This window comes from Heterodontus francisci, chromosome 7, assembly GCF_036365525.1.
Source record: "Heterodontus francisci isolate sHetFra1 chromosome 7, sHetFra1.hap1, whole genome shotgun sequence".
Lineage (NCBI taxonomy): Eukaryota > Metazoa > Chordata > Chondrichthyes > Heterodontiformes > Heterodontidae > Heterodontus > Heterodontus francisci.
The window spans coordinates 56,260,119-57,364,761 of record NC_090377.1 but is presented as its reverse complement, the minus strand read 5'-3'; the positions used below and the strand labels follow the sequence as shown (position 1 = coordinate 57,364,761).

The 1,104,643-nt window shown below is 43.3% G+C and overlaps 3 protein-coding genes across 4 annotated transcripts; 1 reads left to right on the top strand and 2 right to left on the bottom strand.

Annotated features, from left to right (window-relative positions):
• Window positions 1-54,662: 54,662 nt before the first annotated feature.
• ifih1 (interferon induced with helicase C domain 1) lies at window positions 54,663-203,664 on the bottom strand. Of its 2 annotated transcripts, XM_068035237.1 has the most exons (16): window positions 203,066-203,664; window positions 181,377-181,554; window positions 171,960-172,190; window positions 151,431-151,532; window positions 99,860-100,089; window positions 95,984-96,194; window positions 85,554-85,759; window positions 80,461-80,577; window positions 79,629-79,752; window positions 77,357-77,578; window positions 68,503-68,759; window positions 66,221-66,370; window positions 63,864-64,025; window positions 57,369-57,559; window positions 56,492-56,585; window positions 54,663-56,394 (listed from the first exon to the last, which is right to left on the bottom strand). In XM_068035237.1, the coding sequence occupies exons 1-16, from the start codon at window positions 203,525-203,527 to the stop codon at window positions 56,218-56,220; spliced, it is 3,114 nt and encodes a 1,037-aa protein (XP_067891338.1). In that variant the 5' UTR covers window positions 203,528-203,664; the 3' UTR covers window positions 54,663-56,217. The 2 variants fall into 2 exon arrangements, with proteins under 2 accessions (XP_067891338.1, XP_067891339.1); XM_068035238.1 differs by lacking the exons at window positions 54,663-56,394; window positions 56,492-56,585; window positions 57,369-57,559 and adding exons at window positions 62,328-62,410; window positions 62,454-62,510.
• A 76,472-nt stretch (window positions 203,665-280,136) lies between these two features.
• LOC137371999 (grancalcin-like) lies at window positions 280,137-335,010 on the top strand. Its single transcript, XM_068035235.1, has 8 exons — window positions 280,137-280,330; window positions 297,369-297,530; window positions 305,631-305,700; window positions 306,733-306,776; window positions 320,300-320,447; window positions 326,326-326,439; window positions 333,279-333,337; window positions 333,781-335,010. Exons 1-8 carry the CDS (start codon window positions 280,307-280,309, stop codon window positions 333,805-333,807), a joined length of 648 nt encoding a protein of 215 aa, XP_067891336.1. The 5' UTR covers window positions 280,137-280,306; the 3' UTR covers window positions 333,808-335,010.
• A 25,984-nt stretch (window positions 335,011-360,994) lies between these two features.
• LOC137371712 (potassium voltage-gated channel subfamily H member 7-like) lies at window positions 360,995-886,917 on the bottom strand. The gene is made up of 17 exons (XM_068034535.1): window positions 886,842-886,917; window positions 873,917-874,147; window positions 620,685-620,837; window positions 571,104-571,136; window positions 554,008-554,442; window positions 542,003-542,023; window positions 498,286-498,500; window positions 466,521-466,946; window positions 452,122-452,521; window positions 449,722-449,921; window positions 434,737-434,989; window positions 399,368-399,573; window positions 392,550-392,649; window positions 391,763-392,023; window positions 382,923-383,094; window positions 369,945-370,137; window positions 360,995-361,255 (listed from the first exon to the last, which is right to left on the bottom strand). Exons 1-17 carry the CDS (start codon window positions 886,915-886,917, stop codon window positions 360,995-360,997), a joined length of 3,636 nt encoding a protein of 1,211 aa, XP_067890636.1.
• Window positions 886,918-1,104,643: the final 217,726 nt, after the last annotated feature.

Below are 1,104,643 nucleotides of genomic sequence, written 5' to 3'. Positions count from 1 at the left end.
AACCAAAGATAGAGCCATCTCTGTTCACTTCTTTGTATTGCTCACCAACCACATCCCCCTTTCCCCTCCCAACCCTTCTTTATGCACTTCTCAAGGTAGAGTCTTGAGAGTCTCTGGAGTCTCAAGTTTAGAGAATCTACCTCTACCTCTAGAGTTTGCCTCTAGACTTGACTATTCCAGTGCACTCCTGGCTGGCCTTCCATCTTCCACCATCCTTAAATTTGAGGTCATCCAAAAATCTGCTGCCTCTGTCCACACTTGGACTAAGCCCAGTTCACCCATCACCCCTGTACATGCTGACCTACATTGGCTCCTGATTAAACAATGCCTTGATTTTAAAATTCTCATCTTTGTTTTCGAATCCCTCCATGGCCTCACCCCCTCCCCATGTCTCTAATCTCCTCCAACCTTACAGCCATCTGAGATATCTGTGTTACTCCAATTCTGACCTCTTGAGCATCCCCGATTTTAATCGCTCCACCATTGGTGGCCGTGACTTCAGCTGCCAAGGCCCTAAGCTCTGGAATACTCTCCCTAAAATTTTCTTCTTCTCTTGCCTCCCTAATATCTCTTATGTGGCTCAATGTCAAATGCTGTTTGATAGTGCTCATGTGATGGACCTTGGGATGTTTTATTAACTTAGAGATGCTATATACATAAAAGCTGTTGCTGTTGTAGTATTGTTTATGCTTTCAGATCCCTTATTTTTGCTGTTGTAATCTAAGGGTTGTGATCTACTTTATCAGCACCGGATAGGGGAAATGTAGAAAGGAGAGTTTTGGCAGGAGGGTGATGCTATTCTGTTAAGAAGATCTCCCTGATGATCTGCCTCAGTATTTCTCTGAGAGTCATGACTGCAACCTCCTTTGATTTCAACTCTTCTTGCTGAATGGCTCTATATCCTTCTTTCAGACCCGACTGGCCTTCTTCTCCCAGGACCTTTTTCAAGCATGAAATTATGGAATATGCCACCACATTGTGCAAGACCCTACCTGGAGTGTATTGCATGCTGCTTCAGGTACCTGAAATGATCTTTTAATATGCCAATAATCTGCTTGGTGACTGGCTATGCCTCGTTGAACTGAGGTTCTGTTGCAGAAGTGGGCAGTCATACTATTGTTATCAGCCATAGAAGTAAAACCATTCAGACATGTGCATTTCTTGTGCAAAAATTGTTGGTACACTGGACCACTGTAATTTAGAATTATTAGAATGGCAGCAACCGACATTTTGAGTGCTTACATGGAGGATGGTTGCATGCTAGTGAGGAATTTGTAACAAAGGAGAAAGATGTAAAATCCAGTTGCTCAAGGACAAAAAGTTAATGAAGGTCTGTGAGCGCATGTGATATGAATGGATGACAGGTGAAATTGTGAGACTAGCTAAGAGGAAAAAGGAAGCATACATAAGGTCTAGGCGGCTGATGAAAGACGAAGCTTTGAAAGAATATCGGGAATGTAGGACCAATCTGAAACGAAGAATTAAGAGGGCTAAAAGGGGTCATGAAATATCTTTAGCAAACAGGGTTAAGGAAAATCCCAAAGCCTTTTATTCATATATAAGGAGAAAGAGGGTAACTAGAGAAAGGATTGGCCCACTAAAGGACAAAGGAGGAATGTTATGCTTGGACTCAGAGAAAATGGGGTGAGATTCTAAACGAGTACTTTGCATCGGTATTCACCGAGGAGAGGGACATGACGGATGTTGAGGTTAGGAACAGATGTTTGATTACTCTAGGTCAAGTCGGCATAAGGAGGGAGGAAGTGTTGGGTATTCTAAAGGGCATTAAGGTGGACAAGTCCCCAGGTCCGGATGGGATCTATCCCAGGTTACTGAGGGAAGCGAGAGAGGAAATAGCTGGGGCCTTAACAGATATCTTTGCAGCATCCTTAAACACGGGTGAGGTCCCGGAGGACTGGAGAATTGCTAATGTTGTCCCCTTGTTTAAGAAGGGTAGCAGGGATAATCCAGGTAATTATAGACCGGTGAGCCTGACGTCAGTGGTAGGGAAGCTGCTGGAGAAGCTACTGAGGGATAGGATCTATTCCCATTTGGAAGAAAATGGGCTCATCAGTGATAGGCAACATGGTTTTGTTCAGGGAAGGTCATGTCTTACCAACTTAATAGAATTCTTTGAGGAAGTAACAAAGTTGATTGATGAGGGAAGGGCTGTAGATGTCATATACATGGACTTCAGTAAGGCGTTTGATAAGGTTCCCCATGGCAGGCTGATGGAGAAAGTGAAGGCGCTTGGGGTCCAAGGTGTACTGGCTAGATGGATAAAGAACTGGCTGGGCAACAGGAGACAGAGAGTAGCAGTAGAAGGGAGTTTCTCAAAATGGAGACGTGTGACCAGTGGTGTTCCACAGGGATCCGTGCTGGGACCACTGTTGTTTGTGATATACATTAATGATTTGGAGGAAAGTATAGGTGGATTGATTAGCAAGTTTGCAGACGACACTAAGATTGGTGGAGTAGCAGATAGTGAAGGGGACTGTCAGAGAATACAGCAGAATATAGATAGATTAGAGAGTTGGGCAGAGAAATGGCAGATGGAGTTCAATCAGGGCAAATGCGAGGTGATGCATTTTGGAAGATCCAATTCAAGAGTGAACTATACAGTAAATGGAAAAGTCCTGGGGAAAATTGATGTCCAGAGAGATTTGGGTGTTCAGGTCCACTGTTCCCTGAAGGTGGCAACGCAGGTAAATAGAGTGGTCAAGAAGGCATACGGCATGCTTTCCTTCATCGGACGGGGCATTGAGTACAAGAGTTGGCAGGTCATGTTACAGTTGTATAGGACTTTGGTTCGGCTACATTTGGAATACTGCGTGCAGTTCTGGTCGCCACATTATCAAAAGGATGTGGATGCTTTGGAGAGGGTGCAGAGGAGGTTCACCAGGATGTTGCCTGGTATGGAGGGCGCTAGCTATGAAGAGAGGTTGAGTAGATTAGGATTATTTTCATTAGAAAGACGGAGGTTGAGGGGGGACCTGATTGAGGTGTACAAAATCATGAGAGGTATAGACAGGGTGGATAGCAAGAGGCTTTTTCCCAGAGTGGGGGTTTCAATTACTAGAGGACACGAGTTCAAAGTGAAAGGGGAAATGTTTAGGGGGGATATGCGTGGAAAGTTCTTTACGCAGAGGGTGGTGGGCAAATGGAACGCATTGCCAGCGGAGGTGGTAGATGCGGGCACGATGGAGTCTTTTAAGATGTATCTAGACAGATACATGAATGGGCAGGAAGAAAAGAGATACAGAACCTTAGAAAATAGGCGACATGTTTAGAGAGAGGATCTGGATCGGCGCAGGCTTGGAGGGCCGAAGGGCCTGTTCCTGTGCTGTAATTATCTTTGTTCTTTGTATAGCCAACAAAATCGGAACTCAGTGATGCCATTGATTCTCTAGCCAGCGGAAATGTCCCTGGGAAGGACGGCATTACCCCTGAAATAATTAAGAGTGCCAAGCCTGCCATACTTTCAGCACTCTACGAACTGCTTTGCCTGTGCTGGGACATGGGAGCAATACCACAGGATATGTGCGATGCCAATATCATCACCCTCTATAAAAACAAAGGTGACCGCAGTGACTGCAACAACTACCGTGGAATCTCCCTGCTCAGCATAGTGGGGAAAGTCTTCGCTCGAGTCGCTTTAAACAGGCTCCAGAAGCTGGCCAAGTGTGTCTACTCTGAGGCACAGTGTGGCTTTCGAGCAGAGAGATTGACCATTGACATGCTGTTCTCCCTTCGTCAGCTACAGGAGAAATGCTGCGAACAACAGATGCCCCTCTACGTTGCTTTCATTGATCTCACCAAAGCCTTTGACCTTGTTAGCAGACGTGGTCTCTTTAGACGACTATAAAAGACTCTTGGATAGGTACATGGATGATAGTAGAATGAAGGGTAGGTAGTTAGTTTGATCTTAGAGTAGGTTAAAGGTGCGGCACAACATCGTGGGCCGAAGGGCCTGTACTGTGCTGTACTGTTCTATGTTCTATGTTCTATGTTCTATCGGATGTCCACCAAAGCTACTAAGTATCATCACCTCATTCCATGACAATATGAAAGGCACAATTCAGCATAGCGGCGCCTCATCAGATCCCTTTCCTACCCTGAGTGACGTGAAACAGTGCTGTGTTCTCGCACCCACACTCTTTGGGATTTTCTTCTCCCTGCTGCTCTCACATGCGTTCAAGTCTTCAGAAGAAGGAATTTTCCTCCACACAAATCAGGTGGCAGGTTGTTCAACCTTGCCCGCCTAAGAGCGAAGACCAAAGTATGGAAAGTCCTCATCAGGGAACTCCTCTTTGCTGACGATGCTGCATTAACATTTCACACTGAAGAGTGTCTGCAGAGACTCATCGACAGGTTTGTGGCTGCCTGCAACGAATTTGGCCTGACCATCAGCCTCAAGAAAATGAACATCATGGGACAGGACGTCAGAAATGCTCCATCCATCAATTTCGGCGACCATGCTCTGGAAGTGGTTCAAGAGTTCACCTACCTAGGCTCAACTATCACCAGTAACCTGTCGCTCGATGCAGAAATCAACAAGCGCATGGGAAAGGCTTCCACTGCTATGTCCAGACTGGCCAAGAGAGTGTGGGAAAATGGCGCACTGACATGGATCACAAAAGTCCGTGTGTATCAATCCTGTGTCCTCAGTACCTTGCTGTATGGCAGCGAGGCCTGGACAATGTATGTCAGCCAAGAGCGACGTCTCAATTCATTCCATCTTCGCTGCCTCCGGCGAATCCTTGGCATCAGGTGGCATGACCGTATCTCCAACACAGAAGTCCTCGAGGCAGCCAGTATCCGCAGCTTATACACACTACTGAGTCAGCGGTGCTTGAGATGGCTTGGCCATGTGAGCCTCATGGAAGATGGCAGGATCCCCAAGGACACATTGTACAGCGAGCTCGCCACTGGTATCAGACCTACCGGCTGTCCATGTCTCCGCTTTAAAGACGTCTGCAAATGTGACATGAAGTCCTGTGACATTGATCACAAGTCGTGGGAGTCCGTTGCCAGCGATCGCCAGAGCTGGCGGGCAGGCATAAAGGCGGGGCTAAAGTGTGGCGAGTCGAAGAGACTTAGCAGTTGGCAGGAAAAAAGACAGAAGCGCAAGGGGAGAGCCAACTGTGTAACAGCCCAACAACCAATTTTTTCTGCAGCACCAGTGAAAGAGTCTGTCACTCTAGTATTGGCCTTTATAGCCACTCCAGGCGCCGCTCCACAAACCACTGACCACCTCCAGGCGCTTACCCATTGTCTCTCGAGACAAGGAGAACAAAGAAGAAGACATGGAGCAGTGCAATCCTCCACTGCCCCAATGAAAATCCTGAGACAAGCATCAAACTGGCTCAAGGATAAAATTCACAGTTTTCTATCTGCTCTGTGTCCAGCAATAGCTTAGACTAGCAGCTCTTGGGAACAGAATTTTAGCCTCTTCATCACCACAGAATCTTAAGTGCAAATGATAAATCACAATGCAAGTTTTTTTAAAATGTTTTGCCCCCAATAACTTTAACTGCAAGTGTTTGGTCTGATATATAAAGAAAGGGTTAAGACTTAAGCTCCAACATGTGAAATGTAGCAAAAGGAGACTGATCTATGTCTGTAGCATGAGGATGTCCAGAGGACAGCAGGAACATGCTTATGATCTCTGAAGATAGCACATGCTGTCAGTTCTGGCAATAGCGCAACACTCTCCAAGGGCTGTGATAAATACTGGGAGCATACTGAATGAAAAAAAAGTTATTTCAGGTTTAGTTTATTTCTCATATACCAGACATGTATCAATCACTTTATGTATTTGTCCTTAATTCTGACTTCTACTTTCAATCCAGTAGGAGTTCCCAATAAAACAAAAAAACACACAGCTCAGATATTCTGAGAAATCCAACAGCAAGATTGTCTTTATGCTTGTTGAATTAGAATCCTTAAGCTTTCTATAGTAAAGGTGCATTGTTAATGCATTCTCCCATCACTGTACAGAGAGTTTTATATATAGATCGAGAAGATGATTTGTCTGTATTCAAAAGAACTAGTGGATGTAATGGGCTAAAAGGGCACCATAGTAAATATTAGAGGACTTTGTTGTTATCTGGTAAAGTGGCTATCAAGAGGCTATCAGGTTTGGAAAGTCAGTATTCCATAACTCACTTCTTATGCACTTATGTATCATGCAATTTATTTGCCACAATATTTACATAGAATTTATAGCAGAGAAGCAGTCCATTCAGCGCAGCTGGTCCATACCAGCATTTCTGCTCCACATGAGCCTCCTCCTACCTTACTTTATCTCAGCCTATCAACATATTTTTCTTCTTCCTTCATGTAATTTTATTTCTCCTTTCTCTCTGAAGTTTGATCCAGCCAAGAATATTTTAAAACAGCTGCTAAGAGGTATGCAACTGCAGCTGGCATTTTCATTTACTTTGCTCCCTGTGCATATAAATTCCATTTGGCACCACCATGTTACCATTGTTGAGATTGAAAACTATATTTGGAAAGGCAAACACAAACCTTTTCCTATTATAATGTGCATATTGAACCTCCAAAATGCTGTTGGACATCTTACAAGTTGAATTCCTCTAAAAGTTGCAGCAACAAAGCAATAAATGTATAAATTAAAAATGACGTACTTTAATTATGGGGCCATGGTAGCACAAGAAAGAATTTATAGTTATTCAACAGCTCGTCAGCTTCCAAAACAAATGAATCACCTTTGAAATGAAGTAGATACAGCAGCCTATTAGTGCACAGTAAAATCCAGCTCAATAGCAGATGGGCCTCAATTTCATGTTCCCTTCTCCAACAGAACAACCCAAAGGCGGCATAAAAGTTAATGAAGATGAAGAGGGAAAATGCAGTCACAGTCGCAGAGAATGTTCTTTGTGACCTTGATTTGCACCTTTTTGTACTCCGGCAATGGTGGAAAGCTGATTGGACAGATTCAAATATGGAGTTTCTGGAAAAATGGGTGGCAATAACTCATTCAAGGATTTTGGAGAAGAAAATAAAGTTGGAGATGAGGTGATTGTTGTAAGTATAGAGGGACCAAAGGTGTGTTTTCTGAGGATGGTGACGATGATGTTTGTTTTGAAAATGAGGGGAACAGGGAACCTTTAACAATGTCATCTGGCATGGGGACTAAGTTAGAAAGTTGGGCAGTTAGTGGATTAGTGGTGGGCTTTATGGGCAAGATGAAACCATGGGATTAAAAGGGCAGTGTGAATATGAAATTGGCTAAGAAATAGAAAGCAGAGAGTGGTGGTGAACTGTTGTTTCTCAGACTGTAGGTATGTACACAGCAGTGTCCCCCAGGGGTTACTATTAGGACCACTGCTTTTGAGACCTGGACTTGGGAATCGGGGAAATAATTTCAAAGTTTGCAGATTACATAAAGCTTGAAAATGTAGTAAATAGAGGGAAGGATAGTAGCAGACTTCAAGAGCACATAGGCAGGCTGGTGAAATGGGCAGACACACAGCAGATGAAACTTCAATGCAGAGAAGTGTAAAGTGGTGCGTTTTGGAAGGTAAAATGAGGAAAGGCAATATAAATTAAATGGTACAGTTTTAAAGGAAAAGAGAGACTTGAGGGTTCACATATACAATTCTTAGAAGGTGGCGAGAAAATTTGATAAGGCTATTAAAAAAGTGTACAGAAATCCTTGGCTTTATAAATAGAGGCATAGAGTACAAAAGCAATGAAGTTATAGTAAACGTTTACAAATCACTAGTTATTCCTCAGCTGTACAATTCTGAGTACCACACATTAGGAAGGATGCCAAGATTTTGGGGACGGTGGAGAGGATATTTACCAGAATGGTACCAAGAATAAGGTTCTTCAGTTATGTGGAGAAACCAGAGAAGCTGGGATTGTTCTACTTAGTACAGAGAAGGTTAAGGGTGGTTTAATAAAGTTATTCAATATTAAGAGGGATTTTGATAGAGTAGATAGGGAGAAATTGTCAGGAGGGTCAGTAACCAGAGGACACGGTTGTAAAATAATTGGCTAAAAAGCCAGAGTGGAAATAAAGAGCATTTTTTTTTACAGAGTGTGTTACTACGGGCTGGATTTTGTGATGAGGCCGCCAGTCCTGCTGTTGGGCCCAGAAGCAGGTATGGCTTACGCAGGTCCAGCAGCAGCAGTCTGCACGTGATCCAGCAGTGGCGGTACGGGGGCGACTAATTACGTGATTGTTGGTGGAAGTGAATGCTGGTGCCATTTTTAAAGGGCTGCCAGACTTGCATTCAGTGTTACGTTCTGTAGTGTTTGGATTTGCAAAGTGCTGAACGTTTGCAGAGTAATGATGGACAGTAAACCCCTGGTGGCCCCACACTTTAGTAATGTTTCCCTCCAGGTGCTCTTACAAACTGCCAGGGAAAGGTGGGAGATTTTCTTTCCTAGGGACGGGAGGAGGAGAGCTTGGAGCCTGACCAAGCAAGCCTGGCTGCAGATTGTGGAGGAGGTCAGCAGCCTTGGAGTCATCCCCAGGACAGTGCAGCAAATAGCTCAACAACCTCCTCCAGGCAGCAAAAGTGAGTACCCTTAATGCCTTCAGCTCTTGGGTCTTGCATCTGTCAGAAGAGGAGGGTGCATTGCGTGGAGAGGCCGTGCCCACCCAGGTGTGAGCAAAGGGTCTGGGGATGCAGGCAAACTGCCTGAGGCATGGCAAAATGGTCCCGAAAGGAAGCTGTTTGTTGTTGGAGACCCTCACAAGGTCCCTGGAAAAGGGCTGGATCTTAATCGTATATCAATTCCATTCCATTCTCCCAGTTTCTCCGTCTCCGACGCATCTGCTCTGATGATGCAACCTTCCATGACAGTGCTTCTGATATGTCTTCCTTCTTCCTCAACCAAGGATTCCCCCTCACTGTAGTTGACAGGGCCCTCAACCGTGTCCAGCCCATTTCCTGCACCTCTACCCTCACCCCTTCCCCTCCCTCCAAGAACCTTGAAAGGGTTCCCCTTGTCCTCACTTTTCACCCACCAGCCTCCACATCCAAAGGATCATCCTCCGCCATTTCTGCCACCTCCAACGTGATGCCACTACCAAACGCATCTTCTCCTCCCCTCCCCTGTCAACATTCCAAAGGGATCATTCCCTCCGCGACACCCTGGTCCACTCCTCCATTACCCCCACCACCTTGTCCCATTACCACGGTACCTTTCCCTGCAATAGCAGGAGGTGTAATACCTGCCCATTTACCTCCTCTCTCCTCAATATCCAAGGCCCCAAACACTCCTTTCAGCTGAAGCAGCGATTTACTTGTACTTCTTTCAATTTAGTAAACTGTATTCACTGCTCACAATGTGGTCTCCTCTACATTGGGGAGACCAAACGCAGACTGGGTGACCGCTTTGCGGAACACCTCCGCTCAGTCCGAAAGCATGACCCCGAGCTTCCGGTTGCTGGCCATTTCAACACTACCCCCTGCTCTCATGTCCACATCTCTGTCCTGAGATTGCTGCAATGTTCCAGTGAACATCAACGCAAGCTCAAGGAACAGCATCTCATTTACCGATTAGGCAGGCTACAGCCTGCTGGATTGAACATGTAGTTCAATAATTTCAGAGCATGACAGGCCCCACTTTGTATTTTTATTTTTAGTTCTTTTTCCTTTTTTATGTGTTTATTTTATTTTAGTTTGCTTCTACTGTGCCTACCCATTGTTTTTTTCATGTTTGTGCTTGGGGCCAGGCTGTTCAGTTTTCTGTCAATTAACACCCTCTCTGTACTAACGCTTTGTCTTTCATCACACTATTTACATACCGTTTGCCTTTGCTCCATGACTTTCTAATCAGTTATTCTCTGTGACCTTGTCCTATCAACACCTCTTTTGTTATCTCTTGTCCCAACCCCGCTTTACTTGCTTAAAACCAGGTTTCTGGCTGGTGTGCAGGAGCCTTGAAGGCCACATGTGTGCAGTCGATGACACTCTGCACCTGGGGGAATTCAGCAATGGACCCGAACCTGATGGACCTCTCAGCTTGAGAGTTGGGATCCATGCAGAAGCGCACATAGTCGCTGGCCCTCCTGAAAGGGGCATTGATAACCGCCTTGATGCACTGATGGACCACTGACTGTGAGATGCCACACATGTCCCCAATGGATCCCTGGAATGATCCGGAGGTGTAGAAGTTCAGTCCCACAGTAACCTTCAGTGCCATTAGCATTGGATTTCCACCAAGTCCCTTGGGGCACAGCTCATCCTGCATCATAGCATATAGGTCAGTGACAGCCTCACTGGAGAGGCGGATTCTTTGTTGGTACTGCCTCATGGATATCTGAAGGTAGTTGATCCTTGACTGGTCGATCCTTTCTAGAGGGTACCTCCTTCTGCGTGGGTGAGCCACTTGTCTTTCCCCTCTGCCACCGTCTGGAGGCCACAGCTGGCCCTCCTGTGGCCTCACAGGTTGTTGCGGTGCCACTGCAGATGCCTGGACCTCCCTCCCGCTCTGCTGCACCTCGTCCTCAACAGGGTCCCCGTAGCCTAGATGAATGAGGCCCATGATAGGTGGCTTCCCTTTGCAGCCTGCAATGTAGTCCCGTCTCCATGTCACCTCCTTCAACCAGGTGAGGCTCTGAAGACCCATAATTCCTGTATGCCCATTAATAAAATTTAAAACTACAAATAAAATCGCTGTCAATAGCCCTCTTAAGTACCTTACACTGTGTTGATGTCTGATCTCCACCCTCCAGGTTTTCGGCCCTGGACAAAATCAGGATGGGACATCATGACTTCCTGTTCAACGTTTCCCATCCAGATTTTATGCTCCCCTGCTTCTGTTCCTGTCCTCGAGGTCGGCACAAAATTCAGCCATATGATTTTGAATATAACTGCTTGAAAGCAGATTCAATAGATGTTTTCAAAAGGGAATTACATCTGTACTTGAAAAGGAGAAATTTCCAGGGCTATGGGGAAACAGCTGATAACTGGAACTAATTTGATAGCTGTTCAAAGAGCCGGCACAGAAACAAAGGACCCAGTTACCTCCTTCTGTGCTCTCTGATTCTATATTTCTTTGATTCTATGAGCTCAGAGAGGGTTTGAGGGGAAATGGGAAAGAAACTAGAGAAAGAGGCAGGATGAGGGCTAGGACAGGAGGCGCCTGGAGGAAGGTTTGGCTTATTGGGCAAGGAGAAAGCGGAAGTGGCAGCAGAGGCAAGTGACTGAATGGCACTTGTGTTGGAGGTGAAGATGGAGCGGCCTGGGAGAAGGGTTCAAGGAGATGGTTTGGTAGTGGAGTAAAGTAGCTGGGTGTTATCTTTGCTTTCGTGATAAGTGACAGAGCAGAACTTTTGCAGTTGCTGCATTAAATGTAGGCCAGCAAAGCAGTAGAGTGCTGATGGCAGAAGAGTTCAGGAGTCCAGGAAATGAAATGTGAGCAGAGTCCCACCCAGCCTTTGTTGTGCAAATTAAACTTTTTACTAATGCAACAAAATGTGACTGTATGTAGTAAATATTGATTAGCCAATATTCATGGAGGAAAATTAATAAATATTAACTCAGCAAGGAGGGAGATGGTATAGGATTGGCACAGTATCAGGAGGGAGACAGTCTAGTTGGTCCAGTGCATCAACCTGAACAACAGTGAGATTGACCAGCTGAAGGATTTATCACCACCATTTTATATTCTTACTGTAACTGTTATGATTGTCAAATACTGAAGTAGAGACAAGAATTGCAAATAAATGAAGTTGTCAAAAGGAACATGAACGATGAAATTGAAACAAAAGCAAAATACTGCAGACGCTGGAAATCTGAAATAAAAACAGAAAGTGTCAGAAATACTCAGCAGGTCTGGCAACATCTGTGGAGAGAAAAACAGAGTTAACGGCCAGAATGTTACACCCCACCCCCCATCCCAGGAGCAGGCTGGTGGGGGGGTTGGGAGGGGGGGGTGGGAGGAGGTCTTTGTAAATTTGAATGGGAGCTGGGGTGCTGTTACTGATACCTTCCCGCCCACACTGCAATATTACGAGTGGCAGCGGTGGCGAGAAACAGCCCGTCCACCTCAGGCCAATCAAGGCCCTTAAGTGGCCAATTAACTGCCACTCGGGTACAAGGATTGTGCGTGTTCACTATCAGATGCTGGGCTTTCTGAATGGGTGTGCTCACTATTGGATACAAGGGTCGGATGGGCTCACTCTTGGGTGCTGGGCTGTCTGAACGGGTGGGGATTGAGGGGCATGAGTGCATATTCAGAGGGGAGTAGCAACAGGAAGCTCCCAAGGCAAATTCGTTTCTGAGAGGACAACATTCGTATAAAAATCAGCTGGCATCGGTCTGATACACCCCATCTTTGTGGACCCCGTGCCACACAGCAGCAACTCAAAGGGAGGGAGGGCCAGGATCCAGCTGGACCCGCCCGTGAAGCTCCAATAGGAGAGCGGTGGCAGCCTATCACACCAAGAAGGGCCTATCCATGCCAGGGAGTGTATTAGACTCGCCTCAGTTACCTCCAAATGTTCGAGTGACAGTATCAGTGAAGACTGTGGCTCTCCAGGGAAGCCATCATTGACTTATGTGCCAGGCTACAGGACGAACTGTGACCGATGGGCTTCGATGGGCACCCAATACCCATGGCTTTGAAGTTCACCATGGCACTCAGCTTCTACATGTCTGCCCCTTTCCAGGAATCCACTGGGGACATGTCTGACGTCTCCCAGGCAGCAGCCCACTGCTGCATCAAGGAGGTGACCAATGCCTTGTTCAACAGGTCTGGCGACTATGTGTGGTATTGGAGCGACTCTGACTGTCAGGCAGAGAGGACTTCGGAGTCATTGCTGGATTCCCCCAGGTGCAAGGTGTCTTCGTCTGCATACATGTGGACATCAGGGCTCCCAAGGAGCAGCCAGCAGCTGTTCTGCTCTGCTCTGTGACCACCGAAAGCATTTCCTGCAGGTGTTTTCCCATTTCCCGGAAGCAGCCGCAATGCCTACATACTTCAACAATCCCAGGTACCACAGGTTTTGTAGGCCCCCCAATTGCCTGCAGGGATGGTTTCTCAGGGACAAGGACTACCTGTTGATGACATGGCTACTTACATCTGTGAGGAACCCTCGTACTGCAGCAGAGGTACAATGCTGGCCACGGACCCACCTGAGCAACCATCAAGCAGGCCATTGAGCTGCTGAAGATGAGATTCTAGTGCCTAGATCAATCCGGTGGAGCCCTACAGTATGCCCCAGCGAGGATCTCACGTATTGTGGTGGTCTGTTGCTCTCTGGTCACTAATGGGAGTAGTTTATAGGCCCCCCAACAGTAGTTACACTGTAGGACAGAATATGAATCAAGAAATAATGGAGGCTTGTAGGAAAGTTACTGCAATAATTGTGGGAATTTTTAATCTTCATGTAGATTGAACTAATCAAATTGGCAAAGGTAGCTTGGAGGATGAATTCATACAGTGTATACAGTTTGTTAAAACAATACATTCTGAAACCAACCCCCAGGAGCAGCCTGTTTTAGACCAGGTAATCTATAATGAAAGAGGATTAATAAATTACCTCATAGCACAGGATCCTGTAGGCAAGAGTGATCATAACATGATAGAATGCCACATTCAGTTTGAGTGTGAAACTAGTTTCTTAAACTTAAATAAAAACAATTACAAGGGTATGAGGACAGGGTTGGCTAAAGTGGACTAGGAAAATAAGTTAAAAGGTAATCCAGTAGTGAAGCAGTGGCAGGCATTTATGAAGATATTTCATAGCTCTCAACAAAGATACATTGCATTGAGAAAGAAAGACTATGAGAAGGATGCACCATCTGTGGCTAACTAAGGAAGTTAAGGATGGTATCAAGTTGAAAGAAAATACGTACAATGCTGCAAAGATTAGTGGCAGGCCAGAAGAGTGGTAAAATTTTGGAAACCAACAGAGGATGACTAAAAAAATGGGAGAAATTAGAGTATGAGAGTAAACTAGCAAGAAATATAAAAACAGATGTTAAAAGCTTCTACAAATATATAAAAAGGAAAAGTGTAGTACGTGTTGGTCCTATAGAGGATGAGACTGGGAAATTAATAATGGGATACAAAGAAATGGCAGAGAGTTCGAACAATTATTTTGTATCTGCCTTCACAGTAGAAGACACAAAAACATCCCAAGAATAGCAGAAGATGAAGAGGCAAAAGGGAGTGAGGAAATTTAAACAATCACTATCACCAGAGAAAAGGTACGAGGAAAACTAATGGAACTAAAGGCTGACAAGTCCCCTGGATCTGATGGCCTGCATCCTAGGGTCTTAAAAGAAGTGGCTGCAGAGTTAGTGGGTGCATTGGTTGTAATCTTCCAAAATTCCCTAGATTCTGGAAAGGTCTGTTAAGATTGGAAAACCACAAATATAACACATCTATTCAAGAAAAGTGAGGGGAGGTGGCGACAGAAAGCAGGAAACTATAGGCCAGTTAGCCTAACATCTGTCATTGGGAAAATGCTAGAATCCATTATTAAGGAAGTAGTAGCAGTACATTTAGAAAATCATAATGTAATCAGGCAGAGTCAACTTGGCTTTATGAAAGGGAAATTGTGTTTGACAAATGTATTAGAGTTCTGTGAGGATGTAACAAGCATGGTGGATAAAGGGGAACCAGCAGATGTAGTGTATTTGGATTTTCAAAAGGCATTCGATAAAGTGCCACATAAAAGGTTACTACACAAGTTAAGAGCTCATGGTGTTGGGGGTAATATATTAGTATGGATAGAGGATTAACTAACTAACAGGAAACAGACAGTTGGGATAAATGGGGCATTTTCAGTTTGGCAAACTGTAACTAATGGAGTGCCACAGGGATCAGTGCTGGAGCCTCAACTATTTACGATCCATACTGATGACTTGGATGAAAGGACTGAGTGTAAAATAGCCAAATTTGAGGATGATACAAAGATAGGAAGGAACGCAAGTTGTGAGGAGGACACAAAGTGATATTATAGATAGGTTAAGTGAATGGGCAAGTATTTGGTAGATGGAGTATAATGTGGGAAAATGCAAGGTTGTCCACATTGGTGGGAAGAATAGAAAAGCGGAATATTATTTAAATGGAGAGAGACTGTAGAATGCTGAGGTGCAGAGGGTGTACTTGTACATGAATCATAAAAAGTTAGCATGCAGGTATAGCAAATAACTAGGAAAGCAAATGGAATGTTGGCCTTTATAGCAAAGGGGGTGGAATATAAAAATAGGGAAATCTTGCTATAACTGTACTGGGCATTGGTGAGACTGCATCTAGAGTACTGTATACAGTTTTGGTCTCCTTACTTAAGGAAGGATATATTTGCATTGGAAGCAGTTCAGCGAAGATTCACTAGGCTGATTCATGGGATTAAGGGGTTGTCTTATGAGGAAAGGTTGAGCAAGTTGGGTCTATACTCATTGGAGTTTAGAAGAATAAGGTGATCTTATTAAAATATATAAAATTCTGAGGGGGCTTGACAGGGTAGATGCTGAGACAATGTTTCCCTCGTGGGGGAGTCTAGAACTTGGGGGCACGATTTCAAAATAAGGGATCTCCCTTTTAAGACAGAGATGAGGAGAAATTTCTTCTCTCAGAGGGTCTTTAATCTTTGGAATTCTCTTCCCCAGAGAGTAGTGGAGACTGGGTCATTGAATATACTTGAGGATGAGTTACACAGATTTTTGATTTACAAGGGAGTCAAGGGTTATGCGGGGCAGGCAGGAAAGTAGACTTAAGGCCACAATCAGATCAGCCATGATCTTATTAAATGGGAGAGCAGGTTGCAGGTTTGAGGGGCTGAATGACCTACTCCTGCTCTTATTCCTTATGTTCTTATGTTAGCAGAAGTTGGAGGTCTTGCATGAAGAAGACACGATTGATCGCCAGTCCTCATCCGACAAGGAGGAGGTGAATGAGCAGGCAGCGCTGGATCTTGCTTCCCTTTCACTGAAGGCCAGAGCCATTGAGAGATGTGCAAGGAAAGCAAGAGACAATCTCATACATACCCAGTTCCTGCCACAATGATGACCTTTCAAAGTGAACTCAATAAGGACTGAACTCATTGTATTCTGCCTGTCACCTCCTTCCTATAACACTCCAGTGCCTAGCACCCAGCTTTTCCACATGCTCTGGCACATCTGAGATACTTAACAATCTTGGCCTGTGCCTACACTGGCAACCCATTGAGGGAGCAAGGCTAAAGGTTGCATTTCACAATTAAGCTATGAAAGGATGAGCCATTTACAGCAAAGAATCTGAAATCTATTTATTACATCAATTGCAGAAACTAATGCAAAGGCCACAATTAATACACCCGTGAAGCTCCAAGTGTGTCTCGTTGCTCTTCTTTTTACGTTTTTGTGTGATTTTATGCTGTATGACCCACGTGCTGGCAGTTGAGGTGGAGGCAGCCTGTTGATCAAACTGTCCCTTGGCCTGGGATGACTTTGATGGATGGCCTCTGGCAGCCTAAGGCCTGGACGGCCCTGGCTGGCTGAAGGGTTGCTGCACATATGCAGGAACCTCCTCATTCATCACAGCTACTGGAGCTGCGGTCATTGGTGGAGGGGCTGAGGAGTCACTGTACACACTCAGAGCACCGTGAGGCGAGCCCGAAAAAGTGGAGGTCAGCCTCTCCTCCTCCCTTTCAAGGCTCACGTAAACCTCCCTTCTGATCAAAGAAGGACGAGAACCTGGAGAAGAGTCCTCGTGCCTCGTCCTTCTCTTGACGTGCCACAGCTGCATTGAGCTCATGGTCAAGGTGATGGTGTGCAGGTCTTTGAGCATCTGTGAGATCTAGCTCTCTCTGATGGTCGCCAACTTCTTCATGGAGGAAGCCATGCACTCACATGCCTGAGACAGGTCTGCACTCATGGCATGAATTGACTTCTCCATCATCCTCTCATGCCCATGCATTGCCTCTGGCATCTCCGTCAGATGTTCCCTTATCTCTCTCTGCAACTTCAGCATGTTCTGTGCTGCCGACATCAGAGGCTCGTCATCAGCCTGGGACTCAACATGGGTTCCAGTCCTCTGACTGTCAGCTGCCTTGGCTGTCACAGCGTCTGTCAGCTGCTCTGGCACGTGTGTGGTGCTCTCATTTGTTTGTGACCCTGAATCTAAGCCCGAGCACAAACCCACTGACATGAGAGTATCTGTGCTGGTGGAGGGTGCTGGGAATGATGTGACAATGCAGCCTCTGACTGTTCCTCCTCTTACAACGGAGGTTGGAGGAGTGCACTGTCTTCCTATAATCCCACTACTCCACTGGTCACAACACATATTTAAAAATATTTTAACCAGTTATGGATATGGCCAATTATATACTTTTATCTATCCATTTCATAATACAAATCCACCGACCAGGTTTCTTTAATGAACAACAAAATTATTAATTTATTATAATACAAGACTTATTCAATAAAGCTTATTACGAGGTGCTCCCCTTGTGGCTGAGGATGAGGTGGAGACAGACTACTCACTAATGCCTGTCTAGGTCTGAGATGCCCGTGGCAGTCGATCATGGTGTAGAGGTGCCAGGGGCACCTGCGAAGGCTACTGCACTGGCAGTGCTGCAGGGGCAGCTTCTGTCACAGGGCATGACTCCACAGAGGTTTCACCCCTCGGAGGGGCCATAGAGACGGATGATGATGAAGAAGGCCCATGAGGGGCAATCCCCCTCTTCACCTTCTGTCCCTTCCTCAGCCCTTCCATGGTGGCCTTGATAGCAGCCTGTGTCTGTGAGGCAGATTCAAAATATCTCCCGGTAGCTTCCAGAAATCTTCCACAATTCCACTTCTGCTCTCTAACTCTACTCGGAAGTTTAAGCAATCAAAACTAATCAGTTAAACACCATAACCACGGCATGCATTTCATGCATGTCAGCGAGCTTTTCCTGCATCCACTCTGAGTGATGGTGCATATGGCTCTCCATGAGAATGGCCACACTCTCAATGGAGCAGCTCATGTACCCAAAGCACTGAGACATTGTGGGGCACATGAGATGAATGGACTCCTCCATTCTCAGCCCATAACTCCACAGTGCCTCAGGTAAATCCAACATGTGGGCACACATCTCATGCTAGTTCTCCAAGTACAGCCAACTGTTTTGTGACTTCCTACGCTCTGCATCTCTGCCTTGCTGAGCAGGGCTGCCCCTGTCCTCCAATCTCTGAGGAGGACTGTCCACAGCCGACTCTACCTGCCCCGATTCCTCCAGCTCTGATATGTGTGCTTCACCCTGTACCACCGTTTCTAATAATGTGTGGGGACTCACCAAGGTGCAAGTGTCTGTGCTGGTGGAGGGTGCGCTAGTAAAATGTGATAGTGCAGGCTCCAATGTGTCTTCCTCTTCTGACTCCTTGGGAACTTGTGTGGACTCCTATCCCTCTGCAGCTGGCCTGTGGGAGATATGAGAAGATGGTGAAGAGAGATTGGGACAGTTAACAGATGCTTCTGCTGCTTAAAATGATGAGATGACTGCTCATGCATTGACAGCCCATTGCATGGAGAGCATTGCCATCCATCCCTGAACCTGCAGATATTGATATGTCTTCACCCTGTCTATGGTGGATTCCTGTTTCTCCATCCCCAGCATCCACGTGGCTTGACATTCTGGCCACATCAAGGACCTGGTCCTCAAAGAGCATCAGCACAGTGAGTTGGGGCATCCTGCCTTCCAGGGGTGACCTCCCGTTCTACCTGCCATTCAACTCACATTTGGCCTGCAAGGTAAAGAAAGATGCCGTTAGCACAATGCCGCTCTTCCTTACCATTTGCAGCTTTTCGCTCGCATATGCTGCTGCTGTTTGCAAAACAGCTTCCTGTGCAAAAGCACTAGGGTTTTGACCTATGTTTTTGGATTGTCAAGGCTGCTGATCACACATCTCTACCATAGTCAGGAGAGCTCTATCTACCCTCAAAATGCCCCTCTCTTTTGTAGTCTGGTCATATAGGTCTTAATTTGGAGTCACCTTTCCAGACCTGAGTAGTTAATTGAAGCATTTCCAGCACGGCACGCAGTTCCTCCTCACTGCTCCTCTGCTGTTGACCTTGTGAGCCACCTCCAGCCATGCCCTCTTATTTGGTTTTTCAGGCTTTCTGTTGCCACTGGCAAGGAACAGGATGTTTCTGCGCTCAGTCACTGCCTCCAGCAGGACTTCCATTGAGGTATCAGAAAAACCCTGGAATGGGGGGGCCCTTCCTACCCACTGCCCTCTACTCAGCTCCTCCTTCCATTTTTTGGACATTAGCAACCTCAGAAATGGCTGCCGCCTTCCCTTTAAATTGGGTCCCCTACTACCCGAGTCCCACCTCCCTCCATGTCTGCTGCCGTTAATTGGGTGGCGAACATGTCTCTGGACCAACTAAATCTATTGCAAATTAAAAGGCCAACACGTACACATTGCTGCAGCAGCGTGCAGTCAGGACCTGGAACTGGTTCTGACGTTGGGGACCCGACCCCAGGATGGAAAACCTGTCTCGTAAGTGGTGCCTTCATGCATTTGCTTTGTATTACTGATTACTGCATGGTGACAATTTAGTTATTTTCTCATCCACATCAGAGGTTCTTAATCAAAACCAGTGTGTATGCATGTTTCATCGTATGATGCAACTCATTAATTCCAATCCATATGTATTCAACCAGAAATGTTCTTAACTAATTCCCATATGGATCTTCACTCCATATAACTACAATAGGATTCTGTAGACACTGGTTCTAATTATTTGGTGCTTTGCAGAGAATGGCATTAATTAAGCTTAATGTGTGCGACTGTTTGTGATGCGTTCTGATAATGCCTTAATGCCATTTTGTGTGACCATGTCCCCACAGAGTGTGACAGTAGCATATACTGTGCCAGGTAATGCACCAGAGAGCATATTAACATAACATAAATATCATTGAATATATGACTACTTATAGATATTTTGCCAATATAAAATATCTCATTAATAAATGGCATACTACAAAGATTTAAATCTGTAAAATAATATATGTGCCATATAGTTAGCTAAAAAAGGTGGAAGCAAGGGAAATCAAGCAGAGAGTAGTGGTGAGAACATATGGAACAATTTATCGACACAATTAATTTCTCGCTTTAGACCTCTTGAAAGCTTACCTTGTTTGAACCAACTAATCGAACATTGCCACTGATTGTAGTCAGATGATGATGTCCATCTTACAGACCATCAGTGGCTATAGTGTCAGAAAAGTAATGGAAGGTCACAGACCTGAAATGTTAACTCTGTTTTCCTGTCCACAGATGCTGCCTGATCTGCTGATTTCCAGCATTTTCTGTTTTTGTTTCAGACTTCCAGCATCCGCAGTATTTTGCTTTTGCTATAGTGTCACTGTTCGACTTCTTAACGAGCGGCACAGTGGCGCAGTGGTTAGCACTGCAGTCTCACAGCTCTAGCGACCCGGGTTCAATTCTGGGTACTGCCTATGTGGAGTTTGCAAGTTCTACCTGTGTCTGCATGGGTTTTCGCCGGGTGCTCTGGTTTCCTCCCACCACCAAAAGACTTGCAGGTCGATAGGTAAATTGGCCATTGTAAATTGCCCCTAGTATAGGTAGGTGGTAGGAGAATATAGGGACAGGTGGGGATGTGGTAGGAATATGGGATTAGTGTAGGGTTAGTATAAATGATGGTCGGCACAGACTCGGTGGGCCGAAGGGCCTGTTTCAGTGCTGTATCTCTAAATAAAAAATAAATAAATAAAAAATACACACAGAAGACAAGTTTGTCTGAAAATAATAATGAAATAAAATCTGTGAATAATTCAATTTTATGGTTGTTTTTGTAGGGTTGTTTAAGAGAAACTCTGAATGATGGTGATAACCTGGGAATTTTCTAGTGTGAAGCAAGAGATTTACAATGCCAGCAGCAGGAGATAAATTATTAATTAATTATTAAATTATTAATCACCACTGACATTTCTGAGAAACATGGCAGCGTTGGTTAATGGAGGACAAATGACTGCTCTTCAAGTAATTCCACAGGATCATTATCATCCAACAAATAGGCTGTTGAGACCTCAGCTTAACATCTCATCTGAAGGACAGCACTTCCCTTTTGTTACACCAGCCTAGATTAAATCCTATAGTGACCTTTGCCTGGTGGATACTGGATAGGGTGGTGTGGCGGGGGAGGGGACAGTTAATATGGAGTGTGACACTTACTGACTGGCCTGCTGCTCTGATTGGTCTGACTGTAATTTTAAATTACAGGTGCTATAGACACCTGCTTGATGCTTATTTTAATAAACAGATCAGGGCCTGATGATGTTATTGGAGCATGACTACAAGCTTCAGCCAGGCCTGTATTCCCCACTAGGACAAACCTGTCAGCAAGTGGATCCAGGGCCAAAAGAGGATATTTTTGTTAAAGTTTTTTGGATTTCCTTGCAGGCCAGGAGGAGACTGAGCGCTCCACTGGTCTCCAGAAGGAGGTTCTGGGCTTCCCCTGGGCCAAGCTTTCTTCTTCCTCCTTTGATTGCTATATCCACTGGACCTTCCAGACCATTTACCTGACTGTTGGGGACTTTTAATTGGACCTGTGGCAGCAACTTCCTTCCATCCAAATTCCCATCCTGCCCACTGGCCAGGTACTGATTCCTTTTGGGTCGGGTGGGTGTCTGGCCTCTGATATGGAAATGAGGCCCAGGAACCAAAATCTCCCAGCATATCACACGCTGCTGGTCCACATGCACTGAGCTCACTCAGCAGTAAAACTGCCTCATGAGATTTGAATTTACAGCTTTCTGGTTGGGTCAAGTTGATACATATGTACCAATAAGAATGAGAGACAATGGCTGAGATGATTCAACAGTTTTACTATAAAATATGAACAGTCTTCAGAAGAAGGAATATTCCTCCACACAAGACCATATGGCAGGTTGTTCAACCTTGCCCATCTAAGAGCAATGACCAAAGTACGGAAAGTCCTCATCAGGGAACTCCTCTTTGCTGATGATGCTGCATTAACATCCTATACAGAAGAGTGTCTGCAGAGACTCATCGACAGGATTGTGGCTGCCTGCAATGAATTTGACCTAACCATCAGCCTCAAGAAAACGAACATCATGGGACAGGACATCAGAAATGCTCCATTCATCAATATTGGCGACCACGCTCTGGAAGTGGTTCAAGAGTTCACGTACCTAGGCTCAACTATCACCAATAACCTGTATCTAGATGCAGATATCAACAAGCGCATGGGAAAGGCTTCCACTGCTATGTCCAGACTGGCCAAGAGAGTGTGGGAAAATGGCGCACTGACACGGAACACAAAAGTCCGTGTGTATCAATCCTGTGTCATCAGTACCTTGCTCTATGGCAGCGAGGCCTGGACAACGTATGTCAGCCAAGAGCAACGTCTCAATTCATTCCATCTTCGCTGCCTCCGGAGAATACTTGGCATCAGGTGGCAGGACCGTATCTCCAACACAGAAGTCCTCGAGGCGGCCAACATCCCCAGCTTATACACACTACTGAGTCAGCGGCGCTTGAGATGGCTTGGCCATGTGAGCCGCATGGAAGATGGCAGGATCCCCAAAGACAGCGAGCTCGCCACTGGTATCAGACTCACCGGCCGTCCATGTCTCCGCTTTAAAGACGTCTGCAAACGCGACATGAAGTCCTGTGACATTGATCACAAGTCGTGGGAGTCAGTTGCCAGCGTTCGCCAGAGCTGGCGGGCAGCCATAAAGGCGGGGCTAAAGTGTGGCGAGTCGAAGAGACTTAGCAGTTGGCAGGAAAAAAGACAGAAGCGCAAGGGGAGAGCCAACTGTGTAACAGCCCCGACAAACAAATTTTTCTGCAGCACCTGTGGAAGAGCCTGTCACTCTAGAATTGGCCTTTATAGCCACTCCAGGCGCTGCTCCACACACCACTGACCACCTCCAGGCGCTTACCCATTGTCTCTCGAGATAAGGAGGCCAAAGAAGATCTCTTCTTGTGTATGTGTGTGTGGGTAAATGTGTGTGTGGGTGAGGTTGTGACCATTTCAGGAACTGTGTAAAAATAAATAGTTATCTTTCTTAACACCTACTGGAAAACCTGTCATTTGTCTGTGTATTTGTCCCGAAAGACACACATGAGCTAACGCATCATTTTTAACAAAACACGATTGCGGTCAGTTGGGAGGTGAATAGTGGGAACTACCCGCACCCCTTTCCACTCATCCATAACAAATTGAGGACTGGAAGCTGTGATATTTTTTGAAACAGCAGATTAAATGAGAGATTTGGAAAAGGGAGGAAAATTGACCTCCAAAACTGAGGAAAATTGAACAAACAAGTTTTCTTGTATCATTCGATTTTCTCTACAGTGCTAGAAACAAAAGACATGGCCACATTTAATGCTGAAGAGTTTGTAGAGCAGGGAGGTGTATCCCATGAGCAATGATACAATCAATTAAGCAATGAAGATTTAAAAGCTGTAGCTGTCCAGGTGGGAGTCACGTTCAAATGAAAAACAGAATCTAGCTAGCCATCTTAATCTTGCCCCCTGAACCAGATGAAACAAGCATGGAACTTGAAATGGATAAAATTATATAGCTAAGATTCAAGTGGAAAGGGACCTTGCTGTGTAAAAATTGGAATTAGAGTTTGAGTAAAAAATAAAACAACAGGCAGTGGAAACAGAGATGCAAAGAAAGGAAGCAGCAAGAAAGTTTGAGTTAGAAAGGCTGCAAGCACAAATTGAGAATGAAACCAGCCACTCAGACCTTATCCCCAATTCAGAGCAAAACTTTGATGTTTTGAGACACTCACGATTAGTGCCAAAATTCAATGAGGAAGGGTCGCGTCCTATTTTATCTCCTTTGGGAAAATAGCTAACAGTCTAAAATGGCCAGAAGAATATTGGACCCTCTTCTTACAAAGTGAAATGGTGAGTAGAACTTGTCAAACTCAGTCCATGTTATCAGAAGAAAGCTCCTTTGATTATGAACAGACTAAAACTGCAATATTAAATGAATACAAATTAGTCCCTGAAGCCTGTCAGCAACAGTTTTGAAATGCTTGGAAAAGACCTGGGCAACAGGAGACAGACAGTAGCAGTGGAAGGGAGTTTCTCAAAATGGAGACGTGTGACCAGTGGTGTTCCACAGGGATCCGTGCTGGGACCACTGTTGTTTGTGATATACATAAATGATTTGGAGGAAAGTATAGGTGGTCTGATTAGCAAGTTTGCAGACGACACTAAGATTGGTGGAGTAGCAGATACTGAAGGGGACTGTCAGAGAATACAGCAGAATATAGATAGACTGGAGAGTTGGGTAGAAAAATGGCAGATGGAGTTCAATCCGGGCAAATGCGAGGTGATGCATTTTGGAAGATCCAATTCAAGAGTGAACTACACAGTAAATGGAAAAGTCCTGGGGGAAATTGATGTACAGAGAGATTTGGGTGTTCATGTCCATTGTTCCCTGAAGGTGGCAACGCAGGTCAATAGAGTGGTCAAGAAGGCATACGGCATGCTTTCCTTCATCGGACGGGGTATTGAGTACAAGAGTTGGCAGGTCATGTTACAGTTGTATAGGACTTTGGTTCAGCCACATTTGGAATACTGCGTGCAGTTCTGGTCGCCACATTACCAAAAGGATGTGGATGCTTTGGAGAGGGTGCAGAGGAGGTTCACCAGGATGTTGCCTGGTATGGAGGGAGCTAGCTATGAAGAGAGGTTGAGTAGATTAGGATTATTTTCATTAGAAAGACGGAGGTTGAGGGGGGACCTGATTGAGGTGTACAAAATCATGAGAGGTATAGACAGAGTGGATAGCAAGAAGCTTTTTCCTAGAGTGGGGGATTCAATTACAATGGGACACGAGTTCAAAGTGAAAGGGGAAAAGTTTAGGGGGGATATGCGTGGAAATTTCTTTACGCAGAGGGTGGTGGGTGCATGGAACGCTTTGCCAGCGGAGGTGGTAGACGCGGGCACGATAGCGTCTTTTAAGATGTATCTAGACAGATACATGAATGGGCAGGAAGTAAAGAGATACAGACCCTTAGAAAATAGGCGACAGGTTTAGATAGAGGATTTGGATCGGCGTAGGCTTGGAGGGCCGAAGGGCCTGTTCCTGTGCTGTAATTTTCTTTGTTCTTTGTTCTTTGTAAAGCTTTAGTGAATTTGAAAGAATCAAACATGTGGCTTTCAATTGCTGGGTCCGATCACTTAAGTTAGATCTCTCATGTGAAAATTTGAGAGAAGTGATTTTACCAGAAGAATTTTAAAATAGCATCCCCCTTAACATAAAGACTTACCTTGAAGAGCAAAGAATTACAAGGATAAGAGAAGCAGCTATGATGGCAGACGATTATGAGCTTACTCATAAATCCTTTTTTCAAGAAATACCCTTCCATAATAATCCCCACAGGTCCGGGAAGGACATAAAGTGGGATAATAATAAAAGATGGGGTGCTAGTGAAAAGGGAACCAAAAGTGAGAATGTAAGAAGTCCTCCACCAGAAAAGGAAGAAAGTGCAAAGGGCAGGAATGTTTTCGACAGACTTGTGTGTTCCCATTGCAGTAAAGCAGGGCATGGGAAAGCTGACTACTGGAAGTTAAAAGGAACCCATAAATTTTGTAGAAGTTCACAAGGCTAGCCTAGAAAAGGACTAACTCTGAAGAGTTATGAAAAACAAACCCTGTCTTTAAAAAAAATAACCTTTCTTTTACAAAGTGAACAATGGTCCAAAATGACCACCGGAGAAAAGGGGATTGGCTTTTTGTGTATTCAAACTGGAAGACAAAATGAAGGGCAAATCTTTAAAGCCAAAAGGTGTTAATGCAACCTATCTAACACCTATCCTAAAAACATTCCAGAATTGAATGTCTTCTGAAACAAAGGAGGTGTGAAGTAGCCATGTCCTGGGTGATTGTGCAATCACCATGGGGAAGCGAGGAGAATGTCTCCTGGCAGGAGGTGAGAGGTTACACAGTTCTATTTTAAAAAGAGAGAGAGAGTGACTGACCCAGAAGGTGAAGCTACTTGTAACAGCTTGAATTCTAACCAAGCTAGGAAGCACAGTGCCCTGCCGAAAAAATCCAACATCTACATTATACAGCTGTGACAGCTAGAAGTAACCCACCATCTTCAACAGAACCTTCAATCAAGAGAGAAATCTACAATCATCTTTGGCCTACATCCATCTAGAACTTGATTCTCAAGAGAATTCAATAGGTTTATTGTAACCTTTCCTCCCACTAAAAACAGCTTCCCTTCTCTATCTGTTTCTTCATGTGTATGTGTTTATGTTTGTGGGCATGTGTGCGAGTGAATGCATGAGTGGATGCATTTGTGAAAATTTTGAGATAAGGCGTATTGTTCAATAAACCATTGACTTTCTGTTTTTAAAACCTACAAAAAAACCTGTCACAGTCTGTTTATTTGAAAAATAAAACACTAAGGGGCTAAACTCTAATACAAATACACTTGCTGCGGTCAGTTGGGAGGTTGAACAGTGGGAACCAGCCATGTCACACCACATGGCTGTAACAAATTGGGGGCTCCTCCGGGATCTAAACTATGAAACAAATGAGAGATTTGGAAAACGGGAGATAAACTGACCTCTAAAATTATAGAAAAATAAACAAACAGATTTTCTTTATACTTTTTTTTCCCTACAGTGCTAGAAACAAAAGAGATGGCCACATTTAATGCTAAGGAGTTTGTAGAGCGGAGCGAGATGTCCCATGATAAGTTAAACAAATTAATTGCTGAAAATTTAAAAAGACTTAACTTCAGAGGTGGGAATGACTTTCAGACAAAACACAAAGAAATCTGAACTGGTGAAAAGTCTAGCCGACCATTTCAAACTTACCCCTGAACTAGAAGAAGAAAGCCTAGAATCAGAGTCTGAGAAATTAATTATAAATAAAATCCAGTTACAGATGAAAAGGGATGAGAGAGAGTTTCAGCTTCAAAAGGAAAAGGAATGAGAGAGAGTTTAAAAAGGAAAACGTGGAAAGGGTGATGCAGTTAAAAGGGAAGAGATGCAATTTCAGAAGGAAAAATAGGAAAGAGAGATGCAAAGAAAGGAAGTGGCAAGAAGATTAGAGTTGCAGAGACTTTAAACCCAAAATGAAAATGCTGCTAGTCACTCAAATCTTACCCCCAATTCAGAGAAAAACTTTGATGTACTGAGACACTCAAGACTAGTGCCAAAATTTAATGAGGAGGGGGTTGAGTCATATTTTATCCCATTTGAGAAACTAGCTACCAGTCTAAAATGGCCGAAAGAATTCTGGAGTCTCCTCTTACAAGGTGAGTTCTTGGGTAGGACTCATGAAGCTTTCTCCTTGTTATCAGAAGGAAGTTCCCCCGATTATGAACAAACTAAAACTGCAATTCTAAATGCATATGAGCTGGTACTGGAAATATATAGACAGAAATTCCAACACACCCAGAAAAGAGTCACACAGATTGGGCTGAATTTTACCGGCCCCTCGACATCGCAGGAGCATGTAAAATTCAGTGGGGAGAGGCCCACCTCAACCTGCGATGTTGAGAAGGGCCCACTGCATATTACCGGCAGCAGGGGGGCCTTGGTGCGTTGGTGCGACCCCCCCCACCCCCGCTGCTCAGTGGTGGCACCCCAATTTGAATATGTAAAACGCTACTTCCCTCTGCAGATGATGCATCCCGCTGCATACTTCTTCATTTTATGTAAAATGGGTGGCCGTCACATGCCGTCCCGTTCACGAACAGAAAACCAGATTGGACAGCAGTAGCAGGAGTCTGAACAATGAAGGTAAGTGCATATTTACAGGGGTCTCACTCTGTGTTCTGTCAGGGAGGATGGAGGGGGGGATTACAGGGGTCTCACTCTGCATACGAGAAGGGAGGAGGGAGAGGGGATTACAGCTGTTTCAGCTCTGCATTCTTAAAGGGAGGAGAGAGGGGGTCTGGGATTACTGAAGGGGAAGCTGTGCAGGCATGAACGGAGGTACTGTGTACCCTCCCTCCGTAAACAGTGTACGCTCTGCGTTTGTTTGTGTGTGTGAAGGAGCAATAGCACTCTAGTCACCCTGTTTGTGGGGAGGGTGCCAGAAAGGGTGGGAGTGTTAAGGTTATATGGATGGTGGGAGCAATTAATGCAGCTGGTAGGATCTTGATGTGGTCATGATGTGCCACTCTGAGTGTTGACCAAGATGGGCACATCGTCGATCCATGAAAGCACCTGATGTACCGTTACACCAATCACTGACCTGTTAGGAACTTTCAAATAAATGAAGGGTTCAACTTTATTTATCACATGGAAATAGGTATGGCTTATCCTACATTGTGTGATCCTCTGCTTCTGAGGATCCGTATGCGCCAGAGCCAAAATCAACAGGCAGGTGCGGTTCACATAGATGCCCCTGTTCATGAGCAGCAGCCCCCAAGGGGAGCCCACCATTACGGTCGACGTGCATCTACAGGCCCCACATGACATGTCATCGGATGTCAGAGAACAAGTGTCAGAGGTGATTGCGCACGTAGAGAGGGTGGTGACATGTCTCTGTGCCCTGCTCAAAGATGATCTGCAGCCCATGGACTCCGGTGGACATCCCATGCCTTTGGTCCTCATAGTGACAGTGGTTCTAAAGCTTGATGCCTATGCAGCTTTTCAGGGGCCCACGGAGAGCTTTGTGGGGTCACACAGTCAGCAGTGCATCGCTGCATCAGAGAAGTCACCGATGCTCTGCATCGGAAGGCCAGTGAGTATGTCCACTTCAGGATGGACTCTCACAGCCAGGCCCAGATGGCCATCGGTTTCGGCACCATTGCCGGAGAACCATAGGTTTTAACATTCATAGACTGCACTCATGTGGCCATCAGGCCTCCTGCCAGGCTACCACCTGCAGATGTCACCATTAAAAGAATTCTCTCAATCCAGGTGAAGTTGGTATGTGATCACCAGAGATGCATCATGCAACTCTGTGCCCGCTTCTCAGGCAGCTGCCATGACACTTGGGTCCTGCGCCAGTCCTTGCTGCCACCACTGTTCACTGAATTGGCTCAGATGGAGGGGTGGATTCTTGGAGACAAGGGCTATCCCTTGCAGTCATGGCTCCCGACACCAGTGAGAGACCCCGCCCCTGCTGCAAAGGAAATATACAACGCCAGCCTCTGAGCTACAAGAGCCACCATTGAGCAGGTGATCAGCATGCTGAAAAAGCACTTCCAATGCCTGGATGGATAGGGTGATGCCCTGTACTATGGGCCAAAAAGGCCAGCTCCTTTCTTTGCTGCTCACTGTGCTCTGCACAACTACATATCGAATAGGGGCCAGACCTGGTACGATGAGGAGAGACGTCAACAGGATTCCTCCTCGGATTATGAGGTTGCTGAGGACCTACAACAGGAAAGGCACATGGGAGGGCAGATGGTACCCAGGCTCTGCATGCAGGGCTAGCAGTGAGCTAGGGATGTATGGCAGTGGCTTATCAGACAAAGGCTTTCTGCTCCATAGGAACCGACATGAGCTCTGCAAGCCACACATCACCCTCGCTCACCTGCTGTGCAGCAGTCAACATCTGCAGCATCCCTGTGTAAACCATTAGAGGCAGCGGCTGACTGAACCAATGTCCATGTCACTGCATCCGTGGAGATGCTCATGAGTAATGGTGGCATGGCAATGTTGTTATTGCATACTTTGGCTCTCCTGCAAGGCCATCAGTGCAAAGGGCTATGGCATTGGCACTACATGCTGGCACACATCATTCACACAGAGGAAAGGACACACGTGTTGGTGAGGAACATTTAGTGAAAGACGTATTTACATTGCTGTGACACCGGTGCATTCCCATTTGTGTCAGTGTGTTCTTTGTAAACATCTCAAGTGCCCCTTCTAGATGCAATCTCTGCGCTAGTAGCCTGACTGGAGGAAGGCTGCTGATCTGATTGCCCTTTGGCTGTGGATGACTTTTGCACTCGTACCCTGTACACATGAGGCCCAGAGGGCCCCGGCTGGCTGGGGAAGTGCTCATTCATTCCCTTCCGGCATTGGATCCTTTGGGACCGGATGGCCCCATGGCTACTAACCTTCTCTGCCATCTCCAGTCAGACTGCCATGTTCAGGTGGGAGGGCCTCTTCTTGCTGTCGTTGGTGAAAAGGACCTTCTATCTTGCCTGCACAGCTTGAAGGAGAGTGAGCAGGGAGGATTCGCTGCACTGTGGAGCCACCCTAGAGCACCCCTCTGCCATCCTCAGCTTTTGGTGTGGTCCTTTAAATGCAAAGGTGACTCCATCCATGTAACTGCTCTAACTTCTGGCTGCAAGGTTTGTCTCGCTATGTTTGAAAACCAATGCAGGACTAGAGGAAATCTGTGCTGTTGTCATGGTTTTTCAACTATTACACATCAACGCATTTTCACAAACAGTGAACTTGGTCACAAACCTGAAAGTTAACTCTGCTTCTCTCTCCACAGATGCTGCCTGACCTGTTGAGTTTCTCCAGCACTTGCTGCTTTGCTGCCAGATTGACAGCATCCCCACTCTTCAACAGTGAGGTCAATATTTCTTTGACTGCTGTCAGGAAGCAGGTGCTGGGGCACTTAAAGTAAGGTCCCAGCACCTGCTACACAGCTGTCAAAAGGTTCCTCATTGCGCCGTATGTCAAGCCTCTCCCCACATAATATGAGGGGGGGGGGGTGGTGCTTGTCGTAATGCTGATGAGAGTCCGCACAAAATATCGGGGAACCCTGCCGAGTTCAAAGGGCGCCGCGAATAAAATTCAGGCCATTACATTGAATTCGAAAGAATCAAACATATGGCTTTTGATCATTCGATACGATCTCTCAAGCTAGAACCCTCATGTGAAAATTTGAGAGAAGTGATGTTGCAGGAAGAGTTTAAAAATAGCATCCCAATTAGTATAACAACCCAAATCGAAGAACAAAGAGTCACAAGAGTAAGGGTAGCAACTATGAATTAATACACAAATCTCTAACTCCGGGTAATTGGATCTGGTAGCACAAACAAGCTAGGGAGAGATAGCAGGGATGCAGAGGAAGCAGAAATGGGCTTGAGAGAAAAGGAGAGCAGGGAAGGAAAACCCGACCCATCTCCAACCTTTAAAAGAAGGAACCCAGGGAATAAACCAGTAGGGGTCCGCCCAACATGTTTCCAGTGTGGCAAATTTGGGTATGTCCAGGCCAATTGTTGGTAAGCCAAAAAAACAACAGGAGGTACTGCAATCAAGATTGTGTCTGTGGCTTTGAAAGCTATAAGCCTGTGTTCTGTTATAACGCAAGAACAGAGCACATATCGGAACTTTTTGTACAAAGGAAAAATGACTCCTTTTGTGTCCCAGGCACTAGACAAGGAGATAACCATCCTCAAAGATACCAGTTGTTTTCAAACCCTACTGGGCAGCCAAACTGACAGAAATACCACCAGAAAGCAGAACAAATACCACAGTATTAATAAAAGGGTTTACTGACAAATGCTTGAAGGTTCCCTTAGTTAATAGTTACCTACAGAGTAAGTTGGTAATGGGGTATTAACAGTTGGAATCATTCTGAGCTTACCCATGCAGGGGGTAGACCTATTGCTGGGCAATGACTTGACAGGAAGCACAGTATTGTACCCAGAGGGTGCAGAGCAGTTCACGGAGACTGGAGAAACTGAGGGAATAAACAAAACAGCTGCAAAGGATTGGAGAAGTCCCAAGAATTCCACAGGGGACGATAGAGCCAGAAGATTCTAAAAGGGCCCAGATAGAGCCAAAAATTTTTTTAAAAGATAAGATAAAAGCCGCAAAAGCTGAAGGAAAAGCAATAAAGATATGGTTAGCTGAAACCTTTTTTAAAGATTTAAATAGGGACGAGGAATGTTCCCAAACAGGAAATCCAAGAGTGAGGCAGATGCCTCACCTAATTGAAGTGCCACAGGGGAGTACAGTGGAAGCTGGACAACTGCCCGCAAGCAGTAGTGTCCCAGAGGTCTTGGGGCAAATTAGGGAAACAGCTATCTCTGAAGGAAAAAGAAAGGTGAAGGTAACATACCCTAAAGTGAACCACGCTTGTGAAAATCACAAGAAAACTAAAAGTGGTCATCATGGATCTACCCACTGAAGAATCACACAATCAGGTTCCAAATCCAAAATTAATCAAATCCAACAATTTAGAGTCAGAACTCAACAAAAAACAAGGGGCAGGAAGGAATCCCAGTCACCTCAGAGGCACTAAAATCAATGTATCACCCATTATCACCTGAGAAATAAGAGCTATCAATGTGCCAGAACCTGAATGGTTAATGTCATGTATTGTGGAAGCAATAGTTAAGGCGTTAAAGCTTGTACAAACAGAGAACCTTGCTTCAAGCAGGAACAGAAATCTGCACACTAAAAGCTTCAGCAACAATCACATGGTCCTGGGGATTAATGTTCCTAAAGTAGTACAAATGGGGTTGAGAGAAACTACAACCTCATTTGACAACACATAACCCGAAGAAATAAAATTATTTGATTGTATCTCATCCAAAGGAAAGACAATAAAAAATATAAACTTGAACCCCAAATGCCTGCTACAAACAATGCCAACTGTAGCAGTTGTAATGGAGTGAATGAAACAAATGTGTACAGTAGTGTAACCTTAACGTTCCTACTGTTTCCTTTTTCCCTCTACTAAACACAAAAAAGAACCAACATCGGCCGGAATCTTTCATTGGGCAGGAGGCCCTGTCCACCAGTCGAAAAGTTGGTGGCGAGCCCACTTCCGCTGGGCCTGAGAAGCCAGACAGGGATTTTTTGCTCCCCAAGCTTTTAATTGGCTTTGGACAGGATTTCCACCTCTTTGAGGCAGGAAGTTCTGCCTTAAGGAGCTGCCAGCCAATCAGCAGGCCGGCAGCTTTTAGTCCTAGCAGCGCCACCGGGAGTGGTGGCTACTGCTGGGACTACACCCAGCCATCGCAAGCAAGATGAAGGATGGCCCCGGAACTAAGGTAAGTTTTTAGGGCCCCGCCGGGGACAATTGGTCAGAGCCGGGAGAGGCAAGGGGTTTGGTTAGGGGGGGTGGGGGGAATGTTGTGCATTGGGGGCGGTTGGGGCTTCAGGGCCACATACAAGGGGCACAGGGTGCCCGATCAGGACGGCCTCCCACCAGCCCGCAAGAGGGCTGCCTGTTTTTTTGAGACTTCTGCTGTCCGGTTGCCAAGGGTAATCTACCTGCTTAAGGACCTTGATTGGACTGAGGCAGGCGGGCCGTTTCTTGTGGAGGGGGTCGAGAATGGCCCACCCCCCCGTCTCTCACTCAATTTTATGCCCCACCCACCACAAGCCTGCTTGTTTGGGGAGGGGTGTAAAATTCTGGTCATAAAAAAAAAATCCAAGGAATTTCATTTTTCCCTTTTGTGTTCCTCCCCAGTGTCTGGATTAACTTGTTGCACATGTCTTTGTATTCTTATAACCTTTGTTACTAGGGTATATATGATTTGCCGGATTGTCCAAGCATACATAGTGTTTTCTTCTTACCGATCTTTTAAACTAAGCTGCCTTGTGATATTGTTACATTGGTGACTTCAGCTGTATTTTTGGTGAATGGTATAGCTGTATTTTGGTGCTAGCCAAGAAGTAAGAAAGAATCCCTGATTTATCCTGAATTATCCAGATGAAGTCACTATGAAAGTTTAACAAATGTCCTATTCGAGAAGGCGAATAATACTCCTATTGGTAATTACTTTTGAAAAACAGACAGCAAGTTGATGAACCAAATGCTTCACACATTGGTCCGTGCTGTCCAGAGGCCTGAGCCAAATTCAGCGCATTTGAATGAAACCAGTGAGCTGTTGGTGCCAACGGGCATCTTAATGCATCTTACCAGTCAGGAACCTGCCGAATTCTGTCCAGCTCTGAACCGACATGCAGCTAATTCCTGGGGAGGAAAAGGGGATGGGGTGAATTCAGGCTGGCAGTGGCGTCCGTCTCTGCAGAAATGCAATTTACAGAAATATTTGTGGCCAATTCTTGAGTGGCCTCCAGTGGTACACTTAAGGATCACTGGTTAGGACGCTGAAGACCTGGTACAACTAGATGGAGATTTAACAGGGTTAGCTCTGCCAATTTGTGCCCAGATTTTGCATTGGGGGTCCTAGATTCTGGAATTAGGACCCTGATTTGCATATGCAAGACACCTAGCCCACTGAACACTAAAAAGAATTTTGCTCCTAGTACTCACTTGTAGATCAGATTGGGCATGGGAAATTGCGAAAATGGATGAAGTTGAATTTCTCACAATGTTTGCCTTGCAGACAAGTAGGGAAGAATGAGAAAAGAAATTCATTGCCAGAGTGCCAATTCTTAGATCAACACCACAGAAAAGCAGATAGAACAGATCTCTGGCCAGAAGTGACTGAACAAAAGCCACAGAGGATAGTAATCAGATCCCAAACAGTGAATTGCTTGAAAGGAAAAAAAATATTCTTTGAATAGAAGCTGCAATGCATGGATTATAAGGAAGAAAGTTCCTAGGATAATGAAGGAAAGTTGTGCCATGTTTGATAAAAATGTTAACCTCAAACAGCATACAATGGCTGGAATCTTACTGGCCTGTTGGAGGCATCTTTGGAGGCACGGGGCCATGAAAGTAACGGAAATTTGCGTAGGCCCAGCTCCCCGACGCTGTCCGTCTCTGGGCAAGTTTCCTAGTGGCGGGCTGTCAAGGGAATTGGCAACCCACTCCCTGGACCCGGTCAGGCAATCTAGGCAATCCAGCGATGGCCCCGAAGTTGATGGCCTTCTCCACCTGACTGTCTGGGTCGGTTTGGTAACGCACATACTTGCTGGCCCTCTTGAAAAGGGCATTAATTACCTCCTTGATGCAGCAATGAGCCCCAGCCTGGGAGATCCCACACATCCCAAATGGATCCCTGAAAAGATCCGAATGTGTAAAAGTTGAATGCCATGGTATTCTTCAGGGCCACAGGCATTGGGTGTCCACCAAAACCCATGGGTCTCAACTCAACCTGTAGCATGGCACATAAGTCAATGATGGCCTCCCGTGAGAGCTGTAGTCTTTGCTGACACTGGCGCTCGGACATATGCAGATAGTTGAGGCGTGTCCGGTCGACACTCTCTCAAGGTTAGGCCCTTTTTCAAGCAGCAGCCTGCTGTCGCTCTGCTATATACATCTCCAGTGTGATCATCCGGAGGCTGACCTTCTCACTGCTCCTGCTGTTGCTGCTGTAGAGCTGCTGGTGCCTGATCCTCCCTCCCTTTGCACTGATCCTCCTCCTCATGGCTGCCATGAAGATGAGGTGGATCAGTCCCCTCTCATGCGCTGTCCTTGCAGTTGATCTCCCCCTGGAACCTTCCCCTTACTACTCCCTTTTGAACAAGTGCCCCTTGCAGATTGCCACATCCCTCCCCACTAGTGACGTCACCCTTGCATGACAACCACCCGCTCCAGCATTCACCCTAGCACGACCATCATCTGATGCAACTTCCACCTTTAGAGGCCTCCCCTCTGGCTGGAAATGGTCTCCACTCCCCACTCTTCCCCTTCAATCAATGGAGACTTTCAAAAAGGCTGGCTGCCAGAGGCAGCACCAAGGTCTTGCCTCGCTGCTACCACCTTTAACCAGTGGGGGTTCTAAAGGCCTGTGATTCCTGTACACCATTCATGAAATACAAAACACTCTGTAAAATTTCTTTCAATTGCATGTAAATTCAGGTTAATTACTTTGTAAATCAGCTAAATTGATATCCTGCCACATTATAGTGGCAAGTCCGCTTTCCGTCTTTTGCTCCGCTGGTAAAATTCAGAACAAAAGTCATAACATCAGCGTTCCAGACAAGCATGGCCACTCCCGATTTTTCGGACCCCCCACTCTTTCAGGCCCAGTAAAATTCCAGCCAACCTCTGCATAGAAAAGGCCCACCAAGAGGAATGAAATAAATAACCAGATATTCTGTTTTTGTTTGTGGTGATTGAGAGAAGAATGTTCGCTAGAACATTAAATGCAAAATTGAAAAAGAAGATGGAAAATAATGTTTAAAAAATGTTTGAAGTGACTAACTTTATAACTCAGATGCTGCTGTTTTAATGTTGGAGTTGTAGAAACTCGGTAACAACATTCTGATCTCGGCATGAATTTTAGTAACAAAGAAATTTGTATAATTAATGCAATGGCAAATATTGCGAAAATATATTAATTTAAAAACTGATTGTGTCATCCTTAAAGCCCCTATCCAACATGACACAGATGTTGAAGCCCAGAGATGGAATTGCAACATTTAACCTTCCAACAAAGCTCCAAAAAGCCAGTGACACAGTCTCCTGGTTTAAGGGCCCAGCCACAGCAGTCGTGGATGTGGCCATGTGCTCCATGGCAGACTGCAGAATGCTAATGCCTTGTAACAGAATGTCACATAAACTGGAAGTGGACTTCTCCAAACTTTCAGACATGGTATTGCAACTCTTTTGTGGACTTTCGTGTTTTGTTTTGAAGGCTGGCTCCTTGAAATCAGCATCTCCATCCTCCTCAGCAGAGCTTGGTGATGAGCTTATCCTCCAGCAATCTGTCTCCTCAGCTGTGCTTTCCACCAGTCCCTGCTCCTACTTGTGTTATTGCTTTTATGTAACAATAAGGAACCAAACAATCTTAAGTTGAGTGGTTCTTTATTTGTAGAGTAACACTTACAAGAGAGCTATGTCTTAACATGTGACTAGGTGTCTTGCTCAACTCCAACTAACTGATCACATGCTGAATAACATCACTTCCTTTGCTGCTGTGTGGAGTACTTACATTATTAAAGCAATATCACAACGTCCCCCTTTCCTAAAATAGAAATACACAAAAGATAAACTATGTACATAATGGTATGAAACGACTTTGAAAAATATTTACACATGCATTGACTCTAATGTTCTTTAGTCAAGTGTCTGAACCATACAGGAAGTCTGTTGACCCAACCTAATCTTGTCACAGTGTAGCTTGATGGAGAAATAGACTTATTAGCTTTCTTGTCTTGACTTTTGTGATTATTCTGACAGTCATCCTGTGCTCAATTGTTACGCTGATCATTTTCTCTTGCTATGTTCTACAGATCTGAGTGTGACCGTGTTCTCAACTCAGTTGGATTGTCAGGCACAGTGTTGTTCACTAGATTGCTTAGCTGTCTGATTTTTTCATAGCACTGCTCTGTTGGAGGTGGTTACTTCATAAGATCTTGGTTCGTTGCAGACTTTGGACACTTCTGCAGGGAACCACACTTTTTTCTTGTGGATGAATTCCCCTGACTGTCTGCCTTATCTGTAATGGTGGTAATTCCACACCCACGTGCTTATTGTGCATTGCCTTAATCTTACCTTGTCTTGCTGGGGGACTTTCTTGTATTGAGGAGGATTTCATGAGATGGTGACTTGGAAATGTTGTCTTAACCTGTTTTCCAAATATGATGTCTTCAGGTGATGACAGCCCTGTGTCGATTGGTGTCGCCCTCACATGTAACATGACTATATCTAAATCCTGTTTTGTTTCATGACACTTTACAATCAATGATGGTATTGTATGTACCATTCTCTCTGCTAGGCCATTCGACCTAAGGTAATGCAGTGAAGAAGTGATATGGTTTACACCCCATCTCCTGCACAAGTTTTGAGATAGGTTGGCAACTTATTGCGAATCATTGTTCGATACAATCTCTTCCAGGGTACCAAACAAGCTGAAAATTGCACTGATGGTATTGGCAACTGATGCGCTCGAAGCGTCCCTTAATTGATGTTTCATCGGAAATTTAGAACAGTAATCAGTGACCAACAAGTAATCATCGCATTTGATTGTGAAGAGATTGGAGGCTATCCTTGACCAAGGATGCAACAGGATGTCCTGAGGGAGAAGTGGCTCTTTATGCTGGCATGGTTGGTGCTGCTGGCAAGCATCACACGACTTTACCACTAACTTAATGTCACTGTTCAAATCTGGCCAGTAGATGGTCTAGCGCGCAGGTCTTCTAGACTTCTCAAACATTTATGCAACTGTGAGAGTATATCAGGGTGAAGCGTCTGCGGAATTATTACCTGCCTGCCTTTGAAGATAACAATGCTAGAAATACCCAACTCATCCTGGCATGGCCCGAAAGTTCTGAGCTCCGCAGGAACCTCTCGTATGCTGTCAGGCCATCTTTTAATAATGAGTTGCCATAGTGTCTTCAAGACTGAGTCTTTTGAGGTTTCTTCCTGTAATTCTTCATGCTTCTTCTGCCTGAAATTCATTAGATCAATCTAGTATGCATCGTCTAGCTTGATCTCAACCTCGTCAACCTGGACGTCTAGTGGAGCATCTTCGCACTTTCTGGGATTAGGTAATCTGCTTAAAGCATCAGCGGTCACCACGAGATTCCCTGGCTTGTATTTGACTTCACAGTCATATCCTTGCACTTCTATCAACAGCCTTTGCAGCTGGGTGGCAGGCACGTTCATGAGTGGCTTCTGCCAGATCATCGCTAATGGCTTATGATCTGTTTCGACTACTAAATGTTTCCCGAAGAGATATGTAGGAAACCTTGTGATTCCAAACACCAGTGCTAGTGTTTCCCTCTCTATGTTGGAATAGCTGGCCTGTGTTAGTTTAGTTTAGTTTAGTTTAGAGATACAGCACTGAAACAGGCCCTTCGGCCCACCGAGTCTGTGCTGACCATCAACCACCCATTTATACTAATCCTACACTAATCCCATATTCCTACCACATTCCCACCTGTCCCTATATTTTCCTACCACCTACCTATACTAGGGGGAATTGCTAATGGCCAATTTACCTATCAACCTGCAAGTCTTTGGCATGTGGGAGGAAACCAGAGCACCCGGAGGAAACCCACGCAAACACAGGGAGAACTTGCAAACTCCACACAGGCAGTACCCAGAATTGAACCCGGGTCGCTGGAGCTGTGAGGCTGCGGTGCTAACCACTGCGCCACTGTGCCGCCCATAAATAAGCTTTGTGAACTGAAAGCTATTGGATGTCCATCCTGCAACAAGCATGCTCCCAGGCCTTTTTGCGAGGCATCTACTTTGAGAATGGTACTGCAAACATGCATCCGTTGATAATGACTGCTTCAGTAAATCGAGTGCATGCTGGTGGTCCTCATGCCACAGAAATGGCGTTTCCTTTCTGAGGAGTTTCTGCAGAAATGAAGATTTCTTGGAGAAATTTAATATGTAAGGAGCTAAGAAATTGAAGGGACCGAGATACCTTTGCAAGTCTTCTTTGTCTTGTGGACCTGGCATGGACTAGATATCCTCCATCTTGCTGGGATGCTAATGCCTGTGTCTGAATAGATAGAGCTAATGAAGTTAACGTATCTCATGTATATGGCACATTTGTTACTATTAAAAATGAGGCCCTCTTTCCCAGCTTTTTCCATCAGGATATGTAAATTCCTGTCATATTCTTCTTTTGTGATGCCCACAACTGCAATATCAACAGTGATACATACACACCCTGGCACATCTTCTGTAATGTGATCCATGTGTTGTTGAAATAAGTCCTGGCTTACTGATGAGTCAAATGGTAGACACAAGAAGCAATATCACCCAAACGAAGTCCTGAAAGTTATTAATTCTTGCTGGCTTTCGGAGAGATGGAACGACCAGTACCGTGCTTTGCATCTAGTTTCAAAAAAACTTGGCCCTTGCGAATTTTGGATTTCGCTCTTCTAATGTGGGGATTTTGTGAGGACAGCATTTTAATGCCTTATTTAGCCTTCTGGGGTCCAAATAAAGTTGGATGGTGCCATCCTTCTTAACTACAGCTGTTATTGAACTGCACCAATCTGCGTGCAACAGTTCTGATGGTGCTAATCCACATAACAGTGAAGTCGTTCTGTAGTTTAGGAGTGCAGTTTGAAAATCTTGATTTTTTTTTTAAACAGTGCTTTGATAGTTCTGACTCATCTCTCAATTAGATTGTGGATATCTAGGGGAACTTGTAAGATGTACAAATCCACAAAATGCATGAGGTAGTCATTTGCAAATTGTTGTCCATTATCAGTCACTATCTGGTCAGGTTTTCCATTTGTTGCAAAGATTTCTTGTAGCACTCGAATGACTGTCTCAGTTGTTGTGTACAAATGTTTGACTCTAATTTAAAAGTAGCCATAGAGAGATACAGCACTGAAACAGGCCCTTCAGCCCACCAAGTCTGTGCCAACCAACAACCACCTATTTATACTAATCCTACTAATCCCATCTTCCCTACCACATCCCCACCATTCTCCTACCACCTACACTAGGGGCAATTTACAATGGCCAATTTACCTATCAACCTAGGGCGGCACAGCGGCACAGTGGTTAGCACTGCAGCCTCACAGCTCCAGCGACCCGGGTTTGATTCTGGGTACTGCCTGTGCTGAGTTTGCAAGTTCTCCCTGTGACCAAGTGGGTTTTCGCCGGGTGCTCCGGTTTCCTCCCACAGCCAAAGACTTGCAGGTTGATAGGTAAATTGGCCATTATAAATTGCCCCTAGTATAGGTAGGTGGTAGGGGAATTGAGGGAAGGTAGGAATATGGGATTAATGTAGGATGAGTATAAATGGGTGGTTGATGGTCGGCACAGACCCGGTGGGCCGAAAGGCCTGTTTCAGTGCTGTATCTCTAAATAAATAAAAATAAAAAAATAAAATAAACCTGCAAGTCTTTGGCTGTGGGAGGAAACTGGAGCAAATGGCAGAAACCCACACCGTCACAGGGAGAGCTTGCAAACTCTGCACAGGCAGTACCCAGAACTGAACCCAAGTCACTGGAGCTGTGAGGCTGTGGTGCTAACCACAGTGCTGATGGCAATTAGGCAGGATTTTCCATTAAATATGAATTGATCCCATCGCCAGACGTCCTCATGGTCTGGTTGGGAATTGGGTCAAGTTAAGGAGTTCCCTCTGATTCTGTCTGTGCACGGCATATACCTGGTAATTTGAAATTATTTCTTCTATATCTTTCAATATTCCTGACCGCCACACGGCATCTGAGCCCATGTTCGACATTTCGTTATACCCACACGACTGGGTGTATTTTCTCTAAGATGTCCACCCAGAGTGACTCTGGAATCACCGGTCTCTCGTCATATACCAGCAAATCATCCACAATAGTAAAGTGCCTGCTGTGTTCGAAGAAGATTTTCATCCTCTTACCACTGGGATGCTGCTGTGGCCAGCCTTGCTTGCAATATTAGCAAATATAGATGCATTCTTCATCTTACATCTGAGCATGACGAATTTCTTGGAGCTGTTTTGGACTTGCCGACCATTGTGATGCAGTGAACTGAGAATATGACACAATTTCATTAATAAAGTTAACATCCTGTTGTGTAGGATGGTTGACAGTAGCTCTGGTCAATGCATCTGCTGTTATTTGTTGCTTGCCCTATACGTATACTGTTTCGTACGTGAACCTCATTAGCTTCAACTGGAATCTCTGGATTTGTGGAGGCATCCTAGCAAGTTCCTTTTCATCAAGTACGGAAACTAGGGGTTTGTGGTCTGTCTCTATGACAACCTTTAAGCCGGTAATATAATCTGAGAACTTCTCACAAGCCCACATGACTGCAAGAGCTTCTTTCTCTCTGACAGCATACCTTGTCTCAGTATCAGACAATTGTTACGACCAGGTGGGAAAGGTGTCTAGGGATCCCTTTTAGTCTTCACCTGGTCTTCTTGTAACAGGGTTTACTTTTTTAAAACTCTGTGTTTTGAGATCCCCCTTGGTGAATCCTTGATCGCCGCTTTCCAATTATAAGGCAAAGAAATGAGCACACCAGGTTTTCTTAGGTTTAAAGAAGAAAACTGAAATTTATTAAAACTTAAACCTGATCTCTAATTCGGTTAATGCCTACGGATACATGCTGCGTCCCACGCTAGCATGCATATGTGATACGCACATGTATATGGAGACAGAAAAGAGCAGAAGAAAAATAAAGTAAAAAATGTTTGGGGCAATCTCTGAAGAGGAGTTTTTTTACTGTGCTTCGAGCTCTCTGTAGTCCTTTGTTGTAGGTATTCTTGCTTTTCATTGGGGCCCCGTATTCTTCTTAAACCTTGTTCACTATAGGAGACTTTTCTCTCTTGGGGTTCATGTATCTTCAATGGGTCTTGAGTTCCATGAGAAAGAGATGAGAGCAGACAGGAGAGAGGTGTTTTCAGTCCAGGAGAAAAGAACTTTCTGAGTTTCAAACACTCTGTGGAAGTTCAAATTCAAACAGCCAGTTAGTCATGTGACTAAACTGGTCTGACCAGGTCTTCTGTGTATTGGGGAAGCAAGGACTGGGTCCCTTGTTCCAACACTGTCTGCCAGTATGCAAAAAAGGTATTTCTGGCAAAGGGCATGGCAATTCCTTGTGATAGGCCCTCTTTTCTTCCCAGCACCAATTTTAAGTTTTACTATTCATGTGGCGAAATATGTATCTCATTCTTGGCAGGTGGGGGGCTTGCCTGACACAATGCTCGTGACACAAAATAAACCGGTCTTTGACTTCCATCTGGCTGTTCTTGGAAGAGGACTGCCGCTATCCCTGTAGATGAGGTGTCTGCTGCAATTGTGGTTGGTAGTGAGAGGTTATAATGCACTAAGATATCTGGTGGAATCAGCATCTCCTCGATCCTTTGAAATGCTTGTTCCTGATGTGCATCCCAGCACCATGCTTGAGCTTTCCTTAATAGTTGTTGTAAAGGTTCAGAGACTTACACTAGATTGGGTAAAAATTTTGCCAACTGATTGTCCATGCCAAGGAATCGTTGAAGATCTTAGACAGAAGAGGAAGTGGGAATTGACTAAAGGCTCTTGTCTTTTAGTGGTTCTGCCATTATACCCTTGCCACTAATAATGTGTCCTCAAAAAGCAAATAGACGTTTTCAAAAACTCACACTTCTCATTGTTAGGCCTTTTTAGTTTAGTTTAGTGATACAGCACTGAAACAGGCCCTTCGGCCCACCGAGTCTGTGCCGACCATCAACCACCCATTTTTATACTAATCCTACACTATTCCCATATTCCTATCACATCCCCACCTGTCCCTATATATTTCCCTACCACCTACCTATACTAGGGGCAATTTATAATGGCCAATTAACCTATCAACCTGCAAGTCTTTGGCATGTGGGAGGAAACCGGAGCACCCGGAGGAAACCCACGCAGACACAGGGAGAACTTGCAAACTCCGCACAGGCAGTACCCAGAATCGAACCCGGGTCCCTGGAGCTGTGAGGCTGCAGTGCTAACCACTGCGCCACTGTGTCTTGTAAACAATTCAAAACTGCTCTGACCCTCAGGTCATGTTCTTCAATGGATTCACTGTAGACTAAGATGTTGTCCATATGGCATATTAATCCTTTAAGGCCCTCTAGAATGTTCGACATAGTTCTTTGGAATATTTCTGGTGCTGATGTTATACCATATGGTAAATGATTAAAACAAAATCTTACAGAGTATTGAAGGACGTCAATAACCTTGATTTCTTATCCAATCGAATTTTCCAAAAGCCACTATTCGCATCAAGCTGCATGAAGACAGTACTTCTGGATAACTTTGCCCAACTTCCCTCCACTGAGGAAACAGATAAACTTCTCTTGCCACAGCCTTATTAAGTTGAGTTAAGTCTACACAAATGCAAAGATTACCATTACGTTTAGGAACTGGAACCATTCACGAACATCACTCTGTAGGTTCAGTGACATGAGCAATGACTCCCATCCTGGTCATTTCTTCTAACTGATGTTGGACTTGTTTCGTTAGTGGGTGTGTGGTATCTTCCTAGGCATGAAAAGACATACTGGTTTAGCATCTTTTCGCAAAGTAATACTATATACGGTCTTCAGTCTATCTAGACCAGTAAATAACTTCAGGAAGTCTTTTTGGAAGTGACTCCTGGATTCTTGTTGCTTAACTTCTTCCAATTTCCTTATGAGATAAAGGTCAATACAAGCTCTTCTACTTAAGAGAGAGAATTCCCGATTCCTTAGAAAATACAGTGTTTCCAATACCTGCTTTACCTTGTACTGGAGTGTAGCCTGTAGCTTCCCCTTGAATTCTAGTTCAACCCTTCCTGGACCATGTAACTGAGTTGCTGTTGGTTGCAGGTAATGCATTGATAACCTTGATAGCTTTGTCTGATAAGACCGTTACACTTGCTCCAGTGTCCAGTTTAAAATTAATGATACATTCGTTGACATATATATATATATATATCTGCAGACCAAAATGCCTGATTAGGATCATTGATCTCACCAAAGAAGTTTTTTGATTTCCCTCTTGATGAAGATTGTTCAACGTCATTAACAACTCTATGGTTGAAGACTTTTTCTTTCTAACTCGTGGAAGTAGAGATTTTACTTTGGCACATTTTCCCAAAATTCCGTTTTCTTCCAGTGGAAGCATTCTGCTTTGTTTGCAGGACACGGCTCTCACCTATGGGTCTTTTTTTGGCGCCACAGTGCTGGCAGTGTTTCATGGCATCTTGCACTCCTCCCGCCCCCCTCATCCCACCCCAAACCGCCCCCCACCCCCATGCATCTTCTTTTTTGGTGCTTCGTTTACAGCCCCCTGATTAAGGAACTGTACAGTGGCCGGTGGTTTCCTGAACCAAGGTCTTTCTTCACTTCTCAGGATTGCTATGTTGTTCTTCCGGACCTCTGCGTGTCTCACCAGCGGAATTACTTTGTCCAGGGTGAAGTGTTCTTTAGAATGCAATAAATCTGATAGGGATTCATCAGTAATACCTACTACAATGCAGTCTCTTATTAATTCTACTTTCAGGTCTCCATGTTCATATCCTTCAGCTAGTCTGTAAAGGTCATTAATAAAAGAATCAACTGTTTTACCTGGTTGCTGGACCCTCCCATTAAATCATCCCTTTCCAGAATCTGAATGCTCCGCAGGTTGAAATAGCTATCAAAGGCTTTTAAAACTTCATCAGGTTTACCTGATGTCTCATTAATGCCGTGTCTTGCAATGACATCATCTGCTATTGCACCAATGGAATACAACAATGTGTTAACTTGCTCTGCTTCAGGCTGGCTGTCTAATTTGGAAGCAATTCTATATCTCAAAAAATGTTTTTGCCAGAGTGACCAATTTTGAGTTTGATTTGGTCCTTCCATGTGTCCAAACCTCTCTGGTATTGTGAATTTAAGATCCATGGCTTTCTATTTGGTGTACTTTCTCTTTTGAACTTTTCCCTCCAGTATCGGAGGTTTCCCGCACTTTTCAGCCCCGCACTGACTGCCGCTATAGTCACCAATTCTCTCTATGAAATCTCGCACTAATGTTTGGATTTGTTTCCTCCTTGTTTTACACGCAAATTTGTACCGTTTCTGCTATACTCTGTTTACTCCCTTCACTGAGAGTATCAAGTATTTGCAGCCTCTTTGTTTTTTTTTTCACTCGCTCCAGTTGCCACATGTTCTGGCACCGACCTCAGATCTACCCTTACCCTCACTAAGCACTTTTGATTTTCCCGGTGCTGCCTGCCTAATGCCGTTAGGAACAAATTTTTATCCTCTTTCAGGGTTGCTCACCAGATCCCTGATTGTTTCTTGGTTCTCCGACTTGAAGTCTGAATTGCTGGACCGGATCTTTACAAGCCAGTTCCCCAGCTCTCCATGTCTTCTTCATCCATGGAGCAGCTCTGGAGCTTTTTCACAGCCTCGTCTCAAGTTCTGCAGATTTGGCACATTTTTCAGGTCAGCCATCTTCGAAGTATTTCTTCAAGTTCTTCTTCTGGGTGTTGCATGGTAATAACCACGATCCTGCCGCTGTTCATCATATTGTATGTTTGATTTGTATGCTGCCACTTTAATATTCTTGTTTAGTCTAGCTTAGAGAGATTCCTTAGTCTTTAGTACTTTTTGAACATTAACTCTTTATTACATTATAACTATGTACAGCTTCACACCAGTCTGTGTGACTCCTCTGAAGGTCACGCTGCATCTCCCTCCAAGTCTCTTTCACATATGATCTCTTACATCATCATGATGGGAGGTATTCCTTACACTTTCTCAACATTAACCCTTTCAGACCCTTATACTACAGCTGCCTGTATGTCATCAGCTCTATGTGGTAAATTCTGAAATTAGTCCTGACCTTGAGCTGGTCCTCTAACATAGACTATAGTCTTGCTGGGTCCTTCTGATCCTCTTCAGACAGTCCCGAGGTGTTAATCCAGTGTAGCTCATCATTACCAATCGCTATTTTTATCTTGACCACTTGTTTTTCCAACTCTGTGACGTCCAGATCCAAAAAACACAACTTGATATGTTGTTTAAAAAGTTGAAACTTGTGGAGGAGGCCTGGGCTTTCCAGTTCATGGAAGGATATTTAATGTGCATGGTGCTAAATTCCCATTGTCAAGATGCAGCTGGAGCTTGCCCCTTTAAATTGCAGCCTCTCTTTCACAATTTTTTTGGGGATCTTCCCCTGGAGGGAAAAAAAAACTTGCAGATCTACTGTGTCGGCAGCATCAAGCTTCAGCCACACCCAGAACCTGTACCTGCAGTGCAGACTTTCTGTCTGCGGTTGCGGAGGCCCTGCCCACGATACACTAATGGTGGTAAAACACACGGCACGTAATGACAATCTGCAGACTCAACGAGAATTGACCTTACTCACTGTCTCCGAGCATGGATCCACCAGATTTCTGCTGTTTCTTTCTGGCCACCGTCAATCTGAACAACCTACTTTGCATACTCATTGTGTCTTGAGCACCCACTTTATGGAAGGTCGTCAAACTTGCCAATGCCAAATCGCCACTGCACCAGATGATGAGTTGCGCTGCCCTGTCTGTGTTGGACTACAACAGGAGAGATCACTGGTGCTGAGAAGGAGAAAAGAATAGAACAAGAGTTAACATTAAAATTGACAGGCTATTTAGAAGCAGATGACAGACTTCAGTATGCAGAATGTTGTTGTTTCAAGTTGATTATATGTGTGCTTCCTTGACATATAGGAAATCACCTAGGAGATTACATGGCTCTGAGTAGATAGAGTAAGTCCGTATCATGGTGCATAAGGCATCACGACTGTAAGGAACACGTTAGATGGTCCAGATGGTCTTTTTCTCTCCAATATTTTTGTACGTTTGCATGGTACAACTAATAGGCAGGCACTCTGCTCAAAAAAGCTTTCAGGTGAAATTCTCACTGCCCTGATCTATCCCTCTTAGGGGCTGGATGTTGGGTAATCCTCCTCTCTCTCATGTTGTGAGGTATTCTTTTCAGAAACAGAAGAGGCAATGAGTGGCTATTGAGAAGGAATTTGCATGTGTGTGAGGCTACTTCATGTTTTGCGTTTGCCAAGAATGAGAAGCATCAGATTACAAGGAGGCTTGGGGAAAATGGCTGGAGTGTGAAGTGAAAAAGGGCTCATCAGCAGAATTCCCTGTTTTGCAATTGCTACTATGTTGAAAACAGAATGTTGTTTGTGGTTGCAGTGAAGACAGCAAGAAAGAGATGAGTATATGTTTGGAATATGAAGGAGAAGTATACAGTTATTAGTGGATAAGGTTGTAATGCAGGGGAGGGAAGTCTTCAGAGTGCTGAGGGGGGAGTGGAGTGCTGTTGCCAGGTATTATGTAAAGCTATAGAGAAATGAAGAACTGTATTCATCTATGATATGTTGGCCAGGTCATTGGATGTTTTCCTGCATTGGATCTAGAACCTGCGAGTGATGGCCTTTAAACTCTCAAGTTCAGCAACCCTTCTTCTCAACAGGGTTGTGGCTTCCGTATCTTCTTCCCATCCATTAGAAAAAGAACACTGCTCAGTGTTCTCAACTTTTCAACAAGGACATCAGAGACTAGAGGCTAGGTTCTAACTCATTCCTTCTAATATGCTCCTTGCAGCACAATAACACAGCATTCCCAAAGAAGTCAATGAACCTCCCTTTAAGATGTGCATTCACAGTTTAAATAAGCCTCTCGAGATCCACTGAAAATTTCATCTTGAAAATGGGTGGGCTACCCATCCCTCATGCAATTGGGTGGCCAGCCTGCCAATCAAATGCTAATGCCTGCCAATTAGAATTTCCTCTGATGTGGGTGATTTTAGTCCTCACCCACAAGTTGAAAACCAGGTGACTGGGCAGATAAAATAGCCCCACATACTTAATTGTCAGTCTCCACCATTCCAAATTTTAATCTGGTGTACTGAGCGAGCAGAAAGGGCACCCACCCAAAGTCCTTCCTTATGTGTGCATGTTAGCCCAATGACAAAATCCAGACTCAACTGTAAATTTAACTGGTGACCTGAGTGGGCTAGCTGATGTGCATTGTCTGCCAGGTACAAATAGCAGGAAGAGGAGCTGCAGCCAGAATAGGTCCAAACATTTACTTTCCTTGAGTTGGTCGGGGGAGAGTGCTCCTTTGGGCCACTCTATTGTCACGGAACCACCTCCCCTGCTGAACACAAGACCTTTCCAGGATAGTCCCAAAGACGATCCTGCCATCTACGTTGTGTCAGTGGGTGGTCTTGGAGTTGTGTAACTTGGAGTTGTGTAACTTTCCACTGTTACCCACCAACAGGGCGGCACAGTGGCGCAGTGGTTAGCACCACAGCCTCACAGCTCCAGCGACCCGGGTTCAATTCTGGGTACTGCCTGTGTGGCGTTTGCAAGTTCTCCCTGTGTCTGCGTGGGTTTTCTCCGGGTGCTCCGGTTTCCTCCCACAGCCAAAAGACTTGCAAGTTAATAGGTAAATTAGCCATTATAAATTGCCCCTAGTATAGGTAGGGGAATATAGGGACAGGTGAGGATGTGGTAGGAATATGGGATTAGTGTAGGATTAGTATAAATGGGTGGTTAATGGTCAGCACAGACTCGGTGGGCCGAAGGGCCTGTTTCCGTGCTGTATCTCTAAATAATAAAAACAAAAATTTTACCCATTGGGTTTAGATGAGGTCTGGGTGTTAAAATAGCCATTTCTTCAATTCTGGAGCAGCGGGTAAGTCTACAACTCCCCCCGCACCCCCCCACCTGCACTCCACCCCCGCCATCCACGTGCCCAAAACCAACTGGAGTTAAAATTGAAGCCTATGACTGGAATTTTCCAGGCACCTTAGGGACAGGTTGGAAGGTGGGAAGGCTGGCAAAATGACACAGGGATGTGTCAGGGGGTGGGAGATGCCCAACATCTTCCCTGCCTCATGCCATTTTGCCAGTGGCAGGTAAGTTAGTAGATTGGCCGCTTGCCAGGAGGCCAATTGAGCCACTTAAGAGGGCAATTAAAGGACACCTCACCTCTGCGGGCATTTGCCCACATCGGGGGACCTGCCACCATATGCCGCGGCCTCCCAGTGGGTTCCACAGGGGATCCTCCATTTTGGGCACACCATGGCCCCCGTGGCCATGGTGCCAAAGGTACTTAATGAACCCTCCCCCAATCGCTGGCATCTGCCTGCCTGCCTCTGACATTCTCCAACACCGCCTATCCTTCTTCAAGGGCACCTGGTCATTGAGGCACGCTCTCCCTGCAGCTGCAGCCTCAGCAGTCGCCACCACTAGCCTCTGATTAGGCCAACGGTTCTTGGAAGTGGGCCACCGTCTTTAATTAGACGCCGGGCCATGCAGCAAATTAAGTTGCCGCTGCCGAGGTCCCATCGCCAGTTGAAGCTGGATTGCCTCCTATTTTCATCTCCAGCAGTGGAATTATTGTTGTCGCAGTAAAATTCAGCTCTATGTTTCAGTGAATTTGAGTTATTTGTTTTAGTGAAGTTATGTATCAAACTCAAATTTTCTTAGTTGGTAAGAAAATAGCATTGCCTAAACAGATGCTGTTCATGGTCTTTTAGAAATCAGGTCCAAATTTCTTGTTATTTTTCCAGTCTCTTGTGGAAGCTGAGTGCCATTTACTGTAATTGACATACTTTCCATAAAGCTTTCATGTTTGTAGTGGATGCAGTTTCAGCATGACTTTTCTCCTGGCCTCGCTGTGCTGACTTCTTAAATGGAGACTGTTACTTTCTTTAAACGGTTCTGTGTGGGAGAATCTGGTACTATGGGGGGAGAACCGGAAAGGATCTTTTGGAAGAAAAAGTGAGCTATTTTATAATAGTCACATGTGTCTCATAACCCACTGATTATGTTTTTTCTCTGTAAACATGGCTCTCTAATGATAGATGATGTGGTCTGGATTTGACAATAAGCCAACAAGCCTTGTGATTCTAGCATGACATGGTGGGGAGCAGTTGCATATGTCTTCTGATCAGGGGATAAAACCTGCCTTCTATTTAATTACAAATGGATTTCTAAAACAAAAGTCATATCAACCCAAAACAAAATTCACCTAATGGAATTAGGCCCATCATTTGCTATTAGACAGCAAGAATAACTGTTGATGATGGAATGGAAGTACCAACACAAGCAACTTTTTTCTCAGCCCCTGATATTCCTACTCAGCTAAAAAGGGTCCTGGTTTTTCCAGCATCTGGTCTTCAGAAGCCTTGTAGGATGACTTTGACATTCCGCAGCATTCCTTAATAACCTGCAGCATCTCCTAAATTTTCATTTAAAAGGGGTGAATAATGTTTGCTTGTAGGTCATTAGGAAGACTAGCAATTCTTAATCAGGCACATTTACAGACCAATGTACCATGCTCCCATAAAGGTATTAGTTGCAGATTACAGCATTGCAGTATACTGCTTAATCTTATATACATCAGGGGAGCTCTCCAGTTTTCTTCGACTATATTTATCCCACAGCCAACATTATTAAAACAGATTATCTGGTAATTTATCTCAATTCCTTTTGTCAGACATTGCTGTGCACAAGGTGGCTACCACATTTCCCTGCATTACAACAGTGACTGCACTTCAAAAGTAATTGATTGGCTGTGAAACATTTTGGGACACCGAGGTTGTGAAAGGTTCTACAAAAATGAGAGTTCTGTCTTTTCTTAATTGAAACAGCAAAAAAAGTTGTATACATTCATAGAATTTCTATATGTTAGGACCAGGTGAGAAAGGGGTCTAGGGTACCCTCTCAGCCTTCACCTAGTCTTACTGCAACAGGGTTTAATTTTAAACACACCATTTTTTTTAGCTCCCCCTTAGTGAATCCTAGTTCACTGCTTTCCAATTGTAAGGCAAAGAAACCAGCCAAACAGGTTTTCTTAGGTTTAAAGAAAAAATGTTGAACTTTATTAAACTTAAACTCTAATTCAGTTAACACCTACGGATTCGTGACACGCTTGTGCTAGCATGCATACGCGACACACACATGCAGATAGAGACAGAAAAGAGCAGAAGAAATAAAGTGGAAAAGTTGAGGCAATATCTGAAGATGATTTTTGTCACGGTTCTTCGAGCTCGCTGTAGGTTCCTTGATTGTAGGTAGGTCTTGCTTTTCATTGGGTCCGAGTATTCTTCTTAAACCTTGTTCAATGTAGGAGACTTTTCTTTCTTGTGGTTCACATCTTTAGTGGATTTGGAGTTCCATGAGAAAGAGATAGGAGCAGACAGGAGAGGTCTTCTCAGTCCCAAAGCAAACAGTCTTTTTTTGAGTTCAAACTCTGTGGCTTGTTCAAAAAACCCTGTACCAGCCTGTTAGTCATGTGACCAGCTGGTTTAACCAGTCCTGGCTTTTGTGGATTGTATCACCTTAGCAGCTTCTGCAATGCTCTTCCTTACACATTCAATGTCTGGTGGTCAAAAGCCATTGTGAGTTAAGTGGACCAGGGAATAGTCTCTTTGTCTCCACAAGCACTGTCTGTTAGTATGCAAATATTTTTCAGCTATGTGTCTGGCAGCCCTTGTAACAGGCCTTTTCTTCTTCCCAGCAACAGTTAAAAATCAATGTTCATATGACAAAATTAATATGCCTCATTCTTGGCAGGTGGGGGCCTGCATGACATATGTTTTTAGATTAGATTAGATTAGATTAGAGATACAGCACTGAAACAGGCCCTTCGGCCCACCGAGTCTGTGCCGAACATCAACCACCCATTTACACTAATCCTACACTAATCCCATATTCCTACCAAACATCCCCACCTGTCCCTATATTTCCCTACCTATACTAGTGACAATTTATAATGGCCAATTTACCTATCAACCTGCAAGTCTTTTGGTCTTGTGGGAGGAAACCGGAGCACCCGGAGAAAACCCACGCAGACACAGGGAGAACTTGCAAACTCCACACAGGCAGTACCCGGAATCGAACCCGGGTCACTGGAGCTGTGAGGCTGCGGTGCTAACCACTGCGCCACTGTGCGCTGCCGCCGAACGTAAGTTCCCTGATGAGTTTTAATAAGGTTCTGTACAATTGAACCATAGGTCACAACACACTAGGATGCCATTTGGTGAATCATGTCCAGTCTGGCTATTGTCTACCATAATCTAAAACCAATCCTAGTTTCTCTATTATCTGGTCATCAGAAGCCTTGCCTAGGATGACTTTGAGGTTGTGTGGTGTTCCTTAACAACCTATAGCCCCTCCTAAGGTACTGTAGCACTCCAAAGTACTGTGATTCGGCTTTCTCCTCAAATATTTCCTTCTGTTTTGAGTACTATCAATTGTTTCTCTTAAAAGATGCAGTGGTCTCTCACTCCCAGTAGAAATGCATTCTCAGCTCCAGCAATTTCTAACCTCTCTTAAGCTTTTAAGTGACAATTTTATATTGATGACTTCTTGCTACAGACTCTTCAACCAGAGAAAATACTCTTTCATACCCATGGTTGGCTTTTTCCAATAAAATACCTGCTGTATCATTGATGTTTTTCAGGGAATTTCTTTTTAAACTTTAACCACCAACTGACTTTTTGCTTCGTTTTGGTCCCTATGTCTGCTCAAGCTGAACATGTCCATAAGGAAATATTTCTCTGCTCGGCTAGGAAATGTGCTTTGGACCCCCCAGGAATGTAAACACGGGAGAAATGTGCTGCATTCGAAAAGAGTGTCTACAGTGCTAAATTTGCTGTCTGCATGCCTCCACAGATCGACCTTATGCTCTATGAAGTGGTTGTGGTGACTCATGCTAGACCTTCCCTGTGCTGAGCAGAATTTATCTGGAGGTTTCTGTTGTGATAGTGTGTTTGTCAGTATGTTAAACATAATCATTGAGTTCCGAAGAAGGGTCACTGACCCGAAACGTTAACTCTGCTTCTCTTTCCACAGATGCTGCCAGACCTGCTGAGTGATTCCAGCATTTCTTGTTTTTGTTTCAGATTTCCAGCATCCGCAGTATTTTGCTTTTATTATCATTTAAATATATGTTTATGCTAATATGTATGTCATCACAGGAAGAGATGCAATATCACATGATTTAGTTCTCTTGCAGTCAGTTATCATACATAAACTGAAGCAACAAAAGTCTTCATTAAAGCTCTGCATTCAAACCCTTGATGCTTTGTTTGTATTAGTCAGAAAGAGATAATACAACAGTTTCCTACATCATTTTGATGAGAGTGTCTTAGGCGATATCACCCCAGTTCCCAAAATAAATGATTAATAATTTGGAAATGATTGCCAAAATGTGAATCATGAAACCTGTCCATCTGAGTCACAGTGAGAGGCTAGAAAACAAATAAAAGATTGGTACTGATAGTATTGCAGAGATCCCCATTTAATTATGTTACAATTTGCACCTTGGAAAGCTGTCAGAAAGCACCCATTGTAATTTAACTAAAGAATTTTGATTGGGAAATGGTGGGCTGGCTAGGCTCACTATGCAGTAACAGCAGGAACAGCAGAAATGTTGTTCATGTCCTTACTTCACTGAATAGTTTTTCATACTACTTTTTGTTGAAAGGTTGGTCCTGTTGTAGATTTGTGGCATTAGCAGATTATTACTGCACTACTGGTAGCCTTTACTGTTTTTGAGAGCGAGCAAAGCTTCTTTATTAGATATGTGACTGATACTTGGGGCTGACAGCTACATCTGTTATGAGTAAATTCTCCTTTTTAATATAATGAACCATACACTGGTGCTGGCAGAGAGGAAGTCATGGTGTGTGGCTACTCTGGAATTTAGAAGTAGTGTTGCTTGGAGCCTGGGGTAACTTGGTGATGACGAACACTGTTACTTTGCTGCATATTTATTTTGGGATTTATTACTACTTTTTAGGCAGCTTTGTAGAAAGTAAAGTTTTTGACTGGAGTTGCAGATTTTGTGGTGGGCAATAACAGCAGTGCCCATACCTTGTGAATGAATTAAAAAATAGTTTAGCAATAAGAATCCTTCATACTGAAGAGAAGGAGGATGAAGATACAGGAGAGGTCATAATGGACACACGTAGACAGAAGTATCACCGAAAACGTTTCTTCCCAACTTGCAGATACGCTCCTCAGAAGGGACTTTTCTGTGTGTCAGTGCCTCAGAAGGCTGCATTTGCCCATCCCCACCTCTGGAAGCAATTGTGGAGATATGTTAACTGGAACCCAGTTCCACCAGGAGAACAGTACTGTCTATGCCAGTCAAGGTTGCCACTGCCTTGAATCTTATTGTAGCTGAATCATCACTGATTTATTCATTGCTTTAGGGAAAATGGTTTTGTGTGACTGTATCAATAATTTACACCATATTAATTCAAATCCAGATTACTGGCTACTTCTACTATGTTTTATCAGATGACCACTATCACGTTTAAGGGTCTGCAACAAAGTTGGGTACAAGAGACAATGAGGATTTTGATGTAATGTAATTTGATGTAAGATTGAGAACACCAACATAAGCTTTCATGACATTTTCAAACAAAGGTAGAAGAACAAACATCTGTGTAAAAGATATTTTTTATTGAGCATAAAATATTGTATTTTCATCTCCATAAAAGATCCATTTATACCTCTGAAGGAGCAATAAGTTGAAACCAATGTCGATTAATGTCTTTCTGTCTCAACCACTTATTCCATTAGAAACTGCACTAATCCTTAGTAATCAAAATCCAGCTCAGGCAGAGGAACACTTCTTGTTCTCGAGGAAAGTACAGTTATATTTCACTGGAGTGAGACAGAAGATTGAGTGGTGATCTGCTGCAGCCACCAAGACATAGAAGTTGCTCTGCACTGTGTCCGTTTCTTTGGCATTACTCGAAGTACTAAGGTACCAATATGTCAGGCAAGAAGTGTGTGCATATTTCTGCCCGCAAGTGTGCCAGCCGCTATAGAGAGTAAAGAACAAGAGGTTTCCTTTGCCCATGCCTAAAGGAGGTTTTAGGTTCACTGCATATGCAAATAAGGAGCCTAACATCTGTTTAAGGTCCCCTCTCCAAGAATGGTTTGCCCTAAGGAAGCCAGTGCCATCATCGTGGACCCTAGGATTGCTACCAACGAAGAAGGTAAGTAACTTTTCTGAAATTAGAGTTGGGAGGAGCAGTAACACTCCTCCAGACCCCATATTAAAGGAACTGATTGGCTGACCCCTGTTTAATCCTGACCCTGACCCCTGTTTAATCCTGATAGTGAACCCTGATCTTTCCTCTTCCACCCCCAATCCACAGCTCTGCAACCCCTGATCCAGAGCCCCATGGTCAACTAACCCTAGCCTCTCAATCCCTGTACCCTGTCCAATGGATCCCCAGCAAACCCCGTGACCCCCACACCCATTTACCATACACTTAAGTTAGCAGCAAGCAGATTTTCCACAACTCTTCACTAGGCGGCTCTGAGGTCATTGCAGCACCATTACAATGAAGCTTGAGGCCTAATATCTGGGGAGCCTCAATACCTGGGGAGCCGAATGCCTCAACTTTCAGTCACGGGAAACGTACACTATGCCCTCTGCACGCCCAAAAATGGGCCAAATTTCTGGGCCTAGTTAGTAGTACAGGATACGATCATAATTTATTTTTAATCTTTAATTATCTCCAGCTCACATTTTCAGCTTTGAACTACTTAATGCTAACGTAAATCAAAAAGCAAACATACAGGGGATTGATCACCAATGTTCTCTCTGAGCTGTGCGGCCACATCCGAATGTTCCCGTGCAGGCTGCATACAAGTTGGGCCTTTAAAATTACTGTGTGCGTGCAGCCGCACAAAAAATTTAATGGGCCTGCGCATTTAAATCACCCACACACTACAAAAAAAAATAGAGGATACGTTGCTGATCAGCTCATCATCTTACAAAATGTAATGACAAGTGTTATCTGAAACATTTGTTAATAAGCTCGTAATAAAATAAAATTACTCCAAGACGGCTTTTAGTCCAACCACACACAGGATTCATATACATTCTTCTTGTCTGATTATAAGTTACGCAATGGTTAATCAATATTCAGCATAATGCAGGTACAAGATAAATGTGCCCACCACAAAATGTAACATGGAGAATGCCATCACAAACATTATCTATGACTTTCAAAATATTTGACATAGTCGAATTTAGGCAGCTGGAAGGGGACATCACTCCACTTTTTATAAGTATCTTTATCAAAGTTCTTCTCGTTGATAAACACAACAAAGTTTCTGATTGACAAACATGGTAAATTCACTCCACGATGGACCATCATTGTACCCCATGGCTTTAAAACAAGATAAGCAGAATGAAGTTAGCCTTTGCATAACAACTAATTATGTAACAATTGAGTCAGTTACAAATTAAATAAAATCTCAATTTACCTGGCCACAGTTCTTGCAGTAGATCTCTTGATTTGTTTGATAATCAAGACATTTCTCTTGCAAGGCTTTGTTTTCTCGTTCACCATATAAATCTCTATAATGAAATACGGGAATTAAAATTCATATTTAAGGCCAGTTGAATTAGAAATCCATCCTACAAATTATCAGTTTAAACATTGGACATAACAGTGCCAAAGCACAGCCACTATAATTGGCTGCAAAGTATTATTTAGCAATAAGAGCAGTTTTGTCTTTTACAAAATATTTTAAATAAATGGCACGAGAAAAATGTTTTTATTTTGCAAGTCAACTTCAGGTGCAGCATCTGTATATTTTCTTTAATCTTTTGAAAATAGTGCACAAAAATCTACTTGCATTAATCTTTTAGTAAAAATGTTCCCTTTGTTAAGTTGATGAGGGGCTAAGATTTAAGGTTTGCATTGCTTATTAATGCTGCAAGGTATAAAAATGATAGCCTGATTGGCTTTGGTGCCTAACAAGTTCACGGATATTTAACCAATTTCAAAAGTTGCATACAATCTCTGTAGTATCATGATTCTCAAACATCCATGGAAGTCTGAAATAAGGACCAAAAATCCTAGAAATACAAAGCAGGCAAGTCAATGTATGTAAAGCGAAAAAGACTGGTTGCCTTCTAGCTGTACCCTTCAGCAGAAATAACTTCTAATGAGGGGTATAATCACAAAACATCATAACCTATTATTTTTTTCTTCCATAGGCTGACTGGCCTTCGTATTTCTAGGATTTTGATTTTATTTCAGATTTTTCCACAGAGTTGAAAACATAATGACAATAATTAAAATTCAAGATTCTATACGTTTCATGATAAATTCACAAAAGTTTTAAGAAATCATACTTGAACTCATCTGTGACGTTGACATGGTGCATGTTTTCAATTACTTGAATATCTTTTCCTGAACAGGCAAGTTTGCTGCAGGTATTACAGCGAAAAGTCACTTTAGAGGGATCACTTTTTATTCTTTTGGCCAAATTTTTCCTCTTCTTCATTCTGTGTTCCATTATGTTCTGCAACTGCCTTTCTTCTATCTGACCATTGGAAAAGAAAGTAGGAGTTATATAACTATCAAACAGCTCTATTTTACACTGTTTATGTATAAATGTAGTTTGCAGTTTACTCCTCTTAAATTGCAGTGGCTTTATTTGAATTATTGATTAATTCAAATTTGAATTCCAACAGAGTCTTTTTTTTAGAACATTAGAACATTACAGCGCAGTACAGGCCCTTCGGCCCTCGATGTTGCGCCGACCATCTGACCTACACTATTCCATTTTCATCCATATGTCTATCCAATGACCACTTAAATGCCCTTAAAGTTGGCGAGTCTACTACTGTTGCAGGCAGGGCGTTCCACGCCCCTACTACTCTCTGCGTAAAGAAACTACCTCTGACATCTGTCCTATATCTTTCACCCCTCAACTTAAAGCTATGTCCCCTCGTGTTTGCCATCATCATCCGAGGAAAAAGACTCTCACTATCCACCCTATCTAACCCTCTGATTATCTTGTATGTCTCTATTAAGTCACCTCTCCTCCTCCTTCTCTCTAACGAAAACAACCCCAAGTCCCTCAGCCTTTCCTCGTAAGACCTTCCTTCCATACCAGGCAACATCCCAGTAAATCTCCTCTGCACCCTTTCCAAAGCTTCCACATCCTTCCTATAATGCGGTGACCAGAACTGCACGCAATACTCAAGGTGCGGCCTCACCAGAGTTTTGTACAGCTGCATCATGACCTCGTGGCTCCGAAACTCGATCCCCCTACTAATAAAAGCTAACACACCATATGCCTTCTTAACAGCCCTATTAACCTGGGTAGCAACTTTCAGGGATTTATGTACCTGGACACCAAGATCTCTCTGTTCATCTACACTACCAAGAATCTTCCCATTAGCCCAGTACTCTGCATTGCTGTTACTCCTTCCAAAGTGAATCACCTCACACTTCTCCGCATTAAACTCCATTTGCCAAGTCTCAGCCCAGCTCTGCAGCCCATCTATGTCCCTCTGTACCCTACAACACCCTTCGACACTATCCATAACTCCACCGACCTTCGTGTCATCCGCAAATTTACTAACCCACCCTTCTACACCCTCATCCAGGTCATTTATAAAAATGACAAACAGCAGTGGCCCCAAAACAGAACCTTGCGGTACACCACTAGTAACTAAACTCCAGGATGAACATTTGCCATCAACCACCACCCTCTGTCTTCTTTCAGCTAGCCAATTTCTGATCCAAAGCTCTAAATCACCTTCAACCCCATACTTCCGTATTTTCTGCAATCGCCTACCGTGGGGAACCTTATCAAATGCCTTACTGAAATCCATATACACCACATCCACGGCTTTACCCTCATCCACCTGTTTGGTCACCTTCTCGAAAAACTCAATAAGGTTTGTGAGGCACGACCTACCTTTCACAAAACCGTGCTGACTATCGCAAATGAACTTATTCTTTTCAAGATGATTATAAATCCTATCTCTTATAACCTTTTCCAACATTTTACCCACAACCGAAGTAAGGCTCACAGGTCTATAATTACCAGAGCTGTCTCTACTCCCCTTCTTGAACAAGGGGACAACATTTGCTATCCTCCAGTCCTCCGGCACTACTCCTGTCGACAATGACGACATAACGATCAACAACAACGGCTCTGCAATCTCCTCCCTGGCTTCCCAGAGAATCCTAGGATAAATCCCATCTGGCCCAGGGGACTTATCTATTTTCACTCTTTCCAAAATTGCTAACACCTCCTCCTTGTGAATCTCAATCCCATCTAGCCTAGTAGGCTGTATCTCAGTAATCTCCTCGGCAACATTTTCTTTCTCTACTGTAAATACTGACGAAAAATATTCATTTAACGCTTCCCCTATCTCCTCTGATTCCGCACACAACTTCCCACTACTATCCTTGATTGGCCCTGTTCTAACTCTTATCATTCTTTTATTCCTGATATACCTATAGAAAGCCTTAGGGTTTTCTTTGATCCTATCCGCCAATGACTTCTCGTGTCCTCTCCTTGCTCTTCTTAGCCCTCCCTTTAGATCCTTCCTGGCTAGCTTGTAACTCTCAAGCACCCTAACTGAGCCTTCACGTCTCATCCTAACATAAGCCGCCCTCTTCCTCTTGACAAGCGCTTCAACTTCTTGAGTAAACCACGGCTCCCTCGCTCGACAACTTCCTCCCTGCCTGACAGGTACATACTTATCAAGGACACGCATTAGCTGCTCCTTGAATAAGCTCCACATTTCGTTTGTGCCCATCCCCTGCAGTTTCCTTTCCCATCCTACACATCCTAAATCTTGCCTAATCGCGTCATAATTTCCTTTCCCCCAGCTATAATTCTTGCCCTGCGGTATATACCTGTCCCTGCCCATCGCTAAGGTAAACCTAACCGAATTGTGATCACTATCGCCAAAGTGCTCACCTACATCTAAATCGAACACCTGGCCGGGTTCATTACCCAGTACCAAATCCAATGTGGCATTGCCCCTGGTTGGCCTGTGTCAGAAAACCCTCCTGCACACACTGGACAAAAACAGACCCATCTAAAGTACTCGAACTATAGTATTTCCAGTCAATATTTGGAAAGTTAAAGTCCCCCATAACCACTACCCTGTTACTCTCGCTCCTGTCGAGAATCATCTTCGCTATCCTTTCCTCTACATCTCTGGAACTATTCGGAGGTCTATAGAAAACTCCCAACAGGGTGACCTCTCCTCTCCTGTTTCTAACCTCGGCCCATACTACCTCAGTAGACGAGTCCTCAAACGTCCTTTCTGCCGCTGTAATACTTTCCTTGATTAACAATGCCACACCCCCTTGAACAGTCAAATTTCCTGCTTAATTTGAATTCCGGGGGATTCGAGCACACTAGAGCAGTTAATCCTCCTGGGCAGTGTGGCTTCATCTTGATGGAAATGGATAATTTGGAATTGACCCTATTTTTGCATTACGGATTAGCCACTTCAGAACTATCATGTAATCAACTTCAGATCCACACATGAAGAGGAATACAATGTTCCCACAAAAAGCACCAACAATTCAGTGCATGCTAAAATTCTTAAAATATTATCTCCTTTTTAAGCCAAATTACTCATTTAATGTTGATGAAATGAGCCTTTTTTTAAAGAACAAATAACACCCAAGCAGAATGTCAAGTATCATCATTGAAAAGTGTCCAGGTGGAAAAACAAGGCTAAGTAGCAAATAACCAAACAAGATGCAAAATACTGCAGACGCTGGAAATCTGAAATAAAAACTGAAAATACTGGTAATACTCAGCAGGTCTGGCAGCATCTGTGAATAGAGAAACAGATGTGCCTAGAGAGGAGGCAAAATAATGAACAGCTGCCATCTGAAAATAGGTTGATGACCCTTCATCAGAACTGGTAAAGTTAGATATGCTATAGATTTTAAGCACACGTCCGGTCAGTCCGCAAGCATGGCCCCAAGCTTCCGGTGGCCTGGCATTTTAATTCTCCACCTGGCTCTCACGCTGACCTTTCTGTTCTCAGTCTACTGCAGTATTCCAAAGAAGCTCAATGCAAGATTGAGGAATAGCACTGATCTTTCGATTAGGCACTTTGCAGCCTTTTCGGCTCAACATCGAGTTCAACAATTTCAGACTGTAATCTCTGCCGCCATTTTGTTTCCTTTCCTTTGCATGTTTCAGCCTTAATCTTGTTTTTCTCTTTTTTGCTCTTGACTTTGTTTTCAGACGGTAGCTGTTCATTATTTTGCCACTGAACCTCCTCTAGACACATCTTTTATTTCTTTACTTGTTCCATTACTACTCCCTTTGGCTCTGCACCACCAACTCTTTTGTCATTTATTATCTCCTGTCTTCTACCCAATCACAGACCTTCCCTTTTGTTCTTTTCCCCCCCTCCCCCATTTGACCTACCTGGAACCTATTACATTTCTAACTTTAGCAGTTCTGATGAAGACTCATCGACCTGAAATGTTAACTACATTTCTCTCTCCACAGATGCTTCTAGATCTGCTGAGTATTTCCAGTATTTTCAAAAATTATTATCATGTTTTGTGCTGGAAGACTGGGAAAAAATGAAAGCTGTTGGAGATTGGGAATTCCCTGATGTTTTGGTTGTTTTGCTACTTTGCTTGTAACCTACAGAAGCTACAAAAGATGGGGATAAATGGTACTATTTTTGAGTAATGCCTGTCATTTTGGCCAAAGCACAGAACTGCAAAGCAGAAAAGTCATCTTGATAGTTGGCAACTGTGCAGCTCATGTGAAGTGCCTGGTCTAAAAGCAACTGCGTTTGGAATATATAATCATCCTACCAGGTGAAGCAGCTGGATCAGATGGAGTAAAGGATTCTACACAGGGCACTAATGGCCAAATCCATGCAGTGAACATCTTTCAGTGCATGCATTCTCTCTTGTGACATCCAGAATATATGAAAGAAAATAAATAACTTGCATTTATAAGGTACTTTTCATGACCATAGCTTGTCCTAAACCACTGTGTAGACTATTACAACTTTTGAAGTATAGGTATTGTTGTAATGTAGGGAAACGTGACAGCCGATTTGCTGACTGTAAGGTCCCAGACTCAACAATGAGATAAATGACCAGAAAATCTGTTTCAGTGCCATTGGTTGAAGGATAAATATTGGCCAGGACTTCCCTGCTCTTCATGGAATACTGCCATTTTACATCCACCTGAGAATGCAGAAGCAGCCTCAATTTAATTTCTCATCAGAAAGATAGCATCTTTGACAGTTGCATTGGGATCTGAACTCCAACCTTCTGACTCAGAGGTGAGAGTGCTATCACTGAGGTTTGAATCCATTGAGGATGTTGATTGCTGATGCCGTGGTAGTTGAAGATGCTGGTGCTAGTGGGAATAAAGGTGAGGAAGAAACCTATGTAAGTGGATCAGATGTAGGTGGAAGAAGCAGATCTTCCAATGGCCTTAGTACCCAATTCTATTTGACTGTTTGAGGAAGTGGCTAAGAGGAAACAAACAACAAACCACAATCACTGAATATTTTACAAAATAACTAATGTCAGTCACCTGCTTTTTTACAGATAGCTTGATGTTTTACACTTTATGTCATTCCTGTAGTGTTATGTTGTGCTGTTTTCATTAAATGTGGTTAAAATTGATAATTTAGTATTTCAGGCAAAAGAAAGAACTTTGAATTAGCAGGAATAACATGTAATAGCAAGCATTCTGACAAAATGATTAAAATACACAGTTTAAAACATTGTGGTTGAACTTCCGTGGAAACTGCAGAGAAATGGCGTAAAAGCTGTTATTTGGGGCTCCCAGAGATCTTCCACCGCAGTTACAGTGGACAATTGGTGAACCCATTGCTCTTATTGGAGCATAACTTACTTCACATCATTTGGTTACTGCTAATGGCCAGCTTTTCAAAAATACATTTTCTGAATTAGGAAGCAGATTTCACTGATCAAGGCAAATTTGGGGAGGAAATTCAAATCTCAAAAAAGATCATTTACATTTATAAAAGATGATATGAAGAACTTGGGCTGAATTTTACCCGCGTCTCGACGCCGCGGGTTGCGCCGTGGGAGCCGGTAAAATGTTGTGGGGAGAGGCCCACCTCGACCCGCAATGTCGAGAAGGGCCTGCTGCATATTACTGGCAGCGGCGGGACCTTGGTGTGGCCCTCCCGTCGCCAGGTGGTGGGCCCTTGATCTGCATATTCAAATGAACTTAAATGAGATGCTAATAAACTTACCTGCAGGCGGCGGATGTCTCAAGCCGATTTAATGGCCTCCATTCGGCCTTCGCGCACCTTCAGAACTCTGCAAGTGGTTCCAAGGTGAGAACCTGGTGGGGACGGGGGAGGAATAAAATTTTTAGGGCGGGAGGGGTGGAGGAATGGGGAAAACATTTATTATTGACTGTGGGGATGGTCAAAGGGAACAAATGTCGGTGGCGAGGTTCGTGATACTAATTAAATTTTATTATGGCAGTATAGGGCAATTAATGTATGATTTATCCATTGAGGGGTGGGAGATGAGATATAGAGTTGAAATAAAATTTATTTTTATATCCCGGAGACCGGGACCTTTAAATATTAAAATGTTACTGAAGGGCTTGAAGTCCTTTAAAAATGGTGCTGATGCCTGCATGGTGGCGCCGGACATCATTGCCGGGGACGCGGCGGCCGTCTCTACATGCCAGCGGGGGCGGCCACTCTGCCCCCACTATTTAAATGAGTCCCCGCGCGAAATATTGCTGGGACTCCTCGGCGGCCCTTCCATGTCGGAAGGCTGCTAAGTTAAAAGCGTGCTGCTCAGCCCCTTGTCTGTGAAATATCTCTTCTGTGTACCTGCTTTTTGTATTCCTCTTCTGGCATTTCCTGAACTTTTTGAATTGCTGCGTGCATCATTGACTCACGGAAAACATTCACATTCTCCCGTTCAAGAACTCCTGATCCCTCGTTTGCTACTAAAGCATAAGTGCTATCGTCCGATCGAGCCCTGCCACGAGCCTGCAATTGAGCAATGGTCAGGGAAGAATGAACATATGCTTTTGAATACTCTCAGTAAAACATCCTAAAACTTCTATGAGCAGAGAAGTTGCACTGAAATTACTCTGGCACAAACCTTGGTACTTCCATTCTCCAATGATTCTATATGAATAACAAGAGTAACTGTATAGTATCAAAATGACATTTTAGTGAGGAACGAAGCCTACTGGGTACAACCTTGACTGCACAGGCCTGGCATTAATGGGGTGGTACCCCTTCAAAATGGGGTCAGTAGCCTTACTGCCCTGTTAACATTGGCAACTCAGCCAGTTCAATATTGAAAGGTGTGCCCAAAGCACCTACCTGTTTTGTGCAATAGACCCCTGTTAATATTGAAATCAGGCTTCTAGGCAAATAGGACCCCGATTGTCATTTTAGATAGGAGTTGATCGGCACCTTCAAAAATAATCTGGGCCACAACCGCACCAGGAACATCATCCCACCCCCTGCCACCGCCCCTGCACTGCACCCTGCCCCACAGCTTACCTTGCTGTGGCAGCATGGCCCAATTTGCAGTGTTCAAATTGACGAGTTTCAACGAGATGGGTGTTTAGGGCCCTGCCACTTGCCTGCCAAATTTAAATTACAGGGGCTACTTGCTCTGCTGATTAACTGCTCAAAAGTCAACATCTACCCTACCGTTTCTTATCTTAAAATAAATCTCAAGGTATGAGAGAAAATATCCACAACAAAAACAACGAAATAAACTCATATTAAAAAAAGTTTGGTGGAAACTGGAAGGATTTCAATGTTGTAAACCACAAGTATATTTGGTTCTGTAAACAGTAAGGAGTAAAAATCCATTTGGCCCCAAAGAAAAGTTGCACACTGAGACACACCTAATATTGTGCTTTGGCCTCATTATCCTCAAACCTGTATGCTCTGTATGCTGTAGACAGCTGCTGGGCATCCCCAGGAAACTGACCGGAGAAGAGGCCTCAAACACCTCGAGTGTTCTGAAGGAGTTTCCCACTGTTTTTCAAGTGTTTTGTTTTGTGGATGGGATGAATAAATATGGTTGGGAGAGATTGCAGAGCTAGTGAGGCACTGGAGAATTTAAAAGACCATGTCAAGGATCCAATCATTTGTGAGTTGTAGATCCAAAATAGGTTGATCAGGACAGTAATGATGGGACTTAGTGTGGGTCAGGAGTCAAAATCTTTATGGAGGATAAGGGAAGTAAGGAGAGCACTTGTTGGATGTGGAGGTAAAGAAGGCATGGCTGATGGTTTCAGCACAGAAGAGCCTGAGATGGACAATGTTGTGGAGGTAGAAGTAAGCAGTCTTGTGGTGGAAAGGATTTATGATCTGTCATAGCATTCAGGGTCAAAGTGATGTCAGGATTGGGATTGAGCCTTAAACAATGACTGTAAGGGGAATGGATTTGGCAAAGGAGCAAAAGGGACCAAAGACAATTTCGTTGGTCTTCTTGACATTGAGTTGGAAAAAGCTGTGACTCATCCAAGACTAGATGGCAGTCGAACAGCACAAAGTTAGTTGAGGGATCAAGGCAGTTAGAGCTGGGTGTCATTAGCAGACATGTGCAAGCTCACTCCATGCCTACTAATAAGGCCACTGAAGAGAAGCGTAAAATTGGGGAAGAGGAGGGGGAACAAGAGCAGATTCTTAGGTGATTCCAGAGGTGAGAGTGAAGAGTTGCTATTGTTGCGGATGCACTGGAACATAGGAACATAGGAAATAGGAGGAGGAGTAGGCCATTTGGCCCCTTGAGCCTGCTCCGCCATTCGACTAGATCAGGGCTGATCTTTTGCCTCAATACCATTTTCCTGCACTATCCCCATATCCCTTGATGCTTTTAATACCTAGAAATCTATCAACATCTGTCTTGAACATACTCAATGGCTTAGCCTCCTCCGCCTTCTGGGTTGGAGAATTCCAAAGATTCACCACCCTCTGAATGAGGAAATTCCTTCTCATCTCAGTCTTAAATGGCCTACCCCTTATTCTGATATTGTGTCCCCTGGTTCTAGACTCACCAGACAGGGGAAACATCCTATATACATCCACCTGACACGCCTGTAAGAACTTTGTAAGTTTCAATGAGATCACCTCTCCTTCGAATCCATGCTAAAAAGTTCCATATGTTATGAAACATGAATGTTTAAGCTAACATTTTGTATATCAAATAAACTTACTTGGACCATGGCAATCTCATTGGTGACTAGACCATAACGGATTACAAAATTACATTCTTTTATATCCAGACCTTCTTCGGCTACAGTAGTTGCAATCAGTAGGTTTATTTCTCCGTCGCGGAATTTACTGAGCACCTCCTTTTGTTCATTCTATTTAAAGTATAAAGATATATTAAAAATGGAATAATAGACTATGTATTAATATACGACTAAAATTTATAGTTATACCCATCTGTAAAATTTATAATCAAATTATAATTCAAAGTTGCTACTCTTGAGACTCAACAAAATCATGATCTCCTAGACCTGCGGTTGATTTAAGAGCTAAAGATTAAATTAAAAGCAGGATAATGGCAGATTAAAATATTCAGATATTGAAATAGAAGAGGGTGGTTTTTTGCTTATAACTCAGTAATTAATTATATTGTGGTTATACATCATGATACAATTAGAATATAGCCTGTTTTTTTATGCAATTCTGGTGTCAGTACAATCCAATTTTATCTAAGTTCTAAAAGTCTCAGCGTTTTCCATTAATTTATTTGGAATTCTAGTCTGTTGTATTACAAGAATATTTACAAGTTTAAGGTATACAAGAGAGAAAAACGATAGCAGATAATTAATCTTCAGCAATATGCAATTTAGTTTTAGAAAATTTAAGAGTCAGGTCAGGGTTGTTGACTTTGGATGAACAGTATGAAATTAGTCTCCAAGCCCAAACCTTCAATGTCCTGCACATAAAACTAATGCCATGCAAGTAAAATATATGGTTATTTGGTGATTTTTAGGCTCTGATAATCTGATTTATTTAAAATATATATAATGTCAATGCTGTGCACCTTTTAATATCTATGCAAGTATATGCATACAACCAAGCTTGCTTGTCTGTAGTTATTTTAACCTGCCATGCCATAATGTATGCTGAGAAAGTTTAATTGAGACCATAAATGTAATAGGTTTGATCAGAAATTACAATTTGTACTTCCTCCCCTATTTGATATCATGAAATGCCATGAACAGAAGGAACAATAAGGAAATAGAATAGAGTAGATCCATAATTCATTGAGATTCTTTAGAATTAGAACATTACAGCGCAGTACAGGCCCTTCGGCCCTCGATGTTGCGCCAACCTGTGAAACCATCTGACCTACACTATTCCATTTTCATCCATATGTCTATCCAATAACCACTTAAATGCCCTTAAAGTTTAATGCTTTACACCTTGTAGTGTGTATAGCTATATAAGGTTTTCTAGTGAGAAATAAAGAAAGTGACTATTGCAGGATGCTGTTTTGAACAATCTCTAGCTATTGTTTCAAAATTACAGAAAACTGTTACACAACTTTTAAACACGATTTACTCCAAAATGAATACTTACCAGATGCAATGTTCCTAATTGGTTTACATTATATAGCGTTTCTAATCTAGGTGTAAAGTCTAAATATGAAACCTTGACCTAAGCACAACAAACTGACAAATTAATTTTGTTTTGCTTTCTCAGCACACTGATCTTGGAATATGTCCATTCACCTTCCACACTTCAATGACTTACAAACTTCTGTTGTTCAATATCTGATCTTGTGTACTTGGCCCAGTTGTGGTTAATTAAATAGTATGAGGTACAAATATTACAAAGTTAGTCATTTGTTAGAGGGATCTAGAGATTTTGATTTATAAGATCCAAGCAAACTCTTCACAGCTTTTTAAAAATTCTTTCAAGGGATCTGGGCATTGTTGGCAGGCCAGCATTTGTTACCCATCCCTAATTGCCCTTGAACTGAGCAGCATGGTAGGCCATTTCAGAGGGCATTTAAGAGTCAACCACCTTGCTGTGGGTCTGAAGTCACATGCAGGCCACACCAGGTAAGGATGGCAGATTTCCTTCTCTCAAGGACATTAATGAACCAGGTGGGTTTTTACAACAATGGTTTCATGGTCGCCATTAGACTAGCTTTTTTAATTCCAAATTTATTAATTGAATTCAAGTTTCACAATCTGCCGTGGTGGGATTCAAACCCTTGTCCCCAGAGCATTAGCCTAGGCATCTAGATTACTAGTCCAGTGACATTACCACTGTGCCTTTGCCTGCCTGATCCTTCATTGGCTCGGTGTCAATTTTTGTCTGATTGCAGTCCTGTAAGTTGCCTTGGGATGTTTTACTGAGTTAAAGGCATTATATAAATGCAAATTGTTGCAGTGGGGAAAAATGCATATGTAAATTTTAAGAGCCCTGAAATTTTTATGAAGAAAAAGTACTTTGCATTTGCAGCAGAGCATTTTACCTGAGTCATGTGCTTGTATTGACTGTTACTACCAGCTCCAGTTAAGTAATGGGCCTTAATTCCAACATCCTTAAATTTCTCATTCTCTTCTATCCACTCATGCAGAGCATGTGCATTTTGGCGTGTCTTTGTAAAGATGATGCCTCTTGAGTTTCTTTTTTTGGTGAATTCTTGAAGTATAGTTGTTCGTAATTTTGTCAGTTTTCCATTTTCATACTGAGGCTTTCCAGCGAGAATTTGAAGCTTTGTTTGTTGCTCTGAAAAGGAAAATAATGTAAAAAAAACTAAGTTTTGTCCAGTCCTGTGAGGCTACTAATCTCTGCTCCTGAATTTCCAAGATATGATCAAAGTGGGTGAAGCTCATCATCAGTAGCAGAGTCTCCTAAAATATACCCTTCAATGTGTTGACATCAAGCATTATCAAGTAGGGTATACAATGACTTGGCCACAAAGTAAAGCATCTTCATTCTAACCTAGTAATTTACGTTAAACATGTCATCAGATTATCTGCTATGCCAACTTGACAATTCTGTTTCCGACACCAGCCATCCTTGTGGCTTGAACATAAGAAATAGGAACAGAGTAGACCATATGGCCCCTCAAGCCTGCTTTGCCATCCATAGAATAATAGAATTGTTATAGCACCGAAGGAGGCCATTAATCCTGTCACGTCCGTACCAGCGCTCTGCAAGAGCAACTCAGCTAGTCCCACTCCACCATCTTTTCCCCGTAGCCCTGCAAATTTTTTCTCTTCACAGAATTATCCAATTCTCTTTTGAAGACCTCAATTGAATCTATCTCCACCGCTCTCAGGCACTACATTCCAGATCCCAAAGACTCGCTGCATAAAAAAGTTTTTCCTCATGTCACCGTTGCTTCTTTTGCCAATCACCTTAAATCTGTGCCAACTGGTTCTCAATTCTTCCGCCAACGTGAACACTTTCTGCCTATCTACTCTGTCCAGACCCCTCATGATTTGAACACCTCTATCAAATCTCCTCTTAACTTCACTTCTCCAAGGAAAACAGCCCCAGCTTCTCCAATCTATCCATATAACTGAAATTCCACTTCACTGGAACCATTCTCATGAATCTTTTCTGAATCCTCTCGAATGCCTTCACATCCTTCCCAAAGGATGCCAGGATCCCATATGCGTTATTAACCACTTTCTCAACCTGCCCTGCCACCTTCAATGATTTGCGCACATATGTCCAGGTCCTGCTGCTTCTGAACCCCCTTTAGAATTGTACTGTTTGTTTTACATTGTCTCTCCTCATTCCTCCTACCAAAATGAATCACTTCACACTTCTCTGCCCATTCTACCAGCCTATGTCCTTTTGAAGTTTATCACTATCTTCCTCATAGTTCACAATACTTCCAAGTTTTGTGTCATCTGCAAATTTTGAAATTGTGTGCTGTTCACCCAATTCTAGGTCATTAATATATATCAAGAAAAGCAGGGGTCCTAACACTGACCCCTGGGGAACCCACCAGTCCAAAACACAACCGTTCACCACTACTCTCTGTTTCCTGTCACTCAGCTAATTTTATATCCATGCTGCTACTGTCCCTTTTATTCCATGACCTCTAACTTTGCTGACAAGCCTGTTATGTAGCACTTTATTAAATGCTTTTTGGAAGTCCATGTACACCATATCAACTGTATTACCCTCATCAACCCTCTCAGTTACCTCATCAAAAAACTGAAGCAAGTTTGTTAAATACGATTTGCAGTTAACAAATCCATGTTGGCTTTCTTTAATTAATCCACAGTTGTCCAAGTGACTGTTAATTTTGTCCCAAATTATCTTTTCTAAAAACCTTCCCAACATCAAGGTTAAACTGACCGGCCTGTATTTGCTGGGCTTATCCTTACACCCTTTTTTGAACAGGGGTGATATATTTGCAATTCTCCAGTCCTCTGACAGAACCCCTGTATCTAAGGAGGATTGGAAGATTTTGGCCAGTGCCTCTGCAATTTCCACCCTTACTTCCCTCAGTATTGTTGGATGCATCTCATCCAGTCCTGGTGATTTATCAACTTTAAGTACAGCCAGCCTACCTCTTCTTTATGAATTTTTAGCCCATCCAGTGTCTCAACTATGTGCTCTTTCACTTCAATACAATCATGGCTGATCTTCTGCCTCAACTGCACTTCCTTGCCCATTCCACATGTCCTTTGATTTTCCAAGAGATCAAAGATTTATCTATCTCAGCCCTGAATATATTCAATGATGGAGCATCCACAACGCTGTGGGGTAGAGAATTCCAAAGATTCACAAGCCTCTGAGTGAAGAAATTTCTGCTCATCTCAGTCCTAGATGATCGACCCCTTATCCTGAGTCTGGGCACCCCCCCACCTTATTCTCGATTCCTCAGCCAGGGGAACCAACCTCTCAGCATCTAGGCTGTTAAGCCCCTTCAGAATCTTGTATGCTTCTATGAGATCAGCTCTTATTCTTTGAAACTTGACTGAAACTACTAAGTAGCAGGTGGTTTTGCAGATGTAAAGCATTAAGTGGAAAAATGTCACGTAATTCAATAAATCTATTCCTTTCAGAGACCTTGGGGGGAATTTTAGCTTGGTAAAAAATGGGCAAAGTGGGAGTTAAAATAGAGTGGGCCAATTTCTAGCTCCAATTGCGGGTGGCCAAGGCAATTGCCTGGATCTACATAGGCACATAGGAAACATAGGAACAAGAACAGGCTACTCTTCCCTACATGCCTGTTCCATCATTCAATTATATCACAGAATCACAGAATAATACAGTGCAGAAGAGGCCCTTTGGCCCATCGAGTCTGCACCGATGCATTAAAGACACCTGACGTGTCCACCTAATCCCATTTGCCAGCACTTGGTCCATAGCCTTGAACGTTATGACGTGCCAAGTGCTCATCCAGGTACTTTTTAAAGGATGTGAGGCAACCTGCCTCTACCACCCTCCCACGCATGGCATTCCAGACCATCACCACCCTCTGGGTAAAAATGTTCTTCCTCAAATCCCCCTTAAACCTCCCACCCCTCACCTTAAACTTGTGACCCCTCGTAACTGACCCTTCAACTAAAGGGAACAGCTTCTCCCTATCCACCATGTCCATGCCCCTCATAATCTTGTACATCTCGATCAGGTCACCCCTCAGTCTTCTCTGCTCCAGTGAAAACAACCCAAGCCTATCCAACCTCTCTTCATAGCTTCAATGTTCCATCCCAGGCAACATCCTGGTGAATCGCCTCTGCACCCCCTCCAATGCAATCACATCCTTCCTATAATGTAGCGACCAGAATTGCACACAGTACTCTAGCTGTGGCCTTACCAAAGTTCTGTACAACTCCAACATAACCTCCCTGCTTTTGTAATCTATGCCTCGATTGATAAAGGCAAGTGTCCCATATGCCTTTTTTCACCACCCTATTATCCTGCCCTTCTGCCTTCAGAGAAGGGTCCTTTGTTCCTCGGAACTTCCCAGTGTCAGGCCACTCATTGAATACGTCCGTGACACATTACTCCTTCCAAAGTGTATCACCTCACACTTTTCAGCGTTACATTCCATCTGCCACTTTTCTGCCCATTTGACTATCCCGTCTATATCTTCCTGTAACCCAAGACACTCAACCTCACTGTTAACCACTCGGCCAATCTTTGTGTCATCCGCGAACTTACTGATCCTACCCCCCACATAGTCATCTATGTCGTTTATATAAATGACAAACAATAGGGGACCCAGCACAGATCCCTGTGGTACGCCATTGGACACTGGCTTCCAGTCACTAAAACAGCCATCTGTCATCACTCTCTGTCTCCTACAGCCAAGCCAATTTTGAATCCACCTTATCAAGTTACCCTGTATCCCATGTGCATTTGCTTTCTTGATAAGTCTCCCATGTGGGACCTTGTCAAAGGCTTTGCTGAAATCCATGTAAACTACATCAACTGCACTACCCTCATCTACACACCTGGTCACATGCTCAAAAAATTCAATCAAATTTGTTAGGCATGACCTCCCTCTGACAAAGCCATGCTGACTATTCCTAATCAAATTTTGCCTCTCCAAGTGGAGATAGATTCTCTCCTTCAGAATTTTCTCCAATAGTTTCCCTACCACTGACGTGAGACTCACTGGTCTGTAGTTCCCTGGCTTATTTCTACAACCTTTCTTAAATAGTGGGACCACATTAGCCGTTCTCCAGTCCTCTGGCACCTCCCCCGTGGCCAGAGAGGAATTAAAAATTGGGTCAGAGCCCCTGCAATCTCCACCCTCGCCTCCCACAGCATCCTAGGACACAAATCGTCCGGACCTGGAGATTTGTCCACTTTTATTTATTCCAAAACCTCCAATACCTTGTCACTCCCTATGACAATTTGCTCAAGAACCTCACAGTCTCTCTCTCTAAGTTCCATATCTACATCCTCATTCTCTTGGGTGAAGACAGATGTGAAGTATTCGTTCAACACCCTACCAATGTCCTCTGGCTCCACCCACAAATTTTCCCCTTGGTCCCTAATGGGTCCTACTGTTTCCCTGGTTATCCTCTTCCCATTGATATACTTATAGAATATCTTGGGATTATCCTTACTTTTACCAGCCAGAGCTTTCTCATATCCCCTCTTTGCTCTCCTAATTGCTTTCTTAAGCTCCATCCTACACTTTCTGTACTCCACTAATGCTTCCATTGATTTGCTCTCCTTGTATTTGCTAAAAGCCTCTCTTTTCCTTCTCATTGTACCCTGAATGTTTCTGGTCATCCATGGTTCTCTGGGCTTGTTGCTCCTACCTATTACCCTAGAGGGAACATGTTGGGCCTGTACCCTCCCCATTTCCTTTTTGAATGCCCCCCCACTGCTCTTCCGTAGATTTCCCGACAAGTAACTCTTTCCAGTCTACCTTGGCCAGATCCTGCCTTATTTTACTAAAATTCGCTCTCCCCCAATCCAAAACCTTTTTTTGCAACTTGTCTATTTCTTTCTCCATAACAAGCTTAAATTGTACCATGTTGTGGTCGCTATCACCAAAATGCTCCCCCACCAACACATCAACCACCTGTCCGGCTTCATTCCCCAGAATTAGGTCCAGCACTGCACCCTCCCTTGTTGGATCCTCTACATATTGAGCCATTGTTGACTTCAATGGAAATCATAATGGAGCGGGATGTAAAATGGACTACCCATTCACTATCGCCTGTTTTACCCTATCACACATGGTGAAAATCTACTTTTAATATCTGATGATTGGCACATTAGCAGTTCAGCACAATTAACTGTAGGCAATTTATTTCTCATTACTACTAAGTTGCCTTACCAAAAAGTAAAGCTTGGTTTGTGACTCATCTTTCTCCCTCTCAAACCCAATATAAAATTCAATCATATTATGGTCATTGTTTGTGAGATGCTCTCTTACCGTCAGGTTATAAATTAGTTCTCACTAAACCTAGTATGGCTTATTCCCTTATTGGCTCTAAAACGTATTGTTAGTGAAAATGTCCCAAATACATTCTGAAAAATTATTGCCTTTACTACTTGATCTGTTCTACTTCTCCCAGTCCAAGGGGAACCAGCAGATGTGGTATATTTGGATTTCCAGAAGGCATTCGATAAGGTGCCACATAAAAGATTATTACACATGACAGGAGCTCAGGGTATTGGGGATAATGTATTAGCATGGATTGAGGATTGGTTAACTCACAGAAGACAGAGAGTAGGGATTAATGGGTCTTTTTCAGGTTGGAAAGAGGTAACTAGTGGAGTGCCACAAGGATCAGTCCTAGGGCCTCAATTATTTACTATCTATATTAATGACTCGGAGGAGGGGGCAGAGTGTAATATATCCAAATTTGCTGATGATACAAAAATAGGTGGGAGGGCATGTTGTGATGAGGACATAAGGAATCTGCAGGGGGATATAGATAGGTTGAGTGAGTGGGCAAAAATTTGGCAGATGGAGTTTAATGTACGAAAGTGTGAGGTCATGCATTTTGGTAGGAAGAATCAAAAGGCAGACTATTATTTAAATGGAGAGTGGCACAGTGGTTAGCACCACAGCCTCACAGCTCCAGCGACCCAGGTTCAGTTCTGGGTACTGCCTGTGCGGAGTTTGCAAGTTCTCCCTGTGATCGCGTGGGTTTCCGCCGGGTACTCTGGTTTCCTCCCACAGCCAAAGACTTGCAGGTTGATAGGTAAATTGGCCATTGTAAATTGCCCCTAGTGTAGGTTGGTGGCAGGAGAATTGAGGGAAGGTAGGGATGTGGTCGGGAATATGGGATTAAATGTAGGATTAGTATAAATGGGTGGTTGTTGGTCAGCACAGACTTGGTGGGCCGAAGGGTGTTTCAGTGCTGTATGACTCTATGAGAGAGACTCCAAAAAAGTGCAGTACAGAGGGATCTGGGTGTTCTTATGCATGAAAACAAAAAGTTAGCATGCAGTTGCAGCAAGTAATTGAGAAGGCAAATGGAATTTTGGCCTTTATTGCTAGGGTGTTGGAGTTTAAAAATAAGGAAGCCTTGTTACAACTGTACAGGGTGTTGACGAGGCCGCACCTGGAGTACTGTGTACAGTTTTTGTCCTCGTGTTTAAGAAAGGATATACTGGCATTGGAGGCAGTTCAAAGGAGATTCACTAGACTGATTCCTGGGATGAAGGGGTTGACTTATCAAGAACGCTAAACAGGTTAGGCCTTTATTCATTGGAGTTTAGAAGAATGAGGGGTGATCTTATTGAAACGTACAAGATTCTGAGGGGGCCTGACAGGATAGATGTTGAGAAGATGTTTCCACTAGTGGGGGAATCTCGAACTAGGGGACATAGTTACAGAATAAGGGGACACTTAGTTAAAACTGAGATGTGAAGGAATTTCTTCTCTCAGAGGGTAGTAAATGTCTGGAATTCTGTACCCCCCGAGAGTTGTGGAGGCCAGACCACTGAACGTATTTAAAAAGGAGGTAGATAGATTTTTGAAATATCAGGGAGTTGAGGGCTATGAGGAGCTGGTACGAAAGAGGAGCTGAGGTCTGGGGCAGATCGGCCATGATCTTATTGAATGGCCATGCAGACTTGAGGGGCTGAATGGCCTACTGCTGCTCCTATTTCTTATGTTCTTATGTGAAAATAAAATTCTCTCATTATTATAGGTTCATAGATTGGTTACAGCACAAAAGGAAACCATTCAGCCCATCATATCTGTGCCAGCTCTCTGCACGAGTAATTCAGCTGGTTCCACTCCACTGCCTTTTTCCTGTAGCCCTGTGAATATTTTCTCCTCATGTAATTATCCAATTCCCTTTTGAAAGCCACAACCGAATTTGCCTCCACCACACTCTCAGGCAGTGCATTCCAGATCATTACCACATGCTGTGTAGAAAAGCTTTTCCACATGTCACCTTTTGTTCTTTTGCCATTCATCATAAATTGGTGTCCTCTGGTTCTCGACCCTTCCAACAACGGGAACGGTTTCTCCCTATCTACTCTATCTAGACCCTGTATGATTTTGAGAACCTCTATCTAATCTCCGCTCAACCTTCTCTTTTCCAAGGAGAACAGCCCCAGCTTCTCCAATCTATTCACGTAACTGAAGTCCCTCATCCCCTGAACCATTCTTGTAAATCTTTTCTGCAGCCTTTCCAATGCCTTCCTAAAGTGTGGCGCCCAGAATTGGACACAATATTCCAGTTGAGGTCAAACCAGTGTTCTTTAAAGGTTTACCATAACTTCCTTGATTTATACTCTGTACCTCTATTTATAAAGCCCAGGATCCCGTATGCTTTCTCAACCTGCCCTGCAATCTTCAAAGATTTGCGCACATATACCACCAGGTCCATCTGCTCCTGCACCCCTTTTAGAATTGTGCACTTTATTTTATATTGCCTCTCTTCATTCTTCCTACCAAAATGTAACACTCACACTTCTCTGCATTAAAGTTCATCTGTCACATGTCCACCCATTCTACCAGCCCGTCTATATCCTCCTGAAGTCTATCACTATCCTCCTCACAGTTCACAATACTTCAAGTTTTGTGTCATCTGCAAATTTTGAAATTGTGCCCTGCACATCCAAGTCTAGGTATTTAATATATATCAAGAAAAGCAGTGGTCCTAGGACAGACCCCTGGGAAACTCTACTGTATACCTTCCTCTAGTCCAAAGAACCATTCACCATTACTTTCTGTTTCTCTCTTATAAACACTTTGTTTTTGTTACATGCTTCCCTGATCCTTGTATTTATACATCTCCCACTACATCACCATTATCAGGAGGTCTTTAGACAATTCCTACCAGAGTCTTGTATCCTTTGTTGTTCATTAACTCTAACCATAGTGTTTCCACTGCATAATCATCCTTATTAAATCCCTTCTTTCATTTGAAGAATGTGTTACACTGAAGCATTACTTCAGACTGGCAGAAAGCATTTGTGCCCATGACTCCATATGATGGCCAGTTGACAATCACAATCATATCACATCAGGTCGATGATGGGAACCAAGGGCAAAATAATCAGAGTGAAAGCCATCCCAGGACAATCTTATCTATCAAGGTATACATTAACTTGATTGAGTTCTTTGATTAAGTAATGGAGAGGGTTGATGAATGTAGTGCATTTGATGCTGTCTATATGGACTTCCAAAAGGCTTTGACAAAGTTTCACACAATTAACTTATCAAAATTAAAGCCCAGGGGATTAACGGGACAGTGACAATGCCGATCTAAAATTAGTTAAGGGTTGGAAAGCCAGCAGTTATACATAAAAAGCTACTTTAAAAATGTTCATTTTGGAAGACTGCACATGAACCCAGATGTAGTTACTTTATGCATGAATCTTTACTATGCCTTGCAAATGTATACTACAATGTAAAAGTATATTACCATTAAATAAAGTAATAAGATATCTATCAGTATCATCCAATTTTGACTTCGGTACATCCTCATCATCATCTGTGACCTTCTTCCTTTTTGCATCTTTATAGAAGTTTGTGAGGTAATTATATGCATCAATCATCCTTATGGTATCATTAATCATCAGGACATCATTGTATTTTCTTAAATGCTCTGCACAGACACGCAGTTTACGATTCTCTTCCTTTGCTCCTGTGAAAGACAAAGTGATATCATTACAAAAGCTTTTGTAGAATGCGGTAGTGCAGTTTAGTCACTTAAGTGCTTCCTAAACAGTAGCCATCCAATGAATTTAACCTTACATTTACATACACATTCTACACTGTTAAAATCATTGAAACTGAAAAAGGCCCAAATTAGATTAGGCAAGATATCATGAACACTGCCCCCAATTTTTCAATGTAATGTGGAAGATTCCTTTATATGTGTAATTCCAATACATCTACTGTACACGAGGGCCAATTTTAAGGGTGCCAGCTTGGGATAAACTGGGTGATAGTGTCCTAAAATGGCAATGGGTCCCGTACTGAGCCACTTATGATAGCGTTCTGGCTGCTGCTATCTTGGGTATGGTCCTGATGTGGGTAGCTGGAGTGTCCACCTGTTTCAAGTGGGAGGCCACATGTATTATCAAAATTCTGATCTTATGACAAACACAGGAACCTTACTGTAATTTTTGAGGTACAATTGGGCAGACTGTGTGTCACACACACCTCTCCCATTTGTACTAGTCATTGAGAGGCCTTAGAACTCATCTGTCAATGCCCAAGAATTCTTTCTAACTATAATTTTTGTGGGGCCAGGAGGAGCAGGAGTGCTCATCCTGGGCCCTGAAGAAACAAACTTCAGCCTGTTGCTGGCCTGTGCCAGTTTCCTGGCCTTAAAATGGGGTATCCATTCAGTGTCAGCATCTCGCTGGCTGCACATAAAAGAGATCCAGGCCTCAAAACGGCTAAAGCCTCTAGACAGTAACGATGGACAAGCATGGGCACACTCAACCTATCACTCAACCATTGTCAACTCAAGTTAAAATCACCCTTCTGGTGTTTCATGGACATATGTACAGAGCTCTACCAAAGCAACTTATAAAACAGCATAACACAACTAAAACATACAAAATCCAAGGACCCTGAAATTCCAGTAGGCTTATTATGCTGGTTTTGTGCTCAAACCAGAACTTACAGAATCATAGAAGAGTACAGCACAGAGCGAGGCTATTGGGCCCACAGTCTGTGCCAGCTCTATCGAAGAGCAATCCAGCTAGTCCCACTACCCCGTTCTTTCCTCACACCCAATTCTGTTTTGAAGCCTACTATTGAATCTGTATCCACCACCCTATCAAGCAGCTTGTCGATCCTCCGCAGCACTGTAAAAATTGTCAGTTCTGTAGCACAAATCCGTTATAAAATCATAGTAGTCTGCCTGAAGAGTGGCAGAGTGGTAACACCAGGTAAGTTGGAAAATGCATGGCTCTGTATATCGACTGTCAGCTAGTTAAACTGGATGGTTCAGGTGTTAGTTTGTGCTTCCACAGGAGGATCTGGAAAATGCAGCCAAAGAAGGGAAAAGGGTATTGCAAGGACCTGGCCCAGTGCAGCTGCATTCAGGTCATCCCAATTCCGGGAGACAGTCCCGGAACAGGCTTAGGTCCCCTGTTTGCATATGCAAACGGACTAAAGCCTGTTTCAGGCATGGGTCCCAGGTGCTTATATTTCCTTAAGCTTCAGCCTTTACCAATATGGTGCCAGTGCACTTCTGACGTAGAATACGTGTGCATGAATGCCATATTAGATGGTTGGTGCCTCAGCATAAAAAAATTTCTAAGCCTCAAAATCCAGTTGGATGTATCATTTACATTTATCTTCATGTGTTCTAATTTTGGATAAGTTTCTCTAAGTGTATTTATTCAATTGTTTTATTGTGATTGTAAGCATAATCTTCAAATTATGCCTTACACAATTAATAGTTAATACAAGCAAAACTACTTCATGCAAAAGCTTGTGAGAATGTGGTTCATGCTGTCACAGAAGGGCATAGATAGATAGAAGGAAAGTCAACTAAGGTGGTTAAAAAGAGAATTCAATATTTACCTGTGAAGCATGGGTATTAAAGGGAAATGAAGAAAGTGCAGGCAACTGGAATTAAAAATACAAAGACCCATGTGCCTAATAAAGTGCAGAACAGGCGTTATGGATTGAATGGCTTACTCCAATTCCTACAAACATACAATGTGCCATCTAACCTGTTTTCTCTTTTTGCACAATCCACTGCTCATAAGACTGCGTGCCAAAATCTGATGTGGGGCTTCGTCCAAGGTAGGTGTGAATTTCCGTCATCATTTCTCTGATTTGCTCTCCAAAAGGATCCTTAAAATCATACAGAAAGGGCAAACAGCTACTTTGATAAAGGCTCCTTAATATATACTTTGATATTTGAATGTCACATTTGAAACGTGTATTTGCTGTGCATCTGTATCTGACAATGGCATTTTCTGTCTCCATTCAGTGAAGAAAAATGAAATATACATAGGGCAGCGGACATATTTCCTGTGGGTTATAATTCTATGTATATTATTCTGCCAAAACGCTTTTTAAAAAACAAAATACTGCAGAGGCTGAAAATCCAAAATAAAAACAGAAAATGCTGGTAACACTTAGCAGGTCAGACAGCTCTACTGAGAAAGGAAAAACATTAGGTTAATGTTTCAGGTCTATGACCCTTTTCAATATTGTTGAACTAGATGTTATAGTAAGAAATATCAAAACCAAACAGAGTTCCAGCTGTTGTTTGTCTAAGGGGATTGGAGAGGAATTCCCCAGATTTTCATCCCCCCACAAATTGGTCTGGGTTTTTAATCTGGTTTCTTGACTCTCCCAGGAATCACAGGATTTTGGATGGAGTGAAACATAAATATTGTGATAAATAATTGTGTGGGACAGGCTGGATGCTGCAATCCTATTGACCGGTAAGGGAAATTTGAAGTGTACCCTTACTAATTTTGGACCAATTCTCCGACTTTTTTTTAAAGTGAAATGGATACTATTTATATGGACTTCCAGAATAAATATTTGTACCTCTACTCTTTGTTCTGCAATCTCCATCTTTTTGACTGGATCTTTCACTTGATCTTTCAGCTGTGCACGATGTTCCTGAACAGTCATCATTTTGCAAGCATCAAGGTTTGCACAAATCTACAAAATCGAAAAGGAGCAAAAATTTGTTAGTCATATTCATATAAAAAGTTAATTGGTATCATTTACTGACCTGTTTTATTTGAACTAAAGCAACAGACAGCAATTAATCTGCCTGAAACTAATATAAAAGCAAAATACTGCGGATGCTGGAAATCTGAAATAAAAACAAGAAATGCTGGAACCACTCAGCAAGTCTGGCAGCATCTGTGGAAAGAGAAGCAGAGTTAACGTTTCGGGTCACTGACCCTTCTTCGGAACTCCGAAGTTCCGAAGAAGGGTCAGTGACCCGAAACGTTAACTCTGCTTCTCTTTTCACAGATGCTGCCAGACCTGCTGAGTGGTTCCAGCATTTCTTGTTTTTATGCCTGCAACTAATTTTGGGCTGGATTTAATGGGCCCCCAACCTCCCGGAGACAAGCTAGGAGGTGGGGGGGGGGGGGGGGGGGGGGGGTGGGGAGGGGGTCCCATAAATTGTGACGGGAGGCGGGGGCAGAGGGCCCGTCCCCTTCCTGTTACAACACGATTAAGTTGGAGTGGGAAAGGCCGAAGACAGCCTTGCCACACAAAGACAAATTGAGGTCCATTGTTAGCCACTTAAAGGCCTCTTCCTGCTGCTGCTGGAATTAAGCCCAGTGAAATGAGGTGACCTCCCAGTGGACTTGGGTGGTGGCCTGCTCCATGGGCAATCTGTGGCACACAGAGGGCTACCGCCAGCAAGCAACCCACCTTCCGTACTCATCATCCATCCTCCCCCCACCCTTGCCAGGGCCTGCTGGACTGGTCCCGGCAACCCTGCCTCACTTCTCTCCGGGTCTCCAGTGCTGGGCTTGCTCCCAGGCCTCCTGTAGTATCGGCTCTTGGTGGCACTGCCGATACTACTGAGCTGCTGGCCCTCTAATTGGCCAGCACCTCTTGGAGGCGGGCTCCCAAGTCCTTTCTTCACTCCAGCAACAGTTTAAAATCAATGTTCATATGACAAAATTAATATGCCTCATTCTTGGCAGGTGGGGGGGCTGCGTGACAATAGGTGTGAGGAGGGCTGCTCTGTTTGGCACTTCAGAACAACCTCCATTGCAGGCAGTCAGTGGTGACCCAGAGCTGGGAATTTTATCAAAGCTGCTCCTACTTTGCTGCCATATCGTCACTGTAATTGCAGCAGAAGTCCTGTTTCTGCACATAAACAAGGCTTCCAGAGCAGCTATTGGGATTCTTGAATGACAGCAGCAGAGCCCCATCAGAAAAGCCCAGCCTATGCAAACCCAGCCATGAGTAGATGAAGGGATTGGAATATTTTGACCCTTTTCCGTGTATATGCACATGACCTCAAAATTTTCTCTAAAATTCCTAAAATTTCAGTATTAAGTTTTTAACGTCAAAAGCTCCAATTCTCAATGATAAAGAAATGCCTATTGGCATATGCCCAAACCTAGCTGGCGGGCAGCCATAAAGGCAGGGCTAAAGTGTGGCGAGTCAAAGAGACTTAGCAGTTGGCAGGAAAAAAGACAGAAGCGCAAGGGGAGAGCCAACTGTGTAACAGCCCTGACAAACAATTTCTTCTGCAGCACCTGTGGAAGAGTCTGTCACTCTAATATTGGCCTTTATAGCCACTCCAGGCGCTGCTCCACAAACCACTGACCACCTCCAGGCGCTTACCCATTGTCTCTCGAGACAAGGAGGCCAAAGAAGAAGAAGAAAGAAGAAGAAACTGTACACTGATAAAGGGATCAAGTATGTGGAAAAAAGCAAGATTTTTGGGAAGAGTGGATCTCACTGCACATTGTGACAGAAATTCATCCACTGACTGCCTGTAACTATTGATTTCCATTTCCTTTTAGAGACAACCTAATATTACCAAAGTTCCAGCAGTTACAGTCAAAAAGAAGACTGCAGAGATAAACTAAGAAATTATAGGCCTATTATTCTCTTGTCAGTTATGGGAAAGTTACTAGAATCTGTTATTAGGAACAAAGTGACTGAACAGTTAGACAAATATGAACTAATCAGAGAGTCAGCATGGATTTGTAAAAGGTAAGTCATGTCTAACAAACCTAGTTGAATTTTTGGAGGAGGTTACAAAAGTGATAGATAAGGGAGTGTCTTTGAATTCTATTTATAGTTTGAATGCCTTCCAGAGGTACTCAGCAAGGTTCCACATAAGAAACTGTTAAACAAACATGACAGCTCATGAAACTGAAGGAAACCTATTGGCTTGGATAGGCAATTGGTAAAGTGATAGGAGATACAGATTAGGGATAATGGGTTTGCATTCAAATTGACAGAATGTGACTAGTGATGTCCCCCAGGGATGTGTACTATTGTCACAGCTTTTCATTATATTTATAAATGACTTGGATGAAGGAATAGAGAGCCTATATCTAAGTTTGCTGTTGACATAAAGATAGGTAGCACAGTAAGTGGTGAAGATAGGAGCAAATTAGCTGCAAAGGGACATTGAGAGATTAAGTGAGTGGGCAAAACTGTGGCAGATGGAGTTCAATGTAGGAAAATATGAGCACCTAAGAAAGATAGATCAGAATATGCGCTAAACGGTGAAAAGCTAGAAACTGTGAAGGAGCAGAGAGTTTTAGGAGTTCAAGCATCAAAAGCACTAAAAGCTAGTTCACCAGAACAAAAATAATTGAAAAAGGCTAAAGGAATGTTGGCCTTTATGTCATGAAGGCTGGAAGTTATTCTACAAATGTACAGAGCTATGATTAGACCCCATCTGGAGTATTGCATTCAGTTGTAGGCATCACACCTCAAAGAGGAAATATTGGCCTTGGAGGGGGTGCAGCACATATTCACCAGAATGATACAGCCACTAAAAGGGTTAAGTTATGAGGCCAGCCTGCATAAACTAGGTTTTCATTCTCCTAAATATAGAATATTAAGGAGTGATTTAATTCAGGTGTTTATGTGATAAAAGCAGTTGATAGTGTAGATGGAGAGAAACTATTTCCTCTGGTGGGGTGTCTAGAACAAGGGGGCATAATTTTAAAATTAGTGCTATGCCATTCAGGGGTGATGTCAGGAAGCACTTCTTCACACTAAGAGTAGCAGAAATCTGGAATTCTCTTCCCCCCCAAAAACTGTTGAGGCTAGGTCAACTGAAAATTTCAAAACTGAGATTGATAGATTTTTGCTAGGCAAGGGTATTAAGGGATATGGAACCAAAGTGGGTAGATGAAGTTAAGATTCAGATCATCCATAAACTAAGTGAATGACTCCAGGTGCTGAATGACCTACTCCTGCTCCTATGAACCTGCGTTAACAATAATTATTTAGTCATGAACACCCATTGCTACTGCTTACTTGGTCACATCTTAAAGCAACACATCCATAAGCTGACTTTAATTGAAGCTGATTGACACTTTGGCCTGTTACATTGCAGCATTTTTTAAAACTTAAACAAAAATTCTGTTGATCAATAGAAATAAGAGGCTCTTTAACAAGTTATTAATGGCTAGCTAGTCATCTTAGCTTTTAATAGTAATTGATTATTTTATTTTATATATATATTTTTTTATTTCCAAAATATACTTTATTCATAAAAATTTGAAAAAAATTACATTGCCAAACAGTTTCAAACAGCACCAAAAAATACAAACATTGCAAGGGAGATCAGTTTCCTTCTATACTATCATGAGTTTCTTCACAACCCTTCCCTTTCACTATTGTCATGCCAATTACAGTTTTACATTTACAGCAAATGAAAATATCAACGATACAGTTCGAGGGGTTTCCCATGGATCCAGCCCCTCAGTTCAGCTTGGTGGGGGTCCTTACACTGTGGTCTTTCCCCATTGAGCCTTTGCTGCGGCTGCCCCAAGCTTTAGTGCGTCCCTCAGCACGTAGTCCTGGACCTTGGAATGTGCCAGTCTGCAACATTCGGTGGTGGATATATATTTTATATATATATACTAAGCAGTAAACCACAGCAATTTTCAAAGGAATAGAGGTAAAAGAAACTTGATACAACCTGCTTTGAATTGCATAACATTGTCATTCTACCTTTCATCACTCCCATTAAATATTGCTTGATGGGTGGCACAGTGGCGCAGTGGTTAGCACTGCAACCTCACAGCTGCAGTGATCTGGGTTTGATTCTGGGTACTGCCTGTGCGGAGTTTGCAAGTTCTCCCTGTGACCGCATGGGTTTCCGCCGGGTGCTCTGGTTTCCTCCCACAGCCAAAGACTTGCAGGTTGATAGGTAAATTGGCCATTGTAAATTGCCCCTAGTGTAGGTAGGAGAATTGAGGGGATGTGGTAGGAATATGGGATTAATGTAGGATTAGCATAAATGGGTGGTTGATGGTCGGCACAGACTCGGTGGGCCGAAGGGCCTGTTTCAGTGCTGTATCTCTAAATAATAAAAATAAATTCCAGCAATGTCAATATCTCCCAGCATTGGTTATAATGGTCCAGCTCACTTTGAAATAGAAACCTATATGGAGGAAAATTTTCCTCTATTTGCTAACATGGACAAAATTGTTAAAGCAAATATCAAGTGTGGAAAGTATACCTATATATAAACCAATGATGATTGAGGGTTTGTTAAAAAGACTGTAGTTCAATCTTAGTTTTCTTTTGATACTCCTAACTATGGCATTTTTTGTAATTCCTGTTCAATATCCACATTCTATATTTAAATTAAGCAAATTTTTATTTCATACTTCTCTTCTGATCACCACCACAATTTATTTATTTCACAGGGGATACTCAGCACCATGCTGCTACCCTCAGCTAGGAGCAGTCACAGAACCAACATGCATGCCACCTGAGGTATTAAGAATTGCTCCTCATAGCTGAGAATGGACAAAGCATCGCTGTGCCAAGAAGACTTTGCCACTCATAAAGGACTTAATTTCACTATTGTATTACCAAAGGATTTTTCAATCTCATAGTTAAATATGGAGACCTACCCTTGATGGCAATATTTAGTTTGTTCAAGAAGAATAAAAATAAAATCTTACTTGTAAAATGTGTGATTCTGCATTTTTTCTATTCTTTGCACCACCCACGCCGGGTGATGCTGTTAGTCCAAGGATCTGTGGAAGTGGCCCTACTACATCCCCTTTTTTGCTGTTCAGCTTCTGCTCAATGTACCTGGTCATTATGCTCTTGTACACTCCTTCTTTCTGAGTGTGGTGGCATTCATCAATTATTATCAGTGAGAAATCTGGCAAGAACAAAGTGTTCATATTACAACAAGTCACTGCATCTCAGTAACTGTAGGACTACAGTGCCAAATTTTCAAACCATTTATTGATGTAATGTGGTACTTCTTTTGTAAACAATGGGGTAATTTTTTCTCTTCATTACCTAGGTAGTAATCTAGAGGAATGGATTGTCAGGCCGCTATAGAATCTGAACAATTTTCGTTCTACAGTCCACTTCACCAGATTATTGTTCAGATGGTGAAGATGCAAATTTACCCCAATGACTCTTAGTTTGCTTGGAATAATACAATCAGAATAGCAGATAAATAAAGTGACACAAGCCCTGTGTTCTTTTCCATTTTTACAAAGCCTGCATTGAGAATATTGTGTTGGATATTAAGAATTAGTGATCTTGATGAGGAGCTTTGCATCCCTTCAGCACATATTCGGAAATTGTGTGTGGAGACCAGCATGTTCTGCAGGATTTTCTGGTCATTAATTTTAATGGATAGAAAATCCAATGGGGCCTGTTGATTTCCATGCCTAAAATTCAGGATGCAAAGCTCTACACTCGGAACATAAATTTACAATATCTGCCCTGATATTTGAACATGGAACACATGTTGTTAATGTGTGGAAATGTGGATGGCTGGGAGTGAGTAACAAGCTGAATTCTACTTGAGGGCATCTGAGTTCATCATGAGTTGCATGGTTTATCATAATAAATCCTTACAGCAAATTCATGCACAGCAAGATCCCATCATATAAATAAGACAAGTAACCAGATAATCTTTTCTTGGTAGTTATAGTTGGGAGATAAATGACTAATAAAGCTGCAGTTTGGATGATATTTGGATTGTATCCATGAACTACTTGTGCTTCTTCGCATCATCTGTATCCCTTGACTACAATATATGTTTATAACTTGCAATCAACTAGAATATTGCCTGTCTAAAACTCTTTTACAATTGGGGAGTATAATGATTAAGCAATTGAGACAACAGAATGCATTTTTACTCCTTATTAAAATAAAGCAGATACTAGAATAGCAATTTACATAGCAATTGGGGCCTTTCTCTACATTTTAACAGCTGAATTTACAAATGCCTACAATAAACCAATGTAATAATTTTCAAACCAATATAAAACCAGAGTCATGTACAGCTCATGGACTGAAATGCAATTTCCAAAAAGGCAGATCAGAGCCGTTTAATCTTGTGGAAGTTGTCCAGTTGTACTTTGGTAGTGTTTCAGGATTAATAAATGTTGGAAATACTGATTCAAATCCAAGAAGGAAAGTATTTTTATGTAATTCCTGATGTATTGATTAATTTATTGCTGCCTGAATCACTTTCCCACCATTTTGTTACTTGAAAGCAGGACCTTTGATAAATTACATGCCCAATGCTATAGAACAGACCAATAGTCCAAATTAGGAGCTAGTATAGAAGTGTTCACAGTTGGGACATAACATTTATTGTTAACTATTGACCTGCTTTAATGTGGGGAGGTGGTATTGTCACTAAACTAGTAACCCAGAAACCCAGGTATTGCTCTGGGGACATGGGTTCCAATCCCACCACAGCAGAAGGTGGGATTTGAATTCAACTAATAAAATCTGGAATTAAAAGCTAGTCTAATGATGGCCACGAAACCATTGCTGATTGTTGTAAAAACCCATCTGGTTCACTAATGTCCTTTAGGGAAGGAAATCTGCTGTCCTTACCTGGTCTGGCCTACATGTGACTCCACAGCAATTTAGTTGACTCTTACATGCCCTCAATGGTCTAGCAAGCCACTCAGTTCAAGGGCAATTAGGGATGGGCAATAAATGCTAGCCTGGCCTGCGACGTCCACATCCCATGAATGTATAAAAAAAAATGTGGTTGCACATCACATTATCCACACTAGCTAATTTCTTTATGCTCTAAGATCAAAATATTAAAACATAAAGAAAAATACACATTGGGCTGAATTTAATGCCGGCAGCAGTGGCCCTGACATTGGGCTGGAAAGCCAGGGCAATCTTGCCACGGCCGTTTCCTGGAGCCCCAATACAATTCTGTGCAATTTAGGCAATTAACTGCTTGGTGTTGGGGCTCCTGTCCCTTAAATGATGGAGATCCCGCCTCCAAGAACTGCTGGCCAATTGGAGGGCCGGCAGCTCCTCAGTCCCAGCAGCGCTACCAGGGGTGGTGGCCACTGCTGAGACTGCACCCAGCCCAGTGCAGCATCACGGAGCTGGGCCCGGAACCTAGGTAAGTGGGGTCGGCATCGTTGGGGCCAGTAAGGCAGTCCCTGGTGAGGGGTTGGGGAGACCTTGATGAGGGCAGCGGGGAGGCTGTTTCAGCGGGGGAGGCTCTTGCTGATGGGGGGGCCCTCTGAGTCTGAAGGGAGGCCGCCAGCTTTTAGTGGGCGGTCTCCCCATGTGGTGGAGGACCCCCCCCCCCACCCCCAACCACCTTGCAGGAAAGGGCCTTTAAGTGGCCCTTAATTGGCCATGTAAGGGCCTCAATTGACCTTTGGATGGGAAAGCTGTCCTCCACCTTCCCTGCCCCTGACTGAATTGGACAGAGTCGGGAAGGTGACGGGCACTCCACCCCCTGCCTCCCCTTCCGATTCTAGGGGCCTCCCCACCCTCCGCCACCTTGCTACCCTCTCCTGTGGGCTGGATTTAATTCTGCCCATTATTTCATCCAGAAAGAGTTTTAATAGTGTGCATGCCCATTAGTCTATTAAGAAAAAGTAAATAGTTAACTGCAAAGCCAAATTAGTAAAATGATTCATTCTGTAAGTGTAGGCATTTAGATAAAAAAACAACTAAGTTACTACATCTGGCCTTACTTACAACATTTCATGCAGACAGTGATCCATGAGTGATCCATGAGTGCTCAGTGAGAGATAACATCTTAGATCGAGCGCAATAAAACATGAAGAAACAAAGGGGTCTTTTGATTAAAATGTTGCGGTCTACTGAGAAACATTTGCCACAGCAGCGTCAAAAGCTAAAATCCAAGAAGTGATTGTACACAACCACTTACTTACTAAACAATACAGCCCGGAAATCCCTTGGTTGAGACAGGACACCAGGACCTTTAGATTCCATTCAAGTGGGGCGGAGAATCCTGGACAGATCCTATACACGAGCCCCTCCACCTGCTGCTGGGTGTGTGGAGGTAGGGGAGACAGGGTGTGTTTCTGGGCTTCACCAGGAAATTCCTCCCCTTGCACCACTGAAAGGCCTCAGCCAAACATATGCCAGTTGTGAGCTGGCATGAGTCCCTTTGAGGTCTGCTGAAGGCTCAAAACTTCATGGATAAGCTAATTTATTCCAGAGGCGATCATTGACCTTCTCTGTTGGCAAAGTGTGTCCAGTAGAAGCAAAAAGCTTAGAGAAAAAAAAATCTTCAGCCCCATTGGACATCAGGGGCTGAATTTTCAGGTCCAGCCAGGGGCAAGAACGGAGGTGGGTGGGGGACGAAAATACCGGTGCCGGCCAGTGTGCCAGTTTCCTGACACCATTCCCGCTGCTGGCAAGTTTCGCCAGGACAGAGGCAGGGGGCCTCGAGATCCCACCCGATCTATTAACCATGGCAATTAAGATTGTTAAAAAGCTTATTGAGAGCTCGATGAGGGGCATGTTCTGATTTTGACGTGGGCGCACAGGGCTGCAAGCTGGATCTGGGGCAGATCAGGTGCATGGAGGTGGACACATAGTGGGGAACCAGTCATAGCTGGCACAGGGAATTAGGTGGATACCATGAATGGATGAATAGCACAGAGGGGCACTCGGTCATCAGCACACAAGTGCCATTGAGCCAGTGCAGGTTGCAGGGAGAGTGGACTGTAAGTATTCGGGCAGTGCAGGAGGTCGTCACCCTGCTGGCAATGCGGGGCCACAAGAGGAGGGGGAAAGGCTGCCAAGCACAACTGGGGGAACAGCTGAACACAAGGAAGGTTGCAGCTGGCAATGGGCACACAACCCTCAGATTTTGACTCCAGTGGCGATGAGGAGCAGTATTCTCCTCAGCAATGGCAGAGCCCTGGGCATCAGTAGCACAGAGGAAAGGGACCAGGAGCAGGAAGGCAATGAAATCCATATCCTCAGCATAGGATCTACCAGTGAAGCAGCAGCTACCTGGAGATGACCAAGAATCAGTGCCGCAGGAGACTAGAACTCACCAGACAAATGGCCACAGAGATCTGTGCCGTCGTCAGCGAAGGCCTCATAATTTGTTGTACTGGTCACCAAGCCCTGCCAGTATGCCATCACAGTCCCTGTGACCTTGAACATCTTCGCCTCTGACTCCTTCCAAGGATCAGCTGTGGACCTTGGTGGCATCCCGCAAACAGCTGCACACCACTGCATCTTATAGGTCAAAGATGCCCTATTTGCAAGACCTGGACAGTACATTAAATTCCAGACAGATATGGCCTCATAGACACAGAGGGAAATGTGCTTCGCCTCCATTGCTGGATTCCCCTAGGTGCAAGGCATATTCAACTGCACCCATGTGGCCATCAAGATACCCAGTGACCGGCCAGTGAGATTCATCAGTAGGAAAGGCTTCCACTCCCTCAATGTTCAACTGGTCTGTGACCACAACAAGAGCTTCCTCCATGTGGGTGGTCGCTTTCCTGACAACGGCCATGACTCCTTCAGTCCAGGATGCTGCAGTTCTTCATGACACTACCCAAACTTTGCGGATGGATTCTAGGGGACAAGGGATATTCCTTGAAGAGATGGCTACTCACCTCTCTATGAGAACCCAAGACAGAGCCACAGAGGCGCTACAAATGAAGCCATAAGCTCACTAGGCTCACCATTGAGCATGCCATCAACCTTCTGAAGATGTGGTTCTGGTGCCTGGACTGGTTGGGCAGCACCCTGCAGTACACTTCTGCAAGGGTCTGACTCCCTGTGGTGGTTTGCTGTGCTCTCCAAAACATGGTCCTCCAGAGAGGTGTGGACCTTGAAGGCAATGGAGTGCTGGATGGACACAGCTCATTGGAGGAAGAGGAGGAGCAGGACATGGAAGAGGAGGAAGAAGAAGAGGACGATGCAAAGCACATGGTGTCCTGGTTACACAGGAAGGTGACCGGGCCGATGCAGGGTTCGAGGGTCTTGTCAGGATGCCATCAATGTCAGGGATCATCTGATTCAGGCTCGTTTTAGCTGAGCCCCTCTGACCCAGGAGGAATGGCATGGTATGGAACACACTTTGAGCTGCCTGTGAGAACACTTCCATTGAAGACATAGCTTGGAGCAGCTCAGTTCAACTCTTACCGCCAATGAAGAAAGGACATCTGCCCAGAGGTTTCACTGTTACTATTCACAGACCCTTGCTCCCTTTCACCACTTCATTCCTCTTCTCCTGTTCCATCATTAATAAAAGGAGTCTCAAAATATGGCTTCAAGTGTCAGTATTTACATGGTGCTCCAAAAGACAAAAAGTGCACACTTACAAGTGAAAGAGACCCAGTGACCCACTCAGTTCTCTGCCCAATGCGGTGGCCTCCACTCTCAGTCACTTCTATGTGTTGCTTCCCTTGTGGCCTTGGAGGAGGAACTCATTTGTCTCGGCTTGCGGCTGAAATGGTGGTCGTCCTCATCGTGGAGGTGCCCTTGCTGTACCGGTGTTATTCCAGGTGCACCCTCCATCACAGGTCCCTGCTGCTCAGATGCTCTCTCAGTCAGAGGGGCCGAGGAGGCTGCTGATGATGATGGTGCCCTGTGAAGGGTAGCACCCTCATCTTCCTCGGTGACTGTCTCAGCCCTTGGCTGGCACTCCGGATGGCTGGAGAGGATCCCCAGTTGAGGTGTAACTGGCATCCCCTCCAAACACCTCTATGTCATCAATGCTAGTGACCGGCCAAGGCTACATAGTGTGGTATGCATCCTGTGATCATCAGTGCACTGTTTCTGCATGCACTGCCAAATGCTGCCACATAAGGCTCTCCATGAGGTTGACCACACTTTCAGTGGAGGAAGTCTTGTGCTAAAAGAGTCATGGTGGCACACATGAACTGGATGGACTCCTCCATTCTCAGCCCATGACATTGCACTGCCTCCTCGGGGAACTCTGACATATGGGAGCACATCTGCTGCTGCTGGTGGTCTTGATAGAGCCTCCTTTCCTGTGACTCCTGAGGCCCTGCATCTGTGCGCAGCTGAACAAGGCTGTGTCCATCCTCCATCTTCTGGGGGACTGCACACAGCTGCCGCTGCCTCTGGCACCTCTGCCTGCACACTAGTGCTGTGCTCATCAACCAGTGCCTAACCGTGTGTGAGGACCCATCGAGATGACTGTATCTGTGCTAGCCAAGGGTGCGCTTGTAGGCTGTGCCAGTGCTTGGTCTAAGCTCTGATGAGGTTGCACTTGGCCCGTTGATGGTGAGGGAGTTGGTCTAATAGCCTCGAGACACAAGAAGAGATCAAGACAACTAGCCTTGGAGAGCAGAAACCTCTGTCAATGCAACTCAGTCTTCGGCATGCTGGCAGACGGAGTGGACTGCAATGCACCCACTTAATGAATGCGCTGCACTCTCTAATCACCATCTCCACCACGGATGCCCATTTTGCCTTGCCCAACTTCCTTGTCATCAGCGACTCTAGCTCCCTCCTACATGGTGGTGCTAACGTGCAGGTATGGAATCCTTCTTCCCAACTGGGCATTTTGAGCCCATTTCTCCTGCAAGAACAAAAGGGAATCAGACAAGGCACTGTTGGCCTATATGGCCAATGCCAGCCATTCTTATTCATTAGAAGTTGTATGTTACACTGCTGGCAGGTTCTCAGCAGCTATGGCTCTGAGCCATTCTGAGGGTTCAGTAAGTGTCCCGAGCACACTCTCCTCCCATGTTCAGGAGCAGCATGCACCCTCAGGCTACTCAGCTGGTGTATCTGCTGGAGGGTGAATAACCAGAAGCCTGCCCTGAGGGTTCAGCGTTGTACTCATCTTGCCAGAGCAAATCAGGTAATTGAACCTCTGCCTCCACTGGACCCAATTTCTGCACATCACACGCCGTCTGCTGATTGTGTCAGCCAGCTCCATCCAGGCCTACTTGATCTGGGAGGGTGGTCTCCTCCTGTCACCCTCCAGGAAGAGGACCTCCCTCCTCTCCCTCACAGCGTTGAGGAGGCCCTCCTGGTTCGCATCCACGAATTGACCAGCTGCCCTGCCCTGGGTTCCAGGCCTCTGCCTCTCCTGAGACATCTTTCCAACAGCAGGTAATGCAATGAAATGGCAGCCACTTAATGGCTGCTGTGGTCTGTATAAATCAGGCCTGCACTTGCACCTTCCGGCCTCCATTCCCGCCCCCCCATCCCTCGCACATCGGCTAATTGGCCACCAAACCCATCTCCAAGCCATTTAAGGAAGTGCACCCATCAATATCAAAGCCGGTGACTGAATTTCCCCCCAACACTCCCCACACCGGGAGCGGCTTCAGGACCCGGAAATGTTCCCGATGTCCGTTTCTCGCCCCTGGAAGGAAATTCCTGCCCCAGAGAAATTTCAGGCAGAGCAGCAAAGTACAACTCCGCCTTACAAAGGTGGATTGGTGGAATCAGGCTAGGTGCCAGCTCTGTAAATGAACCCATCCCCAAGTTGTGAGATGGAGCCAGCTTGGGGTTAGGGCAGATGGAGATTCTACACAGTAACACTTACCCCAGTAGAATGAGTCCTCAGATATTTTGTGGCCCATCTTTTGTACAAGAATTCACAATACTACTGCTGCATGGATTGACCTATTTGCCCCAGTTTACGCTGACAAAAGATGGTAGGTTGGATTCTACAGGCCCGCCGGCAAAATAGGCGGTGGGCAAGAAAAATGGCGGCCCGCACATTCGGGTCGCATGTCTCGGAGCCGCTGCAATTCCAAACGCAGCGGCTCATTAGCATGGCCCATGCGGCCACCCCCAAAATGACGTGAAGTGGGTGGGCCAGCTGTCCCCAGCAACGGCGCCCAGCGCCAATGCACAGGTACTGCCCCCATTTTTAAAGGGCTTTGAGCCCTTACAGGTAAATTTAAGTGTTTAAAGGTCCCACCACACCACTGTTAGGAATTAGATTTTATTCAAACTTTGCATCCTCCCTCCCACCTCCCCAATGAGTTCTCAATAAATTAAATAACCTATACCCCCGGAAAACTATTTTTGGAAATGCCGAACTTTAATCCCCACCTTCAGAACATTTGACCCTCAACCCCTTCCCACCATCCCCACAACCAATTGGAACGGTTTTCCCCACTCCCATACTCCTCCTGACCTGAAGATTTTACTCCTTCCCCCTCCCCACAGGAGTTGCGCCTCGTTTCCCCGGATGGGGATTCGAAGGCATGGCAGTGCCAGCCGCCAGGATGAAGATGGCGGCAGCAAATCAGGAGGTGACGGGAACTTCATTAATTCGAGTTAGTTAATTTCTTTAAATATGTAAATCGTGGTCCCGTCACCGAGCGGAAGGGGGGGAGGTGTTGCGGGGGGCGCCACGAGGCCTCTCCACCTCCGTTGAGATCGGGCTGGGCCCTGCCAGCATCGACTTCGGTGGCGGGCCTCACCCGCAGCATTCTTCATGCCCCTCACCTCGCCACTGTTTCCGACATCAAGGGCTCTATAAAATCCGGCCCGTATAGAGTCATAGAGTCAGATAGCACAGAAACAGGCCCTTCGGCACATTGTGTCCGTGACAGCCATCAAGCACCTAACTATTCTAATCCCATTTTCCAACACTTGGCCCGTAACCTTGTATGCTATGGCGTTTCAAGTGCTCATCTAAATACTTCTTAAATGTTGTGAGGGCTCCTCCCTCTACTACCTCTTCTGGCAGTGCGTTCCAGATTCCAACCACCCGCTGGGTGAAAAGAAATTTCCTCAAATCCACTCTAAACCTTCTGCACCTTACCTTATATCTACGCCCCCTGGTTACTGACCCCTCCGCTAAGGGAAAATGTTTCTTCCTATCTAACCTATCAATGCCCCTCATAATTTTGTATACCTCAATCATATCTCCCTCAGCCTTCTCTGCTCTAAGGAAAATAACCCTCGCCTTTTTAGTCTCTCTTCATAGCTGAAATGCTCCAGCCCAGGCAACATACTGGTGAATCTCTTCTGCACCCTCTCCAGTGCAATCACATCCTTCCTATAGTGTGGTGCCCAGAACTGTACACAGTACTCCAGCTGTGGCCTAACTAGCATTTTATACAGCTCTAGCATAACCTCCCTGCTCTTATATTCTATGCCTCAGCTAACAAAGGCAAGTATCCCATATGCTTTCCTAACCACGTTATCTACCTGTGCTGCTGCCTTCAGTGATGTATGGACAAGCACACCAAGGTCCCTCTGTACTTCCTAGGGTCCTACCATCCATTGTATATTCCCTTGCCTTGTTGCTCCTCCCAAAATGCATCACTCACACTTCTGAGGATTAAATTCCATTTGCCACTGCTCTGCCCATCTTACCAGCCCATCTATGTCATCCTGTATTCTAAGGCTTTCCTCCTCACTATTTACGACACCACCAATTTTCATGTCATCTGTGAACTTACTGATCACACCTCCTATATTCATGTCTAAATCACGTCTAAATCATTAATGTATTAATGTATTGATGCATTGTTCACAACTGGTGAACTGATCAGGTAAGTGATGTTTGTCCTCACAAGATAAAATGTTGCTTTTATCGTCATAAATTGAATTGTTCATCTCTTGTTTTTAACATTTGATTTCTTTGGGCAGGTGGAAGAGATTTTTGAAATCAAGCAGTTCAATCACTGCAGTATCTTGGTGGTAAACCAACATCAACAAAGAACTGCAGAGTAATACAGTAACCAGAACAAAATGAAAAAAAAGAAACTGAATGTTAATAAGAAATAACAAAAAATGCAATAGAAGTGAAACCAAATCCTGCAAGAGAAACAGAACATTTAAATATGAACACACAATCCTATATAAAATTCCAAATTTATCTTCGAAACAACCTCAATGTAGCATCCACTGAAAATGGATATAAAAATGACGTGACAAATCTGTACAAAAATGTCCCTTTTAAGAACATTTGCTCAGATGAATTATTCTTCGATGAAGTATTTTAAAGGAGCTCATTTATATATGATCTGTTAAATTTAAAAGGCCTTATTAACCGTCAAGATTATCACTGTTGCGTACAGATTTATTACAAGTAACAGTAATGAAAGTACTTCAAATAATTAGTGCATAAAAAAGTGTATTAAAGACAAAAATGTACCTGATATTTTGGGATTATCAGCATCACCATTGTTTAGTTCAGCCAGCTGATTCTCCAGGATCTGAGCTGTACAGATAATAATGTCATTATCACGCACCACTTGAGGGAAGGAGATCTTCAGCTGTGTGTCACCACTTATTTTGCTGACACTATACTTATCTTTCAGGTATGGATTGAACTCCTTGCGGAAATGCTGGTCAACTAAAGGCACCTGGTGTATATACGAATGAAAGAGAAACAATCTTTTGTAATTTTGCAGACCTCATTCAATTAGAATAGGAATTTAGTGATTCTATAAAAAAAATTTGCGAGGCTATGGGTAAAAGGCGGGGAGTGGAACGAGGTGAGTTGTTCTTGCAAAGAGCCGGCAATGGGCTAAATGGGCTCCTTCTGGGCGGTAGTCATTCTATGATGCTATAATGTTGTTTGATGCTTTGTCTACAATGCAACAGTTCAAAAGTACTTAATTGGCGGTGAAGCACTTAGGGATGTCCTGAGGTCACGAAAGGCAACATGTAAATGCAAGTCTTTCTTTAACTTAATTTTATTTCAACAGATTTTCGGGGCAGCAGTTTTGGCTTGACCAAAATAATAACAATGCTATTGTCACTAATGCTGTGATTTCTATAAACCTGTCATCCTATACTAAATTATCTTTTATCCATTTCTCTACAAGATAGTGGATTGCTCATGCACCATCGATCATGGTGAGTCAGAGGAAACACTGTTTTAGAACGTGGGCTTGCTAAGCCCTAGCCCTCTGATCACAATCTAGTAGAAACAGAAATGTTCCACTCAGTGCTATAATCTCAGGTTTCTATTCCTTTTCCCTTCTTGCTCAACAGGGTCTCTCTCTGTCTCTCCTCCCTTTCTAGCAGGGTGCTCTTGCTCTTGTTGCCACCCTAATAGTATCTCTATTTTTCTCCCCTCCCAAAACTGGTGCCCCAGAGGGTCTTTTCTCTCCATTCCCCCTTCAACAACAGCTTTCTCCCTTTAGTCTGAATCCACACTGACTTTCAGGAGGGCTTTCTTCAGCTACTGTTGGAACAAGTCTATTTAGAAGCACTCTAGCCAAGATTTTGCCTGCAATGGAGAGTAAGGTGATGCCTCTGTAGTTTGAACAGTCAGAATTCACTCCCTTGTTTTTGTTGAGGGAGACAATCACTGCATCTCAAAGGTCCTGAGGCACTGTCCCTTTCTCCGAGCATGCTGTAAACAGATCTGTAAGCCTATCAAGAATCCCATCCATTCCGGGGGTTTTGTGTAATTTTAATGGTGCTGCAGCAGTCTTGATCTCTTCACGGGTTGGTGGTTCATCCAGCTCAGACTTCACTTCCCTCTGGGATATCTTTACAATGGACATCTCCTGCACCATCCGTTGTCGTCACCAAATAGGCTCTAACTGTTCTGATCATTGGTGCCAGATGGACTCTTTATCTACGAGTAGGGCCATGCCATCTGAAGATTTTAGTGGTGCCTGCACCTAGTGGGAAGGTCCATATACAAATCTCAAGGCTTCGTAGAAGGATCTCATATCTCCCATATCTGAATGCATTTTTATCCTCTCAGCGAGCGCTGTTAACAAGCTGTTTTCGATGACTTAGAGGTTGGTTTGCAGAGTGCTGCAGGCTTCCCTATATGCAGCTTTCGTAGCCTGGTTATCAGGGCATGCAAGTAATCTATTGTGATAGGAGTGTTTCTTTTGAATTTCATCAACCCAATCTTGGTTGTTTCTTGTAGGATGGATTTCAACTGTTCCCACAGCTCTAGGGGATCTCCAATAAAGGAACAACAGACATGATTTTTGTGCTGAGACAGATCCAGGAGAAGTGTAGAGAACAAAACATGGGCCTATACGTTACTTTTGCAGGTCTCACCAAGGTGTTTGATGCAGTCAGCCGGAATGGACTTTGGAATATGCTATATAGATTGGGGTGCCCTACAAGGTTCCTCATCATTCTCCGGCAACTACACGAAGGCCAGAAAGATCAGGTCAAGCAGAATGGAGCCCTCTCAGACAACTTCCCTACTCCAATGGTGTTAAGCAAGGGTGTGTTCTGGCACCGACCCTTTTCTCCAGTTTCTTTGGTACGATGCTTCAAGAAGCAAAGGCAGACTTGACAGAGGGCATATACATCCGCTTCTGAACAGACAGCAGTCTCTTCAACCTGCCATGATGACTGACACATACCAGAACCAGAGAAGAGCTCATTGTGGAGCTTCTGTTTGCTGGCAATTGCACCCTTTTGGCACATTTGGAGGAGGCAATGCAGCTCATTGTAAACTGTGTCTGTGAGGCAGCAAATGCCTTTGGGATTACTATTAGACTAAAGAAAACAGAAGTGCTGCACCAACCACAGCCCTGAGGAAATTACAATCCACTGCAGATCAGCATGGACGGAAGCAACTTCAATGCAGCAGATCAGTTTACCTAGCTAGGTAGCATTATCTCAAATTATGCCACACTCAACAAGGACATAGACAATCGACTGTCCAAGGCCAACAGCTCCTTTGGTCGTCTCCTGAGGCATGTCTGGTAAAACCATTCACTACACATTTCTACCATTGTTGTCATCACTACCTTCTTGTCTGGGTTGGAATCATGGGTTCTGTACAGAAAACAAATGCAACTGCTTGAGCACTTCCATCAACGCTGTCTTCGATCCAGCATGAACATCAGACGGCAGGACTACATCACAAATAATGAAGTCCTCAACACAGCGATTCTGCCCAGCATTGAATGCATTCTTTTACAATGCCAACTGCGCTGGGCAGGACATGTGTCATGCAGAAGGATTGCAAAATGCCAAAAGCAGTGCTTTATGATGAACTATGCTCCAGTAAGCAAGATTGAGGTGCACCTCACAAACACTACAAAGACCAGCTGAAAAGACAGCTCTCTCTAGCTTACATTGACCAACAGGTGTGGGAACAGGAGGCTGCCGACAGAAACAGCTGGCACACAAAAACCAGGAAAGCAGCCTCTGAGTTCGAAACAAACAGACATGAGGCTAGTGAAGACAATGGAAGGAGTGTCCTTATAGCAGAGCCACTCAAAACCAGGAGTTCTTGTGCCCCAACTGCAGTTCAAGAATCGGCCTCTTCAGTCACCAACGATCATACCAACAACCACAGAGATAAGCCTTTCCATGATCTTCGCCTGCGAAGAATCTGCCATCATAATCATCTCCCTTTAGTCTCTCTGTTCACTTCCCCCAAGGATCTTTCTCTCTTTCCTGATAACAGTGTCGATCTCTCTCTTTTCTCTCTATTGGCAGGCCCCAGCACTGCTGAAAGAGGTAAATAAGTCAGGACTTTGTTTATCAGAGACAAACTCCTTTGTGTGCATATGTTGCAGCCATATGAAGAAAAATCCAGTGCATGTATATACTGTTTATTTACATTAAGTCACAATATTCAGTCTCTGATTAAGTCTGCTGACTAGGGAGGCATTTTGACCTGTAGATAGAGTTTGCACCTGAAATCTAGGATGTTCACAGGCTTGTTAGGATGTATATGCAGGATGCTCTCCTGTCAAACAGAGTGTGAGTCACAACTCTGGTCTTGCTGGCCGTGCTTCATATTCTACAGATATCAATGGAAATGCAGTATACCTACTAAGAGATGGCGGTCTCATATCATTTCAGTTTTGCACTGTTGCAAAATTTTCCAATGATGAGTTCATGGAATAGCCTATCATTCTCTAACTTTAAAAATAACAGTGGCAGTTGGATCAGGTGTGTTTTCCTCACTTCCTCACATGGTACAGTCCAAGTAGTATACCTCTGTACAGTCTGTCTACATAGCTCTAAAAATGGCATTTAGAATATAACATTAATGAACCACTGTCACCCACAAGAGGTAACAATGAATTACCTTGTTAACAAGCACTATAACCTTCCCCGTTTTGCCCTGTAACTTCAGTTTGTCCAGATGATGCCTGGTAATGTAGACAGCCACCCTGGTCTTTCCACTCCCTGTGGGAAGGCAGATAATGATGTTTTTACCCTCCAAAGCTGGTGCTGCTACCTCCTGCTGATAGGCTCGGAGCTGGATCTCAGGAACTGGTGATTGTCTGCCTTTCTTCTCGTTCTCCTCATCGGAATCTGGAATATGTGTATAGCAAATTTCAAGATGATAAATAGGGAGTAAGATTGATATATAATATGTAACACTTTTTGATCTCTTTTGTATCGAGAACAGATGGATCCTGACCATGGAAAGTGTTCAGCAAAAGGCTGTTTAATGTCAAACAAAATTGTCATCAGGTGGCAAATGTGCTGGAATCACTTCACAATCCCAGTAAGCCAGTACAGCAGGTCAGAAAGGGCAGTAGGGGATGTGACTTTGGATTGCTTAACAGTTTATCCCAGATCTCCTGAATCTCAGAAAGCATGCTTGTTTGCCGAGGTGTTCTGCATATTCAGCTTGTTGCATGCTTTCCCTGGTTAGATGGCTCTGAATTTGCTCCATTCCAAAGTTTTGCAGCTGCAACTTCAATCATTAACCCCCCTCAAGACTCTATCCACTCAGTGCCATCGCAGAGCAGCCTAGCAACAAGTATGACCCTGACCTGCATGTCTCTGAGTAAAGATTCGACATTTAAAAAAAAATCAAGGCTAATTTTTGAAGGAAACACTTCAAACAATATGTGCTCTCCTAGACTTTACTTCGTCTTTCAGTGCCTTCAGGGCTTTCATTCTTAAAACTACAAGGGTTTTTGTTCTCATTTGCAGGCTTGTGTATCCACTGTACAAATAAAGAGGTCGGAAACTACAAGAACTGCAGGAGGTCTGAAGATTTTATTTGCAAACAATACCTAGGCAATTTGGGAAACAAAAAAAGCACTTTGTGCAAATGGTTTTGTTGGCACAGCACTTAGGTGCTGTAATATACAGTGGCAAAGACTAATAGGAGAAGCGTTCTAAGTTATATGCTCTTCACAATGAGGTTGAACTATGCCATTGCATGGAGGTATTAAGCAGAGGCATCGTTCTGTGCAACTGAGAGGGAGGAAAAACAACTGAGAAAATTAAACAGTCACTTTTACACACTTCTCAGTTTCTGGCTTCAGAGAGGCACTGGTGGAAGCTTGGGAGGATATCTGCTCACCCTGTCAAGCAGGGATGGTGCATGACACAGGAAAATTGAAGGGTAATGGAAAGGAGAGCATTTCACTCTAATCAAAAGCTGAAAAATTATGTAAATCTGCCCACTTTTTTAGTTACTTCTACTTTCTGTTCTGGTAATGTAACCCCACTATTTAAGAAGGGATCAAGAAAGTAAACGGAGAACTACAGACGTGTTAGTTTGACGTCAGTAGTAGAGAAAATGTTGGAATTTATTATAAAGGTGAGATAACTGGACACTTGGAAAATAACGATATGATTGGGCAGAGTCAACATGGATTTATGAAAGGGAAATCATTTTTGACAAACCTATTGGAGTTTTCGAGGATGTCACTTGTAGCATCGATAAAGGAGAACCAGTGGATTTTCAGAACGCTTTTGATAAGGTCTCACACAGGAGGTTAGTAAACAAAATTAGAGCACATGGGATTAGGGGTACAATACTGCTATGTATTGAGAATTTATTAACAGACAGAAAACAGAGAGTAGGAATAAATGGGTCATTCTCAGGATGGCAGGCTGTTACTAGAGGAGTACTGCAAGGATCAGTGCTTGGGTCACAGCTATATAAATAAATTTATATATAATTTATATATCTATATAAATGATTTGGATGTGGGGACCAATTGTAATATTTCCAAATTCGCTGATGACACAAAACTAGGTCGGAATGTAAGTTGTGAGGAGGATGCAAAGAGGCTTCAAGGGGATTTGGATAGGCAAAGTGAATGGGCAAGAACATGGCAGCTGGACTAAAATGGGAATAAGTGTGAAGTGATCCACTTTGATAGAACAAACAGAAAAGCAGAGTATTTCTTAAACAGTGAGAGGTTGGGAAGTGTTGACGTCCAAAGGGACCTGGGTGTCCTTGTTCATGAGTCACTGAAAGCTAGTATCCATGTGCAGCAAGCAATTAGGAAGGCAAATGGTATGTTGGCCTTCATTGCAAGGGAATTTGAGTACAGCAGTAAAGATGTCTTGCTGAAATTGTAAAGAGCCTGGCTGAGACTGCACCTGGAGTATTGTGTACAGTTTTGGTCTCCTTATCTAAGGAAGGATATACTTGCCATCGAGGGAGTGCAAAGGAGGTTCAGCAGACTAATCCCTGGGATGGTGGGATTGTCTGCTGAAGAGAGATTGCAGAAACTGGGCCTGTATTCTCTAGAGTTTCGAAGAAAGAGAGGTGATTGCATTGAAACTTACAAAATTCTTACAGGGCGTGACAGGGTAGATGCAGACAGGATGTTTCCTCTGGCTGGTGAGTCTAGAACCAGGGGACACAGTCTCAGAATAAGGGGAAGGCCATTTAAGACTCAGATGATGAGGGTGGCGAATCTGGGGAATTCTCTGCCCCAGAGGGCTGTGGAAGCTCAATCATTGAGCATGTTCAAGACAGAAATTGATAGATTTCTGGATACTAATGATAACAAGGGATATGGGGATAGTGGAGAAAAATGGCGTAGAGGTAGATGATCAGCCGTGATCTGTTTGAATGGCAGTGCAGGCTCGACAGGCTGAATGGACTATTCCTGCTCCTATTTGCTATGATCCGATGATAATATGATTCAAGAAACGAAACAGCCAGTGTATACAGGAAGTATGTTTTTGATTACATGTACTCATTAAAGGAGAGGGGCATAATATCAACATCTTACATCAGGACAGTGTTAAGTAAGAAACTTATGATTTTTTTCTAACTCTGGACTTCTTTAGCCTGCACAGAAAGCTAAGTTACTTGCGAGGTTCTAATCAAAATTAAAAGAAAGTTTTACTGAAGCAGCTTTATTTAAACATCTGAATTACACGACTACAATCTCACTTCTTCTTCAATATTTTCTGATCTTAAATAGAAATAAACACAAGAACACAAGCAATAGGAGCAGGAATTGACCATATGGCCCATCAAGCCTGCTCCGCCTTTCAATATGTTCATGGTTGATCTTAGGATTCAACTCTACTTTACCGCCTGCTCGTCATACCCCTTGATTCCCTGCGAGACCAAAAATCTTCTATCCCAGCCTTATATGTATTCAACAATGGAGCATCCACAACCCTCTGGGGTAGAGAATTCCAAAGATTCATAACCATTTTAGTGAAGTAATTTCTGCTCATCTCAGTCCTGAATGATCGGCCCCTTATCCTGAGACTGTGCCCCTGTATTTTAGATTCCCTGACCAGCAGAAACAGTCTCTCAGTGTCTACCCTACCAGCCCCTTCAGAATCTTGTATGTTTCAATGAGATTGCCTCTCATTCTCCTAAACTCCAGAAAGCATAGGCCCAATTTACTCAGCCTCTCATCATAGGACAACCCCCCTTATCCCAGGGACCAATTTAGTGAACCTTCGCTGTACTGCCTCCAATGCAAGTATATCCTTTCTTAAATATGGGGGCCAAAACGGCACACAGTACTCCAGATGTGGCATATTTTTCTCACTGATGTATTTTCTTCTTTTTCCATTTCTCATGTCTTACCACCACAGAGCAGACAAGAGACCTGCTGCTGGAACTCTACAAATAGTATGACATCGGTTACAACCGGGGCGGGAGGGGTGCACTGTCTTTCTCTAGTTCCACTTCTCCACAGGTCACAACATATATTTAAATGTGTACCCAGTTACTGATACAGCCAATTATATACTCTACTTTTATTTCGGAATAAAATCCACCAACCAGGTTTCCTCAATAAACAACAAAATTATCAATTTATGATAAAACAAAACGTATTCAGTAAAGATGCAAAGGATTAACACACAGTTTGAAATATAAAAGTTCCCTTTTAATTTAGCCCAACACACACACATACACACACTATTAACGAACAAAATAGAGGTTTTTTCTGCAGAGATCGCTTTACAAAAAAAAGCAAAAAAAAAATACTTTGGCCAAATACTTGTTAATTCTTGAAGGAAAAGGATAAGATATGGAATGATATCAATTGTCCCTTTTCTGGCATCCCAAATACACGTAGGTGGCTGTCACTGGGATCTTTTTGGAGCAGTTCTCTTCAGGCGACATCGAGAATTAGTCTGGCAGGTTTTCCTGGAGAAATGTGGCATCAGGCGATTCAGCTATCAACATTAGATTCTCAGGGTTTCTCAGAGAGGTGGAGAAAGGATGAGCTGATTGCTTCTCTCTTGGCAGGCATACCACTCCACCCCCACCCCCACCCCCACCCCCACCCCCACCCCCCAAGTGACTCAAAGCAATATTCAAAACAAAACCAACTCTTGACCACCATAAATCGTGACATGTCACTTCTCTGAAAACAACGCCCCTAGTCACCAAGGCTCTTGTTCTTTATTTAGCTTAAGGCATGTGACATCCAGTAAGGGTTTGTTTTTTAAATAAAGTTCAAGTCCCAAGGTCCTTCCAGTGATGAAGTCCAGCATCTATGGAATCACTTCAGTGCTCCAAATGAACCCATGTCCACAATTCTACAATACGAATCCTCAAAAAAAATTTAAAAATGGAAGCAATTTCAGAACATATCAGTCGCTAAAATGCAACAAAAGGATGGATTGTCTCTCACTTACAACTTGTTTCCCCACCATCCCACATCCATCAAGTCTTTTGTTAAACCACCTGACTTCCACGTGGCACCTTCCAATGATAAATAGAATTAAGACAGATAATTGAGTGTTTGGGAAATTACAGGCATATTAATAAACATAAAGAAATACACTGTTAGCTCTTAACAGATAGTGGACTGCAGTAAAAATGAAATTGTGTACAAATGAATGCATTTAGTTGTCATTGCAGATTAGTCCTTAGACCAGGAATCAATTACCCTTACTATATCGCCACAAGCAACTTGTCACTATGGATTTAACTCTCTTCCCCACATACTCACAAAAAGTTTGCTTAATTATTCCATGATCTCAAAGCTGACTGAAATATATAAACTATATGTTATAATGCTTCAATTTGTGGCTAGATAACAAAATAATTAACATTGTACTACTATTCAGATAGGAGGGCTGTTATTTATGTATTAAATATACACTCAGGAAAATATTCAGAAAGGGCATTTATTTATGTGCATCTACAATGATATTACAGCTTTGTGGATAGAACATGCTCTTGTCATACACAAGACAGCTTTAATGCAACTAATACTGCAATAAGAAAATCTTATATTCAGCATTCCTGTAAATTCTATAGTCACTATAATTCACAAAATAAAGGAAATAGTTAAAAACTCAGCAAACTCAGGTATAAGAAATGTAGCTAATACTGAAGCAGAGAAAAAAATATTCGGATGGGGAGGGTAGTAATAGATGCCCTCCAGAAATGATTATCCTTTCCCCAGTAAAAGGAAAAAGACTGTTAAGCTCCCTGCCCCCCTCCCCTAAGTAGGACTGACACTAGTTCTCAGTCTCCACAGCAGTGGAATGTAATGGCCGGTCAAAATGCGGTTGAATCTGAGTTTCACCCCGATAAACCTGCTTCTATTGACTCCAGTGGAACTGGAGGTCTCTGCTTCCTTCAGCCCCAGGAACTTCAGGGGCAGTGGTTACTTATTTATATTGAATTGAATCCAAATTAAAGTCAAGTCCTGAGCAACCGTTGTGTAAACACCAGACAGATCAGTTGCCCACTCCATGGCATAGCTATAGCCCAAATTATGTTTAATTGGACAGCGAGCCCGCTGGCAGCCAATTAGGAGGCTGCCTGTGGTAAACTTGTCGAACCGTCAAGTGAGGGCTAAGAACCAATTTCTGGCCCTACGTTGGGGGTCCCAAAGCCTGCAGTAAAATTCAACCCAACATTTCAGGCTAATGATCTTTCCCCAGAACTTCTAATGAAAGGTCATTGACCTGAAACGATAACTCTGTTTCTCTCTCCACAGATGCTGCCAGAGCTGTTGAGTGTTTCAAGCATGTTACGTTTTTATACTATTAAAGTCAGCATTGACAAATCCACTTAAAACTTCTTCTGGAGCTTTATTGAGTGAAATGGATGACAGTGTTTGCATATTTCTGTCAAGTGGAGACGTCGGTTTCATGATTTAAAGGAACTACACTGCCTAGACTATATATCTGAGCAGTATATAGTTCTTCATCCCTTAAACTTCTCTCCCAGCTATTCTAATTTGGTATCAATAGGGAACATAAATGGATCTGATACAATATGAGGCAGTGGTTTTGGCTTAAGTACTTTCAAGTACTGTTTATTTTTATATCTGGAACAATTCTGGTATGCTTTCTTCCTGTACCAGTTCTAGGCCTTTAGGTTTAATGGCTGGATTTAACATCACCCCCCTCCCCACCCCTCCCCCAGGAGCGGACTAAGAATCGAGGGAGGTGTAACATCGTGCGGGAGTTAGGGGTCGCCGTGCCCATTGTTTACCCACCCTTGCTATTTTACCACTGGCGGAGGAGGTGGCAAATGGCCTGCCTACCCCAGGCCAATTGATGCCCTTAAGCGACCAATTAATCGCCACTTAAGGGCATCTTCCCGCCACTGCTGGTAGTTTATTCGCGGTGGACAGGCACTTCAGCACCTGAGGAGGCTGCCTAGTTATATCTGGCAGGGGGAGGAGGCCTACTGATCGGGCACCCTGTGCCCCAAGGAGGACCCCACCCAGCAGCAAGGGCCGCCCCACTAAAACTAGCCCCCCACTGCCCTGCTCTCCGACCTAACCACCATTACCCGCACCGCCTCGCTGGGACCTAGCCAATTTACCTCTTTGAAGAGTGATGTCCATTGTTCCTCTTCTGGCTGGGTGCAGTCCTAGTACTGGCCAGCACTCCAGTGTCACTGCTGGGACTGAACAGCTGCTGGCCCTCTGATTGGAAGCCCTGACCGAAGCCAAAATAGCAGCATGGCTTCTAGGCCCGGCGGAGGCGGGCATGCCCTCCCACTGCTTCAACATTAAATTCTAGCCTATATTGTATCTCACTTTTATGCAATCCATTGTACATGTGGAATTAGGGACACCCATTGAGGACCTCACAATAAGACCTCATAGAATTATATTGCAGATTTATTCTCACTTATACCAGGCAGTAGTGGTAATGCGCTATGAAACTAGTTGGATAATGTTTGGATTTTTAAAATGTCTGATCCTACAAATAAACTCGCTTCCACTGAATCCCATCTGATTAAAAATTTTAGATACACTAAAAGTCATGAGAACAGTCATAACACAATCTGAACGAGTACTAAGGGATGATCTGACCAGCAGATAGAACAATGGAGCTCGTAATGACCCTTGAACATGTGCTGATATTAAGCTTCAATGTACACTGGTGCTTGTTTTATTTTTATTATTTTAGTGAGCAGCTGTAAATTGCAGAATTCTCACCAGATGGTACTTTATGATTGACTTTATCACTAACCTTTGACCACTTTAACACTGTTTACCTTCACTCCCACTGCCTATGTTCAGGATGCAGTAAAACTAAATGATATACCTTGCCTGTTTTCCTAAAAACCTGAAAACAATCTCTCATTATAGATGAAACTAAATTAAATGCAAAAACATTCAGCGAGATCACTTTTCATATTCTGAGCCCAGTTTCACTGTCATGGCAAGCTCATTCAATGAATGTAACTGGTGAAAATTAACTTCTTGTTCACCTAGGAAGATCCTTCAGATACACATTGCCTGCACAGAATAACATGCCACAATTAACTGCTGTGGTTTCCGGGTGAAAGAAAATCTGAGAGTCTCTAAGGAAACGTTTGAGCTTTTTAGTGGTGTGAGTACCCCAACAGCTCTAATTAATTTTACTGTATAAACTTAAGGACGGAGTATTTCTACTGGGTTCTTGCCTATCTTTCACTCTGTCCGTTCTCACTAAAATCTCACCCTCACAAAGTGACAAAATGCAGCTGCTTCCAGCAGCCATTCAACAGTTGCTGGTTTATTCTTCAATCGAAAATCTAATCCTTGTCCCTCTCTGCCCTTTCAGGTCAACAAAATGTAGAGTACCTGGAGGATGAGGAGCTGGCAGAAAGCATCATAGAAAATGGGACTGCGACACTTAACCTCACTTTAGCCAGCACCAGCTCAGAGACTGGCTATACATGTTAGAGGATATGCTAGAGGGGCCTACACAGGGATATATGAAGAGCACTATGAACAGGAGCATGGGCAGGAGGGTGGAGTGGCTCAGGAAGCAGCTAGCCAAAGGGAGAGTGTGCATCCTTACCCTGCTGCACAAGGAAGAGATGGTGATCTCAAAGGCATGGCCTACATTCAAAGACTGATCCCTATACACCAGGTATACCAGAAACATTTAAATGCATTGGGCAGCTTGCCAGAACGATTGTGCATAATGGCATAGAGCAAGTAGGAATCATGCTCCAGCCCATATGCGGATATCCAGCAAGGGGTTGAGATAATGCAGTCAACCATGAAATGAATGGTCAGTGGACAATGAGATACAGCAGTCTGCAGCTGGGCCTTCAAGGCCCAGAGCAGCTCGAGGGCACCCACGATGGCCATCTCAAGTGCCCTCAGTGGATGATAAGAAGCATCCCACATCCCTCTCTCCTGCGATAGGGAAAACACTTCGGAAGAGCACCAGAATAGGTCAATGAGCAAGGAGGCCAGACACAAAGGGATTATATTACAGTGATTTAATTTCAACATGAACAGGAGGAACAAGTCGTAAAATACACAGGGCTGGATTTTGTGTAGGAGGCGCAGCTCCTGGCGCCAGGCCAAAAAGGCGGGGGAAACACCGCCGGTGCATTTTTGCAGCCCACGGTGCGATCCTCCGATGTTTTTCAATTAAAGATTCACGAACTGGGATCCCCATCCCATTTAAGAGAGGGATCAGGCCTCCATGAGCTGCCAGCCAATCAGAAGGCTGGTAGCTCAGCAATATCAGCAGCGCCACCAGGAGCGGTGGCCACTGCTGGTACTGCAGAGGCCTCAGGCCCATGCCCAGGGCTGGAACCCTAGACAAGAGGTAGGTGAGGCGGGGTTGCCAGGGCCAGTCCTGAAGGCTCCTTCCAGCGGTGGTGGGACCAGGCCCTTAATTGGATATTAATAGACTCTTAAGGGCCTCAATTGGCCTCTGAGTGGGAAGGCTATCGTCGGCTTATCCCGCCCCGGGAAGGTCACTTGGCAACGGGGAGGTGACGGGCCCATCGCCTCACCACCCCCTAACCGTCAACCATCGCGATACTCCGTTTCCCCCCCCCCCCCGCCTCCTTCCCCACCTCAAGGGGGGCCCTTAAAATCCTGGCCATAATGTGCAAGTAAACAGTTTATATTGCCTGTTCATCTTTATATTCGTAGTTATGTAAAAGGAGAATCAATGAGGTAGTGTTGGAGGGCATTCAGAACATGGGTGGAAAGAGTGTGGCAAATGGTGGGTCTTTGGCGTTCCGAGAGAAGTTTGCTTCACGGAGTTTTTATATAACAAGTTGTTAAATAAAAATTCTGACTGGAAGTGTTATTAGAGATGAGCTTTTTGTGTTGTTGGGGGTACTGTGGTTGTGATGAGGATGAATCAGGATGTTTATATGAAGCTATCACACTAACCTCCGACACTGCATCTGGAGTCAGTTGGTTAGATTATAATCAAAACTAATGATCTTTCTCAAGGTACTGATGACTCAACAGTGGGAAAACCTCCTACTGGAGTGGTACACCAAAGACATCTTCAGCAAGAACTACAAATCCATAGGTATTGAGAGTGAGAAAAATATCTTCTGTGATCACATAAATAACTGGAAAAAAAAGGATTTGGAGAATAAGCTCTTACATCTTAAGCAAATACTGAAAATCTACTGTGGGGTTAGAGCAGAAAGGGTAAAAAATCTTAAGAATGGGCAACCTGACCCCAACCAGCACAGGCCCAGTTTTAATGGAGATGAGTTGGTCATCCGCTCTCGGAAGCGGTGTCAGTCACAGTAATATCTTAAGGAGGCTGTATGTCTCTAATTTAACTTAACTTTAGGTTTTAGCACCTGCAGGTTGGGTTTCCTGGGCCTTAGGAAACCTGAAGGGAGGCATGAAAGGCCGGATCCTTCAGCAGCACTGGTTGAAGGATCAGGTGGAGCAGGAGTGCTCCCCCAGGTCCACCAAGTTTACCTCAACACCATTGGACCCTCGTGATTGGCTGACTCCCTGACTATCAGTCTGGTTGGCTGCAGCCAGGAAAAAATTTAAAACAGGTCCTGCCATTACCTGTGGGAAACCTGTACCTACAGGCTGTAAATCCTCTCCCGCCTCACAGTTATTATTGGTGTCATTGATCTTCATATTTAAATACGTGCAAATTAAGTATATGACAATTTTATTTCCACATTACTCGGTGCTCTCTTTGTTCATTAGGAGTGGATCTAAGGAAATTTCATGCACAACAAAACTCTAGATTATGTTTCTTTCAAATACAGGTTTTGGATGTTTTATGGGGTGGAATTCTATGAGTGCCGCAGTGTTCCCGACGGCGGACTGGAATTTGTCGTAACTTTTGCTTCTGCTGCAATTCCCGTTTCCCACACGAATTTGTGTGTAAATTAGCCATGTGGTGACGGGCATGGGGGCACATGGAATCATGCAGCGGGGGCAGCCTTTCATTGAGGAACCCGCTGTCACTGCCCCAAGCACCATGATCGCCATAGATATGAAACATTCTGTGCTTGCAGCCTCAAGGATAAGCAGCCTTCCTTTCATATAAGTATCTTCAGAGTGACTTAAATTAAAGATTTGACTTAAAATGTTTTTGCCTCCCTTATTTTGTGAAAGTTACCACTAAGTTCACATCATTGATTTTACCTGCAGTGAAAGTGAATGACATGGCAGCCAGCAGGCAGTGTTCCGCCCCACGGTTCAGTGATGCCTCTCTGCAGGTTCTCTTCCAGGCGGACAGGGAAAGGCAGGAGGTCTTCTTCCCTGCAGATGGAATGTGAAGACCATCCCGCCTCACCAAGGCAGCCTGGATGGAGGTAGCAGAGGAGGTCTTGAACCATGGGGTCACTCCTAGAACTTGGGTGTAGTGCTGCAAGTGCATCAATGACTTGCTCAGATTGGTGAGGGTAAGTGGTCCTGGCAAAGCAGCTCTATTGTTTTCTTTCATGGCTCTATGTCTTTAAGGAAGAGGGGATGCAAGGAATGCAGTGGAATGTGTGGGCAGCCTTGGTACCATTCACTAAATGATGCTCTGCCAAGATGAAGGTTGGCATTGTTTATGTGATTGGATGTGTTGTGCGAAATCATTTGCAGAATGAGTGATGTTGATGCATGTATGCAATGGTTGTGATGCATCATTTGCCATGTCATTAAATCTGCACTGTCTGTTGCAGGATAAACGAAGCCACAACCAGTGTAAGTGTGCTAGAAAGGGAGGAGGGGACCCTGACATAATGCTGCTGACCACGACTGAGGAGAAGGCTTCAGTGATCACAGTGGGCGGCACAGTGGCGCAGTGGTTAGCACAGCAGCCTCACAGCTCCAGGGACCCGGGTTCGATTCTGGGTACTGCCTGTGTGGAGTTTGCAAGTTCTCCCTGTGTCTGCGTGGGTTTTCTCCGGGTGCTCCGGTTTCCTCCCACAAGCCAAAAGACTTGCAGGTTGGTAGGTAAATTGGCCGTTATAAATTGTCACTAGTATAGGTAGGTGGTAGGGAAATATAGGGACAGATGGGGATGTTTGGTAGGAATATGGGATTAGTGTAGGATTAGTATAAATGGGTGGTTGATGGTCGGCACAGACTCGGTGGGCCGAAGGGCCTGTTTCAGTGCTGTATCTCTAAAAACTAAAAAAAAAACTAAAAAAGTGTCATCTCTACTATTGCAGCCATATGTGGAAATTGTGTGAACTCACGTGAAGCACATGCGTAAAGTGCCTCTGTGCCTCCACTAGATGCCTGCACTCGACTCACAGAATGCCATGTGGCACAAGAATCCTCCTCTGGGGAGGACGAAGAAGTCAATGTGCCACAGGGTGCACCGTCACCTGCCTCTTCTTCCACCTCCGCCAGCGCAGATACATCCACATGGTCCGCAGGGAGTTTAATATTAGAATCTTCAGCTGAGGGACCATGTGCCAGCCAGGTTCCCTGACAATTGAAGGACTGCTGGGGGCCAGGCCCCTACTCATCCCCACCCTCATGATGATCCTCTGTTTGTTGCTACAAGAAGTCTGCTTGATGTGCAGCAAAGCCATGTGGAAAATATGTCGGAGTTGCCTGAGATTATGCATGGCTTTATGCGTGCCATGGAGGATTCCATGCAAGCCATGACGTCTGCCATGTCCCAGGCATTTGAGTGTATGGCTTCCTCAGTCGAGAGTCTGGCGAGCTCCGTGGGGAGTCTGGTTGAGCACTTGAGCTATATACAATCTGACCTGCACACCATCGCTGTTGCCGTTGGCTCCATGCAGCAGAGTCTAAGCAAGAGGAGGCGAAGAATCTGGATCTCCCGCCAGGTGACCCTTCCCCTCAGGGAGACAGGCAAGTGTCATCATGCACACAGATGGAAGATGAGCGTGTGACAGCTACCCTGGGGCCTTCTGCTAAGCAGCATCTCATCCTCCCCCCCGACATTGACCCCCTTACCTCCAGCACATGGGGGAGACTCAAGCACCATTGCTGCAGACCCTCAGGAGGATAGAACCATCATGGCCCCGTTCCTCCAGAGGACGCCTGCTACAGTCATCCACAACAATGGGGCAGCACACTGAGCAGACTGCCACCACCTCAGCTGCTAATGTCAGGGTAGCACCTAGACATAGTGGGAGAAAGCAGAAAAAGAAACAGTTTTGAGCATGAAGGTGGCACGGCTGCTGCACATATTGTGACAATAGAAAAGATACATTTTTATTTCATGCAAAATTTGATCCATTCTCGGTAATGTTTTGCTTGGTTACAGATGGATATAAAGATGTTTTTTGGAGGCCTATGGCAAGAACGCAATGAGGTTTGCAAAGCATCTCAGGAAATGTCCAGTGTCCCCATCTCATTGGAATTTGAGCCTTCACTCTTCAATAATGGTTGTTTTCTTATTGATGAATATTAACTTTTTCCAATATTGTCATGCCTTACTTTCGTTTTCTACGGTCATAACTTAACACTGCTTGCAGTGATGTGTAGTCGCATTCATTGTGGCCCACAGATAATTTTAAATGCCAATCACATGAAACTGCAGCAATGCTTCGTTAAGATTGCAGCAATGAATAAGACCTCATGCAAAAGAGAATCTGTGGGGAATTGTTATATCTCTCCTCCCAACATTCCTTGATGTAGGTAATGGTTGCCTAAAACGTACATAAATTAGGTTCTCCCTGATGTCCCTTTCATGTCTCTCTACGGCCCTCATATCGATGACTGCATTATTGTCATTGTTGTCCTCTTCCTCACACTCTTCATAGTCGTCCTCATCTGAGGAGGACTCGTCTTCCTCCTGTTCTTCTGCCTGCAGAATGTTGCCGTGTCTAATTGCAAAGTTGTGCAAGGCACAGCAGACAACAATCACTCGTGACACCCGCTGTGGCATGTACTGAAGAGCCCCTCCAGACTGCTCAAGGTAGCAGAATCGCATTTTCAACATGCCAATGGTGTGTTCAATGATGGCTCTGGCGGATGCATGAGCAACATTGTACCTTTCTTCAGCAGCACTTTGGAGATGACATACTGATGTCATCAACCATGTACAAAGTGGGTAACCCTTGTCACTCAGGATCCATCCGTCCACTTCAGCTGGCAGGTGGGCGTTCCTCAAAATGTAGGAGTCATGACAGTTATCTGGGAAATGTGCGCAAACATGCATGATTCTTCTCCTGTGGTTGCAAACTAGTTACTCGTTTAAAGAGTGGAAGTCTTTGCAACTGACAACAACAGCAGGCCAGTCCCAGGGAGCTCTAATGGTTACATGAGTACAGTCAATCACCCCTTGCATTCTAGGGAACCCAGCAATGGCGGAAAAGGCCGCTGACCTTGCTGCCTGGCTGTCCTTGTCTACAGGTAAGTAGATTAAATCATTGGCACGTCGAGAAAGGGCATTGGTCACCTCTTTGATGTATCTCTGGATTGCAGACTGCGAGATGCCACATTTGTTGCCCGTTGATCCCTGGAAGAAGGCGCTGGAAAAAATTTAAGTGCAGCAGTCACCTTGAGAGCAACGAAAATGGGATTCCCACCGAAGCTGAGCAGGTGCAGGCCATGCAACAAATTTCTATGACCATGTTACGTGACATCCTTAGGAGTCTCTGGCATTGCCTCTCTGACATTTGTAGGTAATTTACCCTTGTCCTGAGGATGCAATGATGTGCCAGTGCCCATCTTTGATAAGGCCACTCCTGGATTTTGTCATTCGGTGCATCCTCACCTTTCTATTCTGCCTGTTGCTGGTGCTCAGGCATCATGAGTTGAGGGTAAAGAGCCCTCCTCAGTCTCTCCCTTTGCTCTTCTTCCCGTGGTACTAGACAAATTGGATGTATGAGACCCATGTCTCTGCAGCTTTTCTGAACAATAAATACGCCAATGAGCTGAAACATCAAGGCAATGAACAGTTCGCTTATATCTGCCTTCAAATTGCAGCCAGGAGGGAGACACATCCACTGTTGTTTGCCTCCTCCCACTCTCCTTGAGTTTCTATGCACAAAATGTACTCTGGGTGTGGGACTTTAATGTCCATCACCAAGAGTGGCTCGGTAGCACCACTACTGACCGAGCTGGCCGAGTCCTAAAGGACATAGCTACTAGACTGGGTCTGCGGCAGGTGGTGGGGGAACCAACACGAGGGAAAAACATAATTGACCTCGTCCTCACCAATCTGCCTGCTGCAGATGCTTCTGTCCATGACTGTATTGGTAGGAGTGACCACCGCACAGTCCTTGCGGAGACGAAGTCCCGCCTTCACATTGAGGATACCCACCATCGTGTTGTGTGGCACTATCACCGTGCTAAATGGGATAGATTTCGAACAGATCTAGCAATGCAAAACTGGGCATCCATGAGACGCTATGGGCCATCAGCAGCAGCAAAATTGTACTCAACCACAATCTGTAACCTCATGGCCCGGCATATCCCCCACTCTACCATTACCATCAAACCAGGAGACCAACCCTGGTTCAATGAAGAGTGCAGGAGGGCATGCCAGGAGCAGCACCAGGCATACCTCAAAATGAGGTGTCAACCTGGTGAAGCTACAACACAGGACTATCTGCGTGCCAAACTGCGTAAGCAGCATGCGATAGACAGAGCTAAGCGATCCCATAACCAACGGATCAGATCAAAGCTCTGCAGTCCTGCCACATCCAGCCATGAATGGTGATGGACAATTAAACAACTAACTGAAGGGGTTGGCTCCACAAATATCCCCATCCTCAATGATGGGGGAGCCCAGCACATCAGTGTGAAAGATAAGGCTGAAGCATTTACAACAATCTTCAGCCAGAAGTGCCGAGTTGATGATCCATCTCGGCCTCCTCCTGAAGTCCCCAGCATCACGGATGCCAGACTTCAGCCAATTCGATTCACTCCGCGTGATATCAAGAAACGACTGAAGGCACTGGATACTGCAAAAGCTATGGGCCCTGACAATATTCCGGCAATAGTTCTGAAGACCTGTGCTCCAGAACCTGCTGTGCTCCTAGCCAAGCTGTTCCAATACAGCTACAACACTGGCATCTACCCTGCAATGTGGAAAATTGCCCAGGTATGTCCTATACACAAAAAGCAGGACAAGTCCAACCCGGCCAATTACCGTCCCATCAGTCTACTCTGAATCAACAGTAAAGTGAGGAAAGGTGTCATCAACAGTGCCATCAAGCGGCACTTGCTTAGTAATAACCTGCTCGGTGACGCTCAGTTTGGGTTCCGACAGGGCCACTCAGCTCCTGACCTCATTACAGCCTTCGTTCAAACATGGACAAAAAAGCTGAACTCAAGAGGTGAGAGTGACTGCCCTTGAAATCAAAGCAGCACTTTGACCGAGTATCGCATCAAGGAGCCCTCGCAAAACTGAGGTCAATGGGAATCAGTGGGAAAACCCTCCGCTGGCTGGAGTCATACCTAGCGCAAGGAAGATGGTTGTGGTTGTTGGAGGTCAATCATCTGAGCTCCAGGACATCACTGCAGGAGTTCCTCAGGGTAGTGTCCTGGGCCCAACCATCTTCAGCTGCTTCATCAATGACCTTCCTTCAATCATAAGGTCAGAAGTGGGGATGTTCACTGATGATTGCACAATGTTCAGCACCATTCGGGACTCCTCAGATACTGAAGCAGTCCGTGTAAAAATGCAGCAAGACTTGGACAATATCCAGGCTTGGGCTGATAAGTGGCAAGTAATATTCGCACCACACAAGTGCCAGGCAATGACCATCTCCAACAAGAGAGAATCTCACCATTTCCCCTTGACATTCAACAGCATTACCATCGCTGAATCCCCCACTATTAACATCCTAGGGGCTACCATTCACCAGAAACTGAACTGGAGTAGCCATATAAATACCGTGGCTACAAGAGCTGTTCAGAGTAACTCACCTTCTGACTCCCCAAAGCCTGTCCACCATCTACAAGGCACAAGTCAGGAGTCTGATGGAATACTCTCCACTTGCCTGGATGAGTGCAGCTCCAAGAACACTCAAGAAGCTCGACACCATCCAGGACAAAGCAGCCCGCTTGATTGGCACCCCATCTACAAACATTCACTCCCTCCACCACCGATGCACAGTGGCAGCAGTGTGTACCATCTACAAGATGCACTGCAGCAATGCACCAAGGCTACTCAGACAGCACCTTCCAAACTAGCGACCTCTACCAACTAGAAGGACAAGGGTAGAAAATACATGGGAACACCACCACCTGCAAGTTCCTGTCCAAGTCACACACCATCCTGACTTGGAACTATATCGCCGTTCCTTCACTGTCGCTGGGTCAAAATCCTGGAACTCCCTTCCTAGCAGTACTGGGGGTATACCTACTCCAAATGGACTGCAGCGGTTCAAGAAGGCAGCTCACCACCACCTTCTCAAGGGCAATTAGGGATGGGCAATAAATGCTGGCCTAGCCAGTGTCGCCCACATCCCATGAATGAATTTTTAAAAAAATGTGGTTTCCATTATCATTGGAGAAAATGATACACGTGGAATTCAAGGAAAGTCTTTCCACCCTCCACCTCCTCCTGCAACTTTCCAGCTAAAACCAATCAGCCTTGACCCACTCAATGTTACCGTTACCCTTCCCTCCATAACCTCATTACCACGCACAGTGTAATCATCAATTTATTCATGCCATCCCTCCAACTCTTACCCTTGTACTCCTCAAATCAAACAATCAAACTGACCATTGTTGCCGAGTACTGTTCCCTTCCATATGAAGCTGTCGAATACCCACCCATTAGTCTTGACCCTCCCCCCTACAGAATCAATTTGCCCCCATTGACGGTGACTGGTACCTCTGTTAGCCAGTACCCTCAATCTGACCCACAGCTTCCTGATATTGACAGCATTTATCTCTCCCTTTAGGCCTTTGCCAGGTATCTTCATGCTGTACTAATCTAATCCACCCACCACCCCCGTAGCCGACAAAATGCATCTTGACCATCAATATCCACCATTCAACAACCTGGACATTCGACTCTATCCTCCTCTGCTCCTCGATGCACCCAATCAGCCCCACCCTTCCCTCCCTGACTACCCCTGCTCCTCCATATAGCCCCTGCCCAGGCCTTTGCTGCAATCCCCTGAGAAGATCTGCCCTTGCTGGTGCTGAGCCTGGAGACAAACATCCATTCCAATGTGGCCTGGAGGCAAACATCAATTCCAATGCTAGCATTAGTTTAGCAGATGAGTGGAAGAGAGAACAGCACAGTCCTGAGACTCAACTGCATAAATCCAACTGCTATACGCCACATTGAAACAATCGTGAAGCGGATGGCATGGGAATATCGCTTGCCGTTCACTTAATCTAGCCAGTAGGACTAAATTGTAACTATGCATATTGTCACATACACCGGAAGTGCGATGATACAACAATCATGGACTAACTCTGAAGAGATATCTTTAAAAAATGAATCTTTATTTTAAAAATGAGCAATGGTCCAAAATGCCAAAGAAAAGGGGAATTGGCCTTTTGCGTATTCAAACTGTCTGACGAAGACACAGGTCAAATCTTCAGAGCTAAAAGATGGTAATGGAACCCATCCTACACCTATCCTAAAACATTCCAGAATTGAATGTCTCCTTCAGAAACAAAGGAGGTGTGAAGTAGCCATGTCTTGGGCCATTTGCGATCACCATTGGTAGGAAACCGGAGCATCTCCTAATGGTAGGTGAGAGATAACTGTCTTAAAAAAAGACAGTTAGAGAGAGAGAAGGAGAGACTCACCCAGGAGCAAGTAGCAACATCAGCACAGCTTGTATTCCAGCCAAGCCAGAAAGCACATGCCCTGCTGAAAAAATCTAACATCTGCCTTATAAACAGTGAGAGCTAGAAGTAACCCACTGTCTTCAACAGAATCTTCAATCAAGAGAAAATTCTACACTCATCTCAGGCCTGCATCCATCTAGAACTTGATTCCCAAGAGAATGCAACAAGTTTATCATAACCTTTCCCCCTACTGAAAGCTGCCTTCCTTTTCCCCTTCTCTATCTGTTTCTTTTTGAGTGTGTGTACGCAAGCAAAAGCGTGAGTTGATGCGTTTGCGACAATTTCGGGATAAGGTGTATTGATCAATAAACAATTGACTTTCTGTTTTTAAAACCTACAAGAAAACCTATTATCGTCTGTTACACTTGCTGCAGTCAGATGAGGAGTTGAACAGTGGGAACCACCCACGTCACACCAAGTGGTTGTAACAGTATAGTAATGAGTATTCATGTATTTAATGAATGCAAAGCTGCAATCCACCACCGCGCTGAGGGAGCCACCAAACGCTGTAAACCCGCCACTGACTTAATTCCTCTAAAATATCCCACCGTCGGGAATCTGAAAAAACACCTCCCACCTAATTATATCACCCTGCATGCCACAAAATCTGCCGCTGCAGACAGCATAAAATTCCCCCCACAATGTATCATGAAAAATTTACTATTTCTTCATACATTTTCGAAATTTTTTGTCATAACTCTATGTCGTATTCATTAGGAAACTAAAGTAGCCGATTATTTGATGTAAATTCACTGTAAAGCTGACAATAATTGAAGCATTAACAGAGCAGAAATTATAAAATTGCCAATGAAAGCAATAGCTATTACAGCCAGACAGGCTGCACCTATTATTATGTCACCAACTATATCCGCTGGCCCTGGCATAACTATCTAGCAATGATTGTGGGGAAATGGCTCTGAAAGCTCCAGGTCGCCAGTGCCATATGCTGCAAGGATAGCTGCAGCCAACTTGCACCATAGCAACAGCATGGTTAGTAGCAAATTCACCTCCTCCCTCAACTTTAGTGTCGCCACCTCCTTTCTCAGGCTAGCAAAGGGATCAGTTGCAATCTCAGCAATTATGCTTGTACTCATACATCAAACAGTGATGTATTGCTCAGCATTTCATTTCCTTTCCCACTGAATAACAACAGCAGCAGACAAGGCTGTCCGATGTTACCACACTGCTACATTTCCTCAAAGTACAAGGACCATTAATGGCAGCCAAATGGCCATTCAAGCACCAGATTTCTGCTCCCTCCGCCACAACCACTTTACGGTCAACACCCGTGAACTGTGAGCCACTGGTGCTACACCGACAAGCTCTTTAGCTGTATCCTTGAGGATGTGTGTAGCTGTGCTTTCAAACACTGTTGAGATGGTGTTCTCTTGTTCTGGCAATGTTAGTAGACTGCTCTTTCAGGCTTACAATACCAGAAAATGAACAAATGTTCGCATGTTCAATCCAAGACACACCTTTAAACACAAGAACTGGACAGCCCTGACCATAGCATGTGGCTTCTTCTTTCACTATTCCCTCCATATAAGGATGACCAAGAAGCCTCTTCTGGCTTCCTTTTGTTACGTGCCATGTTATCGTGGAAACAGAGAAGCAGTCTTTACTTATTGTGAATTGAAAAAGCAAATACACGATGACAGACATATGCTCATCCTGCAGTGGATCGTAACCATTAAGTGGCAATGCAGTATGCACATTTAAAAATGTGAATGTACCAAGGCTTTCAATTGTAAGTTTCAGTTTGAGTGCAAACGCAGCTGGAGTATGGGAATGAATCAAAAACAATGAAACAGTTGTAAGGCTGTGCAAGGTCTTGGCTTGTGCTAGCTTAAAAAATGGAACACTGATAAGTAGCATTTTGTGGCATTCATACACGGGGCATCTACCTGGTAAATGGTACTGTTGTTACCCGGCCATCTTCCTTAATGTGTGCCATCTCCTTCCACATATGCTCCCAGGTCATATGATTACTGTACCACAACATCATACCAGTTGCCACCCGAAATGCACCGTTGTTCTCTAGGGAAGGTGCTCTGGAAATTGGGCAACTCTCCTAAGGCAACAGTACCTCCATGCTGCTAGTCACAAAACAAGCTGATAGGGTCCTGCACTGCTCCTAAAATTTGCCCACAGTCTATTTCCTGCTTCTCTATTTTGCCAGCAACTTCTTTTTCCCCATACAAACTGAAAAAATGCATTTAATGTATTTGCAGTCAATGGAAAGTCTGATGACATGTGCAATTTCCTGTTGGCATCCCCTTTAAAGAGGTCCCAGTGCCAGGCCAATATCGACTCGGAGCTTGCTATTAATGACAAATGAAGGCCTACCGGGTTAAAATCCTAGAATTCCCTGCCTACTACAATTGTGTTATCACCATCACCACAAACACTACAGCAGTTCGAGGAGAAGGCTTCCCACCAGCTTCTCAGGGTAATTAGGGATGGGCAATAAATGTGGCCTTCATTCAAATTTTAAAAAAACCTTGGAAACTCCCGCAAGGGATTGATAGTGCTTGTTAAATTTACTTTCACTCCAGTACTGTCGCTTTAGCACCAGGACAGGAAATAGTTCTTATATGTGAACGTCCTGTATTTTTCAGTATCATTTTAAACTATATCAATCATTGAATAAAAAAGCAAAATACTGCGGATGCTGGAAATCTGAAATAAAAACAGAAAGTGCTGGAAATACTCAGAAGGTCAGGCAGCATTAGTGGAGAGAGAAGCAGAGTTAACGGCCGGAATTTTTCGCTTACTGGTGGCCCCGGGGCCTATCCGCCCAAAGCGGATCAGGCCCCCGATCCCGCTCCGCGTCGCCTGGCCGCCAGCATCACGCGCTGATCACCTAATCAGCAGGTCCACGGCGTAACTCCGAAAAGAAATGGCGTGCGCGGGCTGGAACTTCTGCATCATTGGGGGCGGGGCCACATACGCAGAAGGCTGTTTGTAAGCCCTACATAAAGGATTACTGATTTTAAACAGAGTAGTGAGTTCCCCATTTGATGTAAAGGAAGATACAACTGTCTTAAGGTCTGGAGATTTCAAAGGCTGCATACATTGAAACAAAGAAAGAATGGGAGACAAAAATATTGCTGATGGAGGAGATGGAGGGCAGAAGCAATCGAGTTGCTTCCCAATTTTCTGACGATTCACTGCAGGTCCTCCTCCAGGCCGTTGAGGAGAGGAGAGACATTCTGTTCAGCTCAGATGGGAGAAGGAGACCCTTCGAAGTGACCAAGAAGGCCTGGCTGGAGGTTGTAGAGGAGGTCAGCAGCCGAGGCTTTATGAGGCGTACTGGGATGCAGTTCCGCAAGCGCCTCAATGACCTGCTTCGCTCTGCCCGGGTAAGGGGCATTCCTCATTCATCTAATCGGTTATGTGCCAAGGAAGGGTTTTGTGTACCCATGATGCAATGTGGAAGCCCTGTATGATCAAAGCCTGGCTGCTGCCTTGAAATGGGACGCATGATGGGCAAGTCTGAGATGATCGCTGATGCTGTGGTGCTAAAGTTGCGCCCAACACTGTCACAGCAGTGAAATGCAACACCAACGCTTTGAGTGACAGCGTCATATGCCATTGACTATGTACAAAATAAGTATCTTTGTTTATTCAGGAAAAGAGGGCATACAATGCCCAGGAGAGGTCACGTACTGGTGGCGGCGTGGCCTACCCAGGCATTCCTCACCAGAATGGAGGAGGTTGCCTTAACTATAGCAGGGGAGGAAGGAGGACGTGCTGTGGTAGATGGCGAGGCTGGTGGACCTGGCCATGAGAGTGATTGGTCCAGAATGTGGTGTAACACTTCATTATGGTGTGCGGGGGGTGTGGTGGTGGGGGGGCGTGGTGAGGCTGCGCTACTGTGCCAATGATTTGGTGAATGTCAAATGCACTGAATGTTGCCCTCAATTGTAACATCACCCAGATGTAACCATGCTGGAGGCACAAAGTTGTGCTTAACTCTGGATTGATGATGAAACTGATCACAATGTTTTTCCCAACAGGTGAAACACAGCATGTGCCAGGAAGCGTTACCGTTGCCCGACCATCCACCTCTGAGGTGGAGGAGGGCGCCTCAGAGGGTGCACCGTCACTTCATCGTGACGCACCAAGTACCACAGCAGATACTGACACTTCGGTTGGGATGACTGTGTCTGGGGAATCAATGTCACATACTGGAGTGAGCACAGCACAGTTGCCGGGCCAGACACCAGAGGCAGAATCGGCCGATGCATCACACACTCGGAGGAGAGTGGGATGTCATGCCACTGCAGAGCCGCAAGCTGATGACGTGCCTCTGTGATTATCCTTTCGTCGGGCGATTTTGCAGGTGCAGAATGCAGTCCATGGAAATCTGGCGGAGTTGTCTGAGACATTGCGCGCTATGACTCATACTCTGGAGTCATCCATCCAGAGTATGAGTTCAGCAAACTCACAGGCATTTGAACATCTGGCTTCCTCCATTGATAGACTGGCAGCTGCAGTGGAGGGACCAGTTCTTCATGCAGTTCGGGACCTCAGAGTGACTGTGGCCTCCCTGGACCAGAGCATCAGAGAGCATAATCTGATGCGGCTGCGCCAGGTTGAGGACACTCAGCCCTCTGATGCCACCATTGAGGACCACCAGAGCCTCATGAGGGCACAGGGGCAGCAGATCGCATATGGGAGCTCCTCTCACGGCGCTTCTGATGCATCCTGCAGCTCCTTGCTCCCTCCGCCATGAACATGTGAACCACTAAATCCCAGGGTGATACAGGGTGCTCATGATATTTGTCATGAGAACCCTGAGATGCCAGGGCCCTCACGGCCGTGAGCAAGCAGAGGACGTCTGCTCAAGTCATCAAAAACAGGGTGGCAACAAGATCAGCCACCTGCCTCTGGTAAGTCTGGTGGCGAGGGATCATGCACACGAAAGAGCACGCGTAAACGGATTAAGAAAACACTTTAATTCCACTACAGGTGCACTGGGTGACTTGAAGTACATTTATTTGATTTGTAAAACAATAGTGTTTGATTAAATTGGAGATTTTATCATTGGACGTGTCATTCCTGAACTCAGATATTATATAGTTAGTCAACTCAAGTTGTCTCAAATGTGAGGCCTCACACTTGGGTCGCTTCCCTCATGATGTGATGGATTGGTTATTCGCTTTGTCTCACCTCCTAAAGGTGAGAGATTTTGCACTATCAGATCCTCACAATGATTAATGTCATAAATCAGATTGAAATGTGTGAAGATTTATATCATTTCAACTGAAACACGTTCCTATTAGAGATTCCCTTGTTTCTCTAGTAGTTAGAGTGAAGTTACATTCAGCTTCCTCTCCATGATCATCATTAGACTGATGCCCATCTTCCTCATCGGAAACGTCGTCATCATCTGATGACACATCGCGCTGACATTGATCATCCTCCAGGGCATCTCCATGTTCAATCGCCAGGTTATGCAAGGCACAGCAGACAACAATGATTCTGGAAACCCTCAACGGTGCGTACTGCAATGATCCACCAGAGCGGTCAAGACACCTAAATCTCATTTTTAGGAGGCCTACAGTTTGCTCGATTGTCACTCTGGTGGTCACATGGCTCCCGTTGTATCGTTCCTCCGCCTCACCCCTTGGGTTCCTCACTGGTGTCATGAGCCATGTCTTCAGAGGATAACCCCTGTCACCAAGTATCCATCCCTCCATTCTGTGTGGAGGACTGAAAATTGCAGGCACCTGTGAGTTTTGGAGAATGAAAGAATCATGACAACTACCAGAGTAACGTGCACACACCTACATGATTTGCTTCCGATGATTACAGATGAGCTGAAAGTTCATTGAATGGAATTCCTTGCGGTTCATGAATGCCCCCGACTGTCCAGGTGGTGCTCTAAGGGCCACATGAGTACAGTCTATCACGCCCTGTACCATTGGGAAGCCGGATATAATGCTGAAGCCTCTGACTCTCTCAGTCTGACTGGTGTTGTCTGTCTTGAACGTGATGAAATGGTCAGCACGTTGAAACAATGCATCGGTCACAACCTTTATGCAATGCTGCACTGCTGATTGTGAAACACTGCACAAGTCTGCAGCTGAGGCTTGGAAGGAGCCAGACGCATAGACGTTAAGAGCTACTGTGACCTTTAGAGCAACTGGCATTGGATGGCCACCGAGACAGTTTGATGCAACATCCACTGCCAGCATCTCACAAAGAGATGTGACAGTCTCCCGTGACAGCCGCAGTCTTCTTATGCACTGGCGTTCTGACAGCTGCAGGTAGTTCAGACGAGTTCGGTATGCCCTTACTTCTGGGTAGGTACGTCTCCTGACATTTGGTCGCTCCCGGGCGACTCTGTGAACTACTCTCCCTCCAACAGCACAAAGATGCACTGGTGCAGCTTGCTGTACGTTCCCCTGACCATTTGTACTTCTGTCACTCATTGAATCACTGTCCTCCTCATCTGATGATCCACCTCCAGAGTGAACAATTCCCATTGTTGAACAGCAGAACAAATGCGTTGACCATAGGTAATAGTTTCCAGCTTTTGTGACTGGCTCACTTCAGGTACTTCCTTCAGGCAATAACTAATATTACATGGGTCCCTATCAGCAGTGCATAACGTTCAGACTAAACCTTCTGCACAACCTGCAAGTTACAACCCTTGTTAGGACACACAAATAACATCAGCATGAATAAAGCTCAATAAATTCATTTTTACCTCCAACTCCCTCATGAATCAATGCCTGCCGCCCTTTTGAACCTGCGGGTTCCCAACACGCCCCACAACCCGACTAACGGCCATAAAATCAGATACGTAGCGTAAAATCTCTGTCAATTGGATTCTGAATTACCTTAATTACTTCTCAACTGATGTTAGTCAGGCGGCGAGCGCAAACTCGATCGCGCCCGACTTCCCACACTGGTTAAATTGTGTCAGCGCGTAACGACGCCGGGGAACTGGCCCGACGTGTTGGCGCGCCATTTTTCCCTCCGCACGACCCCGACGGGACCCGATTCTTAACGGTAAAATTCCGGCCAACATTTCAGCTGAGTGACCTTTCATCGGAATCAATGATATGATACACAGCTTCAGTAAATTTGCTATATCACTGAGATCGATAAACTGTTGCTGCAAATCCTCAAGAATTAGGAGCTGCTATTTTGCCTTCATCACACTACCTCGTGTATAAAGAGTGACAGCCCACCACAAACAGAATCTTGAAAGTTGTTTTTGAATTACTCTGAAAAGGAATTAATCATTTTAATAGATCTAATTGCTTTAAAAGCCTTTTCTCTAAAATGAGCAAATAAATCAACTCATCAGTTGTGTTGCGCCACTCTAAAACTAAAGCCTGTAACTTGCTGTCCATTACTAACTGAAAGGAATAATGCAACAACTAAAATAGTGGACAGAAGCATTTATTATGAGCTTGTTAAATGTTTTATGCAATAAATACACTCACTAAGCTTATTTGACTGTATTTCAAAAGTACGCAATTGTTTTGAAAGATCCAGATAAATAAAGGAAATATAAACTTGATTTTTTTAAAATACAGTGGCCGCAAAATTCAGTTGTACAGTGTCCATATTTTCAATGCTACGGGTGCCGTTTCGGGTCCAAAATGGCATCTGCACCGCACGCGCACATTTCTGGTGTGAGCCCGCCGAACACCATTTTGGGTAGGTTGTTTGTGCGTGCACTAGGAAAGTGCATGGGAAGTATGCAGAATAGGCAGATCGTGTGTCAGTCAGCATGTAATGCTGATTTAACTCCAGCAGTGCCAATTTGTAACTAAACACTCCAGCTAATGCCCTCTCTTAATCTCGCACAGCTGAACATGAATTCAGCAGCATGGAGGACCCCACACCAGTGCTATTTACAGTGATCATCAACCACTCTCAGGTTAGTTGCTACTGGGTGTTGGTGAGTTAGAAGTGCTTGAAGGTTTGTACTGCTACTTAAAGTAGGGGAAGTCTGTGGCATGGCAGGTGGTGAAGGACTTGGTTCTCACTTCAAGGATTCTGCAGAGACCACTTGCTCCCAGTCATGGGTGCTATAGTTTCTAATTTGGCCTGCAGCATGACAGGGATAATATGCAGATGGGACACAGAGGAGGATAAACTGCTTGAACAGGGAGGAGGAAAAGGGGTGTAAAGCTCTCAGCAGGAGGTCATATCCCAGGGAGCAATTTTCCTGCCTCAACCTAAGCCAGGAATGGCATGTGCGACTTTTCCATATCACTAAGGAGCTACTCAATGAAATCTTCCAAATCTTGCAGGCAGACCTGCAGCCTCAGAGAAGGACAAGAATGGACATGCCAGTGGCTGTTAAGGTGAGAAGGCCATGAACTCCAAGTCAGATTCCTTCCAGGCTGGAGCAGGCAATATCTTTAACGTGTGCCAGCTCGCCGCCCACTGCTGCAGAGGAAGGGGACTGACAGTTAACATGTGATATGCTAGGCAAGGGGAATACTTCCCATTCTCTGTTTTCAGAGAGAATGAGATGGGCCATTTCAGTAAATTCGACAGGACAGATGGCTTCCCTGTGGTGCAGGGTGCCATTGACTGCACATATGTTGCTTTGGGACAGTTACATGTACATTCAGAGATGTACCGCAGTTGCAAAGAATTCCACTCCCTCAATGTCCAGTTGGTGTGCGACTCTACTCAGCATATCATGCAGGTCAATGCCTGGTATCCAGGCAGCAGTCATGATGACTTTATTATACACCAGTCTGCTGTACCATAAGCATTTATACCAACACAAGAAACCAGATGGTGGCTACTGAATGACAAGGGCTATCCCTTGACTATCTGGCTCATGACTCCAGTGTGCCCCCCACACAAACATGGGCAGCGTTCATATAACCAGAGCCATTCTGCCGCACAGAATGTTATCGAACAGAGCACTGAGGTGCTTAAGCAACTCTTTCACTGCCTAGCCTGCTCTGAAGGAGCACTGCAGTACTTTTCAGACTGTGCAACATGATTTGTTGTGGTCTGCTGCATACTGCACAACCTTGTCATTATGAGCACACAGCTCTTGTCATCAGGTATACAGTGAGCAAATGAGGAGGAAGAAGTGGAAGGGAGAAGGCAACCAACATATCCCCTTTCCAGCTGGGTTGTATTGGCTCATCCAACTGCAGTTCTAGTGAATACAACCCCAATTCCCCATTCAACAGTCACACATCTTAACATCTGTCTGTTACTGACCATCACAGTGTCCTCTTGTCCACAATAGTGAAATAAGAGCCACCACAAAACAAACATTCCAACTTTCCACACAAAAGTCAACAAATCGCACTTGTGCATTCCCTCAGTGCCTGTGTATTTTCTGGCCTAGTGCTCCTACATAGTGCCACCCCAGTGGTTGCAGCATGGCTGGTTGAAGGCTGCTGACTTCCACTGAGGGAGACTGCAGATGGCATTGCAGGACACCTCACACAACTGTGGCCCTAAAAGGCCCGGCTTTGGACTGCACCACTTTGGCATGGGCAACAGCAGTATGGGCTTGCTTGCTAACAGGCAACAGCAAGGCCGTTGGTGGAATGGCCTTGGTGGGAAGACAAATGCTATCATCCTGAGACAGGACAGCAGGTTTATGTGCCACAGAGCCACTTCCCCTCCCCCAGGGCAGTGCCACAGCAAACCTAGGAAACAGCTGGAGGACAGATTACTGGACTTCTATGAGACCCTGCAAGTCCCTTTGAGCAGTGGTTTCCACAGTCATGAAAGCAGCAGTTTCAGCTTGCATGACTTCAGTCTGGGATTCCACTGTATCACTCTTTGCATGGCTTCTCTATGTGCTGCAATTGAAGCTAAGACATTGGCCAAGAGACGCTGCATTATGGCTGGATCCACAAGTGTTCTCATGGAGTTGGCCACCCATTCCATGCTGGAAAGGATGGGCTCTAAGCTCTGCGCAAAGCCCTGTGTAAGGTTGATGCCGACATCCTCCATGCTCCCTGACAGTGACCGTAGGTTTTCTGACAGGCTTGCCAATGCACCAAGTATTTCACTATGCATATCCAGCAAAATTTTTCTGTACATCACCCCATCAAAATCCTCATCTAAGTCCTCTGTAGCGGAACCTGTGTGTGACCTTTCCCTCCAGTGAGCTGGCATCTGCCCTACCCTTTTCTCCTGCCCTGGCTACACAGCATTTCTGTCTAGTGCCTCACCACATGTGGTGCTGGCAGTGGGTGGAAGTTGTGAGATGTGGGTGTGGGCTTGCAACAGTGCTAAGTGTGTGAGGGTGAGGTGCAGCTATGAATGTGAGGTAAGAATCGTGATCAATTGAGATTGTTGGTAGGTGAGAGTGAAGGGGGTGTGATGAATTGAGCAGTGCCTGAGGCCAGTGGTTTTATTGTAAGGATATGGCATTTGAAGATTAATTCACTGACCTTGACTATTTGTGTAAGGTAATTAAGCTTCTTCCTGCACTGCATCCAGGTCCTCAGGGCTATACTGTTTTCATTGACCTCTGTGGCTATCTGCTCCCAGTCCCTACTCAGTGTTTGTCTCAAGGAACTTCCAGCCCCCTGTGGATAAAGAACACCTCTCCTGCTGTCTACCTCCTGCACCAAGACCTCCAGTGTTGTGTTTAAGAAACCTGGAGCATGCTCTCTGCCCTGTTGTGCCACAATTCACTGTTATTGTAGTTCAGTCTCTTCCACAGCCACATCCAGCACTTGCTCCAGCCAGAATGCACCTCCTCTTTAATAGGTGGCTTTAAGTAGTCCAGCCTAGCTTAAAGCGGTGCCAATGCAATGGAGTTGCAAGACCAGTGGAGGAGCGTCTGCAAGCTGTTTCTGAACAGATGACTTGTTGAATGTTCTGTTAAGTGCACAGACTCTGGTTTCAAAGCTTGTTTTTTTGAGACAGTCCCTAACTAAAAGTGAAACTAAAAACTTCAGGCTTCTAGGGAGACAGAACTGGTTGGAACCCGATAAGAGGCAGAGTCATCTGACCAGAGTCATCCCCAGATCACAAGATTGCAGAGTTCAAGTAGGCTACAGGCAGTGTGGGAAGGCAGTGTTTCGCAGTCAAGCTGCAGAGAATGGAAGCTGAATCTGGCCATAGGCAAATACAAATTGTTGCAACTGTTTTTGGTTACTTAAAGTAATACTGGTAGAGCTAAGCCATCTAGGCTGCTGTGAGCAGAGCTAAGGAGATTCCAGAGTAATACTCTCTTCTTAGTGGAAACCATACCCATGGAATTCAGGATTGAAAGGGAACAGTTGCTGAATGAAACTCAGTGGCCGCGTCTTTGAAGATGGGATCTGGAGATCTACCTGAAAAAGTTCAGATCTTAGAAGGACTTTGTAGTTGTAATTGGTGCAATATATGCTGAGTGGACTGCCCAGTAGATCCATGAGATTCATCTTTGTTGTCTCTGATAATTAACGTGCAATCTGTAAAATATATATTGACCATGATTTGTCTGTTATTTCATGTTTAACTTACGTTGATTTTGGTTTGATTGTTAAAATAAAAGTTATAAAAGTGAAATCTTGTCCATTTGGGTTTTTTATTGGGGTCATTCGTAAATTCGGTTCTTTTTTTTTATTGATTCATGGGATATGGGCATCGTTGGCTAGGCCAGCATTTATTGCCCATCCCTAATTGCCCTTGAGAAAGTGGTGGTGAGCTGCCTTCTTGAACCGCTGCAGTCCATGTGAGGTAAGTACACTCACAGTGCTGTTAGGAACGGAGTTCCAGGATTTTGACCCAGCGATGGTGAAGGAACGGCAATATAGTTCCAAGTCAGGACGGTGTGTGACTTGGAGGGGAACTTGCAGGTGGTGATGTTCCCACGCATCTGCTGCCCTTGTCCTTCGAGGTGGTAGAGGTCGCGGGTTTGGAAGGTGCTGTCTAAGGAGCCTTGGTGCATTGCTGCATTGCATCTTGTAGATGGTACACACTGCTGCCACAGTGCGTCGGTGGTGGAGGGAGTGAATGTTTGTGGATGGTGTGCCAATCAAGTGGGCTGTTTTGTCCTGGATGGTGTCGAGCTTCTTGAGTGTTGTTGGAGCTGCACCCATCCAGGCAAGTATTCCATCACACTCCTGACTTGTGCCTTGTAGATGGTGGACAGGCTTTGGGGAGTCAGGAGGTGTTACTCGCCGCAGGATTCCTAGCCTCTGACCTGCTCTTGTAGCCACTGGCTACTCCAGTTCATGGTCAATAGTAGCCCCGAGGATGTTGATAGTGGGGGATTCAGCGATGGTAATGCCATTGAAAGTCAAGGTGAGATGGTTAGATTCTCTCTTGTTGGATATGGTCATTGCCTGGCACTTGTGTGGCGCAAATGTTACTTGCCACTTATCAGCCCAAGCCTGGATACTGTCCAGGTCTTGCTGCATTTCTACACAGACTGCTTCAGTATCTGAGGAGTCACGAATGGTGCTGAACATTGTGCAATCATCAGTGAAGATCCCCACTTCTGACCTTATGATTGAAGGAAGGTCATTAATGAAGCAGCTGAAGATGTTTGGTCCGAGGACACTACCCTGAGGAACACCTGCAGTGATGTCCTGGAGCTCAGATGATTGACCTCTAACAATCATAGCCATCATCCTTTGTGCTAGGTATGACTCTAATCAGCAGAGAGTTTCCCCCCTGATTCCCATTGACTCCAGTTTGTCTAGGGCTCCTTAATGCCATACTCAGTCAAATGCTGCCTTGATGTCAAGGGCAGTCACTCTCACCTCACCTCTTGAGTTCAGCTCTTTTGTCCATGTTTGAACCAAGGCTGTGATGAGGTCAGGTGCTGAGTGGCCCTGTCGGAACCCAAACTGAGTATCACTGAACAGGTTATTGCTAAGCAACTGCTGCTTGATGGCACTGTTGGTGACACCTTCCATCACTTTGCTGATAATTGAGAGTAGACTGATGGGGTGGTAATTGGCCGAGTTGGACTTGTCCTGCTTTTTGTGTACAGGGCATACCTGGGCAATTTTCCACATGGCCGGGTAGATGCCAGTGTTGTAGCTGTACTGGAGCAGCTTGGCTAGGGGTGCGGCAAGTTCTGGAGCACAGATGTTTAGTACTATTGCCGGAATATTGTCAGGACCCATAGCCTTTACAGTATTCAGTGCCTTCAGTCGTTTCTTGATATCATGTGGAGTGAATCGAATTGGCTGAAGTCTGGCAGCTGTGATGCTGGGGACTTCAGGAGGGGGCCGAGATGGATCATAACTTGGCACTTCTGGCTGAAGATTGTTGCAAATGCTTCAGCCTTATCTTTTGCACTGATGTGCTGGGCTCCCCCATCATTGAGGATGGGGATATTTGTGGAGCCACCTCCTCCAGTTAGTTGTTTAATTGTCCACCACCATACATGGGTGGATGTGCAGAGCTTCGATCTGATCCATTGGTTACGGGAACGCTTAGCTCTGTCTATCGCATGCTGCTTATGCAGTTTGGCACGCAAGTAGTCCTGGGTTGTAGCTTCACCAGGTTGACACCTTAATTTGAGATATGCCTGGTGCTGCTCCTGGCATGCCCTCCTGCACTCTTCATTGAACCAGGGTTGGTCTCCTGGCTTGATGGTAATGATAGAGTGGGGTATATCCTGGGGCATGAAGTTACAGATTGTGGTTTTGTGCAATTTTGCTGCTGCTGATGGCCCACAGTGTCTCATGGATGCCCAGTTTTGCATTGCTAGATCTGTTCGAAATCTATTCCATTTAGCACGGTGATAGTGCCACACAACACGATGGATGGTATCCTCAATGTAAAGGTGAGACTTCGTCTCCACAAGGACTGTGCGGTGATCACTCCTACCAATACAATCATTGACAGAAGCATCTGTGGCAGGCAGATTGGTGAGGACAAGGTCAAGTATGTTTTTCTCTCGTGTTGGTTCCTCCACCACCTGCAGCAGACCCAGTCTAGCAGCTATGTCCTTTAGGACTCGGCCAGCTCGGTCAGTAGTGCTGCTATCGAGCCTCTCTTGGTGATGGACATTGAAGTCCCCAACCAGAGTACATTTTGTGCCCTTGCCACCCTCTGTGCTTCCTCCTAGTGGTGTTCAACATGGAGGAGTACTGAGTCATCAGCTGAGGGAGGGCGGTAGGTAGTAATCAGTAGGAGGTTACCTTGCTCATGTTTGACCTGATGCCATGAGACTTCATGGGGTCCAGAGTCATTGTTGGGGACTCCCAGGGCAACTCCCTCCCTACTGTAGACCACTGTCCTGCCACCTCTGGTGGGTCTGTCCTGCCGTTGGGACGGGACATACCCAGGGATAGTGATTGCAGTGTCTGGGACATTGTATGTAAGGTATGATTCCGTGGGTATGACTATGTCAGGCTGTTGCTTGCCAAGTCTGTGGGACAGCTCTCCCAACTTTGGCACAAGCCCCCAGATGTTAGTAAGGAGGACCTTGCAGGGTCGACAGGGCTGGGTTTGCCGTTGCCGTTTCCGGTGCCTATGTCGATGCTGGGTGGTCCGTCCGGTTTCATTCCTTTTTATTGACTTAGTAGCGGTTAGATACAACTGAGTGGCTTGCTAGGCCATTTCAGAGGGCATGCAAGAGTTAACCACATTGCTGTGGGTCTGGAGTCACATGTAGACCAGACCAGGTAAGGACAGCAGATTTCCTTCCCTAAAGGACATTAGTGAACCAGATGGGTTTTTACAACAATCGACAATGGTTTCATGGCCATCATTAGACTAACTTTTTAATTCCAGATTTATTAATTAAATTCAAATTCCACCTTCTGCTGTGGTGGGATTCGAACCCATGTCTCCAGATCAATAACCTGGGTCTCTGGGTTACTAGTCCAGTGATAATACCACTATGCCACCGCCTCCCCCTTTGTTGATCTCCAAGGGGATCATAACACCAACCACGTACGAACATGAGCCCTCTGCTGAGGCAAGCAGCCCATCAACAGTGCATTCAGCACTGGGATGTATGCCACAATCATAGCAGGTAGCATTATGATTGTGTGTTGCTTCGATTGGACACAACGGGTGTGGGTTAATCGCACATCACAATCCATGTGCCCATTTTCAGGTCTTATTGAATTTTATCTCCAGTACCTGTAGCAATATTAATGGTTGCTTATCAAACTCCTTTGCACTGATTAAAAACAAAGCTACATTTTTCACTTTCCTTTGTTTATGTCTGACAATTAGAAATATAACAATTGTTTTCTGTTACATCAAAATCTTTGTGGTTTTTCAAAAGCGCCTAATCTGTCACTAAAGATATTTTCCAGTCAAAGGATGAGTAAAAGAATAAAACCTGTGATGACAGAAAACAATATGAGAGTCAAAGGAAATATGTGGGATAGAAACATACTGAAACATTTAGGTCGTTAGATTGGATGATTCACAGAAGCAATTTTTGTTGTAGATGAGTATGCTGTGCAGTCAATACCCCAAATTATAAGCGACAAATCATTTATGTGACTGGTTCAGCACAGCAAGCTTAAGGCTTGTCTTTTGCAGTGTAAACAGAGGTCAGCAGAAAGATACAAAATAGGTGTTGGCATAAGGCTAGATAACAGTCCCTGACCAGTACTGCTCTAATCAAAGGTAGGAAATCCCATAGTTTAATCAGTTCTTTCATAGTTGGAATCAGCTTTCATTAAGAACTAATGTGTAAGCGGACATGAAAAAAAGCAGAAAGTGTTGGAAACATTCAGCAGGTCAGGCAGCATCTGTCGAGAGAGATACAGAATTAACATTTCAGATGATTCTGAAACACTTAACTCTGTTTCTCTACTGACAGATGCTGCTTGACCTGTTGAGTGTTTCCAGCATTTGCTGCTTATATTTCAGACTTCCTGTATCCAAAGTATTTGGCTTTAGTGAGTGGAGCACATTGCCTTGCAGAAGCAAATAGATAGTGTTGCTCTTATTGACTGGAAGAAGTTCTGGTGAGTCATACTATTGGCCACTAAGGAACAATTTGGAAAAATTTGTGCTCCTAGCTAAAGTTTATGATGGTGCTTCCATATTTTTTGTTAAGTTTTTTTTGGAGTACTCATTTTTTTTTAAATTTAAAAAATTTTTTTTTTACATTTAGAGATACAGCACTGAAACAGGCCCTTCAGCCCACCGAGTCTGTGCCGACCATTAACCACCCATTTATACTAATCCTACACTAATCCCATACTCCTACCACATCCTCGCCTGTCCCTATATTCCCCTACCACCTACCACTACTAGGGGCAATTTATAATGGCCAATTTACCTATCAACCTGCAAGTCTTTTGGCTGTGGGAGGAAACCGGAGCACCTTGAGAAAACCCACGCAGACACAGGGAGAACTTGCAAACTCCACACAGGCAGTACCCAGAATTGAACCCAGGTTGCTGGAGCTGTGAGGCTGCGGTGCTAACCACTGCGCCACTGTGCCGCCCCTAATGTATGGACATTATTTTATTTGGGAAAACTGAAAAGGATTCCAGAGAAGATTTTTTTCACTGGGGTCATTGGAAGTTCTTTAGGACTTTGTTTGTAAACAACCCTTACTGGGAGTCACCTGCTTTCAGATAAATACCCAGCAGGGGCTTTTTGACTTGGAGAAGATGTTTACGGAGAATTGACAGGTCAAGATATATAGGATTTGGGAGGCTTAACTCTTGAGATATAGTTTTTGGTTTCACTTTGGACAGTCAGTTGGGGTGTGGATAGTGTTTTGAAAATCAGCCTGACAAAATCCCATATCAGCCTTTTTCCATCTCTTTGAAAAGTCTGCCAGCTTTCCCATCTTTTCGAGAAACTCTTAGAAGCAAGTGTAGAAAATAGAGAAATTGATGCTGCATTCCTCTTGAAAAGCCTTCCAGAAACCCCTGTTGCCACTTTTCTTCTGGAAAGCCTGCCGAACTGATCCTCAACGTCGCCAGAAAAGAACTGTTCGAAAAAGTTCCCAGTGACAGCTGTCAACACGTATTTCGGACGCCAATCCAAAAAGGGACAACTGACATCTTTCCATATCTTCTCTTTTTTCTTCAAGAATTAGCAAGTATTTGGCCAAAGTATTCATTTTTGTCTTTTTTTTTGTAATAGAACACTAAAGAGAAAATCTGTTCATTTTTCGGTTCACGTGTGCGTCTGTGTGTGAGGGGCTAAGGTAAAAAGGAACTTTCATATTTCACTCTGTGTGTTAATGCTTTGCTGCATTGCTGGTTATGTCTTGTTTTGTAATAAACTGATAATTTTGTTGTTTATTAAAGAAACCTGGTTACTGTATGTTATTCTGGGATACTCTTTGATTGCACGTAGCAGTAACTGAGTAAACATTTAAATATATGTTGTGACCTGTGGAGAAGTGAAACTAAAAAAGACAGTGCACTCCTCCCACCTCACTTGTAACAAAAGGAAGATGTCATAAAGGCCACAATGTAAGAAGAGGGATAAAAAGTTACAACAATAATGATAATCTTTTAAATCAACATTTTCGCTCATAATGAGATCAATTTATGATGAATATTTTCTATATTTAATGCTTGGTGCGATTGAGAATATGGGCAGCAAAGTTTTGGATAAGCTCATGTTTATGGAGGGTGGAAGATGGGAGGCTGGCCAGGAGAACATTAGAATAGCTGATTCTGGAGGTAACAAAAGCATGGATGAGAGCCTCAGCTGCAGATGGGTGGGGCAAGAGTCATGGTTTAATTAAAATCTTTCTAAACCTAAACTCTAACCCTACATTCTCAATGCATGATTCATAAGCTTCAAATTATCCTGTGGAAATGCAGGAAACCAAATGTTTTTAAGCTATTATTCATGCTATAACATATGGTATGATGAAATATCTTATGACCTTACAACATTTGGCAGTATCTAGTTCTTCCTACATAGGTCTGGAGTGCCTTTCTTATAAATGTATTTTTGAGCTGGGGCAACATGTGTTCTATGGATAGCTGGAAAATCATCAACTTAAAAATTTTGAACATTCAACTTACTTCTTGTGCTAATGTGGCTTCACTAGTCTATTAAAAATCAAATAAATATCACAATTGTTTACTATCTTTTACAAGTTTAGACTAAAAATGAGCTTTACAAACACAATAGCACTAAACTGCAAAAAGGAACACAAATAAAATATTTCAGACTTAGAAATTCTCTCCCAGCACACTAGATTTCATTCATGGTTTACATCAACTTCCTTGGCAATATGAAAAAAGCCCATACAAGCCTGCTAAGAATTTTTTTAAACATCTTGTGTGATTAGTTGAAATTTTGGATTTTTTGTACATGCTATAAGTTGTTAGAATTTTTGGCTTTATACACCCCTTGAATCAACAACATGGACACTCGGAGCACTTTTTTTCAACACTAACAAATGTAGATGTAGGCACAAGATGAAAGTATGTAACACAGCACAAGTAATGTTTCAGCAATGGTACCCGAAACCTGCTGAAAAAGCAATTGAATGCACAGAAGAAATCTACTTACTGCAGTTGCAGATAATAACAACAAACAAATAAAAACTTGTTATGGGTTTAAAAAGGATTTTTTAAAAACTGTGATGCCAAAACAAGGAGAGATTTCAACCCCTTCAACCCAGAAATCTATCTAAAGAGCAAAATAAGAATATTTATGGAAATGGACAAGATTGCAAGAAAGTACTGGGCTGCAATAAATGTTGCCACCGCCGTGATCGGTGGCGGCCGTAAACAATGGCAGCCTGCACGCACGGACTGATCTTCGTGTAGCTGCTGCGGTATTAAATGCAGCGGCTCACTTAAATGGCCGGGACAGACACCCCCACCCCTGATGATGTGGAGGGGGCGGGCGGTCCATCCCCGGCAACGGCATCGGGCGCCACTGCACTGGCGCTGACGCCATTTTTAAAAGGCTTCGAGCCCTACGTGCTCTACAGACACCCCCACCCCTCACTCCCGCACAACCATACATTAAATTCCTTGCCCTATCCCCCACAGAATACTTACCTTGCCCACCTGACCTTTCCCCCCTGCCCAAAGTCCACAAACATTAATCTTTGCTCCTTCCCACCATCCCCTACACCAATTGGAAGAATTTGACCCTGCTCCCACCCCTCCCACACTGAAATATTTACCTGCTCCCCCCTCCCCACCTGTGTTATGCTTCGGATTTCCGGACGGAGATCCGAAGGTGCGGGAGTGCCGGCCACCAGCAACAATATCGGAGTGGAACAGATGACGGGAGTGGGTAAGTCATTAATTCCTTCATTTGCATTTTTAAGATATGTAAATTTGACTCCTGTCACCGAGCAGCAAGGGGGAGGGGAGGTGGCCGCCATGAGGCCTCGCGGCCGCCAGCAAAATAGGGCCAGCTGTCCTAGTGTTGGGGAGCATGGCAAGTCTCTTCCGGAGGCATTTTCCGGCCCCCGCCACCTCCCCCTCCCCCGCCACGACCTACAACATCAGTGGGGTGGGGGGGTGGCGGGGGCGGGCTGTAGAATCCAGCCCAATATCTTGGGTACTTTTATGGCTGTCTGTGATAGCATAAATGTGCCAGCTTAACCTTGTGGTTGGGCAGATTCTGTAGAGAAGAAATGAAATACGTTTAAAATAGGATTGATATTGGGAAAGTCATAAGCTGTTTAAAATGGATTACATGTAAACAAGAGGCTGTAAAGTGGTTCTTGAATTTATGTAAAGCAATTTGGAAATATTTAAAATAGAAGCAGTGGGGAAAGCATTCAGCAGAGAATGATAAAAAAATAGATTTACTATTGTACACTTGAAAGTTAAACTGTTGATAAGCACCACTAAAATAGCACAAAATAAGATGTTTTCACTAACATATAATGGTTTTCAGGAAACAAGTTACTGAAGTTTGATAGTTATGCATGGTATAAGGAGGTGGCTATATTTGATTTTATCAAGGCCTGATGAATAATAGATAATGGCTGTGAAATTCAGGTACATAGTTAGGTTGCTTGATTTAGCTTTAGGAAATGAAGTGGGACAAATAACTGAAGTGAGAAGAGAACACTTGGGAAATAGTGACTACAAAATAGTTAATTTCAATGTGAATATAGAAAAGGATAATAAAGAGTCAAAATAAGCTTACTGGATTTGAAAAAAAGACAAAGTCCTGTGAGACAAGAAGGAATCTGACCCAAATGAAGTGTGCATAAATGTAAGCAAACAGGATAATAGGTTAGCAGTGGAGATTCTTCAATAGGAGATGAATAAAGTATAAAATAGATACATTCCTATCTATTTCAATAAATTGAAAAGAGAGAATAACAAAATCAAGTTCCACGTATACATGGAGTGATTAATACAAAACTGAAATTTAAGAAGAAGGCATATGATAAAACAAGTCCTACCAACACTAAAAAGCATGAGAAATATCAAAAGTATATTGGGAGGTGAGAAGTGATATTAGAAGGGCTAAAAGGGATTACAAAAAAAACCAAGTAGATAATATAAATATAAATAATAATGATTAGATATGTGAATTATGCCAGGTTTTTGGAAACTAGCCAATGTATCATCTCTGCTCATATAGAGAGGGAGGAATAAACCTGGTAACAATGGACCAAAAAGTTGCAGGTGACCCACCATAGCTAAGGTTCATACCAGTTCAGCTTGTACAGTTATGTAGATGACAAAGATTTCTTCAACACTGGTATCCAAGTAAACACTTCTCACAGCTTCTACCCCCATCTCAAATGGTCCTTTTTGGGGAGATGTTCATAGTTCTAAAAGTATTAAAATACATGGAGGTTCCCCTTAGAGAGATAAAAAAAAAATTTTTAATCGGGTTATCACCTTTTGGTAATAGATGGGTAGGATATATGTTCATGTTGATGAAGGAAGTAGAGATTTGTGTTGAAATAGTGGAAAAAATATCTTGCATTTATAAAGTATTTTTCACGTCCACTGGACGTCTCAAAGCACTTTCGAGCCAATGAAGTACTTTTGAATTATAGTCACTGTTGTGCTGTAGGAAATGTTGTAAATGTAGGAAATGTTGTAATGATTAAAAAAAATAAATGCTATAAATATTTATAAGGTTGGAAGATCAGATGGAACACATCCAAGTGTACCTAAGGAAATTAAGGTAGAAGAACTGGAAGTACTGGTTGAAATGTTTCCAGCTTTCCAGCTTATAAAGTGTAGGTTAGTACAAGTAACATTATACCACTTCTTTTAAAAAAGCCAAAAAAAAATCCTGTTAATGATATACCTGACAGTGTGAGATCTAAAGTGAGGATAAACACTGCAATTCATCCTAAATTAAATAATTCAAGTGGGTTTAACTAGAGTAAAGAGATTTATGAGTAAAGACAGATTCATGAAAGGCAGGTCAAACCCAACTAATTTACTGCAAATCTTGTAATGTTACAGTGGCAGTGATTTTTAAAATACTAAAGGGAATCATAAATGTTCATGTAGAGAGGTTATTGTAAGGGTGGGTTGTTGGAGAGGACAGGGGGGAAACAGGATGAGAGAATAAAAAGAAATGATAATAAACATGGATAACTTCTTCATGGCTACAAATGTTGACTTCAGGAAGAAGGCAACATCCAGTATACTAACATACCGATTATGTTGAAGTAGCTATAGGAGAATTGGACTGATTCCTAATTAGAATAAAAGGATATGGTTTTTGAGCAGGAAAATAACTGATTACTGAAACAAACTTGGATGGTAGCTGAGCTGGATGGGCTGACAGGCTTTCTTGCTATTATATTCTACTGTGAAGAGATTGATGTAAAATTTATGTAAGTCAAATAAAATGACTGTTGCAGCTACAACACTGTATAAAATCCCAAACTATCTCACAGATTATTCAAAATAAATGGACTGACACAGCAGAAACAAGTCAGACTCAGTCTTCATCAGTGCATTACAGCTAAATCAGACCTGTCGAGCACAATTGAGTCATACTGTCAGTCACTTCTAACTGGTTCTCTGTTCAAAGCATGTCATCAGAACTATAGTTATGGAAGTGGCATCCATCATATTAAGCAGTAAAGCAAAGCCTTTGTTTATCTCTATGGCTTCACATGTCAAATTTTATTATTTAAATGATGATAGTACAATGCCCTAAAGTAAAACGAGCACAGGTCTGCGTCAATTGAACACGAGCACTAGAAATATTTAACCTTCGCCCTCGGTGGATCACAAATGTAAATGCTGAGATTTCTATTTTTAATAACTTTATTTTTAAACAACAGGCAATGCAACAATAAAAACATGTCTGTCCTACACTTGGTCTGCAACTTTCCATTGTGTATTTAGTGTATTTAGCATTGGAGAAAAGAATGAAACAATATACCCACCCTGATAAGGCTGTGAGTTATATTACCTATGCCCAATCTTATTTGATATTAGCTCTTGCATGTTCATCTTTGATTTTCACAAGATTGAGTGACTTGCATGGGGCAATAAAAGCCATCAAATATATTACATTTATAAATATTTGCATCTGCTCAACCACACCCTCACCTCCATCGTTGATGACCTAGTCCCCACTAAGACCATTACTCTCTCACCATGGCTCTTCCACCAGTACGGCCCTCATCCCTGCTCCCATAAATTCAAGGCATGCAGACTTAAACAGATATGGCAGACAACTGGTTTAGCCATTCACCTGAACCACATAAAGCACTATCAGGCCTTGCTTTCATGTACCAAAACTGCTCACTATCCCAGGATCATCATGGAATGCAAAGATAACCTTTGGCTTCTTTTCTCTAGCACAAACTGTTATCTTATAGTTTCTTCCTCTATCTCTTCCACTCTCACATCCAATAACAAGTGCGAGGAGACCATGGACTTGTTTTCACTAAGATTGAGACCATCCAATCAGCTGCCTGCCACTTCCCTCCCTTCCCCGAGATCAGCAATCCAAATGTTCTCTGGGTTCCACCCGCCCCCCACCCCCAAACCACCATCAGCTCTGAACTCACATCTTTTTGTAGTTTCTCTCCTATCCCCCCTCATTCTCTCACTGAGCTCATCATGTACATGAGACCTCTACCACCTAGAAGGACAAGGCAGGAGATGCGTGGGAACACCACCACCTGCAAATTCCCCTCCAAGCCACACACCATCCTGACCTGAAACTATATCGCCGTTCCTTCACTGTCGCTGGGTCAAGATCCTGGAACTCCCTTCTGAACAGCACTGTGGGTGTACCTACACCCTAACGACTGCAGCAGGTCAAGAAGGCAGCTCACCACCACCTTCTCAATGGCAATTAGGGGTGGGCAATAAATGCTGGCCTAGCCAGCAAAGCCCACATCCTCCCGAACGAATAAAAAAACATGAGAGCCATCTCCTGCTCCTTCTAACCTATTCCCACCAAACTGCTGATCACTCAACCTCCCTTCCTGGCTCCCACGTTAGCTGATATTGTTTACGGTTCTCTCTCTTCCGGTACTATCCCCCTCTCCTTCAAATCTGCCGTCTCCTCAAAAAACAACCATTGACTCCTCCGTCATTTGCATATGATCACACAAGCTCCCTGTCCTCTCCAAAGTCCTTAAACATGTTCTATAAAATAAAAATACTGCGGATGCTGGAAATCTGAAATAAAAACTGAAAATGCTGGAAGTACTCAGCAAGTCTGGCAGCATCTGTGGAGAGATAGCGTTAACGTTTCAGGTCAGTAACCTTTCGTCACAACTGGGGAAAGGTAGAAATATTTTAAGTAGGTCAAATGCGGGAGGGCGGAAAAAGAACGAAAGGGAAGATGTGCGATAGGGCAGAATATTGGAGACATTAAATCACAAGAGCTGGTGGTAGAGGCAAAAGAAGTAATAATGGGACAAGTAAAGAAATAAAAGATGTTTCCAGAGGATCTGTGAATAGCAGAATAATGAATAGCTGCCATCCGAAAGCAAAAACAAGAGAAAAACAAGTTTAAGACAGAGCATTCCGAATCATAACAACTTCCTGAATATTTTTTTCCCCTCATCTCGTCTCTGGTTCTTTTGCCAATTACCTAAAATCTTTGTCCTCTTGTTACCAACCTTTCTGCTACTGGAAACAGTATCATCTTATTTACTCTCTCAAAACCCTTCATGATTTTGAACATCTCGATTAAATTCCCCTTAACCTTCTCTATTCTAAGGAGAACAATCCTGGGACTGGATTTTAAAAGCAGTGCGGGGTCGGGATCAGATGTGGGTGGGCCCACAATTTTTTGCCACCAGCCGGCTCAGCACCACAATGCCGACTCCAAGCCAATCTCGGAAAGGCCAGGTGAGTAGCCAATTGAGGGCAATTAGGGCCAATTACGGGGCCTATTAAGGCCTCATTCCCGTGCCAGCTGGGATTTCCAGACATCAATGTGGGCAAGAGACATTAGCATTGACCACGGCCAGGCAACCATGGTGGGCCCACGTCAGGAAAGGGAGGGGGCTGTGCTTCATCCCGCGAGGGACCTACCCTCTACCTGCACCAGCCTTGGGCCACAGCTGTGGCCACTGACTGTCCCATGGAGGGGTTAAGAGAAAATCTGTCCTCTTCTTCAGAGGGGACCTCTGTGCTGAGGCACTCTCTCTCTCTCCATCAGCTTCCATGCAGCTGGCAGCCTCCCATGAGATTGGGTCTGCTCTGCTGTTGGCAAAATGCTGGTGACCCAGGACGATAGCACTCAATTGGGCCTTTGATTGGCTAAATTGGCTGCCCGCTGCCATTCCCACTGCTGGTAAAATAGCCCAGTGGCAGGACTGTGTCAAGGAGTCCTCCCAATGTGGCTCCTCGGCATTTTACCAGCAGCCCCCCACCCGCCTCCTAGTCTGCCACCTGGTGGTGCGGGGGGGGGCCGGTAAAATCTCACCCAATACTTCAGCTGAGGCCTAACCAGTGATTTATAAAAGTTTAGCATAACTTCCTTGCTTTTGTGCTCTATTCCTCTATTAATAATGCAAAGGATCTCAACCTCTCAACTTGTCCTGCCATCTTCAAAGATTTGTGTACATACACCCCCTAGCCTCTCTGTTTCTGCACTGCCTTTAAGATTGTAGCAATTAGTTTATATTACCTCTCCTCATTCTTTCTACCAAAATGCATCACTCCACACTTCTCTGCTTAAATTACATGTAATATTAACTATCCATTTCACCAGTGTACTGCCTTCTGAAGTCTTTACTACCACCCTCACTGTTTACGACATTTCCAAGTTTTGTGTCATCTACAATCTTTGAAATTATGCCCCATATACCCAAGTCCAGGTCAATAATATATATCAAATAGAGCAGTGGTCCTAATACTGACCCCTGGAGACACCTCTGTATACTTCCGTCCAGTCTGAAAAACAATCGTTCACCACGACTCTCGGCTTTCCGTCTCTTAGCCAATTTCGTATCTATGCTGCCACTGTCACGTAAATGCCATGGCTTTCAATTTTTCTGACAAGTCTATTATGTGGTACTTTATCAAATACCTTTTAAAAGTCCATATACACATCATCAACCACACTACCCTCATCAACCCTCTCCATTATTTCATCAAAGAACATGATCATGTTAGTCAAACATGATTTGTCTTTAAAAAAAACACTCTGGCTATCATTACTAACCCATATTTTTTGAACAGACAATTAATTTTGGCTCGGATTATTGACTTATAACACAGGAATAGCTGAGTAGAGAAGAATCTGACAAAAGTATAGATTTTGAGGATAGTTTGATAAAATTGAATGCCTAATAGGGAGCTTTACCTACCATAAGTACAAATTGGTTCGTACTGGGGATGTGGAATTTCAGTTTCATTCATACTGAAACACCACGGTTTTCTGCCAAATAATTTTAGTGGACTGAAAATCATAGGGGAGAATGCACTCAAATTCTTAACATGTGCTTCTGGCAAGTAAGGCTCCCTGCTCAAAGAACCCTTTGTAAAATGACACCAATTATTTAAAATTTGTCATGGCTTAATGCACTATCTAGGACAATACTTAACTTGACAGATGTGGAAAACAGCTACAAAAATGAAAAAATTATTATGATTGTGCTCAGTTTTGAAAATAATGTGGAATGCACAGATGCAATTTCCCTCTCTCAACCCTCATCTCTTTCCTGTTCTACATCTCCAGTAAAGGCCTGCTCAAGTCACAAAAAAAAACCCGACCTGAGCCCGACGGAACCACATCAGACCCAAGCCCGACCCGGCCCCAGTCCCTCCACTGTCCCCCCGAGCCCTACCCGAGCCCGACTCGACCACCGCAATGTTCCCTTTACTTACCTTCTGACTCCCAATCTTCAGAAGGCTGCAGCATGAGCATGATGACATCATAGAGACGCTCACTCGCTCACTGCGCAGACTCACAATTTCCCTGTTTAACGTCCCGGACTCGCAGCTCAGGTAAGTTTTTAACTTTTAACACTTACCTGCAATTCTTGCTCTGTGTGTCCGACCCGGACCTGGCCCGACCTGGACCTGACTTGACACGGAGTCGGCCCGACTCAGACCTGGCCTGGCCCGGCCCGACCCGCGCCCGAAGGCCAGACCCAGAAGAGCAGCCCGAACACAACACATGTCGTCGGGTCCCATCGGGTTCGGGTCGGCTGGCAGGCCTTTAATCTCCAGTACCTATGCTCATTCTATATTTCCTACACTCCTTACCCTATTCCATGCCATGAAATTCCTCCCTTATTTTCCTAATTGTTCATCTAATGTATCCTCTTCTGATTTGCCTACAACTATTTGTTTACTTCAGAAACCACCTCACACCCACTCCATTCTAATAAGTCTTGCTTTCCTTTCACTGCCAGTACATCTCTTTTGTAGCTCTGCTCTTATGAACATACAGTTAGGTGAGGTTATTCCAGCACCTCAGCAATAATTAAATCTGTTCATTCCATTCCTTGGCACTGGCAGTATTAAAGACACCCAGTTGCAAAACAAGTGAAGGAGTGGCAATTGTCAAGAAGAAATGATAGAATGAAGTATCATTAGCACTTTATGATTTTATACAACATGATGAAATGTTAGTTTATGATGACAGTTATCCATGACTGACATTACTGAATATATTGATCTTATCTTACATCTCATACCTTATTATAGGTACTTCCACTATTATACTTCTAAACTCTTATTTTACACAAACATTTTCAAATGATGGCATTAAATACAAAAGTGAAGCTTCAGCAATTTACAATCAGGCTTAGATTATATTATGGTGCTCCAACGATAAGTACAGCAAACTTAAGGGGGCTTTCTTCAGACTTTTTTTGTGCACTGGCAGCAGGTCGCAGCAGAAGCACCAATTCACATTGACACTAGAAACTGGCCTAAAAATTCAATCATCACACACAAATTTTTCAGGTGCTAAGAAGGCACCTAAGTCTCCAATATAGGAAATACTCATTACAAAGATTGAACTGTGCTGTTCATCACATTGGCACAGGCAAGAAATTAGGTAGCCATGGCCCAGGCATTAAGGCCCTCTGCAAATAAGCGGCTCAACATTTGTTTGTAACCCCCTCTGCGACATTGTTTTGTCCTGTGGAAGCCAGGTTGGCTGCATTCAGGAAAGCTAGGTTTACATGCGGCCTTTTGAGGGACACCTGCTGGCTGTTATTAAAAAGGTAAGTTTGTTAAAAATACTTACCCAAATGAGGAGCTAGGAGTGCTTTATCTGACCCCACATTAAAACAATAGGTTGCTGCAGCCACTGCTCACTCGGACCCGGATCGCAACCATGCCCCATATCGATCGCATGTTCCCCCTCCTGGCCCCCTTCAGATCACCTCCACCTCTCAGCTAACCCCTCCCCCCACCCCCTCCTGATCGCCTTTAAGGACTTAGCTGAAAGCCGCTGCTGGTGAGGCCTCTTCTCCGATGAGCTTTCTGCAGATGCTCATTCGGTGTCTGCAGCTCACCAATTAGATCATAATGAGGCCCAAGGCCCAATATTAGGTGTGCTTCAGGGTTATCCATTCAGCACAAGGATTGTCCTCTGTCGCATGAATCACACTGACCTGCATTCATGTATAAATCACTAAGTCTTGTGAATATCAAATATGAAAGTGCAGGAGCCAAAGTATACTTTTAAGCTATGCACTCATTCCTGAATGTGAACCTAACTTTTACATCTTATTGTTTACAGAACCAAATGTACTTGTGATTTACAGCATTGGAATCCTCCCAATTTCCATCAAGCAATATCATTTCAATAGCAATTTTGCTGTTTTTGTTGTAGATATTTTCTACTATACCTTGAAAATGATTGACAGAAACAATATGCTTAGTTCCTCACCAAAAAATGATTTTGATACTGTAGTTATTCATTATTCATGTAGAATCATTGCAGAATGTAAATGCCAAGGTTTATACCACAGTGATTCTCAGTGCCACTATCGTGTTCATAGAAATGCATAGTTTTTGGATGTTTCATTGAGAGTATTCAAAAGCATATGTTCATTCTGCCCTGACTACTGTTCTATTGCAGGCTTCTGGCAGGGCTCAATCAGATGATAGCACTTAGGCTTGTGGGGAACAGGAGTTCTTTAATTTCTTGAACAAATTTCTAGGCCCCTAGGTCAAAGGTTAGAAGTATGCTTTGGCTGCTGCACATTCCTATTTGAAGTTCACAACAGTGATTTAAATGTGAACAATGCAATGCAGGTCATTGGGAAGTTTTATCCTCAGTCTGTGAAACAGACTTCTAGCAAAGAAGTCTATACAAGTTGATACATTAAAATTATCCTTCCATAAAACCATGACAAATTGAATTACACTCTTTACTCTTTAAGTATGACTATGATCAGTCATTATATGAACATGAGAACATTCCCAGAGGGCAGGGGGGCATAGAAAAATCAGCTCCAATGATTTCTGTGCTGTTGGCACCAAGTAAATGTCAGCTGTGGAAAGCAAGTGACCAGGGTTGAGCTGACATTATAAGATTAGATTAGATTAGATTAGAGATACAGCACTGAAACAGGCCCTTCAGCCCACCGAGTCTGTGCCGAACATCAACCACCCATTTATACTAATCCTACACTAATCCCATATTCCTACCAAACATCCCCACCTGTCCCTATATTTCCCTACCACCTACCTACACTAGTGACAATTTATAATGGCCAATTTACCTATCAACCTAAGTTCAACCTATTTACCTAAGTTCACTTGTTCCATAGGGCGTAGAAATGAACATCTACAACCTGTCTATCCTTTTTAAAAACAAATGCAATAAAAATATCTGGACAAGATTGGGATTGAAATTTACATAGTGAAACATAATCCAAGATGATCAGGTACTCCAAAGAACGCAGTGCTGATTCACCTCTATTTTGTGCTGGGGATCAGTCAGTTCCCAGGGAAAAGCATAGAAACAAGGGGCAGGTATTAGGCTCGCAAAAAGCACAGCTATGATAATGAAGTGACAGGGCCTTCTGCCTTATATTCTTCCCCAAGTACCGGAAGGATGCCCATTTGAGGTATGCTCAGAAGAAGTGTGACTTTATGTTCTGTGTCCAGTTGCCCCTCTCTGATCACATGATCAACTAGGGGCAGACAACAAACGTTCTGGAGGATGGAAAAAATATGTCCTTTTTCCTTTCAGAAACAGCAGGGCAGGCACAAGGGAAGGAGGTTGTTTTCGAGCAGAGGCCAGAAAGCCCTGAAGCCGATAAACATTATTTGTGCTACAAGCCTTAGGCTTTTACAACTCTACCTTAAGCACAAGGCTTAACCAATGTACAGGCCTACAGTGGTGTGTATTAGTGTAATAGCTTGTAGAGTAATGCAAGTACAGCAGCTCTGTGTTAAGTTAGGAAAATCACTTCAGGTGTATTCACCCTGGTTAGCACTGAGGCCTGCAAGAAGGGATGGAGAAAAACTAGCTTGAATGATTCCTGTGCTGTGGGAAGCAAGTAAATGTCAGCTGTGGAAGCAAGTGACCAGGGTTAAATCACTAAAATTATAACATTCCCATAACAGTTTTTGGACTTAGGACCTCTGGGTTGAGGTAAGTCATAAGTAAGCATCTGCACATTGAAGATCTGTCTGTACATGTAGAACCATCCTTAAATAAAGAGTTCACGTTACTGCGTTATTGATCCCGCCTTGAGTGGTCAGTGCTTTGTGTATAGTAGCAGCTAACATAGAGCTTAAGACAACACTAACAACACAGCAATAATCTGATAGATGGCCCCCGAATGCGGTATCAGTAGATTGGCCCTCCTTTAAAACCATTGCCTGCAACATTCCAGTGCATTAAAATGAATCATGCTGGATGGAAAACAGATAATACAATAGTTTTATTGATCAAACTTATCAAACCAAGATAATTGTGAAGAAATGCAGCTTATTTATGGCATCTTCATACAAAAATAAAACAATTTCGATGCAGAAACTGATATCAAGTCAAAACCACAACTGCTCTTAGAATCACAGAAACTTACAGCCCAGAAGGAGTAATTCAGCCCATTGTACCTGTGCTGGCTCTTTGCAAGAGCAGTCATGCTTAGTGCCACATGCCTGCCTTTTGTTGGTAACCCTGTAAGTTCCTCATCTACAAGGACCTGTCAACTCCCTTTTGAAATTATTTATAGAATCAGCTTCTACCACCTTTTCACGTAAAACGTTCCAGATACTAGCAACTCTTGAATGAAAAAAAATTCTCCTCATCTCCCCTCTAGGTCTTTTGCAAATGATTTTGAATCTAAGACCTCCAGTTATTGACCCGCTCACCAGATGGAATAATTTTTCTCTATCTACTCCATCAAACCCTCTCATCATCTTGAAAACTTCTATTAAGTCAGCTCTTAACCTTCTTATTACAAGGAGAACAGTTCTAACTTTTCCAAGCTCTCCTCATAAATGAAGACCCCTATCCCTGGTAACATCCCGGTATATCTCCTCTGTGGCCTTCCCAAGACCTTAACAGCTTTTTTGAAGTATGTTACCCAGAATTGTCCACAGTACTCCAGCTGAAGCCTAACCAGTGATTTACAAAGTTCTAGTGTGATCTCTTTGCATTTATAGCCTATTCCTCTATTTATAAACTCAAATAACTCATATGATTTTCAATCACCTTATCAACCTTCCCTCCCTAAAGATGTGTGTATATGAATGTCAAGGTCTCCTTGTTCATGTACACTTTTCAAAATTGTGCAATTTATAGTATTCTGGCTTTCCATATTAGTCCTCCAAAAGTGCATCAGTCATCTTCTCTGCATTGAACTCCATCTGTCATGCTTCTGCCCATTTCACTATCCTGTCTATATTATCCTGAAGTCTATAACTATCCTCATTAGTACCTACTACCTTGCTAAGTTTTGTATCATCTGCAAACTTTATAATGCTGCTCCCTACACCTGAGTCTAGGTCATTTATAAAAGTTGAAAATTGTAATGAGCCCAAAACTGACCCTTGGGGAATATCACTGCAACTATCTCCCAGTCTGAGAAACATTCATCTACCATTATCTTTTGCTTCCAGTCACTGAGCCAATTTTGTATCGATTCCACACTTTCCTTTTAATTCCATGAGCTTCAATCTTCTTAATAAGCCTCCTGTATGGCATTTCATCGAATGCTTCTAGAAGTCCATATATACTATCATGAAGGTGCTTCCATTATTAATATTTTTTTGAGGACTCATGTTTAAAAGATTGTGAAAATTGGTTATTTGAGCAACTGAGAAGATGTCTGGATTTGCTTGTTTTTAAGGTTACTGGAAGGACACTTTGGATATTTTTTTTTAAAAAACACTGGAAGAGATAATGAAGTGCTAAATAAACATAAGGAGCCTTGCTGGCTATTGGAGTTGTTTACAGAGAAGTCATCTGTCTAGGTTTACGGTTGTCAGGAGTTTTGGCTTTCTGATTTGAGGCTTGGACTGTTTAATGCTCAGTTGGTGTATAGCCTGCTAAGAGAGAAGCCACCCAACTCATCCTTTGTCACCTGTTTTGGAACATCTTCTGAGAATCCAGTGTGATAGATGAAACCACTGATGCAGTGATTATCCTGAAAAGCCTGCAAGACTACTCCTCGATGCCTCCTGAACAGAACTGGTCCAGAAAGATCCCAGTGAGAGCCGTCTACGTGTACCCAGACGCCAGACCAAAGGCCATCTGGAACATTCCATATCAAATCCTTTTTCTTCCAGAATTAACAATAATGTGACCAACATTTGTTTTTATAGTTGATCTCTGCAGAGCCAGTTTTTTCATTTTTCTTTATTTTTTCTTTAACTGGTGTGTGTGCGCGCGTTAGGTTATTTTAGAAGGGTAGATATTTGTACTTTCATATTTCAACCTGCCTCTTTATTGAATAAGTCTTGTTTTATAATAAATCAACAATTTTGTTGTTTATTAAAGAAACCTGGTTGGCAGATTTTTATTCTGAAACGAATATAGACAAAGTACATAATTGGCCGTAACAGTAACTTGGGTAAAACATTTAAATATATGTTGTGACCAGAGGAGTAGTGGAACTGGAGAAAGACAGTGCATTCCTCCAACCTCGGTCATAGCAATACAGCTATCCGTACTACCTTGATCAACCTTCATTGTTATATAGAACAAAGATAATTACAGCACAGGAACAGGCCCTTCGGCCCTCCAAGCCTGCGCCGATATCATCAAAGAATTCCCTCAAGTTAATCAGACACAATTTGTCTTTAACAATTCCATGCTGGTTGTTCTTGATTAGTCCATGTATTTCCAAATGAAAAATTATTTTGTCCCTAATAATGGTTTACAATAACTTTCCCACCACCAATGTTAAGCCGACTAGCCTGTAATTTCCTGGTTTATCGCTCTCCCCTTTCTTAAGTAGTATATGACATTAGCAACCCTCCAGTCCTCATGCAGTACTCCTTTATCCAATGAGATTTGAAAAATTGTGGCCAATGCCTCTTCTATTTCTATCTTTACTTTTTTCAGTTACCTAGGATGCTTTCCACCTGAACCAGGTGACTTACCAACTTGCAATAATGCTAATCTTCTTAGTATGTATTCTCTATGTATTATTACCCTACCCATAACTGTTATTAGATAGACTGTATATAAAAACTTGTTTGCCAATTAAACTGTACAACACTTTACCTGAACAGACATTCTCTTCTCCAGACACACCAGAACTTCCATTCTCCAGCTGACTATCATTTGAACTGCAGAAGCTTGTCTCTGCCGAATCCAGAACAGGTTCTGTAAGGAACAGGGAAACAACTGCTAATAATAATTTCCCAATCCTATAAAATAAAATTCAATATGTCTTACAATATACAGAAGTTTCACAATATTCCAATATATCTATATATATAGTGGCACAAATAAAGGTAAATGATTTAGATCTAATCGCCATTACAGAGACCTGGTGACAAGGTGATCAAGATTGGGAAATAAATATTCCAGGGTACACAATATTTTGGAAAGACAGACAGAATGCCAAAGGAGGATGTGTGGCCTTGATAATAAAGGACGACATAAGGACATTAGTGAGAAAGGATCTGGCCTCATAAGATCATGAAGTAGAATCAGTATGGGTGGAAATAAGGAATAGCAGGAATCAGAAAACATTGGCTGTTTACTGGACCCCTATCAGTATTTATACTGTTGGACAGAGCATTAAACAAGAACTTATTGGAGCTTGTAACAAAGACAATATAATAATTGTGGGGGAATTTAATCTTCATGTAGACTGGGACAATAAAATTGGCAAAAGTGGTTTAGAAGATGAGTTTGTATAATGTTTTCGGGACAGTTTCTTGGAGCAATACATTATGGAACCAACTAGGAATAAAGCTATCTTAGATCTAGTATTGTGGAATGAAGTAGGGTTAATTAGTAATGTCATAGTAAAAGATCCACTGGGAAATAATACCATTGAATTCCATGTTAAGTTTGAAAATGATATACTCCAATCACAAACTTAAACAAAGCCAATTAGGTAGTTATGAGGGGAGAACTGGGTAAGGTAAATTGGGTAAATAGACTAAAAGGTATGGAGGTAAAGGAACTGTGGGAAACCTTTAAAGAAACAATTCAAAATGCTCAACAAAAATACTTTGCATTGGAAAACAAAAATTCAGCAAGAAAGAATGATCTGTGGCTCATTCAGGAAGTTAAAGGTAGTATTAGATTGGAAACATTGATCAGGCTAGTCTTGTATCCACTGGAATTTAGAAGAGTAAGAGACGACTTTCTTGAAACATATAAGATTCAAGGGGTCTTGACAGGGTGAATGTGGAAAGGGTGCTTCCCCCCTGTGGGAGAGTCTAGAACTAGGGGTCACTGTTTAAAAATTCGGACTCAAAAGGAGCACAGTGTTAATACATACAACAGTAAAAGAAATGCACAGGACAAGACCATCTATTCCATTGAGCCTGTTCCAAATTGGCATGGAGTGACTTCTGCACACCATCACTGCACCTGCACCTCCCCCTCCACCACAACATAACCATGCAACCTCTTGAGGGGTGAAGGGCTTTGGCCAATTTAGGAGAAAAAACGTCAGTGACCAGATTGGGTATATATGCCATTAACAGGCAATCGTTAACCACATTGAAAGTAGTTCAGTTGGCACGTGCTGGTATGGTAGTGGAGCTACACCTATCCTTGAACTCTTGATAGGTCTGGTCCTTCAACCAAAAAACTTTGAGACCCACTGATCTAGTGGCCCTCCTCTAAACTGTATCGCCATTATGTAATGTGACCAAAACTGGACACTGTATTCTATATGTGACCTGAACGAGGTCTTATACAAAGCAGGTATAATATTTTTTGTTTTACATTTAATTGTCCTGGTAATACAGCCCAACGCCTTATTGTTTGCACAATTGTCTCATAGACTTTCAGTGACTCATGCTTTGGCCAGAATTTTACATGCCCTGTGGTGGTGGGCTGGAGGCAGGGGTGGGGGTGTGGGGGAGTACATAAAATTGAGTGGGAGACAGGGAGATGCCTTTCCCGTCGCCTTCCTGTCCCCGTTGCAATTTTACGAGTGGTGAGGGAGGTGACAAACGGTCTGCCCGTCCCAGGTCAATTAAGGCCCTTAAGTAGCAAATTAATAGTCATTTAAGGGCCTTCTCCCACCACTACTGGTATATTTCAAGTGGCGGATGGGCAGCTCAGCACCTCTGGAGGCCGCCTAGTAAAATCTCACGGCCTCCTTGCAGACTGGGGGTCCCTCCTGATCAGACACCTTGTGCCCCATGGAGGGCCTCCCCAAGAGGTACAAGCTGCCCCCGCTGCAGCACATCACCCCCCTCAACCGCAACCCCCCCCACCACCGCCTCACCAAGGCTCAGCCAATTGCACCAGCGAGGTCCCACACACTTACCTCAATTCGGGTGCCGCCTCCATTGCTGCTCCTCTCACTGGGTGCAGTCCCAGTGGTGGCCACTGCTCGCGGAGGCACTGCTGGGATTAAAGAGCTGCCAGCCCGCTGATTGGCTGGCAGCTCTTGGAGGTGGGGCCACCTGCCTCAGAGGGGCGGAAGTCCTGCTCAAGGCCAATTAAGGGACTGGGCCACGTAAAATCATAGCGTGGCTACCAGTTCCGTTGGAGGCAAGCTCACCCCTAACTCTTTGGCTGGTGGGTGGGACCCGCCACCCTGACATAAAATTCCAGCATCTGTAACCCCCGAATTGGTTTCCTTCTCAGCAATTGTAGTATGCAACCCTACATGACGTGCAGTGCAAGGTTTTTACAATGCTGAATTTACCTATATAAAAGCAGTTATTGCACTTAGAAAGTAATTCATTGCCAGGAAAGTGCTTTGAGTCTTGTCTGAGACATGTGTTTTATAAGTCAGATGGCTATACTGACAAAGTTCCAAACCTTGTATCAAAATATGGCCTAATCTATCTCATTCCAGTTGACCCTGCAAAGCCCTCCGCACAGAGACTGGTGCCCAAATTGGGGGAACTGTCCCAGAGATTAATCAAGTAGCAACTTAACAAAGTTCTGCTTACTCTCATATCTATTAGCCAACATCCTAGCCTGCTCCAATATTATTCCTGGGTATGTCCTGTCCTATCAGCAGGATAGAACTGCCAAAGGTGGCGGCATAGTGGTATACAGTGATATGGGAGTGGCCCTGGGAATCCTTGACATTGACTCTAGATCCCATGAGGTTTCATGACTTCAGGTCAAACCAGGTCAACAAAATATGCTGATCAATACCTTTTGCACTGCCCTCAACTGATAAATCAGTACATCTCCATATTGAACCTTACTTGCAGGAATCTCTGAGGGAGGCAAAGACACAGAATGCATTCTGGGTGGGGGAGGGGGTGTCCATGTCTACCAGTAGGAATGGCCCACTGACTGAGCTGTCCACAATCAATTACAACCTCACCTATGTGACCTAAATAGTTGTTGACTAAAGCTGGAAGCAATGGGGTAGAGGCAGCTACACGGTTGGGGTGGAAAGTCAACAGGAGGTCAAGAGAGGCAGAGAACAGCTGGAGAGCGCCAAAAGACTCAGGCTACTAGCAAGATTCAAGACTTTAAATGTAAGACTGTACAGCATGCTGACCAGTAGGAGAAAAGTAGTCCAAGAACAGGGAAATCTATCTGAAGGGTGATACTATAAAAGTATCACTATGGAAAAAAGATTAAAAGAATCACTTCCCAAAATCTAAAGTCAACAGCTGTTGGGAAAAAAAGTCATTCTGCAGTGCCATAGAGTGGTCAGCACCTGAAAATGCATACAAGCTTAAAAGTAGTTGTTACTCCAAAGGGGCTACGCTAAGTGCAGTCCTGTGGGAGTGTTGCACTATCAGGGGTGCCATCTTTCAGGTGAGATGTGAAACTGAGTCCACGTCTACCCTCTCAAGTCGACAAAAAAGATCCCATGGCACTATTTGACAAAGAGCAGGGAAGTTGTCCTGGTAAACAGGCTAATATATATCTTTCAGCCAACTTCACTAAGCCACATTACCTGCTTGTTTATCCCATTGCTGTTTGTGCGATCTTGCTGTGTGCAAAGTGGCTGCTGCACTTCCCAATATTCAACATTAACTACACTTCAAAAGTCTTATGAAGCACTTTGAAACATCCAGAGATCATGAAGGCATCATATAAATACAAGTGCTTATCGTAAAACCTATTTGTGAAATACGACCCTTTCAATAGATATTTGAAAATCACAGCTATATCATGGTATTGATCAGCATGACTTGTTGCTACAGCCACATGACAAAGTTTTACGTCTCTCACGCATAAAAACTCAAATGTATCTGCTCCTGGTGCGCAGAGGGAACACACAGCAAAAAATCATGGTTTGCAATTTTCCATTCACTAGTCTTAAATTTGCAGGCTAAGTGTTGGCAATATTGCAATGTGCTTTCCCAGAGCAGGCACGAAGATTTTGAACCCTCAGTATTCTCATTAAAGTTCAAATTCTTGATTGAATTATAAAGACTTGCACCATCAATCAGCAAAGTGTATCAGGTGCACATAAAGACAAAAAGAAGTTGCATTTATTTAGTGCCACATCGCATCCCCAGGATACCTCAAATGATATCTAAAAATTACAAATCTGCACTGCTAACCGCACAACTTCCCCTGCCAAAGCACATGTTCAGATTGCAGGCATGAGGCCAGCATGCCCCACAGAAGTTTACATTCATTTTCCTCTCATACCCACGGTATGACATATATCAAGAACTGCATGGGAAGTTATTAATTATTAGTGCAATGGCACTTTGCTATAATAGGACCCTCTGGTGACCCAATTTTATTTACAAACCTGAATATTCATAGCCCTTAATGATCAAGATTTCTTCCTACTCTATTTGATGACTGTGCTTGAGAAGAGTCACTTTGGGCAAGACATCTGAGAAAAGGTCAGAAATGCAGTCACACAATCATCCGGTACCATGAATGTGCAGGGCTATAAATAAGATTTTGTTACTGGGAGGTTTGTGTCAATAGAGGCGCCACAGCACTAAGAATGTAGCACACAGCTCTTTTAATATCAAATATTGTAAGTCTGAGGAAAACTTTTATTAATTGTACTATAGACCTCTGGTAAGGCCCCAACTGGAGTACTGAGTCCAATTCTGCTCACCACACTTCAGGAAGGATGTGAGGGTCCTTGAGATGGTGCAGAGGAGATTTACCAGAATGGTTCCAGAGATGAGCATTTTAGTTGCAAGGTTAAGTTGCAAAAGCTGGGTTTGTTCTCCTTGGAACAAAGGAGATTGAGGGGAGATTTAATAGAAGTGTACAAGATTATGACAGGCTTAGATAAGTTAGACAAGGAAAAGCTGTTCCCATTAACAAATGGTACGAGGTCTAGGGGACACAGATTGAAAGTTTTGGGTAAACGATGCAAGACAACATGAGGAAGCACTTTTTTACGCAGCGGGTGGTAATGACTTGGAACCCGCTGCCCACAAGCGTGGTGGAAGCGAAGACAATCAATGACTTCAAGAGAAAGTTGGATGGCCACCTGAGAGAAATAGACTTGCAGGGCCACAGGGATCAAGCTGGGGAGTAACACTGACAACATAGCTCCGAGGAGAGCTGGCATGGACTCAATGGGCCAAATGGCCTCCTACTGTGCCATAAATGACTCTATAACACTAAATCTTGCATCCTACTATCTTGAAATGTACCTTGGTCTAATAAATGCACCTTATAAAGAGCTATCAAAGCTGGGCTGTGTGCTTCAAGTGCCCTAGTTGCTGAACCCAGGAAGCTGGCTGTGCTTTGCTTCTACTTCATGGGCTCATGGGAGTTCTTAACATCTCTTTTGAAAGTGGTGACTGAGATTATCTCTTCTTTTTTCTGCTTTCGGAAGCCCACAAAGAGAAAGTTTTAAAGAAAACAAATACTGTGCACCTGCAAACTGTTCTTTACATAAACACTTCAGACTTTGCTGAGACAACAATCACACATAACTGTCATTAGTGATATCTAGTTTCAATTGGAGTTAAAAATGCTACTACTGATTAGTTTCTGAGATAAACTCAATGTCTGAACAAACAATAAAGTGGCTTTACAATGTTTTTGAAGCAACAAAGAGGATTGATCAAGGTCATGCAGTTGATGTCGTGTATATGGGCTTTCAAAAGGTGTTTCATAAAGTGCCACATAACAGGCTTCGTAGCAAAATTGAAGCCAATGATATTAAAGAGGCAGTGGCAGCATGGATACAAAATTGGTTAAGAGACATAAAGCTGAGAGTAGTGGCGAACGACTGTTTTTCAGCCTGGAGGGAAGTATACAGTGGTGTCCCCCAGGGGGTCGGTGCTCGGACCTCTGCTCTTTTTGATGATATATTAATGACCTCGACCTGGGTATACAGGGCATAATTTCAAAATTTATAGATGATATGAAACTCAGAAATGCAGTAAACAGTGAAGAGGATAGTAACGTACTTCTGGAGTATATGCAGAGAGGTGAAATTGGGCGGACGCATGGCCAATGAAATTTAACGCAGTGAAGTATGAAGTGATTCATTTTGGTAGCAAGAATGAGGAGAGGCAATATAATCTAAATGGTGTAATTTTAAAGGGGATACAGGAACAGAGAGGCTTGGGGTTGTATGTATACAAATCTTCTAAGGTAGCAGGAGAAGTTGTGAAGGCAATCAAAAAAGCATATGGGATCCTTGGCTTTATAAATAAAGACAGAGAGTAAAAAAAAGCAAGGAAGTTGTGTTAAACCTTTATAAATTACTGATTAGGCCTCAGTTGGAATTATGTGTCCAATTCTGGGAATCACACTTTAGGAAGGATGTCAAGGCCTTGGAGAGGGTACAGAGAAGATTTGCTAGAATAGTACCAGAAATGCAGGACTTCAGTTACTTGCAGAGACTAGAGAAACTGGGGTTGTTCTCCTTCGAGCAGAGAAGGCTAAGGGGTGAATTAATAGAGTTGTTCAAAATCATGAAGGGTTTTGATAGAGTGAATAAGGAGAAACCATTTCCAGTGGCAGAAGGGGTCATGGATTTAAGGTAATTGACAACTGAACCAGAGGCGAGATGAGGAAACATTTTTTTACTCAGCAAGCTCATATGACCTGGAATGCACTGCCTAAATGGTGGTGAAAATAGATTCAATAGTAACTTTAAAAAAGGAACTGGATACATACTTGAAAAGGAGAATTTGCAGGGCAATGGGCAAAACTCAGGGAAGTGGGGCGAATTGTATAGCTCCTTTAAAGGGCCAGCACAGGCATAATGGACCGAATGGTCTCCTTCAGTGCTGTTATCTATGATTCTATAAAGATATTTATGTCACTGCCAAAGGTACCTTTTGTTGCACATGAGCAAACTTCTGGATAGTACCATGTAGTTGGTTCCTTTCCACATTTTCATACGCTGTTTAATGATTACTCTTTTTTTTCACCCCATGTGATGAGAGAAAATCACAAGCTGCAAGTGTTTGCAGTCAGTAACTGCCCTCTGCTGCTTTACAAATGTAGTGACATTCAAAACATGTAACAAAAATGCCACCTCTTGGCAGAACATAGCAACAGCAAGCATCAATTCAAAAGTAACAAGTTTCATTCAGATTTCTTCTCCATGTGAGGAAATGTCATGTCATTGAAGTAATTATAAATACATATTAAGTACCATAATATATTTTAACATAACCTGGGTCCATAAAATTTTGAATATTCAAAAAAGGTTTCGCAAAGTTTTGGATGGGACATCTATCACATCCTTAGTTCCTGACATATTTTATAGGATACTGAAAGAGGTTCATCACGTTTAGTACTATTTGTCTATTGAATGTATTATAGTAATTTGTTCTAAAGTCCTTGTTTTGGTTCCTTATCTTCCCAGGCATTTTATTTACAAATTGTGCATATGAATTGGATCAATATTTGAAGGAGAAAAAATTGCAGTGATATGGGAAAAAAAGCCAGGGAGTGGGACTAACTGGTTGCTCTTCAAAAAAGCCGGTGTAGGCCTCCTTCTGTGTTGTACCATTCTCTCATTTTAAATACTTTCCCTCTTCCAATTTTCCTTCAGATTTTCTTCCCTTGCCTCTCTTGTTGTGAAGACACAACTTATGCTGGTACAGTTCTCCCTAGACAAGCCTGTACAACAAATGTTAGGGATCTGATAACATATTAAAGGTTTTGCATTTAGCGCCCACTTCCTTTTGTCAGGTCTGGATGTCACACATTGGTGTAATGCTGAGTATTTATTTGAATTGCACATTATGAATATTAATTTTATGTACTTAACTTTCAGTTTCCCCCCCCCACCACTGGTGCTGGTCCATAAGCTTAATCTCCCAAGTCAGTTTCTTTAGGTGCCACTGCAGGTAACCTTTTTAATACTTTTAACTTCAGTGAACCTCTTCTCTCAGTTAACTATTAAATTGTAATTCCTGTAAATGATATTTTAGGCCACTAAGTAAGATCCTTTAAAATATAATTTAATTATAAATTATGCCTCAGGTTTCATCTATTCCCACTTGCTTCCTCTTCCCCTGGCCTGCTTTCCTTTGAAAGTCTCCCCAGCTCAGACCTCAAGCCACACACTTCCCCTTTGTCGATGCTGATCCAGTCGCACCTCTGGTCATTCACTTGCCTGGTTCCACTCAGGCCTATCATCAGCAGTGCACTCACCCACTTGCACCCACCAGGTTTGTGCTCAGGCTGTAGCTGACAGTGGGAAGATTAGGTGGCAAGGGAATACAGGGTGGAATGGCAGTGCACAGATGGTTAAGCAGAAAGGGGAGATCATGGCAGGATAGGGAGGATTGGGGGCTGAGGTAATAATGGGCATGATGACGTGAATGGGAGGGAAGTTGACAAGGGGTGGGTAATGAGAGGTGAATTGATGGGGACAGTTGGAAAGGATGTGGTCTCTGACTGCAATACCCAGGGTAAGGACAGTAACTGAGGGGGAACAGAAAGAAGGGAAAGTGGAAGGGACTGTGGTAAATGGGTGGATACAGAGGTTGGGGGTAATTTTGACATTGGGTGATACTGTAAAAGGAATGATATTGATTCAATCACCCATTATACATAGCTCCTAATTTTCATCTCCAAAATGAAATTTTGAGAGATGTATAATGGACAGCTGAATCAAATATTGCACATTTTACACTATTCCCCCAAAATCTTAATTAGCCCCATTGAGTGGCTGGTTCAAAGAGGAAGAGACAGTAAATATAATGGGGTGTGTAAGTAGCAAGGTTACAGGGGAGGGGGTCAATAAGGGAGCTGCCGAGGGATGCAGGCTGCATTTTTCCTGCCATGCGACCTACATACCTGGCATGCCTAACACCATTTCTTATTCAAAAAGATGGAGAGTAGTAGGAATGATATGTAATGGAAAGAAAGATTGAGCAGAAGAGAGGAAAAGAAGCAAAAGAGAGGGACAGAGGCAAATGAAAGCAATCGAGACAGGTAAGAGAAAGACCGCGGATAGATCTTCACCTTCACTGCTTTTCATTCTGTGCCTTTTACTGTGTCTCCTTAAGCTTCTTTGGCTCATACGTCTTTCAGGTGAAAGACCACAGAGGTTTAGTAGAAATCAGGATCAGAAGCATTTTGTGGTGAAGGCTGCAAGACATTGGGTGCAGTAGGCAATGTGGGAGGTGGTAGGAAGGAATGGGAAAAAAGAGGCTGGTAGGGAAAGGCAGCTGGGTGGTAGAAAGGACATGGAAAGGTAAGGGATAGGAATTAATGAGTATTCAGGGTGGGGCATGGTAGGAGAGAGGGGGAAAATGTAAAAAGACACTGGAGGGATATGGGCAGCACTTTAGGTCAGCAGATCATTGGTGCATTTTAGAATGCAGGTCTTAGTTGAATAGTGAGGTTAGGAATGTAGTCCATGGGTCATATTTTCCAGTAGTGTATGCACAGTGCTTGCTGGGGAGTAATGTGGCCTGGGGCAAGATATACCTGAAGAGAGAATAAAAAGGTAAGGGGCCAAATGGAACAAGTGCTAAGGAAGGAAACAGAATGAAGGAGCAGGAAAGGCTTAGCTTTTGGGGTAGGAGACACCGTGAAAAATAGGTGGTCAGGGTAGGATGAAGGAGCAAGGACATTAAATTTTGCTCCAAGCTAAAGATTTTGGGAAGACTCTGTTACTTAAAGCCTTTTTAGTTTAAGTAATAGGGCCTTCCCCAAGGTGCAGAGAAGCCCTTTAGAGAATTCCTTCCAGCAGTTCAAAAACTGGCTCCTGAGCGTAACTGGGAAGAGGGTTTTAAACTACCACTACTACAATAACTCATTTATATAGGGCTTTTAACGTAGAACAGGCCGCATCCTACACACTAGACTCAAGGAACACCAAGCCTTCTTCAAACACATTGAATGGGTCAAGTCAGCTATCGCCAAACAGGCTCAACTCAATAACCATTGTGTCAAATGGTCTAATTCCAAACTCATCTCATCCATTACACACAGGCATACAAGATGCGTCAGGGAGGCTATGGAGATCTACCAACACTACACCATCCTCCAAGACAGTGGCCTGCTCATCAGTGATACCTGGCTACCCCTACTCAAGAAACACATCACAACCTGCGCTGCAGCCAACATACCCCAACAAGAACAATAGTATGTATTGACTTACTGCAAGACACAATAGCAGACCAATCAGCAGCAAGAACAATAACATGTTACTGACCTAGCTAACCAATGGCAGCAAGAGCAAGATCATGACCTTTCAGTAGGAATATCCCACCCACATTCCCATTCTCCACCATATGTAAACCCACTGGGCTGCATTTTACATGCCCACCGCCAAAATCGGTGGCAGAATTGAACAATGGCAGTCCGCCCGTGCAGACCGCACATCACGGAGCCAACGCGATATTAAACGTGGCAGCTCATTTAAATGGCTGGTGGAGATTGCGCCCCCCCCCGCACCCCCCACCTCGATGACGTGGAGGGGGTGGGCGGTCCATCCCCGGCAATGGCGTCGGCAGCCTTTGTGCAGGCGCTGACACCATTTTTAAAAGAGCTTCGAGCCCTTCCATTCAATTTAAATTTTTAAAGGAAGATGTTATGAAAAATTTGAAAAACATTTAATATGACCCTCTCCCACCCACCCACCCCCCAATAACCATATAATTAACTACTTGCCCTCTCCCCCTCCAAACCTTTCCCTGCCCACCTGACCTTCCCCCCCAGAGAGTTCATAAACTTTAATCTTTACCTCTTCCCACCATTCCCTAAACCAATTATATTAGTTTTACCTTGCTCCCATCCCCACACTGAAAAACTTACCTGCTCCCCCCTCCCCACCAGTGTTCCACCTCGGAACTTAGGTTAGGGCCATTTCAGGTGTGAAAATCTGACTGGACAGATTCCAACAGGAAGGTGTAGCTAGACTAGCATGCCTGAAAGGAGACAATCAACAGGTCAAATTGTGTCATACTGCTAAACACAATAGCTGCTATTTATTTTACAGTGACACTTTCATCCATTCCTTATGCAATCTGGCCACTGGCTTCCCACAAATTGCTCAAAATATTTTCTGAAACGTCTTCTCATTTAACATTTTCCCACTCAGTAACTGAAATTTCTAGTGTCCAAAGTAGGAGTTCAAGCAAAAAAAAAGCAAAAGTTACCGATTTCACAATAATATGATCAACTGAATTGTCTTCTTTGTCTTTCAATGCCTGCTTTAAATGTTTTACTTGCAGTTATCAGTCTCTCCCAAAAACCTGGTCTTGGACTTGATAATTTTGTCCACAACTTTGACTCTGAGCTGAATTTGGATACTGTCATTTGGTTGTGTGTTGTATGCCTAATTTCCCAAAAGCATCAGTATCATTCCATTACAATACTGATGGAACATGTTTCTTCGGCTTCTAGCAATTTCTACTCAGCAGCTCTTCAAATAATTTTGAAAAGCAAGAGGATAAATTTGAAGTAAAATTGATACTGAATAATTTTTTTTTTAAAGCGAGTGGAAGAAAGATGAACAAAGAGGAACCTGTGATAGAGTGAAAAAGAGGGAGTTCAGAGAGGGGTAGAGTTTGTCTTCATTTACTGTTACTTCAATTTTCAGAAAAAGCATCAGTTGAATTTTGAAGGCAACTTATTATCTAATCTTCTATTTAGCTGACATAAAATTTTAATTCTAATTGCTTATACATGGGACACCGAAATTCTAATTTCTAACAACACAGAGAGAAAGGGGAAAGGAAAAGACAAATAGAAAGAAGAGCGGGTAGGACGTGTCATACCACATTCTGATTTGATTTAGAAACCCAAATTTATTTTTGAAAGCAAACAAAGGTCTGAGGGGAAAAGATAAGAAACAGAAGGTGGGGGGAAGTGGAGGAGCAAAACTGGTTGAAAATGAGGAGGCCTCTAGTGTCTTGTCACCAACCTTTGGAGGATCAGGTTAGAGTTGGGAGCCTAAGGTGAAGGGTTAAGAGTAAGTTGAATTACTGAGGAGCAAGAGGGAGAGAGGATACATGAGATAGTTCAAAAAGAGTTAGGAGTGATGGGAGTGAGTGGGTTATAGCAAGAGGAATGGGTAGTGTGATGGTGAAGGTGTAGGGGATGCTGTGGGAGTGAGGGTGGGGGAAGCATCAATGACAGAGGAGAGAATAGGAAAGGAGGATTGCTGCTGCATACTCTGCACAAAGCCCATCAATTCGGTGAAAGACGCCCTTTGGTCTGCCCGAAACTTGCAGGTCTTCCAGCGCAAAGAGTTGTCCACGACCGAATGTTGCAGACTGGCACATTCCAAGGTCCAGGACTACATGCTGAGGGACGCACTAAAGCTTGGGGCAGCCGCAGCAAAGGCTCAATGGGGAAAGACCACAGTGTAAGGTCCCCCCACCAAGCTGAACTGAGGGGCTGGATCCATGGGAAACCCCTCGAACTGTATCGGGAAAATTTCTGTCTCCTGTATAATGTAAAAATGTATCTGGCACGACAAATGTGAAATGGAAGGGTTGTGAGGCAACTCCTGATTGTATAGAAGGAAACTGATCACCTTTGCACTGGTTGTATTTTTTGACTTGATGCTGTTTTAAACTGTTTGGGAATGTAATTTTTACAGATTTTTATGAATAAAGTATATTTTGGAAATAAAAAAATACTCTGCACAAAGCCCACCCAGAATGCTGCCTGCAACTGTTGGTGGCTCCTATTTCCTTCACACCAAGTCAGACTACCTACCATCTCCCAGCTGAAAGAGAAGGAAAGAAAACAGAAACAGCGTGGCAAAAGTAGATTACAGAACAGCAGAAAAAGAGGCAAGAAACAGAAGAGCAGAGAGCCAAAGAGAGAAGCAGCAATATAAAGACAGGAGAAACAGATAAGGGAGTGATTAACTGACAAAGCTGCCAGACAAAACAACCAGAGCACATCTTTCCCAATGGATTTTTCTGCTTCTTGCTTGGAAGTATGATTTCCAATAGCCCCTAATTCATAGGTAAATGGCAACTTTAGTACAAATATAAACCCTATAACCATAGCAGGTAGTTAACTGAAAAACATGTATTGCACAGTATAAAGCAAACCATCCTGACTTGGAAATATACTGTTGTTCCTTCACGGTCGCTGGGCTAAAAACCTGGAACTCCCTTCCTAATAGCACTGCGAGTGTAGTGACCTGTGGTAGTTCAAGAAGGTGGCTCACCACCACCTCACCAAGGGCAATGCTCACATCCCTTGAACAAATTTTTAAAAATATAAACCGTTGGTTGGCAATGATGTAACCAGAAGAGGAAGCTAAAAGCTTAATGAAGGTTTCGAGTTTCTTATTGAGTCTTATTGCTTGGAATGTGATAAACAAAACTAAAAAATTGCTGCCTTTTGCAGAAAGTTTCAGTTTTCAAGTTTCTTGCTGACATCAGAGTTTGGCTACAAATATACATAATATGTGTCACCAGGAGAACATACTTCCTGCTTGATCCACTCATTCGGCCAATTTCATGCACAAATACAGCAACTAGGAAGTCAAATAGTATGCTGGCCTTTATTGCAAGAGGATTTGAGTACAGGAGTAAAGAAGTCTTGCTGCAATTGTATAGAGCCTTGGTGTGACCGCACCTGGAGTATTGTGTACAGTTTTGGTCTCCTTATCTAAGGATATACTTGCCATAGAGGGAGTGCAACAAAGGTTCACCAGACTGATCCCTGGATGGCGGGATTGTCCTATGAGGACAGATTGAGGAGACTAGCCCAATATTCTCTAGAGTTTAGAAGAATGAGAGGTGATCTCATTGAACCATACAAAATTCTTACAGGACTAAACAGGGTAGATGCAGGAAAGATATTTCCCCTGGCTGGTGGTGGGGGTGGGGGGGGGGGGGGCGGGTTGGTGTAGTGGTCTAGAACCAAGGGACACATTCTCAGAATAAGGGGAGGCCATTTAGGACTTAGATGAGAAGGAATTTCTTCACTCAGAGGGGGGGGGGTGAATCTTTGGACTTCTCTACCCCAGAGAGCTGTGGAAGCTCAGTTATTGAGTATATTCAAGAAAGAGATCAATAGATTTCTAGATAAGATATCAAGGGATATGAGGATAGTGCGGAAAATGGTGTTGAGGTAAAAGATCAGCTATGATCTAGTTGAATGGCGGAGCAAGCTCAAGGGGCGAGTGGCTTACTCTTTCCTCTATTTCTTATGTTCCTATCTGTAATAAACTCCATCATCATATTAGTTTAGTTTCATTTAATTTAGTCCTGCTCTCCACATTTCACTGCAAATTTGCCTTCTGCTGCAGGTTACATATGTGGACATCATTCTACTGGAAAGGATACAGTGATGTGTTTTTGAACAGCAGCATTTCAGTTCAAAGCTGGGCATCCACCATTATCAGCTCTTCCATAGCTTCCAGACAGAATGAGAAAAGGTCATTCAATCCTTCCAGGTAAGCCAAATTCTGCTTCTGGTCATGAAGAGTCCACTTTTCAGTAGTGAAATTCAACTTTGACAGGGGTGCAAAACAAGGGATAGCAAATCAACCAGAATACACCCCATCTGATTTCCCTTGAGCTGAACTTTGCTAATACATAACAGCAGTAATCTTCCTCAGTCAAATGGCCATTTGTGAGCTAATACACCCAGCAATGAAATACCACAATATATTTCACATCTGGAATAAGCTGAGGTGTAGCCACATCTTTTATCTAATTAATGTACGTGTACTTTAAAAAAAAATATCTCAATAGCTCCAATTTTTTGGTTGACGTGGATTTTGGAACCAACAACTGAGCAACTGTCCCAATTGTATCAATTTTCACTCCAATTAATTATACCAGTTGAAATATGGATATTGCATTTCACCAACATTGGCATTGCAATGAAAATTAAAAATATTGTACAACACTTAATACTACCCTGACTTTTAATTAAGATTAATATTTTACTAGTGAAGCCCTAACATCATTAGTAAAAGCTGCTAACCTCTTGGCTATCTTCCACAGTGCATATTTTGTGCAGTAGTGTATAACACATTTTCAAGGCATCAAATGCTGCATGGATCAGCTGTGACACTGTGATCTTTGACATTTTCAATCTGGAATAGGGAACTGAGCTGAGAATCCCTTCTGCCAATGGAGCTGTTTTGGAATAAACTTTATATTTATCAGTTGTTTACTTAAAGTACAATTTACTAATTGGCTGGCACAAATGATAGTAAATGTATCCAAAGAAGAGTAAATTACTCATTAACTAATAGGCAGAGGAAGCAGTGCCATACCACCTTTTCCTTTAGCATAAGATCAGAAGTGATCAACTTGTGTGTGTGTATGCATGTGTATGTCCTTACTCACAAGAACTAAAAAATACCAACTACCCTGAGCTCGCTTCTTCTTTCCTGACACTGAGGTAAAGGTTTAGATTTCTGTCCTTTTGGAAGTGGTCCTAATGCCCGTCAATGTGAAACTGCTACTAACCCATTGCACTTTCCTCTCAGAAACCTAAGTAGCTATGCAGGGTGTTTTGGGAGGCAGAAAACTGCCTTTTCTTAGCTGACTGCTACTGGGAGGGAAAGAAATACAGTACTGGTGCAGCGTTTAAAAGGCTTTAGCCAAATTAAGGGCAATATCACTTTTTAGCAAGATGGGTGTCAGTAGCTGGAAGGGCCCTATTGTGAAACAGTTTTTTTAATTATCCCTCTGTAAGTTTCCACAGATAATAATGTTTTCCTGTGCATTCATATAAAAATTGCATCACTCAGATTGTTAACACTTTCTATTTTATAGCTAGCATTCACAGTCAAAAGCAATATGGTAGAAATTTATTAGGGGAAAGATTTTAGTTTTATTCTGTAAATAAATTTAGGAGGTACTTGGTAAATCAGTTTAAATTTCAATAATCTGAAATCTGACACTTGCAACCACCAATTAGTAGCATATTACTGTCAAAGTATAAGGATTATCCACATGTAGCAAGCATGTACTGAAGTATGAAATAACCTGTGAGAGAACAATGTATTTTCAAATATCATCTGAAGAAATTATTAAAGTCATTAATTTCTTACTGAAAATAAAATCAGTGCTTATAGACTATAACTACCTTTTGATTATTTGCTTATGCGAGTAGCTTGTCATAAATAATGACAGACTACTGATTTATGTAGTGAAAATGAACTGATTACAATTCCAAATTATGTTAATTGCAGTAGGATTTACAAATATGAGACTTCTATAAAAGTTTGGATGGTGTAATGGGGAATTATTTGCTGGCAGTTAACGTTATCATATTTGTTGGTGCAGAAACACAAAGAGTAAGCACAATAATTCTTTTACATGATGAATGCGATATAAAGGCAAGCTGTTGTTGTAATACTGCCCCTGTGGATCAATACAAAGTTGGGAAGGGGTGGGAAACCACTACACAGTCATTGCTAAGTTCCCCCTTCTAGTTATGATCCTCCTTTTCTTTTCTCCTTTGATATGGTGTGGCTCCAAGGGCACCACCTGCTTTCTCGTGCCTCGTTCAAGTGATCATTATTCATCTATGATTTTCAATAGTGAAGACTGGCATCAGAGCCCATCCTGAATCTGTCTTCTCTGATATCCACACATTTGCACTTTTCGGCAGGAATCACACAGAACCTGGCCTGGTTTTCTCCTTTCTTACTGAAGGTCCTCAAGGCTGGGATTCAAACCTGGAATCTTCCTAATCTGCATGGCTCCTTTACTGACTCAACAAACTAGTGACTGCATAAACTTGCTGAGTCCCTGGTGTGTTATCTTTTAACTGAAATGGGGCAGAGTCCAAAGAAAACAGTTGAAGAGGCAAAAAGGAGTGTGAGACAACAAAACAAATAATGAAAGCTAAAGAGAAAAAAAGTGATGGGGACCTACACAGAAAAAGCAAGGGGGGGGAGTAAAAGCTAGGGCAAGAAAGAGAAAAGGTGGGAAAAGAGATAGAAATGAGATGAGAACAAAAAAAAGACAGAAAGGAAAGTAAAAGAGAGAAAAGCAGAAGGCTGCAGCAAGGGAGAAAGAGATTTGAAGGAGGAAAGTGTAAGAGAAATAAAAGTGACGAAAATGAGCAACAGAAACAGAATTAAAGGAGGAGACTGACAGCAGTGGAGATAAAGGATGAGAGAGGGTTTTTGCAATAACAGTATTTAAAAATGGCACCAGCGCCTGCACACAGGCAGCTGACGTCATTGTTGGGGACGGACAGCCGCCCCTCCCCCCTCTACAAGATTGGGGGTGGCAGGCCGCCCCAGTATTTAAATGACCTGCTGCACTTAAGATCGTGGTGGCTCTTTGGCATGCATCCCACAAGGGCTGTCCGCCATTTTTTGAGGTCGCCGCAGAGATCGGCGACAGGCTCTTAAAATCCAGCCCACCGCTTCTGAATCTTGGACAAGTTCCTGGTTTTCCGGCAGATTCCGATATTTTTTTAAAAGCCCTCTGAAAACCACAAACTTGTCCAAGGTTTTGAAGTGCTGTCTCTGCTCTAAGCACCTGTCAGCTGTGAAACAGACAGCTGCGATTTTTTTGAAAAAGTTGACCAATCACAAAGCTGCTCTGGGGAGAGTTTCCACTATCTGCGACTGTCAGAGGGAGAGGAGGGAGAGAGAGACAGAGCAGGGAGGGGGCAGAGAGAGGGGGGACAGAGAGAGAGAGTGGGCAGAGAGAGAGGGGTCAGAGAGAGAGAGGGGGGCAGAGAGTGAGAGGGAGCAGAGAGAGAGAGAAAGGGGGGAGACAGAGAGGGGGAAATAACACAGAGAGGAGGGAATGACACGGGGGGGGCACATATAGGGTGGAACACAGGGAGGGAGGTAGAGAGAGGGAGAAGAGAGAGAGGGACAGACAGACACAGAGAGAGAAAGGTGGGACAGTGCGCGATCAAGATCACTCCTGACATATGGACATCTATCCGGAATACTGCACATCGTTACAAGTATGCAGGCAAACATTGACTACTTGTGCAAACAAAAATATGCCAGGTCTCTCACTAAATCAGTGTCCAACATAGTGACCAGTAAGTAAGCCAATAAATTAGTCTTCTCATTTAAAGCTTCTTTGCAAAAATATACCTTTGTTGTTATTTTGATTAATAGTAAGATAGATTTTTAATGCCTTTATCTTTCCAAAATTGTCTCACCAGCCCTGTATGTTAAGACAAAAATTGTAATGTGGCTCCTCACATGAAAATGTTGGACATCCCTGCTTCAAGCCTTTAACCATGTTTTAAAATAACCTAGCATTTAACTCAACGTGTGTGACCTTTCTCCTTGATAGGTTCCCCACTCGAACGTCATCTTGTTGACAAGCTTAACTTCCAGTTGGGAAGGGAGATCACAGGAGCAGGCTACAGGAACAATTGGGAGCCTAAAGCTGCTCCTGGGAGTGAAGGGTGGGGTCCGATACCTGACCCTGGGGGTCTTTGTATGGGAGGGGGGGTTTTGATGGAAGAGGGAGCTCCTCCTGGCTCACAAGCAGTGCTGTAAAGACACTCAAAGTTCTCCCCAAATCAGTCCCCGCCTCCCTTCAGCTGCCAGGTTTCCTGAAGTCTGGGAAACCCAGCTGGCCAGGGTTAAACCTGCAAAGCAGGTTAAATCAGAGGTTGCACTCTCATTACAATATTTACACCTGAAAGTGGGCAGGTTGGAGGTGGTTTGGGGTCAGGTTTGAGATTTAACATCTCACCCAACCCCACTCACCCACTCTTTGGGGTTAAAATTCAACTCTCTGTTTCTCTGCCTGACTCGCTGAGTACTTCCAGCAGTTTTTGTTTTCATTGATGAAAATTTCACAATTGGATTTGACAAATTTGCTCACGACCAAGTTCGTTGAGAGTTAGGCCAATTCCATCATGAAAATGGGTACAAGAGCGTGGAAGGTTATTGGGGATAGGTGGAAATGTGGAGTAATCAGTCAGCCATGAATTTATTGAATGGCGGAGCAGGCTCGAAGGGCCGAGTGGCCTACTCCTGCTCCTAATTCGTATGTTCGTATGTAAAATATATTCAGCATAAAGTGGCACAGCAAGATGTATCACCAAAATAGAATAGTGGGACTTTAGATCCAATCCACTCTCAACTTTACTCAGTTTAGCATTGCTGTAGACAGATGCCAAGAAGAAGCCATGGGAAGACCAAGGATTCATAATTGAGCCACTCCACTACAGCTGGGGTGGGGTGGAATCAGGAACATTTCAAATAGAAAAAAAGCATCTTCTGTATTTCTTCCCTCACCAATATCCTGGTCTGAATTTAGTGGGCGCGGTGCAGTCTCAGCAGCGACCCCGGAAGCAGGTACTGTCGACGCACGGGCGAAATATGGCCGGTCTACTGTGATCACGCGGTAGCCAGCCAATTAACATATTGGAGGCACAGGATCCGTCCAATGATGGCGCAAGGGCGAACAACAAGGTGCCAATCCCACCATCACCTGATGTGGAGGCAGGTGCTGGTGCCATTTTTATAGGCCTTCAAGCCCTGCATTCAGTCCAGCCTTGAATTCTCCAAACAGCACAGCAGCACTCCAGAAAAGGCACTTCCTCCAGAGTGGACCCCTCCAACATGAAGGCTGACCACTGTGCAATCCACAAACACCAGAGGCTGACCATTGTGCAATTCACACTGCCCTTGGAGTCTACCTCCCCTGGGACCCTGCCCTGGTTGCACCCCTTTTCACCAATGCTAATGCTCCTCTGTGTCCCTTGCTATGAGCCCACCATCCAACAAGGCTCCCACTGGTGATGTGAGCCCACCAGCAGACTAAGCTCCCACTCTTAGAGGCCTGTGGCCACAGGCCAACAATGGCCTCTGATCCCCTCAGGTCAACCAGGAACCAAGCAACCACCTCAATATGGCTGACTTCCATAGGCGACACTGAGGCCGCACCTCAGTGCCATCAGCTTTAACTGGTTGGGGATCTGAAGGCCTGTGATCCCTGTTCGCCGCTCGTGAAATCCTAAACTCTACATAAAATCACAGACAATTACATGAAAATCACTGTTGAGTAGCTGCTCAACGAGTTCAATTACCTTCCCACCATGTCATAGCAGCAATGCCACCTTGGCGCTTTCCCTCCACTGGTAAAATGCGGCACTGATATCATGGCGTTGGGGTTCCGGATGAAATCGTCCCGTCCCAATTTTTCAGCTCCCTCTCCTTCTATCCCGTTCCTGAGGGCCCCATAAAATTCATCCCCCAGTATGTAATCAAGCCACTAAGTACAAATGATATTTGCTGATACAATCTTTTACCTGTATTCCCAGACAAATCCAATGCAGATATGCCCAACTGGATGTTGCTTTCATCAATCTGCATGCTTTTTAGATCATTTTCCCCTGCAGTAGTGGGGCTTCTATACAAGTCCTGGAATGTGTGCTCATCTTTTTCACCAGCTAATTCATCCGGTTTAGCATCACCGACTTTGTTCTGCACCTCAACTGCCAATTGATCACTTGCTAAATCTTGATTTTCTTCTGCTGGATCTGCATTAAAAAAAATGTACTAGTTTAATAATGTATACTGAAGTTACCTGGTGTGTTCAGTTTTTTTAACTCCCATTTTTATTATTTTCTTCCCTTTTAAAGTCATTCTGCAATATGCACCACATCATCCAGGTGTTAACTTCGCTCAATTGTTAACACTGTCTCCTGTGATCAGAAGGTTGTGAGTTCAAGTTCAAAGCAGGACTTGAGCACTGAAATTAGGCGAGCACTTCATGCAGCACTGGTGGAGTACTGCACCATTGAAGGTGCCATCCTCTGAATGAAAAGTTATATCGAGGTCCTGTCTGCTTGTTCATGTGGATATTAAAGTTCCCATGGCTTTCAAGGAAGGGCAGTGAGTTCTCCAACATTACCCTCTGATAAAAATCTCACTGCTGTTTATGAAATTTTGCCAGCTAAATATATATCTCGCCAATGGACAGCTGATCTGTTCCAGTTTGTAAGAGGTACATAGAACAGGGTTACTCATCTCAGTTTTTCCCCTCTTCTTGCACAAACTGATCACCAGGCCAAGATTGGAAATGGTTGTAGTCGGGAGGGCAAAAAGCCCTGTGGCACTCAATGAAACAGTATATAAGTACGACAACAAACTTCTTCATTCTTGAGAATTGAAGACTGATCAGAATCAGCAAGTAGCCATTCCAATTAATTTTCAATGTAGTGGAATACATGCACAATAACATGTATAAAAAGGTTAACTCAAAGATAGCAGCAGTTTCAGAATAGAAACATTTACTGCTACACACTTCAGAAAATATCATAACTAAATATTAGCGAGTCCAGTACCTTAAAGTGTCATGACCTTACAACTTCTAAGATAAAAGATAAACTCATCTATGAATGGGTGTGTTGAAAAGAACTTGCAGTGTAATTTAATATAGCTTTATGCTTTTACAATTGAAATATACCAACATTCAATTACATCTTACTTTCACCCCTGAAACATGATTTTCTGACAGACAAAACATGCACCATTAAACTGTAGGTTACACGATTTATTGTTTTTTTTTTAAAAGGATGGGACCTCTGGCATTTGGAAAGCGAGAGTTTTTTGAGCTTCAAATAAGGAGGATGTTGTTCCATTATTTTCTCATTTAACAGTGCACTTTTTCCATTGAGAACGGTCAGAGACACACAGGAAAATGACAGCACCCATTAAGTTCAGCACTGGCAGTACCATTTCTGCCTCATAACTTCAGGTTGGAAATATACATACTGTGCAGAAAAAACCAGGCTCTCTAAAATAAATGCTCCAGAGTATTTAGATTTTTGCAATAAAATCAGTAGTCCATAAATACTAAAAACTATTTTTGCACTGTACTACAGAAGAATAATATTTTACAATAACTATTTAACTATAATCGTCATTCACTACTATTCTAAATGATGGGGATGTGGTAGAGAATATGGGGTTAATGTAGGATTAGTATAAATGGGTGGTTGTTGGTCGGCACAGACTCGGTGGGCCGAAGGGCCTGTTTCAGTGCTGTATCTCTAAATAAAATAAATAAATAAAATAAACCTTGTTAAGTTCACTTACATGTCTTACTGGATGCACCAAGTGGATGAATATACAGTTCCAAAATTCTCATTTGCAAAATAACTCAATGTAAATGAATGGAAGTGCTTTATTAATTCCGCATAATATTTAAAAAGGGCTATTGAACATATGAGATCAGGAACAGTTTATCCGTTACTCAAATATTACAGAAAAATAAAGATCGACACATTGTCTAATACTACATTTTAAATTTTACATTTCAATTGGTTCTCCTTGAATACCCAATCAGCAACAGCTGAGAGTGGAGCCATTTTGACGTCAGTGACATTTACACAAGCAGTAAATCCATTACCATCAATCGTGGGGGAAACAATCAAATGGTTCACTGACATATTCAGCAGATAATCATTATTAAGTATGTCTTTTTCCAGTGGCCTGCTTTACATTGATATTGTACTAAACAAGGTGTTGAACGTCTTGTGCTCCCTATTTGCTCCACCATTTGCAACTAATGATTTTTTTTATCAGTTCTTCCTGCGCTATAACGTGAAATACACTGGACAAGTTAATGAGAGGAAGATTAGGTCGATCGACACATGGCTGGTGCAGGAGGGAAAGTTTCATACTCTTGCGGAAAATTGAAGCAATTTCTACTGCAAGGGACGGCTGTCCCAAGGGGACAGCCTCCACCTGAGCTGAAATAGTCCCAATGTCATTGCAGAGAGGCTACACAGACCAATGAAGAGTTGTTAAAATAATACAGCAGGGGTGGGGAAACTCTAGGGCCCCGTTAACTCTTGGTCAGTTTTGGGCAGGTGGACAGTGGTGTAAATTAGAACAAAGCGATTCCTGACAGCGCAGCGGCCCGCTGACGTCACCAGAGTGCGCCAAGTGTGCACATGCGCAGCTACCTCTTGCCAGGACTAAGTGGCATGTGTGCAGGACGATGTCAGCGCGCAGTGTCAACGTCATTGCGTATCCACGCCTGGTCCATCATCCAATGTCATCGCACATGCACGATAACGCATCATCGGATATCCAGTCCCCACTCGGCTGGAGGAAGCGGCTGAATGGGAGTCTTTGAGGCTGGAGCTTGATCCCCATCACTCGCTCCCGCCCCACTGGCCGCTCTCCCCCCTCGGTAACTCACTCCAGGCCTCGACACTACCTCCCCTCAGTCGCTCGCTCCAGACCTCGCTACTCCCCCCAACTCCCCTGGCTGATTGTTCCTCGCTTTGCCCCACCCCACTCTCCGGCCGCTTGATCCCTGCTTCCCCGCACCCACCCCACCCCCAGCCGCTAGCTTTAGGATGCAACGCTTCCCTCCTCTCAGCCACTCACTCCTACGTCGCCCTGTCACCCTTTGCGGCCCGTCTTGCTTCATCAAACGGCACCTGATGACTGATGAAACATGGGAGTGAGTGGCTGAGAGGAGAGAAGTAGTGCAGCCTAGAGCTAGTGGCTGGGAGGTGGGGATGGGGAGCGAGCGACTGGGGAGCGGGATGGCGCGAGCAGGGAACAATCGGCCAGGGGAGTGGGGGGGGGGGGGGGCGGGTGGTGCAGCGAGGTCTGGAGCAAGCAGCTGGGGGGGCGGGGAATGGTGAAGTGGCCAGTGGGGAGAATGGGCAGAAAGCGAGTTGCTGTGGTGGGAGAGTGGCCAGTGGGGCGGGAGCTAGTAGCAGCGTTCGGGTGAAATCAGTCCTGGTCAGTCATATAAACGAAACACAATAACGAATTGGCAGCACATTTTATACTCTGCCCGATTTTCAATTGGGGTGACAATTCACTATCTTGCAATGGAAATTCAATCATAAAATTCCTTTTGTATTAATTAGGATTATTGGAATATTAAATGGATCTGATGATTACAGTTAGTATCCTATAACTACATAGTAGCATATTACTGGGATTCCATCCAACTTAATATAAGGTTAGTTTGCTAGAATGATCCAGCCAATAAGCATTTTCTGTGATAAACTGAGCAGCGCCATCTTTAATCCTGGCAGCTGCCTGAGCGTCACAGACACTGACGTTCCAGTTGAACAGCCTGCATTTGCGAATGTGTAAGTACTGCGCCACCTAGTGGCTGCGTTGTCAGCAAACGCAGCCTCTTTGGGCCTCTTTGGCACCAATTCGTTTCGCCATAACTCACTTATGCTTCATGCTTAGGCCTAGTAAAAATTACAGTCAGGCCCGAATAATATCATAGGGACCCAAATGTGCATATGTTAAAAATGATCCTGCTGACTTTCAGCAGTAGCACTGCCTACTGCGGGGACCAGTTGCAAATCAGAACCAGTCAGTGCTCAGTGGTTTCAAGGTGGATAAGAACTTAGGCAATATTAACTGCCGGTGGTTTCCGTGCCAGCAGATCTACTGTGGATATGATCTTCTCCATACACCAGCTACAAGAGAAGTGTAGGGAACAGAGTATACCCCTTTACCTTACTTTTGTAGATCTCACTAAGGCATTCGATACCATCAGCAGAACAGGGCTCTAAAAGATTTTGGGAATAATTGGCTGTTCACCGGAGCTCCTCATTCTCATCTGCTCCTTCCATGACAACATGCACTGTAGTGTTTGATGGCTCCACTTCCGACAGTTTCAGAGTGCAGAATGGATTGAAACAGGGTTGTGTTCTAGCCCCCACTCTGTTTGGCATCTTCTCCACAATCCTGCAGATATGGAAGGAGTCAACTTGCACACTAGGTCAGATGGCAAGCTCTACAATCTATCAAGGCTGAAAGCGAATACAAAAACACATCACGTCCTGATCAGAAAACTCCTCTATGCTGATGATTCTGCGCTAGTCACTTACACAGAAACTCAGTTACAAAGGCTCATAGACTGTTTCTCCAATGCCTGTAATGTGTTTCCCTTGACTATAAGTGTCAAAAAAACGTGGTCATGGGACAAGGTGTTGCATCACCACCCCTGATCACAATAAATAATGCCCACTGGAAGTAGTCAGCAAATTCTGCTATCTTTGTGTCCACAGAGACAGACAATCTGTCCCCTGATGCAGAGCTCGATACACACACAGGGAAAGCAGCTCTGGCTGACTTGCGAAACGCGCATGCAATAGCATCAAGCTGACCCTTACGACCATGCTGATGGTTTACAAGGCCTGTGTTCTCAGCACCTTGCTGTATGGGTGACTTACAGCTACCAGGAACAGAAGCTCAATAATTTCCATCTTTGTTGTCTGCGGTGCATTATGAATATATCCTGGCAGGACAAAATCACAAATGTGACAGTCGTCTCAAAGGCAGCGCTCCCAAGTGGCACTAATCAAGCTGAGGCGTTTTCGGTGGATCGGACACGTCTGCAGGATGGAAGGCAGTTGCATACCCAAGGATCTTCTGTATGGTGGGGTTGCCGGAGCCAGACAACCAGTGGGGTGCCCAAAGCTCTGCTTCAAGGATGCATGCAAGCTTAACATAAAGGCCCTAAATGTCGACTATTGCACCTGGGAGTCACTAGCTGGTGAAAGAGAGAAATGGCGACACATCCTGTGGACTGGTGTGCACTACCACGATGACCAGGTGCTACAGCAGCTTGGCAACAGGCATCAACGTCAAAAACAAGAACTCACAGTCATGTGGCAGCTTCACGTGTGACACTTGTGGCAGAACCTGCCTCTCAAGGGTTAGCCTTCACAGCCATTAGAAAAGGTGCACCAAGAAAGGACACCCCACCTAAATGGATTCTTTGCTGTGTGTCCATCATCTTTTGCAGATGGAAGGATTCCAACCAACTAACGTAACAAAGTGTCCCAAAATGCTTCACAGGAGCATTATAAAACAAAATATGACACCAAGCCACATAAGGACATATTGGGGTGGAATTCTACTGGCCCCGTAGCAATGGCCTTGGAGGTGGGGTAGGGCTGGTAAAATGTTAGGGGAACATGTTGGAGCAGAAACCCAATGTCTTCCCACCACCAGGCAAATTCCCAGGAACGGTCAGGCAAGTGAAGCCGTTAAGCAGTCAATTGAGAACGATTTTGAAGTCACTTTTAAATTTTCCATGGAACGTCAGCTGCTTGCTTGCTAAAAGAAGACAAGAGCTCAGCAATAAGTGAGTGGTGCCTGGAGGTGGCAGCCATTGAGTACAGCTGTGTTGTGAAACAGGCAGGCTGAGGTTCAGTTATTCAAAGGTTATTGCAGAAAATAAAAGCTCATGGTGTAGGGGGTAACATATTGGCATGGATAAAAGATTGGCTAGCTAATAGGAAACAGAGAATAGGCATAAATGGGTCTTTTTCTGGTTGGCAAGATGTAATGAGTGGTCTGCCACAGGGATCTGTGCAGGGGCCTCAACTTTTTACAATTTATATAAATGACTTAGATGTATGTTTGCTGAATTTGCTGATGACACAAAGATAGGTAGGAAAGTAAGTTGTGAAGAGGACATAAGGGGGCTACAAAGGGATATAGATAGGTTAAATGAGTGAGCAAAGACCTGGCAAATGGAGTATAATGTGGGAAAATGTGAAATTGTCTACTTTGGCAGGAAGAATAAAAAAGAAGCATATTATCTAAATGGTGAGAGACTGCAGAGCTCTGAGATGCAGAGGGATCTGGGTGTTCTCGTGCATGAATTGCAAAAGGTTAGTATGCAGGTACAGCACGTAATTAGGAAAGTTAATAGAATGTTACTGTTTATCACGAGGGGAACTGAATACAAAAGTAGGGAGGTTATGCTTCAGCTATACAGGGCATTGGTGAGACCACATCTGGAGTACTGTATACAGTACTGATCTCCTTATTTATTTAAGGAAGGATGTAAATGCATTGAAGGCACTACAGAGAAGGTTTACAAGACTAATACCTGAAATGGGTGGGCTGTCTTACAAGGAAAGATTGGACAGGCTAGGCTTGTATCCGCTGGAATTTAGAAGAGTAAGAGGTGACTTGATTGAAATGTATAAGATCCTGAGGGGTCTTGACAGGGTGGATGTGGAAAGGATGTTTCCCCTTGTTGGATAATCTAGAACTAGGGGTCACTGTTTAAAAATAAGGGGTCACCCATTTAAGACAGAGATGAGGAGAAATTATTTCTCTCAGAGGGTTGTGAGTCTTTGGAATTCTCTTCCTCAAAAGGCAGTGGAAGCAGAGTCTTTGAATATTTTTAAGGCAGTGATAGATAGATTCTTGATAAGCAAGGGGGTGGAAGATTATCGGGGGTAGGTGGAAATGTGGAGTAATCAGTTCAGCCATGAACTTATTGAATGGCGGAGCAGGCTTGAAGGGCCGAGTGGCCTATTCCTGCTCCTAATTCGTATGTTCAGTTAGGCAAAGGATTGAAAAGTTAGAGGGACTGCACAAGTCTGAGCTCATATTCTATGGGTGTCTTCCAGGTCCACTTCAGCTAATGCAGACAGCACTAAGGGGTTGAGAGGCTTTGAACCTTGAGGGCTCCAATTCTCAGTGAATGCTCTGCAGTTTGACTCCTCCAGTGAGGGACAGAATGGGAGACAGAGACAGGTTCAGCCACATGGAGCACATCTTCAACTGCCAAAGGAGCACCAGAATCTTGAGGGTATGATGGGACATGGACAAGGAGGATGCATAACGCCATAAATGCAGACTAATATTCGCAGAAGGCACTACCCAGCTGAAAAGGGTTTATATGCTTAATGGAGCTGTTGCAGCACCTGTATCTTTGAAGACTGCAACTGTCCAGCAGACCTATGTGGAATGTTGGAGGAGGAGTTGAGGCCAATGGGATGTGGTGGCCACCCATTGCCTGTGGCGAAGCAGCTTTCACGCCTCAGGTCTGGTGTCAACGGGCATTGACATGTGTGCCAGGGCGACATGCAACATGCAACAAAAGTACATGTTTCTCCATTAAACGTCCTAGAAGCAATTCAGTCTTCTCCCTTAGGTAGGCTTGGTGGCCTTTCATTAAACGCCCTTACCATCTCACTGGGCCTGTATTACATCATTTCAAGGGCTACATTCAACATTGCCCTCATTGTGGGTACACTTTTTCAGGCCCTCCATTTCAAGTACTCACCATTACAGGATGCATTACAAGACCTTAAATTTTCACATATGAACAACACTGGTATTTAGCAAGACACTATCACCCAGTGAGAGCCCAAGTGCAACTAGGTGGATTTACACTTCCGAGTGCCCCCACTTAAGGGCCTCAATTGGCCACTGGGGGGGAGGGAGGCCCCCCCTGCCGGACTAAATTCCAAGGCGTCGGGAAAGTGACGGGCACGCCAATCCCTGCCTTTACACGCAATTTTATGGGCCCCCTCCCCACCTCCATTCCCATCCCTAGAGGGCCCATAAAATTCAGCTCTATGTGTGCAGCCTTTATGAAAGTTGCTGACTGCCCTTTAAAAATGGTACCTTCCTTTGACATGTCGGGACTTCCTGCCACCCGTCACCCCTTATTGCCCACTCACCCGCCTGAGAGATTTTAATTGGCTGCAAGCGGGAAAATCCCCAAGGATATCCCGTCACCCACCCGTGAGGCCGCGCAGCCTGAATTTGAGCCCAGAATCGGGACTTCCTCTCAACTGGGAAAGTCCTACCCATTAGTTCAGATGAAATTTCAAAATGGAACTTTCGTAGGAAGCAGACTATAAGAGATAGTGAGAGATAAAAATATTGGTAAAAAAGGCAAGGAATATCAAAAAATGAATGAGAAAATCCAGAAAAAGAATAAGGGTCCTGATCAACAAAAGGTGGTGTCAGGAATGAGTGATGTGAGTGCACAAAGCATTGAAATTAGAACTGAAGAAATTATAAACATTAATAGCCATGGAGGGATATGATATAGTTACTATAATAAAAGCGTGACTTAATATTCCTGGTTATACCATTTTCAGGAGAGATAGAAAAAAGGTATCCATGTTAGCGGAGGGCAGTATCACAGCATTAGAGCATAAGAATGTTCAAGAAAATTGCATTAAGGCAGAATCTCCATGGATAGAGTTAACAAATTGGAAAGGAAATTTCCTGTTTGGGAAGTCAGTGAAAACAGGTAATCAATTTAAAATTATCACTAAGCGAGTGGAATGGTTAAAATTCTTTTATTGAAAAAAAAACAGAGGGTTGTTGGAGCATGTGGAACAGTTAAGGCCAAGACGATTGCATCTTTTCAGGGAAAATTGGATAAGATGTTGAAACAGAGGAAGATACAAGGCTATGAGGGAGATAGTTTCAGATTGCTTTAGCAAAGAACCAGAATAGATGCCATCAGCCTTAAAGCCTCTTTCTGTGTTGTAAACTTCTATGGTTCCATGGTGACATACTGACATGTCATAATTCTGTATCTGCTTAGGCAGTTTTATTTGATGATAGGCAGAGATTTATTGCAAGTCTGTAAATCTATTTTCTGATTTATTCCATCAAATTCTAGGTAAGATGAAAATATATTTAACTTACTCCCTATTTTCCCAATGAAATGGATGATAGGTCAATCACAGTTTATTATTATCTATTATTACTAAATTGGAGTTCATAAATCTGTATTTTAAGTGCATATGCAAATCCATGACTTCACAAAACAGCTATCAGTGTCGACTTAACATTGTAAGAAACTAGTCAGATTTTATCCTGTATCATCTTTAAGACATTGTCGGGTATAGATGCACCATTAAATACAGATGTATTAGTACGAACACTAACAGTTCAGAACTTACCTACTGTTTCACATATACTATCATCACTGCCGGCTAACATGTTTGCAAGATCCTCATGTCCCGTCTTCTTTAGTACAGACAAAAACTTGGAGAACCAGCCAGGAGGTTTCGTCACTACTCTGCTTAATAATTGTCGGGCTCCTGCTTTATTTCCATTTTGATCGGTTTCACTCAAAATCTGAAAGGACAGGTTCAGATTAGCACCAAAGAACATTGTCACAGTTATGCTTTGGTTTACACACATTTTTATTCAGACAATTTGGTGATGTTGATTGAGGAACTAGTAATCCAGAGGCCCAGGCTAATTCCCTGGGGACACAGGTTCAAATCCCATCATGACAGCTGGTGGGATTTAAATTCAATTAACTAATAAATTCAATTAATTAAAAAATCTGGAATTGAAAGCTAGTCTCAGTAATGTTGCCATGAAACTATCATTGATTGTTGTAAAAACCCATCTGGTTCACTAATGTCCTTTAGGGAAGGAAATCTGCCATTCTAACCTGGTCTGGCCCACATTTGACTCCAGACCAACACAATGTGGTTGACTCTAAACTACTCTCTGAAATGGCCAAGCAAGCCATTCATTTGTCAAGGGCATTTATGGATAGACAACAAATGCTGCCTTGCTAGTATTGCCAACATCCCATGAAAGAATAAAAAAAGTCACTGAGAGAATGAATAGTACCATCGGATCTTTAGCATTCACTTTAACGAGGGAAGGCAAAACGCAGTATTTTACCCAAAGGATGACACCTTCAACAATACAGCACTCTTTCAGCACTACGTTGAAGTGCCAAACTAGATCACATGATCAAATTCCTGGAACAAGTTTGCACCTCCAACCATCTGACTCAGTGGATAGATAGCTACCAATTGAGCCAAGCTGACTACATAATTATAGTTACTGTACTTCATGGTACTTGACTGTATGTGTCAAGACCTAATAAAGGGCTATATTGCTTAAAATCTTGGACTGGGGTTTTCTTGGAGTTACTCCTGTTCTGCCACCTGTTTATACCTCTGCTGCAGTTATGTTTAGTTTAGTTTAGAGATACAGCACTGAAACAGGCCCTTCGGCCCACCGAGTCTGTGCCGACCATCAACCACCCGTTTACACTAATCCTACATTCCTATCACATCCCCACCTATCCCTATATATTTCCCTACCATCTACCTATACTAGGGGCAATTTCTAATGGCCAATTTACCTATCAACCTGCAAGTCTTTGGCATGTGGGAGGAAACCGGAGCACCCGGAGGAAACCCACGCAGACACAGGGAGAACTTGCAAACTCCACACAGGCAGTACCCGGAATTGAACCCGGGTCGCTGGAGCTGTGAGGCTGCGGTGCTAACCACTGCGCCACTGTGCCGCCCATGGCTCTGGAGTAGGAGCAGCACCGAGGAAATTCTGGGCTCTTTATGTCTGTGTACACTTCTTGTCTATCCTACCTTGTGTTGTCACATTTTTTCAAGCTTTTCCCTTATAAATTCATTTCTGTGTCCACATTCTTGAAGAAAACTGCTTATCTAAATGAGTCATCCTGTAATTACACAAGCTGGCCACGTGGTGGCACTGTATTATCTTTTCCCCACAAATTACACAAAACACGTTTCGAAAAATTTTGATCTACAATTTTTACTCCATAACAATAATTTATGGTCTAAAAATAAACATTTCACAATAGATCTATATCTATATTTAATTGTCTTTTGGGTCCTTTTAATGCCATTAATGTTTTTACTCAAAGGTATCAGCCTCTCCTCTTGATGATGTTAGTACCCAGAGATGTGGCACTGTGAGCTGAATTTGAATCATGCAGTTTGGGCATGGGCAGTATATTTAATTTCCAAGCAGTACCATTCAGTTCTGTTCATCTGAATGTTTTCTTTTGCCTTGAGCAGTTTCTGGTCAGTTATTTTTAAAAACTACTTTAAGAAAAGCTAGAGAACACATTTCAAAAGCTTTATTTGGGGAACATTCCTATTGAGCAAAAACTCAGCAGGTCAGGCAGCATCTGTGGAGAGAGAAGCAGAGTTAACGTTTCAGGTCTGTGGCCTTTCATCAGAACTGAAGTATTTCCAGCACTTTCTGGAGTATTTTGCTTTTATTCATATTGAGTATGTGCTTTTAAAAACAGTGGCTGTGTCAAAATGCAAAGATGGCCATGTACTGATTACATACTTCTTGTAACTTTGTTGGGTGCTCTATAAGCTTCAAAAAGTGTATTACAGAGAGAGAGACTTTTCTCATGCTAATGTTAGTACAATTTGAAAAAGGTTGAATTTTGAAGCCAACTAATTATCTTTCCTATTCTGTTATTTTCTAATGGCGTAAACCTGTGAGACAGAACTTGTAATTTTTAGCATGTTAAATAGAGAAGGCAGACAGACAAAGCCTATTACTCACTCTATTTTAATTAATTTTTTTCAAACAAGCAGAGTCTCATAGAGTCATTATGGCACAGAAGGAGGGCATTCACCCCCTTGAATCAATGCCAGCTCTCTGTAGAGCAGTCCCATTCCCCCATTCTATCCCCCCAGCCCTGTGTTTATTTCCTTCAAGTGCCCATTCCAATTTCCTTTTGAAATCATTCATCGTGTCTGCTTCCACCGCCCTCGTAGGCAGCAAGTTCCAGGTCATTACTATTTGCTGCGTAAACAAGCTCTTCTTCACATTCCCCTTTGTATCTCTTGCTCAAAACTTTAAATCTGTGTCCCCTAGTCCCTGTATGATCAGCTAATTGGAATGACTTCTCTTTAAGGAGAAAGAAAAAAGGAAGAGAGGATAGGAGAAAGAGGGAGAGACTGGTTAACAGTGAGGGTGCCTCTGGTCTCTTGCCATCTACCCTTAGGAAGGGGAGTGAGTAGGAGTGGGAGGATTTTTTTTTACATAAAATTTACAGCACCAATTGATATTTAGTTCAACAGCTCTATGCCAGTCTTTATACTCTTCACAAACCTCTTCTCACTTTACTTCATCTCACCCTATCAACATATCCTTCTATTCCTTTCTCTCTAACTTGCCCTTAAATTCGTCGATGCTAATCCGATGCAGTAGTGAATTCCACATTCTCACCACTCTCTGAGTAAAGAATTTCCTCCTGAATTCCTAATGGATCTTCCATTCAGATCCAGAATTGGCAAGGTGAAGTCAAAGTGATTATTTCCTTGGTGACCAAGACGAACCCTATCAGCCCCACCTATACAGCCCTGTGGGTAAAGACTGCTAAAATGGAATATGTGAAATGGCTGTCAATCTCAAGTGCAACTTGAAGGTCAAGTAAGGAATGGATTGTTATAGTCAAGTGTATGTTATTCATGGTAAAGGGCTGCGCTATAGTTAATGACTTATTCATGACTCGTGGTGCATTGCGCTCACATATGTATTTCATTTTAAAGGGTGCACTGTGAGAATGTATGAGTTATTCATGATGTGAGCACAGTGGCTATATGTGTTATTCATGAAAAGGGCTGACTGTGGTTATATATGTGTTATTCATGCTAAGGAACTCCAGCAGAATTCTGATACATATGAAAAAGGAGGCCCATCAGTGCTCCATTAGATGGTCCCTCCCTTATGCATTGCCCTCCTCACCCTGTATGAAGTGGCAGAGGACACATTGGAAGCTAGGGTGTGAGGGCAAGTGCATGCTTGGGGTGGGGCTGGAGCTGCTAAGGGCCATACTTTTCCCCTAAATCCCACCCCAAAACTTGACGCCAAGAAACATTAAGATTAATTAGGGTGGACGACTGATAGTTGGATCAAAGTGATAGGTTTTAAGGAGTGCCTTAAAGGAGGTAAGAGAGGTAGCAAGCTGGACAGGTTTAGGGAGGGAATTCCAGAGCTTACAGCCTGGACAGCTGACGGTACAGCCACCAATGATGCAGTGATTAAAATCAGGGATGCTCAAAAGGTCAGAATTGGAGCAGCACAGATTTCTTAAGAGTTGTGGGGCAGGAGGGGATTACAGCGATAGGGAGAGGTGACGCCATGGAGGGATTTGGAAATGGGGATGAGAATTTTAAAATGAAGACTTTGCTTAACCGGGAGCCATTGTAGGTCCGCAAGCACAGGGATGATGGATGAATGGAACTTGGTGTGAGTTAGGACACAAGGACACTAGAGTTTTAGATGACTGCAAGTATGCAGAGACAAGTTTACGATAGCATTGTGGTTATGTTGTGCAGTGGTGGTAGTCTGCTCAAGGGCTGGTCCTCTGCTCTTTTTCTCCACCCAAGAAAGATGAGCATGACTAGAGTGTATGAGGTGGTTTCCAGTGGTTATGTTAATAGACTAATAATCCAGAGGCCTGGCCTAATATTCCAGAGACTTGAGTTCAGGCTAGGCTTGTATCCGCTGGACTTTAGAAGAGTAAGAGGCGACTTGATTGAAACATATAAGATCCTGAAGGATCTTGACAGGGTGGATGGGGAAAGGATGTTTCCTCTTGTGAGAGAATCTAGGACTAAGAGTCACTGTTTAAAAATAAGGAGCTGCCCATTTAAGACAGAGATGAGGAAAATCTTCTTCTCAGAGCGTCTTTATAACTCTCTCCCTCAAAAGGCGGTGGAAGCAGAGCCTTTGAATATTTTTAAGGCAGACATAAAAAGATTCTTGATAAGCAAGGGGGTGAAAGGTTATTGGGGGTAGATGGGAATGTGGAGTTGAGGTTACAATCGGATCAGCCATGATCTTGTTGAATGGCAGAGCAGGCTCGAGGGGCCGAGTGGCCTACTCCTGCTCCTAATTCATATGCTCGCATGTCCCACAACGGCAGCTGCGGAAATTTAAATTTTAATAATTAAATAAATCTAGAACTTTTTTTAAAAAGCTAGTCTCCATAATGGTGACCATGAAACTACTGGATTGTCATAAAAACTCATCTGGTTCACTAATGTCTTTTAGGGAAAGCAATCTGCCTTCCCTCAACTGATGAATCAGTACTCCTCAATGCTGAACAGCACATTGAGGAGGCACTGAAGGTAGCAAGAGCACAGAATGTATTCTGGGTCGGGGCTTCAATGTACATCACCAAGAGTGGCTCAGTAACACCACTACTGACCAAGTCCTGGAGGACATATCTGCCAGACTGAGCCTGCAGCAGGTGGTGAGAGAACCAACAAGAAGGAAAAACCTACTTGAGCTAGTCCTCACCAATCTACCTGTCGCAGATGCATCTGCCCATGACAGTACTGGTAGGAGTGACAACTGCACAGTCCTGTTGAAGACAAAGTCCCATCTCACACTGAGGACACCCTCCATCGTGTTGTGTGGCACTACCACATTGCTAAATGGGATAGATTCAGAACAGATGTAACAGCTTAAAACTGGGCACCCATGAGGCACTGTGTAAAGCCTGGCTACCCAACCCGAACCTGACCAAACCCAACTACACATGTCAGGCTCGGGTCGAGTCGGGCATTTAAAAAAATTAAAAGACTTGGGCCCAGGTCGGGTTTGGGTTGGCTGTTGTCGGGTTGGGCCCGGGTCTAATTTTAATTTTATACCCGAGCTAGGCTTTACCTCAGACCAACACCATGGGCCCAGATGCAGATACTGGCCAGGCCCCATTCCCCAGGCCACGGCCCTCGCCAGGCCCGCCTTTCAGCATCCTTTCCGGCGGCTCCGGCTGAGCAGCAGCAGCTTCTTCCCCGTCTCTGGATGGAAAAGGTGCTGCAGGTACTAACAGTGTCTCACACCCGGGGGCTCAGTACTGGGGAGCGGGACCATAGGCTGTGTCAGGGCTGCTCCCGATCTCAATGTGGCTCAGAGCCAGGAGGGAGGGAGGGTCAGTAATGGGAAGCAGGACCATGGGCTGTGTCAGGGCTGCTCCTGGTCTCAACGTGTCTCAGAGCTGAGGGGGAGGGTGGGATGTCAGTAATGGGGAGTGTGACCATGAGCTAAAGCCTGGCTACCCCACCCCAACCTGACCACAGCTGACATGTGTCGGGTTCAGGTCGGGTCTGTATTCTGCGTCCAGCATTCGGGTTCAGATTGGGCTGGGCATTTAAAAAAATTAAAGGACTCGGGCCCAGGTCGGGTTTTAATTTTACACCCGAGCCAGGCTTTAGTGCTGTGGTCCATCAACAGCAGCAGAATTGTATTCAAACATAACCTATAACCTCATGGCTCGGTATATTCCTTACTCTACCATAATCATTAATTCAAGGGACCAACCCTGGTTCAGTGAAGAGTGTAGGCGAGCATGCCAGCAGCAGCACCAGGTATACCTAAAAGCTGCCAACTTGGGGAAGCTACAACACAAGACTACAAGCATGCTAAACAGCCAAAGCAGCATATTATAGACAAAGCTAAGCGATCTTGTAATCAACGAATTAGATCAAAGCTCTGCAAGCCTGCCATATCTAGTCGTAAATGGTGGGGGAAAATTAAACAACTAATGGGAGGAGGAGACTTCACAAACATCACCATCCTCAATGATGGCTGAACTGTTTGCAACCATCCTTAGCCAGATGTGTCGAGTGGATGATCCATCTCAGCCTCCTGCTGAGGTCTCCAGCATCACAGATGCCAGTCTTCAGCCAATTCGATACGTGACATCAAGAAAAGGCTGAGCACACTGGATACAGCAAAGGCAATGGGCCCCGTCAACATCTCGGCTTTATTGCTGAAGACTCATGCTTCAGAACTAACCACACGCCTAGCCAACACTACAACACTGGCATCTACCCGGCATTGTGGAAAATTGCCCCAGGTATATACTGTCCACAAAAAGCAGGACAAAAAGCATGAGTCTACTCTTAATTATCAGCAAAGTGAAAGAAGGTGTTGTCGACAGTGTTAATTGTGTATCAATTGTTTAATTATATGCAGCCGGAGGGTGTTAACTGGCGTCTTAGTTGAGCACTTATAAGGAGACTCTTACTGAGACTGGGGAAGGTGTTGAGTGAGCAGCTACAGATTTGTAATGCTTTAACTCTGCACAATTAAATGTGAAACTGAGTAAAGATAGGTTGCAGCATTACCCGTTCACAACAAGCTTTCTGGAATTTAACATGGTAGCAGAGGATGGTTGCCTAAAGCTGTAGGTTGGAAACTAGGATTTTTTTTTTTTTTTTGTTTTACATAGAAAACTAAAATTTCATGAGCTATTGTGGAAAATATGCCAGAAAGTAAGTGTAAATTGTCAGGGTATGATTACCCTCTGGTGTTTTCAGAGTCTGAACTGTATGACCAGTGGAAGAATGAAGTTGATATGTGGACACTGGTTACATTTCTACCAAAAAGGAAACAAGGTATGGTCTTGGTGTTGTCACTCGCTACCAAAAGTAAAATAAGTAAAGTGTTTTGTGAAGTGGATGTTCATCAGTTGGATACTGATAAAGGGTTAGATCTTCTGTTTGAATTCTTGAATGAAATTTACAAGAAGGATGGCCTACTGAATGTGTATGAAGTATGGTTTGAGTTTGAAAAACATGGTTCCTCGATGGAGGAATATATCATTGACTTTAACAGATTACATTGAAGATTGAGCAAATTCAATTTGGAGATCCCTAGTTCAGTGCTAGCATTTAAATTGTTGACTGTGCTAGGGTGTCGCATATGGACAGGCTCCTGGTTCTAACTGAAGTTTGGTTCTTGGAAAAAGACTCCCTGTTAGATCAGATGTCTGCTGCTTTAAAGAAATTCTGGAGGAAACAGTAATTTCCTGTAGCCCTGGTAGAACAAACAGGGCATCCTACAGTGACACAAAGAATGGAGGACTTAATGTTTACTGGATTTTGAAATGGTCCAGATATTGGAAGCTGGCATATGAATGATGGAAGAGTTAAAGACAGGAGAAATAAGGATGAAAACACCTTTAGCAGATCTGACTAATACAGCAGAAGACAGAATTGGAACAGCAATCATAGGCAAATGAATCCCAGGAATGCCCAAGGTACAGTTAATAGGTGCTTCAGTTATGACTCAAAGTATCATCATGTATTGAACTGTCCAAAGTGGAGAGAGTCTTTGAAATAACACACAGCACAGAGAATTGAGGCAGAAGAGGAAGCTATTGATAAATTTGAATGAGTCCTACTAATGACAAGGCATTATAATCCTGTGATGAATGTATTCGTTGCGGATTCATTCAACTGTGCTGTATAAGATGGTGCCTGCACATCGACAGTATGTGGAACTGATTGGTTACAATGTTATCTGGATTCACTCATTTGTGAGCATCAACACAAGGTTCAGGAGTATAAAAGTACTACCAGCTTTAGGTTTGATGATAACAACACATTGAAGTCACTGGAGAGAGTAGTAATTCCATGTAAAATAGCTGGAGTAAGACACTTTATCAGTACTGATGTAGTCTCCAGTGAGATTTTTACTGTTAGGTGAACCTTCAATGAAAAAGGCACAAATGAAACTTGATATGGAGCATGATAAGGCAATTGTTTGGAAAATCAGTGAATATGTAGTTTACCCAGTCAGCTCATATTTGTATCCCCTTAATAAAACCTGATGTTTCTAGTCCGTGTTAGAGAAGCATTAATGGGTATCAGGTGATAAGAATCAGAGATAAAAAGCAAATTGTCTTAAAGTTACACAGACACCCTTGTCAAAGATTTAAAAACCCTGTGAAAGGATGCAGGTGTGATTGATGAAGAGTATACGAGGATAATAGATTAGTGAAAATTGTGAAATCATTTTTTTTTAAAATCAGAACACTGTCACATAAGCCTTCCATTGGCATGTGACTTTAGCAAGGTAGATGCCATAGATTTCAAGGTATGGGGCAAAGACAAGAATATTTTCATTCTATATTTTATGGCTCTAGCAACAAGTTTTAATCTTTCTACAAAAATAGCAAGGACAAAAGGGTGTTTATAGACAAAATTATGGAGAAATCAATAGGGCCTGGACTTGTGGCACCAGCTAAGTTTCTGACTGATAATGGAGGGGAATTTGCCAATGACGAGTTCAGAGACATGTGTGAAAACATAAACTATGATTATGAATAGTGTGGCTGAAAGTCCTTTCAGCAATGGGCTCTGTGAAAGGAATCACGCACTGACTAATGAAATGCTGCATAAAATCTTGGTTGAGCAACCAAACTGCAGCTGACAATCGCTCTGGCATAGGCGCTTCACACAAAGAATTTGCTTCAGATGGTTGTGAGTTATAGTCCCTATCAATTGGTCTATGGGCAGAATCCCAAATTGCCTTCTATACTGTGCGACAGTCCTCCTGCTCTAGAAAGTACTACAAGTTCCTTTTTTTTTTCTGCACATTTGATTGCTTTACATGCAGGGAGTCAGGCTTTCATCAAGGCTGCGGTCTCAGCAAATTCAGATGAGCTCAGGCATCGTATCAGGCCATCTGAGACAGAATTTAATTCAGGAGATTTGGTGCATTATAACAGAGGGCCATAGGGAATGGAAGGGTCCTGGTAAGGTAGTAGGTTGTGATGGTAAGACAGTAATTATCAAGCATGGAAATCAAACTGTTAAGGCTCATTCCTCATGATTAATCAGGGTTGATTACAGAATCTGAGCAGTTGCTAGAGGAAAATGAGGCATCTTGTACCACAAGTGCTCATGGGTTTTGTGATGAAGGTCCTGAGGAACAGAATGAGGTAGATCCAGGTTCTGAAGAAGGGTCACTGACCTGAAACATTAACTCTGTTTCTCTCTCCACAGATGCTGCCAGACCTGCTGAGTATTTCCAGCATTTCTTGTTTTTATTTCAGATTTCCAGCATCTGCAGTATTTTTGATTTTATATTATTGAGGTAGATCCAGGGTTGGATAGTAATGTGACGGATCATGATGCTCAAGAAAGAGCTATCACATCCAAAGGACAATTGACCTGAGGAGGTACTTGGGCATATATTCAAGGGGTCTGATAAATGGAGGGATGCAATAACTGTGGGATGTGCAGGAAAATCTACTGGCAAATTTAAATATTAGTTGAATGTTCAAGATGTCCAAGAAGCAGAATGGGCAGTTTAGGTTTTAATAGTGGGTCTGGAAGTGACTCTTGCATCAAGAAATGATCCTGTACTAGAGAAAATATTGTGCGAGGGAGGTCTTACAACAATAGTCCAGAAAGACATCGAAGTGCTAGTAGAGGCCATAGTTTTAACGGATTCCACAATGAAATGATGGCTAGAGAGCAGATTCTGATTAGCACTAGAAGCAGAAGTCCTCATGACCATGAAGTTTTATGACTACCAATAAACTTGAGGATAAACTAAGAAGCAAAACATGAGGAATTAGAGTTGTGGAAAGTTTGCTGTTTATTCTGAGGTACCAGATAGGGGACAGCAGCCTTGTCACATCGATGAATTTGTACTGAAAGTTTTACCTGATGGGACTTATAATGCTAAAGTGAGGCTAGTTGCAAGGGGTTTTGAAGAGCTACTGAGTGATACCGATATTAGTAGACTGTCCCACAGCTAGAAAAGTAATCTTGAAAATCGTTGTAGCTTTTTTGGCCATATTCATGGGAGTGTACATCCATTGACATAAAAGCTGCATTTCTGTAGGGTGATACTTTTCAGAGAAGTGTTTCTGAATCCACCTGAAGAGACCGCAGATGCAGAAAGAAAACAATGGAAAATGAACAAAGGTGTCTATGGCTTTAATGATGCTTCCAGGGTGTGGTGTTTCTCAGTGAGATCTGCTTTGTTGAAAATTGGTCGTGTTCAACTAAAAGCAGATCTTATTTTATTGTTATCCTAAAGGGAAACATTCAGGCATCTTCATGATACACATTGATTTATTTTGGGATGGTACTGAGAATTTTGAGAAATGTTAAGAGTGGGGAAGAATTTAAGATTGGGAGTCAGGCTTGTGGGGCCTTTAAATATATTGGCTTAGATATTAAGCAGACTAAGTCTGAATCAACAATCTTGAGTGTTACACTCATCACGATTAATCATGTTAGATCATCGCAGAAAGATGATGATGATATATCTAAAGCAGAGACTGAGCAATTGCAAAGCTTGATTGGTCAACTAAATTGGTTGTGTACTCAGACTAGGCCTGATGCTAGTTTTGATGTAAAAGCAAAATACTGCGGATGCTGGAAATCTGAAACAAAAACAAGAAATGCTGGAATCACTCAGCAGGTCTGGCAGCATCTGTGGAAAGAGAAGCAGAGTTAACGTTTCGGGTCAGTGACCCTTCTTCGGAACTGACAAATATTAGAAAAGTCACAGATTATAAACAAGTGAGGTGGGGGTTGGGCAAGAGATAACAAAGGAGAAGGTGCAGATTGGACCAGGCCACATAGCTGACCAAAAGGTCATGGAGCAAAGACAAACAATATGTTAATGGTGTGTTGAAAGACAAAGCATTAGTACAGATTAGGTGTGAATATATTGAATATTGAACAGCAGCAAGTGCCAACCTGAAGAAAAACAACCTGAAAAAAACAGTGGATAAGCAAACTGAACAAACTAAGAAGAAATGAAATAAATGCAAAAAAAGATTGTAAAAAATGTAAAAAGGAATGTTAAAAAAAAAAGGAAGAAAAAATGACTGAAAAAGAAAGTAAAGTGGGGGGCTGTCATGCTCTGAAATTATTGAACTCAATGTTCAGTCCGGCAGGCTGTAGTGTGCCTAATCGGTAGATGAGATGCTGTTCCTCGAGCTTGCGTTGATGTTCACTGGAACACTGCAGCAATCCCAGGACAGAGATGTGAGCATGAGAGCAGGGGGGAGTGTTGAAATGGCAAGCAACCGGAAGCTCAGGGTCCTGCTTGTCAGAGGCTGGGAATTCTGCAGCAAGTAACACTCCTGCTAATTTCCTAAATACTGCCCACTTGCCTGGATGAAAGCACTCCAACAACACTTAAGAAGCTCAACATCATCCAGGACAAAATTAGTTTTGATGTGATGGAGTGAAGTATGATTATGAAACACTCGAAAGGTGAGTGTCTTTTAAGGGCAAATAAAACAGTAAATTTAAACCTGGAGAAATGTGTACTGAAGTTCCCACTCTTCAGTCTTCCAAAGAACAGGAAGCTAGTCATTTTTAGTGATGCTTTACATGGTAATTTGCTGATCAGTATTTGAGGGCAGATGGTTGAAAATGGGAAATGTTGTCCTTTAGCTTGGGCTGAGAAAATAAGATGGGTCATTAAAAGCACTTTAGCTGTAGAAACACTGGGTCTTGTGGAGGCGGTGGATACGGGATGCTATTTGTCAAATATTGGTGAAATTCAGAACCAGGGACATACTGAATACGCATTGAATGTTATGTGGATAATCATTATTTGTGGGACAACGTACACTCTACAAAAAGTGAGTGAGAAAAGACTACATATTGATCTTGCCGGATTGAAACAAATGCTGGAGAGAAAGGGAATCTCCTCCAATATTAAATGGGTACATGCATGTCATCAGCTATCTGATTACACTCATTTCTTTTTGCGAAACAAAAATTGTTAGGGGTGCTAGAGGAGGGGTGTCTCTCAATGTAAAACTTTATACCCAATATGGAATTTATATCTTGTTTTGAAATGTTCTTTGAGCATGTGAATACTTTGTACATAATATGGAATTTATTTTGACACATTGAGCATATTAATCTAAGTTTTCTTATAAAAGAAAGAAGGGATTCTGTTAATTGTATGCAGTTGGAGGGTGTTAACTGCGATCTGTCTTGAGCACTTATTAGACAGTTACTGAAACTTGAAGGTTTTGAGAGAACAGCTATATATTTGTAATCCTTTTACTCTGTAAAATGTGAAGCTAAGAGGTTCCAGCATTATCCTTCCACAACAAGATTTTTGGAATTTCATTTTTGTTTGTAGGATGTGGGCATTGCTGGCTAGACCAGCATTTATTGCCCATCCATAACTTAACAGAGTGCTATCAAGCAGCACTTACTCACCAATAACCTGCTCACCAAAGCAGTTTGGGCTCTGCTAGCACTGCTTGGTTCCAGACCTCACTACAGCTTTGGACAAAACGGCTTAATTCCAGAGGTGAGGTGAGAGTGACAACCCTTGACATCAAGGCAGCATTTGATGAAGTGTAGCATCAAGGAGCCCTAGCAAAATTGAAGTCAATGGGGATCAGGAGTAAACTCTCCAGTGGCACCAAACACAAGGGACGATGGTTGTGGTTGTTGGCCTCCAATCATCTCAGACCCAGGAAATCACTGCAGGAGTTCCTCAGGGTCCTAGACCCAAACACCTTCAGCTGCTTCATCATTGACATTCCCTCCAACACAAGGTCAAAAATGGAGATGTTCATAGATGATTGCACACTTTTTTGTTCCATTCACAACTCCTCCGATAGTGAAGCAGGCTATGCCTGCATGCAGCAAAGCAACATTCAGACTTGGACTGATAAGTGGCAAGTGACATTCAGTCCACAAGTACCAGGCAATGACCAACTCCAACAAAAGAGAATCTAACCATTTCCCTTTGACATTCAACATCATTACCATTGCTGAATTCCCCCACCAACATCCTGGGGGTTACAATTGACCAGAAACTGAACTGGACCAGCCAAATAAATACTGTGGCTACAAGAGCAGGTCAGAGGCTGGGAATTCTGCAGCAAGTAACACTCCTGCTAATTTCCTAAATACTGCCCACTTGCCTGGATGAAAGCACTCCAACAACACTTAAGAAGCTCAACATCATCCAGGACAAAGCAGCTCACTTGGCAGCCCATCCACCACCTTAAACATTCACTCCATCCACCACTGGCACACAGTGGCAGCAGTGTGTACCATCTACAAGATGCACTGCAGAAATTCACCAAGGCTCCTTCAACAGCATCTTCCAAACCCATTGCTTCTGTCAACTAGAAGAACAAGGGCAACAGTGGCATAGGAACACCACCACCTGCAAGTTCCCCTCAAAGTCACACACACCATCCAGACTTGGAATTATATATCGCTGTTCCTTCACTATTGCTGGGTAAAAATCCTGGAACCCTCTCCTAACAGCACTATTGGGGTACCTGCATCACATGGACTACAAGTGGTTCAAGAAAGCAGCTCACCATCATCTTAAATGCAATTAGGGATGGGCAATAAATGCTGGCCTTGCCAGTGAAGTCCACATCCCAGGAATGAACAAAAACTGGATAGAATGTGGTAGGCTGAGGAGTGTTGGAATAGTCAAGTCTGGGGTAACAAAGGCATTAATCAGTACTTCAGCAGTAGATGAGTTGAGGCAGGAGCAGAATCTCAATGTTGTGGAAGCGCAAATAAATATGCTGTCTTAGTGGTGGTGTGGATATCTGGTTAGAAGTTGATCTCCAGGTCAAGTATGAAACCAAGGTTGCGAATAATCTGGTTCAGCCTCAGTTGCCAGGGAATGGAGCTGTTAGCTGGGGAACACAGTTTGAGGTAGATCACAAACAATGGCTTTGGACATCCCAATATTTAGTTGGAGAAAATTTCCACTCATCCAGTACTTGATGTCAGACAAGAATTCTGGCAACTAAAACAGTGGAGAGGTCAAGAGAAGTTAATATTAAACAATACCCATTTTTGCCTCCCGTTTGGGTTCTGCCAGGGCCATTCAGCTTCAGACCTCATCCCAGCCCTAGTCCTAACATGGACAAAAAAGTTGAATTCAAGAAGTGAGGTGAGTGATTGCCCTTGACGTCAAGGCAGCATTTGACTAAGTGTAGCATCAAAGAGCTCTAGCAAAACTGAAGTCAATGGGAATCGGCAAACACTCCACTGGCTGGAGTCCTACCTAGCACAAAGGAAGATGGTTGTGGTTGTTGGAGGCCAATCATCTCTGTTCCAGGACAACGCTGCTGGACTTCTTCAGGGAAGTGTCCTAGGCCCAACCATCCTCAGCTGCTTCATCAATGACCTTCCCTTCAGCATAAGAGGGGATGTTCACTGATTGCAGTGTTTCATTCCATTCGTAACTCCTCGGGTAATGAAGCAGTCTGTGCCTGCATGCAGCAAGAATTGGACAATATTCAAGCTTGGGCTGATTAGTGACAAGTAACATTCGCACCACAAGTGCTCGGCAATGATCATCTCCAATAAGAAGGAATCTAACCATCTCATCCTGATCAACAGCATTACCATCGCTGAATTCCCCCACCAACATCCTGGGGTTACCATTGACCAGAAACTGAACTGGACCAGCCATATAAATACTGTGGCCACAAGGATAGGACAGACTGGGAATTTTGCAACAATAACTTACCACCTGATTTGTCTGTCCATCTACAAGGCTCAAATCAGGAGTGTGATGGAATACTCTCCACTTGCCTGGATGAGTGCAGCTCCAACAACCCTCAAGAAGCTCAACACCATCCAGGACAAAGCAGCCCACCTGATCAGCACCCTATCCAACCCCTCAACATTCACTCCCTCAAACACCTGCACTCAGTGGCAGCGTGTACTATCTACAAGAAGCAATGTAGCAACTTGCCAAGCCACATTCAACAGCTCTTTCCAAACCCATGACCTCTACCACCTAGATACGCAAAGGCAGCAGATGCTTGGGAACATCACCACCTGCAAGATCCCCACCCCAAGCCACACCATCCAGCCTTGAAACTATATCACTGCTCCTTCACCATCACTGAGTAAAAATCTTGGAATTTCCTTCCTAACATTGTGACTGCAGCAGTTCAAAAAGGTAGCTCACCACCACTTTCTCAAGGGCAATTGGGGATGGGCAACAAATGTACCCTTGCAAGCAACCTTCGCATCCCATGAATGAATAAAAAAAAATAGCCCAAGTATGGAAATGAGATCTCTAATTGCACAATGTTCATCATTGAAGCTTACATGGTATGAAAATGCTACACTATGAAGTTTTGCATCATGGGAACAATCTTGCAGAAAATGGAAGTCAAATTTTTGCATTTAGGTAGTGATTTCAGAGGAGGACCCCACACCTGATAGGCATAGACAGTGACTCATCTGCATTTAAGCACAGATGGAAGCCATTTAGTTAATATTTGCCCCACCCAAGAGCTGTCACAATCATAAATTAAAACTACTACTTCAATTTTTCCCATAGTCCTGCTTCAAATATTTTATCCAATTTTCCTGTAAAAGATGCAATGATATTTGCTTCAACCATTGTCTAATAGCAAAGCATTCCATGCTCCAACAACCTTTTTTGTGTTAAGGAATTTCTCCAAACCTCCTCATTCTGACAATTTTGAATTAACAATTCTTTTCACCAACTCTCATATGAATTAGGAGTCAGCCACTCAGCCCCTCGAGCCTGTCCACCATGCAATAAGTTCATGGCTGAACTGATTACTCCACATTTCCACCTACCTGATAACCTTTCACCTCCTTGCTTATCAAGAATCTATCTACCTCTGCCTTAAAAATATTCAAAGACTCTCTTCCACTGCCTTTTGAGGAAGAGAATTCCAAAGACTCACAACCCTCTGAATTTCTCCATCTGTCTTAAGTGAGTGACCCCCTAGTTCTAGATTCTCCCACAAGGGGAAACATCCTTTCCACATCCACCCTGTCAAGGCCCCTCAGGATCTTGTTTCAATCAAATCTCCTCTTACTCTTCTAAATTCCAGCAGATATAAGCCCAGTCTGTCCAATCTTTCCTCATAAGACAGCCTACCCATTCCAGGTATTGATCTAGTAAACCTTCTCTGTACTACCTGATTTTTCATCTTATTTACATCCTTTAAGAGTACACAGTACTCCCGATGTGGCCTCACCAATGCCCTCTAGCTGAAGCATAACCTTCCCACTTTGCATTCAATCCACCTCATGATAAATGATAACATTCTATTAACTTTCCTAATTATATGCTGTACCTGCATACTAACTTTTTGAAATTCATGCACTAGGACACCCAGATCCTTCTGCATCTCCGAGCTCTGCAATCTCTCCCCATTTAGATAATACGCTGCTTTTTTATTCTTCCTGCCAAAATGGACAATTTCACACTTCCCCACATTATACTCCATTTGCCAGGTCTGCCTACTCACTTAATTTATCTATATCCCTTTGCAGCCCCCTTATGTCCTCTTCACAAGTTAGTTTCCTACATATCTTGGTGTAATCAGCAAATTTAGCAACCATACCTTCAGAAACTGTCCCTTTATCTAATTCAATTCTATAAATTGTAAAAAGTTGAGGCCTCACCAGATTCCTGTGGCACACCACTTGTTACATCTTGCCAACCAGAAAATGACCCATTTATGCCTAATGTTTCCTGTTAGCTAAGCAATCTTCTATCCATGCCAGTGTTATACCCTACACCATGATCTTTTTATTTTCTGCAATAACCTTTGTGGCACCTTCTCAAATGCCTTCTGCAAATCTAAAGTACAGTACCTCCACCAGTTCCCCTTTATCCACAGCACATACACTACTTCAATAAATTGGTGAAACATGATTTCCCTATCTCAAAACTGTTTCCTCTGCCTGATTACCTTGAATTTTTTTAAATGCCCTGCTGTAACATCTCTAGCTTCTAACATTTTCCCTAAGACAGATGCTAAGCTAATTGGGCTGTAGTTTCCTGCTTTCTAACGCCCTCCCTTTTTTGAATAAAGGAGTTGCATTCACTATTTTCCAATCTAACAGAACCTTACCTGAATCTAGGGAATTTTAGAAAATTTGAAACTAATTCATCTATCTCTCTAGCCACTTCTTTTAACACCCTAGGATGAAGTCCATCAGGACCCAGGGACTTGTCAGCCTGCAGCTCCAACCACAGGAAACTCTTTCCCTATTTTAGCAAAACTATTTTTTTCAAAACTTCTATTGAAGCTCCTCTCTTTTCTGCTCCAATGTAATTAGTCTGTCTCAAGTCTCCTCGTGACTACAATTTCCCACCCCTGGTATCATGATGGTGAATCTAAGCAGTATGTTCTCTATGCCTTATGTATTTTTACAATTGTGAGCAAAACTATTGTCATGAGTTTTTAACCTGAGGTCTGTCTTTAAAAACTGGGAGAAGGATGTTTTGAGTCTTGAGTGCTGACGTTTAGTGTTTGAAGAGTACAGGCTATAAACTAGTATCCAAGCAATAGAAATATTTACAGCAGTCTTGTGATTTGGACTGCCAGAGGCTTGCCATTCCATTTTTAGCAGTAAAAGAAAAGACCAGGGGACTGAGCAGCTGAAAGTTACTGCTGGAAACTAGCCAGGAATACAGCCCTGAAAACTCCCTTTAAAAATTAAAATAAAACCATGGAACCATAGAAAAATAATGGCACAGAAGGAGGCCTGTATCAAAGAGGAAGAGGCCCAGAGAAAGGAGTTACTACACTCTGGAAAAACAGTGCTTTGGAGAAAGGAAGCTTGTGTTTCGTGTATGGCAAGTTGCTGTTGCCTCCATTCAAGAATTCCTGTCTGAAGAGTTCTGAAGTTGTGCTCTATGGAGAAGGCTCCTTTTGCTGAGAGTAAGTCCTGTTGACTTTTTTTGTTTTGGAAGTTCCTGAACTTTCAAGGAGTCTTCTACTTTTTAGACCGACTTTAAATTTTAAATAGACCTGTTACAACCTGTTGCTGAAAGATCTGACACCTGCAGCAGATGAACTACCTTTAACGTTTACCCATCATAGACTATTCATTCATTTTCACCTGGAGAGACATCAAGTGGCATTTGCCTATTCAACTCTCGACACCTCACGGTTCCAGGAAAATACTGAAGTTACAACCCAGTTATTTATTCCTAAAACTCTCTTGTAAAGTTAATATCTCTGGTTTTTCCCCAATTAACAATTGATTGTGTGCATGAGGGTTACATATAGATACATACACATAGATTCTTCTCATTGTTTAAAACTTGGTTTATTAATAACTAATTTTTCTTTGTTTAAAGAAACCTGGTTTGGTATGCTTTATTCTGGGGATAAATAGTGATTTTAATTTGGCTAATTTTCTGGTAGGTGAGAAATTTTACTAATGTGCTGTGACCTGTGGAGTAGTGGGACTGAATTAATAATGCATTACTTCCATCTCAGTCATTACACTGTGCAGAGCACTGTCAGTTAACTAATGTTTGTAGAAATCTATAGTTCTTGTCTGTCCACATTTTCTGATTGGGTTGATTTTTTTTTTGTGGGTGGAGTCTGGCATGCCTACCAAGGTTATTGGGCTCCAGCTCTCCCTGCTCCCTAGCCTTGGCTACTGGGCTCTGGCCCAAGCTGTTCTCTAGCCTCGGCTACTGGGCTGCAGCCTGCCACTGATGGCTCTTGACAATGATGGTGGCAGACGGGGACAGCAATGGCATGGTGGAGGGGAGATCAGCATGGGGTGGGGGAGGATAGCATTGGGGGAGAAATGGCATAGGGTAGGGATGGAGGAGGGCCTGGAAGGGAGTGGCATGGGAGTGGGGGGATGACCTGAGGGGAGTGGAATGGAGCACAGTGATGGAATGGGGGATCTGGATGGCATAGGAAGAAGGGTTGGGTGGGGGCTGGGTTGTGGATATGAGTGATGAAATGAATGGGATGGGGATGGCATATGATGGGACTTGAAGTAATGTTGCAGTAAAACTGAGTGCTGCATTGTCAGAAGTTTGAATTGGATATGACTCTGCAAACATTCTTCCTCTTCCTCGTGTTTTTATATCACTTTGCTGTGCACAAATTGGCTGCCATGTTTCCTATACTGACTACACTTTAAAAGTAATTAATTGGTTGTCAAGTACTTTGAGATGTCTGGTTGTGTAAAGAGCTTTTTTTTTAAAAAAAGAGAATTATCATTCAATTCACCCCCATCAGAATCCTGGGGTCATAACTGACCAGAAACTAAACTAGACCAGCCATATAAATATTGTGGCTTCTAGAACAGGTCAGAGGTTTGGTATTTTGCAGTGAGTAAGTCACCTCCTACCTCACCACAGCCTTTTTGCCACCTAGTAGGCATATGAAGGACTACTCTCCACTTGCCTGGATGGGTTCAGCTTCAACACTTGGAACTTGACTTATGCTGGAATAAGCAATTCACTTGATCAGAAACCCATCCTCCACCTTAAACAGGTGGGGAGAAATGTCTTCACCCAGAGAGTGGTGAGCCTATGGAATTCACTACCACAAAAAGCAGTTGAGGCCAAAACATTGTATGTTTTTTCAAGAAGGTGTTAGATATAGCTCTCGAGTCTAAAGGGATCAAAGGGTATGGGGCAAAAGCAGGAACAGGCTACTGAGTTGGATGATCAGCTATGATCCTAATGAATGGCACAGCAAGGGCCAAATGGCCTACTGTTGCTCCTATTTTCTATATTTCTATGTTAACATCAATTCCCTCCACCACCTGCATCTCCCCAATCCATGACCTCCAGTAGTTGAAGGCCAGGGTAGCGGGTATATGGGAATACCATCAGCTCTAAGTTCCACACCAATTCACACACCATCCCAACTTGGACATACATCACGATTCTTTTGTTGTCAATGGGTCAAAATACTGAAACTCTATGGAACTCTTTACCTAGAAGTGCTGTGGGAGTAGTTTTACCACACTGACTTTTCACACTGAAGAGTGTCTGCAGAGTCTCCAACAGGTTTGCAACAAATTTGGCCTAACCAACAGCCTCAAGAAAACTAACATCATGGGACAGGATGTCAGAAATGCTCCATCCATCAATATTGACGACCACGCTCTGGAAGTGGTTCAAGAGTTCACCTACCTAGGCTCAACTATCACCAGTAACCTGTCTCTAGATGCAGAAATCAACAAGCGCATGGGAAAGGCTTCCACTGCTATGTCCAGACTGGCCAAGAGTGTGGGAAAATGGTGCACTGACACGGAACACAAAAGTCTGAGTGTATCAAGCCTGTGTCCTTAGTACCTTGCTCTATGGCAGCGAGGCCTGGACAACATATGTCAGCCAAGAGCAACGTCTCAATTCATTCCATCTTTGCTGCCTCCGGAGAATACTTGGCATCAGGTGGCAGGACCGTATCTCCAACACAGAAGTCCTCGAGGCGGCCAACACCCCCAGCTTATACAGAGTCAGCGGCGCTTGAGATGGCTTGGCCATGTGAGCCGCATGGAAGATGACAGGATCCCCAAGGACACATTGTACAGCAAGGTTGCCACTAGTATCAGACTCACCGGCCGTCCATGTCTCTGCTTTAAAGACGTCTGCAAACGCGACATGAAGTCCTGTGACATTAATCACAAGTCATGGGAGTCTGTTGCCAGCATTCGCCAGAGCTGGCGGGCAGCCATAAAGGCGGGGCTAAAGTGTAGCGAGTCGAAGAGACTTAGCAGTTGGCAGTAAAAAAGACAGAAGTGCAGAGGGAGAGCCAACTGTGTAACAGCCCCAACAAACATTTTTCTGCAGCACCTGTGGAAGAGCCCGTCACTCTAGAATTGGCCTTTATAGCCACTCCAGGCGCTGCTCCACAAACCACTGACCACCTCCAGGCGCTTACCCATTGTCTCTCGAGATAAGGAGGCCAAAGAAGACAGCAGTTCAAGAAGGTGGCTTACCATCACCTTCTAAATGGCAGCTAGGAATGAATTATAAATGCTGGCCTTGCTGGTAATGTTCATAACGAGAATGAATTTAAAGAAACTCCCAGGGCACACCATTTGTAATTCACAGCCAGCTTAGCAACACCCATTTACCCTGGTAGGATAATATTTGACTTCAGTACCATCACCTAGTTTACTAACAGATCCCCTGGAAGCAAGAAACCAAATACTAACAATCAATCTGACTTTAAAAAAAAAACACCATCTAAAATAGCCGTGTTAATAAAGGTATTTAATCTATAAAATTGAGGACTCACTTTCTGCACATCATCAACGGTCAAAATCTCATTAGTTAAACAGTGCAGAGAAACCTCACGTGGCGTCATCTTGTCAATCAAAGCTGGGGATAGGATGTTGATGAGTTGCACTTCTAGATCGTTCTGAGCCTCGACTGCTGGGGATATTTGGTTATCTGCACTGAGATCGATATATTTAGCGGCATGAGGACAGCCCCCTTCCCTCAGGGCGGTGACAAACTCTCCAAACCAGTTTCTTGGCCGGGGATTCTTCCCTATTTTGGTCAGGAGCAGGTGGACGGCAGCTCGATTGCCATCTCGCACCTGCTTGGCACGGATCTCTTGTATATCGGCCTCTTCCATAAACTTGATATAGTCCAGCACTGGCTCCACTTGGATAATCGCGACCAAGCGATTGCGGAAACACTCGATCAGTACCAGGCGCTGCTGCTCCCGCTCTTGCTCCCAATCGCTGCAGCTCATGTTGACCGCGACGCGAACCGGCAGAGCTGTCTGGCCGGGCACCACTTATGCAGATTCACAGCTTTGAACAGTTTCGTTGCACAGCACAGCAGCTGCAGCACTGAACTCTGCTTCCCCCTACTCTCTGCTTTAAAGCCACCAGTTTCGGTTTCGATTCCATGTTATAACGCAGTGTAACACCGGTGACGTGGGCAATGCGGACTTTCAGCAGCATGAAAGAGACAGCATTATACAGTGGAACGCTTGGTAAACAATGCAGCAGTAAAGTCCCTACTTCTGTTTCTGTTCATCTGATCAATTAAACAAATCAGATTCCCTCTTACATATGGGAAATTTATTTTTCAATTATTGTTTTGTAATAAAGACGAAACATTCCAGTTTTGGGTCCAGATACGTTACTGATTGTTTTGCCATTGCCTTATCCCTGTGTACACGATCTAGTTAAATGTACACATAGGAAGAAAAACATAGAATGAAACTTCAATCTTATTGTATAGGTATGTTTTTATTCCTCTACTCTTAAGAACAATGTAATCTTATTTATTACTCACTGTTTACATTCAAGCTATTGCTTTTCTTTGCCCTTACCTTTACTGTCTTTTCTATTTGTTTTCCCCTTTTTTCTCTTTTGCCTTTCATTTCATGTTATAGTCATAGAGATACAGCACTGAAACAGGCCCTTCGGCCCACCGAGTTCTGGCATATATCTTCAATTCTCTACCTTTACAGCTCATATGGGACATACAGGCTGGCACACGGGTTGGGCTGAATAGCTTGTTTCTATGCTGCAGACTTTTTTGAATTCATTCGGAGGATGTGGGCATCGCTGGCTAGGCCAGTATTTATTGCCCATCCCTAATTGCCCTTGCGAAGGAGGTGAGCTGCCTCCTTGAACTGCTGCAGTCTTTGGGGTGTCTGTACACCAACAGTGCTGTTCGGAAGAGAGTTCCAGGATTTTGACCCAGCGACAGTGAAGGAATGGCGACATAGTTCCAAGTCAGGATGGGGTGTGGCTTGAAGGGGAAATTACAGGTGGTGGTGTTCCCATGCCACTGCTACCTTTGTCCTTCCAGGTGGTACAGGTCACAGGTTTGGAAGGTGCTGTCAAAGGAGTCTTGGTGTGTTGCTGCAGTGCATCTTGTAGATGGTACACACTGCTGCCACTATGCATCGGCGGTGGAGGGAGTGAATGTTGAAGGTGGTGGATGGCATGCCAGTCAAGGGGGCTGCTTTGTCCTGGATGGTGTCGAGCTTCTTGAGTGTAGTTGGAGCTGCACACATCTAGGCAAGTGGTGGGTATTCCATCCTGACTTGTGCTTTGTAGATGATGGACAGGCATTTGGGAGACGAGAGGTAAGTTACTCGCTGCAGAATTCCCAGCCTCTGACCTGCTCATGTAGCCACAGCAATTATGTGGTTGGTCCAGTTCAGTTTCTGGTCAATGGTAACTACCAGGATGTTGATGGTGGGGGATTCAGTGATGGTAATGCCATTGAAAGTCAAGGGGAAATGGCTGGATTCTCTCTTGTTTGAGATGGTCATTGCCTGGAACTTGTGTGGTGAGAATGTTACTTGCCACTTATCAGCCCAAGCCTGGATGTTGACCAGGTCTTGTACATATGGACATGGACTGCTTCAGTATCTGAGGAGTTGCGAATGGTGCTGAACATTATACAATCAGCGAACATCTCCACTTATGACCTTATGGCGGGAAGGTCATTGAAGCAGCTGAAGATGGTTGGCCTAGGAAACTAACCAGAGGAACTCCTGCAGTGATGTCCTGGGACTGAGATGATTGATCGCCAACAACCACAACTATCTTCCTTTGTGCTAGGTATGCCTCTGACCAATGCTGAGTTTTCCCTGATTTCCCAATGACTGCAGTTTTTCTAGGGCTCCTTGATGCCATACTCAGTCAAATGCTGCCTTGATATCAAGGGCAGTCACTCTTACCTCACCTCCTGGAGTTCAGCACTTTTGACCATGTTTGGACCAAGGCTGTACTGAGGTCAGGAGCTGAGTGGCCCTAGCAGAACCCAAACTGAGTGTCACTGAGCAGATTATTGCTGAGCAAGTTCCGCTTGGTAGCACTCTTAACGACTCCTTCCATCACTTTGTTGATGGTCCGGAGTAGACTGATAGGGCAGTAATTGGCCGAGTTGGATTTGTCCTGCTTTTTGTGCACATGATATACCTGGGCAATTTTCCACATTGCTGGGTAGATGTCAGTGTTGTAGCTGCACTGGAACAGCTTGGCTAGGGCGTGGCTAGTTCTGGAGCACAGGTCTTCAGTAATATCGCCGGAATGTTGTCAGGGCCCATGGCCTTTCAGTGCCTTCAGTCATTTCTGACTTGATTGCCTGTTGTTCCCCGAGTCCTGATTGTTTTCTCTTGGAGTTAATTTCACACATCAGCCTCTCTCCCTTCACTCCATGTCCCCGATACTCAATGCTGTATCCCTTTTAAAGGTTCTGATTCTTTTTATTCGTTTGTGGGATGTGGGCATCACTGGCTAGGCCAGCATTTATTGCACATTCCTAATTGCCCTTAAGAAGTTGGTGGCGAACTGCCTCCTTACTGGAGCTCATGTTGACCACAAACTGGCAGAGCTGTCTGGCCGGGGTCTCGACTTATTCAAAGCTTTTGCAATCCCTGGTCCCCTTACTTCAGAAGGGAAAGTTAAATCTGGGGAAATATAAACCAGTGAGTCTAACCTCTGCGGTGGTAAAGATAATGGAAAGCATTTCCAGCAAATAATGCGAATAACACCGCTTCATAAAATAAAGTACCTGTGTGGCAAATCCAATTTGGCCATCTTCAAAAACTAGTATAATGGATCAAGAAGGCTTGGTCGAGGTCACCTATTTAGATTTCAAAAAGGCTTTCATGCTGCATGAAGGATTGTGTGAAAATTAGGTCACATGATGTGGAGAATGCAATGGGATTCAGTGGTTGTTTATTATACAAATTGGTCAGAGCTGCCCACCAAGCTGGCTACCACCAACCTTGGTGTGAACTTCCCTGGCAGCATCTCTGCTGAACTCCCGTGAATGGACCCATTCCAACATATCACAGTACATCCAATTTATTTTCTGGGATATGTTAACAAATAACAAAGTCTCCATCTGATCTGCTTTGCCAGACATAACATGGTTAGATGCTTCTACTGGGCCTATTTCCTTATGTACTGAATTTTAATCTGCATTCCCAAAAGTTGGTTATTATAGTTTTAACCTCTGAGCTGTATTTAGCATAACAGCAATGTCTTCATATAAATTACTCCAAATGCCTCATAGGTTAAAGAGTCAAAATTCGGAAAATGTCTTACTTTCAGCTATGATGAGGTAAGAAACCTGGTTGTGGTGAAATTGAAAAGTGAAATATAAGTATGATTCTCACTACTATTTAGTCTATCTGACAACAGAAAATATACTAAACTAGATTTATACAAAACCAAAGTGGAACAGCCTTTTAAAATGGAACAACTGAAGTGCCCAGTTGTGCTTTCAGTTCTTTTTGCATACTTCATTGGATCAAAATATTCTCTGTATATCTCTCCGGTATTGAGTTTTCTGTGAAATATGTAACCTAATTACTAACAGAGCTCTTTAGACTGCACATCCTTCAGAAAATTAGTGAAGTCTCAGGAACTAAGAGGATTTGAATTTTATCTGCCTTAGTTACTGTAAAGGAATGAAATTCTTTGCAGCAAATTGGTTGACTTTTAGCAATGTCAAATTTCCATGTGCAATAAGGGAGGAGGAGTGGGGGGAATCCATGGCATTAGAACATAAACCCTATTATTTTCACACATCATAGCCAGTCTATTTTAAAATGTGAAATCAATTACAAATTACACAACTATCTGAGATTGCAACAGAATAATGTTCTTGAAATCGGTAAGCTTTGTGGACCAGGGAAAGCACTCCTGTGCTCTTGGTCCACTAAAATTGCTGCAAAGCCACTTATGTCTTCTATCTACTTGGTCTCTGCTCCCTTCAGCTGCAGGATTTCTGGCCAGTGTTAAATTTAAAGTGGAGTTATAATGTGAAGCACACAACTTCATTAAAAGAGAGCCTCCAGAGAGCAAGTTAGTTGCCTTCCTCCCAAAACTGCAGTAGGCACTTATGAGATGGGTTGGAGTTGTGATTTCCATTTTTTAGTTTTAACCACCCTCATTGCCAGTCCTAGGGATTAAAATTACCCTCATTGTGTTTCCAAACTATTGTATTCAACAAGGGGTCCATAACTGAACATTCCAAATTACTACCTTATCTAATTGCACAGGAGGAACAAAGCCAACTAATCCTCTTCTAAATAAGGAAAGATCAGTCAGGCAGGGGAAAATACTGTAGATAGAGGTGTATCCTGCTTTCCATTCTCCCCCAGTTCCATGATCCAGACCAACATATGTCCGTCCTTCCTTCTTAGCCAGGACCAAATTAAGACATTTCTTTGGCTGGCAGAGGATTGCAGTCCTGATTATGGCTTTAGTTAACTTTAGAAAGTTAAGAGACAAATAGAAATTAGTTTTTTATCCAAGCTGTATTGTATAATCAGACATGATTACAGTTAATTTCAACCTGCTTTGAGTTTATCTCTTTCAGTTGATAAATATTTTCATTTACATTGTAAATGTTTATCATTTTGAAGGCAGCTAATTAAAAATACTTGAAAACATGATTACACTTTCTGGATTAATGACTAAAGTGAATAGCAATCTCAAAAGTAGTATTTGTACAATCAGGACTATACTACATTTTTACAATATAGAAAATTCACTTTTAAGTGGGGTGGGGCTAATATCTTCCTGTTTTCAGCCTAAATGAACTTCTGAGTATTAGCTGGTGGCTTAGATAAGAACCCTTGGCTGTTTGGTTTGTGAACATGTACTACTGTATAATGACCGCCCATCTTGAAGTAAATTAGAAACAGGCCTACGTTCTAGTTGAGCCTGTGAATTATCTATCAATTTCCAAGTACAGTTTATCGAAAATGTTTGAAAATTGTATCAGACATTTAAAACCTGTTTTCTAACCTTTTTTCAAAACAGCAAGTCTTCCTTTTTTAAACTCGATCATAATTCATTTATCTTGCTGTTCATAATTAACAGAACTATTTGATTAATTCTCCTGAAATGCAAAGAAGTGGATTTTTCAACTTGTGGCCCACTGAAGCTACCTTAATTATCTGATACCAGATGCTGCCACACATGTTTTTTCCAGCATTTTCTGCTTTTTGTTTCTATTTTCTGGCATCTGCAATACTTTGCTCTTAATTATCTGGTGCTGTATTTTGATGAGTCATTGTGAATGATTGTGGTTGGGAATTTCCTTTTGAGTGTATGTTCTGTTAGTGGAACAGTCTGAATAGAAATCTGAAACAGTCAGCAACATTTTTCAGGTGCTGAATTAAAAAATCACTTTCAGATTCTTAAATGCATCCACAGAATATTTGTTGGAAAATATTTTATTAATCCAACTGCACAATAAAAAGCTTTAAATTCTAATAATTTTCTAATCAAATAGGTTATCCAACAACAAAATCAACAATTTGTATTTATATAACACCTTTTAACGTAGTAAAACACTCCACGATGCTTCCAAGAGGCAATCTAAAATGAGCCCCGATGACCGAAAGCTGCACCCAAAAGGTAGGTTTGAAGGAGTACCTTAAAGGAGAAGAGAGAGATAGAGGTGGAGAAGTTTAGGGAAGGAAATTGGCGGCCCATCTCACTGCTTAATGTTGACTACAAGATTCTGTCCAAAGTCATAGCCAGTCGAGTCAAGTCTGCTCTGGAGTTGGTGATCCACCCCGATCAGACCTGTACTGTTCCCGGCAGGAAGATCTCTGATAATCTCGCGCTACTCAGGGATACAATCGTCTACGTGTGGGATAGGAGGGTGGACACCTGCCTCATCAGCCTGGACCAGGAGAAGGCTTTTGACAGGATATCGCACACCTACATGATGGACGTGCTTTCCAAAATGGGGTTTGGGGAGGGAATCTGCAATTGGATCAAACTGCTCTACACAAACATCAGTAGCACAGTCTCAATCAATGGGTGGGAATTGGAAAGTTTCCCGATCCAATCTGGAGTCAGACAGGGCTGTCCTCTCTCCCCGGTCTTGTTTGTTTGCTGTATTGAACCCTTTGCTGAGTCTATTGGGAAGGATGTGAGCATAAGAGGGGTGACAATCCCAGGCAGCGGAGGCACTCGGGTGAAAACCTCCCTGTACATGGATGACATCGCCGTCTTCTGTTCGGATCCGCTGTCCATGCGCAGACTGATGAGCATCTGTGACCAGTTCGAACTGGCCTCTGGAGCCAAAGTTAACCACGGCAAGAGCGAGGCCATGTTCTTTGGGAACTGGGCTGACCGATCCTTTGTCCCCTTCACCGTCAGGTCAGACTACCTGAAGGTGCTGGGGATATGGTTCGGAAGGGCCGGGGCGTGCACCAAAACCTGGGAGGAGCGAATAGCCAAGGTACAACAAAAGTTGAGCATGTGGGGGCAGCGATCTCTCTACATTGTGGGTAAGAACCTGGTCATCACGTGCGAGGCACTCACGTTGCTGTACGTGGCGCAGGTCTGGCCCATACCCCATTCCTGTGCTGTGGCAGTCACCCGAGCCATTTTCCGCTTCATCTGGGGATCAAAAATGGACCGGGTCCAAAGGGACACGATGTTCAAATCTCTGGATAAGGGCAGGAAAAATGTACCCAACGTGGCCTTCATCCTGATGACCACCTTCGTGTGCGGCTGCATCAAGCTGTGTGTAGACCTCCAACACGAAAACTCCAAGTGTCACTACGTGCTGAGGTTCTATCTGTCCCCGGTGTTGCGAAGGATGGGCCTGGTCACATTGCCGCGGAACGCTCCATGCGATTGGATCATGCCGTACCACCTATCCTTCGTGGAGCAGTTTCTGCGGGAAAACCATTGACCACTGGTCCATCAGGCAGTGGTCTGCACGGAATGTCCTCAAGGCCCTACGGGAAAAGGAGACGGTGGATCCTGTCGGATGGTTCCCAGAGCAGACTGCCAAAGGGCGGCGCAGTGGTTAGCACCGCAGCTTCACAGCTCCTGGGACCCGGGTTCGATTCCGGGTACTGCCTGTGTGGAGTTTGCAAGTTCTCCCTGTGTCTGCGTGGGTTTTCTCCGGGTGCTCCGGTTTCCTCCCACAAGCCAAAAGACTTGCAGGTTGATAGGTAAATTGGCCATTATAAATTGTCACTAGTATAGGTAGGTGGTAGGGAAATATAAGAACAGGTGGGGATGTTTGGTAGGAATATGGGATTAGTGTAGGATTAGTATAAATGGGTGGTTGATGTTCGGCACAGACTCGGTGGGCCGAAGGGCCTGTTTCAGTGCTGTATCTCTAATCTAATCTAATCTAAAGTAATTTGGCAGAATGCCTCATCACCAGAACTTTCAAACAAGCACCAAGATGTAGCTTGGCTGGTGGTGAGAAGGGCCCTCCCTGTCAGATCCTTCCTGCACGCCCGAAGTCTCGCCCCCTCCACACAATGCCCCCGCGGTGGCTGTGGTGGGGAAGAGATGGTTGCCCACCTCCTCCTGGAATGTGTCTTTGCAAAGCAGGTGTGGAAAGAGATGCAGTGGTTTTTGTCGAGGTTCATCCCAAGCAGCTCTAACACGAGTCTGTGCTCTACGGGCTGTTCCCAGGGACGCACACCGAGACAAACATCAACTGCTGCTGGAGGACTATCAATTCGGTGAAAGATGCCCTTTTGGTTTGTCCGAAACTTGCTGGTCTTCTAGCGCAAAGAGTTGTCCACCACCGAATGTTGCAGACTGGCACATTCCAAGGTCCAGGACTACATGCTGAGGGACGCCCTAAAGCTCTGGGCAGCCACAGCAAAGGCTCAATGGGGAAAGACCACAATGTAAGGTCCCCCCACCAAGCTGAACTGAGGGGCTGGATCCATGGGAAACCCCTCGAACTGTATCGGGAAAATTTTCATTTGCTGTCAGATGGAAAAATGCTAATGGCATGACAAATGTGAAATGGAAGGGTTGTCAGGCAATTCATGATTGTATTGAAGCAAACGGACTGCCTTTGCACTGATTTGTATTTTTGATTTGGTGCATTCTGAAACTGTTTGGCAATGTAATTTTCACTGATTTTTCGAATAAAGTATATTTTGGAAATAAAAAAAATCCAGAGCATAGGGCATTGGCAGCTGAAAGCACGGCCAGCCATGATGGAGTAATTAAAATTTGGAATGCTCAAGAGGCCATAATTAGAATAGTGCAGGTATCTAAGGGTTTTTGGGGCTGGAGGAGGTTATAGAGATAGAGATGAGGCCATGGAGGGATTTGAAAACAAGAATGAGAAATTTTAAAATTAAGTCATTTCTTAACTGGGAGCCAGCGTAGTTTACTAAGCATAGGGGTGATGTGTGAACGACACTTGGTGCGAGTTCGGACAAAGGCAGCAGAGTTTTGGATGGTCTCAAGCTTACAGAAGGTAAAACGTGGGAGACTGCTCAGCAGTGTGTTGGAATAACTAAATCTAGAGGTAACAAAGGCAAGGATAAGAGTTGCAGCAACAGATGAGCTGAGGCATGGGTGAAGTCAGGCAATGTCACAAAGATGGAAATAGTGACGGTAGTGGAACTGGTAGGAAGCTTTACTCGGTCAGATATGACACCAAGGTTGCCAACAGTCTGGTTCAGCCTCTCAGACAGTTACCAGGGACTGAGATGGAGTTGATGGCTAGAGAATGGAGTTCATGGCAAGGACTGAAATCATGGTTTCGGTCTTCCCAATATTTAGTTGGAGGAAATTTCTGCTCATCCAGTATTGGATGCTGGAAAAGCAGTCTGACAATTTAGAGACAGTAAACATAGAAACAGGAGTAGACTATTTCGCCCCTTGAACCTGTTCCACCATTTAATGAGATCATGACCAATCAATGAGCTAATGGCAGATTTTGCACCATATCCCTTAATACCTTAATACCTTTGATTAACAAAAATTTATCAATCTCCGATTTAAAAATTAACAATTGATCTAGCATCAATTTCTGTTTGCGGAAGAGTCCTAACCTTCTACCATCCTTTGTGTATAGAAGTGTTTCCGAATTTCACTCCTGAAAGGTCTGACTCTAATTTTTAGACTATGCCCCCTAGTCCTAGACTCCCCAACCAATGGAAATAGTTTTGCTCTATCTATCCTATCTGTTCCCCTTTTAATATATTAAAAACAAACTTCAATCAAATCACCCCTTAACTTGCTAAATTCCAGGGAATACAAACCTAATTTGTGGAATCTCCTTGCAAAACGGAGTGCAACACTGCACTCTCTCCGATGCCAATATATCCTTCCTAAGGTGTGGTGCCCAGGACTGAACACAATACTACAGGCGTGGTCTAACTAGAGCTTTGTATAGCTGAAGCATATGTTCTGCCCCCTTGTATTTTGACCTTGTAGATATTAAGGCCAGAATTCCATTACTCTTTCTGATTTATTTTCTGTACAGGTTCATCTCATTTTAATGATCTATGTATCTGGGACCCCAAGTCTGTTTGAACCTCCAATGTTTCTAGCTTTTCACTATTTAGAAAGTACCCTGTTCTATACGTTTTAGGTACAAAGTGGATGACATCACATTTGCCAACATTGAAATCCATTTGCCACAGTTTTACCCATTCACCTAATTTATCAATCTCTTGTAATTTTATGCTTCTATCTACACTGCTTACAATGCTTTGTGTCATAGGCAAGTTTGGATATGGGCTTGGATTTGGGAGGCAACAACATGTTCAAGAACTTTGGCAAGGAAAGAGAGGTTTGAGATTAGTGATAGTTTCAAGGACAGAGGGGCCAAGGGTTAGTTTTCTGAGGAGAAGGGTGATAATGGCAGATTTAAAGGAGAGGGGTCAGTGCCTGAGGAGAGAGATCAGTTAACAATATCAGCCAACATGGATCTAGGAGGGATGGTCAGCGGTTAGGTAGGAATAAGATAGGAGAAGGAGTGGGTCTCATGGACATGAGGGGAGATAGGAAAGAAACTAGAGAAAGATGCAAGTTCTGAGCTAGATTAGGGAGATCCTTAGAGGATGTTTGGCCAGCGAGGTAGGGGAAAGGAGGGAAGCAGCAGAGGCAGATGATCCAATAGTCTAAATCTTAGTGATATTTGTTGGAGATGAGTGTGAATGAGACAGGGTAGAGAGATTTAAGAAGATGGTTTGCAGTAGAGAAAAGAAGCTGGGGATTGCCTTTGCATTTTAGGATGACCTTGGAATAGTGAGCAGTTTTGGCAGATGAGCACAGGGCCCAAAAGTGCTTTACGTGGTCTAACCAAATCTGGCAGTGAATGGCTAAACCAGTTGTCTGCCATATCCGTTCAAGTCTGCATCCCTTGGACTTAATGGAGATGAAGGTCGTACTGGGGAAATGGCCAGGGTGAGAGAATAATCATTTTAATGGGAATTAGGACATCAAAGATGGAGGTGAGGATGTGGTTGAGCAGCTCAATAGCTGCAGGGAACAGTAGTGTAGCGGGTATGTTACTGGACTAGTAATCCAGAGACTTGACCTAATCTGCAGACGAGTTCATATCTCAACATGGCAGCTGGGGAATTTAAATTCAATTAATTAAATAAGTCTAATTAAAAAGCTAGTTGAGTTAATGGTGAAACTACCAGATTGTAATTAAAAACTACTCTGGTTCAGTAATTTCCTTTAGGGAAGGAAATCAACTGTCCTTAGACTCCAGCCCCACAGCAATGTGATTGACTCCGAAATGGCTTAGCAAGCCATTCAGTTGTATCAAATCACTACAAAAATGTCAAAGGTGAATAAACCAGATGGATGACCCAGCATCGAACCAGGAACCAGATAGGACAAGGGCACTCCCGGCCCAGTCAACCCTGTAAAGCCCACCTCACTAACATCTTGGGACTTGTGCCAAGATTGGGAGGACTGTCCACAGACTAATCAAGTAACAGCCTAATATCGTCTTACTCACAGAATCATACCTTTCAACTAATGTCCCAGACTCCTCCTCCATCCCAGAGGTGGCAGCACAGTGGTATACAAGTCAGGAGGGAGTTACCCTGGGAGTCCTCAACATTGATTTTGGACCCCATGAAGTCTCATCGTATCAGGTCAAACATGGGCAAGGAAACCATCTACTGCCCTCCCTCAGCTGATTAATCAGTGCTCCTCCATGTTGAACACCACTTGGAAGAAGCATTGAGGGTACCAAGGGCACAGAATGCACTCAGGTGGGAGACTTCAATGTCCTTCACCAAGAGTGGCTTAGTAGCAGCACTACTGATCAGGTCCTGAAGGACATAACTGCCAGACTGGGCCTGGGGCAGGTGGTGAGAGAACTAACATGAGGAAAAATTCAACTTGACCTTATCCTCATCAATCTACCTGTCTCAGATGCACCTAACCATGGCAGTATTGGTGGGAGTTATCACTACATTAGTCCTTGTGGAAACAATGTCCCATCTTCACACTGAAGACACCCTACATCGTGTTGTATGGAACTACCACTGTTATAACTGGGATAGATTCAGAGCAGATCTAGCATCTATGAGGTGCTATGGGCTAGTCACCAGAAGCAGAATTGTATTCCACCACAATTTGTAACCTTATGGCCTGGCATTTCCCTCACTTTACCATTACCATCAAGTTAGGGGACCAATCCTGGTTCAATGAGGAATGTAGGAAAGCATGCCAACAGCAGGGTCAGGCAAACTTAATAATGAGGTGCCAACCTGATGAGCTACAACGCAGGAGTACATGCATGTTAAACAGCAGAAACAACATGTGATAGAGCTATGCGATCTCACAACTAATGGATCAGGTCAAAGCTCTGCCACATCCAGTGATAAATGATGGTGGACAATTAAGCAACTAATGGGAGGAAGAGGCAACTCCATGAACATCCCCATCCTCAATAATGGTGGACCCCAGCACGTTCGTGCAAAAGATAAGGCTGTAGCATTTGCAACCATCTTCAGCCAGAAGTGCTGAGTGGATGATCCATCCCAGTCTCCACATGAGGTCTCCAGCATCAGATGCCATTCTTCAGCCAATCTTATTCACTCTATATGATATCAAGAAACAATTGAGTGCACTGATTATACCAAAGGCTATGAACCCCAATAACATCCCAGCAATGGAGCTGAGGACTTGTGCTCCAGAACTAACCATACTCCTAACCAAGCAGTTCTAGTACAGTTATAACACCGGCATCTACTCGACAATGTGGAAAATTGCCCAAGTATGTTGTGTCCACAAAAAGCAGGACAAATCCAATCTGGCCAATTACTGCCATGTTGTCGAGAGTGCTTATCAAGCACCACCTACTCACCAGTAGCTTGCTCATCATTAGTCAGTTTGGGTTCTACCAGGACCACTCGGCTCCAGTCCTCATTACAATTTTGGTCCAAACATGGCCAAAAAGTTGAATTCCAGAGGTTGGATGAGAGTGTTTTCCCTTGTTATCAAGGCAGCATTTGATTGAGTGTGGCATCAAGGAGTCCAAGAAAAACTGAAGTCAATGGGGATCAGGTAAATCTCTCCACTGGCTGGAGTCATACCTAGCAAAAAGAAAGGTGTTTGGCAGCCAATCATCTCAACCCCAGGACATCACTGCAGGAGTCCTGAAGGGTAGTGTCCTAGTCCCAGCAATCTTCAGCTGCTTCATCAATGACCTTCCCTCCATCTTAAGGTCAGAAGTGGGGATGTTCGGTGATGATTGCACAGTGTTCAGTTCCATTCACAACTCCTCAGGTAATGAAGCAGTCCCTGCCCACATGCAGCAAATCCTGGACAACATTCAGGCTTGGGCTGGTAACTGGCAAGCAACATTCGTGCCACATAAGTGCCAGGCAATGACTATCTCCAAAAGAGAGAATCTAACTACTTCCCATGACATTCAATGGCATTACCATCACTGAATCCCCACCATCAACATCTTGGGGGTTTCCATTGACTAGAAGCTTAACTGGACCAGCCAAATAAATACTCTGGTGTCCTGAGCAGGCCAAAGGCTGGGAATTCTGTGGGAAGCAATTAATCTCCTGACTCTCCAAAAGTCAGGAGTGTGATGGAATGCTCCCCACATGCCTGAATGAGTGCAGTTTAAGCAACAGTCAAGCAGCTCGATACCATCCAGGAGAAAGCAGCCTGCTTGATTGGCACCCCATCCTCTACCTTAAGCATTCATTCCCTCCACCACAGGTACACCTTGGCTACAGTGTGTACCATCTAGAAGATGCTCTGCAGCAACTCACCAGGGTTCCTTTCACAGCACCTTCCAAACCCACAACTCTACCGTCTGGAAGAATAAAGACACACCAGTACCTGCAAGTTCCCCTGCAAGTCACACACCATACTGACTTGGAACTATATTGCCGTTCATTCACTCGCTGTTAAAATCCTGGATCGCCCTCTCTAACAGCACTGTGGGTGTACCTACACCCTATGGACTGCAGCGGTTCAAGAAGGCAGCTCACCATCATCCTCTCAAGGGCAATTAGGGATGGGCAATAAATATTGCCTTGCCAGGGAGGTCCACATCCCATGAATAAATAAAATCTTGTGGTGAATGGAGGGCCAAAGGCTAATTGGGATTTTCAGAGTGCAGTTTAAGTGAATTGGAAGAGTGTTTTCCATGACTGTACACAGAAGGAACCAGGGTTGGAAGGGGGAGAGTGATGCAAGGAAGTGATCAGAGATGGCCTTATCTGTGATTGATATGATGGGTATAGTGAGGCCACGTGAGATGGCACCATGAAAAGGGTGGCTGTGAATATGGGTTGGGGAGTTTACATGGAAGGAGAAATTAAGGGAGGATAAGAGGCCATTGAGCACAGGAGAGAAAGTATGATGAATTGAGGTGGAGGTTGAAATCACTAAAGATGAGAAGTCGCTCAGTACCCAGACTGAGGGAGAAAAACAGTGAAGATATCGCATTGAGAAAATTTTTGTGGTATGAGTGGATAGTAGAGAATGAGGATTTTAAATGAGAGGTGAGAGGAGTGGAACAACATGAAATGCTCAAAGGAGAAGAAAGTGCAAGAGGATTAGGGGGACAGACCAAGGTGAGATTTGGTGATGAGAGTTGCCACCGGAAGGAGGGACTAGGTGGTGCAAGTGGGGAAAAGTAGTGTCAGGAGGGGATGCTTCATTTAGGGGAAAGTGGGTCATCGCCCCTCAGCCAGGTTCTTGTCAAGGTCATGATGTTGATGCAATCATCCACAATAAGCTCATGGCTGGCAAGGGACTTGTTCACAAGCGAACAGACATTTTGGAAGCAGATGCAGAGACGATGGTGATAGCTGATCCACTGGCAGAGTCTACAGGGTCAGCACCAGTAGGGATGAGTTGAAGGAGATTGGCAAGATTAGCCAATGGGCATACTGGGCAGAAAGGCCAGTGAGAGTGTAGGATGGGGCATTTGGGCTGCTGCTTGTAAGGAGGCAGTAACAAGGGTCTTGATTGGCCCTTCAGAATATGCCAAGAGAGCACACAGGGAAGATGTCAGCTTATTTAAGAAATAATCAAGCCTGTGAGAGTGGTAGAGTAGGAAGGCTGAGAAGTACTGAGGGGTTGGGATAGGGATTTTGGAAGGCAGAGTACCCAAGAGGGAAGAAATGAAGGGCACAATGACAGAAGAGGAAGGTCTAGGAGGGGTAAAGAGAAAATAAGTTTTTTAAAAAAGGAGAAAAAATTGGGTATAGAAGTGATGGGTTCAGGTCCAGAGTCGCAGATGAAATGCGCATTTGCATGGACATAGGGAAAACACTAGCTACATAGGCCTGATTACGCTGCTATTAATAATAATAATAATAATAATAATATTAGTAGTAGGTGACTAGATAGAATACAATAAGAATGAGTTCAAAGTTAAAGTCAGAGGTCCCTTGGTGGGATAAAATTGAGATAGGTATGGTGGAGTCAGCATGAAGCATCAACGAACTGTTGCCCAAGTTCAGAGATAGGTGCAGTAGGCAAATAAAGTCCAGAAGCTATTTGAAGGATAGAATATTGGAATATGCACTGCTGGAGGTATTTCCATGGGAATAAAGATTCAGGATGTGTCCAGAATCCATTGCGTGACAGAAAGATGATGGAGAACTTGAGTTCACCATAAGATCCAAAAGCAGTAGAGAAATTGTATTTTGGCCCAGGAGAGTGGATCTCTGGCCAGGAACCAAACTTCAACTGAAGCTGTAAAACCAATAGAACCAGTGGATCTGCCATAAGTTAAGCAGAGAACAGCAACAATGGGGGAAGAACTGTATGCTGATCGAAGTTACTTTAAAATATAAACAACATAGCAGCAGATCAGACACACAGCAGCTGAGTTTTATGACGTAGTCCAGTGCAGAAACATAGGGCTGGATTTTACAGGCCCCCCGACATCAGGGGTCGTGGCGGGGGAGGCTGGAAAATGCCTCCGGGTGAGGCCCACCACGCTCCCTGACACCAGGAAGGCCTGGTCTCATCATGCCGGTGGTGGCGAGGCCTCGTGGCGGCACCCTCACTGCTCGGCAATGGGAGCAAAATTTAAATATGCAAAGTGCTACTTAGCTTGCTGCGTTATACATCTCGCTGCCACTTCTGAAACACTTTCGAATATTCAGGTGAACGGGCGTCTCTCACGTGCCTTCCCATAACCGACTGATAAAAGCTGGCAGGACAGAAGTTGCAGTACCTGGAGCCTGTGAAGGTTAGTATTGCGAGACAGGTCACCACTCTGCATATGGAGGTGGGAGGGGGATGGTATTACTGGGGGCATAATGCTGCAGGCATAAAGGAATGTGGGAGGGGGATGATATTACTGGCGGCACAATGCTGCAGGCATAAAAGGAGGTGGGAGGGGGATGGTATTACCGGTGGCACAACTCTGCATTGGTCTATGGAGGTGGGAGGGAGATGGAATTACTGGGAGCACAATGCTGCAGGCATAAAGGGAGGTGGGAGGGGGATGGTATTACCAAGGGCACAACTCTGCAGGCATGTAGGGGGGCACCGCATACCCTCCCTCTCTAAAGAGGGGCACTCTGCACCCTTGAATGTTTGTGGGAGTGAAGGAACAATGTCACTCCAGGAACCCTTTGTGTGGGTTGGGTGCCATAAATGGTAGAAGGTTAAAGGGAATCTGGCTGGTGGGCCAATCGATGCAACTGCTACAATCTGAATGTGGTCATGATGTGCCACGTTTTGTGAAAGCTAAGACTGGCAATGCCATGCCACACCATACAGGTGATGTATAAAGCACCTGACATACCAATCAACATCATTCTTTGCCATGTTAGGTGCCTTTGAAGTAGTGAAGGAACCAAGTTTAATTGCAACTTCGAGATGGGGATGGTAATGTTGTGCCTAATCTGCACTTACTCTTAAAGAATCCATGGAAGCTGATTGATGAAAGGTATATCAATATTTTATTCACACACTAAATCAACAAAGTACAAGCTCTCACCACTTGCACAGTATACTACCCGTCCAGGCACGAGGTGATCAGTCTCTGACTTGCGGCTGTGAGTCTAATCGTATCTTGTGTTCATAGTGACTCCTTTTATCTGGTACATGCAAGGACAGTGAGTCTGCTAGCATCTTTGCTGTTCCCCTTTCTACCCAACCCCCCTATGTTTTGACACACTGTGTAATTATGTGTAACTAGCCCCTTTGTTTCAACTAAGTTCTTACGTTTTTTTACTGTGTCTACAGTCCCCCCCCTTTGATCCTGCAGGGTTATGCCCAAGGGATCAGACTTTTGTGTCTCTTAGGTAGTACACTTGTGCAATTACAATTTAATTTTCAAACCAAAAGCATAAGCAGTGTAATATTGAAGAAAGCACAATTTAAGCATCACTATTACATAATCACTTGTGCGAATATAATAGTCGCAATTTCATTTTTAGAGTACATTGAGCATTCATTAATTCATTTTAAGTATATACGAGTAGGTTACACAATTACCCTCGTGTTACATAATTAATTGTCTATCTTTTTATAGAGTAAGTTTGAATATTGATTGCTTTCAAGGTAGCTGTCTACCTGCATTCATACATCGTCTCACATTGCTTAATTAATTTCTTAAGTTTCCAAATTAAGTACGTCACATATAACACCAGGATACACAAATCCACTATCAGGACATGGGAGATAATTCTAAACCAGGGGTGTATCTGTACATTTGACCCCCAGTTCCATAAGTCCTCCCACCAAGTAAAATTGTTTATCTCCTCCATCTCATCTTGTAGCTTCTTCCACTGTAGTTCCAGAATGTAGTATGCTAGACCAAAGGCTTCTAGCTGCTGCCTCTCTTTACCCATGTGTGTGGGCAATGGCTGAATGGTATATTTGTATTCCCAGAGGTAATTTATCAAGTCCTCCTTAATACCTTCTGTCACAGTGATCGTTTCTGTCTTTTGTTTATGTATGTCTACCAACTCCATTTTCCCTATTCTGGTTGGTATTTGTGGGTTGAAACAGACCATACTGTTGCTCACCAGACAAGTTCGGTTATGTCCATACTGGTATTCCTTCACTGTGGTGGTTAAGCAATATCTCCCCTTTCCCATATAGGCCAAATGGGTTAGCCCTGACATTGCTTTCCTCGTCTCCATGGTGCAATTTACAATGGCATTAAATCCACATTTTGACTCTGCTGTTTTATACGTAGGATGAAGACATATGACCACTTGATTTTCCAGACTACGCTCAGACAATGTTGTTCCAATTATCTCTCTTCCAATTTCCACAACATAGGGTAATATATTATAGTATTTTATGTAATCTTTTTCCCTTATCACCCCTATATTTTCTCCTTCATATAATTGCATCCCTAACTTATCTCTTTGAATTGCAGGTATTCCCAATACTCATAGATCTCGTATTTACACACTCCTGACCTTTCCATACCTTAACAAGTTTTCTGAGTTGGCACCTGGTAATTTTATCATTTGTGTGGCTAGTAAGTTATTTATCCAAACTGGCACCTGTCCCGCACCAATTTGCCTCAAATTTTCCCGAGTTTGTTCTAACATCCATGAACCATATGTACTACAAACCATTTCATTATTTGAAATTTCATGGACCTCCTTTTACCTTTTTCTATTATATCATTAATAGTATGAGCATGACCTTCCAGAACTCTCTCCAGTCCTGTCACTGCGTTCGTCAAATCCTGTCCTACTTTAGCTGCAACACTCTGTCCCTTTTGCTCCTTTTTCAAAATATCCTTTACTAGCTGACTGAGAGTTCTAACCTTCTGGTCCACACTTTCCAAATCTATAGTATTTAAAATTGAAGTTCCTGTATTAAAGATTGTGGCTGCATCAGCCACTAAACTACGTTTATGTCTCTTTCCCTTTATTACTCCTTGTCACTGAATTCTTGTCCCAGCAATTGTTGCAGTAACACCTTGTACAACTCTCGTGTTTTCTCAGGGCACCAATCAGGTAGCTGGATATCTGAGATATTCAATCTTGCCAGTACCAACTCATGCTATATATTATATACAATTTTATTAGTTTTTATTATTGCAAGTCCATTTTCTGGTTCTGCAGTTAAGGCAGGACAAGGGAGATCAGTTACTTGTAGCTGCTGGGTCATAACCTTACTCGTTGATAATTCAGATGTGGGGGTAACTGTGGGGGTTGGTGCTTCTTGCCCATTTAATCTCATGACCTGGAATAGGAACTGTCCTTTTATTTTCCCCGACACAATAGAACCAAGAGCCCCTATCATTGTGTGGTTTCACACATATTGATCGATTTCTACAGTCTTTATCATCGCACTGCCATACAGGGAACTTGGGGCCCCCTGGTGGGTCCCTGAAGGTGGTCCCTTTTGGGCATTCGACACATGCCCACTGTCCAATAGCAATGTTTACAAGAAAGAGCCATCGCTCGTTCCCATCTCCACCTTCCTGTAGCCCCTGGTAGTTGCCATGTACTTCTACCGGTCGGACGACGCCATCCGATGTCCTCCCCTGTAGAGGAACCGTCAACAAAAATTTTGATTGCTGGCTCCTTCCCGTGTACACCCCCCAATGATTTTGACACAAGGTCCCTTGAGGACCTTTGCTGTCAAAACCTGACACTCATGGGGTTCACCTTGGTAGATTAAATTGTCCGCCAGTCACGTAGTAGTTCTTTTTTAGGAGATCATATAATGGGGCTGCCTTTAAGGCAAGCCCATCAATATGGTTCCTGCAATACCCAACGAGGCCCAAAAATGATCTCAGACCCTTAATATTTTGTGGTAAAGGGAATTTGAGGATTGTCTGTACTCACAACTGCTCTATCTCATGCTTTCCCTGTGTTATTACTATTCCCAAATAGGAAACCTTTTCCTTCATTATCTGTGCCTTTTTAGGGTTAACTTTCTCTCCGACCTTCCAGAGGAGTCGAAGGAGCTCCTCCTTACTCTGTGCCAACCGCTGTTGGAATGTTGATGGACTATTATGAAATCCCTGGGAGAGACACGTCCAGGTTTACTGTTGTTCCTGGAACTTAAACGCAAATTTATATTGACACTCTTGTGCCAGCGGTGTGGACCAGAACCCATTGCTAATGTCTGACACAGTAAACCACTTAGACTGTTTTTGATTTTTTTGGTTTCTAAAACTTTGTCCTCTTAATTGTCAGATAAATTTCCCTTTGAGTGCTTTAAATAACCACTCCTTATCAATTAAATTGTTTATCGATTCCTCCTTCTTATGCCCAGACGTGGTGGTATTGCATTTTTTTTACATTAAAGACAGAAGTGCTTGCAACTATCTCTCCTTCTCAAGCACTTTGCCATTGATAAAGATGCTGCGACATTTGATATTTGCAATTAAGTTCTTAAATTCTTAATGCTGCTGGATCTCTTGCTGTGGCATCAGTTCTCATGTGGCCTTGGAACCTACTGTCACCTGCTTAAAAAAAACACACAGAATCCATTGTGGCTCTGCCCCTGTACCCAATGGGTTAATTTGTCCAAGTATATCTTTCAATTTAGAAATTTAAAATTTAATAATGTCCAATATATATTTCAAGTTTACTCTCGACAATGCAAAAATTGTGTGGTGGATTAAATGGAAAAACAATAGCTGCAGCAGAGTTCATTTCTTTGCTTGCCTCCAAGGGGGTGGAGCAAAACCTTCTCAGCTGCATCACTTTACGTAACCTTTTTTTTTCTGATCGAAAAGAACTACACTCCACTTTAAACTTTTTTCCCCCAATTCTTTTGGTATCCTTTAGGGTTTGAAAACAACACAATCATTAGTAACATTATCAACTTCAAAGGAAAACATCTCCATCAGGAAAGACAGCATTTTAGGTTAAACTCCAATTGTTTCCAAACTTTTAGCATCTTTTGTGAGTTTCTAATCCAAGGATTTTTTTCATACAACAAAGTTGATTCCAAATTCCAATTCACTGCAATTAACATTTAAAAATCAAAACTGTCAATGTTATATGAGCAAGTCTTATGTCTGGAATTAAAGCCTCCCCCAAAACTTGACATAATAAACTTGAATGTTCATCGTGGCCACAAATGAAATTTCCAGTTTTCTCAACTTAACAGGTCAGTTAACCTTAATAGTATAAACTTAACTCAGACTTATTAACTACACACAGAACAGAATAGCATGTGCTTTTTTTTAAAGGTAGGTAAATTGCATCATTTTTCTTGTTCTTTCTTCAGGTGCCTTTTAAAATGACTGTAATAAAACTAAAGATATTTAAAAAGTTATTTAACATTATTATATCAAAAGATTTAACACCAGCTTCTTAAACAAACTTTAAACAGACAGAATCTTTCCCATATCTCCTTTGTTTATTCTTCTCTCCCTTAAACCAATATCCAATTCTTGACATTTGCTACTTAAAACAGTCAGTAAAACATGTCTTTAATTTAAACTGAAAAAATGAAACAAGAACAGATTTTAAACTGGAACTCCAATTAAAGCAGTGTTTTAAACTTCAAATTAGATTTCTGCCAGACATCTTCAGACCTTCAAGGCTGAAGCTTACCTCTTAGAAAATTGTTCATTGCCTTTTCATAGTTGCAAAACCAACTTTTAAAATTAAAATATAACTTTAACTTAAAATATAATTTAAATTTATATTCAATTCCTGGGTGCACAATCTTAAATTGAAATGAATACACTCAACAATCACTTTTCACACTCATTCAATTCCAAACAACTTAGAAAATTGATTCCTGTAATGGGTTATGAAGTCAAAGCACCAAAATCTGTGTTAAATTCCCTGTCCCGATGCCAAGGAACACACACAGACTCAACTAGCTCACAACCAAAATATGACTCAAGGTTCCCACAAAATATACACGTATAAAAAAATAGAACAAGTAACAGACTCACACTTTCAACATTAAAGCCAGACAACAAAGAGTTAACAACTGTCAGTTCTAAAGAACACAAGCTGCACATCCCAAGGACATTCATTTCATTTGTGGAGACTTCCAACATTCACACATTCGAATCAAAAGACACAATAACTCGTTTTTACTCACTTGAAATTTCACTAAAACATAGTCTTTTTATGACACTCTGCCATAAACTTAGTCATGGAGCCCTCTGGCCCCCTCAGTTATTAATGGGCCATAGGTAAGGCCAGGGTGGGGGCCAAAGACTTGATTGAGGGGTTGGGTGGTCATCCCAAGGACTGTAACTATCATCATGGCACTTACTGGTCTTGTCTGCCAAGTCGGCCCGATTAAAGTCGTCATTGTCATTGTCCTCCCTATGCAAATGCATGTATTATACCCATTTTGAGCTGAGAGTTGAGACTGTAGTTTATTTATCTCCTGCTGACATTTGGTATGCTCCACTGACTGGTACGCCCGCTCCGTCTGTGAGCGGTGCATAACCGTCATTGTGCTCTGTAAGTCAGAGCATTTCTGTTCTGCTCTTGTGAGCTGTTCCTTCGCCTTGTCCGCTTCCCTCTCAGCCTTATTACAACTGTATTCAGCCTTTTCAACATGAGACTGGAATTGGCTAAAATGCACCACTTTTACTGCACTAACTGTTTCTGCCTTCAGGGCCCTATCATGCCACTCATTCTTTTCTTTTTCTAACTTCTGCAACTCCTGCTTCAAACTTTCAACTTCACTCTCCTTTTCATCTAATTCCTTCATACAAGCAGTGGCTTTCACTAACCTAGGTGCCCGTTTGGCTTGGTGGGTACACATATCCTCCCAATGCTGTACCCCAACAGACCCCTCGCCCATGTACGGTTTAACTGCAAAATCTATCCACAAGGGCCACTTGCCCTTCAAATATTTCCGGAGTTTCAACTCCCACTCTGGGCTGGCCAGGGCCATAATTACTCAACCGTTGTCCTGTTTTGTCTACTCAATTACTCAACCATTCACCAATCCGATCCATCAAACTCGTAACTTTATTTTTTAAAGTCGTCCAAACTCGGTGAGACTATTCAAAATAACTTGAAATAGAACTACAACCGAGTCCCTATTCGGGCACCAGTCATGTTGTGCCTAATCTGCACTTACTCTTTAAAAAATCCACGGAAACTGATTGGTGAAAGGTATATCAATATTTTATTCACACACAAAATCAACAAAGTACAAGCTCTCACCACTTGCACAATACACAACCTGCCAAGGGACGAGGTGATCAGTCTCGGACTTGCGGCTGCTCTTCTGTTCTCTGAGCCCTTGGCTCAGGGGTATCTTCTCAATTGTTCTTGCCCAGGGTTCTCGTGTCTTCCCCAGTTTCAGTCAGGGGTTAAATCTAGTTTCCAAGACCCTCCCCTCTTGCTTACTCATGGGGGTCTGGTATAATGACATAATGATAATTCCTTATTTGGTTCATTTCTTTACAGTTTCCCATTGTCTACTGTGAGTCTAATCGTATTTTGTGTCCATAGCGACTCCTTTATCTGGTACATGCAAGGACAGTGAGTCTGCTAGCATCTTTGCTGTTCCCCTTTCTACCCAACCCCCCTATGTTTTGACACACTGTGTAATTATGTGTAACTAGCCCCTTTGTTTCAACTAAGTTCTTACGTTTTTTTACTGGGTCTACAGTCCCCCCGTATTCATTGATCAGCTTGTCATGAGGAGCCATATCCGCCGCAGACAGAACCAAAAGGCAGTTGCAGCCCACGTGGAAGCCCCTGGTTGTGAGCAGCAGCAGCCCCCAAGGCGAACTCACCACCATAGAACGCCACGCATCTACAGATCCTGCATGACTTATCTGCAGATGTCTGAGCGCCAGTGTCAGAGGCGACTGCCAATGTCGAGAGAGGCGCTGGTGCATCTCTGTGCACTGCTGAACAATGTCCTGCAGCTAATGGGCTTCGGTGGGCGTCCTATGCGTTTGGCCCTCAAAGTGACAGCGGCTCTTAATATCTATGCCTCTGCATCATTTCAGGGTCACACCGGCGACCTTTATGGGGCCGCACAGTCAGCAATACACTGCTGCATTAGGGAGATCACCGATGCCCTGGACTAGAGGGTTGGTGAGTATGTCCACTTCAGGACGGACCCTAAGAGCCAGGCCCAGAGGGCCATCGGATTTGGCTCCATCACGGGATTCCCACAGGTGCAAGGGGTCATAGACTGCAACTAAGTGGCCATCAAGGCTCCTGCCAGGCGACCAGCTACATATCTAAACTGAAAGGGCTTCCACTCGCTCAGCTAGTATATGATCACCATAAGTGTTTTATGCAAATCTGAGCCTGCTTTGCAGCAGCTGCCATGATACCCTCATCTTGCGCCAGTCCCAGTTACTGTTGCTGTTCACTGAACTGGCTTACATTATAGGGTAGCTTCTTGAAGACCAGGACTACCCCTTGCAGACATGGCTCCTGACACCAGTGAGAAACCCCACCAGCGATGCAGAGGAGAGATACAACACCTGCCATGGCACTACAAGAACCACCATTGAGCTAGTGATTGGCATGCTGAAAATGCACTTCCACTGCCTGGATAGATTGGGTGGTGCCCTGCAGTACGAGTTGGACAGGGCATTGTTGCTGTTTTCTGTGCTGTGCACAACTATGTACTAAATAGGGGGGAATAGAACTCCTCAGACGATGAGGAGAGGGCTTGCAACAGGAAAGGCACATGAGAGGACAGAGACCATCCAGGCGCCACATGCAGGGCAAGCAGCGAGCAAGGGATGCACGACACCTTATTGATCAACAGTTCTCCACGCCATAAAGTCCACCATGTGCTCTGCAAGCCACACAGCACCCATGTTCACCTACTGTGCAGCAGCCTGCATCTGCAACATATTTGGCTCCACCACTACTGACAGCAGCAGACTGAGCCATTGTCCATGTTACTGCATCGGTGGAGACGCACATGAGTAATACTGGCATGGCAATGATGTTATCCCATACATTTGCAGTTCTGAAAGGCCAATGATGTATTGGGATTAGACAGAATTGGTACATGCTGGCACACGTCATTCACACAGTAAAAACGACAGACATGTTAGTGAAGAACATTTAGTGATTTAACCTTTTACAGTGTTGTGTAACCATGCAGACCATTTATGCCACGGTGTTTTTTTAATGTTTGCAGGTGCACTTTCACAGTGCCACTTCTGCACTAGCGGCCTGACTGGAGCAAGACTGCTGATCAGATTGCCCTTTGGCTGTGGATGACTTTTGTGGTAGTCCTCTATGCGCACGAGGTCTGGAGGGCCCTGGCTGCTGAGGGAATCCTGCATCAGTGCAGAACTCTCCTCCGATGTCGTGGCTGCTGGAGCTTGACTCACCGTCTGAGGGGTGGAGGGTCTGGTGTCCACATTGGAATCATCCTGAGGAGGGACCCCAGATATGGTGTGCAGGCGTTCCTCTTCCATCTCAAGGTTGTTTGAGCCTCTCTTCTCTCTCAGGAAGGACCAGGGGCAGGGACAGTCTCCATGCCCCGGTCCCTCTCACGCCTTGCCACTGCAGTGTGGATCTCATGGCCGCGGCAAGGGATCACAGATCAGCACAGATCAATGGAATATGGATCTCCAAGAGGGCCGCTGTCCTCTCCATGGATGAAGCTATGCGCTCAAATGCCTGGGATATGGCAGCTGTTATGGCCTGGATGGACTTCCCCATCGTCTGCTCATGGCTGCACATGGCCTGTGGCATCTGCACCACATGTTGCCATGGCTGCTGCTGCAACTCTAGCATGCCCTGTGCTGTTGTCAACAGAGGATCATCAGTAGCCTGGGGTTCAGCATGTGACCCAGACTCTAAGGCCAATCAGATTCCCACTGAGATGACTGTATCTGCACTGGTGGAAGGTGCAGGAGTATCATGGGATGCTGCATCCTCGGAGGACGTCTCTTCCTCAGAGATGAGGAAGGAGTCCAGGGCCACCGGGTTGGATTCGGAGTGTGGACCTGCAAAATACAATGTGAAGAGCACATTGTCAGTCTTTATGGTGTGCATTTTAAAAAAATTCATACATGGGATGTGGGCATCGCTGGCTATGCCAGCATTTATTCCCTATCACTAATTACCCTTGAGAAGGTGGTGGTGGTGAGCTGTCTTCTTGAACCGCTGCAGTCCATGTGAGGTAGGTACACCCACAGTGCTGTTAGGAAGGGAGTTCCAGGATTTTGACCCAGCGACAGTGAAGGAACGGCGATATACTCGCAACACAAGATTCATACCCAGCGTCTGATGATTAACTATATACAAGGAGTCTTTACCCACACATTGGAGCTCGGTAAATGTCAGACACGTACAAGGTGTTAGGGAATAGTCTGAAGTTCCTGCGAACTTGCAGTAACTAGACCCTTGTCCGCTGCGTCACCACCAGTCAGATCAGGATCGCCCAGTAACCGAATTTTTGGAAGGGACACCATCTTCCATCCTGGACACTGATCACGTTCTCTGCTGGTCACTTGAGAGATGTTAATCCAAGTCAGGATGGTGTGTGACCTGGAGTGGAACATGCTGGTGGTGGTGGTCCCATACATTTTCTGCCCTTGTCCTCCTTGTTGGTAGACGTCACAGGTTTGGAAGGTGCTTTCTAAGGAGCCTTGGTGTGTTGCTGCAGTGCATCTTGTAGATGGTACACACTGCTGCCATTGTGCGTTGGCGGTGGAGGGAGTCAATGTTTGTGGATGGGGTGCAAATCAAGCGGGCTGCTTTCTCTTGGATGGTGCCGAGTTTCTTGAGTGTAGTTGGAGCTGCACCCATCCAGGCAAGTGGAGAATATTCCATTATACTCCTGATTTGTGCATTGCAGATGGTGGACAGGCTTTGGGGAGTCAGGAGGTGAGTTACTCGCTGCAGGATTCCTAGCCTCTGACCTGCTTTTGTAGCCACGGTATTTATATGCCTTCTCCAGTTCAGTTTCTGGTCAATGGTAACCCCTAGGATGTTGATAGTGGGGGATTCAGCGGTGGTAATGCCATTGAATGTCAAGGGGAGATGGTTACATTCTCTCTTGTTGGAGATGGTCATTGCCTGTCACTTGTTTGGCGCCAATGTTACTTGCCACTTATCAGCCCAAGCCTGAATATTGTCCAACTCTTGCTGCATTTCTACACGGACTGCTTCAGTATCTGAGGAGTTGCAAATGGTGCTGAACATTGTGCAATCATCAGCGAACATCCCCACTTCTGACCTTATGATTGAAGGAAGGTCATTGATGAAGCAGCTGAAGATGGTTGGGCCTAGGATACTACCCTGAGGAACTCCTGCAGTGATGTCCTGGAGCTCAGATGATTGACCTCCAACAACCACAACCATCTTCCTTTGCGCTAGGTATGACTCCAACCAGCAGAGAGTTTTCCCCCTGATTCCCATTGACTCCAGTTTTGCTAGGGCTCCTTGATGCCATACTCAGTCAAATGCTGCCTTGATGTCAAGGGCAGTCATTCTCACCTCACTTCTTGAGTTCAGCTCTTTTGTCCATGTTTGAACCAAGGCTGTAATGAGGTCAGGAGCTGAGTGGCCCTGGCGGAACCCAAACTGAGCATCACTTTCAGATTATTGCTAAGCAAGTGCTGCTTGATGGCACTGTTGATGTCACCTTCCATCACTTTACTGATAATTGAGAGTAGAATGCTGGGGCATGTAACGATTATGACAGCATTGTCTCAAACAATAAAATTTTCACAGTGATCATTGTGTATATCAAATGGCTGTCTGTTCACCCAGGACCCCGAGCTCAACGTCACCAACGGAACATTTCACATGAATTTCCGCAAGATCCATGGCCTGCTCCTCAGCCTATATCAGTGGGCATACATCTGGCACTTCTCCACCACTCCCTTTTGCCTCACGTGCATTTTGGGTCCTCTTTGCCTGAAGGAGCAAGGAGGCAAATATTGAGCATTGCAAAGCAACAACATGACACATGTCACAACAGGGGTGCTGGGCCCAAAGGTGGGGGAGGCTCAGTCTGCACTACTGCGTGAGCCTGTCAAGTAGGTGCCGTGCTCTGAGAAGCAGACAAGGGTGATTTCTTTCATACATGCAGCCATTCATGTAACATCATTCCTCCCTGCCCGACCTTCCTGTCTTTGGCATGGCAGTGGCACACATGTGCCACTCTGTGCTGTCACCCAGGTTCAGCAGAGACATGCAACAAAGTGCCACTTAACTTTGCAGAGTGCAAGAGATCATTCACCCTACTGCGGCAGTGCACCCAGTCCCGGTGAATGGCCCCACAGCTACTAACCTCCTCTACCACCTCCACCCAGGCTTTCTTGGTCAGACAGGAGGGCCTCTTTTTACCATTGCTGGGGAAAAGGACCTCCCACCTTGCCCATACAGCCTGGAGGAGACTGAGCAGGGTTGCATCGCTGAACTGTGGGGCCACATTGGAGTGCACCACTGCCATCTTCTGAAAGTTCACTGGACCTTGGTCTCAACAGGTTTCTCAACAATTTTCACTTTGCAGCTGCAGCAGCAAGGTTGTATTTCTAATTTGTAAGTAATGCAGGGCTTGCTGCCTTTGAAATAGGGCACCAGTACCTGCTTTCCTGTCACCTGACGCTGATCACAGCAGCCTCAAGCCCGCCCCCTCCGCGTCATTTGGTGGGGGGGGGGGCAACGCGACCCGGCATGTTAATGAGGCGTCATGTGAATATCGCGGTGGCTCCACGACATGCAGTCTGCACAGGCGGACCGCCATTTTTGAAGCTCACCACTGATCTAGCCCATAGTCTTGACATCCAGAGAAGTTCAGGAATTTGGAGGCCGAATTTGAGAAAAGATCCAGTGGTCATTGAGGGTGGCAGAGAGCAGACATGGTCAGGGGCTGGGCAGTGGTGGTTTAAACTAACAGGTTTAACCTGTAATTAGTGCTACAATGCACCTGCTATTTGAGCCAGGGGAATTTAAACAGTGGAAGAGTGGAGATTGGGAGAGGAAGAGCCAAGGATGGCAACAGATGGCCAAGGATAGAGGAGCTCCTTCGGGAACTGACTGCCCAAGAGCCATCTTGAGTTCATACAGTCATCCAGTTCCACCAGTGAAAATAAAGAGCCATATGTTAGTATCTGGTGTTATTATGTGTTTCCATCCATGGGTATAGTTCTGGCTGCCACAATGTAAGGGAGTCATGCAGGTCCTAGAGGTGATCCTGGCAAAAAAATAAAAGCAACAATGCTGATCTGGTCAATTGGAAGAATTGTACAGAAGTACACATTAGTTATAGCTTTTCTCCCTTAAAATGATGTATTAGAGAGGACCTTACAGAAGTACATAACATACTTAAAAGAATAGATGAAGAAGACCAAAACAATGGTTTCAGAAATGCCAGGCCAGGAAGACAAGATGGCACGGGTTCAAGTTTGGGAAGGTAAAATTTAAGTCGTAAGTTCGGAAGTATCTATTCACACAGAGGGTATCAGGAACACAGATTGTCAGGAAGATTTATTGAAGTAAGGATATTGGACTCATTTCAGAAAAATCATTGAATGTTGTAATGGAAAGATGGTAGAGGTGGTACTCTGGAAGGATGAGATTAATAAGCTGAAGGGCCTTCTTCATACAAGTTGATCTTGTGATGTTGTCGAAGTGGTGATCTCACCACATTATGAATGTTACCAATACTTATGAAAAGCTTCCTCCTGTTTGCACTCTATTTTGGACGCCCACACAATGCAGCATTCCTTTCTTGGCAGGCTGGTAAGTGATATGTTTTCAAACCTTTCCAAATGCTATTTTGCACTTGATTGGCAGGAAATGCATGAAAACAACAGTTTGCATTTCCATACTGCCTTTAATATTAAAAAGTCCCAAGGCACAAGAAAAAAGGACATCAAACCAAAGAAGCAGGGATTAGAAGGAGTGACTAATAGCTTGACCAATGATGTGACTTTTCAGGAGAGTCTTAAAGGCAAAGAGGGAGGTGGAAAGGCCACCTCCATGGTTTGTTTTTGGGTCAGAAACCCACCTTCAGTGGTAAACTGATTAATGTTAAAATTTTCATAGGGTGATCCCTTATTTGATATGGAGACAGGTTTCCTGACCAATTAGCAAGTGAGGGGAGATACGGAATTGGGTCAAATGCCGTGTGGGACTGATTTAGACTTCACATGGCAGCCATCACTGAGGCTGCTGGTTGTCCTAAGACAGAAATCTACTGATTATGCCAAAACCTTCCACAGCACCAGAGGGAAACGTGATGTCACAGGAGAGCCGGAGGCCTGACACCCAGGGCAGAGCTGTCCCTCGCTTCATCGATACTGACATAAATCTAATGTTGAAGGCCATGAGGGAGACGAGGGAGGTCCTCTTCCCAGAGAGTGGCAGAAGGAAGGCATGGAGCAAGAAGTGGGTCACTCTAGTGTCTTCTTACTGTCTCTGTTGTTACGACCAGGTGAGCAATGTGTCCAGGGGTCTTTTGCTGTCGTCACTTGATCTTATTGTAACAGGGTTTAATTTTAAACACACTATGTTTTGAGCTCCCCCTTTGTGAATCCTTGTTCACAACTTTCCAATTATAAGGCAAAGACGTTAGACCAAACAGGCTTTCTTTGGTTTAAAGAAGAAAGATGAAATTTATTAAACCTTAACCTTAAACTCTAATACACTTCACACCTACAGATGTATGAATCACCCATGCTAGCATGCACACGCGATATAAACATGCAGATAGGGACAGAAAAGAGCAGAAGAAAAGATAAGTAGAACAGTTTGAGGCAATATCTTGTTACTGTTTCTTAAGCTCACTGTAGTCCTTGATTGAAGATATGGTCTTGCGTTTTGTTGGAGTCCAGTAGTCTTCTTAAAACCTTGTTCATGTAGGAAACCTTTCTTTCTTTGAATTTCATGTGTTTTCATAAGATTCAATTGAGTGAGAAGAGATGGAGGCAGGCAGATAGCAGAGGAGATGTTCTCAGTCTATGATCACATGGCATTCTCTGTTCAAAACCCTTTGGGAGTTCAAATTCAGAAAAACCTCCCAGGTTGCCCAGCAGGGGTTAGGTCATATGACTATTGGTCATGTGACTAGCTCCTTATATGGAACAGTTTCTTCAACATCCTTTGTTGGAAGTTCAAATTCTCTGCAACAGCCAGTTAGCCATGTGACTAAAACTAGTCTGACCATTTCTGTGTATTGGGGAAGTAACTGCTGGGTCCCCATTGTTTCAACATTGTCTGGTATTATGCAAATGTCCTTCCAGTCAGGGCTTGCAATTTTTAAGTTTTTGGTCATGTGACGAAATACTGCATGCCTCAATCTTGGCAAGTGGGGGTTTGCCTGACACTCTACTGTTTTCCTCTATTTGGACAATATTTTAAGCCAGATGTCTGGGATTCCTTTTGTTGTTCCCCTGACAGGAAAAATGGTATGAGGTGGTGATCCTCCACGGTAAGTGCAAGGCCTCTGGGCAGATGTGCTTCCTTCATTGACAGTAGATGACTAGATGTTCCAGGCTGCATCTTCCATGCATGTGTTAGCACAGGTATCTAAGAATCCCTTCCATAGCAAGCCCCTCAACCTGGGTCAGAGGGGCTCAGTTGAAACATTACTGACTTAGGAGATCCCTGGCATTCATGGCATCCTCATGAGCCCTTTGTATCCCAAGCCATGCCCAGGCACCTTTCTGTTCAGTGTCATCTCCCTCTGCCTCCAATTCCTCGTCCTCTCTCATCTCCTGCTCTTCCCCCGATGAGCTGTCTACTTCCGTGGTCTCACTGTCCTCAAGTTCCAGACCTCTCTAGAGGGCCATGTTATGGAGAATGCAACAGACCACCACAATGGCAGAGACCTTTGCAGGAGGATATTGGAAGATACCATCTGACCGGTCCAGACCCGGAAATGCATTTTCTAAGGCCCAATGGCTTGCTCAATGGTTGTCCTATTGAACAGGTGACATTGGCTGTATTTTCTCTGTTTTCGTCTGGGATGAGGGGTGAGTAGCCACGGGTTCAAGGGCTATCCGTTGTTCCCTCGCATCCATCCACGCAGGTCTGAGGCATTGTCAAATGGTGGAGGATGAAGGAGTCATGGCAGCTGCCAGGAAATTAAACTCATGTGGAGGAAGCTCTTGTGGTCGCAGACCAATTGAATGTTGAAGAAATGGGAGCCTTTCCTGTTGATAAATCTGACTGTCCAGTCACTGATGCCTTGCTGACCACATGGGTGTAATCAATGTTGCTTTGTACCTGGCAAAATCCAGCAATAACACCGAAACCCAATGCCCTTTGTCCCTCTGAAGCTACATCTGTCATGAAATGCGTTTACTGTCCACCTCTGGCAGAGAGGGTATCAGTGACCTGTGAGATGCAGTGGTGTGTACCCTTGCGAGGTGCCACCATGGTCCAGAGCCTTGAAGGAGCTGGAAGCGAAGAATTTCAAGGCCCTGTTACAGGTGGAAAGGGGTGTGTTTTTTAAAAAATTCTTTCATGAAATGTGGGCATCGCTAGCAAGGCCAGCATTTGTAGCCCATCCCAACTGAATGGCTTGTTAGGTCATTTCAGAGGACAGTTAAAAGTCAACCATATTGCTGTGGGTCTAGAGTCATATGTAGGCCAGACCAGGTAAGGATGGCAGATTTCCGTTCCCTGAAGAACATTAATGAACTGGATAGGTTTTTACAACAATCATTTCATGGTCACCATTACTGTGATTAGTTTTCAATTCCAGGTTTATTAATTGAAGTTAAATTCCACCAGTTGCTATTGTGGGAATTGAATTCGGGTCCCCAAAATTAGCCTGGGCCTTTGGATTGCTAGTCCAGTGACATTACCACTACGCCTCTGCATCCCGCATTCCTACTGTTCACCTCCCAACTAACCACAAATGTGCTTTGTTCAAAATGATGAGTGTTTTTAGGGTCAAATAAACAGACAACTGACAGGTTTTCGCGTAGGTTTAACAAAAGATAACTATTTTTACATAATTCCCGATACAGTCGCAACACCATTCAAGCACACATTCATACACAAGAACAGATAGATAGGGAGGGAAAAGGGTAAGTGGTTTAAAGTGAAGTAGGTGTTCATAGCTTGTGGGAAAACTGTTGAATCTTTTCAGAAGGACAGTCTCTTTTAAAGATGCGGGCCTGAGTGTTTGTAGTCTTGAACGTGTTGTAATGTTGCAGATTTCTGGTGGTTAAGACTTCAGACTGTAGGTGGTGGTCACTTGCAGTTCTCTGCTGCAACAAGTTGAACTGCAGAATCACAGAATAATACAGTGCAGAAGAGGCCCTTCGGCCCATCGAGTCTGCACCGATGCATTAAAGGCACCTGACCTGTCTACCTAATCCCATTTGCCAGCACTTGCCCCATAGCCTTGTATGTTATGACGTGCCAAGTGCTCATCCAGGTACTTTTTAAAGGATGTGAGGCAACCTGCATCTACCACCCTCCCAGGCAGGGCATTCCAGACCATCACCACCCTCTGGGTAAAAAACGTTCTTCCTCAAATCCCCCTTAAACCTCCCGCCCCTCACCTTAAACTTGTGACCCCTCGTAACTGACCCTTCAACTAAGGGGAACAGCTTCTCCCTATCCACCCTGTCCATGCCCCTCATAATCTTGTACACCTCGATCGGGTCAATCCTCAGTCTTCTCTGCTCCAACGAAAACAATCCAAGCCTATCCAACCTCTCTTCATAGCTTCAATGTTCCATCCCAGACAACATCCTGGTGAATCGTCTCTGCACCCCCTCCAATGCAATCACATCCTTCCTATAATGTGGCGACTAGAATTGCACACAGTACTCCAGCTGTGGCCTTACCAAAGTTTTGTACAACTCCAACATGACCTCCCTGCTTTTGGAATCTACGCCTCGATTGATAAAGGCCAGTCTCCCATATGCCTTTTTCACCACCCTATTAACCTGCCCTTCTGCCTTCAGAGATCTACGGACAAACACACCAAGGTCCCTTTGTTCCTTGGAACTTCCCAGTGTCAGACCATTCATTAAATACTTCCGTGACACATTACTCCTTCCAAAGTGTATGACCTCACACTTTTCAGCGTCTAAATTCCATCTGCCACTTTTCTGCCCATTTGACTATCCCGTCTATATCTTCCTGTAACCCAAGACACTCAACCTCACTGTTAACCACTCGGCCAATCTTTGTCATCCGCGAACTTACTGATCCTACCCCCCACATAGTCATCTATGTCGTTTATATAAATGACAAACAATAGGGGACCCGGCACAGATCCCTGTGGTACGCCACTGGACACTGGCTTCCAGTCACTAAAACAGCCGTCTGTCATCACTCTCTGTCTCCTGCAGCCAAGCCAATTTTGAATCCACCTTATCAAGTTACCCTGTATCCCATGTGCATTTGCTTTCTTGATAAGTCTCCCATGTGGGACCTTGTCAAAGGCTTTGCTGAAATCCATGTAAATTACATCAACTGCACTACCCTCATCTACACACCTGGTCACATGCTCAAAAAATTCAATCAAATTTGTTAGGCATGACCTCCCTCTGACAAAGCCATGCTGACTATTCCTAATCAAATTTTGCCTCTCCAAGTGCAGATAGATTCTCTCCTTCAGAACTTTCTCCAATAGTTTCCCTACCACTGACGTGAGACTCACTGGTCTGTAGTTCCCTGGCTTATCTCTACAACCTTTCTTAAATAGTGGGACCACATTAGCTGTTCTCCAGTCCTCTGGCACCTCCCCTGTGGCCAGAGAGGAATTAAAAATTAGGGTCAGAGCCCCTGCAATCTCCACCCTCACCTCCCACAGCATCCTGGGACACAAATCGTCCGGACCTGGAGGTTTGTCCATTTTGAAGCCTGCCAAAACCTCCAATACCTTGTCACTCCCTATGACAATTTTTTCAAGAACCTCACAGTCTTTCTCTCTCATTTCCATATCTACATCCTCATTCTCTTGGGTGAAGACAGATGTGAAGTATTCGTTCAACACCCTACCAATGTCCTCTGGCTCCACCCACAAATTTCCCCCTTGGTCCCTAATGGGTCCTACTCTTTCCCTGGTTATCCTCTTCCCATTGATATACTTATAGAATATATTGGGATTTTCCCTACTTTTACCAGCCAGAGCTTTCTCATATCCCCTCTTTGCTCTCCTAATTGCTTTCTTAAGCTCCATCCTACACTTTCTGTACTCCACTAATGCTTCCATTAATTTGCTCTCCTTGTATTTGTTAAAAGCCTCCCTTTTCCTTCTCATCGTACCCTGAATGTTTCTGGTCATCCATGGCTCTCTGGGCTTGTTGCTCCTACCTATTACCCTAGAGGGAACATGTTGGGCCTGTACCCTCCCCATTTCCTTTTTGAATGCCCCCCACTGCTCTTCTGTAGATTTCCCAACAGGTAACTCTTTCCAGTCTACCTTGGCCAGATCCTGTCTTATTTTACTAAAATTCGCTCTCCCCCAATCCAAAACCTTTTTTTTGCAACTTGTCTATTTCTTTCTCCATAACAAGCTTAAATTGTACCATGTTGTGGTCGCTGTCACCAAAATGCTCCCCCACCAACACATCAACCATCTGTCCGGCTTCATTCCCCAGAATTAGGTCCAGCACTGCACCCTCCCTTGTTGGATCCTCTAGGTATTGAGCTTAAAAAGTTCTCCTGTATACATTTTAAGAACTCCATTCCATCTTAGCCCTTAACATGATGACTGTCCCAATTAATGTTGGGAAAGTTGAAATCACCTAATATAATTACCCTATTATTTTTACACACCTCTGCAAATTGCTCCTCAATTTCCCGATTTCCTCAATTAGCAGCAGAGTTCCTTCCTTGACTGGCTGGACTTCTTTCTACAGCCACTTGCTGGACTGCATTTTTTGATTATATAGAGTCAGAGTTATACAGCACAGAAACAGGCCCTTCGGCCCATTGTGATATTGTTGTGATCTCTCCCTCTCACTCCAGAAGGTTGCCTTTTAAGGCAAAAATTCATCACATTAACATTTCTGTTATTTGACACATGCCTTCTCCCCTGGTGTGACTACACAATGGAACGGGATGTGGAATCCATGGCTATCTATGGATGTCTGGATGGGTACTATTCTGCTTTGATGTGGCTACTTCACACCTCGGAAGAAAACCATTCAATTCAGGAATGTCTCTTGCCTGGTTTCAGGATGGGTGTAGTTAATACCTCTTAGTTTGGAATGTATCCTTTTGTCATTTTGAGACAGACAGTTTTTGAATAGACAGGCCTGGTCATCTGACTTTGTGGCCATCATTGCAGCACAGTGTCCACTTTTTTTAAAAGGAAAAGTCCACTTCAAAGTGTTCACATTGAATAAAGATTGTATATCAAAAGTTAGGAATATGATTTGACTTTCCTGGATATGACACCACAGTTTAGTGATTTTGATGTCTACTGGCAGGGCATAGTGCCCAGTGATTTCTGTGACCATCTTCCTGGAGAGTCGCAGTCTCCTGCAGCACTGGGTCTAAGTCACCTCCAGGTAGCTCCTTATATAAAAGCAAAATACTGTGGATGCTGGAAATCTGAAATAAAAACAAGAAATGCTGGAACCACTCAGCAGGTCTGGCAGCATCTGTGGAAAGGTAGCTCCAGTTAGCTCCTTCTTCAACGGTAGATCTTGTGTTGCAGATATAGTCTCTGTATTTTACTGCCCCTCTTTCTGCTCCCATGCCCTCCTGCTGCTCAGGGTTCTGCTTTTCCTGCAGAGGGTGTTGGTCCTCATCACCACTGGGCTCAAAATCTGACAGTTGTGCCCCAAGTGCCCTCTTCAGCCTTCCTTTTGGACAGGTGACCACCCAATTGTCCTTGGCAGCCTTGCCCCCACTCTTCTGACCCTGTGATGCCAGGGAGATGACAACCCTATTCAATGCCCGTGTGCTTAGTGCCCACTCGCCCCACCAACTGTGCAGTGCCAAGGGAACCTCCTTACCAAATGCCGAGTCCCCCTTTTTCCTGCTTATGGGGCTGTGGTTATTCCTTGGGTCAACAATAATTGGCTCCCCAATCTGTACCCATCTCCCTTCAGCTGATCTGCAACAGACACCTCCTGAAACTATTGCACCCCCTTTAAAATTCCACCTTCCTGGTCCAACAAGCTCTTCATGAGTTTTTAAATTACTTTAATTGGCCTTAATAGGAAGGATAGCCAGCACTGTGAACATGTCCTGAAACTGACACACTGGCTGGTGCTGGTAATTTCGGGCCCCGCTCCTCACCACTGTCCCCGCCCTCGGGGTGCCCTAAAATTCAGTCCGCAGAGAATTTTAGGACGAGAATTCCAGAGCATGGGGCCTAGGTGTCTGAAAGCATAGCTTTGTCATTGGTGCAAGGGAGAAACGGGTCATATTGAATAATTTACTCATGAGTTTATTTAGTATCAAACATTTTAAAGCCTTTTTCAGTCAAACCTATTAACTTACAATAGTGTTGACACTCGAAGGCATGGAATATAATGGTGATGAGAAGGAACGGAGGAATGCATCAAGTGCTGCATCAGAGGAACAGGGAAAGTGTAAGTGGCTGTGAGTTACAGAGATAACCGAGTTAATAAGGGGCATAGTAAAGGGTGTGGCCATGAAGGGAGTTTAACAGAAGTATGAGGATTTTAAATTTGAGGTGCAGAGGGCCAAGAGCCAATATAATTCAACAAGGACCGGGACAATGCACGCAGGAGATGTGATGCGCGATAGGATATATGGAGTACAGTTTTGGATGAGTTAAAATTTACAGAAGGAGGAGGACCAGAAGCTGGCTAGGAGAGCATTGGTGTAATTGAGACTGTGACCGGGACTGGATGAGTCCCGCAGTGTTCCCGATGACAGAAATGGAAGTTGCGTATCTTCTGCTTCTGCCATTTTTCCCGTTTCCCACACAATTTCATATGTAAATTAAATGTGCGGTGATGGACTTGGGGGACACGTGGGATTATGCAGCAGGAATGCCTTTCATTGGTTGAATCCGCCGTCAATGGGCCAAGCACAATGATCGCCATGGCTATAAAGCATTCTGTGCTTGCAGCCTCAAGGATCAGAAGCCTTTCTGTTAGAGGCCTGCTTTAGGTCGGGAAAAAGAACATGATCCGAACCTGACCGAACCACACCGGACCCGACCATTCCTTTACTAACCTTCCTGACACCGAACCTGCAAGAAGCTGCAGCGCATGCATGATGACGTCATACTGGCATCACTCGCTCACTGCGCAGACTCAGTTTCGTCCCGGACTCCCAGTTCAGGTAAGTTTTTTTTTATAATACTTACCAGCAGAGCACTAACAGTGTGTGTCCGGCCCCACCCCACCCAAACCCAGCAAATGTCGTCTGGTTCGGGTCGGGTAGCAGGCCTCTACTTCCTGTCATGAAAGTCTCTGCATAGGAGCGTGAAATGAAGCTTGAAATTAATTCAAAATGCTTTTACCTCCCTTTTTGTAACCCAGCACCAACTTCACATCATTTACTTTTTATCTGCAGCAACACAAAAGAAAATATCAGCCAGCAGGCAGCGTTCCGCCCCACAGTTCAGTCATGCCTCCCTGCAGGTTCTCCTCAAGGCCATCAGGAAAAGGTGTAAGGTCCTCTTCCCTGCAGATGGATTCCAAAGCCTTAAGAAGGCAACCTGGATGGAGGTAGCAGAGGAGGTCTCAACTGTGGGATCACTCGTAGAACCTGGGTACGGTGTGGCAAGCGCATCAATGACTTGCTCAGATCAGCGAGGGGAAGTGGTCTTGTCGAAGCTGTTCCATGTTACAGTCAGACGATAGTCAGCAATGGGCTAAAGGGAGGGAAGAGTGCTGTCAACATCAGGGACCTGTGGCGCAAATTGAGTGTATTGGCTGGCAGAGGGAATGGTCACAGTCAATGGGCAAAGGAATTCTGTAGTGGGGAAGGTCAAGACTTATGGTTGGGTATTCTACAACATCATAGGAAGGGGAACAGGACTCGGCCAACAATTGGTTGATTTGAGGAGGACCAAGGGTCAGAGTCGGCATGTCCATAGTAATGGGAGAAGGAATGGGGGGGTGGGTGGTGGAAGATGGCATGAATACAAGCTGTTATTCTCTCTGGCTCCATCTCTTTAAGACAGAGGGCAAACAAGGCATGCACTGGATTGCGTGAGCAGCCTTGGTGCCATACGCTAAATGGTTTTGCATAAATTTGACGATTGGCATTGTTGATGTGCTTGGATGTGTCTTGTGAAAGCCAGTCCTGAATGAGTGATGTCAATGCATGTTTACAATGGTTGTGATGCATCTTTAAAAAATCTCATTCAATCTGTACTGTCTCCTGCAGGACAAATGCACCCACAACCAGTGTGAACACACCTAGACAGGTGGAGGTGTTGCAGATATCAGAGTCCTGACACTAGCTGAGGAGGAGGCTGCACAAATTGTGAGTGAGGGCGGAGGCAGGGCAATATCAGGTGGCGAGGCAGAATCCTCAAGGCGTACGGATAAAGTGTCATCTTCAGTCTTGCAACAGTCGGATTTGTGCAGTTGAGTCTCAGGTCTGTGTTGTTCTCTTTTAACCCATTGGCAAAACTAACGCTAGTATTGGAATGGATGTTTGGCTCCAGGTCAGCATTGGAATAGATGTTTGGCTCCAGACTTGGCACCAGAAAGGGTGATTCTTCTAAAGGGATGGAGGCGAAGGCAAGAGGGGGTCTACATGGAGGAGTAGGGGAGGGAGGAGTGGAGGACAAAGGGTGGGGTGATTGGGTGCATGGAGGGGCAGCGGAGGGAGGAGTGGAGTGTCCAGGGTGTGTAGTGATTGCTATTGCTGCTGAAGCTGGATGTGGGTGGCTATAGGGGTGGTGAGTTGATTAGAGCATTACAGTCTGAAGATAGTTGGCAATGGCCTAAAGGGAGGGATGCGAACTGTCAACATCAGGGACCTGTGGTGCAAATTGAGTGTACTGGCTGGCAGAGGGAATGGTCACAGTCAATGGGCAAATGGACACTGTAGTGGGGAAGACTTATGGCTGGGTATTCGACAACATCATAGGAAGGGGAATGGGTCTCGGCAACAATAGGTTGATTTGAGGAGGACCAAGGGTCAGAGTCAGCATGGCCATGGTAATGGGAGTAGGAATGGGGGGGAAGGATGGTATTAATATATTGATAATTACACTGTGCACGGTAATAGGGGGAGGTTCAATGGTATTGAGGGAAGGGTAACGGTAACATTGGGTGGGTCAAGGGTGATGAGTTCAAGCGGAAAGGTTGCAGGAGGAGGCTGGAAGGTAGGGAGACTTGCCCTGAATTCTATGCGCACCACTTTCTCCAATGATAATGCAAAACACGTGGCCACTCGAGGATTGCAAGTAAAGTAGGAAGAGACAAACGATAGTGGGTGTGTCTTCTACCTGGCTGCAATTTTAAGAAAGATATAAGAGAACTACTCATTGCCTCAATGTTTTAGCTCAATGGCAACCAAGGGCTGAATTGCAATGGTGCCATCCTCCAGGTACTTGTCTGTTGAAGGTAAGGGGGTCAATGTCGGGGGGAGGATGAGATGCCACTTACCCTAGGGGTGTCCTGAGAGGAAGGCCCCGGGGCAGCTGGCACGCGCTCCTCCTCCATCTGGATGCATTATGGCACCTGCCTGTCTCCTTGAGGGGAAAGAGCACCTAGAGGGAGCTTCAGGTTCCTCGCCATCCTCTCGCTTAAACTCTGCTGCATGAAGCCCACAGCAACAGCGATAGAGAGCAGGTCAGATCGCATATGCCTTGAGTGCTCAACTAGACTCGCCACGGAGCGCGCCAAACTCTCAACTGAAGAATCCATACACTCATATGTCTCGGACATGGCAGATGTCATGGCTTGCATGGACTCCTCCATGGCATGCACAAAGTCATGCATGACCTCAGGCATCTCCAACTTTTTTTCCACATGGCTTTGCTGCACATCCAGCAGACTTTTCGTAGCGACAAATGGAGGATCATTTTGAATGTGGTGCTGAGTGGGGGCCTGGGTCCCAGCAATTCTCCGATTGTCTGGGGACCCGACTGGCACATGCTCCCGCAGCTGCTGGGATGTATCTGTCATGCACACCAGATTGTGACCCAGATTCTATTCTTAAATCCACCATGGATCGTGTGGATGTATCTGCACTGGAGGAGGTGGAAGAAGAGGCAGATGATGGTGCACCCTCTGGGGCATTGCCTTCCTCTTGCTCCCTAGAAGAGGAGTCTTGGGCCTAGCAGCTTTCAGACACTTGAGTCCGGGCACAGAGGCACATTAAGCACAAACTGCGCATGAGTTCACACACTTTCATTGGGGGTGAACTGGGTGGCATGGGAATAGCGCTCGCCGTTCACTTAATTTGGCAGGAAGGACTGAATTGTAACTAAGCGTAGGGTAATGAGTATTCATGGCATGTAAAGGAATGCAAAGCTGCAATCCACCACCTTGTGGGGGGGATCCCCGGAACGCCACAAACACGCTGCCTACTTAATTTCTCAAAAATATCCTGCCATCAGGAATCCGAAACAACAATTCTCACCTAATGAAATCAGTCTGTACGCCACCAAATCTGCTCTTGCACAACTCATAAAATTCCACCAATGTAGGTGGCAAAGGCAACAGCAGTGGACTGAAGTAGGGGTGTTTCCAGCAAAATTATAGAGGTGGAAGTAAGTAATCATTGTGATAGAGAGAATATGGAATCAGCAAACTCAGCTCAGGGTGAACAGAATGCAAATTTGCAAACAAGCTGATTCAGTCTGAGAGATAATGGCCAAGTAGGAGAATAAAGTCAATGGTGTAAGACAGGTGAAACATACCACATGGCCTAGGCCTACATGCAAAACTATGGCTTTGTGGTTTAATTACAAAGTTATTGCTGTGAAGACAGTGAAGGTTAAATGGTCCGGTGTCTGAGGCTGTGTCCAGACACACACCCATAGCCATTAGAACTTATCGACTATACTTGATGCATAGAACTCAGAAGGGAAGTTAATATCAGTCTTCAGCCTTGAGTTCTGTGTTTTAAATTAGTTCTTTTAATGAGGCATTAACTTGTTGTTTTCACAGTCTGCTTTTTAAGGCAAGTCACTTTGTTTCAAGTTATAAAACAGCCCTACGTATCACTTTGGTACTGTAAACTTAAGAATTAAGTTCTGTAATTAGTTTTGTAGTTATGTAGTCCTTTATTTCCTTTTGCTCTTGTTTCTTATGAGCATGTATGAATTAAGTGTGTCCTGCTGTATTTCATAAGTGTATCGTGCTACCTTATCTTTGCACACTGATTGTCTTTATACACTGATTTCATTCATTTATGTATAGATTTTATGTATGAAGTAGTTTTGTAATTTCTATATTAATCTTAAGGCTGTGCAATGTGCTATTGTACTCTTTTGTTGTTTTATTTATTTTCGATTAACTCATGCCAAACTCTGGCAAATCTCTTCAAAATCCCACACTAGTGATACAGTCCTTTTAAACCATAATAATGACAAAGCCCCTGTCTTGATGAGGACGATGAGCCTGAAAGTAATGAATGGCATCCTACGCTACATTGCTTTCTTATCTCAGATAAATGGACAAGGAAACTATATAATGATGGTTACTGCATATCACGAGGCACCATATTATCTTACTACAAAACCATTGAATTTAATGAAAGGACAAAGAAGTGCTGTAATGAGGGGCACTATTCCGCAGGTGACTGCCACTCTTTTTTTTTAAAAAAGAGACTGATCACGTGCTGCCTAAACCAATCAGAGGCCGGGAATGCCACAGATCATGAGTATGGCCAGTGTACCAGAAAGGGTTAAAAAGACTAGCTGCCAGCAATAAGGTGCATAGAGTGTTTTCGCCAGGTGCTCCAGTTTCCTCCCACAGCCAAAGAGTTGCAGGTTGATAAGTAAATTGGCCATTGTAAATTGCCCCTAGTATAGGTAGGTGGTAGGGGAATTGAGGGAAGGTGGGGGTATGGTAGGAATATGGGATTAATGTAGGATTAGTATAAATGGGTGGTTGACGGTCGGCACAGACTCGGTGGGCCGAAGGGCCTGTTTCAGTGATGTATCTCTAACTAACTAACTAACTAACTAAGAGTTTGAGTTATAAGATCTAGAACTCTTACAATGGCAAGGAAGGGAGTTTGTACCAGGTAACAAAGACAATGGCTTCAGCCTTCCCAGTGTTTAGCTAGAGAAAATGATGTTTTATCCAAGACTTGATGATGGACAAGAAATCTGATAGCACAGTTGCAGTAAAGGAATTGAGAAAGATGGTGAAGAGTTAGATCTGGGTATAACTAGCACACATGTGGAAGCTGACCTCATAGGCTAAAGTTTTAGGCCATGTTGAGGTGGGAACAGAGATGGGCGGGCATGGAATTGTGTGCCGCAGGCTGCCATGCAGTTTGCTGACTTCATCCCACCCCCAGGCTATTTTGCACAAGTGGCGGGTAGCTGATTCAACTAATTAAAGTCCTATTGTCGGAGGCCAACTGGAACTTCTAGCCGGCCTCCAAGTCTCGGGCTTGAAGCGGCCTCCTAGCAGCAGACCAGTGGGGCCAGCACTCCAGGCAGGCTTATAGGCGCTCCCTGCCTGCCTGCCTGGCTTCAGCTGCAGTCACAGGCCACTCTGTAGAGGGGATCCCCCCACACCCCAAAGGGGTGGCTCAGCCCCTGATTCTATTTTTTATTTTAAATTCATAAAAGTTCAACCTCCATCTTGGGGTGCCTATCCGTCACTTACCTGAAATGGCATCCTGTTGCTGCTTCTGAGTTGGAGCACCTCCTATTGGCCCTCCAGCTTCAAAAGCCCACCCGCCATTGGCCATTAATTGGCCAATTCAGGGAAAATCACAGGTGAGTGACTGCTTCCCACAAGGTGCGGGCTTCTGACACCCATTTGTATCTGATGGTAGGGTCCTGAAGACTGTGGAGAAAATCCTGCCTCATGTCTGCAGGGCTTTAGGAAAGAGAAAGATTTACAGTTTCAGCTAGCATTGGGAGTAGGAATGGGGTCAAGGGAATAAGACTTAGATACCATTGATGCAGTGATCTTTGTGCATTGGTAGAGCTGTGGAGACAAACTAAAGAAAATGGGAGCTTTAGGGCTAGGGTAGGGGAAATGGGAGAGGTTTGCCTTGCTTAACAAAGGGGAGGGGCAAAGGAGCAGGGAGAGAGGAACAAATTGTCACATGCCACTTCATTATTTAAGAAACATGCAAGACAGAAATCAGGGAATTATAGACCAGTTAGCCTAACATCTGCAGTCAGAAAATTACTAGTGTCTAAAATTAAGGATACAATGATTGAACACCATGAAAATATTCAGCTGATCAGAGAAAGTCAGCATGGATTTGTAATGGGCAGGTCATGCCTGACAAACCTGATGGCAATTTTGAAGAGGTCTCCAAAGTAGTGAACAGGGGACTGTCTATATCAGTTATTTATGTGGACTTCCAGAAAGCATTCAATAGAATCCCTTATAAAATATTGTTCACTAAACTTGAAGCTCATGGAATTGAAGGCAAATTATTAACCTGGTTAGAAAGTTGGCTGAGTGGCAAGAGACATAGAGTAGTGATAATGGGCAGATACTCTAATTGGCAGGATGTAACAAGTGGTGTCCCAAAGGGGTCTCAACTGTTCACCGTATTTATTAACGATTTCGATAACAGAATAGAGCCATATATCCAAATTTGCTATGACACAAAGCTAGGCAGCATTGCAAGCAGTGTAGTTAGAAGCATGAAATTATAAAGAGACGTTAGGTAACTAGGCAAATGCGAGGTCATCCACTTTGGACCTAAATTGGATAGATCAGAGTACTTTCTGGATGGTCAAAAGTCAGAGACAGTGGAGGTCCAAAGGGACTTAGGGGTCAATGTACATCGATCACTAAAATATCATGGACAGGTACAGAATCAGTAAGGCTAATAGAATACTGGCCTTTATGTGGAAAGGACTAGAATGCAAGTGGGTAGATTTCATGTTTCATCTATACAAAGCCCTGGTTAAACCACACCTGCAGTACATTGTTCAGTTCTTGGCACCACACCTTAGGAAGGATATAAATGCAGAAAATGCTTGAAATACTCAGCAGATCTGGCAGTATAGAGACATTACGGCAAAGACATTCGGTCCATCAAGTCCATGTTGACTCTCTGTACAGCAATTCAGTCAGTCCCGTTCTCTTCCCCACCCCCACCCCCCCCACCACTCTATCCCCATAGCCCTCCACGTTTATTTCCCTCAGGTACCCATCCAATTACCTTTTTAGAATGGAGAGAGATATAGAGTTAACGTTTCAGGTCTGTGAACTTGTATCAGAATTGACAGGAGGAGCAGAGGCTCAGGAAATAATTGCCATGGCTCTCATTGTAGTTGTGCTGTCCATACGTGATGGATGGTAGTCATGACCCAGATGTATAGTACAAATCCCTTGTCAACAAGATGGCAGCTTCTGGTTTCTCATGGTGGCTCAAAAAGGGTGAGTATGGCTGATTCTCCATGCCCCCCCCCCCACTCCCCTTCCCCACTGTAGAACCTATCCTATGGGCGGCACAGTGGCGCAATGGTTAGCACTGCAGCCTCACAGCTCTCTCAGCTCCACTGCAGACTCGGTGGGCCGAAGGGCCTGTTTCAGTGCTGTATCTCTAAACTAAACTAAACTGTCATGAATGATGGTTCAGAAGCCTATTGCACTTGTGTTACGTACCCTGACCAAGAGTGAATGCAACTACATGCAGATAGAAAAGGAAGCGCTTAGAATCATTTTTGAAATCAAAAGATTTCACCAGTTTTTGTTGGGTAAAAACATTATGCTAGTAACGGATCATAAGATCCTAATTGCTATTCTGGGACTAAAGTTTGCAATACTGACAATGGAAGCATCAAGAATGCAGCAGCAGACTGTACTTCTCTCTCAGACTACATCATTGAATATCGCAGTTCAAAGGAGAATGTTATAGCATAAAGACTCAGAAGTAGGTTGTGAAGGTACAATCTTCACAATAGTAGTAGATGATGACTTTCCATCACTGCAACTGAACTTGTAGCTGAAACTCAGAAAGGCTCAGTGTTAAAAAGAGTCAATGAACAGACATTAAATAGATGGACAGAATTTGAAGATGAGGAACTCAAACCATTCCACAAACGTCGCAAGGAGTTGTCATGTGAACAGGGCTGCAATAAGCGGGATCATGGAGTGGCAGTACCTAGTTCTTTTGAGAAGTAGGATTATGGCAGAATACATAGGAATAGTCAGTATGAAATCCATAGCTAGGTTTAGTTTATTAGTTTGGTCTAGACAGTGAACTAGAATCATTGGTTTGTAAATATACTATCTGTCAGAACTGTAGAAATAAGCCACCTAAAACTCCTTTGTAATTGTGGTCATGGTCGACCCGACCATTTTTAAAGAGTTTATATATACTTTTGTGAAAAGGAAAATGACAATTTCTTAGTACACATTGATAGCCACTCAATGTGGATCAAAGTAAAGTATATGAGTCAAAACACCAATGCTAAACGGACAATAGATGAATTAAGGTCTATTTTGCTTGTCATGGACTACCAGAAGAGTTTGTCTCAGATAACAGCCCTCAATTTTGTTCTTCTCCATTCCAAAATTTCATGAAACAAAATGGTATTAAACATACCCTCACTCCTCCTTATCATCCAGCATCAAATGGAGCAGCTGAAAGATCTGTTACAGTACTTAAAGGTGCACTCAAGAAACAAGTGCTGCATGTGTGCTCAAATTTCAGAATGAAACAGCAGCTGGCTAACTTTCTGCTGAAGTATAGAACAACCCCTTATTCTATGACAGGATATACACCTGCTGAGCTTTTGATGAAGACAAGTTTAAGGACACCTTTGAGTCTGGTCCTACCTCACATGACTGCTATAGTTGAAAGCAAACAGTTCAGTCAGAAATGTCAGTTTTATCCAAAAAAAAAGAGAATGCTGTTTCAAACAGTGTGTTTGTCTTATGAGTCCCCCTTACAAGTCACACAAGTGGGATATGGGAAATGTAGTAGATGGGTGTGGAACCAAAAGATACTTGGATGAGATTAATAGTAAAGTGAGAATGTCCATGTTGATTACATGATCCCAGCAAGGAATGAACCAAAACATGAGCATAATCCACTTGATTACGAGCTCATGTCAGAGTTTGAACCACTTCAGACTTCAGTGCCTGAAGTACCAATTTTTGAGAAAGGGACAAGTTCTTCTCCAAGTTCTGGACCTAACCCAAGCAGTCCAAAACCTGACTCTACACCAAAACCTGTAAGGAGATCAGAAAGAAGTCATAAACCTGTTATTAAACTTAACTTGTACTATAGTTCATTGCAGAGAAAAAATACTTTTCTTTTGAAAGGGGAAGCAGTGTAATGTGTTTATATAAGATGCTAATGATGTGATTATGAAATGATATGATGACATCATGATGTAAATAAACACTTCCTTGAACTGGCTATGCTTGGTGTCCATCTTGTCTGTTAGTGTCACCCAAATATATCACAACTTTAAAATTAAACTCAATTGCATGAGCACACTATGGGCTGAGTTTTATGGGACCCCAGGGATGGGAACTCAGGGAGGGGCCATAAAATTGCATCAGAAGGCAGGGGGTGGACTTCTCATTGACTTCCCAATACATTCCAATCTACTCCAGGGCGGGGAAGGCCAAGGATGGCCTTGCCTATCCATGCCAATTGAAGTCCTATAAGGCTGATGACCACTTCACAGAATTACAGAATCATTACAGTGCAGAAGGAGGCAATTCGGCCCATTGTGTCCACACTGGCTCTCTGAAAGAGCAATTCCCTCAGTTCCATTCCCCCACCTTCTCCCCGTAACCACATTCTTCCTTTTCATACAACGGTCTAATTCCCTTTTGAATGCTTCAATTGAACCTGCCTCCACCACGTTCTCAGGCAGTGCATTCTAGAATTTAACCACTCACTGGGTGAAAAAGTTTTTCCTCATGTCACTTTTGCTTTTCTTACCAAACACTTCAAATCTGTGTCCTCTCATTCTCCGATCCTTTCACGAGTGGGAACAGTTTCTCTCTATCTACTCTGTTCAGACCCCTCATGATTTTGAATACCTCTATCAAATCATCTCTCAGCTTTCTCTTCGCCATGGAAATCAGTCCTAACTTCTCCAATCTATCTTCATAACTGAAGTTCCTCATTCCTGGAACCATTCTTGTGAACCTTTTCTGTACTTTCTCCATTGCCCTCCCATCTTTTCTAAAGTGCGGCAGCCAGAATTGGACGCAATACTACAGCTGAGGCCGAACTAGTGTCTTATACAAGTTCAACATAACTGTCTTGCTCTTGTACTCGATGCCCCTATTAATAAAGCCCAGGATACTGTACGCTTTATTAACCGCGCTCTCAACCTGTCCTGCCATCTTCAATGACTTATGCACATACACACCTAGATCCCTTTGCTCCTGCACCCACTTTAGAATTGTACCCTTTATTTTATATTGTCTCTCCATGTTCTTCCTACCAACATGAATCACTTCACATGTCTCTGCATTGAACTTCATCTGCCACTTGTCTGCCCATTCCACCACCTTGTCTATGTCTTTTTGAAGTTCTGCACTATCCTCCTCACAGTTCATAATGCTTCCAAGTTTTGTATCATCTGCAAACTTTGAAATTGTGCCCTGTACACCAAGGTCTAGGTCATTAATATATATCAGGAAAAGCAAGGGTCCCAACTCTGATCACTGGGGAACTCCACTACAAACCTTCCTCCAGCCCGCGAAACATCCATTAACCACTACTCTTCATTTCCTGTCACTCAGCCAATTTCGTATCTATGTTGCTGCCATCTCTTTTATTCCATGAGCTAGCAGTTTGCTTACAAGCCTGTTGTTTTGCACTGTATCAAATGCCTCTTTAATCAATAAGGCTATCGCCTTCTCTTCCAATTTCCCAATTCTTTCTAAAGACCTAACTCATGATCACGACCAGCTAGCAGCCATGACTCTGTAACAGCCACCATATCATACACTCTAAACTGTATTTAAACCTTTAATTCCATCAGTTTATTTTTATATTCTAAGCATTAGTAAACAATTAGGGCAGGAAACCCTATCCTATCCTTCTGCTCTGATTGTGTCTTTCTCACACTGTTTAAACTTGTTTCTTATTTGTCATTCCTGTTGTAACTACTTTAGCTATTTTAGTATTTCCTTCACCTGGAGAATCTATCTCATGGCTTATGACCTGAACTCTGCTCTTATCCTTTTTGACATTTTTAAAATATAATTTTTACGATTGTTTTCATATAGTTTCTGAGAGTGTACTCCTCCCATTTATTAGTTGAAGTTTCTCCATACCATCCTATTTCTTCTTTGCACTAGGGCATTGGTCCTAACTCGGTGGGTGCAAATCATTCCAATGGCACATGTGCATCCTGTCCCAGTATCGGTACCAGTGTCTCATGAAATGGAACCTCACCTTCAACACCACTCCTTGAGGCACATGCTCACCTTCCTAATGGTCAAGGTGAATTTCATCTACATTACTGCTCCAAGCCCACACTGCATGCTAAATGAGGGCTGCATGAGGCGGCAGTTTAGTAGCAGATTCACAATACTGCCAGTATTCCTACTCTGCCACAAAACCTCAACTATGACAACGATTCAGACCCCATGCACATGCCATGGGAGATTGATTGATTCATTTTTAACTCAAGTTATTAAAATACAAAACTAGCATAGTTACAAACCCTCTAAACTCATCAATTTTGCTTTTGTTGACTCGCATAGTTTAGATGAAAAATTTGGTGTCTTCAGTTCTTTCACAGATAGATAAATCCTAAGGCCACTTAAAAGACACTGCTAAAGGTAAGTGATAATGACCCAGATTTTGCAGTTGTAATGATGGTAAAACTGTCAACGTTCACAGTCATTACAATTGTGAAGCTGACGGCAACTTCTTGCATCCATACATGCACAGTTAAATGTAGAAATCCAGAAGTTCACAGATTCACAATCACAGAATTGTTACAGTGCAGAAGGAGGCCGTTTGGCCCATCGTCTCTGCACTTGCCCTCTAAATGAGAAATTCATTTAGTTCCATTCCCCTGCCTTTTCCCATAACCCTGCTGTCAGTGATTCCCTGCTCCTGCACAGAGTGCCCTGTAGCAGATGGAAACCTTTTGAAATCACTTGAATTGACAGGAACTTCTACTTTAACGCTATCATTCTCACTGTAAAACCTCTTGAAGTAGTTGTACCTTGTTAAACGAGGTGTAACTGGGTTTGTAATGGTATACTCAGTTCATAATTACTGTTGAACAACCTCTCTGGCCCAGAAGAAAAATACTTTTATATTTGTGGAGTGTCAAATTTCTCCATTACGATAATGGAGGTTTTTAAAGTGTGTTTATGATATTTCAACTTCTACCTTAATTTGATATATATGTTCCAATCTTTATTTCGCTCTCTGTAAAATGATTAAAAAGTGCAGGATAATCAGTGGATTTTGCTTCCTGGATTGCTATCTTTGAGAATTCTTTAATGTGATTGGCTGCTTAGCCTGCTTGATGACATAATTTTGTTGGACCCTGGAGATCTGCTTGACTTACCGCCAGTTTCAAACCTTAATGTTGGGAAAGAGATATCCATGCCACAGAAATTGCTAGAACCTTTGGGCAGTGGCAAGCCACTGACTGCAAAATCTGGCCCAAAATTTTTTATCCAAAAATTAAACATATCAGAGTTCACTTTTTTGTAATGACTATATGCGAAATTGAAAAGAAAACCTTTTCTGATGTTTTTGGATTTTCTACTAATACCTTAACATAAAATGTTAATGTTGCTAGCTTTTACCTGTATTGAATTTAGGATATAGCGACATTCCTATGTGTTAGCAAACACTAAGAGGGAATATTATGCTCTCCCTGTCTTGGCTTTGGAGGTGGAGAGAGCATATAATTGGGCGGGATGGGGCAGGAAGGGACCCTGCCAACTTCCAGCCTCCACCCAAATTAAGTCTGGGGCGGGAAGGCCTGTGAATGGTCTTCCTGCCCCACCGTCAATTGAGGTCCTTAAGTGGGAATTAATGCCCAATTAAGGGCCTCATCCCGACACCTATGGAATTAGCCCAGTGGCGGGCAGGCCTATTGCCGTACGGGGAGGGAGTACGTCATGCAAACTCATGCGGGTTGCTTAATGGCTTTGGGGGCGGGGGAGGGGGACCTTGTTAAAAGGGAACAAGGGACCTGGCATTGGAAAGGTTGGGGGAGGGGGTGCAGTCTGAGACCCACCCTGCTGCCCTTGCTGCTGATATTCCTATACCCCACTCCCCATGACCTCCACCCCACAAAACCCCTCCCATTGTGACTTACCTGTGACCTGGATCCAGGGCCTCAGTTGAGTGCTCTATCAGCAGCAGCCACCACCTCTGTGTTGGCAGTGCTTATTTAAAGAGCTGCTGACCTCTGATGGCCAGCAGCTCTGAGCAGGCAGGACCTCCGCCACCGGAGTCCTTGATCCCAGGAAGGGTTGCCTCTGTCCACTTAAGTGCCTAATTGGCGGGCCATCCCCAAAGGATGCAACAGAGCTCTAGCTGGCGCTTTTGCCTAAAGGGAGTCAGAAGCAGCTGAGGAGGTGGCAGACCTGCATGGAGACAACTACCAGGGAATGGATAAAGAAAGACCCAGGCTTGGGGTCTTCCACTTACCCGGAGGGAGTCAGGAGTGGCGGCGGCAATGGTGGACCTGCATGAAGACAACTATCTCTACGTGCCAGAGTTTGAAAAAAAATTTTTTTTTTTTATATCTAAGAGTGACATCACAGGAAAGCGGTGAGTTGATTGGCTGTTGAGTATTGCTGCTGTGGGAGTTTGGTGAGTGAGGAAATCTTAAGGGCCAATCTCCTATATAAAAAAAAATCTAGGAACCCTCAGCAGGTCTGGCAGCATCTGTGGAAAGGGAAGCAGAGTTAACATTTCGGGTCAGTGACCCTTCTTCGGAAATAGCAAATATTAGAAATGTCAAAGGTTATAAACAAGTGAGCCAGGGGTGGGGCAAGAGATAACAAAGGAGAAGGTGTAGATTGGACAAGGCCACATAGCTGACCAGGAGGTCATGGAGCAAAGGCAAACAATATGTTAATGGTGTGTTGAAAGACAAAGCATTAGTACAGATAGGGTGTTAACGAACTGAAGATTGAACAGCAGCAAGTACAAACATGAAAAAAAACAGTGGGCAAGCAAACTGAACAAACTACAATGACATGAAATAAACAAAAGAAAAAAAATTGTAAAAAATGTAAAAAAGAAAAAATAACTAAAAATAAAAGTAAAATGGGGGGCCCCGTCATGCTCTGAAATTATTGAACTCAATGTTCAGTCCAGCAGGCTGTAGTGTACCTAATCGGAAAATGAGATGATGTTCCTCGAGCTTGCATTGATGTTCACTGGAACACTGCAGCAAGCCCAGGATAGAGATGTGAGCATGAGAGCAGGGGGGAGTGTTGAAATGGCAAGCAACCGGAAGATCAGGGTCCTGCTTGCGGACTGAGCGGAGATGTTCCGCAAAGCGGTCATCCAGTCTGCGTTTAGTCTCCCCAATGTAGAGGAGACCACATTGTGAGCAGCGAATACAGTATACTACATTGAAAGAAGTACAAGTAAATCGCTGTTTCACCTGAAGGGAGTGTTTGGGGCCTGGGATAATGAGAGAAGAGGTAAATGGGCAGGTATTACACCTCCTGCGATTGCAGGGGAAGGTGCCATGGGACGGGGACGGGATGGTGGGTGTAATGGAGGAGTGGACCAGGGTGTTGCGGAGGGAATGATCCCTTCGGAATGCTGACAGGGAAAGGGAGGGGAAGATGTGTTTGGTAGCGGCATCACGCTGGAGGTGGCGGAAATGGCAGAGGATGATCCTTTGGATATGGAGGCTGATGGGGTGGAAAGTGAGGACAAGGGGAACCCTGTCACGGTTCTGGGAGGGAGGGGAAGGGGTGAGGGTAGAGGTGCGGGAAATGGGCCGGACACAGTTGAGGGCCCTGTCAACAAGTGAGGTGGAATCCTCGGTCGAGGAAAAAGGTCATATCAGAAGCACCGTTATGGAAGGTGGCATCATCAGAGCAAATGCGTAGGAGACAGAGAAACTGGGAGAATGGAATGGAGTCCTTACAGGAGGTGGGGTGTGAAGAAGTGTAGTCCAGGTAGCTGTGGGAGTCGGTGGGCTTATAGTAGATATTAGTAGACAACCTATCCCCAGAGAGGAGACAGAGAAGTCGAGGAAGGGAAGGGAAGTGTCAGAGATGGACCATGTAAATGTGAGAGAAGGGTGGAAATTGGAAGTAAAGTTGATGAAGTTTTCCAGTTCAGGGTTGGAGCAGGAAATGGTACCGATACAGTCATCAATTACCGGAAAAAGAGTTGGGGGAGGGGGCCTGAGTAGGACTGGAACAAAGAATGCTCGACATATCCCACAAAAAGACAGGCATAACTAGGACCCATGCGGGTACCGTCCTCTACCTTGCAGAAGCTCAACGCCAACTCACAGACACTCCTTCCTACCTCCCTCTGGACCATGAGCCCACCACCGAACATCAAGCCACTGTCCAAAGGACTGTCACTGACCTCATCTCTGGAGATCTTCCGTCTACAGCTTCCAACCTCATAGTCCCGCAACCCCGGACAACCCGCTTCTACCTCCTTCCCAAAATCCACAAACGGGACTGTCCCGGCAGACCCATTGTTTTAGCCTGTTCCTGCCCCACTGAACTTATTTCTTCCTATCTTGACTCTATCTTTTCTTCGCTGGTCCAGTCTCTTCCCACCTACATCCGTGACTCTTCTGATGCATTAAGTCATTTTGACAATTTCCAGTTTCCTGGTCCCAACCGCCTCCTCTTCACTATAGATGTCCAATCGCTCTACACCTCCATCCCCCACCAGGATGGTTTAAGGGCTCTCCGCTTTTTCCTTGAACAGAGGCCCAACCAGTTCCCATCCATCACCACCCTCCTCCGCCTGGCTGAACTTGTTCTCACATTGAACAACTTCTCCTTCAACTCCGCTCACTTCCTTCAAATAAAAGATGTTGCTATGGGTACCCGCATGGTTCCTAGTTATGCCTGTTTTTTTTGTGGGATATGTCGAGCATTCTTTGTTCCAGTCCTACTCAGGCCCCCTCCCCCAACTCTTTTTCCGGTACATTGATGACTGTATCGGTGCCGTTTCCTGCTCCCGCCCTGAACTGGAAAACTTTATCAACTTTGCTTCCAATTTCCACTCTTCTCTCACCTTTACATGGTCCATCTCTAACACTTCCCTTCCCTTCCTCGACTTCTCTGACTCCATCTCTGGGGATAGGTTGTCTACTAATACCCATTATAAGCCCATCGACTCCTACAGCTACCTGGACTACACTTCTTCACACCCCACCTCCTGTAAGGACTCCATTCCATTCTCCCAGTTTCTCTGTCTCCTATGCATTTGCTCTGATGATGCCACCTTCCATAACGGTGCTTCTGATATGACCTCCTCCTTCCTCAACCGAGGATTCCACCTCACTGTTGTTGACAGGGCCCTCAACTGTGTCCGGCCCATTTCCCGCACCTCTACCCTCACCTCTTCCCCTCCCTCCCAGAACCGTGACAGGGTTCCCCTTGTCCTCACTTTCCACCCCATCAGCCTCCATATCCAAAGGATCATCCTCCGCCATTTCCGCCACCTCCAGCGTGATGCCACTACCAAACACATTTTCCCCTGTCAGCATTCCGAAGGGATCGTTCCCTCCGCGACACCCTGGTCCACTCCTCCATTACCCCCACCACCTTGTCCCCGTCCCATGGCACATTCCCCTGCAATCGCAGGAGGTGTAATACCTGTCCATTTACCTCCTCTCTCCTCACTATCCCAGGCCCCAAGCACTCCTTTCAGGTGAAACAGCGATTTACTTGTACTTCTTTCAATGTAGTATACTGTATTCACTGCTCACAATGTGGTCTCCTCTACATTGGGGAGACCAAACGCAGACTGGATGACTGCTTTGCGGAACACCTCCGCTCAGTCCGCAAGCAGGATCCTGAGCTTCCGGTTGCTTGCCATTTCAACACTCCCCCCTGCTCTCATGCTCACATCTCTATCCTGGGCTTGCTGCAGTGTTCCAGTGAACATCAACGCAAGCTCGAGGAACATCATCTCATTTTCTGATTTAGGCACACTACAGCCTGCTGGACTGAACATTGAGTTCAATAATTTCAGAGCATGACGGGGCCCCCCATTTTACTTTTATTTTTAGTTATTTTTTCTTTTTTCCATTTTTTACAATTTTTTTTCTTTTGTTTATTTCATGTCATTGTAGTTTGTTCAGTTTGCTTACCCATTGTTTTTTTTCATGTTTGTACTTGCTGCTGTTCAATCTTCAGTTCGTTAACACCCTATCTGTACTAATGCTTTGTCTTTCAACACACCATTAACATATTGTTTGCCTTTGCTCCATGACCTCTTGGTCAGCTATGTGGCCTTGTCCAATCTACACCTTCTCCTTTGTTATCTCTTGCCCCACCCCTGGCTCACTTGCTTATAACCTTTGACATTTCTAATATTTGCTACTCCGAAGAAGGGTCACTGACCCGAAACGTTAACTCTGCTTCTCTTCCACAGATGCTGCCAGACCTGCTGAGTGGTTCCAGCATTTCTTGTTTTTATTTCAGATTTCCAGCATCCGCAGTATTTTGCTTTTATCCCAAAAATCTAGTCTCGTCTGCATTTAGCATTTAACTGAAATTTAATGTTTAAGTGAAGTTTAAGTTCCTTCCAGCCTTGGGCAGGGATAAACAAATTCTTAACTGGAGAGCAGCTGTATATAGTTAATTAGATATATAATATGCTTTCTGTAGCTGCAGGTACAGTGGAAGAAGCTGATTGGTGAATAACTGTTAAGTATTCTACTTGTAATAAATTGTTTGTAAAGCTAAGGTTTGGCAGGGCAGCTTGGCCAAGTGAAATGCGCATCCTGTGGCATGTAGGAAGTCATGGATGCACCATGTGTCCTAGACAGACAGATCTGCAGGAAGTGTTACCAGCTGCAGAAGCTTGAGCTCCAGGTTTCGGAACTTGAGCAGCGGCTGGATTCACTGTGGTGCATCCGCGAGGCAGAGAACTATGTGGATAGCACGTTTAGAGAAGTGGTCATACCGCATGTTAGGAGCATGAAGGCAGAGAGGGAATGGGTGACTGCCAGGCGTCCAAGAGAACCAGGAAGGTAGTGCAGGAGAGTCCTGAGACGACCTTGCTCGCTAATCGGGTTTCCATTTTGGATACTGGTGAGGGTGATGGTTTCTCAGAGGAGTGCAGCCACAACTAAGTCTGTGGCACCATGGGCAGCTCAGCTGCACAGGAGGGGAGGAAGAAGAGTGGAAGAGCAATAGTGATAGGGAATTTGTTGGTTAGTGGAACAGACAGGCATTTCTGTGGCCACAGACATGACTCCAGGATGCTGTATTACCTCCTTGGTGCCAGGGTCAAGGATGTCACAGAGTGGCTGCAGAACATTCTTCCAGGGAAGGGTAAACAGCCAGAGGTCATGGTCCACATAGGTACCAACGACTTAAATAGGAAGAGGAATGATTTCCTGAAAGCAGATTTAAGGGAGCTAGGAAAGAGATTAAAAAACAGGACCTCAAAAGCAATAATCTCAGGATTACTCCCAGTGCCACTTGCTCGTGAGCAAAGGAGGATTGATCAATTGAACACATGGCTGAATAATTGGTATAGGAGGGAGGGCATCAGATTTCTGAGGCATTGGGACCAGTTGTGGGGCAGGTGGGACCTGTACAAGATAGATGGGTTGCACCTTAGCAGTACCGGGACTAACTCACAGGGAGATTTACTAGTGCTGTTGGGGAGGGTTTAAACTAAATTGTCAGGGGGTTGGGAAAATGAGAGGGAGCTCATACTGGAGCGAAGCAAAACTGGTAACTGGAAGTAGAAAAGTAGTAAACGAAGTTAGATGACAGACAAAGCAAAGGCAAGCATCAAATAGGATCAGAATGCAGAATAATTTAAAAAAGACAAAGTTAAGGGCACTCTATCTGAATGCACGCAGCATTCGTAACAAAGTAGATGATTTGAAAGTGCAAATAGAGGTAAATGAGTGTGATTTAATTGCCACTACAGATACATTGGTACAGGGTGACCAAGACTGGGAACTGAATATTCAAGGACATTCGTCATTTAGGAAGGATAGGCAAAAAGGAAAAGGGGGTGGGCTAGAGGCTCTTGATAAGGGACGGGATCAGGACATGAGTGAGTGAGGATCTTAGATCCAAGGATCAAGATGTAGAATCATTTTGGATGGAGCTAAGAAACAGCAAGGGGCATCAAACATTGGTGGGAGTTGTTTATCGGCCACCAAACAGTAGTGGTAATGTTGGGCAGGATATAAATCAGGAAATTAGAGGTGCATGTATGGGATAATACAGTAATAGGTGACTTCAATTTACATATACACTGGATAAACCTAATCAGCACTAATACTGTGGAAGATGGATTCCTGGAATGTGTACGAGATGAATTTCTGGAGCAGTATGTTGAAGAACCCACTAGGGATTGGGCTATTTTAGATTTAGTATTAGCAATGAGAAAGGGCTAATTCATAACCTTGCTGTAAAGGAGACTTTGGGAAATAGTGACCATAATATGTTATAAATTTACATTAAATTTGAAAGTGATATAGTTCATTTTGAAACTTGGGTTTTAAATCTAAACAAAGGAAACTATGAAGGTGTGAGGGGCAAGCTGGCTATGGTGAATTAGGAAAATACACTAAAAGATTTGACAGTAGACAGGCAATGGCTAGTATTTAAAGAAGTATAACATGGCCTACATCAAATATACATTCCTCTAAGACCCAAAAACTCAATGGGAAAGATGAATCAACCGTAGCTAACAAAATAAATTAAAGATTGCATTAGATCAAAGGAAATGGCTTATAAGGTTGCCAGAAAAAGTGGTAAGCCCAAGGATTGGGAACAATTTAGAATCCAGCAAAGGATGACCAAGAAACGGATAAAGAAAAGGAAAAGAGAATATGAATACAAGCTTGCGAGTAACAGAAAGGCGGACTGTGAAAGTTTCTTCAGGTATGTGAAAAGGAAAAGATTAGCAAGGACAAATGTGGGTCCATTATAGGTGAAAACAGGATAATTTATAATGCAGAATAGGGAAATGGCGAAGAAACTAAACAATTACTTCGTGTCTGACTTTATGGAGGAAGATAAAGAAAAATCTCTCGGAAATATTAGGGAACCAAGGGACTTGTGGAAATGAGGAACTGAAAGAAATTAGTATTAATAAAGACGTAGTATTCAAAAAATTAACTGATTGAAGGTTGATAAATCCCCTGGACCAGATAAGCTGCATCCCAGAGTGTTGGAGGAGGTGGCTATAGAGATAGTGGTGGTTATCTTTCAAAATTCTATAGATTCTGGAAAGGTTCCTGCTGACTGAAAAGTAGCAAATGTAACCCCATTATTTAAGAAAGGAGGGAGAGAGAAAATGGGGAACTACAGACCTACTAGTTTGATGTCAGTAGTAGGGAAAATATTAGATTCTGCTATAAAGGATGTGATAACTAGACACTTAGAAAATGCTTGGACAGAGTCAACATGGATTTATGAAAGGGAAATCATGTTTGACAAACCTGTTGGAGTTTTTTTGAGAATGTTACTTGTAGCACAGATAAAGGAGAACCAGTGAATGTGGTGTATTTGGATTTTCAGAAGGCTTTTGATAAGGTCCCACAAGAGGTTAGTAAACAAAATTAAAGCACATAGGATTGGAGATAATATACTGCTAGGAATGAGAATTGGTTAACAGACAGAAAACAGAGAGTAGGAATAAACAGGTCGTTCTCAGGATGGCAGGCTGTTACTAGTGGTGTACCACTAGGATCAGTGCTGGAGCCACAGCTGTTCACAATCTATATAAATGATTTGAATATGGGGACCAAATGTAATATTTCCAAATTTGCAGATGACACAAAATTAGGTGGGAATGTAAGTTGTGAGGAGGATGCAATGAGGCTTCAAGGGGACTTGGACAGGCTAATTGAATGGGCAAGAACATGGCAGATGGAATATAATGTGAATAAGTGTGAAGTTATCCACTTTGGTAGAAAAAACTGAAAGAAATAGTATTTCTTATATGATGAGAGGTTGGGAAGTGTTGATGTCCAAAGGGGCCCAAGTGTCCTTGTTCATGAGTCACTGAAAGCTAGCACGCAGGTACAACAAGCTATTAGGAAAGCAAATGGTATGTTGGCCTTCATCGCAAGATGTTTTGAGTACATAAGTAAAAAAGTCTTGCTGTAATTGTACAGAGCCTTGATGAGACCACACCTGGAGTATTGTATACAGTTTTGGTCTCCTCATCTAAGAAAGAATATACTTGCCATCGAGGGAGTGCAACGGAGATTCATCAGACTAATCCCTGGGATGGCAGGATTGTCTTATGAGGAGAGATTGAGGAAACTGGGCCTGTATTCTCTAGAGTTTTGAAGGATGAGAGGTGATTTCATTGAAACTTACAAAATTTTTACAGGATATGATAGGGTGGATGCAGATAGCGTGTTACCCCTGGCTGGTGAGTCTAGAACCGGGGACATAATCTCAGAATAAGGGGTGGGCCATTTAAGACTGAGATGAGCAGGAATTTCTTCACTCAGAGAGTGGTGAATCTTTGGAATTCTCTACGCCAGAGGGCTGCAGAAGCTCAATGATTGAGCATGTTCAAGACAGTAATCGATAGATATCTGGATACTAATGACATCAAGGGATGTGGGGATAGCTCGGGAAGTAATGATGAGGTAGATGATCAACCATGACCTAATTGAATGGTGGAACTGGCTCGACGGGCTGAATAACCTACTCCTGCTCCTACATTCCTACTGTCGGAACCCCCATCGCCCGGATAAAATCCCAGCCTAAATCTTTATATAATCATAGAAGTCTACAGCACAGAAGGAGGCCAACTGGTCAATTGGATATGAGCTAGCGCTTTGCTAGAGCAATCTCAAATGAATCTCACTGCTCCACTCTCTCCCATAGTTCTATATCTTTCTCTATTTCAACTTTCTAGTAAAAGATGCAATGGTGTTATCCTCAAGAAGGTGCATCAACACACCTTTGTATAAAGAAATTTCTCCTAACTTTTGTCCTTACTCTCTTAGTAATAATTTTAAATTGACACCCCCTTGTTATTGACTCCTCAAACACAGGAATTAGTATTTTTCTATTCCCTCTATCAAAACACTTCATAAATTTAGCAAGTTTTATTAAGTCTCCTCTTCGCTTTCTCTGCCTTTAGCTAAATTTCTATCTTGAAAATATTATTTCTCATCATGTTCTAATATATACCCAAATCTGTCTGATTTTATAATATGAAGAATGTGTTTCATAAAATTAACAGCTTTGAAAGTATTCAATTTATAGGTTCCTAATTTCATGATTGATACTGCACTGCAATGGTTCCAAATTTCCTTTTTCCCTCTCCAATTGTGCTTACAAGACATAAAGAGGCCTGTTCTGCCCATCATATTCTGTTTAATAGAAAATATGTTTCTAAAGCCTGAAGATCTACTATTATTTAAAAAGTGCTTTCATTTTCCAGTAATACAACAAAATTCAATATATGTGAATATATATAAATATATATAGACATTAGATGCATCAGTGTGTAATGACATCAAGTAAACCAAATATTTAGGGCTGTCACCCATTTATTTTTTGGCTGGACAGTCAGTTTTGAAAAAGTCTGGCTTTTTGTCCTGTTTTCATTCATTATTGTAGGACTGTGTTCACTGACACAAGAAGATTCAAATTATGCCATGCTTATATAGCATGCCCCAGTTTAGCACTAGGTTCTCATCCTAAAGGCAGAAGGAATTCATCCAACTAGGTGGTAGAGGTTTCTGCAAGTGGAAGCCTGTGACCAGTGGTGTACCGCAGTGATCGGTGCTGGGACCCTTACTGTTTGTAGTGTACATTAATGATTTAGACGCGAATATAGGAGGTATGATTAGCAAGTTCGCAGACGACATGAAAACTGGTGGTATTGTAAACAGTGAGGAGGAAAGCCTTAGATTACAGGACGATATAGATGGGCTGGTAAGATAGCCGGAGCAGTGGCAAATGAGAAGTGTGAGGTGATGCACTTTGGGAGGTCTAACAAGGCAACAGAATATAAAATGGATGGTAGGACCCTCGCGAGTACAAAGGATCAGAGGAACCTTGGGGTGCTTGTCCATAGATCACTGAAGGCAGCAGCACAGGTAGATAAGGTGGTTAGGAAGGCATATGGGATACTTGCCTTTATTAGCTGAGGCATAGAATATAAGAGCAGGGAGGTTGTGATGGAGCTGTATAAAACGCTGGTTAGGCCACAGTTGGAGTACTGTGTACAGTTCTGGTCGCCACACTATAGGAAGAATGTGATTGCAATGGAGAGGGTGCAGAGGAGATTCACCAGGATGTTGCCTGGGCTGGAGCATTTCAGTTATGAAGACAGACTAGATAGGCTGGGGTTGTTTTCCTTGGAGCGGAGAAGGCTGAGGGGGGACCTGATTGAGGTATACAAAATTATGAGGGGCATTGATAGGTTAGATAGGAAGAACTTTTTTCCCTTAGCGGAAACTTAAGTAACATTCGCGCCAAACAAGTGACAGGCAATGACCATCTCCAACAAGAGAGAATCTAACATCTCCCCTTGACATTGAATGGCATTACCACCGCTGAATCCCCCACTATCAACATCCTATGGGTTACCATTGACCAGAAACTGAACTGGAGAAGGCATATAAATACCGTGGCTACAAAAGCTGGTCAGAGGCTAGGAATCCTGCGGCGAGTAACTCACCTCCTGACACCCCAAAGCCTGTCCACCATCTGCAAGGCACAAATCAGGAGTATAATGGAATATTCTCCACTTGCCTGGATGGGTGCATCTCCAACTACACTCAAGAAACTCGACACCATCCAAGAGAAAGCAGCCCGCTTGATTCGCACCCCATCCACAAAGATTCACTCCCTCCACCGCACAGTGGCAGCAGTGTGTACCATCTACAAGATGCACTGCAGCAACTCACCAAGTTTCTTCAACAGTACCTTCCAAACCCGCAACCTCTACCACCAAGAAGGACAAGAGCAGTAGATGTGTGGGAACAGGTCCCTTACAAGCTACACATCATCCTGACTTGGAACTATATTGTCTTTCCTTCACTATCACAAGGTCAAAATCCTGGAACTCCTTTCCCAACAGCACTGTTGGTGTACCTACACCCCAATGACTGCAGCAGTTCAAGAAGACAGCTCACCACCACCTTCTCAAGGGCAATTAGAGATGGGCAATAAATGCTGGCCTAGCCAGCAACACCCACATCCCACAAACGAATAAAAAAAATTGTCAGCTCCTCAGATAATGAAGCAGTCTATGCCGTATGCAGCAAGATCTGGACAAAATTCAGGCTTGGGTTGATAACTGGCAAGTAACATTTGCACCACTCAAGTGCCTGGCAATGACCATCATCAACAAGAGAGAATCTAATCACCTCCCCTTTGCATTCAGCAGCATTATCATCACTGAATCCCCGACCATCAATACCCTGTGGGGTGCGTGGGGGGGGAGGGTGGGGGGGGTCACCATCGACCAGAAACTTAAGTGCACCAGCCACATAAATACTGTGGCTACAAGAGCAGGTCAGAGGTTGGGTATTCTGGGGTGAAAAACTCACCAGCTGAGCCCCAGAGCCTTTCTACCATCTACAAGGGACACGTCAAGAATGTGATGGAATACTCTCCACTTGCCTGGATGAGTGCAGTTTCAACAACACTCACCATCAACACAATCCAGGACAAAGCAGCCCACTTGATTAGCACTGCATGCACCACCTTAAACATTCACTCCCTGCACCACTGGTGCATCGTGACTGCAGTGTACACCATCTACAAGGTGCACCGCAGCAACTCGCTAAGGCTCACCTATACCATAAGGACTGCAGCGATTCAAGTACGCAGCTCACCACCATCTTCTCAAGGGCAATGGAGATGGACAATAAATGCTGGACTTTCTAGCGATTCTTTCCCCAAAAATATACTTTATTCATAAAAATATATTAAAAAAATACATTACAAAACAGTTCAAAACAGCATCAAGTTGACATTCCAGAAAATGCAAAGGAAATAAGTTTTCAATCCAGGAATGAGTTGCCTCAAACCCTTCCATTCCATTTTACATGCCATGTAAATTTTACAGCAAAACCATATTTGGTGTATACAGCCCGAGGGGGGTTTTTATGGGTCCAGCCCTTCAGTTCGCTATGGCGAGAGGACCTTACACAGTGGTCTTTCCCCTCTGAGCCTTTGCGGTGGCTGCCCCAAACTTTAGCGCATCCCTCAGCATGTAGTCCTGGACATTGGAATGTGCCAGTCTGAAACACACGGTCGGGAACAACTCTTTGCGCTGGAAGACCAGCAGGTTTCGGGCAGACCAAAGAGCGTCTTTCACCGAATTGATGGTCCTCCAGCAGACGTTGATGTCTATCTTGGTGCGTCCCTGGGAACAGCCTGTGGAGCACAGACTCCTGGGTTACAGAGTTGCTTGGGATGAACCTCAACAAAAACCACTGCATCTCTTTCCACACCTGCTTTGCAAAGGCACATTCCAGAAGGAGATGGGCAACAGTCTTTGCCCCACCACAGCCACCTTGAGGGCAGTGCATGGAGGCAGTGAGATTCCAGGCATGCAGGAAGGACCTGACGGGGAGGGCCCTTCTCAGCAACAGCCAAGCTACATCTTGGTGCTTGTTGGAAAGTCCTGTGATGAGGCATTATGCCAAATGACTTTGGCAGTCTGCTCAGGGAACCATCCGACAGGATCCACCATCTCCTTTTCCTGTAGGGCCTTGAGGACATTCCATGCAGACCACTGCCTGATGGATTGGTGGTCAAAGTTGTTTTTCTGCACAAACCTTTCCACGAAGGATAGGTCGTACGGCACGGTCCAACTGGATGGAGCGTTCTGTGGCAATGTGACCGGACCCATCCTTCATAATACCAGGGACAGATAGAACCTCAACACATAGTGATACTTGGTGTTTGCATACTGGGGCTCTACGCACAGCTTGATGCAGCCACACACGAAGGTGGTCATCAGGATGAGGGCAACATTGGGTATGTTTTTTCTGTCTTTATCCAGAGATTTGAATGTCATGTCCCTCCAGGCCCAGTCCATTTTGCATCTCCAAATAAAGCAGGAAATGGCTCGGGTGACCGCCAGGGCGCAGGAGTGGGGTATGGGCCAGAATTGTGCCACACACAGCAACAACGTGAGTGCCTGTACAAGGCACACGTCAGGAGCGTGATGAAGTACTCTCCACTTGTCTGGATGGGTGCAGCTCCAACAACACTCAAGAAGTTCGATACCATCCAGCACAAAGCAGCCGCTTGATTGGCACCCCATCTACAAACATTCACTCCCTCCACCACCGACGCACAGTGGCAGCACTGTGTACCATCTACAAGATGCACTGCAGCAACGCACCAAGGCTTAGACAGCACCTTCCAAACCCTGCGACCTCTACCAACTAGAAGGACAAGGGCAGCAAATGCATAGGAACACCACCACCTGCAAGTTCCCCTCCAAGTCACAGACCATCCTGATTTGGAACTATATCGCCGTTCCTTCACTGTCACTGGGTCAAAATCCTGGAACTCCCTTCCTAACAGCACTGTGGGTGTACCTACCCCACATGGACTGCAGCAGTTCAAGAAGGCAGCTCACTACCACCTTCTCAAGGGCAATTAGGGATGGACAATAAATGCTGACCTGGCCAGCGACGCCTACGTCCCATGAATGAATTTTTAAAAAAGTTCCCAAAAAACATGGCCTTGCTCTTGCAGCGATTTAGTTTGGCTCCTGAGACCAGTTCGAACTGGTCGTAGATGCTCATCGGTCTGCGAGCAGACAGCCGATCTGTGCAGAAGACAGCGACGTCGTCCCTGTATAGAGAGGCTTTGACCTGAGTGCCTCCGCTACCTGGGATTGTCACTCCTCTTATGCCCGCATCCTTCCTAATGGACTCAGGAAAGGGTTTAATACAGCAAACAAACAAGACAGGTGAGAGAGGACAGCCCTGTCTGACTCCAGATTGGATCAGGAAACTTTCTGATTCCCACCCATTGATTGAGACTGCGCTATTGATGTTTGTGTACAGCAGTTTGATCCAATTGTGGATTGCCTCCCCAAACCTCATTTTGGACAGCACCTCCATCATGTAGGTGTGCAATATCCTGTCAATTACCTTCTCCTGGTCCAAGCTGATGAGGCAGTTGTCCACCCTCCTGTCCCATACATAGGCGATCGTATCCCTGAGTAGCGTGAGATTATCAGAGATCTTCCTGCCGGGTACAGTACAGGTCTGATCAGGGTGAATCATTAACTCCTAAGCAGGCTTGACCCAACTAGCGATGACTTTGGACAGAATCTTGTAGTCTATATTAAGCAGTGAGATGGGCCTCCAATTTCTGATTTCTACCCTCTCCCCCTTCTGCTTATAGCTGAGGGTGATGATGCCTTTCCTCATGGATTCTGACATGCTGCCGGCCAGAAGCATACTCTCGTACACTTCCAGCAGGTCTGGGCCGATCCAGTCCCACAGAGCTGAATACAACTCAACTGGTAAGGCGTCGCTTCCAGGAGTTTTACTCGTCTCAAAGGACCTGACGGCCTTTGTCAGCTCCTCCAGGGTTAGTGGTTTGTCCAGACTCCCCCGCATGCTGTCATCTATGACCTCTGTCAAAGATGACAGGAAGGACTGGAAGACCGTGCTGTCCATAGACTTCATGTCATACAGCCCGGCATAAAAGGATTTGCTGATCCTTAATAAGTCAGACTGCGAGGACGTTACTGATGCCCACATCCCATGAATAAATAAAAAAATCTATTCTAATGTACATAAGCAATTATGTTTATTTACAACAACCTCTGTACCTTCCTTTTGATGTTGCTGCTTCTTTAGCTTTACATCATAACAATAGTGGCAGGCTCACTCAGTGGAACTAGTTTGCGCTAGATAAGCATGAAGACTAAAACTGAACATGCTGTGATCTTTTGAACTCCAATAACAACAAGCAGTGCAAGTACCTTAGGTGCTTTAATTATAGCCTGTGTACCAATCAAACATCATTATATCTGGCAATTTCTTCACTCGCCTCCTTGGCCTGGTATTTGTTTCTTTAGCTTTTGTTGTTAGCATCTTCAATGAGATTATGTATATAGCTCCATTTATGTTTTCAGCATTTTGTTGTTTAATGTTCCTCCTGTTTCTGCATGCCATTCATATGTTAAGTGGGCACTCTAAGGTATGATATATTCTACTAATTCTCTTACTCTAGTCTCAAGTCAAGTGATAGCAATAAGATTAATAATCAGTGGTGTTGGTCAGGGAAGGACACTGGGAATATTCACTGTTCCTCTTTAAATCATATAATGACATCTTCAACATCCACTTGACCCACTACAATGGGGTTGAAGGGCCTTAAGGGATATGGGCCAAAGGCAGGTATATGGAGTTAGGCCGTGGATCAGCCATGATCTCATTGAATGGCGGGCCAGGCTCAACAGGCCTGTTCCTATCTTCCTATGTTCGGCCCATGTCAGCCAAAATGTTGGCAAAATTAGGGAAGAATTACATGGAGGCAACCATCTAGCCTACACTGACCTGTTGCTTAACGCCTTGATAAATGTCACTGCAGTTTGTAGGATATCCCTGTGTCGTAACAGATCCCACCTTTGCCTGCATAATATGTTATTCCATTTTAAAGTAATTACTTGTGTCTGAAGCACCTTAAGCTGTTTCTGGCAGGTGATATAAGGTGCTATATAAATTAAGTATCTTGTTTCCTTTTCACAAGTTCAACTTTCATCAGGACTTTGCTGTCATTGAAGTGAGATGAGAAAGGCACTTGTCAAAGTTGCCATGTAAAGCTCTACACAAGCTAAAGTTGAGATTAGCAGAATTTGTGGGTACTGAAATGAATCAAAAATTGGGAGACAGTCTCCTTTATCTTTCAATTAACATCTTTGTGATCCCCTTTGAGCTGTTAATGATAATACCAAGGCATAGTCACCATTATGTCCAAGTAATTTATCCATTGTTCAATGAAAGTGACTGCAGTGCACTAGGTGGGCAAGTGAATCTGAAAAAAATATTATATAGTACCTTCTTAAAACTTTTAAGCATCCGTAAAGCACACATACATTTAATTACTGTGAAGTGTAGTGCCTATTGTTATGTAGAGAAACATGGCAAGCATTTTTCACAAAACAGGATTTCACAAACAGCAATGAAATGACGGCAAGTTAATCGTCATTTAATAATATGGAATCATGGAGAAATCATGGAATCAAAGATTGGCAGATAAAACTGTAAATGAGCAATGTGAGGCCTTCAAAGAGGAGATAATTCAGGTACAGACAAGACACATTCCCATGAGGGGAAAGGAAAGGCATCCAAAGTTGGAGCTCGCTGGATGACTAGAGACATAGAGATTTAAATGAAACAGTAAAAGGAGGCTTATGATAAATGTCTGGTTCATAATTCAGTAGAGAACCAAGCAGAATAAAAAAAGTAGTTATTTTACAACTACAGGGAAACATTTATACAGGTCTGTGTCTGATTTTTTGGCAGAAGTCAGTTTGCATTCATCCAGTGCCTGTGCTGTGTTGATTCCAACCAGGCTGTCAATTTACTGGCTGGTGACTGGATGCTAAGAACTATTCCCATCAGACTTGGCTCATAATTCCTGTCAGGAACCCTGGCACAGGTAAAGAGGTGCCATACAATGAGAGCCATTCTTGCACCAGAAACATCATTGAGCATTTGACATGTTTAAATGCTTCCACTGCCTAGATTGTTCAGGAGGAACAACTTGATTTGGTATCCAGATTTGTGGTCAGCTCCTGCATATTGCACAGCATTGCTATCATGAGCGACCAGCCCTTAGCACCCGGGCAGCAAGAAGTGCAACAGGAACAGGGGAAGGAATATCATATAAGCAGCAAAATAGTAGTCAAAGGAAGGATGGGGCTGATTAAGGACCATCAGGAGAGCTTCTTGTGGAGGCAGAGGGCATGGCTGAGCTACTAAATGAGTAATTTGCATCTGTCTTCATTAAAGAAGAGGGTGCTGCCAATATCACAGTAAAGGAGGAGATGGCAGCAGATAAGTCAGATGGTATGCATTCTAGGTTGGGGAAGCAAGGGCAGAAATTGTGGAGGCTCTGGCCACAATCTTCTAATTCTCCCTAAATATAGAACAGTGGTGTCAGAGGACTGGAGGATTGCAAATGCTGTACCCCTGCTCAAAAATGGAACTGAGATGAACCCAGCAACTATGGGATAGTCAGCCTAATGTTGGTGGTAGGGAAAATTTTACAGACAATAATCTGGGCAAAATTAATTGGCACTTGGAAAAATATGGGTTAATAAATGGAAGCCAACACAGATTTGTTAAAGGCAAATCATGTTTAACTCACCTGATTGAGCTCTTCAATAATGTAATGGAAAGGATTGATGAAGGTAGTGCTGTTGACATTGTATATATGGAATTTCAAAACGTGTTTGATAATAGACTTGTTAACAAAATTAAAGCTCATGTGATTCAAGGGACAAATCATCAACTAATCAAGGACCAGAAAACATTGTGACACTTTTTGGAACCCCTGAAGTTAAATTGAGGATGTTTGGCAGTTTAGAAAGATTGTTCCATGTGTACATGTCACATTCCTGCACAGCTTAGTGAGTCAACATACAGAATGTAATTTGGGGCTTTTATATATTTTTTCCTTGTACTATGAATTTTAGGTACTGTACTTTATATATGTGGTGTGGGTTCTTTTAGTAAGCAAAGAGTTAACTGCTGGTATGTGAAAAGCTGCATTGATTAAGTTAGGCGCAAATAAAGGATGTCACGTGATGATTGGGGTAATATGTTGGATGAAACTAGATGCTTATAGAGACAACGGGTAAGAAGTTAGAAAAATTCAGAATGATTAAGTGGAAAGTAGAACAGTTTAAAATAATTGAGTTTGTCTGCGGAATGTATAGTTTAACAATAAGAGAGACAGGAAGAAGACAGTTGAATGGTTACGCTGGCCGCATATGGCCTGATTATGTGTAATGGTCTGCTGACATAACTGTATATAGGCTATTGATTATATTAATCATATATGTTGGTTACTTTTAGCAAATATGGTAGGAGAAATCATGAAAATGGTTAGTCTTGATTAAGCTGAAGTACCTATTGTAATGCTTGTCAACTTTATACTATCTCTCTGTGTGAGACAGTGTACAGTCATTCATATACTGTGGGTAAATTTTGCGCTTTTGTACGATTAAATGTGTATGAACTACAGTAACTATAGAGTTATCTTTAGATATTTGCAACTATTGGGAAATTACAGCTTGTTTAATGCAGGGGTCGACAGTGTTACAGGATCAAATAGTGTGAATAAACAGAGAAGCCACCTGGCACAGGTTAGGACAAGATGTAAATGAAGAATGGAATGTGTTCCCTGTATACGAATAATATGATGAATAATGTGATTAACCAGACTGCTAGGCTCAACTGAAAATGTAGACTGGGGAAGGGGCTTTATCATTAACAAGAAAACGAATAATTAGCAACCAATGAGGAAGCAACTAACGAACCTAAGACCAAAAAGGGAATGTATGAGACCAGAGACCGAACAACCAGAATATGTACTTAGAATTGTATAAAAATCCCTGGAGCCTGTCTGAGGAACTCTAGTTACTACCGAAAACCAGAAGAAGAGGAACAGAGGGGAGAAGGTCGCCTAGAGTCTGACAGGTTCAGGAATGGAAGGACCTGTGGACAGTCATTGCTCACGGCCTATTGTTAAGTATTATCTTCATAAATTCTGGTTGATTGACTATTTGTTGGCTGTTGTTTCTGTCTCACCAGACTGATTATCTTGTCCGAGCCAAAGTTAATAAAAAGGGATATTTTCCCGCAGTAGGTTGGAGGCTATCGTACAGGAGATATGAACTATGAACAGATGAGTGGTGTCTGTAGTTGCATGGAGGAAAAAAATGGCACAAAAAGCTTATTTGGTGTTTATGGGGGAATTAAATCCTGAAAAAAAGGACTGGAGTAATTATGAATGAAGGTTTAACATTTGGATGCAAGTAAATAAAATAGGCGATTAGGATAAAGGACATGGTCTTCCTCACCATGATGGGGCTAGATGCCTTTGATGTAGTGCCTAACCAGTGTTGGCTGACAGACCCCAACACTATGAGATACACCAAAAGAAATGAGATTCTGGACTCCGATTATGGCACAACTAAGAATGAAATCGCACTGAGAGTTGCATTTCATCAAAGGAAACTGTTGCCAAGTGAGTCCGTAGTGGATTACATTCTTGAGTTAAAGAAACTCTCCCACCATTGTGGGAATGGCATGAACTTAGAGATAAACCTTAGAGGCAATTTCATAGGAGGCTTGAAGAGCAATAAAATCTAGGCCAAGCTGATGAGTAAAGGGAATAAGCTGATGTGGAAGAAGGCCTGCAATGAGGCCACGGCCATAGAAATGGCAGAAAGAAATAGTTGCAAATTGTAAGGGAGTTCTTTTTCCAAGCCGGTAGGTGAGTTCCACATGATTTCAGTGGGATCCAGGCTACAGCAGCCAGGTCCACAGTCTCAGAGTCGGAAGTTACCATTGCCATGGTAACCACAAACCATCTCAATGTCTCCATTTCCAGTCAAAGTGCTATGCCTGAGAGAAAGTTGTTCATATCCAGATGGCATGCAGGAGTAGAGGAAACAGTAACATTCCAGGTCGGGATCAAGCTCCAGGTCAAGGACCAAGTCGCGGTCAAGCTCCGGGTTGGAGCCAAGCATTGGCTTGCGACCAGGTTGAGGTCAGGGTAGATCAAAAGCTAGTTCGAGAGCCTGGAAGTCCTTGAATCCACATACGATAGATCTGGAAACAGAAGTTGATGTAATCGAGCAGTTGTATTCAATCAGAGAGCAACAAAAACAACACATGGGAAAATGACAGTAATAGGGCTGAAGATGTAATTCCAATGCCCACAGTAGAAATGAAAGAAGAGTCATAGAGTTATACAGCACAGAAACAGGCCCTTCGGCCCATCTTGTCTGTGCCAGCCATCAAGCACCTATCTATTCTAATCCCATTTTCCAGCACATGGCCTGTGGCCTTGTATGCTATGTCGTTTCAAGTGTTCATTTAAATACATCTTAAATATTGTGAGGGTTCCTGCCTCTACCACCCCTTCAGGTAGTGTGTTCCAGATTCCAACCACCCTCTGGGTGAAAACATTTTTCCTCAAATACCCTCTAAACCTCCTGCCCCTTACCTTAAATCTATGCCCCCTGGCTAATGATCCCTCCGCTAAGGGAAAAAGTTTCTTCCTATCTATCCTATCAATGCCCCTCATAATTTTGTATACCTCAATCAGGTCCCCCTCTCAGTCTTCTCTGCTCTAAGGAAAACAACCATAGCCTATCCAGTCTCTGGCGGCACAGTGGCGCAGTGGTTAGCACCGCAGCCTCACAGCTCCAGCGACCCGGGTTCAATTCTGGGTACTGCCTGTGTGGAGTTTGCAAGTTCTCCCTGTGTCTGCGTGGGTTTTCTCCGGGTGCTCCGGTTTCCTCCCACAAGCCAAAAGACTTGCAGGTTGGTAGGTAAATTGGCCGTTATAAATTGCCCCTAGTATAGGTAGGTGGTAGGGAAATATAGGGACAGGTGGGGATGTGGTAGGAATGTGGGATTAGTGTAGGATTAGTATACATGGGTGGTTGATGGTCGGCACAGACTTGGTGGGCCGAAGGGCCTGTTTCAGTGCTGTATCTCTAAACTAAACTAAACTAAACTCTCTTCATAGCTGAAATGCTTCAGCCCAGGCAACATCCTGGTGAATCTCCTCCGCACCCTCTCCAGTGCAATCACATCCTTCCTATAGTGTGGTGCCCAGAACTGTACACAGTACTCCAGCTGTGGCCTAACTAGCGTTTTATACAGCTCCATCATAACCTCCCTGCTCTTATATTCTATGCCTCGGCTAATAAAGGCAAGTATCCCATATGCCTTCCTAACCACTTTATCTACCTGTGCTGCTGCTTTCAGTGATGTATGGACAAGTACACCAAGGTTCCTCTGACCCTCTGTACTCCCTAGGGTCCTACCATCCATTTTATATTCCGTTGCCTTGTTAGTCCTCCCAAAATGCATCACCTCACACTTCTCAGGATTAAATTCCATTTGCCACTGCTCCACCCAGTTTACCAGCCTATCTATTTCGACCTGTAATCTAAGGCTTTCCTCCTCGCTATTTACGACACCTCCAATTTTCGTGTGACCTGCGGACTTACTGATCATACCCGCTATATTCCTGTCTAAATCATTAATGTGCACTACAAACTATATGATGTTACAAAGTTCCACAAGTACCTGTACAATAGGAAATTCACTTTGTTAATTAACTGCCAATCCCTTACGATCATATTTGGTTCAATGATGGTGGTACCATTCCTAGTGGCAGCAGAGCTTCAGAGTTGGCTGTTGATTTTGATGGTCCATCAGTACGACATTAAATATCGTAAGTCAGCAGATCATGCGAAAACAGGCATCCTTTCAAGATTTCCTGTGAAGACTGATTCATTCTTAGCCTCTGAGTTACTTGTGAATTACTTTACATACACAAATGAGATGCCAGTGTTTGCCAGAGAATTTAGTGAAGAAACTTGCAGGCATGCGGTGCTCAGTAAAGTGCTTATCTCATGAATGGCTGGCCTAAACAGCGTGATGATGAGAAACTATAGGAGTATTGCACATGTAAAAATGAATGGTTTAAGAATCATTATTCCGCCAAGATTTAGAGAGAGATTGATAGAGGAACTACATCAAGAGCACACAGGGATAGTCCGTATGAAAGCAGCAGCAAGAAGTTGTAGTTTGATACAGTCTGAGATGTTGAAAGAGCAGGGCCAAGCTCATGGAAATGAAAATGGGAGAAGATACCGAGACAGAAAAAGAAAGAAGCTAAATAGCTAATGGAGCATATGCAGGAAGGAAGAAGCAAGAAGTTAACAAGGAATTGGGAAATTTGAAGCATAAACCTACTTTTCATTCCAAGAAAGGTTAAGTATCATTATTTTTTATTGTTTTGTTTTGTTAGATAAAAGGCTTGCCTAAATTGTGTGTTGAAAAACATTTAGGTAGGAAGATAGGAAGAGGAGAGGCCATTCAGCCCCTCGAGCCTGGCCCGCCATTCAATGAGATTATGGCTGATCCACGGACTAACTCCATATACCTGCCTTTGGCCCATATCCCTTAATATCTTTGCTTAACAAAAATCTATCTATCTCAGATTTAAAATTAACAACTGCTCTAGCTTCAACTGCTGTTTGTGGGAGCGAGTTCCAAACCTCTACCACCCTTTGCGTGAAGAAGTACTTCCTAACATCTCTCCTGAACGGTCTGGTCCTAATTTTTAGACTATGCCCCCTAGTTTTAGAATCTCCAGTGGAAATAGTTTATCTTTATCTAGCCTGTCTTTTCCTGTTAATATCTTGAAGACTTCAATCAGATCACCCCTTAACCTTCTAAATTCTAGCGAAAACAGTCCTAATTTGTGTAATCTCTCCTCGTAACTTAACCCCTGTAGTCCAGGTATCATTCTTGTAAACCTACGTTGCACTCCCTCCAAGGCCAATATATCCTTCCTAAGGTGTGGTGCCCAGAACTGCTCACAGTACTCCAAGTGGGGTCTAACCAGGGTTTTATACAGCATTTAAGTCGTGCAGTTTGATGGTGTGTGTATGCAAATAGTACACAAAACATAAGATACATATGCAGTGTTATTTCAGAAAAAAATCTGTTATTTTCATTATTGCTCGTCCAATGATGATTTTTGTCATACACATACTGGTGTTGAGGCATGTAATTTACTCTGATTGTACTGGACAAATATGTATTGGTTGTGATTACAGGAAAAACAAAAATGCAACCCAACCTGTTAAATTGCAGGTATTGTTGAGATTGGTTGAGTCATATTATATTGTGAGGTAATCATTTTTTTCAGAGCCCTTTCCTATCCTGAGTGGTGTGAAACAGGGCTGTGTTCTCGCACCCACACTTTTTGGGATTTTCTTCTCCCTGCTGCTTTCACATGCGTTCAAATCCTCTGAAGAAGGAATTTTCCTCCACACAAGATCAGGGGGCAGGTTGTTCAACCTTGCCCGTCTAAGAGCGAAGTCCAAAGTACGGAAAGTCCTCATCAGAGAACTCCTCTTTGCTGACGATGCTGCTTTAACATCTCACACTGAAGAATGCCTGCAGAGTCTCATCGACAGGTTTGCGTCTGCCTGCAATGAATTTGGCCTAACCATCAGCCTCAAGAAAACGAACATCATGGGGCAGGATGTCAGAAATGCTCCATCCATCAATATTGGCGACCACGCTCTGGAAGTGGTTCAAGAGTTCACCTACCTAGGCTCAACTATCACCAGTAACCTGTCTCTAGATGCAGAAATCAACAAGCGCATGGGTAAGGCTTCCACTGCTATGTTCAGACTGGCCAAGAGAGTGTGGGAAAATGGCGCACTGACACGGAACACAAAAGTCCGAGTGTATCAGGCCTGTGTCCTCAGTACCTTGCTCTACGGCAGCGAGGCCTGGACAACGTATGCCAGCCAAGAGCGACGTCTCAATTCATTCCATCTTCGCTGCCTTCGGAGAATACTTGGCATCAGGTGGCAGGACTATATCTCCAACACAGAAGTCCTTGAAGCGGCCAACATCCCCAGCTTATACACACTACTGAGTCAGCGGCGCTTGAGATGGCTTGGCCATGTGAGCCGCATGGAAGATGGCAGGATCCCCAAAGACACATTGTACAGCGAGCTCGCCACTGGTATCAGACCCACCGGCCGTCCATGTCTCCGTTATAAAGACGTCTGCAAACGCGACATGAAATCGTGTGACATTGATCACAAGTCGTGGGAGTCAGTTGCCAGCATTCGCCAGAGCTGGCGGGCAGCCATAAAGACAGGGCTAAATTGTGGCGAGTCGAAGAGACTTAGTAGTTGGCAGGAAAAAAGACAGAGGCGCAAGGGGAGAGCCAACTGTGCAACAGCCCCAACAAACAAATTTCTCTGCAGCACCTGTGGAAGAGCCTGTTACTCCAGAATTGGCCTTTATAGCCACTCCAGGCGCTGCTTCACAAACCACTGACCACCTCCAGGCGCGTATCCATTGTCTCTCGAGATAAGGAGGCCCAAAAGAAAATCATTTTTTTTAAGTGGGCAGGGAGTGTGGTACATGGTAAGAGCTGATCATATTATTTCTGTTGGGAGGAGTCTCTGTGTAAGTTATTTCCAGTCCAAATGCCACATGTGAATGGTTTTCAGACTGGCGGGGAGTGTGCAGTGATGGCCACCAGGGGTTTGTGTTGGGACCACTGCTCTTTTTGAACTTTATTAATGGCCTGGACCTGAGGATACGGGGCATAATTTCAATGTTTGGAGTTAACACAAATCTTAGAAATGTAGTAAACAATGTAAGATGCAGTAACAGACTTCAGATATTATGGGCAGCCACATGGCAGATGAAATTTAATGCAGAAAACTGTGAAGTGATTAACTTTGTTTGGAAGAATGAGTATAGGCAATATGAACTAAATGTATAATTTTAAAGGGGTGCAGGAACAGAGAGGGTGTATGTACACAACACTTTGAAGAAGGCAGGACAAGTACAGAAGACTCCTAAAAAGGCATACAAGATCCTTGCCTTTATAAACAGAGGCATAGAGTTCAAAAGCAAGGAAGCTATGATAAACTTCTTTAAAACACTGGTTAGGCCTCAGCTGAAGTATTGTGAAAATTCTGCATGTCACACTTTAGAAAGGAGGTCAAGACCTTTGAGTCGGTGCAGAAGAGATTTACCAGAATTGTATCAGGGATGAAATACTTCAGTTACCTGGAGAGACTAGAGAAATTGGGGTTGTTCTCCTCAAAGCAGAGAAATTTAAGGGGACATTTGATAGAGGAGTTCAAAATCATTAACGGTTTTGATAAGAGTTAATAAGAAGAAATTGTTTCCAGAAGCAGAAGCTTCAGTAACCAGAACAAGCAGATTTAAGCTAATTTAACCAGAAGGGTACCTGAGGAAAAAAAATGCAACTAGTTTTGATCTGGAACTCACTGCCTGAAAAGGGCGGGGGAAGGAGATTCAATAATAACTTGCAAGAGAATTGGGGCACAGTGGCTAGCACCGCAGCTTCACATCTCCAGTGGCCCGGGTTCAGTTCTGGGTACTGCCTGTGTGGAGTTTGCAAGTTCTCCCTGTGACTGTGCAGGTTTCTTCTGGGTGCTCCAGTTTCCTTCCATATGCCAAAGACTTGTAGGTTGATAGGTAAATTGGCCATTGTAAAAATTGCACCTAGTGTAGGTAGGTAGTAGGAGAATTGAGGGAAGGTGGGGATGTGAGAGGGAAAATGGGATTAATGTAGATTAGTATAAATGGGTGGTTGATAGCCAGTGTGTACTCGTTGGGCCAAAGGGCCTGTTTCGGTGCTGTATCTCTCTATGACTTTATAAATACTTGCAGAGCAAAATTCACTGGGTTTTTGCAAAAAAAAGCTGCAGAGTTGGACTAATTGTATAGGCCTTTCAAAGAACCAGTACATGCAAGATAGGCCGAATAGTTTCCTTCTATGAAAAGTAAGCTAAGCCACCTGAACTATCTGTTCCTCCTACAATGTTCAACATTGCCTGCAGCAGTAAATTATCAACGAAAAGCCCCACCACAGTTCTTCTAGAATGCTTGCAAAGTGACCATACCGTAACCCCCAAAATAACCTAATAATTATCATCCTTGCCTGACTCCTCTTTCATTGCACCTCAGATCTTTGGGCCTAGTGTACATAACCCAGATCCTGCACTCCCAGTTTATTTACAAGGCCGCAAAAGCGAAAACCTTTAACTCCAAAGCTCACAAACTACATTGACCAAATCTCAAATGCTCTCGCAGCCTTGTCATTGTAATTGACGGATCATGCGTTTTCATTCAATTGGTCGGGTGGGACGTCAATCATTAGTCAATAGCCAATTGGAAATGGGATGATGTGATTGTCCAATGGGAGCCGCAGGGAGGCGGGGATTGAGCCATGATCGTGTCCCTGTGTGTGGGTGACGGGAAGTGGGGTAGAGTAACGGGCACTCAGTGGAAGTAGCAGTTTAAATTTTAACAGTTTGGAGTGCCGGAGGTTGCGGATTGTAAACACCCCCCCTCCTGTTCTCGGCTTTCAGTGTAACGCAACGCGCTTCGTGGTCATGGCCTACCCAGGATATGGCGGGGTGAGTAAGTGGGCCTGTCGGGCGGCTTGTTTGATGCTCGGAGGCTGGGTACTGGGGCCTGAGGTGGAGCCCGGGGCCTGAGGTCTCGCCGAGTGTAGCCCCGGGCCCGACGTGTCTCCGAGTGGAGCCATCTCCTGTGTGTGTGCCCTGCATTAAGTAGCGGCCGCCCTTGCCGCCCCGCAGTCATTATTCTCGGCGTGTTCTGCTGACAGGCAGGTGTGTTCCCGAGGACCCCCCATTGTTTAGCATCAGGAGCAGGCCCGAGTCTCTCCGCTACTGGGAGCAGCTATCGGGCCGGTGAAAATGCTGGCAAGGAGGGAGAGGGGGTAAACGACGTTTAAGGACGGGAATGGTCTTCAGTGGTTGGTTTTGGTTTCGCCTGGATGGAAGCGACGCAAAGCAGTCGAAGCTTTGAGACTTAACCCTTTGTGATCTTCATTTTTATCATAAAATCTTTTTTCTGTGCTGAATCTTTCTTGCAGATTTTATCACGCACGTATGAGGGATGTGTTAGACTAGAGATTTCACAACATTTGTGTACATTGCCGTGGTCTAATGGAGAAACGCACTCCATTTTAACTGGCAGATCGTGTAAACCTATACCTCAAAGTAAAATGGAGTGTGTTTTTCGTTAGTTTCTAGCAATATCCGTATAACATTTAAGACCCTTAAATGCTCACTGAAATTCTATTCAAATTTTTTAAAACATCTGTATACCTTCGTATAAACCTACTGGTCAGCTTATAGATGTGGACTTTTGTTTCATTTTAAATATTGAAATTGTACTACTTTTTAATTTAAAAAGGGGTTTGATTTTGATTTGCTGACGTTCTAATGCAAGAGTATTTCAATATTGTAGATACAAATTTGCTTTCCTCCTTGTCACTTATTTCACTTATATAGTGGAGAGATGCTGGGGTGAAGTCAAGCACCTCTCCAGAAGAAGTTTGGGGGAGAGGAAAGAGCTGTTTCTGTGATACTGTTGGGCATCTGCTCTGATAAAGGACATAGAGCAGGTCAGTTCCTCTGTTTGGATGGACGTTATCTGGGGACCAAGGCTGAGGAGATACTGAAGGGATTGATTTGTTGAGACAAATAAGTGACTGAAAATTTGTGTCTCATTATAAAATTGAGACCACCACACACTACCCTTACCCAACTGTTCTTGAGTGTTTCCATGCATTATTACAATTTTCCATTGTTTTGGAACATTGGAAGCAAAGGAACCAAAATTTTGGTGCTGTACACCAAATGAGGTCTTAGCAAAGATCCTGTTACCAAGGTCCTAATTTTGCAGTAATTCAGCCTACATGTCTTGCTTGAATTTTTAAAAAGTTCTTCCTCCCTTTCTTTCTTATATAGACTCTTGTAAAATTCTCACCCCTGAGTCAGAAGGTCATGGGTTCAATCCCTCTAGAGATTTGAGCATGTAATCTAGGCACACCCTTCAGTGCACTACTGAAGGAAGTTTGGCACTGTTGGAGGCGCTGACTTTCAGAAGAGATTAAATTCAGGTCCCGTCTGCCCTCTCAGAAGAATTTGGAAGATACCATGGCACTATTCAAAGAAGTATTTGATTTTCTCTGAAGCTCTTTGGGAGGTCCTGAGATGAAAGGTGCTGTCTAAATGCTCCTCATATTGGAATTGCAGCGTTTTGGGAATTTTGTTTGTGTTTCTTTAGATAGACCTCATTAATAAGAAATTCGACAGACACAATGACATCATTTAGAAAACTAGCCCTTTATCACACACTAGCTTGGTACATATAGTATAGAGATTGCTGTTTGCATTACTTATTCAAAGGCAATATCTGTTAGTAAACACTGTATGATAAAGTGTAGTAAATGACAGGCTTGTAGGACTATTTAAAAAAAAAGCCTATTTAGTAAACAATTATACAGTGAAGTTCCTTTTTTTAAATTTACATAAAGTAGCTCTTTCAAAATGCTTTAATCCATTTATTCTTGGAACTCTCCCAAGACCTGTTTCATGATGTTGCAGCGCTTTGTAAATTTTTTATATTAAATGTTTTTGCTTGATATTTTTGAAAACATTCCCCAAACTTTTACAGTAGATGACTGGTGTGGAAATGCTCCAATGGTTAACCCTCTTAGTATTTAAGTGCATAGTGGTGGATTGGTTCTTCGTTTTTTTGTTTCTGGGACGTGCATTTCTCTTCAACCCAGATTATGGGCTAAAGTCTTTCTCTGGCAGCTGTATGTTTTCTTGCAAGTTAAATTTCAGCATCCTCTGTCTTGGAACCATGATCCAAAGCTCAGTTTAGCTGCTGAACGTAAAGGCTGTATGGGTGGAAAGTATCCACGAGTGCAGTGGATGATAACTCTTAGTTTGGGGTTAAAATGCAGACTAGAAGAAGTTTTACTCTGCATGACTACCTGACGCAGAAGTGATAGAAAGGGAGAAGGAAGGGACTTGCAGGGACTAGAAGGGACTATAAGAGCCTTTCACAATCGTGGGACATCCCAAAGTACTCCATAGCCAATAGTACTTTTGAATTGTTGTCACTATTATAATATAGAAAATATGGCAACCAATTTACACACTGCAACCCAGAAAAAACAATGAACTAATGATTTGATCGTGATTTTGGTGAGGGATAAATATTGACCCGGACATAGGAGAACACCCTGCTGTTGTTTATATGCCCACCTCTGAGGGAAAATGGGGCCTCGGTTTGATATCTCATCTGAAAGGCAGAAGCTCTGACAGTGCAGTACTGCGCTGAAGTACCAACCCAGATTATGTGTTCCAGTCTCTGGAGTGGGGCTTGATCCCAGAACCTTCTGACTGAGACTCTCTCTGAGCCAAGGCTGACACTTAGCTAGATGTTAAGAAAGCAGAAAAATATCCACATCCTTTGTTTTGAGCTCAAAAGAAATCAGTTTTTTTAAAAATGAGCAATAGTCTTATGTGCATGAGTTTGACTTCTTTCCTCCTTCCAGTTCAAGCCTCTATTGCCAGCTAAATTGTTGCCAGAGGAATAAAATGTTGGGACAATGGAGAATGCATAATTGCACAGTTTAATTGCCATAATTAATGGGTAGGTTCAGTTGCTGAACCGACATTATAGCACAAGCATAAAAAATATTCTTTGTTAACTTTTGAAGAGTTCCTCCATCTAGAGAAGCTAAAAGCTTAAGTTAACACATGATGCAAGATATTTTTTATTGTGGTAACTTAGTGAAGGTACTGGAATAATGCATTTTACTGTTTATTCCGCATTACTTTTAGTTTATTACATTTTTCCAAGCTTCTATTATTTTAGTCCCAGTCCATACATTTGTCAGCTTGCAAAGATTTGGCTACATTGTGTGATGGGTGACATTAATTTTTAGTGGATTCTGAGTAGCTGAGCTTGACATTTGACCTACTCCTCGGTTGCAGAGGTCTTCCACCAGAAGTTGTGCAGACGTATTTCTAATGCTGTTTTAGAAATGATCTGATATGTTATTCAAAGCATTTATTTCGGAAAAACAATGTGTGAATGTGGAATCCAGCAGACTGAGAGCTATAAAAAGCAACGAAGGGGTACAAAGAAAGTAATGAGGTACAAAAAGGAATATGAGAAAAGCAAGGGGTATCAAAGCAAAAAACAAATGTTTTTCTAAATATATTAAGAAAAGAGAGTGGTAAAGGGAAATCTGGCCCACTAGAGAAGGATGCAGGTAAGACTATAATAGATAACAAAATAATAGATTTGTTAAATGAGTACTTTGTATCAGTTTTAACAGTGGAGAAAGAGAAATACCTGCAGTACAAGGGAACCTAAAAATAAGTCATACGAACGTACGAATTGGGAGCAGGCATAGGCCACTCAGCTCTGAGCCTGCTCCGCCATTCAGTAAGTTCATTGCTGAACTGATTACTCCACATTTCCACCTACCCCCGATAACCTTTCACCCCCTTGCTTATCAAGAATCTATCTACCTCTGTCTCAAAAATATTCAAAGACTGCTTCCACTGCCTTTTGAGGAAGAGAATTCCAAAGACTCACCGCCCTCTGAGAGGAAAAATTTCTCCTCCATCTCTGTCTTAAATGGGCGACCCCTTATTTTTAAACAGTGACCCCTAGTTCTAGATTCTCCCACAAGAGGAAACATCCTTTCCACATCCACCCTGTCAAGATCCCTCAGGATCTTGTATATTTCAATCAAGTTGCCTCTTACTCTTCTAAATTCCAGCAGATACAAGCCCAGCCTGTCCAATCTTTCTTCATAAGACAGCCCACCTATTCCAGGTATTAGTCTAGTAAACCTTCTCTGTACTGCCTCCAATGCATTTACACCATTCCTTAAATAAGGAAAGCAGTACTGTACACAGTACTCCAGATGTGGTCTCACCAATGCCCTGTATAGCTGAAGCATAACCTCTCTATATTTGTATTCAATTTCCCTCGTGATAAACGATAACATTCTATTAGCTTTCCTAATTATGTGTTGTACCTGCTTACTAACCTTTTGTGATTCATGCACTAGGGCACCCAGATCCCTTTGCATCTCCGAGCTCTTGCAATCTCTCACCATTTAGATAATATGCTTTTTTATTATTCCTGCCAAAGTGGATAGTTTCCCCTTTCCCACATTATACTCCATATGCTAGGTCTTTGCCCACTCACTTAATCCATCTATATCTCTTTGTAGCCCCCTTATATCGTCTTCACAAGTTACTTTTCTACCTATCTTTGTGTCATTAACAAATTTAGCAACCATACCTTCGGTCCCTTCATCTAAGTCATTTATATAAATTGCAAAATGTTGAGGCTCCAGCACAGATCCCTGTGGCACACCACTCGTTACATCTTGCGAACCAGAAAATGACCCATTTATGCCTGCTCTCTGTTTCCTGTTAGCTAGCCAATCTTCTATCCATGCCAATATGTTACCCCCTACACCATGAGGTTTTATTTTCTGCAATAACCTTTGATGTCGCACCTTATCAAATGCCTTCTGGAAATCTAAGTACAGTACATCCACTGGTTCCCCTTTATCCACAGCACATGTAACTCCCTCAAAGAACTCTAATAAATTGGTTCAACATGATTTCCCTATCACCAAACAATGTTGACTCTGCCTGAGTACCTTGAATTTTTCTAAATGCCCTGCTATAATGTCTTTAATAATAGCTTTTAACATTCCCCAAGACAGATGTTAAGCCAACTGGCCTGTAGTTTCCTGCTTTCTGTCTCCCTCCCCTTTTGAATAATGGAGTTACGTTCTCTATTTTCCAATCTAATGGAACCTTCCCTGAATCTAGGGAATTTTGGAAAATTAAAACTAACACATCAACTATCTCACTAGCCACTTCTTTTAACACCCTAGGATGAAGTCCATCAGGACCCGGGGACTTGTCAGCCCGCAGCTCCAACAATTTGTTCAGTACCACTTCCTTGGTGATTGTAATTTTCCTGAGTTCCTCCCTCCCTTCCATTTCCTGATTTACAGCTAATACTGGGATGTTACTTGTATCATCAATAGTGAAGACCGATGCAAAATATCTGTTCAATTCATTTGCCATCTCCTTATTATCCATTATTAATTCCCCTGACTCACTTTCAATAGGACCATCGCTCACTTTGTTAACTTTTCTTTTTTAAAATCTACAGAAATTCTTACTATCTGTCTTTATATTTCTTGCCAGCTTTCTCTTGTACTCTAATTTTATCTTATCAATCTTTCAGTTATTCTTTGCTGTTTTTTATATCCCGTCCAATCTTACGACCTGCCTCCCATCTTTGTGCAATTACAGGCTTTTTCTTTAAGTTTGATACTATCTTTAACTGTTTTAGTTAACCACGGATGGCGGGTCTCACCTTTGGAATTTTTCTTTCATGTTGAAATGTATCTATTCTGTATATTCTAAAATATCGCCTTAAATGTCTGTCACTGCATCTATTGACCTATCCCTTTACCTGATTTGCTGGTTCACTAGCTCTGCTTTCTTGCCCTCAAAATTGCCCTTATTTAATTTTAAAATACTAGTCTTGGACCCACTCTTCTCTCCCTCAAACTGAATGTAACATTCAATTATGCGCTGCTACCTACGGGTGCCTTAACTATGAGGTCATTAACTAATCCTATCTCGTTGCACAATACCTGGTCTAGTATAGCCTGCTCTCTGGTTGGCTGCAGAACATATTGTTCCAAGAGATTATCCCGAAAACATTCTATGTACTCCTCATCGAGGCTACCTCTGCCCATCTGACTTTTCCAGTCTATATGTAGGTTAACATCCCCCATAATTATCGCTGTACCTTTCTGACCAGCTGCCATTATTTCTTCCTTTATACCCCGTCCTACAGTGTGGTTAATGTTAGGTGGCCTTTACACCATTCTCACAAGTGACTTATTGCCTTTATAATTTCTCATCTCTACCCAAACTGCTTCTGCATCCTGTTCTCCTGAACTTGGGTCATCCCTCTCTATTGCACTAATACCACCATTAATTAACACAGCTACCCTCCACCTTTTCCTAGCTTCCTGTCCTTCCTAAATGCCATGTACCCTTCAATATTCAGGTCCCACTCCATGTTGTCCTGCAGCCATGTCTCTGTAATGGATATCAGATTGTACTTATTTATTTCTATTTGCGCTCTTTGTTCATCTGTTTTGTTTCGAATGCTATGTGCATTTAGATACAGCGCCTTTAGTTTTGTCCTTTTTATTATTTTTGTAACCTCTAGCCTTATCTGTTCATTTACTTTTAAAGTCAAGGGGAGGAGCTCAGTGGATTTAATGTAAGTAGGAAAAATGGTAATGGAGAAAATAATGGGCCTTAAGATAGGCAAATCTCCAAGACCTGATGGTTTCCATACCAGGCTTTAAAAGAAATAGTTAAGGAACTTGTTGATGTGTTCTAATTTTACAAAGCTCTCTAGATTCAGGTATTGTCTTTTGGATTGAAAAATTGCAAATGTCACTTTATTTATTTAAAAAGAGAGATAGAGGAAAAAAACAGGTAACCACAGACCTGTCAACTTACTAGGAATGGTAGCATCGTGGTTGTGTTACTGGTCTGGTAATCCAGAGGCCTGGACTAATGACCTATAGACATGAGTTCAAGTCCCACCATGGCAGCTGGGAATTTAAATTCAATATTAAACAAAATCCGGAATAAACAGCTAGTATCAGTAATGGTAACCTTGTAACTACCAAATAGCTGTAAAAACCCATCGCGTTTGCTAAATTCCGTCCGGGAAGAAAATCTGTTATCCAGTCTGGTGTATATGTAATTTCAGACCCACAGCAATGTCGTGACTCTTACTTGCTCTCTAAAATAGCCTAGCAAGTCACTCCGTTAACCAAATCACCATGGTAAAGTAGAAGATTAAAACTGGATGGACAACCTGTCATTGTCTTAGGCATCAGATTCGGGCACGACAGGGGTATGCCCGGGCGAGTCAACCCTGCAAAGTCCTCCTTACTAACGTCTGGGGACTTGTGCTAAAATTGGGAGAGCTGACACACACTAATCAAGCAACAGACTGCCATAGTCATATTCACAGAATCATATCTTTCAGCCAATGTCCCAGACTCCTCTATTGCCATCCCTTGGTATGTCCTGTCCCACCGGCAAGATAACCCCACCAGAAATTCCCCCTACCTGAGTGCATTCTGTGCCCTTGCTACCCTTGCACTGTGGTATACAGTCAGGATGGAGTGGCCTTTGAGCCCTCAACATTGACTCTGGACTCAATGAAGTCTCATGGCATCAAGCCAAATGTGGGCCAGGCAATCTCCTAATGATTGCCACCTACTGCTCTCTATCACTGATGAATCAGTATTCCTCCATGTTGAGCACCACTTGGAAGAAGCATTGAGAGTAGCAAGGGCACAGAACGCACTCGGGTGGGGAAGTTCAATGTCCATCGCCAAGAGTGGCTCGGAAGCACATAGCTGCGAGACTGGGCTTGCAGCAGGTGGTGAGAGGACCAACATGAGGGAGAAACCTACTCATTGAAAATTATAGCGTAGAAGGAGGCTATTTGACCTATTGTGTGTATGCCAGCGCTTGGTCTGTAGTATTGTAGGTTATGGCGCTTCAAGTGCATATCCAAGCCCTTTTTAAATGTGATGAGGGTTTCTGCTTCCACTACCCTTTCAGTCAGAGTTCCAGATCCTTATCGCCCTCTGGACTTAAAAAAAAAATCCTCCTCAACTCTTCTCTAATCCTTTGACCAATTAATTTTAAATTGTGCCTCCTGGATATTGACTCTTTGCTAATGGAAATAGGTCCTTCACATCTACTTTACCTAAGCCCATCATCATTTTGTACACCTCAATTAAATCTCCCCTCAGCCTGCCCTGTTCCAAAGAAAACAATCCCAGCCTATCCAATTCTTTGTTACAGCTAAAATTTTCCTGGCAGCATCCTTATAAATTTCCTCTGTTACTTCGAATGCGATCACATCCTTCCTGTAGTGTGGTGACCAGAATTGTACGCAGTTCTTTGGCTGTGGTTTAACTAGTGTTTTATACAGTTCTAACATTACCTTCCTGCATAAAAAGTACCCCATATGCCTTTTAAACCACTTTATCTGCCTGTCCTGCTACCTTCAGGTATCTGTGAACATGCACACCAAGGTTCCTTGGCTCCTTTACTCTTCTCGGTATCCTACCATTTATTGTGTGTTCCCTTGCACATCAGCTCGCATTTCTCCGGATTGAATTCCGTTTGCCACTTTTCTGCTCACCTGACCAGTCCATTGATATCTTCTATAGCCTATAGGTCTAGTCTAGAGCTTTCTTCATCATTGTCAACTTACACGATCAATTTTTGTATCATCTGCAAACTTCATGTGCCCTTCATTTAAGTCTAAACAATTGAGATATACTATGAAAAGCAATGGATCTAGTACTGAGCCCTGTGGAACCCCACTAGAAACAGCCGTCCAGTCACAAACACCTGTTGACCTGTACCCTTGCTTCCTGCCACTGAGACAATTTTGGATCCCACTTGCTCTTGTTCTCTACAAATCCTGGAACTCCCTTCCTAACAACAGTGTTGGTGTACCTACAGCCCAAGGACTTCAGCGGTTCAAGAAGGCAGCTCGCCACCACCACCTTGAGGACAATAAATGCTGGCCTAGCCAGCGACGCTCGCATCCCATGAATGAGTTTGAAAAAAAAATTTTTTAAACTTGTCGCAGATGCATCTGTTCATATCTGTATTGATAGGAGTGACCACCACTCATTCGTTCTCCACCGTCCTCAATGGAATAAATTCAGAACAGATCTAACTGCTCAAAACTGGTTATCCATGAGATTCTGTGGGCCATAAGCAGCAGTAAAATTTTATTTCACTACACTCTTTTACCTCAAGGCCTGGCATATACCTCGCTCTGCATCACCTATCAAGGCCAGGGGACCAAACCTAGTTCATTGAGGCGTGTAGAAGACCATGCCTGGAACAGCACCAGACATGCCTAAAAATAAGATAACCATCCTAGTGAAGCTACAACACAGGACTACACGCATGCATGTTAAACAGTGGAAGCAGCATGCTATAGATAGAACTAAGCGATCCCACAAACAGTGGACCAGATCAAAGCTTTACACTCCTGTCACATCCAGGTGTGAATGGTGGTGAACAATTAAACAACTAACCAGTGGAGGAGGCTCATGGGCATCCCCATCCTCCATGATGGGGGAGCCCTGCATGAGTGCAAAAGACAAGGCTGAAGCATTTTGCAACCATCCTTAGCCTGAATTGCCAAGTGAATGCTCCATCTCGGCCTCTTCTTGAGGTCCCCACCATCACAGAAGCCAGTCTTCAGCTAATTCAGTTCATTCCAAATGATATCAAGAAATGACTGAGCGCACTGGATACAGCAAAGGCCATGGGCCACAATAATATCCAGTTTCAGTGCTGAAGACTTGTGTTCCAGAACTAGGTGCGACTATCCAAGCTGTTCAGTACAGCTGCAACACTGGCATCTACCCAACAAAGTGGAAAGTTTCCCAGTTGTGTCCAGTACATGAAAAGCAGGACATTTACTGCCCCATCAGTCTACTCTCAATCATCATCACCACTTAACCCATAAACTGCTCACCAATGTTCAATTTGCGTTCCGCCAGGACCACTTGCCTCCACCTCATAACAAGCTTGATCCAAACATAGACAAAGAGCTGAATTCCAGAGGTGAGGTGAGAGTGATTGCCTTGATGCCAAGGCATCAAGTAAGATTGAGCTCTGGAAATTGGGGAAAACTCTGCACTGGCTGGAGTAATACCTAGATCAAAGGAAGATGGTTGTGGTTTTTGGAGGCGAATCATCTCAGCCCCAGGACATCGCATACAGAAGTTCCTCAGAGCAGTGTCTGAGGCCCAACCATCTTCAGCTGCTTCATGAATGACCTTCCCGCTGTCATAATGTTAGAAGTGGGGATGTTCTCTCATTGCAGTTTTCAGTTCCATTTGTAACTCCTCAGATATTGAAGCAGTCCTTGTCTGCATGCAGCAAGATCTGGGCAATATTCAGGCTTGGGCTAATAAGTAACCAAATAATATTCGTGCTACACAAGTGCCAGGTGATAACTATCTCCAACAAAAAGAGTTTAACAACCTCCCCATGACATTCAACAGCATTACTATTGTCAAATCCCCACCTGCAGCATCATGGGGGTCACCATTGACCAGAAACATTAACCAGTCCAGCCATATAAATACTGTGACTACAAGAGCAGATCAAGGTGATAGCTTGTCCACTGTCTAAGGCACAAGTTAATGTAATCACGCACACTTCATTTACCTGGAGTGCAGCTCCAAAAACATTCAAAGTTCAGGACCATCCTGGAGGAAGCATCCTTGTGCCATATGGGCTCTTGAGCCTCTTCTACCATTCAAAACGATCATGGCTAATCTACCTCAATTCCACCTTCCTACCTGCTCTCCATATCCCTCAATTCCCTGAGCGATCAAAAATCTATCTCGGCCTTGAATATGCTCAACGATGGAGCATCCACACCCCCTCTGCGTGAAGAAAGTTCTCATCTCCGTCCTAAATACTAGTCCCCTTATCCTGGGGCTGTGCTCCTGTGTTCTCTATTCCTGAGCCAGGGTAAACGACCTCTGTAATAAAAATAAAAAGTGCTGGAAATACTCAGGTCTGGCAGCATCTGTGGAGAGAGAAACAGTTAACGTTTCAGGTCAGTGACCCGTCATCAGAACTCCTAGCCTCTCTGTCTACCTTGTCAAGCCCCTTCAGAATTTTGTATATTTCAATGAGATCATCACTCATCCTCAACTCCAGTGTATAGGTGCCTGTCATCATAGGATAAACCTCTTATTCAAGTGAATATAGTGAGCCTTTGCTGTACTGCCTCCAAGGGAAGTATATCCTTCCTTAGTAAAACTGTGCACAGTACTCCAGGTGTCTTCTCACCAAAGTCCTGTACAATTAAAGCAAGACTTCCTTGTTCTTCTATTGCAGTCCCCTTGGAATGAAGTCCAACATGTCATGTGCCTTTCTAATTGCTTAATTGTACCTGCATTCTAAATTTTAGTGTTCCTTGTACAAGGACATGCAAGTCTTTCTGGACGTCAATATGTAAAAGTTTCTGCCTTTTTACAAGATATTCTGCTTTTCATACCCTTACTCCCTCCACCACTGGTACACTGTGACTGTAGTGTGTACACTCTGCAAGATACATTCTGTAACTTGCCACAGCTTCCTTGACAGCACCCTCCAAACCTAGGACCTCTACCACATAGAAACGGCCAACAGGCACCTGGGAACACTACTACCTCCAAGTCACACACCACCCTGACTTTGAAATATATCATCATTCCTTCATTGCTAGGTCAAAATCCTGGAATTCCCTACCTAATAGTACCTTCACCACACATTGCATCGGTTCAAGAAGGCAGCTCACCACCTTCTCGAGGGCAATTGCAGATGGGCAATAAACTCTGGACTTGTCTACGATGCCCACATCCTGTGAATGAATTTTTAAAAGAAAATTGTGGGATGTTTCTGCACGTCAGAGAAAGTGTAGAGTGATCGAGCACTTTATCAGGAATTGGTTCGTTTCCCTAGTGTTTTGTGAAGGGTAGGTCGTGCCTGATTAGTTTGTTTCCTTTTTTTAAGAAGGTAACTATCGTGGTTGTCCATATTTGGATTTCCAAAAGGCGCTTAATCTCAAGAGATTATTAGAAAAATAAGAGGGTGTGGAATTGGGGATGGTGACCAGTGTCAACAAAGACTTAAAAGCAGTGGTTCAGTTGGTATCACTCAACTGTGTCAGAAAGTGGTAGGTTCAAATCTGAGTCTGCAGTGACTTGAATGCAAAAATCTAGATTGACATTCCAGGGCAGTACTGACTGGTTGGAATCCTTCCATCTACGAGAGATGATGGACACACAGCAAATAATCTAATTAGGTGGGGTGTCTTCTATTGGTGCACCTTTGTTGATGGCTGTAAAGGCTAATTCTTGAGAGGCAAGTGCTGCATGTGAAGCTGCCAAGTGATGCTGTAAATTGTTTGATATTGGCATCTGTTGCCAAGCTGCTGTAGCAACTGGTCGTCATGGTAGTGCACACCAGTCCACAGGATGTGTAGCCATTTCTCTCTTTCGCCAGCAAGTTACTCTGAGGTGTGACAGTCGACATTTAGGGCCTTCATGTTATGCTTGCAAGCATCTTTGAAGTGGAGCTTTGGACACCCCACTGATCATCTGGCCCTGGTTACCTCACCATACAGAAGGTTCTTGGGTATGTGACTGTCTTCCATCCTGTGGACATGTCTGATCCACCGAAGCCGCTTCTGTTTGCTTAGTGCCAACGCACTCAGGAGTACTGCCTTTGAGAGGACTGCCACATTTGTGATTTTTGTCCTGCCAGGATATACCAATAATGCAACGCACAGTGAAGATCGAAATGATTGAATTTCTTCTCCTAGTAGCTGTAGGTCACCCATGTTTCACAGCGACACGGCAAGGTGCTGTGATCACAGGCCTTATAATCCATCAGCTTGGTCCTAAGGGTCAGCTTGGTGTTATCTCGTGTGCGTTTCGCATGTCGGCCAAAGTGGGTAGCTGCTTTCCCTATGTGTTTATCAAACTCTTCATCAAAGGACAGATTGTCTGTCACTGTGGATCCAAGGTAGTAGAATTTGCTAACCACTTCCAGTGGAGTGTTATTTAGTGTGAGCAGGGATGGAGATGCAGCACCTTGTCCCATGACCACTTGTAGTCAAGGAGAACAAGTTACAGGCAAGAGAGAGACAGTCCATGAGTCTCTGTAACTGAGTTTCCAAGTGAGTGACTAGCACAGCATCATCAGCATAGAGGAGTTCTCTGATCAGTACTGAGGGAGTGCTGAAAGTGAGTAAACAATCCCACAGCACTATTTCAAAAAAGAACAAGGGCATGATCCCCAGTATTCTGGCCAATATATATCCTTCAATCAACATAGTTAAAAACAGATTTATCTGGTCATATCACATTGCTCTTTGTGTGGGTTTGCTATATGCAAATTGACTACTGCATTTCCTACATTACAACTGTGACTACACTTAAAATACTTCATTGGCTGTTGTGCGGTTTGAGGCATCCTGCGGTTGTGAAGATGGCAAATGCAAGTCTTTTTTTAAAGTGTTCCTCATGGACCTATCCAGGGCCCTGAGCTTTTCACATGTAAATTAATGATTTGGACTAAGGAATACAGTGTTCTATAACTTGAGTGGAAAGTTGTGTATGTATTATCTGCTGCTGAATCCCTCATTCATACATTTGTTACGTCTGGAGTCGCCAATTCTAATGCACTTCTGGCTGGCTTCCTATCTTCCGCCCATCATAAACTTGAGCTCATCCAAAACTCTTGGCCATATTCTAACGCAGCACCCCTGTGTTTGCTGATCTGCATTGGCTCCCGGTCCACCAGTGCTTCAATATTTTTGCTTTTGTTAAATTCTCATTCTTGTGTTCAATTCCATTCATGGCGTTGCCCCTCTGCAGCCCTACAACTCTCCAAGAACTTTGCATTCCTCTAATTCTGGCCTGTTGTGCATCCCCCACTTGATTCGCCCTACCACTGGTGGCTGTGCCTTCAGCTATCCAGGCCCTGAGCTCTGGAATTTCCTCCTTTCACCTCTTGTCATCTCCATCTCTCTTTAAGACACTCTTTAAAACCTACCTGTTGAACCATCTTCTGTTTTGGCTTGGTGTTACTTTTTGTCTGATTACACTCCTGTGAAGTGACTTGGAATTTTTTTGCCTACATTTATAGGTACTATATAAATGCAAGTTGTTGTATCTGCAAATTTTGCAGATGACACTAAGTTAGGAGACATAGTTAAGTTGTGTGAATGAGAAGAGGAGGTTACCAAGGTATATGGACGTAGTGAGTGAGCCAAAACTATGGCCGATGGAATTCTATGCGGGAAAGTGTGAGATCATCCACTTTGAATCTAAGAAAAATATTAGAATATTTTCTTGAACGACCAGGATCCGTGCAGGAGCAAAGGGATTTAGCTGTTCATGTGCACAAATCACTAAAAACTAGTGGACTGGAATAAAATAGCATGTTGGTCTTTATTTTGTGGGAATTGGAATTCAAAAGTGAGGAAGTGGTGCTTAATTTTTCCAGAGCCTTAATCAAACCCTATCTGGAGTACTCTTAGTTTGTGGTCATCAAACATGAATATTGGCATTGGAAGGGGTATGGTGCAGATTCACCCGAACAAGTCCTTAAAGGGTCAAATTATGAGGATAGGTTATATAAACTTGCCTTTGTATTCCTTTGAATTTAGATCTCATAAATCTAGTTATAATGATTAAGGAATTTGATCGGTTATATGCAGTGAAACAACTCTATCTTATGAGGAAATCTAGAATAAAGCCTGCCTCGGGTATAAAATTAAAACCTGACCTGGGCCCGATCCGACCACAGCCAACCCGAACTCGACTCGAGCCCTTTAATTTTTTTTTTGTATCCGACCTGATACGAATTTCCTTCATCTATTCCTGCAGCTGGAGTTGTGGGGAACTATGGGTAAGCCTGATCCCGTGACTTACCGGAAGCAGTGTCCAGCCTGACCTGACCTCAGCGTGAATGCTGTACTTGGAGTTTCGAGCTGACCTGAACCTGACACATGTAGTCGAGTCTAGTCGGGTTCGGGTCGGGTAGCCAGGCTTTAGTCCAGAACAAGAGGGCACAGTCTTAAAATTAGAGCTCGGTCATTCAGGAGTGAAATCAGAAGGTGCTTCTTCACAAAGCGGATTAAGCATGAGCAGTATTTCACTTTCCTTTTGGTAAGAATCTGGAATTCTGCCATTTTCCCCTGCCACCCCTCCCCCCAAAAGAAATCTGTGACTACTGAATCTTCCAAGACTTGAGATAAATAGATCTTTTAGCTAAGGATATCATAGGGTATGGATCAAAGGCAAGTTAATGGAATTGAGGTGCAGGTTGGCCATGATCTGATTGAGTGGCAGAACAGACTCAAAGGACTGAAAGTTCAATTCCTGTGTTTCACATTGTTGTTTTTCTCCACGTAGTCTGGTGTAGTATCATTTTTTTGCTCGCCATACTCTTAATATTTTTCAAATACCTAATTGTCTTTTTTTAAGAAGAATGTTGAGGACTCAGCCACAAATCGTTGAAGCAGAGAATTCCACATTATCTGTTTTTTATTCTAACCTCTTGTTTAATTCTTTGTGATTATCCTAAATTTGTGCTCTATATTGCTGTATTTCTGACCAGTGGGAAAATCTATCACTAATTACATCAGACTAGCCTTTAAACAAAAACAACTTATAAAATCTCTTACTTTACCCCCTCATTCCTACAACATTCAAGTGAATCTTGTACTGTTTTTCTATTGCTTTCATATCCAACTTTGTACACAGTAATCCAGCTGTGCACTAATTAGTGTCTTGTGTGGATACAACATTACAACCGTGAATCTATTCTGCGCCTCTGCATGAAAACCAAGGACTAGTTTTACTTTGCATGCTGCCTTATCTACTTGTATGGGCACCTTTTTATGACCTGTGGCTGTACAAATCAAGCTCCTTCTGTTCCTCTACTCCATTTTAAATCTTATTGAAGTATATTTCCTTTCCCCTCTCTCTCTCCCAGATTGTTTTATTCCACAATTTCTTGCATTGAACTGAATCTTCCGTCCATCTGCCCATTCTGCTAGCTTCTGTATCTAACCTGCAGTTTTTCGCATAGTCCTTGACATAATTTGCTATAATCTCCAATTCGGTATCCTAAGCAGATCTTGATATTGTTCTTTAAGTCTCTAAATTAAGTTGAACTTGTGTTTATAATGGAAGCCCCAGCACATTTATGGAGCATCACTTGTACTTTTTCAGTTGGGAAAACTTCATTTTACCCTTGCCGTTCGCTTTCTTCCCTCCAACCAGCTCCATCAATATGACAACATTCCCATTATCTTCCTTTCAGGTCTTTTGTGGGTTACCTTATCAAAATTTTTTGTGTGAAAATTTATATATACCCATGCACTGTATTCTCTATCTACCCTTTTCAGGGAATGCTAGAAGCTTGCTCAGCATGATCTGCCTTATAGACATTTGTGCTGACTCATCCCAGTTAACTTGTATTTCTACATTCACTATGTTGTAAGGTCTGTGTTGTGAATTGTATTCAAACCATTTCAAATGTATATGTTTACAAGTAACCTTGAGAGCTTATCAGGGAATGGGTTTAAAATCAAAAGTACGTACTTGTCTTAAGTCATGACCAAATTTATTAGTTGGTTTATGTATGATGAAAGTGTGGTTGTTAAAGGACATTTTATTCAGTGTGGGGATTTGTATAGTGCTTATGTGAAAAGGATATTTTTTAAACATTCATTATGTTGTGTTGTGTCTCTGTAAGAAGAAGTAGGTCCATGAATTATAGTTCATACACTGAACAATACAGTTCATATACAATTTTTTGCTAAATGTGCACTACCGGTAGAGAAAATGTTAACTAATTTTAAATGTATTCCATAAAAAGTGGAAGTTTTCTGTACGTCTAAAACTAACTTAAGTATTCTGTCTTGTATCAGTATGGAGGTTTTAGTGGACATATGACTGGAATGGCAGGACCAGGTGGACCGATGCATGCTGCCCCACCAGGTGCATACCAGACTTATTCCGCATATACTGGCTATCCTTCTGCTGCTTCAGTCGACCCAATGTGGAGTTACTTCACTGCAATCGCTGGACAAGTAAGTATTGTGAGATTTGGTTTCTCGGTACAGGTACTGTTTAAACCTGGTGAAATACTTTTTTTTTGCATTGCATGCAACTGTACATTTTTATCATAACATTTTTCTGTCATAGCTTGAATCTCCAAGTTCTTGTGTTAACTGATATTGAAATTTTCAATTGCGCTACTACCTTTTCTTGGGGAAAAAAAAAATCCATTCACAGGTTGATTATCTCTTTTACCTTGCGGAACAAAATTTGAATTCAGCATTGTATAGTGAAATGTTTTGGCCTGAAGCAACAAATTGCCAATTTAATACCCTTTATGGAAAATGTTAACTGTATTCATCTTGAGAATCAAAGGAGACTGTGATGGAGAGTAAAGAATTCACACAGGTGTAATAAGGGTGCTGTGGTTAAAGCCAATTTTGACAACAAAAGGAGTCTGACGTTTTTCTGCATCGAGCCTATGTTGCTGAATTAAGCGGCTTGATTCTGAAACTGGGTAGCAATAGTAGAGAAACCGTTCTATTTTACAGTTCGTGCATACTTTGCCTTGATTTAAGCACTTCAGTTTGGCTGATAAGACTGTGATGCATGAAATTTCCATTGAAAAAACCTAGCGTCTGTTCAGAGAAAAGTAAATGAACTTTGAAAATTATTCATCTAATACGTATTCTTCTGTCTGCAGACACTTCTGCCTCCAAAGCCTTTATCTGTTGTCATATTTTTGTCTCACTTTGTGTCTGCTTTTTCCTATTATAATTTCCTATGTCCACATTAATAATGGAAATTTCCTATGTAAACTTGTCACGCTACAATGATATTCTTTTACTAGTGGTGATACTGTAGCATCTCAGTTTCACGTCTCCGGTTCCTCAGCATACACTGCAACAAAACTACTATGTTCTAATCAACTTTACCTAAGGTCTGGAGTTCCTTCTAAACCTTTCTGCGCCTCTACCTCTCCTGAAGAAACTCCTTTAAACCTACCTCTTCGACCAAGCTTTTGGTCATCTGTCCTAATGTCTCTTTGTGGCTCATTGTCTTAATTTTGTCCAACACTCCATACATTTAAGACAAAAGACTAACCAAGAAACAAAAAGAGACATGACAACAGGGGAGAGGGGTTTTCGAGGAGTAAAGAGAAAAGAAGTAAAATATGGGTGGTAGGAGGAAAAAACGTGGAAATAGAAATGATGAGCTTGGGTCCAGATGGGCAACCAAAAAGCTCATTTGAATGGACACAGTAAAAACTCAAGTTACATAGGCCTGGTTGCATAACAATTATTAGGATACATTTATCCTGACAGTAAACGAGGAATAGAGAGGAAACAATAGGAGGGAGTCCGGAGTTAAAGTTAGAGGTCCTGTGGTGAGATAACGTTGACCTAGGCAGGATTGAGTCCACATTTTTTTTTAATTCATTCATGAGATGTGGGCATCTTTGGCTAGGACAGCATCTATTGCCCTTGAGAAGGTGGTGGTGATCTGCCTTCTTCAACTACTGCAGTCCATATGGGGTCTGTACACCCACAGTGCCGTTGGGAAGGGAGTTCCAGGACTTTGACCCAGCGACAGTGAAGGATCAGGGATATAGTTCCAAGTCAGGATGGTGTGTGGCTTGGAAGAGAACTTATAGGTTGTGGCGTTCCCGTGCAATGTTGCCCTTGTCTTCTAGGTGGTGGAGGTCGCGGGTTTGGAAGGTGCTGTCTAAGGAGCCTTGGTGCATTGCTGCAGTGCATCTTGTAGATGGTACACACTGTTGCTGCTGTGCGTCGGTGGTGGAGGGAGTGAATATTTGCTAATGGGTTGCCAATCAAGCGGGCTGCTTTGTCCTGGATGGTGGCGAGCTTCTTGAGTGTTGTTGGAGCTGCATCCATCCAGGCAAATAGAGAGTATTCCATCACACTCCTGACTTGTGCCTTGTGAATGGTGGACAGGCTTTGGGGAGTCAGGAGGTGAGTTAATCGCTGCAAGGTCCCTAGCCTCTGACCTGCTCTTGTAACCTCTGTATTTATATGGCTACTCCAGTTCAGTTTCTGGTCAATGGTAACCCCCAGGATGATAGTGGGGGATTCAGCGATCGTAATGCCATTGAATATCAAGGAGAGATGGTTAGATTCTTTCTTGTTGGAGATGGTCATTGCCCGGCACTAGTGTGGCGCGAATGTTACTTGCCACTTATCAGCCCAAGCCTGGATATTGTCCAGGTCTTGCTGCATTTCTACATGGACTGCTTCAGTATTTGAGGAGTCACGAATGGTGCTGAACATTGTGCAATCATCAGCGAACATGCCCACTTCTGACCTTATGATTGAAGGAAGGTCATTGATGAAGCAGCTGAATATGGTTGGTCCGGTGACACTACCCTGAGGAACTCCTGGAGCTCAGATGATTGACCTCCAACAACCACAACCATCTTCCTTTGCGCTAGGTATGACTTCAGCCGGTGGAGGGTTTTCCCTCTGATTCCCATTGACTTTAGTTTTACAAGGGCTCCTTGATGCCATATTCGGTCAAATGCTGCCTTGATGTCAAGGGAAGTCACTCTCACCTCATCTCGAGTTTAGCTCTTTTGTCAATGTTTGAACCAAGGCTGTAATGAGGTCAGGACCTGAATGGCCCTGGTGGAACCCAAACTGAGAGTCACTGAGCAGGTTATTGCTAAGCAAGTGCCGCTTGATGGCACTGTTGATGACACCTTCCATCACTTTAATGATGACTCAGAGTAGGCTGATGGGGTGGTAATTGGCCGGGTTAGGCTTGTCCTGCTTTTTGTGTGCAGGACATACCTGGGCAATTTTCCACATTGCCGGGTAGATGCCAGTGTTGCAGCTGTACTGGAACAGCTTGGCTAGGGGCGTGGCAAGTTCTGGAGCACAGGTCTTCAGTACTATTGCCGGAATATTGTCAGGGCCCATCGCCTTTGCAGTATCCAGTGCTTTCAGTCGTTTTTTGATATCACATGGGGTGAATCGAATTGGCTGAAGTCTGGCATCTGTGATGCTGGGGACTTCAGAAGGGGGCTGAGATGGATCATCAGCTCGGTACTTCTGGCTGAAGATTGTTGCAAATGCTTCAGCCTTATCTTTCGCACTGATGTGCTGGGCTCCCCCATCATTGAGGATGGAGATATTTGTGGAGTCACCTCCTCCAGTTAGTTGTTTAATTGTCCGCCACCATTCACTGCTGGATGTGGCAGGACTGCAGAGCTTAGATCTGACTTGTAATTAGGGCTGACATGTACCCACTGTTAGAACCAGGGGAACTTGCATAGGAATGGAAGAATTTGGGAGAGAAAGGGCAGTGAACGGCCAAGGATAACGGTATACAATAAGAAGCTCCCTAGGGACCCGACCGCCCAGGCACCATCTTGTATCTGAGTTAATCCAGAAACTCAATCTAAAATTAATGTCTGGCAGAAGTAGGATTCTGGAAGAATAATTATAAAATCAGTAGATAAAGACTAAATTGTCACAATTAGTGATGAAATTCTGGAAAAGGGCTTTTTTTGGTATCTAACATCTACATGACTGCTGAATACATGAAAGATTTGTGTTTCTAACTTTACATTCCTTAAGATAGGGTGACTTATATATGATATAGTGAAGTCATATGTTTGTGGCTAGGACATACATTTAATGGCATTTTTTCCTCTCATTGGTGCAAGGAACATTAATGGTAAATGTCAGCAGCAAAATGTTACCGAAGCTACTAGCGGTAGAGAGCTGCTGCTGGAGCTTGGGGTTGACGAGTGAGTAGGTTGGCAGAACAGGTCACTGTTCAGCTTACTCGTTTTAGGGTTGGTTAAAATTGTTCTTTCTGCCTGGAATGCTGTTCTCTGCAGGACTTTAATCATGCATGATGGAAGCCGTCATAAATTTTTAAAGACCTGTTATCCATTGGTAAAATTACTCGTTATTGCATCCTGGCATTCTGTTGGAGGCTGAGGAAAGTAACTGCTGCAGCACCGAATCAGATTAGCAAACATCTGTAGCTTGTATCACTTGGGAAAATGAAGTTGAGGTTCACAACTGTGTGTGTGTGTATTATATGACCAAATTGCAACTCAGTGAAACAAAAGTTTATATTGATAATTTTACAGAAAATATGCCTTAATGGAATAAAGTATCTTAGCTAAAGTTTTAGTGAATTTTAATTATCAGATAAGCCTGAACGTTAGTCCAGTTTGTTGAATCTTAGCTTTCTCTTTTTTATAAAAAAGTCTTACTAACATGATTTCTCCCTTACAGTGCCAGGACTCCAACAGCTAGGTTATTCCATCAAGCATTGAGTATAGCACAGCAGTAACCTATATTTTTAATAAACACTATCTTGACTTATAAAGTTATTTAAAATGGGTACTGCTTCTGAAAGAGGGTAAGCATACCAGCCATTCCTTTGAGTTTGCAAGGCCTTGGCTAGGCCAGAAGCAAAGGCATTAGCTCCTTTGCAACCCATGTTGTAGAATTTCTTTCACTTTGACAATCTCTAGGGTTTAGAAGCTCACATTAGAAGTAGAAAACGCATCAAAAGTAAAGCATTGATTTTGGATTTTAGTAAAAGTAATGTGGTAGTCTTGTCTATGAACACTGGTAGCTTTTTGCTCATTCCTAGGGAAAATATGCAATAAAACAACCTTCAGTGGCAATCAAATAGCCTGTTAATGCATTAGAAGTCTATCTTTTTAAAAAAAAAAAGGAGAAAAGCATACTTATTGTGTGACATCAGTCTATTTCGTTCCATTCAAGTTGGGATTAATGCAAAAAATAAAGTGTGCACTTTTTGATTATGACTCGTATGCCCTTCACTTGGTGATTTATGCTCCCCAGAAATGACCACTAGGACTTTTCAGACTTCATGTCACGATCAACTGCTTGACGACCAAAAGCATCAGAAATCTAAAATGGTACATCATGAACATGGAAGCTGACAGTGATTTTTAAAACATACGAGCCTATAAACCATCCAAATAACCCTGAGAAAAGATGGTCATATTTGGTCTCCATGCTCCAATCTTGAAGTGATGCAAAAAATACATACCTGGCTAGTATCCATGAGTCTTAATACATGTTGCTGCACAGCCAGAATAGTGTTTTCAAACTGTTGAAATATCTCGAACATTCAAGAATGGAAATATGCAAGATCTGCAACTGAGCAAATGTGTAAAATGCTGCACTAAGTCATGTGCTGCTTGGACCTGTTGGAAAATGATCTTGAAAAATATTTTAATGAATTACTTTAGAAGTAAAATTGCAAATTTGAGCTAGTACAAAACACTAGCTAGAACATTTTTTTAAAAAGCAGAAAAGTATGCAGAATACAAATGTATTTTTGAACCAAAACATTTTCTCTGTTTAATTTCAACAATACACAAGTAATTGGAGCAGGGGTAGACCAAATGGCCCATCAAGCCTGCTCAGTCATTCAAAACGATCATGGCTGATCTTAGGATTCAACTCCACTTTCCCGCCCGCTCGCCATACCCCTTGATTCTCTGAGAGACCAAAAATCTGTCTGTTCCAGCCTTAACTGCATTCAACGATGGAACATCCAGAACCCTCCGGGGTAGAGAATTCCAAAGATTCACAACCCTTTGAGTGAAGTAATTTCTCCTTATCTCAGTCCTAAATGATCGGCCCCTTATCCTGAGACTTGTGTGCCCATGTTTTAGATTCCCCAACCAGCGGAAATAATCTCTCACTGTCTACCCTATCCAGCCCCTATAAAATCTTACATGTTTCAAAGGGATCACCTCTCACCTAAATGCCAGAGAATACAGGCTCAATTTACTTAGTCTGTCATCGTAGGACAACCCCCTCAACCCAGGGCCCAATCTAGTGAACGTTTGCTGCATTGCCTCCAATGCAAGTATATCCTTTCTTAAATGTGGAGACCAAAACTGCGCACAGTATTCCAGATGTGGTCTCACCAAAACCTTGTACAATTGTAGTAAAACTTAATTATTTCTGTACTCCAATCCCCTTGCAATAAAGGCCAACATGCCATTTGCGATCCTAATTGCTTGCTGTCCTTGCATGTTAACATTCTGCATTCCTTGTACAAGCGCACCCAAGTCTCTTTGACCAATGATACTTTCAAGTGTCACACCTATTAAAAAATTCCGCTTTTCTAGTCTTATGACCAAAGTCACACTTCCCTACATTATATTCCATCTGTCATGTTACCCACTCACTTAACTTGTCTATATCTCTTTACAGCCTCTGTGTCCTCCCCAAAGATTACCTTTCTACCTACCTTTGTATCATCAGCAAACTTAGGTACATTACTCCCTGTCTCTTCATCCAAGTCATTAATATAGATTGTAAATGGTTGTGGCCCCAGCACTAATCCATGCAGCACTCTACTATTTACGGCCTGCCAACTTGAAAATGCCCCATTTATGTGCACTTGTTGCTTCCTGTCCATTAACTAATCATCTATGTTCATGCTAATATGTTACCCCAACTCCATGAGCCCTTATCTTGCCTATTAACCTTTTGTGTGGCACCTTATCGAATGCCTTTTAGAAATCCAAGTATACTACATCTATTGGTTCCCGATTATCTACCCTACCAGTTACATCCTCAAAAGACTCAATAGATTTGTCAAACTGGGTTTCCCCTTAGTAAAACCATGTTGACTTGTTCTAATCATACTGTGTTTATCCAAGTGCATTGTTAAGACTTCCTTACTAATACGAACATACAAATTAGAAGCAGAAGTTGGCCATTCGGTCCCTCTAGCCTACTCCGCCATTCAGTGAGATCATGGCTGATCTATTTGTGTCTCGAATTTCACACTCCCATCTACCTCCGATAGCCTTGATTCTTGTTAAGGGAATCAATCTACCTCTGCTTTAAAAATATTCAATGACCCTGCCTCCACCACCTTCTGAGGCTGAGTTCCAAAGTCGCACAACCCTCAGGAAAAAATTCTCCTCAACTCTGCCCTAAAAGGGTGACCCCTAATGGTAAATCAATGCCCCCTAGTTCTAGACTCACCCACAAGAGGAAACATCCTTTCCACATCCACCTTGTCAAGACCTTTCAGGATCTTATATACTTCCATCAAGACTCCCCTCACTTCAAAACTCAATTGAAAACAAGCCCAGTCTGTCCAACCTTTCCTCATAAGACAACCCGCTCGTTCCAGGTATCAATCTAGTAAACCTCCTCTGAACCGCCTCCAACGCATTCACAACCTTCCTTAAATAAGGAGACTGAAACTGCATACAGTATTCAAGATCTGGTCTCACCAATGCCCTGTACAACTGAAGTTTAACATCCTTACTTTTATTTTCAATTCCTCTCATAATAAAAGTTGGCATTCCATTAGTCTTTTTTTACTTGCTGTACCTGCATACTAACATTTGTGACTCATCCACTAGAACACCTAGATCCCTCTGTGCCTCGGAGTTCTGCAGTCATTCTCCTTTTAAGTAATACTCTGCTTTTTTTATTCTTCCCGCCAAAGTGAACAACTTCGCATTTTCCCACATTGTACTGCATCTGCCAGATTTGTACCCACTCAATAGATTCCAGCATTTTCCCAATGACTGATAGACTAACTGGCCTGTAGTTCCCTGTTTTCTCTCTTCCCTCCTTTCTTGAAAAGCGGTGTAACATTTGCCAACTTCCAATCTGATGGGACCGTTCCCAAATCTAAAGAATTTTGGAAAATCATAGCTAGCGCATCCACTATATCTGCAGCTATCTCTTTTTGAACCCCAGGATGTAGGCCATCAGGTCCTGGAGCAATGACAGCAAACAAGTACACTTGCCAATCCAGTAACTTCCATGAACCCCAGCCTTTCAACATTTTGTTACCCAGTAAATGCAGAGAAAAATGTAGCTTGATAATTTTTAATATGTTCCAATAAAACTGCAATAAGCTTTGCTTCTCTGAATCTTAACCGAAGCACAATAGTGCCTGCTAACTGCATTTATTCGAGTTTAAGATTTGAATGCTTTCATTGCTTTTGTACTTGTACACTTTGTAGTATATAGGTTGTAATTTATTTGTTAAAATGTAAAATTAAGAACCTTCTGTACTGCAAGTCAAATATTCCGCTATCCCATGTTCTATTTATTTACTTTTTAAGTCCTCTTTTACAGGATGGAGAAGTGGATGCTGAGGAACTGCAGCGATGTTTAACACAGTCTGGGATACATGGTACCTACAAACGTAAGCGCTGTCGACAGTAGAGCAGTTAGCACTTGTTTTTAACCCTGTAAATAAGTGCACTAATTTGAACGTGCTGTTCTTGGGGTCACTATTGAGAATTCTCATTTGTTGGTATCATTTCCTGTTTCATAATATTTATTTTTTTAAAAATCAGTAATTGCCCTGGCTCTATCTTGTCTCCTTATTTACACCTTTTTTTTGTCTTAAGTTTCTTTCATCTCCAAAATTGAGGTAGGAAGCAGAAGGAATTAATGTTTATTTTCTTTTGTATTATAGAAAGGGTAAACTAAGTTAAGCTATAGTAGGGGTGACAGACAATGGGGGAAGAGGTAAACAGAATTGGTGTTAATTTGGTATAAAATTGTAAATTTATTTGAGATTAAAGCCAGTTTCAACACTTTACTAACTGTATATTTGTGTTTTTCACAATGTTAGTTGGAAACAAACTGAACAGCTGAGGTTGATTGCTATTTCCTTGGTTCTACTGAAGATTTTTGGTGTTAAGTGCAGCCTTAACCAAGAGGTCGCACTCTTGCCTATTTCAGAAGGTTGCAATTTAAGCCCCAATCCAAAGACTTGCGTACAGAATTTAAGGCTGACACTTTGGTGCAGTTCTGAGGAAATGTTGCACAAAGGTGTGCACTTGGGTGGATCTAAAAAAAAAACTATGTGACGAAGATTAGGGGAGAGAACTCCGTGTCCTGGCTAGCATTTATCCAGCGACCAGTATCACTAAATAGTTTGGTCATTCATGTCATCACTATTGGTGGGACCTTGCTTGTCTGCATGTTTTTAATTGCTATGTTACCTACATTCTTTTAAGATGGGAGGAGGGAAGTTTCCTTTTCATACAAGAATATGTAATTTCTCTTACAATTATAAACAGTTTACACAAAGTTGAAAAAGAAACCAGCATGAACTTTGGCTGTCTCCTGTTTCTAATAACAATGAACAATCCAAACATAGCAATCCTATTTTTACTGCAAACTGTTCATTTCACTTGCCTAATAGGTTTTGTCATGTTGTTTTCAGCTTTTAGTTTGGAGACCTGCAGAATCATGATAGCCATGCTGGATGTATCCTAATAACCGCTGATGTGTTGGTGCAACACTGGAATATTTATCATTAGTCATTTATACAACTCCGGTGATATCTATATTTCAAGGTTTTTTTTTAACTATTTAAAATGCAGAAAATTTAACTTGTGAAACTGGGTATAATTAATATGTACAGAAACAAAACACTGGATGCTGGAAATCTGAAATAAAATCGAAAATGCTGGAAACACTCAGCAGGTCAGGCAGAAGCTGTGGAAAGAGAAACAGTTAACGCTTTAGGTCAATGACAATTCATCAGAACAGGTCATCACCTGAAATGTTGACATTCTTTTTATCTCTACACATGCTGCTAGACCAGCTGTGTGTTTCCAGCATTGTCTGTTACTTGTCATTGATAATGAATATGTACGTTTATTAAGGTCACTTTCTTCACCATTTCAAGCCCTCAAACGGAATCTTTCTCATAAAGCATGTCAGTAGTTTTATTTTATAATCGCCATTGATACAGCTCCTCCAAAACTATAACTATGTCGGGAACAATAGCAGAGTGGTTATGTTACTGGACTAGTAATCCAGAGGCTTGGCTAATGATCCAGAGTCATGAGTTAAAATCCCACCACAGCAGCAGAGGAATTTAAATTCAATTAAATAAATAAAATCTGGAATAAAAATCTGTTGGCATTAATTGTGACCTTGGAAAGTACAGGATTGCCATAAAAACCAAACTGGTTTACTAACGTCCTTTAGGGAAAGAAATCTACAGTCCTTACCTGGCCTGGCCTATATTTGACTCCACGCCCACAGCAATATCACAGAACCACAGATACATTACAGCACAGAAGGAGGCCATTCAGCCCATCGCGTCTGCACCAGCTCTCCAAGTGAACAATTCACCCAATGCCATTCTCCCACCTTCTCCCCATAACCCTGCACATTCTTTCTTTTCAGGTAATAGTCTAATTCCTTGATTGAACCTGCCTGCACCACACACTCGGGCAGTGCATTTCAGACCTTAACCACTCACTGCGTGAAAAAGTTGTTCCTCATGATGTTTTTGCTTTTGCCAATTACTTTAAATCTGTGCTCTCTCATTCTCGATCCTTTCATGAGTGGGAACAATTTCTCCCTATTTACTTTTCAGACCCCTCATGATTTTGAATAACTTTATCAAATCACCTCTCAGACTTCTCTTCGAGGAAAACAGTCCCAACTTCGCCAATCTAGCTTCGTAACTGAAGCTCCTTATCCCTAGAACCATTCTTGTGTATCTTTTCTACACTCCAATGACTTCACATCTTTCCTAAAGTGCACTGCCCAGAACTGGATGTAATACTCTTAGCTGAGGCCAAATTAATGTCTTAAAGAAGTTCAACATAACATAGAAAATAGGAGTAGGCTATTCGAGCCTGCTCCGCCATTCATTATTATCATGGCTGATCATCCAATTCAATAGCCTATTCCCGCTTTCGCCCCATACCCTTTGATCCCTTTAGACCCAAGAGCTATATCTAACTCCTTCTTGAAAACATACAATATTTTGGCTTCAACTGCTTTCTGTGGTATAGATAACCTGCTTCCTCTTGTACTCTATGCCCCCATTAATCTTTCTTTTCTTTTGGGCCTCCTTATCTCGAGAGACAATGGATACGCGCCTGGAGGTGGTCAGTGGTTTGTGAAGCAGCGCCTGGAGTGGCTATAAAGGCCAATTCTGGAGTGACAGGCTCTTCCACAGGTGCTGCAGAGAAATTTGTTTGTTGGGGCTGTTGCACAGTTGGCTCTCCCCTTGCGCCTCTGCCCATTAATAAAGCCTAGGATATTGTATGCTTTATTAACAGCGCTCTCCACCTGTTTTGCCACCTTTAGTGACTTATACACATATACACCCAAGTCCTTCTGCTGCTGCACCATCTTTAGAGCGTACCCTTTATATTGTCTCTCCATGTTCTCCCTACCAAAATGTATCACTTCAGATTTCTTGGCATTGAATGTCATCTGCCACTTGTCTGCCCATTCCGCCAACTTGTCTGTGTTCTTTTGAAGTTCTCACTATCCTGCTCAAGAGTTCACAATGCTTCCAAGTTTCATATCATCCGCAAATTTTGAAATTGTGCTCTGTATGCCAAGGTCTATGTCATTAATATGTATCAGGAAGAGCAAGAGTCCCAACACTGATCCCTGGGGAAATCCACTACAAAACCTTCCTCCAGCCCGAAAAACATCCATTAATCACTACTTTCTGTTTCCTGTAACACAGCCAATTTTCTGTCCATGTTGCTACTTCCCCTTTATTCCATGAGTGATAGCTTTGCTCACAAGTCTGTTGTGCAGCACTGTATCAAATGCCTTTTGGAAGTCCATGTGCACCATATCAGCAGCATTGCCCTCATCAACTCTTCAAAAAACTCCAAGTTAGTTAAACATGATATTCCCTTAACAAATCCGTGCTGGTTTTTCTTAATTAGCCCACAGTTGTCCATGTGCCTATTAATTTGGTCCCAAATTATTGTTTCTAGAAGTTTCCCCAGCACCAAAGTTAAACTGTCTGGCCTGTGGTTGCTGGGCTTATATTTACATGCTTTTTTTGAACAAGGGTGTAACATTTTTAATTCTTCCGCCCTCTGGCACCACCCCTGAGTGGGAGACTGGAAAATTATGGCTAGTGCCTTTGCAATTTTCACTTTTACTTCTCTCAGTATCCTTGGAGCATCTCGTGCGGTCCTGGTGCTTTATCCACTTTAAGTATAGACAGCCTATTTAATACCACCTCCTTATCGATTGTAAATCCTTCTAGTGCAGTTTCTTCTTTCACCATGGCTTGTGTAGCATCTTCTTCCTTGGTAAATTTAATACCTCAGCTATTTCCCCCACCTCCATGTGTAAATCCCTTTTTTGGTCCCTACTCGGCCCAACTCCTCTAATCACCTTTTTACTATTTATATGCCTAGAGAAGACTTTGGCATTCGCTTTTATGTTAGCTTCCAGTCTCTTTTCATACTCTGCTTCTCATATTTGCTTTTTCACTTCCCCTCTGAACCTTCTATATTCAGCCTGGTTCTCCATTGTATTATCCACCTGACATCTGTCATAAGCACACTTTTTCTTAATGTCTGCCTCTTTTGTCATCCAGGGTGCTCTGGATTTGTTTGCCCTACCTCTCCCCTTTGAGGGAATATACCTTGACCGTGCCTGAACTATCTGCTCTTTTACCGTTTTTCCTGCCAACCTTTGCCAATTTATTTGGCCTGGTTCATTCTTACCCTGTTGAAGTTGGCTTCCCCCCAGTTAATCATTCTTACTCTAGATTGTTCTTCTTTCCCATAGCCAACCTAAACCTTATGATACAATGATCATTGTCTCCTAAATGTTCTGCTACTGGTATTTGATCCACTTGGCCCACCTCATTCCCAAGAACCAGGTCCAGCAGTGCCTCCCCCCTCATTGGACTGGAAACATACTGCTGTAGAAAATTTTGCTGAACACGCTATAGGAACTTTTGCCCCTCTCTGCCCTTTACACTACTACTATCCCATTCTATATTGGATAATTAAAGTCTGCCATTATAACTACTCTATAAATCTTGCACCTCTCTGTAATTTCCTTGCAAATTTCATCTACCTCTTTTCCACTAGATGGCCTATAGACAACACCGAGCAATGTAATTGCAACATTTTTGTTCTTCGCTCTAGCCAAATAGATTCTGTCCTTGACCCCTCTAGGATATCTTCTCTCTCCAGAACTGTAATGCTCTCCTTAATCAATACTGCCACTCCTCACCCTTTTACCTCCTTTCCTATCTTTCCTGAGCACCTTGTATCCAGGACTATTTCATACCCAGTCCTGCCCTTTTTTGAACCAGGTCTCTGTTATAGCCATAACAACATATTTCTACATGTCAATCTGCACCTGTAACTCACTAGTCTTATTAACCACACTCAGTGCATTCACATACATGCACATTTACCCTGATGTAAACTTTATTACTTTCTCCCTTGCTCTGCCCCCACCTAATAATTTTTTATTCCCTACTCGATTGCTCTCCCTGTATTCTGTGCATCTTGGTAATACTAATACTCTTGCCTCTTTTTTTTTCTACTTCTGTATGCTGGTGCCCATCCCTCTGTCAATTTAAGTTAAACCCTCCCCAACCACACTAGCGAACCTCCCCTGAGGATATTGGTGCTAGTCCTGTTGCGGTGCAACCTGTCACTTTTGAATAGGTGTTTCCTGCCCCAATGCCCAAGAATCTGAAGCCCTTGCTCCTGTACGACGCCTCAAGCCAAGCATTGATCCTCACTATCTTCCTATTTCTACTCAAAGTGCCGACAAAAGGTTAATGGGCAAGGTAAGGGCTCCTGGAGTTGGGGCTGCTTCCTGTCCATTAACCAACAAGTGGGCGTAAATGGGGCATTTTCAAGTTGGAAGGCAGTGAATAGTGGAGTGCTGCAAGGATCAGTGCTGGGGCCTCAGCTATTTACAATCTATATTAATGACTTGGATGAAGAGACAGAGAGTTATGTATCTAAGTTTGCTGATGATACAAAGGTAGGTGGAAAGGTAAGCTCTGGGGAGGAGATGGAGGCTACAAAGAGATATAGACAAGTTAAGTGCGCAACAAGATGACAGATGGAGTATAATGTAGGGAAGTGTGAAGTTATTTACTTTGGTTGTAAGAGCAGAAAAGCAGAATATTTTTAAATAGGTGTGAAACTTTTAAGTGTAGCTGTTCAGAGATTTGAGTGTGCTTGTATAAGGAACACAGTTAACATGCAGGTACAGCAAGCAATTAGGAAGGCAGATGGCATGATGGCCTTTATTGCAAGGGGATTGGAGTACAGAAATAATTAAGTTTTACTACAGTTGTACAGGGTTTTGGTGAGATCACATCTGGAATACTGTGTGCAGTGTTGGTCTCCACATTTAAGAAAGGATATACTTGCATTGGAGGCAATGCAGCGAAGGTTCACTAGATTGGTCCCTGCGATGAGAGGGTTTTCCTGTGAAAGGCTAAGTAAATTGGGTCAGTATTCTCTGGCATTTAGAAGGATAAGTGGTGTTCCCTTTGAAACATGTAAGATTCTAAAGGGGCTGGATAGGGTAGACTGAGCGATTATTTCTGCTGGTCGGGGAATCTAAAACATGGGGGTACAGTCTCAGGATAAGGGGCCAATCGTTTAGGACTGAGATGAGGAGACATTACTTCACTCAAAGGGTTGTGAATCTTTGGAATTCTTTACCCCAGAGGGTTGTGGGTGCTCCATCGTTGACTACATTTAAGACTGGGATAGTCTGAGAATCTGGGTATGATGAGCGGGCAGGAAAGTGGAGTTGAATCCTAAGATCAGCCATGATCGTTAAGGCTCGATGGGCCTTATGGTCTACTGTTGCTCCTAATTCTTGTGCACTCTTGCTAGCACATGGCACTGGAAATAATCCAGTGATTACTACCCTTGAGGTCCTACTCTTTAACCTCCTCCCTACCTACTGAAAAACTAACCGTAGGACCTCAATGCCTGCCCTTGCTACGTCATTGATATGATCATGCTCCACAACTTCTGGCTCACTCCCTTCCCCCTGCAGAATATCTTGTACCCTCTTCGTGATGTCCTTTACCCTGGCACTTGGGAGGCAAGACACCATGCAGGTCTCGCGATTATGGTTACAGAAAAACCTGTCTGTCCCCCCTGACTATGGAATCTCTTATAACAACTGCCTTTTTGCACTTTGATGCTCCCTCCTGCACAGTCCCATGCCCATTGTTGCCATGGTTTGGACGGCACTCCTTCATGGTGTCATCACTCTCTGCAATCTTCAAAGATGAGTACCGGTTTGAGAGTGGTACACACTCTGAAGATTCCTGCACTTCCTACCTCTTCCTACTCTTTCTGGATGTCCACCCACCTACTGTCCTGAACACTCTCCGCTTGTGGGGTGACCACCTCCTGGAATATATGATCCAGGAAACTCTTCTGCTCCCTTATGCTCTGCAGTGGTTCCAGCTGCCCCTCAAGCTCGGAAATCTTGAGCTGGAACTGAAGCAGACGGAGTCACTTTCTACACGTGGTCTCCCAAGACACATGAAGTGTCCTGAAGTTCCCACATGGCACAGGAATTGCAAGCAACAGGTTGCAGCTGCCCATCCATGATCTAAACAAAATCCCTCTCTTCCCTTTTTGAACAATCAGTTTTAATTAATATCTGTAGTCCTGCTCAGTGTAATGCAACACTTACTGTTACACAACTCCAATTTGAATATTTTTAGTTTCCTAGCTCCTAATTTGAACCAATACCCTCCTGCACACTCTCACGCTATATATTTACAGATATGTAAAGATATATATATAGTAAATTATAAAAACTGCCTTAGTTTTCATACCAATGAATCGATCAAGTCTTATTTTTTATTTGATTAATTTAGATTAAATTCAAAGCTTACCAGTATACTTAACCCCATTGGACCTCCCAGCATTGACACAGGCATCAGATTCATGCACAATAAAGGTGTGCCCTGCCCATGTGGGGACTTGTGCCAAAATTGGGAGAGCTGTCCCACAGACTAGTCGAGCAACAATGTGACTCGGTCATGCTCACAGAATCATACCTTTCAACCAATGTCCCAGACTATCCCATCACCATCCCTGGGTATGTCTTGTCCCACCAGTAGGACAGACCCACCAGAAGTGGTATCACAATGGAGTATACAATCAGGCGTGGATGGTCAATGTTGATTCTGGACTTCATGAAGTTTCCTGCTGCCAGATCAAGCATGGGTTAGGAAAACTAATTACTGCCTGCTTCTTCCCTCTCCCCCCACCCGCGTCCCCTATCAGCTGATGAATCTGTACTCCTTCATGTTGAGCACCATTTGGAACAACCACTGAGGGTGGCAAGGTACAGAATATACCCTGAATGGGGACTTCAGTGTCCTTCACCAAGAGTGGTTCAGTAGCACCACTACTAACCAAGCTGGCTGAGTCCTGAAGGACGTAACTGCCATAACAGTATTGGTAGGAATGACCACAGCACAGACCATATGGAGTCAATGTTCTGTCTTCACACTGAGGGCACCCTCTGTCGGGTTGTGTGGCACTACTACCACTATTCTAAATGGGATGGATTTAGAACATATCTAGCAGCTCTAAAGTGGACATCCATAAAGTGCTGTGCAGCAGCAGAATTGGATTCCATAACAATTCATGGCCTTGCGTTTCCCTCTCTCAATCATTACCATCAAGTCAACCCTGGTTCAATGAAGAGAGCAAGGGGTGGAAATGTGAAGTAATCAGTTCAGCCATAAATTTATTGAATGGCGGAGCAGGCTCTAAGGTCTGAGTGGCCTACTAGTCCTAATTCGTATGTAGGAGAACATGCCAGCAGCAGCACCAGGGATACCTAAAAATGACTCAACCTGGTGAAGCTACAACAGAGGACTGCATGCATGCTAAACAGTGGAATCAGCATGCAATAGACAAAGCTAAGCGATCCTGCAACCAATAGATCAGATCAAAGCTGTGCAGTCCTGCCACATCCAGGCATGAATGGTGGTGAACATTTAAACTAACGGGCGCCGAAGGCTCTGTGAACATCCCCATGCTTAATGATGGAGCAGAGCAATTGAGTGCAAAAGATGAGGCTGAACGCATTTGCGACCATCTGCAGCCAGAAGTGCTGAGTGGATGATCCCTCTCAGCCTCCTCCTGACGTCCTCAGCATCACAGATGCCAGTCTTCAACCAATTTGATTCACTCCATGTGACATCAAGAAATGACTGAGCACACTGGATACAGCAAAGGCTATGGACCTCTACAACATGCCAGCTGTTGTGCTGAAGACTTGCTCCAGAACTAGATGCCCCCTAGCAAAGCTGTTAAAGTACAACTACAACACTGGCATCTACCTGACAATGTGGAAAATTGCCTAAAATATATTCTGTTCACAGAACAAATCATATCTGAACAATTACTGTCCCATTGGTCGTCTCAAAAATTAGCAAAGTGATGGAAGGTGTTGTTCGTACTATCCAGTGGCTCTTACACAACAGTAGCCTGTTTGGTTTGAGTTCTGCCACAACCTCATTACAGCCTTGGTGCAAAAAGAGCTGAGTTCCAGAAGTGAGGTGAGAGTGACTGCCCCTGTCATCAAGGTCCACTGGCAGAAGTCATACCTGGCACAAAGGAAAATGGTTGTGGTTGTTGGTTACCAAGCATCTCAGCCCCAGGGGATCACTGCAGGAGTTCCTCAAGGCAGCGTCTTAGGCCCGACTGTTTTTAACTGCTTCATAACCTCCTTTCCATCATAAGGTCAGATGTTTGCTGACAATTGCAGTGTTCAGTTCCATTCGCAACTTCTCAGATACTGAAGCAGTCCATGCTGCATGCAAAAAGACCTGGACAACATTCGGGTTTGGGCTGGTAAATAGCAAGTAACATTTGTGCCAGGTAGTGACTATCTCCAACAACTGCCTTCCCATGGCATTTAGTAGAATTACCATCCCTGAATCCCCCATCATCAATATCTTGGGGGACATCATTGACTAGAAACTTTACTGGAACAGCCACATAAGTACTGTGGCTACAAGGGCAAGTCAGATGCTGGGTATTCAGTGGTGAGTAACACATTTCCTGACGCCCCAAAGTCTTTGCAACATCTACAAGGCACAAGCCAGGAGTGTGATGGAATACTCCTCATTGCCTGGATAAGTGCAACTCCAACAACATTCAGGAAGCTTGATACTAACCAGAAAAAAGTAGCACAGTTGATTGGCACTATACTACCTTAAAAATTCTCTTGCTGCACCATCTGCCGCAGTGTGCTCCATCTACAAGATGCGCTTCAGCAACTTGCCAAGGCTTCTTCCAACACTTTCCAAATCCATGACTTCTGACTAGAAGAACAAGGCCAGCAGGCACATGGGAATGCCACCAACTGCATGTTCCCCTCATACGCCATCCTGACTTGGAAATATAATGCCGTTCCTTCATTGTTGCTGGGTCAAAATCCTGGACCTTCATACCTAATAGCACTGAGTGTACCTACACCATATGGACTGCAGAGGTTCAAGAGGACAGCTCTTCACCTTTTGAAAGGAAATTAGGGATGGGAAAATAAATGCTGGCACTGCCAGCAATAAATAAACACAAGATAAGAAATAGGAGCAGGAGTAGGCAATTCAGCCTCTCGAGCCTGCTTCGCCATTCAATAAAATTATGGCTGATCTTATTGTGGCCTTAACTCCACTTTCCTGCCTGTTCCCATAACTCTTGACTCCCTTGTAGATCAAAAATCTGTCTAACTCAGCCATGAATGTTTTCGATGGCCCAGCCTCCACTGCTTTCTGGGGAAGAGAATGCCAAAGATTAATGACCCTCAGAAGAAATTCCTTCTCATCTCTGCCTTAAAAGGGAGACCCCTTATTTAGAAACTGTGCTCCCTAGTTCTAGATTCCCCCACAAGGGGAAACATCATCTCGGCATCTACCCTGCCAAGCCCCCTCAGAATCTTGTATTTCAATAAGATCACCTCTCATTCTTCTAAACTCCATTAAGCCCAACCTGCTCAACCTTTCCTCATAAGACAACCCCATCATCCTCAGAATCAGCCTAGCGAACCTTGTCTGAACTGCTTCCAATGCAAGTACATGCCTCTTCAAGTAAGGAGACCAAAACTGTATGCAGTATTCAAGGTGCGGTCTCACCAATGCCCTGTACAGTTGTATCAAGACTTCTTTACTTTTTATACTCCATCCCCCTTGTAAGAAAGGCCAACATTCCATTTGCCTTCCTAATTACTTGCTGTACCTGCATGCTAACTTTGTGATTCATGTACAAGGATACCCAGATCCCTCTCTACTGCAGCATTCTGCAGTCTCCATGTAAATAATATTTTGCTTTTCTATTCTTCCTGCCAAAGTGGACAACCTCACACTTTCCACATTATGCTCCATCTGCCAAACTTTTGTCCACTCAACCTATTTGCAGACGCTTTGTGTCTTCCTCACAACTTGCTTTCCTACCTATCTTTGAATTGTCTGTAAATTTGTCTACAATATGCTAGATCCCTTCATCCAAGTCATTAATATCGATCGTAAATAGTTGAGGCCCGAGCACTGATCCCTGTGGCAATCCACTAGTTACAATTTGTCAACCTAAAAAGGCCCTATTAATCTCAACTTTCTATTTCCTGTTAGTTAGCCAGATCTCTCTTCCTGCTAATATACCATCGCCAATGCCATAAGCTCTGATCTTGCGTAATAACCTTTTGTGTGGCACCTTATCGAATTCCTTTTGGAAATCCAAATATGCTACATCTACTGGTTCCTCTTTATCCACCCTGCTTGTTAAATCCTCAAAGAACTTTAATAAATTTGTCAAGCACTATTTCCCTTTCATAAAACCATGTTGACTATCTGATTGCAGTATGATTTTTCAAATGTCCTGCTACTACTTAATAATGTAGCATAATTTCCCAATGACAGATGTTAGGCTAACTGACATTGTTTCTTGCTTTCTGTCAACCCCACCCCCCACCCCTTGAGTAAAGGTGTTGCATTTGCGGTTTTCCAATCTGCTGGGACCTTTACAGAATTTAGGGAATTTTGGAAGATTGCAACTAATCATCCACTATCTCTGCAGCCACTTCCTTTAAGACCCTAGATTGCAGGCCATCAGGTCCAGGGGACTTGTCAGTCTTGAGTCCCATTAGTTTTCCTAGTACATTTTCTCTAGTGATGGTGATTGTTTTAAGTTCCTCCCTACCTTTTGCCTCTTGGTATTCTGCTATTTTGTGTCTTCTGGGAAGACAGACACAGAAGTCTCTGCCATTTCCTTGTTTCCCATTATTAATTTCCCAGTCTCATCCTCTTGGGGACCAACACATACTTTAGCTACACTTTTTTTTATATATTTGTAGAAGCTTTTACTGTATATTTCTTGCTATTTTCCTCTCGTACTCTAATTTCTCCCTTTTTTTTTAGTCATCCTTTGCTGGTTTCTAAAATTTTCCCAATCTTCTGGCCTACTACTAATCTTTACAGCATTGTACCCCTTTTTTTTCAATTTGATACCATCTTTAGCTTTCTTAGTTAGTCACAGACGGTGCGTCCTTTTCCATAGAGTCTTTCTTTCTCAATGGAATATATCTGTTGAGAGTTATGAAATATCTCCTTAAATGTCTGCCACTGCTTCTCTACTGTCTTACCCTTTAACTTATTTTCCAGTTCACTTTAGCCAACTCTGTCGTCTTATCCTTGTAATTGCCTTTAAGTTTAAAATGCTAGTTTCAGACCCAAACTTCTCACCCTCAAACTGAATGTGAAATTTTATCATGTTATCATTCTTGCCTAGAGGATCCTTTACTATGAGGTCATTTATTAATCCTGTCTCATTACACACCATCAGGTCTAAAATAGCCTGCTCCAGGGTTCGTTCTAGAACGTATTGTTCTAAGAAACTGCCTCAAATACGCTTTATGAACTCATCCTCCAGGCTACCTTTGCCAATTTGCTTAGTTCAGACTATATGACGATTAAAATTGCCCACACTTATTGCACTATCTTTTCTACAAGCTGCCATTATTTCTTGATTCATATTCTGTCCTACAGTGTAGCTACTGTTCAGGTAGCTATAAACTACTCCCACTGGTGGCTTATTTCCTTTGCTATTTCTTATGTCCACTCAAACTGATTCTACATATCTTCTGAGCCAAGATAATTTCTCATGGGTGTACTGATCTCAAACTTTATTAACAGAGCTACCCCATCTCCTTTTCCTTCCTTTCTATCCTTCCAAAATGTCAAATACCCTTGAATATTTAGTTCCAGCCTTGGTCACCTTGCATCCACATTTCCGTATCATACCCATTTATTTTTATTTGCGCTTACAATTCATCCATCTTGTTACGAATGTTGCATGCATTCAAAAAAAAACCCATTAATTCTGTCCATTTACCATTTTTCCCTACTCTGACCTTATTTGCTGGTGCACTCATGTTTGTATGCTCTGACCCTTCCTGTCACACTGTGGTTGTCATTACCCAGATCACGTACCCTGCATTATTGCCTTGTCCTTTTGTTAACTTTCTAAATTTCCCCTCGCCTGATCCCTGCCCGCCCCCACTATATAGTTTAACGCACTCTCTGCAGCCCTATATACAATTCGCCAAGACACACTGGTCTCAGCACAGTTCAGGTCAAGGCCATCCCAACAGTACAGTTCCTCTTTCCCCCGTACTGGTGCCAGTGCCCCATGAATCAAAACCCATTTCTCCCACAGCAGTCTATGAGCCATGCATTCAACTCTGACAATTGGATCCTTCCCCTTCCAATCCAAGTTCTTCTTCAGCCCTGAGGAGATGTCCTTAACTCTGGAACCAGGCAGGCAACACAGCCTTTGGGACTCTCGCTTTTGGCTTCAGAGAACAGTGTCTATCTCTTTCCATGCCCCCCGCCCCCCCAACTATACTATCCCTTACTATTACCACATTCCTTTTTAGTCCCCTCACTTGATTGGCCCCCTGCACCATGTGCTGTGGTCAGTTTGCTCATCATCCCTGCAGTCCCTGCTGTTGTCTACACAAGCTGCAAGAACCTCGAACCTTTTGGACAAATGAAAAGGTTGCGAGTTCTTCATTGCTACCTTCTTGTTCCCCGTACCTGCCTCATTCATAGTCATGGCCTCCTATCCCTGAGAACAGACCAAATGTGAAGTACCTAGCCTAAGGGGTGACTGCCTGCTGGAAAAAAGTATCCAGCTAACTTCCCTGAATCTCGGACTCCAGCTCATCAACTCTGAGCCCAAGTTCCTCGAGCTGCAGACACTTGCTGCAAATGTGGTAGCAGTGGATCACGCTGGTGTCCATTAACTCCCACATGCTACAACTGCAACACATCACCTGCCCTGCCATCTCAGTTTATTTAACTAAGATTTCAAGTTTAGAAATATCACTGATTATTTGTAGTTATATCAAATAGTTTACCTAATGAAGCTACAAATTTAATAGAAAACTTGTTTCTCCCCAGAACCAGTTTAAACTACTGCCCTAGTTTGGAAAGGGGGGAAAAAACCTTAAAACTTAGCAACCGATCAGCTTCCTGCTTCCCTAATCAGTGCCTCTGGCCTTCAACTCTCAGGTCTCTCTGAGTCCAGCTCCCTCTCTTCGATCACTGCTTGTTCTGTAAAAGACCAGAACAGCATCTCTTTGCTCATTGCACGAAATTCCCACACTTAGCAAATTCCTGAGTTAAGCACACTTTCTCACAACACTGAGTTGAGCAGAACTTTGTGCTACTTATCCCATGAATGAATTAAACAAAAAGGGGGTGTTCTATAGGTAAGTACTGGTCCACTAATAACTTACCAAGATTTTTGTTTGTTATCTAAAAATTAAGCTGTACAGTTTCACATTTTAAGTTATATTTTTGTTAACTACATACTTGTAGTTATTGGTAAAATGTTTTGGAGTAATGGTTGTTTTGGGTTAAACTTTGCATACTGCAGATACTTTAGTTTTATCAGCAACAAACATGATTCTTGACTGGAGCATTTCAGAGAGATATGACTGGGAAGATGGGCTTTAATGAATTTAAAGAGCTGTGGGCAGCACTGAATGGATGGAAACAGAACTTCATGATGTACGATCAAGATAGAAGTGGGACGGTAGAACCGCTTGAGCTTGGTCAGGCTATTACGTCAATGGGTATGTAGTAAATCTCATCTTAAGTGTTTCTTTTTAAAACAATGAATTTTTTTTTAAAGTCCTTGATGTGTACTGTAACATTGTACTGTGGAAATATTGGGTGGAATTTAGTGAAGCTTCCTGCTTGCATTGTTACTTATTACTACATAATTCTAGAACAGTTAATTATATCCTATATAAAAATACTGCAAATAAAATCTAATTTATTAAGCAAGGGTAATTTAGTTTCTGAACAATATTTTCATGTGTTTGTAAATTTTTTGAAAAAAGTTTATGCATTTTAAACTATTTCAACATAAGTGGTGGAAGGGAGCTTAGAGAGAAGTTATTTTTCAAGCAATGGGATTGGAAAAGAAGTTGAAGGATTTTTTTAAAGTGGTGGAAACAATTAGACAGAATGTACCAAGAATAAAAGCTGTAATCTGGGAGCAACCTTGCTAAAGCAGTGGGATGGTAAACATGACTCATTATAACCAAATGACTTTGTTCAAGTTTTAAGGCCCTGTAGCAATTATCGATTTTTGCTAGGTGATCTCCCATGGTTCTGCTCATGGAAAAGAAAGTATTAGGTCTGGAGTACTTTGTCCTTCAGTTTTGGTAGACAGGAATTAAATGTTTAAAAATATGAAATAATTCTTTATTGAAATCCTTATCCTGGACACCTCAAACTCTCAACGGTGGTAAAAAGATTAGTTCAATGAGAGCCATTTGTATTAAAAATATAAATACAGGTTGAAGTCTTTAAGAAGACTGTGCAGTATAACTTTTCTGCTGTTTATGTTGAGCAAGAGTGAAATCTTTTTGGAAACTAGCCTCTCACAGGTCATTGCTCAAGTCTCTTAAGTTGGGAAAGCTGCTAAGTATATACTGGAAAAGTGTATTTTTGAAGGTGCTTTAGAATGCCATTCATATTCCCTAGATATCAACAATCTGAGTTAGAAGGAATGCATTACCCAAGGGACCAATCAGAAGTGATTACAAAGACCAATGATAGATCAGCATTTTCAATTACATTTCTTCCCACGGATTAATTCCTATGTTGGTCACGCCCTCCATTGAAATGTTCTACAAAAATTTGTAATGTAAAAATGTCCACACACATTGTTGGTTTTCACTTGAAGTTCCCTGGAGTCGTGTAGGTGGTAATCTAATAGGTAATAAGTTTGCTATAGAAAATTCTGTCACAGCTCCCTGTAACATTGCTATGTATCATTATTATTTCTGCCCACAAATTGCTGAAATTTGCTTTCTGAAAAGAATTTCACTGCCAATTTTTCAGTGACAATTTCTATATCAAAAGTAAGGTTTAAGCAGCAAAAAATAAATGCAAATTTCATAACATTAAATATATGCATATAAGTATCTCTTTGGGCTTTTTAATATCTTTTAAGTTTTTTTAAAATTGAAGGCCTCTTGTGTTTCCCAAAAGCCTGGGCTTTGCTTAATATTTTTGTCCACATCTGACTCTTAGCTAAATATGTATTGTGCTGTTTAAGCTTAAGTGATGTGTCCACTTTCCCAAGATGCATCAATACTATTTAGACATGAAAATGCTGATTATTTTTCTTTAGCTACTAGTAGTTTCTGTTCAGTTACTTTACAAAATTATTTGAAGAAAAGCTGAGGGGAAAATTTTCAAAGGCTTTATCCAGGTAATGTTTTTATTTTGAGTTTTTTGGAACTGTATGCAAAAGGAAAAAGACTGACTCGACTGATTATCCAGTTACAGCTTTTGTTTCATATTCTGTAATACCTAAGCTGATGCAGAGACTTTCCTCCGAATTTGAGTTCTTAATTCAATTTTTTTTTAAATATTGAAACAAAGTCTTTGAAGGAAATGGGTAAAAAAGGTGAAGGAACCTCTTGCCACCCAACTTTTTGGAAAGAGTAAATGGGTATCCAGGATGGGGGGTTAAATATAACATGACAGCAGAGAAAGGGTGGGGAAGAAATGCAAGTTTTTAGCAGGTAGTTTAAAGAGAAGGTTGTAGTGAGAAAGTAAATGGGTAGAGGACAACATGGGAGCCAGTGGTTAGCGGGAAGCGTCAGTGATGGGGAAAGTTAGGAGAAGGGAGCTGCTGAGGGCTTCAGGTCACATTTTCCCCACAGTCCCCACCAGAAAATGTAGCTTGCAGCCCTCAGGTGCTCCTTTTCCCACCACGTCATTCCATACCACCCACTATATCTTGTATGAAAGGAATGAAGAAAAAGAGAAGCAGAAGTGGATGGAGAGTGAAAAAGCCAAAATGTTGAGTTAGAAGAGGATTAGAGACAGAAGAAGAGACAGAAAAACAAATATATATATATATATATATAAACAAAACAAACTCAGTAGTGGGAAAATTATTGCAATCAATTATGAGACAGGATAAACTGTCACTTAGGCAAGGATTAATCAAGGATATTCAGCATAGATTTGTTAAGGGAAGGTCGTGTCTGACTAACTTGATTGAATTTTTTGGGAAAGTAACAAGGAGGATTGATGAGGGTAGTGCAGTTGATGTTTAGCAAGGCTTTTGACAAGGTCCCACATAGCCGACTGGTTTATAAAAAAAAACTCATGGGATCCAAGGAAATGTAGCAAGCTGGATACAAAATTGGCTGAGTGACAGGAAACAAAGGGTGTTTTTGCGACTGGAAGGCTGTTTCCAGTGGGGTTCTGCAGGGCTCAGTACTAAGTCCCCTGCTTTTTCTACTGTATATTAACAATTTGGACGTAGATGTAGGAGGAACGATCAAGAAGTTTGCAGATGACACAAAAATTGGCCACGTGGCTGATAGCGAAGCGGATAGCTGTAGGCTGCAGGAAAATATCAGTAGACTGGTTAGGTGGGCAGAAAAGTATCACATAGATTTCAGCCCGGAGAAGTGTGAGGTGATGCATTTGGCGACGTCGGACAAGGCAAAGGAATACACAATAAATGGGAGGATGCTGAGAGGTGTAGAGGAACTGTATGCCCACAGATTCCTGAAGGTAGCAGGGCAGGTTGATAAGGTGGTTTAAGAAGGCATAGGGAAACCTTTCCTTTAGCAGCCGTGGTATAGAATATAAGAGCAGGGAGCTTAAGCTGGAACTATGTAAAACATTAGTTAGGCCACAACTTGAGTACTGTGTGCAGTTCTGGTCACCTCATTACAGAAAGGATGTAATTGCAATAGAGAGGGTACAGAGGAAATTTGCAAGGATGTTACCTAGACTGGAAAATTACAGTTATGAGGAAAGATTGGATAGGCGGGGTTGTTCTCCTTGGAACAGAGGAGGCTCAAGGGAGATATGATTGAGATGTTCAAAATTGAGGGGCCTGGGTAGAGTGGATGGGAAGAGCCTATTTACCTTAGCAGAGAGGTCAGTGACTTGGGGGCATAGATTTAATGTGATTGGTGGAAGGATTTAGAAGGGAGATGAGGAAAAATTATTTCACCCAGAGGATAGTGGGGATCTGGAATTCACTGCCTGAAAGGGTGGTAGAGGCAGAAAACCTCATCTTATTTAAAAGGTGCTTGGATGTGCACCTGAAGTGCTGTAATTTGTAGGGCTATGGACCAAATGCTAGAAAGTGGGATTTTTTGGCCAGTGCAGACACGATGAGCCAAGTGGCCTCTTTCTGTGCCGTAAACTTTCTATGATTCCAACATAAAGACAACAGAGACTGGTAAGAGAGAGACCATATTCTCAGACGCAACAGACGTAACACCATGGGAGATCAACTAGTAATATTAAAACTCTGACTTCTGGCAGAATTTCACCAAAACCTGCATTGGTGGTCAAGAATATTACTGGCTGAGTAGAATAACCAAGAGAATGAGTCTGAAGTCACACTTCATAAAAGGAGAGTGCATAGTTGAGCATAAAGGTAATTGAGTTAGTTACACTTACCTTGAGCGATATCACATTTTTGTTTGTCTTAACTCAACAAAATTTTTTCTACGCTGGCTAATGGTGTAAATTTGGAGTGTTGGAAAATATCAGTTGTAGAAGTTTAAACTAAAGTAACTTAATTTCTCTAAGGTTTTACACATCATTACACTTGAGCAACATATTCTGAGTTATTAGAGAAATAGTCCTAGTTTATTAGACATAACTTAAGCTGAGATCCTTCACAAAATGGGCCATGTTCAGATTATTCCTAACTTTTGATATTTAAATATGTTTATAAACTCAGTCTCGTGGCTCATCTTTCTGTTAGGAAGTGTGTTTGCTGAGGAAATGAAAATTGTTGATTTTATGAATACTCATATAATTTGTACGTCAAACACTTAATCATCCTTTGCTTTGGTATTATGGCAGTGTCTGCTCTGCTGAGTCACTCAGGAGTACCCAATTTCAGAACATTAGAAACAGGAGCAGGCGTTGGCCCTTCGAGCCTGCTCTTGGATTTAGTAAGATCATGGCTGATCTGATCGTCGTCTCAACTCCACCTTCCTGCCTGCCGCCTCATAACCCTTGATTCCCTTGTAGATCAAAAATCTGTCGATCTCAGCCTTGAATATATGCAATGACTCAGCCTCCACTGCTCCCTGGGGTAGAGAATTCCAAAGATTAACAACCCTCAGAGAAGAAATTCCGCTTCATCTCTGTCTTAAATGGGAGACCCCTTACTCTGAAACTGTGCCCCCTAGTTCTCGGTTCCTCAACGAGGGGAACATCCTCTCAGCATCTACTCTGTCAAGCCCCCTCAGAATCGTGCATGTTTAAATAAGATCACCTCTTATTCATCTAAACTCTAGTGAGTATAGGCTCAACCTTTCCTTAACAGCCAACCCCTTCATCCCAGGTATCAATCAAGCGAACCTTCTCCGAACTGCCTCCAATGCAAGTATATCCCTCCTTCAATAAGGAAACCAAAATATTGTCTCAATATGACCAGGTTAGTTTTCAAAACTAAACCTGAAATTTGGCCAAAAAGTCCCTCTCTCTTGGAATTTAGACTGTCAATCAGACAATTATTAAAGTTGGTTCTACCATGTAAACTTAAATAATTGCAGAAGAATTAACTGTTGGATCCTGACCAATATTTCCAGGAATTTCCAGTTCCTATACTGACTGCATTTCTTCTTTTACTTTTCAGTTACTGCTGCTGTAATAAAACTAATGGGAGTATTTTAAACTGTTGTGAATCCTTTACAACTGAAATAATTTAAAATTCTATTTGGAATTATTAAACCACTTCTGCTTTCTCCCTTCTCCTGCTCATTTATTCTCCTCTCTCCAACATTTAGTCCCTCTCCCCTATTACTGCAATTTCATTTCTATCTACTGTAGCCTATCCAAACATTTTTCACTAGCCTCTGGGTTTCCACAAACCATTTGGTAGTAGGATACTGATTGTAAAAAAAAAAAAATTAGTTTCTGATTTTTGAAAACTGATTCTGAGGGCCAACTTTTCATTCAATCAGTGCTTAGAAGTAGAATGGTGGACATGGTCCATTGTAGTTAGATCATTAATTATTGAACTACCGCTTCTGAGTTATCTTGCCAGTAGCCAGAGGATTATGAGCACATATCAATGAGAATGTTTTGTCTGTGCTACAAATTTGTATAGAAGAGCAGTAGAGAGTGCTAATTTAGTTTAAATTAGCTTGAGTAGTGTAAAGTTGTTTCTACAGTAATAAAGTTATCTGCCATTGAGTGGGATTGTTTTAATATTATGGTTTTTAGCATCATGGTGCATAAACTGAAATATCAAAAACAATCCTATCTGGTCCACGGAGCCTTGAATTGTTACTAGTTTAACGATTTAACTTTGTGGGATCAGTACAATTTTTTTGTTTCTATCTTGCTTATTTTAAGTTTTATAAAATATTCTGAACGATCTATCAGCTAAGAACATGATTTTGCCCTCATTTGTTTCGAAAATGTTATTTTTGGTGTTTCTAGGATACCGATTGAGTGCTCAAGCTATAACTGGTATTATAAAGCGTTACTGCAAGGATGGCAAGACTTACTTTGATGACTATGTTGCCTGCTGTGTAAAATTAAGGGCAGTTACAGGTATGCTTTATCTTTGTTAAATATACTCATTTTACAATTGTCTTGAAGGACAGATTTGTAAATAAATGCTGAAGAATATAGGTCAGAATTATTTGATACCTTTTAAGTAACATCAACACCACTTAAATTTGTTTGGGATGTAAGAGAACAAACTAATGAACTTCTTACCTCTAGCTGTTCTTCCCCTTAAATATCAGGATAGTCTACATATCATGCGATTAGTGTGGGGTTGAATTTGACCTTTTGTGGATAGAGATTTTAACCAAAATCTTGTAACTGGCTATGACCAGGGCCTACACCTTTCATTTTATAAGGTAATATTCCACACTTAATTGCAATGTGCCCTTGATTATCCATAAGTAGAGTAATATTTAAACGGTAACTATATTTACATTCCATTCTTTTAAGGGTCTGTGGTTTGCATAGATCTTTCCTTTACTATTTTCCAGCTGATAATTTTGTTCAAACTTGTTCTTTAATGTAATCAAGTTCCTCAAGAAAGCATAAAATTGCCATCTTGCCCATTATGATAACATGAGTCCTGGGCCTGACCCATGTATGTCTTATGTTATGACAATGCTTCTATGTTTTAAAGTTTTTTTTTGAGGACTCATGTATTTTAGAAATATGGACGTTGTTTTATTTGGGAAAACTGAAAAGGAATCAGTGGATTTTTTTTCCCCACTGGGGTCATTGAAAAGATTTCATCGGAAGGTCTTTTGGACTTGGTTTGTAAACAGTCCTTATTGGAATTCACCTGTCTTCAGATAAATACCCAACAGGGTTTTTTTGACTTGGGGACATGTTTACGAAGAAGTGACAGGTCAAGATTTATAGGGGTCAGGAGGCTTGACTCTTGAGATTGTTTTTGGTTGGGGTTTGGATAGTGTTCTGAAAGGAGTTTAAGAATCAACCTGCCAAGGACAAAGCCCCAGCTCAGTCTTTTTCCATCTCTTTGAGAAGCTCTTAGAAGCGAGTGTAAGAACTAGAGAAATTGATGCTGCATTCCTTCTGAAAGGCCTGCCAGAAACCCCTATTGCTGCATTTTGCCCAGAAAGCCTGCCAAACTGATCTTCAACATCGCCTGAAAAGAACTATTCTAGAAAGATCCCAGTGACAGCCGTCTTCGCGTATTTGGGACGCCAAATCAGAAAGGGACAATTGACATCTTTCCATATCTTCTCTTTTTTTTCCTCAAGAATTAGCAAATCTTTGGCCAAAGCATTTTTTGTCTTGTTTTTGTAACTGAGCTCTAAAGTGTCTGTGTGTGTGTGTGTGTCTGTGCAATTCAATCCGTCTTAATGCTTTGCTTTGTTACTAAATAAGTCTTGTGTTATAGTCCGATCATTTGGTTTATTAATGTAACCTTGCTGTATGTTGTTCCGGGGCGAAAGATTTGTCTGATTGACAGTATTGGTAACTGGGTAAACATTTAAATATATGTTGTGAACTTTGGACAAGTGGAACTACAAAACACAGTGCTCTCCTTCCATTTCGCTCGTAACATATAATTGGGGGCTCATCCGCGATATCCTAATGCAGACAACATACAATCGTAAGTGAGGTAACAATAATTGAAAAGAGGTAAAGTAAAAAAAAAAGTTTTCTTGTAAAGTCAGCCCATGGGGACTGTCTTTGCCAGTTGCTATGACCTTTCTGGGGAAGGAGGATGTATCCTTGAGTAATTTGAGAAACTTAACCAAGGTTGGGCTAAAGGATTTGACCGATCTGTTAAAACCAGGAGCTACAAATGCTGACATAATTGAAGTAATAGCACAGCATTTGCAATTGGAAGAAGGAGGCAGCAAACCAGATGGTAGTGCAGTTGAATTAGCTAAATTTCAGTTGCAGATGAAGCAGTTTGAACTTGAGATAAGGGCAAAAGAGAGAGAATTTCACAGGGAGCAAGAAGAGTGGCAGGAGAGAGAAAAGGCAAGAGAAAGAGAGGAAAACGAGAAAGGAATACTATATTAGAAGGCTGGAACTAGAGGTAAGAAAAAGATGCCCTTGACCCCGATGAAAATTCAGATGGGGAAACGACATGTCTCCAACCCAGGACACAGGAGAGCTGCTTAAATTTGTACAAGCCCTCCCAAAGTTTGAGGAAAGGGACATAGAGGCATTTTTCATTTCTTTTGAAAAGATAGTCAGACAGATGAAGTGGCCGAATAAAGCTGGATATTGCTTATGCAAAGAAGGTTGATGGGCAGGGCTCATTAAGTTTATGCCATGCTTTCTGAGGAGGCTTCCAAAGATTGAGATGTCAAAAAAGGCTACACTCGTTGCTTATGAGTTGGTCCCTGAAGTGTACAGGCAGAAATTTCGGAATGTTCAGAGACAGCCTGGGCAGCCTTGCATAGCATTTGAGAGGGTAAAGCAAATTAATTTTGATCGGACACTAAATCTAGAGGCTATGTATGAGAACCTTGGGGAACTAATTCACCTGGAAGAATTTAAGAATTCACTCCCTCTGTTAATAAGAACCCATGTAAAGAACCAGAAGGTTTTAACAACCAGCAGAAATCGCTGGTGCTTACGAGTTTGTTTACAAGCCCAAACCCTTTGTCCGTCGTGCTCACAAACCTGAGAAGGATAGAAGATGGGAGGGTGAAAAGAAGGCAAGTAGCTGGGGACAAGAAGGGATAGCTGGGAACGCCCCAGGATCATCATCTCAGGCCAGAAAGGAAGATGCTGAGGGTGGAAGTGAGGTCCAAAAGCCGAAGTGTTTTCATTGGGACAAGGTTGGGACACCTTCGTGCAGGATGCTGCAAGTTGTGAAGTAAACCCATGGGACTTATTGGGGTACACAAGGCCAATGTAGAGAAAAGGGGCCCTGACTGAGAATACAACAGATCAGGCTGTAGCTCTGACTGCATCTGTAAGGCTAAGTACAAAAACTGCTGAGAGTGTGGGGGATGTGAACAAGATACATGAGTTATAGGGAATTCTTGTCAAAAGGAAAAGTAACTCCTTATCCCTCAAGTGAGGCAGGTAAACCTATAGTTATACTTAGGGGTACAGGAGCCATCCAAACACTCTTTCTGGGGAAAGGCATTACTTTTCCACCAGAGAGCACACTGAATGCCAAGGTTTTCCTGAATGGTATTGGTGGGGTGTAAATACCCGTACCTTTGTATCGGGTACACCTAGGGTGTGACCTAATGTCTGGAACGGTAACTTTAGGAGTTGTCCATCATTTGCCTGTAGATAGAGTTGACCTACCCCTGGAGAATAATTTGGCCGGAGCGCAGGTAGTAGCTTCTCCAGTAATCACGGAAAAGCCTAGTGTAGTTAGAGACGCAACAGTTGCAGGAAAATGTTCCAGGAATTTTTCTTGTGTGGTGACCCGAGCAATGGCTGAACAAGTTCCATTGTCGGAGGTCAAATTGGCACCACAGACAGCCAAATATCTGAAACTTTCTTTTGGGGATTTTGATAATCTAAAGGAAATGCTCAATAAATCTTCTCTGATCAAGGCTCAGCAAGCCGATGCAGAGTTAAATAAAGTGGCAGAATCAGCTCTAACGGAAGCTGAGACAAAGGGAGTTACAGAAGGCTACTATATTAAAAATGGGGTTCTGATGAGGAAATGGAGACCTGCTGACAGACCTGTGGATGAGGAATGGACGGTAGTTCATCAGATAGTGGTGCCAAAGTATCGCTGGGAAATATTAAGAATAGCACATGAAATTCCTATAGCGGGACATGTGGGGATCTAGAAGACCCAATCACGTATAAGTCGACATTTTTACTGGCCAGATCTATCCAAGGACGTGGTGCAGTTATGTAAAACATGCCAGATTATGGGAAAACTGCAACCTGCCATAAAATCGGCACCTCTATTTCCCATACCAGTTTTTGGGGAACCATTTAATAGGGTGTTGGTAGGCTGTGCAGGACCTTTACCAAAAACAAAAGCGTGATACCAGTATATACTCGCTATCATGGATATGGCTACTTGGTTCCCAGAGGCTGTTCGCTTGAGAACAATTTCTGCTAAGATGGTGGTAGAGAATTTAACCCAGTTCTTCACTCTATGGATTGCTGATTGAGATTCAGTCGGATGAAGGTTCCAATTTTATGTCTAAAGTTTTCCAGGCAATTTGGGTATAGCACAGTTAAAGTCTTCAGCATACCACCCACAGACATAAGGAGCTTTGGAAAGGTAGCAAAAGACCCTCAAAACATTGATCAGGGCCTCCTGTTATGAATATCCCCATGATTGGGATAAAGGGTGAAAATTTCTTTTGTTTGCCACTAGGGATTCACCTAATGAATCTACCAGTTTTAGTCCTTTTTAATTAGTTTATGGACATGAGATAAGAGGTCCTCTGAAACTAATTAAAGAAAGGTTTTTAGAACAGAGGGATGAATCTTCTGTGTTGGATTATGTATCCGTATTCCAGGAATGGCTCACGAGAGCCTGCAAAGTGGCTGAGGAACAATTAAAACTTCCCAAACAACCATGAAGAAATGGGCAGACAAGCATGCCAAGATCCGAACATTTCAACCAGGGGATGAGGTGTTGGTACTACTGCCTCTACAGGGTGAATCGCTGAAATCATGGTTCAGTGGTCCATATAAAGTGGTCAAAAGAATTGGTAAGGTAAATTATTTAATTGACACCCCAGATCGCCGGAAAAAGAATCGGCTGTGTCATATCAATATGTTGAAACAATATCATTGCTGGGAGCAGGATAAGCAAGCACAGCTATGTCAGGTGGTAAGGACAGTGAAGGATGAAAGGGACAGTGAGGATGAGGCAGAAGGAGGCCTAGACAATTCTCAAGTTGAACCTCCAACTATCCGGTTAGCCAATACGTAATTGTTGGGGAGATTGGACACAATGCTACACTATTTAGATGCAGAACAATGGGAAGACCGAACAAGGTTACTCCCAGCATTTAAAAGAGTCTGTAGGGGCAAGCCAGGATGTACAACCTTAGCCTCGCATGATGTGGATGTAGGAGACTCCTATAAAACAACATCCATATCGCTTAAGTTCACAGAAATAGGCCCAGCTAAAAGCAGAAATCCAATACATGCTGGAAAAGCACTTAATTGAACGCAGTCAAAGCAGTTGGAGTTCTCCCGTGATATAGGAGCCTAAACCTGACTGTTCAACTAGATTCTGCATAAACTACAGAAAGACTAATGCAGTAACAAAGGCAGACTCTTACCCAATACTTCGCTTGGAAGACTATATTGAAAACCCAAATGCCAGACTATTCCGATGGAGTTACTATTGCAACCTTATCACTTAAAGATTATTCACATTACGGGAAAAAATAATGTAATTGCAGATGCTTTGTCTGGGATTTAACTTTGCTTTGAGCTTTTTGAGTGCAAAGATGGTACAAAGCAGAACTTGTTTAGGTACAGGTAAAGACTGATTGAGTACGAGTGTGAAAAAGTGTTAAAATATTTTTCATCTTTTGTTTTTTCCCACTCTTTGTAATGAAACGCATTTGAAAATGGTGTTTTATTCCTCCAAGGATGGAGGTGTTATGATGGTGCTTCTATATTTTTATGTTTTCTTTTGAGGACTCATGTATTTTAGAATTATGGACATTGTTTTCTTTGGGAAAACTGAACAGAATTCCATGTTTTGTTTTCACTGGGGTCATTGAAAAGAGGTCATCGGAAGGTCTTTCGGACTTGGTTTGTAAACAGTCTTGCTGGAAGTCACCTGTGATCAGATAAATACCCAGCAGGGGTTTTTTAACTTGGGAGATGTTTAGAGAAGTGACAAGTCAAGATTTATAGGGATCAGGAGGCTTGACTCTTGAGATTATTTTTGGTTTCACTTTGGACAGTCTTCTGAAAGGAGTTTAAGAATCAGCCTGCCAAGAACAAAACCCTAGCTCAGCCTTTTTTCATCTCTTTGAGAAGCTCTTAGGAGCGAGTGTAAGAACTAGAGAAATTAATGCTGCATTCCTCCTGACTGGCCTGCCAGAAACCCCTGTTGCTGCATTTTGCCCAGAAAGCCTGCCAAACTGATCTTCAACATCGCCTGAAAAGAACTGTTCTAGAAAGATCCCAGTGACAGCCATCTATACGTATTTGGGGCGCCAAACCAAAAAGGGACAACTGACATCTTTCCATATCTTCATCCTTCCTCAAAAATTAGCAAATATTTGGGCAAAGTTTTTATTTTGTCCTTTTTTGTAACAGAGCTCTAAAAAGGAAATCTCTGTTTTTCGGTTAACGTATGTGTGTGTGTGTGTGTGTTATTCTGGGATAAAGAGTAGTCTATGATTAACCGTATCGGTAACTGAGTAAACATGTTGTGACCTGTGTAGAAGTGGAATTAGAAAAGAGAGTGCACTCTTCCCACCTCAGTCGTAACAGTTACCTTCAGGATGTTTGCTTTGTGGCCTGCTGATAATGCATAGAAAGTCTTTTCAGTTTTTTTTTGGTTGGCCAATGTTATCAGTGATCACAACTGCTTTATGACATTGTGCTTCTCTAATAGTTTTTGCAAAGTATATTTCAGTACAGTTCTAGGGATTAAGAATACACCGTTATCCAGACATCTGACTCCTTTGATGTAACTCCACCTGTGTCACGATATTGTCTGCAGGAATGGGGACCTTGATTCATTTACTGTTTGCCTTCCCTCCATAGACTAAGCCTGGTGACCCTAAGCCTAATTATTGTTCCTCCAGAACATGCTAGAAATCATCTTTCTGGCCTGTATAGTTCACTACTGCACTACACATTCCATTCCTTCACTGAATCATCAGGAAGACTGGGTCATGCAGATCTTAATATAAATTTTTATTACATTTGGAATAGTGATTTGAAACTCTTGCTCTCAACTTACATTTTTGTTACAGATGCCTTCAGACGAAGAGACAGTCTGCAGCAAGGATACGTGAACTTTGGTTATGATGATGTAAGTGTCTAAAATGCATGCTGTAGCTTTGAAATTTTTTGATTTCTAACTTCTGCGGTGACATCAGCTCACAAATGTTGATAGTGGACCGAATGGTAGAATTTGTTTTTAATTTTGAGATGGTTAGTGAAAGTGTTTTCAGATGTCAGAATCCTGATATTAGGATAAGGATTTTTAGGTAATGTATTCTCTAGTTAAATATTGCAGTTTTACTAAATATGAAGCGATGAGCAGCTACCTGGCATTTTGATTATGTATTCAATGAAACCATGGTGAACATGAAATATGACACTCAACTTCAAAGGGGTGGTTTAGGTTTGTTTGAATTGCAGTCTTGAAATATTTTAGATGAATGTAGCCGACTTGCTTTGTTGCTATTTACTGCTAGTTCAACAATTTCAATAAATATTAACCTTTTCATTCTGCTTCACTATTTTTTATAGTTTATCCAATGCACCATGTCCATTTGAGCACAAAATTGCATCCATTATGCAAAGACTGGTCGCTGATGACGGAGTGAAACCAGTGATTTATATTGCTTTGAGGATAAATCGAACCTGCTCAAACTGCATACATGTCTAGTGGTTTTGTACATGTTTCTTTTTTTATTGTGTAAAATAAAAAAGGAAATTGGATTTTATGATGTGTACACAATTTGTTATGCTGTCACTTGCCAAATTGCATTTTTCTTTAGCTTGCAAAAAATTAGTTTACAGGTAAATGGCTTTGCTGCAATTGTGCCCCTTGGAATTTTGTGTAGTTTAATACAAATGTTTAGGTTTTTAGCCTATTGTAATGTATGATGTAACCAGGTTAATATGAATAATCACATTTTCGTGAACCAAACATCACTTTGCATTTGACTAGCATTTCCATTTGCAATTTTTTTAAAAGATTATATTTTTTTCACATTTTCATACTGCTTTTTCACCATGTAATAAAAATCTTTTACTTTCTGGTTAATGCTGGATATACAATTGTCAATGGAATGAAATAAAAACTAGTGACAAATGTTTTTAGATAAGGCGTCTGTGTGTGAAAAGAGAAATTAATGCCTCACTATTTGTACTAAACAAATTTTGTGCCCAAAGACATTGCAAGAAAATACTCCCCACCTTTTTCCCCTCCATTTTAATATTTTAAAAAACTGAGCCCCTCTTGTACATGTCTTTTAAGTTGTGTGGCCAAACCGTCTTGGCATCCTCTGCAGTCTTGTTCATGGGATGCATTTTTCATACAAGAATGCTCCTGTTTCAGACTGGTGGGTGTTTATGACTTCATCCAAATAATATTGCACTTCATATACAGAATCTTGTCTTCATTGTATGCTCGCCATCTCTATCCAAATGAATAGTTATCCAATTGATAAATAAGGTCTGTGCATCCAGGATATCTTGTGTTTTGGAATTGTTCCATGTTAGAATCATTTTGGTTAAATGTTCTTCCTCAACATTATTGTATGCATGTAGGGCCACATTCTAAACCTCACTTAAGTTTTTTTTTTTAATCCCCTCTCATTCTTAATAGTATTCCTTCATTGTACCAGAAGTTGGCTGCCATGTTTCCTACATTACATCAGTGACTACACTTCAAAGGTACTTCATTGTCTGTAAAGCATTTGAGGTATCTGTTAATTGTGAAATTCACTAAATAAATGCAAGTCTTTCTTTCTATAGGCTTGTCAAACAATCTTCATTTCTGAAATCTGGCTGCTTCTACTTCACATCATGTTCATCCAGGTGTCTACAAACATTCCTTTATGAGCATGCTATCAGCTGCAGACCGTGCAGCAGGTTTTTTTTTTCATATTCGTTCATAAGATGTGAACACTGCTGGAAAGGCCAGCATTTGTTCGAAGTGTTTTTAAAGTGGCAAAAAACTTGAAACAGTTTTGCAATCAGTCTTTGCCTTTGGTGTGTGGAAGCAGTGCTTCTCCTTCTTACCTGGCACCATTCCCTCACGCAATGGTTGTTGCCTTCAGAATTCTATTGAGCTATTTGGAGGGAGAGGATGCAAAGGAACTCTTAGATGTCAGGGAAATGAGTTAACATTGGAGGAGGACTCCTAGCTACAGTTACACAGCCAACAAAATGTATAGGAAAATATCCCATTTGACCACCATAACTTCAACTGAAGAGCCACACAAAGTCTGGAAAAATGGCATCAAAGATTACAATGCTTTTCTTTTTCAGGATTTTCTCATCTTTTCCAAACAAAAGTTTTTTTGAACCAGGTGGGAGAGATCCCGTTGAAACTGAGAACCGTTGCCCCTGACAGCAGTATTTGGATCTTCCAAAAGGTCAATGCCTTTTCTGACTCAACTTTACCAGGCAGGCCATTTTCTTTGCCTTACTACAGGAAAACCTACAAGGAAGACATAGCACTGCCAGTGCCAATCCCTAATTGACCTCGAGCTGATGGTATACCTACAGTGCTTTTAGGAAGAGAGTTCCAGGCTTTTGACTCAGCGACAGCAAAGGAACGTCTATACAATTCCCAGTCAGGATAGTGTGCGGTTTGAGAGGAACTTCCAGATGTTGGGAGTTTCTCAAACAAACATTGTAGGAATTGAGATATGGGGCAGTAGAGTTGGGTCTCTTAAACCCACTAAAGGTCTCATTTATTTAGTTCTGATGAAGGATCACTGACCGGAAACATTAACTCTGCTTCTCTCTCCACAGATGCTGCCAGACCTGCTGAGTATTTCCAACATTTCTTTTTATTTCTCGTTTATTTATTCTTTTTTGCTATGTGTTCTTGGTTTGTGTGGAGTTGTCATGTTTCCAGCTGCATTTCAACATCTGCATAGGCACTCAATCCTTCATGCTCTTTAATCAGCCTGGCAAAGTAACAAAAACATTTTCAGCACTGAGTAGTTGTTTGTGAGGTGGTAGAGTTGCACACATTCCAGACTGCTTGCTCATCCTTTTTCTGAGGCACAACTGGATGCTAACAAATCTTTGTTTTCTGTCTCTTGTATTTGCTAGTAGATCTTCACAGCTTCTGAGAATTGTATGGCCTTAGTCACTGCAGACCACCTCCCAAGCTTGTGCTGCTGCTTCTGTCATGGCTAGTCAATGTTCAAGTGCAGCGTCAGCTCGCTCTCACTCATGCTCTCTCTCTCTCTCTCTCGCTCTCTCTCTCACTTCTGAATGACCTTGCCTGTGGCCATTTGGCTGCAACAGCCTATTAACAGCTGCAACTTGCCCTGATTTCCCTTTCTCCCATTTGTGAAGAACTGGTCTGTACTGGATTCTTTTTCAAATCTTATCCTGCATACTCAATGAAGTCCCTCATAGGAAATGTAATCAGTGCCAGCAGGATCATGTGGGTGGGGAAATCTCCCCATGTGGTCTGTTCATTAACCACCTCTATGGAAACAAAGATCTTTAAAAAAAAAAAATCAGAGAATGACAACACCTGAGGTAGTTATTTATAATATTGGGAAAGCAGATGCATGGCACAGTGTCAGCTGTTGAATTGTTTTGTGATGAAGTCCTGTAAGTTTTTGCAGGTTTGGAAAGCATAGGTTTTATTGTCCTCACCTGAGGAAGAAATTTCTTCATAATTTTTTTATGCTGGTTTCAGTCTTTGCATGAATGATGCCTTTGGTACAATCCCACTCAGCTATGGCATCAACTTGTATGTGATTTGTTCTGTTTATCAAAGTGGAATTCAACTGGCTTCAGCAGCCGTCATCTTTTATCCAGCTAGAGATAACAGAATGGGACTATCTAAGGCAGACAATAACTGAAATCTGTTCAACTAGAAGCCTTCTACCTAGACCACTGGAAAAAAGACAAAATATTAAGGACTCAGCCTTAAGGCTGCAATAGGAAAGTCAAGATGTATGTGAAACCAGACTTATAGTTCAATATCTGAGAATCTCGGTGCACATGCAGGTTTGTAGTGATATAAAATGGAACAGTATTAGACTATTAACTGAGGACAACACTACTTTATCAATTCTTGCTGTTCCATATTTTTGATTCTCCATCTGTATTGATGTATATTCACTTCATAGCTACCTAGAAGTCTACTCCACATATGTGTAGATTACTTAAGTCCTGTCATAAAACAGACATGGTAAAATGTTTTGGTGTTCCACAAGTGTGAACCAACTTGGTTCCAAATCCAAATTGACATTGTTATGAAAGTGCTTCCATTTTTAACATATTTTTTGAGGAACTTTATGTTTTGGAAATGTGGAGATGGATTCATTGGAGGACTGAAGTGATTCTATTGATGCTGGATTTTGTTCTTTTTAAAAAAGGCCACTGGAAGGACTTAGCTGAAGACGCAACTTGTAGTATTTTTAAACAAAGTAAACGGGTGTCTTCTGACTATGGGAGTTGTTTATAGAAAAGTGACATGTCAAGATTTATTGTGGTCAAGAGTTGGTTTTGGTTTGAATATTGTTTTGAGTCATTTGGGGGTCAGCCTGCTAAGAGAGAAGACACCAGTTCATCCTTTCTGCACCTCTGAGAAACCTTGAGAATCCAGTGTGTCATAGCTGAAACCCTTAATGCTGAATTTCTCCTGGAAAGCCTGTCAGACTTATCCTTGATGCCAGAAGAGAACTGCTCCAGAAAGTTCCCAGTGACAGCCATCCACACGTATTTGGGACACTATATTAAAGGGACACCTGATATCATTCCAAATCTTTTCCTTTAAGAATTAACAAGTATTTGGCCAAAGTATTCTTGTCTTCTTTTGTAAAAGATCTCTGCAGAGTAAATTTCTTTATTTTTTTTCTTTAACCGGTGTGTGTGTGTAGGTGTTGGGCTAAGGTAGAAGGGAACTTTCATATTTCAATTTGTGTGTTAAAGCTTTGCATCTTTACTGAATTTGTCTTGTTTGATAATAAATTGATAATTTTGTTGTTTATTAAAGAAACCTGGTTGGTGGATTTTATTTTGAAATAAAAATAGTCTGTAATTGGCCGTTTCAGTAACTGGGTACACATTTAAATATATGCTGCGACCCTGTGGCGAAGTAGAACTAGAGAAAGACAGTGCACTCTTCCTGCCTCGGTTGTAACATATAATTAGGGCTCTACGGGCTAACCCAAAGCAGATGCCGTGCAATTGTAAGTGGGGTAATGATGACTGAAAAGGGGAAAAGGAAAACGGCAGGTTTCTTGTGCATTAGAGTAAAGTTTACTCGACCAGTACGCCTTTGTCAGTTACTACGACCTTTCTGGGGAGGGAGGGTTTATCCCCGAGTGATTTGAAAAACTTAACCAAGGCTAGGCTAAAGGAATTGGCAGCAAAGTTGGAGTTAGAGTTAAAACCAGGGTTAAGAAAGCAGACACAATTGAGGTAATAGCACAACATTTGAAATTGGAAGAAAGAAAAGGCAATCCAGATGGTAGTTTGGTTGAATTAGCTAGGATTCAGTTGCAGCTGAAGCAGCTTGAACTGGAAAGGGAAAAGGAAGGAAGAAAGATAGAAAAAGGAAAGAAAATTGGAAACTAAAAAAAAACTCGAGCTTGAACAGGAAAAAGAAATTAAAAATCTTGAACTACAATTTCAAAAGGAAAGACGAGAGAGAAAGGGAGCTAGAAAGGATATTCAAATTTTTTAAAAAGCTAGAACAAAAAAAAAGGTGGCCTTGACTGCAATGAAAATTCTGGTGAGGAAAGAGCTGACCTCAGCGCAGGACTCAGTGGAGATCTGTTTAAATTTGTGCAAGCCCTCCTGAAATTTGAGAAAAGGGACATAGAGGCATTTTTCATTTCTTTTGAAAAGAGATCGACCGATGAAGTGGTCAAAGGAAAGTGGACACTGCTGATGCAAAGCAAGTTGATGGGCAGAGCTCATGAAGTTTATGCTATGCTTTCTGAGGTGGCTTCTGCAGATTAAGAAATGGCAAAAAAGGATATTCTCACTGCTTATGAGTTGGTCCCTGAAGCTTACAGGCAGAAATTTTGGTACCTCCGGAAACAGCCGGGCAGACTTAAATAGAATTTGAGAGAATAAAGCAAATCAACATTGAGAGTTGGATGTGGGCACGTATGAGAGCCTTAAGCAAATAATTCTGGAACAATTTAAAAATTCAGTCCCTCCGTTAGTCAGGACCTACATAGAGGACCAGAAGGTTTCAACAGCCAGACAGGCAGCTGAGATTGCTGATGATTATGAGCTTGTTTGCAAGCCCAAACCATTTGTCCATCACTCCCACAAACCCGAGAAGGATAGAAGGTGGGAGGGTGAAAGGAAGGCAAGTAGCTGGGAACAAGAAGGGATAGCTGGGCATTCCCCAGGATCTCTGCAGGCCAGAAAGGAAGATGCCGAGGGTAGAAGTGAGGTCCAAAAACTTAAGTGTTCCCATTGCCACAAGATGGCACACCTTTGTGCAGAATGCTGGAAGTTGCAGGGTCCATGGGAATTACTGGGGTACACAAGGCCAATGCAGAGAAAGAGGCCCTGACTGAGAGTATGACAGAACAGGCTGCAGCTCTGACTGCAGCTGTAAGGCCAAGTACAAAAACAGTTGTGAGTGTGGGGGGCCATGAACAAGATACTTGAGAGTTATAGGGAATTCTTGTCAAAACCAAAAGTAACTCCTTATTGCTCAAGTGAGGCAGGTAAACCTCTTGTTATACTTAGGGATACAGGGGCTATCGAAACTCTTGCTGGGGAAAGGCATAACTTTTCGACAAGAGAGCGCACTGAATGCCAAGGTTTTCGTGAATGGTATTGGCAGGGAATATATACCCATAACTTTGTATCGGGTGCACCTGGAGTGTGACCTAATGTCTGGAATGGAAACTGTACGAGTTGTCCATAGTTTGCCTGTAGATGGAGTTGACCTACCCCTGGGGAACGATTTGGCCGGAGTGAAGGTAGTAGCTTCTCCAGTAGTTCACAGAAAGACCAAGTGAAGTCAAAGAGACAGAGCAGTTGGAGGAAAAGGTTCCAGGAATTTTTCCTTCATGTGTAGTGACTCAAGTCATGGCTAAACAAGTTCCATTGTCGGAGGTCAAATTGGCACCACAGACAGATAGCCGAATATCTGAAACTTTCTTTGGGGATTTGGAAAATCAGAAGGAAATGTTTAACAAGTCTTCTCTGATCAAAGCTCAGCAAGCCAATCCAGAGATAAGTAAAGTGGCACAATCGGCTCTAACTGAAGCTGAAGCAAAGGGAGTTCCGAAGGCTACTATATTAAAAATGGGATTCTGATGAGGAAATGGAGACCTGCTGACAGACCTGCGGACGAAGAATGGACGGTAGTTCACCATATAGTGGTGCTGCCAAATATCGCTGGGAAACATTAAGGATATGCCATGAAATTCCTATGTCGGGACATGTGGGGATCTGGAAAACCCAATCACTTATAGGTCGACATTTTTACTGGCCATGTCTTTACCAGGACATGGTGCAGTTTTGTAAAACGTGCCATATATGTCAGATTGTGGGAAAAACGCAACCTGCCATAAAACTGGCACCTCGGATTCCCATACCAGTTTTTTGGGAACTGTGTGGGACCTTGAACGAAAACAAAAGCAGGACATCAATATAATCTCATTATAATGGATATGGCTATTCAGTACCCAGAGGTATCCTAATCACTTAAATCCAGAACAATTTCTGCTAAGGTAGTGGTAGAAAAGTTAACTCAGTTCTTCACTAGATATGGATTACCAATTGTGTTTCAGTCGGATCAGGATTCCAACTGGCAGGTTCCTTTAATACCCTGAGCTAAAGAATTATTGGCCTTTGTCACACCGGATGGTCTTTTCCAATGCCGGGTGATGCCATTCGGGCTAAAAAAGTTCCAGCCACTTTTCAGAGACTAATGAACCAAGTGGTAGCCAGTGTTCGTAACTGTGTGGTTTACCTTGATGATATGCTGGTATACAGTGACACTTGGAAGGACCACTTGGAACGACTAGAGGCTCTATTGAGAAAACTACAGTCGGCTGATTTGGTGATCAACCTCGCCAAAAGTGAATTTGCAAAAGCGCGGGTAACCTAACTAGGGAATATAGTAAGGAAAGGACAAGTGTTGCCAAGAACAGCAAAGGTACAAGCATTGATGGAGTTCCCTGCCCCTAAGACTAAACTAGAAATCATGAGGCTTTTGGGTATGGGTGGTTTCTACTGCAAGTTTGTACCAAATTTTAGCACTATAACTGCTCCACTGATGGATTTGCTACAAAAATAGAAAGCCTAGGTAATGTGGTCAGGGGAGTGCCAAAATATTCCGAGATATTGAAAGCCATTTTGATCAATGATGCAGTGTTGGCTGCCCCGAATTTCACTAGGCCCTTCAAGGTAACAATTGATGCTAGTGGCCTGGGGTTCGGTGCAGTTCTGTTACAAGACTATGAATCAGGCATAGAAAGGCCAGTGGGATACTTTTCCAAAAAGCTAAATCAACACCAAAAGACATCCTCTACAGTAGAAAAAGAAACCCTGGGCTTACTACCTGCTCTTAAGCATTTTGAAGTATATTTCCACAAAGAGACACTGGTATATACTGATCATAACCCCCTAGCCTTTCTGGAAAAATTCAAAAACCAGAATGCCAGACTATTTCAATGGAGTTTACTATTGCAGCCCTATCACTTAAAGATTATCCACACTGGGGAAAAACAATGTAATTGCTGATGCTTTGTCTAGAATTAAACTTTGAGTTATCTGAGTACAATGATGGTACAAATCATAACTGTACTAGTTGCAGGTAAAGAGTGAATGAGAATGTGTGTAAATGATTTTTTTCATCTTCTGTTTTTCTTCCCAAACTTTGTAATGAAATGCATTTTAAAATCATGTTTCATTTCTCCAATGATGGAGGTGTTATGTTGTTTATTAAAGAAACCTGGTTGGTAGATGTTATCCTGAAATAATACTAGAGTATATAATTGGCAGCAATGGTAACTAGGTACATATTTAGATATAGTGACTTAATAGAGACATATAAGATAATCAGAGGGTTAGATAGGGTGGATAGTGAGAGTCTTTTTCCTCGGATGGTGATGGCAAACACGAGGGGACATAGCTTTAAGTTGAGGGGTGATAGATATAGGACAGATGTTAGAGGTAGTTTCTTTACTCAGAGAGTAGTAGGGACGTGGAACGCCCTGCCTGCAGCAGTAGTAGACTCGCCAACTTTAAGGGCATTTAAGTGGTCATTGGATAGACATATGGATGAAAATGGAATAGTGTAGGTCAGATGGTTTCACAGGTCGGCGCAACATCGAGGGCCGAAGGGCCTGTACTGCGCTGTAAAAAAAATATATATGTTGTGACCTGTGGAGAAGTAGAACTAGAGAAAGACAGTGACTGGAATTTTACGGCTGCCGGCAACTCGGGGGGTGGCCGGGTCGCAAGTGGCCAAGAAAACCAAATCTGCTCAGTGCCGCCTTCCCACCAGCATCACGAGCGGGGCTGCCAATTCGCGGCCCTTCGGCATACTTGGCAACCGACAGGGCACACGCGGCCGGCCTAATCAGTGGATTTGGGGGCGTAGCCAATGTCAGCACTTTAAAAAGGCAGACAGCAGTACAATGGAGCAGACGCTCAGGGAAATACAGCGGAGGAGGAGTTGTGAGTGTAACTGCTGAGGTGACAGGCTGACTGAAAAGTGAAGAAGTCAAGGAAGAGTGACAGTGTCCAGGGGCAGGAAAGGGGCCAACATTTGCAGATGAAATCCAGAGCAATGGAGGGGAGAAGGTTCACCACAGCCCCCAGATTCTCAGAGAAATCTCTGCAGGTCCTCCTCCAGGTGGTGGAGGCGAGGCGGGACATACTATTCAACATTGATGGCCGAAGAAGGCCCGAGAAGTGACCAAGAGCGCCTGACTGGAGGTCGCCGAGGAGGTCAGCTGCCGCTGTGTGTTACAGAGGACATGGCTCCAGTGCCGCAAGCGGTTCAATGTCCTGCTTTTCTCTGCCCGGGTAAGGGGTACTCCTCATTAATCGCATTGTGAAGGTGTCAGGGAAGGGTCAGTCTGTCCTAACAATGCAAGGTGGAAACCAGCAATGAGCAGTCCTTGCCTGCTGCATTGTATTGGGACGCAGGATGGGCAGGTCTGGGATGCATGGTGATCCAATCATGTTCAAATTGGACACTGCATTGCAGTTGTGCTGAAATGCAAAAACAAACCCAATGGATGAGGGTGTGAGAGACCAAATCATATATCTAAACTAGGTGTGTTTGTTTAAATAGGAGAAGAGGGCTCATAATGCCTGTGAGAGGTCCTGGACCAGTAGTGGCCAGGGAAATCAGGCATACCTGACAAGTATGGAGGAGGATGCCTTGGTGCTGGCAGGGGATGGCGGAGGACGCACCGTGGCAGATGGTGAGGTCAGCAGCCCTGGTTGTCAGAGTGATTGACCCATAATGTGGTGGGAAGGGAGGGAGGGGGGGGGATTGGGGGGGCAGTTGAAGTGGTGATTGTCTCATGCCCTTAACTGCTAATAAATGTTGATTCACACAAATGTGTGCAAACTGCAGTAAGGGACATGTGCTGCAATTTGCAGTGCTAATCAAACTGATCAATCTGATTTTCCCTGCAGGTGAAACACATCAGTGGCCAGTAGTGGTCTCGGGGGCTCAACAGTCCACCCCTGAGGATGAGGAGATCGTCTCAGTGGGTGCACTGTCACATCATCGCACCTCACCAAGCACCAGCGCAAAGACTTCCACCACGGTTGGGATTACTGTCTCCGCAGAAACGATGTCACTTCTGGGTGTTAGCACAGCACAGTCGCCGGACCAGCCACCAGAGGCAGAACCGGCCGATGCCTCACACACTCGGAGGAGTGTAGGAGGCCAGTGCAGAGCCGCAAGCTGGTGACGCACCTCTGAGAACATCCAGTCGGTGGGAGATGTTGCAGGTTCAACATGCGGTGCATGAACATCTAACGGAGTTGCCAGAGGCGCTGTGATGCATAGCACATACCGAGGAAACCTCCATCCAGGGCATGTCTGCTGCAAACTCTCAGGCATTTGTCCACCTGGCATCCTCCGTTGAGGGATTAGCGGCTGCAGCGGAGGGGCCAGTACCGTGATCTCAGTGGGAGTGTAACCTCCCTGGACCAGGCCATTAGGGCACAAACTCAGTTGTGCATGCGGCAGGTCGAGGCTGCTCATCCCTCTGAGGTCAGCTTTGAGGACCAGTCGAGCCTCAGGAAGGCACAGGGGCAGCAGCCGATAGCACATGGGAGCTCCTCTCAGGAAGCTCCTGATGCATCATGCAGCCCCTTGCTCCGTCTGCTAGTGACATGTCTCCCGCAAACTCCCAGGGTGTTAGAGGGTGTACCTGATATTTCTCATAAGCACCCTGATATGCCGCGGCCTGCATGGCTGCGAGAAGGCAGAGGACGTCTGCTAAAGTCATCAAGAGCAGGGCGGCAGCCCGATCAGCCACCTGCCTCTGGTCAGTCTGGCGGCGAGGGATCGTCCACACGTAAGAGCATCCACAAACGTTTTAGGAAATCACAGTAACATCACTCCTGGTTCACTGGGTTACCTTCTGATTATTTATTTCAATTACACATTACATCATTGTAAATAAATCTGTGGTTTGAACATTTAACTTTGCATTTGTCATCCATGAGGTAGCATCAGACATCGTTGCGCTGTTGAAGCGGTTATATGTGAGATGTCACACACTTGGGTTGGGTTTATTGTGACATGACGTTGTTTTTAATCTGATCATCTCTTCCCTTGGATGTGCGTGTCTTTCCCCTCTTGCAATCCCACAATGGCTCAGTGCATGCCACAGAAATCTTTGCATGAAGTGATCCTCTCAAGAGAAACGCCTGCCTTCTAGGGCATCCGGGTCTCTCTTGCTGTTAATTCCAGAGGACATTCTGCTTCCTCTACCATGCCATCATGTGGGTGTTGTCCATCGTCCTCATCAGAAACTCCATCTTCATCTGATGAAGCCTCATGGTTACCTTGAACCTCCTCAATGGCGTCTCCCCTTTCCATCGCCAGGTTATGCAAGGCGCAGCAAACAACAATAATCCTGGATACCCATGCTGGCGTGTACTGCAGTGCTCCTCCTGAGCGGTTCAGACATCTGAATCTCATCTTGAGCAGGCCAATCGTTTGTTCGATTGCGACTCTTGTGGCTGCATGGCTCTCATTGAAGCGTTTCTCAGCATGACCCTTTGGGATTCTCATGGGTGTCATCAGCTATGTCGTCAAAGGATAACCCCTGTCGTCAAGTATCCAACCTTCCAGTCTGTCCAGGGGACTGAAAAGAGCAGGCACCTGAGAGTTTCTGAGAATGTATGCATTGTGGCAACTCTCCGGGTACCATGCACAAACATGCATAATTCTCTTGTGATGATCGCATACAAGCTGAACGTTCAATGAATGGAAGCCTTTTCAGTTGATGAATGCCCCTGAATGACCTGCTGGTGGTCTAATTGCCACATGCTTACAGTCTATAATGCCCTGAACAATTGGGAACCCAGCTATTGCGCTGAATCCTCTTGCTCGTTCAGCCTGGCTGGTGTTGGCCGTTTTGAAACTAATGAAACTGTCAGCACATCTGAACAGTGCATCAGTCATAACCTTTATGCAGTGATGTGCAGCTGCTTGGGAGAGACTCCGCACAGGTCTGCCATGGAGTCTAGGAAAGAGCCACACGCATAATAGTTAAGGGCGACAGTCACCTTTAGAACGACCGGCATTGGATGGCCACCGAGGCAGTTTGAGGCTCCATCCACTGCGATCATCTCGCATATAAATGTCACGGTCTCACGTGACAGACACAGCCTTCTTCTGCACTGGCGTTCTGACAGCTGCAGGTAGCTCAGAAGCAGTCAGTATACCCTGCCTGTTGGGTTGGCGCATCTCCTGACATGTGTTCACTCTCGCCCGACTCTACCACCTGCTCTCCCTCCCACATAACGAGGAGCCACTTGACAAGCTGCTTGCGCATGCCCATGCCCAGCTGTCCTTCTGCTCCTGATTGGGGCATGGTCCTCCTCCTCTAAAAAACTGCCTCCAGAATGTACAATCCCCATCATTGGGCTGGTTACCAGATTCAATGATTAAATTTCTTAAGCTCCAGCTATCAGGACGGCACACACAACCCCCTTCCTTCCACTCACATGACTCAGGACAGATAGGTCACGAGCTGCAATGAGTCAGACTGAGTTGGAGCCCTGTGCACAAGCTACAAATGTCAACATTTATATGACACATAAAAACTCTCACAGATAAGCAACACCAAAAACTTTACCTCCAACACCCACACTGATTGCCTGCCTTCCGCCCTTTTAAAACTGCCGGGTCTCCGACACGATCAGTGACCCGATTTACGGCCGTAAAATCAAACGGCCCCGTAAATTTCCAGTCAATTGCCTTTTCAATTGTTTTAAGTGCCTTGAAATTACTTGCGGTTGGACGTGCGAGCGGCGACTCGATAGCGCCCGACTTCCTGGATCGTAAAATGGTGTCTGTGCATGATGATGCCGGGGATCCGACCCGACGTCATCAGATGCTATTTTACCACCTGGACGCCTCCGAACGGACCCGATTAAGGTCGGTAAAATTCCGGCCAGTGTACTCCCGCCTTGGTCGTAACAACATATGCATATGACTGTGGGCTAAGTTCTGTATTTTCCAGATTCTTTCGTCATGGTTATAAGGTGAAATGAATTGACCTACAACGGAACCTTTGCATGTTGAAAAATGGTAAATATAGGAGATAGAATTGATATTTGGCAAAAGCTCAAGATGGGCAATAACAAATTGAAGAACGTTTTACATCTCGAGTTAAGGACAATAGAAAAGAAAGTTGGGCGGGGTGTAAAACGGCTGCTGATTCACTGTTGCCTATTTTCTGCTATTGCTGATGACCAATTCCACTCCCATAATCCTTAAATTGCACTATGTGATAGAAATTCTGGGTTTACACTGATATTCACTCATTTTCTGTTTAGTTTAGAGATACAGCACTGAAACAGGCCCTTTGGCCCACCGAGTCTGTGCCGACCATCAACCACCAATTTATACTAATCCTACATTAATCCCATATCCCCTGTCCCTATATTTCCCTGCCACCTACCTATACTAGGGGCAATTTATAATGGCCAATTTACCTATCAACCTGCAAGTCTTTGGCATGTGGGAGGAAACCGGAGCACCTGGAGGAAACCCACGCAGACACAGGGAGAACTTGCAAACTCCACACAGGCAGTACCCAGAATTGAACCCGGGTCACTGGAGCTGTGAGGCTGCGGTGCTAACCACTGCGCCACTGTGCCGCCCCATCAACTGCTTTCTCCCATCAACAGATCTCACATTCAATATAGATTTGGAGAAAAATGGGCCAGAGAAATTTAAGTTAGCCTGCTAACAAGCATACTGTAGCATGCTTTATTACTTTATATTTTGCAGGAAGTGTTACAGAGTAAGTTAAAATTGATGATTTACCACACTGTTCAGCCACAAATAATCTGCAAAATGAACCAGTTTCGTGGATTTTTTTCATTGATCTTGTGTCACCAGATCTTGTCTCTCAGAAGACTGGAGAAATGGGCATGGTCAAATGCATATTATTACAGTATCCAGTAAATATAATACAGGAATGTTATTCTTATGGCTCCCCCAGCCAAGCAATCATGACTAGATATTGTCTAGCAAATGTAAACACTTGCTCTGAATGGGTGGCACAGTGGTTAGCACTACAGCCTCACAGCTCCAGTGACATGGGTTTAGTTCTGGGTACTGTCTGTGCGGAGTTTGCAAGGTCTCCCTGTGACCCTATGGATTTCTGCCAGGTGCTCCAGTTTCCTCCCAAAGACTTGCAGGTTGATAGGTAAATTGACCATTGTAAAATTGCCCCTAGTGTAGGTGGTAGGGAATATGGGATTAATGTAGGATTAGTATAAATGGGTGGTTGTTGGTTGGCACAGACTCAGTGGGCTAAAGGGCCTGTTCCATTTATTTATTTAGAGATACAGCACTGAAACAGGCCCTTCGGCCCATCGAGTCTGCGCCGACCAACAACCACCCATTATACTGATACTACATTTATCCCATATTCCCTACCACATCCATCTACCTACACTAGGGGCAATTTACAATGGCCTTCGAATACATGCAGGGTTCAACTTTATTTATCACATGGAAATAGGTATGGCTCATCCGACATTGTGTGATGCTCTGCACGTGGCATTCTGTATGCACCAGAAGCAATACCAATAGGTAGGTGCGATCCACGTAGAGGCCCCCGGTTGTGAGCAGCAGCCCCCAAGGGGAGCTTGCTATTACATTTGCCGTGCAACTACAGGCCCCACATGACTTGCCATCGGATGTCAGAGCACCAGTGTCAGAGGAGATTGCGCATATAGAGAGGGTGGTGACACATCTCTGTGCCCTGATCAAGGATGGACATCCCATGCCTTTGTTCCTCATAGTGGCAGTGGTTCTCAAGCCTGACACCTCTGCAGCCCTTTGGGGGCCAACAGAGACCTTAGTGGGGTCAGCAGTGCACCACTGCATCAGGGAGGTCACCAATGCCCTGCATAGGAGGGCCAGTGAGTATGTCTGCTTCAGGATGGACTCTCACAGCCAGGCCCAGAGGGCCATTGGTTCTGGCACCATTTTTTTTTATTCATTCATGAGATATGGGTGTCGCTAGCTATTCCAGCATTTATTGCCCATCCCTAATTGCCCTTGAGAAGGTGGTGGTGAGCTGCCTTCTTGAACCGCTGCAGTCCATGTGAGGTAGGTGCACCCACAGTGCTGTTGGGAAGGGAGTTCCAGGATTTTGACCCAGCGACAGTGAAGGAACGGCGATATAGTTCCAAGTCAGGATGGTGCGTGACTTGGACGGGAACTTGCAGGTGGTGATGTTCCCATGCATCTGCTGCTCTTGTCCTTCGAGGTGGTAGAGGTTGCGGGTTTGGAAGGTGCTGTCTAAGGAGTCTTGGTGCATTGCTGCAGTGCATCTTGCAGATGGTACACACTGCTGCCACTGAGCGTCGTTGGTGGAGGGAGTGTATGTTTGTGGATGGTGTACCAATCAAGCGGGCTGCTTTGTTCTGGATGGTGTTGAGCTTCTTGAGTGTTGTTGGAGCTGCACCCATCCAGGCAAGTGGAGAATATTCCATCACACTCCTGACTTGTGCCTTGTAGATGGTGGACAGGCTTTGGGGAGTCAGGAGGTGAGTTACTCGCTACAGGATTCCTAGCCTCTGACCTGCCCTTGTAGCTACGCTATTTATATGGCTACTCCAGTTCAGTTTCTGGTCAATGGTAGCCCCTAAGATGTTGATAGTGGGGGATTCAGTGATGGTAATGCCATTGAATGTCAATGGGAGATGGTCAGATTCTCTCTTGTTGGAGATGGTCATTGCCTGGCACATGTGTGGCATGACTGTTACTTGCCACTTATCAGCCCAAGCCTGGATATTGTCCAGGTCTTGCTGCATTTCTACACGGACTGCTTCAGTATTTGATGAGTCGCGAATGGTGCTGAACATTGTGCAATCATCAGCGAACATCCCCACTTCTGACCTTATGATGGAAGGTCATTGATGAAGCAGCTGAAGATGGTTGGGCCTAGGACACTACCCTGAGGAACTCCTGCAGTCCTGGAGCTCAGATGATTGACCTCCAACAACCACAGCCATCTTCCTTTGCGCTAGGTATGACTCCAACCAGCAGAGAGTTTCCCCCCTGATTCCCATTGACTCCAGTTTTGCAAGGGCTCCTTGATGCCATACTCAGTCAAATGCTGCCTTGATGTCAAGGGGCAGTCACTCTCACCTCACCTCTTGAGTTCAGCTCTTTTGTCCATGTTTGAACCAAGGCTATAATGAGGTCAGGAGCTGAGTGGCCCTGGTGGAACCCAAACTGAGCATCACTGAGCAGGTTATTGCTAAGCAAATGCCGCTTGATGGCACTGCTGATGACACCTTCCATCACTTTACTGATGATCGAGAGTAGACTGATGGGGCGGTAATTGGTCGGGTTTTTGTGTACAGGACATCCCTGGGCAATTTTTCACATTGCTGGGGAGATGCCAGTGTGTAGCTATACTAGAACAGCTTGGCTAGGGGAGGGCAAGTTCTGGAGCACAGGTCTTCAGTACTATTGGTGGAATATTGTCAGGACCCATAGCCTTTGCAGTATCCAGTGCCTTCAGTCATTTCTTCATATCACGCAGAGTGAATCGAATTGGCTGAAGTCTGGCACCTGCAATGCTGGGGACTTCAGGAGGGGGCCGAGATGGATCATCAAGTCGGCACTTCTGGCTGAAGATTGTTGCAAATGCTTCAGCCTTATCTTTCGCACTGATGTGCTGGGCTCCCCCATCATTGAGGGTGGGGATATTTGTGGTGCCACCTCCTCCAGTTAGTTGTTTAATTGTTCACCACCATTCACGACTGGATGTGGCAGGACTGCAGAGCTTAGATCTGATCCGTTGGTTGTGGGTTCGTTTAGCTCTGTTTATTGCATGCTGCGTACGCAGTTTGGCATGCAAGTAGTCCTGGGTTGTAGCTTCACCAGGTTGACACCTCATTTTGAGGTATGCCTGATGCTGCTCCTGGCATGCCCTCCTGCACTCTTCATTGAACCAGGGTTGGTCTCGCTTGATGGTAATGGTAGAATGGGGGCTATGCCGGGCTATGAGGTTACAGATTGTGGTTGAGTACAATTCTGCTGCTGCTGATGGCCCACAGCGCCTCATGGATGCCCAGTTTTGCATTGCTAGATCTGTTCGAAATCTATTCCATTTAGCACGGTGATAGTGCCACACAACACGATGGACGGTATCTTCAATGTGAAGGCGGGACTTCGTCTCCACAAGTACTGTGCGGTGGTCACTCCTACCAATACAGTCATGGACAGAAGCATCTGCGGCAGGCAGATTGGTGAGGACGAGGCCAAGTATGTTTTTCCCTCATGTTGGTTCCCCCACCACCTGCCGCAGACCCAGTCTAGCAGTTATGTCCTTTAGTACTCAGCCAGCTCGGTCAGTAGTGGTGCTACCGAGCCACTCTTGGTGATGGACATTGAAGTCCCCCACCAAGAGTACATTTTGTGCACTTGACACCCTCAGTGCTTCCACCAAGTGGTGTTCAACATGGAGGAGTCTTGATTCATCAGCTGAGGGAGGGCGGTAGGTGGTAATCAGTAGGAGGTTACCTTGCCCATGTTAGACCTGATGCCATGAGACCTCATGCGGTCCGGAGTCGATGTTGAGGACTCCCAGGGCAACTCCCTCCCTACTGTATACCACTGTCCCGCCACCTCTGCTGGGTCTGTCCTGCCGGTGGGACAGGACATACCCAGGGATAGTGATTGCAGTGTCTGGGTCATTGTCGTTAAGGTATGATTCCGTGAGTATTACTATGTCAGGCTGTTGCTTGACTAGTCTGTGGGACAGCTCTCCCAACTTTGGCACAAGCTCCCAGATGTTAGTAAGGAGGACTTTGCAGGGTCGACAAGGCTGGGTTTACCGTTGTCGGTGCCTAGGTTGATGCCGGGTGGTCTGTCCGGTTTCATTCCTTTTTATCGACTTCGTAGCGGTTAGGTACAACTGAGTGGCTTGCTAGGCCATTTCAGAGGGCATGTAAGAGTTAACTACATTGCTGTGGGTCTGGGGTCACATGTAGGCCAGACCAGGTAAGGACAGCAAATTTCCTTCCCTAAAGGACATTAGTGAACCAGAAGTGTTTTTACAACAATCGACAATGGTTTCATGGCCATCATTAGACTAACTTTTAATTCCAGATTTATTAATTAAATTCAAATTCCACCTTCTGCTGTGGTGGGATTCGAACCCATGTCTCCAGATCAATACCCTGGGTCTCTGGGTTACTCGTCCAGTGATGATACCACAACACCACCGCCTTCATTGCCAGGGAACCATAGGTTGTAATGTTCGTAGACTGCACGCATGTGGCCATCAGGCCACCCGCCAGGCTACCACCTGCAGACGTCACATTAAAGGAGCCCTGTCAATCTAGGTGAAGCTGTTATGTGATCACCGCAGATGCTTGCTGTGAATGTGTGACCGTTTCTCCAGCAGTTGCCATGACACCTGGGTCTTGCACCAGTCCCGGCCGCCACCGCTGTTCACTGAACTGGCTCAAATGGAGGAGTGGCTTCTTGGAGATAAGGGTTATCCTATGTAGACATGGCTCCTGACACCAGTGGGAGACCCCACCACTGCTGCAGAGGAGAGATACAACGGCAGCCACTGAGCTACATAAGCCACCATTGAGCAGGAGATCGGCATGCTGAAAGAGCACCTCCAATGCCTGGATGGATAGGGTGATGCCCTGTCTTCTTTGGCCTCCTTATCTCGAGAGACAATGGGTAAGCGCCTGGAGGTGGTCAGTGGTGTGTGGAGCAGTGCCTGGAGTGGCTAGAAAGGCCAATTCTAGAGTGACAGGCCCTTCCACAGATGCTGGCAGAAAAATTTGATTGTCGGGGCTTATACACAGTTGGCTCTTCCCTTGCGCCTCTGTCTTTTTTCCTGCCAACTGTTAAGTCTCTTCGACTCGCCACACTTTAGCCCCGCCTTTATGGCTGTCCGCCAGCTCTGGCGAACGCTGGCAACTGACTCCCACGACTTGTGATCAATGTCACAGGATTTCATGTCGCGTTTACAGACGTCTTTGAAGCGGAGACATGGACGGCCGGTGGGTCTGATACCAGTGGCGAGCTCGCTGTACAATGTGTCTTTGGGGATCCTGCCATCTTCCATGCGGCTCACATGGCCAAGCCATCTCAGGCGCCGCTGTCTCAGTAGTGTGTATAAGCTGGGGATGTTGGCCGCCTCGAGGACTTCTGTGTTGGAGATACGGTCCTGCCATCTGATGCCAAGTATTCTCCGGAGGCAGCGAAGATGGAATGAATTGAGACGTCGCTCTTGGCTGACATACGTTGTCCAGGCCTCGCTGCCATAGAGCAAGGTACTGAGGACACAGGCTTGATAAACTCGGACTTTTGTGTTCCGTGTCAGTGCGCCATTTTCCCACACTCTCTTGGCCAGTCTGGACATAGCAGTGGAAGCCTTTCCCATGCGCTTGTTGATTTCTGCATCTAGAGACAGGTTACTGGTGATAGTTGAGCCTAGGTAGGTGAACTCTTGAACCACTTCCAGAGCGTGGTTGCCAATATTGATAGATGGAGCATTTCTGACGTCCTGCCCCATGATGTTCGTTTTCTTGAGGCTGATGGTGAGGCCAAATTCGTTGCAGGCAGCCGCAAACCTGTCGATGAAACTGCAGACACTCTTCAGTGTGAGATGTTAAAGCAGCATCGTCAGCAAAGAGGAGTTCCCTGATGAGGACTTTCCGTACTTTGGACTTCGCTCTTAGACGGGCAAGGTTGAACAACCTGCCCCCTGATCTTGTGTGGAGGAAAATTCCTTCTTCTGAGGACTTGAACGCATGTGAGAGCAGCAGTGAGAAGAAAATCCCAAACAGTGTGGGTGCGAGAACTCATCCCTGTTTCACGCCACTCAGGATAGGAAAGGGGTCTGATGAGGTGCCGCTATGTTGAATTGTGCCTTTCATATTGTCATGGAATGAGGTGATGATACTTAGTAGCTTTGGTGGACATCCAATCTTTTCTAGTAGTCTGAAGAGACCACGTCTGCTGACGAGGTCAAAGGCTTTGGTGAGATCAATGAAAGCAATGTAGAGGGGCATCTGTTGTTTGCGGCATTTCTCCTGTATCTGACGAAGGGAGAATAGCATGTCAATGGTCGATCTCTCTGCTCGAAAGCCACACTGTGCCTCAGGGTAGACGCGCTCGGCCAGCTTCTGGAGCCTGTTTAAAGCGACTCGAGCAAAGACTTTCCCCACTATGCTGAGCAGGGAGATTCCACGGTAGTTGTTGCAGTCACCACGGTCACCTTTGTTTTTATAGAGGGTGATGATATTGGCATCGCGCATGTCCTGAGGTACTGCTCCCTCATCCCAGCACAGGCAAAGCAGTTCATGTAGTGCTGAGAGTATAGCAGGCTTGGCACTCTTGATTATTTCAGGGGTAATGTACTGTACTATGATGCCCTGTACTACAGGCCGAAAAGGCCAGCTCCTTTCTTTGCTGCTCTGCACAACAAGTACCCAATAGGAGCCAGACCTGGCATGATGAGGAGAGACGTCAACAGGATCCCTCCTCAGACTATGAGGATGCTGAGGACCTACAACATGAAAGACGCATGGGAGGGCAGATGACACCCAGGCTCTGCTCGCAGGGCTAGCAGTGAGCTCGGGATGTACGCTCCATAGGAACTGACATGAGCTCTGCAAACCACACATCACCCTTGCTCACCTGCTGTGTACCAGTCCACATCTGCAGCATCCCTGTGTAAACCATTAGAGGCAATAGCTGACTGAGCCAATGTCCATCTCACTGCATCCATGGAGATGCTCATGAGTAATGGTGGTATGGCAATGATGTTATTGCATACGTTGGCTCTCCTGAAGGGCCAACAGTGCAAAGGGATGTGACATTGCCTCTACATGCTGGCATACATCATTCGCACAAAGAGAAGGGCACACATGTTGGTGAGGAACATTTAGTGAACGATGTATTTACATTGTTGTGACACCTGTGCATTCCCATTTGTGTCAGTGTGTTCTCTATAAACCTCTAATACCTTTTATGGTATATTTAAGTCTCACGTCCTGGAATGTGCAAAATTAAGATTATTCACCCAGGTGCGGCACACCTACAAGAAGGAATGTTACACTTGAGTGGGAGAAGAGGATTTCATCTTCACAGGACACTGGGACACAACAGGGTAAGTATGTGGCAGCAAAGCTGAAAGTGCTGGGGTAACTCAGCAGGTCAGGCAGCATTTGTGGAGAGAGGAGCAGAGTTAACTTTCAGGTCTGTGATCTTGGACAAGTTAACTCTGCTTCTCTCTCCACAGATGCTACCTGACCTGCTGGATTTCTGCAGCACTTTCTGCTTTGCTGCCAGATTGACAACAGCCCCACTCTTCAGTAGTCAGGTAAGCATTCTTTGACAGCTGTCAGGAAGCCAGTATTGGGGCGCTTAAAATATGGCCCCACTACCTGCTGCACAACTGTCAAGAACTCTCTCAGTGCGCCGAATGTCCCGCCTTTCCCCATGGCTCTGCGCCGTGATTCTAATGAGTCCCTGCACGTAATATCACTGCCGCGCAGCACGGCGCACAAATAAAATTCAGCCGAATGAGCCTAGAAGTATCAACACAAGACAGGACTTGGCAAATGACATGGAATATGATAGGTGTTACTATTTTCCTTGGACATTTGATTGCTACTATCACATAATCAGTAAGCAACTAAAAGCGAGCGCTCAAGAACAATTTATTAGTTTAGATTAAGAAATAGGAATTTTGATGATTAATGGTTTAGCCAAGGCATACAGAGGATGCCCTCACTCAAAGAAATTCAATAGAAATATTTTTTATGAAAGCTCATTTGGTACATTTTGTATTTGGATACTGTTAAATTTGTTAAGATCAAAAAATATTCCAACTCCATGAGACTCAGGTTAACTCTTAATTTATTTGTAGCATTAACATAATAAAAGTTTATTTTCCAAATCGTATTTGATACACATTATATAGCTGGGAACAAATTGGAAACATTCAAAAATAAGCAGTTAAGTGTTACGTTGTACAAAACCTAGTATACAGTGGATGGCTTTATAAATGCTTAAAAAGTTATGTGTTAACACACTTCACAGAAGAACAAAATTGTCAAAAAAGAGTTGGTTTTTCAGTTTATAAATTCTAAAAGACAAAAATGCCCAATTTGCCATCATGCAAAAAGGCAAGGTAAGAAAGAATATTAGACAGAACATCAGTTGCAGACTTGTTTTTTGCTTTACAGTAGGGTGAAAGTGCTTGGAAACTGTCTAAAACTATGCCAGTATGAAATTTGTGCTCAAATGCACAGTCCAGTTTTATGTAACAAAGGCAAGTTTGGAAGACACCCATACTGTTAAGCTTTTATAACCAGCAACAAGGAGATTCTTACTTACAAAGTATGGATGCTTTCAAGTATGAGATCCTGGTTCTTGGTGTATCAATAGAATTTTATTTACTTTTTTTTTACAAACATTCGTGTCTTTTGAATTCTCCACTGATATGGTATCTGTCTCAAATTCCATTTCCTTCTTTGCTATAATTTGTTATAATGTGATTATTTACAATGTTATATGCAAAACTTTCCAGTTAAAAGTGAAATTGTGCAAATTTAAATTTTGAATGATTACAGCATTAATAAATACACCAAATAAGCAAACAAAAGGTGACAATTTTGGATAGAAATGTTTCTCACTCAGATAAATCCTGACAGAAAATATGAAGACAAGGAATATTTTTATTCCTTTATAAACATTTTTGGACATGTTACAAACAATGACAAATTTTAAAAAATGCATTCCAAATTTAAGTATATCTTGCCTGGGTCACAAGGCAGTGTCAGGTAATTACGTGAAAGTATATAATGGGTAAGTATAGGATATATAATTTATTCTACCAGTGAGGAAGACTTTATAAAGATCACAAGTGAATAAATCTGTCGTTCCCATTTGGACATCATAAAAATGCCAACATCTTTATGTTGGTGTTATGAGATATGAAAGTGTTACTGATATGATGATTATCTTTTGTGGTATGATAAAAAGTTGTGCATGTACATTATAACTCACTTTGTAGTGGAAACCATAGGCACTGCACAGTAACTTACTTCTGAATGTTATGTGATGGAAATGGTTAAAATTATAGTAATAACTATAATTTAATTCTCAATGAAACAGATTGAAAGTCCCTTAAAGGTTCTGAGAAACTTTTAAAGTACATATTGGTCATGTTTCCATTCATGGCCCAACCAGAGAATAGTAGCATGACAACATTCAGGTAATGAATAACATCCCTCAAATTCCATTGGAATTGAGAACCTAATCCTTTCACTCAACAGTTCTTTGGTTCCTGTTTTAAAACTCCCCTTGGTGGGATTGAAGTTAAATTGATGGGACACTCAAACAATAATATAGCATACCAAAGCAATGATCACAGAGTTCAGATGTAACTCCCAAATGCAAGTATGTACAGAATCTAACTATTTCTTATGATCAGGTCAGATGATGTATGGTTGAAAACTGCCAATTCCACTTTCCTCAATGCTGAAGAGTCACTGCTTTGATGAAAAGGAACTTACTAAACCCATATTTAGGAAGAGACAGGCTCATTTAATGAATTAAAATGCCCACATGTTTTAATATATACAGCCAGCAGGAGGAGCTACCCGCTGGCACTGTGCATTTTTAAAACAGGCCCTAGATTGTCATGTGTCACTTTCATCATGATGTCACCTGAAAGTGATCCAGTGATCCCTTTTGACACAATAGAACATTTTTTTAATGTCCCAAATGCCTCTTCTGTATCAGCTGCCAGGGCACTAGGATCAGGAAATCGATGTGGTGATCGATATCACTGGGTTCTGTCCCTGTTTGTGCACAACACACACTTCCTGCAGTCAAATGGATGCAGGTTCCCTGATTAGCCACCTGGAGCAAAGAACACTTAAATTTGATTTTAGGCATTGCTATGCTACATCTTGTGATCAGAAAATCTTCAAAGGGGCAGCCAGGAACCTTCAGATAGGTTAGAAATGTCCACCTGTCAAAATTGTTAGTGCAATGGGATCAAACTGTGTGGACGGAGGGAATTCTGACAGCAGCCACCAGCAGGTAGTTGGGCTTCTGTTTTATGCTGTTGCAGGCCACTAAAATTGTCTGCAATCTATATAATTTTGTTGTTTTGAAATAAATGAAAAACGATTTACCAAGCACTTTTTCATGAAACAGATGAAACATTTCCCTCTTAATTATACATTACAGTTCCATATTGCAATGGCAAAACCTAATTTAAAAAAGTATTTTGTACCTTTTAACTTTGCTAGTAGTTCTTTTATGCTATTACAGGTAAACAAGGCATAGAGGTATAAAGTTCACCCTAGCTTGTCTCATAATGCTAGAATACTGTGAACAGTTCTGGTTGCTGTAGTACAAAGCAGATATTGTCAAAGCGTATTGTTGAAAGGCTACATAAGAGAGCAACCAGAATGATTGGAGGGATTGGATTATGAGGTGCAGTTATATAAATTGAGGAAGAGAAGGAGAAGGTTGAGAGGTGATATGATTACTGCTTTTAGGATTCTAAGGACAGAAGACAGAATCAAAGGACACGGCCTGCACTTGTAGAGAAGTAAATTCAAATTCAAAATTAATCTGCAAAAACATATCTCAATGACCGAGTGGCAAATCAATGGAACAGGCTCTGTAAGGAGATGGTGGAAGCAGTTTGTTTTGATACATTCAAATGGAAATTGGATAATTTTCTTTCAGAAATTAATTTTTGGGACACAGTATATGAATAATTTGAGGCATGTAGTATGCTTGGGAGGAACAGGTGACTTTGGGTGTATGGCTCCTAAAGCTGGATTTCTCTCACCTCAAATCTGGGTCTGCTGTGGACAAACTAATAGAGATTCATTGCTATGATTAGTCAGCAGCTTCACTATTGTTATGACAACCAGGACGGTACCAGGAGAATAAGATGGGCTTTGGTCTATCTTTGGTCTAGTGATTCCTTTGTTCTTATGTTCCCAATGCAGCACAGATGGCTCCATGAATTTAATTTATCCCCAGTGATAGCAGCTACTTGCTTTTGGAGAAGTGTAAGCCAAATGTGATAATGTTGATATAAATAGGAAGAAAAAACTAATTTCCACAGTTTTTAAATTTGGGCCACTTAAATGAAGAAAAAAGCCATCTCTTAACCATCAGTATTATTGAGATGATTTGTAGTTTTAACCAATGGAAAGATGACTAGGAAAAACCAATTCATCAGTTCTGTTGAACTGCCTGAATTAATGTCTTCATAGATTACCATGGATTTGTTTATGAGCATTTAGAAAATGAAATCTTCAACAAACAAATCATCTTGCCAATTTAAGTTTATGGGTATTAGGGTACTTGTTCTGGTTTCCAGTTATCCACATATAAGTAGATAAACATAACTGAAATCTAATTACTTGAAATGACACTATGATATGTTAAGAATACCGATGAGGAAACTATAAAATATAACATGTATCCTACTCATAAGATTCAGGTCTTTCTAATATCTGGAGTAATTCTGTTGTCAGCTGTTCCTTTTTGAGTATTCTTTATATACATTCTGTAGTCCTGAAAAGGTTTATGGTGTCACAAAGATTTCTTAAATGAGCACATGTTGTTTATGCTGTAATTTTACCAATGACAAGATATAAGGATTAAACATTTTTTGAAATGTCTCTTTGCTATTGAGTAATATGGTTTGATGATTAGGATTTTTTTTTGTTTCCTCCTTAAAATAGTCACATTCAAAATGCCATATTCTTGCTATATATAGTCAAATTACATTGGTGAATTTTGGAGCAATATCATTGAAACATTGAAAAGTTAAAATTGATTAACAGATCTCATGCTCCAAACTTTGCCTAAGTTTCCCAAAAAAGCCACAACAGTGAAGAAAGTTGCAATGGTGCCATCTTTGACTCTTGGTAAGTATTGCAAAATGTCATTTAACACGATTTGAATAAAACTCAGTTGGTGTAAGCCAAGTGTGATAATGTTGATATAAATAGGAAGTAAAAACTAATTTCCACAGTTTTTAAATTTGGGCCACTTAAATGAGCAAAAAAAATCCCATCTCTTAACCATCAGTATTATTAAGATGATTTGTAGTTTTAACCAATGGAAAGATGACTAGGACAAACCAATTCATCAGAACAGTTAAGATACCTGAATTAATGTCTTCATAGTTTACCATGGATTTGTTTATGAGTATTCAGAAAATGAAATCTTAAACAAACAAATGCTACCATGTGAGCCAAGCAACAGATATACAAAAATATTTATTGCACTTTAGACTTACGGACCTATAATAGTGTTAAAAGCAAATCTGTCAAGTCTTGCTCAGAAAATGACAGCTGAATTCCACACTTGTATGCCTGCCTTTCAGGCCACTACTATACTAGACTCCTATAATGTAACTTGAATTGTATTTTTCTTCACTATGAAGATTCAATTGTATTTTCCCATTCTTTCATAGAATAGCAATGTTGGAGGAAAAAGAAAAAATGGTGAACTAAATGAGCTTAGTGGAATGGTTAGATGCAATTTTAAGCACAAAATGTACAGTTCCCGCTTATTTGAAAGAGCTATGAGCTCAGTGTGCTTACAGTAGCTGTTATTTCAAGTAACAATATCTAGTTCAGACCAGAACTGCAGCCTCTGTCTGTCAGACTTATGTTAACAGACATCATTCTCCCTGACCCCCCACCCCATGAAATTTCTAGTTTGAGTTCAAACTAAATTCATGCAACACAGAAACCAATGTAATGGCATGCATTTCAGGCTTGTTATCACTTAAGGTGCCTTAGATTACTGGCAGTGCGACATTTTAAATGTATTCATATTGAAGCTTTCAGGTCATCATCAAAGAGGAACTTTAACATTGTGAGCTCAGAGCTGATATGAATCTACAGTGCTTTTGCATATGACGGTATCATTGTAGACCCCTGAGTCATACATGGAGGATGCTATTCATAAATAGGAAAAACAGCCACTCAAAGCAGCAAACCTATTGAAATGTGGAGTATTAATTGGCTATTTGCCTGGAAGACCAGGATCTGACAGATGCCTATGAAGGCCCAGCAGTCCCATGGTGCTTAGTGAGGAGTCCGGTAAGGAAGGATGTCGTATCGGATGCAGAAAGGATTGCGACTGTTGCTGTTGGGACCGTGATTTTTGTTCTTGGTCCAAAAATGTGACAAAATTGTCTTCTGATATTGTGTTGAGATGAACACCGCTGGACAAAGACTCTTTGGATTTAAATTTGGATTTTTCAAAGTCTGAAAATTCTGGACTCTGAAAGAGAGAAGGAAGTAAAACCTGAAATAGGAATATCACCATAAATAATGCAGCAGATCTTATACTAGTTGAGGGTACAGCATTTTTGCTACGCTTGATTACTTAGCTTGAGATTTTGTCTTCCAATGCAGAACTTACCAAAACAATCCCAATGGCCATTGGCATGTGATCCAGGATTACTGCAGCTAAGTATTTTGTCCTGGGTTAGACATGATAATGGAATCTAGGATGGAGCTGGATTATGCTGGGTATCTGTTGGATTTGCACTGGCCCTTTAAATTTCACCAGAGGAGGGGAGAACCAGAACAACAACCAGCAACAGCAACAATTTATATTTATATAGCGCCTTTAATGTAAGGTGCTTCACAGGAGCATTATAAAAGGAAATATGAATGACACTGAGTTACATAAGGAGATATTACGGCAGATGACCAAAAGCTTGGTCAAAGAGGTAGGTTTTAAGGAGTGTCTTAAAGGAGGAAAGTGAGGTAGAGAGGCGGAGAGCTGGAGGGAGGGTATTGCAGAACTTAGGGCCTAGGTAACTGAAGACACAGCTACCAATGGTGGAGTGATTAAAATTGGGGATGCTGAAGAGGCCACAATTAGAGGAGTGCTTATATCTCGAAGGGCTGTGGGCTGGAGGAGATTACAGAGATAAGGAGGGGTGAGGCCATGGATGGATTTGAAAACAAGGATGAGAATCTTAAAATCAAGACTGGGAGACAATGTAGGTCAGCAAGCACAGGGGTGATAGGTGAAGGGGACTTGGTGCGAGTTAAGACACGGGCAGAGGATCTTGCACCCATCCCATCCCTTCATCAACAGGATGAGTCTGGGGAGGTTCCAGGCTATCACAAGACTTTTATATTTACATTATCTATAGGCTTGAACAGAATTCAAGCCAACTGAGAGCAGTAATTTGTAAACTCTACCCTTTAATTATAGCATGATTTTTTATTTATTTAGATTTTATTTTATTTAGAGATATAGCACTGAAACAGGCCCTTCGGCCCACCAAGTCTGTGCCGACCATCAACCACCCATCCTACAGTAATCCCATATTCCCTACCACCTACCTACACTAGCAGCAATTTACAATGGCAAATTTTACCTATCACCTGCAAGTCTTTGGCGGTGGGAGGAAACCGGAGCACCCAGCGAAAACCCACGCAGACACAGGGAGAACTTGCAAACTCCGCACAGGCAGTACCCAGAATTGAACCCGGGTCCCTGGAGCTGTGAGGCTGCGGTGCTAACCACTGCGCCACTGTGCTGCCCATGATGTGTACTTTCATCAGGAACTGTTCAAATTGTGGCTCAGAAAATTAACTGGACATGAAAATGGGTGCTCAGGGAGTGAGATCTGTTTAACATGCGCCTGTTTACATGGTTGTAAGGGGCGGGAGATCATGCTTCACTGATGCTACTTAAAGGCAGCCGACAGCTCTTAAAGGGTAGTACATGCATTCCAGATGCAGACAACAGGGAGAAATAATTGAGAGAGGGCAGCCAGATTCTATGATGCTGTCTTGAAGGCCCTGTTCCAGACAATGGATAGCAAGAGGGAGATTCTGCTCCACTCAGTGGGCAGAACGTCCTCAAGGCATTAATTCTGCCATCAGTGGGAAGAGGTTACAGAGGAAAATAATGCAAGGAACTTAGTTCCCAGACATGGCTGCAATGCCAAAAGAAGTTCAATGACTTTGCCAGAGTTGTCAAGTTAAGAATATTGCTGTCTTACTCTAGTCTCACACCTCCACCAGCTTCAGCCTCACCAGTCAATAATAGTTTCCTCCCCTTCTCCATGATCCTACAATCAATGCACAAAACTTCACTCTACATCTTTCTTCTCATACTCACACACACACCACTATTACAACCCACATTTCCCCATAACACACATCCTACACACAGCCTACAATTACTCCACCATGCAGGCACATTCTTTAAACAGCTCACAAGAGTGTCACAAACACAATTTCTTATTTCTTTCAGGAGAATGTCACACACAACTAGTGTCAGGAGGTTACAACCAGAGAAGCCTGAGATCACATGAAAATCCTTTCCTCTGCAGAAGAAAGAGTGCTGGCTATCACAAGAAAGGGGAATGAGTGGCAACACTGAAGGAGATGCTGTGTAAGGTTTATTCACAGGAAAGGAGGGAGAGAGAAAACAGGCTAGTTAGCCTGGCATCAGTCTTCAGGAATTTGTTGGAATCTCTAATAAGGAAGTCTTAACAATTCTCTTAGAAAACTACAGTTTGATTAGAACAAGTCAACATGGTTTTACGAAAGGGCACTGGGTCGTTCATGGAGTGGACTGCTTGGTCTATATTGGACAGAATAATCTCAATGCTCTGTGCGGGGCTTTGGTGAGACCACACCTGGAATACTGTGTGCAATTTTGGTCTCCATATTTAAGGAAGGATATACTTGATTGGAGGCAGTACAGCGAAGATTCACTAGATTGGTCCCAGGGATGAGAGGGTTGCCCTATGTTGACAGGCTGAGTAAATTAGGTCTATATCCTCTGCAATTTAGAAGAATGGGAGGTGATCTCATTGAAACATTCAAAATTATAAAGGGGCTTGACAGGGTAGCTACTGACACATTGTTTCCCCTGGCTGGAGAATCTAGAACAAGGGGACACATTTTCAGGATAAGGGGGTGACCGTTTAGGAGTGAGATGCGGAGAATTTCTTCATTCAAAGGGTTGTGAATCTTTGGAATTCTCTACCCCAGAGGGTTGTGGATGTGCCATCATTGAATATATTTAAAGCTGAGATAGATTTTTGCTCTCTCAGGGAATCAAGGGATATGGGGAGTGGGTGGGAAAGTGGAATTAAGCCCCAAATCTGCCATGATCATATTGAATGATGCAGCAGGCTCAACAGACCATATGGCTTACGCTTACTCCTGCTCCTATTTCTTATGTTCTCATGTTTTTCCCTTCATTCTTCTATTTCCCCCTAAATACTCAACATGACAACCTGCAGCTGCTTTCACCAGCCACTTCTTGCACTGCTCTCCCTTGACACTAAAAGACAACCCTTTGTTTCTTTCATTTCAGGTGCTCGAAATGTTGAAATTCTGCTACTTCAGGAAAAGGGCATCGGCCTTTCTGAAGATGCATCATCACTTGATCTGACCCTCGCAAGAAACAACTCAGAAACTAGCACTGCACATACTTTAGAGGCTAGGCAAGAGGAGGGGTCTTCACATGGTGAATCACCAGGCACAAGTGTGCAGGAGCTGGGGAAGAGGAATAGGACTCCACAGATGGCAACTTGCCTGAGGGTGAGATCATATATTACCTTTGCTGTAGAGGATTCAGATGTAGACTTCAAGGGCCCAGGTTATGGAAGAAGGCTGATAAGAAGAGACCATGAAATGCTAGGCAGAGTGTTTGCACAGAATGGCTCAGAGCATGGAGCAGTTCAGTTCCAACTAGTATCAAGGCTTTGCACAGAGCATTGAGATTATTCTGTCCAATATAGACCAAGCAGTCAATTCCATGAACGACAGTGGTGCCCACCATGATGGAGTCTCAGCTCACACAGCTATCGTGGAGGCTCAGACAGCTGCTATCTTGGCTCTGGGGACCAGTGTTGATAATGGATCCCAGTGTGTCAAAGCAATCCAGCAGTGTGTTCTTACACAGAGCTGTAGGAGTGCTAGAGAGTGGCCTTAGCTTCATGAAAGAGGCACATGCTGTTCTCTCTCAGGGTGGCAGCATGCGTGCTCCCCTCCACTCACTCTACCAATACCCTTGTTAGTGCCACCCAACTAGCTGGGTCAAATTGCCTCAGTTCACAGCAAGATGCCACAGTCTTGCGATCTAAAGGACCAGAGATTCTGAACATCACCCACCACAGCCATCTGAAGTGTCCTCAATGCTGAAAGCCTCATTCATGTCTTTGTTTATTTTAGACTATTCTAACTCCTGCTGGCCTCCCATGTTCTACCCTCCATAAGCTTAAGATCATCCAAAAATCTGCTCTCCTGTCCTAAATCATATATTGCCCCGTTCGCTCATCACCCCTCTGCTTGCTGACCTACATTGGCTTCCAGTTAAGCAATGCCATGATTGTGAAGCAAAGGAGATATTTTCCTCAGAGATATTCAGGTAGAAGTGTTCCTTGGTTGTGTGTATGCCCTCCTGCGCCATCCTCCTCCCTCTTCCCCAACTGAGTCTGTTTATCACATGGTGAGTCAGGCTCTGAGGCAGATCAATATCACAAAAGAGTTCTAGCATAAGCATAGGACCCTTAAATATTTTACATATTTCTGGCACGCACCCTGGATGCCTACAGAGGACAGCACAGTGGCGCACTGGTTAGCACCGCAGCCTCACAGCTCCAGGGACCCGGGTTCAATTCTGGGTACTGCCTGTGTGGAGTTTGCAAGTTCTCTCTGTAACCGCGTGGGTTTTCGCCGGGTGCTCTGGTTTCCTCCCACCACCAAAGACTTGCAGGTGAATGGTAAATTGGCCATTGCAAATTGCTCTTAGTGTAGGTAGGTGGTAGGGAATGTGGGCTTACTGTAGGGTTAGTATAAATGGGTGGTTCTTGGTCGGCACAGACTCGGTGGGCTGAAGGGCCTGTTTCAGTGCTGTATCACTAAATATAAAAAATATAAGGAGGCCTGATCTAATATGGTGGGTGACAGACTTCCGGCACAAAATGAGTGCATACATGCTGCCCACATTATTGGATGCTTAGGTGCCCAGCTTTCACCCAGAGGTGTTCCTTCACCCAGCCTTATGTGCATACACGCCACTAAAAGACTCACAACTGTTTATTTCATGCGCGAGTGATCATATCGATTATGCTATGAGTTTGACTGCATCTGATGGCAAGTAGAAAGAGTTCTCACTTTTTATATTCTTCTCAAAGAAGACAATTAGGGCGGCACAGTGGCGCAGTGGTTAGCACCGCAGCCTCACAGCTCCAGCGTCCCGGGTTCAATTCTGGGTACTGCCTGTGTGGAGTTTGCAAGTTCTCCCTGTGTCTGCGTGGGTTTTCTCCGGGTGCTCTGGTTTCCTCCCACAAGCCAAAAGACTTGCAGGTTGGTAGGTAAATTGGCCATTATAAATTGCCCCTAGTATAGGTAGGTGGTAGGGGAATATAGGGACAGGTGAGGATGTGGTAGGAATATGGGATTAGTGTAGGATTAGTATAAATGGGTGGTTGATGGTCGGCACAGACTCGCTGGGCCGAAGGGCCTGTTTCAGTGCTGTATCTCTAAACAACCCATAACACGAGATAGAGCGATTGGCCAGAAATTGGGTATGCCAGAACTTCTGGCCTCTCCAAGGTTATAAATGAGGAATCATTGAAACTCCGGAGGAGGCAAAAAGGGGAAAGCGTCAGAGATGGAGAAATCAGAGTGCAAGAGCCAGCTGCACCTGCACTTGTAGTAGCATAAGAGATGCAGTCAGCAGCCAGTCCATCTCAAGGCTTAGCTGCCATAAGACGAGGGATACTTTAATGGCAAAGAACAAGAGTTTTCTTCTGGGCCCCACAAAGAAAGTTTGGGCCTTTGCTGCCTTGGAATCCACCTCTTCCCACCTGCAGAAACCTCCATCCCGTGTCTTACTTTTGTACCAGGGAGATGCCTCCCAGCCTGCTGTTCATTGCCTGCTCGCCATTACATCTTAAAGCCCATTTAGGACAGTCAGCTGACTGGGGGGATGTAAATGTGACCTGGAAGTTAAAATATCCAGGTGTAAGAAGATGGGCTTATGAGGGTTTTTTGAGGGACCCTCAAACAATATTTTGAGGAATTGCAAGGGTTAAATGACTCTAAGATTTTTCTAAAGCTACTGTTCTGTAAAAATACATTGCTTTGGCCTGTCTGCCAACTTCTGGTTATTGCAGAAACTGATTACTACTGCTGGACGAGAGATGAAAAAAACAGGGTAAGACTCAGAGCTGTCTACAGTCTTATCTCATCTCTTTCTATGTCTGTGGGAATGCGTAAACTTTTGTAAGTTGTTGAAACATAATCAAATATAATTCCCTTTTACCATTTTCCAGCCAGCATTAAGCTTTGCTAGATTTCAGTTTAATACTAAGGTTGCTAGTCTATAGGTTTATCACTGTAGATCTATTTCTCATTAGGCAATTAGGGAAAAGTATGTAAAAATTTAGATTTTATTTACAGTAAGAACTCTTGTTGTCTTCTTAAACTCCTCTCTCCATCCCCTCCACTATCACCTCCAACAATAAGTGTAAGAAGCTCATGAACTACTTTGTCACTAAGATCAAGACCATCCGCTCATTTGCCTGTGCCGTGTCCCTCCCTTCCTCTAGACTACCGAGCCAAACTTCCCTAAAGCTCCCCTACACTAGGCTGAACTTACATCTTTTTCTAGTTCCTCTCCTATCTCCACTCATGCCCTCTCTGGGCTCATCTTGTCCATGAGACCCACCTTCTACTCCCACTAAATTGCTGACCACTCAACTTCCCCTCCCTGCCTGCATGTTATTGGTATTGTTAACTGTTCTCTCTTTTCAGGTGTTGTAACTCTATCGTTAAATCTGCCATCTTCACCCCTCTCAGCATCCTTGCAAATTACTGTCCCATCTCCAACCACTCTTTCTTCTCCAAAGTCCTTGAACATGTTGTCACCTCTCAAATCCGTGCCCATCTTTCCCAGAACTCCATGTCTGAATCCCTCCAAATTTCCGCCCGTCACAGTACTGAAACAGCTCTTACCAAAGTCACAAATCACATCCCATATGACTGTGATAAAGGTAAACTATCCCTCCTCATTCTTTTAGACCTGTCTGCAGCCTTTGACATGGCTGACCACACCATCCTCCACCAATGCCTGTCTACTGTCATCCAGCTGGGTGGGACTGCTCTGACCTGCCTCCATTCTTATCTATCTAATTGTAGCCAAAGTATCACTTGTAATGGCTTCTATTCCTCCTCCTGCACCATTACCTCTGGTGTTCTCCGAAGATCTATCCTTGGCCTCCTCCTACTTCTAATGCTGCCTTTCGGCAACATCATCCAAAAGCAAGGTGTTAGTTTTCACACGTATGCTGACAATGCCCAGCTCTACCTCACCACCACCTGTCTCGATTCCTCCATTGTTGCTAAACTATTAAACGGCTGGATGAGCAGAAATTTCCCAAACTCCAGTCCCTAGCTACTGACTCCATCCCTCTCCCTGGCAACAATCTGAAACGAAACCAGTCTATTCATTACCTTGGTGTCATATCTGTGCCTGAGATGTGCTTCCAACCACATATTTGTGCCATCGCTAAGACTGCCTAGTTCCAACTCCGTAACATTGCCCGACTCATTTTCTGATGAAACTGTCATTCATGCCTCTTGACTATTCCAATGAACTCCTGGCTGGCCTCCCACATTCTACCCTCCATAAAGATCCAAAACTCTGCTGCCCCTGTCTTAACTTGCACCAAGTCCTGTTCACCTATCACTCCTGTTCTTGCTGACCTGCATTGGCTCCCGATCAAGCAATGTCTTGATTTAAAAATTCTCATCCTTGTTTTCACATCCCTCCATGGCCTTGCCCCTCTCTATCTCTGTAATTTCCTCCAGCCTCAGCACCCTCCAAGATATCTGTGCTCATCTAATTATGGCCTCTTGTGAATCCCTGATTTTGATTGGTCCATCATTGATGACCACACCTTCAGTTGTCTGGGCCCTAAGTTCTGGAATTCCCTACACCTCTCTGCCTCTCTACCTCGCTTTCTTCCTGTAAGATACTCCTTAAAATCTAACTCTTTGACCAAGCTTTTAGTTGTCTGACTTAATATCTTCTTATATGGCTTGATGTCATATTTTGTTTTATAATGCTCCTGTGAAACGCCTTGTGACTTTTGTTATATTAAAGGCATTATATAAATGTAAGTGGTTGTTCTAGTCCTCAAGGTCCTGGGGTGCGTTTATCAACTATGGAAACAGCAAAGAAGCACAGTAAAAGCTTGAGCTAAGGCTAAAAACGATATAAGGGAGGCCCAAGACCTCAGAATTTGCTGTGCCTATGACTGGATGGATTTCTTCTAGTTCCAGTTTTTTTGGTGTACAACCTTAGAGGTTTGAGGTATTCTTTGTTCAGAAGGGCCAGAAAGGATATCAGATATGTGTAGATATGTATGTAAGTAGAAGGAAGGGGAAATGGGCCATGCCTTCTACCCAAAGGACAATAATGGGTAATATAATTCTCAATTGTTCTTGTATCCTGCTGCTCGAATACTATAATATATTATGTCTCACTTATGCTGAAACAAAATTGTAACTGTTACGAATATGGAGTCAACTGTGAGCTATTGAACATACAGTCCCAAAGGATTCAAACTTATTACACTGAGCCTCAAATGAATGCCCTTAGGGAAGGTTTGGTGTTCGCCAGACCCCACCCCCTCTCACTGCCCACCTGGACCCCACGTTCAGTTAAAATTCCCCCAGCCCTGCAGGTGTGGTACTCTCATTAAATATTGAAATATAAAAATCGTGGCATGTGGCTAATGGATGGGACTTAAAAAAAAAAATCCCTACCATTCCATTTTCCAGCATATCTGGAGTGGTAGGCATACGTATATCCTGCCCCCATCCCCCCACCAGTTACTTGGGACACCCTCTTTCTGGTATTGCTTCTGGTCTAACTGTTAGGAAGTGTTAAATCATAACATCCAATAATAGATATTTACCTGTGGTGTTGTTGGGAAGCTGTGCTCTGTGACTACAGATGCTACTGGTTGGACAGTCTGTACCACCCTTGCAGAGGACCTTTGATAGTCTCTTGTGGCTGTTACCATACTATAGGCAGGTGGTCCTGACATGGATTGCCGTTGTAGTAACTGCAAGATGGTATGAATATCAGTAGACATTTGTGTTTCCAGCCTGGAAAAACAAGACATTACACGTTCAATTCTCATATCCTTATATACTGTACACATATTCATATTCATACACATATTCATACTCATACTGAAGAGCTCGAACCTGTCATAGCCGCTAAGCGCATTGCACTGTTGAAATACAAGAAAGCCCCCAGCGAGTTAACATCCGTAGCACTTAAAGCAGCCAGAAGCACTGCACAAAAAACAGCCAGGCGCTGCGCAAATGACTACTGGCAACACCTATGCAGTCATATTCAGCTGGCCTCAGACACCGGAAACATCAGAGGAATGTATGACGGCATTAAGAGAGCTTTTGGGCCAACCATCAAGAAGATCGCCCCCCTCAAATCTAAATCAGGGGACATAATCACTGACCAACGCAAGCAAATGGACCGCTGGGTTGAGCACTACCTAGAACTGTACTCCAGGGAGAATGTTGTCACTGAGACTGCCCTCAATGCAGCCTAGTCTCTACCAGTCATGGATGAGCTGGACGTACAGCCAACAAAATCGGAAATCAGTGATGCCATTGATTCTCTAGCCAGCGGAAAAGCCCCTGGGAAGGACAGCATTACCCCTGAAATAATCAAGAGTGCCAAGCCTGCTATACTCTCAGCACTACATGAACTGCTTTGCCTGTGCTGGGACGAGGGAGCAGTACCTCAGGACATGCGCGATGCCAATATCATCACCCTCTATAAAAACAAAGGTGACCGTGGTGACTGCAACAACTACCGTGGAATCTCCCTGCTCAGCACAGTGGGGAAAGTCTTTGCTCGAGTCGCTTTAAACAGGCTCCAGAAGCTGGCCGAGCGCGTCTACCCTGAGGCACACTGGCTTTCGAGCAGAGAGATCGACCATTGACATGCTGTTCTCCCTTCATCAGATACAGGAGAAATGCCGCGCACAACAGATGCCCCTCTACATTGCTTTCATTGATCTCACCAAAGCCTTTGACCTCGTCAGCAGACGTGGTCTCTTCAGACTACTAGAAAAGATTGGATGTCCACCAAAGCTACTAAGTATCATCACCTCATTCCATGACAATATGAAAGGCACAATTCAACATAGCGGCACCTCATCAGACCCCTTTCCTATCCTGAGTGGCGTGAAACAGGGATGTGTTCTCGCACCCACACTGTTTGGGATTTTCTTCTCCCTGCTGCTCTCACATGCGTTCAAGTCCTCAGAAGAAGGAATTTTCCTCCACACAAGATCAGGGGGCAGGTTGTTCAACCTTGCCCGTCTAAGAGCGAAGTCCAAAGTACGGAAAGTCCTCATCAGGGAACTCCTCTTTGCTGACGATGCTGCTTTAACATCTCACACTGAAGAGTGTCTGCAGTTTCATCGACAGGTTTGGGGCTGCCTGCAACGAATTTGACCTAACCATCAGCCTCAAGAAAACGAACATCATGGGACAGGACGTCAGAAATGCTCCATCCATCAATATTGGCGACCACGCTCTGGAAGTGGTTCAAGAGTTCACCTACCTAGGCTCAACTATCACCAGTAACCTGTCCCTAGATGCAGAAATCAACAAGCGCATGGGAAAGGCTTCCACTGCTATGTCCAGACTGGCCAAGAGAGTGTGGGAAAATGGCGCACTGACACGGAACACAAAAGTCCGAGTGTATCAAGCCTGTGTCCTCAGTACCTTGCTCTATGGCAGCGAGGCCTGGACAACGTATGTCAGCCAAGAGCGACGTCTCAATTCATTCCATCTTCGCTGCCTCCGGAGAATACTTGGCATCAGGTGGCAGGACCGTATCTCCAACACAGAAGTCCTCGAGACGGCCAACATCCCCAGCTTATCCACACTACTGAGTCAGAGGCGCTTGAGATGGCTTGGCCATGTGAGCCGCATGGAAGATGGCAGGATCCCCAAAGACACATTGTACAGCGAGCTCGCCACTGGTATCAGACCCACCGGCCGTCCATGTCTCCGCTTTATAGACGTCTGCAAACGCGACATGAAGTCCTGTGACATTGATCACAAGTCATGGGAGTCAGTTGCCAGCGTTCGCCAGAACTGGCGGGCATCCATAAAGGCGGGGCTAAAGTGTGGCGAGTTGAAAAGACTTAGCAGTTAGCAGGAAAAAAGACAGAAGCGCAAGGGGAGAGCCAACTGTGTAACAGCCCCGACAAACAAATTTTTCTGCAGCACCTGTGGAAGAGCCTGTCACTCTAGAATTGGCCTTTATAGCCACTGCTCCACAAACCACTGACCACCTCCAGGCGCTTACCCATTGTCTCTCGAGATAAGGAGGCCAAAGAAGATTCATAAACAAACTGCATTCTGTCAATTACATGTAAACATTTAGATTTTAATGATACTAAAGAATGGAGTTTTTTTTTGGAAAATATTTCATGACATAAAGATAAAGTTATATGTGATCATTGAGAAATGGTAAACTGCGTATCATTAAAGGAACTGTCTCCATTTAAAAAAAATTGTTTTTGCATGCTACATTTGGGGAGAAATTCCTTTGCACAGTGCCAGTTCAACTGGTGCTACACAGACTACATTGATTCTTGGGGAGTGGACAGTGCAGCGGGCCACTACCTGCATGGCCTGTGTGAGTTTCTTCAATGGTATCAACGAAGAACGCAGCCCACGCAGTGAAGGTAGTGGCCTGCGGTGCTGTTTTCCCCCAGGAATTAAGGTGAGACTGAATAGCTGTGCTTGAAGTGTTGCTATGCAAATGAATTTCTCGCCCTTAATCTTCTCTCTTTGTCTCCTCGCAACAGGGATCAGCATCTACATAGACAATAGGCATGCTACCTGTCCTCTGTCCTCCAGATTCTGCTCTGATACCAGCTATTAGGAAGTACAGCGAAATAGACCATTTGGCCCTGCCCGTTTGTGTTGGCACTTATTCTCCATGTGAGCAAATATTTCTAATCATATTTAATCATATCTAATCATATTCCTTTTCCTTCATCCAAGTATCCAATCTAATCTTTAATGCTAATTTAGTTTCTGCTTCAACCACTAACTCTAGAAGTGCATTTTGCAGCCTCACAACTCTCGGTCAGAAAGTTGACCCTCTGTTCTACATCTCCGAAATCTAATCTTGTATCTCTACCCACTAGTTCTTGATCGCTCAACTGCTGGAAACAGCCTGATTCTATCTATTCTGTCCTATCCTTTCATAATTTAAAACATTTCTATTATTTCGCCCTAATGCTCTAATGGAAAAATACACAATTTTTCAAGTTTTTCTTTGATTTGTATTTCTTGATACAAAGTGGCATCCTAGTGTATCTGTGTTGTAACTTGTCTAAAGTCTAAATATCCTTCCTATAGTGTGGAGACCAATACTGCACACAGTACTCTAACTGAGGTTTTATTAACATTTTTTTTAGAGGTTTATCACCATCTCTTTTATTACTCTTGAGATAAACCTAGAATTCAATTAACAATTTTTATCAGCCTTATCAACCTGAGGTGCTGCACTTAATGTTCTGTGAACCTGTTCCCCAAGTCCCTCTGCTCTACATAGCACTGAGCCTACTTCCATTCAGAGTATAATTACTGCTTTTTTTAAGCTCACAATGGCATTAAATTTCATCTGCCATTTTTTAGCCCTTTGGTCTTCTAACAATTAACTACGCCTCCTGTCTTGGTATTATCTACAAATCACAACACCATTCCCTCTTGGCTTATATCCCAATCATTGGTACACACAGTGAAGAGTGGTGGCTCCAGAACTGAACCCTGAGGAACACCACCACACACTTCTAACCACTCTGAAAAACTGCTATTAACTCCTACTCTATGTTTTCTCTCTTCTAACCAATTTTCAATCCAATTTGCTGTTATTTTTCTTACAATACCCCTTAACTTTCTCTAGTAACCTTCCATGTGACATGAGTGAATGTAGCCCAGAACAATTGTCTTTGATATTTTCTACCTCAAGTAAATGCTTGGCCAAAGCTTGGCACCAACTAATACTGCATGGGGTTTATTTTGACTTTTGGAGAATGGATCAGTGGAGCTTTCTGGTCGGCCACTCATACATAAAGTGAAAATGTGGCCTAATTTACAAATAGGTGCCGCAATGCAGCTCATTACCAATATCAGGCCACTTTGGCTGCCAGCAGAGTACGTTGCAATTGTGGGGGATTAATGGGTGGGGCGGTGGGGGAGGTCGTGTTTGCTGGGTGGCAGCAGACGGAATTGTTTTTGCAGCGTCCTGCTTCTCAAGGCCCCACAAAAATAATTTCAAACGTATCTTCGCTGGTCTTCTTCTGCTCAATTGCTCATAGACCTGATTGGAACCTACGCAGTCCATGTTCTGACTACTTCCAATCTAAAATGGCAATTAGAGTTATATTTAAGTCATAGGACCCCTATTTGCATCTTAAAAGGGGCGTACCACCTAATATGCCATAGGCACTTTGGAACCAGGCTGTTGGCTCTTTTCAAAATGGAACCATCTGCACCGTTAGGTTTAATGGGGTGATAAAGATACGTGCTCCATTTTGAGACTGTTAACGCCCCATTATCACGAGGCACAGCAAGTAAAAGTCAATCACTATTGGTGAGAAAATAAATTACTCTTGTGAAAAATTATAGCAAAATTTGTAATTCTGGGTCCAATATCCATGGCGTTAAATTAATGTCAGAAAGAGAAGAACTATTATTCTAAGAGTAGAAATATTGTTTTAATTCACTGCACATATAGTTTAACAGAGCAAATTGTCAAGATCTTTGGTGTACTTTTAAAAATACATCAGTGTAGAAATTGCAGAGTGCCAACCTGTGCAAACTAGATTCAGGGAATGATCCTGTGCCGAAACAGGTAGGTCCAATTGAAATTGAAATTGGGCCTTGGCCTTCATTCATAGAAACATAGAAAATAGGAGCCAGAGTAGGCCATTTGGCCCTTTGGGCCTGCTCCGCCATTCAAAGAAAAATCATGGCTGATCGTCTAATTCGGTACCCTGTTCCGGCTTTTTCCCCATATCCCTTGATCCCTTTGGCATTAAGAAATATATCTATCACCTTCTTGAATATATTTAATGATTTGGCCTCACTGCCTTCTGCAGTAGAGAATTCCACAGGTTCACCACGCTCTGAGTGAAGAAACTTCTCCTCACCTTGGTTCTAAATGGCATACCCCGTATCCTGAGACTGTGACCCCTGGTTCTGGACTCCCCAACCATTGGGAACATCCTCCCTGCATCTAGCCTGTCTAGTCCTGTTAGAATTTTATAGGTTTCTATGAAATTCCCCTCTCATTCTTCTAAACTCTAGTGAATTTACGCCTAATTGACCCAATCTCTCCTCATACGTCAATCCTGCCATCCCAGGAATCAGCCTAGTAAATGTTCTTTGCACTCCCTCCATGGCAAGAACATCCTTCCTCAGATAAGGAGACCAAAACTGCACACAATACTCCAGATGTGGTCTCACCAAGGCCCTGTATAACTGCAGTAAGACATCCGTGCTCCTGTACTTAAATCCTCTTGCAATGAAGGCCAACATACCATTCGCTTTCCTGATTGCTTGCTGCACCTGAATGCTTGCTTACAGCAACTGGTGGACAAGGACACCTAGATCTTGTTGCACCTCCCCCTTTCCCAATCGATCTCCATTCAGATAATAATCTGCCTTTCTGTTTTTACAACCAAAGTGGATAACCTCACATTTATCCACATTAAATTGCATCTGCCATGTATTTGCCCACTCACCCAACTTGTCCAAATCACATTGGAGCTTCTTTGATTCCACCTCACAGCTCACTTTACCCCCCAGCTTTGTGCCATCTGCAAACTTGGAAATGTTATATTTAGTTCCCTCACCTAAGTCATTAACATATATTGTGAATAGCTGGGGCCCAAGCACTGATCCCTGCGGTACCCCGCTAGTCACTGCCTGCCACTTGGAAAAAGACCCATTTATTCCTACTCTCTGTTTCCTGTCGGTCAACCAATTCTCAATCCATGCCAGTATATTACCCCCAATCCCATGTGCTTTAATTTTGCTCACTAGCCTCTTATGTGGGACCTTATCAAAAGCTTTCCGAAAATCCAAATGCACCACATCTACTGGTTCTCCCTTATCTATTCTACCAGTTACATCCTCAAAAAACTCCAATAGATTTATTAAGCATGATTTCCCTTTCGTAAACCCATGCTGACTTTGCTCAATCCCGTTTATGCTTTCCAGGTGTTGTGCTATCACATCCTTTATAATAGACTCTAGCATTTTCCCCACTACTGATGTAAGGCTCACTGGTCTGTAATTCCCTGTTTTTTCTCCCCTCCTTTTTTAAATAGTGGTGTTACATTTACCACCCTCCAATCTGTAGGAACTGCTCCAGAGTCTATAGAATTTTGGAAGATGACCACCAATGCATCCATTATTTGCAGGGCCACTTCCTTTTGTACTCTGGGATGTAGATTATCAGGCCCTGGGGATTTGTCAGCCTTTAACCCCATTAATTTCCCTAGCACTATTTTTTTTTACGAATACGGATTTCCTTCAGTTCCTCCCTCTCATTAGACTCTTGGTTCCCTAACATTTCTGGGAGGTTATTTGTGTCTTCCTTTGTGAAGACAGAGCCAAAGTATAGGTTTAATTCAAATTAGGCTGGAGAGCTGTGCATCCCCACTTGTGAGATGGATATCAATTTTGGGCATCCATCCTCCGGAAGGTCCTGGGGGGTTGATGGGCTGGGGGGTGGGGTGCGCAGGAAAGTAGGCGATCAGGTGGGGGTTGGACCAGGGCAGGAAACTATCTCCAGGACTGTTGTAGAGCCAGGAGGAGCATTCCTGTTCCTCCTGGCCCCTCATTCATGCAAGAAACATGAAAAGTAGCCCAAAAAATTAGCAGTGGGACAATTGCAGATTGGCACTGGCTGTCCCACTGCCAAATTGGTATGCTTTATACCTGTTTTATGCCTGAAAATTTGACAATCTATACCAATTTCCACCCCATTATCCGAACAGTTTGTTCATTCTTCGAAATGAGTCAACAGTGCCATTTAATCCATGTGAAACACATCAAACTATTCAGAACAGGTTTTATATCCTTTTCCAATTTATTAGAAAAAAACCTTGCATTAGCCATTTATTCTGCCTTTTAGTTACACTTTTGTAGTTTTGTTTATTGATGTAAAATATGAACAAGCCATTCTACATTACTGTGGAAGAGCAGAAAAGGAAAGCTCTTCATTATTGTGTCCACTTTACATTATACACTTTTGAGCTAATTATGTCTTATTTTGAAGGGGTTACTGTTACTCAAGAGACTGTCCTGAAATCTGGTTTTATTTCAATCAAAGGCTCCATGTACATCAAACTCAACAGTATCAGTAAAAGGGAATCTATAGCCTTATTTACAGAACAACATCAATTAACTTTACATCTGTCGCACTTGGAGCTGAAGAATAAAGCCACAGTGCACTGATGTAATAATATTACAATCACATTTACCAAAGACTCCACAGGTACCCATGGTCAATGCTTATTCAGCAGAGATTCTGGATTCATTCCGGAATTGCACCATCTCTGACCACAGTAGATAAATTCACTCAGCCCAGTATTTGCGCTTATCCATTTTATTTTTGTGTTTATATATTGCCAAGTTTAATTGCTGACTGAGGAAGATTTCCTCTGGTTTCTATTTGTAGTGAATTTGCAATGGGAGTGTATTTCACTATAAATAACAAATGAAGGAAATTTCCCCTTCCCCTGTTCTGCTGTCCACTAAGTTGTTGAATACTGTTAACTAAGCATACAGTGCCATCTAACTGAACAATAAAACACGTCTGAAGCCAAAAACCCTATCAATTAAATTAACATAAAACCTGTAGTGATCCAGAACTAGCTATGTCCCTAGCAAAGCTTTTCCAGCACAGCTAGAACACTGGCATTTACCCGACAATGTGGAAAATTGCTCAGATATGTTCTGTCCTAGTGCTATCAAGTTGCAATAAGTTGCTCACCAATTATCAGTTTGGGTTCCACCAGGACCACTTGGCTCCAGACCTCATTCCAGACTTAGTTGGAAAATGGACAATAGAGCTGAATTCCAGACACGAGGTGCAAGTGATTGCCTTGTCATCAGGGCAGCATTTGACCAAGTGTGGCATCAAGGAGTAAAATTGAAGTCAACAGGAATCAGGGGGAAAATTCTCCACTGGCCATTGTCCTACAACAAAGGAAGATGGTTGTGGTTGTTGGAGGTCACTCAGCTCTGCCCCAGGACATCACTGCAGGACTTCCTCAAGGCAGTGTCCTAGGCCCAACCATCTTTAGCTGCTACTTCAATCACCTTCCCCCCATCATAAGGACAGAAGTGGGGGTGTTCGCTGATGACTGCACAATGTTCAGTCTCATTTGTAACTCCTCAGATAATGAAACAGTTTGTGCCCATATACGAACATACATACGTATTAGGAGCAGGAGTAGGCCACTTGACCCCTCGAGCCTGCACCGCCATTCAATAAGTTCTTGGCTGATCTGATTACTCCACATTTCCACCTATCCCGGATAATCTTCCACCCCCTTGCTTATCAAGAATCTATCTACCTCAGCCTTAAAAATATTCAAAGACTCTGCTTCCACCGCCTAATGAGGAAGAAAATTCCAAAAACTCACGACCCTCTGAGAGAAAAAAATTCTCCTCATCTCTCTCTTAAATGGGCGACCCCTTATTTTTAAACAGTGACCCCTAGTTCGAGATTCTCTTACAAGGGGAAACATCCTTTTCACATCCACCCTGTCAAGATCCCTCAGGATCTTATATTTTCAATCAAGTTGCCTTTTCTAAATTCCAGCGGATACAAGCCTAGCCTGTCCAATCTTTCCTCGTAAGACAGCTCACCCATTCCAGGTATTAATCTAGTAAACCTTCTCTGTACTGCCTCCAATGCATTTACATCTTTCCTTAAATAAGGAGACAAGTACTGTACTACATTTGTGTTCAATTCCCCTCCCGATAAACGATAACATTCTATTAGCTTTCCTAATTACGTGCTGTACCTGCATACAAACCTTTTGCGACTCATGCACTAGGACACCCAGATCCCTCTGCATCTCAGAGCTCTGCAGTCTCTCGCTATTTAGATAATATGCTACTTTTTTATTCTTCCTGCCAAAGTGGACAATTTCACACTTCCCCACATTATACTCCATTTACCAGGTCTTTGCCCACTCATTTAACCAATCTATATCCCTTTGTAGCCTCCTTATGTCCTCTTCAAAAGTTACTTTCCTACCAATCTTTGTGTCATCAGCAAATTTAGCAACCATACCTCTGATCCCTTCATCTAAGTCATTTATATAAATTGCAAAAAGTTGAGGCCCCAGCACAGATCCCTGTGGCACACCACTCATTACATCTTGCCAACCAGAAAATGACCCATTTATGCCTACTCTGTTTCCTGTGAGCTAACCAATTTTCTATCCATGCCAATATGTTACCCCTTACACCCTGAGATTTTATTGTCTACAATATCCTTTGATGTGGCACTTTATCAAATGCCTTCGCCACACAAGTGCCAGGCAACGACCATATCCAACAAGAGAGAATTTAACCATCTCCCCTGGACGTTCAACTGCATTGCCATCGTTGAATTCCCCATTATCAACATCCTTGAAGTTACCATTGATCAGAAACTGAACTGGACCAGCCACATAAATACTGTAGCTACAAGAGCAGGTCAGAGGCTGGGAATTCTTCTGTGATTAACTTACCTCCTGACTCCCTAAAGCCTGTCCATCATCTACAAAGCACAAGTTAGGAGTGTGATGGAATATTCCCCACTTGCCTGGACGACTGCAGCACCAAGAATACTCAAGAAGTTCGATACCATCCAGGACAAAGCAGCCCGCTTGATTGGCACGCCATCCACCACCTTAAACATTCACTCTCTCCACTACCATTGCACAATATCAGCAGTGTGTACCATGTACAAGATCCATTGCAGCAACTCACCGAACCTCCTTTGATAGCACCTTGCAAACCTGCAGCTTCTACCACCTGGAAGAACAAGGGCAGCGGGTACATGGGTACACCACCACCTGCAAATTCCCCTCCAATTACATCTCTACATTACAACAGTGACTACACTTCTAAAGTACTACAAAAGTAAAGCGCTTTGAGACATTTGGTGGTCATGAAAGGTGCAAAATAAAAGCAAGTCTTTCTTTTTCTTTTCTTTCAAGTCACACCCTGACTTGGAACTATATGGCTGTTCCTTCACTGTTGCTAGATAAAAATCTTGGAACTCCCTCCCTAACAGCACTTTGGGTGCACCTGTACCACAAGAATTGCAACGGTTCCTGAAGGCAGCTCATCACCACCTTCTCAAGAACAATTTGTGGTAGGCAATAATTGCTGGCCTTGCCAGTGATACTCACATCCCATGAATGGATAAAAAGAAGTGACAATTGTACTATCAACTGCAGAATAGCAACTTTCCCAAGCATATCTAACTTTATATTAGTCTCTTGCACAGGTCTTTGTTCTTTATAGGTACTTTTATATTTTATATTATTTTTAGTTTAGTTTAGAGATACAGCACTGAAACAGGCCCTTCGGCCCACCGAGTCTGTGCCGACCATCAACCACCCATTTATACTAATCCCACACTAATTCCATATTCCTACCACATCCCCACCTGTCCCTATATTTTCCCTACCACCTACCTACACTAGGGGCAATTTCTAATGGCCAATTTACCTATCAACCTGCAAGTCTTTGGCATGTGGGAGGAAACCGGAGCACCCGGAGGAAACCCATGCAGACACAGGGAGAACTTGCAAACTCCACACAGGCAGTACCCTTGCTTTGCAAGAGTAATCTATGTGTCTTTCTCTCTTCAATTTTTACACTCTTCACCAGGAAGTTAGTCCCTATAGTGCTGCAGAAACTTGATGAATTTCCTTAGGGGTTCTCCCGTTCATCTACCATAAGTGTTAGTTTAAGGGGTTTCTATGACTCATCTGCTATTGTTATATGGAATGAGTGGGAGAATCCCTATGGAAATCTACCTCTCGAATCAAAATCCACAGGACCTGGTACTTAAATTTACTCTGATTAAGTTGATGTCCAATTGTGCAGACAAAAGCTCACATTTCCATGTATCTGCAAAGTTGCCACTTGTGTTATGAAAGTGCTTTCATTTTTAAAATATTTTTTGAGGACTCATGCTTTAGAATTATGTTAACGGATTCATTTGGAGGACTGAAGAGATTCCTAAAATGTTGGACTTTGTTTTTTTTTTAAAAGATCACTGGAAGGACTTTGGGACGGTTTAAAAACACACTTACTGGATGTCACATGTCTTCAGCTAAGTAAACAACAAGAGCCTTGGTGACTAGAGGGAGTTGTTTACGGAGAAGTGACATGTCAAGGTTAATGGTGGTCAAGAGTTGGTTTCATTTTGAATTTTGCTTTTGAGTCAGTTGGGGGGGGGGGCTCAGCCTGCTAAGAGAGAAGACACCAGCTCATCTTTTTTCCACATCTTTGAGAAACCCTGAGAATCCAGTGTGTGTGGACTGGAGAAATTGATTCTGCATTTCTCCCGGAAAGCCTGCCAGAATAAGCCTCAATGTTGCCTGAAGAGAACTGCTCAAAAAAGATACTAGTATTTGGAATGCCAGAATAAAGGGACAACTGATATAATTACATATCTTCTCCTTTTCCCTTCAAGAATTAACAAGTATTTGGTCAAAGTAAATTTTTTGTCTTTTTGGTGAAGAGATCTTTGCAGAAAAAACTTTTGTTTTTTTTCTTTAACCGGTGTGTGTCTGTGTGTGTGTGTTGGGCTAATTTAAAAGGGAACTTCCATCTTTCAGTCTGTGTTTTGATGCTTTGCATCTTTACTGAATAAGTCTTGTTTTAAAATAAATTGATAATTCTGTTGTTTATTAAAGAAACCTGGTTGATGGATTTTATTCTGAAATAAAAATTGAGTACATAATTGGCTATATCGGTAACTGGGTAACATTTAAATATATGTTGTGACCTGTGGAGAAATGGGACTAGAAAAATACAGTGCACTCCTCCCGCCTCGGTCGTAACATTTTATGATAGGGAAACTAGTTTACACAGAGAAATGCACCCAGCGGAGGAAGAGCCATTTGTCTGCGGTTGGCTGTGCATCATACTCTTAAAGTATCATACTGTATTTTGAGTAATAAGTTCATGGGTTGCTCTTAAAAGAACATGACATGTAAAGAAGAGAAAACTTGGGAAAGCGTTCTGCTGGTTTTTGCATTTAAGCACACCCTAAGCACAATGGGTAATTTTCTCCAGCAATATTATAAATCAACAAGTTTACAAATTTTTATAGAAATAGTGAGCAGCAGAAATCTTCCCACACTGATGTTAGAAAGCTTTTTTGTAGCTCTCAAATTATAATATCAGATTACTGCATTCCACCATTGACCCACTTTTTCATGTGTGTCCAGGGTACAGTAGTCAGGATCCCCACGTTGTGAAATAGAGCAGCTAATTTAATATACTAATATTAATATTGAGCTACAGTGAATTTTAATCCCTAATTTTAAAGCACAACTATAAAATACCGAGTAACATATTAACATTTCTCATGCAAATTTGCACAGGCCAAATCACTACTGATATGACCTTCAAGACTTAGTCTCCAAAAGTGAAGGAAACTAAAAGAAATTGATGTTACTGGTAAACAATTTCCCAACATGCCTTTCATTGATCGCTATTGACATACAGAAGATAGGCCCGATTTCAACTCTATGCAAGTGGGTGGGATTTGAGTTGGTTAAAATCGAGTCCGAGGACTCGTTTACCTGCTGAGGTGTTCCTGAAGTAAATCTAGTCTGTGCTCAACCTCTCCATATGTTATATCGCTTCCTGACTCTGAGACACCACGGGCTGCATGAGAAGATGCTGACTGTGTAGACATATCAGGGTATTCTGCTGGCTTTCCACCTTCCCAGTCTTTCAGTCTCTCGTTGGCATCTGACAAAATCCATTAAACAATTAGCCAAAAAAACCTAAAGCATTTTCAACATTTATTTGTTACCTTTAGAGAATTCCTCTTGGCATTGCAAAAATAACAAAGCAAAGTTAAAAAAATTGCAGAAATTTATTAACTACTGACAATACTGTTATTAAAATATCTCCTTCTGGTATTCATCGGTGGAAAATCAAAGGTATTAAAATAAACAGATACAGTATGATTTATTGTGGGAGGCAGGATTATCCAAACATAAATATTTTCAGAAAACTAATCAAGCAGAAAATGAAATGCAGCTTAACTGAAGCTGCTTACACATTTAAATGATGGGATGTTATTTATTAGATTGCAGGTTAGTTTAGTTTGCTTCCTGACTGGCTGATATGCATGACTAATCAGATATCAATTCCTAGATATCAAGCACAACATAAATGCTCATTTCTAATTTTGCAACAGAACTATAATATATTACACATATATTTATAGGCTAAGATATGTTGCACACAGCCAGGGATAGGCACGAACATGTTGCACCACAGATATCTGACAAAATTAATGACTCAGCCATGGACATGGGGGCAATTAAACTGCATATAAAGTGGATAGCCGACCTAATGCCATCAAACACAGTCTGATTAAAAACACATTTGTCCCTACTTTGTGAGATACCTGGCATGGTTTTAGCTCGCATAAGTAGTCAATGGGCTGAATTTTACAAGTTTGGAGGCGGCAAAAACAATGGCGGCCTGCCCGTGCATGCATGTTGCGGAGCCGCTGCGATCCTAAGTGTGGTGGCCCACCACCCTGATCACGTGGAGGGGGCGGGCTGTTCGTCCCCGGCATGGCGTCAGCTGCCTGTGTGGAGGCGTAATGCCATTTTTAAAGGGCTTTGAGCCCTACCATTAAATTTAAATATTTCAAGATTCAGTGAATAAAAAAAATTTAAATACATTTCCTTTGCCTCTCTCTCACCTCCCCAATAACCATAAAATTAATTACTTGCCCTCTCCCCCCCAAAACACTTACCTTGTCCACTTGACCTTCCCCCACAAAGTGCAGAACATTTCACCTCAAACCTCATCCCCCACACCAATGATGTTACTTTGACCCAATTCCCCCGCCTCCTAGACTGATAAACTTACCTCCTCCCCACTCCCACAAGGATTCCGCCTCATTTCCCTGGCCAGTGGCAGGAAGTTCACAGTGGGACAGAAGGTGGCGGCGTAGGTAGATGATCAATTCAATTAATTTAAATTTATTTAAATATGTTAACGGGGGAGTCCTGTTGCCGAGCAGTGGGGGGCCGCCACAAGGCCTCACTGCCACCAGCAATATCGAGCTGGGCCCTTCCGGCATGGGGGTGTGTGGTGGTTCTCTCCTGGAGGCATTTTCCAGCTCCCCTGCCATGAACCCCAAAGTCGGGGGGGGGGGGGGGGGGGTGGGGGGGAGTGGGGGGCGGCGTCTGTAAAATTCAGCCTAATGTCTGCCCGCACACTTGATGTAGCGATGCAGAGAATCCGGATAGATGTCCATTTGTCAGGAGTGATATTGATCTCTTTCTCTCCCCTCTCACTCTCTCCTCCTCCCCCACCTTTCTCTCTCCACAACGCCCCCCCCCCCCCCCCCCCCCCCCCCCCCCCCCCCCCCCCCCCCCCCCCCCCCCCCCACCGTCCTCTCTCTCTCCTCTCACTCTCTCTGAACATTGCTGAGAGTCGGAACAGCAGTTTCTGAATTTCAGAAAAATTTGGGATTTAAAAAAAATGCTATTTGGTGTGCAACCCCCCTCATCCCCATCTCTCAACCCGTCTCCAAGGGCAGGATTCACCTTTCACCCTCAATGTTTCACATGTTGGTTAATACACTTTCAGTATTTTCAGTTTTATTTGTAGCTTTATTACTGCAGCATTAATATCATACTCCTAAAATAAGTATTTTAAAGTACTTATAAAGTCTTTTGCTTTATTTTACTTTCTCGAGTTTGTTTTCTCTCTTATTATCTTTCCTCTCATCATTAACTCACATCATCCTATGCACCTCAGTCACCCAATGATCCTAATTTTGATGACATTGCACTCCATATTTTGGGATTGATAAAAGCAAAAACTTGCTAACTAGAGAACTGGGATGGGAGGCGGAGACCTGTCTGCCTGACCAAGCAAGCCTGGACGGAGATTGCAGAGGTCAGCAGCTGTTAGGTCACTCCCAGACTATGGATCCAGTGCAGGAAGTGGGGTCAATGATCCTGTTTGCTAGGGTGAGAACTCCAAACACTTCAGACCCTTTGAGCATCACTTGTGGCAGAGTGAGAGGAAGCATTTGGTGGAAAGGGAGTGACCACCCAGTCATGTGCATTGGGGAAGGGCAGCAGGTCATGTTGCCCGAGGCTTGGCTGATCTTGGTGAGCAGCACACGTCAGTCATTGCATAACCCCACAGAGTCCCTTGAGAGGGGCCGCACACAGTAGGCATATGTGTGCCCCCATTATGGACCACTGGACTATCACCATCAGAGGTCTTACGCTTGTCCCCGCAGGGAGACTAACTTTATTCATCATTGAGTCTGCAGGAGAAGACAGCTATAATCAGAAAGAGTGTGCCAACACTGGCAAGGGGAGTGCCGTATCTTCATGTTTTAAGCCCGATGGAGGAGATGGTCATGGAATTGGCAGGACAGCAAGGCGGCTGCTCCACACCAGATAGCAAGACAGGGGCACCTATCCCAAGAGAGTGAGTGAGCATCTCCTGGGGCACAAAGATGAAACTGCTACAAGCAACCCACACTGCTCATCTGTTCACCACTGTATCAATGGAGCTGTACGGTAGGGGTTGGTTGGAATGTCACGATGGGCAGACCCTAACCTTTTAATGTCTCTATTTTCTCATGCAGGTCAAGATGAACAACAAGAACGAAGAGCTGGAGAGACTGGGGGACAGCTGGCCACCTCGGAGAAGGAGGAGGGAGCCTCAGAGGGTGCACTGTCACATCATTCCCCCGCACCCTCTACCAGTACAGATACTCTCTTGTCGGTGGGCATCTGTTCACAGGTCCGAGTCGGGCACACAACCTAGTCAGCACATCACAGATGCATCTGGGCAGCTGACGGAGGACTGTGGGAGGCTAGGCCCATGCTGAGCCCAGGCTGATGACATGCCTCTGGTGTCAACAGCAACACAAGAAATGCTGCAATGAGATAAGGTAACAAACTGGCAGAGATGCTAGAGGCTATGTGTATCCAAGTGTGGATGATGGAGGAGTCCATCCAGGCCTTGGATACTGCACTGTCTCTTACGGGTACACGTCTGCTTCCTCCATTGAGAGATTGGTGACTCTATGGACTGCCAGATCCAGCAGACCAATCAGTGGCTGTCAGAGATGCACACAGACCTGAACTTCATCGCTTTGTCCATGAGCTGTATGCAGCAGTGGCAGGGCGAGAGGGGGAATGGGGCACCTGGAGTCTCCACCAGGTCCATGTCCCTCTCAGGCCATCAGGGAGGTACAAGTATGCCTTATAAGAGGGGAGGAGTGGCTGGCTGCTGCATCTGGGGGCTCCACTCAGGGTGTTCCTGGTGTGGGCAGTGGCTCCAAAGCCCCTCTGCCAGTGATACCAGCGCCTCCATCATCCTTGATGACAGAGGGGGTCCCTGCACCTGTGCAGAAGGCCCTCATTGTGCCTTGGCCCTCCAGGTCTCAGGCAGCCAAGGGACGGATGCAAGGTTATCCCAAGCCAGGAGACAGCAAGGTCAGCAGCCTGCCTCCATCTCAGCTGACTGCATGGGGGAACACCATGTTTGATCACCCGGAAAAGATTTAAGAAGAGCACATAGATGCACTTAGGGATTCACAGGTGAATGTACATTCCAGATGGACAGGAGTATGTTTGGTATCACACAGATAAAGAAATGATGTTATCTCACTATGTCTCCTTCCTATGTTGATGCCCTTTGGGATTTCATTTAAACCCTTCCTCCTGAGGGGCTGGAAGCGAGGGACCACGTACCGAGCATTCAATGCTTTAGCCATTGTGCGATTTGCACCTGGGCACTGCAGTGTAGAGGGAAGGAGGCGACAACATGGCTGCTTTAAGGTAAGGCTTTATTGCTTGCCGCATTTCCAAAAAGTGCTAAGGCTCAAAGGAAACATAAATATATAAGGTTGTCTTTATAAGGGCACATATCTCATGGTGCCTTTCCTGCCGTGCATGGGGTCCTTCATCTGGTACTGCCTGTGCAGCATCCTTCTCTGTATCCTCATCATCAGAAGAGGCATTGCACTCCACAATATCCTCACTGGCCAATGCCTCTTCTCTCTGTATTGGCAGGTCATGCAGTGCACAGCAGACCACCACGATATGAGAGACCCTCGCCGGGGACATATTGCAGGGTTCTACTGGATCAATCTAGGCACCTGGATCTCATCTTGCGTAGACCAATGGCCTGCTCAATGGTCACAGGCATTGTCCTGTGGCAGGTGTGGTACCTCTCCTCTGTATCTATGCGTGGGTTCCTCACAGGCTTGAGTAGACATGTAGACAGTAGGTAGTCCTTGTCTCCAAGAATCCATCCCTGAAGACGTGTGGAGGGACAGAAAAGTTTTGACACCTGGGACTGCCAAAGTATGTAGGCATCATGCCTCTTCCTGGGAATTGTGCACACACCTGTAGGATCCGTTTGCAGACCAATTGCACATTTAGCGAGTGGAAGGCCTTCCTGCTGTTGAATGCTGTTGGCTGCTCTGTGGGAGCCTTGATGGCCACATACATGCAGTCAATGACACCCTGCACCTGAAGGAATCCAGTCATGGCCCAAATTCTATAGCCCTCTCAGCTTGACTGTTTGGATTGGTGCGGAAGCGCACATAGTTGCTGACTCTCCTGAACAGGGCATTGGTGACCTCCTTGATGCACCAATGGGCTGCAGTTTGCAAGATTCCACAGATATCTCCAGTGCCTCCCTGGAATGATGCAGTGGCATAGAAGTTCAGTGTCATGGTGACTTTCAGCGACCCTGGCACCAAATGTCTACTAAGTCTCATGGGACTCAGTTAATTCTGCATCATGGCACATAGATCAATGATGGCCTCCCTGGAGAAGCGGAGTACATATGAACATACGAACATACGAATTAGGAGCAGAGTAGGGCCATTCGACCCCTCGAGCCTGCTCCGCCATTCAATAAGATCATGGCTGATCTGATTGTAACCTCAACTCCACATTCCCGCCTACCCCTGATAACCTTTTACCCCCTTGCTTACCAAGAGTCTACCTACCTCTGCCTTAAAAATATTTAAAGACTTGCTTCCACTTCCTTTTGAGAACAAGAGTTTCAAAGACTCATGACCCTCTAAGAGAAACATTTCTCCTCATCTCTGTCTTAAATGGGTGACCCTTTTTATTTTAAACAGTCACCCCTAGTTCTAGATTCTCCCACAAGGGGAAACATCCTTTCCACATCCACCCTGTCAAGACCCCTCAGGATCTTATATGTTTCAATCAAGTCGCCTCTTACTCTTCTAAACTCCAGCAGATACAAGCCTAGCCTGTGCAACCTTTCCTCATTAGACAACCCGCCCATTCCAGGTATTAGTCTAGTATACCTTCTCTGAACTGCTTCCAACACTTAGGAGACATTACCGCTTGGACATTAGCAGGTAGTTGAGTATCGGCGGTAGATCTTTTCTGGAAGGTAGCTTCATCTGCACACAGGAGACTGTTGGCATACCCTCTGCATTTATCTCTGGCTTGCCGTTCCCGAGGCTGATCGTTCTCAGGGCCCCCAGGGCCCTTGCTGTTGCCTATGCCTGCCTCCCTCTATTCTGTTCCTCCTCCTCAACAGGGGCCTCTAAGCCAGTGTGAATGAGGGCTATGTCAGGTTGCTGCTCCCTGAGTGCAAGGCCTTCACAGCAAACAGCCACCCCCCCCACTGTTTACCTCACTTGTCACCTCTGATTAGGTGGCACTACCCCGATGGAACCCTGATGCATCTTCCCCGCAAAGCTGGCACCTTGGCACCCACTGTGACAGTGTTTCCCATCCCGTCCCTCCTGCATCCTCGCTGCCAAGTAATGCTGCCTCACCCAATGTCTCCCCAATGAAGCCAACACTAATCTCTCACCTCCTTAACACCTCCTTTAAACAGGTGAGGCTCTGAAGCCCTTATGGTTCCTGTGCGACATTAGTTAAATCAGACCCAGTCAATAAAACTGCTGTTAATTGGCCTCTTAATTATCTTAATTGCCTTCCTGTGGCATGGATTTCCAAAGTCTGCCCTCCATGTCGGCCGCCAACAATAAAATCCAGAAGGCACGTCATAACGTTGGACTTCTGGTCCGATGTCTTCCGTCCCTATTTTATGCCCCTCCCCACCTCAGTTCCCATCTCCAATGGTCCCTTAAACTTCTGGCATTTATGTTTCAATATGATAAGAAATGAACATGTCTAGACTGGGTCACCATTATGACATAAATAAATGATAATAGGTGAATAAGAACAAGAAAGCGTGAAAGTTAGTTTACAAATTAGGAGATAGAAATCTGTTTCAGAGGCTTGTAAAACTCAACTACAGGGAAAAAGAATGCCAATTTAGCTGTGTTAAGTGGTGTGAGGTTTACTTGAAAGCTGCTGATTGATGATGTCTGAGTTTGTCTTCTTTTGAAATGCAAAAAAACTCCACAAGAAGCTATTTTTTTTATATATGCCTTCTCAGATTAACTCTGTTTTTAATCCACTGAGCAACAAATTGTAAACAGTCAGTAATTTGAGGGACCCTGATTGTTTAATTATCTTGGTGGTCCTCGAATGTGTGACCAGGAAAAAAGTTTATAAAGGTGTACCACGTCAAGACAGGCTCTAATGCCATGGGTTGAGCAAACATTTAGATGCCCCATTGGACAATTGTAGTTTAAGGCGGATTTTGATAGGACAGTATGACCCTGTCAATGAAACATCCTGCCCACCTTGGAAAGAAAAGTATAAAGATCATTGTAAAGAATGATTCGGCACTGCAGTCAGGCAATTTGGTCACTTGCTAAAGTGTACGATCAATGGGAGGTTACCACTCACTGGGTGATCTTATGTATAACTTCTTGTATCATACTTGTGACTAATGGGTGTATTGTGTTGCTAACTTGAATTCCTACCAAACCTAGTAAAGACATTAGTGTTTAATTTGGGCTTTAAGTTTGTCCTATTATTTCTCATAATTCTCGTGTCCGAACCATACCCTGTCAAGGGTAGAAGGTTACATCTTACAGTACAATTCCCAAAACTTGATCCTGTTATTATAGAGAGAGATTCTAGCAGTGGCCAGAGACACTGGAAAATGTCCAGTGAGTGAGCTCACCTAGGGCTTTTCTCACTTTTCTCACTGAAGCATAGGATCCCGATGTGCATATTAAAATGGCCTTCTGCTATAACTAGGTTGACTCACTGCCTTCCAAGATGGTGTGGTCAAAAGAGCAGTGTAGGTGGGGTGCCATTTTCTGCCACCACTGTCCCATGTATGCTGGGTGGAACAATTTACAATCAGGCTCAAGGATGTCAAGAAAAAATAAAATAACTTACAAACGAGGCAAAAAAATTAATCGGAAAAGATCTCCAAGGCTTCAGTGAAACTTTTCTTCAGGTTTGCATTTCGTGGAGTATCCTGGATGGCATGTTACACTTATATGCTATTACATCCTAGAACTTTCTAGGATTATAACAGACAGCAAGCCAGGAAGTAAAATGCACTGATATCCTTCACTTCTTAAATAGTTTTACAGAAATCAAAATAAAGGACCATACACATTAGCAGCTGAAATATCATAAATATGCTTTAAAAATTATATTAAAAGCTATGGAATTTTAATCATAATGGAAATATTTGACATTCTGAAATATTTAATTGTTTCTTTTAGGACCAGCGAGGTTGTTCACCAGTAGTTATGATTTAGTACAGCAGTAAAAACAGTCACACCTCATTAACAAGGCATAACTTTTTCAGGGATTTTTAATAGTATTTTCATACCGTAAAAGGGCAAGTTCTTGTCAGTTCAGTGATTTCTAAAGATTGCTGTCTGCATGGATTTCAACAGGGCACCCTTGGAGGAGCAGGGAATCACTGACAGCAACGTCAGGACTTCTTCATAACAACAGTGAATGCTTCCAGTTTTGCTGTCATTACAACTAAAAAATCCAGGCCATAATATCTTTTGTCAAAACGCTTCAAGTACTTTAAATAATGAATTACTTTCTAAACTGCAGTGAGTGTTGTTGGTACATCAATATTTTCTGCCATTTTGCAGTTTATAACCTTGAACATGCATATTTTCCGTTGTCCCTGATTCATCTGCTTGCAAAGTGAATGCAGTCTGGGTGTAAGGTCCGTCTATATGAGCCAGAGGAGAACATGGGGAAATAATGTTGCATGATCGTTTTCTTATCATTTTGCTTAGTTTGGAACAGAGGAATAGGAGTAGACTATTTAGTGAGATCATCACTGATTTGTGACCGAACTCTATACACTTGCCTTTGCCCAATATTCCTCAATATCTGTGTTCACAAGCTGATTTGCCAGGTGAATTGCACAAACTTTTTTTTCCAGTCTCAATGCTATGTAATGCCATATTACATTTAATACTATGAAGTATTCACTGACAGCAGCTTTGCTGAGTTTTGTTCTGGTACCTTACCTGGGATCTTAGTTCTTCTTTCAGCTTTTCTGCTTTGTATTTCAGATCTTTGTGCAAAGCCCAGCCTGCAGTTCTCTTCTATCTCTGAAGGATAGTCCAATATGCCAGAACATAATGGTTTCTTCTCCTCATCAACAGAGGTAGAAAAGGATGATGAAGCACTCTGCTTTTCTTCTGAATCTCTTTTTTTATAAAGCCGCTGGTCACCTCTCGAGATATCTTGCAATGCTTCATGGATCTCATAGTCGTCTTCATTATCATCTGTGATAGCAAATATTACTGAACAAATAACCGATTGCTATGATAAATAAGTCAAACACTGGAAAGTAGGTTGGCTTGTGATTATTAGGCTTCTTACAGATTCCCATCTATAGACATGGTTGATTTCTGATGTAAGTAGCATAGTAAGAGCCAGTAAAACATTCAGCAACCAGTATCCATTACTTCAAATCTATCCAAAACTAAATCCAGAGTATCATTCACATTCCACTGTATAGTCTGTTGGTTTCAATATAATCATGCAATTCAGCAATAATTGTAATGCATCATTTAATTTAATGTGACAATCCAATATGGTATGCCATTGTGTTGTATCATGAAGTGCATTTTATGGTAATAAAAATGGAACTCTGGTTTAAAACAAGGAATTTTTTCTATAAGCAAAATTGGCAGTACCTTTGACTGCAAAAGCTACAAGAAGAAAAGTATTAGTTTAAATTAGAAATATCTACTTGTGTTTGCTAAATTCTGATTATCGGGCCAACATTAAACACAAGAGATAAATTACCCTCGTCCGTTCTCTTTTTGAAGGAAAGCTTTCTTCTTCGAGGTCTGGGAATCTCCTCATCTGAATCAACACTTGTTTCTGTTCTGAGTAGCATGTCTGCCTAAAATATGAAAGAATAGCAATGGGTGGTTTCAGACAAGAGAAATTACAATAGACGAAAAAAAAAATTTCAGTCTTTACTAAACCAAGATTTAAAGGACATGACGTAACATAATGGGTGGAATTTTATGCACTCCCCTGTGGCGGTTAGGAGCCTGTGAATGGCCTTCCCGCTGCCAATTGAGGCCCATAACTAGATAATTAACCCTTAGTAAGGGCCTCTTGTCACCTCAGCCACAATTACCTATGCGGCAGGCAGTCCTGTTGCCACACTGGAAGCACAGCACGAAAAACCGTGCAGTCTGCTTCCCGGCAGCTGGGGTTGGGGGGTTGGGAGGGAGGGGCGGCGGTGGTGAGGTCCCTTGTTCAAAAGCACTTAGTGCATTGAGACCCGACATTGAGACCCCCACTGCCAGCACAAAACGCCACCCAATGTGGGTAATTTTGATGATAGTGTTAAGTGTGCAATACTGACTCAGCTGCCGCTAAACAATTTTTCTGATGTCCATTTAAAGAACAATCAGGAGAGGTAACACGGGGTGGGGTTCGAGATTTATGGCACATTTATGCATTCATTTAAAGAAAATATCCTTCAAATGCTTCATAATTTGGCCAAAACTGATTCAATCTTCTTTCCATACTATTCTAGCCCTGTCAGTCCATTCTACATTGTTGAGATGAGTAATATAAACATATTTGAACATAAGAACATAAGAAATGGGAGCTGGATAGGCTGTTTGGTCCTTTGAGCCTACTCCGGCATTCAACAAGGTCATAGCTGATCTTCTACCTCAACTCCACCTTCCCAAACTATCCCTATATCGCTTAATTCCCTTTGTGACGGAAATCCCACATGCCAAATTAAAAATATAATTTCATCGTATGGAACGTTGCCCGAGACTTTTTTACTGGACATTATTACAAATAACTTTTAAAAAAGCAGAACAGGACCTAAAGATGGCCACGCACAATTTGCAAATGAGAAGCCAAAGGGCGGCTGGGAGACAGAGACAGTCTAGCCAGAGCAATAGCGGTGCGCTTTGATTCAATGTCAATATTGGTCGTCAAAAGCCATCGACATCCATCGACTTCGTAAGAGCCAAATCCCCTCCCTACTAAGTATGTCTGAAGAACTTTGAATTTAAAAAAAACCTTGCAGAAACTTCTGTTTCAAACAAAGAGGTGGTCACATGACATGCCTACCTATGTAACTCTGAGTTTGTGAATTGTGCCTTTGAAGACAGACAGTAACTGAACTCCAAGGAAGAAAGCACCTCTCTCTCTCTCCAGCAAAGTCCCAGGGAAGCCTCGATGGCAGCTACTAAGCCTCAAGACTACAGATCCTTACAGGCAACAACCAGGGGACATGGATAAAGCCCCTCTTCTGCCTTCCGGAACCAGAGAAGCAAGCTCGAATAGTGCATGTGGCCCAGTGAGGATTTCAAGACTTTAACTTCAACTAAGGACACTGAAACTCAGTATTTGAATTCCATTTATTACGGACTTTACTTCAACGTCCCAACTCTTTTTTCCCCTCTGTATCTAATTGTGTGTGTTTTGTGTGTAATTTTAACCGGTTTAGAGTGAAAAGGTTAATAAACTTACATCTTTCTTGTTTAAGCTCAAGAAAACTTGTCTAACTGGTTCATTTACAGTTATATTCGAGGAACAGTGAGCAAGTGCTCACTGAGGTGGTAAGCTAAATCACTGTGTTAATAGAATAAACCCTGTTGTGGTCAAACCAGGGAAGGAGCGAAAGGGGAGCCTGAGATGCCTTCCTCACCTAGTTGTAATACCTTAGTACTCAAAAATCTATCAGTATCTGTCTTGAATATACTCAATAACTGAGCATCTACAGCTTTCTGGGATAGAGTGTTCCAAAGATTCACAACCCTTGAAGTGAAGAAATTTCTCATCTCAGTCCAAAATGGCTGACCCCTTATTATGAGACTGTGACCCCAGATTTCCCAGCATCTACCCAGTCAAGCCCTTTAAGAATTTTATATGTTTCAATTAGATCACCTCTCATTCTCCTGAACTCCAGGGAATATAGGCCTAGTCTACTTAATTTCTCCGCCTATGATAATCTCCTCATCCCAGGAACCAGTCCAGTGAACCTTCGTTGCACTACCTTTAGGGCAAGTATGTCCTTCCTTAGGTGAGGAGACCAAAACTGCACACAGCACTCCAGGTGTGGCCTCACCAATGCTGTGTATAATTGCAGTAAGACTTTTTTACTTTTATACTCGAATCCCTTTGTAACAAAAGCTAACATACCACTCACCTTCCTATTTGCTTGCTCTGCCAGCACGTTAACATTCACCTAGGGCCCTATGAATGCACACATTTCCCAGTTCTTACCATTCAAAATATTCTCTTTTTTATTTTTCTTTAAAAAGTGGGTAACTTTATAATTTGGACATGGATTAACATTTTATTAGTTGGATTTCATTTCTAACTTTCATGACTTCATGGGAATAATATAAAAGATGATTGTAATTTAGCTTTAAGGTTACAATATGTGCATATATTTTCAAGTTCTAAATATCTTCTCTTATGAAAATGTTTGGGATCATATTTTGCAACAACTGTGATTATTCCCCACATTGTTTAATATGATCTCCTAAATAAGTTTATACTAAAAAATAATGGGTGCACTTTGACTTAGTTACATCAATTGTATAACAATAATTTATTTGTTAGTATCCATAGATTATTCGGGGCAATATTTTTTGTTGTCATAGTCAGATCCCCTGTAGTGCAATTAAATGTGTTCATAGAGAAGTGCTCCCGTACTGAAATAGCAGCAGCAGGAGCACTCAGTGGAGCACCCATGAGTTGCGGTGAGTGGTTGAATTGCTCCGGTTGCTTTGTCTCAGGGCATCATTAATGCAGTCATGAAGATTTTATTTGCTCTACTTGTGATTCTGTTAGAAATACTAACCAAGAAAATCTTCATTTTTGACGTCCCTACAAATAGCAACCAGAGCAATTCTACGTCCAAGTAGAATAACAAGTGTCTTTTTGGTCATATCCATAAGCATATTCCATTTTCAAATTCATCTGATATTGCAGTACTATAACAAGCAGGAAGATTGATATCATCTGAATTTCAAATGACAATGTCTTAGACTTTAGGCACTAACATTATGACTAAGTGTAAGGCCACACAATCTATAAACATCTCATCACTATTCCAAATCTCCATGTATTTGTGCTTTTAATGATGTTTCTGCTTCTTTGGCCACACAAATTTAATTTATAATTGTGTTAACAGATTCTAATTTCTCTAAAGTAGTTTATTCCACCAGATTTGATAACTTTCAAGGTTGCTTTTTCTCTCCAGCCCATGAGCAACGTAACTTCAGTACGTTGGGACCTCCACATATTCAATCAAATTTCCTAGGGTCAGGCACATTGAAATAATTCCAGCGGACTTCCAGTGTGATCCCTGTCTGCACCAGAGAGGTTCCACTTGGTGGAGGGAGAGACATTGCTGTGGCAGGTCTCAGGCATCTGCCTCAGGATAGCCTGACTCACTGTCTCTGGTGCAGCTGACAAAAAATATTGAAAGAAAGAAAAATATGCATTTATGTAGCCCCTTTCACAACCTCAGGACATCCCAAAGTGCTTTGCAACCAATTAAAGACTTTTGATGTGTAGTCACTGTTACATTGTAGCACCTTCTCAAGGAAAATTTAGGGATGGGCAATAAATGCTGGCATAGCCAGTGACACCCACATCCCCCAAACGAATAAAAAAAATGGCAGCTAATTAAGCAAGTTCCTACAAACAGCAGTGTAATAATGACCAGATAATCTGTTTTTAGGTGTTGGTTGAGGGATAAATATTTGCCGGGACATAAGGAAGAATTTCCCTGCAATAGTGCCATGGGATCTTACACATCCATCTGAAAGGGCAGATGACGCCTCGGTTAAACATCTCATCTGAAAGATGGCACTTCCAGCAGTGTAGTACTCCCGCAGTACTGCACTGAGTGTTACCCTAGATTATGTGCTCAAGTGTTTGGAATAGGACTTAAACCCACAATGTTCTGACCAAGAAGAGAGGTTGCTGCCACTGAGCCACTGCTGATGTTAAAATGTTAAATTCTGCAGGGCTGAAGTATGTAATTGAGCACGCTGTGATCAATTACATTGCACACATCGGACCATACTTGGGCAGATGTACTGAAGGCCTATTATCATTTTTGACAGGAAATTCTGCAAGTAGCAGTGGGTAATGGGAGCCGGCAGAAAGGCTTCCCACCTGAATTTCTGCTTGGTCTGGTGGAGTTAAGTAACTGGTGTAATTCCAGACGGAAATCTGCCCCAGCATCTTCAAGTCTAAGCATGTTGACTAAATACTTAAAGAGAATTTGATACTGTTCAACTGTTAAGCCATCATTAACACTGTTTCATTATTTAACTCTGTCTGATTATAATTACTGTGGCATCAACTGTTGCATTGCTTCTGTTAGTCTTACAAGCAAACTCAAGGTTTTATATAACAAAGTTGTCCAGCACTGAATGAATGCCAATGGAATAATGTGATCAAATAGATACTGAACTAAAGGCAATACCTGTCATGGGATACACTGTGCGGTGATGATAAGTACAGCAACTGATCTGATCTACAAAACAACTTTAAGCTCGAGAGGTGATTATATTAACAGGGCAAAAAGCACAAACAGCTTGCTAAAAAGAGAGAAAGGAGTTTGCATTTATATAACATCTCTGATATGCCACATACTAAATGGCCTAGCAAGCCACTCAGTTGTACCAAATGCTATGAAAAAATGTAATAAGAATAAAACTGGTTAGATTACTTGACTTTGACCTAGGCATGGGATTCGGAAATGCCAAAGGCACACCTGGCCCAGTCTACCCTGCAAAGTCATCTTCATTAACATCTGGGGACTTTTGCCAAAATTGGGAGAGCTGTCCCACTGACTTGTAAAGCAACAGCCTGACATAATCATACTCATTTAGGCTGGATAGCACTTTTCTCACTGGCACAGACATGATGGGGCAAATGGCCTTCTTCTGTGCCATAAATCTTTTATGATTTCTTTTACGATTACAGCCTCAGGACGTTCCAAAGTGGTTGAAAACCAATTAAGTACTTTGAAGTGTAGGCACTGTTGCATTAATGGAAAATACAGCAGCCAATATATGCACAAATAGCAATGAGATAATGACCAAATAATTTGCTTTTAGTGATCCTGACTGCAGGATAAATCTTGATTGGGAGACTGAGAACTTCCCTGCTTTTCTTCAAATAGTGCCATGGGACCTTTTAGATTCACCTGAGGGGGCAGTGTTAATATCATACTTACTTTTCTTACTGGTACTAATACAACTTTAGATAGAAATCAGATTTAAAACCAATGTGGTTTAAACTTCCTGTGCAATTCTCTTAATTAAATACATGACCTGGTACTTTTTACAGTGACAGATCTGTAACCTAGTGTTATATAGCCAACAATTTCTTCCTCCTGATACAACTCAAGTTTGGAGGGATAGAATCTGTACCTGCACACTTTGAACTGAATTTGACCAATCCTCTGGGGACAGGCTGGGAGATGGGGTGCCCATAAAATGGTGAGCGAATGTGGGAGCTGGAGTGCCTGTCATCTTCCCACTGCCCTGTCATCTTGCCAGCAACAGGGAAGATGTGAGACAGCCCTTCAGCCCAGAGGCCATCTGAACCACTTAAATGGCCAATTAGGGGCTTGTTCCTGCCACCACTGGCATCTTACCAGCAATGGGTGGGCCCTATACCACGTGGGCATACTGCCAAGTAAACCCTGATGGCTTCCCAGCGGGCTTGGGGGGGTAGGGGGGCCTCCTTTTTGGGCACTCTTTGCCCACAGAGGGGCCCCCTGGTGGCAATGGCTACCCCTGCAGCAATGGCCTGCCCTCACCAAATGCCCCCACAACCCTTGCCGGGGTCTGCTTGACTGCCCTGGCACCCCCAGACCCCACTTAACCCATTGGGAAGGCACCGTCCTTCCATGGAATCCTCTTCTTCCAGGTGCAGTCCCAGCAGTAGCCACCACTCTTTTGGCACTGCTGAGATTACTGAGCTACCAGTTCTCCAATTGGACAACAACTCCTAGGGCGGGAGGCCGTACTTAAAAGGGACGGCAGCTCCGATGGCAAACAATTAATTGCCTGCTCCCCCCCCATCACAACCTGTAAAATGCAGCTCCAGATCCTGCAGAATACCAAAGCGGGGGTGCCCCTCCCCCCGGCTTTTGGGCCCATCAGCTGGACCCCCGCCGTGAAAACAAGATTTCGGTTTTCAATTGGACACAGTACAAGCATTCACACCCAACATTATTCTTTACTGCTGACAATGTTATTAATTACATTGTTGTCAATTTGAAGAATAGATCTGCATCTCACAATAATGTAAATAATGTTTTGTAATGTTGTAAACTGATATTAAATATATATCATTTCAATTGTCATATGCACATTACAATAAAGTAAACACGAACATTCTTAATTTTGTAAGTTTCTATACTCAAACATCACAATAATGATTTAACATCTCAAACTATGTAGGGATAGTGCCACTAACTGCCTGTCATGGCACAGTAACATAATTGTATATAGTTCAACATAAAATGTTGGCATATTGCTATATGAGGTACCTTTGTTAACTGCATATAATATTCAGTAAAGGAATAGCTTCAGCAAATAGGTCAGTACCTTTGAACCTTCATCTCGAAGATTGAACGTGAGTTCTAGGTTTGTTAAGAAGTAGTCAGAAAATTCTGGATACATATCCAAAACTTCTAAAAGGTCTTCCCTCTGGATCTTGTGCAAATCGCAGTACGTTAGTGCTCGTACATCAGCATTAGATTTCCCTGGTCTTGCATAAAGATGGATCATTTCACCAAAGATGTCGTTTTTCCCTAGACAGAAACAGATGTTCCTTTAAAAATCAAAGCTCCTTGGACATAAATCTTGAGTCACTATTTCCCCCGACACCAGGTTCAGAAAATTCCTAAAATTTCTTTGATTTTTATACCTTGAGAAATAGATTTGAATAAATGATTGAAACATTTAACTCAATGAATACAGCCTGGGGTCTATCTTGATGTATTATTGCTGATGTATGTTAGTGTTCTGACCTTTTCACTGGAAGAAGTGATACAGGTGCTACTTATGTGTGAAGCTGTCACTGAAACTTCAAGGCAACTGTTCACGAACTGAAAATATGTAGCATACTAGGGGTGAAGAGCATGTTTTTGCATAGTATCTCGAGTGCTTTATTCTTTTCTTGGGCTTTTACAGGTCAGTTTTCATATCAATAACAAACAGACACCATTCATTTTGCCCTAAATAATTTTCTTTTTCTAGCTAATTAGATTATATTTGTTGATGATTATGTGCTAAGTTTATTGAGTTCTAGTTGGTTCATCCTCAATTTCTGAAAGGGAAATCCAACTGGACAAATAGAATGTTGGATAAGAACATTTTTAAACAGCATGTTTGAATTTACAGCAAGTACTTTGTTGGACTTTGTTACGATTGTTGTAAATAAAGTTCTATTCAAAGACGAACTGGTTGCATTTCGGTCCTTTCAAATGAAGTCTGAGTTTTGTAAATGATGCACAGCAAAAGCAAGTAAAAATACATTTAAGATATCTCTATTATTAAGGATTAATCATTGCAGTTGCACAAGGCTCAGTATATTAGAAATTTTGCACAGTCATGGTCACATACATTTGATGTAATGCACATTCAAGTGAACTTAATTTACCAAATAATCTAAGGCCTATTTCTTTGGCTGATAGTGAAACGTTAAAAGAAATTCAGAGACCAACACAATTGTGATGTATGATTCCTTCTCAAAGATTTTATGAGATGCAATAAACAAATATCAGGCAATCATCCATACTGATCTTTAAATACTTCCCAAGCAATTAGCAAGCTACTAATAAATAAACAAAATCTTACTAACTTCAGTGATCCAGCTGTGCAATGCACAACAATAGTAGAAAATTGCTGAACACTGGCAGACAAAATCCAGATTTACCCAAAAGGAATTGCATGTGTTCAGGCTTCCAGTTTTGGTACAATTGCTAATTAAAAGCAAAATTGTTTACAAATCTTCTCCAGTATGTTTTTCATTTTCACAGCTCGAATAGTAAACTGGGGAAAGGTTTGTCCTCCAGTTATAGAACTGGGCCAATTTTACAGCCCAAACTTGAAAATGATCTCTTTGAAGTCTGATAAATCTGCAGGCCTTGATCCTGGTGAATATGCTGGGATCGCACCCACCGGTGCTCTTTAGTGCTGACTCCACCAGAGATTGTGGAGTCAGCGGGAGGGCAGTTCATTTGCATGGGGCCAGCATCTGCACATATCACTACGGACACATCTCTGGTGTCTCCCTGCTCCAAACAGCTGGAAAGTCCTCACCACCATTTGTGAGGGGTGACGGGGGAGGGGGGACCTGCGGCTTCCAGACAACATAAGCCGCCAGGTCCTTTGTGTAGGAGGGCCAATTTGAGGGTCCTGCTGCTTCGCTTACCTGTTCCCTTGTTACGGTCCACTTCTGCCCATCTAGACACAATTGACATAGCAGTTTACCATCACACAATGATTTCTGCCTGACCCAGGCAAGCAGGAACTCCCAGTGTGAGGAATCCCCATCCCGGGATTGCTTCCTAATATCCTATTGGTCCTTTACAAGGCTGCCCAGAAAAATAGCAGGATGGAATTGGTCCAAATTCTGACCAAATGATGGATGAAGGCACTGGATACAACAAAGGCTAAGGGCTCTGACAACATCCCAGCTGTAGTACTGAAGACTTATGCTCCAGAACTTGCTGTGCCTTTAGCCAAGCTGTTCTAGTACAGCTACAACACAGGCAGCTACCCGATAATGTGGAAAATTGCTTAAGTACATCCTGCTCACAAAAAAGGTCAAATCCATTCCAGCCAATTACTCTTAGCAAAGTGTTGGAAGGTGTCACTGACAGCGCTATCAAGCAGCACTTACTCAGCAATAACCTGCTAACTGATGCTCAGTTTGAATTCTGCCAGGACCACTCGGCTCCAGACTTCATTACAGCCTTGATCCAAGCATGGATAAGAGAGCTGAATTTCAGAGGTGAGGTGAGAGTGATTGCCTCTGACATCAAGGCAGATTTGACTGACTGTGACATCAAGGATCCCTAGCAAAATTGAAGTCAATGGGAATTGGGGGAAAACTCTCCACTAGTTGGAGTCATACCTAGCACAAAGGAAGATGTTGTGGTTGTTGGAGGTCCATCATTTAAACCCCAGGACATTGCTGAAAGAGTTCCTCAGGGTAGTGTCCTAGGCCCAAACTTCTTCAGCTGCATCATCAATGACTTTCCCTCCATCATAAGGTCAGAAATGAGGCAGTTCACTGATAATTCGCAACTCCTCACATACTGAAGCAGTCCGTGCCTGCAGCACCAAGACATGGAAAACATGCAGGCCATTTAAGTACCAGGCAATGACCATCTCTAACAAGAGAGAATCCAACCATCTCCCCTTGACATTCAATGGCATTACCATTGCTGAATCCCCACCATCAACATCCTGGGGATTTCCACTGACAAGAAACTGAACAGGACCAGCCATATAAATACTGTGGCTACAAGAACCTGTCAGAGGCTGGGAATTCTGCAATGAGTAATTCACCTCCTCACTCCTCAAAGCCAGCCCACCATCTACAAGGTACAAGTCAGGAGTCTGATGGAATACTCTCCACTTGCCTGGATGAGTGCAGGTCTAACAACATTCAAGAAGCTCAACACCATCCAGGACAAAGCAGCCTGCATGATCAGTACCCCATCCACCACCTTAAACATTTACACCCTCCACCACCAGTGCACAGTGACAGCAGTGTGTACCATATACAAGATGCACTGCAGCAGCTTGCCAAAGTTCCTTTGACAGCACCTTCCAAACCTGCGACCTCTACCACCTAGAAGGACAAGGGCAGCAGATGCATGGAAACACCACCATCTGCAAGTTCCCCTCCAAGTCACTCACCATCCTGACTTGGAACTGTATCACTGTTCCTTCACTGTTGCTGGGTCAAAATCCTGGAACTCCCTCCCGAACAGCACTGTTGGTTTACCTACACCACATGGACTGTAGTAGTTCAAGAAGGCAGCTCACCAGCACCTACTCAACGGCAATTAGGGATGGGCAATAAATTCTGGCCTTGCCAATGATGTTCACATCCCAAGAACGAATTAAAAAGAACATGGTTAAGCTTATCATACCTTTGGTGAGTTGCTTGCATATTTCAGCAGAGGGCGGTAGAAGTCAGGCATTGCAGGAGGGTGATTTTTGAGGTGCCAGGAGAAGCATTAAATGAGTGCTTCTTTTCCTTGACAGGTGCAGTGCATCTCAAGTGTATTCTAACTGTTGGTCACCTAATCTCTGACCAAAGACGAAAATACAGTATTCCTTAGAGAATCATGATTATAATAAATACTCCCTCTTCCAAAATATTATGTGATAATGAATATATAACTGCAACAGTCAGAAATTCATGGGCAGCATGTGTAAGAGTTTGCAACGTGTGCTGCTGACAGCCAAAATTCTCTCCTGGCAGCATGAACTGATCCCAGTTTTAGCTAACAGACTGGACCTATGAGCTGCTCCTAAATCTTCCCATTTAATAAGCTAACATTCGGCCTAAACTCGTATTAAACATTCACTTTTCGAACAGCATTCAATGATGTGTAATTGCACTCGAGTTTTCAATAACTGGCACTTTACAGCAATCTAACAACCACAAAGTGGCTTTTCTCCTATCTCGGGTTAATTAATATCCAATGGCAAGGCTGGTCAAAACCATACCAAAAACAAACAGTCCATAGGCCCTTTCATCAAAAATCTCACCATTGTCTACTTTTTCACTAAAGTTAGTGAAGATAAGCATTTCAGATCATTAATTGTTTTAATAGCAAATGTTTGTGAACAACAAATGGAAAATGTGACTATAAACCACCTCTCAGGGAAAGCTGAGTTTAAAAGAATCTTGGGACAAATGATATAACAATTTAGGTAGGTTGTCTAAGTGATATGAAAAAGATATGAAAAATAATTTATATATTATTATCCAGAAGGAATATTCCTGGCCTTCAGAAATATTTAGGAAAAAAACAAGAACTGCAAAGATTTACAATGGATTTACAACTGAGTAGCCCCATTATGTCAAGATGTAGTCTGAAGGCCATTTATCCAATGAAAAATGAGTAGTTTTAGTAAGATTTAGGTTTGAACACCTGCTCAATATCAGCCAGACATTGAAAAATAACCTAATTATACAAAGGATTTGTCAATAACCTGGAAAGGCATGTAATATAATAGTCTGATGAATGTTGCTTTAATTGTATAATACAGCACCTGCACCTGAAGGTTAAACTGTAAGAAAGTGCTACAATACATCTTAGCTGACAAGTGCAAAGTACTTTTTTAAAAAAAACACCGCATTTACATATAACATGAGTTCTGTACATTTTTTGGGCATTAGATGTTCATAGAACATAGAACATAGAACAGTACAGCACAGTACAGGCCCTTCGGCCCACGATGTTGTGCCGAACCTTTAACCTACTCTAGGATCAAACTACCTACATACCCTTCATACTACTATCATCCATGTACCTATCCAAGAGTCACTTAAATGTCCCTAATGTATCTGCTTCTACTACCACCGCTGGCAGTGCATTCCACGCACCCACCACTCTCTGTGTAAAGAACCTACCTCTGACATCTCCCCGAAACCTTCCTCCAATCACCTTAAAATTATGCCCCCTTTCCACCCTGGGAAAAAGTCTCTGGCTATCCACTCTATCTATGCCTCTCATCATCTTGTACACCTCTATCAAGTCACCTCTCATCCTTCTTCGCTCCAATGAGAAAAGTCCTAGCTCCCTCAACCTTTCTTCGTAAGACATGCCCTCCAGTCCAGGCAGCATCCTGGTAAATCTCCTCTGCACCCTCTCTAAAGCTTCCACATCCTTCCTATAATGAGGCGACCAGAACTGAACACAATATTCCAAGTGTGGTCTAACCAGGGCTTTATAGAGCTGCAGCATAACCTCGCCGCTCTTAAACTCAATCCCCCTGTTAATGAAAGTCAACACACCATACGCTTTCTTAACAACCCTATCAACTTGGGTGGCAACTTTGAGCGATCTATGGACATGGACCCCAAGATCCCTCTGTTCCTCCACACTACCAAGAATCCTGTCTTTAAGCCTGTATTCTGCATTCAAATTAGACCTTCCAAAATGAATCACTTCACCCTTTTCCAAGTTGAACTCCATCTGCCACTTCTCAGCCCAGCTCTGCATCCTGTCAATGTCCCGTTGCAACCTACAACAGCCTTCTACACTATCCACAACTCCAGCAACCTTCGTGTCATCGGCAAACTTGTTAACCCAGCCTTCCAGTTCCTCATCCAAGTCATTTATAAAAATCACAAAGAGTGATAAGTTCAGTATTAACTTATTCAATTATTCTTTAGGAAAGCAATATTTACACACACTGATTAATGGAAAGACTACCACTCTCAATGTAACTCTGGTTCTATAAATCTAATGATATGAATTTTGTGATATTCATCTCATGCTAATTCTTTGACAGGAAACATCTGGTTGCTACGCATACAAAAAATTCATCGGTTTCAGAACTTCCACCAGTAAGAAGATTTGAGGGGTCCATGAGTTTGCCTGATTTCTATACATGATATTTTTGAATTTTTATGTATTTGTTTCATTCATTATGATGTTATTTTTATGCTAGATACCTATTAAAAATACTGCAGTGATAACATTAGTTTGCTTTAAGTAACTGATGCTAACTTTTAAAAACCAGGACAGGGTTGGGAGTGTGTCAATATTTGCAAGAGGCTCCCCCCACCACAGAAAAGTTTGAAGATCATTCCTATTTACAATTTAACAGTAAAGAAATTAATTTTCAGTACTGAAATTATGAGGATTTTCCTCAGAAAGCAATGAGCCCCCAGCAAGTTCAGCACAGGGCAGTCCTGCTGCTAATGCAGATACTCAAGAAATAACTGTCGATGAACATGGCAGGTCTTTTGAATCACAGGCGATTTGTCAGTTGGTTCAGTATTCATTTTCCACTCTTAGTCCCTCAGGTAAGGAAGCATCCATAACTAATACAGAGGTACAAGACAGGCATAAATACAACAAGAAAATACACTGAAAAATCAAACTGCATGGCACTCAAACACCACATACATGCATTAAATAACATTATTTCAGTTTTAATAAGACTTGTAATTTGCCATTCTTTTATTGTGACAGAATATAGTAGCAGATATCCAAAAGTCAAGCCAACAAATTGGCTTACCCCTGTGATGTAATTTTTAATGACTACACCTCTGTGAAGTACCTTGCAAATTTTTCTACATTAACAGTTCTATGGCACTATATAAAAGCAAGTGGTTGCTGCTGACGTATGTGTGTACCTGGAGCAAAGTATAAAAAAAGGCAGTCAGTGATGATCTTCATTGCAACATGTATTACAATCTCTATAATCTCCTCCAGCCCTTCAACCATCCAAGATACCTGTGTGTCTCCAATTCTGGTATCTTGAGCATTCCTGATTTTAATTGGACCACCATTGGTGGCCATGCGTTCAGCTGCCAAGCTCTGAAACTTCCCCTCTAAACCTCTCCAACTCTCTTCCATGCTTTCCTCCTTTAAGTCGCTCCATAAAATTTACCTTTTTGATCAAGATTTTGGTCACCTGTCCTAAGATCTTTTCATGTGATTTAGTGTCAAATTTTGTTTGTTAATGCTCCTGTGATACAGCTTGGGATTTATGTTGTTAGCCGTGGCTCAGTTGGTAGCACTCTTGCCTGAGTTAGAAGGTTATGGGTTCAAGTCTCACTTAAGGACTTGATCACAAAAATCAAGCCTGTCACTGCAGTGCAGTACTGAGGGAGTGCTGCACTGTTAGAGTTGCTGTCTTTCAGATGAGAAGCTAAACTGAGGTCCAGTCTGTCCTCTCAGGTGGACATAAATGACCCCATGACATTATTTTGAAGAAGAACAAGGGAGTTATCTCCTGGACAATATTTATCCCTCAAACAACATTGCTAAAAAAATCCAGATTATCAGGTCATTATCAAATTGCTGTTTGTAGGAGCTTGTTGTGTGCAAGTTGGCTACCTTGTTTCTTATATTGCAACAGTGACCGCACTTCAAAAATACTTCATTGGCTGCAAAGCACTTTGGGACGTCCAGTGGTCATGAAAGATACTATATAAATCCAAGTCCTTCTTTCTTTAAATGCGTTTTATAAATAGAAGTTGTTGTTGGTACTATGTAGCAGATGATTAACTGGAGGTTCAACGTCTCAGCTTAACACTCCTCAACAATACCTGAATAAGTGACTCTGATATAGTACATCTGCTCCCTGGGGTAATTCTCTCTGTGGGTGTTGTGCCTCCTGTTTCGTACTGCTGTAAAATTTACTGACAATCTCTGATGACTTCCATGTATCCCTCACAACCCTGTCCAATCTCCTTACCACCTTCCAACCCCACTTCCCTCTGCATTCACAGAAGGGAACAAATTCTTCCCAAAGTCTTTTACAACTGAACTTTCAAATTGCCAACTGCTTAGCCTTTGGCCCTCCACTCAGCATGACGCAGCTGTCTATGTGCACAACCACTCCCTCACCTCCATCTTTGATGCTCTTGTTTCCCCAAGAAAAGCCTTTACTCTCTGGTTATTCCTCACAATATGGTCTTCATCTTCATGCCTTCAAGTTCAAGGTGTGCAGACTTGAGCATACCTGGGACATAAATAGTTTGGCCATCCATCATCAGATCTGGCTGAACCACATCAAGTGCAATCAGTCATCATTCTCCACTGCTGAAAGCAGTTTCTACTCCAAGATCATCCTGGAGAGCAAAGATAATTTTGGCTTCTGTTCTCTATTACCAATTGTTTCCTTAAATACCTCTTCCCGCACCCTCACCGCCAATTGCAAAGAGCTCAGGACTACTAACTCTAAATTGAATTTCCTCAATCTTTTATTCAGTCTGTTAAAGTCAATGATATGTTCCTCCATTGAATAATCATCTGTTTTCTGAAATCTATTAAAGTCAACAAATATCCTCATCCTCAATGATGGGGGAGCCCAGCACATCAGTGCAAAGGACAAGGCTGAAGCATTTGCAACAATCTTCAGCCAGAAGTGTCGAGTGGATGATCCATCTCGGCCTCCTTCTGAGGTCCCCAACATCACCGATGCCAGTCTTCAGCCAATCCGATTCACTCTGCATGATATCAAGAAACGACTGAAGGCACTGAATACTGCAAAGGCCTACGGGCCCTGACAACATTCCGGCAATAGTACTGAAGATCTGTGCTCCAGAACAATCTGCGCTCCTAGCCAAGCTGTTTCAGTACAACTACAACACTGGTGTCTACCCAGCAATGTGGAAAATTGCTCAAGTATGTCCTATACACAAAAAGCAGGACAAATCCAAGCTGGCAAATTACCAACCTATCAGTCTATCCCGATCATCAGCAAATTGATGGAAGGCGTTGTCGACAGTGGCACTTGCTCAGCAATAACCTGCTCATTTGATGATCAGTTTGGGTTCCGCCAGGGCCATTCAGATCCTGACCTCATTACAGCCTTAGTCTAAACATGGACAAAAGAGCTCAACTCAAGAGGTGAGGTGAAAGTGACTGTCCTTGACATCAAGGCAGCATTTGACCGAGTATTGCATCAAGGAGCTGTAGCAAAACAGGAGTCAATGGGAAGCAGGGGAAAAACTCTCTGCTGGTTGGAGTCATACCTGGCACAAAGGAAGATGGATGTGGTTGTTGGCAGTCAATCATCTCAGTCCCAGGACATCAGTGCAGGAGTTCCTCAGGGTAGCCCTAGGCCCAACCATCTTCAGCTGCTTCATCAATGACATTCCCTCCATCATAACATCAGAAGTGGGGATGTTCGCTGATGATTGCACAATATTCAGCACCGTTCGTGACTCCTCAGATACTAAAGCAGTCCCTGACAGATATAGCAAGATCTGAACAACCTCCAGGCTTGGGCTGATAAGTAGTAAATAACATTTGCGCCACACAAGTTCCAGGCAATGACCATCTCAAACAAGAGACAATCTAACCATTTCCCCTTGATGTTCAATGGCATTACCATCGCTGAATCCCTCACTATCAACATCCTGAGGGTTATTATTGACCAAAAATTGAATTGGATCAGCCACATAAATACTGTGACTACAAAAGCAGGTCAGAGGCTGGGAATTCTGCGGCGAGTAACTCACCTGCTGATTCCCCAGTGTCTATCCACCATCTGCAAGGCACAAGTCAGGAGTGTAATGGAATACTTTCCACTTGCCTGGATAAGTGCAGCTCCAACAACACTCAAAAAGCTCGACACCATCCAGGATAAAGTAGCCCACTTGATTGGCACACCATCCACATTCACTTCCTTCAACATTCACTTCCTTCATCACTGACACACAATGGCAGCCATGTGTACCATCTACAAGATCCACTGCAGCAACTCACCAAGGCTCCTTCGACAGCACCTTCCAAATCCGTGACCTCTACCACCTAGAAGGACAAGGGCAGCAGATGCATGGGAACACCACTACCTGCAAGTTCCCCTCCAAGTCACGCACCATCCTGACCTGGAATTATATCGCCGTTCCTTCGCTGTCGCTGGTTCAAAATCCTGGAACTCCCTTCCTAATAGCATTGTGGGTGAATCTACACCCTAAGGACTGCGGTGGTTCAAGAAAGCAGCTCACACCACCTTCTCAAGGGCAATTAGGTATGGGTATTAAATGCTGGCCTAACCAGCAACACCCACATCCCAAGAATGAATTAAAAAAAAAAATGGTAGCTAAATTTGCTGATGACACCAAGATAGGAAGGAAAGTAAGTTATCAAGAGGAGGTAAAGAACCTACAAAAGGATATAAATAGGTTAAGTGAGTGGGCAAAAATTTGGCAGATGGAGTATAATGTGGGAAAATGTGAACTTGTCCACTTCAGCAGGAATAATAGAAAAGCTGTATACTAATTAAATGGAGGGAGATTGCAGAATTCAATAGTACAGAGGGATTTGGGTACATGAATCATACAAGGTTAGTATGCAGGTACAGCAAGTGATTAGGAGGGCAAATGGAATGTTGGTGTTTAATGCAAGGGGAATTGAGTATAAAAGTAGGGAAGTTTTACTGCAGCTGTACAGGACCTTAGTGAGACCATATCTGGAGTACTGTGTACAGTTTTGGTCTCCTTATTTGAAAAAGGATATAATTGTATTAGAAGCAGTTCAGAAAAGGTTCACTCGACTAATTCCAGGGATGAAGGGCTTATCTTATGAAGAAAGGTTGAACAGGTTGGGCTATACCCATTGGAGTTCAGAAGAATGAGAGGCGTTCTTATTAAAACATAAAAGATCCTGAGGGGACTTGATAGAGTGAATACCAGGAGCATGTTTCCTCTTGTGGGGGAGACTAGAACTAGGGGACACAGTTTAAGATTAAGTGGTCTCCCTTTTAAGACTGAGATGAGAAGAAATTTTTTCTCTGAGGGTCTGTCGAATTCTCTTCCCCATAAAACAGTGGAGGCTGGGTGATTGAATTTATTCAAGGCTGAGTTAGAGAGGTTTTTGATAGACAAGGGAGTCAAGGGTTATGGGGGACAGACAGGAAAGTGGAGTTGAGACCACAACCAGATCAGCCATGATCTTATCGAATGGTGGAGCAGGCTTGAAGGGGCTGAATGGCTTACTCCTGCACAGTCCAATGTTGCTTGACATCCTCACAGAATGTTGCTTGAAGTCCTCACAGCCGTCTGATGTGGGAAAAACGGTTGTTCCACAGTAGAACAGTCCGTAGTCTAACTTCAGCAGTAGGGTATGCTTTCCTTCTCCAGCGAATTTCAACAATTAACGACTTGAAAACACTTTCAATAAAATCAAGCTGACTTTAGAGTTTTTGAGGGATAAAAGAGTGCCACAGTCTAACTTCCCTTCCTTCAATTTAAATTACCAGAGATCTCTGTTTTGGCTTGACTTTTTAAAAATCTTGAGAGATAACAACGAAACAGACTAAAATCCTCTTCCTTCAGTTTAAATGGTTGTGAGCTCTTTTTCCAGGTGCTACTATCACAGCTGTGTCCTCTGCGTCTGTGTTCTGTTAGAACAAGCTGTTTTCAACTAAAAAGCCAGTTCAAAATTGAATTGTAACAAATGTATCGCTTAATACTCACTCCCAGTGACTGTATCTATGGGAACGAGAATGCATCCTTTGAATCGCAGTCTCCAAATGGCTGTTTCTAAGGCAATGAAAATGCACCTTCCTATAACTTCTGAGGCTGGTTGGTTCTTAAAGCAATACTGATCCTTTGCAAGTCTTAAAGGCAAACCACATATTCCTGAAAAAAAAACTATAGGACCATGACACCATCCAAAGAGGCAGCAGATGCTGAAGAAAAACTCTGGAAACTAAACAAATGTATCTATGGCTTGAATGATGCTTCCAGAGCTTGTCATTTTTCGGTGAGATCTATTTTGCTGAAAATAGGTTGTGTTCAAATAAAAGCTGATCCAGCAATGTTGTATTGGTATCATAAAGGAAAACATTCAGGCATCTTCATGATGCATGTTAATGATTTCTTATGAGGTGATACTGCGGAATTTGAGAAATGCATTATGAATAAGATTAGAGTACAATTTAAGATTTGGAGCCAGGCTTGTGGGGCTTTTAAATATATTGGTTTAGATATTAAGCAGAGTATGTCTGGAATAACTTTAACTAAACCATCCTATTTAGAGAGTGTTACTCCTATCCCAGTTAATCGTGCTCGGTCACCACAGAAAGATGGTGTTATATCTAAAGCAGAGACAGAGCAATTGCTAAGCTTGATTGGTCAATTGAACTGGTTGTGCACTCAGACTAGACCAGGGGTTCTATTTGTCAAACATTTTAGGTGAGATCCTATACAAGGGGCATACTCAAGATAGGATATCCATTGAACGTTATGGAGATAATTGTTCCTTGTGGGACAACATACACCAAATCACAGAATTGTTACAGTGCAGAATGAGGCCATTCAGTTCATCGTGTCTGTACTGGCTCTCTGAAAGAGCAAATCACCTAATGCCATTCCCCTGCCTTCTCCCTGTAATCATGTGCATTCTTCCTTTTCAGATAACAGTCTAATTTCCTTTTGAATGACTTGAATGAACCTGCCTCCACCATACTCTCAGGCAGTGCATTCTAGGCCCTAACCACTCACTGCATGAAAAAGTCTTTCCTCATGTCACTTTTGCTTCTTTTGCCAATTACTTTAAATCTGTGCCCTCTTGTTCTTGATCCTTTCATGTATGGGAACAGTTTCTCCCAATCTATTTTGTCCAGACCCCTTATGATTTTGAATACCTCTATCAAATCTCCTCTCAGCTTTCGCTTCTCCTAGGAAAACAGTCCCAACTTCTTCAATCTGTCTTCATAACTGAACTCTGCAAAAATTGAGAAAAAGTTATGGATTGATCTTGCTGGCTTGAAACAAATACTGGAGAGAAAGGAAATCTCCAAAATTAAATGAGTAGATGCAAGTTATCGAATATTTGATTGTTTTACAAAAATAAATGCTTGTACAAAGAAATTGTTAGGAGTCCTAGAGGAGGGGCATCTCGCAAAGTAATGCTTTGTACAGAATATGGACTTTATTTTGATTCGCTTTGAAATGCTGTTTGTGCATGTTAAACTTTTAAGTTTTTATGCAAAGAGAAAGAAGAGAATCTGTTAACTGTATATCAATTGTGTTCAATTATATTCAGGTGGAGGGTGTTAATTAGGGTCTTACTTGAGCACATATATGGAGACACTTATTGAAACTGGGTGGAGGTTTGAGTAAGGAGGTTTTACTCTGTAAAATAAATGCAGTTGTATTCAGCTTCCTCTGACACCGGAAACATCAGAGGAATGTATGATGGCATTAAGAGAGCTTTTGGACCAACCATCAAGAAGATTGCCCCCCTCAAGTCTAAATCAGGGGAAATGATCACTGACCAACGCAAGCAAATGGACCGCTGGGTGGAGCACTACCTAGAACTGTACTCCAGGGAAAATGTGGTCACTGATACGGCCCTCAGTGTAGCCCAGTCTCTGCCAGTCATGGATGAGTTGGACGAACAGCCAACAAAATCGGAACTCAGTAATTCTCTAGCCAGCGGAAAAGCCCCTGGAAAGGTTGGCATTACCCCTGAAATAATCAAGAGTGCCAAGCCTGCTATACTCTCAGCACTCCATGAACTGCTTTACCTGTATTAGGATGATGGAGCAGTGCCACAGAACATGTGCGATGCCAATATCATCACCCTCTATAAGAACAAGGGTGACCGCGGTGACTGCAGCAACTACCGTGGAATCTCCCTGCTCAGCATAGTGGGGAAAGTCTTCACTTGAGTTGTTTTAAACAGACTCCAGAAGCTGGCTGAGCGAGTCTACCCAGAGGCACAGTGCTGCTTTCGAGCAGAAAGATCCACATGCTGTTCTCCCTTCACCGGTTACAGGAGAAATGCTGCGAACAACAAATGCCCCTCTATCACAAACAAAAACAAGAAATGCTGGATTCACTCAGCAGGTCTGGCAGCATCTGTGGAAAGAGAAGCAGAGTTAACGTTTCGGGTCAGTGACCCTTCTTCGGAACTGACAAATATTAGAAAAGTCACAGATTATAAACAAGTGAGGTGGGGGTTGGGCAAGAGATAACAAAGGAGAAGGTGCAGATTGGACCAGGCCACATAGCTGACCAAAAGGTCACGGAGCAAAGGCAAACAATATGTTAATGGTGTGTTGAAAGACAAAGCATTAGTACAGATTAGGTGTGAATATACTGAATACAAATGCCCCTCTATGTTGCTTTCATAGATCTCACCAAAGCCTTTGACCTCATCAACAGACGTGGTCTCTTCAGACTACTAGCAAAGATCGGATGTCCACCAAAGTTACTAAGTATCATCACCTCATCCATGACAATATGAAAAGCACAATTCAGCATAGCGGTGCCTCATCAGACCCCTTTCCTATCCTGAGTGGCATGAAACAGGGCTGTGTTCTCGCACCTACACTGTTTGGGATCTTTTTCTCACTGCTGCTCTCACATGTGTTCAAGTCTTCAGAAGTCAGAAGTTTCCTACACACAAGATCAAATGGCAGGTTGTTCAACCTTGCCCATCTTAGAGCGAAGACCAAAGTACAGAAAGTCCTCATCAGGGAACTCCTCTTTGCTGACGATGCTGCATTAACATCCTACACAGAAGAGTGTCTGCAAAGACTCATCAATAGGATTGCGGCTGCCTGCAACGAATTTGGCCTAACCATCAGCCTCAAGAAAATGAACATCATGGGACAGGACATCAGAAATGCTCCATCCATCAATATCGGCGACCACGCTTTGGAAGTGGTTCAAGAGTTCACCTACCTAGGCTCAACTATCACCAGCAACCTGTCTCTTGATACAGAAATCAACAAGCGCATGGGAAAGGCGTCCACTGCTATGTCCAGACTGGCCAAGAGGGTGTGGGAAAATGGCGCACTGACACAGAACACAAAAGTCAGAGTGTTTCAAGCCTGTGTCCTCAGTACCTTGCTCTATGGCAGCGAGGCCTGGACAATGTATGTCAGCCAAGAGCGACATCTCAACTCATTCCATCTTCGCTGCCTCCAGAGTATCCTTGGCATCAGATGGCAGGACCATATCTCCATTGCAGAAGTCCTCGAGGCAGCCAACATCCCCAGCATATACATCCTACTGAGCCAGCAGCAATTGACATGGCTTGGCCATGTGAGCCACATGGAAGATGGCAGGATCCCCAAGGACGCATTGTACAGCGAGCTCGCCACTGGTATCAGACCCACCTGCTGTCCATGTCACCGCTTTAAAGACATCTGCAAATGCGACATGAAGTCCTGTGACATTGACCACAAGTCGTGGGAGTCAGTTGCCAGTGATTGCCAGAGCTGGCGAACAGCCATAAAGGTGGGGCTAAAGAGTAGCGAGTTGAAGAGACTTAGCAGTTGGCAGGAAAAAAGACAGAAGTGCAAGGATCTGCTGCGCCTGTGGAACAGTCTGTCACTCTAAAATTGGCATTTATGGCCACTCCAGGCGCTGCTCCACAAACCACTGACCACCTCTAGGCACTTAGCCATTGTCTCTCGAGACAAGGAGGCCAAAGACAAGACTGTGTAAAATAAATGTAAGAGTGTGTAAAGATTGGCTTCAATTTCATCCTTCAACAGCAAGCTTTCTGCAATAGAACATGGACTCAACTTCAATATGCATGCTGACAACATTCAGCTCTACCTTGCCACCATTTTTCTTGACCCCTCCACTATCTCTGTGTTGTTAGACTGCTTGCTTGTCTGACATCTTGTCTTGGATGAGTTGCAATTTTCTCCAGTTAATCGTTGGTAACAACAAAGCTGTCATCATTAGCCCTGCCACAAATTCTGCACTCTTGGGACAAATTGTCTGGTGGTTTCAGGTGTTGTGTACATATATTGTGATCCTCAAGGCATCAAAATTGTTTGGGGCAGACTGGATGGACCAGAGGGATTATTTTCCTGTCTGTCACTGTTTGTATGTATATTCCTTTCCCCACCAGGCCATTGTCTCTGGATGAATCAGACTCTTCGCAACCTCAGCACTCTATTCAATCCTCTGCAAAGTTTCAACTCTTCATACCTTCTCCATCACAAAGATTACCTACTTCCACCTTCATAACTATCTATGTTCTTGGCCTCAACGCATCTGCTGCTGAAACTTTTATCCATGCTTTTGTTGCTTTCAAACTCAATTATTCCAATGTTCACCAGCCTGATTTCCCATCCTCCATCCTCTGTAAATTTCCGTTTCTTCGAAACTCTGTTGCCTGAACCCAATTTTATAACAAGTCCTGCTTATCCATTACCCTTGTGCTCATCGACCTCCTGTCAAATGCCTCAAATTTAAAATGCTAATCATTTGGGCTGAATTTCCACTTTGCACGCAATCGGCGAAATGGGTGCAAATTGAATTGTGCCCTTTTTGATAGTTGCGCCCATTTTGAAATGTTTGTTCTTTGTGAGTTTCCGCTCAAACTCATTTGCATGTCCCAAAATTCTGCCATGAATCAGCACAATTGGGCAGCATTTTAAAACATGCAATTAAAAAGAAATTGCTTCAAAAATATTTTGATATCTTTAAGAGTGGTAGCTTGGTGCAGTTTTATTCATACAATTGAAATGGATTTATCATAAACAAGCATTTCTAATCGAAGTGTCAATTCTCCACCTGTGAGGAACCCAATTTCAAATGACTGATAATGACTTTTAAAAGCTATATGGAACCATTTGCTTGTTATGTTGGGGTACCATGGTCAGTTCTAAGTAAATTTGGAAAATAAATTAATTATAAAAGGTTTTAACACTTTTCTATTGCTGTCCTTGCACCCAATAGAACCAACTTAACTTTGAGACTCTCCTCAAAGGCTCACAAATGAGCACAATTAGCAGAAACTCCCAATGCTGATTATTTCATCCTGAAGGCACGGGCAATTTCGTTGGCAGAGCTGGCTTCCAGCGTGATGCTTTTTAAAGTAATGGAAAAGAACGCGTAAATTCAACTTGTGCAGAACGTAATTTACACTTAATTCTGTGATTTTTTTGCACCGTTTACACTGATTTCAGTTGAATTATGCCGAAAAAAACAGCACCATCCAGCAGAAATTCTACTTCCTTTGTGATTTAATCTCTTCATAGCTTCTGCTTCTGACCCTGCAGAAATATCTGCAGTTAGGGGGAATCACCTCCTGGGTCCTTGTTAGAAGCTATTGCCATTAGCTTATAACATTTTTCTTCCTGCAGCCCAATGCGCTACCCTTTTAAGGTGGCTGAAAATAATACAGGTGGAAATTTTATGGGGTCTTGCCAGGACTTTCAGGAATTTGCTCATATCGTATGAGGTTGTTCTGTTACTTAATTATAGAAACTGACTATTTTTTTTTTACTGATTTACATTGAATTCCTGGATTTCTCTGGTTTTGTGGATAGGTGAAATATTATTTTTGCTTGATTTCTATTTCGCAAAAGCCAGAATCCTCCTTCTCCTTGTGGATTCCAAAAGACATCACCCTGCTGATGTCAGCATATACTTTGCGTGATGATGCATGCAACATGCTTAATGATATAACTCGTGTCCCTGCCACAGTACTGAAACAGCTCTTAGCAAAGTCACAAATGTCATTCTGTTTGACTGTGGCAAAGATAAACTTCCCTCCTTGTCCTTCTCGACCTGTCTGCAGCCTTTGACATGGCAGACCACAGCATCCTCCTCCAACACCTCTCCACTGTCGTCCAGCTAGGTGGATCTGCTTTCACTTGGTTCCATTCTTATCTATATAATCATAGCCAGAGAATCACTTGCAATGGCTTCTCTTCCTGCTCCCGCACTGTTACCTCTGGTATCCCCCAAGGATCTATCCTTGGCCCCCTCCTATTTCTCATCTACATGCTGCCCCTCAGCGACATCATCCAAAAACACAGCGTTAATTTTCACATTTGCTGACGACACACAGCTTTACCTCAACAACGCCTCTCTTTACTTCTCCACTGTTGCTAAATTATCAGACTGCTTATCCAACATCCAGTACTGCATAAGCAGAAATTTTAAATAAATATTAGTAAGACTGAAGGCATTGTTTTTGGTCTCCGCTCCAAACTCCATTCCCTAGCTACTGACTCCATCCCTCTCCCGGGCAACACTCTGAGATTAAGCTAATCTGTTCACAACCTTGGTGTCACATTTCACCCAGAGATTAGCTTCCGACCTCATATTCACGCCGTCATTAAGACTGCCTATTTTCCATCTCAATAATATTGCCCGACTTCACCTCTATCTCAGCTCATCTACTGCTGAAACCCCCATTCATGCCTTCATTACCTCAGATGTGACTATTCCAATGCACTTTTCTAAATTTGTTTCATGGGATGTGGGCATCACTGGCAAGGCCAACATTTGTTGCCCATCCCTAATTGCCCTTGAGAAGGTGGCCTTCTTGAACTGTAGCAGTCCATCTGGTGCAGGGACTTCCACAGTGCTGATAGGGAGAGAGTTCCAAGATTTTGATCCAGCGACAGTGAAGGAACAGCGATATATTTCCACGTCAGGATGGTGTGTGGCTTGCAGGGGAACTTGCAGATGGTAGTGTCCCCACGAGTCTGCTGCCCTTGCCCTTCTAGGTGGTGGAGGTCACGAGTTTGGAAGGTGCTGTTGAAGGAGGTGTGGTGAGTTGCTGCAGTGCAAATTGTAGATGGTACAGACTGCTGCCACTGTGCGTCAGTGGTTGAGGGAGTGAATGTTTAAGGTGTCACTGCTAGCTGGTCACCCACATTTTACTCTCCGTAAACTTAAGGTCATCCAAAACTCTGCTGCCCATGTCTTAACTCACACCAAGTCCCATTCCCCTATCACCCCTGTGCTCGCTGACCTACATTGGCCCCTGGTCAAGCAATTTTAAAAGTTCTCATCCTTATTTTCAAATCCCTTCATAGCTTCGCCCCTGTACTGTTCTTTGTTCCTTTGATATGTGAATGGTTTTAAGATTCACAGGACTGCAACTAATATCCAAAGAATATGTGGGTTTTCATTATAACAATTTGAACCAGCTACTACAGGAGCCTCACCAACACACATATCATTCTGTCGGGCTGCACCCACAACTCCCTGGTCATGTGTGTTGTAACATCACTTCCTCTGGTGACCTTCACTTACAGCCTCTTAAGGTGATCCCCTCTTAAGGTGGTCCCACCACATATCCCTTTTTTCCCAAAGATAAAAACATATGTACACTATATAAAGATGTTGTGGTTTAGACTAACTATACATGATTAAAACAAAGCATTATTTACAAGCAAGCAAGTTTAACACCCTCTAAAATGTAGAGGAGGTTTGCTTATTCATTCTGATCTTATTATCATAAATTTCTTAGATCTGAACTCGTCCCGATGACTCCTCTGAGACTCTGGCGACTCGGAACTCTGGTTAGCATGTTCTTCCTCTGTGCTCATAGCCTCTGTACATTCAACTTCAGACTTTGTCTTTGAAAGAGTCCGTGATGCCACAGCGTTGTCCCAAGTAATCTTGTCATACTGTTCTCTCTGTGCTAACTTCGGTTCCATCTGAGAATCGCACCATTGGGTGTCACATATCCTAGCAACCTCTGCAGGATACCAAATTCCCAATGCACAATTGAGGACTCTGGCCTTCTGTCCAGAAGCTATTATTAAAGATTAAAGATATTATAGCGGGGCATTTAGAAAAATGCAAGGTAATCAGGCAGAATCAACCTGGTTTTGTGAAAGGGAAATCATGTTTAACCAATTTATTGGAGTTCTTTGAGGGAGTTACATGTGCTATGGATAAAGGGGAACTGGTGGATGTATTGTACTTAGATTTCCAGAAGGCATTTGATAAAGTGCCACATCAAAGGTTATGGCAGAAAATAAAAGCTCACGGTGTAGGGGGTAACATATTGGCATGGATAGAAGTTTGGTTAGCTAACAGAGAGTAGGCATAAACGGGTCATTTTCTGTTTGGCAAGATGTAATGAGTGGTGTGCCACAGGAATCTGTGCTGGGGCCTTAACTTTTTACAATTTATATAAATGACTTGGATGAAGGGACCAAAGATATGGTTGATAAATTTGCTGATGACACAAAGATAGGTAGGAAAGTAACCTGTGAAGAGGACCTAAGGGGGCTACAAAGGGATATAGATAGGTTAAGTGAGTGGGAAAAGACCTGGTAAATGGAGTATAATGTGGGGAAGTGTGAAATTGTCCACTTTGGCAGGAAGAATAAAAAAGTAGCATATTATCTAAATGGTGAGAGACTGCGGAGCTCTGAGATGCAGAGGGATCTGGATATCCTAGTGCATGAATCACAAACAGTTAGTATGCAGGTACAGCACGTAATTAGGAAAGCTAATAGAATGTTATCATTTATCCCGAGGGGAATTGAATACAAAAGTAGGGAGGTTATGCTTCAGCTATACAGGGCATTGGTGAGACCACATCTGGAGTACTGTGTACAGTACTGGTTTCCTTATTTAAGGAAGGATGTAAATGCATTGGAGGTAGTACAGAGAAGGTTTACAAGATTAATACCTGAAATGGGTGGTCTGTCTTACAAGGAAAGATTGGACAGGCTAGGCTTGTATCCGCTGGAATCTAGAAGAGTAAGAGGTGACTTGATTGAAACATAAAAGATCCTGAGGGGTCTTGAAAGGGTGGATGTTGAATGGATGTTTCCCCTTGTGGGAGAATCTTGAACTAGGGATCACTGTTTAAAAATAAGGGGTCGCCCATTTAAGACAGAGATGGAGGAGAAATTTTTTCTCTCAAAGGGTCATGAATCTTGGAATTCTCTTCCTCAAAAGGCGGTGGAAGCAGAGTCTTTGAATATTGTTAAGGCAGAGGTAGATAGATTCTTGATAAGCAAGGGGGTGGAAGGTTATCGGGGATAGGTGGAAATATGGAGTAATCAGTTCAGCCATGAACGTATTGAATGGCGGAGCAGGTTTGAGGGGTCGAGTGGCCTACTCCTGCTCCTAATTCATATGCTCGTATGTTCATTTGTTCTTATGTCCTACTTGCAATCAAGCTAATTCTGGTCCTGCTTGCTTTTCATATGATGCATTCATCTGGTCTTGATTAGAAAGCTTAGAAAAATGATGACTGGCAACACAGTGGGTGGCACAGTGGCGCAGTGGTTAGCACCGCAGCCTCACAGCTCCAGGGACCCGGGTTCGATTCCGGGTACTGCCTGTGTGGAGTTTGCAAGTTCTCCCTGTGTCTGCGTGGGTTTTCTCCGGGTGCTCCGGTTTCCTCCCACAAGCCAAAAAGACTTGCAGGTTGATAGGTAAATTGGCCATTATAAATTGTCACTAGTATAGGTAGGTGGTAGGGAAATATAGGGACAGGTGGGGATGTTTGGTAGGAATATGGGATTAGTGTAGGATTAGTATAAATGGGTGGTTGATGTTCGGCACAGACTCGGTGGGCCGAAGGGCCTGTTTCAGTGCTGTATCTCTAATCTAATCTAAAAAAAAAATCACCAATCACTGGCAATCCCTCTGGCTTCCAGGTACTTGCTGCAATGAACTGAATCCCAAGGAGACACTCCTGGTCATATTGCCTCTTCGTGTCAAGACTCCCAGCCTTTGTGTCATCCTTTATATAGACAAACCCGATACACTTGACCTGGATATTTTGTACCATCTTCGGTGGATTACTGACTTCATGTCCTGTGACAATTCGTAAACCTCTGCATCCTGGAAGTCCTGTGACAGCTGGTGTGACAGTTGTGTTCTACAATATAAGACATTTGTGGTAGCCATTTAGAGCTTCCATAGTTGCACTGCAAGCTTATCGTTCCAATGCACTTGATTGGAGAACCATTGTAGACAGTCAGCCTGGCCATGTTGGGTCACACCATAGATTCCTATTTCTTTAAGTACATGTCCTTCCTATACGGATGGGCAGAATACTTACACTTGCTCCGGTGCCGATCTGTACTCTGAGATTATGCTTGCCACCCTTCTGCGGACATATAATCCTGATCATGGTGAATGTCTCACATTACTTGTTAGCATTGAGACGTTGATCCAAATTAGTTACGTGAAATGCTTGCTCACTGTTCCCATGAATGCATTCTTCACCTGTGTCCTTCTGACAATCTGTCTCTCTTCTGACCTGATATACCTGCTTGGGCTTTTGTTGTCAGTTGGCATAGCTTTTGCTGCATTTGCTATCCTGTCTAGCAGACGTTCTCTCTGCACGTGACCTGCCACCATTCCTGTGTGATGTACCTGAGCTCGGCTTTCTACACTGTCTTGCCCAATGTTGTCACATGCCACAAGCTTCGCACTGGTCGAGGTACACCAGACAACAGCAAATTGGGTGAGTCAGGCCACATTTGCCACAAGGCTTAGCAAACTTCTGAGCCTTAGTTACCCTACCAATTGTCGTAGCCACTCCTAACGTTTGCAACTGCTAGCGCCCAGCCGTGATGGCTTCAAATTTCCTTCCATCATTAAGTAGTTCATCTATGGGGTGCCCTTTCTTCTATTCTAGCAGGTCTTTTTGAAAGGCCTCTAGTGAGGTAGATACGATTACTAGTTCGATAACCCATTCTGGCAATTCAATATCTGCAAAGTCACATTCTTGAGCTTTGTCTCAGCGCAAACTGGTCAATGGACTCATCTTGCCTTTGCTGGTAAGTCATAATCTCAAGCCTATGTACTCAGAAATTGATCTTTACCACAATTGTTCCTCCAGGAATGTTCATAGCTTGCTTGGGTCCTTCTGATCCTCAGCTGACAATCCTGATGTATTGTTTCATTCATTGCAGGCCCTCATTGCCCAGTGTGATCTTGATTTTGATAGCTTTTTGTTTTTCTGGTTCACTCACTTCTTGAGCCAGGAAACACAGTTCTGTCTGATGTTGAAACAGTTTAAATTCAGACCATATATCCAACAGCTTCAACTCTGTAACTGGATACCTGAAAGCCATTTTCTGGATGATACTGCTTTTTTATATGAAGATAGGAATTTTTACAGGTTTCCTTTTTCACAGGCACTATTCTTTTACAGGATCTCTGCATTACAGATTTTCTGTCTCACAGCTTTCTGTTTCCTTTTTTATACAGGTTCATTTTTGCAGGCCTGCCCCTTTTAAGAGTGAGACAACAGCTGCTTTTGTTTACACTGCTCGTTCATTTTTTTTTAACCGAGCAGCTTTCTTTGTTTACACAGGCTAGTTCACTTTTTTTGAACTGAGAGAACAGTTTTTTTTCCCTCTCTTGCTTCTCTACTGCAGAGAGCTGCAGCTTGCAGTTCTGGCAGCTGCCACAGCCAGCCTTTTACTTTGTGCTGGACCTCCTGTGGTGCCGTTGAGCTCCTCCTCTTCACTTTGGCTTAGGCCCTGCCCATGAAGCAAAAAAATTGGAAAACTAAAGCTGTAGTTACTTCTTTTCAATTTTTCCAACCCACTGCCAGATTAGTTGAAAGCTCTGATCTCCTGGCAAATTGCCTGCTGTACTCAGAGTTTCAATACCTCCCGGCATCTGCAGTCCTAGCTCACTGCACCGTTGTGGGGTCTTCTGCCAACTGCTCTCCACCTGAATCTTCAGCCCCTCCAGGTAGGCAATCGGCTGTTCCTTGTTCTTTCTTAGTGTGTTCTTCCAAAAAAAAATCAAATGTTGCTAGGATGTAATATTTGGTGGTCTGCAGAAAAATAAATCCCAAATATTGCCACCATGTAATATTACTTGTTCCTTTGGTATGCGAACTCTTGTAAGATTCACAGGACTACAAGTAATATTCAAATAATATGTGGATTTTTATTATGACTTAACTCAAAAAGATATATACACAGCTACCACAGGAGCCACATCAACACACATCTCACTCTATTGGGCTACATCCTCTTAATGTGCTCCCATAACAGCCCCTCCCTATCTTTGTAACCACCTCCAGCCTCACAAGTCTCCTAGATATCTGCGTTCCAATAATTCTGGCCTCTTGTGCAGCCAATTTTAATTACTCCACGATTGGTGGCCATGCCTTCAGTTGCCTAGGCCCCAAGCTTGGAGCACACTCCCTATACCTCTCCACCTCGCTTTATTCCTTTAATACACTCCTTAAAACCTACCTCTTTGACCAAGGCTTTGGTCAACCGACCTAATGGCTGGGAATCTATCCTTGCGATGGGAGTCCCAGCAGAGGGCTGGAAGGCAGGGGAAGACTCCACCTCAGCACTGTTTTGGACCCCTGTTTCAATTTCACGGTAAATAGTCAATTAACTGCCAACATCAAGGATGCCATCTCTTTAAGGGACGAACTCCCACCTCCAGAGCTGCCAATTGAAGGGCTGGCAGCTCTGCGGTGCCGTCAGCGTCACCAGGAGTGGTGGCCACTGCTAGTATGGCAGGAGGCCTGCAGTGTCAATGATGGAGGAGACCCAGGGACACAAGTAAGTGGGATTGGGGTTGCTGGGGGCAGTCAGGCAGGCCCCGAGGACAGGGTGGGGGTGAGGTTGGGGGAGGGGGTTGGTGAGGAGTGGTCTTGCTGCAGGGGCAGCCATAGCTGTTGGGGGCCCTCCATAAGATCCATAAAATCGGAGTGGAGGCAAGAAGTTGCCCTTAAGTGGCCTTCCTGCCCCGGACAAAATGGCAGGCGGCCAGGACAACATCAGCCATGCCATCCCTTGCCATTTTGTCTGTCCCCCCCACCTCTGTTCTCGTCTCCAAGGACAGGATAAAATCTTGCCCAATATCCCCTTTTGTGGCTTGGAGTCATGCTTTGTTTTATAATGCTTCTGTGAAGCGCCTTGGGATGTTTTATTATGTTAAAGGTGCTGTATAGATATAAGTTGCTGTAGTACATGTATTCTGGGGAACTTAGACTTATATTTATATCGCACAGTAGTTGCAAAGATTAGCTGAGATAGGTGGAAGGAAGGGTTTCTGGCACAGAGTCTAGATAGTTTGAATAGCGATTATGTGCTGGCAAATGCTTTTTGCTATTCTATCTACAGAAACCTGAACATGATTCTGCTGCTTCACACCTGCTCAGACCCCGGCAGATTTCTGCTGCTGTACCTGTCGGAGGTGTCAGGAAAACCCTATATGCCAAATGGGAAATATTAATTTCATCAGTTGGAAACTTACATTAGACTCTTAATGGGAAAAAAACCCTGCCATAACTTTTAAAAAACTAGCAGCCAAGATGGCCACTGCCATTTACATCTGAAATACCAGGAGACTGAACTGGAGACAAAAAGTCTAACAAAAAGCCCAGCCAGGACAATAGCTTGCTTTAAGTGATTGAATTACCTAAAATGGCTTCATTAGCTGGCAGTCAAGGCCATCCCCACACATTGACTTTGAAAGAACCAGCCCCCTCCAAGTGTGAATGGGCATCCTAGGGCACGTAGAACCTTGAATTTCATTAGAATATTCCAGAAAAACCTCATTAGAAACAAAGGGGATTGAGAGAACCATATGACTGCCTGTTCATCTCAGAAGAAGCTAGAAAGTTTGTAACACAGACAGAAGACAAGCAGTAACTGAGTGTGCAACAGCATAAAGCTGCGTGCCTCCCTTTCCCTCTGTCTTACTCTCTCCCCTGAAAACATCAAGTTGGAAACCATCTGCGACTGGGGGATCCTCCAAGCCTTCAGACTGCTACAACCAGCAACCAGGGGAAGAAAGCCAATGATAAATTCTGCCTTCAGGAAAAACCCTGAGCAAAGCAAGCCAGCCAAAATATACTTTGACCAACCAAGAACTTCAAGAATACAGCTTTAGCCGAGGACTACTGGATCACCCACTTTACAGACTGTATTTAAGTTCCATTTATTCTGAACTTTAATCCAACCACCAAATCTATTTTCCCTCCTGTAATCTACTTGTGTGTGTGTGATTCTCGTGTGAATGTGTAGCGTATTTCTGGTATTTTTAAGTTGAGTTAGAGTGTTAAGTATAATAAACTTACCGCTTTCTTGTTTAAGCTCAGGAAAACCAGTCCGATTGGTTCTTTCATGATCACAGTAAAGGAAAAAGGTAAAACCCTCACGGAGGTGGTAAGCACAACCACTGTTTAAAAGGAATAAACCCTGTTGCGGTCAAATAAGAGGAAAGGGCAAGAGGGCAGCCTGAGACCCCCTCCTCACCTGACTGTAAAAGAGGGCTTCTCGTGAGCAGGTATGGCATTCTCTACAGGCATTCCCTTGTATGCTATTATCATAGAGGGGGATGGAGAAAAAGAGAGTCAGGCAGCATCTAAGGAGGATGCAGTACACCAGGTATTACCCCTTCAGAGAATATCGAGGCAGTACATGTCATACAAGGATCTTACTGTGAGTTGTGCATGGAGCAGTGTGCTTCATCATAGAGGCACACAGAGATGATTATTTGCGCACACTGCTCTGTTTGTGGCTATGAAGTTGACCACTGCACTCAGCTCTGTACAACACTGAATCATACCAGGCAGCCATGAGTGATTTCTGTGATATCAGCCATGCTGCCCTGGGGATGCATTAGGCAGAAGAACTGATGAACACATAACCTGCGACATCGCAGCAAAACAGCAAATAAGATAGGGTATACAGTTTTATGGGTCTCAGGATAAAATCGTTGGTACCCATGTTGCATCAAGGGCTCTGTCATGCAGGCCCCCACCTGCCAAGAACGAAACATATTAATTTTGTCATATGAACATTGATTTTAAACTGTTACTGGAGTGAAGAAAAGACTTGTTAAAAAATCACCAGACACTTGGCTGGAAAAAACATTTTTGCATACTAACAGACAGTGCTTGGAGGGACAAAGGGGCTATTCCCTGCTCCAATTTAACCCACAATGGACTTTGTGCACCAGGTATTGTATGTAAGAAGAGGTATTCCATGGTCGGCTAAGACAAGAGAATCCACAAACAGACCTGGTCAGACCAGCTAGTCACATGACTAACCTGCTTGGCAACCTGGGTTTTTCTGAATTGTACAAAGAGTTTGAACAGAGAAAGACTGTTTACTCCTGGAGTAAGAAGACCTCTCCTGTCTGCTCCCATCTCTTTCTCACAAGCCTCTGGATCCACTGAGGACACATAAATATCAAAAGAGAAAAGTCTCCTACATCGAACATGGTTCAAGAAGAACACTGGGCCCCAACAAAAAGCTAGACATACCAACAATCAAGGAAATTACAGCCAGTTCAAACAACAGTAACCAAAACCATCTTTAGATATTGCCTCAAACTTTTCTACTTTATTTCTTCTGCTCTTTTCTGTCTCTATCTGTATGTGTGTATCGCATATACGTGTTAGCATGGCTGCATCGCGTATCTGTAGGCGTTAACTGAATTAGCGTTTAAGTTTAATAAAGTTTAACCTTTTTTCTTTAAACCTAAGAAAACCTGTTTGGCTAGTTTCTTTGCCTTATAAATGGAAGTTAGTGAACAAGGATTCACCAAGGGGGAGCAAAAAACATGGTGTGTTTAAAATTAAACCCTGTTACGGTAAGACCAGGTGAAGGCTGAGAGGGCACCCTAGGCCCTGTTCTCACCTGGTCGTAACAGAAATTTGTGGGCTACCATCCTGGAGTTTACCCACAGACAGACAAGAGACATTGGAAGTGGGAGGCCAAATTGTTCCCAATCAAAAAGAGCAAGATTTCAATATAGGCTTTCTTCTGGTTGTGTGTACTTGAATACTAACATGTCTGCAATTGAAGCTAATAGCTCCCCAAGCCAGGGTGACGTAACTTGGGATAATTAAAAGCACTGTCTATGGAGGAGTTGAGAAAAATGACTGAACAGTGTGGGATCACTGTATGTGGCAAGGCTAGGAAGTCTGAACTAAGACAAGTGTCCAACCATTTTTCCCTTGAATCTGAAGAATCAAGAACAGGGTTAGAAGTAGACTCTGATAGGGTATTGTTAGCAAAGATACAATTGGAACAGAGGAAACTTGAATTAGAGGAGAGAGAAAGAGAGAGACAAGAGCGAGAGAGAGAAAGAACCTTCCAGAAAGAATGCAAAGAAAGAGGGCTGAAGCAGCTTGAGTTAATGAGGGGATGACAGAGTAACCCCTGTGAAAGCATGGCCAATATGGAGGAACATAATTCAGGGCTGGGTACAGAATTGTTAAAACTATCTCAACTAATTCCAAAATTCAATGAGGAAGATGTGGAAGTGTTTTTCGTGTCCTTTGAGAAACTGGCAAGGCAGCTAAAATGGCCAGCTGAGACCTGGCCTCTTTTATTACAAAGCAAGCTAACCAGAAAAGCCCATAAGGTTTATTCCCTGTTGCCAGATGCGAGTTCATCAAATTATGAACTGATCAAAAATGCTATCCTCGGGACATATGAATTGGAATCTGAAGCCTTTCGCCAAAAGTTTAGAACCCTCAAGAAGCAAGCTAATCAAACATATATGGAGTTTGAAAGAAGTAAGCAGTTGGCTTTTGACTAGTAGCTGAAGGCTCTTAAAGCACAGCTCAGCTGTGAGAATCTCAGAGAAGTAATTCTGTTAGAGGAATTTAAACTCTCGCTCCCACTCTCCATAAAGCCGCATGTAAAGGAGCAGCGGGACAGCAGCAGAGAGCCTGGAAAGTGCTCTATCTAGCTGATGAGTTTGCTTTAATCTATAATTTGGTTTCCCAGGGGAAGACATTTTCTAGTCACCCCCACAAATCTGAAAAGGACAAAGGGTGGGAAGGTGATAGGAACCCAAGCAGTCCTGGGAGAGAAAGAAAAGCAGGAGACACAGGGGGCCCTCCTCTAGCCAAAAGGGAAGGTGCTGTGAGCAGGAGTGAGACCCAGAGACCTATGTGCTTCCATTGTAATAAAGCATGTCATCTAAAAGCTGACTGCTGGAAACTAAAGGAAAAACATGTAGGGTTAATCAGGGCACACCTGCTCAGTGAAGACAGGACCTTGGTGGAAAGGACAGCAGAACAAGCTGTGGCATTAACTGTAGTAAGAGTGAGACCCAGGAGGCTTACTACTACAGGTGCAGGAAAAGTTAATAGGATTCCTGAAGGCTATCAGGGTTTTGTGTTTGAAGGGAAAGTAACCCCAAACCCCTCGAGTAGGGCAAGCAAGCGCATAGTAATTCTCAGGGACACAGGGGCCACGAGATCCCTTTTACTGGGAAAAGGCCTGACCTTTCCCCCAGAGAGTGCAGTGAATTCCAGAATGATGGTGAGTGGTATTTGAGGGCCATGTATACCTGTACCTGTACATCGGGTGCACCTGGAGTGCGACCTAGTTTCGGGACTGGTGACCATAGGGATTGTCCCTAGTTTGCCTGTGGACAGGGTTGACCTGCTCTGAGGGAATGATCTGGTGTGGATGAAGGTGGTAGCCCCCCCAATAGTGAAAGAAAGACTGCAGGAGGTCAGAGAGACAGGGCAGTGGCAGGAGACATTCTCCTGCAGTTTCCCTGAATGTGTAATGAATCAGGCCATGATCAAACCAGCTCGCCCAGAGGAGACTGCATTGACACTGCAGGCAGATGACCATGCGGTCTGTCTATCTGAGACTTTCTCTGGAAAGTTAGAAGTCCCAAGGAATGAATTAAATAAAATTTCAGTAGCTGGCTCAGCGAGCTGACCCAGTATTGACAGAGTTAGCACAGGCTGCCCAGTCTGAAAGTGAAGCAGAGGAAGTCCCTGATTGCTAATATTTAAAGAATGAGGTACTGATGAGGAAATGGAGTTCTCCTGACAGACCTGAGAGCAAGGAGTGGACAGTAGTTCACCAGTTAGTGGTGCTGCAGAAATACTGGAGAGAAATAGTAAGAAAGGCCCATACGATTGCAGTGGCTGTACATGTCAGTATATGAAAGACCAAAGCCCCCATAAGGCAGCAGTTTGACTGGTCATAACTCCACAAAGATGTGGTGGAGTACTGCAGGAATTGCCACATGTGCCTGGTTGAGGGGAACACCCAACCTACAGTGAAACCTGTACCCCTAACTCCTGTACCTGTGTTAGGAGGACCCTCCAGCAGAGGGCTGGTGAACTGTAAGGGAACCTCGCCAAGAACAAAAAGGGACAGGCAGGCACAAGGCTGGCAAAAGGTTAGAAAGGGAAGGGAAGAAAGCGACCAAGAGGGCAGGTTAAAGGAAGTCCGGGAAGAATCCCGGATAAAAACCCTAACTGTCCGGTCAGCCAACACTGAAAAATTTGAAAAGTTAGACCTCACATCCTCCTATGTAAATGCAGTCACTAGAAGCACCCCACCACAGTTGCTAACAGCATTTACAGGAACCTGCAGAGACAAAGAAAGACCAGTAGGAGGCACAGAAACCATGAGGATTTCACCTAGTTGAAGTGCCACAGGAGAGTGCAGTAGAGTCTGCAAAAATACCTGCAGGCAGGAGTGTCCCAGAGGACAAAGGGGAGATTAGCAAAGAATCCTCCCCCACAGTCAGAAAAAAGAGAACTTCCCATCCCCTGGAGTCAAAAGCCTTTGCATGACTCAGCAAAGCACTTAAAACCCGCCACCCCCCCACCGCCTTTTTGCAGATCTCAACAGGAACAAAGAGCCTAGGCAGACATGGAAATTGGCAAACTAAAGAAAAGCTTCCCCAAAGAACCACAGGTTTATTGGGATGGCAAAAAGGGCAGTTTAAAGCAACACTGCTACCAAGAAAAGACAGGCTGTAATAAGTCTTAGGATTTATGAATGAATGTGAATGACTGAGAAAGAGACAGACACATGCTTTTTCCTATATCTTACATTTTCTCTCTCGACCCTTTTTCAATCAATGCACTTTTCTCAAATCGCATGTCATTCCACTGGATATGGAGGTGTCATGCAGGCCCCCACCTGCCAAGAATGAGGCACATTAATTTTGTCATGTGAACATTGATTTTAAAGTATTACTGGAGTGAAGAAAGGACTTGCTAAAATAAATCACCAGACACTTGGCTGGGAAAACATTTTTTGCACACTAACAGTCAGTGCTTGGAGGGACAAAGGGGCTATTCCCTGCTCCAATTTAACCCACAATGGACTTTGTGCACCAGGTATTGTATGTAAGAAGAGGTATTCCATGGTCGGCTAAGACAAGAGAATCCACAAACAGACGTGGTCAGACCAGCTAGTCACATGACCAACCTGCTAGGCAACCTGGATTTTTCTAACTTGTACAAAGAGTTTGAACAGAGAAAGACTGTTTACTCCTGGAGTAAGAAGACCTCTCCTGTCTGCTCCCGTCTCTTTCTCACAAGCCTCTGGACCCACTGAGGACAGATGAACTTCAAGAGAGAAAAGACTCCGACGTTGAACATGGTTCAAGAAGAATACTGGGCCCCAATGAAAAGCAAGACCTACCTACAATCAAGGACTTTACAACGAGTCTGACGTACAGTAACCAAAACCATCTTCAGCTATTACCTCAAACTTTTCTACTTTATTTCTTCTGCTCTTTTCTGTCTCTATCTACATATGTGTATTGCGTATGCATGCTAGCTTGGGCGTGTTGCGTATACGTAGGCGTTAACCGAATTCGAGTTATAGATTAGATTAGATTAGATTAGAGATACAGCACTGAAACAGGCCCTTCGGCCCACCGAGTCTGTGCCGAACATCAACCACCCATTTATACTAATCCTACACTAATCCCATATTCCTACCAAACATCCCCACCTGTCCCTATATTTCCCTACCACCTACCTATACTAGTGACAATTTATAATGGCCAATTTACCTATCAACCTGCAAGTCTTTTGGCTTGTAGTTTAATAAAGTTCAACCTTTTTTCTTTAAACCTAAGAAAACCTGTTTAGCTAGTTTCTTTGCCTTATAATTGGTAGTTGGTGAACAAGGATTCACCAAGGGGGAGCTAAAAACACAGTGTGTTTAAAATTAAACCCTGTTATGGTAAGACCAGGTGAAGGCTGAGAGGGAACCCTAGACCCCGTTCTCACCTGGCCCTACTGGTTCTCACTTGGGCGGCACAGTGGTGAGCACCGGAGCCTCACAGCTCCAGCGACCTGGGTTCAGTTCTGGGTACTGCCTGTGAGGAGTTTGCAAGTTCTCCCTGTAACCGCGTGGGTTTCTGCCGGGTGCTCTGGTTTCCTCCCACAGCCAAAGGCTTGCAGGTTGATAGGTAAATTGGCCATTGTAAATTGCCCCTAGTGTAGTGTAGGGGGATGTGGAAGGGAATATGGGATGAGTGTAGGATTAGTATAAATGGGTGGTTGTTGGTTGGCACAGGCTCGATGGGCTGAAAGGCCTGTTTAAGTGCTGTATCTCTAAATAAATAAAATAAATAACAGCTCCCACAAAAGACCCCCTCAGCAGGAGAGTTTTCACTTCCTTAATACAAAGTTTATTTGCAACAACATTCATAGAATCCTGAAATGCTGGAAGTTGTCACAATGCATTCATCCTTTGAAATTCTGCCCTCCCTGTCCTCTTCAGGGAAGAAAATCAGGGGGTGACTTTTGGGTGACAAAGCCCATGGATAATGATCATAGTAAGAGTGGCCTAAACAGCAGCACTGTAATGTGTCATATATTGTGTTTTTAACTCCCACTTGCTGAATCCTTGTTCACTAACTTCCAATTATAAGGCAAAGAAAATAGCCAAACAGGGTTTCTTGGGTTTAAAGAAAAAAAGTTGAACTTTATTAAACTTTAACTCTAATTCGGTTAATGCCTACCGACACTAGTCATCGAAGGAAATGGAATTAGTGCAGATGGCTGTGATGAGAAGCTGGCAGAAGTACAAACACAATGGGCTAGCTGAATGCTCATCTTCTGTAATATATGGAATCAAAATCAGTAATGTTATAAGTGGGATGAGGCAACAGGCTAGCACACTATCCTTCACCTCTAGTACTCGAACTTGAATCCAATCAAGTCTGATGGGGATGAAAATCCACTCTAGTATACATTTAGACAGTCACAACTTAGTTCCTTATAGGGTTGGTCCATGAAAACAGTTAATTCAGTACTATTTGGCACTAAAATACAATTTTGTGTACAGAAACCAACTGAATGGCTGTGTTGGCAAATAGTTCAATCACCTTGCTAAGTAAGTATTGAAGATAATTTTTTAGAACCTACAATTTAAATTTAATTGAAGATCATTAGAATGTTCTAAATATACTGGGATGGTCAGTCTCTGCTGCACAGCTTTAGAGGGCTTTAATAGATTTTTAAAAAATATTTAATTTAGGGCACCAAATTTGTTTAAAGAGGATTGAAACTAGCATTAAAAAAGCAGAAAACACTCCTTGAAGGGCAAAGGTAAGTTTTTTTTAGCACGACATATTCTGATATGCATATTGCTTTCTTTGTACCAGATACAAGCTAGAAAATGTATTTTTTATATAGACATATATTACAATTAAACATGGTGGAGATGCACACTATATTGTGTTTCATATTAAAATTGTAGATAGTTTGTGACAATGGATTTAAAGGGACCTTCAATGATATAGATCCAGATTTTGTGGTCAGAGGTGAAGGCATGATGCTTGCCGCTGACCTTAAAGAAAGCGGCCCTCAAAGATTTAGCAGCCTCTAGAGCATCGATTTCCCTTATTCTGATGTCAGTTTCAATCTGGCACAATTTATAGGGGATCTGTGGCATCCAGGAATAGTGACACCATCAAGCAGGCTAAACAGCCAATCAGATTAAAAAATTCTCACAGACCGCTAACTTTTTAACCCTTTTACAGAGAGCAAAATAAAGATTGCAACATACACATTAGATTAAGGTAGAAGCTGAAATATCAATAAACTTTAAAAAGAAAAATAATTTTTTTCTTATTTTAAAAATCATGGAATTTTTTTTTATGGAATGGAGTGATTAACACTACACACTTATAAAATTAGTTTTCAGGACCATAGAGGTTGTTCAGCAGTCACTATGACTTAGTATGCTGTTAAAAACTCAATTATACTTCATTCACCAAGGCTTAACATTTTCAAGGATTTTTCCAGCAAGAATAGTACATTAAAAGTTGAATTTCACATCAAGTCACTGATACTGTGTTGACTATATCTGTGAAGAGTGCAACAGCGCACGCTGTGAAGGAGCAGGGTATCACTGACAGCAACTTTGGGTTTTCTGCTTTTAACTGCGCTTATGCGGACAACAGAAGTTGCTATCAGTTTTTATATAGTAATGAGGGCGAGTGCTAACAATTTTGCTGTCATTACAATTGCAAATTCCAGGCCTTTATTTCTTATGAAGAGATCCTAACTTGTAATGTAACAATAATAACCAGTCTTTACAAATACTGACCAACATGTTGTTCACTTCCAGCATTTTCTGTTTTTATTTCAGTTAATCACTGATAGATTAGCGCACATATTACCAAGGTCACTGTAGTATTCAAGTTTAATATTTATGTTTAGCTACGTATGAAATCTCAGAGATACAAATGTTGCGCGTTAAATGATTTTACAACCAATAAAAGACAAATGAAGAGTCTATCTATAAAATGCCTATTTAAGTCTCATATTACAAATAATCTGTGACTCTATCTATCCTAAAGGAAATTTCCCACCAACACTTCAACAAATTCACTATATAGATGCTTAGATTGTCAATGCACAAATGGAGTATGGCAGCATAGTGGTTATTTTACTAGACTGGCAAACAAGAGGTTGGACTAATCCAGACAATGTAAATTCAAGTCCCATTAGGAAAGTTTGAGAATTTGAATTCAGTTTAAAAATTCTAAAATACAAAGCAGGTATCAGAAAAAGTAATCATCAAGTTATCAGCTTGTTGTAAAAATCCAACTAGTTTGCTCATATTCTTCAGACCATCCTCACCTGGTCTGGCTTATATGTGACTCACATCAATATGTTTGATTCTGATGTGGCGTAGTGAGCCACTCAGTTGTATCACCACCTTCACAGGGCAATTAAGGATGGGCAATAAATGCCAGACTTGGCAGTGATGCCCACATCAGCCATGATTAAAAAAATAATGAATTAATAATCTTTGATTAAGCTAGACAAAAATATCCAATTGATGGAACTACTCAGCAGGTCAGGCAGCATCTGTGGAAAGAAAAACAGAATTAACATTTGAAGTCTGTGTGACTTTTCATCTCAATGACTAATGAAAGGTCACACAGACCTCAAACATTAACTCTGTTTTTCTCTCCACAGATGCTGCCTGACCTGCTGAGTATTTCCAGCATTTTCTGTTTTATTTCAGATTTCCAGCATCCACTGTATTTTTCTTTTGTATGAAAATCCAATTATGTTTTTGTTTCTATGTATGCAGCACAATGGGAAATTGCAAATTTGCAGGAAGAGCTTAAGCAATATGCCAAACATCTTTATCATTTTGCAGACATACTTCTAGCACTAGCGCTTCATATCAGCTAATGGAAAGCTGCAGAACACCATTCTAAAAGCCAGGTAAATTCTAAAATGCTTACTGATTCTTCACGTTTCTTGTTCACTTACCAAGGATTGCTACTACAATGTTTTCCTTTAGGATTTCTATGGAACCCCTAGAGATGAAGTAGAGTGCAGTGAGAATATCCCCACTGTGAACCAATGTGTCACCGGGTGGAGCATGTGTGGTTTTAAACTTCATAGCCAGAGCTCGTAGGCAGCCCTTACTGGCTCCTTTGAATGCCTTGCAGTTCTGAAGTAATGCCTGGTTGAGGTGGAGACATATGTCTGCCTGTAGACATTCAGGAAATCCCTTGAGGACCTAGTGGAAAAATTATACATTAGCAATAATGAATGGACAGAGTCTTTAATTCTAGTCAAAGAATTGTATCCTCTAATGTAATCATAAAAGTGGCATTCTAGTCTACCCTTTTCATTGTAGAATTCTAAGTAAATGCTGCAGCTATTAGAAAATTCTGTGGTATTTCCAGCTCTGTGCTGTACTCCAACTGTGAATTAAGAACCTTGAATAATTTGACCATTTATTTTGGAAATAAGTCTTATCTAAAGAAAAACTAAATTCATGATATCAGTACTGAAATTATGCACTGTTTTGACTGTGGACTGTTGGGCAGATGTGATGTAAGTTTCCCTATACTATCTGTAAAGGAAACAATATCCTTTCTGTCCTTGTAATGCTCCTGTGAAGTGCCTTAAGATGATTTATTATACTAAAAATACAAGTTGTTGTCATTGCTGTTGTACACTAGGCTGTATTTTAACTCAGATCTGGGTGTCATACCAAATATCCAAATAGTTTTTTTTTCACTAATGAGTTAAATCATCTCAAAGAAATTATACTAGGCCTATAAAAACATTCATGGCAGTGCTGACCTAAATTTTTTAAAGAACTAAATTACTATCAGAGGTGGGTTGAAAAGAGATTTGCGAACATATAATTTTTAACATGTGTATATTTATGTAGACCAACAGAAAGGATAGAGTAAAATCTCCTTACTGTTTTTAGCTTAACATGTCAACACAAGGAGTACTATAATTTAGAAAGTTTAACTTCCTATTGAAAACAAATATATATTTCATTCTGTTCCCATACTGCAGAATTAATCCATGCTGAAGAATTTTCTAAGAATGCTTCTGTTTTTCCCCAGTTTAATAGTGAAGTAGACAGCCCACAATAATAGAAAAAAGTTCTGGATTTTTGTTCAATGCTGTTCAGCCACCAGATGGCACAAAGTGCATCCTTTATCACTGAACAGATTTTAATCAGAACAAATAACCAGGAGAAACAGATCTCTTGAACAATAGGCATGCCCATGCAAAATAATACTGCCTTCACACAACCTTACAATAGCAATACTGCAGTGCTTAATTTGAATTGAATACTAATTAAAAGTTAGAAATTAAATTTTAAATACAATAGATACATTTTCTAATGGGTGGAAAATGACAAGATTGGCTAAGGAATGTAATCTCATGATATAAAACAGAAAGTGCTGGAAATACTCAGCAAGTCTGGCAGCATCTGCAGAGAGAGAAACAGAGTTAATGTTTCAGGTCACTGACAGATCTGCTGAGTATTTTCAGCACTTTCTATTTTTATATCAGACTTCCAGCAACCGCAGTATTTTGCTTTTATTTTAGCAATCTCTAGGTTTAGTTGTTTGATGTAGCTCGGAAAGCAAAAGTGGAAAATTTATCCTTAACTCTTTCCTTATGATCCTACCTATGTGATGTAGAATGTTAGGTTTACAATGCAGCTTATTTATTGAAAATTTATATTATCCGCTGAATTCTAAAATATGAATACAGTTATTATTCTGTTCTGTACAATATAGAAGACCTTGAATGATTTGGAAAAAACTAGACAGTACTAAACAGAAAACAAATTCATCACAAAATCCCAGACAGCTTGTGTGAATAGCTTTACAGAGTTATAAATAGTACTAGTTGCCGTGTTTCCATGTGAACAGCTGCAACCTTAACATTCATTTTTTTTTTATCTTTTCCTATCTAGTCGGTAACATTCCTGAAAGATTTTTGTTTTGGCAAGTTATGTTTTTGCTGATCTCTTTTCTTTCTTCTTTAGTTTTGTTTCTTCCCATTTTCATTTATTTTCCAAATTGGTTAATATATTGTTATACAGTACACTGACTGAAACACTGGGTGAGATAATGAAAGGGATCAATCCTGTTTAATTTCAGAGTCAGCTGCAATCGGAAATATAATAACATATCTTCTTCATTAAAGGAAGATTGTCAGTGGCCCAAAAACATGATTCGCAGCTGCTGGATCTATCATGTGTTTCTGTTACCAATCTCTTTGTTTGAGAAGAGCTTCTGTTTTCAAGACACAAAATTGTTTCCATCTTGGTTCTTAATATGTCTGATGCTATCAATAATTGTCCTAGGCGAGAAAGATAATGTTTCCCCACCATATCTAGCGTAAATACACTGCAGGTTATTTAGAGATACCCTGTTAGGGGTAACATCAATTTAAGGTTGTGGCGGGGGGTGGGGGGGGATGTTATTTGCTCAGTCACCAATCAAATATCCATGCATTGCAATTTTTGCTTGGTGGAATGATTGGATAAACTATTTGATTCTGTCCATGGTTTTCCTATTAAGTTTCTTTAAGTATATTGGTGGTTCTGGAATTGGCATAATTCAATGACAACTTTATTCTCATATAACCTGTATAATGCTGATTCCATCCAGCCATAACCAGCTTAAACGCTGTTGAAATATGCCTTTTCCACTGTATCAAACTTCAGAATATACATTCTTAAATAAACAAAATAATTAGATATGTTACTGGCAATAAAAACCTGGTTAGCCCTTGCATAACTTAATCTTGCATTAGCACAAAGTAGGACTAATAGGAAAGATTTTTTAAATTAAAATTCAAAGCACTTTTTTTTTTGGCCTTTCACACTTCCTTGGTACATTTCTACATATACAATCTAAAACCATCATCAGCATTAGGTGTTTCTGTTAAGCAATCACTAAATTAAATAAGGTTTTGGATGTGAGATACAAAATTGAATAAATGCCAAACTAGAAAAGCTGGAAATAGTCAACAGATCAGGCAGCAGCAGTGGAGAAATAGAAGCAATGTTCGATAAATTCTGGTGCTAACTGACCTAAAAAGCCCCCAATATGGCAGACACTGCCATCACCATCCCCGGGTATGTCCTGTCCCACCGGCAGGACAGACCCACCAGAGGTGGCGGGACAGTGGTATACAGTAGGGAGGGAGTTGCCCTGGGAGTCCTCAACATCGACTCCGGACCCCATGAAGTCTCATGGCATCAGGTCAAACATGGGCAAGGTAACCTCCTACTGATTACCACCTACCGCCCTCCCTCAGCTGATGACTCAGTACTCCACCATGTTGAACACCACTTGGAGGAAGCACTGAGGGTGGCAAGGGCACAAAATGTATTCTGGGTGGGGGACTTCAATGTTCATCACCAAGAGTGGCTCGGTAGCACCACTACTGACCGAGCTGGCCGAGTCCTAAAGGACATAGCTGCTAGATTGGGTCTGCGGCAGATGGTGGGGGAACCAACACGAGGGAAAAACATATTTAACCTCGTCCTCTCCAATCTGCCTGCTGCAGATGCTTCTGTCCATAACTGTATTGGTAGGAGTGACCACCGCACAGTCCTTGTGGAGACAAAGTCCCGCCTTCACATTGAGGATACCGTCCATCGTGTTGTGTGGCACTATCACCGTGCTAAATGCGATAGATTTCGAACAGATCTAGCAATGCAAAGCTGGGCATCCATGAGGCGCTGTGGGCCATCAGCAGCAGCAGAATTGTACTCAACCACAATCTGTAACCTCATAGCCCGGCATAGCCCCCATTCTACCATTACCATCAAGCCAGGAGATCAATCCTGGTTCAATGAAGAGTGCAGGAGGGTATGCCAGGAGCAGCACCAGGCATACCTCAAAATGAGAGTGTCAACCTGGTGAAGCTACAACACAGGACTATCTGCATGCCAAAAAGCGTAAGCAGCATGCGATAGACAGAGCTAAACGATCCCATAACCAACGGATCAGATCTAAGCTCTGCTGTCCTGCCACATCCAGCCGTGAATGGTGGTGCACAATTAAACAACTAACTGGAGGAGGTAGCTCCACAAACATCCCCATCCTCAATGATGGGGGAGCCCAGCACATCAGTGCGAAAGATAAGGCTGAAGCATTTGCAACAATCTTCAGCCAGAAGTGCCGAGTTGATGATCCATCTCGGCCTCCTCCTGAAGTCCTCAGCATCAGAGATGCCAGACTTCAGCCAATTCGATTCACTCCACGTGATATCAAAAAATGACTGAAGGCACTGGATACTGCAAAAGCTATAGGTCCTGACAATATTCCGGCAATAATACTGAAGACCTGTGCTCCAGAACTTGCCGCGCCCCTAGCCAAGCTGTTCCAGTACAGCTACAACACTGGCATCTACCCTGCAATGTGGAAAATTGCCCAGGTATGTCCTGTACACAAAAAGCAGGACAAGTCCAACCCGGCCAATTACCGTCCCATCAGTCTACTCTCAATCATCAGTAAAGTGATGGAAGGTGTCATCAACAGTGCCATCAAGCGGCACTTGCTGAGCAATAACCTGCTCAGTGACGCTCAGTTTGGGTTCCGCCAGGGCCTCTCAGCTCCTGACCTCATTACAGCCTTAGTTCAAACATGGACAAAAGAGCTGAACTCAAGAGGTGAGGTGAGAGTGACTGCCCTTGACATCAAGGCAGCATTTGACCGAGTATGGCATCAAGGAGCCCTAGCAAAACTGAGGTCAATGGGAATCAGGGGGAAAACCATCCGCTGGCTGGAGTCATACCTAGCGCAAAGGAAGATGGTTGTGGTTGTTGGAGGTCAATCATTTGAGCTCCAGGCATCACTGCAGGATTTCCTCAGGGTTGTGTCCTGGGCCCAACCATCTTCAGCTGCTTTATCAATGACCTTCCTTCAATCATAAGGTCAGAAGTGGGGATGTTCGCTGATGATTGCACAATGTTCAGCACCATTCGTGATTCCTCAGATACTGAAGCAGTCCGTGTAGAAATGGAGCAAGACCCGGACAATATCCAGGCTTGGGCTGATAAGTGGCAAGTAACATTCGTGTCACACAAGAGCCAGGCAATGACCATCTCCAACAAGAGAGAATCTAACCATCTCCCCTTGACATTCAATGGCATTACCATCGCTGAATCCCCCACTATCAACATCCGAGGGGCTACCATTGACCAGAAACTGAACTGGAGTAGCCATATCAATACCGTGGCTGCAAGAGCAGGTCAGAGGCTAGGAATCCTGATGCGAGTAACTCACCTCCTGACTCCCCAAAGCCTGTCCACCATCTACAAGGCGCCAACACATTTCAGGCCAGAAGTACTTGTGATGGAAGAAAAATTATCGTACAGTGCCTAAACCCAAAACGGGCATTCCGCCCTTTGCATATTGTTTGAGGCCTCCACTGCAAGATTAGTTTGCCCTGAGGCAGCTGGCGACAGCACTTGCTGCATTCAGTAAAGCCAGAACTTGGGACCACCTGCCACCAAAAATGTAAGTTTTTGAAATTTATTTACCTCATTGTGGAGTTGAGAGGAGTAGGAGTGCTCCTCCCGACTCCATGTTTAAAGATTGCACGCTACTGCTTCCCATCAATTACTACTGCTTCCTCTGACCCAGATTCTTATCCCCCTCTTTGGCCTTCTCTCTACCCCCAGTCTCTGATCTCCCAATCCTGGCCTCTTCCTCCTATCCTCCTCCTCAATCTCCTATCTCCCACCTTCCAGCCTCTGATCTCCTGACCCTGCGTCCCTGAGTTAACTAAAGGACAAAACACTCTTTTTGCCATGCCAGTTCCATTGAAATGAGGCCCATGGCCCAATATCAGGCTAACCTCAGGCCTCACCATTCAGGTTCAGGAAATGTATCCAACAATGGATACACCTGAGCTTCTCCCAAACATTTAGGTCTTGTTCATTTCCTCAGATGTCCTGAGGAATTGTCTAAGACCTGTAATGTTGATGTGTTTTTTCCACAGGTGCTGCCTACCCTGCTGACTATTTTCCATTTTTTGTATTTTTATTTTTGGATCTACTGCATCTGCAGAACTTTGTCTTTTGTTCTGTGTAAATGCCAACTCCATTCTTTAGCTAGATTGCAATAAAGTGTTTATTGTTAAACACAATGGCCGATTTTGTAGTTGCAATGATGGCTCAACAGTCAGCATTTGCTGTCATTACTCTGTGAAACTGACAGCATCTTTTGCATCCACACATGCGCAGCTAAACGCGGAAACCCAGAAGTTGTTGTCAGTGATTCCCTGCTGTTTTACAGGATGCCCGGTTGAAGTCCTTGCAGATGGAAATCTTAGATATCACTTGATTTGGTATGAACTTCCACCTTTTACACTGTTAGGTTCGTTGTAAAAAAAACCTTGAAAAGTTTACACCTTGTTGAATAGGATGTAAGTAGGTTTTTAGTAGTGTTCTAGGTCATAATTACTGCTGAACAACCTCTCCAGCCCTGAAAAAGTAATTTTACAATTGTACAGTGTCAAATTTGGCCAATCCATGATAAAAATCCCATAGATTTTCTAAAATAATAATTTAAAAAAAAAGTTTGTCTATGATATTTCAGCTCTACCTTAATCCCATGTGTCTGTCCCAATCTTTATTTCACTCTCTATAAAATGATTAAAAAGTGAAGGATAATCAGTGCTTTTTACTTCCTAGTTTGCTGTCCGTGAGAATGCTTCAATGTGATTGGCTTCTTAGCCTGCTTGTTGACTTCACTGTTGCTGTACACCGGAGATACCCTATAGCATAACTGTAGTTAAATTAAGGTTGGGAAAGATGAAATCCACGCCACAGAGATCGCTAAATCTTTGTGGTCCACTTTCCTCAAGGTCATTGATGAGTGCCATCACTTCACCATAGACTGCAAAATCCATGCCATTGGGAATCAAAATAACTCTTTGGCATGACCCAAGAAGTTAGAATCTAACTTGTTCTAATCTTAATATGGTGTCTGAACGCAATGTCAAACTGTAGTACAATCTATTTGTTTTAAATAGCACTGTAAAGAACACATTTCAAGATTCTGTACATGGTGTTCTTCCCAATCAGACAGTACTGTGTCAAATTCAAGATAAAAATGTCCTCAGTTATGCAAACAATATGTTTTTTTTTTCTGTAGCAATATGACAACAGAAACCTGATTTTCCATTTGGTATAAATCTACAGTACTACCAGGATTTTTGTTTTCTTACCAAATCTAAGTGCCTGTTGCACTAGGACTGATAGTTTGCAAAGGGATGAGTGTGTGTAAAACCATCAGCTGTTTTCTACTACTTCCACTATAATATATAATCTCTCTCATGTGGTGCAGTCACCATTTAACCTGATGCCTTATCCTGTGCATGGAGTAAATTATTGTATAACTTTTTTCATTCAAAAAAGATCAACTTACCACTTGGTAAATCTATTGTGGAAAATAAAGACTGCAGCATGTCAAGTTTGCTCTGCAGATATTGATATATGATATTGAACCACTTTGATTACTAATGGATAAATCACAGATTTTCAAGAGCAATCCTAGTCTGAAAAATTAGGCTGAAGTTTTCCTACTGGCCCTAGCTGAAATCATTGCTACTGCCAGTTTACAGTAAGGTACTAATGGTGATACTACCTTAACTGAATTCTATAGTAAGTTATTGTTAGGGTTGGGGAAGCTGCTGGGACTGTTGACAAAGTGGTGAGTCAGTCGTGATTCACTTTTGTTTCTTTTCCATTGCGAAACACTGGTTGAGATAATGAGACAAAAGTATGCATCAGTGCTGAAAGTCAGCTTCATGGATTAAAGTAGTCAGGACAGTAGACTGAAATTCAATACTCAGCAGAAGAAGATGGTGGTTGGGTGTTGCAGAAAATATCTTTAAAGCAATTGTCCCCAACTAAAACATTATAGAATGCTGTTTATTTAACCGACTGAAGAAAATGTCCAGCATAACATATAAAGTCCACTTACATTTTATATGTTTAGTTTAGAGATACAGCACTGAAACAGGCCCTTCGGCCCACCGAGTCTGTGCCGACCATCAACCACCCATTTATATTGTGATCAAGAAGACAGAAATAAATTTTAGCACCAGTACCACACAGCACTCCTGGTAAAATTCTGCCTTGTGGGAGCCTAACTCTGGTCAATATATATTACAGTGAATTTGAAAGAAATTTATCAATAAATTTGTCTTAAATGCAGTTTCAACAAGAATGATGCCTTGTCCGTTTTGCTTTGCCTTTGTGTGGGGGAAGAAACGGTGGCAATGGTCACATGTAATCTTTTCCTCACTTTACTTAAATCTGACACCCTGGGGTTTCCATCCTTATGAAATCTAGAAGACACATTCATTATACTGGCATGCATAACATTAGATAATTGCTTATATGCATCAGATTAACTAGTAAATCTCTTTTGCCCTCCATCTTAAAAAGTCTATGTTCTACATTCATTGAACATGGATAATTATGCTGAAAGGGGAGAACATATAAATGAAGCATATTCATTAGACTCAGTTTGAACATATAATTTGACAGGTTGATTTAAAACAGATGTTCCTGTCTCTTTTTTTTGTAAAAGCAAGGTGAAGGTCTAAAGCCCTCTGGTGCAGGATACCAACAAGGTAAATCAGCAAGTGTTGCCAAGTAAAAGGCAAACACCATAAATAACTGTTGCACATGCAGAGTAATCTAGTATCAATAAGGTTTACAACTTCATTTGGTATTAAGTTGTTACTTTTGTCTATTCATACAATGCTGCACCATCTTGGGCCTCTTGGGTATGAGCTTGTGCAAGGTACAAAGAATAAAATATTAGCCCGGATTTTGCAATAGGAATGACCATTAAATAACTGCTCCGGCACTGAAAGGCTAATTTTACAAATATGGGGTCTCATTCCTTCAGATATTAATTATTGTTGGAGATATTTTAATTTTTTTTCACTTTCTTTCTGTTTCTTTTAACTCCCTTAATCCTATCTTTATCTCTCTGTTTTCACTTCTGTACATGATTTTTACATTTATTTAACTATTCTAATTTATACTTCCTCCATGTCTCATTGAGGATTCTACAATCTGATTGTTTGAAGAGAAACACTGGGTGGAATTTTTCCCTACTGCCCTGGGTCATGACGTTGGGCCCTGAAGCGGGAGGCCTTCGTGCGCCGGTGGAGGGCAGCTGGGTGAATCAAATTACATTGATGCTGGCCAATTAACTGCCAGCAGGTCTGAGAGCCCGTGTCTTCAGGGGCTTGTGCAGTGTCAAGTCAAACCATGGGAAGTGCTGGTGCCATCTTTAAAGGGCTGCCAGCACTTCATGAAAATACGAACTAATAACTGGAAAGACAAGCAAGGGTTCCAGCCACAGCAGCAGCACCAAGGATGGCTGAGTGGCATCCCAGGGTGGCCCCACAGTTTAGTGATGCTTCCCTGCAGGTTTTCCTCCAGGCTGTGCAGGCACTGGGGGAGGTCCTCTTCCCACAGGACGGGAAGAGGAGACCGGCCTCCAAAACCAAGCAAGCCTGCCTGGAAATTGCAGAGGAGGTCAGCAGCCATGATGTCAACCACTCCGCACCTGGCTCTAATGCTAGAAGAGGATGACCAACTTGCTGCGCTCTGCCAAGGTGAGTGCAGCACACAACGCAAACTTTCAGCCTTACAAGTGTTAAGGGGTTCAAGTGAGATTGCCAAAAAGGGTTTGCCCAGTCAGGCATTGTCAATGCCCTGGCTGCAGCATTGGTCGTCAGAGGGAAGGCAGTTTAACTGTGTAGGACCCCAGTTAGACATAGCTGACTACTGTGCTGTGGCTGCTGAGTGGCAGCATGCAGGAGGCATGCCGGTGCCTCCGTAATGTCTAGGCATGCTGCCACCTGCTCAGGCATTGTGCTTGTCTAAGCCGGCTGTCTAGCTATGCTCTTTCTCTGTTTGCAGGAGAAAACCGCGCATAACTTCAGAGAAAGGGCAAAGACAAGTGGGGTGTCCCCTTTCTGCAGATCCTGATGCCAATAGAAAAGGAGGCCCTGGAGATTGGAGGTCATCAGGAGGGGCGTCCCATCGCTGATGGGGAGGCAGGAGTCAGGACAGTAAGTGGCCCAAGGGCTGGCAGGAGATTGTTTCTGAAATAGGGGAGGAACGGTGCTCCTCTGTCCACTACTAGTGGCACTGAGCAATACAACAGGAGCAATCTCAAGAGCGCATTGGCATTCCTGTAACCCACTAATTACTCTTCTTTCTCATCAGGTCAAAGTCAAGAGCAGCCACCAGCCGTGACCAGGGGACGGCTGTACACCTCTGGGGAGGAGGAGGAGGGGACCTCAGAGGGTGCATCATTACACCATTCCCCTGCAACCTCCACCAGCGTACATACTCACACCTTGGTGGGTAAGCGCGTGCATTTTGATGTGGGGTCACAACCTGGTGAGCACAGCACACATGCACCAGAGCAGCTGACAGAGGCTGTGACAGTCCAGGACACAAACACTCTGAGGACTGTGGGAAGCCAGTGCGAAACTAAACCTCAGGCTTTTGACATCCCTCTGGAGTCATCTGCAAGGCGCCAGCTGCAGGATCTGCAGCATGAGGTCAGGGGACATCTGGTGGAACTGCCAGAGGCTATACGCACCTTGGCACGGACAGTGGAGGAAACCATCCAGGCCACGGGTGGAGCCTTGTCTCTGGCGTGCATGAGCTTGGCTTCCTCCATTCAGAGCTTGGTGGCTGTGAGGGAGAGTCAAATGCAGCAGGTCAGTGGATGCAGTAGATGCGCTTGGACCTGCATGCCATCACCACCTCCATTTACTCCATGGAGCAATGATGGGTAAGATGGGGGAGAGGCGCCTGGATTCGTGTCCAGGTCCTCGAGCCCCTCAGGTGAGCAGGGAGGACCAAGTATGCCTTCAAAGGGAAGAGGAGCGGCAGACTGAAGCAACTGGGAGCTCCTCTCAGGGTGCTCCTAGAGTGGCCGCTGCCCCCTCATCCCCTGCCAGTGTCACCTGAACCTCAAGTGGCACCAATGATGGAGGAGAGCCCTGAAGCAATGTAGAAGGCCCTCAGTATGCAGGAGCCCTCTAGGCCTCAGACACTCATAGGATGGTTACCAAGATCATCAAAGACAAAGGGGCAGCAGGATCAACAGCCTGCCTCCACCTCAGCTGACAGTGCAGGAGGAGCATCTCATAGGAGCACCTGTAAAAGATTTAAGCTGAGCACCTAGCTGCACTCAGGGTTCACGGGTGATTATTTTATAATGTAAAGGGGACGTTCAGTTTGGAAGGGCCCCAAAAAAATATGGAATGTGGCAAGACAAGTGTTAGGCTTCTACTTATCTCGAGCTCTCTGGCCTTCAAGGCACCCTGGCTCCCTGCAGCGCATGAGGTTGATGCCATCGCATGCCACTGTGTCATGGCTTTTTGTGTGCAGCCACAGTTTGAATACAATGAAGCAGCAGGCATCAGGGCTCCAGAAACCTGGCACTTTATTGGATTACTCGGGTCATACAAGCAGCTTCAAATGAAATGTCTCCATAATCACCTCCCTTGCGCGTCTTGCCTCTTTACTTGGTAGTGGTCATTGAGGTGCCTCTTCCTTTCATGCCTGCTTGTCATCTACTTCCAGCTTCTCTTTGTTAGACGAGGCAGCGGGATCATGGTCCTCCATACTGGAGGTCCCAAAGTTTGACTCAATGAGGCCTACACAGGTCTCTGCACAGAGGTTCCAAGACCTCCTTCCCCCAGACCCTCCACACCTCCCCAACCTTCCTACAGTTCCTGGTATACCACATGAAGATTGCACCGTGCTGGCCAACCTGACCTCCAAACATATTTCCAACCTGCCCCTGAGTGTCAATGGCAGTGCCCACGCTGTACCACCCTCCCCTTGCTTCAAGGCTGTCACTACCAATGGCTGCCACCTGCAGGCAGCCTTGACCTCCCGCCCCCTCACCATCTCCATATAACTGGCAAGGCTCCAAACCCCCTTGAGCCCCTTGTAAAATTCCATTTGTCCCATAAAACTTTAGTCAATTGCCTGATTAACAGGCTTAATTACCTTGCCGCCGCATCGAAGCAGCTGTTCCTCCCACCATGCTGGCCACCCTTCGGAAAATCCGGAACTGATGTCAAGGCATCAGACTTCTGTTTTGATGCCTTCCATCATTATTTTATTGGACATCCTACCTCCTGATGTGCCTCCCACTAGCTTGAAAAAGTCAGCCCACTATTGGTTGCCTTGCTCACACACTACAGATTCCCTGTAGAAGGTGCTGTGCTGAAAATATCATAAGTTGCCACTCGAAAGCCCGTGAAAATCTTTGGACAGCTGTAAGTGTAATGAACGGTGAGCACCTTTCCTTCACTTCTGACCAGAAAATCTGGACAATGTGCTTGGAAGAACAATGTGGAGAGAAGTCCCTTAACCTCTCTGAGACTGAAGAGCATTTTTAGATTATGGGAAATAAATATGTTGTATGTAATATCTTTTAAAATAGCACTCTTAAAAGTCAATATTGTAATTAAGTATAAAATTACTATATATTTCTTTTTTTAGCACACTGTGATTCAAATGAGAAATTTCAATTGTGTACTTTTGACTAGAAATGGAGTAAAATGCTACTGCATTCCTTTAAGTACTAATAAACTGCAACTTGCTTCCATCAACTTAACATTTAGTACTTGCAATACATAACACCACACATTCTACAGACTCCCATAGAGACTGCTCTTTACATCACACATATGTAATCTGGCTTTCCCTACTATTTCATTTCTTTTTACAATAAGAGCTGTCAGGTTTTATGATGATGATGTTTGAGAATGTCATGCAGTAGCAGTTTGCTCAAAAAATCATGCAAATCTGACAAGTGTGCAATGCTTAGAGGCTAGAAAAGTGCAGTTAATCTTTGTAATGCTGTCATGCATAAGGTTTGAACTTAAAACACTCACACATGGAAAATGAATCACAACAATAAAGCAAGGCAACTTGTTCATAGTCATAAAATGCAAACAAAAATGTTTACAAGGAAAACAATGCAATGCAAACCATATGCATATGGAAATAAGAGAAAACATGAATACAGTGGACTGCAGGATACAAATTTTTAATCTAATGACAACCAATTATTGAGGTATATAAAGAGTTGTAATTTGTTTTTCTTATCTACGTCATACTTTTCTCCCAAAATTCACCTTGCCCCCATTTCTTTATAATCATCACCTAACCACTGGCTCATGCAGAAATCTCACAAATTAAATTTAGAAAGAACCAAAGAAGTTCAGTAAACTGGAAAATAACAATGTTTTCTACACTTGCAAACAACAATGACATGTACCTCCTGTTCTTACCAGAGGGGGTTGAGTTATTCCAAGTATTAAGTTGTGTAGCAGATAAGGAAGAAATAAACTTTTATAAGTACAGCAAATAATTAAACATTAATTTTGTTTTTACACTGGTACACCTTAATATTGAAACATGATTAATAAAATGTTATATATTTAGAAAGATTACGAACATTCCTATTCAGACTAAGAGGAGATATCCTTTGGTACTTTTGTAACTGATATTCAAGAATTTAAGAATGGGAACGTTCTTGCACAAATGTGTTTGAACAGCTGTTAAAGAACACGGATTAAAAACTCCACTCTGTGATATTTGTAACACATGTTAGTATGTTTATATAAAATATGTTTACTATTTTAATGAATTAGCAATTATGTTAAAGTAGCTCACAGCAAATTTCACTTAAATATATTACCAAAGGGTTACAAATACTATGCAGTAGAATCTCAACCCCAATGTTAATATCACAATCTGTTCAATGAAGGAACTGTACTGCTTACCTTGGGCCTAAAAATGCTACGATTCAGATAAAAAGGGTATAAATTTTGCCAACCGATTGACCTTCTAATTGATGCATTCAGTGCATATTTTTAAATGTTACAGTTGTGCACTACAATAAAAAACACCAACCTGAATGCTTGTCTAGGGACCGAAATGTTACCATAGCACATCTGTGCTTTCCAGGAAAGTGGGTAAATTGGCATACAGGGAAGGGAGATGCATAGGCACAGCTCCCATGCACTGGCTCTGTTCCAAAGCTACTGATCTGATACAGGGTTGTTTCACCAGTTTATTAAAAAGTTTTGATTACAAAAATTAGAAGCAATTGTTATTAGTGATGGAAGTGAAAATTATGCACACATTTGCTAAACTATCCTTAAACTATCACCTATTTTATCCCCAAAGAAATAAAGTTTTAATATACTTGAAATACTGTTAATGTTATATTACTAGTAATTTGGAGGCATATGTCAAAACATCAGGGTATTTCTATTGCAACTAATGTAGCATTGGCAATAAAATAGGAGCATGATGTCTCCAGTGTTGTCATTCTACTTAAATTCACATCTTCAAATACCATTTGTATTGATGTTGTTGAGCACATATGTCAGACTTGGTCAGGAAACCATCTTTTACATTTGACAGCACTGACTGGGTTTCTGACTGGATCACTCACACGTTACTTTCCAAAGCAGTTAAGGAGCTAGTGCATGTTGAATGAAAACCCCAGTTCCATTAGTATTTAGCCAGGCAAGTTATAAACCAGAAAAGACTATAGGCTTATTTTGGAAACTTCAGAATTCTAATAGACTATTCTTAATCATCATTACCACATATATATTTCTTTCAACCTTAAATAAGTTATTTTAATGTTTTCACTCAGTTTAATCTCTGTTGCAGAATTTTAATTTATCAGCTGTGCCAGGCCAAGTAATTAGCAGCAATAGCTGTGCTGCATATATCTTCTACTGTTTATTAATAGCACATTGACAGTTAGTCAACTACTTCCTGTGTCGCAGTAGTTACCCAATCCTCTATTCTGCTACTTATAGGTTTTGCCAACCACAGTTCTGCCTATTTAAAAAAAAAAACTCTCTAATGAACAGATCTGTTGTACATACCATGTTCATATCTATGCCATTAGTGTATGTCCAAGCATGTTGGAAGTATTCCTCTAGTCTCTGACGGAGAGGATTGGGAATCTGATGAAAGCGTATGAATTCCTTGACTCGAAGCATTTGCATGTGATACCTTGCTGTTCCAGAATACAATCTCTGGATAATTGCTGAGACATTGCCAAAGATACTGGCGTACATTAGTGCTGGTCAAGGAGAAAACATAGATCCAATCAGACAGGCCAGGCATCATTTACATTTAGTGATTTAAAAAAAATATTGTATCAATTAAATTGATGAGTTTAAAAGTAATTATGAACTATTTTGAATGATAACTGCCAAAACCAGGAACATCCCGTAGGTGTATCACATATGCCAGGTAATTTGCTGGACTATAGATTTAAAAATGCTATAAGTAAAATTAAATCATGCTATGTTGACTCTCCCCCAGTTTACTTAGTCAAAGACTTTCACCTCCTTGCATTTTCTTTCAGAATCACATTGTGGAAATATTTATAACTGTAATCATTATCATTAGGGTACAAAGAACATTCAAAGAAGGGCAACAATGTTTAAAATGTAGTTTAAATTATGTGTTTTTTTAAAGTACAGTTTTGGGAGGGTAACTGGGAGTCTGTAAAACAGCAATGTTTAGATTCTTGACAAGAAGCTAAGAATTGTTGCTAGCCCCTCAAGACTTGCTGTCAACTTACATGATTCTAATATGTTTTAAAGCAGCTTCAACCAGCTGTCTTGGAAATCACCCGTCTCAGGATTTGAGGCACAGTACTTTTATATACTAATGCCCACACAATGTTATTCCAATGCCAGGCCACCACAATGGATGCACAACAGCTGAGTAAACATGGTCTGTAGTAAGATGTTGTGCAGCATTTATACCACTACAAGTATAAATGCAGTACAAATATTATAGTATTTAGTAATAAAACAAACATATATAAGAAGGCAATGTGAAATGAATGACTGTCTTTAAAACCCACCTGTTAGTATTTGAGGTTGTCACTGTATCAAATCATTGTATTAATCTTGAACATTTCTCTGCAAAGCCCAAATTCTAGAGCATTGGCAGATATAATGGCAAAGTGAATTTTAGGATATCGCTTATTACAGAATTCCATTCAGATCACTTTCCATTAACACACTTAAAACAATCATAATCCTTAGCCAAGCTTGAAAGTTCTCACTTATTTCTGTTTCAAGTGCCTAACACACTAGGTAGAATCATACAATTGATCAGTTTGACCTATGGGCATTTTACATTCAGAGTTTAACCTTCTGAGTGCCACCATGCTCTAGTACAAGATAATTGATATTAAATTCTCATCATCACAGGAAGCAGTTTGACTGGTTTAACATATGCCCTTATTATATCTAGCCAGTGGAATAAGAAAGACATATTGAATGTCAACTTAGTAACACCATCCAGACATCATTAGCGTTCTAGACTCCTCTTAAATTCAGTACACCACAGGACGTGCACAACCACCTATATAGGGTGCTATGCATCATGAACATTTTTCCACATACGTAGTTATGCCACCAATGCAAGCTGGTCATGTGCACATTGCATCATTTACAGACCAATAAGGTTCACATAAGCATTAGTGAAAACAACAGCTCCAATGATGCGTGGGAATTTGAAGAAAAATGCTGATTTTAGAAGTCATGCTGGAGCCGACACATTATAACAACATTACAAGTCCACCACCCTGAGTGCACCACATCTGAGTAAATAAGATCTGTACTAAGATGCATTTATATCACTACAAGCATAAATTTAGGACAAATATATTGATATAATATTCCAAAAACATAAGATATAACTCAGGCTGGACTGAGATACAGAAATTCTCCTTCTTGGCAAACTAGCTCAGCCTTTTAAAATGTAACGTTATCATGTCTGCTTATCCAGAAATACCAGAAATGGTAGTGTCATTAGTAATATAAAGTACTGACTAATAACTGAATAAACCTCATAAATAATTCCAGAAAATTCTGACAATGCCTGGGTTTGGGGGTGGGGGAAGGGTGGTGGTTGGGGGAGGTTCACTTGACATTACTTAGACCATGTCAAATACTAGGACATCACAGAGGTGTAGTAACAGTTTCAGGGATTAATTTTCCTTGAAGTCATCTCCAATTACCTTCCCCTTATAAAAAGTATTTGCAGTATTTGAATGTAATCCTGAATAGGGAACTTAATGGTTGAGTATATTTAAAGATATCAATCCTAGTTGAAAAAAAGTTGTAGTTTAAGAAAAGTTTTACAAAAGAACATGGCAAGGTTACAGAACTGAAGCACCTTGAGGTGTGCACATTGAAGAAACTAACATTCTTTCAGATTGCTTAGTATTATAAATAGTTCAGATAGTAAGGATCACTTACAGCCAATCAACATGACGCAGATGGAAAAGATCTTCTCCGAGTTGGTGTTAGGAGACACATTCCCAAAACCAACACTTGTCAGACTACTAAAAGTGAAGTAGAGTGCTGTCACATATTTATCCTTGATGGATGGTCCAGAGCTAGCATCACTGATATTATACCGTTTCTCTATCTGTTGTCCTAAAGAATCCAACCAGCCAATTTTGTGTACCAGGTACGGCCGCTCCACGTTCCCAATAGCGTACCAAATGCAAGCGAGCCAGTGAGCAATCAAGGCAAATATGCACATGAGCAGCATTAGAACCGCAGCCCCATATTCAGAGTATCGATCTAATTTACGGGCAACCCTCACCAGACGCAGCAGACGAGCTGTCTTCAGGAGACCAATCAGTGTTGTTGTCTGTCAAAACAGTAAGATTATTAGTGAGCAAGATAAATGACTACAGCATTTCAAATCATCCAAATTAGAAGCTTGTATTCTTTGATTTTCTAAAAGATACCCTGCCTGACACCCAGCATAAGATTATGCAGCACAATGCTTTCAATGCAGTAAGCCTTATTTTCACAAATTGAATGATTAGAAAACCTCAGTAATGTTTATTGCAGAAAAGCTCAATGATAATTCTGAATAGTTACGCAGCAAATAAATTAATGAGGTCAGAAATTAATTAGATTCTTATCGTAGATTCAAACCTTGACAATCATTAATAAATATTACACGCTGCCCATCAGCCATATCAATTGCAAGCATGGGATTACTTTCCCTGTGTATTACATTTATCCTGAAACCCTTCAACACCAATTGCCTGCCCAACATCAAACAGAAATTTTCTTCAATTCAATCAGTTTTAGCTCTCAGAACCATTTATATTCCCTTGATCTGGATTTCACCCACCTCTCCAAAATCCTTTCAGGTTAAATGCTGGTGTGCAACCTGGGATTCACATTTGAACCATCCTTAGTTGAACTTTTTAACCCCACATTTGTTCTATGACCAAGATTACATTTTTATTACTTTTAGAATATCGCCTGCCTAAGCTTTTACCTCCCCAACTGCTGTTGAAGCCCATATATGCACCTTCATCAACTGGAAGAAAAGAATTTCTAATGTCCTCTTCACTGTCTCACTACCTCCACCCTTTGGAAACTTTAGCTAATCCAGAATTCTACAGCCAGTATTCTCTCCCACCACCATCATTCTTGCTGAGTTTCACTGGCTCCCTGTATCTCAGGTAATGAGCTCTCAACCTGTGTACTCATTTTAAAGTCTCTCTATGCCTCATTGAATGCTACCTGATCAATCTTCTGCAATTATACTTCCATGTCTGTGCCCTCCCCTCACCTGACCCTGCTCCCTTTGCTACACCATTGGAGGCTGATCATTTAATCACTAAGCCTCTGTCCTTTGGGACTCTCGTTCCAACTAATTACCCTCCTTGCCTTCAGAAGTATCCTAAAACTTCTTTTGCACTATGCCATTGGTTCATCCCTTAAATTTCTTCATCTTGCTCAGTCAGTGTTCACGTATTTCCATCTTGTTAATGCTTTGGCTCAATTGGATAGCCCACGGAAATGGGCATGGGGATCATGGGGATTAACCTGCGTCCACTGATTGCAATGCAGGCAGCACACCAACTTCATGTTTCCTGCTCATTTCACTGATTATTGCATCTGGCCAGCGCTACCTATGCTGTTAATTGGCTGGACACAACAGGAGGGGGCCAGTATCATGAGTGGCTAGCACCACTTAAAACTAGCCTGCACTGCTTAAAGTTAGCCTGGACCATTTAAAAAGGACGTAAATTGTGGCTGGAGCAGGTGCTGGGAGTCGTGGTTGAAGAAAATCTGACCTGGGAAAGAATAAGGAATGGTGCATTAGGGGAGTGAGCAGGCTCCAAGGTTTTCGGATGCTGCACATCTTTTCCAGCAAGGAAATGTAGCCAACTCTGTTCACATATTTGTAGACCCATAAATGATGGCCAATGTCAAAGATTCTATTACAGCACAAACAGCAGCCATCCAGTGTCTGGGTGCTGCAGTGGAAGCAAAGACTGCTGTCATGCAAGGTTAATTGACTGCCAAGCAGGCTCAATCTGCTGCCATCATTGCTGTGGATTATAATGTGCAAAGAGACTTGGAGGGTCTCACAGCAGTCCAGCAATATGTCCTGTATCAGATTACTAGGATTGCTGACATGGGGCCCTGTGGGATTGGCAGTGACTCCATGGAGCATGAATCCACTGTACTCTCTCACATCTTCCCAACCACTCATTCCAGCAGTGCCCTTGCTGTAGCCTGTCAGCCAGCCAGCCCAGATTGCTGCTGCCCATGCTGAGACGGCACAATTTGCAGACAAGCCTGTTAGGCCCAGTGTTGCTCAAGCTGTCCTCCAATGCCTTTTGCCATCTCCTCCACTGACAGCCATCAGCCTTCTACTAGCCAAGCAGCAGCCACTGGGGTAGAACTCCATAGGAGCCCTAGGACAGGCCAAGGCACATGGAAGACAGGCACTAAAGGAATGCACAAGGGTGATTAGTTGACTTTTGTCTGCAATATCCATGATTTAATTTATAAAATTGGTTTAGAAGTTTTATTTTGTCGTGGCTTTATTTCTGCATTATGGCCAAGTGGGCACTGTGATGGTCAGTACAGAGAAAAGGTAGGGTTTGGGATTGCTCACAAGTGGGAAATGGTGATTGCACTCAGATGAGTTCTTCAAGGACAGCCCATGCAGAAAGGGGTTTCCTCCTACTTTTCTCTTCCTCCTCTGCCTCTTCCTCCTCATCATGCTGCTGCTCCTCAGCAGCTCACAGTATAGCTGGTGGCAAGATGTGGCCCCTCTTGACAGCGAGCTTGTGTCGCATGCAACAGACGACCACAAATCTTGACATTAGTTCTGCTGAGTACTGCAGGGCTCCTCCAGAGTGGTCCAGGCAGTGGGAGTGCTGTTACAGTGCACCAATGGCCTGCTCTATTACATTTTGTATGGTAGCACAGCTGTCATTTTATGCATGCTGTGTACGGGTGTATCATTGCACACTAGATTCATCGGCTATTTTGTCAGTGGATAGCCCTTGCCGCCCAATAGCCACTCTTTGGTTTGCCGTGGTGATTCAAATGCAGCAGGTACAGTGGAGTGCCACAGAATAAAGTTAAAATGACTGTTGCCAGGATACTGGGTATTGACCTTCATGATTCACTGCCTATGGTCACACACTAGCTGGATCTTGAGGGAGTTGAATCTCTTTTGATTCTGGTATAGGGCAGAGTTGGCATGTAGCATCTGCCAAGCAATATATGTGCAGTCAATGGCAATTTTCACCATGGGAAATCCTAGTGCATCCCTGTGCTTGCTGACCAGCCTGGGAGAGGCTGGACGCATAAAAATTCATCACCATGGTCACCTTCACAGTTATTGGCAATACATTCCTTGCTCTGCTCTGAGGTTGCGTTTGTGTTGGCAGTAGGTGGTAGATTTCAGTGAGGATGTCCTTACTGAAGTGTAGATGTCTCACATACTATTCCTTGCTGAGATTCAGGTGGGAAAATTGCTCTCTGAATACCCTGGGTCAATATGGCCTCCTGCTGAGACCTGTTATGCATGGTCTCCATTCATTCTCCAAGTCAGCAAGTGGAACGCTAGTGCATCAATATCTGGGAGCAACTGGTTTGTGCAGAAGTCTTAAAGTCAGCAAAAACTTGAGCACCTGCCACACCATTCCCTGTAGACTTTTGCAACTTGAAACAACTACAGAAAGCACCAAATGTTTAGAGAATTGAAGCAACAGCTTGTAGAAATTAACTCGCAACTGACCTCCAAGCAGTTGATGATCCCTTTAAATAGCACGAATGGTGAACCCTTCCTGCTGCTGAATGTGTGTTTAGCTGTGCAAGGTTAAAAGAGGGCATTCGCTGTATCATTGAGCTTCAAAATGGCACTGTTGACTTCAAAGTAGCATTGCACACTGATTGACATGATCTGCCTCCTCTGCAAATTTCCAGCAGATGTTCACCATGCGCACACCAATGCGTCATCTGGCACGATTCACACCTTGTGTGCACATGCACTGGTGCACCATTTTGCAGCTCTAAGGGCACTCAGAATGCTCAAAAAATGGGCACTAACATGCCCAATTTCTAGCATCTTCTTTGTGAGGAGCACTGCATAAATGCAAACTGTGTTACGAGGGTTTTTTTCCATGAGTGATGGAATTCCTCAGGAGCAAGGACTTACTTGTTCTTTTCTTTAAACATACCTTGAAAATGATATGGGAAATATTCTGCACTGATTGTATTTCTAACAGTAAATGTATGAAGCAAATGTTTTATATTTTGAGTTTACTTTTTGTGAAAGTAAAAATTTTGTAGTAATGAGTAAGCATAAATGTCTTTCCATTAGTGTTTCAGAATCTAGAATTGCTGCTTGAGCTGATAAGTGGCGAGTAACATTTGCCACACAATATCATTTCTAACAAGAGAGAATCTAGAGATCTTCCCTTGGAGTTCAATGGCATTACCATCGCTGAATCCCTCACCAGTAACATCCTGGGGGTTACCATTGACCAAAAAGTTAACTGGACTAGCCGTATAAATACTGTGGCTACAACAGCATGCCAGAGGCTGGGAATTCTCTAGCGAGTAACTCACCTCCTGATTTCTCAAAGACTATCCACCATCTACATGTCACAAATCAGGAGTGTGATGGAATACTCTCCAATTTCCTGGATGAATGCAGCTCTAACAACACTTAAGAAGCTCAATACCATCCAGGAAAAAAGCAGCCCGCTTGATCGTCACCTTATCCACCGCCTTAAACATTCATTCCCTCCACCACTGGCACACAGTGGCAGCAGTGTGTACCATCGACATGATGCACTGCAGCTACTTGCTAAGGCTCCTTAGACAGCAACTTCCAAACCCACGACCTCAACCACCTAGAAGGACAAGGGCAGCAAATGCATGGGAACACCGCCACCTGCAAGTTCCCCTCCAAGTCACACACCATCCTGATTTGGAACTATATCGCCGTTCTTTCACTGTCGCTGGGTCAAAATCCTGGAACTCCCTACCTAACAGCACTGTGGGTGTACCTACACCAGATGGACTGCAACGGTTCAAGAAGGCAGCTCACCATCACCTTTTCAAGGGCAATTAGAGATGGGCAATAAATGCTAGCTGTGCCAGAAATGCTCACATCATTGTGAACAATTAGTTCACTTTGCCCTTCTTTGCCAGAACTCTTCCTTTTATAGTGAGCAGTTGCCTCACCAGATTGTTTACTCTTCAGTCATGTGATATAGGCCAAACCATGGCAAGCTTTATCCCTACCCCAAACAAAATATGGGCTGGGCCTTACACTGCAAAATTTGGCATGGCACATCTCCCCTCTATGGGTGGAAACTTGTCCATTTAGTTCCTCCAAAACGACGGGACCATTTTAGGGCTGGGAACCTAAGTGATTTGCGCTCCTTTGTGGTTGCTCCTTCCCAGAGCAATCTAATTATCAGTTAGCCTCTGGATTCGCTGACCAATCAGGGAGAGTGGGCGGGATGAGGTGTTCATTCTGTCAAAGGAAGGATTTCCAATTAAAGGGACCACAGCACTTCGATATTTGAAGCTGCAGAAACCAGAGGAATGGAGGGGAGATCTGAGAAGGCTGCTCCCCAGGTCTCTCACTCTTACCTGGATGTCCTGCTGCAGGATCAGAGGGGCTGCAGTGAGGGGAGCTCATCTAAGGATGGGAGGAAGAGGACAACTTTTGGTGTGGATGAAAATGGCCAAGGAAGTCAGCAGCAGAAGTGTGGTAGCTCCAACCTGGAGATACTGCACCAAAAGGATCCACAACCACAAGAAGGCATGACAGATGACTGACATAACACTTTCAGGTGCCAAGCCCCATATTATGACATGCTCAGCATTCTCCTGCACAGCATTCGTCAGGTCAACACACCTTGCAGCTCCACTCATTCCTTTCTCTGCAGGCACCCAGGACATCATGCAGGAGTTCCACAGGGTAGTGTCCTAGGCCCAACCATCTTAAGCTGCTTCATCAATTACCTTCCCTCCATCATAAGGTCAGAAGTGGGGATGTTCGCTGATTATTGCACAATGTTCAGCATCATTCGCGACTCCTCAGATACCGAAGCAGCCCATGTCCAGATGTAGCAAGACCTGGACAACATCCAGGCTTGGGCTGATAAGTTGCAGTAATATTTGCACCACACAAGTGCCAGGCAATGACCATCTCAAACAAGAGAGAATCCAACCATCTCCCCTTGATGTTCAATGGCATTACCATCGCTGAATCCCCCATTATCAACATCCTGGCAGTTACCATTGATCAGAAATTGAGCTGGACCAGTCACATAAATGCTGTGGCTACAAGAGCAGGTCAGAGTCTGAGAATTCTGCAGCGAGTAACTCACTTCCTGTTTCCCCAGTGTCTGTCTACCATCTACCAGGCACAAGTCAGGAGCGTGATGGAACTCTCTCCACTTGCCTGGATGGGTGCCGCTCAAACAACACTCAAGAAGCTCAACACCATCCAGGACAAAGCAGCCTGCTTGATTGGCACCCCAACCACCACCTGCAAAATTCACTACCTTCACCACCTCGCACAGTGGCAGCACTGGGAAAAACATACTTGACCTCGTCCTCACCAATCTGCCTGCCGCAGATACTTCTGTCCATGACTGTATTGGTAGGAGTGACTACCGCACAGTCCTTGTGGAGACGAAGTCCCGCCTTCACATTGAGAATACCGTCCATCAGATCTAAGCTTTGCAGTCCTGCCATATCCAGTTGTGAATGGTGCTGGACAATTAAACAACTAACTGGAGGAGGTGGCTCCACAAATATCCCCATCTTCAATGATGGGGGAGCCCAACACATCAGTGCAAAAATTAAGGCTGAAGCATTTGCAGCAATCTTCAGCCAGAAGTGCCGAGTTGATGATCCATCTCGGCCCCCTCCTGAAGTCCCCAGCATTACAGATGCCAGACTTCAGCCAATTCGATTCACTCTGCTTGATATCAAGAAACGACTGAAGGCACTGGATACTGCAAAGGCTATGGGTCCTGGCACTATTCCAGCAATAGTACTGAAGACCTGTGCTCCAGAACTTGCCGCGCCCCTAGCCATGTTGTTCCAGTATAGCTACAACACTGGTATCTACCCTGCAATGTGGAAAATTGCCCAGGTATGTCCTGTACACAAAAAGCAGGACAAGTCCAACCCGGCCAATTACCGCCCCATCAGTCTACTCTCAATCATCAGTAAAGTGATGGAAGGTGTCATCAACAGTGCCATCAAGCGGCACTTGCTGTGCAATAACCTGCTCAGTGATGCTCAGTTTGGGTTCCACCAGAGCCTCTCAGCTCCTGACCTCATTACAGCCTTGGTTCAAACGTGGACAAAAGAGCTGAACTCAAGAGGTGAGGTGAGAGTGACTGCCCTTGACATCAAGGCAGCATTTGACCGAGTATGGCATCAAGGAGCCCTAGCAAAACTGAGGTCAATGGGAATCGGGGGAAAACTCTCCGCTGACTGCAGTCATACCTAGTACAAAGGAAGACGGTTGTGGTTGTTGGAGGTCAATCATCTGAGCTCCAGGCATCACTGCAGGATTTCCTTAGGGTAGTGTCCTGGGCCCAACCATCTTCAGCTGCTTCATCAATGACCTTCCTTCAATCATAAGGTCAGAAGTGGGGATGTAGGCTGATGATTGCACAATGTTCAGCACCATTCGTGACTCCTCAAATACTGAAGCAGTCTGTGTAGAAATGCAGCAAGACCTGAACAATATCCAGGCTTGGGCTGATAAGTGGCAAGTAACAGTCACGCCACACAAGTGCCAGGCAATGACCATCTCCAACAAGAGAGAATCTAACCATCTCCCCTTGACATTCAATGGCATTACCATCACTGAATCACCCACTATCAACATCCTAGGGGCTACCATTGACCAGAAACGGAACTGGAGTAGCCATATAAATAGCGTGGCTGCAAGAGCAGGTCAGAGGCTAGGAATCCTATGGCGAGTAACTCACCTCCTGACTCCCCCAAGCCTGTCCACCATCTACAAGGCACAAGTCAGGATTGTGATGGAATACTCTCCACTTGCCTGGATGGGTGCAGCTCCAACAACACTCAAGAAGCTCGACACCATCCAGGACAAAGCAGCCCGCTTGATTGGCACACCATCCACAAACATTCACTCCCTCCACCACCGACGCACAGTGGCAGCAGTATGGGCCATCGACAAGATGCACTGCAGCAACGCACCAAGGCTCCTTGGACAGCACCTTCAAAACCCGCCATCACCTAGATGGATAATGGCAGCAGATTCATGGGAACATCAGCACCTGCAAGTTCCCCTCGAAGCCACACACCATCCTGACTGGGAACTATATTGTCGTTCCTTCACTGTCGCTGTGTCAAAATCCTGGAACTCCCTTCTTAACCACACCGTTGGTGGATCTTCACCCCGGGGACTGCAGTGATTCAAGAAGGTGGCTCACCATGATCTTCTCAAGGGCAATTAGGGCTGGGCAATAAATGCTGGCCTAGCCAGCGATGCCCACATTTCACGAACGAATTAAAAAAAAACCTCGCATCCCAAACTGAACAACCAACACTCACAATTACCCTCAGCCTATTTCCCTTTCATACCCATATCTCACAGTTATCCTCCACAAATGATATCCTTCCTTCCTCTCCACACAGCCATTATGAACACTCGCACCTCTCTACTTTCTCTTCTGGCAGGAGCATACAATTTGGCGAGGGCGGAGGTGAGGCGAGGGGGTGTGATGATGGCCATCCAGCAAAAGCACCTTGTCAGCCACTGCCAATGCCTGTCCAACTGCTCCACTGAGAAGCAGGTCTTATTCCAGGAGGCTGCAGATTTCAGCAGTGACCTGCTGTGAGAGCCTGACCCTCCTCAGACACTGGTGCTCAGACATGTTGAACGAGCTGATCCTCTGCCTGTAGACCCTGTTTTGGGGGTTTAGTCTCATTCCAGCTGAATCTCGCTGTCTATCCTATGTGCCCTGTGGAGGGGCACGTGCTTGAGGAGCAGACTGCTGGTGCTGCTGCTGTTTTTTTATTAATTCATGGGATGTAGGCGTCACTGGCCAGGCCAGCATTTATTGCCCATCCCTAATTGCGCTTGAGAAGGTGGTAGTGAGCTGCCTTCTTGAACTGCTGCAATCCATGTGGGGTAGGTATACCCACAGTGCTGTTAGGAAGGGAGTTCCAGGATTTTGACCCAGCGACAGTGAAGGAATGGCGATATAGTTCCAAGTCAGGATGGTGTGTGACTTTGAGGGGAACTTGCAGGTGGTGGTGTTCCCATGCATTTGCTGCCCTTGTCCTTCTAGTTGGTAGAGGTTGCGGGTTTGGAAGGTGCTGTCTAAGGAGCCTTGGTGCGTTACTGCAGTGCATCTTGTAGATGGTACACACTGCTGCCACTGTGCGTCGGTGGTGGAGGGAGTGAATGTTTGTAGATGGGGTACCAATCAAGAGGGCTGCTTTGTCCTGGATGGTGTCATGCTTCTTGAGTGTTGTTGGAGCTGCACTCATCCAGGCAAGTGGAGAGTATTCCATCACACTCCTGACTTGTGCCTTGTAGATGGTGGACAGGCTTTGGGGAGTCAGGAGGTGAGTTACTCGCCATAGGATTCCTAGCCTGACGTTGCTCCTGCTGGTGGTGTGGCATCTGCTGTTGCCTCTTAGCAGAGGCAGAAGGTGGAGTTGCATAAGCTGCTCCCATGTCATGGTGAATGCTGGCAGCTGGGAAGTGCTAGACTGGTGAAGTCCCTTCCAAGAAGTTAGCAATCACTTGTCAATCAGTGAAAGCACTCTCTGAGAGGAGAGGTGTTTTGAACAGCAGCCTCACAATGGCCATGGCTAGAGCTCTTCAGAGTAACCAATCAGTGCCTTCCCAGCTTGTCAGTTACACTTAAGAAGCTTTTCCCACTGCTCACATACCTTGGTGATGCTGCTGAGGTGCAGACAGAGGATACAAGACATGCGTTGTTGGGAAAAAAGGAATTCATGATTTAAAAAAGCTCATAATCGCCTTTTTCATCACCTCAATTGCTTTAGCTTTCCCACCAGACCGAAGGGGATACCCCGCAGGACTTGGGGTATCCAGGAAGAGGGGGGGAATGATGTTGGGATTCTGACCCAATGTCATTTTCCAGGACTTTCCCACCCCTCACGCTCCGGAACCTGCGTCCACCGAACCTGGAAAATTTTGCTCGATGGGTGTGTTAGACCCATTTTGCTGGATTGTGAAATCAAGCTATATTGTGTGTTACATGGTACAATGGCATAAAACAATGCTTCCTCTGACTACAAGTGAAGTCTTGTAAAATTTACTGGTTCAGTTATAAAGTTACAATTCAAATGTGTAACGGGAGATAACAAATGGGCTACAAAATGCATTTTTCTATCTATAAATCATGTATAAAATGTTGCAATATTTGCAACATTTTTTCTTGTACTTTGTCAACTCTGTTCTTCCTTTCCAGATTAAGATGGCAAGTAGATACCCTCTTTTCAGACCTCTGTTTATGCGACAACTGAGCTTATCGCCAGAATGTGTGTGAGAAAATGCAACCTCTGATTTTCCCTCCCATGTAGTGGATAAGCATTTCCCTATTTCAGTACTTTCCCAAAATGGCACCCATTATGATTGACAACTCACCCTGTGGAGAGTTGTGAATTCAAATCTTTGCTCTCTGGCTAGTTTTGAGAGTCTTCTCATTCACAGCAATGTCAAGGCTCTAGGTATTGATGTGAAAAATGTGCCTGATCTATAAGTACTCCTAAAGCTTCACATTAATTCTATTAGTGGCACCTTTTTAAAGGGCTAACCTCTAAAATTCACAGAAAGAACATTCCATTTATAAAAAGGTGATATTTTTTACTTGAATTGTAACTAAAATGTCAAATTTATTGGTGAGTTAACAACAGTTTATTGCTATCAAAATGATATCTGCTGGAGGTTTAGACATATATTGACCAAAATAACTATCCATTTGTTCTTCACAGCAAGTAATATTAATTTTATATTGCTGCCCTTTCTAAGCACAGCTGGCAGATATGATTGTCCAGGCATTGAACGCTGACACAAAAACTATTGTGTACTGCCGCAGAATTCTCTTGTGTGGTTGGGAATGAAAGGATTTCAGCCACATGACCAGTCTGTAGTTGATCTGACACAGTCAGAAGTAAATCAGCTTTTTATAGTGATTCTCCATCACAATGCACCACTAAAACACAACGGCAGTTCAAGAACTTCATTGAAAATGATCTAAAAATTGTAGTGACAGTGCACATGAAGTGTATGATCAACTGCTGAAAATAAATTCTAAAATCATTCAGCAAAGGTTTCATGTTGGGGCTCCATAGTTCAACTTAGCTGCCATTTCTATAAAGGGTGTGGCTCAGACACAATTTAGTTCAGACTTGGTGCAAAGTTTACCTGAGCAGTTAAGTAGGTAAACAATGGGAAATGTCTTTAGTTCAACCCCCCTGTTTCATATCATTTCAACACATGGGCAAGATCCAGTGTTGGTGAGGGGAGGAGTCAAATTTTAAATATGTCAATAGTGCATAAATAAATTCCTGTAACAAAAACTAGAGTACTGGAAGACCAGTGAGTTAATCAACCATCACATGGAAAATCCTAACCATACTACTTTAAAAGCCTATTTATGTCTCTTTCTGCTGTTAGTATTTACGAACTGAATACGATCAGCTGCACTCTCTGTTTCAAATCAAGCAGTCAATTCCAAATACAAGTCTAGAAACCATGCTGAGCAGCACCCCATTTTCACTTACATAAATTTGTCAATTTGAACCTGCACTTTGAAAGAATAAATGAAAAGTGCTATACTGAGAAATACCCAATTCCCTTCTGCAAGTGTGCCAGTGGCGCACTAGCAGACATGTGCAAAGTCACTTTCAGCATTGATTAGCATCCCACCATTCTGACAGGAGGCAGGCACCTAAAGGCCAATTTTCTTCTGCCTAATGTCCCATGTGTATCAGTTCCAAGGGTGTTACGCAGCAGAGTGAAGACTTGTAACACTGGCTCTCCACCCTGTTTGTGCTTGACAAGCACTTCCTTGATATGGGTGGAATGTTCCTGCATTTTTTGATGGGAGCATTTAAATATTATGTAAATGATTCTGCAGTGAAGTTTGAAACCTCGAATGTCATTTTCTAGGGATACTGATGTATGGATGTCAGCTTTGAACATAACCCTAACAAACTGGATGTTAGAGTTTGTAGGACAACCCTTTCAGATTGGAGAATCTGGAAGGGGTAAGGCTGAACTGTAAGGACAGCAATCAAGAGATTAGTGGAAGTGTTTGCGAGTATCTTTAGCCAAATGTCTTGCGGACAATTGTACTCTCCCTCCACCTGCATCCCACCATCATTGGTGCCAATTTAGTCCATTCAAAGCGACATTAAAAAGCGGCTGAGTGCACTGGACACAGCACAGGCTATGGAGCTCTGAAAAATCCTAGCCATTGTGCTGAAGACCTGTGCAACAAAGCTGTTCTCCCCACACCCAATTAAGCTGCTGCAATTCAGCTATAACACTGGTGTCCAGCCAACAATGGAAAGATTGCCCAGCTATGTCCTATCCCCAAAAGCAAGATAAATCGAACCCCATCAATTCACCAGTTATTGCCCTATCAGCCTCCTTGCAATCATCAGCAAAATGGTGGAAGGAATCATCAACAGTGCCATCAAACAATATTTACTCAGCAACAATCTGCTTACTGAAGCTCAGTTTGAGTTCTGGCAGAACAACTTGTCACAGCCTTGATCCAGATATGGATGGAACAGCTGAATGTCAGAGGAAAAGTGACAGTAGCTTCTCTTGATATCAAGGCAGCATTCAACTATGTATGATACCAAAAAACTGTACCAAAATTGAAATCTATGTGTGTCAAAGGGAAAGGCCTTCAGTGACTGGAGTCATATCTGACACAAAGGAAGCTGACTGTGGTTGTCAGAGGCCAATCATCACAACACCAGGACATTGTATCAAGCACTTTTCAGGAAAGCATCCTTAGCCCAACCATCTTCAGCTGTTTCGCCAATGATATTCCCTCCATCATAAGTTCAGGGCACATTTGCTGATGATTCAACAGTGCTCAGCTTCATTCAAAAATCCTCCAATAAGAAACAGCCCATGGTTGTCTACAGCAAGATAATAGTGATGTTTGGGCTGACAAGTGGCCGATAACTTTCAACGTCACCACCATCCCTGAGTTCCTCACCATCAACTTCTTGGGGGTCACCATTTACTAAAGGTGAACTGGACCAGCCATATCAACACCATGGCTACAAGAGAAGGGCAAAGGCTGGGTACTCTGCAATGAATGGCTCAAGTCAAGAGTATGGTGGAATAATCGTCACTCACCCGGATGGATGTAGCTGTAACAACAATCATGAAGCTCCAAACTATCCAGGACATAGGAACAGAAGTAGGACATTCAGCTCCTCAACCCTGTTCCATTATTCAACTAGATCATGGTCGTAAGCATTAATCAAATGTCTGGTGGTCGTGTGGTGTGCATTTATCTTCACTTCCTGCAGTCTAATGCTGAACATATATCTGATCCTGGGAAAGTACCTGTGTTCCCACTAGTTTTGTTGTTATTTGTATCCAGGGAATTAACTATGTGCATGTTGCTGGAGAAAGAGAAGCATGGCGTGTTTCCTTGCATTCAAAGTACAGTAACTTTGACTCAGTATTCTTTAGCTTCGTAATAAATGGAATTTTGGAGCCCCCTGAAGCCAATTCTGCCCCCACAAACTCAAATGCTCACTCCTTCTCTATCCTCAGGATTGCAGATTGCATCTTAAACCAAGCTAAAGGGGTCATATCATTTTAAAAGTATAACAGAGTCAAATCCATTTACATCTACATTCCTGATATAAACCATCATCAGCTAACATGATTTTGCTTTTGAATTAGACTTCACCAAGTGCTAAATCTGTAATTTTTATGTGCCAGTCCAGATGAATGCAACTTTTATTGTGCATCCTGGGTATATGAGGAAATTCTACCTGATTAAGTTAAAAGTTAGTTTTAATAATACATGTCAATCCACCAATTAGCACACAAAAGATAATTTAACCAGTTTACAGATAGCAAAAAGTCTACTTGTATCACCAGTAAGCAACATCACACATTTCCCTCTAGTTCACTGTGAATAGTAAATTTAGACATTTTACTGCATGGAAAACTTAAGTCAGTCTTAGTCAAAGAAAAGACTTTTTAGTATTGATCATGAAATTCTAAGTATTTTGATGCTTTTACGATTTCCTTTTCAATAAAAATTATATTAATTGTAATTTTCATGACTTACTTCATCAGACCCAGATCCAAAAATCAGCAGGTCAAAAGGTATAGCAGCAACCATGTCAATGAGGAACCAGCCTTTGAAGTAGTGAATTGCAATTTTTGCTGGATGACTAACCACTTCTTCATTTTGATTTACATAAGTTGTTCTGAAGTTTATTAGAATATCAATAATGAACATAATATCCACTATTAAATCAACGACATTTAGTGGGCTGCAGGAGTATCCGCACTCTCTTCTCTTTTGCTCCTCCCGGTCATTAAGTAGAAAGGCTGCAGAGTAGGGAGTGAAGATAGCTGTATAAATTACTAGTAGCAGAATTAACCAATCCCAGACAGCCTTGAAAGGACTATAGTGCAGGATGGTGAGCTTGTGGATGCGAGGAGTCTGAAGCTTGTACTCTGGTAAAACATCAGCTCCCAGGGATAGAACCTGTAGGGTGGAGAAATGGACAGATGTTAGAATGTTGTATTTTAGCTTACATTCAGACTTAGCCCAATTTATATACACTGCTCTGATAAAGGTTTCTGTCATAAAGTTGAAAATACTGAAAAATTATTATAATTTGACCAGAAAATATATGGATGGAAGTTATTTATAATCTAGGATGATTTGTTTGTCATTTTCTTTTGGAACATAGGACATGAGCAGACCATTCAGCCCCTCAAGTCTGTTTTCTCATTCTGCTGTACATCAACTCCATTTACTTGACTTTGATCCAAATCCCTTGATACCTATACCTAACAAAAATCTATTGATCTCAGTCTCGAAAATTTCAGTTGATCTAGCAGTTGCTTGGCCGGAAAATATGGAGAAAGGGCTTAAGCAGCTGTTGGAGAGTTGAGGGGGAATTTCAACTCCCCAATGGGGAGGAAAGGAATGGGGCGCAGTTAGAATGGAGCGGCTCCATTACCCAATCTGTTCTTGCCGATCTGTGATTTTATCACAGCTGGTTTTGGCAGTCGATGAGCCTCCTGCTGGACTCCAGAGGGAGCCTCGTTAATAAATGAAGGTGTGGATCCAATAATATACATGGGATCCTGATGGCCATTCCTGAATAGGATGTCTACCATGGCTCGCCCACCTGTCAGGAAGTCAGCCAGGCCCACTAATGTAAGTTTAAAAAAAAATCCTCACTGAAGTCTGGAAAAATAGCAGTGCTACTCCAGTTCTTGTAAGGTTTCATAAGGGCATCGTACTGCTGCCCTACCTATCCACGATATCCTTGGAACAGCCCCCTGGACTTACCTTGCTGCTGGCAGTCTCCTTCTGAGGGGTGGTCTGTGAGACACAGATTTTTGGCCTTTCCTGACAGCCAGAAGCCACTTTCTACCAGAAACTGCTGAACAGTCAACCAGCGCCATTTGAATGAGGCTTGGCACTTAAAATCTGCTGGGCCTCCAAATCACAATCCCGCACTGTTTTAAAAGCAAAATACTGCGGATGCTGGAAATCTGAAATAAAAACAAGAAATGCTGGAAACACTCAGCAGGTCTGGCAGCATCTGTGGAGAGAGAAGCAGAGTTAACGTTTCAGGTCAGTTCTGAAGAAGGGTCACTGACCTGAAACGTTAACTCTGCTTCTCTCTCCACAGATGCTGCCAGACCTGCTGAGTGTTTCCAGCATTTCTTGTTTTTATTTCACAATCCCACACTGGACTGACGTCCATTCCCGTCGGCTTCCCACCAGGAGTTAAACCCGGCCCCTAGGTGGTCAGCCTTAGCACGGGAAATCGGATCCTTCCACAATACAACATTTATTCGCCTTTTTAAATGTTGCTTCTGAAGTAAAAAAACTATTTTCCACTAGGTGGCAGTATAGCCACTTTGATATTCAAAGTTTCAAAAAAATCAGTCAGTAAAAATATCCTCCAGATTTTATGTAAAGCATCTGATGTTATACATTTCTGTGAATTAAAAATATATGAGTTCATCTCCCATGGTGTTGCTATTAGACAAAAATAAAAGTTGTCTCTCTTCCTGTCTCTGCTTCTCTTTCATTTTCTTTGTCTTGCTCTCTATGTCTTCCACATCTGTTTCACTTTTGGAATGTTTCTCACACACTTTTGCCAGTTAACATTTCTGTACCTCTCTATTTATCTCCAAGCCCACACCCATGGTCCTGACTCCACCCGCCCTCCCCAGCACTACCCCACTCCCCCTTCCTGCCAGCCTGGCTGCCTGCTCAAGTTCCTTCTGGCAGTGTAGAAGCATGGTGGCCTACTGGATTCTGAGCTGAGCTTCAAATGTCACATCCAGTTTATCACCATGACTGCCTATTTCCATCATTTCCTATTACCACACCCACCTGTACTTCATCTCCACTGCCATCTATACACTCAGCTAATTATTTGTCACCTCCAACTCCAACTTTTCCAATAACTTTAAACAAAAACAGAAAATGCTAGGAATACTCAAGAACAGTGTCTGTTTCAGATGTCCAGCATCTACAGTATTTTGTTTAACATGCTTCTCCTCTTTCTCCCTGCATCTTTGTGATTCATTGCAGTGTCCTATTGCAAATCATTTCTTCAGCATTTCAAAACTGTAAAAATCCTTATTGCCCTTTATCTTTCCATCCCAAGCTTCAAAAACCCAAGCCTGTCGCCACCTTATCACTACTTGTTTTATCTCGTGTTTTCTCCTGTTCTTTTCAACCTTGCTGATGTTCCATGCTTATAGGCCTTGGCTTTTCACCTAGATTTTTACAGAAGTTTAATGCAATGCAAGTGGAGGAGCATGTTAGCCCAGGTTAGATACTGATTGAAACCATAACCCACATGGATTTCTACAGTGAATGTTTATCATGTTTTTTTTTTAAGGAAAACTTGCATTTATATAGCATCTTTCACAACCACTGGACATCTCAAAACTTTACAGCCAATGATGTACCTTTGAACTGCAGTCACATCAGTAATGTAGGAAACCTACCAGTCAATTTGTGCACTGCTCCACAAAGAGCAATGTGATTAAGACCAGATAATCTGTTTTTTTGACGTTGGGTGGTCAGGAATAACTCCCCTACAGTTATTTGAAATAGTGCCATGGGGTCTTTTAGAACTCCTGCAAAATATAGCCTCTCCAATAATGCTGCACTCCCTCAATACTGCACAGGAGTGCCAGCTTTGAAGTTTATGCTTAAGTCCTGGAGTGGGACAAGAACTTTCTGACTCAGAGGCATGAGTGCTACCAACTGAGCTGCAGCTTATACTCAAATAGATGCACTGAAGCCAATATATGGGCTAATTGTAATAATTTATATTATATACCTGTTTTCTGCACTAGATCAAAACTTTATGACCAGAAATGTGTGGATGCTGGATGAATATAATTGTTTGGGGTATTTTTTTCAAAAGCTAAACCATTGCCTGCACTGTAAACAAAAGCATACACACTGCAAGGGGCAAATGAGGCTGAAACAATGAAATAATCAGCATATGACCCAAAAGAAAATAAAAATAAAAAGTGAATATTCCTTCCACTATTTGGGATAGTGTAGTGTGTTTTATGCTTTGTATTGCTATGGGAAGCCTTGTAAGAAAAGTTAAAACGTTTGGAATTTTTTCAGTCATTTGTGCTCTGCAAAATAAACCATCTTCCTAATTTGTCGTCAGTTGTATCTTAGCAGAATGTTTATCAGTTCTGCCTATCAAAAGATTGGAGAAGACCACATAGGGATGTGAGAGTTTTTGTTACCCAGCGCATATGTCATGGGAAGACATTGTACATCCATTAAGTTACATTGTTGTATATGTAGAGATTAGGCATTGTGAATCAGCTCTGGAAGGTACTGAGTGACATCTGCTTATCGGAGTGACTGACACCACTGAACCTGAACAGGTATCTCCATAAAATCCAAATTTATAACAGGCATGTAAGAAACACTGATGATGTTTGGTCAGGTCACTGCGTTCACTAAAGAAGTTGGTGGAGGTCACTGCGCTCACTAAAGAAGTTGGTGGGGTAGAACTGTCAATGGGGGCTGGAATTCTTTTCATTCAACTCCAGGTAATTATGAAAGCCAATGTCCTAATGGATCGGCTGGTTCTGGCTGGACAAATAGGAAGAGGCTACCAGTGCTCTGTGGTGATAAACTGTAGTTTTCGCTGATTAAATTCCAGCAGTATACCTCAGCACACTTTGGGTTCTCTAAGCGTTGTGTCTACTGACTTGCACCTAAGCCATCTGGACTTGGGCAGGTGGGGTGTGTCCCCATTTGAAGGGTGGGTATATTTCATAGCTGTTAAAAAGTCCTCTACCCATGCGGATATCTCAGCACCTTGATTTAGAGAATCACAAACATGATGATTGATTTCTGCACGTGTCACACACTTAGCAAAACTAAAATGTTGCTGTCAACTGATGAATTTATTAGGTGGGGACAGAGTTATATGTCCCCCATTGTAATACTAGATCCAGCGTGAACAAGCAATCACCAATTGTTCTTTAATAAAAACATCATAGGTGGCGTTCTGTGGCTGGATAAAGGGCAACGAAGACCGTGTTGAGTCAAAGGAACAGGGATTTCTCTTTTGTTGATTTAGAAATTTTTTTCAAATGGGTATTTAAAATTAAAACTTTTTGAAATTAATTCTCAGGAGGTGGACGTCACTGGCAAGGTCAGCATTTATTGCCCATCTCTAGCTGACCCAAGAAAGTGGTGGTGGGCCTTCTTTTTAAACCACTGAAGTTCATGTTCTTTATAGAGCTTTGTTACAACTGCGTGGCTTACTGGGCAACTTCAAAGAACAGTTAGGAGCCAACCACTATGGATATGAACTGCAGCCAGCGACCAGATAAGAACAGCAAGCATTATTCCCTGAAGGGCATTAGTGAGTCAGTTGGGTTTTTAGAACCATTCGAACACTCCATAGTGTCTTCTCCTATATTTTTTTTTACTTCCATATGTTTTAACCTGAATTCAAATTTTCGCACTGCTACAGTACGATTATGAGCTCACATTCTCTGCATTATCAGTCCAGGCCTCTGGATTACCAGTCCAGTAACGTAACCACTACACTACCATACCCTAATTTGAACTTAGCTTGCCCTTTCTGGTAGTTACGAGGTTTTTAAAGTCATTATTATTGTACAGTCTCAGTTCTGAATTTAAAAAAAATCTAGGTTGTTCTTATCTGGTACCAGGTTTATAAAATGATCTGTAGCTAATAACATTGAATTGAATGTAGTCAGTAATCCAAAAGTAAAATTGGATAAATCATCAAATAAAAATTGGAGCTTTGTGATGTGAAGTTTTTATACTGTGTTTGCCAGGAAGAGGTTTAGAAAATATTTCAAAGCAGATGAAGGATTTGTAATGGTATCCTGGTTGGAACGTAAATTGGAAGCCCTTAACACAAATACATATATTGGAACTGTCTCCGCTTCCTTTCTTCTCTGTCAGCAGTTTCCACCTACATGCACTACACTGAATGTCATTTTTCACCTCAATTATCTCTGCTCGTCTCATGTGAGCAAATAGCTACATTTTGAAGCACATCACAATCAGTCAAAATAAACACAGGTTTTCCTCAATTTTCCAATCCAAAATACTCGCAGATTCAAAATAGCAAATAGTTTGCACAATAAGTTGTATAGAGGATATTGGAGGAGAAATCATTTGTTGCAAAGTGATACTTTTCAAACAGAAGTGAGTTCCTCATTTGTTAGAAGTTTTGATCCTTGCTGTAGATATTGGGATGAATTTTCTTGAGATGGCCGAAAGTGGGACCCAGGGCAGCAGATTGGCGGTGCCATCTAATTAAGGATGGCGGCCCATCTCCAAGATTGCTGGCTTAATCAGAAGGCAGCAGCTCAGCAGCGCCACCGCTAGGGATGGCCATTGCTGAGGTTGCAGCTCAGGTATGGGCACCTCAATGGCCAGGTGGCCTTGAAGAGAGTTCTGGTAGGTTGGGTGAAATCGGGGCCTGGCAGCCAGGCCCCAACAATCAGTTGGGGGAGGGGGTTGTGGAGCACTGGCAAAGCCGTTACCACGGGGGTGACTATTGATGCTGGGAGGCCCCTCGGTGGGCCCTGAAGTGCCCATAAAGGAGGGCACTCCACCCCCGGAACCCTCTGGGAGGCCATCAGATTTCACTGGGAGGCTCCCACTCCGCTGCCTCCCCCCCCCACCCCGGTGCGGTCACAAGCCCTCCCAATGCAGGCAGCCCATCTGCCAATTTTCCCGCTGTGGGGACCCCTCTTGATGCATTCCCTTGCCATTTTGCCAGCTCTTCTGCTCCCAGCCCTTTGCTAAGGAGCTCGGAAAATTATGGCCATTGTCTTAGATATTATTTTAAATACAATATGAACATAAGAAATAAGAGCAGGAGTAGGTCATTTGGCCCTTTGAGCCTGATCTGCCATTCAACAAGGTCAAGGATGATTTTCTACCTCAACTCCACCTTCCTGCACTATCCCCATATCCCTTCATACCTAAAAATCTAATGACCTCTGTCTTGAATATACTCAACAGATCAGCATCCAAAGCTCTTTGGGGTACAGAATTCCAAAGATTCACAACCTTTTGAGTAAAGAAAGCTTCATCTCAGTCCTGAATGGACGATCCCTTATTCTGAGACTTGAACCTGTGTTCGAGATTCCCCAGCCAGGGGAAACAATTTTTCAGCATCTATCCTGTCAAGCCCCTTATGAATTTTAGATGTTTCAATTAGATCACCTCTCACTCGTCTAAACTCTAGAGAATATAGGCCTGGTCTACTCAATCTCTCCACATAAAACATTCCCCTCATCCCAGGAATCAGTATAGTGAATCTTTGTTGCACTCTGTCTAGGGCAAGTATGTCTTTCCTTAGGAAAGGAAACTGCACACAGTACCCCAAATGTTCCCTCACCAATGCCTTGTATAACTGTAGTAAGACTTCTTTACTCTTATACTCCAATCCCTTTGTAACAAGAGCTAACATATCTTCTAATTGAAAGGGCCTTCCTAATTGCTTGCTGTACCTGCATGTTAACTTTCTGTGATTCATGAATAAGCATACCTCAGCAAATTTGTATTCGTTCCATTCAGTGCCCTCATGTAAGTCATTAATATAGATTGTAAATAACTGAGGCCTAAGTACTGATCCTTGCAGTACCCTGCTAGTTATAGACTGACAACCCAAAAATGTCCCATTTATTCCTACTCTCTGTTTTCTGTCCATTAACCAATTCTCAATCCATGCTAATATGAGTCCAAAGGTACTTGCCACTACTGTAAACAGTTTTACATTTAGTCTGTGCCCAAACTGCCCAATATCTAACTAAAAATAATGTATCAGTAGTTTCCCCTTTTGATCTTAACTGGATATTCTTATCTTTTACACATTGCCTCTACTTGTGTCTCTCCAATTTCTTTCAGAGGTGTACCAAGAAAACATTTAGTTAGGTGACGCCTGTTACAAATTATGAAGCCATTTTATTTCTTAGTGAGCAAGTGAACATACAGAGAAATTTATGATAAGTTCCATTTAATTCAATCGACATAAAATGTCTTCATATAATAACACAAAAAAAAGCTGGACATCAGTAGGTTATCTTGTTTAATTTAAACAAAATAACTCCCAACTATTGTTCTGCATTATAATCTATTAATCTGGCATATGGCTAACCTGGACACTTTCTATTTAAAAACCTGATTGCCAGTGGGTGCTTTTTGTTCCTGTTATTATCTCCTTTTGTTTAGGATCAGAAGGAAGTGCCAAGCACCTAGGACCAAGGACTTCCAAACATAATGGGTGTGAGATGCTCATTGATTACCAGGAAAGATTAATGAATTACTTGCTGTTTTCAGTCTTTTAGGAAACAAGTTCAGTTCTTAGCTCATTTGTAATTTAACCACTTTTCCTTTCTATGCTTTAAAAACCTAACGTTTAAATGTGACTCCTTTTGGTAGAAAAATAGTCAAAAATAGGAAAGAGTGGGAGAGTAGGGGCGAATGGATGGTTCTTTCAAGTACCAGCTAAGGCATGATGGGCTGAATGACCTCCTTCTGTGCGGTAAGATTTTATGATTCTAAGAAATATTGAAAACAGATACTTATGCTGATTAACATATTCAGATAATTGTCCCTAAATTGGATCCCTATTACTTATATGCACAACATGTGATATTAGATCTAAAATTGTCTGTAACCTTTCTATTCAAATGCCTCCTAAATTCTAACAACCAAGGCATATTGTCTTTACTAGACAGCCATTTGTTTTCAAAACACAGCTATGGAAAATGTAACAGAGTGTAATTAGGCAGCCCAATGGTGCAACATGCTGTAACACCAATACGGATTTCGACAGAAAGAGAAATACTGATTCAACGTCATCCCAGCAAGTTCCTGATCTCAGCCCAGCAGTGCCCAAGTGTTTCCTACAGGAAAGAAGAAACAATTGGCAGGACAGTCATCTGCAAGAGTTTCTGACATGCCTTCTAGCAGCCAGTTCACAATGGCATTGTTAAAATGCCATGTTCTTTCCCACAGTTGGTGCAGCAAGGTAGAAACATGGGAAGGTATGGAAGAATGTCCTCCCTTGTCTACTTGCTATAAGGATTCTATTTGACTCAATCCATTTGCTAATGGGCATACTCCTAAAGCACGAGATTGTTTCTAATTCAATAGCAACAGTCTATCTCACTTGGAAAAGCCACAGGCTGGCTTGTGCAGAAAATCGCACCGCGGGTAAGTACATTAATCTGCAGGATTTGTTGCAGATGCCACACCACAACAAACCACTTGCCCTAATTAGAGGCTTATAAAAACCAAGCCACTTAATCATAACTTCCTGATTTATCTTTTCTGCTTGGCCTTTTCTTCTTATGCTTTTTGGCCTTGGTGATGTACTAGACTATGTTTAATGACAAAAAACGCAAAGCAAGATTGAGACTAATTTCTTCATTAAGGAGGTGCTGACAAACTAAATGCTGTCATTAACGCAAACTGCAGTAAAATTTGTTGTTTGCCCAGGCAAAATTAAAGTCATTGGAAGGATATAACCCAGCGTGTTATTACACAATGAGAAATGGATTTTTTGACATTCTTCAATTCAGTTTTCAAGTCCAAGCAATTTATTACATTAATGTCCTGCCTGGAGAATTCAGCACTTCACCACAGCAATTTAATTTTTAAAATGATTAAACTAGTTACATCAGTGAAAAATTAAGTATATTTATGGTACGTATACATCATAGTCTATAGATTCTCAAAACAGATTGCAGAGCTGCAAATGCTAAAGCTTTAAAGAATTCTGCAACTTCATTTTTCTAATTGTTACTAAGCTTTTGACTGCTCTATATTAATTATATAAATGCAAGTTATTGTTGAAATCAGATTGCTCTTTTGAAACTGTAGAGAGGCACATTTTATTTAAATATACTGATTAATGAGAAATACTCTAATTAAAAAAATATAGGTTGAGCTCCCCTGATAACTTGTTGGGTAAATACACCATCTGCCTTACTAAGAGTCCTGCACGACTCAGTCCTCCATTAAAGCCTTCACTTACATTCAAAGTTCATTTCTACTCAATACTTTCAAATTTATAGCTCATTATAAAACCAGATAAAACCTAGCCTTTTTTGTAGCTGGATCATATTTGGAACATTCTTCTGATTATTAGCAGGATGCCATCTTCATGAAAATATTTACCCAACTGCTGTTTTTGTTTTGAAAAAAAATCTGTGTTGTTTTCATCATGATGATGTTGCATGCAAATGTCTCAATAATGATATCATTGTTTTTAGGCAAAGCCACAAACACTTCTTCAATATCCCTTTAAAAGTATCAGCAGAATTCAAGGTTCCATGCTGAGTTAGCTGATCTTAGCTACGATGAAGTTAATCAATTGGTCTCAACAGTTTTAGGCTGAACAGAGGAAAAGATCAGCTAACAATTCAGTCCCTGCTTGCTATCAGTTATCCAAATGGAAAAATGCAGATATATGAACATTGGCTGCAATGGCTTTAATGGTTGAATAACCTGCCGACTGCCTTGCCTTACACATGAAAAATGGTCACTTTGGCTAGGCATTATGGGTCTGCCAGATTCTGTGGGATTGTACCCCAGCATGAATCACTGCCTTCGTGATAGAGAGGTGGAAGGAGAAAAAAATCTTTAAAAACAATACACAGCACAGAATGTGCTTGGTGCCACCTGACAAAAGTAAATAAATTGGTGATTTTTTTTTAACATGATACTTTTAAAGGGATACTTTTAAAGGGATATTGAAGAAGTGTTTGGTGGCTTTGCTTAAAAACAATGATATCATCATTGAGACACTTGCATGCAACATCATCATGATGAAAACAACACAGATTTTTTTTCAAAACAAAAACAACAGTTGGGTAAATATTTTCATGAAGATAGCATCCTGTTAATAATCAGAAGAATGTTCCAAATATGATCCAGCTACAAAAAAGGCTAGGTTTTATCTGGTTTTATAATGAGCTATAAATTTGAAAGTATTGAGTAGAAATGAACTTTGAATGTAAGTGAAGGCTTTAATGGAGGACTGAGTCATGCAGGAGTCTTATCCACTGCCCTCCTACCCTTCAGCTCGAGTTCAAATCCAGTTCCCAAATAATGAGCTGAAAGTCTCTTTTCTCTACTGAGTTGAAAGTTTTAAATGAAATATGTTTGGTAATCACATTACTTCTTAGCAGTTGTGATCTAATAGAGAAAAACTGTCCCCACATTGCTTTCCTTTACTCATAGCTGATGTGGGAACTGGAAAAGAAATCACACTGGGATTTATTTTATATGCATATCCAATTGGCAGTAATAATTTTATCTTAACTACATCTGATGAAATCCCCTACTTTTGCAAATTAGTAAGATTTCTAAAACTTCTGAAGGATGCTCTGATTGCAGAATTAGCAGACAGCATGTTTCATTTGTATGCCACCGGCAAATGTAATTTAATTAAGCTAATTAGCCGTAATAGTTGGACTGCTTCTCAGTTGTCATATACAGAAAGGATCTGGTTCACAGAGGAGTTGACATGTGTGTCCATCTGGCCTTCAAGCTTTTTTTTCCGACAAATGAGATACTGTGACTGAAGGAGAAATTTGGCTGATCACTGAGTTTCTGTATCAGTTCACCAACTCTTAACAGCCTTCTACTCATTTCATAGGTTCATTTATTTCAAAATGGTTAGAATAACAGATCTCTCAGGGATCATTAAAAATAGTCACCATTTTCCAAACTATACAAAAGGCAGGTTTGGCAAAAGAGTATGAAAGAGCTTCATCATCAACAAATCAAAAAAATGTAAAGTTCTATTTGCACACTAGCAACATGAACAGCCCCGAAAACATTTGTGGAGGACATTTTGTACCTGTGAAGGTGAGGGATGTGAGTACTGGGAAATGGGATATGCCTCCCATTTTTGTACCTAACATCTAGATCATAATCCCAATTCCGATATAGCACAAATTAAATGCAATATTAAGTTCTCGCTACACTGGTTGTGAAGGACAATTTGTTGTGACTGCTGCGTGTGGAGACTCTTTCCCCCAACTGCCTTACACAGCCAGGGCTACCAAAATAAAAAGCCCAGGCCAAAGAAGCAGTGGCATGAATCGCCAGCTTAGTCTTACCTTGAAACGTCCTTTCCTTTGTGTTACCAAAGACACTAAAATTCCATTCCCTGAGGAACCCCTTCCCTGCAACATCAAAACCCCAACACCCTTCCCAATTTTACCAAGGCCTGTGAAAACCCCTCACCAGTGTTCCTACAGCATAGGAGACACATCCCTAATTCTCCCAGAGCAGGGACCCTCCTCCCCCATTTTACTGCTCTTAGAGCCCAAATCCTCCTGTGTTAGTGCTACCAGAACTCAACAGCTTGCCTCAGTGCTACCAGACTCAAAGATCTTTCCCCGGTGTTGCCAGACCCCATTGGAATTTTAACTTGATGATCTGAATGGGAGGCCGCAGTCAGTGTCACTTCACCAGGTGGAGACAGCGGGGAAGGTGAGCAAGACTAGAAGAGGGTAATTTTCCCTAACTCTAACAAGAAGTCCCCTCCAGTCCCCACAGATAAGGCTTAGGTTTCCCAAGCTGTGAGCTTGCTCCCCCTTCTCAATAGTCCTGGTATGACCCAGGCAGGTTATCCTGCCAGATACAAGGTCTCCATAAGTGGATTTTGGGCCACACGATTTTCCACTGCTGCTGACTGACTTCCTGACTGGAAGTCAGTCCACGGGATTTAAATGAGGATCAAGTGTTAAAATATCTGTAGCCTTCTTTCTGGAGCAGCCGATAAGTTTCTAACTTACTCTCTGAAACGGGTCTCAAAGTTAAAATAGGACCCACAGACTCAATAACATGACCTGTCCTGTAGACAACCTCAGGAACTGGTGCTGCCACTTTGAACTTTCTAATTGTCATTAAAGGATGTTTTACATTTTATTTTATTTTTGAAGATTTCAATTTTTTAAATCACCATAATTTTAAAATTTAAGTTACATATTTTTTTCTAGTTTTAACGAAACAGTTTTGACATGAAATAAAGACAGGAAATGCTGGAAACCATGCAACAGTTCAGGTAGCATCTGTGACTCTCCATCTTCACAGCTGTGGCCTGACCTGCTGAGTGTTTTCCAACACCTTCTGTTTTTATTCCAGAGTGCTAGCATCTGCAGTATTTTGCTTTTGTTTTAGCTTTTGTTATGATTTATTTTGCAAGTCTTTGGTGTGGAGTTCTGTAAATATCTGTTCACTTAATACTGTATGAATAATCTCTCAACAGTGAAAGCAAATCATCGCTGTGCTGGCACTGAACCTAATTCAAATACTCAGAAACAGAAGAAGAGGCACTTTGCCAGTGACCTTTAACCTGCGCAGGACATGAACCTGAATTTGACCTACTGTAAGGCTGATTCCGTCATCCTGCCAAAAATTGAGCTATGAGTATTGCATTTTGACAATTCTTTGTGAAAGTAGACAGGGAGTTTGACCTTGCAGGATTCAACAAGGTCAGCTCATTATCTTAATTTGAATGTGCTCCTGCGTGATTTTCACATGCACAGTAAATTCAGTGAATGGAAGGGAGCATGGTATCATAAGAACAGTGGATCTTAATAGGCTACTGCTCCATATTAATATATCTAGCTGTTTTGCTTCATTGAAGAGTAGTTACAAAAGGTCATCAAGGGCATGTGGGAGGAACCAACTTTTTGACAGTTGTATATTCTGTTGGAAGATGTGCAACACAGCAGGGGAGGGTAGCTTGATATGTGTGACAAACATAGCAAAAGCTGGCTGATCAAATGTATGCTGCCTCCTACCTCCATAGGCAATGTAATGTGCAACCAAGTGTGGATGATAGTCATGGAGCTGAAGAGGAGTACCAGCACAAGGCTGTGTACAGTTTAGCAACTCAAATAGAGACTATACCGATAGTATACCTGATGCAGGCACAGTGCCCTGAACCTGGTGCAATATCAGCAGTGGAGTAAGGGAACCACAGGAAAAACCCCAATTCCATATTCGATTCAGGTTGAATCTTTTTGTTCACAATGAAAACTGCTCACAATGTCACACCTGTTGTATGTTTTACTGTCAAGTTACAAGGACATACGAAACTTCTTGACTACTGTTGAATCACCATTCACACAAGGTAGGATGTAGGTTGGGAATTGAAATGTCACTTTATGCTCACAACGTATACTTTATCTGTTTTAATGGAGCACAATCACAGGGAGATTTGAGAGGACAAATGGGGCCTCGATTTAACTTCATATCCAAAAGACTTGTAAGCTGACACGGCAGTCAAATTGCACACAGCAAGGGCCTATGAACATCAATGTAATAGATCAGCAGTTAATTTGTTTTAGGTAGTTTTGGTAAAAAGGTGAATAATGGCAAGCACAACAGGAGAACTTGCTCTCCTCAAAAACAATGGCCAGGGGTTATTTACATCAAGCTGAGCAGACATATAGATTCTCATTTGAATGTTTCCTCTGAAATACTGTGAGAAATTGGACAGGGCCTGAAAACGGGTGAGAGGACCATGATACTGAATTACCCTGCACCCATTGTTTCCAATGCAGGTGTAAACTTTGTGTTGTCTGCAAATTTAAATGATCGTAGCTTGCAGCCAGCACCAAATGCACCGTTGAGTGGCTGGACATCTGAGCAGGGGAAGCAAAACCGTGAGAAGTCAGCATGAGTTAAAGTTAGCCTGCACTAGTTAAAGCCAGCTGGCACTCCTTAAAGGGGTGGTGCATTGTGGCTGCAGCAGTGCTGGAAGTCATTCTCTAACTGATTCTGCACAGGAAAATGGCACAACAGGGCAGAGAGCAGGCTCCAAGATTTTTTGATGCTGCACTGGAGGTCTTGGTGTGGGGGGTGGACAGGAGGAGAGATGTTATCTATCCACAGGGAGCCAGGAGGCCCCTAAACAAAAACTGGGACCAGATAGCCATGGCAATCAATGTCAAGAATCTAACCCCGAAGACCTGGTTGCAGTGCCACAAAAGTTCAATGACCTCACATGAGTTGTCAAGATCAGTGAATGCATCTTCAACTGCCATATCCACCACCTGCACCACTTGCCTCACACACTGCTCAATGCACCACACCGCCATCACTCACCGACCAACAATTTCTATCAATCACGATTCATACCTCATATTCATAGCTTCACCTCACCCTCACACACTTGGTGCAAGGCCATAAGAAATAGGAACAGGAGTAGGCCATTCAGCTGTTCAAGCTCACTCCGCCATTCAATGAGATCATGGCTGATCTTCTACTTCAACGCCATTTTCCTGCACTATCCCCGTAACCCTTGATGTTTTTAATATCTATCAATCTCTGTCTTGAACATACTTGACACCTGAGCTTCCACAGCCCTCTGGGGCAGAGAATTCCAAAGATTCACAATGCTCTGAGTGAAGAAATTCCTCCTCATCACAGTCCTATATGGTCTGTCCCTTATTCTGAGACTATGTCCCCTGGTTCCGGATTCCCCAGCCAGGGGAAACATCCTTCCTACATCAACCCTGTCGAGCCCTGTAAGAATTTTGTATGCTTGAATGAGATCACCTCTCATTCTTCTAAACTCCAGAGAATAAAGGCCCAGTCTATTTAATCTTTCCTTTTAGAACAATCCCTCAATCCCAGGAATTAGTTTGGTGAACATTTGTTGCACTCCCCTATGGCAAGTATATTTTTCCTTAGGTAAGGAGACCAAAACTGCACACAATACTTCAGGTGCAGCCTCACCAAGGCTCTATATAATTGCAGTAAGACATCTTTACTCGTATACACAAATCCTCTTGTAATGAAGGCCAACATACCATTTGCCTTCTTAATTGCTTGCTGTACTTGCATGTTAGCTTTCAATGACTCATGAACAAGGACACTCAAGTCCCTTTGAAATGCAACACTTCACAGCTTCTCACCATTTAAGAAATACTCTGTATTGCTGTTTTTCCTACCAAAGTGCATAACCTCACATTTCTCCATATTGTATTCCATCTGCCACCTTTTTGCCCACTCGCTTAGCCTCTCCAAACCCCCGTGAAGCATCTTTGCATCCTCCTCACAACTCACACTTCCACCTAATTTTGTGTCATCTGCAAACTTGGAAATATTACATTTAATCCCCATATCCAAATCATCGATATAGATTGTGAATAGCTGGGGTCCAAGCACTAATCCTTGCGGTACCCCACTAGTCATAGACTGCCAATCAGAAAATGACCCATTTATTCCTACTCTGTTTTCTGTCCGTTAACCAGTTCTCAATCCATGCCATTATATTCCCCCCAAACCCACGTGCTCTAATTTTGTTTACCAACCTCTTGTGTGGGACCTTATCAAAAGCTTTCTGAAAAACTAAATATACCACATTCACCAGTTCCCCCTTATCTGTTCTGCTAGTTACAACCTCAAAAAACTCCAACAGGTTTGTTAAACATGATTTCCCTTTCATAAATCCATGTTGACTGTGCCCAATCCTACCATTATTTTCTAAGTGTCCTGTTATCACATCCTTTATTATAGATTCTAGCCTCGCACCTACATCTCGTAGTTTGCAAAGACTGCCAGCTATTCAACCACGACAGACATATCACCTAAATGCATTGCACCATGTTCATTGATACACTTTCCTCTCTCTTGCAGGACAAAGTGGCACATAACCAGAGGCAGCAGCACCTAACTGGCGGGGGACAGGCATAGCTGCACATCCTTACCTCAGTAAAGGAGACAGTCATCACTATCATTGGAGCGACCATGACCGAGGATATGGCCAATGGAGGAGCTGAAACCATCAAAGATGACAGCATCCTCATACTTGATCCTCCTTCACATATCCCACTATTCCCTCATCACACAATCTCCTTTGATTTACAAGCCACAGATAGTGTAAGCATGCACCTGCTACTTTCCTCCCCTCTCCTCGCCACAACCTTACCATTGTGCCTTTTTCCTTTCAGATACCCAAGAACTGCAACCTAGGCAGGCAATGGTGGAAGGACAAGAGGTGGAAGAGCAGGAAGACAGTGATGAAGAAGAAACACTGTCCCTCGATTTAATACTCGTAATCACCAAATGACACGTAATGACACTGACAATACACATACTATAGAGGATTGCTTAGAGGTGGGATCTACACATAGTAAGACACCAGGCATGACAGGCCTGCATCTAGGGCAGGACACACGGATAGCATAGATACTAGCTTTTCAGAGATCAAGTAGTAGCCACCCTTTGGTCTGACAAGGTGGTTCAATTGCAGATGGCACAGTGGACTGCCACAGAATGGAGGAATCATGATACTGGGCATTGGTCTGCATTATACGCTGTGTATGGTTACCCATCAGCTGTGTGTTGAGGGAGTAAAATCCCTTTCGGTTGTAGTACATCTCAGAGGCGATGTGTGGTGTCCACAAAGCAACGTGCATGCAGTCAGTGGCACTCTGCACCATGGGGAAGCCTGAAATCCTTGCAAAGCCACTTGCTCGCTCATCCTGGCAAGAGTGAATGAAACGTATTCAACTCTCTTGGAATTCAGAGCCACAGTGGCCTCCTTATGAAACAGTGGACAGCAAACTGGGAGATGTTGCAAATATTGCCTGCTCTAGCCTGGAAGGAGCCAGATACTTAACAGTTTATGCCCATGGTCGCCTTCACAGCTGGGCAATGCTGTCCTCGTCCTGCCCCAAGGCTGTAGTAAGTTGTAGCTGCAGCAGGAGGCAGGTTTCAGTGAGGGCGTCCTCAGTGAAGTGTAGACGCCTGACATACTGTTCCTCACTCAGGTTCAGGTAGGAGAATTGTTCCCTGAGCACCCTGGACTGACATGGCCTCATGCTGAGAGCCCTTCTCCTGCTCCTTCCTTTTCCAGCAGCTTGTTTTGCTCTGTGTCGCCTCTACTCATTCTCCCTATAGGGTTAAAGTCCAAGAGGGATGCATACAATTGCACCCATATCTGGGAGCAACTGGTTTATGCAAAATCCTTGATATCAGAACAGTCCTACAGCACATGCCACGCCACTTGCTGCAGACTTCAGTAACTTTAAGCAACTCTGGAACCGCGAAATATTTCTACAATTGTATCAAGAGCCAGTAAGAATGAATCAGCAATGAACCTGCATGTAGTTGATGATTCCTTAAATAGTACTGGAAGGTGGGGAGGAGGGGGTTCTTCCTGCTGCCATACACATGTTCAGCTGTGTGAGGTTAACAAAGGGTGTGAGCTGGAGTGCTGAGCTCCAAAATGGCAGCACTTGCGCCAAATCAACATTAGGGATGCTGATTGAGGTCACAATCTGCCTACTCTACATACTTCTGGTGGACACTGCCTTGTGTGTGTGCTAACAGCATCGCAATAAGGTCAGACATGACTAGCACCAGAAGTGTGCACGCATGCAGTTGCTGACATTTTGGAGGCCAAAACACACTCGTAAAGCTGAAAAACTGGGTGCCATGGAGCCAAATTTCATTGTCAGTATCTCTTACAATACAAGACTCCCTCCATATTATAGTGAAGTGTTATCTTAGATTGTGTTTCCCAAGTCCTGAATTAGGACTTGAACCCACAACCTTCCAAATCCGAAGGAATTCTGTTACCACTAAGCCAAGTTAACCTTTACATCTCTTTTTCTCTCCCTTCTTTTTTCCCCATTTATCCGAGTAAGGAGCTCAGTTATCCTACAGTGTTCAGTTCTGAGAAGTGTCCCTACTGTTAATAGCCTCTAATGGACCTGCTGTGTATTTTCAATGCTTTCTGTTTTTCCATCAATTGTCCAGCACTTGTGGCTTTTTATTTATATTTAGCATCCTTTTAAATTTTTTCTTCCTCTCCTTTGAAACTCATTTATTAATTGACGTGCAGACATATCAGCACAGCAAAAGCATGGCAATGTATTGACTTTGATGCTGTGCGCTCAAACCTTTCTTGCAGACAGCATGGTAGCATATGTTCCTTATTTTGTTGTATAATAGCTGTCCAGGATGATATACCTGTCACTTGAGATGAACAGAAGGCTGAACCATTTGTTATCATCCTTCACACACTGAGCATGTCGGCACCAGTTCAGATACATCCACATGGATCACAAAGAGAGCGCCAGGAAGAAGTATCCAATGATGCACCTAGCATAAGTGAAGAGCAACAAGTTGAGGTGGCTGCAGAAATAATCTAAATGAAAGTCCAGACCCAGGTGTTTTCTGTGGCAGCTCCATTAGGCAGGACACCCACCTCATTGATGCAGGAAGTCCCGCCCAAGACCAAGTAAGAGCCTGGGGACCATAAAATCCAGGCTGGATCCCCAGGACTGGCGGAGGCGGGATCGCCACCGACTTTTCCCCCCCGCCCACCATAAAATCCAGCCCAATGTTTCAGGTCGGTTTTGAACAAGTGAGAGAGGGTGGGGTGAAGAAAAACAAAAGGGAAGGTCAGTGATAGGGCAGGAGACATTAAACGACAAAAGGTTTCATGGTACAAAGCCAAGTGGTTAAGAAGGCATAGAAACATAGAAAATAGGAGCAGGAGTAGGCTATTCGGCCCTTCGAGCCTGCTCTGCGATTCATTATGATCATGGCTGATCATCCAACTCAGTAGCCTGTTCTGCTTTCGCCCCATACCCTTTGATCCCTTTAGACCCAAGAGCTATATCTAACTCCTTTTTGAAAACATTCAATGTTTTGGCCTCAACTGCTTTCTGTGGTAGCGAATTCCACAGGCTCACCACTCTGGGTGAAGAAATTTCTCCTCATCTCAGTCCTAAAAGGTTTACCCCGTATCCTTAGACTATGACCCCTGGTTCTGGACTCCCCCACCATCGGGAACATCCTTCCTGCATCTACCCTGTCAAGTCCTATTAGAATTTTACAGGTTTCTATGAGATCCCCCCTCACTCTTCTGAACTCCACCGAATATAATCCTAACCGACTCAATCTCTCCTCATACGTCAGTCCCACCATCCAGGAATCAGTCTGGTAAACCCTTGCTGCACTCCATCTATAGCAAGGACATCCTTCCTCAGATAAGGAGACCAAAACTGCACACAATATTCCAGGTGTGGCCTCACCAAGGCGCTGTATAATTGCAGCAAGATATCCCTGCTCCTGTACTCAAATCCTCTCGCTATGAAGGCCAACATACCATTTGCCTTTTTTACCGCCTGTTGCACCTGCATACTTACCTTCAGCGACTGGCGTACGAGAACACCCAGGTCTCCCTGCATATTCCCCTCTCTCAGTTTATAGCCGTTCAGATAATAATCTGCCTTCCTGTTTTTGCTACCAAAGTGGATAACCTCACATTTATCTACATAATACTGCATCTGCCATGCATTAGCCCACTCACTCAACTTGTCCAAATCACCCTGAAGCATCTTTGCATCTTCCTCACAATTCACCCTCCCACCCAGTTTTGTGTCATCTGCAAATCTGGAGATATTACATTTTAGTTCCCTCATCTAAATCATTAATATATATTGTGAGTAGCTGGGTTCCTAGCACTGATCTCTGCGGTACTCCAGTAGTCACTGCCAGCCATTCAGAAAAAGACCCATTTATCCCTACTCTTTGTTTTCTGTCTGCCAACCAATTTTCTATCCACCGCAATACACTACCCCCAATCCCATGTGCTTTAATTTTAAATGCTAATCTCTTATGTGGGACTTTGTTGAAAGCCTTCTGAAAGTCCAAATAAACCACATCCACTGGCTCCCCCTCATTAACTCTACGAGTTACATCCTCAAAGAATTCTAGTCGATTTGCTAAGCATGATTTCCCTTTCGTAAATCCATGCTGACTCTACCCGATTCTACCACTGTTCTCTAAGTGCTTTGCAATGAAATCTTTGATAATGGACTCTAGAATTTTCCCCACTACTGATGTCAGACTGACTGGTCTATAATTCCCTGCTTTCTCTCTACCTCCCTTTTTAAATAGTGGGGTTACATTAGCTGTTCTCCAATTTGTAGGAACTGTTCCAGAGTCTATAGAATCTTGGAAGATGACCACCAATGCATCCACTATTTCTAGGGCCACTTCCTTAAGTACTCTGGGATGCAAACCATCAGGCCCTGGGGATTTATTGGCCTTCAATCCCATCAATTTTCCCAACACCATTTCTCTACTAATACTGATTTCTTTCAGTTCCTCTCTCTCACTCTCTCCCCAACATTTCTGCTGTGATATTTGTGTCTTCCTTTGTGAAGAGAGAACCAAAGAATGCATTTAGTTGGTCAGCCATTTCTTTATTCCCCATAAAAAATTCCCTTGTTTCTGACTGCAAGGGGCCTACATTTGTCTTCACCAATCTTTTTCTCTTCACATACCTATAGAAACTTTTACAGTCAGTTTTTATGTTCTCCGGAGGCTTGCTCTCATACTCTATTTTCCCCTTCTTAATCAATCCCTTGGTCCTCCTTTGCTGAATTCTAAACTGCTCCCAATCCTCAGGTCTGTTGTTTTTCCTGGCAAATTTATCTGCCTCTACCTTGGATCTAATGCTATCTCTAATTTCCCTTGTAAGGCATGGTATGGCTACCTTTCCCGGTTTACTTTTGTGCCAGACAGGGATAAACAATTATTGCAGTTCATCCATGCGCTCTTTAAATGTTTGCCATTGCCTATCCACCATCATCCCTTTAAGTAATGTTTCCCAATCTGTCATAGCCAACACGCGCATCATACCTTCATAATTTCCTTTACTAAGATTCAGGACCCTTGTCTCAGAATCAACTACATCACTCTCCAACTTGATGAAGAATTCTATCATATTATGGTCGCTCGTCCCCAGGGGGTGTCGCACCACTAGATTGTCAATTATTCCTTTCTCACTACACAATACCCAGTCTAGGATGCCTGTTGGTTCCTCAACGTATTGGTCCAGAAAACCATCCTGTATACACTCCAAGAATTCCTCCTCTACGGTATTGTGACTAATTTGATTTGCCCAATCTATATGCAGATTAAAATCACCCATAATTACAGATGTTCCTTTATCGCATGCATCTCGAATTTCCTGTTTAATGCCATTTCCAACATCACCACTACAGTTTGGGGGTCTATATACAACCCCCACTAATGTTTTTTGCCTCTTAGTGTTTCTCAGCTCTACCCATACAGATTCCACATCGTCAGAGCTAATATCCTTCCTCACTATTGCATTAATTTCCTCTTTAACCAGCAATGCAATTCCACCATCTTTTGCTATTGTCTGTCCTTCCTAAATACTGAATATCCCTGGATGTTCATTTTGCATCCCTTGTCACCTTGCAGCCATGTCTCCGTAATCCCGACTATATCATACCCATTTACATCTATTTGCGCGATTAATTTATCCACTTTATTGCGAATGCTCCGCGCATTAGGGCACAAAGCCTTAAGGCTTGTCTTTTTAACATTACTTGTCCCCTTACCACTATTTTTCATTGTGGCCCTGTTTGATTCTGGCCCTTGATTTCTTTGCCTATCACTTTTCTTATTCCCCTTACTGTCTTTTGTTCTTGTCTTTGATTCCCCCTCCTTTGACTCCTTGCAAAGGTTCCCATTCCCCTGCCATTTTAGTTTAAACCCTCCCCAACCACTCTAGCAAATACTCCCCCTAGGACATCAGTTCCGGTCCTGCCCAGGTGTAAACCGTCCAGTTTGTACTGGTCCCACCTCCCCCAGAACTGGTCCCAATGCCCCAGGAATCTAAAACCCTCCCCCTCACACCATCTCTTCAGCCACATATTCATCCACTATATCCTACTATTTCTACTCTGACTAGCACATGGCACTGGTAGTAATCCTGAGATCACTACCTTTGAGGTCCTACTTTTCAACTTACTTCCTAACTCCCTATATTCTGCTTTTAGGACCCCATCCTTTTTCTTACCTCTGTCATTTGTACCAATGTGCACCACGACCACTGGCTGGCATATGGAATAACTGCCTTTATTAGCTGAGGCATATAATATAAGAACAGGGAGGTTATGATGGAGCTGTATAAAATGCTAGTTAGGCCACAGCAGGATTACTGTGTACAGTTCTGGTCACAATACTATTGGAAGGATGTGATTGCACTGGAGAGGGTGGAGAGGAGTTTCACCAGGATGTTGCCTGGGCTGGAGCATTTCAGCTATGAAGACAGACTGGATAGGCTAGGGTTGTTTTCCTTAGAGCAGAGAAGGTTGAGGGGGGAACCTGATTGAGGTATTCAAAATTATGAGGGGCATTGATAGGATACATAGGAAGAAACTTTTTCTCTTCGCAGAGAGGTCAATTAACCAGGGGCAAAGATTTAAAGTAAGGGGCAGGAGGTTTAGAGGGGATTTGAGGAAAACAACTTTCACCCAGAGGATGGTTGGAATCTGGAACACACTGCCTGAAGAGGTGATAGAGGCAGGAACCCTCACAACATTTAAGAAGTATTTAGATGAACACTTGAAACGAGGTTATGGGCCAAGCGCTGGAAAATGGGATTAGAAGACATAGGTGCTAGATGGCCGCCACGGACACGATCGGCCGAAGGGCCTGTTTCTGTGGTGTATAACTCTGTGACTCTAAAGTTGCATGGAGGTTTGTGAAACATTTTTAACGGTAGTTGCTTGTGAGTATTGAGCTTTCAAGGCTTCCAAATTTACAGAATGTGCTCCTGTATGTTTTGCAAACATGATGCTTGTTGCTGTAAAGTGCTGTTTGTTCCTGCTGATACCGTCACCCTTAAGATGATCCTGCAACCACTCCCCCCCCCACCCCACCCCCCCCCCCACCCCGTTCGATTTCCTGCTTCCAGATCAGAGAGATGTCTATCAGGAAGGGTTTTCTCCAAGCAACTTCTCAACTGCACTATAATGAGGACCTAGGACCAAAATGGATAGTCTTATGCTGACTTTCCCTATGCCTTGCTAATTGCCTGCTTGAAAATGCTTCAATTGAAAATCGCCCCGTGGTAATATCTTTGTGAATCTCTCCTGCACCCTTTTCTTGGCCTTAGCAACCTTCCTAAAGTAAGGCTCCCAAAACTGGACACAAAGGCCTAGAAATTGTATCACCTAAAGCACCAAAAGAGGCTGGTGGCAGGACCACAGGTAATTGATCCACCATGTTCAATAGTGGTACTGTACAAATTGTTGGAGCTGTGGGCTGACAAGTCCCCACGTTCTGATGGACTTTATCCTAGGCTAGTGAGATAGTTGATGCATTAGTTTTAATTTTCCAAAATTCCCTAGATTCGGGGAAGGTTCCATCAGATTGGAACATAGCGAATGTAACTCCTTTATTCAAAAAGGGATGGAGACAGAAAGCAGGAAACTACAGGCCAGTTAGCTTAACATCAGTCATAGAGAAAATGTTAGAAGCTATTATTAAAAATATTATAGCAGTGCATTTAGAAAAATTCAAGGTAATCAGGCAGAGTCAATATGGTTTTGTGAAAGGGAAATCATGTTTAACCAATTTATTGGAGTTCTTTGAGGGAGTTACATGTGCTGTGGATAAAGGAAACCGGTGGATGTATTGAACTTGGATTTCCAGAAGGCATTTGATAAGGTGCCACATCAAAGGTTATTGCAGAAAATAAAAGCTCATGCGGTAGGATAGAAGATTGGCTAGCTAACAGGAAACAAAGAGTGGGCATAAATGGGTCTTTTTCTGGTTGGCAAGATGTAACAAGTGGTATGCCACAGGGATTTGTGCTGGGGCCTCAACTTTTTACAATTTATATAAATGACTTAGATGAATAGACCGAAGGTATGGTTGCTAAATTTGCTGATGACACAAAGATAAGTAGAAAAGTAACTTGTGAAGAGGACATAAGGGGGCTACAAAGGGATATAGATAAGTTAAATGAGAGGGCAAAAACCTGGCGAATGGAATATAATGTGAGAAAATGTGAAATTGTCCACTTTGGCAGGAAGAATAAAAAAGAAGCATATTATCTAAATGGTGAGAGATTGCAGAGCTCTGAGATGCAGAGGGATCTGGGTGATCTCGTGCATGAATTACAAAAGGTTAGTATGCAGGTACAGCACGTAATTAGGAAAGCTAATAGAATGTTATCATTTATCGCGAGGGGAATTGAATACGAAAGTAGGGAGTTTATGCTTCAGCTATACAGGGCTTTGGTGAGACCACATCTGGAGTACTGTGTACAGTACTGGTCTCCTTATTTAAGGAAGGGTGTAAGTGCATCGGAGGCAGTACAGAGAAGGTTTACGACTAATACCTGGAATGGGCAGACAGTCTTATGAGGAAAGAATGGACAGGCTAGGCTTGTATCTGCTGGAATTTAGAAGAATAAGAGGTAACTTGATTGAAACACAGAAGATCCTGAGGGGTCTTGACAGGATGGATGTGGAAAGGATGTTTCCCCTTGTGGGAGAATCTCGAACTAGGGGTCACTGTTTAAAAATAAGGGGTCGTCCATTTAAGACAGAGATGAGGAGAAATTTTTTCTCTCAGAGCGTCATGAGTCTTTGGAAATCACTTCTTCAAAAGGCAGTGGAAGCAGAGTCTTTGAATATTTTTAAGGCAGAGGTAGATAGATTCTTGATAAGCAAGGGAGTGAAAGGTTATCGGGAGTAGGTGGAAATGTGAAGTAATTAGTTCAGCCATGAACTTATTGAATGGCGAAGCAGGCTCGACGGGCCGAGTGGCCTACTCCTGCTCCTAATTTGTTTCTTCGTATGTTCGTAATAGCATAGTACCAGTGAACTGTGAGTGCCAGTCACAACCCAGGAGGCAGCTTGCCAGTCAAGTGGGGAGCGTAAGCGGCCTGTTAGAATGCCAGTTGTGGGCAGCAGGTAGATCTAGTAAGGGAGGGAGGCAAGTAATGGCTCGTTCTCCTTCTGGCTCCACATTCAGGTAACTAGCCTTTTGGTGGTAGTCTTCAATGGTCCTTTGAAAGATGGTGCATGTTTCAGTCAGTAGCAGAGCAATGGGCCTACTGCCAGTTTCAGACAGGCACCATGGGCAACTACAGGTGTGCCTGAACCTATGTGGCATTGTCCGCAGTGCAACTGCCAGCAAGGAAAGATTGGGTGCCAAGGGCTGCCACCAGAGTCCAGGTAAGTGGTGGGGAGGGGGTTTCAGGATGGCCTCATGGAGAGGAAAAGTATGGTGTCCAGGTTGAGAATGTTCTTTGAGGGGTCCAGCAGAAGACTCCTGCTTCCTTACCTGGAGGGTCACTTAGTCTTTCCCACAAGTTGATGAATGGCTTGTGGGAAAGCTTCTCCACTCAAGCCCTAGTTAAAATGCTATTGGAGTCTTACTAATGCCATAGGACTGCGATTCGCATTTTTATATGACGCTAATGGCTGATTCTGTTGGGCAAAGTCAAATCCTTAAGATTATAAAATCATAAGAAATACGAGCAGACGTTGGCCATTTGGCCCCTCGAGCCTGCTCTGTCATTCAACAAGATCATGGCTGATCTAACTGTGGCCTTAGCTCCACTTTCCTGCCTGCCCCCCATAATCCTTGACTCCCTTGTAGGTCAAAAATCTGTCCAGCTCAGCTTTGATTATATTCAATGACACAGCCTCCATTGCTCTCTGGGAAGAGAATTCCAAAGATTAATGACACTCAGAGAAGAAATTCCTCCTCATCTTCATTTTAAATGAGAGACCCCTTATTTTTAAACTGTGCCCCCAGTTCTAGATTTCCCCACAAGGGGAAACATCCTCTCAGCATCTACATTGTTAGGTCCTCTCAGAATCTTATATGTTTCAATAAAATTGGAGATATGCAGGAACGGAGTGAAAAATATTTTAACTGCTAGCCCACTCCATTGCAACCTAGCAGAAAAAGTTAAAATTCCCATATCCCCTCACAGATTTCAGCATGAGGCCATTTTATGTAGAGTTAAGAGGTGGAATGAGTTTTGGACATAGTGGAAAACTTGGCTAGTTGCTGATTTGAAATTTCTTGAGTGGGATTCCATGCTCCCTCTCCCATTTTAGTGAGGCATGTAATATTACTTGTTCCTTTCCTGTGTGAACTATTTTAAGATTCATAGGACTGCAAGTAATAGCCAAAGAAAACGTGGGTTTTTATTATAACTTAAGAACACATATATATACACAAACATACTGCATGAGCATATCTAAACACATCTCTCTGTTGGGTCACACCCACAACTCCTTGGTCATGTGTGACATGACATCACTTCCTCTGGTGACCTTCACTTACAGCTTCTTAAGGTGGTCTGCTGTTAAGGTCGTCCCACAACAAGGCACACTCCTGGAATGTGAGAGCACACCACCACTGTGAGCCTGCTGCTTATTCAGCAATTAAGTACAACATTAAGAAAGAATAGTTCTTCTTCTGAACACTAAGAATAGGTTGATGCATGTAGAACAGAATGTGGCATATTAAAAAGACAGAAAACCCTTCTTACAAATCTAATACTGAGATCATAATCAATTTACAATGATGGTAATATTGTAACTTCAGGAAAAGTATGCATAATAATTGGAATGTTTTAGCTTCTTCCAGGAGTAATCCACAAATGTGGAGTGAGTTCTACTTTCTACAAATTAGAACTTGAACTGTATCAAATGCTATTTTTGCAGATTGACAAAAATACCTACAGGATTAATTAAATAATTTGCACCTAATTAATTGAGAAGGTAAACTGATGAAACTAAATGTATTGAGCTCCTGCAATGTTTTAGTTTTAACAAAGAGCCAATAGCATGAACTAGGAAAATGACCCCCACCCCCATTCATTTTATATTTAAACTATCAATTAAATGATTCGTAACTTGTATTCTCTGGCCATAAGGACCCTGTAGTATGGAAATACAAGTTCATTACTATGCTGTCTTCCATCTACTCACAGCTCAAATGTATTTTACAACACTTCTGACCTTTTCAGAATTTTAATGAGCTGTTATAAGGCTATAAATTAGAAATAGTCCATTAGGTAGCTCAAGTCCAAACATAACCTTAGTGGTACACTAACAAGCAGTTATTTGAAACTACAGTGAATTGAGAAAGAATTAGATTGGAATCCAGGCCTTCACTAACAGGATTTCAGCTGATTTATACACAAATACCACAGACAAATGAAAATCCACTTAGCTGCTACTTTTCATATACAAAGCTTTAGAAATCCCTTCTGACTACTGAGAGGGAGACTGTTGGAATTTATAGATGTGAATTAAATGCAACTCTGCCTCTCCCCCTTGTTAAAGTTTAGTATATATCCCAATTAGTGTTAATCTGTAGCACCACTACTGCTTGAGCTTTTGATGTGCCATTTTCTTGTTCAAATGGCCTTTTAATAGTTTCTGCAAGTGAATCTCTCACTTTACAACCAGATATCTTTTTTTTGCCTTTCAGCGGTAAAATAACCTAGACCTAACAAGCTTCAGTTTTCTAAAGTTCAAATTATTTTTCTCCAATGGATGATAGGAGACATTGGAAGATGCAATATATCACATCGGCAATAGTCATCTTTCTTAAATAATCATTTTAGCCAAAATTAACAAAGCCCAGTGTAACTCTCTGAGCACTGATAAAACATTTGTATCTTACTATCATTTTGCTAGTCTTCTTAAAAACTAATAGAGACAATAAAAGTTTATTGTGCCACTGGTGTAAATTTTAAATGAATTTCCCTGTTACTGTAAATTAGAAAGAAAAAGAACTTAAATGAATGAAATGGCTTCCATGTCCTTTGGATATCCCAAAGTGTTTCACAGCCACTGAATTACTGTTGAAGTGTAGCCACTGTTGTACTGGTAGGAAAACAGAGCAGGCAATTTTCACAGAACAAGGTCTTACAAACAGCAATGTGATAAATGACCAGATAGTGATGTTGGTTGAAGGATATATGTTGGCTAGGACATGAGAATAATATGCTTCTTCAATAACACCACAGGAATTTATGTCCACCTGAGAGCAGCAGTACTGCACTGAAGTTAAAGAGTTATAATTTATTTCCCATGTTGACTGGCCGGCTGTGCGTTTCCAGCATTCCATTTTACTCAGGCCAATATATCTCTCTAATACTCAGCAGCCCCCTTTAGTCACCTTATACAGCACTGCGGTCCTTGGAGGGGGAATGTTACAATCCATCTGGCTGAAGAATTCTTTTAAAATATAAACCTTTGTTAGGTTTGCTTTTTTACATTTGTTGCTTAGCCGTGCCATTTTCAGTTTGGCCACCCGCACATGCACAGATTCGTAATCAGGTTTCAGTTGGCTTACCTTTAAACTGATAACTTTGCTTAGTCAAGAATCAAGTGAAAGTAGATGGAGCAACAGTGAAAGTACCACGTGCTAGTGTGCGACCTGTATTTATATTCACCTAGCAATGCAATACCAACAGCATTTAGCAACAAAGCAAACAGGAAGGCATGGCCACACTGCTTGTTTGGAATGCTGGAGAGGAGGCTTTGAACGTGTACACTCCATACATGGATTATTCTGTGGCTAGTGTTTATCAAACGAGGAAAGCTGAGTAGAAATTGAAGAGTGCCTTACTGTCATACCAGAGTTTCAAAATAAATTTAAACAATCAATTTAAAAGAAAGAACTTGCATTTATATAGTGCCTTTCATGACCTTTGGGTAGCCCAAAGTACTTTACAACCAATGAAGAACTTCTGAAGTGTAGTCACTGTTGTAATGTAGGGAAAGATGGCAGCCAATTTTCACACAGTAAGGCCCCACAAACAGCAATAAGATAACTGACCAGATAATCTGTTTACTGTTGTTGGTTGAAAGATAATTAGGATCTTAGTTTAACGTCTCATCCAAAAAACAGCACCTCTGACAGTACAGCTACCCCTCAATGTAATGCCATTATGTGGTCAGATCTCTAGATTGGGGCTTAAATCTCCAATTTACTGACTCAGAGGTGAGAGTCCTACCACCACCTGACACGTAATTTCTCCTCATCTCAGTCCTGAAAGGTTGACCCCGTAGCCTGAGACTATGGCTCCTGGTTCTGGACTCCCCCACCATCGGGAACATCCTTCCTGCATCTACCCTGTCAAGTCCTGTTAGAATTTTATAGGTTTCTATGAGATCCCCCCTCACTCTTCCGAACTCCATCGAATATAATCCTAACCGACTCAATCTCTCCTCATACGTCAGGCCCACCATCCCAGGAATCAGTCTGGTAAACCTTCGCTGCACTCCATCTATAGCAAGAACATCCTTCCTCAGATAAGGAGACCAAAACTGCACACAATATTCCAGGTGTGGCCTCACCAAGGCGCTGTATAATTGCAGCAAGATATCCCTGCTCCTGTACTCGAATCCTCTCGCTATGAAGGCCAACATACCATTTGCCTTTTTTACCGCCTGTTGCACCTGCATACTTACCTTCAGCGACTGGTGTACGAGAACACCCAGGTGTCGGTGCATATTCCCCTCTCTCAGTTTATAGCCGTTCAGATAATAATCTGCCTTCCTGTTTTTGCTACCAAAGTGGATAACCTCACATTTATCCACATTATACTGCATCTTCCATGCATTAGCCCACTCACTCAACTTGTCCAAATCACCCTGAAGCCTCTCTGCATCCTCCTTACAACTCACCCTCCCACCCAGTTTTGTGTCATCTGCAAATTTGGAGATATTACATTTTAGTTCCCTCATCTAAATCATTAATATATATTGTGAATAGCTGGGGTCCTAGCACTGATCCCTGCGTTGCCCCAGCTAGTCACTGCCTGCCATTCGGAAAAAGACCCATTTATCCCTACTCTTTGTTTCCTGTCTGCCAACCAATTTTCTATCCATTGCAATACACTACCCCCAATCCCATGCGCTTGAATTTTATACACTAATCTCCTATGTGGGACTTTGTTGAAAGCCTTCTGAAAGTCCAAATAAACCACATCCACTGGCTCAGCCTCATCAACTCTACTAGTTACATCCTCGAAGCGTTCTAGTAGATTTGTCAAGCATGATTTCCCTTTCGTAAATCCATGCTGACTCTACCCGATTCTACCACTGTTCTCTAAGTGCTCTGCTATGAAATCTTTGATAATGGACTCCAGAATTTTCCCCACTACCGACGTCAGGCTGACTGGTCTGCTTTCTCTTTACCTCCCTTTTAAAATAGTGGGGTTACATTAGCTACCCTCCAATCTGTAGGAACTGTTCCAGAGTCTATAGAATCTTGGAAGATGATCACCAACGCATCCAGTATTTCTAGGGCCACTTCCTTAAGTACTCTGGGATGCAAACCATCAGGCCCTGGGGATTTATTGGCCTTCAATACCATCAATTTCCCCAACACCATTTCTCTACTAATACTGATTTCCTTCAGTTCATCTCACTAAGCCCTGTGTTCCACAACATTTCTGGTATGATATTTGTGTCCTCCTTTGTGAAGACAGGTTCTTTCTATAAACAGTTTGATTGCTTAATTTCAGTTTATAGCTGATGAGTTGCATCCCTCATATTACTGCTCAATCCGCCAAAAAAAATTTAATTCACTGTTGAATGCTTTATAAATATCTGACAACATCCCCACAGGAAATTTTTTCTTTTCTAAAATGGTCTCTTAACATGACATTCGTGCAATATTTTGCTCTCCTCAACATTTTCCGGCAGCAATTAACGCTTCCTATTGTTTCAAGGTGATTCTCTCTAAGTTGCTCCAGAATGCCTCAAAAGTTGCTTTTATACATGAATGGAGTTCCACACAGATGTGGACTTTGAGTGATTGTGTGGCTGCCTGCAATTAGGTTGCTTGTGTGCATAGAAGTTGGAATTTGGGCACATGAATGGACCAGTCACACATCTCCTAACAATGAGTTTACACTTCATGTACACTTTATGCCAATAGTTACTACCTGTGTTGAGTCACACTGAGCTCCACCTCCTCAGCTGGAATTATGCTTTGCATAAACTACAAAGTAGGGGCGGGGGGTGGTGTGGGGGGTTGTGATAAATGATAAATAAGGGGATGACTGTTTTAAATAGATACGAAGTGGTTATCTTTTAATCTTTATTTTCTTTGAGTCTCCTTACTAAAATTCAACTAAGTTGGTGTTTGCACTATTGAAAAAAAAAATCAAATGATTCAGTTCTTTCATTCTCTTTACTTGCAATATAGTCTGCAGAATTTTCTGGGATCAGAATTGATCAAGGCATTGCAGTATTACAAGTTGACACAACAAGTGCAGTAATTAAAATTGTTTCTTGGCTAGGACATCTCTGTGATTACAGCTTGTTTTTATTGGGAGTCACATGTGCAGCAAAGGTGTTTGCAAAATTAAGAATAATAATTAATAAAAAAATCTTCAGGAAAATAAGGGTAATCTTTCTTCAACTGTGCTTTGCCCTTTGCCCAAATTTCTTACCTGTGTTACTTTTTCTGTCACGTTGTGTGTCCTTTCCTTCACTTTAGGTGCAATGATGGTCTTCTCTGATGAAGGTGGGGATGAACTCTTCTTTTCAGCTTTTATATCAGAAAAGTTCAGGGTGATTTGAGGAATCTTGCTAATTGTGTTATATTTGTTGAGATTAGAATCTGATGTGGAGCCCAGCAGGCTTGACTTGATATGATTAAAAGGTCCTGAGGAAAATTGACAGTAAAATATATAAGGCTTTACACTGTACATGAGGTATCTTACACAAGTTCACATTTTATATTATGTTCTCTTAAGCTGCAATAGTAGATTGAACTTTTTGATTATCATTATCGGAAGGACCATTTCATCCTTTCAATAATGATATATACATAAATTACTCATTTCAGTTATTACAATTGAATGAATTTTCAAAATACGTGAACTAAACTAATCTATTAATTATATTTCTGAATAATTATTTATATCTGGTCAAAATAGGGAAATTCCTAACATGCATGGTGCATCCTCGGGGAATGGGATAAGTCACATCACACGGAGACAGCGATAATTATGCTACTACTTTAGTTGGAAGATCAACACCTTTTGATAGTACAAATGCCCAACTCAGATATCATCTGGCAATTTGGCAAAAGTAAAACAATGAATAGATTATCACATATTCAGTTCACTGCCAGCTAATGATCACTGAGTGGTGAACTACAGATGCAAATGTATTTCTGCTGGATGCAGGAACAGTAGTTCAGTAACATTTGTCATTTTTATAGGTTCAATATATATTTATAGTTTGAATGGTCTGGTTGATGCCAATGCCTCAGTGCTTCCAAAAACCGTGCAGCCTTTTGGGTAACAAGTTTCTGAAAATCTTCCGCACAAGTTAATGGTATTTCAAAAATACTTGCATTGCAAAAGTAATTTCCTGTCATTACCTATGATCCATGAATGAAATCATGATACCATTTAAAGGTCAAGTGACATTTTGTCACTAAAATGCATTTTTACATCATTATTTCTATTTGAACTTTCCCCTCTTTTGTTTCAATATTGTGGAACCTAAATATATTTTGTACAAAATTATAACCAGATGACATTTTTCCATTTGTGTTAACTGAAGTGACAGTGCCATTTGATTGTATACTTCCTCTTTGCATTTTTATGTGCTCTTATTTTATTTCAAATCTGTTTTAGGTTTCCTTGACAAGCAGATTTTACAATCACTCTAAACCTGATAAGAAATATGCCATCTCACTGATCCCAGTAAGATTGGGAAATCATGAGAAAGAACTTTACTCTTCAATCTTCCACTTCAAAGTGCAGCATGTCAGAGCCTTGTGCATTTACTACTCTGCAGCATTGGACTGTTTCAGTTGCTAACACTCAGTTATCTGACAATTAGACTCAGCAGTTTAACAACAGTTACTCAACAATTAGTAGATATTGAACAAGAAGGTTTGACAATACCTGTGCTTATTTCAGCTAAAGATGAAATGAGAACTAAAATAAATAATGGCGTGACAAAGAATTTTAAGATGCACAAATTCATTATTACCATTTAAATAGTCATTTGGTAGTAAGTACATGTACATGTTTTTTTTGTCTGCAAAGAACAGGGCCCTGTATATTAATATATGTAGCTTCCAGTACGCGCAAATGCACCACACTGCGAGGCTGACTGACAATCTTAAAAAAAAACAGAACCCTGTTCTTTGCAGACAGGAACATGTACACACATTGCGCCTGTTTCAGGTAAACAAAATAACTGACAGCCATTCGCTGGTTCATTCCTCAGGGCAATGCCTTGACCAATCACAGTCAAGCTGCCTGGTATAAATTTCAAACAAAGCTTGGCAGTTAACTGTCAGTCACCATAAACTGGTGCATTCTCCATGGCAATGCCTCTACCAATCAGAGTCCACTTGCCAAGCAATCATTACTCTCTTCTCATACAGTACAAATTAGTTGCTTTTCCTTATATTCGTATTCTTGTGAATTGCCCTGATGAATGCAAGACAAAAAGCTTCGACAAAATGTCTGTTTTCAGCAATATTACTATTTATTTAGATAAGATCTTCCGTGATCGTTCAGTGAAAATCAATACTATTTTTAAAATGTAAACTTTGTTTAAAAACTGTCTAAACCTCCAATTTCTGAACTAAATTATTTCCAAACTACTTACACCAACAGTCACAACAGCTGTGGTAACATTCTGAGGCATTACCAAAAGTTTAATAACAGTATAATAGCCAATAACATTGATTTGGTTCTGCAGTGATTGACTAGCACTTTATTAATAACCACATGATTAACCACATAATGGAACAGCATGTTTCAGTCAAGCCACTAGTGAAGAAACATCACTTCTAACCTGTATTTTGAATGGAAAATTACAGTAAATCCTGAAAAAATATCATGATTTGTACTTGCAGAAGTAAAGTTAGCACTTGTTTCAATTGTTTTTCTTTGTTACAGTTCTGATAAAGTTTCAATCCAATTGCTTGACCTTTAAGGAAAATGAATAGAACTCTGATGATATCAGGTGTCATTCTATATTAAGAAAGATATTCATAAAAATGCTGGCAGCATAACAAACTTTGTATGGCAGCTGACAGTGACAAGCATGCCCTAATATTGCAGATAAAAGAAATGAAAAATATACAGTTGTATTTTTTTCATTGTAGTTCCTCGTTGATACCAAGTCAGTCTCTGCTGTACAATTTCCCTGTTTCCAATCTGATTGAAAAAAAATGCTTGTCAAATGTAGGAAATCACTTAAAATGGATGGCAGTGGCAGTTGTCGAGTCAGTGTTAGATCTAACCATGGTGTCAGTGAGTAATGAATAATTGGTGTGCACCACACAAGGGATCTAAGATATTGAGCTCGGACTGTCAATATGATAAATATTCGTGCAAAATGGATGTTTTGCCATAGATATTACAAACATATTTAATAAATGTCAGATTGCATAATGTTTACAAAGCATGTTAAAGACAGAAAAGGGGCGAATGATAACATTGTTCTTAATTTTTGATTCACCAAATCTAATATTGAATTCCTAAGGGTAGATTTCTTGATTAACAATGTCCAATGTTCAGGCTTTAACTGAGCATTCCATTCAGACAATTGAGTGAAGATCTAACACATCAGAAGCACCTGTAGTTTGTGAGCAGATGTATGCAAATGAGATCAAAATTATGTCATGAAATTGCACGAGATTTTATTTTTATTTTCTAGCCAAGTAACTCTATTTCCTGATTCAGCTGTATCAATTGACTGGTGAATGATGCTAGGCACTGAGTTGTATAGAAATGTACAGTTAGCATGTCAGTTTGCCTAAGTGGTAGTACTTCTGAGTCAGAAGATTGTGAGTTCAAGTCCTACTCCAAGTATTTGATCACAAATTCAATGTTGACACTGCCATACAATAATTTGGGAGTGCTGCAGTGTCTAAGGTTTCACCTTTCAGATGTAACATTTAAATGTTGGCTTAACTGCTTGTTCAGATGAACTTGAACTTAAAAATTGCCACAACACTATTTGAAAAAGAGCTAGGAGTTCTTCCATTATGGACAACATTTATCCCCCAGTCAAGACCTCCAAACACAAAGAATAATATAGAAAAAGAAGAAGGCCATTAAGCCTCTTGAGGCTCTGTCATTCAATTAGATCATGACTGATTTACACCTCAACTCCCTCCCTTCCCGAACAGCACTGTGGGTGTACCTACACCCCAAGGACTGCAGCAGTTTAACAAGGCAGCTCACCACCACCTTCTCAAGGGAAATTAGGGATGGGAAATAAATGCTGGCCCAGCCAGCAATACCCACCAACCCCGAACAAATAAAAAAAAACTCCATTTACCCACACTTGTTCCACATCCCTTGATACCATTACCTAAGAAAAATCTTTCACATTCAGTCATGAAAACTTAATTGTCGCAGGATCCTCAGACTTTTAGGGAGTGAGTTCCTCAATCCCACTACTGTTTGTGCAAAAAAGTGCTCCCTGATTTCACTCCTCAATGGCCTAGCTCTAATTTTAAGATTATGCACCCCCCCCCCTCTTGTTCAGAATTTTCCAACCAGAAGAAATAGATTATTTTTATCTACCTTATTGAATCTCTGTATCATTTTGAAAACCTCAGTTAGATCAACACTCAATTCTCTAAAACGAAGGGAATACAAGCCCTTCAAGTTTTACAATCTTATTCTGAGAACACTTGCTGAATCTGCACTGTACCCCTTCCAAGGTCAATATATCTTTCCTGAGGTTTGGGATTTAAAACTGAACTCAGTACACCAGATGGTGATGGACCAAGGCTCTGTACAACTGAAACATACAGTTGAATTCCATATTAAGTTTGAAAGCAACATCTCCAGTCCCAATCAAGTATCTTAAATTTAAACAAAGCCAATTACACAGGTATGAAGGGAGAGCTGGCTAAGGTTGATTCGGTAAATAAACAAAAATTTATGGTGGTAAATAAATGCTGGGAAACAGATAACGAAACAATTCAAAATGTTCGACAAAAATATATTCCATTAAAAAAACAAAAACTCAGCGAGAAAGATCTATCTGTGGCTTACTAAGGAAGTTAAGGATATTATTAGATAAAAAGAAGAGACTTATAATGTGCCAAAGAACAGAAGTAACTCTGAGGATTGGGAGTGTTTTAGAAACCAGCAAAGGGCCACCAAAAAATTGATAAAAAGGGACAAAATAGAATATGAATAAACTCGCTCGGACTATAACAGATTGTAACAGCTTTTTCAAGTGTATAAAAGGAGTAGCTAAAATAAACATTGATCCCTTAGAGGCAGAGACATGGGGAATGAGGAAATGGCAGAGACATTGAACAAATATTTTGTGTCTGTCTTCAAAGTAGAAGACACAAATTACATACCAGAAATAAAGGGTAACCATGGGGCTAATAAGAGTGAGGAACTTAAGGTAATTACTATCAGCAGAAAAAAATTTGGAGAAACCTAATGGACTAAAGTCCGACAAATCCATGGGATCTGATGGCCTAAATCCTAGGCTTCTAAAAGAGATAGCTGCAGAGATAGTGGATACACTTGTAATGATTTTCCAAAATTCCCAAGATTCTAGAACGGTCCAACAGCTTAGAAGTTAGCAAATGTAACACCGCTATTCAAGAAAGGAGGGAAAAAGAAGACATAGAACTACAGGTCAGTTAACTTGACACCAGTCATCGGGAAATTGCTGGAATCTGTTATTAAGCAAGTATTAACAATGCACTTAGAGAATTACAATATGATCAGACAAAGTCACCATGGTTTTACAAAAGGGAAATTGTGTTTGACAAATTTATTAGAGTTTTTTTTCGGATGTAACAAGAAGGGTAGATAAAGGGGAACCAGTCGATGTAATATACTTGGATTTCCAAAAGGCATTTGATAAGGTGCCAGACAGAAAGTTAATACACCAGATAAGGGCTCATGGATTTGGGGATAATATATTAATATTGTTATGACCAGGTGAGAAAGGTGTCTAGGGGTCTTGCACTGTCTTCACCTGGTCTTTTTGTAACAGGCTTTGATTTTTAAATGCACTGTGTTTTGAGCTCCCCCTTGGTGAATCCTTGTTCACCACTTTCCAATTATAAGGCAAAGAAATTAGCATAAACAGGCTTTCTTAGGTTTAACAAAGAAAAGTGAAATTTATTAAACCTTAAACTTAAACTCTTATACCGTTAATGCCTACGGATATACAACGCGCCCACGCTAGCATGCACACGTGATACACACATGTAAATAGGGACAGAAAAGAGCAGAAGAAAAATAAAATGGAGAGGTTTGAGGCAATCTCTGAAGAGTTTTTTTTTTACTGTGCTTAGAGCTCGCTGTAGGGTCCTTGATTATAGGTAGTCTTGTTTTTCATTGGGATCCAGTATTCTTCTTAAACCTCGTTCACTGTAGGAGACTTTTCTCTCTTGGGGTTCATATGTCTTCAGTGGTTTCCAAAGCTGGTGACAGCGAGATGAGAGCAGACAGGAGAGAGATGTTCTCAGTCCAGGAGAAAACAGCTTTCTGATTTCAAGTTTCTTGTTGGAAGTTCAAATTCAAAAAACTCCAACAGTCAGTTAGTCATGTGATCCAAACCGGTCCGACCATGTCTGTTTGTGTTTTCGGTCATCTAAGCAGTTGACCTGGAATGCTAGCCTTTCCACCTTCAATGCCTGGTAATCAAAAGTCCATTGTGAATTAAATTGAAGCAGGGAATAGCCCCTTTGTTCTTTGAAGTACTGTCTGTTGATATGCTAATGGCTCTCTCCAGCCGAAGTCTCCAATTGTTTTTTAAAGCAAGCTCTTTCTTCACCAACTGTCCAAAATCAATGTTCATGTGGCGACATTAATTTTCCTCATTCTTGGCAGGTGGGGCGGGCTTGCCTGACAGTATGGATAGAAGATTCGTTAACAGACAGGAAGCAGAGAATAGGGATAAATGGGGCATTTTCAACTTGGCAAGCTGTGACTAGTGGAGTGCCTCAAGGATCAGTGCTGGATCCTCAGCTTTTTACAATCTATATTAATGACTTAGGTGAAGCGATTCAAAGTAATGTATCTAAATTTGCTGATGATACAAAGCTAGGCAGGAAGGCAAGTTATGAGGAGGACACAAAGAGGCCAGAAAGCCATATCAACAGGCTAAGTTAGTAGGCAACAAGGTGGTAGATGGAGTATAATGTGAGGAAGTGTGAGGTTATTCACTTTGGTCGTAAGAATAGAATATTTTTAAAGGTTTGAAACTTATAAATGTTGATGTTCAGAGGGACTTGGGTGTACTCATACAAGGAACACAGAAAGATAACATGCAGGTATAGCAAGCAATTAAGAAGGAAAATGGCATGTTGGCCTTAATTGCAAAGGGATTGGAGTACAAGAATAAGGAAGTCTTGTTACAGTTGTACAGGGCTTTTGTGAGACCACACCTGGTGTACTGTGTGCAGTTTCGGTCTCCATATTTAAGGAATGATGTACTTGCATTGGAGACGGTACAGCGAGGGTTCCCTAGATTGGTTCCTGGGATGAAAGGGTTGTCCTATGATGAGAGGCTGAGTAAACTGGCTCTAAATACTCCGGAGTTTAGAAGAATGAGAAGTGATCTCATTGAAACATACAAGATTCTGAAGGGGCTTGACAGGGTAGACACTGAGAGGTTGTTTCCCCTGGCTGGGAAACTAGAACACGGGGGCACAGTTTCAGGATAAGGGGCCAATCATTTAGGACTGAGATGAGGAGAAATTTCTTTATTCAAAAGGTTGTGAATCTTTGGCATTCTATATCCCATAGGATTGTGGTTGCTCCATCAATGAATATATTTAAGTCTGAGATAGACAGATTTTTGATCTCTCAGGGAATCAAGCGATATGGGGAGAGGGCAGGAAAGCTGAGTTGAGGACGAGGATCAGTCATGATCATATTGAATAGTGGAGCGGGCTCAAGAGGCCATGTGGTCTGTTCCTGCTCCTATTTCTTATGTTTTTATGTTCTAATCATCACTTTTTCACTTTTGAATTCCAATTCTCTTGAGATAATGCCTAATATTCCATGCACATTTTTGATTACTTTTTTTATCTGTGCACTAACTTTTCATGATTTGTGTACATGAACACCTAAGTCTTTAGTTGTTCCGCAGTTCCTATTTTCTCACCATTAAGAACAGATTCCAATTTGTCTTTCTAAGATCCAAAAGTGAATGATCTCATACTTTCCCACATTGAATTCTATCTATCTTAGTTTTGCTCACTCACTTCGTCTGCCCATATAGCTATGTAACATCCTCCTCCCATCCAAACGACCTAACAGCACCTCCTAACTTAATGTCATCTGTAGACTTGGATATACATCTCTCTATTCCTTCATCTAAGCCATTAATATATCTTGTGAAAAGCTGAGGCCCCAGTACAGGTCCTTGGGGTACACCACTTGTCACATCCCAAGCAGAAAATGAACCCTTTATCCTTACTCTCTATCTCCTACCACACAACCAATTACCAACCCATGTCATCAGCCTACCTCCATTTCAATGGATTCTCATATTTGCTAATAATCTCTTGTGTGGAACCTTATCAGATGCCTTCTGGAAGACTGTACAGATAAAATTAATAGATATTTCCCTATTCACCATGGTAGTGACCTCCTCAAAAAAATTCAACTACAATGGTCAGACATGATCTAGAGTTCACAAATACATGCTGAGTCTCTTTGATCAGATTATGGTTAGTTGGTTATTGCTGCTTGTGGGATCTTGCTGTATGCAAACTGACTGCCATGTTAGCCTACAAACTGCAGTGTCTACATTTCAAAAGCAATCTATTGGCTCTAAAGTTCTTTGGAAGGTTCGGCAGAGATGAAAGACACTATAGAAATGCAAGTTATTTCTTTGAAGATCCAAGCAAGATGATTGCCAAATTGCAAAGGTCAAATCTCTACCTTTTGTTTCTTCAAGTTGTCACTCCCCAACCCCATCCCATGGTGTTTGTTAGGCTTTTAGTATTATCTGTTTTGTTTCCAGAGTGCCACAGTGAGGTTTCCTGGAAATCTCGGACTGGATTTTCATTACAGAGGTGAGAAACAGGAGTTGGGTCTGGTTTTGGGTCAGAAACCTGCCTCCAGTGGGAAATTGATTCATATTCAGATTTTCAAATGAATAAGCCCTTAATTGATATGGAGATGGGTTTCCTGTCCACTTAGAGCTAGCGGGGTCAGGATTGGAGGTGTGTCAGAATATATGTGGGGCTCATGTAGACTCCCATGGCGACCATCACTGAGGCTACTGGTTGTCCTGAAGGAGAGATCTGTAGTTTGTGCCAAAACTTTTCACTGCAGCAGAGGAAAGCGAGATGTCACAGGTGAGCTGGAGGCCTGACAGCTGGGGCAGGAATGCCCCTCACTTCATTGGTGCTGGAGCCCTTGAGGGAGAGGAGGGAGTTCCTCTTCCTAGAGGGTGGCGAGAGGAGGCCACCTCGTTGTGCAGCAGGGGCACCTCTCTGTTCAGTGTTATTCCCTTCTGCCCCACTTCCTCCCTCTCTCTTACCTCCTTCTCCTTCCCGATCAGGTGTCCCCATCCAGAGCTTCACGGTCCTCAAGGTCCACACCTCTCTGGAGGGCCTTGATATGGAGAGTGCAGCAGACCACCGCAGTGACAGAGACCCTTGCAGGAGGGTATTGAGGGACACCGCCCGACTGGTCCAGGCATTGGAATTGCGTCTTCAGAAGCCCGATGGCCTGTCTAATGATTCTGCTGCTGAGCAGGTGGCATTGGTTGTATTGCCTCTGTGCCTCTGTCTGGGCTCCCATAGAGGGGTAAGTAGCCATCTCTTCAAGGGATTCCCTTGTCCCCTTGGATCCATCCATGCACTTTGGGAGATGGAATGCAGATCCAAGGCAGCCCTGACTGGCGGACGATGAAAGAGTCATGACAGCTTCCAGGAAAGTGAGTGCACACATGGAGGAAGCTCTTGTCTCAAGGTCACAAACCTGAAATGTTAACTCTATTTCTCTCTCTGCAGATGCTGCCAGACCTTTTTTTTTAGTTTTTAGAGATACAGCACTGAAACAGGCCCTTCGGCCCACCGAGTCTGTGCCGACCATCAACCACCCATTTATACTAATCCTACACTAATCCCACATTCCTACCACATCCCCACCTGTCCCTATATTTCCCTACCACCTACCTATACTAGGGGCAATTTATAATGGCCAATTAACCTATCAACCTGCAAGTCTTTGGCATGTGGGAGGAAACCGGAGCACCCGGAGGAAACCCACGCAGACACAGGGAGAACTTGCAAACTCCACACAGGCAGTACCCAGAATTGAACCCGGGTCGCTGGAGCTGTGAGGCTGCGGTGCTAACAACCGCGCCACTGTGCCTGCTGAACATTTTCAGCACTTCTTGTTTTTATTTCAGATTTCCAGCATCTGCAGTATTTTGCTTTTATATTCTTATATGGAGGAAGCTCTTCTTCTGATCACAGGCCTTTTGGATGTTGAGGGAGCCCTTCCTAGTGATGGATCTCACTGGCTGGTCGCTGGGTGCCTTGATGGCCACATGGGCTCAATCAATGATGTCCTGCACCGAGCGGAGTCCAGCAATGGAGGCAAAACCCAACGCCCTCTGTGCCAGCGCAAGCCCATCTGTGCCAAGGTGGATGTTGTCCCCTGCCCTCCTGAATATGGCAACTGTGACCTGCCTGATGGCATATTGAGCTGCTGACTGTGAGATGCCACCTAGGTCCGCAGCTGATCCCTGGAACAACCTGGTTTCATAGAAATACAGGCCAACGGTGACATTAACCTTGCCATGGGGGACACGAGGCCTCAGGTCACTGTGGATCATAGCATGCAGTTTCTGAGACCATCTTCCCGAATAGGCACAGCCTCCTACTGCACTGGTGCTCTGTCATTTGTGGGACTCTTGGGCAGCAGACCCGTTCCCCTTGCAACACCCCTCCCCCTCCCCACTGTGTTTTTCTGGCCTCCTCCTGTCCAGGATTTTACAACTGCTGAAGCTCATCCTGGTTGCTCTGCCCAATGTCAGAGTAGCCTGTTCCCATCTGAACTCCCTCTGCTGGGCTTTGTATGTTCACCAGGCCTTCCCCTGCCAACTGCAGGTGCCTCAGTGATGCCAGTGGGATCACATCCCTCTCCATTCTTGCTTCTCACCATTGAGAAAAGTAAATGTTCCAGCTGCGCCACTGGCTACTCTGTGACACTTTTGGAACAGCTGAGCTTTATTTTGAGCCTTTGCATTATTTTAATCAACCTTTCCCATAGTCTTCATAGCCCCTGCTGCAATTTTCACATCTGTTAAACCCTGCCACGGTCTAGACATGGCATTTTCTCCATTCCCTTCCTTTAAAAATTCAAGACTGCTGCTGACAAGCCTGTTAATGAGCTCCTCAGTGGGGGGTGGGGGGTTGCCATTCCCTCTCTCCTGGCCTCCCTTTAAAAATGGCGTTGTTTTCTGGAGATGGCGGAACCCAGTGCTGGCCCCCGAGAATGCAATCTTTAAATTGTGCTCGCACTTGCCCCCGCCCCCAGCGGGTTATAAAAATCCAGCCCCTTTAATTTTTGGAGGATCTGGTCAGACTGTACTTAAGTTGCTATGCACTCACCTGGCTATTGCTCTGTCCCAGACTCTACAGGCAAAGGCACACATATCTGTATTTGTCATAAAAATAGGAGCTGCAGACACTAAAATGTATATGGGAAACTGACTAAGTCATATTACATGTTCCAAGCAGACTAACTGCCAAGCTGCTCCACAGGAAAGATGTTGTCTGTGGCTATTGACATCACAGTCACCCTGGACTTTTACAATTAGGGATCATTACAGATTTTGGCAGGGTTAACCAATTAATAATCCATAGATATGTCAAGCAAGTGACGGTTGCCTTGCTTGCTTGAGCAAGCGGTTGCATTTCTTTCTCCATGGAAAACCAACAGGAACATGGCAAGGCTCAGCAATTTTATAGAGTAGTTCAATTCCCCAAAGGTCCAGAGCATTATAGATTGTACCTATGTGGCCCTATGTGCTTTACTGCACAACGCCGCTACTTACACAAACAGGAAATTATTCCGCTCTCTCAATGTTCCGCTCATTTTATGATTATTGGTACAGGATTATACATGTCAATACTCACTTCACCATACTTTATCACAACACCTTCCTTTTAAAGTCTATCGGTTAATCATTGCTTGACACACAATGGCAAGTGATTTCTGCATGATGAAAGGGAATGCAATGGCACCACGGTCGATGACAACTATGCAATATCACAGGCCACAGGCTGAGCATAGGTGTAATGATATACTGTCAGCCATCATGCTAATCATTGAGCAAACCATTGGTGCGTTGATGCAGTGCTTCAGGTACCAACATTCCTGTTACAAGTAGTACCATGAAAACAGGTTAAATAGTCACCAATCCAATTACTGTTTTTGGGATCTTTCTGCATTCAAATTGGCTGCGGCATTTGTTCACAAAACAATAGCCACTTCAATTACAGTAATGCATTGCATGCAAAACATTTTGGGGACATTTCAGAAAGATATAAGGCATAAATGCAAGTCTTTTCTTTGACTTTTTAAATGAAAAAAATGCCGGCAGGTAAAATCAAGGAAACACATATATGTTTTATAAATACAAAAAAAGCAAGATGATAACTAAGGAAAGAGTAGGGCAGATTAGAGACCAAAAAGGTAACTTATGTGTGGAGGTACAAGATGAGGGCATTGTTCTTGATGAATACTTTGGTCTGTTTTCACAAAAGAGAGGGCCGGAGCAGACATGATAGTTAAGGCAGAGGAGTGTGAAATATTAGATAGGATAAACATAATGAGGAAGGAAATATTAAGGTGTTTGGCATCCTTGCAGGTGTATAAATCCCCAGGCCCAGATGAAATGTATCCCAGGCTGCTAAGGGAAGCAGGGGAAGAAATAACAGAAACTCTGACCATCATTTTCCAATTCTTTCTGGTTACAGGCATGGTGCCAGAGGATTGGAGGATGACTAACAATGTACTGTTGTTTCAAAAGGGTAAGGGCAGTCCACCTCACCTCAGTAGCTGGCAAATTATCAGAAAAAATTCTAAGAGACAGTATAAATCATCATTTAGAAAGGCATAGATTAATCAAGGAAAGTCAGCATGGAACTCTTATGGGAAAGTCGTTTGAGGAGGCAACTAGGAGGGTCAATAAGGGTAGTGCATTTGAGGTAGTCTACATGAACTTTAGCAAGGCTTTTGACAGTCTTATATGGCAGACTGGCCAGAAAATTAAAAGCTCATGGGATCTAAGGGAGAGTGGCAAGTTTGATCCAAAATTGGCTTAGTGGCAGGAAGCAAAAGGTTACAGTCGATGGATGCTTTTGTGACTGGAAGGCTGTTTCCAGTAGGGTTCCACAAGGCTCAGTACTAGGGTCCCTGGCTGTTTGGCATATATATCAATGATTTAGACTTAAATGTAGGGGGCATGATTAAGAATTTTGCAGATGATACAAAAATTGGCCATGTGATTGATAGTGAGGAAGAAAGCTGTAGACTGCAGGAAGCTATCAATGGACTAGTCAGATGGGTAGAAAAATGGCAAATAGAATTTAGTCTGGAGATGTGTGATGCATTTGGGGAGCACAAACCAAGGCAAGAGAATACACAATAAATGGTAGGATTCTGAGACAAGTAGAGGAACAGAGGGACCTTGGAATGTATGTCCACAGATCTCTGAAGATAGCAAGACAGGTAGATATAATGGTCAAGAAGGCATACTGGATACTTTCCTTTATTCGCCAAGGCCTAGAGTATAAGAGCAAGGAGGTTATACTCGAACTGTATAAAACATTAGTTAGGTCGCAGCTACAGTACTGTGTACAGTTCTGGTTATTGCATTACTGGAAGGATGTGATCGCACTAGAGGGGTACACAGGAGATTTACAAGAATATTCCCAAGAGTGGAGAATTTTAGCCATGAGGAAAGATTTGATAAACTGGGGTTGTTTCCTTTGGTACAGAGAAGGCTGAGGGGAGATTTAATTGTGGTATATAAAATTATGGAGGCCTAGATAGAGTGGATAGGAAGGACCTATTTCCATTAGCAGAGAGGTCAACATCCAAAGGGCATAGATTTAAAGTATTTGTTATAAGGATTAGACAGCAGTTGAGGAGTAATCTTTTCAGCCAGAGGCTGGTGGGGTCTGGAACTCACTGCCTGAAAGGGTGGTAGAGGCAGAAACTTTCATTGCATTTAAACAACATTTGGATATGCATTTGAGGTATCGTAACTTACAGGGCTTTGGACCCAGTACTGGAAGGTGGGATTAGGCTGGAAAGCTCTTTTTTCAGCTGGCACAGACACGATTGGTGGGGAGGGGGTTTATCTTGACAAGAGGGGACTTGACCACCGGCTAAAGTTCCGGCATTGCCATCTCTGGGGAAGGCCCGCCAGATTACGAGCCAATTAGGCACTTAAGTGGACAGTGGTGAGCCTTCCCCAGGACTGAGGACTCCAGCAATAGAAGTCCTGCCACTGAGAGCTGTTGGCCAATCAAAGGCTGGTAGCTGTTTAACCGAGCTGTGCTACCATGGAGGCGGCGGCTACTGTTGGTAGAGCATTCACCGGAGGCACTGGAACCAGGCCACAGGTAAGTTAGGGCAGGAGGGGTTTTGTAGGGTTGTGGCCGTGGGGGGGGTGTAGGGGGGTCAGCAGCAAGGGCGGGGGTGGCTTTCAGCAGGCTCCCCTCTTCCCAATGCCGGATCGCTAGTTCAGGCACTAAGTGCCTTTTAATGGGGCCTCCCCGCCCCCCCTCACTCCACTGTAGCCGACAAACAACCCACATGGGTTTGCTTGATGTACCCACCGTGCAGCAAAAGGCCCATCTGCCACTGGGCTAATACTGGCGACAGCGGGATGAGGCCCTTAATTGGGCATTAATTGCCCACTTAAGAGCCTCAATTGGCAGCAGGACAGGAAGTCCATTCACAGACTTACCCACCCCAGACTTAATTTGGGTGGAGGCAGGAAGGTGACGGCCACTAAAGGAATGCTCAGGTTTAAAATTGAAACCCTACCCAGGCCTGACCTGACCACAGACAACCCAAACCCGACCCGAGCCCTGTAATTTTTTTTCGCGCCAGACCCGACCCGACATCAATATCGCAAATTTGATGATATGAAACATGTTATTGTGCTCTACCTTGTCCAAATGGTAATACTTGTGATCCTGTTCATCCGTTCCGGCAGCAGGCTATTCCTGCAGATGGAGTTGTGGGGAATCATGGGTGAGCCTGATCTCGTGAGTTTCCAGAGGTAGCATTGTCCAGCCTGACCCGACCTGAACCCGAATGCTGGACTTGGAATATGGACCCGACCCGACCTGAACCCGACCCATAGTCGGGTCTAGTCGGGTCTGGGTCAGGTAGCCAGGCTTTAGCGGCCACCATCTCACCTGATTATATGCTTTCTCCACCTCCAAATCCGAAGTGGGGAGAGCATAAAATTTCCCCCGATGGGTTGAATGGCCTCTTTCTGTGCCATAAATCTTTCTATGTTTTATGAGAACAACAAATTAAGTTTAAACGTTTAAACTTTTTGTGAGGTAATTTTGACAAGAACACCATATTTCAGGAATTGCTTATTCAACCAGACTATGTTACATGAACACATTCATTTATGTAGCTGGTATATAAGGTAAACACATTTATTTATTTGCCTGCCTGATAATCTTTGTGGAAACATTTATTTATGTACTCAGTTTATCGGAATAATTAATTGGCCCTCCATCGCCCTCGATTTTAGGGGCAGTGGTTGGGGGTGGGGTGGGGGGTGCGGGAAATGAGCTGGGGGACGAAGTTCCTACCAGAAATGCAAAACCAATTTCTCAGCCATTATTTAAAAAGTCTTTATCCATAAGGAATGCTAAGATCAATCCAGTGAGGGCCATTTTGATGTATGGTGCAGACTAATTGGGCAGTGAATGGGACATCCGTTCTATCTGCACAATAACATTGATGGAAGGTCTGATTGATTTGTTTGATCAGACCTCATTAAATATTGGAGACATACTGCTGGTGCTAGTCATGCTGGTTATATGCAGCTCGCCATTAGGGAAGGTAGGAAATCCAGCAGGCCTGCCACTCTTAAAGCCAGCCTGCAGCTCTTAAAGGGGAAACTGAGTTTCCATGTGGTGAGTGGACAGCATATTACTACTTTAACAGGCAGAATGATGATGGACGATACTTCAATTTTCAGATACAGTTGTGGAGGTCCTCATGGTGTCTGAGGTCCAGGAAGAAGTCTTTCTTTCAGATTTACTAGCAACAGTGGAGAGGCGTGCCTGGGCAGGTCAATGCCAGCAACATAGTTCCCAGGACCTGGCTGCAGTGCAGTATGAAATATAACGACTTTATCAGGATTGCTAAGGTAAGACTCCTTTTCAGAACTCTATACTGCTCGGCAACACCAGACTTTAGACACTGCATTAAAATTCCTTCCCTCCCCAACTTCACAAGCCTCTTCTCCAATCAACAGGGCAATTCATTACATCTCCTTCTACTTGCACTCTCACACTCAACACCTGGTACTACCTTCACAATGACTTTTCCATTTCTTCAAACCTGTTGCTTTGTCCAAGTATATAATGCTAAGCCACCTCACACACCTTCAGAACCCTTCAACAGGGCAAATATTAACCTAGTTCCACTCTCCTTGTAGGAGAAACTGGCACTTAATCAGAGGGAGAGTTCAAGGACAGGAGGAGGTCCTGCCACTCTGGGAACTTTGACTTCAATGCAGGCGCTGCCATCAAAATCATTGTCAGAGGGAGGACGTGCAATAGAAGAGATAGCAATACTGGCCAGAATTATACCTCCAGCAAGCAAGTCCCACTGCTGGACCGAAGGCAGATGGCCACGTGGGTGGCGGGCGTGGGTGGGGGAGGAGGGGGGTTGGTGTGCGGGGTGGAGTCGCATGTGTGACATAAGGATTGGCCAATTAATGGCCTGTAGGCAGGGGAGGTGGCCAGTGAGACAGTGCAGCTGGGGGAATGTTCTGGATCCTAAACACTGGTGCCATCTTGAAAGCCAGCTAGCAGCACATGATAATGCAGCAGCCCCAGAGGGAGCAGTGAGAGAGCCCTGGCAGCAGTACAAAGTGAAAACATGGCTGAAGGTTGATTAAGGGTCCTCCAAGATTGAATAATGCCTCCCAGGAGGTAATGCTCTAGGCAGTAGGGAAGAGAAGGAAGTCCTGTTCCCTCAGGGCGGCAGGAGGAGATTGGCTTGCCAAACCAAGCAGGCTTGGATGGAGATAGCAGAGGTGGGTTTGTCCCTTGTACCTGGCTGCAGTGCCAAAAGACTTGATGACTTCAATGACTTGATGTGTTATAGAAAGATGAGTGCAGCACATAACATTAACCTTGCAGCTTTAAATGTGACTGAAAATGAATAAGTGATTGGAGAAGGGGTTGCCCACTCAGTTAGTAGAGATGCCCAGGCATCAGCATTGGCTGTCAAATGCATTAGTTTCTCTGTGCAGGACACTGGTCAGGCAGAGGTGACTCCTGCACAACCAGTGCTGATAGGTCACGTGCAGGAGGCATACCTGTGGTACTACATTGAACAATCAGGCTGCCACCAACATAGGCATCGTGCGCCTCTTTGATGGATGACTATCAATGGGAATTTATGTGCTTCCAGGATAAGATAGCTCACAATGCAAGGGGAATGTCAAGAACCAAAGGCGGCATGCCCTACATGGCCATCCTCATGCCTATGGAGGAAGTGCCTTTGGAGCTGGGACGAATGGAGGCAGGCAAGGTAATCGCAGATGGTGAGATGGGTGTGGAACCCCAAGATATTGAGTGGCCTAATGAATGGGCGCAAGACACCCTCTGGCGAGCACAAAACATAGCACTCATGTGTATCACCAGTCACATAGATCTCCAGATGATGATAAGTTAGAAGGACATGTTGTAAAGTGCATCGCCCTCTCATCACTCTTTTCTTTCTCGCAGGTCATGGACAAGAGTGACCAGCCATCGAGCCTGAGTGACAGATCCCCCTCTGAGGAGGAGGAGGAGATCTCAGAGGGTGTACCATCACATCATTCCCCCATACCCTCCAACAGTGCAGATGCTTTCATGTTGGTGGGCAGTCGCACATGGTTCGTAACGGGGTCATAATGTGGTGAGCACAGCACAGACATGCCCGAGCAGCTGACGGAAGCCATTCACACTTGGAGGACTGTGGGAGGGCCCGGTGATACTGAATTTCAGGCTGATGACATACCTCTGAAGTCATCAACAAGGTGACAGATGCTGGAGCTGCAGTGTGAGGTGCGGGAACATCTGGCGGAGCTTTCAGGGACTATGCGCACTCGTGTGGATGATGCAGGAGTCCATCCAGACCATGAATGCAGCCATGACTCTGGCATGTGGGAGCATGGCTTTCTCCATTGAGAGACTGGTGGAAACTGCAGACAGAGAAGAAAGGAACTGGAGACATCTCCAAAAAATGTATTTGTGTTAAGTGATCCAATTTTACTTCTGGTTTGTTGACTGCATTGAATTCAATGCTATTGGCTGCAGCTCATTTTGTAATCCTGGTGGCAGATTTAAAAAAATAATTAGAACTGACATTGTATAATAATAGACTTTAGATACATCTGGATTTTAATATGAACCATGTTCTTTACAACAACCTTGTAACTAAGTAACAACAGCTTATATTCATAAAGCACCCTTAATGTAGGAAAATGTCCCATGGCTCTTTACAGGAGTGTAATCAGACTCAAATAGGCATTGAACCAACAAATGAGAAAATAATAAGGATGAAAAAAAGCTTACTCAAAGCAGTAGGTTTGAAGAAGGGGTTTAAAGGAGGAGTGAGAGGTGGAGAAGTGGAGAGGTTTAGGGAGGGAATTTCAGAGCTTTTGGCTTCAGTGGCTGAGTGCACAGTCACCAGTAGTGGTGGATTGTTGTTGCTGTTATTGTTCTAGTATCTGTGGACTGAATTTTACCAGTCCTCCAAGGGCAGGCAGGGTGCCATGGGGGCCCATAAGATAAAGAGGGAAGGTGGGGGGTGGAGTGCTTGTCACCTTCCCAACGCCATTCAATTTTGTCGGGGCGGGAAAGACCGAGGTCAGCCTTCCACCCAGAAGCCAATTGAGCCCCTCAAATGGCAGGTGGGAGCCTCCTGCAGTTAACTACCTTTGCACCGTTAAATGCAGTTGGGACCCCCGCTGCCTTCATAAAATCCAGCCCTATGTGTTTAGGCTGGATCTTGAATAAGGACAGGAAATATAACTCTGTCCCCTCCTGTTAATTCATCAGTTGACAGCAACATTTTAGGTTTACTAAGTGTATGACACATGCAAAAATCCATCATCATGTTTAAGATTCTCCAAATCAAGGTGCTGAGATATCCGCATGGGTAGAAAACTTTTTGACAGCTATGGAATGCACCCAACATTCATATGGGGACACACCCCACCTGCCCAAGTCCAGACGGCTTAGCTGCACGTCAGCAGACACAAGGCTCAGAGAACCCAAGAACACAAGAAATAGGAACAGAAGTAGACTATATGGCCCCACGGCCTGCTCCACCATTCAATACGATCATGGCTGATCTTGGGCTTCAATTCCACTTTGCTGCCCACTCCCCATATCTGTTGATTCCCTGCGAGGCCAAAAATCTATCTATCCCAGCCTTAAGTGTATTCAATGATAGACCATCCACAACCTGGGGTGGAGAGTTCCAAAGATTCACAACCCTTTGAGTGAAGTAATTTCTCCTCATCTTAGTCCCGAATGATTGACTCCTTATCCTGAGACTGTGTCCTCCTGTTCTAGACTCCCTGACCAGTGGGAACAATCTCTCAGCTTCTACCCTATCAAGCCCTTTCAAAATCCTGTATGTCTCAATTAGATCGCCTCTCATTCTTCTAAACTCCACAGAATATAGGCCCAATTTACTCAGCTTCTCATCATAGGACAACCCCCTACGCTGCTGCATAGGTACAAGGCTACTTAAATATGCAAAGTAGGGTGCCACTTGAGTTATAGGAACCCATTTGCAATTTCCAAGTACAAAATGGGAAGACTGTGCCCATTTGTACTGGGGTGAGCAGCCTAATAAGAGGCCCTTAAAGGAGGCCGCTACACTAACAGCCTGGAACATATTCTGAGGAATCCTTACGAGGCTAGGAGGCTCACAAAGGACCGTTTCAGATTTCAAGGGCATTGGGTCAAGTTCTGGAAAGGAAGAAACTCTTACAGATGTGAATATCTTCATGTAAACCAAATTGTACCAATGTTTGCTCAGAGAGGGTAAATTTAGAAGTGGGGGAGAAAATAAACTGGTGAGGCAGGGGTTGAACACCTTGTAACACTGAGAGAAAATTGGCTTCAGCAAAGATGAGATTGGAAAATGAATATTACTAGCTGTTGTTATGATGGTGCTTCTAGATATTTTTGTTAAGTTTTTTTTGAGGACTCATGTACTTTAGAATTATGGACATTGTTTTATTTGGGAAAACTGAAAAGGATTCCACGGATGTTTCTTTCACTAGGGTAATTGAAAGGACACAGAGGGTACTTGGTTTGTAAACAACCTTTCTTAGAAGTTACCTGTCTTCAGATAAATACCCAGGAGGGGCATTTGACTTGGAGAAGATGTTTCCAGAGAAGTGACAGGTCAAGATTTACAGGGGTCAGGAGGTTTGACTCTTCAGATTATTTTTGTTTTCGCTTTGGGCAGTCAGTTGGGGTTTGGAGAGTGTTCTGAAAGGAGTTTTAAGAATCAACCTGTCAAGGAGAAAACCCCAACTCAGCCTTTTTCCACCTTTTTGAACTGCTTGCCTGCTTTTCCATCTCTTTGAGAAGCTCTTTGAAGCAAGTGCAAGAAATAGAGAAATTGATGCTGCATTCCTCTTGAAAGGCCTGCCAGAAATCCCTGTTGCCACATTTCTTCTGGAAAACCTGCCAAACTGATCTGCAACATTGCCCGAAAAGAACTGGCCTAGAAAGATGTCGATGTGTATTTGGGACACTAAACAAAAAAGGAACAACTGACATCTTTCTATATCTTCTCTTTTTTCTTCAAGAATTATCAAGTATTTGGACAAAGTATTCTTTTTCATCTTTTTTTGTAACAGAATTCTAAAAAGAAAATCTCTATTTATCCGGTTAACCGATGTGTGTTTGTGTGTGTGTGTGTGTGAGGGGCTAAGGTAGCAGGAAACTTTCATATTTCACTCTGTGTGTTAATACTTTGCATCTTTATTGGTTATGTCTTGTTTTATAATAAATTGATAATTTAGTTGTTTATTGAAGAAACCTGGTTGGTGTATTTTATTCTGGGATAAAGAGTAGAGCCTATGACTGACTGTAACTGGGTAAACATTTAAATATATGTTGTGCCCTATGCAGAAGTGGAACTAGAAAAGACAGTGCACTCCTCCCACTCAGTTGTAACACTATATAATATTTTGCTGACAATACCAAATTAGTGGACATGGAAAACTCTGAGGCTGAATACAGGAGAACACAAATAGATTAACAGAGTGAACAGATAGTTGGCAAATATAGGCCAATGCAGAGAAATGCGAAGTCATACATTCTAGGGGACAAAAAATGAAGGGAAGTATACCCTAAATTTTTTCTGTGTCCTGGGTGGACAGCAGAAAAAAATTGATTGGAGAGCCAATTCAACTGACTGCTTGCCACCTGATACTATTTCTGCAATATTCCATTAGAAAATAATTCTAGGTATATAATATGCCTGCCCAAATATGGATGGGCATATTACAATGGATACAGGTCATTGTACATTGTATAACATACTTCCTGTCATTTGCATTTGAACAATATTGACGCGAGTGGTGCCTGTGCTTCTTTGGTGTTCAGCATTGCTAAGGACTGTGAGGGGGGTTAACATTTAAATGGCCAGGTTGCTTAGTGCAATTAATTGTAGAGTAGACCATTCACATTATGGCTGAGTTTTATTAGCCCCTCGATGTCGCAGCTCGTGGCGGAGGAGCCGGTAAAATTCTGCGGGGAGCGGCCCACCTCGACCCACGACGCCGAGAAGGGCCCACTGGAGGTAAAGAAGGCATGGGTGAGGGTTTCAGCAGCAGAAGGGCTGAGGCAGGGGAAGAGTTAGGTGATGTTACAATGATGGAAATAGGCAGTCTTAATGACAGCCTTTGGATATGTGATTAGAAGCTTATCTCAAGGTCCAGTATGACACTGAGCTCGCAAACACTCAGGTTCAGCCTCAGATAGTTGCCAGGGAAAGGGATGGAATCAATGGCTAGGGACTGGAGTTTGTGGCGAGGAGCAAAGACAATGGCTCAGTCTTCCAAATATTTATTTGAAGGATATTTCTTGATCATCCAATACTGGATATTGGACAAGCAGTCTGACAATTTAGAGACAGTTGAGAAGTCAAGAGAGGTGGTGGTGAGATAGAGCTGGGTGTCGTCAGCGTACATGTGGAAACTGACACTGTGCCTTTGGATGATCTCACCGGAGAGGGGCAAGGATAGATCCTTGGGGGACTCCGGAGGTAACTGTACAGGAATGGGCATCGAAGAATATGTTGATGGAGTTAGATGAAGAGGGGCGGGAGGAGGCTCGTGTGGAGCATAAACACGCATGGACCTGTTAGGTCCTAAGGCCTGTTTCAGTGTTGTAAATACTTTATAATACTTGGTAATCACTTGAACCCCTTTATGAACCACAAGCAACTGCAGCTTCTGACAACGTCAAAACCCAAACCAGACAGTGAAGCCTTGCGTATACAAATGCCCAGCCTCTCAATGCCATCCTAACTCTTGTCCCTCTCCTTTCTGTTCTACTCAGAATGCGCACAGCAACTTGCTGAAGAAGTCATAGATTTAAAGTTTTGTGCAAAGAATGCAGAGGGAATATGAGGAAGCACTTTTTTAAGCAGTGTGTGGCAATGACCTGGAACTGTCTGCCCACAAGGATGGTGGAAGCAGAGACAATCAATGACTTCAAGAGGAAGTTGGATGGCCACTTGACATAAATAGACTTGCCGGGCTACAGGGATCGAGTCGGGGAATGGGACTGACTGCATAGCTCTGCATGGACTTGATGGGCTGAATGGCCTCCTGTGCCATAAATGACTTTATGACTGCAGGGGACAACATCCCTCCTGAGGAAGCACCACCACATGCTGTGTCATATTTTCACTATCCCTTCTCTCCTTCTTCCCTTTTACCCTGAACAATGCATCCTCAACAAAGACCCTCAACTTCATCCTCACCTCAATTAATTTCCAGCCTGACATGATGCTGAGCCCTTCTTCTGTTGCTTTTGTCTCCATGCCCACTGTTTTGGCAAGGAGACTTCCCTCTTTTTCCTGACTTCAGACCTGAATGTCTTTCTCTGGCCTTATACCCTCTTTCAATCTTTTCATTGAGAACTGCTAGGCTGTGTAAGTTTCTACACTCCTTTCACTCACCAAATCTATCAATACAGCAGGGTTCTGATGAAAGGTCATCAACCTACTGTATTAACCCTATCTTCATGATGCTGCCTGACCAGCTGAATGTTCCCAGCAATTTTTGTTTTAATTTCAGTCTCCCAGTAATTTTTGTTTTAATTTCAGTATCCCCACTAAACTCCCCACTAAAGCAAACTCAAGGGGCTATAAATTGATTAGCCCCTGAGAACAGGCACAAGGATTGCAATGCGGGATTAACACATACCTGTTGAGCAGAAAGTAGGCCCCACACCAACTTTGTGCTGCCCATGTAGTCAGTGCTTCCTGTGCTGTACATTGGCTCAATGCATCAACAGTGGGCTCAATATTGTTAAGTAATTTGCACTTCTTAAAGCTAGCTTACCACTGCTTAAGGCTAGCCTGAACCTCTTAAAGGGGAATAAAAAGAGAAAATGCTGGAAATACTCAGCAGATCAGGCAGCATCAGTGGAGAGAAAAGCAGAGTTAACGTTTCAGGTCTGTGACCTTTCATCAGCAGTCTCCAATGCTGAGGCTGTTCGAGAGTGGCACACACACCAAACACTCCGGCATTTCCTGCTTCTTCTACTCTTATGGATAACCACCCATATAATATCCTGAACTCTCACTGCCTGTGGGCTGACCACCTCCTGGAACGTATGATCCAGGAATCCTCCCTGATGCTCTATATTGACTCCAGCTGCCCCTAAAGCTCGGAAATCCTGAGGTCAAGTTCAAGCAGCTGGAGACATTTACTGCACACGTGGTCCCCCAAGCCACATCGAGTGTCCTGACGTTCCCACATGGTGCGGGAATTGCAAACAACAGGTCTCACCTGGCCATCTATGATTGAAGAAAAAAATCTCTATTCTCTCTTTCATAATGGAGAGCACTGTCTCCTCCATGAGGGTTAGAACATGTAGGCTTGTCTCTCCCATTCCAGTTACTACCTGCTGTCTCTGGTTGTGCGTCACTTTCTCTTGCAAGAGAGAGGGAGGTGTGTCAATGACTGTTGTGCAACCTATTTGGATGATTTGTCTGTCATGGTCGAATTGCTGACAGTGTGTGCAAGCTGTAAGATGCTCTGAGGCTCGCAACAGAACTGAGTGTGTGAGTGTGAGGTGAAGCATAAGAATGTTCAGTATGAGTCTTGATTGATAGAGATTGTTGGTAGATGAGTGATGTAAGTGTGGTGAATTAAGCAGTGGCTGAGGCTAATGGTGCATTTTGGTAGGATATGACAGTTGAAGATGCATTCATTGACCTTGACCACTTGTATGAGATCATTAAACTTCTTCCTGCACTGCATCCAGGTCCTGCCATTTACCTCCATCATTATCTGTTCCCACTGCCTTCTCATTATGTGTCTGGAGAAGCTCCTTTCCATTTCCTACACCAAAACATCCAATTTCCAGTGTAGCAGCTGAAAATGAAAGGTCATTGACCTGAAATACTAACTCTTTATTTCAGATTTCCAGCATCCACAGTATTCTGCTTTTACTTTACAGAAGAAGGCTGATTGGCTTACATACCCTAATGCTTGGTGTACTGGAAAGTCTGCCAGAAAGCCCGTGCTCAATGTCAAGGAGCATGGAGGAGTCGGGCACCAACTGAGCACAGGGCTTGTGCAGAGCTTGGAGCCTATTCTTTCCATCTCCATCAATGCACCTTTGGAACCAACAATGATGCAGTGTCTGATGCCTGATGTCTCAGCTTCCACTGGAGCACCAGCAGCATTCAACATCTGAGTGCCGCTGTCATGCTATTTCAGCTTGCTGCCATGCAAGTTCAGATTGTAACCATAATGGCTCTGGATGCTAGTGTGCAAAGGGGCTTCCAGGGTATCACAGCATACCTGTAATCTGTTTTCCAACGTATCTGCTCCCTAAAGACCATCTGCAGATATGGCCTCTTGCTGAGAGTCCTTCTTCACCTCCTCCTCCTCCCTCATTTAGCAGCTTGCCCTGCATAGTGAGTCCTCTGCTCATGCTCGCAGTCACAGAATCACAGAATCAGCCCATCGAGTCTGCACCGATGTATTAGAACACCTGACCTGTCTACCTAATCCCATTTGCCAGCACTTGGCCCATAGCCTTGAATGTTACGACGTGCCAAGTGCTCATCCAGGTACTTTTTAAAGGATGTGAGGCAACCTGCATCTATCACCTTCTCAGGCAGGGCATTCCAGACCATCACCACTCTCTGGGTAAAAAAGTTCTTCCACAAGTCCCTCTTAAACCTCCCGCCCCTCACCTTAAACTTGTGACCTCTCGTAACTGACCCTTCAACTAAGGGGAACAACTGCTCCCTGTCCATGCCCCTCATAATCTTGTACACCTCGATCAGGTCACCCCTCAGTCTTCTCTGCTCCAGCAAAAACAACCCAAGCCTATCCAACCTCTCTTCATAGCTTAAATGTTCCATCCCAGGCAACATCCTGGTGAATCGCCTCTGCACCCCCACCATTGCAAAGTCATGCTCAAAGAGTGTGTAGGCTGGACTGTGGAGCTCCAAAATGGCAATGCTGGTGTAGTCACCATTGCATACTGATTGATGTCATGATCTGCATACTTCTGGCAGATGTTATGTGTTTGTGCTAACCCCTTTACCAATATGGTGCCTGGTACACTTCACGTCAGAAGTGTGCGTGCACGCTGTGGATGCTATTTTAAAACCTTAAGGAGCCTCATAACGATCAAAAAGGATGTATGTTACCGAGCCCAACTTCGCCCCAGTGGGCTTCCCATTGGGAATATCTTTGTATCTTTATTTTGTGGAAGAAATGGAGGAGTAACAAAGGTAGGAAAAGATGGTCAACAACACAAGAGACATACCAGCCCTCTGGAGATGGGCAGGGAGGCAGGAGGGTTTGTAAGATGGCAGTGGAAGACAGGGAAGGAAGCCATAGGATATTCCTAGAATGGGAAAAGCAGCAGTGCGGTCGCCCACTGACTGGAGGATAGCAGCCAGTTAATTCAATAAAGTGGCCAATTAACGGCCACTTTATGGCCCGCCAGCATTTTACTGGCATCAGGACGAGCCCCCACCACATGGGGAGATCACCAGCTAAACCATGGTGGCCTCCCAGCAGGTTCCCAGGGGAGGCCTTCCTTTCTGGCGCTCTACTGCCCATGGAGGGGCCCCCTGGCAGCAATGGCTGCCCCCACGTTTCCACCACTGCCGCTGGGGGTTTAGCCCTCTGGTTGCTTGGGCCTGCCTGCCTGGCCCCAGCACATTAAAAAAGATCCTTACCCGCCCTTTGAAGGCACCTCTCCTTCTCCCTGCAGCCTCAGCAGTGGTCATCTCTATCGGTGGGGCTGCTGAGACTGCCGAGTTGCTGACCCTCTTATTGGGTTGGCAGCTTTGAGAAGCAGGCCACTGCCCTTAATTGGACGGCGATCCCGGCAGCAGCCTCTTATGCCACCAGTAAAGTAGACTTCGGGGCCCTAGCGTCAGCCCACATGGACTCGGCACTAGCTTTCAGGCCCAGTGGGGTAACTTCAATCTTGCCAGTAAAATTCCAGCCACAATATTTACTCACTGATACCCCTCTATTATAGAATAAGCACTATTGTCACTCCCACCTCCAGCTGACCCAAGAGCAAAGGAAGCCATTAATGAGTTATGCCACATTCTTCAAATAAATCAGCTTCATCAGTGACAATGAATGAATTTAATTTAAATGTCACAACTGCTTTGCACTTTTATGGATCGGTGTTATTTCAGGCTGCCACTGGGGATATGAGTAACATCAGTTAATCAGCTGCGCAAAGCAGCATAAAACAAGTCAGAAAGGCATTGTTTGCTGTGACAGGCCAGACAACTGATGGCTGCATGACCGAGTGATGCAGACAACCAGTCGCGTATGCATCAAGAGCTTTAACATGAGCAGAGGTGAGGTAAGCACAGATTGAGAAAGACGTTTTGATGATCGTGTTGACCTGTGATAAATTTGAAGCTTACATTTACGGCCAGGGCATATTCAAATGGATCAATGTCCATTAGAATCAGTACTTCTCAAGCCACTAAAGAACATGCCTAAGAGACTTCAAAAATACTGTTAAGACTGCAAAAATATTGGGCTGGATTTTACAAACCCCCCTGACGTCGGGTTTCATGTTGGGGGTGGCGGGGAGGGAGCTGAAAATGCCTCCGGGAGAAGGCCGCTATGCACCCCGACGCTGGGAGGGCTGGCCCAATATTGCTGGCGGCGGCAAGGCCTCGTGGCGGCCCCTGAGCTGCTCGACGATGGGACCTCTATTTGCATATTTAAATAAATGTAAATGAATGCATTAATTATACTTATGTTCCCGCCTGAGTTCCCGCTCCAATCTTTGGCCTGGTGGCTGGCACAACTACGCCTTCGGATCCCCATCCGGAGAAATGAGGCGGATCTCTTGCACAGAGGGAGTGGAGGTAGGTTTCTCAGTGTGGGGGTGGGGTGGGGAAACAGGGTCATAGTAACATCATTGGTGAAGGGGATGATGGGGAAGGGTTTGAGGTTAAAGTTTATGCACTTTGGGCAGGGAAGGTCAGGTGGACAAGTAAGTGTTTTGTGGGGGAGAGGGCAAGTAATTAATTAAATTGTTATGGGGGTGGGAGAGGGGCAGAAGAAATGTCTTCATTTAATTTTATTTCCTTTCGCTTTAAATATTTAAATTTAACGGTAGGGCTCAAAGCCCTTTAAAAATGGCGTCAGCGCCTGCGCACAGGCAGCTGATGCATTGCCGGGGATGGACAGCTCACCCCCTCCATGTGATCGGGGTGGTGGGGAGGGGACTCTCCCGGGTTATTTAAATGAGCCACCACATGGAAGTTTGCAGCGGTTCCACAACATGTGGCCGCGCAGGCGGGCCGCCGTTATTTTTGCCTGCCGCTAACATTGGTGGCGGGCTTATAAAATTCAGCCCATTGTCTGAAAGTATCTTATAAAAAGGGGAGAAGATGGTCCTAGCAGATACAATGAGCAGAGCATACCTGACAGCAGTTAACGCCTGTGATTTTACACGTGAGCTAGAAGAAATTGATCACCATGATTCACTTCTGGTTGAAGACTCATGCTGGTTACAACTCATTCAAGATGTAGCGGATGACAATGTTCAGAAGCAATGGCATATTATTATTCAGCAAGGTTGGCCTGGGATCAAGTCAAAGGTATCTGAATGCTTCCACCCCCACTTTGATTTTTGAGATGAACTAACAGTTCAAGGGAATTGATACTCAAGGGACAGTGACTCGTGGTATTAGCAGTATCATGTAAGGAATTAATGTCAGTAGCTTATTCAACACACATCAACACAGAAGTTAGTATCCACAGTCTGCAACAGTCTCTATTGACCTAGAGTCAACAGAGTTTAAACAATACATTGCAAAGTGTGAAATGTGTAGCTCATCACAGTTCTCCAAGTAAAGAACCATTACTATATCACAAGATTATGGCTAGGACATGGTTGAAGGTTGGGACTGACCTTTGTGAGCTATATGGCTGTATCCTATTCATAGTCACACAAAAACAAGAAATGCTGGAATCACTCAGCAGGTCTGGCAGCATCTGTGGAAAGAGAAGCAGAGTTAACGTTTCGGGTCAGTGACCCTTCTTTGGAAGAAGGGTCCGAAGAAGGGTCACTGACCCGGAACGTTAACTCTGCTTCTCTTTCTACAGATGCTGCCAGACCTGCTGAGTGATTCCAGCATTTCTTGTTTTTGTTTCAGATTTCCAGCATCCGCTGTATTTTGCTCCTATTCATAGTATTTGGCTATTACGGAAACTTTATTAAAGTAGCCAGCTTCACTTCTGTTCCTAAGCCTAGTGTTCCAAGAGAACTCCAAAAGATGTTTGCAAGATTTGGGATACTGGACATCCTAGTAATGGATAACGGTCCACAGTTTGCATGCACAGAATTTGCAGTGTCTGCCAAGACATGGGGATTTAAACATGTGGTGCTGGCACTTCACGACTCGTAGTCCAATGGAAAAGCCAAAAATGGCATCAAGATTGTTAAACGCCTCCACAAAATGTAAGGTGTCTGTCAATTGGAGTTTCTCGCTATGTTATATTGGTGCAACATGCCAGATGAAGATGAAGACCTGCACAGGGTTGTAGGTGCAAGAAAATACTTCCCATAGCTGGGACAATCCTGCAGCCTAGATATTCAACTGAGGATGACACTTGTGCATTGTAAGCATGAAGCAACGTCAGCAGTATTACTATGACAGGAATGTTAAACTATTTCAAGCAATATATCCTGCTGATACAGTGCCAATGAAATTCTCTGGCTAGGATACTTGGCATGCTGGAACATGCACAACTGTTGGGGGTCCTAGAAGTTACAATGTGAAAGCTAGAGACTCGTCATAACATTGGAATTGGCATCAGTTGATTTATGCAGATGAGCCACTGCAATTCTGAGATTGACGACTTTTCTGAAATACATGTCCCCAGTGGTCCTCTGAACTACCCACAGTCTCCAAAACAAATAACAACTACAACACCCGAAACTCACAGATCTGCAAGACAGCATCAGTCTCCATCTCAATTGAAGGACGAGTGCCTGCTTGTGATTGTGTGTTCTGTTTTGGCTAAATTTCAGAGTTCTTCAACATGTATGTTCTTTTAAACTCTGAAATAGATAGAATATCCTTTTTGAGGGGCAAGTTGTGATGCGGGGCGCACATTTACTTTACATACGTGGCGCCTGAGTTATTGTCACGTGATTCATCATATGATTAGTCAGTTGACTGTTCAGGTGATTCCTGTGTTAGGAACATAGGAGCAGGAGTAGACCATTCAGCCCATTGAGCCTACTCCACTAATCTAAACGATCATGGCTGATTATCCACTTCAATGCCTTTTTCCCAGATTATCATCATATCCCCTTATGCTATTTGTATTTAGAAATCTGTCAACCTCTGCTTTAAACATACCCAATGACTGAGCTTCCACAGCCCTCTGGGGTAGAGAATTCCAAAGATTCACAACCCTCTGAGTAAAGAAATTTCTCCTCATCTCTGTCCTAAGTGGCTTCCCCCTTATTTTGAAATTGTGTCCTCTGGTCCTAGACTCCCCAACCAGGGGAAACATCTTAGCTGCATCTACCCTGTCTATCCCTTGAAGTATTTTGTAGGTTTCAATTAGATCACCTCTCATTCTTTGAAACTCTAGAGAATACAGGCCCAGTTTCCCCAATCTCTCTTCATAGGACAGTCCTGCCATCCCAGGAACAAGTCTGTTGAACCTTTGATGCACTCCCTCTATGGCAATAACATCCTTCCTAAAGTAAGGGGACCAAAACTACACACAGTACTCCAGGTGCAGTCTAACCAAGGTTCTATACAATTGAAGCAAGACTTCACTACTCCTGTACTCAAATGCTCGAGTGATAAAGAGTTCTCCCTCTACTGTGAGTGTGTGATCGAACAAAGCAGCAGACTGACAGAGCTCCTGCAACTACTGGAAGTTTACTTATGTTACATACTTAATAAAATATTTTTACTGTTTCTAACAAATCATGGCTGTGTCTGCTATTTAAATATATATCGACACACACTACTTTTTCATGAAACAACTGAGTACTGCTATATTGAGGTCAATTCTTTGACCAGAGTCATCATAAAGCAATTGGACTACTGAAGGTACATCTCTGGTGCCTAGATTAGTCTTGGGGGGGGGGGGGGGGGGGGTGGCGGAGGGGTGGTGGTGGTGCTCAGCAATTTAGTCCGCATGGCTAGGATCTGATTCTGGACTTATGCTGCCTGCTGCACAACTCTGTCTTACTGCTGGCAGGGCAAAAAGCAGAGGGGTCTGACAGGATGAAGAAAGGTTAGCATGGGTTGCAAGGTAGCAGAGGTCATGCTATTTTTAGCAGAGTGACATTAAAATTTCATGACATAATTTGCTGACAGGAAATGCAGGGTAGAAAAGGATAAGAATAACAGGAGCAGAACATCAACATGAATCTGCAGTTGGTGCCTGTCCTTCTACTTTTCCATCGCTGACTCCCTGTATTGTCTTCCTGCCCAGGAGCTCCAATACTTCCTCATAGACGAGAAAAGGGCAAAGGTGCCCAGGTGTTATCAGCTGCTGATGTTTCAAGAAAAATAAGTTAAAATGGTAAATCAGCTTCAATAGCTGCACAATGTAGTAAAACGCAAGAGAGAAAGATTGGAAAACAGGCACGAGGATTAGGATCTGTAATCTGTAACCTCATGGCCTGGCATATCCCTCACTCTACCATTACCATTAAGCCTGGGGATCAACATTGGTTCAATGAAGAGTGCAGGAGGGCATGCCAGGAGCAGCACCAGGCATTCCTCAAAATAAGGAGTCAACGTGGTGAAGCAACAACCCATGACTACATGCATACCAAGCAGCTTAAAAAGCATGCACCAGAGAGAGCTAAGCGATCCCACAAATAAACGGATCAGATCGAAGCTCTGCAGTCCTGCCACATCCAGTCGCGAATGGTGGTGGACAATTAAACAATTAACTGAGCAGGTGGCTCCACAAATATCCCCATCCTCAATGATGGGGGAGCCCAGCACATTAGTACAAAAGATAAGGCTGAAGCATTCACAACAATCTTCAGCCAGAAGTGCCGAGTTAATGATCCATCTCAGCCTCTTCCTGAAGTCTCCAGCATCACAGATGTCAGTCTTCAGCCAATTCGATTCACTCCACGTGATATCAAGAAGCGACAGAAGGTATTGGATACTGCAAAGGCTATGGGCCCTGACAACATTACAGCAATAGTACTGAAAACCTGTGGTCCAGAACTATCCGTGCCCCGAGCCAAGCTGTTCCAGTACAGCTACAACACTGGCATCTACGGCAATGTGGAAATTGCCCAGGTATGTCTTGTACACAAAAAGCAAGACAAATCCAACCCAGCCAATTACTGCCCCATCAGTCTACTCTCGATCATCAATAAAGTGACGGAAGGTGTCATCGACAGTGCCATCAAGCGGCAGTTGCTTAGCAAGAACCTGCTCAGTGATGCTCTGTTTGGATTCTGCCAGGGCCATTCAACTCCTGACCTCATTACAGCCTTGGTTCAAACATGGACAAAGGAGCTGAACTCAAGAGGTGAGGTGAGAGTGACTGCCCTTGACAGCAAGGCAGCATTTGACCGAGTATGGCATAAAGGAGCCCAAGCAAAACTGGAGTCAATGGGAATCAGGGGGGAAACTCTCCGCTGGTTGGAATCATACCTAGCACAAAGGAAGATGGTTGTGGTTGTTGGAGGTCAATCATCTCAGCTCCAAGACATCACTGCTGGAGTTCCTCAGGGTAGTATCCTAGGCCCAACCATTTTCAGCTGCTTCATTAATGACCTTCCCTCCATCATAAGGCCAGAGGTGGGGATTTTCGCTGATGATTGAACAATGTTCATCATTCGCGACTCCTCAAATACTGAAGCAGTCCATGTAGAAATGCAGCAACACCTGGACAATATTCCGGCTTGAGCTGATAAGTGGCAAGTAACATTCACGCCACACAAGTGCCAGGCAATGACCATCTCAAACAAGAGAGAATCTAACCATCTCCCCTTGACATTCAAATGGCATTACCATTGCTGAATCCCCCACAAACAACATCCTGGGAGTTATCATTGACCAGAAACTGAACTGGAGTAGCCATATAAATACCATGGCTACAAGAGCAGGTCAGAGGCTGGAATCCTGCGGCAAGTAATACACCTCCTGTCTCCCCAAAGCCTGTCCACCATCTACAAGGCACAAGTCAGGAGTGTGATGGAATACTTGCCTGGATGAGTGCAGCTCCAACAGCACTCAGGAAGCTCGACACCATCCAGGACAAAGGAACCTGCTTGACTGTCACTCCATCTACAAACATTCATTCGCTCCGCCACAGACTCATAGTGGCAGCAGTGTGTACCATCTACAAGATGCACTGCAGCAACGCACCAAGGCTCCTTAGGCAGCACCTTCCAAATCCGCAACCTCTACCAACTAGAAGGACAAGGGCAGCAGATGCATGGGAATACCACCACCTGCAATTTCCCCTCCAAGTCACACACCACCCAGACCTGGAACTATATTGCCATTTCTTGACTGTCACTGGGTCAAAAACCTGGAACTCCCTTCCTAACAGCACCGTGGGTGTCCCTACCCCACATGAACTGCAGCGGTTGAAGAAGGCAGCTCATCACCACCTTTTCAAGGGCAATTAGAGATGGACAATAAATGCTGTCCTCACCAGTGACGTCCACATCCCAGGAACAAATGATAAAAAAGTGTGATTAACCTGTGCCTATTTTTTCCAATGGAGGCAGCATGCAAACTTTGCATTGTCTTCTCATTTACACGATCGTTGCATGTAGCCCAGTGCTAAAAGCGTTGTTGAGTGGCTGCACGTCTCAATAGTGGGCCCAAGTTCATGCGAGGCTCGCACTACTTAAAGCTAGCCTGCACTACTTAAAACCATCCTGCACCTATTAAAAGTGAGGTTCAGCAGGTGCTAGAATTATCAGGGAAGAGAGGCTGATCTGAATGAAAATGATGAATTGTGCAATCATGGAAAGAGCGCAGTCCAAGGTTGTCAGATGCAGAGCGAGAGGACTTGCTGCAGAAGGTGAACAGGAGGTGTAATGTCCTCCATCCACATGGGGCTGGGAGGCCTTCCAGACAAACTCTCAGAAAGCAATGGAAGCAGGCATGCGTTGTGGTCAATGCAAGCAGTCTAGCTCTGAGGACAGGGGTGCAGTGCCGCAAGAAATTCAATGACTCACAAAAGTGATCAAGGTCGTGAATTCATCTACAAGTGCATTATCCTGGCACCTGAACCACTCACCTCAACTACTGTTCAATTCACTACACCACAATCAGGTGCTGCAGAAGAATCAGATGATGACTTTGATGGGGCAGCATACAGAAAAATGCTGATGGGCATGCACAAAGGTGCATTGGCAGGTGTGCCAGAAAGCCTAGGATCACTATCAAGCAACATGGCGGAGTCCGACAACAATTTGGCACAAAGCTTTGCGCAGAGATTGGATTCCATCCTTTCCAGAGTGGAGGTGATGGCCAGTTCCATGAGAACACTTGTGCACTTAACAATGGAGTAGCACCTGATGGCCAATATCTCAGCTGGAGCACAAGCAGAAGCCATGCAACATCTGAGTGCTGCAGTGGCAGCTCAGACTGAAGTCAGGCAAGCTTAGCTTGTTGCCATGCAGGCTCAGACTGCTGTCATCATGGCTGCAGATACCAGTGTTCAAAGGGGCTTGCACAGTCTCACAGATTTCAAGGACTTCTGAGGTGCTACCTGGAGGAGTGTCAGTGACTGTGTGGCATGAACCTGCTGTCCACCTTCAGGTTGACAACATTCATCCTCCCACCATTGCCATTTTGCCAGTGCCCTTGCTGTTGCCTGTCTGCTAGCCAGCCCAGACTGCTGCCACCCATGATGAGATAGTGCAGTCCTAAACCAGGCATTCTAGGCCCAGAGATACTCAAGGGCATCCTGGAAGATCATCTGCAGTTTCCACCACTGAAAGTCAGCAGCCTTCCACCAGCCATGCTGCAGCCACTGGGGTAGCACTGCATAGGAGCACTAGGCCAGCAAAGACACATATGAATATATGAATTAGGAGCAAGAGTAGGCCATTTGGCCCCTCGAGCCTGCTCTGCCATTCAATAAGATCTTGGCTGATCTGTTTGTGTTTCGAATTCCACACTCCCATCTACCCCGATAACCCTTGATTCCCTCGCCTAATAAGAATCTATCAACCTCCGCCTTAAAAATATTCAATGACCCCACCTCCACCCGCCTAAGTCGCATCGAAGAGAGGCACTAAGAATATTCACAATACTGACTAGTTGGCTTTTGAATAGGATATTAGATGGTTTGATTTATGAATTTGGTTTGGAATTTTTTTTGTGATGGCTTTAATTTAGCATTGTGACCAATGTAGCCCAGTCTCTGCCAGTCATGGATGAGCTGGACATACAGCCAACAAAATCAGAACTCAGTGATGCCATTGATTCTCTCGCGACGGGAAAAGCCCCTGGGAAGGATGGCATTACCCCTGAAATCATCAAGAGTGCCAAGCCTGCTATACTTTCAGCACTGTACGAACTGCTTTGCCTGTGCTGGGACAAGGGAGCAGTACCACAGGACATGCGCAATGCCAATATCATCACCCTCTATAAGAACAAGGGTGACCGCGGTGACTGCAACAACGACCATGGAATCTCCCTGCTCAGCATAGTGGGGAAGGTCTTCACTCGAGTCGCTTTAAACAGGCTCCAGAAGCTGGCTGAGCGTGTCTACCCTGAGGCACGGTGTGGCTTTTGAGCATAGAGATCCACCATTGACATGCTATTCTCCCTTCGCCAGCTACAGGAGAAATGCCCCTCTACGTTGCTTTCATTGATCTCACCAAAGCATTTGACCTTCTCAGCAGACGTGGTCTCTTCAGACTACTAGAAAAGATTGGATGCCCACCAAAGCTACTAAGTATCATCACCTCATTCCATGACAATATGAAAGGCACAATTCAGCATAGCGGCGCCTCATCAGACCCCTTTCCTATCCTGAGTGGCGTGAAACAGGGCTGTGTCCTCGCACCTACACTGTTTGGGATTTTCTTCTCCCTGCTGCTCTCACGTGCGTTCAAGTCTTCAGAAGAAGGAATTTTCCTCCACATAAGATCAGGTGGCAGGTTGTTTAACCTTGCCCGTTAACAGCGAAGACCAAAGTACGGAAAGTCCTCATCAGGGAACTCCTCTTTGCTGACGATGCTGCATTAACATCTCACACTGAAGAGTGCCTGTAGAGGCTCATCGACAGGTTTGCGGCTGCCTGCACCGAATTTGGCCTAACCATCAGCCTCAAGAAAATGAACATCATGGGACAGGACGTCTGAAATGCCCCATCCATAAATATCGGCGACCACACTCTGGAAGTGGTTCAAGAGTTCACCTACCTAGGCTCAACTATCACCAGCAACCTGTCTCTCGATGCAAAAATCAACAAGCGCATGGGAAAGCCTTCCACTGCTATGTCCAGACTGGCCAAGAGAGTGTGGGAAAATGGCACATTGACACAGAACACAAAAGTCCGAGTGTATCAAGCCTGTGTCCTCAGTACCTTGCTCTACGGCAGCGAGGCCTGGACAATGTATGTCAGCCAAGAGCGACGTCTCAATTCATTCCATCTTCGCTGCCTCCGGAGAATCCTTGGCATCAAGTGGCAGGACTGTATCTTCAACACTGAAGTCCTTGAGGCAGCCAACACCCAGCATATACACCCTACTAAGCTAGCGGCGCCTGAGATGGCTTGGCCATGTGAGCTGCATGGAAGATGGCAGGATCCCCAAGGACACATTGTACAGCGAGCTCGTCACTGGTATCAGACCCACCATCCGTCCTTGTCTCCGCTTTAAAGACGTCTGCAAACGTGACATGAAGTCCTGTGACATTGATCACAAGTTGTGGAAGTCAGTTGCCTGCGATCGCCAGAGCTGGCGGGCAACCATAAAGGCGGGGCTAAAGCGTGGCGGGTCGAAGAGACGTAGCAGTTGGCAGGATAAAAGTCAGAAGCGCAAGGAGAGAGCCAACTGCGTAACAGCCCTGTCAACCAATCTGCAGCACCTGTGGAAGAGTCTGCCACTCTAGAATTGGCCTTTATAGCCACACCAGGCGCTGCTTCACAAACCACTGACCACCTCCAGGCACTTACCCATTATCTCTCGAGACAAGGAGGCCAAAGAAAGGGACCAAGAGGTTACTGTGATTACAAAAGGAAGGTGTGGGACTGTTGCTGAATGGGGGATTGAGATTGTGATCACTGGTACTGCAGTCAGTTGAACCAATCGTAGACATTCTGGCCGGACAGGGGATGTGTTGGTTGCATCCTCCCTTCCTCCCCTTTCCCTCCTCCTTCTCTTCTTCTCTTCCTCAGTTGCTTGCTGTTTACCTGGTGGCAAGGGTGTGCCCTCAAGAAGGTGAGGTTGCGCAGGATGTAGCAGATCACCAATAATCTTGGCACACACTCTGGCCGGTGCTGCAGGGCCCCTCCAGAGCGGTTCAGACAGTGAATGCGTTGTTTAAGCAACCCAATGATCTGCTCGATGACATTTCCTGTGGCTCTCTTTATACGCATGCTGCCCACGTGTGCTTGGGTTGTGCACCGGAGTCATGAGTCATGTGGTCAGTAGCTAGCCCTCGTCGCCCAGTATCCACCCCCTGGTTTTTCGCAATAGCTCAAATACTGATGGTACAGCCGACTGCAGTAGATGAAGGCATTATGACTGCTGCCAGGAGACTGGGCATTCACCTGCATAATGTGCTGAGCATGGTCACACAACAACTGCACTTTCATACTTGGAACCCTTAGTGGATATGGTACATCTCTGCATTTAGATGTGTCACCCACAAAGCCAAGTGTGTGCAGTCAATGACACCCTACTCCATGGGGATGCTTGCTATCCTGAAAAAGCCACATGCAAGCTCTGCCTGCTTCTCTCCGGTCAGAGAGAACAAAATGAACCCCTCTCTCCTGACATAAAAAGTGCATATCATCTCCCTAATGCAGCAGTGATCAATAAACTAGATGCTACAGATATCACATGCCCCAGCCTGGAAAGATCCTGATGTGTAGAAGTTCAATGCCATGGTTACCTTCACAGTGACTGGTAGCACTGTCTTCACCCTGTTCTGAAGCTTTTGGTCAGCCTGCAAGAGGTGGCAGATTTCAGCGAGCACCTCCCTTGTAAAATGGAAATGTTGCACACATGGTTCCTTGGTGAGAATGAGGTAAGAAAAATGCTCCCCGAAGACCCTGGTTAAATATAGCCTTCTGCTGAGAACCCCTCTCCCCCTCCTCCTCCTCCTCCCTCTATGAGCAGCTTGTCCTCCTCTGTGTTACCTTTGGTCAATCTCCCTGCCATGTTAGCTACAGCACACACGATTGGGTCTGAACAGAACCCTTGAAGTCAGAATCAAAGCCTTCACCACGTGTAACATCATTCTGTGTAAACTTCACCGACTTTAAGTAGCAATAGGAAACTCACAGCACTTCTACAAACTCAACAAGAGCCAGTAGAAATCAATCAGCAACTAATCTGAAAGGAATTGATGATCCCCTTAAATAGAGCTGGTGGAGGGTCCTTCCTGCTGCTGAAGATGTGTATGTGTGTGTGTTTAAGAGAAGGCATTAGCTGGAGCATTGAGGTTGAAAATGGCATCACTAACATCAAATAAGCGTTACACGCTGACTGATGTCATGATCTGCCTAATCTGCATACTCTGGTGCATGCTGCAAACACACGTGCGAACACCCTCACCAAAATGGCACCTAGTGCTGCCTGCACCAGAAGTGTCCATGCGTGCACAGCGCAGACGCTGTTATACACCCAAAATGGCAACCAGAAACACAAGTGGCCCAAGTGTCTGCATACACCCTGCAATGGAAATACTAACAGTTAAAGCAACAAGTGACATTCCATGAGACACTTTTTAGGGTATATACATGTAGGGATGTAATTGAAGGAACATCTCCAGGTGAAGGATGGGGTGTAAAGGGCACTACCACACTGAAACAAGATGTTTGGCCCAATCCAGTCTGTGTTGGTGTTTATCCTCCACCTGAGCAATAGTGTCAATTATATATGCCTGTCCTGTTCCCATATCCCTTTCTCTCCTTTTCCTTTAACCACCTAACTTATTCTTAAAAGTTGACTTGGTCTCTGCTTAATCACTAACTCTTGTTAATACATCCATAATAACAGTAGCAACAACTTGCATTTATATAGCACCTTTAACATAAAACATCTCAAGGCGCTTCGCAGTGCAATAATCAGACAAAAATTATGTTCCATTATCCGAGATCCCTCAACCGCCAGAAATGATATTTTACTATCTGTATTCTTCCCAATTTTAAGCACAGAGGACTGGTGCAGGATGAAAGGGTCACAACTGGGATAGCGGGCACAGACATGATGCACTGCCTGTGTTTGCAAACCAGCTGTATGTTGAGGGAGTAGCATCCCTTTCAATTGATAAGGATGCCTGGCTGGTGATAAGGAGCATACAAGGCAATGTTTATTCCATCTATTGCATCTTGTGACCTGGGGAAACCTAACATGTGGGTGAAGCCTAGTGCTCTTTTGTTTTGCTCTGCTTTTTCCACAGAAAAGAAGATGTAAGTGTTTCTCCTGGCATAGAGAGCCTGGGTGACCTCTCTGATACATCAGCCCTCATAGACCATCCATGGCTACAACCAAACTATTTTTGGAGGCAGCCAACAGCAATACAACACCAGCAAAATCTTTCTCTGCTTACAGAAAGGGAATTTACCAGAGTGATAAACCACAGTGGAAAATGCTCAGAAATACCCAGAAGTTACCAGCATCTTGAAATCAGAAACCAGCAACTAACCTCTTCAGAGGTAAGCTCTTAATGTAGTGCTGGTGTGGTAGCCTTCCTTCCAATTAGCACATGATGAATGAAGTGCAGAGTATTCAAAAATTGTATTTATTTAAAACAAAATTCTGCCCATTAAATAATCCCGACATGTTCTTCTAACAGCAGGACATTCACCTTTGGCGGGCGGTGCACTTCAGGCTAAAAATATGCACATGTTTCCTGACCGCCAGTTTGGGGTCTAAGTAGGCTGGTTAGTGCCTGAAAAACAGGCTCGGTGCAGCTGACTTTCTAGGCCAGATACTCCATAGGATTTCAAAGAAAAAAGAATGAATAAGCTGAAAAAATGGGAAATGAAAAATAAAAGCGCTATGGACACAAATGTTGGGATTTTTATCAAGGCATTGCAGTGTTTCTTATAAAAATGGATTTTGCCTATTCATTCCAATATAGTCAGAATAGATTGAGAATGTGGATCAGTATAGTGAATGCCAATAAAAATCTGTGAACTTTTAATATAGTTGCATTGCTCCTCTTTGACATAATAATCTGTTAGTCTCTTTTAGCCTTTAAAAAATCCATCTCTTCTCTGTATAAAATTAATGAGAAGTTGGCTCCAATACTGAATGGCAGGAATAATCTATTTGTGTAATGATGTATCACATTTGGGTCTATTAATGCTTTCGGCACCTAATCATCAAGGCAAGATACAGTGATCAACAGTGACACCATCACTTCAGCCAACAATGTGATAGTGAACAATCTCTGAATGCCAGTTCTTCTGTTAAACCTATTTAGAATCTACAATTTAGCAGCAAGAGTAAAAGAACAATCAGTTGTGCTGTGTGTAACAGTAACATTTTGCAATGGAAAATAAAAAGCTTGTCACTTGATCTTTCAAGCTAAAATGCATGGTAAATTTTGAATTCTTAAGGGATTCATTGAGCAAGGTCTCGGTGTGATGTTTCCACAACCATGGCCATTAATTCATGTACTCGTCAGAGGCAATGACCTACAGCACACAATGCTGCCAGGAATTTGCTAGCACTTGCTGATATCATTTGGATCTGACAAGTTAATATATCTTCTTCACAGCTGGTGAGATAAGCAGAATTTGGAATGGGGATTATAATTGCTGACGCAAAAAGTAAATAAATGTAATTTGATTAGTCTTTTCCTTCAAAAAAACACTGACCCAGTAAACTATTTGCACACAGTTACTAATATTTTAAATTTTGCAGATAAATGCATTAAAATAAATTGAAAGGGCTGAGAGGTTTGACTGATACATTAGCGGGGTATCTGACAATGATGCTGCAAAGACAGTGACCATTCTGACGAGGCTTCCAGTAATTAATGAATTGCTTCTATTTATGCAGAAATCATATAGTAATGGACTACCTCTGCTTGGGAGAATATGGGTCCAAACAGATATGTTCAGAACGACCATTGACACAATGAGTGGGGGAAGTGCTCTAGAGGTCACATGGAGGGCACTGCTCAGACAAATATGCACAAACAGTATTTCACTTGTGTAAAAATGCACAAGTAAAAAGTTAAAGGAAGTTAATTATGCTGTAAATAATACCTCTTGATTTACAAGATAAAGTTATAAGAACAAAGCTCTCTAAAATTAAATGACGTCTTGTTTGAAGTCACATCCAATCTATGTTTTGGTTGCTGTTCACAAATGGCTGAGTCTGTGAAAGTGTCACAGTCAAAAAATGGCAGACAAAACAGATTTTTTTAAATTAAGGAAATAAATAATGTAAACAATAAGAAAATTGACTCAATGGAATGAAGTATGTGATCCAGAGGCATGCATATTATTTCAAAATTAGAGTAAGCATACCCCCTGCCATCCAGGAACGGGAAACTATTATTAGAAAGAAACACAGAAGGGAAGCTGTAAGAATAGTCTGCTATAAACAACCACTGTAATAATAACCTATTATGGTTCATCAGTCACATTAACTTTTGTAACAGTACGATCTAGTTATAACAGATTGTGAAAAATATAAGACTCATATCTACATCTTGGTATGTTTAGGTAAGACACTCAACAAATTATTTTTTTCATAAATGTTACCCTGAGGGACTACATTTTGTTTTTAATTTCAAAAATAAACACTAGGCCGCATCATTTTAATCTAACCTGCACAGTAAGAAACTGAAGGGTTCAGATCAGCTGCCTGTTTTACAGCCCACCCTATTTTATAATGAAAAGTAAAATCGGGCAGGTGTAAACAGATGGCTAATTCGATCTGCTCAGTTTCCCACCAGGCAGATCAGATTAAAATTACCCCCAATGTTTGCTGTTCTAAAGGTGGAATTCTCCCATCTTTTGAGCACTGGAGGCAGGAAGGTATTGCTAAGGCTCAGCACAAAGGACATGCATACCAAATATGCTCGGGAATGTAGCAACCTGTTTCCTGATTATTCCTCTATCAGACTCTGGGAGACAGGTCCTTAAATACTTGGCTTATTTCTTTTTAAAACAGTTCTCAGGATGTGGGCAAGGTCAGCATTTATTGCCCCTCCCTAGTTGCCCCTGAGAAGGTGATGGTGGAGCTTCTTTGATCTAATTTTTCTCCCCTCATCTCCTGAAGACACAAGGACTTTTTCGAAAATATAGTTCCTGTCCCTGAGTATCTCACTCAACTCATCATTCTGCATGTCTAAATCTGGATAATGAGCCCTCACAATCTTAACACAGCTGAACCTGAGCTGACTATATCCTCTTGTCACACTCAAACTTTCTGGGTAAGGACAATGGGTAGCAATTGGGGCAGGAACTGTAAATGGTCTATCTGTCCACAAAAAAGGCTAATGAGCCAGTAGAAAAGCTGTGGATACTGCAAAATCTGCCTAGCAGACTTTCAAATTAAATTAGAAATTAAATATTCAAATTCACTTCTGCATATCCAGAGGGAAAAACTATGCATTTATGTTTTGATAGTAGTCAGGGTTGTTAGTGTCAGACTTAGTGCAGAATGCATATTACTACTAGGGGACAGGAAAAGTCAGATGCTGTTTCTATGAACTGACATTGCATCATGATAGTAAATACATTTTTTGAACTGAATAATTACAGAATTAAACTATGACACGCTTGGTAACATAGTACTGTATGCTTAAGTGCTGAGGTTGCACACCAGAAACAATTGATAATATGAAAGACCGACTATGTAAAACTGTAGATAAAATTAGACAGCATATAGAAATAAAAATACACAGGATAATCAAAGACTCCCAGTAGGGATTTGCTAAAGTCAGACAGTTTTAAAAAATGTTTTAAAGAAACGGTTGACTAACTTTCAAATAGTCATTCTATCCTGGTGAAAGCAAAGGTTTACCACAATTCAAGTGCAAACAGCACAATATATTTTGTTTAAATGCTCCTCAGAACATGCTGTTGTCGGGGTTTCTTGAGGAACTGGGTTATTAGAATGCAGCTCTCTTCACCTTTGAGCTGGTCTTAGTTTTATACTCTCTTCATACTAAATCAATGTTTTCAAATTTGTCTGTGTGTATCTCAGTGTTATATTTTAAGTTAGTACTTTCTGATTGATTTATTGTAGTAAGGACTACCATCAGCAATTTGCTAGAATGTTTCTTCTTTCCAAATAATTTCAATTACATAAGTTATTTATTTTCTTTGTACTGTTGTCAATGAAAGAGAAAATGTTAACCCTAAAGTTACATCGTGGGATAACAGTAAATGGTCAAAATTCCTTTCCGTGCTATTTTAGCTGCGGTGTTAACTTGTTCAGTATAAATAGGTTAACAAGTCTCCTAAAGTAGTGCATAAAGGAATTTCAAATACGTCAAGCAGTTGCACATTAATATCTTACATTGTAACCTCAGACCACAGACTTCAGAGATTGAAACATATTAATACTTATATCTATGACTGCAAATACGCTCAATTTTGCCTGGTTATTCTGCTTTGTTTTAACTGAATAGTTGCCAGAATCATTTGACATCAGACATGATTCATTACACTGATATCAATCTCAAATAGTAATGCTTTGTACACGGGATCCTAGAAAAAATAGACACTTTTATAAAGATGAATAATGTATACTCAAGTCATTATAATAATTGATTAAAATACGAAATCGTATAAAATCTCAAACAATTCTAAACCATTCATTACTTATCCATTTGGCATTAGCAGTATGACTTTTCTAAGTTTGGAGCAACTTGATCAACACCTAATATATACTTCTGCTCCAGCAAACAAATAAGTAAATTAAGCTATTGAAGTAACATTAATTAAATAAGAACATGCAAGTTCAGTTGAAAATATTACCTTTGATATTGCGTCCGTTGTCTATGTTGCACCATAGCGACAAGTGAGAAAAAAGAAACAAGAAAAGTACAAAATACTAAAGTGTAAATTTTAAAAACAATACATCTTATTTCAGAGATTTGGATATGTAAGAGCACAGCCCTGTAAATACATCACACTCTCATTATAAGGATTTCGGTGATTATACCATCTCTGTAATGGGGCTATAGGGCCTTTGGATCTGAATTTTTCATGATGCATTTTGTGCTATTTCATGGGACATACATTCAATGGGAGCCTTATAAGTTGCAATAAGCTTATCCAGAAGAAGCCTCATCACAGCATGCGAAATATTTGCTTTTCAAAGATAGAGTTATAATGAGAATGGAGAGGAGTTGTGGAGAATGATATAAAGAACCAGGGGCCTGACTACCCATTAAATTCATACACAATTCTGATGGCTGGTTTCAAATATACACTAAATGAATGCAGATATAAGGGGTGATGTTTTGTGTTTCAGTCTTTAAATCTTGGTTCTAATTTATACCTGTAATGTTGGCTATATTTAAAATAGCAGATACATTTCAAGAACAAATTCACCTGACCCTGGAAGACAGTCATGGATATTTTTCTTCATGAATTTTCAGATTTTCTGCTAATTACTTCTGAAGATAAGTACAAATATAAAAATACTCATAACATTGCAACAATAGCATGTTGTATTTATATAGCACCTTGACTTTAGAAAAAAAAATCTCAAGGCATTTTACCAAGGGATAGTAAAAAGGAATGGACAATATTGTCCCTGGTGGGAAAGGTTAAGAGAAGCTTGGCTGAGAAGATAGGTTTTAAAAAGGCTTTTAAAGTTGCAGTAAGAAGTAAAGACAATGGGGGCGAAATTGGATAGCCCCGGGAAACAGACATGGGAATTGTGATGTGCGATTAACCCAAGCCCGTTAATTGGAATGCAGGCAGCACCCTAAATTTATGCTGCCTGTTTATTTAAATTATCTCTGCGTTCAGCTAGCGCGAACGGCACTGTTCATGGGTTCCCTGCATCCAGCCAATGTTGTACCACTTAAAGCTAGCCTGCACTACTTAAAGGGGAAGTGCACTGTGGATGCAGCAGATCCTGAGAGTCATGATTGAAGAGAATCTGATCTGGGAAAGAGTGAGGATCAGAGGAGAGTGAGGGCTCCAAGGTTTTCAGATACTGCACTGGAGGTCTTAGTGGAGGAGGTAAAAGGAGGAGCAATAATCAGATCAGCCATGATCTTCGCAAATGGCAGAGGAAGCTTGAGGGGCCGAATGGCCTTCTCCTGCTCCTGATTCGTATGCATGCATGTTTGTAGGTCATTGAATGCATCTTCAAATGCCAAATCCTACCAACTGTACAACCAGCCTCAGTCACTACTCAAATCACCACACCCCAATGCTCACCTACCAATGATCTCTTTCAATCAGGCTCATACCTAACCATCATATGCTTCACCTTGCCCTCTCACAATTAGCACTGATAAGGACTAGAATACAAGGGGGTAGAAGTCATGCTTCAGCTATACAAAGCCCTGATTAGACCACACCTGGAGTACTGTGAGCAGTTCTGGGCACCACACCTTAGGAAGGGTATATTGGCCTAGGAGGGAGTGCAGCATAGATTTACGAGAATGATACCTGAACTCCAAGGGTTAAATTACAAAGAGAGATTACCCAAACTAGTGTTGTGTTCCCTGGAATTTAGAAGGTTAAGGGGTGATTTGATCAAGATATTAAGGGGAACAGATAGGGTAGATAGAGAGAAACTATGTCTGCTGGTTGGGGAGTCAAGGACCAGGGGATCATGGTCTAAAAATTACAGCCAGACCTTTCAGGAGTGAAATTAGGAAACACTTCGACACGCAACCGCTGGTAGAAATTTGGAACATTCTTCTGCAAATGGCAATTGATGCTAGATCAATTGTTAATTTTAAAACTGAGATTGATAGATTTTTGTTAACCAAAGGTATTCATGGATATTGGGCATAGGCAGGTACATGGAGTTTGGTTGCAGATTAGCCATGATCTCATTGAATGGCAAAACAGGCTCGAAGGGCTAAAAGACCTACTCCTATTCCCATGTTCGTATGCTGTAAGCCTCACACCCACATCTCAGAGACTGCACATATTGCCAACTATTCAACTATAACAGCCACATCAGCCAAACATACTCACTGATGCATTTCTCTTTTGCAGGACAAGGTGATGCACAACTGAAGGCAGCTAAAGCTAACCAGTAGGGGGTAGGCATATCCTAGGCCCCATGCAGGACCCGGTGCTGGCTGTTATTGGAATGCCCGTTGATGAGGCTGTGGCCTGCTGTGGGGCTGAAACCATTGAAGATGACGTTATCTTCAAACCTAATCCTGCTTCTCACATTGCACATCCCCTGATCCCAGGGTTCCTTTTGATTTGCAAGCTGCAGGTGCTATAATCACGCACCTCCTACTTTCCACCCCTCCCTGCACCACAACCTTACCTTTGTGCCTTTTTTCTTTCAGATACCCAAGAGGTACAACCTGGCCAGGCAGTGGAGGAACACCAAGAAGAGAAATGATGATGAAGACGCAGCACAATCACTTTATTTCACACTTGCAGCCACCAGTTCAGATATTGATGCTGTGCTAATCTTAATGGATAAATTAGAGATGGAATCTGTATGTGGTTAGACACTGGGCATGAGTGGGCTGCATCCAGGACAGAGGGGTAGGATAGCCCAAGTGCTAGTTCAATGGAGGGCAAGGTTGCACATGGGTTCTGCTGCAGAGGATACAGGTGAGCACTTTGATGGGGCAGCCAACAGAAGAAGGCTGATGGGTACGCACAATGAAATGCTTGGTGCATTGGGAACACTACCAGAAAGCTTGGGGGTCAATGTCAAGGAGCGTGGAGGAGTCCGGCACTAGTTTGGTGCAGGGCTTTGCGTAGAGATTGAAGTCATCCTTTCCAGCATGGAAATGGTGGCCAAGTCATTTCGCACACTTAGGACCCAACCATGATGCAATGTCGGATGAGCGATGTTGCAGTTTCCATTGCAGCACCAGCAGCAGCCACCCAACATCTGAGTATTTTAGTGGAACTCCAGACTGCTGTCATGCAAGGTCAACTTGCTGCCATCACTGTTATGAATTACAGTGTGAAAAGGGCTTGCAGGGTGTCACAGCAGTCCAGCAATCTATTCTCTAGAGATCCCATCCCAGGTTGGTGGCAGTGGCTCCATGGAGGACAGCATTTGTCCTCCAACCCCTAGCCCTCCAGCCTAGTTCAATGAGATGTGCAGGCGAGCATGCCAGGAGCAGCACCAGGCACACCTAAAGATGATCCAGACAGGTTGTAACCTGTGAAGCTACAAGACTACATGCCTGCTAAACAGCAGAAGCAGCATGTGATAGACATAGCTAAGTGATTCCACAATCAACAGAGTAGGTCAAAGCTCTGCAGTCCTGCCACGAACAGTTCTGAATGGTGCTGGACAGTTAAAGAACAAACCAGAGGAGGAAGCTCCAAAAACATCCCCATTCGCGATGATGGGGAGCCCAGCACATCAGTGCAAAAGACAAGGCTGAAGCATTTGCATTCATCATCAGCCGGAAGCGCCAAGTGGATGATCCATCTTGGCCTCCTCCTGGGGTTCCCAGTATGAAAGATGCCAGTCGTCAGCCAATTTGATTCACTCCACATGATATCAAGAAACAGGTGAACTGGATACAGCAAAGGCTATGGGCCCCATCAACATCCTGGCTGTATTACTGAAGACTTGTGCTCTAGAACTAGCTGTGCCCCTAGCCAAGCTGTTCCAGTACAGTGACAACACTGGCATCCACCTGACAATGTGGAAAATTGCCCAGGCATGTCCTACCTACAAAAAGCAGGATAAATCCAATCTGGCCAATTACCGCCTCATCAATCTACTCTCAAACATCAGCAAAGTGATAGTAAGTGTCGTTGGCAGTGCTATCAATCGACACTTACTCAGCAATAAGCTGCTCACCGATGTTCAGTTTGGGTTCCGCCAGGGACACTGGGGTAGCTCATCTCCTGACTCCCCAAAGCCTGTCCACCATCTACAAGGCACAAGTCAGGAGTGTGATGGAATACTCTCCACTTGACTGTATAAGTGCAGGTCCAACAACACTCAGGAAGCTCGAAACCATCCAGGACAAAGCAACCCGCTTGATCGGCATCTCATCCACCAACTTAAACATTCACTCCCTCCACCACTGGCGCACAATGGCAGCTGTGTGTACCATCTACAAGATGCAGTGCAGCAACTCGCCAAGGCTCCTTTGGCGGCACCTTCCAAACCCACGACCTCTACTATCTAAGGACAAGGGCAACAGACACATGGGAACATCACCACATGCAGGTTACATATCATCGTGAGTTGGAACTATATCGCTGTTCCTTCACTGTCACTAGGTCGAAATCCTAGAACTCCCTCCCTAACAGCACTGTGGGTGTACCTACACCTCATGTACTACAGTGGTTCAAGAAGGCGGCTCACCATCACCTTCTCAAGGGCAGTTAGGAAAGGGCATCAAATACTGGCCTTGCCAGCGACATTCATATCCCATGAATGAATAAGAAAAAATGCCTGTGTTGTTGCCTGTCAGTCAGTCAGCCCAGACTGCTGCCACCTATGCCGAGATGGTGCAGCCTCAACTTGAAACTACTACTGAAAGCACAAAGACATAGATTAAAAGCAAGAAATCAACCAGCAACTAACCTGTAGCTGATGATCCCTTTCTATAATGCTGCTGCTGAACATGTGTTCAGCTGTGCAAGGTTAAGAGAGGGAATTGGCTGGAGTGTGGTGCTCCAAAATGGCACCAATGGCATCAAATCAGGATGATTGATATCAGGATCTGCCTGCTGTGCATATGTCTGATGGATGTTCACTGTGTTCACTAATGCCTGCACCAAAATGGCATCAGATGCGATTCACCCCACAAATGTGCGAGGGTGCCACAGATGCCATTTTGGAGCTCTAAGGATACTTGTAGCACCCAAAAATGGGTGCTAACGAGACCAATTTCTCCCTCAGAGGGTTTAGTGAAGGAGTTCTAAGTGTAGGGCTGAGAGGCTGAGGATATTCAATCAAAGGTTGGGCCAAGGGAGGGAGAATGCATTAAAGGTCAGACTTTGTGCATTGAGGGTATGGAAGGGGATATATAGCTGGACAAAGTTGCAGAGGTAGAGTGGATAAAGTCTTGGCAGGGTTTGAAGATGAGGATGAAGGTTTTAAATTCACTGTTTTGTGTGACAGGGAGCCTATGGAATTCAGCAAGGGGTCCTGGGTTAGCAGGACTTAATGCAGGATGTGGGAATCTGTGTTTTGGAAGGCCAATGAGGAGCATATTGAAGTAATTGACCTAGAAATTCATTGATGCTGTGCCTGTCTTACAAGCATAACTTGGATGTGTTAGCATTCGGTATATGCGGTCAGCGCGTGCAAGCACATTCTATATTAGAAGTGTGCCCCAAGCCATATTGGTAAACGTTCTTGTATAGGCTTCCAGGACCTTTGCCTGGAACAGGAGTTAGACACTTTGCATCTGCAAAGCGGGGCTTATTGCCTGTTTGAGTCCCCTTCCTGAAATATGGATGAACTGGCTGTGTTCAGGTTTACCATGTTTACATGTGACCTAACCAGCAGCGGTCCTTAAAGGGACTGCTGGAGGCAGCCACCAAGAAGCTAAAATAAAAGCAAATACAGCAGATGCTGGAAATCTGAAATAAAAACAGAAAGTGCTGGAAATACTCAGCAGGTCAGGTAGTATTTGTGGAGAGAGAAGCAGAGTTAACATTTCAGGACTGTGATCTTTCATCAGAACTGGCAAAGATCAGAAAATAATTAGGTTTTAAGCAAGTGAAGGAGGGGCGGTTTGGTGGGGAAGGAAACAAAAGGGAAGGTGTCTGATAGGGCAGAGGGCAGGAGAGATTAAATAACAAAGCTGTCATGGGACAAAGGCAAGGAGCATGTTAAGGCTTGTGGTGAAACACAAAACATTAGTCCAGAGAGACTGTTAATGGCAGAGTAATGAGCAACTCTGTCCACATGAAAAACAGACACATGGTTCCTCACACCTTGTTCTCTGTAAGGACTCCATTCCATTCTCCCAGTTTCTCCGTCTCCGACACATCTGTTCTGATGATGCAACCTTCCACAACAGCATTTCTGATATGTCTTCCTTTTTCCTCAACCAAGGACTCCCCCCAACCCCCAATTTTGGTTGACAGGGTCCTCAACCGTGTCTGACCCTATTTCCCGCATTTCTGCCCTCACCTCTTCCCCTCCTTCCCAGAACTGCAACAGTGTCCCCCTGGTCCTCACTTTCCACTCCACCAGCCTCCACATCCAAAGGATCATCCTCCGCCATTTCTGCCACCTCCAGCGTGATGCCAACACCAAACACATCTTCCCTTCCCCTTCCTTTTCAACATTCTGAAGGGATTATTACCTCCACGACACCCTGGTCTACTCCTCCATCGCTCCCGACATCTCATCCCCTTCCCACGGCACTTTCCCATGCAATCACAGGGGGTGTAATACCTGCCCTTTTACCTCCTCTCTCCTCACCATTCAAGACCCCGAACACTCCTTCCAGGTGAAGCAGCAATTTACTTGTTCTTCTTTCAATTTAGTATACTGTATTCGCTGCTCACAATGCGGTCGCCTCTACATTGGGGAGACCAAATGCAGATTGGGTGACCGCTTTGCAGAACACCTCCACTTAGTCCGAAAGCATGATCCCAATCTTCCGGTTGCTTGCCATTTCAACACGCCCCCTGCTCTCATGCCCACATTTCTGTCCTTGGCCTGTTGTAGTGTTCCAGTGAACATCAACGCAAGCTTGAGGAGCAGCACCTGATCGTTCAATTAGGCACTCTACAGTCTCGTGGACTCACCGTTGAGTTCAAAAATTTCAGTGCATGACTGGCCTTTTCTTATATTTTTCTTTTTTTTTATTATTCTATTTTATTTTTTAACCATGTGCCTGTTTTTTTCATGTGGACAGAGTTGCTCATTACTCTGCCATTAACACTCTCTCTGGACTAATGCTTTGTCATTCACCACAAGCATTAACAAGCTCTTAGCCTTTGTCCCATGACAGCTTTGTTATTTAATCTCCCCTGCCCTATCACAACCTTCCCTTTTGTTCTCTTCCCCACCAAACGCGCGCTCCCCACTCTCGCCTTCACTTGCATAAAACCTAATTCTTTTATAACCTTTGCCAGTTCCGATGAAAAGTCACAGACCTGAAAGGTTAACTCGGCTTCTCTCTCCACAGATGCTGCCTGACCTGCTGAATATTTCCAGAACTTTCTGTTTTTACACCAAGAAGCTAAGTTTAAAAAAGATTACTTGCCAGAATGTGGAGCCAGGAGGAGCCTGGAGGATTCTGAAGACTGTTGCTGGTCCCCTCTCAGCCCCCTCTCAATTGCTTCTTCCCCTTACTGTTTGCCCCCCTCCCACGTAAACTCCTCCTTCCCGATTACCTTCCACCCCTCCCAGAACCTAACTGAGGGCCACAGCCAGAAAGGAAGCCGGTCCAACTTCGTCCATGTGGAACAAGTGATCTTCCTCTGGCCACCCAAATGGCGTCCTCTGCTTGCCAGCAATATGCTGATGAGGCCCCAGGCCCAATTTCTGGTGAGACCCGGGCCTCTAGCTGGTGTGTGCTCCTCACTTGCTGCCTATTTCAGGCCAATACTGGCCAAAGTCATTTCCATCCCATCAAGTCTAGAAATGACAATAATGTGGATAAAGCTTTTAGCAGTGATAGGGTGAGTTAATCACAAATATGGGTAATATTGGGGAGGTGAAATAATGTGCAGCAGTGGGGGGATATAAAAGGACCATCTATTGTATCTCATCTTACATAAACAAAATATCATTTATTGCCCATATTTACTGGGCTGCCTACAGTGACATATATATTTACAGTGATTCACCCTTTGAATCGCTTTAAACAGGCTCCAGAAGCTGGCTGAGTGTGTCTACCCTGAGACACAGTGTGGCTTTCGAGCAGAGAGATCGACCATTGACATGCTGTTCTCCCTTCGCCAGCTACAGGAGAAATGCCGCGAACAACAGATGCCCTTCTACGTTGCTTTCATTGATTTCACCAAAGCCTTTGACCTCGTCAGCAGACGTGGTCTCTTCAGACTACTAGAAAAGATCGGATGCCCACCAAAGCTACTAAGTATCATCATCTCATTCCATGACAATATGAAAGGCACAATTCAGCATAGCGGCACCTCATCAGACCCCTTTCCTATCCTGAGTGGCGTGAAACAGGGCTGTGTCCTCGCACCTACACTGTTTGGGATTTTCTTCTCCCTGCTGCTCTCACATGCATTCAAGTCTTCAGAAGAAAGAATTTTCCTCAACACAAGATCAGGTGGCAGGTTGTTCAACTTTGCCCATCTAAGAGCGAAGACCAAAGTATGGAAAGTCCTCATCAGGGAACTCCTCTTTGCTGACGATGCTGCATTAACATCTCACACTGAAGAAAACGAACATCATGTGACAGGACGTCTGAAATACCCCATCCATCAATATTGGCAACCACACTCTGGAAGTGGTTCAAGAGTTCACCTACCTAGGCTCAACTATCACCAGTAACCTGTCTCTCAATGCAGAAATCAACAAGCGCATGGAAAAGGCTTCCACTGCTATGTCCAGACTGGCCAAGAGAGTGTGGGAAAATGGCGCACTGACACGGAACACAAAAGTCCGAGTGTATCAAGCCTGTGTCCTCAGTACCTTGCTCTATGGCAGCGAGGCCTGGACAACGTATGTCAGCCAAGAGCGACGTCTCAATTCATTCCATTTTCGCTGCCTCCGGAGAATCCTTGGCATCAGGTGGCAGGACCGTAACTCCAACACAGAAGTCCTCAAGGCGGTCAACATCCCCAGCATATACACCCTACTGAGCCAGCGGCGCTTGAGATGGCTTGGCCATGTGAGCCGCATGGAAGATGGCAGGATCCCCAAGGACACATTGTGCAGCGAGCCCGTCACTGGTATCAGACCCACCGGCCATCCATGTCTCCGTTTAAAGATGTCTGCAAACACGACATGAAGTCCTGTGACATTGACCATCTCATCTAACCATCTCCCCTTGATGTTCAATGGCATGACCATCGCTGAATCCCCCACTATCAACATCCTGGGGGACACCATTGACCAGAAACTGAACTGGACTAGCCACATAAATGCTGTGGCTGCAAGAGCAGGTCAGAGGCTGGGAATTCTGCAGTGAGTAACTCATCTCCTGTCTCCCCAATGCCTGTCCACCATCTACAAGGCACAAGTCAGGAATGTGATGGAATACTTTCCACTTACCTGAATGGATACAGCTCAAACAACACTCAATAAGCTCGACAACATCCAGGACAAAGCTGCCTGCTTGATTGGTACCCCATCCACAACCTTAAATATTCACTCCCTCCACCACAGACACACAATTGGCAGCAGTGTGTACCATATACAAGATGCACTGCAGCAACTCACCAAGGCTCCTTAGACAGCACCTTCCAAACCTGCAACCTCTACCACCTAGAAGGAAAAAGGCAGCAGATGCATGGGAACACTACCACCTGCAAATTCCCCTCCAAGCCACACACCATTGACTAGGAACAATATCACCGTTCCTTCACTGTCGCTGGGTCAAGATCCTGGAATTCTCTTCCTAAGAGCACTTTTGGTGTACCTACACCCCAAGGTCTGCAGCAGTTCAGGAAGGCAGTTCACCACCACCTTCTCAAGGGTAATTAGAGATGGGCAATAAATGCTGGCCCACACAACGACACCCGCATCCTCCGAGCGAATAAAAAAAAATTTAGGAACATGGAAGCAGGAGTAGGCGATTCAGCCCATCGAGCCTGCCCCATCATTTAATCTGATCATGGATGATCATCCACTTCAATGCCTTTTTCCCACACTATCCTTAAATCCACTTATGTCATTTGTATTTAGAAATCTGTCAATCTCTGCTTTAAACATACTCAGTGACTGAGCTTCCACAGCCCTCTGGGGTAGAGAATTCCAAAGATTCACAACCCTCTGAGTAAAGAAATTTCTCCTCATCATTGTCTTAAGTGGCTCCCCCCTTGATTTTGAAATTGTGTCCCCTGGTTCTAGACTCCCCAATCAGGGGAAACATCTGCCCTGTCTATCCCTTGAAGTATTTTGTAGGTTTCAATGAGATCAATTCTCATTCTTCGAAACTAGAGAATACAGGCCCAGTTTTCCCAATCTCTCTTCATAGGACAGTCCTGCCATCCCAGGAACAAGTCTGGTGAACCTTCGTTGCACTCCCTCTATGACAATATTTTTCCTAAGGTAAGGGGACCAAAACTGCACACACTACTCCAAGTGCAGTCTAACCAAGGTTCTATACAATTGAAGCAAGACTTCACTACTCCTGTGCTGAAATCCTCTTGTGATAAAGGCTAACATACCATTAGCCTTCCTAATTGCTTGCTGCACTTGTATGTTAGCTTTCAGTGACTTATTGACAAGAACACCCAGGTTCCTTTGTACATCTACACTTTCTAATCTCTTACCATTTAAGAAATACTCTGCACATATGTTCCTTCTACCAAAGTGGATAACCTCACAATTTTCCACACTATATTCCATCAGCCACGTTCTTGCCCACTCACTAAGTCTGCCCAAATCCCCTTGAAGCCGCTTTGCATCTTCCTCACAACACACATTCCCACCTAGATTTGTGTCATCTGCGAACTTGGACATGTTACATTTGATCCCCACATCCAAATCATTGATATATATTGTGAATAGCTGGGGCCCAAAAACTGATCCCTGCGGTACACCACTAGTCACAGCTGCCAACGCGAGAACGACTCATTTATTCCTACTCTCTGCTTTCTGCCTGTTAACCTATCCTTAATCCATGCCAATATATTACCTCCTATCTCATGTGCTTTAATTTTGCTGACCAACCTCCTGTGAGGGCCTTTATCAAAAGCCTTCTGAAAATCCAAGTATACCATGTCCACCGACTCTCCTTTATCAATTCTGTTTGTAACATCCTCAATAAACATCAACAGGTTCAACAAACATGACTTCCCATTCACAAATCCATGTTGACTATGCCCAATCAGATCATTATTATCCAAGTGTCCATTTATCACATCCTTTAGAATTGATTCTAGCATTTTCCCAATGACTGATGTAACGCTAACAGGTCTGTAATCCCCTGTTTTCTCTCTCTCTCCCTTCTTAAATAGTGGGATGAGATTTGTGACCTTCCAATCTGCAGGAACTGCTCCAGAATCTATAGAATTTTGGAAGATGATCACCAATGCATCCACTATCTTCATAGTTACCTCTTTCAACACTCTGGGATGTAAAATATCAGGTCCTGGGGAGATATCAACTTTCAGCCCCATTAATTTCTCCAATACAACCTTCTTACTAATACTAATTTCCTTCAATTCCTCATTCCCCTAATCCCTTGAATCTCTAATTTTGGGAGATTTCTTGTATCTTCCTCAGTGAAGACAGACAAAAAGTAATCATTTAGCTTCTCTGCCATTTCTCTATTCCCCATTATAAATTCTCCTGACTCTGCCTGTAATGGACCCACATTTGTCTTAGCCAAATGTTTCCTTTTTACATACTTGTAGAAGCTTTTACAGTCTGTTTTTATATTTTTTGCTAGCTTACATTCATATTCTATTCTCCATTTCTTTATCAGTTTCTTTGTCCTCCTTTGCTGTATTCTAAAATCCTCCCAATCCTCAGGTTTACTACTATATCTGGAAACTTTATAGGCCTTTTCTTTTAATCTTATACAATCCTTAACTTCCTTTGTGGACTAAATGATTAAAATCTTAGATTATCTCCCTTTTTACAAATGTGATTGTTATTTCCAAGCCAAACATTTCTGAAGTATTAATATGACAAAAACTAAACTCACAGAAAACATGCTTTGTAAAGAAGCTAAGATGCCTACCTTCACTTGCATGTCGATCCCTGAATATACTCCTAGAATTAACATGGTATCTTTCAACATCATGGACTGAAGAGGCTCTCCTCATACTACATACACTTTCTCTTGATTGACTGTATGTTAGACCAGAGGTAGACTGCAATGTGTCTGGATTCAGTCCATCCCAATGTCGCTTTGGTGAAGAATGGTCCAGCGGTCCTGGCAAATTTACAAATGGAGGAGAGCTGCCCGGCTCTGTCAGTGCTTTTGTGTCTTCGAACTCTGAAGGGCCGCAGCTTTCGCTTGTGGGGGACTTCAAGTCCTTCATGGCCAAAGAATCATCGCTTACTTGAGAAGGCTCCACTACAACCACATCAGGGTCCTCTTGGGGAAGTGATTGTTTGCTAGATGTAAGAAGTCTTATTGCAGGCAGCTTTAGTCTGAAAAATCTTCCTCGGCCTACAGTAAATGAAATAAATGAACATGAACAAGCAATACTAATCATTTGTTTACGCATACTAAAATATCCAACGAGAATATGCAGAAAACAGAAGCAGACGTTGACAATAACAAACACATGCCAATCCTTCCATCTGCTATTACATTTAAAATGGAAACTTGTTCCTTGACAAGGAAGATAGGGTTAATATGTTAGTTACTTACAATTAAAATGATGTACAAACTATAAAACTATGAAATCTGATCAGCTTTGAAAATATTCAAAAACATTTAAATGATATTTAAGGTGGGGGGGGAAGCCCTGCCTCATTGCTGCCTGAACAGTGAACTACTTCCCGCTACTGCTGCCTTAAGACATCCTGCTACTGCTCCCCTCACTGAAGACTCAAACCAGCCAAGGAATGTACCAGAAAGTTACAGCAACAATGGCAGAAGGAAGATCCCAGGTGGCCCCATGGTTCAGCAATGCCTTTTTGCAGGTTCTCCTTTAGGCTGTAAGGGCAAGGCAGGAAGTCGTCTTCCCAATGGACAGATGGAGGAGAGGGCACCGCCTGTCCAAGCAAGCCTGGACGGAGGTTGCAGAGGAGGTCAGCAGCCGTGGGGTCACCCCCCAAAACTGGATCCAGTGCTGCAAACCCGTCAATGGCCTCATTGGGTTCGCCAAGGTGAGCTTTAGCTCCTTTCTCTTTGGGGCTTGTATGTGGTAACGCAAGAGAATTCGCTTGGTGCTGAGGGAGTGACCACCCAGTCCGTGGCAAGGGGATGAGGCAGCAGCATATCCTGCCAGATGCCTGGCTGCATCTCAGTGAGAGGCACCCGTCTGTCATTGGTGACCCCGCAAGGTTGCTTGAGAGTGACCATATGCAGGTGGCATTTGTGTGCTCCAATCATGGACGTCTAAGCTCCCCACCAGCATAGGTGTTGTGCTTTTTCCATGGAGAAACAGACGGTCTTCCTTCTTGTGCTTACAGATGAAGATGGCGCACAACAATATAGAGAGGGCCAAGACCGGCGGAGGGTGCTGTACCTCCATATCCTCACCCCCATGGAGGAGGAGGCCTTGGGGTTGGTGGGACACCAGGGCAGCGAAGCAATTGCTGATAGCGGATGGGAGTGCCATGCCAAGAGGATGAGAGAATGAGTGCAGGTGCACAAAGGTGCACAAGGCATAGTGCCAATGTGACCAACGCTAGACACATGGAGTTCCACAGCAAGCATGGTTGGGATGAGGAAATGAGAAGCCCTTAACCCGTCAATGTTTATGTTCTCTCATGCAGGTCAGGGCAAAGCTGAGGCCAGTAGATGTCGAGAGATTGGGGCCAGTTGGCCGCTCCGGAGCAGGAAGAGGGATCCACGGAGGGTTCAGCGTCACATCATTCCCCTGTACCTTTCACCAGTGCAAATACTCTCACATGATGGGTATGAGTTCATGATTAGATTCAGGTTCACGAGCTGATGAGCACATCACAGACACGCCCAAGCAGCTGACAGAGGCTCTAACAGCTGAGGCCACTGACAGTCAGAGGCCGATGCTGAGCCCCAAACTGAAGACGTGCCTTTGGAGTCGGCAGCAACACTTCAACTGCCGAAGCTGAAGTGAGAGTTGATGGACATCTGGCACCCAGAAGTTATGTGCACCCATACGTGGATGTTTAGGAGCCCATCCAGGCCATGAGTGCTGCCGTGCCTCTGATGGGTGCACACATAGCTTCCTCCAACAACAGATTTGTAACTCTCATAAAGAGCCTGCTCCATCAGACCTCTTAGTGGATGACAGAGATGTGTGCAGACTTACATACCCTCATCTTGTCCATGAGCTCAATGCAGCAGTAGGAAGGTGAGAGGTGGACAAGACACCTGGATTCTCCACCAGCTCTCTGTCCTTCTCAGATCAGCAGGGAAGTACAAGAGTGCCTTGCAAAAGAGGAGGAGCGGCTGATTTCTGCTTCTGGGGGCTTCTCTCTGGGTGGTGTTGGGGTGGACAGCAGATCCCCAGCCCCTCTACCAGTGATACCATTGCCTCAAGAAACCGCACTAACAGAGGATGGCCCTGCACCTGTGCAGGAGCCCCTCAGCATGCCAGGGCCTCCAGGCTTCAGACAGCCAGAGGACAGCTGCCAAGGTCATCCCAAGCCACAGGACAGGACGATCAGCAGCCTGCCTCCTCCTCAGCAGCAGGTGCAGGGGTAGCACTTCATAGGAGCACTTGTGAGAGTGTTAAGAGCACCAAGCTGGTCCTTTAGAGCGTTTGGAAGTGGGGAGGGCCATAAAATGGCAGTGGACCATGGCTTGACATCACTTCCAGATTTTACCAGCAGCAGGAACCATGGAGGATTCTGACATGGAGGTGATGGGACACCAATTGATGTATTTAAAAGGCTAATTAACTCCAATTTTACTGCACATTACTAATACATAGCTGTTTCCTGTGATCCTTGTGCCCTCTCAGAAAGGTGCTAATAAAGACTTAACTTTAATGCTTCTCATTCCAATTCTTGCTGCCCTGTGAGGTCTCATCCAGGCCCTTGCTCCCTCAATGGTTTTGCAGCAGTGGATTAAGGTTTGTCCATTCAGTTTCTCAGCCTTTCCACTGTGTGCTGTGCACCTGGGCACTGTCTGATGGAGGGCAAAATGAAGGGGGTGACAACAGGCCTAATTAAAGGTAAGTCTCTATTAGCACCTTTCTGAGAGGACACAAGGATCACAGTAAACGGCTATGTATTAGTAATATGCAGTAAAATTGGAGTTAATTAGCCTTTTAAATACATTAATTGGTGTCCCATCACCTCCATGTCAGAACCCTCCATGGTTCCTGCTGCTGGTAAAATTTGGAAGCGATGTCAAGCCACGGCCCATTGCCATTTTATGTCCCTCTCCGCTTCCAAACTTGCTCTAAATGACCCAGTAAAATTCCTTCCATAAAATATACTTTCGATGAATTCACAAATAGAGCTAGGATTCAGATTCTGAACTTGATGCTGACATTCTATTTAATTTCATACTTTCAGCTAGAGCTTTGTGAGAGCCAGTGACTGATGAATCACCTTTGTCAGCCTCTTGAAGAAGTGGTAAGCCTCCAGGAAGCTGAGCATTCTTGTTGTTAATCACTGTGCTCATAATATTCTGAACAATCATTTTTCAGAATGAAGAAAGCGCACTTGCAGACTGAGAAAGCAGCTCAGATTCTGAAACTGCCACCTTTCATTATTCAAGGCTTGTCTTTGACAATGGCTGTCATATGTGATGAGTGTAGACTGAGTTTGACTACAAATTGAATATTTGTTGCCCTTGGATATTTTAGATCTCTGCTGCTACAGTAGTTTCGTAGCTACTCAATTTTGTAAGAATTTTAACTATTTCTCTATTTTTCATCTGACAAACAAATGCTAAATTTTGCTGCCCTTTATGTTGACATGTTACTTTTTTGATCTTGTTACCTTGTCCTGGCAAGGTTTTAGTAAAAAAAAATGACTACTGGCAGTATCACTGAATGAATGCTGAACATGCTTGTATGATATTCCTCTGTCCATTATTTTAATGCAAGCATTAACCCACTTGTTTTACACAAGATGACAGTTCTGTTAAAATAAAAGGCAAATGAATTCCATAGAAACTTCTTATTCATTTATATTACTAGCAGTAATTTCTTGGTCATATCTTCCTGTGCTTCTGCATTTCTATCGATGAAGTTACCTCATTTGAAAGTGAGAAAGAAGACCAAAGATAACTCTGTGATCCTGCACTCCCAAGGGGAGTTGAGTTCCCAGGATTATAGGCTTGAGAATTGGCGCCACAGCATTATAACCCTAACTCCAAACTGTTCCCATTGGTTGCAGTTTCTCCACTTGGTGTGTGAGATTGCAGAATTATCCCAGTGATGAGATATGTGAAATCTATGATAAAGTTGCCAATACCACCAAAATCCATGGGAATCTTAGACCGACATATGTGTAAGAAGTTCCAGATCTATTATGTATCTGATTCTACACCAGAAACCAGCTTTGTCCAGGAAAACTTCTGAATAATGTAAGATGCCAAAGCCAGAATGCAAAGTGGGGTCCAAGCATGCATTTCTAATTCTAAAAAATGATTCTTTCAGAATGTTCAGAAAAAACAGCCTTCACAGTGCGCTGTTTACTTCCAAGTACTTAACATGAAGGATGTATATTATTGAAACATCATGGGTTGGAATTTTCTCACCTCAAGGGTTGTCCCGCCACCAGGATGGAAAGTGGGACCTGACCCTGTGCGGGTGGGCGGCGGGACCCTGAGCAGCATTTTACCTGCGGCAACCAATTACAAGGCCATAGTCGGGACTGCCGTCCAATTGAGGATGGCAGCCCACCTCACAGAGCTGCCGGCCGAATCAGATGACCAGCAGCTCAAAAGCCTAAACAGCACTACCGATAAGGGTTGGCCACTGCTGAGGCTGCAGGAAGAAGAAGAGGGTGCCTCCCTGCTGAGGCATCCTCGAAGGCAAGTTTCTTTTTATTCGAACCGGGGCCAGGCAGGCAGGCCCCAGCGATCGAGGGGGGTGTGTGCACCATAACCACGGGGGTTGACTTTGCCACCGGGGGCCCCTTCATGGCCCATGGAGTGGCCATAAAGGAAGACCCTCCAGGAAGGCCTCCTGGCTTTACCTTGTAGTCTCCCCACATGGCGGCGACCCCTTCCTGATGCTGGCAAAATGCCGGTGGGGGTGGGAAGTGTCCCTTAATTGGACATTTAATTGGTTTAATTGATCACCCACCTCCAATCACTTAGCTTCCCGCTGCTGATAATATACTGTGGCAGTGGGAAGACATTGGGCTCCCTTCCTGAGACCTTCTGCTGCCATTTTCTGAGGCCCCGGGCTCCCAGCCCATCTCCAGAGGTCTGGTAAAATCCAGCCCCATGGCTTTTACAAAGCTCTAGCCCAGAGAAAAATAAACAAAATACCAGATTCAACAAGCTTAAAATCTGAAATGTAATAGTATACTGAGTGATTCCCAAAGAATTTTTGCCTTCTTCCAATTATTTATGCATAATGTTCAACATGCCAACCGACTCCACTCCTGCCTCAACTTATCTGCTGCTGGAACCATCAACCATTATTATCTCTAGACGTGACTATTCCAAGCAAATATGGCTGGCCTCCTATCCTCCACCCTCCATAAACTTGAGCTCATCCAAAACCCTGCTGCCTATATCCTAACTCGTACCACGGTCCCATTCATCCAACACCTCTGTGCTTGCTGATCTATAACGGCTCCTCGGTCTGGCGAACCTCAATTTTAAAATTCTCATCCTTGTCTTTGTCCCTTTCTATCTCTGCAATCTCATACAACCCTCCGAGATTTCGGGATTCCTCTCATTCTGGCCTCTTGCGGATTCTCGATTTTAACCACTCCACCATTGGTGGCCTTGCCTTTAGTTGCCTCGGTCCTAAACTCTGGAATCCTTTTCGTAAACCTCTCTACCTCTCTCCTTCTTTAAGACATTTCTTAAAACCTAACTCTTTTACCAAGATTTTGGTCATCTGCCCTAATATCTCCCTATGTGGCTCCGTGTCAAATTTTGTTTGATTCTGTTTCTACAAGAGGCGTTCTACTACATCATAGGTGCTATATAAATGCAAGTTGTTTTCTTGTTATATAGGTGCATATGTAAATGTTTTATGTTATGAAAGGTGGATAATTGATTCTGCTGATAGATTACGTTGTACCAAACACATGATAGCCTTGAAATTGCTGTCACTGTGCTGATGGGTTCATTGTCCAATCCTGCTGGCTTTCTCCAGAATGATCACCTACCTGGTCACCTCTGATATTGCTATGTGCGAGTGATGCAAGCTCCCATCCACATTGCAGGCTGGTCAATGGAATACCTGCCCCTATGAAGCAGCAATTAAATGACATCAGCATCCAATCAAATTATTAAATTTGCACACCAGGTGTAGTATATGGGAAGAGCTGATCATTTTGTAATACTGCCCTCTCGGTTGAGAGTTCCAAACACAACACTGGGAAGGCAGGAATTAGCATTGTGAAATTCCAGGAAAATGAAGGCTTCTCAAGCTCAAACTTCTCATTTTTTTGCTTGAGAACTGCCCTGTTATGAACACAGACAGATTTTCCTCCAAAGTGCCTGGCACGGTAAAACTATTAGGAGATAACAGAAAGGGTCACTACTGCCTTTCTGCAAAACTGAGTGGAACTGGAGAAAGGTCAGGAAGAAGATGACTGACCTGAAGAAAGTTGTCAAGGTAAGCTTATGGAACAGCTTTCTACGCTAATTGACTGTCCCATATATGCATGCCAAGAAGATCTCCTTCACAATCTGTGACTTATTTATTGCTGCCTCACCCTAAGCATTTATATAAGCTTATCCTGTGCAGGCCCACCAGACCACGCACATATGGCACCACTATAAGCAAAAATGTTGAACTGAAACTGATGACACACTTAAATGTTAATTGGCTTCGCATCAGAAATCTTTAAAAGCTAGCTGTATGATACATGTTCATTTCCTGACACATAGGCTAGTAGGATCGGCATAAGAATACCATTGCATGTGGTCTTGGAACAAACACTTCACTGCTTGCAGGGCAAGTTGGCACATAATATAAGAGAACAGACTCGAATTGAAAGCCCTTGACTCTATTTGAGAAGATCATCCTGGATATCATTGAGAGTACTGATAGAGTAGGGGGGCTGTGGGTGAAGCCTCAAGCTTTCCCAAAGCTCAACCAACATCCTGCTTGACCACAGGTATGCACTTAACTACAGTAACATCACACATGATGTATAGCAATGCAAATATTGTTTGAAAATATTTCTTCCAACCAGCATTATGATTTTAACAGATTAGAAGAACAGTGCTGGCACTCCCTGTATCCCTATGCAAACCAGCACCTCACAGGATCCTAATGCCATTCTCAATAACTTCAGTAAGCGTCACCACAGCTGCACATACTCTATAATGAGCTTGAGGAGTTAGAAATGGGTTAAGTACAGTGTATGGGTCAAAAAGAATATATGGGAATGGTTGACAAGCTTTATCATAGCTCAATTGACTAGGGATTCTGACCGATAGAGCTGAATTTGGTGGCGAGCTTCAAAAACGGCGCAGCGCACACGAGATGTGCGCCGTGGAGCCGCCACGGCTCATTTACATGGCCAAGGCGGTCCGACCCCAATGGCATGGAGTGGGCATGTGCTTCGTCCCCAGCAATGGCATTTGGCACCACTGCGCAGACGCCGGTGCCATTTTTAAAGGGCTTAGAGCCATTACTGATGTGTTTAAATTTTAAAGCAACAGTTCATTTTATAATATTTTTAAAAATCACAGAAATCTTTCCACTCCCTTTCCCACTCCCCCAATAACCTTAGATATCATTCCTGCCTTCTCCTCCCACCCCCCCCAAAATACTTACCTTGAGTATCTGACCATCCACCCACCCCAAAGTTCCGAAACTTATACCTTTACCCCTTCCCATCATCCCCTTGACCAATCAGGTAAGTTTTTTCCTCTCCTCCCCTCCCACACTGAAATACTTACCTCCTCCCCTGTCTCTACCACTGTCCTGCATCGGATCTCCGTTTGGCGTGGGAATGCAGGCCACCGGCGGTAATATGGAAGTAGGATGGCTGGTGTGAAGAGGTAGGTAATTATTTCATGATTTTAATAAATTAACATATTGTGATGATGGTCCAGTTGCTGAGCAGCAGGAGAGCCACCACGAGGCCTCACTGCCATCGGTAATATTGGGCGAGGCCTTCCTGGCTTCGAGGCCCATGTTGGGACTCTTCCAGAGGCATTTTCCGGGCCCCCCTGCCACGACCCCTGATGTCGGGGGGCTGCTAAAATGCAGCCCATTGTGCCTGCTCATGAAAGTTGGTCGATTTCTGAGCAGAATTCTCTACTGTAGTAGTACTTTGCGTCATGCAAAACATTTTGGAAAGGTTTGGCTAGCGATGTCGAGGAGTCCATTAGTTGCATCTGTACAGTTGTTCATAAATGGCTATGGGTACTGCTGGAACACATGACAACTCAGACTGCAACAGAACCCTCAGTAGCACAGGTCTTATGGCCCTTGTAGTAGTTCTCATGAATACTCAGACTACTGTTATACAGGCTTCAGCTCTATTCTGCAAGAAGCTCGCTTATCCATTTTTAACACACTGGATAGTGAATTAATAAGCCTCACTACTGACTATAGGGTCTTGTCTCATGCCAATCAGTGAAGCAACTGAGGGAATGCGAGCAGCAGGGTCATGTCTTGAGTCAGCACTGGTGAGGGTGATGTCACACATGGTCATGCCACATCTATCAACCAGAAAACGGGCTGGACTAACCAGCCACAGCAATGGACATGGATGAATCAGTTACAGGGTCATTTCCAGAATCAGCATGAGGAAATACAGATCAACCTGAATTGTTATTGACTCCCAATGAAATCCTGCAGCCAGCCAACACAGCTACTCCTTCCACATGGGAGTCTCTTAGATGGAGTCATAAGTTAGGAATTACATTGCAATACATGGATATGAAAGGAAAGTACAAAACACTATCATTACTCATGCATGATACAATAGAGGCTAATAAGTTAGTTGTATAGTATTTGAATTTTGTCCCAAAAGTTTGTTTTTAAATATGCGGAATAGGGTAGCAGCATAGCAATGGTCATTGATGATAGTTCAGTATGTCCTAAGGACACTTGCAGAAGGTGCTTTGAAACACATCTTGGCTTGCATATGGACAGGAGGATACCACAAAGGATAGTTCAGGTATTTAACCATATGTGTCTTGCATGAGTGCCTAGTGCAGCAATCTTGGTTGTTTCAGTGATATTTCTGTAGCGACATCCTCTTAGTCAGAGTTTGCATATGCTCTGGCCTTGATTCTTTGTACACTTTTTGATCCATTGTTCAGGCTTCATTGTATAGCAAAGTTTGAAGCATGCAGCATAGAGTCATACAGCACTGAAACAGGCTCTTCGGCCCACCAAGTCTGTGCCGACCATCAACCACCCATTTATACTAATCTTACATTAATCCCATATTCCCTACCACATCTTCCCTCAATTTTCCTACCACCTACCTACTCTAGGGGCAATTTACAATGGCCAATTTACCTATCGACCTGCAAGTCTTTGGCTGTGGGAGGACACTGGAGCACCTGGCAGAAACCCACACAGTCACAGGAAGAACTTGCAAACTCCACACAGGCAGTACCCAGAACTGAACCCGGGTTGCTGGAGCTGTGAGGCTGTGGGGCGAACCACTGCGCCACTGTGCCGCCCTGTGTGACCATGATCTTGGAGATCCTGGGAGGCTGTATTGTAAAGCCATGTTGCAAGATGCCAGTGACGATCCTAATGATTGTATGGTCTTCATTACGTGTGTACTCTGCCTCTGTCCATGGTTTCATCAAGGATATCATTCACCTACGTGGAAAACAGTACCCTTGATCTTCATGAAAGTGTCCTTCCAGTCTCCCTGTATTTTCAAATAAGCCAGGTACACATGCGGTCATAAAAACAAAGGCATAATGCTGCTGCATGGGTAACACGCATTGGCTTATATATAATGTTGGTGGTCATTGATCGCTTGTACATTGATCAAGTAGAATCTCTTTCGGATCATGTAGGCCATTCTATTGTGACTAGAGTATGAAATGGTTACATGGGTGCCATCAATTTCCAGGCAATGCGGCAGCCTTGTTAAAGTTACTGTTACCGGTCAGTGAGAAAGGAGATGAAGGGTTTTGGCCCTGCTAAATACACAGCCATCATATGTTTGGTTAATGTCTCCTCTGCTGGAAAGAGGCAGAAGCATGAAATTTCAAGGCTTTGGTCACCTTGTCCACCACTGGTAGTGCCCCGTATATTTGAGGCTGACTGCAGGTCCCTATGAAACAGATGACAAAATTCTGTGACCAACTGTTTATAAACCTGAGCCCCAAACATACCAATATAAAAGGCTACCAAACAATTCAAACATACCCGATTCTAGATATGTAGCTACATTGAAAGTGCAATGGGGCATGCGCTTGTCATAACTTAAGCTGCAAGTACACCCAACATTCCATTAGAAACATGGAAAATAGGTGCAGGACTAGGACATTTGGCCCTTCGGACCTGCTCCGCCATTCAAAAAGATCATGGTTCGTCGTCTAATTCAGTATCCTGTTCCCGCTTTCTCCTCATATCCCTTGATCCCTTTGACATTAAGAAATATATATCTCCTTCTTGAATATGTTATATATATTATTTTCATAGTGGAATTTCTGTGGCAAAAATTTCTTGAATTTTCTCTCATTTCAATAAGTCCATTGTGGCTATGAATTAGCATTCTTTGTTTCTGAGTCTCATTTACAAATTATGCCTTCCTCGCAGTTCACGTTGGCATTCTTCTTCCCCACATCCTTCAGTTCTCAAGGGAACGCCTCAATTACTCCAGCAAACCACGATGGCACTTTTCTTCTTCCTCAGTCTATGAAGATACTTTTCGACCCCCCTCCACTTTTGGTACACATCATCTTCACCCAGTTGATCCCTAGCATTCTTCCATCTTTTTGCGTTCAAATTCATACTGGCACTCTTCTCTCCTTCTCCCCTACAGTTCATACTGGATCTTTCTTAAAGACCCATTGCATTTCATGTAGAAAGTCTTCTTTTCCCCTCCTCCTCCACAGACATCCTTAGCACTTCTCCAATTTGCTCTCACTGCTGTTATCTGTTTTTGCTGCTCAAGGGAAGCTTGCTGTGAGGGGGAATGCCTAATCTCACAAGGCTATAACGGGGTCAGGAGTTCCCTCTCTCCCCTCCTCCCCACTTCAGGTGCTGGTGAAGTTTATTTGATGAGTTATTGCGGGGACGGGGCGGGGTGGGGGGGTGGTGGTTGGAGGCAGTGGCATAGTGGTAATGTCACTAGACTAATAACTCAGAGCCCCAGGATAATGCTCTGGGGACATGGGTTTGAATCCCACCATGGAAGATGGTGGAATTTGAATTCAATTAATAAAAATGTTGAATAAAAAGCTAGTCCAGTGGTGACCATGAAACCATTGTTAATGGTAGTAAAAATCCATCTGGTTCACTAATGTCCTTTAGGGGAAGGAAATCTGACGTCCTTACCTGGCCTGGCCTACATGTGACTCCAGACCCGCAGCAATATGATTGACTCTTAAATGCCCTCTGAAATGACCTCGCAAGCCACTCAGTTGTATCAAACCGCTACAAAGTCTAAGAAAAGAAATTAAACTGGACAGACCAACCAGCATTGATCTGGGCATCGGAAATGATAAAGGCAAACCCAGCCCTGTCAACCCTGCAAAGTCCAACTTACTAACATCTGAGGACTTGTGCCAAAATTGAGACAGCTGTTCCACCAACTAGTCAAGCAACAGCCTGACATAGTCATACTCACAGAATCACATCTTGCAGACAATGTCGCAGACACCATCATCATCCCTGGGTCTGTCCTGCCAGTGGGACAGAGGTGGTAGCACAGTGGTATTCAGTCAGGAGGGAGATGCCCTGGGAGACCTCAACATTGACTCCGGACCTCATGAAGTCTCATGTCCTCAGGTTAAACATGGGCAAGGAAAGATCCTGTTGATTACTACCTACCGCATCACCCCCCAGCTCCCCCCGCCTTCTCGGCTGATGAATCAGTGCTTCTCCATGTTGAACACCAATTGGAAGAAGCACTGAGAGTAGCAAGGCACAAAATGTACTCTGGGTGGGGGAGTTCAATATCCATCACTAAGAGTGGCTCGGTGGCACCACTACTGACCGAGGGCATAGCTGCTTGACTGGGTCTGTGGCAGGTGGTGAGGGAAACAACAAGAGGGAAAAACCTACTTGACCTCGTTCTCACCAATCTACCTGCCGCAGATGCATCTGTCCATGACAGTATTGGTAGGAGTGACCACCGCAAAGTCCTTGTGGAAACAAAGTCCCATCTTCACATTGAGGGTACCCATCATCATGTTGTATGGCACTACCACTGTGCTGAATGGAATAGATTTCAAACAGATCTAGCAACTCAAAACAAGGCATCCATGAGGCGCTGCGGGCCATCAGTATCAGCAGAATTGTATTTAACCACAATCTGCAACCTCATGGCCCGGCATATTCCCTCACTCTACCATTACCATCAAGCCAGGAGACCAACCCTGGTTCAATGAAGAGTGCAGGAGGGCATACCAGGAGCAGCACCAGGCATACCTCAAAATGAGGTGTCAGCCTAGTGAAGCTACAACAGAGGACTACTTGCATTCCAGACAGTGGATGCAGCACGTAATAGACAGGGCTTAGCAATTTCACAACCAACGGATCAGATCTAAGCTCTGCAACTCTGCCACATCCAGTTGTGAATGGTGGTGGACAATTAAACAACTGACAGGAGGAGGAGGCTCCAGAACTATCCCCATCCTCAATGATGGGGGAGCCCAGCACATCAGTGCAAAAGACAAGGCTGAAGCATTTACATCCATCTTCAGCCAGAAGTGCCGAGTTGATGATCCATCTCGGACTCTTCCTGAAGTCCCCAGCATCACAGATGCCAGTCTTCAGCCAATCCAAGTCACTCTGCATGATACCAAAAAACAACTGAAGGTACTGGATACTGCAAAGGCTATGGGCCTTGACAACATTCCGGCAATAGTACTGAAGACTTGTGCTCCAGAACTATCCGCGCCCCAAGTCAAGCTGTTCCATACAACACTGGCATCTACCTGGCAATGTGGAAAATTGTGCAGGTATGTCCTGTACACAAAAAGCAGGAAAAATCCAACCCGGCCAATTACTGCCCTATCAGTCTACTCTTCATCATCAGCAAAGTGATGGAAGGGGTCGTCGACTGTGCTACCAAGCGGCACTTGCTCAGCAATAACCTGCTCATTGATGCTCAGTTTGGGTTCCTGATCTCATGACAGCCTTGGTCCAAGCATGGACAAAAGAGCTGAATTCCGCAGGTGAGCTGAGAGTGACTGCCCTTGACATCAAGGCAGCATTTGACCGAGTATGTCATCAAGGAGCCCTAGCAAAAGTGGAGTCAATGAGAATCAGGGGGAAAGCTCTCTGCTGGTTAGAGTCATACCTAGCATATAGGAAGTTGGTTGTGGTTGTTGGTGGTCAATCATCTCGGTCCCAGGGCATCACTGCAGGAGTTCCTCAGGGTTGTGTCCTAGGCCCAACCATCTTCAGCTGTTTTCTCAATGATCTTCCCTCCATCATAAGGTCAGAAGTGGGGATGTTTGCTGATGATTGCACAATGTTCAACCCCATTCGTGACTCCTCAGATATTGAAGTAGCCCATGTCCATATACAGCAAGACCTGGACAACATCCAGGCTTGGGCTGATAAGTGACAAGTAACATGCATGCCACACAAGTGCCAGGCAATGACCATCTCAAACAAGAGAGAATCTAACCATGTCCCCTTGACGTTCAATGGCATTACCATTGCTGAATCCCCCAGTATCAACATCCTGGGGGTCACCATTGACTAGAAACCGAACTGGACTAGCCACATAGCTACAAGAGCTGGTCAGAAGCTGGTAATTCTGCGGTGAGTAACTCACCTCCTGTCTCTACAATGCCTGTCCACCATCCACAAGGCACAAGTCAGGAGTGTGATGGAATACTCTCCACTTGCCTGGATGGGTGCAGCTCCAACAACACTCAAGAAGCTCGACACCATCTAGCACAAAACAGCCCGCACGAATGGCACCCCATCCACCACTCTCAACATTCACACCCTCCACCACCATCGCACATTGGAAGCAGTGTGTAGCATATACAATGCACTGCAGGAACTCACCTAGGCTCCTTTGACAGCATTTTCCGCAACCTCTACCACCTAGAAGGACCAGGGCAGCAGATGCATGGGAACACCACCACCTGCAAGTGCCCTCCAAGCCACACAACATCCTAAGTAGGAAATATATCGCCGTTCCTTCACTGTCGCTGGGTCAAAATCCTGGAACTCCCTTCCTCAAGTATTGTGGGTATACCTACACCCCAAGGACTGCAGCGGTTCAAGAAGGCAGCTCACCACCACCTTCTCAAGGGCAATTAGGGATGGGAAATAAATGCTGGCCTAGCCAGCGACACCTGCATCCCATGAATGATTAAAATAAGGTTGATAGGTCACTGTCATTCTATACTTGTTCCAGTCATCCACCTTTGTTACTTCATTTTGCATCACAGTTCAGGCCTCATGTTAAGTGACAGAAGAACACTTAAGAGCTGGGATTGGAAGTGAACTGTAATGGCTTGTCGGGCAACCTCAGTAAAGTGCAACAAGCTTAAATCCCTACTGATTTTTGGCTGCAAACCTTGACAAGTGGATGCCAGGTCCAAAACACTGTCTATCCATGTAAAACATGTAGATATGGTAGGTGTTATTTTTATAGTGCTGACAGTACACATCTGATGGCATTTGACATCCTTGGTCATACCCCTTTGCTCTTGCCCATCCTCATCTATTATGTCAAGTGACAGGGGAGCACTGAAAGCAATCCCCATTGCTGTGTACTGTCTGCCAGCGAAAAATGATTGACACTGCGGCTGTTAAATTTCTGATTCCCAACCTGTGTGAACTTGGCTAAGCATGACTGCCCATTTCACGTGAGTAGTGATTTGTATATTGCATATGTGGAGCATGAACACAGCAACTTTGCAAACTCCCTTTGCGAGTATCAGTAATGACCAGATTTGCATGTCAAATAACCTTAATATAGTTTGAATGCTGAAGAGCACTACCCATTGAAAAGTCATGTAGCATTTTTGTAAATGTAGGAAATTCAAACCCTGGATTTTTCCTATCCCACCTATACAATTGCTGTCAGCATAATGCTTTGCACCTGCAGCACCTGTGGAAGAGCCTGTCACTCCAGAATTGGCCTTTATAGCCACTCCAGGCGCTGCTTCACAAACTACTGACCACCTCCAGGCGCGTATCCATTGTCTCTCGAGATAAGGAGGCCCAAAGAAAGAAAGAATGCTTTGCACTGGCAGCAGCTCCTAGACTCATACCTGATTTTACAAACACAAGCATACACTTTATACTCTGATCTTTATTACTTGTAATTAAGATATTTATTCTACTTTCTTTAAGCCAATAAATGTCATCTAATTTAAGATACAGACCAAACATCCTAAGTTTGAAAATAAATTGACCATAATGCTGCCCTCCTTTTATCAGAAATTATAATTTAAATGAATATTGTTGACAGTCAATATAGCCCTTTAACTTTACAAGCCTTGCAATTTATTCAGAATTTTCTTCATGATCTACATTTTCCTTTATCTTTCTGATGCACTTCAGGAATGGTGTATTACAACATTTACACAGATTTTACATAATTATGTTTTAGGTTAGGTTTCCAAAAGAGATTCTTTCTTATGTTTATTAATAACAAAGGCCATCTTACTGACTAAATGTAAAATATTATTTCCCCCCTTATCCATTGTATGTACACATGGTCCATTCTGCTTCACTGCCTTTAATATGAACATGCTAAAGTCTATTACTGATTTCGCAGTCTGAGGACAGCTCAGCTGGAAATGAAACATGCATTTCCTCTGCTTCAACAGCCGCAAAGTGTATAAATAAACAATACATGGCATTTCCAAAGAATGAATACACTTCAAAGCCAGCATCATCTTTCCTTGATGTGTTAAAAGTTTGCAGTAGTCAGCCAGAATTAAAAAAAGATTCCAATCTGCAAATTCAAATCACAGTGGACGTTGGCTCTAGTCACATTTATGCATTTGTTCCCAACCAGCTGCTTTGGTGGGGAACCCTTCCTTTGTCAAGCTGATTTCCCAAGGGAAAGGGGCTTTTATGCAGTATGGTCTACTGTGACAGGCAAAGAATTGAGCATTTGGATATTCACATATAAAATGACAGTATGGTTATTCCTGGTAAGGGAAGCAATTAAAAAGACTGGCAATTAAAGTGCTACTTATAATTTCAGCAACTGACTCCAATGTAACTTTTCACTGTACAAGCTACATAAAGAACACAACTGTTGGATTTTTTCTCCATTTGTACCACCTTACCCCATTTTTAAAGGCAACTTTGTATTTTGAAAATATTTCACAGATGCTAGAATTGTTGTAAGTGTATCTTAAAAGACATTCATACTTTAAACAACAGAAAATAAACCTTAGAAATTTTGGAAGTAACAGAAACTAGTCGAGGTGGACTTCTGAGGTTGTAGTTAAAGCTCATTGTTCAAGCTCACAGCAGTACAAAGGGAACATTTGGGCTATGCTTCATCCGATCTGACATTGGGTGCCAAAAATGACAATATTTTGAATTTACAATACTGATATCTCTAACTTTAATAAGTACTCACCAAAGACATAAATATAAATTATTCAAAATAAGCAGAAAATCAGATGGCTTGATGGAAATTTTTTTAAAAAGGAAATCTTGGGGGCTTCTAAACTAAAAATGGTTGATTTATATTTGTACATAAATGTTCCTAAAAATAGTAACTGTTGCCTTCAAAACAGTCTGCCATCTGTTCCAATTAGAGCAGCAACATTGTATAAATAGTCCTTGAATATGGAATTCCATTCAGTGTCTAAAAAGATCCAGTTGTACCATATAATAAAACTTAAATACACAACGTATCAGGACTGACAGCAGTGAACTTTACCTGCAGAAGAGTCACTGGGAATAGCATTGCCATCTGAAATACAATTGAACTACATTTGTTGAAAGCAGCATGATGGGTGAAAATTCAAAAACAGTAACATGTAGCAAGACTTATACAGATCAAAGTCATTTCATTCTATTAACCTTGAAAAATGTTTAGGGCTCATAAAGCAGCTTGTGAATCCGTAACTGTTTCTCTTAAGTAATAGGAGCAGTCCTGTAATTACATCAAACTAGAGATAATTTTTACTTACCTATTCAATTGACCCCCATCAGGCAACTCTGATCACTGATCTGAACCTCCAGCATTGCATTGTACTATAGAGATTTACACTTTCACCACTAAGAAATATGGAGTACACTTTGGCAAGCATAGGTAAACTAGACTCTGTGGTCATAGCCAGGAGTTAAAGCTAATTTCTTTCACTGCTTGGATACTCCAGCAGTAAGGGAGCTCTCAAAACTCAGCACACACACACACAGCCAGTAGAATAGCCAGAGGTTCTGTACCTGTAACTTGTGGCGTTGAAGGTGGATTCTTTAGCGCTGTAGCACAGGACTGTCATCCACAATGGGACTAGACCTTGAAAAGAACCTTGGGGAGTTTTTGTCTTCTTATCTGCAGCTGGACTGTGCATGTTTGCTCCTACAGGCAGCCCTGGATCGACTGGGTCATGTTATTCATTGTAGTTCATTATTCCTCATTGAGAGGCTTGTTTTTATAAGTTTTAGGAGCTGTAGCTCTCCCGTTTTCAGTGTGAGAACATCCAGTGAGATTATCTTTATCAAGTGTGCAAAAAAATGTGCAGTACCCCGGAACATCTCTTATCAGCTCTGATAAGATTGTTTCTCTCAAAGGATTACATACTTTAAAAATAAGCTGATTCAAATCCAGCTTTATTTTCTTTTTTTATTGTAATAATACTTTTTTTGTTGTATTGACAATTTCAACCTTTCCTTTGGCAAAATTAGTATTTGAAAGATTAATTTGAATTTGAGACATTTTCTAGGGGTTTCTGGTTTGTGCTACTGTGTGACTTCCACTAAAAAGTGTAACAATTTCCTTTATTCAGATGAAATTCATAGAATCAGCACAGAAGGAGGCCATTCAGTCTATTGTGTTTGTGCCAGCTCCTTGAAGAGCCCATAGCCCTGCAATTTTCCCTTTTCAAATATATATCCAATGATCTTTTGAAAGGTACTATTGGATCTGCTTGCTGAATCAGGAACTACGTTCCAGATCACAATTTGTTGCATAAAAAAATTTCTCCCTGTTTTTCCTCTGATATTTTTGATAATTATCTTAAGTCTGTATCCTATGCTAACTGACCCTCCTGCTAGTGGAAAATGTTTCTCCCTATCTACTCTATCAAATCTCCTTATAATTTTGAACACCTCTATTAAATCTCCCTTTAGCCTTCCCTGTTCCAAGAGAACAATCACAGCTTCTCTAGTTTTTCCACAAACTGAAGTCCCCCATCCCTGGTACTATTCTGATAAATCTCCTGCACCCTCTCCAGGTCCTTGATATCCTTGCTTAAATATGGTGTCCAGAATTGGACACAATAATCTAGCTGAGGGCCAACCAGTGATTTATAAATGTTTAGTCTAATTTTCATGGCTTTTGTTCTCTATGCTTCTATTTATAAAACCAAAAATTCTGTATGCTGTTTAACAGCCTTATCAACTTGTCCTGCTACCTTCAAAGATCTGTGTATATTAACCCCCAGGTCTCTCTGTCCCTGCACCCACTTTAAAATTGTAACATTTATTTATATTGCCTCTCCTCATGTTTTCTTCCATAAGGGATCACTTCACACTTCTTTATGTTAAGTTACATCTGCCAAGTGTCTGCTAATTTCACCAGTCTGTCCATGTCCTCCTGAAGGCTGCTATTATCCTCATCATTGTTTACTGCAATTTCCAGCTTTATATTATCTGTAAATTTTGAAATTATACTCCCTATATTCAAGTCCAGGTCTTTAATCGATATGAAGAAAAGCAGTGGTCCTTATACTGACCTTTGGAGTTACCACTTTATACTTCCCTCTAGTCAGCAAAACAAATTATTAAATTAATATATACATAGCTTCTATTAATAAGTTCCTTGATTTTCAGATAAGGTACATCCACTAATAGTAAGTACAATAAAATTAGGCATGTTGTGGAATAGGTAGGAATCATTTTATTTTCAGGTTTAGCTTTGGATTCCCTAAAATATTGGCTTTTCCAAGAGACAAAGCTAAATCCTGGTAACTGCTGGCCAAGGCTTGAGTTTCCCTGGATTGTCAAACAGTATAAATGCACACTCAACACCAGATGAATGATGACAGGACACAAAGTTCGCCTTCAGTCTTGCTGAAGAACACAAACCAGATCAATCTATGAACTTTCACTATATGTACAGACTGTATTAGACCAGTAGGTAGATATAAAGACAACATTTGTGTAGCAGTGCTGCCAATCATAGGTGACAGCTGTTTGGCTGGAACGATGGTAGGTATTCATCTGGAATAGGTATTCATGCAGGAGCAGTTTGTTGCTTATTCCCAGTCAGTCTCAATTAGTATGTAGTTGCACAGATGGCAGTTACTTGCCAAGCAGAATGGTGGGAAATTAATTGCTAGATACAGAAAAGAGCAAGAATCTGGGGACAACTTGTTCCTTTGTGCATGGACATTGCCTCTTTAAAGGGAAAAGCATATTTGAAAGTGAAGTTTTTTGAATTAGTCTAAATATACCACTGTGCATATGATACCCGTTTATTCAATGCAACAATGGTAGTATGTTGCTAGTTAAAAAGTTAAAAGATGGAATGTGAAGTAGCTGGTACCACAGGCTCAGAAAATATGCAGTCAGTGTGTTTGGTCCTCCCATTATCCTTTATGCTAAACTCTATTAATAGGATTTTTACAATGTCCCTTGTTTTTAGCAAATTAACCCTTTAAACATCATGAACATCCTGACTCAACTGAGTGCACCTTCTTCTGGAAGATGTTGGCTGGTTGGCAACTTCTTCCCTTTGTGATGCAGAAAAATGCATTGAACATTGACCTGGTTATACTGAAGATGTGGTCATGTCTTGGAATCAAGATTTAGCTAATCAAATGACAATCTTTTCAAAGGTGTTTTCACTTTCAGAAAAAGATAGTGGAGGGGGGAAGCTGAATAAATAGCATAGTCATTCATGTAAAACTTACAAAATTAGAAAAACAAATTTTGGAGAGGCAGATAGATTCTAACAGTTTGAAAAAAAAGGTAAGATTAATCTTAAATTCTAAAAGGGCCAAGAGAGTAGGGAAAGAAGAAAGTTGAAAAGTTGAAAGGGTCGGATACTCAGCGGGAGATCTTTAAATATGCAATTGCTTCCATCAGTCTAAGGAGAGTGCCAGGGATTAGTGGGTTGTGTATGTCCTGTCCGTGAGTAGAATCAATTCCATATTTAGCAGCTTAAAACTATAGGATTTGGTTTATACCTGGAATATGATATACAACACAATCCTGAAATCCAAAAAGTTCCATTTTTAAATATATTCATTTTATTTCTATCCTCTCTAATGCAACTATAGAAGGCATTGGCTGGAATTATATGCTCCCCCTAGGAGCGGCTGGAGGCCGGGCATAAAATTAAGTGGGAGGTAGGGTTGCCATTCCTATCGCCTTCCTGCTCCTGCTGCAATTTTATGAGTGGCAGGGGAGGTAACAAACGGCCCACCCACCCCAGGCCAATTAAGGCCCTTAAGTAGCCAGTTAACTGCCACTTAAGGGCCTCCTCCAGCCACCACTGAGATATTACCAGCAGTGGGCGGGTGGCTGAGCACCTCAGGAGATTGCTCAGTAAAACCTGGCAGCCTCTTTGCGGACTGGAGGGGGGGAATCCTCCTGCTCAGGCACCCTTGCCCCACGGAGGGGCCCCCCTCCCACAGCACAAGCCATCCCCATTGAAGCACATTCCCTCCCCCTCAATCTACCCTGCCCCACCTCAGCAGGGCCCAGCCGATTGTCCCCGGCGAGGCCCCAAAAACATACCTTAATACTGGGGCCTCATCCATTGCTGCTCCTCTCGCTGGGTGCAGTCTGAACAGTGACCATCGCTCCCAGTGGTGCTGCTGGGACAGTGAGCTGCTGGCCTACTGATTGGTCGGCAGCTCTTGGAGGCGGGACTTTCTGCCTCAGAGGGGCAGAAGTCCCACCCAAGTCCAATTAAGGGTCTGGGCCACATAAAATCACTGCAAGGCTTCCTGGCCCAGCAGAGGTGGGCTTACCATTGACTTTTTGGCTGGTGGGCAGGGCCTCCGCCCCAACGTAAAATTCCGGCCATTGTAACTTTTCCTGTGTTCCTACTTTTATCAATCTGCACAATCTCTATTGCATCCCAAAAATCCCATGAATAGAGTTTAACATTAATAATTAGGATTCTGCCAAATTCACAGTCACATTTTACAAATTTCACAGTCACAGCATTCTAAGAATTGTGAATTTCACAATTTCATGTATTTAAATTGTAAATTTCATGGTGTTGCAACAAACTATGAAAATTATCTATTTCAAACAAAAAAAGTACAATGGAGGTTTCTGGTTTCAAATGGTGTTTATTATATACTGAAAAACTGTAAAAAGCTAACTATAAACAGGTCACATTTTGAAGTCAGTGGCTGAATGTGAGCATAGAGCAACCTGCAACTGTCCCTTTCTTCATTCCCCGTCTCTGTGCTGTGAACACCTGTTCATGTTTAGACACTGCTCTCTTTGCGTCCACAGAGTTCACAGAATCACAGAATTATTACAGTGCAGAAGGAGGCCATTCGGACCATCGTGTCTGCACTGGCTCTTGTTCCGACCAAGGCAGGAGTAATGCGCTATTAATTCAGTCCCACTACTCCACAGGTCATAGCATATTAGTAAAGTTTCCCACCTCCAGGAAAATAGCCAAATTAAACATTTTATTTATCTCCCAGAATAAAGCACACCAAACCAGGTTTCTTTAAACAGCAACAAAATTAACTATTTATTAATAAACCAAGTTTTAAACAATTTAAAAATCTATATGTATGAAAAGATTTTATAATTTCTTATTCATCCTAACCCTCATGCACACACATACATACATTCAAAAACTAACGGTTAACTGGTTTTAAAAGGTTGTTTTAAGTTGTAACGGTTTCTTAGGAATAATAATATAATTATTTGTCACAGTCTGGTAGAATATTTCCAGATTGGTGAGATGTCCCAGAGTCAAATAGTCTGATGCCCCTCGAAGTCTGTTCAGGTGAGTTTGATAAACAGTCTGTGATGGGTAGGCATTCAAGGCAATTCATCTGCAGCAGGCATCACACAGATCTTTTAGCAAAAAGGTGCTGCAATAGGTCTGACTGTAGAAACTTGCTTGAGATTTCAGGATCTTCCAAAACTCAAAAGGCAACAGGACTCACTCTTGAGGCAGAGATTTGAATTTTGCTACCTTTCACAATGCAATGATTCCTCTCAATAAAAGACCCTTTCTCCACAAAGAGCAGCAACTCCTCTTTCTCTGGGTCTTTTCCGCTCCAGGGGTCTTTTCTCTCTCCAGGCAGAACACAGCCCCAAATCGAATGTAAGATTCCTTTTTTTACAAGAGAGACAGGCCTTTATTTCAGGGAGAGGTCTTTTCTGGTCTGCAAACACAGGTCTCCAACAGCAACTGGCTTTTCAACCCAAAAGTGAAACTAAGCTTTCAACAACCAAGTAACAAGACAGTCATAAATTATTCTGGTTGCTTGGACACAAGTTTTACAGTCTGCACTTCAAGCACCAAGTGTCAGCATTCTATGCACACAGAAAGCCCTTTTTTCTCAGTCTTAAAAGCACACAAACCTCTTAGTTTTTTTTAAAAAGCAAGAGCGTCGTGACACTCTCCAATTGAATAATACACCAAGTGCCATTCCCCCCCCCCCCCCCCCCTTTCTCCCCATAACCCTGCATGTTCTTCCTTTTCAGGTAACAGTCTAATTCCCTTTTGAATGCCTCGATTGAACCTGCCATCACCACTTTCTTAGGCAGTGCGTTCAGAGTTTGTTGCAATTGTCAGACAGTGCCATGCTAGCCTTGCAAGTTGGGGTTTCTGCATTCCACAGTGTTCCAAAACTGCAGAACAAGCAAAGTACAATCTGCTTCTTTTGCAATGCTTTTATAAACTAGAAAGTCCAGCCTACAGTTCTTGTCAAAGCCAGGAATTGCATCAAATGAGTTTAAATCCACTATCAACAAATGCATTTGTGCAGGGTCAAGATACACACAGTTTTCAGGAATGTGCAGAAGGTTGTTGAAACCTCTGAGCTGCTTCTTAATCACCACTTGACTTTTCCCCGTTGCAGTAATATTGTTTGAGCTTCTTTGTCATGCAAGAAAAAACCTGTTGAGCACAGGCATCTAATTCAATGTCATCAGAATGTTGCTCATTTGACTGTGCTTCAGCACAGAATACATCTATTACTTTATTGTAAGCTTTGTGAAATGTGATGTGTCGAGATTCAAACCAAATGATTAAATCCATCAGTCGTGCAGCATTCTCGGCAACAAACTCAACCTCCTCATTAAGCTGGGCATTGTTTAGAAGGGTTACATGTCTGTTAAAACCTGTGTTTTTGGTGTCAGTATGGGCTCTTCTGAGACGAAGGTGCGAATTTTATGCTCTCCCCCGCGGCAGGTTTGGACATGGGGAGAGCATATAATTGGGTGGATCCCCCCGCCACCATCCCGCCTGCACCTAAATTAAGTCCGGGGCAGGAAAGCCTGCGAATGGCCTTCCCACCCCATCACTTATTGAGGTCCTTAAGTGAGTAATTAATTCCAGCGGCCCTGTCGCTGCACAGGAAGCACGGCAGGATAAACCGTACCAGCTACTTGCCTGCTCTGGGCGAGGAAGGTGGGGTGGGAGGGGGGGGTAGTGTTCCCTTGTTTAAAAGGCACTTAGTGCCTTAATGAGGGACCTGCCAGTGAGAGCTACCCTACTTCCCATGCTACTGACCCCCCCTGCACACTCCTCTCCCACAACCCCCACACCGTGAGGCCCCTCATGCCCTGACCTACTTGTGGCCTGGGTCCAGTGCCACTTTTGGGCCTTGGGTGGGTGCTCCACTCGCAGCAGCCACTGCTTTTGCTGCTCAGTTAGAAAGCTGCCAGCCTCTGATTGGCTGGCAGCTCTCAGAGGGTGGGACTTCCATCGCCGGGGTCCTTGATCCCGTGGAAGGCCCACCGCTGTCCAGTTGTGCCTAATTGGCACTTGATTCAGCGAGCTTCCCACAGAAGTGGCGATGCAGGGTTCTCACCGTTGCTTTTGCTGGATGTCGAGACACCAGTTGCCCAGATAAAATCCTGGCCGAAGTCTGAGTAGTATTTCAGGTAAGCTGCCTGAAACCAAGAATTCCAACATGCAATTACACGCTCTGGAGGAAGGGAAATGCTTTGTTCCCCAATTCCAGTCATTTCAGCTGCAATTGCAATGTATTGCCTGTATCGAAGCTTGTGGCTAGAGCAGTGTATGAAAATCTCTTTAATGCAGCTGACCAGTTTGTCAACTTTACCAAACTCGCTTTTCCACAGCTCATTGACAAGAGAAATTATATGTGCATTACATGTAACACAAAAGTCCGAGTGTATCAAGCTTGTGTCCTCAGTACCTTGCTCTGTGGCAGCGAGGCCTGGACAACGTATGTCAGCCAAGAGCGACGTCTCAATTCATTCCATCTTCGCTGCCTCCGGAGAATACTTGGCATCAGGTGGCAGGACCGTATCTCCAACACAGAAGTCCTTGAGGTGGCCAACATCCCCAGCTTATACACACTACTGAGTCAGCGGCGCTTGATATGGCTTGGCCATGTGAGCTGCATGGAAGATGGCAGGATCCCCAAAGACACATTGTACAGTGAGCTCGCCACTGGTATCAGACCCACCGGCCGTCCATGTCTCTGCTTTAAAGACGTCTGCAAACGCGACATGAAGTTCTGTGACATTGATCACAAGTCGTGGGAGTCAGTCGCCAGCGTTCGCCAGAGCTGGCGGGCAGCCATAAAGGCGGGGCTAAAGTGTGGCAAGTCAAAGAGACTTAGCAGTTGGCAGGAAAAAAGACTGAGGCGCAAGGGGAGAGCCAACTGTGTAACAGTCCCGACAAACAAATTTTTCTGCAGCACCTGTGGAAGAGCCTGTCACTCTAGAATTGGCCTTTATAGCCACTCCAGGCGCTGCTCCACACACCACTGACCACCTCCAGGCGCTTACCCATTGCTCTCGAGATAAGGAGGCCAAAGATTACATGTAATATGGACAGCATTAGGCATTACACCATGGATCACAGATTTGAAAGATGTTGTCATGTAAGTTGTATTGTCAGTAATGAAAGCAGACACTTAGTTGAAATCTGCACCGTATTTTGAAACGGTTTTGATTATCGCTTGGGAAACTGTGATGTAGTTAATAGCTTCTAAGTAGATGCAGTCTGCAAGCACTGTTGATAGCTTTCCTGACTGTACATCTTTGGCCTTACCAAACATAAAATCAAATAAAACATGCAGCACACAATTGTTTTGCTCATCGGTGGACTCATCACAAATAATTGTGAAAGACTCACATGCCTTAATCTGAGACTTCATCTCCTCGCAGTGTGTAGCAAAAACCTTTGGTAGGTAGTCCTGTCAGTGTTTATTTGCACTTTTCAAGCAACCATTATTTCACACATTACCTTGTAGGCCTGCATGTTTGGGTGATCAAGTTTGTCCAATGTTATGTTGGCGCCTGCAAAAGCACCCACAAGTTCCATTGTGATCAACTGACGATTTTCTGAATTCTCTGTCGACTTCTTAAAAAGAGATGAAATCGTTGCTTGTTTTTTGGCATGTTTGTTTTACAGCAGTGTGGTGCCGGATGCTCTTTTTCTGCTTTTGGACTCTAAGTGGCGCTGAACCGTTGCCCACAGGTGTGATCCAATGAAACATTGCAGCTTGAACAAAACAGTATTCCATCATCGGCAAGCAGAATTTGGCTTCCAAATTCTTTCACTTGATGTGCTGCAGTAATGGTTGTGGCTGTTTTTGATTTTCTCATTCTGGTATTCTCGTTTGTCTGTTACTACTTGAAACTGCTTCTCTCAAAACTGTACCGGAAGCCATCCCTCATCTACCAATCAGTGAGTTGAGCATTGTGTCAATCACTAAAATGTGTGAAGTTTGCAACATGCCCAGCAATCGAAGAGGTGAGCCCTGTGTCAATTAATAAAATGTGCAAAGTTTGCAAAATGGCTGATTTCAAGGAGGACCTAAGATTTCACAGAGAATCGAAATTTCATGGTCCATGACGCATTTTTCACAGCCGTGAATTTTGTAGGGCCCTAAGAATGATGAATGGGCAGGGGAAACATATTAACTGTGATGCAGTTACTTTATATTCCATATTTATAATTTTTAAACTGGCAACATACTATTTCTGCATTAAACCAAGTATTATCAGAAGCACAGCAATGCTGATATAACTCAGGAATTAAATCTTTCACTGCATTTGGTCTTCACACTTGACATAGTCTAAATGTAGCCTGGCATGAAGCCAGGTTTTAAAAGTATTTAGGTATTCCACTGTACCAGATAGCAGCTATTCAAACTTAACACAGAACCTCTTCAAGTTAAAAATGAAATGCCTGTGAAGCATTGTTCTGTGCAAATAGCAAGAGAGTATTCATCAGTCTTTCTCTTGTGCCTCATAGTAGTTGTTCTGAGTGCAGGTTAGGAGCAAGCTGCTGACCTGCTTGACTTAATTTTTTCTTCATTCTTGAGATGTAGGCAATGCTGGCAAGGCTGGCATTGATTGTCTATCCCTATTTGCCCTAAGAATATGGTGGTAGCTGAATAATTTGCAGTCAAGTGGCACCCATGTTGGTGTGTGACTGGAGTTACACATTGGCCAGACTGGGTAAGGATGGCTGTAGTATAAGGATGTAAAGGATTAGAACCAACTACAGTGAGAGTCCCCTCCTACTGCATGAGCAATGATGTATCAGTCATATGAGATAGGCTTGAGAAGAGAACATAGCAGCACAAAGAATGCTAGCTTAGGTGGCTTGCGGTGCATGTATATAGTAACTGTAAAGAATAAAGAGCAGTTAGTTAACCTTTATTGGTGTCTAAGACTTTCTCTAGAATGCCCTACAAAACCAACATGGTGGTAACGGTAAAACAAAGGTAAACAGCAGTAAAGGTGACCAGGAGAATTTGAAAGTTTCCTTACCTTTCGAAGAAACACCAGGTGAACAACAGAGACGTTTTAAGATAAATACTGGCCCGGTACAGTAAGAACCCTACTTACCTGCAGAAGAGTCTGTGAAGAGCTCCGCAGCTGTGGCAAGTCAAAGCACAGAAATACAGGCTGCACCACTGAAGCATGGTGGCCTGCAAGTAGAATCCAGCGAGCGGGTGAGTCAAGATACTGATGGTCTTGGATCAGTTTAAAAGCCCTTTGAAAAACTTGCTGTACTTTTCTAAAGGCATTGTGCTCAGAAATTTTAAAAAAGCAGGGAAAAAACCAATCCTTCACTCTGGCTGAACGTGAGGGCCTAGAGCGAGAAACCCCTGGAAAGTGCGGGAACTCCTGAGAAGCATGGGAAACCCCCGAAAACAGCAGGAACTCTTCAATTAAGGCAAGCAAGCCTGAAAAAAACTGCATTTCTCAAAGAAAGGGAAAAACCCTAGAAAAGCCTATTAAAACAGTGGGGAACTCAAAAACAGCTGGGACACCTCCATTAAGGCAACCAAGCCTGAAGAAAACAAAATGAATTTATTATAGAAAGGGAAAAACTCTTTTTAAAAAAGCCTATTAAAACAGCAGGGAACTCTCAAAAACAGCTGGGGGTCTCCATTAAAGCAACCAAGCCTGAAAAAATGGCAGAAGTTCTTAAAGAAAGGGGAACATCCTAAAAAGTCCATTAAGAAAACAATATGGATCCAAAATTAGGAATACCTGAGAGCTTCCAGAATCAAGAGGGGCCCAATCAGATTCAAAATTAGCTATCATGGAGAAAAAAGTTCCTAAGGTTTAGAATTGGTTTGCGATTCCATAAAAAATCTGAAGTGGAACAAGTGAAAGCCTTATATTCAGTAGGGGCGATTGCGCATGACGTAATTGCCGATAAGAGATCAATGAGGCTATTGATAAATTCAAAGAGGTACTCTAAGCCTTTGATAAGTATTTTAATCTCCATACCAATAAAATCTTGGAAAGGGCCAAATTTAATATGCGGGTGCAGATGATTGGTGAATCTGTAGACTCCTATATTAATGACCTGGCAGAAGGTTGTGAATATGGCAAATTAAATGCAGAACTAATTAGAGACAGGATAGTCGTCAGCATAGTGGATGAATCCTTGTCAGACCTTTTGCAATCCAAGGATGACCTTACATTGGAAAAGGCCATCAAATTGCAAGACTGATGTTCGCAAACAGAATAGAGACACCCCACAAGCTGAAGACAAGCCGTGGATGAGAAGGAGTCCAATGCCCATCCAACTGGTTAAGACAAAGCCAGGAAAAAACATACAGGTGCAAAGGCGAATGACATAGGAAAACCTTGCCAATGTTGTGGAGCCAAGAAGACCCATAAACAAGAGCAGTGCCCAGCAAGTAAAGCTGAGTGTTTTAAATGTGGAAACACTGGACACTATAGAAAGGTAGAATCAGAGAAACTTTAAGGCACAGAAAGAGGCCACTTGGCCCATCATGTCTGTGCCAGCCGAAAAATGATCTACCTATTCTAATCCCACCTTCCAGCATTTTGTCCATAGTCCTGCAGATTACGGCACTTGAGGTGCATATCCAGACTCCTTTTGAATGAGTTGAGGCAGTGAGTTCCAGACCCCCACCATCCTCTGGGTGAAAAAGCTTTTCCTAGTCCTGTCAACATCCTTGTAAATCTCCTCTGCACCCTCTCTAGTGCAATTACATCCTTTCTGTAATGAGGTGACCAGAACTGCACACATGTTGTGGCCTAACCAATGAATTATACAGTTCCAGCATAACCTCCTTTCTCTTGTATTCTATACCTCGTCTAAGAAAGAAAAGGATTCCATATGCCTTCCTAACCACTTTATTGACCTGTCCTGTTACCTGCAGGGATCTGTGGACATTCACTCCAAGGTCCCTTCACTTCCTCTTCACTTCTTAGTATTTTCCTATTAATCAAGTATTCCTTTGCCTTGTTTGACCTCCCCAAATGCAACACCTGACATTTCTCCAAGTTGAATTCCATTTGCCACTTTTCTGCCCATCTGACCAGACCATCAATATCTTCCTGCAGCCTACAGCTATCCTCCTCACTACCTACCACACTTCCAATCTTTGTGTCGTCTGCGAACTTCTTGATCATGCCCCCTACATTTACGTCCAAATTGTTATTATATACCACAAAAAGGAGGGGACCCAGTACTGAGCCCTGCGGAATACCACTGGAAACAGCCCTCCAGTCGCAAAAACAGCCATCAACAATTACCCTTTGTTTCCTGCCACTGAGCCAATTTTATATCCACCTTGCTGCATTTCCCTGGATCCCATGGGATTTTTATTTTGTTAACCAGTCTGCCATGTGGGACCTTGTCAAAAGCCTTGCTAAAATCCATGTAGAGCCTCATCTATCTTCCTTGTTACTGCTTCAAAAAATTCAATCAAGTTGGTCAAACAAGATCTTCCCTTAACAAATCCATGCTGACTATCCTTGAATAACCTGTGCCTTTCTAAGCGACAGCTTATCCTGTCTCTCAGAATAGATTCCAATAATTTGCCCACTGCTGAGGTTAGATTGACTGGTCTGCAATTATTCAGTCGATCCTTCGCTCCCTTTTTAAACAGAAGTACAACATTAGCAGTTCTCCAAACCACCAGCACCACACCTGCATCCCGTGAGGACTGGAAAATGATGGTCAGACCCTCTGCTATTGCCTCTCTTGCTTCTTTTAACAGCCTAGGATACATTTCATCTGGCACTGGTGATTTATCAACTTTCAAGGATGCTAATCCCATTAATTCTTCCTCTCTCCCTATGTTTATCACATCCAATACTTCACACTCTTCCTCCTTAACTACAATATCTGCAGCATCCCCCTCTTTTGTGAAGACAGACGCAAAGTATTCATTAAAAACCACACCAATATCTTCCGCCACTACACGTTGGTTACCTTTTTGGTCTTTTATGGGCCCTACTCTCTCCTTAATTATCCTCTTACTCTTAATGTATTGATAAAACATCCTTGGGTTCACCTTGATTTTGCTTGCCAATATTCTTTCATGCCCTCTCTTTGCTTTCCTAATTTCCTTTTTGATTTCACCCCTCCACTTTCTGTACTCCTCTCGGCTTTCTGTAGTATTGAGTTTTCAGTGTCAGACATAAGCTTTCCTTTCCTGCCTTCTCTTAACCTGTAGGCTCCTTGACATCATGGGGCTCTGGATTTGGCTGTCTCACCTTTTTTTCTTTGTGGGAACATGTTTACTCTGAACCCCTTGAATGTCCCCTTTGAATGCCTCCCACTGTTCTGACACTGATTTACCTTCAAGTAGCTGTTTCCAGTCCATTTTCTCTAAATCACTCCTCAGTTTGGTAAAATGGGCCTTGCCCCAACTGAAAACTCTAACTCTTGTTCTATCTCTGTCCTTTTCCATAATTATGTTAAAACTGACTGAATTATGATCACAACCACCAAAATGCTCTCCCACTGCCATCCCTTCCATCTGCCCATCATAATTTCCTAAAACTAAGTCTAAAACCGCACTCTCTCTTGTTGGACTTGCTACATACTGGGCAAAAAGGTTCTCCTGAATGCACCTCAAGAATTCTACTCCCTCAATTCCTTTCACACTAAAACTATCCCAGTTAAAATTGGGGTAGTTAAAATCCCCTACTATTACTGCCCTATTGTTCTTGCACTTCTCAGAGATGGGAACACATGCCACAGCAAAATTTATTTGCTTAAAGGTACAAAGCACAAGTCCTTGATGCAAACAGCAGTGAATCAAGTACAGCAGTACCACAAGAGAAAGGAACAGGGGAGCTCTTGGGAGAAATCTGTAATCCAGACCAAGATTTCTGGACAGCAGACATCTACATGAATAGACACATCACAAACTTTAAGCTTGACACAGGGGCTAGCATCACGGTATTGTCTGACCAAGATGTTTGGGTGAAGAGACATTACCTGCAACTGACAGATATGCAGTTGCATGGCCCAGGCGAGACACCACTGTGGGTAGAAGGCAAACTTCAAGCAACTCTTCAGCATAAAGGAAGGCAACTGGTAGCGACCTTATATGTCTTATACAATCAAGAATTTTCTTTACTGAGCAGGAATGCATGCTTGGAACTGCAGTTGATTGAAAAGATAGCCAAAGTCAAGCGAAAAAAGGTAAACAATTCCTTCCAATTATCAGCTGATGTGTTTTTAAGGGCAATCATAGATCATCTATGACCAGAACAGCACAAACCACTGTTGACTACCCAATTTGCAACGAGACCTTGGCAAAGGCTAGGCATGGATTTATTCATGTTTGGTGGGAAGTCATGTATGATCATTATCAACTACATTTCCAGGTGGATAGAAGTCTGTTGATTACATTCTATGTCCACCCATGTAGTTATCAGAATCCTTATGGACATCTTCGTGATACATGGGATTCAGGATGAAAGATTATCAGACAACGGACCACAGTTTGCGAATGAATGTTACACCCAGTTTGCTGTGAAGATGGGCTTTCAGCATCTTATGAGGTCACTGAGGTATCCACAGTCCAATGGTGAGGCAGAAAGAGGTGTGAGAACCAAAACATCTTTACTCAAGAAAAATGGAAATCTTCCTATCTCACTCCTAGTTTATCGCTCAACGCCACTGCTGTGCGGATTATCAGCAGCAGAATTACGAATGGGAAGGAAGTTAAGAATACAGCTTCCAGTATTGCCTCAACAATGCCTGTATGAAGACTCAAGACTACAAGAAAGCGAAAACTCCTACAGAAGGAAACAAACCAGAAATTACAATAGGAGATCGAATGAGAAGCTTGCCCAAATTAAACAATGGTCAAAAAGTTTGGATATGTGACCTGGAATGAGAAGATACAGTAATCCATAAACATGAGGAGCATCAACAATCGTATGTGATACAAACAAATGAAGGAATATCATTCCCATTCCACAAAAAGAAACAGCCACTAATCCATCTGCAAGATCCAGATGGAGATGAACAAACCCAAACTGAACGGAATACTACCTGCAGAAATGAAAAAAACAAGTCAGCAACCCAGACTTCCTACGAAGACGACTGATCGTCCCAGACAGATTACAACCAGATCAGGGAGAGTTGTCAAACCTCTGATGAGACTGAATCTGTAAAGTCAGAGACTTGGGGGAAGAGAGAGTACTAGAGAAGTCATAAATGTATATATGTTTCAAAAATGTTGGATAAAGACTTGGAGGGGAGATGTAGTATAAAGATGTAAAAGGTTAACACTAAAGATAGTGAGAGACTCCTCCCACTGTACGAGCGATGATGTAACATGAGATAGGCTTGAGAAGAAGAAGGTATAGCAGCACAAAGGATGCTAGCTTAGGTGGCTTGCGGAGAGTGTATATAGTAACTGTAAATAATAGTTAGTTAACCTTTACTGGAGTCTAAGACATTCTCCAGAACACCCTACAACGTTACTAATACAAACCCAACAAATGCAACAATGGCAAGTTTCCTTTCCTAAAGGACATTAGTGAACAGTTGGGTTTATTTGAGAATAGAACAACTTCATGGTCACTTTTTACTGATATCAGCTTTTTATTTCCAGATTTGTAAAACTGAATTCAAATTTGCAAACTGCCATGGTGGGATTATGAGGCTAAGCCTATGGTTAACTAGTCCAGTAACGTAACCATTATATCACTTGATGCACAGCTTGATGAAATGAGGGAGAGAAACTCAGGAAATAGCAAGGTGAGTTTACTCTCAAACGAACTAGTACAACTTTGTCTGGTGACTGAGTAGAATAAGAAAGTATTTATAACAAAACTTTATTTCCTGGTCAATTCAAGCTATATCTTTTTAAAAATATCTATCTTGTCCATGAAATTGGATGAGACCGAAAACCAGCCTGGGAATTGAAATGCATGATTCTTGCATGAACTGAATATTCAAGGATATTCAACATTTAGGAAGGATAGGCAAAAAGGAAAAGGAGGTGGTGTTGCGCTGATAATAAAAGATGGGATCAGTACATTAGTAAGGGAGGATCTCAGATTGGAAGAACAAAATGTGGAATCTGTTTGGGTGGAGCTAAGAAAGAGCAAGGGGCAGCAAACATTGGTAGGAGTTGTTTATATTAGAGAAGCATGTAGCATGGGTAATACAGTAATCATGGGTGACTTCAATCTGCACATAGACTGGGCAAACCTAACGAGCACAAATGCTATGGAGGATGAGTTTCTGGGATTAGGTAGACAGGTCAGGTGTCTTTAATGCATCGGTGCAGACTCGATGGGCCGAAGGGCCTCTTCTGCACTGTATTATTCTGTGATTCTGTGAATCTGAAGCCAGGGTGCTAAATTTGAACAAAGGAAATTATGAAGATATGAGGGGCAAATTGGTTGAGGTGGATTAGGAAAATACATTAAAAGGTATGCCAATACATAGGCAATGGATAGCCTTTAAAGAACTATGACATAGTTTACAGCAACTATACATTCCTTCAAGGCACAAAAACCCCAAAAGTAAAGGCAGTCAACTGTGGATAACAAAGGAAGTTAAGGATTGTACAAGATTAAAAGAAAAGGCCAATAAAGTTGCCAGAAATAGTAGTAAATCTGAGGATTGGGAGGATTTTAGAATACAGCAAAGGAGGACGAAGAAACTGATAAAGAAAGGGAGAACAGAATATGAATGTAAGTTAGCAAAAAATATAAAAATGGACTGTAAAAGCTTCTACAGGTACATAAAAAGGAAACGTTTGGCTTAAACAAATGAGTCCATTACAGGCAGAGTCACGAGAATTTATAATGGGGAACAGAGAAATGGCAGAGAAGGTAAATGATTACTTTGTGTCTGTCTTCACTGAGGGAGATACAAGGAATATCCTAGAATTAGAGATCCAAAGGGACTAGGGAGAATGAGGAATTGAGGAAACTAGCATTAGTAAGAAGGTTGTATTGGTGAAATTAATGGGGTTGAAAGTTGATATGTCCCCAGGACCTGATATTCTACATCCCAGAGTGTTGAAAGAGGTAACTATGAAGATAGTGGATGCATTGGTGATTATCTTCCAAAATTTTATAGATTCTGGAGTGGTTCCTGCAGATTGAAAGGTCAAAAATGTCATCCCACTATTTAAGAAGGGAGGGAGAGAGAAATCAGGGAATTACAGACCTGTTAGCCTTACATCAGTCATTGGGAAAATGCTAGAATCGATTCTAAAGGAGGCGATGGCTTTGTGGTATTGTCACTGGATTAGTAACCCAGAGAACCAGGGTATTGCTCTGGGGACATGGGTTCAAATCCCACCACAGCAGAAGGTGGAATTTGAATTCAACTAATAAATCTGGAATTTAAAAAAAAGCTAGTCTAATGATGGCCATGAAACCATTGTCGATTGTTGTAAAAACCCATCTGGTTCACTAATGTCCTTTTGGGAAGGAAATCTGTTGTCCTTACCTGGTGTGGCCTACATGTGACTCCAGACCCACAGCAATGTGGTTGACTCTTACATGCCCTCTGAAATGGCCTAGCAAGCCACACAGTTGTATCTAACCGCTACGAAGTCAATAAAAAGGAATGAAACCGGACAGACCACACGGCATCGACCTAGGCACCGGAAACGACAATGGCAAACCCAGCCCTGTCGACCCTGCAAAGTCCTCCTTAGTAACATCTGTGCCAAAGTTGGGAGAGCTGTCCCACAGACTAGTCAAGCAACAGCCTGACATAATCATAGTCACGGAATCATACCTGACAGACAATATCCAGGACACTGCCATCACCATCCCCAGTTATGTCCTGTCCCACCGGCAGGGCAGACCCACCAGAGGTGGTGGCACAGTGGTATACAGTAGGGAGGGAGTTGCCCTGGGAGTCCTCAACATCGACTCTGGACCCCATGAAGTCTCATGGCATCAGATCAAGCATGGACAAGGAAACCTCCTGCTGATTACCACCGATCGCCTTCCCTCAGCTGATGAGTCAGTACTCCTCCATGTTGAACAGCACTTGGAGGAAGCACTGAGGGTGGTGAGGGCACAGAATGTACTCTGGGTGGGGGACTTCAATGTCCATCACCAAGAGTGGCTCAGTAGCACCACCACTGACCGAGCTGGCCGAGTCCTAAAGGACATATCTGCTAGACTGGGTATGCAGCAGGTGGTGAGGGAACCAACAAGAGGGGAATACATACTTGACCTCGTTCTCACCAATCTGCTTGCTGCAGATGCACCTGTCCATGACAGTATTGGTAGGAGTGAGCACTGCACAGTCGTTGTGGGGACAAAGTCCCGCCTTCACTTTGAGGATACCCTCCATCGTGTTGTGTGGCACTACCACCGTTCGAAATGGGATAGATTTCGAACATTTCTAGCAGTGCAAAACTGGGCATGCATGAGGCGCTGTGGGCCATCAGCAGCAGCAGAATTGTACTCAGCCACAATCTGTAACCTCATGGCCCGGCATATCCCCCACTCTACCATTATCATCAAGCCAGGAGACCAACCCTGGTCCAATGAAGTGTGCATGAGAGCATGCGAGGAGCAGCACCAGGCATACCTCAAAATGAGGTGTCAACCTGGTGAAGCGACAACACAGGATGATCTGCGTGCCAAACTGCGAAAGCAACATGCGATAGACAGAGCTAAGTGATCCCATAACCAACGGATCAGATCTAAGCTCTGCAGTCCTGCTACATCCAGCTGTGAATGGTGGTGGACAATTAAACAACTGACTGGAGGAGGTGGCACCACGAATATCCCCATCCTCAATGATGGGGGAGCCCAGCACATCAGTGCGAAAGATAAGGCTGAAGCATTTGCAACAATCTTCAGCTAGAAGTGCCAAGTTGATGATCCATCTCGGCCCCCTCCTGAAGTCCCCAGCATCACAGATGCCAGACTTCAGCCAATTCGATTCGATTCCGTGTGATATCAAGAAACAAATGAAGGCACTGGATACTGCAAAGGCTATGAGCCCTGACAATAATCCAGCAATAGTACTGAAGATCTGTGCTCCAGAACATGCCACGCCCCGAGACAAGCTGTTCCAGTACAGCTACAACATTGCCCAGGTATGTCCTGTACACAAAAGGCAAGACAAGTCCAACCAGGCCAATTACCGCCCCATCAGTCTACTCTCAATCATCAGTAAAGTGATGGAAGGTGTCATCAACAGTGCCATCAAGTGGCACTTGCTTAGCAATAACCTGCTCAGTGACGCTCAGTTTGGGTTCTGCCAGGCCCCTCAGCTCCTGACCTCATTACAGCCTTGGTTCAAACATGGACAAAAGAGCTGAACTAAAGAGGTGAAGTGAGAGTGACGGCCATTGACATCAAGGCAGCATTTGACCGAGTATGGGATCAAGGAGCCCTAGCAAAACTAAGGTCAATGGGAATCAGGGGGAAAACCCTCCGCTGGCTGGAGTCGTACCTAGCGCAAAGGAAGATGGTTGTGGTTGTTGGAGGTCAATCATCTGAGCTCCAGGACATCACTGCAGGAGTTCCTCAGGGTAGTATCCTAGGCCCAACCATCTTCAGCTGCTTCATCAATTACCTTCCTTCAATCATAAGGTCAGAAGTGGGGATGCTCGCTGATGATTGCACAATGTTCAGCACCATTCGTGACTCCTCAGATACTGAAGAAGTCCCTGTAGAAATGCAGCAAGACCTGGACAATATCCAGGCTTGGGCTGATAAGTGGCAAGTAACATTCGCGTCACACAAGTGCCAGGCAATGACCATCTCCAACAAGAGAGAATCTAACCCTCTCCCCTTGACATTCAATGGCATTATCATCGCTGAATCCCCCACTATCAACATCCTAGGGGCTACCATTGACCAGAAACTGAACTGGAGTAGCCATATAAATACTGTGGTTACAAGAGCAGGTCAGAGGCTAGGAATCCTGCGGCGAGTAACTCACCTCCTGACTCCCCAAAGCCTGTCCACCATCTACAAGGCACAAGTCAGGAATGTGACGGAATACTCTCCACTTGCCTGGATGGGTGCAGCTCCAACAACACTCAAGAAGCTCGACACCATCCAGGACAAAGCAGCCCGCTTGATTGGCACCCCATCTACAAACATTCACTCCCTCCACCACCGACGCACAGTGGCAGCAGTGTGTACCATCTACAAAATGCACTGCAGCAATGCACCAAGGCTCCTTAGACAGCACCTTCCAAACCCGCGACCTCTACCAACTAGAAGGACAAGGGCAGCAAATGCATGGGAACACCACCACCTGCAAGTTCTCCTCCAAGCCACACACCATCCTGACTTGGAACTATAACACTGTTCCTTCACTGTCACTGGGTCAAAATCCTGGAACTCCCTTCCTAACAGCACTGTGGGTGTACCTACCCCACATGGACTGCAGCGGTTCAAGAAGGCAGCTCACCACCACCTTCTCAAGGGCAATTAAGGATGGGCAATAAATGCTGGCCTGGCCAGCGACGCCCACATCCCATGAATGAATTAAAAAAAAGGATACTTGGATAATAATGGTCTGATTGGGCATAGTCAACATGGATTTATGAATGGGAAATTATGTTTGACGAACCAGTTGGAATTTTTTGAGGTTGTTACTAACAAAATTGATAAAGGGGAGTCGGTGGACATGGTATACTTGGATTTTCATAAGGTTTTTGATAAAGGCCGCCAAAGGAGGTTGGTCAGCAAAATTCAGTTGCATGGATAGGAGGTAATACACTGGCACGGATTAAGGATTGGTTAACAGGCAGAAAGCAGACAGTAGGAATAAATGAGTCATTCTCACGTTGGCAGGCTGTGACTAGTGGGGTACCGCAGGGATCAGTGCTTGGGCCCCAGCTGTTCACAATATATATCAATGATTTGAATGTGGGGACCAAATGTAGTTTTTCAAAGTTCACGGATCACACAAAATTAGGTGGGAACGTGTGTTGTGAGGATGATGCAAAGCAGCTTCAAGGGGATTTGGACAGACTTAGTGAGTGGGCAAGAATGTGGCGGATGGAATATAATGTGGAAAAATGTGAGGTTATCCACTTTGGTAGGAGGAACATATGTGCAGAGTATTTCTTAAATGGTAAGAGATTAGAAATTTAGATGTACAAAGGGACCTGGGTGTCCTTCTCATTAAGTCACTGAAAGCTAACATGCAGGTGCAGCAAGCAATTAGGAAGGCTAATGGTATGTTAGACATTTTTCGCAGGAGGATTTGAGTATAGGAGTTGTGAAGGCATGCTTCAATTGTATAGAACCTTGGTTTGGCCGCACCTGGAGTAGCATGTGCAGTTTTGGTCCCCTTACCCTTGGAAGAATATTATTGTCATAGAGGGAGTGCAACGAATGTTCATCAGACTTGTTCCTGGGATGGCGGGACTGTCCTACGAAGAGAGATTGGGGAAACTAGGCCTGTATTCTCTAGAGTTTCAAACAATGAGAGGTGATCTCATTTAATCCTACAAAATACTTAATGGGATAGACAGGGTAGATGCAGCTAAGATGTTTCCCCTGGTTGGGGAGTCTAGAACCAGGGGACACAATTTCAAAATCAAGGAGAAGCCACTTAGGACAGAGAAGAGGAGAAATTTCTTTACTCAGAGGGTTGTGAATCTTTGGAATTCTCTACCCCAGAGGGCTGTGGAAGCTCAGTCACTGAGTATGTTTAAAGCAGAGATAGACAGATTTCTAAATATCAATGACATAAGGGGATATGAGGATATTGTGGGAAGAAGGCATTGAAGTGGATGACCAGCCATGATCATATCGAATGGTGAGGCAGGCTCGACGAGATGAATAGCCTACTTCTGCTCCTATGTTCCTCTTAGCCCAACAACATTGCTTTCAATGCAGGCAGCACACAAACTGCATGCTATCTATTCATTTAAATGATTGTAGCTTGCAGCCAGTCTAAGTGTGTTGTTGAGTGGCTGCATGCCTGAGCAGCGGCCGTAAAATCGTGGGTTAAAGCTAGCATGAGTTAAAGCTAAAATAAAAACAAGAAATGTTGGAAATACTCAGCAGGCCTGGCAGCATCAGTGGAGAGAGAAGCAGAGTTAACGTTTCAGGTCAGTGACCCTTCTTCAGAACATTTATATGAGTTAAAGCTAGTCTGTACTACTTAAAGCTAGCCTCCAACTATTAAAGGAGAAGTACATTATGGCTGGATCAGGTGCTGGAAGTCTTTGTAAAAGTGAGTTTGACCTGGGAAAGACACAACATGATAGAGAGTGGGCTCCAAGGTTTGCCGACGCTGTACTGGAAGCCTTGGTGCAGGAGGTGAAGAGCAGGTGAGATGTAATTTATCAACAGAGAGTAGGAGGCCCTACAGACAATCATTGAGAAGGCATTGTGACTAGATAGTCATGGGGTCAATGCCAGGAGTCTAGACCTGAGGACCTGAATGCAGTGCCACAAGAAGTTCAATGACTTCACAAAAGTGGTCAAGGTCAGTGAATGCATCTTCAAATGCCATATTCTACCAACTGCACCACCAACCTCACACACTGCTCAATGCACCACACCCGATCACGCATCTACCAACAATCTCTATCAATAACAACTTATAACGAACATTTATAGCTTCACCTCACCCTCACACAATTAATACTCTGCCACATATAGCAGTTTACACACAGCTTCAACCATGACAGTCACATCACCATCATTCACTGACACACTTCCTTATATCTTGCAAAATGAAGTGGCACATAACCGCAGGCAGTAGTACCTAACTGGCAGGGGCTGTGTGTCCTTACCCCAATGGAGGAAGTGGTGGTTGCCATCATTGGTGTTGCCATGACTGAGACCGTGGCCAGCAGCAGGGCTGAAACCATCGAAATGACAGTATGCTCAAGGCTAATCTTCCTTCACACTCCCACATCCCCCTCATCCCACAATCTCTTCTGAAATTGCCTGCCAGAAAGGCTGCAGTCAATGTCAAGGAGCATGGAGAAGTCTGGCATCAACTTGGCACAGTGTTTTGTGTAGAACTTGGAGCCCATCTTCTCCAGCATGGAAGTGATAGCATGAGGATACTTGCGGACCCATCCATGCAGCATCTGATGGCTGATGTCCCTGCTTTCATTGCAGCACAAACATACACCATCCAACATCTTTTGACAGTTCAGACTGAAGTCATGCAAGCACAGCTTGCTGCCACGCAAGCTCAAACTGTTCAATGCAAACTCAGTTTTATGCAACAAAGGCTCAGACTGCTACCATCCTTGCTCTGGATACTAGTGTTCAAGTGGCTTGCTGGGTGTTACAGCAGTCCAGCAATTAGTTCTCCAACACATTGCCAGGATTGCTGAGTCGCTGCCTCAAAGCAGTAGCAGAAGTGCCGTGGAGCACAAACATGCTGTCCTCTCTCAAGTTGACAACATTTGTCCTCCCATCACTACAAGTCATGCTGTTGCATCTCAGTCAGCCAGCCCAGATAGCATCCAACCATGCCAAGGTGGTACAGCCTGAAGCCAGGCCTTCTAATGCCAAAGGTGCTCAAGGTAATCCTCCAAGGCAATCTGCAGTCTCCACCACTGAAAGTCAGCAGCCTTCCACCAGCCATACTGCAGCCACTGGGGTATCACTGTGTTGGAGCACGAGGACAGGCAAAGGCAAATGGAAGACGGGCACTAAGGAAATGCACAAGAATGATTTGTCGACCTTTGTATGTAATATACCAACTTTGATTTACAAATTCAAGTTGGAATATTTGTTTTGTGGTGGCTTTCATTTTAGCATTGTGCCAAGTGGCTACTGTGATGATGTTGAATGGGGAATTGGGGTTGTGTTCACTGCTACCTCAGTCAGATGAATCAACCATGGACAACCTGGCAGAAAGGGACTGCGCTGATTGCCTCCTCCCTGCCTCTTTGTCTTCCTCCTCCTCAGCTGGTTACCGTTTAGCTGGCAGCAAGAGCTGTGCCCTCCTGATGCCAAGGTTGTGCAGCATGAAGTAGACCAAGACAAGTCTTGATGCGTACTCTGCTGACGACTGCCACGCTCCTCCAGAGTGTTCTAGGCAGCATAATCATTGCTTAAGCACTCCAGTGGTCTGCTTGATCACAATTTTAATGGCAGCATTACTTTTATTTACTGTATGCTCCCCACATTTGCATGCATTGCACACCAGAGTCATGAACCATGTTGTCAGCAGATGGCTCTTGTCACCAAATAGCCACCCTCCGACTTGTCGTGGTGGCATAAGTACAGATCCTACAGTGGACTAGCACAGAATGAAGGCATCATGACTGCTGCCAAGATTCTGGCATTGATTCTCTGCACATGATTACACATCAGTTGGATACTAAGTGAGTGGAATCCCTTCCGGTTGCAGTACCTATCAGAATTGACATGTGGCATCCGCAGAGCAATGCGCATGCAGTCAATGGCACCCTGCACCATGGAGAAGCCTGCAATCATTGTAAAGCCAAGTGCTCACTCTACCTGCTTCTCCCTGGCAAGAGAAAATGAAATGTATTCAGATCGCTTGGAACGCAGAACCTCAATGACCTCCCTTATGTAACAGTGGATGGTAACCTGGGAGATGTTGCAAATATTGCCTGCTCAAGCCTGGAAGGCTTTTATGGATGCGTAAAAGGTCATGGTCACAGTTGATAGCACTGCTATACTGCCTCTGTTCTGAGGTTACAGATATGGCTGCCACAGCTGGCAGGTTTCAGTGAGGATGTCCTTAGTGAAGTGGAGATGTTTGACAGAATGTTCCTTGCTGAGGCACAGGTAGGTGAATTGCTCCCTGAACACCTTTCACAGATAAGGCCTCCTGCTGAGACCCTTCTCCCTTACCTCCTCCCCCATCTTCCAGCAGCTTGTCCTGCTCTGTGTCACCTCTACTCCTTCTCCCTGTCATGCTGTAGGCCAAAAGGGAAGCAAATTACTATATTCATATCTGGGAGCAAGTCATTTATGTTGAATCTTTGCAGACAGAACAAAATTCTTCAGCACATGCCATATCACTACTCCCTGTAGGCGTCAGCAACTTTAAACAATTCTGGAAATCACCAAATACTTATACATTTGCAGCAAAAGCCAGTAGAAATTAATCAACAACTAACTTGAAAGTAGTTGCTGATCCCTATAAAATCGCTAGTGTAGGGCTCTTCCCACTATTAACCACGTGTTTAGCTGTGTGAGGTTAAGAGAGGGCATTAGCTGGAGTGTTTAGCTCCTGATTTGCAGCACTTTCATCAAATCTGCATTAAACTCCATCACCAAAATGGCATCTATGTGTCCTGCAGTACACAATCAAATTTTGTGGCCCATACATCTTCGACATGGAAAATGCAGAGGAGTTAAAAATTCATCTTTTGAAGAGTGGATCACTGCTTTGATGTTTAATATTGGCTGGCTAAATATGTTTCAATGTGGCATCAGCACCCATAAAATAAGATGCTGACTGAAGTGAGGCATCCCAATCCCATGCTATTTGTCTAGAATGCATCAGGGGTTAACAGAAATCATGTGGAGGTTGTTGATTTAAATTCACATCATGGTCTTTTTAAATTACAAGAATATCAACTACTGAATATGGTAGCAAACTTATTTCATTTAGTTCTATCTCTGAACATAGACACAACCTGAATGGGCCATCTTTGGCAAACATCTTTGGATTAAGCGTTATTAATGAAATAATTCAAAATTGACCTTGTACACAGCCGACTAAATTAGCTTTGTACTCTAGGTTCATAATTCATTATATAATGTATGCAACCTCAGTACCAAACATAGATATTGGATTATGCTCCTTAGACTTGTATTGTGTTATGTGATTTACAGGTGTCATATCATGTGGCACTGAAGGTCATGTCAAGAATGAACATAAAAACTCATGTTTCATTCATGTTCCAAGTATAATTTTTCAACCACAGCTGAACCAAAACTGGTATATTTGACAAAAATCTGTTAAAAATCTATGTTGTATCATGTTGTGTGTGTATATGCTTCTTTTATTTGTTTTTACCATATAGTCATGAAGAGCCCACCTGCCAAGAATGAGGCAGATTACTTTTGTCGTATGAACATTAATTTTAAACTGTTGCTGGAAGGAAGAGATGACTTGTTTAAAGAGATCAGCAGTGGCTGGAAAACATTTGCATACTAAGATACAATGCCTGGAGACAATAGAATGGTTCCCTGCTTCAATGAACCCAAATGGATTTTGATCACCAGACAATGAATGTGCAAAAAAGCCAGCATTCCAGGCTGTCTGCTAAGATGGAGATTCCACAAACACAGGAGTTTGTTAAAACAGCTAGTCATATGACTAATCTGCTGGCCCAGGATTTTGTTTGAACTGCTCACAGCACAGTTTGGGTCAGATTGCAACTGAATTTGGAAGAAGAGATCCTCTCTCCTGGCAAGCTCTCGCTCTCTCTCATGAATCTCTGGATCCACTGAAGTCAGTTAAACCTCAAGAGAGAAAAGATTCCTACATCGAAGTAAGTTTTAAATCGTGCACTGGGCCCCAACAAAACGGCAAGACTTACCGGCAGTAAAAGACCCTACATCAAACTCAAAGGACCTTAAATAAATCCCAGCTATTACCTTAAACTTTTCCCCTTTATTCTTTCTACTTTTCTGTCTCTATCTGCGTGTGTGTTTATTGCGTGTGCATGCTAGCGTGGTTGTGTTGCGTATTCGTAGTCATTAACCAAATTAGAGTTTAAGGTTAATAAACTTCCACCATTCTTGTTTAAATCTAAAAAAAACCTGTCAGGTTGATTTCTTTGCCTTACAATTGGACAGCAGTGAACAAGGATTCACTGAGGGGCAGCTAAAAACACGGTGTTTTAAAAATTAAACCATGTTTCAAACCAGGCAAAGCCTGAGAGGAAACCCCTAGACCTCTTTCTCACCTGGTCGTAACACTTTAATCATGCTGTTTGCATACTAAATTCATTAAAATCTCCATGTAGAAATTTTGAAGACTGAATAGTATGATTAAGGTTCAGGGATCTCCAGTAGGAACTTCCTATCTGTATATTTTTATATTCTTGGCAGTACACAATACCCAGAAATAGTACTGTTTTTGTACAGTCAGTGTCAGATGAAATTGTTTCATATTACAAACCATTTTATATCAAAGATTCAATGACTGAATTTATATTCCAACAAGTGTAGAAACAAGTATTTAACATTTTACCTCAACTTTTGACCCAAACTGAACAGCTCCATATTATTTGACTTTTCAGCAATGTATCTATGAATAATTTCCCTTCCAGAGCATTACCAAAGATATGGTTTATCATCAGAATACTGAGCATACCCATCATCCTTCTGTACTTACACAGTGTGCTGGGCACACTGTGGAAATTATTTTGTTACACTTGCTTTGCAACCCACTACAGTTTTACCTGATTAGAATTCATAACAGGAATTTGCACAGTTCAACCTCAAAGCAATCTACTTTTCCTCACAGGGTCAACATTTGTCTTTCCCATGGCATTGGAGCCGATGACAACTTAATTTGGGACAGAATATTATTATAAATGCCCAGGCCACAATTTTGTTAACTAACTTCTGATAATAAAAGAAAATGATAAAGAATACTATTTGGGCAAGTAAATTGGTGCTGCAGCCAGGGCCACAAATTAGTTTCCAAAAAGAAAAGAAAAATATTTGGTCAGAGGTGGATTATGAAGATCAATAATGCAAATTGGGTAAGTTCTCACTGGAAAAAAGGTGATATAATTTTGGTTTTCAAGATTCTGAAGGGACAAGATAATATAAACCATGACAATCTATTTTATCTTGTCTAGAACAATGCAATGAGAGGACATGGTCTGTGCATGGTAATGGGTGTGGAGGGGTTGAGGGAGTAAATTCAAAGTTAATCTGTGTAAAAAATACTCTGAGTGTGTGGTCAATCTATTGGACATATGCCCTCAGGGGAAAATGGAAACAGTTTATATTGATTCATGAAAATGCAAATTAGATAGATTTCTTTCAGAAAATACCATTTTGGGATAGGGTGCATGAGTACTTTGAGATATGTGGTAAGTGTAGCATGCTTGGGAGGAAAGGCTAACTTTGGACCTATGCTTCCCAAAGTTCATCACCACTGGGGTTTTCTCATGTAATTTCTGGATCTGTTGTTGACTAATTAATAGAGATTGGATGCTAATGTTTAGTCAACTAATCCATTATCATTGTATCATGTGACTACCAGAATGGTAGAAGATGAACGAGATGGATCTTGGTCTTTTTCATCTCACATTTCCTATATTCCTATGTCCAGTATTATTGGAAAACAAGCAACTTAAAATATCAAAAATTAGTAAAAATAACTCCTGGATTTGAAGTGCAGGCAGAGATCTTTCCTTTCTTTCTTTCCTTCCAGAGTTCATACCTGCATAATAGCAGGAGACAGGTATTAAGCAGCGGAAGACATCGTCACGAATAATTTACAAGACCAATTTATTCCCACTCTTCATTCCAGACAATAATATAAGAAGATTTTTGTGCTTAACATGTGAAAATGTTCCTGTATGTGCAGTGAGTGCTTCCTGGACGCTTTCAACATGAACTATTCTCTATTCAGAAATTGTGGAGGTTGTAATTTTTAACAATTATTCGGTATTATTGTAAAGCTTGGAGTACTGCAAAATGTTTCCAGCTTTAAAATGTGTTCTTCTTCTACCCTTACTCTTCCTATCCTAAAGGAAACTACAAAATCTACTAAAAATGTAAACAAACTTACCTTGCTGGGCCTCTTATGGTCCTGGCTCCTATTTCTGGCAGGTTTGACCTGGCAGGGAAGCCATGATGGCTTCTCCGTGCGAGCCTAGGGTAATATTACATTCAAGTCTTGATGCGTCTGGCATCTACATACTACAAATCTGAAAACGTGGTCAGTAATGTATTACAGAGCTCCTCTGGATTCGTCCAGGCAGCAGAATCAGTGTTTGAGCATGTCAATGGACTGTTCACTCAGGTTTCTGATGACAGCGTGGCTCACATTGTAGGCCTGCTTTGTGTCGGGACCAGAGGTTCCTGACAGGAGTCATGAGCTATATCTGGATGGAATATCCATTATCATAGGCAGCCTGGAATCTGACAGTTTGGTTGGATTAGTGATGGGACAAAGTAGCATGAAGGCACCACAGCTGCTGCCAGGAAACTGGGCAATGCCTGTGATCACATGAAGCTGCCTGTTAAGGGAGTGATTTTATTTCCATTGAGGAAAATGCCAGGTTGGTGATGGGAGCATGCAGGGCTGTGTGAGAGTAGCCTATGCCTCCGTGGATCCTAAGGAAGCTTGCAATATGTGCAAAGTCTATTGTTTGCTCGTCCTGCTTGGTTTGGTTCATGGCAAAGGAGATGCAGGTGTCCCTCCTGGAGTAAAGAGCCTCAGTCACTTCCATGTTACAGTATTGCACAGTGAAATGGAGACATTGCTAACATCACCAGCTGCAGCCTGGACTGATACCATGGCTTAAAGTTAAGGGCCACAATGATGTTGACAGCAACAAGCAGTGGTATCCATGCCTTTGTTTGGGGCTTCAGTCATGCCTGTAGCAGGTGACAGAGCTCTATTACAGTGCAGTGTAGTGTAGATGCCTTACACATAATTTCTTGGTCAAGTTGAGATAGGAAATATATTCCTTGAAGCCCTGCTCTGCATAGGACTACTGCCTCCCACTTCTGCTCTCTCCTGTGTTCTTTGCTGCTCGATCGCTTCCTCCAGCCAGAAAGTCATATCGATCAGCTCATCCAGGAATGATATTGCATATTTGCAAGGCAGACAAGTAGTTCAGCAGCAGCAAAAAGTTGTTCCCAAACTTAAAAGTTAGTAGTGGTGAGAAAATGTAAAAGAAAACTTCTGAGTCCGGTGGTACCTTTCGGTTTCCCTGGCCTGAGGGTGTCCAACTATTCTGGAATGACTGGGAGTTTCCCAGACTCAGGGGTTCCCACCTGAGTGCTGCTTGCAGCAGCCGAGGAGATTTAGCAATTTAAATTTCCTGCCACAGTGTGCACCCCCTCTCATCCCCCGCTTCGTGACGTCACCAGCTGTTTCTTTTTGAATCTCAGGTTTTAGCATTCGGGGGAATTTCATCGATCAGGGATTCTCAGCATTCACAGGTCTTTGAAATTGGGAAGGGGGCACTCTGAAAATATGGAGGCTCTGGAATATTGCGGGTCTGTGAAATATGGGGCCCATTTTTGAATGTGGAGGGCTCTGACAGGAGAATCTGAAATATGAGGGTATTTGAAATATGAAGGGCTCTGAAAAATAAGTTCTCTGAAATATGGTGGGGGGGGGGGGGTTCTGAAATATGAGGTAGGTTTTGAAATATAAGGCTCTCTGAGATAGGGAGAGCTCTGACACATGGGCGAGTCTCTGAAATATGAAAGGCTCTGAATTATAGAGTGGTTCTTTGAAATGAAGGTGTCTCTGAATGGGAGGTCTCTGAAATGGGAGTCTCTGTAATGGCAGAGGAGAGAGCTTAAAATGGATGGGTTGAAATGGTGGCATTCCTCGGTGTCTCCTCTTCCCTGCCCTCAGTTTCCCCTCCTTGCCTGTTTACATGTGGCTTCCTGGTTCTTGGATATTCTTGCACAGTAGCTACTGGTGTGAAACCACAAGCAAAAATATTCAAGTACAAGGGACAAAACCGTTATAAGGTAAGTGCAATAACAGTTGAAGTCATGTGATCAATTCCCATGTAATAAGATGACATGTGATCAGGCATCACATGGTGATATGTTATATGGTCAGAATGTTATGGGATCGAACCTTCAGGAATGCCTCCAACGAGAGTTGGCAAATCCTATCTGCAATCTGACTCCAGTGGATCTATCAGGGTCAAGCTTATTTAAGTTCTTGCAGTGGGTTTCCAGTGATATGTATGTTGCTGTTGAGTCACTGCTCCCCCCTCCTCCCGCCGTTGCCTGTAGGAGCTGCTTTTTTTTATATTTTTAAAATAACTTTATTAAAAACAGATAAATAAACCAAAAACTCAAATTAAAATGCCATTCTCGGTGTCGACAATGCACTCCAGTCCCTGCGGCGCCCACCAATCGCGGAAGGCTTCAAGAGTACCGGCGGAAACCGCATGCTCATTCTCCAGGGACACCCGGGCGCAAATGTAACCACGGAAAAGGGGCAGGCAATCAGGGAGGACGGACCCCCCGATGGCCCGCAGCCTGGACCTGTGAATTGCCACTTTGGCCAGGCCCAGGAGCAGACCGACGAGGAAATCCTCCTCCCGGCCCACGCCCCTCCGCACCGGGTGCCCAAAGATCAGGAGCGTGGGACTGAAGTGCAGCCAGAACTTGAGGAGCAGCCCCTTCAAATACTCAAAAAGGAGCTCCAAATACACACGGACTCGTCCAGGCCGCAGAAAGTACAGGCGGCCTGGAAGTCTGTGAACCTACTTAAAAGTCTATTGCACGGGACGGCCCTGTACTACACCCTCCACCCCAGGTCCCCTATGTAAAGGGGGAGGACTCCCGCGTAGAGAGACCTCCATCGGGGTTTCCCCTCGCCGCCAGATGGCAATGCGGACCGCCAGGGCGTGTCTGGCTGGCTGACGAGGGCGAGGAAGTACAGAGTGTGCAGGAGCAGCCCGTACAGGAAACCCCTCCACGCCGATTGGAATGGCATGGAGGGCATTTCCGAGAGGCGGCTCGGGTTGTGCTGGACCGGCTGCCAAGGAGGGTTTCGGGGCCTGGGTCCGATGAGCAGTTCCTAGTACCTGCCATAGTGACATGTGAGCAGTGGCCACTGAAACCGGAGGGAGACATTATTTATGCATTTAAATTTTTGAAAAGCACACCTTGCCGAGTGTGAACAATTGCTCAGCATTCCTGTTCTCCAGCCTTGTTATGGCATTGATGAAAGGAGATACACCATTAATTTTCAATGATGGATGAATTGGAGTAGTTAACATTTGCTGTCACATCTGGTGAACAATCTCAACAGTGGTGGTGGAGGTCAGTGAGTCAGTGGAACAGTTCCCTGACAAAACTTCCTATTCTGCCTGCCCATGGAAGCAGCACAGGCCGATACAGTGGAAACACTTAAAGAGAATTTGGATAGATGTTTAAGGAATAATGAAATAAAAACAGAAAATGCTGGAAATACTCAGCAGGTCTGGCAGCATCTGTGGAGAGAGAAGCAGTTAATGTTTCAGGTCAATGACTTTTGACTGAACTGGGAAAATTTAGAGATGTAATGGGTTTTAAGCAAGCGAAAAGGGGGAGGGTGGGAAACAGAACAAAAGGGAAGGTATGTGATAGGGTGGAAGGCATGAGAGATTAAATGACAAAAAGACTCACGTTGGAAGGCAAAAGGGATTGGTAATGGGATAAATAAAGAAACAAAAGATGTGTCTAGAAGAGGTGTAAATGGCAGAATCATTACAGCAAAAAAGGGGACACAAACAAGAGCATAAAACTAAAAGCAGCAAAGAAAAAGTAAACAAAATGGGGGCAGAGGTTACAATTTAAAATTGTTGAACTCAACGTTGTGTTCGGAAGGCTGTAAAGTGCCTAATTGAAAGATGAGGTGCTGTTCCTTGTGCTTCATTGGAACACTGTAGCAGGACAAGGACAGAGAGGTCAGCTTGAGAGTAAGGTGGAGAATTGAAATGACAGAGAACCGGATGCTCAGGATCACTCTTGCGGACTGTATGGAGGTATTCTGCAAAGCAGTCACCCAATCTACATTTGGGCTCCTCAATGTTAGAGCAGACCACATTGTGAGCAGCGAATGCAGTATTTTAAATTGAAAGAAATACATATAAATAGCTGTTTCACTCGGAAGGTGTATTTGGGTCAATGAAGATGAGAAGGACAACAGTAAAAGGGCAGGTGTTGCATCTCTTGCACTTGCATGGAAAGCTGCTGTGGGAAGGGGAGGGTGTGTTGGGCTAACTGAGGAGTGAACCAGGGTATCGCATAGGGAATGGTCCCTTAAGAGTACTGAGAGGGGAGGGGAAGATATATTGGGTGGTAATATCACGCTGGAGGTGGTGGAAATGGCGGAGAATAATCCATTGAATACAAAGGCTGCTGGGGTGAAAAGTGAAGACAAGGGGAACCCTCTAATGGTCCTGGGAGGAAGGGGTGAGAGCAGAAGTGCATAAAATTGGATGGACATGTTCGAGGGCCTTGTCAACCACAGTCAGGTTGGTTGAGGAAAAAGGAAGATATATCTGAAGTGCTAATTTGGAAGATTGCAATGTCAGAATAGATGAGACGAGACGGAGAAACTGGGAGAATAGAGTCCTTATAGGAAGCAAGTGTGAGGAAGTGTAGTCATGGTGGTTGTGGGAGTCAGTGGGCTTCCAGTGAATATTGGTTAATAGCCTATCCCTGAAATGAAGACAGAAAAGTTGGGAAAGGGAAGGGAAGAGTCAGATATGGACCACGTAAAGATGAGAGAAGGGTGGAAATTGAAAGCATATTCCACATATCCCACAAAAGCAGGCATAGCTAGGACCCATGCAGGTACCCATGGCAATGCGGATATAGGTGGGACGAGACTGGACAAGGGGGAAAAAAAATAGTCAAGATAGGAGGAAACCAGTTCAGTGGGACAGGAACTGGCTGAAACAATGGGTCCACCATGGCAGTCATGTTAGTAAATCTTGGGAAGTAGGTAGAAGTGAGTTGTTCGGTGTGGGGGGACTATGAGATGGGAGGCCATGGAGGGAAGATCTCCAGAGGAGATGAGATCAGTGACATTCCTATTTTTTCCCCCCCTGTCCAGTCCCTTCCCACCTGCATCTGTGACTCTTCCGATGCCTTCTGTCACTTTAACAGTTTCCAGATTCCTGACCCTAACTGCCTCCTTTTTCCCCATGGACGTCCAATCATTCTACACCTCCAACCCCCCACCAGGACAGCCTTAGAGCTCTCTGTTTCTTCCTTGAATGGAGGCCCAATCAGTCCCCAAACATCACCACCCTCCTCTGCCTGGCTGAACTTGTTCTCAAATTGAACAACTTCTCCTTCAACCCCACACTCTTTGACCCAAATAAAAAGTGCTGCTATGAGTACCCACAGGGATCCTAGCTATGCCTGCCTTTTGTGAGACATGTGGAACATTCTTTGTTCCAGTCCGACTCGGGTCCCCTCTCTCAACTCTTTATCTAATATGGTATTGGTGCCGCTTCCTGCTCTCACCCTGAATTGGAAAATTTCATCAAATTTGCTTCCAATTTCCACCCTGCCCTCGCCTTCACATGGTCCATCTTCGACTCTTCGCTTCACTTCCTTGATTTCTCTGTTTCCATTTCTGGGGATAGGCTAGCAACCCATATTCACTATAAGCCCACCGACTCCCACAGCTACTTTAACTACACTTCCTCACACCCTGCTTCCTGTAAGGATTGTATTCCATTCTCCCAGGTTCCCAATCTCTGTCACATCTTTTCTGACCATGTAGCCATCCAGACTAGCACTACAGATATGTCTTCCTTTTTCTCAACTGAAGAATCCCCCACCGTGGTTGACAGGGCCCTCAACCATGTCTGTCCAATTTACACACTTTCAACTCCCTCCCAGAACCATAAAAGGGTTTGCCTTGTCTTCACTTTCCACCCCACCAGCTTCTGCATTCAATGGATCATCCTCTGCCACTTCTGCCACCTTCAGCGTGATACCACCACCAAATACATATTTCCCTCTCCTGCCCTCTAAGCATTCTGAAGGGATTGTTCCATCTGTGATAACTCCGGTCCACTCCTCAGTCACCTCCAAAATCCCCCTCCCCTTCCCACAGCACCTTTCCATGCAAGCACAGGAGAAGCAACACCTAGTATTTTACCTCTTCCCTTCTCACCATTCAGGGCCCCAAACAATCCTTCCAGGTGAAACAGTGATTTACTTGACCTTCTTTCACTTTAGTATGCTGTATTCGCTGCTCACAATGTGCCCTCCTCCATATTAGTGAGACCAAAAGCAGGTTGGCTGACTGCTTAGCGGAACACCTCCATTCAGTCAGCAAGCGCAAACCCGAGCTCCCAGTCGCCTGTCATTTTAATTCCTTACCTTGCTCCCACTCGGACCTTTTTGTCCTTGGCCTCCTGCAATTTTCCATTGAAGCTCAATGCGAGCTCGAGGAACAACACCTCATCTTTTAGCTGGACACTTTACAGACTTCTGGGCTTAATGCTGGGTTCAACAATTTTAGATAGTAACCTATGCCCCTATTTTATTTCCTTTTTCTTTGCTGGTTTTGGTTTTAATTTCTTGTTTCTCTCCTTTTTTTTGCTTTCAGATGGCAGTTGTTTGTCATTCTGCCATTCACACCTCCTCTAAACACATCTTTTATTTCTTTATTTGTCCCATTATTACTCCCTTTGGCCTTGTACCATGAGCTCTTTTGTTATTCAATCTCTCCTGCCTTGCACCTATCATGGGCCTTCCCTTTTGTACTGTTTCCTACCCTCCCCCTTTCACTTGCTTAAAAACCATTACATCCCTAAATTTTCCCTGTGTGCTTATGACAGGTGACAGGTAGAGAATACTATTGATAACCAGGCGGAATATAGAAAGGTTCAGAGGGGAAGTGAGAAAGTCAATTACAGAAACAAAGAGAGGGTATGAACAGTGACTGACAATAAAAGGGAATCCCAAAGTTTTCTAGACAGATAAATAGAAAAAGGGTGGGAAAAGCAGGAGTGGGGTCAATTAGGGCCCAACAAGTGCATTTGTGCATGGAGGCAAAACACATAGTTGAGGTATTAAATGAATACTTTGCATCTGTCTTTACCAAGGAAGAAGATGCAACCTGAGCAATGGTGAAAGAGGAGGTAATTCAGGCACTATAAGGGTTTAAAATTGATGAGGAGGACATATTAGATAAGCTGAAATAAAAAGGGTCAGTGACCCTTCTTCGGAACTCATGGGCCTTCCCTTTTGTACTGTTTCCTACCCTCCCCCTTTCACTTGCTTAAAAACCATTACATCCCTAAATTTTCCCTGTGTGCTTATGACAGGTGACAGGTAGAGAATACTATTGATAACCAGGCTGAATATGGAAAGGTTCAGAGGGGAAGTGAGAAAGTCAATTACAGAAACAAAGAGAGGGTATGAACAGTGACTGACAGATAAAAGGGAATCCCATCACTGACTCGAAACGTTAACTCTGCTTCTCCTTTCACAGATGCTGCCAGACCTGCTGAGTGGTTCCAGCATTTCTTGTTTTTATTTCAGATTTCCAGCATCCGCAGTATTTTGCTTTTATATTAGATAAGCTGTCTGTACTTAAAGTGAATAAACAACCAGGACCAGATGAGATGCAACCAAGGATACTGAGGGAAGTGAGAATGGAAATTGTAGAGGCACTGGCCATAATTTTTCAGTCTTCCTTGGACACAGGGGTGGTGCCAGAGGACTGCAGAATTGCAAATGTTACACCCTTATTCAAAAAGGGTGTAAGGATAAGCCCAGCAACTACTGGCCAGTCATTTTAACTGCAGTGGTGGGGAAACTTGTAGAAAGATTAATTTGGGACAAAATTAATAGTCAGATGGACAAATACGGGTTAATTAATGAAAGACAGCATGGATTCCTTAAGGGAAAAGTTTAACTAACTAGTTTGAGTCTTTTGAAGAGGTAACAGAGAGGGTTGATGAGGGTAATGCTGTTGATGTGGTGTACATGGACTTTTGAAAGGAATTTGATACAATGCCACAAAACAGACTTGTGAGCAAAGTTATAGCTCATGGAATAAACAGGAAAGTAGAAACATGGATATGGAATTGGCTGAGTGACAGAAAACAAAGAGTCATAGTTAATGGATTTTTCTCAGGCTGGAGGAAGGTTTGTAGTGGAGTTCCCCAGGGGTCAGTGTTGGGACCCTTGCTTTTCCTGATATATGTTAATGACCTAGACCATGGTGTACAGGGCACAATTTCAAAATTTGCAGATGATACGACATGAGGAAGCATTGTGAACTGTGAGGAGGATGGTGTAGATCTCCAAAAGGACGTAGACAAGTTGGTGGAATGGGTGGACAGGTGGCAGATGAAGTTCAATGTGGAGAATAGTGACGTGATACTTTTTGGTAGGAAGAACATGGAGAGACAATATAAACTAAAGGGTACAACTCTAAAGTGGGTACAAGAGCAGAAGGACCTAGGTGTACATGTGCATAAATCATTGAAGGTGGCAGGACAGGTTGAGAGAGTGGTTAATAAAGCATACAGTATTCTGGCCTTTATTAATAGGGGCATAGAGCGCAAGAGCAAGGAGGTTATGTTGAACTTATATAAGACACTAGGTCGGCCTCAGCTAGAGTATTTCATCCAGTTCTGGGTGCTGTGCTTTCGGAAGGATGCTAAGGCGTTAGAGAGGGTGCAGAAAAGATTCATGAGAATGATTCCAGGGATTAGTAACTTCAGTTGTGAAGATAGATTGGAGAAGTTGGGACTGTTTTCCTTGGAGAAGAGAAGGCTGAGAGGAGATTTGATAGAGGTCTTCAAAATCATGAGGGGTCTGGACAGAATAGATGGGGAGAAACTATTCCCACTTGTGAAAGGATCGAGAATGAGAGGGCACAAATTTAAAGTAATTGTCAAAAGAAGCAAAAGTGACATAAGGAAAAGCTTTTTCACGCAGCGAGTTGTTAAGATCTGGAATGCACTGCCTGAGAATGTGGTGGAGGCGGGTTCAACTGAAGCATTCAAAATGGAATTAGACTGTTATATGGAAAGAAAGAATGTGCAGGGTTACGGGGAGAAGTGGGGGGAGTGGCACTAGGTGATTGCTCATGAGGACAGACGGTGCAGACATGATGGGCCGAATGGCCTCCTTCTGCGCTGTAACAGTTCTGTGATTCTGTCGAAAGGTCATTGACCTGAAACATTAACTCTGATCTGCACAGATGCTGCCTGACCTGCTGAGCATTTTCAGCACTTTCCGTTTTTATTCCAGATTTCCAGCATCCACAGTATTTTGCTTAAGTAGGTATTTAAGGAAGTGGGACAGACGGATGTTCATTTTTGAGACCAGCAAGATGAATTGCAGAGCCTTTTCTGATCCTGCACTTTCCTACTGGGGCAATTTTCACCTTATCTGTCCAGTGGGAAACTAAACAAGTAAAATGCACCGGGTGACTTACCCAGCAGAACACTGCTCAGTTCCCACCATCTGTGATTTTTACTCAGGCTTCTGAATGGGTGGTTGAGCTGCCTAACCCCAAACCAGCAGGGTCCTTCTTTAAATATGTAGATTGGGCTCCCATAAGCCTACACAGGTACTTTTTTTTTTACTCCATCAACACAGAAGCAAAATACTGCAAATGCTGGACATTCGAAATAAAAAGAGAAAATGCTGAAAATACTCAGCAGGTCTAATAGCATCTGTGGAGACAGAAACAGAGTTAACATTTCAGGTCTATGACCTTTCCTTCAGAACTTTCCTTTATGGGACCAGGAGGATTAAGTGTGCTCCTCCAGGCCCCAAAGAGAGTTATGGCCCTCCCTCTCTCAGAGAGCCTCCAAGAACCATCTTCTCCGCACCTACCTTCAATTACTGTCTGATTTTCCAAATTCCGCATCTGCTTCCTGCCCACTTTGCTTGCAGAATGACCGTGAAATGGATTGGTCTCATGTTAATTAGGCCCTGGAGTTAAATCAGTCTAGGAGTAGGGGTCTCAAATTTTCTCCACTGATATCTGCAAGAGCTAAAATCGATCACCATGCTCCCAAATTCATTGATTAGTTTTTGACTCAATCGATGACTTATCAGCTGTTTAAAGAAGTCACTGCTTTCACACTTTTATTCAATCATGGGCACTAAGCATGAGAACTGTGAAAGCTGCAAAACTTTTTTAAAAAGTAAATGTTACAACCCAATCAATTTTTTTCTGCTCTTATAAGTATAGTAAATCCCCAAGATTAAGCTGCAATTTTCAGCTGCACAAACTCTGAAGGATAAACTATAAAAAGAACTATTGATAAAGGATTGACAAGGTTTGGTAACAATAACGTATTGAGAGAAATGGATCAAAGCCTGCCACACATTGAAGACAAGATAGCTCACCCCTGTCCAATGCACATCAAGTTCCAAAACCTAAACTACCTCCCAGCTGAAAGGTCATTGAAGTTGCAACAGAAAGGCAAAAAACTGCGATGCTGGAAATCTGAAATAAAAACAGAAAATGCTGGAAATACTCAGCAGGTCTTATTATTGAAGTTCCAATGACTGCTGCTTTCACCAGTAGTCTCTGACCACTTCCGAAGCCCCTTGGAACAAATATAGATATATTAAATGGTGCTTTTTTGTCTTTTCTTCTTTCTAGCAGTTTTTATTCTACATTTAAGGGCAATTGCCTATACCCTCCAGGTAGTTTCCATGTTTATTCCCTTCTGCAGGTCCTGCTGCCAAGAGATTAGGTAAATAGCCTGCTGCCAGACCATCAGTGTTTCACAGCCAGGAGTCGTCACATCAGTATAGTGATTTTAGCTTGTGGAAGAGTCTGTCACTCTAGAATTGGCCTTTATAGCCACTCCAGGCGCTGCTTCACAAACCACTGACAACCTCCAGGCACTTACCCATTGTATCTCGAGACAAGGAGGCCAAAGAAGAAGAATAGGGAGAACCTTTCCCCTACTTGTAGCATGTCTCAGATAAAGATCTGAATGAAACAGGAGATAGAATCAAAGTTCTCCCATTGCATGAGCCTGTGAACTGCATCTTCATTATCATGTGTTATTGCACCATTATGGCTTTGACTTGTTTGAACACTGAGAAAAAAGTACAGATATTATTTGGGACAATTTCACCTTCATTGCAGGTTTGAAAATTGAGGAAAATGTTACATATATTATTTGGGACAATTTCACCTTCATCTCAATGATAAGCTAATGCTTTCCATTTTTGCTGTGTGAGAGACTTGGATAAAATAGAATGGCCACTTTGAATAAGCCCATAAAGAAATGTTGTTGTATAGCACTGTCTGTGGGTGGTAATATCAATTGGACTTCATAAAGGGTACGCATCATGGTGCCTCTCCTGAAACTACTGCAGTGATCTTTGTTAAGGTCAGCTCATCATCAGGATCTGATACTGACCTTCTGTTTTATTCTGAGTCTCAGGCATCAATATATATATGCTCGAATCTCATACAGCTGGTCATGTCTGACTCAGAAGGAAGCTGCTACCCACAGTTTAAGACTAAACTAAATGCCATTGAATCTGTTATCTCCATCTCCTTTGTTAGTTCCAGTGTGACATCTTTTAAAAGCAAACCAACACCAAGAAGTGTGACAACTTAGGAACCCTAGCAAAACAGAAGTCAACAGTAATCAGGGGAAAAGTCTCCACTGGTTGGAGTCATACCAAGCACAAAGGAAGATAGTTGTCGTTGTTGGAGGCCAATCATCTCAGCCCCAGGACATCACAGCAGGAGTTCCTCAGGGTAATGTCCTAGGCCCAACCTTCTTCAGCTGCTTCATCAATGACCTTCCCTCCATCATAAAGTCAGAAGTGGGGATGTTCGCTGATGATTGCACAGTGTTCAGTACCATTCACGACTCTTCAGATACTGAAGCAATCTGTGCCTGCATGCAGCAAGACCTGGACAACATTCAGGCTTGGGCTGATAAGTGGCAAGTAACATTCAAGCCACACAAGTGCCAGGCAATGACCATATCCAACAAGAGAGAATCCAACCATCACCTGTTGACGTTCAACCGCACTTCATCAACATCCTGGGGGTTACCATTAATCAGAAATATAAATTCTGTGGCTAAAAGAGCAAGTCAGAGACTGGAGATTCTGTGGCGAGTAACTCACCTCCTGACTCCCCAAAGTCTGTCCACCATTTACAAGGCACAAGTTAGGAGTGTGATGGAATACTCTCCACTTGCCTGGATCTGTGCAGTTCCAACAACAGTCAAGAAACTCAACATCATTCAGGACAAAGCAACCTGCTTGACTGGCACCACATCTACCACCTTCAACATTCACTGCCTCCACCATGGGCACACAGTGGTAGCAGTGTGTGCCATCTACAAGATGCATTGCAGCAACTTTGAAAGCACCTTCCAATCCTGCAACGTCTACCACCTAGAAAAACAAGGGCAGCAGACAAGTGGGAACACCCCCACCTACAAGTTCCACTCCAACCCACATACCATACTGACTTGGAACTATATCGTTGTTCCTTCACTGTTGCTGGGTCAAAAACCTGGAACTCCCTAACAGCACTGTGAGTGTAACTACACCAGATGGACTGTGGCGGTTTACAAAGGTAGCTCACCAACACCGTCTCAAGAGCAATTAGGGATGGGCAACAAATGCTGGCCTTGCCACTGATGCTCACATCCCTGGAATGAATAAATAAAAACAGGCATTGTGTTAAATTATTGTATTATAGATGAACTGAGAGCAGTTTGTTTGCACTATAAGCAATAGAAGGCAGAAAAGCTTTTCTGAATAAGCACATCAATGAAATACCTGCAACTGCTTTCCCTTATGCTGCTGCATTATACTGTTGTATCTTATTAGCAATCATGTAATCATATGAAACATGTAATGAAAAAAGTGATGAGATCGATTAACGACTTTGTTGGTATCATTGATAATGTCTGTAATAAGTCCTGTGATTGGTCAGATCAGGGAATTGGCCCAAGAGAGACCAATAAATCAATTCCAATTAACTGAAATGGTTGTTATCAGGATTTTGTACAATTAGTCAATGATGTAAAATATGACACAGCGAATGACGCATCGTCTCAGATCTTAAAGAAAATCTGCAGGCCTTGACTTAATTTGAGAATTAATTGATATATGAATATTTAACATCTTTGTCTGAGGTCCCTTTGCTATTTCAGTCGAGGCATGAACCCATTTATTAGTAGATTAATGTTTTTGCTACAAAAAGTGGGTAAAGACATTTCAGATGATCACTTTATTGTTGCACAGTTATCTTAACTCTGTAATTTTTTAAGCTTAGTTGACAGCTACTAGTTATACATGTCTGTGGGAAGATCAAGAAGCATATGGCCTCGAAATTTGGCTACTTAGCGCCTGTATTCTCAGTATTATGAGAGCAGTTTTGACCCCAAAATGGCCCAAGCACACTTCTGGTGTGAGCTGCATTGGATGCCATTTTGGTGAGGGTGTTGGCATGCACAGTAGAAGACACAAGTTCCATACCAGAAATAGACAGTAACCTAGGGGCTAAGAAGAGTGAGGAAATTAAGGAAATTCATATCAGCAGAGAAAAATTATTGGAGAAACTTAAGGGACTAAAATCTGACAAATCTCCAGAACCTGATGGTCTACACCCCAGGGTTCTAAAAGAGACAGCTGCAGAGATAATGGATGCACTAGCTATGATTTTCCAAAATTCCTTAGATTCAGGAACAGTCCCATCAGATCAGAAGTTGGCAAATGTTACACCGCTTTTCAAGAAAGGAGGGAGAGAGAAAACGGAACTACAGGCCAGTTAGCCTAACATCAGTCATTGGAAAAAAGATGGAAGCTATTATTAAGAAGTCATAACAATGCACTTAGAAAAGCACAGCATGATTAGAACAAGTCAACATGGTTTTACTAAAGGGAATTTTATTTATTAGACTTTTTTGAGGATGTAGCTGGTAGGGTAGATAAAGAGGAACCAGTAGATGTAGTATATCTGGATTTCCAAAAGGCATTCTATAAGGTGCCACACAAAAGGTTAATACACAAGATAAGGGCTCATGGAGTTGGGGGTAATATATTAGCTTGGATAGATGATTGGTTAACAAACAGGAAGCAACAAGTGGGCATAAACAGGGCATTTTCAAGTTGGCAGGCAGTAAATAGTGGAGTGCTGCATGGATCAGTGCTGGGGCCTCAGCTATTTACAATCTATATTGATGACTTAGATGAAGAAAGAGAGAGTAATGTATCTAGGTTTGCTGATGATACAAAGGTAGGTGGAAAGGTAAGCTGTGGGGAGGACACAGAGAGGCTGCAAAGAGATATAGACAGGTTAAGTGAGTGAGAAACAAGATGGCAGATGTAGTGAAGTGTGAAGTTATTCACTATGATCGTAAGAATAGAAAAGCAGAATATTTTTTAAAAGGTGTGAAACTTGTAAGTGTCGATGTTCAAAGAGACTTGAGTGTGCTTGTACAAGGAATGCAGAAAGTTAACATGCAGGTACAGCAAGCAATTGGGAAGGCAAATGGCATGTTGGTCTTTATTGCGAGGGATTGGAGTACAGGAATAAGGAAGTATTGCTGCAATTGTACAGGGTTTTGGTGAGACCATATCTGGAGTACTACGTGCAGTTTTGGTCTCCACATTTAAGAAAGCATTAGAGGCAGGGCAGTGAAAGCTCACGAGATTGGTCCCTGGGATGAGGAGGCTTGTCCAATGATGAGAAGCTAAGTAAATTGGGTGTATATTCTCTGGAGTTTAGAAGAATGAGAGGTGATCTCATTGAAACATTTAATATTCTGAAGGGGCTGGATAGGGTAGACACTGAGAGATTATTTCCGCTGGCTGGAGAATCTAAAACATAGGGGCACCATTTCAGTTTAAGGGGCTGATCATTTAGGACTGAGTGAGGAGAAATTACTTCACTCAAAGGTTGTGGATGCTCCATCGTTGAATACATTTAAGGCAGGGATAGACAGATATTTGGTCTCTCAGGGAATCAAGGGATATGGAAATGGGCGGGAAAGTGGAGTTGAATTCTAAGATCAGTCATGATCGTTTTGAATGATGGAGCAGGTTCGATGGGGCATTTGGTCTACTCCTGCTCCTAATTCTTGTGTTCTTGTGTCCAAAGGAAGTAAGCAAAGTAGTCAAATTGTGACGTTCATCAGCCCTAAATGGTCGGCTTTGGATTGCACCATCTCGGCATGGGCAGCAGCAGTTTGGGCTGGCTGGCAGAGAGGCAACAGCAAGTGCAGTGACAGGGTGGCAGTGTTGGGATTATGAATGCTGTTATGCTGACAGAGGTTCGTGCTCTAAAGAGCACTGCTGGTGGTGCTTTGGAGGACAGATTGCTGGACTGCAGCCACACCCTGCAAACCCCTTTGAACACTAGTATCCCCAGCCATGGTGGCAGCAGTCTGAGTTTGCACGGCAGCAAGCTGACCTTGCATTACAGAAGTCTGAGCTGCTTCTGCAGCACCCAGCCATTGGGTAGGTTCTGCTTGTGCTGCAATGGAAGCTGAGACATCAGCTGTCAGTCACTGCATCATGTTTGGATCTGCAAGTGTACTGATAGAGTTGGTCATCACTTCCATTCTGGACAGTATAGCTCCAAGCTCTGCTCAAAGTCCTGTGCCAAGTTGGTGTTGGACGCCTCCATGCTCCTTGACATTGCATGTAGGCTTTCTGGCAGGCTTGCAATTGCACCAAGCATTTCATTGCGTATACTTCTTTCTTCTTCATTACTGTCTTCCTGTCCTTCCATCACTGCCTTCCCAGGTTGCAGTTCTTGGTTATCTGAAAAGAGAAAGACACAAAGGTAGGGTTATAGTGAGGGGAGTGAGGAAAGCAAGAGGTGCAAGTTTACACCATCCGTCCCTAGTAAATCAGAAGAGATTGTGGGATGAGGGGGAAGTGGGATGTGAGAAGGAGGCTTAGATATGCGCATACCATCATCTTTGATGATTTCAGCCTCACCGCTGACCATGGCCTCAGCGATAGCCACTCCATTGATCGCGACAACCTTACTCTCCATGGGGTAAGGACATTCAGCCATGCCTGTCCCTCACTCGTTAGGTGCTACTGCCTCAGGTTATGCGTCACCTTGTCCTGCAAGAGAGAGGTAAGTATGTCAGTGAGTGTGGTGCAATGTGTTTGGATGATGTTGCTGTCATTGTTGAATAGTTGGCAGTGTGTGCAGACTGTGAAATGTGGATGTGAAGCTTGCAGCAGTGCTAAGTATGTGAGGGTAAGATAAAGCTAAGAATGTTAGGCATGAGCCATGTGTTATGGAGAATTGTTGTTAGGTGAGTGATGGGTTGTGGTAATTTGAGCAGTCCATGAGGCTACCAGTGCAGTTGGTGGAGACGGCATTTGAAGATGCAGTCACTGATCTTGACCACCCGTGTGAAGTCATTGAACTTTTTGCAGCACTGCATCCAGGGGCTTGACTCCTGGCATTGACTTCCATGGCTATCTGCTCCACTGCCTTTGCAAAGTTTGTTTGGAGGGCCTCCTGCCAATAGGTCATATCTCTTCTCCTCTCCACTTCCTCCACCAAGTCATCCAGTGCAGCAACAGAGAAACATGGAGCAGATTATCACACCTGTTGAGCTGTAATTCAGTCTTCTTCCTGCTCATACTCTCTTCCACAAACACTTCCAGCACCTGCTCCTGCCAAGATATACCTTCTCTTTAAAAGGTCCAGACTGGCTTTAAGTACAGTCATAGAGAGATACAGCACTGAAACAGGCCCTTTGGCCCACCGAGTCTGTGCCGACCATCAACCACCCATTTATACTAATCCTACATTAGTCCCATATTCCTACCACATCCCCACAATTCTCCTACCACCTACCTACGCCAGGGGCAATTTTACAACGGCCAATTTACCTATCAACCTACAAATCTTTGGCTGTGGGAGGAAACCGCAGCACCCGGCGGAAACCCACACGATCACAGGGAGAACTTGCAAACTCCGCACAGGCAGCACCCAGAACCGAATCCAGGTCGCTGGAGCTGTGAGGCTGCAGTGCTAACCACTGCGCCACTCGTAGTGCAGTATAACTGTGAGTGTTGCTAGCGCATACAAAGTTGGGACCCCTGCTGAGATGTTCAGCTACACGGTGTGTTTAGTGCTGGTTGCACATAGTACTCATGCAATTTAGCAAGCAGCACGAAGTTGGCATGTTGCCTGCATTGGAAGCAAGTGGTTCTGCTTAATCACACATCGTGATCCCCATGTTTGTTTTCAGGGATATTGAATTTTGCCCCTTACATGTTGCTATTAAGAGCATAGTGCTTCATGCCTTTTTAAAATTTATTTGAGGATGTGCATGGATTTCATTCATCACCTTCCTCTAGCTGATATAGAGTACTTGGTAGAATAAAATTATTGTACCAATTTTCCATCATTGTATTAGTACAGTGTGTTGGGGTATTAATTCTTGTTGCCACCATGCTACCTTGCTCTCATTTGATAACTGGATCATGAACACATTTTGAAGCCTTGTTTTATATGGTCATAGTAGATGTGAATGAGTCAAATGTTTCAGATTTTTTTGTGATTATTAAAATGAGGGATGTTAGTGCTGGAGAATTGAACATTATTTAATATTATACACACTCAGATTAGGTGCAGTACAGCAAAGCTCCCTCTTCATAATAAATTGAGGATGCACTGCTTTATATAGGCTGAAATATTGTACCATGTAACACAATCTGAGGTGGTTCTGTCTTATCTGTTTAAGGTCACAAAGTCAGTTACATGCCAATTGCTATTAGATAAATCCAAAGGTCAATTAAAGGTTTATTGCTTTCTTTCTCTGGGGAAACCCAACTGCTTTAAAAGCAGAAATTTAAAACATGAACAGAGAATACTGGAAATACTCAGCAAATTTGGCAGCAAATGTGGCCAGAACTGTTACTTCATGTTTCAGTTGTGTACCTTTTGTCTGATGACAGGTGCACATCTGAAATGTTAACTAATATCTTCTCTCCACAGATACTGCCTGACTTGCTAACTGTTTCCATAAGTTTGTGGTTTAGTGCCTCACTTGATAAATGCAATGCTTCTTGATTCGAGAGGCCACAAGAGGCAGTGCTCATCTTGACCTTGTATTGTAAATGACCCAGACAATGTACAGAAAGTGGAAACTATAACATCCTTGGGGGACAGCAGTTACAGAACGATTAAGTTCAGCTTCATTTGGGCCTCAGAGAAAACACAAACTATTAACTGGATTTCTAACTTTTAGAGATAATTTCAAAGAAATGAGAAAACTACTGACCTTACATACTCTGTATGAGGAACTGCAGTTGCGCTCCCTTCACACTGCAAGTTAACATTTGTTGTTCACTGTCATTTCAGGTGCTAAAAATGTGGAGACACCTCTGCCACGTTAAGAAGTGAAGGCGAGCCTCCTTGAAGATGTACTTATTCTGACCCTGGCAAGCACCATCTCAGAGACTGATACCACATGTACTTTAGAGGCTAGATTACAGAGGCAAGGGAAGGTTGTTGGAAACGTGGGCAAAAATTTGCCTCCAAGAACATTGGGTGCAATGGTCAGGAAAAAGGGGGCCGAGAGACATTATACTGGGTATTGTTGGAACTGGACATATGCCTGCAATGGGCACAGGCCCAATGATGTCATTTAAGCAAGCCATGAGTCTCCCACCTCCCACATTTTGCTTTTTATTTGTCCATTTGATGCTCCAGCATTGGAGCACTTGAAGAAACCAAGTGTTGGGGCTTACCCTGGTAACTTTGTGAGAATCCTGGGGACAGTCTGACTATTTTGGCAAACCAGTCCTCTTATGTCAACTCCTCACCCTGGCTGATTGTTGGGCTCAGGGAAGTGACCAGGAACACAACTGCATGAAAATTTCTTACCCGTTTTGCTGGCATTAGGCCTGTGCTAAGGATTGCTTTGGGCTATGTTAGTAGCTTAGTTTAGGAAATATTCTGGTGACTGGAGATGCACAGCCCCACCTTGTTTGTGCTACTCCTATTCAGTGCCATACAGCAGGGAGAAGGTAAATCAGCTCCTTTTTTTTAGTTTTGTTGACTTTGAATTGGGCTAAGGTGGATTTCCAAAGCAGCTTCCTTATTCCTACTACTGATAAGAGAAATTATTTCTGGCTCTCTCATATAATAAAAACAAGAAATGCTGGAAATACTCAGCAGGTCTGGCAGCATCTGTGGAGAGAGAAACAGAGTTAACATTTCAGGTCAGTGACCCTTCTTCAGAACTGAACTTCAGTTCTGAAGAAGGGTCACTGACCTGAAACATTAACTCTGCTTCTCTCTCCACAGATGCTGCCAGACCTGCTGAGTATTTCCAGCCTTTCTTGTTTTTATTTCAGATTTCCAGCATCCGCAGTATTTTGCTTTTATTCTGGCTCTCTCTTTCTAATTCTTTGTGGCAGTATATTTACAGGAAAACACTTCTCTTGATTCAACAGTCTTCTGAAGGGTTTGAAACAAAAATAGCAATAGAAGGCACACTCACTGCAGCAAGGCCCACACTTGCAATACTAAAAGATTTAATTGAGAAATCAATTCGGTGGTGCCTAAAGCTGCTACTTAACCAGATTATTGCTCAGAACGAAATGCTGAATAAAGTGAAATTCTTTGCTGCCATTTTCAGCTTCTCATCTACACGAGTCCCAGTAACAGTTTTAATATAATTTTATCAGAGTTGATGAACAACTACTGAATAAAATCACTACAAACTAAATCATTCTCTTTTTATGATAACCTGTACTGTAAATCTTTGATTATATTGGCCATTCAAAAAAAGGCTGCAGAGAAAGGCACATAGCTGTGATGAATGGAATTCTTGTTTTAAAAAAAGAAAGCTATAATTATATACTCCCTTTAACATCTCACGATGTCCTAAGGTACTTCACAGCTTTGGAATTATTTTTGAAGTAACTCTTTTTATGTAAGCAAATGTAGCAGCTCATTTGTACACAAGTCCTGTAAACAGCAATTCCATAAATGGACCAGTTTGGCCAAATGGCCATCACTCCAAGAGAGTCCTTGCTTTTCTCTGGATAGGACTTCACAAACTTTTATATATATGATCTGAACAGGGATATGAAATCTCAGTTTAACTTCTCATCCAAAAAAATGGTACCTCTGACAGTGTAGCATTCTCTCCGCATTGCTCTGAAGTGTCAACTTGCATTAATGTGCTCAAGTCCTGGAGTGGGGTATTAACCCACAATTTTCTGCTTCAGAGGCAAGAATACCAGAACTGAGCCAAAGTGACACTTAAAAAGCAAATGACAATAAAGGGATCGGTAATAATTAATGAATGTCATCAGACTAAAAATGAATGGAATTGTGCTGAAAAGGACTCAGATATCAGATGATCAGAGTTAAGTGCAGAATTCACTGCATATCCAAGAGACATGGACAGGCACAAACATTGCTTATAAACAGACTGGTTTATAACAGAAATAGATATAACAGCATGGAATAGGTCCAATAGTTTAGAATTTGACATAGAATCGCTGATTCATTCCAATCACAACTCTAATTAATAAAATTGTGTTTCATCAGTTAAAAGTTGGAGCAAATTGTTATGTCCAGTTCTGTTACAGAGAAAACAGTGACCACCGATAAAGACATTGCAAAAACTTCTTCCTGATAAGTTTCATAAAGCAAAATATTATTGTCAGATACAAAAGTTCAGTTAAAAAAAAACAAAATTAAAGGGACACTTACGTGTGTCTTTGGCTGGTGACATGTGATTTAAGCTATCTGGCGATAGCAAGCATTTCTCTTCATCCACAAATTCAAAGTTTATAATGAACATTATGACCACCCCTTCTTCATTTTTCACTGGAATTATATGGGTGTTGCACAAAAATGTTGACCCTAAATAAAAAGAAGAGAGGTTTAATGAAGAGAGAAAAATGGAATAAAATCCATGGCTGAAAATGAATGACAGTGCAAAGGTTTTCATTTTTTTTGGCTTTACGAATGGAAACTGTTTGTCTATTGTCCTCATCAGAGAAATAGTTAAGAACTGTTTATGAAAGTAACATTACTTGCACACTAAAAATGGCGTGTATGAAAATCTTCCATAACGATTTAAAAATGCTTTTGTTAGAAATATGAATTTCCACATATTTTTGTGTTCCTTTCTCAGGGTTTCCCAGAGTCTCTTTCCCATTACACTGAGACCTTGTTAATGCACATCCACCTTTGAAATGTGTGGTGAGAATCACATTGATTGTGTGTCTAACTGATGTGTACTTCATGCTCATTGTGAATTTCAAAGGTATGCCTGAAGGACACATTGACTTGGCCAACACTGTCAAAATGTAACAGAGTGTTTATAAGGTACAGTAACCTTTTGATTCAGGGTTCACCACTTTGTTCAGATGTCGATGATTTGCAAGTTCCTCTTCACAGTTAAGAGTACTTTCTCAAACAGCATACAGTATATCTTTGTTCTGGGATTTGAGATGAAGCAGAATATTTAGGATTTGTGCTGTCCATAAGACTTTGCTAGCAGTTAGTCACCAGATATTGGAAAGTGTCACATTATCACAAATCACAGTATTTCCATTTTGGACCATGTTGCTTAGTAACAGTTAAGAGATTTGTTTTTCACCTGCATGGTTGTTTAATTCATAGTGACTTTTAAAAAATACTATTATTACAATCAGATACTTAATGGCATTTTTGTTATTTTAGCTTTAGTATAACTTCATGAGTCCATGTGTATGTATATTTATCAAACTAATTGAGCTCCATAGCCTGACGACAAAGGCACATTTGTCAATGGTAGGTAGGTAAGTCAACGCCTTTCAGGAAGTCAATAGTATTGTTTATTTCAATAAAATAGTACTATTACCATTTAAAAGGAGAGAATCTTTAAGTCTATAACAAAGATCACGATACACCTGCAGTAAGCTGGTTGAACTAGATATTAGCAACATGGGCTTTGCTACAAAGGTTATTTGAAAATTCAGTTCCATATGAAGCACAGTTATAAGTCACAAGGGTATTTGCCTCTTCCAAATATGTTAACTTTGTAAACGACTGACATACAGTTGCTGCAACAAGCTTTGTATTATAATATATACTATAGAGTATTCTACATCCCACAATATGCAATGGAATAGAACCAGATACCACAGCAGTTCAAATCATGTGGAAGCATATTCAAGTAGAAGGCTCATCACCACCTTCTCATAGAGTAATCCATGCCGGTTCTCTGTAGAGCAATCCAGTCAGTCTCATTCCCCTACTCTATCCCCGTAGCCCTGCAAGTTAATTTCCCTCAAGTACTCATTCAATTTCCTTTTGAAATCATTCATCATCTCTGCTTTCACCATCCTCATTGGCAGCAAGTGCCAGGTCATTACCAATCGCTGCATAAAAAAGTTCTTCCTCACCTCTCCCCTGCATCTCTTGTCCAAAACCTTAAATCTGTGTCCCCTAGTCCTTGTACCATCAGCTAATGGGAACAGCTTTTCTTTGCCTACCATATCTAAACCTGTCACAGTGGCATAGAGTATAAAAATTGGCAAGTCACGCTGCAGTTGTACAGAATCTTAGTTAGGCCACACTTAGAATATTGCGTGCAATTCTGGTCGCCACACTACCAGAAGGATGTGGAGGCTTTGGACAGGGTACAGAAGAGGTTTACCAGGATGTTGCCTGGTCTGGAGGGTATTAGCTATGAGGAGAGGTTGGATAAACTCGGATTGTTTTCACTGGAACGATGGAGGTGGAGGGGTGACATGATAGAGGTTTACAAAGTTATGAGTGGCATGGACAGAGTGGATAGTCAGAAGCTTTTTCCCAGGGTGGAAGAGTCAATTACTAGGGGACATAGGTTTAAGGTGTGAAGGGCAAAGTTTAGAGGGGATGTGCGAGGCAAGTTCTTTACACAGAGGGTGGTGAGTGCCTGGAACTTGCTGCCGGGGGAGGTGGTGGAAGCAGGTACGATAGCAACGTTTAAGAGGCATCTTAACAAATACATGAATAGGATGGGAATAGAAGGATACGGACCCAGAAGTGCAGAAGGTTTTAGTTTAGACAGGCATCATGATCGGCGCAGGCTTGGAGGGCCGAATGGCCTGTTCCTGTTCTGTATTGTTCTTTGTTCTTTGTTCTACAATCTCCCCTCAATCTCCTGTTATGCCTGAGGTGGGAGGAGTGCACTGTTAATTTAGCTCCACTTCTCCACAAGTCATAAAATATATTTAAATTTTCCCACTGACCGAAACAATCAATTAGATACTCTATTTTTCCCACAGAGTAAAGCACACCAATCAGGTTTCTTTAATAAACAACAAAACTGTCCATTTATTATAAGCCAAGACTGAACCAATAATAAAGTAAACATACACGCGAACTGAAATATTAAAGCCTCTTATTTATCCTAGCCCTCATGCACACACTCACATACATACCTAACCTGGTAACCGGAAAAAATTTGATTTTTGTTTACAGCTATTGCAAAGAAATAGAAGGAATAAAAAAACGCTTAGACTGAAAAGTAGGTACGGAAGATGTCCTTTGTTTTGGTGAAGTGTCTCAAAAGCAAATATGCGGCTGTTACTAGGATCTTCCCAGAAAAGTTCCTTCCAGGCGATGTTGAAGATCAGTTCGGGTAGGCTTTCAAAGATATGCAGCCACAGAAGGCTTCACATAGGTCTTACATCAGGTGTGCAGCAACAAAGGTTTCATTCCTCACACATTCAATGCAAAGTATCTTTAATGATGCAAGACCTCTGCAAACATGCAGGATTTCTTCAAGTACAGGAGGCAACAGGAAACACACTTGACACAGGATTTTTTTTTTCAAGAGAAAGATGGGCTGGCTGGATCTTCTTCTGTTCTCCTGACAGGTCAAAAAGCAAATGCCAACTACCTGTTTTTAACAATTCAAAATGAAACTAAAACCTTTCCAGAGGCAAGTTGGGTGACATCTATAAACCCTGGCTTGTCACTTCCTTGCAAATAACTCTTCAGATCAAAACACAACCCCCTATTTGCAAACAGGTGCCTTCCAGTAAAACTTGTTTACATTCAATCCAAACCATCGAGTAACCTCTTTTAAGAAAAACACCCAAAGTTCAGCTTCTTCAAGATTCCAGTATCCATGGAATCCTCTCCAGTTTTTAAGATATAGATTCTCAAGTTTTATCAAAAAATGGAAAGCCTCATATAACTCCTTTGCTCCAAGGAGAACAACCCCAGATTCTCCAAACTAACCTTGTAGCTAAAATACCTCATCCCTGGAACCATTCTTGGAAATCTGCTCTACATCCTCTGAAAGACCCTCACATCCTTCCTAAAGTGTGCTGACCAGAACTGGACGCAACACTCTAGTTGAGGCCTAACCAGCCTTTAAAAAGTCTCAACAAAACGTCCTTGCTTTTGTACTCAATACTCAGTATATGAAGCCCAAGATCACATACGCTTTGTTAATTAACTCTCTCAGTATGCCCTGCCACCTTCAAAGATCTATGCGCATGAACCTCCAGGTACCTGTGTCCCGACAAACTCTTTAGAACTATGTTATTATTTCCATGCTACACACAGATACAAAGTACTCATTAAGTATTCTAGCCTTGCCCTGTGCCTCTAAGCATATATCACCCTCTTTTTCCCTAATAGGGCCAAGCCAACCTCTTAGTGCCCATTTTATTTACAAGCCGGTAGAAGATTTTGGGTTACCTTTTATGTTAAGTGCCATTCTATTTTCATATTCTCCATTTACTCGTCTTATTTTTTACCTCTTCACTTCCCCTCTCAACCTATTGTATTTGGCCTGGTTCCCACTTGAAAAATCACTTGACATGCATTAAACACCCTGGGCTCACAGTGGTGGGTGCGAAAAATGGCGAAGTCCTGCCTGTGATGTTCGCAGCTGTGCCGCTGTGATTATGCAGTCGGCTGGATAAGTGACACCAGTCTCCCTTGTGTCTATCTTAGTCCAGTTGTGACCCATGACAGATAGAGTCAGTATGAGAGCAGCGACAGCCCCCAGGTGCAGAGGAGGAGCTCATGTTAGCTTTGGCGTGATGTAGAGATGCTTGAAACTCCTTGATCTTTCAGAAAAGGGACCACAACAGCAGGGAGGCAGTCAGGACCAGTGGCATGGTGCCCGACCTGCGGCCTCTGTCTGAGGCCAAAGAGGAGCACTTGAGTTAGCTGGGAGCCAAGGAGGACGTGCCATATCACATGTCGAGCTCGGGGTCCCAGGTGAAGAAAGTGATTATTGATAAACACAGAATGAATCAAAATTACGTTTTATAGAGAAATGCAATGCTGCCATGAGTGTGACACATGTACCGTAACACCTAAATGCCTGTTCTTTACATTGTATCTTGCAGGGCAGTGCTCGCAAATGCTGAAAGACAATTAGGGAACAATGACAACCTCTGAGGATGCGCTACACTTAAGAGGATGCACCGTCCCATGACTCTCTTGCACCTTTCACCAGCGCAAATACTCTCACCTTGATGGGGAATCGATCAGGATTAGAATCAGGGTCACAAGCTGCTGACAGCACTGCACACACACACCTGAGCAGCTGGCTGAGGCTGAGACAGCCGAGGCCTCTGACAGTCGGAGGACTGTAGGTGTACAGGCCCATGCTGAGCCCCAGGCTGATAGTCATAGAGTCATACAGCACAGAAACAGGCCCTTCAGCCCATCGTGTCTGTGCTGGTGATCAAGCACCTAACTATTCTAGTCCCTTTTCCAGCACTTGGCCCATAGCCTTGTATGCTATGGCATTTCAAGTGCTCATCGAAATACTTCTTAAATGTTGTGAGGGTTCCTGCCTCTACCACCACTTCAGGCAGTGTATTCCAGATTCCAACCACCCTCTGGGTGAAAAAGATTTTCCTCAAATCCCCTCTAAACCTCCTGCCCCTTGCCTTAAATCTATGCCCCCTGGTTATTGTCCCCTCTGCTAAGGAAAAAAGTCTATTCCTATCTAACCTATCCATGCCCCTCATAATTTTGTATACCTCAATCATGTCCCCCCCCCCCCATCCACCTCTGTTCTAAGGAAAACAACCCTAGCCTTTTCAGTCTCTCTTCATAGCTGAAATGCTCCAGCCCAGGCAACATCCTGGTTAATCTCCTCTGCACCCTCTCCAGTGCAACCACATCCTTCCTATAGTGTGGTGCCCAGAAATGTACACAGTACTCCAGCTGTGGCCTAACTAGTGTTTTATACAGCTCCATCATAACCTCCCTGCTCTTATATTCTATGCCTCAGCTAATAAAGGCAAGTATCCCATATGCCTTCCTAACCACCTTATCTACCTGTGCTGCTGCCTTCAGTGATCTATGAAAAGTAAACCCCAAGGTCCCTCTGACCTTCTGTACTTCCTAGGGTCCTACAATCCATTGTATATTCCCTTGCCTTGTTAGTCCTTCCAAAATACATCACGTCACACTTCTCAGGATTAAATTCCATTTGCCACAGCTCCGCCCATCTTACCAGCCCATCTATATCGTCCTGTAATCTAAGGCTTTCCTCCTCACTATTTACGACACCACCAATTTTCGTGTCATCTGTGAACTTACTTATCATACCTCCTATATTCATGTCTAAATCATTAATGTACACTACAAACAGCAAGGGTCCCAGCACCGATCCCTGAGGTACACCAATGGTTACAGGCTTCCACTTGCAAAAACAAGACTCAACCATTACCCTCTGCCTCCTGCCACCAAGCCAATTTTGGATCCAATTTGCCAAATTGCCCTGGATCCCATGAGCTCTTACCTTCTTAACCAATCTCCCATGTGGGACCTTATCAAAAGCCTTACTGAAGTCCATGTAGACTACATCAACTGCTTTACCCTCATCTACACATCTAGTCACCTCCTCGAAAAATTCAATCAAGTTAGTTAGACATGATCTTCCCCTGACAAAGCCGCGCTGACTATCCCTGATTCCCTGCCTTTCCAAGTGGAGATTAATCCTGTCCCTCAGAATTTTTTCCAATAGTTTCCCAACCACTGATGTCCGACTCACGAGCCTATAATTACCTGGTCAATCTCTGCTACCCTTCTTGAATAATGGTACCACATTCGCTGTCCTCCAGTCCTCTGGCATCTCTCCCGTGGCTAGAAAAGATCTGAAAATTTGTGTCAGAGCCCCTGCTATCACCCCCCTTGCCTCACATAACAGCCTGGGATACATCTCATCTGGGCCTGGGGATTTATTCACTTTTAAGCCCGCTAAAACATTGACTACTTCCTCCATTTCAATGTTAAAATGATCAAGTGTATTGCAATCCCCTTCCGTGATCTCTACACCTACATCGTCGTTCTCCACAGTGAAAACAGATGAAAAGTAATCATTTAAAACCTCACCTATGTCCTCCGGCTCCACACACAGATTGCCACTTTGGTCCCTAATGGACCCTACTCTTTCCCTTGTTATCCTCTTGCCCTTAATATACTTATAAAACGCCTTAGGATTTTCCTTTATATTGACCGCTAATGTTTTTTCATGTCCTCTCTTCGCTCTCCTAATTACTTTTTTAAATACCCCCTTACACTTTCTATACTCCTCTAGTGCCTTCGCTGTTTTCAGTGCTCTGAATCTGCCATAATCCTTTTTTTTCCTGATCCAATACTCTATATCCCTTGACATCCAGGGTTCCCTGGACTTGATGGTCCTACCCTTCACCTTAACGGGTACATGTTGGCTCTGAACCCTCACCATTTCCTCTTTGAATGACTCCTACTGGCCTGATGTAGACTTTGCTATAAGTAGCTGCTTCCAGTCCACTTTGGTCAGATCCTGTTTCATCAAATTGAAATCCGCCTTCCCCCAGTTCAGTACCTTTATTTCTGACCCGTATTTTCCTTTTCCATAACTACCTTAAGTCTTACAGAGTTATGGGCACTATCCCCGAAATGCTCCCCACTGATACTTCTACCACTTGTCCAGCTTCACTCCCTAGGATTAGGTCCAGTAGTGCCCCTTCTCTTGTAGTATCTTCTATGTACTGGCTCAAAAAGCTCTCCTGTATGCATTTTAAGAAGTCCTCCCCCTTTAAGCCTTTTGCACTAAGACTATCCCAGTTGATATTAGATAAGTTGAAATCCCCTACTATTATTACCCTATTATTTTTACAACTCTCAGAGATTTGCCTACATATCTGTTCCTCTTTCTCTCCCTGACTGTTTGGAGGCCTGTAGTACACGCACAGCCAAATGATTGTCACCCTTTTGTTCTTAAATTCTACCCTTATGACCTCATTTGAGGAATTTTCTAAGATATCATCCCTACTTACTGTAATTGATCAACAGTGCAATACCACCTCCTCTTTTATCCCCTCCCCTATCACGCCTGAAGATTCTATTCCCTGGAATATTGAGTTGCCAGTCCTGCCCCTCCCTCAGCCATGTCTCTGTGATAGCAATAATATTATAATCCCTTGTGCTAATCAATGCCCTCAATTCATCTGCCTTATTAGTAAGACTCCCTGCATTAAAGTATATGCAATCCAGCCTTGCATTTTTCACTTGGACCTTAACAGGTCTATATTTGCTCTGCCTTCCAGACTGACTCAGTTTCTCCTCTATATTTGGTTGTGCCTCACCCCCTACTGTAGCTTGACTCTGTATCCCATCCCCCTGCCAAATTAGTTTAAAACCCACCCAACAACACTATAGCAAACCTCCCAGCAAGGATGTTGCGCCCGTTCCGGTTCAGGTGCAACCCGTCCAACTTGTACAGGTCCCACCTTTGCCACAAACAGATCCAGTGATCCAGGAATCTATAGCCCTCCCTCCTGCACCATCTCCTTAGCCATGCATTCATCTGCTCTCTCCTCCTATTCCTATACTTGCTTGCACATGGCACAGGGAGTAATCCAGAGATTACAACCTTTGAGGTCCTGATTTTTAATCTGCTACCTAGCTCCCTAAATTCTTGTTGCAGGACCTCATCCCTCTTTCCACCTATGTCGTTGGTATGATGAGCCTCTAGTGTCGACAGCACAGGGCATGTTTAGTTTAGTTTAGAGATACAGCACTGAAACAGGCCCTTCGGCCCACCGAGTCTGTGCCGACCATCAACCACCCGTTTACACTAATCCTACACTAATCCCATATTCCTATCACATCCCCACCTATCCCTATATATTTCCCTACCACCTACCTATACTAGGGGCAATTTCTAATGGCCAATTTACCTATCAACCTGCAAGTCTTTGGCATGTGGGAGGAAACCGGAGCACCCGGAGGAAACCCACGCAGACACAGGGAGAACTTGCAAACTCCACACAGGCAGTACCCGGAATTGAACCCGGGTCGCTGGAGCTGTGAGGCTGCGGTGCTAACCACTGCGCCACTGTGCCACCCGCAGGGTGGAGTTGCAGGGAGAGATAAGGCAACATCTGGCAGATGCCAGAGGCCATGTGCAGCCATGAGCAGAGAATTGAGGAGTGCATCCAGGTCATGACTGCTGCCATGTCCCAGGCATCTGAGCACAGGGCTTCACCCATCAAGAGGTTGGCTACGCTCATGGAGAGCAAGATCCCACAGATACACCATGACCTGCAAATTCTCATCTTGGCCATAACTTCAAATCAGCAGTGGCAGTGTGAGAGAAGGACAAGGCCATGGAGTGTTCCTACTCCTAGTCCTTCTCCAGAGAGCAGGGAGGTTCCAACGAGCCTTGAAAGGGAGGAGGAGAGGCTGTGCTCCATATCTGGGGTCTCCCCTCAGAAGATTCGAGTGTGGACGTGAGCTCCTCAGCCCCTCTGCCAGTGAGTCCAGCTCCATCAGCCATGATGCCTGAGGACAGTCCTGCACCAGTGCAGGAAGCCTTCAGGCAGCCAGGGCCTCCCAGGCTCAGGCACCCAGAGGACGACCGCCGAAGTCATTCCAGGCCAAGGGACGTCCGGATCAGCAGCTTGCCTCCAGTCCAGCCGCTAACACAGCGGTTACACCGCGAAGGAGCACACATAAACGTATTAAAAAGGCACCTTCACACATGGGTATTCATGGGTGAGACAGATATGTCATGTTTACTTTAATTAAATGTGTTTTGCTGCCAATCATCAGCCTTTATTGTCTGAAAACCACATTCCACCATGGAGTGATCGTGTCTTTCAATTCCATCATAAGCCTTACAGCATTGCCAAAGTGACCACTGACTACTGACATCATTAGCATGCCAATATGCATGATGTTTAATTGCACGAATGATGTCACATGCGATCATGCTCAGTTTGTTGCTGCCATTTATGCTGCAGAGACAGATGTTTTGGAGGCAGTGGACTTGAGACTACATCCATGATGGTGCGTTTTGTTAGCAAACATATTTATTTAAATTCATGGATTGTGAAACACACAATCATTAGCCTCTGCCTTGCCTCCCTTGCTCGCTGCTCACCCTGTCTGGCCTCCATCACTGCACTCTGATTTTCCATGTGTGCTTGGCCTTGTGTGACCTCTGTGTCCTCTTCATCGGAGGATGTCTCATGCTCCCGTAATTTTGCAAGGCCGCCCCAGTCTGTAGTGCGATGTTGTGCAGAAAGCAGCAGACTACAATGATGTGCGCAACCCTGTCTGGTGCATACTGAAGGACTCCACCAGATCTATCAAGGCAGTGGAACCGCATCTTCAGCATACCAATAGCCTGCTAGATGGTCTCTCAGGTGGAGAAGTGGCAGGTGTTGTAGCGCTCTTCAGCATCATTGATGGGGTTCCTCACTGGCGTCAGAAGCCATGTCATCAAAGGGGTAGCCTTATCCCCAAGAATCCATCCCTGAAGGTGAGCAGGGGGCAGGAAAAGCAGTGGCACCTGGGACTGGCGAAGTACGTATGAGTCATGGCAGCTACCCGGGAAGCGGACACACTTGTAGGAAGTGCTTTCTGTGGTCACATACTAGTTGGACATTAATTGAATGAAACCCCTTTCTGTTTATGAAGGCGGCTGGTTGGTCCTAGGGAGCCTTGATGGTCACATGCATGCAGTCGATCACACTTTGGATCTATGGAAATCCCACAACGGCTCCAAATCCAATGGCCCTCTCGGCCTGACTCTCAGGGTCTGTTCTGTAATGTACATAGTCGCCGGTCCTCCTGAACAGAGTTTTGGTCACCTCCTTGATGCAGCAGTGCACTGGGGATTGAGAGATCCCACACAAGTCTCCGGTGGATCCCTGGAATGATCCAGAGGCATAAAAGTTTAGGGCCACAGTAATTTTGAGGACCACAGGCACAGGGTGACCACCAAAACACATTGGTTGCAAATCATTGTTCAGCAGTGCGCAGAGTTGTGTGACAACCTTTCTGGACATTTGTAGTCGCCTCTGGCAGTTGCACTCAGACATCCGAGTCCTATAGACGCACTGGCATATCTGGGCTCTACTTCACCTTAGTGGCTGCCAATGCTCGCGTCTAGGAGCATCCTGTTGAGCTGTAGCTGCCTCTTGGGCCCGTCTCCAGCGGAGATGCCTCATCGCAGCAAGGGAATCCAGGAAAACAAGGTGAATCATACCCATCTCTGTCCTCCTTGTAACTTTGGCTCCCTTCAAAAGGTCAAATACACCTATCTGGGCAAAGATTTGTGTTAATTTTGGTTTTGTAGGGTTCTGGCTTGGTATGGCTTGATGTTGCTTTCACAACTTTTCAAAAAGTATGAGCCATTGTGACCATACCAATACCATTTGAGTAGCCTGCACTGGACCCCCGAAACAAAAGCAACCAATACAGTTGCCAAGTTCTGCCCTCCCCAGCAGTATCTACTTGCAGAGTTCTAACCTCTCCTCACATCTGCAGATTGAGCTTAGTCGGATGCTAAAAAAAAATTTCACAAGATAACAACACAAAACTTATTTAAACTTTGTAGGCAACAAAGATTCTTGCCTCGTTGGCGCCAGCTTTTCAATGACTGGAATGTAAAGGCACGCGAGTGCCGCACGTCATGCAGAAGATAGCGAACACCTGGTATGCTCATGGCGAATTAGGTACAAATGCATGTAAAACAGTATTTAACATATTTAAACTATGATTACATCGCATTGCAATGGAGGTGCTACCACAGAACCTCACCGCCTCCGAGAAAATTGGAAACCGGCATCATGGTGTCGGGTTCTGTGGCAGATGCATCAACACCAAATCTCTGGCCCACCCCACCAAAAATCCTGCCTTCCAACGGAGCAGACAATCCAGCCCCCTCTTTTTTTTTTTGTTTCATCATACTCTCTATCTCTTTCATCATCCAAGGAGCCCTGGTTTTGGATCCCCTTCCTATCACCTTTGTTGGAGTGCACCTAGCCTGTACCTGAAACATTTCTACCTTAATGATCACCCATTGTTCCCTTACCACTTTTCCTATCAAACTTTGGTTCCATTTTAACCATGCTCAATCCTCTCTCATCCCATTAAAGTTGGCCTTCTTCCAATTTTGAAATTCTACTTTAGATTGTTCCTTGCTCCTCTCCATTATTAATCTAAACTTTGATAGGATGATCACTCTTATTCAAGTGTTTCCTCCACAGACACTTGGTCCACTTGTCCCACTTCATTCCCCAGCATCACATCCAGCAATACCTCCTTCCTAGTTGAATTGAGAACATACTGGTTAAGGAAGTTCTTAACACATTTCAGAAATTCCTCCCCCTCCTTAACCTTGACTCGAACATTAACTCCACCGATGTTTGGGTAATTAACATCCCCCAATATCATCACTCTATAGTTCTTGGACATCTGTGCGATTTCCCTGCAGATTTGCACCACTATCTCTCTCTCACACTATATGGAGGCCTATAGAATACCTCCAGTAGTGTGATGATACCCTTTTTACCTCTCAACTCTAACCAAATGGTTTATGTCCTTGCCCCCTCAAGGACATCCTCTAGTTACAGCACTATCTTTTTTTAAAAATTCATACATGGGATGTGGTGTCACTGGTTAGGCCAGCATTTATTGCCCATCCCTAATTGCCCTTGAGAAGGTGGTGGTGAGCTGCCTTCTTCAACTGCTGCAGTCCATGTGGGGTAGGTACACCGACAGTGCTATTAGGAAGGGAATTCCAGGATTTTGACCCGGCGACAGTGAAGGAACGACGATATAGTTCCAAGTCAGGATGGTGTGTGGCTTGGAGAGGAACTTGCAGATTGCATGTGCTGCCCTTGTCCTTCTAGGTGGTAGAGGTCGCGGATTTGGAAGGTGCCAAGGAGCCTTGGTGTGTTGCTGTAGTGCATTTTGTAGATGGTACACACTACTGCCACTGTGCGTCGGCGGTGGAGGGAGTGAATGATTGTGGATGGGGTGCCAATCAAGTGGTCTGCTTTGTTCTGGATGGTGTTGAGCTTCTTGAGTGTTGTTGGAACTGCACCCATCCAGGCAAGTGGAGAGTATTCTATCACACTCCTGACTTGTGCCTTGTAGATTGCGGACAGGCTTTGGGGAGTCAGGAGGTGAGCTACCCGCCACAGGATTCCTAGTCTCTGATCTGCTCTTGTAACCACGGTCTTTATATGGCTACTCCAGTTCAGTTTCTGGTCAATGGTAACTCCCAGGATGTTGATAGTGGGGGATTCAGCAAAAGTAATGCCGTTGAATGTCAAGGGAAGATGGTTAGATTCTCTCTTTTTGGAGATGGTCATTGCCTGGCACTTGTGTGGTGCGAATATTAAGAGCCACTTATCAGCCCAAGCCTGGTCTTGCTGCATTTCTACACGGACTGCTTCAGTATCTGAGGAGTCGCGAATGGTGCTGAACATTGTGCAGTCATCAACGAACATCCCCATTTTTGACCTTATGATTGAAGGAAGGTCATTGATGAAGCAGCTGAAGATGGTTGGGCCTAGGACACTATGCTGAGGAACTCCTGCAGTCCTGGAGCTCAGATGATTGACCTCCAACAACCACAACCATTTTCCTTTGCGCTAGGCACGATTCCAACCAGTGGAGAGTTTTCCCCGATTCCCATTGACTCCAGTTTTGCTAGGGCTCCTTGATGCCATACCTGGTCAAATGCTACCTTGATGTCAAGGACAGTCACTCTCACCTCACCTCTTGCATTCAGCTTCTTTTCTCACGTTTGAACCATGGCTGTAATGAGGTCAGGAGCTGAGTGGCCCTGGAGGAACCCAAATTGAGCGTCACTGAGCAGGTTATTGCTAAACGAGTGCCGCTTGATAGCACTGTCAATGACACCTAAAATCACTTTATTGATGATCGAGAGTAGACTGATGGGGCTGTAATTGGCCGGGTTGGATTTATCCTGCTTTTTGTGTACAGGACATACCTGGGCAATTTTTCACATTGTCGGGTAGATAGATACCAGTGTTGTTGCTGTACTGGAAGAGCTTGGCTAGCGGTGCGGATAGTTCTGGAGCACAGGTCTTCAGTACTATTGCCGGAATTTTGTCAGAGCCCGTAGCCTTTGCAGTATTCTGTGCCTTCAGTTGTTTCTTGCTATCATGTGGAGTGAATCGAATTGGCTGAAGACTGGCATCCGTGATGCTGGGGAGTTCAGGAGGAGGCCGAGATGAATCATTCACTCGGCACTTCTGGTTGAAGATTGTTGCAAATGCTTTAGCCTTACCTTTTGCACTGATGGGCTCCCCCATCATTGAGGATTGGGATATTTGTGGAGCCACCTCCTCCTGTTAGTTGTTTAATTGTCCACCACCATTCACGACTGAATGTGGCAGGCCTACAAAACTTAGATCTGATCCATTGGTTATGGGATCACTTAGCCCTGTCTATCGCATGCTGTTTATGCAGTTTGGCATGCAAATAGTCCTGTATTGTAGCCTCACCAGGTTGACACCTCATTTTCAGGTATGCCTGGTGCTGTTCCTGGCATGCCCTCCTGCACTCTTCACTCCTGGCTTGATGGTAATGACAGAGTGGGGGATTTGCTGTGCCATGAGGTTACAGATTGTGGTTGAATACAATTCTGCTGCTGCTGATGGTCCATAGCGCCTCACAGATGCCCAGTTTTGCATTGCTAGATCTGTTTGAAATCTATCCCAATTAGCACGGTGGTAGTGCCACACAACACGATGGAGGGTATCCTCAATGTGAAGACGGGACTTGGTCTCCACAAGGACTGTGTGGTGGTCACTCCTACCGATACTGTCATAGACAGATGCATCTGTGGCAGGCAGATTGGTGAGGATGAGGTCAAGTATTTCCCCTAGTTCTAGTCTTCCCCACAAGAGTAGACATCCTTCTGGTATCCACTCTACCAAGTCCTGTCGGGATCTTATAATGTTTCAATAAGATCACCTCTCATTCTTCTAAACCCCAATGGCTATAGGCCTAACCTGTTCAACCTTTCTTTGTAAGATAAGCCCATTATCCCCGAACTAGTCGAGTGAACCTTCCCTAAACTGCTTCTAACTCAATTTATATACTTTTTAAATAAGGAGACTAGAACTGTACACAGTACTCCAGATGTGGTCTCACCCAAGATCCTGTACTTCTGCAGTAAAACTTCCCTACTTTTATACTCTATTCTCCTTGCAATAAACACCAACATTCCATTTGCCTTCCTAATCACTTCTTGTACCTGCATACTAACCTTTTGTGATTCATGTACAAGGACACCCAGATCTGTCTGTACACCTGAGGTCTACAATCTCTCTCCATTTAAATAGTATACAGCTTTTCTATTCTTCCTGCCAAAGTAGACAAGTTCACATTTTCCCACATTATACTGCATCTGCCAATTTTTTGTCCATTCACTCAACCTATTTATATCCTTTTGTAGACTTTTAACCTCCTCTTAACAGCTTACTTTGTTCCCTATCTTGATGTCATCAGCAAATTTAGCTATCATACATTCGGGCCCTTACGCCAAGTCATTGATATAAATTGTAAATAGTTGAGGCCTCAACATTGATCCCTGTGGCACTCCACTAATTACAGCTTGCCAACCCATAAAAAGACCCATTTATCCCTACTCTCTGTTTCCTGTTAGTTAATTAATCCTTTATGCATACTAATATGTTACCCCCTACGCCATGTGCTCTTATTTTGTGTAGTAACCTTTGATGTGGCACCCTATCAAATGCCTTTTGGAAATCTAAGTACACCACATCTACAGGTTCCTCTTTATCCACCTTGCTTGTTACTTCCTTGAAGAACTCTAATAAATTAGTTAAACACAATTTCCCTATTTGCTGGTGCAGTCTTACATTTGTACGCTCTACCCTTCCTGCCACACTCTGGTTATCATTATCCAAATCACTACCCTGCTCTATTGCCTTGTTGTTTCCCTTTGATTTACCACATCTCCTCTCACATGATCCCTTCTCCTCACTATTTACTTTAAAGCCTTCTCTACTGCCCTAGTTATACAACCCACCAGACCACTGGTCCCAGAATGGTTCAGGTGAAGACAGTCTCAATGGTATAACTCCCACTTTACCCAGTATTGGTGCCAGTGCCCCATGAATCCAAACCCATTTCTACCACACCAATCCTTGAGCCACACATTTAACTCTAACTTATTTACCCTACTCCAATTTGCTCGTGGCTCAGGTAATAATCCAGAGATTATTACCTTTGAGGTTCTTGTTAATTTAGCCCCGAGCTGTTCCTGCCCCCATGCAGAACCTCTTTCCTCATTCTATCTATGTTATTGGTACCCATGTAGACCACAACAACTGATCCACCCTTCCCACTGCTAGTTCCTCTCCAGCCTGAGCAGATGTCCTGAACCCTGGCACCGGGCAGGCAGCACAGCCTTCTGGACTCTTGCTCTTGGCTGCAGAGAACTGTGTCTATCCCCCTGACTACACTATCTCCTACCACCATAACATTCCTATTTACTACCCGCTTGAATGGCTTCCTGCACCATGGTGCAATGGCCAGTTTGCTTATCCACCCTACAGCCCTTGGTCTCATCCATACGTTGAAACCTTTGGACAATTGCAAGGGGTGAGACTCCTCCACTTCTGCCTTCATGAGCCCCTTATCTGCTTGACTCACAGTCACACCCATCTGTCCCTGACCACTGACCAAATCAGAAGTCGCTACCTTTTGGGGTATGACTGCCTTCTGGAACAAAGTGGTCTGTAGCTTTCCCTCTCCCTGATGTATTGCAGTGTCTGTAGCTCGGCCTCCAGCTCATCTACTCTGAGCCAAAGATCCTCGAGCCATAGACACTTACTGCCGATGTGGTTGCCGTGGATCACATTGGTGTCCACGAGCTCCCACATACTGCAGCTGTAACACATCATTTGCCCTGCCATCATGACTGTGTTTTAAATAACTAATTAATTATTTTCTCGATTTTTTAAATTAATGCCTCTCCTAACCAGCACTTACTGTACTAATTTAAATCTTGCTAATACAATAAACCTTACCACTTAAAAATGAAACAAAACAGTAGACTCAGCTTTTTACTTCTCTTCTAATTGTGTGTCTTAATTATTTAGAAGGTAGCTACTTAAATTTTAATTTTAATTTCACGTTTTTCTAATTTCCAGCTATTAACACAGGCACACTAACAGCAGTGCACTAACCTAGCTATTTACAGATCAAAGTGATTCCTGACAACGCACTGGCTCGCTGACGTCATCAGAGTGCGCATCGCTGCGCACATGCGCAGCTACATCTTGCCAGTACTAAGTGGCGCATGCGTGGGATTATGTCATTGCGCGCGCCAACATCATCGCATATCCGCGGCTGGTTCATTTTCGCGCATGCGCGACAATGCGTCATCGGGTATTCAGCCCCCCTCTTGGCTGGAGGAAGCGGCTGAATGGGAAACTTTGACACTGGAGCTTGATTTCCATCACTCACTCCCGCGCCGGTAGCCGCTTTCCCCCCTCGGCAACTCGCTCCCACCCCACGGGCTGCTCCCCCCCCCCTCGGCAACTCGCTCCAGACCTGGCCGCTCAGTCTAAGCTGTCAGTCTAAGCTTTATTTCTGTTTCCAAAACCTTTGCTTAGTTAAGAATTTTAGCTTCAAGCTATAGGTTGTTTCTGCAAACACAATTAGACACAGAGTGGATCCCAGTGTTTAGTGATGCCTCCCTCCAGATTCTCCTCCAGGCTGCAAGAGAAAGGCTGCAGGTCATGTTCCCCAGCGATGACAAGAGGTCCTTCCGCCTGACCAAGCAAGCCTGGATGGAGATAGCTGAGGAGGTCAGCAGTTATGGGGTCACTCCCCGGAACTGAGTGCAGTGCTGCAAGAGGGTCAGTGACCTCCTGCATTCTGTCAAGGTGAGTGGTCCACACCCCTCTCCTTTTCAGTGATTGCAAGTTGTTACACAGGAGGAAGAGGGACATGGGGAAGGAGACACTAGAACAGCACAGGGAGAGAGGGTTAGACATCACCTCATCCTGACCGATGCATGGCTGCACCTTGGTCACAGGCCACCTCCTTTCACAGATCACCCCCATTAACTCCCCTGAGACCGTGCAGCAGCATGAGCTATATGTGATACCCCAGTAGGGAACGAGGGGCTGACACTATCAGAACTGTTTTGTTGATCTCTCTGTAAAGTATGACTATTTCCATCTTTCCACTTGCAGGACAAGAGGGATCATAACAGGAGGGAGACAGCTGGATTGGCGGAGGCATCCCAGTTCTTCGGCCTCTCTCCACAGCTGAGGAAAAGGCATTAGAATTGGCAGGGACCCATGGTGGCTGCGCCATGTCAGATGGAGAGACTGAAGTCATAATGCAGGAGAGTGAGGATTGGCTTCCATCAACATACGGTTCATTTCTGGAGACCCACATCATGTGTGGTTGGCATGACGAGATCTGTATAGCTGAAACCACACATGTTTGTGTTCTCTCATACAGGTCAGCATCAGCAGGAGCCTCAACCAGAAGGCTGACAACCATCCATCTCTGAGGAGGAGGAGCACTCAAAGGATGCTTCTTTGGGCAGAATTTTGTGCGGCCATTTGAAACGGGAATGGTGGCATGGGGGACAGAGAATCGCATCGGAAACATCCACCCGGAAATCTGTGTCGTGATTTAGTGAGCGGCAGGAAAGCACTAAGGCAGAATTGATGACCCAACACAACAGGAATGTATTTTAAATTGTTGAGCAGTTAATTTTAATGTATTTGCATCTAATTCCTCGCAATTCAATCGGGGCTTGGGATTAAGTGGACAGCGGGTGGCACTCACGTGCCTTCAAGTTCACGACCATTTAAAGGTGGCAACACGGAGATGAGGCATTAATGTTGCGATGGATAGGCAGCCCTGAACAGCACTACATAGGGGAAGAGTGGGGTGCAGAGACCATTTTCAGACTCCAGTGCCGTGTGCTCTGCAAGGGTGGGGGGTGGTATTGGGGTCTCAGGAGCTCTGCAAGGAGGTTGAGGTCTCGGGGGTTCTGCAAGGAGGGGGGTTGGTGTCTAGCTTTAGGGGCTCTGCAAGGGTGATCGGGGTCTTGGAGACTCAGAAAAGAAAGGGGGGCTTGGGTTTGGGTGGCTCTATCGGGTGACCAAACTGTTGGGTGAGATGTTTGGCTGCCCATACTACTGGATGAGAGAGTTAACCATCAGCAAGTTGGGCACTGAGGGCCAACAGGGAGTCAGCCGTTGGAAGTAGCAAAAGCACAGCAGCCAAGGCAGGGTTGTCTCTGCACTGACAGTACTCTGTAGGCCACCGATCACCTGGCATGAGTCTCATACACCCTGTCTTTTGGATGCCTATGGCATGATGCGGCACCTCCGATGGAGGGAGGGCCAAGAGGCAGTTGCGCCTGCCCATGAAGCTCCATGACGAGAGCGACAGCAACCGGCCATTTCAAGAAGGGCCCACCCGCGGCAGAATGTGTACTGGACTCGAATCAGCTATCTCCAAATGTGTAAGCGGATTGTCAATGAAGACTATGGCTCTCCAGTGAGGTCGTCAGCGACTTATGTGCAATGGTGCAGGACAAGTTGTGACCTATGGGATTTGAGGGTCACCCTATGCCAGTGGCACTGAAGAAATCAGTGGCACAAAGCTTTTGCGCATCTGGATCATTCCAAGGATCCACCGGGGGCATGTATGGGGCCTCCCAAGCAGCAGCCCACCACTGCATTAGGAGGTGACCAATGCCCTATTCAAGGGGGCCGGCGACTGTGTGCGCTACCAGACCAACCCTGGCAGTTAGGCAGAGAGGGGAATCGGATTCGAGGCCATCACTATTTTCCTCCAGGTGCACGTGTAATAGATTGCATGAATGTGGCCATCAAGGCTCCAATAGACCAGCCCACTGACTTCATCAACAGGAAGGGCTTTCATTCCATCAACATTCAACTGGTCTGTGACCACCAAAAACATTTCCTGCAGGTGTGTACCCACTTCCCAGGAAGCAGCCATGATGCCTACATATGTTGTCATGGTCTTGTAGTTTTTTTTTCCAGGAATATGCGGTGTACCTTTAAGGCTTGCAAAGGATCAGTACTGCTTTAAGAACCAGCAGGCCTCCGGAGTTACCGAGAAGGTGCATTTTCGTTGCCTTGGATACAGCCATTCGAAGACTGCGATTCAAAGGGTGCTTTCTCGTTACCATGGATACAGCCACTGGGATTGAGCATCATACGACACATTTGTTACAATTCAATTTTGAACTGGCTTTTTAGTTGAAGACAGTCTGTTCTAATGGAGAACACAGACAGACAGCTGGTGTTAGATCCTGAAAAAGAGCTCTCAGCCATTTAAACTGAAGGAAGAGAATTTTAGTCTGTTTAATTATTATTATTTCTCAAAATTCTAAAAAAGTCAAGCCAAAATGGAGATCACTGATAATTTGAACTGAAAGAAGGGAAGTTCGACTGTGAGAATCTTTTATCCCTCAAAAACTCTAAAGTCAGATTGATTCTATTGAAAGTGTTCGCAAGTTGTTAATTGTTGAAATCCATCGCGGAAGAAGGAAGCATCACTTACTGCTGGAGTTAGACTATGGACTGTTCTACTGTGGAAGAAGCATTTTTCCCATCTGACGGCTGTGAGGACTTCAAACTACATTGGACTGTAAATTTTCAAGGACTTTGATTTATTTCTATTTTAAATGTTGTTTATATCTTAGTAGTGTTTAAGAATTTAGTTTTTCTAATTAAAGAGTTAATTTGTTGATTTAAAGACACCTGGTTTGGTTAGCCTCATTCGGGGGTTAATAGATGGTACAATTTAGCTGGTTCTTTCTTTAATTTGGAAAGTTTTAAATGATATGTTAGGCGATCTGTGGCGTGACGGGATTGAATTAACAGTGCGTTTCTCCCACCACAATCAGATTCATATATTTTGATTGGGGGCTTTGACTGAAGTGGTCAGTTGTAACAACATCGACAATCACAGGTACCACAGCTTTTCAGGCCCCTGCTCGCCTCAGCGATGGATTTTTGGGGTCAAGGGCTACCCATTGAAGACCTGGCTACTCACACCTGTGAGAAACCCTCACAATGCAGCAGAGGAGAGGTACAACAATTGCCATGGCTCCACCCGAGTGACCACTGAACAGACCATTGCGCTGCTGAAGATGAGATTCTGCTGCATAGATCGATCTGGTGGAGGCCTGCAGTATGCCCCTGTGAGGGTCTCACATATCGTGGTGGTCTACTGTGCTCTGCATAATCTAGAACTGCAGAGGGGGGAGGGCTCGCATGATGATGAGATGCCTGTGTGACACTCCTCCACTGACGAGGAAGACGTGGAGGACGGAGATGAGTAAGCAGCACTGGATGATGAAGCCCTTGCACCGGAGGCCAGGCAGATTGTGCAACGTGCCAAGGAGGCAAGTGGCAATCTCCTATATACCCACTTCCTGCCACCTTGATGTCCACTCACAGAGGAATCAATAAAGACTCACCTCAATGTATGTAGCCGGTTGCCTCCTTTCCATTTGTGTTCCATGCCTAGCACCCAGCTGAACCACGTGCTAGTGCCCATGCGAGATCATATTTAAACGAGGGCTGTCCTTACATTGACATTCCACGAAGGAGGAAGAGTGAAGTCAGCAGTGTTACGCCAATGTATTGAATGATAATTTTCTTTGGTTCACTGGTTGGAGATCTGAATTTGTATTTTGTAAAGACATTTTAAAAGACAAGCTGCCAGCAAAATCATCCTTTCAGCTTCAGATGATCACTTAATTTGCAACACTGTATCCTACACAGCAATGCTAGTGAGGAGAGAGACAAAATGTCTGCTAATATCCCAGCAAGAACCAAGACCCAGGAAGTTTGAGGGAACTGTTTGTTCTCCTTCTTTTAGCAAGAAGGAGAAATACTACTAAATGCTATATTTGAATCACTGAGTGACTGTCATGTGAATAGCCTCTCCCCATCTGTGGTTTTTAAGCTGGTGTTTTCTCTGCAGCAAGGAGAAGTAACTGAACTCTGACATGAGTAGACCCTAACTGTGGGTCCCTCTCTCTCTTCATTCCAGCTTGAAAGCTTTCAAATCCTGCTTGTTGACTGACCACCTTTGCATACTCTGGCTGCAATCCAAAACTCCATTGGAGGAAATCATTCGCATCACTATCTCCAAGCAATCCAACAAATCAATCATCTACCTCTTCAAAATAAAAGCCTCAGGACCACTGATTTCAGCTAGAATCCAGCTGAATCACCAAACTCCACAGACTGTATACCTTTTTTATGGACTCTAGCTCAACCAATCTACCTTTCCCCACTCTGTGACCTATTTGTGTGTGTGAGAGAGTGAAAGTTGGCACATTATTCTTTTATTATTTCAGTTTAGGTACATTAAAGTTTCTTTGTTAACTCAAGAAAACCTGTCTGATTGGTTCTTGTTATGATCATAGCAAGTAAGTAATCAAACACCTACTGAATTGGCCAGTACATTCACTTTAAGAAAGAACTAAACCTGTTGTGGTCGAACAAAGAGGGAAAAGTAAGAATCCCTTTGGACCATCCTCACTTGACCGGAACAGCACTGTTAAACTCCAGAAAGCTTGTTATGGAAGGATAATGCTGGAGCCTATCTTTACTCAGTTTCACATTTATTGTACAGAGTAAAAGGATTACAAACATGTAGCTCCTCATTCAAACCCTCCACCAGTCTCTGTAAGTGTCTGCTTATAAGTGCTCAAGTAAGACCCCAATTAACACCCTTGACCGGCGTTTAATCAAACAATTGATACACAATTAACAGATTAACAAGCAGCTCACAATTAAGATATGATAGAATAATCACTTTTACACAATGAACGTTAACAGTTTGGACAAAAGAACTTTGATATCTGATATGTGATGCTTCATATAAACACCCATGAAGCCCCAACTCTGTCTAGGTGTTTTTCTTTATACATTTCTGAGTGCTTCGATGAGGTGTGAACCCATTGCTAGCAACTGGGCTGGAAGAAGGCTGCTGATCAGGCTGCCCCTTGGCCTGTGATGACTTTGGTGGCTGCCCTCTGATTACCTGAGACCTGGAAGGCCCCAGCTGCCTGAGGGTTTCCTGTACTGGTGCAGGACTCTCCTCAGGCATCATGGCTGTTGGAGCTGAATTCACTGGCAGATGGGCTGAGGAGCCGGTGTCCACATTTGGAGTGCCCTGAGGGGACCCCCCATCTGTGGAGGGTAACCCCTCCTCCTCCCTTTCAAGGCTCACTTGAACGTTCCTGCTGACCAGAGAAGGACGAGTTGCTGGACGAGAATCCAGAGGCCTTATCCTTCTCTCACCTTGCCACTGCTGCGTTGAGCTCATGGCCAAGGAGATGGTGTGCAGGTCTGCACGCATCTGTGGGATCTGGCTCTCCATGGGGGTCACCAACTTCTCGATGGAGGAAGCCATGCGCTCATATACTCGAGACATGGCAGTACTCATGGCATGGATGGACTCCTCCATTGTCCATTCATGGCTGCGCATTGCCTCGGGCTTCTCCGTCAGATGTTGCCCTACCTCTCTCTGCAACTCCACCATGTCCTGTGCTGCAGACACCAGAGGTTTGTCATGAGCCTGGGGCTTAGCATGGGTCTGGTCACCCACAGTCCTCCAACTGTCAGAGGCCTCGGCTGTCTCAGCCTCAGCCAGCTGCTCGGGTGTGTGTGCGGTGCTCTCACCAGCTTGTGACCCTGATTCTACAGCTGTGCAGAAAACTACCAAGGTGAAAGTATCTGCGCTGGTGGAGGGTGCAGGAGAATCATGGGACGGTGCATCCTCTGAGTGCTCCTTCTCCTCAGAGATGGACGTCCGGTCCCCTCCTTGTTGAGTCTCCTGCCGATACTGACCTGCATGAGAGAACATAACATATGTGGTTTAGGCTGTGCAGATCTTGTCATGTGAACCATATGTGATGTGGGTCTCCAGAAGTGAACTGTATGTTGATGGTCTCACTCCTTTGCACAGCGTCTCCAGTCTCTCCATCTCATATGGCACAGCCGCTCTGGGTCCCTGCCAACTCAAATACCTCGTCCTCGGCTGTGGTGAGAGGCCATAGAACTGATATTGTCCTCCGCCTCTTCGGTCTGTCTCTCTCCTGTTGTGGGCCTTCTTGTCCTGCAAGTGGAAAGATTGAGACTGCCATACTTGACAGAGAGATTGACATGACAGTTCTGATAGTGTCAGCCCCTCGTCCCCTACTGGGCTCTCACATATAGCTCATGCTGCCATGTGCTCTCAGGAGGGTAAAAGGGAGTGAGCTGTGAAAGAAGGTGGCCTTTGGTTGAAATGCAGCCATGCATCTGTCAGGATGAGATAATGCCTAACCCCCTCTGCCATCGCCGTTCTAGTGCCACCCTCCCCATGTCCTGCTTCCTCCTGCGTAGCCACTTGCAATCATTAAAAAGACGTTAGATATGGAGCACTCACCTTGGCAGAATGCAGGAGGGTGTTGACCCTCTTGTGGTACAGTAACCAGCTCCAGGGTGTGACCCCATGGCTGCTGACCTCCTAAGCCATCTCCATGCAGGCTTGCTTGGGCAGGCGGGAAGACCTCTTCTTACCATCGCTGGGGAAGCGGACCTCCCACCTTTCCTTTGCATCTGGAGGAGAATCTGGAGGGAGGCATCACTAAAACATGGGGACACCCTGTGTTTCACCTCTGCCATCCTACAGCCTCCACCTCAGGGAGTTGGCGGGTCCAGAGTCACTGCAAAATGGGCCTCAGTTTTGATGAGCGAGCAGCAAAAGAGTGCAAGGAAGCAATGCAAGCAGGGCTGGCAGGCCTTTAAATATGGCGGCAGCAGCTGCTGCAGAGTCATCTATACTCTATTCACGTCTTACATCCTGCCCCACTTCCCACCACCCCCACTGCCTGCCCTCCTCCCGATTGACTGGGCAGGCCCTGCATATCCATTATCCAAGATGGCTGCCCACCATGTGATTGCGTGGAGCACAGCCACCCACATGACAAACAGAACGGCGCCCACTTCTGGGTCCACTGCCAGGAGTCGCAGAAGATTCACTAAATTCAGCCCATTGACTTCATTCCACACCAATATTCAACTTGTTAATTCATGGCTTATATATGTGCTGTGCTTCTGCAATATAGAACAGAAGGAAGGAAGAACTTTGTAAAGGAGCAGTTAAAATGAAAGATGGAGAAAAATAAAGCAAGAAAACAGGGATGAGGAAATCTGAAAAAAATGTATTAAATATTGAAATACAATTTGAAAAAGATACAAAGTGTTGCAAGACAATAGACAATACGCAAAAGCAAATCACTGCGGATACTGGAAATCTGAAATAAAAACAGAAAATTCTGGAAATACTCAGCAGGTCTGTCAGCATCTGTGGAGAGAGAAACAGAGTTGATGTTTAAGGTCGATGACCCTTCATCAGATGCTGACAGACCTGCTGAGTATTTCCAGCAATTCCTGTTTTTATATTAGGCCATATGTAAATCAGGGTGTTCCCACCGTCCCTTCAATTCTGGGGCTTGAGTTCAGGTGGCACAGTGGCGCAGCGGTTAGCACCGCAGCCTCACAGCTCCAGTGACCTGGGTTCAATTCTGGGTACTGCCTGTGTGGAGTTTGCAAGTTCTCCCTGTGTCTGCGTGGGTTTCCTCCGAGTACTCCGGTTTCCTCCCACATGCCAAAGACTTGCAGGTTAATAGGTAAATTGGCCATTATAAATTGCCCCTAGTATTGGTAGGTGGTAGGGAAATATAGGGACAGATGGGGATGTCGTAGGAATATGGAATCAGTATAGGATTAGTATAAATGGGTGGTTGATGGTCGGCACAGACTCGGTGGGCTGAAGGACCTGTTTCAGTGCTGTATCTCTAAATAAATAAAAAAATTTAAAAAATGAAATTAAAAAAAATCAGACCCAACTGCTGGGATGAAGCTCTTTTCTTTCTGTTGGCTATAAGGATCCTATACTGAAATGACCCTAGCTACTTCTCAACATCATCCTATTCATGGTGAACACAAATAGACAGTTCTTGCACTTAAATCATGTAATTTTACGGCTTTCAGTTGGCTTTGTGTTAAGTTGTACTAGTGAACAAGTGCTGTATTTTGACTGAGTTTACTTATGACTTGACTCAATTTACATAATTTACCTTATGAGCTTTTACAAGTTTTGCAGCCAATATTATTGGGGCCAATCATGAATCGTATTCCACTCGAAATATTGATGAAACACCTATTACAGTTATGTTGTTTCGAGCACTGACATACATTGTCCATTGCAAAATCAGCTTGTGGCACCAGCAACAAAACAGGTTCTCATTTGCTTTCCTGACAGCTAATGATATAGTAAGCAGCATGTAAAGGATGTGAAAAGGTAAAACTGGTCCCTGTTACTTTAAAACGATACAGTTGAGTTAGAGTCATAGAGTTATACAGCACAGAAACAGGCCCTTCGGCCCATCATAACCATGCTGGCCATCAAGCGCCTATCTATTCTAATCCCATTTTCCAGCATTTGGCCCGTAGCCTTGTATGCTATGGCGTTTCAAGTGCTCATCTAAATACTTCTTAAATGTTGTGAGGGTTCTTGCCTCTATCACCCCTTCAGGCAGTGTGTTCCAGATTCCATCCACCCTCTGGATGAAAATTTTTTTCCTCAAATCTGCTCTAAACCTGCTGCCCCTTGCCCTAAATCTGTGCCCACAGTTATTGACACTCCTGCTAAGGGAAAAAGTTTCTTCCTATCTACCCTATCTATGTCCCCATAATTTTGTATCCCTCAATCAGGTCCCCCCTTAGCCTTCTCTGCTCTAATGAAAACAAAACTAGCCTATCCAGTCTCTCTTCATAGCTGAAATGCGCCAGCCCAGGCAACATCCTGGTGAATCTCCTCTGCACCCTCTCCAGTACATTAAAATAGATGCAATCCAGCCTTACATTATTCGCTTGTGCCTTAACAGGTCTATATTTGCTCTGCCTTCCAGACTGACTTAGTTTCTCTTCCATATTTGGTTGTGCATCACCCCCTACTGTACCTCCACTCTGTATCCCATTCCCCCTGCCAAATTAGTTTAAACCACATCCCCCCCACTCCCCCCCCACTCCCCCCCACCCAACAGCACTAGCAAACCTGCCTGCAAGGATGTTGATCCCGTTCCAGTTCAGGTGCAAGCCATCCAACTTGAACAGGTCCCACCTTCGCCAGAAACAGACCCAGTGATCTGTTCGGCCATGCATTCACCTGCTCTATCCTCCTATTCCTATACTCACTAGCACTTGTCACCGGGAGTAATCCAGAGATTACAAGCTTTAAGTAAAGTTAAGTAAAAGAATATTAGCTATCTCTTTTGCTGTGGATACTATCCCTTTACTTGCATCAGCTATGAAGTGACGTTTGATTTGACATTTGATCTGATAATCATTTAAGAAGGAATAAAATTGATTAGCGATTGTGCCATATTTATCTAATGCCACAATTACCAGTATATAAATCTAATTTGTTGCACGAGACAATAGGATTCGCATACTTTTCATTGTGATAAATCACATCAGTTCTGTGTCTAAGTGTATGTTCAATAATATTTGCTTTTACAGATATTATGAATAATTATGCTCCATTTTGCACACCAAACATTAAATGTCATGAATTAATTACAATTAATTTTGCAGTTATTTCATTAAAAATGCATATAATATCTAACTCAATAATATGTTCAATTTATATTTATGAGGCTAGTTTTCAAAGAATATTGGCTTAATTTGCAATCAGCATGTTGTACCTTATGTATAGTTTCCTTAAATATATATATTTTCTAATATAGCTTAAATGTTACTAATTTGCATATTATACATATATGTTAAAAAGATGCACAGTTGCAGATAATAGAAATCAACACTTTCATGAAACCACATTAAGTTATTCTAGTTGGCAGCTAACTGATTAAAATGCATATTTTGTTCAGGCAACCAGAAATTATACAATCAGAGTGGATTAATTTTCCTGTCAGTTATATTAGTTTACATCAAGGTTTTACACGACAATTGAAATACGACTAGATAATTTACTCTATCAGATTGGTGCTTAAATCAGTTGTCCAACTTCTGATTAAAACAAAATACATTTCTTATTTACTGTCATTTCTATAATATGCTTTTCAATCTATTGAACAAATTGTCTTCTATAATGATGCATTCTTCATAATTCATGTCACGACACCAACTGTGCAGCACAACTAGTACATTCCAGTAAGTGGGCTAAGCGGTAAGATTGCTTCACCTAAAAAATGATTCCACGATGTACAAAGAAAAGGTTGCATTCATCACTCCTCCCCCATTGGCAGTGCTCTATTAGGAAAAAGATGAGGACTAGAAAATCCATGTTCATCTGACACTAAAGTTGTTTTCCAGTTTTTATTGACCCTAAGCCAGTGGCACTGATAAGGCTCCTCAGATAATGGGACAAAGCAGGCGTCGGTATTCACCGAGGAGAGGGACATGACGGATGTTGAGGTTAGGAACAGATGTTTGATTACTCTAGGTCAAGTCGGCATAAGGAGGGAGGAAGTGTTGGGTATTCTAAAAGGCATTAAGGCGGACAAGTCCCCAGGTCTGGATGGGATCTATCCCAGGTTTCTGAGGGAAGCGAGAGAGAAAATAGCTGGGGCCTTAACAGATATCTTTGCAACATCCTTAAACACGGGTGAGGTCCCGGAGGACTGGAGAATTGCTAATGTTGTCCCCTTGTTTAAGAAGGGTAGCAGGGATAATGCAGGTAATTATAGACTGGTGAGCCTGATGTCAGTGGTAGGGAAGCTGCTGGAGAAGATACTGAGGGATAGGATCTATTCCCATTTGGAAGAAAATGGGCTTATCAGTGATAGGCAACATGGTTTTGTGCAGGGAAGGTCATGTCTTACCAACTTAATAGAATTCTTTGAGGAAGTGACAAAGTTGATTGATGAGGGAAGGGCTGTAGATGTCATATACATGGACTTCAGTAAGGCGTTTGATAAGGTTCCCCATGGTAGGCTGATGGAGAAAGTGAAGTCGCATGGGGTCCAGGGTGTACTAGCTAGATGGATAAAGAACTGGCTGGGCAACAGGAGACAGAGAGTAGCAGTGGAAGGGAGTTTCTCAAAATGGAGACGTGTGACCAGTGGTGTTCCACAGGGATCCGTGTTGGGACCACTGTTGTTTGTGATATACATTAATGATTTGGAGGAAAGTATAGGTGGTCTGATTAGCAAATTTGCAGACGACACTAAGATTGGTGGAGTAGCAGATAGTGAAGGGGACTGTCAGAGAATACAGCAGAATATAGATAGATTGGAGAGTTGGGCAGAGAAATGGCAGATGGAGTTCAATCAGGGCAAATGCGAGGTGATGCATTTTGGAAGAGCCAATTCAAGAGTGAACTATACAGTAAATGGAAAAGTCCTGGGGAAAATTGATGTACAGAGAGATTTGGGTGTTCAGGTCCATTGTTCCCTGAAGGTGGCAACGCAGGTCAATAGAGTGGTCAAGAAGGCATACGGCATGCTTTCCTTCATCGGACGGGGTATTGAGTACAAGGGTTGGCAGGTCATGTTACAGTTGTATAAGACTTTGGTTCGGCCACATTTGGAATACTGCGTGCAGTTCTGGTCGCTACATTACCAAAAGGATGTAGATGCTTTGGAGAGGGTGCAGAGGAGGTTCACCAAGATGTTGCCTGGTATGGAGGGCGCTAGCTATGAAGAGAGGTTGAGTAGATTAGGATTATTTTCATTAGAAAGACGGAGGTTGAGGGGGGGACCTGATTGAGGTGTACAAAATCATGAGAGGTATAGACAGGGTGGATAGCAAGAAGCTTTTTCCCAGAGTGGGGGATTCAATTACTAGGGGTCACGAGTTCAAAGTGAGAGGGGAAAAGTTTAGGGGGAATATGCGTGGAAAGTTCTTTACGCAGAGGGTGGTGGGTGCCTGGAACGCGTTGCCAGCGGAGATGGTAGACGCGGGCACGATAGCGTCTTTTAAGATGTATCTAGACAGATACATGAATGGGCAGGAAGCAAAGAGATACAGACCCTTAGAAAATAGACGACATGTTTAGATAGAGGATCTGGATCGGCGCAGGCTTGGAGGGCCGAAGGGTCTGTTCCTGTGCTGTAATTTTCTTTGTTCTTTGTTCTATCATGCCAAAGTACCTTACCATATGTGTTCAAGCAGAATAACTGGATGTGTAAAGACCCTTGTCTTGAATGAAATATTGTTGAAAAACAATATTTGGATTGTTTCTTTTTTCATTTTGAAACCTACATAAAGCTGGGAGATTGGTCTTAGGTCTACCAGTGTTACAGCAAATGGGTTCCAATGCTATATGGTCAAAATATGGTGGGAAATGAGAAGCACAAACTACACATTCACTTGATGGAGAGTTTGATTGCATTATGCTGCTCAATAAAGTTTGTGCATTACAGTACATCAAACCATAAATGTCAGGACTAATACTCACATGAGTAGTGATGATACAACACAGCCTCAAATTTTATTGAAGTTCACTGTTATATCTTACAATAATTCTCAGGTACAACCCGCAGCTAATCTTAATGGTCTGAAGTTTCCTCCACATTTGTGCCCAGGTACACATGTAAACAGGGTAACATGGCACAACAAAAATTATGACTTAAAAGATCGCAGAACTTTCGACGCAAGTTCCCTGTGTAACTACAATGCATTCAAGTCTCCTTGATCTTTTACAACTGCCCGTCAAATCTTATGACCAATCGAAACTTTAGCCACAAAATTAGTCATGTCCTGAGTCTCAAGTACATGCATCCTCCAATTGCACTTGTTCAAGAGATGGGGGTGGTGGGGGGCGGGGGGGTCCCTCAACTTGCAACCAAGTTCAGGAACAGCAGGAAAGTCATTTTTCTGGCCTTTTAAATGCATTTTTAATGTTGGTTTTTAAATGATCCCCATTGAGACTTGCTCTTATTATGCTTTTAATGTATTTTTATGGCACAGTATAAAAGTCACATCAAAAATTGAAAAACTTCATTGATTACAGGTTCTTAAACATGTTGTGCCTGATATGCATTAATGATGGTTAAATAAGTTGAAACTTTAAATTATAAGGCTCAAAGAAGAGATATACTGGTGTAGGTTCACTGTTTCCTTGGACCCCGATTGTTTATACTGGTTTCCACTGATCACCCATTTTGAGTTTGGGTATATTCTAATGAGACCTGACATTGGACTTGGACATTTTTCCAACATCAGTAAAATCGGCACAGCTTTGGGTGAGATTTTTTATGTTGCGCCCATGGATGAAACTCCAAGAACTTTTATCAGCATCTGACACCAGAAGAATGGCCTATTTTCAGTATCTTATTTCACAAATTGTATTGAGCTGGAAGAGAGAATACTTTTGAGCTTTAACCACACATGCTCTTTCTCAACCTTCCTTTTAATTGTTTTCCTTTAAATAATTATTTGACAATGTTAATTATTGGTGCAACTATTTCTTCAGTGACTGCTTAACAACTTCATCTTACAAGTTTTTATTCAATACTTCCTAAATATCAGGAACATATGAGATAAAGTTAAAATGTTTTTCTTCCTGTATACAGTAATCTCAGCTGAGACATTACAAATTTTTGTATATCACTACTCAAAAGCCTTCATATTATTACAGTGTTAAGTAGCACTTTTTTCTATCCCCTGCAGGATAAATCAAAGTTATCAACCTCAACTAGACTTTTGGGCCTGAAAATTTAGGTCTCAATTTTAGACCAAGTTCCAAGGTACAGCCAAAGTCAATGAAGTGAAATCTGAACAAATGACCTGCCTTTTCCTGATCACATTTTTTTTTGTAAAGCTGCACCAACATTTAGGTTATAATTAGCCAACAAATTGTTTTATGTTGGTTCATGATGCCATTGTTTTATTGACAGCATATTCATTCAAGTTTTGCAATTTTAGCATGAGAAAGAGTATCCTCCAGGAATTTAGCTATTTGTTGGTTCAGTGGGTTAGCACACTCTCCTTTCTTTGGAAGTCCACCATTATATGTGTCCTAAATTAAATGGTATTCAGCAATGCCAACCCATGTCCTAGTGGACATGGTTCCAGACACAAAACTGACACTGATTGACAGTCTTCCTCAGAGAGATCACAAGTATGGTTGATGTATGAAATAGAAATATCAGGGTCCATTTTAACCTGCAGAAGGGAATCAAGCTTCCTGGGGCCCCAGAGGGCACCAATGCAAATGGTCACCCAGAGCATGAATCTTCAGAGATTTGGGGCCCAATTTTAATTCTGTGCAAATGAATGGGTTTTGAATGGATTAAAATCAGGCTCTTTAACTCCCAAGCCTCATTTAAATATTCTGAAACTCATTCTTGCCCAAAGCGGGTGGGAATGATGTCAACACCAACAGGCAGGAGGGCAAAATTGTGGGGAGGATGCAAAGAATGGGTAACAGATCGTCACAGAGAACCCATGAAAATGGTCCTTGGCAAGATAAGTGAGGAAGGGGAGTTTGATTGGAAATGATTGCAGTTCTGCCCCTCCTGGCCCATAAAGGTGCCATGTAAAATAATTTTTTTCAACTCCATGGACTCCTGTATTGGTTGAGATATCGAGTTTGCCCTTTGTGGACATTCCGAATGTGGAAGTTGAAATGCTGTTGTGACACCAGTGATGCCATCGGGCCATGACTTTAAGTTTAAAATTAGGCCACCACCTGCCTGTAATGAGAGGCTCAGACACCTTCAAAGCCAATGAATATAAAACGTTCATGGGAGGGATGCAGCATTCGCACCGTAAAATCAACTTCATTATATTTGTAGAATGTTGGGGGGGGGGGGCGGGAGGCGAGGTACTATATTAATAGTGGGTTTCAGATTGTTCAGAATTACTCTCTATCTAACCCAAGCATTACCTGACTTGTGGATGAGTGATGCAGACTTATAATTCTGGATTGTTCAAGGTTTGTCTTATCTCACAAAAGTTTAACAGCATAAATGAACCTTGGCCGCTAAGATGCAGAAATTGTACCTTTTCTATGATTTGTCCTTAGCAGAGTTCATTACTTCAGGGTTAACAGTTACCCCATTTAACAGCAATCTGCTTACTTTGTGTAATGCAGTTGCACACTATGCTAACAAACTCTCTTCCAAACTGCAGAAGTTCAGGTCAAACCAGGGGTTTGCAGACTAAAGTAACTAATATAGGATTTTTTTCGATTAAATTCGATATGAAGCACAATAAATTAGCAAGTGAGAAAATCCATAATGTGTTGGTTACCCTTCACAGTAACATTATTGACTTGAACAGGAAATTTAGTTGGTTTTGGCCTCCAAAAACTTTCTGCATCAGTAACAATGTGTCACTCAATTTGAATTGATAGAAAGCATTTCATATGAACATACGCACGAACATACAAATTAGGAGCAGGAGTAGGCCACTCGACCCCTCAAGCCTGCTCCGCCATTCAATAAGTTCATGGCTGAACTGATTACTCCATATTTCCACCTACCCCTAATAACCTTCCACCCCCTTGCTAATCAAGAATCTATCTACCTCTGCCTTAAAAATATTCACTCTGCTTCCACTGCCTTTTGAGGAAGAGAATTCCAAAGACTCACAACCCTCTGAGGGAAAACATCTCTCCTCATCTCTGTCTTAAATGGGCGACCCCTTTATTTTTAAACAGTGACCCCTAGTTCGAGATTCTCCCACAGAGGGAAACATCCTTTCCACATCCACCCTGTCAAGATCCCTCAGGGTCTTATATGTTTCAATCAAGTTGCCTCTTACTCTTCTAAATTCCAGTGAATAAAAGCCTAGCCTGTCCAATCTTGCCTCATAAGACAGGCCACCCGTTCCAGGTATTAGTCTAGTAAACCTCCTTTCTAGTGCCTCCAACGCAGTTCCATCCTTCCTTAAGTAAGGAGACCAGTACTGTACACAGTACTCCAGGTGTGGTCTCACCAATGCCTTGTATAGCTGAAGCACAACCTCCGTTCTTTTGAATTCAATTCCCCTCACGATAAATGATAACATTTTATTAGCTTTCCTAATTATGTGCTGTACCTGCATACTAACCTTTTGCAATTCATGCACTAGGACACCCAGATCCCTCTACATCTCAGAGCTCTGCAATCTCTCACCATTTTGATAATATGCTTCCTTTTTATTCTTCCTGCCAAAGTGGACAATTTCCTACTTTCCCACATTATACTCCATTTGCCAGGTCTTTGCCCACTCACTTAACCTAACTATATGCCTTTGTAGTCTCCTTATGTCCTCTTCATAAGTTACTCTTCTGCCTATCTTTGTGTCATCAGCAAATTTAGCAACCATACCTTGGTCCCTTCATCTAAATCAATTATATAAATTGTAAAAAGTTGAGGCCCCAGCGCTGATCCCTGTGGCACACCACTCATTACATCTTGCCAACCAGAAAATGGCCCATTTATGCCTACTCTCTGTTTCCTGTTACCAAACCAATCTTCTATCCATGCCAATATGTTACCCCCTACACCATGAGCTTTTATTTTCTGCCATAACCTTTGATGTGGCACCTTATCATATGCCTTCTGGAAATCTAAGTACAATACATCCACCAGTTCCCCTTTATCCACAGCACATGTAACTCCCTCAAAGAACTCCAATAAATTGGTGAAACATGATTACCCTTTCACAAAACCATGTTGACTCTGCCTGATTACCTTGAATTTTTCTAAATGCCCTACTATAACATCTTTAATAATAGCTTCTATCATTTTCCCTAAGACAGATGTTAAGCTAACTGGCCTGTAGTTTTCTGCTTTCTGTCTCCCTCCCTTTTTGAATAAAGGAGTTACTTTCACTATTTTCCAATCTAAAGGAAACTTCCCTGAATCTAGGGAATTTTGGAAAATTAAAACTAATGCATCAACTATCTCAGTAGCCACTTCTTTTAACACCCTAGGATGAAGTCTATCAGGATCTGGGGACTTGTCAGCCTGCAGCGCCAACAATTTGTTCATACTACGTCCCTGGTGATTGTAATTTTCCTGTGTTCCTCCCTCCCTTCCATTTCTTGACTTATAGCTAATACTGGGATGTTACTTGTATCCTCAATAGTGATGACAGATGCAAAATACCTGTTCAATTCATCTGCCATCTCCTTATTATCCATTATTAATTACCCAGACTCACCTTTTATAGGACCAGCGCTCACTTTGTTAACTCTTTTCTTTTTAAATATCTATAGACACTCTTACTATCTGTCTTTATATTTCTAGCTAGCTTTTTCCCGTACTCTTATTTTACCTTCCTTATCAATCTTTTAGTCCTTCTGTGCTGTTTTTTATATTCTGTCAAATCTTCTGACCTGTCTCCCATCTTTGTGCAATTATAGGCTTTTTCTTTAAGTCTGATACTATCTTTAACTGTTTTAGTTAACCACAGATGGCGGTTCCCACCCTTGGAATTTTTCTTTCTCGTTGAAATGTATCTATTCTGTGTATTCTGAAATATCCCCTCAAATCTCTGCCATTGCATCTCTATTGACCTATCCCTTAACCTGATTTGCCATTTCATTTTAGCTAGCTCTGCTTTCATGCCCTCATAATGGTCCTTTTTTAAGTTTAAAATATTAGTCTTGGACCCACTCTTCTCTCCCTCAAACTGAATGTGAAATTCAATTATATTATGATCGCTGCTACCTAGGGATGCTTTAACTATGAGGTCATTAATTATTCCTATCTCATTACACAATACCAGGTCTAGTATAGCCTGCTCTCTGGTTGTGTTGTTCAAAGAAATTATCTCGAAAACACTCTATGCACTCCTCATCTAGGCTACCTATGCCCATCTGATTTTTCCAGTCTATATGTAGGCTAAAATCCTCCATTATTATCGCTGTACCTTTCTGACAAGCTGCCATTGTTTCTGCCTTTATACCCCTTTCTACAGTGTGGTTAATGTTAGGTGGCCTGTACACCACTCCCACAAGTGACCTCTTGCCTTTATGATTTCTCATCGCTACCCAAACTGCTTCTACATCCTGGTCTCCTGAACTTAGGTCATCCCTCTCTATTTCGCTAATACCATCATTAGCTTCCTCTCCTTCCTAAATGCCATGTATCCTTCAATATTCAGGTCACAATCTATGTCATCTTGCAGCCATGTCTCAGTAATGGCTATCAGATCGTACTTATTTATTTCTATTTGCGCTCCCAATTCATCTGTTTTGTTTCGAATGCTATGTGCATTCAGATACAGAGCCTTTAGTTTTGTCCTTTTATTATTTTTGTAACCTCTAGACTTATCTGTTATTTACTCTTAGATTTGTATGCTCTGGCCAATGACAGCCTTCCCGCACAGAGGTCAATTGAGGCCTTAAGTGGCCTGTTAACTGCCAATTAAGGGTCACTTTCCACCGTCACTAGGATCTTACCAGCAGTGGCGGGATGCGGGGGGGGGGTGGTGGTGCTCCGCCTCGAGGATAGGATGCTATGTAAGGTTAGGCGTCCTCCCTGCGGGCTTGGGGGCAATTTGTGGTCCATGGAGGACACCGACCGGGAACAACTTTACCCCCAGGAGCCATCCCTCCCCCTGGACTGAACGACAATCCCCCACCCCAACTCGAAGGGGCCTTCCCGATTGGCCCTGGTGACCCGCCTCACCAACCTCTGGGGATCCACCGCTGAGCCTGGGTCCCAGGCCTCTGAAGTATCGGCAGTGGTCACTGCTCGTGGTGGCATTGCTGATACTGCTGACTCTCTGATTGGCCGGCAGCTCTTGGAGGCGGAATCCCCGTCCCTTTTGAGTCTTTAAAGGGACGGGGATCCTGCCTCCTAATACTTTGAATCAAAAAGATCAGAGGTTGCTCTGGGGGGCATGAAAAGACAGAGGTGGCGTTCCCCCTGCCTTTTCGGCCTGACGCTGGGAGAGGCATCTCCAGCACAAAATCCAGCCTGCCACTTCTCTTGGAGATACAGTTTTCCATATACATGCTACAGTCCTTCATATGTCATTTCTTTATTCATTCATTCATCGAATGTGGGTGTTTCTGGCAAGTATAACATTTTTGACCTATTCCTAATTGTCCTTGAGAAGGTGGCAGTGAGCCACCTTCTTGAACTGCTGCAGTCCGTGTGATGTAGATACTACCACGGGACTGTTAGTTCGGGAGTTCCATGATTTTGACCCAGTGACAATGAAGGAACGGGTGATACGAACATATCAACATACATGAATAGGATGGGAATAGAGGGATACGGACCCCGGAAGTGCAGAAGGTTTTAGTTTAGGCAGGCTTGGAGGGTCGAATGGCCTGTTCCTGTGCTGCACTGTTCTTTGTTCTTTGTTCTTTGTACATACGAACATATGAATAAGGAGCAGAAGTAGGCCATTCGGCCCCTCGAACCTGCTCCACCATTCAATAAGATCATAGCTGATCTATTTCTGTTTCGAATTCCACACTCCCATCTACCCCGATAACCCTTGATTCCCCTGCCTAACAAGAATCTATCTACCTCCGCCTTAAAAATATTCCATATTTCCAAGCCTGGATGGTGTGCGACTTGGAGGGGAGCTTGCAGGTGATGGTGTTCCCATGCATCTGCTGCCCTTGTCCTTCAAGGCACTAGAAATCACAGGTTTGGGTAGTGCTGTTGAAGGAGTTTAGGTGAGCTGCTGTAGTCCATTTTGTAGGTGTACGCACTACAGCCATGGTGTGCCAATGGTAGAGGGAGTCACTGTTTAAGATTATGGATGGGGTACCTATTAAGCTGGCTGCTTTGTCCTAGATGGTGTTCAGTTTCTTGAGTGTTGTTCAAGTAGCATGGTTATGGAGAAAGGTATGATTCTTTGAGTATGATTATGCCAGGCTGTTGCTTGACTAGTCTGTGGGACAGCTCTCCAATTTTGGCACAAGTCCCCAGATGTGTGTGCCTTTGATGTGGCTAGTGACTAGGCTGATGCCGAGTGCTCCATCTTGTTTTATTATTATTAGAGTTTTTTGTCATGGTTTGGTACAACTGAGTGAATTGCTAGGCCATTTTAGAGGGCAGTTAAGAGTCAACCACATTGCTGTTTGTCCTGAGTCATATATAGGTCATATCAGGTGAGGACAGCAGAGTTCCTTGCCTAAAGGATATTCGAGAACCAAATGGGTATTTTTATGACAATCTGGTAGTTTTATGGTTACCATCACTGATACTAGCTTCTTAATTCCAGATTTATTTATTAGCTGCATTTAAATTCCTCAACTGCCATGGTGGAATTTGAACTCATGCTTCTGGATCATTAGTCTCGACCTTGGATTACTAGTCCAGTAACATATACTATACGTCCACTATACGTACAGTACCCAATCTCAAATAACTGACAGTACGTGAACTGGTTTCCAATAGACATGATCAATTGACATTATCCTTTCATCTGCAAATTTGTGAAGAGCAATTGATTTCCTTCACAATCATGGTGCACTAACTGTTAATTATATCAAGAAAACCAACTCATTTAATTAAATTCTGTAATCTGATCTTTATGTAAATTAAGCAAGAAATTGTACTTGTGATATTGGCAGCCCAATTTGAGAAAATGTTCTTTTTTCATTATTAAGATTCCTTACTTTAAGCATAAAAAATCATTTAAAAAGAAATACTACTTTATGTCCATTGAAGCACAGTCCTTAAATATACTTGACTACATTTAAGTACATTTTGTGAGTAAACAGCATTTGATTCATGCACTATTAATCAATTAATATTACAATATAAAATGCACAGTTATAACAATACTCTGAGACACAGTAGTTAAAATAATCTTGAATTACACCTTACTCTGTTAATGTCAGGTGAGCCTGTTCACATGTGGTATTTCCATATCCCTCTTCACAAAAGACATTCCTTGTAACCATTAAAATTTATATCATTTGGAGGATTAGTTTAACAGTTCTATCACTGAGATCCAGAGCCTGTGTCTGTTACAAACCTAGCTTGTGTTTCCTTTGGCAGCTCCTTCTGTAATTAATAATTGACAATGGTTTCTCAAATTTATTTACAAAGTGACCATTAGATGATATAGGCCTTAAAGACACTGATTGAATAATGCAACAGCTATGACCAAATGGGAGGTCTGGATGATTTAATCGGCGTTTTCTCTGAATGACCGCCTCTATCTGGCTTTTCCATTGCAAATTTATAGTCATCAGAACTCAGCCAATGGTTTAATTTGGCAGAAAGCTACATGTGAAAAATCAGTTTGAAAGTATTAAAAACAAATCAAATGGTTCAGATAACATCTTGGCTTCCTACTATTTTTATACAAGTCTCTCTGAACCTGAATATGGGTTGTGGATGCTCAAGCTGCCTCCACATTGTCTACAAGCCAACCTCACCCAACACAGGACCTCAGACTTTAACTTAAGACTCTTCCATTTTGTCTTGTTCCTGTCCTCCAATTACAACAAAAACACACCTCTTCTAATGTCTGCCATGATTTTTCTGATTTTTCTCTGCATCCAGTCACGTGCGCATTTTGACTGTTGCTCCAGACCCAAGCCTTTTTATTTCTATTTTCTAATTTCATTTCTCTTGGTCTTTCTCAGGTTCATCTCTCCTGTTTCCTCCTGTACTACCACCTGATCATGCCACCTATTATTTCTCCCTTCTTTGGTATTTTTCCCCCAAATCCCTACCTAACTGATTACTACTCTTCTGCTTTCCTATTCTCCTGTTACCCTCCCTGGTTTGAGTCTATCTTGAAGAACCCCACAGCTACCCTCTGTACTTCTCTTGGCATTCTCCAAATGGTCTACCAAATCAACCAACGCTGCCTCCTTACGAGCAGTAACATCATTCGCCCAGCCTACTCTCTTGCATCCAGGGATCCAGGTAGGGATTTGGGGGCAAAATACCAAAGAAGGGAGAAATAATAGCTGGCATGCTGGCTGAGGACTGATCTGACCAATCCCTCTCCTATCCTACTAAATCCACCTACCCACCACTGCCCATGTCCACTTTGCGAACAGATGAATAATAACAGCCTCTTAAAATGTCCATTCACTCACAAGTAAGACCATATGCCATCCATTATTTAATTATTGCAGTGTAGTTACCAATGAAAGATTTAAAACAGTTTTCCATAACTGGAGCCATACCTGTCAGTTGTTGGCATTGTATCCTTCTGCTTCTGTAACCCTTACTTTGTTTCCTGTTACCATACCATTTTTTTTAGTATATAAACTGTTATGCAGGCCCCACCTGCCAAGAATGAGGCATATTAATTTTGTCATATGAACATTGATTTTAAATTTGCAGGGAAGGAAAGGCCTATTACAAGGGCTGCCAGACACTTAGCTGAAAAAAACATTTGCATACTAACAGACAGTGCTTGTGGAGACAAAAGGACCATTCCCTTACACATTCAACTCGGAATGGATTTTGTTCACCAGCCATTGAAGGTTTAAGGAAGAGCATTCCAGAGACTGCTAAGGTGATACAATCCACAAAAACCAGGGCTGGTTAAACCAACTGGTCACATGACTAATTGGCTGGTCCAGGGTTTTTTGAACTAGCCACACATTTTTTGAACTCCGAAAGACTGTTTGCTCCTGGAGGGAGAAGACCTCTCCTGTCTGCTCCCATTGCTTTCTCACAAGCCTCTGGACCCACTGAGGACACATGAACTTCAAGAGAGAAAAGTCTCCTACATCGAACAAAGTTTAAAAAGAATACTGGGCCCCAGTGAAAAGCAAGATCTACCTACAATCAAGGACTTTACAGAGAGCTCGCAGAACAGAACCAAAATCATCTTCAGATATTGTCTCAAACTTTTCCACTTTATTTCTTCTGTTCTTTTCTGTCTCTATCTGTTGCGTATCCGTAGGCATGAACCGAATTAGAGATTAAGTTTAATAAAGTTCAACCTTTTTTCTTTAAACTGAAGAAAACCTGCTTGACTAGTTCCTTTGCCTTATAATTGGAAAGCAGTAAACAAGGATTCACCAAGGGGGAGCTAATAAAATGGTGTGTTTAAAATTAAACCCTGTTATGGTAAGACCAGGTGAAGGATGAAAGGGAACCCAAGACCCCTTTCTCACCAGGTCATAACAAAACGTATTAATGTTATAAGACAGTTGCAGAAATCCAATGCTGACATTACCTGATAATGATGTCTGATGTTCTGAAGCAATCTCTCTGCTATCTTCTCTATTATTAACTTTGTTCAACAGAGTGCAGAACAGAAACTGTTATAAACAGGAAATCATATTTTCAAACAGAATGTAACTAATATTTTTTTTTAATATTTGCTGATGGGATGTGGGTGTCGATGGCTAGGCCAGCATTTATTACCCATCGATTCTCAATTGTCTTTACATTGTAGGATTAAATTACAATGATTTGTTCATAAAAGAAACATTGTAGTTTCTTATGCATTGGGTAGTTGAGAACAAACTTGTATCAGTCAAAAAATACTTGCTAGAAATGTACCAGCAACCATTTGTTTACTAAGATGGCACTGTGGCCTCAGCTTTATAATGGGAGGAACTCCAACAGGACAGTGCACTACGATACTATCATTCTGGGTAACCAAAAAAAGTGAACCTGGTTGAGATCCTTGTAGAACTGCATCATTAAAAATGCAAGTGCAAAGTTTCAAATGAAATTAAGTGAATGATCAATATTACTCATAAGTGAGTTTTATTGTAAATGAGCATTTGCTTGCTAATTCATTAATCTTATCTTTGAAGCATCATGCAGAAACAGTCATTTGGGAGGTTTGACACGTTTAAAGCTTAAAACACATGTGCTGTCAGGAAATTGAGTTAAATACATTATGTAGGAGTCAAAATTCATCTAATGAAACTACTGATTCATTTGGGAAAGATGGAAGTAGTCTTTCTCCTCTCATTCTCCAGGTTACAGTTCCTTACTCCCCTCAAGGGAAAATGAGACACCATCTTGCAGCATAGGGAAATCAAATGGCACCATTCCAGCCACCAGAGGGCTCTCCAAACTGCTCTGGGAAATCACCTCCAACCCATCCTTTTTAAATAGGATCAATGTAAATTACTGCAAGGAACAATGGTAAAGGGTTGATACAGCAGCGTGATAAATATTGCCCCCACTCACAAGGAAAGGGCGGATCACATGACACTGCATTGGCCAGTATACATGCTAAACCAGGTACTCCTTGGGGTAAACGCAGTGAGAGGATTGGATTAACTAGGAATGCTACTGAGAGGCACAGTGAAAAAATTTGATAACACCTTATCATTTTTCACATTGGAACTCTAGTTTTGCAATGTGACTAGATACAGCAGTTTTAACAACATTGTGAAATTGCTGAAAACTAATTTTGATTAACCAGAGAAGCCAGTGCAATTAGTAACAATGGGGGAATTTTATGGTGGCGACGGGAGTCTCAGCCACTGGCTGGAGTGCCGGCGAGAGACCCACATTACATCCTTTGGGGAAGGCCTGCCATATCACAAGCCAATCAGGTACTTGAGAGGTAACTGGCGGGCCTTCCCTGGGATCAGGACCCCGGGGAAGGGAAGTCATGCCTGCTGAGAGCTGCCAGCTAATCAAAGGTCGTAAGCTCTTTTACTCATCAGCACCAGTGGGGAGGCAGTGGCTGCTGCTGGAATGACACCCACCCGAGTCCCAGGATCACGGAGCAACCCAGCCCAGAGGTAAGTGGTGGCAGGAGGGGTTTCAGGGAGTGAGGGTTGAGGGGGTGGGGGGTGTGTAGGGGGGTTGGCAGCAAGGGCATGGGGGTGGCTGTCAGCAGCACCCTCTCTTCCCGATGCCGGGTCCCTCAGGCACTGAGTGGATGTTAATTATGAGTTCCCTGCAGGACTGTCCCTCTCACTCTGCATCCTTGTCAAGTGTGAATGTACCCCAAGTTTAAATCGACCTCCAAAAAGATTAACAGAAATAAGTTAAAAAAAGGGTGATTTTACCCAGATGCTTTAGGTAGTAAAGAGCCTCCGAGGTGATGAAGATGGAGTCTTTAGCTGATATTCTGGTTTTGCCTGCATTTAGCAGAAGACGCCATCTTGGTAAAGGAGTTGAAACTTGCTTTGCCCAAATGGTCATTAAGCATCTGATTGTCACAAAAATTGTCTGGTAACACTCATTAAGGAATCTACAAGGGATTTTCGTGGCTAGCTCTTGACCTAAAGCCCTCTTCTAACAGCAACCAGCTGATTGGGAGTAAAAAGTCATTGCAGAGGATTTTGAATGCTACTTGAAGGTATGTCACATTTCACAGTTTACTTGCTGCTGGAGATTTGAAGAGGACTTTTGAAACACATCGCAAGACTTTCTGGGACACTTTGCCAAGACTGCACCAAAGCTCTATCAACATTTATTCTGGCAATTATCTGACAACTTTACCTAAAATGAGTAAGCGCTGTGTTATTCTACCTTATTGGATACCTATAGGAGTCACCGGGAGAAAAAGAATGCTTGGTCATCAGGATTTTGCTAGGGGTTCCACCTTGGTCTGTAGGAGAAATGGGAGGAAGACATGAGGCCAGGTAGACCAGCAGCTGCTGCTGCTGCAGGAGAGAAAGGCAGGATGGACAGGAGGCCGAGGTGGATTCCTTCCCTCGGGGTATAGGCCATTCCCCCTCCCCTTGACCTCTAGTGCCATGTTGGAGAATCTGTGGCCCTCTCACCTGGCCCCTGAACCACTCGGAAACAGGATGCTATCTGTCAGCCAGCCCACTCCACACCCTCTGCTCCATAAAATCTAATCAGCGCTTGAATGCTAAACCTGCAGGTGTCGCTGTTTGAGCACCCCCAGGCAAGTTAAAATTATGGTCATCAGCAATTAGCAAAATTTTCAAGCATGCGTGTCTTATTCGCACAGCACCCATTTAGCGCCTGCTTATCCCCTTTGGCCAAAATAATCCTGAAAGCTTCATAGTTGCTTAATGATGAACATTCAATCCTGTTTTTGTTGGGCAAAGAATTGTTGGAGGAACTTAAAATTGAGCTTAAGTGCCACAGAGATGTGACATTCCTAAATGTACGGCAGTGATCAGTAGAACAAACTGAATTTGTTTTTTCAAAATCACACTGTCAAGCATGTAAGAAATGATTCCTAGCTTTGTCATCAAATTCCAATTATTATAGTAAACTGAATTGCATAGAAGTAAGCTCCAGTTTTAGTTGTCAGACAATAAGCTGAAATTATAACAGGTTTTGTTTGCTAGCTACAGTGATCCCGCAGTAAAATACTCCACATTATTAGCACTCTTAGCATCATTATCCACATAAACACAGAAACAGAAATTAACAAAGCAGGTAGAGTAAAATAAGTTTTAAACCTTTATAAAAAGGGATAGTGTGCACTGATTTAGAGAAAAAGCTCTGAGCATTTTTCTCTTACACAGCAAGCATTTAATATTCTGAGTTTATGGGATTAAAAAACAATGAACTTTGTCTGCTAGAACCAGAGAGGAGATGAGAAGAATTTTCTTTACACAGCTTGCTTCTATGATGTGGAATGTTGTCATCAAAAGTCCTTCAATATTGAAGAATACAGCTGGAGTACCATCTCATTTCTGCAGTGAGTTCTTTGGTGACTGATGAGACCTATTTTTGCTGGGGATAAGCACCTGCAGATTGAACAGTGGATTTTCGATACACCAGATAGAGAGTCTAGATTTTTTAAGTAAGACTTCTTCTGCTGGGGTATACATTCAGCATCAGCAATGTGACGGCTCTCAGTGGGAGGTGTTGTATTAGGGCCTTAAGGGAATGTATAAATAGTGGGCATGATCACTGCAAAAGGAAGGTATGTGACCCAGTAGCTGTAGTGTGTTGGATCCCTAGGCTAGACATGTGTAGTGGGCTCTCCTGTAATCTATATGTAATAGTCCTAGTCTTCAAATAAAAGAACCTACATGATTTGTACCAGTTGTCTCAGTGTGATTGGTGATTTTGTGCACAGCAAACAAGAAACGCAACAGGAGGTACCTTCATCGATAGTTTTTGGCCATGCTTTCCTATCTTGAGCAAGTTGTTCCCACTTATGAGCATCTATTTTGCATTATTTCAGAGTTGCTTTAAATAGTCTTTATATCTCTTTTGCTGTCCACCATTAACATTTACATCCCAATTGTCAATGTGCCAATCTTCTTTACTGTATTGCCTGAAAGAGCAATGGAAGCAAATTCAATAATAACTTTCAAAAGGGAATTTGATATGTACTTGAAAAGAAACTAATTGCAGGGTTATGTGGAAAGAGCAATAGAGAGAACTAATTGGATAGTTCTTTCAAAGAGCTGGCACAGGCATGATGGGCCAAATGGTCTCCTCCTGTACTGTATGATTCACTGAATTCATATTTTTGGCAGAATTCCAATCTTTTGTTCCATGCTACAGCCTCAAAGATTCAGCTAAATAATTTCTGTTGTACAATTTCACACAAACCTCACATTTTGATTTCATTATGTCAGTGCGCCCGCTTAATAACACAATACTACCTCTTATGTCAAGATTACAGGGTATCATTTTGTTGGGACTGCACACAGATTTGTTCAAAAAGCAATTAGTTCAGAGTTCTCCTTAATGCAGTTATTAAGCAATATTTTATACCACACCAAAACACAGGTTTTATCTTGACTGAATCTGGTGTGTTTTTAATATCTAGAATAAAATTAGCAGAGTAAACAATGCTGAATATGGGGAGTGTAACCAAATGACTGCCTGAAGTCCCTTCAGAATCCTTACCCCATCAGGTTTTGCAGTTGCTTGGCAACAAAAATGTCCCTGGGGTGGCATTAACAGAATCTGACATCACTTCATTGGCATTTTCTTTCTCTTAAAGCTGTACGATTATGCAGAGAGTATTGTGCATATGTAAACTGGAGCAGGCATGCTATGGGGAATTGTACAAATGGGACACTCAATACTAATCACAAGCATAAAGACTTGTATGGTACGAATAGAAGTGAAGCTCGAAGCTGTCAACTGTATTTAATAGTTTAAAAAAAGATTTATAGCTATCACTTGTAACAAAGCAGCAATTAAAATGGATTTCTTGAAATTTGTAACATTTTGTTAGAAGAGCCATTGTTTTAATTTAACTGTTTTAGTACAATGCAGAACAACAAGAAGCTGTACTATGGTATGATGTTCCTATTGCTGGTGACTGAGATGTGATCGTGGCAACTTGTTTCAATGAGAAGATCCATATTACCAGCCCTGAGTCTGTGTTTTCTGAACACCGATCCTCAGTGTCCCAATTCCTCTTTCATGGGTAGAGTTACCAAATAAGTCAGCTTGAAACTGAGCTGGTTCCATACCATAATTAACTTGAATTCATCTCATAAAAGAAAGGCACAGTGGCGCAGTGGTTAGCACCGCAGCCTCACAGCTCCAGTGACCTGGGTTCAATTCTGGGTACTGCCTGCGCGGAGTTTGAAAGTTCTCCCTGTGACTGCGTGGGTTTTCACCAGGTGCTCTGGTTTCCTGCCAAAGACTTACAGGTTGATAGGTAAATTGGCCATTATAAATTGCCCCTAGTATAGATAGGGGAATATAGGGACAGGTGGGGATGTGGTAGGAATGCAGGATTAATATAAATGGGTGGTTGATGGTCAGCACAGACTCAGTGGGCCAAAGGGCCTGTTTCAGTGCTGTATCTCTAAAATAAAAAAGTGCATTTATATAGTGCTTTTCATGACCAACGGGTGTCTCAAAGTGCTTTACAGCCAATGAAATACTTTTGAAGTATAGTCACTGTTGTAATGTAGGAAACACAGCAGCAAACTGCTAAAGAAAAGTCAAAGAAAACAAGATGAATGACCTAAGCACTGGAAACAACGAAGGCACACCCTTCCCAGTTGACCCTGTAAAGTTCTCCCTACTAACATCTGATGACCTGTGCCAAAAGTGGGAGAGCTGTCCCACAGACTAATCAAGCAACAGCCTAATATAGCCACAATCACCATATCAAACACTACAGCCAATGTCCTAGACTCCTTCATCACCATCCCTGGGTATGTCCTGTTCCACCAGCAGGACAGACCCACCAGATGTGTTGGCACAGTGGTATAGAGTCAGGAGGGAGTGTCCCTGGGAGTCCTCAACATTGTCTCTGGACCCCATGACACTTCTTGGCATCAGGTCAAACATGGGCAAGGAAACCTCCTGCTGATTATCACCTAGCACCTTCCCTCAGCTGATGACTCTTCCATTTTGAACATCACTTGGAAGAAGCACTGAGGGTAGCAAGTACACAGGAAGTACTCTGGCTGGGGGACCTCAATGCCCATCAGCAAGTGTGGCTCAGTAGCACCACTATTGGCTGAGTCCTGAAGGACATATCTGCCAGATGGGACCTGTGGCAGGTGATGAGAGAACCAACATGAGGGAAAAGCCTACTTGACCTCGCCCTCACTAATCTACTTGTCACAGATGCATCTGTCCATGACAATATGGTTGGTAAGAATAACCACCTCACAGTCCTTGTGCAGACTAAGTTCCGTCTTCATACTGAGGATACACTCCATTGCATTGTGTGGCACTACCACTATGCTAGATGGGATAGGTTCAGAACAGATCTAGCAGTTCAAAACTGGGCATCCATGAGGCGCTGTGGACTATCAGCAGCAGCAAAATTGTATTCAATCACAATCTGTAACTTCATGGCCCGGCATATCCCTCACTCTACCATCACTATCAAACATAGTTCAATGAGGAGTGCAGAGAGCATGCCAGGAGCAGCACCAGCCATAGCTAAAAACAAGGTGTCAACACAGAACTATGTGCATGCTAAACAGCGGAAGCAGACTGCGATAGACAGAACTCAGGAATCTCACAACCAGCAGATCAGATCAAAGTTCTGCAGTCCTGCCACATCCAGTCATTAATGATGGTGGACAATTAAACAACTAACTGGAGGAGGAGGCTCCACAAACATCCCCATCTTGAATGATGGCACACTGTAATGTTCTATGATTCTATGATTCTATGATCAGTGCAAAAGACAAGGTTGAAGCATTTGCGACAATCTTCAACCAGAAGTGCCAAGTGAATGGTCCATCTTGGCCTCCTCCTGTGATCTCCCGCAACGCAGATGCAAGTCTTCAGCCAATTCGATTCACTCCAAGTGATATCAAGAAACAGCTGCAGGCACTGTATACAGCAAAGGCAATGGGCCCTGATAGCATCCCAGCTGTAGTGCTAAAGACTTGTACTCCAGAACTAGCCCCATACTGAGCCAACCTGTTCCAGTACAGCTACAACACTGGCATCTACCCGACAATGTGGAAAATTGCCCAGGTATGTCCTGTCCACAAAAAAGCATGACAAATCCAATCCAGCCAATTATTGCCCCATTGGTCTACTCTCAATTATCAGAAAAGTGATGGAAGATGTCATTGACAATGCTATCAACTGGCACTTAATCAGCAATAACTTGCTCAAAGAAGTTCTGTTTGGGTTCCACCAGGGGCACTCGGCTTCAGAGCTCATTACAGCCTTTGTCCAAACAATGAACAAAAGAGTTGAATTCCAGAGGAGAAGTATGAGTGACTGCCCTTGACATCACGGCAGTATTTGACCTAATGTGGCATCAAGGAGCCCAGTGTTATGGACTGGTGAGTGATGGCATGGCTGGTTTCCACTTTTCACCTCCCAACTGACCACAGATAGTGTCTTTGTGCTACTAGTGTTTCAATCCCTGTGCTTTACTTGCCAAATAAACAGATAGTGACAGGTTTTCTTGTAGGCTTAAAACAGAAGACTATTTATTAAACAATATTCATTCCTCGAAATGTTGGCAATACCAACATGCATTCACGCATGCATTCACTCTCACAGGCACTCTCAAGAGAAGATAGATAGAAGGTAAAGGGTAAGAGTTCAAGGTGTGGTAGGTGTTTGTGGTTTACGGTATACCTGTTGAATCTTTGAAGTAGGACAGCCTCTTTTTAAATATGCAGTCCTGGATGTTTGTAGTCTTGAACTTATTGAGGTGTTGTAGATTTCTGGTGGTTGAGATTTCAGACTGGAGGTGGCGGTCACTTTCAGTTCTTTGCTGCACCAAGCTGATGTGTAGAATTAGCAGCAGGGCATCTTCTTGTTTATGCTGGATCTTTCCACAGCCTCTGGCTGAGCTGTCTTTTCTATGATGTTGCTGTGAACTCTCTCTCTCAAGGGTTACCTTTTAAGGTCAAAATTCATCATATTAGCATTCTGTTATTTGACACATGGCCTTCTCCCCTGGTGTGACCACACAGTGGATTAGGATGTGGAATCCATGGCTATCTATGATGTCTGGATGAGCATCATTCTGTTATAATGTGTCTGCTTCACACCTTCTTTGTCTCAGAAGAAATCCATTCAATTTGGGAATATCTCTTGATGGTTCTAGGATGGGTGTAGTTAACACTAGTGAGTCTGGAATATATCCTTTTGTCCTTTCGAGACAGTGAGACAGTTTGAATACACAGGCCAGTTCATCTGACCTGCGACAACCATCTTACAGCACATTGCCCCCTTTTAAAAATAAGTCAATTTCAAAGAGTTCACATTGAATAAAATTTGTATTTTAAAAGTAGGGATATAGATCTTTATAGGGCATGACACCAAACAAAAGTGAAATCAATGGGAATTGGGGAACACTCTCCACTGATTGGAGTCATGCCTAGCACAAAGAAAGATGATTCTGGTTTTTAAAGGCCAATCATCTCAGCTGAAGGACATCACTGCAGGAGTTCTTCAGGGTAGTGTCCTAGGCCCAACCATCCAGCTGCTTCATCAATGACCTTCCCTCCATCATAAGGTCAGAAGTATGTTCACTAATGATTACCCAGTGTTCGGTATCATTTGCGACTTCTCAGATACTGAAGCAGTCCGTGCCCACATGGAGCAAGACCTGGATAACATTCAGGCTTGGGATGATAAGTGACAAGTAACATTTGTGCCACACAAGTGCCTGACAAAGACCCTCTCCAACAAGAGAGAATCTAACCATCTCCCTTTGATATTCGATGGCATTACCATTGCTGAATCCCCACCATTAACATTCTGGTGATTACCATTGACCAGAAAGTTAACTGGGCCAGCCATATATAAATACCGTGGCTACAATAGCAGGTCAGAGGCTGGAAATTCTGCAGTGAGTAACTTATCTCCTGACTCCCCAAAGCCTGTCCACCATCTGTAAGGCATAACTCAGAAGTATGATGGAATACTCTCCATTTGCCTAGGTGAGTCCAGCTCCAACAATACTCAAGAAGCTGAACACCATCCAGGGCAAAGCAGCCCGCTTGATTGGCACCCTATCCACCACCTTAAACATTCACTCCCTCCACCACTGCCACACAGGGGCAGCAGTATGTACCATCTACAAGATGCACTGCAGCATCTCGCCAAGCCTCTTTTGACAGCACCTTCCAAAGCCGCGACCTCTACCACCTAGAGGAACAGGGCAGCAGACGCATGGGAACACCACCACCTGCAAGTTCCCCTCCAAGTCACTCACGATCCTGACTTGGAAATATAACCCCATTCCTTCTCTGTTGCTGGGTCAAATACCTGGAACTCCACTCCTAACAGCACTCTGGGTGTATCTTCACAAGATGGACTGCAGTGGTTCAGGAAAGCGGCTCACCACCGCCTTCTCAAGGGCAATTAGGGATGGGAACAATTGCTGGCCTTGCCAGTGACGCCCACATCCTGTGAAAGAATAATTAAAAACGAAAGTAGGCATCCATTGATTGTGACACCGTGGGGCATTTTGCAGGCAGTAACGATCTTGGAAACTTTAATGGCATTATATTACAAAGGATGCCCATAATCTGTCTAGGCATTTGTTCTATTACCACCCTGGTAGATACAAGGTCCACATTGTATCTGCATTCACAAAGGTGTTATTAGCCAGAGCTACAGGGGGTAACTTGATTTCCCAGGAGCCATTCTTTAGATTTGCCTTGTTATTCAAATAATTCCAACACAAAAGATGGTCTTAAAATTTTAAAAAAGTGACTTATGCCTGGCAAGCGGAATTAACCCACACAATCATATGTTTCTGTTCAATGGTTACCTGGGCTATTATGGAATAGAAGCTCTTGTGGTTTATGGTATCCCGAGTCATGAGAATAGTCTACAGGTCATCTTACAGCACAACTCCATCACTGAACTTAGGGTGTTAAAAGAAATGGCTAGTGTGTTACTGGATGCGTTAGTTTTAATTTTCCAAAATTCCCTAGATTTGGGGAAGGTTCCTTTAGATTGGAAAATAGCAAATGTAACTCCTTTATTCAAAAAGGGAGGGGGACAGAAAGCAGGAAACTACAGGCCAGTTAGCTTAACATATGTCTTAGGGAAAATGATAGAAGCTATTATTAAAGACGCTATAGCAGGGCACTTAGAAAAATTGAAGGTAATCAGGCAGAGTCAACATGGTATTGTGAAAGGGAAATCATGTTTAACCAATTTATTGGAGTTCTTTGAGGGAGTAACATGTGTTGTGGATAAAGGGGAACCGGTGTAGTTAGATTTGCAGAAGGCATTTGATAAAGTGCCACATCAAAGGTTATTGCAGAAAATAAAAGCTCATGGTGTAGGGGGTAACATATTGGCATGGATTGAAGATTGGCTAGCTAGCAGGAAACAGAGAGTAGGCATAAATGGGTCATTTCTGCTTGGCAAGATGCAACGTGGTGTGCCACAGGGATCAGCGCTGGGGCCTCAACCTTTTACAATTTATATAAATGACTTGGATGAAGGGACCGAAAGTATGGTTGCTAAATTTGCTGATGACACAAAGATAGGTAGAAAAGTTTTAATTTTTTTTATTCATTCATGGGATGTGGGCGTCACTGGCTAGGCCAGCATTTATTGCCCATCCCTAATTACCCTTGAACTGAGTGGCTGGTTAGGCCATTTCAGTGGGCATTTAAGAGTCAACCACATTGCTGCGGTCTGGAGTCACACGTAGGCTAGACCAGGGAAGCACGGCAGATATCCTTAACTAAAGGACATTAGTGAACCAGATGGATTTTTACAACAATCGACAGTGGTTTTGTGGTCATCATTAGACTAGCTTTTTAATTACAGACTTATTAAGTAAGTTGTGAAGAGGAAATAAGGAAGTTACAAAGTGATATAGATAGGTTAAGTGAGTGGGCAAAGATCTGGCAGATGGGCTATATTGTGGGAAACTATGAAATTGTCCATTTTGTCAGGAAGAATAAAAAAGAAGCATATTATCTAAATGGTGAGAGATTGCAGAGCTCTTAGATACAGAGGGATCTGGGTGTCCTAGTACATGAATCACAAAAGGTTAGTATGCAGGTACAGCAAGTAATTAGGAAAGTTAATAGAATGTTATCATTTATTGCGAGAGGTATTGAATACAAAAGTAGGGAGGTTATGCTACAGTTATACAGGGCATTGGTGAGACCACTCTGGAATATTCTGTACAGTATTGGTCTCCTTAGGAAGGATGTAAATGTGTTGCCAGCAGTTCAGAGAAGGTTTATTAGATTAATACGTGGAATGGGCGGGTTGTCTTATGAGGAATGGTTGGACAGGCTTGGCTTGTATCCACTGGAGTTTGGAAGAGTAAGAGGCGACTTGATTGAAACATAAGATCCTGATGGATCTTGACAGGGTGGATGTGGAAAGCATGTTTCCTCCTGTGGAAGAACCTAGAACTAGGGGTCATTGTTTAAAAATAAAGGGCCACCCATTTAAGACCGAGGTGAGAAGAAATTATTTCTCTTAGAGAGTCGTGAGGTTTTGGAACTCTCTTTCTCAAAAGCCGGTGGAAGAGAGTCTTTGAATATTTTTAAGGCAGAGGTAGATATATTCTTGATAAGCAAAGCGATGAAGGGTTACTGGGGGTAGGCAGGAATCTAGAATTGAGGTTACAATCAGATCAGCCATGATCTTGTTGAATGGCAGAGCAGGCTCGAGGGGCCGAGTGGCCTACTTCTGCTTCTAATTCGTATGTTCGTATGCTCGTAACAGAAATTTCCTGCAATTAAATATTGGGAAGACTGAAGCTGTTGTCTATGATCTCCGAAACAAACTCTGTTCCCTAGCCACCTCTCTCTGGTCACGGTTTAAGGTTGAACCATACCAGATTGTTCACAATCCAGTCGTCTTATTTGATCCCGCGTTGTGCTTCTGTCCCCATAATTCTGCCCATCACAAATACCACCAACCTCCACCACTGTAAGATTTAATGTCTCTGTCCCTGCCTCAGCTCATCAGTTACTGAAACCCTCATCCATGTCTTTGTTACCTCTAGACTCAACTATACTGATACACTCTTGGCCAGCTTCTCGACTTGGACTCTTGACAAACTTGAATTCATCCAAGTCTCTGCTGCCCGTTTCCTAATTCACAACAAGTCCTTATACCCATCAACCATGTGCTTGCTGACCTGCATTGGCTTATAGTCCAGCAACACCTCTATTTTAAATTTTGCATCCCTGTTTACAAATCCTGTATGGCCTCATCACTCCTTATCTTTGTAACCTCCTCACTTCTACAACCCTCCGAGATCTCTGCGCTCCTCTAATTCTTGCCTCTTGAGCATACCTGATTTTCATCAGTTGCCTAGGCCCTACCTAAGCTCTGAAATTCCCTCCCTAAATCTCTCTGCCTCTCTACCTTTCTTTAAAACCTACTCATGTGTCCTAATGTCTCCTATGTGTTCCTGTGAAGCATCTTGGGACATTTTACTGTGTTAAAGGCACTATATAAATGCAAGTTGTTGTTGTGAAGACAGTCTCCTGTGACAATCTTGGGTAACTGTCCCTGTCCCTTTAAGCACGGCTTGTGGATAATGGTGCAGGTAGGAAGTCTTTTACTAGTGCAAGCAAATACGTCCAGCGTCCCTCCTTTCTTCACCTTTTTATTCTGCCTCCAGAAAAACTGAAAGTCTGAGGTGTACTCAATCCAATAAGCATGTTCTAAATTTTGGTCACAGACATCAAAAGCTAAACAGTTCCCCTTCAAGGAGTCATTTCCTCAAAGTCCAGGACTTGACTGGCCTTTAATGCCCATTACAGAGCTGAATACACTCCACAATTTGAGCATGAAGAATGGGCTTTCATTAACATCTATTAGCATTAAATTGCCTAGTAAAATGAAGCTTTTCACATTCTATACAACAGTGATTAGCACCAGAGATTGACCAAGTAGGAAATTAAAGCATTGCACTTTTTCAATGACAAGCTAGTGATTTTCAAAATTACCCAATTTCCAAGTCATAGATGCTAATGTTGTACTAGTACAGACAAGTCTGCTGGTCAGAAATTCTACCCCAGTCCACTTAAACATCAATAAAATACAAACTGTGATAAAAGATTTTCCCAGATCTTTTGGTCTGCTACAATGCTACAGTCACAAAAACAAGTCTTAGTAAAAAGACCTCTAAATCCCTTTGTCTCTTCAAGTTTTGTTACTTATTTGTCTAAGATATTTATAATTAAAACACATTAAAAAAAAATCTTGAGTAATCCCAAGAATCTTAATTTATTTTACTCTGTACAATACAACTTCTGTGCAATTACTGTATTTTCTGTTTTTAATTTAGATTTTCAGCATTTATGCTTCCTTCCCCTTTTCTGATTGGCAGGATAGGACAAGTGGAGTCCCGCAGGGGTCTGTGCTCGGGCCTCAACTTTTTACAATTTATATCAATGACTCAGATGAGGGGGGCGATGCAATGGTAGCTAAATTTGCAGATGACACAAAGATAGGCAGGAAAGTATGTTGTGAAGAGGGCATAAGGAGGTTGCAGATTGATATAGATAGGTTGAGTGAGTGGGCAAAAATCAAAAATCTGGCAGATGGAGTGAAAATGTGAAGTTGTTCACTTTGGCAGGAAGAATAAAAAAGCAGAATAAACGGAGAACGACTACAGAACTCCAAAGTGCAGATGGATCTAGGTGTTCGAGTGCAGCAGTCACAAAAAGTTAGTATGCAGATACAGCAGGTAATAAAGAAGGCTAATGGAATGCTATCTTTTATTACGAGAGGAATTGAAAATAAAAGCAAGGATGTTATGCTTCAGTTATACAGGGCATTGGTGAGACCACATTGCGAATACTGTGCACAGATTTGGTCTCCTTGTTTGAGGAAGGATGTGAATGTGTGGAGGCGGTTCAGAGGAGGTTTATTAGATTGATACCTGGAATGAGCATGTTGTCTTATAAGGAAAGTTTGGACAGACTGGGCTTGTTTTCACTGGAGTTTAGAAGAGTGAGGGGAGACTTAATTGAATTTTATAAGATCCTGAATGGTCTAGAGAAGGCGGATGTGGAGAGGATGTTTCCTCTTATGGGTGAGGCCAGAACTAGGGGGCACTGTTTTAAAATTCGGGGTCACCCTTTTAGGACAGAGATGAGGAGAATTTTTTTCTCTCAGAGGGTTGTGCAACTTTGGAACTTTCTGCCTCAGAAGTTGGTGGAGATGGGGTCATTGAATATTTTTAAGGCAGAGGTAGACAGATTCTTATTAGGCAAGGGAATCAAGGGTTATTGGGGGTAGATGGGAGTGTGGAATTCAAAACACAAACAGATCAGCCATGATCTTATTGAATGGCGGAGCAGGCTCGAGAGGCCAAATGGCCTACTTCTGTTCCTAATTTGTATGTTTGTATGTTTTAAAGTTATAATTATAGCACATGTATGATTGTTATGCTCAGTTGGTCAACCCAAGTTGCATTATTAACTGCTTCTTGCATTAACGTCGGTGACAATGGAGCTTTGTGCTTGCTTGGACATGTGTCGAGATCTTTCGCAGAATGACTAATAATACTCTATCAGTACTGAATTGAAGAATTGTGTGTTCAAGTCTCTATACTTTTCAGGACATGCCACATGGACTGCAGAGTTCCTTTTGGTCCAAAAAGGTAATCAGAAAATAATTTGATGAAATGTGAAAATTGTTTTTGATACAACTTGCTTTGAAATTTACTGCAAATGATTGATTAACATAGTTTGTCATAAAGAATAATTTCTATGCTGCAGCTCATTTTCTAAAAGGTGAATACCTTCAATGATATCGGGCTGGATTTTATGTCAGGCGGACAGGAGCTGGCCACCGACGTAAGGTCGGTGGCGAACCCGCTTCCATCCGGCCTAGAGATCCGTCCCCTGTGCTTTAATTGTTCCGAGGCAGGACTTCCACCCACTTGAGGGCAATTATCGGGCCGGCAGCTCTTATTCCCAGCAGCGCCACCGGGAACGGTGGCCACTTGGTTTCACTGGGCGGCCTTTCACATCTCCCGGACGCTCGCTTGCCATGGGTAAAATCCCCGTGAAGGTGGGCGACGGCCCTTAAGTGGCCGTTAAGGGGCCACTTAAGGGCCTTGATTGGCCTGGGGTGGGTGGCCCGTTTCTTGCCCCCGGAGGCCTCCAGCTACCCCCCCCACCCCTCCCCGCCACCATCCGTCTCGCTGGGGTGGTGTAAAATTCCAGCCATCGACTTTATGTAATTTCTGTTATATAATGCATTGAGTTTTTGGAAGAGTGACTGTAACAATGTGCAGCCTGACATTCTTTTACTTGTACAGTTTGTCTTGTTTTGCAAATTGTCTCCATGATTAATGTACAGCACCAAGTTTTAATTGAAACAATCTCATTGTTCCTTCATTCACAGCAGAAATGATATATTATGTGCAGTTGGAACTATGTTTATAATTAGTCTGGGACGATGTGGCTATAGAAGCATTGCATTGCTGGGCCCATAATAAAAGAACATGCTGTATAAAAGGTGATTAAACTGTTCTAACAAATATAAGATAGAGTGTCCTTATAGTTCTTAAAATTGAAGAAGGATCAGCCCCAGTTCACTCTCTCGAGCTGGACTGGCAAAATCTTTAAATCAGTGTTGCCAGGATGAAATTAATCAATGATATTGTTTTTCACAGAAATGAGGAGCTGTGACCTCTAAGTCTATACAGCATGCTGTTGCACAACCCAAACATCCTTCCAGAACCACGGAAAACAACAGTGGATCAATTAAATGATCCAAGCCATAATTAGCTTAGGGGTCTTCAACAAGTTCTCTATGTTTACTGCTTTTCTGTTGATTCACAGGGAACATCATGCAATTGCTTTATATAACTCTCAACAACTAAAAAAAACTAAATGCTATGACTTATCTGAGAAGTTATATATCTTATAAACATATGCAAACCCTGCCACTTTTCCTAAAGGCAGCACTGTATTGCCTAGGAAGGAAATACAAATTAATTTCCACTTTACAATTCCGTATTCCCAAACTTATTTTAATCTTGCTAGCTATAATGCTGACAGGGGAAAGTGACTGCACAGAAAAAGAAATAGAGCAGTTAGTCAGTGGGAGAATGCAAAAGGAGCTTGCAGACCATAGCTGAGTAAATAGATAGGCTGGGTGTATATAGGCCTGACTGTATACTTATGTTGGTGTTCATGTATTTCCCCATGTAGATACTTGTACATCTGTGTATGTCTCTTAAGGAAAATTACTTTTCAGTTCACATCAGTTTTTTGGGGGGTTAAATTCAGAACACTTCTAGTAATAAACTTTGTACTATTAGTTCACATTTTTTAGTTATGATTCCTATGATTTTTTATCTCACATTCATAGTTACAATAGATGCATGTGTGTATTCTTTATGTATACATACAAACACATGTGTGATCACAAGTGAGGAATCAGAGGATGAGTATAAAAGTTCCAGTTTTCATCATTCACATTGTAACCGCCCAAGGTAACGAGAGAGCCATTATAAGATTCATTTTTCTAAAAATAGCAATGTCAACCCATTGAGCTGAATGTTAGTGGTGGCCAATCAGTTAGTAAACTGCCAAGGAATACTGATTGAAATACAATGCAGAACTATGCTTTCAAACCGAACCAGTCTATTCTTTCTTTGGTGTGAGTTAGTTGTAAATCTTATGTTCTTTTCATACGAAAATAAACCTTCAAATGTATATTTTTTTCTACAGTGAATAAACCCTTGTAATTCTGTATGGTTCATATTCAAATATATGTCTATTGTTAAAGGTAGCTGAAGGGTGAGATGATAATGTGTTGGAAATAGGCCCGTCATGCCCTTGCACGAAAGCAGGCATTTGTTTACCGGAGGACTATGTATAGATTCATTAGACAAATCACAGTTCATCGAGATGGTGTGCTGTACCAGGATGTGGAGTATGACATGATATATGATCTCTTTCACCTGTGTTTACTTCACAGTACAATTACCTTCATCATCTACTAGTAATCTTATTAAGCTTGTCATGCAACACTTTTATTGGCGTTGAATCATATTAAAAGTAGGGCTGGAAATCAATCAATTAATTAAGGGAAAGGGGGCAGCAAAGGAGGAGGGAAAGGTAGGAGAGAGGATGGGAAGGAAGGTGAGAAAGGAAAAGGAGAATGAGAAAGAGAGAAATTAAAGGTGACAAGAAAGGTGAATAGGGAGAAAATAGGGCAGCACAGTTGTTAGCACCACAGCCTCACAGCTCCAGCGACCTGGGTTCGGTTCTGGGTACTGCCTGTGTGGAGTTTGCAAGTTCTCCCTGTGACTGTGTGGGTTTCTGCTGGGTGCTCTGGTTTCCTCCCACAGCCAAAGCTTTGCAGGTTGATAGGTAAATTGACCATTATAAATTGCCCCTAGTGTAGGTCGATGGTGGGGATGTGGTAGAGAATATAGGCTTAGTATAAATGGGTGGTTGTTGGTTGGCACAGACATGGTAGGCTGAAGGGCCTAATTCAGTGCTGTATCTCTCTATATTTATAGGTAGACTATATATTTAGAGGTGGCTGGGCTTCATCAACTTTTCAATAAAACCCAAGTTCTTGCCTGTGACATATTTATATTTACTTTCACAGATTGTTCAAAATCATGTACCTTTTGTCATTGTGCAAATTGGAGTTTAATGAAGGAAAAAGCATTATTGTGCAACCAGCCAATTGCTTTGCAGGGTATGTAAATTTTGACTTGCAAGCCCACAACAGAGGTGCTGTGTTCTGTAACTGACGTTACTGTGACATCTTGAAATTGAATTTTGAGACCCACACATTGATCTATAGTAACAAATGTTTTTATTCATTCTTTGGATCTGGGATTATAGTGGGTTGATACAACTGACTATCTAAACTTGCTAGACTAGTCAAACACATTGCTTAGCAGATTCCTGAAAGGAGATTAGCAAACCAATTGGGTTTTCATGACAATCCAGACTATTTCCAAAGTTATTTATTCTTTCTAACAAAATTCAAATTCAAAACTAACATTCTCTGTAGTCCTGAAGGACTTCATCCTAGGGTGTTAAAAGAAGTAACTAGTGAGATAGTTGATGCGTTAGTTTTAATTTTCCAAAATTCCCGAGATTTGGGGAAGGTTCCTTTAGATTGGAAAATAGTGAATGTAACTCCTTTATTCAAAAAAGGAGAGAGACAGAAAGCAGGAAACTACAGGCCAGTTAGCTTAATATTTGTCTTAGGGAAAATGTTCGAAGCTAATATTAAAGATGTTATAGTAGGGCATTTAGAAAAATTGAAGGTAATCAGACAGAGTCAACATGGTTTTGTGAAAGGGAAATCATGTTTAACCAATTTATTGGAGTTCTTTGAGGGAGTTACATGTGCTGTGGATAAAGGGGAACCAGTGGATGTATTGTCTTAGATTTGCAGAAGGCATTTGATAAGATGCCACATCAAAGGTTATTGCAGAAAATAAAAGCTCATGGTGTAGTGGGTAACATATTGGCATGCATAGAAGATTGGTTAGCTAACAGGAAACAGAGTAGGCATAAATGGGTCATTTTCTGGTTGGCAAGATGTAATGAGTGGTATGCCACAGGGATCTGTGCTGGGGCTTCAACTTTTTACAATTTATATAAATGACTTAGATGAAGGGACCAGGTTGCTAAATTTGCTGATGACACAAAGATAGGTAGGAAAGTAGCTTGTGAAGAGGACATAAGGAAGCTACAAAGACATATAGATAGGTTAAGTGAGTGGGCAAAGACCTGGCAAATAGAGTATAATGTGGGAAAGTATGAAATTGTCCACTTTGGCAGAAAGAATAAAAAACAAGCATATTATCTAAATGGTGAGAGATTGTAGAGCTATGAGATGCAAAGGGATCTGGGTGTCCTAGTGCATGAATTGCAAAAGGTTAGTATGCAGGTACAACACATAATTAGGAAAGCTAATAGAATGTTATCGTTTATCGCGAGGGGAATTGAATACAAAAGTAGGGAGGTTATGCTTCAGCTATACAGGGCATTGGTGAGACCACATCTGGGGTACTGTGTACAGTACTGGTCCAAAAACAGGAAATGCTGGAAATATTCAGCAGGTCCGGCAGCATCTGTGGAGACAGAAGCAGAGTTAACGTTTCAGGTCAGTGACGACTAGATGAAGGGTCACTGACCTGAAACACTAGCTCTAATTCTCTCTCCACGGATGCTGCCAGACCTGCTGAATATTTCCAGCATTTCTTGTTTTTGTTTCAGATTTCCAGCATCTGCAGTATTTTGATTTTATATTAGTACAGTACTGGTCTCCTTATTTAAGGAATGATGTAAATGCATTGGAGGCAGTACAGAGAAGGCTTACTAGACTAATACCTGGAATGGATGGCCTGTTTTACGAGGAAAGGTTGGACAGGCTAGGTTTGTATCCGCTGGAATTTAGAAAAGTAAAAGGTGACTTGATTGAAACATATAAGATCCCGAGGGGTCTTGACAGGATGGATGTGGAAAGGATGTTTCCCCTTGTGGGAGAATCTCAAGCTAGGGATCACTGTTTAAAAATAAGGAGTCGCCCATTTAAGACAGAGATGAGGAGAAATTTTTTCTCTCAGAGGGTCGTGAGTCTTTGGAATTCTCTTCCTCAAAAGGCGGTGGATGCAGAGTCTTTGAATATTTTTAAGGCAGAGGTAGATAGATTCTTGATAAGCAAGGGGGTGGAAGGTTATTAGGGGTAGGTGGAAATTTGGGAAGTAATCAGTTCAGCCACGAACTTATTGAACTGTGGAGCAGGTTTGAGGGGTCGAGTGGCCTACTCCTGCTCCTAATTCGTATGTTCGTATAAATACATGCCTCTTGTTTAATGAATTAATAACATAACCATTGTGCTACTACAACCCTCAACATTAAACTTGATAATTAAAACATCATCCCAGCTTTTCTCATGGATTGACAGAATATTATTCTAATCCAATATATTACTTTAATCTTTAAAATTAATAACTTGCGCTACTCATGAGTAAGTCTAAGAATTGGTGGTCAGAATTATTTGCTGTGGGGACTGGAAATATTTTGCGGTTTAATGCTTCAGTTTACTCACCCCAGCAGCTCCTGTTGTTCAAATATTAGGTCAAGGGCTCATATGATTATTTTGGCTTCATGAGTCATTATGAAAAACAGCTATGCATTTTCCATTTTTCCATCAGTTAATGGATTAAATATATAGCTATTGGCTTGCTATATTGAATCAAATTGTATAGGTGTGAATCTTCCTTCTACATGAAGTCAAATAGTAATTTGGAAACCTATTGTTTAATTTTTATAAAGCCACTCATAGGGCTACATCTTGTTCTCCTCCTGATGGCAGGTTTTGTGGCGGGGGCAGCCGGAGAAATGGTGCGGCAATGGCCACCACAGAACCCGACACTGAGATTGCCAGTTACATTTCTCCTGAGGATGGAATAGGCTGATGACGGCCTTCCCGCTCAGAGGCCAAATAAGTAACATTCACGCCACACAAGTACAAAGCAATGAACATCTCCAACAAGAGAGAGGGCTGGATTTTACCTTAGCCGGATGGGAATTCACCACCGACGTAAAAGTCGGTGGCGAACCCGCTTCCGCCTAGCCCAGGGATCCATTCCGCATTTTAGGGTCCCTGGGCCTTAATTGTCCCGAGGTGTGACTTCCACCCACTTGAGGGAGGAGGTCCCGCCACAGTGAGCTGCCGGCCAATCAGTGGGCCGACAGCTCTTAGTCCCAGCAGAGCCACTGGGAGCAATGGCCACTGCTGGGACTGCAACCCAGCCGACCAGATGGATCCAGGAGTGAAGATAAGTTGGGCTTGCCTCATCAGGCAGATCAGTCCTTCCCTGGTGAGGCTGGAGTGGCCGTTTGGGGGGAAGGGGGTGTCTTGGGTCCCGGGGATGGGTTGGGAGGCAGGGGCAGTATCAATTGGGCACCTTGTGCCTGACTGCCATAGCCCCCGGGGCGCAGAAAGGCCGGTAGCTATCGTTGGGCGGCCTTTCACGTTCCCAGCACACCCGATTGCCACAGGTAAAATACCCTTGGAGGTGGGCGCGGGCCCTTAAGTGGCTGTTAAGTGGCCACTTAACGGCCTTGATTGACCTGGGTGGGTGGGCCGTTTCCACTCCCGCCTGACTGCGGTAAAGTCGACCGGAGGCAGGGGCGGAGTGGGTAGGCCTCCCGGAGCCTCCTGCTCAATTTTATGCCACCCCCACACCACCAACTGAGCCGTGGGGCAGCGTAAAATTCAGCCCAGAATCTAACCATCTCCCTTTGACGTTCAATGGCATTACTATCGCTGAATCCCCCATTATCAACATCCTGAGGTTACCATTGACCAGAAACTGAACTGGAGTAGCCATATAAATGCAATGTCTACAAGAGCAGGTCACAGGCTGGGAATTCTGTGGCGAGTAACTCACCTCCTGTCTCCCCAATACCTGTCCACCATCTGCAAGGCACAAGTCAGGAGTGTGATGGAATATTCTCCACTTGCCTGGATGGGCGCAGCTCCAACAATGGTCAAGAAGCTCAACACCATCCAGGACAAAGCAGCTTGCTTGACTGGCACCCCATCTACCACCTTCAACCTTCACTCCCTTCACAACCGACGCACAGTGACAGCAGTGGTATCTACAAGATGCATTGCAGCAACTCATCAAGGCTCCTTCAACAGTATTTCCAAATCCGCGACCTCTGCCACCTAGAAGGACAAATGCATGGGAGCACCACCACCTCCAAGTTCCTCTCCAAGCTACACACCGTCCTGACTTGGAACTATATTCCTGCTCCTTCATTGTCGCTGGGTCAAAAACCTGGAACTCCCTTCCTAACAGCACTGTTGGTGCACCTACACCCCAAGGACTGCAGCACACCGCCACCTTAAGGGCAATTAGGGATGAGCAATAAATGCTGGCCTAGCCAGCAATGCCCACATCCCCCGAACAAATTAAAGTGGGCCTCTTCTCGCCACCGTAGGGATGGGAGTGGGGGGCTTGGGAAGATGTCTTGGAAAATGAGGCGCTCTCCCTGTGAACTTTGGGGGTTGCCCTGTTCGTGGGCAATTTATGGCCCATGGAGGATCCCCACCAGGAAACCAATTCACCATGCGCACCCCCACCCCCCCACCGCCCTGGGATCCCCCCTCATCCTCGACCAAAGGCTCTTACTCCTCCCACCTCCCTTCACCAGGGTCTTCTGGACTGGCCCCTGCGACGCTGCCTCATTTACCTCTTCTCTGGGGTTCCAGCTTTGAGCTTGGGTCTGAGGCCTCTGCAGTACTGACAGTGGCCACCACTCCCACTCTTGGAGACAGGATCCCCATTCCTATTACGTCTTTAAAGGGATGGTAATACCTCCTCTATAAATCTTCACTCCAAAAGACTGGAGGATCGCTCTGGGGATCTGAAAAACATGTAGAGGTGGGGCTCGCCACAACCTTATGGCCCGGCGCTGAGAGCCCTGTCTCCTGCATAAAATCCAACCCATATAATTATAGAGTCATCTGCAGCACAGAAGGAAGCCATTCGGCCCATCGAGTCCATGCCAGCTCTTCACGGAGCTATACAATCAGTCCCATTCCCCGGCTCGATCCTTGTAGTCCTGCAAGTCTATTCCTCTCAAGTGGCCATCCAACTTTCTCTTTAAAGCTATTGATCATCTCCACTTCCACCACCCTTGTGGGCAGTGAGTTCCAGGTCATTACCACCCGCTGCATAAAAGTGCTTCCTCAAATTCCCCCTGCATCTTTTTCCCAAAACTTTCATTCTGTGTCCCCTATTTCTTGTACCATTTGTTAATGGGAACAGCTTTTCCTTGTCTAACTTACCTAAGTCTATCAAAATCTTGAACACTTCTATTAAGTCTCCCCTCAGTCTCTTTTGTTCTAAGGAGAATAAACTCAGCTTTTCCAACCTAACCTTCTATCTAAAATCCCCCATCCCAGGACCATTCAGGTGAATCTCTTCTCCAGGGCCCTCACATCCTTCCTAAAGTGTAGCGATCAGAACTGGATGCAATACTCCAGCTGTGGTCTAACCAGAGCTTTATAAAGGTTCAGCATAACTTCTCTGCATTTGTACTCTGTGCCTCTATTTATAAAGCCCAAGATCCCATATGCTTTACTAACCACTCTCTCAACATGTCCTGCCATCTTCAAAGATCTATGCACAGGCAACCCCAGGTCCCTCTGTTCCTGCACACTCTTTAGAACGTTGCCCATTAAGTATATGTTGCCTCTCCCCATTCCTTCTGCCAAAATGTACCATCTCACATTTGTCAGTATTAAATTCCATCTGCCACCTCTCTGCGCATTTGGCTAGCCTATCTATGTCCTACTGCAGGCAGTTCATATCATCCTCACTGTTTGCCTCACCTCCGAGTTTGGTATTGTCAGCAAATTTTGAGATTCTACACTGTATTTCAAGTTCCAGGTCACTTATATATAGCAAAAAAGCAGTGGTCCCAGCACTGATCTTAGGGAGCACCTCTGTCTACCATCCTCCAGTCTGAAAAGCAACCATTTACCATGACTCGCTGTTTTCTGTCCTTAAGCAAATTTTTTTTAATCCAATTGGACACTGACCCTCCTATTCCATGAGCCTCAATTTTGTTAACCAAACTTTTATGTGGTACCTAATCAAATGCTTTCTTACAATCTACATAAACAACATCCACTGCATTCCATTCATGAAACTTCTCTATTACTTTGTCAAATAATTCAATTAGATTAGTCAAGCATGATCTGCTTTTTACAAATCCATGCTGGCTATCCTTAATTAACTCAAACCTCTCCAAGTGTCCGTTGATATTTTCCCTGATTATTGTTTTCAACACCTTACCCATCACTGATGTTAAACTAACTGGCCTGTAGTTGATAGGACTGCCTTTAGACCCTTTCTTGAATAAAGGTGTCACATTTGCCATTCGCCAATCCTCTGGCACCTCCCCTGTCCCTGAGCTATGAATCCAGACAATGTTTCAACACAGCGGACTTAATTCAAATTATGATCTTGAAGAGAATAATAAACTGGATCCGAGAGCAATGGTAGATATCAACACAGGTTCTGGGACAAGAAGATATGGAATCAAGTTACGACAAGAAAAGGTGAATATTCATTTAAAATATAATGATAGTACTTTGTGTAGAAGGTCTTGAATGCATTTGGAATAGCCTTCCCAGACAGACAAAGGAAACAAAGGGTGTTATTAATTTTAAGAGGGCAATGGAGACATTTTTAGTCGACCAGACTATTGAGGAAAGTGAGGTAGGATGTCTATGACCCTTGGGATTAATCTGGTGAATGGAAATGTGTTTTTCCAGTCCAGTACAGTCCTATGTCCCTATGTAAATAATTACATTTCCATTGCAAATAATTATTGTGGTAAAACAATTAGTCATGCATAGATTGCTGGGTGCTAGAATTTCATAACATAAACAAGGTCAATTAAAAAAAAGACTTGCATTTATATAGTGCCTTTCATGACCACCAGACATCCCAAAGTGCTTTACTGCCAATGAATTACTTTGGAAGTGCAATCACTGTTGTAATGTAATAGTAAGATAGCTATCAATGGAGTATTGTGGGAGTGCTGCATTGTCCAGGGTGTCACATTTTTGATGAGATGTTAAACTGAAACCTTAGCTGCTTCCTCACATGGACATAAAAAGACTGATTTTAACTTCTGGCAGTGGCAGAAAAAGGGTGGTAGTACTTTCTTTTGACTTTAAAATCAGCCTGAATCATTCCATTCCAAGTAAACCAGGAAGTTTTGCCTCAACCAAGATCACACAAAACAGATCGTCTGGTCATTCATTCATTTTCTGTTTGTGGAACCTCACTGTGACCAAATTGGCTGCTGTATTTGCCTAAGTAACAAGAGTAACTGCATTTCAAAAGTAACTCACTGGTTGAAAAGTGCTTTGAAATATCCTGAGGATATGAAACAATATTTTTCATTTCTGCTCATGGGTTTCCATCTAAAATATTGGCCCATAAATGGCTGTCAAAATAACTGAGGCTAATGGCGCTCATTGGTATTTATATAAAATGGTGCAAAAACTTCAGGCATGGTAAGACATAGAAATCCAAGAGTTGCTGCCTAAATTGCACTGCTCCACTGTTAGATTTGTGAAAATGGCATCTCGCTGTCTGTCTCACCAATGAAAGATATTGAAATGCATGAAGTTGCAGCACTTGCGCTGCAGAAATGATTTAAACTTCCCACAGAAAGTTGTCTTTTCCATTTCATTATAAGTACCTTTGAACAATATGGCAAGTGTTAATTACTGCCAATCTCTGGCACTGAACTATTACAAGTTTGAAGTCGCATTCCTTCTGGTGTTAATTGTTGTTGGATATTAAAAATGTCAAATTTAAAATTAAATAATTCTTTTCATTTAACGTTTTGCTTCTGATTGTTTTTTCTTTCTCTTAATGCAATCTTTCTTTCTCTCCCTTTCTCTTCCTGTGCCTGATTTGATATTGAATTCACCCACTTTACTTCATACTTTTTTCCAAGTCCTTGTGCTGTTAATTTCACCATTCTTCAATCTGACTGGTTATGGAGATGTACAGTTGCTTGGCCTGTTTTCCTCACTGCAATGCTATAAGCTCGCACTTTCAGCAATTTGACACGCGAAAAATTTAAACACCTAAAGGTGCAAGGGCAAGTCTAGCTAATGGCACAGATCATTAGATGCCCTGCTACAGAAAATTGTGACTTATTGACTTGTCAGTTCTGTCCACACATGCCATTTGATAATGCTTAATGTTTTCAGCATTTTCTTTTTCTGTTTGATTACCAATACCTGGAAAATTTTCCTTCTTGCATATAAAGCCTTTCTTTATAGACACATAGGACTGAATTTATTCAAGTCAGCAGGGGTCCCAACAATGGGCCAAAAAGATGAGGGGAACCCTGCCACAGCCCTTCGGAGCACCCCGCCCCCCCCACCCACCACCACCACCCCCCAGCCCCCTGGCATGATCCAATGGTGCTTGGGCAATTAACTGGCCCCATGATCCCCATCCGTTTAAGGATGGGGATCCTGCCTCCAAGAGCTGCCAGCCAAACAGAGGGCCGACAGCTCAATAGTATCGGAAGGACCATCAGGAGTGGTGGCCGCTGCTGGTACTACACCAGGCCCCGGACCCAAGGTCGTGAGGTGGAGTCACTGGGTCCAGTCTGCCAGGCCCCGACTAGAGTGGGTGGAGGGTGGGGAGGGTGGACATGAGGGCATAGGGTGTTAACTGTAGGGCAGCTTTTGCTGCCAGGAGCCCTCTATGGGCCGTAGATTGCCCGCAGAGGATACCCCTTCCAAGCCCGCAGGAAGGCTGCCTTGTTTTACTGGGAAACCTGCCCTTGTGGTGGAGGCCCCTCCCCCACCCCGCTGCTGGTTTAATTTCAGCACTGGTGGGAAGAGGCCCTTAAGTGGCTAATAATTGGTCACTTAAGGGCCTTAATTGGCCTCTGGGCAGGAAGGCTGTCTTCCACCTTTCCCTTCCCAGACATCATCAGGGAGCGATGGGATGGTAATGGACACTCTGCCTTTCGTAGCTAGATTATGGGCAACCCCGCTTCCCATCCCATCTCCTGGAGGTCCATAAAATTCCTCCCACAGATTTTAAGTTGGCCTGCCCAGCATGAATGGGGAGGTAGTGGTCTGAAAATGGCATCTGATCACCACCCACCCTATTTGCACTGGGAGTCCAGCTGCTGCCATCTTGGAAGGGGATTCTGATGAGCAGGCAGAGTGCTTGCCTGGTTGTAGAATTAGGCCCTTTTACTATGTAATTCAGGTTCCTATGATGTAAAGACAACTCCATTTTGAAGGATAAACGAGCAGAGCATCTGCCGTGCACACGCCATCTATTTACCCCAGGCAATAATTTCCGAAATAAGCCACATACCTTTTTCAATTTCATTTTCGTATGACCAGAAGGAGACAAATGCTGTAAGAATGCTGTAAGTTACTGCTGCTGCCTTGGGATCAACCCCCATCTGTAACTGGTCTGTATCCCAACGCCAGACCTAACTGTCTGCTGGCAACTGGGGTACTGCAATAGTACGCCCAATTGGTGTGGGAGGCTCTCCGGAGCTTTGCTAATGAGGCCCAAACCTTAACATGGGAGACCTCTGCACTGGGCCAATGGTGGATGGTCAGTCAGCCAATCAAAGGTCAAAATCTATCTCACAGAATTAAAAATTTTTTAGATTAGATATACAGCACTGAAACAGGCCCTTCGGCCCACCGAGTCTGTGCCGAACATCAACCACCGATTTATACTAATCCTACACTAATCCCATATTCCTACCAAACATCCCCACCTGTCTCTATATTTCCCTACCACCTACCTATACTAGTGACAATTTATAATGGCCAATTTACCTATCAACCTGCAAGTCTTTTGACTTGTGGGAGGAAACCGGAGCACCCGGAGAAAACCCACGCAGACACAGGGAGAACTTGCAAACTCCACACAGGCAGTACCCGGAATCGAACCCGGGTCCCTGGAGCTGTGAGGCTGCGGTGCTAACCACTGCGCCACTGTGCCGCCCAAAAATGTTCTGATAGGTGTGCAATTTCTGATCCATCACTTTGTTCTTAGGGCATAATGAATGTGGAAGTCACATTTTTTTGATTGGCTCAAAATCTCATATTCCTAAAACAGCAAATCTGTAACTATGAGGCATAATGAAAACATACAATTTAAAAAGCAGAAATTACTGAAGCCAGGTCCTTTGAATGTGGGACGCCATGTTGATTCTTTGGCTTAAGTCTTCCCATAGTCCAAATAGTTGTCCTGGCAGGAAAATACCCCTCACTGCCAAAAAGGGCAGCCTTTCTTTGGCCAGTTTCTGAAAGAAGTAACTTCACAGCTGCATCCTTGAATGTTTGGGTCCTCTATGAGCACTTTACCATTGCTTTCCAGAGATGCACACTTACTCCCTGTAATGCGCTTGCCGCCATTAGAACAAATTTTCTTCTGAATGTTAATTGCAGTTCTTTTAAGAGCTGTAGCTGCACCACATTTTTCCTCTCCATTCAACAAGTTCTGACTGGCAGGAAAGATTCAGGCTGGGAGTTTGCTACAAATATATAATGAGGCTGACCCCCCAGTCGTTCTTCCTAACTTGTGGGGGCACATTGCTTACAGTGCACCAGTCCCACAGCCTCAGTACCCTCTTGTTTCATTTACTGACTACAGTTTAAATTTGTGCAGCCCTGGGAGAAATCCTCAATAGAGATGCTCTCCAGAGCATTAAACTCTTGATGGAAGATTTATCATAGTACCAGTATTTCCCTCAAGAGTGCTTGAAGCTGAATCTATGGAGCTTTGACTGCAAATATCCTGGCACAGTAAAAAGAAGAAACTCTGAATTTTCTCAAGTGCTTCCAGCAGATAAAATGGAGGAGTAGTCTATTTTGACAACTATGCTCTGGATTCGAAAACATTTTGGGACGTATCACTATGAATGTGGTTGAATCTATGAGCGTAGTTCCCACAATCTGTGACTAAGCCCTATGTTCTCTCCTGTGAGCTCTTTGAACGGAATAGGGGAGATGAAAGAACAGTCCCTTGGAATACAAGTTGATGGATTTCTTATCATGTTTACCCTCTGGAGAATCTCTCTCTAAGAGAAAGTTTCCTGCCACCTAGACGTAGCCTTAAATTGGATACTTTGTTAACGTTTGGCTTTCAACACCTTCTTCAGCTATAACTTCTTGCTGTGTTAACCCAAAGGATGTGAATTTGTAAGAAGCATCTACGAAGGCAACACAAGATTTTGCTAAATTAGCATTGGACTATACTTAAAGCGCAAGGGGAGAGCCAACTGCGTAACAGCCCTGATAACCAATTTTATCTGCAGCACCTGTGGAAGAGTCTGTCACTCTAGAATTGGCCTTTATAGCCACTCCAGGTGCTGCTCCACAAACCACTGACCACCTCCAGGCGCTTACCCATTGTCTCTCGAGACAAGGAGGCCAAAGAAGAATACTTAAAGCACAATATGGCTACAAGAATTTTGATGAATATTCATTCAGGTGTTGAATTTATAAAAATACAAATGATTATAGCCCAATAACATGAACATACGTTTGCAAGAACTTTTGTGAGTATATACTCACAATATACATGCAATCTTCAATAAAGCTGAGTGTTATATATGAAGTAATAAAACATGGTTTTAATAAAATAATGAAGCACTCAGGAGTTGGAGGAGGTATTAGTTTCCCTTTCAAAAACGTGACATTTTTTAAGCCAGTTTTTGCTGTGGTTTATCCTTCGACATGTTGGTGTTGTCTGACGTTGCTCCATCTTACTTAGTATTAAATTTTAGTTCAGCAATATGTTACAAATCCCTGTGGGCTTATACATGTTCTCAGCTATATGTGTACTTTTGAAACTTTATTGATTTTTTTTAGCAGCCATTTGCTAAATTGTCTTGATGGCCGGTATGTATTTCTTTCTTAATGTCAAGGAAGAACTGTTTCATTTTGTAAATTGTTTAATAAGAATTTAAGAACCACTGAGGAGACTCTTTAGCCTAATCTCCTCCACATAGATCATTCCATCTTTGCCTGGAGAATATGTCCCTTCCTCCTCTATGCCAAGTTGATGGGTTGTTTGAAGAAAAATGATATAATAGAGAGTACTGAATAATGTTATGTGTATTAATTAAAAGTTGCATTAAAATCATTTTCCTTAAGTATGTTAGGCTAAACTATAATCGAACATGATTTAAAAATAATAATATATGGTTGACTAATATGATTTACATAACTCATGAACTCACTATAATTCAATCAAAACCTTGTTCATGAATTAATTGATCAGATAATGCATGGAATTTTCATGACATTATTGCAGTCAGACCTTCATCATCTAGTATCTATGCAAAAGCCTTCAATGGCACTAGGCTCTGCTTATTGAAAACCTGTGGTTGCATTTATTTTATCATTTGCCTTGCCTTCCTTTTGTTATACTTTTGCTTGAATTGCTTCATTTACAGAAGATCAGATTAATGTGAGATGTAATTTTCAGTGCAAATAGAACCAGCCAGCAACACAACACATACATTTTCTCTCAATCTAAAAATAGGTTTTTGTCAGTGCAAGAATTAATTTTGCATAGAAGAACAGACCTTACATCTCATTCTAAATATAGCTGATATGTTACTCTGGAGGTTAACTTAAAGGTCTAAGCTGAGAGTGTTCATTTGCTGTTCGGCAACTTCAGAGCTGATCAAGGTGTCAAATAGGATGAAGCTTTAATGGTTGAAACTTAGAGGATGAATTTCATGCTAGGTCAACAAACTATGTTGAATATTGAGACCTGTGTATCTAAAAAAGAGATTATACATGTTAACTAGAATAAATGGCTTCAGATATATTTGTGCAGAATGAATGTTATCACATTATCAACTTGGTATAATTAAATGTGGTCATCGCTCAATGCGTATGTCCCCCAGAGAGAACACTGAATAGTTTATAATAAAAAATAAGACTGTTTCACAGTATCGTATAATATGTGATATAATCAGATATCAATTTCCAGAAAAGCTCCAAAATCCCTCCATTTCAATTCTCTTTGCATTTTGTAATTGCTGGACTTTCATTGTTTCAGAGAAAAATAGATGAAAATTTGATGGAGAAGGAGAAGCAGGGATCTCTGGAGACGGCGTGGCAGTGGGATTAATTATGGATTGCTCCCCATTGGAATTGGGAAAATAAATAAATGAACCATAGACCTAGAAATTCCAGTGTGCCTGTGCCTGAATTGAGAGATTGGAGGAGCCCAGGACATTGAGCCTTGGGCCTCATTACAATAAAGATGGTACTGCCGAAGGAGCCCAATGAAGAGGATCAGAACAGATCTGTTCCTTGCAGCCTTCAGTGTGGGTGGAAGGTTGATTTTTGGACTTTGTGTGTGAGGGGTAGGACATTGCGGGTCTTGGGGGTGGGATCACTGGCCATGGTGGAGTGGGAATACAGGCCATAATGGGAGGATTGCTAGACTTGGATATGGGGGCAGTAATCGCTGACCTCAAGGTGGTGATCATGGTCTTGGGGCTATTGTGAGCCTCAGTTGGGCAATTGCTGGACTCAGGGTGGGGGTGGGGGGCACCACTGGACTTGGGGGAGGAGTACCCTCGGGGGTGAGGGGAAGCAGTGACAACTGAGAGTGACTCGAGGGTTCACAGTTTGGAAACCTGCAGTTGTGGGTCAGGAATCTTGAAGCCGGGAGTTTGGGAGCGTGGGTATCAGGCCGGGGAGCTGGGAAAGGCGACAATCAGGAGACTCCTTTAATATGGGGTTGTGAGCACTCTTGCTCATTTCAACTCCATATTCAAAGTGAGTAACTTTCCTTTTTTGTTGCAGGCATTCTGAAGGGTTGGTTTTCCAGAATGTAAACAGCGATTGTGCCAGCTGCTTCAGGGCAAACCAATCTTGCACTGGGGACCTCAAGCAGGCATCAGGCCTCTTATTTACATATGCAAAGGGCAAAATGCCTGCTTCAGGATTGGGCAAAGGAGGTGTCTTATTTGTCCTTACCCAATAAGGCACGCGGCACATTTCTGCTTGGAAGCATGCATGCGCTTCCTACCCGACATTTTGGAGACCATTCCGCATTATATCTGTACAGGTTTTTGTGAGAGCAATCCATAATTAATCCCACTGCCTCGCTTTCTCCTGAGAGCCCTGCTTCTTCTTCTCTGTCAAATTTTCATCTATTTTTCTCTGAAACAATGCAAGGTTCTCTGCCTCAATTAATTTTTGTGACAAAGCATTCTATTTGCTAGCAATTCTCTGTACAAAGATATTTTGTCTAATCTTTCAACTTGCTCTCTTAATAACAGATTTCAATTGATAATTTTTCATCACTGATTCCCTGAGCAGTATTGGGTTCTTATTGCTACAAACCTGTCCTTTTATTGATTAGTATCCTTGTTGATCTATGTCCCAGTGGTAGTGATGTAAAAGGGGAAAAACAAATTGGCTAGGAGTGGTGGTGGCTAAATATGATAGCTCCCGAAACCCAGTATGGGTATGCAATTAACCCATGCCCCCTAACTGTAACATAAGTCGCATGCGCACTTTGTGCTGCCTGCTATTATAAATGATTTCAGTGTCCATCCAACTAACCGCTGGATGCCTGAATGGGGGGCCAACATCATGGGTGGCTAGCACCAGTTAAAGCAAGCCGACACTGTTTAAAGATAGCCTGTACCTCCTAAAGGGAGATGCACTGTGGCTGGAGCGGGTGTTAACAGTCCTGTGGGAGCTGCATTTGACCTGAGAAAGATAGAAGAATGGCACAGCATGGGAGAGTGTGGGCTCCAAGGTTTCGCGACACTTCCCTGGAGGCCTTGGTGGAGAAGCTGCAGAGGACAAGAGATCTCCTGTATCTGCAGGAGGCCAGGAGCCCTCCAAGCACACGCTCTGAAGACAGTGGGAGCAGATAATCATGGAGATCAATGCCAGGAGTCAAGCCCCGAGGACCTGGATGCAGTGCCGCATTCAACAACCTCACACGAGTGGTTAAGATCAGTGAATGTATTGTTAAATGCCATATCCTACCAACTGCAGCATGAACCTCAATGCACCACACCCCAATCGTTCACCTACCAACAACATCTATCAATGAGGAGTCCTACCAGATATTCATTTGCTATACTGCTCACCTCACACACTTAGCACTGCTGCATGCCTCACACCCACATCACACAGCTTGCACAGATTGCCAGCTATTCAATCATAATAGCCACACCAGACAAACAGACTGCACCACACTCTTTGGCACACTTCCCTCTCTCTTGGAGGACAAGGTGGTACACAATCGCTAGTCATTATTGGGATATCCATTGCTGAGGCTGTGGCTAGCAGAGCCACTGAAACCATAAAAGATGACATTATCCTCATACCTAATCCTCCTTCTCACGTTCCAACTGCCCGTCATCCCACACTTCTGATTTATAAGATGTAGCTGGTGTAAACATGCACCTCTTACTTTCCTCCGCTCCTCGCACAACAATCTTACCCTTGTGCCTTTCTCCTTTCAGATACCCACAAAGTATAATCTGGTCAGAGAGTGGAGGAACAGGAAGAAGACAGTGATGATGAAGACACAGCACTTTCACTGGGTTTCACACTCACAGCCACTAGCTCAGGTACAGACACTGTATGTAATTTAGAGGATAGCTTAGAGGTGAGATTGGACATGGTGAGACACTGGTCATGAGTGGCCTGCAGTCAGAGCAGGGTGTAAGGATGGCACAGGTGTCAACTCACCAGAAGCTGAGGGCGCAAAAAAGCACTGCTGCAGAGGACTCAGATGAGTGCTTCGATGGAGCAGTGTACAGAAGCAGGCTGATGGGTATACACAATGACATGCTTGGTGCATTGGGAACCCTGCCAGGAAGTTTATGGCCAATGTCAAGGAGTATGAAGGAATCCAGCATCAACATGACACAGGGCTTTGCACAGAGTTTGGGACCCATCTTTTCCAATATGGAAGTGCTAGCCAACTCCATCAGCACACTTGTGGACCCAACCATGGTGACTGATTGCTGATGTCATAGTTTCCACTGAAGCAAAAGCAACCTCCACCAGAAGTGTGAGTGCTGCAGTGGAAGTTCAGACTGAAGTCATGAAAGCTCAGCTTGCTATCTTGCTAGCTCAGTCTGCCATCGTGGCTGTGAATTACAGTGTGCAAAGGGGCTTGCAGGGTGTCACAGCAGTCCAGCAATCTGTCCTTCAACAGATTATCAGGATTGCTGAGGAGTGGCCCCAGGGGAGTGGCAGTGGTTCCATGGAGCATGAACCCGCTGTCCTCTCTCAGGAGATCAGCATTTGTTCTCCCACCTCTGCTACTCCACCACTGCCCTTGCTGCTGCCTGTTAGTCAGACAGCCCAGACTTCTGCTGCCCATGCTGGGATGGTGCAGTCCATAGCTGGGACTTCTAGGCCCAAAGCTGCTCGAAGTCATCCTCCAAGTCAAGTCAGTCTCCTCCATTGTATTTAGCAGCCTTCCACCAGCCATGCTCTAGCCACTGGAGGAGGAGTACTGTGCAGAAGTGCAAGGACAGGCAAAAACACATGGAAGACAACAGCACAACAATAACTTGTATTTATATAGTGCCTTTGATGTAATAAACATCCCAAGGTGCTTCACAAGAGCATTATAAAACAAAATACGACAGTGAGCTACTAAAGGAGATAATGGCTGGAATTTTATGTTGGGCGGGAGGTCCCACCCACTGGCTGAAAAGTTGAGGGCGGGTCGCCTCCGCTGGGTCTGGGGAGCCACGCTAGGATTTTACGCTCCCCAGGCCCTTAATTGGCCTTGGGCAGGACTTGCACCTCTCTGAGGCAGCAATTCCCACTTAATGGAGCTGCCGGCCAATCAGCGGGCTGGCAGTTCTTAGTCCCATCAGCGCCACTGGGAGTGCTGGCCTCTGCTGAGACTGCACCCAGCCAAAAGGAGGAAGAGGGAAGATAACACCGGAACCAAGATAAGTTTCTGGGGCCTTGCCGGGGACAATCAGCCAGGGCCCAGCAAGGCAAGGGCAGTTTGGTTAGCGGGGGCAAAAGTGTCGTGCAGTGGGGTGGTTGGGCCGTGGGGGGCCGTCCATGGGGCACAGGGTGCCCAATCATGAGGGCCCCACACCTCCCCCCCCAAGCCTGCAAGAAGACTGCTAAGTTTTACCTGCCAGCATTCTGGGAGCCTTTGCCACCCGGCCACCGCTGGTAAAATACCAGCGGTGGCAGGAGGCAGCCCTTAAGTGGCAGTTAAATGGCCACTTAAGGGCCTTGATTGGCCTGGGGCGGGTGGGACATTTCTCGCCACCCCGTGTGAAATTGCAGTGGGGGTGGGAAGGCATCGGAAATGGTTCCCCTGCGTCCACTCTATTTTATTTTAAACATTTTATTTAGAGATACAGCATTGAAACAGGCCCTTCGGCCCACCGAGTCTGTGCCGACCATCAACCACCCATTTATACTAATCCTACACTAATCCCATATTCCTACCACATCCCCACCTGTCCCTATATTCTCCTACCACCTACCTATACTAGGGGCAATTTATAATGGCTAATTTACCTACCAACCTGCAAATCTTTTGGTGGTGGGAGGAAACCGAAGTACCCGATGCAAACCCACACAGACACAGGGAGAACTTGCAAACTCCACACAGGCAGTACCCAGAATTGAACCCGGGTCGCTGGAGCTGTGAGACTGTGGTGCTAACCACTGCGCCACTGTGCTGCCCAAATTTTATGGCTGTAAAATTCCAGCCATTAATTCAGATGACCAAAGGCTTGATCAAAAAGGTAGGCTTTAAGCAGTGTCTTAAAGGAGGAAAGCGAGGCAGAAAGATGTAGGGAGGATATTCCAGAGCTTGGGACCTAGGCAACTGAAGGTATGGCCACCAAAGGTAGAGTGATAGAAGACAGGCACTAAGGGAATGCATAAGGATGATTAGATAACTTTTATATATGAAATGATTTAGTTTATAAATTTGGTTTAGAATGTTTAGTTCGTATTGGCTTTTATTTTTGCTTTGTGGGTATGTGGATGATGTGATATTCACAAACAAAGGGAAGGGAAGGCATTTGTCACTGAGAGCCCATCCAGAAAGATGCTATCTAGGTTTCCTCTTGCACCTCCTCCTCTTCTTCTTCTTCTACATGCTCCTGCTTCTGAGCTGCTCACCATGTAGTTGGCGTCAAGTGTTGCCCCTCATGATGACAAAGCATGAATCAGACCACTACAAATCTCGACACCCATTCTGCCAAGTACTACAGGGTTCCTCCACTATGGTCCAGCCAATGGAAACATTGCCCAGCATTTATCAGGCTTTTGGGGATGGGTTGGGAGGCGGGACAGCTGGCAAAATGGTGCAGGGAAACATTGAGTGTTGGGGGGGGGGGTGCCAGACATTTTCCCGCCGCCATGCCATTTTGCCAGCGGCGAGAAAAATGGCAGATCGGCCACCCGCCCAGAGCCCAATAGATCAATTTAAGTGGCCAATTAAGGGCCCACTTCCTGCGTCTGCAGGCAAAATGCCCGCTTTGAGGGCCTGCCACCATGTGGGGAGACCGTCCAGTGAAACCTGGCTGCTTCCCAGTAGGCTCTGGGGGGGGGGGGGCCTCTTTTTTTGGGGGAACTCCATGGCCCATGGAAGGGCCCCCTGGCAGCAATGGCAACTCCCGCAGCAATGGTGCCGCCTGACCTCAGCAAACCCCCTCCCAATTCCACACAATCAGCGAATGGCCTGCCTGGCCCTGGCATTCCCTGACCCCACTTACCCCTCTAGGGTGCCTCGGCCATTGAGCCACCCTCTCCTTGCAGCTGCAGCTTCAGCAATGGCCACTGCTAGCGTTGGCACTGATGAGGCTGCTGAGCTGTCAGCCTTCTGATTGGGTCGGCAGCTCTTGGGCATGAGTTGCTGTCCTTCATTGGGACGAAAGCCCCAGCGGCGGCCATTTAATTGTACACCACCGGGAATATGACTCCCCGGGCCCCGCTATCAGCTGAAGCAGGGTTGTCTCCTGCTTTTGTTCTTGTAGGTGGAACCTCGGTTTCAGCGGAAAAATTTAGTCTATTGTTTCAGCATGCCAATGGTCTGCTCTGGCATATTTCGTGTGGCAACATGACTTCCACTGTATTCAACGTGCACATGTGTGTATGGGTTGTGCACCAGAGTCATCAGCCATGTGGTCAGCGGATAGCCCTTGCCACCTAGTAGCCATTTGTGGTGGTTTAGTTGCAACTGGCAGAGCAGACTGCCACAGAATGAAGGCACTATGACTGCCACCCCAGGATACCAGACATTAATCAGCATCAATTTCTGCATAAATACCAGCTGGATGTTGAGGGAATTGGTTGTGGTAATGGGCAGAATTGGCACACAGCACCCACAATGCAGTGTGTGTGCAGTCTATGGCACCAGCACCATAGGGCAGGCTGCAATCAAAGTGAAGCCATCTTCTCATTCTGCATGATTCTCTCGGCAAGAGAGAATGAAATGTATTCAGCTCGAAATGACTAGTGAGTGTCACGCAACAGTGGATGGCAAACTGTGAGATTTTGCAAATTTCTCCAACTCCAGCCTGGAAGGAGTCTGATGTATTAAAATTCATTACTACAGTCCCATTCACAGTCACTTGCAATGCGGTCCTGGCCCTGTTCTGGAGTTGCAGTTATGACTGCAGCAGATGGCACATTTCAGCGAGGATGTCCTTCCTGAAGCGTCGGCCTTTCACACATTGTTCCTCACTGCATTTCAGGTAGCAGAATTGCTCCCTGAACTTCCTGGGCGAATATGGCCTCCTGCTGATAGCCCTTCCCCACCTCCTCCTTTCAGCAGCTTACCCTGCTCTGTGAGGCTTCTGTTCACTCTCCAAGTCATGCTAGATTCTAAGGGGAATGCCTACTAATGCACCCATGTCTATGAGTAACTGATGTGTACAGAAGCCTTGAAATCAGCAAAAGCTCCTGCCACACCACTCCCCGCAGTCCTTGGCAATTTTAAACAACCATACAAAGCACAAGGCACTTACCGAATCATAACAACAGCCAGAAGAAATCAACCTGCTACTAATCAGTAAATAATTGATGATCCCATTAACTGGCGCTGGTTGGGGGAACTTCCCACTGCTGAATGTGTGTTCAGTTGTGTGAGGTTGAGAGAAGGCATTAGCTGGAACATTGAGCTACAAAATAGCACTCTTCCGTCAAATCAGTGTTGGATGTTGATTAATGTCATGATCTGCCTGCTCTGCATACTTCCACTTTCGGTAAGATCTTCATCAATGCGCCATCTGGTGTGACTAGTCCCAAAAGTGTGTCTGCACACCACAATTGCCATTTTGGATACCAAATGGCACCTGTCGTGAATGGGCTCTACTGATCTGAATTTCACACCAGTAATCTTTTTAATATCATTAGGCTTTGCGGTAAGCACGAGAAAACTAAGAAGTGACCTGATAAAGGAATTATGAATGTGTTCTCTAAGGTAGACGTAGAGAAGATGTTTCCACTTCTGAAGGAGTGTCTTCATAGAGGTCTAAGGTCTAAGGTCCATAAAAATAAGATAGTCACCAAGAAATCCTATAAGGAATTCAGGAGAATCTCTTTACACAGAGAGTGGTGAGAATGTGGAACTTGCTACCACATGGAGTGGTTGAGGTAAATAGTATAGATATATTTAATGAGGAAGCAGATAAATACAAAATGGAGAAAGGAATAGAAGGATATAGTGATAGGGTGAGATGAAGTAAGGTGGGAAGGGGTTCATGTGGAACATAAATACCAGCAAAGACCTGCTGGGCTGAATGCTCTATGCTGTACATTACTGTACATTACTATGTAATGTAAATAACATCTATAAACACGACTTGGAGGAAGCACTGAGGGTGGCAAGAGCGCAGAATGCACTCTGGCTGGGTGACTTCAATGTCCATCACCAAGAGTGGCTCAGTAGCACCACTACTGATCAAGCTGGATGAGTCCGAAAGGACATAGCTGCTCGACTGAGTCTGCGGCAGGTGGTGAGGGAAAAAACAAGAGGGAAAAACATACTTGATCTCATCCTCACCAATCTACCTGCCACAAATGCATCTGTCCATGACAGTATTGGTAGGCGTGACCACCGCACAGTCCTTGTGGAGACGAAGTCCCACCTTCACATTGAGGATACCCTCCATCGTGTTGTGTGGCACTATCACCGTGCTAAATGGGATAGATTTTGAACAGATCCAGCAATGCAAAAATGGGCATCCATGGGGCGCTGTGGGCCATCAGCAGCAGCAGAATTGTATTCAACCACAATCTGTAACCTCATGGCCCGGCATATCCCCCACTCTAACATTACCACCAAGCCAGGGGACCAACCGAGGTTCAACGAAGAGTGCAGGAGGGCATGCCAGGAGCAGCACCAGACATACCTCAAAATGAGGTATCAGCCTGGTGAAGCTACAACACAGGACTACTTGCGTGCCAAACTGTGTAAGCAGCGTGCGATAGAGCTAAGCGATCCCATAACCAATGGATCAGATCTAAGCTCTGTAGTCCTGCCACATCCAGCCGTGAATGATGGTGGATAATTAAACAACTAACTGGAGGAGTAGGCTCCACAAATATCCCCATCCTCAATGACGGGGGAGCCCAGCACATCAGTGCGAAAGATAAGGCTGAAGCATTTGCAACAATCTTCAGCTAGAAGAGCCAAGTTGATGATCCATCTCAGCCTCCTCCTGAAGTCCCCAGCATCACAGATGCCAGACTTTAGCCAATTCGATTCACTCTGTGTGATATCAAGAAACGACTGAAAGCACTGGATACTGAAAAGGCGATGGGCCCTGACAATATTCTGGCAATAGTACTGAAGACCTGTGCTCCAGAACTTGCTGCACCCCTAGCCAAGCTGTTCCAGTACAGCTACAACACTGGCATCTACCCTGCAATGTAGAAAATTGCCCAGGTATGCCCTGTACACAAAAAGCAGGACAAGTCCAACTCGGCCAATTACCGCCCCATCAGTCTACTCTCAATCATCAGTAAAGTGATGGAAGGTGACACTCAGTTTGGGTTCCCGCCAGGGCCACTAATCTCCTGACCTCATTACAGCCTTGGTTCAAACATGGACAAAAGAGCTGAACGCAAGAGGTGAGGTGAGAGTGACTGCCCTTGACATCAAGGCAGCATTTGATCAAGGATGGCATCAAGGAGCCCTCGCAAAACTGAAGTCAATGGGAATCAGGGGGAGAACTCTCCACTGGTTGAAGTCATACCTAGTACAAAGGAAGACGGTTGTGGTTGTTGGAGGTCAATCATCTGAGCTCCAGGATATCACTGCAGGAGTTCCTCAGGGTAGTGTCCTCGGCCCAACCATCTTCAGCTGCTTCATCAATGACCTTCCTTCAATCATAAGGTCAGAAGTGGGGATGTTTGCTGATGACTGCACAATGTTCAGCACCATTCGTGACTCCTCAGATACTGGAGTAGTCTGTGTAGAAATGCAGCAAGACCTGAACAATATCCAGGCTTGGGCTGAGAAGTGGAAAGTAACATCCACACAACACAAGTGCCAGGCAATGATCGTATCCAACAAGAGAGAATCTAACCATCTTCCCTTGACATTCAATGGCATTACCATCGCTGAATCCCCCAATATCAACATCCTAGGGGCTACCATTGACCAGAAACTGAACTGGAGGAGCCATATAAATACCATGGCTACAAGAACAGGTCAGTGGCTAGGAATCCTGCGGCTAGTAACTCACCTCCTGACTCTCCAAAGCCTGTCCACCATCTACAAGGCACAAATCAGGAGTGTGACGGAATACTCTCCACTTGCCTGGATGGGTGCAGCTCCAACAACACTGAAGAAGCTCAACACTATCCAGGACAAAGCAGCCCACTTGATTGGCACCCCATCCACAAACATTCATTCCCTCCACCACCGACGCACAGTGGCAGCAGTGTGTACCATCTACAAGATGCACTGCAGCAAGGCACCAAGGCTCCTTAGACAGCACCTTCCAAACCCGCAACCTCTACCAACTAGAAGGACAAGGGCAGCAAATGCATGGGAACACCACCACATGCTATTTCCCATCCTGACTTGGAACTATATCACCGTTCCTTCACGGTCACTGGGTTAAAATCCTGGAATTCCCTTCCTAACAGCACAGTGGGTGACCCTACCTCACATGGACTGCAGCGGATCAAGAAGGCAGCTCACCACCACCTTCTCAAGTGCAGGAATGGGCAATAAATGCTGGCCTAGCCAGCGACGCCCACATCCCATGAATGAATAAAAGAAAAATCACAGGGCTGCATTTCCCATTACGTACTTCACAAAGCTGCTGCAATATTAAACATGATGGCTCATTTAAATGGTTGCAGATGACTGCCCCCCAGATGATGTGGAGGGGCCGGGCAGCCTGTCCCTGGCAATGGCATCAGCAGCCTTTGCGCAGGCGCTGACGCCATTTTTAAAGGGCTTTGAGCCCCTCAATTCCATTTAAATATATAAAGATATAGTGATTTAAAATTGATTCAAAACAATTAAATAAATGTTTCTATCCCCTCTCCCACTCCCCAATAACCATACAATTCATTACTTGCCCTCTCCCTGCCAAATACTTACCTTGTTCACCTGACCTTGTCCCCCACAAAGTTCATACACTTTAATCTTTACCCCTTCCCACCACCTCCTACACCAATCAGAAGAATTTGACCCCGCTCCCCCCCAACCTCCCCCCGCACTGAAAAATTACCTGTTTCACCCTCCCCGCCAGTGTTCCACCTTGGAACCCTAGACAGGGTTCCGAAGGCACAGTAATGCTGGCCACCGGCAGCAATATCATACCGGAACGGACGGCGGGAGTGGATAGGTCATCAATTCATTTATTTAAATACATTAAAATATTTAAATGCGGCTCCCGTCGCCGAGCAGTGGGGGGGGGCCGCCACAAGGCATCGCCGCTGCCGGCAATATCGGGCTGGGCCTTCCCAACATCTAGGTCTGTGGCAGGCCTCTGCCAGAGGCATTTTCCAGTCCCCACCTGCCACGACCCCTGATGTCAGGGGAGGCTGTTGATTTCAGCCCACAATCTTCATTGCATCATAGTGTTACGACCAGGTGAGAAAGAGGTCTTGGGTTCCCTTTCAACCTTCACAGGGTTTTACTGTAGCAGGGTTTTATTTTTAAACGCACTTTGTTTTTCGCTCCTCCTTGGTGAATCCTTGTTCACTGCTTTTCAATTATAAGACATAGAAACCAGCACAAATAGGCATTTTTAGTTTTAAAGAAGGAAAGTTGAGAAAACTATTAAACTTAAACTCTAATTCGGTTGATGCCTACGGATACACGACGCGCCCATGCTAGAATGCATATGTGATACACACATGCAAATAGAGACAGAAAAGAGCAGAAGAAAAATAAAGTGGAAAGGTTTGAGGCAATATCTGAAGAGTTATTGTTACGGTTCTTCGAGCTCACTGTAGAGTCCTTTATTGTAGGTAGACCTTGCTTTTCGTTGTGGCCCAGTATTCTTATTAAACCTTGTGCACTGTAGGAGACTCTTCTCTCTTGGGGTTCATGTGTCTTCAGTGGATTCAGAGGTTTGTGAGAAAGAGATGGGAACCGACAGACAGACAGGAGGTCTTCTTCAGTCCAGGAGCATTCTGATTTCTGCAGGCTCTCAGTTCAAACTGTACAATTCAGAAACCCCCAGGTTGCCAAGCAGGTTAGTCATGTGATTAACTGGTCTGACCATGCCTTGGCTCTGTGTATTATATCATCTTAGCAGGGTATGGAATGCGCTTCCCTGCCTTCAATGTCTGTTAGTATGCAAATGTTTTTTTTCAGCCAAGGTCTGGCAGTCTTTGTAACAGGCCTTCTCTTCTTCCCAGCAACAATTTGAAATTTAATGTCCATGTGGTAAAATTAATATGCCTCATTTTTGGCAGGTGGGGGCCTGCATGACAATAGCGTTAAGATTTCCTTAATGATTCAGGCACTAAACCTATGTTTGAGTACAATGAAGGTTTACTCTGGAATGCAACAGGTTTGCATATCTACCTGTTTATACTAATGGTCAACAAGTGTTAATCATTGCCTAAAGACCAACATGCGCCACATGCACGAGAGTTTCATATTAAATGCTTAGAAGATCTAGTCATATAGTTTCAGTGGACAAATAAAAGTCTGTCACTATAGTCAGTTCTCTTGCTGAAAATAATTGGTTCAACTGGTTTGCGTCTTTCCATCTATGAAAGATGATGGACACCACGCAAACAATCCATTTAAGTGGGGTGTCTTCTCTTGGTGCGCCTTTGCTGATGGCTGTGAAAGCCAATTCTTGAGAAGCAGGTTCTGCCACAATTGCTGCACGTGAAGCTGCCAAGTGACGCTGTGAGTTGTTGTTTTTGACATCAGCAAGCTGCTGTAGCAACTGCTCATCGTGGTAGTGAATAGCAGTCCACAGGATGTGTCGGTAGTTCCCTCTTTTGCCAGCTAGTGACTCTCAAGTGCGATAGTTGACATTTAGGGCCTTCGTCTCATGCTTGCAAGCATCCTTGAAGCAGAGCTTTGGCCACCTCACTGGTAGTCTGGCCCCAGCAACCTCACCATACAGAAGGTCCTTGGGTATGCGACTGTCTTCCATCCTGCGGACGTGTCCGATCCACCAAAGCCGCCTCTGTTTGATTAGTGCCAACACACATGGGAGTGCTGCCTTTGAGAGGACTGCCGCATTTGTGATTTTGTCCTGCCAGGATATACCCATAATGCACCGCAGACAGCGAAGGTGGAAATTATTGAGCTTCTTTTCCTGGTAGCTGTAAGTCACCCATGTTTCACAGACATACAGTAAGGTGCTGAGAACACAGGCCGTATAAACCATCAGCTTGCTCCTAATTGTCAGCTTGGTGTTACCCCATGCACGTTTCGCAAGTCAGCCAAAGCTGGTAGCTGCTTTCCCTATGCGTGTATTGAGCTCTGCATCAAGGGACAGATTGTCTGTCACCATGGACCCAAGGTAGCAGAATTTGCTAACCACTTCCAGTGGGATATTATTTATTGTAATCAGGGGTGGAAATGCAACACCTTGTCCCATGACCATAGTTTTCTTGATGCTTATAGTCAAGGAGAACAAGTTACAGGCATGGAACAGAGAGTCCATGAGTATTTGTAGCTGATTTTCTATATGTATGACTACTGCAGCATCATTTGTGTCGAGGAATTCTCTGAGGAGGATGCAATGTGTTTTTGCCTGTGCTTTAAGCCTTGATAGATTGTAGAGCTTGCCATCTGAACCTAGTGTGCAAGTAGACTCCTTCCATGTCTGCAGGGGAGGCAAAGATCAAGAGCATTGAGAAGAAGATACCAAACAGAGTAAGGGCTAGGTCACAACCTTGTTTCACTCCATTCTTCACTCTGAAACTGTCGGAAGTGGAGCCATCAAACTGTACAGTAGTGTAGTCATGGAAGGTGCGGATGAGACTGAGGAGCTTTGGTGGACAGCCAATTTTTCCCAAAATCTTGTACAGCCCTGCTCTGTTGATGGTGTTGAATGCCTTTGTGAGATCTACAAAAGTAAGGTAAAGGGATATACTCTGTTACCTTCACTTGTTTTGTAGCTGGCGTATGGAGAAGATCATATCAATAGTCGATCTGCCGACACGGAAACCACACAGTGCTTCCAGGTATACTCAGTCTGCAAGTAAATAGAGTCTTTTAAGTATGATCCTAGCAAAGGCAACACCAGTTTGTATATAGATGTTGGCTTTTCAGCAGTCACAAGGAGGATTATTTTATTTACTTGCTGGTTAGAATTCATTCTGTAATAATTGGCTCAGTTGTTGTTTTTAGTCCACTTGTGGTGAGGATTTACCACTGAGTTAAATTCATCACAGAAAACGCAACATGGCATTCAGATTGTCGAAACAAGCTTCAATGCCAAGAATGCAATTTTCAACTTGGCAGCAATTTAGCAATCAAACTTGCAGATGCTTCGGGTTAATTTTAACCTTACCCAGCTGGTGGAAACTGTCAGGATTAGATTGTCTGCCCATTTTATGCCCCACCTGCTTTTATTTTACATTTGGAAAGTAAATTGAGTGGGGTGTAAACCATGGCTGATCCAATCCCATCAGTTTGCTACTAGGCAGGTTAGGTTAGGTTAGTTACTCCCATAGAAAATAGCCATCCGGCTTTTAACTGTGGACCAGTTTTTGATGAGTGAACAATGGTGCAAGTTAGAAACCCACCCATCGTTCCCAAAATAAGCCCCAGGGAATTTTAATTCCCAGGCCTCATTTAAATCCTGTCGGCTAACTTTCTATTCATTCCGGCTAGGAAGTTGCCGTGTTGTGACAGAAAATTGCACGACTTGGAGGCTGCCCGCTAACAGGCAGTAGATAGAATCATAGAATTATTACAGTACAGAAGGGAGCCATTTGGCCCATCGTGTTTATGCAGGCTCTCTGTGGGCGAATTCTTCCCATCCCTTGGAGGCGGGCTTGAAGGCGGGACAGGAAGGAAATTTAGATATGAGTAAGTCAGGCCAGTGGCCTAGACACATTCCTGCCTCTGGGTACTCTTGCCGAAGGTGGGTCATCACTGACAATGGCTACCTCTCTGGCAGCGGTGGGTAGTAAATTTAAATAATTAAGTACCCATTGGTGGGGTGACTGGGAACACTGCCAGGATCTTCCCAGTGGTGGATGCAACCCTGCTGAGGCCATAGCCCAGCAGGTGCCTGGAGGTGGCTTGCTGGCAGCTGGCCAGGGGTGGGGGAAGGCCCACGAGGCCTATATCTCTTACCCACAACCAGAGCAGCATGGATCAGTAGGCCACAGCTGCAACTCCTGGATATCCTGTGGAGCAGTTTCCCTTCCAATGGGGTGGCCTGGCAGCTGAGGACAGGGTTTATTTTTTAAAAATTCAAACCTCTTCAGACAGCACTTCAAGATGGAAGCGCCTGGCAGTCCCCATCCTGCAGCAGCAGCGCCCACCCCTGCCAGTGGGGCTGCTATCATTCCAAGGCTGCAGGTCCTCTGATTGAACCTGCAGCTTCAGGAACCTGCCTGCCATTCTTAATTGGCCACCACTGGGAAGATCACCCAGGCAGGTGCACTGACAGCAAATGGAGTGTTGAGACCCGGAAATGGTCCCGACCCCCGATTATTTTTAAATGCTTAAGACTCTGCCCTGCAAGAGCAACTCAGCTAGTCCTACTCCCCCACCCTTTCCCTGTAGCTCTGCAAATTTTTTCTCAGATAATTATCTAATTCCCTTTTGAAAGCCATGATTGAATCTGCCTCCACCACACTTTCAGTTAGTACAATCCAGATCCTAACCACTCACTATTGAAAAACGTTTTTCCTCATCTCGCCATTGGTTCTTTTGCCAATCACTTTAAATCAGTGTCCTCTGCTTCTCAACCCTTCCACCAACGGGAACAGTTTTGCTATATAAATCCCTCATTATTTTGAACATCTCTCAAATCTCCTCTCAACGGTATCTTCACTAAGGAGAACAGCTCCCAGCTTCTCCAATCTATCCACATAACTGAAATCCCTCATTCCTAGAACCATTCTCGTAAATCTTTTCTGCATCCAGTGAAAAGCCTTCACATTCTTCTTGAAATACAGTGCCCAGAATTGGACACAATACACCAGTTGAGGCCAAACCAGTGTTTTTTTAAGATTCATCCTAACTTCCTTGCCTTTCTTCTCTATTTCTCGACTTATAAAGCCCAGGATCCTGTATGCCTTTTTAACCACTTTCTCAACCTGCCCTGCCACCTTCAATGATTTGTGCACCTATACCCCACGTCTCTCTGCTCCTGCACCCCCCTTTAGAACTGTATCCTATATTTTATATTGCCTCTCTTGTTCTTTCTACCAAAAAGTATTACCTCACACTTCTCTGCATTAAATTTCATCTGTCACCTGCCTGCCCATTCCACCAGCCTGTCTAATGTCCTCTTGAAGTCTATCACTATCCTCCTCACAGTTCACAATACTTCCAAGTTTTGGGACATCTGCAAATATTGAAATTGTGCCCTGAACATCCAAGTCTAAGTCATTAATATATATCAAGAAAAGCAGTGGTGCTTGTAGCAACCACTGTGGAACTCCAGTATATACCTTCCTTCAGTCTGAAAAACAACCTTTCACCACTACTCTGTTTCTTGTCACTCAGCCAACTTTGTATTCATGCTGCCACTGTCCTTTTTATTCCATGTGCTTCAACTTTGCTGGCTAACCTATTAAGTGGCACTTTATCAAATGCCTTTTGGAAGTCCATGTACACATCACTGTATTACCTTCAGCAGCCCTCTCTGTTACCTCATCAAAAACCTCAATCACGTTCATTAAGCAATTTATGTTTAACAAATCTGTGCTGGATTTCCTTAGTTAATCAACACTTGTCCAAGTGATTGTTAATTTTGCCCTGGATTATCATTTCTGAAAGCATTCCCACCACAGAGGTTAAACAGACTGGGCTGCAGTTTCTGGGTTTATCCTTACACTCTTTTTTGAATGTGGTGGGATCTGCTGCCATGTAGGTTAATATGGAATTATGAATTCGGAAAATGCTGAGCATCATTTATTAATTTAGCCAATGTAAGATTCCAATGTATGGGGACAGTGGGAAGAAAATGTCAAGCGGTTGTGAAAGTTTATGTCAGGGAAAATTCTGACTGTTAGGAACTAGATAAACATTTTTGTCATTTACTAACCTGTATAACTAGAGACAATAGCAAATATAAGGAAAGGTGTTGTGTTAACCATATTCACTAAAGGGTCTCCTGCTTAATAAATAAAAACGTCTTGCATGAGGTCAGGAGGGATGTGTAAGTTAATAATGAAGTAATGGTAAACTAATTAGGTTGGCTAAAATTAGGTTTCACCCTGATTAATGATAAATCGATCAGGTTGGCTGAAACTAAATTAACCTAATATGGCAAGAGACGGTTAGGGAAAAGGGGACAAAGAAAGAAGCTATTCTGTATTCGGCATGCAACCAAGAGAAGATAGAATATGGTCAACAAGAACACAGCAAGAGACAGTGCCCCAATCAACTGGAGAGTTTGGAGCTGGTCTTCATTAGAACAGATTGTGCCTTGTTAAGTACTATTTTATGGTACTGCTGGTGATTCTATTTAATAAACTTATTACTGCTTGTACCAAATGCCTCGTAGCTGGAGTGGTCAGTAACTCGGAACGAAAGGTCCCAAACATTGACTCGAACTTCCAGCCAGGCTTTCCGGCAGGGCTCTGCCTTCAGGATGCTGGAGGGCAAATCATGGCAGGGGAGGCATAAGCTTTCTAAATGAGACCTACAGGAGTATATCTGGTCCCACAAGGATAGTCAAAAATAAATTAAAAATGTACCTTTTTGGACCTCTTCTGACCCCAACTCACTTTCTCACTTGGTTGACTGGGCTGGGGACACACTGCTATTTGCTGCTCAGGCTGCCCAGTAGAAATTGCAGTTAGATCCCAATGATATCATTGGGGCTTGACATGGAAATGCTAAGAAGGACCAGGCTGCCTTTGGGTGGATGTACTTGGGTGACCACTGACCACCTCCAGGCACTTACCCATTGTCTCTCGAGATAAGGAGGCCAAAGAAGAAGAAGACTTGGGTGGACCTAGTCTGTTGATCAGGCTAAAATCGACGAAGGTCAGCTCCCAGCTACTCTTGGATGATTAAGTGAACTGGACAGTTTTAACTGTCCACTTGCCTGGTTTTAACCTGAATGGGTAGAGTTAAGATCAACCCCCGGGGCCTGAAATACCAGTTAATTCATTTCTAAGTAGAAATTAATCCCATTTTGTCCATGGGTCCTAATACAATGCAGAAATCATATCATCTCAGGACTGCAAAGAACAGCATGTTCTAACAAACTGTAATCCAGAGCATGCCACCAACTCTTTAATATAGAAAACATGTGTCTATGATCTACTGCTTGACTCTTAAAGCTTCAAAATGGTTAGCTCAGATCAATTAGTCAGCTTGAAAACTGCTTAGCTAGGAACATCATTATCCAGAAACGTTTATTCATTTACATGACAAGGGAAAGTTTAAAACAACTGCTTTCCTTTGGTACTGGTGACTCTGCTTCGATATCTGACAGACACTTCCCCTTGAATTCAATTTCAAAACTAATATGATTGTCTTTGATTGACTTATTTCATTACTAAAAGTAAGATGTACCTTTAGTTCCAATCAACTGAAGTCAATCGTCTGGCACTTGTGCAAACAGGAAAGTGGTATTTGTTAGAATCTTCCAAATCTCCAATGAGACAGATAAGCTTAATATCTCTGAGCTGAAGAGAATCCACATTTACATTAATTAAGCAAAATCCTCTGCAGATACCGATGGCACTTAATCAATTATGATTTCATTACGAAGCCTGGTTCCATTTTGTGGCTATTGACTGAATGAAGATTTCCTTGTCTTGCATGTCATGTCATTCACAGAAATCATAAGTAGTTGAAATAAAAATAATGGTACTAGACATTGAATTCTTTTGGACAATATAGACAAAAGCAGCATGACAGAATATTCAGCATTGTTAAGCTGGCTCTACTCTCTTATGATATACCACTATTTTTTCATTGTACAAAATATTAAGATAGAACCTTTTTGCTTGTAACTGACAACTTCAATGTTCAATTACATTGATTCTGCAACATAATCAATTTTACATTTACTGTAACTCTGAATATAACAGTAGTGACCATTGCTTTTTCCCATTGTTTTCCACAGGGCCGCTGAGGGGCAGCTGCTTATGGAGTTCTAGGGCTGAATTTTCAGGTCCCGCCATGAGCAGTAATCGAGGCAGGCAGGGGAAGAAAATACCAACGCTGGCCAGCATGCCAGTCTCTCGTTCCTGGCGCTGGCGAGTTTCACCAGGATAGGGGTAGGGTGGCCCAGAGATTCCACCCAATTAACCAGAGCAATTAAGATTGTTAAGGAGCTCATTGAGAGCTCATTAAGCGGCATGCTCTGAATTTGACAGGGCGCACAGGTTGCACCCACTTTCTGGAGCCTAGCAGGTGAATGGCGGTGGATACACAGCAGGGAGTCAGTCATGGCTGGCCCAGGGAATTAGGTGGGCCCCTAAAAGAGCGAATGGTACAGAGGGAGACTTGGCCATTGGCGCATAGGTGCCATTGGGTGAGCATTGGTTGCGGGGAGATTGGGCAGTAAGCGCTCGGGCAATGCAGCCTCCTGGTATCACGGGTCCATAAAAGGAGGAGGCAAGGCTGCCAAGCACAGTTGAGGGGGGCCACCTGAGCACAAGGAGGGTAGTAGCTGTCAATGGGAGCTAGACTGTTGGATGTTGAGTCCAGTGGTGATGAGGAGCAACATCCTCCGCAGGAAAGGGCAGAGCCATGCACATCAGGTGCTCAGGGGAGATGGATGAGGGATAGGAAGGTCACAGAGGCCATACCCTCAGCATAGGATGTACCGGCAAAGAAGGAGCTACCTTGAGATGACCAAGAACCTGTGCCGCAAGGGACTGCGACTCTCCAGGCAGATGGTCACAGAGATATCTGTGCCCTCCTTGCCAAAGACCTCACACCACACAGCACTGGTCACCATCACCTGACAGTAGCTGTTAAAGTCACTGTGGCTTTGAACTTCTTTGCTTCTGGCTCCTTCCAAGGATCAGCTGCAGACCTTGGTGGCACCTCGCAAACGGCTGCACATCACTGCATCTCGCAGGTCAAAGTTGCCCCATTTACGGGAACTGGACAGTACATTCAATTCCAGACAGATATGGCTCCCAAGCACAGAGGGTGCTGGGTTTTGCTTCCATCACTGGATTGCCCCTGGTGCATGGCATCATTGATTGCACCCATGTGGCCATCAAGGCACCAAGTGACAGGTCAGTGAGATTCATCAATAGGAAGGGCTTCCATTCCTCAATGTTCAGCAGGTCTGTGACCACAATAAGAGTTTCCTTCACCCACCCCAACCCCGCTTATTTCTTAATCCCTTTACTTTGTGTTCAGACGGCTGTTATCCTTTCATTCACATCTCATCCAGGCACATCTTTTGTTTCTTTACTTGGCTTTGTACGATGTCATTTAATGTCTCCTGCCCTCTGTCACAGACCTTCCCTTTTTCTTCCCCCCTCCTCCCCCCCCCCTTTCACTTGCTCAAAACCTTTCAAACCTTTACCAGTTCTGATGAAAGGTCATTGACCTGAAACGTTAACATTGTTTTTCTCTCCACAGATGCTGCAATTTCTGTTTCTGTGTAAGAGTTTCCTCCATGAGTGCACTCGCTTACTCGCTTCCCTGGCAGCTGCCATGACTCCTTAATCCCCTGGCAGTCCAGGCTGCTGCAGCTCTTCACTCCACCCCCCAAACATGGTTTATGGATTCAAGGGGACAAAGGATATTCTTTGAAGAGATGGCTATTCACCCCTCTACAACAGCCTCAGAAGCACATAGGCGATACAACTGAAGCCATCTGCTCACTAGGACAACCATTGAGCAGTCCATCAGGCATCTGAAGATGCAGTTCCAGTTGGGTGGCACACTGCAATACACTCCTGCAAGGGTCTCGTTCACTGTGGTGGTCTGCTGCGTTGTCTAAAACATGACCCTCTAAAGAAGTGGGGGCCTTGAATAGGGTGAGGCCCTGGATGGACACAGCTCATCGGAGGAAGAGGAAAAACAGGGTTTGGGATGTGGAAACAGTCCTGACTTACGGTTTTTGCCACCAGATGGAAAATCATGCCCCTAGAGAGAGGATCTGTCCATTTGATGGCTGATCTATACCATTGAGATATAGATCTGCCATCATCTAGTTGAATGGCAGAATAAGCTCAAGGAGTTAAATTGCCTGCTCCTGTTCCTAGGTTCTATTCACTACACCTGGAGCAGGTATCATCCCATTAATATCCACTCTGGCAGAAGTTATGAATTAAGAGTTAAAGCAGGGAGCAATGGGGGGAAACACACAGCATGAATGAAGAGCATGACAGTAGCAAGGATGACAGCAGAGGAGCAGGAAATAAGCCTGAAGGCTAGCTGCAGGGCATGTTCAGATACTAAATTCTGGGATTGGTGCCATCCAAGTTTTGCCTATAATAAGAAAGGTCATAAGACCTGAAATGGTTACATTTTCCTTTTTTCACAATGCATCAGTACCTGAGCTTTTTTTCCAACATTTTTTGCTTTTTTCAGATTTCCAGCATCTGCAGTATTTTATGTTTTATGATTACATTAAAGTTGTTGTGTATGCAAATATTGTTTATGGTTTTCATTAGATAGCACAAATGGGAGCTAGTAAGTTGATGTGCACAGAGAAGGTAATGTAAATGATGTTTCTCGGGCCCATAAGCCTCCAATATGGCAGGAAGGAAGCACATGTTCATTACCAGCTAGAAGTACATCACACTCCGTATTGATATAGTTAGAAATGGACCTAATGCCTGTTTGAGGCTCCCTTTGAAAAAACTGATTGCTTAAATGTGCAGCATGGTATACATGTGGCCTAACCAGTGCTCTTTAAATGGATTGCTGTACTGGGAAGGGTAGCATAGTGGTAATGTAATTGGACTGGTAATTCCGAGGCTAAGACTAATGCTCCTGAGACATGAGTTCAAATCATACTATGGCAGCTGGGGGAATTTAAATTCAATTAAATAAATCTGTAAATTTAGAAAAAGCTAGTATCAGTAATGCTGATTGATTGTTGTTGTCATGAATGGATGCGAACCCCCTTGTGAATTATGTTGTGTATTTGAGTATTAACATCAACTGCCATTTTATTTAGCATGTTTAAAGTTTGTACTTCTATGTTCTGATTGTCAAAATGGAGGAGAGAGGTCAGGTGGGACAGCCACTTGAGAAGAGTCTAGCTTTAGGACCCAGGAGATCCCTATCCAACCTGTGTGGACTCGAAACTGTAACCGTTTGTGAGTAAAGCCTGTCCTCCATTATACAGCTGTCGTGTGCGAGAGACACGTCTCCCTGCAAGAAGCCACAGCCTGTTTACAAGATGCATTAACTCATCTCTTTAAGGCCTTTACAACAAGAAAAATTAAAGAGAAGCCACACTTTGAAAAATCTAGCAAGAAACAAACCAACACGAAGACAAGTTGCAGTAAAAGCAGAAAAGGTCTGATTTCTACCCATTTCCTCTCTGTCTAAAATAAGGTGACTTCAGCAATTTAGCGGTGTCCATTATCACCTTTGAGAGTGCAAAGAAAATAAATTTGCAAGAGAAGAGATATCTCCAACAGCCCATCCCCTATTCGGCATTTCTAATCGGTGATCTCCAATCTTTGAAATTTTTTTTGATATTTAAAACAAATTCTTCTTTTAACTGAAATCCATATTAGCTAGTAGTTAAGATAAGTTTCTATTTAATAAACGTCCTTGACTTTTTTTTATGCCTTTAACCTTTCCCTGAATGCTTGTAAGTGTGCGTGGCGAAGTTTAGTTTAGATTTAGTTTAGTTTAGAGATACAGCACTGAAACAGGCCCTTCGGCCCACCGAGTCTGTGCCGACCATCAACCACCCATTTATACTAATCCTACACTAATCCCATATTCCTACCACATCCCCACCTGTTCCTATATATTTCCCTACCACCTACCTATACTAGGGGCAATTTGTAATGGCCAATTAACCTATCAACCTACAAGTCTTTGGCGTGTGGGAGGAAACCGGAGCACCCGGAGGAAACCCACGCAGACACAGGGAGAACTTGCAAACTCCGCACAGGCAGTACCCAGAATCGAACCCGGGTCCCTGGAGCTGTGAGGCTGCGGTGCTAACCACTGCGCCACTGTGCCGCCCTGAGTTAAAACTCCTTCCCGAGTTTAAGAGTATGTTAATAACCCTACTTTGTTTTAACTTTAAAATCCATGTTATTGAAGCGGTCATTTATTATTAGGCTTTAAGGGAGGGAAAGAAATTCAATCTCGAATCTATTTACGGACAGGTGGTTGAAATAACAGGGAAATTTGATCAGAGGGAAAAAAATTAACTGCCTGTTTGTAACATTGTAAAAACTCATCTGGTTCACTAATATCCTTACCTGGTCTGGACTACATGTGATTCCAGACCCACAGCAATGTGGTTGACTTTTAACTTCCCTCTGAGATGGCCCAGCAAGCCATTCAGTTGTATCAAACCAATACGGAAAAGTTGAAAAATAAAACCGGATGGACCACACAGCATCATCCTAGGCTCTAGAAACGGCCAAGGCACACATTGCCCAGTCAACCCTGCAAAGTTATCCTCACTAACATCTGGGGACTTGTGCCAAAATTCAGACAGGTGCTTCACAGACTAGTCAAGCAACAGTCTGACATAGTCATACTCACCAAATCATACTTTATAACCAATGTCCTATACTCACTATCCCTGGATCTGTTCTGGTGGTAGAATACTAGAGATGGTGGCACACTGACATACAGTTGGGAGGGAGTGTTCCCGGGAGTCCTTAACATTGACTATGGATTCCATTACGTCTCATGGCATCAGGTCTAACATGGGCAAGGAAACCTCCTGTCATTAGCACCTACTGCCCTGCCTCTGCAGATGAATCAGTACCCCATGTTGAACATCACTTGGAAGAAACACTGAGTGTTGCAAGGGCACAGAATGCACTCTGGGTGGGGTCTTTAATATCCACCCCCAGTTTGGTTGCACCACTACTGGCCGAGCCGGCCGTGTCCTGAAGGACATATCTGCTAGATTGGGCTTGCGACAGTGAGTCAACACGACGGAAAAACCTACCTGACCTAATTCTCACCAACTTACTTTCACAGGTGCATCTGTCCATGACGGTATTGGTAGGACTGACCACCACACAGTCCTTGTGGAAACTACCATGCTAAATGTGATAGATTCAGAACAGATCCAGTAGCTCGAAACTGGCCATCCATGAGGCGCTGTAGGCCATCAGCAGCAGTAGAATTGTATTCCATCACAACTGTAACCTCATGGCCCAGCATATCCCTCACTCTGGACAATATCCAGGCTTGGGCTGATAAGTGGCAAGTAACATTCGCACCACACAAGTGCCAGGCAATGACCATCTCCAACAAGAGAGAATCTAACCATCTCCCTTTGACATTCAATGGCATTACCATCGCTGAATCCCCCAATATCAACATCCTAGGGGCTACCATTGACCAGAAACTGAACTGGAGTAGCCATATAAATACCGTGGCTACAAAAGCAAGTCAGAGGCTAGGAATCCTGAGGCGAGTAACTCACCTCCTGACTCCCCAAAGCCTGTCCACCAGCTGCAAGGCACAAGTCAGGAGTGTGATGGAATACTCTCCACTTGTCTGGATGGGTGCAGCTCCAACAACACTCAAGAAGCTCAACACAATCCAGGACAAAGCAGCCCGCTTGATTGGCACCCAATCTACAAACATTCACTCCCTCCACCACCGACGCACAGTGGCAATCTGTACCATCTACAAGATGCACTGCAGCAATGCACCAAGGCTCCTTAGACAGCACCTTCCAAACCCACGACCTCTACCAACTAGAAGGACAAGGGCAGCAAATGCATGGGAGCACCACCACCTGCAAGTTCCCCTCCAAGTCACACACCATCCTGACCTGGAACTATATTGCCGTTCCTTCACTGTCGCTGGGTCAAAATCCTGGAACTCTCTTCCTAACAGCACTGTGGGCGGCACAGTGGCGTAGTGGGTGGGCGGCACAGTGGCGCAGTGGTTAGCACCGCAGCCTCACAGCTCCAGCGACCCGGGTTCAATTCTGGGTACTGCCTGTGTGAAGTTTGCAAGTTCTCCCTGTGTCTGCGTGGGTTTCCTTTGGGTGCTCCGGTTTCCTCCCACAGCCAAAAGACTTGCAGGTTGATAGGTGAATTGGCCATTATAAATTGTCACTAGTATAGGTAGGTGGTAGGGGAATATAGGGACAGGTGAGGATGTGGTAGGAATATGGGATTAGTGTAGGATTAGTATAAATGGGTGGTTAATAGTCGGCACAGACTCGGTGGGCCGAAGGGCCTGTTTCAGTGCTGTATCTCTAAATAATTTTTTTTTTAAATCACTAACTGGAGGAGGAAGAAGCTCCACAAACATCCCCATCTTTAATGATGGGGGAGCCCAGCATATCAGTGCAAAAGACAATGCTGATACATTTGCAACCAACTTCAGCCAAGGTGCTGAGTGAATGATTCATCTCGGCCTCCTCCCAAGGGCCCCAGCATCAGAGATGCCAGTATTCATCCAATTCAATTCACTTTTTTATTTGTTCTTGGATGTGAGCATTGCTGGCAAGGCCAGCATTTATTGCCCATCCCTATTTGCCCTTGAAAAGGTGGTGGTGAGCTGTCTTCTTGAACTGATGCAGTCCATGTGATGTAGGTACACCCACAGTGCTATTAGAGATGGAGTTCCAGGAATTTGACCCAGTGACAGTGAAGGAACAGCAATATATCTCCAAATCAGGATGGTGTGTTATTTGGAAGGGAACTTGCAGGTGGTTCCCATGCATCAGCTGCCCTTGTTCTTCTAGGTGGTAAAGGTCATGGGTTTGGAAGGTGCTGTCTAAGGAGGCCTGGTAAGTTGCCGCAGTGCATCTTGTAGGTGATACACATTGCTGCCACTGTGCACTGGTGACGTTGGGAATTAATGTTTAAGGTGGTGGATGGGGTGCCGAACGAGTGAGCTGCTTCGTCTTGGATGGTGTTGGGCTTCTTGAGTGTTGTTGGAGTTGCACTCATCTAGGCAAGTGGAGATTATTCCATCACACTCCTGACTTGTACTTTGTAGATGGTAGACAGGCTTTGGGGAGTCAGGAGGTGAGTTACTCGCCACAGAATTCCCGCCTCTGACCTGCTCTTGTAGCCACAGTATTTGTATGGCTAGTCCAGTTCAGTTTCTGGTCAATGGTAACCCTCAGAATGTTGATGGTTGGGTATTTCAGTGATAGTGCTGCCTCCCTAACAGCACTGTGGGTGTACCTATACCATGAGGACTGCAGCAGTTCAAAAAGGCAGTTCACCACCAACTTCTCAAGGGCAATTAAGGATAGACAATAAATGCAGGCCTTGCCATTGGTAGTCACATCAAATGAATGAATTAAAAAGGGACTGCCATACAAAATGTATCTTTGTAAAAAATATTTAGCTGAACGTGGAGCTGCAAGGAGCTGGAGTACTCCTCCCTGACCCCACATTAAAATTGTGGGCTGTTGTCAGCCACCGCTTACCTCCTGATCGCTGTCTAGGTTCCACATCCAATTGCCACCTTTACCTTCCTCCCAATCACACCATCCACCATCTCCCCAAAGTCTCAATCATCCCCATCACGTTGTACTGATTGCTCCCCATCAGTCACCGGCCACACAAATCAATTTCTAGGCCTTGATATTTAAATGAATACATGAAGTGCAAACAATCTGATGAGGTACCAGAAAATACTTTGCACCTGTGAACTTTCATCCAAGCAGAAGTCTTCACCTTTAGCAAGGGAGAAAAGGGTGACCATTTAAGGGAATAAAAAGGAGAATAATATTTGTTTTAAGTAACATTGAAAAGTAATGTTTAAATATGGCATATAATGGCAAAGTTTTAAAAGAATTATAGGCTGGCAATTATGCGGTGCAATGTTATCAAATTAACACCTAATGAGTTTGTATCAAATTGCTAAATTTCCTATTTTAATTAAGGCAATAATCCATTTAAAATGAATGGGTTAACACCTGTATTAAAACACTTGGCAGCAGAATTTGAAATAAATGTATTAAGCAATCATATAGCAATATCAAGTGGTGCCTTGTTTGGGTTTATATTTCATAGCCATAGATTCAGAGAAGCACAGAAGGAAGGGATAATGAACTGTACACCAGTTACCAAATCTGTCAATGTGGATGTCTATACTTACTGAAGCTTAATCAACAACTGATTCAGGTCTCACTCTCATGGAAATACTGGGATTTCAACAAGTGAGCAATTATGCAAATATAATGACGCTCATGCTGGACTTAAGTTAAAGTTTCATCTGATTTTCTGCTTCACAGACACCATTCTTAAGAAGTGTTTCTAATGGTTCATTGTTGAATGTTCAGTTGTAAATATTACAAAAGCAACAGTCTGTTTCATTCATATTTAGTTAATCAACAGGTGCAAGAATATTGATCAAGTATTTTTAGGCACAGATGGAGATTGCACAAATTCATTGTTTTTTTTTATCATCTTCTTTTGTCATCTGATGATATAACAAGTGCAAAGAACCTAAGGACTGGACTTAACCTTGTCACCTAATGCAAAATATGTTAGTTGGGGGTTAATGGCTTTAGATCTGGCCATTTCAAAGACAACACTAATTAAGGTCAGTAAATGTAATTTAAATGGTGTTGCCTTAATGCAAACCATTGGATAGGATTAAATATTGTGCTCTGAATGGAGATTGACCATTAACAGATTACTGCTGAATTACTTGCAGCAGCTGCAATAAAAGGTTTGCACAGTTGTGCAAGTGATTTTGAAATATTTAGATGTAAATAAGAATATATTTATTTTCTGAAAATAGCTTTGATATTTTCATCTCCATTGACTATTTAAAACGCCATTACTTCACATAATTTGCTAGCATTCTAATGAAGTTAACCTTAACCTTAACTTTCAGAGGGTATTAAATGAGTCATATACATTATTCAGAGCTGTGAAGATTAAGAGAAGAACTCTGTCAAGAAGGATTGGTCCTGATGTTTCAATTCTATCTCTGCTCCATTAGAGTACTGAGTTGTCTGTAGAAACAAATATTCAGCTGTTTGGCTTGGTAATCAGATCCAAACTATAATGGAGAAACATGTGGTGAAGCTGGTTGCAAAAGCCTGTAGCTCTTCTTATGATGTTGATTATTCACTTTTCTGCCCGAGCTTACATGCAGCTGGTGGTGAAATACAATCGGGTTGTTTGACCCACCTCTCTGACTACTGGGCCCAGTGCAGCCAAAGTTGTGCATGGATTGACAAGGCTGTCCTACTCCATGATATTGAAGAGTTGAAGGTAGTCCTCCATATGATCAGCACTACAAGAATGATCTGTTACCCAATTTGTTCCAGGAATGCAGGAGCTGCTAGAGCAGCAATCAACAATCTGTAACGATCCCCAGAGTCAAAATAGAATACTAGCAGTATAGTCTCAAATATTGCTCCTCTTTTGTCTGTGGAACTATTTTTAAGGTGCTTTTGTCACTTGAATCTGTCTTTTGTCGGCACAAATTCAAAAGTAATGTTAATTCTTAGTTTCTCAACCAGGGTTGTTGATGTCTTAGGCTATGGAAAATTTTGGACCCATTTTATGACACGCAAGTACAACTTCTCAACATCAATATATTGCACTCTGGGAAGTTTTGATGAAACTATGGTGTTAAGAGCGGAGGTATAAAATTTTTTCTGAGAAAATTTACAATTAACAGATTGATGCTGGTTTTATGCCAAAATGTTGCTACATGTGAATTTCCTTAATTATATTCACCACTCCTGAGTTATATCCATTGAAACCACACGCAGCTCTTTACCATAACTCCAGCGCTCCATCAAATTTCATTCAACATAACCTGTTGATGTAATTTTTGTAGCAGGAAAAATACACGCTTATAAAAGGAATATTCAATTGTAATCAGTTTGTTGACCAGTTATTAATTGGATGGGAAGAAAACCAGTTTGCTTCAGAACAGTTTTTTTTGGGGGTCTCCTAATGAATTTTAAGAAACTTGTGAAATGCCAAGCCATTCTTGTTTCGTATCCTATTACCAATAGCTTATTGCCACAGAATTCCAGTTATTATTGTTATCTTCATTCAGGATATTGATAATTTTACAATATACTCAGACCTTTACAACATCTTCATTACTTTCCATCCAGTCTATAACACCAACTTGAATTAGTCACTGATAAAACTCATTGAGTTTACTTAAACAGCATCTGCCAGCCCATGAGCGCTACCACCATGAAGGGTTTGAGAAGCAATCTAATAGAAATACCTCCAAGTCACACTCCATCCTGTTTTAAACATATATCACCATTCCTTCATCTTCAGCAGGTCAAAATCCCTGAATTCCCTCCCTAACACCATTAACACAAGGACTGCTACAGTTCAAGGGTAAGACCCACCATTACCTTTTCAGGGTACTAATGAATAAGCAGTAGATGAAGGCCACATTGACTACATCCAATGGAAAAAAAATTGTCATCGGTAGTCATGGCAAACAATGCACATTCTTGATGTCAATGTACAAAGGCTTTGAGATGTATGGTCCATTCTCACTTCCATTTCCCTTTGTGTGAGAAACAAAAGGACATATTGACATTAACAGGATATAAGAAATGTAACTTGAGAATACAAACTTGTAAACTGGCATGTGAATTTAAGCATAGTTTGTGAAATTTACTCTGCTGTTATTTTGTTCATACCACATATCAAAAATATGCCACTAAATTATTTTTTCTTTTATTAACTTTAATGAGCATTAATATAGGCACAGAGTGCACTTTAATTTTCTTAATACGTTATATGAGCTATCTCCCATCTCTCTCCCAGGTGATTGGCTGGTATTTTAAAAATCCCTAGATTAGGATTACGTTCAAGAGAAATCTTAGTCCAGAATACCACTCTGGTTAGTGGTGAATCACAGAGTTGGTATCTTTTTAAAAACCTATTTATTGCTGGTAAATCGGAAGATTTACTGTATCTTTTTCAGTGTAAATTTGCTTATGTTTGTAACCTATGTTTCTTTTACAATGGCTAATATTTATGTCTTTCTTTTGTTTTTGGGCCTCCTTATCTCGAGAGACAATGGATACGCGCCTGGAGGTGGTCAGTGGTTTGTGAAGCAGCGCCTGGAGTGGCTATAAAGGCCAATTCTGGAGTGACAGGCTCTTCCACAGGTGCTGCAGAGAAATTTGTTTGTTGGGGCTGTTGCACAGTTGGCTCTCCCCTTGCGCCTCTGTCTTTTTTCCTGCCAACTACTAAGTCTCTTCGACTCGCCACAATTTAGCCCTGTCTTTATGGCTGCCCGCCAGCTCTGGCGAATGCTGGCAACTGACTCCCACGACTTGTGATCAATGTCACACGATTTCATGTCGCGTTTGCAGACGTCTTTATAACGGAGACATGTCTAGCTCAATTGATATATCCATTGAAAATGAATCCCTTGCAAGGGATTAAAAATAAAATTAGCTTCTATAGAAACTCTATCAACTTGTTCTTACATGTTGAAGCCTGAAAAATGTGTGTGAATTATGAATGGAAAACCACATGAAAGTGTTGAAACACCAATTATATCCAACTCAATTTAAATTAACTAACATATATATATATTTAAATTAACCGCTAGCTGTTGTACGGAAATGTGACCCAAGTTTACCATTTCATTTTCATATTGCATGACGATCACAGGTTTTTCTCCAGGTAATTGCTGATAGTACAATTAATAATATATTTTTTTAAAAATCCATTGAGCCACATAGTTTAAGAAACCATACCAGCCTTGCAGCTCACTGCTGGAACAAGTTATTTTTAGAATAAAGACAGCCTTATCTATTATGGCTGCCAAATGGCACATGAGGGACTCTAGTTGTGAGGACTTAGTGGCAAGTAGAAAACCAACAACTGCTCCTAGCAACTGACTCTGATATATCACATTTTCAATGTGCAACCGATTGCAAATAATATTTTTTCAGGTAAGATTATCTACTGGTCTTTGTAAATATTTCAGCTTATCTTCAGATGATTGGTAGCAAACTAATTTCAAAAACAATATCCCCTAAAAAAAAATAATCGTAGGGAACAAAATCTCAGAGACAGATTGTCTCCCAATTTTCTACCACCCGAATTAGATTTTTTTAAAGCTTCAAATAATAGAATCCTTACAAAATTCCCTCTGGCTATGGTACTGAGAGGCGGATCAGATGGGGGAGTGGTGACAGGAAGAGGAGAGGCAATTGGGAGGGAGAAGATGGGGAAAGGGAAGGACAGGGAGATTGGGGTTGGTGGCAAGGTTCTGGTCAGGATGATGGATGGTGGGGAAGCTGAGGAGGTTGAGTTGATGGACGGAAGGCTTTATGAAAATGATGGCTGGCAGCAGCCCACAGCTTCATTATAGGGTTGGGAGGAGCACTACTGTTATTCCCAGATTCACATTCAGGTAAGTATTTCGGAGAAACCTACCTTATTTCCGGTTATCTGCTGTGGGCTGCATGGAGACCTGGTTTTCCTGACACAGTTGGCCTATGCCAACTGCATTCAGGGAAACACAATTTTTTTTACAGGTAGCCTCAAATAGGAGTTAGGTTCCTTATTGTCACATGCAAAGGGCCTGATGTTTGTTTCAGGTGTGAGTCCTGGACCCCAATATTCTTTCCTATACGAAATGATGGGCCATGTATTTCTATTCCATAATGAGTGTGTCCTTCCTGCCTGCCATATTGAAGAAGTGGGCACTCATTTAGCATCCATAAAACAGGTGCCATCAAACTTCCATAGACTTGATGAGTTGAAGGCCTGTTTTTCTGTGCTGTAACATTCTAAGACTTTCACTGCAGAATCTTTTTTTTCCTTAAGGCATAAAACAGAAAGGTTTCTAGCAGCATCCCAGCTGATATCACCATTGAGCCAATCAGCTTGATATAACTTGACAACTTGCCCCCGAGCATTATCTGTACTAGGATAGGAAACTAGTCAATTAACAGCAGGTACAGATGCACTGCAGGCACTAAGAAGATAATTTATACTACTTTTCCTTGTATTACTTTTAAAATAAAACCATTTCTTGTAAAAATAGTTAAAATTTGACTGAAATAATGTATTTAATATCAGTCTAAAATTCTTATAGTGGATAGTGGGGTATTTATATTGCTCCATAATTAACAAGCTGCTAACAAAAACACATGATGGAAATTTCTTTAGGCCTGGTTCTAGGCCTGAAATTGGCACCCTGCATGGAGCATATTCCCCAATGGGAGCCTGAAGGCCCAAAATTGCACCTCAGCCCTCATTCAGATTATTTGGATGAGCTGCTAGCACATGTTGTGGCTTCATAGCTAGCGCTCTCATTTTTAAAAGATGAATTTCATGTTCCTTGCCTGACCAGAAGCAGCCTGAAGATAAGTCTGAGGAGGGGGATGGAGCTGCAAGGGGGTGGAGTCAATGACAATTACTTTGGAGTTAGGGGAGCACTCCTGCTCCTGCTTGCTCCACAGAAACTTATTCTTTTTTGAAAAAAGCTTCTTTTTTTCAATTGCTCAGTTTAATTTCAATTGTTGAGAGAGCTCCAATGTGAATACAAGGAACAAAATTTTATAAAGAATAAAATAAATGTAATATCAATAAATAGAAATTTAACAATGATAGGGATTATATTCAGATTTTCTAACATAATTAGATATAATTATTTTTTAATATCATGCTTTAGAAATAGTAAAGAAAAAGATCAATGGTACTTGGCATGTAGCAAACACAAATTATTAATATATTGACATTTTAGAACAAATACATATTTTTTATATAACCAAAATGCCTCCTAAATGTCACAGCTAATTGTAATATATAATTTCCAATTCATATGAAGATAGTACTGTGAAACAATCATTTTCAATAGATCTGTGCAGAGGCTGGAGGTACACAGTTTAGATCGAACGTTTAGAGTGACATTTAGGCATAATCAATCCAGAGAGGGTCTGATAGCAGATTGTTGTGTAAAGCACAAGCTCAGTACCAAGCTGATGGCTTATCACAGAATCACATAATTGTTACAGCGCAGAAGGAGACCATTTGGCCCATCATGTCTGCACCAGCTCGTTGAAAGAGCAATTCACTTAGTGCCATTCCCCCGCCTTCTCCCCATAACCCTGTACATTCTTCCTTTTCATATAACAGTCTAATTCCCTATTGAATGTTTCATTGGAACCACCACCACACTCTCAGGCAGCACATTCCAGATCTTAACCACTCACTGCATGAAAACGCTTTTCCTCCTGGAACCATTCTTGTGAATCTTTTCTGTACTCTCTCCAGTCCCCTCACATCTTTCTTAAAGTGCGGCACCCAGAACTGGATGCAATACTCCAGCTGAAGCCGAACTAGTGCCTTATATAAGTTCAACATAACTTCCTTGGTCTTGTATTCTATGCCCCTATTAATAAAGCCCAGGATGCTGTATGCTTTATTAACCGCTCTCTCAACCTGTCTTGCCACCTTCAACGACTTATGCACATATACACCCAGGTCCCTCTGCTCCTGCACCCCTTTAGAATTGTACCCTTTATTTTATATTGTCTCTCCTTATTCTTCCTACCAAAATGTATCGCTTCACATTTTGCTGCATTGAACCTCATTTGCCACCTGTCCGTCCATTCCATCAACTTGTCTATGTCCTTTTGCAGTTCTACACCATCCTCCTCACAGTTCACAATGGTTCCAAGTTTCGTATCATCCACAAACTTTGAAATTGTGTCCTTTATACCAAGGTCTAAGTCATTAATATGTATTAATATGTCCCAACACCGAACCCTGGGGAACTCCACTACAAACCTTCCTCCAGCCCAAAAAACATCCATTAACCACTACTCTTTGGCACTCAGCCAATTCCATATCCATGTTGCTACCGTCCCTTTTATTCCATGCTCCTTCAACACCACAAGGAATGCTTAGGTCTCCCCTGCCTCAGGCTTTCCCCTCTCCCTTGACTGTGCTATTCTCCCAAACTCCCTCTCACCCTCTTAACCGATGGGATGGAACATTCCTTCAAGTGCCCAGCGGCAGCCTCCTGGCACCCATTATCCTCCTCCCACCCATCAGCCACCTGGTATTTCCTGTCAGATTCAGGCCGGACATGAAATGGCTTTTGCAGATAATACCCAGGAGTTAAAATGTCTCCCACATCATGGTGCTGAGGTGCAGACACTTTGCTCTCCACCTTGGGCCCCACCCACATCCTCTGCTGAATTAAAATTGGAGCTTAAATTCTTTTTTTTTATTCATTCATGGGATGTTGTTGACACTGGCCAGGCCAGTATTTATTGCCCATCCCTAATTGCCCTTGAGAAGGTGGTGGTGAGCTGCCTTCTTGAACTGCTGCAGTCCATTTGGGGTAGGTATACCCACAGTGCTGTTAGGAAGGGAGTTCCAGGATTTTGACAGTGAAGGAACGCGGATATAGTTCCAAGTCAGGATGGTGTGTGACTTGGAGGGGAACTTGCAGGTGGTGGTGTTCCCATGCATTTGCTGCCCTTGTTCTTCTAGTTGGTCGAGGTCGCGGGTTTGGAAGGTGCTGTCTAAGGAGCCTTGGTGCATTGCTGCAGTGCATCTTGTAGATGGTACACACTGCTGCCACTGTGCGTCGGTGGTGGAGGGAGTGAATGTTTGTAGATGGTGTGCCAATCAAGCGGGCTGCTTTGTCCTGGATGGTGTCGAGCTTCTTGAGTGATGTTGAAGCTGCACCCATCCAGGCAAGTGGACAGTACTCCATCACACTCCTGACTTGTGCCTTGTAGATGGTGGACAGGCTTTGGGGAGTCAGGAGGTGAGTTACTCGTCTCAGGATTCCTAGCCTCTGACCTGCTCTTGTAGCCATGGTATTTGTATGGCTACTCCAGTTCAGTTTCTGGTCAATGGTCGCCCCTAGGATGTTGATAGTGGGGGATTCAGCGATGGTAATGCCGTTGAATGTCAAGGGGAGATGGTTAGATTCTCTCTTGTTGGAGATGGTCATTGCCTGGCACTTGTGTGGCACGAATGTTACTTGCCACTTATCAGCCCAAGCCTGGATATTGTCCAGGTCTTGCTGCATTTCTACACGAACTGCTTCAGTATCTGAGGAGTCACGAATGGTGCTGAACATTGTGCAGTCATCAGCGAACATCCCCACTTCTGACCTTATGATTGCAGGAAGGTCATTGATGAAGTAGCTGAAGATGGTTGGGCCTAGGATACTACCCTGAGGAACTCCTGCAGTGATGGCCTGGAGCTCAGATAATTGAACTCCAACAACTACAACCATCTTCCTTCGCGCTAGATATGACTCCAGCCAGTGGAGGGTTTTTCCCCTGATTCCCATTGACCTCAGTTTTGCTAGGGCTCCTTGATGCCATACTCAGTCAAATGCTGCTTTGATGTCAAGGGCAGTCACTCTTACCTCACTTCTTGAGTTCAGCTCTTTTGTCCATGTTTGAACCAAGGCTGTAATGAGGTCAGGAGCTGAGTGGCCCTGGCGGAACCCAAACTGAGCATCACTGAGCAGGTTATTGCTAAGCAAGTGCCGCTTGATGGCACTGTTGATGACACCTTCCATCACTTTACTGATGATCGAGAGTAGGCTGATGGGGCGGTAATTGGCTGGGTTGGACTTGTGCTGCTTTTTGTGTACAGGATATACCTGGGCAATTTTCCACATTGCAGGGTAGATGCCAGTGTTGTAGCTGTACTGGAATAGCTTGGCTAGGGGTGCGGCAAGATCTGGAGCACAGGTCTTCAGTACTATTGCCGGAAAGGGCCCATAGCTTTTGCAGTATCCAGTGCCTTATCTTTCGCATTGATGTGCTGGGCACCCCATCATTGAGGATGGGGATATTTATGGAGCCACCTCCTCCAGTTAGTTGTTTAATTGTCCACCACCATTCATGGCTGGATGTGGCAGGACTGCAGAGCTTAGATCTGATCCGTTGGTTATGGGATCGCTTAGCACTGTCTATCGCAGTTTGGCACGCAGATAGTCCTGTGTTGTAGTTTAACCAGGTTGACACCTCATTTTGGTGAGGTGTCAACCTGGTGGAACAGAGTTCTGGCATAAGAGGAGAATTGCCGAATTATGCCCTGACTAGAAAAAAGAGGACAAATCCAATCTGGCCAATTTCTACCCCATCAGCTTACTCTCAATTATCAGCAAAGTGTGGAAGGGGTCGTTAACTATCAAGTGGCACTTACAAATAACGTGCTCACTAATGCTTAATTAGAGTGCTACCAGACCTCATTACTACCTTAATGCAAACATAGACAGAAGAGCTGAATTACAGACATGAGGTGAGAGTAATGGCTCTTTACATCAAGATAACATTCGACTGCCTGTGGCATTCAGAATCCCGACTAAAACTGAAGTCAATGGGAATCAGGGGGAAAACTTTTCACCGGCTGGGGTCATAGTTAGTACAAAGGAAGATAATTGTGGTTGTTGGAGGCCAATGATCTCAATACCAGGACATTGCTACAGGAGTTCCTCTGTCAGTGTGATAGTCCCAACCACCTTCAGTTATTTCATCAATGAACTTGCCTCCATCATAAGGTCTGAAGTGGGGATGTTCGCTAATGTTCGTATACTGTTCAACTCCATTCGCAACTCCTCAGGTAATAAATCAATCCGTGCCAGCATGTAGCAAAACCTAGACAACATTCAGGCTTGGACTGATAAGTAGCAATTTACATTTACACTGCGTAGGTGTCAGGCAATCACCATCTCCAACAAGAAAGTGTCTAAACATCGCCCTTTGACATTCAATGGCATTACTATTGCCAAATTGCCCACTATCAATGTCCTGGGGTGGTGGGTGATGGGGGTGGTGGGTGTGGGGGAAGTGGGGGGTGGGGGGTCGGGGGGGTGCGGTTGCAGTCACCATTGACCAAAAACTTAACTGGACTAGCCACATAAATACTGTGGCTCTCAGAGCAGGTCAGATGCTGGGTATTGTGCGATGAGTGACTTACCTCCTGATTCCCCAAAGACTTTCCACAAGTCAGGGTTGTGATGAAATACTGTCTATCTACAAGAAACATTACAACAATTTGCCAAGTCTTCTTCAACAGCACCACTCAAATTCGTGACCTCAATTACCAAGAAGGATAAGGGTAGCAGGTGCATGGGAACAACACCATCTCCAAGTTTCCCTCCAAGTCACACGCCATCCTCACTTGGAAGTATATTGTTGTCGGGCCAACATCCTGGAGCTCCCCACCTAATAGTGCTTTGGGAATATCTTCACAGCACAGACTGCAGTGGTTCAAGAAAGCGGCTAACCACCATTTTCTCATGGGTAAAAAATGCTGGCCTTAACAGCAATGCCTACATCCTATGATAAAAAAAACAAAATGGCATATATATGCAAATGATAGCATAATTAAACCATTTACACTGGAATTGCACTTAAACCTATGGAAAAGCTGGATGTGATGGGGTAAGATGCAAGCTAGACTTATCAAACTGGCAAGTCCATGACTTTGACTGTCCACAATCTTTATCTGAAATATCAGCTTTGACTGAAGCAATTAGAAAAACCTTTCCTTAATTGAGTTGATAAGTAAGGATTCTGCGAACTGACTTTTAGCCATTTCAGACGGGGTTGTCTTTTTATTCCCATCTTTTTATCATGGAACCCTTACCATTCTATAAATGTCATTATGGAGGCAGAAAAGGAGGATGAGGAAGAGGAAATGAGAGAAGAACATGGAATAAAACTAAACTAAAGGTGAAATCGACCAAGTAGGTCATTTACACTCTGACAGCAAGACCTCCAGACCAGGCAGTAAGTGCAACCTTAATGCTTTGACCATTGGACCTCAGGATTTGGTGGATCATTTGGAGAAAACAATGGCAGATGGCTTCACAGAGCCTAGGGTGACACCTCTCAGGTGTGAAAATTACTTTTTAAAATATTATACTTTAGAAATAATGAAAAAAGATCAATGTTGCATAACATGTATCAAACAGCAATGTTATTAATTTATTGACATATCAGTATAACTGCACACTTTATAATTTACTAAAATGCCTCCTAAATGTCAGAGCTAATTTACTCTCCATCAGAGACGACAGACCTGACTTAGGAAGAATTGGGCATTCCATTGCAAAATAATCTCCAAACATCATCTCATACACATTTCAAAAACAAACAAACAATTTAGGACCTAGGATTTCATATCAAAATGTGGTTTACTGTGCATATATATAATTACAGATGGGGCTTCTTTTTATCACTGTGCCAACCCGATGGCTTTCTTTTCTGTCCTGAGACCTATAACAAGGTGAAAACTGAGATCCAGGGAAGCCAGTGGGGCTTAGCTATGACATGGTAATCCAAACTGAAATATTCCTCATCTTAGAGCTTCTCAGTCCTGGGAGGACTCTGCAGCTGTAATTAGATTAGAGATACAGCACTGAAACAGGCCCTTCGGCCCACCGAGTCTGTGCCGAACATCAACCACCCATTTATACTAATTCTACACTAACCCCATATTCCTACCACATCCCCACCTGTCCCTATATTTCCCTGCCACCTACCTATACTAGTGACAATCTATAATGGCCAATTTACCTACCAACCTGCAAGTCTTTTGGCTTGTGGGAGGAAACCGGAGCACCCGGGGAAAAACCACGCAGACACAGGGAGAACTTGCAAACTCCACACAGGCAGTACCCAGAATCGAACCCGGGTCCCTGGAGCTGTGAGGCTGCAGTGCTAACCACTGCGCCACTGTGCCGCCATGGCAAACATCTGAGGATGTTAGCCAGAGAGGCCAAATGAGCTGCCATCAGGAGACAGCATGGCATCGCAAAGCTGGACTCTAGTCATGCCACTTGTGTTTAGTCCTGACCCTGAGTGTCTACTGATCAGCAGGTACCTGCTGTTCTCCCCAAACAGTTCCCCCAAGATCTGATAGTCAGTGCTCAAAGCATCATACTGCACTTGCTTGATTGGCTTGGGGCCTCTCTGTCAGAGGAAGAAATGCAAATATTCCTGCTGCTGTCACTCACTTCATGAATGGAGTGAATGTTGTGGATGGGGTCCCAATCAAGCGGGTTGCTTTGTCCTAGACGGTGTGGAGCTTCTTCAATGTTGTTGAAGCTGCACCCATCCAGGCAAGTGGAGAGTATGTGAAGGAATATAGGTATAATAGGCTTGATTAAGTAGAATTTGGAAATAGTTAGTGTATTATGCCTTTAGAGTTAAAGATTGAATAAATGGTTAGTTTTCAGAGCTCACTGAAGTTCCCCTTTAAGGTGGTAGAGTTAAACATTCCAAAGTTTCTGTTAGAATAGAATCTCTGGTATCAGGGGTCTCTGTTACAATAGAACTGCTGTTACAAGGGACTTGGGAGATAAACACATACATTGAAATATCCTGTGTGATCTCAGTAAGAGATAGCAATAAAACTTAAATGGTTTATGGGGTTGTTGTTCAGACAGGTCAGCTCCAGAGGTTACTGTGGGTACCATGGAAAGGGTAATTAACAATAAATGGAATGTACTCACAGGAACAAGAGAGATCAAATAAACACAATTATGAACATTTTGACCAGCCAAAAGCTCACAAACTGAAAATTCCAGTAAAATATTAAATTACAGATATAGATTTTAAAAGGGAACATAGGAATGTCACATCTAATGCAAAAGTTATATGACACCTTAGAATAGTATAAAAATACAAGGTTCTCCAGCAGATACTTAGAAGTGTCAACAATGCTTCTCAACTACAGGGAATTTAAGGTACAAGTTTATTTTAAATTTTGATGGATATTCTGGATATTCTAAGATAACTTTGCTGTAATATTAGCAAGGTTAGACTTTTGGATTCTATGTTAGAAATAAGAATATGTGTTATATCTCTCAGTAATATTTGATATGTTATATACTTATCCGCTTAAGAAGCTTATAGTATGTTAAATTCTTTAATAAATATATAAAAGTTAATAAATCGACTCATGTAGTATTCTGTATACAACTACAAGAACCCCCTCTCTGTGTCTTTTTAAATGAAGAGATATGTATTGAAGAGAGTTTCCCAGACCCTTATATCTGGGATATTTATAACTTAGCCATAAAAATATTAAAAGTTGGCTATCCGAAAGATGGTAAAATTCTCTGTTGGTTTTCTTTCTTTGAGGGAAAGCTAGTGAAATTCTTTGGACCCAACTAAGTGCCTGAGAATTTGTCTGGTTTGAACTTGATTAAAGGAAATTCGTGAGGATGTGCTCCTGATTTGGTTTAGTCCTTAAAAGGAGTTCAAGTCATAAATCACTTCAAGTAGATATGGGACAGGGTTTGGGGAGTCTCGAAGTGAGTTACTTGCCGCAGGATTCCTAGCCTCTGGCCTGCTCTTGTAGCATAGTATTTATATGGCTACTCCAGTTCGGTTTCTGGTCAATGGTAACCCCCAGGATGTTGATAGAGGGGTATTCAGCAATCATAATGCCATTGAATGTCAAGGGGAGATGGTTAGATTCTCTCTTGTTGGAGATGGTCATTGCCTAGCACTTGTGTGGCATGAATGTCTCCTTGATACTTATCAGCCCAAGCCTGGATATTGTCCAGGTGTACACGGACTGCTTCAGTATCTGAGGAGTCGTGAATGATACTGAACATTGTGTAATCATCAGCAAACATCCCCACTTCTGACCTTATGATTGAAGTAAGGTCATTGATGAAAAAGCTGAAGATGGTTGGGTCTAGGATACTTCCCTGAGGAACTCCTGTAGTGATGTCCTGGAGCTGAGATTATGGATGAATGAGTCATTTCAGGCTGGACTTACATAACCTGAATGTCCAGTAGTATGGTAATCATCTGATGCTGCAATTTACAGATGGATTAGCCGAACAGCATTATAATGGGCTGGAATTTTGTCTCACCTCACTTCACTTCCACCAGCATGACAGCGGTGTCAGCATGTTGGGCCCACCATTTCTAATTCATTCATAAAAAATAGAAATATTTGAATACAATGGGACTGTAAATTCAATGCTATGTTACAAAACCATGGCCGGAATTTTACGTTGGACGGGAGGTCCCGCCCACCGGCCAAAAAGTTGGGGGCGAGCCCGCCTCCGCTGGGCCTGGGGAACCACAAGGGATTTTTTCCCCACCCGGGCCCTTAATTAGCCGTGGGTGGGACTTTCACCTTCTTGAGGCAGGAAGTCCCCCCTAATGGATCTGCTAGCCAGTCAGCTTCTGGCAGCCACCGGGAGCCACTGCTGCGACTACACCCAGCTATCACAAGCAAGGTGAAGGATGGCCCAGTAACCAAAGTAAGTTTTTGGAGTCTCGCCAGGGCGCTGGCGAGGCAAGTGAGGGGGGGCGGGGGGGCGGGGTAGTGTTGGTTGGGGGGTGCGGGTGGAGTGTTTTGTGGTGGGGGCGGTTGGGGCTTCAGGGGCAGCCCTCCATGGGGCACAGTGTGCCTGTTCAGGATGGCCCCGCCCCAGCCCGCAATAAGGCCGCCAGGTTTTTCATGGCGGTGCTCTTGGGGCTTTTGCCATCTGGCCGCCACAGGTAAAATACCAGCGATGGCAGTTAATTGGTCACTTAATGGCCTTGATTGGCCTGGGGCAGGCGGGCTGTTTCTCGCCGCCACACCCCTCCCCCGCATAAGATTGCAGCAGGAGCGGGAAGGCGTCAGAAACGGCCCCCCGCCTCCCACTCAATTTACTGCCACCAGCCCGCTCGTTGGGGGCCTGTAAGGTTCCAGCCCATATGTTCCAGTATAAGTGCAAATGGTCCTCCTGTGATTGAACTAGTTATGTATAAATGTGTATGTAACTTTTTTCACTGACATGTGGCCAAGTCACTGATGAATGATGCTTCAGGCCTGCACTTGAGAAGAAATTACGGCAATCCTATTAATTCACTTTCTTCTCCATTGTCTTTTTGTACTGTAATGGATTCTAAAGAAGATTAAGTCTACTTGAATAAATATTTGTTTCATCAGTACATATATTATATCTCATATTTAAAATTACTAGTTTATCTTGCAGTCTTGTTTTTCAGGTTATAAAGCAAGTAATATTGACATCCTGTTGTGGTATGATTCATTGCCCATTATGTCATCAACGTAAATCAGGCTGGATTGGAGCAGAGAAACACAAAGCAGGTTGGAAGTGGAGTGGAGAAACATAAAGCATGCCATGATAGGGACGGGCTGAGTCTGAACCAAACAGGAGGGGAAAATAAAAATCGTGGAGTGATGTCACAGGACACAGAGTCATGTGTGGTGAGCTTCTGGTAAGCTTCTAATTTAATTTAAATTAATCAACTATAAAGTAAGACTTGATTGATTAATTAGTATAAAAACTAAAAACCAAATCCAATTTGATAATTTATCGTATAATTAAAATCAGCGCTCAATCAATCAAATCTCGGGGTAAAGTTAATATTACATAAAGGAGAAAGTCACAATAAAGGGTTCTGAATTTTTCAATAAATTAAAATCTAAGGTATTTAGATAATAAGAGTTAAGAAAATACATTTCAGTTAACCTCCCTATAAAATAATGTCAGCACAAGAGAGGCAGCTGATTGGTGAGTAGCTGGTGAGTATTTATTTAAGTCATAAGTTTAATAGTCCTATAAATAGAGCCAAAGCAGCACATCTTGATCCCATGGAATGCACATCCTATTTGATGTGGGAACTCCAGGACACTTCCTGTGTTTTGAACAACCACATGTGCAGGAAGTGTCGACAGCTGCAGCAGCTTGAGCTCTGGTTTTCAGTGCTTGAGCTGAACTCGCGTTACTGCGATACATCCGCAAGATGAGATGTTTGTGGATAGCATGTTTATAAATGTAGTCACCTCACAGTTTATGGGTATGCAGGCAGAGAGGGAATGGGTGACTGCCAGGCAATCAAGGAGAACCAAGCAGGTAGTGCAAGAGCCCCCTGAGTGCATCTCACTCTCTAACCAGTATTCAATTCTGAATACTGGTGAGAGTGATGGTTCCCCTGGGGAGTGCAGCCAGAGCCAAGTCCACAGCACCACAGCTGGCTCAGCTGTACAAGGTACAGGAGGAAGATTAAGAAATTAATAGTGATAGGGGATTTGATAGTTAGGGGGACAGACAGGCATTTCTGTGGCCACAGGCATGAATCCAGGATGGTATGTTGCTTCCCTGGTGCCAGGGTCAAGGATGTCACTGAACGACTGTAGAGTACTCTGAGGGGGGAGGGTGAACAGCCAGTGGTCATGGTCCATATCAGTCTCAACACATTATCAAGAAAGAAGAATGAGGTTCTGCAGGCAGAGACTGATTAAGGACAGCATTACAGTGCTGGAGAGAGACTGTCCTGGGGGGGGGGGGGGGGGGGGTGGGGGGGGTGGGGGGGGGGGGGCGGGTCAAGGAAAGAATCTATCTGGTTATAGCTCAGAAACAATAGAGGTACCACTGGGTGTATTCTATAGATCACCAACTAGTGGGAAAGATGTAGAGGAACAAATTTGCAAGGAAATTACAGAGAGGTGCAAGAATTATCGAGTAGTTATAATGGGGGGACTTTAATTATCCTAATATAGACTGGGATGGTAATAGTGTAAAGGACAGAGAGGGGAAAGAGTTTATGAAGTGTGTTCAGGAGAATTTTCTAGATCAGTATGTTTCTGGTCCAATGAGGAAGGAGGCACTGCTGGATCTGATTCTGGGGACTGAGTTGGGCCAAGTAGCTAAAGTGTCAGTATGGGAACATCTAGGTGGCAGTGATCATAGTCTCATAAGGTTTAGGTCAGCTATGGAAAAGATCAAGGAGCAATCCAGAGTGGGACATGGACTTGGGTTATGAATGCACAATTTCAAAATTAGCATATGACACAAAACTTGGATGTATTGTGAACACTGAGGAGGATAGCAATAAATTTCAAGAGAACATAGACTGGCTGATGGAATGGGCAGACAAGTGGCAGATGGAATTTAATGCAGAGAAGTGTGAACTGATTCATTTTGTTATGAAGAACCAGGAGAGGCAATATAAATTAAAAGGCACTATTTTCTAAAACGGGTGCAAGAGTAGAGGGACCTAGGGGTATATGTGTACAAATCAGTGAAGGTGGCAGGGCAGGTTGAGAAAGCAAAAGGAACCTGAGCTTTATAAATAGGTAAAAGCAAGGAAGCTATGATGAACCTCTATAAAACAGTGGTTCTGTGTCTGCTGGAGTATTGTGTCCAGTTCTGAGCACCACACCTTGGGAAGGATGTGAAGGCATTAAAGAAGGCGCAGAATAGATTCATGATAATGGTTCTAGGGATAAGGAACTTCCATTATATGGATAGATTGGAGAAGGTGGGACTCTTCTCCTTCGAGAAAAGAAAATTAAGAGGAAGTTTGATAGAGATGTTCAAAATCATGTGGGATCTGAACAGAGTAGATAGAGAAAAATTGTTCCTGCTGGTGGAAGGTTGAGAACCAGAGGTCGATTTAAGGTGATTGGCATAAGAAACAATGGTGATAGGAGGAAAAACTTTTTTATGTAGCGAGTGCTTTGGATCTGGAATGCTCTGCCTGAGAGTGTGGTGAAGGCAGATTTAACTGAATCCTTCAAAAAAGAATTAGATAATTATCTTAAGAGAAAACATTTGCAGAGCTATGGGGAAAAGGCATGTGAGTGGGACTCGGAGAGTTGTTCTTGCAGAGAGCCAGCACAGGCACGATGGGCTGAATAGCCTTTTTCTGTGCTGTAACCATTCCATGATTTTTGGTCTCTCAGGGAATCACGGGATATGGCGAGCGGGTGGGAAAGTGGAGTTGAAGCCTAAAATCATCCATGATCATATTGAATGGCGGAGCAGGCTTGATGGGCCATATGGTCTACTCCTGCTCCTATTTCTTGTGTTCTTGTGTTGCACCACAGATATTTGACAAGATTATTGAATCAGCCATGAACATGGGGGCAATTAATCTGTATATAAAGTGTATAGCCAACCTAATGCTATCAAAACACAGTCTGATTTAAAACACATTTCTCCCTGTTTAGTGAGATACCTGTATTGTTTTTGCTTGCACAAGTAGTCATTATCTGCCTGCACACTTGTTATAGCAATGTGGAGACTTTGGATAGATGTCCATCTGTCAGGAGTGATTGTGATCTTTCTCTCTCCCCCTCTCTGTGTCCATCCCCCTCTCCCGGCTCTGTGTCCATCCGCCTTACTCCTCCGTGTGTCTATCCCCCTCTGCAAATCCATCCTCTCTCCCCTCTCTTTACCCATCCCCTCTCCCCTCTCTGTGTGTCCATCCCCCCTTCCCCCATGTCCATCTCCCTCTGTGTCCATCCGCCTTTTCCCCCTGTGTCTATTCCCCTCTTCCTCGTGCCCATTCCCCTCTCCCCCCTCTGTGTCCATCCCCCTCTTTGTCCATTCCCCTCTCCTCCCATATTCATCCCCCTCTGTGTCCATTGTCCTCTCCCCCCCCCGTGTCCATTTCCCTCTCCCCCACTGTGTCCATTCACCTCTGTCTCCATCCCCCTCTTCTCCCTCTGTCCTCCATACCCTCTCCCCCACTGTGTCCACCCACCCATGACCATCTCCTCACCCCCACTCTGTGTCCAACCCCCTTTCCCCCACATGTCCATCGCCCTCTCCCCCACCCTTCATGTTCATCCCCCTCTCCCCACCCACTCTGCTCCCTGGGCCGATGCTAGGTTAAAGTGCCCCTCTGCCCCACACTTCTGGCTGTGTGCTGGCCCATTGATCTTCCCTCAGCTTCTCTCTCCCTCTCCCACACAGCAGCCATTTCTTCTCACCCTCTGAACTGCACAAAAACAGCAGGGGCAGCTGATCCCAGCGCACTTGCACCATGAGCTGCTAGTCAGCGCTCATCCTGCCCAGACAGCCTGCTGTCAGTCACAGACACTGACCAATCACAAGCAGGCGTCCACCATCCACCAGGTGCATGTCCCGCCTCCGCCTGACGTACACTTTAATAGGAGAGCCATTAATCAAAGCCGAGCCACAGGCAGCCAGAGGATTGACGGGCCGGATGGAAACCACGGATCTCAAAACATTTTACCACGGACACTGGTGTCCATGTACGAACACATTGCCGACCACTGGACATGATCTCAACTCCACTATGTAAAGGACTATGTAAATGTAAATATAGAATTTGGAAGGAAACAGAAAATATTTGATAACCTTCATCTTGAAAGGTCACAAGCTGAAAAGTTATCTCTGTTTTTCTCTCCACAGATGCTGCCTGACCTGCTGAGTATTCCCAGCATTTTCTGTTTTTGTTTCAGATTTCCAGCTTCAGCAGTATTTTGCTTTTGTAATAGAATTTGGGAGTTGCATGCAGGAGATGATGAACTGTGAAAATGGATTCAGGATGTCTAAAGGCTGCACCCTGCTTCAATGATGTACTGCTGGGAGCAGTTAGTAGCTGGACAGAGATACCTGCTGCTGCCACAAAGAAGGTGTGACTGGAGATGGCCCAGAAGGTCAGCAGCAGATACATTGTACCATGCTCCTGGATTCACTACACAAAGTGCTTTAGTGATCTTAGTAGGTCAGTAAATGTGAGTTCAGTTGCACATTCGCCTACAACCTGCTGCGCACATCTCCCCATCTCCTCACTCTGCTTTGTTAAACCTACTCTATCACATCACTTCTCACATCCAGTTACCTTGCAAGCACACCCATCCTTCTCTTGCTCTGCATTTCCTCACATCTGTCCATCTACCACTGCCAATTACCCTCAATCTTACGAAGTTTGATGCCTCTCGCTGATAAGTCACCCTTACCAAATGTATTTTATCCATTGGGCGAACACATACCATTAGAGACACTTATAGGTCTGCTCTTTCCTTGTTACAGAATGGAGCCCAAAAACACAAGGGAGAGACAGAGAACATGAAGTGATCCTTCACTGATCTGAAGTGGACAACGGCAGAGGAGGAAGCACTGGAGATCAGTGGCATCTCAGTGTCCCTGGCCTTCGGAGATGGGGAGATGGGAATCACACAGCTACCTGGTGACAGAATCAATATGATGCACACACATTTCACTCGTTCACATGGCTTGATTTCAACAGCAGGTGAAATATAATCATCTACATAGTGATGCATTGCAATGTTCTTACTTTGCCAATGCTATTTTATAACTTTTATCTCTGACAAGGTCTTCATTCATGCAGCAAGAGTCCATGCAGTTCATGGACTACCAATTCTCAGAGAAGCTGATTTGTTCTGAGGGTGCACCATCACAGGACTCATGCTTTACCGTGCACCAACTTAAATACTCGCACTTTGTGGGACCAGTTAGACAGATAGTTGTGTTTTCAACAAGTGACTCACAGCTCACAAATGAGCAAGAGCTGATAGTGGTGGCAGGGACAGCAGTGGTGAGTCTGCATTGAAGGGTGCAGCCCTCTCCAAGCTCTGCTCAGTTAGGCAAATATGATGCACGCCAGGACCCAACGATGAAAAGAGCAATCATTGAGGAGCAGCACAGAATGCGTAATATACTGACAGGTCTTCCAAGCACATTGACCATAATTGCAGAGAGAATGGAGGAGTCTGCCTCAAGCATGAATGGGATGATGTTGCAAGGCATTATGACAATGTCTTCTTGCATGAATAAAGTGGCCAACTCTGTGGAACATCAAACGTGGCAATCAAATGAGTCCTTGAGCACAACTCCATATACTCTGGATGCAAACATGTTTGGTGCCTTAAATATGATGATGAATATCTTAACCTTGGCTTTATAGTGCCACATTGATCTGCAGCAAGCTGCTCTTCAGCACAGTAGTACCAGTCAAATGTGGCTGGGCCATGAGATGGATGATGGGGAAAATGGACATGGAAATGGCCAATTTCACATGCTTCCCAACGTCCACAGTCAATACATGACATGCGGCCTCCTGTCCTGCTGCAAAGATGCGGGACCAACTTTATGGAAGGTATCTGGGAATCACAAAGACCTGAAAAGAAATATCTTTTTGTGGTAACACTTTTGTTGCACATTGATGGAGTGGAAGCCCTTGCACTTTATAAATGCTGTTAGTTGAACGGGGGGGTGTGCGGATTGTCATGTGCGTGCAGTCAATGGTGCTCAGCACCTGTGGGAAGCCAGCCAGAGACGCAAACCCATGCAGCCGCTCAGACTGACTGGTGTCATTACAGGCAAAGTTCACATAATTGCCAGTCCTGGCAAACAATCCATCAGTGGTCTACCTCATGGATTTGCGGGCCATCAACTGGGGGTTCCTAGATAGGTCTCCTGCCCTGGAAGGATCAAAAACATTGAGGGCGGTGGTCACTTTGATAGCCACCATGTCCAGGAGGGAGCAAGTCTTCTTTTAGGAGGCTACAGGCAGGTGTCTTCTGGAATCTGACACAACAACCTGAGCCTCCTGAAGCATTGCTGTTTCAACATGTTAAAGAAACAAAGCCTCTGCCAGTACACCTTTTGTCACGGGTAGTGCCTCCAATAAGCTGCACCCCTCTACTGCTCGCCTCTCTGCTGTTCTCCTCTCTGCTGTCCAGCTGCAGGTCTCTGAACAGCAGGCTGCTGCTGCTGGTGTTGGTCATATTGTTCCACATCTGAGGTCCAATCCAAGTCAGCCAAGGTGCCATCCATCCTGGAGTGATCCAGAAACCCATCAAACTCTAGAAAGTGAACTCTCAAAAAGAGTACTATGATCACACTCTTTCCTACTAGTAGGTAAGAAAGCAACTTTGAGTACGGAGTTTATTGTAACATTTCCATGAGTTCTAATCATCTCCCTCAATTGCCACTCTGTACTTGACTTGCTTTCAAAGGCAAGTATCAGGAAGCCCAAGAAACCCATGGATACGACATTAAACTTAAAAGTGTGTTGACATATTGCTCCAATTGAGTGATTTAGGTATGTTAATAGACAACTCGCCTCTGCCAAAGGGGGTTGTGCATATTCAACCTAACGTGGCAGTTTCCCAACCGACTTGCTTTTTTGCCAGATTTAAGTCCCCCACCCCCAGCTCCCAGCACTCAGCCAAACCCATGCACTCCTCCAGATTAAAAGTCCCCCCCATGTGTCCAGAATTTTACAAAACTTGCTTAATACATAAGCATTTTTTGTTCTTCCTTTCTCCCAACCTCTTACTTCTACTTATTTAAATAATGAAATATTTTTGCACCATCTTCCCTGGTAGATTAATCATATTTTGTCAAGCTGCAAATACTTTACTAGTTGCTGATTCTTTCTTTCCTCCACCCCAACATTTTACTCCTTTTTTTCTTTTACTTATATGATTCCAAAATATATTTTTACTCTACTTCCCATCGTATATTTTAATTCTTCTGTAAATTGTTGTTAGTGTTAGTGTAACACAACTGTCCACAGACATTGAGTCCACAGTGACCAATGTCTGAACAGAATGTCATTAATCATGGTCTAGGTTTGGCTAACTGATTTTGGCTACAGTGTCCAGGGTTAAGATCAAAGTACCTCATGAACACTCCCTCCAATATCATTGCAAGTATCAGTTTCTCTCAGATCATAGAAATTACAGCACTGAAAAAGGGCATTTGAGCAATTCATCAGTGGGGCTATCTACTTTAATCCATTTCCAATCCCTTTCCTCTTCACACTCCATATTCTCCTTCTTCAAATATTTATCCTGTAGCGGCACAACCCCCCCCCCCCCCCCCTCCACCCCCCACCTCAAATAGCACTACTAGGTTAGAATTTATCATTAACCACTTAAACGGTATGGAATACTGGATAAATTATTTTTTATGTTTTTTCCATTATGTGCTTCAGAGTTGCTATTGAAAAGTTTACACAGTGCACGTTGAGTCTTGTCTTCCACAGAAGCAGCTCCCATGTGCATCTCTCACTTACCAAATGGAATTTGTCACAAGAACTATCACTCCCTTATCTATCTGGTGTTCATGTGTCACGGGTTGTCATGGTGCTGTCTGGATGTTGTATTTGAACAGAAGGTAGCTGAAAACTGCAACTCCAATGATTTGTTTATTTTATGTACACAGAACTTATCTATATCAGCTGTAAATCCCTAGTACCCAAAGTTCAGTTGAAAGTTGCAACACAAACCTCAACACAAGGGCAGGCCTATAAGGAGGAACCTTCTTGTGGACATTTGTAACATTAAATAATCAATTCAAGGGCATATTTAATGTTTTTTTAAAATTATAAATGTATTTTAGCTGCTTATAATGAGTCACCACAGCAAAAAAGGAAATTAGTAACCAAAAATATTCTGATAAAATTATTATGCAATTTGATTAGTCAGTTTATGCTATTTGCTGGTTCATGAATAGTAGCTTCTGAATAAAATGTGGGCTTTGATTACTCAGCATTCTGCTGGATTTTCATAACTTTGAATCATTCAGGTTTATTCATTCAAGATATTTGATTGGTAACTTAGCAGAAAAGTGATTATCTGAGCTGAGTGAATCTTTGGAAATATGACGGTAATTTTAATACCCCAAAACAGGTGGGTTTGGGCTGGAGGGGCGGCACAGTGGCGCAGTGGTTAGCACCGCAGCCTCACAGCTCCAGCGACCCGGGTTCAATTCTGGGTACTGTCTGTGTGGAGTTTTGCAAGTTCTCCCTGTGTCTGCGTGGGTTTTCTCCGGGTGCTCCGGTTTCCTCCCACAAGCCAAAAGACTTGCAGGTTGGTAGGTAAATTGGCCATTATAAATTGCCCCTAGTATAGGTAGGTGGTAGGGAAATATAAGGACAGGTGGGGATGTGGTAGGAATATGGGATTAGTGTAGGATTAGTATAAATGGGTGGTTAATGGTCGGCACAGACTCGGTGGGCCGAAGGGCCTGTTTCAGTGCTGTATCTCTAAAAAAAAAATAAAAAAATAAAATGTTAAAAATCTGAAACAGGAACCTAACCTGCCTCGAACCTGTCCTTTTCTGGTTTTAACGGAGGCAGGACAAGAGGCAGGTGACCAATCAGCTCTCAGGAGGCAGGCTGATTGCTGAAACTTTTTATATCTATATTTACATTGTTTTTATTTTTAACACCTGTTGGCTGGGTTTCCCAGGTTTTGGGAAACCTGGCAGGTAAAAGGAGGTGAGAAGGGCTGAATCAATCAGGTACGTGCATTTACATCACAATGAGGAGCTACAGGACTATCAACTGTGGCTCAGTTGGTACCCCTTTTGCCTCTGAGTCACAAGATTCTCGGTTCAAGTCCCATTCCAGGGCTTGAACACAAAAAACAAGGCTGACACTCCAGTATAGTACTGAAGGAGTGCTGCACTGTCAGAGGTGCCATCTTTTGGATGAGGTGTTAAACGGAGGCCCCATCTGCCTGCTCAGGTGGATGTAAAAGATCCCACGGCATTATTTTGAAGATGAGCAGGAGAGTTATCCCTGGTGTCCTGGCCAATATTTATTCCTCAATCAACATCACAAAAATAGATTTTGGTCATTATCACATTGCTGTTTGTGGGAGTTCTCTGTGTGTAAATTGGCTGCTGTGCTTCCTACATTACAACAGTGACAACACTTAAAAGCAATTCATTAGTTGTAAAGCGCTTTGAGACGTCGGTGGGTGTGAAAAGTGTTACACAAATGTAAGTCTTTCTTTTTATTTCTTTCGTCAGGCCCAACAAGCTTACCAAGCTTAACCCTGCTGAATTGCACAATCTACCCCTCCATGGCCCCCCCAAACACTGACCGCCCCATGATCATCGAGCCCCCATCACTGAGACCCGATCTTGCCCGTGATTTCCAACTCTCCCCCGTCCCCCATTCTCTCCTCTGATCTCCAAACCCCCTGATGTTTCCCTTCCCCTTCCTTGATCTCCAGCCTCTCTCAGATCTCCCTCGACCCCCTGAGATCTTCCCCAAACAACCACGACACTTACCTGATCCTTGGCTGTGGCCTTTCCTGGAGCATTTCCCACCCAACATGCAGCCAAGCCTGTCAACAACTTCATGGCTTTTGGGGAAACCAACATTTCCGGGTTCCTTACCGTAACCCCTCCCCTCCCACACCACTCCAAAACATCACCCCAATGAATGTCTCTGAAGTCCAAAGATATGGTGGAGGGGGGGGGGGGGTAGATTTTCAATTGCCAGGTGTCCAAGGTCTTCTGAGATGATTTCCTGAGCAGCTCATTATTCTAACGAGGCATAACTCTGAAAATGGGTTTGGGCCTACAACTGAATCCATCAGCAGATGCTGCAGAGACAACACTGACCTCACACCCATTTTGGGCAAAATTTCAAAATGATCCCATGATGTCTGTGAGGCCATGCTTTCAGACGTGATGCCTTTTAACTGTGTGATGTTGTGGACATGCACTAGAAGCTAGATTTTCAATTTTATAAAGGTTAAAAAAGAATTAAGAGGTAAACTAATGAGTTTAGAGGTTCATTATATTCCTATGCACTTTGGTTCTAGTGTAGCTGGAGAAAGTGGAGAACTAGTTGATCTATGTTTAATGTTGTGGGTTTCAAATGTTTATGCTTTGATCATTCCTTTCAAGTAAATCATCAAAGACAAATAGCTCCAGTAAGTAGAAAGTTTTATCTCCAAAAAATATGCAGATAGAACCATATCATTCCTGATTATGAAATATACCAAAGTATTTTCCAAATAACGACAAGTTTTAGAGATAAAGGTATAATTAAAATTGAGAAACTTCATGTAATGACCATGCAATCTTCATTACAGCAACATTATTTACTATTTCTAGGTCAGTGGGATCTATAACAGGCTGATCAAGGGAATGATTAATATTCTGCTCACTAATGCACTAATCTGTATAATTGTCTTTTTACATGGCAGTTTGAAATGATTGCATCTGAAGTCAATTTACTGGAACCAAATGGTACAGTAATAAATAACATGCGATCGATGATTGTTGCATGTTTTCTTTTCATATTTCTTCAAAACTCTACAGACTATAGTGTTTAATGCTGATGTCACACTTATGAGAAATGCAATGGTGAAAAAGTACGGACAAAAATGGAAGAGTTAGAAAAATTGACTGCCTTTTTAAAAATTGGACAATGCTGCAAAAGATGGCAGCATGTGTATTCGAATATTGCCACACTGTTTAAAATAAAGGATGCCTAACTAGGTTGAGAGGTGTCAATTACATCCATCGTGAAGCATTCCTGAATTGAATGGGTTCGAGTGAAGCAAAGAAGATATGAAGTGGAAACATCATAACCGGATTATACTCATCCTGGGCCATTGTGTGATCACCATGGGGGACAGACCAAAGTTTCTCCTACCAGAATATGATGTGACAAACTTTTACCTTAAAAAGGTAGCCCTTGAAGAAGAGAGAGACACCCAGAAAGAAGGAGCAGGAAGCATATCCACCTAATAGCTGTGAGAAAGTCCAGCAAGCCAGAAGAGATGCACCTTGCTGTAAATTCTACATTTTTAACTTATGCAGCAATGAAGTTGGAAGTGATCCTCTGTCTTCAAACTAAACTTTCAACAAGAGAGATATCGACAAACACCTCTGGCCTGCAACCAACAAGAACTTGACTTCCGAGAGAATTCACCAGGTTTACCATGAACCTCGTAACCCTACCTCACCTGAAAACCTACCCCTTTTCCTCTCTCTTCGTGTATATATGTGTGTGTGTGCAAATGAATGCATTAGTGGATGCAGTTGTAACAACTTCGCGATAAGACATGTTGCTCAATAGCTAATTAATCTTCGGCTTTAAACCTACAAGAAAACCTGTCACTGTCTGTTAATTTGACAAATAAAACACAAATGGGTTAAACCCTAATAACAAAAAACACTTGCTGTGGGAACCACCCACACCCATCACCAGTGGCCATAACACTGAAGAAAGATACAAATAAAAATATTGTTATACATCAGCCTACAGCTAAACAGTAAGCATGTACTTTCCATATCATAATAAGGTAAAGGATTTCTTTGCTTTCTTTGCTTTATTGCTATAAATATTTGAAACTGACCTCACCAATAAATTCAATTTGAGAACTGAATAGTTAACCAACTTTGTCAGATACATGCAGTATATAAGCATGCAAGAATACATTTTTATTTATCATGCAGTTTTGTAATAAAGAAAATAAAAAGGAACACCATTGTAAGTACTTAGAACATGGAAAAATCTGGATTTTAGTAAAATTGCAAATTGATTATTTACAAATGCACTGACAAAATTCCCTCTACTCTCATGGCAAAATTCTACCTTGGGATGTCACAATGGTTATCATTATTTGTTGTGTACCCAGTACATTCTAGATAGTCTCATCTCAAACAAATCAATTTTCACCCAAATTGAAATGCCAGAAGCTAAGCCTTTATTTGTTGGCTTTCTCACTGCTTGGAACCTGAAGTGCTCCATATAACATTTGATGTATTGTCCAATAGACTGGTTAAAAGAGGATATATCTAACATTCAATCACACAGCAAGCTTATGATTACTTTTTTAATTATTGCAATTTTGATGGGACTGTGAGAACAGCCACACAACATCACTGCTGTTTAGGATCAAAGTGGGATTAGCAGACCCATGCTGTACCATTGGTTCTGCATCACTTTCTGGTCAGGGAAATTAGATGGCAGTTAAACTTTAATGATAACAAAGAGCCGGCAGGACAGTCAGCTTTTGGCAAACATTAAGAAGGAACATTAAGAAACTACAGCTAGTACAATGCTGAAGTGGTACCAGACTAATCCCAGATGCTGCTTCCATGTTTGTTTCGAGCAAATCTGCACCAGTGCAAAATTTGCAGTAAAACTTTTCAAAGTTGCATTGGTGCAAACAAAATTGATCCATAACACAGCAGCCCAATTCATAGTACTGCATAGAGACTGGGTGTGTCAGTAAACAACTGAAATACAATATTTCCCTTCAAAAAGGAATGAAGTACCATTTTATAGTTATTATCAATGCAGAATGAAGAATGATGCCTTGACAGAGAAACTTAGGTTGGGTGGGGTGGGTAGGGGACTTTCCCAGAGAGCTGAAGGCGGCTTTGGAGGTGGGCAGGCCTGCAAATTCACACCAGAGGACGGCATGTCAGGTGCCCTCGCAATTTTTCCAGACACGACTTTACAGAGATGATGGTGCCTGTCCAGCACCGGCGGGAATGCGATCAACATATTACAGAGCCCCTTGACGGCACTAATTGAAGAAGTACAGCAATTTGCCTGTGCCACGTGAGCCCCCCCACCACCATTGGGCTGGATTTCATGTAGGAGGAGGGGCTCCTGGTGCCGGGCCATAAAGATGGGTGAACTCTGCCTCTGCATTTTTGTGACACACCCCACCAGCACCCCCCCACCCCCCCCCCCCCCGCCCTCGGAACGATCCTCCAGCCTTTTGGGGTCAAAGTTAAAGGAGGCGGAATCCCCGTCCCTTTAAACACTTAATAGGGATGGGGATCCCGTCCTCAAGAGCTAATGGTCAATCACAGGGCACCGGGAGCGGTGGCCACCATTGGTACTGCAGAGGCCTCAGACCCAGGCCTATGCTGGAACCCTGGACCAGAGGTAGGTGAGGCGGGGTCGCTGGGGCCATTTCGGAAGGCCCCAGTGAAGGGGGTGGGGGTTGGGTGTTCAGTGCAGGGGGAGGAGGTCCTGGGGGTGTGGTTCCCAGGGGAGGTGCTCTGTTGGCCACGAATTGCTCACGAAGGAGGGTACCCCATATGCGCAGGGAGGTCACCTTGTTTTAGAAGGCGTCCTCCCCGCATGGCGGAGGCCCATCCCCCGCTTCTAGTAAGATCCCAGCGGCGGCGGGAAAAAGCCCTTATTTGGCCCTTGGGCGGGAAGGCCGACATCAGCCTATATTGCCCGGGAAGATCAGATCTGGCAATCCCGACATCGGGTACCGCGGTGGCTACTGCCATTCTGATTCTCCGGCCGCCACCCACCCCATGGAATCCGACATCGAGCTGGAAACAAAATCCAGCCCACTGCATCCACACCCCAGCAAGTAAAATGGGTCAGCTATACAGTGGGAGGTGGAGGCTGCGTTACAGATGAAGGATATTCAAATGATACCAGCCGAAAATGGCAAGGCTGCTATCTTCCCATCTCCCATCTCGAATTCCTGGAGACAGATGTCTCCGATCGTCATGGGCCTCATGAGGTCTCAGCTCCCCTGATCCTGATGGCGGTTCCAATGCTTCCCATCCCAGTTGCTAAGGCCTCAGCAGTATTTCCGCTGGTCACACGGTCAGGGCTACCAGTCTCCCTTGCAATGGGCTGTGCTGTCCTGAACCCCCACCACTGGAACTCGCCTGCCTTCCCTAATTGGACAGCGAATATGGAGGTGACCTACTAATTGGCCACCTCCCGTAAAATTCAGCTGGCAGGCGCGTTGCAACATCGAGCGGGTTTAGGACCGAGAAATGGTCCTGACATTGGGTTCCCAACACTTGTGGCAAAATTCAGCCCATATTGTCTATTTCTGATGAACTGAAATAAGTGAATATTTATGGCCATTGATTTCATGCTGCACCACCATACATTAAAGCATCAGGATTCCTCATATATTTTTGTTGTTAAAATATATGTTCTATTTTATACGTGACAATTAAATGCATTCAAATTAATTAATTTAATTTCATATACAGTTCGTTGTTTTAATCTGTTAGAAAATAATAGCGTTCTACCATTTTTGTAGCTTATAACAACTTAACTATTGTTTTGGCTTATTAGGTGACATTTTCCTGAGACTAGATTGTAACTGACATCAGTTAAAACTGATAAAAATCCTGCTGTTACCCAAAGTTTTCCTTTTTGAGACATTATTCATTAATGCTTGTATCAGTATATTGACCAAATAATAGGCACAGAGGGCATAGTGGTTAGTACATGGTCCTTTCAACCATGGGACCTGTATTGCATCCAACCTAGACCGATCTCTTTGTCTGCTGTCTATTTGGGCTCTAAGTAAATGAGTTTAGGCAGTGTGAAACTAAGCTCTTCCTGGGCACAGGCCTATAACACTGAACTGTTAACAATTTGGCACATCTAACCTGACAATATCACTAATTGAAGTTGATAGGGTGTATCATGTGGAACTTGGAAACATTTACACTGGTGCAATTTTGTGTTTGAGGTTGGAGCAAATCACATTGTTACAGCAGAGTAAGCAGATGCATTTAGCTCACCTGGATTAGCTTGATGCCAACAGGGAGTGGTCAAAAGCAAAAGAGTTCCAAGTTCTCAGGACAGATATTCCTCAAATCAATGAGTACAATATAGTTAGCAAAATGTTTGGATTTTGTATTATTTATTTGAAAATCCTCAAGAATTTTGAACAAAGTGCACAATGATAACATTTTATATCATAGCTAAGGTTTAAAATTGGCTGCGGACAGTACCCTATTTGCAATAAAAATAAAAATTGTTGGAAATACTCAGCAGGTCAAGCAGCATCTAGTTCTGAACAGTTCTGATGAAAGGTCACTGAGCTGAAATGTTAACTCTATTTCTCTCTCCACAGATGCTGCCAGATCTGCTGAGTATTTCCAGCACTTTGTTTTTATTTCAGATTTCCAGCGTCCACAGTATTTTGCTTTTATTACCCTATTTGCAATGCCTTGATTCTGCTGCCCTGGAGAAAGCTCTGTGTATATGTGCTCAAATACCAAGACAATATGGACAGCGGTGTCCACAGTCTCTGAACATTTAAACAGCGTAGGGAAGCAGGAGGTCCATGGGCACCCCTTACACCAGATTTGACTCCTCACTGGATTTACACTCTGGGCTGGATTTTAAAAGCCCGCAGTCGCTCCCAGCAGCGAGCTCAAAAAATGGCGGCCTGCACGCCTAAGAGCTATTGCGATCTCCCGTGTGGCGACTCATTTAAATAGCCAGGATGGCCTGCTCCCCCCAGTCACAGAGAGGGAGCGGGCTGTCCGTCACCAGCAAAGGCATCAGCTGCCTGTGCGCAAGTGCTGGCACCATTTTTAAAGGGTAGCTAGCCCTGCTGGCAAATTTGAATTTTCCAAATGAACCCCCTGCAAAATTTACAAAATAATATTGCAACGCCCCTTTCCAACCCCCCTAATAAAAATTATAGTAAGTATTTTCCCTTCCCCCCTAAAACACTTACCTTGGAATTCTAACCTCTGCTCCCAGACTGCACAAAGTTGAAAGTTGTACCCCTTCCCACCATCCCCTACACTGATGATGCTTATTTGACCCCGTCCCCACCCCCATGGTAAAAATCTTTGCTCCTTCCCCTTCCCACCAGTGTCATGTCTGCTTTCCCCAAATGTGAAATTAAAGGCACGGGAGTGCCAGCTGCCGCACCGAAGATCACGGCGGGCCCAGAAGATTCAAGGTAAGTTGATTTAAATGTATTCATCCCATTCATTTAAATATTTAAATCCAGGTCCCATCGCCCAGCAGTGGATGGGGGGGAAGCCACCACGGAGCCTTGCTGTCAACGGGAGGATCAGGCCGAGCCCTTCAGGAGTCAGCCTCCATGGTGGGCCTCTGCCGGAACCATCTTCTGGCCTCCCCCTGCCCTGGGCTTGGTAAAATCCAGCCCTCTGTGTGCTGTCAAACAGAAATGGTGTAACACATCCCTATCTTCAGGGAGTCTCGCTTTGTTTAATTCCAGAATCAGTTTGGGTCCTGAATCCAGATATAAACAAAAATTTCAGTATTGGAATATCTTCAGTTTTGTTCGACCTATATCTACCAGAAATAAATTGTAATCAAAAATCTCTTTATCCTTAAAAAAAAATCAGATCATCAGATTTGCCACTTGCTAAATTGTGCTTCATTGACCCAGAAGAGTCTCTACTTCTCACAGTGGCTCTAATCCTTTGAACAAATGCTGGTAAATCAGACTGGTCTATGAGAGCTGCCCAACCCTTGGCAAATGCATTATGTAGGGAGCAATGATAATTTGAAGTAAATAATTTTGACATTCACATTGCTTTGGTAAATATTATTGAGCCTGTAATTGCTTCTTTGTTTCTGCAAAGTAATGAAACTTTCTGATCACTGAAATATAACTAAAGTTTTAATGAAGGTTTCCATACCTTTCTGTTTCACAGACTGGCAATGGAAATTAAGTCTGATCCATTAATGGTTCATTTCCAAGTGCCAAGCAATTTAATTTACATGATTACATTTGACCTTCCATAAAATGGCTTAATTTAGCAACAGTGGTAAATCCAGATATGATTATGTGGTAAATTATGTGCTAACTATTGGTAAGGTAATTACCTAAATTGTCTTTATGTCTAGAAAAGCCCTTTAAAGTACTATTCTTTTTATGGAGGATGCTGGTACGGTCAGGTGAGGAGGAGGTCACATTCGCCCCTCTTCCCCTGTTGACCGCAACAGGGTTTATTCCTTTTTTAAAAAAAACAGTGGTGGTGCTTACCACCTCAGTGAGTGTTTTACCTTTTACCTATAATGTGATCATGAAAGAACCAATCGTACAGGTTTGCTTGAGTTTAAACAAGAAAGAGGTGAGTTTATTATACTTAACAATCTAAACCCGGTCTAAATAAATAATAAAAAATACACTACACAGTCACGCACACATTCACACGAGAGTCACACACACACACAAATAGATTACAGAGTGAAAAGTAGATTTGTGGTTGGATTAGAGTCCAGAATAAATGAAAATTAAATAACAGTCTGAGAGGTTAAACAATTCGGTGGTCTTCCGGCTAAAGTTGTAATCTTGAAGTCTTCGGCTGATCAAAGTGCACTTTGTAGCTGGCCCACTTGGCTCAGGGTTTTCTTGGAGACAGACTTGTAGGTGGCTCTCTTCTCCTGGTCTCTGTAGCAATCTGTAGGCTTGCAGGGTCCACAGTTGCAGATGGTTTTCAAACTTGATGTTTTCTGGACAGAGAAAGGCGGGCACAAAGACATTTGCTACTGCACACTCAAGTTACTGTTTTGTCTCTTATGTGTAACAAAACTCCCAGTTTTACACAGCCTGGGGAGACAGTCACATGGTTCTCTCAATCCCCTTTGTTTTTAATGAGGTCCAAACTTTAAAACCCATAACCTCTCTCAGTGTTTACCGCCAGAGGGACATCTGCACTCATGTATGTCTCAAGATGGCTTTGAATTTCCCAATAATGAGGATGATCTGGATAATCTACTCAGTTTGCCAAAGCATTGTTCTGGCTGGGCTTCTTGTAAGACTTGTGTCTCCAATTCAATGTCCTGGAATGTGAGGTATTTCAGATGCAAATTGCAGTGGCCATTTTGGTTGTCAGTTTTTTAAAAGTTAACTGTAGGATTTTTTCCGTGAAATGTTTAATATAAGTTTCCAACCAATTAATTAATATTTCTCATTTGGCATATCGTGGTTTCTTGACAAAGCATGTATGCATCCCTTGAATTTGATAATAATCAATGGGTCCACCTGACTGAATAATTAAGAAGTATAACAGTCGTAAAGGTATAATCTTGTTGTGTCAATACACTGGATGTGATAAGGTATCCAACAGATGTTCACTATTGATGTATTATGGGTATATACAAAGAACAGCTTTTAATGCTTTAACTGGAAGAAAGTAGACCACAACAGCCTATAAATAATGATGAGCTTACCAGCAATTGATACAGTGGACAATGACATGTGATATGCAAAACATGGTGACATCACTCAGTTTTCTCGTCAGTCAGAATCTAACTGTTCTGCAGATAGTTAGAAGGTATTGTTTGTATTGTTTGTTCATCAGCATATGTTTAGGAATGCTAGTTAGAGTTTTAAAAAGTAATATACTCCACTATAACTTCAATACATTGATTGGGTGGTGGTCAGATAAGGAAAAAGGAAAATGTCAGGGTAGTAAATTATTCCCCTCTGTAGGATATATAATTCTGCTCTCTCCAGAGCCAGTAAGTAGCTGATCAGCTGGCATTTTCCAAGATCTGAAATGAGTTATTTTATTGGAAAAGTTGCAAATCTGTAATTCAATGATAAACTTTGTTGGTTCAGACATCTCAGTGGGTGGGGGGAATTTAAACTTCTCCACTTCAAGAAACTGGGCAGGGTGCAGTTAAAAAGGGCACGCTCCCCCAGGCTGATGGGTACATTCTTTAATTATGCAGATTGGGGTCCAATGATATTATTGGGGCCAGAATGACATTTTTTTAGCTGAGGCCTCAGTGGAGCAAAGTGGAAGCTTCCTCATTAGGCCATATCTGCTGACCCCACTGGCTGGAGAACTTGTGCTGCTGTGCTGCTGATCAAAAGCAGGAGCTGATCGGGCATCAACAGAGACCATGTCAGGTGGAAGACACCAGATGGTTCCACAGTTCAGCGATGCCTCTCTGTGGATTCTCCTCCATGCTGTAAGGGTAAGGTGGGAATTCCTCTTCCAAAGGTACGGCAGGAAAAGACCCTCCTGCTTGACCAAGCAAGCCTGGATGGATATCGCAAAGGAGGTCAGCAGCCATGGGGTCACCCTATAAAACTGGGTCCAGTGCCGCAAAAGGATCAATGACCTCCTTTGCTCCACCAAGGTGAGCCCTCCACATCCATCTCATCTTTGTGGCTTGCATGTGGCCACGCGGGAGAGAACACGACGTGATCAGGGAGTGGCTGCAAAGAGGGTGGCAAAGGGCGGATCATGTCAGATGCACGGCTGGTTCATCAAGACAGCCGGCTTCTGGCCTAGCTTGCCCCCCGTATGACCCTTGAGAGCATACATAGGTGGAGGCATTCAGGAGTCTCCATCAGGAGCAAAGGGTTGCCACCAGAACAAGTGTCCTGCTGGCCTCCGTGGAAAGACTAACAGTGTCCGTCTTTCTGCTCGCAGGAGAAAATGGCCCACAACAGTAGGGAAAGGGCAAAGACTGGAGGTGAGATCCCAGACATCTGAGAACTTGTGGATAGAAGATTGGCTAACAGGCAACAGAGAGTCAGGATAGATGTGTCATTTTCAAGTAACAAGTGGAATGCCACATGGATCAGTTCTGGGGCCTCAACTATTTACAATCTATATTAATGACTTGGATGGAGAAACTGAGTGTATTGTAGCATAATTTGCTGACAATACAAAGATAGGTAGGAAAGCAAGCTGTGAAGAGGACACATAATGTCTCCAAAGAGATATAGATATGTTAAATGAGTGGGCAAAAATTTGGCAGATGGAGTATAATGTGGAAAAATGTGAGGTTATCCAGTTTGGCAAGAAGAATAGAAAAGCAAAATATTATTTAAATGGAGAGAGACTGCAGAATGCTGCAGTACAGAGGGATCTGGGTGTCCTGCACAGAAATTATAAAAAGTTAGCATGCAGGTACAGCAAGTAATTAGGAAGGTGAATGGAATGTTGGTCTTTATTGGAAGGGGGATGGAGTATAAAAGTAGGGAAGTCTTGCTACAACTGTACAGGGCATTGGTGAGACCGTACCTAGAGTACTGCTTACAATTTTGGTCTCCTTACCCAAGGAGGGATATGCTTGCAATGGTGGCAGTTTAGAGAAGATTCACTAAGCTGATCCCTGGGATGATGGGGTTGTCTTATGAGAAAAGATTGAGCAGGTTGGGCCCAAACTCATTGGAGTTTAGAAGAATGAGAGGTGATCTTATTGAAGCATATAAGATTCTGAGGGGGCTTGACAGGGAAGATGCTGAGAGGATGTTTCCCCTTGTGGGGAATCTAGAATTAGGGGACACAGTATTAAAATAAGGGGTCTCGCATTTATGAGGGAAATGAGGATGAATTTCTTCTCTCAGAGGGTCTTTAATCTTTGCAATTCTCTTCCCCAGACAACAATGGAGGCTGGGTCATTGAATATATTCAAGGTTGAGTTAGACAGATTTTTGATCTACAAGGGAGTCAAAGGTCATGGGGGGCAGGCAGGAAAATGGAGTTAAGGCCACAATCAGATCAGCCTTGATCTTATTGAATGGCGGAGCAGGCTCGAGGGGCCAAATGGCCTACTCCTGCTCCTATTTCTTATGATCTTAAGGACTGGTCCTGGCAGAGCAGGAGGCCCTGGAACTAGTAGGATCCCAGGGTGGCAACTCCATAGCAGATGGAGACATTAGAGTGTCCACCCATGAGAGTGAGGAGGCACTGTGTTCATGTGCCCACCACCACCCTTCTACAGAATCACATCATGCATGGGCAGATCCATGCAGCAGAACTCCGAAATGTTTGTGTTTTCGCATGCAGATCATGGCACCTCGGAGGGAAGATCATTTGCTGGTGCCGCTAGAATCCTGACATCTTCTGAGGAAGAATCCTCAGAGGGTGCACTATCACACCTTTCCCCTGCACCCTCCACCAGCGCAAATACTCTCACGTCAGTAGGTATGAGCTCGCATTTACATGCAGGGTCACAAGCAGGTGACACAATGCATACGCATCGGAGCGGCTGACAGAGGCCGTGACAGGTGAGGTCACATCTGGGGCTCCCCTCAGGACACTCTGAGTGTGGACAATGGATCCTCAGCCCCTCTGCCAGTGAGGGCGGCACAGTGGCGCAGTGGTTAGCACCGCAGCCTTACAGCTCCAGCGACCCGGGTTCGATTCTGGGTACTGCCTGTGCGGAGTTTGCAAGTTCTCCCTGTGTCTGCGTGGGTTTCCTCCGGGTGCTCCGGTTTCCTCCCACATGCCAAAGACTTGCAGGTTGATAGGTTAATTGGCCATTATAAATTGCCCCTAGTATAGGTAGGTGGTAGGGAAATATATAGGGACAGGTGGGGATGTGGTAGGAATATGGGATTAGTGTAGGATTAGTATAAATGGGTGGTTGATGGTCGGCACAGACTCGGTGGGCCGAAGGGCCTGTTTCAGTGCTGTATCTCTAAACTAAACTAAACTAAACTAATAGCTATGATGACTGAAGAAGCTTCCTCTCCTATGCAAGAAGCCTTCAGTCAGCCGGGGCCCTCCTGGCCTCAGGCAGCCAGAAGATGCCCCAAAGTCATCCCAGGCCATGGGACAGCAGATTCAGCAGCCTGCCTTCACATCAGCTGCCAGAGCAAGGGAAGCACTTTGCAGAAGCTCGTGGAAGCACATGAAGAAGAGCACCTAGATGCACTTGGGGTTTCATGGGTGTGTGAAACATGGTCTGGTTACTGGGTATTGTGAATGTTTAAATAAATGGAGGTCACTTTCATTGATAACAATCTCTCATGCTTTCCTTGCTGCCTTGTCAGATGTCACCTTCACCCTTGTTCCCTCAATGTGCTGCCAGTGCAGGGGCAGGTTGCATATGGTCTCATTTTCAGGTCTGTTCATGTCCCTGGTGAGCCTGGAGCCTGGGCCCAAGGCTTGGGAGTGCAATAGGAAAGAGGCGACATGCGGAATACAGTGAGGTATTTATTGAGTTCACTTGGAATGGGCATCATGGTAGCAGAAACCAAGTTTGTAGGAGATTGTCTCGAGCTTCTGTTGCATGTCTTTCAATGGCTCTCGCCTCTGGTACAAGGGTATCATATCAATCTGGACTGCCGGCTCGGCATCCCCCTCCACATACTCCTCATCGGATGAGGAGGAGTCGCATTCAATCATGTCCTCTTGATGCAGGACCTCCCCCTTCTGTAGTGTTAAATTGTGCAGGGCACAGCAGATCACCAGGATATGCAAGACCCTCACTGGGACACACTCCAGGGCCCCACCAGATTGATCCAGGCACCAGAAGCTCATCTTTTGCAGCTCAGTAGCCGGATAGACCCATGGAATATGTTGCATCTCTCCTCTGCTGCAGTGCAAGGGTTCCTCACCGGCATGAGTAGCCATATCTTCAATGGATAGCCTTTGTCACAGAGAATCCATCCCTTAAGGTGAGTGGAGGCCAGAAAGGCTGTGGCACCAGGGACTGCCGAAATATATAGGCATTGTGGCTGCTTCCCAGGAAGCAGGCACACACTTTCAGGAAAACACCTTCGGTGGTCACAGACCAGTTGTATGTTGATGGAATGGAAGGCCTTCCTGTTGATGAAGGCCGCTGGCTGCTCCATGGGAGTCTTGATTACCATATGTGTACAATTGATGACACTTTGCACCTGGGGGAATCCAGCAATGACCCAAAGCCGGGGGCCCTCTCTGCCTGATAGTCAAGGTAGTTCCGGTAAGTCACATAGTCGTCGGCTGTCTTGCACAAGGCATTGGTCCCCTTCTTAATGCAGCAGTGGGCTGTGGCCTGGGAAACCCCGCACATCCCCAGTGGATCCCTGGAAAGAGCCGGAGGTGTAAACATTGAGTGCTACTGTGATCTTGAGGCCCATGGGCATTGGATGTCCACCAAAGCCACTGAAGCATGGTGCATAAATCAGTGATGTCCTCCCTGGAGATCTGCAGTGTTTTCTGACACTGTCGCTTGGATATGGAGGTAGCTGAGGCAACTCTGGTACATATTCTGCTATGGATATGCCCTTCGTGGCGTAGCCGGCTGCTGTGGCTCCCCTAGTCGACCTTCACCAATTTGCCCAGCTGCTGCATGGCCCTGCTCCCCTCTGAGTCTCTGCTGTGCACTGTGGGGATCTACAAAGACTGAGTGTATGAAACCCAAGCCAGCTGGTCGCTCCTCCTCCTGTGTGCTGTCCCTGAAGAGAGTACCTTGCCTTTGGAACCTTCCCCTTGCCACTCCCCTCAGAGCATGATTTAATGTGCCCACCTTTGCAGTGAGCCCACTACCCAAGACAAAGCCCACTCTTGCCTCGAGAGCTGCAATCCCTCTGTGCCCACCCTTGCCGCGAGGGCTGCACTGCTGCCAGGCAATAGCAGCTGCAGCCCTCTGTTCCCCTTCCTGCATTCATCCAACACCCCCCATGGCTGCTTTTTCAGGGTGGCACTGAGGCCTCGCCTTGGTACTGCCACCTTTAACCAGATGGGGATCAGAAGGCACGTGATCCCCGTGTGCTGTTGATTAAATTCAAAACCCTTCATAAAATCAGAGTGACGTCCATGCAAATGTATATTAAGTATAACAGGTAAGGCAGATGAATTTAGAGCTTGGATTAGTACTTGGAAATATGATGTTGTTGCTATTACAGAGACTTGGTTGAGGGAAGGGCAGGATTGGCAGCTAAATGTTCCAGGCTTTAGAAGCTTCAGGCGGGATAGAGGGGGATGTAAAAGGGGTGGGGGAGTTGCATTACTGGTTAAGGAGAATATCACAGCTGTACTGCGGGAGGACACCTCAGAGAGGTCATGCAGCGAGGCAATATGGGTGGAGCTCAGGAATAGGAAGGGTGCAGTCACGATGTTGGGGGTTTACTACAGGCCTCCCAACAGCCAGCGGGAGGTAGAGGAGCAGATATGTAGACAGATTTTGGAAAGATGTAAAGGTAACAGGGTTGTAGTGGTGGGTGATTTTAACTTCCCCAATATTGACTGGGACTCACTTAATGCTAGGGGCTTGGATGGGGCAGAATTTGTGAGGAGCATCCAGAAGGGCTTCTTGAAACAGTATGTAGATAGTCCAACTGGGGATGGGGCCATTCTGGACCTGGTATTGGGGAATGAGTCCGGCCAGGCGGTCGAAGTTTCAGTGGGGGAGCATTTCGGGAGCAGTGACCATAATTCCTTAAGTTTTAAGAGACTTGTGGATAAGGATAAGAGTAGTCCTCGGGTGAAGGTGCTAAATTGGGGGAAGGCTAATTATAACAATATTAGGCAGGAACTGAAGAATTTAGATTGGGGGCGGCTGTTAGAGGGTAAATCAACATCTGACATGTGGGAGTCTTTCAAACGTCAGCTGATTAGAATCCAGGACCAGCATGTTCCTGTGAGGAAGAAAGACAAGCTTGGCAAGTTTCAGGAAGCTTGGATAACACGGGATATTGTGAGCCTAGTCAAAAAGAAAAAGGAAGCATTTGTAAGGGCTGGAAGGCTAGGAACAGATGAAGCACTTGAGGAATATAAAGACAGTAGGAAGGAACTTAAGCAAGGAGTTAGGAGGGCTAAAAGGGGTCATGAAAAGTCATTGGCAAACAGGATTAAGGAAAATCCGAAGGCTTTTTATACATATATAAAGAGCAAGAGGGTAACCAGGGAAAGGGTTGGCCCACTCAAGGACAGAGATGGGAGTCTATGCGTGGAGCCAGAGGAAATGGGTGAGGTGTTAAATGAGTACTTTGCATCAGTATTCACCAAGGAGAAGGATTTGGTGGATGATGAGCCTAGGGAAGGGAGTGCAGATAGTCTCAGTCATCTCATTATCAAAAAGGAGGAGGTGTTGGGTATCTTGCAAAGCATTAAGGTAGATATGTCCCCAGGGCCTGATGGGATCTACCCTAAAATACTGAGGGAGGCAAGGGAAGAAATTGCTGGGCCTTGACAGAAATCTTTGCATCCTCATTGGCTACAGGTGAGGTCCCAGAGGACTGGAGAATAGCCAATGTTGTTCCTTTGTTTAAGAAGGGTGGTAAGGATAATCCAGGAAATTATAGGCCGGTGAGCCTTACGTCAGTGGTAGGAAAACTAATAGAGAGGATTCTTCAGGACAGGATTTACTCCCATTTGGAAACAAATGAACTTATTAGCGAGAGATAGCATGGTTTTGTGAAGGGGAGGTCGTGTCTTACTAATTTGATTGAGTTTTTTGAGGAAGTGACGAAGATGATTGATGAGGGGAGGGCAGTGGATGTTGTCTATATGGACTTTAGTAAAGCCTTTGACAAGGTCCCGCATGGCAGACTGGTGCAAAAGGTGAAGTCACACGGGATCAGAGGTGAACTGGCAACATGGATACAGAACTGGCTCAGTCACAGAAGACAGAGGGTAACAGTGGATGGGTGTTTTTCTGAATGGAGGGATGTGACTAGTGGTGTTCCTCAGTGATCAGTGCTGGAACCTTTGCAGTTTGTAGTATATATAAATGATTTGGAGGAAAATGTAGCTGGTCTGATTAGTAAGTTTGCGGACGACACAAAGGTTGGTGGAGTTGCAGATAGTGATGAGGATTGTCAGAGGATACAGCAGGATATAGATCGGTTGGAGACTTGGGGGGAGAAATGGCAGTTGGAGTTTAATCCGGACAAATGTGAGGTAATGCATCTTGGAAGGCCTAATGCAGGTGGGAGGCATACAGTAAATGGCAGAACCCTTAGGAGTATTGACAGGCAGAGAGATCTGGGCGTACAGGTCCACAGGTCACTGAAAGTGGCAACGCAGGTGGATAAGGTAGTCAAGAAGGCATACGGCATGCTTGCCTTCATCGGTCGGGGCATAGAGTATAAAAATTGGCAAGTCATGTTGCAGCTGTACAGAACCTTAGTTAGGCCACACTTACAATATTGCGTGCAATTCTGGTCGCCACACTACCAGAAGGACGTGGAGGCTTTGGAGAGGGTACAGAGGAGGTTTACCAGGATGTTGCCTGGTCTGGAGGGCATTAGCTATGAGGAAAGGTTGGATAAACTTGGATTGTTTTCACTGGAACGATGGAGGTGGAGGGGCGACATGATAGAGGTTTACAAAGTTATGAACGGCATGGACAGAGTGGATAGTCAGAAGCTTTTTCCCAGGGTGGAAGAGTCAGTTACTACGGGACATAGGTTTAAGGTGCGAGGGGCAAAGTTTAGAGGGGATGTACGAGGCAAGTTTTTTACACAGAGGGTGGTGAGTGCCTGGAACTTGCTGCCAGGGGAGGTGGTAGATGCGGGCACGATAGCGTCTTTTAAGATGTATCTGGACAGATACATGAATGGGCAGGAAGTAAAGAGATACAGACCCTTAGAAAATAGGCGACAGGTTTAGATAGAGGATTTGGATCGGCGTAGGCTTGGAGGGCCGAAGGGCCTGTTCCTGTGATGTAATTTTCTTTGTTCTTTGTTCTTTGGAATAGAGGGATATGGGCCCCGGAAGTACAGAATGTGTTAGTTTCAGCAGGCATCAAGATCGGCGCAGGCTTGGAGGGCCGAATGGCCTGTTCCTGTGCTGTACTGTTCTTTGTTCTTTGTTCTTTGTTCTTTGTTCTTTGTACCTGCTCAGCAATTCAAATTACAGTCCCGCATTCTTGTAGTGACAACACGGCCTTGGACCTTTCCCGTCACTGGCAGAACCTGGAACCGACATCGTGATGTTGGGTTTCCGGGTAAGCGCGTCCCCTCCCAATTTTTAGGCCCCCACGCCTCCAATCCCGCTCCTGCTGGCTGGATAAAATTTAGCCCCACCTATCAGTTAATGGAATTCTTAAACATTTTAGAGTTTACCTGATTGGCAACTACTGTGCAATGAAAATATTCCCCATCACTCTCATTCCCCTTTATTGATCAATAGAAGTTAGTCATTGCATTGTCTTTGCAATTTTCTCTCTTTCATTCCAACTATTACCACCACCCCAGCCCTCAATGGGAAAGTGAACAAATGGAATGCAGAACACTTCACTGCATGAGACACTCAAGTTGCTGTATTGATGATCTGACAGAGTTGAAAAACTGAAACAAATATGTTGGTTTCCAAGTGGCCCAACTGATGTTTTTATGACCATCAATACTGAAACTTGAGACTGACATCACAAATACCTTCACTGATAATGTTTATTTTGAATGACTAATTAGAAATTCTGAAAATATGGTTGCAAATAAATGCAACCTGCAATTAGCTTTGATTCAGAGCATAACTTTTAACTTCAGAATTTAAAAAATTTATGCTGCTCAAGTCTTCACTTTCAGGCATTTCGTTTGGGTGACTGTATACTAGATATGTCGTCAGGGAATATTCCATTCAAAGAGCTGTGTTGTGGAAGCTTACTCAGATTATCCAGTCTATTGTAATATGGCAAATTCCAAACATCTGTTTCTTTAAGTCATCTCCAGTAAAGGGGATTTTGGTGATGTTAGTTCTTACACTGTAAACTAAATACATATTCATTGGGTACCCAAACATTTACAAACAAAAGACACTTTAGGTAAGTTTGAAAGCAAAAAAAAACAAGACTAGTGCTTTCATTCTTTCAGTAAACAGACAGAGAATATTTGGAACAGTTCACATTTCTGGAAGATGGAAATTTCATTAGAGTTTATTTCCACTATCAATTATTAAAAGAAGTGCACTTGACTGAGTCACTCTCAGACAGTACCTCCAGTACAAACACATTCCTTAAGGAAGTAATTTACCTTCAATAGCATGCATGAGCAGAGTTTCAGCTGGAGGAAGGTTGCTATGTTACACTCCCTAATTTACTACAGCCAGCAAAATTTCTTTAAATAGTCCTTATATTGAAAATGTATCGTTCTAAAATGCACTTAAGCCGTTTGAGGATGAATTGTGGCAACGTTTTGGCACCAAAGCCAAAACTAATAAGTTTTACAAGTTCTGGTTTATTTAGGGAAGTCTGCAAATATAAAAAAAGGTTCTGCACTTTTTTACTGTTTTCAAGTTGAATTTTAAAAGGTTCTGTGTTACGTATAAGTCTAATAATGAATGTGGGTTTCACATCCATGCTATTTAAAGATCCTTACGGGATCAATGATCTAGCAAAGGTTTGGGAGCTTTAGAAAGCCTCAACTGGCATGATTTCAACTGAGGCTTTTAAAGGGAGAAAATTCCTGGGGATGCCCCTTTGATATGCTCCCTTGATGTGATGCAGCTGATCGATCCACAGGTCCCCATGAAATGGAAAGTAAAGGCCCAGGCTAAATGGGGTTGTATTCTGACGGAGCCGGTTTCTGATCCTCCAGGTGAAAATTGGAGTTCTGCCCTCTTCCAAGCTAGGAATTTTGGGGCAACAGAGCGCATTGTGGAGAAACAATGCCTGATGGGTAATTTGGTAAGGTGAAATAAATGAAAAACAAGCTAGGCAGTGCCCATTCATAGTGAGGCCAGTTATTAAGTTAATTATATCAAAACTGCCCTATTTTTATTCTGTCTGTTATTTAGAAAACAGTTCTGACATGTCACTGAATGGCATCCAGACAGTGCAACATTATTAAGACAGATTTTGCCACACACAAAGACAGACAATAACATTGCGTTAGTGATACATTTCATGCTTCACTAAAACTAGCATTGAAAATGTATAAAGAAAATAGGTTTTGCAGTAGTTACTGGCATATTTTGGCTGCCAAACCATATTACATTTTCATCAGGTAACCCTTTTGGAAAAACAAACTATTATTTTACAAAAGAAGATCTGCACAATTATCAAACTAAAGTAATAAACAAGTTGTAAAAGAGAATGATTGTAATTTATGTCCTGTTCGTTTCTAGTTGGGTCTTTCCTGGAATCATTACCTCTAACATCTGGAACAGATCCAAATAGATCTTTATTTCTAATTCCCACATACCACATGATGTACAAAGCAAGGCACAAGTCACGTTTAGTGTTTTGCTGCACAGACTGGCATGTACAATTTACTAACTAATACAGCTAATGCAGGTACAACTTTATATCAGGTGCAATTTTAGCATGTTTTTAAATTCATGTGAAGAATAGATTTTATCAAATTTATTTTCACTTACAGGATCTCGGCGGCAAGCTCCTAAAATGGTGGCCCACATGTGCGGGCTGCACGCCAAAGAGCCGCTGCAATCTACTGTGCGGCAACTCATTTAAATAGCTGGGGCAGCCCGCATCACCTAATCAAGTGGAGGGGGCAGGCTGTCCGTCATCAGCAGTGGCATTAGCTGCCTGTGCACAGGCACTGGCGCCATTTTTAAAAGGCAGACAGCCCTGCCAGCATATTTAAATTTTTAAAGATATACCCCCCAAAATTTATCAAATAAATTTCTAACGCCCCTTTACAGCCCTCCATTACAATTACATTAACTATTTGCCCGTCCCCCCCAAAAACACAACTTTTAAATCTGACTTCTCCCCCTCCGGACTGCACAAAGTTTGAAGTACACCTCTCCCAACATCACCTACACCCAATAGGTTTATTTGACCCTGTTCCCCACTGCACTGAAAATCTTAACTCCTCCCCCCTCCCTACCAGTGTCACGTTGGCTTTCCCCAGACAGGTGCAGGAGTGCTGGCCGCCTCACTGAGGATCGCGGTGGGCCCGGAAGATTAAAGATAAGTTTATTTAAATTTATTCATCACATTCATTTAAATATTGTAATTCAGTTCCCATTGCCCAGTGCCAGGGTGGGGAGCAGGCGGGGGGGGGGGGGGGGGGCAGGTGCCATGGAGTCTTGCTGCTGCCGGGAGGATCAGGCTGGGCCCTCTGGCGTCAGCATCTGTGGTGGGCCTCTGCCACAACAATCTTCCTCACCCACTCCCTCACAGTCATGGAGCCCAACGTCATGGGCTTGATAAAATCCAGCTCAAAGTGTTACATAAACACAACTGGATGGGGATAAACACATTTAAAATAGATTACACCCATCGTTGCTGATGTGAGAATGAGAGAACAGATCACTTAACACACAAGTAATGAAGTCACGAATATATGTTTACTCACAATGAGCTGTATAAATCTTATGTGACAGTGGTAGTCATGCTGCAAACTGGTAGTACAATGAGAGGGCTCAAAATATTCACCTGGTGGCTCACCCACTAAAGGTATAATCCATTGCAGAACCATGCTGCATAGACCAGAAAACTCCCACAAGCACAGTAGAAGCACTAGAATTAACCTCAACAGAAGTGAATAGACAGGGTTTTGACAAAGGGTCAATACTCAAAACATTGCCTCCTCTTTCCTGCCCACAGTTGCTCCTTGGTCTGTTGAGCATTTCCAGCATGGTTGTCTTTGTTTCAGATTTCCAGCTGCTGCACTTTTTAAAAAACTTTTTGAGGGATTAAAATTAGCTAGGGTCCACACTCTTGACCTCGAGAGCAATCTCTACTAAACATTTTGTGTATGTGAACATCTGGTAGGGACAGAATAGTGCTCAAGTACTGCTCTGCATAATCAGATAACCTACCAGCAGCTACTGCCTCAACTCAGACATGAAGAGGGGCCACTTGAGTGAGGTAGTGGTGGGAAACCAATAGCTGTTGAACTCTTCTGAAGCATGAGTCAGTGTCTTCAGAGGAGGGGTGAAAAGGTCCAACAAGAAGGCCAACTTTATTGATAAGATCATCAGGTGTTTAAATCTAATTTTAAATGTGAAAATTCACTTCTGCAGTGATGATGTGGTAGATAGAATTTAGGCCATCACCAACCACAGCTGTTGACCCCCTAAGCAATGGTCTTATCAACAGAATTAAAAAATGCAATGGGGGTTAAGACAACTTATTCAACCAGAAGTGTATCTCCACTCATTTGATATTCTGACAGAAATTACAATGCCAAGTCCCACTAGATCAAAGGACAAAAACTCTGGTTAAAGGTGTCCTCTTGCTGTTGGGCTGGATTTTATGGGCCCCCCGAGATGGGGTCAGAGGCAGGGGGGCCCACAGAATTGCGACGGGAGGTGGGGAGCAGTGGGCCCTTCGCCTCCCCATCACCAAGTGATTTTGTCGGCGGTGAGATAGACCAATGATGGCCTTTCCACCCAGAGGCCAATTGAGGCCCTTAAGTGGCTTCCTGCTGTTGGGATTTAACCAGTGCCAGGAGTACCTACGTCACACGGGACGGTTGTCCTGTAATCCGAGGCACTGTCCCTGCGTGCTTGGGAGGGGGGTTCACTCCTCCATGGCAATCTGTGGCCCATGGAGTACCCCTGCCAGGAAAAAGAACAACTCTCTGGACTCCCCTCCCCCTGCACTTAATGCCCACCCTCCCACTCCCCCTCACCAGGTCCTTCCGGACTGACACCTGTGACCCCGTCTCACCTACCTCTGGTCTGGATCTCCAGCACTGGGCAGAGGTCCAGTACTGGCAGTTTTACCACTCCCGGTGGCGCCGTTGATATTGCTGAACAGTCGGCCCTGTGATTGGCTTGCAGCTCTTGGAGGTGGGATACCTGTCTTTAAAGGAACGGGGATCCCAGCGCCGTGCACTTAAGTGCCAGAACAACGTAAAGCCATTCCGGGGTGGCGGGGTGGAAGGCTCAGAAAGGCCGAGGCATTCCCCGCCTTTTCAACACGGCGCCCGGAGCCCTGCTGCTGCCACAAAATCCAGCCCGCCTTTGATGTGAATGAAAGTTCTGGCTTTAACAAGATATTGATGAAACTTTGGGAAATTAGTTGTTTCCTGGTGGGGGCGGGGTTGGGGGGGGGTGGTGGTGTTGGTGTCCACCAATGTCCTACAGGAGACTAGTGGACCCTTGAGGAATTTCAGGCCACACTCTCACTACATTGTCAAATGAAGGAGCTATGCAAGATCACCAATTTTATTATATAAAGAGTATTTTTCATCCAGATATGTAGGGCTCTCATTTCCATGAAGGTACAAAGTGCTGTGTTTTCTGCTTTAGATAAACGCACCCACCATACAAAGAGGATTGGCAACTCAGTTAGGTGGGTTCTTTTATTCGAAGAGATGAAACTACATAAAGCAATATCTGGGAGGCTCGTTAACACATCTGGTCTCTAGGACTGCTCCTATCTTCTGCCTGATGATTAAGTGAATATAGACATCACATCCTGTCTGGTGATGCACAGCAGTTTTAGATACGCCCCTTAAAGATATACCACAACAGAAGGATTCCTGAGGCAGTTTAGCCTTATGGTCTGCTTGGCGCTGTTAGTATTGCACATTCTTACAATCATTGAGGTCCATTCAGATATGCAATCACACCAATTTTGGCATCATTTTTAATATGTATATATTTGGACAGAGACAAAATAGAAAAAAATCATAAAATGGAACAAATAGTTACACAGAATACCAAAAATAAAATTACATTGACTGTCTTAGTGTGCTACAGCTGACTGCACACTGCCACTGATACACAAAACTTTTCTCATGAGTTTCAGCACTGCATTATCATTTTGAGTTAGTGTTAAGTGCAACTGATTCTCACAAACTCATACCCGGGTGAATGGGATTCAGTGGAAAGTAATCTGACTCCACAGCATTCTTCTCAGGATAGGTTTCAATCAAACTTAATATTAGAGGCTTTGGTATTTATAAAGTAAATTGATTCCAGCTATAAGATGATGTCTATTTTCGTGTATATGGAATGCTCATGTGATGTTTCTTTAGAACTATAGAACCATAGAAAAATTACCGCACAGAAGGAGGCCATTCAGCTCATTGTATCCATGCTGGCCAAAAAAACTAACCGCCCAATCTAATCCCACCTTCCAGCTGCTGGTCCATAGCCTTGCAGGTTACAGCACTTCAGGCGAATGTCCAAGTACCTTTTAAAAGAATTGAGGGTTTCTACCTCCACCAATCTGGGCAGTGAATTCCAGACACCCACCACCCTCTGAGTGAAAAAAGTTGCTCCTCATGACCCCTCTAATCCTTCTACCAATCACCTTAAATCTGTGCGCCCTGGTAATTGACCTCTCCACTAGGGGAAACAGGTCCTTCCTTTCTACTCTATCTAGGCCCCTCATAATTTTGTATACCTCAAAGTCTTTGCTCGAGTCGCTCTGAACAGGCTCCAGAAGCTGGCCGAGCGCGTCTACCCTGAGGCACAGTGTGGCTTTCGTGCAGAGAGATCGACTATTGACATGCTGTTCTCCCTTCGTCAGATACAGGAGAAATGCCGTGAACAACAGATGCCCCTCTACATTGCTTTCATTGATCTCACCAAAGCCTTTGACCTCGTCAGCAGACGTGGTCTCTTCAGACTACTAGAAAAGATCGGATGTCCACCAAAGCTACTAAGTATCATCACCTCATTCCATGACAATATGAAAGGCACAATTCAACATGGTGGCTCCTCATCAGAGCCCTTTCCTATCCTGAGTGGTGTGAAACAGGGCTGTGTTCTCGCACCCACACTTTTTGGGATTTTCTTCTCCCTGCTGCTTTCACATGCGTTCAAATCCTCTGAAGAAGGAATTTTCCTCCACACAAGATCAGGGGGCAGGTTGTTCAACCTTGCCCGTCTAAGAGCGAAGTCCAAAGTACGGAAAGTCCTCATCAGAGAACTCCTCTTTGCTGACGATGCTGCTTTAACATCTCACACTGAAGAATGCCTGCAGAGTCTCATCGACAGGTTTGCGTCTGCCTGCAATGAATTTGGCCTAACCATCAGCCTCAAGAAAACGAACATCATGGGGCAGGATGTCAGAAATGCTCCATCCATCAATATTGGCGACCACGCTCTGGAAGTGGTTCAAGAGTTCACCTACCTAGGCTCAACTATCACCAGTAACCTGTCTCTAGATGCAGAAATCAACAAGCGCATGGGTAAGGCTTCCACTGCTATGTCCAGACTGGCCAAGAGAGTGTGGGAAAATGGCGCACTGACACGGAACACAAAAGTCCGAGTGTATCAGACCTGTGTCCTCAGTACCTTGCTCTACGGCAGCGAGGCCTGGACAACGTATGCCAGCCAAGAGCGACGTCTCAATTCATTCCATCTTCGCTGCCTTCGGAGAATACTTGGCATCAGGTGGCAGGACTATATCTCCAACACAGAAGTCCTTGAAGCGGCCAACACCCCCAGCTTATACACACTACTGAGTCAGCGGCGCTTGAGATGGCTTGGCCATGTGAGCCGCATGGAAGATGGCAGGATCCCCAAAGACACATTGTACAGCGAGCTCGCCACTGGTATCAGACCCACCGGCCGTCCATGTCTCCGTTATAAAGACGTCTGCAAATGCGACATGAAATCGTGTGACATTGATCACAAGTCGTGGGAGTCAGTTGCCAGCATTCGCCAGAGCTGGCGGGCAGCCATAAAGACAGGGCTAAATTGTGGCGAGTCGAAGAGACTTAGTAGTTGGCAGGAAAAAAGACAGAGGCGCAAGGGGAGAGCCAACTGTGCAACAGCCCCAACAAACAAATTTCTCTGCAGCACCTGTGGAAGAGCCTGTCACTCCAGAATTGGCCTTTATAGCCACTCCAGGCGCTGCTTCACAAACCACTGACCACCTCCAGGCGCGTATCCATTGTCTCTCGAGATAAGGAGGCCCAAAAGAAAAAAAAGAAAAGAAGGCCCCTCATAATTTTGTATACCTCAATTAAGTCACCCCTTAGCCTCCTCTGTTCTAAGGAAAACAACCATAGCCTAACCAATCTTTCCTCATTGCTGCAACGTTCAAGGCCTGTCAACGTTCTTGTATATCTCCACTGCACTCTCTCCAGAGCAACTATGTCAGTCCTGTAATGTGGCGACTAGAACTGTACACAATACTCCAACTGTGGCTGAACCAGCGTTTTATACTTTGATAACAGAAGCACAGGGATAGTACATCCACTATAATTAAACATGCACTATATACAAGATTAATGAAAGTTTTAGTTTTATTTCCATGAATGAAAACTCTTGTACCTCGGTTTACTTTCAGCAATTTCCTTATATTTCAATATAATGTATATTTTTGACCGTGGATGCTTCAAAGCTGAATAGAAAGATGCAGAGCTTATTTTTTATTTATAATTAGGCCCTGGAAGTTGAACACAAATTAGTGAATCATAAGTTTCACATAGGAATTTCTGCTTTAAAAATGATGCATGAGTAACTCATTATGTAATATTTGAAACATGAAACTTTTAGAGAAAATGGTACGAAAAATGAGTCAAATAAAAATGAACCTGTAATTACAAAGAATTCAGGCATCAACATTTCTTAATATTTGACATTTTTCATTTTTATGTTATGCTTCTATTTATAGCCAATGTATTCAGCCATCCACATCTTTGGAAATACTCCAAACAATATTTCTAATTTAATTCAAAAGCTACAACATATTAATGAGAAATAAAAAAAGCACTTGCTATTCTAAGCAGATTGAGTAATAACATTTCTCATTGAGAATTTAAAAGTTTTCAAATTTTAAACTACACAAATTTTCTTCTCCTTAATAATTATGGAAAATTATTTTCTGCACATCTCTAATGATGACTATTCAGTCATGATTTGTGGAATTCAGTCAGCATTATAGAACTATACTGAAGCAGTGAACCTAAGCTTAATATATACTTAGAATAAATTCATAGTATGAATAAACTGATAAACCACTAAAATCTTTTAATAGGATGTCACTTCACATCATGTGATTCCCGTCCTATTACAGTGAGCATTTTCATTGCACACGACTTGCATCATTCTCCAATCTGTCACATGATAATAATGCAGAATTCCAAACAAAATGACGAAAACAACAAATGGTGATTTTGATTGAATTATATAGAACCATATATGGCTGAAATGAACAGAGTCTCCAGAAATTGAAAATTAATCTCCAGGACACTGCTGCAAGCAACCCAAGAGGAAACCCATAGGGGCATTAAAGAAAAATTGTGCTTTTTTCATTTTTTCAACACTTTCATGGATTAGTTATAAAAATATTGGTGATAGGCTATTTCATTTACTTAATATAAAATAAAAACAGAAAGTACTGGAAATACTCAGCAGATCTGACAGCATCTGTGGAGAGAGAAGCAGAGTTAACTTTTCAGGTCTGTGACCTTTCATCAGAACTGGCAAAGGTTAGAAATGTAATAGGTTTGAAGCAAGTTAAGCGGGGATTGGGGGAAGAGAACAAAAGGGAAGGCGTGTGATAGGGTACAGGGCAGGAGAGATTAAATGACAAAGCTGTTATGGGACAAAGGCAAAAGGAGTGCTAATGGTGAGGTGAAAGACAAAGCATTAGTCCAGAGAGAGTGTTAATGACAGAATAATGGACAGCTCTGTCGAAAAGCACAGACATGAAAAACCAAGTTTAAGGCAGGCACATGGTAAAAAATAAATAATAAAAAAGGCCAGTCATGTATTTTAGTATTTTGCTTTTATTTCATTTTTTTTGTTCTGTTTCCCACCAGGCGGCCAGTCAAATGGACCATCTGGCCAGCTGGGGGTGGGGAGGGGGGAGGGAACACTACCAGTAGGAAGCTGCAGCCAGGAACCCTTGGGGTTCGTCCGCAGCAATTGGGGGAGGGGTGGCAAGGATGGTGATTGAGCAGGGGTGAGAAAGAGGCCATTGGGGGCTAGTGTGGGGAAGGAGGTCAGCAAATATGGCAGAGGGGGAAAAGCAAGGCCTTGATTGGCAGAGGGGAGATTGAAGGCTTCCTTGGGGAGCTGGGAGAAGAAGTCCTGCTCCTCCTGGCCCACAAGGGGTGCTGACAAAGTCATTTACATTGTGGAGTTGACACTTCCGCCTCCCTTTCACTGCTCGGTTTCCCAGCAGCAGTAAATTTTAAATCAGGCTCCCAACTGCACTGTGGGCGCCCAGTTTAAACATGTTAATGAAGTACCCCACCTCTTCTTAGCGGGATATTCAAATGCCCATATAAAATAATGGTGGAAGACTGCACGACATGTTGGAGATGCATTCCCCATATTTAAGTCTTTAATGCCTCCCCCACCTTACAACCCTCTCCTGCCCATCACGGGGGTGTTAATATGGAGGCCAAAGAGTCTATTTGCTTTTCAATTAATATGGGATGGAATTGTGCCTGGACACTGGACCAATGACAGGAGTTTAGAGGAGGAATGGTTTGAAGCAGAAGGCCAGGTGATGAATGCTCCAGGAATACAACCAACCAGAGTTGTAACCTAACATGGAATGGTTGGACATATTTTTACACATGCAGTTACACACAGAATCAGTTCTCTGCCATAGCGGGGCTGTCAGGAGTAGGTGATGAGCAAAGCATGGAAAGCAACTGAGAGAAAGGACACCTTCATGGTTGGTTTAACAGTGATACTAACAGAGAACTGTATAACAGTTTAGTAGCCTTCCTTTCACCCATGAATGAACTGTATTGATATGCACAGAGGAACCTAAGCACATGTACCACTTCTGAAAACTTTGATATTATGCCCTCCGTACCCAGGTCCAGGTCATTAATATATATCAATAAATAGCAAAAGAGCACTGGTTCTACTACTGACCCCTTTGTACTGCCCTACTACCCTCTGTTTTTTGTCTGGCAGCCAATTACATAACCATACTGTCACTGCCCCTTTAATCCCATGGGCTTAAATTTTGGTAATAACTCGATTATGTGGTACTTTAACAAATGCCCATTGAAAGTCCATACACATATCAACTACACTATCTTCATCAACCCTCTCCATTACTTCATCAAAGAACTCAATCATGTTATTCAAACATGATTTCCTTTAACAAATCCATGCTGGCTGTTATTTGTTAACCCATATTTTTCCAAATGATAATTAATTTTGTCTCAGATTATTATCTCTTGTTAGTTTCCCCACCACATATCTTAGGCTGACTGCCATGTAGTTCCCAGATTTCTGTCTCCCCCTTTTCTTTGAACCGGGGTATAACTTTTGCAATCCTCCAGTTCTCTAACATCACTCCCATATCTGAGGAGAATTGGAACATATTGGCCATAGCCTCTGCTATCTCCACCCTTATTTCCCTCAACAACTGTGATGCATCCCATCTGGACCAGGTTAACCTTCTGCTTTGAGTGCTGCCAATTTTTTAAGTACATCCTCTTTATTTTTATCCTATCCAATTTTTGTACTCCCTCCTCTTTTACTGGATATTGGTAGCATTGTCTTCTTTACTAAAGACAGATGCAAAGTACTCTTTTCGTACACCAGCCATGCCCTCTGCCTCCACAAGAAGATCACCTTTTTGGTCTCTAATTGGCCCCACCCTTGCTCTGAATATCCATTTACTATTTATGTATTTATAAAAGAATATTGGATTCCCTTTTATGTTAGTTATTAATCTATTGCCATACTCTCTCTTTGCCTCTCATTTCCCTTCTGTACATGTTGTATTCAGCTTTGTTCTCTATTGTATTATAAGCTTGACATTTATTGTAAGCTCCCTTGTTGTGATTCATTTTAATCTCTATAGCAGTCGTCACCTAGCGAACTGTAGTTTTGGATGCCCTTCCTTTCCTCCTTATGGGAATGTGTCTAGTCTGTACCTGAACTACCTTCTCTTTGAAGGTCTCCCATTGCTCATTCGTCTTTTTACCTGTCAATGTTTGATTCCAATTGACCTAGGCCAGATCCCCTTTCAACTCATTGAAAATTAGCCCTCCTCCAATTGAGTATTTTCCTATTTGATCGTTCCTTGTCCTTTTTCATAATTATCCTTAACCTAATGATATTGTGATCACTATTTCCAAAATCCTTCCTCACTGGAACATGCTCCACTTGTACAACTTCAGTCTCCAGAATATGATCCAGCATTGGTACCTTCCTTGCCAGGCTAGAAACATAATGATCCATATGGAAATATTGCTGTAGTCTTCAGAGGATTGATATAATTTTAGATTTCACCTGCTCTATGATGCAAAGCTCTATTGCCAAAATTTGCGGCAATGGCGTTACTGGCATCAGTAAGGTCATTGTTTGCTTTGATCGTCCAGCAGCGATCCAAAGCCAAACACTGTTGAAATATCACATGCTACAGCAAAGATCCAAGGAGTTGTGAAACATAAGAAGTGGGCCAGCTGTTTTGCAGGTCAGTTCATTTGGAGGCAGTGGTGCTACTGCTCAATGGGGATCCAATTGTATTTCTAAAATGGAAGAAAACAGCAGACCTAAAAATACATATATCAAATGGCCTTGTATATTCTTGAAAGGAAACTTTCCAGTTTTCTCCAGGATGTTGTTGATAATTCACAAATCCTTAGTGATCATGGACAAATCACAAGAGTAATTAAAATTTAACTGTACCTTTCTATTATTGGATCAACATCACTAATGGTAAATTTGAGATTAATTCTGAAACTTGAATAGTTGAAAACTTGAAACTCACAAAGCCCATTGCTTGTAATGACTTGGTAGGTTATCATCTGAATAAAGTAATTTATCACTTTAAAAAATATCTCATAGAAGAGTGTATTATGCTGGTACTTTTAGACTATATATACACCACACTGCCATTGCAAGAACCAGAGTGTTGCTATGGCATTTAGCAGAACAGTTTTTGGTTCCCATTGGAGCTACTCTGATTAGAGAAGGCAATAAATTCTCTCCAGGATCTATTACTTACTCCAGTAAAAGTCGAGGGTCTTCACAAGGCTTCAAAGGGAATCATGCGAGGTCTTCCAAGGTTGTAAAGGGTGTTTGTTTCCTGGGAAGGCTGGGAACACCCCTGCCCCCAACTCCTCCCCTTGAAATAGGAAGAGGTGAATGGATTGTAGTTCCTCCCATTTCCACCCTAACCTTCATCTAAATGGTGCAGAATCCTGGTGGAACTGGTTTCCAAACCATAGTCCATCCCCTCTCCACTTACTCTCCATGGTGGAAAAGGAACATATGTCCTCTCCAGCTCTAGGAGTTTCAGGGCCTGTCAATTTAAGTGGCATTGTACTGTGCTAGAAACATAACAGTTATATTTCTAATAATATTTGAAACTTGTCAGTTAAAATGACAAAGAATAAACTGATAGCACACATTGGAAAATCAGTAGTAAAATTTTCAGTACCAAGTCACAAGCCTATATTCCATTTCAGAGCAAAGTTCATTCTCAGCATACATGAATGTACAGCAGACACCAAATCCTTGAAATACCTTTTTTCAAGGATACATTTAAAACCCCCAAGAGTTGTCTGTTTATTATTGCTTTCATTTTATTCATATGGCAGCTGATCAATTTGTAATATTAGAAGCAGAATAACAACTTAAAATACAAGATGAAAATAAATGTCGCAGAAATTAAAAATCTGCACCATGCAGTCATCATTGCTAAGTTGCATCATTTAGTGTGAAAAAACATAGGGCTGAATTTCCCCAGCCTATTGGAAATGGGCTGGGAGGCAGGATGGCTGGCAATATGGCAGGGAAAGTCTCAGGAGGGGAGCCGTGTATCATGCTGTATTGCCAGTGGCAGGAAATGTGGTGGCATAGCCACCCACCTCATGTCCAATTGAGTCACACAAATGGGCAATTAAGGGCCACTTCCCAACTCCACAAGCATTTTGCCCATATCAGGAGGCCCCCGACAAATTGGGAGACTGCCAGATAAACCCTAGTGGCCTCCCAGCGGGTTCCGTTGGGGGGGGGGGCTCCTTTATGGGAACTCTATGGCCGATGGAGGGGCCTGCCAGTGGCATTGGCCACCCCCGTGGCAATGGCATTGCTGTGCACCATGACTTCCTTCCCTCACTCCAATCGCTGGGGTCTGATTGCCTGGCCCCGATGCCCCCCAACAAAACTCACCTGTCTTCGAAGACGTGCCATGATTGAACTGGCCTCTGCCTGCAGCTGCAGCCTCAGTAGTGGCCACAGCTAACAGATCTTAGGGGTGGGCTGCCATCCTTAATTGGATGGTGGCCCCAGAAACAACCTTTTAATTGGCCACTGCCGGCAATAGTCTGCCTCAGGGTCCCATTGCTGGCCAAATCGGGTTTGCTCTCCTGCTTTCGGCTCCAGCCGCGAGACTTCACCTTCAACGAGATATTCATCCCTTAATTTCATAATTTTGAGGATGAATAACATTATAACTACAATATCTTTTTTATTTTATGTTTTGGCAGGCATTCAGGTCTCAACAAAAGTCACATTTACATTGACCATAATATGACATTTTAATAGTTTTCTATAATATCCACATACAACTCCGATGGCACTGTTGCTGGAGCTTTCATTTCCTTAGATTATCTTCTCACTTAAAATGTTATGTGTGAATAATGCAAAGAAATCAGAGACTATACTTATGTGCATTTACTAATCAAACTAGTTGCATTTCAACTGCTTTGGCAAAAATAAGTTTCTTTCTCCACTCCACAGATGGTGCCAAACCTAGCGAATATTTGCAGCATTTTCTGTTTTTATTTCAGATTTCCAGAATCCGCAGTATTTTGCTTTTGTATTCATGTTTAATACACTGCCACTTCTCTTCCAGGAATGCCCACCTTGAAGCATTTCTGCTGCTCTCTCCAATGGGATTTCCATTCGTCTCTTCTAACTTGTTCATCTTCATTGCTTTCTATTTCCTGTCTTATGCTTAATTAGGTATCTAAGAAAACTTGCTTTCACAGCCACATCTCCTTCCTTTGCAACTGTTTCTGGTTCTGATTTATTCCACGTGGATTCCAACTGAAATTCCATCTTTCGTGTTTCAGATCCACCCACGATCACAGCTGTCTCCTAGACATTAAGCAGTCCTCGAACCACTGTTCTCACAACATTCTGAGATTCACACTCAATGCCATGCGCCTCCACATGCACACACTTGACCTCTCTCTTCAGTAGCACTGACTCACTCTAACTCAAAGTTGCCCTGGCCAACATTTTCAGTTCATCCTTCGCCTCATCCGACACTTAAACAAAAACCTTTTTTTCATTTCAGGTGTCAAGAATCGCAAACTTCAACAAATCCTGGGTACCAACACCCTTCTTCCCCTTCACTTCCCTCTGATCCCAACCCTTCGTCCAATCTCACCCCTGTTATGACCAGGTGAGAAAGAGGTCTCGGGTTCCCTTTCAGCCTTCAAGTGGTCTTACTGTAACAGGGTTTAATTTTAAACACACCGGGATGAAATTTATGAGTGCCGGAGCACTGTAAGCATTTAACCCGTGCAGATACACCGTCCCTGAGCCTCCGCGATATTACTTGCGGGGGCTCATTTAAATAGAGGGGGCGGAGCGGCCGCCCCCAATGATGTAGAGGGGGCGGCCTCCGCGTCCCTGGCAATGGCGTCTCGCGCCACTGTGCAGGTGCAGGTGCCATTTTTAAAGGGCTTTAAGTCCTTACAAATAAGTTCAATTATTAAAGGGTAAGTATAAATGATTTTTAATACATTCCTTCCCCAAACCCCCCCAGTGGTCAATCCAGGCTATGAAATGACCATCAGTTGATTATTCACATACTTGAACATCACTCCCCCCCACCACCCGACCTTCAATATTTTGCCCTCAACCCCTTCCCACCATCCTCACGTCCAATTAAAATTGATTTCCCTGCTCCTCCACCCCTCCCGCCCTGAAAGTTTTATTACTCCCCTTCCTCACCAGGTTCTCGCCCGGAACTTCGTATGGAGTTCCGAAGGCGCGCAGCGGTCTCAACAAAAGTCACATTTATATAGACCATAAGATGACATTTTAAGAGTTTTCTATAATTTCCACATGCAACTCCAATGGCACTGCTGCTGGAGCTTTCATTTCCTTAGATTAGCTTCTCACTTTAAATGTTAACTTACCTGCAGGCGGTGGCCGTAATATCGCAGTGGGATGGCCGCTGCCTGCAGGTAAGTTTATTTAAATATTTTAGATGTTCATTTGCATAGTTAGATGAAGGACCCGCCACCGTACGGCAGGGGTGCCGCACCGATGCCCTGTCACTGCCGGTAATATGCAGCAGGCCCTTTTTGACGAGGTGGGCCTCTCCCCGCAGCATTTACCAGCCCTCACGCCGTGACCCGCTGTATTGAGGGGCTGGTAAAATCAGCCCACCATGTTTTTAGCTCCCCCTTGGTGAATCCTTGTTCACCACTTTCCAATTATAAGGCAAAGAAACCAGCACACACAAGCTTTTTTAGGTTTAAAGAAGAAAGATTGAAATTTATTAAACTTAAACTCTAATTCGATTAATGCCTATGGATACAAAACGTGCCTACGCTAGCATGCATACATGATATACACATGCAGATAGGGACAGAAAGAGTGGGAGAAAAATAAAGTGGAAAAGTTCGAAGCAATCTTTGAAGAGGGTTTTTTGTTACTGGGCTTCAAGCTCGCTGTAGAGTCCTTGATTGTAGGTAGATCTTGCTTTTCGTTGGGGCCCAGTATTCTTCTTAAACCTTGTCCACTGTAGGAGACTTTTCTCTCTTGGGGTTCATGTGCCTTCAGTGGGTTTTGGAATTCCATGAGAAAGAGATGGGAGCAGACAGGAGAGGCTGTGACAAGCCAGCTAGAAGAGGTCTTTTCAATCCGGGAGCAAACAGCTTTCTGCAGACTCTCAGTTCGAACTATACAATTCCGAAAAAAAAACCCAGACTGCCAAACAGGTTAGTCATTTGATTAACTGGTTTGACCACATCTGTTTGTGGATTGTATTGGAGCAGGGGATAGCTCCTTTGTTCCAAGCACTGTCTGTTAATATGCAAAAATGCCTTTCCAGCCAGGGGACTGGCAACCCGTTGTCACAGACCTCTTCTTCCCAGCAACAATTTAAAATTTAATGTCCATGTGGCAAAATTAATGTGCCTCATTCTTGGCAGGTGGGGGCCTGCATGAGATCCCTTACTGTGTATTCATGATAACCTCCGATCTTTCCCTCTCTGACCCTGAATGATCTGTCTTTAGCAAAGGCCTCAGCCTCATCCCCTTCCGCCCCCACTTCAATGGTGATTTCTTCATCCATTGCTTTCTCCTTTGTGCCGGCTTCTTTGACCAGGACTCTTGCCCCCACACAGCAGTCCCTTTTACCCATCGCAGTATTCTCCCTCCACCTGGGCCCCTCCCTCTGGCTTCATACCCTGTCTAGATCTTTTCACTGAGAACTGCCAGCATGACCTCAGCCGTCTCAATTTCTCTGCTCCCTTCAATCACTCTAACCCATCTCCCTCTGAACTTGCAGCACACCCTTCTCTCAGGCCCAACCCTAACATTGTCATCAAATCTGCTGACCAGGTTGGTGCTCTTGTTGTCTGGTGTACCGACTTCTGCTTAGCAAAGGCTGAACACCAACTCCCTGACACTTCCTCTTACATTCCCCTGGACGATGACCCCGCCACTGAACATCACGCCATTGTTTCTAGGACTGTCACTGACCTCATCTCCTCTGGAGATCTTCCCTTCCCAGCCTCCAACCTCATTGACCCTGATAAGCCTCCTTCCCAAAATCCACAAATGGGACTGCTCTGGTAGAGTTATCATTTCAGCCTGTTCCTGCCCCACTGAACTGATTTCTTCCGATCTCAACTCTATCTTTTTCTCCCCTTGTCCAGTCTCTTCCCACCTTCATCCATGACACTTTTGATGCCCTCCGTCACTTCAGCAGTTTCCAGTTTCCTGGCCCTCACCGTCTCCTTTTCCCCATGGATATCCCATCTCTCTGCACCTCCACCCCCACCAGGATGGTCTGAGGGCTTTTCACTTCTTCCTTGAAAGGAGGCCCAAACAGTCCCCATCCTCCACCACCCTCCTCTGCCTGGCTGAAACTGTTTTCACAATTTACAGCTTCTCCTTGAACTCCACTCACTTCCTCCAAATAAAAGGTGTTGCTTTGGGTACCCACATGGGTCCTAGCTATGTCTGCTTTTTTGTGGGATACGTGGAACATTCCTTGTTCCAGTCCTACTCAGGCCCTCTCCCTCAACTCTTTTTCTGGTACATTGATGATTGCATCGGTGCTGTATCACCATGAGCTAGAAAATTTCATTGACTTTGCTCCCAATTTCCACTCTTCTCTCACCTTCACATGGTCCATCTCCGACTCTTCCCTTCCCTTCCTCGACTTCTCTGTCTCCATTTCTAAGAATAGATTATCAACTAATATTCACTATGAGCTCACTGACTACCACAGCTACCTTGACTACACTTCCTCATACCCTGCTTCCTGTAAGGACTCTATTCCATTCTTCCAGTTTCTCTGTCTACATCACATCTGTTCCAATGATGCAATTTCCATACTAGTACTTCCATTATGTCTTCCTTTTTCCTCAACCTAGGATTTCCCCCGACCATGATTGACAGGGCCTGCGTCTGTTCTATTTCATGCGCTTCTGCTCTCATCCCTTCCCCTCCCTCCCAGAACCATGATAGAGTTTTCCTTGTCCTCACCTTCCATGCGGATCTTCCTCTGTTATTTCTGCCAAGTACAGCATGGTGCCACCACCAAACACCTTTCAGCGTTCTGAAGGGACTGTTTCCTCTGCGATACCCTGATCCACTCATGAATCACCCCCAACACCCACTTCCTTTCCTAGGGCACCTTTCCATGCAAGCACAGGAGATGCAATACCGGGCCTTTTACCTCCTCCTTTCTCACAGTCCAGTGTCCCAAACACTCCTTACAAGTGAAAAAGTGATTTACTTGTACATCTTTCAATTCAGTATACGGTATTCGCTGCTCATGATGTGGTCTCCGCTACACTGGGGAGACCAAACACAGATTGGGTGATCACTTTGAGGAACACCTCCATACAATCTGCAAGCATGACCCTGAGCTTCTAGTTATCTGTCAGTTAAGTCTTCACCTTCCTCCTACTCTGACCTTTCTATTCTTGGCCTCCTGGAATGTTCCAATAAAACTCAACGCAAGCTCGAGGAATAGCATCTCATCTTTCAACTGTGTACTTTACAGCCTTCTGGACTCAACATTGATTACAACAATTTTAGATCATAACCTCTGCTCTCATTTATTTCATTTTTCTCTACTGATTTGAGTTTTTTTTCTCTCATGTTTCTCTCGGTTCCTTTTGTTTTCGGATGGCAACTGTTCAAGATCCTGCCATTCACATCTCCTTTGGACGCATCTTTTGTTTCTTTACTTGTCCCATTACAACTCCATTTGGCCATGCACCACAAAACCTTTTGTCATTTTATTTGTCCTGCCCTCCACCCTATTACAGACCTTCCCTTTTGCTCTTTCCCCACCTCCTTTCACTTGCTCAAACTCTATTACATTTCTAACTTTACCCAGTTCTGATGAAAGGTCACAGACCTGAAATGTTAACTCTGTTTCTCTCTCCACAGATGCTGCCAGACCTGCTATGTATTTCCAGTATTTTCTGTTTTTGGATCATTTTTGGTCTCAGAGAATCAAGGATATGGAGAGTGGACTGGAAGGTGGCGTTGAGGCCTAAGATCAGCCATTATTGTTTTGAATGCCGAAGCAGGCTCGATGGGTTAAATGGTTTACTCCCGCTCCTATTTCTTGTGTTCTTATATAGGGTGCTTTGTATTTGCTTTATTCAAATATTTAATACTAATGTTAATGATGTCCATATAAATTGTACTGAATTGCTTCCATGAGCATGCAATCACACTCTGAAATTGCTGCATTATTTTATTGTACTACCCTGTAACCATTAACAGGAAATCTCTAATCTCCTGTTTCCAGCAATTCCAACAATTTGTACTCTTTACTAAATCTATATTGTTCTTGTGGCACATATAACAACACATACCCATAAAGTTTTCAATTATGTGTGTATTTATTAATTGCAACATATTTTATTATGTTTGCAGGTAATAACAGATGTTACATAATGGGAAAAAACAAAGTGCATGAATGCACCGTGCAATTCAACAACATTTACTGCATTCAATTTATTTTGCAGTTTGGAAATCTTCTAAAAATTACCAGATGTTTGAAATATGTAAATTTCAATTTTCTCTGACACTGTAGAAACTAAATCCAGTTTGGTATAAACATTCAGCTTGCAACAACCCAAACTGCTATTACCTACGTAGAAAGGAATAAGAAATATTTCGACATATCCAGTAGTAAATCCAAAGGTGCTGTTTTTATTTCCTACATCTTGAAACTTTTTAAGGGCCTTCTGTGGTACAGTAAAAGCTTTAAATTTAAGACTGAACAATGCTTACAAACCATCTGAAGGCAAACCACTAATTGAGTTCTTTTGAAAAATCATCTCAATAGATGCGTTGACAGATTTTCTACCATTTTCCATTATCTGCTGGAGGATGTATACAATTGGAGTGATTTGGCGGAGAGGGCTGCATTGGACTCGTGTTGTATTTCAATGACCTCTGCTCATTGACAATGTTCTCAACCACAGACTATTTGGGACATATTAAGCTGTCATCCATCATGTATTCCATTACTGTGAGTGACAATTTCTGCTTCACTAAATGCAATAAAATGAAAACATGCAGCAGCAGAGTGTCAGCCTGATTTTAAGGGCTTACTTTGGTGTGGAGGCTGCTGATGTACCATAGCCAGGCCACCCATTGCAAGTGCATCCTTTCCCTGGGATTTGGTATAGGGTCCACTTCATGTCGTTTACATGGTGTCACTTAAGGCCCCCACTGCCACAGTTCTGCAATCAAAGTTGCCAACTGGAATTTCAGGCCCAAGTTGTTTATTTTTAAGAATTACATAATGAACAACATCTGCACATAGCTCAATTTTTTCTAGACACTGTTTGAGAGGGTGAGGAGGAATTACTGAAGACAGAAAATGGGAAAGATACTGAATGAGAGAATTTATTTTCTTGAATGAACAAGAGAATGAATCCAAGTCACTCAGACGTCACTGGCTTATTAAGCTTGTACTTCCAAAGTTCACAAGCAGTCTATCAGTGGCCTGGGGCAAAGCAATCAACCTAGCCCTCAGATAGCTTTTCCACGATAGTGGCATATGGCTGGGTCACTGAATCCTTAGCCTAACTTAAACACAGAACCCTCCTCTCATGAAAGTACAATCTAAAACCCTCTGGCATATTGCATCAAGTATAATTACATTTTTGAAATTAGTTCAAGATATCACTCATGATCAACCATAGTAAACACTAGGAAAGATGTGGTGATCATGAAAACTCAACCCCCAGTGATGAGACCATGTGACAAGATGAAAACATGATCTTTAAGCTACAATAAGCATAAATTCCAATGTATTTAAAATTGAAATTTATCAAAACCAGAAGCTGATATAACTAGGTTTTGTCCTGGCTGAATATATCCAACCAAATTCGGATTAGTTTGGATTTCTGACCTGAACTTGCACTCATTTCTGTCTAAAACATCACACATGATTAGAAGTGATTATCTGTAACAGAAGCTGATTCTTTTCAAGAAAAAAAATGCAAGATCACCATCTGGAAGCATTCTATTATTTGGGTATGAATATAGGAACAATTAATGTACAATTAACAAAAGGCTTTGACTATCATATATAAATGTGTGACATATCGTTCATTATTACCTCTGCTTTTACATTATTGCAGTGCAGTTATTTGCAATTATACTTAAAACATAGTGATTCAAGATTCCCCAAAAGCAGCTAATGTTGAAAGTCTGTGTGAAAGTACAGGGAGATTTAAAATGATAGAGCGCGTTCCAACTATATATTTCTTCTCACCTCATTGGTCAAATAGGTCAAGTTACATTTGCTGCTATTGTACAGAGTATGATACACCATGAAAAGGATTACTGTACCTGCAAATTCAATTTCAGACAAAGCTGATTTTAACAACATGAGCCGATGAAAATAAAATCTGAGCAGATGCTTCCATGACACAAATTCCAGCTTTATAAGAAATATTGGATGATTTAGCACACTGAAAGATGCTTGTACACTTCAGGTAAACAATTTCCCTTCAGATTGATTGCCAAAGGAAAAAGTCATTTTGGAATAACAGTGTTCTATTCTTCCTAAAGAGATACCTTGGACTTATCATTAGATTTGTGGACATAGGACTTCTTAAAGAACTAGAGAGAAAAGAATGTGCTTCCATATAGCAGCTACATACTGCCAGCATGTCAATCAATCAGTACACATCCTTTTCATATTAGCAACTTTCTTCATAGCCAGTCTGCTTTGTATCTGGTGTCTGCAATTCCCAAGTGTCTTTTAGGACCAAATATCCTGCTCCTCCCTGCTGTAGCACATGTGAAGGATATTATTCCTGTCCAGACCCAGAAGCATCAGGATTTTCTCTCCTGACCCTCTAATATAGTCTGGAATAGCCCTGGTGCAGGCCTGCCCCCTGACACTGCCTAGCACTGACAGAAGGGGCAGGAAGTTTAAGCATAGTTGCCAGACTCTGCTTTTGGGCTTCTGAGATAAAGGATGCTGACTTTGACAGATGTATAAAGAATGAATAATGCAAGCCGAGATGAGTTTGCAGCTTATTTAACCTTTGTGAGATCCACATTTCAGACACATGCAGAGGCCACAGCCGAGGTAATCATTAGACTACCAAGGATTGCACGCCTACTCACCTTTAGGCTGATAGGAAATAAACAGCATTAACCCACATCAGATCACATTGGATTGGATATCTCGGTACCACTAGTAGCCAGGTATGCAGATGAATGATTATCAGAGCTAGCATATAATCCCTCCACTAATTCTCGGTCACTGGACTGCCAAAACCTGGATGCATACTTTCTGCCATTAGACTTAATGAGATCACATGCTCCACACCAAATGGACAGAAATCAGACCGTGTTTATTAAAAATTAAAATATTATTTTTTTTTTTAGAACGGCCTTTCATGCTGTGGCTACAGCCAAATGCCGCCTGCTATGATGGCTAAGAGAAAATAAATGTGCATTAGCAGAATGACATTTTATTTCTTTATGCATGGGTGATGCCATGACAGAACAACATGAATGGGATCACATGTGCACAGTGGAATGTTCAGAGTTTTAGGAATATGAGTTACTGTAAGTTTTAAATCTGTCTCAGTGATCACTTTTGCAAGTGGCAGTTTTTGACCCATCACAGTTTTATGGTTATTAATTAATGAATATAGCTAACCAATTACTGTAACCATCGCAATAGGATTTATGACGCAATTGTTTATACTTTATCTGTAAAGCACTGCTCTTTTCCCATTGCTCACATATGAAGGAACCTACATGATTCCAAAAGCCTGCATATATAACTTCTATTCAGGTCCAATAAAGATATCACACCAGTTGCTTCATGTGCACTGTTTCTTCAGGGTCAAACTATGTTCTTGCAGACTGAGGCGAGCCAGAAGAACCATTCTGTCAAATGGTGGTTGGCAGTTGTAAACCAACAAGCAAAAACTTTGTTGAACAATATATCAACAATTTGAAATTTGGCCTTTCTGTACAGAATATCTGCAAACATAACCAGATTGGTATCTTACAGTTTATTTCAAGTATTTCCAGATTTCCTGTGGCATTGATCATGTTAAGTTGGAAGGTCTGTTGTTTTGTATCAATAGAGATGTTTTTGTAATATATGGGATAATATCAGAGCCACTTATTTATAGTAACTGAGTCAAATTTTGTTGGTATTAAATGTTATTCTGGGATGTTAATTCATGCTTTAGGGATCAAATTTCACAATTCTGTCCATTATTCTGCAGAAACTATAAACAGCCACTGGTGATGGAAAAACTTCAACTCAGCTTACACAAGGATTTCCCATTGTAAATATTTACTTAAGAAATTTCCATTATAAACAATGGCATAAAACGTGTTGTAGCAAGTAATATGCATAGATACCATGAACTGAGAAATGTTCTCTGTGCATCTTTCTTTAACTCTTATAAAGTTAAAGTAAATAACTTTTGCATAACTTATATGAAAACAGTACATTTTGACATTGTAAGGAGACCATTTAAATGATACATGCCAGTGTGACTTAATGGAATAATAATCTCCTTTGAACCCTATAGCTCATGTGATTGCACATAAAATGTACCTCATGAATTTGCAATACACTGATCATCAAAACAAAAGTTTACAACAGAAATAGAAACATCAGTAGCATTTGGGCTACTAACACAGGTGGCAGTTGTAAACCTATTGACGTCCAAAGGAATCAGATTTGGAACTCTCGTCCCCTAATCTGTGAGCTAAATTAATTATAAAATCCCACTCTACTATTCTTTATAGTTTCACATTTGCCCATTCGGCTGACAGTTCACTCCTTTTAGGTTAAAGTGAGCTGAAAACACTAAAATGTGAGGCCTAGACAATATTAACTTCTGGGCCTCGACAGGACTCAGGTAAGTCATGCAGAGGGGATTTTGGGAAGGCCTTGTGATCAGAGAGGAGGGAGATCAGCCCAGGAGTGGCTAAACTTTCCAAGCGGGGCACAGAGAAGCACAGTTGCTCCTCCTGACCCCACAAGGAAGCTTAAAAAAGTGAACAAAATGATGTGTTTGAGTTTCTTTTGACCAATATATCTTTTAGCCCGTGCTCAAAACTGATCACAGTACGCCAGATTGGGTCTAACCAAGGCTCTGTACAACTGGAGCATAAGTTTTGTTGTTCAATCCCCTTGAGATAAAGACCAACATTCCATTAACCTTTATGATTACTCAGTTTACCTATGCACTAGTTTGGTTAGGGCATTAGCATTGTCCCAGAACTTTTTCCAGTGTGCTTCAGAATTAAATAAAGACACTTTAAGAGCATTAACTTGATTCCAAAATGACGAGCAATTTCAGTTGTGTCTTTGGAAGATACTGAAGGTTCTCATGAACTGGTACGTTCAGGTTAGCCATGGTTTAATTGTACTCAATCAGCTGTATGTGTGTCGCTGTGGATTTTAGGTGCAGGTATATATGCCACAATGGACAACTATTCAGAGGGTGTTGATTTTAGTGCCACAGCTATGATTCTCAATGTGGCATTAAGCTGTCTGCCCAGAGATTTGGTGTGTGAGCTGCCCACCTAGACTGATGCCTAATATTTAGTGTGTGCACATTTGCACCTCGTGTCGTGCTTGCAAGTTTTTGAATAAGGCTTGTCCTTGCTTTTACTTTTTCAGGAGGAAATAGCGATGGAGTCAGAAGGGTTTTCACTAGATGCCCCTTAGTTGAGGAGCAAAGGCATTCAGATCTTACGGTCCAGCATTGAAAAGGAAAATTATTGGGGAGGATAAATCTCATGTTTTGGCACTGGAGACAGTTGCAGGAAATTCTCCATGAAATGAAAAATACCCAGAGAGAGTGATGGTGCGGGAGATGTCTGCAGCAACATTCTAACAGGAGCTTTGAAGGACATTGATAAATTGCGGGCTTGCAGGTATCATTGTTTCAGTAGATGCTTTGAGATTCAGCCTGCACATGACAATTTCAGGGAGCTGATTGGGATTATTTGGTCCATAATGATGCTGATAATCTGAGCCTGTGGACTCTACCAATGGGCTGCAAGGAATGCTAACAGAGATCCATGGCTCTGATAATAGTGACACTATGGCTCATTTATTATGGCCTCCTCCAATGCCAACACCCGCTGGAACTTCAGAGGGTCCAGCACTCTTTGACAAGAGAACGGAAGATGGAACTGGAAACAGCTTCACTGAGCCAAGAGCCACCTCTGTCCTCAGAGGAGCTGAAGACTTCAAAGATTTTGTTTTTCTTTGGCACTTTGATTGGCAGGTGGGGTTTGGGGAGGGGCTTCTGATGCACTCTTATAGGCAGGGGCAATCCATTCCAACAATGTAAATTACCTTGAAACCAGAATTTGAGTTGAGTTTGCAGCCTTTGATTTGGGCCAGTACCAGCGGTGCAAGGCAATGAAATTTCAACCCCATCGTATTTATCATGAATTTTATGAATGAAATGAAGAAAAAAGGACTTTTTACTGTGAACATTGCTATTAATGGTCTTCAAAGTCTAAGAAATTTCCATCTGCAAGTACTAATTAGATAAACATGGAAATTTATTCTATGAGTTATTTTGTTAATGGATACGAGATTTTTTTTTAGCAATTTCACTAACAATTGTTTCTAATAAGCCACAGTTAGTCCAAGTTCTGTTCTGAATTTGAACCTTGTGAAGCAAGACAGTATTTTGTTCATGGTGTTTAATTAAACTAATTGTTACAAAAAAGAGAATTTCTGCTACTAAAAATTGTGTATTGTACAGCATTTCTTGTAGTGTGGTATGGTTTAGCATTAAAATGCCAGTTATTATCCAGGAGTAAATGAAGATTAGGAACCTTTACCACTTTTTCACTTGCAATCTCAATCAATTTAAGGATTGCTTCATTCCTAGTATAACCAGGGACTGCAGCCAGTTGTCTCCTTTCCTATGTGTATATTCACTGTATATGATATGCCATTGGTGGGCTGTTTTGTTCAATTGAACACATGCTTTCCAAATTAAAAGAAAAAGAAAAATACAGCAAAATTATAATTACAAGCAGATTCAAAGTAAAAGGAATTCTCTCTTCTTCTTGGTGAGACTATATGCATAAGGAAGACAAATCATTTACCAGATAGTCTGAATACGCGCAATAATTTTTCTCGTTCAGAAGACAGCTGTTGACAGAAGAATGCTGATGACAGTTAATAGTCCATTGGGATTGTCAATGATCAAAATATAAAAAATATATATTATTTTTTCTCTGAATCAACAGCTTGATAGCAATATGCCACTTTTGTATGCAACCAAGATGGGGGAGGAGAGAGGAAGTGAAGCTTGTTATGTGATTTGCTGCTACAGTCAGGATGATTTTATTTACTCACCTTGGAAAAAACAAATAAATACCTTTTCCTAGTTGAATCTGAGTTGCATTATTGATGTTTATCTCCTAACCTTTCACACACATCTTGCAGTTTAGTTTTACTTTTCATTCAGAATTTGACATTGGTTTACCTCACACTTCCTGAGGCAACCACTTCAGCCTTATAACGGGCTAGATTTTCCAACCATTGACTATGGATGGGTGAAAGTCTTCCTAAAATGTACAAGCTGAAATGTTAGTGACTTGTAATACTAATACTGCTTTAAAGAACCGACTTAGGGCTTGGATTAGTACCTGGGAGTATGATGTTATTGCTATTACTGAGACTTGGTTGAGGGAAGGGCATGATTGGCAACTAAATATCCCAGGATATCGATGCTTCAGGCAGGATAGAGAGGGAGGTAAAAGGGGTGGAGGAGTTGCATTACTGGTCAAAGAGGATATCACAGCTGTGCTGAAGAAGGGCACTATGGAGGACTCGAGCAGTGAGGCAATATGGACAGAACTCAGAAATAGGAAGGGTGCGGTAACAATGTTGGGGCTGTATTACAGGCCTCCCAACAGCGAGCGTGAGATAGAGGTACAAATATGTAAACAGATTATGGAAAGATGTAGGAGCAACAGGGTGGTGGTGATAGGAGATTTTAATTTTCCCAACATTGACTGGGATTCACTTAGTGTTAGAGGTCTAGATGGAGCAGAATTTGTAAGGAGCATCCAGGAGGGTTTTCTAGAGCAGTATGTAAATAGTCCAACTCGGGAAGGGGCCATACTGGACCTGGTGTTGGGGAATGAGCCCGGCCAGGTGTTTGAAGTTTCAGTAGGGGACTACTTTGGGAATAGTGATCACAATTCCGTAAGCTTTAAAATACTCATGGACAAAGACGAGAGTGGTCCTAAAGGAAGAGTGCTAAATTGGGGGAAGGCCAACTATACCAAAATTCGGCAGGAGCTGGGGAATGTAGATTGGGAGCAGCTGTTTGAAGGTAAATCCACATGTGATATGTGGGAGGCTTTTAAAGAGAGGTTGATTAGCGTGCAGGAGAGACATGTTCCTGTGAAAATGAGGGATAGAAATGGCAAGATTAGGGAACCATGGATGACAGGTGAAATTGTGAGACTAGCTAAGAGGAAAAAGGAAGCATACATAAGGTCTAGGCGGCTGATGAAAGATGAAGCTTTGAAAGAATATCGGGAATGTAGGACCAATCTGAAACGAGGAATTAAGAGGGCTAAAAGGGGTCATGAAATATCTATAGCAAACAGGGTTAAAGAAAATCCCAAAGCCTTTTATTCAAATATAAGGACAAAGAGGGTAACTAGAGAAAGGATTGGCCCACTAAATGACAAAGGAGGAATGTTATGCTTGGAGTCAGAGAAAATGGGTGAGATTCTAAACGAGTACTTTGCATCGGTATTCACCGAGGAGAGGGACATGACGGATGTTGAGGTTAGGAACAGATGTTTGATTACTCTAGGTCAAGTCGGCATAAGGAGGGAGGAAGTGTTGGGTATTCTAAAGGGCATTAAGGTGGACAAGTCCCCAGGTCCGGATGGGATCTATCCCAGGTTACTGAGGGAAGCGAGAGAGGAAATAGCTGGGGCCTTAACAGATATCTTTGCAGCATCCTTAAACACGGGTGAGGTCCCGGAGGACTGGAGAATTGCTAATGTTGTCCCCTTGTTTAAGAAGGGTAGCAGGGATAATCCAGGTAATTATAGACCGGTGAGCCTGATGTCAGTGGTAGGAAGCTGCTGGAGAAGATACTGAGGGATAGGATCTATACCCATTTGGAAGAAAATGGGCTTATCAGTGACAGGCAACATGGTTTTGTGCAGGGAAGGTCATGTCTTACCAACTTAATAGAATTCTTTGAGGAAGTGACAAAGTTGATTGATGAGGGAAGGGCTGTCGATGTCATATACATGGACTTCAGTAAGGCGTTTGATAAGGTTCCCCATGGCAGGCTGATGGAGAAAGTGAAGGCGCATGGGGTCCAAGGTGTACTAGCTAGATGGATAAAGCACTGGCTGGGCAACAGGAGACAGAGAGTAGCAGTAGAAGGGAGTTTCTCAAAATGGAGACGTGTGACCAGTGGTGTTCCACAGGGATCCGTGCTGGGACCACTGTTGTTTGTGATATACATTAATGATTTGGAGGAAAGTATAGGTGGACTGATTAGCAAGTTTGCAGACGACACTAAGATTGGTGGAGTAGCAGATAGTGAAGGGGACTGTCAGAGAATACAGCAGAATATAGATAGATTGGAGAGTTGGGCAGAGAAATGGCAGATGGAGTTCAATCAGGGCAAATGCGAGGTGATGCATTTTGGAAGATCCAATTCAAGAATGAACTAAACAGTAAATGGAAAAGTCCTGGGGAAAATTGATGTCCAGAGAGATTTGGGTGTTCAGGTCCACTGTTCCCTGAAGGTGGCAACGCAGGTCAATAGAGTGGTCAAGAAGGCATACGGCATGCTTTCTTTCATCGGACGGGGTATTGAGTACAAGAGTTGGCAGGTCATGTTACAGTTGTATAGGACTTTGGCTCGGCCACATTTGGAATACTGCGTGCAGTTCTGGTCGCCACATTACCAAAAGGATGTGGATGCTTTGGAGAGGGTGCAGAGGAGGTTCACCAGGATGTTGCCTAGCATGGAGGGTGCTAGCTATGAAGAGAGGTTGAGTAGATTAGGATTATTTTCATTAGAAAGACGGAGGTTGAGGGGGGACCTGATTGAGGTGTACAAAATCATGAGAGGTAAAGACAGGGTGGATAGCAAGAAGCTTTTTCCCAGAGTGGGGGATTCAATTACAAGGGGACACGAGTTCAAAGTGAAAGGGGAAAAGTTTAGGGGGGATATGCGTGGAAAGTTCTTTACGCAGAGGGTGGTGGGTGCCTGGAACGCGTTGCCAGCGGAGGTGGTAGATGCGGGCACGATGGCCTCTTTTAAGATGTATCTAGACAGATACATGAATGGGCAGGAAGAAAAAAGATACAGACCCTTCGAAAATAGGCGACATGTTTAGATAGAGGATCTGGATCGGCGCAGGCTTGGAGGGCCGAAGGGCCTGTTCCTGTGCTGTAATTTTCTTTGTTCTTTGTTCTTTGTTCTTTATAAAATGTTACAGTACAACAGGAGATCATTCAGTCCATCATGCCAGCTCTCTGAAAGAGTTTTCCACCCTTTCCCCATACCTTTTAAATTTTTCTTTTCAAAATACTTATCCACTTACTTTTAGAAAAGTCATTTTGGTATCAGTTTCCATCATTATTTCTGGTAGGATGTTCTGGTTGAGAAAATGATCCACACAGCACCCATTTTTCGGGTGGTAATCTGATTACTAAAGCCCCAGTATAGCGGGCAGAAAGCATGTGCATATTTCCATCCAGAAGTGTGCCACTTAACATATTCAGTAGGACAAAATATATACACCCTTCACCTACACCTGAAACAGGAGCTGGGCCCTTTGCATCTGCATATAAGAATCTTTGAAATATTGTGGTCAGAGCCTCTGCAATTTCCTCTCTGACCTTCCTCAGCATTCTAGGATGCATGCAATTGGAGCCCAGTGCCTTTTCCACTTTGAACTTTGTACCTTCAATATGCAACAAAAAAAGGATCAAGTTATACTCCATAAAACCAATATTCACCTCTAGCTATCCAGCTAACAGGTGCCAGCCATGGATCAGTTAGTCATACTCTCACCTCTAAGTCAGAAGGTTGTGAGTTTAAGTCCCACTCCAGAGACTCAATCACAAAATCTAGGCTAACATTCCAGTGCAGCACTGATGGAGTTCTGCACAGTCAGAGGTGTAGTCTCTCAGATGCGAAGTTAAGCCAAGGCCCCACCTGTCTTCTCAGATGGACATAAAATATCCGATGGCACAATTTTAAAGTTGAGCAAGAGAGTTCTCCCTGGCGTTCTGACCACTAGTTATCCCTCATTGTCCTACATTACAACAGTAAGTACATTTCAATAGTATTTCATTGGTTGTAAACCACATTGGGATGTCCTGAGGTCATGAAGGTATGATGTAAATACAAGCCTTTCTTTCTTTAAGAACTGACAAAACTCATTGCATACAGTAATCTACAAAGTATTATTACACCATTGACTGTAACTGTGTAAAATATACTTGTACTTTTAATGGGTATACCTTTTCGATGTTTATCTGTACCCACTAACTTAATACCAAAGGTCTACCTATTATTTAGAAAGTAAGGTGATAACTTGGCCATTGCCCAATTTAATGGCATCTCCTTACTTTCTAAGTTATAGGAAGACCTTTATGTGCTGCTGACTCATTAGGTAATAGCTGATAGGGATACCTTCACTAAACTTGAACAAGGTCGAAATATCCTATTTCAAACTCTGGCTGACTTTCAAGTAAACAAAACAGCCTTGGTTAACTTGCATTCGTAGCTCATGTTGGAGAAGCGGAGAAATATTGCTCAGAGCTGCAACCGAGGGATATTATAGAATTATATTTTTAAAGAAACAATGGCGGAATTTTATGCTCTCTCCTGGGAGCGGGCTCGAAGTGGGGGTGGGAGGGGGGGGATGTACATAAAATCATGTGGGAGGCAGGGGGTGCCTTTCCCATCACCTATCCGGCCCTGCTACCATTTTGCCAGCAGCCGGGGAGGCTGAAAACAGCCTGCCCATCCCAGGCCAATTGAGGCCCTTAAGTGTCCAATCACTGGCCACTTAAGGGCGTCGCCCTGCCACCACTGGTATATTTTACCAACCGCGGCCGGGAATTTCGGCACCTAAGGAGGTTGCCCAGTAATACAAGGCCGACCCGGTGGGGGGTGTCCTCCTGATCGGGTACTCTATACCCCACAGCAGCACAAGCTATTCTGATGGATCACCACCCCTGCTCTCCTGAATGATCCCCATCCCCCTCACTGGGGCCCAGCCGATTGTCCCCGGCGAGGCCTGAAACTCCACTTACCTTTTTCTGGGCCAGCATCCATGCTGCTCCTCACGCTGGGTGCAGTCCCTGCAGTGGCTACCACTCTCGGTGGCGCTGCTGGGACTGAGGAGCTGCCGGCTCTCTGATTAGTCGGCACCCCTTGGTGCTTGCACTTCCTGCCTCAGAGCGGCGGAAGTCCTGCCCGAGTCCAATTAAGGGCCTGGACCATGCAAAATCACTGTGTGACTTCCAGGCCCAGCAGAGTCAGGCTCGACCCTGACTTTTAAGCTGTTGGCAGGGCCTCTGCTGCCATGTAAAATTCCAGCCAATACATGGACATGCTAGTAGCTCAATGGGCACTGAGCAGTAATACACTAATATGGTGCCGAGTTGGTGCTGTGCTTGCTAATTTAAGGAAGTGTCCTGGACAGTGAATAAGAAAAATCCAATGGGCTGGATTTTAAGAGTCCGGCAGCAAGTTCAAAAATGGGGGCCCGCACACACAGGCCACATGCCAAAGAGCTGCCGCAATCTCAAGTGAGGCAGCTCATTTAAATAGCCGGGGCGGCCCGCCCCCGCCCCCGCACCCCCAATCTTGTGGAGGGGGCGGGCTGCTCGTCTCCAGTAATGGCGCAGCTGCCAGTGCGCAGGCGCTGGCACCATTTTTAAAGAGCAACCAGCTCTGCCGCCTAATTTAAATCTTTAAACACATACCACCCGAAATTAAATAAATAAATTTCTTTTGCCCCTTTCCCATCCCCCAATATCGATTACATTAACTATTTGCCCGTCTCCCCAAAACACTTACCTTTTACATCTGATCTTTCCCCCCACAAAACTGCACAAACTTCCCACCATCCCCTACACCCATTATGTACATTTGACCCCATCACCCGCCCTCCCGCACTGAAAATTGTACATCCTCTCCTCTTCCCACCAGTGTCATGCCGCCTTTCCCCGGACAGGGAATTGGAGGCGTGGGAGTGTTGGCTGCTGCGTTGAAGATCACGGCGGGCCCTCAAGATTGGAGGTAAGTCTATGTACGCAATAATTTTTTTCATTTGAACATTTTAATTGAGGTCACTTCGCCCAGTAGCGGGGGGGGAGTCGCCATGGAGACTCGCTGCCGCTGGGAGGATCGAACCAGGCCCTCCCAGCGTCGAGGACTGTGGCGGGCCCCATCAGGACTCATCTTCAGCCACCGCCCCCAGCCACAGATCATGACGATGAGGGCTTGGTAATATCCAGCCCAATGTTTCTGCTCCTGCTTATTATCCAATCACTCCTTCCAGCAAGGGCACATGGTTGAATATTATCCAAGGACAGAACTATGTTTGACTCTGATAGCCCTGAGAATAATGGCCTGCTGACAATTATTGCCCTGCTTCATATTTGAAAGATGGTCATTTGGGTGGCTTCCGGCAGTCTTTGAACTCTGTTTTAGTCATTGGCTCCAAGTTGCTTTTGGAGGGCTTTTGGGCTCAGTTTTCCGTGGGTGCCTTCACTATTCTTGTCGCATAGGATGCCAACCTCAGCCTGAAATTCTGCCCTTGCTGACCCAGATAACAGCAGTGATGTATCGTTACAACCCAGGAATTTTTGACCTCATTGCCATCAGAAGAAAATTGGAAGGAAACGAACTGATTAATTTGCCATAGTATGAATGATTTAATTGCTGATGTAATACAATCAAATCGCAAAATTAAAAGACAGCATTTCTGACATTTCAAAACTAAAACAATCAAAATGTAGAGTTGAAAGATTTCACAGATTTCAAGCAAGCCTAATATTTTTGCTGCACTATAGTTTGGGAGTTTTGAATTGTTATATTCAATGCAGATTGTAGGTTCTCTATAATGTTTGTAATTTTATCTAGGAATATGTATTCTGAAGCATCAGTGTAATTGAAGGTGCAATGTGCAATTCAACTCAAATAAAAAATAATTTAAATATTAAGAGGATGAATAAAGATAGGCAATAATATCACTTATCCAAATATTTAACAAAAAATTATGGCATCCTGCTCATATAGATGAATATGTACAGTCCAAATCTGAATACAAGCCTTTGTTTACTAATTGCCATGGATCAATTATGTATATAATTGGATTTTCAAAGTCAGAGCAATGGGATCACATAACATGAGAACTACTATCAAGGGATTGCATGGCAGACAATTTTGCTATTACAATGTACAGTACTGAAGTTTTTATTGCTCATAGTAGAAAGGTTGAGAGCACTTCAGGAGAAAACGCTTTTCTATTTTTTGCATCCGATAACAATATGAAGTTTAGATCAAGTTTCCTGCTGCAGAAGATATGCACAGAAACACTCTATTCCTAGTCGTCAATTCTAAGAAACAAAAGGAATTAAACAATGGAAAGCTGAAGCATACATATTAATAGAGAGCTTATTGATGATAAACTTAATACAATTTACTGAAATGGCATCGGTCTGAGAATTGAAGCAATGACGCTGCATATAAAATAAAACTCACATACATTAAAAAAACAAAGCAACTCCTGCACTAAGGTTCTTGACCCTCCCTACCTCTGTAACCTCCTCCAGCCATACAATACCCCAGAACTCAGTTCCTACCACTCTGGCCTCTTCTGATGTCCTCTTTAACACACAATTGTTGTTACATCTGCAGCCATCTTGACTACACACTCTGGAAATCCCTCTGAAAACTGCTCCATCTCTTCTCCTCCCTCAAATCCTTTAAGAACTTCTTAAAACTCACTTGTCTGATCAAGGTTTTGGTCATCCTTCCTACTATCTTCTTACTTGATTTGGCTATTATTGTCTTATTACAATCTAGTAAAGTGCCTTGGAACATTTATCAACAGTTAAACAACAACCTGCATTTATGCAGCCCTTTTAATGCAGTAAAAACACCCCACAGCACTTCACAAGTGCATTATCAAACAAAATTTGATACTGAGCCGCAGGAGATATTAGAACAGATGACAGAGTTGGACTTTTTAGGAGCATCTTGAAGGAGAGATGGAAAGGTCTAGAGAGGGATTAGATATGAGGTAGCTGAAGGCATTGCTTCTAATGGTGGAACATTTAAAATCAGGGATGTACAAGTGGCCAGAATTGGAGGAGTCCAGAAATCTCGCCGAGATAGGGAAGGGACAGGCTATTGAATAATTTGATAACAAGGATGCACATTTTAAAATCCATTCATTGCCAGATCACAGAATCATAGAATCACAGAATAATACAGTACAGAAGAGGCCCTTCGGCCCATCAAGTCTGCACCGATGCATTAAAGACACCTGACCTGTCTACCTGATCCCATTTGCCATCACTTGACCCATATCCTTGAATGTTATAATGTGCCAAGTGCTCATCCAGGTACTTTTAAAATGATGTGAGGCAACCCGCCTCTACCACCCTCCCAGGCAGTGCATTCCAGACTGTCACCACCCTCTGGGTAAGAAAGTTCTTCCTCAAATCCCCCTTAAACCTCCTGCCCTTCACCTTAAACTTGTGTCCCCTCGTAACTGACCCTTCAACTAAGGGGAACAGCTGCTCCCAATCCACCCTGTCCATGCCTCTCATAATCTTGTACACCTCGATCAGGTCACCCCTCAAGCTTCTCCGCTCCAGCGAAAACGACCCAAGCCTATCCAACCTCTCTTCATAGCTTAAATGTTCCATCCCAGGCAACATCCTGGTGAATCGCCTCTGCACCCCCTCCAGTGCAATCACATCCTTCCTATAATGTGGCGACCAGAATTGCACATAGTACTCCAGCTGTGGCCTTACCAAAGTTCTGTACAACTCCAACATGACCTCCCTGCTTTTGTAATCTATGCCTCGATTGATAAAGGCACGTGTCCCATATGCCTTTTTCACCACCCTATTAACCTGCCTTCTGCCTTCAGAGATCTATGGACAAACACGCCAAGGTCCCTTTGTTCCTCGGAACTTCCCAGTCAGGCCATTCATTGAATACTTCCGTGCCACGTTACTCCTTCCAAAGTCTATCACCTCACACTTTTCAGGGTTAAATTCCATCTGCCACTTTTCTGCCCATTTGACCATCCCGTCTATATCTTCCTGTAACCCAAGACACTCAACCTCACTGTTAACCACTCGGCCAATCTTTGTGTCATCCGCGAACTTACCAATCCTACCCCCCACATAGTCATCTATGTCGTTATTATAAATGACAAACAATAGGGGACCCAGCACAGATCCCTGTGGTATGCCACTGGACACTGGCTTCCAGTCACTAAAACAGCCATCTGTCATCACTCTCTGTCTCCTACAGCTAAACCAATTTTGAATTCACCTTATCAAGTTACCCTGTATCCCATGTGCATTTGCTTTCTTGATAAGGCTCCCATGTGGGACCTTGTCAAAGGTGATCAGGAGCCAAAGTAGGTCATCGAGCACAGAGATGATGGGTGAATGGAACTTGGTGCAAGTTAAGATAGGGGAAACACAGGAGTTTTGGATGAGTTCAAGCTTATGGATGCTGGAAGACCCAAAGTCAGCCAAGAGAGCTTTTGAAATAGTCAAGCCTAGAGGTGAAGTAGGGGTGAAGACAGGCAATGTTATGGAGGTGAAAGTAGGTGATGGAGCAGGTACGTTGTTGAAATTTCATGTCGGGATCAATAGGATGCCATGATTGTGAGCAGTCAGGTTCAGCCTCAGGCAGTAACAAGGGAGAGAGATGAAGTGGGTGGTCAGGGAATGGAGTTTGTGGCAGGGACCAAAGACAATGCCTTCAGTCTTCAAAATATTTAGTTGGAGGAAATTTCTGTGTAACCAGCTCTGCATGTTGGACAAGCAGTGTGACAACAATAGACAGTGAAGGGTTCAAGAGAGTTGTTGGTGAGATGGGGCTCTGTGTCATCAGTGTATATGTGGCATTTGACATTGTGTTTTGGATGATATTGCTGCATATGATGAAAAATATGAGCGGGCAAGGATAGATCCTGAGGGCATCAAAGTTTGAGGTGAGGGTGTGTTTGAGCAGGTTGGTAGCTGCAGAAATATCCTGGTGAATGAAGGGCCAAAGTCTGGATGGTTGGGAATTTGAAAGTACCATAGTATTTGAAGTGTGAGAGGGTCCAAAGGTGGACACAGATGGAAGTGGGGTTGGGAAGGGACAGGCAAAGTGAGTGGAGAGGGATACAAGGAAGTGATTAAAAAAGCTCTACACAGCCACATGTTGTTGAAAAGTCCTTGTATCAGGATTACAAACTAGGACAAGATTGGGCATTGTTGTGAAGCTTCCTATGGTTTACTTTCTTGCCAACACTCACTGCCACAAACCACACATAAAGAATGAGCATTTGGGTGAAGCTAGCAGCTGTTTGTGAAATTGTACCAGAGTGTTACGACCAGGTGAGAAAGGTGTCTAGGGGTCTTTCTCAGCCTTCACTTGGTCTTATTGTAAAAGTGTTTAATTTTAAACACACTGTGTTTTGAGTTCCCCTTTGGTGAATCCTTGTTCATCGCTTTCCAATTATAAGGCAAAGAAATGAGCACAAACAGGCCTTCTTAGGGTTAAAGAAGAAAAGTGAAATTTATTAAAACTTAAACTTAAACTCTAATTCGGTTAATGCGTACACATGCACACCATGCCCCATGCTAGCATGCACACACGATATGCACATGCAAATAGAGACAGAAAATAGAAGCAAAAATAAAGTAGAGAGGTTTGAGGCAACATCAGAAGAGTTTCTTGTTACTGTGCTTCGAGCTCACTGAGTCCTTTTGCAGGTAGTCTTGCTTTTTGTTGGGGCCCAGTAGTCTTCTTAAACCTTGTTCACTGTAGGAGACTTTTCTCTCTTGGGGTTCATGTGTCTTCAGGGGTCTTCAGTTCCGTGAGAAAAAGATGGGAGCAGACAGAAGAGAGGTCTTTTCCAGTCCAGGAGCAAACAGTTTTCTGAGTTTAAAACTCTGTGGCAATTTAAATTTAAAAAACTCCAACAGCCAGTTAGTCATGTGACTAAACTGGTCTGACCACATCTGTTTGTGTATTCGGCCATCTTAGCAGTTAAGCTAGAATGCTAGCCTCTCCACCTTCAACGTCTGGTAATCAAAAGTCCATTGTGGATTAAATTGGAGCAGGGAATGGCCCCTTTGTCCTTTCCAAGTACTGTCTGTTATTATACAAATGTATTTCCAGTCAGGGGCTTGGAAACCCCTTGTTATAGGCCTTCTTTTCTTCCCAGCAACAATTTTAAAATTTAATGTCCATATGGTGAAATATCTGTGCCCCATTCTTCGCAGGTGGGGGCCTGCATGACACAGAGCATAAGCCACTGTGTTCAAGGGGCAAGTGGAGGGAAAAATAATATATAAAGAAGATTAATATGACCTGAAAGATTGAATTGTTCATTTCTATCAACCGTACTGTAAATGAGCTGCAGTACAGAACAGTGGCTATTTGAAGAGATAGAATAAAAACATTGTCTTCACCAAGGAAGAAGATGCTACACAGGTCATGCTGAAAGAGGAGGTAATTCAAACACTTGAAGGGTTTAAAATTGATGAGGAGGTATTGGATAGTCTGTCTGTACTTAAACTTGATAAGACACCAGGACCAGATGAGATACAACCAAGCATATTAAGAGAAGTGAGAGTGGAAATTGATGAGGCACTGGCCATAATCTTTTTCCAGTCTTCCTGGAGATTTGCAAATATTACACCCTTGTTCAAAAAAGGGTGTTAAGATAAGCCCAGCAACTACAGACCAGTCAGTTTAACCTCGGTGGTGGGGAAGCTTCTAGAAATGATAATTCGAGACAAAATTAATAGTCACTTGGGAAAATGCAGGTTAATTAAGGAAAGCCAGTACAGATTTGTTAAGGGCAAATTGTGTTTCACTAACTTGTTGGTGTTTTTTGATGAGGGTAATGCTGTTGATGTGGTGTATGTGGACTTCCAAAAGGCATTTGATAAAGTGCCACACAACAGATTTGTGAACAAAGTTATAGCTCATGAAATAAAAGGGACAGTAGCAAAATGGATATGAAATTGGCTGAATGACTGGAAACAGAGAGTAGCGGTTAATGGATGTTTTTCAGACTGGAGGAAGGTTTGTAGTGGAATTCCCCAGGGGTCAGTGTTAGAACGCTTGCTTTTCCTAATATATCCTAATGACCTAGACCTTGGTGTACAGGGTACAATTTCAAAATTTGCAGATGATACAAAACTTGCAAGCATTGTGAACTGTGAAGAGGATACTGTAGAAGTTCAAAAGGACATAAACAGGTTGGCAGAATGGGCAGATGAAATTTCATGCAGCGAAGTATGAAGTGATTCCTTTTGGTAGGAAGAATGTGGAGAGACAATACAAAAGTGAGTGGTGGCAGCGAGAGTGCTCTGCTCTGTTCTGTGGACCTGCTTGACCAGTAAAAATCAAAGTATGATGTCACAAGAGAGCTGCTAAGTGACTGGTGGGTATTTCTTTCTTCCGTGTCTCTTGAGTTTTTTTTAGTTTTGGCCAAGTGATTTAAATCAGGTGACGTCATAACAGGTTAAGACTACATTTAAATAGTTCTTTCTTTTTGAAATACTAAGATCCAAATTAATTAATTAAATAGAATGGAGATGGCTGGGCAGGCGATGTGTTCCAGCTGTAGTATGTGGGAGCTGGCCGACGCCGATGCGATCCACGGTGACCACATCTGCAGCAACTGTTGGCTGCTCGAGGAACTTCGGCTCAGAGTTGATGAGCTGGAGTCCGAGCTGCGGACATTGCGACACATAAGGGAGGGGGAGAGTTACCTGGACACTGTGTTTCAGGAGACAGTCACACCCCTTAGATTAACTACCTTGAATTCGGCCAGTGGTCAGGGACAGGAAGGTGTAACTGCGAGTGAGGCAGATATGGGGAACCAGAATTTAGCTTTGGAGGAGCCTCAGCCAGTGCCCTTATCCAAAAGGTGCAAGGTTCTTGCTCCCAGTGTGGACGAGAGCACAGACCACAGGATGAGCGAACTTACCACAGCACCGTGGTTCAGAGTGCCATTCAAAAGGGGGGAGAAAAGAGAAATGTAGTTGTAGTAGGTGATAGCATAGTTAGGGAACTAGATACTGTTCTCTGCAGCAAAGATAGAAAGTCCCAAATGCTGTGTTGCCTTCCTGGTGCCAAGGTTAAGGACACCTCTTCTAGGCTGGAGAGGAATTTGGAGTGGGAGGGAAAAGATCCAGTTGTTGTGGTCCACGTAGGTACCAACGACATAGGTAGGACTAGGATAGAGGTTCTGCTGAGGGACTATGAGTAGCTCGTGGCCAAATTAAAAAGCAGAACCACAAAGGAAATAATCTCTGGATTACTAACTGATCCACGTGCAAATTGGCATAGGGTAAATAAGATTAGAGAGGTAAATGTGTGGCTCAAAGACTGGTGTGGGAGAAATGGGTTCCAATTCATGGGACACTGGCACCAGTACTGGGGAGAGAGAGCTGTTACGTTGGGATGGGCTTCACTTGAACTATGCTGGGCCCAGTGTCCTGGCGAATCATATAACTAGGGTTGTAGATAACGCTTTAAACTAAATAGTGGGGGGAGGGTTCAATTGAAAGGAAGTTGAAAAAGTCGAAAAGTAACGAGAGAGCAGAAGCACAGGGTAGTGAAGGAGCATACATTAATCAGAGAGTGACAGGAAGGAACAAAGAATACAAGCATAAGAGTACAGCCGAAATTAGAACCAGAGTAGGCAAAAATGGTAAAAAGTCGAAGCTTAAGGCTCTTTATCTGAATGCACATAGCATTTGTAACAAGATAGATGAGCTGACGGCACAGATAGAAATAAATGAATATGATTTGATAGCTATCATTGAGACATGGTTGCAGGATGACCAGGACTGGAATCTAAATGTTCCAGGATATTCAATGTTCCAGAAGAATAGGCAGAAAGGAAAAGGAGGTGGGGTAGCTTTGCTATTAAAGGAAGGGATCAGTGCAGTTGTGAGTAATGATATAGGTGTAGTAGATCGTGATGTAGAATCAGTTTGGGTGGAAATAAGGAATAGCAAGGGAAATAAATCACGGGTTGGAGTGGTCTATAGGCCCCCGAAGAGTTGCCTCTCTGTAGGACAAGATATTAATTAGGAAATAATGGAGGCGTGTAAGAATGACACTACAATTGTCATGGGTGATTTTAATCTGCATATAGATTGGACAAATCAAATTGGCAAGGGTAGCATGGAAGACGAATTTGTGGAGTGCATCAGGGATTGTTACTTAGAGCAATACATTGCAGAACCTACCAGGGAACAGGCTATTTGAGATTTGATATTGTGTAATGAAGTAAGATTAATAAGAGATCTCATAGTTAAGGATCCTTTAGGGGGAAGTGAGCATAACATGGTAGAATTTCCAATTCAGTTTGAGGGTGAGCAATTCGGGTCTCAAACCAGTGTCTTCAACTTAAACAAGGGCAATTACAGAGGTATGAAGAAAGAGTTGTCTAATGCAAGCTGGGAAGATAGCCTACAGGGGAAGTCAGTAGATGAGCAGTGGCAGACTTTTAAGCAGATATTTCATAACACTCAGCAAATATTTATTCCAGTCTGAAGGAAGGACTCGAAGAGAACGATGAACCACCCGTGGATAACAAAGGAAGTTAAGGAGAGTATCAAATCAAAAACAAAGGCGTACAATGTGGCAAAAACGAGTGGTAGACCAGAGGATTAGGAAATTTTTAGAAACCAGCAGCGGATGACAAAAAAGCGAATAAAGAGGGAGGAAATTGATTATGAGAGTAAATTGGCAAGAAATATAAAAACAAACAGTAAGAGCTTCTATGGGTATATAAAAAGGAAGAGAGTAGCTAAAGTAAGTGTGGGACCCTTAGAGGATGAGACTGGGGAATTAATTACAGGGAACAGGGAAATGGCAGATAATTTAAACCAATATTTTGCATCGGTCTTCACGGTGGAGGACACTATAAACATCCCAACAATAATAGATGAACAAGGTGTAAATGGGAGAGAGGAACTTGTAACAATCTCTATCACAAGGGAAAATGTGCTGGACAAACTGATGGGACCAAAGGCAGATAAGTCGCCAGGACCTAATGGCCTGCATCCAAGGGTTTTAAAAGAAGTGGCTGCAGTGATAGTGGAGGCATTAGTCATAATATACCAAAACTCACTGGATTCCGGTAGGTACCAGTGGATTGGAAAACCACTAATGTGACACCCCAATTCAAGAAAGGAGGGAGACAGAAAGCAGGAAACTACAGACCAGTTAGCTTAACATCAGTCATTGGGAAAATGCTAGAGTCCATAGTTAAGGAAGAAATAGCAGGTCATTTAGAAAAAACATAATGCAATCAAACAGAGTCAACATGGTTTTATGAAAGGGAAATCATGTTTGACAAATTTGTTCGAGTTCTTTGAGGATATAACAAGCAGAGTGGATAAAGGGGAACTGGTAGATGTAGTGTATTTGGATTTCAGAAGGCGTTTGATAAGGTGCCACATAAAAGGTTATTGCACAAAATAAGAGCTCAGGGTATTGGGGGTAAAATGTTGGCATGGATTGAAGTCTGGCTAACACACAGAAGGCAGAGAGTCGGGATCAATGGGTCTTTTACAGGTTGGAAAGCCGTAACTAGTGGGGTGCCACAAGGATCGGTCCTGGGGCCTCAATTATTTACTATCTATATTAATGACTTAGAGGAAGGGACAGAGTGTAGTGTATCCAAATTTGCTGATGATACAAAAATAGGTGGGAAGGCATGTTGTGATGAGGATATAAAGAATCTGCAAAGGGATATAGATAGGTTAAGTGAGTGGGCAAGAATTTGGCAGATGGTGTTCAATGTGGGAAAGTGTGAGGTAATCCACTTTGGTAGGAAGAATAAAAAGGCAGTTTATTATTTAGATGGAGAAAGACTACAAAATACTGCAGTACAGAGGGATCTGGGTGTTCTTGTGCGTGAAACACAAAAGGTTAGCATGCAGGTGCAGCAAGTAATTAGGAAGGCAAATGGAATTTTGGTCTTTATTGCTACGGGGTTAGAGTTTAAAAATAGGGAAGTCTTGTTACAACTGTATAGGGTGTTGGTGAGGCCACACCTGGAGTACTGCGTACAGTTTTGGTCCCCGTATTTAAAGAAGGATATACTAGCATTAGAGGCTGTTCAGAAAAGGTTCACGAGGCTCATTCCTGGGATGAAAGGGTTGTCTTATCAAGAACGACTAAACAGGTTAGGCCTTTCTTCATCGGAGTTTAGAAGAATGAGAGGTGATCTTCTAGAAACATATAAGATTTTAAGGGGGCTTGACAGGATAGATGTTGAGAAGATGTTTCCACTAGTGGGGGAATCTCGAACTGGGGGACATAGTTACAGAATAAGGGGGCACACATTTAAAACTGAGATGCAAAGGAATTTCTTCTCTCAGAGGTTGGGGAATCTCTGGAATTCTCTGCCTCAGACAGTTGTGGAGGCTAGGTCACTAAATGTATTCAAGGAGGAGGTAGATAGATTTTTGAAATCTCAGGGAGTCGAGGTTTAGGCGGAGTAGGCACGAAAGAGGAGTTGAGGCCTGGGGCAGATCAGCCATGATCTTATTGAATGGCGGGGCACGCTTGAGGGGCTGAATGGCCTACTCCTGCTACTAATTCTTATGTTCTTATAGGGTACATTTGTAAAAGGGGTGCAGGCACAGAGGGTCCTGGGTGTATATATGCATAAATCATTGAAGGTGGCAGGACAGGTTGTGAGAGCAATTAATAAAGTATACAGTCTTCTTTGGCCTCCTTATCTCGAGAGACAATGGGTAAGCGCCTGGAGGTGGTCAGTGGTGTGTGGAGCAGTACCTGGAGTGGCTATAAAGGCCAATTCTAGAGTGACAGGCTCTTCCACAGGTGCTGCAGAAAAATTTGATTGTCGGGGCTGTTACACAGTTGGCTCTTCCCTTGCGCCTCTGTCTTTTTTCCTGCCAACTGCTAAGTCTCTTCGACTCGCCACACTTTAGCCCCACCTTTATGACAGTATACAGTATCCTAGGCTTTACTAACAGGGACACAGAGTACAAAAGCAAGGAAGTTACGTTAAACTTGTACAGAATACTAATTTGGCCTCAGCTGAAGTATTATGTTCAGTTCAGGGTGCCACACTTTAAGAAACATATGAAGGCATAAGAGAGAGTGCAGAAAAGATTCCCTGGTTCCAGGGATGAGGAACTTTAGTTACGTGGATAGATTGGAGAAGTTGGGACTGTTTTCCTTGGAAAAGAGAAGTTGAGAGGAGATTAGATAGAGGTAATTAAAATCATTAGGGATCTAGACAGAGTAGATAGGGAAAAACTGTTCCCATTGTTGGAAGGATCGAGGAGAAGAGGGCACAGAGTTAAGCTAATTGGCATGAGGAAAAACGTTTTCACACAGCGAGTGGTTAGGAATGCACTGCCTTGTGAGCATGGTGGAGGCAGGGTCAATTGAGGCATTCAAGAGGGAATTGGATTGTTATCTGAAAAGGAAGAATGTGTAGGGGTACGAAGAGAAGGGGGGTGGAGTGGCACTAGGTAAATTGGTCTTTCGGAGAGCCAGTGCAGACATGACAGGCCGAATGGCCTCCTTCTGTGCTATAACAATTCTGTGATTCTGTGACTGTGATTAAAATAAAATGGAAAAGTAGGAAGAAGAAATACATTAAAAAATCAACTCCCTGAAACGATAGTGTGGGATCCAAGGATATGAACGCTTGGCCCAGAAAATGTGGGGTTTTTGATTGCGAACTGTTAGCATTCTCCATCATTAACCCTCTGAAACAGATACAACTTCAGGATTTAGCACAAGCGCAGATTAGCACGGAAATCCTGAAGTTGCGATCTATCACTCACTGCTCCACCACAGGCTGCACCAAGCCAGCAATCAATGAAATCAATTGAACTGGTGAAAACTTGCCCTTTTCTACTCTCATAACGCCGTTAGAAACCCCATAAAAGTTAAGCTTTGTTCCATGAGGTATAACTGCATTTTAACTCCAATCTGAATAGTAACTACTGCAGAACAACAGATCTGGCCCAGAAAAAGTAACTTTATATTTGTGGAATGTTGTTAAACGTCTCCATTAGGATTAATTATTAGATTTTTGTTAAGCCAGATTTTTAAAATAATTATTTATTTTCATGTTAACTCCATGTGTATTTTGCTTTCTGTAAAATGTTTAAAAAGTGATTTGAATATTGGTGCTTTTCATTTCTGGTTGGCTGTCGGTGAAAATTCTTTATTATGATTGGCTGTCTGGACAGCTCAATGACATCACTCAGCTTGATGCTGGGGATTCCCATTAAAAAAATGCCACAATCAATTGCACATCCAGAGTTAAATTTCTCACCACAGAAGTTGCTAGATCTCTCAGCAACGCTTTCTTGAGGTGGATGGCGAGCGCCCTTGTTAAATGCTGACTGCAAAATCTGGGCCATTGTTTTCAGTTTAAATTTATCTCTCCACTATTTTAGTGGAGGTATTAACACAATTATGTTAACATTTCCACAAACATAGTGGAGAGGATTCAAGCACTAATATTCAAGAGCATATTTTTACGGTCAAGAAAATTTTGCAAAAAGTGAGAATAAGGGAAGTAAAGAATTGTAAAGATTAAAATCAGGAGCGCAACATGTATTCTCACTATCAAAACAATAAACTATTTGTGGTGCTGTGATCAAATTATTGCAACTCATGGTCCCTGCATACCTCATATAGTAGTAACATTATTTGTGATAACCTTATTTGTGATGGTCTGCTGGTAAAGGTGTAACTGATACAATGCCAAGAAGTCAATGTGCATCATGACACCATGGCATGCTTTGGCTTTGCCCAATACCTACTGATGCATGTCTGCTCACTAGGTTTGGTAAGAGACAAAACAAGAGCACGAGAGGTCTTAAAAAATAGAAAATGTCATAAGGCTGCCAAAGGTGGGTAGGAATGTGGGATCATTTTATGGATATTTTGACTTCCTCTGGAACCTGGAGCTTCACTGAGCATCTTCAAGCATGTAAGCACAATATGCAAATACCTACACATGCGCTGAGAAACACAGCATTCAATTGTGTACAGCCACACAACCTAATTGTACAATTAGGGCAACCTTATTTAGTATGCTTCAGTTGTGCAGGCATGTTAGTATAGCAATAGTCTATAATCTCGCACTGCATTAGTAAGACAACTTACCCCTCTAGTCTTTCATTTCATATCACAGCACTGGCACCAGTTCAATATAAATATACCTAGTCTAAAATCATATAACCTTTTGATCTGCACTTTGTTTCTTGTTGTCAAGGGATACAAGGAATAGGTAAATTTGAATGGAAATGCTTTCAGTATGAACTACTCCCTTCAGCTAAACGCTGGAAAAAAATATTGGAGATGAACTGCCCACTCCACCACTGTAAGTTCGGCAGAAGTGCAATATAAACCTCATTTACATATGCAAACATGTAAGTTACAGAAAGAAAGCAGGAAAAGCTCCTAAGAAATTCATGACAATTTAAAGAAAAATCCCAAGTCCTGCGAGATACTCTTAATTTTAATCTGCTTTCCTTCTCACTTATGGAGAACTACTATTTCTGGTCTCCTCTCTAGAAGGAGCTGTGTCACTAGCATCAATGAGGAGGTCTGCAAGTGAAGAGCTCCATTAGAAATCTCATTGCACAACATATTCACTGTTTCTGGATGCTAATCAGGAGCTGGTGAAAATTATTGACCACCGATCCATCAGGCAGTGGTCTGCAAGGAATGTCCTCAAGGCCCTACGGGCAAAGGAGACAGTGAATCCTGTCGGATGGTTCCCCGAGCAGACCGCCAAAGTCATTTGGCGGAATGCCTCATCACCAGAACTTTCAAACAAGCACCAAGATGTAGCTTGGCTGGTGGTGAGAAGAGCCCTCCCCGTCAGATCCTTCCTGCACGCCCAAAGTCTCACCCACTCCACACAATGCCCCCGCGGAGGTTGCCCACCTCCTCCTGGAATGTGTCTTTGCAAAGCAGGTGTGGAAAGAGATGCAGTGGTTTTTGTCGCGGTTCATCCCAAGCAGCTCGGTAACACAGGAGTCTGTGCTCTATGGGCTGTTCCCAGGGACGCACACCGAGACAAACATCAACTGCTGCTGGAGGACTATCAATTCGGTGAAAGACGCCCTTTGGTCCGCCCGAAACTTGCTGGTCTTCCAGCGCAGAGTTGTCCACCACCGAATGTTGCAGACTGGCACATTCCAAGGTCCAGGACTACGTGCTGAGGAACGCACTAAAGCTTGGGGCAGCCGAAGCAAAGGCTCAATGGGGAAAGACCACTGTGTAAGGTCCCCCCACCAAGCTGAACTGAGGGGCTGGATCCATGAGAAACCCCTCGAACTGTATCGGGAAAATTTTGTCTCCTGTAAAATGTAAAAATGTATCTGGCACGACAAATGTGAAATGGAAGGGTTGTGAGGCAACTCATGATTGTAATGAAGCAAACGGACCTCCTTTGCTGTTTGAAACTGTTTGGTAATGTATTTTTTTACAGATTTTTATGAATAAAGTAGATTTTGGAAATAAAAAAAAATTATTACCAGCTCTCACTGCTGCACTCTTAATTTGACAAGAACAGGAATATCGTAAATAAAAATATCAGGGTGAAATTGGTCTTTGAAAAAAATGTGAAATGGTCGATAATGAACTGACAGCCTGTTTTACACCATGCCTGATGTTCATTTCCATTTACTTCAATGGAAAACAAAATTGGGCATAGTGTAAATCAGACTGCCAATTCTCCATTGCGTGTTTCACATTTTCATCGAAAACCAACTTACTCCCATTATCTCTACTCACTTAAGACAATATGTATTTGAGCCACATACATCAGAAGATCTCCGATTTAATTCCCTGTCTGAGCTGAATTCGCTGATGCCGCCAAGGACAAGAGTAGATATTACAATTGACTTCAATGTTCCTGGGGTAGGATGGGAAAATAGAACACCGGAATCATACAGCACAGAGGAGGCCATTTGGCCCATCATGCCCGTCCAATTATTTCCACTCAGCTGTTCTTTGCCCACAGCCCTGCAAATATTTCCTTTTCAAATATATATCCAATTGTGAATTCCAGATCATAACAACTCACTGTGGAGGAGAAAATTCTCCTCATCCCACCCCTGCTTCTTTTGCCAAATATCTTAAACCTGTGTCTTTTAATGACTTACCCACCCTGCCCACCAACCACCCCCACCCCCCCACACCATCACCACCTCCCCCCACCCCCCACTGCCTTCCACCCTGCCAGTGGAAAAAGTTTCTCATTATTTACTCTCTCAAAATCTGTCATAATTTTGAACACCTCTATTAAAATTCCCTTTAACATTCTTTGCTCCAGGGAGAACAATGCCAGATTCTCTAGGATTCCCATTCTTGATCAGCAAGTGTACATGGTGGGGCATTGAGAGAGGACATCACTGTAGGAGTTCCTCAGAGTAGTGTCCTAGGCCCAACCATCTTCAGCTGCTTCATCAATGACCTTCCTTCAATCATAAGGTCAGAAGTGGGGATGTTCGCTGATGATTGCACAATGTTCAGCACCATTCGCTACTCCTCAGATACTGAAGCAGTCTGTGTAGAAATGCAGCAAGACCTGGACAAGATCCAGACTTGGGCTGATAAGTGGCAAGTAACATTCACACCAGACAGGTACCAGGCAAAGACCATCTCCAACAAGAGAGAATCCAACCATCTCCCCTTGACATTCAATGGCATTACCATCGCTGAATCCCTCACTATCAACATCCTAGGGGTTACCATTGACCATAAACTGAACTGCAGTAGCCATATAAATACCGTGGCTACAAGAGCAGGTCAGAGGCTAGGAATCCTGTGGCGAGTAACTCACCTCCTGACTCCCCAAAGCCTGTCCACCATTTACAAGGCACAAGTCAGGAGTGTGATGGAATACTCTCCATTTGCCTGGATGGATGCAGCTCCAACAACACTCAAGAAGCTCGACACCATCCAAGACAAAGCAGCCCACTTGATTGGCACCTCATCCACAACAGTCACTCGCTCCACTATCAACGCACAGTGGCAGCAGTGTGTACCATCTACAAGAGTCACTGCAGCAACGCACCAAGACTCCTTGGACAGCACCTTTCAAACCCATGACCTCTACCAACTAGAAGGACAAGGGCAGCAAATGCATGGAAACACCACCACCTGCAAGTTACCCTCCAAGTTACACACCATCCTGACTTGGAACTATATTGCCGTTCCTTTACTGTCGCTGGGTCAAAATCCTGGAACTCCCTTCCTAACAGCACTGTGGGTGTACCTACCTCACATGGACTGCAGTGGTTCAAGAAGGCAGTTCACCACCACCTTCTCAAGGGCAATTAGGGATGGGCAATAAATGCTGGCCTAGTCAGCGACACCCACATCCCATGAATGAATAAAAAAAAGATAGAATTGGGTATAGCTGCACTGCTCTCATCTGCCAAGACCTAACTATCTAGCTCACACAGACTGATTACCTCAATGATATATCTGAGACAACATAATACCCCTGCAAAGGATCAATCCCTTCAAGAAAGGACTAGTGAACAAAAAGTTTAAAAATGGTTAAATTTTATTTAACCCCCAAGAACAGGTAGGTTGGGAGCGGGTAGGGTAATATTTTCTGATTTTTAGAGCAGAGCACAACCTGGCTGCAAGGTGCCCACTTCCAGGTTTAAGGGAGATGAGTTTGAATGCCGGTGAGACGTACTTTCCGAAGTCAGTGGGCAGAATTATTGGTGCAATTCACATCCATGAGAGATCTAAAAATGTTTTTAACTTGGCTCCAAATTCTTCTTGAGTAGGATGCGTTTCCCTGGCCTTGGGAAATTGACCAGGGGAACGGAGGTGCAGTTCAGTGGGTATTTTTTTCTATCTGAATAAAACATCACTGATTACAGCTGCCATCTCAGTTCCCTCTGGCAAATATTTGGCGGAATGTACTTGTATGAATACAGATTTTTTTCAACCATTGCAGATTTCAATTTGACAAGATCAGGATGGGAGGCTCCTTGGATGTATTTGACAGCAGAACAGGAGAAAAAGGTCATCACCACCCACAGCAGTGAAGATGTGCAGTTGTAGGATCAGAATGTGCACAGGAGAGAGATTTGAAGGTGGAGCAGGACAAAGGGGCTCATCATTCATCTTCAAATGAGGAGAACATAGAGTGTGAGGAGCAGGAGGAGGAAGATGAAGATGGGGCGTCCATTGCCAGACAAGCCACTTTCATTGTTGCCTGGGATGTTAGGTATACCCTAATATAACAAGGCTTGCCTAGTGTGAAACATAACAAATTAAATCCTGTGGTCTTCTCCCATCATAAGGACCCACTAACCAGTCCTTCAACCAGTTATTCAACAATTGCACACCTGCCCAACAGGTTCCAGTATGCATTGACATTTATCATGAAACAAATGAAAGGGAAACAATATTGGGCAAGATGTGGAAGTGGGGAAAATTATTAAATTGTAAGTGGCATTATAAAAGAAACTTAAAAACAAGATCCTGAGAGCCACCAAGGACTGCGCCACCTCTAGGTTTGCAGGGACAGACTTTGCCTTTAGGAGACTAGACTGCATGTCAGGTACTGGCTGAGGGAGTGGACGGCAGGTGAGAAGTCGGAGTGAGTACAGGCTGAGGGAGTGGACGGCAGGTGAGAAGTCGGAGTGAGTACAGGCTGAGGGGGTGGACAGCAGGTGAGAAGTCGGAAATAAAAACAAGAAATGCTGGAACCATTCAGCAGGTCTGGCAGCATCTGTGGAAAGAGAAGCAGAGTTAACGTTTCGGATCAGTGACCCTTCTTTGGAACTCTGAGGTGAGGAGTCGGAGTGGGTACAGGCTGAGGGGGTGGACAGCAGGTGAGAAGTTGAACGGGGTACAGGCTGAGGGGGTGGACAGCAGGTGAGAAGTCGGAGTGGGTACTGGCTGAGGGGGTGGACAGCAGGTGAGAAGTCGGAGTGGGTACTGGCTGAGGGGGTGGACAGCAGGTGAGAAGTCGAACGGGGTACTGGCTGAGGGAGTGGACAGCAGGTGAGAGTCGAATGGGGTACAGGCTGAGGGGGTGGACAGCAGGTGAGAAGTCGAACGGGGTACAGGCTGAGGGAGTGGACAGCAGGTGAGAAGTCGGAGTGGGTACTGGCTGAGGGGGTGGACAGCAGGTGAGAAGTCGGAGTGGGTACTGGCTGAGGGGGTGGACAGCAGGTGAGAAGTCGAACGGGGTACAGACTGAGGGGGTGGACAGCAGGTGAGAAGTCGGAGTGGGTACTGGCTGAGGGGGTGGACAGCAGGTGAGAAGTCGAACGGGGTACAGGCTAAGGGGGTGGACAGCAGGTGAGAAGTCAGAGTGGGTACGGGCTGAGGGGGTGGACAGCAGGTGAGAAGTCGGAGTGGGTACTGGCTGAGGGGGTGGACAGCAGGTGAGAAGTCGGAGTGGGTACTGGCTGAGGGGGTGGACAGCAGGTGAGAAGTCGAACGGGGTACAGGCTGAGGGGGTGGACAGCAGGTGAGAAGTCGGAGTGGGTACAGGCTGAGGGGGTGGACAGCAAGTGAGAAGTCGAAGGGGGAACTGGCTGAGGGGGTGGACAGCAGGTGTGAAGTCGAAGGGGGTACTGGCTGAGGGAGTGGACAGCAGGTGAGAAGTCGAAGGGGGTACTGGCTGAGGGAGTGGACAGCAGGTGAGAAGTCGAACGGCCTACAGGCTGAGGGAGTGGACAGCAGGTGAGAAGTCGGAGTGGGTACAAGCTGAGGGGGTGGACAGCAGGTGAGAAGTCGGAGTGGGTACAGGCTGAGGGGGTGGACAGCAGGTGAGAAGTCGAAGGGGGTACTGGCTGAGGGGGTGGACAGCAAGTGAGAAGTCGAAGGGGGTACAACCTGAGGGGGTGGACAGCAGGTGAGAAGTCGGAGTGGGTTTAGGCTGAGGGAGTGGACAGCAGGTGAGAAGTCGAAGGGGGTACTTCCGGAAGGAGTGGACAGCAGGTGAGAAGTCGGAGTGGGTACAGGCTGAGGGAGTGGACAGCAGGTGAGAAGTCGAAGGGGGTACTTCCGGAAGGAATGGACAGCAGGTGAGAAGTCGGAGTGGGTACTGGTTGAGGGAGTGGACAGCAGGTGAGAAGTCGAAGGGGGTACTAGCTGAGGGAGTGGACAGCAGGTGTGATGTTGTAGGGGGTACTGGCTGAGGGGGTGGACAGCAGGTGTGATGTTGTAGGGGGTACTGGCTGAGTGGGTGGTCAGCTGGTGAGAAGTGCAAGAGCTTTGAGTGGAGTTTCCACTTCTATGTCCTCTTTTGCGATCATCCTTATCCTGGGGCACTGCCACGTCACTCCTACCACTCTGCTGCAGACTAGATTGCTGACGATCAGTTGATGTTTTGCAAGGCCATGGAAATGGTGTCTGCTTAAGGTGGCAGACAAGTAGGCATCCGAAGTCTGCATGGCACTGGCCATATGGCCATACGATCATACGAACATACGAACAGACGAGATGTGATGAGTGGGGTGCCACAGGGATCTCTGCTTGGACCTTAACTTTTTACAATTTATATAAATAACTTAGATGACGGGACCAAAGGTATAGTTGCTAAACTTGCTGATGACTCAAAGATAGGTAGGAAAGTAACTTGTGAAGAGGCCATAAGGGGGCTACAAAGGGATATAGATAGGTTAAGCGAGTGGGCAAAGACCTATCAAATAGAATATAATGTGGGAAAGTAGGAAATTGTCCACTTAGGCAGAAAGAATAAAAAAGAAGCATATTATCTAAATGGTGAGAGATTGCACAGCTCTGAGCTGCAGAGGGATCTGGGTGTCCTGGTGCATGAATTGCAAAAGGTTAGTATGCAGGTACAGCACGTAATTAGGAAAGCTAATAGAATGTTATCGTTTATCACAAGGGAAATTTAATACAAAAGTAGGGAGGTTATGCTTCAGCTATACAAAGCATTGGTGAGACCACATCTGGAGTACTGTGTACAATACTGGTCTCCTTATTTAAGGAAGGATGTAAATGCATTGGAGGCAGTATAGAGAAGTTTTACTAGACTAATACCTGGAATGGGCGGGTTGTTTTTTGAGGAAAGGTTGCACAGGTTAGGCTTGTATCAGGTGGAATTTGAAGAGTAAGAGGCGATTTGATTTAAACATATAAGATCCTGAGGGGTCTTGACTCAGTGAATGTGGAAAGGATGTTTCCCCTTGTGGGAGAATCTCGAACTAGGGGTTACTGGTTAAAAATAAGGGGTCACCCATTTAAGACAGAGATGAGGTGAAATTTTTTCTCTCAGAGGGACGTGAATCTTTGGAATTCTTTTCCTCAACAGGCAGTGGAAACAGCGTCTTCGAATATTTTTAAGACAGAGGTAGATAGATTCTTGATAAGCAAGGGGGTGGAAGGTTATCAGGGGTAGGTGGAAATGTGGAGTAATCAGTTCAGCCATGAACATTGAATGGCAGAACAGGCTCGACGGGCCGAGTGGTCTACTCCTGCTCCTAATGTGTATGTTCGTATGTATGTTTGTAGAACGTTTTTATGCAGCAGGTGATAATGACCTGGAACCTGCTCCCTATGAGGGTGGTGGAAGCAGAGATGATGTATGATTTCAAAAGGAAATTGGATTGGCACTTGAGGGAAATAAATTTACAGGGCTACAGGGATAAAGCCAAGAAATGGGCTGATTGGATTTCTCTGCAGGGAGTCGGCATGGACCCAATGAGCCAAATAGTCTCCTTCTTTGCCATTATGACTCTATGACCCAGCTATCTGCAATCTCCCTATCTCTTCATCTCTGACTAAGAGGGATACAGATGTGCTACTTATCTCCAGGACACCCTCCTCTGCATCTGTGAGCTTCATTATTTATGGTGGTCGACCTTCAGTCCTGTCCTCCTTCCTTGCATTTTGCACTCTCTTCTTCTACAAGGGTGGAAAAATAGACCAGTGAGTGTGTGAAATTGAGGTATTCACCTGATGGTGTGACTTGAGACACATGCATCTTGTTCTTCTTCTTTGGCCTCCTTGTCTCGAAAGACAATGGGTACGCGCCTGGAGGTGGTCAGTGGTTTGTGAAGCAGTGCCTGGAGTGGCTATAAAGGCCAATTCTAGAGTGACAGACTCTTTCACAGGCGCTGCAGATAAAATTGGTTGCCAGGGCTGTTACACAGTTGGCTGTCGCCTTGCGCTTCTGTCTTTTTTCCTGCCAACTGCTAAGTCTCTTCGACTCGCCACATTTTAGCCCCGCTTTTATGGCTGTCCGTCAGCTCTGGCGATCACTGGCAACTGACTCCCACGACTTGTGATCAATGTCACAGGACTTCATATTGCATTTGCAGACGTCTTTAAAGCGGAGACATGGATGGCCGGTGGGTCTGATACCAGTGACGAGCTCACTATACAATGTGTCTTTGGAGATCCTGCCATCTGCCATGAGACACATGCATCACATGCATAAAAATTGGGCTATCAATGTGGACGGATAAAAGGGAGTTGATGAAGTGGACGAAATGCATTAAAAGTGAAGACTTGATGCTACTAAATGTTAAGAAGATGTGAGCAGTGATATGATGGAGAACACTTAGCAAGACAGAGTGTAATGTGGGGGTGGGGGCTTAAAGCACAGGATATAGTTGAATCAGCAAATGTGTATTAAATTAAACTCCTTTCTACATTGCATCCATGACCTGGCCACAACGCTCCTGCATCAACCTCCTTAGTTGTCTCCAACCACGCCTGCTTGGTGAGCGCAGCAGCTTTCTTCCTCCCATTGTTGGGGGAAAGTATGTCCTTCCTTCTCCTCCTGACTACACCCAACAATAATTCCAGTGAGGTATCATTAATTCTAGGTGCTGCCCTTCCTCTATGTCGAGTATCCATCCCGAACACCTCCAATTTCTATTTGTGGACTGTCCCTTTAAATATAGCTGAGATCACATCATGCAGATGCCCATCACGCCCACTGCACAGCTTGGAAAAGTGAAAACCAGAAGACAAAATGAATTGTTACAAGAAATTGCATATTCTGCTCTGCTCAGTTGACATCCAGGTTTTCCCCATACAATTCCACCTCCACATAGAAGCAGCCTTCAGATTAATACTAGGGTCATTATTTCTAACTTTGTTTTTTATTGTTGACATAACCCAAGGTACAACTACTGCGTTGGTGTAATTTTTTTAAATGTAAACTTTTTGAGACAACATTTTGTATTCAGTTTGAGAGTGGCCATACTGGAAAATACAACATTTTACATTTTCTACCCCAGGATGAGAAACAAAACCACCTAAATAAGATATGACACAGACTGGTACAGAATAAATGTCTCCAATCCAATCCACCATCAAATCAAGCTCAGAAGAGTGTTCTACCACGCCAATATTTTTCATTTTGTACATCAGCCTTTCTCATGGGCTTTCTGAGTAAGACGATCAGGTTATAGGTGTTTTGTACTGTGATCTCAAGCCCACTACATTGGAAATTTCCTTGGCAATTATGCTGATCAGTCTCTGTAACTTCAGCTGAAAATTTGGTGGAGACCCCGGATACATGTAAATTCCATCTTTTGCCAAGATTAGATCCAAGGAAGAGGAATATAAATTTGCCAGGAAACACAACAGACCTGAGGATTGGGAGCAGTATAGAATTCGGCAAAGGAGGATCAAGGGATTGATTAAGAAGGGGAAAATAGAGTACGAGAGCAAGCTTGCGGGGAACATAAAGGTTTCTATAGGTATGTGAAGAGAATAAGATCGGTGAAGATAAATGTAGGTCCCTTACAGTCAGAAACAGGGGAATTTATTTTGGAGAATAACAAAATGGCTGACCAACTAAATGCATTCTTTGGTTCTGTCTTCACAAAGGAGGACACAAATATCATACCAGAAATGTTGGGGAACACAGGGCTTAGTGAAAGAGAGGAACTGAAAGAAATCAGTATTAGTAGAAAAATGGTGTTGGGGAAATTAATGGGATTCAAAGCCAATAAATCCCCAGGGCCTGATCGTATGCATCCCAGAGTACTTAAGGAAGTGGCCCTAGAAATAGTGGATGCATTGGTGGTCATCTTCCAAGATTCGACAGACTCTGGAACAGTTCCTGCAGATTGGAGGGTAGCTAATGTAACCCCACTATTTAAAAAGGGAGGTAGAGCAAAAAAAGGGAATTGTAGACCAGTCAGCCTGATGTCGGTAGTGGGGAAAATTCTAGATTTTATAGCAGAGCACTTAGAGAACAGTGGTAGAATCGGGCAGAGTCAGCATGGATTTATGAAAGGGAAATCATGCTTGACAAATCTACTAGAACTCTTCGAGGATGTAACTAGTAGAGTTGATGAGGCTGAGCCAGTGGATGTGGTTTATTTGGACTTTCAGAAGGCTTTCGACAAAGTCCCACATAAGAGATTAGCGTGTAAAATTAAAGCGCATGGGATTGGGGGTAGTGTACTGCGATGGATAGAAAATTGGTTGACGGACAGGAAACAAAGAGTAGGGATAAATGGGTCTTTTTCCGAATGGCAGACAGTGACCAGCTGGGGTACCGCAGAGATCGGTGCTGGGACCCCAGCTATTCACAATATACATTAATGATTTAGATGAGGGAACTAAATGTAATATCTCCAAATTTGCAGATGACACAAAACTGGGTGGGAGGGTGAGTTGTGAGGAGGATGCAGAGAGGCTTCAGGGTGATTTGGACAAGTTGAGTGAATGGGCTAATGCATGGCAGATGCAGTATAATGTGGATAAATGTGAGGTTATCCATTTTGCTTGCAAAAACAGGAAGGCAGATTATTATCTGAACGGCTATAAACTGAGAGAGGGGAATATGCAGCGAGACCTGGGTGTTCTCGTACACCAGTCACTGAAGGTAAGCATGCAGCTGCAACAGGCGGTAAAAAAGGCAAATGGTATGTTGGCCTTCATAGCGAGAGGATTTGAGTACAGGAGCAGGGATGTCTTGCTGCAATTATACAGGGCCTTGGTGAGGCCACACCTGGAATATTGTGTGCATCTGTGGTCTCCTTATCTGAGGAATGATGTTCTTGCAATAGAGGGAGTGCAGCGAAGGTTTACCAGACTGATTCCTGGGATGGCGGGACTGACGAATGAGGAGAGATTGAGTCAGTTAGGATTATATTTGCTGGAGTTCGGAAGAGGGGGGATCTCATAGAAAACTATAAAATTCTAACAGGACTTGACAGGGTAGATGCAGGAAGGATGTTCCCGATGGTGGGGGAGTCCGGAACCATGGGTCAAAGTCTAAGGATACGGGGTAAACCTTTCAGGACTGAGATGAGGAGAAATTTTTTCACCCAGAGAGTGGTGAGCCTGTGGAATTCACTACCACAGAAAGCAGTTAAGGCCAAAACATTGTATGTTTTCAAAAAGGAGTTAGATATAGCTCTTGGGTCTAAAGGGATCAAAGGGTATGGGGCGAAAGCGGGAACAGGCTACTGAGTTGAATGATCAGCCATGATCATAATGAATGGCAGAACAGGCTCGAAGGGCTAAATGGCCTACTCCTGCTCCTATTTTCTATGCTTCCATGTTTCTATGTTTATTACAGTGCCTCATTGGGAGAACAACAACCTCCTCCTGATCCAAAAGTAATTCCCAACCTAGGACATGGTCGAGGGCCACCCAAACTTATTTTACTTTGGACCCTGACAGAAGCAGAGAGGAGACATTCCCTTTAGTCTGTTAGTTTGTATGCCTAAGACTAGGCCTGAAGCACAAATACTATAAACACTGTGACACCCAATCTATATATGCAGTAAAGATATATATGCCAAATTTGTTGGTAAACATATTGTGCAGCCTATTGCAAGCAAACTTTTTTGGAATAGAATTTTACCATGAAAATGAAACGCTTAGTCACTAATGTTTTATTTTTCTCTAGTGTAAGTGAAATAACAAATTAATTCTGTAGAAAATCTACTCAGTTTAAATGTCTTTGAAGTATTTAAAATTTTATTTTTGTTTTGAAGATTTAATAGTAGATTTCAGGAATTATGATATTTTTCAGAAATAATGTTATTAAACTATCAAAGATGACCTCTTGTAGCAACAAAGAATGACCACCAAACAGTATTTAAATTTTGCTACATTTGTGCCTTTTTATTTTAATATATCACTTTAGTTGACTAGTGAAACTAATAATCTACTGTTCATGGACTTAACATAATATTGGCCTGGATTTTGCAGTCAGCAGCGAAGCAATAGAACTCACTGCTGACCTTGAATAAAACTGCCCATGACGATCTAACAATCTCTGTCATATGGATTTCACCATTCCCGATGTCGATTCATACCAAGAAATCTCCAGGCATCCAGCAACAGTGATGTAATCAAGCTGGGTAAGCAGTCAATCATATTCAAGTATTCTCATCAACAACAAATCAGGAAGCTAAAAGCACTGATTATCTTTCACTTTTTATGTATCATTTGACAGAGGGCAAATTAAAGATTGAGACATATCACATGGGATTAAGGGAGAAGCGGAATTATCATAAACAACGTTTTACTTTTTAAAAAATATGTGATCTTTTTTATCATAATGGAGAAATTTGACATTCCACAAATATTAAATAAACTTTTCAGGGTCAGAGAGGTTATTCAGCAGTAATTATGAACTTAGTATGCTATTAAACTAATGTGGCAGGGGGATGGGAACCAAATGAGGTCAGTGGACAGGAAGGAGGTAGGAACTAAAGCCTGTAAGGAACTAGATAATGAAGTCAGCGTGACTAAGGGAAAGAGTAGGCAGGGAGCAGATGATGAAAGCAAAGGGACTGGTGGTCTGAGGTGCATTTGTTTTAATGCAAGAAGTGTAGTAGGTAAGGCAGATGAACTTAGGGCTTGGATTAGTACCTGGGAGTATGATGTTATTGCTATTACTGAGACTTGGTTGAGGGATGGGCATGATTGGCAACTAAATATCCCAGGATACTGATGCTTCAGGCGGGATAGAGAGGGAGGTAAAAGGGGTGGAGGAGTTGCATTACTGGTCAAAGAGGACATCACAGCTGTGCTGAAGGAAGGCACTATGGAGGACTCGAGCTGTGAGGCAATATGGGCAGAACTCAGAAATAGGAAGGGTGCGGTAACAATGTTGGGCTGTATTACAGGCCTCCCAACAGCGAGCGTGAGATAGAGGTACAACTATGTAAACAGATTATGGAAAGATGTAGGAGCAACAGGGTGGTGGTGATAGGATATTTTAATTTTCCCAACATTGGCTGGGATTCACTTAGTGTTAGAGGTCTAGATGGAGCAGAATTTGTAAGGAGCATCCAGGAGGGTTTTCTAGAGCAGTATGTAAATAGTCCAACTCGGGAAGGGGCCATACTGGACCTGGTGTTGGGGAATGAGCCCGGCCAGGTGTTTGAAGTTTCAGTAGGGGACTACTTTGGGAATAGTGATCACAATTCCATAAGTTTTAGAATACTCATGGACAAAGACGAGAGTGGTCCTAAAGGAAGAGTGCTAAATTGGGTGAAGGCCAACTATACCAAAATTCGGCAGGAGCTGGGGAATGTAGATTGGGAGCAGCTGTTTGAAGGTAAATCCACATTTGATATGTGGGAGGCTTTTAAAGAGAGGTTGATTAGCGTGCAGGAGAGACATGTTCCTGTGAAAATGAGGGATAGAAATGGCAAGATTAGGGAACCATGGATGACAGGTGAAATTGTGAGACTAGCTAAGAGGAAAAAGGAAGCATACATAAGGTCTAAGCGTCTGAAGAAAGACGAAGCTTTGAAAGAATATCGGGATTGGAGGCGCAATCTGAAACGAGGAATTAAGAGCGCTAAAAGGGGTCATGAAATATCTTTCGCAAACAGGGTTAAGGAAAATCCCAAAGCCTTTTATTCATATATAAGGTGCAAGAGGGTAACTAGAGAAAGGATTGGCCCACTCAAGGACAAAGGAGGAAAGTTATGCGTGGAGTCAGAGAAAATGGGTGAGATTCTAAACGAGTACTTTGCATCGGTATTCACCGAGGAGAGGGACATGACAGATGTTGAGGTTAGGAACAGATGTTTGATTACTCTCGGTCAAGTCGGCATAAGGAGGGAGGAAGTGTTGGGTATTCTAAAAGGCATTAAGGTGGACAAGTCCCCAGGTCCGGATGGGATCTATCCCAGGTTACTGTGGGAAGCGAGAGAGGAAATAGCTGGGGCCTTAACAGATATCTTTGCAACATCCTTAAACACGGGTGAGGTCCCGGAGGACTGGAGAATTGCTGATGTTGTCCCCTTGTTTAAGAAGGGTAGCAGGGATAATCCAGGTAATTATAGACCGGTGAGCCTGACGTCAGTGGTAGGGAAGCTGCTGGAGAAGATACTGAGGGATAGGATCTATTCCCATTTGGAAGAAAATGGGCTTATCAGTGATAGGCAACATGGTTTTGTGCAGGGAAGGTCATGTCTTACCAACTTAATAGAATTCTTTGAGGAAGTGACAAAGTTGATTGATGAGGGAAGGGCTGTAGATGTCATATACATGGACTTCAGTAAGGCGTTCGATAAGGTTCCCCATGGTAGGCTGATGGAGAAAGTGAAGGCGCATGGGGTCCAAGGTGTACTAGCTAGATGGATAAAGAACTGGCTGGGCAACAGGAGACAGAGAGTAGCAGTGGAAGGGAGTTTCTCAAAATGGAGACGTGTGGTGTTCCACAGGGATCAGTGCTGGGACCACTGTTGTTTGTGATATACATAAATGATTTGGAGGAAAGTATAGGTGGTCTGATTAGCAAATTTGCAGACGACACTAAGATTGGTGGAGTAGCAGATAGTGAAGGGGACTGTCAGAGAATACAGCAGAATATAGATAGATTGGAGAGTTGGGCAGAGAAATGGCAGATGGAGTTCAATCAGGGCAAATGCGAGGTGATGCATTTTGGAAGATCCAATTCAAGAGTGAACTATACAGTAAATGGAAAAGTCCTGGGGAAAATTGATGTACAGAGAGATTTGGGTGTTCAGGTCCATTCTTCCCTGAAGGTGGCAACGCAGGTCAATAGAGTGGTCAAGAAGGCATACGGCATGCTTTCCTTCATCGGATGGGGTATTGAGTACAAGAGTTGGCAGGTCATGTTACAGTTGTATAGGACTTTGGTTCGGCCACATTTGGAATACTGCGTGCAGTTCTGGTCGCCACATTACCAAAAGGATGTGGATGCTTTGGACAGGGTGCAGAGGAGGTTCACCAGGATGTTGCCTGGTATGGAGGGCACTAGCTATGAAGAGAGGTTGAGTAGATTAGGATTATTTTCATTAGAAAGACGGAGGTTGAGGGGGGGACCTGATTGAGGTGTACAAAATCATGAGAGGTATAGACAGGTTGGATAGCAAGAAGCTTTTTCCCAGAGTGGGGGATTCATTTACTAGGGGACACGAGTTCAAAGTGAAAGGGGAAAAGTTTAGGGGGGATATGCGTGGAAAGTTCTTTACGCAGAGGGTGGTGGGTGCCTGGAACGCGTTGCCAGCGGAGGTGGTAGACGCGGGCACGATAGCGTCTTTTAAGATGTATCTAGACAGATACATGAATGGGCAGGAAGTAAAGAGATACAGACCCTTAGAAGATAGGCGACAGGTTTAGATAGAGGATCTGGATCGGCGTAGGCTTGGAGGGCCGAAGGGCCTGTTCCTGTGCTGTAATTTTCTTTGTTCTTTGTTCTTTGTAAAAGCCCAGTTACAAGTCATTCCACAATTTGTAACTTTTTCAATGCTTTCTACATAGAGACTAATAGTGTAAAAGGGCAATTTCTCATCAGTTCAGCCATTTCAAATTGATTATAGTCTGCAGAGACTCCAATAGCATATCTTGTGGAGATGCACAGCACGGCTGACAACAACTTCTGGATTTTTGTGTTGAACAGAACATGCGTGGACTCCAGAGCTAACTGTCAGTTTCAGAGGAGTAATAACAGTTAAAGATGTCAATTTTGCTATTGTTATCGCCACAAAATCTGGTCCATTATCTTCTATCAATCTTGTCAAATTGCGTCCGTGACACAATATTACATATTCATTTCATTTTTTAAATGTGGAATGTGATTCCTCTGCATTTGGAAAGAATGGCCGCAGTGAGTGGCAAAAAGTTTCATTTTTATTCAAAAGATGTTTTGTGAAATTTTATTTCTTCATTGAATTGGATAAAGTCTGGCACTATCAGGAAAGAGTCTTTTCAAAACTGAATTGCATTTTTCTGCATGGACAAGCTGAACTCCACGTTGACAGAACATGCAGCAGTGAAGAGACATATATCTAAATGGGAGCAGCGCTGAACAATTTAGATAAGTTTCCGAACAGACATTTTTTTTTCTTTCTGAAGACACTGCTACCTGAAAAACAAAATATAGTACTGACTGTAGGTCACAGACCTGTAACGTTAACTCTGCTTCTCTCTCCACAGATGTTGCCAGACCTGCTGAGTATTTCCAGCACTTTCTGTTTTTATCTCAGTTTTTTTTCTCAGACTTGATTCCAATTCCAAGTTCCATGAACTTGGCCAGGTTCTTTTCAGTTTAATTCAGCTAATTAACCTTGGTCATTTCATTTATACACCTATTATTTTTATCTGAGCAAATCCTATGACAACTGATTGATTTGTGGGAGAACTAACAGTTTTGTCCATTAATGGATAATTATGATTCACTGCAAACCATAAAAAGACCTTGTTGTTACTCAAGTTCAACCTTGGATGTGATTTATTGAGCAGCTGAGAATGAGGTTTCATTAAACCATCTTACTGATGTGTTTTAATATTTTTGTATTTTTATCTTTTTAGCTAATTGATTTAGAAGTAGAAAATCTTTCAATTTTATACACTGGTAGTACTGATAACATCCACATTAAGTATATCTACATTGGAAAGGAAATTACAAAGTGCAGCATTTCATGAGAGGGGATTGTGAAGCTGAGTCATTTTAATCCTGTAAGTGCCACAGGTGAGTTTAGTCTTCCAGACATTTACAGGTTGTGAGGCTGTTGACAGTATATTTGTTAGCAACAACCTTTCTGAGATTTGATATGATTCAGTAATTTTTTTATATGTTATATGGGCTTTTGCATGAATGCCAGCTGTTTCTCTGTTCACAGACCTGTAAGTTAACTCTCCTTCTCTCTCCACAGATGCTGCCTGACCTGCTGAGTTACCCCAGCACTTTCTGCTTTGCTGCCACATACTTATCCTGCTGTGTCCCAGTGTCCTGTGAAGTTGCGATCCTCTTCTTTCACTCAAGTGTTACGTTGCTTCTTGTAGGCACACCTGGATGAATCATCTTAATTTTGCACATTCCAGGACGTAAGACTTAAATTACCACAAAAGGCAAATAGACAACAGAAATAAAACCATAACTGAAGAATATTTACATACTATGGGTTTCTAATCATCTGACTGTGAAAAGCTGCAGACCAATATGCATTTGGAATCTGTATTAATTTCTCTGCTGACTGTGAAAATACATGTAACTGCAATTAAATGATCTTTGTTAAAAAAACAGGAAAATATGTTCATATTCTAGCACATTGCCAACTAGAAATATTACAGCAATAACTATGATCACTGCTGCAGAAGCAAAGTGTTAGTGAACATGCATTGATGGGTAACAGTTGAAAAACCATGACAACAGAATACAGATTTCCTCACGAGTCCTGCATTGGTTTTCAAACATGTGCAAGACAAACCTTGCAGCCAGAAGTTAGAGCAGTTACACAGCAGAGCCACCTTTGCATTTAAAGGAATACACCAAAAGCCGAAGATGGCAGAGGGGTACTCTAGGCAGGCCCGACAGTGCAGCGAAGCCTCCCTGGTCACTGTCCTCCAGGCTGTGCCGGCAGGGTGGGAGGTCCTTTTCACCAGCGATGGTAAGAAGAGGCCCTCCCGCCTGAACAAGGCAGTCTGGCTGGAGATGGCAGAGGAGGTGAGTAGCCATAGGGCCATCCGGTGCCAAAGGGTCCAATGCCAGAAGGGGAAGAACGAGTACTCCCCCAGTCAGCCAGGACCCTCTAGGCCTCGTGCGCACATGGTACGAGCACAAAAGTCATCCACAGCCAAAGGGCAATCAGATCAGCAGCCTTCTTCCAGTCAGGCTGCTAGCACAGAGGTTGCACCACGAAGGGGCACTTGCAAGCATTTACAGAGAACACATTGACACAAATGGGAACACACGGTGTCACAGCAATGTAAATATGAAATGTTCCTCACCAACATGTGTGCCCTTTTCTCTGTGTGAATGATTTGTGCCAGCATGTAGCACCAATGTCACAACCCTTTGCACCGTTGGCCCTTCAGGAGAGCCAACATATGCAATAACATCATTGCCATGCCATCAGAACTCATGAGGGTCTCCACGGATGCAGTAGCATGGACATTGGCTCAGTCAGCTGGTGCCTCTAATGGTTTAAACAGGGATGCTGCAGATGTGGACTGGTGCACAGCAAGTGAGTGAGGGTGATGTGTGGCTTGCAGAGCTCATGTCAGTTCCTATGGAGCAGAGAGCCTTTGTCTAATAAGCCACTGCTGTACATCCCTAGCTCACTGCAAGCCCTGCATGCAGAGCCTGGTTGCCATTCTGCCCTCCCATGCACCTTTCATGTTGTAGGTCCTCAGCGTCCTCATAGTCCAAGGAGGAATCCTGTTGATGTCTCTCCTCATCATGCCAGGCCTGGCCCCTATTGGGCGCATCGCTGTGCAGAGCACAGTGAGCAGCAAAGAAAGGAGCTGGCCTTTTCGGCCCACAGTACAGGGCACCACCCCATCCATCCAGGCATTGGAAGGGCTCTTTCAGCATGTCGATCGCCTGCTCAATGGTGGCTCTTATAGCTCCATGGCTGCCGTTGTATCTCTCCTCTGCAGCAGTGGTGGAGTCTCTCACTGGTGTCGGGAGCTATGTCTGCAAGGGATAGCCCTTGTCTCCAAGAAGCCACACCTCCATCTGAGCCAGTTCAGTGAACATTGGTGGCAGCTGGGACTGGCACAGGACCTAGGTATCATGGCAGCTGCCTGAGAAGCGATCACAGGTTTGCATGAAGCGTCTCCAGTGATGAAATACCAGTTGCACCTAGATTGAGAGGATTCCTTTAATTGCAATGTCTGCAGGTGATAGCCTGGCGGGAGGCCTGATGGCCACATGGGTGCATTCTATGAACCCTGAGGACTATGGGTCTCCGGCAATGGTGGCGAGACCGATGGCCCTCTGGGCCTGGCTGTGAGGGTCCGTCCTGAAGCAGACATACTCACTGGCTCTCTGGTGCAGGGCAATGGTGTCCTCCCTGATACAGCGGTGCACTGCTGACAGTGTGACCCCACAGAGGTCTCAGGTGGGCCCCTGAAATGCTGCATAGTCGTCAAGCTTAAGAGCCACTGCCACTATGAGGACCGCAGGCATGGGATGTCGACGGAAGCCCATGGGCTGCAGGTCATTGTCGAGCACGGCACAGAGACATGTCACCACCCACTCTACATGCGTAATCGCCTCTGCAACTGGTGCTCTGGCATCCGATGGCATGTCATGTGGGACCTGTAGATGCACGGCCACTGTAATGCCAAGTTCCCCTTGGGGGCTGCTGCTCACGACCAGGGGCTTCTACGTGGGCCACTCCTGCCTGTTGATCTTGCCTCCGGTACATGCTTATCCTCAGGAGAAACGGATCACACGCTGTAGGGTGAACCATATGCATTTCCATGTGATAAATTAAGTTGTATCCTTCATTTATTCAAAGGTTCCTATAAGGGCAGGGATTGGTGTTGACGGGTACATCAGGTGCTATCATGGATCAGCTATGTGGCGTGGTATGGTTTGCCCACCTTAGCTAACACTCAGAGAGGCACAGCATGACGATATCAAGATCTTCCCCACTGCACCAATTGCTCCCACCATCTATATAACCTTAATGCTCCTACTCTTTCTGGCATCCCCCCCAAACATTGGGTGACTAGGGTGCCATTTCTTCGGCACATACTCAAACAAATGCAGAGGGTACACCGTTTACGGAGGGAGGGTATAAGTACCTCCCTTCCAGTATGCAGAGTGAGACCCCTGAATATTCCCCCCTCCCTTCCAGTATGCAAAGTGACCCCTGTAATCCCCCCTCCCTCCTCCCTTCCAGTATGCAGAGTGAGACCCCTGAAAATGGAACTTACCTTCTGCAGCGAAAACTTCTGCCTCTGATGACCCGCCAGCTTTTCTGACTGTGAATGGGACAGCACATGACGGTCGCCCGGTCAACGAAAAATCCAGAAGTGTCCATTGAGAGGCGGCGGGCTGCATAATCTGCAGAGGTAAGTACTGTTTTACATATTCTAATTGGGGTGCCACCGCCATGCGCCAGGTGGGCAGTTGGGGGGTGGCACCAAGGTCCCCCCGCCACCGGAAATATGCAGCAGGCCCTTCTCGACGTTGCGGATTGAGGCGCGCCTCTTCCCGCATAATTTTACTTCTGCGGAGTTTATCCAGTGAGCAGCTCAGCCATATCGACCAGGGCAGTCACAGAATGGATATCTGGTCCATGCTGAATCTGATGGTCTCAGCTGGGGCAATGGTATTGGTGATAAAATTCACTTCAGTGTCTCTGAGGTCACCAAGAGAAAATCAGCCAGGTCCTAATGCATGATCATTATCCAGCAGTGTCTTCTGGAAGTGCATGTGGAACAGGAGTGACTCAGTTGCTCACCAACATTTATTATGGCGAATTTTCTGAGTCCTCACCTGTTGTGAGGTATGTTGCCTGTTACAAACACAATTGGGAAAAGTGAGTTGCAAGTACAAAGTTGTGTGAAAGGACGTGGAAAATTGTCCTGTTGTTAAAATTCAGCACATAAATTATAAACATTTGGGACAGGTACTGGAGGGTGAGCTGTACCCATGAAACCATACCCCATTTTAGAGTCAATGCTTTCAGAAGAGGATGAGTGAAAAAATTGGTGGAATAAACTGGCAAGATAAGAGAAATAAAATCTTCTTGCTATGAAACTATGTGTGGCAACTGATAGAAAATTTTCAGAAATTTGTGTAAATAAAACAAAACTGATGGCATCTTTTGCAGCTGCGGTACGTCTCTGCATTTAGGTGTGGCGCCGACAAAGCTACTTGTGTGTAGTCAATGGCACCCTTTCCCATAGGATGTCTGCTATCCTGGCAAAGCCAGATACATGCTCCATCTGCTTCTCTCTGGTCAGTGTGAACGCAATGTTCTCCCCTCTTCTGGCAGACAGTCATCCGTCTCCTCCCTTATATGGCACATTGGGAGATATTAGAGTTATATTTTGCTCCAGACTGGAAGCATCCCAATGCAAAGAAGCTCATGACCACGGTCACCTTCACAGCCTCTGGTGGCACCATCCTCGTCCTGCTCTCAGGCTGCAGGTCTGTCTGTAACAAGTAGCAGATTTCAGTGGGCACTTCGTTTGTAAAACAGAAGCGTGCATATTCCTGTTGAGAATCCTCTTTCCCCTTTTCCTTCTCTCTCTGCAAGCAGCTTACTTTCCTCTGTGCTGCCTCTGCTCAATCTCCCTTACATGCTACAGGCCAAGGGGACTGGTAACTACAGCACCCATGACTGGGAGCAAGTATTCTGAGCCGAACCCTTAAAGTCAGAATCAAGCCCTTCAAAACATGCAACACCAGTCCCTGTCAACTTCACCAAATTTGAACAGTGGTAGAAAACTCACAGCACTTCTACAAACGCAACAAGAGCCAGCAGAAATCCATGAGCAACTAACCTGAAAGTAACCTTTAAATAGAGCGGGTGGTGGATCCTTCAGCCGTGCGTGTTTAAAAGAGGGCATCAAATCAGTGTTAGATGCTGACTAATGTCATGATCTGCCTACTCTGCATAATTCTGGTGTACACTCCTAGAGTTGGATTTTAGGAGCCCAACGCCGCTCTTGGCGGTGAGCTCAGAAAATGGTGTCCCATGCAGGCCGCACGCTAAAGAGCCACTGCGATCTTAAGTGCAGTTGCTCATTTAAATAGCCGGGGCGTCCTGCACCAGCCCCACCCCCCCCCCCAATCTCATGGAGGAGCGGTCTGTCCATCCCCAGCAATGGCGTCAGCTGCCTATGTGCTGGCACTGGCACCATTTTTAAAGGGCAGTCAACTCTGCCATCCAATTTAAATTTCAAAAGTTCAATCCCTCAAAATTAAATAAATAAGTTGCTAACATCCCTTCCCCCACCCCCCCCCCCCACATAACAATTACAATAACTCTTTGCCCTTCCTCCCCAAAACACTTACCTTTTACATCTGACCTTCCCCCTCACCAATCTGCACAAAGTTTAAGGTTCAACCCTTCCCACCTTCCCCTACATTCATTACGTGTATTTGACCCCATTCCCCATTGCCCCGCACTGTTATACTTACTTCCTCCCCCGTCCCCACCATGGTGGCACCACGTTTCCCTGGACGGGGATCTGAGTGCTGGTCGCCACGCCGAAGATCGCGGCCGCCCTCAAGATCGTGGATAAGTCTATTTAAATTTATTAATTTTATTCATTTGAATATTTACATTGTGGTCCCGTCGCCCAGTGGTGGGGGAGCCACCACAGAGTCTTGCCATCGCCGGGAGGATCGGGCCGCTGTTTTTTTCGCCCGCTGCTGAAATCGGTGGAAGGCACATAAAATTCAGCCCTACATGTCTTCATTCTTGCTTCAAAAATATTATTAGATGAGACCCATATGTTGAAGTTTCACATTTAATAACCATCACAGATGTTCATATAATATTTATCCTGAAAAAATTTCTGTCGCTATTTAAAGAAATGAAGCTCTGTGAGCTTGGCAATAGATGCAGAACTGCCTTCTGTTCCTGTCAGGTATTCTGTGTTTTAATGCCTTCCAAATCAGATAATGTTTGTGAGGCCAACTCAAAATTACCGCAGGTTTATGGGACAAAGAAAATGCAAAAAAGAGACTCAATAAGCATGCTGCTAGGAGAACTCTGCATGCACATGCAGCCCATGTTACATCATCATCATTCATTATGGAGCTAACTGCTTCCTCACAATGTCAAATTACCTTCATAGTGAAGAGTGGAACATGGTTTTAGCATTCCACAAATTAGTATTTGAGTGTTATCCTAGAATATGCAGTGCAATAAAGAGCTTCTGCACATTGCGTGAACACACCAACACAGGCTGAGGTGCTAATTAGTGCACAAGAACTGTTTTGTGCTATATATTTCTTTGTTTGTTGCTACTATACCACATGTAAAATTATTAAAGAGAAATAGAGGAACAATTTTTACAGAAAGAATCCAGAAGTAAAACTGAAAATCAAAATGGCAAAGTGTGAAAGATTCTAGAGTTCTATTAAATTATGCCTTTGACATTCCTAGGGGAATCATTCTATTACAAATTTGAAAAGCAATCTTGAATGCTCTGGAGATTCCGGTCATGTGATGACTTCAGCCCTTGATATAAAAGATCACCTTCACAGATTTTTTGACAGTTAATTTTTGGCCCACCAACTTCCTGGCAAGTGACTTGGTGGAGTCTTGAAGGTCTGTGGAGAATTCCTCCACCCTTTGAATAGCAAAAATTGCATTGGTAAGTAAAGTCGAGAATAGTACGGATTTCAACACTGAAGGTTTGAATGCTAAGCAAGAGTTTGTATGCAAAACAATGTGCCCAAAATTACCCCCATTGAATTAACATTGGAGTAGATCTTGGCTTGTGTCACAGTCTGACATCAATCCTGAATATTATTTCCATTTATTTCTACTTACGCACATGACAGCCATTAGCTTTTTACGTTGATTGATAACTTTTCAAACCATGTGTCAACTTGTCAGCATTTCACAAGAAAAGTCAATTTTCTCCCCTGGGATTAAAAGGTATTTTTATAAACCAATCAGGTCAGTTGGAAGGCACAGTTGAAGGCTTGTCACAACTAATCAGATCAGTTGGAAGGTGAAAATGAAAACTATGCAATCATTTTCTTTTCTCTCCTGTTGGATTTGCACAAATTTAATCCAGCAAAGCTTTATACAGAGTTGATCATTTGTAAGAGTTTCAGTTAAAAGTTTTCTTTGAATGATTGTTCCCAATATAGTTAACATACCAAACAACTAAAATGAAGTTCCTAAAAATTATAATTTTCTGCAGAAGTACTTTGTGGACCATGCCCAGTTGTTGCTTTATATGAATTTTATTTTCTTCAAGATTGGATGTAGTTTAATTTTAGAGGTAAGGAGGATTTTTTTTGTTAATTCTCAGGATGTGGGCAAGGCTGGTATCGCCCATCACTAATTGCCCTTGAGAAAGTGGCAGTAGGCCATCTTCTTAAAATGCTGCAGTCTGTCTGGTGAAGATGCTCCCACAATGATGTTAGGTATGGAGCTCCAAGATTTTAACCGAATAATGGGGAAGGAATAGTGATACATGCCCAAGGCAGTATGGTGTGACATGCTCCACAAAGTACTTCTGCAAAAAATTATAACTTTTAGGAACTGCATTTTAGTTGTTTGATATGTTAACTATATTGGGAACAATGGTGTGAAACTTGGACAGGAACTTGAAGGGTATGACAGTGGTAGAGGGGTTGGGCTAGTGGACAAGGTGTCAATCAAGCAGGCTGCTTTTCCCCAGTAGGTGCCAAGCTTCTTGAGTGTTGTTGCAGCAAGCAAGCGAGTGGAGACCATTCCGTCACACTCCTGACTTAAGCCTTGTGAATGGTGGTGAGACTTTAGAGAGGCAGGAGGTGAACCATTCCATGCAGAATACACAGCCTCTGCCCTGTTCTAGTTGCAATGGCATTTATGTTTAGTTTGAGATCAATAGTGACCCCTAGGATGTTGATGTGATGATGGTGATGGTAATGTTGGGGAAGGGGTTTAAATCCTTGATGGTCATTGCCTGGCACAAATATTACTTAGCAACTTAAGTCTGAATAGTGACTGGTTCTTGCTGTATGTGGGCATGGACTGCTGTATTATCTGAGGAAATTTGGATGCAGCTGAACACTGTGCAGCCATCAGTAAACAAACCCAATTCTGACCTTATGAAGGAGGAAAGGCCATTGATGAGGCAGCTGGAAAGGTTGGGCTGAGGATGCTGTCCTGAGGAACTGCTGCAGTGATGTCCTGGAGCTGAGATGATTGTCCTTCATCAACCACAACCATCTTCCTTTGTAGAAGGTATGGCTTTTGAGAGTTTCTGGAGCATAAGTAAATGAAGGGCCTGCTAGAAGCACACTGTCAGTTACATGTCTGAAGAGTGATATAGTAGCAATGATGAGTTTAAATTAATGTAATTACTCTGAGATTCCACATTTAGGATTTCATTCAAACATGTTGTCATGATGTATCTTGCTGAACTTTAATTTCCTTGGGTGTGAGTCAAAGTTCATGGTTATGCTCTGTAATTTAGCTGTAATCAGTTTACGCTCACATAGTTAAGGTCCCTTTTTTATCACAGAATAACCAAGAAAAGCACTCACACCATCTATATTAGTGTAGTTATCATCCACAGGGAAATATGAGAAATGATAATAATAATTAGTAACTTTATAGTAGATTACCTCCTTCAGACTGAAGTAAACAGTCAGATGCATTGGAAAGCACAAAATTTAGCTTCCCACACATATTGCTGGATTTCACGTTTTTTTACATCCTACTTTTTTAAAGATTGTCGTGTGCAATGATAATTATTTTTAGGAGAAGAAAATAAACATTTTTACCAGGTTCAAAAGAGCAACATAGATTAGAAATTACCGTCGGCAATAATTATATATTTCTTTGATTTTTCTCTCTCTGCTATTTTAATGGAGGGTGTTAATCCATTAATTTAACTTTACCTTGTATCATATTGAAGTGTGTACAAGTAGTTCTCATTTCATATTTAAAATATCTCTTTCAGGAAACTATTTTTGGTCTGATGACAGAGGCCGGGATTTTACCCGAGACAGATGGGAGCCGGCCACAGACTGAAAAGTCGGTGGCGAACCCGCTTCCACCTCGCCTTGGGATCTGACCCGTATTTTGCGGGTCGCCGGACTTCAATTGGTGTGAGGCGGGACTTCCACCCGCTTGAGGCAGGAAGTCCTGCCCAATAGAACTGCTGGCCAATCAGCAGGCCGGCAGCTCTTCATCCTGGCAACGCCACAGGGAACGGTGGCCACTGCTGGGTCCACAAACCAGCGTGAAAAAAAGATGTCGGGGAGCCTGGAGCAAGGGTAAGTTTTGGTTGCCTTGCCAGGAGTAATCGGTCGTGCCCTGGCAAGGCAAGGGTGGTTGGTTGGGGGGAAGGGGGGCGTGTTGGGTGTTGGGAGTGGTTGGGGTAGCGGGGGAATCCCTCCATCGGGCACAGTGTAAAATCCACTTAAGTGGCCACTTAAGCGCCTTGATTGGCCTGAGGCGGGCAGGCCATTTTTTGCCACCGCCGCCTTGCGTAAAGTGCCCATGGAGGCAGGAGCGGGTTGGGAAGGGCTCCCAGAGCCTCCCACTCCATTTTACACCAACCCCACCCCCCCACCCCCCGTCGCCATCCACTCTTTGGGGTGGCGTAAACTTCAGCCCAGAATTATAGTAGATTCCAAAATGACAATAAATACAAAAAAAAGGCATGAATTTAAACCCTGCTGGGAGGAAGGTGTACTCTAATGAAAAATAAATCTCATGTCTTCAGCATTCACATCCCCTTTCAATAATTTCTAAATTCGCCAGTGCTTCATGTTGCACTTTTGTGTACTTTAGGATTGTGAATTTAGATTTTGAACTTTTGATCACATGTGAGGTAACCTGCAGCTTAAACTGTGATCTGCTCATGTTTCATTGCACTTTCAATACATCTTCCAGTACCATAAGACACATATTCAGGGATGCTTTTGAGCTGTTACATTTGCTGGAGTTGCACCAGCATTGGTGAAGCTGCTGGTCAGCTTTTGCTAGCTGAGTCGTATATATTTATAATCACTTTTACAAAGTGCCATTTGTCTGTAACACTCCAACCAACAGCCAATACATCAATGAGAAATAGCTTCTGCTGCATGTTCATTTGTGTATTTTGCATTACAGCAACTCAACCCAGCCATTTTGTACTATAACCATTGAATTGCACCTGTATGCAAAACTGTCAGGACACAGGAATAGATATGAGTACAGATGCCAGTTCTAAAATTAGCTGACAACTTAAGAATAGCTTTGACATGTGAAAACAATCAGCTACATAGGCTTTGTAACACAATAAGTCAGGACATTCCTTCCCTTGTATTGGAGGGATAAAACATATTCCTACATGACAGCCTGAAGGAGTATCCAAACCTTGAAGTCAATAGGTGCTGCATTTCTAGATGGGTCCAGGGGCATGATTCCCCCAAAAGATTTTGAGTTTTTGCATTTTTTTTATTTGGGTTACATTTAAGCACTTTTACATTTCATTATTTTTAATAATAGCAAAGGAAGACCCATCCTAGACCCAGGTCACAGAGACACTGCGATCCATCCAACTCCCCATCCTTTCACAGAGGCATTCTCTTCTCCAACCCTTTCAGTTCATACTGATGTTGTTCTCTTGTTTTCTCATCAATTCAGCCTAGGTTCTTCTCCCCCTTCAACATACTTACTGGCATTCATCTTCCAATGTTGTCCATTCAAACTGATGTGTTTTCCACCCCCATCACACCCCCAACACCCCAGCATTCACTCTCCCTCCTCCTCTCTTGGTTAATGCTGCACATTCCTTCTTCTACCCCAATTGTTGCTATCTGCTTCATCTCCTCCAAGGGCCACTAGCAACTTCTTAACTCTTTCCCCCCAAGGAAACACTCATAGCTTCCTTTGTTCCTTTCAGTAACTTCCTTTATATCCTCTTCACTGTCATATACACCCTTCTTTGACTGCCATCCAATCCCCTCCTGCCAATTTCTGTCATTCCTCCTGATATATTCTCCATGTAACTTATTATTTTTCTCCCTTCTTTCTTAATCATTCTGCTCCCTGCCTTCTCCTTTGAATTGTGTCCCTCTTCGCCCTTCCTTATCTCCACATTCTCTATCCACCCACTTTGCAATTTCCCATTACCCTCCCCTGCATACTCCCCCTTTTCCTTTTTTTGTGTACTCTCCCCTTACTCTCCATTATATTCGATCACCATCCTTAGCATTGTCTACTATTTTCTCCCGCATTGCTCTACCCTTTCACTTGTTCCACACTTGCTCTCGCCTTACATTCACTCCCATTTACCCTCCCCTTCCATTCAATCCCCTCCTAGGCCTTTTATTTCCCTATGCTGCTCTTATTCAAGTCCAGTGATTAATGCACGCAACAGGTCCCACACCTCCTCTTCATATGCTCCCCATCCTAAAGCGCATTATATCCACCTCTGTATATTTGAGAGAGGAATTCCTATTTTTGAGACTTTCTACCTCGAATATGCAGAGGCAGCACCCGGGGCCATTAGCCTTGGGAGTACGGAAAGAGAAGTGATGGGTGGGATTAGCCACTTGACTCAGGAGAAGTAGGACGAGGGAGCAGGGGTGGTGGTGGGAACTGGCTGGGATGATTTGTGTCAGCAAATGCAAATGCACTAACCAGAGGCCACAAATCACTGACTATCTGTATCCATCAACAACAAGGTAATACAAAGTGTAAATTAAGACTGCAGCTTGGTTTTGCTCCTTGATCCTTAAGCATTAGTGTGCATTAAAAAATTGACCTCTAACTTTATCCGTAATGCAAACTATCTCTGGTAATCAAATCAGCTCACAGTGCACGCAAAATCATTCATCAATGATAATATCATCAAAGGCCTTGAAATGTCATTACTCAAGAGCTTGAAAAAAAATCTGCATTCAAAGTTAAATATATATTGTTAGAAAATCCAAATATATAACTGGCAGATTCCTATCCACAAGCAGATGACACTTCTGAAAATTAGAGATGGCAGCAGAATTGAGTTGGCTCCATTTTACAAAATACATATGTTTTGGTAATACACATAGCATTTTTTTATATATATAAGGATAACTATTCTGAAACCGTCCACAAATCCATTTTCTCATACCTTTAGTCATCTGATTTTAACAAAAAGCACAGTATTTTGAGAAATTATATGCAACAGGGTATAGAATATAGTTGCATGAGTTATTCTGTAAAATAAAAGCAAACAGCTTTGGACCAACTACATTCACATTATAATTTTAACCCTACTAGAGTAATTGACTTCTGAACTGTGAGTATTTCAGATTACTGTCCAAATATGAGCTTAATAATAGTGCAATGAAGTCCTTCTAGGATCTGCTCAAAAGACAAAACAAAATGTACACTTCAAAAGCATTTTTATAATACACCTAATTTTTAGGATTTCTTGATATTGTGAAATTAATTTATTCCATGAAAAAAAAGTTATTTTGTCTAATATGACCAGACTGCTAAGAGAAGCTAGGGAGGAAATAACAGAGGCTCTGACCATCATTTTCCAATCCTCTTTGACTACAGGTGACGTGCCAGAGGCTTGAACAACTGCTAAAGTTCTACCATTGTTTAAAAAGGGAAATGGAGCTAGAGTGAGTAATACAGGCCAGTCGATCTAAGCGCAGTGGTAGGAAAATCACTAGAAAAAATTCTGAGAGGCAGTATAAATTGTTATTTAGAAAGGTAAAATTAATCAAGAACAGTCAGCATGGATTTGTTAAGGGAAAGTTGAGTCTGACGAACTTAACTGAATTTTTTGAGGAGCTAAATAGAAGGCTCAATGAGGGTAGCGTGTTTCATGTAGTCTACATGGATTTTAGCAACTTTTTTTTGACAAGGTCTCACATGGCACACTGGCCAGAAAAGAAGAGCCCAGGGGATCCAAGGCCAAGTGGCTCCGTGGCAGGAAGCAAAAGCTAATGGTTGGTGGGTGTTTTTGTGACTGAAAGGCTGTCTCTAGGTCCCACAGGGCTTAGTACTAGGTCCCTTGCATTTTGTGGTATATATTAATGATTTAGACTTAAATGTAGGGGCATGAGTAAGAAGTTTGCAGAAAATACAAAAATTGGTCATGTGGTTGATAGTAAGAAAGCTGTGGACTGCTGGAAGATATCAATGGACTGGCCAGGTGGGCAAAAAAGTGGTAAATGGAATTCAATACATAGAAGCTTTAGGAGTGCATTTGGGGAGGGCATACAAGGCAAGGAAATACACAATAATGGTAGGATACTGAAAAGTATATATGGAACTTAGAGAGAGAGACTGTGAGGTTCTTGAGCAAGTTGTCATAGGGAGTGACAAGGTATTGGAGGTTTTGGAAGGTTTAAAAGTGGACAAATCTCCAGGTCCAGACGATTTGTGTCCCAGGATGCTATGGGAGGCGAGGGTGGAGATTGTAGGGGTTCTGACCCTAATTTTTAATTCCTCTCTGGCCACAGAGGAGGTGCCAGGGGACTGGAGAACAGCTAATGTGGTCCCGCTATTTAAAAAAGGTTGTAGAGATAAGCCAGGGAAGTACAGACCAGTGAGTCTCACGTCAGTGGTAGGGAAACTACTGGAGAAAATTCTGAAGGAGAAAATCTATCACCACTTGGATGGCAAAATTTGTTTTGGAATAGTCAGCATGGCTTTGTCAGAGGGAGGTCATGCCTAACAAATTTGATTACATTTTTTGAGCATGTGACCAGGTGTGCAGATAAGGTGTGCAGATGAGGGTAGTGCAGTTGATGTAGTTTACATGGATTTTAGCAAAGCCTTTGACAAGGTTCCACATGGGAGACTTATCAAGAAAGCAAATGCACATGGGATACAAGGTAACTTGATAAGGTGGATTCAAAATTGACTTAGCTGTAGGAGACAGAGAGTGATGACAGACGGCTGTTTTAGTGACTGGAAGCCAGTGTCCAGTGGCGTACCCACAGGGATCTGTGCTGGGTCCCCTATTGTTTGTCATTTATATAAATGAGATAGATGACTATGTCGGGGGTAGGATCAGTAAGTTCACGGATGACACAAAGATTGGCCGAGTGGTTAACAGCGAGGTGGAGTGTCTTGGGTTACAGGAAGATATAGATGGGATGGTCAAATGGGCAGAAAAGTGGCAGATGGAATTTAACCCTGAAAAGTGTGAGGCGATACACTTTGGAAGGAGTAATGTGACACGGAAGTATTCAATGAATGGCCTGACACTGGGAAGTTCCGAGGAACAAAGGGACCTTGGAATGTTTGTCCATAGATCTCTGAACCAGAAGGGCAGGTTAACAGGGTGGTGAAAAAGGCATATGGGACACTTGCCTTTATCAATCGAGGCATAGATTACAAAAGCAGGGAGGTCATGTTGGAGTTGTACAGAACTTTGGTAAGGCCACAGCTGGAGTACTGTGTGCAATTCTGGTCGCCACATTATAGGAAGGATGTGATTGCATTGGAGGGGGTGCAGAGGTGATTTACCAGGATGTTGCCTGGGATGGAACATTTAAGCTATGAAGAGAGGTTGGATAGGCTTGGGTTGTTTGCACTGCAGCAGAGAAGACTGAGGGGTGACCTGATTGAGGTGTACAAGATTGTGAGGGGCATGGATAGGGTGGATAGGAAGAAGCTGTTCCCCTTAGTTGAAGGGTCAGTTACGAGGGGTCACAAGTTTAAGGTGAGGGACGGGAGGTTTAAGGGGAATTTGAGGAAGAACTTTTTTACCCAGAGGCTGTTGACGGTCTGGAATGCCCTGCCGCTGGAGAGTGGTAGAGACAGGTTGCCTCACATCCTTTAAAAAGTACCTGGATGAGCACTTGGCACATCATAACATTCAAGGCTATGGGCCAAGTGCTGGCAAATGGGATTAGGTAGACAGGTCAGGTGTCTTTAATGCATCGGTGCAGACTCGATGGGCCGAAGGGCCTCTTCTGCACTGTATTATTCTGTGATTCTGTGATTCTGTGAACAGAAGAATCTTGGAGTGCATGTTCACAGATACCTGGACATAGCAAGACAGATTGATAAGGTGGTTAAGAAGGCATATGGGATACTTTCCTTTATTAGCCAAAGCATAAGAGCGGGGAGGTTATGTTGGACCTGGAGTATAGTTCTGGTCATGGCATTACGGAAGGATGTGATCACACTCCAGAAGGTACAAAGGAGATCTGCAAAGATGTTGCCAGGAATAGAGAATTTTAGCTATGAGGAAAGATAAAAGCAAAATACTGCAAATGCTGGAAATCGGAAATAAAAGCAGAAAGTGCTGGAAATACTCGGCAGGTCAGGCAGCATCTATGGAGAGTGAAGCAGAGTTAATGTTTCAGGTCTGTGACCTTTTATCAGATCATCCCAGCTCTCCAGTAACAAGCACCCTGTCAGCCACTGGCAATGCATGCCCACCTGCTCCACTGGGAAGGAGGTCTTATACCAAGTAGCTGCAGATGTCAGCAGTTACCTGCCGTGCAAGCCTTAGTCTCCTGAGGCACTGGTGCTCAGACATGTTGACAGAGTTGATCCTCTGCCTGAGACCTTGTGTTGGGGGTCTCTCCTCCTTCCATCTAGATCTCGGTGTCCATCCCATCTGCCCTGTGGAGAAGAAGGCAGCTGGTACTGCTGCTGGTTTTGCTCCTGCTGTTGCTGGTACAATTGGCAGTGATGTGGCTTCTGCTCTTGCCCCTTATCAGAGGTTAAAGGTGGAGCTGCATAAGCTGCTCCCAGATATGGTGAAGGCTGGCAGCAGGGAAGTGCAGCTGCAGGTGAGTGAAGTACTATACAGATGAAGTAATTTCCAAGAAGCTGGCAATCACTTGTCAAGCACTGATAGGACTCCCTGAAAGAAGAAGTGATTTGAACAGCAGTCTCTCATCTGGCCCTGGCTGGAGCTCTTCAGTTTCCCTGATCAAAGGCTTCCCAGCTTGTCAATTTCGCTGAAGAAGCACTTCCCACTGTGCACTCACCTCAGTGGCCCTGGTGAGTTTCTGACAGGTTGGGAAACAGGTGCCCTGGTTGAGAAAGTCAAAATCCACAGTTAAGGAAGCTTTTAATTCCCTTTTTAATTGCCGTAATTGGTTTCCTGTCAGATCCAAGCGGGTTCCCTGCTGGTTTCAGAACCCGCCCCATGAAAACCCAGAAAAGGGTGGGATGATGTTGAGATCCCAAGCTGATGTCAATTTCAGAGGATTTAAACCCCCCGCCCCCCCAAGCATGCATGCAAACCAGCCTCCCCTTGGCTTTTTTTCTAAACTTGTTTATGGGATATGGGCATTGCTGGCAAGGCCAGAATTAATTACCCACTCTCGATAGCCTTTGAGAGGTGGTGGTGAGCCATTTTCTTGAACTGTTGCAGTCTTTGCTGTGTGGGTACGCTCACAGTGCTTTAGGGAGGGAGTTTCATGATTTTGACCCAGTGACAGTGAAGGAATGGCAATTTATTTCCATGTCAGGATGGTGCATGACTTGGAGGGGAACTTGCAGGTGGTGGTGCCCCCATGCGTCTGCTGCCCTTATTCTTCCAGGTGGTAGAGGTCATGGGTTTGGAAGTGCTGTCGAAGGAGCCTTGGAGAGTTGCTGTATTGCATCTTGTAGATGGTACACACAGCTGTCACTGTGCGCCAGTGGGGGAGGGAGTGAATGTTTAAGGTGGTAAATGGAGTGCCAATCAAGTGAGCTGCTTTATCCTGGATGGTGTCAAGCATCTTGAGTATTGTTGGAGCTCCAATCATCCAGGCAAGTGGAAAGTCTTCCATCAGACTTCTGACTTGTGCCTTATAGATGGTGGACAAGCTTTGGGGAGTCAGGAGGTGAGTTACTCTGTGCATAATTCCCAGCCTCTGACCTGTGGCCACTGTATTTATATGGCTGGTCCAGTTATGTTTCTGGTTAATGATAATCCATCAGGATGTTGATGGTAGGGGAATTCAGCAATGGTAATGCCTTTGAATATAAAGGGGAGATGGTTAGATTCTCTCTTGTTGGAGATGGTAATTGTTTGGCACTTCTATGGTGTGAATGGAGCTTGCTACTTATCAGCCCAAGCCTGAATGTTGCCCAGGTTTTGCTGCATGTGGGAAAATAAATTGTCATTATCTGAGGAGTTATGAATTGTACTGAGCACTGTGGAATCTCCAGTTTTGACCTGATCACGGAGGAAAGGTCAGTGATGAAGCAGCTGAAGATGGTTGGGCTTATGACACTATCCTGAGGAACTCCTGCAGCAATGTCCTGGCGCTGAGATGTTTAGCCTCCAACAACCACAACCATCTTCCTTTGTGCTCAATATGACTCCAGCCAGTGGAGAGTTTTTCCCCTGATTTCCATTGACTTCAGTTATGCTCGGGCCTCTTGATGCCACACTTGGTTAACTGATGTCAAAGGCAGTCACTCTCACCTCACTTCTTAGTGTTATTTATGAAGTTGCAGATTAACTATATATACAAATTGGGATTCTATCGACAGCATGTGTTCCAACTCAAAGCTTTGATGATGGTATCAGACTGTCTGAACATATCTCTCTTAAAAGTGAAATGAGGCAAGATTTTTCACTGTCACCCATGCTATTTTTGTGTATTTACCAATAGATGGCAACCTAAAGAACAGCATCAAAGTGTAACTTCTGAGAAAATGGGGTGTTCTTTTTCATAGATGATATTATGTGGTGGCTTAGACTCTCCTGGGAATCACTTGTCCCCTATTCACTATCTTCACCGATGATCTAACCAATGAGATATAATAGTATACACTCCCATGTGCAGTTTTATAGTTTTCCATGGCTCCAGAGGTGATCTTGATGGTATTTTATGAAGATATAAGGTTTAGCTGTTCTAATTGTTGATTCATATCAGCACATGGGAATCCTGGTATATCACAACTTTAGCCTGGACACAGTCCCTTGGAACAAAACTGAGAAAGGGCAAAGGCTTCTTTGGTCTGACTCATCTTTCTTCAATGACACCAAAGTGCCAAGAGGATTAAGCTTATGATTTATCAGACATAAATCAAAATAAACTTCAGACATTGGAAGGGCTTCCTCTGGCTAATGTATGAAATCAAGGACCAAGCAGTGAGGTGGATTCATGGTAAAATAGGTGAGTCAGCACCTCACAGATACATCCCTTTGTCAAAGCCCCTCATATGAGGACCTGAATAAAATAGTTCATGACTAGTAAACCAGTTTTGATTTTGAATGTGTAAAACATTAATATCACAAGCTGCCCTTTCATCGTGCTGTTCATTGCATAGTTGGTGAAGAAATTTTGAGACTTTGGATGAAGGCTACTGGGAAACTATTACATGCAGTCCAGTTATAAGATGATGTGTTCACAGATAGATGGCTTTGTGCCTACCATGGCTGCACTACAGAATACAAGCAGATTTCACAGCGATTATGTGCCTTCAACAAATGGAATCACCGTTTGATAGCACGTGTCATTTTTATTGTTTTCTACTAGACACTCAGATTGCCACTTCCTCAAAAGTTAAAGTGTTTAGACAGGATAGTTTCATTCATTGTTATTTACTAGATTATTCTCAAGTAGGTAATCCTCAAATTTAATTGATAATTGATTCCATTACTTTCTAGATAAGATTCATGGATCTATAATTACCCAGTTTAGATTTTGCCCCTCTCTTGGATATGGATAATATGCTTGTTTCCAATCTAATGTGCATCAAGATCTAACATTATGAAATCAGAGAAACACTCAGACGTCCACTGTGATTGGTAAGACCTTATGAATGTCAGTGAACCATATGTCCAGGACGTACCATCTGATACTGACTCAGAAATGACCACAACATAAACTACAGATAGCCAGCGAGAGCTTAACAAGCATCAAGGTATTTTTTACTCCTGTTAATTTTTAACTATCCTTTTTAGAGTAAAAGAAAGATTCAGTGCAGCAATACAAATAGATAATCCGTGATTTTTTTTCCCAATATTGCACATCTGTATAAGCATGTCTACTTTTTCACTGTAATAAGTACTCAGAAGAAAACATGTCCCAAAACAAAAGGTGGTTTGGGAAAGTTTCAAAACTCAGTGATCAGGATTATTCACAAGCTAATATACTTCTGATACCAATACAGAAACAAATTAATATATACAACTGTTAAAAGTATCAGGAATGTTTGCAAACTGTATTTAAATTATTTGTAGCTGCTTAAAGTTCCTTAGCCTGGTGAGAACTTTGATCAGTAAATTAGTTCTATTATAATGGAATATCAAAGAAATTAGGTTGATATGGGATGAACAGGAAATTATAGTTTCTTGATAATAAGCAGGTTAGGATGTAAAATAGTGAGATGAATAGAGGACACTTGAAAATATAATTGGATGCAATATCTATAAAACATAAAAACACAAGCAACAAATAAATGTGCTGTAATATGTCCATGTCTGATATAAATATTTGATTGTTTGTCTCTGGCGTTTCGGTTTACTCAATAGTAAAAATAGTACCAGAATCATAAAGCAACTTAAAACTACCTTATTTATGGGAACAATTTAAAAATATATACAGCTAATCTTTAGAGGGAGGAGTAATAGCTGACATGGAAGTCATTTTAATAATTAGAGATGTCTGCAGTTTGATCTTGTGAAGTGAATGTCAAGCTAGTGAGTTGATAACATAAAGCTGAAAGAAGCAGTTACTGGCCTTGAAAAGGAGCAGATGTAAAGAAGCTGTCAAAGATACAAAAGGATCCTAAATCTTCAAGAACCCAGGCTGTGAAGACACGATTAGAGAGCTTCTGATGTTTGTGAGCATGGCGACTAATGGCTATTAAAGTTAGGCTATTTTTAGGTTGTTTTTTGGCATATAACATTTTATTGAATTTGTGCAATGATTCAATCAGATTTTATTGACATTGTGGTGGATTATTAACTTCAGAGTCAATCTCGGGGCTAGGAGTCGAGACCAGTGGAATGGTCTGAGGTGACTTGAGGCTATAATCATAACATTAGTCATAGTGCAGAACAGTGGCTGTGTGTTGATTGGATGTGTGCTTATTGCCAAGGTGATAACTAGAGGAAGTCCTATGTATGACAAGCCTGATTTGAACATCTCGTGGGGACCATTAGCCAGCCTGTCAGTCTCACAGCTGTGGTTTCCATATTTGCTTTGAATGTAGTACAGCAAAAAACCTTACCCACAAGATGTTATCAATATCAAGGATCAGAAGATTAATCTCACAAGAATGCTCACGATATAACAAATGTATAAATGCAGAGGATAGAAAACTGCTAAAGACACTGTACAAGGAAAATTTGATTTTTTTTGTTTTAATTTGTTTCCACTTTTCTCTATGTTCAGTTCTTTTTGTTCTTCCTTGATTTAAGCCTGAAAATGTCTTCTTGCTTTTAATCTAAAAAATGAATTTTCTTTCAAATATACATATACCAAATATTTATGTTTAAAGTGTACATTTAAATTACAATATTGCCCAATTAAAATTAAATTCACCATTGTGTTAACTTTTCACAAAGGAGAAAATAACTCTTGATTTAGAAATTCATCCATACAAATAAGCCTTTGTTTTCTACACCTCCAAAGAATCTTTCTTTTCACTATTAAAAATATATATTTCTTCCATTTTGTGGGGCAGTGTATTGGTGCATAATCTAATCTTTGAAATGTGGAGTTAAGTTTCTGACCATTCTGATGTGTTTTATGGGTATGTATGTGGTGGGAGATAAATGATAGCTTTCCAGAGTCTTGGCAGACTTGCATATTATCAGTCAGATCAGGGTCTATTTTACAATTACTTTAAGGTTTTAAGTGACAAATAATGGAGAAAATCAAATTCACACACTTGAGGCAAATAATAAAATGTTTAAAGTGCTAGTACTTGCTGAAAGAACAACAATTTTAAAGTAAATTGTCAAATACAGATTGAATTTGCACAAGTTTTAAGCAAAATTAAACTTCTATTTGGGTATTTTGGCAATGATTCTAATTGAGATCGGAATGTCATCATGTCCAAGTATTTTCTATGTTTTTTGAATCCTGTGTAATACACAATTTAGCTGTCCATTGAATAATATGCACCTTATGTGAGGTCTCAAAATATGCATTGACTGCATATTATAATGAATCTCTTTTTTAAGAAATTATCCCACAACTAATACTGCTAGGTATCAGACTTCTCCATACTCCAAGTCTTACTAGGTTGTCCACAAAACTGATTTACAAAGTCATTAGGGATAATAATTTCCCCATCACTCAGCCAGCTTGATACAGAAGTAAATGGGGTGCAAATTGGAGCCTGTTGTGCCAATTTTGCTGGAAAATAGTGAGGGTTTGGGGGTGGGGTGAGGGGGGGGTGGGTGGTTGGTGGCACAAGAAGGCCCAATTTTGTGGAACTATATTGTGTGCCCCAAAGATGCCTAAAATACATCCAACCCCATATTGGGTAGTTCATTTCTCAGGCATCCCTGCGGCCACCTTGCATATGTTAAAGAGTGGTCTAATGCTAGTTTTGGACCCTTTCCTGATATTGGGCTGTCTTGAGCTGAGCAGCCGTTGGGTTTGCTCCACTTGGATTGTCTTGCTAGGGATGTAACCTAATAAGCGGCCATCAAAAGAGGGTAAATTTTCTTGAAACAAAATTTTCATGTGAAGCCAGGAGGTGCAGGAGCGTTCCTCCAGGCTCCAAAAATATGCTGGCCACTGCCTGTCTGGGCTCTCCTCCTCTAAGTCACCTCTCCTCATCCCAAGACGTATCTGCAGGCCGGTTGAGTATCAGAGCTGAAATTCCTAAAGTCAGAATCACAGAATAATACAGCGCAGAAAACACCCTTCGGCCCATCGAGTCTGCACCAATGCATTAAAGACACCTGACCTGTCTACCTAATCCCATTTGCCAGCACTTGGCCCATAGCCTTGAATGTTATGACGTGCCAAGTGCTCATCCAGGTACTTTTTAAAGGATGTGAGGCAACCCGCCTCCAGCACCCTCCCAGGCAGTGCATTCCAGACTGAATTCCAGTCCCAAGAAGTAAGCTGCATTAGGACACTCAGTTGGAGTCTGCAGCTTGCTGGTTTCACGCTGATGAAGCCCAAGGCACAATTTTAATCAAGCCAATGTCTTCAGGTACCTGTTGTGCTTGTGCCATTCGTTTTGCCACAGAAACTGATACGAGTTGAATTTCTCCCTCAAACTCTTTAGGTAAAATTTTATTTGAAAAAAATTGCTAAAATTGTGATCAATTTGCATTTTTACTTTCATCCTTCTATCTTCAATGCAAGTTAGACAGGTGACAGTGAGGTTTTATAAAATATCATCTAAACCTGAAAAACATTAGATATCAAGTGTTTTTCTCAAGTGTATCTTATTTACGAGAATCAAAGTCACTTGAATTCTAGAAGTAATAGAATTTTCTTGATTTTCATGGCTAAGGTAGTTTTGACAAGAGCAGCTATATATTTGTTTGGTCTACGAACTAAAATACAAACTGCAGATGTGTCTGTTGATAACCCAGAACCTGTTTCCATAGTGTTTCATCTTGGCTCCTCTAATGGGCTGAGCTTGTTTAGTGAGCCACTTGTCTTCTCATAAAGAAACCCCACGAGGCAACAGTAGCTTCATGTATTCATATCTACAGAAAACAAAGCTAACCTGACAGCTCCACTTCCATATATCGCAACAATAATCATGGTCACTGACCCAAAATGTTAACTTTATTTCTCTCTCCACAGATGCTGCCAGACCTGCTGAGTATTTCCAGCATTTCTTGTTTTTATTTCAGATTTCCAGCATCTGCAGTATTTTGCTTTTATGTTATGTAAGCCAGTCAGCTCGAAATTATTGTTGATATTAGTGGCTGTAAGTTCATCCACCAATATCACCAACATGAATTTCCAACTTGATATTATTAACATATCATTAACATGTGATAACTTTGCTTCTTATTGCAACACCTAGCTGATCATTGATTTCTTTTAACTCATGGCTACTGCCAAAGCATATTTAAATGTGCTTAAAGCATTTAAATGAAACTAACCCCTATCCCCATGACTGAGCATTTAATATAGCCTGACCCTTCAGTGCAGCTTTGAGTGACTGCTACATGGAGCAGGTACTGGTTATTGGCTTAGATGTTAAACTGAGTCCTTGTCTGCCTGTTCAGGTGAACAGAAAATATTCCCTGGCACTATTCAAAGAGCAAGCAAGTTCTCCAAGTGTCATAGCATATCACCAATATTCATTTCCAGCTTGATATTATGATAATTGGAGGTAACCTTGTGGTGTGTATTTGTAATTAGCTGGGATGAAGCAGACAGAAAGTTAGTGTAATGGGAATGTTCTCTACTTGGTGGGATGTGACAAATGGTACTTCCCAGGAATCTGTACCAGGGGCTCAGATTTTTACCGTATATGTTAATGAGTTGGATGAAAGAAGTCATGGAGAGGGTATGGATTCACCAGAATGATACCAGGGTTTAAAGGGTTAAATTAGGAGGCCAAGTTGCAAAATCTTGGTTTGTATTCTCTTAAGTTTAGAAGGTTGAGGGATGATCTAATTGATGTCTTTACAATCTGATCAAATCATGTAAATTTGGAGAGTTTCTGTGAACATGTACCCTTTTTCATGAATAATTGCAAATCCTTTCATCCGTTGCATCATGTGCTTCAGATCACCTCGTACAGAGAGTTTAACATTTTCAGCACACCTATAAAGCTTCTTGTCATTGTCAGTGTCATCAGCACTAAACAAAATGATGAGGGAAGTTTGAAATCTTGCACCAGGTCACAACATATATTTACCAGCTATGTCTGCTGCATCTCTGTCTACAGTGGATTCATTGCTTTTGTTAAATCAACAAATGACAACTTTATTGACAGATATCTGTTTCATAGCAGATCTCAAATGACAGCAGTGTGCAAGGTGGTGTTGTTTGCTGAAATCTGAAACAAGGTACATCATGGAAGTTTTTCTTAGTAATTGCTGGATGTGGCAAGTTGTGTAATAGTAATATAGATTTCTTTGGTAACATCGGATAGAATCGTTATGCAGGGTAGGATCTCAGGTACAAGGAACACATAAATAAACAATTGTCCTATGTGCTTATTGATGCCTGACATACTATATATGTCAGCTCCTATTTTGCAATAATGGCAAAAAATGAGCTTGAACTGACCTGTGATGCAGGTTCATCTCTGATGGCAGCTGAGGATACAAGCCTCACTACGCTTTGCAATGAAAGCCCCTCTCCCTCATTTGAACAGGCTACAGGCACATGAAAAGTTTATCGAGAGAGCTTGGTCTATAGCAGACTCAGCTGGAGAGTGTAAAATCCAACAAGGCAGCCACTCTTAAATGAGTTATACCTTGCCATTGATGGGAAAGTCGTGGTGGCGGCAAACACATGGTTTGACTGTTCACAATAGCACAGCGTGAATTACACTGTTCCCTTTGCTGTTGAAGAGCTGAAGATCCTGCTGCAGGTAATGCAGGTCTCAGTTGGGGCTGAAGGCCACTCTCCAAATAAAGGTACAGAGCAAGTTGTGTGGACTGAAATCCGTGCACTCACCCACATTCATCTTACCTGGCTGGAAATTTACAACATTTTTGCATGGCTATGAGGAGGTAGTGGTTGGGCTCAACACTGTGTACAGTACTACCAGGACCTGGAGAAGATGTGTAGATGCCATATCTTAACAAAGTTGCCAAAGATTATCCAACAATTCCATTTGCCAGGTAGAAGGTAGATGACCCATCTATGCATAATGTGAAACAAAAACAAGAAATGCTGGATTCACTCAGCAGGTCTGGCAGCATCTGTGGAAAGAGAAGCAGAGTTAACGTTTCGGGTCAGTGACCCTTCTTCGGAAGGGTTCCGAAGAAGGGTCACTGACCCGAAACGTTAACTCTGCTTCTCTTTCCACAGATGCTGCCAGACCTGCTGAGTCAATCCAGCATTTCTTGTTTTTGTTTCAGATTTCCAGCATCCGCAGTATTTTGCTTTTATGCATAATGTGAGGTGTGGCAAGGCAATCTGTTTTAGTGTTCCCTGGCCTCTGCTGGAGACTCTGCCTGGAGAGAAGCAAAAGTAGCTGCATCATGCCTGAGATACCTATCCCTGAATAGTGTGGCTGGCAGCCTTCTTGGTTGACCACAATGGAATTCTTTTTATTAAAAAGAGTGATCCTGGGATCAACTTCAGAGAGTTTCTTGCTCTTACAAAGAACGAAAAGAACAAAGAAAATTACAGCACAGGAACAGGCCCTTCGGCCCTCCAAGCCTGCGCCGATCCAGATCCTCTATCTAAACATGTCACCTATTTTCGAAGGGTCTGTGTCTCTTTACTTCCTGCCCATTCATGTATCTGTCTAGATACATCTTAAAGGACGCTATCGTGCCCGCATCTACCACCTCCGCTGGCAACGCGTTCCAGGCACCCACCACCCTCTGCGTAAAGAACTTTCCACGCATATCCCCCCTAAACTTTTCCCCTTTCACTTTGAACTCGTGTCCCCTAGTAATTGAATCCCCCACTCTGGGAAAAATCTTCTTGCTATCCACCCTGTCTATACCTCTCATGATTTTGTACACCTCAATCAGGTCCCCCCTCAACCTCCGTCTTTCTAATGAAAATAATCCTAATCTACACAATCTCTCTTCATAGCTAGCGCCCTCCATACCAGGCAACATCCTGGTGAACCTCCTCTGCACCCTCTCCAAAGCATCCACATCCTTTTGGTAATGTGGCGACCAGAACTGCACGCAGTATTCCAAATGTGGCCGAACCAAAGTCCTATACAACTGTAACATGACCTGCCAACTCTTGTACTCAATACCCCGTCCGATGAAGGAAAGCATGCCGTATGCCTTCTTGACCACTCTATTGACCTGCGTTGCCACCTTCAGGGAACAATGGACCTGAACACCCAAATCTCTCTGTACATCAATTTCCCCCAGGACTTTTCCATTTACTGTTTAGTTCATTCTTGAATTGGATCTTCCAAAATGCATCACCTCGCATTTGCCCTGATTGAACTCCATCTGCCATTTCTCTGCCCAACTCTCCAATCTATCTATATTCTGCTGTATTCTCTGACAGTCCCCTTCACTATCTGCTACTCCACCAATCTTAGTGTCGTCTGCAAACTTGCTAATCAGACCACCTATACTTTCCTCCAAATCATTTATGTATATCACAAACAACAGTGGTCCCAGCACGGATCCCTGTGGAACACCACTGATCACACGTCTCCATTTTGAGAAACTCCCTTCCACTGCTACTCTCTGTCTCCTGTTGCCCAGCCAGTTCTTTATCCATCTAGCTAGTACACCTTGGACCCCATGTGCCTTCACTTTCTCCATCAGCCTACCATGGGGAACCTTATCAAACGCCTTACTGAAGTCCATGTATATGACATCTACAGCCCTTCCCTCATCAATCAACTTTGTCACTTCCTCAAAGAATTCTATTAAGTTGGTAAGACAAATTAATTAGTCAACCGTCCTTCCATTGCCCTGGCCATACTTTAAGCAAGGAATGCAGAGAAGAACCTTGCATGCAGTATTGCTAAAACATGGATCAAAAATGCACTTGCCCAAATTTGGGTGAGGATACCCTACATCTCCCATCACTTCTGCCAAGCAGGGAGCCAGCAGAGAAGCTCCAACGAATTCTGCACCCTGGTGTAACTCCAACACATAATCTAAGGTTCATTATCCAATTTCACACATGAAGAATGAGCACTTGGATGCTGTATCAGAAGGCTACTACCCATTGAATTATACACTAGTGTGAGTTACTGCCTTTATCAGAGGGCAAATGAGGGGTGGATAACACAACAGCATTCGTTACTGAAATTGTTTTTAAAACAGATTATTGCTTATGAAGATCCAGTAGCTGAAAATTGATAGACAATTTAGTTTTGCAAGACATGTATGATAGTCTCCCAGTCTAGACTGATTGAAGAACAATTCTTCCTGTGAAATAACAGGTATCATAAGATGCCTTTTCCAATGCAAAAGTATTATATGGGTCATTTTTATACACCTCAGAAAAAGATTCCTGCCAATCTTATGGTCAATAACAATATGAGAGCATTGGCAAAATCCATCTATTTTGAGAATTGTAGTAAGTGATCCTTGGATAAAGTTACAGTGGCTGGTGGAAATGATTAATAGTCTTGACACTTCCTCAACAATGCCGTCCAAACAACACTTCAAGTGACAGCTTCCTGCATCAGGATTTACATGCATGCAAGGTTTGTATGTGACTGGATTGACAACAACTAATTTCATGCATGAGGTTGATATGGGTAACTTCACTTTGCCCCATTATTGATTTAAAATCCTGAGGTGTAAGGTGAAAAGCTGAACAATTTATCCTGCAGCAATAAATGTTAATTCCTTTTTGATTTATATAGCCATTTGCTTGCCAATTTTTGTTTTGACAATATATTTCTACCATGGTCATTAACATCTGCTTAACACTATGCTGACACTGTATTATTATTGTAAATGTACAAAATGGTACATATGCTAGCTGTTTACTATAAGAAATTCTAGTCTGCAATGGCCTTTGGTAGTAGGTGGAATTCTACTTGTTTTAAGATGCTTCAAATAAAGAGGAAAACATACAAACATGTGAATGGCAAAGCAGGAGTAGGCCACTCGGCCCCTCGAGCCTGTTCCGCCATTCAATAAGTTCGTGGCTGAACTAATTACTCCACATTTCCACCTATCCCCTTTCACCCTCTTGCTTATACGAACGTAGGCAAGCTTAACAGAAAAAAAATACAAGCTTTTATACTGACTGTTCTGCAGTAAATTATACTCGAGCAAACTAATGGAAGGGTAAGCCAGGTTTAGAGCATAACAAGCTAAGAAATAGGAGCAGGAGTAGGCCATTCAGCCCACAAGCCTGCTCCGCCATTCAATATGATCATGGCTGATCTGATCTTGTCCTCAACTCCACTTTTCCACCTGTTCCCTGTAACCCTTGACTCCCCAGTAATTCACAAGTCTGTTTAACTCAGCTTTTAATATATTCAATGACTTAGCCTCCATAGCTCTCTAGGGTAAAGAATACCAAAGATTCACGACCCTCTGTGAGAATAAACTCCTCTTTATCTCTGTCTTAAATGGGCGACCCCTTATTTTGAAACTTTGCCTCCTAGTTCTCGATTCCCCCACAAGGGGAAACAACCTCTCAGCATCTGCCTGGCTGGGGCTGGTGTTCTAGCGAGCTGCATAACTAAGGTGGTGGAGAAGATTTTAAACTGAATAGTGGGGGCAAGGGATCAAATTTGGGAAGACGTGGTAAATCAAAGAGACAAGGCAAGAGAGGAAGGTATTAATATGAGAAATGATAAACAGATTATGACAGGGAGTGTACAAATCTAAGAGTAAATCAACAGATAAGGCTAGAGGTTACAAAAATAATAAAAGGACAAAGGTAAAGGCTCTGTATCTGAATGCACGTAGAATTTAAAACAAAACAGATGAACTGAGAGCACAATTAGAAATAAATAAGAACGATCTGATAGCCATTACAGAGACATGGCTACAGAATGACATGGATTGGGACCTGAGTTTTGAAGGGTACATGGCATTTAGGAAGGACAGGAAGCTAGGAAAAGGTGGAGGGGTGGCTCTGTATATTTATGATGGTATTAACGCAACAAAGAGGGACTATCTAAGTTCAGGAAACCAGGCTGCAGAAGCAGTTTGGGTAGAGATGAGAAATCATAAAGGCAAGAAGTCACTTGTGGGAGTGGTGTACAGACTACAGTGTACAGTGTAATGTTAACTACACTGCAAAACGGGGTATAAAGGAAGAAATAATGGCAGCCTGTCAGAAAGGTATGGCGATAATCATGGGGGATTTTAACCTACATATAGACTGGAAAAATCAGGTGGGCAAAGGTAGCCTAGATGAGGAGTACATATAATGTCTTTGGGATAATTTCTTGGAACAGTACATTCTGGAGCCAACCAGAGAGCAGACCTGGTATTGTGCAACGAGATAGGATTAATTAATGACCTCATAGTTAGGGTGCCCCTAGGTAGCAGCGATTAGAATATGATTGAATTTTACATTCCGTTTGAGGGAGAGAAGAGTGGGTCTAAGACCAGTATTTTAAACTTAAATTAGGGCAATTATAAGGGTATGAAAGCAGAGTTAGCTAAAGTAAACTGGCAAATTAGGGTAAGGGATAGGTCAATAGAGATGCAGTGGCAGACATTTAAGGGGATAATTCAGAATACACAGAATAGATACATTCCAATGAGGAAGAAAAATTCCAAGGGTGGGGGGGGAACCCGCCATTCGTGGTTAACTAAAACAGTTAAAGATAGTATCAAACTGAAAGAAAACGCATATAATTGCACAAAGATGGGTGTCAGGTCAGAACATTGGACAGAATATAAAAAACAGCAAAGACTGACTAAAAGATTGATAAGAAAGGTAAAATTAGAATATGAGAGAAAGATAGCTAGAAATATAAAGATAGATAGTAAGAGTTTTCTATAGATATTTTAAAAAGAAGTTAACAAAGTGAACATTAGTCCTATAGAAAGTGAATCTGGGGAATAATGGATAATAAGAAGATGGCAAATGAATTGAACAGGTATTTTGCATCGGTCTTCACTATACAGGATACAAGTAACATCCCAGAATTAGATGTAAGTCAAGAAATGGAATGGAGGGAGGAACTCAAGAAAATTACAATCACCAGGGAAGTGGTACTGAACAAATTGTTGGAGCTGCGGGCTGACAAGTCCTCGGGTCCTGATGGACTCCATCCTAGGTTCTTAAAAGAAGTGGCTAGTGAGATAGTTGATGCGTTAGTTTTAATTTTCCAAAATTCCCTAGATTCAGGGTAGGTTCTGCTAGACTGGAAAATAGTGAAGGTAACTCCTTTATTCAAAAAGGGACGGAGACAGAAATCACTTGCCTGGATGAGTGCAGCTCCAACAATACTCAGGAAGCTCGACACCACCCAGGACAAAGCAGCCCCTTTGATCAGCACCCCATCCACCACCATAAACAGTCAATCCCTCCACCACCGACACACAGGGCTTAATTTTACATCCCCCCCAATGTTGGGGGTCATAGTGGGGCAGGGGGAGAGCTGGAAAATGCCTTCGGGACAGGCCCACCATGGGCCTCGACACTGGGAAAGCCCAGCCCCATATTTCCAGCGGCGGTGAGGACTCATGGCAGCCCCCTGCTGCTCGGCGATGGGAGCCAAATCTAAATATGTTAATTTATGAAAATGAATGGATTAAATACTTACCCATTTATGGCTGCCGCCGAGATTGGCAGCAGCAATGTAAAATCTAGGCCACAGTGGCAGCAGTGTGTACCATATACAAGATGTACTGTAGCAACTCACCATGCCTCCTTCGACAGCACCTTCCAAACCCACAACCTCTTCACCCAGATGGGCAAGAGCAGCAGACGCGTGGGAACACCACTATTTGCAAGTTCCCCTCCAAGCCATATACCAATCTGACTTGAAAATATATTGCTGTTCCTTCACTGACACTGGATCAAAATCCTGGAACTCTCTTCCTAACAGCACTGTGGGTGTACCTGCACCAGATGGACTGCAGTGGTTCAAGAAGGCAGCCCACCACCACCTTCTCAAAGGCAACAAATGCTGGCCTTGCCAACGATGCCCACATCCCATGAAACAAGTGAAAAAAAGAAAATGAATAACACAAGAGAGGGAGAAAAGTTGAGTGGCTAGATTATTATTAGAGGAAGCAAAACTGATAAGCAAAGAATGGTTGGACGAAAACAGGGTGAAGATACAGGAACAAAGAGGGAAAGTAATAACAAACTTGATTGGTTGGGAATGAAATGCAGTGAAACAAGAAAAAATACATTGATTTTTAAAAATGTAACAGAAGAGCAAGAAGATTACTAAGCAGGGAAAAACATAGATAAATGGATCAGAGGAAAGCACAAGATTACACGAAATAAAAGGGACACAGATTACTTTAAAAGGATCTACTAATTAAAGCAGTTTATTTAATTGTTTTGAATGAGGGTGCATGGCCACAGGTTATAGTAACATTGTCACTTTTGTATTAAAATGGAGTGATTGAAGGTACACAGCACTATTGAAGTGGCAATAAAATTCGACAGTTAAGTCAGTGATTTGACTCCCAAGCGCATTAAAATGCACATTTCATTTAATGTTTTTGCAGTTCATGTGGGGGAGATTGATGAATGTGTACTGGCTTCCAATGTTTACATTGTTAACTTTAGCTCATTTACCTAGCAGTAGAATTGTGTGCATTTTCCCTCGGTGTACAATTCTGCCACCAATATAAGCAATATAATTTAGCAATGTAAATAGCACATGGATATTGGTCTTCATCAACCTAAACCACAGAAGTACTAAATATCAATGTCGAAAGTGAGAGATGCTAAACCACATCAATAGAGGACACTCACACCGTCTGGAGATACACTAGGTACAGTATAACTCGGCACATGCCAAGCCACATTTTAAATTTATTTTTCAATGTTTTAATGATGAAAAAAGTACATGCTCCTGTCTATTCTGTCACACATTAAAAATTGGCCACCAGGAAACAGGGTTCTGGATATGCATCCAAGTTACATACCTTCTAAATTGTTTATCTCAGAGTGAGGTACAGTCAATAGCATAAATTTTCCTATGGCACCACATGACACAGATAGAAACCTAAGGCCAGTATGTAGAATATTCATACCTTAGTTTCATACCTGTGAATGCTTAAGGCCCTTCATAATGCTGTGCTAAGTTATTAGCTTGAGAAGCAATTCAAACCCTAGACCTGGCTTTGGGTGAAATATACCCTGAAAAACTAGGCTGGCCCACCCTGCTTAAAATTTAATAAATGGTCATTGGTAAAGAATGAAAGCACTGTAATGGAGTAAGCTACCTATCAGCTTATGATATTTTAATTTTAAAATTAAATATATATTATAAAAGTTTCAATTCTCTTTCTCTATGCTACTAAATCTTTTCAGTGATGCAGTCTCACAGGGAATAGTCTCAGACTTGCTCATAATCAAAAAACATGTTGATCTCGAAAATTTTAAAGGAATTTATGATCTGGAGTTATATTAAATACCTGAAACATTCACAATTCTCATATGTTCAGCCCATTTATCATTTAATTTAGATGATAGATATTGTAAAATACAGATGTAGCAATAAGCGGTATCCAAAGAAATCATTACTTAACGTTTCCTTATTGAAAAGGCTATCCCTGCCCAGAACACAAACTCAGCATTATCACAACTGTCAAAAGAAAATTAAAGTACACATAGTTACTTTATACTTTTACCCAGGTGACTGTTCAGATCAGCCTGTTCATTAATGGTAGAAATTCTCTGTTCATGCATTCAAATAATTTAGTTTCTAGGTTTCATGCATTTTCAGAATAAAATCTCAATTCTTGTTACTCAGCTATTGATGCAGAGCTGATAGACCAAGATTACATTGTTGGCTATGCTTTGAACTATGTCAATTAGCAGAGCTGTGCTCATTGGTCAGTTAATGTTAGGAGGGCAAAGGTCGGAGTGTGGACTTGCTCCCAGCATTCAAAAATGCATATAAAAAGTCCTCAGGTGAACCAATTCAGCACCTGGGGCTATTTAAAGGTGACCTTGTGCCAGGCTGGAATTAAAGTACACCTGGTACAAAGGCCTAGCAGAGCCAGAGCAGTTCCTGGAGGTGAACTTACACTTCTTGGATTCAATAGACTCAGGAGGCAGATCATCAATCTGACTCCTGAATTGTACTACTGTCTTTGCATTGACGAGCAAGCAAAACTGCTCTCTATCATAAAAGCTGCATTTAGATAGTGTGTTTAACATTGTAAAGTGTCCCAAGGTGGTTCATAGGAGTGTTATCAAACAAAACATGACACTGAGCCGCATAAGGAGATATTAGGGCAGCTGACCAAAAGCTGAATCAACCAGGTAGGTTTTAAGGAGCATTTTAAAGGAGGAGAGTGAGGTAGACAGGTGATGAAGCTTAGGGAGGGAATTCTAGAGCCTAGGGCCTTGGCAGCTGAAGGCACAGCCGTCAATGGTGGAGTGATTAAAATCTGGGATGTGCAAGAGGTGTGAATTGCATGAGTGCAGAGATCTTGGATGGTTGTAGGGCTCGAGAAGGTTACATAGGAACATTGGACATAGGAATGGGAATAGGTAATTCACCCATCGAGCCTGCTCCGCCATTCAATATGATCATGGCTGATCATCCACTTCAATGCCTTTTTCCCACACTATCCCCATATCCCTTTATGTCATTGGTATTTCAAAATCTGTCAATCTCTACTTTAGGCATACTCAATGACTGAGCTTCCACAGCCCTCTGGGGTAGAGAATTTCAAAGATTCACAACCCTCTGAGTAAAGAAATTTCTCTTCATCTCTGTCTTAAATGGCTTCCTCCTTATTTTAAAATTGTAATCCCTAGTTCTGGACTCCCCAACCAGAGGAAACATCTTACCTGCACCTACCCTGTCTATCCTTTTAAGTATTTTGTAGGTTTCAATGAGATCACCTCTCAGTCTTCGAAACTCTAGAGAATACAGGCCCAGTTTCCCCAATCTCTCTTTATAGGACAGTCCTGCCATCCCAGGAACAAGTCTGGTGAACCTTCATTGCACTCCCTCTATGGCAATAATATCCTTCCTAGGTAAGGGGACCAAAACTGCACACAGTACTCCAGGTGCAGTCTAACCAAGGTTCTATACACTTGAAGTAAGACTTCACTATTCCCGTACTCAAATCTTCCTGCCATAAAGGCTAACATGCCATTAGCCTTCTTAATTGCTTGCTGCACCTGCATGGTAGCTTTCAGTGATCTTTTGACGATGACACCCAGGTTCCTTTGTACATCTACACTTTCTAATCTATTACCATTTAAGAAATACTCTGCATATCTTTTCCTCCTACCAAAATGGATAACTTCACATTTTTCCACAGTATAGTCCATCTGTCACGTTATTGCTCACTCACTGGGCTGAATTTTACTGGTCCTTCAATGCTGCGAGTCGCGGCGTAGGGGCTGGTGCAATTCTGCGGGGAGAGACCTGCATCGACCCGCGACGTTGAGAAGGTCCCGCCACATATTACTAGTGGTGGGGGGACCTCGGTGCAGCCCCCCTGCCGCCTGGCAGCGGGCCCTTCATCTCCATATGCAGATCACCAAAGAATGTATGCAAAATAACCTACCTGCCGTCCCACGCCGATTTTACGGCCTCTGTTCGGCCTTCACACACCTTTGGAACTCCACATGGAGTTCTGAAGCGAGAACTTGGTGGGGACGGGGGTGGAACAAAATTTTCAGGGCAGGAGGGGCGGAGAAGCAGGAAAATCAATTTTAATTGTATGTGGGGAAAGGGTTGAAGGGCAACAGATTGAAGGTTGGGGGTATTTGTAAAATCAATTGATGGTCATTTCGGGCAATGAAATGACCACTGGGGGGGTTGGGGAAGGGCCTCCATCACTTATTTTATGATCAATAAAACTCAACTATATTTTGCCTTTAAACATTGGAATTATTTGTAAGGGCTTAAAGCCCTTAAAAAATGGCACCGTGCCTGCGTGGTGGCACCAGATGCCATTGCTGGGAACGCGGCGGCTGCCGCCATAACTCATTGGGGGCGGGCGCTCTGCCCCCACTATTTAAATGAGCCCACATGTGAAATATCACAGGGGCTCCTCGGCGGCCGCTGAATGTGGGCACCCTGCTGAGTTTAAAGGGTGCCGACACTCCGCGGCGTCACCCCAATAAAATTCAGCCCACTACATCTGTCCAAATCCCCTTGAAGCTGCTTTGCATCTTCCTCACAACACACATTCCCACTTAGTTTTGTGTCATCTGCGAACTTGGAAATATTACATTTGGTCCCCACATTCAAATCATTGATAAAAATTGTGAACAGCTAGAGCCCAAGTGCTGATCCTTGTGGTACCCCACTAGTCACAGCAACACGAGAATGACCCGTATATTCCTACTCTCTGTTTTCTGCCTGTTAACCAATCCTTAATCCATGCCAGTATATTACCTCCTATCCCATGTGCTTTAATTTTGCTAACCAACCTCCTGTGGGGGACTTTATCAAAAGTCTTCTGAAAATCCAAGTATACTACGTCCACCGACTCCCCTTTATCAATTCTGTTAGTAACATCCTCATAAAACTCCAACAGGTTCGTCAAACATGATTTCCCATTCATAAATCCATGTTGACTATGCCCAATCAGATCATTATTATCCAAGTGTCCATTTATGACATCCTTTAGAATAGATTCTAGCATTTCTGCAGGAACCGCTCCAGAATCTACAGAATTCTGGAAGATGATCATCAATGCATCCACTATCTCCATGGCTACCTCTTTCAACACTCTTGGATGCATAATATCAGGTCATGGCGACTTATCAACCTTCAGCCCCATTAATTTCTCCAATACAACCTTCTTATAAATACTAATTTCCTTCAATTCCTCATCCTCCCTCATCCCTTGGATCTCTAATTCTGGGAGATTTCTTGTACCTTCCTCAGTGAGGACAGACACAAAGTCATCATTTAGCTTCTCTGCCATTTCTGTATTCCCCATTATAAATTCTCCAGACTTTGCCTGTAAAGGACTCATATTTGTCTTAGCCAAACATTTCTTTTTTACATACCTATAGAAGCTTTTACAGTCCGTTTTTATGTTTTTTTGCCAGTTTACATTCATATTCTATTCTCCCTTTCTTTATCAGTTTCTTGGTCCTCCTTTGCTATATTCTAAAATCCTCCCAGTCCTCAGGTTTACTACTATTTCTGGCAAATCTATATGTCTTTTCTTTTAATCTTATACAATCCTCAACCTCCTTTGTTAGCCACGATTGACTGTCTTTACTTTTGGGGTTTTTGTGCCTTCAAGGAATGTATAGTTGCTGTAAACTATGTAATAATTCTTTGAAGACTATCCATTTTCAATGCATTGTCATACCTTTTAATGTATTTTGCCAATCCACCTCAGCCAATTTGCCCCTCATACCTTCTTAATTTCGTTTGTTCAAATTTAATACCCTGGCTTCAGATTGAACTACCTCACTTTCAAATATAATGTAAAATTCTATCATATAATGGTCACTCATCCCAAAAGGTTCTTTTACAACAAGATTATTAATTAGTCCTTTCTCATTATATAATACTAGATCTAAAATAGCCTGTTCTCTAGTCGGTTCCTCAACATATTGCTCCAGAGATGGTGGGGATTGGTGGGGGGCAATGCAATTATGTAACAATTGGATTAAAAACAAATCTGCCAACATAACGTAATGGAATTTCCCGCTACCATCTACTTATGCAATAATTGCAAAAGTTCACTGAAAGGTTACCCTCCTGTGAAAGAAACAGATGACTTTCTGTACTTTCAGAGAGTATTTTTCTTACTGATTTCTACATGTATGGTGGTTTGGATGAGTGCCAGCCATTTCAAGGATCTGAAAATCATAGAGGACTTAAATACTAATTATTATACACTGAAAATCATATAAGGCTCTTATCTTGGTAACCTGAGAAGAGTTTATGTGGCTTCATTAAATAAACATAGACTATTAAACCATTTTAAAAGAGGAGTGTAGCACAATGTTAAAAATGAGAAAATGTGCCATATAAATGACTAATTTATTTGAATTGCTTTGAAAGTTGTTTATGGCAGACAAAGCATAGCTGTGTTATTTGAACACCCATAATATCACTTGCACTAGTATGTAGTAGTTTCCCAATTTTGCTGTATCATTTTCTAACCCAGTTGTAAAAGGGGTGTTTGTACTGACAATAATAAGACATTTATGTCCTATTATGTAAATTTATATAGATGGAACTAAGCATAGAACATCAGCAGTGAGGAATAGGTTTTGTTTTCAAATAAAGATTGAGCCCATTAAGATTAAACAAAAATACAAAGTCGACTCAGGCACCAATTGATTGTAATAAAATTAGTGGAGGATGTTACACTTACCATGAATAATCACATTCCACTTACTCCTCTGTAAGCGCAAGCAGAAAATGCTGCCATAGTAGCATTGCATTCAGATTAGTAAGGTATCTACATCTAATTAACAATTGTATACACATGTAGGACTGGAATTTATGGAGGAGGCAGGGCTACCAGTGTCGGGCCAAAAAGGTGGGTCGGTCATTTCATGTCCCCCGGAGCGATCCTCCATTGTTTTTCTGGCTAACAGTCCTGGGCTGGGATCTTTGTCCCTTTAAAGACAGTGATCCCACCTCCAAGAAACTATCACAGTTTCGGCAGCGCCACCTCTAGTGGTGGCCACTGATGGCACTGTAGAGGCCTTGGACCCAGGCCCAACACTGGAACCCCAGACATCAAGTAAGTGAGACAGGGTAGCCGGGGCCAGTACGGATGGCCCAGGTGAGGGGGAGGGTTGTGTTGGGGGTGGGGGTGGGCATGAAGTCCGGGGGAGGGGTGGTCCATGGAGGTAGAGGTTTTGCCAGTGGGGTTTCTCTGTGGGCCACAGAATGCCCATGAAGGAATGACCCTCACCCAAGCCGAGAGGGAGGGTGCCTTATTTTACAAGGTGCCCTTCCTACATGGCGGAGGCAACCTTAAGGGCCTCAATTGGCTTCCGGGTAACAAGGCCATCATCGGCCTATCCCGTCCCCGGCATAAACACTTGGCGACGGGGCAGCAATGTGCCGCCGTCTCCGCCACCCATTGCGATTCTATGGGCACCACCCCCACTGCCTCTGACCCCTCAGGGGGGCCCATAAAATTCAGTCCGAATTGTTTTTGTGTTGAACCTAGTACTTGCATCAAATAAAGATCAAAGAACAAAGAACAGTACAGCACAGGAACAGGCCATTCGGCCCTCCAAGCCTGCGCCGATCTTGATGCCTGCCTAAACTAAAACCTTCTGCACTTCCGGGGACCATATCCCTCTATTCCCATCCTATTCATGTATTGGGGCGGCACAGTGGTTAGCACCGCAGCCTCACAGCTCCAGGGACCCGGGTTCGATTCTGGGTACTGCCTGTGCAGAGTTTGCAAGTTCTCCCTGTGACCGCGTGGGTTTTCGCCGGGTGCTCCGGTTTCCTCCCGCAGGTCATTGGCCATTGTAAATTGCCCCTAGTGTAGGCAGGTGGTAGGGAATATGGGATTACTGTAGGGTTAGTATAAATGGGTGGTTGTTGGTCAGCACAGACTTGGTGAGCTGAAGGGCCTGTTTCAGTGCTGTATCTCTAAATAAATAAAATTTGTCAAGATGCCTCTTAAACGTCACTATCGTACCTGCTTCCACCACCTCCCCCGGCAACAAGTTCCAGACACTCACCACCCTCTGTGTAAAGAACTTGCCTCGCACATCCCCTCTAAACTTTGCCCATTGCACCTTAAACCTATGCCCCCTAGTAATACGTGGAAAATTTGGCCAAATGCATCAACAGAGATGCTGACTAGGAAAATTAAATATCTTCATAATATCAACAAATAGCAATTTACACTATATGCTACAGCATTTAGTTCATGTGATAACTTATTATCTTCATCAAAATATTTTACTTGTATATACATATACCTACCAACCCTGAAGTTATATCTTAGGACATTAGCCTGTACATGCTCAAGGCATTCATTTGAAATGTCTCTGGTATTTTATCTGTGTTGTTTACTTTAAATAGGTTAACACCCCTGCTAAAATAGTGGAAAGAGAACTTTCAAATGAATACATTAAGCATTTGAATGTTCGTATCCTAGGGCTAATGTTTAAACTCTAACAGCTGTCTTCAGTTCACCCACGTACTAGAGAAAAGCACACGCTAAACAATAAAGGTTCCCTTAGCAATCACATTGTCACCAGAAAATAAACAATCAATAAAAATAGGCCTAATACTCACAACCATGAAAACAACAGCACAAATGACTCTTGCATTGCTTTGAAAAGATGTCATATCTTCTTTGACATCATGCTATATCACTTTAATATATGCAAAAATGAGTTTATTTATCAGCCTATTATAAAATTAGTACAGTAACTACATGACTTGCTACTGTGTAAATGAGTTGCATAGCTCCAAAATGTGTGATCCAGCTTTTGACTTGCTCAAGCTATGGCAATCCCATAAAGTGTCACAACGACAAAAATCCATAAATATTTCATTTGCATTCTCAAATCTATTCCTGAAAAATAGAGCATAGCACTTTGGCTCAACGGCTTCGCACTATATATCTACTTTAATCTAACAAACTATTATCCCCAATTTTTTTTTAATGTTCCTTCAAAATTCTTACATATTTTAAATAAAAAGTTATTACAATAATGCAAATTACCTACTAATCCTCAATAACAATAAAATGCAGTTGCACTCTCCTAAATATGATTGATTGGTAAATAAAACATTTGATCATTATGAATACTGTTAATGTATATCTGCTATCAATTTTTTTCCTTGAATCTTTCCTCTTCATTGAATCGTAAAGGGAAGAAAAGATTCACTCCTGGAAGCCTATTTATTATGACTATTTACAAGAGGCTGCGGTGTAGCAAATTACAAAGTATAGGGTTATAAACATTTTATATTGATCAGTAATTACAGTTTATTCCTAATTGCATTTATGAGCCCTTTCTCTTAACCTCCTCCTCATCCTCAGTTACTTAACTTCTACTGGTCATCATCCTCCAATATTGCCACAACACTTTGCGTCACATAATAAATATTACTCTATTTAGTCTTCTTCTGACAATTGTTACAATTCTTTATGTGATGATATCACTGATGTAATCATTTGCATTTTTAAATCACACTCGACTTGGTTGATAACTTTTAGCATATGATCCCATTAAATTCATAGGATTAGTAGCAATCCACTAAATTTCACTAATATTTAGAATGCTGAGATAAATTGGACAAGTAAAAATTGTTCCCATTAACTAATGGTGCAAGGACTAGGGTACATAGATTGAAGGTTTTGGGCAAGAGACGAAGAGGGAGTATGAGGAAGAACTTTTGTATGCAGTGGGTGGTAACGACCTGGAACTCGCTGCCCACAAGGGAGGTGGAAGCAAAGACAATCAATGACTTCAAAAGGAAATTGGATGGCCTCTTGACGGAAATAGACTTGCAGGCCTACGGGGATCGAGCGGGAGGAGTGGAACTGACTGGATAGAGCCGGCATGGACTCAACGGGCTGAATGGCCTCCTTCTGTGCTGTCAATGACTCTATGGGCTGAATTTTACAGACCTCATCCCCGATGTTAGGGATCTTGGCGGGGGAAGCCTCTAGGAGAGGCCATGCATCCTGACGCTGTGAGGGCCTGGCCGATATTGCCATTGGTGGATGGGCTTCGTGGCGGCCCCCTCCTCACCACTCGGTGACGGGACCACCATTAACATATCTAAATAAATTTAAATCATTGAATTAAATTACCTTCGCATTCCTGCCGTCTCTCCTGGTCTGATATTCGTGCCAGTGGTCAGCCCTCCCGTCCCTTCTGATCCCCTCTGGGAAACTGAGGCATAACACTGGTGGGGAGTGGGATGCAGGTAAGTTTCTCAGTGCAGGGGCTGGGGGAGCTGGGTCAAACTATTATCATTGGTGTTGGGGATGGTTGGAAGGGTCACAGGGTAAAGTTTATGGATTGGGGGGGCAGGTCAGGTGGACAAGTTAAGTGTTTTTGGGGGGGATAAGAGGGCAAATAATTACTTCTTTGGCTATTGGGGAGGTGGGAGAGAAGCTGGATAAATTTATTTAATTTTTAAAAATCAATATCTCTTTAAATATTTAAATAGAACGGCAGGGCTCGAAGCCCTTTAATAATGCATCAGCGACTGCGCACAGGCAGCTGACGCCATTGATGGGGACGGACAGCCCACCCACTCCACATCATCGGAAGTGGGGGGAGAGCAGTCCGCCCCAGCTATTTAAATGAGCCTCCACTGTTTTCGCTCACTCCCAATTTCAGCGGCGGGACCATAAATTTCAGCCCGACGACTCTATCTACCGTACCTCAAATATATCTTTGTAACATATTTCAAAATCTCACTACGATCGGGTTTTGAACAAAACCTCTGGTGCAGCAGTTCCATTGACACCGATTTAAAACGCTGCAACGTTGACTAGAAACATTTACTTGACAATCAGGTCTGAAAAATTCAATATAAAAGCAATTGAACAATTAGAAAAGTAATAGTGTGGGTCCATGTGGACTATACACATATAAATAAATTCAGATCTAACTTCAATCTTTTCAAATTCTTATAAACAAATGTTCTGTTTACATTAGAATATCTTGGACTTTGGTTTGCCTAAGCACTAGAATCCTACAAATAATCTCCAAAGCAGCCTGAAAATAAATCTAGCTGATTCATCTAACTAGCTATATAAAAGGTGAATCAATTTGAATAGATTAATACAGAGCAGCTATTCATTTAATGGGTGGAAAATCAACTTAAAATGAAAATACTTGATAATTTAAAAAAAAAATGCAGCTCAGAGCTTACTTGAGGCAAAGTGACAATCTGTACCATACATTATCATTCTGAAAACATAGTACTGCTTGACTTTTGCACTGCTGTGTAAATGTATTTGTGAATGACAAGGCTATGGCAAAACTGATGTTCTTGCAGTTCATGTAAAGCAGTTATTAGCTTTTACTTGGTATTTTTCTTTGAATAAACTGTCTTTAAACTGAACATTAGTGCGAGATTAAGTAGCTAAATATACTCCTGTATGAGTCCCCAAATGGTAGGTTTCAAAATCAGACATACTGTTCAATATCCATTTCATGAGGAATGGAGGATGCGCTGACTTTTCCCTTTTGAGTTTAAATCCAGACCTGATTGATGAAATGAAACTCTACTCTCTTTGTCAGCCGTATTTTTAAAAGGGGTTACGTGTTCTTAACTCACTTCTATTGGGTTCAGGTTCACAGTACTGAACTCCACATTTAACATAAATTGACACTAATTTGGTAATCTGACTCAGCAAAGTTGGCAAGTTGCTTTTTGAAGGAAATTAAAACCATTACATTAGTGCAGGAGAGATGTGCTCTTCTTGGTTTGAGATCTAGGAATACTGCTGAGTGAGGGTAGAAGGAGATTATTCTGTATCTGGCCTCTGATACATCTGACCTCAGAGTCATTTCCAAAGGTGAAAAATGCATTTCCAAAGGTGAAAATTATTTAGTTTCGAAGTACCTAAATTGCTGTCACAAAGAAATTACCCTCCGTAAATGTAAATTCAAAAACAAACTTAATCCATCACATTGAGTGTGTCAAACTTGAAAATGTATGTTTTCCCCAGAACTCTCAATGCATATGCACTCTGCTAATGATTGGCTGGAGGATTTCCATTGTGTATGCTTGCTTTAATGTTCACATTAATTAAAATACATTATAACCTATTATTTGGAACTTGTCTCTTGTTATATTTTACAGTGAAATGCAACATTAACAGATTGCCAGATAGTGATTTGCGCTCTAGTTTAGCAAATTCCAAAATGTTAAACCCCAGGGTTGGCTATCGAGCAGAAGCATATTATAAGAACCTGGCCTATATCACTGAGCATGTTTTTGTATTGGGGGTACTGGGAGAAAATAGCTTTTACGGAAGAAGCTATTTTATCGCAGATGTATGTTAAGCAATAAATCTGGGCAGTCTTGACCACTGAGTAGGTAAATAAGCTCCATTCTGTTATATAAACAAGTAATGTCTTAGAATTAGCCTTTGGTGAGTTAGCTGATCTCAGTTAGGGTGGTAGTGGGGCACAACAATTGACCTTTACATCTTCCAGACTAGGGGAGGAAAACCAATCAAAATTCCTGCTTTTAATCACCACCCTACTGGAAGGTATATGTAGATGGATACTGGGTGAGAGGACAGGATTTGATTTATCTGGACGACCCTCCCCCAAGGCTGAACACCTTGCTGCCATTCATCGTCTAGGTCTGCACACAAAAAGATGGCTATTTGAATGAGCTAATAGAGGTCTGCAGCTGCTAGAAAACTGTGCCAAGCATTTTCTGCAGGAGGTAGACAAAACCAAGAGAAAATTAAAAACAAGGAAGCAGCTGGTCTGAACAAAGAACAAAGAACAAAGAAAATTACAGCACAGGAACAGGCCCTTCAGCCCTCCAAGCCTGCGCCGATCCAGATCCTAAATCTAAACCTGTCGCCTATTTTCTAAGGTTCTGTATCTCTTTACTTCCTGCCCATTCATGTATCTGTCTAGATACGTCTTAAAAGACGCTATCGTGCCCGCGTCTACCACCTCCACTGGCAATGCGTTCCAGGCACCCACCACCCTCTGCGTAAAGAACTTTCCACGCATATCCCCCCTAAATATTTCCCCTCTTTCTTTGAACGCGTGACCCCTAGTAATTGAATCTCTCACTCTGGAAAAAAGCTTCTTGCTATCCACCCTTTCTATACCACTCATGATTTTATACACCTCAATCAGGTCCCCCCTCAACCTCCGTCTTTCTAATGAAAATAATCCTAATCTACTCAACCTCTCTTCATAGCTAGCGCCCTCCATACCAGGCAACATCCTGGTGAACCTCCTCTGCACCCTCTCCAAAGCATCTACATCCTTTTTGGTAATGTGGCGACCAGAACTGCACGCAGTATTCCAAATGTGGCCGAACCAAAGTCTTATACAACTGTAACATGACCTGCCAACTCTTGTACTCAATACCCCGTCCGATGAAGGAAAGCATGCCGTATGCCTTCTTGACCACTCTATTGACCTGCGTTTCCACCTTCAGGGAACAATGGACCTGAACACCCAAATCTCTCTGTACATCAATTTTCCCCAGAACTTTTCCATTTACTGAATAATTCACTCTTGAATTATATCTTCCAAAATGCATCACCTCGCATTTGCCCTGATTGAACTCCATCTGCCATTTCTCTGCCTAACTCTCCAATCTATCTATATTCTGCTGTATTCTCTGGCAGTCCCCTTCACTATCTGCTACTCCACCAATCTTAGTGTCGTCTGCAAACTTGCTAATCAGACCACCTATATTTTCCTCCAAATCATTTTTGTATATCACAAACAACAGTGGTCCCAGCACGGATCCCTGTGGAACACCACTGGTCACACGTCTCCATTTTGAGAAACTCCCTTCCACTGCTACTCTCTGTCTCCTGTTGCCCAGCCAGTTCTTTATCCATCTAGCTAGTACACCCTGGACCCCATGCGACTTCACTTTCTCCATCAGCCTACCATGGGGAAGCTTATCAAATGCCTTACTGAAGTCCATGTATATGACATCTACAGCCCTTCCCTCATCAATCAACTTCGTCACTTCCTCAAAGAATTCTATTAAGTTGGGAAGACATGACCTTCCCTGCACAAAACCATGTTGCCTATCACTGATAAGCCCATTTTCTTCCAAATGGGAATAGATCCTATCCCTCAGTATCTTCTCCAGCAGCTTCCCTACCACTGACGTCAGGCTCACCGGTCTATAATTACCTGGATTATCCCTGCTACACTTGTTAAACAAGGGGACAACATCAGCAATTCTCCAGTCCTCCGGGACCTCGCCCGTGTTTAAGGATGCTGCAAAGATATCTGTTAGGGCCCCAGCTATTTCCTCTCTCGCTTCCCACAGTAACCTGGGATAGATCCCATCCGGACCTGGGGACTTGTCCACCTTAATGCCTTTTAGAATACCCAACACTTCCTCCCACCTTATGCCAACTTGACCTAGAGTAATCAAACATCTATCCTTAACTTCAACATCCGTCATGTCCCTCTCCTCGGTGAATACCGATGCAAGGTACTCGTTTAGAATCTCACCCATTTTCTCTGACTCCACGCATAACTTTCCTCCTTTGTCCTTGAGTGGGCCAATCCTTTCTCTAGTTACCCTCTTGCTCCTTATATGTGAATAAAAGGCTTTGGGATTTTCCTTAACCCTGTTTGCTAAAGATATTTCATGACCCCTTTTAGCCCTCTTGATTCCTCGTTTCAGATTGGTCCTACATTCCCGATATTCTTCCAAAGCTTCGTCTTTCTTCAGCCGCCTAGACCTTATGTATGCTTCCTTTTTCCTCTTAGCTAGTCTCACAATTTCACCTGTCATCCATGGTTCCCTAATCTTGCCATTTCTGTCCCTCATTTTCACAGGAACATGTCTCTCCTGCACGCTAATCAACCTCTCTTTAAAAGCCTCCCACATATCAAATGTGGATTTACCTTCAAACAGCTGCTCCCAATCTACATTCCCCAGCTCCTGCTGAATTTTGGTATAGTTGGCCTTCCCCCAGTTTAGCACTCTTTCTTTAGGACCACTCTCGTCTTTGTCCATGAGTATTCTAAAACTTACGGAATTGTGATCACTATTCCCAAAGTAGTCCCCTACTGAAACTTCAGCCACCTGGCCGGGCTCATTCCCCAACACCAGGTCCAGTATGGCCCCTTCCCGAGTTGGACTATTTACATACTGCTCTAGAAAACCCTCCTGGATGCTCCTTACAAATTCTGCTCCATCTAGACCTCTAACGCTAAGTGAATCCCAGTCAATATTGGGAAAATTAAAATCTCCTATCACCACCACCCTGTTGCTCCTACATCTTTCCATAATCTGTTTACACATTTGTACCTCTATCTCACGCTCGCTGTTGGGAGGCCTGTAGTACAGCCCCAACATTGTTACCGCACCCTTCCTATTTCTCAGTTCTGCCCATATTGCCTCAATGCTCGAGTCCTCCATAGTGCCCTCCTTCAGCATTGCTGTGATATCCTCTTTGACCAGTAATGCAACTCCTCCACCTCTTTTACCTCCCTCTCTATCCCGCCTGAAACATCGATATCCTGGGATATTTAGTTGCCAATCATGCCCTTCCCTCAACCAAGTCTCAGTAATAGCAATAACATCATACTCCCAGGTACTAATCCAAGCCCTAAGTTCATCTGCCTTACCTACTACACTTCTTGCATTAAAACAAATGCACCTCAGACCACCAGTCCCTTTGCGTTCATCATCTGCTCGCTGCCTACTCTTTCCCTTAGTCACGCTGACTTCATTATCTGGTTCCTTACAGGCTTTAGTTACTACCTCCTTACTGTCCACTGACCTCCTCATTTTGTTCCTATCCCCCTGCCACATTAGTTTGAACCCTCCCCAACAGCGTTAGCAAGGTCCCCAAGGACATTGGTTCCAGTCCGGCCCAGATGTAGACCGTCCAATTTGTAATAGTCCCACCTCCCCCAGAACTGGTCCCAGTGTCCCAAAAATCTGAACCCCTCCCTCCTGCACCATCTCTCAAGCCACGCATTCATCCTGACTATTCTTTCATTTCTACTCTGACTAGCACGTGGCACTGGCAGCAATCCTAAGATTGCTACCTCTGAGGTCCTACTTTTTAACTTGGCTCCTAACTCCCTAAATTCTGCTTGTAGGACCTCATCCCGTTTTTTACCTATATCATCGGTGCCTATGTGCACAATGATAACTGGCTGTTCACCCTCCCCCTTCAGAATGTTCCGCAGCCGATCTGAGACATCCCTGACCCATGCACCTGGGAGGCAACATACCATTTGGGAGTCTCGTTTTCCACCACAGAACCGCCTATCTACTCCCCTTACAATCGAATCCCCTATGACTATAGCCCTTCCACTCTTTTTCCCGCCCTTCTGAACAGCAGAGCCAGCCACGGTGCCATGAATCTGGCTACTGCTGCCTTCCCCTGGTGAGCCATCTCCCACAACAGTATCCAAAACGGTATACCTGTTTTGGAGGGAGATGACCGCATGGGACACCTGCGCTGCCTTCCTGCTCTTTCTCTGCCTTTTGGTCACCCATTCCCTTTCTCCCTCAGCAATCCTAATCTGCGGTGTGACCAATTCACTAAAGGTGCTATCCACAACCTCCTCAGCATCGCGGATGCTCCAAAGTGAGTCCATCCGCAGCTCCAGAGCCGTCATGCGGTCTAACAAGAGCTGCAGCTGGACACATTTCCTGCACGTGAAGGAGTCAGGTTCTGAAATTTGAAATTCTGGGTCACATAGAATTTTGACAATAATATTTCACCTATAGGGAGTGGAATTGGCCTACGTCAGCAGCCCAAAATCGGTTTTTAGTGAATCAACAGCCAATTTTTCATTGTGCTAATTTTTTATTTTCTATTGACTTGGAAACTATTGCCAAGATTTTTAATTTCGAAGCAAGTAAAAGCGACAGTGAGACTAAGAAACGGGTCTCCAAAAAGAGTTTGCGCAGTCGTTCAATGAACTTCAGTGGAAAGAAGATTGGGCTTGGTGAAAAAAATTGACTGGTAATTTGCTGTTTTGTACTGCTAGCATAGACCAATTTCACATCCATACAGTTTCAAAATGTTCTATACATCCTTTGTTAGAACTACATTGTAAAGCAATATATAGTTGTATATCATCAATAGGAACAAGTAAAATGGTAAGCTGTGAACCTTGTTTTGGCAATTTAGTTCAACATTAGCAATCAGCTGTTGCAGGGAGCATGAATAAAGGATTTTTTCAATGATTTTCAGCTTCTTTGACAAAGCTGGTAACTGGGGTGTTGGGCATCTGACTAGGATAGGCAAGCTCAGTTGAGTTTGGAGTGATGGCTGTTTTATATCAGTTGCTGATAGCTTCAGTTTACTTTTTCCCACTGAATTATCTATTGGAGAGATATGTAAGCCACCATTACTCATCTGTTCATTCTGACTGATATGTATGAAAGAGAAGCGGGAAGCTGTTTTTAAACATCCTTGGAACATAGGAACATTAGAAATGGCAGTAGGCCATTCAGCTCCTTCTGCTTACTCCACCAATCAATTAGACCATGCTTGATTTGTACCTGAACTCCATCTTCCTGCCTTTTCACCATATTCCTTGATACTCTTACCTAACAAAGATTTATCTAGCTCAGTCTTGAAAGCACAAATTGTCCTGGCAACCACTTTTTGAGAGAGTTCCTGATTTCCACTGTAACTTTGTATGAAAAAGTGTTTCATGATTTTGCTCCTGAATAGCTCTAATTTTAAGATTTTGGCCCAGATTTTGCAGTCAACAGTGAAGCAACATTTCTTGCCACATCAATCAGGCAATCATATTGAATTACACTCACACACAGTAAACTAGGCAGTAAAATGCACTGGTTATCCTATACTTTCTCATATCATTTTATAAAGAGAGAAATAAATGATTGGGACATACACATCAGATTATGGTAGAAGCTGACATATAAACCAATTAAAAATATTATTTTTTAAATGTAGACATTTTTAACGAAATAGAGAAATTTGGCATTCCACAAATTTAAAATTAGTTTTTCTGGGCCAGAGAGGTTGTTCATCAGTAATTATGAGCTTTGTACACCGTTAAAAGCCTAGTTACACCTCAATAAACAAGGTGTAACTTTTTCAAGGGATTGTATTTTTTCAAGGACTAATGGAGTAAATGGGGAATTTCTCATCAGTTCAGAGATTGTAAATTGATTGCAATCTGTGGGGCCTTCAGCAGCATGTCATATGGAGACGTGTAGAATCACTGACAGCAACTTCTGAATTTCACATTTAACTGTGCATGCCTGGGCTCCAGAAGTTGCTGTTAGCATTCTCCATCATTATTCCTTTGAAGCTAACAGTTTGTCATCATTGCGACAACAATCTCAGGGCCTTTAGCACCTTGCTCATGAGTTCTCCACAAGAGGAAATGGGTTCTTCTTATCTATCCTATCAAATCCTTTTAACATTTTAAACACTTTGATGAGATTATCCCTCAATCTCTAATACTCAAGGAAATAGGAGCCAAGTTTATGCTACGTGTCCTCAAAATTTAACCCTTTAAGGCTCGGTATCATTCTGTTGAATCTGCACTGCATCCTATCCAAGGTCAATATATCCTTCCTGTGGTGAAGTGCCAATATTGAACACAGTACTTCAGATGGGATGTAACCAAGGTTTTATACAAACGAAGCATAACTGCCTCAGCCTTTCAGTCTCCTTGAGATAAAGGTCAACATACCTTTTTGATTGCTGTTTGTACCTGTCTACTGACTTTAAATGATTTTAAATTATTTGTATACATGGACTCCCACATTTCCACAGCTCCTAGTCTCTCAACAATAAGAAAATATTCTGATTTGTCTTTCTCAGATCCAAAGTGCATGACCTTATACTTGCCCACATTGCATTCTATTTGTCATAGTTTTGCCCACTCACTTAATCCAATTATGCTCCTTTGCAACTTTTTGTTTCCATCCGTACTACTCACAGTCCATACTAATTTAGCATCATCTTCAAACTTCGATTTACAACTCTGTATTTCTTCATCCTAGTCATTAATAAATATGGTGAGAAGTTGAGGCCCTAGAACAGATCTCTTGGGTACAACACTTAAAACATCCTGCCAATTAGAGTGCCTCCCCAATACCCCTACTTTCCATCTCCAATCTCCTAACCAATTTTGAGTCTAAGTCCAATGGTTACCTGCACTTCCATGTGCTCTCATTTTTGCTAATAAACACAAGTGATTTGCTAACTACAGTTAACTATGAACAACAGTATGCCTCTCTCCCAACTGTCTAACCTAACTGCCTACAGTAATCTTGTAAACTTTGCCAATTCTTTCTTGAACAGCTATGTAGAGAAAAGGAAAATGCAGTATTTCATTTCTAGAGAAATTGATTGTGTCTGTCTTATTCTGGTTTAATTAAGCCTCATGTTGCCTGATTGATTTAGGACATTACCAAGGAGGCTCCTTGTTGTTGTGACTGAATTTAATTTGCACTACAATAATTCCACGGCTAAATCAGCTATGTTGGAATTACCGCTAACATCTCAATCACACCGCAGCATGAAAACTGTCCCAAAGTGTCAGCTCTTGGATTCTCAGTAGAAAACTTCAATGACTCAATCTGACTTTTGACTAATTGAGAAAGTGGTTTATTACTCATTACATTAATTAACTATAGTGAATGTGATTGAAATGTCTGGAAAAAATGGCTTTTTCACTTCAAGTATTTGAAAATAAGAACTACACCATCACAAAATGTTATCAAAGATTTATAGTGTTTCCCAAGATAAAAAAAATATTGTTATAAAAGCACTTAAATTGATATGGGCATATTGGAGGGATTAACCTACATGGGTTTAAACCTGAGCCCTATTCTTTGGGTTTAGTAAAGTTGTCTACTTACATTTATTTGCTATTGTGTTTATTAACTAACTACTACCCAAGGCATTTTCTACGCAACTTAAGTGAACCACTATATTGTTTCCATTCAGCTAAGTTTAACATTTTAATATGATTATGTACCTATATGTACTTTCATGTTGAAAAATTCCCTGTAGTAAGCACAGTTTAAAAGTGTGGATTAATTCCTGATCTTGTAAGTAAAAATGTATTTCTTTATCCTACCATCCTTGCGATAGAATATGACATCCACTTTCCTCTCTTCTGAGCCGAGCAGAGCTTGGGCAATCTGGGCAATTGCATGCCGCTTGCTTTCTGGACCATGCAGAAAATCACAGGTACAAGGCTTCTGCATGACATCCGGTCTTGAGAAGCCAGTCATCTCACAAAATCCATCATTGCAGTAGATAATTGCACAGTTCTGTACCCTTGCATTGGCAATGATGAATTTTCTATCTGTGAAGAAACAGAAAAATAATGATGGGTAATTTAAAACACTAGTCTGTTCTTACAATTCATGGTTAATGACGAGCTAGCTGTCATCACTAAAATCTCGTGATGGTGTAGACGATCTACTCTATAGGGTTTTACAAGAGCCCATTATAACAAACAGAATTTTAGATTTGTTGAAGCTTTTAAATATTACCAGTACACAAAACATACAATATATTCATGCTTAATTGACATTTATGTTTAAGTATTTTATGTAAGCAAAGTAAAACTAACCAAAGATTCAATAATTGCTATGCTCATTTTAAGATCCACAACTGCAGGACTACATGAAAACATTATTACTGCATTGTAGCCTGTAACCTGAAATTTCCATGAAAAAACTGCAATTTTATTTTTGTAATTCTTTTCTCCTGCTCAGTTAGATGTGAGATGACAAAACCAAGGAATGGAGCCATGTTCTGTGTACTCATTGATAACACAGGTGAAGAAAGTGTAAGTCCAGTGCAGAGAAGATATCCTTCTATACAGTACTAAATGAGCTCTATCCTAAGCTGAAAGCACCAACTGCAACTGAATCAATGTAATACAGGAACAAATGCTGAACCAGATTAAAAGGCCAAAAGAGTCTGAATTTGTCTCGGTCAGAGTTATTCACAGAGGTGCATGATTTACCTAAAGTGCAGATCATTTCAAATTCAACTCCACCTTTCACTGCATAGAAGTATGCTCTGAACATACAAAACTCATTTTCCTCTGTACTTTTGTATGTACATGATATTTTCTATGTATTGCCATAGGTTTCCCATCATCATGTAATTTATATCTTGGAAGCACATCAAGAAAAGCAGGTTCTCCATGTTTAAAACATTATTTTTGTATATCCTTGGAGGTTTAGAGATGTTGCCAAGATCCAAATCTGTCTCATTGGAGTGGGCCAGAGGTGTAAAATGGACTAGAATTTTAATCAAGTAAGCTGCACCTTCTATCCCTTCCCACCACCCTACCCCTACCATTACAATACCATCAAGAATCAGATGCAAGAATGGGTATGAGCCCAATACTGGTTGTCTTTTAATGCAGGATGCATTACTGGTATTGGAAGAGGGATGATACAGGCAAAGTGTGGCAGCTTTGTGTTGGATAAGCATGAGGTCATGGTTTTTTGTTGTCTGTGGGAGGGAGAATGTGGCCGTGATATCTGCTGCTGTCACTGGAAGTTGCAACCATATACCGTAGCAGTCTTGATAGGAACATGATCTCTTGTAATCATAGCTGGAGAAAGACACAACTATAATTCCTGGCAGCTTCAATCGTGGAGGTGGGAGTGTAGCCATTATCATTGTGTCCTTCCTTGCCGGAGGGAAATTGTTGCCTTGGGCCCTGGTGGTTTAGCAAGACAGGGAAACACTTGTGGACATGATTTTCAGTGCCTCTGAGTCAGAAGGTTATTGGATTCAAGCTCCACTATAAGACTTGAGAACATAATCTAGGCTGACACTTTAGTGTAGAGCCATGCTGTTGGAAGGGCCATCTTTCAGATGAGACATTAAACCAAGCCTGCCTGTTCAGGTGGTGATAAAAGATCCTGAGGTACTATGTGAAGAACAACAGAGAATTTCTCTCGGTGTCCTCACAAGCATTTATGCCTTAGTCAACACCACCAAAAATAGACTAACTGGCCATTCACCTCTTTGCTGTTTGTAAATTGTAAATTGGTTTCTGCATTTGTCTATATAACAACAGTGACTTCAAAGAATTAATTCATTGACTGTGAACATCCTTTTGGCTTTTGAACATCCTGAGGACAGGAAAAATGCTGCCCAAATTTAAGTTTATTTTATTTGGTTTAGTGGAAGTTATGTCAATGATATGTGCTAGTTGAATGTTGTAAAGACATATTGCCATCAGCAGTGATATTATAGTTGATGCATTCTTATTTCATGACAGCCTATTCAATATGCCTATGTACCAATTGACCAAAGCAATCTTCTGCTCCAGCTTTGATCCACAACATCAGTCACTGAGTCCATGAATCCCAATTTTTTGGACCATTGAAACATAACTATTGTTATGAAAGCGCTTCCATTTTTTAAAAAATGTTTTATGAGGACACGTGTTTAAAAATTGTGGAAATTGATTTATTTGAAAGATTGAAGAGATTCCATAGGTGTTGGACTTTGTTTTTAAATGGTCACTGGAAGGACTTGGGTCTTTGTGCAAAAACAAATCCTTACTGGAATTCACAAGACTTAAGCTAAGTAAACAGCAGGAGCCTTGATAACAATGGGAGTTGTTTATGGAGAAGTGACATGTCAAGATTAATGGTGGTCAAGAGTTGGTTTCAGTTTTTGATATTGTTTTGAGTCAGTTGGGGGTAAGCCTGCTAAGAGAGAAGCCACCAGCTCATCCTTTTTCAACCTCTTTGAGAAACCTTGAAAATCCAGTATGATAGTTGAACCCTCTGATGCCTTGATTCTCCTGAGAATTCTGTCAGACTAATCCTCAATGTCGCCTGAAAAGAACTGCTCCAAAAAGATCCCAGTAACAGCCGTCTACGTGTATTTGGATGCCAGAATAACGGACCACCTGGGAACACACTATACCTTATCCTCATCCTTCAAGAATTAACAAGTATTTGGCTAAAGTTTTTTTTTGTCTTTTTTTTGTAACAAGATCTCTGTAGAGAAAATTTCTTTATTTTTTCTTTAACCCAGCACATGTGCACGTGTGTTGGGTTACCTTAGAAGGGAACTTTCATATTTCAACCTGTGTGTTAATAAGCTTTGCATCTGTATTGAATAAGTCTCATTTTATAATAAATTAATAATTTTGTTGTTTTTTTTAAAGAAACCTGGCTGGTGGATTTTATTCTGAAACTAAAATAAAGTATATAATTGTCCGTATCAGTAACTGGGGAAAACATTTAAATATATGTTGTGACCTGTGGAGAAGTGGAACTAGAGCCTCGGTCGTAACAGTATGCATTACAGCATGACATTTATATTTTATACACCATTGATCTAATGGGCTCGCACACTATGTTTGATGTTTTTAGTGGCAATTTCAGCCGGAATGAAACGGACACCTTTAGGAATTTGGCACATACTGGGAAATATTCAATGGAAATTAATTATGGGTGTAAAAAGACCACAATGTGAAGGTTTGGTTCAGTAATTTAGCTAAAATGTGCTGAAATGGAAGCAAGAATCTTGGGTGGGGGTGTGGAGAGAAAAAAACCCAGCAAAAAATACCTTAAAAAAGAATAAAATGGGGGCAGAGGTTATGATCTAAAATTATTGAACTCAGTGCTGCGTCTGGAAGGCTCTAAAGTGCCCAGTCGAAAGATGAGGTGCTATCCCTCAAACTTACGTTGAGCTTCATTGGAATATTGCAGAAGACCAAGGACAGAAAAGTCGACAGGAAGCTCAGGGTCGCGCTTGCAGACTGAATGGAGGTATCCCACAAAGTGGTCACCCAGTCTGTGTTTAGTTTCCCCATTGTCGAGGACACCACATTGTGAGCAGCAAATACAGTATACTAAATTGAAATAAGTACAAGTAAATTACTCTTTCACTTGGAAGAAGTGTTTGGGGCATTGGACAGTAGGGAGGAGGTGAAAGGGTAGTTGTTACATCTCCTGCACTTGCAAGGAAAGCTGCTGTAGGAAAGGGGGAGGTGTTGGAGTGACTGAGGAGTGAACTAGGGTGTTGCAGATGGAACGGTCCCTTCGGAAATGGGAGGGGAGGGGAAGATGTGTTTAGTGGAGGTGGCAGAAATGGTGGAGGATCATCCAGTGAATATGGAGGCTGGTGGGAAAGAAGGTAAGGACAAGGTGAACCCTATTATGGTTCTGTGAGAGAGGGGAAGGGGTGAGAGAAGAAGTGCGTGAAATAAATTGGAAACAGTTAAGGGCCCTGTCAACCAAGGTGGGGGGAAATCCTCGGTTGAGGAAAAAGAAAAACATATTGGAAGTGAAAAGTTGCATCATCCAAACAGATACAATGGAGATGGAGAAACTGGGAGAATGGAACAGAGTCCTTGCAGGAGTAGGATGTGAGGAACTGTAGTCTAGGTAGATCTGGGAGTTCGTGGGATTGTAATGAATATTGGTTGATAGCCTATCCCCAGAAATGGAGACAGAGAAGTCAAGGAAAGGAAGGGAAGAGTCAGAGATGGACCAAGCGAAGACGAGAGAAAGGTAGAATTTGGCAACCAAGTCAATAACATTTTCCAGTTTAGGGTGAGAGCGGGAAATGGCACCAATACAGTCATGAATGTATCAGAAGAAAAGGTGAGGGAGGGGGCTTTGGTAGGATTGGAACATATCCTACAATAGGCTAGAACCCATGTGGGCACCCATAGCAACACCTTTTATTTGGAGGAAGTAAGTGGAGCTGAATGAGAAGTTGTTCAATGTGAGAAGAAGTTCAGCCAGGCAGAGGGTGGTAGTATTGTACGGGGACTGGTTGGGCCTCCATTCTAGGAAGAAACAGCATGCTCTCAGACCATCCTGGTGGGGGACCAAGGTCTAGAGGGATTGGACATCCATGGTGTATAGGAGACACTGAAGGCCAGGAAACTGGAAATTGTTGAAGTGGCAGAGGGCATTGGAAGAGTCCTGGATGTAGGTGGGAAGAGACTGGATAAGGGGAGTAAAAGTAGAGTTGAGATAGGAAGAAATCCGTTCATTGGGGGCAGGAACAGGATGAAACAATGTGTCTCTAGGGCAATCTTGTTTGTGGATTTTGTGAATGAGGTTCTACAGGGTTGGGGAACTATGAGGTTGGATGGCCTGGAGGGAAGATCTCCAGAGGAGATGAGGTCAGTGACAGTCCTGGATACATTGGTTTGATGTTCGGTGGTGGGATCATGGTCCGGAGTGGTGGGGTGGGGTGGGGGGGTGCGATTACAAGGAAGTGTCAGAGAGTTGGCATTCGCCCTCTGCTGGGTAAAGGTCGGTATGCCAGACAACAACGACACCACCCTTGTCAGCAGGTTTGATGACTATGTTAGGGTTGGGCCGGAGAGAACGGAGTGCTCAAAGTTCAGAAGAAGACGGGTTAGAGTGAGTGAGGGGAGCAGAGAAATTGAGATGGCCGATGTCACACCGGCAGTTCTCAATGAAATGTTTGAGGGACGGTAAGAGGCTAGATGGAGGGGTCCAGGTAGAGGGAAATCATTGGAGATTGTGGAAAATTGCTATATTTAAGAAAATTGTTTGCAAACTACAGGGACTAAGTTAGATAGCCCCTAAAATCAGGTGTGGGGATCAGGATGCATGATTACCTTGCACCCATTCAAAGTGATGCAGACAGCACACAAACTTCATAATGCTTTGTTAATTATAACGATTGTGGCCTGCAGCTCAGCACTGCATGTGCAGTTAAGAGGCTACAAGCCTCAGGTGGGGTCCAAGTTTGTGTGAGGCGTATACCACTTAAAGCTAGCCTGCACTACCTAAAGCCAGACTGCCCCTCTTAAAAGGTGAGGTGTATTCTGGCTGCAGCAGGGGCTGAAACTGTTTGGAAAAGAATGGAAGATCTGGAGGAAGCAACAGAAATGGCGCAACAGACCAGAGAATGTGCCCAGGCTTTTGGATGCCATTCTAGAGGCCTAGTGCAGTGGGGGGGGGGCAGGAGGAGATAGGTTCTCTTCCTCAGAGGGCCAGAAGACCCTCCAGGCAGATACTAAGAAGGTAGTGGGAGCAGGTGGTTGTTGCGGTCAATGCAACCAGTCTCTCACAAGGATCTGGATGCAGTGCTGAAAGAGGTTTAATGACCTTATACAAATGGTCAAAGTCAGTGAACGCAGCCTTACATGCCATATGCTACAAATTACAGCCCTAGCCTCACAAACTGCTCCATTAACCACACTCTCTTCACTCACCTCCCAACAGTCTATATCAACCGCAACTCAAACCTCACGTTCATATACTTCATCTCACCCTCACAACCTCCCACTGCTGCAAGCCTCATAATCACATCTCACACGTGCACATACTGACAGCTATTCAAAGGTGGCAGGCATTTCACCAAAACATATGGTACCACACTCACTGACACACTTCCCTCTCTTTTGCAGAACAAGGTGGCTCATAGTAGATAGCAGCAGCAGCTAATCCGCAGGGGCAAGCATGTCTGCATGTGCTGACCTCCATGGAGGGGATGGTGCTGGAAATAGTGAAGTGCCCATCACTAAGGCTGTTGCCAGCAGCATCGCTGGAGCCATCAGGATGACGGTATGTTCCTGCATTCTCACATCATCTTCATTCCGCTATCTGTCATGATGTACAAGCTGAAGAGCCATGCACCTCTTGCTTCCACCTGCCCTTTCTCTCACTCCAACCTTGCCCTTGTGCATTTATGCATTCAGATACCCAAAATCTGCCACATGGCCAGTCAGTGGTACCTGAGGCTAAAGGTCTAGAGGGAGAACAGACTGTGCAGGAAGAAACACAATCACTGAATCTGATACTCACAGACACCAGTAAAGATACTGGCATTGCATGAATTTTAGAGGGTAGCATAGAGGGGGGATCTGCATGTGGTGAGTCACTGGACATGAATGGCTTGCAGTCAGGCCTGGTGAACTGGATAGCACAGATGCTAGACCCCCAAAGGGCAAGGTTGCATATGAGCTCTGCTGCAGAGAATTCAGATAAGGATTTCAATGGGGCAGCATATGGGAAAAGGCTGATAGGCATGCACACAGAGATGCTTGGTTCATTGGTAAGCCTGCCACAGAGCCTGTTGTCACTGTCATGGAGCATTGAGGAGGTTGGCTCCAACTTAGTGCAGGGCTTTGCAAAGAGTTTGGAGCCAACTTTTCTAGCCTGGAAGTGGTGGCCACCTGCATGTGAACACCTGTGAGCCCAACCGTGATGCAGCATCTGATGGCCAATTTATCAGCTTCCCTTGTAGCACAAAGAGAACCCACCCAGCATCTGAGTGCTGCAGGGGAATCTCAGAATAAGGTCATGAAATGATGGCCTGTTGCCATACAACACTAGCTTTCAGGCTGAGACTGCTGCCATCGTGACTGTAGATATCTGTGCTCAAGGGGCTTGCAGGCTCTCACAGCAGTCCAGCAACTGGTGCTGCAGCAGATTACTAGGATTACTGAGGCACCACCCCAGGGGAGTGACAGTGGCTCCGTGGAGCACAAACCTGGTGTCCTCTATCAGGATGACACCACTCGTGCTCTCACCAATGACAGTCCGTCAGTTCTCTTGCTGTTGCCTGTCAGTCAGCCAGCACAGACAGCTGCTGCCCATGCTGATGTGGTGCAGTCTAAAGCCAGATCATTGAAACCAACAGCTGCTCAAGGTCGTACTGCAAGTCCATCTGCAGTCACCCCAGTGAAAGTCAACAGCCTTCCACCAACTATGCTGCAGCCACTGGGGTAGTACTGCGTAACAGTATTAGGACAGGCAAAGGTACCCACACGACAGGCACTAAGGAAATGCATAAAATAGATTAGTTGAATATTGTATAGACTATTGGATGTGTTTTTGGATAAAGTTGCTATGGAACGGCTTTTATTTCAGGATTGTGGCCAAGTGGATGCTACGATGGTCAATAATAGAGGGATGGTAAAGTGGGGAACTGTTGAATAATGGGGATCTGGGGTTTCATTCAGGGGATCAGTATTCAAATGATGTGCTCACAAACACCCTGTCTGGAATGTGGATGTGCTGGATGCCTCCTTCCTTCCTTCTCCTCCTCCTCTTCCTTCTCCTCCTCCTCTTCCTTCTCCTCCTTCTTAACTTAATCAAACAGAGTCAACAGGATTTTGTAGAAGGGAAATCATGTTTGACAAATTTGCTAGAGTTCTTTGAGGATTTAACAAGCAGAGTTGATAAAGGAGAACCAGTATATGTAGTGTATTTGGATTTCCAGAAGGCATTCAATAAGGTGCCAGATAAAAGATTATTGCACAAGATAGGAGCTCACGGTATTGGGGGTAACGTATTAGCATGGATTGAGGATTGGTTAACTCACAGAAGACAGACAGTCGGGATTAACGGATCTTTTTCAGGTTGGAAAGAGGTAACTAGTGGAGTGCCACAAGGATCAGTCCTCGGGCCTCAATTATTTACTATCTATATTAATGACTTGGAGGAGGAGGCAGAGTGTAATATATCCAAATTTGCTGGCGATACGAAAATAGGTGGGAGGGCATGTTGCGATGAGGACCTAAGGAATCTGCAAGGGGACATAGATAGGTTGACTGAGTGGGCAAAAACTTGGCAGATGGAGTTTAATGTAGCAAAGTGTGAGGTCATACACTTTGGTAGGAAGAATCAAAAGGCAGACTATTATTTAAATGGAGAGAGACTCCAAAAAAGTGCAGCACTGAGGGATCTGGGTGTTCTTGTGCATGAAACACAAAATGTTAGCATGCAGGTGCAGCAAGTAATTAAGAAGGCAAATGGAATTTTGGCCTTTAGTGCTCGGGGGTTGGAGTTTAAAAATAGGGAAGTCTTGTTATAACTGCACAGGGTGTTGGTGAGGCTGCACCTGGAGTACTGTGTACAGTTTTGGTCCCCGTATTTAAGAAAGGATATACTGGCGTTGGAGGAAGTTCACAAGAGATTCACTAGGCTGATTCCTGGGATGAAGGAGTTGACTTATCAAGAACGGCTAAACAGTTTAAGCCTTTATTCATTAGACTTAGAAGAATCAGGGGTGATCTTATTGAAGATTGTGAGTGGGGCTTGACATGGTAGATGTTGAGAAGATGTTTCTATTAGTAGGGGAATCTCAAACTTGGGGACATACTTACAGAATAAGGGGACACTCATTTAAAACTGAGATGCGAAGGTATTTCTTCTCTCAGAGAGTAGTGAATGTCTGGAATTCTCTACCCCAGAGAGTTGTGGAGGCTAGATCATTGAAAGTATTTAAAGAGGAGGCAGATAGATTTTTGAAATATTGGGGAGTTGAGGGCTATGAGGAGTTGGTATGAAAGAGGAGTTGAGGTCTGGGAGAGATTAGCCATGATCTTATTGAATGGTGGGGCAGGCATGAGGGGCCTAATGGCCTATTCCTGCTCTTATTTCTTATGTTCTTATGTTCCTCCCTCTCCTGCTGCTCATCCTTCTCCTCCTGAGGTGCTTGCTGAATCCATAGTGGCAAGGGCTGCACCCTTATGAGGGCCAGGTTGTGGAGATACAACAGACTATAATGAATGGGGACACATGCTCCGGTGAGTACTGCAGGATTCTCTCCCAAGTGGTCCGGCAAGAGCAAATGTTACTTTAGCACCCCAACGGTCTGCTGGATGATGTTTCTTGTGGCAGCATGACTCAGATTATAAAAGTGCTGGCACATGTGGTTGGTTGCAGATGGGAGTCACCAGCCAGGTGTAAATTGGATAGCCCTTATTGCCAAGCAGCCACCCTCTGGTTTGACTTGGTGGTTGAAAGATTGCTGGAACAGCAGACTGGTGCAAGATGAATGTATCATGATTGCTGTCAGGATAGCAGGCATTCAGCAACATAATGTGCTGGGCATGGTTGCACACCAACTGCACATTGAGTGAGTGGTACACTTAGTGGTTTCAGTACATCTCATCATTGAAATGTGGCACATGCAATGTGGCACATGCAAAGCCATGTGTCAATGGCACCGTGCACCATGGGAAGCCTGCTATCCTGGCAAAGCCATGGTTACAGCCTGTTTAGAGAGAACATAAAGAACACCACTGGCATAAAGAACCGTTGTGACCTTCTGGATGCAGTGATGGATTGCAAATTGCAAGATGTTTGCTGTGCCACCTGTTCCAGCCTGGAAGGATCTACTGGTAAATATTTCAGGGCCACGGTTATCTTTCCAACCAGTGACAGGGCCATCCTTGCCCTGCTCTGAAGCTGCAGATCTAATTCCAAAAGGTGGCACAGTTCTGTGACCACCTCCGTGGTGATGCTCAGCCACTGAACACAGTGCTCTTGGCTTAAGTGCAGTGAGGAGAAGTGCTCCCTGAAGACACTAGGTGGGTAAGGCCTTCTGCAGCGAGCCCTCCTCCTCCTCCCTCTGTGAGCAGCTTTTCTTCTTTGCTGCCTCTGCTCCATCTCCCTCTTATGCTGCAGCTCAAGGGGGACTGCAACTCTAGTTTCCATGACTTGGAGCAAGTGGTGTTCTCAGCGACCTTGCTGTAGCAACCAATATTCAGCACCACTCCTTGCAGACTTCACCAACTTTTCTGAACTCAAACTACTTCTAAAACCTCTGCAAGAGATAGTAGAAAATAATAAGCAACTAACCAGCAAGTTGGATAATGATGCTTTTAAATAGCACTGGTGGGGTTGGGGGGATGGGGAGTGAATTGCTCGTGCTGCTGACCATGCATGTCTAAGGGAGGGAGTTAATTTGAGCAGTGAAGTTGAAATGTTAGGGCAGGTGACATATCAGCATCAGACACTGACTGCCTTCATGATATGCCTACTCTGCATCTTTCTGGCACACCCATGTAATGCCTGAGCTAATACCCTCACCAACATAGCATTCGGCGTGGGCTGCGCTGAAAATGGGCAAGAGCGGCGTGTTGCCATTTTTCTCATAGACTTCCAACCAAAGAGCTGAAACTACTGGCACTACAGAGCCGAATTTTGCAGGCTATATAATTACTGAAGCTTTGACAAGTTCATTTTTTGTTACCTGAGTAAGATATGTCAACATTCTGGGGGAAGATTTTTTATGATCATTTTGCTATCTGCACATAGCTTAAAAGTTGCAAAGATCAGGTTGCAGCTGTATTTATTCATCTAACAATTTGATTACTGTGCATTATCCAAATTGACAGGCACTGTGGTAGACATCCTCAGTATAAATGAAGTATGAATAAAACCTGCCCACTTCTAATTTGTGAAAAATCACCATGTCTATATTATAGATATAGCTAATTTTGGTTGTTGCAGTGTTGCATTCTTCTAGGTGCTTTGATAGCAGAGCAACTGGGTCTGAAGTTCTAACAAGATCTACAGTTTCAGTCACAGAAATTATTATCAGCAGTAACTTGGCCACAGTTGCTTGGATGTTGGGAAATGAGGGTGTGCTGAAACAAAACAAATATGGGAACTGCAGAAAAAGTCACAATACTACTCAATTTACATTTACAAAGTGATGAAACAGGTTTACCCCAATACTGACATCTCCTCCAAGGCAATGAGCTCCTGGGAAGTCCAGACTGTCATGCACCTGTTACGCCTGGGGAAATAGCTAAGCACATCATGTCAGAAGGGACAAAGGCTATGACGAAGTACACAAGCTCCAAATAAAACTCCACAATATATTTTTTAAAAACACAATGCCTGCGCATTTGCTCAAAATAACAGGGAGATGAAATTTGCTTGCATACTATTGCTTTGTGTCAGAGACCTATATCTAATCTGGGATTGAAATGTTCCTCTTTCTGATGATTGTATAGGCCCCTTTGGAGCAGTCTCTACTCAATTACAAAGCTGTTGACAATTGAGCAGAAATCAGCACTGGACTCACTCAGAGACACTCAGGGTTGCCAACATGAGAAATTGAAAATAACAAATCATAGTTGGGTAGCAGGAGTGTGGTTCTGAGATTAGGGTTAAGGAACATTGCTTGACATCTAACAATGCCGTAATTTATGAGAGATGCTTGATGCTGACATTGGATGATAAAAAGTGGTGTTCCATGCCTAGTAGTAATGTCCCTTAAAGATTATGAAAATTCAGTCCCTCCAAAATAATAAGGCAATAATACAACATAGTACTTGATAAATAAAAACATAGAACTGTCCTGTACATACTGAGGTATGTTACAACCATAGTTTTCATGTGACAGCATGAAATCTGAGTCAACTTTGTTGTATTATGCATCAAGTTGATGTCACAGCATTTAGATGTTGCTGCTTTTCTACATATTCATCAATAATCGTAACTAAATTCAGGGAACTAATAACTCTGTTCAAATTAAATGTTGCATTGACATTAAAATAACTTGCATTTAGCATAGGTCAATGGCTCTGCAAGTCAACTTATCTCATGTATGCAAGCACATTATACTGGCAGTTTTATGCTCTTGATTCATGTCCACAGAGACATGGACTAACATTGCAAAGCCCTTAACAGCCATAAACAGAAAGCGCACATTATTTCTATTTATCTGGGCTAGTTCTAACCTTGATACCAAGTTCCAGAGGCCATCCCACTGTACCACTCAATTCACCTTACAATGATAAATGGTACAACTTTGTTTTTTTTTAAAGTACAATGGCATTACACTAAAATACCATTTCACCCACTGCTATATATAGAGGCACATGACATATACTCTACACATGACAGGGAGTACTATTTTCAACGTTCAGTTTGCCTTTTTTGCTCTTTTATATTTTAGTTTATTCCTACATATTGATTTGTTTGGTTGTCTGGTGGGAGCGATTTTAAATTATATAAACGATACAAAAACGTAGCGTCTTTCGATGCGATTTTTAAAAACAATAGTGGAATATTCGACTATCATTTGGATTTTGAGAAAAACGCCAAACTCCTTATTAAAACTAAAAATAAATGTGCATTAGAATTCAACCCCGCCTTTACATTCATATTTAGATTTTCTCAAACACTCGCTGATCAATTGTAAAAGGACGCGAACCCACGACCACAAATCCAGATTGACTAGACCTTGCAATTTGGCAGGAAGTGTTTATTTCCACTTACTTTGACCCTCGAATTTCCGTATAATGGTGCCCAAAAAGGTATTTTGCGGCGCAACATGCCCTCTTCGCACAGGCATGTTTAATGTGATATGGATGCTTTGCCCCGATTGAAACAGCCGGTCCGATCCGCTCGGTCTGTGCTCCTGTTACAGCCACTCTGCCTCTCTCAGATCGTCCCTTTGTCAGAAAAGCATCATCAACAGCACAGTCTCTCACCGCTTGGCAATAGCAGACTGTCCGCAAACATCGAGAACTCAGGCTCCCCCAGCAGAGCCGAAAACCAGCGCAGGGAAGGACAATGAACAATGCCCCGCTCCACCTTCTCGGAACAAAAGCATCGCAAATTTCGGTAGGATGTGCTCTCCTCAAAGCGCTGAGGTGCTGCTGCTGAATAGAAGATATCAGCAGCTCTGAGCCTGGGTGACGCTCCCCTCGGCTCCACACGCAGCTCTGATTACCCAAGCGTGTCTGTACACAACTGATCGCTGTCCATTCCACTTTATGTTGGAAATCAGATTCATGAAACCATACTCGAGATTAAAAGGAAAGTAGACAGAAAGAAGGGGGAAACATACCCACGTATCCAATGTTAGCGAAGGCAATACAATTTAGTTGTCTGAACAATCACTGCTGGAGAGCCACTGATGGCTGTCCAAGGTGCTGAACACAACTCCAATTTAATTTGAAATGACGCAAGTGTTTCAGAAAAGTAAAATACACCCATGCATATACACACACTCATTATATATGACCCACAAAATAAAAATGTGCAATTAACAAGTATACAGAATTAGTTACTCTTCGATCCAGGCGTTCCTGAATATTACTTTCATTCCCCAATAACAGGAAGGAGAGGAATTTAGCACAGTTAAGAACAAGTTAAACATTGTAGAGCATGAACAATTAAGTCGATTGACATCGAAATACGTTATTTATTCAGATTTTATCAAACTCACTTGATGTCAATATAATTTGCATATATATGTATATAAATCAATCTCAAGTGAAAGTGTTTTCTCAATTGTATTTAACTAGCTTCGTCCATTCAGACGAGAAAAGGAGCAGTAAACATTAATATAAACTGTAGAATGATACTGAGTGCAGCTGATTAGAAATAGAAATGAGACGCCACCAGGTTGGAGAAAATAAATAATCCGTTGTTGTAAAAGAACGATCACAACTTCAGCTCGCCGAAGGCAAAGGAATGACCGATAGATTAGAAAAAATGTAAAAATAAATGCAAGCCAAATGTTTCTCATTTCACCTATTTAGGATAAGTTGTGCTGTCAGAATGACAACCAGCTCTGAATTGGTTTAAGTATTTTTATGGGATACAATAGATGCTAGCTCTCTCTTGTTGGTACAGTCTCATCTCTGGAATGGGGTTGGTGGGGGATGTGGGGCACTCAGGAATTATAAATCAAGCTAAATGATGGAACGAATGATGAGGACAAGGAGAAATACTGACTACTGTCAAATGAAATTGGTGTAGCAAAGAGTTTTGTCACCCAAGGTTGATGGGAAACCTTAAGTGAGGCAAAAGAAGAGATTTCGTAATTCTGCCGTGGAGGTTGAGGTCATCAAAGCAAAAGTGACAGAGACAGAGAAACTAAGTGACATGAATTAAGTTTTCTTCGCGGATGGGGGGCGGGGGGCAGTGGTGGGCGAGAGTGGGAAAGGATCAATGCGATAGTCATGAGAATCAATGGTCTTATATTAAAAGTCTAAAGAAAGCCCATCATCAGATCTCCGATCAAGGCTTCAGATCAAAGATCTGCAGTCCTGTCACTTTTTTTATTTGTTCATGGCAAGGTCAGCATTTATTTCCCATCCCTAATTTGCCTTGAAAAGATGGTGATGAGCTGTCTTCTTGAACGCTGCAGTCCCATGTGGTGTAGGTACACCAACAGTGCTGTTAAGGAGAGAGATCCAGGACTTTCAACCAGTGACAGTGAAGGAATGGCAATATATTTTCCAAGTCAGGATGATGTGTAACTCGAAGGGGAAGTTTCAGATGATGTGTTCCCATGCACCTGTGCCTTTATTCGTCTAGGTGGTAGAGGTCACGTGTTTCGGAGGTGCTGTCAAAGAAGCCTTGGTGAGTTGCTGTAGTGCATCTTGTAGATGGTACACACTGCTGCCAATGTGTGTTGGTGGTAGAGGGAGTGAATGTTGAAGGTGGTAGATGGGGTGCCAAACAAACAGGTTGCTTTGTCCTGGATGGAGCTTCTTGAGTGTAGTTGGAGCTGCACTCATCCTACACTCCTGACTTATGCCTTGTAGATGGTGGACAGGCTTTGGAAGTCAGGCGGTGAGTTACCACTGAATTTCCAGCCTCTGACCTGCTCTTGCAGCCACAATATTTATATGGCTGATCCAGTTAAGTTTCTGGTTAATGGTAACCCCATTGTTAATGATCTAGTCATGAATGGTGGAGGACAATTACACAACTAACGGGAAGAGGAAACTCCATGAACATCTCTATCTTCAATGATGGGGGAGCCCAGTACATGAGTGCAATATGTAAGGCTGCAGCATTTGCAACCATCTTCAGTTAGAAGTGTCAAGTGGATGATCCATTTCAGCCTCTTCCTGAGGTCACCACGATCGCAGAAGCCTGTCTCCACATGATATCAAGAAATGGTTGCGCACTCTGAATGCAGCAAAGACTATGGGATGTGGCAGAATGCCAGCTGTAGTGCTGACTTGTGCTCCCAAACTAGCCATGCCTCTAGCCAAGCCAATCCAGTACAGCTACACACTGATAGCTACCCAACAAAGTGGAAAATTGCCCAGGCATGTCTTGTTCACAAAAAATAGGACACATCCAATCCGCTAATACCACCCCATTAGTCTATTCAATCAGCAGGAAAGTGATGGAAGGTGTGATCGACAGTGTAATCAATTGCACTTTTTCACCAATAACCGACCCACTAATGCTTAGTTTAGGTTCCGACAGGACCACTCAGCTCCAGACCTCTTTACAGCATTTGTCCAAACATAAACAAAAGAGCTGAATTCCGGAGGTTAGATGAGAGTGACATCAAAGCAGCATTTGACCAAGTGTTACATCAAGGAGCCTTAGTAAAATTGAAGTCACTAGGAATCAGGGAAAGCTCTCCATTGGTTGGAGTCATACCTAGCACAAAGGAAGATGGTTGAGGTTGTTGGAGGTTCATCATCTGAGCCCCAGGACACTGCAGGAGTTCCTTAGGGCAGAGTCCTAGGCCCAACCATTTTCAGCTGCTTCATCAATAACATTCCCTCCATCATGAGGTCAAAAGTGCAGCAAGACTGGGACAACATTTAGGCTTGGGCTGATAAGTGGCAAGTAACATTGATGCCAATTAAGTGCCAGGCAATAACTATCTCCAACAAGAGAGTCTGACCACTTTCCCTCCTCATTGAATGGTATTACCATTGCTGAATTCACCCACTATCAGCATCCTGAGGGCTACCATTGACCAGAAACATAACTGGACCAGCCACATAAGTACTATGTACAGGACAAATCAGCCTGCTGGATTGGTACCCCATTCACAACCTTAAACATTCACTGCCTCTGCCGCCAGCACACTATACCTGCAGTGTGTACCATCTAAAAGATGCACTGCAGCAACTTGCCAAGGCTTCTTTGACAGTGCCTCCCAATGCATGACTTCTATAACCTAGAAGTACTTAGGCAGCAGGCACATGGGAACACCACTGCCTACATTTCCTCTCCAAGTCACATACCATTCTCACTTGGAAACATATCACCTTTCCTCCTTCATCACTGGTTCAAAATCCTGGAATTCCCGGACTAACAACACTGTGGGTGTACTTACACCACATGGACTGCAGCAGTTCAAGAAGGTGACACACCACAATCTTAAGGGCAATTAAGGATGGACTTGTCAACAATATCTACATCCCGTGAATAAATATAGAAGTCAAGAATGTAAAGGGAATAGTCAGATATAAACCAAAGGAAGGTGAGGGAGGAATAGAAATATAAACTATAACCTATGACATTCTCAAGAACAGTGTGAAAATAGGAAGCAGTACCAACAGAGCCATTGATGCAATAGAAGCAAAGGTCCGGGGCAGGGCCTAAGTAGAATTGGATTGTGGGCTACATTCATGGCATGAGGAACATTTAGGCAAAAAAAATGCACAAAGCTAAAGATAGCATGCGATATGTTCGGTATTATGTTGAGGTTGTTTTTGCGACTGAAAGGCTTACACACAGAAGGAGGGCAATCAGCACATTATGCTGTGTTAGCTCTTTGTTTGCAAAATCTAAAACAGAATCCCATCCACCCATGGTCTTCCCATTACTCTGTCTTCCTCTGCTTCAAATATTTTTCTAATTATCCCTTAAAAGATGTAATGACCACTGTTGTAACCATTCCCAGTGGAAACATTCCTTTCTCCAACAACCCATTGCATATATAAATTTCATCTAACCTCTTGCTTCCTTCTACTAGTGATAATTTTAATTTGGTAATCACTGTAATCACTGCCCAGTTAAAGTAGTTTTCACTATTTCAAAATTCTTAAAAATAAGAAAAATTCTATTAAATTCCATCTTTGCCTTCCCTGCTCCCGTAGAAACATTCCAAATATCTCAGGTCCTCTCAAAATTACAGTTTTCCATCCCAAGGGTCATCCTAGTGAATCTCTGCTGTATACTTTCTATGACTCTGTTGTCCAGTTGATAATGAGGGAGGGAGGGCTAAGCAATGTTTTTGTAAATATATTATGTATTTATTCTCATACTCTTATGCCCTATTGATAAAATCTAAAATACTTTTGGCATTTTTATGGTTTTATCTACCTGCATTTGCATTTTTGAAGAATTATGCATTGAATCCAAAAGTCTTTCTGTTCATTCATACCCATCATTGCCTTGTCATTAAGTAAATCTTCTCATTCATTGTTGTTTTCTCCCAAAAACCAATATCTCACAGATATCTACATTGAATTGCATCATCCACTTGTCTGCCCATTCTACTACTGTCTATATGGCCCCATATCCTCTCCATTATAAAGAACATCTATTTCCACCTCCATAATATTGCTTGACTGCATCTCTGCCTCAAACCATCTGCTGTTGAAGCCCTCATCCATGCTTTTGCTACCTCCAGATTCAACTATTCTAATACTCTCTTGGCCAGTCTTCCACCCTTCATAAACTTGAGTTCATCCAAAGCTCTGCTGCCTGTATCCTAACTTGCACTAAGTCAGTACTTGCTGAGCTACATTAGATCCAGTCCATCTATAACTTGATTATAAAATCCTCATTCTCTTGTTCAAATCCATCCATGACCTTGCCCTGAAATATTTCAGTAACCACCTACATTCCTAAAACTCTCCAAGAACACTGCACACCTCCCTGGAATTTCCTCCTGAAACCTTTCCATCTACCCCTTTAAGATGCTCCTTAAAACCCACCTCTTTGACCAAGCATTCAAACACCCATGCCAATATCTTTTTCTTTGCCTCAGTTCCAAATGTTTCTGTGAAGTAGTTTAGGATGTTTTACTATGTTAAAGGTGGTATATAAATAAAAGCTACTGTTATATATCCCTGAAATCTTTTACCGTCCTCCTCATTGTTTGCCAAATTACTTTGTGTTGTTACCAAATTTTGAGATTGTGCTGCCTATGCCCAAGTCCAAATAATCTGAATACACTGAGGGTAACAATGGACCTAGCATTAACCCCTGGCACATACCACTTCCAGCCCTTCCCCTGTGCAAGCAGTATCCATTTATCCATAACTCTCAATTCCTTTTGCATTGCTGCTAACTTACTTCATATTCCTGTTTAGTCTTTAGTTTTAGTTTTAGTTTTAGAGATACAGCACTGAAACAGGCCATTCGGGCCACCGAGTCTGTGCCAACCATCAACCACCCATTTATACTAATCCTACACTAATTCAATATTCCTACCACATCCCCACCTGTCGCTATATTCCCCTACCACCTACCTATACTGGGGGCAATTTATAATGGCCAATTTACCTATCAACCTGCAAGTTTTTGGCATGTGGGAGGAAACCGGAGCACCTGGAGGAAACCCACACAGACACAGGGCGAACTTGCAAACTCCACACAGGCAGTACCCAGAATTAAACCCGGGTCGCTGGAGCTGTGAGGCTGTGGTGCTAACCACTGCGCCACTGTGCCGCCCTAATCCTCCTTTTCACCTCAAGATGTTCCTCAAAATTTTATTTCAAAATGTAGTCACTAATTTCATCAGATGCCTCTCATTTCTGTTTCAGCTGCATTTTAATCTCTTTAATTATCCATTGAATGTATTTTTGTGAAACATAGGAACAGGAATAGGTTATTCGCCCCTTTCAGTCTGAGCTGCCATTCAGTTTGACTATTGCTGAAGTGTACCTCACTCTGTTTACATGCGCTTGAATCATATTTCTTGGTATCATTACCTTATAAAAAAAATCAATCTGTCTTGAAAATTTCAATTGACCCAGGCTCCACAGCCTTTTTGTGCAAAAAAAGTGCTTCCTGATTTCACTTCTAAATGGCTTAGCTCTAATTTGAAGAATGTGTCTCATCGGAAGAAATGGCTTCTCTATTGAACCTTTTAACCATTTTAACTGCATCAATTAAATAACCCCTTGAACTTTTAAACCTGAGGGAATATAAGCCACATTTATGTAATCTATCCTCATATCTTAACCCTTTAAGCCCTGATATAATTGCGCTGTATCCACTCCAACACTAATATATCCTTCCTGAGGGTTGGTGTCCAAAAATTGACTGTAGTACTTCTGATGGGGCCTGACCAAGACTCTGCAATACTGTTATGCTGCCGGCCCTGTAATTGGCCGGCAACTCTTGGGGGCGGGACCCGCGTCCCTATTCAGTGTTTAAAGGGACGGGGATTCCGCCTCTTTCAACTTTGACAGCTAAAGTCCAGGGTCCTGAAAAAGACAGGAATGGGGATCCCCACCACCTGCACAAAATCCAGCCCATCATGCTTACTTGGAAATATAAAAGAGGATTGGACAAATATCTGAACGGAAAAAATTTGCAGGGCTACGGAAAAAAGGCCAGGGAATGGGATTAGGTGAGTTGCGGTTGCAAAGAGCTGGCACAGACATGACAGGTTGAATAGCCTCCTTCTGTGCTGTAACCATTCTATGATTTTATGATTCTCTATTTCTGTGCCGTCATTGCTGCTGGGTTAAAATTCTGAAACTCCCTCCCTAACAACACTGTGGGAGACAAGGACTGCAGTGGTTCATGAAGGTGGCTTACCATCACCTTCCAAGGGCAATTGGGGATGGGCAATTAATATTGATCTTGCCAGTGATGTCCACATTCTATGAACGAATAAAGAAAAATTGAACTCCATCTCCAGTTTTTCCCACTCATTTAATCCATCTTCTATGCAACTTCCTCCATCCATCTACACTGCTAAGTGTGTCTCCTAACATTAGTGCCATTTGTACATCTTATGTATAACTCTCTATTCCTTCATCCAATATCCATCCAGGAGGCTTTTGCTGAGGAAAGATTGCTCAGGATCAGAAAGGGTGACCTCAGATTGTAAAGAAAAGAGGTTAGAAGAGAAACCAACAAAAGGAAAGTAAGAAAAAGTTTTTTTTTGCTTAAACTGAAGAATGATGTTATGCGGAGAATCAGTATGATATAGTACAGACGTTGAGAACATGCCAGTTGCAATGTTTACTAAAGAGGGTGGATTGCCTGAAATGCTGAGAATAGTATTGGAAAGAGCACTATATTTCATTATGGTATTGCTGATGCTGTGTAAATCCAAAAGAGATAGGAAGAAATTTGAACTGAAATCCATCAGGAATGAGTCAGAGCTAGAGTCTGGTGCTGAAAAAAGAGAAATTGCTGTAAAAGTGAGTTTTAGGAAATACATAATAACAAAGAAGGAGCAAAAGGCTTAACAATAAAAGCCAACTGGATGAAGGAGACAAATGGAAATCATGAAAAATAATGGAATATTCCAGGCTGGCATTCCTGGAAGAGAAATGATAGTAATGCTGATAGTCTCACAAAAAGAAACATATTTCAAATACCTGAAAGAAAACCAGAAAATGTTGGAAGCACACAGTGGATCATGTAGAACCAGTGGAGAGAAAATTGAACAATAGGTTAGCACTTTGAAACCATCTTCAGAACCCCACTGTAATATAAATTAGTATTTTAGTAGAATTAGAATAGAAAGGAGCTGGGGCAAAAGTGAACAAAACATGCTCACAGAGAGGAAATTAATGGATTGAGCTACCTGTAAACTGCTTCAAAGCTGGAGACTGTTAGGTCATATAAAAGGTCCTCTCAATGTGGGGGTTTGTCAAGTATTTATTTAATTTGCTTTTTTCTACACTTCTCAGTGAAGTTTAAACTATGTAGTATCAAAATACAATAAGGTGTGAAGAGTGAAAAAAAATAAATTAAGCTTTTCAGAGTTGTCTCATTCACCAATAAAACCCAAAAAAAGAGGGTTTGAAACAATGGTTCTAGAGTTTGAGGACATTTTAAAATCTGGGAATGTCACTCTGAAGTGGAGATAGTATAACAGAATTGAAATTTACTTGCAAATTTGGATAGTCGAGAAGTTTTAATGTTTGAATTTTAATAACCCTATGAAATTACTTGGGCCCTAAAATGATGCTACTGGATGTTATTCAATTTGAGTATGTTCATCTGCGACAGGTCACTCAGCAGGGCAACATTACATGATGCAATGGTATTAGCCAGGAGTTCATAGAGAGTATTTGGATTTAGCATCCTCCACCCTTTGCTACTCTCCAAATTAAGCTAATGAAGGCCTCTGCATTATCAGAGGATTGACATACTTTGGCTCCCACCATCATAGTTCTGTTCCCATGAATTATGTGCCAGCTTGTTCAAACATAAAAAAAATGAGATACAGCAAGTAAACAGTGCAATTACAATGTTATGCAGCTTCAAGGACATACCTCATGCTACCAATTGAATAGCCATCTTCCAGTTTGGTTGACTTACAAGCCATGTCTATGTGAACTTCCTTTAAAAATTATTGCTGCACTCATAGTATGGCATATGCACTACTTTCCACAGTTTTGATGGATCCTTGGCAGTGAGGGACTTCTGATCACCTGTTTTTTCTGGTCCATAATCTTGATCCACTTTCCTGGTCCAGGAACATTTCCACCTTTTAAGTAATTGTCCTTGCCATTTATGGTGCATTGGGGTGCCATCTTGAAATCGGGTGGGAGCAGAAATTCACTGCAGTTTATGTGGCCAAGCGATTTCAGGGGAAGGTGTGAAAAATTGTTTAAAAGTGTTACTTTTTTAAATATGTTGGTTTCGATTTTGCAATCAATTGATTTACAATCAATTGCAGTACAGTAACCAGTTTAAGTGCTTCTCTAATGCCCTTAGCATTGCTTGTCACTGAAGGCTTACAAGCATCCCTTGTTAGGGCACAAATGACAGGAAATGCATCATGCAGCATATTTTTCTCAGCTGCATGCCATCAGAGCACATTCGCCCCTATGTGGTCATCATACTATGTGCAAGTCCCATAATGATGGTGGAAATTAGAATGGACACTAACTACGTTCTGTTGGAATTTCTGCCTGCACCTGCTCAGGTGATGGCATTTTAGTGCAATCTCACTGAAGAAATTTGGGCCCACAGTTTCCATTCATTGTTTTGAATTGTATTTTTACTTAGAGTTTACAATCCAAAGGGATATTAGATGTTGGTTGCATTGAATGCGCCATCTCACATTTAGATGACATTAAATACTTTATTTTAATGGAGATAAAAATCATCAACACAGTTCTAAATTATTTCCAGTCAATCAGTTTTTAATTTCAATGAAATGCATATACAAATAATGTAGGCATGCTATAATATTTAATAAACTTGTTAAACAACCTGAATTACAAAAGTAAGAATATAAATAAAATTTTGTAGCATTTATCTTATTGTTTCTGAAAATCAAGGATACCGAACATTATATATCAGATGGACACACCTCATGATCATGAGGTTACACAGATTTGTTATATAAGGGTGGATTTTAAATGGCAGCATTTTTCAGACAGGTTGGGGGCATGATGCCCTCCGTTATCATCAATATCAGGCCCAGAGATTTTAACTGCTAGACCTCATTAGTATGTGAATTGTAGGTTGCCCAGCCAATCAGATCAGTGACAAGCAGCCCGCTCACCTTTAGGTGGGATCTCCTGCAGGCCTCCTGATGGCTATTTCAAGTGCAAATGTACCTGTCAAAGCGAAGCTACATTCATATCACTGAAATTTGTCTATGGTTTCACCTAGTGTTACGACTGGGTGAGAAGGAGTCGAGGGGTTCCCTCTCAGCCTTTGCCTGGTTTAACCGTAACAGGGTTTAATTTTTAAAACACCGTGTTTTTAGCTTCCCCTCAGTAAATCCTTGTTCACTGCTTTCCAATTGTAAGGCAAAGAAATCAATTCAGACAGGTTTTATTAGACCTTTAAACAAGAAAGGTGTAAGTTTATTAACCTTAAGACTCTAATTTGGTTAAAACAACTACGAATACGCAACGCGACCACGCTAGCATACATACGTGATAAACACACAAGCAGATAGAGACAGAAAAGTAGAAAAGAATAAAGGGGAAAAGTTTGAGGCAATAGATGGTTTTCTATTTAACTGTCCTTTGAGTTTGCTGTGAAGTCTTTGGTTGCCGGTCAGACTTGCAATTCATTGGGGCCCAGTGCACGCTTCAACTTGTTTCGAGGTTGCAGTCTTCTCTCTCTTGGGGTTTACATGTCTTGGGAGACAGCGAGAGAAGGAGCGAGAGGTGTCCTTGCTCCAGATTCCAGTTCAAACAGCCTTCTGAATCTTTCTCTGTGGCACAAATCAAAAATCCCCAAGTTGTTCAGCAGGTCAGTCATGTGACCAGTTGGTTTGACCACTTCTGTTTGTGGATTCTGCTATCTTAGCAGTCATCCTGGAATGTGAGCTGCCTCACCTTCAATGTTTGGTGATCAAAGTCCATTGTGGGTTAAGTGGACCTGGGCATAGACCTTTGTCTCCACAAGCACTGTCTGTTAGTATGCAAATGTCCTTCCAGCCAAGTGTCTGGTGATGTTTTTAACAAGTCCGCCCTTTATTCATTCCAGCAATTTAAAATCAATGTTCACATGACAAAATTAATATGCCTTATTCTTGGCAGGTGGGGGTCAGCATGACACCTCCACACCCAGGAGAATGAAACGTGATTTTTAATAAGAGCATTTCATTAAAAGGGACTAGAGAGAAGACAAGGACAGGAACATACACATGCATCTCTCTCATTCATTCAGAATCCTAACAATTGTTACAGCCTGTCTTTTCTTGATGGCCGTGCTGCTTTAAACGGCCCTTTCTGGCATCCCAATAAACATGCGGTTTTTGGGGCAGTTTTTTCAGTTTGCACATTTCCATGACTGCCTAAGGGGGCTTTGTTCTTGTTGAAGTCTGCAGTGAGAGGGAAGGTTAGGTTTAATTAGCCCTAGGTTGGAGTTCTATTCAGGGTGGCGGTAGTGGACGGTTCCACTCTGAACTCTCAGTGCCTTGATGAGTCATGCAAGGGCTTTTCACCTCGGGGAATGGCTGGTTCCCTTTTTTCCTGACTGCGGGGGAGGATTCTTTGCTAATATTCCCTTTATCCTCTGGGACACTCTTGCTTGCAGGTATTTGTCCAGATTCTGCTGCACTCCCCAGCGACACTTCGACTAGGTGAGACATCACCCTCACAGTTTCTCTGCCCTCTTGAGGACTTTCTTTGTCTCTGCAGGTGCCTGTAAATGCTGTTAGCAACTCTGGTGGGGTGCTTCCAGTGTCTGCATTGACAAAGCAGGATGTGGGGTCTAATTTGTCAAACATTTCAGCGTTGGCTCACCAGACAGTAGGGGTTTTCATCAGGGATTCTTCCCGGACTTCCTTTAACCTGCCCTCTTGGTCCCTTTTTCCCCGTTCCTGCATAAACTATTGCCAGCCTGGTGCCTGCCTGTCCCTTTTTGTTCTCAGCAGAGGGCCCTTACAGTTCACTAGCCCTCTGCTGGAGAGTTCTCCAAACACCGATACAGGACTTAGGGGTGCAGATTTCACTGTAGCTTGGGGTTTCCCCTCAACCTGACACATGTGGCAACTCCTACAGTACTCCACCACATATTTGTAGAGTTTTGACCAGTCAAACTGCTGTCTTATGCGGGCTTTGGTTTTTCACATATCAACATGTACAGCCACTGCAATCTCATGGGCCATTCTTACTATTTCTCTGCGATACCTCTGCAGCACCACTAACTGGTAGCCACTGTCCACTCCTGGCCCTCAGGTCTGTGAGGAGAACTTAATTTCCTCATCAGTACCTCATTCTTTAAATATCAGCAATCAGGGACTCCCTCGGCTTCAATTTCTGACTGGGCAGTCTATGCTAACTCTCTCAATACTGGGTCAGCTCGCTGAGCCTCAAGTAGGGAAGATTTATTTAACTCGTTCCCTGGGTCTCCTAATTTTCCAAAGAAAGTCTCGGACAGACAGACAGACCTCATGGTCATTTGCCTGCAGTGCCAATTCAGTCCCTTCTGTGGGAACTGCTTTGATTACGGCCTGAATCATTATACATTCAGGGAAACTGTAGAGGACCGTCTCCTGCCACTGCCCTGTCTCTCTGACCTCCTTTGGTCTTTCTTTCACTACTGGGGAAGCTACCACCTTCATCCCCGCAACATCATTACCTAGGAGCAGGTCGACCCCGTCCACAGGCAAACTAGGGACAATCTCTACGGTCACTGGTCCCGAAACTAGGTTGCACTCCAAGTGCACCCGGTGTACAGGTACAGGCATATGCTGCCCTTCAATACCATTCTGGTGTTTGCTGCACTCTCTGGGGAAAAGGTCAGGCCTTTTCCCAGTAAAATGGATCTAGTTGCCCCTGTGTCCCTGAGAATTACTATGGGCTTGCTCGCCCCACTCGTGGGGTATGGGGTACTCTCCCTTCAGACACAAAACCCTGATAACCTTCAGGAATCCTATAAAATTGTCCTGCACTTACATCCATAGGCTTCCTTGATCTCACTTTTACTGAAGTTAAAGCCACAGCTTGTTCTACTGTGCTTTCCATCAGAGTCGCTTCTTCACTGAGCAGGTGTGCCCTGATTAAACCTACAGGTTTTCCCTTTAATTTCCAGCAGTCAGCTCTTAAATGCCCTGCTTGATTACAATGGAAGCTCACAGGTCTCTTGGTCTCACCCCTGCTTACAGCACCTTCCTTTTTGGCTGGAGGAGGGTCCCTTGTGTCTCCTGCTTTTATATCCCTTCAGGACTGCTTGGGCGGCTATTACCTTCCCACCTCGGTCTTTTTCGGATCTGTGGGGTGATTGGAAAGGTTTTCCCCTGGGAAACTCTCTTATAACTGAGCGCAAACTCATGACCCGGCCATGACTGCTGCCTGCCGGGCTCTATTAGCCTTCTCCTCTTCTACATGGGTCTTTATGGAGAGTGGGATAGAGTTTTTAAATTCCTCTAGCAAAATTACTTCACTGAGATTCTCATTGCTGAGCTGTACTTTAAAAGCCCTCAGCCATTGGTCAAAAGCCAGCTGCTTATTTCTCTCAAACTCCAGGCAAGTTTGATCAGCATGTTTCTTGAGGGTTCTAAATTTTTGGTGATAGGCTTCCAGTACTAACTCATGTGCCCCGAAGATAGCATTTTTTGTCAATTTATAATCTGATGAACTCTCATCTGGCAACAGGGAATAAACCTCATTGGCTTTTCTGACTAATTTACTCTGTAACAGTAGAGTCCAAGCCTCAACTGGCCACTCTAACTGCCTTGCCAGTTTTTCAAAAGACATAAAGAACACTTCCACGTCTCCCTCACTGAATTTTGGGATCAGTTGGTAAAGTTTTAACAATCCTTTACCCAGCCCTGAATTACGCTCCTCCATATTAGGGGCGGCACAGTGGTGCAGTGGTTAACACCGCAGCCTCACAGCTCCAGGGACCTGGGTTCGATTCTGGGTACTGCCTGCGTGGAGTTTGCAAGTTCTCCCTGTGTCTGCGTGGGCTTTCCCTGGGTGCTCCGGTTTCCTCCCACAGCCAAAGACTTGCAGGTGATAGGTAAATTGGCCATTGTAAATTGCCCCTCGTGTAGGTAGGTGATAGGGAATATGGGATTACTGTAGGGTTAGTATAAATGGGTGGTTGTTGGTCGGCACAGACTCGGTGGGCCGAAGGGCCTGTTTCAGTGCTGTATCTCTAAAAAAAAATATTGGCCATGCTTTCACTGGGGTTACTCTGTCGCCCTCTAGTTAACTCAAGTTGCTTCAGCTCTCTCTCTTTGCATTCTTTCTGGAAGTTTTTTCTCTCTCTCTCCTCTCCTTTCTCTCTCTCTCCTCTCCTTTCTCTCTCTCCTGTCTCTCTCTTTCTTTCTCCTGTCTCTCTTTCTCTTTCTCTTTCCCTGTCTTCTAATTCAAGTTTCCTCTGTTTCAATTATATCTTTACTAGCAATATCCTGTCTGGGTCTACTTCTAACCCTGTTTCTGCTTCCTCAGATTCAAGGGAAAAATGGTTGGCCACTTGTCTTAGGAGGTCAGACTTCCTAGCCTTGCCACGTACAGTGATCCCATACTGCTCAGCCATTTTTCTCAACTCCTCCATAGACAGTGCTTTTAACTTATCCCAAGTTACTTCACCCTGGCTTGGGGAGCTACTAGCTTCAGTCGCAGTCACGTTAGTATTCAAGCACACATAACCACAAGAAAACCTGTATTGAAATCTTTTCTGTTTTTTTTGATTGGGAACAATTTGGCTTCCCACTTCCAATTTCTCTCATTTGTCTGTGGGTCAAATCCAGGACGCTAGCCCCCAAATTTCTTTAATGACCAGGTGAGAAGGAGTCGAGGGGTTCCCTCTCAGCCTTTGCCTGGTTTAACCTTAAGAGGGTTTAATTTTTAAAACACCGTGTTTTTAGCTTCCCCTCAGTGAATCCTTGTTCACTGCTCCAATTGTAAGGCAAAGAAATCAATTCAGACAGGTTTTCTTAGCTTTCTAAACAAGAAAGTAAAAGTTTATTAATCTTAAACTCTAATCCGGTTACCGACTACGAATATGCGACGCGACCACACTAGCATACATACGTGATAAACACACAAGCAGATAGAGACAGAAAAGTAGAAGAGAATAAAGGGGAAAAGTTTGAGGCAATAGGGGCAGCACAATTGCACAGTAGGAGAGGTGCAGTGGTTAGCACCACAGCCTCACAGCTCCAGCGACCCAGTTCAGTTCTGGGTGCTGCCTGTGTGGAATTTGCAAGTTCTCCCTGTAACCACGTGGGCTTCTGCCGGGTGCTGCGGTTTCCTCCCACAGCCAAAGACTTGCAGGTTGATAGGTAAATTGGCCATTGTAAATTGCCCCTAGTGTAGGCAGATGATAGGAGAATGGTAGGGAATATGGGATTAGTATAAATGGGTGGTTGTTGGTCAGCACAGACTCGTTGGGCCAAAGGGCCTGTTTCAGCACTTACATCTCTCTCTGACTCTAATAGATGGGTTTGTATTTTGCTGTCCTCTGAGTTTGCTGTGAAGTCTTTGGTGCCGGGCAGACTTGCAATTCATTGGGTCCCAGTGCACACTTGAACTTGTTTTGAGGTTGGAGTCTTCTCTCTCTTGAGGTTTACATGTCTTCCGTGGGTCCAGTGTCTTGGGAGAAAGTGCGAGAGAGAGAGAGGGGTGTCCTTGCTCCAGGTTCCAGTTCAAACAGCCTTCTGAACCATTGTGGCACAAATCAAAAAACCCCAGGTTGCCCAGCAGGTCAGTCATATGACCAGCTGGATTGACCACTTCTGTTTGTGGATTCTGCTATCTTGACAGTCGTCCTGGAATGTGAGCTGCCTCACCTTCAATGTCTGGTGAACAAAGACCATTGTGGTTAAGTGGACCAGTTAATAGTCCTTTGTCTCCACAAGCACTGTCTGTTAGTATGCAAATGTCCTTCCAGCCAAATGTCTGGTGATTTTTCTAACAAGTACTTTCTTCACTCCAGCAACAGTTTAAAATCAATGTTCATATGACAAAATTAATATGCCTCATTCTTGGCAGGTGGGGGTCAACATGACATTAGAAACATTTAAATATTCTCAGATAAACCTGTGGATATCCTCACTGAGGAGGTGAGGACACAAAAGAAGAAAGAAAGACCTTTATTTATAGAGCAATTTTAATGACCACAGGATGGCCCAAAGCACTTTACCACCAATGAAATACTTCCAAAGTATAGTCACTTTTGTAATGTAGGAAACAAGGCAACTAATTTGTAAATGTAGGGCTGAATTTTGTGGCATTGGCAATGCTCCTGGCATTGGGAACCCTGCCTCGGACTTTTCGCGACCCCTGGTGCAATCCTCCATTGTTCTGGATGCTTGTATCCAGTGCCAGGATCCCCATCCCTTTAAAGATGGGGATCCCGCCTCCAAGAGCTGCCAGCCAATCAGAGGGCCAGCAGCTCAGCAGTATCAACAGCACCACCGCTAGGTGGCCGGTAATGCAGAGGCCTTGGATCCAGGCCCAGCGCTGGAACCCCAGACCTCAGATAAGTGAGCCGGGGTTGCTGGGGCCAGTCCAGAGGGCCCCGAAGAGGGGGAATGAGAGGGTGGGCGTGAAGTCCAGGGGGAAGAGGGTACATGGTGGTTCAGGTTTTGCTGGCGGGAGTCCTCCATGGGCTACACGAAGGAGAGAACCTCCACCCCCCCCCACCACAAGGCACACTCCCCGCATGGCAGAGGCACCCCTCGCCACTGGTTAGATCCCAGTGGCGGTGGGAAGAGACCCTTAAATGGCCGTTAATAGGCCACTTAAGGGACTCAATTGGCCTCTGGGCAGGAAGGCCATCGTCAGCCTATTCCCCCCCCACCCCCAGCAAAATCGCTTGGCAACGGGGTGGCTACAGGGAGACAACAGGCCCTCTGCTCCTGCCACCCATTGTAATTCTACGAGTCCCCCACCTCTGACACCGTCTCAACGGGGCACATAAAATCAAGCCCCTATATCCTGTTTTCATCTGAAAAAAATTGCCAAAATGCTTTTGCAGGAAGCCTGGAAAGATGTAGCAGCGATAGTAAACTTTTTGAGCATCACCCCAGAACCTGCAGTCAATGCAGGAAATACTTCAATGACAGTACCTGAGCAGCAAGGGTGAGTTCATGTCTTCATATTGCTCTGCAGTACAGCTGGCCACTGTACTTTCCCTCCTCCTTGCATTCTAAATACTTCCCTTTCCTGCACTACATCCTTCTCCACCAATTGTAAGGGGACACTATACCAACGCCCCTTTTCATTCCAAACACATATTCACCTGTTGCCTGCTGTCTTCACAATAGGCTCTAACAGCTTTCTGTTCTCACCTGGTAGCAAATGCCAAACAATGGTCCCTAATGACTGCTTTCTGAGTTCATAGTCCAACCACATTTTTTCCATTGAATGCATCCGCATCCTGCTTGCAAATTGCTTCTTTTTCCTCTCTGCATACACAATATATGAAAAAGCAGCACTCATATACACATTCCTTTTTGACAAGCACTCATTGACTTTCTTCCTCTCTTTTTGCAAAAGAAAATGGCTCATATGCATGGCAGAGGAGCAAGACTAGGGCAGGACCAGCTAACATCCAGGCCTTCAGACAGATGGCAGCCCTAGAGATGAAAGGCCTCTCCAGAGAAAGAAACATTACAGATGGAATGCCTAAGGATGACCTTTCCATGGACCTCAAGCAAGTGCACATTCAAGCAACTTGACAACTTAATGCTGCAAAGTAAAGCCTGTTATCTGTTACTATCTATTCTGTCAGTGCCATGCTAATTCTTGTTCCTTTCACCTTTCTCCAGGACCTTCTCAGCACATGAACCCTGTTAAAGAGGATTCAGATGAAGATAATCCCCCAGTGAGGTACTGTCACATGCTCAATCCCTCCCATGCACTGCTATAGAGATTGGCACCCCAGGTGGGTCAGACAGCGAGACAGAGAAGTCTGCATTTGGTAAAGCAAAGAAAAAGAAAGAAGTTGCATTTATACAGTGCCGTTCATGACCTTAGGATGTCCCAAAGTGCTTTACAGCCTATGAAATACTTTTAAAATGTAGTCACTATTATAATGTAGGAAATGCGGCAGCTAATTTGTGCTCAGCAAGCTCCCACAGCAATGACTTAATGACCAGATCATCTGCTTTCAGGTATTGATTGAGAGATAAATGTTAGCCAGGACACTGAGGAAATTACACAGCTTGTCTTCAGATAATACTGTGGAATCTTTTACGTCCACCTGAGAGGGCAGATGGGGCCTTGTTTTAACACCTCTTCCAATAGGTGGCACTTCTGACAGTGCAGCACTCCAGTGCTGCATTAGAGTGTTAGATTATGTGCTCAAATCTTTGGAGTGGGACTTGAACTCACAACCTCTGACTCAAGAGGCGAGAGTGCTATCCAGTGAATCATAGCTGACACCTGTCATACACTCAGCATGAGTGAGGAGCAGTAGGGAGCAATGGAAAGGACAACCAAGGAGATGATTTTACAGAAAGCAAGCATGGCTCCAAGCTCTGCTGAGGAGAACAGAAATGCTGAATTCTGGGATCCATGCATGTGCAACAGAGTTACTTGAACTTCATTGAGGAACATAGCTCATTGGCTAAGGTTAAGCACAGAAGCACCAACAGGCCTGTGCCACTGCTGCAAGATAAGAACAACTTGCATTTATAAAGCACCTTTAATGTAGTAAAACGTCGCAGGTACTTCAGAGGAACGTATCAAAGAAAACAGGAGTCACATAAGGAGATATTAGGGCTGATGACCAAAAGCTTTGTCAAAGAGGTAGGTTTTAAGGAGATCCTGAGAAGAGGACAGGGCAGTAAAGAGGAGCAGATGCTTAACAAAGGAATTCTAGAGTTTAGATAGCTGAAGGCATGGCCACCAAGGGTGGAACGACTAAAATTGGGGATGCTCAAGAAGCTAGGATAGTAAGACTGCAGAGATCTTGAAGGGTTGTCGAGCTGGAGGTGATTTGAAAGAAAGGGTAAGGCACGACCATAGAAAACAAAGGTGAGAATTTGAAAATCAAGTGTTGCTTAACTGGGAGCCAATGTAGGTCAACGAGCAGAGAGGTGATAGCTGAACGGGATTTGGTACATGTTAGGACATGAGCAAATAGCCTCAGATGACCTCAAGCTTACGGAGGATAATTGGAGCAGATTTTGGAAGGGAGCCGAACACAACTCCTATGGAGTTAGAGGAGCACTCATGTTCTTCCTGACTAAAGTATTTGATCTTACCTGACATCAGTGACTGCAAAACCCATGGAAGAATCTCGAGTGGGTAGGCCCATTGCCTGCCCCTGCCCATTGCCAACTAAACTTTCTGCCTGGGATGCCAAAAAGAGGACCCCAAGAAATTTGCAGATTGTGTGCAGGCTGATCCGTTGCTAAATTGGTATGCTTTGTGCTCATTTTATGCCTAAAGCATGGGTACAACACATAGCAATTTGTACCCAATTATTTCAAAGGTTCTAATTTTTTATATATCCATGAGGATATTATCTTTGCATGTGTGAAATAGCTCTTCTGGAAGTCACTATTAGGAGCGTATATCACATGCAGAGGAAAAGATAACGGGCAGAATTCAATTATCACTGTTTTTGGAATTGCACTGGTGTCATAAACTGTGTTTCAGTGTACTGCAGCACTGGCATGCTGCAAAAGGCCTATTAATGTCACACTGTTATTTGTAACAACATCTTGGAACACTTATCAAACACATTAAACAAGAAAATCTCATTAAAATGCATAGAAACAATACACAGAGCTCTGCAAAATGAAAGGGGTAAGGATCAAAGTGCAACCATGACCATCAGAAGGAAAAATTACAAGAAACTCTCAAAGAAAATGTTTTCCAATCAGCAGGTGGATTTCTTGAAGGAGCTTTTTAAAAGGAGAATTATTAACATGACCATTTAATTAAAAGATGGAGGAAGAGAAAGGCTGGTATCAGAAGGGATCAGGAAAATGGAGACCGAACAACAGAAAATTTCATCCAGTTAAGACTGATTTTTACAACCAGGTGAGAAAGGTGTCTAGGGGTCTCTTTCAGCCTTCACCTGGTCTTACTGCAACAGGATTTTGATTTTTAAACACACTTTGTTTTGAGCTTCCCCTTTGATGAATCCTTGTTCGCCGCTTTCCAATTATAAGGCAAAGAAATGAGCACAAACAGGCTTCTTAAGTTTAAAGAAGAAAAGTGTAATTTATGAAAACTTAAACTTAACCTCTAATTCGGTTAACGCCTACAGATACATGACGCACCCACGCTAGCATGCACACGTGATACACACATGCATATAGGGACAGAAAAGAGCAACAGAAAAATAAAGTGAAAAAGTTTGAGGCAATCTCTGAAGGGGGTCTGTTACTATGCTTCGACCTCACTGTAGAGTCCTTGATTGTAGGTAGTCTTGCTTTTGATTGGGGCCCAGTATTCTTCTTAAACCTTGTTCACTGTAGGAGACTTTTCTCTCTTGGGGTTCATGTGTTTTCAATGGGTCTTCAGCTCCGTGAGAAGAGACTGCGGCAAGCCAGCCACAAGAGATCTTGTCAGTCCAGGAGCAAACAGCTTTCTGAGTTTAAAACTCTGTGGCAAGGTCAAAAAACTCCAACAGCCAGTTAGTCATGTGACTAAACTGGTCTGACCACATCTGTTTATGTATTTGACCATTTTAGCAGTTAAGCTGGAATGCGAGCTCCTCCACCCTCAACGAGTGGTAATCAAAAGTCTATTGTGGATTGAATGTGTCAGGAAATGGTCTTTTGTTCCTAAGCATTGTCTGTAAATATGCAAATGGCTTTCCAGTCGAGGGACTGTGTTTTTTTTCTTTACTTCAGTTGCAGTTTAAAAATCAATGTTCATGTGGCGAAATTAATGTGCCTCATTCTTGGCAGGTGGGGGCCTGCATGATACTGATATAATAAAAATGGCCTACTCTAAATAAATTGTCTAATATTAAACTTAACCGGGACAGCTCACTCATCCATTCTCCAACATGCTGGGAAGCAAAAAATCCAAATCTACCCAGAACCAACAATTCTCCCCACACCTGACCATGTAAGGATGGCCGATTTCCTGCCCTAAAGGACACTAGTGAACCAGATGGGATTTTACGACAATCGATAATAGTTTCATGGCAGAGGCAGAGGCAGAAATTCATCATCCATCTGGATTACTGACCAACAGAAGAAAAGTTTTCTCATTGATTTATATCTGACCCTCAGGACATCTGCCAATGGAAATCAGATCCATTTAAACAGGAGTTTCTGAATCTGTGAAAGAAAATGCATTATGAGTAAGAAACTGGCTGAAATGGAAGCTATCACAGGAAGGATGTGAGACAATATGCTGACACCACGGCAAGGAAATTTCCCAGGCAAGTGGAGGCAGGTTTGCCTGCATGTGGGGATTTTCTACAAATCCCCTAAAAGGGACATTGGGTCAAGATCCTGATGTCATCCCACCCTCTTTCGGCTTTCACACAGGCAGATTTGAAGACAAGCAGGGAACACTCATGCAGCTGTTGTTTGAGCATTTAAATATTCCAATAAGTAATGAAGTTCTGCTTTAATCAAGGATTCTGCACTGAACAAGCAGCGGACCTATTTCGCGAGCTGTGTGGAAATTGCCAGGGTCTCTGAAGTAAGTACACGCTGGGGAGTGGTACTTCAGTGAAACTGACAGGCTGGGAAGACTTTGATCAGTGGAAGTGAAGAGGTGCAGCCATGGCCAGGTGAGAGGCTGCTGCCAACAGCACTCCTTCTCAGAGACTGCTTTCAGTGCTTTTTCTTTATTCTTTCATGGGATGTGGGCTTCGCAGGCAAAGCCAGCATTTGTTTCCCATCCCTAATTGCCCTTGACAACTGAATAGCTTGCTAGGCCATTCCAGAGGGCAGTTAAGAGTCAACCACATTTCTTTGGGTCTGGAGTCACATGTAGACCAGACCAGGTAAGGACGGAAGATTTCCTTCCCTAAAGGACATTAGTGAACCAGGTGGGTTTTTACGACAATCAATAACAGTTTCATAGCACTATTACTGAGACTGGCTTTCAATTCCAGAATTTTATTAATTAATTGAATTTAAATTCCACTAGCTCCCATGGTGGGATTTGAACCAGTGTCCCCAGGATATAAGCCTGGGTCTCTTGATTACTAGCTCAGTGCCATTATCACTCTGCCATCATCTCCACTTGGAATAAAGGCCTGCTCGGTTCTGGAAAAAAAATGGAAACAAATGGACTTATTAGCGAGAGGCAGCATGATTTTGTAAAGGGGAGGTCATGTCTCACTAACTTGATCAAGTTTTTTGAGGAAGTGACGAAGATGATTGATGAATGAAGGGCAGTGGATGTTGTCTACATGGACTTCAGTAAAGTCTTCGACAAGGTCCCTCATGGCAGACTGGTACAAAAGGTGAAGTCACACGGGATCAGAGGTGAGCTGGCAACATGGATACAGAACTGGCTCGGTCATAGAAGACAGAGGGTAGCAGTGGAAGGGCGCTTTTCTGAATGGAGGGCTGTGACTAGTGGTGTTCCGCAGGGATCAGTGCTGGGACCTTAGCTGTTTGCAGTATATATAAATGATTTGGAGGAAAATGTAGCTGGTCTGATTAGTAAGTTTGCGGACGACACAAAGGTTGGTGGAGTTGCGGATAGTGATGAGGATTGGTAGAGGATACAGCAGGATATAGATCGGTTGGAGACTTGGGCAGAGAAATGGCAGATGGAGTATAATCCGGACAAATGTGAGGTAATGCATTTTGGAAGGTCTAATACAGGTGGGAAGTATACAGTAAATGGCAGAACCCTGAGGAGCATTGACAGGCAGAGAGATCTGGGCGTACAGGTCCACAGGTCACTGAAAGTGGCAACGCAGCTGGATAAGGTAGTCAAGAAGGCATATGGCATGCTTGCCTTCATCGGTCGGGGCATAGAGTATAAAAATTGGCAAGTTATGCTGCAGCTGTACAGAACCTTAGTCAGGCCACACTTGGAATATTGCGTACAATTCTGGTCGCCACACTACCAGAAGGATGTGGAGGCTTTGGAGTGGGTACAGAGGAGGTTTACCAGGATGTTGCCTGGTCTCGACGGTATTAGCTATGAGGAGAGGTTGGATAAACTCGGATTGTTTTCACTTGAACGACGGAGGTGGAGGGGTGACCTGATAGAGGTTTACAAAGTTATGAGTGGCATGGACAGAGTGGATAGTCAGAAGCTTTTTCCCAGGGTGGATGAGTCAGTTACTAGGGGACAGAGGTTTAAGGTGCGAAGGGCAAAGTTTAGAGGGGATGGGCGAGGCAAGTTTTTTACACAGAGGGTGGTGAGTGCCTTGAACTTGCTGCCGGGGGAGGTGGTGGAAGCAGGTACGATAGCAACATTTAAGAGACATCTTGACAAATACATGAATAGGATGGGAATAGAGGGATACGGACCCCAGAAGTGCAGAAGGTTTTAGTTTAGACGGGCATCAAGATTGGCGCAGGCTTGGAGGGCCGGATGGCCTGTTCCTGTGCTGTACTGTTCTTTGTTCTTTGAACCCGACAGAAGCACATCGGACCCGAGCCCGACTCAGCCCGAGTCCTTCCATTTTGTCCCGCACCCGACCCAGCCCGGGCCCGACACAACCTGAGCCCAACCCAATCCGATCCCAATCCGACCACCGTAATGTTCACTTTCTCCAGTTGGCAGGATTCCTTTTACATCCATAGTGCACTCACTGTACTTATCACTTTTGGATGGATGGAATGGAAGGAAGCTGCAGCATGAGTGCAATGATGTCATAGAGACACTCACTCGCTCACTGCGCAGACTCAGAGTCTGTGGAGACCGGATGCACGTTTCCCTTCTTGATGTCCTTGATGTCCTGGACTCCCAGCTCAGGCAGGCTTTTCAAATTTTGACGCTTACTTACTCAACTTCCCTTTTCCTCCCAGCAGAGCAAAAGGTAGTACTGTGTATGTCCGACCTGGACCCGACCCAGACCCGGCCCGACCCCAACCCGACCCGAGCCTGAAAGCCGGATCCGGAAGAGTGACCCGACCCGAACCCGACACGTCGTTGGGTCCCGTTGGGTTTGGGTCAGGTAGCAGGCCTTTACCTTGCAAGTCACTTCACTTGTCTTGCACTTCACTCACCTCCAGCTGCACGTTCCTGCTGCCAGCATTCACCATGGCATGGGAACAGATTATGCAGCTACCTTTCACTTCTGATGAAGAGCAAGAGGAGCAATAACACCAACACCAACAGCAACAGGAGCAACGCCAGCAGCAGTTGCATTCTCCTCAGCCAAATGCCACTCCATAGGCAGAGGAGTTGAGACCCCCAACACAGGGTCTACAGGCAGAGAATCAGCTCTCTCAACAAGTGTGAGCACCAGTGCCTCACGAAGTGCAGGTTTTCATGGCAGGTCGTTGCTGACACCTGCAGCCTCGTGGAATAAGACCTCCTTCCCAGTGAGCCAGGGGGGCACACATTACCAGTGGCCATCAAGGTGCCTGACACTGGAGGGCCACCTCCCACATCTCTGCCTCTTCCCAAAGTTGTGTGCTCTCTTCTCATGCAAGGAGAGAAAGCAGAGAGTTATGTCCGTTAATAATAGCTTGTGTGGATAGCAGGGAAGGACAACATTTGTGAAGTGTGACTGTGAGGCATGAGTGTGAGAAGGCAACAGAATGAGGGTGAATGTGAGTATTGGAGACAGAGATAGGAGATGGCTGGAGAGAGAGGAATGAGAGCAGCTGCAAGGTGTCTTGTTCTGAGGAATGCTGTGCAGGAGAATGCTGAGAAAGTCAGAGTGTGGGACTTGGCACCTGAAAGTGTCATGCCCTCCTGAGGTCCTGGATCCTCTTAGTGCACTGTCTCCAGGTTGGCAGGACCACACTTCTGCTGCAGACTTACTTGGCTATTTTCATTCACGCTTTCTTGGTTCAAGAGGTTGTCCTCTTCCTCCCATCCTTGGGAAAGTTCACCTCACTGCAGGTCCTCAGATTCCACAGCAGGACCTACAGGTAAGAGTGAGAGACACAGGGGAGGAGTTGTTCAGGTTTCCTCTCCATTCCTGTGGTTGCTGTAGCTTCAAAAATCCACATTTCTTTAATTAGAAATCCTGCCTTTGACATAATTGATGCGTTATCCTGCCCTCCTTCCCTGATTGGCTGCGTTACCCAGAGGTGGGATCTTAATGCCATGGCTCAGTTAAAGAGCCATGACAAACACTGCTGAAGCTGCCAACGAATTCCCAAACTGCTAATGGCCCCACTATTTCGGCAGGGTCTAAATTGGGAACATTCTGCCCCATATATCAGAGTTTAAACAGCCCCCACTTGTTCCATGATTCAAGCCAATTAATTTATTTGTGGAACAGATATAGGGATGATAGAAAGGATTCTAAACAGGATGAATCTGGTTCCTCCTTCACTATAATCTCTATCAATTGAAAAGAAATCTCAAGCTGATTTCAACTGCAAGGTTTATTCTCAAAACCTCTAAATTCTATCAATGTACTTACCAAAATCTATGGGCTCACATGTCCATCATTACTTTCAATGAGGTAACCCAGAATGTCCCAAACATCTATATATGAATTACCTAATAGCTAATTATCCTCAATCATGCTGCTGTCCTCTGGATCATAGTCATTGTCACCAACAGTTCTGTTTACCAAAGTATCAATGGTGGTGGTGATGTTAATTGGACTATAGCAAGAAGCATATAATTGGCCAATATTCTTAATGTTAGACAGAGATTTGCCTAGCTAGTATAATCAATATAAATATATTATTAATACCCAAAGATATGTTTTGTTCCAATCTTGTGATTCTTTTATAGTTCTCTGGTACTGGAATTTGGCCCTGGAACCATCAGCTTTACATCGTAACCTTTGACACCTGTGAAATAAACATGATGGGGGAAATTACTTTGTGTTTCAGAGATAGATGGTAGATATATTGTGAGGTATAACAGCTTGTTTTTACTTGTAGGTGTCCATTGAATGATTCTGCCCAAAGTTGCTCGGACTTTTAACCAAATAAGTGGTGATAACACTTGTTCCGATTGTGGAAAGCTAGGAGAAATGTGTAGATTGATAAGAACAGTGCAGAAAACCACAGACTGTACTAATAAGAAAGTGCTCCACATGCCACTAACATTCCACATGGGCAACTAGGAGATGTGTTAACATTGATGTCTTCTTATATTTTTAAGGTTCTGTATACAAGAAAACTAATTTGAAGTGTAATACTTCAAATTTCTGTTAAAATTTTAACTTTGCATTATTTATTCCAGATTATGCGCACCAAGTTAACAACAGGATTGCTGAAACGTAACACAGCAGACTTGAATTCAAGCTGTGAAAAAAGGGTTGTGCGAGCATCAGGTGCACAGGTAGATTGTGATGTATCAAAATGTTACTTTCTGAACTGAGTATTGGATATGACGACTATACTGGGATCTCAAAAACACTTGAATGGTTTTGTTGCCTTACTTTATTTAAAATGTAAATAAAAAAATTTGCAAGCATAATGAGCTTATATGAGTCTCACATATTTGTATATGGAAGTGTGAACTTTTAGAAATTTAGTACACCTGACCCCAATCACCACTAAGAGCCTATAGTGCCCACTCTCAGACACTTGTGCAAAGGGACATCAATTTTAAAAAAAAACTTATTCTTTGCTTCAAGAATCCAGGCTCTTCCCTTCACCTGGATCCATGTCCCAATGGGATGCACTCACCCACATTGAGGCTGGTACATCTCATCTTACTTGCAGTGTTGGCCTTCAGTAGTAAAAAAAAAATTGCATTAGTATGGTGCTTTTCATGACGACTGGACATCTCAAATTGCTTTACTGCCGAAGAAGTACTTTTTTGAAGTGGAGTCAGTTGCAATATAGGAAACACGACAGCCAATTTGAGCACAGCAAGTCTTCACAAACAACAATGTGATAATGACTAGATAAACTGTTTTTGTGATGTTGATTGGGAGATAAATATTGGCCAGGACACCAGGGATAATTCCCCTGCTGTTCTTCAAAATAGTGCTATGGGATCATTTATATCCACCTGAGTGGGCAGACGGGACCTCATTTTAACGTCTCATCCGAAAGATGGCACCTCTGACAGTGCAGCACTCACTCAGTACTGTAATGATGCATCAGCCTTGATTTTTGTGCTCAGGTTCTGGACTGGGGCTTGAACCCAGTACATTTGAGACTAGTATACTGAGTCCTAATTGAGCTAAGGAAGTGGGAATCTCGAACTGGTTCTTCACTATATCATTGGCCTCCTGATTCCAAACTTTACAAAGCCTCGAACTGATGTATGAGAATCTGCCATTGTTAGATCCTACCAGAGTAATGGGGGAGTTCAGCTAAACTCATGGATATTGATAGATAGTATCTAATTATCTTGTAGCTAATGAGCCATGAAAATAACAACAAAAAGTGCTCCAACAAATAATTATTTTACCACAGGCTATAATTCTTTTCCATGTAAAAGCAGAATACTCAGCTGTCTGGACATAGCTTTTTAGGTACATCTGGTTTCCCATATTTGCTCCTGAGACAGCCAGAATGTACAGTACTAAAAGACGGCACACTATCGAGCAGCATTATGGTATGTTGCCTCCCTGGTCCCATGGTCAAGGACATCACTGAGTGGCTGCAGAATACTCTGAGGGGGGAGAATGTCATAGTCCATATTGGTACCAGCAACGTAAGTAGAAAGAGGGGTGAGGTCCTGCAGGCAGAGTTTAGGAAGCTAGAAAAGAAACTAACAAGGAGGGCCTCAAAAGGTAGCAATCTCCGGATTGCTCCCCATACCATGTGCAAGTGAGTATAGATATAGAAGGATAGAGCAGATGAATATGTGACTGGAGAGGTGGTGCAGGAGGGAGGGCTCTTGACTCCTGGGTCATTGGGATTGGTTCTGTAGTAGATGTGACCTGTATAGGCCGGATCGGTTGCACCAGAACAAAGCCGGGACTCATCCTCGTGGGGCGATTTGTAAGTGCTATTGAGGAGGGCTTAAACTAACTTGGCGGGGTGTAGGAACCAGGGGGTAATATTGGAAAGGAAAACCCAAGTGCATAGAAAACTGGAAGAGACAGATAGCACTAGAGTAGAAAATGGTAAGGTATTAGGTGGGGCCAGAGTAAGAGGGAATGTAATGAGGTCTAAATTAGGTTTACTGTGTATGTTATGTGAATGCGCAGAGTGTGGTGAACTATAGGTGCAGATAGCCATGTGGAAATATGATGTCATTGCAATAGCAGAGACCTTGCCCAAAAAAGGGCAGGACTGGATACTAAATATTCTTGGATACAGGATGTTTTGGAAAGATAGGGAAGGACGAAAAGGAGGAGGCGTAGCAGTATTGATTAAGAAGAACATTACAGTGCTGGAGAGAGGGAATGTCCTAAAGGGATTAAGGACAGAATCTATTTAGTTAGAGCTAAGAAACAGTAGAGGTACCATTACATTGCTGGGTGTATTCTATAGGCCACCAACTCGTGGGAAAGTGATAGAGGAACAAATTTGCAAGGAAATTACAGGAAGGTGCAAGAATTATAGGGTAGTTATAATGGAAGACTTTGATTATCCTAATAAAGACTAGGATAGTAATCATGTAAAGGGGAAAAAAGGATAATCTCCTGCATCAGTATGTTACCATTCCAATGAGGAACAAAGCATTGCTGGATCTGGTTCTGGGGAATGAGGAGGGTCAAGTGACAGTAGGGGAACGTTTAGGGGACAGTGACCATAGAATCATAAGGTTTAGGTTGGCTATGGAAAAGGACGAGGAGCAATCCAGAATAAAAATAACGGATTGAGGGGAGGGGGGGAGGGCCTACTTCAATGGGGTGAGAATGGGTCTGGCTCAGGTAAATTGGAATCAAAGATTGGCAGGCAAAACTGTAACTGAAAAATAGGCTGCCTTTAAAGAGGAGATAGTTCGGGTACAGTTAAGGTACATTCCTACAAGTGAGAAAGGCATGGCAAACAAACCCAGAGCTCCCTAGATGATGAAAGAGATAGAGAGTAAGATGAAGCAGAAAAAGGGTACACATGACAAATGTAAGGTGGATAACACAATTGAGAACCAGGCTGAATATAAAAGGTTCAGAGGGGAAGTGAAAAATCAAATAAGAAAAGCAAAGAGAGAGTATGAGAAGAGACTGGCTGCTAACATAAAAGGGAATACAAAAGTCTTCTATTGGCAAATAAATAGCAAAAGAGTGGCGATTTACGCATGGAGGCAGGAGGCATGCCTGAGGTATTTAATGGCTATGTTGCATCTGTCTTTACCAAGTCACAGTAAAAGAGGAGATAGTTGAGACACTGGATGGGCTAAAAAATACAGGCAGGAGGGGTGAGAAAGGCTGGCTGTACATAAAGTTGATAAGTCACCAGGACCAGATGAGATGCATTCAAGGATACTAAGGGAAGTAAGGGAAGAAATTGCAGAGACACTGATCATAATCTTCCAATCCTCCTTAGATACAGGAGTGGTGCCAGAGGACTGTAGAACTGCAAATGTTACACCCTTGTTCTAAAAGGAGCGTAAGGATAATCCCAGCAACTACAGGTCAGTCAGTTTAACCACAGTGATGGGAAAACATTTAGAAATGATAATTCAAAACACATTAACAGTAACTTGGAAAAATGTGCATTAATTAAGGAAATCCGGCACTGATTTGTTAAGAGTAAATCGTGTTTAACTAACTTGCTTGAGTTTTTTGATGAGTTAACAGAGAGGATCGACGAGGGTAATGCAGTTGAAATGGTGTACATGGACTTCCAAAACGCATTTGATTAAGTGCCACATAACCGGCTTGTCAGCAAAGTTAAAGCCCATGGAATAAAATGAACAGCAGTAGCATGGCTACAAAGTTGGCTGACTGATAGGAAACAGAGTGTAGTTGTGAACATTTGTTTTACACATTGGAGTCAGGTACATAATGGGGTTCCTAGGGGTCAGTGATAGGACCCCTGCTTTTCTTGGTATATATGAATGATCTAGGCTTGGGTGTACAAGGCACAATTTCAACATTTGTGGATGACACAAAACTTTGAAGTATAGTGAACTGTGAGGAGAATAGTGATAAACTTCAAGAGGACACAAACAGGATGGTGGAATGGGCGGGCAATTGGCAGATAGAATTTAATACAGAGAAGTGTGAAGTGCTTCATTTTGGTAGGAAGAACGAGGCGAGGCAATATAAATTAAAGTGCACAATTCTACAGGGGAAGCAGGAGCAGAGGGACCTGGGAGTTTAGGTGCACAAATCATTGAAAGCAGCAGGTTTGAGAAAGCAATTAGTAAAGCATATGGGATCCTGGGCTTTATAAATATGGGCATAGAGTACAAAAACAAGGAAGTTATGATAAACCTTCATAAAACACTAGTTCAGCCTCAACTGGAGTATTGTGTCCAGTTCTGGGTATCACACTTTAGGAAGGATGTGAAGGTATTAGAGAGGGTGCCGAAAAGATTCATGAGAATGGTTGCAAGGATAAGGAACTTCAGATACATGAATTAGTTGGAGAAGCTGGGGCTGTTCTCCTTGGAGAAGAGAAGATTAAGAGGAAATTTGATAGAGGTGTTCAAAATCATGAGGGGTCTGGACAGAGTAGATAGGGAGAAATCGTTCCAATTGGTGGAAGGATCCAGAACCAGATGACACTGATTTAAAGTGATTGGCAACTGAAGCAATGGCGACATGAGGAAAAACTTTTTTATGCAGCAGGTGGTTAGCATCTGGAATGCACTCCCTGAGAGTCTGGTGGGGGCAGATTCAATTGAGGCCTTCAAAAGCGAATTGGATAATTATATGAAGAGAAAAAATTGGCACGGCTGCAGGGAAAAGGCGGGGGAGTGGGACTAGGTGAGTTGTTCTTGCAGAGAGCTGACAGGCTGAATGGCCTCCTCCGTGTTGTAACCATTCTATGATTCTATGATTCATCAATCAATATTTATAGATTTGAAATCACAAAGTGAATGATTAACAGCTTTAAGAATTGGCTCAGCAGCATTTTTGAGGTACATTCCCATTCACTGTTCAGTTTTGGATGGATTATAAGTTAAAAGTGCTGGCAGAATTCACTCAGAGTAATATAGTGCATTCCTTTGAGTATGTGAATAGACGGAATATTTTAACCCTCATTAACTGCTTACTGAGTGGACTAAAAGCAATTACCCTCTTCAGTATAAAAATGCAGATGTTTTGGAGAGGGTGCAGAAGAGGTTCACCAGGATGTTGCCTGGTATGGAGGGCGCTAGCTATGAAGAGAGGTTGAGTAGATTAGGATTATTTTCATTAGAAAGACGGAGGTTGAGGGGGGACCTGATTGAGGTGTACAAAATCATGAGAGGTATAGACAGGGTGGATAGCAAGAAGCTTTTTCCCAGAGTGGGGGATTCAATTACAAGGGGACACGAGTTCAAAGTGAAAGGGGAAAAGTTTAGGGGGGATATGCGTGGAACGTTCTTTACACAGAGGGCGGTGGGTGCCTGGAACGCATTGTCAGCGGAGGTGGTAGATGCGGGCACGATAGCGTCTTTTAAGATGTATCTAGACAGATACATGAATGGGCAGGAAGTAAAGAGATACAGACCCTTAGAAAATAGGCGACAGATAGAGGATTTGGATCGGCGTAGGCTTGGAGGGCCGAAGGGCCTGTTCCTGTGCTGTAATTTTCTTTGTTCTTTGTTCTTTGATTGAGCTTCTTCGGGAGGATTGTTTCCCTCTGAGTCATATTCTGCAGGGTCCTGGTTTTCAGACTGAACCTAGAAAAAGGGGAAACAAGCAAGGATCAGTATGGCATGAAAAGACTAGGCAATAGCAGGTGATGGTAGCAGACTGCCACATTGCCTGAAAGCATAATGCTTTGAAGAAATGGTACTCAGCAGGCATTCTGCGGAGAAAGTCCTCCAGCCTCACCATTGCCAATACTCCTTGATCTGTCTGCTCCAATGATGTACTGAGATTCCTCCTCCATCTGTCTATGGTAAGAGTGACCACTGCACAGTCCTTGTGGAGATGAAGTCACATCTTCACATTGAGGATACCCTCCATCGTGTTGTGTGGCACTACCACTGTGCTAAATGGAAAGATTTCGAACAAATCTGCCAACTCAAAACTGGGCATCTATGAGGATCGATGGGCCTTCAACAGCAGTAGAATTATATTCAACCATAATCTGTAACGTCATGGCCCGGCATATTCCCCACTCTATCATTACTATCAAGGCAGGGGACCAACACTGGTTCAAGGAAGAATACAGGAGGGCATGCCAGGAGCAGCACCAGGCATTCATAAAAATGAGGTGTCATCCTGGTGAAGCTATATCACAGGAGTACATGCATGCCAAACAATGGAAGCATCATGTGATAGAGCGAATTGATCCCACAACCAAAGGATCAGATCAATTTTCTTTGTTCACTGCTCAACAAGATATGATAGTTACCAAAAAGCCAATCACGAGAAAGATCTAAACTCTCAAATAGTCCTTCAAGGGATGACTGTGAGAGTATAAGATAATTCACGGCAGGAACTGAAATTTGATAGTCATGTTAGTGATGACATTATGGGCACTACACATCATCTGGATAGTTATTGAATGAACCCCTTTTCTGTTTAGTTTATTACTTGAATTAAATGGTGTTGAGTATAATCACACTGGGATACAATCAGTGGCTTACAAGACATTGGTAAACCCTGTAATAACAACAACTTCTGTATTGTTCTCAATTGCTGTTGTGGGATTGAAGGGAAGCAGATATAATAGTTCACATTGCTAACATGACAGCAGGGACTTGAGAGAACCACATTAACATTGATGCTCGACTGATTCTGAATATATACGGCAGATGGTTAGGACAGAGGTGAAGTTCAATGCCATCCTTTGTGGCACTTAATTTCAATGTCGTCCTTTGTGGCACTATCAGAGAGGGCTTCTGTACAATTCAGAGCATCCTGCAGCAAGTGAGAGAATCCTATATTGGGAGAAGCCAGAACAAGAGACACAATCTTAAAATTAAAGCCAGGCCATTTAGAAGTGAAATTAGAAAGCACTTTTTCAGACAAGGAAATTAGAAACCTAAACTCTTTCCCCTTAAGGCTGTAGATGCTGGGTAAATTATAATTTTCAAGACTGAGATCGATAGATTTTTGTTGGGTAAGTGCATAAAGGGTTATGGATCAAAGGAGTTTACATGCAGATCAGGTTTGAGGGGCTGAATGATCTACTCCTGATCCAACATTGGTATGTAAGTGGCAACTCAGGAACATGTCCTATAGAACAGAGAGGCCTTTTGTCACATAACTCCATTAGAGTCATAGAGTCATACAGCACAGAAACAGGCCCTTCGGCCCACCGTGTCCATGCCGGCCATTCAGCACCTATCTATTCTAATCCCATTTCCCCGCACTTGGCCCGCAGCCTTGTACGCTATGGTGTTTCAAGTGCTCATCTAAATACTTCTTAAATGTTGTGAGGGTTCCTGCCTCTACCACCCCTTCAGGCAGTGTGTTCCAGATTCCAACCACCCTCTGGATGAAAAAGATTTTCCTCAAATACACTCTAAACCTCCTGCCCCTTAACTTAAATCTATGCCCCCTGGTTATTGATCCCTCCACTAAGGGAAAAAGTTTCTTCCTATCTATCCTATCAATGCCCCTCATAATTTTGTATATCTCAATCAGGTCTCCCCTCAGCCTTCTCTGCTCTAAGGAAAACAACCCTAGCCTATCCAGTCTCTCTTCATAGCTGAAATGCTTCAGCCCAGGCAATATCCTGGTAAATCTCCTCTGCACCCTCTCCAGTGCAATCACATCCTTCCTACAGTGTGGCAACCAGAACTGTACACAGTACTCCAGCTGTGGCCTAACTAGCCTTTTATACAGCTCCATCATAACCTCCCTGCTCTTTTATTCTATGCCTCGGTTAATAAGGCAAGTATCCCATATGCCTTCCTAACCACCTTATCTACCTGTGCTGCTGTCTTCAGAAATCTATGGACAAGTACAACTCCATTGATATATTGAAAATGATCTGGGGCTATACAGCCTGGTGGCTTGGTTATTTGCAGGAGGAGCTGGTACTGGTTTCCCAAGTTGTCTAATATTTCTCCTCCTCTTCCTCCTCCAAAAAATAAATGATAATGATGGAAATACCCATGGGAGAAAAATATTCAGCCAATCTGGAGATTCGATAGAGTGTACAAGGTTATGATAGATTTCGATAAGGTAGGCAATGAAAAGCTGCTCCCATTAATTGAATGCACAATTAATTAGGGAACACAAATTTAAGCTTTTGGGTGAGAGAAGCAGGAGGGATGTAGGGAAGAACCTTTTTACGCAGGGAGTCGTCATTTCCTGAAACTCACTGCCTACGAGGATGGTGGAAGTGGAGACAATCAATGATTTCAAAGGAAATTGAATGGGCACTTGAGGGAAATAAACTTGCAGGGCTACGAGGTTAAAGCAAGGGAATGGGACTGCCTTGATTGCTCGACAGAGAGTCTGCATGGACTCAATGGGCCAAACGGCCTCCTTCTGTGCAGTAATGTCTCATTGACTCTATGACAATCTCTCCATTTTATGGAAATTCTTGAAACAAGGAACGGTCTTCAGGAAGACTTTTAAATCGAAGTAGGAGACTCCAAAATATAAAGAAAAATATTTTCACAAAGAATCAATCCAAAGTAAAGTTACAAAGCTTCTAACGAAGAGTACAATGAAACACACCAATCGATTTTCAAAATCCCAGCATTATATTTTCTCAGCTGTTGTTCTACGTGCCCCCTGATTTATGGTGGCATAAATTAGATCAGTGGATCTTAGGATGTATATGGTGGAATTTAGGACTTACGAAGGTCGATTTGTAATGTAGGCCATGAAAAAGATGGTGCATGGGGTAACTGAGCTGCCTGCTTTATGTCATTAGTCAGAGGGCTGCAATATTTTGTTGGTGTACATTTCTTGGAGGGCTTCCCATGCATTTCTAATGGCATTGGAAAGCCCAGCAAATGGAAAGGTGGAAATGCAAGCAAGCCCCACACTCACTGAAAGAGTTAACTTTTTTTATTCTTTCACAGCATGTGGGCTTCGCTGGCAAGACCAGCATTTATTGCCCATCCCGATGGCCCTTGAGAAGGTATTGGTGAGCTGCCTTCTTGAACCGCTGCAGTCCATGTGGTGTACGTAGGAAGGGAGTTCCAGGATTTTGACCCAGCAACTGTGAAGGAATGGCAATATAATTCCAAGTAAGGATAGTGCATCACTTGGAGGGGAAATTGCAGGTGGTGCTGTTCCCATGCATCTGCTGCCCTTGTCCTTCTAGGTGGTAGAGGTCACAGGTTTTAAAGGTGCTGTCAAAGGAGCCTTGTTGACTTGCTGCACGGCATCTTATAGATGGTACACACTGCTGCCACTGTGCATCGGTGGTGGAGAGAGTGAATGTTGAAGGTGGTCGTTGGGGTGCCAATTAAGTGGGCTGTTTTGTCCTAGCTGGTGTCAAGCTACTTGAGCATTGTTGGAGCTGCACTCAGCGAGGCAAGTGGAGAGTATTCCATCACACTCCTGACTTGTGCCTTGTAGATGGTAGACAGGCTTTGGGGAGTCAGGAGGTGAGTTACTCACTGCAGAATTCCCAGTCTCTGACCTGCTCTTGTAGCTTGAGTATTTATATGGCTGGTCCAATTCAGATTCTGGCCAATGGTAACCCCCAGGATGTGATAGTGGAGGATTCAGTGATGGTAATGCCATTGACTATCAAGGGGAGATGGTTGGATCTTCTCTTGCTGGAGATGGTCACTACCTGCTACTTGTGTGGCGTGAATGTTACTTGCCACTTATCAGCCCAAGCTTGAATGTTGTCCAGGTCTTGCTGCATAATGACGCGGACTGCTTCAGTATCTGAGGAGTCGCGAATGGTGCTGAACATTGTGCAATCATCAGCAAACAATCCCAATTCTGACTTTATGATGGAGGGAAGGTCATTGATGAATCAACTAAAAATGGTTGCGCCTAGGACACTACCCTGAGGAACTCCTGCAGTGATGTCCTGGAGCTGAGATAATTGACCTCCTACAACCACAACCATCTTCCTTTATGCTAGGTATGACTCCAACCAGTGGAGAGTTTTCCCCGATTCCCATTGACTCCATTTTTGCTAAGGCTCCTTGATACCATACTCGGTCAAATGCTACCTTGATGTCAAGGGCAGTCACTCTCACCTCACCTCTTGAATTCATCTCCTTTGCCCATGTTTGGACTAAGGCTGTAATGATGACAGGAGCTGAGTGGCCCTGGTGAAACCCAAACTGAGCGTCAGTGTGCAAGTTATTACTGAGTAAGTGCCCCTTGATAGCACTGTCGACGACACCTTCCATCACTTTGTTGATGATCGAGAGGAGACTGATGGCACGGTAAATGGACGGGCTGGATTTGTCCTGCTTTTTGTGTACAGGAAATACCTGGGCAATTTTCCACATTGTCAGGTCTATGCCAATGTTGCAGCTGTATTGGAACAGCTTGGCTAGGGGCGCAGCCAATTCTGGAGTACAAGTCTTCAGTACTATTGCCGGAATGTTGTCAGGGCCCATAGCCTTTGCAGTATCCAGTGCCTTCAGCCATTTCTTGATATCTCGTGGAGTGAATCGAATTGGCTGAAGACTGGCATCTGTGATGCTGGGGACTTCAGGAGGAGACTGCGATAGATCATCCACTCTGCTCTTTTGGCTGAAGATGGATGCATATACTTCAGCCTTGTCTAGCACTGATGTGCTGGGCTTCCTATCTTTGAGGATGGGGATATTTGTGGAGCCTCCTCATCTTGTTCGTTATTTAATTGTCCACCACCATTCATGACTGGATGTGGCAGAACTGCAGAGCTTTGATCTGATCCTTTGGTTGTGGGATCAATTCGCTCTATCACATGATGCTTCCATTGTTTGGCATGCATGTACTCCTGTGATATAGCTTCACCAGGGTGACACCTCATTTTTATGAATGCCTGGTGCTGCTCTTGGCATGCCCTCCTGTATTCTTCCTTGAACCAGTGTTGGTCCCCTGCCTTGATAGTAATGATAGAGTGGGGAATATGCCGGGCCATGACGTTACAGATTATGGTTGAATATAATTCTACTGCTGTTGAAGGCCCATCGATCCTCATGGATGCCCAGTTTTGAGTTGGCGGATTTGTTCGAAATCTTTCCATTTAGCACAGTGGTAGTGCCACACAACACGATGGAGGGTATCCTCAATGTGAAGATGTGACTTCATCTCCACAAGGACGGTGCAGTGGTCACTCTTACCATAGACAGATGGAGGAGGAATCTCAGTACATCATTGGAGCAGACAGATCAAGGAGTATTGGCAATGGTGAGGCTGGAGGACTTTCTCCGCAGAATGCCTGCTGAGTACCATTTCTTCAAAGCATTATGCTTTCAGGCAATGTGGCAGTCTGCTACCATCACCTGCTATTGCCTAGTCTTTTCATGCCATACTGATCCTTGCTTGTTTCCCCTTTTTCTAGGTTCAGTCTGAAAACCAGGACCCTGCAGAATATGACTCAGAGGGAAACAATCCTCCCGAGGAAGCTCAATCAAAGAACAAAGAACAAAGAAAATTACAGCACAGGAACAGGCCCTTCGGCCCTCCAAGCCTACGCCGATCCAAATCCTCTATCTAAACCTGTCGCCTATTTTCTAAGGGTCTGTATCTCTTTACTTCCTGCCCATTCATGTATCTGTCTAGATACATCTTAAAAGACGCTATCGTGCCCGCGTCTACCACCTCCGCTGGCAATGCGTTCCAGGCACCCACCGCCCTCTGCGTAAAGAACTTTCCACGCATATCCCCCCTAAACTTTTCCCCTTTCACTTTGAACTCGTGTCCCCTTGTAATTGAATCCCCCACTCTGGGAAAAAGCTTCTTGCTATCCACCCTGTCTATACCTCTCATGATTTTGTACACCTCAATGAGGTCCCCCCTCAACCTCCGTCTTTCTAATGAAAATAATCCTAATCTACTCAACCTCTCTTCATAGCTGGCGCCCTCCATACCAGGCAACATCCTGGTGAACCTCCTCTGCACCCTGTCCAAAGCATCCACATCCTTTTGGTAATGTGGCGACCAGAACTGCACGCAGTATTCCAAATGTGGCCGAACCAAAGTCCTATACAACTGTAACATGACCTGCCAACTCTTGTACTCAATACCCCGTCCAATGAAGGAAAACATGCCGTATGCCTTCTTGACCACTCTATTGACCTGCGTTGCCACCTTCAGGGAACAATGGACCTGAAAACCCAAATCTCTCTGTACATCAATTTTCCCCAGGACTTTTCCATTTACTGTATAGTTCACTCTTGAATTGGATCTTCCAAAATGCATCACCTCGCATTTGCCCTGATTGAACTCCATCTGCCATTTCTCTGCCCAACTCTCCAGTCTATCTATATTCTGCTGTATTCTCTGACAGTCCCCTTCACTATCTGCTACTCCACCAATCTTAGTGTCGTCTGCAAACTTGCTAATCAGACCACCTATACTTTCCTCCAAATCATTTATGTATATCACAAACAACAGTGGTCCCAGCACTGATCCCTGTGGAACACCACTGGTCACACGTCTCCATTTTGAGAAACTCCCTTCCACTGCTACTCTCTGTCTCCTGTTGCCCAGCCAGTTCTTTATCCATCTAGCTGGTACACCCTGGACCCCATGCGACTTCACTTTCTCCATCAGCCTACCATGGGGAACCTTATCAAACGCCTTACTGAAGTCCATGTATACGACATCTACAGCCCTTCCCTCATCAATCAACTTTGTCACTTCCCCAAAGAATTCTATTAAGTTGGTAAGACATGATCTTCCCTGCACAAAACCATGTTGCCTATCACTGATAAGCCCATTTTCTTCCAAATGGGAATAGATCCTATCCCTCAGTATCTTCTCCAGCAGCTTCCCTACCACTGATGTCAGGCTCAGCGGTCTATAATTACCTGGATTATCCCTGCTACCCTTCTTAAACAAGGGGACAAAATTAGCAATTCTCCAGTCCTCCTGGACCTCACCCGTGTTTAAGGATGTTGCAAAGATATCTGTTAAGGCCCCAACTATTTCCTCTCTCGCTTCCCACAGTAACCTGGGATAGATCCCATCCGGACCTGGGGACTTGTCCACCTTAATGCCTTTTAGAATACCCAACACTTCCTCCTTCCTTATGCCGACTTGACCTAGAGTAATCAAACATCTGTCCCTAACCTCAACATCTGTCATGTCCCTCTCCTCGGTGAATACCGATGCAAAGTACTTGTTTAGATACTCACCCATTTTCTCTGACTCCACGCATAACTTTCCTCCTTTGTCCTCGAGTGGGCCAATCCTTTCTCTAGTTACCCTCTTGCTCCTTATATATGAATATGAATATCATTCGCTCTATCCCTCCCAAGCACCAGCAAACAAATAGTGAAGTCCTGGAAATCCTGGGGCCATATCAAAGGTACATGTGACATAATGGCTCTCTTCCCTCTTTTCCTGTCTGAAAACAGACATTGCCCAGTCATCCCCAAGAAAAATATCAGGACCACTGTATATTTCCAATTCTCTTTTCTGTTTCAGATTTTCAGCATTTGCAGTTTTTTTTTTATGTCCCAATATTAATTAATTGGCTGTGTGTCAAGGATGGCAGTGGTGACACAGCTGCTCTCCTTCTCACAAAAAATTCAACAGTTATTCTGTACAGTGTTTGCCCATCCATAATACCTTGCTTTCTAAATTCATGCAGTCTTTCAGCACACAACAGCCAGGTGAGTTTAAACAATCTTGGGCTGAATTTTACGAGTGCGCTGCAGTTTGCGGTGGCGCACTTTAATGGTGGTGTGCATCCCGTGCGGATGTGCCGTCCCTGAGCCCCCGCGATATTACATGTGGGGCCTCATTTAAATAGAGAAGGCGGAGTGACCGCCCCCGATGATGTAGAGGGGGCAGCCGCCACGTCCCTGGTAATGGCGTCTGGCACTACCGCGCAGGTGCCGGCACCATTTTTAAAGGGTTTTAAGCCCTTCAGCAAAATGTTAATATTTAAAGTTGGACCATTGTTAAATTTTATTAAATAAAAACTGTTATGATGGAGGCCCCTCCCCAACCCGAATAGTCATTTCATTGCCCGAATTGGCTTTTTCGAATACCCAAATTTCCTCCCACAACCTTCAATCTGTTGCCCTTCAACCTTGTCCCACCATCCCCACATCCAATCAAATGCGTGCGAAGACCAAACAGAGGCCGTAAAATCGGCGTGGGACGGCCACTTCCTGCAGGTAAGTTAATTTCAATTTCATTAGGGTTCATTTTAACATGGAGACGAAGGGCCTGCCACCTGGCAGCGGGGTCCTGCCGCCGGCAATACACGGCGGGCCCTTCTTGACGTCGTAGGTTGAGGCGGTCCTCTCCCCGCAGAATTTTACCGGCCCCCACGCCACGACCCATGGCGTCAAGGGGCCAGTAAAATTCAGCCCCTTAGGTCAGTTGAAAGACACATGTCTTTTAACCATCATTCTCCTTAAGTGTTGGCACAATCACTGCCAGCTCCTCGCAACCGTTTTGATGGACAATCCTGGTTCAAAAATTTACTTCCAATAGCTCTGGTAAGTGAGTTTTGGGCTTGCTGGAGATTATGCAAGTGGTCAAGTTACTCTATAACAGCTGTTTTTGTTTGATTAATTGATTTCTGGACTTGGGCGTCTCTGGTAAGACTGGCATGTGTTGCCAATCCCTAGTTGTCCTCAGAAGGTGATGGTGAGTCTTCTTGTATTCAACTATCTCTATGGATTTATAAAGTAAAAGAGTCTGCCTTACCACTGTGTAGAAAATAAAATTATTTGATTAAAGTCTCACTTGCAAACTGTTTATACTGGTTTTCCTCAGAGCTGCTCCCAATCCACTGCTGCAGCTTTCACAGAAATGCAGTGTAAATTGGGCTAAGTATTTTGCAGTTAATTTAATCTTTGTAAGATTAATTATTTGCACACAGCTAGGGCCTACAAACAACAATGAGACGAATGACCAGATAGTCTCTTTTTCGTGGTGTTGGTGGAGCGATAAATGCTGGTCATTAGACTGGAAGGGCTTACCTTCTCATCTTTGAATAATGCAATGTGATCTTATGCAGCCATTTGAGTAAGCAGTTGGAGCCTTGGTTTAACATAGCAGTTGAAAGGTCTTGCTTCTGACAATGCACTGCTATACCTTTTGTCTTAGAATAAAGAGCACCATTACTGAGCTCAGATGGCATGTAAAGAGTGACGCTGCTGCATTCTGGAAGTTGTAGTCTGCTGTAGTCTGAGTTCTAATTTGCCAATGTGAGCTCCATGAATGCAGCAGAGCTCAAATCCTAAAACACAGAGAGATGGCATGGACTATATAGGTAAAAGTTTTTGGAGCCATCTTTACCATGCATTGGCCAACTTTAAAGCTCGCTTCAGTGCATCTTTTCTACATCTCCCCCCATGTCTCTGACATCTCTTTTCATATTGTTAACCGCTGTGACATTTTTACAAGTCTGTCATCACACGTTCTTCTTTCTTTTGAAGGGGTTTGAGGTTTTGAGTCTTCTATTTCCTCCTTCTGACTCTGCTGTGCTTCAGTAGAACTATTTGATGACTCAAGTTCTTCATTTCGGTTGTCCTCTGGGCTGATGGCTGATTGTAGCAATATTGGTTCATCAAACTCTTGAGATGATTGGTCCTCTTGTATTTGCTATTTCTTATCATCCCTTGGTCAGTTTGGACAATGTATGATCATGGATATGATGATTGTTCTGTCACTTCTCCATACCTATTTTGGCCTCTGACTCAAACTGAGTCCCCAGGTTGGATGTTTGACAAGTTTCTGGTTCTGTGACGTCTGTTATGATCTTCTGATTGATTCGACCACGCTCTATCCTCTCTCTCCCTCACTTTTTCCAAGTCTTCTGCAATCACTTGTTTGAGTGCACTTGGGAGGATAGGAAGTTGGGTCTCCAACCTTCTTCTGCTTAACAATTCACATACGGCCAAACCATTCTGAAGTAGTTCTTTTGTCTCTTATCTCTAATCTCAATACTCTCGGGATAATTAATCTCTCATCATCGATCAATAAATCATCAACAATGTTTTGATGACCCCCCCCTAATCATAATACTGCATTAAACTGGGTTATGTGGCATGAACACTGGCCATCCATACAAGCAATATTCCATAATAGCCACACATATTTCATCTGCTTTTTTAGCATTCCTGATCTCACTCAGTTTCTGAGCTGTAGCAGGTAAAGTTGTTGTCGTCATCAAAGCAAAAACTTCTACATCTTCAAGAAATAAAATAATGCCTTCTTCAGGTCCTGCTGATGAAACATGTGATAATGCATCTGCTGTGATCTTCTGTTTCCCTGGAACGTATTCAGTTTTGCATCAAATCTCATTAATTTTAATCTATACCTCTGTACTCTTGGAGGTAATTTTGCTAGCTCTTTTGTGTTTAATAGAGTAACTAACGGTTTATGATCTGCTTCAATTTTAAATTGAATATCTAGGACATAATCTGCAAACTTTTTACATGCCCACGTTGCTGCCAAACCTTCCTTTTCTATGATATAAAAACAGAAAGTGCTGGAAATACTCAGCAGGTCAGGCAGCATCTGAGGAGAGGGAAGTAGAGTTAACGTTTCAGGTCTGTGACCTGTTCTGATGAAAGGTCACAGACCTGAAACATTAACTTTGTGTCTCTTTCCACAGATGCTGCCTGATCTGCTGAGCATTTCTAGCACTTTCTGTTTATATTTCAGATTTCCAGCATCTGCAGTATTTCGCTTCCTATTCAATGGCTGCGTATCTCTGCTCCATTTTTGTTAACGAACGAGAAGCAAAATATAGAGGTCTGCATCTTCCATCTCTCTGCACTTGAAATAGGACTGCTCCAAATTCCGTTGATGACGCATCCACAGCTATGATGGTGGATAGCTTTGGGTCATAATATGCTAACACTTCTGATGATATTAGCATGTTCTTGATTTTCTCAAAGGATTCTTGTGAGGCTTCTCTCCAACACTAAACATTGTCGTTTTTTTAACAATTGTCATAAAGGCTCATTGATCATGGCTAACTTCAGTAGAAATTTCACTACTTGATGAACAATTTTATTACGAGCAGGTGAGAAAGGTGTCTAGGGGTCTTTTACTGTCTTCACCTGGTCTTATTGTAACAGCGTTTTAATTTTTAAACACACTGTGTTTTGAGCTCCCTCTTGGTGAATCCTTGTTCACCACTTTCCAATTATAAGGCAAATAAATGAGCACACCAAGTTTTCTTAGGTTTAAAGAAGAAAAGTGAAATTTTATTAAAACTTAAACTTAAACTCTAGTTTGGTTAATGCCTATGGATACACTGCGCACCCCATGCTAGCATACATACGTGATACGTACATGCAAATAGAGGCAGAAGAGAGAAGAAGAAAAAATAAAGTAGAGAGGTTTGAGGCAATATCAGAAGAGTTTCTTGTTACTGTGCTTTGAGCTCACTTTAGTCCTTTTGTAGGTAGTCCTTGCTTTTCGTTGGGGCCCAGTATTCATCTTAAACCTTGTTCACTGTAGGAGACTTTGCTTTCTTGGGGTTCCTGTATCTTCAGTGGTTTCCAAAGCTGGTGAGAGTGAGATGAGAGCAGACAAGAGAGATGTCTTTTCAGTCCAGGAGCAAACAGCTTTCTCAGTTTCCAATACTCTGTCGCAAGTTCAAGTTCAAACAGCCAGTTATTTATGTGACTAAACTGGTCTGACCAGGTCTTCTGTGTATTAGAGAAGCAGGGACCGGGTCCTTTGTTCCAACATGTCTGCTAGTATGCAAAAAAAGGTCAATCTGTCGTGAGGGTCAGCAGTTCCTTGTGATAGGCCTTCTATTCTTCCCAGCAACATTTTTAATTTTTCATGATCATGTGGCAAAATAATGTATGCCTCATTCTTGGCAGGTGGGGGCCAGCATGACAATTTCCATAAACATTTCAGCTATGTAATGTTTTTAGGCTCCAGAAAGTCCTTTATCATTTTTTTCTTTTGTGTATCTGTTCTAACACTGGACCCATCAATTATATGTCCAAGAAACCTTACCCTTGGTTGTGAAAAAACATGTTTCTCATTCAATTTGAGGCTTGCTTTTTCCAATTTCTGTTGTATTGCTCTTACTCTTGTATTGTGTTCCTGCTGGCTCACTCCATAGATTAACATGTCATCCATATGGCAGATGTTCCCATCTAATCCTTTCAGGATTCTCGACATCATCCTTTGAAAGATCTCCGGTGCAGACGTAATTATGAATGGGAATCTGTTGAAACAGAATCTTCCTAATGGAGTTATAAATGTTAAGAGTTTAGATTCCTCATCCAATGGTAATTGCCAAAATCCACTGATAGCGTCCAATTTGGTGAAAATGGTGCTTTTCTCTAGCGTTGCCAAACTCTCATCTACACATGACATTGGATATATTTCTCTTTCCACTGCCTTATTCAGTTGTGTGAGGTCAACACAAATTCAAATGGATCCATGAGGTTATTTCACTGGAACCATACCTGAGCACCATCCTGTAGGTTTTGTTAACAGGTGAAATGACTCCTTGTTTTGTCAGTAATTCAATTTCGTTTTTAACTTTCTCTAAGAGTGGATGTGGAACTTTCTTCGGTATAACACACTGGCTCTGCATTCTTTCTCAGAGTGATGGTGGTGCGCTGTTTTTAACTCTCCCAAGCCTCTGAATAATTTAGGAAATTCAGCCCCAAAATCTCTAGGCTGTTCCTCTGTATCTTTAAGCTCTTCTACTCTACATATTAGCTGTATGTCTATGCAAGCCTTTCTGCTCAGGAGTGAAACATTTTGATTTTTGACTACATATAAGATTTCAGGTATTTATTTTTCCCAAAAACTCAAACTTGTTTTCAGCTCTCCTATTACCGTCAACTTGATACCTCCAGGCCCATATAACTTTTTACCTGATAGTTTTTAAGATTTTTCATCTTCAGCCACAGTTCTGTCTGATAGAACTGAAACTGCTGCTCCAGTGTCCAGTTTAAATTTAGTCTTGTTGCCTTCCACAAGAATTTCTGCTGTTCAGCCACTCTCACTTGCTCCTTGGATTTCCCCTGGAAACAGTATTTCAAGACATGATACATCTGGTACTTTGTTAACTTATTTATTTTCTTTGGATTTCCCTTTAATTATTTGCAGCATTGATTTTTTTACTGTGACAGATTGATTGAAAGTGTCCCCTCTTTTTGCATAAGAAACACTCCGCTTCTCTGGCTGGATAGTTTTCTGGGCAGTGTCTCACTCGGCCACACCCTACTAGATACACTTGAAATAAGACATTGATATGTAGATACCATGATTGTAATTATAAGCATATGGAGCTGTAAAAAAAAGTGGATACTTTCCCCAAGACACTATGGGGGAAAACTGGATTAGGCTGGAAAGCAAGCACAGGAATCACACTGCTTAAACCTAGCCTGCACTACTTAAAGGCAAGGTGCATTCTGACTGCAGCAGGTGCAGGAACTGGTTATAGAACAGTCTCTAAGCAGAAACAGGTTGGGCATGCGCAACAGGCCAGACAGCATGTCTCAAGGTTCTCTGATACAGCACTGGAGGGTTTGGTGCAGGAGGGGAGAGGTCCTCATCCCTTAGGGGGTCAAGAGGCCCTCCAGGCAGATACTGGGAAGGCAGTGGGAGCAGATAAGCATCGTGGTCAACGCCAGCAGTCTAGCTCTGAGGATCTGGATGCAGTTACAAAAAAAATTCAATTATCGCACATGAGTGGTCAAGGTCTTCACATGCCATATCCTTGCAAATGAGCAATTAGCCTCACACACTGCTCCATTTACCACACACCTTTCACTCACCCACCTCTATCAAGCATGACTCATACATCACATTCATAGTTTCACCTCACCTGCACACACTTATTGCTGCTACAAGCCTCACACTCACATCTCACAGCTTGCACACACTGCCAACTATTCAGCTATAACAGGCACATCACCCAAACACCTTGCACTGCATTCACTTACACAGTTCCCTCTCTCTTGCAGGACAAAGTGGCCCATAATCAGAGGCAGCAGCACCTAACTGGCAGACACTGGCATGGCTGCATGCCTTAGCCCCCATGGCTGGTCAACATTGGAGTGGCCATAACTGAGACAGTAGCCAGTGGTGGGGATAAAGCCATAGAGGATGGGAGTATGTTCCCATCTAATCCACCTTCTCGCATCTGACTTCCCTCTCATCCCATTTACAAGCTGCAGATGGTGTAAGCATGCACCTCTTGTTTCCAACCCACCACTGACCCCCTCCCCACCCAAAGAATTGCCACCTGGTCAAGCATTGGTGCAGGAGTGTGAAGTACAAGAGAAACGAGAGATTGATGAAGAAGAAACACGGTCACTCGATCTCACACTTGCAGCCACCAGCTCAGATACTGACAATATGTGTACTTTGGAGGGAAGCATAGAAGCAGGATCTGCCTGTGGTGAATTACTGGCCATGAGTAGCCTGCATTCAGGGCAGGGGAAAAGTCTTCTGCAGGTGCTGGCTAGCCGGAGGGTGAAATCCTACATGAGTCCTACTGCAGTGGACTCTGATGAGGACTTCAGTGCAGTGGTGTACAGAAAAAGGCTGATGGGTATGCACACAGAAATGCTTGATTCATTGGCATGTCTGTCAGGAAGCCTTATGTCACTGTGAAGGACATGGAGGTGTCCAGCTCCAACTTGGCGCAGGGCTTTGCCCAGAGCTTGGAGCTCACTCTTTCCAGCATGGAAGTGATGGCCAACTCCAAGAGAACACTTGCAGACTTGACCATGATGCAACGTTTGATGGCCGATGTCTCAGCTTCCATTTTAGCCCAGCTTGGTGCCATACAGGCTTAGACTGCTGCCATGATGGCTGCTGATACCACTGCCCAAAGGGGCTTTCAGGGTCTCACAGCAGTCCAGCAATATGTGCTCCAGCAAATTACTCTGTTTGCTGAGGTGCTGACCCAGCAGCGTGGCAGTGACTCCATGAATGATGCACCTACTGTCCTCTCTCAGGATGAAAGCATTCATGGTCCCATCAATCCACTCTGCCAGTCTTAACAGATAAGCTCATTTGTAAGTGGCCAATCTCATTGGAATATGGATTCAGGCCATTGACTTTATTGTTCTGGAATGGCAGAAACTTTTGAAAATTAAAGTTAGTTTTTCTTTTGGTAGCTATATGACTGGAGGAAAAAAATGTATGAATTCATCCAAAATGATATTTGGAACTTTAGCAAATTTGATAGCTCACAGAAATTAGATGGATGCAGTTCGCATCTGTAGTTTATATTTAAAGGTTCTAACTCGTGAAAGCATAAAGGTGTGAGAAGCTATATGCCTGGGGACTGAGGCATGATTACTGCAGGAATTTGATTCCAAGAGCGTGAATAAAACAAAGTTCTAAAACCACACTTTTTGAGAATGTGCCACACTTCACTAAGTAAATCTGATCATTATCCAAATTGTTTCCAAATCTGTAAAACTGATTCAATTATGCAAGCACAATTCATCAGCAGCAACCGCTGTCGGAAGTGACATTGCTATTGAAATCAGTGAACATCATTCACAATAGTCATTAAAATTAACTTACTACAAAGCAGGAGGGTCAAACATTTCCTATTTAAATTGGGAATAATATTAAACTACATGATTCTGAATAAGGTCACATGTAAAAACAGTAAGAATCATTAAACACAAGGATAATGAGACCAGCACAGTTAGATTATGTTCCAGACAGTTACTCCCAATTTAACTTAATATTCCTTATGTGCTTTTATTTCAAAAACATACTTTTGCTCTATTTTCTGTATATTTTCACTGTACTGATTGTCCTAATGTCATCTAGTTATCATGATTTTATTTTTATTTTCCATTGCAATGCATGTATAGCCCACTAGAGCCAGGCACTATTCCCTGATTAAGAAGGTAGCTAAGTAAACTATCCCCTTCCTATTGGCACCACTATTTTGAAACCAGCCATCTGGAAGGTCAAAAAGGTGTCATGATTCAATTTTCCTCCCTCCTTGTAGGGAACTTTGGGCACTTCCTGCAACATCTTGATCAGCAATTTGTTGTTTGGAGAAACACTGGCATAAGTCCATGGCAACTTATTAATTGTACATGAAATACCAGAAGCAAAGCTTCTCCTGGCCTAGGAAAAGTATCCCACACAGTGCTGTTTTCTGGGTCACTATCCCTCTGTCCCCAGTGCAACTGCAGAGGGAACCATCACTTTCTGATTTTATATTGGCTTTGAGGTTTTTTATGTTCCCATTGACTGCCAAGATAAACTCATGAAGTACCTATCTTTGTCACATTCAAGATTAAGTTCCTTTTGCCTGCTTTTGTTGTCACCTAATATATCTGGTGAAATGTCCTGCTGTCAGACTATTAAGTTGCATTTATCTGGGGATTTTTAAAGTGTTGTAGCTTCTGAAAAATAAAATATTCAATTTTTCTGTCACTGTATTTCATAGATATGAGGCAAAATATTCTATCTATTCATAGTCAATGGGTGGAAAATCTAGCCCATAAAAGTATCACTTAAGTAAGGAAATAAATAACTTCCTTTTATATAATACCCTAGTATGTCTCCAGGACATTCCAAATTGTTTTGCATGAAATGAATTTTGAAGAGTAGTCACTGTTTTCACATATGCAAACATAGCGGACAATTTTTGCACAGTGCAAGTCCAAAAATAGTAAATGAGATAAATAATTAGTCAATCTGATTTCTTGCTGTTATAGAGAAATGTTGTTCAGAACGTCATGAGAATTCCCTGCTCTGTAAATAGCACATGGATCTTTTTACATCTACTTGAACTAGCTGAATAAGCAAATGAAGCCTTGGTTTAATGTATCATCAAAAGACAGCACTTCAAACAATCCCCCAGCACTCAATTAAAGTTTCAAGTTAGGTTATACACTGAAGTCTCAGAGGGGGCTTGAATACACACCTACTGTCTTAATACACAATAGTAAGCCAAGCTCACACTTTAATAATAAATACAATGATAACATATAGGCATACAGCATGATTATTTTTTTAATTTATGGGAAAATTTAATATTGTAGTATTCTGGAATTGGAACTGAAATGTTTAATACCGCAGTTATACTTGCCTTACAATATCATTCCTATATTTCCATGAATTCGTAATACATGGACCGGGCTGGATTTTATGCAGGTGGCAAGGGTTCTGAAGCCTGGCCAGAAAGGTGACAGGAACCCTGTCTCGTCCTTTTTGTGGACCCCCGGCTACATGTTATGGAACTCTTGCACCAGGGCCCCTGTCCCTTTAATAAGGACGGAACTCCCGCCTTCAAGAGCTGTTGGCCAAACAGAAGGCCGGCAGCTCAGATATCTCAGCAGTGCCACCAGGAGTGGTGGCCGCTACTGGTGCTGCAGTAGGCCCAGGAGCAGTCGTGGAGTAACCATGCAGCCCCGGAGTGCAGGTAAGTGGGGTAGGCTCACTGAGGCCAGTCAGGCAGACCCTGGTGAGGGGTGGGGGGTGATGGCTGTTGAGGGCTGGTTGGGGGAGTATTGGCACAGGGGTGGCCTTTGTTGCCGTCGGCGGAGAGCCTCCACAGCACTGGTTAAATGCCAGCAGTGGTGGAAAGAAGCCCTTACGTGGCCATCAATTGGCCTCTGTGCAGGAAGGCCACCCTCAGCCTTTCCGCCCCTGACAAAACTGAATGGTGTCGGGAGGGTGATGGGCACTCCACCCCCAACCCCCCACCTTCCCTTGCTATTTTATGGGCACCCCTCTGCCTCTCTGCTCAAACCTAGTGGGCTGATAAAATTCAGCCCACCTTGTATAGTTAGATTATACTATTATACTATCACCTTCCAAAATGAAGTATAGCATATTGCACCACTTAGTATTCTGGGATGTTATGTCGGTGAGTTTTCATTATTGCCAATATACTTAACTGTATTGGCAAGTTTACATGATATTTCATGACATATTCTCCATTATAATGCATAAATACAACAATATTAGTAAGTATAATGAATAATAGATTGCGCTGGTCTGTTGCAAATAAGTTCTTGGTGAGTATTACTGTTTTTCACTCTTGATAGGGGAAAGGAATATGCGAAAGACAAATAATTAATCTTACAGACTTTTATCTTTGCCTGTCCACTATTTCAAGTGAATAATTATTGCAAAGTGTTGATTGATAATTGTGTGAAAAAAACTGTGGTGGGGAGCTTTCTTAACCCTTTAGAAAGTCCTCCCTATTTGAAAGGTAATTGAAGAGGCCAATTGGTTATATAATAATAGTGTACCCATATTAACTATATACAAATTCTGAATGATTGGGTGTATTGTATCATTAAAATTATTGTATTCTTACTGTTTTACACATAGAACAGAAATGAATGAGGATAGGAAATGTAAACAAAAGGAGATTACGCAAAGCACTGATTTAAGAAAATGAATGTTTTTCACCCCTTCATAAATAGACAGAAAATGTAAGAATGAAATTATGTAGTCTAAGGCTTTTGCATATACATATAAATGGTCGAACGTGGTCAATGGTATATGCTGCTTTGATTATATTACTCAAAATAACAATTTAATTTTTTATTGCTTTGGTGAAACCTTGTCACTTTAACATTCAATTTCTCTTTTTACAGTAGCCATTGCATTCCTTACCTGCCTTAGAAGTTTTAAAAACAAGTCAAAATAGCCTCAGCAATCACATGAACAAATGAAACGTCAGTCCATGACAGGCTCAGCTTGGAAGCTAGCCATCCCTGCTGATATAGATGAATGAGATTATTCATGTTTAATGACATGAGGATCAAAAAGGCAAGCATGCACAGACCAGACACAATGAGCCTTATTTTCTTTGATTTTCTGTGTTTATCTTTTTCAGCAATCTAAATGTAGAATAAGTTTCACTGGTACCTCCCACCTTCAAATGAAATATTTGCTTATTAATAACACCAGTGGAAGAATGAGTGTCCCAGACATTCTTAAAAGACTGCAAAATATTGGAAAACTATAGGTGTGAATAAATCCTTCCTGTACAGAAGGCTTAAATCTGCCTTCATTGACTATTCTAACTGGAAATAATAGTGTTTTCCTTCTTGATCTAATAGAATGAATCAAACCGTTAGTTTATTTGACACTGCAATTAAAGCATCACCCTGCTTTTTTTTATACACGGTTGGAATGTATCAGAACTTTTGATTAAGTACAAAAACTCTACCTTTTTGAGGCAGGATTTTCAAATTTGTCACAACAATATAGACCTAGCTTCGACAGCTTTGCAATCTTAAAATGAAACCTTGTTATTGTAAAAGAACAAATCAGAGTACCTGTCATAGGTATCTACATCATATAGGTAGGGATTTTACTCATACCATGATGACTTTGATTATCTGTTTCTCTGTTATCCCTGAAGAAAATTTTCCAGCAGCTGGGGCTGGGTTGGAAGAACAATGTGATTTGCACTCGTGTTGGGAGATCAGTATGAAATTGGGCTGGGAGAGCAGTGGGATTTGGTTGGAAACCCATGTTGGAAAAGCAGTTTGGTTGAAAAATCAGTGGAAGTTAGTCATTTGATGAAATACAAGAGCTTTTATTATAATAATTGTATTTACATAGTGCCTTTCTGTAGTGTATTGAGATAACTGAAGTGTATTGAACTGGCTGTGCGTTTTGTTTTACTGCTATATTGCCTCTCTGCTACCCTCTCTGTTGGGGAGCAACCATTGTTGCTCAAAATGCATCAAAATGCAGCAACCATTGTTACATAGTAAATGTCTTTTATAATTGTACTCTAACTGTATTTGCAAAATACAATAAACCATTTAAGAGCTCAGGTAAAAATATTATTTTGGCTTCTCAAGTATAGCAATGCAAAGCTTTCACTTTTTGCATTCTAGATTCTAAGATTAAACTTTCAATGTTTGGCATATAAAATGCAATATTTACCTTGTCCTGATTTGCAAAAATATCAACCAGCAGTCCAGATGGGGAAACTAACTTTTATTAGCTGTAGTGGAAGAGAGATCGAATATGGGGGTTCCAGCTGTTTAGGCAAATATTTAACATTTCACTGATAATGAAATCATTAAATAACACATTTGCAATAAATTATAATGCAATCTGAAAACAGTTTGCTTTAAATGGTATGTGACCACACCACCCACCGCACCCCCCCCACCCACCCCACAACAAACCTAAGTTCCACCAGTCATTTCCCGCGAAGTCTTTGGAAAGAGGAAATATAATATACAATACTTTCATTTACCAGAATGGTACCAGGGATGAGGGACTTCTGCTATTTGGAGAGACTGAAGAAGCTGTGGTTGCTTACCTGAGAGCAGAGAAGATTAAGAGGATATATGATAGAGGTATTCCTGCTTCTAATTCGTATGTTTGTAGAATGGTTTTGATAGAATAAATAAGGTGAAGCTGATTCCAATGGTAGATGCTTCAGTGACTAGAGGACAAAGAAGTAAGGTGATTGGAAAAAGAACCAGAGACGATATGAGGAAGCATTTTTTTTTTTACACAATGAGTTGTTGTAACATAGAATGCGATCTGAAAGGGTGGGAGAAGCAGATTCAATGTTATCTTTCAAAAGTGAATTGAATAAATACTTGAAGGGGAAAAATGCAGGGCTATGGTGAAAGATCAGGGAAATGGGATTAATTGGTTAGCTGTCTTCTTCTTCTTCTTGGGCCTCCTTGTCTCGAGAGACAATGGGAAGCGCCTGGAGGTGGGCAGTGGTTTGTGCAGCAGCGCCTGGAAGTAACATGAAATCTAAGCATTTGCCAAAGGAACAGCCCTTCAACAAAGAAACAGCCAGGAAATCCATAAACTTACTCAAGAGACAATTGGAAGTCTGTGTCAAAATATAATACAGCAGTGTGTCTTAGGACAGTGGCTGGATTCCATCTGACAGAATTAAAGTAGAGTGCTTCCCTCATTAGAATATATTATTTAGAGACTGAATTTAAAAAAGACATAATAACACTGCAAGCATTACATCTGCTAGCCTCACTGTAACAGCATCTCTCTGCTTAATCTCTGTTTTGTAGAGTAACTTGTTTCTTTCTGTGATCATTTGGGATTCATCGTTTAACTTTTATAAATATAGAACCTGATCATATTTTTGTAATTGGCACCAAAATATCTTTGATGCTCAAGGATAGTTGACAATGTCATGGAGCTAAATATTAGTTTCATTCTCTGACCTAGAGGAGTTATTTCACAACATATTAATATTTCTGTGAAGAAACAATGGCCCAGAATTTGCAGTCAGCAGTGAAGCAAGGGTGCTTGCCACTGGCCTTGAAGTAAGCTGCCCACAAAGATCGAGCAATCTCAGTGGTGTGGTTTCCCCCTCTCTTGACAGCTGTTTAAAACTGGCGCTAACAGGATGTCTTGGCGTGCAGCAGCAGTGATGTCAGCATGCAGGTAAGGAACCCATCACATTGAAGTACTCACACACAGTAATCCAGAAAGTTAAAAGCACTTAATAACCTTCACTTTTAAAATTTTCAGATAGTGAAATAAATTATTGTTATTGGATTAAGATAGAAGAAAAAATAAAGATGTGGGTGCTTAGCAGTAATTCTGAAGTTAGTAAGCTATTAAAAACCCAGTTACCCTCATTCAACAAGGTTTAACTTTTTCAAGGGTTTTTACAGCAAGACTAACAGTGTAAAAGTAGAAGTTTTCACCAAGTCATGATTGCTTTGGAGATTGATGTCTTTAGGAACCTGTACAGTGCATCCAATGGAGGAGCATAAACTCATTGAGGGCAACTTCTAGATTTCTGCTTAATTCTGTCCATGTGTGGACTTCCAAAATTGCTGTCAGTTTCAGTGGAGTAATAATAGTGAATGCTGGCAGTTTCACTGTTATTGCCACAGTAAAATCTGAGTCAATATTTGAAATGTATCTACATTCATCATGATTGTGCAATGCTGCACTTCCTGTTGGAGGACCCTGGTAATAACTTGATTTTGACTCAAGGGGTAACAGTAGCCATTGAGCCTCTAAGTTAATACTAATATTTTCTTAAGTCCGGAATGACAATATTAGATATACAGCTATGTCAATGTCTTGCATCATTATTTGCTAATGTTTAAAATAATTTAATCAAAAAGTGATAAAACACAAGAGCTATTGTGTTCCAAAGTTTAACTATGTTTGGTGCTGGTCTGAGATCATGTGGCACTTTAAATTTTTATGGTATTTTGGTGGTAATGTGGGACTGGATTAATAAATTATGCGTTCTTACTCCTTCCAGATCAGTGCAAAAATCCTGTGTCAGCAGTGATGGCCATTGGGGTAAAACAGAGTGTTGACCAATGCCTCAATTTCAAAATTCTCATCCTTTTGTTCAAGTCCCTCCATGGCCTTGCCCCTCCCTATCTCTCCAACCTCCTCCAGCCCTACACCACTCTGAGAAGTCTGTGTTCCTCCACTTCTGGCCTCTTGCACATCCATCCCTCCCTTCTTTTACCCCACTGTTAGAGATCGTGCCTTCAACCATCTATACCCTAAGTTTTGGAATTCCTCCCTAAACCCTCTTCACCTCTCTCCTTTCCTTTAAGAGATTCTTTAATCCTACCTCTTTGACTAAGCTTGTAATCACTTGTCCTAATGTCTCTTTCTTTGGCTCAGTGTAAGGATTTATCCAATCATACTCTTGTGAAGTGCTTTGGGGTGTTTTACTATGTTGAAGGTATTATATATGCAAGTTGTTATATTAATGTGATGTTAAATATTAATATAACTGTGGATTTTAATACAGTATTGCTACTGAGATCAAATGGATGCATACCAAGTAGGAATAAGCATGTATGTAGCCAGTTGATTTCTGTAACACAGTAGATACCTAATACATCTCATATAGACCACTAGAGGGTGCTTCTGCAGCACTGGATTGCACTTTACTGCATTGTTGTGTGTTTCTGACCTCTGGTTCAAACGTCACCAGAGTGAATCATTTAAAAAAATTACATTAATAATTACTTTCTGTGTAGAACACTATATCACAGACTGTAACTTGTGCTCTTCTTACAAATAATTTTGCTATTAAAAAATAATGCTGTTCCCAAAAGGACTCGCTAATTGGAATCCAGAGAATGGCCACATACGGAGAACAAGATTGTTAAATGTGAAGTCATGGTTAAGACTGCAGTATCATAGGTAACCAGGCAGCTGGTCCTCTGGAAGTGTTGCTTATTTGTAAGGCCTGATTTCCCCAATCTGGTGCTGCTAGTGGGGAGCACTGCTTGCAATCAGTGCACCTTGGGAACTTGTAGTATAAGGGTTGTTACGACCAGGTGAGAAAGGTGTCTAGGGGTCTTTTACTGTCTTCACTTGCTCTTATTGTAACAGGATTTAATATGAAACACACTGGGTTTTGAGCTCCTCCTTTGTGAATCCTTGTTCACAGCTTTCCAATTATAAGGCAAAGAAATAAGCACACCAGGTTTTCTTTAGGTTTAAAGAAGAAAAGTGACATTTATTAAACCTTAAACTTTAATATGGTTAACGCTGATGGATATACGACGCGCCCACGCTAGCATGCACATGCGATACACACATGAAAATAGGGACAGAAAAGAGCAGAAGAAAAATAAAATGGAAAGGTTTGAGGTAGTCTCTAAAAGGGGGTCTCTTGTTACTGTTTCTGTGTTTCCAGCTCACCGTAGAGTCCTTGATTGTAGAGAGCTCTTACTTTTCGTTGGGGCCCAGTATTCTTCGTAAACCTTGTTCACTGTAGGAGACTTTTCTCTCTTGGGGTTCATATGTCTTCAATGGTTTCCGAAGCTGGTGACAGTGAGATGAGAGCAGACAGGAGAGAGATGTTCTCAGTCCAGGAGCTAACAGCCTTCTGATTTCAAATTCCTTCTTGTAAGTTCAAATTCAAAAAACTCCAACAGTCAGTTAGTTATGTGACCAAACTGGCCTGAGCAGGTCTGTTTGTGTATTCGGCCATCTTAGCAGTAAACCTGGAATGCTAGCCTTTCCACCTTCAACGTCTGGTAATCAAAAGTCCATTGTGGATTAAATTGGAGCAGGGAATAGCTCCTTTGTCCTTTGAAGTACTTGTCTGTTGATATGCTAATGTCTCTCTCCAGCCAAAGTCTCCAATTGTTTTTTAACACAAGTTCTTTCTTCACCAACAATAGTTTAAAATCAATGTTCATGTGACAAAATTAATTTTCCTCATTCTTGGCGGGTGGGGGCTTGCCTGACACTCCACACCCAGGGGAATGAAATGCGATTTGAAGGAAAAACGGCATATTTCATTACAGGGTTTGAGAGAAATATAAGATACAGAAAGAGAAGCCATGCATTTCTCTCATTCATTTCCATTCATTCACCAATCTTAAAGCTTATTAAAAATGGTCTTTTCTGGGTGCCAGTGGTGCTTTAATTTTCCCTTTTTTTTATCAGGAGAGTTAGTAATTTGCTGGTCTATCCTGAACTTCCTGAGCCATGCAAAGACTTTTGACTTCAGGGGATGGTGGTTCCCTTTTCCTCTGACTGTGGGGGAGGAGTCTTTTTTACTCTCTCCTTTGTTCTCTGGGACACTCCTGCATGCAGATATTTGTGCAGACTGGACTGCACTCTCCTGTGACACTTCGACTAGGTGAGGCATCACCCTCATGGTTTCTGTGCCCCCTAGAGGTCTCTTTTTGTCTCTGCAGGTTCCTGTAAATGCTGTTAGCAACTCTGGTGGGGTGCTTCTGGAGTCTGCATTTACATAGGAGAACGTGGAGTCTGATTGTTCACATTTTTCAGGTTGGTTGACTGGACAGTAGGGGTTTTCAGCCAGGATTCTTCACGGACTTCCTTTAACCTGCCCTCTTGGTCACTTTTCTTCCTTCTTCTTTCTAAACTTTGGCCCGCCTACCTGCCTGTCCCCTTTTGTTCTCGGCAGGGGTCCCTTACAGTTTTTTAAAATTATTTTTTATTCATTCATGGGATATGGGCATTGCTGGCCAGGCCAACATTTATTGCCCATCCCTAATTGCCCTTGAGAAGGTGGTGGTGAGATGCTTTCTTGAACCGCTGCAGACCATGTGAGGTAGGTACACCCACAGTGCTGTTAGAAAGGGAGTAAGTTCACCAGGCCTCTGCTAGAGGGTCCTCCTAACACTGGTACAGGACATAGGGGTGCAGGTTTCACTGTAGGTTGGGGTTTCATCTCAACCTGACACATGTGGCAACTCCTGCAGTACTCCACCACATCTTTGTGGAGTTTTGGCCAGTCAACCTGCTGTCATATGTGCCAGCATGTGCAGCCACTGTAGTCTCGTAGGCCCTTCTTAATATTTTCCCCCGGTACCTCTGTGGCACCACTAACTAGTGAACTACTGTCCATTCCTTGCTCTCAGGTCTGTGAGGACAACTCCATTTCCTCATCAGTACCTCATTCTTTAAATAGTAGCAATCAGGGACTCCCTATGCTTCACTTTCAGACTGGACAGCCTGCACTAACTCTTTCAATATTGGGTTGGCTCGCTGAGCCTCACCTAGGGAAAATCCATTTAATTCATTCCCTGAGTCTCCTAACTTTCCAAAGAAAGTCTCAGACAGGCAGACCTCATGGTCATTTGCCTGCAGTGCCAATGCAGTCTCCTCTGGGGGAGCTGGTTTGATCATGGCCTGATCCACTACACATTCAGGGACTCTGCAGGGGACCATCTCCTGCCACTGCCCTGTCTCTCTGACCACCTGCTGTCTTTCTTTCACTATGGGGGGGCTACCACCTCGGAGCAGGTCAACCCCGTCCACAGACAAACTAGGGACAATCCCTACAGTCACCGGTCCCGAAACTAGGTCGCACTCCAGGTTCACCCAGAGTACAGGTACAGGCATACACTGCCCTCCAATACCATTCACCACCATTCTGGTGCTCACAGAACTCTCTGGGGGAAAGGTCAGGCCTTTTCCCAATAAAAGGGATCTAGTCACCCCTGTGTCCCTGAGAATTACTATGGGCTTGCTTGCTCCACTGGAGGGATATGGGGTTACTTTCCCTTCAAATACAAAACCCTGATAACCTTCAGGAATTCTATTAACTTTTCCTGCACTGGCCATAGTAAGCCTCCTGGGTTGCACTCTTACTGCAGTTAAAGCCACAGCTTGTTATGCTGTGCTTTGCATCAGGCCCTCATCTTCACTGAGCGGGTGTGCCCTGATTAACTCTACCGGTTTCTCCTTTAGTTTCCAGCAGTCAGCTTTTAAATGCCCTGCCTTATTACAATGGAAGCACACATTAGGCTGGAGAGAAGAGAGAGCAGCACGAAGGATGCGAGCTTAGGAGGCTTGATGAGAGTGTATATACTGGTTTGTAATTAATAAACAGTTCTTAGTTGATCTTATCCTGAGTCTGAGACTTTCTCCAGAATGTCCCTGTTGCGCTACTAAATACAACAACAACATACACTTGCAGGCAATCAGCCTGTGACTTTCAGTCATTCATTTTAATAGACTGCAAATCACTGACTGCTCACCCACAATTTCACATGGGGTACTTACAAGGAGTGTGTCGGATCATGGAATTACCCCTACAGTACCTACAAAGCTTTGTGAATATGCAAAGTAACAAATTGTACCAAGTTGAATTACATAAAGCTGAAGTTCCCATCAGTTATGTGCCAACATATACAAGTCACATATCATTGATTTCAATGATATTTTAAAAATCTGACTCTAGCATAACTGATATGGAAAAGATGTGAACTGAAATGCTGTAAGAGCCCACAGTGACATTTATGTTTTGGACCAGATGAACAAATAGACCTCCAAGATAACAATGGGAATTCCTCTTGCCTTCACAATAAAACTGTGGGCCACTGCCATCCACTGCACCCCACCTCCCGATTGTCCTCACCCCACGGTTTCTCCAGAGACCCTCGGCTAGTGTCTTAAACTCTAGTCTCGCATTGCGTGGTTCATTCCCATGGAAGTAGCCTAAAAAGCCACTCGCTCATATAAAATTGCTGATGCAATTCTCTGTCTGATTGTGTTGTCAGTATTCTGATACTCATTCTGGCAAGAGAGATCCCGTTGTGACTAACTGGACCTGATGGCTGCTTTCTGTCCTTTTAGAGTCATAGAGTCATTATGGCACGGAAGGAGACCATTTGGCCCATCAAGTCCATGCCCCTCTCCTACCCCCCATAAGAATTACATTTATTATTTGCCCTACCACCCCCCCACCCCGCAAAACACTTACCTTTCCCATTTGACCTATCCCCCTCAACCTGCACAGACTTTCACCTCCAACCCTTCCCACCATCCCCTACACCCATGTCATTAATTTGACCACGTTCCCTCTCCCACTCCCGCACTGATAAACGTACCTCCTCCCCCCTCCCCACCAGTGTTGCACCTCGTTTTGCCAGACGGGGATCTGAAGGCACGGGAGTGCCGGCCACCGGGGCCGAAGATTGCAACAGGACATCAGACGGTGATGTGAGTTTCCTTAATTAATTCATTTTAATTTACTTAAACATTCAAATTGGGGTCCCATCGCCAAGCGGCGGGGGTGCCGCCACGAGGCCTCGCTGCCGCCGGTAGTATCGGGCCGGTTCCTCCCTGCGTCGGTGTGCGTGGCGGTCCTCTCATGGAGGCATCTTCAGGCCCCCCCTGACATGGAGCCCAATGCCTGGGGGACAGCAAAATCCAGCCTGCTGTGTGATATGTACAAATGTGTGTTTGATTAACCACTCCTTTTGAATTGAACAGACCTCAGTCACCTTTTGAGGCATTAAGCAGTCAGTACTTAGGCAACAAAAACAAGAAATGCTGGAATCACTCAGCAGGTCTGGCAGCATCCGTGGAAAGAGAAGCAGAGTTAACGTTTCGGGTCAGTGACCCTTCTTCGGAACTGACCCGAAACGTTAACTCTGCTTCTCTTTCCACAGATGCTGCCAGACCTGCTGAGTGATTCCAGCATTTCTTGTTTTTGTTTCAGATTTCCAGCATCCGCAGTATTTTGCTTTTAAGTCAGTACTTAGGGTTGCTCGCACAGTCAACATGTTCAGAGCCCCACATCTTGCCCCAATTATGAGTATAGGGTACTTTGTATATTCACAATGGGCAACCTGGCGATATTAGAGATGCCCACCAGCCAAATCAGTGTTGTATCATGTCATTTCAACAGAGGTAAGGAGTGTTGGGAAAGATCAAATTAAAAAGTACTTGCAACTTTCAGCTCCCAATAGAGTGAGCAGGGTACTTTTGAAAGGTAGTTAATTTTCTTTCGAGTTGACTACATTTCTAAAACCTAGGTTCTGCATTCAACATCCTAAGCAAAAGTAATGCCAGCTTTTAGGCAGAATTCTTGGGACCTCGCACAGAGAAGTGGGAGGCTGCAAGTTGAAGGACTGTCCTCCACTGTAATTCATCACTGTCATAAACAGGGCAGAATCATAGTGGAACCAGTCAACTGTCCAGCAATCTGCTGCACTTCTCCCTAAGTTCTGATCAGAAATTTAGGTTCCTAGAGCAAAAAAGGTAAAAGAACACCAAAAAATAGGAGATCTCTAGAAAAATCACAAATAATCCTTATTCAAATCGAACAGCAAGTGATAAACAGTCATATAAATTGCATAAAACAGTTATACGGGGGAAATCCCTTTTTACCTTCATAATTCATTCAAAAGAGCCATGTTCAGAAACTAAATCTGAAATAACTTGGTTAATTCAGTAAAATTATGGAAGAAACTTATCACTGAACAAACAGTCTTTTTCTCTTTTCACAAAAGGAAAATCCCTCATGTATCCAAAGCCACTCAAATGATTTCAAATGGTAATTATCAGCTAGAGCATTAACAGAGGCTTTGTACAGCTTCCAATTCTCGTACAGATAAGCGCTTCAGCCTCACTCTCTGGTGAAATTATCTTTAGGGGCTATTTCTGTCAGAGATCATGGTGTGTGCATATGCAGACTGAGATAGCAAAGCTTGTCATGACCAGATAGCCTGAATTCTGGTGTATACTGATGGGTTTGCTTTTTATCACTGTCAAAAGCAACATTACAAGCTGCAACTTCACTATACATCTCAGCGAGAGCTGTCATTTTGTGGCCTACTGACTAGAATGGGTTTTATCATTTGCATTAATAGATCCTGTTGTTCAGTACTGGACAGAAATGGAGGTTCAGGCTAACTGAAATAAATGGAACATTTTAACAGTAAAGGATTCAATTTACTGACCACTAAGTTTTATAGTATAGATTGGGCTATTCAAATAATACATTTAAAAGCTGATAAAATCCAACATACCATTAAATGGATGGCAGTACTGAGAGTAATTAGTTTTATTCCAGTGACAGATTGCACAGAATTTTTTTTTTTAATTCTCACTAATTGATTATGAATATTATGTGACTAATGGCATTCTTCAATCTTTCCTGCCTGTAAAAACATGTTATGGCAATGCAGATAGCAATGGGTGTGCAGGAGTTTAAATAGGAGGTTTTACATTGTTTCTTACATAGGTCTTTAATTTTCAGCACTGCAGATAGTCTGTTTTGGCAGATACATATGTTTAGGTTTAAGGAGATTATGCAAAGTCAGAGCTGAAGATCAGCAGATAAAGAAAAATTCTTGGACTGCTAAATAATGCAGATGAATTGCTCACCATACTCTGGGGAATGCCATCACATAGTCATCTTTGCATCAGCAACAATCAAATTCAGATGCCACTGACATCATTAGACAGATTGTATAGTTCATTCAGCCCACTAACAACATAAAAATCTCCTCTCCCATTAAGCCGTCAAAGTAAAGGATGGCACTGTCAGACAGGATACGAGTGGTGATGATGAAAGGCGTACATCAGCAAATCTTAAAAGAAGAAAATGCTGGCAGTTAGGTGAGTAAGTAGTATGTGTTGTCATGTGTGTCAGGGTGCCCAAGCCTAGTGCCAGTTGAAACAGATAGATGGTGCAAGTGAATCCATTACTGATTGGGCTGCAAAATTGGGCAAGAATTGGGCTGAATTTTACCATCTCCTCAACTCGCAGGTCGCGGGGGCCAGTAAAATTCTGCGGGGAGAGGCCCGCCTCAATCTGTGACATCAAGAAGGGCCGCCGCATATTACTGGCAGCCGGGGGACCTCGGTGTAGCCCCCGCGCCGCATGGCGGCTGAACCTTCATCTAAATATGTAAATAAAGAATAATTACATGCAAATGCACTTACCTGCAGGCAGCGGCCGTCCCACACCGATTTTACGGCCGCCGTTCGTTCTTCAAGCACCTTCTGAACTCCGTATGGAGTTCCGAGGCGAGAACCTGGTGGGGAGGGGAGGAGAGGTGCGGGAGCAGGGAAAACAAATTTAATTGGTTGTGTGAATGGTGGGAAGGGGTTAGAGGCTAAATGTCAGAGATTGAGGGGGGAAGTTCAGGTAGGAAAAAAGGTAATGTTGATCATTTTGGGCATTGAAATGAGCATTGTGGGGGTTGGGGAGGGGACTCCACATCTTTATTAATTATTAATAAAAATTTATGAATAATGTTCCTTTAAAAATTAAAAGTAATTCTAAGGGCTTAAAGCCCTTTAAAATTGGCGCCGGTGCCTGCACAGTGGCACCGGACACCATTGCAGGGGACATGGCGGCCACCACCTCTATGTCATCGGGGGTGGTCTCTCCGTCCCCTCTATTTAAATTAGCCCCCGCGGGTAATATCGCGGGGGCTGTCCAGCGGCCCTTCTATGTCGGAAGGCCGTCAAGTTCAAGGCATGCCACCGCAGAGTGCGACTCGCAAATAAAATCCAGCCTGGTTTGTCTTGAAGCTCAGATCTACCTGGTATCTAAATCCACCTTCTTTGCCTCCTTCATTAATTTCCTCTGCTTTTTCAATGATGCTGAAAAAACTTGCTCTTATATATTGCCTTTAATATTTCAAAATATTCCAATGTGTTTCATGAAATAGGTGGTGGAGAAATGAAACATTGAGCAGAAGTTGTAATGTTAAGTTTTATATTATCCCTTCAATCAGGAGCATTATGAGACCCATATGATTCAGTGCAGAATATCATACGGCCTCACCTCCCTGTAATCTTTACTCAGCATAAGCAATTTTGCAAACTGTTTTTAGTTTTCAAAAAAATGCACCAATAGGTGAAATTGTGCCTGTGCTTTTATCAATTGCAACTCAGCACCAGTAATCAATTTACTTCCAAAGTAACTACATTGAAGCCACACAAAAAAGAGGAAGAACTGTCCATGTTCTGTTTTTTTGGATATTCCACTACATCATTAGAAGCGAAAGAGCAGAAACTTTTGAAGCTGACTGTCAAAGGAAAAGAACAAATATAATAAATACAATAGTATGGCATCAAGGAGCCCAAGCAAAACTGGAGACAATGATAATCAGGGGGAAAACCCTCTGCTGGTTGGAGGCATACCTAGCACAAAGGAAGATGGTTGTGGTTGTTGGAGGGCAATCATCTCAGTCCCAGGCCATCACTACAGGAGTTACTCGGGGTAGTGTCCTAGGCCCAACATCTTCAACTGCTTCATCAATGACCTTCCCTCCATCATAAGGTCAGAAGTGGGGATGTTCACTGATGATTGCTCAATTCAGCACCATTTGTGACTCCGCAGAAATTGAAGTAGTCCGTGTAGAAATGCAGCAAGACCTGGACAATGTCCAGGCTTGGGCTGATAAGTGGCAAGTAACATTCGCACCACACAAGTGCCAGGCAATGACCATCTCAGAGAAGAGAGAATCTAACCATCTTCCCTTGACATTCAATGGCATTACCATCGCTGAATCCCCCACTATCAGCATCCTGGGGGTTACCATTGACCAGAAAGTGAACTGGACCAGCCACATAAATGCTATGGATACAAAAGCAGGTCAAAGGCTGGGAATTCTGTGGCGAGTAACTCACCTCTTGTCTCCCAATGCCTGTCCACCATCTACAAGGCACAAGTCAGGAGTGTGATGGAATACTCTCCATTTGCCTGGATGGGTGCAGCTCCAACAACACTCAAGAAGCTCGATATTATCCAGGACAAAGTAGCTTACTTTTTCAACATTCTCTCCCACCACCACAGACACACAGTGGCAGCAGTGTGTACCAGCTACAAGATGCACTGCAGCAACTCACCAAGGCTCCTTCGGCAGCACCTTCCAAGCGCATGACCTCTACCACCTAGAAGGACAAGGGCAGCAGATGCATGAGAACACCACCACCTGCAAGTTCCCCTCCAAGCCACAGACCATCCTGACTTGGAACTATATCGCCATTCCTTCACTGTTGCTGGGTCAAAATCCTGGAACTCCCTTCCTAACAGCACTATGGGTGGGTGTATCTATACCCTAAGGACTGCAGTGGTTCAAGAAGGCAACTCACCTCCACCTTCGCAAGGGCAATCTGGGATGGCCTAACCAGCAAGAACCACATTCCCCGAACAAATAAAAAAAAAACTTGTGTTTATATAACAGCTTAACGCATCAAAGTATCTCAAAACTTTTTATGCAATGAATTACTTTTGGGCAAGTGGCTTTTGTCACACAGGCAGCTGTGGCAGCTATTGTGTGCCTGCAAAGTCCCATATATAGTAATGAGATAAAGTGATCATTTAATCTGTTTTTGGTGGTATTTGTTGGCCAGGATAGTAGGGAAAAAAATCCCTGTTCTTCAAATAGTGTCAGGAGATCACCAATATACATCTGAAAAGATTGGCATGGTCTTGGTTCAATGCCAGATCTAAAGTATAGAATGTATCACTCCCTCAGTTGAGCACTGAAGTGTCAGCTTAGATTGTATGTGCATGTCCTGTTCTTATGTTGAAATTCTTCAGACTGACATATCCTACCAGTGAAGAAGTTACCTACTTCAGTTTTCACTGTATCTGCATAAAGATTGATTACATTTACAGTCTTTTCTATCAGTTCTTACTGATTTTCCACTACCAGACACTCCTTGCTTACTGTAGGGATAATCTGCTATTGTTTATCTGTTAGGCAAGTTATTCAGCTTTTACAGCTTTCTCAAATTGGGCAGGGAGGGCTTTGAGTTAATTTTATACAAGACCTGTTCAGTCTAATTCTGCACATCACATTCATCGTTCCACATCAATCTTCCTTTGCAGCACTTCTCCAAACAGTATCTCAGATCTCAGGCCAAATAATTTGCCTATTTGACGTCATGTGTAGGGTTATGCTCAAAATATAAATCATTACCTTTCAGTTGCTATTCTGCATACTTTGCATTTCTAGATTTTTGTTTAATTTCATATGCATGGTTTTTATTTCTAAGTATGTTTTACACAGCCCCAGTCAATGATGGACAAGATACATGAGGATGCCACATGAAACTCCATCCTTTTGTTGTTTGCCCGAGAAGCTGAGCATTAAACTACTGCAGGAATTGTGTGGAGATGGACCTGCCACATGGAAAGTTGTCATGACAGGAGAATCTTTGATTAAGTAGCCATATTTTGGAACATATATGCCCACATGCAGCATTAGAGAAAATGGTTTACACTTCTGTCTGTTAGGTAGATAGGAAATGAGATTGGGCATGGACCTACAGCACTAATTTGCCCCATATTGGCAGTCGCACTCAGAGGCAACAGAATGGCAGGTACAACATGAAAAAATGTCATACTGGTACTGAACAAAGAACAAAGAACAGTACAGCACAGGAACAGGCCATTTGGCCCTCCAAGCCTGCGCCGATCTTGATGCCTGCCGAAACTAACACCTTCTGCACTTCTGGGGCCCATATCGCTCTATTCCCATCCTATTCATATATTTGTCAAGATGTCTCTTAAACGTCGCTATCGTATCTGCTTCCACCACCTCCCCTGGCAGCAAGTTCCAGGCACTCACCACCCTCTGTGTAAAAAACTTGCCTCGCACATCCCCTCTAAACTTTGCCCCTTGCACCTTAAACCTATGTCCCCTAGTAACTGACTCTTCCACCCTGGGAAAAAGCTTCTGACTATCCACTCTGTCCATGCCACTCATAACTTTGTAAACCTCTATCATGTCGCCCCTCCACCTCCGTCGTTCCAGTGAAAACAATCCGAGTTTTTCCAACCTCTCCTCATAGCTAATGCCCTCCAGATCAGGCAACATCCTGGTAAACCTCCTCTGTACCCTCTCCAAAGCCTCCACGTCCTTCTGGTAGTGTGGCGACCAGAATTGCACGCAATATTCTAAGTGTGGCCTAACTAAGGTTCTGTACAGCTGCAACATGACTTGCCAATTTTTATACTCTATGCCCCGACCGATGAAGGCAAGCATGCCGTATGCCTTCTTGACTACCTTATCCACCTGCGTTGCCACTTTCAGTGACCTGTGGACCTGTACGCCCAGATCTCTCTGCCTGTCAATACTCCAAGGGTTCTGCCATTTACTGTATACCTCCCACCTGCATTAGACCTTCCAAAATGTATTACCTCACATTTGTCCGGATTAAACTCCATCTGCCATTTCTCCGCCCAAGTCTCCAACCGACCTATATCCTGCTGTATCCTCTGACAATCCTCATCATTATCTGCAACTCCACCAATCTTTGTGTCATCCGCAAACTTACTAATCAGACCAGCTACATTTTCCTCCAAATCATTTATATATACTACAAACAGCAAAGGTCTCAGCACTGATCCCTGCGGAACACCACTAGTCACATCCCTCCATTCAGAAAAACACCCATCCACTGTTACCCTCTGTCTTCTGTGACTGAGCCAGTTCTGTATCCATCTTGCCAGCTCACCTCTGATCCCATGTGACTTCACCTTTTGCACCAGTCTGCCATGCGGGACCTTGTCAAAGGCTTTACTAAAGTCCATATAGACAACATCCACCGCCCTTCCCTCATCAATCATCTTCGTCACTTCCTCAAAAAATTCAATCAAAATTAGTAAGACTTACTAATACTGCTGTGGACATTCTTCTAAGGCAGGTTGTTGGAGCAAATTAGAGGCAATGTTTTTCTGCATATAGCTGTGCTATATCTGACTTGGGAGTGCCTGAAATATAAAGGCTGGAATTTTACGCCCTCACCTGGAGTGGGCTGGAAAGCGGGGGTGGTGTGGAGTGTCCGATTAATGGCCACTTAAGGGCCTCTTCCAACCAGCACTGATATTTTACCAGTGGCGGATGGGCACTATGCCACGTGGAGGCTGCCCAGCAAAACCTGCCGGCCTCCCTGCCGGTTTGTGGGGTCCCTCCTGTTCGGGTACCCTGTGCCCCACGAGGGCCCCCACCCCAATGGCATGTGCTACGCCTGTTGGATGACTCCCCCCAACCCTCACAATCGACCCTGCTGCCCCTCTTGCCTGCACTCTGGGGCCTCCTTGATGGCTGCTCATCCAGGGCCTGCTGCAGTCCCAGCAGTGGCCACCACTCCCAGTGGCAGTGCTGGGACAGAAGAGCTTCCAGCCCTCTGATTGGCTGGCAGCTCTTGGAGGCGGGACATCCTGCTTCATAGTGGGGACGGCACAACCTCAGGCAATTAATTGTCTGAACCACGTAAAATAGTGTTGTGGCTTCCAGGGCTGGCGGAGGCGGCCTCACCCTGGACGTTCCCGCTACTGGGCCACTGCCTCCTCATTAAATCCTGGCCATAGAGCTCAATTCCACAGCAAAAACATTCCTATCTAAATATTCCACAAAAATCTTAAGGAAATGGCATGCCATCAACTTATAAACTATTCCAAATAAGTAAAATGGAAAATCATAAATTCTCACCATCCTTTTCTCCTTCCCTGATATGTCTGTAACTCATTCAACAAGTTATGTCATTAATACAGAAAATGAACAATTTCTATTCTAGAGAAACTTCTGACACTTGGAGGTTTAAAGAGTTGCCAATATCTTAGAAATGTTAACCTATCAGTCTCTTGTATATGCTAACCAGCCTGCTGTGGACTTCCAACATGAAAAAAATTATTTCACGTTCCAGCATTCTTTCCCAGATCTCTTTTACATTTTCCTTCCCTTTCAGAAGAAGCCAAACTCTATGAAGATGCTGTACAAATATCCAATTTTTTGTGCTTTGGCTCCCAAGTCCTTTCTCGTTGATATGTTGGGATTTAACTTTAGTTGACAAGATGATGAATTCGTAATTCTGGTAATATCCTGAACTACATTTTTAAATGATGCCCTTAATTCTGAATTGGTTGATTTTCATATTTTTATAGTTCAAGCTGCTCAGTCAATGTGCACCAATATGTGGGTATCCTTTCTTTTACAAATTATGATTGTAGTCCATATTAAACAAGTGAGTGATTTTTATATTGAGCAGACTATTTCCATTTGTCTTCTTGATATACATAGTACATGCAGGTAAATAAGATACATTTATTTTGGAAAATAATTCTTCACTATTATTTCTATTGGAAAATAATTCACCAATTTTAACGCCATACTATCCTCATTAACATAATCATTCCTGTTTTTGTTGTAAAATACTTTCTATTCTGTTAATCATTTTGCAGTGTTACATTAATTATTACATTAACAATTTGACTAACTCTTACATGCCCTCTGAAATGGCCTAGCAAGCCACTCAGTTGACCTAACCGCTATGAAGTCAATAAAAAGGAATGAAACCGGACGGACCACCCAGCATCGACCTAGGCACCGGAAATGACAACAGCAAACCCAGCCCTGTCGACCCTGCAAAGTCCTCCTTACTAACATCTGGGGGTTTGTGCCAAAGTTGGGAGAGCTGTCCCACAGACTACTCAAGCAACAGCCTGACATAGTCATACTCACGGAATCATACCTTACAGACAATGTCCCAGACACTGCAATCATTATCCCTGGGTATGTCCTGTCCCACCGGCAGGACAGACCTAGCAGAGGTGGTGAGACAGTGATCTACAGTAGGGAGGGAGTTGCCCTAGGAGTCCTCAACATCGATTCCAGACCCCATGAAGTCTCATGGCATCAGGTCAAACATGGGCAAGGTAACCTCCTACTGATTACCACCTACCATCCTCCCTCAGCTGATGAGTCAGTACTCCTCTATGTTGAACACCACTTGGAGGAAGCACTGAGGGTGGCAAGGGCACAAAATGTACTCTGGGTGGGGGACGTCAATGTCCATCACCAAGAGTGGCTTGGTAGCATCACTACTGACCAAGCTGGCTGAGTATTAAAGGACATAGCTGCTTGGCTGGTTCTGCGGCAGGTGGTGGGGGAACCAACACGAGGGAAAAACATACTTGACCTTGTCCTCAACAATCTACCTGCCGCAGATGCTTCTGTCCATGACTGTATTGGTAGGAGTGACCACCGCACAGTCCTTGTGGAGACAAAGTCCCGCCTTCACATTGAGGATACCGTCCACCGTGTTGTGTGGCACTATCACCGTGCTAAATTGAATAGATTTCGAATAGATCTAGCAATGCAAAACTGGGCATCCATGAGGTGCTATGGGCCATCAGCAGCAGCAGAATTGTACTCAACCACAATCTGTAATCTCAATGCCCGGCATATCCCCCACTCTACCATTACCATCAAGCCAGGAGACCAACCCTGGTTCAATGAAGAGTGCAGGAGGGTATGCCAGGAGCAGCACCAGGCATACCTCAAAATGAGGTGTCAACCTGGTGAAGCTACAACCCATGACGACTTGCATGCCAAACTGCATAAGCAGCATGCAGTAGACAGAGCTAAGCGATCCCCTAACCAACGGATCAGATCTAAGCTCTGCAGTCCTGCCACATCCAGCCATGAATGGTGGTGGACAATTAAACAACTAACTGGAGGAGGAAGCTCCACAAATAGCTCATCCTCAATGATGGGGGAGTCTAACACATCAGTACAAAAGATAAGGCTGAAGCATTTGCAACAATCTTCAGCCAGAAGTGCTAAGTTGATGATCCATCTCGACCTCCTCCTGAAGTCCCCAGCACCATAGATGCCAGTCTTCAGCCAATTTGATTCACTCCGCGTGATATCAAGAAATGGCTGAAGGCACTGGATACTGCAAAGGCTATGGGTCCTGACAATATTCCGGCAATAGTACTGAAGACCTGTGCTCCAGAACTTGCCGCGCCCCTAGCCAAGCTGTTCCAGTACAGCTACAACACTGGCATCTACCCAGCAATGTGGAAAATTGCCCAGGTGTGTCCTGTACACAAAAAGCAGGACAAGTCCAACCCGGCCAATTACCACCCCATCAGTTTACTCTCAATCATCAGCAAAGTGATGGAAGGTGTCATCAACAGTGCTATCAAGCAGCACTTGCTTAGCAATAACCTGCTCAGTGATACCCAGTTTGGGTTCCGACGGGGCCACTCAGCATCTGACCTCATTACAGCCTTGGTTCAAACATGGACTAAAGAACTGAACTCAAGAGGTGAGGTAAGAGTGACTGCCCTTGACATCAAGGCAGCATTTGACCGAGTATGGCATCAAGGAGCCCTAGCAAAACTGGAGTCAATGGGAATCAGGTGGAAACTCTCTGCTGGTTAGAGTCATACCTAGCGGAAAGGAAGATGGTTGGTGGTTGTTGGAGGTCAATCATCTGAGCTCCAGGACATCACTGCAGGAGTTCCTCAGAGTAGTGTCCTAGGCCCAACCATCTTCAGCTGCTTCAGCAATCATAAGGTCAGAAGTGGGGATGTTCGCTGATGATTGCACAATGTTCAGCACCATTTGCGACTCCTCAAATACTGGAGCAGTCCGTGTAGAAATGCAGCAAGACCTGGACAAAATCCAGGCTTGGGCTGATAAGTGGCAAGTAACATTTGCTCCACACAAGTGCCAGGCAATGACCATCTCCAACAAGAGAGAATCTAACCATCTCCCCTTGACATTCAACAGAATTACCATTGCTGAATCCCCCACTATCAACATCCTAGGGACTACCATTGACCAGAAACTGAACTGGAGTAGCCATATAAATACCGTGGCTACAAGAGCAGGTCAGAGGCGCGGAATCCTGCAGCGAGTAACTCACCTCCTGACTCCCCAAAGCCTGTCCACCATCTACAAGGCACAAGTCAGGAGTGTGATGGAATACTTCCACTTTCCTGGATGGGTGCAGCTCCAACAAGAAGCTCGACACCATCCAGGACAAAGCAGCCCGCTTGATTGGCACACCATCCACAAACATTCACTCCCTCCGACACACAGTGGCAGCAGTGTGTACCATCTACAAGATGCACTGCAGCAACGCACCAAGGCTCCTTAGACAGTACCTTCCAAACCTGCAACCTCTACCACCTTGAAGGACAAGGGCAGCAGATGCATGGGAACATCACCGCCTGCAAGTTCCCGTCCAAGTCACACACCATCCTGACTTGGAACTATATCGCCGTTTCTTCACTGTCGCTGTGTCAAAATCCTGGAACTACCTTCCTAATAGCACTGTGGGTGTACCTACCTCACATGGACTGCAGCGGTTCAAGAAGGCAGCTCACCACTACCTTCTCAAGGGCAATTAGGGATGGGCAATAAATGCTGGCATAGCCAGTGACGCCCACATCCCTTGAATGAATAAAGAAAAAATAATCTTTGTAAATAAAAGAGAGCTCCCAGACAGAAATATCAGGAATTTCCATTAATTACCATGTGATTTGATATTTGTTTCCAGCTACTTTGGGTAGAAACAGTTAATTTTATGCACATTTCATTTTTTAATCTTATTTGGTGTTGTACCATTGTTCAATATGCCCTGTGGCAGGGAGGAATCTGAAATCTCCAGTGTAAGCAAACTGAAAAATAGTCCATGTAAAGTAAAACCATTACAAATAATAAATAATTAATAATGAATGATGTTGTTGTTTATTAAAGCATTTGTTTGCAAAGTGAATTAAATATCACCTCAGTAAAAAAAAATATTTATTAGTGAATCATTTTATTCAATGGTGCTTCAGCATTTCAGTAGGTGCTTCAGCATTTCAGTAGGTGCTTTGGGAATCATAAACTGCTTGATCTCAGAGAAGTTTTGCTGTTTGATCAAATGCCAAATTATACCACTCAGTAAGGTTAAGAAGAATTACAGACAATGCAGCCACAAAAAAAGGACTTGTCCTGGGTATCTTTTTAAAAGGATGGCTAAAAATTATTTGACTCCTAAAAGATGCCAAATCCCATCAAATTAGAAATTCTTTAATGATTGATTAAGTTTGGAATATAAAGCTGGTTTAGATGGGCAAGTGGGATAGATTTCCGATCGAGTCCCTCATCAGGCATTAATGACAATTAGTGTGCTGTCCCACTTGTTTGTGAAGGTCAGCTTCATTTACATAAAATGGGTAAGCTTGTCAGAGCTGCACATGAGAATAAAATGTTGGTAGACTTTACAAAGTCTGCTAATATTAATGGATACCTAGTTTCAGGGCCCATAATTATTAGAGCAGATTTAGGAAACTGGAGCTATTTATTTTAGAAAAGCATCGGAAATATGAGTAGAGACTTTTATATGAGATCTGTCTAAGTGAACAGTTATTTGAGCTTTCTCAGCTGGAGAGAGACAGGAGCTTCAGTCCTCTGTAAAGTTTACAGCATAGAGTTAGCTTAGATCTTTGCCTTTGCAAAGGCTGCTTGGATAACAAAAATGGCTTGTAAAACCCAGTGGCTGGTATAATAAATGTGGAAGCAAGAAGCCAAGGTTGTCGCCTAGTGATAGGGCAGCACAACATTCTAACTCCCTGTTTGACTGTTCTTGAAGTAGAATGAGGACCCTCACCTCAGGATACCATTTCAAAATGCCTTGGAGAAAGCAGAGGAAAAGGACTTGAAGGTGTAGTTGACCATTACTGCCAGTTGTAATGCCATATCAAGTGGATGTTGGCTATGGATATCATTGAAACAAATGGCTAGCTGCTGAACAGGAGCCTTTGTTGTTCTGTTTCCCCTTTCTTGAACAAACACGCCACTCACACAGATAAGACTGGTGAATCTAAAAGGTGGGTTCTTTTATTGAAGATACTAACTTATATACAGCAATACTGGGAAAGTAGGTTAGCATGTCTTGTTTCTGTAGCTGCTTCCAACAACTGCCTAGAGATCATATGAGTCTGTCCATCACATCCTGTCTGTTGATGGACAGCCATTTCAGATACTCCCCTTAAAGCAATACCACAACATTAGTAGCCAATTCTGTACAATATATGGTCAGTGAGTCACTGCTGGTTACTGTGGATTGAAGGATGAGTGCAGTCCATCATTTTACAGTGTGATCTGCCTGGAACGTTCCATTGCTCTTTGCCTTTCAAAAAAAAATTAGTTCCGAGAAATTCCCAATTTGAAACACATTGTCCAATATTGTGGGCATATGAAAAATGGCACTGTCAACACAATTGGTACAAAGACTCCTGACCAACTAAGTGGAAATAAATAGGAAACAATAAAAGCATGAAAAATTTCAGAAATAATCTCAAAATATTACAAGTATTACAGTAGAACTCATTAAAGACATTTCTTTAAACATCACATACTCTTTGTGGCCTATTTTGTATAGGTGGGTAATGACTGAATGTTATACTGGTGTCATTAATATTATCAATATTATTAACTGCAAACTGGCAAGCAGTACTGGCACCAATAAAAAAAACTTCACCTGAAAATTGTGTTATTAAATGGACAGAAATCTGATGTAATAGATCTCTGCTAATTTTTCCATTCAGCCACATCTATTAATCAGCTGTAATTGATTTGGAAAGGCTGCATTATAAGTCTGACAAATGCGTCTAATAGCAGAGTAAGCTTTATGCAAAAATAGTTCAGAAAGTATAGCCTGAAAATGACTATGAGTGATGTTATTATACGAACATTTAACAAACTCATATCAAATCCCTATCTACTATTTTCACAAAGGGATTAACTCATTTATTTTAAATGGATTGCTGTTTCCATTAAACTAGCAAAGAAAGGAATTTACAAACACACAAAAAAGAGAGTCCATCAAGTACCTCATTCTGACATGACATAATCTACATCCACTACCAATTACCCCCTTCACCCAGTCAAACAATCTTTTCAAAGAGGGGAAAATAGAGAGAACCCCCCCCCCCCAGGCTAATTTAGGGAACAAAATCTGGGAAATTCCTCCCCAGGTCCAAAGGCAAGTAAGTTATCATGACGACTGATATCACTAGGCCCAATTAACATAACTACCAACTATAAATCGAGGTATCTGGAGAGGCAGTTGGTGGACCTGGGAGGAATCAAACCTGAGCACGAGCTATAAAAATCGAGAACGGGGCTCGAGGCCCTCACTTACTTGAAGACCGAGAGGCAGTCAGCGGACCTGGGAGGAATCAAACCCGAGCGGGAGCTATAAAAATCGAGAGCGTGGCTCAAGGCCCTCACTTACCTGAAGACCAGAGAGGCAGTCAGCGGATCTGGGAGGAATCAAACCCAAGTGGGAGCTATAAAAATCAAGAACGGGGCTCGAGGCCCTCACTTACCTGAAGACCGGAGAGGCAGGCGCTGTCTGTGTCAGCGCACGCTGGGTTTGAAAAGTGAAAAAAACTAACAGTGACATCACGGGAAATCTGTAAGCTGATTGTTTGGTGAGTCACAACTGTTTGTTAGTGCCTGTAAATAGCTGAAAAATCAGAGAAAAAAGGTAATTTTTTCTTAAACCCTCAAATAGCTACTTTTTTAGTGGCAAGGTTAGTACTACTAAGGTTTTAGTTGGTGTAATTTATTCGTAATTACTCATTAGAAAGTGATATTTGGAGAGAGTGTGTGGCTGTGAGTTGATGTGTGAGGGACTTCACTGACAAGGGGAAGGAGGTGCTCGTTGGTCTCTTTTCTTTTCTGTCTTTTCAGCCTCCATGGTACAGGGGAGAGAAGCTGATTGGCGAGTAACTGGTAAGTTATTCTACTTATTATACTTGCAGTAATTAGTTTGTAAAGCTAAGGTATGGCAAGGCAGCTCAGCCAAGCCAAATGTGCCTCCCGTGGTACGTGGGAAGTCGTGGATGCACCATGTGTCAAACACATCTGCAGGAAGTGTCACCAATTGCAGAAACTTGAGCTCTGGGTTTCGGAACTTGAGCGGCGGCTAGAGTCACTGTGGCCCCTCCACAAGGCAGAGAACTACGTGGATAGCACGTTTCAGGAGGTGGTCACCCCACAGCTTGAGAGCACAGGCAGAGAGGGACTGGGTGATTGCCAGACAGATAAGAAGGACAGGGCAGGTCATGTAGGAGTCCCTGGAGGGCATCCCACTTTCTAATCAGTATTCAGTTCTGAGTACCGATGGGAGAGAGGGTTCCTCTGGAGAGTGCAGCGAGTTTCATGACCAGAGCACCATGGGTAGCTCAGCTGTGCACGGAGGGAGGAGAAAAGATAGGAGAGCAATAGCGGTAGGGGATTCTATAGTTAGGGAGACAGACAGGCATTTCTGTGGTCGCAGACGTGATTGCAGGATGGTATGTTGCCTCCCTGGTGCAAGGGTCATGGATATCACTGAGCAGCTACAGAGCATTCTGGAGGACGAAGGTGCACAGCCAGAGGTCATGGTCCACATTGGTACCAGCGATATAGGTAGAAAAAGGGATGCAGTCCTGCAGGCTGAGTTTAGGGAGTTAGGAAAGAGATTAGCGAGCAGGACCTCAAAGGTGGTAATTTCAGATTACTGCCAAGGCCACTCGCTAGTAAGTATGGAAATAGACAAATACACCAGATGAATGTGTGGCTGGAGAGATGGTGCAGGAGGGAAGGCTTCAGATTTCTGGGGCATTGGGACCGGTTCTGGGGAAGCTGGATGGTCTACACCAGCACAAGACTGGGACGAATATCCTTGCAGGAAGGTTTGCTAGTGCTATTGGGGATGGTTTAAATTAGTTTGGCAGGGGGATGGGAACCTGAGGGCAGTTTCAGATAGGACAAATTCAGGGCAAGGAACTGGAGGTAGAAAATTAGCGAGTGACTCTGAAAGACTGAAGAAGCAAAGGTTAAAAAGTGTGCAGCACTGGAATTTGGCAGTGTTAAAGGGTATTTATTTAAATTCAAGGAGTATAGCAAATAAAGCCGATAAGCTGAGGAGACAAATAGACACATGGCAACATGATATCATTGCTATAACGGAAACCTGGCTTAAAGAGGGGCAAAAATGGCAGCTCAACATCCCTGGATATAGAGTTTTCAGGCAGGATAGAGAGGGGGATAAAAAAAAGGAGGGGATGTACCATTATTGGTTAAGGAATCAATAATAGCAGTGAGAAGGGATGATATGTTAAATGAATCATCAAATGAGGCCAAAAGGGTTGAGCTCAGAAATAAAAAAGGGGCAGCCACGATACTAGGAGTGTACTAAAGACCCCAAAATAGTGAGACGGAGATAGAAGAACAAATATGTAGGCAAATTTCTGAGTGCAAAAACAATAGGGCAATAACAGTTGGGGATTTCAACCACCCTAATATTAACTGGGATACAAACAGTGTGAAGGGCACAGAAGGCACAAAATTCTTTATCTGCATTCAAGAGAACTTTTTTAGCCAGCACATAACAAGCCCAATGAGAGGGGATGCTATTCTAGATTTCGTCTTTGGAAATGAAGCTGGGCAAGTGGATGAAGTAGCTGTGGGTGACCATTTTGGAGATAATGAGCATAATATAGTTAATTTCAGTATAATCATGGAAAAGGACAAAGATAAAACAGGAGTAAAGGTTCTAAATTGGGGGAAGGCTAATTTTACAAAGCTGCGAGGTAATCTGGCGAAAGTGGACTGGATACAGCTACTTGAAGGAAAGTCAGTGGCAAACCTGTGGGAGGCATTCAAAAGCGCGATTCTACAGGCAACAGTGCAGACACAAAGATAAAGGGTGGTACGGCCAAATCTAGAGCCCTGGTTATCTAGAAGCATACAGGGTAAGATTAAGCAGAAAAAGAAAGCTTATGACGGTCACAAAAAACTTAATATTTTAGAAAGCCTAGAGGAGTATAGAAAGTGCAGGGGTGAAATAAAAAAAGAAATTAGGAAAGCAAAGAGAGGTCATGAAAAATTATTGGCAGACAAAATCAAAGAAAACCCAAAGATGTTTTATCAGTACATTAAGAGCAAGAGGATAACTAGGGAAAGGGTAGGGCCTATTGGAGAGATACAGGGGAACTTACGCGTGGATGCAGAAAATGTGGGCAGTGTTCTTAACGCGTTTTTTGTCAACAAACAAAAGGGATGATACAGACATTGTAGTAAAAAAGGAGCAGTGTGAAATATTAGATACAATAAGCATAATGAGAGAGGAAGTACTAGAGGGTCTGACATCCTTGAAAGTGGATAAATCGCCAGGGCCGGATGGATTGCATCCCAGGTTGTTAAAGGAAGCCAGGGAGGAAGTAGCAGATGCGCTGAGGATCATCTTCAAATCCTCACTAGATACAAGTGAGATACCAGAGGATTGGCGGTCTGTGAATATTGTACCATTATTTAAAAAGGGTGCGAGGGATAGGCCAAATAATTATAGGCTGGTCAGTCTGACCTCGGTGGTGGGAAAATTATTAGAATCAATTCTAAGAGACAGGATAAACTGCCACTGAGAAAGGCGCAGATTAATCAAGGATAGTCAGCACGGATTTGTTAAGGGTAGGTCATGTCTTACTAACCTAATTGAATTTTTTGAGGAAGTAACAAGGAGGATTGATGAGGGTAGTGCAGTGGATGTGGTCTACATGGATTTTAGTAAGGCATTTGACAAGGTCCCACATGGCAGACTGGTCAGAAAAATAAAAGCCCATGGGATACAGGGGAACAGTGGTGCAGTAGTTAGCACCGCAGCCTCGCAGCTCCAGTGACACAGGTTCAGTTCTGGGTACTGCCTGTGTGGAGTTTGCAAGTTCTCCCTGTGACTGCGTGGGTTTCTGATGGGTGCTCCAGTTTCCTCCCACAGCCAAAGACTTGCAGGTTGATAGGTAAATTGCCCCTAGTGTAGGTAGGTGGTGGGGATGTGGTACGGAATATGGGATTAATGTAGGATTAGTATAAATGGGTGGTTGTTGGTGAGCACAGACTCAGTGGGTCAAAGGGCCTATTTCAGTGCTGTATCTCTAAATAATAAATAAATATGGCAAGTTGGATTCAAAATTGGCTCAGTAACAGGAAACAAAGGGTAGTGGTCAATAGATGTTTTTGTGAATAGAAAGCAGTTTCCAATGGCATTCCACAGGGCTCAGTGTTGGGTCCCTTGCTGTTTGTGGTATATTTTAATGATTTGGACTTAAATGTGGGAGGCATGATTGGTGAATTTGCAGATGACACAAAAATTGGCGGTTAGTTGATAGTGAAGAGGATAGCTGTAGACTCCAGAATGATATCAATGGTTTGAGCAGGCGGAAAAGTGGCAAATGGAATTCAATCCAGAAAAGTGTGTGGTAATGCATTTGGGGAGAGCAAATAAAGCAAGGGAATACACACTAAACAGGAGGATATTGAGAGGGGTACAAGAAGTGAGAGACCTTGGAGTGCATGTCCACAGGTCCCTTAAGGTGACAGGACAGGTAGATAAAGTGGTGAAGAAGGCATATGGAAGGCTTTCCTTTATTGGCTGAGGTATAGAATACAAAAGCAGGGATGTAATGCTGGAACTGTATAAAATGCTGGTTAGGCCACAGCTGGAGTTTTGCGTACAGTTCTGGTCACCACATTACAGGAAGGACATATTGCTCTGGAAAGAGTACAGAGGAGGTTTACGAGAATGTTACCAGGGCTTGAAAGTTGCAGATATGAGGAAAGATTGGATCGGCTGGGGTTGTTTTGCTTAGAACAGAGGAAGCTGAGGGGTGACTTAATTGAGGTGTACAAAATTATGAGGACCTAGATAGACAAAAAGGACCTGTTTCCCCTAGCGGAGAGGTCAATTGGCAGCACAGATTTAAGGTGATTGCTAGAAGGTTTAGAGGGGACATAAGGAAAAACCTTTTCACCCTGAGGGTGGTGGGTGCCTGGAATTCACTGCCAGGATCAGTGGTGAAGCCAGAAACCATCAATTAATTTAAAAGGTACCTGGACATGCACCTGAAGTGCTATAACCTGCAAGTCTACAGACCTGGTGCTGGAAGGTGGAATTAGATTGGGCGGCTATTTTTATTAGCTGGAGCAGACACGATGGGCTGAATAGCCACCTTCTGTGCCATAACGTTTCTATGGTTCTTACAGTCACAGGAACTTATTCATCTCCATTTGCAGCTTTTCCAGGAGCACAGGCATTGCGAGCGAGGAGTGAACAGCTGGGAAGTCAATTTCATCGGGAGTTTCGGTGGAGCAGGGACTGCTGGGTAAGTAGAAACCTATATATTTGGGCTGTGTAAATTCTCTTACCTTTTCGTTGTGCAGCTTTTCCAGGAGCACAGGCATTGCGAGCGAGGAGTGAACAGCTGGGAAGTCAATTTCATCGGGAGTTTCGGTGGAGCAGGGACTGCTGGGTAAGTAGAAACTTATATATTTGGGCTGTTTCTGAACCCGAGACACTACTCTTGTAGTGTCTCCCACCCGCCCTCCTCCTCTTACCAAAAAAAAAGGACTCGGTTGTGTGTAGGTAAGGTAAGGCTTTTTCTATTTCTCTTCTTGTTTTATCGTGTGATTGGTTAAAAACTTGGGAATTTAGAATAGTGGGAATGGAGGTTAAGGCAGTTGAATGTTCCTCCTGCAGAATGTGGGAGGTAAGGGTCGCCAAGGGTGTCCCTGCTGACTGCATCTGCGGGAAGTGCACCCAGCTCCAGCTCCTCGAGGACCGCGTTAGGGAACTGGAGCTGGAGCTGGAGGAACTTCGGATCATTCGGGAGGCGGAGGGGATTATTGAGAGGAGTTATCGGGAGGCAGTCACACCTCAGGTAAAAGAAGAAGGTAGATGGGTTACCGTCAGGGGAAGGAGAGGGAACCAGCAGGCAGTGCAGGGATCCCCTGTGGCCGTTTCCCTCAACAACAGGTATACCGTTTTGGATACTGTTGGGGGAGACGACTTACCAGGGGTAGGCAATGGGATACAGGTCTCTGGCGCAGAGTCTGTCCCTGTTGCTCAGAAGGGAAGGGGTAAGAGGAGCAGAGCATTAGTCATTGGGGACTCCATAGTTAGGGGAACAGATAGGAGGTTTTGTGAGAGACTCACGGTTGGTGTGTTGCCTCCCAGGTGCCAGGGTACGTGATGTCTCGGATCGTGTTTTTGGGATCCTCAAGGGGGAGGGGGAGCAGCCCCAAGTCGTGGTACACATAGGCACCAACGAGATAGGTAGGAAGACAGATGGGGATTTAAGGCAGAAATTCAGGGAGCTAGGGTGGAAGCTTAGAGCGAGAACAAACAGAGTTGTTATCTCTGGGTTGTTGCCCGTGCCATGTGCTAGCGAAGTGAGGAATAGGGAGAGAGAGGAGTTGAACACGTGGCTGCAGGGATGGTGTAGGAGGGAGGGTTTTGGTTTCCTGGATAATTGGGGCTCTTTCTGGGGTAGGTGGGACCTCTACAAACAGGATGGTCTTCACCTGAACCAGAGGGGTACCAATATCCTGGGGGGGAGATTTGCTAGTGCTCTTCGGGGGGGTTTAAACTAATTCAGCAGGGGGATGGGAACCTAAATTGTAGTTCCAGTGTGCAGGATGTTGAGAGTAGTGAGGTCAGGGATAAGGTTATAAGGACGCAAGAGGGCACTGGCAAGCAAGAGCTTGGTTTAAAATGTGTCTACTTCAACGCCAGGAGCATCCGGAATAAGGTGGGTGAGCTTGCAGCATGGGTTGGTACCTGGGATCTCGATGTTGTGGCCATTTCAGAGACATGGGTAGAGCAGGGACAAGAATGGATGTTGCGGGTTCCGGGATTTAGATGTTTCACTAAGAACAGAGAAGATGGTAAAAGAGGGGGGGGTGTGGCATTGTTAATCAAGGAAAGTATTACAGCGGCAGAAAGGACGTTTGAGGACTCGTCTACTGAGGTAGTCTGGGCCGAGGTTAGAAACAGGAGAGGAGAGGTCACCCTGTTGGGAGTTTTCTATAGACCTCCAAATAGTTCCAGAGATGTAGAGGAAAGGATAGCAAAGATGATTCTTGACAGGAGCGAGAGTAACAGGGTAGTGGTTATGGGGGACTTTAACTTTCCAAATATTGACTGGAAATACTATAGTTCGAGTACTTTAGATGGGTCTGTTTTTGTTCAGTGTGTGCAGGAGGGTTTTCTGACACAGTATGTAGACAGGCCAACCAGGGGCGATGCCACATTGGATTTCGTACTGGGTAATGAACCCGGCCAGGTGTTAGATTTAGAAGTTGGTGAGCACTTTGGTGATAGTGATCACAATTCGGTTAGGTTTACCTTAGCGATGGGCAGGGACAGGCATATACAGCAGGGCAAGAATTATAGCTGGGGGAAAGGAAATTATGATGCGATTAGGCAAGATTTAGGATGCGTAGGATGGGGAAGGAAACTGCAGGGGATGGGCACAATCGAAATGTGGAGCTTATTCAAGGAGCAGCTACTGCGTGTCCTTGATAAGTATGTGCCTGTCAGGCAGGGAGGAAGTTGTCGAGCGAGGGAGCCGTGGTTTACTAAAGAAGTTGAAGAGCTTGTCAAGAGGAAGAAGAAGGCTTATGTTAGGATGAGACGTGAAGGCTCAGTTAGGGCGCTTGAGAGTTACAAGCTAGCCAGGAAGGATCTAAAGGGAGAGATAAGAAGAGCAAGGAGAGGACACGAGAAGTCATTGGCGGATAGGATCAAAGAAAACCCTAAGGCTTTCTATAGGTATATCAGGAATAAAAGAATGACTAGAGATAGGTTAGGGCCAATCAAGGATAGTAGTGGGAAGTTGTGTGTGGAATCGGAGGAGATGGGGGAAGTGTTAAATGAATATTTTTCGTCAGTATTTACAGTGGAGAAAGAAAATGTTGTCGAGGAGAATACTGAGATACAGACTACTAGGCTAGATGGGATTGAGGTTCACAAGGAGGAGGTGTTAGCAATTTTGGAAAGTGTGAAAATAGATAAGTCCCCTGGGCCAGATGGGATTTATCTTAGGATTCTCTGGGAAGCCAGGGAGGAGATTGCAGAGCCTTTGTCCTTGATTTTTATGTCGTCATTGTCGACAGGAATAGTGCCGGAAGACTGGAGGATAGCAAATGTTGTCCCCTTGTTCAAGAAGGGGAGTAGAGACAGCCCTGGTAATTATAGACCTGTGAGCCTTACTTCGGTTGTGGGTAAAATGTTGGCAAAGGTTATAAGAGATAGGATTTATAATCATCTTGAAAAGAATAAGTTCATTAGAGATAGTCAGCACGGTTTTGTGAAGGGTAGGTCGTGCCTCACAAACTTTATTGAGTTTTTTGACAAGGTGACCAAACAGGTGGATGAGGGTAAAGCCGTGGATGTGGTCTATATGGATTTCAGTAAGGCATTTGATAAAGTTCCCCACGGTAGGCTATTGCAGAAAATACAGAAGTATGGGATTGAAGGTGAATTAGTGCTTTGGATCAGAAATTGGCTAGCTGAAAGAAGACAGAGGGTGGTGGTTGATGGCAAATGTTCATCCTGGAGTTTAGTTTCTAGTGGTGTACCGCAAGGATCTGTTTTGGGGCCACTGCTGTTTGTCATTTTTATAAATGACCTGGATGAGGGTGTAGAATGGTGGGTTAGTAAATTTGCAGATGACACGAAGGTCGGTGGAGTTGTGGATAGTGCCGAAGGATGTTGTAGGTTACAGAGGGATATAGATAGGCTGCAGAGCTGGGCTGAGAGATGGCAAATGGAGTTTAATGCGGAAAAGTGTGAGGTGATTCACTTCGGAAGGAGTAACAGGATTGCAGAATACTGGGCTAATGGGAAGATTCTTGGTAGTGTAGATGAGCAGAGAGATCTTGGTGTCCAGGTACATAAATCCCTGAAAGTTGCCACCCAGGTTAATAGAGCTGTTAAGAAGGCATATGGTGTGTTAGCTTTTATTAGTAGGGGGATCGAGTTTAGGAGCCACGAGGTCATGCTGCAGCTGTACAGAACTCTGGTGCGGCCGCACCTGGAGTATTGCGTGCAGTTCTGGTCACTGCATTACAGGAAGGATGTGGAAGCTTTGGAAAAGGTGCAGAGGAGATTTACTAGGATGTTGCCTGGTATGGAGGGAAGGTCTTACGAGGAAAGGCTGAGGGACTTGAGGTTGTTTTCGTTAGAGAGAAGGAGGAGAAGAGGTGACTTAATAGAGACATATAAGATAATCAGAGGGTTGGACAGGGTGGATAGTGAGAGCCTTTTTCCTCGGATGATGATGGCAAACACGAGGGGACATAGCTTTAAGTTGAGGGGTGATAGATATAGGACAGATGTTAGAGGTAGTTTCTTTACTCAGAGAGTAGTAGGGGCGTGGAACGCCCTGCCTGCAGCAGTAGTAGACTCGCCAACTTTAAGGGCATTTAAGTGGTCATTGGATAGACATATGGATGAAAATGGAATAGTGTAGGTCAGATGGTTTCACAGGTCGGCGCAACATCGAGGGCTGAAGGGCCTGTACTGCGCTGTAATGTTCTATGTTCTATGTTCTAAGGCTTGCAGTGAAATCATACTCACCATATGTGCTTGCGACCTATTCCAGAGGGCAACAACTCTTTGTGAAAAGAAATACTTCCTAGCATCTAATTTAACTCTATGCTGTCCTAACTAAAAGCTGCTGTCTGTTTCCAGCCGAACAAGCTCAACTAATTGATCACTTGGACAGAACCAAATTTAAAAGTCTCAACCATGCTCCATTAAAGCCTATGCTTTTTCAGAATAAAAACCCCAGCTCCCTAAACATATCCATATAATTAAGGGCCCTTAAACTAGGTATCAATTTAGTAGCTCTCCTCTGGATCTTCTCCAGGCCCTTAATATCCCCTGCAATTATTGTAGCTATATATCCTAACAATCTGTTTGCTTTTCCAACAGCCTTGAGACACTGATCATGGACCTGCAATGTTTCTGCCACTCAACAGCCTTAAGTGAACAACCCTGCATTGTTGTATACGTACTTGGTCTACCCTAACTCAAATGCATAACGCTGCATTTGCCTACATCAAAAGACATTTGCCACACATGTGCTCATCCTCCTACAGATAATTTATTCTGTCTAAGGCCCTAAGGCTTCCACATATTGCAAATGTAAAGCATTCATATAATATCACATGGTAATTTCTAAACTTATAACCGAAAACTTTTGAATCTCTGCTCAGAACGATTTGATTACTGCTCTTCTGTATGAACAACGCCAATGCAGCAGGATCCATTCCAGAATTCATCTGAGAAAATGGAAGGAAAGCCATAAAAATAAAGCTCTTTGAAAAAGGATATACTTGTGACTATTTTTGACTGATCAAAATACTGAATATAAAGATGAGAACAAATGTGAATCAGTCTGTGCCAGGTAAATCCTACAATAATTATATGAAGAAAAACATTTGAACAAGTAGGAGGAATATTGAATTGGAGTATTGGTCCCTGAGCCCAGAACCTGATTTGAATTCAATGAGAAGAATGGTCTTTTTTTCTCCAACATCTGTTAAGTGCCTTTAAGTGAAACATATACAGGCAGTTGCTGTCTACTTTCCAGTTGGCATGAGTCAACAACACAAAATAGCCTGAAAGTCAACACTAATTGGCACTAATTTAGCAAACATTCTCAGTTAAACCAGAAGGATACCCAGTGCAGAAAATAGAAGTGATACCATTTGTAGAATAGAGGTACTTTCCACAAATTGGAGTTTAGCCACATGATAAAGGAAATATATCAAGAGGGAAGTATTTTATATAAAGTGGAACAAATATGTCAACTAATATTATGGCCACTGTCTAATGAATATGGACACAGGCACATTTTGCTTGTGGACAACTTTTAAGCTTTTCTATTTGATATTTGTGACTGGTCTAAGGTAAAGATTTTTCACTATTTGATACTTATAGCATGTGTAATGAATACAGTTTCCACTGCACTATAACTAGTGGACAGTTAAATTTTTCATCCCAGTTGTTATATTAATTGAAAATTAAGAACTGTATTGTTCACTGTTTTGTACCAAATAATAATTTCTCATGTATTTGTGGGCTGCAAATGGCACTTCATGGTGCCCATGGTGCATAGGTCCTGTTTTGGTCCCACCTTTTACCACTAGGGTTATGGCAAGCAGCTGAGAAGCAGGAGAAAGAAAAGAAGAGGAGGAGGAAGGGAAGAGACAGCCTTCTAGATGGCTTATCCATAATTACCTCATTTGACTCCGGTCCCAATGAACACAACACAAGATCTCCATTTTACAACCGTCACAAACCTTACCTTCCCTCTGTCACTGACCCTCACAGTGTCCTCTTGGCCACAACGCTGAAACAAAAGCCACTTCACATTTCCACACCAGACCAGGTGGCAGTCCTTCGGTACCTGAAAGGAGAAAGGCACAAGGATGTATTAGGGTGAAGGAGGGCTTTGGGGGGGGTGGGGGAAGGCTTGGGAGTGGGGTGGGGTGGGGGGTGGCAGGTGGTGGAAGCAGGATGTGCATGCATACATCATCTGCAGTTTACACCTCTTGCAGTGAGGGAAGTGGGGGGATGGGGGAAATCAAGCGTGCATGGTTGATTTTTGCAATTTGAATAACAGAAGACATTATGGGATGAGGGGGAAGTGGGATGTGAGAAAGTGATGTGAGAAGGTGAATTAGGCAGGAACATACCATTATCTACTATGGTTTCAACCCATCGCAGCCATGGACTCATTTGTGGTCACACCAATGATTGCCTCCATAGTGGTGAGGTTGTGCAGCCGTACCTGTGCCCTGCTGGTTAGGTGCTGCTGCCTGTGTTATTTGCCACCTTGTCCTGCAAGAGAGAGGGAAATGTATCAGTGAGTGTGGTGCAATATGTTTGGGTGATGTGCCTGACATGGTTAAATAGCTGGCTGTTTGTGCAAGCTGTGAGATATGGGTGCGAGGCTTATAGCAGTGCTAAGTGTGTCAGGGTAAGGTGAAGCTATGAATGTTAGGTATGAGTCATGCTTGTTAGAGTTTGTTGGTAGGTGAATGAAGTGGGGGTGGTGAATTGAGCAGTGTATGAGGCTAGTTGTTCAGTTCTAAGGAAATGGCATTTGAAGATGCATTCATTGGCCTTGACCCATTCATGTGAGGTCATTAAAATTCTTTTGGCACTGCAGCCAGGTCCTCAGGGCTGGATTTCTCTCCTCTTGTCCACCTCCTGCACCAAGGCCTCCGGTGCTGCATCAGAAAACTTTGGAGCATGCTGTCTGCACTGTTTCATCATTTTCACTCTTCTTCCTACTCAGAGACTCTAACACAAATAATTCCAGAACCTGCTGCAGCCGGAATGCACCTTCCCTTTAAAAGGTGCAGGCTGGCTTTAAGTGGTACAAAAGCAAAATACTGCAGATGCTGAAAATCTGAAATAAAACAGAAAATGTTGGAAATACTCAGCAACATCTGTGGAGAGAGAAATGGAGTTAACGTTTCAGGTCTGTGACTTTTCATCAGAAGATTTTCAGAAAACAATCATTCAATTTCAAGAGAGTAATGGAGGCCATAAACAGCACAATATAACATCACAACTTGCACTAAAATATGCGAGTTTGATAGGCTCTTTACTGTCCACCCATTTCACAATCTTCAATCCCCCGACTGGTCCATAAAAACAGATATATTTCACTTGGCTCCTGAGGGGATATCGTTCAATAACTTCAATGAGGTTACCATATCGAAGGACTGGATGTGTAGTTCAGTTGTTGTAATTAAAGAGTTGCTCAAGGCAAAAAATGCATTGTCATCCTTGAACCTTTTGTTAATCTGGTTCGACATATTAATCCTACTTGGTACTATGCTGATCAGGTAGCTTTTATGAAATAAGCATACTTAAGAGTTTATCTATACTGACTGAAGTATTTAGGACTTCATGTGAGTATTGCTATATCCATGTACAAAAATATCACCATAGGAAATCTGAATTTGTTGAAATATAAAGTCAGGAATACTACAACAGCAATATTCTCAGCAAATATTTTTCTGCTTTTTGTGCATATGCTGTGTCCTATTCAGCTACCATCTGTCCCGAGAGGGCCCCAGGGTAGAGGCGTACCGAGGAGAAGGAAAATGATGATGAGGAGGGAGAGGAAAGATATGTTTCTTCTATTGTATGTGACAGTAATATGGAAGAAAAGTCTGAGAACTGGGATACATTCCCTGTGTAGCTATTCATCTTGCTCCATCTTCCTCTGCCTTGCTACCAGGCATCAGCTCATTATAGCTTTCTAGTAGAGGGAAACAGATAAGCGTCATCATCCAGGGTAGCAGGCGATAGCTGTTGCCAAAGGGCCAGCTCTTCTCCCTGGAAAAGGAAGGATGCTAGAGTTCCGCATGCAGCTTCTTGAAAATTAGATATTCACACACAAGGGCTTATGCTCAGGTTAAATATCACTTGAGCATCAAAGGAGTAGAAATCCTTGTGAAGGTTCTGAATCTGGGCCCATATTGCACATAGGTGCGATGAAATGTCATCGACCTGAAACATTAACTGTTTCTCTCGCCAAAGATGCTGCCAGACCTGCTGATTATTTCCAGCATTTTCTGTTTTTATTTCAGATTTCCAGCATCTGCAGAATTTTGGTTTTGCAACGTAGCTTGTTCTACCCTGAGGATTGCCGCTATATTAGAGATTAGAGATTAGAGATACAGCACTGAAACAGGCCCTTCGGCCCACCGAGTCTGTGCCGAACATCAACCACCCATTTATACTAATCCTACACTAATCCCATATTCCTACCAAACATCCCCACCTGTCCCTATATTTCCCTACCACCTACCTATACTAGTGACAATTTATAATGGCCAATGGTAAAAGTTTAAAGTTCTTTGCTGTTTTTCTTGGGTTGAACCTGTCATTTCCATGCAATTCCCATTTTAAGGGCTGAATTTTAGTAGCCCCTCAAAGCTGTGAATTGCAGCGGGGGTGGGGGAGGCCGTAAAATTCAGTGGGGAGAGGCCTGCCTCGACTCCCAACGTCGAGAAGGGCCTGCCGCATAGTACTGGCGGCGGGGAGACCTCAGTGCCGCCCCGCCTTCATCTAAATATGAAAATTAACATATATTAGATGTAAATTGGCCTACCTGCAGGCGACAGCCGTCCCACGCCGAATTTACCGCCACCGAATGTAGCTTGCGCACCTATGGAACTCTGTACGGAGTTCCAAGGCGAGATACTGGTGGGGAGGGGGGAGGAATAAGATTTTCAGAGTGGGAGGGGTGGAGGAGCAGGGAAAACATTTTTTATTGGCTGTGGGGATGGTGGGAAGGGATTGAAGGGCAAAGAGTGCAAAGTGTGGGGTTTAAAGTTTGGGACTGTCAAAAATTGTTTTTCAGGGGGAGAGGGAAATAAATTTATTGTGTGATCATGGGGTGGGGGGGAGTGGAGTCATGCTTTTATAATCAATTTAATGTTTCTATTGACATTTAAAGTGCTGGACCCTTTAAAATTTTAGATCAGCTGTCAGGGCTTGAAGCCCTTTAAAAATGGTGGTGACACCTGTGCGGTGGTGCCGGCGCCTGCGCAGTGGCGCCGGACGCTGTTGCTGGGAACATGGCGGCCGCCCCCTCTACGTCATCAGGGGTTGCCGTTCCGCCCCCTCCATTTAAATCAGCCCCAGCATGGGGGCTGTGTGGCGGCACTTCCATGTCAGAAGACCGTCGCTGTCACAGTGCGCTGCCACGGAGCGTGGCACACTGTTAAATCCAGCCCTAAGAGTGTGTACTTCATCTATCCGCTCTCCTCACTTGCCAAAGAATTTGGTATGCATCTTACAAGGGGCAAAATTCTGGTCCCTATGCTCCACTTCACATCCTGATTTTCCCAATCCTTTTCTCAAAATCTGCTATATTTCCACTAATAACGTGGAATTTCTGATACTAAAAGTATTGTAATAGCAATTTATGTCTTTTGCAACCGAGAGCTTGCTGATATTAGCAGTATATGCTTTAAACCAGTTTTAAGTTGCAACTGGGTCAGATTTTGCTGAAAAGATAATGCTGCCTCAGTGACACATGCCATTATAAATGTGAAAATGGACCAGCAACTTGTAGTGAGGAAGAAATACCCTGTTAACTGCAGATCACCACAAGCTGCTTTGCAAAAACATCTCCTGTGATTTGTATGAAATTATTGTATTTGCACATTAATTGCCCATTAAACTCGCCACAGAAAATAAAGTCTAGTAATTAACAAACAACATGATAATTGTTAATGACTGATAATCAATATCTCTTGCCCAGATAGTGAACAATTATACTTGTGGAGTCTCATTCTTTCAGGTTGTGAATTGTTTCAGGAGATTTTAAACAAGACAAATTTTAAATTGTTTTTCTTACTTCTCCTTTCTGTCTCTCTTTCTCTTTCTCTCAATCCAGTCTTTCTTTTCCTCTCTTTATTTCTCTTACTGTACCTGATTTGGCACTTACACAACCCATTCTAATTCACCCTCCTCAGTTCATCCTCCATTTATTCCTCAATTCTTTAATATCATTAAGGAGATACACTGTCCCGTTTTTCACCAAGGTAGCAAATGCCCTGTTACCCTCGCTGTGTTATCAGCCCACACCTCCAGCAACTTACGGGGGTATTTTAACTTTTAAAACCTAAATGTGCTTAAAGATGTGTAACAAATTGGGCACAGCACATGGTGCCCTGCTCCAGCAAAATTTGGACAATAATATTTATATCATAAGGCAACTTTTGCTGAACAGCGAGGATAATTTTAACCTTGCCTGTCCAATGGGAAGGGTGCATGTGGGGGATTAAAATGGTGGCTGGGTGTTACCTGCTGTGTTCCTGCTGCTTTCGCACTGACTGCTATTTTAATTCCCAGGTTTTTGGGAGCATCAAAGTCGTGTGCCATAAGCAGGTGGGGGCTTTTTTAACATGGAAATGTTGCAGCCCAATAAAGTAATTCAGACCCCAATGAGATTTTAACTCAGGATCACGACTGACGATAGACTTGATCCAGGACTATAAGAGGTCCAGATAAGTAATCTAAATTGTTTTTTTGAAAGGTTTATTTATTGTCCCACAAGGAATCCTTGGGCTTCTCCTACTCCGGGTTTTCCTTCCCCTTCGACACCCCACTTCACTTATCTAATCAGGAACAGTCTCCTTGGGTTCCCAGCAACAGTCTGTAGTTGCATGATTTTCCACTCCTGCCCACTGGCCACTGCATTATTCTGACCGGCTTCAGGTGGGAGTCAGCATTTCTGATTTTTAATGAGGCCTGGGAGTTAAACTGGCCTGGGCCACATGCTTACACTATAATGGACACATCCATCCCACACGCCTCACTCCTGCCCAGATTAAAATCTAGACTTTTGGATCTTATGCCTATATATTATAGTCCAACATGGTGGTAACTACTCATAAGCCATGTTGCTTAGTAAAAATCTCCAAGTCTGTTGTGCTCAGAATCCTTCAATACCTCTGAATATTTTTACCAAATTACTTAACTAATTTTTCTTATCCATGACCCATATTCTAAAAATTCCAATCATCCAAACACATTGAATGCCTTTTTACAGAGCAGCATATATCAGATAAAAGTTTAACTGCACTCTATGTTATGGACAAAGTAACTCCCAATTATGTGTTTGAATGCAAATATGAACCCCATTATAATTCCTGAATGAAGCTACGAGACCACCATGAGTGCATAAAGTACAATTGAAGATCCCAACAGTCGGGCACCTCCACTTCGCACAATGGACTGACAGCATGCAGTAATTATATACTGTAACAGTTCCTACTGAAGCTGAACAACAAATACAAGCAGTGTAACAGTATAGCAGGTACATGACAGTATAGCAGGACAGAAATGTTGGCAGCAAAGTACCTGTAATTGTTATGCAACATCTCTGGAAAGGTAGTAAAGTGAATCCCAATCCCTAGAGGTTATATAGTTCAGCAGCAGAACATAAGAGCATAAGAACAGAAGAAGTAGGAGCAGGAGAAGGCCGTTCGGCCCCTCTAGCATGGTCCACCATTTAATAAGATCATATCTGATCTGACTGTGGCCTTATCTCCACTTTCCTGTCTGGCCCCCAATTACCCTTAACTCCCTTGTAGATCAAAAATCTGTCTAGCTCAGCCTTGAATATATTCAATGACCCAACCTCCACTGCTCCATGGGGTAGAGAATTGCAAAGATTAACGACCCTCTGAGCAAAGAAATTCCTCCTTATCTCCGTCTTAAATGGGAGATCCCTTATTTTGAAACTGAGCCCCCTACTTCTAGATTCCCCCATGAGGGGAAACATCCTCTGAGCATCTACCCTGTCAAGCCCCCTCAGAATCTTATATGTTTCAATAAGATCACCTCTTTTTCATCTAAGCTTCAATGAGTATAGGCCCAACCTGCCCAACCTTTCCTCATAAGATAACCCCTTCATCTGAACTGCCTCCAATGCATGTATATCCCTCTTTAAATAAGGAGACTAAAACTGTATGCAATACCTTAGGTTATGATCTCACCAATGCCCTGTACAGTTGTAGCAAGACTTCCCTATTTTTATACTTCATCCCCCTTACAATAAAGGACAGCATTCCATTTGCCTTCCAAATTACGTGCTGTACATGCATACGAACTTTTTGTGATTCATATATGAGGACAGCCAGATCCGTCTATATTGCAGCATTCTGCAGTCTCTCTCTCTATTTAGATAGATTGGGTGGCACAGTGGCGCAGTGGTTAGCACTGCAGCCTCACAGCTCCAGCGACCCGGGTTCAATTCTGGGTACTGCCTGTGTGGAGTTTGCAAGTTCTCCCTGTGTCTGCGTGGGTTTTCTCCGGGTGCTCCGGTTTCCTCCCACAAGCCAAAAGACTTGCAGGTTGGTAGGTAAATTGGCCATTATAAATTGCCACTAGAGTAGGTAGGTGGTAGGGAAATATAGGGACAGGTGGGGATGTTTGGTAGGAATATGGGATTAGTGTAGGATTAGTATAAATGGGTGGTTGATGGTCGGCACAGACTCGGTGGGCCGAAGGGCCTGTTTCAGTGCTGTATCTCTAAATTAAACTAATAATATTCTCCTTCTCTATTCTTCCCAGCAAAGTGGACAACCTCACACATTTTCCATCTGCCAAATTTTTGCCCACTCACTTAACCTATACATATCCCTTTGCAGACTGTGTCCTCCTTACAACTTGCTTTCCTACCAATCTTTGCATCATCAGCAACTTTGGCTACAATACATTCAGTTCCTTCATCCAAGTCGTCAATATAGATGGTAAATAGTTGAGGGTCCAGCACTGATCCTGTGTCACCCCACTAATTACAGTTTGCCAAACTGAAAATTTATCTTGACTCTCTCTTTCCTGTGAGTTAGCGAATCCTCTATCCATGTTAATATATAACCCCCAATTGAGCTCTTGTGCAGTAACCTTTAATGGGACACCTTATCGAATGCCTTTTGGAAATCCAAATACACGACATCTACTAGTTCCCCTTTAGCCACCTTCCTTCTCAAAGAACTCTAATAAATTTGTCAAACATGATTTTCCTTTCACAAAACCATGTTGACTCTGCTTGATTGTATTATGATTTTCTAAATGTCCTGCTACTACTTCCCTAAAAATGGATTCCAGAATTTTCCCAATGACAGATGTTAAGCTAACTGGCCTATAGTTTCCTTTTTTCTGACTCCTCCTTTCTTGAATAGAGGTGTTACATTTGTGGTTTTTCAATCCGTTGGGACCTTACCAGAATCTCGGGAATTTTGGAAGATTGCAACCAATGCAGCCACTTCTTTTAAAACCCTAGGATGCAAGCCATCTGGTCTTTTATCGTCAGTGTAGTCCATAAAAGATAAAGTATGAACTTTGTGTTATAAAAATGGTATAGCCCTCCACTGTCAAAAATGGAGGTGCATTCCTCTTCCTGAGGCAGATTAGCGACGGACCAGCCAAGAACTTCCAAAATGCTTTCATGGTAAATTTGAATTTGAAGCAACTAAAAAATGCGAACACATAACCATTACAGTTTTGTGTCTCCTTTGGCCTTCTTACTCTAGATTATTTGGCTTCTGCATTTTAAATTGTTCTGAGTCCCCACTACGTAAAATCTTAAGATTACCTTTGCTAGCCATGATATCAAGAGAAGCTTTTGGAAATGTGCCCAGGAAAACAAAAGATCTTTGTTAATTATTCTAGCAACTGGAATTATCTGTTTCTCTACTGGATCTTTCTCCCATTTAGGAAAAACAGGAGAGCATCACAACATCAACCCTTGTTTCATACTTTTACAATTAAGCCCTTTATATAACTCAGAAGAGCAAGCAAGTAAATAATTTATATAACATATATACTTTCCCCATCGCTTATAACAGGTGCACTGGTGTTAACATGATTTGCCCACTATGTGTAGGGGATGGTAAAACCATAACATTTTGTTGTCATAAAACTGCATGTTTTGATCAAGCATAGCAATCAGCACATCCGCAATGAAAACCTGATGATTCTCATCACTAAGGTAATCACACTTTAATGAGGTGCAAACAGCTAATTGAAGCTGCTTGAAGATCGGACTGCCTGAAATCAGTGGATCTTTTAAGGACAGGGGATTAACAAGGTGCAAAGAATTTACTGAACTGCCCGAAATACTAAGGCACTTGATACGTTACAAGCGGCACTTTGTAATTGACTCCTGACAAATAGTCAGCACGATTTGCCTGATAATAGGCAGCTGCCCATGCTCAGAATGCACTCTGTAAGTAGTGGGGATTTTACTCTGCAGCTACTTGAAAAGAAAACAATAAATGCTTGCAATCTCAATGTTAGGTACTTTGCCTTTTTTACTGAACATTTTATATACACAGTGATTTTTTTTCTTCTTTATTTCTCAATTTTCTGCTAAGTGTTGCTGACCAGTAACAAATATTGGAAAATTAATCCCATACAACACAATATTTTTTATTCGTTCCTGGGATATGGGCATCACTGGCCAGACCAGCATTACTGTCCATCCCTAATTGACCTTGAGAATGTGGTGGTGAGCTGCCTTCTTGAGTCGCTGCAGTCCATGTGGGGTAGGTACACGTACATTGTTGTTAGGAAGAGAGTTCCAGGATTTTGACCCAGCTACAGTGATATAGTTCCAAGTCAGGATGGTGTGTGGCTTGGTGGGGGTCTTGCAGGTGGTGGTGTTCCCATGCATCTGCCGCCCTTGTCCTTCTAGGTGGTAGAGGTCACAGGTTTGAAAGGTGCTGTCTAAGGAGCTTTTGTGCATCTTGTAGATGGTACACACTGCTGCCACTGTGCATCAGTGGTGGAGGGAGTGAATGTTTGTGGATGGGGTGCCAATCAAGTGGGCTGCTTTGTCCTGGATGATGTCGAGCTTCTTGAGTGTTGTTGGTGCTGCACTCATCCAGGCAAGTGGAGAGTATTCCATCACACTCCTGACTTGTGCCTTGTAGATGGTGGACAGGCTTTGTGGAGTCAGGAGGAGAGTTACTCGCCACAGGCTTCCCAGCCTCTGACCTGCTCTTGTAGCCACAGTATTTATATGGCTACTCCAGTTCAGGTTCTGGTCAACGGTAACCCCCAGAATGTTGACAGTGGGGGAATCAGTGATCATAATGCCATTGAATGTCGAGGGGAGATGGTTAGATTCTCTCTTGTTGGAGTTGGTCTTTGCCTGGCACTTGTGTGGTGTGAATGTTACTTGCCACTTATCAGCCCAAACCTGGATATTGTCCAGGTCCTTCTGCATTTCTACATGGACTGCTTCAGTTTCTGAGAAGTCACGAATGGTGCTGAACATTGTGAAATCATTAGCGAACATCCCCACTTCTGACTTTATGATTGAAGGAAGGTCATTGATGAAGCAGCTGAAGATGGTTGGGCCTAGGACACTACCCTGAGGAACTCCTGCAGTAATTTCCTGAAGCTGAGATGATTGACCTCCAACAACCACAACCATCTTCCTTTGTGCTTGGTACGGCTCCAACCAGCGGAGGGTTTTCTCCCTGATTCCCACTGACTCCAGTTTTGTTAGGGCTCCTTGATGCCATACTCAGTCAAATGCTGCCTTGATGTCAAGGGCTGTCACTCTCACCTCACCTCTTGAGTTCAGCTCTTTTGTCCTTGTTTGAACCAAGGCTGTAATGAGGTCTGGAACAATTGATGTGAGCAATGAGACTGGAGAGATGGAGTGGGGATTTTAACTGACAGATGATTTTGGATGGATGGGGCAGGGCATCATGCCTATTTGATGTCATCTGTTTGAGGGCTAGACTAACTGCCTGGCCTCAGTTGAATTTACTTGGCAATCTTTCCACAGGATCATGTTGGTGACTTGCTGGGTGGGGACGCCTGTGGGACATCCACTTCTGATTCACCCAGTATATAAAATTATTGACAGCAATAGTGCACAGACTCTGTTAATCGCAGATTCACAATCTCATTAAATATGCCTTGCTTGCATAGCTGTCGGTAATTTGTTTAAGCTATGTCCTGAATGCACTACTGCAATTTTGAATTACAAATATTATCAAAGCAGTTAAGAGTCACTTTTACAAGCCTGACTCACATACCTCCTAGCAGATTGTAATACCATCAGCTGATTGTAAAACATAAGAAGGCTTATATCCACTTTCCTGCTGCTAAGGCATTTTTCCACATGGTTGCATTAAAAATAGTTTTCCTCATCCCTCTGAGCAGGTTTAATAAGTGTTAAATTGAATCCTGCCCATCTGCATTTAAGAATTTTAATTGTTAAAATTTACACCAGCAATCTGTCTTGCATTTAATGATGGCATTCCTTATTCACGACTTAGTTAAAATAGGGATTATTGTCAGCATATGCTATTTTAATGCATGTAATGCAATGCCAAATCAACATACTATTGGGCATGTTCGGTGATGATAATTAAACATGAAAACTTTTATATGAGTATCTCTTGTATACATCTGTGCATCCCATATGGTGCGCTGTAAAAAATGGGGTGGTTGTCATCCATCTGATAAGTGAATTTAGCTCTGATTATGTAGTCAGATGAGGAATTATGTCACTGTCCTACCCAGAAGTTTGTTTCATCTACAATCTAAATTTGTGATACAGATTTAGTTAAGGGGCTCTTTTTCAATAAAATCAGAAGCTTCGGCAGTATTTACTGAGAAAAGTAAGTACATAAACCAAATGAAATTTGCCCAGTATTGGCATGTTAAAGCTCATTGTAAAATGATACACAATACACAAAATCGTGGCAAGCCTGCCTCTTATATTAATTGGATAAAGGGCCGATATTAACTGTTGGCAATGGTGGGAAATGGATGGTGGAGGAAAGGCGGCCCTTTGATGTAAATGGAAAAGAAAATCAAGCAGGGTGTACAATATGGTGGGGGGGGGGCTTTGGTTGGTGGCGGTTGGGGTGTGCAAGGGAACACAAATCCACTACTGCTTCTGCTTTCTGTCACTCCCGAAAGTTCAAATCAGCATGGCTTGAGCTGTCATCATCATCTGGAATGATGTTGAGTGACAAACTGTGTGTATAGGTGGTGGAGTGTTGCAGGGTGTGGAGGGTAGCTGGTGCAAGTAGGTTTCTTCCATTTACTGTTTATAGAGAAATTTTAAATGCATTCTTGATACTTGTGGTCATAAATTTGCCACAAATAGCAAGGAAATTTTCCCTTGTTTGTAACATGCTGTTATTTCAATATTTTGAATACTGATTGCGAGAAGGTGCAAAAATATTTTACAAAACATTTCCTATGTCACAAACTTTCAAGTTAATGGCTTTACCTCTTCAGGTGTTAGAGACTAGTTTCAGATGTATTACTGAAGAAGGGTGAGAAACAGAGAATCCTGAATAGGTGATATCATATATGTGTATCTTTTTTGGAAGATTATGAGGGTAAATTTCACTCGGAGCTCTTCTGCTTGTCTCCTGTAACTTTGCAGCAGACAGAATACATTCAGAGTAATTTGAATTTTTGTGACCTTTCCAGAATCTGCCCAGTTAGATGTATTTAATAACCTGGAATCAGCATTTCCATACAAATAATTCAGAAAATTTGATTCACTCCACGTGATATCAAGAAAAGATTGAGCGCACTGGACACAGCAAAGGGTACAAGTCCTGACAAAATCTCAGCTGTAGTGTAGTGCTGAAGACTTACGCTCCACAACTAGTTGTGCCTCCAGCGAAGCTGTTCCAGTACAGCTGCAAGCACTGGCAACTCCCTGATGAAGTGGAAAATTGGTCAGGTATGTTCTTCCACAAAAAAATAGGACAAATCCAGCCCCGGCCAATTACCAGCCTGTCACTTTACTCCCAATCAACAGTAACGTGATGGAAGCTTTTGTCGACAGTGCTGTCAAGCAATACTTACTTATAAATAACCTGCTCACATATGCTGAGTTTGAGTTATGCCAGGACCACTCAGATCCAAACATCCTTATAGCATTGGTCCAAACATGGACAAAGTTGAGGTGAGCATGTGACTGCCCTGGATGTCAAGGCAGCGTTCGACTGAGTGTGGTATCAACGAGCCCTAGTAAAGCTGAAGTCAATGGTGATCAGGGAAAAACTCTTCATTAGCTGGAGTCATACCTAGCACAAAGGAAGATTGTTCTGGTTGTTGTAGATCAATCACCTCACCCACAACACATCGTTGCTGGAGTTCCTGAAGGTAATGTCCTAGGTCCAAACATTTTCAGTTTCATCATCAATGACCTTCGCACCATCACAAGTTCAGAAGTGGGGCTGTTCGCTGATGATTGTACCGCATTCAGCTCCATTCACAATTCCTCAGATAATAAACTAAATGATGCCCACATTCAGCAAGACTTGGAAAATATCTAAGCTTGGGCTGATAAGTGACAAGTAATATTCGTGTTATACAACAGCCAGGCAATAACCATCTCCAACAAGAGAGAGCAAAACCAGCTCCCTTTGACATTCAACTGCATCACCGTCAACAAATCCTATATCATCAACATCTTGGAGGTTGGCATTTAAGAGAAACTCAACTGGGCTAGCCACATATATGCCATGGCTACTAGAGTGGGACAAAGGCTGTGTATTCTGTGGCGAGTTGCTCCATTCCTAAAGCCCCAAAGCCTTCCCAACACCTACAAGACACAATTCAAGAGTATGATGGAATGCCTTTCAATTCCCTGGCTGGATGCAGCTGCAACACCATTCAAAAAAAATCAACATTATTCAGGACAAAGCCGTCCTCTTAATCAGCAATCATCAATCACTTTAAACATGTACTCTTCGGTCTTCAGTATAAAGGATACAAGTAATATCCCAGAATTAGATGTAAGTCAGGAAATGGAAGATAGGGAGGAACTCAAGAAAATTACAATCACCAGGGAAGTGGTACTGAACAAATTGTTGGAGCTGCAGGTTGACAAGTCCCTGGGTCCTGATGGAATTCATCCTAGGGTCTTAAAAGAAGTAGCTAGTGAGATAGTTGATGTGTTAGTTTTAATTTTCCAAAATTCCCTCGATTCAGGGAAGGTTCCACTGGACTTGGAAATAGAGAATGTAACTCCTTTATTCAAAAAGGGAGGGAGACAGAAAGCAGGAAACTACAGGCCAGTTAGCTTAACATCTGTCTTAGGGAAAATGTTAGAAGCTATTATTAAAGACATCATAGCAGGGCACTTAGAAAACTTGAAGGTAATCAGGCAGAATCAACATGGCTTTGTTAAAGGGAAATCATGTTTAACCAATTTATTGGAGTTCTTTGAGGAAGTTACATGTGCAGTGGATAAAGGGGAACTGGTGGATGTATTATACTTAGATTTCCAGAAGGCATTTGATAAGGTGCCACATTAAAGGTTATTGCAAAAAATAAAAGCTCATCATGTAGGGATAACATATTGGCATGGATAGAAGATTGACTAGCTAACAGGAAACAGAGAGTAGGCATAAATGGGTCATTTTCTGGTTGGCAAGATGTAACGAGTGGTGTGCCACAGGGATCTGTGCTGGGGCCTCAACTTTTTATAATTTATATAAATGACTTAGATGAAGGGACCGAAGGTATGGTTGCTAAATTTGCTGATGGCACAAAGATAGGTAGGAAAGTAGGTTGTGAAGAGGACATAAGGGGGCTACAAATGGATATAGATAGGTTAAGTGAGTGGGCAAAAATCTGGCAGAAGGAGTATAATGTGGGAAAATGCAAAGTTGTCCATTTTGGCAGGAAGAATAATAAAGAAGCATATTATCTAAATGGTGAGAGATTGCGGAGCTCTGAGATGCAGAGGGATCTGGGTGTCCTGGTGCATGAATCACAAAAGGTTAGTATGCAGGCACAGCACGTAATTAGGAAAGCTAATAGAATGTTTATTGCAAAGGGAATTGAATACAAAAGTAGGGAGGTTATGCTTCAGCTATACAGGGCATTGGTGAGACCACATCTGGAGTGCTGTGTACAGTATTAGTCTCCTTATTTAAAGAAGGATGTAATGCATTGGAAGAAGTTCAAAGAAGGTTTGCTAGACTGATACCTGGAATGGGTGGGCTATCTTATGAGGAAAGATTGGACAGGCTAGGCTTGTATCCACTGAAATTTAGAAGAGTAATAGGTGACTTGATTGAAACATATAAGATCCTGAGGGGTCTTGACAGGGTGTTTGTGAAAAGGATGTTTACCCTCGTCAGAGAATCTAGAACCAAGGGTCACTGTTTAGAAATAAGGGGTCACCCATTTAAGACAGAGATGAGGAGAAATATTTTCTCTCAGAGGGTCGTGAGTCTTTGGCACCCTCTTCCTGGAAGCAGAGTCTTTGAATATGTTTAAGGCAGTGGTAGATAGATTCTTGATAAGTAAGGGGGTGAAAGGTTATCGGGGGTAGGTGGTAATGTGGAGAAATAAGCTCAGCCATGAACTTATTGAATGGCAGAGCAGGCTCGTAGGGCCAAGTGGCCTACTCCTGCTCCCAATTCGTATGTTCTTACGTTTGCTTTACCATTAGCGCACCAAGTCTACAGTCCATAGGATTCGGCTTCTTCAGGAGCACCTTCAAAACCCATGATCTTCACCACCCAGAAGGACAAGGGCAGCAGATACATGGGAACAACATCACCTCCAAGTCCTGTAGCAAATCGCACACAATACTGTCTTGGATATGTATCACTATTTCTTCATGGTCAGTGGGTCCAAGTCCTGGAACTTCCTACCTAATAGCACTGTGGGAGGACTTTCACCACATGGCTGCTGCAGTTCAAGAAGAAGGCCCACCAACACCTTCTCAAGGACAACTCGGGATGGACACCAAATGCTGGCCTTACCAACAATGCCCATATTCCAAGAATTAATTAAAAAATACAAAAGTTGCAACCAAACACCTTTTCAAGGACAAAATGGAAGATCCAAGAAGAGGCCTGGATAAATAACTTGAGGTGGTCTGTGTAAAGCAATGAATTTACTGATTCTACTGCCATGAATAGATCATCATAACTAGGGAAGCAAACATCAAAATGCAGAATAGGATCCAGGAGTTTTGTGAAAGCATGAGGGGCTATGGATAAATAAAAATCGTAACGACACCATTCCAACAGAAGAAGGAAACTGTCTGAAGTCCATGTTCATAAGATGTATTCCAGTAGACATTCATCCAAGGTCATTGCTGTGAGATCCTTAGGACTTTCTGTTTTATGTTCTGTCTAGTATTTAGACAGAAAACAAAGAGCTGATTGTATAGCCAATAGCTAACAAGAATTTAAAAGGTGAGCAGCTTGTATGGCAGTAGATCTGAGCCCATCAGTGTTGTCTATCTGAGGAACTCATGACTGAGCCAATAGATCTGTGACTGAAGGAAATCTCATACCCTTCCCGATATAATCCAATACATCTGATGACTTCATGTACAGATAATCAGTTGTAAATGATTCCTTGTTCAGATTAAGAAAGTATGGTGAATCAGCCTATAGTAGAAACAGTCTGACAGGAATTCTGCCTATAGTGCAAAAGCCACTGTGTTTGGCACATGTAAGGAATACAAATTTATCATAAACATTTGAGAAATATTAAACTTTGTGTAATTACTGCTTCAATTTTTATTTATGTTTATATTTTGCTGTATTCTCCAAAGCAGGGGGGTACAGTAGGAATTTCCTAATAAATCTTGTGCAAGAACTATGGTTACATTTTCTATCAAAACGTCTTAAACAAAAACTTTAATGATTTCTTCAATTTAACTGAACTTCTAAGCTCACTCTTATACCAAGTATAGAAAGTTTCATATAATTTTATTCAATGCAATCTGTTCTACAATTGCACGTCTGCCATCGGCAATAACTTGATGGATAATGAAGGTACTGAAATTAAACAAAAACACTGAATTTTCATATTACATTCATTGTGTATGTAGATGAGCTTATCCAATACTAAGGCAAGTGATTAAATATAGTACAGCATTCCAAGAGTTGAGAAATTCTAGCTTCTACTACTTCCCTCACCTGATAGTTGAGTAATCAGACTTTAAGATAAAACCGTGTGCCTATAATTCATCCGAGCAGTGTCTATTTTCCAGACTCTAACTGGCCTTCTAAGCCCCAAATATGACAGACAGAAAACATGTATACATTTAGGCTGGAAGTATTGGGAAAGGAGGGTGCACTGGAGACAGGGACGCATGGCTCCATGTTAAAAGTGAGGAATCATTTATGTAAATTAGAGTCTTGCGCTGCTTGCAATGCTTACTATGTTCTTTCCTGGAGGCAATTAAAATGGCATCAGGGGCCTATGCACATCATAGCAGATTGCCTTAGCTGTCCAGCAGAATGCCCTGGGAAATATAACAGCAGAGCAGGAGTGGGGGCAGTATGTTTACTATCTTCATTTTAACTCTGCTACTGCCCCTTTCCTGAGCTGGAGGGAGATAAAATTTCCCCATTGTTGTTTATGTTCATGGATTTTGTGAGAATTCTTTGCTGTTAAGAAATTGAACAGTAGCCTTTAATGTTCTAGTTTTGAACCTGAGCAGATTTCCCACAATTGTCATAGAGTACACGAACCTAAGAATTTGCCACTGAACATTGGGGTAAATTTTTTACCTTCATTGCATGTGCCATAGTTTGCTTGCCAGTTATAGAACTTGTCCAATTGTAATGAAAATTGGGCAGCTTCTAAAATAGGAAGCAATATGCCCTGCTATAATTTAATTTCATAGATAACCTCTTTTGAGCAAAAGACATGTAAAAAGGAACAATCTTGTTCCACACTTGATCTTCCATAGACTTAGGCAGAGATAGGCTGAGGTACGGGAGGAGTCCAGGGACTGAAACATGCTGCACTGGCAATGTCCAGCTAATTGATTTTAGGCCATTTTTATTTATGATTCTGTTGACTTGTAATGTTGTTAGGCCCAGAACAATACTCTGAAATAGAACCATGGGGCCTCTGAAATCTTATTCTTACAGAGAAGTGATAAAGTCTTCAGGCCATCCACTTAAACAGGAACAGCAATTCTGTGATCACGCATTCTAAAATTGTATCAGAATACCAGTGTGTCTTCACTATGTGCTAAAACAGAGTGATGTACTTCAAACAAACGAGTAAAAATGTGTTCATTGCTGAATTAGGTTATCTATTCTGTCATTATGATGGAGCTCCTCAGTGTACCTGGAGTGAAATGTTTACTCACTGTTCAGAAATCAAATTGTTGTTTGTCGTAGTGATCCTGATATCCTTTCCTTACAACATTCGTTCTTAAGCTATATTGGGAGCATGAATATTGGCCCAGATTTTGCTGTCAAAATAAATGAGGCTAATGGCACTTGCTGTTCTTTAAGTGTAATTGGTATAGCAAATTCTGGGGATGGATGCATGGTTAAGTGCCAATACCCAAAGGTTTCATCTCTCTGCCGTTAACTTCCGCTGTCTGCCTCAGCAATGAAATGCATTGAATGGCATGAAGTTGCTACATTTGTGTGGTAGGTATGAGGTAAACTTTTCACAGAAAGTTAAGGCTTGTCATTACAGGAGCAAGTGCCCTTTTAGCAATGTTATTAGGGTTAATTACTTCCAAATAACCTCTCTGGCACTGAAAATTAGCTGTTACAAATTTGGAGTCTCATTCCTTCAGGTATTGTTGTTGGAGATTTTGTAAAAATTTTAAATGTGATAAGCTTTTTTACTTCTCTCTTTTTCTCCCTCTCATAACCCAATCTTTCTTTCCCACTCTTTGGGCTCAATTTTAATTTTAAAAAATGGTGCATTTGTGTTGGGTGGGGTGGCGTGTGTATGGTTAAAATCTCAGAAATCTGTATCTGGGAGACAAACCCACTTCCAACTCAACATTTTCACCTTTAACTGATGCTAGAAGGTGGGCGAGTGACCAACCCAATCCAAGGAGGTGGATGGCAACTTTAAATATGATGCCGCCTAACTGTCATGCAGGTTTCAAAATTCAGCTGCTGTTGGCACGGTTTCCCGAGCACCAGATAACCTGGCAGCTTCCTTGAGGTGAGGACTTGTTGGATTCAGGACTTGTTGCCTGCCTGTGAAGCCACCACGATCAGGTCCCCCACCAACCCCCACGGCCTTCCACCCTGAGACCCCAGATCTGACCATGAGGACTCCAATTTTTCCCAACCAGCCTCCAACCCTTACCCTTCCCATTTCCCCCACCCCAACCAGGCTCTGGATGCCCCCCCACTCCAACTAGGGCCCAATCCCTATGCCCTCAAGCAGGCTCCGATCCTCCCCACCCTGACCGAAACCTGATTTCCCCCATCACGACAAGTCACAGATCTTCCCACCCCTCAGGCCCCTGACCTCCCCCAGGATGGCAGTCTACTTCACCTCTGATTGAATGCCACCACCCCTCCCTGATTGACTCCACCCCACACCCTCGATCGTTTTGCCCCTTCGATCAAGACCCTGTCCTTGGCACGGACTTACCTACTGCTGCAGCCGTCACTGATCAGCTCCCCACTTGACTGGAAGCCCAAACTCTCAATCAGGATAGCCTCCTGGTAGGGAACCGACCAGTGACGTCACTGACACACTGTGAAGTTAAAGCTCCACAGCGCGGGGGGGAATCCCGAATTGCAGATTCCCCATGACTTTGGGATTGACCTATTCCCTGTGGATCAAGTAAGTAAAAGTACTCCCTTTTATTTCTCTTTCTGTACCTGATTTGACATTGAATTTACTCACATTAGTTTACACTTGCTTCTCAGTGCTTGCGCTGTTTATTTCACAATACTTTAACCTAACTGGCTATTGAGATACACAGTTGCTTTCCTGTTTCCGTCGATGTGCTGTTATCAGCTTATACTTTCAGCAACTTGCTACACAACAAAATGTAAAAACCAAACTGTGCAAGGGCAAGTCTAACTCATGCCAGACACCATTGGATGTCCTGCCACAGCAGAACCTGAGTCATTGAGCAGAATCTTCTGGACATAGTCTCAGTCAGAATGACGGGACATTTTTTTGATTGGAAATCCGATTTACTTAGGGAGGACTTAGCCACGGCTCTTTAACTTAGCCATGGCATTCGCATCTCACCTCCTGGTACCCCAGGAACTCTCAGGATCCAGGAACTCTCCTGCCATCCAGGGCAGGAAAGATGAATGGCATAACACTTTCAGATCCCAAGCCCCATACTCTGACTTTCCTAGCATTCTCCTGCACAGTACTCCTCAGGTCAATACACCTTGCAGCTCCATTTATTCCCCTATCTGTAGGCACCTCACATTCCCATTCGAGCAGCCAACATTCACGCTCATCCTCAGCCTATTGCCCTCTCATACCTATGCCTCACAGTTACCCTCCACAAGTGTCCTACTCTCCTATCTATACAAGCCATTATGAACACTCACACCTCTCTGCTTTATCTGCTTGCAGGAGAAGAGAACACACAACATGCCAATGCCTGTCCACCTGCTCCACTGGGAAGGAAGTCTTGTTCCAGGAGGCTGCAGATATCAGCAGTGACCTGCCATAAAAACTTGAACCTCTTGAGGCACTGGTGCTCAGACATGTGGAGAGAGTTGATCCTCTGCCTGTAGACCTGGTGTTGGGAGTCTTGCCTCCTTCCAGCTGGATCTCGGTGTCCATGCCCTCTGCCCTTTGGAGGGATATGTGACTGAGAAGACAGCTGGTGCTGCTGCTGCTGTTGCTCCTGCTGCTGCTGGTGCTGTTGGTGGTGATGTGACTTCTGTTCTTGTCCCTCATCAGAGGTGGAAGGTGGAGTTGCATAAAGCTGCTCCCATGCCATGGTGAAGGCTGGCGGCAGGGAAGTATAGCTGAAGGTTCTATACAGGTGAACTGAATCGCCAGTCAAACAGTGATAGCACTCTCTCAGAGAAGTGCGTTGAACAGCAGTCTCTCAATGGCCCTGGCTGGAGCTCTTCAGTTTCACTGATCAAAGCTTCCCAGCTTGTCAGTTTCACTGAAGGAGCTCTTCCCACTGTGCACTTGCCTCAGTGACCTTGGCGAGTTGCTGACAGATCAGGAAATGGGTCACCTGGCTGGGAAATCCAGAAATGAGAGTTATCACAGTACTTAATTGGCTTTTTAATTACTTTAATGACTTACCTGACAGATCCAAGGAGGTATAATAAAAGCAAAACACTGCAGATGCTGGAAATCTGAAATAAAAACAAGAAATGCTGGAAATACTCAGCAGGTCTGGCAGCATCTGTGGAGAGAGAAGTAGAGTTAACGTTTCAGGTCAGTGACCCTTTGTCAGAACAAATCCAAGGAGGTTCCTTGTTTGCCTTCAATCCAGCCCCGCAGAAACCCGGAAGAGGGTGGGATGATGTTGGGATCCTGACTTAACTGCAATTTCAGGGGATTTAATTCCCTACATGCACACAAACCTGCCTCCCCTTGCCTGGGAAAATTTCCCCCATTATTTCTAAACCACTGATGAACTCATCTGATGTTTCGGAAAGCTGTGAAAGATATGTGCAATAGCAATCTTAATAGTTGTACAGCTTGATATTTTATAAAGACATAATATGGCAACATGTTAGAACTCCCATACAGAAAATACTACTATTCCAAAAGTACCTGTGCTAGCAAGGATGAAAGTAGGGGTATATTGGCAATGTAAAATGAATGATATGTATTCGCAACAGTAGTATTGATAGCTGTCTGTGCTTGGAGTGAAGAGAAAAATCCAAAGTTAGTGATAGCAGTCTCAAGCACAAAATGTAATGTAAGCCTGTATTTTATTCTGGTGCCAGGGTTGCAGCAGCAGACCGGAAGGCAGGGGGAGACCCTGCCTTGGCCCTCTGTCAGACTCCCGTTGCAATTTCACAGTGGGCAGCCAATTAATTGCCCACGATTGGAAAGGCTGTCCCTCTAAGGAACAAGTTCCCTCCTCCAGAGCTGCTTGGCTACTGGGTGGGGAGGGTTGCTGGAGGTGGGGGGAATCTTGCCGGGGGAGGGCAGCCATTGCCGCTGGGGGGCCCTCCGGGGGCCATGGATTGCCCCCAAAAGATGTACACCCCCGAGCCCGATAGGAGGCCACCAGTCTCACCTGGCAGTGTCTCCACACAGCGGCAGACCCCTCCCTCTTACATAAAATTGAAGTGGATGCGAGAGGAAGCCCTTAAGTAGCCATTAATTGGCCATCCTCAGCTTTCCCCACCTCGGACAAAATGGCAAGGAGCTCAGACAACATCAAGACACGTCACCCCATGCCCATTGTAACACATAATAGTTAGCTAACGGGAAATGTATATTCTGATCCTGATTAGAAAACGATGGAATAGCTAAAATGTTCAAAATATCATAATCAAACTGGGTCATCCTGATTGTGGAAACTCTTTTTCTGACTGCTACGGTTCACTTGCTTCTTTAATGATTAATCAGTATAGAATTCCCATTTTTAAATTGAGCTGATCATGATTCATGGCCAGTAACTAGCCACTGACCAACATGCAACCAGTTATGCGACACTATAAAAGCTAAGAAGCTGCCAATTTTAAATTATTAAAAAGGTTCAGAGCTCATTAAAAAGTTAATGATGGAAAAATTGCTGTTGTGATACTTTCACGCATATCATGTTTGCAGTTTTCCTTTTCTTTGCACCAACAGGGAACAGATTTTGGAATCAGATGTCAATCATATGATTAGGTAGATCTTGCACTTATGCTCAAAGATAATCAAATATAGTCAGGCACATTACCAGGAAGACATCTGCTCACATTCCAAGCACTATGGTACTGTGTACATTCCTTGATGGAAAATGAAATTTAAGTCTTCTCTTCGTATGTGGTTGTCTTTGAATGTTTTAAACAAGTCAAGTGGCAATTTAAACTAAATAATTACATCGACTGGCAAAATTTCACAATCCTAACAATACAACAGAGCCTCACTTGCACTCTGATTCTAATACTTTATTTGGGACAAGAAAGCTATTCGAGTTCAGTTCTCTTTCTAATCCACCTCTGCATCACTAACTTCAAGGTGTCACAATTGAAAATGAAGCCCGTTGTTTTCTTCCAAAGCTTAGTCAAGAATTAAATTTGGTTTTCATTTTAGAATTTACCGCTGAAGTTCAATGTTATTGGATTAATGAGGCCAGTTATCAAAAGAAACATAAAATTCATCTGTGAAGGCTAAGATTATAGGAAGTATATATTCTTTGATGGCATTATTAATTTACTTTGGGCTTGTTATTTATTTCAGCATTTTTATTAATAAATGTAAGTTAAGTAGCAGGATTGTAATGTAAGCTTGGTAGTAGTGAAATAATGGCCGGAATTTTACGTTGGGCAGGAAGCCCCACACACCAGCCAAAAAGTCAGGGCAAGCCTGCCACTGCCGGACCTGGGGAGCCACACCAGGATTTTACGCTCCCCAGGGCCTTAATTGGCCTCAGGCAGGACTTCCGCCCCTCTGAGGCAGGAGGTCCAACCTCCAAGAGCTGCTGGCCAATCAGCGGGCTGGCAGCTCTCAGTCCCAACAGCACCCAGACACAGTAGGATTGTGGATGCCGTCCTGGAAAAAAGGTAGGTTTCTGCGGCTTCAGCGGGGACAATTGGCCGGGCTAATGCAAGGCAAGGGGGGGTCAGTTGGGAGGGGGTTGGTGTTGTGTAGTGGGGGCAGTTGGGCTGTGGGGGAGGTGCCCTCTGTAGGGCACAGGGTGCTTGATCAGGAGGGCACCCCATCCCAGCCCGCCAGGTTTTACCTGGCGGCCTCCTGGAAGGCTTGAGCTGCCTGCGACCACTGGTAAAATACCAGCGGTGGTGGGAGGAGGCCCTTAAGTGGCAGTTAATTGGCCACTTAAGGGCCTTGATTGGTCTGAGGCAGGCGGGTCGTTTCTCACCGCTGCCGCCCCGTGTGAAGCTGCAGTGAGGGCGGGAAGGTGTTGGGAACAGCCCTCCCCGCCTCCAAGTTAATTTTACGACACCCCGTTCCAGCCAGCATCTCTCAGCTTGACAGTTTTATGTGTATCCCCACATTAACATTTAAATAATTCTAATCTGATGAGGAGCTGAAAATTCGTAACAGTTCTTTTTTTCTTTTTGGCTTAGATATTGCCATTGGACACAAACCTTGGTTGCAGATCCTACCAACATGAGAAAGTCCAATATTGTGGTATTATGTATCCTGTAATTTCAAAAGTTTTGGAAAATGAGAAAGAGGTAATAACATATGAACCTTCTATTTGTTCATTTTGATTGCATTAGAATTCCCAGATAACCATTGAAACTGAACAAATGTAAAAGCAAGTATAATCATACTATAATGACAATGTGAATAAATATGGATTTGAATCTTGCTTCAAAAAAATCAAGTCACATGCAGCATAATTTGAAAATATAGGTAAAACCGCATTAGCTTTATAACTCACCTAAGAAATGCATCTAAAAGAAATATGTTGTGTATTGAACCAATTTTATCTTTACACAATTAATACTAATGTTGTATTCTTTTTACACTGTCAATAGGCATTGAATTAAAGGGAAATGGAACTCAGAATTTTAATGGTAAAATGTAGAGTTGGCAGTATGCATCGTTAAGTCACCACAGTTGAAAATTATTATCCATAAGAATCCATATTTATTCAACCATTCATGGATAGTTAAACACCATAAGCTAATAGTAATGTACCAATTGACTATATAACTGAGTCTAATAATGTATTTTAAGTAAAATTAAACAGTAGAATGAAACTGCAGATAAACATAACAAAACAGTACTTAATAGCCAGTGTTCTAAAATTCCTAGTGACATGAGAAGCATGGATGCCAGATTGGTTTCACTTTGCTTTGATGTCCAAAGTAGCATTTAAAAAAAAACAGAAAATGCTGGAAATGGCAGGTCTGGCAGCATCTGTGGAGAGAGAAACGAAGTTAATGTTTCAGGTCAATGCCTTTCGTTAGAACTCATGAAGGATCACCTTGAATCTGTGTCCTCTGGTTACCGACCCTTCTGCCACAGGAAACCTTTTTTCCTTATTTACTCTATCAAAACCGTTCATGATTTTGATCACCTCTGCTCTGTGGAGAGCAACCTCAGCTTCTTCAATCTCTCCACATAACTGCAATCCTTCATTTCTGGTACCATTCTAGTAAATCTCCTCTGCACACTGTCGAAGGCCTTGCTATCCTTCCTAAAGGGTATCACCCATAACTGAACGCAATGCTCCAAATTGAGGCCTCCCCGGTGTTTGAAAAAGGTTTAACATAATTTCCTTTCTTTTATAGTCTATGTCTGAATTAATAAAGCCAAAGATCCTATGTACTTTTTTTTAATAGCCTTCTCTACTTGTCCTGCTACCTTCAAAGATTTGGGTACATATACATCTGGGGGTCAGTTAGCTCAGTTGGCTAGAGTGTGATACAAAAGGACACCAACAACATTGGTTCAATCCCTGTACTGGCTGTGATAGTTCATGGAGGCTTGCCTTGCTCCTCATTATGAACTGTCTCTCTCTAATGGAAAGAGAAGCCTATTGTCCTTCGGGACTACAGCTAGATCAGGAGTGTCCAATCTTTTCACATGGGGGGGGGTGCACATTACAATTTTTGACTTACATGGGGGTGGGGGGTTGGTAGTGGCAGGTGAGACAATTTCAGAAAGATAAAGGCATTAAAAATGTATCTTACTATTAATCAAAACAATGACAAATGTGCATTTTTGTGAAGACGCTTTAAATGAGAAGACTAATTTATTGACTTACTTTCTTGTCACTGTGTTGGAGACTGATTTAGTGAGATATCTGGCATTTTGTTTTTGCTTGTACAAGTAGTCAATGTCTGTCTGTACACTTGTAGTGATGCAGAGTATTCCTGATCGATGTCCATCTGGCAGGAATGATCTTGATCGCGCTCTCCCCCTCCTCTCTCTGTGTCTGTCACTTTCTCCCTCCCTCTCTGTGTCCCCCTTCTCTGTGTTGCTCCGCACTCTGTGTTGTCCCCCACTCAGTGTCACCCTCCCTCTGTGTATTGTTCCCTGTGTCGCTTCCCTCCTCTCTGTGTTGTTTCCCTCCTCTCTGTGTCACCCCACCTCTGTGTGTCGTCCCCCACCTCTGTGTATTGTCCCCTCCTCTGTGTCCCCCTCTCTCACTCTCTGCCCACCCCTCTCTTTCTCTGCCCACCACCCTCCCTTTTTCTCTCTGCCCAACCGCCCTCCCTCTCTCTCTGTCTCTCTCTCTGACCATTTCTGGGAGCGGGAACAGTGGTTTCCGAACTACAGACAGATTCGGGGTTTTCCGGTGGGTTCTGATTTTTTTTAAAAGCCCACCGCAAAACCCTGAATCTGTCCAAAGTTCAGAAACCACTGTTCCCGCTCTTAGCACCTGTCAGCTGTGAATATGGAAAGGGTATTAATTAGCATTAGATTAATATCTGAGCTTAGAAATTCCAATTCAGCTGTGAAACTGACACTAGCATTTTTTTTTAAACTGGTCTGATCGGAAAGAAGAAGCCAATGGGAAATTTCTCATCCCTGAAATTACCGGTCATGGACCTCAAAATTTTTTACCACTGGCACTGGTGTCCGTGTACGGACACATTAGTGAGCCAGACAGCAAGGAGGAGAAATGGCTGAGTACAGTTTTCATCCATGGGCTGAATGGAAACCTTTGCAGGCTGGACTCTGGCCTGTGGGCCGTATGTTCGACAATCCTGGGCTAGACTAACATATACCTTTATTTCCACACCTCCTTTAAAATTGCAGCATTTAGTTCATAATGGCTCTCCTCATTCTTCCTACCAAAATGTACCACTTCACACTTCCCATTGTTAAATTTCACCTGGCATGTGCCTGCCCATTTCATCAGTTAGCTATGTCCTCATGAAGTCAGTGAATAACCTTCTCATAGTTTACTACATTTCCAAGTTTTGTGTCTTCTACAAACTTTGCAATTATGTCCCCTTGGGGAACACCACTTCAGTCAGAAAAAAAACTCTACTCTTTGTTTTCTGTCCATTAACAATTTTGTATCCATGCTGGCAATGCCCCTTTAATCCCATGGGCTTTTATTTTTCTAACAAGTCTATTATGTGGTACTTCATCAAATGCCTTTTGAAAATCCATATACATAACATCAACCTCACTACCTTCATCAACCCTTTCTGTTACTTCATCAAAGGACTTGATCTAGTTCATCAAACATGATTTGCCTTTCAACTAATCTGTGCTTTCATTTATTAGCTCATAGTTTCCAAAATGCCAATTAATTTGTCCAGGATTATTGTCTCTAAGAGTTTCCCCACCAGCAATGTCAAATTGACTGGTGCATAGTTGCAGGGTTTATTCCTCTCTCCTTCCTTAAGCAGGGGTATAACATTTACAATCTTACAGCCCTCTAGCACCACCCTATCTCTAAAGAGGATTGGAAGATTGTAGCCAGAGCCTCCACAGTTTTCACCCTTACTTCCCTCAGTAACTACACCAGATGGGCTGCAGTAACTACACCAGATGGGCTGCAGGTCACCACCACCTTCTCAAAGGCAATTAGGGATGGACAGCAATAACCATATCCCATGAACAAAAAAAAACTAAGATGCATCCCATCTGAACTGGGTGACATTTTTACTTTGAGGACTGTTAACCTTTTAAGTACTTCCTCTTTATCTATTTTGTCATGCAGACCCCCACCTGCCAAGAATGAGGCATATTAATTTTGTCATATGAACATTGATTTTAAACTGTTGCTGGAGTGAGGAAATGACTTGATAAACAGATCAGCCATGGCTGAAAAAATACATTTGCATATTAACAGACAGTGCTTGTGGAGACATAGGACCATTCCCTGACACATTCAACTTACAATGGACTTTGATCACCAGACATTGAAGGTGAGGAAACTCACATTCCAGGATGACTGCAAAGGTGGCTGAATCCACAAACAGACGTGGTCAAACCAGCTAGTCACATGACTAACCTATTGGGCAACTTGAGTTTTTTTGAATTGTACAGACAGTTTGAGAGGGAGAGACTGCTCCTGGACTGAGAAGACCTCTCCTATCTGCTCCCATCTCTTTCTCACGGAACTCCAAATCCACTGAAGATGTGAACCTCAAGAAAGAAAAGTCTCCTACATTGAGCAAGGTTTAAGAAGAACACTGGGCCCCAACGAAAAGCAAATCCTACCTACAATCAAGGACTCTAGAGCGAGCTCGAAGAACAGTAACCAAAACCATCTTCAGCTATTACATCAAACTTTTTCACTTTATTTCTTCTGCTCTTTTCTGTCTCTATCTGCATGTGTGTATCGTGCATGCATGCTAGTGTGGGCGTGTTGCGTATCCTTTGGCATTAACTGAATTAGAGTTTCAGTTTAATAAAGTTCAACCTTTCCTCTTTAAATCTAAGAAAACCTGTTTGGCTGGTTTCTTTGCCTTATAATTGGAAAGCAGTGAACAAGGATTCACCATGGGGAGCTAAAATCACGGTGTGTTTAAAATTAAACCCTGCTGTGGTAAGACCAGGTGAAGGCTGAGATGGAACTCTAGACCCCTTCCTCACCTGGTCGTAACAATTTTTATCCTATCCAATTTCTCTACTATTTCTTCCCTTACTGTGATATTGGTCATATCCTTTTCTCTAGTGAAGACAGATGCAAAGCATTCATTTAGTACCTGAGCCATGCCTTGTGCTTTCACAAGAAGCTCTCCTTTTTTGTCCCTTATCGGCCACACCCTTCCTTTGACTTCCCTTTTACTATTTATGTGTATATAAACTAATTCTGGTTTTCCCTTTATGTTAACTGTTCATCTATTCTCATACACTCATTTTGCCCCTCATTCCTTTTTTTTACATCTCCTGTGAACTTTCTATATTCAGCTTGGTTCTCTACTGTATTATAAACCTTACATTTGCTGTGTGCCTCCTTTTTCTATCTCATTTTAACATTTATATATTTAGGGAGCTCTAGCTTTGGATGCTTTTCTTTTCCCCCTTAAGGGAATGCGCTACTCTGTACCCAAATCAGCACGTCTTTGAAAGTCTCCCAATGATCAATTACAGTCTTGTCTTCCAATTTTTGATTCCAATCCACCTGGGCCAGTTCCCTTTTCAACTCATAGAAGACAGCCCTCCTCCAGTTAAATATTTTTATGCTTGACTGTTTCTTGTTCTTTTCCATAACCATTCTAAACCCAATGCTATTATGATTACTATTCTCAAATGCTCTCCCACTGAAATATGCTCCACTTACCCACTTCATTCCCAGAACTAGATACAGGACTGCTGCCTTTTTCCTTGGGCTGGAAACACTTTGATTATGAAAGTTCTCTTGTACACATTTCAGGAATTCCTCCCCCTCTTTGCCCTTTACACTGTTACTATCCCAGCCTCTATTAGGATTATTGAAGTCCCCCATTATCATTACTGTGTCGTTCTTGAATGTTTCTGTAGTTTGCCTACAAATTTGCTCCTCTTTTTACTTTCTACTATTTAGTGGCCTATAGAGTATCTCCTCTATTTTTCCTTAATTCTATACAAATAGATTCTGCCTTTGACCACTCAACTACATTATCCATTTCCAGAACTAAAATAGTTTATTTGATTAATACTGCCACACCCGCACCTCCTTTTTCCCCATTCCCTATCTTTCCTGAATACCTTGTAGCCAAGAATGTTAAGTTCCCAATCCTCCTCTTCTTTGAGCCAGGTCTCTGTTATTGCCATCATATCATGGTCCAATGTGGTACTTGTACCTGCAGCTCACCAAGTTTATTTTTAATGCTACATGCATTTAGGCACATCCTATGCCTTGCATTTGTCCCCTGTTTGAGGCCTCCTATTTCTAAACTGTTCTTTACTCTAGTGCTATTTGTCTCTCCCAGTCCTCTGTGCATCTTGCTTCTCCTCTCCAATGTTTCATCGTGGTGCCCACCCCCTGCCATATTAGTTTAAATCCTTCCCCAATAGTTAACCAAACACTACCATATTGAAATTCCATGTTGTAGTTAATTAGTGTTCCATTAGATCATTGATAAATTACAGCTTTTAACAATATTTAAAATTAATTAAAATAAACTTATTAACTGTTCACCGTATCTTTGGCCCTGGGTTTTAAATGACACTTCAATTTATTGTGCGTATATAGACAGTTTCAGTCGTAGCAACAGCAGTACAGTATTGATCCATGTTTCTCTGCATGTACTGATAAATCACCAGAAGACAACTCTGACTTTCTTATTTAATGTCATTCGGTACATAATCCTGACCTTTTCTTTAATGCTAAACAACTACCCTTAGTTAGTTCTCAATTACAACTGTCAATGGAAGAAAAGAAATTAATTTGGTTCTTTAAGCACAATTTCTCTTCACTTCTACAATAATGGATAGTGATACCATGTCAATATCATTTATGGAAAGAGGACCCTAGTAGCTATGAACAGGAGCATTATGATTCGATGTGACCTTGGCCATTTCTCAGACTTTAATATCGCTTTCAGGCTGCTTGCAAACAACAGATTATAGGGTACGTTTTGCAAGGCTTGCTCATGTAAAGCACTTTGCAACAGTGCACACTGGAGAATTGGGCACTGAGGTCAACATGCTAGTTTTACATTGCTCCTAATAATGACTTCAGCACCTAATTCTCTGCTCCACACTTCCAATGAGCAAAAATCCACAATTTAAGCATCCACATAATTACAAATCAACATTACTAAACCTCATGGTACTGGCTTCTTTTTTTATATCACTGTATGTATGAATTTAAAAACAAGGTTCACTCACAGAAATTGGTCCAGCTTGTTTTGTACACAATCATCCAAAATACAGATCTGCAACAGCTTTCTGAGGGAGACCCCACACCTTTCAATTCAAATCCTACTATTGTTGGGGTTTGGTTCATACACGTTTGATGAGGAGCTCCTTTGAAGTTGAGACATAAGTATTTCTTAGATTTCCAATTAAGTAGGCCATCTGAAGCCATTGAAGAGATAGATAAACCAGATGGCAAAAAATAAACCAATAAGTAAAGGTTAATATTCAGGGACCTGACACCAAAAGTCCTTGAATTTCTGTGCTTATTGGGAGGATACCTATTTTGCATTGCGCTGTTGTTGAGGTGGCGGGGTGTCAGTGGGTGGGATTGCCTGTGCCACTGTGTTCCTGAGGTGCTGAAATCCTGTAAATGCTTCACTTATAGTCTACTTTTCAGAGCCTTGGAGAACAATAATGGACTATTGCTTCCCTAAGATTAAAAAAAATTACTTTAATGAGTAATTAATAACTGCCCCACAAACATTTAAGCCACGTATACTGTACATATTCATAGAAATTCAATAAATATTGGAAAAAATCTCTGTAAACACAATGAAAGTATTGTAATCATTGCAACACCCACAGCCTAGCCCCCTTTAGTAGCTCAATTACACAACCAGCTTCTCCTGTGTCCATGGAGGATGGACTTTGAAGGAAAAAAAGTTCAATTTCAGCACAAAAATGGGAAATTGCATCGTACTCATTTAAATATTTTTGCATCCATTGTAGGCTTAATGAGACAATGCCATGAATTGTGCACAAGTACTCTAGTACACAAAATGAAGCCAGATTGAAAATTGAGTGCAGAAAGAGTTGGGCACAAAACATGCCTAAGGCTCGCTTGGTCAATTTTCTGATCACTTGCATCTATTCTGTTCCTGATGAACACATAATTAATTTATTACCCTGTGTCTATCCTACAAACAGATATCCTACATCTTCATAAAATCCGTGCTTGAAAATAACTTCATCATTTGTGAAATAAACCCCAAATTACTGATGGAATCATTCCTATGTCCAACGGAAGAAACTTATGGTAGAGTGCTATTTGTCTCTTAAATGGTACTGTCAAATTAATAATTATAGCCTAAAGATTACTACTAGGATATTAGAAGACAGCTTAACATGTTTGAATAATACTCCTTTGTTCACTATTTCAGTAAAGCAATGGGTGAATAACAGACAGAGGAATGACATGGAAACACAAAATACATTCATTTAATATTGCCAAGGGTATTTCTAGGTTTATGCACATTGATCTATATATCCCATTTAAAACTTAACACTAAATATAAATTCAACAGATATATTCCTGCAATATATTACATTTCTGTAAAATCAGTGAAATTCAGCATGCTGAAGTAATTTTCCTTCATTGCTGTATGTGAATGAATTTATGGTTACAAAATCTAGTTAAGTTCTTTTTTATGTTTCCGATCGCAGCTCAAAATCTCATAGTTTAAAAGTACAAATTCCCACGTGTAAAGTATAATCAAGTATATTTGCTTAATTTAGCTTTCTATTCACCATTTCTGTTGTGACTATCACCTGGCCATCATACTGGTGGGCACATATGGGTTTCTTCCACTTGGATTTGTGCCTCGCAAATTCAATAATCTCCCCCAAGCTATCAGCACATGTTTGCATTACTAGTCATTTTCATACTTCTCATTGCAGTTAAATCATTAGTACTTCTGAGCAAACTGTAAAAATCAGTGAGGAAATCAGAAAGCATAGACAACAACATTCCAATTTTCTGACCAGGATCTTACCATGACAAAAAAAAGATCACCTGCTAGCAAAGTTCGTGTCCAGGCTGGATGGATTTAGATTACTGAACATATTAATGACAGCTCAGAAATTCAAAGCTGTGTAAGTGTGAGAAAGAAGTACCATGACCTGAAGATAGCCGTCAATATAAAATGGAAGTGGTGTTGCAAATGTCACAAAATTTACCACACACTATTTAATTTTTTTCAGTTTAATAACTTAAGGATTCTGCAACCATTGCTAGTAAATCTATATTTCACAACATAATGAAATTGATAATAATTGAATAAAAATGTCTCAATTAAGTTTGTATCTTTTTAAAGATGTTACCACATATTTTCACATGTATATCACTACAGTTCTAATATAATAATTTATGATTTTTGCTGAATGGACCCTGCCATTAATATTTATGGAAAGAAGTGAGATAGAACAACAGGGTATGCATTTATATTGGTGGGGACAGAAACACAATGAAGCCTGGTAAACCTTTGAACAAAGAATTCTGACATCTATATGCAGACAGCAGAAAATGGAAGGAAGACAATCTGGTGCCGACTGACCTAGGAAGAAAAGGAAGAGACTTGCAGAGTTAAATTGCCTTCCCTGCTGAAGATGAGGAACTTTTAACTGCACTGGTCTGCAGTCCTGAGAGGTGAGGGAGTTGGCAGTCAATACCAGTGTTATGCCACCTCCCTCCAGTCCTCTGGCACCACCCCTGTAACTGAAGAAGGATTGGAAGATTATGGCCAGTGCCTCTTCAATTTCTGCCCTTACTTCCCTCAGTATCCTCAGATGTATCTGATCTGATCACGCTGACTTATCAACTTTAAGTACAGCCAGACTTTCTAATACCTCCACTTTTATCAATTTGTAGCCCAACCAGTGTCTCAAATACCTCGCCTTTCACTACGATTTTAATATCTGTTTAATATATTACTATCTGTTACCTATAAATGCCTTACAGTAAGTTGTGTAGTTGCTATAGTTTAAATAATTTCTATTTATGTTCCAATTGTTTGCAGATTTAATGAACTAATTACATTAACAGCTGTTTTGTAGTTCTTCCAATTAATGGTCAATGATAGTTTCAGAAGAAATCAAAACAGGTAAATTATTAGCGAACAGATATTCCATGCAACGTGATGCCAGAAACAAGTAGTCATTTTGAGTTAGGGCATGAGCTCAGAAAGATATGTTTTAAATTTGATGGGTATTAAGTTCATGCTTTTAAACTTTCAGATTTATAGAGATTTCTGGATGAATAGTGTTATGATCAGGTGAGCAATGCATCTAGAGGTCTTTGGCTGTCTTTACCTGGTCTTATTATAACAGGGTTTTAATTTAAACACACTGTGTTTTGAGCTCCCTTTTTTGTGAATCCTTGTTCACAACTTTCCAATTATAAGGCAAAGAAATGAGCACAAACTGTTTTGTTTGATTTAAAGAAGAAAGATGAAATTTATTAAACCTTAAACTTAAAAATCTAATACAATTCACGCCTACGGATATACAACACGCCCACGCTAGTATGCACACGTGATATAACCATGCAGATAGGGACAGAAAATAGCAGAAGAAAAGATAAGTGGAACAGTTTGAGGCAATATCTTGTTACTGTTTCTCGAGCTCGCTGTAGTCCCTGATTGAAGATATGGTCTTGCATTTTGTTGGGGCCCAGTAGTCTTCTTAAAACCTTGTTCACGTAGGAAACCTTTCTCTCTTTGAGTTTCAAGTGTTTTCACAAGATTCAGTTCTGTGGAAAGAGATGGAGGCAGGCAGACAGGAGAGGCTGTAATTCTTGCTTCAGTTCCGGGAGAGGTCTTTACACCATGAGCACACGACTTTATGTTCAAATCCTTTGTTGGAAGTTCTAATTCAAAAACTCCAGCCAGCTAGTCATGTGACTAAAACTGGATCTGACCATTTCTGTGTATTGGGGAAGCAACTACTGGGTCCCTATTGTTTCAACATTGTCTGGTACTATGCAAATGTCCTCCCAGTAAGGGCTTGCAATTTTAAGTTTTAATGTACATGTGGCAAAATAATGTGTGCCTCACCCTTGGCAGGTGGTGAGTTTGCCTGACAATAGTTTCAGATTTTCCAGTGCTATGTGCAACCACAACCCCATGGTCTGAAAAAGTATGGTTCTGGTGTTGATGATCCATAAATACACTGAGAATAAAAGTAAAAATTTTACTGCAACACTCTCAGCTCTGCCATGCATGTGATAGAGTATTATTTTTGCACCATTATGTCACCATTTAGGGATAGCAATAACAGTGATTAATTATGCACCTGAATGATACCAAGTATACTTTTTGCATGTAGTCAATGCCAAATCAGTCCATTGAATTTATTGAACAATAGTTCCAAATTAGCTCTGGATTGTTCTGACAAAAACAATAAACGAATTACTAATGTAATACAACATGACCACAAACATTATAAATCCTTTAGTGATATATGAATATAATGCTTTGCACTCCAAAATCAGATTTAACCTAATGCAATTCAGAATGACAAAAATGTAGGTATTAATACATAAATAATGTGCCCAATCTGTTTTTATTTTATGCTTGGCTGATCTCCAAGAGCTATATATAGCTTTGCCATGGCAACGTATGACACAGTTTGTGTGGAGACATTGCAAAGCTCAGCAAATTTATAAAATTACTTTCAGACACCACGCTTCCAGTCTTTTTGCCAGTGTTACAATATTTCATTTCCTACAGGGAACAATGTTTATAAATGAATCTTCCTTATGCTCTATTTCCATTGTGCTACCTTCTATTCTACAATTCAATATATAGTAAGCTGCACCTTGTGATATTAGCTGATGAATAAAATAATTATTTTATGCAATTTGCAAGGTTAAATCTCAACTCCAAGAATGAAGATAATGATGCAGATTATGTTACAGAATCAATGACCAACCTGAAAAATGTAAATTGTTAGTAATATCACTTACAAAGAGAAGCTTCTGTAACAAATCAACAGACTTCCATTTTTAACTTAATGTCTATATAATTAAATGAGATGGCTCATTTTGTCTTCAACCAGCCAATTACTTGCATTATGGTCAAAATCGGTGACATGCAAAGCAATCTATAACATAAATATTACTCCAAGCAGATTATCAGACACACAAGAGCAACAATGACACCAACTTGCATTTATCTAATGTTCTAATGTAGAAAGAACATCCCAAGGTGCTTAAAAAGAGGCATCATACCAAAAAAAGCAATATAAGGAGGTGTGACCAATACCCTGGTCAAATTGGGGAAGATCTTAAAGGAAGACTGGGTGATGGAGAGCAGAGCGGCTGAGAGAGGAAATTCCACAATGGGGAGTCTGGTCGGGTTAAGGAAGTGGGAGAGGGAGATAGTTTGGAGTCAGAGGAATAGAGAGTTTGGGGGCACTGGGGAGGAGGTGTTAGCAGAAAATGATATTTCAGGCATAGGGAGGAACAAGGCCATGGAAGGATTTAAACACAAGTGTATGCATTTTAAATTTGAGGTGTTATTGTAGGTCACTGATGAGAGGGGTAATGGGAGAGCAGGATTTGATGGGGGGTGGGGGGGGGCAGGATATAGTTAGCAGAATTTTGGATGAGCTGATGTTTAGAGAGAGGGGATGATGTCAGCCAGAAAAGCAGTGAAGTAATCAAGTCTGGAGGTGACAAATGGAATGCATGACAATTCCAGTAGCAGATGGGTTGAGGTAGGGGAGATGGCAGAATGAGGGTGAGGTGGAAGTTGAGAAGAGACATAACACAGTAACGTACCATCATCCTCAATGTTCTTGGCAATGCCAGAAGCAACGGGCTCTGTCACAGCCGGCCCCATGATGCGGAGCACCATTTCCTCCAGGGTTCAGGAGCTGCAGACATGCTTGTCACCTGCCACTTCTACTTTTCTCCCTTATATTGTGTGCCACTTTATCCTGCAAGGGAGAGGGAAGAATATCAGTGATTGTGTTGCACTGGGTGATGGGCCGCCCATGCCTGAATAGTGGGTTTGGCTGGCATCATTGGAAGGTGTGTGAGGGTGAAGTGGATTATGGCAAGGAAGACCTGATTCCTGACTGCTAGGGTCTGCTGATGGGTGAGAGGAGTTGTGGTGCATTGAGCAACATGAGAGGTTAGTGGTGTGATGCCATGGAATTGTTTATGTCCACCGACAGTGCAGATGAAGCCTCAGTTTAATGTCTCGTCTGAGAGGTGGCACCTCTGACAGTGCAACTCTCCCTCATTACTGCTCTGCAGTGTTAGTCTAGATTTTTGTGCTAAAGTCCTAGAGTGGGCATGAACCCACAACCTTCTGACTCAGAGGTGAGGGTGCTATCAACTGAGCCACAGCTAACAGAAATGTCATCAACCTGAAATGTTAACTCCGTTTTTCTCTCCACAAATTCTACCTGATCTGTTAGGTATTTCCAGCTTTTTCTGTTTTTATTCCAGCATTCCTTCAGTACTGTACTGAAATGTTAGCCAACTCAAGTCTGGAATGAACTCACAATCTTTTGACTCAGAGGCAAGAGTTTAATCAGTTGCGTGTGCCAAACTTTGCAGTTCCCAAAAACACACACAGCTGACGTGTGATTTTTTTTAAGGTCGCTACCTTGGCATTTGGGAAATTGTGAGTGGTTGCAGCACTTAAAAGGCTGCAGCAGCTATTTAAAGGGGTTGTGCTTTGTTTCCTAGTCAGCAAGTTTTACTGCAGTAAAAAATAGAACATTGGGATGGCTGGAGAATGTTGCCGAACACCTCCCTTCATAAATGTTGTGTTGGAAGTGCTTCTGTAGTAAGTAGGGGTACAGTAGCATAATGGTTATGTTATGGACTAGAATTCCAAAGGCCTGTATTAATAAAGACTTGAAAGACTTGCATTTCCATAGCACCATTCACAACCACAAAACATTCCAAAGCTCTGCAGCCAATGAAATACTTTTGAAGTGTAGTTACTGTTGTAATGTAGGACACGTAGCAGTTACTTTGCGCGCATCAAACTCCCACAAACAGCAACATGATAATGACCTGATTATCTGTTTTTTAATTATGTTGATTGATTGATAAATATTGGCCAAGAAACTGGGGATAACACCCCTGCCCTTCTTCAAAATAGTGCCATTAGATCCTTTATGTCCACCTGAGAGGGCATACTGGACCTCGGTTTAATATCTCATCCGAAAGAAGAATGAACTGTAGACATGCATTCAAAACTCACCATGGCAGCTCGGACAATTGAAGTTCAATTAATTGCAAAAAATCTGGAATTTAAAAGTTATTATCAGCAATGGTGACCATGAAACTACTGGATTATCATAAAACCTGATTAGGTTCACTAATGGCCTTTAGTGAAAGAAAACTGCTCTCCTTACCTGTTCTGGCCTATATATGACTCCTGATCCACAGAAATGTGGTTGACTATTAACTGCCCTCTGAAATGGCCTAAATTAGTTGTATTCAAGAAGGTAGCTCACAACCACCTTCTTGGAGGAATTAGGGAAGGGCAATAAATGCTAGTCTTGCCAGCAATCCCACGTCCCGTGAATGAATAAAAAAAGTTTCAGGATAGGAAGACTGGCCTATCTGAGTCTCCATAATTCTCTCCCCATAGGAAAAGCATGCAACAGCTTGGAAGGAAGCAGTCCAATGTTTGACACCCAAATGACAAGACAGCAGATGAGGGAAAAAAGTTATAGCCTTGGGAAGATGCTGACATAAGGCTAGGCATCTTTCCATCGACCAAGTAAATGGGCAGAGTATGCATACCACAAGACGGCTCCTTTTAATCTTACATCAAGACTTAGATTGCTTGCCAAGCCTTCACAAAACAGCTGCCAATGCTTCTCATCCATATCCATTGTGCAACAGGGCACTTTGGGCTGGATTTTGTTATCCCGCAGCCACTCACATCGGTGGGTGCGCAAAGTGGCGGCGGTCCTGCCTGTGATGTTTTCAGCCATGCGCCACGATTATGTGGCGGACGGCCACTTAGCATAATGGCAGTGGTTTACCCCAAATCATGTGGCGGGGGTGGCAGTAGCGACACCGTGAATGGCGTCACCTGATGTCGGATCAGGTGCTGGCGCCATCTTGAAAAGGCTGCCAGCCCCGCATTCACTCTCTTCTTGAATTGTATAGCAGCTTAGTCATCGAAAAGGTTTGTACATTAGCATCAATTGCAACTTTAGCAAGCAGAAGCCCTGGGCATAGGACTGGGAATGTCAGAGGTCAGAGCAAGGGTGGCCTCACGCTTCAGTGATGCTTCCCTGCTGATCCTCCTCCAGGCTGCAAGGGAAAGGCAGCAAGTCCTCTTCCCCAGTGATGGCGAGAAGAGGTCCTCCCGTCTGACCAAGCAAACCTGGACAGGGATCGCAGAGGAGATTAGTAGCTACGGGGTCACCCATCGTAACTGGAACCAGTGCAGGAAGAGGGTCAATAACCTCCTCAGCCAAGGTATGTTGCGTGGTTCCATGCAACTGCGACCAGCAGCAACAGCAAAACGTCATGAAAAGCAAATCAACAGCAAAGTCAGTAAGTGAAGCAGCAGATTAAGCAGGGCTGGCAGCACTTTAAAGATGGCACCAGCACCAGCGTTGTCTCCACTGATAACTCCATTAGCACCTCGCTGCCCTGGCACGTGATTGGCTGGGTCCCACACCTCCATTATGCTAATTGACCGCCTGCTGCCTGATTGCAGTGGGCCGGCCACACACATGACGAGCGGCAATGACTCCCACTTCCGGGTCCTCCACCAGGACCCGTGATGGGTTAACTAAATTCTGCCCACTGTGTGCAATTTTGATCTCCATATTTAAGGAAGGATGTACTTGTATTAGAGGCAGTAAACAAAGGTTCACTAGATTGGTCCCTGGGATGTGAGGGTTGTTCTATGATGACAGGCTGAGTAAATTGGTTCTATATTCTCTGGAGTTTAGAAGAATGAGAAGTGATCTCATTGAAACATTCAAGATTATGATGGGGCTTAACAGGGCACTGAGACATTGGTTCCTCTGGCTGGGGACTCTAGAAAAAGGGGTACAATTTCAGGATAAGGGACTGATCATTTAGGACTGAGATGAGGAGATATTTCTTCACTCAAAGGGTTGCAAATCTTTGGAATTCTCTCCCCCAGAGGGTTGTGGATGCATCAAAATTGAATATATTTAAGGCTGAGATAGACAGATTTTTGGTTCGACTTCAACATGCTGGAGAAATGCGTGAAGAAAGCCGTTTTGTAAACTTCGCTGCTTTCATTATTAGCACAGATCAATGGACATGCTAAGGCTGTGCCCAGCAAAAGGGGAATGGTTGGAGCAAACACAGGCTGCTATCTCTCAAAGTGAAACTACATTCAGACCATCCAATCCCTCTGTTCAGATGATAGCTCTTCCTATAAACACAAGGACATTGAATATTTTGAACAAGAATGGCTGAGTGCTGTCGCTTCTACAGATTCATTCATAAATCTTTCATTTCAAATCTGAGGAACAAATGTTTGTTTCAACTCAGCATTGCCATTTAAAGAAAATGGGTTTCTATGGGTCTAACAATAACAATAAAAGAGCTTGAATTTCTATGCACAACTCATATATTGAAAGATATCTGAAAGTGCTTTACATTGATAAGAACAAATGTTAGGCACTCCAAGTAGGATGGAAAAAAGGCAAACTGTGAGAGTTTGTGGGGAAGGAGGTAATGCCACAGTCAAACAGAAGGGTTTTCAGGAGGTTTCAGAAAGTAGGAAGTAGGTGGCAAGTTGGAGAGAGCCAGGCCTGTTATTTCAGATGACGGGACCATAGCACTGAATGGTGGAATAGAGGAAGCAAGGGCAAGGAGTAAACTAGTGTCAGGGAAGCAAAGAATGCACACAGGCAAATAAAACTGGTCATGTAGGGCAAGCCCATGGAGGAATTTGAACACAAAGATTGGGGGGAATTTTGACTTTGGTTGATTGTGTAAAGTGGGTGATTTTGATCACTATCGTTGGTTAATGGAAATTAAAAGTGGAAGAAAAGTAAAACAATTTGCCAATTCACCCTACCACCCAAAGTCAAAGTTACCCCCCAGGAATCCTGAATTTGAACATTAATTCATAATTTTTCTCTTTCCCTTAAGTGCAAAAAAACATTTAAACTGATTTCATGCATATGGTTTTCTTGTCCTTTCTAGGAAAGGGCTCTGTTTCAATCACCAAATCCCTCATAGTTCCTTTCCACACAGAAACATTAAAATATGATTAACTTAACTTGGCAGTAAGAATGCCCTAACAGTCATATTGCCATTCATAATTTTCAGCCTTTCTCTGTTTCGCAAAAGTAAATAATTTTCCTTTGATATATGGTCACCTTTTCTGTATGTATTCTTGCCTCCAATAATGTTGATCTGTTAGTGGCTTAACTTGGTGCTTCTCACGAGACTGTGAAACATTCTGAGCCTGCTTTGAGGTCTGCACTATTGTTGAGTCTAAGTTGACCTTACCACACACTTTGTCCATGGGCTTTGGTAGTTGATCCCTCATCGCTTCAAAAAGATCATATGTCCACAGTAAACTCAGTGATCATCACAGTGAATTGGGCCTTTTGATTTCAGAGCTGAGACATAATTACTACGGTTTAGCGCTCTTCCCACATGGCGCCAATAACCTTTGCTATTATTTCAACTAGTTAAATGCTAAACCACTTGAGAAGTGAGACATAGCATTATTTACAGATGTTGTGATTCCAGCACTAACCTCAATGGAAAATTCTTTCACAATATCATTCAGAAGGAAAAAGTTGAGATATAATTTTAATTCACTGCAATATTATTTTACAATCAGGACATTAACACCTTTCTTTCCAAAAACAAAAATTATAGTGTGAAGAATTTCCAAGGATCTTGAGCAGTGTATATAGCACCATCTAGTGACTTTTTCTTTCTTGAACGACAATGAGCTGCTGCTTTATAAAAATAGAAAATGCTGGTAACACTCAGCAAGTTTGGCAGCATCCATTGAGAGAGAAGCAGACTTAACGTTTCAGGTCTGTGACCTTTCATCAGAACTGAGAAAAGTTAGAAATGTAATAGGTACTGAGCAAGTGAAAGTGGGGGAGGGTGGGAAGAAGAACAAAAGGGAAGGTCTGTGATAAGGTGCAGCACAGGACAGCATTTTCTATTTTTATTTCAGATTTCCAGCATCCACAGTATATTGCTATTATTTAATTCACTGCCACTCCTCTTCCAGGAATGCCCACCTTGAAGAAGTTCTGCTCTTCTCTCTGACGGGATTTCCGTTTGTCTCTTTTACCTTGTTCACCTTCATTGCTTTTTATTTCCCTTCTCGTGTTTGATCAGGTATCAACCAAAACCTGCTTTCACAGCCACATCTTCTTCTCCAGCACTGTCTTCGGCTCTAACTTATTCCACATGGACTCCAAATGAGATTCCACCATTCATGTTTCGGATTCACCCATGATTTATTGATATCTCCTTGACATTCAGCATTCCTTGAACTGTTGTTCTCGCTGCATCCTAAGGTCCACACTCATGCACCCCCACATGCACACTCTCAGCCTCGGTCTTCAGCAGCACCGAGTCATACGAACATATGAGTTAGGAGCAGAAGTAGGCCATTCAGCTCCTCAAGCCTGCTCCACCATTCAATAAGATCATGGCTGATTTGTTTGTGTTTCGAATTCCACACTCCCATGTACCCATGATAACTTTTGCTGCCGTTGAGAATCTATCTACCTCCACCTTAAAAATATTCAATGACCCCGCCTCCACCACCTTCTGAGGCAGAGAGTTCCAATGTTCTGAGAGAAAAAATATCTCCTCATCTCTGTCCAAAAATGGTGGCCCATAATTTTAAAACAGTGCTCACACACAAGTGGAAACATCCTTTGCACATCCATCTTGTCAAGACCGTTCAGAATCTTACATACTTCAGTTAAGTCTTAAACTCCAGTGAAAACAAGCCCAGTCTGTTCAACCTTTCCTCATAAAACAACCCGCTCATTCAAGAAATCAATCTAGTAAACCTCCTCTGAACTGCCTCCAATGAATTTACATCTTTCTTAAATAAGGAGACTCACTTTATCTCAAAGCTGTCCTGGTCCACAGTTTCATTTCATTCTTCGCCTCATCCAGTGCCTTAACAAAAAACTTTATATCTTCCTTTCATGTGTGAAGGATTGCAAGCTTCAAGAACTGATGAGTACCAACAACCCTCCGGATCCTTCTTCCCCTTCCATGCCCTCTGACCCCAACCCTTCTTCAAATCTCACCCTTTACCATATATTCACAATACACTCTCCACCTTCCCCTCTCTGACTCTGAATGATCTCTCCTCAGCAAAGGCCTTAGCTTCATCCCCTTACACCCCCACCTCAATAAATTTCGAGCTCGGCACTATGCTGAGCTCTTCTTCTGTCGCCTTTGCCTTTATGCCCACTTCTTTGGCCAGGATTCTTCACCCCACTCTGCAGATTCTTTACCAGTCTCCAGTATTCTCCCTCTACCTGGACCCTCCCTCTGGCATCTTACCCTCTCTCGATCTTTTCATTGAGAACTACTGACATCGCATCAACCATCTCAATTTCTCTGCTCCCCTCGCTCACTCTAACCTGTCTTCCTTTGAAATTTCAGCACTCCATTCTCTTGGAGATCCAACCCTAATATTGTCATCAAACCTGCTGACAAGGGTCTGGCATACTGACTTTCACGTAGCAGAGGCTGAATGCCAACACTCTGACACTTCCTTCTACCTCCCCCTGGATCATGATCCCGCAACCAATCATCAAGCCATTGTTTCCAGGACTGTCATTGACCTCATCTCCTCTGGAGATCTTCCCTCCATGGTCTCAAAACTCATAGTCCCTGAATTCCATATCGCAACCTTCTACCTTCTTCTGAAAATCCACAAAGAGGACTGCCTTGGTAGACCCATTGTTTCAGCCTGTTCCTGTTCCACTGAACTGATTTCTTCCTATCTCAACTCCATTTTTTCCCCCTTGTCCAGTCTTTTCCTACCTACATCCGTGGCTTTTCTGATGCCCTCCACCACTTCAACAGTTTTCAGTTTCCTGGCCCTAATTGTCTCCTTTTAACCATGGATGTCCAATCCCTCCACACCTCCAACTCCCACTAGGATGGTCTGAGAGCTTTCCACTTCTTCCTTGAACAAAGTCCCATCCAACACCACCCTCCTCCATCCGGCTGAACTTGTTGTCACATTGAACTTCTCCTTCAACTCCATTCACTTCCTCCAAATAAAAGGTGTTGTTATAGGTACTCACATGAGTCCAAGCTACGCTTGCCTTTTTGTGGGATATGTGGAACATTCCTGGTTCCAGTCTTACTCAGGCCCCTTCCCTCACCACTTTATCCAGTATGTTGATGACTGTATCGGTGGCACTTCCTGATTCATCCTGAACTGGAAAATTTCATTGACTGTGCTTCCAATTTTCACTCTTCTCTCACCTTCACTTTGTCCATCTCTGACATTTCCCTTCCCTTCCTTGTCTTCTCTGTCTCCATTTCTGGGTATAGGATATCAATCAATATTTACATAAGCCCATGGACACCGACAGCCACCTTGACCACAGTGGCGCAGTGGTTAGCAACGCAGCCTCACAGCTCCAGCGACCCGGGTTCAATTCTGGGTACTGCCTGTGTGGAGTTTGCAAGTTCTCCCTGTGTCTGTGTGGGTTTCCTCTGGGTGCTCCGGTTTCCTCCCACATGCCAAAGACTTGCAGGTTGATAGGTAAATTGGCCAGTAGCAATTGCCCCGAGTATAGGTAGGTGGTAGGGAAATATAGGGACAGGTGGGGATGTGGTAGGAATATGGAATTAGTGTATGATTAGTATAATTGGGTGGTTGATGGTCGGCACAGACTCGGTGGGCCGAAGGGCCTGTTTCAGTGCTGTATCTCTAAAACTAAAAAAAACTAAAAACACACTTCCTCACACCTAGCTTCCTGTAAGGACTCTATTCCATTCTCCCAGTTTCTCTGTCTCCGTCGCATGTGTTTGGATGATGCAACCTTCCATATTAGTGCTTCCGATATGTCTTCCTTTTTCCTCAACCAACTGTGGTTGACAGGGCCCTCGACCATGTCATTATATTTCAGGCACTTCTGCTCTCACCCCTACCCCTCCCTCCCAGAACCATGATAGGGTTCTCCTTGTCCTCACCTTCCACCTCACCAGCCTCCGAATTCAACCTATCATCCTCTGTCATTTCTGTCACCTCCAGTGTGATGTTGCTACCAAACACATCTTCCCTTCCCCTCCTCTTTCAGCATTCTGTAGGGACCATTCCCTCTGTGACACCCGATCCACTCCACCACCAACACCCCCTCCCTTTCCTACAGCAACTTTCCATGCATGCGCAGGAGATGCAACACCTGCCCTTTTACCTCCTCTCTTCTCACCGTCCAAGGCCCCAAATACTCCTTCCAAGTGAAACAGCAATGTATTTGTTACTTCTGTAGAGTGCATTTGCTGCTTGGGGCCAGTTAGATCAATGGGCTAGATGGCCATAGCATGCTATAATATTATGCTAATAGCATGGGTTCAATCTCTGCAATGGCTTAGGTAGTTCTTGGGGCCCAACTTCTTGCCTTATCCCATAGTGATATCATGGCATTGGCCATGATTAGCAACCATTGGTTGACAAAGGAGCTACATAGAGAGAGAGATTTGCTGCCCATGATGAGAAATTTCTTCACCCAGAGAGTGGTGAGCCTGTGGAATTCACTACCACAGGAAGCAGTTGAGGCCAAAACATTGTATGGTTTCAAGAAGGATTTAGATATAGCTCTTGGGTCTAAAGGAATCAAAGGGTATGGGGAGAAAGCGGGAACAGGTTACTGAGTTGGATGATCAGCCATGATCATAATGAATGTATGACCCTGAGCTTCCTGTCATTTGTCATTTCAATTCTCTACCTTACTCCTGCTCTGACCTTTCTGTCCTTGGCCAGCTACAGTTTTCCAATGAAGCTTAATGCAAGCTTGAGAAACAGCATCTTTCAACAAGGCACTTTACAGCCTTCTGGACTCAACATTGAGTTCAACAGTTTTAGATCATAACCTAATTTTCTTTACATTATTCTTCTGATTCTTTTTCTCTCGCTCTTCTCCTTCACTCTTCTTGATTTCTCTTTTTTCATCTTTATGAGAAAAGAGCAGCAAAGGAGGAGAGGTTGAGCAAAATAAAAGGATATGGAGAAAAAATGGGTAAATTGATTTGAAGTACAGATCAGCCTTGATCTAATAGAATGGGGAAACAGGCTGAAGGGGCTGAATGGCCTATTCCTATGTATCCCATCTTATACATTCTCTCCAGCTTCAATTTTGTTTTCATTGCCCTTTTATTGTTAATTTTTTCCCGATCTGCTCCATCTTAACTTTTCTTTTTCTTGTTCATTTTCCTTCATTTCTCTTTAAACCCTCCTATTTCATTTGTCTTCTATACCTCTGTCCCTGCACCACTCCTTCAGATTTTCTTCTCTTTTATCTTCTGTGCAATTTCATTTCATTTCCTTATTTCTTTCCTTCATACTTTTCTAGTCCAGCCTCCTTTCCCATTTATTTCTGCAACAATTTTACAGCTTTGCTTACAGCAGTGTCTGCACAATCTCATGGGAAACTCTGCAAGGGGGGAGGGGGTGACCCATTAAAATATCATTGGAATGTCTAGAGTTACTGGCCACAGAAGCAGCAGGGAGAGATGGGGATGAAACAAGCCATGGTAGTCTCATTGAGGTTTCCTCCAGAGAATTGAAATCGTGGGATTTAAATTAAGAGACAGACGAATAAACTCCAGCAGACAGACTCCTGGGCATGCTAAGGCAGAAAGGGAAATTTTGTGCCGTGACTTCTGTGAGCTCTAATGCGAAAGACAGTCACAGTGGCTCTTGAGAATTGTACTCCTGGGGACAGACAGATTTAATACAAGCATTGCTGGCTTTTTTACCAGTGAAGAATGTGAGTGGCCATTGGACAGGGTATACCTTGCTTTCCAATTGTTAACAGGTCCAGTAAGATGTATCATGCTGCATCTGGAGCCTTAAGATTTGTTTTAGCAAAGTTTATTGTTCAGTTGGAGATGCTTCGATGTATTAATTTTATTTTTAAGAATATACAGTGGAATGAATGAGGAACTATTGTAGTTTCTGCACCTCGTAGAATTTAATTTTCAGAATAATGTGGTGTAGAATTCTTTCTGCAGAATATGATAGAAGAGAAAATAGAAATAGAGGAGATTTCACAATCTAACACTATTGTGAAAGCACCATCACTGGAAGGACTGCAGAGTCTAAGCAGAAGGCCCACCTGTGCCTTCTCAGGTCAATTAGAGTTAAGCAATAAATTTATTGTTTTTTTCATTTCATGGGATATAAGCATCACTGGGAAGGCCAGCATTTGTTGCCCATCCCTAATTGCCCTTGAGAAGGTGGTGGTGAACTGCCTTCCTGAACAACTGCAGTCCTTCTGGTCGGATACACTCAGTGCTGTTACAGAGGGAGTTTCAGAATTTAATGAAGGAAAGGTGATATATTTCCCAGTTAGGATGGTGTGTGACTTGGAGGGAAACTTGCAGATGGTGGTGTTTCCATGCATCAGCTGCCCTTGTCCTTCTAGGTGGAAGAGGTCACAGGTTTGGAAGGTGCTGTCGAAGGAGGCGTGGTGAGTTGTTGCAGTGCATCTTGAATATGGTACACACTGCTGCATTTGCACGACGATGGTGCAGGGAGTGAATGTTTAAGGTGGTGGATGGGGTGCCGGTCAAGTGAGCTGCTTTGTCCTCGATGTTGTTGAATCTGCACTCATCCAGGCAAGTGGAGAATGTTCCATCACACTCCTGACTTGTGCTTTGTAGATGGTGGAGTCAGAAGGTGGGTTATTTGCCACAGAATTCCCAGCCTCTGACCTGCTCATGTGGCTACAGTATTTATGTGACTGCTCCAATTTAGTTTCTTGTCAACGGTAACCCACCTAGATGTTGATAGTAAGGGATTCAGTAATGGTTCTGTTGGATGTCAAGGGGAGTTGGTTAGATTCTCTCTTATTGGAGATTGTCATTGCCTGGCACTTGTGTAGCGCAAATGTTTTTTTTTATTTCATGGGATGTGGCCGTCGCTGGCAAGGCCAGAATTTGTTGCCCATCCCTAATTGCCCTTGAACTGAGTGGTTTGCTAGGCCCTTTCAGAGGACAGTTAAGAGTAAACCACATTGCTGTGGGTCTGCAGTCACATGTAGGCCAGACAAGGTAAGGACAGCAGATTGCTTTCCGTAAAGGACATTAGTGAACCAGATGAGTTTTTACGACAATCAATGATAATTTCATGGCACTATTACTGGGACTAGCTTTTAATTCCAGATTTTTATTAATTGAATGCATTAATTAATTGAATTTAAATTCCACCAGTTGCTGTGTTACTTGCCACTTATCAGCCCAAGCCTGAATGTTGTCCAAGTCTTGCTGCATATGGACACAGACTGCTTCACTATCTGAGCAGTTGCGAATGGTACTGAACATCGTACAATCATCAGCAAACATCCCCACTTCTGACCTTATGATGGAGGCAGGTCATTGATGGAGCAGCTGAAGATGGTTGGGTCTAGGGCACTACCCTGAGGAACTCCTGCAGTAATATCCTGGGGCTAAGATGATTGGCCTCCAACAACCTTGATGCTATACTCGGTCAAATGCTGCCTTAATATCAAGGCCAATCACTCTCACACCATTGCTCACATCCCAAAAACAAATTTAAAAAATTATTTTACAGAATATGATTGCTGAATAAACAAATGTCGAAATTGACAATTAGAAAAATGAAAAAAACCACAAGAGATTTAGCCGCTAATGAAGAAGAAAATGAAAACACAGACTCAACAATCTTGATAGACTGCTAGACCAGGTAGACATTTTATTATAAGATATAAAATAATCTGTTTGTTGCAACTGATAAAATAAAATTGATCAGTAATTGGTTAAACACTTCCCATACTTGCAACATTACTGCCATATACAAATAGCCTGTAGAATTCTTTAAGATGATTCCAAGAAGAACTTATTGTATTTTATAGGATTTAATATCAAAAATCAAAAATCTCATGGACTTTTTTTTACAAAGCAACTGTAAGAGTCAGACTCAAAAATGACTGTTCCAATTTTCCCAATTAATTCTATGCGCTAGGTGATATTAAATTGTACTGGTGCAGTTCATGCTCTATATCTTCCTTTAATACAGATAACTGAAGGAGATTAGCATTAGAAAAGAGCACCAGCATCCAGAGATTATCGGCTACGATTAAACCCAGTAGCGGATGTAGGGAACACAGTCTACGATTACCTCATATCCAGCTGAGGTGATGCAGCAGCGCATGAACTTTGTGCTGCCTGCTCATCACCATGATTGGGACATGTAGCCTGGTATGAAATATACTGCTGACATGCAGCAGGGAGCCCAGGTACGTTCTGTACTTCTGAAAGGCAACTCGCCCCTCTTAAATAGGAGGTACATACAGCCTGCAGCAGCTTGTGGAATAGTTTGGGAATAGCTTTGAGGGAAACAGGAAGACTACTAATGAAGCAACAGACTAGACAAAGGGCTTCCAGGTTCTCTGATGTTGCGCCGGAGGCCTTAGTCCAGGAGGTTGAAAGGAGGAGAGAGGTCAAGATTCTCTAGGGGCCCAGGAGGCCCTTAAGGCATACCCTGCAAGGTGAATGGGATCAGGTGGCCAGGGAAGTGAATTCCAGGCGTCTGGCCCAGATCTCCTGGCTGCAGTGCCGTAAAAAGTTCAATGAGCTCACAAAAATGGTCAAGGTCAGTGAATTTTCTACCTGCTAATGTCTCACACTGCTCAATGCACCACAGCCCTATTACTCACCCATCAGCAATCTCTAACAATCAGGACCCATGCCTAACATTCAGATACTTCACCTCACTCTCAGTTACCACTGCTGCAAGCCTTGAGCCCTCATCTCGCAGCTTCCAAATACTTCCAGCTATTCAACTATGGCAAGCACATTACCCAAAATATTGCAACATACTCATTGACACTTATCCCCCTCTCTTATAGGAGAAGGTCACGCATAACATAACCACAGGGAGCAGCAGAAAACTGATGTGGAACAGGCACACTTGGATCTCTTCTGCCCTTTGGAGGAGATGGTGCTCCACATTATAGAGCTGGCAGTGACAGAGGCTGTTGCATTTGGCATCACTGAGAATATTCAGGATCACGTTATATTCCTGCCTTATGCACCTTCTTAAATCCCACTTCACCCTCAACCTGCTAATTGGCAACGAAGAGCCATGTGACCATGGACCTCTTGCTTTCCACCCTAACCCTCCCTTTCTGCACTTACAGTTTCAGATACTGGCCAGCCAGTGCAGCCTCACCATGAAGAGTGCGATCAAGAGCAAATGTCTGATGAAGAAGCATTATTAATTAATCTGATACTCACAACCACCAGCTTAGATTCTGGCACTCCACATACTTTCGAGGGTAGCATAGAGACATGATCAGCATGTGGTGAGTCACTGGGTACAAGTGGTTTGCAACCAGCGAATAGGGAAAGGATAGTCTGTGTGCCAGCTCCAAGTAGGGTGAGGTTGCAGACAAATTCTGCTGCAGGAGACTCAAATGGGGACTTTGATGGTGCAGCATATAGGGAAAGGCTGATGGGCATGTATACAGAGATGCTTAGTGCACTGATAGGCCTGCCACAGAGCCAGTATCACCGTAAAGGAGCATGGAGGAATCTGGCTCCAACTTGACAGAGCTTCTCACAGAACTTTAAGCTCATCTTTTCCAGTGTGGAAGAGGTGGCTAACTCCATGACAGCAAGAAACCATGATCAGTGGCTTTTGATCCTGAGTAAAATGGCCGTAACCAATTCCAGAGCTTCAGGTCAGGGAGTGCGTAATATCGTTCGGGTGATGGTGAAGGATAAGGAAGGAGGTGCACCTGTTGACCACAGCTTCTTCATTAAGAAAATCCTTATTGATTGCTGTGGATTCGAAGCTGTGGACATCTACCTGCAGGACATCCCCAGCAGCAGATATTTTGACGTGACGTTCAAGAACGTGGCGGGATGCATCAAGTTCCTGAAGGTGTTCAAGGAGAAGGGAAACCAGGCACCGCTGTCGAGCCTCAGAGTGGAGCCGTTCTTCATGCTGCTGTTGCAATGCAAACGGGTGGTGACAATTCACCTCTATAACCCTCATGTTCCTATTGTGGATGTACTCACCTTCCTTGCCAGGTACGTCAAGGTGGCTGGCAGCAGCACTGATGTCAAGGATCCATTTGGGATCTGGACCAGCAAGCAGCAGGTCAAGGTTACTTTGAAGGTCGATGCCAACGGAGCCATCATCCACCCTCCCTCCAGCTTCACTATCAGGGGAGGTCGAGGCTTCTTGGTTTATGCGGGGCAGCCCAGAGTTTGTCGCACCTGTGGCAAATCTGGTCACGTGGCAGCTAACTGCAGCACAGTCGTCTGCAAGAACTGCAAGAAGGAAGGCCATCAGACCAAGGGCTGTAAACAGAGTAAGTGTTGCAACCTGTGCGGTGAGGCAGGCCACCTCTGCAATACCTGCCCCAAACGCTGCTTCAGTTATGCTCAGGCGGCAAGGTCCAAGGAAAGGCCAAGAGAAGGAATGACGAATGCGTCTGGTGCTGGGAAGAAGACAAGCAACTCTCTCCGCAGCGAGGAACTCTATCTGAGAAGGAGAAGACAGGGGAGGCAGCTGCAACCAGCGACCCAACACCTACCCTGTGCCCAGAAACCCTCCTCTACAGACAGAATCAATGGAGGAGGAAGCATCAGATGGACAAACTGGTCAATGGCAAGTGGTACAAAGGAAAACTACAAAGAAAAAAATCTCCAAAAAAGGAACAGGCCATCACCCAAACCAGTGGCAAGAGGATGCTACCATCTGAGACAGACTACGGCAGCTCCTCCACATTAGACGAGAAAGGGCTGGAAAGACGGCACCTGCAAAAGAAGCGGCAGAACTCAAAGGAAGTGGAAGATAAAGCCCCCCAGCTCCGGGGCACTGGAAGCTGTGATGAGCCCAGCCCAAGCCTTGCTGCCTACAAGACCTCCCCCGATGTCACCCAAGCGTAACAAAGCCCCCATGAGAAACCAGGAGGGGTTTCTGAGCCCAATGAATGTGAAACAGCTTGTGTACACTATGGGTATGCAGGAACAAATCCAAGGACTGGGACTAGCAAGGGCAACTGGTGTGAGAAGCAACACCTAACTTTGAAATGGGTATAAAATTTGCTTCGATTAATGTGCATCGCGTTAAATCCCCTATGCAAGGTGTTTCAACCTTGGACTACCTCACCAAGGTCAAAGCCGACCTGGTGTTTCTGCAGGAGTGTGGAATACCATGCCTCAACACCTACAGGCAATGGTCGCGATGGTGGTCCCACAGGCCATCGATCTGGTCAGGGGGTAATGATTCCCGTTCCTCCAGCCTGGGTATTCTGCTGCGGGGAGGCAACCTCATCATTTCCAAAGTTAAGGAGGTTGTAGGTGGCCACATCCTCATAGCAGATGTAATGTACAACAATGCTCCCCTCCGGTTGACCAATGTGTACACCCCGGCTCAATGCAGCGAGCCACTGACGGTCCTCCAGCAGCTCCCACTGCTGCTGGCAACATACAGACTGGTCACTCTAGGCAGTGACTTTAACTGTATCACTAATGCAGCTGGACAATCCGGCAGGGAAGACAGCAAACTGGATGCTACGTCCAGGTTCCTAAAAGAAACAGTAAAAGATGCCAAGCTGCACAACGTCTTCAGCAATCCTGCAGACGGAGCGCAGCGTAGATACACCTGGTCATGACCAGACGTGTCTGCCCGTTCCAGGATCGACTTCCTGTTTGTGTCCTGTGTTTTCACGGTCAGATCCACTGATGTCAAGCTGGTATTCTTCTCTGATCACTGCCTCTTACTGGCCGACTGTCATTTACAGGATGACTAGTGGGTTGGCAGGGGGACATGGAAGCTCAATGCTACACTACTAACCCCAGAGAACGTTGAGGAACTCAAAAAGGATTACAAAGAGAACCGTGAAACCCCTCTTTGAGACTCCGATGCACTAGTGGGAGACGATCAAGGAGAACATCAAGAGGTTCTTTATCTTCAAAGGTGTTCCGAAGGTGAGAGAGAGAGACAGAGGGAAATGTCCCGACTCCAGAAAAGAATGCAAAATCTGCTCCGGCTGCAGTTGATGGGGGTCGAGGTCAAGGAGGATCTCCAAGAAGTGAAGAGCCAGCAGGCCTCGCTCTTTTCCACAGAGGCCTCCAAGATCATCTTCCAGTCCAGAGTCCACTCCGTTGAGCAGGATGAGATGTGCTCGCATTACTTCTTCCAAAAGGTACACACAGAGAGTTCTGTGATGAGCAGCCTGAAGGAAGAGGATGGCTCAGTAACGTCTTCGCAGTCCGACATCCTAAGGATCAACAAATCCTTTTATGCTGGGCTGTACGACATGAAGCCCACGGACAGCACGGCTTCCCAGTCCTTCCTGTCATCTATCATGGAGGTCTTGGATGACAGCATGAGGGAGAGACTGGACAAACCGTTAACTCTGGATGAGCTGACAAAGGCCGTTAGGTCCTTCAAGACGAGTAAAGCTCCCGGAAGCGACGGCTTACTGGCTGAGTTGTATTCGGCTCTGTGGGACTGGATCAGCCCAGACCTGCTAGAAGTATACAAGAGTATGCTTCTGGCCAGCAGCATGTCAGAATCCATGAGGAAAGGCACCATCACCCTCATCTACAAGCGGAAGGGTGAGAGGGCGGAAATCAGAAATTGGCAGCCCATCTCACAACATTATGTTGACTACAAGATTCTGTCCAAAGTCATCGCCAGTCGGGTCAAGTCTGCTCTGGAGTTGATGATTCACCATTACCAGACTTGCACTGTACCCGGCAGGAAGATCTCTGATAGTCTCCCGCCACTCAGGGATACTATCGCCTATGTACAGGACAGGAGGGTCGGCACCTGCCTCATCAGCTTGGACCAGGAGAAGGCTTTTGACAGGATATCGCACACCAACATGATGGACGTGCTCTCCAAAATGGGGTTTGGGGAGGGAATCTGCAATTGGATCAAACTGCTCTACACAAACATCAGTAGCGCAGTCTCAATCAATGGGTGGGAATCAGAAAGTTTCCCGATACAATCTGGAGTCAGACAGGGCTGTCATCTCTACCCTGTCTTGTTTGTTTGCTGTATTGAACCGTTTGCTTAGTCATTAGGAAGGATGCGGGCATAAGAGGGATGACAATCCCAGGCAGCGGAGGCACTCAGGTTAAAACCTCCCTGTACATGGACGACGTCGCCGTCTTCTGCTCGGATCCGCTGTCCGTTCGCAGACTGATAAGCATCTGCAACCAGTTCGAACTGGCCTCGGGAGCCAAAGTAAACCAGGGCAAGAGTGAGGCCATGTTCTTTGGTAACTGGGCCGACCAATCCTTTGTCCCTTTCACCATCGGGTCAGACTACCTGAAGGTGCTGGGGATATAGTTCGGAAGGGCTGAGAAATGCGCCAAAACCTGGAAGGAACGAGTAGCCAGAGTACACCATAAACTGAGCATGTGGGAGCAACGAACTCTTTCCATTGTGGATAAGAACCTGGTCATCAGGTGCAAGGCACTCATGTTGTTGCTGTATGTTGCTTGGGGAAGCCGCAGCAAAGGCTCAATGGGGAAAGAACAATGTGTAAGGTCCTCCCACCAAAGTAAACTGAGGGGCTGGACCCATGGGAAACCCCTCGGACTGTATACACCAAATATGGGTTTGCTGTAAAATGTACATGGCATGTAAAACGGAATGGAAGGGTTGTGAGGCAACTCCTGTATTGAAGGAAACTGATTTCCTTTGCACTTCTTGGAATGTCAACTTGGTGCTGTTTTGAACTGTTTTGTTATGTATTTTTTTACAGATTTTTATGAATAAAGTATATTTTTGGGGGAAAAAAGCTCCATGACAGCATGTGAACCCATTCGTGATGGAGCATCTGCTGATTGATGTTTCAGCTTCCATTGCAGCAGTCAGAAGCCACCCAATGTCTCAATGCTACAGTGGAAGCTCAGACTGAAGTCATGAGATCCATGCTTGTTGTCATGCATGCCCAGCTTAGTGCCATACAGGCTCAGACTGCTGTCATCATGGTTGTGGATACCAGTGCTCAAAGGGGCATCCAGAGTCTCAACTGTCCAGTAATCTGAGCAGTGTTGCAGTGGCTCTGTGCAGCAAGAACCTGCTGTCTTCTCTCAGGATGACAGCATTCGTGCTCCCAACACTGCCACTCTACCAAGGTCCTTGTTGTTGCCCCATCAGCCAGTCATCTCAAACTGCTGCCACCAATGCTGAGATGTTGCAGATAAAAAGACTCCAGCTCATCCTCCAAGGCCATCTGCAAGTCTCTCCCAGTCAGCAGCCTTCCAACAACCATGCTGCATAGGAGCACTAGGCCAGACAAAGGCACCCGCGTTGACATGGGGATGTGATTTTAGAGGAACCAGAGTCTGCTTCGTTGCTCATGGACAGCCTGTTTGGAGTGCAGGTTCTCGGATGCCTCCTCCATTTCTTCTCTTCTTCCTCCTGAGGTGCCCTCTGCAAGGGCTGCACCTTCATCGAAGCAATGTTGTGTAGGATGCAGCAGACCACCACGGATTTGGAGACACACTCCAGCGAGTATTGGAGGACTCCCCCCACCCCACCCCCAGAGTGGTCCAGACGGTGGAATTGTTGTTTTGGAATGCCAACAGTCTGTTCCTGGTGGCAGCATGGCTCTTCTTGTAGCCGTGTTGTCCATGCATGGTCAGGTAACGGAGGGGAACCATGAGCATGTATAGAGCAGGTAGCCCTTGTCACCAAAATAAAAGCAAAATACTGCAGATGCTGGAAATCTGAAATAAAAACAAGAAATGCTGGAAATACTCAGCAGGTCTGGCAGCATCTGTGGAGAGAGAAGCAGAGTTAACGTTTCAGGTCATCAGATGTTGTTGTTATTGCAAGCCCAGCTTAGTGCCATACAGGCTCAGATTGCTGCTATCGTGGTTGTGGATACCAGTGCTCAAAGGGGCATCCAGAGTCTCAAGCAGTCCTGATGAAGGGTCACTGGCCACTCTGAGTGCCGTCCTTGCAGTTGCAGGTTCCGGTGCAGAAGATGACACAGTTCAGTAACCACCTGCTGGGTGAACCATAGTCACCTCAGAAACTGCGCAGAGCTGAGGTGGAGGTAGGAGAAGTGCTTCCTGGATACCCTGGGTGTGTACAGCCGTTCACTGAGAGCCCACCTCCTCCTTCTGCACACAGCTTTAGCTCTCTGCTGCCTGTGCTCCATGTCCCTGTCATGCTACAGCCACACAACAGACTTGTAAGCAAAGTTATAGCTCATGGAATAAAATGGATAGTAGCAACATGGATACGAAATTGACTGAGAGACAGGAAACAGACAGTAGTGGTAAATGGATGTCTTTTGGACTGGAGGAAGGTTTGTAGTGTGGGTCCCTGGGCCTGGTGTTAGGACCCATGCTGTTCCTGATATATATTAATGACCTAGACCTTGGCGTAGAGGGCACAATTTCAAAATTTGTGGATGATACAAAACTTGGAAAAATTGTGAACTGTGAGGAGGATAGTATAACACTTCAAAAGGAAATAGACAGATTGGTGGAATGGGCAGACAAGTAGCAAATAACATTTAATGCAGAGAAGTATGAAGTGATTCATTTTAGAAGGAAGAATGCGGAGAGACAATGTAAAATAAAGGGTGCAATTCTAAAGGGGGTGCAGAAACAGATGGACCTGGGTCTATATGTACATAAATCATTGAAGGTGGCAAGACAGGTTGAGAGAGAGGTTAATAGAGCATACAGCATCCTAGGCTTTATTAATAGGGGCATACAGTACAAAAGCAAGGAAGTTATGTTAAAAATGTGAAGGCATTAGAGGTAGTACAGAAAAGGTTCACAAGAATGGTTCCAGGCATGAGGAACTTCAGTTATGTTGATATATTGAAGAAGTTGGGACTGTTTTCTTGTGAGAAGAGAATGTTGAGAGGAGATTTGATAGAGGTGTTCAAAACCATAAGGGGTCTGGACAGGGTAGATATAAAGAACTGTTCCAATTGGTGGCGGGATCGAGAACAAGAGGGCACAGTGTCAGGAAAACCCTATATGCCAAATGGGAAATATTAATTTAATCAGTTGCAAGCTCACATTAGAGTTTTAATGGAAAAATCCTACAAGTTAACTTTTAAAAACTGGCAGCCAAGATGGCCACTGCAATTTACATTTGAAAGACTGGGAGATTGAACTGGAGATGAGAAGTCTAACAAAGCCCAACCAGAACAATGGCTTGCTCTAAATGATTGAATTACCTAGAACGGCTTTATTAGCACAGCCATCACGGCCATTCCCACCCATTGACTTTGAAAGAGCCAACCCCCTCCAAGTGTGACTGGACATCCTGAGGCATGTAGCACCTTGAATTTCAGGGAAGATTCCAGAAAAAAACTCATTAAAAACAAAGGGGTTTGATAGAACCACGTGACTGCTTGCACAGCTCTGAAGAAACTGTAAGTTTTGTCACACAGACAGCAAACAGGCAGTAACTGAAAAGACAGCAATGAAGCAGGCTGTCTGTCTCTCTCTTGCTCCCCCCAGAAAATATCAAGAGAAGATCCGGCTGCGACTGGGAAACCACCACCCCCCCCCACCCCCCACTCCCGCCCACAAGCCTACAGATTGCTACAGGCAGCAACCAGAGGATGAGAATCAACCCCCTCATTCTGCCTTCAGCAGCCCTGAGCAATGGAAGCCAACGACTGTGCATGTGGCCCAGCGAGGACTTAAAGACCACAATTTCAGCTGAGGACTATTGGACTTACATACTGTCTTTAAATTCAATTTTTTCCAGACTTGAATCCAACCACCAAATCTGTTTCCTTCTGTAATCTACTTGTCTGTGTGTGACTCTTGTGTGAATGTTTGCGTGAATGTGTAGCATGTTTTTTAGTATTTTAAATTGGTTTCAAGTGTTAAGTGTAATAAACTTACCTCTTTCTTGTTTAAACTCAAGAAAATCTGTCTGATTGGTTCTTTTGCAATCACGTTAGAGGAACAAGTTCAAACAATCACGGAGGTGGTAAAGCACAACCACTGTTTTAAAAAAGGAATAAACCCTGTTGTGATCAAACAAGAGAAAGGGTGAAAGGGGAGCCTAAGATCCCCTCCTCACCTGGCCATAACAACAGATTTAAGGTAATTGGCAAAAGAAGCAATGGCGACATGGGGATAAATTTTTTCACGCAGTGAGTGGTTAGGATCTGGCACTGCCTGAGAGTGCGGTGGAGGCAGGTTCAATCAAGGCATTCAAGAGGGAATTGGATTGTTATCTGAAAAGGAAGAACGTGCAGGGCTACGGGGACTAAGTAAACTGCTCTTTCGAAGAGCTGGCTCAGACAGGACGAGCCGAATGGTCACCTTCTGTGCTGTAACAATTCTATGATACTGTGAAGAGGGACTGCAACTACAGCCCCTGTTAGTGAAAGCAGACTTTCTTCTGACAGCCCCTCAAAGTCCTCTGCATTCCTTATAAAAGTCCAGCACAACTCCCTTCTGACAAAAACACCTTTTCAGAACTTCTCCAACAACACTGGACACAGTTCCTCACTCACTCTGCAGCAGCAAAGGAAACTCAAATTCTCTCCTGTGCACTTTGCTCCTGAGAAACCTCACTCCTATGTGCCGGCTGTTCCACCACATCATCTTGTTGCTGCCCTGGATTTAAAATTCTCTCCATTTACTCCAGTCTCCGTTAGGGGAAAAGAGCAATGGCTGCAAAATTCGGCTCCTTAGTGTAGTTGATGGAAGGCTGCAGACTTTCATAGGGGGAGATTGCAAATGATGGCCTTGCAGGCGACATCAAGCAGCTCTGGGTCTTGATGGCCCAGCTTCAGACTGCACTGCATCAGTTTGGGTGGCAGCAGTCTGGCTGGTGGGCTGACAGGCAAAAGCGGGAGCACTGGTGGAATGGCAGTGGTGGGAACACAAAGCCAGAACCAATTGCCCGGGGCAGCACCTCAGCTATCCTAGTAATCTTCTGGAGCACAGATTACTGGACTGCTGCACGAGCCTGAAAGTCCCTTTGAGCACTGGTATCCACAACAATGATGGCAGCAGTCTGAGCCTGTATAGCAACAAGCATGGATCGCATGACCTCTGTCTGACCTTCTACTGCAGCACTGAAACTTCGGGTGGATTCTGCCTGTGCTGCAATGGAAGCTGAGACATTGGCCATCAGAAACTGTATCACAGCTGAGTTCTCAATTGCTGTAATGGAGTTGGTCACCACTTTCAAGCTGGAGAGGATGGGATCCAAGTTCTGCATAGCCCTGTGCCAAACTGGAACCAAACTCCTCCATGCTCCTTGACAACGACAACAGACTCTACGGCAGGCTGGCCAGTGCACTAAGCATTTCTGTGTGCATGCCCATCTCTCAAATGCTGGCTCATCAAAGTCCATAACTGCAGCAGAACTCATCTGAAACCTTACCATCTGGGAGCTGCCACATGCACTCTCCTTTCCTCCCTGTCTAGCTGCAGCCCACTCGTGCCCAGTTACTTATCAGATGCATTAAGCAGCATGAGAGGTTGGTGGTGCAGTGGCGAGGAGATGTCATTGCTGGATGCATTCACTGACCTTCACCACTTCTGTGAGGTCATTGATGTTTTTGCAGGACTGCAGCCAGGTCTTCGGGACCAGAATCCTGGAATTCATCTCCATAACCACCTGCTTCCATTCACTTGGCACTATGTGCCCTGGGGGGCTGCCTGGACCCTTGCAGAAACATAACCTCTCCCCTCCTTTTGACCTCCTGGACCAGGGCTCCAGCGCCACATCAAAGAACCTGGGAGCCCTTTCTCTAGCCTGTTGTTCCTTTGGTTATGTTATTCCTTCCCTTGAAGCTTTGCACAAACAGTTTCCCCTATAAGAGGGGCAGCCTCCCTTTAAGAAGTGCAGGCCAGCTGTACATCGTGCGAGCCACGCACAGACCTGGGACTCTGCTGAGCGTGCAGCCAGCCAGCAGCATATTTTGTATAGGGTTGCATACCACAATCATGATGTTTGCCTGCTGCCTGCACCACCTCGACTGGGTATGGGGTAATCGTACATCACGATCTCTGTGCATGTAATGGGCTGAATCGAATTTTTAACCCTATGTGTCAAATTAACATTTTGTGAAACATCATGTGCATACCCTTGGTGAATTACAATACCTATCTCTTACGCCTCCGACCACTTCCAGAGGGTGCAGTCTGTGTGGCTTTATCAGAGGTAGAGTCAGGCTGTTTAGATCCCTGCCCTGACTGATGAGATACTTTTGGCCTATGCCCTTTGAATTTTGAAGCCCCTGAGGGCCTCACCAGAGATTCTTTCACCAGCTCCTAAGCAGGGGTAGACTTGGCCATTGGGAAGTGTGGCAGCATATCAGGTAATGGCTGAGGTGAGGGTGTTGGCAGGGGTGGGCAATGGGTGAGAAATGGAAGCACTTTGAATGGAATTCCCACTTCCCATTTTGCCATCATCCCTTTCCTGACCAATGCCCCATCAGTCCTACCACTTTGCTGCAGACCAGCTTGGTGAATTGTAAGGTTGCAGGTAAGTTATTTGTCATCCTGTTTAAAATGGACAAGTTGGCATCCAAAGTCTGCATGTGTCCATTTGAGAGCCTTGCTTGAAACTTCACAGAGGTGGACTCTCTCTCCATGGCAGATATTCTCGCAATTCTCTGCACCAGCAATCAAGTTGGACTTCTTCAAACTCTCCGCTATTGCAGAGACTGTGTGTGACACATTTGTCAGTATCTGGCTAAGTTACAGATGCACCTCTAGCATTCTACTTCCCAACTCTCGCTCTCAGGGTTCAGTTTCTGTGTCCAGATGAGCAGCGCTTGGCGAGGTTTGCACTCTCCGACGGGGACTCTACAACTGCCCCTGTCACCAGTATCTGCTTTTGCTCATTTGTGAGGTGTGAAACAACAGGTGAAAACCCAACTAACTGTCTAACTGGGCCCACAGAAGTGTGACTATTTGCAGTGAGGCATGGCTGTGGGCCCTATGACAGAATTAGTTCCTCTGAGGAATCTTCATGCATGTCCAGCAACACTTGCTGTAGATGTCAAGGCCCTGGTAGGCAAAAGAAAGGAATGTGAATTAGTTCTGGCAAAGTCATGATCTGACCACACTCAGTCTTCTCATATTTCATTCATTGATAGCATGAAGTCAGTATGGGTGTGTCAAAAATAATTGTAATTCTATCACCAGCTATCTGCAAGCTCCCTGCTTCTCCATCTCTGACTGAGAGGGACACAGATGTGCCACCATTTCCTGGGCATCCTGCTTTGTCACTGACCACCTCCATCCCTCTTCCTCTCCCTTGCGTTTTGCACTCCCTTGCCCATTAGGGGTGAAAAAAACAGACATAAGAGCAATTGAAGGTCAGTTATTCAGCCGATGGATACAGTGTATATGGTGAGGGTGACTGTGTGGCACATGTGTCACATTGCACAAGGATTGGGGTGATTATCAACAGTAGATGGATAATGGGGAGGTGATGCTGTGCATAGAAATTGAAAGCTGGATGTTGCTGAAAATTGACTTCGTGTGAGGTGCGATGTGATGAAGAACACTTAGCAAGACAGAGTGAAGCAAGGAAGCTTAAAGCATAGGATGTAGGTGAATTAACAAATGCACTCACTTTTCCTCACCTGTTTAGGTCATTAAATCCTTTCCTGCACTGCATCCAATGCACAATGCTCCTGCGATCACCTTCTCAGTTACCTCCAACTATGCCTTCGTGGTGAGAGTTGCAGGTTTCTTCTTCCCATTGCTGGGAAAACGTATGTCCTTTCTGCTCCTGCCTGCACCCAGAGAAGCATCATTGAATCTGGGTGCTGCCTTTGCTCTTTATGCATTCACCCTAAACACCTCCTGGTTCCTCCAAATGCCATTTCAGTGCTGGCCTTGTAAATAGTGGACTACAGATTGCATCTCACTGGTGTGCAGCAAACCCAATGTGCAGCTGAGAGGCATAAAACCCAGAAGTAAAAATGTATTGCCTCAATCAATGGTGAAGTCGGAAGTCAGTTTACTTCTGTGTTGAGCACATGCAATTTCAACACCACCAGCACACCACCCACCCCCCTTCCCCTCCTCTCCCCTCCCCTCCCCTCCCCTCCCCATCCCCCTTTCCTCCCCCTCCCCCTCCCCATCCCCCTTCCCCCTTCCCCCCTCCCCCTTGAGCTGAGAACTCACCATTAGATTAATATTGAGGCCAATAACTGCACCATTTATATTAGACATGTTACTGTGAATCACTTGTGAATTTACAGCAAATACAAATCTGCAGCTAAAGTATAACCAGGGTATTTGACTCATTTACCCTCAAATAATCACGTGTTTAAGAGGTATGAACTCAATATGACATTGACTATGCAGGAAGATAGGGAGCAATCAGGCATCCAGTGCCACCTGATGTTGTACGAGGCCATTATTAGCACTTGAAAGAAAATCAAGCAATTGCTGGGTATACTAATGAGCTGAAAAGGTCCGCTGCAAATACAGGGACAATGCTGCAGGAATAAGAATCAACCTCAAAAATGTGGACAAATCCACAGATTTACATTATTATTTTAAATCATTCCAATAATGAATTTAATACCAACAACATATGACATTTTGATATTTAAATAATATAAACATTAGTAAGGTTTTATTTTAAATAAAACACATTCTGGTTAAAGCCACAATTTTATTCTGTCCTGCCATGTACTTCATACAAACTCCACAAGATGGCACCACTGGCTTAATACAAAATTATTATTTTTAATTTAGTCTGCACTAGTTGATAAAATGTCATTGTGATTTGTCAGACAAGAAAATGATTATTTTTAATTCAGAACAATATTCAGCTCAATGCCTTTCATTTCCTTCTCATTAGTATTTAAACTGCAGTAACAATAATATATTTACCCAGAGTTTCTTATCTGTAGGTTTGTACTTAGGAAGTCATTATATTTAATGAAAACCTTATTAAATAGAGGGAAAGCTTATTGTTAGCATTGCTCGAAACAGAAACTCACTACTTCACACTGATAGGAATGCAGAATCAAATGAAAACAAATCTATATATAAAATAAATTCTTTTGGGCCTCCTTATCTCGAGAGACAATGGATACGCGCCTGGAGGTGGTCAGTGGTTTGTGAAGCAGCGCCTGGAGTGGCTATAAAGGCCAATTCTGGAGTGACAGGCTCTTCCACAGGTGCTGCAGAGAAATTTGTTTGTTGGGGCTGTTGCACAGTTGGCTCTCCCCTTGCGCCTCTGTCTTTTTTCCTGCCAACTACTAAGTCTCTTCGACTCGCCACAATTTAGCCCTGTCTTTATGGCTGCCCGCCAGCTCTGGCGAATGCTGGCAACTGACTCCCACGACTTGTGATCAATGTCACACGATTTCATGTCACGTTTGCAGACGTCTTTATAACGGAGACATGGACGGCCGGTGGGTCTGATACCAGTGGCGAGCTCGCTGTACAATGTGTCTTTGGGGATCCTGCCATCTTCCATGCGGCTCACATGGCCAAGCCATCTCAAGCGCCGCTGACTCAGTAGTGTGTATAAGCTGGGGGTGTTGGCCGCTTCAAGGACTTCTGTGTTGGAGATATAGTCCTGCCACCTGATGCCAAGTATTCTCCGAAGGCAGCGAAGATGGAATGAATTGAGACGTCGCTCTTGGCTGGCATACGTTGTCCAGGCCTCGCTGCCGTAGAGCAAGGTACTGAGGACACAGGCCTGATACACTCGGACTTTTGTGTTCCGTGTCAGTGCGCCATTTTCCCACACTCTCTTGGCCAGTCTGGACATAGCAGTGGAAGCCTTACCCATGCGCTTGTTGATTTCTGCATCTAGAGACAGGTTACTGGTGATAGTTGAGCCTAGGTAGGTGAACTCTTGAACCACTTCCAGAGCGTGGTCGCCAATATTGATGGATGGAGCATTTCTGACATCCTGCCCCATGATGTTCGTTTTCTTGAGGCTGATGGTTAGGCCAAATTCATTGCAGGCAGACGCAAACCTGTCGATGAGACTCTGCAGGCATTCTTCAGTGTGAGATGTTAAAGCAGCATCGTCAGCAAAGAGGAGTTCTCTGATGAGGACTTTCCGTACTTTGGACTTCGCTCTTAGACGGGCAAGGTTGAACAACCTGCCCCCTGATCTTGTGTGGAGGAAAATTCCTTCTTCAGAGGATTTGAACGCATGTGAAAGCAGCAGGGAGAAGAAAATCCCAAAAAGTGTGGGTGCGAGAACACAGCCCTGTTTCACACCACTCAGGATAGGAAAGGGCTCTGATGAGGAGCCACCATGTTGAATTGTGCCTTTCATATTGTCATGGAATGAGGTGATGATACTTAGTAGCTTTGGTGGACATCCGATCTTTTCTAGTAGTCTGAAGAGACCACGTCTGCTGACGAGGTCAAAGGCTTTGGTGAGATCAATGAAAGCAATGTAGAGGGGCATCTGTTGTTCACGGCATTTCTCCTGTATCTGACGAAGGGAGAACAGCATGTCAATAGTCGATCTCTCTGCACGAAAGCCACACTGTGCCTCAGGGTAGACGCGCTCGGCCAGCTTCTGGAGCCTGTTCAGAGCGACTCGAGCAAAGACTTTCCCCACTATGCTGAGCAGGGAGATTCCACGGTAGTTGTTGCAGTCACCGCGGTCACCTTTGTTTTTATAGAGGGTGATGATGTTGGCATCGCGCATGTCCTGGGGTACTGCTCCCTCGTCCCAGCACAGGCATAGCAGTTCATGTAGTGCTGAGAGTATAGCAGGCTTGGCACTCTTGATTATTTCAGGGGTAATGCTGTCCTTCCCAGGGGCTTTTCCGCTGGCTAGGGAATCAATGGCATCACTGAGTTCCGATTTGGTTGGCTGTATGTCCAGCTCATCCATGACTGGTAGAGGCTGGGCTGCATTGAGGGCAGTCTCAGTGACAGCATTCTCCCTGGAGTACAGTTCTAGGTAGTGCTCAACCCAGCGGTCCATCTGTTTGTGTTGGTCAGTGATTATGTCCCCCGATTTAGATTTGAGGGGGGTGATCTTCTTGATGGTTGGCCCAAGAGCTCTCTTCATGCCATCATACATTCCTCTGATGTTTCCAGTGTCTGAGGCCAGCTGAATATGACTGCATAGGTGTTGCCAGTAGTCGTTTGCGCAACGCCTAGCTGTTCTTTGTGCAGTACTTCTGGCTGCTTTAAGTGCTGCGGATGTTAAATCGCTGGGGGCTTTCTTGTAGTTCAAAAGTGCAATGCGCTTAGCGGCTATGACAGGTTCCAGCTCTTCATTATGAGATTGAAACCAGTCTGCATTTCTCTTCGCACTTTTGCCGTAGGTGGTCAAAGCTGACTCATAGATGGCGTCTCTGATGTGGGCCCACTTGGTCTCAGCATCCCCTGTGGGAGTGTTTTGAAGGGCTGTTACAAGTGAATTTAGAAATTTTTGTAACAGCTGTGGGTGAGAAATTCTGCTCGTGTTGATGCGCGGGTGGCCCTTCTGCTTGGAATGATGCAACTTCTTTGGTCTGAGTCTAACCTTGCTGCACACCAGGGAGTGGTCGGTGTCGCAGTCCGCATATAATATAATATAAAATAAATATAGTGACTATAAGCACTTGTTTGCTTGATACTTTCAAAAATATTGGGGCTGGTTTTTTCCCTGTTTTCATATGGAAATGCGATGGTAGTCTGAGGAAAATGCCAGTGCATTACTTATAACTCTGACTGTACAATTACACAATCTGCCTGCCGCTACTTCCATCCAGTCTGGAAATAGGTGGCCAGATCATTCACCTGTTTCAGATCACTGGGCCTCTCATTAAGGTATGCAAATTGGGGTCCTATGATGCTCTATCTATTGGTACTTGACACACAGCAGCCTAACCAGCCATCTTTAAATGGGCCACTGTGAGCTGCTCAAAAAATAGTAAGTAAATGTTTTTGGAATGATTTTTGCGAGGTCAAGCATTAATGTTCCTTCTGGCTTCACATAAATCTTCAAAGATCTTGTTTGCCCCCACCAGATTGCAACCTGACTTAGAGGCAAGAGTTTTTTTTTAAATCTTTCATGGGATGTGAGCATCGCTGGCAAGGCCAACATTTGTTGCCTATCCCTAATTGCCTTTGAGAAGGTGGTGGTGAGCTGCCTTCTTAAACCGCTGCAGTCCATCAGGTTTGGGTACACCCACAGTGTCGTTGGGGAGGGAGTTCCAGGTTTTTGACCAGGCGACAGTGAAGGAACGGCAATACAGATCTAAATCAGTATGGTGTGTGGCTTGGAGGGAACTTGCACGTGCTGGAGTTCCATGCATCTGTTGCCCTTGTCCTTCTAGGGTTTGGAAGGTGCTGTCGAAGCAGCCTTGGTGAGTTGCTGCAGTGCATCTTGTATATAGTACACACTGCTGCAACAGTGTGCACCAGTGGTAGTGGGAGTGAATGTTTAAGGTGGTGGATGGGGTGCCGATCAAGTGGTCTGTTTTGTCCTGGATGGTGTCAAGCTTCTTGAGTGTTGTCGGAGCCGCACTCATCTAGGCAAGTGGATATTATTCCATTACACTCCTGACTTGTGCCTTGTAGATGGGGGACAGGTTTTGGGGAATCAGTGAATGAGTTACTCACCACAGAATTCCCAGCCTCTGACCTGCTCTTGTAGCCACCATATTTGTATGGCTGGTCCAGTTAAGTTTCTGGTCAATGGTAACCCCCAGGATGTTGATGCTCCCAGTGATCAAGTGTGACATTATTGGATGAATTTCACCTAAAAAGACAATGGTTTGGGTCGGGTGGGGAAGGGTTAAAGTCTCAAAAACCCAATCCAAACCTGCCTCCAACCTGACCATTTCTGACTTTAACTGGGCAACCAAACCTATCCAGAGAAGGCAGGTTGCAACCTTAAATATGATAATGAGGCTATTAGCCTCATTGACATGCAGGTTTTAAACTTTAACTGCCGTTGGGCAGCTTTCCTGAGCATTCTGGAGCCCAGCAGCTTCATCGAGGCAAGTAAGTGTTGAATTTAGGAGTTAAATGTCTACACCTACCTCCTGGTTCCAGGTGCCTGCTTGTGAAGCCTCAGTGATAGGGCCATCCCCCAATGACCTTCCCCCCGAGGCCTCCAATCCTGCCCCACCACAAGGCCTCTGACCTCTCTGCCCCTCCAGTCCCCAATACTCCCCACAAGACCCCGAATTCCCCCAGCCTGGCAGAAAACCTGATCAACCCCCTTTCCTCCCCACCTCATATAGCAGTATGTAGTCAGTAGTTTTTTTTCTGGGGTAGGCCGGATTAGGTCCTAAACTGCGTTTTTTTTACCTCATTAGATGAATGGAGCTGCTTCCAGGATGATGGTGTCTCCTCCGACCAATGACATCACTAGAGCAGTTTTGTAGGAAAGGAGACAAGAAATGACAGGTGGAGGTAACATGTTTGAATGTTGTTAAATATAACATCTATATTTGGGATGCCATTATCTTTTACATTGAGAGTTGGAAAAATATTTGAGCAGTAATTACTTTGTCAGACTTCCCTTCTGCTTAAATACAATGTGAGAATTTTAATCTAGATTTCAATGATAGTTTAGTCACTGGCCTGTACCAGGCCATCAGAATCATTCTGCCTCCTCCTACTTCTCCTTCAACTAAACCTAAATTGAGCTGGGCACAATACAATCAATATCAAAAATTCAAAATGCAAACAGAAATGTAATTGCTGAATAAAGAGACATGCTGTCGAAGCTTTTTGTCTTGTACTCATCAGGACAGATGCAAGAATACCAAATTTCAAAGGGAGAAACAATTTATACTGCATGAGAAAAAGGTGCTGATTGGTTGGCAAGTCGATTCTGATTGGTTGAGGTGTTAGCATGGAGAAATGCACCAGAGAACTATTGTCCCCTACGCTTGGTTTAATTCAAAAAAGGTGCAACGCCTGGACATGTCTCTGCGAGCTGTGGGATTGCCAGCCACCAGCACCAATATCGCTCTGGGATGGGTGGTGGAAGCAGAAAGGTAATCAATTCATTTATTTAAATAAATTTTAATACTTAAATGGGGCTCCCGTCGCTGAGCGGCGTGGGGGCCACCATGAGGCCTCACCACCGCCAGCAATATCAAGCCAGGCCTTCCTGGGGTCGAGGCCCATGATGGGTCTCTGCCAGAGGCATTTTCCGGCCCCCCTTCCACAACCTCCGATGTCAGGGGGGGCTGTAAAATTCAGCCCGATGTTTAACATTATATGTGATTTCACGATTGGACAGCACTTACTGAACAATCCCAAGTGTGCTAAGAATTACACAAACAACCAATTTAACATTATCAGTTGGGCTTGTAATGTTGCTCACTTACACTTGCTAGCAGCTGCATATATTCATACACAGGGACCTGTCCTGTGCAGGTAAAAGGAACATAACCTTTTATGCATGAAACAAAGTGTAGGGGACAACAATTCCCTGGTGCAATCTCCATGGCAATGCCTCAACCACTTGGAACCGACTTGCCAACCAGTCAACACCCTTTTCTCATGCAGTATAAATTGTCACTCCCTTTGAAATGTGGCATTTTTGTGTCTGTCCTTATGAGTGCAAGATGAAAAGCTTCAACAGCATGTCTCTTTTTTCAGCTATACTCCAGAAAAGTGCATTGTGCTTTTTTAAGGCAACTGCAATTTTTTCTAAGTTTTTCAGGCTTTGCATGCATGATGTTTTATTTTATAACCCTCTGTTACACATGCAGAACATTTTACTTGATGCGGAACTTTTCATTGCACCAAATTTTTCATCAGAATTCTCCTGATTTTGGCATAACCAGCACAAAAGATTGTGGAATTTTAAGCACACATTGTGTTTAGCACAACTCAAGGCTCCATGATCCTTTTTGCTACTTTAAAAAACATTGTGCTAGAAACAGACCCCACATACAAAACTGGTCACACCACCAGCGTGAATTAAGGATCATTGGAAGTTTCCACCCCTTGCACTCATTTGCAGGCCTTTGAGGAGGCTCCAAAGATTAAGTAGCAACTTTTGGGCTCAAAAGCACGAATAAGTAAGTATGTTTTCAACAGTTTTGAATGATTTTGTTTCTCTTTGCTAAGGAACAGACTGCTATATCCCAATCTAACCTAAAAAATCATAATATGTATTTTTTTAAAGTGATTTTCAATAAATTAAACTCAGGTTACTCACAGGTGGTGGATTGACAATGTGACTTTTTTGTGATTAAAACCATTTTCAGCTTGTTTAATCAAACTTCACCAAATTAGCTCTCTTAGATATAACAAGGAATATTTTTAAAGCAATTTTTAAAAAATGCATTTAAAAACTGAAATCATGTGAAATCGTCTATAGCTTGGACTCTTATTCCAAATGAACCTCTTGAATTTCAAGTTAACTTGGTGTGGGGTTTGTGCTGATGGCCAAGCTTTGCCATGCATTTATTAATATGAGGCAAGAACATTTGCATTAACTAATCCTGTTAGTTTTGCTGTCTTGTATTACTGCACACAGTGAATTCTTTTTAGATGAATAATCTTTTTTCTGCAACATTTCATTCATATATCAGAAATATTTACTTCTGTGTAATTAACAGTAAAATATTAATAACAACATTCTGATGCATAATTTTATCACCTTTTTACTGAACTGGAAAATATATCTGAAATATGAATTGTTTGCTGTGGCTTTCAGATACTTAGAGTAATTTGTCAGTTTTTATGAAGCTGTGACCATACCGTGCTACTGATGTTGGTTCAGTATAGATTCTATCTGCAGCTAGCAGCACTTGATTTACACAGTCAGGTAAGCCAGGAGAAAGCTCTGTAAAGAGCTTGCCAGGATACACAGATTAATTTTGAATATTTTGAGAAGATGGGCAGCAGTACCTACTTTCTCAAAAAAATGCTTGTAACCTCAACTTTAACTCATAAGGTTCTCAGGAAATGCAACACTTAACAGAAGTAGTCACTCATCAGGTATTATATGTGTTGATTATATTTCTGTTTTGGTGGCTTCACTATTTTGAGCTCTTAACTGTACTAACTCCATTTCCTACCCTTATTTTGTTGATTTAACACATTTTGTTCTTCATTTTGGCTTTAATTATTTTGTGTTGTCTCTGGCAAATTCTATTGTTCTTTTTTCCCTTTCACCGTTTGCCCACATCTGTTAAAAAGCTTTATGACTAAAACAATAAAAAGTTTTGTCTTGTGGCATGTCTTCTTGAGTAAACATCTCTTCCAGATATCCATGAAGTAGCAGCAAGTCTGACATTCAGTGATTGGTTAAAGTACTTCTTACTGCCTTATTTAAATATCCAGCACAGTTGCAGGGACAATTATGTGTTTCTGTGATTTGTGCTGTGCTCTTGTAGTCTATCAGGATTGTAGTAGCAGGATTTGACCTTTCATTGAACCTCACTGCCCTTTGAAGCAGGTTGGAAATGAGTCCTTGGTGTCACACGACAGCTATGTTACATGCAATGCCATCTGCAATTCTGCACTGGTCATCTGGTCAGGAACCGAGGCAGCGGCTTGTTAAACATGATACCCTGAGATCTAAATTTTAAGAGCTTCTTTCAGGATGAAATTTGCCCTTCAAGGTCAACCTTAGTCCTGCCAGTTCTTGACTTCCACAGCCAATGAATATGAGTAACAGAGTGGTGGGGGTTCATGAACTCTGACCCTATCACTTACACTAAATCAGGATCTGAATATAAGCTCGGTCATGACAGCTAATGACCAGGGATTGAGGAACGGGGTGAGTTGTGGGGGGGGGGGGGGGGTGAATATTGGCGGGTGCAGTGCAAGGCAGAAGGGTGTATACATTGATTCTATATTTATCTGTCTTCATCTTTTGGCAAAAGCAATTATTACAAGCATTTCTTCATGTAATTGTTAATTTGTTCATGTTACTGCAGTAATGATATATGGATAAAAAGGAATGCTTATAAATATATGGCTAATTATGAATGTCTGGGAATGAATATAAGATGATAATATAAATTACATAAAACGTAGAATTTTGAGATGAAATTACTTCCATGTAATTATTTCTGATATCCATTATTTAGCTGCACTCGACATTTATATGGGGTGAAGCTTTTGCCCAGATTTTTCAGTAAATACTGGTGCAAATATTAACTGTCAGCATGTCCCTCATGACTTGGATGTGTGGTGACATTTAGACAAGAAGATTAACAATTCTGTGTTTATAATTATTGCAGGTTAATCAAAAATAATCTGTGGAATCCTATATACTACAGAGTTGTTAGTGCGTATCCATTTTTCTAAAGTTGAAACTGGCATGGGTACAAGAAGGCAATAGGAGGGGGGTGAATGTAAGTGTTGGCTGCTCAGACAGCGATGTAAGGTGCCTGGAGAGAGAGGAATGAGTGGATCTGCAAGGTGTGCTGCTCTAAGGAATGCTGTGCAGGAGAATGCTGGAAAAGTCAGAGTGTGGGACTTGGCATCAGAAGGTGTTACGACACTCATCTCTCCTGTCCTCCTGAGCTCCTGGATCCTTTGTGCACTGTCTCCAGGTTGAGGGATCACACTTCTGATGCTGACTTCCTTGGTCACTTCCAGCCCTACCTGCTTGGTTGGAGTGGTTGCCCTCTTCCTCCCTTCCTGAGAGAGCTTACCTCACTAGAGCATGGCTACCCAACCCAAACCTGATGGGACCCGACGACATGTGTTGGGTTCAGGTCGGGTCAGGTCGCTCTTCCGGGTCCGGCATTCGGACTCGGGTCGGGTCGGGTCGGACACACGCTATCACCACCTCCGGTACGTGGCTCCAATGTTAATGTAGTTTTTAAACAACCTTTCAAGTCCAGTTACAGTTTTTTTAAGCTTGTACAGATAAGCAACAAAGTGAAAAACGGAAGCTAGGTTAACTGATGGTCGGGTCGGGCACGGGAAAAATGAAAGGACTCAGGCTGGGCCAGGCTCGGGTCAGGTGTGGTTCCATCGGGCTCGGGTCGGGTTTCATTTGCAGACCCGAGCCGGCCTTTACACCTCACTACAGCCTCTCACATCAGGGAAGATTCAAGGGGTTCAGAGTAAACATGTCCACACAAATAAAAAGGGTGGGACTGCCAAATCTAGAGCCCCATGGATGTCAAGAAGCTTACAGGGTAAGATAAGGCAAAAAAGGAAAGCTTATGTCTGACACCGAGCACTCAATACTACAGAAAGCCGAGAGGAGTATAGAAAGTGGAGGGGTGAAATCAAAAAGGAAATTAGGAAAGCTAAGAGAGGGCATGAAAGAATATTAGCAAGCAAAATCAAGGTGTACCCAAAGATGTTTTATCAATACATTAAGATTAAGGGGATAACTAAAGAAAGAGTAGGGCCCATAAAAGACCAAATAGATAACCTATGTGTAAGAGTGGAGGATATGGTATTGTTCTTAATGAATACTTTGCATCTGTCTTCAAAAAATAGGGGGATGATGCAGATATTGTAGTTAAGGAAGAGGGGTGTGAAGTCTTGGATGTGATAAACATAGGGAGAGAGGATGTATTAATGGGATGAGCATCCTTTAAAGGTGATAAATCACCAGGGTCAGATGAAATGTACCCCAGGCTGTTAAAAGATGCAAGAGAGGAAATAGCGGAAGGTCTGACCATCATTTTCTAGTCCTCACTGGATAAATTGTGTGGTGCCGGAGGATTGGAGGAGCAAGGGATAGACTGAATAATTACAGGCCAGTCAGTCTAACCTTAGTAGTGGGCAAAGTAATGGAATCTATTCTGAGATACAGGATAAACTGCCACTTAGAATGGCACAGGTTAATCACGGATAGTCAGCATGGATTTGTTCAGTGAAAATCATGGGCTGGATTTTAAAGCCCCTCTGTCACCGGGAACAGTGGCGGGGGGGGGGGGGGCAATGAAGAACCCCTGATGGTGGCAGGCCCTTACTGGACTTGGCGGCGGCGATGATGCCTTATGGACAGGATCCGCATTAAAATATGTTAGTGCATACTTACCATGCAGGTCGTAGCGATTCATCCACCATGTTGCAACCTTTATTATGGCGGCTGACAATGCCACGCCTTCGAATCCCCATTCGGGGAAACATGACACAACACCTATGGGGAGGGGGGAGGAGGGCTAGAACGCCTCTGATTGGTCGGGGGGGATGATGCGAAGGGGACAAAGATGCCAAACTATGTGGGGTTGGGGGGTGGGGGGGGAGATCAAATTTTCAATACTGGTATTCTGTGGGGAAAAAGGGCAGGAATGTTGCATTGTGCAATTGGGGGAGGGCGGAATGCATGGTAAGGTCATTTCATTCATTTTTGCAACACTTTACATTAACTGGTCCTTTACATTTTAAATGTACAATAAGGGCTGTAAGCCCTTTAAAATTGGTGCCACCTCCTGCACATAGGCGCTGGAGGACGTTGCTGGCGACGTAAATGTTTGGGGCATGATCAAGAAGTTTATGGCGAGACAAAGATTGGCCATGTGGTAGATAGTGAGGAGGATAGCTGTAGGCTGTAGGAAGATATTGATGGTCTAGTCAGATGGGCAAAAAAGTGGCAAATGGAATTCAACCCAGAGAAGTATGAGGTGATGCATTTGGGGAGATCAAACAAGGCAAAGGAATACATGATTAATTGGAAATACTGAGAGGTGTAGAGGAAGTGAGGGACCTTGGAGTAAATGTCCACAGATCCCTGAAGATAGCAGGACAGGTCGTTAAGGTGACTAAGAAGGCATATGGAATCCTTTCCTTTATTAGCCGAGGTAGAGAACACAAGAGCAGGGAAGTTATACTGGAACTGTATAACTCATTAGTTAGGCCACAACTTGAGTACTGTGTGCAGTTCTGGTCACCTCATTACAGAAAGGATGTGATTGCACTTGAGAAGGTGCAGAGGAGATTTATGAGGATGTTGCCAGGACTGGAAAAATGCAGCTATGAGAAAAGATTGGATAGGCTGGGGTTGTTCTCCTTGGAACAGAGAAGGCTGAGGGGGAGATCTGATTGAAATGTACAAAATTTTGAGGGGCCTGGATGGAGTGGAGGTGAAGGGCCTATTCACTTTAGCAGAGAGGTCAGTGACAAGGGGCATAGATTTAAAGTGATTGGTAGAAAGATCAGAGGGGAGATGAGGAAAAGCTTTTTCACCCAGATGGTGGTGGGGGTCTGGAACACACCGCCTGAAAGGATAGTTGAGGCAGAAACCCTCAACTCATTCAAAAGGAGTCTGGATAGGCACCTCAAGTGTTGCAATCTGCAGGGCTACGGACCAAATGCTGGATTAGAATGGGTGGATTGTTTTTCGACCGGCACATACGATGAGCCAAATGGCCTTTTTCTGTGCTGTAAACTTTCTATGATTCTATGCCACAGCAGGACCTCCAGGTTAAGAGTGAGAGACCCGGGGAGCATCCTTCTCAGGACTCCTGTGGTTGCTGCAGCATCAAAAACCATGTCCAGTTGACCCATTCTAACCCATGCCTTTAATTAGAAATCCTTCCTTTGACAGATCTAGGTTGTCATCCTTCCTGCCCTCCCTGATTGGCCTGGGGAACCCAAAGGCAGGATGCTAAAGATGTGGCACAGTTTAAGAGCTTCGGCAAAGCCCACTAAAGTGTCCAATGGGTTCCCGAACCGCTAAGCATCCCGTCGTTTCAGCAGGGACTAAGGTGAGAAAATTCCACCTTAGTACTCTCATCCCTTTGTAATAAAGGTTATCATACTATTTGCTTTCCTAATTGCTTGTTGTACCTGCATGTTAACTTTCTGTGATTTGTGTGCAAGGACACCCAGGTCCTGCTGAATACCAACATATCCTAGTCTTTATTTTAAATAATATTCTTCTTTTATATTTTTTCCTACCAAAGTAGATAACTTCACATTTCCCCATCTGCCATGTTCTTGCCCATTTGCTTATCCTGTCTACATTCATTTGCAGCCTCCTCACTTAATTTCCTACCTAACTTCATATCATCAGCAAACTTGGATACATGTCTGCTTATCTAGTTGATATAGATTATAAATAGCTGGGGCCCTAGTACTAATCCTTGTGGTACCCCACAAGAAATGTGACAATTCTTCCTAATCTCTGTTTCCTGTCCTTTAATCAATCCTCAATCCATGCTAATATATTATCCCCAATGCCATGAGTCTTACTTTTGAGTAATCACATCTTGTGTGACTCCTTATGGAATACTTTTTGAAAATCTAAATACACTACATCCACTGGTTCTTCCTTATCAACCCTGCCAGGTACAACTTCAAAATAATTCTAGATTTGTCAAATATGATTTCCCTTTCAAAAATCCGTGTTGACTCTGTTCAACCATATTATGATTTTCTAAGTGCCCTGCTATTGCATTCCGAATAGTAGCTTCTAGGACTTTCCCTGCTGCTGATGTTAAGCTAATTAGCTGATAGTTCCTTTTTTTATCTCTCTTTCCCTCCTTTCTTGAATAGTGTAGTTATATAATAGTGTAGCGGGCAGCCATAAAGACAGGGCTAAAATGTGGCGGGTCGAAGAGACTTAGTAGTTGGCAGGAAAAAAGACAGAGGCGCAAGGGGAGAGCCAACTGTGCAACAGCCCCGACAAACAAATTTCTCAGCAGCACCTGTGGAAGAGCCTGTCACTCTAGAATTGGCCTTTATAGCCACTCCAGGCGCTGCTCCACACACCACTGACCACCTCCAGGCGCTTACCCATTGTCTCTCGAGATAAGGAGGCCCAAAAGAAGAAAAAAGAAAAGAAATCTGCTACCTTGCAAGCCACAGGGACCATTCTAGAATCTGGAGAATTCTGGAAGATCAAAACCAATGCATCCACTATCTCTGTAGCCACCTCTTTTAAACACCTAGAATGTAGCCCATCAGTTCTAAGGGATTTGTCAGCTTTTAGTCCTGTTAATTTCTCCAGTACTATTTTACAAGTACTATTTTATTTAAGTTCCTCATTCACACTAGACCCTTGGGGAGGGATCTTGTTCACTTAATCCCTGCCAGAATGGCTGGACCATTTTTGATGTTGGGAACCTGATTTCCTCATGGGCAGGCTTTGCCTTGGCTCTTTCCCACAGCAACACCATTATCATCCCGCCTCCGTACTCCTGACCACTTGGGGAAAGCTGGCGGGATAACGCGTTAATTTTGTCAAAGGAAACAAAAGCAAAATACTGCAGATGCTGAAAATCTAAAATCAAAACAGAAAATGCTGGAAATACTCAGCAGGTCCGGCAGCATCAGCTACTGATGGTCACAGACCTGAAACGGTAACTCTGTTTTTCTCTCTCCACAAATGCTGCCAGAACTGCTGAGTATTTCCTGCATTTTCTGGCTGGAATTTTACACCCCCCCCCCAGGAGCAAGCTGATGGCTGGTGGGGGGTCGTAAAATTGAATTGCTGTTACCGTCGCCTTCCCACCCCTGCTGCAATTTTACGAGGGGCAGCGGCGGAGAGAAATGGCCCCCCTTCCCCAGACCAATTAAGGCCCTTAAGTGGTCAATTAACTGCCATGGCAGACCCTCCCCTGATCTGTGATGAGACCTGACTTTACATATTTAAATTACCTGTTTGCATTAATAAAAATCTAATCTGCAGTGATCTTACCTGCAGTTCTGGATTTTCAGTGTGATGGCAGCACTCACGTGCCTTCACATTCCCGTCCAGGGAAAGCTGGCACCATCAATGTGGGGAAGGAGGGAGCTCTGCATTTTTAGTGTGATGGGGGGGGGGGAAGGGGTGAACTCTGCACAGTGCAATTGTGGGGGTGGGGGGTGGGGCGATGGTGGGGAAGTGGTCAACTCTGGCCTTAGTGCAATTGGGGGAGAAGGGGTCAACTTTGCATTGGTTGTGTAGTGGGGGGGGGGGGGCAAATATGTATTTTTGGTGTAGTTGGGAGGGGGGATGGGGGCAACTCTGCAGTTTCTTCGCAGGGCTGGCAGGCCTTTAAAAATGGCACTAGCGCCTGCACAGAAACAGTTGACCCCATTCATGGTATCACCAGGGCCATTCCGCCACGTAATGGAGTGGGGGTTGGCGGGGGGCGGCGGCCACCCTGCATATGATAATGAGCTACCGGGCTCAATATCGTGAAGGCATGGCGGCGTGTGGCCCGTGCGTGCTGGCCACCATTTTGTACAACCGCCGCAGCTCCCAGAGGCGGTACCACAAGATTCAGGCTGAGACTTGCCTGTATCCTATCCTTTACTCTTTCTCTAAAAGGAGCTAAAACCAAATCTCTTCTCATTATTCCCCCTTCCTATCTTTCCAACGTCTTTGAACATCTTCAAACAGGGGCCTGTAACTATTGCTTTTGTGGGTCAATTTGTAATCATCTGCCATTTCTGCGGCTTTCTTTATTTTACCAACTTCATGTTCATCCAGGTGGGACCTTATTACTGAAGGGACATTATTTTTAAATTCCTCCATTGGGATTACTTCCCTAAGGCTTTCAAAGTTTTGTTCAATCTTCATGGATCGATACCAATGATCAAATATAATTTCCTTCTCTCTAGCAAATTCCATCAATGTCTGACCCTGTTTCTTGCTTAAATTCCTGTAAACCTCTGGTACCATCTCATCAGCATTGAGAACTGCAGTTTTAACCACTTCATAATCACTTGACTGTTCCTCCAAAAGTGTTAAGTATACCTTTAACGCTTTTCCACTAACACACTTTGCAGTAAGCTTGTCCAACTTTCTTTCGGCCATTTCAACTTGGTAGCAATTTTTTCAAAGGACACAAAGTACATTTCAACTCCTTCCTCACTGATTTTAGGCACTAAGCGAATATTCCTTGCCAAATCAAAACCAAGAGTTAAATCGGATTCATCCTCAAACCTTCCTGTCACTCCCTGTCTACGTAATTTAAACTTTTCCTTGTCCAGTTCATATTTCCTGGCTTTTCTTTCTCTCTGTAACTCTCTTTCCTTTTCCTTTTCTTCTTTTTCAAGTTCTAGTTGCCTCATTGGTAACTGAATTCGAGCTAACTCAATCTGAGAGCCACCAGGATCACCCTTTTCCTCCTCAAAGATAAAATGCTGAGCCAACACTTCAACAAATTCTGCCCTTTTAGCTTTTGATTTCAAACTGACCCCCAGTTACTCTTCTACAGCCATTAACACATCCACTATTAACTCTGCTAAATAATTGAAAGTCAAATCTTCTCTCTCGACAAAGGCTTGAGTGTTAAAAGTAGACATGCTGACTTTTCCTTATGAGTACAGCAAAAGTAATTGTAAAATCTTGTTTGTTTAAATTCTGGCAAATTCCAATGTACCCATTTTATAACCTCTGAATTTGTATCCCAGACCTGAGCCCTGAATTTGTTACAACCTCAGTGAGACCATTAACATAAAAAATGAAATTTGAGCCCCCAGATCGAGTTAAAGAATTATATGGCAAGATTTCACTTTTTAAGAATTTTAGCTTTTTGTAACAACTAAAAGAAATTCCCATTAACTAAAGAGTACTTTGCAAGTAGCTGATATCCCAAATTACAGAGAAAGATATTTTCTTTACTTATTCAAATACTTGAACACTTCACACCACACTTACATGTTAGATAGTCCTCTTTGATGGTGAAATCTTTGCCTTTAAAAGTCCCAAATTCCTCCCTATTAAAATGGGTTGGATCTCCCTGACCTTTTTCAAAGTCAATGGCTTCTTCTCTTACTTCTCCAAGCACTTTTGACCTGGATTACTGTGAATAAAGTTATTTCTGGTGATCCTGTTGGGCTTTAACTTCTTCGCAAACCTCAACTTTCAAAATAGGTTCAAGTCTTTCACTGTATCTGTATTCTCTGGGAGCAGGTGTTCCCCCTCTCTCCCTTGAGGCTGCCACCATTGGTTGTCATCCTCTCTTACAGCTTGTTCTGAGGTTACTACTACTGACCTTCTCTGCAGCCAGTCTGCCTTCAGAAAATCTGTTAAATTTATCTGGAACCAAATATCAATAGCTTATTGTGCTTTTCCAATATGCGAAGTCCAGCAGTATTCATCAACCAAAAGGGATTCCACTCCATTTGAAGTTCAGCTAGTCTGCGACTACCAGAAGATCATCATGCATGTATAGCCAGGGAGCTGCCATGGTGTGTTCATCCTGTGCCAGTCAAGTCCCCCACAGAGATTCACACCTTGAAGCAGAGTCAGCAGATGGCTCCTTGGAGAAGGGCTACCACCTAAAGACTTGGCTTATGACACCTATGAAGAGACCTACCACTGACGCCAAGGAAAGGTACAGCAGAAGTACATTGAGCAGGCAATCAGGATGCTGAAGAGTGCGATTCAGGTGCCTGCATAGAACTTGTTCAATATGCAAAAAGGGTTTCCAAAATGGTAATGGTGCCTTCCAGTACATTACGCAGCAGCGAGGACTGGCACTTCTGGAGAAGGAAGGTGACAAATGGTTTGTATCTTTGGAGGAAGGGGAGCAGCAGGAGGAGGAGTCTGATATGGCGTGGACACCTGCAGCCACAGACATAGGTGCAAGGGATGCCCGGGATGGACTGATTCAGGCACGCAACCATTAATCTGAGACATCTGAGCCCACTGTGGCATTCCTCCCCCCCAAACCCCGAGCACAAAGCAGTCCTACAAGCAACAATTCATGCCTCTCTTGCTTGTCTTTAACTTCTCTCATACCATTCTTCACAAAGCAGAAGATCACTTGGCAGGTGACAGGGAAAGTGGGAAGGACAAGATAATGTAGCTTTGAAATACATTTTATATCTCAATAACATTAAACAGAAACGTGAAAATTTTACACAGTGTTATTCACCCAAGTAAATCCCCTTGTGCAATTACAAAGTCTTTTTCTTCCTTTTTCCAGTGCTCCTATGTGGTACAACCCTGTGCTTTCAGCAGAGCTTGAGGCAGGTTGCTTGTATCCGTGCTCTGACTGCTTGGATGCTCTTGGTTGATGTCCCTGGGTTTGGAGCCTGTAAGGGACCCGTCAAAGACACCCCCACCTGCACCTATGCAGCGGCAGACTCAGGACACGAGGCAGCATGTGGGGCACCAATTGGGAGTGGGAGGCAAGGGGTCAGGAGTGGAAGCACTTTGAGCAGAGTCTCCAATTCCATGGGCCTTTTCTCCAACTTACTATTCACTCATAATGTGTGCTTCACCATTTGACAACCCAACTACCTGTCTTGTACGCCACACGAAGGTATACGTATCTGCACTGGTGGCAAGTGCGTTTGAGTTGTGTGATGATGCAGCCTCAGAATAAGTGACCTCCTCTGAAGAATCTTCATCCTCCTCTGGCACCACTTCCTGAAGGATGCTTGTAGGACCTGTGGGAGATTAAAGGCATGAATTGCAACTGACAAAGTGAGAAGGTTCTAAGTTATCATTGTGCAGATCTTCATATGTCAGTGGCTGCTAAAGTCAACATGATTGAGTGTTATATGCCATGTGGATGTGTTACATTTAATTCTATCACCAAGCATTTGGGAGATCTCCATCTCTCCATCACGAATAGTCATGCATGCTGAGACCCAGCTTATTACTATTGCCTCCTCCTCCAGAGCTGAAAAGGTGTAGATAACTTGAGTCTCACCTCTAGTTCTCAGCCTCTCCCTGGTGTTGTGTGTTTTCTTCTCGCACAAGGAGAGAAAGAAGAGACTTATGATTGTGAGTTGCAGAATGTCTTTAAAGGATAAATGAACACAATTTGTGGAGGTTCCCTTTGAGGGATGGAATGTGACATTGCTATAAGATGAGGGTGAGTGTCATTGGTGGTTGGTCAGCTGGGAATTTGAGGAGGTGCCTCAAAAGAGAAAGATGGGTGCACCAACAAGATGTGCTGGTGTGAGGAGTATATAAAGAAGATCAGCTATGACCTTATTGAAAGGCGGAGTAGACTCGAGGGGCTGAGTGGCCTACTCCTGCTCCTAATTCATATGTGCGTATGTAAGACTACAGAAGGCAGAATGAGAGGCATTGTACTCAAATGTGCCACGCCACTCACTTTTGCGCCCCTGATCAGGTCATTAAGTCTCTTGCAGCACTCTATCCAGGAGCCAGGCACCACACTCCAGCTACAAAAGAAAAATACAGCAGATGCTGGAAATCTAAAATAAAAACAGAAAATGCTGGAAATATTCAGCAGGTCTGACAGCATCTGTGGAGAGAGTAACAGAGTTAACATTTCAGGTCAGTGGCCCTTCATCAGAACTTCTGAAATTCTGAAATCAGAAATAGTAGTAAACCTGAGGATTGGGAGGATTTTACAATACAGCAAAGGAGGACGAAGAAACTGATAAAGAAAGAGAGAAGAGAATATGAATGTAAGCTAGCAAAAAATATAAAAACGGACTGTAAAAGCTTCTACAGGTATGTAGAAAATAAATGTTTGCTAAGACAAATGTGGGTCCATTACAGGCGGAGTCAGGAGAATTTATAATGGAGAATCGAGAAATGGCAGAGAAGCTAAATGATTACTTTGTGTCTGTCTTCACTGAGGAAGATACAAGAAATCTCGCAGAATTAGACATCCAAGGGATTAAGGGGAATGAGGAATTGAAGGAAATTAGTATTAGTAAGAAGGTTGTATTGGAGAAATTAATAGGGCTGAAGGTTGATAAGTCCCCAGGCCCTGATATTCTACATCTAAGAGTGTTGAAAGAGGTAGCTCTGGAGATAGTTGATGCATTGGTGATCATCTTCCAAAATTCTATAGATTCTGGAGTTGTTCAGTTCCTGCAGATCGGAAGGTCACAAATGTCACCCCACTATTTAAGAAGGGAGGGAGAGAGAAAACAGGGAATTACATCAGTCGTTGGGAAAATGCTGGAATCTATTCTAAAGGATGTGATAAATGGACACTTGGATAATAATGATCTGATTGGGCATAGTCAACATGGATTTATGAATGGGAAATCATGTTTGAAGAACCTGTTGGAGTTTTTTCAGAATGTTACTAACAGAATTGATAAAGGGGAGTCGGTGGACGTTGTATACTTGATTTTCAGAAGGCTTTTAATAAAGTCCCCCACAGGAGATTGGTTAACAAAATTAAAGTACATGGGATAGGAGGTAATATACTGGCATGGATTAAGGATTGTTTAACAGGCAGAAAGCAGAGAGTAGGAATAAATGGATCATTCTCACGTTGGCAGGCTGTGACTAGTGGGGTACCACAGGGTTCAGTGCTTGGGCCCCAGCTGGTCACAATATATATCAATGATTTGGATGTGGGGACCAAATGTAGTATTTCCAAGTTCGCAGATGACACAAAACTAGGTGGGAATGCATGTTGTGAGGAAGATGCAAAGCAGCTTCAAGGGGATTTGGACAGACTTAATGAGTGGGCAAGAATGTGGCAGATGGAATATAATGGGGAAAAATGTGAGGTTGTCCACTTTGGTTGGAGGAATAGATGTGCAGAGTATTTCTTAAATGGTAAGAGATTAGAAAGTGTAGATGTACAAAGGGACTTGGTTGTCCTTGTCAATAAGTCATTGAAAGCTAACATGCAGGTGCAGCAAGCAGTTAGGAAGGCTAATGGTATGTTAGCCTTTATCGCAAGAGGATTTGAGTACAGGAATAGTGAAGCCTTGCTTCAATTGTATTGAACCTTGGTTGGACCACACTTGGAGTACTGTGTGCAGTTTTGGTCCCCTTACCTTAGGAAGGATATTAATGCTATAGAGGGAGTGCAACGAAGATTCACCAGACTTGTTCCCGGGATGGCAGGACTGTCCTGTGAAGAGAGATTGGGGAAACTGGGCCTGTATTCTCTCGAGTTTCAAAGAATGAAAGGTGATCTCATTGAAACCTACAAAATACTTCAAGGGATAGACAGGGTAGATGCAGGTAATATGTTTCCCTTGGTTGGGGAATCTAGAACAAATATTATTCGGTTGTAGGTATAATGATTATCTCTGGACAAAATGACCCCTGGGAATGGAGAATTTCCATTCAAAATTATTATTTAAAGACCATACTCGGCAGATAGGTAGGTGAAGAGTGACTTTTTCAGTCTTAAATTTCAATCACAATTTCAAAATAAGGAGGAAGCCACTTAGGACAGAGATGAGAAATGTCTTTACTCAGAGGGTTGTGAATCTTTGGAATTCTCTACCCCAGAAGGCTGTGGAAGCTCAGTCATTGAGTATGTTTAAAGCAGAGATTGCCAGATTTCTAAATACCAATAACGTAAAGGGATATGGGGATAGTGTGGGAAAAAGGCATTGAAGTGGATGATCAGCCATGATCATATTGAATGGCGGAGCAGGCTCGATGGGTTGAATGGCCTATTCCTGTTCCTATGTTCCTATGTCCTAGATGCTGTCTGTGCACTTCCTAGCCCATCATAACACTTCCACAATACTTCAATTCTGACCCTCACAAGGTTGCTTTAAATATTAGAGCTGAAACAGACTGATGCAGGTCATCATCATGCCCACCTGCTCTAATTGGTCGAGATATCCAGAAGTCAGATGTAAATGAAGTGGTTGGGTTAAAGAGACACTGACAAACACGCTGCTGAAACTTTTGGGTTCTTGGCACGCTGCTGGCTTCCTCTGCTGTGAGTAGGTTTGAAAGTTAAAATTCGGCCTAAAATATTTGTTTAATATCGCTGCCATTTCCTTATTCCCCATTATAAGTTCTTCTGGCTCTGCCTCTGAGGGATCCATATTTACATTCACTAATTTCTTCCTTTTTACATACCTATAGAAGCTTTTACAACCTGTTGTATGTTTCTTGTTAATTTATTCTCGTATTCTATTTTCTCTTTATCAATCTCTTAGTCATCCTTTGCTGTATTCTAAAATTCTGCTAATCCTCAGACTTACTACTCTTTTTGGTAGCATTATAATCCTCCTCCTTTAATCTAATAATATTTTTAACTTCTCTTGTTAGACACGGTTGGTTAACAACCGTTCTGCAATGTGCAATGCAAAATATTTCAGATGCGGATTTTGTTTCATTAATAATGTATATGCACATGTTTAATATTGTTTATTCTATACAATGCTCGAGAAAGGATTCAGCAGCAAATAATGATATGCCACTGAACTGATTATTAATTAACAATCTTTTATTAATTTAAGACTGAAAAAGTCACTCTTCACCTACTTATCTGCCGAGTATGGTCTTTAAATAATAATTTTGAATGGAAATTCTCCAATCCCAGGGGTCATTTTGTCCAGAGATAATCATTATACCTACAACCGAAGCACTGCTGAAAAACCTCTTTTTTTCAGTAATGCATCGGTTTATACATTTTTGCTATGCACATGACTAATAATATATTTTTTTAAAGTCTGAATAATGTCATCTTTCTCTTTACTATGGGGAAGCAAATTCAAATACTTTCACTTCCTGAAGAGAGGTTAGCATTGAAGAAAAACTCTTAGTCACAATGCGAGCTCCCCAGAGATGTTTGACATGCATGATGTGGAGATACAGAACTAGCAAGGGAGATACTCCAGTACTTTTTGACAGATGGAATGACTATTGTGTAGTGGGGATATGTAGAAACAGGTGTGGTGCAATAATGTGATGTGTAGACTCCATCCCCATTATCATCAGCGTCTGGGAGAGCAGATGGGCACGGAAAACCATCAGAGACTGCAGCTTGTCAGTCACCAGGTGGCGCCAGGTAATAAACTGCAAAGCAGGAGCCTCTGTATCTTCTGTAAAATCACTGTCAGGTCCTGGGCTCTGCATCTGAAGGCAGACAAGTGGATTATCTGCTGCCTGTACTGTTGGGCTTACTATATAACATGCTCATTAGGAGTGCTGAGCTATAGCTCCCTGTTAGAATAAAGGCAAGGATCACAGCAGGAAAGCGATGGCTCAGACTTCTCACATTCCCACTCTACTTCAGCGTTGCCTTGTACAGCCTTTCCTGTCAGCTCATTAGTAGGTGCACTGATGCATAAGAGACAGTCATTAGTGGAGTTTTCAGCACTGGCATCTGATCAGGTGACTGGAGAAAACACAAGGAAAAAATCCTCTACATTGTCGTCAGTGAAGTCACTGTCCTTCCCAGCATATTGAATGTAGATGGGTAACATATCCAATGGGGTCCAAGCTTTTCCCAAAGGATAGCTAGGTCTTTGTATGATGATACCAACATGAGAATTATCTACTTGAAGTAATCTGCCCTTAGATTTTATCAGTGTTGCAACAGAACAGGCACTATTCCTAATGCTTCAACTCCTGTCAGCCATCAGGTAAAAGATCAGTCAATATACCTTTTATGTTATGATTATGATAAGGATACATAACCAAGCAGCTAGTGGAACAAATCAGCAGTATCAACATTTTTTAAAACTTTTCCTTAGAAATTGTATCTATTCAAAATAAATCTGTCAGTAATCTTCATGCGTCTGCAGAGTACTTTCACTAAATAGATTAATGCAATATAATATGATTTTTTTAAAATGATCAGGAAAAATGAATTTTAGGAATTTGAATGGAGGCAACATGCACTTCATCTTGTTGAAAGTATTCATGTAGGTCTAAAGATCTAAAAATTGACAGTGTAAATTCAGACCTACACTTAAGTGGATTTCAGAAGCAGGGATACATTTTAACTTGGTGTATCTATGCACAAGAAGAACTAATTCATATCAGCATAAGTAGTCACAAATTCTGAAACAATCAGTTGAATTTAAAATGCTGGAAGATGGACTGATCTGAAGTTATTAATGACCAGAGTTACCTACTGCATCTGTACATGCAGTTATGGGTAATAGAATGTATATTACCTAATTCTAAAATGAAGAAACTAAAATAAACCAATTATGGGGTTAAACCTATATTACAAAAATTTGCGAAAAGCAATCTCAGAAGAATGTAATTGTTTCCTAATTTAGAATCCATTTGAAACAATTTTAATCAGTTTGAAAGCCAAATTGAAATGTGTGCTCCCTGCTCCCTTTCTTTCCATGCTTCTAAACAAAGATCTTAGTGTGGAAAAATGTCATTCCTTGCCGGTGAATAAAATAATAATTAGTGCTTGATTGCTTAATGATTGAGAAGGAGAGACAGATTTGTTCTGAATTACTGCTTAAAGTCTTTATTTTCTAAAGAAACATCTTTTCATAGTTAGGAATTTTGGACATTTCTTGTTTCTGTCCACAGTATAAGTAAAAGTGGCTTTAAGTTCTGTCCTTTCCCTAGACTTTCTGTAATTTGGCAGCCTGTCCTTGTCTTGACCCCTTCCACTTGTAGGCACTTCATTTTCACAGTTTTTCCTTTTGTGCCAAACTGGAGAAGTGCTTATAAATTTAATTGGGGTCAGCTTGGGCCCATTTCTTTGACAAAAGGAAAGAGTCATAAGTTAACACAGTATGACGTGAAAGCAGATGAGAAGGGAAAAGCCCTCTTTGTAAAAGTTTACCGAAACAAATCACATCAGCTTAATCAGGTCCGGCGCTGCTATGTTAGAAACTTTGCATGCCAATTACATAAAGTTCCAACTGCATCTCACCTCCTGCTGACTAATTCGCTGTTGATTGTTTTCCGCTACATGGCTTTCAGCATTTGTTAAAGACAGAAAAGACAGACCACAATCAGAAGAATTCTCCACTTCCATTAAACTGTCTTATGATCGCCAACAATTAGTTAAGCTTCTTGGCAGTAAAATGACAAGATGAGACTTGGTCAAGTACAATGTGTAAAGCACATAGGCATCTGCCCCAGCTGAAAGACTTTACAATGTTTGTTAACCTCATGGGTCAGTCCTGATTCACTTCTGTAGACAGAAAACAAGATTTATATAACGTAGATCAATACATGCTCGAAGACTTTCACCATTGAAGATGCTGGATCTAGGCCCTTCTCTTTATCAGTTTACCATGACATTAATGTATTTTTTCCTATTTACCCAGGCAGTGATGAATCTGTTGGCAGCAAAAGCAAATAAGTTCTGTTGTTGAGAGACATTCTGTTCATGATTTTGCTCGACAGATATGCTACCCTGCTGGACAATTCATTAGCCATTTACTTCAAGTGCAGTTTTTTTTTCCTTTCGCAGTTAGATCTTTTATCTACTGTACAAAACAATGCCAAATTAATCCGATTTTCTTTCTGTGTCTCAGCAATAGCCTGACTATACATATAAAAGAATTGAAAACTATTCATTTTTGTACTTAAACTGGGAAAATCCTTTAAATATATTATAAAATATAATCAATTTCTGGACATTAAGCAGTTACCCAATTAGGTGATATATTATTAACAGTAAATTCTGTGTTCATTTGGAGAATTTAAAAAAAAAATCTGCAACAAATAAATCTAACAAGTATACTTTCTGACAATTTGTCTTCCTTGTTTCAGATTTATTTTAACGTTCCCATCTGCTCTGAAACATTTGAAATCTCCATCCAGGTATTCCTAGACCAAGAAACTGATTACACTGGAGTGGGATACAGCAATGGGTAAATTTATCATATTAATGAAATGAACCAGATAGGAGACCCTAGACTCAATCACTGATCTATGCATTAGCTGATTTCAGCCAAGGCAATAATGGGGAAACTACAACTGACCTCAATGTATTTGAGCTAAGGAAGACAAAAATCAGCCAGTGTTATCTATTCTGATTGCTTTCTAGTGCTGGAAAGTCGACATGTAACATATCATAAAAATAGGATTGAGTTTGTCAATAATAGGGGAAAAATTGATCCCCATTGCACCTGTTTTTTGGGTGGCATCCAATTTCCATGAGGCAATTTCCTGTACCCAATCCCCATAGAAGTTCGCCAGCACCAGGCGACTTAAGAGTGCCCAGGGTACTCGCCTAAAGCTGTCATTAGACCTCGTGAATATGATAATCAGGACCCGGATATCAAATTGAGAAAAATTGGGTGGAGCATGTGCTGACATGTTCCGTTCAACTTTTCTGGGTCTTTACCAGCCTGTCAATGATCCTTTAATAGACCATTGGAGGTTTGCGAAGAAGAAGTCATTTTTCCAGTTTTCTGAAGGAGGAGGAGACAGGAGGAGCAGGAGTACTCCTCCTGATTTTACAGCAATACTGTGTGCTGTTGCCAGCCTGGACTCACTACCCCCCTTTCACATTCACTTCAACCCCAATGTCCACCCAGGACCTACCTGCAGGGCCTGGGTCGGTCAGCTGCATCGGTATATCCAAATAGTGTTTGCAACTCACTGGTTTAATGGAGATGAGACCCAAAGGGCTGCCTGGAGCTGTTGAACTATATCTCAGCCTTCAACTATGGATAAATGGTGAAAAATAATTGGGATTTTTTTCTCACCATTTATATCTAGCAATTGCCCTCATCCAAGTGGTAATTATTCAAATTTAAGCCTTGACAGTGTGTGATAGGAGAATATTTCACCACAGGAAATATCATAGCTGAGGTCAATTCTGCTTTCACCTGATAATCACAAATGCACATTTCTAACAGGAGCTGTAGGATAGCAGGCAGGAATGGGAAAACACGCTGATTTTATCTCCCTTAACCTAGAGGCACTGAGATCAAATGCAGCACTTCTACCACCAGGCCAGCTGAGATCATCACACAGCAAGGGTTGAACCTAGAATTTTCCTCACTTGTGGAGATCAGATACCGGACAAGCTTGCTGAGCTATCAGGAAAGGCATAGGAACTATTTTTCTGAAATAGTTCCCATGAATTTACAACTTTGAGGATTAAAGGAAAGTGCTGACTGAAAAACAAAACGCAGATCAGAATTATGACTTTCGATAGATAATGTAGAATTAATATCGTACTGGGGTGTATAATCCCCAAATTCTATAGTATTCTGCAGTAGAAATGCAATGTTAGATGACAGAAAATGTACATCGTTGGAAAACTACTAAATATATTCACTGCTGGAAAGGTAAGAAGCGTACTTATGTACAGATTCCAAATTTGCCACCTTAATCTCCTTGGCTGAATGCATTAATTATAACAATGACTTTACCTTTCTTCATCACAAAATTTCTTATTAAAATTTCACACATTGTAAGATGTGTTGCTTGCCACTCGGCAAAATTTACTCAACAAACTTTAATCTTATGAGATTTGCAATGCAAAAAATGACTTATGAACTATGATGGTAGTATCAAAGCTTATGAGTGCTTTAGGAGATGCTTTAATTACATGCAAATTACAATATGTCTTGGCAACATATTCATTAAAGGTATAGCATGAAAAGGGACAACAAAGCAGTAACTTCCCTCCTGATACATTGGTTCAAGTTTTGCATATGCAAAGTTTAATTAAGCAATAGATTTTGTTTGAAAGGAATGTTTAAGGCAATGGATCCCCTGAGTAGATGTGTGTCAGACCAAAGGTAATTTGTCCTTTCATTGATACCAGTTGCAAGCATTGCAAAAAGCAGGCATTGTATGTCCACGGCATAGGGTACATTTATGAGAAAAATACATTGCCTTTCCTTCTTTGAGCATATGTCACAGCAAAATGCGAACTGCTGATTAATCTGACATATATATTGCATGTCAAGAAATCGCATTCTGTTTCCCTCACCCCTGTCCCTGATTGTATTGAACAGTGTTCTTCACTTTTATTGCATGGTATTAAGTTGAATTAGAAAATACAAAAATAAATTTAAATAATGTATTTTAATCTCAATTCCAAGTGTAAACATAAATTCAAAAGCAGAAGCTGTGATAGGGTCAGCCTTTAATAAAATGTGTGAGTTTATCTATTGCAGTGATTCTTTAGTTTGTCTTCCTTTATTTATGTCTGAAATTTGGTTGAAATATATGGAGTGACATTACCTAGCCCGAATGTTAAAATCCATTAATAAACTGGCTTGCTGCACCTAGCATCAAACTCTCTTCTTTTGAGCAGTTCTGAATCAAAGCATCAATAAGTTAATGCTCAAAAGAAATTGCTTGGCTGCAAAACTGATTTCTAAACCCAGATCGATTAATTTAATTTATTTAGATTTCTCTATTCAATTGTAATCTAATTGGGTTCAGATTTTGTTCACACTTGAAGTGATCTGAATCATACATGCTCAAGCATGCGCATTTTTTAAACAGCCTCGGGACCAATAACAGTGAATATTTTTTCAAAAGTTGTGATGAAGATGCTTCTATATTTTTTGTTAAATTTTTTGATGACTCATATTGAAATTGTAGAGATAGATTCATTGAAAGGCTGAAGATTTCACAAAAGCTGGCCTTTGCTTTGTTGTTGTTGACAGTTCACTGAAAGGATGCTGAGATGTTGTTTGAAAAAAACCTATGCTGGAAATCATGTGCTTTAAGCTCAGAAACAACAGAAACCTTGGTGACCTGGGGAAGATGTTTACAGAGAAGCCACATGTCAAGGTTTATGGAGATCAAGAGGCTGTCTTTCTGTTTTGGGGTTTGTATATTGTTTTCAAGTCAGTTGTGGTGTGAACGGTTTTGAGGACAGTTGGAGGTCAACTTGCCAAGGAAAAACCACTCAGCTCACCTCTTTCTCTACCTCTTTGAAGAAACCCTGCAAAGATCCAATGTGGGAGATCTAAAATCCCTGATGCTGCATCTCCTGAGAAGCTGGAAAAATCTGCCAGAGTAATTCTCAACGCCGCTGAAAAGAACTGCTTTAGAAAAGATCCCAGTGACTTCTCTCTGTATACCCAGATATCAGACCAAAAAGGACAACTAACTTCCTTCCATATCTTCTCTTTTTTCTTCAAGAACTAACAAATATTTGGCAAAGTATTTTTTTTGTCTTCTTTTTGTAACAGACCTCTGCAGAGAGAATTTCTGTATTTTTCCCAGTGTGTGTGTGAGTGTGTGTGTGGGAATTTTAAAAGGGAATTTTCGTATTTCAATCTGTGTGTTAATGATTTGCTTCATTACTGGATAAGTCTTGTTTGATAATAAACTGATAATTTTGTTGTTTATTAAAGAAACCTGGTTGGTATCTTTTATTATGGGATAAAGAGTAGAATATATGATTGACCACATTGGTGACTGGGTAAACATTTAAATATATGATGTGGCCTGTGGAGAAGTGGAACTAGAAAAGACAGTGCACTGCTCTCACCTCAGTCATAACAAAGTGTATAAATGCCATTCTTTTATTTTACGTTCACTCCTACTGTTCTCTTCTTTCCAAAATGCACTTAATTGGTAGCTGCTCTTCAAGTGTTGGAATTTCCTTCAATTACAAATATTCAGCTCCCAGCATGTAAATCACACATGAAACGTGCTTGGATAAACAGGGAGGATGGCTTGGAGAGCTGGTAAAAGAGTGAAACTCTTACAAAAGCATATTGCTGCTTTTCATCATTTACACATGCTACAAAGTTTATAATCTGCCCAGTAATGGAAATATTTTGGCACGGTTTGACATTAGCTGTAGATCTCCGTCTAATCAAACAGAATAATGGACTTGATGAGGATGGCCTATTGATGTCTCCATGCCTGTGTCCTACCCTCTGAAGCATTGAAGGCTTAGCTCTCAGTTTTCTACAAGATGATGAAAGGATCACGACAGTTGCTGGCACTTATAACAAACCTCCATGTTTATACCAGGAACCCAAGAGCTGTTGCAGCTGTATAACAACATTTGTTATCAATCCAGAAGTTCTGCAAAAAAAATCAGTAGGGAAGCAGTGTTTTTCTTGCTTGTGGAATTCTTTCCTGGGCAATTTTATTGCCAAGATCTCTGTCTGTTGTTTTCAGATGTTGGAATGCAGAGTTAATCATTACTTTCTGAATAGAATTACTGGAACACAAATTAGGTTATGGCAAATCTGTAACTGTCTGTTAGTGTTCAAAAACAATTACTCCAACTTTTTCAAGTAACCCTTAGGATCATTTTGCGAAATATTTGTCCTTGTTACAGGTGTCTGTAAAGATATCCTGTTGTTGTGTTATCTGATTCATAGGGCCAGGCTTTCTGCGCCTCCCAGTTCTTTGGGGAGATCTGTGACAGGCTAGGGGTGGAAAGATGCTAGGCGATGTGCTTTGCTGTGTCACCACCTCAACGTACTTCTCCTCCTCATTTTCTGGATCCAGTTTTAATGGGGCACAGTACACCCACCCATATGTGGTTGCTAACAGAATGTTGATCAGTGCCTGTGCCATGCTTCTCACATTTGCTCTGTTTAAATGTTGGATGCAAGAGCTGCCTGTTTGGCCCAAGCATCCAGCATGTTATAGTAAGCAGAAGGGGAAGGAGAGATCATTTTGCAGGCAGAGCCTATGCGAGCACTCAAACGGGGGAAAGTTAAAAATTTACCCAAATAAAGAGCCGTTTTACAGGCAACACAGAGGATTTCTGCAATCAGATGCTGCAGCAGGCCACGCCAAGGCCTACCATGATGAAACACTTCCTTCCTTATGGCAAGACTCCAATATGATCATTAAACCTAGCCAGAAACTTAGCCAGGTAAAGGGGCATATCCTTGGAGATGCATCTTATCAAAAAGAAAGCAGAAAACCTAGGCCAGATATTAAAACAACCTAATGCTCTTTAAAGAGTGCACACCATTCTCTAACCTTTTTCCTCTTTAATGTATTCTAATCATTATGCAGCAGTTTAGAGACACACCTCATAAAGGTATAGGCATGCTTTTACTGTAGGCACTAGAAAGTTCACCATTTCTAGTAAATTTTGATTTGTTTTTTACCATTCTCTTTGTCAAAGTTGCCAGCTGTCCTTTCAGGCTGAACCTGGTGTCCTGCTAAAACCTGAACAACACTTTGCACAAGACATCCAGTCTGTCACAAAGATTTTTTTTCAGTTCCGTAATGTTGCTTGCCTATGCATCTAACTGTGCCCAACTGCTGCTGAAAATCTTATCTACAGCTTCATTGCCTCAGGATTAAAAGATTCATGATGATCTCAATGACTCTACCCTTCCAAACTTCAGCTGATCCAAAACTCCAAGGCCTGTGTCCTGTTCCATACTCAGTAGCTTACTCCACTCATCCATGGTTTTTCCAAGCTCATCTGGCTCCCTGTGTTCCAGAAAATCAGCTTCAAAATACTTGTCCTATTTTGTAATCCCTCCATAGACTTGCTCCACCCCATTGTTTTGTGCAATTCATGCCTAGCTGCACCCTCTGTTCATTTGACTTGGGACTGTTGCTTGTTCCTTATATGCTTTGTTCATCATTGGAAACTAATCTTTCAACCATTCTGCCTTGTCCTCTGGATTCTATCCAAAAAACACTTTACCTGGTCTTTTTGTCTTAAAACATCATAAGAACCTTTCTCTTTAACCATGCCTTTTATTTCTCCCCTGACCCCACACTAAATGTATTCCCTTTTTCTTACTCAGTGCCCATCATTTTCTGTCAGAAGTATTCTTGACATTTTGTTATGTCCAAGTAAAGGGCTTTACCAAGATGGCAACATGGGCCAGTAGCATAGTGGAAATGTCACTGGACTAATAAACCAGAGGCCCAGACTAATACTCCAGCGCCATGAGTTCAAGTCTTACCGTGACAGTTGGGGAATTTAAATTCAACTAATTAATAGATTTGGAATAAAGGGCTAGTCTCATTAATAATGATCTGGAAACTACCACTAATACTGCTCAGGGGAGAAAATCTGCTGTTCTTACCCAGTTTGGCCTACAGGGACACTGGATCTGACCAGCAGGCATGGTGATGGAGGAGTCTGGGACATTGGCTGGAAGATATGTTTCGGTGAGTATGACTATCTCAGGCTGTTACTTGGCTAAGCTGTGGGACAGCTCTCCCAATTTTGGCACAAGTCCCCAGATGTTAGTGAGAAGGACTATGCAGGGTCTACTGGGTACTGCCACAGTTGGCCCTGGGAGTCCTCAACATTGACTCCAGACCCCATGAAGTCTCATGGCATCAGGTCAAACACTGCCAAGGAAACGTCCTGCTAATTACACAGACACCCTCTCTCAGCTGATGAATGAGTGCTGCTCCATATTGAACACCAGTTGAGGGTTGCAAGGGCACAAAATGTACTCTGGTTGGGGGACTTCAATGTCCATCAACAAAAGTGGCTCAGTAACACCACTATTGGCCGAATCCTGAAGGACATATCTGCCAGACTGGCGTGCCGCTGGTGGTGAAAGAACCTACTTGACCTTGTCCTTCCAAATCTACCTGTCACAGATGCATCTGTCCATAACAGTATTGGTAAGAGTGGCCACCGCACAGTCCTTGTGGAAATGAAGTCCCAACTCCACACTGAGGAAGCCCTCCATTGTGTTGTATGGCACTACCATTGTGCTAAATGGGATAGACTGAGAACAGATCTAGTAGCTCAAAACTGGGCACTCACAAGGCACAGTGGGCATCAGCAGCAGCAGAATTGTATTCAACCACAATCTGTAACTTCATGGCCCGGCATCTCCCTCACTCTACCATTACCATCAAGCCAGGGGACCAACCCCAGTTGAATGAGGAGTGTAGGAGAGCATGCCAGGAGCAGCACCAGGCAAACCAAAAAATGAGGTGCAAACCTGGTGAAACTACAACACAGGACTATTGCATGCCAAACAGCAGAAGCAGAATGCTACAGACAGAACTGAGTGATCCTACAATCAATGGATCAAATCTAAGCTTTGCAGTCCTGCCACATCCAGTTGTGAATTGTGGTGGACAATTAAACAACTAACTAGAGGAGGAGGCTCCAAAAGCAACCCATCCTCAATGATGGGGAGCCCAGCAGATCAATGCAAAGGACAAGGCTGAGTATTTGCAACTATCTTCAGCCAGAAGTGTCGAGTGGATTGATCCATCTTAGCCTCCTCCTGAGGTCCCCAGCATCACAGATGCCAGTCGCCAGCCAATGCAATTCATTCCATATGATATCAAGAAATGGGTGAAGGCACTGGATACAGCAAAGGCTATGGGCCTGATAACATCCCAGCAGGAGTACTGAAGACTGGTGCTCTAGATCTAGCCATGCCCTTAGCCAAGATGTTCCAGGACAGCTACAAAACTGACATCTACCCAACAATGTGGAAAATTGCTCAGGCATATCCTGTTCACAAAAAGCAGGACAAATCCAATCCAGCCCCATCAATCTACTCTCGATCATCAACAAATTGATGGAAGGTGTCATTGACAGTGCTACCAAGTGGCATTAGTCAGCAATAACCTGCTCACCGATGTTCAGTTTGAATTCTGCCAGGGGCACTCGACTCCAGACCTCCTTCGTCCATACATGGACAAAGGAGCTGAATTCCAGAGGTGAGGTGAGAGTGATTGCCCTTGACGTCAAGGCAGCATTTGACTGTGTATGGCATTAAGGAGCCCTAGCAAAATTGGAATCATACCTAGTACAAAGGAAGATGGTTGTGATTGTGGGAGTTCCTCAGGGTCATGTCCGAGGCCCAACCATCTTTAGCTGCTTCATCAATGACCCTCCCTCCAACATACGGCCAGAAGTGGGGATGTTCGCTGATGATTGCAGAGTGTTCAGTACCTTTTACAACTCCTCAGATATTGAAGCAGTCTTTGCCCACATGCAGCAAGGTCCGGAAAACATTCGGGCTTGGGTTGATAAGTGACATTCGCACCACACTAATGCCAGGCAATGACCATCTCCAAAAGAGAGAATCTAACCCATCTTACCTTGACATTCAACGACATTACCATCGCTGAATCCCCCACCGTCAACATCCTGGGGGTTACTATTGACTAGAAACTTAACTGGACTAACCATATAAATACTGTGGCTACAAGAGCAAGTCAGACGCTGGGTGTCTGTGACAAGTAACTCACCTCCTGACTCCCTAAAGCCTGTCCACCATCTACAAAGCACAAATCAGGAGTGTGATGGAATACTCTCCACTTGCCTGGTTGAGTGCAGCTCCAACAGTGCTCAAGAAACTCAACACAATCCAGGACAATGCATGCCACTTGATTGGCACCCCATCCACAACCTTCAACATTCAGTCCCTCCATCACCGGTACACAGTGGCAGCACTATGTACTATCTACAAGATGCACTGCAGCAACTTGCCAAGCTTCCTTCAATGGCATCTTCCAAACCCGTGACTTATACCACCTAGAAGGACGAGGGCAGCAGATGCATGGGAATATCACCACCTGCAAGTTCCCCTCCAAGCCACACACCATCCTGACTTAGAACTGTATCACTGTCACTGGTCAAAATCCTGGAACTCCTTCCCTAATAGCACTGTGGGTGTAACAGCACCACATTGGCTGCTGTGGTTCAAGAAGGCAACTCACCACTACCTTCCCTGGGGCAATTGGGGATGGGCAATAAGTGCTGGCCTTGCCTGCGATTCACATCCCTAACTAACTAACGAATGAATTCTTCGAGGAGGTGACTAGATGTGTTGACGAGGGTAAAGCAGTTGATGTAGTCTATATGGACTTCAGTAAGGCTTTTGATAAGGTCCCGCATGGGAGATTGGTCAAGAAGGTAAGAGCACATGGGATCCAGGGCAATTTGGCAAATTGGATCCAAAATTGGCTTAGTGGCAGGAGGCAGAGGGTGATGGTCGAGGGCTGTTTCTGCCATTGGAAGCCTGTGACCAGTGGTGTATCGCAGGGACTGGTGCTGGGACCCTTGCTGTTTAGAGTGTACATTAATGATTTAGACGTGAATATAGGAGGTGTGATCAGTAAGTTCGCGGAAGACATGAAAATTGGTGGTGTCGTAAATAGTGAGGAGGAAAGCCTTAGATTACAGGACAATATAGATGGGCTGGTAAGATGGGCGGAGCTGTGGTAAATGGAATATAACCCTGAGAAGTGTGAGGTGATGCATTTTAGGAGGACTAACAAGGCAAGGGAATATACAATGGATGGTAGGACCCTAGGAAGTACAGAGGGTCAGAGGGACCTTGGTGTACTTGTCCATAGATCACTGAAGGCAGCAGCACAGGTAGATAAAGTGGTTAGGAAAGCATAAAGGATACTTGCCTTTATTAGCTGAGGAGTAGAATATAAGAGCAGGGAGATTATGATGGAGCTGTATAAAATGCTAGTTATGCCACAGCTGGAGTACTGTGCACCACACTATAGGAAGGATGTGATTGCACTGGAGAGGATGCAGAGGAGATTCGCCAGGATGTTGCCTGGGCTGAAGCCTTTCAACTATGAAGAAAGACTGAAAAGGCTAGGGTTGTTTTCCTTGGAGCAGAGAAGGCTGAGGAGGACATGATTGAGATATACAAAATTATGAGGGGCATTGGTAGATTAGCTAGGAAGAAACTTTTTCCCTTAGTGGAGGGATCAATAACCAGGGGGCATAGACTTAAGGTAAGGGGCAGGAGGTTTAGAGGGGATTTGAGGAGACATTTTTTCACCCAGAGGTTGATTGGAATCTGGAATTCACTGCCTGAAGAGGTGATAGAGGCAGGAACCATCACAACCCTTAAGTATTTAGATCAGCACTTGAAACACCATAGCATACAAGGCTACGGGCCAAGTGCTGGAAAATGGGATTAGAATAGGTAGGTTGATGGCCGGCACAGACACGATGGGCCGAAGAGCCTGTTTCTGTGCTGTATGACTCTAAAACTCTATGACATCCCAAGATGGAAAAAAAAAGGTAAACAAATTCACATTGATTTATGGACCTACGACATCAAATTATTTTGACATAGCTGCTCACTCTGGAAAGGGTACCACAAAGAAAGAGAAATAAGTTACCAATGCCATTTTCAGGCAGCCCTATTCATGCTGCTTGGCCACAGTTAAACATGACCCCATTGAGTTTTGATTTCCAGACTAATGTGTATTCTTGCTCAACAACGTCATGGTCACATGGCAGTTTTATTCTGAAATGTGATTGGTGTGAGTAATTCTGCATTCTTTGTACTTAGGCAGTTCCTGCAATCCTATTGTATATTTTGTAACAATTACCAATTTGCAAAGAAAGGAAGTAAGATAAAAAGATAAAAAACTAATAACTTAAAAAGTGGTTTAACATACAAAACGAAACCAATATTGTAAGATGAAAGTTAACAGATCTCAAAAATGTAGGTTTAAGAGCTAGAAATTTTCAAGTGTTGTTTTATTCATTACTGAGTCATGAACTCCCAGTGTAAATATCATGGAATAATTAATAACATATTGTTTGAAAACAAAAAGTAGAATGTAAATGAATTATTGAGTAAGACTTGCTAAGAGGACAAATGAAATCGTAACGCTGGATGTTTGGAAACAGTATTACAATAGAGTTGTATCTCTCATCCAAACTGTACATGCTTGTTTATTAAGTGTACCAATTATTAAGAACTCTGATTTGCTTTTCGAGATGTGTAAATGGTACAGAACATTGAATTGTACTTTCACTCGCTGCACTAGAATCAGCTGGCTTATCTTCCTCCAGATGCTTAGTAAATATAATGATGCTTAGTATTGCTTTTATTATGAAAGGGCAGAAGTCGTTATGTATGATCCTGAAGGGATTTATCTGATGAAACTACATTGAATAGTGTTAAACTTAGAACCTGAAAGTCACTGCCAGTGAATATTTTGTACTGTACTTTCTATGGGTCCTGAGGTTAGATCAACTGAACAGTCAAAGTTAAATGTGTCATCTGTAAATGTGTGCTGTATTTCACTGCTTTATTATATAAAAATATAAATACGTAAGAAATAGGAGCAGGAATAGGCCATTTGACCCTTCCAGCTTGTTCCGCCACTATCCCCATATCCCTTAATTCCCTTAGCCAAAAATCTATCCATCTCTGTCTTCAATATACTCAATGACTAAGCATCCAAAACCCTCTGGGGAATGGAATTCCAAGAATCCACAACCCTTTGAGTGAAGAAATTTCTCCTCTTGTCAGTCCTAAATGGATGGCCCCTTATTCTCAGACTGTGATCCCGTGTTCTAGATTCCCTAGCCAGGAGAAACATCCTCCCAGCATCTACCCTATCAGGCTCCTTAAGAATTTTATATGTTTCAATGAGATCACCTCTCATTCTTCTAAACTCGAGGAAATATAGGCCTAGTCTACTGAATATCTCTTCCCAGGAATCAGTCTAGTGAACCTTTGTTGCACTTGCTCCAAGGTAAGTATATCCTTCCTTAAGTACAGAGACCAAAACTGTACGCAGTACTCAAGGTATAGACTCACTAAAGTTCTATATAGTGCAGAAAGACATCTTAAACTCCAATCCCTAATTGCTTGCTGTACCTGCATGCTAACTTTCTGTGATTTATGTACAAGGACACCCAGGTCCTTCTGAAAACAAACATTTCCCAGTCTCTCACCATTTAAAAAATATTATGCATTTCTATTTTTCATTCCAAAGTGGATAACTTCACACTTCCTCACATTATATCTGCCATGTTCTTGCCCACTCACTTAACCTGTATATATCTCTTTGCAGCTTCTTTGCATTCTCCTTACAGCTTACTTTCCCACCTAGCTTAGTATTACTAGCAAAAATGGATGTATTACACTCTGTCCCCTCATCGAAATCATTGATACAGATTGTAAGTATCTGAGGCCCAAGCACTGATCTTTGCGGTAGCCTACTAGTACATTCTGCCAACCCACAAATGACCCGTTTATTCTTACCCTCTGTTTTCTGTCCATTAATGAATCCTCAGTCCATGTTAATATATTACTCGCAAATCTTTGAGCCCGGATTTTACGTAACAATCTCTTGTGTGATATTGAATGCTTTTCGAAAATTCAAATACACTACATCCACTGGTTCCCTCTTATTCACCCTATTAGTTACATCCTCAAAAAACATGATTTTCCTGCCTAATCATATTATGATATTCAAATGCCCTATTATCATGTCCCTAATAATACATTCTAACATTTTTCCTACGATTGTCACCAGGCTAATTGGCCTATCACTCCCTGTTTTTTCTCTCCCTCCATTCTTGAATAACTACACTTACACAGGTGTCAGCTCTGGCTTAGTGGTAGTACTTTTGCTTCTGAGTCAGAAGGTTCAAGTCTTATGCTAGAGACTTGAGCACATAATCTAGGCTAACACTTGAGTGCAGTACTGAGGAAATGCTGTACTGTTGGAGGCACCATCAGTCAGATGAGACATTAAACCATCTGGGTTTTTAAGAGTCAATGGCACTATTTCAAAGAGGAGTAGTGGACATCTCCCCAGTTTCCTAATCAATATTTAACCCTCAACAAATATCACTAAAACAGATTGAGGGCTAAATTTAAAAGCTGCTGAAAATGGGTGCAGGGATTAAAATGTGTGATTAAACCATGCCCGTTCAATGTAATGCAGACAGGATGTCAACTTTGTGCTGCCTGTTCATTTGAATGATAGTTGTGTGCACCCATGGCTAATTGCACTGTTTATTGGCTGCACGAATCAGCGGGAGAACCAAAATTGTAACTTCTTGGTACCATTTAAAGCTTGTCTGCACCTCTTAAAGGGGAGGTGCATTGTAGCTGGAGCAAGTGCTAGCAGTCATGCAGGAAGTGATTCTGATCTGGGAAATCATGAAGAATGGCACAACATGTGAGACGGTGGGTTCCAAGTTTTTCGGACACTGTAAAAGAAACCATTGTGGAAGAGATGTCCTCTATCTATAGAGCAGAAAGATGCCCTTCAGACACAACTCAGAAGGCTTTGGGAACAGACAGCTGTGGTGATCAATGCCAGGAGTCAAGCCCCGAGAACCTGGATATAGAGACGCAAGAAGTTCAATGACCTCACATGGGTTATCAAGGTCAGTGAATGCATCTTCAAATGCCATATTCTAACAACTACACCATTAGCCTCAGATACTGTTCAATTCACCACACATGTACTAACTATCTATCAATCAAGACTCATGCCTGATATTCATATGCTTCACTTCAGCTTCACACACTTAGCATTGCTGCAAGCTTCACCCCCACATCTCACAAGTTACATTCACTGCCAGCTATTCAATCTTGACAGCCACGTTAACCAAACAGATTGCATGACACTTACTGACACATTTCCCTCTCTCTTGCAGGGCATCCAGAAGCAGCAAAATAACCAGAGGGATTGCATGTCCTAACCCTCTTGCAGCAGAAAATGCTGGCCATTATTGGGACAGTCGTTGCTGAGGCCATGGGCAGTAGTGGCGCTGAAACCATCAAAGATAACAGAACCCTCACACCTAATGCTCCTTCACACATCTCACTTCCCCCTCATTCCACATTCCTTTCTGCTTTACAAGCTTTAGATGGTGTAAGCATACACCAGCAACAACTTGCCACAGGGCTTTGCGCAGAGCTTGGAGTCCATGCTTTCTAGCATGGAAGTGGTGGCTAACTCCATTCACTCACTTGTGGATCCAAACATGATGCTGTGTATGACGACGGATGTCTCAGCTTCCACTATAACACAAGCAGCAGCCACTCAATATCTGACTGCTGCAGTGGAAGTTCAGACTGCTTTCATCATGGCTGTGGACTACAGTGTGCAAAGGGGCTGGGAGGGTATCACAACAGTCCAACAATCTGTCCTTCAAAAGATTACTAGGATTGCTGAGGCACTGCCTCAGGGGAGTGGTAGTGGTTCCTTGAAGCATGAACCTTCTGTCCTTTCTCAGGATGACAGAATTCATCCTCCCACCTCTGCCACTCCGTCAGTTCCCTTGCTGTTGTCTGTCAGCCAGCTAGCCCAGACTATTGCTGCTGTCAATGCTGAGATGGTGCATCATACAGTTAGGCCTTCTAGGCCCAAAGCTGCTCAAGTTTGTCCTCCAAGTCCTTCTGCTGTCTCCTTCACAGAGCCATCAGCCTTCCACCAGCCATGCTGCAGCCAATGGAGTAGCACTGCGTAGGAGCATTATGACAGACAAAGATGCACAGAATACAGGCACTAAGGAAAAGCATGAGGGTGATTAGTTGACTTTTATATGCACAATGGTATGATTTCATTTATAAATTCAGTTTGGTATGTTTATTTTGTGGTGGCTTTCATCTTTGCATTGTGGCCAAGCAGATGCTGTGATGGTCAGTGACAGGTGAAAGGTAAGGAGTGGGACTGTGGATGAATGGAGGTTGGGGTTGCAATTACTGGTATCGCAGTCGAATGAGTTCTTAATGGACAGTTTGGCCAGAAAGGGTCTTTCTAAGTTGCCTCCTCCCTTCCTCTCCCTTGTCTTCATCTTCCTGTATGTTTATATTGTGGGAAAAAGGCATTGAAGTGGATGATCGGCCATGATCATATTGAATGGCAGAGCAGGCTCAATGGGCTGAATGGCCTACTCCTGCTCCTCTGTTCCTATGTTCCAATGTTCCTCCTCCTCATGCTCCTGCTCCTTAGTTGCTTGCTGTATAACTGATGGCAGGGACTATCCATTAATGATGGTGAGGTTGTGCAGAATGCAGCAGGCTGTGATGAATCTTGACATCTTCTCTGTCGAGTACTATAGGGCTCCTTAAGGGCGGTCAAGGCAACGGATGCACGCCAACTGTCTGCTCTATCCCATTTCATATGGCAGCATGGCTTTCATTGTATGCATGCTGTGTATGTGTGAGTGGGTTATGCAATGGAGCACTGCAGCTATCAGCCATGTCATCAGCAAATAGCCTTTGTTACCCTTCAGTTTGTTGAGGTGCTCAAATGCAGCTGGCACAGTGGACTGCCACAGAATGAAGGCATCTTGACTGGTGCTAGGATCCCGGGCATTCACCTGCATGATACGCTGCCCATAATCACACACCAGATGGATGTTATAGGGTGATGGATGTTGAGGGAGTGGAATCCTTTTGGTTCTGTATAGGGCAGAGTTGACATGCGGTGCCCATTAAGCAATGTGTGGCAGTCAATGGTACCCAGCACCATGGTGAATTCTGCAATCCTAGTGAAGATGTGTGCTCACTCAGCCTGCTTCTCTCTGGCAAGAGCAAATGAAATGCAGTTGTCTCTCATTGAATAGAGAGCCTCAGTGACATTCCTTATGCCACAGTGGACTGTGAGATGTTGCTGATACCTCCAGCTCCAGTCTGGAAGGTGCCAAAGGCATAAAGGTTTATGGTCACTGTCGCCTTCACAGTCACTGACAGTGCTGTCCTCACCCTCCTCTGAGGTTGCAGTTGTAGCTGCAGCTGTTGGCAGATCTCAGTGAGAACCTCCTTATTGAAGTGCAAATATCACACACGTTGTTCCTGAACTTCAAAAGGACAAGTTGGTGGGATGGGCAGACAGGTGGCAGACGAAGTTCAATGGGGAAAAACATGAAGTGATAAATTTTGGTAGGAAAGACAATATAAAATAAAGGGTACAATTATATAGGGGGTGCAGGAGCATAGGGAATCTGGGTGTATATGTGCATATGTCATTGAAGGTGGCAGGACAGGTTGAGAGCGCGGTTAATAAAGCATACAGTATCTTGGGCTTTATTAATAGGGGCATCGAGTACAAGAGCAAGGATGTTATGTTGAACTTGTATAAGACACTAGTTTGGCCTCAGCTGGAGTATTGCGTCCAGTTCTGGGCACTATGCTTTCGGAAGGATGTGAAGGCATTAGAGAGGGTGCAGAAAAGATTCACGAGAATGATTCCAGGGATGAGGAACTTCAGTTCTGAAGATAGATTAGAGTGGTTGGGACTGTTTTCCTTGGAAAACAGAAGGCTGAGAGGAGATTTGATAGAGGTATTCAAAATCATGAGGGAGTAGATAGGGAGAATTGTTCTCACTCGTGTAGGGATCAAGAACAAAAGGGCACAGATTTAAAGTAATAGGTAAAAGAAGCAAAAGCAGCATAAAGAAAAGGTTTTTCATGCAGCATGTGGTTCAGGTCTGAAATGCACTGCCTGAGAGTGTGGTGGAGGCAGGTTCAATGAAAGCATTCAAAAGGGAATTAGACAGTTATATAAAAAGAATGTGCAGTGTTACGGGGAGAAGGCGGGAGAGTGGCACCAGGTGAAATGCTCATTAGGAGAACTGGTGCAGACACGATGGGCTGAATGGCCTCTTTCTGTGCTGTAACAATTCTGTGATTCTGTGCAGTGGTTCAGGTAGGAGAATTGCTGTCTGAATACCCTGGGCGGATACGGCCTCCTTCTAAGAGCCTTTCTCCCTTTCCTCATCTTCCCTCTTCCAGCAGCTTGTCTTGCTCTAGTTGGCCTTTGTTCATTCTTCAAGTCATGCTGTATTCCAAGGGGAGTGCCCCCCCATGTCAGGGAGCAAATGGTTTGTGCAGAAGCCTTGAAGTCACCAAAAAATACTTCAGTACTGGCACACCACTCCCTGTAGACTTTTGCAACTTGAAACAACTATTGAAAACATCAAGCGCTTGTAGAATCATCACAACAGCTAGAAGAAATCAACCATCAACTAAAATGTAAGTAGTTGACTTGTGGAGGTTCCTTCCTGCTGTTGAATGCATATTTGGCTGTGTGAGGATAAGAGAGAGCGTTAGCTGGATGTTGAGCTCCAAAATGGCACAAGTCGAAGTAGCTTTGCACTTTTAATGTTTAATTCACTGCTACTTCTCTTCCAGGAATGCCCACCTTGAAGAAGTTCTGCTCTTCTCTCTAATGGGATTTCCATTGTCTCTTTTACCTTGTTCACCTTCATTGCTTTCTATTTCCCTCCTGGTGTTTGATAAGGTGTCTACCAAAACTTGTTTTCACAGCCACAACTCCTTCCTCAGCGACTGTCTCCACTCTGACTTATTCCAAGTGGATTCCAACTGAACTTCCATCCTTCATGTTTGAATCCACCAGGATTACTGATATTTCCAAGACATACAACAAGCCTCGGACTGCTGTTCTCACTGCATCCTGAGATCCACACTCAGTGCCATGTGCTGCCTCATGTACACAGTTGACCTCTCTTTCCAGAAGCACCAGTTCACCTTGTCTCAAAGCTGTCCTGCGCTGCAGTTTCATTTCATCCTTCACTTTATCTGACGCGTTGACAATAAAGTTTTTATTTTCCTTTCAGGTGTTAAGGAACGCAAACTCCAGCAGCTCATGGGGATGAATGCTCCTCCAGCTCCTTCTTCCCCTTCATTTCCCTCTGACCCCATCCCTTCTAGCAATCTCACCCCTTGCCATGTATTCACAATACCCTCTGACTCTCCCATCTCTGACACTGAACAGTCTGTACTTAACAAAGGACTCAGGTTTATTCCCTTATGCCCCCCAACACCCCCAATGAATTTCACGCTCGGCATGACATTGAGCTCTCCTTCTATCGCCTTTGCCTCTGGCCTCACTTGTTTGATCAGGAGTCCTGTCCCCAACCAGTGGACCCTTTCACCCACCCCCAGTATTCTCCCTCCACCTGGAACCCCCCACCTGTGGCCTCTTAGTTGCTCTTGATCTTTTCATTGAGAACTGTCGGCCTGACATCGGCCGTCTCAATTTCTCTGCTCCCCTCACTCACTCTAACTAATCTCCCTCCGAACTTGCTGCACTCAGTACTCTGAGGTCCAACCCTGACATTGTGATCAAACCTGCTGACAGAGGTGGTGCTGTTGTTGTATGGCATACCAACCTCTACCTTGCAGAGGTTGAGTGCCAACTCTCAGACACTTCCCCTTACCTCCCCCTGGACCATGACCCCATCACGGAACATCAATCTTCAGGACTGTCACTGACCTCATCTCCTCTGGAGATCATCCCTCTACAGCTTCCCACCTCATAGACCCGCAACCCCGGTCAGCCCACTTTGACCTCCTTCCCAAACTCCACAAACAGGACTGTCCTGGTAGTCCCATCATTTCAGCCTGTTCCAGCCCCACTTAAATTATTTCTTCTGATCTTGACTCTATCTTTTCTCCCCAATCCAGTCTCTCCCCACCTACATCCGTGACTCTTCTGATGCCCTACATCATTTCAACAATTTCCAGTTTCCTGGCCCTAACCTGCTGCTTTTTACTATGGACGTCCAATCTCTCTACACCTCCATCCCCCACCAGGACAGCCTGAGGGCTCTCTGCTTCTTTCTTGAACAGATACCCAACCAGTCCCCATCCACCACCACCCTCCTCCACCTGGCTGAACTTGTTCTCACTTTGACCAATTTCTCCTTCAACTCCACTCACTTCCTTCAAATAAAAGGTGTTGCTATGGGTACCCACATGGTCCTAGTTATGCTTGTGGGGTATGTTGAACATTCCTTGTTCCAGTCCTACTGAGGCCCCCTCCCCCAACTCTTTTTCTGGTGCATGATGACTGTATCGGTGCAGTTTCCTGCTCTGACCCAGAACTGGAAAACTTCATAAACTTTGCTTCCAATTTCCACCCTTCTCTCACCTTTGCATGGTCTATTTCTGACACTTCCCTTCCCTTCCTCGACTTCTGTGACTCAATTTCTCAGAATAGCTGTCCACTAATATTCATTATAAGCCCACTAACTCCCATGGATACCTTGACTATACTTTCTCACACCCTGCTTCCTGTAAGGACTCCATTCCATTCCCCCGGTTTCTCCATCTCCGACACATCTGTTCTGATCATGCAACCTTCCACAACAGCGCTTCTGACCTGTCTTCCTTTTTCCTCAATTGAGGATTCCGCCCTACTGTGGTTGACAGGGCCCTCGACTGTATGCAACGCATTTGCCGTACTTCTGCCCTCACCCCTTCCCCTCCCTCCCAGAACTGCGACAGTACTCCCCTGGTCCTCACTTTCCATCGCACCACCCTGCACGTCCAAATAATCATCCTCCGCCATTTCCACCCACCTCCAGCATGATGCCACCACCAAATGCATCTTCCCCTCCCCTGTCAGCATTCCGAAGGGATCATTCCCTCTGCGACACCCTGGTCCACACCTCCATCACACCTGACACCTCGTCCCCTCCCCATGCAATCGTAGGAGATGTAATACCTGTCCTTTTACCTCCTCTCTCCTCACCATCCAAGGCCCCAAACACTCCTTCCAGGTGAAGCAGTGACTTACTTTTACTTCTTTCCATTTATTATTCTGTATTGGCTGCTCACAATGCGGTCTCCTCCACACTGGGGAGACCAAACGCAGATTGGATGACCGCTTTGTGGAGCACCTCCATTCAGTCCGCAAACATGATCCCAAGCTTCCGTTGCTTGGCATTTGAATTCAGCACCATGCTCTCACAACCACTTTTCTATCCTTGGTCTGCTGCAGTGTTCTAGTGAACATTAATTCAAGCTCGAGAAACAGCATCTCATTTTCCGATTAGGCACTCTACAGCTTTCCAGACTTAACATTGTGTTCAATAATTTCAGAGCATGACTGGCCTTTTTTTTATTATTATTTTTTTTTTAACCATGTGCCTGCCTTTTCATGTTTGCGCTTTGGACAGAGCTGTCTATTTTTCTGTCATTAACACTCTCTCTGGACTAATGCTTTGTCTTTCACCACACCATTAGCACTCCCTTTGCCTTTGTCCCATGACATCTTTTTCATCTAGCTCTCCTGCCCTCTGCCCTATCACACACCTTCCCTTTTGTTCTCTGCCCACCACCCCACCCCACCCCCACCCCCACTTCCACCCCCACTTCACTTGCTTAAAACCTATTACATTTCTAACCTTTGCCAGTTCTGATGAAAGGTCACAGACCTGAAACGTTAACTCTGCTTCTCTCTCTCCACAGTTGCTGCCAGACCTGCTTAGAATTTGCAGCATTCTCTCTTTTTATTTTAGCTTTGCACACTGATTGATGTCAACATCTGCCTGCTCTGGATACTTCCAGTAGACATTCACTACATGGAGGCTAACACCTTCACCAATAGGCAATCAGTGGAATGCACCCCACAAGTATGCACACATGCTGCAAATACCATTTTGGAGCTCTAAGGGCAATCGTAGCACAGAAGTAATATGTGCTGCAGATAAAGGGGAACCGGTGGATGTATTGTACTTAGATTTCCAGAAGGCATTTGGAAAGGTGCCTCATCAAAGATTATTGTGGAAAATAAAAGCTTATGGTGCAGGGATAACATATTGGCATGGATAGAAGATTGGGTAGCTAATAGGAAACAAAGAGTAGGCATAAATGGGTAAATTTTCTGTTTGGCAAGATGTAACAAGTGGTGTGCCTTAACTTTTTACAATTTATATAAATGACTTGGATAAAAGGACTGAAGGTATAGTTGCTAAATTTACTGATAACACAATCATAGGAAGGAAAGTAAGTTGTAAAGAGGACATAAGGAGGCTACAAAGGGATATAGATAGGTTAAGAGCGGGCAAAGATCTGGCAAATGGAGCATAATGTGGAAAAATGTGAAATTGTCCATTTTGGCAAAAAGAATTTTAAAAAAGCATATTATATAAATGGTGAGAGATTGCAGAGCTCTAAGATGCAGAGGGACTTGGGTGTCTTGAGTGCATGAATCACAAAAGGTACAGCAAGTGATTAGGAAAGCTAATAGAATGTTATTGTTTATCGTGAGGGGAATTGAATACAAAAGTAGGAAGGTTATGTTTCAGTTATAGAGGGCATTGGTGAGACCACATCTGGAATACTGTGTACAGTATTGGTCTCCTTATTTAAGGAAGGATGTAGATGCATTGGAACCAGTTCAGAGAAGGTTTACTAGACGAATATCTGGAATGGGTGGGTTGTCTTATGAGGAAAGGTTGGGCAGACTAGTCTTGTATCCGCTGGAGTCAGAAGAGTAAGAGGCGACATGATTAAAACATGTAAGATTCTGAGGGGTCTTGACAGGGTGGATGTGGAAAGGATGTTTCCTCTTGTGGGAGAATCTAGAACTAGAGGTCACCGTTTAAAAATAAGGGTCGCTCATTTAAGACAGAGATGAGGAGAATTTTTTCTCTCAGCGGGTCGTGAGTCTTTGGAAATATTCTCCAAAAGGCGGTGGAAGCAGAGTCTTTGAATATTTTTAAGGCAGAGGTAGATAGATTCTTGATAAGCAAGGGGGTGAAAGGTTATCGGGGGTAGACGTGAATGTGGAGTTGAGGTTACAATCAGATCAGCCATGATCTGTTGAATGGTTGAGCAGGCTTGAGGGACTGAGTGGCCTACTCCTGCTCCTAATTGGTATGTTCGTACCCCAAAAGAAGATGCTATCAAGCTCAATTGCTCACCTATTATCTGGTCATTATCATACTGTTGTTTGTGTGACTGTGCTGTGTGTAAATTGGTTGCCAGGTTTCATACATTACAATAGTGATTCCACTTCACAAATATACTGTTGGCTGTAAAGTGCCATGACATGTCATTAGATTGTGAAAGGAGCTAAGTAAATTAAACACTCAAGACAGAATTTTACATTGGGCTGGAGGTCCCCCACTGGCCAAAAGGTCAGGACGAGCCCGCCTCCACCTGGCCTGGGAGTCACGCTAGGATTTTACACCTCCTCCAGGCCCTTAATTGGCCTTGGGCGGGACTTCCGCCCCTCTGAGGCAGGAAGTCCTGCCTCCAAGAGCTGCTGGCCAATCAGCATCCCGCAGTTCTCAGCCTCAGAAGCACCGTTGCCACTAGGAGCGGTGGCCACTGCTAGGACTGCACCCAGCCACAGCAACAAGAGGGATGCCAGCCCAGAAACAAGGTGTCTGGAGCCTTGCCGGAAACAATTGGCCAGGCCCCGGCAAAGCAAGTGGGGTCGATTGGGGAGGGTGGAGTCTTGTGTAGTGGGGCGGTTGGGCCATGGCTGGGTGCCCTCTGTGAGGCACAGAGTACCCAATCAGAAGGGCTCCCCTCAGCCCACAAGGAGGCTGCCAGGTTTTACTTAGCCACCCGCACGCCTCTGATGAAATAACAGCGGTGGCCGGAGAAGGCCCTTAAGTGCAGTTACTTTGCCACTTAAGAACCTTGAGTGGCCTGGAACTAACGGGCCATTTCTTGCCGCCCCTCTTAAATATGTAGTGGGTGCGGGAAGGCACCGGGAACAGCACCTCCAGCCTCCCACTCAATTTTATGACCCCCCACCCCACCCAGCCCATGCCACCAGCCCACTCCTGCGAGGGATGGGGGGGGGTGTAAAATTCTGGATTGTGTTTTTTTCTACTAAACATGCCTATTAATAGAATGGACTATTACTTCAACAATGTACAATTGGTATGCAACAACCACCACCCCCCCACCCATCAGAAAATTATGACAGTCCATTAGGATTTATACCTTAAGAGAACTTAGATGGGACAGGCAGCTTCCTGAATCTTTATCCAGCATCTAACACTAGTCCTGCATAGCAACACTGACCGATTAGCCACTTGAGTATTAATTCATTTCTCTGTGCAGATGGCGCTGTTCGACATTATCTGTAAAAAAACTACCATATAATTTCATCTCCATAGCTATCCTGTATTGCTTTTTGACAATAATATTCTTACCTTAGTGCTTGCTTGCAAATGTGAAATTATTTTTCTGGATATTCTTTCAGCTCCTTGCCACAGAACAGAATGAGCCTTTATCTTTTTGTGACATCTTCTCAAATTCTTGGTATCCAGAGCATGTTTGTGGGCTGCCCTATTTGATGACAAAGGTGTTATCAAGAGGCAATCCACAAGGACCTCCTTGGTGCAGTCAGTGATATGAGCTTTTTGAATTTGACACTGAGATATTATTGAAAAATTTTGAGTACTCCACAGAAGGGTGAACAAAATTTCATCACTTGTACAGGTTAAGTGGCTTGTTAGCTGCTTGAGAAGAGTATAAGTTACATCATGATTAGTCAAATTTTCTGTTCCTGCTAACAAAATGATTAAACACATCAAGGGCAGCAAAGCTGCCATCATCTGCCAATTTGAAATTTATTCCAAAAAAGAGGAAAATATAGCTCATTTGTGCATTATCAGTCTGCTTAAAATATTCTCAAAGATTGATGCACTGAGGCCTCCTCCAATTGTATATATTTTTTTATTCATTTACAGCATGTCATTGGCAAGGCCAGCATTTATTGCCCATCCCAGAAACTGAACTGGAGTAGCCATATAAACACCGTGGCTACAAGAGCAGGTCAGAGGCTAGGAAACCTGCGGCACCTCCTGACTCCTCAAAGCCTGTCCATTATCTACAAGGCATGAGTCAGGAGTGTGATAGAATACTCTCCAATTGCCTGGATGGGTGCAGCTGCAACAACACTCAAGAGGCTCGACACCATCCAGGACAAAGTAGCCATTTGATTGGCACCCCATTCACAAACATTCACTCCTTCCACCACTGACGCACAGTGGCAGCAGTGTGTACCATCTACAAGATGCACTGCAGCAACACACCAAGACAGCACCTTCCAAACCTGTGACCTCTACCAACTAGAAGGACAAGGGCAGCAAATGCATGGGAACACCACCACCTGCAAGTTTCCCTCCAAGCCACACACCATCCTGACTTGGAACTTTTTCACCGTTCCTTCACTGTCCCTGGGTCAAAATCCTGTAACTCCCTTCCTAACAGCACTGTGGGTGTACCTACGCCCCAGGACTGCAGTGGTTCAAGAAGGCAGCTCATCAGCACCTTCTCAAGGGCAATTAGGGATGGGCAATAAATGTTGGCCTAGCCAGTGACGCCCACATTCGATGAATAAATAAAAATAATCTCTAACTTCCCTTGAGAAGGTGTTGATAAATTGCTTTCTTGAACTGCTGTAATCTGTGTGATGAAGGCACTTCCATAGTGCTGTAGGGCAGGAGTTCCGGCAATGATGAAGGAATGGTGATATATTTCCAAGTCAGTATCTTATGACATGTGTGACTTGGAGGGGAACTTGGAAATGGTGCACTTTCTGCTCTTGCTGAAGTGCATCTTATAGATTGTACACACTAGCAATGGTGCGCTGGTGATGGAGGGAGTGAATATTTAAGGTGGTAGATGAGATGCCAGTCAAGTGGACTGCATTATCCTGAATGATGTTGAGTTTTTTGCGTGCTGTTGGAGCTACATTCATCCAGGCAAGTGGAGAGTATTCCATAACATGCCTGACTTGTGCCTTGTAGATGTTTAGATGGTGAAAAGGCTTTGGGGAGTCAGGTGGTGAGTCACTCAATACCCAGCCTCTAACCTGCTCTTGAGCCACAGCATTTATGTGGCTGGTTCAGTTAAGTTTATAGTTAAGGGTAATTCTCCAAGGGTGTTGACGGTGAGGGATTTGACAATAGTCATACTGTTGATATCAAGGGAAGGTGGTTAGACGCTCTTTCGTTGGAGATGGTCATTTCCTGGCACTTATGTGATGAGAATGTTACTTTGCCACTTATCAGCCCAAGTCTGAATGTTGTCTAGGTCTTACTGCAAGAGAGCACAGACTGCTTCATTATCTGAGGAGTTGCAAATGAAATTGAACACTGCAATTTTCAGTGAACATCCCACTTCTGACCTTATGTTGGAGGGAGGGTCATTGATGAAGTAACTGAAGATGGTTGGGCCTAGGACACTGCCCTGAGGAACTCTTGCATCGATGTCCTATAATGGTAGTCCTTTAAACAAAGAACCAAATTCATTGATAAAGCAAACAAAAACTAAGCAAAATGTAGAGTATGTTAAACTGCTCAGTCCTTTTCTATCTTGCTTTGTTGCACAGATAGAAGCGTCAGAGAGGATTTCCCACTCAGACTTTATCCAAAGATGTGCTGACAGGAAATTTGCAAATATAAAGTTATTCGATATTATTGCATAGAAAGGGCTTCTGCAATTAGTGTTCAGCAATTAATTTTATTCTTGGAGTTTATTTTGTTAAGAAAAATGAATCAGTTCCCGAGATTCACACCCAATTAGATGTCTTGCAGTATGCTCTGACCATTCACACAGAGCAGAAAAATTATTTTGAATGTAATTGTGCATAATAGTAAAATTGTCACAAAATTTTAAAAAACTAAACAAAAAACAATCAGATAATGAACAAATAGGAAGATATCAAAGTTTTTGTTCTTTTGGGGGAACCAATTAATAAACAGGCATACTGTTTTATGTCTGACCATACACCTGGATTTGATGGAGTTCTGCAATAAATATTCAAAGCTGGCAGTGAGCCACTTTTTGAGTGGTATTATAGCATCTCATAACAGATTTGATTTCATCGGGCCCCTCAGGTTTGGAAAAGCTGAGTGATCTTCAGAGTTTTTAAAGGTGAAGGAGATGAACAATTGTGCATCTGCCAGCAGCCCCTGATACTGCTTTCTGTCGCACATCTTTATTCTTTCTTTTGGGCCTCCTTATCTCGAAAGACAATGGATACGCTCCTGGAGGTGGTCTTTATATATATATTTAAACACACCTCTGATGCATGCACCAGCTGGAAGAATCCAATTTTAAACCAGCTCGATTAGCTACAGTTTATGTATTATGTTTATTATCCTATATTTTCCAGCACATGATTTCCCGTCTTCCAGAACAAAAGCCTGGAATTCATCCTCTGAGTCTCCAAATGGCCCTTGCTAGATTGCACAGAATGCTCCTCTTTACCATTAAAATGCATTCTAAATTAATCTTTCATATATTAACAAAATGTTGACTGAAGTGATACCAATTCCATAACCTGCATTCAGTCAATAATTCTATAACTGCCATAGGCAATCTGCATTATCTCCTAGCTGACAGAGAAGATTCATTTTCATTTGTTCTGCTGCAAATTATTCAAATCAGTTCAGCTTTTCATTAAAAAGCAAAACACTAAAGATGCTGAAAATCTGAAACAAAAATAGAAAATGCTGGAAATAGACATCAGGCCAGGCAGCATCTATGGAGAGAAGAATGATCCTTCTAGGTCTGGGGTTCTGACGAAATGTCATTGAGCTAAAACATTAATCCTACCTTCCTCTCTCCACAGATACTGCCTGACCTGCTGAGTGTTTCCAGCATTTTCTATTTTACTTTCAGTATATCAAGTGGCTTAACTATAATGTAGTGCTTGGATCTGATTCAAAATAGGACTTCCTATCTAAAAATGTCAGCTCCTCAACTGGTTAATGCCTATTTGATTTCAAATAACAATTTGACCAATGACATCTTCATAGATAAGCTAATAAGCATTTGAGTATATAGAAGTACAGTAAACAGAGCACAATTCTTTGTCTGGAGTTCCATCTATATGTGTGTATGCGATCCCCAAACTCAGCATGAGTTAAATGCAGCTTTCATCATCTTAGTAGTATATAATTATCAAAACACTGGATCTACATACATAGCATTTTCTATAAGATTATAATCACAGTCCAGGTAAGCAATATTCAATAGAACATCAATCAGGTGACTATTTAGGCATTTGCCCATAAAGCAAAATTCCATCTCATAAAGTTCAATTAACAATGGCCAATTTCCTGTATTTCACATTTACTTTTCCTCCACTCTATACAACTAGCATCCAGACTTCAAAATGATAGAAATAGAAAATATTACGGCTCTTAATATCAAAGAACCTAACATGGAACACAGATATTCAGCACATTCAGAAACAGGTGATTAGTATGGAATGATAAAGATAACCAAGTTGGGGAGTTGTATGGAAAAATAACTTGTTAAAATTAAAGTTATTGCACAGACAGAACAGGCAGAAAACCTCCCTTTGTCAGAGAAGCCTTGAAGCCTTACTTGAAGATGAACACCTGCCTGAGAAGTATCATGGATCTGGAAAGTTAGCAAGTGTATCAAGTTATAGAGTATGGCTGTATGGTTACAAGGACAGAACAGACAAATCAGTATTGAATGAGAACTAATATAACAATGAAACATTCAAATTGTCAAATAGAAGGGCTGTACAAAAATGTATAAAAAGTGTGTTGGAACAGATACTTTGGAATTCAATTAAGGTCCGATTAATCCAGTACATTGAGCTGGGAACTGTGACGTGTTTGAATTTTCCAGTTAAAACTCGCAAGACTTTGTCTTAAGTGCTGCTATTAAGTGTTTAATTATTGTTAATAATATTTAATATTGTATGTTTAATGAAGCTATGGCATCTAACATTTAATGCTGTGAACCTTATGATTTTGAGGAGTAAATTATAAGTAAGAACACTCATGCTCTAACAAACTGGCCCTTGGAAATTGCTTCATACATTATATTGCCTTTCCTGTCATGGCATGTACCATGTAATTTGTATAATAGAGTCATACAGCACTGAAACAGGCCCTTCAGCCCACTGAGCCTGTGCCAACCAACAACCACCCATTTATACTAATCCTACTCTAATCCCATATTCCCACCATTCTCCTACCACCTACCTACACTGGGGGCAATTTGCAATGGCCAATTTACCTATCAACCTACAAGTCTTTGGCTGTGGGAGGAAACCGGAGCACCCAGTGGAAACCCATGTGTTCACAGGGAGAACTTGCAAACTCCACACAGGCAGTACCCAGAACTGAACCCAGGTTGCTGGAGCTGTGAGGCTGGAGTGCTAACCACTGCACCACTGTGCCACCCTGGCATAATCTTGCTATTTTTCACGTTTAATACTTTACTAACATTTTTCTAATTGAAGCGACAATGGCATGGCTACGAAAAGCACTTGAAGTTTTGAGGCTGCAGCAACCACAGGAAGGCTGCTCCCTGGGTCTCACTCTTAACTGGAGGTCCTGCTGTGGGATGTGAGGGGCTGCAATGAGGTGAGCTCTCCTAAGGACAAGAGGAAAAGAACAACTTTCTAACCAAGCATGGATGGATGGAAGTGGCTGAGAAAGTGAGCAGCAGCAGTGTGGTCCCTTCAATCTGGAGTCAATGCATCAAGAGGACCCAGGACCTCAAGAGGTCATGACAGGTGAGTGGCAAACAATTTCAGGTGCCAAACCCCACGCTCTGACTTTCCCATCATTCTCCTGCACAGCACTCCTCAGGACAACACACCTTGCAGCTCCACCCATTCCTCACTCTCCAGGCACCTCCTCACATCCCCATCTGAGCAGGCAATACTCACACTCACCCTCATCCAATTGGCCTCTCCCACCCATACCTCACAGTCACCCTCCAAAAATGGTGTCCTTCCCTCCTTTCCACACAAGCCATTATGAACACTCACACCTCTCTGCTTTCTCTCCTTGCAGGAGAAGAGAGCACTGAATTGTCAGGAGGCAGAGGCATGGGCCAGAGTTTTACGCTGCCCCAGCGGGTCGGATGATGGGGTGGGGGCGGCGTAAAATTGAGCGGCAGGCTCCGGGAGGCTTAACTGTCCCGATTCCGCCTCTGACCAAGTTTACGGAGGTCCGGCGGGGGGCGGGGAGAAGCGGCCCACCCACCCAAAGCCAATCAAGTTCCTTAAGTGGCCACTTAAGGGCCCTCGCCCGCCTCCACGGGTATTTTAACCGTGGCAAGCGGGTGTGCCAGGGACGTGAAAGGCCACCTAGCTATAGCTGTTGGCCTTCCCGCACCCCGGGGGGGCCTGGCAATCGGGCACCCCATCCCCGCCTCCCAACCCAACCCCGGGATCCAAGACGCCCTCCTCCCCCCAAACGACCACCCTAGCCTCACCAGGGCACGACCAGTTCCCCTGGTGAGGCTGCCCGAACTTACCTTCTGTCCCGATTCCATTGCGTCCTCCTCGTTGGCTGGGCTGCAGTCTCAGCAGTGGCCACCACTCCCAGTGGCACTGCTGAGACTAAAAGCTGCCAGCCCGCTGATTGGCCGGCAGCTCACTGAGGCGGGACCTCCTCCCTCAAGTGGGTGGAAGTCCTGCCTCAGGCCAATTGAAGCCTGGGGATCCGTAAAATATGGGACGGATCCCCAGGCTGGGCGGGAGCGAGATCGGCACCGACATTTACGCCGGAGTCCTGCTCCCGTCCGCCCAGCGTAAAATTCCAGCCATGGGGTGAGGTGGAGAGTGGCCCTCAATTGTAGGCACCTTGTTGGCCATTGCTAATGCATGCCCACCTGCTCCACTCAATGCAGGATTTGTTCCAGGAGGCTTCAGATGTCAGCAGCTACCTGCTGTGAGAGCCTGAGCTTCCTGAAGCACTTGTGCGCTGAAATATCGAGAGAGCTGAGCCTCTGCCTGTAGACCCTGTGTTGGGAGTCTCACCTCCTTCCAGTTGGATCTCGGTGTCCATTCCATCTGCCCTGTGGAGGGGCACGTGGTTAAAGAGAAGGTTGCTGGTGCTGCTGCTGAAGTTGCTTCTGCTGCTGCTGGAGCTGTTGGCAGTCATGTGGCCTCTGGTTTTGACCCTCCACAGAGGTGGAAGGTGGAGCTGCATAAGCTGCTCCCAGGATGTGGTGAAGGCTGGCAGCAGGGAAGTGCAGCTGAAGGTGAGTGAAGTGCTTGATAGATGAAGCGCTGAATTTTTGTTATGGGGTCAGGAACCCAATGCCCGGAACATTTCTGGATCCCGACCCCACTCCACTTCGGTGCTGTTTTTAATTACAAACTCATTCATTGGCCTGGGTGTGAGCCCGGTGCCCAATTAAAGATGTCAGATGCATTCTGGAGGCAGGAACACGTCACTGAGGGCAATTTTAAAAGGCAAGTAGCAGCAATGACTGAACTAATGCAGCAGTAATGCAGCACCAGGGAGATCGGAGGGTCTCTGTGGGCATGGACATGAGTTCCCATTTCTCTGGCACCTCCCTGGAGGCACTCATTGATTCAGTGTCAGACAGGAGATACTTGTTCTTCCCATCCTCAGGAAGGAGAAATCCACCCAGTGAGACCCAGAGGGCCTGGATGGAGGTGGCCATGGAGGTCAACAGCTGGGATCCCATGAGAAGGACTTGGGTCCAGTGTAGAGAAAGGTTCAATGACCTCTTGCTGTCTGGTAAGGTGAATTGCCAGTGGCACCCAGTTCATTGGGCACCAACTCTTTAAGCACCAGAATGCACACGAGCTGACTTGACAGAATAGCCATAGTTCTCCCTCACATTGTCAGAGTAAGCCAACGGACACAACACGAAGACGCAGTCACCCTCACATATGGGGTGACATTCAGATGGGGACATCACCAAGGGAAACATCAGCCCACGTGTGTCGTGCTGGAAGAGATTAGGAAGAGCAGCCTACTCATTAATCTTTCTCCTCGCATCCTGCAGAAGAAGAGAGCCCAAATACAAAGGAGATGGGCAGAATGGGAGTGAAGTGGCCCAGCTCAACACACTGACAGCAGTGAAGGAGGCGGCACTGGAGATCGCCAGGGTACCATCGACACATCCAGTGGGAGTTGGCAGGACAGGAGGCCGTGAGCAACAGGGTCATTGGTTAGCTCTTTCTTGAGGTGAAGAGCATGGAGGAGACTCCTGTCCAATGTGATCAATGGATATTAGACCATTGTCATCTGAGGGGTTGGTTGTGCTGGAAACTTGTTGAGTAGGACCAGTTCTCATTTCCATCTTCTTGTGTCTCCAACAGGCCCAGTTGCAAAGCAGGGCCAAAGTGGACCGGCCGTACCGGCGCCAACATCCTCGATGGGGGGAGCCCATGGAACTTGCACCGTCACATCATACCTTGGCACCTTCCACCAGCACAGACACACTCACCTCGGTTGGGCTACAGATTAGTGTAGAAAGGGGAGCACTGGGAGAACCTCACAGCAAGCGTGAGCAGGAGGAGGAGGCAGAGTCACCTGTGGACATTCCCCGTTGGAAGATGGAGGACAGACACAGCAATGCTTCGCTGGGCAAAGGTGCTGGGCCTCGGTTGTCACAGACAAGGAGGGCCTTCCTCGAGAACCAGAGGCTGATAAGTTCCTGCTTATCAGAGTTCCCCGAGGCCTTGCGGAGTCATGGGCAGGCAATGGAGTAGTCCGTGCAGCGCATGTGCTCAGTCATGACTCAGGGACTTGATCACATGAACTCCTTCATTCAGAGATTGGTCAAACACTTGGAGAGCCAAATATAGCACCACTCTGAGTGATTGCAGGAGCAGTGTGCCGATATGCGCAGAAGGAGTGAAATTTTTTCTAGCATTGACTACTCAGTGTCGCTAATGGTGCAAAGTGGTTGGAGTGGATGCCAGCTATGTCCCAGTCGGTGGCTGCTTCCAGCATCCGCAGGAGCCAGGAAAGGGCTGAGACGGTCGTTGCGGCAGATGAAGGTGCCACCCTTCGGGGGCATGGGCGTCACCCATTGGCACCTCATCCCTCTCCCCCCGACTCAGGAGCCATCTGTGTGCCAGGGCCCAGTGACAGAGGCAGCCACTGCCATGACCCAGGTGCAGCAGTCCCTGGAGGAGCCCACAGGGGAATCTCCAAGATGAGGATGGAAGCCATGGGAATTTCAGCTGGTGGCAAAGTGTAGGGAGCAGGCTGTCTCTACTTCATCCTCTGCCACGGGGGAGGGGAGCACCGTGTAGAAGTGTTAGGGATAGGAAAGTGCCACAGCATTGAATTCGCTTATTGGGTTACCTAGGTGCTATTGTCTGCATCTGTCTGTTATTTCATTTGCTTCACAATGTAACTTCTTTATTTCATCATTCTGACAGGTGTGTTGTGGTTGTCTCTTCTCAAAAGGGGGCATGGCATTGTGGGGTGGGTGGCGGGGACGTGGGGCCCTGAGAATGTTATGCACCCATGCCTTGTGATGTTGGACAATGATGGATAGAGTAACCCTCAATCTGCATGTTCATGACTCCCAATGGGACGTTGCAGTTAAGGGTCATAGCAGAAAAATAGCTTTGTATGCTGGAAGGTGAGTTGTGGGGTTATCAGCCACGAGGGCTCGGGGCAATCAGGTGAAGTGCTGCTGAATCAGCGTGGTCCTTGCTACCATGCCAGCCTGCAGTTGACCCTGAGGTATGGAATGGCATTGACAGGCTTCCTCTGCTGCCTGGGCACCGGCCATCTCTGAAGCGATCCCTTCCTCCTCCTCTTCTTCCTCCTCCTAGACTTCCTCCAAGGTTGAGTGGCATTCTAGCTCCTCCTCTTCATCCATCTCCAGGCCTCTTTCCAGTGTCATGTTGCACAATGTGCAGCAGACGACCACAATACTGGAGGCTCTGGCTGGCTCATATTGAAGGGCACCACCCGACCGGCCAAGTCAAGGGAGACCTCGCGGACTGGTGGAAGAATTCCAGACATACAGCCTCTCTCAGCAGCTGAGGAGGAGGCATTGGAGTTAGCAGGGATCCAGCTGCTCAATGGACAGTGAGACTGGAGTCTTCGCGCAAGAAAGTAAGGATTGTCTTCAATCGACATCCCAACACACTTTTGCAGATCCACATCATGCATGGCTGGCATGACGAGATTTTCACAGCCTAAACTACAGAGGTTTGTGTTCTCTCTGACAGGTTATCATCCACAGGAGGCTCAATCCAAAAGCATTCAGCAGTCAACCTCTAAGGAGGAGCAGTCAGAGGATGCAACATCACATGACTCTCCTCCAACTACCACCAGCACAGATACTTTCACCTCGGTGGATTTACGCTTGGCTTTAGAATCAGGGTCGCAAGCTGGTGAGAGCATCATACTCACTCCTGAACATCTGGCTGAGCCTGAGATAGCCGAGGCCACTGACAGTCAGAGGACTATGGGTGGCCAGGCCCATGCTGAGACCCAGGCTGATGACGAGCCTCTTGTGTTGACAGCACAGAGAAAGCTGGAGTTGCAGAGAGAGGTAAGGCAATCTGGCGGAGCTGCCAGAAGCCATGAGCATGCATTAATGGATATTGGAGGAGTCCATCCATGCCATGAGTGCTGCCATGTCTCAGGCATGTGAGCACATGGCTTCCTCCATCGAGAGGTTGGTGACCCTCATGGAGAGCCAGATTCCACAGATATGCGCAGACTTGCACACCATCACCTTGGCCATGACCTCAACGCAGCATTGGCATGGTGAGAGAAGGACAAGGCACTTGGAGTCTTCTCGTCCTTCTCTGGTCAGCGAGGAATTCGAGTGATCCTTGAAAGAGAGGTGGAGAGGCTGACCTCCACATCCGGGACTCCCCTCAGGGCATTCTGAGTGTGGACACCGGCTCCTCAGCCTCTCCGCCAGTGAGCCCAGCTCCAGTAGCCTTGATGCCTGAGGAGAGTCCTGCATAAAACCGCAGTCTTTGCTGACAATGCCGCTCAGACATTTGGAGGTAGCTGATTTGAGTTCTGTACACTCTCTGACACCCTTCTTGGCATGGCCGGCTGCTACTGCTCTCATCGTGAAGCTTCACGGGCAGGCGCAGCCACTTCCTGGCCCTCCCTCCATCAGAGGTGCACATCACTCTACAGGGGTCCACAAGACAGGGTGTATGAGACTCATGCCAGGTGATCAGTAGGCCTCCAGAGCACTGTCCTTGCAGAGATGAAGTTGCCTTGGCACCTTTGCCTTTGCTACTCCTCTCGTCCTCCTCGCTAATGGTCCTCAGTGCCGACCCTTGCTGAGAATCAACCCTCTCAGCTGATAGTATGGCCATCCCTGCAGATCACCCAGCTGTATGGCCATCCAGTAATGCCCCAGAAGCATGCTCACCCAGGAATGCCAACTACCCATGCAGACTGTACAGCACTGCAGGCCAACAATGGCCTTCGCTTTCACTGCCCCCTTCCCCTATCCAGTTCTGTTTATGGTTGCCTTCCCATTGAGGCCTCAGTGCTGCCATCTTTCAACGGCCAGGGATTGAAAGGCGCATGAGGGTTGTCTGTCTTTCACTTAATTCTAAGCCCTCCATTGGTTCACTTTTAATTGCATGCAAATGTATTATAACTATCTGTTCGGCAATTTAAATTGTACTCCCATCACATCGGGGCAGCATCACCACCTTGGAGATTTCCCGCCGCTGACTAAATCCAGAACTGATGTTGCGACATTAGATTTCCGGGTGGACATGTCCAATGCTATTCTCCAGCCCCCCTCACCTCGATTCCCACTCCAAACAGCCTCACTAAATTCAGCCTGGTGTGTACAGTTCCAGAAAAGTACTCATATAAATGTAGCATGAATGCTTCATTTTATCCCAAACTTCCAGTCAAAATCCACAGTTGGAGAGATTTCATTAAACTCCTGTTCTCCACAGAACATGATGCAATATTAGTTCCTCGTGGCAAAATTTTTAAGAAACAATTAGTAGAATTATACAGCATAGAAGAAGACCATTCAGCTCATTGTGCTTGTGGCAGTTCTTTGAAAGAGATATCCAATTAGTCCCACTCCACTGCTCTTTTCTCATAGTCCTGTGAATATTTCCATATACAATTATACAGGCCTCACTCATAGGCATGTGTGGGTGCTCTACACAGAAAGGGAAATCATGTCTAACCAATTTATTGCAGTTCTTTGAAGAAGTAACATGTGCTGTGGATAAAGGGGACTGGTGAATGTACTATACCTAGACTTCCAGAAGGCATTTGATAAGGTGCCACATCAAAGGTTATTGTGGAAAATAAAAGCTCCTAGTGTAGAGGGTAATAAATTGGCATGGATAGAAGATTGGCTAGCTAATAGGAAACAGAGAGTAGGCATAAAGGGGTCATTTTATGGTTGGCAAGATGTAACAAGTGGTGTGCCACAGGAATCAACGCTGGGGCTGCAACATTTTACAATTTATATAAATGACTTGGATGAAGGGACTAAAAGTATGGCTGTTAAATTTGCTGATGACACAAAGATAGGAAGGAAAGTAAGTTGTGAAGAGGACATGAAGAGGCTACAAAGGGATATAGATAGGTTAAGTGAGTGGGAAAAGATCTGGCAAATGGAGTATAATGTGGGAAAATGTGAATTTGTCCATTTTAGCAGGAAGAATAAAAAAGAAGCATATTTTCTAAATGGTGAGGGATTGCAGTACCCTGCGATGCAGAGGGATCTGGGTGTCTTAGTGCATGAATTGCAAAAGGTTAGTATGCAGGGACAGCAAGAAATTAGGAAAGCTAATTGAATGTTATCATTTATTGCGAGGGGGAAATGAATACAGAAGTAGGGAGATGATGTTTCAATGATACAGGGCATTAGTGAAACCACATCTGGAGTACTGTGTACAGTATTGGTCTCCTTATTTAAGGAAGGATGTAAATGTGTTGGAAATAGTTCAGAGAAGCATTTTGGCACATAAGGAAAGGTCGGACAGGCTAGACTTGTATGTACTGGAGTTTAGAAGAATAAGAGATGACTTGTTTGAAACATATAAGATCCTGAGGGGTCTTGACAGGGTAGATGTGGAAAGGATGTTTCCTCTGGTGGGAGAATCTAAAATTAGGGGTCACTGTTTAAAGACAAGTGGTCGCCCATTTAAGACAGAGATGAGGAGAAATGTTTTCTCTCAGAGGGTGGTGAGTCTTTGGAACTCTCTTCTTCAAAAGGCGGTGGAAGCAGAGTCTTTGAATATTTTTAAGGCAGCGGTAGATAGATTCTTGACAAGCAAAAGGATGAATGGTTATCGGCGATAGGCAAGAATGTGGAGTTGAAGTTACAATCAGATCAGCCATACTGTGGCTACAAGAGCAGGTCAGAGGCTAGGAATCCCGTGGCATGTAACTCACCTCCTGACTGCCCAAAGTCGGTCCATCACCTACGAGGCACAAGTCAGGAGTCTGATGGAATACTTTCCAATTGCCTGCATGGGTGCAGCTCCAACACTTACGAAGCTCAACATCATCCAAGACAAAGCAGCCCACTTGATTGGCACCCCATTTACAAACATTCACTCCCTCCACCACCGACGCACAGTGGCAGCAGTGTGTACCATCTACAAGATGCACAGCAGCAACACACCAAGTCTCCTTAGACAGTACCTTCCAAACGCACGACCTCTACCACCTAGAAGGACAAGGGCAGAAGGTGCATGGGGACACCACCACCTGCAAGTCCCCCTCGAAGACACACACACCATCCTGAATTGGAACTATATCGCTGTTTCTTCACTGTCGCTGAGTCAAAATCCTGGAACTCACTTCATAACAGCACTGTTGGTGTATCTACCCCACATGGACTGCAGCAGTTCAAGAAGGCAGCTCACCAGCACCTTCTCAAGGGCAAATAGGGATGGGCAATAAATGCTGCCAATGCCCACATGCCATAAACGAATAAAAAAAAGTAATGAGCTTGTTGAATGGCAGAGCAGGCTCGAGGAGCTGAGTGGCCTACTCCTGCTCCTAATTCGTATGCATGTTCGTATATGCTTATATGCAAAAAGTCCAATTCCCAAGTCCCTGCATTATTTCACACAGCTAATTTTAAAGCAGACAGCAATGTCAAACACTGCAGAGTGACCGTCAGAGCTGTTTGGAGAGACAAGCAAAAGTGTTTCAAAAGAAAATAGTTTGCAAATGTCCTGGTCACATGAGAAGCCCTAGTTCCGGTCATTAGTTTCATCCTTAGTTGCATACAAGGCACTCAGTCATAAAATTAGCCTGCAGTTTTGCAGCTGGCAAACAGGAAGTCATGTAGGTGCTCATTTTTATGTCAACATGAAAGGAGAATGTGAACAATGCCAAGTTTAGCTTTTAATACCAGAGAAAGGTATAATATGTTATGGTCGGGCAAGAGAGACAAAAGCAGAAAATGCTGGAAATGAAAGGCAGAACTGACAGCATTTTTGTTGTTGTTTCAATTTTTTGCTTTGTATTTGTCATGTGGAGTAATATTTGCTCCAGATTCAGTCTCGTGCAGATGCTAATAGTGCAAACAGGACATGTGTTCGAGTCCATGTGTATTTAGGTCTACAGACTCAGATTCCAAGCTACACAGTTATATATAATAAAAGTGCTTTGGAGACATTTTATATACAATTTGCAACTGCATTTATAAAATAAAGCAAGCTGTATGCAAGCAATCTTAAAATCAAATATAAAAAGGAGAAAAGAGCTTAAATTTAGCAAAAAAGGAAATTAACAAAAAAAAAATCCAAGGAAGTAAAATGCAGAATTGAGAAAATAGAGTTTTAGGAATGCTTCAGAACTGTTAAGGGATTAAAGGATTAACTCCGTGGTCACATCTATTCACATGCTAATGTATTCAAGGAGCTAATGAGAGGGCAATTCACACCTAGACTAGGTGTGAAAAGGTTTAGGTGTGTGTTTGCATATTAAATCCTAGTTAGCTGTGGTTAACTAGATTGCTTTATGAGATTAAATTAGTCCTATCAAGACAAAAAGTGATACTAAACAAAAGGGAAATATTTCGGTATTTCGGAATTCCATGCTAATAAGCAATTATAATATAAAATAATATAATAAGAATAGGTGTCAGTATATTGGCAAATAGCATGTTTTAATACATATTTATCAGTCGTGTTAGGATAATGTGGCACTGGTCAGCCCTTAATTACACTTGTCTTGATTCGGCATGGCCAGTAGCGATAGAGCACCAGTCGTCCTTTAAATAAAAAATCTAAAAACATAACATTACTGTCTGGCAATATAGATGTTAATGTTGTTACCCTCTATCTTGACTCACAGTGAATCATTGAATTTGATGTCACTTTACAGCTGAGCACGAAGGTGTGGGTTTGCGGGCTCGTTTTAAACCTTCATTCCACTAGTGAACATTGAAGAATAAATACATTTGGTTATTATTAACCTTTTCACCTTAGCATCCTGGAATCTTAATATTCTATCACCGAGTGTTCCGAAATTCATATAATACCAATGGGCAGTAATTTGATAGAAAAATTGTCAGAAAATCATTTTAAATTTTGTAGTACTCCGTCCCTAAGCACAGGTGTATCAGGGCTGATGGTGCTAAAGGGGCCTTCTCTTTTATGTATCATACTCATCCGCAAGTAACATAATTTATCAAATGTCATATTCTGCTCTGCCATACTCATCTGGTGCTACTGGCCACATAAGTTAATTGCTGCGAAAGGCCCTCATTGCAAATCACTATCTGAAGGCCTTATTAGCTTCTGAATGCAAACACAAGTCATACTGCAGAGATAGCTGTACACTAATGACACTAAGGCTGGGTAATTGCAATTTTTTAACCTTTTAAATACCACGCATTATGCACTACAGCGAGGAGCATAAAGAGCAAAGTGGTAATGACTGAAAATGTAGATTTGTAAAATATCATGCATATATAGTCATAAATCTTGTGTGGCAATCAATAAATAAGCTTAATACTAATACAATTTTTAATCAGTATTACTACAGCGGTTAAATGTGCTTTAGCTTTAAAACAATTGGATTAAAATTTTCTTTGTGTCCTCCTAAGTTTACAAAAGCTGCCAGTAGTGCAATTGATTCCACTTTATTGCATCCATATAACCTTGTAATTTGCATATACTTTCAATGTGTCATTAATATTTATCATTATGTAAAATACTTCTATTAATTATGCTGTATTTCCACAAAGCTTTTATAATGTTTAGCTAATCACTTGTTTCCATTGAATTTTCACAATACTGTTTACGGTCCTGGGATAGTTTCTATTTTATAAGTGGCGGGACGAAAACAATTCAATAGATACATTGTTCAAAGGTATAGAACTTCATAAAATATTAAGAAGCCTTCTTTTAAAACAATGTTTTTGTAATTGTCTATTAGGGCTAAATGTAATGTTATATCCTGAGCAACACAATTCACTTTATTATGATTGCATCACACTATTCGTAATTGCATAACTTTAACACCAAGAGGCAACAGTGCTGATGTATTTTCTTTTCAAGCACTATGCTGTCCACAAGTAGGTTTGCATTTTACTTCGTTTTATCTTTTATTTTTCCTTCTTTGTCCCTTTTCTATCTTTCCTTGCCTTTGTCTCCATCTCTCCCTGCATCGTAATTCTAATCTCAATGGCTGGCAGTATTTTTCCTCCATGAAAATTACTTGCCTGTTATTTTCTTTCAGGCCCTGACCCTGAAATCATCTGATCAAGCTGTTGATGCTGAGTGCATTTGCACATCCTGTCAATGGGATGAGAATAAGTCCCCAGCTTTTTTAATTACAAGGATAACATATTCACTCATCTAATAATGTAGATGGTTAGCAATTTTAAATTTTAATAATCAATTACTAGAAGTAATTCTCCATTAAATCACAAGAGAGTCATTAAATCTCAAAAGACAGAACACGGCTGCATGCAAAAGCAGCAAATGCGCTATTTTTAACTACCATTAGGGAATTTCTTATTCACTTTCATTTCTATGCATTTCTCATACGTTTTCATGCAAACTGTCTCAATTACCACAGAAAGAGAATGCCTGATCATATAAATAATGAAGGAAAACACAGGAAACTGAACAAGGTTTGAGATTATTCCTTTGTTAAAGTAATGGAATAAATCAGAATGTGAATATATTTGGAGTGAAAGGCTCCAGTACTTCAACATATAATGACACAAGCTATCACATTTAATTCCCCACAAACACTTCATATGTGATGTTAAGCAGTGAAATGGTGTGACACACGCTGGAAGGAATATTATTATGTTTTACAACTTCTTAGATCCTGGCCATTGATATTTGGGAGTACTGATTATAAAATGGCAGAGTGCCAACTCCATTTTGGGGGCTGCAAAATCTCAGTCATGGCTGAAATTCACAGGCAACTTCATTCAGTGGGCACATTTTTCATACACATATTCACACCATTAAAGAAGTAATGGATTCAAATGGAAATCAAGGAGATTGTTCAGGGGCTGATCCTATTGACTGACCACCTTGATGTTTTTAAGGGATAGACATTCCAAGTGGACATCGGAAAACAGTTTATCTAAATTTGCAGAAAACGTTTGAAAAAGTCACCCATGAAAAGATACTATATAAGTTTAAAGCATTAGGTATCCTATTTAAAACTTGAAGGTGAATAATGAATTGCTTGAAAGAGCAAAAGCAGTGTTTACTTACTACTTAGGTAAGTGAAACTGGGCTGGGGCGATTCTCTTAAGTACCCCAGTAATTGATGCTGGGGCCCTTATTATTTATGACCTACAGAATTAACCAGGATTCAGAAACAAAATGTAAATTAGACCAAGTCACAGATAATACCAAACAGGGGAGGGGGAGGGGTAGTAGACTCATGAAACAGCGAGGAGTTACAGAAGGAACTCAAGAAAAGGTAAGAAAAAGCTTGCGTTTATAAAATTAAATATAGATAGCTGCAAGGTTGCATATCAAAATGAGATGTATCTTTAATGAATTGCATAGAACTTGCTGGGAAAAAGGCAGAAAGAGGTCTGGGATTTATCATGGACGCAAAACTGACCATGTCCAGTCATCAAAGACCAGTAATTAACAAAACAGAATGCTGAGCATGTACAATGCTAAGGCTAGACCATACCTTGAACATTGTATTCAATTATGGCAATTGGAAAGAGACAGAGAAGGCCCATAAGTCACAGAGTCATGCAGTCATTATGGTACATAAGGAGGCCATTCAGCCCATCAAATCCATGCTGGCTCTCTGTAGAGAAATCTAGTCAGCCCTGTTCCCCTGCTTGATCCCAGTAGTCCTGCAATTTTATTTCCCTCAAGTGCCCATGCAATTTCCTTTTGAAATCCATTCAGCATCTCCACTTCCACCACACCCACAGGCAGTGATGTTCAGGACCTGACCACTCGTTGCATAAAAAAGTTCTTCCTCACATCCCCCCTGTATTCCTTGTTCAAAACCTGAAATCTGTTCCCCTAGCCCTTGTAGCATCAGCTAATGGGAATAGCTTTGCTGTGTCTACCTTATATAAACCTGTCATAATCTTGTAATCTATTGAATCACCCCTCAATCTCCTTTGCTTCAAGGAGAGCACCAGTTTCTCCAATGTAATCTTGTAATTAATATCCCTCATCTAGTGGCGCAGTGGTTAGCACCGCAGCCTCACAGCTCCAGGGACTCGGGTTCAATTCTGGGTACTGCCTGTGCGGAGTTTGCAAGCTCTCCCTGTGACCGTGTGGGTTTTCGTCGGGTGCTCCGGTTTCCTCCCACAGCCAAAGATGATAGGTAAATTGGCCATTGTAAATTGCCCCTAGTGTAGGTAGGTGGCAGGGAATATGGGATTACTGTAGGGTTAGTATAAAATGGGTGGTTGTTGGTCGGCACAGACTCGGTGGGCCGAAGGGCCTGTTTCAGTGCTGTATCTCTAAATAAATAAAAAAAATATATCCCTGGAACCATACTAGTAAATCTCCCCTGCACCCTCTCAACGACCCTCAGATCCTTCCTAAAGTGTGGTGACCAGATCTGGATGCAATACTCTAGTTGTGGCCTAACCATAGCTTGATAAAGATTCAGCTTAACTTCCCTGCTTTTGCACACAATGGGCTGAATTTTGTACTGAAGATGGGGGTTTTGACAGTGGGCCGAAAGGTGGGGGAGACACAGCCTCAGCCTTCTGACGGACCCCTGTTGCAATTCTACAGCAGGTATGCAATTAACTGCCCACCACCTTTAGGGATGAGCTCCCACCTCCAAGAGCTGTACCAAAGAGTCTGGAGAGCCTGGGAGAGGTGACTGGGGTCAGGATCGGGGCCATTCAGACAGGTCCTGGCGTCGGGGGAGGAGGTGGTTAGTGATGGTGAGGCGGGTCTTCCCAGGGGTACAGTGATCGCTGTTGGGGGGGGGGGGCCCTTGGGTGCTCCTGGATTGCACCTAAAGGAGGGACCCCCCATGACCCACAGTGAAGCTGCCAGGTTTTACCTGACAGCGTCTCCATGCGGCGGTGAGTCCTATCTCCTTCTAAATTGAGGTCAAGGTGGGAAGAGGCCCTTATGTGGTCACTAATTGGCCAATTAAGGGCCTCAATTGGCCTTGGGCAGGAAGGCCGTCTCGGTCTTCCCTGCCCGGACTAATTTGGAAGGCGTCAGGAAGGCGACAGCACTCTGCCGCCCCCACCTTCTGATGCAATTTTATGGGCCCTTCACCTCAATTCCCGTTCCGAGGGAGCATATAAAATTCAGCCCAATTCCAAAGCCCAAGATCACATATGCTTTGCTAACTACTCTCTCAACGTGTCCTTTCACTTTTAAAGATCTATGCACATGAATTCCCATGTCCCTTTATCCTTGTACACTCTTTAGAACTGTGCCATTGCGTCTATATTGCCTCTCCCTATCTCTGCTGCCAAGATGCATCACCTCACACTTCTCTGTATTAAATTCCATCTACCACTTGTCTGCCCATTCTGCCAGCTTATCTATGTCTTGTTGCAGTCAATTGATATCATCCTCACTGCTTGCTACACCTCCAAGTTTGGTATCATCAGCAAATATTGAAATTTTACTCTGTAATCCAATATTCTCCAATATCCAAGTTATTTATATATCAAAAAAGCAGTGGTCCTCGCACTGAACCTTGAAGAACACCACTGTCTACCATCCTCCAGTCTGAAAAACAACCATCTACCATGACTCACTGTTTTCTATCCTTAACCCATATTTTTTATCCAAGCTGACACTGACCTTCCTATTCCATGAACCCCAATTTTGTTAACCAACCTTTTATGTGGTATTTTGTCAAACACTTTCTTAAAATCCATATAGACAACATCCATTGCTTTCCCTTTATCTGCCTTCTCTGTTATTTCATTACAAAATTCAATTAGATCAGTCAAGCATTATCTGCCTTTTACAAATCCATGCTGGCTGTCCTTAATTAACTCAAAGCTCTTCAAGTTCCAGTTGATATTTTCCCTGATTATTGTTTCTAAAAACCTGTCCACCACTCACCACTGACTGGCCTGTAGTTAATGGGAATGTCCCTACGCCCTACCTTGAATAAGGGTGTCACATTTCCACTCTCCAATCCTCTGGCATTTTCCCCATATCTAGGGAAGATTGAAAGATTATGGGAAGTCCTCCGTCATCTCCCCTCCCACTTCCTTTAACATCCTGAGATGCAAGCCATCCGGACCAGGTGACTTATCCACTCTAAGCATAGCCAGCCTTTCCAACACATCCTTCCTATCAATTTTCACCCCATCCATTATTTCTACCATCTCTGCTTCTATCAATATTTTGTCAGCATCTACTTCCTTAATAAAATCTTAATCTGAGGCTGATCCCTGGTGTTGGAGAACTGTAAACCTGGAAACTGGTGAGTGAAAATGGGCTTTATAGAAGGACATAAGAAACTAAATTGAATAGAAAAAGTTAATCTTCAACATTACTGCAAGTTAAGCCACAACTGTAGGATGAGGAGACAAAGATGCAAACTGGTAAGGACAAACTTTGGACTCATTTGCAGGAGCAAATAATCACAAAAAGAAAGATTAATGCTTGGAATGGTCTTCAATATTGGAGTGAAGGACAAGAACTCTGGAAACATTTAAGAGGCTTTTAGATGGTATGGGGGACAATGGTATGTTTTCATTGAAAGATGAGCTTGATGGACTGAATGACCTCTCTCATTGGTACTTACCGTTGTGACGTAAAGACAAGCAGGGCAAGTCTTTACCCACAGGAATAAACTTTTCATTAGCCAAATAAAGATCAATAATATCATCAACCATAGAATTATTTATGGCACAAGCAATTTTATCATCCTGGAGGAAGCATATCAGCAGTAGGCAGCAGTACCAATTAAATACTTTGTTTCTACTAGGGATTTTGCCTAACAGTTATGCTCATAGTAACGTAAATGCAGTGTGAAAATCCTAGTACAAAGTTACTACAGCAGACTAGCTCCAACTGTTTGATTCCACCAAGAACCATTGAAATTTCTGTCTAATGATGAATTATTGTAACATTGATTTAACAACTTCCCCACAAAACAAAGTATGACAATAATGTGCCTTGAAACTGTCCTCTCAATTTGCACAACCAATTTGGCTGAGGTGGCAAGACTCACTCACAACTGTTAGTATAACTTGTGTATTAGTATCAAACTAAGACAGAGTGATCTAAGACTAAACATATCATTGGAATGAACAGAAGCAATTGGAAATAATAGATGTTAGAGCTTAAAGGGGAGTAAAAGCCAGTACATTACAGTATTCCTTTACAAAGCAGCAGAAAAAAATTGTTGGTCATTGCCATGACATGGCTGTGACTTCAGGGACTATTTAATTGGTTCACTCAGTACTGCTGTTCTCTGGTGGCAGTATGGTTGCTAGAGAAACATTTGTTGTTTTAGGCAGTTTTTCTCCAATGAAAGGATAACAGCTGTTCAGAGCTAAGCATTCGGTTGTTTATTACTCATACCCGTATAGGGAATGTAACTAGTGCTGTACAAATTCTCCTTCTTGGACCAAAAAATGCAGGTTGTAGTATAGTGAGTATATTACATATTTCAGGTGTAATTTTTAGAAATGCGTGTATTACTATTCTTTCAGGATTACAATGCTGGCCTATGTTTGCATATTAGTTATCAATGGGGAGAAAATTAGCCCTGCATTCACAAATGTAAGGTATCAACCTACACTGTTCCAACTGAATGGAAAAGCAAAAAATATCATACATGTCCACAACAAGGTGTCAGAATCAGACCTCATTAAAAGCAGACCAGTGTCCTTATTGCCAGGGTTTGTTTTTTTATAAAGTCACAGAGATATAGCTGTGTTGCCTGTCTTATGTGAAACTGTGACTGGAGCAGTATTAAAAGATTGATAGTGCTTAAGTCAGACCTCTTTCTTCATGCCATGTTAGTCTGCTGTTTCAATCTAAAAACTTCACTCAGAATATCACAGTAAAATTTCACACAATGCTCCTCATGTGTCTGTGGGATGCTCCCAGGCAGTGTCATTGCCTATCCTTTTTACACAGTAGTTTAAGTGCAGCATTACCCATCACTTGGTGAATGGAGGTCACACAAGCATGCATTAGTTTATGGGAGATCTTTGACTTGCCTGTGAAACATCAGGAGAATTCCGTCAAGTTTGTTTATGTTTTCAGCATCCACCAGGATCACATTTGTAAGGTGCCTATTCTTTTTACAGTTGTCTCTGGCTCCAGCATTTTGATACACCACCTGTTATTTTTGAATGTTTTTCTTTATCTTGTACATGGATTGATAATCTGTGGGCCTTCCTATATTGTATATTTAAGATGACTGTGAAGTTCTGTATTATATTTAGCTGGTAATGGAAAGGTAGCAATGTTCTTTTGGAGCTGTAAAAACCTGTAACTTGTGATCACTATAGGCATGAGTGGGTTGTAATGGTTTTTCACAAGTGAAGGAACATTCAGAATGTCCATCACAGTTAATAGTCCTCCAACTTTGTTAGTTTAGGTTGTGTTGGGCATGCATCTGGCTATCATAAAGTGAAAATTCAAGTGAATTATGGTATTTATTTTATACTCAAGTGCACCCTAGCTTTCATGAATGATATAAAATGCTATATATCCAGTAGTATACAGTCCATGGGATTGCATTTCCTTTATTTGGCACTAAGTTATGATCCTGTAGTTTTCTTTTTGGGGGGAAATATGTGGTGTGTCTTTAAAACAGCAAAGGATCAGTACTGCTTTATGAATAAGCAGGAGTCAGGAGTTACCAAGAAGGTGCATTCTTGTTACCTTGGATACAGCCATTCAGACACTGCAATTCAAAGGGTGCATTCTCATTGCCTTGGATACAGCCACTGGGACTGAACATTGAGAGATACATTTGTTACAATTCAATTTTGAACTGGCTTATAGTGCAAATAGACTGTTCTAACAAAGGACACAGACAGCCCGCTGGCGTTAGCACCTGAAAGAAGAGCTCTCAGCCATTTAAATGGAAGGAAGAGAATTTAGTCTGTTTATTTATTATTATCTCTCAAAATTTTTTAAAAATCAAGTCAAAACAGAGATCTCTGATAATTTAAACTGAAGGAGGGGAAGTTAGACTGTGACAAACTTTTATCCATCAAAAATTCTAAAGCCAAATTGATTCAGTTAAAACGTGTTTGCAAGTTGTTAATTGTTGAAATTCATCGCTGGAGAAGGAAAGCATCACTTACTGCTGTAATTAGACTATGGATTGTTCTACTGTTGCAGAATCTTTTTTCTCCATCGGATGGCTGTGAGGACTTCAAGCAACATTGGACTGTAAATTTGCAAGGACTCTAATGTTTTCTATTTTAAATGTTGTTTATATCTTAGTAG

Excerpts from the sequence above, each read along its gene's own strand:
- ifih1 (XM_068035237.1), bottom strand. The coding sequence starts at position 203,527 with ATGAGCTGCAGCGATTGGGAGCAAGAGCGGGAGCAGCAGCGCCTGGTA. Across the intron at positions 96,195-99,859 it reads TTATAGTGCTTGTTAACAAG|GTGCCTTTAGTTGACCAGCA; the intron begins GTAATTCATTGT and ends TATATACACCAG. Across the intron at positions 66,371-68,502 it reads AATACAAGCACATGACTCAG|AATGAACAAAAGGAGGTGCT; the intron begins GTAAAATGCTCT and ends TACTTTAAATAG.
- LOC137371999 (XM_068035235.1), top strand. The coding sequence starts at position 280,307 with ATGGCCTACCCAGGATATGGCGGG. Across the intron at positions 280,331-297,368 it reads CCTACCCAGGATATGGCGGG|TATGGAGGTTTTAGTGGACA; the intron begins GTGAGTAAGTGG and ends GTCTTGTATCAG. Across the intron at positions 305,701-306,732 it reads GATACATGGTACCTACAAAC|CTTTTAGTTTGGAGACCTGC; the intron begins GTAAGCGCTGTC and ends TGTTGTTTTCAG.
- LOC137371712 (XM_068034535.1), bottom strand. The coding sequence starts at position 886,917 with ATGCCTGTGCGAAGAGGGCATGTTGCGCCGCAAAATACCTTTTTGGGC. Across the intron at positions 449,922-452,121 it reads CTGCGTCATGTTGATTGGCT|CACTAATGTACGCCAGTATC; the intron begins GTAAGTGATCCT and ends CTCCTTGACCAG. Across the intron at positions 392,024-392,549 it reads CAAAAAGAGAACGGACGAGG|ATGATAATGAAGACGACTAT; the intron begins GTAATTTATCTC and ends TTGCTATCACAG.